At 37.3% G+C, this 962,551-nt stretch overlaps 32 protein-coding genes, 2 long non-coding RNA genes and 2 other non-coding genes across 59 annotated transcripts; 20 read left to right on the forward strand and 16 right to left on the reverse strand.

Annotated features, from left to right (window-relative positions):
- The first annotated feature begins 10,279 nt into the window (after window positions 1–10,279).
- Window positions 10,280–12,495, forward strand: LOC143344122 (chymotrypsin-1-like). The gene is made up of 4 exons (XM_076769882.1): window positions 10,280–10,338; window positions 10,933–11,306; window positions 11,685–11,930; window positions 12,274–12,495. The coding sequence occupies exons 1-4, from the start codon at window positions 10,290–10,292 to the stop codon at window positions 12,415–12,417; spliced, it is 813 nt and encodes a 270-aa protein (XP_076625997.1). The 5' UTR covers window positions 10,280–10,289; the 3' UTR covers window positions 12,418–12,495.
- Window positions 12,496–14,002: 1,507 nt separating this feature from the next.
- On the forward strand, window positions 14,003–16,236 carry LOC143344883 (chymotrypsin-1-like). Its single transcript, XM_076771447.1, has 4 exons — window positions 14,003–14,012; window positions 14,199–14,503; window positions 15,490–15,744; window positions 16,093–16,236. Exons 1-4 carry the CDS (start codon window positions 14,003–14,005, stop codon window positions 16,234–16,236), a joined length of 714 nt encoding a protein of 237 aa, XP_076627562.1.
- A 7,219-nt stretch (window positions 16,237–23,455) lies between these two features.
- Window positions 23,456–27,562, forward strand: Par-6 (partitioning defective protein 6). Its single transcript, XM_076765928.1, has 5 exons — window positions 23,456–23,717; window positions 23,891–24,119; window positions 24,541–24,668; window positions 24,753–25,031; window positions 25,129–27,562. Exons 1-5 carry the CDS (start codon window positions 23,658–23,660, stop codon window positions 25,435–25,437), a joined length of 1,005 nt encoding a protein of 334 aa, XP_076622043.1. The 5' UTR covers window positions 23,456–23,657; the 3' UTR covers window positions 25,438–27,562.
- Window positions 27,563–28,049: 487 nt separating this feature from the next.
- Window positions 28,050–43,987, forward strand: LOC143344888 (uncharacterized). Its single transcript, XM_076771461.1, has 23 exons — window positions 28,050–28,259; window positions 28,333–28,485; window positions 28,555–28,855; window positions 28,923–28,975; window positions 29,033–29,113; window positions 29,177–29,452; window positions 29,553–29,657; window positions 29,753–29,821; window positions 29,902–30,051; window positions 30,126–30,287; window positions 30,375–30,798; window positions 31,034–31,180; window positions 31,244–31,465; window positions 31,528–31,794; window positions 32,012–32,492; window positions 32,566–33,235; window positions 33,308–33,673; window positions 34,155–34,337; window positions 34,396–34,550; window positions 34,652–34,837; window positions 34,904–34,982; window positions 35,093–35,153; window positions 43,920–43,987. The coding sequence occupies exons 1-23, from the start codon at window positions 28,050–28,052 to the stop codon at window positions 43,985–43,987; spliced, it is 4,869 nt and encodes a 1,622-aa protein (XP_076627576.1).
- Window positions 35,411–40,833, reverse strand: Haspin (haspin). The gene is made up of 10 exons (XM_076764542.1): window positions 40,163–40,833; window positions 39,849–40,098; window positions 38,064–39,753; window positions 37,365–37,625; window positions 37,143–37,290; window positions 36,899–37,072; window positions 36,558–36,825; window positions 36,192–36,344; window positions 35,973–36,115; window positions 35,411–35,901 (listed from the first exon to the last, which is right to left on the reverse strand). The coding sequence occupies exons 1-10, from the start codon at window positions 40,381–40,383 to the stop codon at window positions 35,655–35,657; spliced, it is 3,555 nt and encodes a 1,184-aa protein (XP_076620657.1). The 5' UTR covers window positions 40,384–40,833; the 3' UTR covers window positions 35,411–35,654.
- An 8,103-nt stretch (window positions 43,988–52,090) lies between the features above and the next one.
- L(2)k09848 (WD repeat domain 74 lethal (2) k09848) lies at window positions 52,091–54,868 on the forward strand. Of its 2 annotated transcripts, XM_076768573.1 has the most exons (8): window positions 52,091–52,296; window positions 52,587–52,734; window positions 52,822–52,917; window positions 52,989–53,295; window positions 53,372–53,469; window positions 53,539–53,740; window positions 54,043–54,318; window positions 54,612–54,868. In XM_076768573.1, the coding sequence occupies exons 1-8, from the start codon at window positions 52,239–52,241 to the stop codon at window positions 54,681–54,683; spliced, it is 1,257 nt and encodes a 418-aa protein (XP_076624688.1). In that variant the 5' UTR covers window positions 52,091–52,238; the 3' UTR covers window positions 54,684–54,868. The 2 variants fall into 2 exon arrangements, with proteins under 2 accessions (XP_076624688.1, XP_076624698.1); XM_076768583.1 differs by lacking the exon at window positions 52,091–52,296 and having other exon boundaries at window positions 52,595–52,748.
- A 35-nt stretch (window positions 54,869–54,903) lies between these two features.
- Snf4agamma (SNF4/AMP-activated protein kinase gamma subunit) lies at window positions 54,904–196,373 on the reverse strand. Of its 2 annotated transcripts, none has more exons than XM_076768558.1 (16): window positions 194,777–196,373; window positions 169,721–170,440; window positions 165,016–165,578; window positions 153,010–153,103; window positions 152,491–152,828; window positions 151,838–152,053; window positions 145,527–145,566; window positions 108,886–109,019; window positions 88,565–88,613; window positions 59,551–59,688; window positions 59,166–59,318; window positions 58,803–58,981; window positions 58,518–58,721; window positions 58,291–58,437; window positions 57,935–58,028; window positions 54,904–57,850 (listed from the first exon to the last, which is right to left on the reverse strand). In XM_076768558.1, exons 2-16 carry the CDS (start codon window positions 170,430–170,432, stop codon window positions 57,570–57,572), a joined length of 3,342 nt encoding a protein of 1,113 aa, XP_076624673.1. In that variant the 5' UTR covers window positions 170,433–170,440; window positions 194,777–196,373; the 3' UTR covers window positions 54,904–57,569. The 2 variants fall into 2 exon arrangements, with proteins under 2 accessions (XP_076624673.1, XP_076624666.1); XM_076768551.1 differs by lacking the exon at window positions 194,777–196,373 and adding an exon at window positions 179,481–179,511.
- Window positions 59,695–70,914, reverse strand: LOC143343576 (uncharacterized). The gene is made up of 3 exons (XR_013079987.1): window positions 69,986–70,914; window positions 69,477–69,520; window positions 59,695–59,983 (listed from the first exon to the last, which is right to left on the reverse strand). It is a non-coding gene; the product is annotated as an uncharacterized LOC143343576 (long non-coding RNA).
- A 1,141-nt stretch (window positions 196,374–197,514) lies between the features above and the next one.
- Window positions 197,515–200,591, forward strand: Asns (asparagine synthetase). Its single transcript, XM_076764543.1, has 10 exons — window positions 197,515–197,944; window positions 198,077–198,223; window positions 198,318–198,443; window positions 198,526–198,762; window positions 198,829–199,003; window positions 199,085–199,314; window positions 199,392–199,519; window positions 199,585–199,874; window positions 199,939–200,173; window positions 200,252–200,591. The coding sequence occupies exons 2-10, from the start codon at window positions 198,098–198,100 to the stop codon at window positions 200,409–200,411; spliced, it is 1,707 nt and encodes a 568-aa protein (XP_076620658.1). The 5' UTR covers window positions 197,515–197,944; window positions 198,077–198,097; the 3' UTR covers window positions 200,412–200,591.
- Window positions 200,592–200,650: 59 nt separating this feature from the next.
- On the reverse strand, window positions 200,651–200,723 carry Trnar-ccu (transfer RNA arginine (anticodon CCU)). The gene has a single exon. It is a non-coding gene; the product is annotated as a tRNA-Arg (tRNA).
- A 32-nt stretch (window positions 200,724–200,755) lies between these two features.
- Pgant35a (polypeptide N-acetylgalactosaminyltransferase 35A) lies at window positions 200,756–204,045 on the forward strand. Of its 2 annotated transcripts, XM_076765597.1 has the most exons (8): window positions 200,756–201,027; window positions 201,145–201,493; window positions 201,595–201,770; window positions 201,969–202,276; window positions 202,353–202,470; window positions 202,537–203,025; window positions 203,126–203,257; window positions 203,324–204,045. In XM_076765597.1, exons 2-8 carry the CDS (start codon window positions 201,145–201,147, stop codon window positions 203,483–203,485), a joined length of 1,734 nt encoding a protein of 577 aa, XP_076621712.1. In that variant the 5' UTR covers window positions 200,756–201,027; the 3' UTR covers window positions 203,486–204,045. The 2 variants fall into 2 exon arrangements, with proteins under 2 accessions (XP_076621712.1, XP_076621704.1); XM_076765589.1 differs by having other exon boundaries at window positions 201,595–202,276.
- Window positions 204,046–204,405: 360 nt separating this feature from the next.
- LOC143343873 (transcriptional adapter 1) lies at window positions 204,406–206,450 on the forward strand. Its single transcript, XM_076769249.1, has 5 exons — window positions 204,406–204,708; window positions 204,908–204,944; window positions 205,014–205,223; window positions 205,304–205,816; window positions 205,899–206,450. The coding sequence occupies exons 1-5, from the start codon at window positions 204,638–204,640 to the stop codon at window positions 206,028–206,030; spliced, it is 963 nt and encodes a 320-aa protein (XP_076625364.1). The 5' UTR covers window positions 204,406–204,637; the 3' UTR covers window positions 206,031–206,450.
- Window positions 206,318–208,662, reverse strand: Carmine (AP-3 complex subunit carmine). The gene is made up of 9 exons (XM_076769114.1): window positions 208,521–208,662; window positions 208,150–208,334; window positions 207,842–208,076; window positions 207,598–207,757; window positions 207,402–207,515; window positions 207,152–207,331; window positions 206,916–207,074; window positions 206,787–206,837; window positions 206,318–206,712 (listed from the first exon to the last, which is right to left on the reverse strand). The coding sequence occupies exons 1-9, from the start codon at window positions 208,553–208,555 to the stop codon at window positions 206,578–206,580; spliced, it is 1,254 nt and encodes a 417-aa protein (XP_076625229.1). The 5' UTR covers window positions 208,556–208,662; the 3' UTR covers window positions 206,318–206,577.
- A 186-nt stretch (window positions 208,663–208,848) lies between these two features.
- Window positions 208,849–212,966, forward strand: Fws (Conserved oligomeric Golgi complex subunit 5 four way stop). 2 transcript variants are annotated; one of them, XM_076768771.1, is made up of 14 exons: window positions 208,849–208,981; window positions 209,043–209,135; window positions 209,206–209,330; window positions 209,410–209,629; window positions 209,707–209,849; window positions 209,919–210,185; window positions 210,250–210,370; window positions 210,526–210,643; window positions 210,713–210,853; window positions 210,932–211,315; window positions 211,379–211,504; window positions 211,579–211,687; window positions 211,749–211,970; window positions 212,648–212,966. In XM_076768771.1, exons 1-14 carry the CDS (start codon window positions 208,939–208,941, stop codon window positions 212,831–212,833), a joined length of 2,298 nt encoding a protein of 765 aa, XP_076624886.1. In that variant the 5' UTR covers window positions 208,849–208,938; the 3' UTR covers window positions 212,834–212,966. The 2 variants fall into 2 exon arrangements, with proteins under 2 accessions (XP_076624886.1, XP_076624973.1); XM_076768858.1 differs by lacking the exon at window positions 212,648–212,966 and having other exon boundaries at window positions 211,753–211,882.
- A 36-nt stretch (window positions 212,967–213,002) lies between these two features.
- Window positions 213,003–215,231, reverse strand: LOC143343745 (uncharacterized). The gene is made up of 9 exons (XM_076768989.1): window positions 215,092–215,231; window positions 214,722–214,860; window positions 214,505–214,627; window positions 214,314–214,434; window positions 214,133–214,238; window positions 213,931–214,065; window positions 213,530–213,876; window positions 213,239–213,461; window positions 213,003–213,160 (listed from the first exon to the last, which is right to left on the reverse strand). Exons 1-9 carry the CDS (start codon window positions 215,158–215,160, stop codon window positions 213,011–213,013), a joined length of 1,413 nt encoding a protein of 470 aa, XP_076625104.1. The 5' UTR covers window positions 215,161–215,231; the 3' UTR covers window positions 213,003–213,010.
- Window positions 215,232–216,198: 967 nt separating this feature from the next.
- Window positions 216,199–218,572, forward strand: LOC143343929 (pyridoxal phosphate phosphatase PHOSPHO2). 2 transcript variants are annotated; one of them, XM_076769385.1, is made up of 2 exons: window positions 216,199–216,352; window positions 217,438–218,572. In XM_076769385.1, the coding sequence occupies exon 2, from the start codon at window positions 217,438–217,440 to the stop codon at window positions 218,179–218,181; it is 744 nt and encodes a 247-aa protein (XP_076625500.1). In that variant the 5' UTR covers window positions 216,199–216,352; the 3' UTR covers window positions 218,182–218,572. The 2 variants fall into 2 exon arrangements, with proteins under 2 accessions (XP_076625500.1, XP_076625595.1); XM_076769480.1 differs by lacking the exon at window positions 216,199–216,352 and adding an exon at window positions 216,934–217,062.
- A 198-nt stretch (window positions 218,573–218,770) lies between these two features.
- On the forward strand, window positions 218,771–225,771 carry LOC143342202 (zinc finger MYND domain-containing protein 11). 3 transcript variants are annotated; one of them, XM_076765860.1, is made up of 9 exons: window positions 218,771–219,056; window positions 221,880–221,967; window positions 222,842–223,252; window positions 223,322–223,649; window positions 223,722–224,035; window positions 224,236–224,268; window positions 224,381–224,884; window positions 224,975–225,157; window positions 225,231–225,771. In XM_076765860.1, exons 3-9 carry the CDS (start codon window positions 222,857–222,859, stop codon window positions 225,351–225,353), a joined length of 1,881 nt encoding a protein of 626 aa, XP_076621975.1. In that variant the 5' UTR covers window positions 218,771–219,056; window positions 221,880–221,967; window positions 222,842–222,856; the 3' UTR covers window positions 225,354–225,771. The 3 variants fall into 3 exon arrangements, with proteins under 3 accessions (XP_076621975.1, XP_076621966.1, XP_076621984.1); XM_076765851.1 differs by lacking the exon at window positions 221,880–221,967 and having other exon boundaries at window positions 218,773–219,056; window positions 225,231–225,770; XM_076765869.1 differs by lacking the exons at window positions 221,880–221,967; window positions 224,236–224,268 and having other exon boundaries at window positions 218,777–219,056; window positions 225,231–225,766.
- A 441-nt stretch (window positions 225,772–226,212) lies between these two features.
- On the reverse strand, window positions 226,213–227,906 carry LOC143341875 (protein LZIC). Its single transcript, XM_076765251.1, has 4 exons — window positions 227,705–227,906; window positions 227,281–227,605; window positions 227,044–227,179; window positions 226,213–226,924 (listed from the first exon to the last, which is right to left on the reverse strand). Exons 2-4 carry the CDS (start codon window positions 227,379–227,381, stop codon window positions 226,580–226,582), a joined length of 582 nt encoding a protein of 193 aa, XP_076621366.1. The 5' UTR covers window positions 227,382–227,605; window positions 227,705–227,906; the 3' UTR covers window positions 226,213–226,579.
- An 829-nt stretch (window positions 227,907–228,735) lies between these two features.
- Eif4g (eukaryotic translation initiation factor 4 gamma) lies at window positions 228,736–280,936 on the forward strand. 7 transcript variants are annotated; one of them, XM_076765160.1, is made up of 25 exons: window positions 228,736–229,370; window positions 256,753–257,111; window positions 257,917–258,162; window positions 258,420–258,549; window positions 258,622–258,825; window positions 260,274–260,470; window positions 262,358–263,234; window positions 272,567–273,378; window positions 273,458–273,562; window positions 273,749–274,054; window positions 274,139–274,360; window positions 274,446–274,522; window positions 274,621–274,777; window positions 275,018–275,282; window positions 275,498–275,595; window positions 275,695–275,855; window positions 276,343–276,395; window positions 276,632–276,861; window positions 277,153–277,322; window positions 277,605–277,684; window positions 277,937–278,163; window positions 278,242–278,382; window positions 278,458–278,533; window positions 278,646–278,795; window positions 278,874–280,936. In XM_076765160.1, exons 1-25 carry the CDS (start codon window positions 229,181–229,183, stop codon window positions 279,086–279,088), a joined length of 5,748 nt encoding a protein of 1,915 aa, XP_076621275.1. In that variant the 5' UTR covers window positions 228,736–229,180; the 3' UTR covers window positions 279,089–280,936. The 7 variants fall into 7 exon arrangements, with proteins under 7 accessions (XP_076621275.1, XP_076621246.1, XP_076621255.1 ...); XM_076765131.1 differs by having other exon boundaries at window positions 228,737–229,370; window positions 257,917–258,168; window positions 274,621–274,783; XM_076765140.1 differs by having other exon boundaries at window positions 228,737–229,370; window positions 274,621–274,783.
- On the forward strand, window positions 276,903–277,068 carry LOC143345708 (small nucleolar RNA SNORA53). The gene has a single exon (XR_013080294.1). It is a non-coding gene; the product is annotated as a small nucleolar RNA SNORA53 (small nucleolar RNA).
- A 1,048-nt stretch (window positions 280,937–281,984) lies between the features above and the next one.
- Burs (Cuticle-tanning hormone bursicon) lies at window positions 281,985–286,491 on the reverse strand. Its single transcript, XM_076771474.1, has 7 exons — window positions 286,474–286,491; window positions 286,117–286,351; window positions 285,925–286,049; window positions 285,420–285,573; window positions 283,581–283,693; window positions 282,842–282,967; window positions 281,985–282,482 (listed from the first exon to the last, which is right to left on the reverse strand). The coding sequence occupies exons 1-7, from the start codon at window positions 286,489–286,491 to the stop codon at window positions 282,333–282,335; spliced, it is 921 nt and encodes a 306-aa protein (XP_076627589.1). The 3' UTR covers window positions 281,985–282,332.
- On the forward strand, window positions 282,699–297,529 carry LOC143341864 (zinc finger CCCH domain-containing protein 10). 2 transcript variants are annotated; one of them, XM_076765185.1, is made up of 6 exons: window positions 282,699–282,776; window positions 282,871–282,979; window positions 283,587–283,754; window positions 294,444–295,038; window positions 295,496–295,781; window positions 295,847–297,529. In XM_076765185.1, exons 4-6 carry the CDS (start codon window positions 294,518–294,520, stop codon window positions 296,315–296,317), a joined length of 1,278 nt encoding a protein of 425 aa, XP_076621300.1. In that variant the 5' UTR covers window positions 282,699–282,776; window positions 282,871–282,979; window positions 283,587–283,754; window positions 294,444–294,517; the 3' UTR covers window positions 296,318–297,529. The 2 variants fall into 2 exon arrangements, with proteins under 2 accessions (XP_076621300.1, XP_076621308.1); XM_076765193.1 differs by having other exon boundaries at window positions 282,701–282,754.
- Window positions 286,644–288,363, reverse strand: LOC143341873 (G patch domain-containing protein 11). 2 transcript variants are annotated; one of them, XM_076765219.1, is made up of 3 exons: window positions 287,706–288,363; window positions 287,323–287,621; window positions 286,644–287,235 (listed from the first exon to the last, which is right to left on the reverse strand). In XM_076765219.1, exons 2-3 carry the CDS (start codon window positions 287,543–287,545, stop codon window positions 286,718–286,720), a joined length of 741 nt encoding a protein of 246 aa, XP_076621334.1. In that variant the 5' UTR covers window positions 287,546–287,621; window positions 287,706–288,363; the 3' UTR covers window positions 286,644–286,717. The 2 variants fall into 2 exon arrangements, with proteins under 2 accessions (XP_076621334.1, XP_076621323.1); XM_076765208.1 differs by having other exon boundaries at window positions 287,702–288,363.
- On the forward strand, window positions 288,948–293,652 carry Slmap (Sarcolemma associated protein). Its single transcript, XM_076765173.1, is given in 2 exon segments — window positions 288,948–289,742; window positions 289,744–293,652. Coding segments are annotated over 2 exon segments (2,400 nt in total). The 5' UTR covers window positions 288,948–289,707; the 3' UTR covers window positions 292,109–293,652.
- Window positions 297,530–297,648: 119 nt separating the features above from the next.
- Window positions 297,649–299,160, reverse strand: Dpck (Dephospho-CoA kinase). The gene is made up of 3 exons (XM_076765235.1): window positions 298,874–299,160; window positions 298,526–298,817; window positions 297,649–298,422 (listed from the first exon to the last, which is right to left on the reverse strand). The coding sequence occupies exons 1-3, from the start codon at window positions 298,983–298,985 to the stop codon at window positions 298,119–298,121; spliced, it is 708 nt and encodes a 235-aa protein (XP_076621350.1). The 5' UTR covers window positions 298,986–299,160; the 3' UTR covers window positions 297,649–298,118.
- A 6,497-nt stretch (window positions 299,161–305,657) lies between these two features.
- On the reverse strand, window positions 305,658–768,244 carry LOC143344744 (uncharacterized). Its single transcript, XR_013080132.1, has 4 exons — window positions 767,908–768,244; window positions 309,973–312,033; window positions 306,078–306,219; window positions 305,658–305,791 (listed from the first exon to the last, which is right to left on the reverse strand). It is a non-coding gene; the product is annotated as an uncharacterized LOC143344744 (long non-coding RNA).
- On the reverse strand, window positions 321,073–339,350 carry LOC143344726 (uncharacterized). Its single transcript, XM_076771066.1, has 6 exons — window positions 339,161–339,350; window positions 334,437–334,642; window positions 326,815–326,947; window positions 324,062–324,195; window positions 322,902–323,100; window positions 321,073–321,239 (listed from the first exon to the last, which is right to left on the reverse strand). Exons 1-6 carry the CDS (start codon window positions 339,222–339,224, stop codon window positions 321,127–321,129), a joined length of 849 nt encoding a protein of 282 aa, XP_076627181.1. The 5' UTR covers window positions 339,225–339,350; the 3' UTR covers window positions 321,073–321,126.
- Window positions 340,103–344,364, forward strand: Vps53 (vacuolar protein sorting 53). Its single transcript, XM_076777037.1, has 13 exons — window positions 340,103–340,322; window positions 340,788–341,188; window positions 341,269–341,389; window positions 341,460–341,596; window positions 341,751–342,183; window positions 342,257–342,603; window positions 342,686–342,841; window positions 342,920–343,045; window positions 343,333–343,411; window positions 343,487–343,635; window positions 343,694–343,859; window positions 343,919–344,065; window positions 344,133–344,364. The coding sequence occupies exons 1-13, from the start codon at window positions 340,197–340,199 to the stop codon at window positions 344,292–344,294; spliced, it is 2,550 nt and encodes an 849-aa protein (XP_076633152.1). The 5' UTR covers window positions 340,103–340,196; the 3' UTR covers window positions 344,295–344,364.
- Window positions 344,778–346,715, reverse strand: Rpl7a (ribosomal protein L7A). Its single transcript, XM_076777290.1, has 6 exons — window positions 346,577–346,715; window positions 346,113–346,227; window positions 345,885–346,034; window positions 345,573–345,793; window positions 345,236–345,358; window positions 344,778–345,019 (listed from the first exon to the last, which is right to left on the reverse strand). The coding sequence occupies exons 1-6, from the start codon at window positions 346,589–346,591 to the stop codon at window positions 344,837–344,839; spliced, it is 807 nt and encodes a 268-aa protein (XP_076633405.1). The 5' UTR covers window positions 346,592–346,715; the 3' UTR covers window positions 344,778–344,836.
- On the forward strand, window positions 347,338–354,675 carry Sgl (UDP-glucose 6-dehydrogenase sgl). The gene is made up of 6 exons (XM_076777159.1): window positions 347,338–347,603; window positions 349,103–349,585; window positions 351,373–351,570; window positions 351,967–352,413; window positions 352,876–353,031; window positions 353,107–354,675. Exons 2-6 carry the CDS (start codon window positions 349,124–349,126, stop codon window positions 353,281–353,283), a joined length of 1,440 nt encoding a protein of 479 aa, XP_076633274.1. The 5' UTR covers window positions 347,338–347,603; window positions 349,103–349,123; the 3' UTR covers window positions 353,284–354,675.
- Window positions 355,200–407,528, forward strand: Babo (TGF-beta receptor type-1 babo). 5 transcript variants are annotated; one of them, XM_076771045.1, is made up of 8 exons: window positions 355,200–356,224; window positions 369,218–369,332; window positions 374,087–374,244; window positions 398,783–399,016; window positions 400,402–400,635; window positions 401,277–401,617; window positions 401,790–402,029; window positions 402,632–407,528. In XM_076771045.1, the coding sequence occupies exons 1-8, from the start codon at window positions 356,140–356,142 to the stop codon at window positions 402,752–402,754; spliced, it is 1,530 nt and encodes a 509-aa protein (XP_076627160.1). In that variant the 5' UTR covers window positions 355,200–356,139; the 3' UTR covers window positions 402,755–407,528. The 5 variants fall into 5 exon arrangements, with proteins under 5 accessions (XP_076627160.1, XP_076627141.1, XP_076627134.1 ...); XM_076771026.1 differs by lacking the exon at window positions 374,087–374,244 and adding an exon at window positions 388,365–388,573 and having other exon boundaries at window positions 400,405–400,635; XM_076771019.1 differs by lacking the exon at window positions 374,087–374,244 and adding an exon at window positions 388,365–388,573 and having other exon boundaries at window positions 355,201–356,224.
- Window positions 412,227–436,929, reverse strand: LOC143344698 (paramyosin, long form). The gene is made up of 16 exons (XM_076771007.1): window positions 436,547–436,929; window positions 435,323–435,379; window positions 432,969–433,055; window positions 432,712–432,878; window positions 426,817–427,054; window positions 426,474–426,593; window positions 426,028–426,177; window positions 425,717–425,863; window positions 425,233–425,449; window positions 424,905–425,032; window positions 424,447–424,559; window positions 414,913–415,108; window positions 414,698–414,826; window positions 413,943–414,314; window positions 413,015–413,466; window positions 412,227–412,592 (listed from the first exon to the last, which is right to left on the reverse strand). Exons 1-15 carry the CDS (start codon window positions 436,658–436,660, stop codon window positions 413,074–413,076), a joined length of 2,628 nt encoding a protein of 875 aa, XP_076627122.1. The 5' UTR covers window positions 436,661–436,929; the 3' UTR covers window positions 412,227–412,592; window positions 413,015–413,073.
- LOC143344738 (paramyosin, short form) lies at window positions 415,646–421,490 on the reverse strand. Its single transcript, XM_076771093.1, has 2 exons — window positions 421,139–421,490; window positions 415,646–416,316 (listed from the first exon to the last, which is right to left on the reverse strand). Exons 1-2 carry the CDS (start codon window positions 421,457–421,459, stop codon window positions 415,759–415,761), a joined length of 879 nt encoding a protein of 292 aa, XP_076627208.1. The 5' UTR covers window positions 421,460–421,490; the 3' UTR covers window positions 415,646–415,758.
- Window positions 461,119–506,954, forward strand: LOC143344735 (uncharacterized). Its single transcript, XM_076771080.1, has 11 exons — window positions 461,119–461,154; window positions 489,926–490,145; window positions 490,485–490,928; window positions 491,856–493,212; window positions 494,078–495,393; window positions 495,483–496,339; window positions 496,950–497,172; window positions 497,719–497,818; window positions 497,893–497,929; window positions 502,344–502,471; window positions 506,879–506,954. Exons 1-11 carry the CDS (start codon window positions 461,134–461,136, stop codon window positions 506,937–506,939), a joined length of 4,764 nt encoding a protein of 1,587 aa, XP_076627195.1. The 5' UTR covers window positions 461,119–461,133; the 3' UTR covers window positions 506,940–506,954.
- Fhos (Formin homology 2 domain containing) lies at window positions 506,903–779,741 on the forward strand. Of its 4 annotated transcripts, XM_076770992.1 has the most exons (20): window positions 506,924–507,228; window positions 587,888–587,997; window positions 686,815–686,873; window positions 705,344–705,411; window positions 709,968–710,073; window positions 731,363–731,876; window positions 733,585–733,847; window positions 735,137–735,268; window positions 735,707–736,043; window positions 737,197–737,827; window positions 745,123–745,281; window positions 745,944–746,126; window positions 747,836–747,955; window positions 750,740–750,874; window positions 752,051–752,193; window positions 755,515–755,782; window positions 756,098–756,221; window positions 763,146–763,313; window positions 768,609–768,695; window positions 778,041–779,741. In XM_076770992.1, the coding sequence occupies exons 1-19, from the start codon at window positions 507,064–507,066 to the stop codon at window positions 768,662–768,664; spliced, it is 3,741 nt and encodes a 1,246-aa protein (XP_076627107.1). In that variant the 5' UTR covers window positions 506,924–507,063; the 3' UTR covers window positions 768,665–768,695; window positions 778,041–779,741. The 4 variants fall into 4 exon arrangements, with proteins under 4 accessions (XP_076627081.1, XP_076627107.1, XP_076627100.1 ...); XM_076770966.1 differs by lacking the exon at window positions 768,609–768,695 and having other exon boundaries at window positions 506,903–507,228; window positions 745,120–745,281; XM_076770985.1 differs by lacking the exon at window positions 768,609–768,695.
- A 1,301-nt stretch (window positions 779,742–781,042) lies between these two features.
- Window positions 781,043–891,565, reverse strand: Fkbp14 (peptidyl-prolyl cis-trans isomerase Fkb14). Of its 2 annotated transcripts, none has more exons than XM_076763060.1 (4): window positions 891,250–891,565; window positions 792,780–792,943; window positions 786,974–787,098; window positions 781,043–784,451 (listed from the first exon to the last, which is right to left on the reverse strand). In XM_076763060.1, the coding sequence occupies exons 1-4, from the start codon at window positions 891,477–891,479 to the stop codon at window positions 784,275–784,277; spliced, it is 696 nt and encodes a 231-aa protein (XP_076619175.1). In that variant the 5' UTR covers window positions 891,480–891,565; the 3' UTR covers window positions 781,043–784,274. The 2 variants fall into 2 exon arrangements, with proteins under 2 accessions (XP_076619175.1, XP_076619179.1); XM_076763064.1 differs by having other exon boundaries at window positions 786,986–787,098; window positions 891,250–891,559.
- Window positions 891,566–962,551: the final 70,986 nt, after the last annotated feature.

The following is a 962,551-nucleotide window of genomic DNA, read 5'->3' on the forward strand; positions in this document are numbered from 1 at the left end:
GCTCATCACCCAGTTCAAGCACGGGTCTCCCCAACGTAGAGAGGCAAGTACACAAACCATTGAGGTAGAAGCCAAAGAAGATATTCTACTGCTTCAGTTCCCTTGTATCCTAACATTGAGGATCTCAGCACTCCATCGAGCAGCACTACTGAATGTCTGCAGCAGTTTGTAAGGACTCCAGAGATAGTAAAAGTCAAAGGAAACTCAAAGACAAAATGGCCTCGAACGCAGTAAAAGATCACTCAAGGTAAAGAGTATGCCATTTCAGAACTGGGGCTCGATAAGGATAGAGTCTGAGCTTACTACGATACGCTTGATCTGAAACTGATTGAATCCGAGAAATTAAGGTTGGAATTGCTGGCTCATGTCATGCAATATGAGGTATTTAACCCGAGAGCAATGTTCGGGCTCTGCTATTGCTTCATAAAAGCGTTTTTCAAAATGTAAGAGACTTATAAAATAGATATAATCTTATTCAAAGATATATAAATTTACTGTACCACTTACGGTTATTTATGAGAGCCTCGACTGATCGCTTTAATATTCTTAAAATATTCCACACAGAATAATGCTATCTTCATTTACATTTACTCCATTTAGTCAATGGCAGATTTTTTATCCGCAATCTATTAATAGTATTAAATGAGAACAAGAGTAATCCTCGAATTGTACAGGAAAGAATTTATCACAACTTTTGACGAGAAATTTGTTCCACTAACTCTGTTTGCAGCTGTTGCTACGTATTGCTACAGGTAGGCAGACAGTCGTTCCCGTTTACGACGATACCACGGTGCAGGAAGGAAGTGAGAGAACCGTACAGAACCGTGCCAAAGCAGAGGAACGGCTAGTGCCTAACATTTTCCTAAATCGCGACTCGATTATTTTGTGTTCGCGTTTACAATTATTCGCACGTACGCGAAAGTATCGGCCAATATAACACACAACTAACGATAACGATAACGATAGTCCGCGCAACAGTTTCCCCTTTTTAAACCACTGTCGTCACCAGCCGTTCGAAAGACTATCGAAACAATTAGATTCATCGTTTAATAGTCCTCTCCCAGTTCTTTTAAGAAAAATTTAATCATCTGACATTCCAGGAGGAAAAAAATATATTTACTACAAAATTTTAATAATTTCTCCCCGTTTGGACAACCGTGTATCTCTCTACTGAATACGAACGTCGCGTCGAGCAAGCGAATAACAAATATGGCGGTCATGACGATTGAATGTTCTATCGCTCTTATTAGAAAGCCTCGTATTTAGATTTTTCGCGACGCCTTTTCTTACGCGTGATTTACCAGCACGCGGCAGATCGGGAAGAGAAATAAAGCAGACACATAGCCCTCGGGGAATCATCAGGAAAGAGTCATTACACGCGCGCACCTTTCATAATAGACGTCCACGCGCGGATCGATGCGAGTGTGTTTTGCCTCCTCGGTCACGGTGGCCCTTTTTAAAACGTGAAACGCGGCTCGACCGATCTGCTTCCACGCGAGACCAGGTGATTTTGATTCGCTGGCTCGCAGCGGGACGGCGATTACCATGTCAGACGGTGTAAAACATTTTTTTGACAGGTGATAGATTAGCGTTCTTTATGCGAACGGGTGTGTTGCAGGCCTGATGTACAAAATCAGTTTAAAGAGTTTCGTCTTAGGGTTACTTAGCGGGCTACCGTACTTTCGTGCATACTTGTTGCACAACGTGTCAAGAAATTACGTGTAAAAACTATCGCGGTCGGATTGCACGCCTCTGGATCGCCGGAGCCCCGTTAAAATGATTTACGGTTATTCTTATTTTTTATTCAAACTTACGTTGCTCATATTTATTGTAATTTTTCCTTCTTCGTTCGATACTTTTCCTCCTGACGTGATAAAAGAATGCAACGAATCTTAAAAATTACGATAGTTGAGGCAGAATGAAACTATATAAATTTCGTGCTTACTAACGAGGATAACAAAAAACTTTATAGAAAGAATGTTAACAAATGGTCTGAGGCAAGTATAGTTACCGACTTACGCGACCATTGATCACCTCCTCGATATAGCAAGTTTTAATAACAAGTTAAGATTGATTACATTCTAGGTACATATCCTTTTCCTGATATTCTAAACCACGTGTTACTAAATTCGCTACAAAACTTCAAACCGGATGAATCCGGAACCAATTTCTTTTGGATTCTGATCACAAACCAGTGTGCCATAAAATTTTGTAACTTTCGACGAAACACAGCAGTTTACGAGTACAGAAACGAAGAAAAGAATGGTGATGTTCCTCGCATATTCAACTACCTCAGCAAAAATATTGTAATTTACGTGAAATTTTTAAAATCGCCTTATGTCCGGCTTTTGGGGGCAAACACCCCACTGTGCGCCCGTCGTCTGGAACGTTTGCCCAGAGGGACAAGAAATTTCGCAAACAGTCAGCCAGGCGGCGAGACCGACAATCTGCGCAATTCCAACTGCGGCAAAAGCGACCGACATTGAATGTACTCCGCGGAGCTCTCAAACAAATTAACGCGAGCGCAAACACTGACGCAAGCAGCCAGAGCGGCGATGCGTGTTCCTGCCTCGTCCAAGCCGAACGTCCATTCACTGGGCAGAGATGACAGAACGATGGACGGGCCCCATTGAGCCTTTACTAGGAAACCGCTCTCAAACATTTGATTTGACACTTCTGTGACGTTTTTCGCGGCGGCGCATAATGGCCGTTTGCTCATTAGGGAGACAGGTTAAAACCTCGATCATTGCCACCGTGAACGGGCTGCCCAGCATGAACCTGTACGACGCGATAAAATCCTCGGTAGCCGGTGAAAAGCGTCCTTTTCAATTCGTCCCCTGTACCCAGTGCCTTTGTGAACGCTTGGAGAACCACCAGTCGATCAAAGACTCATTCTCCTTGGATCGAGGTCTTATCAAGCCCAGTCTCTTCGAGCCGTTTCAACGGTTACTTTCCTTATGCTGCGAATAATTGCGCTTTCTATGGAATTCCACGCGTAATTCACGGTCGTACCAACGAACATCGTGTGCATATTGCTCGAGACTTAACGATCGTACGATTCTCGGCGCGGGAAGTTTCGTAATTTTTGTCTATTTTACCACAGCCGAAAGTACTCGTATCCTTACCGGTCGCAAATATTGAGTCAGCCTGGATGTTGATATTAGGGCAGACTTTTTTATTGTCTCAAAACTATTAACACCATTTTTACACTGTTCTTTTTAATTCACCTAATAATTATAAATTTTTAATAGTATATATTTATATCTGTTAAACGCCTATCGTTTTAACGAGTCAGCGCCAAGAAGTACCAAGAAATAGTAGAATTATGATAGATAAACGTGACCGTAATGTATTTTGATGGAAGTTTATCGCAATTCGGTTCTACACAAAGGAATTTTTACCTTCTTTTTACTTCCTCTTATCCGCCAACCTCTTGGTTTTCTTATGGCACAATGCATACTGTCTGGGGTACACATAGAATGACCTTCCTTTCTAAAAGTGGCTATAAATTCTTCACCTCATCCGCCTCGTGACCTCATTGGCGAAATATCGTAAAACCAAATACAATGATAGATAAGCTTGGTATTAGATCAACGACTTGCGAACACATCATCGATAAATAGTTCACGGTAAAGAAACAGATCTAAAGCAATCAGTAAGACGAAAGCTATTTCTTTATCTTTTAATCTTCTGAATGTACAACATTTTTTATTATTAGAAATACGCATGTATATTCTTTCAATCGTAGAACCTGGCATGACCGATCTTGGACTCGTTGAATTCATCAATCCGAATGCAAACGATCCAAGTCTTGCTTAAAATAAACCAGATTCGTTCACGACACTTGATACAAACGATCTGAGACTGGTCGAACACAATATAAATGACCTCGAATACGTAGAATTCGAAACACGGTAATGATTTTACAAGTCATGAATGTAAAATAAAATTTTGAGATATTGCAAATGTAAGAGAAAATCAACTTTAAAATTGATTGGATACGCGTGCAACATAGTGCAACTTGGACATCGGGACAAGTAGAAATAGTAAGTAATGGACAGACGTGCTAGACAGATGTATTCATATGTATTCAATCGCACGTGTATCTCATAAATATTCAAATTCAATTATTTCGAAAATGAAACGTTCCACGAAAAACATTTTATTTTTAAACAAATATGCCGGATAAAAACGAGGAATTGGACCATTTTATGAGGGAATCCTCACTTTACGGGATTAAGAAATAACTTTCTCAACAAAATATGCGTTGTTTGCATTTCGAAACATTAAAATCCTCCAATCCGTTCAGGAGTTATGATATTTTAAACATATGCATAATTTCTGAACTCACATTACACTTTCGATAAAGAATTTTTTTCTCAAAATTGCGTAAGATTTCGGGGTATGTCTATTTACCAAAAATTATAGCAATCGACCCCACTAGCTAAAAATAATTTTTTCGGAACGATTTGAAATTTTTTTTTTTCGTCGAAAAATTTAGGCATCTACCTGTCGATTTTTCTTAAAAATTCCTTTTTCATTTTTAGTAATTTTGTTTGACGCCCTACAGAAAAGTTGTCTAATACTTTTTTGTAGGTACCCATGAACTCTACTTCAGAAAAAAGTTTCATTGAAATATATTCACTATTGTAGGAGTTATGGCTATTTGAAAATTGGACCACTTTTATGGGGTTTTTCTCATTTTGCGGGGTCATGGACCAACTTTTCGAATATTTTTGCGATTTGTACATATTCTCCACCAAAATACGCGTAGTTCGCTTTTTTAAACATTAAAATCGCCCAATCCGTTCAGAAGTTATGACGTTTTAAAGATTCGCATGAAAATTCGAGCAGACATTTCTGGCCAGAAACTATATTTTCGGTAAGGAATTTTTTTCTCGAAAATGCGTAGGATTTCGGGGATATGTCTATTGACCAAAAATGGTTATAATTGACCCCCGCAACTAAAAATAATTTTTTCAGAATGATTTGAAACTTTTTAATTTTGCCGAAAAATTTTTGCACCTACCCCCTGACGATTTTTTTTAAAATTCGTTTTTGATGTTTAGTAAACACAACCATGGGCGATGTAGTAATACAATTTACTAATAAAAAATACAATTCATATCATTCTTACGCTTTGTTTGTCAACTGTTTAGTATCGACGTCACTGCTGGTTGCATGCGACCGTGATTTCTTTGTTTGTATAAAATATAAACCGTAACATTCACCGAGAAATAATCGGGTAAATATGCCGATTTCGATGTGTTTTTAACATTCGTTGTTAAACTTTGCTAATCAATATAGCAGAAATGTTTAAAGCGTCCACATCTTTTCACGTTAAAAATTGTCTGTCACGCCCCCTTAATGGTTTTCTTCAGTGTGCAGTATTTAAGTCTATTGGCTACTTCTTGTCCGTATTAATAATAATGTCCGATGTTGCAGCGACCAAAACGCGTACATTGACAGCCCGTACGGTGTGTGCACATTCCTCGAGTTTAATTGCCTTATATCGTGCTTCGGCTATGTTAACCTGTCACACATACGTAGTGTTCTATACGAGAATACTTGGACTTTATCGCAGTGTCGGTAAATAATGTGTCTACCGGTATAATGCGTTTACCACGGTATCCCGTGGTTCGGGATCACAAGGGCTATGTTTCAGTAATCAACATTTTAATTATCTCGTCCAATTTCCGAGAATATGTCACGAGCATGACTGAGAAGATCGTCGGTTTCGAGCGGACCGCCTATCTGTATGAACACCCCAACGCCACCCCTGCGCGAACATTGTTGCACGGGTTATTTACTGCCAGTCGATTCGAACACACAAGCTATCGCAGAAGAGCTGGTAGATATCTATAACTAGAGTTAATTGCACGATACATTGATGCGCGAAAATGTTGATTTCGTCTTGCGTGTGGGTGGAATTGAACGTACGCGATTAAAGTTCAAGTGAAATAGCACGTTTGAAAGTAATGCGATATAAATCTTTATTAGAAGGTAAAGAACAAAACGAAGAAGGATACTGACTCACGCTTACTTTGGAAGGTAGTTATAAGCTAACGGAATATACAGTGCGTAGTCATGGATATATCAACCCTGATAAACTCCCCAAAGTCGTAATAAAGTTTTTACTGCCACGTTGACTCTTAATCTCAACAAAGTCAATTTAAACAAAACATTATGATATGATGTTTTACACACCAACCCAGAATATATGCCTACTTTATTTCCGGTACTTCTTATTTCGAAGGTATGTTCAATAATTTACGGGTTATCCGAATAATATAATCCGAATTCGGGTCGAGAAAACGTGCTAATTTAAAAGAGGGATATTATTTTGATTAAACTAACAATAAGTGTGTGAGAGTGATTTGTAGAACACTAAAGACCGACACGATTTGGTAACATGTATTTTTCAAGAACTCGGTAACGACTGGCACTTAAACGTTCCGATTATAAAAACGCGGTCTCGGCGTGGGCGTATTAAAACGTTGAAAGTGAAATCTGAGGGCTCGTTGGATAGAAAGACTCCAAGTCCACCTAATGGCCAAGATTTACGTTGTACAGAAGTGGGGGTGGTTCTCTACCGAGCAATTCTAATAACAAATGACCTGGTCCGCGTCAGGAACGACAGCTCGTCTAGGTTAATGTCTGTTGCGCAGATGTGGAAACAATCTATGAACGTCGTTGCAATAAAATTTAGGATACCAATTAAAGTGACCGGCACGGAGAGGTTACGAGGGGCATGCAGTCGAAGAGCTCCTTAATTCTTCTAGTAACGCGAGTAAATAGTAAAATTCCATCGTATAACGCTATTGATCTTGTTTAACGCTCTATAACGCCATGAAACTTTGAAGTTATATACCCGTACGTTTATATTTTACAAATTTCATTTCATTTACTACTGTGCGCCATTGTTACGTCCAGCCACATGTCAGGAACAAGAATTTCGTATTTCATCTTTATAGAAAGGAAACAGGCGTCGAGACAATTTTTGTTCTAGAAATACAGACCACTACTTTAATACGTTCCAAATACTCCACAGAAGTAAAAGGATGCCTCTATAATAAAAAAGAAATAATCATGCAATATACAAAATTGTACTTTTCTCGATTTTCATTTTATCTTTATAATGGATCCTTCAGATTTTTCATATTAAAACGAGCCCAAAGACGAAATAAACTCATTAATCTTTTGTATCGCATTTTTAATTGCTTCGTATCTTTTTAGTGTATTTAACATTCTTCGTGTATTTCCTTTTTCTAATTTTCAAACTTCGTTTTTCACATTTTCGAGGAAGTATGGTTAGTCCTACGTATGAACATTTAATGGCCAGGCTTGCAATATTCGTTTCGTCGATACAGCTCCAGGAGTGGGCGGGGATGGTTTCGCGAACAATATCGAGGAAAAAGGTAGCGAATGTGGTTGCGAGAAAAGTAAAAGGATTTCCAGTGCCACGGACGGCAGGAGGTGGAACTAAGAGATCGTCCTTATAAACGACGAGTTTATAACGAAGAATTTGATCGCTAATAACGCAACGAGACGAGAAAAAACGATAATGGCCGATACGATTCAATAAATTTATGAAACGTCAGGGCGCGATGCAAATATGCAATTACGTCAGCTCGTTGAGGCTATAAAGAACACGTGTGAACCAGAGACACGTTCACCAGTGACTTTACACGAACATCTCCGAATCACGCTCACGGCCGACACCTTTCCCGCTCGTTCTGTGCCTCTAACGATATTGCCAATCGATTATCTCTGAGAATCGATGCGTGATTAATTACTGTAAGGGTATTGATATTTAATGAACCGTGCCTGCACGATATATTGAAACGTAACACTATTTCTTGACAGGGATAGTGATATATTACTAATTGCTTCCGCGTAATGGATTTTCCCTAGTAAACGCCCGTTAGAAACAGGTGCTTAGACAGATTTCTATGTATTTGCGTTTTCTTTTATGCAGACTTCACTTCATAGGGCAGTAAATGATTTTTGAGATAACGTAAAGTACCGTAAACAGGGTAAATAGAAACATTTCTATAAAAAATCTGAGTCGATGAAACTTGAATCGGTGTAAGAGTGTTCGAACGATGGGGATCGTGAAAAATAAATGCAAAAGAAAGAACATAATTTTGTCATACGAAGCTTCATTTTTGAAAAAAACAACTTTGGAATTAGAATGGATTTAGCTGGCGCGTCTGTCCATTACTGGCTGTTTCTACTTATACCGATGTCCAACTCGAACTCTATCGAATATGATTTAACTTTACGTCTGCCCATTACTCACTGTTTCTACTTTTGCTGATGTTCATGTCCCTGCTACACGCAATATTTTCAAGCTTCATTTCCTTTAAAATGAAGCTTCGTATGAAAAAATGTATTAATTTAAGAAAGTTAAATAAACTGCTACCTAAAATGAATTTAACATTATATTAATAAATGTTCGATACTATAAGACATTTTTAATTGATGTTAAATACGTAGTAATATGCAAAACTATTGGTTCACTATTACGGACCGTAGTTGTAAATAATCTATTTTATTATAAATTTATAAAAATTAAAATTGTACTGTAAAAATGGTAAATTACGGATAAGATTCGTGAAATTAGTTAATGTCATAAAATATTTAATGAAAACCTTAGAACAGTACAATATTATTTACGTTATCATTTGTATCAAACAATAAAAATCCACGCGCGACCTCGCCGGCTTCCGAAAATTCTCAATACCTCGAAAATCGGACCACACGACACGTGCCATAACCGCTACAATCTATATTTACGATACGAGATATCAATGATCGTAATAATGATTATGGTAAAACTATCACAATCACGTTTATCTCGCACGGCTTCTTTTATTTGCAATTGTCGTTCTTAGTAATTCCTGTGAAACTTATCAAAACAAAGTACTCGTTTCTTAATATTGTATACCTGGAGAAACATAATTTATACACCTTAATGATGATATTTTCAAAAATTATTTATCAACGTTTCTTTAACTTTCACTTTTAAGGAACATGAATAAATCAGTATAATGCTTTATTTATGCGACACACCTGTATCAATTTATTAATGTCAATGAACTTATTTGGTAATTTTGGTCTTCCAGGTTTTTTTTAGAAGAAGAACTATATTTTCCAATTAATCTTCACGTTATCTTCTTTACCCCAAGAGAATCGAGAAAAAACAAAGGAAATGTACAATTTACGCTGAATATTTTCGACACGATGGTTATATATCGTCCAAAGAAAGCTTTATCGCTAAAACACTTTCATAAAAGAGATTATCTATTTAAAAATACACAATGTTCATTTTTAATTTTTGTTTCCAGGGTGACAGCGGCAGTCCACTGGTTTACAATGGCCACGTTATTGGTGTCACATCTCGCGGTATTCCTTGCGCAAAAGGATTCCCAGATATTTTCACCAGTGTTTACGACAACCTTGATTTCATTCGTACAAAAATGCAAACCTAATTTCAAGAACCTATCATTTAAACGAATCATTTAAACACATGAAATAATCATCGCGAAGTAACAATGTAACTTGATATTGTAAACATCGTTAAACAAACACTAACTACATTTCGTTCCTTTAAAATTTTCCTCTACGACTGCCTCCTACTTGAGAACAAGGAAATTCTTAATCCATAAAAATGTTACTTCGGCCAAACTACAATCGTGACGAAATACTACTTTTGTGTTGATTATGCAATAAACAAAATATACAAAATTATTTACTTATGTATAAGAATTCTGTAACCTATTTTTCCAATAAACTTCAACGTCTTCAAGATTTTGCTGTCTCGTTACTGCACATCCAATAGAAGTGTTTGTATTACTAGAAGTGCAACAAAAATAATAATATAAACAAGCAAGTGGTGATTTTATGTACAAAAATAAATCGAGAATGTGAAATAAAATTTTTTTGGATGAAATGATTTTTCCAAAAATAGAATGATACTTTAATATAAATATATTAAAATGATTAATATAAATGATACTAAAATTGTAGATACTATAAATATTAAATAATTAAAGATAACACGGATGTGCTTGGTTGGGAAATATTCTCCGTCTCGTAGATAAATATTAATGCGTAGACCTAAACCTATGATTTAAATTTGATACCATAGATTTCCATCGTTATCAATACTAATTATGAAATCAATATCAAACCATCCGTAAATCAATTGATAAAATCGATAGCAAAGTAATATATAAAGCTTAAATAAGTAACCATCTCTATCATTGCAGTAAACAACCTCCATAATGTCTTCCAACCTCGTGTTCCTTCTTATATTTGCAATTGCCGCTTCTGGTAAGTTCCATATATGAACATATTTATCAACATAATGTAGTACATTATTGTAAAATGGACCATTACTCTTTCCTTCAATTAAACACATTATAATTTACGTACCTTTGCAATTTTAATTTATACTTTTTAATGTTAACCCTTATACAAATGTTATCGTTTGCAAGTAAACACCATTTCCATTGGAAAAATTACAACTTCTTCCCCTTCGTGCTAATAGTTCCGATAAATACTACTAAATTGCATTTACATTTACCAAATCTGCTGCTATGATTATTTCGAACAGTTTTTGCATTTCAAAAAGTTTCCAAAAGGGGATTAGACTTTAGAATTACATCTTTCACTGTCTGTAATTGTTTACCATTGACTCTTGCGATATAGAACATAATATATCTCGCAGTTACTGTTTTTACAGTAATGGCTTTCATTAACAATTAACATATTTTTATACGTGTCATCTGCTGGGCAATAAATGTGTGGTGAATTCTTATGTGGTGCTCTTTGATAAATTTCCATCTCCTGATATGGATTGAAAGGATCGATCGATACCAGAAATCACAATTTTTTTTCTACAAGTGAACGTTTTTTTTCATGCAGTGAGCGCCGAGTTTCCTCAGGAGTTAATAGTTGCCGTCTACGCCGACAACAAGGAAATTGCCAATGAAACGCAAAAGCTAGTGGACACACAAAATGGCGAGCGAATAGTCGGTGGAATTAACTCCCAACCTGGTCAATTCCCCTATTTAGTGTCTTTGAGAGTACAGAACAGACACATATGCGGAGGTTCTATACTTAATAACAATAACATCCTCACCGCTGCACACTGTGTGACTGCCGCTGCGCCAAACATAAATCATATGACCGTTGTAACTGGAACCGTCTCTCTTAATCAGGGTGGTACCTCCTACCCAGTGATCTCTATGTATTATATCAAGGATTATGATGGTTCTAGAGACTTCGGTATAGTCAGGGTAAGAATCACTTAAGATATTAAGATATTAAGTGTAGGTACTAAAATCAATAAAGTATTATGTCAAGTAACAAGTCCGACGATGGCGATAAAATAAACTTGTCAAGTTAAAGCATCGTCTGACGAGTGATTGCGATCAGTTTTCGTTGAGTTATGTAATACATGTACACGTTAGAATGGACGAAGGTAATAAGAAAAAAGATTTGCTTTGAGCGTAGAGAAAGCAAAAAGTACGCGAGTTCGGATTTTAATTAAAATATGCAAACCGATGGAGTATTTAAATTATCAAATACTAGCTGTCTTCTTACAATTTGTTTAGTAAACGATAACACGTCCCGTACAATTTACGTTATATTTTAATGTATACGTATTTTTGCAGATTTCCGGCTTGATCAATTACAACGCTTATCAACAACCAATACCGCTTGCCACTAGCAGGCCACCAGCAAATGTCCGCGCTGTTACAAGCGGATGGGGTTTGACGTCCACTCCTCCAGGAAGTGTTCCTAATAGACAGCAATTTTTGAATGTCAATATCATTAGCACAGAACATTGCAGGAATGTATTCAGTGATATAACTACGGAGATCTGTACCTTGAATGTTGTCAACCAAGGTGTATGCAGCGTAAGTATCATGAAACAACTCATTTTACCACTACGAAGTCTCATCGCCAAATTAAACGGAACTTAAATCTTTATTAATTACCCATGACAGTAGCGAAATAATATCATTACCAGATCTGTTTCGGAAAGTTATTGATTGGAAATTTTTAAAAATGGTAACTGTATTATAGAAACTCGCGATAACTGATTAGAGAGAATTGGAAACTTAATCGATTCGTTAATCAAATTCAGTTATTACAGATTTCTGCAAAAGACCCTTATTTCGTACTACAAGATTAGTTAATAAAACTTATGAGATTTATATTATTAATTCTACTTGTATGTTTCTCTTTTGTTTTTTCCAGGGTGACAGCGGTGGTCCACTGGTTTACAATGGCGCGCTTGTTGCTGTCACATCTCGTGCTGTTCTTTGCGCAAAAGGATATCCTGACATTTTCTGCAGTGTCCCCAACAATCTCGACGTCATTAATGCACTACTTAATGCGTAGTTTCTAGATATTCACTCTACATCCTTTTGTTTACATAACGATTTTATTTAATGATAACAAACTGAAAACATCCATAACTGTTTTGATTAATCGAAGATATAAAAAAAGTTTTCTTTTTAATAAAATACGCGATACATCAACTTATAGTGGGGCACAAGAGCATCCTTTATAAATACTATTCAATTTATCTTCACCGAATATTTGACTCGCTAAAGAAAGTGTCCGAATATTCGATTATTAAAAAATTCTATAACTAAACCCAATTTTATGTAATATAAATAGCTTCGAGAATTATTTCACCCAACGATAATCAACGCGTTAATGACTAAAGAGATAAGGTGCCATAAACTCTAATAATTATCGCGCATCTTTTGATGATAAGGTGTTATCACTTTACGTGTTTTGTTCAAAACGAATGATAAAAATAGAATTATGAATTAAATGAAATTATTTGTCTATGAACGGATGTGAAAATGACGAAGAATGGAACGATGGTTTTGAACTTTCGATAGAGCCTTCGAACATTATTTAACGTGTTATAAATTAATGTATCTGAATTGGGAATAAAGAGATCCATAAAATTTCGTTTGAGAGTCCTTTGACACTAATAATATTTTGCAGTTATAAAATATCTGTTTTGAAAAATGATTGTAAAATTGCAATGTGTTTAATGTATTTAAAGTGTATAAAGTTGTGGCTAACGTAATATCCTAAAGTCATTGTTATGATATTTTTAATTTTTAATTTGTCGTCGCAATTATGTAATCGGTTTCCATTATTGCAGCACAAGCCCATTTACGTCACCGTATGATTTTTAATCAAACATAACTTCAAATATTTACATATTACTGCGTTAAAACAAATGAATAATTAAAACTGATCCATTTAAATACTACTAAAAGTTTAGTAATCGCATTACATACATGGAAACTTTTCTCTTCAATTAAGTGTAAAGATTTGTTTCGTTATCATTAGTCCCATCTGTTACTCAAGGTTCAGGACAAATATCACAGCAATATATAAACTGTGTCGACATAATGAATCTCACTTTCAAAAACAGTGCAATAGGAATATCAATCATGTTCTGCAATCTCGTTAGTCTTCTCTTACTTGTCATAACTTTTGGTAAGTGCGTAAAATAGATTTTAACACAAAATACCAGTTGTCGGTTATACTAACAATTGTGTTAGCTTTATTACATTCGAAAATGTAATATCTTGCAAATCACTTCTTATGAATCCTGTATTTACGTACCTTCCAAACGTAAGACAGAAAAAATGCTCTTATAAATAATTAACATAAACGATTTAAACGTTTAGAAAATTAGGAAGAAAAAGGAGGTCTGCCAGGTTTTTTAAACAGAGGATGATATCTTTTTTTAGTACATATAGTACAAAATCGAAGTAACTTAGAACACACGTAGTACCAATTTTTCTTTTCGCCTTAACTCTATAACTATGCAACAACAAAAAATAATAATCCTCCTTTTTCTTCCTAACGATCGTCCAAAAAGAATTTGTTTATTTTAAACATTTACTTTACAACAAAAGTGAAGTCGATATTTTCGTTAGTTTCTAAGAGATGTATGTTGCTTGGTACGAGATTAAAAATTCTTTGGCCATTTTCTTGTGTTTTTAACTCTTATAATAATATTTCTGAATGTAGTTCATTCATATTTCGTTCGTTTAAGGTAACGGAAAGTGTAAAAATCAATTCGAAAAAAGGAAACTGAACGCTTCGCGTTGATACCCTTTTTGTGAAATGATCTTTTTCATTTTCAGTAAGCGCCGATGACACGGAGAAGCTGGTCGGCGGTCACGATGCACAACCTGGTCAATTTCCCTACACCGTGTCCATCAGATATCAGGATTCACACATTTGCGGTGGTTCCATTATCAGCGATCACCACGTCCTTACCGCTGCACATTGTGTGAAAGACCTCATTAACTATATAAATGATGTGTCTGTTGTCACTGGTACTATCTACCTTGACCGGGGTGGCGAATTCCACAGAGTGGCTAACATGTTTGCTCACCCGCAATACAATGGCTACACGAGCGTCGACAACGATGTTGGTGTAGTGAAGGTGAGAGAACTTTGCACGAGGAATCAGATATCGCGCGATATAAATCAACCTCTGGTCAATCTTGAGATTCAATGTTCCAATAAGATGGATAAAATTCACTTGAAATAGAACGCAAAACTACACCAGATCATCTGGTACTCGTTATCTTATTTTGATGACGTTATACGCGAATCACAATATCATTTCAACAACCGCCAGGATTGCGTTTAGTGAAGTTGTAGCATGCTTTGCTAGGTGCAGATATTGAGAAAGATCGTAGGAAGTTAGAAAAAGAAAGGAGAGGGGAGCGTTTGACGACGGGGTATTGAGTAATCGGCCGAGGAGTGTGTACTTATATAGCAACGGAGGGATCGGTCAAGCGCTTGCGAGAGAGACAAAAGAGTAGCCCTCTGGTGGCGAGTACGGGAGGTGATTTCACAAAGTGAATACGATATTAGCTTCGAGACAACAGTTTGTGGTTTGTTGGAACAAACAAGAGACTCGGTAAATAGTTTTAGCAGAAGCGTGGTACCATCTTTAAGCCACAATTCGGAATTTGCGTAACTCAAGACCATGAATAGAACTTTATTAAAATAAAAATTTTGCATAGCATTCTATTCGTTCAACGCTAAGCATCGTTCGGTTTCATAATTGAGATTACAATTTTTATCAAACAAATAACACATCCATAGATATGTATCTTGCCTTTTATTATTAACCCTTTGCACTCGGAGACTTTTCTTCGACCACCTACCACCAACTTAAATACACTTTCTTACGAAATAGATAGTAAATGTCCAAGTAAACGTATCTTTTCTTTACATTCTCCGCTTATGTATTTTGTCCTATATAATCACTTTAAAGCAATAATATCGTTGTGTTTTCTTAGAATGTACATCCAAATTCTTTGCTGGATATCCCTTCAGAGGGGGCAGCCGAGTGCAAAGGGATAATATAAGAATTTTGCTTATTTCAATGGATTTTAACGCCAATTTGAATTTTTGCAGCTAACTCTCCCCATCGTTTTCAACGCGTACCAAAGACTAATCCCACTTCCCACTGCAGACCCACCCGCGAATAACTACGCTGTCGTATCCGCATGGGGTGGTACGGCTTCTCCTCCAAACGACACCCTTTCTAACGTACAGCAATACCTGTACCTCTGGATGATCAGCTTAGACGAGTGCAAAGAATACAAAAATCTCGACGTCCAAACTGACGCTATCTGTACTTACGATGGAGTAGGCATCGGCTTATGCCCCGTAAGTATTAAGAAACTCACATTATCATTTTTACGAGGCTCGTAATCAAATTTCTATATATTACAAACTTAATCCTGTAGACACTTTGTTAGTCAAACTGAAATTTAGATGTTTTTAAAAATTTATGTATCTCGAGTCTAATTGTAGAAAATTACAACGAGCTAAATTTAAAATATTGGCATTGAGAAACATTATTTTAAACGAGTTATTTCAAAAGAGTTAAAGGAAACACAAATTTAAGAACAGCCTAATTATTAGACCTATCGTAACGAAAGAGTTACTGGTAATAAAATGTGTAAAAAAATTAGGCTTTGGCTTGTATAATGTCTCTTAATTTGTCTTTTTTAGGGCGACAGTGGCAGTCCATTGGTCTACAATAACCAAGTGGTCGGTGTTGTATCTCGTGGTGTTCCTTGCGCCCGTGGAGAACCCGATGTTTTCACCGACGTCTACGACACCCTTGATTTCATCCGCGAAGCGATGCTGTATTAATTCATACTAGTGATGCTGACAGTATAACTACTTCTTAATGGTCTACTACTTAGTTAATGGTTATACATGTAAGATAATGTATTGTTTGGCGCGTTGTCAAAAGTATGCTATTTATGATTGCAAGTATTTTTTTTTTACTAAAATCTTTGGAAACATTACGTGGTGGAAAATGGTGAAGAAAGAATTTTGCGTTTTAGGTAGCCAAGTGCCCCAGTTATTGAACCGTGAATATTTTGGTTATGGATATAAGGGTTAAGTGCAAACAGTAAGGCGCTGAGCAGGATACGCATAATTATCAAAGAAACAAGTGATTTTATTGGATATTTTGTCCCGATACGTTCGCAGAAATAACACCACGAGTACAGACATCGCGTGAGTCAATGATATACAGCAGAGGTTCCATAATGGACCCCGCAGACGAGTGGGCCTATCTGGCTGACCCACACAGTCTGCCATACCAAAGACGGCGAGGACAGTGGAGCAGTGTCGATGACGTCATCATCCACTGACGACAATAATTAATCTCATTACGTAGCCGTATACACTAAAGCGATCTTATCGAAGAACTGAAAATTTTGATCCAAGAAATTTGGAATGCAATTTCATACAACTATTTCATATTTTCGATAAGGAATTTTTTTTTCGAAAGTGCGTAGGATTTCGGGGGTATGTCTATTCACCAAAAATTATTGTAATCGATCCCACTAGCTAAAAATAATTTTTTTAGAACGATTTGAAATTTTTTTTTTCGCCGAACAATTTAGGCACCTACCCCCTCTCCTGCCGATTTTTCTTAAAAATGTATCATTGAAATATATTCACTATTGTAGGTGTTATGGTTGTTTAAAAATATAAATACTAATTCGGTGAATAGTTCGTCAACTGACCGCCATCTATAAGAAGGGACGCTAAAATCATCTCCGAATTTTCAAGTCGGTATGGCAGTCAGATTGGGCTACGAAAGTCCATAAGGTGGAAGGTCTTCTCGTATACCTCGTCTGTGATATTATCTACATCACCGATTCCATAAAAGTTTATGTTTTAACGAATCAAAATAAGAACCACGAAAAAAATCAGTACTCTTGTAGCGCACTCTATGTTTAAGGACAATGACTTTGAGAATTATATCGACATCGGTAACAGTAATCAGGCAGTTGTAATCTGTTGGTAACGTTGCAAATGACACGAAAATGGTATGGAATTTTGAGACCCCATAAAAATGAGCCGAAAAAATACATTGGGTGAAAGATCTACTCGTATACTTCGTCTTTGACAATACTCTAGAATCTTTGATGAATCAATGAGAATCAAAAATAATCTAGCGAAAAAGCTCTATATTTATGATGACCTATGCAAGGCGGATCGCAGCCAATTTGCTAATATTATTTAGTTTTTAATTAATAATTGCATTAACCGGCTAAGAGTGATACGATTATTAATTAAACGTTAAATAATATTACCCACCTTAGCCGAATCCCATCCACCCTCCATTAATAAAGAGCTTCTATGATCAACGATCGTTGGTCGAAGAATCAACAAACGAAGAGAGTTGAAAGAATTTTAAAAATTTTTCTTCAAATAAAAATAACTTGCCTAACATAATAGTTAACCAAACACCTGCCTAACTATAAATCTAAATTCTTTTATTATATCAAGAAGCAATTCTAAATTCGCAGCCATTAACTCGATGTTACCCACGAAGAATAACTTTTCTATCATGGGTGACACCGATTACCAGGTCTCACAACGAGGAGGTTGCTGCGAGTGGAGACCCGAAGGGAGATAGATGGAATCAAAGTTCCATCGATCTTCCTTTTACATCCTTAGAAGCTAAATTACTAAACTAGAGAGATAGAAGGAAGCAATGTTCCTTCGATCTTCTAGTGAAGTTGTACCAAGTAATTATTTCGTTTGAAAAGGGATGAAGGTAAATCGAGGGAGTCGCGACGCGACGCGATACGACGCGATGTCGATCAACAGTGATCTACGCAAGGAACGAGATACGCGACACCCGAACCGAGTTACTGGTCAAAAGGGTCAGCTCGTGACTTCGGGATTCATATGACTACCAACCAACTTCAATCACAAATTTGCATAGCAGAATTCAAGAACAGTGGGAACAAATATCTCCAGATTATTGTAAAAAGTTAATAGAAAATATGCCAAAGAGAATCAGTGCAGTTTTGCAAGCAAAAGGGTTATGGACGAAATATTAAAAATGAATAATATATTAAATATTGTCAAATATTGAACGTGGTGCAAAACTGAGTCAATGAGTTCGTATTATTCATAAACAACAAGATGTTAATTACTGAAAGACTTTCTTATATTAATTCTAACTGTTATAAAAATAATTATAATGTCTATTTTTTGTTATTCTTTTATATTCCTAGTCATAAATAATGATTTATGCAAAACTTGTGGTCACTTATGCTCCTTACTGTATGTCTTATTGTATCGACTATCCGCGATGTCCGATTAACATTTATTTTTTTATTTCCTAGTCTTGAGGTACACTCCTTCAAAATGGAGCAAAATGTTAAAAAGATCGTGCATTAAATTTTAAGAGGATCCTTGTAAAAAGGCTTTAATCTTCGACTTGGTCGTGGTTTTAATGGGTCGTTGGTTATTCGCTGGTCAACAACGATTAGGTAACGGTCATCGATGGTCAACAGTGAGGCTGACATCAAGATCAAAGGTCCAGGAATCCAAAAGGTAGGGCCAACCGAAATAGTTGTTCGGTAGACCAAACTGTCTTTAACTGTCAACTTGGTCTCCGTAGCCCCACTCTTCCACCTTAGAAAGAGGTATAAGGAGTCACTGCTAGCGTACTCACTCAGTATCCCTGGGTCTCCCAGGGGAATCGGGTCTCGCGAATTCGGGGGCCTACCTCTGGCCATTAGTGAACTGAGCTGACCAGGAATGACCAGGAGTGACCAATGCTCACCAATGCTGACCAATGCTGACCAATGCTGACCAATGCTGACCAATGCCGGGCCGTTGTGAGTAACAGTAAGAATCCGTGAGTTGCATATGATTTTTATTCCTCCGGCCCCCATGTCGGTTAGGACGAAAGATCCTAACCGACATGGGTGACTGGTTGTATACGTGCTCTCTTTGGCAAGTGTAATGACCGAGTAGTAACACATGTATATTGTTTTATCTTCGGATCTTTTGCTTAAAATTCGAATCTTCTTGCATACCGCGATTTTTAAGATGACAAATGTCATAGTAGATTCAATTATTTTTAATTTGACACTCATTTTAAAATGAATATATAATGAGTACATACATCACTTTCTCTTGTTCGCTCGTTCTCTGGTTCTCGCTTTCCGAGATTATGTCTTGACTGAAAGGACCAGAGAGTTTTGCTCGATCACCTCTGTTTAATGGAATGAAACACGTGATCACCTGTGTAGTAGGTCTGATAACTCTAACCGCTTCAACCCCGGTGCAGCTTGGTTCAGCTTAAGTGGGGCCTTGGCGGAGGGATTATTCTCCTCTTTATCCGGAAAAGAGCATAACCGACGTCGAGAGGTCTTGATTCAGGTCCTTTCTCAGTACTAAGTCGGGTCCTTTTGTAATCGTGTGTTCTCTAGGACCCGGCGGTGTACGTAGAGAAGTAGAGTGACCAGTTTCAACCGTGACTTGATTTTCTGATAATCAAGGCTGGGGGGGATCAATTTGATACCCACACTCACTGCACGCTATGAGCACGCGTCGGGTCGCGTCGCGCTTTATTTAAGCGTGCGATGTTTTTGCACGCCGCGATTTTTAGTATGACAAATATCGTACCGTCGATCGAAAGTAGAGTCATGATTCTAATATCTTTTACTAATAATTATATTCATTTTAAAATTAGTGTCAAATGTGTAGTTTCCGATTGTTCTTTATATTTTTCAGTAATTAAATTCACTTTCATAATTGATTTTACGACTTTGGGTATCTTCGATATCGAAGATAACCAAAGTCTTTCTTTACTTATTAAAATATATCATTAGATTTACGTGCAAGAAGATATTTCGCGATAAATACATTGTAGAATCAAAGTAACATATATTATGTACTATTTTTACTTTGTCACTACACTTGCCTGGAGTTGTAGTATCTGTAGTTTTACGAATGTCAAATTTTTGTTTGTTCTATTTCTAATCTATTAAATTTCTGTTACAGAGCATATTCCTATGAAAGTTGTAGGTTTACAGAAGTAAGAATTAAGAATTGTTACAATTTTGTTTCATATTGTTTTGTTTGTGTTTCAGGAAATCATCGTGGGATAAACAGAAAATACAACAGAAACATCAAGGAAGTACATATTTTAATGTATTTTGTTAAATAATCAGATAGGTAGGATGTGAATTAATTTAGATTTTTAGTTAGGCAGGAGTTTAGTTGTCTGTATTAGCTATTCTATCAGGCAGGCTATATTTTGGTCTACTTCTCTGTTTTGTTGATGGGCATTAACAAATTCTTTCTTAGAAAACTTTTTTGTTGGTTGTTTACTTCGTTGGTTGCATTTCCGTTTATTGTTTCTTCGACCAACGTTATCTATATTAATTATTATGTCAGGCAGGGTTCTATTTAAATAAAAACTCTCGTTTTGGTTCACATACTCCCTTCGTTGGTTGTGCACCTTTCATTGGTTGCACTTTCGTTTGTTGCTTCCTCGACCAACGATCGTTGGTCACAGAAGCTCTTTTTTAATGGAGGGTGGTTGGGAATCGGTTAGGGCGGGTCTCCATTCGCAGCAACCTCCTCGTGGTGAGACCTGGGTAATATTATTTAGCGTTTAATTAATAATCGCATCACTCTTAGCTGGGTAATGTAATTATTAATTAAAAACTAAATAATATTAGCAAATTGGCTGCGATCCGCCTTGCATAGGTCATCATAAATATAGAGTTTCTTCGCTAGGTTAGTTTGGATTCTCATTGACTATACGGTCGAATTTCAAGAAAACATCCTTACATTTCTAAAGTCAACGCATTGAAGCGGTTAAAATTTGCACAAGAGTATTATAAAAAACCAATTGCATTCTGGAAATCGATCATTTAGAGTGACGAATCCAAGTTTGAATTAAAATCGAACAGTAGTAGTTGTAGTGATTTTCCCGACTCTCCGAAAGCCTATTACTACGTCTGTATTGCTAACGATGGAAGTCACGTACATACTTGTATTATTTTAATACGTTCTATAATAGTTTAATCTCGTGAATATTTCAATTCCTGCGTAAATATTGAACTTAATACATTAAAATTGTTCGAATTTTTCATTGTAAGAGTCGCTAACATATAGGGTGTACCGGAAGGGTGGTGAAATCGAATAGAGGTGGTTTTACGTGGAAAACTAAGTAGAAAAGAAAGAATAACATTTTTCTGTTTTGAAAGGAAAGGAAAGAATAACATTTTTTTGAAAGAAAATCTTCAACGAAGAAATGTTATTCTACTTTTTTGACTTGCTTTTGTACATAGAATCACTTGAATACACCGGACATACGGTTGTACGGACGTATCAATGAGATACATCCTTAGGTATTTTAATAATCTTGAAATTTTTAAATAACCTTAATCGATTGATTACTCCAATGAAATTAATCGATTACTGTCCAATTATGGACCGTACAGCTTTCATTCCGTTAAAAAATAATAAAATTTCTGTAATTTCATTTTCTGTCTCACTTCTTCTCGTGTTCATTTCTAAATCTGTTGGTAACGTTGCGAGTGACACGGAAATGGTAATGGAGCTCTAGAGCCCCAGAAAAATGGGCCGAAAAAATACATTGGGTGAAAAGTCTACTCGTATACCTCGTCTGTGGTGAAAGGTCTACTCGTATACCTTGTCTGTGCTTTCACCTTATGGACTTTCGTGGCCCAATCTGACTGCCATACCGACCTGAAAATTCGGAGGTGATTTTAGTGGCCTCTTCTCATGGATGGCGGTCAGTTGAGAAACTATTCACTGAATTAGTATTGATGGTCAAACAGTTGTAGTGTTGCGTAAATACATGCGAGTTGACTATGGGGAAGGGATTGAACTTCATTTCTAAATCTGTTGGTAATGTTGCGAGTGACACAAAAATGGTAATGGAGCTATAGAGCCCCAAAAAAATGGGCCGACAAAATACATTAGGTGAAAGGTCTACTCGTATATCTCGTCTGTGGTACGGCCATATGGTTCTAAAGTCAAGATACTTTTACATTACTCAAATTAATTATGAACCATATAACACATCGAGGCTTGATCCTCAAAATTAGAATCTGGAAAACAAACGCGAAAAGCTTTTATCGTTCGTAACACTAAATGGAACTATACAATTAATACAAATTATTTGCAACTTTAACTAAACAAAGAAACGGAAATAATTCATGCTTCGCAAATTACATATATTTACACAACTACAGGCTGTTTGCCTATTACACTAATTCAGTGAATAGTTTCTCAACTAACCGCCATCCATGAGAAGAGGACGCTAAAATCACCTTTTAATTTTTAGGTCGGTATGACAGTCAGTTTAGGCCACAAAAGTCCATAAGGTGTAAAGTCTATTCGTATACCTCATCTGTGGTACAACTGTTAATTGTAACTAAAATAATGCTGCTTTATGTTTCATATATTTTTACATATTTGATTAAAAGTTATAGATGGGAGAAAACTATTCTGACCCTCAAAACCCCCCGTGCATACGCCACTGTATTCCTTTACCTGAAGACTAGAATACCGATAACTACCTGAGAATTCTATAATTTTATAGTGTCTATTTCCATTAATCGAATCTACAATTTTAAATGTATATTATGTTGTTAAACTGAATGTAATCAGTTTTACGAACCTATAAATTAAAAATGAATACACTATACGTATATGTTCAATATGTAAATAAAAAAATGTTTATAAATATTATTTATACCAAGATTATAATGTTCTTATTCTTGACATAAACATAATTTAAATTAGATATTACAAATGTTTTATTCATTTAAAGTATATCAAATAAATTGCATTATTCTGTAACACTAATAGTAAAGATCAATACTAGTTAATTTTAGCAATTAATTACATATAGGTTTCTTTGAAAAATGGAATAATGAAATTCATAGTAAATCATTCATATTACGATAACAATTCACTGCGCAATAATTCGTCGTCTTTTCACTTTTAATTATGAAAATTAAACGATAAAAACCGAATTTAAATGCGAAAGTAATATGTTGAAATACCCGCTGCGTATGAGAGTAGGAGAAGACCGTAAAACTGACAATGGCGTCGAGTGAAACTTCTGTATCTATCATTATTCTGTGGTCCCAGTCATTCGTTCACCGTGAGTCGTTCGAGATTTGAGATAGTAAAAATTATTGCTGGTCGAACGGTGCGTAATCATTTTGGCGTCCTTACTTTCTAGTTTTTCCACAGAATTAAAAATCATGTCTAAGAGCAAACTTCACCATCAAGTTGACAGCAGTATTGTCGCGGTGAAAAGTAAAGTAAGCTACTTTCTAATCGCTTTAATATTTCTACTTTGACTTTTCATTGTCAAATAAAGAGAAACTAATCGTTTCTTGCCACAATATTCTCAGATATTTATATTCTACTCCTTTGTTTTATTTAACACTTCTATCTACGAATGACTTTAATTATTTATTTTTTTTTTTATCAGTTTGATGCTGACATTATAAGATTTTCAATCAACCGTAATGAAGCCATTAGTTACGAGGATTTTAGAAAATTATTGGCTGAACGACATGACATAGGTCCAGATTTGAGTTTTCTTATTTGGTATACAGATCCAAATGATGGTGATTTATTACCCATTAATAATGACAACAACTTGGCAAGAGCCTTACTTGCTGCAAAACCACTTCTTAGAATTTTTATACAAAGAAAGGGTAAGATAATTCATCAATAAGTAATTATGAGGTACAAATACAAATGGCATGAATATATATGATATACATATATAGCATTTTCTTGTGTTTTTATATGCGATAACATTCATTAACACCAATGTTTTTTAACACATTGTGGTCCATCAGCAGATTAAGCCAATTCATGTTGCAATCCAAACAAAAACAAAATCAACCGATTATGTTTATTAGATATATTATAGTACTTTGTTTAAGGTTAGGTATTAATTAAATACCTGATGGTTAGGTGTAAATTTTGCACTATCCTTCAATGATATTGATAAAACACATTGTGAGTATAAGTACAATGATTGAATATCATTAATGGACTGCAATTTGTTAATGACATGTTGCTATGGTATTCACATTTTTGCACATCAAATTTAGTTATTTTATATAATAGGAGATGGATTAGAAGACATAAATGGATATGGAACGATGAAACCAAAAAATCTAATATCGAGTATTCTTGGTGGCACACCTGGAAAACCAAAATCATTGGCTATATCTAACCCACACGATTTTAGGCAGGTATGTCTTACCTATGTAACTTCAACTTATATAAACTTTAATGCAAAATATATTTACTATGTAAACTTTATTTTACGATAACAGGTATCTGCAATAATTGATGTAGATATATTACCAGAAACTTGTCGTCGTGTACGTCTGTTGAAACATGGTTCTGATAAACCATTAGGATTTTACATTAAAGATGGAGAAAGTTTTCGAATTTTGCCACCTTCTGCAGGAGGTGGTATTGAAAAAGTTCCAGGTGTGTTTATCAGTAGATTGGTACCAGGTGGTTTAGCCGAAAGTACAGGTCTTCTAGCAGTAAATGATGAAGTCCTTGAAGTAAATGGTATAGAGGTGGCTGGAAAAACTCTTGATCAGGTAAGTGTAGTCATTAATTTTGTAATTCTCTAACCAAGGTTAAACCGAAGTTTATCGTAACATTTTTATAATTTTACTTATATATTTAATGTAATAGGTCACAGATATGATGATCGCAAATTCTTCAAACCTAATAATCACAGTAAAACCTGCAAATCAACGAGCGGCATTAACTGCTCCAAGACGTGGATCATTCTCACGAAATAGTCAATTGTCTTCTGGAAGTCATCAATCTACGCAAAGTGCAGCAACCGGCAGTGATGAAGATGCAGACGAAATTGTAGATTTAACAGGTGTGACACTGCAAGATGATGCAGCAACTTCTACTTCTCAACATCATCACTACCATCACCATCACCATCATCAAAACCATTTTAGTCATGATCAAGGCGTTCTACACTTATAAATGGCATATAACAAAGATTTCAATTTACCATGCTCAATTGAATACAATTGGATATTCATCTACAAAAAGGAGACATTTAGAAGTAGGTATAAAAATATAGCATGACAATAAGAAGCTGAAATAGTGGAGCAGATAAAGCATTACAGTGTCATGTGGTTATCATTTTATGAATCTAATTATAATTTAGCTTATGACACAGAACAAAGCAAATATGCTATTTATGTCGAAGTTATATTTTTACAGAAGATTTACACTAGTGCCTTTTAACATAATCACATTGGAACCACTATTTAATACTATGGATCAAACTTACTCCGTTAGTATTCACTTGAAATTTAAACAGTCAAAACTGAAAACAGTTTTCAAAATTAGAACATATTGAGAAATATACTGAAAATACTTCTTAGATAAAATAATTTCATTAAAAAGCTACTATTATTCGGAGTTTGTACTTGTTCAAGGATTTGTAGTCTTTATTTCAATAATTTTTACAGGAAAATAGTAATACTTGTAAAAAGTATTAGACTGTTAAATTGGTTTGAAACATACAAAAATACTACTAAACATACAAGACAAAATGGATACAATTTATAAAAAAGATAGAATTAAAACTGCGCATTAATACTTTGTTTCATATTGTTCACGTAATATTTTCTGTTAATTTGGATGAAAAATCTTTTAATATAGACAAAAATTCCTCTTTAATCTTTTTATGTGAACTATTTGAACAAAGTGTGTATGTGTGTATATGTATAAAGATAGTGATATAAATATTGACTGTGCATAAAAGTATTATTGGAAGGCAGCAATGTTTTTGAAGTATTAAAACAATATTTCTTAGTACTTAATATTTGAAACCTAAAGTGTACTTAATAAGAATGAAATGCCCTGTGGAAGAAGATACGATTTCAAGTGTAAGGATTTCCTATCTTTATAATGATCATGTTTTACAGTTTTACATATTAATACATAAATTGAAACATGATTTATCATTACTTTCATTAGGATTTTATTCATCGCTTCATAATGTATTCATTTTTTAATCGATTTTGATGAATTTTTTGTGTATATAATGCAGATAATGAAATTCAATAACTTAATTTATCGTTATAAATAGAGGCCCCTGTTCAATAATGGAAATGTATATAATAATAATAATGATAATAATGTAAGAAGGTGAAATGCTAATACAAACATTTCATTTCTAATCAAACAAGAGTAAAAAAAAAATGAGTGGCCTTACGTTTACATCATTCCAAATATTTTTTGCAAAGATGCAAAATAGGAATTATTCTATTATAATGCATTCTGACACGTCTATTCGTGTATGTATTCTGTTTATTCCACTGCATGTTTAGAGTGTTGAAGTTTTTGAATTTTAATTCCATTTTTATAAATGTTATTTGTTGTCTAATTGAGCACTAGATATTAAAGTATAATGTACTTTACAAATTTTAGGTGTAAGAGGAATTTTAAAGGATAAGAAACGTATTTATATAGATGTAAAATATTTTCATTACATATTTGTGCCTTCATAGTTTCATCTATGATTATAAAACTGGATTGTGATAAAGTATATCGCATTCCATTTATATAGTATTTTTGTAGTGCAAAAAATTACACAATGTCTCGCTCGTATGTATTATTATTTTAAAAAGAAACGTATAAAGCCTTTATAGTTATACATTAAAACATTTTCATATTTCTTTAATCATATTTTCTTCATAAACTGGCAAAGATATAATGTACATAAACAAAAAGATAAAAATCTTATTATAATACAAGTATAAATTGACTTCCATCTTACAATATTTTAATTGCCAAACTAGAAAAATATGTTTTCATTTTTCAGTAATAATTTCCAATATTATAGATCTTATTTCATGTTAATTATTCCAAATATAAATGAAATACATAAAAAAATAAAACAAAGTATTTTGTAATAACGATATTTATCTCATAAAGCATTACAAAAACCAGAATTCCTGTAAATGAAGGATATAAAAAATATATTTTAAAAAATTATGCAATGAATCAATATATGATTTTGTAATTAGAATTTTCTAATTACAAAATTATACTTGTTCTTTGGAAAGAAGAAGTACTCCAATATTATAAATCGGTAGCATTTTGTACTTAAATAAAATATTTATATATTAGTAAATAATTGTGTTATATTCGTGAGTTATTAATTGAAATATAGTTACTGTGCTGTATTTCAAGGTATATTAAATTAACGAAGTTTATACTACATTGTATTTTGTAACACTGGTATAAACCAAACATTACAAAATATATTACTTATTTGTAATAGTATAACTCTTTTTAATGGCAGCTTATAAAATAAAATATTTTATTCTATAAATAATTGAGTTTTATTAGTCACCTTTTATGTTATTCTTAAAATTAATCATTGTTTTCTGATGGTTACCATAGTATATAAATAGAAACAACTAAATGAATAATATGATTTGTTTTGTAAATTATATTTAAAAAAAAATGTTAAACTCTTTTAATTAAAAGAGTTATAAACTGAACAGAATTGATACTAAATATAAATACAAATGATAATAAATATAAATTGATACTGAATATAAATACAAACAACCAATATGTCTTATGCAGAACATGGTCCTCGAATTTTCTTAGCTGGGAGACCGAACACTGGAACACCATTGATATATGGTGACTATGTTTTGCCAAGAAAACGACTAGAAGGTCGATTAAAATTGCATGATTCTTGTTCAGATATTAGAGCCTGGAGTCCAAATTCTTCGGAAAATTCTCGCTATTTTCGCGAACTTAGTGAACATGATTCACTAGTATGTACTTAATCAAATACATAATTATCCATACTAGCTTAGAAATTTACATGTCTATAATTTATTATCACAGGTAGGAAAAATAGTACCGTTCAATGTAGTGATTGATAATATAATTCAACTCAATTCACAAACACAAAATGAACTCCGGGCGGTTAAAAGAGAATTGCAGAACTATAAAACTCTTAGACTTACTCCTAAACAGGAAGAAGAACTACAACATTTAGTGAGTAACTTTATAAATACATTTAAGTATTTTAACAGCTATTTAATAATTTTATATTGTTTTTCATAGGATCGTTATCAAAAAATGAAGGAATCATTGCAGAATAATCATATAATGGGAACACTTTTAAAAGATGCATTTGTCAATGTTACTAAATCTATTCCTGTGATTCATTCAAATTCATGTTTGTCTATTCGTATGCCTTCTGAAAAACATTTTCAACTTCTTAAAAAAGATAAATCAACTATTACAAATCAGACCAATCAATTATACTCTTATGCTGTAACTGCATTTAACATAAATCCATCCTCAAATAATGCTGCCTTAGTACCATCAATTAGATCTACTCTTAAAGCATTCCCTACTGGAGGTATAATAAAAAAATATTTATAATCTTAACAATATCCTCAATTTTAATTTAACTTTTGATTTTACAGATTACAGTAAAAACCCATCAACCTGCATAGAGTATATTGATATAGCTTTACAGGTAGGAAAACTACATAAATAAATCTTGTAATATTATATAGATGGATTTTTATTACAGGTGGAACAAGAAATGCATGATGTTGGAGTACAGTTTGATGGTCATACTGACACATATTTAAATAGAATAACGACTACATCTGTATGAATATATTTGTGCATTTTATTATTTAAATAAGATGCTTATGTAAATATTATTATATAGGTAGTGTCTCAAACATCATTCGTATATAAGTCTAGCGACGAAGATAACAGTGCAGAAGAAGAATCTGACAAAAGCAGTTTGGAGACAAATAATCAGAAGGAACAGAGTTTTGAATGTGATGCATCTTGTAGCGAGAGTTTACAAGATATTGAAACTCCATCAGAGTCTAGTAGCGACATAGAAACAGAATCTAACTTTAATATACATGGTAGTACTCATAAAGGGATTATCATTCAAAAAGATTCTGAAATTATTGTTTTGAAGAATGAACTTTGTGTATGAAACATATTATATTAATGAATGATTAATTTATGTAATAGTCATAGTTATATTTTATCGTTTCTGTGATGCTATATATTCAGTATCATATTTAAAGGTAAGGGATGCTGAATTAGAGGAGATACGAGATATAAATAAGAATTTAGAGACTTTATTGAAGGAAAAGGAAGATTGTATGAACACTCAGCAAAAAAATATTAAAGCAAGTATACAGAATGTAACTTTAAGATCTAATGTAAAATGGTGATATTTTATGAAAGTATTGCAGATAATTGATGCCTAATGATTATTACATAGATACTACATGATAAGCTGAATAAGTTAGAGCACCAACGTAATTGCGAAGTAGAAGATTTGAAAGCAAAAGTAATGTACATATATTTGAAATGTTACATAATTTTCCCTAAAACTAATTTACCAGGATTTCTTTGAACCCTTTCTTTCAGTTTTATGGTTGTAAATATTTAGTTGAACAACTCAAGCAAGACTTAAATAAGAAGTGTGAAAGTTATTACTTACAATCACAAGAAATTGAAAAGCTCAGACCATATGTTAAAGAAGTGACAATATTACAATTAGAAAAAGATTCACTTTTAGTTAGTAATGACATCTATTTAATACCATATTTATTTTCAAATAATACAATTTTATTTATTCATTTATACCATAGAAGAAACTACAAGAAATGAATCGACTAAAAAATGTCTTACGTGAAAATGATGAGCTTAAAAAACAAAATTATGAACAAAGTCGCATTCTAGCAGATCAAGAAGAAGAAATAAAGCGATTACTAATAGTAATTAGAGAAACGTCAATTACACATGATGAACAGGTATATTACATCATATTACCATGTATGTTAATAGTGCAAATATATTACTATTTAATTATTATACTTTATATTTTGATTAATAATTAGGTGAAGACAAAAAGCATATTAGAGAATTTAAAAGCTAACATTCATGATAAAACTATTAAAATTTCTCAATATGAAGAGCAATTAATTTCTATGAAACAAGAAATTAGTGATTTTGTCAATAATTTAAAGCATGCTCTAAACAATTTGGAAGAATTCAATGGATCATTTGAAGATGTATGTATTTGTACGAAATGTGACTTGGACATTAATGAGGAAGCAAATACTGTACTGTACAATATAAATGTCTTAATGACAAGATTTCAAAGTTACAAAATAGAACGTCAGAATCTTTTACAACAAATAGAAGATTTAAAACATTATGTAAAAAATGATAAACAGCAAACTTACTTAAGTAAAAATTTGAAGAATATGATATTTGATGGTTTTTACTGTGAATCTGAAACAAATTCAAGAGAAAATACAAGTAAAATTAGTATCTAAACTTTATTTTTTTGAACCATATATAAGTTTCTTAGAATTTAAACTGATCAATTTCATGAAATAAAAAGTAGGGGAAATTGATGTTATAAACACCGTTTCTTAAACTTTAGTTAAAATTTAGAAATTTGCAAAAAGTTGACTTTTAAGAAGTTTATATGATAATATTAATAATGGTGTTTAAAAAGGAATCTATATTATAAATATTTAATATTATTTAGATGGAAAGGACAATATAATTTTATTAAATATAAGAGGAAATAAAAATGATGCAAGTAAATCAGAAATTGAAGATATCTCTAACTCTGATAATAGTGAAAATTTATCAAATGAAGTAATTGATAATGTAAATTCTTGTCAACTTAAGAATCCGATATTTTAATTAACTTTATTTTTCACTGTAAAATAAATAATCTCAAGTTTTATTTAATAGGAATATCATAATTATGTTATCAAGTTGAATAAGAAAAATAATATAGATGAAGTGGAAAAAGAGATCATTGAATATATTTCATATTCTCTAATTAAAATCCATTCACTTATTCAAAAGTTACAAGTATACATAGAAATTGAACGTCCTTTGATGATTAAACAAATTTACAATTTTTATGAAGTGCTTAGAAATACAGAATCAGCTATTAATACTTCTCAAGGTATTATTAATTTGCACTTTAATGAATTTACATTAATTTTCATACATTAATGATTTTATTAGATATTTCAATAAGAAAACAACGAATTTCTGAATTATACAATCAGCATAAAGAAGAATATAAGAAATATAAATCTTACAATAAACAATTACCTAATAATTTGTTTCAAATACAAATTAAGATAAATGAATTTATTGAAACAATTCTTTATCAACTATTAAATGAAGTATTATATGCAGAAAGCCAAAGTATATCTGATAAGCAGATAAATCAAGCTTTTGAAATACATTTCAAATCTTGCATTGATAGAATAAATATAGCCCTTCAAGGTATAACTTTTCGATATTTTTATTATGTTATATTCTATTATACTTGTGTACATCATTTAGAGAACCAGAAATAGAAATTGCTTTTTTTTAATATTTCAATTTATGTATAAGATGTGAAACAGAAACTGAAATAAATAATTATAACAATACATAGAATCAACAATTTCTTTTCCCTGCCACAAATTATAACTTAATATTTAGAAACGTTATTATCAAGGTGCTGGCGATCAGCGTCTGCAAGTAGTTGAAGAAATAGAAAGACAACAAAAACAACTACAGAAAAAAGATTTAGAAATTTCTCAACTGAAGGAAGAAATGGCACATTTAACACAGAAAGGGGAAGGTGATTGTCTAAATCAAGAGGAATCCAAACACAGTGCTGCAATAAAAGAAGAATTATCAAAACTAGCTACAGAACTTAGTGCAAAAAAAGCATTTATCTTGAAATTAGAAGAACAGCTTCAAATAATTAAAAACGAATTGTCTGTATGCGAGAAAGATTGCAATGCACTTAGAAAACAGAAAAAAACTTTTGATAATGATAAAAATAAATTATTAAAAGACTGTCAACAGTATAAAAAACAATTGGAAATTAAAAATACAGAATTCAAAATTTTGTCACAGCAGCATCAAGATCTAATAGAAGCCCAAAATTCAAGAACAATTATGGAAGACAAAATTACAGAAATGAAAAAGGAGTAATATGATTTTTATTTTTAATCGATATTTAATATTATTTTCAATTGTTAATGAATATTATTATTATTGCAGATTGATTGATCTAGACTTTGAAAATAACGAATTGAAAAACAAAGTTATACAAATAAATGAAATGCTTTCTCAGAAGGACGAAATTGTAACAAACTTAAAAAATAAAGTTAATGAAAATGAGAACACTTTATCACATAAAATTACTGAATATAAAAATGCAATGGAAGAAAAACATTACGAAATTATAAAACTAAAAGACGAAAATAGGATGTTAAATACAAAATTAAAACACACTGAAAGTAAACTTGCAGATACAAACCAAACAATTTTATCTTTAACAGAACAAAATGATAGAATTTATATCATATATTTATTGCAAGAAGAACTTGCAAAATTAGATAAAAATGAAAGAAAATTGAAAGCAGAACTTAATAACTTAAAAGCACAACATGCTAACGATCAAAATAAGAATAAGCAACTTGATAATAATTTAAATGCATTGTTGTATGAAAACGAGAATTTAAAAAGGAATGCGGAATATTTGAAAAATGAAAATGCTGAATGGTCAATTAAACTCGGCAGTGAATTGTTTGAAGAAAAATTAAAAAACAAATTATACACAATTTCTAATAAACTACATGAAAGATTATTGATGCTTAAAAAACAATTTCACCCTGCAAAAGATTTATCAAATCGTCTATCTAATGAAGGACAGAATGATGAATACACAGTTAATAAAATAGTATTTTACATAACACTTACAGTTTATTATTAATTATTAACGTATTTGTTTTATTCATAGATGTATCAAAATAAAAAAATGGAATTTGCATTACATAATATAAACGACGACTTGAAGCCAGAATGCGGGTATACAAAAAGAGAAAATGAGATAGAAAAAGTTCAAAATCAGCAACACTTGTGCAATACAAATACAGAAAATGAAATATTAAAAAACAATTATGTAATATCTGAACAATTACATTCTTCAGAAAACAACAGTCTAGAGTACAAAATAATACGCTTAAAAAATGAAATTGAAGAAAATCGAAATGAAATTGAAAAGTTATTAAGCGAACTGGAAATCAGAGATTCTGAAATAAAAAATCTTAAAGATGCTCTGAATCGCTTAGCACAAGAAAAAATTGATCTTCATGCTGTACTTAAAGTAGTTATTACTTAATTATAACAACTTGATTCTATTGTATTATACATATTGGAAAAAATTTTAATGAGAAATTCTAGAGGTCAAAATAAGACAAAAATCAAAAATACCAATTTGTTGGTCGAGGCTTCGTTAAAAAGTTATTAACGTTTAAAGTTCCGCCTGCAGAACGGCAACCTGCGAACAGCTGCGTACGCGTAATAGTGGTTCTCACTTACAAAACTGTGAGGCTGTCTATACGTCACTAAGTAGAGTTTCTCATGCTGAGTGAGAATCACTATGCACGCAGTTGTTCGCAGATTGCCGTTCTACAGGCGGAACTTTAAACGTTAATAACTTTTTAACGAAGCCTCAATCAACAATTTGGTATTCTTAATTTTCGTCTTATTTTGCCCTCTAGAATCTCCCATTAAAATATTTCCCAATGGTCGAACACCCTATATAATAAATTCCTTTATTTAATACTCACAAAATTGTCGTATAGTCTCAAATAGAAGAATATCAAGGTAAGTTAACATTAATGAAAAGAAACTACGATAGCAGTTTAAATGCACTTTGTGAAAGGCACAAAGAAAGTGTCGAGACACTGCAAAAACGATTTGAAGACATCATAAATAGTGAAGACATCGTAAACATCAGAACATTCGATTCAGAAAACTGGTTACAAGTATGTAAAGATATTTTCCATATTATAGTAATATAATTAATACACGATATATTTCTAGTCATTAAACATGAATGAACTGGCAGATCTTTATAAACGAATATGTATAATTATGGATAACTCGAATTTAATTCGTACGAAAGATGAAAATCGATGCTTTTACGAGAATGACATTCAAAGCGAATTTTTCAAAGAAATTAAGAAAACAGAGAAAAACTTACGAACTTCGCATAAAAATTTATGTGTAAAAGGTAAACGATATTCTGGTACTAATTTTTAATTTTATCGTTTACCTTTCGAACGTTGATGAGAATAACGTTTAAATTAATATATATTTTTTATTTTAAAGAGGAATCACCAAGTAAATTCGCATCATCAATTTTAAAAGAACAAAATAATTCATATTTACAAAGTCAATGCCAATTTATATTTTCAAGTCAAATTCAAAAATATCCAAATGTACAAATGCAGGACTACACATTAAGTTTAGAACAAGACTTTAGGTAATGTACAGATTTCATTAATTTATTTAAATCGTTAGCAGATTGTGTAGCAATTTTATGTTATAGATGTTCTACTGATGAAAGAAAACCAGAATCTGAAAACAAATATGAAAAACAGAAACATGCAGTGAAAGATAATACTACTGTAAGTTTATCTTTTTTACAAACATAATTATAATTCTAATCAGATACCTCCATATTCTGTAAATAATATACACGTATATACAGTTTATTAACAAACATTAATGATTGTAGTTTGATCAACAGAGATGGAATTTTATTAATCAATGTTGCGCATACCACAAATTAAGCAGTACATCTGAATATTCAAGATATATTCACACAGACTGATTTTATTAAAGAAAACACATTTTTTGTAGAATAGATTTTGTTGATGGCATTTAAGAAATTGTTTGTTTCTTTACGTAAATAAATTTTGTATACTTTTTTATTTAATTTTACATTTTGTATGTTGCATTTATTCCATTAGAGTTTATGTAATTGAAGTTGTAATCTGTAAGAAAACATTTTCAAAAACAAAAACTAATCTATTAAATCCTGAAAAAAGACACATTTATTTGTATTCTAAAATTTAATTTATTTGGAAACTATTTAAAAAATATATGTCATTTCTTAAAACTAAATAAATCTGCGAACTTAATATTTTCGGAATAAAATTGTATTATAACCAAAATAATATTGCATTTAAACTTATTATCTCTTAGTAACATATATGACTGTAAAATTATAAATAAATTTATATGAAACAACTATATGAATTAAAAATTTTATATTATACAATAACCACTTCTTTCTTTTAAATAGATGCGAGTTCAGACTCTGAGTCAATGCACATATATCTGGCAACTTGATCACAGTTTGTTACAAAATCAAAGGCACTACTGTACATCAAAATTTTATTTTTCAACTCTTTAAGTTTTGTTAAACCATTTTTATGATTTTTTAAATTTCTTCTTCTGTATCTAACTGCTGTAATCATTTTATCTAAAGTGTAATGCAACCATAAAATATTTGTGTAGGGCTCAAATTTCTGCCAATTATTTCTGAAATAATTTACAAAAATAATTATGAAATTTTAAATACGTATAAATTGCATGTATACAAATGTACTCACTTGATTTTATCTCTCATCAAACGATATATTTCGAATTGATATTCACCCTGAGCTATAAAAAGACTGGGATCCGATGCAAGATCATTAAATATACTGCATTCTTGGTATGTTACTCTTGAAAGTGTGAAATCTATAATAGATACCTAAAACAAGATGTTTGATATCTAAATCATTTGTACAATAAATTAAAATAAGAAACGATTTGTTGTTTCAACGTACTTTTACTCCCTTACTAATTAATTTAATCTTCTTTTTTCCTAGTTTGTAACTTATATGAGATTCAGTTGTTGGAGATATTAATATGTTACCCCAATGCAAGTCTCTGTGTTCAAATTCAATAGCTTTTTCTGCAACTGCCAATGCTAATGCAGCCTGCCAAATACCATTAAATATAATTAGTATTTACTAATATTAATACAAAATACAGTAATTGATTGGTTTATTGTTAATTTATAAAATTTATTATATTATATAGCGCTAATTATATATTTAGAATAAAAAAAATAAGAATATCATAATTAACATTCATTAGTATATATTTAATAAATGTTAATATAAATATGGTTGTTAAAAGAATTGAATAACCTGTATAAACAGAATATGAGCTTCTTCTGCTGTATCAAATACGAATGCCTCTAAATCTTGACCACCATGGCCGAGTTCTAAAATAATATACAATTGATTATCATTAAACATTGACGGACAATCATTTTCTGAACGTTTTTCTTCGTCATAAATATTCCAAAGTTCCACAAGTTTTTTAGGGTATTCTCCTCTGAGACATTTAATATTTTTTACTTCTACAAACCCATCAGTGTTATATTTTTTGTTAAATCTTAGATTATGTAATTCCCTAAAAATATATTTTATTAACATTGATGTTATAATTAATACTCCTATATATTAGAATGATTGTTTCTAATTACATTGCAATAACGATTTCTGACAATATCTCATGAAATTTTTTTTGTGGCTCTCCATTGACATGTTCATTGCCTTCTATGGGAATAATTTTTATAACAGATTTTTTATCTTCGTATTCATGAAGAAAAACTTCGCCATAAACGCCTTCTCCAATTTTCCGACAATGTTCCAAATATCTAAGAAAAAAGTATTATATTATTATATATTAAAAATAATTCATGTGACAACATATATATGTATACTTACGAATCTGAGAAATATGTAGAAAATAGTATATAATCTTTTTGTGAGCATCTTTCCAAAATGACATCTTTTGCTGTGAAAACTGCATGGTCCTCAACAATTTCACTAATATCATTATTCTGAATATTGCACTCAGAAGAGTTTTGTGAATCTGTATAATATATATAGTCATATTTAATAATGTTATACATATATACGTCAATACGAAATGAAAAAATAACTCACCATTTATTAATGTAAACCTTTGACTCTTTACAGGAACAATACCATAAACTTCAAGAAATGGAGCATCTTCTATGAACTTTATGGTTTTATTAATTGGAACAACACGAACTGATATTCTTCTTGATAGACGCCCAAAGTTAGTAGAATCACAGGTTCTACCTTTATTAGTAGCCAATTCATCTTCAGTTTTGTTAATTATTTCATTACTTGCATGTAATTCTTTATCATTTTCAGTTTTGCTAACACAACTCTGTATAATACCTATACACGTGAGAGTTCCAGTATATATGGTCAATCTTTAATAAAGAATCTGTTTTGTTTGCATATGTTCAAATTATAGAACCTACCCATTTATTATACTTCTCCCATATTTCTGTTTGTTTGTTTGTTTTTTTTTAAATAAAAAGACATACTTATTATAACAAATTTTTTTCAAAATAGTATGCATAAAAAATTAAAAATATATAGAAAATAAAATGGAAATACATGTATCTATCTATATATACATATATAGGTATTTTAATATGAAAAATAATAAAATATTAGTATTTCAGGTTAATAAATATTAAAACAGAATTTTGTTTTATCAAAAATTTTTTAAAATGATATTCAAATGTTTCTGCATATAGTAATAAAAATTTGTTTTCATGTATAGTGTATTTATCATAAAGTACAATCTTTAATAAAGTCCATAGTTACCTTGATTTTGCATATTTAAAACATCTATAACAATATCTCTCCATTTTTTACCTTTGCCTACAGATAATCTATCTAAATTAGATTCATTTTGTATATTATTCAAAATTGATAGAGATCTTGCCCATGATTTTCCTGGTTTTAAATATATAGGTTTTTCTACTTTCATTGGTGTGTTATTAATGAATGTTTCTATTATATTTTCTGAAGGTTGTAATGCTTTCTTAGACAATTTTAATTGTTTACTTTCATCCATCCTTTTTGAATATATCTGATTTTCTTTAAATTGAGTATCATCTTCTAAAATGTTAGTTAAATCTAGCTCCCATTTACAGTATCGTTTTCTTCTATGTGTAATTTTGATAGAGTCTTCTAACTGGTTTAAAACTACAAAAGGTTCCATTGCATTGTTACACTTGTCATCATCATTTACAAAAGATTTGTTTGTACTTAATGTGCTATTTTTGTCAAGTAGATTTTCAGTTTCCTTAATTACACTTGTATTCTTACTTTCAAAGTCTATTTTATTATTTATATTTGAAGTTGATTTCTCACTTAATTTAGCAGAATTCGAATATGTTTCATTACTTAATTCTCTATTTGTTTCACGTAATATTAAGTTACTGGTAGATACATTTACTATATTAATTCCTGTATTAACATTACACAATGAAGTTTGAATACTTTCATCTGTATCACTAAATAAGGAACGTGATCTGTTAACATCAATAGAAAAATTTAAATGGTTTCTTTTTACTGTATCTGATACTGCATGTTCCTGTATCAATTTAGAAGATACGCTTACTACATTATCTTCCTCCATTTCAGTTGTGAAAATATTTTTCATAGAATCAAGAATCTCAGATGTTACTTCTATTGTGTGTTCACTTTGCTTATTATTATTATTACTTGTATTGTTAAGTGCAGCTAATGAAGCTGTATTTTTTTCGTTTAATTCAGTATTTTCCTTAATTATATGTTCTTCTGATGCATCAGACTTCCCACACAAATCTGCATTTCTTTGTTGCAATTGTAAAGAAACTAAATTATCTTTACTACTTGTACAAGTTATAATGCTATCTGTGTATGTTGTAGACTCATTTAATTTTTCAGAATATTTAGTAGGAATTGGTGACAAAGAAATTAAGTTAGTTGATGGTCTTACTGATTTACCACTAGGTGTACTACTGATCATATTGTCATACTTTTTACTGAAAGTAAGAGGCTTCTCAATTGAAGACATTTCTAATTGATCTATTTTGACAAAACAATGTTTTGTATGTATGTTACTATGATTTATATCGTTAATACTTGTTTTAATAATTTCAGGATGTTCTAATGAATCATAAATTTCTATACTTATTTCTGTTTCTTTTGCTGAATTGTTTTCATGACTGATTTCATGCTTCTGTTCAAATGGTTTCAACTTATCCAAAATTACATAACATGACATTACTTTTACATTTTCATTGGAACTTGAATTTAGCACATTATTTTTTTTTTCATTTTCTCTAAAGGCACATTTACTATTAGATTTTTTGTTTGGTACTTCACTATAGTTACTATAATGATCCTCAAACTTAGAAGTATTAATCTCAGAATTCAAACATAAAATATCAGTGTTTGTATTAGTGGATGATATTTTCTTGTTGTTTCTTGATTTATATTTTTTGCATGTGTTATTCTTCTTTACCTGGTTTTTAAAAATGCAAACATTAACAATTCTTTTTCAACTTATGATATTAATCAATTAAAATAATGCTCCATTACTAATTCAACAAAACTCACCTGAGACTTATTATTTTGAAATGTTGATCTATTCTTTTTAACCAAAGTTTTTTTCTCAATTTGCATTTTTGGTTTTTTGCATCGTACCTTTGGTTTTGAAATAAATTTAACATTGGCATTTGGTAATTTAATATCATTGTATAATGAATGCTCAGAATCAATCTTATTGGATGTAGCAATACTAGAATTAGCACTGTCATCTGTATTAGTATATTTTGTTTTAGTATTACTTGTTTTAAGTGATTGTACTCTATAAACAGAAAACCAAATAACAAACTGAACATGTATCTAATTATAATAACAAAATTTCATACCCTGTATCTTTCACAAGTTTATCAAACGTTGTTTCAAAAGGATCATAAAATGCAGAATTATCGTTATTATCACTCTTTTTAGTTACACTTAATTCTTTTTTTATTGAAACAAAACTATCATCAATATTGTTTGTAATAGTCACATGCAATTTTTGTAGTGGAACTACTATTTCCTTAGACGTTTTTCTTCCATAAGTTCGAATCGGTACTTTATAATTCATTTTAACTTCTTCACAATATCAAAAGTTGCTTCGTTCTTTCTTTTTGAACTCAAAACGAACACTAGATACATTCGTAAACCGGCCAAAGTTTCATTTATTTAAAATTGAATTCAGAAACGTGTATTTTGTTTTCATGTACAACTTAAACAAAATACAGTAGACGTTAAATACACAAATCTATATAAGTCTCCATTTCGATGTAGGAAAAAGAGTAATTAGTAAATAATCAAGCTGTAGTTCAATTGATCGAAATGGCGGATATATTCCCACTCTGTTTCTGTCGTACACTATCGCTGGATCGTTGTAAAATTGGTCCTTGAATATTGTTAGGGACAGTGTGGCAGAGACGCCAAATTGAGTACCGGGCACAGTGTGGTCAGATCTGGCATAATTGAATGCATCGACGTCGACATTAGTAACGACGAACATATCTTACCGCATGAGCCACATGTTACGCTGGGTCCGCACCTCATGCAACTTCGGGAATTCGATAAAGAACGTGAATGGGAGTCTTTCCTTCTTGCTCTTGAACAGCCGAAGTCCGTCTTCACGGCACACAATTTTGATTCTCGATGGCCCAGGCATTTAATACGTTTCGAGCTATACATAGGCTATGTATAGACACATACATATAAGCCAAGAATTATTATTTAAAATAATGGAATACTTAGCAAATAAATCGTTTGAAAATAGTTTTCATTGTCTTATTTGATAAATTATTTTCAAAGGATTTATTTTCCAAGTATTCTATTATTTCAAATAATAATTCTTTAATTTCATAATAAGGAATGGATTGGAAATATAGGATATTCAAGTTTTATTCCGTAACAGAGGTGTTCAGTCTCTGAGTTGTTCAATATAGGAGTTGTTCAGTTTATTTGTTCAGTTGAATAGTTGTTCAGTTTAATTGCTCAGTTTAGGAATTGTTTCCAAGTTGGGATTTTCTTCGTCTTCAAAGAAACCAGGGTTGTCCCTTGGCCGCTACTCGTGAAACATCTTCTTGACCATCTTCGGAAATCTTGATTGAATGGAAATTTTGAATTAAATTCTTCATCTCGCTTCACGGTCCGTCTTGCTTTATGGTTAAGGGATAACTCCCGCGAGCGCCACAGGGGGCTCGCTTTTTATGCAACTGATTGGGACGACTGCAGGTGCCTAACTGGCTGCTGATTGGCTGAGGGGGGCGCTAGTTGATGGATATGATCAAGAATTCAAAATAACATTAAAGAATTATTATTTAAAATAATAGAATACTCATGGATATATATATAGAATTTCTACATATTCCACACCAAAATACGCGTCGTTTGCACTTTGAAACATTAAAATCCTCCAATCCGTTCAGAAGTTATAATATTTTAAACATACGCATGAAATTTCGAGCGAACATTTCTGTATGTTTAAAACATTATAACTTTTGGACGGATTGGAGGATTTTAATGTTTCCAGAGGCAAATAACGCGTATTTTAGTGGAGAATATGTAGAAATTCTATTATATATCTATAAGTATTCCATTATATCAAATAATAATTTTTTAATTTCATGCTGATGGACAATTCGTCTATCAAAGTTGACAAATGTTATCTGAGTCACTCTCCATGGTCCGTCCTTTTTAGTCATTAGAGGACCCCCTGAGGCGCTCGCGGGAGTTATCCCTTAACCACAAAGCAAGACGGACCGTGATGCCAGATGAAGAATTTAATTGAAGATTTCCATTCAATCGAGATTTCCGAAGATGGTCAAGAAGATGTTTCACGAGCAGCGGCCAATGGACAACCCTGGTTACTTTGAAGACTAAGAAAATCCCAACTTTGGGAACAACACCTAAAAACTGAACAACTCTTACATTGAACGACTCAGAGACTGAACACCTCTGTTACGGAATAAATCTGGAATAAAACTGAACATCCTATATTTCCAATCCTATAGAAAAATATAACTGATACAAAAACTGAACAACTCTTATATTGTACGACTCAGAGACTGAACACCTCTGTTTCGGAATAACTCCGGAATAAAACTGAACATCCTATATTAGCCTATATAGGCAAAAAATATATTTGACACAAATTTAATTAAATATTAAATAAACACTCTGTGTTATAAAGTTAAAGAATTATTATTTGAAATAATGGAATACTTGGCAAATAAATCGTTTGAAAATAGTTTATCAAATAAGGCAATGAAAACTATTTTGAAACGATTTATTTGCTAAGTATTCCATTATTTCAAATAATAATTCTTTAATGTTAATTTGAATTGTTCATCATATCCATCAACTAGCGACGCCCTCAGGCAATCAGCAGCCAGTTAGAGAGAGACGAAGAATTTCATTGAAAATTTCCATTCAATCAAGATCGGAGATGGTCAAGAAGATGCTGAATGGTCAAGATGCTGGAGAAAGAGACAACCCGGGTTTCTTTGAAGATGAAGAAAATCCCATTTTTGGAAACAACTCCTGAACTGAACAATTAAACTTGAACAATTCAACTGAACAATTCCTATATTGAACAACTCAGAGACTGAACACCTCTGTTACGGAATAACTCCGGAATAAAACTTGAACATCTTATATTTGCAATCCTATATAAAAATATAATTGATACAAATTTAATTATATATTAAATGAACATAGAATACTTGGAAAATAAATCGTTTGAAAGTAATTTCCAACGTCTTTCTTGATAAACTATATTCAAACGATTTATTTCCAAAGTATTGTTTTATTTCAAATAATAATTTCTTAATTTTATAACAAAAAATGTTTATTTCTAGTCCTTTCCTAGATCAATCAGTCTTAACTTTGATTTTGCATCTCTCCGCTAGATTGATTGACTTTTTTGTTTCAAAGAACAGCTGAACGCTGCTGATGGGTGCTGCCAACTGGTAGCTACTTGTCGACAAGTAGCAATAATGTTTTATTATCAAATTATTAATATATGTATTGAATTTACATATCTATTTTATTCCATATTATGTATATTATATGTATATATATGTATATTATTAATACGATTGAGTATAAAGACCTGATTGAATTTATACTCAATACATGAAAAATGTATTTCGCTCATGTCCATGTTCAAAAGAACCAGAACTGGTAAGGTGAAGTCCGGGTTGTGTACACGAATATACGCTGAGGAAAGTTTAAACAAAGTGAAAAAAGAATTTATTTTGGCAGTTGTTTCGACTTTAAAGCCTGCAGTTCTAATCGCTGTGAGAAAGATATTCTCGTCGTAATCGTTAATTTGAGGTTAGATCGATGAATATTTCCTCGTGTGTATCTCAGGGTCGTTGGTAATGGATTGCATATATTTATTACGTTGGTGAAAATTTTGGTAGATTGTTTCTTGAAAATTCCAAACATGACAAGATTCTTGGAAGGGACAACTTGTCGTCAATAATGTGTTAGTGTACTTCATCAAGGCTTTGAAGAATATCATCAGCACGTTTTTAAGGAGCATCAATTCTCTTACTCGCCAGGGTTTTGACTCACAGGAACGATAATCGTTGCAGAGTTCAATTACAATCATTTTTTATGAATACACATATCCCCGAAATCCTGCGCTGTTTCGAGAAAAAAATTTTTCACGAAATCGGTAGGTGGGCAAAAAAAGAAATTAAAAAACTTCAAATCATTCTGGAAAAATTATTTTCGGTTGCGGGGATCAATTACAATCATTTTTGATAAATAGACATATCCCCGAAATCCTACGCATTTTCGAGAAAAAAATTCGAATATGCCTGTCTTGTTGAGGTAGTTGAGAGATGTCTTCCGCGAGTGCGCCAGGGGTCTCAGTTTCTATGCAACTGATTGGCTGAGGGGGCGCTAGTTAATGAATATAATGAATAATACAAAATAATATTAAAGAATTATTATTTGAAATAATGGAATACTTAGCAAATAAATCGTTTGAAAATAGTTTTCACTGTCTTATTTGATAAACTATTTTCAAACGATCTATTTGCCAAGTATTCTATTATTTCAAATAATAATTCTTTAATTTCATAACAAGGAATGTTCATTCAGTATTTAATTAAATTTGTATCAATTATATTTTTATATAAGATTGGAAATATAGGATGTTCAAGTTTTATTGAGGAGTTATTTCGTAACAGAGGTGTTCAGTCTCTGAGTTGTTCAATATAGGAGTTGTTCAGTTTATTTGTTCAGTTGAATAGTTGTTCAGTTTAATTGCTCAGTTTAGGAATTGTTTCCAAGTTGGGATTTTCTTCGTCTTCAAAGAAACCAGGGTTGTCCCTTGGCCGCTGTTCGTGAAACATCTTCTTGACCATCTTCGGAAATCTCGATTGAATGGGAGTCTTCAATTAAATTCTTCATCTGGCATCACGGTCCATCTTGCTTTGTGGTTGAGGGATAATTCCCGCGCGCGCCCCAGGGGGCTCCCGTAGTGACCAAAAAGGACGGACCATGACGAGGGACTCAGATGTCATTTGTGCAACTTTGATAGACTAATTGTCCATCAAAAGAAATTAAAGAATCATTATTTGAAATAGTGGAATACTTATAGATATATAATAGAATTTCTACATATTCTCCACTAAAATACGCGTCGTTTGCACTTTGAAACATTAAAATCCTCCAATCCGTTCAGAAGTTATAATATTTTAAACATACACATGAAATTTCGAGCGAACATTTCTGTATGTTTAAAACGTTATAACTTTTGAACGGATTGGACGATTTTAATGTTTCAAAGCGCAAACAACGCGTATTTTAGTGGAGAATATGTGGAAACATGTAAGAATATTTGAAAAATTGGTGCGCGCGAAGGGGCTCGGTATTCTTGCAACTTTGTTAAACTTTCGATCAAGCGGAGTCTAACTGGCTGCTGATTGGCTGAATGGCCGCAACCCATGATCCCCTCCCGATATAAAGTTGGCCACTGCTGACCAACTCCTCAGTACCCCTGGAGCCGCCAGGGGTACTCTGACGCGTGTTATTGGTTTCAAAGAACTTTCCTTTGGGTTCTTTGTCCAATTTAATTTCAGCCGGATTACTTCGTTGGGATGTTCTGTCCTTTCTTCGTTGGGATGTTCTGTTCTTTCTTCGTTGGGTTGTTCGATCCATTATTTTTCATATTTGTTTTTTTGTTTCTTCTAGGTATTTGGTGAATTGATATTTTCTTGTATAAATATTAATTGTTATTTGAGTTTTTGTTTAGATGAATTCTGAGGGTCCTACTGGAAAACGCCAGATTCATCCGCCGACCGAGGGGTTCACCATAGGCGTAATAGTATGTAAGTGCGGTTAGATTTAAGATATTAAGATTAACGTCGAACATTTCTTTTTTCTAATTTCTTTGATTGAATTAATTTAAATTAATTCTAAATTTCCTTTTTAACTTCATTAGTTCGAGCCTCGACGTTAATTTTCGGCCTCTTATTTTATGCGCGAATTGCCAATTAATTATTCATTTTACTAGATTCTCGTTTTCAGTCATTCCCTCGTTCCTGGCTTCGGTCACAGTTGTTTCGTTGGAGGAAACATGTGATCGGCCGTGTGGCTAATCCGAAAGACCAAATCGTCTTCTCTTGTTGGCTGGATTCATGGAGAATGATACTCAACTTGAAGGTCGCCTGCGGAAACGCATACTTTCTGGTTGAAAGTCCTTGTCACAGGTACTCTCTCTATGTTAGACAGCCTGAGTCGGGTCCTTTGGCTCCCGACGGGTTGCAGTGGAGAAATGGAGACCAGTTTCAGGGGCGTGTATCCGTTCTCCTGTAGAAATCGAGTAATCAAGCGGAGTCAATTCGATCCCAAGATCGGTTGCACGGTTCAGCATCGTGTCTTGTCGCGTCTCCCACAATTTAGATTCATCCCTCTTTTAAAATCCATATTTAAACAAAATAATTATTTGGCATGATTCTATCTCTTCCTCTTCTATTTCTTTCTCTCTTTCCTATATTAGTTTCTAGGTCTGTAAAGGGGAGATCGATGGAACTTTGATTCGATCTATTTCCCTTCGGGTCTCCATTCGCAGCAACCTCCTCGTGGTGAGACCTGGTAATCGGAGTTACCTACAATGAAGAAGTTCTTCTTCATGGGTAACACCGAGCTAATGGCTGCAATTTAAAACAATATAAACTTGACTTTTAATAAATTTGTTTGACGCTGTATGAAAATGTTGTCTCATACTTTTTTTATAGGTACCGATGAGCTCTACTTTCAGAAAAAATTTCAATGAAATACGTTCACTATTGTAGAAGTTACGATCGTTTGAAAATTGACAGTTTTTCTGGGTGACAATGTTACTTTACGTGGTTAAAGTACAACTTTTCGAATATTACTAGAATTTCTACATAATCTCCATCAAAATACGCGTAGTTTGCTTTTTTAAACATTAAAATCGTCCAATCCATTTAGGAGTTATGATGTTTTAAAGATTTGCATGAAATTTCGGGGCAGCATTTCTGGCCACAAACTATATTTTCGGTAAGGAATTTTTCTCTCGAAACTGAGTAGGAATTCGGGGGTATGTATATTGACCAAAAATGATTGTAATTGACAACTGCAACTAAAAATATTTTTTTTAAAACGATTTGAAATTTTTTAATTTTTCGAACTATTTCACACTTACTCGAATTTTTTTCTCAAATGTGGATAGGATTTCGGGGGTATGTCTATTCACCAGAAATGATTGTATTTGACTCCCCTAATTGAAAATAATTTTTTTAGGACGATTTGAAATTTTTTTTTTCGTCGAAAAATTTAGGCACCTACCCCCTGGTCCATTTTTCTTAAAAATTCGTGTTTGATTTTTAATACTTTTGTTTGACCCCCTACAAAAAAGTTGTTTAATACTTTTTTGTAGGTACTCATGAGCTCTACTTCAGAAAAAAGTTTCATTGAAATATATTCACTATTGTAGGAGTTATGGCAGTTTGAAAATTGGATCATTTTTATGGGGTTTTTCTCATTTTGCGAGGTCAAGGACCAACTTTTCGAATATTTTTGCGATTTCTACATATTCTCCATCAAAATACGCGTAGTTTGCTTTTTTAAACATTAAAATCGTCCAATCCGTTCAGGAGTTATGACGTTTTAAAGATTCGCATGAAAATTCGGGCAGACATTTCTGGCCTGAAATTAGATGTTCGGTAAGGAATTTTTTTCTCGAAAATGGTTCGGATTTCAAGGGTATGTCTATTGACCAAAAATGATTATAATTGGTCCCTGCAATCAAAAATAATTTTTTTAGAACGATTTAAAATTTTTTAATTTTGTCGAAAAATTTCATACCTACCCGAATTTTTTTCTCAAAGGAGGGTAGGATTTCGGGGATATGTGTATTCACCAAAAATGATTGTAATTGACCCCCGCAACTGCAAATAATTTTTCCAGAACGATTTGAAACTTTTCAATTTCGTCGACAAAAGGCACCTACCCCCTGTCGATTTTTCTTAAAAATTCCTTTTTCATTTTTAGTAATGTTATTTGACGCCCTACAGAAAAGTTGTTTAATACTTTTTTATAGGTACTTATGGGCTCTACTTCAGAAAAAAGTTTCATTGAAATATATTCACTATTATTCTTGCCTTTGTTTTCTTCTCCCCATTATTCCCTTAGCTATAAGATACATGCCACCTCTTCGCAAGGCCGCCAGCATTTTAGAAATGTTCCGGGCACTTTGGAAATCCGGAATAGAGACTCTTGAAGGAGAGCAGTCAGTTTACCTTTGTCGACTTTCCGGAACACTACAAGTTCACGTACATACGCGTGATCTGTCATCTCTGGTATAAACCAGAAATGCCAGACGAAGCGCCGAGTGCACTGTGGACACGTCTCATGGGAGTTAAGAGAGGCAGGTTCACATTTGCCTTCTCGCTCTTGAACATCTGAAATCCGACCTCACGTCAACGGCATACGATTCGGAATCTCGACTGCCCAGGTATTTTTACTTGCCTTTCCTAGAGTTCATTACTGAGCTATGCACATTACTCCTGGTTTCTATTTGCCTCTGATGACCCCTGATGACCAGTGCTGACAAAAGTACAGAACTCCCGACAACTTTTGACACCATACAGCGACTGTTACTAACTGCTCCTGATTACTGCTTGCCTCTGCTGGACTCTGCTGACCATCGCTTATATTTCTGACAACCTATAATGATTACTACTGACTTCTGCTAACCTCTGTTGGTCTTTGCTGATCACTTGCAGCGTGTGCTTGTCTCTGCTGAACTTTCCTGGCCTCTGCCAAACGCTACTGACCACTGCAGGTATTTCTAATAATGTATAACGATTAATACTTACTACTGCATGCCCCTACAAGTCTCTGCTTGCCTTTGCAGGTTTCTGCTTGCCTGTGCATGCCTTGCTGGCCTCTGCTGAACACTGCTGACCACCCCTGATGCTTCTGACATCGTATAACAATTACTACATGCTACTGTTCGCCCCTGCTGATCTCTGCTTGCCACTGCATGCCTCTGCTGGTCTCTGCTGACCGCTGCTGACCACCTCTGATGCTTTTGACAACATATAACGCTTACTACTTGCTACTATTCGCCCCTGGTGATCTCTGCTTGCCACTGCTAGCCTTTACTGACCACCGCTTATATTTCTGGCAACGTACAACGATTACTACTGGCTACTGCCACCCTCTGCCACCCTCTGCTGACCTCTGCCAACATCTCCCGCCGTCAGCTGACCATCGCTGACCACTGCTGACCGTTGCTGACAAATTGTGACACGATGTAATATAATATAATATGTTTATATGTATTAAAGTGTTGTATAATGTAAATCTATGGCAATAAATGATATAATTTCAAAGAATTCTATGTGTTCTCATCATTTTTACCCTTCTTTTCCTATCGAAATCATTCCCTTAGTTATAAGACACTCCGAATCTTTTAAAATTTTCTAAGTTCCCCGGAAAGATTTCAAATTTCCCGCCGCCAGGAATTACGTAATATTACGTAATATTACGTAACATTACATAATTTTTGCCGAAAAATTCCGGCCGGAGAAATTTTAAAGAGCTATTACGTAATATTACGTAATATTACATAATGTTACGTAATATTACGTAATTTTTGCGGAAAAATTCCGGTCGGAGAAATTTTAAAAAGCTATTACGTAATCTTACGTAATATTACATAATGTTACGTAATATTACGTAATTTTTGCCGAAAAATTTCGGCAGCGAAAAATTTTAAAGAGCTATTACGTAATCTTACGTAATATTACATAATGTTACGTAATATTACGTAATTTTTGCCGAAAAATTCCGGCCGCGAGAAATTTTAAACAGCTATTACGTAATGTTAAGTAATATTACGTAATATTACGTAATAGCTCTTTAAATTTTTGCCGAAAAATTCAGGCCAGAATTGTAGCTGCTGCCTGAAACTTCTTGGAAATTTCAGGGATTCCGAGAAGTTTCAGGGATCCGAGAATTTTCAGCAATTCTTAGAAATGACGTCATTTCCAGGAATTCCTGGCAGCGGGAAATTTGGAAAGAGAAAGAGGGGTAAAAAATGATGAGAATACATAGAATTCTTTGAAATTATATCATTTATTGCCATGGATTTACATTATACAACACTTTAATACATATAAACATATTATATTATATTACATCGTGTCACAATTTGTCAGCAACGGTCAGCAGTGGTCAGCGATGGTCAGCTGACGTCGGGAGATGTTGGCAGAGGTCAGCAGTGGGTGGCAGAGGGTGGCTGAGGGTGGCAGAGGGTGGCAGAGGGTGGCAGTAGCCAGTAGTAATCGTTGTACGTTGCCAGAAATATAAGCGGTGGTTAGCAGTAAGCAGGGGCCAACGGAGGCCAGCAGAGGCATGAAGAAGCAAGTAGAGTCCAGCAGGGACAAGCAGTAACAAGTAGTAATCGTTATACGTTGTCGGAAGGATCAGGGGTGGTCAGCTGTGGTCAGCAGAGGCTAGCAGTGGCAAGCAGTGGCAAGCAGTGGCAAGCAGAGTCCAGCAGGGGCAGGCAGTAGCAAGTTGTAATCGTTATACGTTGTCAGAAATATAAGCGGTGGTCAGCAGGGGTCAGCAGAGTCCAGCAGGGGCAGACAGTAGCAAGTAGTAATCGTTATACGTTGTTAGAAATTCCAGGAGTGGTCAGCAGCGGTCAGCAGAGGCTGGGAGAGACTAACAGTAGTCAGTCGTAATCATTATACGTTGTTAGAAATTCCAGGAGTGGTCAGCAGCGGTCAGCAGAGGCTGGGAGAGACTAACAGTAGTCAGTCGTAATCGTTATACGTTGTCAGAAATTCCAGGAGTGGTCAGCAGCGGTCAACAGAGGCCAGTGGAGACCTGTTGACAGGAGGTCGGATATTAGTTGTTGAAGAGCGAAAAGGGAAGTGTGAGCCTTTCTCTCTCGACTCCCACGAGACGGTCCGAATTTACTTTGGGCAGCTTCGGTGAATCAAGAAAGAGGGCATGCGTCATTTTGCCTTTGTCGGGTTTCCGAAACTCCACAAGCTCACGTACGCGTGATCTGACATAGTGTGAGAGAGCACCTTCGGTGCCTTTCTGGTATCTCTGATCCGGATGGCAAAACGCTCAAGTTTATCGTGGGATAGTTCGTTATTTTCAACGATAGATGGCGCTTAGTTTTCGACCTCAAACCCTCTGGTGCTAAAACGCCCAAGTTTGTCGTGGAATAGTTCATTACCATCAACGATAGATGGCACTTATTTTTCGACCTCAAACCCTCTGGTGCTAAAACGCCCAAGTTTGTCGTGGAATAGTTCGTTCCCACCAACGCTAGATAGCGCTTATTTATCGACCACAGTCCCTCGGTTGCTAAAAAGTCCAAGCTTGTCGCGAGGTCCATCTAGCGTGGGCGATACGAACTATTCCACGATAAACTTGGGCGTTTTAGCACCAGAGGGTTTGATGTCGATAAATAAGCGCCATCTAGCGTTGATGGTAACGATCTATTCCACGACAAACTTGGGCGTTTTAGCACCAGAGGGTTTGAGGTCGATAAATAAACGCCATCTAGCGTTGATGGTAACGAACTATGCCACGATGAACTTGGGCGTTTTGCCATCCGGATTTCTAAGGTGCCCAGAACATTTCTAAAATGCTGGCGGTCTTGCAAAGAGGTGGCATGTATCTTATAGCTAAGGGAATATTGGGGAGAAGAAAAGAAAGGCAAAAATGATGAGAACACATAGAATTCTTTGAAATTATATCATTTATTGCTATAAATTTACATTATACAAAGCTTTAATACATATATATCATGTCAGTAGTTGTCAACGAAGGTCAGCAGTGGTCTGCAATGGTCAGCAGAGGCCTGTAGGAAAATTAAAAAGTACTTACAGTATTTTGATTTTGAAAAATCGTATTAATAATATACATATGTACGCTCATACATGGGAATAATAAAAAAAAATTTCTTTTTTTTCAATAGTTAAAATATGACGGGTGGGGGGGGGGGGTACTTTGCTTATGTTAACCTACATAGGTCACAAAGTAAAAATGCCTGGGCAGTCGAGATTCGAAATTGTATGCCATTGACGCGAGGACGGACTTCAGTTGTTCAAGAGCAAGAAGGAAAGGCTTGCACTGGCCTTCTTTCTAGATTTCTCGAAGTTGCGCGAATTGTCTAGCTCGCGTAATATGGTTCTTGCGATAGGATTGTCTGCTATCCCCACCATTCCGTTAGACGCTAAGGAAGTTCGTCGTTACTAATGTCGATTTCGACGGTGCCAGATCTGGCCGCCACACTGGTCTACCTTCATGATGAAGGCTTCATTTTGTTAAAGTACCTATGCTGTTCAATGTTTCTCAATCACATGGTTAACCTCTCTATTATTTTTAATATTTACATGTTGTTTATGATTAATTTTTTATAAAATGGATCCACGCGATAAATTTCATCTTTACGTCGGATGTAAATCTGGAGTCTTTAAGGGTAATTGATTAAACTTTTTAAGCGCACATAGGTTATCCAGAAATATTTAATTGCTTGATAGAGTAGTAAAATTAACGCGTTAAACGCTGCAGAATGAAATTCGTATATTGTTTACATACAAAATAACAGAGAATATACGACTAGTACAAATGTGTTTTAAAATAATTTTATGCATGGACAAACGTATTGGCACACATTTATATACACATACTAGTGTAGAGATATATTGTTTTTTATTTGTTGATTAAGAGAGAATGTCCTAATGTATTATTTTACACTCTTCTTTGTAGGTGTAAAAATAGATAAAGAGCATATCCTAATGCAAAACATACAAAACTTGGTATCCATAACAGATAATGATGAAGTCACAACAATGTCTTGGGGTGATGAAGAAGAACATGAAATTTTAATTGCCTGTGGAGTGAAAGGGATTAGGAGGTTATTTATAATAAGTAATTTTTCAGCTAAAATAAAGTTGAGTCCAATGTCTGTACCAAACTTGTTCTAATAGCTCATATTTTACAGTGTGAAGGTTTATGATACAGAATGTTCAATGTTTACATGTTCATTCTTTACTGATATTGGCAAAGGAAGTATTAATGGCATATCACGATACGACGAGTAAGTAATAACTTCTGAAAATCATGATCAAATAATATAGTAGTATTCTACTGGAATATGTGTTTGTTTAGAGCAATTTTAACTGCAGTCCATTCGGGAGAAGTGAAATTATGGAGGTTTAAAAAAGAGGATGAAATCCTAATACATGCTGGCAAACACTTGAATAGAATGCGTCATTCTAAAGTGAATAAAAACATAATTGCAACTGGTGGCTTTCAACATAGATTAAAATTATTTGATTTAGAAAAACAGAGTGAAATATTTCATGAAAAAAATATAGCTCATGATTGGTTAGAATTGGAGGTTCCTATTTGGATTTCTGATATTCAATTTCTTCCTAGTACTGAACAAATCATTACAGTTGGTAAATACGGACATGTAAGATATCTTTAAATTAGGAATATTTTCTATTATAAAATCATCAAAATCTGTAAAATAAATTGTATATTTTCAGATACGATTATACGATCCCAAGATGCAAAGAAGACCTGTTATAAATTTGGAAATAAAAGATGAAGCATTAACAACGTTAGCTATAACACAGCAAGAAAAGTAAATATAACTCATATGTTGGTTCTTAGCGATATAAATACGAGGGAAATCATATCATCTGTATTTCAGGCAAATTATAGTAGGTTCTGGCAAAGGTAAAATGAACCTTGTAGATCTAAGAGCACCAGCTAAAGTATTGAATACTTACAAAGGATTTGCCGGTGGTGTAACTGGGATAGCTTGTAGCACAAGCAAACCTTATGTTGTTAGCACTAGTTTAGATAGATATTTACGAATACATCACATCGACACTAAAAAGTTATTAAAACAGGTAAAAATAATCAAATATTTGCAATGTAGTTGTAATTACCAGGACTCTGTGGGATCTCGAAAATGGCAGGATCCCGAAGGAAAGAAAAAATTTTATACTTATTATTTCCTTAATATATTATTTTTACTTTACTTTTTACAATTTAAAAAATTCGTAATAATTTTTTTCGAGCATTTTACGAGCTGCCGAACATCGATGATAATCCTGATTACTTTTGAAATCCCGATTTTAAGAAAAATTTCTGAAAAAAGACGCTAAATTTTATATATGTGTATATATTTATATTTTTGTTTATTCTTCAGATTTATTTAACATCAAAGACGTCGTGTATGTTGTTACGTTCAGGATTTTCATTGCAAACTGAAAATGAAATAAGCGAAAATGCACAAATATGTACTAGTAACGAGGACTTGAGTTCTGCAGATCAAAAAGATGTGCGAGAAACAGTGGATAACGATCCTGAATATGACATGTTATTCGAAAAAATGCCAGTTATTAGCAATAAAGAGGATAGAAAATTAATTGAAAGAAAGCGAAGGAAAACAAAGGAGTTAAGCAGTTCGTTAACAGGTAACGAAGTAAGTATTTACTATAATTTTTTTCAATTGGTATAAAAATATTAATGGTAAAAAATAAAGCTGTTCTTCCGAATGGCACCTGTGACGATATGACCTGATACTAAATATATGTTAGTTTCGACAATTTAATAGTTTCCAAAATATTAAAGATTTATATTTGGCATTTATTCCCCTCTTTCCCTCCAGACCTCCAAATTTCACACCGATCGGGTGTGGGTACCATTCGGAAGAATATACAAAACTAATATGATTATTAAATTGTTTTTTTTTTCTTTTAATCTATTTATATCTAGGTATCACATAAATCTACTTTAAGGAGAAACGAGAAATCCGAGAAAAATTCTAAGAGAATAAAATCGATATAATTAAAACATATAAGATATCTATAGTTTATGTGAACAGTAATATTTACGAATTAAAAGATTAAAACTGTTTCATATTTTGTAATAAGTTTGCTTAAAAAATTTAAATAAATATTTATACGAATTGAAGTGAGAATTATTAAATAATTTTCGTTCTAAAAGTACAGTCGTTGAAGTCTGAAAAAACTGATAAAGTGGACAAAAATGATTATAAACAATAAAGTAAAATGTTTCTGTTGCGATGTATTTTGTCACTCAGCAATTCATTTTTCATTTATAACTTACATATATGAGGGACACGAATAATACGCTAATTGTTTTTGTCCTGAATATACAGTATTGTTGATTAATTCTTTATTGTACAATTTATTCTTAATACCTTGTCTATATATTGTTTTGGTTCGCAAATGCAGCGTACGCCGAGTGCAATGGTTTCTCAAGTACAATAACTACCGCTGTCTGTTTTCTGTCAGGGTTACTTAAATTGTGCTTTCAATACAATTGTGATATTGAAATCGGGTGCGCTGCAGGATGTAGGCTACTGTAATTTTTTATGTCTAGAAACTAGAAAAAGTGAACGTGACAACTTGCAAAGTTGAAACGCATTTTGTACTAAAAGGAAATAATATTCGCAGCTACAGCACACTAAATCTTATTCGGCTATATTCTTTCAGCTGTACAAAAATCATTGTCCACTACGCCTCTTGTTAATTAATACTAATGCAAACTTGCTTTTATCCTGACTGCGCTTACATCTGAAATGGAATATTTATTCTTATCCTCATAAACGTACCTAGGAATAAATTTACTAAATTACAGGCACTGTCCCCTTCAAGATCAAGTGGTGGTTTTACCCATATTTCTACAGAGAAAATGGAACTTTGTGCCAAAAAAGGAAAATACATTCCTCGGCACAGAGGCCATTTATATACAAATTTCCACACATAGATGTAACATGCAGATATCTGCATAATTCATAATTCCATCTCTTTCATGCAGTAAGCGTAGAACAAAGATCTGTTTCGAGACGAAACGGTTTCTTTTAATTGATCGCGTTGATACAGGAATGCCTTCTGCCACTCACTTTATAATTCGTTATTGAAACGGTATCATACAATGTTGAGTGGAGTATGATGATTTACATAATTATCGTCTACTTCTCAAACAAAATTCAATACCGGTGCTTTCTCTGCTCATATGACATGATTAGATTAGATGAAAACTTAGGATCAACATGATAAAACTTTACAAGAAATCTAGGTAATTTCCGAAATTATTTTTTTCGATTAATTTTTATGAAAATTAGTAACAGTGTAATATGTAATTACAAAATTTTCCTCTCATATTTTACGTGACGTCAATAAATCCTCATAAATAATTACGTAATATACAGAATTTGGTCAGAGATCACATAATAACGTTAATATGTTCTTTTTACTTCCATTTTGTTTTGTCTAAATGAAAATTCACGAACAAAACAGTTAATTTGTAAAAACCTCACGTAAAGCAGATACAAACAAGATATAAGTATTTAAAAGAAGTACAATTAAATTAAATTATATATACACACAAATCTAAAATAAATGTAAAATGAATATGTCTAAATCAAACTGTTTTGTAAGTAACTTGATATAAAGTACTGCGGATGCTTCTAGATATTTTAAGCATCGATAAAAAGATTGGTGGCAGCACGCGTTCAAGGTGAGGAAAAGTTGTTTCCTATTTCCATGCTTTATAGGCCTGTCACTTAATAATTAGCAATATTGTTGTATGAAATACATAAAGCAATCGCGTATAAATTCAATGACAGATTATAGCTTAGATTCGTGTAAGTATTGCCTTCCTGTACTTAAATATTTCTTGAGGATGCACAGAAGCTGTACAGTAACATAACCTTCAACATTTCAATTATTATTCGTATTTTACTGTTTGTTATTTGTTACGCGCACACTAATTTCATTTGATAGTTACACCGTAGTCGGTTGTTAATGTAAAATCAAAAGCACCATGTTTTTTTTTTTCTCCTGTATCACATGTGCAATTGTTTAAAATTGAATTCTTTATTATGCACATCAGTTGCTAATGTTCAAACATCTATCGCGATAGTTCACAGGCAAGAAGCTATTTTTATAAACACGCATACAGGATCTACATATTTAGAGACTTTTTGTTTAAAACTGTAATATTCGTTTATGTCGGAGAAAAGCATGGAAGGCCTCTGTAAAAACGGGGTCCATATTTATTAATTATGGAGCACTCTTCGATATACAACTACACTGTTTCATGTCTCGTGGACACGTCTCTAAACTATTTCAGGTAAATAAAGTAAGTTATTTCATAATCTTTGATCTCAATTAAAATACAAGGTTTCAGTGTAAGAAGAGCACAGCAGCATAATAAATGTGAAGTTCAAAACAACTACATGTTTCCTTGAAACTCTTGGAACATTCCCAGCGTACGGTAGAAGAAAGGGCATAGAGAATTCATACCCTGAGCAGTTAATGGCGTAGCGATCGTGCCTGGCAAGAAGCTCGAACGTTTATGTTGAGTAGCATTTGTACCATAAAAAATTAAGCTTTCTCAACTTTATACAGTATACAGCATTGCATTATTTTGTTTGTCGCGTCCAATGAAATTCATTCATCGTTTTCACGCTCAACACGATTTAATTACTTCCGATAAGTTACTTTTTCTGACGTAAACAAGCATAGAACGACGTTTTATGTTTGTCATAAATTCTTAAGCAAATGTAACGCGCGCATTAAGAATAGGTGATAAACACATGCTAATACGTTCGCTACTTGCTGCTGTTGCACTGCAAAATTTGAACTTTACAGCGATAAGCCGGTCACAATTTCATGCTTAATAGCATGTTAAGGTAATATTTCCTCATTCTCCTCCTGACACAGTCACTTCCCTCCATGCAGATTCTTGAGACTGTGCCACTAAAGTAGATTGAGGTTCAGAAATATCTGACGTTGCTGGACTCAGCGGTGGACTAGGTGTCGCGGGTGCTTCATCAGGTTGGTTCACTTCAGCTGCATCTTGTTCAGCTTCCTGTTCACCATCAGGGAGAGAAGCCTCCGACTGCACAGAACTTGGAGCCTTTGATAGAGAATCCTGTGCTCTTAACGATATAGAACTATTTTTATTGCTACTGCCATCTTCACCTGTAAACAGATGTTTAGTTATTGTTATATTTTTAACTGGATGTTTTTCATTCTCGTAATGCAATTTTAGAAAAGTATTTTTACCGCAAGGCCTAAGAACGAGGTAGAAGAGTAAGTCGGATAGAGAAATTATACCAATCACTTTATCATCTTCATCAACCACTACTAGCCTATGAACCTAAACAAATGTCAATATTTCATAATTTAACAACTTCGATACAATAAAACCTAGTTAATCTGAAGTAATTGTAGAATATGTGATTCATTCGAATTATCAGTGTCCGGATTAACGGATCGTATACAGTGGTGCTCGGTTAAATGCTCAACAATCGGGACCAGACGTGAACATTTAAGCGGATACACCACTTAGTAATTTTTAAAACTAGTTACAATAGACAATACTTTATTTTAATAAAAACTATAATCCGAGAATATTGTACCTCTGCTCTAACGATTCTTTCCATAACAGTAAACAGAGTTTCATCTAATTTACAACTTTGAACTCCTTCAAACCATTCATTTCGATGCTCATTTGCTTCTCGTAATGAAACATCTAAATTGTTATATGTTTTCTCTGCAGCTAAATTCTAGAAAAAAAAAAATATTATTTAAGGATTAATAATAATAAATTTGCAAATACAAGAATCGAAATATGAAATTTACTTACAATAACATCAAACTTTGAATAAATGTTAACCAACTTTCCTTCAGCATCAATAATTGGCAATGCTGAAACTCTCCTTTCAACAAATTTCTTGAGTGCTAGAATTATGCTAGTTTCTTCTGTTGCTGTTTCTATATTATCAAATGAACCTATCCTCAACTCTCTCAGTGTTTTATTCGTGAACGATGGTTTTGGTAGCTCGTGAATCTGTTATTAGAGTATTATAATAACATACAATGTCTAATAAATAATTATATGCTTTTTTAATTCTGTTTGTTTTATACTTACATAAAGAAAGAGGAACCTAAGAATTCGTTTGTGTGTCAGAATATAGAGAACATTTCCAGTATCCGGGTCTATCACAGGCAGACGATGAATTCTATTGTGAATTAAAGTTTTAATAGCCTCGTACAGAGATGCATCTGGGCTAATGCTCACTAATGGATGTACTTGATCCTTTAAGACTTCTAAAATAATAAAGAACAAAACATATTTTAATTAGTAGACATAGAAAATACTCAATGAACAAATTAGCTATTACATTAAAGTGCATAGTAATTTCAAAAAATGCATGATAATGTGACTTATAAATTTGAATGTTATAGTATTCATATCATTTTGCATCACAATATTGAAAAAAAAAATATTTACTTCTCCATGTATCTAATTCATGCTCTTCCAATTCATCCATTGTTACAGATGGGCTGGTGTAGTACATCTGCAGAATTTTTATAAAGTCTGTTATGGTTAACATCCCAATAAATTCTTGCCTTGCACTGTCCCATAATGGTGCAGCTCTCACACCTATAAAAATAAGAACACAGCTGGGTAACAAAGCATGCAACATCTTTATAATAAATAAAGCAATACTGATCATTTTTTTTACGCGTTTGACAAACAAAATTTCACTGATAATTTTAAGTGTAAAATTTAAATGTTTGAATAGAAGAAGAGCAAATGAAACACACTTTGAAAAGATAAGATTACGAATTTGCGGTACAAGTGTTGTAAAAACAAACGAACGTTGATTATTTACCATTGTAGACAAGAGCGAAGAAGGCCTTCTTGACGAGGAGGTGTGTGTCGAAAACGACCAATTTGGCACTGGTCGGTATTAGGTCGTAACATTTGTGAAATTTGAAGAACTTCACGAAGATCTGTGATTCGTCCTCCTCTGAAAGTCCAAATAGTTCACAGTAGAGTAGTGCTTTCTGATTTCGACGAAGCATTTTTCTTTTTTCTTTCTTTTTAACGATGTCACAATGTTCTTATAATTTACACGTTACTTTTTAAACTATTCGAAGATTAGATAACGATGTAGGATATTGATTTATCGGGACCCATATTCTGTCTATTTAAAGTTTCCACTTTACAGTCTGTGATGCCGAGACACTGTTTTCTTCTTCAAATTGTCACAAGAACTTCCGAACGAACGATAAGGTGACCGTCAAACGAGAGTTTGTGACCTTCTGTTGAGATAGGTTATGGCGATGGAATATTGGCGCCGAATCGCGTATTTCGGCGCTGTATTCAAACATTGCAGTAGAACGAAAATTAAAAAATTACGGTTCCTACAATAAAAAAAAAAATAATCCCTTCCACTCGTCGAAACTCCTATTTGTACCCAAACATCTTACGAAAATATTAATTAAGAACAACCCTGCAAATACTTAACGATCTATTCATCATCAAACAAATGTGTAATTACGTAATCGTTTAATAGATATTTATTCTAAATCTTCCATCAGAGAATGCTTCAGGTCTCTGTTATTTCAACCGTCGTGCATAAATGACGATAATATGGGTCACAAGTACTTAAACGTTCTCACGAGGGGTGGCAATATTATGCAACGTTGAAATGAGCCCCCCATTGGATGATCGATTACATGCGACGACGAGGATCACTTTATAAACCACATCTAACGATAAGAATTCCTCATCGAGTAATTCATTGTACAGGTATATCGATTAAGCGAATAAATTGGATTTCGCGTACGACGGTGTAATTTCTATCGTGCACTTGTAATTACAGCCAAAGTAATTGTTGCAATTAATAACTGAAATCCAATTTATATAATTGGCAACGCGTAACGCAAGATTTCATTATAAAGTATCAGCGATGTGGTCTAGTCCATAGAAAATTATATCATAACGATTACTAACAGCTTGCCTTCTATATTTGCAAAAAAATTTACGATAAATAGTTTTTATTTTTACTTTTTCCCCCCCATATCTATTTAAATTTACTACTTTTCGTTTCAACTTTGTGTGTACCTCTGGTCCTATTGATCGTACAGAGTTTCTCAAGGTCTCATTTTTCTTGTTATATACTTGAGGTAGTTTGAGGAATAATCTATGCATTTTCCCGATTCGAAGCGTGAGAAGTTTGACGAGGCAAGGTGTGAAAATGACACATTCTGATACGATTTTTGTATGATACTTTCTTAGTTAAACTCTGAAACGCTTTATCCCCGTCCTACTTATTGTAGAAAGTTCTGCAAGGCTTCATTTTTTCGTTGAAAAATACTAATAAAAAATTGCTACGCTTTTTTTTACGAAATACTGCATAGATTCGAGGCTATAGTATAACAATTGAAAAGATGTACACTTTTAAATATCTAAGAAAGTAGTCAAATGTCTACTTTTATTGGGTATCTAGAAAATTTCTTATAAAAGATTTTTATTCTTATTCAGATTCTTGAAAGAATTTACTAAACATTTTAGTGACAGAAAATACAATATTACTTGTTCGTTGAATTTTTAATCATTTACATTTTACATTTTTATTTTTAGGCGAGGCGTCAAAGGAAAGAGCCGTCCTGGGTGTTAAATACTTTAGGTACGTTCCTAGTAGCAGTACGAGGACAAGTACCACTTTTGTATATGTAAAAGAGAAAAGAAGAAAGTCCGATGAAATTGCTGGATCGATATTCGTACACGAATTGTTTTACCTTCTATTACTTAAATCGTGAAAAAACTAAAAATTCGAAACAGCGTGAAAATTAAAACGTGGAAACCAGAGGCATATTTAAAAACTCAGGGAATAATATAACTATTGGAGATGAAAAAATTGAAATTTTATTTTTTTTTGTTACTGAAGCCGATGAACTAGTTTTGAAGATATTGCAGACCAAAGCAAGGTGTATGAAAACGCTAGGAATGTTATAAAGAATTATAAATGTTGGGATACCATAGTGAGTACACGAGATAAAATTTGTTGAAGCCAAAATAAGACGAAAATCAAGAATACCAATTTGTTGATGGAGGCTCCGTTAAAAAGTTATTAACAATTAAATTAAAAGATTTCAAATCGTTCTGGAAAAATTATTTTTGGTTGCAGGGATCAATTATAAGCATTTTTGGTGAATAGACATATCCTTGAAATCCTACCCAGTTTCGAGAAAAAAATTCGTTAACGAAAATATAATGTCTGATCATGAATGAATGATTCCCCTGAAATTTCATGTATTTCAAATCGTCCTGAAAAAATTATTTTCGATTGCGGGGGTCAGTCACAATCATTTTTGGTCATTACACATACCCCCGAAATCCTAACCATTTTCGAGAAAAAAATTCCTTATCGAAAATCTAATTTCAGGCCAGAAATCGTTCCCCGAAATTTCATGCGAATCTTTAAGACATCATAACTCCTGAACGGATTGGACGATTTTCATTTTCAAAAACGCAAACGACGCGTATTTAGATGAAGAATACGTAGAAATTGTAAAAATATTCGAAAAGTTGATCCTTGACCTCGTAAACTGAGAAAAACCCAATAAAAATGGTCCAATTTTCAAATAGCCATAACTCCTACAATTGTGAATATATTTCAATGAAACTTTTTTCTGAAGTAGAGCTCATGGGTACCTATAGAAAAGTATTAGACAACTTTTCTGTAGGACGTCAAACAAAATTACTAAAAATGAAAAAGGAATTTTTAAGAAAAATCGACAGGGGGTAGTGCCTAAATTTTTCGGCAAAAAAAAAAAAATTTCAAATCGTTCTGAAAAAATTATATTCGGTTGCGGGGGTCAATTACAATCATTTTTGGTGAATACACATACCCCCGAAATCTTGCGCATTTTCTAGAAAAAAATTCAGTACGAACGGAACTTTAAACGTTAATAACTTTTTAACGAAATCTCCGTCAACAAATTAGTATTCTTGATTTTCATCTTATTTTGACCTCTAGAATCTCCCATTAAAATTTTTCCCAGGGGTGGCCGAATACCCTATATACATGACAACGGCCGTCAAAGTATTACGAGGGAAAACGAACAGTCAATTAAAATTTCTGGGTTGGGATTCAAACTCGGATGCTTCGTTCGTCGAATGATCGTTCTGCCAATAAAGCTATCTTGTCCAACGAACAATAAGCCTAATCCCCAATAAGCTTCGTATTAAGAATTGGCTGTCGCCCACGTAACAGTGGGTAAAATCACGAAGGAGTACAATTGGTCGGAAGAAACTCTACGTCATTTCCCGAAATGATCTTCAATATGATAACAGTCTGTTTCTTGACCGAATCTGAGGACGTCGTTAGCGTGAGATTATAATCGGATAAACATAATCAGCGGTGAACATTCAACGAGACGAATGTAAAACAATTTACTTTGTACACATTTGAACCGGACAAATAGTTTGAACGTAAACTTTATTGAAAACTAAAATAAATTAAATAAGTGAAGCTAATTTTCTAGAGCAACTGAAATGTCAACCCATTAACCTTCTTACTTGTTTCTAGGACAATTGAATCAAGAAGAGTCAGGCTGCTGTAATAAGCGTGGCATAAGTTGCTCGTTAAAACATATGTTTGACTTCCTGAATCATGCAACTGTCTTACATCGTATAGGAACAATATGTGACGATGATCGTGCAAGTGGTCTAAGCATGTTATTATAACGTAGACGAAGCTAATGTTTCTAGACCTTTTATTTAGAATACTTTCATAATTACGATAAAGGCTGGTTTCGTATTTAGAACAACACAGTATGGCCGTGAAAATAGAAATTGCTACGGAGGATGACGTCCAGAGCTTCCTCATTGAGCTCCTGTGGCTACGCAACATTGTTCCAGGAACAAAACTCTATTAAAACACTAACAAGGTGTAACAGACGTGGGGCATTCAGAACGCAATACAACTATCAATGAAGCACAGGACCAGAATAAGCGTTTCAATATTGCGAACAGAACGCGATACTTTTTGTCGTCGCTGTTTTTGTTCGTCCCCAGATGGAAGCTTTTTCGAAGGCGTGCAAGATCACGGTGAATAGGAAAACAATAATGGAGGAAAACAAAAATAGTCGAGGAACAAAAACCTCTCGTGGACGCAAATTTACAAGATGAGAGGAGAACGAGAGGGGAACGAAAGGGAGAATAAAAGAGCAGGGGAAAGCGGTCACAAAACAGACAGGTGAAACCAAAAGCGTTCGCGTAAGCACGTCGAATAGCCGCTGGTACGAAATAAAACGAATCACAAATTAATATTTAATCGACATATTCGTTGTGAAAACAATGTAAAATTAATAGAACTCTGAATCGTTTTGTTTCATTATTCTGTAATTCTTGAACTGACGATAGTTACAAGACAGCGTAAAATAGCGTTTAGTCAACAACTTGGAATTGTATTACTCACGGAGTACCAAGAAATTATGTAGCTATAGTAAGCGTGCGAATGCTACAGGAAACGTAATGGAATAATTATTGGATGTGGCAAGATTTCATAAAACTTGAATTTCAAACCAACTTTTAAAAGTACATAATTTATTATTGACCCATTTCGGGATAAAACTTTCTACCGTGGCTAGTTTATATGATCTATCGCGCGGTGTAATTGGGTAACGTCGACGAAACTTGATAAAACGAGTGAAGTTCGATACGTTTCTTTCGCGCGCAATGAACGTATGTTCAAACGCACGAATGCGAATAAATCTGTAACGATAATGTTTACGCGAGATAAATGGCCCCGTTATTGGACACGTAAGAATACAATGGTTTAAAAATAAGTACGTTTTATCGGCATACAGGTAAACGTCGTGCGAAGTATAGGTTATCACGAACGTTGTCCATTTTAGTTTTCAAATTCGATCGATACTTAAGTAAAACGTGCATTTTTACGATGAAGTTATACCGAAGAGTATTATATGTTCTATCATTTTCAATTTCCGTGATAAAAATTTTAGCTTCTCCTTTTTAATTGTTACCTGTAGCCTAATTAACTTTAGACATCACCTATGATAACTAGATTGCGGTTGTTTATGCATTTATGGGAAATTTTAATTCTCAATAAATTATAGAATGCGCTTAATATGCAAAAATATAAGAAATTATTATATTTAGGAGCCGAGACAATCCTCTACAAAGCTCTCATTTCATTAATTCTATTAATAAAAATATGAGATCCACAGCCTAATGATGCTTTAGCAAACATTTGTTAACCTGCCCCACGAAAGCTTGTTCTTTTGGCAATGAGCAGCTTCAGAATTTTATATTTATTTCGATTATTAACAAATTTCAAATATATATTGTATGTTTACTCTTTATACGCTTTTTTTCCGTTGTACAGATATTATTCGCGTATAAATCTGTTATAACAAATATTTTTGTACACTGAATGTCCCTGAAGTCAATATTTTGTCTGTGCAAATGTCTCTGCTATGCCTATACCGAAGGACATACAATATTCATGTAGTAAACTTTTGATCGTACGAACACAGCATGTGTGTGTATTCATCAGTGTAGTTTATCGATACTATTGCAGTTATTTCTACGTTCTTGGAAAAATGTGATATTAATCCATCCGCTGCCAAGCCTAAATTATATGAAGTTATTCTTATTGCCATTTTTGTTTTGAGTATTACTGTTTATCTAAGTTCTGTTATTCACATATTTTGTCATAAATAATTGTTTGCAAGTTCAAAAGGCTTTATGTTACAACATATTTATGGTACCACGAGTATATTATAAAAATATTGTAAAAGACTTTACTATTGCGAAGAAAAATTGCCTTCTATACTTTTTAAAGGGCCATTTTACAGTTAACTCTCGAAAAAAATTTTAATCTATTTATTTAATTTCCTTGAAAAAACACGTTTTGGAATATGCCTAAGAGTTTATGTTCGAATTCTAAAAAGTACTGAAAGTATAGTTATTTAAAGCACGCGATCGTCAGCGTAAAATGGCGGAAGCTGGTGCAAATGGCGAAAGGCAAAGGCAGATAATACACTAGATACAGTAGAACGTCGACTATCCGAATTAATAGCATTCTCTTTCTTGTATCATTCATAGTGTAAACGAAACAAACTCCAAATAATGAACATAGACAAAAATCTCGGATATATGATCGCTTATTTTTGCTCCATCGTTACTAGAGAAAGTAGAAAAAGTAAATAAACTTGTCTCTCTTTGGTTGTACCGCGAATCAAGGAATTTCTGATGCAAAATGAAGATACACATCGAGCAAAAAAAGAGTAGATATTCTCACCAGCGTCGAGCGAAGGAACGCGAAATAATCTTAAATCGAAACTATAATTCCTAGAAACTTTAATTGGCTCTATAATTGCTGCAAAATATTCTCTCATGATCATTGGTTGTGAAACTCAACGTAAGGATAAAAAGATCGTTCGACGTGCGTCTACTGCGAGACAAATTACACATTTGTTGCGTACAAATTGCTGTAACAGCCAACAGGAGCCTGTTTGAAATTACGTAACGCGAAACGGAAGAAAAGTAGCGCGTTTTACGTAATTTTTCTATCGATAAGACCCACTTGTCGCTTCGTCCAACGAGACACCCACAGAAACAAAATTTCATCCTCGTCGCGAAATATTTTCAGCGATCGCGTTCGCGCGAGAGAACATCTCGTAGAAAGTTTCCTTTTCCATAGGAAACCCCGACCAATTACCGGGCTGGAAACGCAATAGCGAGTCCTAGTTCCGCGCCAAGAAAAAGAAACTATCGGCGGCGATACTGTTCGAATCGAATTACGGAAAAGTTGTGCAGCGCGGAAAAAGTGTGTCGCGCGGAGTAATGAGCTAAACGAGCCACGTTTCCTGCAGGCAAATACGATTATGCCTCGCGTAGAGGAGCAACGGAATGATCGTGGCCGCAAAGGACCGTAAATCAGTATGCTTTCGATTCACCAGAGCGAGACACAAAGAACTGATAAAGACAATCTTGAAAAAAAAACTTCACTGCTCGATCGAGGAATGTTTTAGAGAAACGCTGTAGAATCCACTGGTTAATCCTTCGTTGTACACTTTCGAGTACTGGTATTTACTTTGTTCTGAGAGTATATGAAATATTGTCGCACTTGATTCGCGGAAAACTCTCGCAGCTGACGAGGAAACTGCACGGGGGAACCGAGAAACACGCGAATGTCAGCGAAACGATCACTATGAGCTTTCGGTACAGAGATCATGAAGCTACTGAGTGGCGAGGAGATTGTGCAGTACTGTCGAGCCTTCGTTGCACGAACAAGCACGCGGTGCAAACACACTGGCGAAGTCAACGATGAACACGATTTAGAAACGCGTGTGCACGCTGTTCGTTTCCAACAGTGATCGAGCACTGTGCCTCGAATGTAACCGACGTTCTTCAACACACTTACACTACTACCGATACCGTAAGTATTAAGACACTTAACGCGTTAAACGCTGTGTCGATCCCTGGGGACCGACATTAAACTTTTAAGCAGCGTCGGGGTCCCTGAGAGGATCGACCGTATCGAATTTAAAAAATAATATTAGGTCCCATATGTTCGTTTTGTATCAGAACTAAAAGTAATATTTTAAACATATAATGGAATTTTATGGAAAACTCTTTTCGTTCGACAACTTCCTTTCCTTTGGCAAAGCTATTTTATCGTCGATACAAAACTTGTTTGATTTTTTGTTAAAAGTTCAACGCTTTTCATTGAAACGTTAACATTTTCAAATTGTTTACCTGCTAATGAGCTTGGAGATTGTATTTTATTTCTAGACTACAGATATTTATGCATTTCTAGGAAATTTAAATTTTCGAAAAACTATAGAATGCATTTAATATGCAAAAATATAAGAAATACGTAAGATATGAATTATTATATTTAGGGGTTGAGACGACCTAAAACATTACAATTCGTATAATATTGTAAATTATCACATAAAATCTCTGCAAACCTGTCCAATTATTTCCGACTTTGTTTAGAATGATTTCTTCCCATTTAATTATTATGTATATCATCTATAAACAAAGCCTGCTTGAAAATGCCTCCGTAAAAAATTGCAAGGTCATGCTACATTATGTAATTTTGGAGTGTATAAATTAGTTTACAATCCCTCCAACGAAATGTTGCGTGTCGTTACTATATAATTGCTTTACTGTATAATAAGCCCAGCTAATTTTATGAACCATTACCAAAATGTGGTCGTTGAGGCGGTCAATCAACGTGTCAAAGGTTAAACCCTATGCACTCGTATTTTCAAATTCAATTTCCTCAAATACCTTTTTGTTATATTATTGCAACGATGAATTATATATACGACTACAGTGCAATCGATACTCTGTTAATACATTGTTTAAACAAACCTATCGAACCCGAGAAAAACTCCATGCTCGACTAAAGGTATCCGTTAATAGGATGACTGTGAACTAGTTTAAGCCTGTAGATTGTTGGTCCGAATAAAAAAGTAAATCTGACTAATCTCAGAGGTACATAGAAATCCTCTTGAGCAGCTCAGGACAAACGATCACACCATTCAAGATTTTAAATGAGAAGATTAGATACGAGACTGCTCGTCTATGCTCGAGTGTATTGATTCTCAATTTCACCATGATGGGGACTATAAAAATACCAACGCTGAATTTTTGTTGTTAAATGAAATTAATTTCTATGTTGTTACATTTTTTATCAGACGATTAACGATGCTCGAATACTTTGGACATAAAACTGCAAAGAGTTAAAGTTTATTTACTACTATTCATTTTATATCCACGTATTGTATTTGTAATTTTCAAAAAATAATTCCTGCAACGGACAAATTTGTTATTCAGAAAATATTTGTATGAAATTTCAAAATATTCAATATACGTCATTTTCACGATACAAAAAAACGAAAATAATTTTTTTTTATCGCGAACAAGATAAAATCACGTTAAATAAATGTGAACAAACTTTAAAATTTCTGGTAAAACGCTGTTTATTCGCTCAGTATCGACCGACAAAGACTTTCCTGGTCGTCCATTGCAACGCTAGACAAGAAATGCTCCCACACGCTAGACGATTTCTACATACGTATGCACGAGCAGGTTCAACGATCATTGACCTATCCGTGACGTGTGAGTGTTAAGTTGAATCGATGACCCTGAAACATTCTCTTCAATTGCACTTTGTTCTTAAAATGGAATTGCTAAACTCATACGTTCGATGACCCCGAGACTCATCGACATTCACTCGTTCCTTTTGCTGAATTAAATATAACTTGGAGGATAGTTTGGAATCAGAGTGTCTAACCACGTCTCGCGGTCGTTACGTGAATTCTGTTCCGCCCAGGAAATTGCTATAATTTCGAAGAATCTTCGAAATTGAAGTGATTTACATAGGACCCCATTACGCTCTATTAGAACGACATTGTGTCGTCTATAGCTTCTACAATTTACCAACGAACGCAATTAGCGAGTTGAATTTTGTACTTCGACGTACCCTTGGCAACAACAGTTACGTTATTTCTATAGTACAGTATAAAAATATATTTATTTCATTTAATTCTTGTCGAGTAGACTTTACTGTTTCTATTCAGTGAGCTATAATTGTCTATGCTTTCTTGACTAAGATCATTCCACTTTTATAAGCGATCTTTCGTTACCGAGAAACACCTTCGTAAATTGTTACACGTGCACTTAACTGAAAATCAATGTAGCAAATCTCGTTACAGACCACGTCTCGCTTATTTGCGCTTATAAATAGAATCAGCATTAGATTACCATGGCAATCCTCTTTCCTGTTACATCACCAATAACGAGCCATCCTGTGGAGGAATACTATAGTAATTAATACTCCCGAAGACGAATTCCTATTTCCAAATACTCGAAATTCTTATAAAGTGTTTTAAAATTATTTATTTTTGTATTCGTCGTTCTATTATTTAAATATATGCATCTTTTTTATTTTCGTTGTATCGAAACGAGCACTTTGAAGTGAAACATAAAGGAATACTGTATAGTTTATTCGATTGGGCCAGAGATGGACAAAATTCTTCTTCAGAAATGTCTATAATACAAAATACTGTCTTTGATAGCCATTTGCAACGATCCAAAATTTAAAAACTTAATATAATAATTCATTTTTGTCCAAAATCGTGCTTTTTTACAGAAGTTTCTCGAAAACTAAGTATGAAACAGAATTCTATTAGGAACAATCTGGTGAGTATTGTAGAACAGAGAATAGATTTTAATTTGTTGAATAGTCGAACATTTAGTCGATCCTGAAGTACCTTTTTTGAGAATCCACGCGAGTTCGTCTTCGAGCGGTGGATTTTCAACTTCGAACTCCTTGATGAGATCCTTGGAGAAAACAGGATCATCGTCCTGACTCCACCAGGCAGACGAGAGCTGCCTCAACGTGGCACGGACTCCCTTAGCGTTCGAGTAATAATGTAGAGCCAACATTATTTTCCGCTATCATTTCTCGTAGCCGTACTTTTGGCCGAGTAGTCCATCTTTCCCACGATGACATCGCCTCGTAAGTTTTATTATTGCTTCACACGTTGGTTGCAGTCTCTTCGTGCATTCATCGTCCAACTCGCTTCTCGCGATTTAAATCACCCCGACTCTCTCGTCGCTAACATTTTAATGGCTCGTCGCATTTAACTGTCCTTCGATGCATATTTTTAACTAGTTTCCGTTATTTGCCGAGTATATAAAAATTATATTCCACGGATGGGGCATTGATATTTAATTAAAATTCCGTAGGATTCTTACGACCGCGTTAAAACCTGGCTTTAAAATGTTTGAGTCGAGCAACGATAAGATTTTATTATACCGGCGAACGTTGAAGTCAATATGCACTAATTAATTCGTCTGCGAATTTTGTATGTTTTAAAGGTTTTTAATGTTCTCGTTTCGCTAAAATCACTTTATAATCACGTTTATGAAACTTAAAGAAAGATCGTACGTTATAGCAACGCTGCAAGAACAGGAAGATCGTTTCGAAGGATTTTCGAGTTATCAGGTGAATTCGTTGTTTCGAAATGATATCGCGACATCGACGAAACGCCAAGGGAAATTACTTTTCTAGTCGTAGTCGACTAAAATGCTATCTATCACGTTCTTAACAGACACTCGTAATGGTGTAAAAAAATATAAACACACAAATTGAATTCCTTTCCTTCGTTATTATCAGTTATCCAATTACGTGGAAAGCGAAGCTTTAAAAAGTAATTTGCAGGGATGCGGAGATAAGTTACATCGTTTAAGTAACAAAAAGAAACCTCTAGAACCTTAGACTGGAATGATGGAATGACTATTGCTGGATTTGCAAAATTAACTTATAACAAAATAAATTTTAAACTATTATCTTAATAATTGCCACGATATCTCAAGTTCTAGTTGATTTATGGTTCGTAGCAAAATTTTCAAAATTAATTTAGCATTTCTTATTGTTCACATTCCTACGAATCAATACTATTATTTTACTTGAATTTAACAAATATTACGATTTCCTAAAATTAAATTTCTGTTACTATCAAGTAGTAGCGCTCGTGAAATTTCGTCCGCCGTAGTTTTCGAGTAACTCTAAAGTCAACTGTGGGCTCGGAAGGGTTTTAAAATTTGTACGTACTAATCTGTAAGCACGAACTTGTTTAATTGCTATGAGCAAAACGTTTCGTATAAATCGGATAAATAACTCGTTCTGGAGGACGAGATCCACGAATAGAGAATAGACAACCGATGGAAACGAATTTCGCGGTGGTCAGACTGGCCGTGTAAGAGATCCGTTTCTACTCGCGACTAGAAACTGGTCGGTGTTCGGTTGGCGGCGCGAATGAGTTTCCTCGGTTAGGATTAAATCCCGAGATTGAAAATAGAGTTTGCTTGGGCTTCGTACCGATGTTGGCCGAATCACGCGAAAAAAACCAGCCCCGATGAACCTCGACCCGATGTCTGCCAGACCAATCCTCGCCCAGCTCCAAGTTAGAATCCGACTGTTTGCCCAGGTTCGCGTTTCAAGGATCCACCGATACACTAACTGATTTACGACAAGTATCCAATCTCACCGTCGAAATAAATCGCTCGTTTTACCGATAACGACTTCTTTCTACGCCTGCGAGCGACGCGAAACGCGGATCACGATCGCGACCGTTCATTTTCTGGCACTCGATTACCAAAAAATATGCGGGGCAGTTGTTAAACGTTTTTAAATAAGTTCCAACTGCGTTAATTAGGGGAATGGATGACCATGAATATGTTTTATGAACGATAGATACAAAGCAATACTGTGTTTCTGTGATTGGAAACGATCGTCTACAGAATGTAGTATAAGAGTAATACAGAGTAATTAAGGATTATTAAATCGAATAGCTTCTTTTGTAAAGAAAGCGTCGATTATGATATTTTTCTGAGATTTTCTTCGAAATATCTCCGCAAAAATGCAAACGTATAAAGTTCAAACGTTAGATTGTAGACGCACGACTTATAAATAGAAACGTATTCACTGCCAATCGATCAGTATGCGACGAGCAATTGACAGTTGGTCCACTGCCCGGAAAGGTGGTTACTCTGATCAGTAGACTGCGGATTTTATGAGTTTATGATATACATTAATATGGAAAATGTGTTAAAACAGAATAATGTTTTAGTAAATTAGTTTTGTACATAATTTTCTATGTTAACATCGATGAAACAGAAGGAAAATTACGTTTCTAGTCATAGTCGATTAAAATGCTATCGCGTTTGCAACTGACTCGTAATAAAAAAGTACAGACACGCAAAAAAAGAAGTAAGAAGATACAAACTGAATTCTTTTGCTTCGTTATTATCAATTATTCAATTATGTGTATAAAATGTATGTAGAGTATGTTTGATAAGTCGATATAATACGAACTATTAATCAGAATACAGTATCCTGGTACTTATGCAAGAAAATTAACTATTGAAACAAAATTGAAAATAATAAAAGAGAACTAATTTACCAAAAAACACTATTCTGTTTTAACATGTTTTCAGAGGTGAGCAAAATTTGAATCGAATAATAGATAACCAACGAGACCAACATATAACACAAAACATACGTGACAGTTAAAATTTGATTTATTCGTTGTAAAATATTTCATTTTATAATTGGAAATTTTATTTTTGCTTCTTATTCGTTGTTTCTATTTTAAAAGTTTCCCCTAGTAGACTTATAGAATACTCCTCGTGGCGGCAACTGTCAATTTCACGTGTATTTCGAATGCACCCGCCAGTGTCTGACGTAAACAATCGACGACAACTATGTAACGCGTCGGGATGTTGGCATGTTATCATCGATTCTTTGCGAAAGAATCAATGAAAGAATTCAAATCTTGTTCGATCGACGAAAGGAGACAACAACAGGCTCGTCGAAAAAACTCGATCGTTTTACGACCGATTTCTCGCTGACGGAAAACACTGCCAGACGGGACAACGAATCGGCGGAACGATTTCGTTCCATCGACAGGATAAAAAACGACAATCTGACGTTTGATCGGCGCCTAATGACGAAAGAAATAAGTTTCCTAGAAAACGTCCACGCTCCAACAAGTTTCTTTGGCGTTTCGACGAAGGGAAACGTCAGAGCACTTCGCCCAACAAATATAGAAATAAAATTTACTCGCTTTCCGTTTTATCGATCTTTTTCTTATTAGAAATTGAAACGTAACGTTTCGATCCTTCACAGGTCTTTTCCGGACGGTCCAATACGTTTTTTGTTCATTCTTCGACTATACTTTTATAAGAAAGAAACAAATTAAAACTGGTCTCTGAATTCAACTTAAAAGTTAAAGGCACAGTGGCGAATGTGAGTTACTTATAAAGTAGTTACAACTTATAAACTTATCAGTATAATAAATTATGGTTGTTCTTACGAGTAAATGTCTCGTGTTAGCACAGTGTTTTCGCCTATAATTGCCTGTTTTAATTTTGTGTATTCAATCCAAGTGTATCATAGATTTGAAAATAAAAAGATCCCGCGATACACTCAGCACACGAAATTAAAGAAACAATTATACGCAAATACACTACATCTCACTCTTATTTACAGGCAGGAACAACCATAACCTATTATCCTAAAAGAATACAATATCTCAAATTTTTGATAACGTAAAGAATTAAAGTTCCTATCGTTTCATCGCAGTTATAGTAACTAATCTTTAACTACGACTCACTAAAACATACTATACTCTAGATAATTACACTAATCTTGTTTACAAATTTTTCAATTATACTCGTTTCGAATCCTGCGAAACGTCTTCGTATTTTTCCTCGTAGAAGCAATGACGAACGAAGAAAACGTCTAGTATCGTATCTGAAGGGAGTACAAATAAAAACGTTAAGTTTCGATTGTTAAAAACGATAAAAGACCGCTGATGAAAGAAAGCGAGCCACTAAATTTCATTGGTTCGATCACGACGACCGTATAAATTCACAACGACGTTTCACCTGACAACCCGGGGTCCGTCAAAGGACCGACTCGATACCGATAATTGTCGACCTTTGACACGAATGCGCCGCGAGGTTCCTCAGCTTTGTCGCTGGCGAACCGAATAACCGTCTCTGACTACTTTGTGTGTCTTTCTTCTGTTGCCGTTGCGCCGACCACCACCTCGACGGTGCTCGTCATCGTCATGGACGATCGTGCCAAGAATAACTCCTCGCGAAATCCGGGGTTACTGCCAAGAAAAATGTCGGCCCCAGATCGCCCCGTCGCCATTTTATCGCGGCAACCCAAAGGCACCAACGCCAATTTATTAATTATCGATACGCACCAAGAAACCTGTGCAAGTTTCACCAGTCGACGTCGAGAATAATTCGAAAAACTCCGATCTGGAGATCTCGATTCAAAAGATGCACGTTCCGAGTGACCAAAACCAACGGACGAAGATTATTTACAGGCGATGGTTGCCATAAATCGTCCAATTACGAACAGAGAACTTGCATCGAAGTTTCATGTTTCTCAAATATAAATTATCGACTCGGAATGAATTCGAAACTTGATATCTGGAATAAGTCTGTAAAAATGTCTTAGTGGATAAATAATTGAGACTTCGATTCTTCGGTGACTTGAGAAGCTTTGGTTTGTAATAAATAAGTAACGCTTCGGGCCATTTGAATAGTTAATGGTTCGAATACTGAAATAATAATGGGACATTTGAATAGCACATCCGAATAATATTTGAATAGTACTTAAATTTTTATTCGACGAATATTTTAGCCGCTGAAGAGGGATATTTGACAAATAATTTATCAAAAAGAATCCTTACTCAAATGCAACATCCATCAGAGAATATTTAAGTCCGATGAGCTGCCATATTGGAAGTTGCCTCGACACGCGCAAGTAGAGACGAGCAAAATTTTTGTTTAAGTCGTGTATTCGCAAAACAAAACTGGTAGGATATTGCAAAGTCCCAAAATATATTAAAAAATAAAATGTAACGACTTTTTTCACGCTTGTATCGATCGATGTGGTTTAACATTTTCATTTTTGTATTTCTAACACCGTTTTAGAGACACAGCTTTTCCCAAAAATCTAGAAATATTAAATATTTTTGTAAATAACGAGCATTGGCAAAAAATGTTGAACACGCGTCTGCTTATTTTTGCATTAGAATTGTCAGAAAAAATTTGATATGTATAATCAGCAACTACACGGGTGCGACCTCTTCTTGTCAATTCAATGGCAACACTCGAGACGCTCGAGCGAATCTGGCGATCTACCAGCAAGGGACTCGTCTGGCCAATTCCTCCTTTTACGACGTTACCAGAGTACTACTGACGTTTTCAAGGTAAAACTAGTTGTTCGTCAAAGCGTTTTTCCTGTTTTTTTTTGTTCACTTTTACCGACAATTTAATTTTTTTACCGCTTCGTTACAACACAGATGAAATATAAAATCATTAAATATTTTCTTTACAGTATCCAGTGGTAAGTATAATCCTAAATTATGTGTATGTATGTCTTATAGTGTCGATTATCTGGTCGAACAAAATGTTAAAAAGATCGTGTATCAAATTGTAAAGGGACCCTTGTAAGAAGGCTTTGATCTTCGACTTCGTTATGGTTTTAATGGGTCAGTGGTTATTCGATGGTCAACAATGAGATTGATTTCAATAGGTAGCGTCTGAACACGTCTAAACAAATGAAAGAAATATACAGGGTATCTTAATTAAATCGATCCAGCTGAATAACTCCGAAACTATCGATGATATGTAATAATGTTACGGACAAAAGAGTTTGATGGTTCGAGGGGGCATTATAATTGAGCTGGATCGATTTAAATGGGACACCCTGCATAAACGACGACTTAATGAGAATGCTTTATGGACGATAAAACCAACTCATGGCGATTTAACGTCGACAGAATTGTTAGAAAGATGGCTGGAAGTAAACAGCCAATAATGAAAGTTTAAATTGTTTGATTTGAACTACGATCGTTAAATATCTTCAATGTGGAGAACCATCGATAAAACCAATTACACACCCAGCAATTTGTATGTTTGATGAAGGATTGAATCAGATTTTCACTTCATTAAAAATTGCGAGAATAATAATAGGTCAAGAGATTAAGACATTTGTAAATAATGGAGACCATTAACGTAACGATTTGAAACGATTAAGAGTTTTTCGACGAAGCGGAAGGACTCCTGAATGCGTTTTTTTCAAGCTAAATTAAAATAAAATACCATGCTGTGATAATGATTAGAAAATGTATAGTCGTGAAAAGCCTCTAGAGTTGCATAGGGAAAAGAAACATTTTACAACTAATTATGCGCTACTAATTAAAGAGTGTACTTTTCTAGTATGGCCGAATAGAGTGCCCTGCTCTACGACATTTCAGTAATTATCCGCGCTAACGAACCTCTCGACCGAAGTTAAACCACACGTCTAACTAAAGCTAGTTTCTAGTTACCGCGTGAAAGATCAACTGTTTATTAATGCAATCCGCTAGCTACGTAATGCATTTGGTAGTAAGAGGAATAAAGCATAGAATTTTGTGTAATTTCCTCTGCAATTTCAATATCGTTGTATCGGTCGTTTAAACCGTAAATAAATAAATCATCCGACGAAAAGCGATATCGTTTAAATAATAAAATATTAAATTACAGGATTTAACAAATGGAAGTACGTCGAGCTTAGAGTACTTTTTTAAAACATTAAAATCTGAAATATAGAAATCCACAATGTATTCTAAAAGATCATTTAATATTTATACACACCATAAAAAAATCTTGGTGAAAAAGTAACAATTTTCCAAACATGGAAATGTTTCTTTATAACAATCTTTAAACCCATCGCGATAGGATTAAACAACGGACAGAAATTACACAACGTTCGTGTAACATTTCCACGATTTTCATTAACGAAGTCTGTCTGCACGAAGAAACGAAACAATTGAGCATTATAACTGACAACACTGAAAGGGTTATTAAAGAAATTGAAGTGGCACGCAAAAGCTCGATGACATTAAGCTTTTCCGAATTAATTGGGGTCGCAAATATCGATTCGCATTGTCTATTATTTTGTTCGCGCAACCGAGCGGTGAAATGAAACACAGTCGTCCACTAATTTCTTTGATACTTCGTAATGACGCACAGTTTTTAATTAGGATAACAAATAACTGAATGGTTACTTGGAATCAGAACGAAATTACATTAAACGTTGCTTATATTGTTATTTAATTGCAGCTTCGAACGTTGTTTCAAACTGCATTCAAAACGGTTTCTGTGATTTTTTGGATAGTAAAACTTTCAACGAAAAATTATTATTCAAAATGTTCCGAAAACGGCGAAGCATGAATCATTTAGGCAGAATTTGATCGGAATGCCGTCTACCACTGGAGTTATCGATTACCACATGGTTTAGTAACAAATAGAGTATGTAGCATGCTGACGGTTAATCGATAACAACCATTATAGTGATTATTATTACGCAGTATGCTACCGTACAAGGTATATCTTTATCGAAACGTTCGACTACATTTTAATAGAGCCATTTGTACTGCACAACGATTAACGACCACTCATCGAGTACAGATATCGAATACTCTCATTATTTTACGTACTGTAATTAAACAATTCATAACAATCATACGAAAATTTACGGCAACTCGTAGTGTCGAAAAATTGATAAAATATTTCATTACTCAGATTAGTCGTGATTTATTTGTGCTCGTGATTATGAAATCTTCGTTTCAAGTATATTATATATTTTCTTCAAACGTGAGAAGATTAGTATGTACCGTAAATAAGTAAATTTAGTCGTTTTTAACTCGTTTTCTTAATAAAAATTACTTTTTGTCATCGTAAATCACTAAGTAGGATATACTATTAATTTTGTTACGTATTAGTTTAAAAGATACATTTTCAAGCAAGTTGCTCATAAATTTCACGGAACATTTTGCTCCATAATGTAAAAATACTTTTTACACGATCGAACGCGAAGATCTAAACGTCTAGAAAGAAATACGACATATGCCACTTTCATAATCACCGGGTGCACTTACAAAATAATTTAAACGCGTTAACGATTCAGGATGCACGAAAATATGATTTGCTGCGACAGGAGTTGCAACAGGTGACACTGTTACGTCACGGTACTTGGCACCAACGTATGATTCCGTATCTGTAACGTCGCTGAAAAACTATTTTTCATCGGGTCTTATTTTTGTTTTCGCCGCGCAAAGGCAAGATTTCCGCAAGATAGGATCAAACTGTTCCAAGTGACGGGAATTCTTCCATTTCTCGGTGCAGTAGACTATCAATCGACGATGATTGATTTTACATAAATTATTTTCTCTCGTATCGCGCATGCCTAGCGTTCAGTTTGCAGTTAAAGGGGATGTTTTATGACCATAAAGCTATCGAACGCAACCTGTTCGCGACCAAGACCCAGATTATCCATAAACGAATCTACGGTTTAGCGTTGCAAACGCTCGATGATTTATTCAACCGAATTGTAATGTATATAATTTGTCGTGAATGGTACCTCGAGTGACGCTGATGCCTCCGAAGGACGCTTTAAAATATGTATGGCGTACGATGAAACAACCGTGGCATTTTTATTGCAACTTATAAAGAAATCCAATTAACTGTTGCACATCGATTTTAATAGAATTTTGTAAATACACGGTTAGTAAACCGAGAAATAATTGATCGAACCATGTTCTAAAACGACCGGTTATAGACGAAGCCGTACGTGGAATACCAAGTACCTAAGAAGCTGTTGACGTTATCTAATTTGTAACATCGCAAATAGCAGGGGCGAATGATTAATTGACATTTGTAATTTTCACGTTTCAGACTGGATCTTCCAAGTAAAAACATGTCAATTTGTAAAAGCTATTCAACAGGTAATCGATCGTTGCTACCTATAATTATTATACAGGGTGTTCGGCAACCACTGGGAAAAATTTTAATGGGAGATTCTAGACGACGAAATAAGACGAACATCAAGAATATCAATTTGTTGATTGAGTTTTCGTTAAAAAGTTATTAACGTTCAAAGTTCCGTCTGTAGAACGGCAATTTGTCCACATACTGAATTTTTTTCTCGAAAGTGCGTAGGATTTCGGAGGTATGTGTATTGACCAAAAATGATTGTGACTGACCCCCGCAACTAAAAATAATTTTTCCAGAATGATTTGAAATTTTTTAATTTTGTCGAAAAATTTCACACCTTTTCGAATTTTTTTCTGGGAAATGAGTAGGATTTCGGCGATATGACTCTTCACCAAAAATGATTGTAATTGATCCTTACAGCCAAAAATATTTTTTTTAGAACGATTTGAAATTTTTCAATTTCGCCGAAAAAGTCCACCTTCCTGAATTATTTTCTCGAAAATGCGTAGGATTTCGGGGGCATGTCTATTCACCAAAAATGGTTGTAATCGAGCCCTGCAACCGAAAATAATTTTTTTAGGACGATTTAAAATATATGAAATTTCAGGGGAATCATTCATTCATGATCAGACATTATATTTTCGTTAACGAATGTTTTTCTCGAAACTGGGTAGGATTTCAGGGATATATCTATTCTCTATATAAAATTGACAATATTTAATATTACTACGATGAAGTGCAAACGAACTTATTGCACAGTCTAACATGTCTCTGGTGTCATAGATTTTATAAGAAAATAAATCAAGCTTTATTAACATATTTCTCTAAATCATTCTCATTCATTTATAGCGTGTGCGTCGATTGATTTCTCGTTGACAACATGTCGTAAGCACGGATCACGTGTTGTATGAACTGAGCACAGGGTATAATTGAAACGTGTCGTAAGTATAGATTATTGTAAAGCTAGGTAACTAACCCTTTGTGCTATAATTGATTTACAAATAAATGATACGCTGGATGATTTTTTTCCCATCAATAAAAGTAGTAGAGCTCTATTTTAGTCTTTCAATGTCCAATTAACAAAAATTCGTAGCCAGGATGGTGATCGTGTTCGCCTAAATTAAATCAAGGACAAATTTTGATAGCAAACGACTGTCGACCATTTGTATCGAATACTTCGAACTAGTATGACTAAATTACAACAAAATTTTAAAAATTTTAAAGGGAAAATTCATTTCTATTATATTGTTTGTACAACCTTTTAGTTATAAATGATTTGAGTACTATATTTAATTTATTTTAAATCTTTAAATACTGTACTTGGCAGATGGAGTGTACATAGTGGTTTTAAAATAGTTTTATCGAAAGCTAATAAACGTGTTTCACGTCTCGAACGTAAATAAAAGATCAGAACAAGCACGGTTTCGCAAACTTCTTGTTTCCAAGATGCAGCTGATTTAAATTCCAACGTGCTTGCACACTGGTACAGGAAATTATGCCTTGCCTCAGATAAGAAATGTCGAGGTAAATCGAGGTAAGCCAATTACATGACCGCCTCTATCACTTGACTTCTATCTTTTCGAATTTTTTTTTGTTTTATAGACACTGTTCGATCAATAAAGTATTCTGGGTCAGTGGATAACAATGTAAAATTAGGAATACGTATTCAATATATAAACAACCATTACATTGTTTCTATAAAACTTTGATTTTTCATTCAAATTTTGATCAACGCTTTTCTTTAATATTTTACTATTTTTAAATTGTTTTTCAATAACTCATTAACTTCATTTATCGAGCAATGTAAGGTTCAATTTTATTATTTGATCGTTTCGTTTTGTAAGTCAGTATGGATCCCACCCACTTCGAGCTTTAACACGATCCTCGATTTTTCAAATATCTACGAATTGTTGATGTTTACATTAAGTTACGAATTTTATCCAGGTCGATTTGAGAAGGCACCATAAAACAAGACACTGTAGTATAGCAAATATCCTCGTCTTATCATTAGACTGCGAATCTTTATGCAAATTAATATTTTCATTAATAGAATTAATGAAATGGAAGCTTTCTAGGAGGTTGTCTCGATTCCTAAATATAATAATTCGTATCTTATTTCAAGTATTTTTTATATCTTTACATATTGAATATTCTGTAGTTTTTTAAAAATTTAAATTTCCTATAAATACATAAATATCCACCTATCATTAACGATAATGTCCAAAAAGTATACAGAATTATCTCCTACGATGTTGACGCCCGATATTCGAGAGTTCCAGTTTTTATTATCTGTTTTGGTTGACCTCTTTAATTTTCTTCCGCAAAAACACGCGCCTGTCTACGGCAGTGCTAAGGGTGAATATCTTTGATCTACTGTCAGACATTCCAAGTCACGCCCACGCTCGCGTCGCCTTGTGACAGGATGCAAGGGTGAAATGGGAACTACGTTTCAAGGTCTAATCATCTTCTTCGATCGGACACACTAACACAGAGGTTCTCAAACTTCCACCGTTCGTGGCACCCTTAGTGCCTCAACAATTTTATCTCGGTATTACAGATCGAAAGAATTAAGTTAAATCTTTTTTATTTTGTCGAATTATTCGGTAGTCGATCTAAAAAAAATCAAAGTATTTTCTTCTTTGATATTTTTTTTAAATACTTAGAGACAGTTACGAAAATCTATATGCAACCATCGTACAAAACCGACACGAATTGAAAATACAGATAACAATAATATTTCATTCGATAATTGTAAATATGTGACCATGTGGTTATTGTGGAAATGAAACGGGTCAGCGATCAATAACAAAGAATATTCCTTTCTGTACCAAAAATAGTACTTATTATAATTTAATACTTAACGATGATGTTCGATCAAAGTTTAGTCATTATGTTTTGCACGAAAATTTAAAGTACCTCCGTGCACTCATGTAAGTTCGCGTAATTTTGTAACTATCGCATTAAGAGGATACGAAGTACTCTGGGGCGATCAGTACGAGCTTCCACATTTTTATCTAGTTTTATTTTATCGCGTGAGTGGTCGATGGTTCGGTAGCTTTAGATTTAATCGAGAAGGTCGATAAAACTTTGATTTCATCTATCTTCCCCGAGTCTGAAGTCGCAGTAACCTCCTCCCGTTGAGACCAAGTAATCGGTATTAACTGTGTTCATTTCGAGTAATTGCAAGCTAATCGACTACGAACTTATCATAGTTCCACGAGAAATGAGAATAAATCTAATTCGAAAGACTTTCCTGAAGCATCAAAATGCACGGACCTTGGAAAATTGGAGCACGAGAATATGCGTGGAATTTAGAATGCTTCAATAAATTTATTATTACATTAAACTTCGAAGTATTTTTCAAATATTTCTATCACGGAATATAAATTATTAAAATAGGATACGAGAATAGATGCGCGATACAATGGACTTTCGAATATTTCATTAAGACACGAGTTAACGAAAGTAATTTAGAAAGTATATTACTCCTAAAATTAAACTTTGGACTTAAATACTTCGCTTAAACTATTTGTTAATAAATGTTTATTCTTCCAGAACTATTATTAGTCAAGTATTATATGATTATTAAAATTGAACATCTATAACAGAATCAAAGCGTTGCAAACTTAACTTGAAACAGGAAACGAACAATTTACGAGTTAAAAGTTAACTGTTTCATCCAAGCCCTGAAAAAGTCACGTTAAATTTCTTTTACTTTCGAGGTAAAATGTCCGTGCATCGGTTGTAAAACTTTTCGACGCGATCGACGACGCTAATTTTTTCAAAGTGACTGGTTTCGTTTAACACCGCTCGTGCTCCACTTTTCAAGTATCGACAGTATCAATGTACATACCGTGTTTGAATTAAAAATGCGATAGCCGCTTTCCAGCGATGCACTCGGATCAGAAACGAGTAAAATTTCGTATCATTAATAAATACCAGAGCGTAACAGCAACGAGAAATACTTTATTATCGACCGACGAGCGATCTTTATTCGAATACCGATTTATTTGTTTGAAGTACAATGTCATTTAAAATAATTTAATTATTTTAATACAATTTTGCGCGTCTTCGTATTACTATAATCGGTCTCTGTCTCTCCTCGCGCGGATAATAAATGCATGACGCGCGCGAATAACGACGTTAGTAATTAATAATGAGAATGCAAATAACAATTTTATTCGAACAATAATCCATATGAAAATTTACTCTGGCATGCACGATCGTAACTTCGCGTTATTTCTACGCGTCGAAATAGGAAATTTCGACCAACGGACGATTCCATTTTCCAATAGTTAAAACCTGCACCTCGACCTATATTGATGGATTATAAATAAACACTCTTCTTAGCGAATCGAGTTATAGGAAAACGCGTGTAAACGCGTTTAAACCTTCACACGCGTAATTGCAAATAATACACAGGCATTTAAATAATGGGAAAATCTAAATGTCTCTGCTACTTACGTACCAAAAGATACAAAGTTACGTTTTGTCAATCGTATACTTTTCGTAAACTGTTTTTTAATAAAAATACTTTAAGGATAATTGTCTATTTGTGATAAAACTGACATTTATCTAAAATGTTTATCTGTAATCTAATTATCTGTAACTATCATCTACTTGTGTTTTCGATTTTTCAAAGACTCAAATCTTGTTTTTCCATTATTACTGATAAGTTTTGATATAAAAGTTTATTGATTTGTGATACACAGTTTTATTTGTTTCTAGTGTTCCATATGTGTTACACTCTCCTCTGTTGTTAAAACTATATCAATTTTCATAATTGGACTAACGTGTTGGACGAACCGTTCACATAACGATTCGCAGTAACTCGAGGCAACGTATTGGAAAATGTTTCGATACTAGTGAAAGGCGGTGCGCGGTGCAAAAATTCCATTATTCGGTTTAGCGAGTCCCCGTGTTATCGAACGCACCCCGCCCCATGACCTAGACCTAAATACAAATGCGCGAGTGCGTCGTAGAATGCAATCTTGCCGACCTTAGTACAGCCAACCTTATCCTTCGAGCTTTCATCCCTCTTTCTCGACGTGTTTCCACGCCACTCTGCTCAGTTTTCACCACTTATTGTCTTTCTAACCCTTGCCTGGCCCATCGATTCCGCTGCACCTCTACAGGTAGCTTCGCGATACGCGGTCTGTTGCTTTACAACACCGTAATTTTGTATTAATTTTCTACGTTAGAAATCAGTGAAACCCCTTATGGTACAATGTTTCAATATTCATACAATGGTATTTACACGACGCAACTTAACTCGATTAGTTTCAATAATTGGCAAGCTAATTCGTGTAAAAAGATATTTTCAACGATGAAATGCGTGAAATATCGTTGTGAATCAACCTTATCCGACGTACGTTTGCAATCGATTTTAATGTAAATATTTTCGACATTTTTTTCAAATTATAACGTAATAAATAGAGTATTTGTTATTTTGTGGGATCCCTAATGCTAGTGATGTTGTTTAAAAATTGACAAATTATCAATTGTAAGCGATTTAGTATACACAATTATATACTACACGTTGTTTATATAAAAAGTCAGCCATTTATTCTGTCTATTTAACATTATTTTCATTATTTCTGGTCGAATAATAAAATGGAATAAGAACAATTAGTGATTTTGATAAGTTAGTTAGCTATAAAATTCTGTTTAGAATTTAGATCAACGAAATAAAAGTAAATATCAAATACTAATAGTCGTGGAGAAAAATCATTCCAAGCGAATATATTCATAGAACGGTTTAAAATGCCATTCAATTCGAGAAACTATAAATGAAAACAAAGTTACTATCGATTGTAAACATCCGAGTGAAATTAGTTACACGAGTTTTGTAATAAAAATGAAACGCAGAAACACAACGGGCAACGTCGAAAACGAGATCAAACCAGGCCAAACGTATCTACGAACTTTTATTATGTTTCGTACGTTAAACCCAGCTTAAAAAATACACGTTTTATTATAAATTTTAATAAAAATTTGAGAAACGCCACTCCGTGGCATTTTCGTTGAATTTACTTCAAACGTGCTCGATCAAATGTTTTATGATCTTCAGCAGTAAAACAAGTATTAAATTCTACAATTAAAAGAAGAATTACCTTCGAGGAAAGTGTTCCAATAACATACAGAGAATAGAAATACTCCAAGTATTCATATTACATAATAATTATGTAACAAATATTCTTATCATAGGTAGTTTATTCCTAATAATTTTATTTTTTCAATCGTGGAATGAAAAACATTTTCGTTGTCAAAGTGGATCGTGAAACTTGTTGATAAAAATATTTGAAATAAGCTCAATGAAAATGGGCTCACGTTTGGAGACACTTGTTTTTGATCCTTTCATTTTCGTCTTTCGTGCCTTTTCGTTCGTGTTTCTTGATTCGTCTCCCGCTTTTTCTACGCCTGTCCTCTTTGTTCTGTCTATTCGCGAATCAGCGTGTCTCCCGTTCCCTCCGATTCCCGGTCTTCCTGAATCCTCCGTCTGTTTCCGGTGCGCGCGGGCGAGCTGGACCTCCCGGGAATTCATCGATCGGCACCATACACCCGCGAGACAGGAGGAAGGATACTGGAGGACCGGGGAATTCTGTACCACGATTTCAAGTTGGAATTTACGTAAACGGATCGTCGAACACGTGGCAAGCGTTTCTTGATTTGATTCGAAGTCCCCCCCAAGCCCTCCAGATCCGACGATTATTATAATTTCGACGATCTCGTCGCATCTTCCAGAACTTGGCGAACGCGTAATTGACACGAATAATACACTGTGTATTTCAGAGCCATGGTTACGTGCTCAAATGCTTAACCGAACTCGTAAAAAAGATTTCAAAACTCGCGATAACCTTAAATAAATATTTGTATACAACAAAAAAGTTTGTAAATTTAATTTCCATCGCATTGAGTCGTTAATAGTTCTGTTGTGAAACCAAGTATACGAGATATCGTATATTTCATAGTTGACGGCGCAGGTGCTTTGCAATATTATACAGGGTGTTCAGCCACCTCTGGGGAAAATTTTAATGGGAGATTCTAGAGGCCAAAATAAGACGAAAATCAAGAATACCAATTTGTTGATGAAAGCTTCGTTAAACAGTTATTAACGTTTAAAGTTCCGAACGTAATGAATTTTTTTCTAGAAAATGAGTAAGATTTCGGGGGTATGTCTATTGACCAAAAATGATTGTAATTGACCCCCACAGCTAACAATATTTTTTTCAGAACGATTTGAAATATTTTAATTTCGTCGAAAAATTTCACACCATCTCGAATTTTTTTCTAGAAAGTGGGTAGGATTTCGGGGGTATGTCTATTCACCAAAAATGATTGTAATTGACCCCTGCAACCAAAAATAATTTTTCCAGAACGATTTGAAAAATGTTGTCTTCGTCGAAAAATTTAGGACCCCCCTGTCGATTTTTCTTAAAAATTCATTTTTGATTTTTAATAATTTTGTTTGACTCCCTACAAAAAAGTTGTTTAATACTTTTTTGTAGGTACTCATGAGCTCTACTTCAGGAAAAAGTTTCATTAAAATATATTCACTATTGTAGGAGTTATGACAGTTTGAAAATTGGACCATTTTTATTGGGTTTTTCTCAATTTACGGGGTCAAGGATCAACTTTTCGAATATTTTTGCGATTTGTACATATTCTCCACCAAAATACGCGTAGTTTGCTTTTTTAAACATTAAAATCGTCCAATCCGTTTAGAAGTTATGACGTTTTAAAGATTCGCATGAAAATTCGGGCAGACATTTCTGGCCAGAAATTATATTTTCAGTAAGGAATTTTTTTCTCGAAACTGAGTAGGATTTCGGGGGTATGTGTAATGACCAAAAATTATTGCGATCGACTTTTGCAACCGAAAATAATTTTTTTAAAACGATTTGAAAAATTTTGTTTCTGCCAACAAATTTCAACACCTACTCGATTTTTTTTCTCGAAAGTGGGTAGGATTTCAAGAATATGTCTATTCACCAAAAATGCTTATAATTGACCCCAGCAACCAAAAATAATTTTTCCAAAACGATTTGAAATTTTTGAATTTAATTGTTAATAACTTTTTAACGGAGCCTCCATCAACAAATTGGTATTCTTGATTTTTGTCTTATTTTGGCCTCTAGAATCCCCCATTAAAATTTTTCCCAGGGGTGGCCGAACACCCTGTATAACTGATATTTTAAATCGGTCTACTTTAGATATGTTCTAAATTTCTGTATCGCAGCAAACAGGAAGACACAAACAAATTTTATCTATAACTGTTTAGAACGTATCCTCGTTGATAATAATTCGACGATAATTTAAAAAAAGGCTGAAAATGCTTCTTTTCTTCTAAACTTCATTTACATTATATTTGGTACCAAAAATATTAATTTAAAAAAAATTTGTTTTAAGTCTCGAACCAGTAGAATCTTTTATAATTTGCTTGTGTAGTGAACTTTTGGTTTATATTTGTATGCAATTAAACGACCTAAGTAATGTATTCGTACTAATGCAATTTGAAGATTGTTAACTTACTTAGCTTCACCCTACATCACTTATTTACGCGCTACCACTTATTTATAAATACATTATCCGCTCCATCGATTTATACCGGCTTCCATCTTTCTGTAGGAAAGCTCTCGCGAAAGCACTTTTACCACCTAAAGGTACTCGATTGTACGAGCAATAATACAAGATGGAATATGGTGAAACTAATGTACACGGGAAAGAAGGAAAAGAAGAGTCGAAAAGTCGAAAGAGCAATCTATTCCTACACTAATGTCGACTTTTGTCGGATTAAAATCTGTGTTACCTCGGGTGAGAAATGTTATGGAGTGCACGAGCCCGATAAAACGAATATCCACATTTTCAATATGTGTTATAGGATTCGTATTAATGATCCATAAATATAGGACGAACATTCTGACATCGTATCGTTAAAACTTAAAACGTTTTAAAATTATTTAACCTCTTCAGGTATACCGATGCAAGAATATACGTTTAGTTTATAAATTATCTTATACATATTGCATCAGGGAATCAATCGTTCGAGATGTAAATAAATATTCATATTCGTTTTCTCCAACGTCGTCGCGAAATCGAGAGATTCCACGGGTCAACAAAAGTTTGAACGTTTTATTTATTTTAAACAAAATAATTCGTCCCTGAAGAGGTTAATCGCCCGCGCGGTGGCTAGTAAAAATTATTTACATTGAATCTTCTGGAACTGTTTACGCTTAAGGTATGTTCCCGAAGATAAATTAATATTCATGCGTGCCTGTCACGAGTTTAAAATACATTCTGGATTATACGACTCATCTCGAGATACACATTGTTTTTCACGAATGTTATCTCTCTAAACTTCTGCCAATGGTATTTCCTATAAGGATGACATACTACGATGTTTAATACGACGAAGCAACGGTTCGTATGTTAAGTTTCAGTCCCAGAAGATCAATTTCATAAATCTAAAAATAAAATACGTAACTGATAGAGCAACAACTTACCGAGATCGGAGAGCGATACTTTCTCTAGGAAAGGATCTACCACTGGCAGCTGAAAAATAAAATTGCAAATTAATCGTCGATTACTCGCAGAATAACAGGATGTACAATTACCACCGTTAACTTTTACTAAATATTTGTTTCTGTTTCGCTAAAAAATGTGAAAACATCGTTCCGTAACAATGGTTTATTTCGCATTTTTTTGCTCTGATATACTGCTCAAAATAATTGGGATATTACGTTTCTGAATGTGTATTCAATATCATATTGTTGTTATTTTTCAACTTTAATAATAAAATAATAACATCTGTATGCATTCCAAGATTATTTATTAAGTCTAGAGATATCGTCGACATTTTTAAAAATAACAACGTAACAAATAGACGTATTCAATAGTTACTTGCTATTTTGTAGTGTTCTCAATGTCAATGATATTATTAAAAAATGTACAAGATCGAGATTCATTTATTCTAAGGGTTTCAACGATTCTATTATTCTATTATTCTTTATTCAACCAAATAATAATCGATTAGAAAATTAAAAGGCTGGATATCTCTGATAGGTTTCGTGCTTATCACAATTTCATTGTTCTTCGAATAAATATACGTCAATCTTCGAACGTGCTATATTTTGAGTTGTAATTTTGACTTGGTAATTATTTTAAGCAGTATACACGATTCTTAAAGTGTCGAACAGTGTTTGATCGTCTAATCTTTCGTTTGAATATCATAAACGTTTCGTGCAAAGTAGAACGAAAATAGCAATAAGTACCAACGCCTTCTTCAACAGAGACTTTGGACTGAACGGCTGTCGCTTCTTCACGTTCGTCGTTATTTTGGTATACCAGCTTGACAAGATACCAGACGAACTGGTACTATGAGCCATAGAGCTAGGACTAGGGCTTTTGGCGACGCTTCCGGTCGGCTCGCTAGTTTGCCGACGGAACAACATTTTCGTGGATAAATTTCGATTCGATCGCGCGTGCAAAATCTTAGTCGAAAGACGGTTTTCTATCGCTTTACTCTTCGACGATTCGCAACTCGTAGCCTCCGTGCCTCGTCGATCGACTCCACGAGACTTCGTGGAAACTTCGTAACGAGTTGTTAAAACATTCACGGCTCTCCAAACATTTTGCGAAATTTTCGAGAAGACTGTCGACGATCGTCAGAGTTCCCAGAGTCTATCGTCGATCTTCTATCAGGGTCAGCAAACTTTATTTTTCACGTCGTACCATGATCGTCGCGTTCTTTACACCGCGGTCAGAAAGTAATTGAACATAGATATCAACAGGCAACATATGAAGCACATTTTCAACAAGTTTTCACAACTTTTGTTTCACGCTCGTACGGATCGGTCCAGTTTCCAAACGCGATCGACGAGAAACAACACTCCGCGAAACGTTCGAAAACCGCTTTCCGGAAGCGCGAAGGAATCGCGACTATCCGTGCACGCCGCTATTCCGCGGACTATCTGTGGAAACAACACATCGAACGTTCAAGCAGAAATATCTACGAAAAGCAATCTGTTGCTGAACTGAACGTTGCGCAACTGGCCAGTTGCGTCAAGAACACGGCAAGCTCGAGACGCGATCGTAGCTGTCGTCGATCGTACGATCAACAAACTAGCGGGGCGATATTGCGAGACGATTTCGATACCACGACCTTCTTGGATGAACTGTGTGTCTTCAAAGAACGCTCGACTGATTCGAGTAACACAGATGCCACATTGGCATTGGACGCCGATGACCACTGGCGCTGAATACGAATGAGTTCGACGCAACTATGGACTAAGGAAAATGATTCCTTTGTGGTATGAATCGTGTCCGATAGCGAGTGCCTATTCTTCGAAGAAGGAAATACTCCTTTCATAATTCTCGCTTGGAAAACAGAATTCTTCGCTGGACGAGGAGAAACACCGCGTTAATCTAATGGCGGATTATTGCGTTTGCTCCAACGATTCTTGTCTAAAATAAAAGACAACTTCATTTTCTGCACGAGTTCCGTTTAAAGCAAATTACTAAAGTATGAAATTATTGTATTATTTGTGTATCTATTATGTTTCATCACTAAAATGCGCAGATCTTTATGCAAATTCATATTTCTATTAATAGAAGTAATGAAATGAGAACTTTGTAGAGGGTTGTCTCAATCTTTAAATATAATAATTAGAATCTTATTTTAAGTATTTCTTACATCTTTGCATATTGAGTGCATTCTGCGGGTTTTTTTTAAATTTTAATTTCCTATAAATGTATAAATATCCACAGTCTACTTATCAGAATCAATTTTCTGGAAAACTTCCAAACAAATACAATTTATTAATTTCATAAAATATTCTGTATTTTACACAAATACTGAAAACGTTTATATGCTTGAAAATAAAAGACAAAACGATAGCAAATATAAGTAAATAATAAGGTCTTGTTTGCAAAATAATCAAAATTTAAATAATATGCAATGAAGCTTTTTTATAGTCGGTTATTTTTGATCCATTATCAAAATGAAGTGATTGCACATTTTCTTTTTCTATAATAGTAAAAATATGGTATGAACAATCAATGAAATAACATTTTCGTCGAATTCAACATCATTTTTCAGTCAATGAATCAAATTTTCTCCTGAGAAAATAAGAATTTGAGAAATGTTTTAATCTATTGTTCATAAATTTATTCTCTAAGGAAACAGTATCAAGAATCTCGTGACTTATGGTAGGCTAAAACTGTTTCCTTTCCATGTTTATGTTGCACTATGTTTTTTAATTGCAAATTACCATTCGCTGATGCAACGTTTACAGTACGTTTATATTGCATGCAAATGCACTTATCGTTCCAGTGCATATTTCAGCATTATCGTACCTCGTATACAAGTTACCCGTTTATACGTGGGACTAATTTCAGGCTACAATAAAAAAGCACTCGACAAACATACAACCCACTTTGCTTCGTTTTTGAATTACAAATATTTATATACTCCAATAATTGTTGTGATGATACAACTAATTATAGAATAATACTATATTATCGTGTTCATTAAAATTACAAATCCAAACAACACCTATGGACATTGCAATGTCAGGTATAAATTAATTATTTCCAGTATAGATCCCCATTTCACGCGTAATTAATATATTTGTGTTTAAACCCGCGTACTATTTAATACACAGGTACCAGTGTTGGGCAAAAGCTATTTTAAGCAACGAATAAAATCGATTCATTCGTTATTCGTTCCTAATTTCGTTTATTCTATTCCATAGCAAATACACGAATTAATACTGAACGAATAAATGATTAAATAATGATTTTAACACAGATATATTAATTACACGTGTGCACGTGTGTCTTAAATATATGTTGAAAATCGTGACTTCTAATTTTTAAAAGTTAATACAAAGGTAAGTGCGTGCAACAAGTTCTCGAATAAAAATGTCCAAAATTAAAAAATAAAGTAAATCAAATTTCATGGAAAAGAGACTGGAATATACCATTGCTTTGACGAGAAGTAAAATTCATTGATGCACGTAAACATTCTTAAAATAGAAGAATGAAAGGAACACCATTTCGGGTCGCGTAAGAAATTTAATAAATAGAGATCCAAGATATTTTTACACGGTTACTCTTGTGTAACTCGCGAAGGCTGCAAGAACGCTATTCAATCGAAGATAATTTAAAACGAACTGCATGTATGTTGCTCCGAGCGAAACAAAATTCTGACAGTCGATGTTTATGCATTTCTATCGACGAGGTGATTCACGTGTGCAATGGCAGAGCGTGTTAACGTGTTCCTCGACGCGTTTGTTACGAGCAAAACAAAATGTTCGGTTGGGCTATTTGAGATATTCTCGACAACGAAACGACTTCGTACGGACTGTTGGCGACGACAAATCGCGAAACACATTTACAGGGACCAGTTTGCCAAGTGTCTACCGGTATCGTTGTTTAACACAGTTTGTGAAAACCAGCGACAACTTTCTAATTTTCTCGTTTAACCCGCAGTTTTCGCGTTCGCGGTATTGTCGCGCGAGATCGCTGTGACTTGAGAAACTGTGGCAGAAAAAAAAGATAAATTTGTTAGCAATAATCTTTTGCAAACGATACGTACGCCTGCTGATATAAACGCTGAAGCTTGAAAACGAACTATTCGTGTGACAAATGATAATACAAATTACAGGATGCGTAATATACAAGGTGTTCGGCCACTCATGGAAAAAATTTTAACGAAGCCTTAATCAAGAAATTGATATTCTTGATTTTCGTCTTATTTTAGCCTCTAGAATCTCCAATTCAAATTTTTTCAAATAGTACCAGAAAATGGATTATTTTATTTACCGATTCGATCTACTGTAATTATTTTAGTTGCATCTAATTTTTAAAATACCCTCCCATTTCAATGCGAATATCGAGTATCTAATTCGAAAATACAAATATCAATATCAATATTAGATACAAATATGAAATAGTGAAAATAAACAACGTTGCAAATAACGAGAGAATTATACTTCAATACGAAGTTGGATAAAAATTTATGGAAAGTGTAAGGTTTTTACTTTTTAGCCGAATTAATTATTACGTATTTTCTAAGTGCATCTTTAATGCAGCTATTTACTTTCCAGCTGCATTGTAACCAGATTTCTCGTACAATCGTACGTCTGTGTGTGCTTTGAGCGTGTTACGCTAATATGAGAAGATTGATTACGCGAAATGGGAGAATAACTGAGCGTGTATCGTAATCGCAACAGAGCTCAAGTATTAACAGATGCAAATACTGTCGAGCGAATAGAATTTTCGAGATCGGATTAAAATTACAATTTTAGCTGGACTTACACGACAAATAAACAGAGTATACAAAATTCGAAAGCAAATGTACGATTACTCGAAAACAGCGTACAACGTTGATTCGTTTACCGATTATTAAATGTTTTCAGGTTTCGAAACAGCTTTACAAAATCTACTATCTAAATTTTAATCTTTTCAAACGATTTCTTTATACGTTCGTATCAATTATATCAAGTTGAAAAATACCAAATTTATGTATTTAAGATCAACTATATAAAAAGCTTCAGACGCTATTAAAAGTTAAGAAACTGAAAGTAACGTCTAAAGTTGTTCCTCTTTGGAAACTTATCCAAAGTTATCCGAAGTTTGATAATACCTGCGGATCTAATAAAGGATCGATTTATCGCAAGATAATTACTTTAAAATATCATGAAAATATTAAAATTAAAATATCTTTTAAATTCGCGATTTTTCGTCGGAAACAAATTATAAAGAAGAATGGGGTTATTTTTTTCGAACAATCACGAACTGAACCGTGTCGTATGGACGCCGTAAAAAACTGTGCTAGCAAGTGATGCCAATGCTCGTAAAAACAATTGTAAATGGAAATCAATAGTCAGGCTATGCGTTGCAATGCGATCTCGAGTCAGATTAATTTCTCTGCAACGTCAATACAGCAGTTTGCCTTTACTATTTTTACTTCGTTTAATTTTTGTTATTAACTAGTGCGCATCCTACAATTTCCCCGTTCCTTTTGTCAACGGTCAATAAATGCTTCAAGATATATACAACTGGTATCAACCGTTTAACATAAAATAGGTAAAGTGGATCTCAAACAAAGCACACGGAGGCTACTTTTGACCTGGAAGTCTAATTCAATTCTTCACGAAAGGAACTGATTTTGTCACAATACGATATCGTCGCATACGGAATATTCATTATCTCGAGAACTCTCGGTGCTCGGTCTCCTCGTAGCGAAATCAAGTTTAACACTTCAACGCAAAGTGCCTGAGCACCGTTCGCATTTTACAGACTTTATGCAGCCGCTCGAAGAATATCCTGTACATCGGTTTATTAGAAAGACTTCGAATTCAATGCTGTTGTTGCGAAATCGGAATAAAAACACGAGACATTTCAAAGGGCGCGACATTTTCTCGAGAAACGTGCTGACGCATGCATTGAAATTTCGTTTAAAATAGTCTCTTGTAATGTTAGACATTAGCAAAGTTATTAAATATATAGGGTGTTCGGCTACCCCTGGGAAAAATTTTAATGGGAGATTCTAGACGACGAAATAAGACGAAAATCGAGAATACCAATTTGTTGATGGAGGCTTCGTTAAAAAGTTATTAACATTTAATGTTCCGCTCGTAGTGAATTTTTTTCTCGAAAATGCGCAAGATTTTGGGGGTATATGTATTGACCAAAAATGATTGTAATCGACCCCTGCAACCGAAAATAATTTTTTTAGGACGATTTGAAACACATGAAATTTCAGAGGAATCATTCATTCATGATCAGACATTATATTTTCGTTAACGAATTTTTTTCTCGAAACTGGGTTAGAATTCGGGGGTATGTCTATTCACCAAAAATTATTCTAATTGACCCCCGCAGCTAAAAATAATTTTTTCAGAATGATTTGAAATTTTTTAATTTAATTTAATTTTCGTCTTATTTTGACCTCTAGAATCTTCCATTAAAATTTTTCCCAGAAGTGACCGAACACCCTGTCTAACAGTTTGAGAGCAGTTGGCTATTGCAAAATTAGAGTACAGATATTTTATAGGAGACTGTAACCTTCAAATTAAAAAAATTGTTTGACGACTCGATCTTTAAAATTATCCCATAAAGGTTGTTCTACGGCTATTTTTTACGAAATTTAAAAAATAATATGTATCAATGATTATATTCCACATAAATAAATATATGCATAAATAAAAACCAACGGTGCATGATTTTGCGTAACGAACGTTCCAATATATCTTCGCGCTAAAGCTGTTGCCAATTTTAAGCTCCACGGTTAATTATTCTAAGACGACGCGGCCGAGTCGCAAGAATTCAATAAAGAAATCACGAAAACCCGGAGAACAGCGCAAGAAACCGACGCTTTTCGTGAATCACCCATCGCGAGACTTATTTTTCTTCCTACGAGCGTTACTCTTTTTTTTTCAACCCGCGCACGGTTGGCTTATTCGATCCGTGCCAAGAATAGTAATACCCGTAGATAGTCGTGCAAGACACACGTAACAAGTACAATAAACGAAGCGTGCGATAGAACGAGGCAAGCACCAACCATCACCAACGGCGCGTGTATGTTTCACCAACGAGCTTTTCCGTTCGGTAACTTTCCAATGTATCTCTGAAAATTTCCTCGATGTCTCGACGCAAACACCGAGGAGTCGAGAGTTCGATAAAATCGAAACAGACGATCGTTACGATTATCGCGTTCGTCGAAGAATTCGTAAACACGACGTACGAGAATTTGTTTTTTCGCTTGTTTTCGTTTCTTTTTCGAGCGTAACCGTAAATTCGCTGAATTATTTCGCGAACGACGGGATATGATTTCGCGGAAGAGTCTCACGGTGACACGTGCCAACCGAAGTTCCGGATCAAATTAGAAATATCGTCGCGGACGATGGGGGATTGAATTACTGCCGGTTCGAAGAAATCGCGTCGAGGGCGCCTCGTTTTACGCGTACGTCGATGACTCGCGATCGCACGTTATAGCGATACCTTTTGTCGACTTCGGGCTTAACAAGGAGCTAACGGAGCCGATTCTAAAAATAATATATTTGTTTCTGGCGTCTATTCAGCCACGAACGGCTATCGAGCAACCGGCCATTAGCCGATAAAATTGTTGTAGATTATTAGAAATATCGAAGGGTGCCTATCAACCGTGACCTTCCTGGCGCTTTGAAACATTCGTTTCAAAGTAGTTTATAGATTCTTGCAAATTCCTCCCCAAGGTTCCGTTCGACGGACGTATTGATCTTCGGTGGAATTAAATTGCAATTTATAAATAAGAATAATGATACGAAGATTAATTATATCGTTTGAACAAAGCAACGTGCTACTTTGTTACGTTACATCGGAACTTGTAATCCGCTTAGGACGAGTATGTCAGCTAACGTGAATCTTTCAATCTCTTTTTTTCTCTAAAATAGGATCAAGACTTCACTCGTCACAAAGAGAGTAATTCTATTGTATTGAAATAAATAAATGAATCGTATTTTCTTTTAAGATTTCCTGAGACGTCGAATGCAATACGATAAAGTAGCACGTTTTGAGATTTACAAAATCGCGTCCATCGCTGTAACGTAACGTTGTAACGTTCGATGCAGCGTGAATTACAATACGATTTCGAACGAGTCTTCGAAGTTGCAGACCCTCGAGTGATTTTATTCTTTAAAAGGCGAGTTGTTAACGCTCGATTAAAGTACGAGAAAGGAAGTACTTCCAGCCAGCGCGTTGATTACTAGCCTTGATTGCGCGAAAACTTCGGTTCCGTCGCGAACTTGGCGTACCTCGTGCGAAGTTATCGAAACGCAAAAAGTTCCGCGGGAACGACGAAACGAAATTCGAGGGGGTCTGGGAACCGTAGGAACCGCTCGGAGAAACGCCGAAATTATGCTGGTAGCAGACCGTCGTGCGAACGCGCTCTTGGTTCCGTTGTCTAACGCTCGAAACAGACGCGCGACTCGAGGGAAGTCTGGATTTAAATGAGGACGCCTACGCGAAAATTCCATCAATGTACCGCGGTCGTGTAAGTGACACGAGAATCGTTATCTGTGAACGTGACATTTTAAGATCATTGACGCACCATGCCCATTTTATCGACAGCGACGAGCCTTGAAATACAAAATTTTGCAGAGAACGAACCACTTCGAACGCCTCTGGGACTCGTATCGCGCATTTCGTTAAAATCTGCACACGAGAGAAGGAAACGACGCTGTTTATATTCTATCATTTCTACGTTTTTCGTCACGAAAATGTTACCCCGTTATCGTACGAGTTGTTTTTCCATTCCGTCTATCCGTAAAGGGAATCTAATTTTGAAGCAGTACATCGTGAAATTGCATTTTGGATTTCGTTTGTTTTTACTTTCTGACCTGTAACCGAGGTAAAGAATTGTAATTATTGATTAAATTTTGTATTTAAGTTTATATCATCGTCTCGAAGTTGGATGGATGAAAATTTATTTGAATATTTCGAATAGATCGTGGAGAGAATGAAATTTTACATAAAACAAAGAAACACTTTCTCTATCTTCTCTAATAAAGAACAAATTAAATGAATTTTTTTATTCACTATGTAATTAAAATTCTTCAAATTGTATAACTGGGGTTTTTTTATCACAATGTTCTGTTACATGGATTCTTCCCATTTTTTACAAATCGTACGTCACAAATGTTTTAATTAATATAGTTCTGAATATATTGTATTGTTTAAATAATCATTTTCTTTAATTGAAATAGTAATAGAATGATATCTCTGTTAATTTGATATTCGTCTGAACGCCAATAGTTGTTATTTGCATGTTCGAAAGTAAAGAACATGTTCGTTATATTGACTGTGAATATTTATTTTCGTAAGTTATGTTCCACCAATCTACCAACGTTGGATATATTGAACAGACTGAGCCAAGTAAACAGAAGAATAAAAGAGAAATACGATGATGTAAACAGTAACGTAAATTTCATACTGAATTTATGGACTGACGTATATTATCACCCTTTGAATACACCGTGCGAAAATAAGTGAATTTTAATTTTTGTGCAAAGTATGACTTCACCAGAGTATTTAACTCAGCAATAATTTTGAAACAATTAACATAGAGAAAGACAAACTTCCGCGTACAAATTTTTTTATCATACAAATTATAAAATAATAATTGTCTATAAATAATTGGATACTTAAAGAACACTGCGACACAAAATCTAAAATAAATCTTTTCAAAATACGATATTAAATTTTCAAGTAAACAAAGAACTAAATAAAATCTGCCATGCCTGTTTAACATGGTTCGAATGTAAACAGTATGAAATTCTACTTGATCCGAAGTCGAAAAATATCATGTCTTAAATATATATTTCATGCGTCGTCTCATGGCGTCCATTACGATCAAAAAAACACTGTCAGAAATAAAATCGACCGTTCGTCGTGCACATCTTTCATTTGAAATTCGAAAATACTGACAAAACATCATTTTTATTGAAAATTAAATCTGCACCAGCTCTACAAGCTTCCATTTCATTTTTATTTTTCTACCTTCCATGAAAATTTTTTCCAAAGATCAAAACGTACAATTTTCTTTTCAATTTACACCATTATTAAATCTGCTCTGAAAACTTTATCAATTTATATACAACGGAGTAAACAGATATTCTCCAATTTTGCATAAAAAAATATTTATATTTTCTTCGATAGTTTGCGTTCCAGAGTGCCAAATAAAATTGGTTTACTATCTAAAAATGAAAATAAACCAAACTGTAAATTTAATCGCGTTACTGAATCGTCGTACGAATTCCAGCGTATGTTTTGGTTGAAAGATATTCTTATAACAGCGACAATTTACGTCTTCGCAAAATTGTCAGCTATGTGCCAGATATTGGAACATAATTTGATGACGCCGCTACTCTTGCGACAGAATCACCACTGACAATCTAAATATACTTCTACGAGAATAATGTTTACAAACCAGCTAGAGTAAACACCGTGGTCTCGTGCAAAGATAAACGCATGGAATTAATTAACGACAACGGAGAAAAAATGTTATACAGTTTGTCGTAGTCAGCACGATACGACGTACAGCGTCTTCATGGCAATTCGCGTGACTCGTGAAATTTCAAACAAGAACTCGTGCCTTTTCTGGTTCTCGTTAAAATTTTGAGAATCTACTCTAGAAACTACGTCCTGTAGATTTTACGATCGTAACAAGCCATTTATTCACTATGTTCGATCAACTATTTACAAATCAAGATAATCTACGAGGGTTATTTAACAAGTAAAGAGACAAACGACCGTTATTTTAATAGGATTTAATCGACGAATCTCACAATTTACCTAGTTTTTAACCAATAGTAAAGAACTTTTTGTCTTCGAATTTAAACCACTCTTGGACATTCTGTCTTAGCTTCTTTGTTACTGTGAAACTTGTGTCAACGTAACGACTCTTTGAAAGGACTAAATGAGAAAAAATCTAATGGGGTAAGATCTTAAATATGAGGTGGACAGAACCTCTTAGTGAAATTTTTTGATAGTTTAAAACATTAATTTTCCTCTCTCAGTCGTACTTCAAACTTCTGTCTAGTTACTTTTGAACTGTATGTAACTTATGTAGTATTGCTCAAGCATCCGGGATTAAATTTTAGATGATTTTGTATCGTTAAAAACCAGAAATTTTACCACCGAAACGCAATCTCTTCAAATATGTACTTTTCGCGAGGACTTGTCATTGTCGAATAAACGATAAAGGTTGTGTATACTAAAATAACTATCGAATAGCTATTTTAAATAAACGACAGAGATGTCAACTTTTGATTCTGAAAGTATCGAATCTTTTATTTCGATACTTTTTTAACTACAACCGCTTGTTTCTCTACTTGTCGAATGGGTCTCGTACGATCCTTTCGGACTTGAATTTTACACGCGATTTTCTAATAATTTTTCTTTATGGTAGTTTTGAACGAGTTGTGAAAGTACGGTTGTAAAATGTGTTGGGAAAGATCGCTGCATAGTTTCACAATTATGTTAAATGTGCACGTAACATCCAATAGAAATTATATTACATCACAAGATTATTGACTTCAAAATATTGTAGTATACATACGTATATTACTGTTAGAACCAAAAGAGTTAAAGAGCAAAATATGTATGAAAAATACGCGATTCATAAAATGAAAATGAATGTTATTTATCTATTTTATACTTTGTCTCGTCTATAAACATTTTTTTTCATTCGATACTTAAAATTTTCCATGTCTAGAAATGTTCTCATTTGTTCAAATTATAGCGTGAAAAATAGAAATACTTGATAATTCAATGGTTCATCTATCGTTTTATTACAATTCTACAAGTGTCGGTCACCAGTGACCACCATGGCAGTCAACCTGTTAACTGAACACTCTCATACTCGAACAGAGTATTTCTTTTTAGACTATCTCTACTCCATTTAAATAATTCTTCTACAAGTTGCAGACTACAACAGAATGATCGTACTGATACTTCATACACAGAAAACGAAGATAAAATAATAACAATTACATGATATTGACTTATGTATATATTAGAAACGTTTCGATTAGCAATCTTCGAATTCCTAGACCAAGAATAAATATCTCGAACCTTAAACTTTCCGAAGTTTTTGATTATATTAAAAAGGGGCTATCGAGACGCAAAATGCGAAATAGTTTAAGAAGATTCGTCAATTTTCTACGGAAGCTCGTCGATAATGTATTATTTTCGACCGAGTTACCGTATCAGAAGCATCGATCGGATTCCGTAATTTTCCCTAAAGCGGGAAACGAGCGTATCCGGGTAGATTTTAATATTCCACGAGAAGAGCGGAGAGCCGACACCGTCTCCCGAGCGTAATAATTTTGTTACGGACCAATGTCAGGCAGCAACGGAACAGTCGTTCGTTCAACACGTCTCTAGCAACAAGTGTTCGTCGTTGTCCATTGGTATCGAACCGGCGTGGCATCGTCTGCAACGTTCGCGTTCCCAACCAAACCGCATGCTAAAGTAAACGAAACCGACATTTGCAAAATCACATCGTCTACTTCCAGACCCAGACATAGAAAAAAGATTTTTCCCCCGTAAACAGTCCATTCGTAGATGCCAACTAATAGCGAGACGAGCAACATTATTGCGTTTCGTCCCGGATACTGTTAGTTGTACTTATCGGTAGGGCTTATCTATCAGATACTGCCTTAGTCGCGACGCCATTAATCGTTTGAACATTCTGTTCAAACCAATTACGCGCTAATAAACTATCCGGTAATTGGAGTATGTTCGAACGATCGATAGTGTCGCGTCTAAGACAGGGTCCACCAGATAAACATTATCCGCGAGTTCAACTACCAGAGCCCCGGAACGGAAACGCAATTGCACGTCTCTTCGTATCTCGAGTGTGTTCCTCGGTACGGAAAAGGAGTTTATTGTTCTTGGTTACGATAGGGGGACGTTAAAAAACGACCCAGGGTCTCCCCCGTTCCTGCATACTCGGATCCTACATGCTGACCTAGCGCACCGTCGTTCGCGTTGACGTCTTATCAGTCGCGAGAAACGGTCCGCTAACGCGCGTACGTCGACGGAAAATGGCACCCGGGTGCTCCGCGATCGCGACTTTCCGCGAGACTGCACGAACCTAGGCATCCCCGTGTGTCACCGGAACGTGGTTGTTACTCCTGTTGCGCGTCGAATTACCTAGCGTGCTGGCTTATCGACCTATCTACGAACTTTCGACGTTTTCGAGAGGAAACTCGCACTCGGCCGGAGGTTTCTCCTTCAACAAAACACTGACCTAATATCACTTGTTCGAATTAGCGGTCACAACGTCCCTTCGGTACGCGGGGGAGGTAACAACGCGAGAGGGATCCTCGAGAATCCGTGTCGTTGTTTTCTTTTATTTTGTTTTTAATCGAACCGTAGCGAACTGAACGAACTTCGAGGATGTCTCGAGCGGCCAGGAACCGGAAGATAGCGCGAACGTGGTCCCGTCGACGACTAGTCTCGATTCAGAATCGTGCATAGTCGGAGTCGAAGATTTCCTCGTGTCGTGGACGACACCAGCACGGTCGCTCGTAGCGAACTGGATCGGCTTTCAAGCCGGCGGTACTCCCGCGACACGTTGTACGGAATTTACGGCGCATCGTCGGTCTGCGCGCGCGACAACCCAAGTAAATGCAATTTTACGGACTTTCAGTTTTTTCCCTAGGACGGTCACGTGCGCAACACGAATCTTCACTCGCGGGCTATTCTCCGTTTGTCCTTGCGATTACGTGCATCCTGAAAAGTATTTGCGCGCGTACGCTGAATGATGATGAAAATTGAAAGGAATAAAAATAAACAACGATCCGCGCCTGGCTCGTTCGAAAATTCTGTAGTTGCTTTCAACCGACGCCATCAGCGTAGCTCACGACCGATTGGTCGTTCGTTGTTAGACTGCGAATCTATATGCAAATTCATATTTCTTTTAATAGAAATAATTAAATGGGAGCTTGGTATAACAATTCGTATCTTAAGTGTTTCTTATATTTGTGCATATTAAAGGAGTATTTTAGCGTGAAGTGTATTTTTTTTTAGACTTTCTTGGAGAATTTTTGCAGTCTTTACAAGGTGTATTTCTATGTGTTTTAATAGCATTTTTAAATTTTTTAGGCGAGAAAGAGTTAAAATTAGCGTCACTATGTATTTTCAAACACAGTCGCTTTTAAACAAGATCGTTTCATGCTGTTCATGATTTCGACCACACTTAGCAGTGTGAAGTTTGACACATAAGTAGAAACAGCGAGTAATGAACAGACGCGCCAGCCAAATCGTATTTAACATACGACAAATTTTTATACTACATTTTCAACTTGTTTTACCATTAGAATTCACTCCCTTGCTCCATTTTTATTTGAAGTATTTGATTAATAACTAAATATTGAATATTTGATTTTCGTCTGTTTCAACAACTTCTATTTCCCTGTAACTTTCTATTATACATATAAAAAGCACAAAATGAGTCTTGCGTTTTTTCGTATCTAATTATATCAAACGACATTTATAATATTCTGCATATGAATGATTGATACTATTAAATTTTTGAAAACATTTGATAAAACATAAAAGAATATCTACATATTTTATATGTATGGAAATTGACATTAATTTATATGAGATTAAATATTAATTTATATGTTGAAAAATAATATCGAAAAAATTCCGTATAAACGTTCCCGTTATTATGCTTCGTCGAATTTATGTTTGTACTGTTTCCCTAAAAAAAAAAAAACAATGAAAAATATTTGTAAAATTTTTAAAAATTAAATTCAAGTATAAATATTTCTTGAAATATATGCTCGATCGTGACACATCTCCCTTAACCCTTTCGTTACTACTGACGACTTCAGTTGCCCTCCGAGAAGTATAGCATACACGGTATAAAAATCGTTATACTGGACACTTTTGAAACGAGGTTACATTGAACACTATTTTATTTACAAAATTATGTTTAAATAATTTTACACCTCGGACAATGAAATATTATTGCTTAACTACGTGTCACGTGTCGTAGCAAAATAATTAAATAAAACAAAACATTACCCATATACATACGTTAACAACCAGAAATAGTTTTAATTCTTTAATAAATGAAAACTTAATTTTTATTTTATCTTATTCGTCGTAAACACTTTTGACCCATAACACGATATCATTACCAATTAGTTAATCTTAATTCCTACAGTGTGAAAATAATATGTTTTCTCTCATTTATTTTCTGCACCTGATCAACTGTTACGACGCCATATGTTATTTAATTCTAACCGCAGGTGGTTAATACCAACGATTTAATTTAAGAAAGATTGTAATCACGCTGCTAACTAAGAACAGGATGGATTTTATAATCGTGACGATCGAGGCGCAAAATGAAAATTTGATTTGTGGAGTATTCTTATGTATCGTTGTTACAGTGACGTTTGAAAACAGAAAACAATGTTTCCTAGACGCTAAGCCGATAAATAATTAACGCGAATCCACGTGGAAAGGTTGCACGGTTTGTAGTTGTTCGTTTAAAGGCTATTTCTCGAGCACGATCGAATATTGATTAACTAAGCACCGATGAGGTGCATTTCTGCCTATCTCTGCGTTCAATAATTGAAGTGCGAACAATCACCTGCACTTTGCGTTTGGAATAGACGTCTACGATATTGAAACTTTGCTGGTATGCTATGTGTACACGTTATTCGCGCTATCTTGCGTTCTTCGAAGTACCGATTAATCTGAAAATTGTGGTCCCCAAACTTTTAGAAAAGCACTCTTAAACCCACCAGTGAAAATTACAAGTTTAACCCGCACGGTTTGTCTGTGTAAATTTAATTTTTACGGGCCACGACCGCCAAAATATTTAAAATATTTAGATATTATGATTGGTATTAATTTCAGGAATTTCATTAATCCTGACATATATTAAATTTGAGAAATGTGCATACAGAACTGCAATCAAATTACATGGTTCGAATAATCACGTGGCAAGGAGTTAAAAAAGAAAAAAGAATAGATAACATATTAATAGAAAGCTATGTGTATTTGAGTTATCCACATTTTCCTATGTGCAAAATTTTGAGGACCTTTCGAAGAACGCTGGTTTACACGGTATGAATAACGTTAATTTTATCGTAATTTAACTTTACGCGGAGTAGTAATTTCCATGTTACGGATAAAACGAATATTGATTTCTCCCTATATTGCTTCACTGAATATTCGATGTTCTGTTAAACACATAACGAGAGCAACGCTAGTAAACTTAAGTAAACACATTAGTTTCTATTAATACCTTACAAATATTCATATGGAACATATTTTATGCTATAAATAGAACATTTTCTCCAACTATTTGCAAACATATACGTCGCTGCTTCTGCGTTACAAAATGCTTCCATCACACATTCTTGACAAAGATCCAAGAATTCAATTTCGAGTCTCAGAAAATCCTCATTCACAGCTTCGTTCTAAGGGCACTTAAGAAATCGCACGACATTCTCTATTTTTGCTTTTCCAAAAGTTATGGTATCAGTAAAAATTCAAAGTGCATCTCTGAATGTTACGAAGTCGAATAAAAATTAAAGCAAATTCTCTTTATTATTATACCAGACTGATTTAATAAGTTTCGGGCATTCAGTACCGTTCTATTGGTAGTCTGCCAAAACGTGTCAAATCGTATTTATTCTTCGACCCGATGGAAATTTAAGTGGACGTTGTCGCTGACACTGTCAGACTAGACCAGTTCAACGAACATGTGTAGATTATGTAAATCGGCACACATGTTACGCTGGATGCGAGGTCAGCGACGCAGATTCTAGAAACCTTACCGCAAAATGCACTTCGCGATCTCATGATTTCAATTATTCCAATTCCTAAAGGCCACAGGCGTATCTAACCAAAATACATTACTCGAGAAAAGTAATTCTGAATTTAAGAATCAAGTTTCGATCTTTAATTTTTGTGCACGTTACTTGTGGAACAACAAATAAGAAATTTTCAATTTGCAATCTCATGATTTCAATTATTCCAATTCCTAAAGGCCACAGGCGTATCTAGCCAAAATTATAATTACTCAAGAAAAGTAATTCAGAATTTAAGAATCAAGTTTCGATCTTTAATTTTTGTGCACGTTACTTGTGGAACAAATAAGAAATTTTCAATTTGCAATCTCATGATTTCAATTATTCCAATTCCTAAAGGCCTCAAACGTATGTAGCTAAAATACATTATTCGAGAAAAGTAATTCTGAATTTAAGAATCAAGTTTCTGACAAATAAGAAATTTCCAATTCTCAACATAGGCATTCACTATTTACGCGTGAGATTACAAGTAAACACAATTATTGAAAATATTTGAGATAGAAAAATGATTAGAATGGGGTTGATACGAAGGCAGAATATAGGAATTAAAAAGACACGCGAAATATTTATGTCGGTCGAATATTTTAAACGCCATGAAAAGCTTTGAAGATGACTCAGTGTTACTTGGTGCACGCGATGAATGCAGGGTGCATTCTGCAAAAAATTTGCGCGGCATGCGATCGCAATTCTTTAGATTTCTCTGCATATTAAGCAGTTTAAACAAAACTGAAGACGACCTTCGTATCTCGATAAGTTTCCAATAAAACAGAGAGATATCGATAAATTATAAACATTGTACAACCTCTGTTTGAAATATCTTTTTTCATATATAAAACAAAGAGTTTATGACATAATATAAAAAGGTTAATTTAGATAATTGGTTCTGTACAATGAAAATATACGTACTGTAAGATTACGACTAGAATTCTATTTAAAACGCAAGTATCAAAACCAACTGGAAATAAAAACTCTTAACCGTTCGTAGATAAGGCCAACTATCGACAACAACCATAATTTGTTATTAGCAGTAAAGGTAGGAGTACTACGTTACCGGCAATGTTCTTTTTTATCGATAAAGGGTAAAAGAACAACCTGTATTTCTACAATTACCAACGAAGTTGTATTTTCCTTATCGACTGCCACACTGATCGTGCTCGAAATGTGCTTAATTAGAGATAAAAAATAAATAAATAAATAAACGAATTAACAAGCACTTTATCAACATAGTCTTTTTCACGTAGTTACATACAATGAAGCGCATAGAGAAAAAGTAACCTCGACCTAGTTTGCAAAATGATAAAAACAGATATAGGAAAAGACACTCGCCTTTTCTAGAGGTTTCAATGAATTCCCCTCTTACGTTTCGAGCTTTCATCGTGACCCACATTATTCCTCTGACTTTTCGTTGAATCGATATTTACACAGTACGTACACAATAAATCATCACAAAGAAAAGCTACGAACGCGCGTGCAAACAAACTTGCATGAAATTTCACGTTTGCGCTTTTAACTATAGTTACCGATCAAAGGTTTCGAGCGAAGGCAAGTGGTATGTTACGCGCCTGCAACGCGATACGGATAATACGTATCGTCGAGTCTTATACATATAAATCATACGTATCTCGTATAGAATATGTGATAATTTAAAAATTGGTCGTATGAAAAATGCTCGAGTAACGTTAATGTCCACCGAAAAAGGAGTAAAAAAGAGTTTGCATAAACATAAAATACTAAAATAATTTTAGCAAACATATTTATTTGAACACGATAATGTTCCTTTTATTAAAAATGTTTTTAATGGCAAAAAGGTTTTCTACAAAAACGCTTCGGAAACGAACAACTCGTTTAAATAAAATACAGTACTTTCAACGCAATACAAAAATATACAAATAAATTATTTCGTTTGATTTCTGATTCTTTGATATCACCAACAGATGTTATAAATACATGGAGAAAAAAATGATGTGGAGTTAATGATGGAATATCATGAAAATATCGAAGTACAAACTGTAGAGGATCTGTGTCCATTGGAATGTTTCATGGGCAAAGAAGCTGGACCAACGATACTCCCACGCACAAGGTTACATCAGAGATGGACAAAACTCTCATCGACAAACTTCTTATCCCTTACTTGTCCAACAAAAATTGAAATTTGTACCGTAGAATGAAATGTTTCGCAACGAACAAATAAAAGTACATCTATTCGATCAGACTAGACGAATACCATGGTCGAAGGATGTAAAAATACCCATACTGTGTGTCAGAGTTTCATGCAAATTTTATTCATGACTATCGAGCACAAATTTTAGATTCGCTCGCGAACTAACTTCCGTTTGTGTTTCATTTGTAAATTAGAATTCGTTAACGGATTAAAGCTGACGAACAAGCGTGCAAAAGTTAATCAACGAATGACCCTAACATCCGTGTACGTTAGTCGTGAATAATATTTGTTCGACTCTGATGTGCATGACCTTTTGGAATGAAAAGGGTCTACACGATGAAAAATTGCACCGATTACCTCGTGGGGCATCCAGTGTGTGTACAAGCAGATCGAATGATTTACGAAGCCAGGAATATGTAATTTTACATCAACGAAAAGTTACCATACAACAGAGAGACTTCTGTTTGTAAAGTAAAATTTTTTTTTAGATTGCAAACACGGTGATCGTCGACCGAAGTTCGAGGATGTGTTATTTTTCCTTCAGAAGAAAGCACGATGAAAGAGGGTTTCAGCGAGGTTTTCAGCAAATTGCCGTATTTCAATTTAACCCTATTCAAGTTCGACGAGTAAGGATCGCGCAAGATTCGCGGAGAAAGTCGCGCAGTGTGTCTGCTTTGGCACAAAGTAAATAGATAGCAGGTGTTCGTACGTAGCTGCTGATGAAAGCTCGGGATAACCAAGGCAATTCTGAAAGCAGGACAATCGATAGAGCACTGTCGACTGTCTTACTGTCTAGGCAGATCGTGCCAAGAAATAGCTCAACTTGTAATCTTTCCGAGCGAACGCATCCGAACTTAACTACATTTTTCTTCGATCGCTGTCGTGTCCATATCCCTCTCAAGGACTTCATAAAAATTGTAAAAGACATGGACTTCGACCAAAAGAACAAAAATACACAACCTCGTAAAAGATTATTGCCACAACACTATTTTAACAGAAAGAAAAGCATCTCGACACGCCAAAGTCAGTCACGAATATGATGATCCAAAAAACTGAACAACTCTATTGCAACTACTGCAGTATCGAGCTGCTAACAGTCAACTATTTACTATACAAGTGCAGTGAAACTGAACGAATGCTCTAACGGTTCAAAAAGGGGTAGAAGAAATATAATTAACAACACACAGATATCGATGTGACGTAAAACCCTCAAGAAGATGATCGACGGACCTGTATGTTGAAATTTTTAAAAAAATGTTTGTGAAATAACGAAACTTACCCCTCTGGCGTCTCTGAAGAGGATGGCGGCGTGCACAGGGTCCAGACAGGCATCGGAAGCTCGGTGAGGTATCGCAGGTGTACCCAAAGAGAATCTTCTTGCACTAGGATCCAGAGAACTTCTTCTGAGAGCACCTAAAATTCGTTACATTAGTTACGACAGACGTTTCGGGGAGAATCGAGTGACCGATTACTGCGATGAAAGCACGAAAACGAGAGAAATTCAAGATAAATCGCCAAAGATACACGGGGGATCAATTACATGTTTCTTTTTCTCTTTTTTTTGCGTGGGTACTCGCCAGCCGGCTACAATCGTTGGTATTAAGCCAAACGGAGTTACAACACTGACCTTAACTCGTTACAATTTAACACGATTTATAGCCAGACGTGCAGAAAGCTCCGCGATGTTACGTAAAATGTAACTCGTTATTTACATTTCAAATGCGTTCACGTTGAAAACGTGCAGTTCACGTTATGACTCATCGAACGATTTCAATGCTTTTTCGATAACATGCCTGTGAACATCGATAGAATGTCCTTCTACGCTGTTATCTGTTAGAGGTGGACAAAAGAAAATTTTTAATCCGAGAATATATAGATAACTTAAACACGTTTCTTTCTATTAAGATGCACATCGATCGACGAAATTTAACTATAACAGCACTTAAAACTTGGGGCACAGAAATTTTCTTTTTCGTTAGATAGTGAAGAAAATCACACTTATCGATATTACTGTCACGCACGATGAAAGAGATATGGTTAATAATTTTACTTGTATACAAACGGATTCATACCCGCGAATAAAAAGATTAATTAGATTAATTAAATGTAGCAAAAATGATTTTGTAAAAAGTATTTACGAGAAAGTAGAAATTAAATATTTCGTTTCGATGATATTTTGTGAGACGATAAATTAAAAAAAATACGAAATTCATGCATTCGTCAAACGTGTATGTGTACGTATAACATCAGAATGTTGATACGTCGGTCTCTGGAGTGAAACGTGCTCAACTTGATACGCAAGTGTTTTGCAAAATAAACTTTTCCGGCGGATACAGCGTCGAGTATTCGATTTCAGCCATACGAAACTGGAATTCGTTTCCAGTTTTATAAACGGCAGCGTTATTTTATTTTTAACTCGATTCTTATCGCAATGTACTTGCATAAGAAAATACGATACGACGTATTAAAATGAACGATATTTTACTACGTACTCTTTTTTTTTTTACGACGTAGTAAAATTAATTTCGATACCGTTACGTTTTTATTTATTAATTTACAGTTCGGATCTCTCATAACGTTCTTTTCCTTTTATACGTTAATTTTACGTTGAAAATAAGTTAATAATATTTCTATAAGCATAAACAAAAATAATTCGTCTACAGATAATGATAAAAATAAATATTACAATATATTCTTGTTGCGTTTAACATTCAACTCGTTTGGTTGATATTTCGTCCCACGATTATCTAGTACTTGACATTTTAAATCAATCCTGCATCGAATAAACTTAACAGCTTGGTATTTTGTACGACTTTATCGGTATCGAGGATGAAAAGTAAATACTGCGTAAAGGAATTATCGAAAATGCTACGCATTTAAATTGTTCAATTTGCCTAATTAAAAGTAAAATTTATATACGTTGGATGGGAAGAAGAGGCTATTTGTTTTTCCCATGGAAAAGGTCACCACCAGTGCACGTTTCACCGATTAAATTCGGCTTCCTCAGCTCGAAACTTTATCCTGATATCCGGCTTATCAGCGGTATTTATTTCTTTCGTACATTCCTATCTATGATATTCTCGCCTGACACCGATCATGCGGACGAGCAAAGAATATTGATATATGTGTAATACGAGGGTCATCCAACGAGTAAAGAAACAAACGACTGCTGCTGAAATATTGTTTACGTAACAAGCGTTATAATTCTCCGACTTTTCAACATAATCCACTGCTACGTTTATGCACTTGCCCCATCGATTAACTTTCAACCGATAGCAAAAACAATTATTTTCCAGGCAATGCCTCTTTTGATGGATCGAATAAAAGGTAATCTGATGGGGCGAGGTCTGGGGCTATACGCTGGATATGGTAGAATTTCCCAACCTAATTTTTCGATGGTCCCGAGCGTTAAATGCGCAGTATAAAAGCAAACGTTATCTTGCAAGAAAATCACCTCTTCGTTTCAGACCTTGAATTATCTTCAAAGATATCTCTAGAATGTTGACCGTTTATGGCACGTCGATAGTCGAAATGTTCCATTTTGCCACTTTTACAAGAGCTCAAAATATTTAAAAAGTTTGTTGAAAATTTTATCGCATGATTGGTTTGAAACAATGATTGTCCTCGTCAAGAGAGCCCTCAAAAATGGATTCTCGTGTAACAGCCCGTAATTAAAGTTTTCTTTTTAATCTCTATATCAACAAAACATTTTTCTTCAAATTAGTTTTTTAAATTTTCCATATTTTTCGTCTAAAATAGGTTTAGTATCAGTGGAAACCAACCAGCCAAAATTTTTAGACTTAACTACTATTCGATAAAAGACAATACAAAATGGACTAAAAAAATATTTTCGTATAATTTAAGGGCCTCTCTTCGAGTCTCTAAAAGTCTGCTATAATAGAACTTTGAATTCTTTCCGAAAAAACTTAGAAAGGAAACTTTCATTTTAACGTTGTTACACGAGAATCCTATCCTTAATCCTTTCCCAAGCCTGGGCTTCGAAACTTTTACGATCTTTTCCACATCCTTAGAAGTGTAACAACGAAATATACTTTGTGTAAACGTGAAATTCCAAGTTCGGTATTTAACGTTCGGATACTAATGAATTATAGGAACGAAAGGTACCTGTTTTCCACCTCTCGTGTGGTGAAGCACAGTTCTAAGCGACGAATGAAGCCTCTTTATGAGATCGTTCGCTGTAGGTGGCAACCGCTTGTTAATTCTTTTAGTACACTGATTGCCACCGCGTAGGAGCATTATGTGCCATCGTGGGCGCACTCACGCATGGATCAAACTAATGTTCATTTTATAATTTTACAAATTGTGTTTGTTTTCTATGAAATTACAAATTTTATCCACAATTTCAGAATATCGAACGACACAAACTTATGGGACGACTTAATAGTGTTCTATTCGCGTATGTCGGTATTTCTCAAGCAATTAAAGTTGTTAGCTCCAACCTTTTCAACATTACGCTTAAGAAAGAGGCATCTATCGATGTTCCAGATACATATATTACTTCGATGTATTCATTTTCTCCCTGATACCGTCAGAGAATCGATCACTATGCATTCACGCTGCGCTTCCGTAATCGAATCGTAGACAACAACCGTTTTCCAACATTAAGAAGGATCTGTATTCCATCGATCGGAATTCCGAAAATAGGATTGCAGAAGACAACGTGTATAAATGGCAGAGAGAAAGATCTGTTCGAAAAGCAGTTTGGCATCATATTGAGTCAGACACTTTACTTTTCCTTCGTAATATCTTAACAATGTTGATTGTCCGACCAAATTCGTAAAATTCTCGCGAGATCAACATTTTGTTTCTAGACGATTGGATACTAGTTATAATATAAAATTAGTCGTTTCACTAAAAAACAACTCACTATAAAAATATAATTTTGCTTTCAGTAAAATACTGCTGCTCGATTGTCTTAACACTAGAACCACCAAAGCAGTCAAAATGATCCATTAATAATTTCTAATACAACTTGCAAAGAATTTACTCGACTAAATTTTTGAACATTTATCGTAATTTTCTACAAGTGAATGCATAAACACTTACTTCCATTGCATTATACATTTATTCGTGTGTCTATCGTTTTAATTTCTTTGGTAGAAACAAATTCACTGTAATTGTGGGTAGTCTTAGTGTTAACAATATTGTCTGTCCGGACCAAATACGCGAAATTTTCTACGAGATCAACATTTTGTTTTTAGACACTAATTACTATAATTTAAAATCTATTAAAACACCGTAAGAATGTAATTTCCAGAGATGCTCTTTCATTCTGTATAAATGCATCGCTATAATCGTGAATAACAATTCTACATTGTAATATGGAAAAAGGTTTAACCTCGTGGAGCCTTTGATGGTTCTCGCGATGCTTCAGAGTTCCTCCGCGCGTAAAGTATAAATTCGCAGTAATGCTCGAAGACACGTATTATGTACTTCAGTATCGTGTTTCGACGGCCTCAAGAAAATAACAGCACGTGAACGAGACGAAGTGTCGTAACCAGACAGCGCAATTATCTTCATCGATTCAATGAGAAGAGGAGAACTATTAACGAGTACTCTAGCAATAACTATCGATTACGATTGCTCGAGGAGAACGTCGAGGAACAAATAATTTTACGAAAAAAAATCTATGCTCAATTTTCTCCGAGTAATTATATAAAATTTAATAACGTGATCGATGTCGTGCTAAACGATGACTAACATTTCACGCGTGTAACGTATATGTTCATCTTCCTGTCCGATCCCCGAAATTATTCCGGTTCGAGCAACGTCATCGTCGCCAAAATGATCGAAACAGAACTTGGTGCAACATAGAATCGCGCAATGGAGGATTTTTCGAAAGTAATTCCTCGTTTTTCTCATCTGATGTCAAAGGTGTCTACGATCGTTAGAAAATAAGTAATTTTTGTCGTTCGAAGAACCGAGTTATTTTAGGTTGGCGTATTCAACGCTGACCTTGAATCGCTAGGTCCAATGGATACAAAGGAACTGCGTCAATGGACGACGTTTCGCTGCAGCTGCACATATGCAGCGCGCGAAGAAGCCTGCCGAACGAACGTTTATTAATTTTACGAAGCACCTCATGATGTTTGGAACTTTGCGAGCGAACACACAGATTGATAAACACGCAACGTTACGAAAGAAAGGTCAATTGTTGCTAAATGGATAACGGTCTACACAATAACATCTAATTGAACCAAAATTTGAATCGAATAAATCGCTGATCGTTCGATGGAATTCTTTCGATCGATAAACTTAACGATCGAAGAAGAATTCGAAGGAACAGAGTAAAACATTCTAATGTTTTTGCGTAAAATAAATGTGAAAGGAATGCATTTGATCCTTTATGAACTAAATTATATTTCTTTTCTGAAAAAAATATACGATAGAATTATTGATAAATACTAATGATAGGACTGTATCTGGTGTAAGAGATTCTAAAACAGTCGTAAACGGAGTATTTATAGGCGATACTATTGATTAACAGTAGAACTACCAAAGCAGTCAAAATTACCCGTTAGTAATTTCTAATAAAATTTATAAACAATTTACTCGATTGAATTTTTGAAAATTTACAGTAATTTTTTATAAGAAAATAGATAAACGTTTATTTCGGTAGTTCTAGTATTAAAACTACGAAAGATAAGCCTTCTTCAAAGGCAGACCCTTTTCCAATTTCGTCGAAAAATTTCACACCTCGAATTTTTTTCTCAAATGTGGAAAGGATTTCGGGGGTATGTCTAATCACCAGAAATGATTGTATTTGACCCCCCTAACTGAAAATAATTTTTTTAGGACGATTTGAAATTTTTTTTTTTCGTCGAAAAATTTAGGCACCTACCCCCTGTCCATTTTTCTTAAAAATTCGTGTTTGATTTTTAATAATTTTGTTTGACCCCCTACAAAAAAGTTGTTTAATACTTTTTTGTAGGTACTCATGAGCTCTACTTTAGGAAAAAGTTTCATTGAAATATATTCACTATTGTAGGAGGTATGGTAGTTTGAAAATTGGACCATTTTTATTGGGTTTTTCTCAATTTACGGGGTCAAGGATCAACTTTTCGAATATTTTTGCGATTTGTACATATTCTCCATCAAAATACGCGTAGTTTGCTTTTTTAAACATTAAAATCGTCCAATCCGTTCGGAAGTTATGATGTTTTAAAGATTCGCATGAAAATTCGGGCAGACATTTCTGGCCAGAAATTGTATTTTCGGTAAGGAATTTTTTTTTCGAAAATGCGTAAGATTTCGGGGGTATGTGTAATGACCAAAAATTATTGCGATCGACTCTTGCAGCCGAAAATAATTTTTTTAAAACGATTTGAAAAATTTTTTTTTCTCCCAAAAAATTTCAACACCTACCCGATTTTTTTTCTCGAAACTGGGTAGGATTTCAGGGATATGTCTATTCACCAAAAATGCTTATAATTGACCCCTGCAACCAAAAATAATTTTTCCAGAACGATTTGATATTTTTTAATTTAATTGTTAATAACTTTTTAACGAAGCCTCTATCAATAAATTGGTATTCTTGATTTTAGTCTTATTTTGGCCTCTAGAATCCCCCATTAAGATTTTTCCCAGGGGTGGCCGAATACCCTGTATATAACGTATCGTTGTGTAACATACCTCTATATTGAGTGGGAAGTATGTAGTTCCCAAGTACGAAGTACTTCATAGGTACTATGTCATTACATTTCATACGAATAATATATTCGTTCGAATCAATAACTCGAAAAGGAAATAATACAGGCGGTATAGTGATGAAACGTGCTAATATACGATACTTGTCTCTGCATATTCCATAAAAAAATTTTAAATATTTCGATTAATAAAAGATTTGAATTGTCCTTGATAATGATTTTTCTGTCACGACGAGGAATAAATTAAATATTCATATTTGATATTCCGCAGAAAATAAAATGCTAAATGTATAAAACATTCTTGTAGGAAAGGAATAGTTTTACGTTCGATGTTCGATTCTTATCGTTTTTGAAATTTATTTATCCGCCTTGAAAAAGGAGTAAAATAATACGAATGAAACAGAATTATATGTGAAAAATATGACCAACGATTAGAATCAAACAGATGTTTGAATGAATTAACACAACAATATTTAATTGCTATTAATGAAGTTCGAAGCTTTTACATTGTATAAGACAATATTTACGTTGAGGCTAATTTTAAAAATTTTAATTAAAAGAATCAAATGTTATGAACCTGTTCACCTGTTTGGAATATTAAAAATTTTTATGTTTGATAGGATTAACAGCTACATATTGCATTGTACGAGTGGGAGGTGAGAACAGAAATATGGAAAAATTCGATACTTGGTAAAAATATACATACGTAATAATGGCATGTATAATTAATACAGTTATGTATACGATTCCTCGGAAATTAAAATAAGAAATGATTCACAGAAAATTCAAATACGTTGAATATTTTGTTTGTTTAATTCCAACGTCATCAAATATGAATAAGTGTTAAGTAACAGATACGTACAGTCCAAACTAATTAGAGGATTATTCGTTTCTTTAATTTGTAAGTTTACATAGTTATGTACTACGCTATAATAATTAATGTCAACAACTAATATATGTACGACTTTATAATGGTCACGATGTTACAAATTAATTCTGCTCGTGTTTCCGACGGAAGTTCGAAAATAAAATGGGAAAACCTGCTTAACCTTCTATTGAAATGAACGATCGGCAGTTAAATAACTTTATAATGGCCGACTTCGCAAGATAATAACTTCTAATAAAGAAAAGTAAAATTCTTATTCGAGAAACGATTAATTCCCGAACGTAAGTTTCGAATTCTTTTGTTCTTTTTTACGAACTTAATTACGAATATAAATTTGTGAACAGTGCTTCTGAACACAGAATATAAAAAATTGCATGTATAGTTTAAAATCGATCAACCTGGTAAAACAAAAAGATAAAAATGTTCACCCTCGAGCAAGAAATAGTCGTGTACAAGATAAGAAAAAAAGAAGACCGCGTAGAATGTATGTTAATGCTTGGCAAACATGATAGAGTCTATAACGAGGCTTGTGGCTCAAATTCTCAACAATTAGGAATAATGATGCGATCGAATAAAAATGGAGAGGCTGAGCTTGCAAGACAAAATGATATATGTGTAAAGTCATTCACTGCGCTGAAAATAGAAGCGTTCTACATAAAGTAGAGCTAAGCCTGGCATGACAGAAATAATCGTTAAAACGATTAGGAAAATTCTGAAGTTGTACGTTGCATACAAACTTGTGTAACAAATACAGTGAAGTGTTTCATTTTCACTTAAATTACATTTTCTTACTGATGTTAACAGTTATTTAAATATGATTTGCAAGATAAAAAGTTGAAACCGAAATAAAATGCATCGTAAGTAACTATTTTTGTAATATATTGTCAATAGATATTTTTAATTATTCTAGTTTGGAATCTATCCAGATTTTGTGGAGATTGTGGTATTACCGATTGTTGCTTTAAACAGTTGTTTCGATATTATTAGATACTTCTAAGTGCCAATATTTATACGACACACTGACTTTTCCTATTTAATGTAATAAACTATGTTTGAATACGATATAAAGAAAATGGGCTTTGAATGCGAATTAAAATGAATTTCGAAAAAACAATAATTTGGTACTTAATGAGTTAATGAATCTGAAAATATAGTCCTGAGTATTCATTGTACTATGTTTACACAGTTCCCCAAAGAAGCCAATCTACACGATTAAATCACATTACAGATTGCCTCATCCCTAACATTACGTATTCAACTGTGACTTCCTAAACACCCAGAGATATCTGCATCGCTATAATGCGAAGAAACTTATTCAATTTGGCGCGTCGAAACATCGAGAGAATAGATGTCTTCGAGCGCCACAAAAACAAATTGCGTAAGTGCGCATAGCCGATAAATTAACATAAGAAATCTGCCAACCAGCACCAAACGTGACGTAGCAAACACTTCGAAACGAAGCGTCTTAGGAAAACTACGATAGAAGTTAAATAAATTAACGATATTACTACCGTGTCGTTACAAATTTATTATATGCAATAAACTCCGCGTGAACGCAGAAAATGCGAAAATATTGTTCTTCGACGGTAAAATCGAAGAAAGGAACTAAATATTTTAACAACGATAGTCTGCGATTCGCGAACGAAACCAAATTGTAAGGACTAACAAACACCAGTAGACCACGGATAAACGATGTTTTTTATCTCGGGTTGAAGTCGAACCACGCGTATGACGTCCAACAAGTAGAGTAAATGAAATAAAGTAAGCGTGGCGTACGATAAAGTAATAGCTAACGAGTGCACAGCGATCTGGAAACCGACTTCGAATTTTTCGATTATAATATTAAAAAAAAAATCTTCCAATAATTTGAGAACTCCTCAAAAGCCTTAAAAACTCATTCAGACAACTCCATAATGATATACGATTTTAAATTACTTATTATAAGGCATAAAAATATAAGTATTATGTAGATAAGCATTATTTATTCCGCGTATAAATAGTGCACTATTTACATAAATTTGAACTTTAGAAAAGGTTGTAGAAAAATGATGAAGAGGTACTGGATTCTTTTATATGAAGTCTCGTTCGGTTGTTCTTCAGACCTTAGGTTAATATTAGTGCTATTATTATTTTAAATATCGAATAAATATAAATATTTCGGTGAAATGTCAAGTGGATATTGAACGTTTAAAAAAACTCATAGAAATCTCGAACAGGTATACTTTCGTAAGTTATCAAACAGATATGATATGATAATGATTTTAATGGGTCGATGATCAACAATGACTAACTTATGACTTATGGTCACTGGTGGTCAACAGTGAGGTTGACCTCAAGGTCAACGGTCCAGTGAAGATCTAGAAATAGTCAAGAGATGGGACCAATCGAAATAGGGTTGTTCTCTAGACCAAGCGGTTCTTAACTCTTCACGTTGACACTGTCTCCCCACTCTTCGACTTCCCCACTTGAAGACTACCGCTGGACAAATTCTTCAGTACCCCTGGAGCATCCAGGGGGAACGGGTCTCGCGGGCCTACGCCAGGCCATTCGAGGAGCGCTGACCACTGGGGACCAGGACTGACCAGGACTGACCAGGACTGACCAGGACTGACCAGAACTGACCACTACTGACCAGTGCTGACCAGTGCAGATCCGACTACTGACCACTACTGACCACTACTGACCAGTGCCGGACCGTGATGACCACTGGTAAGAACTATTTAAAATTGCTCTCCCCACTTCTATTTTGTTGTTTCATACCAATTGAACGTTATGGAACTGTTCATCGCTTTTGCTAAATTACGAATCGTTTCTTATGTTACAGCTGGACCTTTGGTGCTTCCTTGGTAATGGTAACTAATGCTCAACAAGTAGTAAGCTCACTTTACTTATTTATATTATTATCGCAAAATTGACCTGTTTATTTTATTTGTTTGGTGATAATTCAATGTTCTTTGACTGTCCGGTTTCATCTGTTTACTATGTTTCCTTCCTCTATTTCTACTACTGCCTTATTTTTTGAATTGGCATGGTTGTGTCGAATCATGTACCATTTTTGTTTGTATATTATTTTATGAATTTTGATGTCACTAATTAGAATAAGATTTTTATTCTTGTTCTATTTCGTTAAGATATTTTGTTTAATTCTCGGACATTTTCATTCCTTGATATCATCGTTGGATTTTCAATTCTGGTCAATCTTTGTTTCTATTCGTCTTTGAAATTTGCATGGTTCTTGGGATAAATTTTCGTAATTGTTTGCTATTTTACTTGGACATTTTCATTCCTTGATATCATCGTTGGATTTTCAATTCTGGTCAATCTTTGTTTCTGTTCATCTTTGAAATTTGTATGGTTCTTGAAATAATTTTGGTAATCGTTTGCTATTTTACTTCGACATTATACTCTCGTTACGCAAGTATAGGTAGAATACTTTAGGTTTATTATGTGTAAATTTTGTACATTTCCTTAGGTAGGTCTAACATCGAGAATCTTATAGATTCTCACTCTTAGGTACATCAGCACGACTAATTATTCCATCGCTTCGTCTAGTTTGCATGGTGGTTATTAAATTTCCTTTCGTATGTCACTAATATGAGTATCAATTTTAGTTTCAGATTATTCACAGGGACATCAAAGTACGACGCCACAACCGCCGAGGGACATTTAATTCTAAGTCGATTAGATTTAAGCTTCGTCGCGAATCTTAAAATTAACGTCGAAGATTTCTTTATTGTACATATTTTCGCTGCCTACCAAGCAATTATTAAACAAGTAGCTTCTCGTTTTCTCGTTCCCTCGTTCCTAGCTTCGGTCACCACTGTTTCATCGATTGAAACATGTGATCGGCCGTGTATCTGGTCCGAAAGGTCTAATCGCCTTCCCTTGGTAAGCTTGATTGAGGGAAAACGGCACTTCGCTGGAAGGTGTGGAGTTTCCGTATTCTGCGGAAACGCATACCTTCCAGCGGAAGTCGACACCGTCTCAGGTACTCTCTCTTTGTCAGACAGCCTAAGTCGGGTCCTTCGGGCTCCCGGCGGGTTGCGTTGGAGAAATGGAGACCTCGATTCGGAGTTGCAGTTCTCTGTTTTCTTGTTGAGATCGAGTTAGCAAGGGCAGTAGGTTCGATCCTCGAATCCGCTGCACGGTTCAGCGTCGCGTCGCGCCGCGTATCCCACGATTTAGCTTCATCCCTCTTTTTAACCACATAATTGCTTGGTACAAGGAACTTTGTTCCCTTCTATCGTCCGAATTTTAGCTTCAACTTGACTAGACTTGAGCTTCGACGTTAATTTTAAGTCCCTATTGTATGCGTCTCCCAATGTTGCCAAGTAATTATTTAACAAGTAGCTTCTCTCGACTCGTTCTCTCGTTTCTTGCTTCGGTCACCACTGTTTCGTCGAACGAAACATGTGATCGGCCGTCCAGTTTGTCCGAAAGATCTAGTCGCCTGCCAATGATAGATCGATTTCTAGAAATAGAAATCAATCTACCAAGGGCAGTGTCGATTCGATCCGAAGATCTGTTGTACGGTTCAGCATCGCGTCGCGTCGTGTCGCGTCTCCAACAATTTAGCTTCATCCCTTTTTAAACAAAATAATTACTTGGTATTTAGACTTAAGTCCCTAGTGTAGCCGCGTGTCCTGCCAAGTAATTATGTAACAAGTAGCTTCTCTTTCACTCGTCTCCCGTCCCCTCCGATCACCACTGCTTCCATGTAGAAAGCAAGTGATCGGCCGATTAGCTGGTCCGAAGGGTCAGTTGCCGTCCTCTAGTGAGACGATCCAAGGGAAAGGGTATTTCGGCCGCAGAGGGGATCAGGGACTGTTCCTGTCTACGGTAGCCCCGACTCAGGATCCCTCTCTCTGTCAGACATCCCGAGTTGGGTCCATCTGGCTCCCAACAGGCTGCTTGGGGGAAATGGGGAACCTGTGTCGGGTGCGTCGATTCCCTTCCCCTTCGATCGGATTTGCCAAGAGGTAACGAGCTGGCCCTTTTGACCTCGCTATTCGGTTCGCGTCTCTCGTTCCTTGCACTATTGCATGGTGCATCGTGTCGTATCGCGTCGCGTCGCCCACGATTTAGCTTCGTCCTTCTTTTAAACAAAATAATTACTTGACATGACTAATCTAGTTTCTAAGGATGTAAAAGGGAGATCGATGGAACTTGGATTCCATCTATCTCCCTTCGGGTCTCCACTCGCAGCAACCTCCACGTGGTGAGACCTGGTAATCGGTGTCACCCACGATAGAAAAGTTATTCTTCGTGGGTGACACCGAGCTAATGGCTGCGAATTTAGAATTATTTCTTGATATAATAAACGAATTTAGATTTATAGTTAGGCAGGTGTTTGGTTAACCATTCTGTTAGGCAGGTTATTTTTATTTGAAGACAAATTCTTTTGAAAATTCTTTCAACTCTCTTCGTTGGTTGTGCATCCTTCATTGGTTGCACTTTCGTTTGTTTCTTCTTCGACCAACGACCGTTGGTCACAGAAGATCTTTATTAATGGAGGGTGGTTGGGAATCGATTAGGGTGGGTCTCCATTCGCAGCAACCTCCACGTGGTGAGACCTGGGTAATATTATTTAGCGTTTAATTAATAATCGTATCACTCTTAGCTGGGTAATGCAATTATTAATTAAAAACTAAGTAATATTAGCAAATTAGGCTGCGATCCGCTTTGCATAGGTCATCATAAATATAGAGTTTCTTCGCTAGATTAGTTTTGATTCTTATTGATTCATCAAAGATTTTAGTATTGTCAAAGACGATGTATACGAGTAGATCTTTCACCCAATGTATTTTTTCGGCTCATTTTTATGGGGTCTTAAAATCCCATTACCATTTTCGTGTCATTCGCAACGTTACCAATAGATTCAGAAATGAATTTTAATCCCTTCCATAGTCAATTCACATGTATTTACGCAAACACTACAGCTGTTTGCCTATCAATACTAATTCAGTGAATAGTTTATCAACTGATCGCCATCCATGAGAAGAGGACGCTAAAATCACCTCAGAGTTTTCAGGTCGATATAGCAGTTAGATTGGGCCACGAAAGTCCATAAGGTGAAAAGTCTACTCGTATACCTCGTCTGTGATAGAAGTATCGAATAGGTATCGATTCTTCCGTAGTTTCAAACGAGCATCGATAAAAGTATCAAACAGGTATCGATACTGTTCGATTCGATATCATAACTTGCAGGCTAACATCGATAAGTATCGATATGGTATCGTCTTGATCGCCGACTACAATAAGGAAAGTTACACAAACCGTGTGGTATAAATGTTAACACATTGACTGCCACACCAAACCCTTCAAATTGTTCAGGAAAACGGAACTTTGTTTTCAGGCAATTGGAAACTAGTATAGGGAAATAGTTAGAATTCAACAGACTTGTCTTGATCTATTTTCTTTAACATCTTTGATCTAACTTTGACAATTTTCTTAGTTCTTCGGTGAAAAATCGTGTCACCCACGCGTGACAGTGGCAGTCAATGCGTTAGAAATGTCTCGGGCCTCGTGAGGATCGATGCAGTCGGTATGCAGAAACGTGCATATTAATAGCGTAATAAAAATAAAGCTCAGAATACAGTCGTTTCCGTTACCTTGCCTGAGTATGCTTTCGTAGATTTTGTAAGTGGTCTCGCAATCGGCTTCTCGCAAAGTCGGATGCCGTGCACCGCCGTCGAGACTCTGACTTCTGTTCCTGAAATCCTCCTCTTTCTTTCTCGGCGCGTCCTGACACTCGCTCTGTCTCCTTATATGCCCCAGTCGTCTGCCAAAATGTCGTATCATCTCCTGAATACTGTTGTGATGGTGATGATGCTTGTCGTGGTCGCCGTTGGGACTCGGCGACGTGGGCGACGCTCTGCCGCTGTACGGTTGATGCTGCTGATGTATCTGTTGCAGATGATGAAGGGGATGATGATAGTGGTGGTGGTTCGACTGATGATGGTGGCTGCTCCCGTGGATCGTGTGATAGACCGAATGATTGTGCACGGCATGGTGGATCGAGGAGCTGTGATTCGAAGCGTTCGAGCCGTGAGACGATCCGTAAGACGTCGTCGAACCGTAGGAATACGTAGAGCTGACGGACCCTCGCGATATCCGCTTCTGTACGTGCTTGTGGTTCAAGAGCTCGTGGAGAAACTTAGTGTCGTGGTGTCTGGTGTCCGACGTGGACGAGCTCTTCGAGTCCTGATGGTGATGGGCCGTCCTTGTGTCGCCGTTGTGAGACCCGTGGTACAACAGATGAGTTATTCCGTGCATTTCGATCGACGTACGCCGGATATCTCTGTCTTTGGATATTGGATTAATTATACGACGAGGAAGGCAGGCGTTTGCGTATCGATGTCGGTGTGAAACTGTGAATAATAACGAAGTACACGCGCTATTGAAACGGACGAGATAAAGTCAGTTTTCGGAGTCGAGAGACGTTGACGTGGTATCGATTACAGAAATCCAATTATGCCGACTTCGATGCAACCGCGAACGAAGATGCATATCTGTCCAATATTAGCGACGCGAAACGTGTGGAAAATAATCCACGAAAACAGTCGCCTTCGATGTAATTGGATTCGGTTTACAGGAATAGCAACGTTCAGATTAATGCGTCCGAACGAGCAAACCAGGATGCTCTTTGAAAATTCAATTCGTAGCGTATTACTAAGTTTAGACGAGGTTCGAACTCTTACTGCTGACGACGAAGGAATCGTATTGGACAAAACAATCGCAACCTTGATAGAGATTGATTGTACAAGAACTTAAATTCCGTTGTTGAATGGGATCTTTAACAACGAAGATGTAACATATCTGTTCAAATTATATTTTTCACGTGTCGATTACAAGGTTGCCCGACTGCACAGGTGCAATAGAGTTTACGGTCGAGCGAAACCACTCGAATCGATTTTTGGCAACCGCGAACGACCGGGGGATATCTATAAACAAGAGCTTCGAGAAATAGCTGCGACTTTACGTGCGCATCTGGCAGGATCACAGATTTACTAAAACGTTCAATAGATTCGCTTAACACCGAGAACGTCGAATCTAGTTTTATCTTTCGTGAATGAAATATTCCTGTTTTTACGTACTCGGGTTATATTTAAATATAAATTGTTTTTTATAATAATTAAAATTGACGTTAATAGATGAGCCACATGTTTTAAAATATATTCAATTTGTTCAATTATCGATTTATATTTAAATATTTTTCAACTGATATAAAACACAATATTCAAATATAACTCGATAATGGAACAAACTGGATGTATTTCAAAACATAATAATGGCTTCTCTGTTAACTGTAATTTTAATTAATTATAATTCAGTAGGTGTTATTTTTAAAAATTTAACATTTTGTCCAAGGATACTAATGGACTCCAATAACGCTAATTCATCAAACTCGACGCAGAGATCGATTCCTATATAAATGTTTTAAAAAATATGAGGAATAAAAATTTGTTTTATACATCGATTTTCATAACTTTAAATTTTAACGAATACAGTTACCTCGAATAATTTCTCGAACAATTACAATTTATAAAACGAATTCCAATCGTTAATGGCACGCTTTTATTTATTAAATAAAATTCCTCCCTCTCGAATCACGAAACGGAAATAATATTCAAGCAACGAGAAACCATTCAATCGCGTCTACGACTTCGTACCAGAACTATTTAGCTCAATTAAAATCGGCCGTTAAGTTTCCAACAACACACTCGTTGAACTTTGTCGCCAAGTAAAATTTATCAATGGCTGTTCGAGAGTTTCAGTCTGAATTCAACTGGAAAGAGATCAGCCTCGACTATACACTGAAAGGAACGGAATGGAGAACGCGTAACGCGTTTCACAGAAGGATTAAACAGATAAACGCACGTTGAACGTTAGTTAACTGCGTGTTATGGTGCTGGGATTGAAGTGCCGAGCACATCCTCGACCGAGGGTTAAATTAGAATTCAGGAGGAAACGTTTAACACACGCGACTGATTGCAAGATTAGAGGAAGTAGTCGAAACCACCGCTTATTTAGTTGTTTCTAAGAGAATGGTTTCAAGACCGTCCCCTCTGCTATCCGAAACCAATTTTACGAAGCATTCGAGCTTGAAAAATTCATAAATACGCAATCTGAAATTCTCAAAATACATTTCATTTATTTGATTTAAACTAAAAATCGTATTCGAAATTTGTCGTAGTCGTTGATCTCGGAATTTGCGTTGCCCCCTCGGTTTACTTTTCCTTGCATAACGCTTCCGGGATTCTGTTTATCGGAAAGTGAAAATCACGATATCGACTTTCCGGCTACACGCTTGGAAATGTCCTGATTTTGACAACGAGGTCGTCGATGTGGCAAATTTTGGGGTCGTAGTAGGGAAACTGGGTCATATCGATTGACTGTCTCCCCATTCTGGAGGAGTGCACACTCAAAGGAATTATTATAGCTCTCCTTCTTTTACCCTTTTGTTCGGCGAGATGAGGGAAAAATTGGTAACGAAACTAAGACAAGAAACTCGGGCAACGACGCCGAAAACAAGCCTCGGTTTGCGATCTCGTTTACGGTTTATATCGTGCAGTTTCTTCAAGCGCTAGGAAGCTAAAAAAAAAAAAAATTACTCGTCTCGTAACTGCTATTCCCGAGTAAATAAAAATATTTTACCAAAAAATTTTTCGTGTACCATCGAACGAAATAGTAAACTATTTTGACCGAACGTAGATTAAAATAAAAAATACTTGCTCGAAACTGTACGGATTTAACGTTTCAAATTTAACAAAACATAACGTACCATACTTAACGATTCTTGAAACGTACGTTCAACGTGCGAGGACTCTTCAATTAAAATACATGTATAAGTATCAATCGAGGTTCAAAAGGTCTGAAAAAAGATATTCAACAAGTCGATATTAACTAATTGCACTATCACGATAAATAAGTCGTGTGTAAGACATGCTGACGACGTCCACGTGGATAATTGTTCTTCCCAATCATGCACAGACTTTGTAACGGAAACGATTTTCAATCCTGTATTCGCGAAAATACACTTCGAAAGAAAATCCTCGTTGTTTAAGCGATACAACAATAAGGATCCACGTCGAGATCTTCAAGTTTCCGGATGATGTTAAGTAATATCTCGTTCTAATTACGTCTGCTCTGAATTGGAGCTTGTTAAATTTACAGGAACGATTTCACGTTCAATTTATTATCCGAAGGAAATGCTCTACTACATTGAATAATTACTTCGTGAATGGTAATCAACTGTCCTTGTTATTTATTCGAAAGTATCCAAGTACCGCATAAAGATCGACTTTGCGTGATTTCTATCTATTTTTTACTCAAATCAAGATTATTAAATCCAACGATTATCAATTTACTTTTTACGTTGCGTTCAACCGTGTGTTCTCTGACGCGTAAACATGCACCTCTTAAAATTACTCTGCTTCTTGCTATTTTATTGCAACAGTTGCAACGTTAGGTTTCCCAAACCGATTATCCGAATGATCGATTGTCAGAACAAATTTGTCTTTCCGTTAATTCGAATAATTGACGTTCTACCGTGCTTGGTCGGTGATTTTTTTGCATTTGCTTTCTACGTCTTCTCGCCCTACTAAATTTACTGCGCCCGCAACCCTCCAGAAGTTATTAAACACAGCGTCCAAGTCATTTACGGGTAACGAATATTTATTACGTAATTTCGGAATTTCGGAAAATACCCAGTCAGAAGAATGAAACTACCGGTAACCCAGTGAACGTCGATTTTACCTCGAAATTGGACGATCTTTGATTCATCGAAGCGACCATTATTCAACTTTTCGAAGTAATAATCAATTTTTTTTCTAAGGGAAGTTGAAACAAAAATTCTGTTAAGTAATGTACACAATGTATAATTTTTAAGTAAATTCGACCAGGAAACGCGATGAAATTTGATCGACGATTCTAATATCGTGCATAATGTAAATACTACATTAGTGAAGTAAATAGAATAACAATAATTAACCCTCGCTTTTAGTCTCTAACAACTACAGTGACACAGGATGTCCCACAGAACTAAGAGACACTATAAAAAGAACGATCGACAAACTGAATATAATTGTATTCATTGTAATGCACCGATGGATCTATAAACTGCAACTGCATTCTTTTTTTAAATGGAACCCTACAATTTCGATAGGACCATTCGTTGTACATTTTTAATCTCTACAAATAAGTATCAAGGTACAGTGTTTTAAACCTAATGATTAAAGAGTTTCATCGCTTAATAATTTACTAAACTATTTTAGATTGCATTAAATATTTTTTTCTTTCGTGTGGAAGAATAATTAAGGTGATGAAAAGAAATGAATCGCTATAAATAAATGACGTAGTAGCAGAAGGATATGGATACGTAGTAGACATTATTATTATTATTTGCAATATCTTAGACGAGCAACATCGCGTCCACAAAGGTTATAAAAGCAAGTTCAAAGGGATTATAAATACGTGGTCTATGAAGTTTACAGGTTGTGTCGGTGATGAACCTTTACACGCACTCCTCACTCAGTTTGGCGCGGAAGTTCACAGAATCGACCTTTAAAATGCCGCAAACAATGTGGCCGTGCCGCGAAACACCGAACAAACTCGTTTCTCTGTTACGTGTACACATCAATTATACTCGATCGAAGTATCGGGAGCCGTTGCAGTCAATTCGCGCTCCTCCGATCGAGCCGCACAACGGAAGCATCGTTGTTTTCCGAGCGAAACACGATGGAGAAATAAATTACTGCTTTCGAACGACGACGATCGCGAGATACGCGGACACACGATAAGCGGTGTGCATTTAACACCCATCGATATTATCTGTCGCTGGCGCGAACAAAATACATCTCGCGGTCATTTTTTTATCATTTCGATTGATTATGATTCCGTGACGTAGCCGGTCGGTTGGTTTCCGTTTCAACTACGCGAGCAAACATCGCGTTACGCGGCTCCTATTCGGGTTCGACAATTTAAAACTCACCGTCGAACGTTTTATTAATGAAAACGCCAGCTACTTGGGCAAACGAGGAAGGACGAACGTTAAGTATGCGCAAACCGCTGCGACACGCGCGCTGCTTTGCACGACAAACAAACGAATTAACACACGAATGACGCCCGCTTCCCGGGTGAGACAAAATCCCTAAAACGTGGTCGAAATGTGTAATTATGAAATTCTTATAAATAAACCCGATTACGGCTGGTTATGCGGGCGTTTGTTTCATCGGGGTTAAAAAATAAGCGGCTTTGAATAATCGATTACAAGGGCGATCCAAAAGTTAATGGTACCAATTTGAATTGGAAGACAATTTTTAATATTTGTAACTCATATTATTGGACGTTTGAAAGTTCTATGGTGTTGGAAGAATGCTTGCAACAAAGATGGCGTAAATGTATGGGTCGAGGTAATCAATAATGAAACTGTGGGTCCTTGCTTTTTACCAAACACTGTAACTGGTGTATCATGCTTTTTAAACCATTTAACTTTGCCCTATGACGCTTTTCTCTATCTACGTTTTTTAAAGATACAGCTTGTCTCCGTGAGATGTTTTTAAATGATCCGCCTAATCATTCTACTATAGTGCATCGTCATCGTATTAACGAAAATAATAATATTTTCGAGAAATGTAAGTGAAAATATATATTTCTGAACGATTTTTCGTTAAATATTTCAATCTAACGCTTTAGCTTCTTTTGATTTACTTTTCTGCCTACTTCCTACAATTTGAATATTATGGAACTTCGTATTCATACTAGAACTACCATAAGTGGCCAAAATGTTTATTACCATATACAAATAAATACGCTATAATTGATATAAAATTGTATCTCCTTCTCCTGATGGATCAAAAAATAAAGTATTTAAATTACGATCAGTCAACAACATTGTAATTGCTCCAGCTAATTTCTCATCCGAGTATTCATAAATAAACAGGAAGATAATCGTAAAGAATACAACCTATTGTTTACAATTTATTGGCCTGGAGGTCCTACGTTTATCTTAATTAATTATGTTTATTTTCGGGAACGTCGACGAAGCGATTGTTTGAATTTTGACCACATTTCTGAAAATCTGTTCTGCTGAGTGCTCGCGATGTGGAAACATCGGTGAAGTGTGGTTTCAAACTTTCACTCGTGTTCGATAGAAAAACGGAATATATGCATTACTAAAGGTACGAGGTGTGCCAAATAATGTTGCAGTACAAACGCAAGCAACTCGACGAGCGCTCCAGCAGCCGATACGTGCATGAATTACCGATTACATAAACTCGCGCTGACGAGCGTATAAACAGGAAAGCGATACCGACCTTCTGCACATTGAACCGACTTTACATCCGCGTCTACTTACCTGATATTAAATAATAAATCACATTTAGACGACATCGTTAGTTTGCACGCGTATCGATAACCATACAGAGATTGAATTTCTTTTCGAGTCAAGCTGCGTCACTTTCGGGATAATTTCCTTGGAATTAGAATCTAATAAAAGAATCGTACAATATTACGATGCAACGCGTAAATAAGTCTGCACACTTTGTTTTCATGAATTATTCAGACGCACGAATCGGTTACGTACGTTTCGTGTAACATTTTAGTATTTATTATGTATGAAACTAAAAGTGCGTTGAGATTATTTCATTCCTTGATGCTCATTCATATTCATGTTCGTGTTTTTTCCGCGTTTTTAAAAGGATGTTGTGTACGATATTATTAGGACACGATATTTTTATCGAGTCGTTCCATGCTGTCGAGGAAGTGCATTTGAAATACCAGTTTCTTTAAGACGAATAATAAATTGCGACAGAGGATGGGAACGAACAAAATCTTAAACTCTCTCTCTGAAACTTTGGTCTAATTAAACTACGACGTAAAGTAACAATTTTGGTCTACGTGTTAAATGATTTACCCTAAAGTTTTCCAAACTGTATCTTGCTCTTCTTTAACGAAAGTTAAGTTTTCAGATACTTCGATAAGTTTCAAATTCAAACAGTATTCCAAATATGCTGCATTTCTGTTATATAAAGTGACTCGTTTCAACCCGTTAATGTATATTCAATTTTCCTGACACCTCCGCGTATTTAAATTTGTTAAGATTTCTATTAAAAGACACCAACGTCTATAATCGAATGGTTCTTATATTCAATTCGTTCGATGCGAGCGAAACAAGACTATAATTTAACTTTTTATGTAACTCGAACGTAATGAACACGCGTACCCTTGGTTGTGCAATTTCTTCTTCGCCGATCAAAGAGAATTGATTTCCCGGTTTTTATATTTAACGAGCCGTCCGTCGATAGAAAAAACATGACAGTTCCCTGACGCGAACCGGTCTTTTAAACATATCGCTAAACGAGTGCATTCCCTCGGGTAGACGAATGCAAGAATGCGTTCCTCGGCACCGCCGGGAATGGATAAGAGCTGTTTACACGTACGGGCACGTCTTCATTTCAATTCGCTTCTACAGTGGAACTTCGCTTGTGAACTATTTCAAACGAGACGTCGCAACAGTGAGCGTTGAAATTACTTTGTTTTTTGTTAGTTTTCAAACTACAAACGCGAAGCGAATACTCTGCTACTGATGCACCTAACGCTTTGTCGAATGAATTACAATCAACTGATTTCTGTTTCAATTAAGGGGGTCTTCCTGTATGAACCTTTGAAAAAATTGATTTCTTTTCTTGCATTTTGTTAAAGAATATAATTTGGAGAATATATCTGCATAAGGGAAGTCGTATAATTACTAAACTGCGGATGTTTATACATTTATAGGAAATTTTAATCCTCAGAAAACTACAAAATGCACTTAAGGGGGTCTTCCTGTATGAACCTTTGAAAAAATTGATTTCTTTTCTTGCATTTTGTTAAAGAATATAATTTGGAGAATATATCTGCATAAGGGAAGTCGTATAATTACTAAACTGCGGATGTTTATACATTTATAGGAAATTTTAATCCTCAGAAAACTACAAAATGCACTTAAGGGGGTCTTCCTGTATGAACCTTTGAAAAAATTGATTTCTTTTCTTGCATTTTGTTAAAGAATATAATTTGGAGAATATATCTGCATAAGGGAAGTCGTATAATTACTAAACTGCGGATGTTTATACATTTATAGGAAATTTTAATCCTCAGAAAACTATAGAATGCACTTAAGGGGGTCTTCTAGTATGAACCTTTGAAAAAATTGATTTCTTTTCTTGCATTTTTTTTAAAGAATATAATTTGGAGAATATATCTGCCTTTGAGAATATATTTTACCTCGCCTATTATTTTTTTTTTTTTATAGTCATCGCTATATTTAAAAGGCCTAATAGTTAGTCTAAGTTAAGTGTCTTATCCTTGTACGCAGCCTAATTAACTTAATGCATTGTATATCTTTTTTTTACTTGCTAGGGTAATAATTTCGATAACCGAATAACTTGCACCATTAGGATAGCATGAAATAAAAATGCGCGTTTAATGGAATCATATCACCTTTTTTGTTTGTCACAATTTTTGTTAGAATAATCTATTCCAATTTCAAGGTCTATAACAGTGATTAGCTAAACTTCTTCCACTCTGTATAGAACATTTTTAGCTACACGTAATAATATTTGAAATCAAGGTGGTAATATCCAACCCACTCTGTATAGAAATATACGAAGAGATATATAAATCATCCACGTTTTTTCTACGTTAAACATTTTCTTCCACACCCACTAGATTGTAAAACATCAATCTATAAGATGAACCAGATACGTATGAGAACCTTTTGACCTCCAAAATCACCGAAGCTTTGAGACGCTTTCTAAGAGCATCTCTGAAACGCTATGAATTCCCCAACAATTTGGAACTACCTAAAAGATCAAACGTCTCGCGTCCCTGAAAGCCTGGGAATCTCATCATACTACAGAAATTACTGGGTATCATCAATAACTGGTATCACTAGCCCAGGACCCTCGTACAGCACATTCACGAAGTGTACGATCATCATTTATATCAGATCTCTCGAGTCTAGGATTATTTGTATCGTATCTATTGAATCCGAATTGAATTAACCTTTCTAAGCTCGTGGCACAATTTAGAAAAGTGTTGGAAAATTCATGACACGCGTACTAATTTTAACACGCGATAAATACACGCCCTTAATGCAGTCTTTTATGCAGATCTTTAAAAAAATTCTTCTTAGTTATTGTATTACCTTTCGTTAAACAGTGACTTAGTGAAAACTCATTAATTATTCACTTCACATCCAATGTCTCAATTATTACATAAAATATTCATATATTATTTTACAAGTCACAGTTGAGACAATGTAATTTACGTTCCTCTCGTACTCGACAATTTTCATAATCCACAATGTGCACTTTATGAACTGGATCGTGGTTTTTATGCGTCATTCATTGCAGAGGCCACCAGTCTTCTTTATTAAGAGAAATGATGATGGTTCATTATAGTACTGGTACGAATTAAAAAAAACTTTGCAGTGATACGATTTAGATAACGATTACAATTATATAAGTATTAGTTTAATTTCTATAATAATTTTAATATGCACATAAAATTATTAAAATAAACTATCATCCATCTCTTACCATTAATAATAAAAAATTAAATAATAATAACTGAGAAATTGAGAAGATACGATCTCCTATATTCGTTCTTTATATTCAACTACCCCATAAACCGTCTACAAAAATTACTTCTGAGGCCATATGGTGTCCCTTTTCAAACCCACCAGGCGTCGTATCAATTTCTCTCTTTCTCTGAGAGATAATCGCATTGCTCGCTTTTTAGGTTTCATTCGATGTACATATATCATTCGTACTATTTATTCGGTGAATCTACTTCAGAAACGAATACAGGTCGCTCGATGGAAAACAAATAGAAAAACAAAGTTTAAAAGTTAGAAAAAACAGATTAGAAAAGATTAAATGTAAAGAAAAGGACGAGAAAGTATTGCCTTCGAATGAAAGTTTACAGGTCGTTGATACTGGACGACGTAACCGGGTCTCCCGTATTACGTCACAGCTCTGACATGCACTTTAATACGCAAGACAGCACGAGACCAGCGAAGAAAATCGACTAAAACGATAACTGCGTTCGTCTGCGATCGTCTAGACTCTTCTTTCGCGAGACCCGCCTTCTTCAAACCCTGATATACCACAGAAATGACCTATCTTCCTATCTGAAATCCGTATACGTAAATGCTGATAAACTAGGGCACCGCGTATCTCCGTATAATACATGAAACCACCACGATTTAAAATGTCGTTCGAACACGTAAACTCGCGTAGGTCTCTACGCTGTTATTATTTTACACGCGTAATACGATTTAAAACAAAAAAATCATTGAACTTTTATTTCGTTCATTGCGTGTCACTTTTGGAATATTTTTGCTGGGTGTATTCATGTATTAAATTTGAAAAAGGTAGCTTCGATTTTCTGTTTCCATTGGGTGGAAAATCTACGACAGTATAAATATGAAATTTACACCGCTCTGCATAGCGTGTTTCTCCTACGAAACTTTCAGCATTCAACCCCCTGGCTGCATAACGCGACCAGTCGAGAACACAATAAAAATAGTACTCGCAAAGTTCACCGAAGAAATTTTACAGGATTTGCGCGTGATGTATTTTTATAAAGACACACAATGATCGTCTGAAAACTTTAAATCAACATATCTAGAAAACAACACATTTTCTATTAAATATAAAAGTTGCATTTTTTGTTGAAAGTGCGTAGGATTTCGGGGGTGTGTCTATTCACCAAAAGTGATTGTAATTGAGCCCTGCAACCAAAAATAATTTTTCCAGAATGATTTGAAATTTCTCTTTTTCGTCGAAAAATTGTTCCACCTAACCCCTCCTATCGATTTTTCTTAAAGATTCGTTTTTTATTTTTAATCAATTTGGTTGGCGCTGTATGGAAAAGTTGTTTAGTACTTTTTTATAGATATCCGTGAGCTCTACTTCAGACCAAAATTTCAATGAGATACGTTCACTATTGTAGGAGTTATGGCCGTTTGAAAATTAGTCCACTTTTATGGGGTTTCTCGCATTTTACGGGGTCAAGGAGCAACTTTTCCAATATTTTTAGAATTTCTACATATTCCTCACTAAAATACGCGTTGATTGCTTTTTGAAACATTAAAATCCTCCAATCCGTTCAGAAGTTATGATATTTTAAACATTTGCATGAAATTTGGAGGAAGCATTTAGCCAGAAATTATATTTTTAGTAAAGAATTTTTTTCTCGAAAGTGGATAGGATTTCAAGGGTATGTCTATTCATCAAAAACTATTGTAATTAACTCTCCTAGCTAAGAATAATTTTTTTAGAACGATTTGAACTTTTTGAATAACTTTTTAACGAAGCCTCAATCAAGAAATTGCTATTCTTAAGTTTCGTCTTATTTTGGCCTCTACAATATCCCATTAAAATTTTTCTCAGGGGTAGCCAAACACCCTGTATTAATTATCAAAGTTTAATGTCTGTTGAAGTATATTTTTGAGGGTCTTATTAAATCTATCAGTTACCTCGGGTGCAGAAATTTTCTTTTTCATTCAGGAAGCACCTCCCACGCGGGTTGGAAACCACCAGAATAAGGGGTTAAAAAAAATCTCTAATCTTTCTTTGTGCATTAATAATAAGGTTCCGAGCGTGCATTACTCGCTAAGATATGCACGCTGTGTCGTATTGACTACAGTGCACCACCTGCAGTGGCAATGCAGTAGACAACGGCCATGCAGTCTAAAGACCGAATCTTTCGTTCGCAATTCAGAAACTGGATACCCTAAAACCAGTACCCCATTGAGGGTATTATCTTTCGAAGACCTTGAGCCACGGATTAACGACTACAAATACGATTTCTCTTGACAAATTCTAATTCGATTTATGAAAACAAAAGCGCCTAGGAAAATACATGTACGCACGCGTGCCTGTCCAAACAGTTCGAGATCCATTTAATGAGATAAAACGTTAATCAGATTTCGAAAGCTTTCAGCGACAAATATATTAGTTTTGTACAGAAACTCGTCGAATATTCCATCTAACTTTTGCATTATAAAGCGCATCCCCCGCAATTTCTCGGTAATCGATCCACTTTTTTGCGCATTATTCTTCCATTCTGCGAAGATACATCATGCACGAAGTTTACTTATACGATAATAAGGAACGCCAACATCTTTTAAAATTAACTAGTTGACTATATGTTCATTCCTCTGTCCAGGAACAAAGTAAATAGAATAATAAACGCAAAAACTGAAGTTCTATAAGAAGATTGCAAAGGTTAAGACTGAATCGCATTATGACTAACTACACAACATGTTTTTCTAACGCAACGTGATCCGTGGCTAGAAACGTTCGTTTCTATTTGTATGGAACATCATTCCGAAGATGATAGGGCATAGTATTGAATTTACAACTGGTGGCATTGTTTTTTAGTTTGTGAATTCTTATATAAGTCCTACATTTATTCTGATAGACGGTACGAAATCCATTCTCCAAACAATTTCATGTAAACATCTGTATACATTCAACTGCTAAACGAAATTCTGCCTCGATTACGATTAATTTCAATTTATCAAAAAGGTAAAAAATCCCGTTTCGAAATTTGGAAAACCATCTTTGAAAATCCCTGACATTTAAAACAAATGAAAACGAATTTCATCGACGCTCGTACTTTGACTGTTTTCAATAGAAAATGTCATTCTAAATATTTCGAATGCACGTTTGGGACTGACAAAAGGATATTTCTTGAAAGGAATATGGAGGAATTTATATAAACGTACAAACGTTTGTATAAAGTAAATACAATACATTTGCTCGTTCGGTTGAACAAATCTAATAAAAACAGGGTAGAAAGCACAAGCGTAAAAGTTAAAACATAGAAAAAATAACGAAACGAACGATGTGCGAATGTACTGCAATTTTGTTATAGGATGGGTGCGGAATAAACAAGCATTTTAAGGTTTCACCTTCTCCCAAAAACACGTTTCCGGTTTCAAGCATCGATACGATCGACATGTGGATCTCGAAACCGGTTCTTCAAGGACGATGAAGACCCGCCTGCATCACAGACTGCATATCCAGAACCAGCCGAGTCGGTTTCTATACTTGAAAAGTACTTCGACGACCTACATCTAAGAACGTGTAAACCCTGTTTCACAAATAATCGTGAGCAACACCTTGCACCGGTTATTACATAAACATCTTTTTCTTAGAAAATTTTCACCATGAATCACAAACCATGGACGTACGATTCGAACGATTGCAACTGTTTAAACCGAATGATTAACTAAACGAAAGGACGACAGACATCGATACAAAAGGAACACTTTACACAAACTCAACTCTGACATCATCAATAATCCAAAGTCTGTATTTGTTTTGCAAATATTAGACACAAACGCAATTACACGTTTCACTCACGGTATGAGTAACAAAAGAAAAAAAAAAAAAAAGGAGAGTCTCTAATTTAGACACATACAATGTTGAAAATTCCACGATCATAAAATTTAAAAATTAATGACTGTTTTTATAAAATTAAAAACCTATACAGGGTGTTCGGCCACCCATAGGAAACATTTTAGTGGTAGCTTCTAGAGACTAAAATAAGACGAAAATCAAGAATACAAATTTGTTGATGGAGGCTTCGTTAAAAAGTTATTAACGTTTAAAGTTCCGCCCGTACTGAATTTTTTTCTAGAAAGTGGGTAGGATTTCGAGGGTATGTGTATTCACCAAAAATGATTGCAATTGACCCCCGTAACCGAAAATAATTTTTTTAGAATTAAATAAAAATTTTTTTTTCGTCGAAAAATTTAAGCACCTACCCCTGTCGATTTTTCTTAAAAATTCCTTTTTCATTTTTAGTAATTTTGTTTGAAGCCCTACAGAAAAGTTGTCTAATACTTTTCTGTAGGTCTTCAAACTTCAGAAAAAAGTTTCATTGAAATTTATTCACAATTGTAGGAGTTATGACTGTTTGAAATTTGGACCATTTTTATGGGGTTTTTCTCATTTTGCGGGGTCAAGGACCAATTTTTCGAATATTTTTGCGATTTGTACATATTCTCCACCAAAATACGCGTAGTTTGCTTTTTTAAACATTAAAATCGTCCAATCCGTTCAGAAGTTATGACGTTCTAAAGATTCGCATGAAAATTCGGGCAGACATTAGATTTTAAAATCTGGCCTCACATTAGATTTTCGGTAAACAATTTTTTTCTCGAAAATGCGTAGGATTTCGGGGGTATGTATAATGACCAAAAATGATTGTAATTGCCCCCTGTAATTAAATGTAATTTTTCTAGTGTGATTTGAAATTTTTTAATTTCGTCTAAAAATTTCAATACCTACTCGAATTTTTTTCTCGAAAGTGGGTAGGATTTCAGGGATATGTATAATGACCAAAAATGATTGTAATTGTCCCCTGTAACTAAATGTAATTTTTTTAGTGTGATTTGAAATTTTTTAATATCGTCTAAAAATTTCTATAGCTACTTGAATTTTTTTCTCGAAAGGGGGTAAGATTTCAGAGGTATGTGTATTCACCAAAAATGATTGTAATTGAGCCCCGCAACTAAAAATAATTTTTTCAGGACAATTTGAAACACATGAAATTTCAGGGGAATCTCATTCATGATCAGACATTATATTTTTCGTTAACGAATTTTTTTCTCGAAACTGGGTAGAATTTCGAGGGTATGTCTATTCACCAAAAATGATTGCAATTGGCCCCCGCAACCGAAAATAATTTTTTCAGAATGATTTGAAATCTTTTAATTTAATTTGTTAATAACTTTTTAATAAAGCCTCAGTCAAGAAATTGATATTCTTGATTTTCGTCTTATTTTGGCCTCTAGAATCTCCCATTAAAATTTTTCTCAAGGATGGCCGAATACCCTGTAGATATTGAAAGTCGTTACCCCAATAGGTTTTCGTTTCATAAGAAAAAATAAATTGCGATTAAAGGAGGGTAACTGATTATCAGGCTGCGGATCTTTATGCAAATTCATGTTTTTATTAATGGAATTAATGAAATGGGGCTTCGCGGAGGATTGTCTCCCCTAAATTAGTATCTTAATGTAAGTATTTCTTATAATTTTGCATATCAAGTGCATAAACAGGCTACTGATAATGGATACGTAATTTCACGATCGAATATTTATCCATTGTATCGAATCATTGCTTTCGACCGTGGTTCGTAACGCGGTCACGCGTGAAACCCTTGACTGCCTGCTACGTCGTAATACAACAGAAATAAAAGCATCGAGAAAGGGCGAGGCGGGAGTCCGTGAGAAATAGGTCCTGCTTAGAAGGGAACTCGCAGTCGTAGTAACCTTGCCGTAACCTTGGGCCACTACTGTTAAGGATCAAAGAAGTTAGCACTGTGCAGAGTCGAGGAATGTAATTCCTATTGGATAGCGCTTACTACATTTACATAGCACTCACTGACGGGCAGACACCTCTGTCAACACTCGTCTCTTAAGTGTTATCTGTAAGCGGTGGCGTGAGCTAGCTCCCCGCCCTAAGCAATATCTTTGCTGAAAAGTACAAAACTCCTAAGCTCTCGACGTGTAGCGTCGCATCTATAGTTCAAGGTGATCGTTATTCACACGCATGCACATTCCATAACTCTCTCATGTACCATGGAATATTCAACGACATCTTACTTCCACCAAATAAACGTAAAACGAATCTATCAAATCGATCAAAATTAAATGGTTTTGAATTTCTTTTAAAAAATATTCAAAATAACCATATATTTTATCAGATAGAACGATTTTATAGCAACAAAAATTGAAAATGATAATGAATGCCAGTGAATAATATTAAAAATTAAGTTTGAATGCACTTTTCTCCTTTAATTATTTAAGGTTTCTAATACCTGTTGTTTTTACTGTTCTGATAGAAACACATGTACGTTAAATATTAATAGTTCTGGCGTTGAATCAATCTTCGTTCTCTACCTAGAAAATGCCAGGATCTTAATGAAGAGAATTGAATGTAAAAGTTGCACGAATTATTTTTTCTGTAAACATTTGAGATAAGTGAACGTAGAGCAAATATGCTTAAGAATCTCTCTTCGTTAAAACCACTTTCCCATTGTATTACTACTCTTTCTAAATTATAATCTTAAAAAACATGATTAAAATTACAATATTTAATTAGTAAATATGTTTCGGGACCTCCTTTTATCAGAACAATTTTTCGATCCAGTTACACTTTTTTTTCTGTGCAAATACGTTTACGAATTTCTAATTCTAATTAAAATCTAAAATTTCTAATCTGCGCAAAGTTGCCAATTCAATTTAATAACATTGCATAAGTTCCCTTTATGCAAGAATTTAAGAAAATGAATGAAGAGCAAACGTTTCTAATCTTTTTCACGATATAATCACTTTCTGTTCGAATCATTTTTGATTTTTTATTACTGAAAATTAAATTTACGAATTTTACAAATTGTTTGCCTCGATATTCAACAGAATTTAACACGCGAGTAAACATATTTGAATTTCAGAATACTAACGCTATCCCCAAAAAGGAACGTAATTGTTACTGCACGAGACGCTAAATATATTATAATTACGTGTTGCCTATCAATTAACAACCTATTATACGTATTTGCATTACAAATTTATGAATAAATCCATTAAATTGCAAAGCTAATTGATAGAACGCTGATACTTTGCCAATTTCAATATTCTTACAATTGCACGATGTTATTAATATCCTGGATATATCCCAAATTGTGACATTAATAATATAATAAGAACATACGTATTTGTATCTCCTTTGGGTGTACGTCTATGCAGATAAATATACAGGGTGTTCAGTCACCCCTGGGAAAAATTTTAGTGGGGGATTCTAGAGGCCAAAATAAGACGAAAATCAAGAATATCAATTTCTTGACTGAAGCTTCGTTAAAAAGTTATTAACAATTAAATTAAAAAATTTCAAATCGTTCTAGAAAAATTATTTTCGGTTGCGGGGCTGAATTACAATCATTTTTGGTGAATAGACATACCCCTGAAATCCTACTCACTTTCGAGAAAAAAATTCGAGTAGGTACTGAAATTTTTAGACGAAATTAAAAAATTTCAAATTATACTAAAAAAATTGTTTTTAGTTACAGGGGTAAATTACAATCATTTTTGGTCATTATACATACCCCCGAAATCCGACGCACTTTTGAGAAAAAAATTCCTTACCGAAAATCTAATTAGGTGCCTAAATTTTTCGACGGAAAAAAAAATTTCAAATCGTTCTGGAAAAATTATTTTCGTATGTGGGGGTCAATTACAATCATTTTTGGTGAATAGACATAACCCCGAAATCTTGCGCATTTTCGAGAAAAAAATTCAGAACTGGCTAAACTTTAAACGTTAATAACTTTTTAACGAAGCCTCCATCAACAAATTGGTATTCTTGATTTTCGTCTTATTTTGGCCTCTAGAATCTCCCATTCAAATCTTTCCCAGGAGTGGCCGAACACCTTGTATAGTTAATGGGGCTAAATTTATAAATCGCAACATTGCAATAATAATCATTGAATAAGATGTGTGTCTAATTTCACAAAGTAATAAATAGAGTATCATCTACGACTAAATAATGAGATATTATTTTATAAATATTGTGTAACAAAATGTTAAAATAAACGTATGAATGAAACGTTGTGTCTGATTTTAGATTGCAAAGCGTCACCCGCCTCTATCGACAAATAAAAGTCGACGTGATTAAATTTATCATGAACGAATCGTTGCAATTTTCTCGAATCTGAACAAACGTAGCGATATTTTAAATACCTGCAGATTCGTTGTTCGAAAATACTTTTGACTTTTCACATAATGCAGTTATTACCTCGCCGCGTATTGATTCGTCTCGAAACAGTAAACAGAACATGGTTCTACGAAAAACAAATATCATCGACCTATTCTTATCGTGTATTGTATTTACAGCGAACTAGTTATCGTTTCCTCCGTATTTCATGTTATTTTTAAATAATTTTTTACCGTTGCGTTTTTCAAAGCACATAAATATGCGTGAATCGCTCATCGATCGTAAATTGAGTTCAAATCTTACTCGTTCAACTAAACAAATACAAGACGAGTTGTTCTACGAATAAATATTTTTTGTCCAAGAAAACGAACTTTATACCTAAGGAGTAAGTTTGCAGAATCGATTATGGAAAAGATCCGTCGTAAAAGCAATCTAAACTAGGTCGGTAATGTAATTCCATAAAAACGTTCAACCATAAAAGAAGACGTTCAAATGGGTAAATTAAAGTTATTGAACAACATGAATATTCATCTATTCGCTGTAAAATAATTATTTTTCACATTATTCTGAATAATTATTTGAGTTTCTTTTTCTCAAATGAGTTTAGTTCTCGCGAAGATATCGGATAAAGTTGTCCGAGACACTCAGAAAAAAATGAACTAAGTTAAACTGAAGTATTCGAATGTTTCAAATTACCCGTTTTACAATTTTACAATCGAAGAAGGAAATAAATTTAAACGTGTAATTTCAGAATATCTTGTGCAGATTATTTACTAAGAATACCGCTATATTAAATGTACAGCATTTCTTATATTTTATAAATATGTTTCTCAATTGTTTTGGATTGCCGTGACCACCCCAAAGTAGACAAAATAATTTGGTTCGAAGAGAGAAATATTGTGGAGGTCAGAAATGTTTCGATTTACCACGACAGAACCTATAATACACATCATAATATTTTCAGCTTCGAACCAACAAAGTCGTGACCCATTGTCTTGTATCGGCAAAAATAACGAAAATATTAGAATGTGTACCATTTCGTTTAAAAGAAATTAATTAATTAATTACGACTCGTTTAATTCGAATACACGAAATACGAAAGAATGTTTCGTCCATTCGAGTAAAATCCGTGACTCAAAGTTAAGACCGTTCCTTAGGCTTGCTCGTTTCTTTTTTTCCGTTTTTCATTTATTCTCGTATGGCCACACGCGCGACGAAATGACTAAAAGGGGTACACGAAAAAAGAAACGAAGTATCTGGAATATGTGGTATTAGTCCTACCACACTCATACGATTACAGCACACGCCAAGAATCCTCGAACATAACCACGATGACTCAATTCCCATCTGTATTACTACGCCGAAAAAAGAACGAAACATCGAAATTGCCAACTGCTGGAAACTCGCTGAAATATTCAGATTTTTCACAAAAACGAACCAACATAATTTGAATGTTAAAAATTCGAAACCATTTTGGTGGAAATTCAAACCTATGCATGGGCAATTCGATAAAAATTCTACATATAAATATGCATATATCGTGGATATCGTAAAATTACAAAGCGTCCATCGATTCGAACACGCCAACTCGTAAAACTTTAAATTATGGAAGAACGAGATATGTTATATTTGATTTTTACTTTATTTTTATATGGACTTTAAGCTCTATATGATAATGCATAGACGATAAGCACGCGGTACAGCAGCAAGACGTTCGAAACCTCCAAGGTAAAGTTAGGTAAACTTGATTCATTGTATGAACGTCCACGACTCTCGACAAGGAATTTCTCATAAGCGAGAAAGTGGATAATGCTCACGTGCAAACTGTTCGCCAGCTCGTTTATAACATTTCTCGGCGAATAATTCTCCGATTCTTCCTTTTCACTCTGATGTCACAGAAAACACGCTTCACTACTACGCACTTTGCTTTTCAACGTTTCCCGATACTTGTATGCCAGATACAATCGTCCACGTTAAACCACGTAGAAACAACGTACTTTCCACATCGTAGAGACACTCGATACCATTCGCACAAATTATCGCGAATAATTATCGTCGTCGACAGACAAAAACTACCGGTGCTCGACGGGCCACAAATAAATACCGGTTTCCCATCCACGCTTGTCGCAAGATACCGCGCGACACAGAACAATGTTTATATTTACAGTCGTAAGTCGTGTTGTTATTGACACGTTCCTATCGCGACACGTTTGAAAAGCCATTCGACTCGTATCGTTACCAAGAGAACTGTTCGCGAAATATAAAAACGAGAGAAACAGATTCGCGGTGCGTCCGTTATACCTAACCCATACGTGCACCGTTGTCCCGTGGTAAATTCGTCTACGTTACATTTCGCACGTAGACGTTTTCAACAATGATTCACTCGCGTGACGTATTCATTAACGCTTAATTAAATGCAATTGCATGCAAGGCCTAGGCTATCATACGGTAGTTCAAAATATCTCCGGCACTGATTGTAAATGTGCTCCCGTGAACATGAAGCAGGCAACTTGAAGCACGTGCCACCTTACGCGTTGCAGTACAAAAACGGTCTGAGGCGCAGGTCTCAGCGGCATCGGCTGCCGTACGTGCTTCGGAATGTACCCGCCATATTAACTACAATTTCAAAGTCGACACCTAGCGGAAGAACTGCGAATTATTATCAAACACTCGATCCCGCTGGATAAACGATACTTTTGAATATACATCACCGGATAAACATTTTTTGTTATGTAATTTCAATACGTTGTAGGATACATGTCATATTGATTAATTAATGTATAAAAGAACGAATAACACATGTGCCGTTGTAATAAAATTGATGAACCGTTGCAACAAATATATATTTTTATGTAAGAAAAGTATTCGGATAATAGTAATGCAGAACTGTAATTTAAAAAAAAACAATAAATTTATCGGTAATTTTACAAGATAAACATGATATTTCAATTTAATTTATGCTTGTAAATGAATCGTATAGATGAATTTAAGAGGTCCTGCAACTTTTTTTAAACATTTGAATTTTATATTCTGAAAGAATATACTTAAGAGTATTTCAATGAATTTTTACAGAATTTTTCATGCACTTAAAATATGCTAAAGTCGCGTCGAACCTGAATGATCACAAGTGTGATCTGTGTTATTCTTATAGCGTGTATATGTTATTCTAAGGTTAAGTATAATATTTCCTTGCAAAATGTTTACGATCCGCGACCAGAAAAAAACTTTTTCGAAGATCGCTACCGTTTTATGTACATGTCAGAAGGCTTTTTTTATCTCGGACAGACTCGTTTCATCCGGCAGACTAGGTAATAGCGATATACGCACCGAAACAAAATATGTATTACAGAAGAACAGTATACGAGTTTCGGCGTACCGACAGATAATTCTAATCATTTCTGAATTTTGCAAATATGTTCGTGAAACGGTATAAATAAAAATTGCCTTTATCGCGTAATGGTCGCGCCGAGTTAACAACTCGGGCAATCGGCAGATGATCACGTGAAATTATGATTACAATTAATTACTAAAATAATCGAAAGTGAAATAAACTGAACAATATATATTTCCAAGCTCAAACTTTTAAATATTCCTTCTGTTAGGTCGATTACCAAACAAAATTTGTGAAATAACAAAATCGATATAAAAATTTACATTTTTATTGGTGGATGACTCATCCTAGAACGTGCTCTATCATTTTCAAGCATCAAAACTGCACAATGTTAAAGTTGACAAGCATCTTCAGGAAATTATATTAAGTGTTAAATAAATTTAACTGGAGAAACGTAATAAAATTTCATAAGCACCAACTTGATAATTTGAACCATAAACAAGACATGTGCAATTTGCATATACCTAAATATTATTAAACATTAAATATACTTACATTTTTCCGTTTGACATTTTATCTATAAAATCTATATTGTAGTATCAATTGAATACTTTTAATTAAATGCATACTTATGCAAATTAAGCATGACAAATCAGTACCATAATCAATTAACTACTCAGTCTGCCTCTCCGACCGTGAATCAGGCCAGACTCCTACTTTTATGCCATGTCAGCTTTGCCTCTGACATTTAAGAGATTGTTTAAGGGAGAGAGAGAGAGAGAGACAGTGCAAACATGCAAGTTTGCGCCAAAAGATGAGAGATAGAGCAACGGAGAAGCCAAACAGAATGGCGGGGATAATTCTCCAGTGACCGTGAGCAGCCAATTGATTTTAATCCAACTTTGGTTAGTTATCTACGTTCGAACATTGCAACGTAACTTGTTGACCTATTTTTTTACGGTTTTTCCGAAAATCATAATTTGCGCTCGACGCAGAACGTGTTAAATAAGATAAACGGTTCCAGATAAATTTACCGATGTTCGATTTAATTGATCGATCAACCTTCCTGATATACCGCGACAACAAAGACAGAAACTAAAAAGCGCGCCAAATTATTTTTCAGACTTTATCAAAGTCAAGTAACATTTCCCGGTTATCTTGATGCATACGTTCCGTCTTTATTACTTCGGTGTTTGTGCAACCATGAATAATCAGACACTCGATTCGTAGTTTAGTTGAAAGTCGAAGAAACGTGTTACTTACCCTGTGCTGCTATTTGTGCCTGATGTTGAGCTGCGGTTCTCTGTAATACAATAAAATATTATACATTAGTATAAAGCGATAAATAAAAATGTGATATAAAGCGAACGAATTTGCTTAAAAATTCTTTAAACGTTTCACCGTGGAATAAGACAAATTTTAAGTACATTTTGCAAAATCAAACGTATTCCCGACGCCTCGAGACTCTTCGAATCTAAAGAACGGCTCCTCGGTTTAGCGCCGAAGTAATCGTCCTTCTTTCCACTCTTTATCCATCGAAAATACGAGGACATGTTGCACTTTTAATGTATAACACGAATTCCACAATATTATCAGTCACATAACTTTACGTTTCATGACACAAAAACGTTCACTACACTCCGGTAAATTGTTTCAAGGTTCCCATAAAAACGTTCATAAAATATTATATTATATAATTTCAGAACTAACAGGAACAAGTGCTATGAAAATAAAATTATTTTTTGTTACTACTGCGACCATAATCCTTAACGTGAAACCAAACCGGACAAATTGGCGTGTATACATGTGCGAAACGTGTAAATATTTAAAAATATTAAATCTAAGTGGTAAAATCGCTTGCTACTTATGAGAGTTTAAAACTTTAAAAGAAACTATGTCCGCGATATCTCGTGGAACACTGTATACCCAATGTGATAACGACCTCGCTTTAAAATACACCGGCCTCACATTTGCGTTTCGAGCTGTTTACTAAGATAGTGTCTTTTTTTTTTATGAATACTCGGTTTGTAAAAATATTGACAATATTCCGTGTGTTAACTGTGAATTAATTACAAGATTTTATTACGTTTATTTTAATGCAATTTCAATTTCAACGAGTTCCTGTAATTTAATATGACTTATGTTATATAGACTTTGTCATTGAGCTGACATAATACGATAAAAATGCGGTTAAAAATTACACCGTGAAGGTAGAACCATTGTGAAAGGTAAATAAACAGTTGAACGAAACGTCGTCTGGCCCATATGTAACACATGTATGACGCAAATGCTATTACAACATCAAATGTTTCGTTATAACATTATCATCGTCGTTGAATTTATCGTAACGTGAACGAAGCAAATCAATTTTTTATATCGTTTACACATTTTTAGCATAAACATGTTCCGTATACAATTAATAAATTACAGCAAATAACATCACCCGATTATTAGAAATAATTTCTACCGTGTGTTTTCAATACACCGCGAAGCGAACAATAACTTGTATTTGTCTCGTGCAATCCACTTAAGATATGGAACTGTTAATTTCCCATTTAAATTCAAATCAATTATGCATTCGCGTAAGCAATCTTCAAAACAGTCAATATAAATCCTTTTACATTGCTAATGAAAGAATACCAGTAACGCGATGTCAGGCCATAGTATTAAACAGTAACCGATAAATATAGTTCGATAAACGTAGTTGGTTCTATTTTTAAAACTATTAGGAATACATTAAAACTGTAATTTAAAATTTTAACATTGAACTTCGTATATGATAAAAAATAAGACGATGTAAAATCGTTAACGCTAAAATCGAAATTAAAACAAAATGGTCGATCGTCGATTGAATATTTTTACGCTATGCTGATGACCCTTCCGTCTCATTCGACTGGAACAATAGTCTTGATTTACACAGGTTGTCGCTTCCGTAAAACGTTCAACAGGAAAAAAACGCATGACACAGTTTGCTTCTAAGACAACGAAACTAGGTCGGCAAAAAGAGGGGCTGCCAAACTGACTAAAAACAATACCCAGAATTCAATTTCAAAATACAGGTTACACAAGATTGAACGAATTAAATGATGCATTCAATCTGAATATTTTCATACAGTTATATATAAATATATATATTATTGTACTTTGTTCTTAATATAACTGCGTGTCAAGTTTGCGTAGTGTACGCATCGATGCCAGAAATTTGTGAAACTCGAAGAAGTATTATGCTCAAAAGGCGGTATAGCCGAATAAGGTGAAAGAAGAGAGCGAGGAAGGGTACCACGAAATGCTAGCTTTCAATTTAGAAGAACCGAACAATAGAGAAGCATCGTCGATGAACTCGAGACATACTCTGTGACCGCAAGTCACCATTCAGCGTCTTCTATACAGCGGTTGAAAAAACCGCAGCGCACTGTGAATCCTTTTTTTTTCATTCATAACGATAGATAAATGCATAAACAGGTACGCAAAGGTCGCTTCTCGAACGAAATGGTATCGATAGTTCCGAAGATCCAACTTAGACGGACTTTATACCAAACTGCGCAATTTCGTAGTATCGAAGGTTACAATAGTACACCAATTACATGTTTTAAACTTAACATCTAAAATTCAAATTTTTACAAGTACGAACATTGGCGTTGACGCAAAACAGGTCGCGAGGAAGACGAACCCTGCGTAATAATGCAATTTCTACACCGTAATTCTAGAACGTGATTTTCCACTTCTTTCCAAACTTTTACTAGAAATTTTGAATTCAACGATTAATTTCATTGTTGTCTATGAAATACGTTTGCTCGTTGCGATTATAATAACATCCAGTTAAAGATATTCGATTCTGTATTTCTTTATATGTATATCGAGTAGATGAGATTGACTTTTTGTGACGAAAACAACAACTATTTACGATTTAAAGAGTATTATTATTTATATGGGTAGGATAGATAATAATACGAGTGCGTCGTTTACGTTTAACAACCATCACAACACACTAGTCACTTTCTGTGAACACGAGGATTAATCTTTATCTGCGGAGCGGATGAATTAATTCCAAACACACGTGATTTAGTAAGAAAAGATGCGCACGCTTCCGTAGCACCTTCAGCGTTGCAAGTTCCGCGACTTACTGAGCGAAAAACGCGCCTTTGAATCTGTCTTTTCCTCTGCCTCACATTTACACGTACACGCGTGCAAATCTACCGGTTACATATGCATACGTACACGGCTTCTCCCACCGAAATCTGAACGTCATATACTCTTTCCCAGGTACTTAAACCACCTGCCCAAGGAACTCTATTTACATATTAAACCAAATCGTAGCTAATGAAAGATTTATGATCGCATAAACTCGACGATCGACTTTGGTTCTGATGTAACCGAAACGTTCGAGCAACAACGATGACCGTTTTTTATCGAATCGTAATAAACCGCGACGAAAGAAGTCGACGTTTAATTTCTCCGCGTTAATTCAAGCATCTGTTTAATCTTTGGTTAATCCATGCTGAATAGCGCACACACCGTGGAAACTGCTTGCTACGCCGGATTCATTGTTCGGTCGGAGTCTTTATTTGATAAAGAAACAGTATTGTATAAAAGATAATCCACGGAAAGAAACAATTGCCTCGAGCCGTGAATTCTTAATGAATATAACGATATTACCGGTTAAATTGAATCCTGAGCATCGTGAAATTGTCGTCGAAAAAATATGAATGTAGAACGGAGGGACAATGTCATACGGTGTAACAAAATTACCGACGGTATTATGATCGGGACGAGAAGTAAAACAGGTTTCAACGCTAACGAGTCACATGATATGCCCGGAAGATACGTACAAATACGAAAAACAATTTTGCTGAAATGTGTCTCAGGAAAGATTATTCCAGCGTCTTGGTATCCGAAATGCAAACCAATTCAAATTGAACGATCGATGCACGAAGTTATCATTTACGTGCATATTAGGAGGTATATTGTATTAATAAGTAGGGGGAAAGAAAATGTTTCGCGAATCAATTTTCATTCGTGTATCGTCGTTAATTTTAGTGGTAAACATACGAGTTCGGGAATCTCCAAGGTCCGTGAACCGGAACGTTTACCAAATTTAGCAGAAGAAACTTATTAAAATAATCAGAAACGAGGCGCGAGTTAGTGACATCAATATTTGAACAGATGGAATTTACGGCTCCATTGCGAGAACCGCGGCTGTTCAGCCAACAGTACGTTTCCTTTGATATAAACTGTATCTTACAAGACGCTAACAGCAGTTTAAATTAAAATTTCTTCGTGACAACGAACCGAAATTTAGTAAACGTACGAGCTGGAGCTTGTTGCGCGAAATATAAAATGACAAGGTTTTCTAGTTATAGTCGGCCGAATTGTGCAGAGAAAAGACGGAGACGCATAATCGTCGACGTCAAAACATGTGTTCTCTGCTTTCAAAGATCATCCTTTTGTTCACGGAGATACCATTGTTAGGGACGGACCAGCAGTGGTTGTTCGTTTTTAAAATGTCACGCTTTGCCGAGAGCAGAAACGTTGGAATGAAGAACCTGGTGCAAATTTGAGTTCTTCGTTTAGAACACGTAGTCGATACCATAAAATTCACAGGAAAAAAAGAGCATATCGTAAAATAACAAACAGTAACTCCTGTAATATTATAATAAATAAATGTAACTGATTACACTTTAGAAATGATATTTACTTTAGAAATAAATGAAAACCTAAGTTTTGATCTTTTTATGAATATTTAAATGGTTGTTAAATTGCATGAAGATTAGATCAGTGATGTTAGTGTTTAAGGATTCTCAACTTAAAACGGAATTGACATTCAAAAACCGGAATCACTCGGAAGCAATTATAAAAAAAGAAATTAATTAATGGTCAGGCCGCATTTAAAATAGAATCGATGACTCATTTCCAATACTAACTATCTTTAGCAATTAAATAAGCTACCTGCTGAAGAAATATTATCGTGTCATATCCCCAGAAATTGAACATTAAATTCAGGGAATATTTTTCTATTTCAAAGAACAGCAATGACTTAACTATAGATTTTCTTTTAATTCGTAATTGTCTGGTGCTGCAATATACACGTTATCTTCCAGTCAACAAGATAGCCTCATTGAGTTATCTTGTACACCGTACTGAAACTGAGATTTAAAGAGAGTCCTTAGACCGAATTTTTGTTAAACGTAAGATCTGGCTAGTTAGAACTGGTTGCTAAAGCCTTAAAAATGTTTGGTGCAAAAAAATTGATCTAAAAGGCTTGAAAAATGAAAAATTGTTTGCATTCGCGCGCGAACAAGTATTTTCCTCATTATTTGTATTCAAGTGTAAACACAAGAAAAAACTAAATGTAGAAGCAAACTTGAAACTACTAATTTCCAATATTACTAGCTTAGTTTGTACAATACTAGCTTAACCAGTTAGCTGTGTTTGACGACTATATTTATCATAAAGAAATGACTATTTTGTGCCATGACGACTATATCCGTCATGCCTAAAATTAATTACCATTTGTTATTTAAAGTGTAATTTTAGCGAAAACTAAAATATATTCGTAAATTTCAATATGTTTAGAATCTTTGAAGATCAAAACGAAATAAAACAAACAAGTGTGCGCTATGAAAAGAGACTGGTTAAATTTGATCAACAATAACGTTCGAAAAGTTTTATTCTATTTTTTTGAAAACTAATTAAATTCTTACGTCAAATGGTACGCCTTAAGAAAAATAATGTAAAATCAATTCAGTACCAGCGGACATACGAAGGCTAATGCATGTATAAAATGTTTTAAATGTAATCTTGAGAAGCATCTATCTTTCATATTGTACACACATTTGCATTCTATATGAACTGAACAAAGTAACCAATACATTATTCTGCATCATATAAATACATAAACATAAAAGCAGACAAAAGCAAATGAGTGTATGTAAAGAAAATAAGGTTGTATGATTCGTCGTTTCCGAATAGAGGATTGTATAATCAGAAAGTTTAAGGACCAATTGATACCCTTATTGAAATACAAATTACAAAAACATATTTGTTTGGGCATTTGTTTGGATAGGACTATTATTTACTATCAATGAGCTATATTACTTGATGAGTATCATTCTCAGTTCCTACACCGCATGAAACATTATCTACTGGATCACATTCGTCGGAAAAAGAATGATATCTTTATCAATTGCTACTCACAAGGGTAACACAGAGATCTATTTTCAACATGAATTCACGATGCTCGGTCGGTAAATAATTATTATGGACTTTTTATGTTTAATTTTACAAAAATAACATATCGTACTCTTAGATAGTGCTTTCAACCTTCGTACTGTGCCCCGATGGCTTAATGAATTTCACTGGATGCTCGTTTTAATCTTGATCTTAAAGATCGCCGTGACCTTTAAAGGCACGATTAATTTTAAACAATATTTTATAACAATATTATCTTGAAAGACCTAGAATGTCCACGGCATTAGTGAAAAACAAGGGATCTCTAGTAGATTTAATACATCCGTGTTCTCTTATTCCGCAAATCTCGAAACGCGTGAAAAATTCAATACATTTAAATTACTCACCGCTTTCCGCTTGTCCTCCGAACTAAGAGCACTGTGACTTCTGTGTCTGATGAGATCCATAACTTTGCTCACAGGATTTCTGCTACTTTCCGATCCTGCTCGAGGACGTCCCATAGATTCCTTTCCATCTTTGTGTTCCTTAGAATCTTTGTGGTGATCCTTATCTGTACGTACATCAGTCGACGAACTTCCATGCGAACCTCTGTGCAAGGAATGCTATAAAACACGCGAGCAACATTCAAATAGTATGACAAATCAGCCCAACGGCTCTTTCACAACAAATACACTGTTCAAATTAATTAGGAGATCACATTCTCCAATTGCATTATCATTCATCGAGGTATATTCAATGCACAGTATTTAACTTATCCATGTTGACTTATTACCCTGAATTGTCCTTTCAGAAACGTGAACCCCCAATTGTTTCGAACGGCGTACGGATATTAACATTTTGCGGTCGGATGTAAATAACGAATATTGACACAAAATTTCGAATATTCGTGTGCCTATTTTTGCTCTAGAATTATCAGAAAAAATTTGAACAAAATCAACGATTCCACAGGTGTGACCTTTTCTACTTGAATTTACAACCGACCGCAAAGTCTTAACATTGCACGTTAGGAGAAATAGTTGTAGCGTAAGTATAATTTTACCTGCACAGCGCTCTTCATATTTGCTATAATACTGGGTTTCCTTTTACTAGCATCAGATTTGCTCCTCGGTCTAAACGCGTCAAAAAGTGCTGGTTTTCTTGTGGGGCTGGCGGTCTCATCAATAGTTCCACCGCTTCTTCTACGTTCAGCACTATTACTACGGCTATTGCTCCGACTGGTGGATCCAGATTGAGTGCCTGAAGCTTTCTTACCGCCCTTGCCTGAACTCGATGAACTTGACGGTTCTGGTTGCTGTGGAAGAGGAGTTGACTTTCCGGAACCAGGAGCACTTCCCGAGGATGGCTTCCTGATAGTCCTCGAATGCGATCCCCATGTTCCTGTATATAAAAATGCATTTGGTATCTAACATTGTTTTCAAACAAACGGCGAGGAAACTAGCAGTTTCAGAGGCTATCGCAACGAGCTGTTCCTTGTTTGAGCATCGGTACATTTATCTCAGAACGTGATAAAAAATTTGACTACAACATTCGATAGAACGATAAAGCATGATTGTCGTACCTGCTCGCGGTCTGTGACCTTGATCCTGAGAGGCATGGTTTGAAGTATCTGCATCTTCGGTTACGATTGTAGGCAGAGGCTGAGATCCGAGTTCCTGTAAAAAAATAACATATTCGTAAATAATTGATAAATAATTGACACCGCTAATGTATGAGTTTTCTTAAATACATTTTATTTGAAATAGTGTTCAGTGGAATTTCAATCACTTGTATATTCGTATCTCGATAATTTGAACCTATTACTATAAACTGGAGAGTATTATAAAACTTAAATACTGTAATTGATTACAATATATATAATATATATATCAAGAAACATGTATGAAAATGTGTACAGCGAAATGGGGAAACGTTTGAATCGTTGCAGTAATATTACAAAGAAATAAAATATCTGGGTGACTGGGGAATATTTATGTAAAATAATCAGATAGTTCTGATTCGACTTGAGGACAGATCATATAGAATAACAGAGGTCATTGATCCATACAAAATTTTCATATGTTGTTTTTATTTATTTTCTCTGTATATAGGGTGATTGTTCTATTACCAAGGACGTCAATACATAAGAATTTACAGGAAACAAGTTATGAAATTTTATTATCCGCGGATTTAAAGCTACAAAATACAATGATTAGATATCATTGTTTAATCAAGAGAGCTAGTTGATACAACGTTTTTATTTGGCGAGATTATCTTTCATGGCTTTTTTGCAAAGTGTCTCGAGAAGGAAATTTCGACTTGCTCAGATGTCTTCCTTGATAGAAGATATCTTCCGAGATATCTCCAATGAAAAAATTATACGAATAACATTCCATTTTATCACAGAGAAGTACGGATGGCTTTATATCTCTGTTATGTCTTTAATTGAAATTTTTCTTGGCATTTATCAATTTTTATTACACGAGCGGTTGAATTTGTTTATTATTGACAAAATTCTAAATCGAAAATGAGTCTCGTTTGAAATAAATAATACATAACTCATCGTTTTACGCGTTCAGAAGTAGCAGAGTCGGGAATTTATTAAAAGAGAAACTCAGTCAGAATTGCATTCGAATTTGATACAGCCAGCTGACTCTTTTGATTTTCCAGTTGCTTTGCCATCAACGTCATACAGTACCAAACAAACGTTCAGATTTTGTACTGTAATAAATTATACGTTTCAAGAGTTATTTCAAAGTCGTATCATCAAAGGTTTGTGTATTTTTTCATGGCTCTCTCTTAACATCTATTGCCTTTAGTCAACATTGATCGAAAAACGTTGACATTAGCAAATTTTAAAGTACAGTACATTAAGTGATTAAATTAAGTTGGTGCATTGTCCTTCATTAATTGTACAGTGCTGCATAAATCCTTGAAATCCTTCCAATTATTTGGGAGATCAAAGACAATAGAAACAATGTCACAATGGTTGTAGCAGAATATAATTTCATCGTTCTTATCATATATGAAAGAATCATACAATAATCTATTTTAAACATAAACTAAAAAGAATATTTAAGAAATGTTATTATACATTAATATACGGTATCGAAATAATTGTAGACGAAAACAGAAATACGCATAGATATCTTCCTACTGAGAATACAATGATAACGTGTTAAATCGAGTATTATGAAATAGAAAGTCTACAAATTGCACCTTGCAATAAAAATGAGACCCACGTTATCGCGTATTATCTATCCTCTTTGAAGAAGAAGCAAATCGAATCTTACATAAATAAAAACGTACACACTCGTATCGTTAATTTTCTAAAATTAACGCGGCTCAAATTTAAAATTATCATTTTAAAATGACTCTTTAATTTGTCTAACGACGCAAATGTTTCGTACCCGTATCCTATATTCCGGAATAAAATCACAGAACACACTTTCCGCAGCATCCTGAAGTTTCCGCGACACGCAAGCTTTAAGGATCATATCATGCTCGAACTACAAATCTCCACTTGTATATTTTTCGTCGTCACAAACACGATGTTACCCGGCACGCGAACATTTTTCACGATTTCGCGCTTTTGTCCGTCTTCGCCGGAACCATCATTTCAATTTATCGTTCGAATAAAGCCAACTGATGCTACGTCGATTCGAAGAAACAGTACAGGCACAACGAATCCGTAGAAATTCAATCGATCGCTGTTATTGTATTCACGGCCAAGAATATTAATTCCACTTCTGTTTTTCAGCAATTTTTAAATACATTAAAATTAGATAATCTTTGCTCAGATTCTGAAAGTTAATGAATTGGCTTTGAAAAGTCAATAAAAATTCTTCCACGCTAATCTCGAAACGAAAATAAAAGCGACCTTCTTGATACTTATCGTATCTCTCATCGGTTAAACATTCTTTCACGCGACACTTTTCTCGAAATAGTTTTCAATAATTTTTTATCACAATACAGTAACAAAAATATGTATGCTATTCTATACAATAAAAAACCTAAACATATATGACTATGTTATAGTCATTTCTAAGATCAATTTTAAAAACTAATTAACAATTTTGTATCGTGATATTTTCCTGCGCTAAAATTTGAAATAACAGACGAATTTTTAAAGAACTTTGTACATCATAATTAACCCTTTCGAACCTGATTTGGAGTGTTGCCATCGAGTTCGAAAAGGTTAAAATCTGACTGATCCAAAAATTGTGAAATAAAATGATATTCATAAAAAAAAAATTCGATGAAAGATTATACTTCTTCGTATAATAAACGAGGGATTCGAGATGGACCTTGGTATTTATCGAGTATCATTCCGTCTTTTGTAAAATCGGTACTGTTTTTCCTCAACGCGTAAGTATACACACGAAAATCCCGAAATGTTTCGTTCGATGTTCCAAGCACGACTGGCATTTTGAATCATGGCTGCACGAGCTCAACGTCTGATACAAAATATCACGTGAGCTACGTGATACAGTTGGTAGAGGAGCGTTATGAAAACGTAAATAAATCTCGGTTGAAATTTACAGAGCATAGGAAACAGGAAGAAAATCAAACACTTCAACGTTACGTGTAACCGATGATTTCGAATAGTATCATCTCGCGAACAAGTTTCTCAAAAAAAAAGAAAAGACTTAATCTTGTCATAGATCGTATTTTTACGAAGTATACTCCAAATCGTATACATACGTTCTCGCTATGTGTTTAATTCATCGAATACTGCTCGAGTTCAAAACCAGAAATGTCGCGTATGTTAATTGAAATAAATATAGAAACGATCGAATACGTATTTTCTATGCAACATAAGAAAAAATGAAATCCAAGAGGGGATATGATCGAGTTGCAGCTATTGAGCGGTTCTCTTTCAATTTCATTCACTGTTCTGTCATGAATTTCAACGAGTTCTGCATTTCCATTGTTCCCCATATAACTGCATCATAAAATGACTCATGTATTTTATAGAGTAAATCATACTACGTTCTTGACTTTCCTTATCTCTTATAACTTAATATTTTAAGATTCAACAATGAGTTATAATTGTTATCTCGAAGATCTTCTAATTGTATAATCGTGTTACCGAAACTACTTATTCTTTTTCCAGAACAATTATTTCTTTATCGACAGAATTGTCTTAATTCTTTATCGGTTTGCGACATGCACTGGACAAACCGTATAATATTATGAAACATTTTTCAAATTTTACAGGAATCTTTATCTGCTCTACCTTGCATCGACTTCTATTTATAGAAATGGAGATAAAACAACAGCAGGAAAAACGCATACTCGTTGAACTTGATGCGTTAATAACAAAAAAAAAAAAAGAATAAATTTAAATATTTAATTTCTGATCTATTCTAATTTCGTACGACTATTTGTTGAATTCTTAATATTGCAGATAGCGAAATAGAATTGTAAGGAAATAGAATTGATTCTTGAAAGCGAACCGATAATATTTATTTTTTTTTTAAGATTGTTAACCGATACTAAACACGATCAACTGTATAAACTGTTATTTAAGTCAGACAATACAAAAATCCAGACAATCGACAGACACTGGTACACGATTAGGTTGTGCATACATGAATCATTCTAATCATAAATCTAGAAAACAGAAAATTTTATTTCCCAAGAAATTGGAAACAAGAGCCAAGCGGAATAAATAACATCGCCCTTTGAAAAAGAACAAGACCGTTGTGGCCAAATAGAAAATTTGTGTCAGATCTGAATCGGATACTAAGTAGGACAAGCTACACCACAGAAAATTTATTCTGTGATCGATGCTGTGTTGCATGAATTTAAGCTCCCAGAGTCTCCAAATTGAAAACGACATTTAACGTAAAAATACCAAATTTAAAAAAAACCGTATTATTTAAAAAGTTAAACTGTTTCTTACAAGGAATAATAGATATCACCAAACTAAACACTATCAGAATCACATTATTATATTAATAAAATAAGAGAATATAATATACAATGTCAAAATATTCTTTGACTTCAAAAACCTTTAATTAATGACTAATTATTTTAATTCATAGTATATATTATTATTTAAGTTATTCGTTACACGTAATCCTGAAAAAGTCTTTCATCTTAGGCTGAAACGTTAATATAAATAAAACATTAATCGTATTGTTCTCACAATAAAACAAATCCAAATTAAATCCATTTTGTTTAAAAACATAATCAATGTTTACGTTCTAATTTACGCTACTGTGATTAGATAAAGTTTCAAATGTAATCATTCATATTTTCACAGAAAACGGTGTTGGAAACAGGATTAGGAGTTCTATCAATCATATTTTGTAAAAATATATCTCACTTTAGATGAGAGTCTCCATTGCGCCTTTGTTAAGTCTAATACACCCTGCCAATAGTCAATCAATATTTAAGCTCAAATAGATAAGATTACCAAATATCCTGATCGACGATAGAGATCACAGTTAACAAAGTTTGTAAACAAATGTGTAGAAGCACTTCACGCAAGTAAGAAGTATCCAATCTACGATGTATCATTTTTTCGATTTGTTAAAGAACTGTTATCAGTGAAACTACTAACAAGAAATCGAAAACAATTGTACCTAAATGCAGAAAATAGATATCGTTAGTATTCTCTGCTTTCGCTGGGTGAAAAATGTGAAAACCAATTGCATTGCATCCATCAATCGTCTTACGAACTTGGATGAACGGTTTCTGACGCAATCATCGAACTTTCTACGCGTGAAACGTAACTGCAATAAAAAGAGCTAATTAACGTTTAGCTTGATACTAGTTCTGAGATGAAGGTGATTCGATAAATTAAGCGCTTTAGTTTATAGACACAACGCATTAATCAGTGCAGCTTTTACTGCACGTTATTAGAACTTAGGCGTCGCGTTGTGCATCAAAAAGACGTATTACGTAAAATCGTGATAAGAAATTATACGAAAGATAAAATGATGTGAAAGGTGATGTACCAGCGCTAAATACTACAACATCTATTTAACAACCCCATCGATTTAATCATTTAAACGCAAACATCAAATACGATTACCGCAACGTATTTTGAATTATAGATCGTGATTATCATCAGTTCTGTCCTAAACAATTCATATGTTGCTCGAAACAATTAAAGGATCATATTTCTGTGGTACTTATCAAAATAGACCATCAGGGATGAATTAAATAAATATGAACTTCATATATAGTAACTTGTTTTTAATAAAAAAAATTGCAACCTCGAATACGAACCTGGCGTTTTCGTTCTGAAAGGTCGAATGAAGTAACAGTTTACGAACTGTTTGACAAAACTCAATCTTGACTGTTGAAGAAGTGGCTCAAAAACTGAAATTAACTCACTCTGTAATATAGTCCACCAACGTTTAAAATAGACTAGAAATAATTCCAAATTCGAACAATGATTGGTGCGTGAATTGTCAACAAGATTGAATTGTGAAGATAAACAATGAATACTGTATAGTCATACTATACTTTAAAGACGATGAGTCACTCATGGAAAAACCGCAATATTAAAACCGATTCCAGGGCTACATTCACGGAACGCTTTATTATCGGTTTAAGAGAACATAAAACAGTATTTGAGTTGTATTACAACTCAATTAGATCATTATAAATGACATAGAACTTTGTTTAGTTCTGATAACGCGATGAAATATGTCTTGGAAACGACACGTAATAAACATTAGAAGGCCCCAGTCGACAAATTATTGATCATTCGTGATATTTATTGAATACTATTCCGTCAAATTCTTCGCGATAGAAAGTAAAAAGTCCTTAAAGTTACTCGACTTAAAAACCCACGGGATCGAAATTAAGATGAAATTGAAAAAATCTTACCAAAAAAAAAAAGATAACAAGAAATAATTGTACAAAAGGCAACAAACTTTACGTTTAATTAGTCACTGACAGAAAGTTGTTTACCACGTTTCGAATGTATACCAATAAAACGTTACTTATGGGAAGACATAGCAGGGTGGACATAACCTCAAATTTTATTCGAGTTCGCGATAAAGCGTAGATTGACTGTACGAAATGGGTCAGCGATACCGTGTATAGGAAATGGTATTTGGCGTTTTTATTTCAAAAAGTCATGAATAGAGGGACGTTTTGAATATGTACCTTGTACGTTCCACGATCTGGACAAACATCCAAATATGGTACAAGAGAGTATTTCCGAATTCTGCCCAGCGACGCCGCCGACATATTTTCACGAGTTACACAGAAAACAGTGCACCACCCGAGGTTTTCAAATGTTCATACCGCGAGGACCGGGTGTTCATCGAGATTTCAACGGTGACTGACAATGCTGGCACTCGTGGGTGGTAGAAGGTACCGGGATACACTATCGCCTGATATCTTTTTATTCTGCCGAGAAACCGTATCGATAATGATTTTCCCTGGAGGATTGTTGTAATATTCTCTTATCTCGGATGAATTGTGATTAGCACGATAAATGTCTGGTATAGCCTCACTGCTACTCTTTCGCGGGCGCGAGAAACGTTCAACCGAGATTTCAAAATATCCTCTTACCTGGAAACTCGCAATCGAAATTCTTACTATCAGAGTACTTCCCGCGAAAATGTAAACTGCATCGTCCATCTTTTTTTTCTTTCTTTCATTTGCATATATTCTAATAGACACTATGAAAATATGTATCTAATTAAACAAAACTATCGCACATTTTTTATGTTAATAACGAGCAGACCCGCCTCTACATTTTATACTACCTCGATCATTCGATGAAACGATCTTTTGTATAATATTCCGATCTACATCTGTCCGTGCACGTAACAGCCTTCCTTTCGATTCATTAGTATTTTCGTATTTTTTGACCATGTGTGGCAGACATGCAAGCTCGATCTGATATGTAACTATTTAAGTGCAACGAAGAGACAGAACAAAGGAGTAAATTACTTCATTTGTATTGACAAATTACTTGCTGTTGTGACACGCGCCTCGAATGTTCAACTTCAATTCGTCTTACGAATAATTTCGCAAAGATGGCAGCTGGTATCTCAGCGTATCGCGTCGCCATCTACCGATTGCCACGAAAAATATTTAGAACCGCGTTGCCGAGGAGTGAACGTTCAACGATAAAGACGTGCTCCGTGATTTTCTTAATCGCAATGAAAACGATTAGAGTCATCAAACAAGTCAAATTATCATCGAACGTGAGGCCGAGAGATTTGAACGAACAAAAGATACATGAAAATGTCAAGACTGAAATAGATTAACTGCACACCGGGATGCAATTACTCAGTCCGGATGCCTGTAGCGAAACGAAGCACGTGTAAAATTCTTTGTACTCTAAAACGGGCTTATGAGTCGTCAGACGGCTGTGTTACGCAACAAAGAGTAAAATATCGCAAACAACAAATAAAGCGCGTTTACTTCGTTTAACTCTATCATTTACCTTTAGAAATATACGAAAGAAATACTTTTATCATATAAAATACGCGCTTAAATACCGTCGTTTATTGTAATATTTTTCCCATTGTGTTAATAAGCTTGATCGTAATTAATTAAAATTCGTACAAGTTCTGCGTATACTATAAATTTGTACGCAGTATTTATCCAGCATTATCCGATGTAAATTAACACTTTGTATGTTACACGTATTAGCATATTTTGAATCCAAAATTAGATATGATTTATTTACTAACCTAATCTCTACGCATAGCTACTTACGTGAGCAATTCACGTACAAAAGCATCGACAAAGGAGGCCTTACGTGACGAGATATCCGTCATAACAGTCCTCAACGCATTGTAATTCGTCTTTCAACCGAATCGATAGAGCTTAAAGGAAGCCTTGTACCTACGTCCCCCTTTCCCCATCCTTCTACATGAATCATTAAAGCCACATCGAGATCTGGGCCAAACGATATCGTGAATTTAGGAGCATACATCTTGAACATCTTTGTATCATTTAATAACATTATATGATTTCATACGAATGATTGTATTCAAATTTATAGCACACGGCCTTGACTTGATTATGATGGTAACGTGCACAAACTGATTAACTGTTTTAATCCATAGAGTTTTATCGTTTTACCTTGGGTGAAACTTTGGTCATTTCTGTTTCTAACTTTACCGACTTTCTACAATAAATATACGCTACACGAAACAATGAATAAGATTAGCTACAGTGTTTTCACTGACTGAATGCTTCAACACTTAAATTAGTATTATCGAACTATTATTTATTTACTACTTCGAACCACATATGGTTTATATAGAAAATAAAACGCAACGATATTAAATTCAGATTCAATTAAGGTCACCATCTTATGTTCTCTTTTCGTATAAAACAAATTCTTCTAAGATTTGCTATAGTACATATCACTAATTATCAGACTATTATCATACTGAACCAAACAGGATTTCTATTATTGTTAATCTTTGACTCATTCTTCGAAATTATCTTTCTTTGTTTTATTCAAACGCATAATGCGACTCAAAGTGTATTATGAGTCAAAATAACCATATATTCGTTCATTACGTTCGCCTCAACTGTTGGAGGATCGAAGCATTCGTGCTATGAATTAAATTTCTTCGTTGTAAAAGCGGAATTAGCTGCACCGAGGTACACTGTAAAATCGACCTCGATTGTTTTAACGATGAAAAAGGACTTCGTTAGCAAGGTCCGTATTCGTAACTCTGGGCGCTTCGTGACCAAGGTAATCTACCCTTTCCAGAGAAAGAAGGTAAGGCCCTCAAAGTTCCATGCAGCCGGTTCGTCGAACCTTTCTTTTTATAACCGTGCAACACCATGGTTATACCGAGCATCGGCCGTTAGCCTGGTTGTTTACGGAAGCAGTCGCACACGATTCGCGAGTGCAATTTCACGAGTATAAATCATAATTTGGAAAGCTCCATATTTCATCGTTGTCGGATATACGAACTAACGTTAACAAGAAAAGTTGAACTTGGTAACTGTAAATTAAATAAAAAATACCACGTAAGTTTCGATAACTGATTTGCCCAAATATAATATTCTTCGATCGAACAAATAATGTGCCGTTGTGTAAAAATAAATAAATTAATTATAAAATCTCAGAAACACGCTCAGCCATATTGATTATATTTTCATTGCCACTGGATTACGCGTACTCTCGCAGAAAGTTAAAATCGAGATAAAATATTCTGAACAATGTCGAAGCTGAAGCGAAATTAAAATTGATAATTATACAGTGAAATTAATTCAGATATTTAATTAATATCAAATTCCAAATGTTTGCAGCCTGACGAATATATACAATCGTGTATATACAAAATATCTTTCTTCTATTGGAGAAAATTATCAACTTTAATCTGACACTGAAAATTCTTGTAATATTTATTGCAAGTTTGTAGTAACGCTATTTTCATGCTTAAGTTTTTACTTTAAAGTAAAATTTCCGTGATACCAATTTTCTAAACTATACGACAAAAGGCGATAAATTAATCTCGAGCATCCAAGATTGCTGAAAGTACATTTATGATATTAAACAAAAAAAAATCACCTTGATGAGATCACGCGCGAAGCGGAGTTGCCAATCGATGATCGTACACTCGCGTGATTGGCCGTTCGTGACGACCATAATTCCACAAGTGATCATACCCAGCGACCACACCTTGCTCGTTGTGAACGACGCTTTAAATGGTCGCTCGTTCGTAAGCAAATATGCAATACATTTTTGTTGCGTTTATTATTATTAGAACCAGCCACGCGACTTTTTTTTCGTTGAAATTATTTTTTGTACGAACAAATGTTTCTTTTTTTTTGTATTTCCGCCGGAAACAAAATGTAATATCAGTATTGGCCATTTCCTGTTCAAGCACGAGCGAATTCGCTCAAAAGACATCATCAACTAACGAAACCTATCAAGAGATTAGTTTTAGTTGTCAGTAACGTTTTGTCGCATTGTTAGAGAAACATGCAAATAGCCGTGTCGCAATCTGAAACTCAATCCTCAATTTTGTTCTATCACGCGTGAGCAGGATACTCTTGCACCACTGACTTTCGCAACAGTTCATACCGCGTCCATGGTAAACAAATTTGCAAGACCGTTCCTCCTCGTAGCAATTAGTCGATTACTGCAATTAGACGGGTCGGGCCGTTCCTCTTAAGCATATGGAAGAATTGTTCCATGAATTGTACTATTCGAGCGATACAGTGACCGTGCTGTTCATGATAATAACTTATAAATTACTAAGTCTTCTAGTTATAGCGAATAAAAATATATATACAGGAAAAATTTTAATGGTGGATTCTAGAAGCCAAAATAAAACGAAAATCAAGAATACCAATTTGTTGACGAAGGCTTCGTTAAACAGTTATTAACGTTTAAAGTTCCCACTGTACTGAATTTTTTTCTCGAAAATGCGCAAGATTTTGGGGGTATGTCTATTGGCCAAAAATAATTGTAATTGACCCCCGCAACCGACAATAATTTTTCCAAAACAATTTGAAATTTTTTTTTTCCGTCGAAAAATTTCACACCATCCCGAATTTTTTTCTCGAAACTGGGTAGAATTTCGGGGGTATGTGTAATAACCAAAAATGATTGTAATTGACCCCTGCAAACGAAAATAATTTTTTCAGAACGATTTGAAATTTTTGAATTTAATTGGTAACAACTTTTTAACGAAGCCTCCATCAACAAATTGGTATTCTTCATTTTCGTCTTATTTTGGCCTCTAGAATCCTCTATTAAAATTTTTCCCAGGGGTGGCCGAACACCCTGTATACAGAGCACCAAGTACCAATACTATTCTTGAGTATTTTACTTTTTGTAATAAGTATGGAAGAATGTCGAATTTAGTTCTTATTAAAGTTTAATATCCAACTTGATATACGCGAAGTAAATTTTCAAGAAACAAAGCAAAATTACTCGTTAACTATTACGTTTAGCACTAATATTATAAATACTGTTGTACTCAATATTCAACATGTATTGAATGAAGTATAATTCATGATACGACTGAAAAGGAGATTCTTTGTGAAAAGAGTGAGTCAATGATACAAAATGAAATTATTTCTTACAAAATTGCAGTTTCAATATACATACATACACTCTTCTATGCTTTTACTAACGCATCTTTTATTATTTTAAGTACTGACGATAGCATAATTTGCTTTCAAACAGTCGTACTATGTTACTTAATTCTTGGTTTCTATCCAATTGTTATATCACGATACCGTATAACAGAATATTATCAAGGATGACTTCTCAATGTCTATTCATACGTTTACGATAGCAACATTTTGAGAATGATTAGACTTTCAATCATTTAATAATTTAATGTGTCTGTGAGACGCTCACGACGATACGAGCCTGTACAGTTTACTGTAACAATTTATATTTTAAACTTAAAATTTTTTTGCTTGATGAGAATTCGATTGCAAATAAACACGATTAAAAAAATACGTTTTCATAACATCGGTCAGTTTTTAAACTTGATATTTTCAAATAAGAATACTTCGTACAAAGAACATTTACTTCACAGTTTCAACTTATTCGACAGTTTCGAAAATATGCGATTAAAATTCCACAAGAAAAAAAGAACAGTACCGAATGAATTTCACCTACCTTTCTCTTTCTTTCCTGAACAAAATCCACCCTTCGAATCCAGACTTCCTCGGTGGAATCGTAATCGAGAGTGCTGGAACTGCTCGCCTGACTTTTCATTTCTATCAGGCTGCTGTCGAAAAACCTTTTATCAAGATGCGGACTGGGAAGCGGGCTGGTCCTCGAGAAGGTCATGCTGGTGGAGTACGTCGGCGGATCGGTCGCTGGAAAAGTCATTCCAGGCCCCGTGGTGTGCCTCCTCCTCAGCGGAGGCTTCGTGGTGGACGTTGGCGAAGTCACCGTGCACGTCGTGAATCTCGACGACGACGTTGTCGGCGTCACGCTGGTGGTCGTCGGGGTTGTCGTGATCGTCATCGAGGACGCAACCGTGGTTTTCAATTCGGATACGCTCGAGGTAGCATTAAACTTCTGATCGATCTTCTCCGAGCTGGATTTCTCGGAAGTGGATGGACTGGACGCTTTCGAAGAGACGCTGTCATTCTTTTCTTCCGGTTCCTCGATTTTCGCGACGCTCTTCTTGGTTCCGATGATCCTCTCAGGAATCGAGACGTCCACATTTTTCCCTGAAATACGAAGCGTGAATAAGTAAGAATGTGGTCGACGATCTCGGTGTGCAATTATGACAAAGAGGCCATTATTCAGTTCAGTTGCACTTGTGACACTCGGCTCTCCCAAGGTCTGCAATTACAAAGGCTCGCCTGTTACGTGGTTACGCGCACCGCTGTGTGATTCGACATACGTTCGTCTGCTTGGGTTGTACCACGCTGCGTGATAACCGTATCGTCTTTATACTTTCCTCGACGCACGAGTCTCGATGTATTAAAATGCGTGCAAGCACGACGACGAACGACGCGATTCCGGAGGACATTCGTTAAATATTCTGATTCTGAACTTTAAACCGAACGGCAAAATTCGATGCTCGTTGTTTTATTTTTATGTACATTCGAGGACGTTATGCATGAAATGGAATATCGTTTAAATGACCACAATTGTGTTTGGTGCAGTGAATACGATTAACCCAATTTTCGATGACTCTGGCACATAAATCAGGATGTATTTCACCAATATCACGAATAATGTTTGCTTTGTAATCGTCGAGTCTGTGGTTTATTGGAATACACGAGAAAAAGACTAATGGTAATAAGTTGCAAGATTTTGGTGGCCAGTTGATAGCTGCATTTCTCGAAATAATCTTATACTTGAACTAGATCTTGGAAGGATAAAAATCTTTAGAATCGTCACGGAATCGATAAATTTCAAATCTCAGGAACACTTTCCCTTGCAGTAGGAATGTTCTTTTCGCTCGTTGGAATATGTTGATCAACAACTAAACCAATGGTTTCGAATTTTTCCATTAAATGACGAATTGTGAGTTCTGTCGACTATAAATCAAAGTGCACGAAACGTTGTTCGAATCGAATAAGAATTTGGTAATGAATTATAATATATTCGATGAGCAACCGTGTATCTTTCCACGATGACTCGTAAAGCGCTGCTAAATACAAATATCACGTGACTCGAACAAGCAAATAACAAACATAGCGACTGGTAACAATCGATTCGATCGATCGAATTTAAAGTTTTATCACTCTTATTGGAAAACCCTGTGCCAAGAACGACGATTTGAGTAAAGAAACTAGATGCCAAGAACTACTGGACCGTTATGAACGTAGAATCGTGATTTCGACGACATCCTATAAATAAATATGCCAATTTTTTATTTAAAAAATTCGCTTGGAACAGGAGCAGAAGATAGCAGCGTGCACGAGTTTTATCAAGTTTGTTGCCCAGGCAAGAAACTGAAAACTAATTAAAAGATTTCGAATCTTGGAGAGATTGTAAAAGCTTACAGAACTTGGGAAAATTATAATTCTCGCTAAGATCCAGTTATTGTATTTCCAATTTCGGTGATAATCTATAAATACAATCTGTCGTTACCTAAGTAGAGTGACTTTTCGCGCTGTTGGTAGAAACGTTGCCAAACGGAACTAAACGAAGCTAAACCACCGGCCACGCGCTAATCTTAGCTCTCATTGAACGAGTGCGAGCTCCTTCTAATAGCTCCACGCGCGTTTTAATGCCCGAATCATGTTTCGTAATATGCTACTTTTCTTGTAATCTGCTATAGACATACGTGGCACACGACCGACGACCATCTCGAATCAACCTGATTCGAAAAATCAAACGATCAACGTGTTTAAACATACTCTATCCAATTTCTAAATTTTAATTAAAAATAAGTATCACATTAATTAGAACGAAGATTTTCGTTGCAGTTTCTTCGGCGCGATAACGTAATAGCTTTCTTCGGAATCAATACAACGCGCGAGCAACTGTTCCGCGTCAATTTTATTACCCAAGATATACTGCTTGCCAGAAAAATAATCCATATGCTTCAATGAATAATTCGTGGGTGATAAGTTTAACGAACGTAGAAAATTTTTTTAAAATTCTCGAGTCATGTAGCAAAACGATACTGTGTATATCTATCGAAGCCATTTCTTACGTTCATAGACTTTAATTTCTTGCAAATACGACTAGGCAGTGATTTGTGTAGCAAGATACAAGCGTCTAATAAAATTAATTCAATATTCGACTTCTATTCTTGTGTAATTAATCAATCGAAATTTGAAACAAATTACAACGCAATGTCAAATACACTCCGTATAAATTGATAACGATAAAGAAAAAATTTAGCTTAAACTGGTGCTTTTTAAATGTAGATAGCAAAAATAAAATACTCGAATGATTTATAAAAACAAGACTATTTATGAATTGTAGTGACGATCCAAGCACGGCGTATAAACGTTATTTGCGATCTAATAATATCAACACACATATTCATTAAGTTATATATCTCACAGACGACAAAATATCTAATTATATTGATACATTAATTGTTCGCCATCCCTAAGAATGTTTGACTCGCTAAAACTTTAATCGCGTAATCGCACGTTTTGAAATTCTATGAAAAATTTAATTTACCAAATAATTTTAACACTGCATTTTTAATATTCACCGACCGTCATCTTTTAAGAAAAATAAAATGTATAATATTTCAACGACAACATAAAATTTGCATATTTTTCTGACTGCTGCAGAAACCGGATACTATTACACGGTAGTATCGATCACTTTTACGTAATAAAAAAACCTAACAGATCCAGCATGATTCAGTACGTACGGTATTAAACAAGTTTTAATCGCCAAGGCACGGTACTTAAAAAAAGTATTTATTGAAAATTATCGAACGTAAATTACCCGGCTGTTGAAATAGATTTACGATACGTTGATTGAGGCTTCGTTAAAAAGTTATAGAAACATTTCCGGTCACACAGTATATTTTTGGTAAAGAATTTTTTTCTCGAAAGTGCGAAGGATTTCAGGGGTATGTCTATTAATCAAAAATGCTTGTAATTGACCCCTACAACCGAATATAATTTTTTTAGAACGATTTGGAATTTTTTAATTTTGCCGAACAATTTGTCCACCTTTTGCAATTTTTTTCTCGATAGTGCGTAGGATTTCGGAGGTATGTCTATTCACCAAAAATGCTTGCAATTGACTCCTGCAACCGAATATAATTTTTTTAGAACGATTTGAAATTTTTTAATTTTGCCGAAAAATTTTAGCACATACTCGAATTTTTTTCTCAAAAATGGGTAGGATTTCGAGGGTATGCCTATTGACCAAAAATGATTGTAATTGACCCCCGTAACCGAAAATAATTTTTCCAGAACGATTTGAAAGATGTTGTTTTCGTCGAAAAATTTAGGCACCTATCCCCCTGTCGATTTTCCTTGAAAATTTGTTTTTTATTTTTAATACATTTGTTTCACGCTCTACAGAAAAGTTGTCTAATACTTTTTTGTAGGTACCCATGAGCTCTACTTTAGAAAAAAATTTCACTGAAATATATTTACAATTGTAGGAGTTGTGGCTATTTAAAAATTGGACCATTTTTATGGGGTTTTTCTCATTTTGTAGGGTCAAGGACCAACTTTTCGAATATTTTTAGAATTTCTACATATTCTACACAAAAATACGCGGCGTTTGGCTTTTTGAACATTAAAATCGTCCAATCCGTTCAGAAGTTATGACGTTTTAAAGATTCGTATGAAAATTCGGGCAGACATTTCTGGCCAGAAATTATATTTTTGGTAAGGAATTTTTTTCTCGAAACTGAGTAGGATTTCGGGGGTATGTCTGTTGACCAAAAATGCTTGAAATTGACCCCCGCAACTAAAAATAATTTTTTCAGAATTAATTAAAAATTTTTTTTTTCGTTGAAAAATTTCAGTATCTACTCGAATTTTTTTCTCGAAACTGGGTAGGATTTCAGGGATATGTATAATGACCAAAAATGATTGTAATTGCCCCCTGTAACTAAATGTAATTTTTTTAGTGTGATTTGAAATTTTTTAATTTCGTCTAAAAATTTCTATACCTACTCGAATTTTTTTCTCGAAAGTGGGTAAGATTTCAGAGGTATGTGTATTCACCAAAAATGATTGTAATTAACCCCCGCAACTAAAAATAATTTTTTCAGGATGATTTGAAATTTTTAAATTTAATTTTTTAATAATTTTTTAACGAAGTCTCAATCAAGAAATTGATATTCTTGATTTTCGTCTTATTTAGGCCTCTAGAATCTCCCATTAAAATTTTTCGCAGAGGTGACCGAACACCCTGTATATCTCCTTACCTTCCTCGGTTTCATATTCATCCTCTTCCCTGCATTCTGATAATCTTCTTCCCCAAGGATAGGGGCTATGAGTTTGGTTTCTCGACGGTAGCCTGTTCACGTGAGAGAGGAAGTAATGATGGAAGAAACTATCAACACCGTCAGAGTCCTCTCCGGAGGACTGTAGCATGTCCTTAAGGGCAGCCAATGAGGTAATAGTGTTGTAATTGATGGCAGAAATCAAGTCATCCTCGATGTCACTGTCATCGGTGGTGTCGTCGTTTTTACTCTGATCCTCTTTCTTAATTTCGGGTTCGATCTTCTTAATCTGCTCGGTGTTCGAGGCTTCCGTCTTATCTTCCGAACTAGTTTCAGATTCGTCATCGGAAGTGCTCGTAGACGTTGTACTGCTAGAGGATTCTTCGTCCTTCTTACCATCGGTTTTCTCCTCCTTGAGCTCTTCGTCAGAACCTTTGCACTCGTCCTCTTCGTGCTCCTCCACGTCCTCGTCATCTTGGGACACGGCCTTCGACAATTTATTCAAAGCGTCGTCGTCATTCTGACCAATGTTCTCCAAATTCTTTAAATTCTTCAGAGTCTCTTGTTTCCCTAGGTCCTTGCTCAGTTTCACGTTGCTATCTTCCTGGCCCGTCATCTTCTTCTGATGCTGATTGTTACCGATCACGTCACACTCGTCCGACTCGTTCTGCTTGTCACCACCGGCACTCTCCATCGAGGAATCTGAAAATCGAAGTTTCTTTGATATTATATACGTTCACCAAATAACGTACGTATTTATCTTAGCTAGATTGAACGATTAAATCATAGAAATTTATGATTCGCTGGTTAAAAGAGACGATTGATAACCAAGTTGACTACGTTTTCTAAACGTGTACACTTTCAGATTCTTCTGTAACGTTGTTGCATAAAACTTCAAAGCGTAAATCACTCTACGACGTTGAAATCGTCCACTGGATGCGCAACAATCTAATACTTCCTGCGATTATCTTTGCAACCGGTTAAATGGTATTGCGATAAAAAGAATTCTCGTTTACGAGAAAATTTCATGTTTTTAAATCCTATTCGAAAAAAAGCTGAATATTCTGATAGACAAACAAGCAAATAACTATGATAGGCGAAATATAGGAAGGAAGCTAGATACGTCATTAAGGATTGTCTTTGTGACTCAAGGTTACAGTATCAAGCTTCTTCAAAGAGACGCCTTTTCTTGTGCATGAAAGGCCTTCTTCAGGACAGTTAACGATGGGTATACGGTGACTACTTGACTATTCATTGCACGATTATTTCGTCGTTCTTTGGACATTTTCATACCGCTTTAAAATGATCGTTCTAGACACTCTTTTGTGATCTTTTAAACGAAACGTTAAAGTTCTTGTTAAAGAACTTGGAACAGCACCTGCTCGAAGTAACTTATAATCAGGGTGATAACTAGGACACCGAAAAAAAGATAAAAATAACTTTTCAATCGATTAATTAAAACTCCAATAATATGCTCGTAAGTTGGCGCGCCGGCCGTCCTTGTACACGTGTCGTAGAAAATAAATATTTATAATTATGTACACTGATAGTTACGCACGAAAATCTACAAAAATACAGAAAGAAATTTACGTAACCATCAGCTTGAAAAGAAAATGGGTAATGTTCCATGCAAAAGTATCTGAAATATGGGGAAATGTCAAGGAACAATTATAATAAAAATCGAGATGGAACGTCCGCATCTTTCCATACAATGAGCAGTGGTTCTTATGAAGTACAATACCGAAGAAAAGTACTAAAAATATTTAATTAAGCGATGTAGCTTCTGTTCGTGAGAATGCTTGGCACAACAATTGTACCGAGAAACATAAAAAAAAGCTCGCGAAATATGACGACAATGGCATGTCCGCATAAAATTTAAATTGCTGTCCTATATAAGAACACGTCCTCCCTCTTATTGACCAACAGCACTTGATGCTACGATCCTAAAGGATCCTCCAAGAAACTTATGTTTCTCGCACAGTGTCTGCAGAAAAATAATTCCACCTTTTCAACGAACATTAATACAACTACTGTTTCAAGATATATTTCTTGATTTCTTTAAGAACAGATTTCAAATGCATTTACATTAACAAGTCACGTGAAACGTAAGAATACATAAACTATATTTGAATTACAAATACATCGTTACAAAAATTGTTTACAGACTTTTTGCGATAGTGTCGTAAAAACTAATGCTTTCACTCGGTGAGATGAGACCACTCATCCTTTTATTAAAATTATGCAAATTTAGGAAAAGAATTCTTGGTAGAAGTATTCTAAATTCTAATACAAATGTGATTCTTTAAATATTTTGGAATAACGTCGATTCGTAAACCGACAACATTGTGTTTAATTATTTTTAAGAGCATGTAATCTGTACCTAAAGCCATGTTCTGTTTTAAAAATAATTAAAACAGCTGAAGGATTAAGGCGAAAAAGCAAACGAATAACGAGACAATAAGTACAGAGAGAGAGAGAGAGAGAGGGGGAGGGAGCGTACACATCGATTTTCACGGTACACTGCTTAAAACAATTAAAAGATCACACTTCTACGCAAGTCGTGCTGTACATTCAATATTTACTCACTGACTTGCTTAGCGCGTTGAAAAACAACAAATTTAATACAACTAATGTAAGACATATCGAAACTCACACGGATCAAGTGTTTCAAAATGAACCAATTTTGTATAATTTCTATTTTCGTCGAATGACATTTATTTAACCCATTCAAACTTGTGTTTTAATGTACGTGGAACTTAAATTATAAAATAAAATAATAAATGTCAACGACATTGCAAATAGTTTGGCACTAATGCAACATAGATAATTTCGAGAAAAAATGTTGCCGAGAATATTTGAAATAATATTTTTAACGTAAAGCACATTTATTTTTCACTTATTCATAAAGACTTATGCAATAACCTAAATGTTTTCAGCATTGTGTATTCACCTTCAATTTCGACTCTTTGTCCGATGAATTTTATTTGAAATTTGAAAACCTTGATAGAAGGTTCATTTTTTGTTTGCCTAAAGTATCATAAAGCTTGATTCGACGAGCGTATACTTTCCAGTTCAAACCTTTGTGAAAGATCGTACGACAAATGCAAATTTCATGAATTTTAGATCTTACTAAAATGTAAAATCGTTTATATAGGTCATCCCCTAATTATGGCAAGCAGTGGGTATTTACTTTGAACTTCGACTTTACGTACGATGAATTCGGTGGTGGAACAAGCATATGGCAAATACGAATTTCATGCGGATAAATTGCGTATACTTATATTGAGAAGAAATACTCATAATTAACACATTTTAATTTGTCATGCTACGAGTCTCTGGTATTTGGTAATGCTGATCGATTAATAGTGAAACGAGGGGATTCTAGTAGAAAGTAAATGAAAATTAGTTCTTGTATTTTTCAAGATGCGAATAACGCCTTGTTGCATACGCGAACACGTCACTGGCGCATTGCGGTAAGTACGCCCTCTATTTCGTAACCGTGGAAACGTTAGTCTATATAGTAAGTTTTACCACGTACATTATACATTCGTACTTCGGTCTTTTATTGTACACGACACGGATAACAAGTAAATCATCACAATGGTTTAACAAACAATAAAAAAAACTAGAGTTAATTACAATCAATTTTGCCACGATATAATGTTTCGCTTTAATGTATTTATCGCTCGGTTGCAAAAATACAATTGCGATAAAACAAATCGAATCGAATCAAAATATGATAATAAATCAAAAATTACCGTATGATCGAACCTTCTCGCATTGTTTCTACAAAAGCTGTACGCATAATGTGGACGTTAATAAATATATAATTCATTCAAGAAAAAACGAAGTTTATCGTATCCGAGGTTAAATTAATGAACTTCGATAATGTTTGCCTGATTACCGATAGCATTTCAAAGCAGTCTAATTCCAGCTGAAATTACCGACTCGTTCGAATTATTAAACAATTTAAATTTTGAAATGCCAGAACACGAACACCTTGTTTGGTACGTTGTTTGATATCAAATTCCACGATTTGATATCAAATTCGAGGATCATCAAAAATGAATTTCAATGCAAAATTTAAGGGTACGGTGTAACGAGAGATACGTGTTAAAATCTGTTTAAAGTCATCGTTTAAAACATGTCTACTTCCCACGTAAACAGACAGATCGTATGAATAAATATATTTGCAATTTTGCACGTGTCAGACGTTTGTAGAATGTTATTGGTAATGTTGCAACAGGTACAGTTTGCTCAATAATAAAATTGCTTGTTTCGCGAGGATGCAAGCCAGGCTCCCTTTAACCAGTGGAATCTAATCAGATATAAAAGAAATATTCTTGCGTGAAGTACATGAAACGCTCTTTACGCTGGTTCCATTACGCGATAAAATGTTTGCACGCCTCTTTAAATTAAAAGCCGTATACAGAATCAACTCGTACCCAAGAAAGCAGACGAAAACTATTTGATTCGTAAACTATACTCGAAGAATATAGTCGTAAAAGAATCGAGGAACGCTTAAAATATAATCATATTTCGATTCGTGGTTCGAATAAACTCGTTCAAACAGTCCACTGCATATCGATAAATCATTCCCACTAACCAGCGATGTATTCATAGACTGAGAGCAATTAACGGATCGCGTTACTAGACAGAAGGATGAACCAAATACGAAACTTTCGCACAGTATTTCATTCAATAAACGCTGTGCATTTATCGTGGTACGTATTATATTTACTTAACGTCTAACTTGTACGTCACATTGGAGCTTTTAAAGTATTAAATACCTAACGGAATCGTTCGATCGACTAGTTAATTCATTATTGATCTTCGTTAACGTGTATTGGAATAATTTTATCTTCCGAATATAATGGATGAAACGATAGGTAAGACCGATAAGATAAATAACTTTCCGTGCCGATATATCAACATAGATGCAATATCTAATCCGTAAGAGGTAAACGTATTAAATATCATCGACCAGATAACAATGTTGTAACGTTTGCAATGTATCGAGTAGCGTGGGTAAGGAGTTGGCCCAAGATAAAAATGTAAAATTCACTTCCGTCTACGCCGAACTTTACCAGAAGTCGTGGCGGGAATGCTATCGTTTAATATGTACGATCTTGATAGAAGTATATGTATAGTAAAGTGACGGCGATACGGGCGGACAGATATCGCAGGAACAAATGTATATCTTTGGCGGATGGCCAGGTTCGTTTCGCGAATACTTGTTTACCGCGTGCTAGAGAATGACGTAAAGCTTTATTGGGCTCGTGGACCGATCCGGGACACGTGACAATCTATGTAAATACATCAGAGTCAGTCGGGGACCGAAATCAAAATGACCAATACCGGCGCCGACAATATAATTCGTTCCTTCGAACAAACATCGACGGAATGCAGAGACGTCGAACGTCAGAGCTCTTGCAATAGTAGACTTTGATATTGGACACCGAAAGGACCGATGTTTATAGCCAGTTAGGCACGTTCATTGAACGGGTATATGCGTTCGAAGCACGTGCTAGATTGTATCGAATGCTTTCGAAGAACAACAGCATCCGATTATGCTACAGATTCGTAGAATAGTAATCCTCGACGGTCAACGATACAGCGAAGTCTTGCCCGCTGTGTGGACACCTTTATACGATCTTGATCGACGCAACAGACGCGATCGAATCAATACCAATCGATCGTTAATGAGATCTCGAGTGCCGTGGATCAATATTTTGCCAATTTCTGAACTAATTTAGTTCGAAAGCTTTTCGATTAGATCCTCGTAATATTTAATCTGCTGTAGCGTATTGTGATTTTAAACCCTTTCTGCTCTAAAATGAATTATTTAAAACTTACTATAACCTAAAACCTAACTTAGTACGTGAACAAATATATTTTGGACTCGATCGGTTGACTCGATAGAAAATTTTATACGCAGAGTGGCCCAGCATTCGCTACAACTGGAAAGAAAACGATTCTTCGTGCAAAAACAAATAAAAAATATACAATAAAATTTTGTTTATTTCCGTTATCGAGAAAAACAGCTTTGAAAATCTGTCGTATCTATTTGCGTCTGACTAATTGTAAATCTTCGACACAGCTCTGTATGCAGCAACGTGGCAGCATTTTAGACAATCACTCTAATAGAATTAACCTTACAAGGTAACTGTCTTATCTTTATTTGCGAAACCATCCTAATCAAACACAGTCTATACTAAAATCTATTGTATCGACACTTATAAATACGTAGTCAAGTGTATGCGAACACGACAAATTTTCAAAGTTCTGTAAATCTCTGTATAATGGATTTCAATAGGATGGTTTTGTAAATAAAGATAAGACAGTTACCTACTAATTGTCAAAAATGTTCAAGTTCTTTCCAATTGTTTTTAATTGTTACAATGACTAAGGACTCCTAGTAAATAAAAACAACTTAATTTGCCAAATGGCACTATTTATTAAAACGTTGATAGTACCAATTGGAATCACTGACAAGTGAAATTATGAGATTTGGAGTTGCTTGCAATGTGGCATTGTTGAAAAAGAAGGCTGATATAGTATTAATCATCATTGCTAATAGATCAAAAATGTTTGATTGTCCAAAGTTACTCCACATCTGTTAATGATGTCCAACACACCTTTCACATTTACACTATCTATACCAGCTTGTCTCTATATTTGACAAATAAAGAACATGTCCGAATGTTTTTCCAAGACTCTTCCAACATTACCACGACCCTCGAACTTTCACAACTGACAAATGAGTCACACGCCGAGGTACGAATGTCAAAATTTTGCTCGTATTTACTTGACTCATACTCTGAAAACTTGAAAACTCGTGCAACTCTTGCAGTAACGTATCAAATATGTATTCGCTTCAGAATTTTAAAGACAGTTGCAAACCGCAGACGATTTGTTCAAAAACACCCGAGTTTCATAGTCTGTCTACCCACTGCCAGACACGTAAAAATAAAGCGACACATCATTCTATTCCTCGAAATTTCCACCACAAAGTGTGTGTTTCAAAAAGATGTATTTCGAACATCTCAGAGTACATTTGGAAAAAAAAACAAAAGAAATCACGAGTATTCTAATATTGAAAACTTAACTATTCTTTTTTTTTCAAACACGTGCGCACAATGTACACAATTTAATTATATAATAACGATCTATCCAAAGGAAGTAATTCGTGCAAGCAACGATAATTATACAAGATCACCAGACAAATACGAATTCGAACCGGAAAATATCTATTGCGTTGAAACGAGTATACTGTTTGCAGTATCAAATCAAATGTCAGCGTGTGGTGAAGGCGTGTTACCATGTATTTGCTGAAATCACGGGTACGTGAGAAGTCTAAGCACGGATAAATACATTAATAATTACAATTAAAATCGACTTACTGTCGCTAACAAATGTTCCATCGCTGCGAACTGCAAACTCCGTCTACAGCCGAAGAACTAAACCGCCAATAAATAAGTTAATATTGCAACAGTATCGACGCTGTTCGCAAAAGAGAGTGCACCTCTTCAAATATGGGTCATGAATCGAACCGATTTAATAGTAGCACATTCATAGGCGCTTGTGAAAAATTAAAGCTCTCCTCAAAACTATGGATACCAGGTACGAACGTATCGTTCACACTTGTACATAGAATTGCGTTTAAGGTCAACGTATTTGCTTTCTAACCATGAACGTATCTCGCATATTAATTTCTCAATTGAAAACAGGCTGTATTTTTGCACCTTTTACATGCAACTTGCTCCAATATTATAAAATGTGCTTCTACCTAATTTATTCGACTGCTCGTTAATTTCAAACTGTTCGCCGCTTGAATCATCGAACATTTTTTCTTTCTTCTCTTCCTTTCTTTCGAGAAAAACAGTTAGCCGTTTCTAGGCGAGTATTTTATGCAATGTCTGAGTGAAACTGCATTTCACCGTATATCGATGTCCCCGCTTATCTCAAAACCGCCATGAGGAAATACGGACTTTTATCGACGGTCGAAGAAAAATATCAGCTTTGTAGATAAGTTCGCTCTTATTCCTTGCAAGCAACAATAAAAACGCACGCTTCGGCGGACGCTGAAGCAGCCAGTAACGGTAATAACGACAAACGCGCGAAAGAAGTGAAAGGTTCCTATTTCTTGAAAGTGTTCAAGTAACACTCCGCTCTCTTGTCATTCTTGATAGCACACTTGCGTTTTCTAGTTTAAAAAGTGAACCACAGTAATTATTTTCTCGTTACCGTGAATATAGAATGAAATTACGACTTAAAGTGAAAAGCTTCTTTCAACGCTTTTTCGTACATTTACTACTTGTGTATTTCAGATAATTAAAGAAATACGTTCTAAGGTATCGAATCATATTAATATAATATCTAGACCTTTTCTTTTCGATGAAAAAATTTTTCTTTCTTTTTGATGAAAAAAGTTCAAAAATTATTGATTATAGTAAGTATGCAAATCTAATTGGTAAGTTCATAAATGACAAACGATAACATACTTTAAATGTAAATTCAAATTTATTTGATTAAAATTCTCAATCAACGTTGACATTTGACAACGTTTTTTTATTTCAATTTATATATTTAGAATTGAGTATGTATTAACAGATGCTGTTTATGTAGTCACTTTCATTGACGAATGATATTTCACGCTGTAGGCTTTGGAATACAGCATTCAAACTACGACAATGATAATGAAAATTGTACAAAAGTAGAACAGCAATAGTAAGGATAACATCTGTGACGATCATGCTGTGGTACAGGAGCAAACGATTTGTCTCTGAGAATTATCGATGATGCTTTTCTATTTCTGTATTTTTGCTCTCATATATCTATTATTGATTGCTTGACTACACAATTACGAAAATGAAGAAAAACAAAAATAGAAATGGACGTAACTAACGATGACTCAAAGTCTACAATGCGCTCGATGTCGGCATGTCCCTCAAACATATCAAACTGGATACATAACGCATTTAAATAACAAGTATAAACGCTTATTCATATCCGAAAAAACTCCAATAAATTATACGAAGCAATAACCAATATCGGTGACAGAGTTATGCAAAGAAACACATATTTTAATCGAACATTTAACCAAAATGAATTTAAATAAATGTAAATCTCTTGTTTTCGTACAGCATGTATTTTACGTTCGAGCGTACAACTGAATTTATGTCGCCGTTAGAAATTTATGATTTTACTCGATTTTATAGCCGTGGAATATATCCACACCATTCGATATATGACATAACCGATTCTTTTTTCCCTGAAACCTGTTAGGGTGCGTCCAAACTTGAGCCAGAGTCGAGCCAAGTTACTTGAAGCCACATTCCCGCTTAGTCGTGTTATTTTTTTAACGACACAATTAAAAAGGGGATATAGATTAATAATTCCGAAATACGTATAAATTAATTATGAATACTTTAACATTCATTTATCTTATTCCAATCAAAAAAGTACCCTGTCAAAAAACTATTCTGCAATAAAAGACACGTGTTCCGTAACTGAAAATTGTTCGAAACTTCAGAGTTATGTTTGTATTTATTTAACTACCACTTATACCGATGAAGAACAGTAAAAATCCATAAAATACGACCGTTTTGCAAGCATAAGTGTGACTTTAGGTGGTTCGAATCGACTCAAGTCTGGACCCACCCTTAACGATCCAATCTCCTTCGCTTGATGGTAGGTGTAGACACGCGAACGTACACTCATCGACAAAAATAATACGTACCAACTCCTTGATACATACGGTGGTTCGTATTAAAAACAACCTTCGAGCATAACGATATCTAGATACACACGGTGACCCTTTACTTTCTATCCATTATCGTTCTACGGTGCGGAAGTGATTCTGAAAGTGAAATCGGTAAAGGTAAATGCCCTGATAAGTACACCGCTCGTAATAATTTGAAGATCTCGAAACTAGAGAATAAACAAAATATCAGGAATATATATCCGACTGTGAGGTTTGTATTGTACCTTTTCTTAATCCTCCAATTAATTTAACAGTACGTAACTTAAACAATACGTAGTACTATTAAATTTATCGTACTTAAAAACGACAGTGTATTGACATTATAAAACATATTTAAACGTACGTCTGTAAAAGAACAACCGAAATAACCAAAACAAGACGTAACTAGTTTAGTTACTCACGATCGAGGATCAAACGTATCGTTTTATTAGGAATCAGTTTATCATAATCTTTATTATGACAGTACAATACTACTCACAAGTAGTTTCTATAGAGATGTTTAAGTATAATTTATTGTATGTCGGACGATGAACGTATGAGGCAACTGTCATAGATAGTACAAATTTAAAGAGCATCTGAGCAACTAAATATACGGGCTTTAAAGAACACGCGTTGCATTAATACTGGTCAACATTGAAAGCAAACAGCTGACTCAAGGCTAACGCCCACTGACGTACGTTTCTGTGATAATAATGAGATCGCGTTTGAGGTAACCTCCGACCTACCTTAAACGATGTGACGAGAACACCAGATCTTATTTAACATCGAACAATCTCATTTTCCCACGAACAACATCAAATTACCTCGACAATAGTTTTGTTCGTTAAATTTTTCATCCTCGCGTTTCATAATTTCCCACGTAGGTATTAGAATGAGATTTAATTATTTAAGTAACTTTATTCGCGAAATAAAAGAAAAGTAATGCACGTAGAGATAAGGATTAATAAACACTGATTACGAGTAGTATTTCTGAGTAATCGAAGAGAACCGAATTCCAAGGTTAAAATAAATCTATACATACATGTAATATGTCCACTGTCGTATATTTAAAATACGGAATGTGGAAAAGATACTTGTCTCGGCTTTGATAAATTACTCTAGGCACCTAGGACATACATCTCTGCTTAAGATGCAGAGAGCGACATGTCTGTTACGTTTTGCGACGAGACGAAAAATAGAGAGGTAGTATAAGCAAACGATGTGGTAGGGATAGATCCTCGATGATCTTGAACAGTCTACCGAGCAGTGATCGCAACATTTATTACGCTAATCGTTTTTAATAAATGGAAAATGAAATTTCTTTTTATTCTTGGTAATTAAAATTCAGATTCCATTCGAAAGGTTAGGTTTGAAATAACATTTAACTGTTCCTACATCGACCCTTCACACAGTTTTGCAATAAAGACTTTAAAACTAAAAAATAAATTCTACTTCAATTTTTCTATATTTCACGTGCATCTATACAAGTATTAAACAAATTTTTGTCTTGGTTAAAATATTGAGTAGACATTTTTTTTTAAATCAATACTAATATACTAGCTATTTCAATTAATTGAAACCCCATGAAAGAACGAGTTAGAATGGAAAATTCTCTAGTGCAGAGTGCAATAAATAGCTTTTTAGTCTTATACCTAAGTGATTTTCCAATTGTTTTTAGTAATCTTAAAAAAAAATCTGTTTGCGATTACAATGTAACAATGAGTTTTAAAAATATTATTCTCTCCTTCGTCACTAGCGATCATCGCGTGAAAATGTTTCCGTTTTACATAATGTCCAATGCCACAGAAGCGATTCTGTTCGCTTTAATTGGCAAGGAGTATGAATTATCTAACGTTATTTCGGACGGAATTTTTTGGCATGATTCGAAAGCAATTTGCCAGCAATTAAAGTGTTCCTTCAATAAGCTCAGACGAGTTTTGACGTTAAGTGAACTGTATTGCTGTCATCAGGTGAGTGTCTGATTAATTCTCGTTGGCACGTAAGTCGATTATCCAACACGAGCCGTAAAGAAATTTGCATTGAGTATCGAGTATTCCACCGTAGATGTTTATTTCTTCTCGGACAGAGTAAGTGTTCGAACATATTTAAAAAAAATTTAATTCGTTTAGTCTATGTTACAATTACATGTAAAGCAATAACGTACGGAATACCACGATGTCCGAATATTAATACGAATCATCGAATACATTTCTCAATGTCGCGAATTGTGTTTAATTTTGCGAGTTGTAATTTTTAATACCGTATTAACTTGCTTAGAGTTATACAAATTATTTTGAAACAAGAACCAAAACTATCACTTATACCAGCAAGATGTTTTACGTCATCAGCATAAAGAAATGTAATGAAACGCTTTAATGTGACTTTTAATGTACAGCAAAATAACCAAAATGGTTTTATCGATCTCAGTGCGTGAGCTTGGGATTACTCTGTCATTCCAGTGAATACTGCAAAACGTGAAAGAGGGAAACTTTCCACTCTCTAGAGACTGGAAATGTACCGAAAGCGTTTGATGCAAATTTTCCATGGAACCCGTGGCGGTCGTACCAATTTTTCACTCCATAAATCTGACAACCGTTTGAATTCGTCACAGTTGAAAAATAATAAAAACAATCTCACAATTTCGTGAACGTTTCGCTAATAAAAATGTATAAGAAATATTTTCGTTTTCGATTCACATTTCAAACAGATATTTCTTTACGCTTTACCTAGTCGCTAACTTATTTTATCATCAAAACAACTTAACGGTTATGAAAAACGTTTTCACGATTTCTGTCACGAATAAAATTAGATCGTAGAAGCTGCTTTCGATCATGTGATTTTGCACGAGGAATACGTATGTCCTATACTTGGAATATTTCTATGATTAAATTCGAAGAACTATCGGATATAAGTGTCCAATTTTCTAAATACCCACGATCTATGTATTCCAAATAAATTATTTATACGGACAAAAAATCGAATGTTTCACATTTTTCGTTACAATCTCATCGTATGAACGATAAGTTTCCTTCGAGTTTAAACGCATTCCGTTTCGCTCCTTTGCGTAACAATTCAAGCAATAACGACGATGCTTTAAAGTGAACTGTCGCAAACGATACTACGAACAAGAAATCGTCGATAAAGATTTTAAAAACAAATATACAGGGTGTTCGGCCACCCCTGGGAAAAATTTTAATGGGAGATTCTAGAGACCAAAATAAGACGAAAATCAAGAATACCAATTTGTTGATGGTGGCTTCATTAAGAAGTTATTAACGTTTAAAGTTCCGCCAATACTGAATTTTTTTCTCGAAAGTGAGTAGGATTTCGGGGGTATGTCTGTTGACCAAAAATGCTTGCAATTGACCCCTGCAACTAAAAATAATTTTTTCAGAATTAATTAAAAATTTTTTTTTTCGTCGAAAAATTTAGGCACCTACCCCCTTTTGTCGATTTTCCTTAAAAATTCGTTTTTGATTTTTAATAATTTCGTTTGACGTCCTACAGAAAAATTGTCTAATACTTTTTTGTAGGTACCTATGAGCTCTACTTCAGAAAAAAGTTTCATTGAAATATATTCACTATTATAGGAGTTATGGCTGTTTGAAAATTGGACCATTTTTATGGGATTTTTCTAACATTACGGGGCCAAGGAACAACCTTTCCAATATTTTTATAATTATTACATATTCTACACTAAAATACGCGGCGTTTGGCTTGTTGAACATTAAAATCGTCCAATCCGTTCAGAAGTTATGATGTTTTAAAGATTCGCATGAAATTTACGGGAAGTATTTCTGGCCTGAAATTATATTTTCGGTTAGGAATTTTTTTCTCGAAAATGGTTAGGATTTCGAGGGTATGTCTATTGACCAAAAATGATTATAATTGACCCCTGCAATCAAAAATAATTTTTTTAGAACGATTTAAAATTTTTTAATTTTGTCGAAAAATTTCACACCTACACGAATTTTTTTCTCGAAGGAGGGTAGGATTTCGGGGATATGTATATTCACCAAAAATGATTATAATTGACCCCCACAACCGAAAATAATTTTTTCAGAACGATTTGAAATTTTTTAATTTAATTTTTTAATAACTTTTTAAGGAAGCCTCAATCAAGAAATTGATATTCTTGATTTTCGTCTTATTTTGGCCTCTAGAATCTCCCATTAAAATTTTTCCCAGGGGTGGCCGAACACCCTGTATATTTATGCGTTTAATGCTCGGTAACGAATACGCGTTAGTGAATCACGCAGTTCTTGTACGAATCGCGGGAAACGTCGATGCGACTAGTGATCTGCAATCGACCACGTGACAATCGCTGAAAGCACGTGCTCGGCATCAATTATCGTCGAAACGAGCGAACCGTCGGAGAAGGAATTCCGCACGCAAAGCCGACCGGTCGCTCGCGAATACAGATGCAAGAGATCGCGTTGCGGGTGTTTGCGCAACGCGAAGAAAGACACAGATCCAGAAAAAAGATAATTTTATCGCGCCACGCTGCGACGCGTTCTATACATCCGAGTGGAAACGAAGAAAAATTAAACGTATCATCGAGCCTGATCAGCTCCGATGTAGACCACGCGCGTAGAAAATCTAAAACAATATTGACTCCCGACCGTAGCGGAGAGAAATGCCTTGTTACATAACCGATAGGATCAACTCAACTCTGATGGAAAAAAAATAGAGAGAATACACGCTTTGTCCAACTAAACGCAAACTGCGGATACGCTCGCGCACCTCCGAGAACGACTAATTGGAAAAATTGCCGTGAATACCGTCGTTCTCTTAGAACTCCAACTTCGAAACGGAGTACAAATTTATTCAACAATGTTCGTTCAAATCTTGCATGGAATTTACTGGCTATCGAACAACTTGTAATTTTCAAACGGTTCATCGTTGATTTGAAAGATAAAATAAATTAAAACTTAATAGCATAACGATCTGTTTATTGTTTAAATGTAATTGTGAAATTAAATATGAAAAATTGTAACGTTTCTTTCGTTGTTCGTGCAGTTTTAAGTTAACGTACGGTTGTCCCGCGAAGCACGCGATCATTTTCGCGGGCTTTGAAAACGCTGCAAATTCGGGGAATGGAACGCGTTGAAGTATGCTGTATAAAGTTGCAATAAGTGACGGATTGCGATAACGTTACACGCTAAATTATTTGACTCGTGGAGGGGGCTATCAAGTGAGTCAAGACAGCACGTGTTGAGCAACTTTTAGACCACCAAGGCGTTTGAAGCGCAAGTAACAAGACCAATGATTACAACAGATTTCCTGAGAAGTTCTACTTATATGCGCGTGTGATCTCATCTTTGGCATCTTCCCGCAAGAACACTGGAAAATATATTGTGTAAAGCCAAGACGAGAAAAAGTTACGAAATCGGTATAAAGACAAACATCGCGTAGCCTTCAAACTTTCACCGATGTTACTTTCTCGTAACGATCAATATCGATCGAGTTAAAAACAAATTTTCTTAAATTTATGGAACCTCTCCGCCGTTTAATTAATTCCTCAAGTTTTTGTTCCGTTATAGCAACATTCTCTTTTTTTTAGTTTGATACTCGATTTTCGGCGAATTCAAAAAATTGTGCACGTTATAAATGTTATAAATGTAGAGATAATATTCTGATTAACTTTATCTTTGGAAGGAACCTTCCTTTATAATGTATCTATAATCGAAACTATTTGTGTCTAAAGCTGTGATAAGTGGAAACAATCTCGAACGGGTCAATTGTACCATTTCTTTAAAAACATTGAAAATGTTTCAAAAAAACCTTACGTTTCAGTCGAAATAAAACGACTACCTTATTAAAACATTATTATTATATTAGAATAAATGGACCTTGATACTCATAACAAGTACCCCATTGAACTGTTGAATGTTTCTATTTGTTATGTTATAATTTGAAAAAATATCGAGTATATCCCTAGACAGTAAACATGTTAAGTTACCATGATATATTCTTCTTATGAAGAAGTTAAGTTTTGACTCTAGCGATCTATCATCATCCACGTGACTGTTACAAAATTCCGAATCTCTGACCGTACGATAAATAATAGAGGGGTTTGCTGTGAATTTACGGCGACCATTTCGCCAAGTTGATCACAATAGATTCGTTAAAGAAACCTTGCCAAGGAGTTATCACAAGTAACGCACCACCGACGTTCGAATACAGCGACGACGCCCAAGACGTAGATGATGGCGAGCCGCATCGGCGACCCAGTCGGTAAATCCCCGTCGCCACAGTGTCTGCAGTGGCAAAAGATAGTCTCCACACCACCTCCCCAACGATCTTGTTACTCATCATTAGAACAAGGCGAGTACCTCGGCCAAGTAAAACGAGAGATGAGTTGGCGACAACGCGACCGACAAAGAAGGACGTGTATTAGAGTCCGACTTGCACATAGTGGACATTGAAATTACGAATCGACAGACGATGGTACAAACAAGAATCTCTCATAGCAACGTAGCCGTTAATATGTCCCATTACATTACACAAAATTTGTCTAATTTAGTTCCCTTCGTTTCTTACAGATTTCACATGTACAAGGTTTTCGGTAATTCCTGGGAAAAATTTTAATGAAAGATTCTAGAGGCCAAAATAAGACGAAAATCAAGGATACTAATTAGTTGATTGAGGCTTCGTTAAAAAGTTATAGAAACATTTCCCGCCGCACGGTATATTTTCGGTAAAGAATTTTTTTCTCGAAAGTACGTAGGATTTCGGGGGTATGTGTATTGACCAAAAATGATTGTAATTGACCCCCGCAACCGAAAATAATTTTTTCAGGACGATTTGAAATACATGAAATTTCAGGGGAATCATTCATTCGTGATCAGACATTATATTTTCGTTAACGAATTTTTTTCTCGAAACTGGGTAGGATTTCGGGGATATGTCTATTCACCAAAAATGATTGTAATTGGCCCCCGCGACCGAAAATAATTTTTCCAAAAGTAATTGAAATTTTTTAATTTAATTTTTTAATAACTTTTTAATGAATCCTCAATCAAGAAATTGATATTCTTGATTTTCGTCTTATTTTGGTCTCTAGAATCTCCCATTAAAATTTTTCCCAGGGGTGGTCGATCACCCTGTATACTACTATTCCTGTATCGCTTATATAACTTTGTTGTTATTAGAGTTCGTGTTTACTTTATTTCTAATTTTTTGGCCTCGCAATCGATTCTCGCTGACTTGCCTGCGTGTTCAGACAATGCGTACAAACAGAATTAAAACGTTAATCGTGAGTTTTGGTAATCATGTAACGGAGCTAACTATTGCAGAGCAAAGACGCTACAGCTTCTTGAAAACTGTTTGTACCGTTTATATTGCCTCTCTATTGGTTATATAATTGGACATTGTTCGAGTGAAAGAAAGGATAATACACTGATACCGTAGACTGTAAGCACACGTTTGGCAAAGAATTCTATATGGAGATACTATAAAACAAAAATATCGATGATGCTCGTATTTAACCCTCTCGATACTAAAGCCGCTTATAGTCGCTGGCACTAATACAGTAACTGTATACCGTATACAGAGTATGTACTAGGAACGTCTACAGACGTACATGGCTGAAAAATCTTCACCAGACAATACTGGTAAGTCAAGAGCACGTATGTAGTAAACAATATATTGAATTGAACAGAAAGTTCGTGCGTTGTTATTGTAACTAAATACGCAGTACAATTGATTTCATTTTTTGCTCTGTAAACCTCTTCTTTTGCTTGCACGTGTTATTTGAAACCCATTCTCTACAGAACATCTATCGACAATATTTAAGTACTTGGTCAAAGAATAGTATACAAAGAATGTATAAGGTTTCCAGCAAATCCGGATATGTCGAAAGGATAAGAAGATCAGTTATAAGACGTTTAGAAGCTCAGATTGAGATACAAGGTGGCCATTCTAAGCACTTCTTACGCGGTTAATTCGTATTCTGCGTATGAGTTTATCTATTTAGAACAAGATTCTAAAACTATTTCGAACAGCAAATGTGGGATATGACGTTAATCGATTAGCAGTAACGCGCGCAGAATCGTATCAAAAGAAACCCTCGCCTAACGCGTAGATAAAACAGTGATTCTGAGAATCCAGGATGAGAAAAAGGGGGGAAATCCGGTGACGAACGGTATAAAACATACGGGATTAAAGTGAATCCAATTTGAGCTCAATGCGAAATATATGCAACAAACGTGGCCCGATATGTATAAGTGCCCACGAGCACATGTGCATCATCTCCGATAGAGGTGACGGTCTTCTTTCTTCTACAACAATACCGACTAATTAACCGCCTCGACTACACGACCTTGCAATTAATCGTACTGTTGCGCGCGTCTTCGTGTTTGCTTCCGGCGTAATCCCTGATATACTGCCGATAGTGTTCTTAATTACAACCAGGCATTCCAAATTACGCTTTCGACGGGAGATGTAGAGTAAGTGTGTCCATGCACGTTGCAAGGCAATCTAAGCTCGAAATAGTTATAGCATCGCCTGCTCAAACAACATTATCGGTCAATAAGGGTTTAATGGAATCTTCAACGTGCAATATAAGTCTGCCACTCGATTAAAATGGTATCGTACTAACATTTTTATCGAACAAAGTAACCCCGATGGATTCAGCAATTTAAAGTAAAATTATAACCTTATCTTAAATTAAATTAGAAGTAGTTACATTACACATTTTTAGAATGTTCGTCCATTTGTTGCGAATTAATTTAAAATCTACCGAATCGCTTTTGATTAAAACACCACTAATCTGTTTCATACACGCCCGAGAACAGGATAGGCTATTTATTATCGTACCAGTACTCAACACAGATAAGTACTAAATAATTATGAAATTTAAAACGTACCCGTATCGTAGACCAAGTTAAAATATCAAGCTATACAGGGCGTCCCCTGGGTGAAACAACGAGTAGAAAGTAAACTAGGCTTCCTTTTTGTAAAAATCACCTCTCTAAAGATAAAACGCCTGAAATTAAACGTAGAAAAATACAGTATTTGTTTCCTGGCATCTTGTAATTGCTTTAAACAATGATCGATTAGGACACAGCTAAAAAAAATGAATCCTTTCTAGAGATACGTTCGCACGATAACATGATTCGTTCGATTGTAAAAGAATTTTATATAGTTCTTGAAATATGAGTGTATTGAAGTTCAAATTTGTTTGTTTTCCATTCATTAAATCATGGTATCACTAGACAAGTGTGTTTACCGATAAGATTTGTCACGTTATTTGCACGATTTAGGTTCGCAGCGACTAAAAGGTAGTTTCGTAGAATTCTATCAAATTTACATAACGTACTTGAATGTTGGATAGGCAGAGATTAAATTTCCACTTAGTGGAAATGTACGGAGAAAATAGGAATCGCTAAATATAGAAAGACAGCAACCGTCTTATGAAATGGAGTTCACAGAGAAAAACTTTGAATACACAATGCCACATATCATAACAGTTGCCAGAGAGAACTAATATTTCAAGGAAAACAGATGTTTCACTTCGTTTTACCATTTCTAATAGAAACCGTTCGTCCATTTACCAAAAATATGAACTGTTGATTAAATAACAGCGTTAAATACGCGGAAATCAAAATATTAAACTTATTTTGTAACCGTTGCTTTGATTCGCGCGAATTCGATAATAACGCGTTTGTTTCTTTTTTTTTACTTCGAGCAAGATAATAAATTCTCTAAAACAAATTTGTACAATTTTAAAGGCTTCACTTTTATCTGCAAACATTGCCGCATATGGCCTCATTGTATAATAAAGGAACGTAACAGTTTTGTACGAAGCGAATTTCCGCCAGCATGATTATAAACAATTCTGTCGATGATATCATTTAATCGCAGATGATACGTTATATACTTTATCGTGGTTATCATTATTATTACAAACGTAACAAATAATTTTTCCCGTAACAGCGCTGTGCTTTCAGCAAAATCATCTCTTCAGATTGTAATATGTTCAGCAGTATGAAAAAGAAAAACGGTATTCGTAACTTCAACGACTTCGAGCCTGCAAGCTGAGAAATAAAGACAATTGTTTTTAACGAAGACAAAACAAAACGTTTGCACAACGTAAAAACTGTATTTTCAGTTCGCAAAAGCAAGAGTGAAAATACAAGTACATTGTTATGAGATGTTTGAAAAAAATCCGTTCAACGTAATGTGAAAAGCAAAGTGATTTAAAAAAAAAGAAGAGCGTAAGTCATAAAAGAAGATGTTTGCTCGCATTAGTCGCGAATTGTGGCGACGATGACATCATTTTAAACGCAAATAATACTTTATTAACTGCATCGAGTTTTACATTGCTATTGTAGTACGGTATTACTGTAACGTACGCGTAAAATTACAAACGCAATTATACGGTCTCGTGAAAATTAACTTCACACCGCCAAACATATATACTCTGCTATTTGCGTTCCGTCCACATGCATTCAATAAAATAGATTGACACGATACGATCTCGTCGGCTTATGGTACTAATAAAGTCCGTTTACTCCGAATGCAGCAAGCAACACGGAGGACGTATAAAACACTGAAAATGAAAAGGAATCGCCTTCGAGGCTCGACGCGATGCCGGCGGAAGGTCTCACAATGCTTGGCACGAAGAATCCCATTTTTTCGAGTATGCAATACAGATATGAATGTCTAAATAAATATGGGACATGATATCAACGATTAAACGCTCGTAAGGACCGATGTAGACAAATCCCTAAAGCGAGGTACGAAACATCAACGTGTACAACATCGTGAGACGACGGAGATTGTCCTTTATCATCGATATCTTTAGACTCTGAACCCGATGCAAACTACTCTGCGCTACAATGAACGCCGAAACAAAAGATCCCTGACTAGAAACAAACGATGCAGGCAACCTTAAGATCGCAGAGTCCAACACACATGGATACCCACGGTGGGTATCGTCGAGTCCAAAACAGACTATCTTCGATCGAAGGAACCAAGGCACAGACAACCTCCAACTCGCGAGACGCGGTACACGTTGTCCCAGACTTGGAGTACACGGTGAAATTTCAGTGAAAAAGCCAAACAGTTCTTGAACGAACAATTTTCTGACAGAAGAATCGGTTATAAAGGACCTCGATCTCCAGATTCAAATCCGTTGGTTCTTTTCTTTCCGAGACCGCTTGAAAACAATTGTTTAACCAACGTCTATTGTCAGTATTGAAATACACTGAATATACCGAGACTTTTAAAATACTGGAAAGCTCTCTTGCATCAGGAATCGACAAGCTACTGAATAAACAGGAAGAGATTATTATATATGTAATAACGAAGAAAACATTTAAGTTGGTCCGTAATTGTTTTGAGAGAGAAGCAAAGCTGGGACGAAGGAGCGCCAACTTACTTACGACTGATCCAATAGTCTGTACCCGATCTTCCGAGTTCAGACTTTCTGTATTGAGTTCCACGAGTCCGAGATCACGCGTGTTGAGTTCATTGAATCTATAATAATCGATATCGAATGTCTCGAGTCCAGAGTCATCTGTGGCGTGTATCTTGAATCCGGACTTATCTGTGTCTCATGAGTCTGAGGTCGTCTGTATCGGGTTTATTGAGTCCAGGGTCGTCTGTATCAGGTCGCATAACATCGCGGTCATCTATGTCGGATCTCACACGTCCCGAATCGTCAGTATTCGATTCGTCGGATCTAGGAACATATAGTATCTGTATGGAACGAATTGTCAGTGTTGCGTCTCGCGAATACTTGACCGCGTGAAAATTTCACCATATACATGACGTTTTAAGTGTTTCTCGTGTCTTCTGCTCCGCTGGTTTTAGCAGTTTAAAGCGAGTCGTTACCGAGATACGTGTGTCTACTTTGAGGAGAAACTACGAATTTAGTAGAACGCCACAAGCATATAAATAGAAGAAGAATTATTGGAACATAATAACGAGAAAGGAAGAAGCAGAAGCTGCTAAAGAAGAATCAATAATAGAAATACTGCTCTAACAAGACAGTAGTGTACAACGAATGCTTGTTACAAAATGCACTAAAATCTGATTAAATTAAGGTAAATGAACTTTACAGAATTTGTTTTAACATGGTTTGTAAGTTGGAAAGGTTTCTCTGACGATCTACCGGCGAGGTTTAATCTGTGCTAGCACGTACCGATCCGTAAGTTATTAATAAACCAAAATTTTCTAAACAAAATTATTATACATTTTAAACTACCATTTGAAATATTTCTGTTTGAAGATCGTTATCGTTCTTTCTAGGAATAGTAATATGCAGAATAAATGTTTTAATTGATACATGTATGAAAACATTGTTTCGAGTAAATAATTATTGTCCTTGATTAAAATATGTCGGAAAATATTTCCTTTGTAATTGATTTTGTTAATTGATGTATATGATCAAGATAATTATACGAGTTTAACGCATTACTTGATAGATCTTTCGCAAAACAATTTTTCACTTTCCTCCTTACTTTATAAAGATTCTTTAAAGTTTATTCGCTGTGGTGAATTGATCAAGGTCTAACAAAGTATCGTAATAACGAAGTTAATAGAGTTAAGCATAGTAAACCAATAATACGTGTTCTCGAAACGCCAGTCTGAAACTTTGTATACTCTATCCTCAGACTCTCGTTGAAGTGATTTAATTAAGGAAATTTCGCCCATTCTTGCAATCAAGAACTATTAAACTCTACCAATTATGTGATAAGTATTTCACCTTCCCTGTGGTGGATTAATTATACCCTTTTGATACTTCGTAAGTTCTCGAAAAAGAAATGCTTCGACATTTTTCTAATCGCGCGATTCCCTAATTTATTTTGAAAAGCATACAATCGCAACGAACAGTGAAACAATTTTTTTGTTACAATTATAATTATTAATTTTGTTGTTAAGAAAATGCAACGAAAAATCACAGAAAACTTACCGATACTCGAACACGTCTTGACGCAAACAAGTATTAAATTTTATGACTTTCTCACTGGTACGTTCGATCTAAACGTTTTATAGATACGAAAATGCACACACGTGCATTCCCCACCCTCCAACGATATTACAAATATTTGGAAAATAGGACGATGACGTAAGTAGCCGTTACTAACCCGAGTCGAAGTGTTTGCATTGGGAACAGAGTCAAATCCGATCTTCCAAGATAAAAGCGAATCCACATAAATCATCTGCCGTAATTTGTACGTTTCATATTTATTAAAAAGGAATATTGGAGCAAAAAGAAAAACGATCTAAAAGAAAAGAGCTCAAATATCTTAGTTACTAGAATTTGAAAAACACGAATAAATAATACATATTTATATTTGTTCATTATAACGCCGCTTAAAAAATTTATTTTTAACTATATAAAAATATAATAAATAAAAAATGTTATGGTCATGTGCGGATAAAACTCAAGAAATACTGCGATAAAATCCATCGAGTCGACGAATTTTCAATATTTTTCTTGAAAACAAAGCCACGCGTGGAAAAATTTTATTTTTCAGTTTGTACAACGTAAGTAGTATAAAAAAGATTGACGAGATACGCCAATTAGTTTGAACACGTTTGGTAATATGAAATGTGTGAACACAGTTTTCTGTATTTGATAATTGTGCATTTGAAATACCGAAAAGTGCTTCGATGCTCTATACACTGTTACTTAAGGCGAGTTTGAGAAATTAAACTTCATTAAATAGAAGTGGAAAAACTTTTATTGCAACGTAACATGTAACACTCAGTGGCACGTATAAAGTTCATCGATCGAGACTTCGATTTACCCGCATATGTAACGGTAATTAACGCGGATAATTAATAGTCTAACGGCAACGTTCGTCAATCGTTCTAATGTGCACCGTTAAGTAATTACGAAAATATTTACACACAATTGGAAGCTTTATTGCCTCACAAAAAAAAAAGAAAATTTATTTGATAACAGTATACCATTTCTTTAATTTATTAAATATGCGTGATATTCTTTAGCATATTTCAAATCTGAAACATATGTTGTACAAAACTATTCGTTTTCTGAACAATTCAAAATTTTTATCGAACGACAAACTTGCAGTGACAAACAAAATTGATTAAATCGAGGAATAAAAGAAGAATGATTAAAATCACGAGATGAATGTATTATAGAAAACGTAACACTTTATGCTCATTCATACTAACTATAATGTAGAAAGTATTTAAAGAAAACGTCGTACAATGTTTACAGTTTTCTATTCTGCAATTTTTTCACAATGAAAATATCCTTTATCGCACAGAGAAATAATAGTTAATTTTTTATGTTAACTCGGTGGCTCCATTTTCTGTTTCTATACCAACGCAATCGTCGAACCGATGAAATTTCATCTAACGTATTCTATCTGTAGTAAAGATAATAGCAATAATCGTTCAATTATGATTCCTGAACTTCTTCACGGTTTACTTGATGTTTCGTTTATTTCTGACGAGGCGTGCGAAACTGTAAACATTGCGTCACGTACTTATTTTCTTCGCAGACTTTACAGATCGATTTTATAAGTGAAAATAAAATGTTACATTTTTAATAATATAGTTATCTTGTAATTTTAATTATCCTTCTTTCATTCTTAAGTTAAAAAAATTGAAATTATTATCGTTTCATTGCGAGATTAACGTCGCGTGTTTACACTTTTGCTCATCAATGTACGTACATAATATGTTGGCGTGTCGAGCAGTAACTTAAATCAGTAACTCTCGAATTACTTTGTACGTTGTAGTTTAAAAAAATCGTAATCATACCGTAAATATTCTTTAAAAGATCACGAAAAGATGAGAAAATACTTTGTCTCGAGGAAAAACGAAATAAATATTAGGCATGGTCATTTTGCTCATTATGTCTCTTCTGGCAATCGATTATTTCGATGTTTTGTATTCCCCTCAGAGAAAAAGATACGTTATAGAATAAGACAATGATCCAAAACGCATTTCCGAGTTGCATAAAAACTTTTGAGCAGCAATATGCACGGTGAACCATATAAAATGTCGCAAATTATTCTGTATAAAAATCAGAATTAAACAAAACTATATTTCTTCGTATTAAAAAAATGTGGAAGATTCGATATCCACAGCTACTCTAAAAATGATTTGGTAACAAACAATATGTACGTAAACACTGTGTAAAATGCTCTATGAATTTTGAAATGTAAAAATCATATTTTATAGAAAAAATTGTGACACTTTATGTAACTTATTCTATATAAATATACGCATGCATAATATTGCTTCAAATTTCTCTTGGACACATAATGTTATATATTAAATACGATACGTGAACGTAATCTTACCTTGAAATAATGCGTTGCACTGTAGACAAATTTTCTGGAAGCAATGTCGATAATTTGCGTAACAATCGATCCGGTGTTTGTCACAATAAATTTCGGTCGTCAGCTGCTTCCTCGATAACAATGAAATTATATAAAAAAGCGTTCGTAAGTTCGTTATACACTCACTAAGAAATTATCCACCACTGAACTCAATATGCTGCTGATAAACAGGTAATGCCGGCACAGTGTTCCCTTCTGAGATCGAAGTTAAGTACGAAATGCCCAGTCGTTTCAAAAAGACGTCGTGAAAACTAATCGTATGACTCGTCTCCCTTGTTTCCTCGACAATAATCGAGGGACAAAATATTTCAATCTTACGGTAAGTGATTTGTACTGCTCGCGTTGAGGTTAGGTTTTGCATTAAGTACGAAAATCATGCAAGCCATTAAGTGACGTTGTAACAGGCCCTATGATTCGCTAACGCATTAAACGCAGATTTTTGTCGCCGAGTTGCATACACTTCCTTCCGGTTTCCCGCATTTGGAGCACGAGCGAACGTAAACAATCGCGTGTTCACGAGTCCAGAATTTGATGAAAATATTACAGCCGGTTAGCATCACTCTTTTCGCCCGTTACCGAGAATTAAGATATTCGACATATCAAAACTTGCATACCTAAATACGTATTTAAACTTGTCCCCGGTGTATACGTTAGTCGGCAACACAAACGTGAAAGAAAATTATAACGACGATGGATTTGTTTTTTTCGGAAGTTTACGCTGCACCAAAGAACGCGCACAAATACGTTGAATTTGACCTCTTGCAATGGCGAGAGCCTCGTCTCCGTTTCTTCGCGGCAATGAACAACATTTATCGCTCGTTCGCGAGATCAAAATGCACACGCTCGTGTGACATCCGTAGAAAAAATCTTCAGAGTAATTAACACGACACGTATCTCTTTCCTTCCGATTTGTCATTCAGTGCCGGGGCCAAAAGGATGACACTTAACCTAAGCGCGTCGTGAAAATGCCAAGCGCTCCGTCGTCGTGTTTAGGGTATCGTCGTTTCTAACCTTGAAAATGTATGTTTCAACTTCGTGCTTAAATTTTACAAACGTAAGTACACAGCAAAGTGACGGGCATCGGTGATTTTCGATATCGTGTTCAACGTAGAAAGCCACTTGTCACGAAACTTTTTTTTCACGAACAATTTCAATTCTCGTGAATATACGTCGATCACTCTTCACACCGGACGGATGAATAAACCACGAAGTAAGGATTTTTTATTGAATGGCCGTGGCTATGGTGCCGCGTTATAGGCCGTAAAGCGGCCGGCACGCAGAAAACCGGTGGCAGTCTCGAGAAGCGCACACCCCCGATCGCGCATCCTTCCTGGAGCCCTGGCGAGAGCCAACTGCCCCGCGCGCTTGTATGCCGACATTCAAGGCGATTCCACAAACGACCAGCTGATCGAAGTAACGGCCTGGATATCCGACTCACACACCGGTTTGTTTGTTTGATTCGTGTAGCGCATGAACGCGACTTTCCACTATTAAGCACGTCGTTGAACGTGAACACAACCGAAAAACCGGCCCGTGGCACTCGGGGAATTAAACGGAAAAAGAGTAAACCGGAAAAGAGAAACGATGATCATGCGCCCCCCTACAATGTTACTGTAATTGCCACTTCGCATTGGCGAATTTTATATTCGATCGAAAGAGGGCGCCACTATCCACAATCGTTGTGGAAAATATACTGTTTTTATTACCGATATTACCGTTCAACTAATTGGAACAGAGGAAATAAAATTCTAAAATATTTATGCACATGAAAATTATTTTTTTCTATTACGATTATATTAATGACTGTCTACGTATATTATTTATTATCAGTACATAATAATCGTCAATTTTAAACTAATTGTTATTCTGCTGATGAAAATCATTGTAGAATATCAGTATGCTTAATATATTTTTTGTGTAATGATTTTATTTTAGTTCGTTAATTAGATAGACACTATTAGATACATAATGTAATTCATTTATTGTACTAATGTACAACGAAATGTAGACATATACAACAAGTCTAAAAAGTAACAATATGTATTAAAACACGATTAAATACACATTACATATTAACTCTTTAATGATTAAGATCCTTGATTAATGAAAAAAATATGCCTAGCCTGTGGGAAACTTAAAAATTTTTCGAAAAGATACAGCACACTTTTAATATGCTACAGAAAAGAATATAGAACAAACATTTACGTACCTAATTTATCGATTATCGATTTTTTTTTACAGAAGCTTCTAAATCGATGGACAAAAATGTCCTACAGGACGTTAAAAGATTTAAATTATATGAATATTTTTGTTACATAGATATTTTGAAAAATTTCATATTTCGAAATTTATTTTGATACAACAAAAATCATTCAAATACTTACGTCAACTTCATTTTGCTATAAAACAATATCGAAATATATTAAGTGCCTAATTTCTAATTTGTTATCGTTTACTAAAAGAAAATATCATTAAATGATTTATTCCCTATAAATAAGAACTGAATAAGCTTTCTGAACTCCATTATAACATTTAAAAGTTGTGTATACACTTTATAAAAAACTGTCAAGTAAAAGATGACTACTCTGTTCTTTTTAATTACATTAATCACACAATGTGTTATATAATGATCAAAGAATTACTTTGATAGAAATATTAATAATGTACATATAAATGACCACATCCGTTTTGCATTTACGCATATTTTCAATATTATAATACCATTTACAGCAGAAATCTTCGATTGTTTGTATGGAATAATTAAATTCCACGTCCTTGGAAAATATAAAATGCATATGAAATAAGTAAATATAAATAAATATAAAAGAGAAAGTGTCATTTTTATTTAACCTCAATTCGAACAGAGTCTTTTAATATATTTAAATTCTTAAGGTCCAATGTCCAAATTCACAAATGTTAGTGATTTAACATTAGTTAAAAGTGCGCAATCGTGCGTACACGTGGAATTAACATATGTAACGTCTATTCGTATGTTCATATAAACACAGTAAAAGTACCATATGAAAAATTCTGCTCACATTGTATAACCATTATTTGAATCACAGTACGCATAAAAACGTTCGTAAAGAAAAAAGAATTCTATTTTTTAAAAACCATTTCTTTTATAAGGTATATTTTATTGTAACATTTTATAGAGAATACTTATTTTCATTATTAGTCTTTTTACATGGGTGTATAACAATAATTATATATGCATTATGGCTATTCTATAATAATCTATTGTAAAATCAACAAATTAAGGTACATTTTATTTATAATAAAATGTGTGGGATTTGGGCCCTCTTTGGATTGGATGATCAGCCTTTCATCTGTATGTGTAAGAACTTTGAAAAACTAGTACATCGTGGTCCAGAAGCCTTTAGAATTGAATTTGATAAAGCAGTCAAGGTATGATTCTGTTAAAAAATTAAAATCCTTAATAAATAAATGTTTATAGTAATATAATAGAATACAAATATATTTTCATAATCTTCATTTACAGAATGGATTTCTTGGATTTCATAGACTGGCTATTGTTGACAATCTCCATGGAATGCAGCCCATGAGACTTTATAAATATCCACATCTTTTTTTATTATGCAATGGTGAAATTTATAACCATAAAGAAGTAATATTTATTTAACAAATTATTATTTTATTATTATTAGAAATTATTTTATTATTTTGGATGTAAATTTATCTTCATATAGATTGGCCAGAAATATGGATTTCAATACAATACTGAATGTGATGTTGAAGTACTAATACACTTGTATGCAAATAATGGTGCACAAAATGTAGCTAAAATGCTTGATGGTGTTTTTGCTTTTCTTTTAATGGACATTAAGAATAAAAAAATTCTTATTGGTAGAGATCCCTATGGAGTTAGACCTCTTTTCCGATTAAAATCTGATGATGGACAACTTGCAGTTTGTTCAGAGAGCAAGGTAACAAATCAGAAATAATTCAATTCATTAGTGTAAAACAAATACTATGTTAAATTATGTATTTAGGGACTTATAGAAATAACAAAACAAATATCATCAAAATGGATATTAGAACCATTTCAACCAGGTTATTATGAAGAGTATGAAATCTTAGACAATGGTAGAACAAAATTACTAACAAAAGTAAATTATTCTAAACCTGGAGACAAACCCAACTTTCAAGTTTATACTCCTTGGAATGGTCTGTTAAAGCATTTGAAGAACATTATTCATAAACTTTAAACAAGTAGAATAATATAATGTAATACATTATTTTTTTTAGCTTTGAATAATACCGATGTACATGGAAACATAAGAACATTACTTTCAGCAGCTGTAAACAAGAGATTAATGTCTGATAGAAAAATAGGATGCCTATTATCAGGTGGTCTAGATTCAAGTTTAATTGCAGCTCTACTTGTAAAATATGCAAAAGAGAAAAAATTACCATACAAAATACAAAGTTTTGCTATTGGAATGAGTGATAGTCCAGATAGTATTGCAGCTAGACAGGTTGAATAAAAATGAGTTCGTATAACATTATACCAAGTATTATATTAATATTTAAAGTATCAATATTTATTAATTAGGTTGCAGATTTTATAGGAACAGAACATCATGAAATAACTTTTTCAGAAGAAGATGTGACAGAAATTTTGGACAAACTGATCTACCAATTAGAAACTTTTGACATTACCACAATTCGAGCGTCCATTGGGTAAATTACAATTTATGTGAAAGGTATTTTTCAACATTCCGGTGAAACAATTTCTTTAATTTCAGCATGTATCTTATCTCAAGATACATTAAACATAATACAGAAACAACTGTAATATTCAGTGGAGAAGGTGCAGATGAACTGGCACAAGGATATATTTATTTCAGAGATGCACCTAATGCAATAGAAGCTCATGATGAATCTATTCGATTATTAAAAGATATCTATTTATATGATGGCTTGAGAGCAGATAGAACAACTAGTGCTTTCAGTTTGGAATTACGAGTTCCATTCTTAGATCTTCAGTTCACAAATTATTATCTATCACTGGATGCTGCTTCCAGGCAACCTCAAGGTATACTTAAAAGAATGTAATATGAAAAAATAAAAATAAAATTTAAACATAATATTTGATACAGGAGGGATTGAAAAGCATTTATTAAGATCTGCATTTGATGGTACCAATCTATTACCGTCAAACATACTTTGGAGGCATAAAGAAGCATTCAGCGATGGTGTAACATCAGCGAAAAAATCTCTTTTCCAAATCATACATGAAATTGTAGATAATCATATATCAAATAAAGACTTAGATAATGCACATCTTAAATATCCTCATTGCACTCCAAAAACCAAAGAAGCACTATATTATAGGTAAGCTTTGTATATTTCAAATGAATAATTCGATCAAATTATTATGTGGAATGTAAAGAACATATTTTTGTGCTTCAGAACCGTCTTTGAGAAATATTATGGTGGACAAGCAGAAAGTTTTACGCCATACTTCTGGATGCCACGTTGGGTAAAAGGAGTTTGTGATCCATCTGCACGATTTATTTCTCATTATGCAGCAGGTGTAGAAAATGATAACAAAGAAATTAAAAAGAAATGATTTTTATCTACTTAATCTACGTTTTCGATAATTATATAATTTAATCTAATAAAAGAATTAGAAAAATATTTCTTTATATTTTTGTACAATAAATTGTACAACAAAAAGTTTAATCGTTTGTATCTACTATTTGTACAAATAAAATTATATATTATTGCTACTGCTAAAAAATAACTTTGTAGAAATTAAAATTATACAATATTACAATTTTAAGCACAAAAAAAATGGTATACATTTTATACCCCTGGTGGGACTCGAACCCACAATCCCCGGTTTAGGAGACCGATGCCTTATCCATTAGGCCACAGGGGCGATTGGTAGTTTCAGATTATTTCTTAAGAAAGATGTACAAAATTTTGAAAATCCATTAAAATTAATTACCAAAATAATATCTATACAAAAACTAATTTCATAGTGCTTTTAGTTATTAGTTAAACACACGACGCCTATAAATACCTTAAAATAATAAAAAATCAATAAAACAGCTGTTACTAAACGTTCAAGATGGTGACACGAATTTTATAACTCCTCATCTGCATATTGTTTTATGTGCCAGAATGTACTTTATTAGGATAATTGCAATTTGAATTCCGATTAATATTCAGGTATTTAAACAGTAAGTACAGTTTTCCTTAATTGTACAAAGTTTGATTTAATAAAGATAATATTAATAATAAATACGAGTATACGTCATGCATCTGTAAATTGTGTTTGTTTTTTCGGTAATTCATAGATGATGTCAACGAGATACGTGTCTTTTATATCTGGAATAATAATTGCCTCAATAACATGGGCTTTCAGTTTATATCTATATTCAAAGCTATCTCAAAATGCTGACATTGTCAATCCAACAATGGTAATGTCAGAAAGTTCGAAGTTATTAAAAGAATCCACATTTGATCATAAAGCATTCAATGATCGTGAACTTAGACTACGTGATAATTTGATTTATCATCATGATAAAGAAATGCTGGTTGATAAAGGTGCTTATAACTTAAAAGGACCTAATTTCAAAAACAGTAACAAACTGTTACAACAATTACAACCTGTACCAGTAAAACCATCAGTTACTATAGGACAAGGTATTTTGGTGTTTAAACTATTAAGAAAAATAAATTTTCTTTATTTCTTAATTTATCATTTATAAAATATTAATTTAATCAAAGTAATAATTTATTTACAGATTTAGATGAGTTGGGAATGGTAAAAAATTTAGATGATCAGCGAAAACGAGATGAAGGATATAAAAATTATTCTTTTAATATTTTGGTATCCGATAACATTGGCTTACATAGACAATTACCAGATACAAGACATAAATTATGCGATGCACAAAAATATTCTAACAAATTACCAAATGTTAGCATTGTTATATGTTTTTACAATGAACATTACACGACACTTCTACGATCTCTGCATTCTATTATTGAAAAGACCCCTGCACATCTTTTACATGAAATTATCTTAGTAAATGATTGGAGTGATAGCAAAGCTTTACATGAACAAATCAAAACATATATTAATAATAAATTCGATGGTAAAATAAAGTTTTTTAAGACAGAAAAGCGAGAAGGATTAATCAGAGCAAGAATGTTTGGTGCAAGACAAGCAACTGGAGAAGTTTTAATTTTCTTGGATAGCCACATAGAAGTAAATAAAATGTGGATAGAGCCACTTTTGTCACGAATTGCTCATTCAAAAACCATTGTTGCTATGCCAGTTATCGATATCATCAATCCAGACACATTTCAATATACTAGTAGTCCTTTGGTAAGAGGTGGCTTCAACTGGGGTCTACATTTTAAATGGGATAATTTACCAGTTGGTACATTGGAACATGATGAAGATTTTATAAAACCTATAAAGTGAGATCATATATTTATATATGCATATTTATTTTAATAATGTTCTGTGTTGTATAAGTTGGTAATTACTAAATAGATCGCCAACAATGGCTGGAGGGTTGTTTGCAATGGATAGAGAATATTTTATAAAACTAGGAGAATATGATGCTGGCATGGATATCTGGGGTGGTGAAAATCTAGAAATATCATTTAGAGTAAGACAGCAGTTCACTTAATTACATAATTTTGTGAACTTATTAGTAATTTGTAATATCTTTCAGATTTGGATGTGTGGTGGAAGCATTGAACTGATACCTTGTTCCAGAGTTGGTCATGTATTTAGACGGCGTAGACCATATGGTGGAGATGATAAACATGACACTATGCTAAAAAATTCATTGCGCGTGGCATATACTTGGTTGGATGAATATAAAGATTACTTCTTAAAAAATGTTAAAAAAATTGACTATGGTGATGTCACGGATAGATTAAATTTACGAGAGAAATTAAAATGCAAAAATTTTGCATGGTACTTGAAAGTTGTATATCCTGAATTAACATTACCAGATGATAACAATAACAAAGTGAAAGATAAATGGGCAAAAGTAGAACAAAAACCAATACAACCTTGGCATTCAAGAAAAAGAAATTATACAGATCAATATCAAATTAGACTTTCAAATACAGCATTATGCGTTCAAAGTGAGAAATATGTTAAAACAAAAGGTTCTAAACTTATTTTAGCATCATGTTTGAGAATTAAGTCACAGGTAATGAGAATCAAATAACACTTATTAAAAATAATCTTTTTCTTGAACTTGCTACAATTGGTGACAGTATATTGTATTTAATTTGTTGTCATTTGTGTAGATGTGGTATGAAACAGATAAACAGGAATTAGTACTTGGTCAAATGCTTTGCATGGAAGGAGGAGAGAAAATACCAAAACTTGGAAAATGTCATGAGATGGGTGGTAACCAAGAATGGCGTCATAAAAGTGTTGTAAGTATTTATTGCTTTGTTTACGTAAATTATATTTATTAACACATATAATTTATTTGCGCACAGAATGGAACACCTATATATAACATGGCAGCTGGTACATGTTTAGGAGCATTACAAGCAACAAAAGGTGCTCAGGTTATAATGGACCTATGTACTAAACCGAATAAAACCCTCATTACATGGGATCTAGTACATTCCAAAATTATTCCGAAAGACGTTAGGTGACGCAAATAAAAACAAATGTAGAAATCGAACAAAAAGAATGTAAAAATTATGTTGATAGGAAAAAACAAGATGCGCGAAGGAATTAAACGCTTTAAAATTTTTAAAAACTCTTGTAATTCGAAGTAGCAGTAGATTACAAAAACTTTGATATTTTTATGTTACCTTTATATTATTTTATATTTAAAAAATAAGAACCATGACATGGTTCATAATTATGAACCAAGAACAATTGAAATTTCATTACTCGAACTATGTCGTCTATATTTTCTTTGCTTTAATTTATATATACTTATTTTGTTATTCACAACAATTAATTAAATACTTGAGAAGACATTTTTGTTGTACGTTTAACAAATAATAGAGCATACATAGGGAACTGCTAAGTTAAATTTTAAATACGAATTTTTTATGAAATGCTAGAGTTCTTACAACTTATACTTTTTCCTGAAATTAATTCTATCAAAAACAATAATGTATAAAATATATTTAGTTAAATATGTGTTTATATTTGTACATATATGCAACTCCTTTGTACTCATGTTTTTGTAAAATAAATTTAATGCTTAACAGATTTCGTTTTAAAATATATAATTTATGTAGTTTGAACAATACATATATCCTATGTACTGTGTGCTGTTGATAAATTGTTAGTGGGAAAAAGTACGAGCCTGCAAAATTCAAGCGAAAGAAAGGTTTGCTTACTCAGCACACGCATTTCTGCTGTTAGTTTAAACGGTCACTTTAACGGCGACTTTCTCCTCCTACTGGAAGCGGTAAAGTTCATAATTTAATCCCAGGAAAAGAGTAATTAGCAATTAATCAAACTGTGTAATAGGAGTGAGGGAAACTTGTGCATCGTATACCTCTTTTAGTATTCTGTGATCCAGATAACTTTTCAGTAGTTAGAATCCCATTTCATAGATGGCATCACGCAGGCCGATGATTGATACTAGAAAGAGAGAACAATAGAATATGTACAAAAACATAAAAACATTGTAGATCATTTGTATAAAACTCTATAGGTAGAAAATAAAGACAATAATGTAATGAAGTTGAAAATATTACGTTATAAATTAAAATAAAATTTGAAAGCGTTATTTATAAAGTATATTTAAAAGAAATAACATTCATTATATCTAAACTAATTAAAAAATGACAACATCAAAAGAATTAAATTTAGCTAGAAAAAGTCTTGTTGCATCACTTGGAGAAAACGCAAAAGTGTAAGATATATTTTAAATTTAAGAAATAAATGAAAATTACGTTTCAAGCTTGAAGCAATAAGTAAAGGTTATTCTGTAATTATTTAGAATAGTATAATTCAAATTTTATAGAATTTTAAATAATAGGATTTTTATAATTTTTCGATCAGAGAATTTTTATTTTATTTATCACAAAATGATTTTAAACTGTTGTTTACAGGTATTTTGAAAAAATGAAACTATGGTTTCAAATGAAAGTATGTATTATTATATTTGAATGTTATAGAGTTGTTAGTATTATTATTTATAAAATATTATTATTTCAGACAACAAAAGAAGAATTTGATTGCGAAGCAAGGAATATTATGACAGAAGACCAAGTTCATCTTCATAACGAATTTCTTTTATGTTTGTTTAACAAAGTCAGAGGCTTAGCTGCTGCTACACCAACTCGTAAAATAGATAGAGATAAAGCCATAAAAGAAAAAAGATTACGATTAAAACGTAAATACAAAACTGATAAAACAAATTTTGAGGTTTGTAAAACAATTGATGTCAACTTATTCATTCTTAATGTTAAATAATTAAAATAAGAGTTGTTGTGCTTTATGTTTAGCCTGCAGATATGTATGTTGAAGTACTGAGCCAAACATCATCACCTGTTGGAGATGAACCCATTGGAGCAAATCGTTCTAGCGCTCAAGAACTTGTATTACCAGATAGAACATTTGTTTTAGCTAGATTAATGCTTGCAGCATGGGAAAATAACATGGATGGAGCAGAAGAGAATACTGCACATATAGTTATAGCTGCTACACAAATTTTTTTGAAAAATATACTTACAGCAATATTTACAAGAAGAAAGGGATATACAGTAAGAGAAGGTTCTTTCATTTACAATATTGGAGAACCTGTACCTAGTTCATGGAAACGAAATTCTACTTATATATTACGATCATCAGACTGCACTGCAACAGAAATAGTAGATCCTTACGGTCAAGTACCTGCAATAAAACCAAACTTTGAAGAGGCAGAACAAGCTACAGCATTTGCTTATGCATGTTCTCCACAAACTATTCCACCTCCATTGAAACCAGTTAATGCAGCTGATTTGCAGTATACATTAAAGGTAAAAAAAGATAGTTAAGCTCTAGTATACTAAAATAATGTTACATATATTATACTTTTAATGTTTTTTGTATTCCAAACAGATGTACAAAAATCTCGTTAGTAATCATACTATTTATGCCACTAATATGGAACGTTTATTTACATATGCTACACATCCAACGTGGGAAGATTTTGAAGCTAAGAAACTAGTATGTCAACAAACTATGACATAAACACCTGTTTGTAAATAAATTAATTAAATAAATTGTTAAGGCGAGTAATTAAAATATTAGAGTACGTGTTAAGTTACAAGTTACATGTATTATTTATAATCGTTCCTACAAGATCACTCGACTCATATTACCACAACTTATCAATGTTTTTTTTTATAAAAACATAACCCTTTACGATCATATGCAGTGTGGCCGAATTTAGCAGAATTGCGTCCTTACGACCAAAGTATAAATTTAATACGACCGCGAAAGGTTAACTCGTAATCTTTATGTATATAAAAATGAATATCCTTTGTTAAAAAGAGTTATCTTTATTCATAAATGTTTACATTAAACAGTGATTAAGGTATATTATGAGTATTATATTTTGTTTTTGTATAAAAGTTTAATATTTGTAAATAAAGAAAGTATTCTAACCTATCATACAAGAATTTTTTAATTTGTTGCTTTTAGTTATCTGCACCTTTATAAATTACAAGATGAATATTTTTCATATGAGTAATATGAAAAATATTTTGTTCCATATTTGTACTGTTATATTGTTTATTTACATTCTTATTTGAAATTTCCCAGCTTTGGTAATATATTTAACACCTTTAAAAGGTTTATATTTTTCTCCATACATGTCTAATCGGTTAACTTTCAAGCCAGAAACTGCTAATTGATTGATTGTAAAATAAACCTAAAACATAATAAAGTGACTTTTTATTTTATAATTACATATATGTCATAATACTTTACTTAATGTATACATACATTAATTGCGGGATTAGACTCCAATATACTAGCAGAATTTTGGATAGTAATCTAGAAAAATAAATATATACACTTAATTTCTAAATGTTTGTTTAAAAGTTGTAGATTTTGTCATTATAATTATTATACCGAGCCTCTTAAATTTGGTAATTTAGAAACATCTATCCTCCCAATATCCCATAACAGTATTTTACTAACAGGATCAAAGGAATATTTTCCTTGATTTGGAGTAAGAGTACAGTTCAATACTATTTTTGGCATAGGAATTTCTAATGTGACATTTTCTACCTGAAACATATGTGGTAATAAAATATTACACTAATTTTTAGATTTTTGAGTACATACGATTTTAGAAAAATACATACAGTTCTACCAATAGTTTGTTTAGGTCCCACAGTAATATCTAATCTGCCACCTCCTGGTTCTTTAAGACTAATATTGTGTCTTACATATATTGGTATTGCTACAATACTTTGTGATCCTATGTGATAAGAAAGAAGACGAAAATTACCATCTGGTGGAATAAAAGACAATATTCGTTCTGACTGTAAAAGAAATATACATTTGATTCACTATGTAAATAATAAACTTAACTGAATTATGATTTACTCTTACCTCCCACCGTTTAAATCTGACACAAGGGTGAAAACTGACGTCATCAAATAATCTGGGATTCATAAATGAAAGTGTTAAATCTGGCATACCACTTAATTTTATACAACAGTCAATCTATAATTTGAATAATATTTTACAAACATTATTTTTATCAATATATAGAATTAAACTTAAGAACATTGTACAAGTAACACACATAGCCTTGAATTTCTGCAAACACAGTTGCTCCAGTTCTATCAATAATGGCATCTACTTCTTCTACAACATCAAAGTATGCTTCATTATTTGTATATTTAACACCTGTACGTCTCCAAGGAACATTGGACAATTGTCCACTTGGTAATGTTGCACTAACACTGTGATTTGGAAATATAATTAATATTAATGAAATATGTATTAGATATCACCTTTTGTTACCAATAAATAATTAAAATACTTGCTTAGACTTTCCTGTAACAGTATTCGCAATAGTTCTTAATATATTTGGTGGTTTAATAAGTTCTTTCAAAATATTAGATTCTGTAGCTAATGGAAAACCATTGTCTAACATTTCATCCAACAATTCATACACAACCACATAATTTTCTTTTATAATAGTCTCTGTACATTCACTAAAATAATCTTCAAATGTATCTACTACTCTATGTAAGAATTCTATTACAAATAGTGGTGGAACTGTAATAGAAAAATGTTATTTAGGAAAGATCTATCAACTGCAACAACTTGTCATTTAATGTTTAAAAAATACCCTCTGTCATGCATACTGCAACAAAGAACATATTACAGCGATATATGCTAATAAGATAATGATGGGGTGTTGCTATTACGGGTGGTGTATCTTCAGGAGATAAAACTCTTCGCTGCTGATCAAAAAAATAGTCACATAGTGATCGTGCAACAGCACTTTTCCAATGTTTCTCCATGAACACATCTCTAAACATGAAATTAAATACTTTTATTTTTATGAAACTATAAAACCATTTCACTAATAAAATTTGTTGTAAATAAAAGTATTTATATTTAACATTAAACATATGTTATAATAAATACACATGTATATTTCTAACCAAATCGTGTCAAATGTCACAACTGTTTTAATTTCTGTGTCTTGATGCTTACCCTGAAGAATTGATAATAAATAGACTGTGAATCATTTTTTAAAACAAATTATTTGACACAGCACTATCTTGAACTATCCGTTAATTTAATTTTATTTCGATATTCTACATTCACTTGACACATACCCATGCGTACGTCAAATATATATACTACTACTGATCACTACTGATTACAATAAACCTCCACGTATAATCTAGTACATATGTAACAATGCAGATATGATATTTTCAGTGGCTTCAACGTAAATAAATGTGGTTTAATGCATATTCTTTCCTACAAAATATGGGTAACGAATAATAGTACGACGATAGACACTACATTGCTGAATCGAATGAATTAATCGTTGATCTGGAAATTTTTGTGACGTGTCATTAATTATCTTTCACCTTTACTTTGTATTTTTGATACTATTAACCTGATGATGGATGAAATTTCGAGCTGGGAAGGAATAGAAAATGACGGTAATCTATTTCGAATTATTTTTTAAATTATTTGTTAATGTTTTAAATTTATATTTTGTAGAATTCTTCAAACAATTTTTTGGTGTTGAATGTAAAAAGGCTGATATTAGTCAAGTATTATCAGTAGCACAACAAATAAACAAATTAGGACAAGGTAAATAAATGAATTGATGTATGTAATGCATAATGCTAATATGTTATATTATGTATTATGTTTATTCTAGCTATTGAAATATTAAATACTGAACTGCAAAAACAAGTATTGGCAAATCACAAAGATTTATTATCACAAGCAACATGGGTTGAAAAATTGGAAGGTGTTCTTTCAATAATGCAATCTCATGTTCAGGTACATACAACATTTGTAGGTGTTAATAACAATAGTATATTATCTTTTTACAGCTACAAAATGAATTTTTACATTTTAGAGTCTTTTATCAGCTACAGAACGTTTACGTGGAAAAATTGTTGATCCATTCAACAGGATAGAGACACAAACTATTGTTTTAGCACGACTTCATGAAACTTCTGATTTGTTACGTAGAGTAGCTAGAATGCAACATTTATCAAAGCGTTTATACTCTCAAATGACAAATAATGTACAGGGGCCTGATATCATAAAAGCTGCTAATAGTCTACATGAACTTGGTATGTTAAATTGTTATTTAATGTGTGTCATATTTTGTAAATTTACAGAATATAACATAAACAATCTTAACTTGTAGAACAATTAATGATGGATACAGATTTGAATGGTTTAGATGTTATCGCGGATGATCAACAAGCTGTGAAAGCTCATAGAACAACAGTACAAAGAATAGCAACTCATACCTTGTCTCAAGGTTTACAAATGATGGACAGAACAAAAGTACATAAGTAAACATTACTTTTTCAAATAAAACATTTTTCAAAATTTAATAGTAAATACAATGAACAGGTTAGTACTGCAGTACAAGTGTTTGAAAATTTAAGCATTGTAAAGGGGGCTGTAAATAATGTTATGGATTCTGCTTTATCCGAAATTGAAAAAATTGCTACAGAATCATTAGATGTGTCTTTATCAACAAATCAAGAATTTGGAAAAAAAGGAGCACCTGGACGGGCAGCTATTCCTTTTCCAGGATCTTCCGGAAATTTGCGAACACGAATTTGGGAAAATCTTGAAAGACTCTTTCAAGATACTCTTTATACGCAATGTTTACAAGTAATAGAAAAATACTTATTTAAAATTTTATATTTTTAAATATTTATTATATTTATTATTTCAGATTGAATTACTACAAAGAATACTATTAGAACATCATACAAAAGGATTGGATGAACTATCACAAAAATTTTGGGATAAAGTGAATGATCTACTTTCTAAAGTATTAATTGAACGTGCTCAAGGTAAATATTAACTTTAATCATTTTATTTAAATTATTATTAATTATTAATAATTAAATGTTATTTGAAACATTAAAATTTAATAAAAACTATTATAAAAATGTTAAATTAGTAAAAATAAAATTATAGTTCAAAAAGTTATTATTTTGTATTTTAGGATCATCGTTTGTAAAACAAGCATTAGAGGGCGAATATCCAAAATTTTTAAGAATATTTCTGGATTTAAGTAAGCGATTAAAAGAAAGGTCACAAAGCATTGGCATTTACAACATCAAGTAAGTAGGAAGATATTTATATTTAATTATTTTATTTTTACAAAATAGAACATTTATTGTTCTCTTTAGTCATAGTGTATTGTCACCATTTGAAAATGCATACTTATCACGTTCTGTATCGCGCTTGTTGGATCCTGTACACACCATGTTCTCCGGAGAAGGATTACCTACGCAAGATGAAATTGATAGCCTCATTCGTACAGTGACAAAGTAAATTAAAGAATGCATATTATGTTTTATTTCATTTTCATATATTAAAAAAAATATAATTTATTATTTTGTGTCTAGCGAATTAAGTGTATCGTTGGTTGATGATGGTCTTTCAATAGTGATTGCCCGTAATGTAGGCAAGGCTATAAGGCTCTTTTGCTTAAAATGTGAACAAGGATTACATGTAGGCGCAGAAGCTAGTCAAGTAATTGATTCGCCTACCACTATACAACAGACAAACGTGTCGCTTGCAAACCTACTTTATTATCTTTCTAGTCAAATAAGTCGTGTAATAGCAAATCTATCTGCTGGTTTGCCAACTGAAGGAAGTACAGTAATTTCTATAGCTCTTAAGGAAACAGATACACTGACAAAAAATATATTATCACCATTATTGGCTTCTATTAATAATGCCGTTGAAAGTATTATCTTAACTATGCATGATGACCCAGAATTTCGAGAGTAAGTAAATATAACTTATTTCAATTTTTAATTTAGATTAATATGTTTATTTTTCTCATATAGTACGAGCAGCCCTTTAGGAAAAGAAATTAACTGCTCACTCTACATGCGTGAATTACAAGGATTTATTTTACGTTCTGTGAATACATTTCTTGCACCATACAAGAACCAGGCCGTTGTCGCTGATTGGTAAAAAAAACTTCAATTATAATGTTGTTTGTTGTAATTATAATATAGTACTGATCTATTGATTATTATTTAAGCTGTAAGACTGTTGCTTCACGGTGCATCGAACTATTTGTAAGACACGCTTGCTTACTAAGACCTTTAACTGATTTTGGAAGAGTGAAACTTATTGTCGACTTTAGTCAGGTATGTTGTTACAATAAAATATATAGAAAGAAAATTTAAAATTAAATTCGTTTCTATTTAGATAGAAGTAGCTGTTGCTCCATTATCTAGAAGTGGACAATTGGGATCATTGGAGCAACAACAGTACAGAACGTTACGAACATTAAAAGCATTGCTACCACTTAGTCCTGAAGAAATTGTCCAGAAAGTTTTGGAAGGAGCAGGCGAAAGTGGTGTACCTCCGTCCCTCGTTCTTTTACATTTATTTTCTACAGCACCTCCCGAACTAGTATCACCGCATCAGGTAAGGAAATATAAATTTATATTTTAATTAAAGCATTAATTTAGTTTATAAAAATAAATAAATGAAATTATACAAAGTGTTTTACAAGGAATAGGTAATCTAATAACCTAAATTAGGGCTGCTGAACCAATGGCTCATGGGCCACACGCTGCTTTTCCCCCTACTACTTAACTACTCCCACCACTATGGCTTGTGTCATGCGCGTAATAATGTGATACCGGTATCTAAATATACAAGATCCCGGCACAGTCATTGAGGGAAATTGTCAAACTAATGATGGGGATAGTGTAACAATGACGAAGAATATATTTTTTAGCCCTGAATGAAGGAGTTGCTATACCAATGATGGGAGTAGTATAGTAACAGTGGAAAATAAGTTCAGCAGCCTTGCTCTAAATCAAGACAATTGACTTTAGTTTCGTTGATGTCTCCATGTAAAACATAAACGACGCGCAGAGAGATCCGTAAAATTGAGACTTGCTAAGTTATTACGTGTTCGTGTAGTCTACGCATTTACAAACTTGAATTAAATTATGATATATTTACGTCGATATTAAATAATCAGTATATTTAATAATTGAACAACTATTTTTTTAATCATCATAAATACATAAATCACGTTTTAATTTGAAATAAAAAATACACCATTAAAGGAATACTACTTTTCGTTATTTTAGAGTGCAAGTTGGTCCACAGCACGATTATCTCAATGGATGGATAAACATCCAAATGAAAGAGATAGATTAGCTTTCTGTAGTGGGCCATTGGAACGTTATCAGTTAACTGTTAGACAACATAATCTACCATCGTTTCACCCATTATTTCCACTAATGAAAAAATTGACTAATCTGAATGAACATTAAAATTTGTAAAGTTTGTATTACATATAATACTATGTATTTTATTAAGCATTTTACACGTTTCTAAAAAATAATATTATTAGATTCTGTATAGATAATTTATTAATATAACGTAACAAGAAAATACATTTAAAGAAAGACATTATTATGAAAATAATAGTAAATGAAATCATATTTTCATTAAATATTTATTAATTTCTGAATAGACACTGTCCTGTACATGTATATTCCCATAATTGCTATAATACTCAAGGGTATTAGCCAATTTGAGGTATATATTTTTGGGCCTATATATGTTGCTGGAGTACCAATATTATTTTCCTTCTCAATCTACATTAGTGAAAATGACATTTTTTAAATACAATACATAATATGAATTCAGTATACAGTACGTAATTGCATATTTACCCTTTTAGAAAGTGTTTTTAATTGTATAAGTTCTTTTTTAAGAAGACCAAGAGTTGTTCGGACTTTCTTAAGTTCTTGCGTATAATTAGATATTTGTTCTGTAGTTAAACATATATTCTCATTGTATGCTTTTGTTAAATTGTTATGAACATACTGAAAGCTGGAGCCTATAACTGCAAGCTGCTTAGCTACTGTACCTAAAGAAACTACACCATTATATATCCTGAAAATACAAAATCAAATTTTTATTAATCAATTCAACAAAATTGTAATATCATATAATAAACATACGTATAGGGTAATGACTTATCAATAGCACCAATACTATGTATGCTCCACTTTTTTCTATGAAATTTATGGAGGTACTCTAGAAACTGTATCCTATGCGCACTAATTTCTATTCCTAAATGACACAAATCATTTTCAGTTAAGTTTAGAAAATTCTTAAGACTCGTCTCTTGGAAAATATGAGCATAATTTCCTAAAGCCATCCCATTTAAAATTGTATACACATCACAATCTATGGTCTGATCACTTTTACTGATTAATGATGGAAACATATCCTTCCAATCATATATTTTTGATATTTCAGTAACATTTATTATTTCTTCTTCATTAAAGTCTAACAATAACAGAACCTACAATAATTACATAAACGTTATTTTATTATTTATACTAATACTTTAACTTACCTTATTATGTCCTTTTAAAGAAGCTATATCCTTAGCCGTTAAATTTCGGTAATCAGTTAATGTAACATCAGCTCCATTTTCTAATAATATTTTAACTGTATCTGGTTTATTAGCTATAGCTGCATACATTAAAGCCTATAAATGATCAAATATATGCATTCTTATGGATCATTATTATATTAATATGGTTTACAAAACTTACTGTTTGTTTTCTATTATCACATAAATTAACATTTTTTATGCATTTTATTAATTCTTGTATAAATTCTGGTTCCTGTGATGTACAAGCATACATTAGAGGTGTTTGTCTATACAAAACATTATAATTTTTGAATTACAGAAGATGCAAATACAAAATCTAAATATACATTATATATTGTTACCTTTGTTTACTACTAGTATTTGCATTAGCATTTGCTTTTATGAGTAATGTTAAACATTTTATACGTTTTTCTGTTGTGCCTTCAATACAATTGCATAAAGCCATTAATGGTGTATATCCATCTGAAATACATTATTTATTTAAAATTGTAAAATATCATCAACAAAGCATTAGAAAATGAAAATATAATACCTTTATGCTTATTAACATCAGCTTTATTTGTTATAAGATATTCAATTATATCTACTTGAGCATATGATGCAGCATATAAAAGTAGGGTCCATCCAGTATGCAAAAATTCATTTACATCATGTGCTAGATATAATTATAAAAAACTATTAACAAAACATTTTCTAATTTTTAAACTACAAATTACTGATATTATAATTCATGAATGTAAGGTAATTACATTGAAGATATTTGTGAATAATTTGTAGGTGGCCCATTGTACATGCATTTATCACATGATATTCCAAACCATATTCCTCATCATCATCTATATCTTTAAATGGATCAAATGTATCTATATTCTGTGATAAAGAACATTTCTGTGAACAATAAGTAGTTACTTTAATACCACATGTACAAACATTACAGTATGCTATAATTATCTTTCATCAATTATGTTAAATTTTTAAAATTTGAATTAAGCATATTTTTCCTATTAATTTTATTTTTAAAATACTTCTATTAAGATTTATTATTATTTTTATTACTATTATAATCGATTAATAATAAATCAGTATGTATCTATGGGTTATGTATAAATATCTTTGTACCTTTATCGAGAAGAAGAAGTCTCCGTCCTCCAAATCATTACCCGGTATTTCAGTATCTCTTGTATACATAGTTTTAATTTTAATAATGTATCAATAAATTGAATAAATATATTTTCCTTCTACAAGATGAAATGTAAACATATATCATATTTAAACTGACTCGAACGCAGTGTGGCCAGATCTGGCATAATTGAGTGCATCGACGTTGACGTTAGTAACGACGAACTTTCTTAGTGTCCAACGGAGTGATGGGGAAAGCCGACATATCTTACCGCACAAGCCACATGTTACGCTAGGTCAGCACCTCAAAAAGTTATAATGTCTGTATGTTTAAAACATTATAACTTCTGAACGGATTGGAGGATTTTAATGTTTTAAAATGCAAACAACGCGTATTTTGGTGGAGAATATGTAGAAATTCTATTATATATCTATAAGTATTCCATTATTTCAAATAATGATGATTTAATTTCATTTTAATGGACAATTCGTCTATCAAAGTTGCACGATGTCATCTGGGTCTTTCTCCATGGTCCGTCCTGCTTGACCACTACTGGAGCCCCCTGGGGAGTTCGCGGGAGTTATCCCTCAACCACCAAGCAAGACGGACCGTGACGCGAAATGAAGAAATTAACTGAAAATTTACATTCAATCAAGATTTCCGAAGATGGTCAAAAAAATGTTTTACGAACAGCGGTCAAAGGACAACCCGGGTTTCTTTGAAGACGAAGAAAATCCCATCTTTGGGAACAACACTTAAAAACTGAATAACTCAGAGACTGAACATCTCTGTTACGGAATAACTCCGGAATAAAACTGAACATCCTATATTTGCAATCCTATATAAAAATATAATTGACAAAGGAAAGGGCTCCCATTCACGAAGTTGCATGAGGTGTTGAATAAGCGTAACATGTGGCTCGTGCGGTAAGTTATGTTCGTCGTTACTAATGTCGACGTCGATGCACTCAATTATGCCAGATCTGGCCACACTGCTCGAACGTATTATTCACATTTCTACGCATGCGTTTTACTAAGCATGATGCTTAAAGTCTCATACTCCATTAGACGCTAAGGAAGTTCGTCGTTACTAGTGTCGTCGTCGATGCAGTCAATTATGCCAAATCTGGCCACACAGACCTCATACAGTGTGGCACATGTGACAAGTGATGACAACTGTGAACTGACAAGACACGTTTTGTTTCTGTTATTCATAAACTTTAACGATTCTTAAAAATATGTAACCAGCATTGAATTTACAGTAAGTTATATTGTAACAATACAACATATAAAATTACATTGTTTAAAAAATTCTTTAAAAAATACATTTCTGCAAAAAATATAAAAATATTTTGTACACAAAACGATATCCTATGACAATAGTGATTCAACTTGTATGTGATATGTACATTTCTTTCTTATATGTGATACACACAAAATGTAATAAATTGCAATTATTGATTCTGTTATATATATGATCAGACATAGACCAGTTGATTTTATTACAATATATATTAATTAAATACTTTAAAAAATATTTTGATGATATTGTGAAACTTCTTGTATGCAAACAAATTTAAATAAGCTTACGTATTTAAAAACTAGTAAATACATACTATACATGTATAAATTAAGTAATTTTATGCTTAAATAACAACAAATATTATAGCAATGTTCTCAATAAATAGACAATTTTTTATAATTTTATAAAAGTAAATTTAAGAATTGAATGGAATATTATAAAGGTAACATAGGTATGTAATTTATAATTACTACAAGTCATGTATTTGTGTATATATGATACATACTTGAGGGATGTATATGTACTATTTTTTATGATCTCTGTTACGCTTAACCTAAAAGAGACAGTCACCGGACACCTGTCTGAGGGTTCACTTCTATTCTTAATTTCTCTTACACTATATACTATCATAATTACAATTTCGTGAATATTTGACAGTTTTATCAACAGTAAGTAACGTATATAATTTATACAGTGTATCGATATCATTATCGGAATTAAAATAATATATACATTTATTGAAATATGTGATTATATTATTATATAATCTTTTATTTTGTTAATGATAAGATCATTAATTTCACCTCTCGCAAGCATTAAAAATAGTACAACAAAATATACATATAGTGACAGAAATGGTAAGAAATATACAAATGTACAGGGCTGTACGCATTGTTCGGCGATCTCGAGTTATCCGGAAAAAGGGCGAATATTTGCGGGAATACTTAAATTGAGTAATTCGAATTCAAACACATATGAGATTCATCATAATGGTTTATTTAATTAAAACAACTTGTCTTTGTAATGTATTTGCATTTTAATAGATGCATTCCGTACTCGTCGCATTCGACTTTGATCATACGATTACCAATGACAATACCGACGTCGTGGCTCGAAAGCTGTTGCCCCAGGAAAAATTAACAGACAGCGTGAAGGAATTGTGTCGTTCTAGCGGTTGGATTGCATACATGGCGAAGATATTCGAATTGCTACACAGCAATTACATCGACATAAAACAAATCGAACGTGCTATTGTCAATATACCTCCTGTACCGGGTATTGAAAAACTTCTAAGAGAATTACACTCCAATGGCTATGAAATTATTATTATTAGTGATTCAAATACATTATTCATTAGTGATTGGTTAAAAAGTAAAAAATTAGATCATATTATCGCTCAAGTGTTCACAAATCCCGCGAAACTCGATGATAACGGTGTAATACGACTAGATATGTACCACGTTCAAGATTTTTGTAAATTAAGTACTGTTAATTTGTGCAAAGGACAAATCTTAGAATCTTACATAAAAAAACGGCGCGATGAAGGAGTACATTTCGATCGAATAGTATATGTTGGAGACGGAAAAAACGATTTATGTCCAATTTTACGTCTTTCTGAACGAGATTTAGTATTTCCACGTAAAGATTATATGCTCATGAAAATCTTAAATGGTACTGAAAATTATGAAATTCCAAAAGTAAAGGCTCGCATATTTCCTTGGAGCGATGGCATTCAAATCTTAAAAAAGTTACAGGAAGAAATTGGTTTATCTCAGTCTTCTTTGTAATTTTGAAAAATAATGTTTTCTATTTACTTTTATTTAATGTGCTTTATAATTACTAGTAATAAATAATTATAAGTAGCGTATTATTACAATTAATTATTTATAAGTTACATATCCATTATGAAAATATATTAGTGATCAATAATGTAATTGAAAAGTATAAATGTATCTATGTATATAATTTCCGCTTTTATATTTTCTTTAACCTATAGACAATTTCAAGCGTAATAATAGATATGAAACGATATTTAGCAACAATTAAATATAATTCGATTATGTTCAAATGCAACAACTCTAAATTAGTACACGATTTTGTATAAATATATTTCAAGCAAAATATCATACAACCCCAATTAAATTTTCCTTTACATTATTATTATTGCGAAGTACAAGAATAAATATAATAACTAAATAAAACATAAAAATATGATAATTATTTGTATATGTGATAATTTGATTCACGAGTACTAACAGAGTGATAGTCGTGCGAAGTTCAACAATAATAATTGCTGACAGTTAATTTCGTAATTATTCTAGTAGTATATAAATTTAAAACTTATGTATAATTTTTATTGTTTTATTACGAAAGTTAAATTTGATGGTATAAAATTTTGAATTATAAGGTGCGCGCGCACTTTTAGGGTTAGGTTAAACTTATGACGTGCGCGATACGTATAATATAGCTGTGCGTCTCTAACGTTAATTATTGTCTTATTATTGCTTTCGGGCGTCGACAAAAGTTTTTCTTTTATCTTGATCACGTTTTGTTATAAAACATGAAAGTATGAATTGACAATTAATCGTGATTTTATTCTGAAACTTTTATTCATGAACCAAAAGTAACAGTACATGAACTACAAGTTTGTGCGTCAGCTTTGGTAAGCAAATTTAGATTTTTATCAAGTCTAGCGATTGTAATTACAATTACAGAATAATAAGAAATTGCAATATTGACAAAGTAAAAGTATTTATTCGTCACTATTGCGATATCGTTACAATCGAAGTAATTTGTTAAAATAAATTTCAATTGCATAATAACAGCAACAGTTTTGGTAGTTTTATACTTGAAGAGTTAATGGTAATGGACTACTGTAACGCCATTTATAAGCAAAACTACGAATATATGTTACATAGAATTTTTAATACGAAGTTACAATTAAATATCCTAAAAATCAAATCTGCAAATAATCGTATAAATAAATATAATGTTTAATTATGATTCACTTAATAGGATAAATGCTGTTTGTTTTTGTAATGCTTATATCAATTTCTTGAAGTTTTATCATTTTAAGATTAAATATGTTTCGTAAAATACCAAACGCAATACCACCTAGATATGTGATATTTAAAAACCATTCAGGTATATATAAATGCGTGAATACGTTAAATAAAACTTCCAAAAATATAGGTGTCCATAATAATATTCCGGATAATAAAGATATTTTTATAGTATTCAAAAGCTGTAAATCGTTCTCCATTTGTTTTACCATTTTTAAGTACATCTTTTTTCTATCATATTCAGTACTCATATATTGTTTATTTCTATCATTGTTGGAATCTTCATTATATGTTTCTGATTGTTCCAATACATTCAAATCTTTGTTCAATTCTTCAAAATTTCCATTTGATTGCATAGCATCTTGTTTCGTTTCAGAAACTTCTTTATAATCTACAAAGCTATTGAAACTTGTATCATTAATATTTTTAACAAAATTGACATTGGATTTAATCAATAACATTTCATTTTTTACTTTTAATCTGTTTAAAGCAATTTGACAATTTAGTTTGCCATATTGTTGTAAGATTGAAGAAAATAAAATCGGCAAGAAGTATATTACAAATATAAGTACAAGTAAATGTAATTTTAAAAATTGAGTTGATATAAAACATATATGTGTTAAAGTTATTTTTGATGTATTATCATTCTGATAAATAGTAATTTCAATAAGTGATGGCATATTTTGATGGTCCACCGTAGAATTATGTTGAAAATTTTCTTCTGTCTTTTTATATTTCTGCTGTTTCCTATTATATTGCTGATTTTTATTTAATTTATTTTGCATAGTTGTATTATAAATACGTTTAAGTATTTCAATATATATTTCATCATTAGTTATTATTGATGCATTATGCTGCATAGTTACTTCTGCAAGTTCATTCGCAGTAGTTTGAACTTCTGTAGGTTGAAAATTATCTGTATAAAATTTGTCAGATTCTAATCTTTCAGTGATATTTGTAATTTCATTTTTTGAATTCTCTTTTTTTATTAATGTGTTTTCTGAAGAATTTAACACTAAATGATTAAATAATAATAATTTTTCATTATAGCCATTTGTATTATTCTTCGGTTGTACATAATTTATTAAATTTGTACTGTTCTTAGTATTTATTATATCATAAGAGTTTTCATACTCTTTGATCAATGTATCTTTTGTTGAATTTGTTTTAACATCAACAATACTATTATTATAATAATTTCTAATAGTTGTATGTGTATTAAATTGCAAATCTTTCATTGTATCAAACAAAAAAGAGGTATTATAATGATTTGCATTGTAAATATTATTTGATACATTGTCTGTATCATTTAATACAGAATAAATAATTGTTTGTACTTTAGACACTATTTCATTCACTTGTGTATTATTTGAATTGAGCGAGTTTACTAAATCTTGATTATCAATATAATTCGTGTATAAAGGTATTGTATATATTTCAGAATAATTTTGTGGAATGTTTATAAATTTAATATTGCTATGACAATTGTAAAAAAAAAAATTATTTTCAATCAAACACTTTGTGTTTTCTGCATTCTTAATGTAACTTTTTTTGTCATATTCAGTTAAGTAGAGAATTCCTGTAACAAAAATGGGTATGATCCATTGGGTTATTACAAATACACTAGTAATCTTTTTATTATCTTTCTTCATTTCATCACACTTGAAAGCTTGCAAGAACTTTCTTTTATTTTGTTCCACTGTTGAAATATTTGTGTGTTTTGTTAAGTTAGATTTTGAATCAAATTGTATTTTATCATATTCAACTGTCTCACATTTTTCCACATTTTGTGATTTAGATTTATTTGCAGTATTCTTGTTTTCATATGTTTTTTCCATAACACATTCTTCAGATTCAAGAAATTTGAAACATTGATTTTTAAAACCAATTACATTCAAATTGCATTGAACAGAGAATATCAATAAAGAAACAAATGAATTCGTAAATGGAATAAACAATATTCCATACTTTATCATTACATCTATAATGTTACATTTAGAAGTTACACTAAAATTACTTTGATTTATAATATTATTAAAATTTTCATGAATCCTATTGAATCCATCTTCTTCATTTTTTTCATTATCATCTTCTTTGTGCCAGATACTGTTATTTAAAGGAAAGATATATGATTTATTATGATCTAAATAAGCAATATTTTCCACATAATTTACAAGTAGTATACTTGATGTAAGTATAGAGAATAACACATCAGATATTGAGAAAATATATATTGGTGTATAAATCCAGTGCTTAAATTGCTTCCTTAACATTATCACAATTGTAATAAAACTGGACAACAATAATGTGTATGCTCCTACACTGAGAACTATAAAATACATAATACAACACATTAATAATCAACTCAACTCAAAACTTAAAACTTTTTGTGCTTTTGTTTGTATTTTGTATTATAATTGCAGAGTTCATAAGCCAGTTTTGAGAAGTACAACTATTCACATTTATGCTTCATGCAGTTTAAAAAAGGACTGTTTAGACAAACTGTTGCATGTAGGTATTATACAGTGATAAATTATGTTAAATATGGGGGTATCTAAGTAACTGTTACACATATTAGATATTACAATATCAGAGTATGAGGGTACATTGATTATTTATCTATGCACCAATAAATGCAGGTACTGACTGTATTTGCAGAATAAAATACTCATGCATTTAGAATATTTTGTATTTATTAAACAAATTTTAGCACTTCTAATGTACAATTTTATTAAGTAATACAAATTGTAATAGACGCATTTAACTACAAACATTCACAAAGTGACTCCCTTGCTTATTCATCAATTTTGATGATATTTCTTAGGTTTATAGAATGGCCAAAAATAAAGAATATGTTTTCTCTTTTGGCAGTAGTAACTCAAGTTTAAGAGATAAAACTACCCTCCAAAGTTTCAGCTCTTAATGTTATTTTGAAAACTATTAGGGAAATAAGAAAGTTTTTTATTAAATTCTTTATAGTTTTTGTTGGAAAATGTCACCAGTAAAAATAAATTAAAAACTTAAAAAATTACTCTTCAACATTTTCCACAAAACAATGAGTAAACTTTGTTTAATCTGCATTCACAATTAGTTGTAAGTATATTTAATTTTTTTTTTTATATATACACAATGTTTTTCCTTTAAAAAATCATGTAAAATGTTTTTAAACGACCTTTTTGTATATCATAATTTTTAAGGTAGCATCAGAAGGTTAAAACTTTGGAAGATAGTTTTACCATTGCTAAAAAAGATACATATTTTTTATTTGTAGTCATTGATCAAATCTGTAGTTCTGTAAAGATAATCAGGAAGGAATTGTTACAACAAACGTATTTATCTAAATTAATTACATGTTAGTTCATTATTTATTTTTTGTATGTTCTAGTGCTTATTTACGACAATGTCTATACGTCGAAAAACTGATCCGTTCATGACACAACGAATATGGGATGCCATAAAAATAACTGTACATCAGAGAAGTTTACCTAGTAATGAACGTATGGTACGTCACCTAGCTCGGGTTTATGGAATTACTGAACAAGAAGCTCAGGAAGAATTAAACAAAGCAGTCGGTGACGGACTTGTACATTTAAAGAAAGTACCAACCAAGAATGGTATAGAACAAGAAAGTTATAAACTACCAACAGATATCACATTTAACGATGGTCATGACTGGTACTGTTGTAAATGTCAGAAAGCAGGAATAATGGAATGCTGTCAACAGTGTTACAGAGTTTACCACTCTGAATGCCATGTGCCTAGTAATGTTAAATTAAAAATATGTAATTTCTGCGAAGTAAGTATATAATATTAGAATTAATCTTTTAATGTTTATATATCAGTAAAGTAAAAATAATTGTTACAGAGTATAAATAACGACACATACCCAGACAAAGTTGATCTCAACCACATTCTAAGCTTCACTTGTGGACATTTGAAAGCAAAATTGCCACCAGAAATTACAAATCGCACTATCGTTTTTAACAACGATCCTATTACACCAATTAATAAATATTCAGGACCAACTTGGATCAGTGAAGGTGAAGATGCATGGCGACCAGGTGTTCTTATAAAACACCATATGGACTTGGCAATAATGGATTCAAAAATTAAAAAAAACGAATATACTACTCTTGCTGAATTTGAAGCTGATGCACATAATATTTTACATAATATTATTGTGTATCATGGGGGTATGTAATCGCAAGATATAAGTTTTTGTATATAACTAATGGTAATGTTGTAATTTTAATATGTATATGTAGCTCATAGTGTAATTGGAGAAATGGGTCTCACGATGTATCAAGATTGCTGTTACGACCTTCAAGAAATACGACGTTGTGCTGATTGTTATAGAATATCAAATGAAAAATCTGAGAAAATGTGGTTTTGTATACCTTGTAATCCATCTCATCAGTTAGTTTACGCAAAGCAAAAGGGATACCCATACTGGCCAGCGAAAGTAATGCAAGTTAATGGCAACATTTATGATGTCCGGTTTTTCGGAGGTCATCACATGCGTGCCAACATCGAAAAAGTTTTCATTCGTCCGATTACTGCAAGTCTGCAAAGTTTACAGGTAAAGATAAGTTACAAAATCTTCGGGCGTTCCACGCGAAATTGTCACGCGAACACTATGAAATTCTCGGTTTAGGTTACACGCCATTTACAGTGTATTGTATCACTGACACAATAGAAGAGAACAGTTGAGAGAAAGCAATTTAGAAATTGTTGTTGCACTTAGGTATATTATTATCTTAACAACGAATTCTTGCATAGCCTTCGGAAAAAGGAAAGTGGAAAGAAATGAAGGTATGCACATACAGTGGCCTAAAGTGTACAACTAATTTCTGACCACTGTGTTTCATTGTGCAATCAGAAGAAAATCAATTTTCTTAAAGCGTGCACAATTTACCTTTCATAGATAAAAAGATCCACTGCTTGGAACAGAGCATTTGAAGAACTGAAGCATCATCAAAATTTGCTGCAAAAGTTGGGCAAGAGCATCGGGGAATTGGACATCAGCGACGATAATGAGGGTCCAAAACCGACAAAAATCCGAAATATTTCATCAGATTCGAAAAATACGGCGAACAATTCTAATCCTGCGATACAAGTTTTTAAGGACTTAAGAGTTAAAGTTGAACGTCTCAGCTCAGACGGTCACAGTGGTCTGCCATCAATTCAAGAGGAAAAAGAAAATGAAGACAAATCGGCAATAAATAAAGCTGGCAGCGAAGAAAGACAAGTACCGTGTTTGCCCGTGGCAGAAGATGAACCTGCAAGAGAAATATCTAGTACCTGTCCTCAAGGTTTGAAGAAAGAAGGCTCACAAGAGGATATGGTTACATCTAGTTCTCAAGAACCAAGATCCAAGTGTGTTCTTGTCCAAACGGAACAAATACAAACAGAAGCAATACCTGCAAAGGTAAAAATATCTGAATCTCACATTACAAACATACAATCATTGTGTATTTATTTATACGATATCGCGAATTTATAATATAATATTTTGTAGATAAAAAGAGAACGCAGAACTTCTGAACAACCTACTACAACAGCATTAGAAAAATTACGTCGTGAATTAGAACTTGAAAAATGTAAAGAATTAGAAGAATTACAAGCTGAACATGCTAAAGAATTACGACAACTGACAGATAGACATCAACAAATTATATCAGAAATAAAAAAGAAACAATGGGTAATTATTCTTTAATAATTTTCTTATACATATAATTTTTATACATGTATTATGGTAAATGTTATAATTTCAGTGTTATAACTGTGAAGCTGAAGCAATATACCACTGCTGTTGGAATACTGCATACTGCAGTACTGATTGCCAACAAGTTCACTGGCAACGTGAACATAAAAGAGTTTGCAGACGTAAACGCTAATTAATAATGGATGCAATAAATATTCTCATCAACTAATGAGTTTATGGAAAAAATTAAAACAATTACTGTGTTTGTAAAAAGAAAATACTTTGTAGAAGCACATTAATATATTCTTGACACCAATTTGACATGTCTTTGTAAACTTTCTCCTTAAGTGCTAATGTTTCTAATATGTATAAAAACAAATGTTTAAAGACTGTCTTTATTTTTCCTATAAAATCTGAATTATTATTAATAAGAACCTTATTTTATTTGATATTCAAAGTACAGAAAACCAATAATTATGCATGTTTTTAAGAGATGCTATAGGTTTGTAACAAATAATTTTCTTTTTAGACATTTCTTAAATTTTTATTATCCGATGTAAAGCATTTTTAGACGAAACATTAGTTGACATCTGCTGACTGACATATTCGCATCTTTTCTTTTTTGTTTTTGGTTTGTTGTAAAAAAGAAAAACATGAATATATTTAAAAAACTAGTTTCTAATTACTGGTGTCTGTTTAAAAAGCTCCGTAATGTGAAATAAATACCAATAACCAAAAATACTTTTTTATTGCAATATGGTTGTCCTTAGTATTATATTTGAATTTTTTAGCATATTAATTCAATGTCTATTTGTATAGATTATGTATCTATACATATTGACGACAGCAATATGATTTAAAATATAATATACGTAAACTAATTTATTTGATTCTTTATTTTTATAAATAATTTACGTAAAGTTGGCAATTAAATGAATTGAAAACATATTTTATATATATTATATTAATAACAATTGCATAATACAACTAGAGATAAATACTTATTTGATCCACAATGTATAAGACATATTAAATGTAAAATTATGAATACATTCACTATTACATACTGAATTTTTATTTGTAACTTTACAATACACATCAAAATTTTATTTATCGAAGTAAAAAGATTGATAATTATATAACATAAAATATGTGTATAACATTAAAACATTAGAAAGTACAACATTTGTATACAAAATTTTACACAAAAACAAAATATTGCCTTTCAAATTAAAATATACCATGTAGCCCTATATGTCCTTAGATAAAAATTTGTTTATCGATATGTGTAATGATATTTTCAACAAATCTCGTTTTATAGTTATTATTTTCCTTTGTGTGAAATATTGAATTTTTGATAAAAAGTAAATTTCATAAAGAATTACAAATTATTATATGTATAATATATACGACATAAATCTAAGTATTTTGAGTAGTTCGAACTTCATCGCCTACTACTGCTAAAGCCATTCGACCTTTGTCTGTACTTTCAGTTACTTGCACATAACTTGTTGTATCAATGTTACTAGATTTTAACTTTTCCAATAATTGTAACTCTTGAGGTTCTAGTTTCTCTCCAAGCTGTCTTAATGCATTTAATACCTCTCCACGTTGATGATCGCTACACTCCTTGCTTATTTTCCCAAGTTTTGTATCATAATCAATTTGTGTTAAACGTTCTCTAAGTTGTGTTGTTTCTCGTTTACCAAACATTCTTATAACTGCAGGTGTTTTGAATGCTTCACTAATTGCTGCTTGAGTTGCCTATTTATTCAAAATTGGGAGTATATTATAACTAACATATTATTTAGTATTTATATAACTATGTACATTTTAATCTGTAAATTGTTTATAAAATTAGCATATATATGCTTAGAACATACCAATTGTATTGCACTCAATTCATCGATTAATGTTGTATTGCCAGATAACATTCTTTGCAAACTTTCATTAAACTCTTGCAAATCTTCTTTTGTAAGTTGCATAGCTTCTTCATAAGCAGTTGCATCTAATAAATTTCTATTAAAAGCAGAATTTCATAAATTTATATATATATATTATAAAATCCAAAACTATTAATATTGAACGAATCTCAGAGAAAAATAATTTTTCTATTATACCGGTTTTCTTCTATATCTTGCAGTTGCTGCACCAGTCTATCCAGTTGAGTCTCTAAATTCTTTTTTAACTTTTCAGTTTCCAACTTGCCGTGAGAACTCATTTTCGAATCGTAAAATAGGAATAGTTATGGCGAACAGAGAAGACACAAAAGTAAATTTTGATGATAGAATAAAAAACGAGGTTACAATAAAATAAATTTAATAATATAGTTGGAAATATATACGACGAGATAATTTTGCAAAAAAGGATTTTACATCATTCCATACTCTTATCGTATTTCTTTCTTTAATGTATATTTATTTTACAAGCTTGCCGATTGGGCTTCTGTAATCAAGAATTTCATTAACGTGTGTTTATCGTGTAATTTTAAGACGTAGAAATATAATGATAGTTTAGAATTATATTTTATTATAATATACTAACGTAACTTATTTTTCTGAATATATTAAACTGTTGACATAATTACGGTACAAAAGAATATACATAATACGTAAAGGTACGTAAAGGTAGATAAGGTGTGACTTTACATACTGACTACAATATTTATGTGCTAAATTTTAATATTACACATGTAGTTAAGCTTGTACATTTGTATATGATTGTTATTTCAAATTTTACATTAAATGTTCAATAAATACATTTAATTTTTAATATATTCTGTTTCAATGATGTAATCACATCGTATCTAAATTTATAGTAGCATGGAACACTTAATACCTATATATATTTTATAATTGGATAATGTATTATCTATTAATATAAAGTGTAGTAAAATTCATTTACGTAGCTTAATTATAGCTTTATTCATCGCATGGCAAGTATGAACAATAAATAAAATCATTCGTAAACAGTAATCGTAAAATATCGTAATATGCAGAAACATTTAAAAACTTTTTATTAAAGGATTTTTAATTTTTTTCATACAGTTTTGGACATGTTACTATTTATATAGTTGTATAAGAATTTAGATAACATGACCAATGAAACAATTACTTGATCGACTCTATGTTCATTATATAGTTCGTGCTAAACATGTGATTGGTTGCTGCATGATTTTGTTCACTGCATTACCACAAATTCGATTATATCGTTTCAAAAAACTAGTATATACCTTTCATATGGATTAATTAATGTGCATTTAATGAAAATTGATTATTTATCAATGATTTTTTTTTTCATATTTAATTTTTCTATTGTAAAACGTTTAATGAATTAATATTTTTGTATCACCATTAAGGAATGTTAGACGCGAAGAAATGAGAAGAAAGGCGTGCTGTGGTTGTGCTCAATGTATGGTGCGAGTCGCTTCTTTTTTCTTACGCGAAAACAAGTCATCTACTATTTGTCAGACAATTTACGCAACATTTTAGGCAGGTAGAACGGCGTACGGCGTACGGTTATTGACGATAATAATCTATTAGTACTACGAAAAGAAGTACGTGACCGTGCGCAGTTGAATACTGCAACCGCGCGCGAATCTTGGAAAAGAAAGTGATAAGAGCGTAAACACTTTCAGTCGAATGAACCAACGGACAAAGACGACGTGTAGGACAAACGTAGGTACAATTTACCAGCGAACACAAAGGAAAACAGTGTTATTTTAAGATAAGTGGCGTAGAAGAACAGGATACGAAGTGTTGTGCATGAATTGGTCAGGTCTAAAGTGCGCGCGCGTGTAAACGTGCCATCAGTTTCGTACGGGTGACCGAACGCTAACCATCATTTTGTGTACGTTGGATTTCTCAGCGAAGTTTGTTTGAATAAGAAACCTTGCGACAAAAATTACGGTTACCTACGTGCGTGAGAAAAGAACGTACCTATGAGGACCTCCGAGAGCCACATAAGGCAACAAGCTTTGAAGATAGTGGAGAGTTTAAAGAAAGGAGGCCTACGCCTGCGATGAGCATGCCGACGAAAGGGAAGCATCACCACCTGCCCCATCATCATCATCATTCGCAACAGCCCCACCATAACCCGCCTCAGCATCAACCTCAACTTCTAGTGAACGTCAATCAACAAAGTGTTCATTCGCCCCAAGCTTACAGCACCGTGGTTACGGCTAACGCACCGCGCTTTGTTCCGAATGCTGGTGAGTATAAATTGCTAATTTAGTATTTCGTTTGCTTAATATTCTTCGCATCTCGAGTATACGTTTTCGATATTCATTCTATGTTTGTATACATACGTATATATTTCATTTTATATACGTATGTGCGTATATATCTTTCGATGCAGTTAAAATTAACTGCATACTTGAACCCAATAGAGGTTATGTTTTGAGGTTAGGACAACCATGCGGTCCATGTGGATGTCCATTAGGAGGATTTCTGTAAAAATGTCTACAATGGCGCATTTACTTTTCATTTATCTGTTTTTTGTTCGTTAATTATATACTTGAATTACGAGGATTTAAAAAAAAAAATGGATGATACTTGAATCGTTCGAACAAATTCATTGAAAAAGGAAAATATTTATGCGTATGCCAATTGGTATAGCAATATGTTTATAAACTTTTTCATTTAAATAATTTGATTAAAGCAATATTGTGCAATTTATGGTTTAATCTCAAAATTTACAATACCAATGTAATATTTGGTTTTTTTTTTTATAACATTATATTTTTAATGTTAAATAATTCACTTACCTTTCGTGTTCATGCATTTTCCTTAATGTATTGTAATTTGTAAAGTTGCTTTATGTTATTACATATCGATACAATCGACCGCTAAACGCGTACAAGAAAACTAACTTAATGGAATTATGGAAGCCATGGAAGGAACATTGTAATTATGCGAGTTCTACTACTGTCCGATATATTGAATTCATGTGGTTCCCAATTTTTCTTGTTTTACATTTCGCGTAGTTAATTGCTTATCAAATTATTATATTACTTGTTCTGTTGAATAATTTATTAAGAAGTTGAGATATTACTGTTGAACATACATTTTCTTTTTTAATTAATTAGAAGACAGAGAACATTACATAAAATGCGACATGGAATTTCATCGTAATATTTTGTTCATAAATATATGCTTGTGAATACAGTATTGAGAATATTTAGTTTAACAAATTGCAAATAGTATAAATTAAATAGGCAGTTAACAGTTTTACGATAATACCTGACAGAAATTACTTTTGCTTTCTATGAATTTTACTCAGTGTTGATAATTTAAAGTGTAAGTCGATCTTGAGATGACCTCATTGAAAACACGTGACATTGTTATTAAAACACGTCAATGTAATCAGTGAACTTCCTGTGCCAGTCATATTTTTCTTAGATATGTGCTTTCTAGTTTATTTATTTATTTTTTTTTTGTTTACTCTTGTACATTGATAAATTTTCTATGAATCGAAATCGTAATTTCACGATGTGAAATCAGTGGAGAAAATATGCATGATACATATATAAATAAAGGCAAACAAGAATGGGTGGGGAAGCAATCTGTTGAATCTTATGAAACAGTTTCCTTGTACTAAATTAAGGATCGTTTAATGAGCGAATTGAAGCAGGAGTAAGAATAATAGTTATATATGGGTCGTGTGAAAGGATGTACGAAGAAGTGTTCGAGGAGAAAATAGGGAAAGAACCCAAGAAAGGAAGAGAGAAGGAGAATAGGATGAAACGAGTCGCATAGCTAACTTGCCGAAGACTTACGAAAACGTCCGAGCATTGGGTTCGGCTGTATGTTGCGCGTAGTCTGTGTACATGTGGCAATCAAGCCACACGGTACACACATTTCTCGCTCTCTTTTTTTCTTTCTCATTTGACTAATAGTAAAAATAATAAACTATAATTTTATTATGAGTATACAAAAGTTTACGGAAACACGACTGAATTGTGCATAGTATCATTAAAAGTATTATCGTCATTTTCACGAGGTGGTGTTTTCAAGGCTGCCTCGTAATCTTGTGCTTCGAAGTATCACGACGAGAGGTCCCTCTAATTTTTTGCTTTAAAAACATTTCAACAAATTAATTTGAATCCCGACGAAAAGTTTTCTATTTTTACATCGTGCATGTTAATATTCGTCGGTAGACAAATTGTGCTATCTGTGTATCACGCTACGAGATTATCTTTGCAAAGAGCATATGGTTGTCAGAATGCGTGTTAAGTGTGTGCGCCTAAATATTAAAATGTGTTTAACGTAATTTATCGCGGAATGTGAATATCATATTTAAGAATAGAATGTGTAAAAATATTCGCTGATACTTGACAACCGAAACAGCCTTTCAAAAAGGAGGCGATTTACCACACGAGTGGGTTAACGATAGTAACAGTAGTAGCAGTGGTATTGCCGGGCCGCGTGGTTACTAACTCGTACGAAAACATCGTCTTGCCAGTATCATATCGTCTTTGCTGCCACGGAGGTTATATAATTTCGACGAGCGGTCTTTTCGTTTGCGAAGCACGAGGAGTGTCCATTCATTCGAATAGCTGTCCTTGTTTTTTCAAAGTATTCGCGCCACACAGGCGTACAATTCTCTCTACGGTGATACTTCCGAGACTTGGTGTGTTACCTTCGTATGTTGAGAACAAGATTGGATAGGATCGCCAGTGGGCAATCACACCGCTAAACATGCACTCAATCGTCACGGTTTCTTACCATCACTAACATAACGGTCAAAAGAAAACTTGGACCAGACGTAGAACAGCACGCAAGACGAAAATGTCCACGGTGGTAGGTAAGTTGAATGTCACGTTTTGTTCGCGGCAATCGTCTGTTCCGAGCGATCGAATGTTTTCATATTTGATTATATGTTTAACGTGCAGAGACCGATGCTTTTCTTGCAGATAGTATTACACTCGACTGTCGGCATTCACGACATTCGTTTGTTAAAAAGAGGTTGATTCGTTTAAACGCTCTTTAAGTGATATTTTAATCAATATGTTTTCGTTAGTGTATATTTTTCATTTGTCATAAAAAGCAAAAGAAATGTACGATTTTCGCGATAAATAAATCTGAATGTAAAGTAAACATTGTCCGAAGAGATACTTGCATTGGATTTCAGGAGATGTCGCGTGAGTCTGTAATCATTTGCCAGGTGACGACTGGCGTACCAGTTGATGTGTCACAGGGGTATGACTCGCGTACCTATTCTATATTTTTCAAACGGACAATAGCAACCATAAAGGTGCACAGTGTACACGTGTGTGAACGTATGTCGAATTTTGACGGTATTTAAAAGTGATACGTAGTTTAATGTATAACCATTTTTTACATTTTCATATTTAATAAGTTTGCTACCGCCATTCAATTGAAAAATCATCTACCATAAACTACGCTACATTTGTAGTAACTTTACTTAATGTAGTGCATACTTTTAATTATATGCAAATATAAAATGTATTAACTGGACCGACTGAATATTCTGAATGTATTATCAGACATATTGGGACACTGATCTATAGTTCTTTCTTCAGTTGTTTATACGAATTTAAAGTAGTCAATCATCGCTGTCACATATATGTGACGTTGGTTTCCCACGACAATTGGCACGTCGTAGACGTGTGACGCGTGGTAACGAACGTGTTAAAGAATCGATTCTGAACAAATGCTAGATTCTATTATTTTCTTGTATATTTATTTGTATATTTAGATGTGAAAATTTGAACTTTGAAATTTAATTTATAATAACTATTTTACAATTTTTCACATCAGGGTGGGTACAGTTGGAAATTTGTATTTATTAAAATATATTAATGCATTATTAGTGTTTATCAATGATCCTACCGTATCATTTAAAATCAATAATTATCGTACAATAGTTACTCTTACCAATACCTATCGTAGTAATTTAGATAACTACTTACCATATTAACAACATCATTAATTTTGATGATCTTGAAGCGTCATAGTCATTTGATAATAGGGTCGTGGGTTTTACAAGGTCACTGAATGTTGCAAAGCAAAACATAAATGTAGCTTACACCTAGTTTACAAATGACATACATGAGAAGCTAAGATGGGAAAAAAACAAGTAATTACAAGTCATTTTGAAGTTTTTTAAAATTTTTTATTCGTTATTGTCTTGAATCCAGACCTAAACTATTATTTATTGCTCTTAAAGACTCGTGAAATCTCAGTTTTGATATACTTTAAAACTATTGAACTCAAGGAGGTCGACACCAAGTAAGTAATTATGGTGAAATTTTCGAATGAATGGCTCCTCACCGATTTTAATGATTTCGAAATATATCGTAAAAGGCGTCATTTTGAACAACTGTTTCCTTTGTCAATTATATGCAGTTGGCCTTTGTTAAAGAGTTTTTCCGATTCGAATTCTGCCTATACGTATGCGTTCATGGCAGCACGTGGCGTAAGCTATAGTAGCAGGGTTGTGTGAGTTCAGAGCTGTAGTTTGCCTCTTTTGTTCGATGATCTTTAGAGATGAACGTAATTTTTGTCCATAACGCAAGGAATAAAATAGAAGTGTCGCGCACTTTCGGAAACGTCACCGTAATTATTCTTATTTTTAAACAGGATTCACACGTATTCCGAAATGAAAAATAAAAGTTAAAGTTAAGTTTGATTCGTGTTAGTAGATATTTTGATGGTTGCCAGTGATAAAATTGATGGTGTATGCCCATTTTAAAAATTGAAAAAAGAAATTATCGGCAAAAACATCAATTGGTACTTCCGGGTGTCATTTATTCATATAGTATTGCAATTTTAGGGAATTTCGGTTATTGCGAATGTAATTTATGGTTTCACATTTTACTACAATGTGGTATGCAATGAAAGAAATTGTTAGCTATTAGGTTAAGATTTTACCGAGGTTGTCAAGGTCCTCTGTCTCGTCTCGTTGAGTAATGTCTGTTCATCGTAAAGGCCATCGCGGACAGAATTGCATAATGCACAGGACAACCAATAAAGCCGAGCTCGATGCCGAGATGCGCCAGTAATTAATTCTTGTACATTCGTCTCAAAAGTGTACAGTAGGTAACAAAAGTAAGTAAACGTCATTACGGATAAGGGTGACATTTTTTTTATTCAAACGTACATTCAACCTCATCTACGATTAAAGTAAGACATAGCATCGATACACCCTAATAATTTGCAACAGTTATAAATATATTGAGAGTGATTCAGTTTTGTTTATTTCTACTAACAATTTGTAAAGGTTACAAAAGTTAGCGAACAATAAAACGGCATAAACAATGACTCTACTGCAGAAAAGTATTTCATTTAGATAACCAAAATATAAAAACTATTATGAATGGATGAATAGATGATACAATTAAAAAATACAGTCACGGAATGTTCACTGCAGGATAGTCGCCATTGTGGTTATTACAAAATTAAATAAAAAGATATTTACTTTAGTAAGATAATTTACTATTTTATAACCGATTATATATTATTTCGTGTAAAATGAAACTTTCATTTTATAAATTACTTTTGTTGCCCGCTGTATGTTTTACTATATTGGTTATCATTTTTTTTTTTTTTAAATTGTAAAATTTTTGTAAAATTCCATCGTAAAAATCGCGTATTTGTGAGGCGTATAATTGCAATTGTGAAACGTGATCTCAGAGATAACAATTACACATATGTATATCATTTTTGAAGCTTTAGCCTTGTTTTTTGATGATTCAAGTGTATGAATACAACAAAAGATAACGATATTGTTTCAATGTATCCTTTTGTCGCGTGTTTGAAATATTGGCGAGTGATTTTCCACTGTTAGGGATTAACCCTTTGCGAATTAGATGTCCGGATACGTTGCAATTAGTTGGAACGGAAGTCGAAAGCGTGTGACTCGAAATATCAACACGTTATAAAATTGCCTCGTACAGTATGTCTGATTTAAGTCTATACGCGCAATTATTTCTTAACTCGCTGAAAATGCAAACAGTTTGTACAAAAATGGCTTGAATTTTTTTTTAGAATTATTACTTGCAGAAATGTTGAATATTATCTTTAATTTTTTTTTAAATTAAACTAAATGTTTTGTTAGTATTTTTATCACTTAATGTACCATTGTATACGAACTTTGTTACGTACAAAGAATACGAAGCTCTTAACGTATCAGGACATATGAGTTTTGCAACGTGGACACGCTGATTCAGCAATTCAACCTGGAAACTCAGCTCTAGATAAAATCTTGGGTAGATATCTGATCATTGGTTCATCTTATGGATCCTCTGAGCATCGTGCAATTCAAATTCTGTATTAGTATGATGGGAACTCAAACTTGAAAATTTATTGTTAGTCAAAAAGTTACATATACATTTAGATATTTCAAAAGAAACGATCTTTGGCTTTTTATATTTTTTGAAAGTCTGGACCACAGATAACATATTTTCAAAATATTACGTTCACATCTATGTATAGTCTATCACAAAAGGATTTGGGTACTAGACACATTAAACTTATAAAAAATAAAAGATTTTAATTACGAATTCATATTATGTGGTGTATCCATTTTGTTGGCAACATATTGTAAGCGTGTAGGCACGTTAGAAATCATTTATTCAATCCCCATATTTGCATACATTTTCACTAGATTGTTTTCTAAAATATCGAAATGTTGTCAACAAATTTCAAACTACTTTTACAGCTTCATGGATTTAGCTTATCACTGTTTCAAAGAATTGTATTTTCTTCGTAATCGGTATTGAAATATTTTTTTGTTTAAGAGCTTGTAACATAGAAATTTTATACAGCTGTTGATCGTCGTGTTTAGTAGAAACTATACTTCGTAGCATTCTTCGATACGCTACCTAGTTATTTGGTTGCGTCGAAACACCACCGCAAATCTCCTTTCTCTTTCTATTTTGCGAGTAATAGTTTAGATAAGTAGTTGCCTAACGTAAGCACAGTGGGTGTTAAGCGTTAATCTTGCTGGTTTGAAATCAAAGTTGCGTTCAAATATTTTTCAATTTGTCGATTGAATTAAATTTAATAAAATAACAAATAAATTGTTTTAATGAAATAAATTAAAATCGAATCACAGCTCCGCATGTCTTCTTTTCTAAAAATAATTCGAGAAGGTAAAAAATTTCATTTTTGCATTTTATAGTATCGATAAGGTAGAAAATGTAAAATATGTACTTCTTTTGTATCGAGAAAATGTGCAAAGTGAAACGTGTTGTGCTAAGATTGGATAATTTGTTAAGTTGTAAAAAAAATTCGTATATCAACTTTCGAAGAAGTTGTAAAGATGTGACATTGATCATCAAATCCATGATAGTTTTAGATTGGTAAAAAATTTTTTACATTTTTAAGGGCGATTTGAATTTGGAATATTTTTTAGAGTAAAACCATCTTCACTTTCTTACTCGCTTCACAGTGGAAAAGAAGCTTCAAGGAAATTCAACTTAGGAATGTGAAAGTAGAAGGTTCAACCTTTAAAATGACACCCGGAAGATTATTGGACGACTTTTTTCTTGAAGTTATAGTAGTCCAAAGATTAACAACGTTTCAGCCAAGTGTCCTCATAATTTATGAACGACAGTGTATATCCATTTCGATATTGCTGCTCAATATTTACTGTCGTTACAGCTATTGCGTTTAACAATTTTTTGAGATGCCTTTTTGATGAAAAAAAATAGCTTTATTCAGAAACTAATAAAGATATCGATCTAAAATTTTGTACATTTTTTACTACAGTTTGCAAAAATGAAATTTTTCACCTTTACGAATATTTTTATGAGGGAAGTCATACGGTGCTGTAGTTGAATTTCATTTTATTTTATTAAAAATTGGCTCCCTTACAACGGCGTTTTTTTGTATACTATAACTACTTTTGCATAGATTAAAATTCACTTTCATGTAGGATGATCCTAATCTAATTATAGAGACACGTGTTTTTCACACATGATTATATAAACACGCGAGATAATTTGCGTGTTCTTTCTCGAAACATAAATGTATAATGTATGAAATTTTGAATACCTTTTGGTTTTATAATTATTTTTTTATTAAATCCTAACGATCAATCGATAAAACGACGTTTTAAATGAAAATATCGCCTTGAAGCCAAGCGTTTCCGAGGTAATTCGAACTACAGCAACGACGATGACGATGTTGAACGATAACAGTTTTGGTCACGTGATTAAGAGGCGATGGGTGAAAGGTGGCAGACGTCTGTGCATCGATTCGAATCGAAGCTAAAGTAAACGGAGAACCGGCGGAAAATGTGCATTCCTGGCAAGGTCGCTTGTACAAGAAAGAGGCCATCAGACATCCGGGGAGAAACTAACCGTACTTCGTTTGCTTCTTACCGATCTCGTCGTTCCTTGAATGCGACCGTGTTTTTACGGTCACGTTGTACATACTGCTCGACTTACGAAACTATTGTCTCCTCTTTCTATCGACTTAATTATTGCTCTTCTTTTGAATTTACTAATTGCAAATCTCTCGTGGAAATTGTTTCGCAGTCGTCGACCTTAATTTTTATATGTTTTACGGTTCACGATATACAGGGTGTTCCGTGATGAGTGGTATACCAACGACAAGATTCTATTTACAGAAACAAATGCACCGCATAGTATAATTTTTTTTTAATACTAAATCATTAATTTTAAAGATACGCGAGCTACGTGTAAATTATTATTTTTTGTTACATATTACGTATAAACATAATGAACGTCTACAGTAAAGTCTGTTATATCGAACTTGAATAAAACCCGCTTATAACTCGTGTGAAATGGACAAAATTTTTATTTGGACAAACGTTTCAAACAACAAATATGAAATAAACTACTTTTAACGTGTTATTTGTGCATTAAAAATTACAGTCAAATTATATTACACGTTGAACGAATAAAAGATTATCTAGATAACTCTTTAATCGAATAAACGTTGCTAACATATCGTTATAGAGTTTGTATTCATTATTTATTATTCAAATCAAATTCTGGCCATCTTCGTACAAAATAAGTGCGCGCGCATCTAGATTGCGCATCACGAGCGCAAACACGTTCGTGGCTCTTCATGGTAGAACGATATATGTATCTGTGTCGTTTACCACTCAGTACAGAACACACGGTATATATCGTTTAATACACTTCTAGACTGCAAACGTTTGAATACTTTCATGATCTACTGTCTTCATAAAAAGACATACTATACCGAGTGTCTCGTCTGATTTTAACACGTACAATATTTGAACTACTTTCATTATTATAAAAACATGTTTCCTATGTTGTTATATGATTTTACTGAGGGTGTATAATGTTGATATTATCATTTTTAATGGAAACGTTAATCAAAAATGGAGATTTTTTGTTTTTAATCTTGTATTTTGTATATTAGTATTTGACAACGACTTACAATTTAATGAAGAGTCAGTAATTATCGTCTACAGATTCAAGATATCAAAAATAAACTTGTGTAACTATGCACAATAAAACTAAATGGTTCGAGTAAATATTATTCAGTTTAATAAAAGCTATCCAAATAACAAAAAACTACTAATACCGTCTTCCGTTTAAAAAAATCTAAAGGGACCCTCTTTTTTCTTCTAATAATTGCCCTAAAAGAATTGGTTGCACATAGAAAGATTCGTTCCACAGTCGAATGCACCCTTGGACTATTTAATTTAATTGATATCAATATTTTTAAAATATTCATTGTCTATTCCATGCACAGTATTAATATTTTCTTTTTATATTAATTTTTCTGGTTTAATTTCTTTTTTTGCCTCCAGTACTGTCAAAATAGCGTTCTCGAAAAATGCTAATTTATATGGTGTATAACAGCATTATAATAATAAGACTCTATTTTATGTTACCTAATGTGTTGATGGAAAATTTATGGTACTTTAACATTTTGACATTTAACACGGGCATATCGTATTGGTTGGTAAACCAGCTTCTGAGCAGTTCCTGGTAGAAAGTGCACTTTTACGCATGGTTGAATAATTTTTTACTTCGAGTAGTACATATACATACGTGTATTAATTTCTAATTATTAAAGGATTTAGTTTTCAATCATTTACCATTTGATCAAGTTTATTATTAAATAGTAACAATTATTTAGATTAGATATAAAATAGTTTATCAAAAATACGTCTAATTATCTGCGTTGTTATAATCATGGAAAGGATATTTAAAATAAAAATTTAACTCCAGTTCTGCTAAATTAAATTTAGCGTACAAAAAGTAAAAACACCAAGAGTTTGTCAAATATTTATCCTGTTTAACTTTGTTTCCAAGTTACTATCGTTTATGGATTGTATTAATCGTTCATACATATTCACGAAAACAGTTGTCAGACATTTCTGTGTGAATTACAGAACGCCGATTACAAATATCAGAATGGAACGAGAATTACTTGTATATTAAAAACGATCGTAACTCAGAAACAAAGTTAGATATGGTTGTAATATTTGCATGAACTTTTTTGTTATTTTTTTTTTTTTCATTTGTACTGCTTTTATTGTAGAGGTTACGCCCATATTTATTGAAACAAGTTCTTACAATACGGATTTTAAAAATATTTTGTAGATAACTCGCTTTGTAGAATTTCAGTATGGGTATTCCCCAGATATGAGATTATCTACTTGTTTTTCTATTAATTAGCTTACTTGGAAAATGATTAGTCTGTGATCCCTTCATTTAGCAGAAGAGCTTTCTCCTTCAAATTGCGATTAGATATCGGTGCACGCTCCTGACGCACCTATCAAATCTTTGCTTTTATTACCGTCTTATACCCGACACTAATGTATCTTAAAGTGAGTCAACACAGTCTTCAGCTGTCCAATTACTCACCTCAAGAATTCACTTGTATTGCCGCGCGAAAACTTTACGGACAAGCTCATTCTTTATTTATCAACTAGTTGCTAGAGTTATATTGGTTGACGACGCAGCGTGCGTAAACTTGGGTGTACGTAGAGCAGGTGGAAAAGGAAATTTTCTATATTTCTTCAAAAGCATTGTCGTACTGCAATTGAGCCTGGCGCGAAGTGACCTAACGGTTTCTATTGCGATACAAAAGCAACGGAGGAGTTCGACAAATCTAGTCGCCAAATGTCCTTTCGCGCCGTTTGGTTTATTGTCCTGTCGGTAATAAAGTAATTCCTGAAGTCTGAGTTCCTCCACTAATTACGCGGCCCGACAGCATCTACCAAAAATGTTTAGCAACGAAATATCATAAAAACTATTGTTATTTTCATATTTAAATTTCGCACTAGTAATTAAGGCATTGAATAAAATAATGGCATACACGCCAAAATGCTATTTCCAGAAAATCAATTTCAAAGTTTTCATTTCACACATTCACGAATTTTTTTCTCGGAAGTGGGCAGGATTTCGAGGGTATGTCTATTCACCAAAAATGATTGTAATTGACCCCTGTAACCAAAAATAATTTTTCCAGAACGATTTGAAAGATGTTGTTTTCGTCGAAAAATTTAGGCACCTACACCCTGTCGATTTTTCTTAAAAATTCCTTTTTCATTTTTAGTAATTTTGTTTGACGCCCTACCGAAAAGTTGTCTAATACTTTTTTGTAGGTACCTATGAGCTCTACCTCAGAAAAAAGTTTCATTGAAATATATTCACAATTCTAGGAGTTACGGCTGTTTGAAAATTGGACCATTTTTATTGGGTTTTTCTCAATTTACGGGGTCAAGGATCAACTTTTCGAATATTTTTGCAATTTCTACATATTCTTCATCTAAATACGCGTAGTTTGCTTTTTTAAACATGAAAATCGTCCAATCCGTTCAGAAGTTATGACGTTTTAAAGATTCGCATGAAAATTCGGGCAGACATTTCTGGCCAGAAATTGTATTTTCGGTAAAGAATTTTTTTCTCGAAACTGAGTAGGATTTCGGGGGTATGTGTAATGATAAAAAATGATTGCGATCGACTCTTGCAATGGAAAATAATTTTTTTTAAACGATTTGAAAAATTTTTTTTTCTGCCAAAAAATTTCACCTACCCGATTTTTTTTCTCGAAAGTGGGTAGGATTTCAGGGATATGTCTATTCACCAAAAATGCTTATAATTGACCCCTGCAACCAAAAATAATTTTTCCAGAACGATTTGAAATTTTTGAATTTAATTGTTAATAACTTTTTAACGAAGCCTCAATCAACAAATTGGTATTCTTGATTTTCGTCTTATTTTGGCCTCTAGAATCTCCCATTAAAATTTTTCCCAGAGATGGCCGAACACCCTGTAGTAGTATATCCGTAAACGTTTTGAAAAAAATATACCACCTTTTTACTTTGAATTCGCGACACTTTACCGAAAATACCTAATAGAAAATAAAATATCATTTATTGCCAAATGACGGATCAATCAACACTGATTTTTGATAAAACATATACATATACAGGTCAACAGAAGTACCATTGTGTAAAGCAATCACGGTTTGCGCAATGAACGGCTATGTTGTTGATATGCTTGGCTCGTTTTACGCAATTTCTAATGATGCAGAAATTATGAGAATTGTTATGCAAGATCTAAATGGTTTGTAAACTCTTCCAAAAAGATGGGATTATTTTTACCATCGATCGAGACTTTCCTAAGTCGTGTTATTCAGGGTGTTCGGCCAACCCATGGGAAAAATTTTAATGGGAGATTCTGGAGGCCAAAATAAGACGAAAATCAAGGATACTAATTTGTTGATTGAGGCTTCGTTAAAAAGTTATAGAAACATTTCCGTCCACACAGTATATTTTCGGTAAGAAATTTTTTTTCTCAAAAGTACATAGGATTTCGGGGGTATGTGTATTCACCAAAAATGATTATAATTGACCCCCGCAACCGAAAATAATTTTTCCAGAACGATTTGATTTTTTTTTTTTTTTTTTTTAATTTTTAACAACTTTTTAACGAAGTCTCGACATTCAAGTTTGAATTACAATGCTTTTATTCAAGAGCTATCATTACGTATATGTTATTATTACAAGTAAATAATTATAAAACTCTTAAATTAATATATGTTACTTTCTATTGTCTGGATATACTATCACTATACAACCACACAAATAATAAAATCTTTTTCCATGCAGATACTATCGTTTACGACACTTCTGTTTTTTGACATTGTTTATCAGATAAAAAAAGGAAAAAGAGAGAACGAGAAGCAAATGTTTTTAGGTCAGTCAGTAAAACTGTTACTTCCGTTTCAGCAGCGTCATTCTGCATAACTGTGTATTAGGGCATGCTTATGTAGAATCCTGATCGGAGAAGTTGTGATATTGAATGCGTGCGTGCTCGTATGTGACATTAATAGTAGGTAGTAATGATAATTTCATGTTTTATTATTGTACAAGTTATGATTTCAATTTCGTTTCCAATGTTAATCATAAGAAGTGAAACGTACTTGTAACTGAAATTGTTAATTAAATATTGGATGAGTGCTTGTGGAAAATTAATTACAAAGAATCGGAAGTCATATTTACTCACGCAAAGAAAGCAAACATGATAAATATGTCTTCGTGAAGTGTATAACAATAGCAAGTTAATTAATCGATATACTCTTAAACGGTTGAACTCAATATTCAGATTATTCAAGAATTATTAATAAAAAATGTAGTTTGTATTGCTATTATACTTGCAATTATACGTTTACAAGTTTCTTGTGAGCGAATAATTTTGTGTTGTAGATTCTTTTACCGACTGATTTCATGAAATTCGTTTAACTGTTTACATGCAGGTGGCAGTGTGCCGCCTTATGTTATACGTTGCTCCGTTATAATTTTTAATAGTTGGTCAATTTATACACGCACACTTTTCTTTCCATATGTACGTTTGTTATTCTTCGTTAGGTTAAAAATATCTTTAAGAGACTATCATTGTGGACTTTGGAAAAATGCAAAGTTTCTGATTCTGTGTGGAAAAAGTATACATTATAATTAAACTATTACCTAAAGGGGTGTTTCTCTAAAACGCGTATTTTATATTGCAAAATGACGATCGAAAAGGGTTTGAATTTTATTCAGAAATTCAAAGAATTTTACTTAATAAAACAAAAACAGTAATTGATAATACAATAATTCTAGTGTTAACTATAACTATGTATATTTTAAACATTTTTTAATTTGTTAGGGTTCTTTTTAAAAGGCTGTAATTTTACTGAATCTTTGAAAATCGCTATGAAGTTTTATAGATGCAATTTTAAGATTGCAAGGATAAAAAAAAAACAGTTTTAAAATAAACGGAATTCTATATAATCAATCAACGTCTCCCCTCGTACGTGCAGGTATGATTACTTTGAGCAGTATAAATCGCTTAAAAAAATAATTAGACAGTATTTATCTCTAGAACTCTTGTTAAAATGCATTAATACGTGTAGAACTATTCGAGAACTGTTGCAGAATAAACGGAACTCCACATAACCGACCAACGTCTTATCTTGTACATGCAGGTACAATTATCTCGAGCAGTGTAAATCGTTAAAAAACATAATTTAACTGTATTTTTCATTGGAACTCTTATTAACTTGCATTAGTATGTGCAAAGCTATCGGAAAACTGTTTTAGAATAAATGAAACCCTTATAAATATATGAACGTCTCGAGTCTCATATTTAATTTTCTCTTTTTATTATTTTAATTATTTATTCCACTTACAGAGTAAAAATTAAACTTATTAAATAATTAAATAATTTATTTTCTCGCGGAAAAAGAACAGATTTGTTTTGCGAATGCCTCGTGAATATTAAAATGTTTTGATTTTAATGTATCAGACTTAATTACGAGTGTAGTCTCGTTATTGTAGAACTTAGCACGAATCGGACTCGTCATTGTCCAACAAGGGATTAAATACGAAGAAACGATTTAGAAATACGAGGGTCGTTCAATAAATCCTTAGAAAATCCAAGACCTGGCGCTCGTACCATCGAAAATGGTTTGTTTTTAGTAAGCATCATGACTCACTAAACAGCTGTCAAAGTCTCAGTTATATCCGCCACATGGTTTCATTTTTATTGTCGATCGAAGCAAGAAACTTCCTCTTGCATCAAGACAATGCACGGGTGCACACCTGTGCAGTCTCGATGGCCAAAATCGTGGAATTAAACCACGGTATTCACTGGATTGGGTCCAGTGACTTTTTTTTATTTCCAAACTTGAAAAAGTGACTCGGCGGACAACGGTTCACGTCGAACGAGGAGGTCATCGCCCAAACGGATGCCTATTTTGAGGACCTTCCGAGATCTTACTTTTTAGATGGCTTAAAAAGGTTGGAGAAACGTTTGGAAAAGTGTATAGAGCTAGAAGGAGATTATGTTGAAAAATAACAAAAAAATCTACCTGAAATAATTCGTTTTTCTATCTTTTCCTAAGGACTTATTGAACGACCCTCGTAGAGAGATTTTCCATGCCGCGTTCATACGTATGTATTTTGTGTGCCGCGGTCGGGTCTCCGCTCTTGACCACGGTGTCTTTCTTGGATAGTTGGATGTCTCAAGGGACACAAGTTGGATCATTTCAGGGTTAGGACGCAGTAACGTATAACGCAGCGACGCTAAGGGTAGCGCAGAGGAAAGAGATAGATAGAAGGTGTCAGGGATGTAGGGGGTGTAGATTGAATATAAGAGAGAAAGCGATAGAGGGTAGAAGAGCGGAGTTCGTGGGCATGCAGGGGTGGTAGGTCGTTGCCCGGCTGGTAGAAGGGGAAGGCCGGTAAATATCGACCCTTCCCTTCACGGAGACTCTCTGTCTCCATCCAGACATTCGTTGCCTCATGTTACTGCTTTCCCCTACGTTGCGACCGGCCTTTTTCCTCTCGCAGGCTTGTAACCTCCTACCGAACGCCCACGTAGAGAGGAGAGTACTACGCTCTCACACCACGAGATATCCATGCTACCTTTCCAAGGTCAACGGCTCGGTGGCTCAAAGACCCCTGGAAACCGACTTCTATGGTCCGTGGTGTGTGCATCTTCTGCCTACTTTCTTCTCATTCTTTGGCTCTGTTATAATCCTGTCAAATCGACGAGGTGCGTAAATTAAGTAATGAGGCTGATTTTTAAAAATTGTCTTATTCGAATAGAATTACAATTCAATAATGTCTCCCTCAAAGTAAGACGATTCATCCAGTCCTCATATCAGTGCTGGAACTCTGATACTGGTACAGCCTTTCAGCTGGTCGGTTACAGCCGCTTCAATGTTTTCGAGTGTCCCAAAATGACGTCCCTTGAGGTGATTTTTCAATCTCGGGAAGAGGAAAAAGTCACAAGGACTCAAGTCAGGTGAATAAAGAGGCTGAAGAGCCGCAGAAATGTTTTTACTGGCCAAAAACTCATTTACTGAAATTGCTGTGTGACAAGGCGCATTGTCGAGATGCAACACCCAGTTGTTCTTGATGTTTGGCCTCACACGCGTGACCCTTTTTCGAAGATTTTCTAGAACCTCTCGGTAAAAGTGTTGATTGACCGTTTGGCCTTGAGGCACAAACTGTGGACGATTCCCTGGCTATCGAAAAAGCAAATCAGCATGACTTGACTCATTTTTAAAACGCACCAGAAAGAACTGTTTTACGAAAACAATTGCTACGGACAACCAAATGATTCTAGCTTGCCAGTCTCATTACTTAATTTACCTCGTATAACACTATGCACGTTTTTGGTGAACGCAATACATCGAAAGTAGAAACCGATACCATGATGCATGTATCTTGTCATATCGGTCATCGATGGCATCGTCTGCAACATTTGGTGGGTTGTGAATCACATATAAGTCTTAACCGTGCTGTTTTAAAAAATTCCATATACATATCGAAGTTATAAATACACGTCCAACTTCTACTAACTAAATATTAAAAGAAAATTATATATATATCCGTTTAAAAAACTAGGTACGTGCACCTTGCAATTGACTTAAGGCTATATAAATTCCTCTTATTGAATATTTTTGTAACTTCGCTGTTTACGAAATACTTGCTTGGACATTTATGGACGAATACTCCGTATATCGTAGTTATCAGTACATTCGAATGAAAAATATTCCTGAATGTTGTTGTTGTCATGTATAATTACTGGTGAATCATTATATGTTTTAGAAAAGTTTTTGGCCATGGTCGGTTTCGTTGAATTCTTTTGGCAAGCATGAGTCAGTAATAGCTATGTTTTCATCGGAGGACTTTGAACTAGTGTGTCGCGTCTGGGACGAAACGTTTGAACCTAGACAGCCGAAGGTTTCCCGAGGTTACAAGGTCCAACATCGCCGCTTCTCCCCTTTTGTTATCCGGCTACAGACGTTTCGTGCGAATTGAACGCACATTGCTTGCCTCTCCCTCATCCCCGAAATCTTCGGTTTTTCTTCTGTCTACCCGGCCAGACGTTCTTCTCTCCCACCTTCGACAACTTCGACTACACCCTTCCCCCTAACCTCACCCCCGCTTGAAAAATATGTGACGCACACGTTGTCTGTATATATATATATATGTATATACTGCGCAGCAAGAGCGAAATGTACGTGCGTAGTTACTAATTCTTTCGCTTAACGCTTTGTAAAGGACAGAAATCTGCGTATTTATAATTCCAAAGCTTACGAAACATGAATTACATCAATTTCTAATCATTCGACTAACACTATACGTTCGATTAGTATTGTTTAAATTTATTTCATTCTAAAAATTACGACGTATTTTGCTTGTTGTCCAAAAATTTTCTTTGTTCTGCGTTCAATGTTGCGTGAGTCAACGATGACCAATAATATTTACCGAACGTTGATTTATTTTAAAGAAATGAATATATTCTTATCGGTGTTGAAATATGAGATAGAGAAAATAGAATTCTATACAAGGTCGCTAATTTTAATCTTTTGATGCTAGTATCTCGGAAATTGTTAGTGGTTATTTAGGCAACAATTTTACGTAAACATTGTACGCATTGGAGTATCTCAATTTTTTTCAATGGGATCGTACATTTGTCTCGAATTAAAATTACTGCGAATGAATTCAATGACCTTGATGTGTACGGGACATTGAAAGTCAAGTATGAATCAGTATCCTCGATAAATATTTTTCTGAACAATCACTGAACTAATAATCGATACTATATTTTCAAAACGTAACAGAAATTAAACTAAAGAAACTAAAATTGTTTAAAAATTGTAATGTTATTTATAAACACAAGATAAAATATCCCTTGTACAGATTATAAAATTCGTCTTTACATATTCTAGAAATTTTCCGTGATCTCATTTAACAAAAATAGATATACCTCGAATTTCGAAAGCGATTCCATTTATTACAAAATTATGCTGATCATTAACTGCTTATCTTAAAGTAAAGTAACTTTCATATAAAATAAATATTTAAGCAAGGCGTCCTATATACAATTCAGTACAATCGAAACTTTTTTCATATTTCTAAAAATTAGTTCTTTTTAAATGCCTGCATAGAAGCTTAAATTTTGCACGTCATTGAACATAGCGAATAAACAAATCAGGAATAAATTTTACCAGTGGCAGTCAGGCAGATAGGATGTAATTATAATGTAATACGGTAGTAGTAATATAACATTTCTTAGTGCACACTGTTGCCACTGAATGAATGATCCCCGAATTTGGCTGTCTAAATTATATTTTCGTTACACTTCTTCCTCCTTAGATGTAGGTCACGCAGTCCCCTTCTTGCACCTATCCTAGACAAGCGAATCTAGGCTGTGGGCAGTACCGGGTGCATATAGGTATCGATCGTTGAACGGCGTTGCTGCAGTCTGGCCTGGTGCACCGGCAAAACTGGGTTACCCACCTAACCTATACACACGAGTCCGTGGATCTTGTTCCTCGTCTCAACGAAGCCAAGCACGCCTCTCGTGTTTCTGTAACCCACACGCTCGTGCATTTTCGCCCACGCATGCACACGCCTCGTGCATCTTCGTGACTCCTCGTGCTTTTCTTGCTTCCTCAGTTTATTCGCTGTCTTGATTGTCGTTAAGAAATACATCCTCCATCTTTTCTCTTACAATAATAAAGAAACACTCGCTACTATAGTAGTATAGTACACCACCTAATGACCACAAGATTGCTTTGATGTACCGACTAGATGCTTCTTACTGTGTATTTAAATATTTGAGTTGTAAATAATATATAATTATAGTTGTTTTATTGTATTTTTTTGAATTAACTGTAGGAGAAGGAAATTTAAGAAATTTTGACAAGAGTACGTATGCATTAATGAATCGTCAATTAATTAATATCTTTAAATTTAAACGTACGTTACGTGTGTGTTACCTGACTAAATTTATATCTGTACATGCATTTCTTATCTTCGTATAATATTTATATAGAATATTTATAGTTATTAATATGCGGTATTATATTTGTGTAGTACCTCTTTCTATTTTTACATTTATAAAGTTTAATAGAGAACAAACATTTAGTATTCAAATGCATCGTCTAATTTCTGATTAAGTTATTGTAAAAAATTGCATAGTTAATTGCATTAATTAGACCATTATTGATGTTTCAATATTGCATTATCATTTAGTTGAAATATGCTGCGATCAAAGTGAAGGTGTAGTAACTTTGACTTGATCCTTGAGCATAATTATAGAACTTTTTAGAAGACCTTGTATTCAAAGAACATTAATAACTGTAAAACGTCTATACATTAACAATATAATATTAATTGATAATAAATTAATTTTGATTTTATTTATTTTATGTTATTTGCTTCAATTTGGGATAACAATTTATAAAAAAAGAAAATATATTTCGAAAATTTGGGAAACAATTATTCTCTGTCGAAGCAGGCTTGATTCTCACAGTAGTACACAGTACGAACAAACGGGTGTGACATCTCGTGGTGAAGTTAAGACAAACAGACTATATGCGCGCATGCACAAGGCTGCATGTTACACCTTACCCTCAAGTGTCGTGGGGCTGCGCCTACTGCATTCATGTGAGTTGAAGGGTCTGCTGTGTCGACGTCCATTACGCATGCGCAGGGCTTTACACTCTGTCGACTGGCTGCGCACGCGACCGTACCTTCGACTCGGTGTGGGTTTGGCGTTTTACTACTTTTCAGGGCCGTGTCGTATTACGTGTTCTTAAAATATTTAACCTTTATTTCTCTAATTTCTTTACTTAGTATGTAACACATTTTATTAAGTATCCAAAAATATTTATACTCACAAGATAAAAAAAATTATTTTAATGGTATATGACTTCAAAATGTATATATTTTTATGCATAATAAATATGCATTAAAAATATATTTAATAATGAATGAATTTATAAAATCATTTTCTAAATTACTTTTGATATTATATTTTGTGACAATAAAATTTGTAATTCGTGTCTTTACTAAGAATTAATTTAAACAACGTTATTATAAAAATAAACTATTACGTTTTCTAAAATTTGTTTAAAGTTGCCAAACAATGAAGGGTACTTTTGAGATCATTGCACGACCCTGTCGCTCCTTAGTTGCAAAGCGAAGCTGGTAGGGGGCCACGGGTCGCGATTCGTAGGTCGTGCGAGAAGGACTAGCCTGCATCAGTCTACGCCGCGTCCCTTGCAAAAGGATGCGCTCGTCTTCACGTTTTCGTTATTTTACTTCTCCTCTATCCGGGTTAACACAATACATACCTATAAACGCATACTTTAAATACGCATCGAAGTTAAAGTGCAATACCTGAAAAACAGATCCTTGAAACGAAAGGACAACCTCATGGTGTCGGTGAAAGAATCTCACGCAATCTAGGAACGACTTGATGCCGTTTCGATGCCGTCGTTCCAATTTCCTGTTTAATTTTAAACTGATTTATCGTACATATTTTCTGGATATTTAACGCGTGTGTCATCGAAATTCTATAGGTTTACTGGCCGGTGTGCGTATTGTGGTGCGAACATTTCGCTGTTTTACCTAGAGCACTTTTTATCGTTCACATAAATCTCGACACGGACAAAACTACATAGAACGCGCGGCTCGGTACTTTTCGGCATGCGACCGAACACTTCCGATCATCGGTCTCGAGACTTCCCCCTAGTGCTCTAATAGGGAAGGAGGAACGTGCGAAGAAGAAAATTTGGAAGAATTCAGCTAGCTAAACGGATTCGGGTACCGTTGATTTCGTTCAACGATACATCCACGGCAGACATAACCTGTATGCGCTCTATGAACAGGAAGTTTCCCGTGGCAGGAGTGGGCGGTGCGAAGAGGGAGACGACGCCGGTCGAGCCTTAAATATCGATTTTGGCATGCAAGAGGTACGATAGTCGTCCGTTTCAGCGTGTCTCCTACCTTTGTGCATCTCCACGCTGACAAGTTTTGACAGTTGAGTGCGGGAATAATGCATTAAAAGGAATTGCGTGCATTTATACGAAATAGAAACAATATGGTGGCGCGGCATTTTCAAGTCAAAAATTAAATACACAGTGAATAGTGTTTTCAAATGATGGAATTCAATGTGAGTTAATTTCAATTTTTTAAAAGTGTATGAAAATGTTGTTCTCAAATCGTCGTGTGTACAGTCATTTCGTCTATAAAACGCGTTTGAGGCAACAAAATTCGGTGACTATCGATCGATCATCTCATTAATGTTGGCCAAGACACTTTATTTCTTTCGTTTCGATGCCATTCAACGGAAATTTCTTTGCTTTTCGAATTTTTATACAATAACGATTCGACCCACGTTCTTGTAATCGTTGAGGATATTTATTCTAAAGAAAATGTCCTTCGCCGATTCCAGCGTTCTCTACCGTAACAAGTGAAGTCTGAAACAATAATAACTGATCAGAGAAGAAGAATATAATATAATCGAAGAGAATACGATTCAATTACGATATAAATTTTCAGAATACATTAAGAGAAAAAATAAGTCAACGAAACTGGCAGTGTCTTCACAAATCTAATGACCCCGTCAACTTTAGGGCATTCATCGACTATTAAGATATCCGAACCACGTTTATAAGACCCTTTGTTGCGTTTGCCGATCAAGTAGACGATGACATCATGGTGCAACATTGCCGATTGAGAAGTCCGTGGACAACGGAGGTAGTGTTGGTTAAATATCGATAAGCCCTTTGCACTTGACGCCGTTGTTCGTTTTTAAGCTTATCGAAAAGAAAAAAAAAATACTACTAATAAGAATTTGTATTGCATGTAACGATAACAGCGTGCTTTTACAATCATACGATAATTTACGAACACGTAAAATTAAATAAAAATTATCTCGATACTTTGACGCAACGACGTTCGTACATTCTTCTACATGCAGCGTAACATTGATCATAACCAATGATCGGATTCACAAATAATGGTCCTTTGAATCCTGACATGTTCGTTATTTGAAAGAGGAGTCCACGAAGTTATCTACGTGTCGTTTCGTTCAATTTGAAGCCAACTGTTTCGGCCAAGACGCGTCACTGACGCTGGATAGGAAGAAAAAGTTACATCAAGAAGAATGGTTTCGAGATATGGCGTCTCGAAGGAGGGCGCTGTGGGTGTTGCCGTAGGTGTAGGTCCTATGCACTGTCTCCTTCCACATTGTGGAGGACCACATCACCATCATCACATTTCGGCCCCCCATCCTCAAAATCCGCAGCCAGGTCACAATCACCATGTGCATCCGGCCCATCAGCCACCACCCTCGCCTAGTCCTCACTTGAATCATCAGCTGAGCCATCATCAACTGACCGTCAACATTAACCATTTAAGTCATCAGCAGCAACAACAGCAACAACAACAGCAACAAACTCAACATCAACAAGCGCCACCGCAGTATCGTGTCGTCACTGCGAATATCAGTAAGTATGAGTATGGATGGTGAAGTAAACAATGAAAATTGTAACGAAAGTTTAACTATGAGAAATATTTTTTTTCTGGTAGCCGATAGTTTCTTCCAAAATAAACATTTTATCATTTTTAGCGATAGGGTTTGGAATTTACCAAATTATAATTATTAATCCTCTCTGTGTTGAGATTTAAATGCCTAGTGCGAAGAAGTTTCTCACTCATTTTTAATAAATCATATTTGCCGGACGCATATAGGCGTTCGTAGCATGAACTATACCAATCAACTGCGTGCTTATATGCGCCACCCACAGCACCTAAAGGGTTAAACATTGACCTCATTTTATCTGGACTATATACGTTTTTCGTTATTTTTGCTGGCTAAAAAACTGATTATGCGAAATGAAGCCACGTGGTGATAAATATTCACGTGTAACAAATAGCAGACCGAATAGATTTCTGGAAGATTCATTTCTTTATCTATAAGTTAGTCGATTGATCGATTAAGAATACGTGTATCAGGGTTATCGTTATCGGTATCTGTTCAAGAAAAGACAGATAATGTTACTTGTATCCTTAATGAAAAAAACTTCTAATCAAATTCGTTCACCTTACTTCTTAATAATTTTGCACATTTTTACATTTTAAGCTTTTTATTATTCTTCTTGATATATTTCGTATAATACGAAACATATTCTTTTGACCTTTTTACATCAGATGGAATATTTGTTCTCCAATACATAATATCCTATTGTAGCAAACGTTATTTTCAAGAAAAAATTAATATTTTCCCGTCACGATAAGTTTAAACATATTTTAGCATGCATTTCACCTACATGAGAATTTAATTTTAGTTTGCTCCCATCATGGACATACATTTTCGTGACCAATGGAAGCGTTGTCTCGAAGTGAGATTTTATTTGGCTTTACTTGTACACATCGCTTATATTTTTATTTCTCCTTTAAAAATGAATGCATTCGAATAGAACTTCTTCGACTCGATATAACCTCAAAATTTTTCGATACAGTTTCTACTAATTCGTAATTACACGGGATATCCTTTCTTTTTATTTTAATCGCCAAGTCTTTCATTGCGTGCCAATTCATGAGACTGCATGTGTATATACATTTCGAGCACCTGTGCGTATAAAGGAGATGTACATACACGAAGCCCGTTATTTTCGAGCACACTGGAGGTAGTTAATTTGACCTGGTGGCCTATCTGTCAGAAGTCGAACCGTTTGCGCTATTTGCAGATACACGGCCAAGCTCGGCCTGTACTGAATAATCTTCGCGAAAATAAGTTCACGATATTCCGCTTATAGTAATGTCAAGCTCATTGTCATTTCACGATAATTTTCTTTTTTCGTTATTTATTCAACAGAATTAATTCGAGTCAGCTAGTATAACCACAAATATATTTACATACAAAGAATATAAACCTTTCGTGCAATTTTCCTAATTTCTTCGACATAATAATATTTTTCTTTATATTTCCGAGTACTATAAATTCCTTGTATTGATATAACAAGTTTCTTTAATACAGTCTGGGTTAATGCATGGGGATTTATGAATGATTACAGTATCGATATATTGGATAGCTTAGTATTTAGGTTAGTCCTTAGCGCCCCTGGGCGGCATTGTAGACAATTCACGATATAGGTCAATCGATAAAATGCTTTCTACCTTGTACAGTCGCGAAGGTACGTTCGATTCTTTCCTCTTGTATGATACGACGTCTCGCCGTGATTACACCAACCATCTCTCTGTTCTAACGTTTTAAGAAATTCCAGAAACGATGACTTATTTTTACACAAGGTATCTCAAAACTTCTTATTCATTTAATAATCGTTTGCGTTTAAATACCTTACTCAATTTATCAAGCTATAGCAAAATTACAAATTTGAATATGTCATGTTATTTTGGTGTATACTTACACACAGTTACTAATGAAAAATAGTCACAATGAAAGTGTCATTACACTTAATTTTTATTTGTTATCAGATATACCGCAATATGTTAACAAGAAATGACATAAATTCTCTTAAAAAAATTATATTTTCTTATCGTTTTCTGTAAACCTAATTTGATTTTCTCAATCGATTAAACAATTTTTATTTCTCTCTTTCGTGATAATTTTCGTGGCACTTGTAGATTATTATTTAACAATTATTCCTTTAAATGTAAAAAAGCCGTTCGTTTTATTTTATAAGTTAATTTGTTAATTATTGAGATGAAATAAGTATTAATTTTTTCAATAAATGAATGCAATTGTAAAAATAAAATATTAAGTCAAGAAAATAGCGATATTGATATGTATGAATATCTGCTTTAAGAATACATTGTATAATTTTTTAAGTATTTGGCATGAATCATATCTATTTTGTTTATAACAATGTGATTCGATATAGTTAACAGTGAAATTACGAATTGTGAACACTAGTCAAAAAATGAATAATCCGTCGAAACTGTACCTTCTGAAGGTATTATCACAGCTTCGAAATATCGAATTTCTACGTTTATCACTACAGCATATCACTGTTCTTGCATTGGTCGCCACGTGGCGAGTGTGTGACCGTTCTAACCTCACTTCTGCTTTCATGTGTACTCTCTTCAAACATAGCTACAACTTTTTTCTCTTAAGACTAAATTTCTTCAAATTATTTACAAACTACATTTGTTTGTTGACAATTTGTAGTCATATATAATATATGAGATACACTTATCATTATTTTGCATAGTATACCTAGATTTATTGTTTGCAAATAAGGGAGTGAAACAAATATTAGAGAGAGGAAGGAATTGGCACCGGAAATGACATATTGTATGCTGCATTGTATTTTCCAGGCCACGTTTTTTTTCTTTATTAATGGGCACTTGTACACGTCATAGACATTCGTAAAAATAAATATTCACTTATTAATATTCGGTTTATTGGTAAGTAAGAACAGCATTGTTTGAATCTCTCAAGTATAAAAGTACGAATATAAATTATCGTTGAATATTATTATTAGGTACAAATCTCATATATGATATGTTATCATGATGAAAATTACTGTGACGCAAATAAAGTACCATTGAGATATAAAGAATTTTGATTATTATTCAGATTGTGAAACATTACTCTATTCTATCAGGCTTACTCCAGTCTGGTTTGAAATAAGTTACAAAAAGATAAATTTTGATGTAGTTGCTTTCTATAAATCACTTTATCGTTACGTCAAAATGTACTGAATAGAATAGAATAGAATGTCAGAATTTAACAGGGCCATAAACGTACCTATAATTTACGTGTTTTCATGGTACTTAACACGATCCTGACGATGGAGTTCGGCCTCGCCCCCCTTTCGTGGCAATCAATGCACTTACGGAACTACAGATAGCAGCACTGCTCTGGCCCCTGCCCACATGTGCAAAGATGGCCGTTCGCGAGGCTGTCTTCTCGGTTTCTTTGCTCGTGTTCGAGCGTTCCTGTCACTTCATTGTTCTTTAGTTATAAACATATATTTGTACAAATAGGTATAGCCTTTACGTGACGAAAAACGATAACCAGCTTTGTACCGATCTTTAACGGTGAGCAATGAAGTATCTATATTTTTGTTTGTTCCTTTATCTGCTTTGTATCCTTAATGTATTTTCTCGTGATAAGTTCGTAGCATGTGGCGAAAAACACTTTTATCATTTTATGAAGATTATGTATTTTCAGTGGGTTATATTATTATAAATGTGTATCGAGACAATAATTTTAACGTTGTATATTTTGATAGTACATGTAACCGATTGCACTACATCTCTTAGACGATGACGACGTGTCAAGCTATGTCATGCAATTCCACGCATATTTGCTTTCACGAGTAATTCGTTTAACGATAGAATGGCGAGCACAGTACGGCAGAAAAATATCACGCATATGCGAATCTTACGGTACAACGAACTCTATTTTTTTTTTCTCTTTTTAACATGACAAAAATGAATACGTCTAATGAGAAAGATAAACGATAATAATGAAAGATAAGTGCATTATTGTCATTGTGTACTTAGTAATAATTATCGACACATCTGACCATGTTGATCTATACATGCAAGAAAGAAATTTTTGTTTTTATTATTTAATTGTGCTTACAAATAAGATAAAAAGTGTATTCTTTTATTCCCATATTTTTAGTTGGAAAGTACCTATAGTGCATGATTTGGTTATTAAGCAACATTTGATAATTATGTTTATTTTGAATACAATTGCATTTAATTTGAAAACCTTATAATAAAACGATTAATTTATTTATTGTAGCTTCGAAATGTAGTTAAAATTAAAATATATTGGATATGTACGTGTATAAGAAAAAAATATTTGGTTTAGTGTGAAATACAACCGCATTTATTTTATATTACCGAGTAAAAGTATAGGTTACGTATTTCGTAATTTATAAGCTACAATTGCTAAAGTGTTTGTTGCTTGAGGACATAGGTATTTGTTGAATAATTATGACCATTTTAACGCAATAGCAAAAACAAAGTTACATTTTTAATCTGTAACATCTATAATCTTATATACAAATAGAAAGCGAAAAAGTAATCCTATACAGAGCTAACAAAATAAATTAGTACAACTATGCAAATACATATGTATACACGTCGAAGTATAAAAACGATGGTATGTTACGAACGAGCCAGGTGTACAGAATAAAATGGTATATTTTTCAAACATAATTTTACTCTCTCCTGTATCACGATCGATTGTCGGTATTTTATATTTATTTGTATAACATTGATCACGTGATTCGAAAAGGCAATACTCAAAACTGACGATGTTTTTTTTTTAATTTCAGGATCAGAGTTTCATGTGTCTGGACAAAATTACGGCACCCAACCAGGGGGCCAGGTGGGCGGGGGAGGGGGTAGTGTAGGAGTACCTGGAGGCAGAGGGCCTCCACCACTTAGTGGCTTACAGTCCATAGGACAATCGGGAGCAGGTATACCGCCAGGAGGTCCTGCTGGAGGGCAAGCACCACCTCAAACTCCGGCACCCGGGGTACAATCACAACAGCCGCAAGGTCCGGCGCCCACTACGACACCCCCCGTGCATACCCCTTCGCCACAGGAAATGGGAAAACAGACCCATTTACAACCTCAACCACAACCTCTGTCACAAGTATATGGGCCTACACAAACGAGGCCGACCTCCCAAGTGAGTACAACTTATTTAAACAATTGCACCAACTTTTTACATTTTAAGTGATCGTTCAAATTGCAGCTGTTATGTTGGGATATATTATAAAAGTAATTAATAACTTAATTGTTCAGAATACGCTCAATTTTCTTTTGCACACACGTTTGTGATATAGTCCGGGAAGAAAATAATAATTCTATTTTTTTTCTAATGATTGTTTTAAAAATTGATTGTTTCGAACATGTCTATTATAAACGCATGCATACTTAATATTTGTTACGTAGGACATTGGTGACACCAGTAATTAAATCTTGAAGTTGTAGGCGAGCATACACGCCGAAGTCCTTTCCGCCGGTACTTTGCATGCTCTGGCCTCTCAACGTTGCATCGAGAGTCGTCGTATGTTTCCTTGGAAGGCTGAGTGTGACAAATCGCCTAGGCGATTCAATTCAGGACTGCTTTGAAACGTGAATTTTATGATATTTATTACAGTTAAATGAATACGTATGTTAAAAAATGTATACGTTTGCCTTTTTATAAAATCCTTTTTTGCATTATGTACTGAAACCTTTCCTTTTATAAATAGTTTTCTTTTTACTTTTTACACGATTCTTTAATTTATAGAACAAGTTGTATATTCTGCTATAAAAAGTGTCTTCCTACACGTTTTTTTTTTTAACATGTATACCATGTAAAAAGAGAATTGAGTGTAATGTTGTTAGTTTATATCATTCTTATAAGAACGTATTGTGACATCTATATATCATAGTTTCAGATTATTTACAAAAATTTTTTTTATTAATGTGATGTTTATCAATTTCAGGGTTATTACCAACAAGGTCCACGACCGCAACAACCAAGGGGTATTACTCACAGGGGGGGTCAGGGAGGTACTGGCGCACAGGTAGTGGGAATGTCAGGAGTCGGTGGAGGTGGAGGTCAACCAACAGCAATTTATCATCCAGGTGGTTTGCCAGTTCAAACTGGAGCAATGTACCAAATCCCTAATCTTCATTCTGGACCACATCAGCAGTCCGTATACTCCATGAACAGTCAAATACCCATCCAGGTAGTAGTTAAGTACTGTTGATTTTATATATTTACTGTTATGCACCAGTCATTTTATTTGTATCGCAAGAAAAGTGAAATAGTTTGATACAAAGATTTGTTATTAAAACCAAAAATAAAGTACTGATCCATGTTATAATAAATTTTTCTTAATTTTATTTGCCGTCTTTGCAAACATTATTTATTTATAAAACATTGCCATATTCATCATTATTATAATTGATGAACATAAGTGTAACAAATTTCTTGTACTTCTAGTTTGGTGGTCCACCTCAGAGGCATCAAACACATCAAAGTCAGTCATTTTATTCACCATTTCAACATTCTGCCTTTCTAACGGCACAAAATATGTTTGGATATGGTGCATCTGCACCAAACTCTCATCCTTGTAAGTAGTATGCAATTGCACTATATAGGGAACAAATATAAAATCAATGAACCACTGTATTTTGTTGTTTAGATTTCTGGCCCGCTGGGCAACCAGCGAATGCACCACTAAATTTAAATAGGCCAGGTGCAAGTGCTGTCACTGGTGGGGCACAACATGTTACAGGCCCGCTGGCCGGTGCCCAAGGAGCCCCAGTAGTACAACAAGGTACGCTTCAGCAACCTACACAACAAGCTCAGCCTTTACCCCCAATGGGTATATCTCTCTCTCAGACTGGTAAGTTATGAATAATTTCATAATCATATATACCATATGTTTAAGAAATTAGGCTCTTAACCTATAGATAACATCCTCAAGAAATTACTCAGTGTATGTACAAAATATGAATAGCGTATATTAAAAAGAAAAATTCAAAAGAATTTACTTCTTTAAAGATACTAACTGATACGAGTGCCATTTAGTTTCTATTTCAAATATTGTAACACAGTAGTTAATTACTAAATTGTGAGTAAAGATTTACAATTATATTTCCTAATGATATGAAGATTGATAGTCATCACTAAATTGATACAGTAGTGTCCACATAAGTGACCGTGGTTATCCCCACCAATTCTTAGAAACCAAGCGGCTTCGACATCGAGCGTGTCAAGCGTAACTTGACGCCGGTCATTATCGATACATTGTATGTATGGTGTGGGTATTAGCTATTGTATCTCACTCGCACTTATCCTCTTTCCTTATCTCCGTTAAATTCTGAGAAGTAACCATGCCCGCATAAATGACCGCGGCCGGTCCCGAGCGTGGTCACTTAAGTGGGCACTACTGTAGATATTAATATCAATTTGAACTTTTGGTTACATCGAAGTAATTTTTCCCTGAAGAGGTTCAATAAAGTATAATGTACTTACATTTTCTACTATACTTATTTAAACAATCTTCGACTTTAAAAATAAATTCGCAATAAAGCATGTTTAATTATTAAAATATGATATAAAATGTTAATGTATTTTGAATTATTTTCATTTCAATGGTAGCAAAATATTGAGTTTTATGTTTAATGAAATATAATTCTATTAAAATATTTTTTATTTATCAAGTAATTCATGTACGAATACACAAAAATTGTAATATGAAATATTTGAGCTTTGTAAAAGTTCTAGGAAAAGAATGTCAATCAAAGAAATGCAATTTCTTTAAAGTGTGTGAAAGTTCTATTTATAACTTAGATGTTTCACAAATACTAGTTGATATTTAAAAGTATTAGAATTCATTATATTGTTACAACTGTTCCCAAAGATTTACGTTTGCGTGCAGGTATGATAATTCAGGTAAAATACCTGAATCCACCCATAGTAGCAACCTCTTTTCAGAATTACTGCATTAGTTTAGGTCTCCTTGGTCAAGAGAAGAGTCACGTTGTAAAATTGTATTAGTGTCATTGCATAATATTCTTTAGCTAATTTCAATTCTGTATTAAATTTTAAACGATGTATATTGTAAATAGTGTATATAAAATGTGTAGTGGTGTGTGCTGGAATAGATATAAGAAAATGTGTGATTAGTGATGCGCATCTTATATAAAATAATTATTTAATGCATCACTATTTTATTCGAGACTTCAACGTTTTAAATGACATTCGTTAAATTTATATATTAAAAAATATTAATTAGTTCTCTGTTTTTTGCATATTGTATTTTAAATTTGTTTGTTTTGTAAATTAAAGATGTGTACTCAGGCCATAATGGTGGTGCAACAAATACGACGAATAGTACAATAAAGTCTCGGAAACCAAGAGGACAAAATGCTATTACTGATATTGTAGATCCGACAACTGGTAAAAATATTAGTGACGAAATTTACAAGGATAATGAAACTATTCAAAGTGGTGACTCTAGTAATCGTGAAACACCTCAGCCACAGGTGAGTTATATTGGAATATTAATACATTAACAATTGACTATAAGAGTTTCGCATTCGAAACATTGACAAATGTTAAATTATTATACCATAATTGCTATATCGTTTAAATTGCTTCATTTTAAACTGAATAAATAAGCGAAGTATATAAAAAACTCTTAACAGATAAATAACTCTTTTAGTCAATTGTTTATATTATTGATATCTGTACCCAAAAGCCATGGTTATTAAAATCTTTATTTTTCATTTTTTTTTAAACTGCAAGATGAATTTATGTATTGCTATATAAGAACTTGTTATTTTCAGTGCATAAGAAAGTTATTAGTATTAAATTAATATCATAGTAGGAAACTTGGATAAATAAATTATACGATTTACCATATTTGGAGATAAGTATTATAGAAATAAAATCAATGTTAGTATGATTTGGATATATTACTTAAGGGGGTATCCTCATTAGCAAGCAGAAAAAGGAGATGTTCTTTATAGAATTTTTTACAAAAATATTGTAAACGCGAATAATTTGAAATTTTAATATAATATTGTAGAGTATATTTCCAACACTTTGGCAATTTTGAATGTTCACAATATGAACGAATGTAGTCTGTTTACAAGACTAGCTGAAATATGGGCTGCAAAAAAAAAAATATTGCCCACTGGTGGGACAAAAATCTTCCCTCCACATCATCAGACACAACAATTTCGAAAAATTCTTATTAATACGAGTAAGGTGATTGTTGGTACTAGAATAAACATTGTATGTCGAAAATTATCAAAATGGCGCACTTTAAAAGGTAAAAATCGAATTTTAGTAAAAAAAAAAATCAGTATAATTTTGCTAATTAAAAAAAAAGTTACATATTTTCAGTTGATTCTAGTACCTGCACTGGAGAAACATGTGTTTTATAAGCAGTTAAAATTTTAAGGTAATATCTTAGTTACTTTTGGAAATATCTGTCCCGCCAGCTCGAAAAACCCTGTTTCAAGAAAAAACTCGTTTAAAATTTGAAGTGTACGTTTTTTGTATTTTGAGAATAATTTTGAATTCTTACAGCCAATTAGCTATTCCTAGGTCATATAACAAACCCTCTGCTTTTTCCTTCGTAGAACTTGTCATTTACAATTGTCTTAGTTTAGTTGTCTTTGCCTCTCTTATCGCTTGTAAGATTTGATGCTCGGCTGCTTATATTCGGCTTTTATCTTTATAGTCGGCAAATCTTTTAGCTTGCGATCCATCTACAATTTCCACAGTTTCCATCATTTTCAGGAGAGGTGAAAATTCATCATTAAATGTACAAGCGGCCAAAAAAAATTACAATTTTAATCATTTTCGATACCATAAAAAATATGTTTTTGAGTAAATTGCCAAAGTGTTGCATTGTAACTTTTGTTATTATTTTAAATATGTTCGCGAATAGGTTCTTCACTGCAAAAGAACAAAGTACTGATATATATTTTGACTCCTTTATTTGACGATAATAAGCGAAAATGCTAGTCAGTCCTATTTTATTTCTTATCTATCCATCGATACACTGAACCAACTGTATCTGCGGTAAATATTTAAATTTCAAAATTTTCTTCTAGGATTATGTTCTTGATACTTTAAAGCGTAAAGAAAAATGCAAATAAAAGTCAATGATTTTAATCCTGCGAATGGGGATACCTCATTAATACATTATTTTTGTAATTGCATTTATCTTTTGTAAACCATGGCTAAAGGGTAACAGAGGCAGAAAACATATTGAACGTTTATTTTATTTCTCTTAGTACATTTGGTTTCATTTCTCATCTTATGATTTGAGTTTGGAGCCAGTTTTTAGTTGTCAAGCATAATCTTTAATTGATTGCTATGTATCATTGTCTATCACGCAGAATTGGTGATTGTTACAGAATAATGGCGCTGAGGTGCAAGCCGACTTTGCAGCGCGGGTTGCAAAAACTCTTGTGAAAGTCGCGACCGAAGAGCCCAGTTCCGACTCGACGGTATCGACTAGTGTACCAAATACACCTGCAACTCAAAATGTAACGCAAAGTTTATCTAATTCGCAAACAAATTCTAATAACGATGTGAACAGTCAGTGTAGTACCAGTTCACCAACGCAAAACACACCTAACGTAACCGAGTTATGTAGTCAATCGTTAGGTACTTCTAGTAACGTGGCTCAAGTAGACTCTAGTGCAGTGAAAACGGAGTCTAAACCATTGCAAATTACTGTGAAGGAATTTCACCCTCGTGGTGAAATAAAAAGTGTGGTTATCGAGGAACCACCACCAGCTGTACCGCGTAATGTAAACAAGGATGATATTTCTGCACAGTTATCCGCGATGACTGTAACTGAAGTTGAGGCGAAGAGTACGAGTACCTCGCCTACCGTGACACAGGCCCCAGTTCCCCTTGTGACCGTACCAAGTACGAATGTTCCAGAGGTCCCTAAACCGTCCGTCACTGCCCCAAGTGCTAACCCCGCTCCTGCCAGAGAACAGTTCCCTAATTTATCCAGTAAGAATTCATCGAGTTCACCACCTAGAAGGAAATCTCAGACTCATGTCCACAATCAACCTACTGCTGCAACAGAGCTGCATTCGAGTGCCAAAGAGCAGAAAGAGAAGAAAACTAGGGAGAAGAGCCTTAGTTCTAGAGGCGCTACTCCTACTCCTGCTCACAATCAGTCTGACCATCATCCGAAAGCTAATGGAGACGCAACTGGCGAGAAACCGGAACCTGAATCAACTCGAAATGAAGTTCAACAACAGAAGTCATCTGATGGTGAGTCTTTTCAAAGTTTTATAATTGTAAATATTTCATACGTTGCAATATTTCATTGACGCGTTGATTATCGTACGATTTCTATTAGGTTTAAGAATTATAATATATAAATTACGAATATCACGTGTATTTAAATTTCATTGACTTTGTACGAATAATTTTTTGAGCAGAAATCTAAGAGGGTTGGTGATGAATTAATAAAAAGTACAATAGTCAATTTATCGTGCTTTCTGCATGTTGACTAAATAAGCTAAATGCAGATAAAAATATTGGTTTTCATCTTTATTTGATGTTAATATTAGTACAAATTAATCAAAACATTATAATCACGTTATCTGGTAGCCGTTTGAAATATACATTTGTTTTAAATTGGAATTAAAAAAATGTTTGTAGCATATCGCACATCGTAAGCACATTTGATTTAATTAATAGCATCTGTATCTTATAAAAAAAGGTACATGTACTTGTTGTATATGTTGTATGCTACATTAGAATGTAATGTGATTCACCAAGTATAACCGTTTTATTACGGTTATACGCAAACATATGTGTCGTTATGCAACTTTCCTCGTGGATACAATTTATATTCTCTTTCTATTATTTGTAATCAGAAATTTATTGAACATATGGTTTAACGTTTGTAACTGCGAAATCATTAGAAATATGGAATTAGTTAGACTTTTATAGCTGTTCTATAATAATTTTTTTTTTTCTTTTTTTTCTTTTTTAATTAAAAAAATTTTGGTTTATTCGTAACCAGTTCGATGTGTGTCGCAATTAATATATGAACATATTTACTTATTTAAATTTCGGAACGAATAATTGAACATTCTATAGAATCTTTCTGAACAGAAATATTATTTACTTTGTAATGTTAATTGCTCCTCTACTTGTTTGTAATATTCAATATCTAAATTGTTATAGTTAGAATTCTAGTCTCGAAACTTCGGTAATTTCCCTTTTCTTTTTTCGTATCACTACTGTAGTTTGAACTTTGCTTTCATGATAGCTTAAATAGTCGTTATGGTCTTCATTTCTTCATGCAAATAATCATGAGCTGGCAATTGAAATGATACAATTTTTAAATACTTTTTTATACTATATATATTATGTAGTAATAATTCATTTGTACATCAAAACCGTTACAAATCATGATATGCACATTATGTCCGCCCGTGAAGATGCCTTTATATAGGCACGTGTGTAAGAGTGTATAAAAGGAGACAAATCTCTAAGTTACACACGTGCAAACAGAACGGAATATTTCGAAATATTTATTTACTGCATACAATAGTATAATATTCTTCATACACGCAGGGTTGCGTAGTTGCGCCTTTCGTAAAACTAGTGATTATTTTTAACGAGAAATGACAAATATTTCAGTAGTGGTCTAGTACGATTTGCTTTCAATCTAACCTATAAATTTTGTAGTTTCGATTACATTCCGTAAACATTACTGTTGTAACGCAAGCTCTTTGGAATAATATATATTGGTTGATGGTTTTAAATTTGTTTGTCCTAATATACATTAAATTATAAACTGTGTATCAGTAAATAATTTTACGTTTACACAAATGTTTCTAAAAATAGTATGTAAAGCAATGGTTTTTTATAAAATTTTAGTATGATATATCCAAATACTATAGATAAACAATAGAATATTCAAACAAGTAAAAAAATATCATTTCAAGTGTATCTTGAATTACTAATTTGAAGTGATTAGATCATGTTCCATTTTCTAGCAAATTAATACTTTTTAAAAATAAATGTGAATTGATTCATGGTGCTAACATGTGTGAAAACAATTAAGTTTTATTAGTTTTATGATTAAACTTCACAGTAAAATAAAAATAAAGACATTTGCAGTTAATTTCATTACATATGGATAACAGAAATAAGGGTAAGTTTACAAGTATTCGTACAAGTCTAAATTGTACACAGTACATTTGACATATTTTCATTATGGATTAATTTAACAATAAAGTTACGTGTAAATTATGATATGGGAGAAAAATATATTTTACATATTTCTAGTAATATGGACAATGGTGTAAGGATAGGGAAATATACAAATGTTTGTTTCCAAATTATACCAAGTAAATTCATTCTTTTAACTAGTTACTTTGCATATTCCATAACTACATTCTATGATGCTTATCCTAAAATATCGTAGAAGATGTAGCATCATAAACAAATTAAAAATTAATAAAAAAAACAGACATTGGGTAAATCATTGCAATGTTTGGTTTCAATGTGAATGGGTCTTTTTTCAACAATTGAAATGCCAAGCAGGCATAGGAAATCTGAAAGAAGTTCCATCACTGATCTCTATATGTATATTGGATATGGTACCAGAGCTTAAAGCATAAGGTTTTGTACCACAGATACTATCCCACTGGTGTTTAAGGTATTACATTTCCAGGCGGTTAATATGAAAATAGATAGATGGGTTATAAATTAAAAAAAGATATATATTTATAATGTTTATCATTTACATATAAAATATAGATACAGTATATGAGTCTCTTAGAAGCCTCATCGATCAATTTCAAAAAATATGAAACATTATTTCAATTTTGCTTCTAAAAATTCAGTTAAAATTGAGAAATTTACAAAAGTTGAAGTTTAATTTAGCTTTTGAGGGGCTTATATAATAACATACAAGATATGTGTGTACATAAACGAATGATGTTTATTAAACATAGAAATTATTTCATATGGGAGTAAGATATTAGATTTTAAATAGAATCTTAAAAAATAATAGAATATTGGATATTATCTATATTATTATTTTGATATAAGAAAAAACTCAAGTTAAATTTATTACAGTTTTGATATTTTCCGTTTATTTTACTTTACAATTAAATACAAAGAATTGAATTGAAATAACGAAATATTTAATAGTTTCTTGCTCAAAAATTATGCAACGAAAAGCTGCACAAGTACACAATACAGCGTCTCGAATAAGAAGAAAGAAAACACGCTTCGAAAAAGCTACACCCATTCTGTAGAATAGGCATTAGTACCTTAGGCACCGACGAGGTGGCGTTGCTGATACTTTCTCAATTTTCAGTCTATGGTGGTAGTACAAAACTTTCAAGCCATACCGGATCCAGTATATGTATAGAGATCAATGAGTTTCATGTCGGACGGTGACGTCATTATACGAAAAGGCGCGAAACATACCGAAGATGTACGAACATTGGCGATTGTGTAGCTGGAGGGAGGTTCCGACTTCTTTCCTCATCGAACAACGAATTTCCTCCAGTAGCCAGCACGTGCTGTGCTAGCCGGGCGTATTTTTACTCCATTTTGCCCACTTCCCTTTTCCTTTTATAACTTTTTTACGAAAATTGTATATTCATAATTATACATAAGTACATATTTAAATTTATACTACTTAACAAGTTACTTGCTTTTAATTTGTATATATCGTAACGTAACGAATACGCTTATTATATTGCGTCTTACTGCATCCCGTTCCTATAAGACTTATATCACGATATTCCGAAGAATTTGTACATATATCTTTATTTAATCGTAACGAGCGCTCTTTACACGCATCGTTTCCTTTTTTCTTTTTGTAAAATACGTGTTCTACACTGGACTGCGAAGTTATATATACTGATTTTAATATATAATTTTTATTGCGCCACATTTTCTTTCTTTCTTTTTTAAATTATATTTATTGTGACATAAAGTGATTAAACGGATGCAACGACGACGACCAAGGACAATCTTGATTCGAAATGTATGTATAAATAATTCTGTTCTTTCTCTTGAATTGGTTCGTTCCTAGTGGGTGTAACCGGGCAAGTCTACCTTTCACAACGTGGTGCCGACATTTTGTATTCACGGACTTTCATAAATGTAAAATTCATTATAATTAAGGGGCCTATTCGAAAATAGAATCATATATTTACAATTAATTACTGTTTTAAGTATGTTTCTTATTAATCGCTCTTAATTTGTTATAAAAAATTCTAAATATCAAAAAAATTTCGAAGGTCGATTCACGAGTGTGTTCAAATATGGCTACTTCGGAAGTGACTAGATGTTTGCTCAATTTCAACACGTTTTTTTGTTTAAAGCATTAATATTTGCTCAACCGAATGTTACATCGAAGCAATTAAATGGAAATATTTAATTACTACGAAATTATTGTTGCAATTTCAAAATTAAGGTTAAATATGTTCTTCCATGCTCCGACCACGTGTTCGTAAAATAATTTAACACAAAATTTCTTCATTATTCACTTTTATTTAAACTAAGTAAATAAATTCATTATTTTTATACCATTCAAATTTTTTCTAGTAATATTTTTAAGCGTTGTGTAGATTTTAATCGTTAATTTTATATACAGTCAGTCACGAAGGTCTTCATACACCTCCTAAAATGGTCATTTTGTAGAAAATAAACAACAATTTTGTATAATATTATGTTTATTTATTACTATATACGATATTATTAATTAACCTATATAAAGGTATATTGTTTTTCTTTTTTTTAAGACTATTTTATACATTGAGGAAAAACGGAATCCGTATGGCACAAAAACGCACACTAAAGTATGAAGTAAGTGAATCTTGTAAATCTAATAATTCTTTTAAACATAATTATTGGTCTTCCCTGTTAGTGTTTCGTTTACTTTGCCATAATTTCGTGATTTAGTTGAGAGATGTTTAACAGTCATTGTGTGAATTAATTGTTAAATTATATAAGGAAAGGAAATCTCTATGTGAAATTACAAATATTGTGGGCAGAAAACATTTTAATATTCAGTATGTAATAAAAAAAAAAATTTTAAATAATTGGTAAATGTGAAAATAAAATTTGTAGTGGTCATCCTAAGATCTTAAGTGATAGAGATGTATGATTTGTACTGCAAATTATTCGGCAATGTCCAAAAGTAAATGCTTCAAAAATAGCTGTAGAGGTAGAAAATGATTTGGGAAAAACACCACCTTGAAAATATTCGAAGGATTTTAAGAAAATCTGGACATCGTAGCCGTGTGTCGCGGAAGAAACCTTGTAATCAGTGAATCCTAAGCATACAGCTAATATTATTCGGGAATGAATACTGTAGAATGTCCCAAAACAATTTTTTTGATCACCTCAATCACCAGATTTGAATGTTATAGAGCACGTGTGGAGCTATTTAGAACGCAAAATTAGGAAACGTAAAATAATAAATAAAAATTCCTTCTGATTTTACAGCAAAATTAGTCTATTCGAGAAATTAAAAGCAATCTGAGACACAAAAGGAGGACCGACAAAATATTAATGTAACAAAAATTTACTAGATTTGCTAGATGTACCAACTTCATATCTTAATGTACGAACACTCGCGACATAAAATGTTTCGTTTTTTCCGCATTGTATAAAATATTCTTAAAAAATGATACATTTTTATATAAGTTACTTATTAATTAACAAACATAATATTATACGAAATTGTTGTTAACTTTCTATAAAATGACCATTTTAGGGGGTGTACGAAGACTTTTGTGACTGACTGTATGTATGATACATCAAATCGTAGCCATTTTGTGAGCGGCCAGGAAAGAAAAGTACTCCATATTTGATCATTAGTTTCTATGTACGATGATTAAAACGGTTATATCGCCCTACCCCTATTCATGTTGGTCGATTTGTATATCTTTTCATTCTATATATTTGGTTTTGTAGCCACTATAGCAATCTTTTACATAATAAATTATTAAACGTTAATAGAACGTATTAGCTGAAACGTGTGATAGTTGAAAATTTGAGGCCTTTTTTATTCACCATGAATTACATATTTTTGAACGTACCAAATAAAGAATGATATGTTAGAGTTTCATAAGTTACATTTTCTTAGCTGAAAATTAATCGTATTGTTTTCATTATGTAAATAAATTTTTATAAACTTTGATTTCCTAGTATCGATGAAACTGTAAACATTGTAAAAATTGTGCACACTTTGGTCATTAAAATGCATGGGGTCACGGCCGCGCGTGTATGGCGGTCTACGTGCATGGTTCAAATGTCTGCTGTCGTTTCACAAGACCACGCGTCGTGTATGTGCAAAAAATATCTCAAGACTTTCGGCGTCAGTGGTAACCTTGAGCCTTCACCAATCTGGTGAAAGGTTTCGACTAGTTAGAAAAATGATCTTGCTAACTATATATATTCATTATACGTATTATGAATATCATATCATAATGGTACTTTATATTTTACAAATAGATCAACCAATAGTTCAGCTAGAAGATTAAGGATTTCTAAAATTTGCATAGTTCTATCGTTACACAAATTTGTCCGTGTATGTATTAATGTTAAAATGTTATTGAAGTACAAAGACGGGTTTGATATTTCACAATTAGAAATTATTTATTATTAACTTCAAAAAAAATATAAATAGATAAAATATACAAATGTAAAATGTAAGTGTAGGGTATTAAACATTTATAAGTGATTTAATACCATATATGTATTTAAATTTGTTCTTTTTTTTCGATCTAAACAACAGTGATAGAGAAAATATTGCGTATACGTTTAGTGATCGTTCAATGTTCTTTTCAGATTGTTACCTCGACCTGCTTTTATCAAATGTTACTCAAGCTACTTTCATGCATCAAATTAGCTGCTGTCTCATAGTAAATTCCAGTATTTCCTTGAAAGATGTTCGTGGCTCGAAACCGATGATAAACTTCTAATGTTCTAATTTTTTGTTTAATCATGTATTGTTCAATGGAGAGAGTTAATAAGCTCGCTCATAAGCGAGCGGTATAAGTCAATTACCAATGAAAATTCTAATTTTTTATATTTTCGTTATTTCATTATTGTCAATACAAATAGTATACGCAAACAGTATTGTCAATGGATTTGCGAAATTTCTATTGGTAAAAGTAAATTTAATCAAAATTTTGTTTTGGACTGTATTTTATTACACTTAATTCAAATCATTTCCGAGAAACTTCAACCACTTATAGCTAAGAATAGTTTGTATGACGTCATTTTGTTGCCTCATTTTTGTGGAAAAATCTTGCTAATCCGTTAAAAATATCTTCGTACAAACAAAAGAAAAAATATAAACTTTTTATTGTTCCGTATTTATTACGGGATAAATATAAAGCGAAAATAGTATTTATTCAAATTAGGAATTTAACAGACTATTGCGCGCTCGCTTGTATTACAAATATGAACACGCCTATCATTGTAGCCGAGAAGAATGCCCCTGAGGCGAACAGCCAGTTTGAATGATTCTGTTCATAGTACTACAGATATGCATACGTGCAAGGTTTCTGATTGGTAGAATACATATCATTAGTTTAAGTCTACTAATCGAGAGCTTTACGCTTTTAGTGTATCTGCGGTGTAATATGGGAAGAATCGTTTCAATTGAGTGTTTCCCTTAAAGACATTCTTCTCAACTACTTACTACTCAGGATTCGTGATCCTTAAGGATTCGTTGATTTAAGAAATTTTGCATTTAAATCAAAATTAGTATTTCATCTTGCTTTCCATTTATGCGTATTAAATATTTAGTTTAAATAAAAAGATCTATTTGTAAAATATATGAAGGATCATAAGAAATTATTTTATTCTTATCGTCATAATTATTACATTCTAAAACTTTTTGAACCGAGTACACGTGGAATGGTATCAACGCTGTATTTCGATACACACTCATTTTCTCTATTTAAATGTTTGCGAGTTATTTGTCGTAGATGAAAGAATAACGGTTATTTTAAATTTTGTAAATTCTGCTTCTGATACGTTTCGATTAATGGAGCTCTCGCGTCAGGGTAGGTTATCAGGAAGGTCCCTAATGCGCGTGCTCCGGCGCGCAACCGGCGAACAGAACTAATTTAAGAAATCCTATGTCTTGCCTGTCGGTTTGCACCAGTTCACAGGTTAAAATAGATGCGTGAAAGTCGTAAGAGGAGCCTCCCGAGGGGTTTTTTTCTTTCCGAAGTATTGACACAGTTTTGTTTAAACGGCTGGAAAAGTTTCTGGGGAAACTCATTAATCATAATTATTAACACTTTTCGTTATTATTATTTGGCACGGAATTTCATACCATTCCGCGTTTCCATATTTTTCCTCCGCGTGGTTTTTATTTGTCGGGGAAAAAAAGAAGACAAAATGCCAACTTTATCGTTGCACATTGTTGCAGCTGCGAACGTGGTTCTATCTAGCCCAGCTTTGGCAAGCTTTTGGCAGGTTTATAAATAAATACTGATTCAGTGCAGCAGCACCACAGACCGTTGAAACTCGAGCCGCACAAAGAGTTTTGTGTTGCGAGAATGTGACTTGTAATATGCGATATGCTTTTAATATGGAAAGAACAGGTACACCGTCGTTCGAAACACGTGTAAATAACAGTGCGCGCACAACGTCGAAACTGTGAAAATGGGCGATCGGAAAATTAATGGAAACGTTCGTGTCAGCGGTAGCTCCCGTTCGAGGAGTCGTAGTCGACGGGGCTCCAGAGATCATGGTACATACAAATTGTATCTTTTCAAAATGATAAGCAAAACGACTGGTAACACGTATTGATAGAAGGAAAGACCGCTTAAATTTTTGTACCTTCGCATCGAGTGTTGCACGCATGAAACGCGTATCGTGTGGATTATTTGTTACTTCGTTTGATTTCTCTCAATTAATCGATATATTTTAATAATATAATTGTCATCAGAACATATGTGTATTATTACTTTTTCGTCCGAACGAATTATATTTTTGTAATTGCTTGAGGGAAGTTTTATTCCTAGTTGGTGTTTATGAAAAAATTAGGAAATATCTTACATAATATAATTTTTATGTTTTTGTTGTATTTAAATTGGATTTTGAAGTATTTATATAAATGGATACGTTTGAAAACGTAGTGGTATTAAATATATTTCGTTCTGACAGACGTAGGAGTGTTAAAAAAATTGGATTAGAAAGTAAATAAACTTTTGTTTTTCGTAAACATGCCATAATAACGAATATTGTGTGTAGTGGTTTAGGTATTTAATTTCATTTTTTGTAAATGTTTATACATATTAATAAAAAAGTGAAATGTCACAGTACGAAATGTACTATGATCTGTGACTATAATTATCTTTGGCTTGTAGCCGAAATACTCACTTTTCTTCACAGCTTGCATCTCTCTGTAGTAATATCAACGTAATGATGATTTTATAAAACCATTCACGATTCATAACTGTGAATTAACAGATATATTTTGAAAATGTTCGTTATATGAATTTTAGAATGCCTATAAATGTATCATAAGGGCTTAGAATGATGCATACTTTCGTCAAATATGTTTATCATATTTTTTGTGTGTAATTGTTTTACAGGTAAAGTCATGCAGAAGCCGAAAAGTAAAAATAGACTCAAACCCCGTGAACTTAATCGTAAAGGAGCGGAAAAAGAAGGCACAGATATGGATGCTTTCGTGAATACTGCTCCGCAAACGAAAACTGAGATGAAACAAGATGGTAAAGATACTTCAACACCAAAGGACATCAACAAGGAAACAAATCGAGACCTAACGAAAGATATTAAAGAGAAAGACAATTATGAATCAAAAAAGGAGAAAGAGGTTACTTCCGTTCATCCAAAGACGGAAAAGTACGTGGCACCTCTATCACCAGAAATTTCTAAAGAATATACTCCTATTCAAACAACTGTCATAGAGAAATTGTCAAGTAATAAAGAAACTACGAAGGAACCCTCCCCCAAAATAGAAGATAATAATAAGTCGAATGTTGTATGTAATGTGCAAGTAAAATCAGTTCCTAATGATGTGGTTGATCATGCAAAAATTAAGGACGAACCTGATGTGGAGGCAATAGTAGCACAAAAGAATGAAGAAAATTCGAAGGTTTCGGCAATTCGAACCCCTAATGAAGAAAAGGCAGCAGCAGTAGTACCTCCAGTCATAGAAAAATCAACTGAAAGCGAACCACCGGCTCAAACAGAGACGCCAGTTACAAATCAAATAACCCTTAAATACAAATATAAGGAAGATCAATGGAGTCCTTTAAATAAGAGTGGTAAAAAAATTTATGATCGTGACTTTTTAATAAACTTGAAGAACGATCCCAATAGCAAAATCAAACCATCGAATTTGCCAGATTTAGACGTTGTTTTGAAAGATGGTTCAAAGGTATTGTACCCGTTTATATTTTATATATTATTCGTTCGTGCGTATAGTATTATTATGCATTCAATTACGTTTTCTACAGGCACGTACTACTATCGACATTAGACAATTTAAGGATCACAACATGAGAGGGCATGATGCTCTATTTCCTGGGTTTATAAAACCAATTTTAAATTCACGTATGGTGGTAAGTCAAAGCAGACCCGCAAATTATGTATTTATTCGAATGATCACGAGTGATGTTACATTACAAATGAAAGTAGTGGACTGAAATACTTTGGTAGAGATTTTGTCTTCTGATAACTATATTTTGTTTTATATTAGGTCCTCTTGAATATTTCCATCATAATACAATGTTTTTATCCTTCTGTAGCTACAACAACCTCGTAAGAGTACGTCAGGAGGAAAACCAGCAAAGCCAACAAAAATTCATCTGTCATTATCCCTCAGGGAAGATGTAAAGTTGAGAGAGACAGAAAATGCATGGAGACCAACAAGAATAAAAGGAGTTAATCTTACTGAAGAAGAAACAAAATCCGAAGCTCTTTACAAGAAAGTTAGAAGTGTATTAAATAAACTTACTCCCCAGAAATTTGATACTTTAGTTAACCAAGTGCGTGCATTGACTATTGATACACCAGAACGTTTGCAAGGCGTTATCGATTTAGTCTTTGAAAAAGTAAGCAGAATTATATATCTATATAGGTTATTCACATTGTATTTTTACACAGTTACATAATTATAAAAGTAATATAATTTGTAGGCTGTTGATGAACCAAGTTTCTCTATAGCGTATGCTTTGATGTGTAAAGAACTTGCGCTGATGGAAGTGTCAGGTTTAGATAAGAATGTTGAAAAATCAGAATATTCGTTCAGTTTCAAGAAGCTTATTATTACTCGTTGCCAAAAGGAATTTGAAAAAAATTCAGTAAATGAAGAAACGAGAAGTATGAAGCTTAAAGAAATTGAAGAATGTACAGATCCGGTAAGTTTTTTTCGTATAATAGTACTATAGTACATAATAGAGTGTGGCACGTTCATATTGTAATTTTTATTAAATTTAACATTAGGATAGGAAAAAAGATTTACAACAGGCTCTTGAGGATGAAGAACGCCGAATACGTATAAAATCAGTAGGAAACATACGGTACGTAATTTTAGTATAAAATGTAATATTTTAATTATTTTTTACGAAGTATACAAAATTTGGAATTCATGTATTACATTCTTTTATGTTCATCATAGATTTATTGGTGAATTGTACAAACAAGGAATGTTGACAACTAAAATCATGCGTCGTTGTGTAAAACAATTACTAGAGCAAAACGATGAAGATAGTCTTGAATGTTTATGCAAGTTATTAACAACGATTGGGAAAGATTTGGAAGCAACAGGAGCTGTAGTAGGAGTAAGTTTATTTTTTTATGATAAAAATATACATAACTCTAAATAATTTACATTAAAATCTGAATAATTTACATTATAATGTAATCGTCATTCTTGTTAATGAAATTAATAGTTGCGTATATATTAAAATTAAATTGTAATTTAGCACAGTGATTTGTTTGATATAAAAGAAAAGAAAATAATTAATTAGTGATTATGAGTAGTTTTGTATTATTTTTCTTTTTCGCTTTGTTAGGAAATGCAAGATTATTTCAATAAAATGCAAGATATTGTTGCACGCCGATCTCAAGGGAAAGTTAGTTCTAGAATTCGTTTTATGCTGCAAGATGTTATAGATTTAAGAGCAAATAAATGGGTTCCAAGAAGGGGTGATAATACTCCTAAAACAATAGATGAAATTCAAAAGGAAGCAGAATCTGAAAGATTAGATAGCCAATTGAGTAATACTCCTTTGAATACACCTCGAAAAGACGAACGTACTAGTGATAGAAAAAGGAATCGTAAGTATATTGATTGATTACAGTATTAAATATTATCGTTTCATTAATATTAAAGCATGATGATTCTTACATATGTCATGCCAGACTGGAGTTTCTGACAAAAATGATTTTATAATGTATTCTGATGATGTAATAATTTACATTTTCTTATTACATTACTATATTTAATAGAAGTAAAAGTATATATAACCAGAAAATGGTATTTTGTGATGCAGGTGGTGTTGGTCAAACTGATGATGCTGGTTGGAGTCAACCAGTTGTAAGAACCAGACAACCATATTCTGTGGAAACAGCAAAACTGAAAAATAAACCTGTAAGTAATTTTGGTAACTGTTCAAATTAAGAATTACATTGTAGTGCTTATAGTTAATATGACAAGTGAATATTAAGTAATAACTGTTTCTTTCTCCAGCCTCCAATGGATGATCTGCAATTAGGAAGCAGAAACACGTACATGTGGAAACCGCCTTCGAATTATGGTCCAAAGGCAATGAATTCAAATAAATTTGCATGTTTAGAAAATATGTCCAGCTTAGATCAAGAAAAACGAATGATGTCTCCACAACTCTCTGGGTAATTTTGTATACTCTTTTACATTATTTTTCTTTTTCTTCATTATTTGATACATACAGTAGTGCCCACTTATGTGACCGCACTTTTGCCCACTTAAATGTCCGCGGTTAATTCCCACCAATTCTGGAAGCTAAGCGGCTTCGAACATCGAGCGTGTCGACCGTAACTTGACGCCGGTCGTTATCGATACATTGTAGATATAGTTTCGGGTACCAGCTATTGTATCTCACTCGCACTTATCCTTTTTCCCTGTCTCTGTTGAATTCTGAAAAGTAACCATGCCCACTTAAATGACCGCGGCCGGTCCCGAGCGCGGACACTTAACTGGGCACTACTGTATTAATATTAGTGTGTTGAAATATTTTACCAAGCTAGAATTGAGTACCTAATGTTTTTATAAAAATGAATCCAATTCTTAATAACGGTATCCATATACACATAGAATAATTTATATCTATAAGTAACATTTTAAATTCGTTTATTTTAGGTCGAGATCCACTGGTCCTACATATGGTCGAGACTACAAACCTTCTTCGTATGGTGGGTATAATATATTTTTGACAATTAATTGCTTAATTTATTTTATAAAAGAAGTTTACTAACTTAGTGGTTTTCTTTCAAAACTATTATTATTATTAAATATGATGAGAAAAATTTGCCTTGAAAAGAAAAACTTAATGTTGTTAGCCAAAAGGATTCTGATATTTTGAGTATTAAACATTTTTCGTTATGTTAGTATCATAATATGAGAAAGTTATGAATTCTTAATGTTACAGATGGTAGGAGTTCGCGCAATGGTAGTCATCAATTAAGCAGTTCTTCATCGTCGAGTAGAGAAAGCTCGTTATTAGTAGATAGTACACAGAATCAAAGTGTTTCTATGCCACCACCGCTAAAATCCTTGCAATCTACCTCTAGTAGTAATAAATCTATAACAAGAGAAGAGGAGTTCATGAAAATGTTGAATAAGATATTAAAAGACTATCTTAAAAATACTGCTGTCGAAGTAAGTTTTTATTATATTATCATTAATAACATTATTACTAAAGCACATTCCTTAGATCCATCTCTGATATTTATTAGGAGATGCTTGAGTCATTGATGTGCTATATTACGAAATACCTTCTTTTTGGTCTTTTCAATGAGTGTTATAAATTAGCATCTGTGTTATATTTATATGAATCACTACTTGTATGATCAACGAGAAGACATTTTATTTTGTAAAAATTAATTAATTTCCATAATACATAACGTATTTACAATACGAGTTATTTTACCTAAATAAATCATTTTACAGAAAGCTGCATTGGCTACTCAGCAGAACTTCGAAAATGTATTATCAAAATTCGTACGTGAATTGATCAACTTTGTCCTTGAAAAATCACCTATGGAAAGAGAACGCGTCTCGTATCTTCTGTCGCATTTAATCAGTCAAAACATTTTGTCTTTACAGCATCTTAGAACTGGGTAAGTTAGATTTTCATAAATAATATTAGTTAATGTAATTATAATTATAATATTGAGTGCAGTTCAAAATTTAGTTAAATAAAATTAAATTTTGTTTAATAATTAAGTTTCACCAAAAGTTTATAAGTAAAAGAAAAAAAAATGATGCAAATTTTATACAGAAGAAACGATGTTTGTGTTGAATATCGAATATCAAGCCAAAAGGATACTGATTAAAATTTTACTATAGAAAAGTTAGAGATATCTTTGTTTCAGAAAATGTAAATGTAATTAATATTGTAGGTTCATTGAAATATTGGATATAATCGATGATCTTTTGCTCGACATACCCAAAATTTGGTCCTATCTGGCGGAAATACTGGGTAAGTAAATATTTGTAAAAAAAAACTGTTCCATTCATTTTATTTTATAAATTGCATTATGCAGTGGGCGCAATTTAAAAGAAATATTTCTTGTCTGCGTTAAAAACTATTTATTGGATATGATGATTAGTTTTCACCATAGAGAATTTCCATGCGGGTTTTTGCTCAACAGGCCTGATCATAGAAACACAATTCTTCACATCGCAATTTTACAAAATATCAGTACTATTTTATGGTATTTTATCTTTGCAGCACATCCAATCGAAGAAGAAATACTTCCTTTGATAGAATTGAAACCTTTATTTGATAGTTTAAGAAGTCGAAGATATGTAGGCAAATTTCTTGGGGAACTGTTATCAAAACTATCCCGAGATAAAGGGCCTAAATGGGTTGCAGAGAAATGGGACCAAAGTGGACTTCAATTAAATAATATAATTGATACAGAACTTGAAAAAGTTGACAAAATTATTGAAGACTATGTAAGTTTGTATGAAAATGATTTATTGCAATTTCCACTTTATATAAGAAAAAGTAATTATATTGTAAATTATTTTCAGAACTTAGACTTCTGCACTGGTGATTATAATAGTGCCAAAAGCTCGACTAATAATCAACTCACATTACAACAAATTCATAATGAACTTAGAAGACTCATGAAGGAAAATAGTAGTTTCGATGATATTTGTAAATGGATAATGGTAAATATTTCGAATTTAAGTTTGTATATTTTATAAGAAATAATGGATAACTATTTTCGTTTTTCAATTGTTTAGAAGAATGTAGGTGATCGAGTCAAGGAGCCAGAGTTCATTCGAGTATTAACAACTGCCATTTTAGAGACGTCCATGGGTATGTATAAATATTTCATTGTTATGTAATTTTTTTTTTTTTTTTTTTTTTTTTATAACTTTGATAAGATGTCTAATTATACATTCTTTTCTTTTCCTTTCCCCATTTCTAGAATTAGTCAACAACAAGTGGTATCTCAGAACTGAGATTCTTACTAATTTGGAACAATTCATTCGCCGGTTTGTTGATGCAAACGAGTCCCTAGAATTACAATGTCTTTATGCAATTCAACTTCATTTGTATAAACTACAATATCCACATGGTAAGATATAAAAAGTACAATTAATACTTAATTTTCTCAAAAAGTTTAGCTCTTTGGATTATTTATTTTATGTTACAGGGATTCTCTTTGATATTATGACAAGCTTGTCAGACGATAATATAATTTCAAGCGACGCGTTCCTGACGTGGAAAAATAGCCCAGAGCCAGCTCAACGCGAATGGCATGGTGTTGCGACGATGGCACTAACATCGTTTTTCACTGGCTTACAAGAAGTTGATGATGCTTCCAGTGTAGAAGACGTATCGACTGGCGCGAATCAAGATCGTTGTTGACGATAACGTGATCGAGTACATTATCGTCTGTTAAAAGACAAATATACGTTCCCTCGTTAAAAAAAATACGCGAAGTGAGATCAAATTGCAGTTTTTTCTTCTTTTTTTTTTCTTGTTTAATAAAAACGTATATATTGAAGAAAAACAATGGTGTGATAGTAGTGCGCGGGTGTATGTAATATAGTCTAGAACTTCAAAGAACAAGAAGTGGAAGATAATAAAGGAGGTTGTCATATAAAAAAAACGGACATAATGGCTGAGACCGCTATATATAATGAAGATAAAGATTAATTATTAATAATGATACAAAAGTAAATGCAAGATAATTATTATATATAATTCATTGAAATGGTTTAAAGTTTAAATAAAGCAAAAAAAAAAAAAATCAACTGGAGAACATTATCGTATTTCTTATGTCTTGCGAAATGTCACTGCAGCTTGTGAATCGCCCAATAGAACTGAAATTATGATTTTTCTTTCACGCATGTTATCCGAAAATTGAAATTGCTACTTTCAATTTCGCCAAACGGTATCGTGAAGCAACTGAAACGTTTACTGTATGGCTTAGATAACAAATTGCTGATCGCAGATGTGTATAAGTAGGTCCATTTTAAGTAAATTAAATTTAAAAAATAAGAAGGAAACTATTGATAACCAAGTCTGATACAAGGGCGACGGTTCTTCCTATTATTATAACGAATATAACAGAATTACTAATTTATATCTTTGCGAACTTACAATGTATTCTACTGTAAGAAAAAAACGTTCGTAACTAAGAAAGAATGAGAGTGAAAAGTAACATAACATTACGAAACTAGAGTTCGTAGTGTAGAATATGTTGAAATTAGGAAACTGAAGGATACAAATGGTGTGCATATTAAGGCGCTACTATTTTTTAACACTAGTTATTTATAATCATTGAGAGAACAGATTATAGTGCGTGGGATGGAATGTCTGCATGTATTCAGGTGGCAGGTGCCGTAGCAAATTGTATAAAATTGTTATACTAATTTAAAGTACAGTGTGAAAAATACATTTCCTTTGAATATACTATAATATATATATAATATATACTATAATATAATATATATATAATATATATATAAAGGAAATAAGTAGATTTGAGTGCAGTTATTATGAAAAATTATTTTTATTTAACTCTAGGAGACAATTTTACACATTGTTTTTGTCTACTATTTCTGATGTTACTAAATATACTCTCCTTATTTAAGAAATTGTAATTATTAATTAATACCGAGAATGTGGAATTCGGTTATTATAAATGTAGATATTTTTATGTAGTCCTTCATAAATGCTAGATTTACTAGCTAAGTTTGCCATTTATGCTTCTTTACGAATTGCATGTTACTGAAGGGGTAAAAGGTTACCATCATTGCATTCGATTCCGTTTATATACGCATAGCAATATATTTATATCTGTGTGTCGGTATACATATGCATACACACAGTATATACTTTCAAAAGTATACTTTGTTACTTATGTAAAGGAAGTCGTACTTTGTCCTCAAGCTTTTGATACACGATACCCTTCATCGTTGCAATTTCTTTATAGTCTGATTATACCCTCGTTACTTTATTGCTTCGTATACTTTGTAGTATACAATCTATTGCATTCCAAATGCATCATTTATGTTTGGTAATCTTGAAATAATTTAACAAAAAAAAAAATTAAAAAATACAAACTCTTAAATAATAAAACTTTTATTTCAGTTAATTAAATCATTGATAATCGGAAAGTAAGAAATTTTGTTTGCATATTTTATAAGACGAAACAAAAACTAAGGGAAAGGAGAAAAACGCAGAGAAGGAGAGTAAAGAAGTAAAGAACATGAACATCGCTACTGATTTTTTCACACTGTAAAGGCGAAAAATATACATAAAGTCAAATGAATGCGATAGATACGAAATACATCTAAGAGCAATGATCCATAAAATTTGTCTCCTTGAAGGGTCTCATTCTACTATACAACAGTGGAATGTATCATTCGACGAGATAAAATACGAGATACACTCAAGAAACAGTAAATATATAAAATTACAATAATTTATATATGATTATAATAAAAAGAAAGAAACGTTGTTGGAAACAAGTTGACAAGTGAGTCACAAATAAAAAGATTATCACTGTAAATATTTAATAAATAAATATTGTATGTGAGAATTGAACAGATACAGAGATAGTGAGGAAGGAAAGCTTTATTATGCTGTCTTCTTAAAACATTGCACGTGCATGCGGCGTATTCTGCTGACAATTTACGTATGAACACGCATGTATAGAGTGTTTATACATATACCTGCGTGTGCTTACGTTTACATTAATATACATATACATAATATAAATAAAATATCACTAAAAACTCCGAAACACAATACACAGATACACACGTACACTCTATGATAAATCATATCTATACGAAAAAAAAATAAAAAAGAACTCCATGTCAAACTGTTGTTGATTATTTTCTTGAATATATGCCTGTCTAGATGCATCGATCATAACGCCGAAGAGAAATTTTCACTGGAATTAGTAATGTGTATATTTTTTTGTAATACCATTCATATATTGTCTACATAACCATAAACGAAATACCTACAATAATAAATAAATTATATACATACAACTTTGAATGAAACTCATTAAAAAGTAAACGTTAATATCTGATGCACTTGAAATTTAAAGATTGTAGATAATGTATAATTGACAGGATGTAATGATCTACAACATAACGTTAAGATGCAATAATTATAATGGTATTGTATTACATAAATACGCATTTTTGCAATACTAAACATGCGTAATATATTCTATATTGTATATTTATTACAATGTAGTTATTTTATATGTATGTAATATAATTGAAATTATTTATAACAAACTAATAAGGCTTATGATGTACATCCACCAAAACACTAGTAAACTTCTTCAATATTTTCTTAAATAATGGTTCATTTTTTTTATTCAAGAATACTAGATACAAATATCACTGTTAAGCACGATTTTTATGTGTAAGGATTATCTGACAGATTAAATAATTGTTTTACATTAACGTAATAACATTTAATACTATATTTATCTTTTATTAATTATATTCCATATTTTCAGTGTGTCTATATTTTTATACTGTTTTTGATGTTTATAATTTTATATACCATGCAAATAAATATTTCATTTTTTCAAATGTTTTTCCATGTGATAATCTTAGCATGAAATTAGATGAAAAAGTTACTGCAAATCGGATGATCTTCTGAAATGTGCGGAGGTTGTAAACGGACCTTCATCAGCAAATCCTGCAATCTCTTGAGGAATAATTGCGTATTCTTCTACACTGGTACATGGTCTACACATACACTCTAGAGGTGCCTTAGTAATTACCTGTGAATTAATTCATATGATGGGCTATATATACACGTTTGCAAATTAATAGATTAAAGAAATAAATGTTAAATTTTATATTTTCATTATTAAATATAAAGAGTACGGAATATACGTAACTGTGTCACAAATGATTTTAATATAGTAATTCAGTTCAAATTGCGCGCGATATTCGTTTTCTTATACGCTTCCTACTGGTCGCTTAGACAAAAACAATATGGCCGCAGAAAACTCGTGTTGTCAGAAGCTTTACTCCTGATTTTATTGTGAAAGTGATTATCTCGTTGACTTTTCGTTAGTTTTTCATATTTATTCAGTATTTTACAAATTCTATGATTAATTTAGAACAGTAACTTAACCTTTCGGAATTTTTTTTCGCCTGGTTTAGCTCTTGGACAAAACAGGGATACACTGGCCTCCCTCTCGCCGCTTTCTTGACAACACATACAGCTCCTCTCCATTTGCCAAATTTTTGATCCAGACACCTGTAGAAACAGGTAAGATTCAATATGTATTTATATGCATTAATTTGAAGTTTTATTTAAAATACTCCAAGACATCATTCCATTCAAACTGTAATAGTATTTACAATCATGGATATAAAATTAGTGTTTAATGTTGATATTCATAATAATAATGAATGACACAGATAATAAAAAGTACTTATAATATTCTACATATGTGTTATAAATTAAATATGCAGTGATGTTTAATTTTCATTACTCAAAATTACACAACAGATAACAAGAACAAAGTTTATACATGAAGCAATAAAAATAATATCTCAAAATTTTTATACTAATTGAAATTATTTTAATGTGAATATTAAAAGTAAATAATACTAAATTATAGCATAATATAGATCTTGAAATACTTATAAAGTCATTTCAGTATAGATATAGTATTTTCATTCCTTGTAAATTAGTTGGAATAATATTTTATTGAACAAGATAATTTAAGGTGTAGCATTTAATATTTTCATAATCATCACAGAAAGTACTATAAAATTTTGATTATAAAATATATAGTTAATTGATATATATATGTATGTATGTTTATAGTTAAATTATAAATATTATGTTTATTATTATATTTCACCTGTAGGTAACTACTGCAACGTCCTCTACATGCATAACTAGGAATTGGTTTTGGAACACATCCTGGGTATTGCAAAAAGTGTATAACTGGAGTTGCCTGACATTCGTCAACACCTACAATTGCCTTCGTGGTTTCACTTTGGAGGCATATTAAAAGACCAACACTCACTGTACCGTAAGTAACAGAATTATACAAACATTACATTTATATACATATAACATTCTAGTTTAATGTATGTCATATATATGATTCAAATTTAAATATGATTTTATTTTCTTTGTAAAAGTCTTAGTACTATATAATTCTTTATTTACCAATGTGATACAGGAGCATAGTTTTAGCACGATACATTTCCTTCTAGATCTAGTACCTTACTGTGCTTATAGATTTCTTGTTGTACCCTTTTATACTCTATAGGAGCCCATGTTTTCTCCCTTCCCCTCTGATGCTTTTGTTAATAGCAGTAGGGAAAGAATTAAGCACATAAATACATATTTTAAAAGCATTCTTAGGCATATGTTTTAGATCAAACAACAAAAAACATTCTTGTACTATATTGCCTATGTTTTACGTATGAATAAATTCAACTAAATTTTTGATAAACATACTATTATACATTATATAATCAAAAATACGTATTATATTTTGTATAATTTGTTTATAACTATAAATTATAATTTCTTATTATAAACTGTAGCTATAAATAATTATTATGCATTCATACAGCATACATTACTCACAATATTATTTATGGATTATTTACTTGTATATTTAAAAGTTTAACAATGAAATGAATTCTGTAGTCCAGATATTTAATAATATATATTACTTGTAGAGATTGTAAAGGATCACTAATTATTCAAACTTCATTTATTATGGAGATTCTTTGTTATTGTATTTACATTTAAGAAAAGTAGAATTAGCAATACTCTATTTTAGGAAATTGTTATTTATTATTGCTATAAAAATTTTAAATATTAATATAATCTTTTATAGGAATATAATGGTTTTTTTAGAATATGTTCCTAATAAAATAACATTTTATAATAAAATAACATTTTATAATAAAATTCAGAAATATAGGACAATAAACAAAATAGATCATAGATTATAATATTTTTTTAGTGTAAATAATAAAGGTGTTACTATATACTATTGTACAATATAGGTATATTGGGTTTGTTATCAAAAATCTGTAAAATATTTATTACCAGTAACTTATTTGCTTTAAGGTTTTTATCTTTGACAATTTTTATTATTGAAAAATATAGTAAAAACTCCTTTCTTATATTCATAGTGTATTATTTATTCTATCATTTTTTTAATATGTTAATTTATTGATAGGTATTCATTTAATCTTTATAATATCAGATATTAGTATCACTTATAGATGACTTGTAATTTTAAAATACTTATTTATTTTATTTACATTCTTTATACAAGTAATTAATATTATTAATTGCAAGCTACTAAGGTTTACTACAGTATTTTCACTTGCAGTAGAAAATTGTTATATAAAAAGATTGTAATGAGATACATTCATAAGTCTTATTTTAAATATTGAACATTAATTATTTATAATATATAATTTATTAAATTAAGTTTAAAACTTTGATAAAATTGTAAAATTTAAATTCAGTGAAATATAGCACTGACTAATTTATATGCTGGAATATGATCTATAAATATGAGAGGAATGGGGAAAAAATTTATTTTGAAATCCGTTTTATATTTTTATTTTTATTTTAAATGACATAATTTTCATTATACACTTTCAAGGCGTAATTCACAATATCATGCATTTAATTTATTTTCATTATATTTATCGAGATATATCACCACATTTAATGCATTTACATTCTGCTGGTTCTCGTATTTTAATTTCCATTATTCTGTCCTCTTCATTCAATAATTTTATTCCATCTGCATCATAACAATGGTGTAATGCAATAAGTCTTTCTTTTAAATAACTTTCACGGCAGCAATAGCATTCCTATTGGAAAACGAAGTTATAGTCTCATTCATTTTATTAACGCTTGGACGGCGGACGGTTGGGTGACTACGCAGACAGCAGTGTTGGGTCCATACGGACCCTAATTTATGTACACTCATACATGCTTTTTCGCTTGTATTTATTATCACAATTCATACTATAAATTGATATATATATAATTTTTAACAATAATATATCGATATGATATATTATTATTTTCGATAGATAAAAAACAACGGGTCCTTTTTCAGCCTGTTGTGACTGCATGTTTTATTATTTTATGCGTTTAGTTTGCGGCGCCGCCGTCCGAGTGTTAAAGCTGTTTCTTTTATACTATAATTATATGCTCGCCTTTGAAAATCCTGTAGTACTTGCAACACTTGGTTGTACCTGTGAGTTACAAAATCCTTCACATTTTGTAACAGGTATATCTCCACTACATGTTCTTGTTAAACGTCCTATTTCGTCATATTCATCTGAAGAAAATAATTTGTTTTTTTATGTACTCTAAATATAAATATAAATTGAAGTAAAAGATTATACCTTTTGTAATATGTACTTCTGATTGCAATGTTTCACAACTTTCATCATCTATTATTTGAGCAATTGTGTCGTTAGTAAAAACGAATGCAGTTGATAACAGAAATATTATCAGCATAAACATTATAATAAAGTCTTGTTTAATTTCGTTATAATACGGTACAGATGTGGTCAAGGATCTTGATTGAAATGGAAGAACGGAAAATGAAACAGATGCTTTTATAGGTAGTTTTCCCTCCTACATGTAATAACTTGGGGTGCTGAACTCCTGCTAGGATATAATAGCCTAGCTGAACCAGGATAACTTTCTCCTGCTTTTACATTGTACACTGTTGGATTTTTTCTAGCTTAGGGCATTACTTTTTCAGTATTTTGCATTATGACTCTAATGGGTTTTTTATGTTTCAATGCACAGTAGGTGGTTATATTAGAAGAAATGCCTAATGTTACTTAGATCCTCAGTCCTTTGTGCCTTGTACCATTTCTTGCAACATGATAAACTAAGTAGTATAAGTAAAAAACATGATAGATAAATTTTTAATATATTTATTTCATTACTTAATTTTCGATTAAAACGAATTTAAACATATCTCTATTCTTATATTTAGTGGTCGTCTCTTGTATTTCCAGGACAATTATTTTTTAGATCATCTTTATCATGAAAAGCTACTCCACACCATATACAGTAAAAATGTTTTTCTCTTAAGTATTTTGTAAGAATTATTAATTGTTCAGAATCAGGAAGCGATTCTTCTTCAATTTCTTCAATATCACTATCATCTTCAGTGTCTTGAGGCAACCAAAACCATGTTTCCATAGGTTTCTCTATTTTGAGTTGCATATCTAATTGTTCGCAAACTTTTTGACTTTTGTAAAGATCTGCTTTTAATAATTGTTCTGCTTTTTTCTGAGCAACTCTACCACGAAAATCCTTCATATTTTTATTAGTTAGTTTATCACTAACTGAACTACTTTTACTTTCCATTTCTTTTCTCTTAATACCTTTTCCTAAACCATGTCTGTTTAATTTCACTTCAAGACCAATTGGCTCGGTCATTCCTGATTCTGTTTTGCCTATACCATGACCTGGTTTATATCCCATTTTCATAAGCAATTCAAAGCCTAAAAATAAAATATAATGTAAAATAATGTACGAAAGATATGTGTATGTACATACAATCATATTATGAAAGACATTTGTTGACAAACCTTTATTAGTACTTGTAATTGCTGAAGATAAACCTTCTTCCCTTTTTTGTTGTTCAATATATTTCACAGAACTTTTTTCTTTCAAATTTGTATCAATTTCTATTTTTTTTTTCATCATTTGAAATGTCCTTTTGTCTGCATGTTGATACAGGAGACTCGATGAATTACACTTCTCAGTTTCTTGTAAAAATTTATCTGACATGTAATCTTCATCATCCGACATTTTTTCTTGTTGCTTCCTGATTACTGATCAAATTTATGCTAATAATTGTGATTATTTATTCATGAGAAGCAAGTACCTATATAATTATAAATACTTATTAATTCATTTGTAAAATATATTTAAGTAACTATATACTCATATATATAAATTACAAACACACTAATAATATTGTTGTATTTCTTTATTTTTTACTCAAGTGATGTTAGAAAAACGTAACTTAGGGAAAACAGTCAATGAAAGGTTAAGTTAATAGCAAAGAAATTCCTATTTATTCTTTTTAAATGACAGCATATATAAACTATGACTTGAAACTGTGAAGTTCGCTGCGCTATTCTTTTAGGTTATATTCAATGATGCCATGTATAGTAAGTTGTTCGAAAAACATTGACCTTCGTATGTTTTCACATGAGAATGTTATTGCATGATGCTTAAACGTATTTATTAACTTCATTTGAAATATCGATTTCTTTAAATATTTATACAGCAGCTGCCTTTGAAGTTTGTTTACTGACAACGGTTAACAAATTAGAATTTTATAATTGTGTTAATTTATATGCATAAGTTTGCTAATAATTTTCGATGTTTAAAATGGTGACATTCGTAACGATGTAACAAATGAAAATAATCAATTTTTTTGCTTAAAGAAAAAAATTATTGTTTGAAAAAATTTGATATATTTAAATCCATAACGAAAGTACTTAATAGAGTTTATTGTTCTAAAATTATAAAAATTTATAATATCTAATTTTTACTGCACTTAAAATATTTATGATGCAAAAGTAAAGTGTTCATTCTATTTTCAAACCATTCTTTTTATTAAATTACACTTGATCGAGTATTCATAATATAACAAATACATGCTGTACAAAAGTCCCTTTATCCTGTATTGAAAATACAAGGTAACTTCTGAAAGACTGCTTTTTTTATATCGACATTATTACACTCTTTTGCAAGTTATCTGTGTTCAGTGGCGTGTATAACAATGTCCATTAATATCTACAAGGAAATTAATTTTTTTTTATAGCTCGTGCGTTATATTTTATGAACTAAATTGTTAAAAAGCTAGTTCGTAATACAAAAAGTTTCTAAAATCTTTTACAAAATAGTAGGCATAACTTTGTTTCAATTTTTCTAAGGGATTTCAAACTTCCGTTTAATAATATTGGATTGTGTTACAATTTTGATGTGCATGCATCGATATCATAGCTTTTAATTTTGAGCTACTTTCAAAATAGTTGTCTTTTACAATTACTTTAATAAATTTCTATAAATCAGTATCTGTCGTGATGTAGCACGCCCAAGTAAGTCTACTTTGAATTTGATACACCGTTGTATTTGTATAGATGACTATACTGCTGCCGGTCGATAAACAGCGAAACGCGGAACTAAAAAGCATTGAGTTAAAGGAACGTGGACCACTTGTATCTCAGTACAGTAATGCAGTAGCTCAAGAATAATATTTTTGGTCTTGATCTATCTCGTTGATTACAACATTGGTTGATTAATCGCGTTTGGGTGTTGTCGATCACATAGCGTATATATCACACATTTCTAATGAACTTCCTTGAATGCAACATCGAAGATTTCAAAGTGCGAGTAAACTGGTGCGAAGGACGAAAGTGTGAAAGCGTACACTCACCGCTACTTGCGCAGAGAAACATATCTTTTCGCTGTTCTCAGCGCGTTCGGAAGATTCATTCCAATTATATTTTTAAGAAAACTCGGATTAACTGATCGTGAATCCAAGGAATGTTCTGGAGTTGACTAATTAACAAGTACAGTGTAACTGTAACTTTTGTTTGTACGAAGAGTTTTATGACAAGTAGAAAAAGGAACACTAGAAGAATAATGGAATAGCAACAGAACCACTCTTGTTTCTATCGCGGAAATATGTGAAGTCGTATGTCACGTTTTTCTACGATAAATTTTACGCCTCGACCGATTGAAACACGGTCGTCGTAACCAAACTGTGGAATCGGGTGTGAATAGTAACTGTTCGGTGGTAAACCAACACATCAAATTTGTCTAATGACAGTAAAACGCGTGACTTTCAATTTTCAAATTCGTCCTTCTCGTTGTGGTGTGTCAATAACTAGTTTTTTCTATATGTGTTTTCAATTGTTCGCCAAAAGACCTGCAAACTTTTAGATATTACATCGGCTATGATTGTAGCCAGTGGTGGGTGGGTACAAAATGCGTTTTCCTGCCAGACAGAGTAGTTCCAATCTGAATATGAATACTACACAGAATAACAAAATGACAGCCAAAGGTGTCTTACTTTGCCGTGACAGTTCTCATCCTTTTCAAGACCGTATGTTAACATTAGACCAATCTGTTAAAATTGGTCGTTCTGTAGCAAGAGTTAGAGCCGCTAATAACAATGCGATCTTTGATTGCAAAGTATTATCCAGGAACCATGCATTGCTGTGGTATTCTTGTGGAAAGTTTTACCTACAAGACACACGTAGTAGTAATGGAACATTTGTTAATAGTCAAAGACTTAGTGCTGCCGGTGTAGAATCAACACCTCAGGAGGTATGTTCGGGTGATATAGTGCAATTTGGAGTAGACGTGGTAGACAATACAAAAAAAGTTACACATGGATGTATAGTTGCAACATTAAAATTATATTTGCCCGATGGAAAAGAGGCTAAAGCTAGTGTTAGTACATCGGTTGGATCGTCAACTGCATTGTCAGCTAATGGTGTTTCTTCTGAGGATTTATACAAGTTGAATCAGGTTATACAAGAGGCTTCAAGACGTGAAAAGGCACTTTACTCTAAGCTAGGATATCTGCAACAACTTGTAGCAAATACTCGAAAAGCTGCCAATCAATCATGGAAAGCTTTAATAACAGAGGATCAATTATTATCTTGGGTGGTAACCATTGAAAATCAATTAGCTGTTTATTCCAAGAATTATACAGAGGATAAGATGAGAAACGAATTAGCACAACTTCAAGAAGAAAAGGCAGAATACCAAAATGCAGCAAAAGAGGCATTACGAAAAGCATTACAAGAGAAGCTGGAAGTTTCTCAGAGGTTAATTCAATTGGAAGGGCGTTTAAGTGAAACTGAAGAAGAGTGTCAAAGTCTTCATAATGTAGCAAAATATACTCAAACAGAACTTTTAGAATTGAGTAGTAAATACACAGAAGTACAGAAAAAGCTTCAGGAAACCATGAACCAACTTCACGAGAGCGAGGAAAAAATGAAAGATATGGTACAAAATGTAGAACAAGAAAAACAAGAACTTTTAAAGAAACTTGAAGATCAGTCTAAAATTGAGAAAAGTCTACAAGTAAGGTTACGCAATTCCCGAGTAGATTCTGTTAATATTTATAAACAGATCACTGCCCTCAGAAATTACATGCAGATTTTGCAAGATATGAATACGAAATTGGTAACAAGCGACATTATAGACTCAAAAGATGAAGAGAATCCTATTGAAGCTATTAATATTATTCTTAATAATTTGAATTCCATACATGCAAATATTGTGGAAATTGATGCAGAAACTAATTTTTATCCTTCAAAGGATGAACAAGATAATCAAATTAATTTGCAAGATATTGATTCAAATCAACTAAAAAATTCTGATATTCCCTTTACAAAAGAACAATTGGATGATTCATTCACTAATAATGATAATTTAACAGAATATATTTTACCTCCACCATCTCGAAGAACTTTAGTTAATGGAAATGTAAATATAGATAATTCAGATATTAATTCAGAGTCTGACACTAATTCAGATGCAACAGATGATACATTCAGTATTACCAGCGACGATACAAGCGAGAAGTCTGTTATAGAAGTTAAAAGAGAAGAACCTATATATGATGTAGTTGAACAAATTTGTGTTCCATACAAAGTGGAAGTTCAATTTACATGCGAAGAACATGGTAATCAACTGGAAGCCCCTCATCATCTTCAAGTTATACAAAAGCCAAAGGAAAGTGAAAAAACAGAAATTAATGTTGATAGTATGAATACAAAGTCTTCACACGAACCTGTTAATATAAATATTCATCAACATGAGAAAAATGATGAAACAGACAAGGACAACAATGAATCGCACGAAGAATGTGAAGAGGAACATCTAGAAGGAGATTATGTTAAAACATTAAAACCATTACCTAAAAATGATACACAGCAAAATTTGCATACATGGGAGTATATATTGCAAACTTTAATAGGATCTTTGGATTCTTTAAAAGTTGAAGATAACTTAGAATCACAACAAGCAGTCAGAAAGGAATTAGAAAATCTCAAAGATTGGTTAATTTGTGAACCTCATGAAGAAATTATTGAGAAATTAAAAGAACTATATTATTGTGCCAAGAATGAATCTCAAAGAATCCAAGAACTTCACGAAGAATTAGTTATTTTAAAGGAAAAGTACAATGTATTCGTTGAAGAAAAGGCAGAACTTTCGAAAAAGTATACAAGTCTTAAAGCACAATGTGGTGATTTATTAAATACAACCTATAGTGTACCAATACATTATGTAGCACCCATTGTAATTACATTAATATGGATGCTGCTGGAAAAAATATTTTAATGTTTCTTTTTGGTTTATGTATATAACATTGATGATTAATTAATACTGTATTTCCTTTTTTATTGGTAATAATATGATAAAAATATAAAGTTCTGAAGCATAGTTTATTAAAAAGCTTTCAAATAAACAAACCAAGAGAAGGTGGTGTGTAGTTTCAACAGAAATTCGAACATTTTTATACGAACAAAATAATATTAAGAATTGTATATATTTTTCCCATACTGTTGTTAAAGCATCAATCATGGAAACCTTCTCTAACAAATTACAAAGGTAAAGTAGGGGTACGCGTGTGTGTTACCATCTCAAACAAGGAACCAAAATCAAATTACAGCAGAAATTTATAGCAATAAATATGTACATAGAACAAAATTCTAGGCTAGGGAAAATTGTATTAGAGGAAATATAGACAATACCACGTAAAATGTTCAACATGCTGCCAATCTTAATATCATATCTTCTTAAAATATGGTATTAATCTATATTTACGATATTGCACACTTTACGTCGTTATTCTTTGTAATCATTTCCAACTCTGCACGTCCAACGACTCGAATGTATTATTATATAAATTACAAATAACGTTTATATGCAAAGTTCGATTTTTATAAAAAACTCTTTGATTTATCCAATACCTTGATAATATTTGTTTTAAGACCTTTAAAGGACTCCTTATTTTCGAGATTGAGAATTATTTATGTTCAAAACATAAATTGATTCATTCGATTTCTATAAAATTTATTTAACATTTGAAGTCTCTGATAGAAAGAATACTAAGAGATAAATAAAGTCGAATTATTGTACTTTGATCAATAATCGTATTATGTGCGATTTAGCTTTAAGTTCGTTGATTTAATGAAACAATTTATTTAATGTTAGTATTAACCTATTTTAAATCGCAGCTGTTTTCTTTTTTATAATTGTTTTGTGTACATATAAAAATAATTTGTTGATATAATGTTTGATATTCTATACATTGTATATTGATTTTTCGAATTCGCGTTTTGTTATGTACGTGCTTCGTTTTTTTACTGGTAGCATAACAATAGAAGCATATCCATTTAAACGACCTAATAAACATTAAGAAAAAGTAACGATACATCTGTGCGAAAGTTTCGAATATAGTTCTGATTCAAATCGGTATATTAATAATTCTGAAGAAATGGCCTAGATATGTGTCTATTTCTACAAACTCTAGTTATACTTTTCTATTGATTCTTTTTATACGAACGTAACTGAAATTATCTGTATTTTATTAATTCTGACTAGTTTAGTTACAGTGCCATTGCCCAATCTATTTCTGCCCTATTCAGTATGATAAATATGATCACACGTAAAAAACGATGGAGTATATTCAATTTTCCAAAAAAGAATATTGCAAGCACACCGCTTGCGGATGGTTTACTTTCTTGGTAGATTGAAATTATATTAAGATCGTGAAGGTTTATATAAATAACTTAATACTGTACATAACAATTGTTGATATAATCTTACTACTCATGTAATAGTCATTATATAAAAAAAAAATAAAAATTAACTTAACTGAAGCTTTTTACAGTACTTTTCTGGAAACCTGTACTTAACTATAGTCAAATCAAAATTAAGTGGCTACCCAAGGACAATGATAAATTGTCTCTACCATATTGTTTGACTATTCTCCTCTCCCCTCGATCTATCTCGTCTTTTTACACGAAGCACATTCTTTTTGTCTTTTAAGCGTGGGTGTTTTGTCTGGCGAATTCGCTATCTAAGAGGAGGCCTTGAACATGCCAATTGATTTTGATCCTTGGATCCATTGAATTGATGCGTGTCAATGTGAAGATGGTTTTCGTGATGTCAAAATATTAGAAAAATTTGTATAAATTTGTAAATGCGTTTCATCGCATTTTTTATATTAATATAAATTTACTTACATAGAAATAAATTATAGGAAAACGAATGAAAATAAAATTACTTGCGTGTTTGCACTGATCGTGTATTAAACATTGCATATTGAAAACTGATGTATCGTTGAAGAAAAAAAGTAAAATGCAAAACGATCATTCTTGATATTTGCAAAAGTTTTTATTTTAGGTGTGTACTTCAATAACTACGCGAATAGCAAAATGCGTATATACTGGACTCGAAATAGCTTTTGTATATTTTAATGTTTTCCTAATCGCGTAACGATTATTTTATTTTAGTTGCGTCGATTTATTTCTTTAACGTTAGTTGTTTAATGTTAATGTTATCCTTTCAGCAGTCCAAGGATGAGAATGGAGAAATGTTTGAATATTTAATGCTTTTGGCGTTTACTGTATGTATTTATATTACAATAACTATTTTTTTATAATTACAGCACACACGCGTAATGTGTGAATAATAACGATCGATTAAGAATTACTTACGAGGTATGATCGCAATGTGTCATCGATGAAGAAGCTGAAAAAAACGTCGGATTGCGTGAGAGGCGGGCAAGCAGTAGGTGCACCGAACGCGAGTGGAGATGTGTCACCCACTCGTGTGTGTAGAGATTTTCTACGGAACGTATGCCACAGAGGGAAGCGTTGCAAGTATCTGCACGAACGGTCCGAGGATGATCCTGTAGAAGAGTATACGTTCTGTCACGATTTCCAAAATGGAATGTGCAATTGGCCTGGTTGCAAATTTCTCCATTGCACAGAAAGCGAGGAGAAACGGTTCAGAGCGACGGGAGAATTACCTGCTCACATTCTAAGCAGACTGAAAAACAATAATGAAAAGTCCGAGTATCCAATGTGCAAAGATTTTATTAAGGGTAGCTGCCAAAGAACTAATTGTAAGTTCAGACATTGGAAGAACGAAGAACCACAACATAACTTGATAGTAGCTTCTCATCATAATGTGTCCAGGCCTCAGCATAATTTCAATGGTCCTAACAATGGAGAGAGCCGCAGATACGAAGAGGATAGAAAGTACGCGAAAGGCTTCTTTCGTATTTTATGTTTAATGTTAAGATGTCAACTAGAATTTTAAATTCTTTAATTTTTGTGGATACATCTTTCTTTGATATGATGTATTTTTGAAAAAAAAAATATTCTTTTAAACGTGTCTGAAGTAGTAAATAGGTTTTGAGTCAAATAAGTGGTGGTTGAATATGTGTGTACAAATATCACAATTATCTATAGATTTGAATTTAAATAATTTACCATTTGAAATATAATTCATTATAACTGTATCTATATACACATTAAAAGCTAATTTCATTGTAAAAGACTATAATTTCTTTTTCATAGAAATGTTAAATTTTATGTTTTATAATGTAATATAAAAGAGACTAAGTGTTTTTGTAAATGGTATTTCAACAATGAGTTATAATCTATCACATACAACATAAACATTTCATTATATTTTGTTGCGTATGTTTTACAGTTTTCATTGGCAAATGGAAGATCAACATAACTTGGTTACAAACAATAGCTACAATCCATCTTCGCACCCGCCTGATTACATAGGCCCTCCTGAACCAAAGAGACGAATAGTTTCTGGCGAAACTGTTGTTCATTTTGAAGCTTCACCACTTGTTGGCCAACATACGGCACAGCCAGTTACTTCAGGATATTATTATCCAGTAATCCCGCGCAATGAAGCTAGAGCAATCGTTTTAGAAGACGAAAATGCGTTATTAAGGAAGAAGATAGAAGAATTAAAAAAACAAGTTAGTTTAATTTTGCTCTCATACGTTTCATGTATGACTAATATTTATATGTTCCATTCATTTAGGTCAGTGATTTAACGGCGACTAATGAGTTTCTTTTGGATCAAAATGCTCAGTTAAGAATGTCAGGGAAACGAACTGCTAATGTAACAGCAGTTACAGTTCCAGCAGTTACCATTACTAATACTGTTCCACCATCGCAAGCTCCGACGCCTCAACAAATGGTCAATGCAGCAGTAGCTGCTGGAACACTACGTACAGTTACTGCAAGTGTTGCAACTGTTCCTGTAAGTATAGCTACAGTTGCACCGGTCTCTATTGCAGCAGTTTCAATGGCACCAGTATCTATACCACCACCAATCGTTACGATGGCCCAACAAACGATTACAATGAGCGGTTCAGGTCCGCAGGCGACCAATCAACAGCAACCTAATACACAACAACCTGCCAATTTACCTCTTTCGATATCTGGCGCAACCGCGCCACTGGTTTCTTATCCTATTATGACTCAAGAACTTAGGCCCGTGTTACAGTAAGTTACATCTGAGAAAGTGACATCAAATAATACCTCAATCATATAGACGAGTCAAGGATGCTGTCTTCTGCATTCAGTCTTTCAAGATAATAACGTATTTCTAATTTCTTTGAGCCGTATGTGATGGGCGCATAGAATAGATATACCTACAATCGATCAAAATATATTCTTTAGAGAAATACATTGAAAATATGGTAATTAATAAACACAACATCCTAGATCTTTATGTAGGATTTCCTAGAAATTTTCGTACAGGACAAACGTAATGATCATAACTGTTTTTTCAGCAGTATGGTTTAAATGAAATGCCCTTGTGGAGTTCTTTAAATTTAGTAGTATTTTTGTTCCTTTGTATGATTTACTCTATAAAAGGTAAATGTTTGTCTATATTAATATATGCAACACAATAAATGTTCAAAGTGTGTATAGATTTAGACTAATAAGAATATTGATCTAAAACCACGTGAAATGGTTAATAATATTTTCCTATTTTTTCTTTTTTTTTTTTATATTTTAGTATCATGAAAATACAAATAATTTTGTAGGTAATTTTTTTGTATCATTAAAAAAATACTCGGATACAAAAAAAATTGTAAATTAAAAATACTTAGGTAAGAAACGACTCGTATAGGCTAATATGTTAATATAAGTACAAACTAGGATGAAGTATGTAAATTAAATATTTTAGAAGTTGAAAGTTAAGGTGTACCGCTGCTCAGAAAATGGTGGTGGACCTTACGACTGTTCTGTACGCGGTTCTGTAAATAGTGTTCTATTGCTTTCTAGTTTTGTTAGGAAAAAAATTTACACTTCCATTTCTAATAAATAAGTTAATTATTCTTATAAAATAATGATAATTTCATAAATTAAGTACTTATTATGGTCTTTTTTGTGTTTCTACAATTTACTTAAGACACTAGTTTTGGGTTCAAACAGTGACTTCAAATTATAATGTCGATGGATTCAAACCTGATAAATAAATGTAAGAATCAGATACAACACAGGCTCGTAATGTGTATCCTGTAAACCAAATAAACATATAATTGTTTTTTTCAGTCATGTTATCAGTCATGGGTTTTAATACGTATGTATATATTTTGCGTAATTATATAAGAAATTTGAGCAATAAGTACCATGTATTTTATATATGCATATGAAATGTATAATTTTATGTTAATAAGCACTTCATTAAAATGATAAATGCTGCCCGTATTTTAAATTCTTTACGAACGGTGGTTACACCTTAATCTTTTGAATTGAATATTTGAGTATTTAACATAATAAACGTTTATTTTTTTTGTTTACTTCATTTTTATAATTAACAAAAAATATATTTAACATACAACCTCTCATTCTCCAATTCATTCAGTCTACTATTACATTTTAAGCATTTTTACATGTAAAAACTATATCTGATATTTGGTGCTGTAAATGCATTAATTGTTTAAATGATTCTAATTAGCTTAATTACATGTGACATTGTCTTAAAGTATGCCATTCTTAACTTTACTATTTATGAATACAAACAACTTTTATATTATTGTAATGGTCTGCATACGTATACATTAGATTTAATAAAAATTTGTTTCTGTACAAGTTATGTATGACACATCTACATTTATCAATTAATGCCATTATATTGATTAAAATATGTTAAAATAATTACATTCTGTTGAAGTAATTTATCAATTTATGCAAATAGATTAATTCTTAAATTTGACAAATGCTACTGAGCAGATCCTAAAATAAATTGTTACTTGTATTTATAATTATATACGAGTAAATTTTTTTTTCTTTTTCTTTTATGCTGCAATTGGTAGAGCACAAACAGTTCTATTTTTCCACCAGTACACACCCATTAATAAAACAGTACAACAAAATCCAATTAAAAAACGTAATTTCCAATGGTATTTGGAAGACTTCAAAACATTAATCACTTTAATAGTTTGCTCTCTAGTATGATGTTCACTACTAGAATTTTCAATGACAAAATTTCCCATTTCTGCTTTTTTCTCTAAGGGCATTTGGGCAGCAATTCTTTGTTTTGCTTTGGCTTCTGTTAAACCTGTCCGCTCAATAAGTCTTTGTAATTGCAACTCTTCTTCGCTGAAATCAAACAGTATATTTTTTAATATTCTGTGATTTTGAAGTATACATCATATTTGTGTACTTTGTTTTCATGCTTTCATATAAACAAAAATAATCGTACCAAGTTACAACAATTATTTTATGCAAGTAATTTAACATGTGCCCTGTTTCAAAAAGTAAAGGCAAATCCATGACTATAAATTGGTGACCTTGTAGAAAATGTTTGAACGTTTGCCAGTACATTTCTCTGTATATATCTGGATGTGTTATAGCATTTAACTTTTTTCTTTTTTCTATATCGTTAAATATTAAATCGCCAAGTTTAACTCTATCCAGTTCCTTTGTATCCAAGAATACATCCGGACCAAATTCTTGCTGTATTTTGTGCCATGCTGGTTTTCCAGGTTCCACAACTGTAAAATATGCATCTTTTCAAAACGATGTAATGTACATTAATTTTATGTCTAACCTTTCCGTGCAATTTGATCAGCATCAATAACAGGTATGCCATATTCACGAAAAATAGCAGCAACGCTACTTTTTCCAGTAGCTATTCCACCTGTCAATCCCACCAAAAACATCTTTTAATATCTATTTGTATATGTTTAATACTCGTCTTAATAATTAAGTGAACATTATAACTGCATTATAAAATTCGGTGTTATTTAAGATTAATCATGGTACAACGGTTTCCACAGAAAATGTTCTTTCGTACGATTTTAGTTACATACATACTATTGCATAGATGAAAGATGTGTTCTACAAAAGGATGAGGTATATAATAATTTCATTGGTTAACGTTCAGTCTAATAAATTTAAAGGAAATAGATAAATAATAGCATTTATTCAACACAGACAATTATAAAAATTGAAAAATATGAATATTTAATGTACACGTAGAATATTCATATGGATTTTATACTATTGACAATATTGTTGTAGTCCGTTCAACTTACGGACTTCTTGTATATAAATCAAGTAACTAAACAGGGATGAACGGCAAAGTCTATGCTTTAGAAACATATAGATACAAAGATACATGCTTATGTATATAAATAGCAATATTATTTTACAATTTTGCAGGCTTAATCTTACTACATAAGGGTTAATGAGAAAAAATGTAGTTAGTCGTAAAAGTCTTCGTACACCCCTAAACGGATAATTTTAAATGCAATATACAATAATTTTGTGTAATATTATGTTTATTTATTAACATATGAAATAATACTAATTACTCTATATAAAAATGTATTTGTTTCATAGGACAATTTCATCCAATAAGCTGAGCAACGAAATAGTTACGTCTAGGTATTAAATACGACGATTGGCTGCTCTATACTTCCTTATTTTTCGTAAATAACTTCTTCGCCAGAGAACAAATGTTTTCTCTCTCAGTTAAATAACTGTTACTTGCTCATCGAATAAATTTGAAACTCATATTATTTAATAATTTGTGAAATGGGCTTCTTTTGAAGTTTGTTAAAGGGCAAGTTCGACCTTGTGCAGTGGCCTTTTAAGGGAAGATTCTTGTGTAACAGGCAATATTACCAGACCAGTGCACTAGGTGCACAGATCACGTGTACGTGAATTTGTAGAATGGCGGGAAACATGTACATCGTATACCTCCTTTACTATTCTGTGATCCGGATAATTTTTTAGTAGTTAGAATCCCCTTTTACAGATGGTGCCAAGTATTTCGGAATTCTAACCATAATCATAACTATTTTTAGCACGAAATACATTTGCGTTATAGGGCCCAGAGGTGTGGTCCTCCGCACCCATATAAAGAAACAACCATAATCATAACCATTTTTAGTACGATGATTAAAATAACTATTGCTTCTAGTAATCTTTTATAACTACTTAATTACATGAAAAAATGTGAAGAAAAATGGTTAAAGAGGTTAATTAGATATCATTTAGATTCGAATAATATTTGTAGCAGTTATAAGGGATTCTAAAACTTTTGAATTTATAAATATTAGGAAATTAGTGGGAATGATAGAGGAAAACCTAAATAATAGTGTTAGAGTATGTTATAGAGGACGAGTTTCTGAACAGTATCTGTTGCTCGGTCTTAGTTTTCGAGATATTGTATTTATTGAACAAGTAGAGATCTTAGACTTACAGACTCAGCCCATAGATCTAGGTGTACAAATATAACTGCAATAGTAACTTGCAAGATTGAACTTGGCAGATTACATATTTAACAAGTGCCAATTATTCCAAGTACAAAATTCTTAAACTAGCATTTCTACTCATCAATTTAGTTTATTTATAAAAGTTTCGTTCTCAACGGCAAAATGCCTAAGATTGTCAAAAAATAATTTCTATCGCTGTCGTTACAAGCCACCGCCAACTTATGGTTTCCAACACTGTAACATGTAATCATAATTTGTACTTTTCTTTGTTCATGTATTGTGCATCTTACATAGTGCATGACACAGTCTCGTAAACGTATTATAAGAAAAAATTGTGACTATTAATATTTCGTGAAACTATTGCTTGGTACATAGATCTAACGTAACGTTGATCTACTTTACTTTACTTTACTTTCCGACCTATCTGAGGTATAAGATGCCATCCTTGGACTTTTTAGCAACCGAGGGCCTGAGGTCGATAAATAAGCGCCATCTAGTGTTGGTGGTAACGAACTATTCCACGACAAACTTGGGCGTTTTAGCACCAGAGGGTTTGAGGTCGAAAAATAAGCGCCATCTAGCGTTGATGGTAACGAACTATTCCACGACAAACTTGGGTGTTTTAGCACCAGAGGGTTTGAGGTCGATAAATAAGCTCCATCTAGCGTTGATGGTAACGAACTATTCCACGACAAACTTGGGCGTTTTAGCACCAGAGGGTTTGAGGTCGAAAAATAAGCGCCATCTATCGTTGAAAATAACGAACTATTCCACGATAAACTTGGGCGTTTTGCCATCCGGACTTCTCGACTGCCCAGCATTTTTACTTTCCGACCTATCTAAGGTATAAGATGCTATAATGAAAATTCGAAAATTTTTTTTAGCGGAAAGATACGTTTTAAGACCCCCTGATCATATTGTAACTATTAATAAAAAAGACATTTTTTTTTGTTTCTATGCTATTAACATGATTGCGTCTAAACGGCTGAATGAATTTCAATGAAACTTTACATTTAAATTTTATGTTCTCGTTTAAAGGTCTGATTAGAGTTTGAGCATGATCAGCTTCTGGATAATAATGATGAAAGGCTTAAACCACGACATGTAAAGCAAACGGTAAAGCATGGCGGCGGATCCCTAATGTTTTGGGGGTGCCTAACAGCATTTGGTGTTGGATCACTGCACCAAATTAATGGCATCATGAATCAGTTTATGTACAAAGATATTTTATAAGATCACCTCACACATGCTGTTGAAAATATGCCATTCGAAGAAGAAAATGTAATTTTCATGCATGATCGAGACCCTAAGCATACTGCTAAAAGTGTGAAAAATTGGCTCAATACTAAAAAATTCTCTGTTTTGGATTGGCCTGCACAGAGCCCCGATCTCAACCCCATAGAGAATCTATAGGAGTTACTGAAAATACGACTTCGGGATTCATATGACTCCCAACCAACTTGAATCACAAATTTGCATAACAGAATTTAAGAACAGTGGGAACAAATATCTCCAGATTATTGTAAAAAGTTAATAGAAGATAAGCCAAAGAGAATCAGTGCAGTTTTGCAAGCAAAAGGGTTATGGACGAAATATTAAAAATGAATAATATATTAAATATTGTCAAATATTGGACGTGGTGCAAAACTGAGTCAATCTATTGTTCGTATTATTCATAAATAACAAGATGTTAATTACTGAAAGACTTTCTTATATTACTTCTAACTGTGATAAAAATAATTATAACGTTTATTTTTTGTTATTCTTTTATATTCCTAGTAATAAATAATGACTTATGCAAAACTTGTGGTCACTTATGCTCCTTACTGTATGTCTTATTGTACCGATTATCCGCGACGTCCGATTAACATTTATTTTTTTATTTCCTTGACTTGAGATACACTCCTTCAAAATGGAACAAAATGTTAAAAAGATCGTGCATTAAATTTTAAGAGGATCCTTGTAAGAAGGCTTTAATCTTCGACTTGGTCGTGGTTTTAATGGGTCGTTGGTTATTCGCTGGTCAACAACGATTAGGTAATGGTCATCGATGATCAACAGTGAGGCTGACATCAAGATCAAAGGTCCAGGAATCCAAAAGGTAGGGCCAACCGAAATAGTTGTTCGGTAGACCAAACTGTCTTTAACTGTCAACTTGGTCTCCGCCTCCCCACTCTTCCACCTTAGAAAGAGGTATAAGGGGTCACTGCTAGCGTACTCACTCAGTATCCCTGGGTCTCCCAGGGGAATCGGGTCTCGCGAATTCGGGGGCCTACCTCTGGCCATTAGTGAACTGAGCTGACCAGGACTGACCAGGATTGACCAATGCTGACCAATGCTGACCAATGCTGACCAATGCTGACCAATGCTGACCAATGCTGACCAATGCTGACCAATGCTGACCAATGCTGACCAATGCCGGGCCGTTGTGAGTAACAGTAAGAATCCGTGAGTTGCATATGATTTTTATTCCTCCGGCCCCCATGTCGGTTAGGACGAAACGTCCTAACCGACATGGGTGACTGGTTGTATACGTGCTCTCTTTGGCAAGTGTAATGACCGAGTAGTAACACATGTATATTGTTTTATCTTCGGATCTTTTGCTTAAAATTCGAATCTTCTTGCATACCGCGATTTTTAAGATGACAAATGTCATAGTAGATTCAATTATTTTTAATTTGACACTCATTTTAAAATGAATATATAATGAGTACATACATCACTTTCTCTTGTTCGCTCGTTCTCTGGTTCTCGCTTTCCGAGATTATGTCTCGACTGAAAGGACCAGAGAGTTTTGCTCGATCACCTCTGTTTAATGGAATGAAACACGTGATCACCTGTGTAGTAGGTCTGATAACTCTAACCGCTTCAACCCCGGTGCAGCTTGGTTCAGCTTAAGTGGGGCCTTGGCGGAGGGATTATTCTCCTCTTTATCCGGAAAAGAGCATAACCGACGTCGAGAGGTCTTGATTCAGGTCCTTTCTCAGTACTAAGTCGGGTCCTTTTGTAATCGTGTGTTCTCTAGGACCCGGCGGTGTACGTAGAGAAGTAGAGTGACCAGTTTCAACCGTGACTTGCTTTTCTGATAATCAAGGCCGGGGGGGATCAATTTGATACCCACACTCACTGCACGCTATGAGCACGCGTCGCGTCGTGTCGCGTTTTATTTAAGCGTGCGATGTTTTTGCACGCCGCGATTTTTAGTATGATAAATATCGTACCGTCGATCGAAAGTAGAGTCATGGTTCTAATATCTTTTACTTGTAATTATATTCATTTTAAAATTAGTGTCAAATGTGTAGTTTCCGATTGTTCTTTATATTTTTCAGTAATTAAATTCACTTTCATAATTGATTTGACGACTTTGGGTATCTTTGATATCGAAGATAACCAAAGTCTTTCTTTACTTATTAAAATATATCATTAGATTTACATGCAAGAAGATATTTCGCGACGAATACATTGTAGAATCAAAGTAACATATATTATGTACTATTTTTACTTTGCCACTACACTTGCCTGGAGTTGTAGTATCTGTAGTTTTACGAATGTCAAATTTTTGTTTGTTCTATTTCTAATCTATTAAATTTCTGTTACAGAGCATATTCCTATGGAAGTTGTAGGTTTACAGAAGTAAGAATAAAGAATTGTTACAATTTTTTTGTTTCATATTGTTTTGTTTGTGTTTTAGGAAATCATCGTGGGATAAACAGAAAATACAACAGAAACATCAAGGAAGTACATATTTTAATGTATTTTGTTAAATAATCAGATAGGTAGGATGTGAATTAATTTAGATTTATAGTTAGGCAGGAGTTTAGTTGTCTGTATTAGCTATTCTATCAGGCAGGCTATATTTTGGTCTACTTCTCTATTTTGTTGATGGGTATTTACAAATTCTTTCTCAGAAAACTCTTTTGTTGGTTGTTTACTTCGTTGGTTGCATTTCCGTTTATTGCTTCTTCGACCAACGTTATCTATATTAACTATTATGTCAGGCAGGGTTCTATTTGAATAAAAACTCTCGTTTTGGTTTAAATACTCTTTTCGTTGGTTGTGCACCTTTCATTGGTTGCACTTTCGTTTGTTGCTTCCTCGATCAACGATAGTTGGTCACAGAAGCTCTTTATTAATGGAGGGTGGATGGGATTCGGTTAGGGTGGGTCTCCTTTCGCAGCAACCTCCACGTGGTGAGACCTGGGTAATATTATTTAGCGTTTAATCAATAATCGTATCATTCTTAGTTGGATAATGCAATTATTAATTAAAAACTAAATAATATTAGCAAATTGGCTGCGATCCGCCTTGCATAGGTCATCATAAATATAGAGTTTCTTCGCTAGGTTAGTTTAGTAAAACAGACTTTTCTACGTTCTGTAGATTTACTGATTTCAGTGGTTCGACCGGTTATATAACAGTGTGACGTCAATTTCCATAAGATACATAGCCTGAGACCTGGTAATCGGTGTTACCCACGATGAGAAGTCCTTCTTCGTGAGTACCACCGAGTTAATGGCTGCGAATTTAGATCAGTCTATCAAAATATAAGACAAAATTCTACTCTTAAGAAATTCCAGCTATACAGGGTTTTCGGCATTTCTCTGGGAAAAATTTGAATGGGAGATTCTAGGGGCCAAAATAAGACGAAAATCAAGAATACCAATTTGTCGATCGAGGCTTCGTTAACAAGTTATTAACGTTTAAGGTTCCGCCTGTGGAACGGCAATCTGCGAACAACTGCGTACGCGTGATAGTGGTTCCCATTCACAAAACTGTAAGACTGTCGATACGTTAGTAAGTAGTTAATAACTTTTTAACAAAGCCTCGATCAACAAATTGGTATTCTTGATTTTCATCTTATTTTGGCCTCTAGAATCTTCCATTAAAATTTTTCCCAGGTGTGGCCGAACACTCTGTATACGTATTTTTATTGCAACTCTAAATTTAACTTATGCGAATGTTTTTCATAAAATTTATGGCATATTCGTATTATTTTCCCGTAATTTCTTACCGATTATTTAAAGTTTAGTATTTTACAATATAAAAGACAGCGCGGCAATAAACATAATCGTTAAATTAAAGCTATTTCTTGATGCATAATTCTTTCGTACTGTTTGGTTTAACCAATCCAAGTACAAATCCAATCGGGTATACACGCCCGGAAAATTGGGACGAGCGCATCCCAGTCCCCACGATACTATTCCCACTTGCGTACCGTTGCACAATAATGGTCCACCACTGTCACCCTGAAACGTCATTATATTAAAATTATTATACTTTTCCGAGAGTAGTGTTAAAATATAAAATGGACTTAAGGGTGTAGTCTCGTGTCTTGGGTAGAAAAATAATTTTTCACAATCACGAATTTATTTTGACAGTCACGCGTTAAAAGGAGGGTCAGGTGTACATTCGTTAGCATTAAAAATGTTTCAGTTTAATAAGTGTACTCTTTCTTTTTTAAAGTTTCTAACTGTCATCAATTTCTTAACCAGAGGTATAAGACAACCCTTTTGAGTATAAATTTTTACGAACTTGGCAAGCATCCTTTCCGCCCTCCGTCAATCCTGCACACAAGTGCAGTTCTTTATCCACTCCTTCCACCGGGCATTTGTCAGTTGGAATCAACGGAAGATGAACATGACGAAGATAAGTACCGGCTCCTTCCTAAATGGAACTGACATATATATGTATATATTATAGAAATATTTATTCGAAATATGTATGACACTTCAGTATACAGGGTGTTCCCCTAGGAAAAATTTTAATGGAAGATTCTGGAGGCCAAAATAAGACGAAAATCAAGGATACTAATTTGTTGATTGAGGCTTCTTTAAAAAGTTATAGAAACATTTCCGGCCACACAGTATATTTTCGGTAAAGAATTTTTTTCTCGAAAATGCGTAGAATTACAGGGGTACGTCTATTCACCAAAAATAATTGTAATTGACCCCCGCAAACGAAAGTAATTTTTCCAGAAATATTTGAAATTTTTTTTTTTCGTCGAAAAATTTCACACCTCGAATTTTTTTCTCGAAACTGGGTAGGATTTCGGGGGTTTGTGTATTCACCAAAATTGATTGTAATTGACACCCCCCAACCGAAAATAATTTTTCCAGAACGATTTGAAATTTTTCAATTTTGCCGAAAAATTTAGGCACCTACCCCCTGTCGATTTTTCTTAAAAATTCCTTTTTCATTTTTAATAATTTTGTTTGACGCCCTACAGAAAAGTTGTCTAATACTTTTTTGTAGGTACCCATGAGCTCTACTTCAAAAAAAAGTTTCATTGAAATATATTCACAATTGTAGGAGTTATGGCTGTTTGAAAATTGGACCACTTTTATGGGGTTTTTCTAACATTACGGGGTCAAGGAACAACTTTTCGATTATTTTTATAATTGCTACATATTCTACACTAAAATACGCGGCGTTTGGCTTTTTGAACATTAAAATCGTCCAATCCGTTCAGAAGTTATGACGTTTTAAAGATACGCATGAAATTTCAGGGGAACATATCAATGGTACGGTCAGACATTACATTTTCGGTAAGGAATTTTTTTCTCGAAAGTACGTAGGATTTCGAGGGTATACGTAATGACCAAAAATGATTGTAATTGACCTCTGCAAACGAAAATAATTTTTTTAGAATGATTTGAAATTTTTTTTTCGCTGAAAAATTTCAGCAGGTACTCGAATTTTTTTCTCGAAAGTGCGTAAGAATTCGAGGGTATGTCTATTCACCAACAATAATTGTAAATGGCAAAGTGTTCCATATATTTAAAGGTGTTCCTTTATTGTAGTTTTTAAATATGTTTTCAATTTTCTCGATAATGAAAAAATTACGTTCCGCGGATGAATTTGTTGGACCACTTTATAAAATTAATGATGTGTCTAAAAAACGACATATACCAAAAAGAAATTCTAATTTTATTTTAGAAAAATAAAAGGCACACAAGCATATATGAAATTATTTTGAAAATTGTTGACATTAAGATGAAATTACAGCTGTTTTAAGAATTTTTAAGTGTCGAAGACGTTGATAAAGTACAATGTAATATTTTGAAGGGTGGATCTAGATCGCAATATGAGGGACAAGTATACGGCAGAAACATAATCGTGTCATATTTTTCTATGGTACGAATGAACGCTTAAAAGACTGTGCTCCCAAGATATTACACTTTCTTGAGATTTTATAATATCGGTGATAGGTGAAAACTTATATGGTCGTATACGAAACATTTGTCTAATTATTTTTCATAAAATGTGACGAAACAATGTTTTATATTTTGTAAAATTTTAACGCGTACAGACTACATTGCATAAACTATTAAACTATTTAAAACCTTAAAAGGCAGGTAATTTTGGTAGATAGAACATCGAATAATGTTGAAACTTTGCTCAGCCGTTTGCATAGCCTCTCAGTATTTTACGAGATATTTAACAACAAAGATTGTGGACGCTGATGCTGGTGCATAGAATTTTTATGTTTTATGAGTTTGTACGACGAAATGCAATATACAGGGTGTTCAGCCACCCCTGGGAAAAATTTTAATGGGGGATTTTAGAGGCCAAAATAAGATACCAATTTGTTGATAGAGGCTTCGTTAAAAAGTTATTAACGTTTAAAGTTCCGCCTGTACTGAATTTTTTTCTCGAAAATGCGCAAAATCTCGGGGTTATGTCTATTCACCAAAAATGATTGTAATTGACCCTCGCAACCAAAAATAATTTTTTCAGAACGATTTGAAATTTTTGAATTTAATTGTTAATAACTTTTTAACGAAGCCCCCATCAACAAATTGGTATTCTTGATTTTCGTCTTATTTTGGCCTCTAGAATCCCCCATTAAAATTTTTCACAGGGGTGGCCGAACACCCTGTATACAGATTGTATCTCACAGTTTAGACGCGATTTTCAATTAAGGGTGTTTCCTTTAAGAGAGAAATATTAAAGGATACAAAATTTTACGCTGTGTATTTTTGCAATGGTAGTTTATATTATTTAAAAACATGAGTCGGTCGTGAAAGCATTCAAAGTACGAGAGAAAATAAAAATCTTTCAATATCTTCGTTGCAATAAAAATTGCTGACGATACATAGGCTGAAGTTTCTGATAAAATAATGAAGGTTGCACGAAAGAAGCTTTGTCCGTTTTTCTTTAACGAAGTTCTTCGTGAAACTTGAAACGAGTTAATCAAAGAAGCGACTGAAGACACTGTTGACATTGTGTTACAACTTAATTTAGAAGTTGACGAGGAGGATGTCCACCATTTATTAAATTCGCATAATCAGGAACGTACGTTTGACGGTTACCTCGCTTAAAATTAGAAATCAGTCCGCGTCTGAGATAATGCCCGAAGAACGTTATTTCACTTCCTCCGTCTTCTCGAATGATTTTCTTTGAAAATAATTTTACAACGACCGAAACAAGTAAAAATCAGAGGTGGATGATTAATAATAACTAACGAGTAATTTCACTGTATTTCTTGATAATTTTCACTATTCTGCAGAACTCTGTGGTAAGGTCGAATCTCCAATTTGATATTACACGAAGAAAATTGTCAAGAAATAAAGTGAAATTACTCGTTAGTTATTAGATTTAGGGCTAACAAAGGTCGATACTTTTTTACTTAGAATTTGACATTCTTCCATATTTTAGTATAAACAGTTTTTCAAAATTCAAATCTTTGGAACGTCTTCATCTATAAAGAAAGTAAATGCACTACATAATGTACCCCCTTAAATCATGCAACTTTTGCGTACAAAATCTTTTCGTGCAACGTATGTTAAATATACTCTGTATATTAAAATCAACACATCTATTCTTTTTCGTGGCCATTTCTTCTACAAACTTTGATTAAAATTAAATAGCATACGTTTGATAAATTATTTAGAATTAAATCAAGGGGTTAACCCCTTCACGCTCATATTTTTCCAAGAATGATTAGTTTTTTGTATTGGACTTGTTTCTGAGCTACATAAAAATGTGGTTTTTGTTAATTACAATGTTGTATCTAACGTATAATTTGAAGGAAAACAAGTATTGTTATCCCTTAAACCGTTAAATTAAACAAATATCGTTTTTCAAAGCAGTCGGACTCGGGCATGAGCGTTAAGGGGTTAATATTCGTAGAATTATCGTGCAAAAGTTTGACGAATTACTGACGATTATCACGTAAGAGTTTCTATGGCTACTCGTGAACCTTTCAACGAGTTCGATAAACTTCTTCAAGAATGTGCTTATATTTTATTTAGACCGCGTAACATCCGTGCCCTTTATCGCGTCTAGATCCACCTTCTAAATATCACCGTGTATTTTTAATGACCAACGCGATCCGCCTCGTATGAATAGACCGCCGTCTACGAGGTTTTCATCGACCAATAAACGTAACAGCTGCGAGTGACAATAAATAATGTTGACTACGTACGTTCGATCCAGGAATGTGTCGTCCCCAGCCAGCCACTGTACACGGTTCGGTGTACCTTTGAAAAATGTTTGCGTCATACGCCGCAGGAACGGTGACGAATTTCACGTACGAGTTAATACGAAAGGGTCTCGAAAGCTGAACCACAGAAAAAGAAACGCACGCGAATGAGTAATCGTTTAAATTTCATCTTTCACGATCGGTCCTCGCCGGCGTTCTTCTCTCGTTCTTCGTTATTCATATCGTTCTTTATTTATTTTTTATTTTTTTTTTTTTCCACATAGAGTTTATATATACACATAATAGTCACCCTGAACAATCCAATATCGTTATGCATGCTCGAGAATCTAAAGTTCGTGTGCGGGAATATTCTGTCTATCAATTCCATCTGTATGGAACTCCAGCTTGGAAAGTATACGTAAGTGGCTCCGGCGATCGCGTAGAATCGACGCGGATTCTCCGGTACCCAGTCGCCGTGGGACGTCGGTCTAAGCAACGAACACGAGACAATAGTGATAAAAATTCCACGGGACAATAGCGATCGAAAGTTCCATACGCGCGCGCGTGTCGCGCGTTCAGTGATTCCTAAAACATACGAGAGCGTCACGCGAGACCACGGGCGGCCACTGGTCAGATATTTTCATTGTTTCCAAAGTGGAGGAAGCTGATCACGAAACAAACGCGTCCCGAACTTGATATGTGAACAACCGATACAAAGACGATGCGATGCGTAATTCACGTTGTTGGTTACACGATGTACAATTAAACCCCGCTAACCCTTTCACTGCTGATATTGTTCGTATGCTGACTGGCGACGTTCGAGTCTCCAAGGACGCGACAATTTTTCTTCCTCGTCCTCGCGTCACGGTTCTGTATCTATCGCGTTTATTCTTCTTTTTTTTTTTACTGTTTTTGTACGTCTACTCGTCTGCTTGTCGCTTCTCGTGTCGAAACAACGATACTCGGCTAACGATCGTTTCTACGACGTTCCGTTTTTTATCTCGATACAGACGTTCTATTCTAAGATTGCACGATTAGCGTTTTAATGATTTTCTTTTTTTCCTTTTTTCTTTTAATTAGTCGATTCTAGGAAAAATCGATGTCACTAGTAGATCGCAAGTGTCGCGAAAAACGCGCACTCGTCGCGTTCGAAAACCTTGAAGCAGCATACGTGTCTATGATAGCAATGAAAGCGCTACGAGCGGAGATTGCCCCGTGACCATAAAATGGTAGCATAGAAAATACGTAGGTGTTGGTGAGTTTATGCTCCGTCGTTTCGAGAGATATTCTTTCTGTCTACGAGCAGTAATAAAAAGAAAAAACGACTATCGTTAATCGCCTGGTAAACGTCACGATACTAACTAATCCTTACGAAATAGTTATTACCACGATTATTGAAAAGGAAACAGTGTCTCTGTTTTTTATTACGGCGCTACTTCATTGGCTAGATCGGTTTTAACGTATCCATTATATCGTACTTCTTCGTGATAAAGTTTTATCATTTTTGCTAGTATTATTTTTGCAAGACACATTTTTTAACGACTAAATCATTTTTATTCGATTTTATATTCTATGTTACTCGAAATTGTTTGTACGCTTGCCTTAAGGAAAGTTTAAAAACCAAGGAAAATTGGAAAATACTTTTACTAATATTATTTTAATGACCATATTCAGACTAAATTGTTGCAATAATTATCGTACTACAATTCACTAAAGTACTTTGCATTCAATGTTTCTCTGCATCAAATTCAAAAACAATTTAATTTCTTTTATTCGTAATAGGAACAGCTGCCATATTGTATTACGTTTGTTATAAAAATCAAATGATCCGACGTATGAAATTTTATTAGATAATATTTGCCGGGTTTAGTTTTCGTTGATTGCCGTATTTTATGTCGCCTAAAGATTTTCTCTAAACAGAGCACGTTTTATGAGCCAATAAACTGAAAGTTTCCACGGTTTAGGATTCGTCAAATTTGATCTATTAAATTTTAAATATCGTAGAGCTCGTTGGCAAAAGCGTTTCAATTCAAATTGTAAATTATCGAGCAGTGATATTGTTTCCTTAAACGGCGGTTTTAACGAAGGATTTTTAATTTGAAAAGAGAGACAAGGAAGGATATAGTATAGTTATAAAAAAAACTCGCGTCGTTAAGAAATAACAATTTTTCTTTAAATAAAATAGTATAATGCAAAATATTCTCTAAGCATAATATTTCATGGTTGACGCGTAAGAAGAGGGATCAATTTGATTTCTATTCCGAATCTGAATCGTTTAAAATTGGAAAATTGAATTTCCAGAATTCTTTCTTCGTAAAGTTATTACTCGAAACGACTATTGCACGGATATTATAATATTCTTATATTAATCGTTAAGATTCTGCTACCATTTTAAGGCGAAGAGCGATAGACACTAAATTGTCGCAGTCTTAAAACGCACCTGACCATGCAATGAGCGGCTGACAAAACGAATCTCGGTGCTATGTAAGAACCTCCGCATATATGACTAAAGTGTCGCCGTTGGATCGAGACCTACGAGAAATTGACATTGAAAATTCGGTTTCGTCGTCCACGAACCTCTATACCTTACTGATAAAGTGGATATACGCGACGATCACTCTCAATATTTTGAGAAATCCGCACGAAACTTATCGCTGTATATGAATAGGAAAGATACTAGGGGTGTACGGGTACTCGAAACCACGAATACTCGGAGCTTAATTACTAATACAACATTGAAATTCTCAGAACGTCACTCAATATTCTTAACAAGGAAGACAAAATAATAAATACTATTTTATACAGAGCGTTCAGTTATTAACGAATAGTAACTAATTAAGAGGAGAGAGGAGGGAGGATTCTACACAAAGATCAGAAAGGTTCTGAAAATAACTATTTCAAACTGCTATGTAAAGGTTCCAACTAAAATCCTTTAAAAACCGAAACGATGTTATAATAGTTATTAATAAATAAGGCAATTTTAAAAATTCCACTTTCAAACTTTACATGCGTGCAGTTCCGAAACTACTAGTGTTTTTTCTATAATTGAGCCACTGTTAGAAGTGGCAAGGCCTCCCCTTTAAAATGATTTTCGTTTCATGTCGATCTGACTTTCCGTTTTGGAGATATCGTAATTTATGTGAAGGGGTATTTTTTTAAGATTTCGCTATGGCTCTTCCCGTGTTAAAGAAGACTACAAACGCGTATTAGAAATAGTAAAACTTTAAACGCGTGTAGTTCCAAAACTACTAGTGTTTTATCCATTATTTATCCATCATTAGCAGCGGTAAACCTTCCTCTTTGAAATAGCTTTTGGGTTTTGTCGATTAGACTTTTCGTTTTGGAGATATCGTAATTTATGTAAAGGGGTAATTTTTTTAATTCATCTATCTTCGTCTTCGTCTTACGCGTCGGATCTCTTTGTCTCGCGTGCGAGTGACCGAGTCACGTAGTATTTACTATATACTACGAGCACGTGCAGTCACGGATCTTGGCAAGGCCGTAGTGAAAGTTCATTGACCTCGCGACGTAAATAAACGCTTCGAAGCCTTTATATCTCCGGAACTAGCCATCGCATCGACTTGAAACTAAAATCCTCATATCTCCGGAACTAATTGAGCTATCGACTTGTTTGAACGCTCATTTTAAAGGGCTTTTCATCCTCTATCTGATGAATATAAAAACTATTATAATTTATGCTGTCTTCTATGTTTATTTTTAAATATACTTTGACGCTATGCACCCAAGGAAGTTTCAGCAATTCCTATTGATTGTACGATCGGTGTGCGATAAAACTACATTATAAATTGTTTATTTAATTAAAAATGAATTTAAATTCATATAATGGTTTTCTCTGGAACTAACTATGGTATCGGCCTGAAACAAAATTCGTTTTCAAGGGCGCTTCATAAATTTTCTTTCAAAGTTTTGAAAATCTTCTGTACGAAATTAAAGTACTAACATAATTGTGCATAAAATTGTTGAATATTTATGTGCAAATTTTTAAAATGCACGCTTTGCATATAATACAAACATTAGGAGTACGTTGTCTCGTAAAAGAGAAAAAGAAAGACATTTATCCGGTCATAGTAGGAATGGGTACACATGAAGTGTCAGTAAGTTTAGTATTAAATAATGCCTTAATGCAAAATTTGAATTTGAATTCCTTGAAATGGCATTTTGTCGTATGTGCCCCTTTTCCATCCAATGTCTCGATTATAAAAAAGTATCGTGGTTCTTAAATTCAAACGTAAAATAAAATAACATTATTTATAGAGTTTGTAAAATTGAATAACTATGTTATAGAACCTACATTTCAAAACATATAACAGTTTCCAAGCCCTGGTTGTCACTTCGAACACGAAACCTTTTACAAAAATTCCAATCACCGTATTTTAATTTCGTTCAGGCGACAGTGTGAAGAATCCTCCAGTATCTTGATTCGATTCGTGATTCGTGAGTATCCGTAACCCCCCCGCCGCAAGTTACAGAAATCTCTATCCCTCCGCAAAAAACAATAAAAAATGCTTTCGTCGTTACACAGCTAATTCAATCAATTCCATCGATAGGACATCACCACGCGCTCAACTATCCTTTATAAACGCTAATAAAATAATTCGAGTAAGCAATCGCCGTCGTCGTTACCGTACGTTTAGGAAAGATCTCGTGAATTGACATAGTCCTGACTTCGGCTGTCCTATCTCGAAAATAGTCAGAGTGATTCGCGTGTCCGTATTATTAATAGTAGATATTTAGGAAATGTCACGGGCGCATTTCACTTACGATAAACGGATATTTCCTTATATCGGTGATTTCTCCGCCGACTATCCTCTCGACTGCCCTGTCCGGCGATTGGCTTCTCTTATCTGAAGCCGATGAAATCCAATTTCCGTTAATAGCCACGACGAGCACTTGGAAAACGTACGTTAACGCGAGCAACAACATCTTGATCCTTTGTCCAGCGACGCGTTGCTGGCATGAATTTGTCGCCTCTTTGACGATTCCAGCCGCCTTTTGTTTTCCATTTCGCGGCTCGCTGGCATGTAGGCACACCGCGTGCTCTGACGCGTTCGTCAGCGTCTCCATTGTGTCGTGGCTATTATCGTGGGGTATTATCCCGCCACTCGAGAGCACGGACGATCGAGGAGCCGAGAGGACTGAAAAGATTAACTCTTCGCGTCTAATTTAACGCTACGATATGTTCTCCGACACGTCGGAAATATTGGATCGATTAATAAATTCGTTCGTGTATCGCTTTTACGTCAATACGCAACACTTACGTAGAGACAATGTCCAATCATCGATATGCACGCGATTCTAGAACACGTCGATTCCATTAACGTAAAACGGTATTTTCATTGTCGATAAATTTCGAAGCTTACCTCTTAACTATGCCCGTTGTTCTTGAAATTCGTACGAAAATCATCGGAAATAAAATACATTTCTATTCGTTTGCTTAAAATAGTTTTCGATCCGATCGATAGCGTGAGGCTAATCGCAGAAAAACTATTTCCCCTCGGCGAACTTTGCAAGGGTGGTTCTCACTCCCTTTAACCTCCATTGCAGCGGTATCAAAACTTTTTGAAAGGCATTCGCCCCCTAATAGCGTTACATTTTAATTAATTTATAATAAAATTGTTTTCGGTCGGTATATCCGCTGAATTTTATGCTCGTCAAATAACAAAAATTAAACAAAGCCTCTGGTCAAATTAAAATGTTTGCAGAACATGATATCGACCACGGTATATATTGCAAATAATGTGATATAAAACCAAAAATTGTAAAGTCTAAGTAGCGTCCGTATAATTTTTTTTTAATTGAAATTTACGAATGGCAGAATCGATCGAATAATATTAGTAATATATTTGAAATATTATAAAAGGAAGTATATTCCTACGGTACTAATGGAAATGATTTGAATATTATTATGCGTAGATATATTAAAAAAAATATTTTATAATATTTTTATACTGTTATAAATAAACATTTTCATGAATAATTATCACGCTTATATACGCTTCCGTTACTAGTTACATTAGATATGAGCAATTTTTCATGAAAGTAGTATGCAACTTCTATATCCAACCGTTGTTTCGCTGTAGTTTACGACCGCGAAAGTGTTAACGTGGTTATTTGTATCATTATCGCCAATCTTAATTGACCTATTTTCCTCTATACTTTCTAATCTGAAATCACCGTTACTGAATGTCTTGAAACCGTTTTGGAATAGCGTGTTCATTAATTATATTGCCATCGTGCAGGTCACAAATTTTTTACTATCTACATCTGGCTTTAGTAAATCATATTTTCAAGAACCTCGACGCCGTTACGGTGTAACACAATCAACGAATAAACGAAAAATAAATAAATATCTCATGTACGAGAGATTAAATGTACAACGCTAGCTTTAACGAAATTTCAAAGGTTTGTCGAAAAGAGGTAATTAGCTGCTCTTTCGTATTTTTTTCTTATCTGTCGTAAATTGAGTATAAGGGATGAAATTTTCACCCTTCTGATATTATCTCGACAAATATTAAACGGATAAAGAAGTTTGTTAGACAAATATTATGCAACCTTTCACAAAAAATAACAAATACGTGTTCCCTTTTCATCGAACTTGGAACACCTCTTTTTGACTAATTTGCAAATCCATGAAGTTTTATCAAAATCGACGACGTTGATTTCATAAATATTGTTAATTTCGACTGATTCCCAGTCCTCGAACATCTGTAATCTCGTTTGTTTAGAATGATCGGTTCTTCAAAAAAAAAAAAAAAGTTTCAAGATACGGTGCACTTAAAAACCAGCGCGTCATCAATATCCGAACAAAGTTATTATTGAATCCAATATCTCCCGGTGAATCTCTTATTAGATATAACACGATCCGTGGAAGAAACGTGTTAAATTAAACCACACAGAACGCGCGTTTTAGAATCGTTGCACACGTAGGATGTCCTGAAGGGTCTCGTATACACAATTTTATTGATCGACGTGCAGCGCTGTGCGTAGACAAGGAAATTCTATAATTATACGTTGTTTTTCTGCACAGAATGTACTTTTCAGCCTTTCTGTCGCGATAATAAAATAACTCGCTCCGTTGATTGCACCGTGAGGTTCGCAACTTTTTCTTTGTTTCTGCTTCCTTACTTGTTTTTTTTTTTTTCGTTAAAAATAGTGCTTATTGTTACAGCGAATCGATCATGCTGTGCGGCGAACGGCTCGAGACAACCTACGTGTGCGTGTACAATAAATTTTATAGCGTCTATTAACCGTGGATATTGGTTAAAAATAAAGAATGAAGAACGCTTCAACTGTTCGGGAAGATGTCGACGAAGCGACGATTCCGAAGTTAATAACGAGCCGATAGAATCTAGATATTTGAAGATTTCTCTTGTCTTGTACGAAATACAAGGAACATGACAAAGCTTGGAAAGTAGTGCCTCGTGATATAAATAAATAACGATATTAATGTAACAACGAATTGTGTCGCTCCGCGAACAACAAGGTATAACAGTCTTAATTTGTGATTTGTCGATACGATGTCAGCTTTGGACTATAATCTGCATCCGCTAGTTAATAAATATATGTATATGTATACGCGTATATAAATATCTGATAAAATTCGAAATTAAACTCACGTGCACGCGTACGAAGCTCTTACAAACGCATCGTGAATGTATTTCTCTTTTTTTTACTTTTCTTTACGTATGAAATATATAAGTGTCGTAGCTTTCGTCCTTACTTAAATTAAGTTCATGATAAGTACTTAGATTGTATCTTCACTTGTACGAACTAGAAATGCGACAATACGAAATGATCGATCACAATGTTTGTCTTTGGTTATCGACGATTGAGAAAGTAACGTTTTCGGTACACAGAATACATAATTCTCGTTTCATGGAATCTCTTTTTCCCATCAAATTATACGTAATCGTGAATTTCAATCGGAGTTCGAAGCCAGAAACATGCGACGAAACGATTTCGTGTACAATCATCTTAATTACAAACAACAAATTCGATCTAAGAATTGACACTCGTTACAGCTTTTCTGCTCATAAGGGGAGGTTGTATTTTAGTTATTTATTCCAAAGGGTAGCCCTTTGACGAGACGGGAAATAATATAAACTACGCGGAAACGAGCGAAAGAGAAGCGCGTACAAAAGAGAAAAAAACGAGTTATCAACTATACATTCGGCCACCCCTGGGAAAAATTTTAATGGGGGATTCTAGAGGCCAAAATAAGACGAAAATAAAGAATACCAATTTGTTGATCGAGGATTCGTTAAAAAGTTATTAACGTTTGAAGTTCCGCCTGTACTGAATTTTTTTCTCGAAAATGCGCAAGATTTCGGAGGTATGTCTATTCACCAAAAATGATTGTAATTGACCCCCGCAACCGAAAATAATTTTTCCAGAACGATTTGAAACTTTTCAATTTCGCCGAAAAATTTCAGCACCTACCCCCTGTCGATTTTTCTTAAAAATTCGTTTTCGATTTTTAGTAATTTCGTTTGACATCCTACAGAGAAATTGCTTAATACTTTTTTGTAGGTACCTATGGGCTCTACTTCAGAAAAAAGTTTCATTGAAATATATTCACTATTATAGGAGTTGTGGCTGTTTGAAAACTGGACCATTTTTATGGGGTTTTTCTCATTTTGCGGGGTCAAGGAACAATTTTTCGAATATTTTTATAATTGCTACATATTCTACACTAAAATACGCGGCGTTTGGCTTTTTGAACATTAAAATCGTCCAATCCGTTCAGAAGTTATGACGTTTTAAAGATACGCATGAAATTTCAGGGAAACATATCAACGGTATGGTCAGACATTACATTTTCGGTAAGGAATTTTTTTCTCAAAAGTGCGTAGGAATTCGGGGGTATGTCTATTCACCAAAAATGCTTGTATTTGACCCCTGCAACTAAAAATAATTTTTCCAGAACGATTTGAAATTTTTGAATTCAATTGTTAATAACTTTTTAACGAAGCCTCAGTCAAGAAATTGATATTCTTGATTTCAGTCTTATTTTGGCCTCTAGAATCCTCCATTAAAATTTTTCCCAGGGTTAGTCGAACACCCTGTATATTTACTTAATAGCTGTAAAATAGCAGGATATGTAATGTGGTGGTTAATTTATTTATATAAGATTGATAAATCAGCAATGACTGTGCGTTTTTCCAAAAATATTAATTGTAATTGCACCAGTAAGAGATTATAGTGACATGGAAGCACCCAATAAATTATTCGAAATAAATATAAAAAATTTGTGCTGGACACGTTCAATTATAGAGGTGCCAGTAAATCTAGGACAATCAGATAATTGTCAAACTTTACAATAAGTTTATTGGATCAACTATAAAAAATAAATACAGCTCGTTTAATTGTTCTCTGTTACCGTTATCGTACGGGATTGTTTTCTGTTCATTTAAAAAAATTGAAAATGATCATTGCACCTTTCTTTTTTTTATGCAAAACTGTACCTTTTTAAAAATATAAATTCATTCCTTTTATTAATTTGTGTAAGACTATTGAAACACGAACATCGAAAAGTAAATATCTTGTACTTGATTTTGATAATTCGAGAATGGCTGCAATAAAATTATATTATTTAATTAAAAAAAGTTGTCGAATGATTTGACTGGTAGAAATAAGTAGGATACAGGAAAAGTAGAAAAATATCTGGATAACGGTTCTGGTTTGAACATAAATCGCGTTTAGAGTTGTATTCGAGAGACAGAGAGTCGCGACACGAAGCTACGAAACTTTAAAAATGTTTTATTTGGGAATATCTCGTACGATATTCCCTTTTCGACGCTTGTATTTCAATACTTGCTGAACTGGTTCTTGTACTTTTATAAGCAGAACGGAAAGAGGAATCGCTTTGTGTAAAGAGAAACAAAAATGCCCGGTTAAATGTTAAAAGAAAAACTACGATTGGATTTTATAAATACATCGTTGCGGTTCGTGGGAAAAGTGAAATTTATCGGATATTGAATTTCTTTCAAGCATTAGCTTAGTTCTTGCCTGTTATTTGTTATCTGCTTTCGAAAAATCAATAACATCAATGATGTGTCGTAGGATTTATATTAAAGAACACCCACACATCCTCGCATTATTATCGACAGTTTCATAGCAAAAGGAAACGAAATCGATCGAATAACTTTAAAATTGTAATGTTTCCAGCTATTTTTGTCCCATAATAAAATTGCACAGACACAGTCGATCTCGAATTCGAGATTCGTTCAAAGATTCATCGACTTCGTTTTGAGCAAGGATCCATATGGAAAACGCACTTTAAAACCTCCCCTTGTCAGCGTTACGTATCGAATAACGAACAAATCTACCCTTTAAACGCTCGAGATCGCATATCGCGCTTACAACAATCACCATGTATCGCGCGAATAGTCATCTAAAGTAGGTAAAACGTTAATTCGTACCTAATCCTATAAATACAATAAACTCTTATCAACGAACAAGTACGAACACAATTATTCTATATTTAAATGGTCACAACGTTGTTAAAGGATCTCAACGGAAAAAATGATCGAGGACAATCGACTTGAAACGAACGGTGAACGCGTTAATCTTGCCGTCGACGCGAGATAGTTGAGACGAAAATGCGCCCGTGTATTACTTTGGAAAAACCGAAAGTCACCTGTTCACCGGCGAGATTCTATTCAGTAATTTGTTTTGCCTACGATTTTTGTTCATTTCTTTTTTTGTGTTTTTTTTTGTTTTTTTTTGTTTTTATTGTTTTATTCACTCGCCGTTTTGCGTTGGCCGCGGTCCCGTTACGGATCGGTGCGAGACGAGCGTTCTCCCCAGGATCTCGTTATGTTTCCGCGAAATAGACAACGATCGATACAAGCGACAATCGAAAATAGTTGCACGAAGAAGCCGCGTCTATGAGTTATAAAATTTCTGCAAGACAATAAAATCGCTGCCCCCGTGTATTTCGGTATAATCAAGGAAGACATTGTGATTGTTCGTTCTTTAATATATATATTATATATAATATATGTATATAGATCCCCCCTCCCTTTCCCGATTCATCCTTCTCTGCCGCTTGTCTCTCTTCCGTTACGTATATTACATATTTTTTTTTTTTCTCTCTTTGTTCTCCTTTAATTATCCTAAAGCAATTGACTTTTATTAAGGAATGACTTTGTGCACCGTGCAGAGTATGCACAGCAACGTAGGTAGGGCCCACCCCCGCGCTAAATTCTGCGCTGAAGTCACGGCGATCGGTGCGGGTATAATTTGCACTGAAACAACCGATAAATAACACCTTCGTTGGATGAAAAAGAGCAAACGAGAATGCGTGGGAGATAAAAGTTACATACGCTGCTCGACTCGTTAAAAGTATTGGATAAAGTAATATTAATATTTTTAGTAACAGACTGTATTAAATCACGCATTACCACCTCGAAGGGAACCTCTATTTAAGCAAGATCCAAATAATACATAACGAAAATATCTTCAGTGAAACATTTAATAATGTTTAGATAGCGATCGAATTATTATATCCTATTATGTTACGAATTTTATTCTCGTCGGTCTGAGAAGGACGAGTGGGCGCGAACTTATGGAATGACCTAATTCATGCATACGAGATTAATGTAGGTTGCGAACTACGCTGTTTTCTTTCTAATTGAGGAACTTCGTTTTCTGTGGAACAATAACCCCTCAAACGGGTTAACGAGAATATCTATTTTCGAGGGTGCACGAGTTTATCGAGACTCGTTATCTTAGATTACGAAATGGAATTTGACAATAGGTCAAACGAATTAGTAAGCGTATTTCTGTGAAAAAAAATATTTGTTTCTGAATTCAATGGGTATCTCGTTTTTTCAGCGGAATTTCTAATTCTTTTTTCGAATACGCAACGAATCGATTGTTTAAAAATACGGGTTTCGTAGTCTATTCATTAATTGTCAATTGTATAACGGTGAAACAACACATCCATGTTTAAAAAAATACCATCCTATTTCAAAAACATTCCCTTAGAAAAATATGTATTTTTTTAACAGATACCATGTTGAAAATAATGTTTCAAAACGATCAAATTGTTATCAGGCATTTGTGGATGGAGTGCACTTTGTAGATATGGCTCGTAGAGTTTATATTTCCTTTATGGATTTCCCAGGCAACACTACTTTTTTGAAATATACATTTTGCAGTGAGTGAGGCAAAGAGCACAGCGAAATTTTTCTAAAATTTGTGCTAAAAACAATATTTAAAAGATGCATCTTTTAGATGCACTTCATCATTTGCAAGTTAATTTTCTACAGAGTGTATATAATTATATATTATTGAAATTTCCAGAAGATAGGTTTGGATTTTCATCGGGATACTAAAATTAATATGAAATTTCATATAAAATAGCAACTAACAGGAGGCATTAAATGGAAACAAATATCAATTATGCGTTATCATTACGTAACACATCAAATAATATTACGTATTTATTCATGGTCATTAAAAACGTTAATTAATATACGTTCAACCATAGTTATTATTATTATAAAACTATAATAAAATTTTTTGTCGTTTATCCTTGACGCCAAAGAAAATAATTTTGAACGCTTGTACATAATTTTTAAACTAATATGTATATTTCACTTTTCTTATTACTTTATTGAGTGATATTCGTAAAATACATCGAAGTCAATAGTCATAAGTTCTGGAAATTTCAATAATGATTACACTGTTACCAGTATCAATAAATTTACAGCATACAGTTTACTAAAAATAAAAAATATAATGACTTTAACAAGCTGTTCACTATATTAATGAAATAAATTGATGGTGCTCGTGTTCGTTTATAATGTACCAAGACTTTAATCGAAGGCAAATGGCTTGTTTGGAGATCAATTTGTATTGAAAGTTTCTACGAAGAATTCATTAAATATGAATTGGATAATTACCCGAAACCGTTTCCTTCCTGATATCAGCGTACTCCTCGTGCAGGGGGTAGTCCGGAATGGTGGAATAGCAGCTGATTTCCAAATATCCGTTCTCCCCAGCATGCAACGCGGAAACCTCTATCGTTAATTTCGCAGTGGCGGACATCAGTTGGTCCTTGTGACGCGTGTAAGGATAGTGGTTTACCAGAGTGATATCCACCTAATCAAACAAGATGCAAACATAATGTATAACAGTTTTACCAATGATTAGAAGGTTACTTTAACGGCGGACAGCACCTAGTATTAGGCATTAGCGACATCTTTAAAATTTAACTCTCGATGTGATCGACAATCACAAAAGACTTAGCGATTATAGAACAAAAGATTAAAGTAAAAGCTATTATACATCTTGGTTCTAATACGGTGGACTAGTTTCCATAAACATGTTTTCAAATAAAAAACTTTGTATCCATATTTATTACTAATATTTATCTTTTCGCCTTAGCGTTTAAAGGCAACAATAAATAGTAAAACGAAAAACATAGTACAAGGATCCATGAATTTCCAAACTGTGAATAATATTAATAATATTCGATTGATTATATCTGTTTAGTGGATGTTGGTCGAATTTATCACAGCTTTGATAATAGCTACATTATTATATTGTTTAAGTGTTATTAATATTCCGCGTTTGAATTGCATCGATACGACAGGGAATGTGAAATACACCTTACTCAGAAACCAATTTCAATAATGAACCGATTCTTCGTGCAATCAATATTACATTTATTGTCGTATTTCGTTAAATTTTCAAAGGTGAGATTCCATTTACAGACTTCTCTGATACTGTTATATTCACCTACTAGAAATCATTTGATAAGTTAACATTAAACGTATTCGACACACTTCACGAGAACATGGATATATCCTTTGTAGCTCCAACGTTAACGTTGATTGAAGTATCCTGCGTCGAGTAGTAAATTCCAACTTCGTAAACTCGAGCCCAAAGAGACTCAATTTTAGCCGCGCGACGGTTAAAGGACGAAAAACGACAAAGCAGCAATATTAATAATAACACGAATTTCGTTCGGTAAAGTAATATTGATTAAACCGAATATTTTTTGTATAATATCAATGGATTCGAGAAACGGAAACCAATTATTTTTATTTTCTACGCTTACCTCTTTCCCGTTTATGAACCATGTCAAATGAGGAACTGGAAACGCAGCTGATGAAGTGCAATTCGCCTCTAAACTCTCGCCGATCACGTACATGCTTTTCTTGAACGTGATTTTCGGGTTTTCAGTCTGTGGTACTGTACAATTTCATAACATTAATTAGAATAAAATTTTTGCGACCTGAAAACCAGGCAAGAGTACCTCGGTGCTTCGAGCCCGATTAAACAGTATTTTTTTTCTTTTATTTAAGAATCGCAGAACAACTTGCATCGACGTCGTTGGAAATAATTAGAGAACTCGAGGTTTTGAAACAACGAAATGAATTATATTTAAAAAATGAAACTAATACAGTATATTAAAAAATAAAATTCTTGCTCCTTTTACTTGCATAATATAAGCAACTTATGCAGTACGTATGAGTTACCATATTTAAATAGGCGGCTCTTTAATTATTTCCAACGAAACATATTTTTCCCTACAAATTGCTTTTCTAAATATATTCGTATTTTAATATGCACATATTAAATACTTTGTACGCAACCGATGCATTTTATGCTAACGTCAAATAACAATTTATGCTTAAACAGAACATTATAATTGCAAAGACAATGTTTTATCACGGTTATACGTCACAGTATAAGCGATACGATTACAGAATTAATCGATCGATCAACGAAAGGACGGACGGTGAGTTTTATTGCATCTTTTATCCAACGATCGGTTGAAATAAATGTAAATCTTTCTCCTCTTGAATTTTAATCGGAAACAATACGTATATCCCGAACGTGGCGGTTTAAAATTTATTCGGGCACTTTTTACGTCCAGCAAAACAAAATCAGTAACGACTTTTACTTTTTAAAATTTATTTACGTTAACTGTGAATTTTGCAATTAGCTTAACCCCTTTACTGTAACGACAATTCGTGTTCGCATCTTGCTTTAATTGTTTCATCGAATCATTCGATTTCTAAATCTTTCCACTCAAGAGGAACGAAGTGTTATCTTGTTTTGTCAAAGTGAAAGGTTTAAGAGATTTAAATAAAATCGTTAATACAGTAGAACCTCGATAATTTCATGCAAATATCTATGTTGCATTGTGCCAACAAGTGGGAAGGACTGATCATTTAACAACCAGTGTAATTGGAAACTGAAGTCTTACGTTCGAGACAAAAGCAGATTGTTAGTAAAGGCCCAATGATGTCACGAGATCTCAAGCATGAACTATTATAGGCCATTGCGATAATATTATGTATGTGGGAATTAGATTGATTGGCTAGATAATTGCACGAATCTCGATACGTGTAGGAATTCACAGATTCGTTTTGCTGCAATTATTTAGATTCTAGATAATAAATTATTTAAGAACAGAAAAATAGAGACTCTTTAAATTTAAATTCGAATTTTGTGAGTTAAGAAATGTAAATAATGATTTCTTTTACATACTACTGTAATTTAAATATGAATTTTCAAAGGATCATAAGATCAATGCAATAATTACTTCTGCTTTTATAGTTTCACAACAAATTCTTTAAAAGTAGAGAGATGTTGATACGCTGAATTTACATTTGAAGTTTAAAGAGATCTAGAAATGTAAAAGATGATGGTTTCTGCATACTTTTGTAATAAATTCTTTAAGAGTAGAAGAATTGTGACACGCTGAATTTAAATTTGAAGTTTGAAAAGATCAAGAAATGTAAGGGACGATAGTTTCCACATACTTCTGTAAGAGATACTTTGAAAGCAGAAAAATTAGGGTACGAAAAGTTCAAATTTGAATTTTGAAAGGGTCATGGAATCTAAATAGCCATCACTTTTTCTACCTAATTTTATAAGAACTTCTTCGAAACAGATAAATCGAGACTCACTGGATTCAAATTTAAATTTTGAAGAAGTCGTGAAATTAATAACGATTACTTCTACTTTCATACTTTTATAAGAGATTCTTTAAAGATAGAAAAATTGCCACTGCCCGAATTTAAATACGATGTTCTAGAAGGCGAAGAAATGTACTTTTACAACAAACTCTTTAAAAATACAGAGAAATTAATATTTTATCTACGTACTTGCATAACAAATATCTTAAACACAGAACAACTTAATCAATATTAAACTTAACCCTGTACACTGAGATGGGTATTTACATTTTGAGAAATTTGTTTATATTTACAATGCACTTAAATGCCAGAGCACCTGTCGTCTGTAACTTACTTTTACTTATTAAGAAACATATCTGACATGTTTTTACTTGCTCAGATGACCACCATGAATACCAGAAAGGTTTATAATTGTCTCTTCGCGACATTTTATAGACGTAGGAAATTCCCAGTATACAGTTCCAGAATTAAGTTTCTCGTCGTCGAACGCAATCACTTAAGGGGCTACATACACTTTAGAGAGATAAAAAAAGAAACAACAGAGAGTGCAAAAAGGATTACTGTATGGGCCTGGCATCGATGGCACTTGGTAAGATTAAAATTCTTTAAAAGGCGATTTCGTACAAATCCTAATAAGAACTTTTGTAGTTTTCATTTTACGTAAATTCAAAGTTCTGTAAACTATCTGTAGAAATCTGTATTCTGTAGAGCTACAATTGTTCTACAAAAAGATAGTTAATTTCCTCCAGGTTCCAAGCGTACGTAGCTCCTTAATACGCTCTCGAGTAAAAACAAATCGAAGCTCGACGAAAGTTCTCGTCGATTTAAACAAAAAAAGTCACAATAAGCGACGAACGATTTTTCAAGGACAGTTTTCTCTTACCTATAACTTTCATTTGAACAGTTTCGGAAGCCTCGGTATAAATAGGAGTCGTCATTGAGACCTGACAGGAATATGAACCGGACGCCTCGAAACGGACGTCCTTTAATTTGATTGTCGTGCCGTTTTCCAAGTACTGTAAACAGGCGGTGCATCGTTCTGAACGTCGATCGTGTCAAACGGGTTGCCTAAAACCTCTTAAATAACGCTTGGCCATTGTTCCCGTGTACTCTTTCGGACACTGTGTCCATTATTATTGCCCCTTGCGTGGTAACGCGCTCGAACGGGACGTATCGATCTCTTAAAAATGGATCAAACGACCGGTTTGATCGCGTAGGTGTCAAGGTGGATGGGGAAGGGAAAAAAGTAGAGACCGTATCCAGGAAAGATAGACGTATTTCATTGAAACGATATAGGAAGTGTCACGAACTGCGATCGCCGTCGCTGGTCTTCATTATTAAAGTTGCATGTCTCGATGCACGTGTTCGCTGGTCAGTCGGCCGAGTCTGTCTCGATATTGTGTCCCGATATAATGCACGGCTGGCTACGTTGCTTACCGTACACAGTTTCAATTTCCTCGAGTAAACCGCGTTCGTTTTAAAACAGTTACGACAAGACCGTTCCTCGCTTATCCTCTTTAACGGAAACCGATGCTCCTATCGAATTCTACGCTCTAAGATGTATCCAATCAGCCATACAGAGTTCCATTTCCTATTCGAGCAGAGGTAAACAAAAAGAAATTTTCAAAATAAAAATAAAATTTCCTAATTGAGGGATCTCTTCTTTCTATCGAGTTCTTTGCTAGAAAAGAACGATCGAGAACTAGATCAAGATATGTTCAAAATCTCCCATTTTCTGCTAATTTCACATCTCACCGAGAAAGTGCAGTTCTTTTTTAAAAATTAAATTGCATGTTTTGTCTTTTACTCGAATCAACTTTTGGAAGAGGTTTTTAAAATAAAATCTGAAATATCTGACGAAGTATTAATTTGTTAAATATTGCCTAATACCGAGGGTTGTTTTTCTGGGAAAGTTGATCGATCGTCAGTAAAAAAGATCTAGGAGAAAACATCCCTTCAAACGTAACAACATTGAACGCTCCGTCTCGAGTCCTGTTCCTTTAATAATTCTGGTAACGAAGGCTATTTATTCCAAGTCCAATAACCCTCTGGTAGTGGCGGAGTTGGAGGGTGAGTAAAAACGATGTTCGTAAACTGCGAGTAAGGTTATTGGCATAAGCCTCGGTACTCTAAGCGTTGTTACGCAGAACTACGCTCGGTAGTTTTATACGTGGAATGTTGATCTGCGTACGAAAATATGCAGTTCCATTTAGAAAGAAAATGCATCTGCTCTTTTTAGATGGCACGTTCCACTTGGGAAGGGAACTACATACGAAACTCACTTCTATATTACCCTCAGTAATTCCGTGTGAGATTTAAAATAGTCTATTCGTCCTTTAGAATGGTCTAGATACGTTTCAAAACATACTTTCGCCCCCAGCGAAGCGTGCAAGATAGTTATGAGATGTAAATGATATGATTGAAGCCATTAAAGCAGTGAGAGAAGGGTAAATGGTCTAAATAAAACAGTTAAACTGTTTCCTGTTTCTGGAACTACATTGCATAGGTTTGTTAACAGTAATGAGCCCCTGATGTAACAGTTAAAGTTGCTTCGTGTCGAAAACCGAGGATTCCATGTTGCCAGAAACTCTCAAGTGGAGAAGTTCATTTTTCAAAATAAAAACAAAATTTCCCAATTGAAAGTTCTCTGTTCTTATTTCGAGTTCTTTGATTGAAAAGAAGAACGAACGAGAACTAGATTAAGAAATTATTATACTACGATTTTTAATAGCAAATAAATTAAATTAATTTAAATGATCCCTTACGATTTCTAATGTTGTAATGTTCTCCAGTGTAAATCGACGATTTTTATAAAATTTTCGTAAGAAATAATTTCTACAAGTTAATCGCGTATTTTTTTATTGGGAAATGATTCATAGCGAAGGCCTGGAAATAGCCTTAAAAGTTTGGACCGTTAACCCTATTTGGTCCAATATCGCGGAAACTGTTACGAGCAAGGAAAAAGTTTAAATGTGAAGATCGTGTATTTTTGCACACCGAAGTTAACTAGGTAACCAGTTTTTAAACAAAATCTCTTTGAATAATATATTAGAAACGAATATATTTTTGTTCATTTTACTCGTAGAACGTTAGCTTAGGTCTTGTTAATATTATCTTTAATTTTAGAGTGCATACAGTTAGTATAAACATGGTGTTAATGTATATTTCGAAACGTAAAGTACGATTTAAAATTCTTTTTAATATTGATCTTTTCATCTCTCAGCTGTAAATACATTCGAGTTCAAAGGTTACAATTTTTATACTTCTTTTCTTTTATACTTGCTGTATATCCAAGAAGCTATTAGTTTTTTAATAGATGTATCTTGACTGTCAGAAAAAGCTACAAGTTCCATTTAAAAGATCAATGTTTTTAAATCTCCTCCATGTATCTGCCAAGATTTATATATCACCATGTATCACCATGCTTTTCTCGTAGTCACGCAACCATTTTCAGCAACACTGTCTATCGTTTAAAGTAGCGGCGATATTAAATTTGGTAACCAAGATCCACCCTAATGTTCATGGAAGAGAAATTTTATCTATCGATTACACAGTCCCGGTTTATTATTGTTTTCAAGTGAAAAAACATTTAATGCAGAAGGGCAAGTGGAATAAGAGCATTCCTGGCCAGACAAGCAGAGAGGCATGAAATTAATGAAAAAAGCAACAATAAAACTGGAACGAAGGCATTCGATAAAAGTAAGAAGGAAAACCGTTCGAGCGTTAAATAATAAAATTGCCCGTTAAGTAACCCTTATATTTTCCTAGATAAAGGGGGATACTTTTATTCAATGTTGACTCTTTATCATTGCGGACAGTCGAGTAGCCCACACCTGAATTGTAATGTCCACTGACCGTATTATCGTAGCCGGATATACGTCTTAGAGGGTGCAGGGTAAACATAACAGACGCGTTTAGTGGGCGATAAAGTGTATGCGTCACTTTTTCTAGGTTATTCTTGACATTTCAGGTACAATGCAGCTTGCAACTTTAAGTAAATCGTGTGATGCACGAAACATCGTTGCAACACGATGCACTCGAAAATCGTGCAATCTGCATTTCGTAATACACTCGATACTATTCTCCTCGCTTTGGTTCTCCCTGTCTCTAATATTAAAACAATTTCGAAGATTAATCGGTTTTCAATGTAATTTAACACCTACAAATTATATTATATTATTATTAAGTACCATTAGCCTCGACTGTCACTTTTGAAGAATTCATTAGCGATGGGAATTAATTAACGAATTTACGCGTCGTGATCGTTTAATTACTCTGTTATAATAAACAGAGTAGGAGAAGAAAGTATAAGCGATTATACAAATTTTGTAAATACGAAACAATGATATTATCGATACGATGTGGACTTTGTTAATCATTTATCAATAACATTTCTATCATTATAATAAATAATCTCATTCACGTAATTCCAATAATACATTGATTACAATATTGTTATATTGATATTGTTCCATAAAAGTTTAATGTTACGAACACGAAAGCTTCAAATTCATCCTCTTTTCCACAACAGTAATATACACGCATAGCGAGAAATAATGGTTATTATATCATTTCATCTGCTTACACGCAAACATATCGTTATTAATTTTTTATTAACTCCCGTGTAACGCTGGAAACATGAATATTCAACGTAATACGCGCGATTATTTCGATACTGTTTATTTGAAATAGGTTAATCCATGTAAATGCGATTAAAAGTAAATTGAATTGTGTCTCAGTAATTTTTAACCATTTTGTTTTCTACCTGAATGGTTTACGTTACGTTGGTTTCTGAAAAACGGCTATCACACTTTCGCGAGCTAGAAATTCAGAAACAGACTCGAACAAAAATAACGAAACATTTCGCGAAATAATAATCAAATAAACTTGACGCAACTGTTGATGGTGCTCGAGCAAGTAGAATAAATCAAATCTAGTCAGACAAGTATAACGCGCTGCATTCAGCCAGTGGCATAAGATAGGATATTTCAGAGGAAAGGATTTCACCATTCGAATGTTTTCAGAGTGACTACATACCTTCATCGGCACGTGAGCCCATCAAAAACGAACTGACTTCAAATTAAACGATTAATCAACTAGTATTAATCACACAGATTGAACTTTAATGGCATCTCCTGCAATTTGTGCAAATCGTTAAATTCGAAGTGCAATGAACGCTAGCCGAGAAACCCACGATTTAACTTAAAATACTGAAACGACCCGACAGCTCCGATAATTTATTTTTGAACAATATATTTTTTCGTTAGAGATTGTTGAACTATTGATTCATACGTGGCAGACCTTAAAGTGTGACGCCAGATCAGTGGCTTATTAGTTTGTGTAATAAATCCATTCGCGTCGACGGTGGTACTTTAATATTTTCTTATAAAATAGATGGCCATCGTTCATATTTAAAAAAAAAAAGAGTTGTTTTGTGAAAATAAATTCACTTTTTGAATTCATGGACAAACGATGCAACGTTTATAACAATTTAAGTGTAGGAAAGGTTTTTAAACGAACGTAAGTAACTGTACAGTGTTGGTTTTTGTTTTTGTGGTAGTTCGGATAATTACGAAAAGGGGAAGTAACTTTGGGAGCTGTTTCTTGCAACATTTAATTTTTACGGATTTTAGCGGATGGATGGTCGCGGTTTTCTGACGTTCCGGACATTTAATTGTTCGGAAATAGAAAAACACGAATTCTGAAACTTCGATATTCGCGTTGCCTGTCACGCGAAGAGACATCAACGCGATCGCAAATAGGAAAAGCACCAGAATTTTAAGAAAAAACGAGACAAAAACAAAGTTTTATAACGCGAGCAATAATTACGTATGCAAACGAATAAGAAGAGAATTTAGCTGTTGTTTCGTACGAAACATCAAAATATCTCGAACGGACAATAAAAATGAGGAAATTAATTTCGTTGTCGTCTAACGAAGCTCTGGCATTTTTATATGATAATAAAACAAATAATAGACAATATATGAATATTAGACTAAAAAATAAATTGAAATTCTGAGATTCGGGGAATCAGATAATTTCTTAAATAATAACTTAAGAAAGCGCAGCATATTTGGAATACCGTTGATAATTTTAGATACTGAAGTATTTAAATAACGTTATTTGATTTTTTATACTGCAAATAGTAGAAGGCAGATCGAAGAGCCGTCAATTTGTAAAAGTTTTTTTTACAAAATATCCAATCATTATACATATCAAAACTTTGGTGCAAATCATTTAATCTACTTACTTGCGTATTAATTCAATGATTTCGTATTAATTTTTCAATCACCTTGCGAATACAAAATGTGACACGAAATTTTAGTTTCAATGCCACGTTGATAATTTGGAATACCAAAAGTAATGTAACGTGGAATATTCCATAGTGTGGCTATGCTTTTCTGGAATGTAAATTACAGCGAAGACAAAAGGGGAGATGAGTGGAGGGTTGCAGTGTGAAATGTATGAAATGTGGGGCTGAGAATGTGCTGGTTATGACTCCGAAAATTGCACCTGTAACTACCGTAAGTAAATTTTAAGACTGTGTTGTGATTGTTGTGTTTGATGGTAAGAGAAAATAATTCCATCGTCTGCTTTAACATGATGAAATAATTCCATCTCCAATTTTATAAAATGAAAATAAATTGTAATACCGTAACAGAATCGTTACTTTGTATCATTTTTCAATTAGTCTAATGTTTCATTATTACGTTGAATGTAACAGAGCTTTTGAATATAAAAGTTTCTTGATTTATTTAGAATATTGTTCAATTTTATTTCTCTCATTTTAAAATAATTGGTATTCCAAATATTGTGTGCTTCCTCTCTTGATACAGATAATGGTCAAAAACAGTTACTTTCTTTGTGTTTCATTGAAATAACTTATTATAATTGATCGAATTTTATCTTAAAAATATACATTTTTGTACGAAATAATCAATACAAAAGGAAGATGTTTTTAATTTTGATGAAAGAATATCGATTTTCAGATTACTGTGCGTCGACTATACCCTGCATGTATAGTGGTCGAACAGTATTAATATTTTATAACGTGTATAATTTCTGGCTGTTAAAGTGTTCAAAGAAAAATGATTTCGACGTATGAATCGATGATTTAGCAAATTTAAATGCTACAATGGTATCCATTTCAAAGTACCGTATTCTGTGGAGAGAATATTCTTTTTGTTTCTTCTTTTGAAAACGTATAAAAATGAAATTCATTGACCAGAATGATATAATAGGCGTGCGTGTCTACGTTGTGAGATACCTAGACAGAAATGAATTCCCGCATTACACATTTCAACGCATCACAAAAACTGCCGGTACAATATGAAACATGGATACGTGAGAACAGCACGTAACTCAAACACGCGATCATCTATCGCGATATCGCGGAATCATTAAACGCATTGCATCGTCACATTCCTTTTTCGTGCAAAGCACTCACATGCGGGTATCAGTGAACTACTTTTCATACACTTGTTAATGGGAATACTTCAATACATATTTTATACGATTGTTAAGTATTTATTATCACGCAGAAAACATAATACAGTTCTATAGACACCCATTGTGCTATCTATCGAACAAACGCAGTCTAAATTTGTTTTACTGTGGCTGGTAATCCAGGAAATCAATATTTAACTTACTTTTGGGATGGAATATAAAACTATAATTAAATACTGCTTCTCGTAAGGTAAATAATAGAAGGACTATCATACTTTTTTGACATTATTATTTATCACCACGCGAAATATTTGATATAAATTTATAGACTTGTATCAAATAAAAGGGAATATTTTTTTTATTCTAATCTGCTATTTGTAAAAAAATAACTTGTATTTCGTATTGTATTGTTTTGATAAAAGCTAATAAAAGTCGAAATAAATTTAAAAAAAAATTATTTTGCTGGTATTTAAATTAAATTACTGCTTCTCGAAAGGTAAACAGTAAAAGCACTATCATATTTTTTGACATTATTATTTATCACCACGCGAAATATTTAACATAAAATAAACACTGCCATATGCACCTTGTATCAAATAAAAGGGAATATTTTTTTTATTCTAATCTGCTATTCGTAAAAAAATAACCTGTAGTTCCTATTGTATTATTTTGAAATAAACGCTATTAAAAGTCGAAATAAATTAAAAAAAAAAAAAGATTATTTTGCTGGTATTTAAGTTAAATTATATTTCTGTAATTAAAATAAATCGTTTCCCCAAAAATACGACAAATCCCTCAGAGAGGCATTCAGCGTGCAAAGGATAAAAATGCAATAATAATTGCACTCAAATGCAGTAACAAACTGTATAATAAGTAACGTAAAAATGTTTAACTTCAAAAGAATTTTTCTATGTTCCATTAGTGTCACATATTTTGGTCTGAAAAATCATTCCTTTGTGAAAATAGAAGCGATAAATATGACCGGACGATTGCTTAAAAGCGCATACGTATAATTAAAATGTACCGTGTGACTGTGCGCGTTAATTGCGTCAAACTCACCTCCATGTTCGCGCCGTCTACTCGCCATTCGACGAATGGCGGTTTCCTATCCTTTATGTACTGTAATATCTTCTTGTCATCTTTCATGAATTCGACTTTATGCAAATAAGCATCTGAGACACTATGGTTGCAATGTAGAGTAGCTGAGCTGCCGTATGTTACGTAGTGCGGTGCTATCAACTGCACATACACCGTGGATGTTGCATCTGTAAGTCACCGACAATAATATCACATTAAACAACTTGATTTCTGATCAAAAATAACAGCACGAATTATTAAATTTTTATTTACAACCGTACATTTCATCGACGAAATTTCCGAATATTTTTAAATATTAACATTCTTCTCCGATTCATATTTCAACGTTTATTTGTATCGTCATTCCGTTCAGTTTTGAGTGGATTTTCATTGCGCGAAAGCGAGAATTCGAAAATTTTAAATATAGAAGGAACATTTCATTGTTCGAATTAAATTACACAACAGTGAAAAATTCACGTAAAGTATGGAAACTGGAACGGTAGACTGGAAATAAACAATAACGCGAACGAAACTGTGGTGTGCGGTTATAAAAGAAAAATAAATAAATAAATAAAAAAAGAGTGGTTTAACAACTCGGTATTGCGGAAACAGGAGAAATAATTAATGGACATCTGGAAAGCTTAACGCATCCTGCCATTGTGGCTGATTAAAAATGCATCGCGTTTTACAATGGTAACGTTTAAATCGTTGAAACCATCGTCTGCAGTTCATTCGGAAAGGTAGCGCGAAACTTTGTTACGTGTAACAACATACTGTATCGCCATTCATAGAACTTGGACGATTACAAAATTTTTAATATACATGCTCGGAACAAACTTGATATTCCCGGTGGTCGTTGTTACGAAAACTTAAACAGTATTAAATATAGTGTGAAACGTATCTCCCTGTCCATGTTAACTGGGACATCTATTAAATCAATGAATTAAGACACTACATGTAAACGCGCGTGGTCGTATTAACCATGTTGTACATGAGTTTGTATAATCGTATCAAGCTTAATTTGTCGCTTAATTTAATTTGAATTATATTATATACAATACCACCAGTGTAACTGTAATACCATACTACGTACAACATGTGTTCGATCGAGTGTCTCGGAGGAAGCAAATGTTAATTCGAACATTTCTCAGCTAAATTTCGATCGTCCAAAACAATCAATAGTTGTCTTTTAACTCTTAAAATTTGGACAAAAATTAAATGTAAATTTTTTATACAGAGTGTTCGGCTACCCCTGGGAAAAATTTCAATAGGGGATTCTAAAGGCCAAAATAAGACGAAAATCAAGAAAGCCAATTTGTTGATGGAGGCTTCGTTAAAAAGTTATTAACAATTAAATTCAAAAATTTCAAATCGTTCTGGAATAATTATTTTCAGTTGCGGGGGTCAATTACAATCATTTTTAGTGAACACACATACCCCCGAAATCCTACCCACTTTCTAGAAAAAAATTCGAGAATGTATGAAATTTTTCGACGAAATTAAAATATTTCAAATCGTTCTGAAAAAAATATTGTTAGCTGTGGGGGTCAATTACAATCATTTTTGGTGAATAGACATACCCCCGAAATCTTGCGCATTTTCTAGAAAAAAATTCAGTACGGGCGGAACTTTAAACGTTAATAACTTTTTAACGAAGCCTCCATCAACAAATTGATATACTTGATTTTCGTCTTATTTTGGCCTCTAGAATCCCCCATTAAAATTTTTCCCAGGGTTGGCCGAACACCCTGTATAAGGTGATTATTTCCATCTCTCAGGATTAAAATTTCGTACGTAAAATAATATAAAATTGAATTTGCTTATAAATGACGAATGGCCAAAGTAATATGCGACATAGCATAAAAAAGAAAAACTGAAAAATTTCTGCATTTACAACTTTATTCTACCTCGTACCGTTACAAAGTTATATTGAAAAAAACGCGAAAACTTTGTGGGATTGATTTCGCCAGTTTCAGTTTTCGCGGTGAAGAAAAATTATCCGTGCATACTTCATTATGCTCCAGATTCGCGCAAAGTTTCGTTTAAATTAGAATTTCCGGGTTCGAGCACTTCCGTAAGAGGAAACAAAATAAAAGTGAGACAAACAAGTGAACTAGAATCGTGTATGGCCAGACGAGCACAACGGCGTGTTGCTAAACAAGTAGAGTAAGGCGATTATTGGACAGATAAACGAAATAAAATGTGGGTAATAAAAATGACGATGAAAGTAAAATAAAGGCAAACGTAATTTATATTCTACTTACTGCAACATCTGTTATTTAGAAGGAACAAAAATTTTATTTATTTGTATGTGAAATGAAAAAACGAGGATAATATTTAATTACAACCTAATACTAGATTATTATTTAAAAATTTCGAAATGTTAAAACCAGGATTATTAATTGCAAATTTGACACTTCGTGAAAATATGTTCAACCGAGCTACAATTATATTAACAGTAAATTTAGGTATTAACTAATGGATATTTAATATTGACATAACCCAGTGTGTCGAAGCAAGCATATATTAATGCGACAGATTCCTGGGCTGAAAGTAGGTCGTCTAGGATGATCAACGTTTTCGTCTTAAATTCGAAGTTCCAAAAGATACGTATTAGATCACTTTCATCAACTAATGCACGAAACAAATAACATAATCTCAAGAATCAACATACCGAGGAAGATACAAAATGGTAATTAAAAATTTCGTTGCAATACGTAACAGATCGAACGTACGTAATGACAATACAACTAGAACAAACAAGTAGACTGGATTCGTGCATGGTCAGACAAATATGATAAGCTAATACCATACAGAGCAAGTACGATATCGTTTCTGAGCAAAGAAACAGATGGGAATGGAACGGAGGGAAACCAATAAAAGAATTAACAGTGAAACTAAAACGAAAGCACGAGTAATTTATATTTTAATAATCATGAAATCCGCGACTTTAGAGGACGAATAAAAAATCTCGTACGTATGCGTACTTGTTAAGACAAACTCGTTTTCTGTGCCACAAACGTTTATTGCCTTCGTATGATTTTAATCGTCGGAATGAGATTTTTCCCCCGCAAAATGTGTACAAAACGTTCGAGTTCAAGTTGTTCCTTTTGCAATGCGCAAATGTGAGAATGTGACATTTCAATCTCCTTATTAAATCGTGTACATCGTCGAAACCGCCTACGATTATGCTATACACAGTCGTTGGTATGCCGAAGGAAGCATCTATTAAATTCGACGATTCCTGGGCTGAAAACTAGGTCGTCTAGGCTGATCAAAATTTTCGTGTCGAGTCCCGACGTTAATCCAGCCCCGTCGAATACGATTAATCGGATTGCGTACGGTATCGGTACAGGGTACGGGTTTGAGCGTTTAACGACGGCGTCAAAAATACAACAAGGCTAATGAAACCGTACGGAAGAATGGAGAGGTTTCGGTTGACTATAACTACTTGTGGCAGTACCCTGTTGCTGGGAGGTGTTACTGTATCGATCACTGAAAGCGCGTGTTACTAACACGCGCGCAAGAATATCCGAAGCTTTCAAGACGTTCCAAAAGCACCATATTCGAAGACAACGAAATAGTAGAAACGGAAGTCAACACGCGTACACTGCGTGGAACCATTATGCACGCGATTTAAAACGGTTTTCAGTTTCATCGAAACGTTAATCAAACGCCATTAAATTTTCACGAATCTGACGAATACTTCGTAAAAAACAAATAAATGGTAACGAATTTATGTTTGGTATTGTATTTTCATTTCAGCCTTGTTCTACGGTGTACTTCATTCAAGGATTGTTAAAAAAAGTAAATATGGGCGGTACAACTTCGAGTACCAGTACCATAACTCTATGAATATCAGCACACCTCGAAGTTTATTCGAAATCTTTATAAAATCAATGTGATTTGTTTAAATGAATAACTGTGTCGTGATTTTTTGAGTTGAATAAATTAAAAGCGAAATAACACAAATTTGTAGTTGCTTTTGAAATTGTGCGTTAAAATAATATTTGTTAAACGCTAAGTAATACATTTTAACATTCTGCACGGCACTATAATTACAAGGAAATTACATGGATAATAAGTTATTTAATTGCAAACCGTTGTAGGCACATTATACATAAATTTTAACGATGTTTCCAAAAATATATAGAAAAGAATGCGATATGCACGAAAGGTATAAGGTACAAAGAAAAGTTTGAAAAGACCGCGAAAAATGTGAACGTATTAATTACACGTACGTGTTGCTTAATTAATAACAATCTGTTGATTGACAGTAAACTACGGAGGAAACGTATGTAACGAGACTGTTGAATTGATTTCTAATTATCTTATTACTTATCATGATAACATAACTTTATAAATAAATTACAAAAACAATATGTGCAAGTGTCACAGTACGTTGTTGTATGTTTCGCAAAAAAAGCTTTTCAATTTTTGTATTGTAAAACAGCGGTCGTTGAGATGGCTTTCATCCAAATCGTAAAACATATGAAATATTACACGAAACACTTTTATAAACGAATTGCAATAAAAAGAGTACGATAAACTTGACAAGATCGAATGGGTTTTACACGATTAAAGTTTTTACTGTGGTTCAAATTTTATGACATGTAAAATAGAATTGGAAAACAATTCGTTGTTTCCGTCATAATGAGAACAGAATGAACTGACCGGGTGGGTGTTTACGATTGCGTGCGACTTACATGAAAATAATTGAAAAATATATACGAATACGATTTTTCCCCAGTGTCCTGACTGACGCGGCATTGTTGTATGGATTCTTCGTGTTGTTTCTACGTAACTGTTACTGCCTCTACGTTATTTAATTACGAAAAAAACGTGCTTCTATTTTGTACAGTGGTGTGCCTTTAAACTACACAACTTCGAGCCGAGTCGGCGCTACAACTGACCAAGCTTTTCGATCGTTCGACCAACTCCCATAGAATATGAAACATAGAGTGGAGGCTCACTGTTTTCTGGTTTATCAGGGATCTTCAAAATCGGATTTGCTAATGGGCCTGGCATGAAGTAAACGATGCAGAATAGCTACCTTAGTTAATGTCAATTTGATATCGCGATAAGCAAATTTTAGTTAACGCATTCGTTATTACGAATGTTTGAAATATGTTTTAATGCTATTATCGCGTTAAAAGATCTAGCGTAATATTTTATGTAGTTTTATTGATAAAACTGATTATTTTACCTCGGATTCAATATTGCAACTAAAATTCAATATAATTTCTATAAGTTTTCATATATTTGACAATATGCAAGGAATTTACGACAACAAATCAGTAAAAATATATGTTGCAAAAATAGAATTGTTTTTCACATAAGTAGTAGTAAATAACAAATAACATGTGTTTCTATTTGATTTAACTATTTAAGTTCATGTTTATTATGTCAATTCTTTACATTAAAGAGAAACCGAAAAATGTTTTCATTTTGTATTTATTACAGATATACAGGAAACTAAATAATTATTAAAATACGAAAGATTCAAATAATATTTATAATACGAATGTGTAAATTTTATTATTTATTATATAATGATGTATTGTTGTATGTACTTAGTATAGAAACATTGTATTGTTACGTGACATGATATAAAAGTATTTCTAAATGAGCGACAAGTACAATACAAAACAGTTCCTTTCATACGTCGTCGTTGACGTATTCATGTAAATATACTGCGTGCCTTTGATATGCTTACACGAATATGTTTAAAATGAAGTACGTATGAATTACACAATTAGTGAAATTGAAGTAAAATCAGAGATGGAAGGACACGAGGAAGATGATTTAGAAGATTTAAATTCCACTATTTGTACGCTTCCACCGAACGTACAAAACGTAATCGAACAGGTTAGGATCACAGCGAAATTGTCAAACTGTTTACAGCTGTCATCTATCCTTAACAAGTAGTTGCGGTTTTCTTATCAGCTTTAATACTTTTTCATTGTTTATCAGTTCCTATATGTACTTCATCGATAAAATAATATCACATAAAAGAAAACCAAGATGTATTATAGTTAATTGAGTTTGATAACCCTTTCTCCAGATGTCAAACTTAGCTTGCACGACTTCTAACGCATTTGTTACCATAATTCAGTTGAAAAACTATCCACCACAGCCCATGTTACATTTTTAAGAATTTTATATAATATAGCATTTGTTTCAATTATGTTAATATGATAAAATATATTATATAGGTTAATCGAATATTCTAAATAATTGCACGATGCAATCTACAATTTACAATTCATTTTCTTAAACGGATATAATGTTTAGATTTAAATGAAATATTTTATATGTATTTTTTATTGTCAGGTCTTGCCTAGTACAGATCCATTGGATCAACCAAACTTTAATGTAGTAGACTACATAAATTCGCTTTTCCCATCAGAACAATCCCTCTCCAACATTGATGTTGTAGTGAGTAATATGGAATTAAAAATATGGACCATAGATAAAGAAATTCGGTCTGTGGTACGCGGTCAAACAAATATAGGTCAAGATGGAAGAGCAGCGTTAGAGGATGCACAGAAAGTTATAAAACAATTATTCGTGCATACTAAAGATATAAAAGATAAAGCAGAACAGTCTGAAGAAGTAGTCAAAGAAATTACAAGAGATATTAAACAATTAGATTTTGCTAAAAGAAATCTTACTGCTTCGATAACTGCTTTAAACCATTTACACATGCTTGTGGAAGGTGTAGATACTTTAAGGTATTACATCCTGATTTTTATTATTGAAAATAAACTTATTATAATTTATTAAATATAATTATACTCAAATGTTTTTTCAGGGTATTAACGCAAAAGAAACAATATGGGGAAATTATTTTGCCATTGCAAGCTGTAATGGAAGTAATGCAACATTTCAATAGTTACATGGATATACCTCAAGTAAAACAGTTGTCCGACGAAGTATGCAGTACTTAAATTTTTCGATACCATAATCAATGCGCGTCGTATTCATTAACATTTTCATTTAAAGGTGCGCCAGGTGCATGTTGAATTGGCTCAACAAATTACTGCGGATTTTAAACAAGCATTTTCTGGTCAGAATCCTAAATACTTTAATCAACTAACAGAAGGCTGCTTAGTATTATCTGTATTAGATCCCAAAGTCAAGTATGTATATTTATTATGTTTTAAGTAGTGGTGGGTTGGGTACCTGATATTTCGGATTCGGGTTGTTTATGATACTCGGGTACCCTTCCATCCTTAATTTTAAAGCATTTAAATAGTACCAAGGTGATTGTAACAAACTCATCTTTTTCACAAGGAAAGATCTGCTCACCTGGTTTGTAGGTATTCAATTGCAGGAGTATGCACATTTATTTGATGAAAATCAAGATTTCGCATGGTTAGATAAAATAGATCGACGTTATGCATGGATAAAAAAACATTTAGTTGACTTTGAACCGAAATTCGGAACGATCTTCCCACAAGATTGGGAGATTTCGGAACGAATTGCTGTACAATTTTGTCATGTTACACGAGAAGATTTAACTAAATTAATGCATAAACGACGTTCCGAAATAGATGTAAAGCTATTACTTTATGCGATTCAAAGAACGAGTAATTTTGAATCGTTATTAGCGAAAAGATTCAGTGGTGTTACTTTAGACAATTCTGAAACAGTGAATAAAAAAATCACGGTCACCGTAGACACTACAGATAAAGTTCCGGGCAACCCATTTGAAGAAAATGAACAGGTACCATGTTTCAACATGTACAATAAAAATCACTCTTGCAAGGAACGTATTAAAACGTTCTTCTGCTTATTAGGTACAAATTGAGAAACCAAAACCATCGCCATTTTCAAATCTCATAGGAAGATGTTTCGAGCCGTATCTGAACATCTACATAGAAAGTTTAGATCGCAATTTAGCAGATTTAATGGATAAATTTGTATCAGATTCGAAAACACAACCACCTGGTGCTAAAGATTTTGATGGGATTGAAGGTCCTAGTAGTGTTTTATCTTCGTGTGCAGATTTGTTTGTATTTTATAAAAAGTGCATGTTGCAATGTACACAACTTAGCACTGGCTCGATTATGTTGAATCTAGCTGAAACGTTTCAAAAGTACCTACGAGAATACGCTTTTAAAATATTGCAAAATAATTTACCGAAGTAAGTAAAATACGTGACATGTTACAGGCGTTCGTTGTTTGAAATTATTTTGTGATTCTCAATAATGTAAAATCTATTACAGAATTGGGGGCAGTGCTGGAATTGCCACAAGTATGAGTAGTATAACGCGTGATTTTCGAGATCTCTCAACTTCCGGTTTTATACAAAATTTTCAAAGTTTTTTAAAAGAAGGCGAAAGTACTAGATTTAGTAAAGAAGAACAATCACGCATATGCTGGTAAAGGTTTGCTCCTTGGCCTTATCTTCATTAGCATAATATTTAAGAAGAAATAAATTATATGAATATGCGTTTCAGCATATTGACAACGGCTGAATATTGCTTAGAAACAACACAGCAATTGGAAGAAAAACTTCGAGAAAAGACAGATAAATGTTATGCTGAAAAAATTAATTTGTCCCAGGAGCAAGATATTTTTCACAAGTACGTACCTATTTTGTATTTTTCTTCTTTGGGTAGTCCGAAATATGAGTTCAAGTCATTAAAAAATCGGTGAGATCTAACTAAAGTAGGAATTCTATCTTCGTGACCATTCGATACTAAATGTATCGAATATATCGAACTGCACTCGAACTCGCAAATTCCTTGATCCGCGAACACCTACCAACAAGGAAATATCGTGAACTTTTAACCGATTTTTAAACGTTAATTTTAATGCAACGTCGCGCAACATTTATTTATTTATGAAAACTGAATTCATTCCCTTTTAGCGTTATATCGAATTGTATTCAACTGCTTGTTCAAGATCTGGAGTCAGCATGTGAATCTGCATTAACTGCAATGACGAAAGTATTACTCTATTCACTTTTATTGAAATATGACGTAATTATAATCATTTATACCGATACATGAATAATTATTTAGGTTCAGTGGAGTGCCATAGAAGTTGTTGGCGACCAAAGTAATTACGTTAATACTATCGTGGCACATTTACGACAAACAATACCTACTATCAGAGATAGATTGTCCTCGTGCCGGAAGTACTTTACTCAACTTTGCGTGAAATTCGCGAGGTAACAAACATTTATTTAACATATTATTAAAGTATACTAATACAAGAATCGTTTGCAGCTCTTTTATAGTAAAATTAGTACAACAGTTGTACAAGTGTAAGCCTTTGAATACCGTGGGTGCTGAACAATTATTGTTAGATGTACACATGTTAAAAACTGCTCTCTTAGATCTTCCATTGACTGGTTATCAAGTTCAAAGAAAAGCTCCAGCAACATACACTAAGGTAATTACTTTTACTATTTGTCTAATGATATGTTATATTACGGTTTTTATTATAAATAGGTAGTAGTTAAGGGCATGGCAAGTGCTGAAATGATTCTTAAAATTGTAATGTCACCTATTGAATCTCCAAAAGATTTTGTAGTGCAATGTAGAATGCGTTTACCGGATCTACAAGCACCAGAATTTCAAAAAATTTTAGATATGAAGGTAATATTAATTGCTTTTAATGAGAATTTGAAACTTTCATTAGATTATTAACGATGTAAATTTCTAGGGTTTGAAAAAAACGGAACAAGTTTTACTTCTAGAACAATTCAAGCAACCTGAAAATATAGATGTTTTACATGACACTAGGAGTCATATTATTCAAGATAGTCCAGAACACGAAGCTGGACGAATAAGAAGACTAGAAAAATTAATAAAAAAAAGAATATAAACATATTTCATAGTAAAATCTTACATTGTATTGTACATACTCGATTGAAATATATCTATATAAAATGTGAGCATTAGAATGATATACATCCGTATACAGCAATGCTTGGATATCTGGAAATACGGAGCCGAAGTCTCGTAGTTATAAAAACATGGTTAATTTTCCGTTCCTAGAAAAGCACAAGTCAAGTGTTCGGCTTTGTATTTTGCCGAACGTAAAAAAAGACAGCGAATGAAATAAATAATACAAGGTGCTTCGTCCTTGCATTAGGTACTATTGATATAACTCAGATCAGATTACACTGTACGGTCCGTTCGATGTAGAATAACTAGTTTATCTATACAATCGAAAATGACTCAGCAGTTATCCAAGCATTGCTCTAAATTTGCTTTATCTCGATATACATAAAATCTTTATGTATTTGTCATTCATATTGAATTATATGTATAAACAAAGGATGTGTACCATTTAAAACACAGAATGTTCGATTTTTATACTTTATTGTTGTACATTGTAAACAATACCCGATGAACAGGACGATCTTAACCCTGTTTTTGTGCAAGTTCCTTCGCCTTTGCTTTCTCCAATTTAGCTATCCTAGCAGCAGATTTGCTGCCCAAGAGACCACCACCCCAATGACGGCGGATTTCGTCGTATCTATCATTGAAATTCGTCTTGATAGCTTCAACAATTTTCGCGAAGTTGGCTCTATCACCAGAATCCACCTAACACAAAAGTAAAATGTTATAGAAAAAACTAGAATTTGCTGAAAACACAGGTATCAGTAACAATATATCAGTTATATAGTTTATTATATCATAAATATCGTCAAGGGATTGGCTCTATTTAAACTCATCATATTATTAATAATTTTCAATTACGAAATATGAATAAAATAAAAATATTTTTAATTCAATAAAAAAAAAAACATTCATTTTTACCTGAGTCAGAGCCACTGCAGTACAAGTTTTGCGCCTAACGAGACGTCCTAAACGTGCTTTACCTTTTATAATACAGTAAGGTACACCCATTTTACGGCAAAGAGCTGGCAGGAAAAGAACTATCTGTAAATACAAATACTGTAATAGCTAATTGTAATGGAATAGTAAATTACCATCATGAAATTATTGTGTACATATATAACTCAGAATAATAATTATTTTTGTTTTCATGAACATTGATTATATTAATCAAGTTCTCAAGTGAAGAAATTCAACCATCATTGTTATAAATAAATTAAATATTATACTTTATTTAAAAAAAAAAATTTCCAAATACCTCTATTGGATCCACATCATGTGCAATCACTACAAGTTGAGCTTTTTTCTGTTCAACAAGCGTAGTTACTGTATTTGTTCCACTATGTACCATATTAGGTTTTTTGGTTGGGGTGTCTTCCTTCTTTGCAACTTTCTGTTCAGCTCTAGCTTTCAGTCTCATTTTCTTTACTGCAGCTGATTCAGGTCTGTATTTCTCCATCATTTTGAATAACTGTGTTGCTGAAATAACATAATAAATGAATCTTTGAATTAATAGGCTAAACTGTTATGATACTTTAATTTAAATTAAATATATATGCAAGGAATATACCTGTTTGTTTGTCCAATGTTTGAGTGAATTGATTGATTGGTGGCGGTACTTTCAATCTCTTTTGCAGCACAGCCCTTTGCCGTTGAATGCGAATATATTTGGGCCATTTCACAAAGCGACTAAGATCACGAGCAGGTTGAATATCCTGTCCTAAACATCAAATTCTTTTATCAACACAGCATATAAATACTACACGACTTAATTGTTGTTTTGAGTATTTTCATTTACCAATTCCAAAATTACGGGTGCGCTTTTCAAATAAAGGATTAGTTTGTTTTTTTGGTTCAATCTTCTTTACTGCCAGTGGTGCAGCTGCCACCTTTTTCCCTACCTTCTTCTTCGGCTATATTTTTATAAAAATGTATTCATTAATATAATTATTTAATTAGTAAACATTAAGATACGTTCACTACTTTTGTGTGAAATCATACGCTTCGTAAACATTGTGGTTAATTATATTAAAAGAAATGTTTCCTTAATAAGTATGAAATATTTACATTTTTATATTAAAAAAAAATAACTTAATTTACAGTAACACATAAATATGATGAATGGATAAATACGCCACGTGAGGAAAATATATTTATATTTCAATGCATCCAAAACATGCCAAATTTTAACCATTACAAATCATAGTAATAACACGTCACTTTCAGAAATATTACTTTTATTCGGCAATTTGGTAAGTTTACCTTCTTTTGGACCATTGTTACAATTGTGAATGTAACGGATTCTTTATATCAAAACGGATATAAAAGTCCTGTACTTCGCTTACACGACGCGAAGTACGGCCGCCGAAAACGAAAAGGACAATTCGACAAGCAGCGCCTCCACAGCCAACAGCGCCTCTTGACAAATACCATTTTAATGTAATTGTTTCTAGAGAAGAAACCCAGTGTGTAATTTTTCTTTTTAGAGTCATCTATCGGAGTTTCCTGTAATAATGATTTCAAAAAGTTATGTAGGTCCGAAGATAAATTGTATTACTTTGAAATTCTAATATTTGATTATTTTCATTTCATTTTTACAGGTGTAAAAAGTCCTCACATTACATAGATTTAGATATATTTTTCATTACATACGTATAATGTAACTGAATGCATGCGTTTATAAAGATCTAGTTTATAAACAGATTAAGTAATCGAAATAATTTTAGTTGCAGAAACAAAATATATATGCCTTTAAATATGTTATTAATACAGAATAAATACTATTTACTTATATTTTATCTTATAATAGATGACAGATTAAAAATAATTTAAAGTACATTCTTCTGATTAATATCGAAACGATATGTTTCTTTTTCTCAATTTTGTTTTTCCTGCAAGAGGCGGTTTGTTCTTTCGAAAAGCGTTCTGAATTTTTTAAAGGCGCATGCGCAAATGGAATACTGATTGGAATGTAGCAACAGTAGGGGCCGCGCGTGCGACTTACGCGCCTCCAGTTTAGACTATTTCGTGATGAGAGACGCTTAGCATCCGAGCTGCGTCAGTGTTCGTAACGTGTCGACGTTTCGTCTGCGTTACGTTCCTGTCATGAACGTTACTGCTGTCTGCTATTCTAAAAACTTTCATTCATTAGTGTGTTTGTGACGGTACGTGATCTGGGTGGGTGGTTAGTGATCGCTGACTTATCGTGACATTTCCTTCCGTCCACTCGTCGATGCCGTGAAGCTTCGTATTTTTTATCACGGTGTACTTTTAGAAGCATTAGCTACAGGTAATAACATGAGGTCAAGGGTGCTTTTATTACTTTACTTTAATCCTTTCTGGTTAACAAAGCACCGTACGGGGATACAAAGAATTTCTTCCGTAAACCGGCGAGTATTTTACGGAAACTAAGCTCTACGGGTACTGTAACTTACATTTATCGAGTTTGGAAATTTTGTACATCACAGTAATTTAATAATATGCTCGCTGATTCACAAAAAAAGTGTCTTATTTCTTATACCTTCGTGTGATCTTCATCGATCGTCAAAGGGGTAAATGTTCATCGTACAAAAAACTCGTTTATTCAGATTCTTTAAAAGTATCGATAGTTCCGTAAAATAACTGCTGCTTGTAACGTACGCTATATTCGTCGTCTGGCATTCCGTTAACGGTTATTGACAAAAACGTTAAAAAAGAACGTTTGCGATTAAATTAACTGAATGGTAAACTGTTGTATTGAAAAATATACGTTATTTTAATTGGAGTAATATACGTAATCTTAAACTAGTGTTTGAGGCATGACTCAATTCTGTAGTAATAATATAAAAAGGTACTTAAGATAATTTCAGATAGTACGTCAGACTTAGTTATTACAAAGTAATAAGAGTAATGCATTCGTGGAAAAAGTAGATTCTTATCTTATTTTAACGACAACTAAATTAAAACCTTAAATAAGCATTGTAACTTACTTTACAATTAAAACAACGCGAAAGTTAAAATAGACTTGTTTGATCGATTCGGATTGTTTGTACAATGATTAATGGGCGTCTTATGTATATGTGTCTTAATTTGCTTTTCACAATACAGTAAATATTATTCAAACCGTTAACTGCATTAAATTTTCCGTGTAGTTTGTTATCATCGCGATGTTTCATGCAAGATAATAGTAGTGTTGTTTCGAATTTTACAACGGTACAAGCTACGTTGTTTTTTGCGAATTTTTCTACAAACCTAACTTCGTATCGCGTTTATAAAATATTAATAAATTTCAAACTTTGTAGTACAGAATTTATATTATGCACTATATACTATAAAGACGATCAAATTTATCCATAATTGTACAGGGTGTTCGGCCACCCCTGGGAAAAATTTTAATGGGAGATTCTAGAGGACAAAATAAGATGAAAATCAAGAATAGCAATTTGTCGATTGAGGCTTCATTACAAAGTTATTAACGTTTAAAGTTCCGCCTGTAGAACGGCAATATGCGTACAGCTGCGTGCATAGTGGTTCTCACCCAGCATGAGAAACTCTATTTAGTGACGTATCGACAGCCTCACAGTTTTGTGAGTGAGAACCACTATGCACACAGCTGTTCGCAGATCACCGTTCTACAGACGGAACTTTAAACGTTAATAACTTTTTGACGAAGTCTCAATCAACAAATTGTTATTCTTGATTTTCGTCTCATTTTGGCCTCTAGAATATCCCATTAAAATTTTTCCCGAACATCCTGTCTACGAAAGGTATAAATACTGCTCAGTAACGAATAATAATATTAATCGGTAGGTAGAGTTTCGATATTTCGAAATGACGATCAGGAAAATTTGCTGCATCGGTGCCGGATACGTGGGCGGTCCTACCTGCAGCGTTATAGCTTTGAAGTGTTCCGAGGTGCAGGTGACCGTCGTCGATAAGAGCAAAGAGAGGATCGCTCAATGGAATTCCGACAAATTGCCTATTTATGAGCCCGGTCTGGACGAAGTGGTGCGGAAGTGTCGCGGGAAAAATTTATTTTTCTCCACCGATATGGAGACCGCGATCAAAGAGGCGGACCTGATTTTCATCTCCGTGAACACGCCGACGAAAACGTTCGGCAACGGTAAAGGAAGAGCGGCGGATTTGAAGTACGTCGAGAGCGCTGCCAGAATGATCGCAGAAATTGCGATCGGGGACAAAATCGTTGTCGAGAAGAGCACTGTGCCAGTTAGAGCGGCCGAGAGTATTATGAACATTTTGCGTGCCAATCACAAACCGGGCGTTTCGTATCAGGTAATGTTATTAACTAAAAAAGGAAAATTTTGATTATTTATTTTAAGGGAAAATTATTCTGATCGTTTACTTAATACGTTGAATAATAGGTAGGTCATTTCTAGGTATGGAAAACCGATATGGCGGTCAACGTGTTAATATAATATTAAATTTATTTAAAACGATACATATGTATTCAAAGGTTCATTTAGTATCGTATCTTTTACCAATTTCATAAGGCTGAATAAGTATAATACTGATATTGAATCTTAAATAGAATCTCTATCATTTAGTTTTAATGAAATTTTAGCAAGTTATGTTACTTCATATTAAGTCATGTATATTTCGTTGCTAAATATTTATATTTTCTATTAAAATAATTTTTTAATAGAAAGTAGATGATATAAAAGAATTATAGCACAGCAGGATGTTTTATTTAAATTTTGTTTTTTTCGGGAGTTATCAAGGATAGCATCTTTTTATGGAATTATGCGATTCTTTAACGCAAGCGGAAAGAACGTAATGAAATTATAGCCGGAACAAAGTGAATTGACCACTCAAGGTCACTTCCGGGAATGTAATTTACACCGAACATGACTTCCACTTATCGTTGTGCTCAGCTTACTTGCTGTTAGTACAGGAAAGTATGTGTTTGTGCATTTGCGCAAAGTGATAAGAGATAAGAGAGTGATGGAGTAGCCAAACAACACATAGGGGTACGGCGGGAACCGTCTGGATAGTTATTTGTATTTCGAATACAAACAGGCACGAGACCTGTAAATTCACAATTTTAAACACGTTTCATTTCATTAATAAACGTATTCCGAATAAAGCAAATATTATTATAATGTATATTCGTAGTCATCTTTACTCCACAATAACCAGTTTGGAAGGATTAACGGCATTGTAAAATATTTTGATCATTTTTATTATGAGCTTCGCGACATTGAAAGATTGAATTTTGCATTGTACACATTTCATGTTAATGCAACATTGATTTTTTCTATTATTTCCTGTTTCACATCAACCTTCGTGCTGTATTTATTCTTTCATTAGTATTGGAGAAAAGCGACACTGAAACAAAATATAAAATCATTACCTTTTTCTAATTGACCCGTTTTGGGCTCGTATAACATTCTTTTCCTATGTATAGTTTAAACGTTTAATTTCAGAATATTCTGTATTATATATTTTGTAAAACAATTAGGGATACCGTTTTTGTAGAAACTAATAAATACTATTATACGTATGTATTCGATAAAAGTATACGCCGAATATGATTAATTTTCACTTTGCATTTAATTGAATTATTTTCAATGAGATACCGTGTATTTAAGATACAATTAGTTTTATCGAACATAAAGTGTCGAAGGTTTTAAATTACAGGATATTTTAACGTGCTATTAGGCGTTTAAACAAGTAAGTAATCTGATTAATTTCAATATTGTATTCGTGTTGGCACAGCGGCTAATTTATTATTTCTATAGACATTTAAATACTTAATTTTACGGTTTATGAAAAGTTTTCAGAATATTCCAAGGTGATTACCCAATAACTGAAAGTAATTTTTATTCATGCCCCCTTTTTTGTATCCGTCGTTAACCGATGTCCGAGGCACGGTCAGCAATTACCTGATTTAATACCTGTTGAGTTTATGCCGGTCGTTCGAGGCGTTCCTTCGCTCCGTTCGCTACGATCGTTCATGACCTTTTTCCTTCGCGATTAGCTGGCCTTTTTATATTTGTCGCGCGTCGTTCGCGATCATCGACAGCAGGATTCGCAACGTAATAACAACGCTATCGTTTCAGATCTTATCAAACCCGGAATTTTTAGCCGAGGGAACCGCCATCGATGACCTGGTGCACGCGGACCGCGTTTTAATCGGGGGCGAGGACTCTCCCGAAGGACACGCCGCCATCGAGGAATTATGCAAGGTGTACGAGCACTGGATACCGAGAAAAAATATTTTAACGACCAATACTTGGAGTTCCGAGCTATCGAAGCTAGTAAGTAAAGTGTTCACCAGCTGTAACGAACGAGAAGGAAACACATTGTTTGCGAACTTCTAATGAATGAACTTAATTAACTTTTATTCGGTGCATCTGCAGTGTATGTTATTGGCGTATTTTATTTAGCATTAAACCTTAAATTCTATTTAATTTACTGAGTACTACTAAAGGTTCTTTTTCGTTATGTATCAAAGAAACATTACACTATATGTATGCCTCTATACGAGTTTCAATAATTTAGTAAAATTTTCATGTTTTATTGAGAAAATATGAACCGCTAGGTGTACGATTTTAAATGACAGTCACTGTGTATAGGCGTTTAATTCATGCCGATTTTTAACGTAGCAAAATAAACTGTTGCTCAACCGACTTTGAATTCAATTGCGATTTCAGGCCGCCAATGCCTTTTTGGCACAACGCATATCAAGCATAAATTCACTCTCGGCGGTGTGCGAAGCCACTGGTGCCGATGTGTCCGAGGTAGCTCGGGCGGTTGGCCTTGACTCACGAATAGGATCGAAGTTCCTTCACGCATCGGTTGGCTTCGGTGGCTCTTGCTTCCAGAAGGACATTCTCAACTTGGTGTATATATGCGAATGCTTGAATTTACCTGAGGTAGCAGCCTATTGGCAACAGGTTATAAACATGAACGAATACCAAAAATCAAGGTTCTCGGCCAAAGTAATAGAATCTCTGTTCAATACCGTTACGGACAAAAGGATTTCTATGCTGGGCTTCGCCTTCAAGAAAAACACCGGCGACACGCGTGAGTCACCGGCCATTCACGTTGCTAAGACTCTGCTGGACGAGGGTGCTATGCTTCACGTATACGATCCCAAGGTGATCTTTTTCAACGAGAGTATATCGACCGATTCGATTTTGTTCGAAGAATTATGCCACGTAGTTGGCGCGATTATTTTTAAATGGAATTGTTAAAAAAACTTGGAGATCAACTTCGTCTCTTTAAATGGAATCTGTATTTTTTTGTTTTTTTTAACGCAGATTGATTGATGCTATTGTTAAAATATTTCGAAACAAGGCGTGTTTAAATTTTGGCAGTTTTTCTCGTTACAGCATCCGGCCAACTTATCGCCCAGTTTGATCGATAGAGAACATCTGGCTCGAAGGTTTACTCTTTCTGTCTTGCAAATCTAACAATAATCGTGTATATTTCGTTAAAAAAGTGATCTTGTGAATATTTTTGACATCTCTGTTTAAAAAATAATCTTACAACCTCAAACTCTAAAAATGATTGCTAATAAAGGTGATGGTTTTTTTGTTACTTGGTACTCTTTCGTGCAGGTCGAAGAAAATCAAATTTTGGAAGATTTAACTCATCCGAGCGTAACGAACAATCCTGAGCATGTAAAAAGTAGGATTAATATTTACAAGGACGCTTATAGCGCTACAAAAGACACGCATGCTATTGTCGTGTGTACGGAATGGGATGAATTTGTAGTGAGAAACAATTGTACTATATAAGTATTTGGAATATAATTCTATAATTGATCATCACTTTTCCTAATTTTATAGGAATTGGATTATAAACAAATCTACTTGAATATGATGAAACCGGCATACATTTTCGATGGACGGAAAATTTTGGACCACGATAGGTTACAGAAGATCGGTTTTATTGTTCAAACTATTGGAAAGAAGATTACGAGGACTGCTATTTCGAGAGCATGGGGAAGCCAAACGCAAATATAAATGAAATTACGTGGAAGATTTCGATGAACTCGCATCTTCTAATTTGAAAAATTATTTTAACTATCTTTGCTTCTAATTTTATTAGGTTTTATATCCCTGTTCATCGTATTTCTTATTTCTTAAATTTCGGTGAATTAATTCCTAATAATTTCAATGATATATTATTACAAAAGTATTCAGGATAATGAAGAGGACGTTAACTACTAGTATAAACATTCGAAGGTAAATACGTCTTTTTGAGGACGCGTGTGTATTCAAAATGCAGCAATTATCGCTTTCAGTAACGAAAGCAACATCAGTTGTATCAAATACTCGTATAAATTTTTCTTAGTAATATCTACAATTATTTGAATTATATTCATATATAATTATGAACTGCAATATCTCTTATTTTTTATTGAAATAAGTTGCAAGTTCTATTGCAAATCTATCAATCGTGGGCACTTATGCAATCGGATAAATGGTATTCTATAAAACGAAGCAGAATTTGCAACATTTTTTTGTATCCAATACTGTGTGTATGACAAATAATTTTCGAGTATAAGGTTCGAGATGTAGTACATTCCTACAAAAATGTACTTGCATACAAGTATTCGCATTTTATTGAAGAAGTAGGTTGATAACTACTTGTATTTTACACTCATTATTATTATTATGTTCTCTACATTGATTATTTTCTTTTGCATTTTCTAAGGAATATTTCTGTCGATTTAGGACCTTATTATAAATTGTGTCCTTATAGATAATATTTTTACATATTTGAATGATTTTTATTAATGGATGTATCATTTTCAAAAGGTGACGAAATCTTTACTAAAGCGATTTCTCATTTTATGGTGGGGAGATGCATTAGGTTTTAAAAGTATTATTAATATTTTTTTTCATAGTGATAACGTTAAGAATGTATGAAAGGAAGTACAGGAATAATATTAACGTTACATTTCGTGTATAGCATTCGTGAAAACAATTTAAAAAATTTAGTAAACAACCATATTTTTCACAATAGTTTTACAAAAATTATTTTTATTGTTTTTGATTATATGAAATTATTATAAATTATGATTAAACATACTCTTGTTTTGCTTTTCTGGTTATACATATACACTCAGAATTTATAAATAAACGTTGATAGAAAATTTTCTAAAAAAAAAAAAAAATTTTTATTTCCATACCATTTTCCGTCATTTTATGTTCTTCTGTATGTATTTCTTTCGCATTCCCTAGACGAAATGTTTCGCTATTTTTAGATAAGCATTTCGGCGCTCCATTCCTTCGAACGAACGTGAGTCCAGTGAAAAAACTTGTTCTTTTTCTTGTTAAGTTCTTGTAACTTCCTACTAGTCGAATGTTCTTTACTATTTCATAACCTTATCAAAATACGAAATTTGCAATACGATGTATATACATATAAAGTTCCAAGACACAAATAAAACAATATCCGAATGAGAACGTTTTGATATTATTCGTTAAATATTTTAATTGTCAACGATTATTCGTTAAATTTAAACAGTGATAAATATTCAAAAATTCAAATATAATGTTAAGCGATTAATGGAAACTTCGCGATTCGTCAAGGTGTCGCTGCGGTCGTTACGGCCCTGCCATAAAACTCGTTCTTTTTCTTGTTAAGTTCTTGTAACTTCCTGCTAGTCGAATGTTCTTTACTATTTCATAACCTTATCATAAAATACGAAATTTGCAATACGATGTATATATATGTACATATATAAAGTTCCAAGACGCAAATAAAACAATATCCGAATGAAAACGTTTTGATATTCGTTAAATACTTTAGTTGTCAACAGTGATAAATATTCAAAAATTCAAATACAATGTTAAGCGATTAATAGAAACTTCGCGATTCGTCAAGGTGTCGCCGCGGTCGTTACGGCCCTGCTATGGAAGAGCGATGGCGCCGTTGAAGGAACTACTGGCTGCAGAAGCAGAGGCAGCAGCAGCGGCAGTGACGGCAGTAGCGGCAGCAGTAGCAACAGTATAAGTCGCTCGGTCCGCGTTCGCCGTGAAAATTCGCGAGTGTCTCGCGTGACAGCAGTGTTCCCGAGGTTACATTAACGAACCGTGGTCGATGATGTCGAAGTGTCGTCGCCGCGTGATTCGCGCGAGATCGAACCATTCATCGAGGTGCCAGTGAATCGTTTCGTGCGTTGTTATTTTTTTCCTTGTCGCGCGCGCGTGTCCTCTCTTTCTGTTAGCCAAGAGGGATAATAGGCCGGGCCTATCAGCACAGTAGGAAAATGGCGGCTCGCCTTGCGCGGTGTAGACGACGAGGGGCAACGGGGCTGTTCGTGTAACAGCGACAAACCAACAAACGAAAAAAAGATAACCTCTCCTGTCCGTCGCGTTCCCTGCCAAAGTGCGCGGTGCCGATCGTTCGTTCGATCGGGAGTGTTGGCGCGACAAAAAAAAAAAAAAAAAGAAAAAAGAAGAGACACCTCCTTGCCCGCGTATACACATCATATACACCGCGAGTTGCGATGACAGCGGTACGTGGAGAGCGAAGGAAAAACAACACGAGAGGCGAGTAACGAAGAACCACTGTGCGTTCCGTTCGTGCACGCGTGTGTGCGCTCGCATGAGAGCGAGTACCGATCAACGGTGACAAGTGTTCCGTCGACGGGGAACTATAGCCTTATCCCCGCGTCGACAAGAAGATGATATTACGGGCACCGAGGTACCGCCGTGCGTACGTCGATCGCGATCCTCGTGCTGCTGTTTACTGTCGTCGCCATTGAGCCTACGGCCGCTTTCGCGAAAATCAGTTTTTTCGCGAGAGAAGAGAGAGGCCGTGGACGGGACGACGACGACACGCGACAACGACGAAAAGCTTGGGGGAAGATGAGAGGCGCGTGCGACGGCGGCATCGCGAGCTTTCTCGCTCTGGCGCTCCTCTGTTTATTCCACACGTTATGCCTTGTGGACGGTACGTAATGCTTTTACTACCCGTAAAACTTCTCCCTCTGTCTTTCTATCCCTTTCGTTGTCGCGTTGATCCCTGTCTTCCCATCCGTCTGGCTGTCCTACCTGTCTGTCATTATTTCTGCCTTCTGTTCGACCGTCGTTCCCGCTCTTTCCCTCTTTCTTTCGCTTTTCGAAGCGCGTAACGTTGCGTAAGCAACGCGGCACTGCACGCAGAAGGGCCGATTAATCTTGTTGTACGAGGTTCGTCGAGTATGCGGAAGGGTACGTTTAATCGGAGCAAACTGTACGGTCCTCCATCTCATGGTCAATTGATATGGTTGTTTTTTTCGGCTGGCCACGTTTCTTGTCCATTATTTTCTCTCGTTCCTCGGTGATTAGCGAAACGTTCTACCGAAGTCGTGCACTCGATCGGTACTCGCGTATATTTTTTTGCGTGCACTATTAGCGAGTACTTATCGCTTTATGCCGTGTCACTTGATTATTATTATTATTATTACACGGTAACGATTCCATTACTCGACACGTATCGTACCCGCTGTGCCTTTCCATTTAGCATTGTATTCAACATAAAATCGGATGTACGATATTCATTGGCCCGATAATTGACACTGTTTTGTAATACACGGATCAACGAAATTAAAAGTAGACTTTAATCAAACAATGTTCTCATACGGTAAAACATTATCACTATATTAAGTGATTATCACTTGATATTTAAATTCATCTTTCTAAAGTGTCAAAAATTGCAATTCTATGATTTGAGTGTGTGGTTATCATTGTAATGCTTCTATATACATATTCCGCGTACGTTATGAGGTATTGGAATTAACCGAATATTAAAAGTTGATATTATTAAATTTACTTTATGTAAAATAACAATCAATTGGATGGTCTTTTATAGCATATTTATACTTACGTTACCTAGGTTATTTGTCCATAACTTCCTACATAGTTTTGTGCAAATTCAATGCATATTATTACGCGGTTGCTACGTGGTAAAGTATGAATATATTAATTGGAAAAACTACATGTATATTAATGTCTAAAGACCAGTTTAATGTCTTGTTAGTTTTGTATAAAATGTATGAAGTATTTGCGTATAAAAATTAAGAATCTTTCAGTTAATAGACCTTCACGTATAGTTAGAATTTCTATTGGGATAGAAATACAGGTTTTCGAGTAACATTTTACTTATTTTTGTCGAATACGCAACGTTATGTCGCACTTATTTTCATAATGAAGGTAGAGATAAACATTATCTTGCGATTTTGAAATCCAATCGTGTTCAACCGATACGTAATCTTTCCCGCAAATACGTTGCATATGTATACAATTGATTCTTTAATGAAGCACCTTGAAGGCTACTGTATTATGAACTTATTATAAGCGTGTCTTCGCCAGCTGTCCTCTTATCTCTGTCTGCGTGTCGATAGTTAATTAAGATACTTTCCAGTCTATCCTTTTTTGCCTGTTTTACTGTCCCGCTGACCTTTCTTTGACACAGCTCAAGAAGAATTTCTCTCGAATGTCGTCTTTAAAAATTTGCAAAACGATTTTGCTAAAGATCAGTCGACAAAATGGTAAATATTTTTAATCCTTTAAGAATTTTTTAGATATGTACTCAATTTAGTATTGCTGTGTTTTCAGAGTTTTCAAAAATTTTATTTTTTATTAAACACTGTTGTTGCTTCACTTAAAATCTTGCATTTGTTTTTTTATGTAAAAATTACATATACAGGGTGTTCCGTCACCCCTGGGAAAAATTTTAATGGGGGATTCTAGAGGCCAAAATAAGACGAAAATCAAGAATAGCAATTTGTTGATGGAGGCTTCGTTAAAAAGTTATTAAAGTTTAAAGCTCCGCCTGTACTGAATTTTTTTCTCGAAAATGTGCAAGATTTCGGGGGTATGTCTATTCACCAAAAATTATTGTAATTGACCTCCGCAACTGAAAATAATTTTTCCAAAACGATTTAAAATTTTTTTTTTCTGTCGAAAAATTTCACATTCTCGAATTGTTTTCTCGAAAGTGGGTAGGATTTCGTAGGTATGTCTATTTACCAAAAATGATTGTAATTGACCCCTGCAACCGAAAATAATTTTTTTAAAACGATTTGAAATTTTTGAATTTAATTGTTAATAACTTTTTAACGAAGCCTCAGTCAAGAAATTGATATTCTTGATTTTCGTCTTATTTTGGCCTCTAGAATCTTTTAAAATATCGGATTAAAATCTTTCCCAGGTGTGGTCGAACACCCTGTATACGGAATATATTAATACTGAATACCTAAGACCAAATGGCTTAAATATTAACATCCCAATGCGTATTATTATAATATTATTACACAAATATTAAAAGACTGGAAGATCTAACTGTACACGTGCATTTATTCTGAAGTTGCATGTTTCAATTAATTCCTGGTTACCTTTCAAAATACAGTCCCATTGTTCCAAATACCGTTCGTGCTTATTCAACCTCTTAACTGTGTAATTATTTTCCCAGGAGAGTCTGATTACTTGGAATTCCTCTTACTGAAAATAATCAGTTCCTATATTTAGAATACATTAATAAAATATTCAAACCTTTCAAAGTATCATTCTAATAAAATCACAAATTTAAATCACAGTTTTTTCGTTAACTGTGTAAGTAAAATGCTTGCCCATTTTTGTTGCGCGGTATTTTTTTTATAGACCATCGGAACTTCTTATAGCTCAGCTCGCGATTACATTCAGAGTGTCCCAGATGTAAGTGACAAAAATTCGTCACCTTATTTTCTTCATTTTAAGAGAGAGAAAGGTCATGCTGACGCAAGAGTGTACAAGGGACGTTACAAATCACCAGTCTTCGTTGAAATTTTATATATAACAAAACAAAAATAGCAGCAAAAGTTCTCTTATTGTTACGCTTGGACTAATTTTCATCAATTTACAGATGTCTCGAGTCGCCCACTTTATTTTATTTTCGTAATAAAATTTTTCACAAAAATCAAACTAAGGAACTTTCATCGATTCCATAATAATCGTCACGGTAAACGTTGACTTCTCTCGTTTGTATCGTCGCGAAATTTGTCCCAGCTTCGTGGGTTTCTATCAGCGAGGTTTAAGCTTTATGTAGGCGAGATCTCGATCTATGTTCGCGCGTCTGTAACGTTTGGTAATTGGTTCGTAAATGTAAATCTCGTCCAGTTTGCCATTTTCCACCGGGGGACGGTACGGACGAGCCACGAGATCGAATCTGTGGCGCTTATTCCACCGGAGCACATTGTTATTCCGCGGATTCTTAAGACTATTAGCGTTCGCGGAGCGCTGATAAAACGGTCGTAGGTCGGGAAAAAGGCTGCCGGCATCGCGGCAACGACCTTAACAAGACACTGTGTGCACCAGTGACGAGCAACCCGTGGACCATACGTGGTTTCCTTCAGCGAGAAAAAATTTCCTCGAAATTGGTTCCCTTATTTAATTTATAAGGAGCCTCGCAACACGTTAAACTAGTTCTAACTCTGTTAAACTGGCAGAATCAGCAAAACAAAATAGAACTCATTGGAGTATTTAGTATTCGCGTTGTATCAAATTTTACCGCCAAAAATAATTTTATTCAATGTATCGTTTCGAAGAAATCAGTACCACCAGACAGTCAAAGAAATAATTAAATATTTTTATTCATTCTAATATCGTTTATTAAAGTCTGATTAATTACACCAGTCAAATATGAAATTTATTCATCGAAATTTGCGAAAAGATACAAATCAAATATTTTTAGAAAAATCCATCAGTGTTTACACAAATTTTCCTCGGTGCGAATCATAGCTTGAATCCTTCTTGGCACACTTAAAATACATTTTTCAACGTTACCTCTCGATTCTTCATAGCGATGCCTAATTTGCAATGGTTTCATTGGTTAAATTTAGCGTTTTAAAATATTTAGAGTTTATAATTTAGTATTTTAAAATATCGAGAACATCAAGAACGCCTATTTAGTAAATTTAGAACTTTCGACGCGCGATATTAATAATTTAACCATCCATTGTAAGCGTCTCCGATAATATTGCGAGTTCGTATTTAAGGAATTACAAGTTTTCAGTCTTTTTGCGTGGGTGTATAGCTTCCTTTCTTTTTAAGTCTCGAAGGAAATGCTCGTGTAATCTTTCCAGCATGGCGGTACTTAATAGCGAGTACAAATTTATCTCGTCGGACAATAAACTTCTCGTTTGAATTTAATACGTGTTGCACTACACGTCGTGAATTGTAATTTTACATTTCTTCCACGTAGGTGTACATCTTCCTCTGCTTTTAAGTCGCGAACGAGATGCTCGTGTAATTTTCTTGGCCTCTCAGTACCCAGCAGCGACGAGTACAGGTTTGTTTAGCTTAGAGGTCAATTAACTGGTCGTTGCTTGTCTAATTATCGCGTCTTTGTTTATTGGATGCTTCGCTGTCCCTTTTTATTTTCTTAAAGCGTTAAACGTCACGTGTGCCGTATGTGACCCATCGTGCAGTTAATTTCCACGTGTTAGCAGCGTGGCAATCGCTGGTTTAATTTCTTAAAATATTGTTTGGATTATCGTTACGATAGGGATCGATTAAACTAGAGATTGAATTAGAATATTATTAACAAAAATCTAGGCTATTTTTGTATTCTTTTCTGCAGATCGGTTGCATGCATCGGAACAGGGAAGAAAGTCGAAGAAAATTAATGTTTTTCGCTCTTACTTTGCTTTCTAGATGATTTTCAAGTCGCGAAAATATTTAGAGCGTTGATAAATATCGCGGTTTGTTTATTAGAAAGTTAGATTTTCGAAGCACTTTCAGCTCACGAAACGAATTAGTTTTTAACTTTCAAAAAAATTCCGAGTTTTTTTTTCTACCAATTCTTCGGGATTGCAGGTTTTAGCTGTTTGTTTTTTATGTATACCGTTTAAATTAAATCCGGTGTTTACAGTTATCAACGATTACTGCTGCATCTTATTTCTGGTTAAACTACGCAGCCGTGATGTTAAATGCCGTACTCAAAATAGATCGTGACGAAAAATCACTCGTTCAGATGCTCGGATCGTTTGCTCTTTTAATTAAATCAACTTTTTCATCGGTTTTTTTTCACGTGAATGTTGGATTATTCGCTGAGAAATATTCTACCGAAGAAATACGAGACATTCTTGATTTTTTAATGGAAAATATTAATCCGACTATTTTTATTACTATATTTTTGTATAAATCATATGCTAAAGAATATGTGAAAAAATAAACATTGTATTTTTATTACAGTTGGAGATAATATAAGACATTTTATTCAACAATTAGTGTCTTCTTGTTTATCAATGGCAAACACAAAATAGATTTACTCGATTTGGTCCACGGTTCGACACTTGGTAATATTTAATATATTATTCATTTTTAACAGTTTGTTTCAGAATACTTTTGCATCTGGTATCGCAAAACGAGCTTATAAAGTTACATATTAAACGACTGTGCAGTGTGTTTTACCGTTATCCCATTGAGTTAATATTTTACACGCGTTATTTTTGTACGTATTGGAACCAGTCTCGGTTGTTTCTCTAAAAAAGTTTCAACCGCCTATAGCTAAAGACCACCCTACTGTATCAGGGGCAAAATCAATACAATATTTTTATCGCAATGAAAACAGTTTCGTTTGTACAGAACGAGTACAAGCCACAGAAAAATTCTTATTTAGATAAAAATTTCGTGTTATAAGCGGAATATTTTCCCGTTCGTAAATCAATAACCTGAAAATTCTACCAGCAAGGCGTATCGTGAAGCACGTAACAATGACTTTGGAAATAACGAAGAAATCTCGTCTGTATTAAAAATCAACTACATACTCCGTGGATATATTTCGTCCTCGATTGTTATTTTTCGCTCGAATCTCGTGTACCAGCGCTTTGCTAGGTTGTAAAAAGGCTAAAATATAGTCGAAGGGAAAGCGTAGAAGCAAAATCGTTGCCATGTGCTTGATTTATCCGAGCAGAAACACTTGGGGTACCCGGTTATTGAACACCGAGGGGAAAGTTGGTTATTGACACAAGGGTTAAATAAGAATAGAAGTGTCAATTACAGAATCAAATACTCGACGACGAACAAATAAAAATTTAATTGCTCGATCGAATAAACGTCGTGAATAAATTGCTATACATTGGCGGTATTGGTTAGCTTCAATAATTAAACTTACAAGAATTAGTGCTCTTCTCAATTACAAATAAAATGATTTTATTCTCTATGAGACTCAGATAATTTCTTTTCATTTTGGGACAAAATTAAACTTACAAGAAATTCTTTTCAATTACAAATAAAAAGATTTTACCAGTTCTGTGTGAGACTCGAATAATTTCTTTCCATTTTGGGGTAAATTAAACTTAAAAAAATTTATGCTCTTCTCAATTACAAATAAAAAGATTTTATTCTCTATGAGACTCGAATAATTACTTTTTACTTTGGGACAAATTAAATGCAAAATTACATCTCGATCGACAGCAATTCAACCTTTGCCATATTAGGTATCCCTGCTCTACACGTAAAAGTTTTCTTGTTCTGAACATTTTTATTTCGAGGGCGGGACTTAGAAATTAGAGCAGAATGAATATGGACAGTTTCTCTATCGAATCTACGCACGACGAAGGAAAATAAAAAAAGAAAGGGCAGTGTTGGTTTGATTGTACGAGCAACGTCAACCGAATTGACGATCCTTCTTTTCTGTTTTCTTTCTGTTCCTTTAGTTGGTCGTTGAATAACGCGCGTCAAAGGTACTTGTCGTCGCTCGTACACATATTCGCGCGTGTATCCGGCCCATGAATGCAGAATTCGAGATCAGTCCAGTCCTCTACTGGTCGGCCGGTTGAATCGTAAATTAGGTCTAAATACAAATCGCGCGATGGTTACGCGGCCAATCACGAATCTACGCTATCGAATAAATTACACGCCGGACGGCCCGTGTTTCAGCGTCATTGCTTCAGCGTAACAATTCCTCGAAAGATAATCCCCGGAAGGTTGTCGATGGCGAGCATCGTCAAGGATCAACGATTTCTGCTTGTACGACTTGTTAATGGTTACCTGGTTGATTTAGAATGCCTGGAAGCACAGCCTTGCAAGAACAAGCGGATTAAATACCAGCAGCCTTTGACCAATTTACTATTCAAAATAACCAGAGATCGTGATAACTGAATATCTTGTTAATCGTTGCGACTACACGAATCAAATGTTCCGATAAAAATGTTAAAACATTGAATAACACAGTGGAAACAAGCTATATTTTTTAGAAAAAATATCGCAGGGCAAATTTAAATGGTTTAAAATGGAGCATATTCAGTTGTATCCATTTTTAAATACTCTGATCGATGCACTTTTTTCTCCTGTACAAGAGAGTATTGAGTTTCTTAACTTTTACTCTTTACCTATATTTTACTTTATTTGAGACACGGTTTACATTATTTTCGACTACCTAAATGTTAATTATATGCAAGGTGTTCGGCCACCTCTGGGAAAAATTTTAATGGGAGAATCTGGAGGCCAAAATAAAACGAAAATCAAGAATAGCAATTTGTTGATTGAGGCTTCGTTAAAAAGTTATTAACAAATTAAATTAAAAAATTTCAAATCATTCTGAAAAAATTATTTTTGGTTGCGGGGGTCAATTACAATCATTTTTGGTGAATAGACATACTCTCGAAATCCTAACCATTTTCGAGAAAAAAATTCGTGTAGGTGGACAAATTTTATTAATAATTTTATTAATAACTGTTTAACGAAGCTTCAATCAACAAATTGATATTCTTGATTTTCATCTTATTTTGGCCTCTAGAATTTCTCATTAAAATTTTTTCCAGGGGCGGAACACCCTGTATGTAGGATTAGTCAATATATTTTTTCGCATAATGCTTAAACTCGTGGAGGTAAATAGAAAACAGGGTACTACAGTAAGCCAGTGAATACGTAGATATTATTTTATATAAATTTGATACGTTAAGTTGGAGTGTTTTGCAGGAGAAAGTATTATTTCATTTATTTTATCTGCTCTTACATCGAAGAAGATTGTGCACCACTGGTGTCAATTAACTCTCTTTTTCGCCAATTATCTGACTTTAACCAACTAACTCGCTCTATAGTAGCGCTGCTACGCCCTTAATCTATTATACATTCATGCCGTGCATCTGCTTATGCTCAAAACTCCACGTGCATTTCTCTAATCTATTCGTATACGCGCACTTCGCTTGAAATCGAACTTAGATTCCGAACCACTCGATCTCTTCTGCGTCGTTTCAAACATACGTACCGTGTGGTACAAAATAAAGCGTTACAAACTGTTCTCTCGGAGACCAATAACCATATGGACGCCATTTTTTCTTTTTAATTACCCAGGAAGTTAATTCATTCGCGTGAAACAGATTCTTTTGGAGCGAGAAATCAGATTTTTAAAACTGGAATTTTATATAGCGAAGGTGTGCTATCGACGTAGGAAAGAAACGAAAGTATTAAATAGGTTTGTTAACACGTAATGCCTCTAAATTTTTAAATAATATCAGTATTTTAAGAATGCTATAAAATTGCAAGTACACCATCGAACAACTGAACATGTCTGTTTTCGAGATTAAAATTTGAACAAACGTCGAATGCGTTTTTATAAGTGAAAAAGAAGCAGTTTGGATGAGAATTGATACCTTTGGAACGTTCTGGTTTTAGCGTTCCTTTAAACAAATATTTCGGTGGTTAATAAACATGCAGGAAACAATATACACGGTACGCTCGATTGATTTTGTTTCGACTATCGGTACGCGCGTACTTCGCAAGCAGCTTTTCGATATTATTCGTATTACCGTTCGATTTCATGCGGAATAATGGGGAATAACGCTGAACGTTAAGCACAAGTGTGTTGCTCGTTTAATGTCGCTGCGAGCGTACTCCAGTTTCGTTGACGTTTTGTTGGCCATTTGCTGTTCAACTCGATTATAGTTGCTCGCTCTGCTGTGTTCTTGCGTATCGTGGTTACTCCACAAAAGCTGTTTGCGCGGAAAGTTTACCGTGGCGCGGCCTAACTTTTATCTATAGCTGTTCCCAGTCGAACAGTGTGATACGATGTCACCTAAATCCTTGGAAACTTCTAGTTCCACAGGGGGTTCGTCGTAATGGTCGATTTTTCAGACACTCTCTGTTATAAAGCAGCACCGAATTACGTTAACGTTCGACTTCCGCGTTGATATCGTACCTTATCGCGTTTGGAGTTTTCGTTACCCAGCAAATGTTTATAATAAAAACGCGAACGGACTTATTACACAACTTAGTATGCAAGAAAAGTTATAGAGATAGGGAAATAATACAAATTATGATTTTTGAGAGAAAAGAAATAACTTTTCGTATCTATTCGATTAACAAGTCTGACTTGTTACAAGTTCTTGATATCATGTTTCACGATCATGAGGCTACCATCAAGTCTTATATATTAAAATCAACAGATTTTTACAGTCACGAGGTATTCGTAAAACAGATCTGTTCTTTTTCGGGGCCATTCCTTGCACGAATAAATTTAAACTAAATTAAATAGTATATTAAACACATTGTTACGTTCCCGAGATATTCGTAAATAATGGTAGAAATCCTTATGGTCGAATATGGAAAATTTATTTAATTGTTAACATTATAAATTGTGCGTCATATGGTTTGGGAAACACTGCTACAGGCTCGCAGAGATTCACAGGTTGTCGGTGTCAAATCTATTCAATCCTGGTTGGGCGAAATCGTGTCAGATGACTTAAGTTGTCGGTACCGCGTCCAATGAGTATGGATTATGGTTACACACTGTGCGTATGAATACGATAGGGATGTGCAGAGATACATGATATTGAGGTTTACCACTCGTGTGTCCCTTTAGTTCACATAGTGTCAAAATCGATTTTCTCGAAAACGAAAACATTCACATTCTATTTCATTCTACACATTCTATTTCTATTACATTCTATTTTAATCGAGGTGCAGATAGATTCATTAACACATCGACTACATTGATTGTCCATGTCTGGGGTTGCCTTCGATGTTTTCACAAATTATAGTCTACAAATTAAAAATTCTCAATAATTCAACGAAATATGGACTTGCTATTTCATAGCATTCTCAAAGTTTATAAGTATTAAAATACATTCACTCACTCGTCATCAAGACTTATACAGGGTGTTCGGTCAGCCCTGGGAAAAATTTGAATGGGAGATTCTAGAGGCCAAAATAAGACAAAAATCAAGAATAGCAATTTGTTGATGGAGGCTTTGTTAAAAAGTTATTAACAATTAAATTAAAAAATTTCAAATCGTTCTGGAAAAATTATTTTCGGTTGCAGGGGTCAATTACAATCACTTTTGGTCATTACACATACCCCCGAAATCCTACGCACTTTCGAGAAAAAAATTCCTTACCGAAATTCTAATTTCAGGCCAGAAATGCTTCCTATAAATTTCATGCGAATCTTTAAAACACCACAACTTCTGAACGGATTGGACGATTTTAATGTTTAAAAAAGCAAACTACGCGTATTTTGGTGGAGAATATGTACAAATCGCAAAAATATTCGAAAAGTTGGTCCTTGACCCCGTAAAATGAGAAAAACTCCATAAAAATGGTTCAATTTTCAAACAACCATAACTCCTATAATAGTGAATATATTTCAATGAAACTTTTTTCTGAAGTAGAGCCCATAGGTACCTACAAAAAAGTATTAAACAACTTTTCTGTAGGACGTCAAACGAAATTACTAAAAATGAAAAACGAATTTTTAAGGAAAATCGACAAGGGGGTGTAGATGCTGAAATTTTTCGGCGAAATTGAAAAGTTTCAAATCGTTCTAAAAAAATTATTTTTGATTGCAGGGGCCAATTATAATCATTTTTGGTGAATAGATATACTTCCGAAATCTTACCCACTTTCGAAAAAAAAATTCAGTACTAAGTTATTTTAAACGTTAATAACTTCTTAACGAAGCCACCATCAACAAATTGGTATTCTTGATTTTCGTCTTATTTTGGCCTCTAGAATCTCCCATTAAAATTTTTCCCATGGGTGGTCGAACACTCTCTATATTAAAATCAACACTTTTTACATTCATGAGGTAGTCGTAAAATAAATTTATTCCTTTTCGTGACCATCCTTTCTAAAAACAAATTTAAACAAAATGAAATAGTATACGTTTGAAAAATGACATTAAATCGTACGTGATGGGGTTAAAAAGGAAACTTTAATTTTAAATCGTACAAAATTTGGCACGAACACGTGAGACGACCGCGTTGAAATATAATAGTATACGTCTGAAAAATTATTTGAAATTAAATCGTACGTCAAGGGGTTAGAACGGAAACTTTAATGCTTGTTATACGAGAATCGCCCCCCCCCCCCCTAAATCGTACAAAATTTGGCACGAACACTTGGTACGATCTAATACCGCGGTGAAAGGATCGAAAATGATTCACACGTTCTCGGTGAAACTGACGATTCGAATGGAGGCTTCGTTTCGTTCCGGACGGTCTCGAGCACAGGAAGACACCATAGAGGATCCCGTGGGCGCGCAAAAAACGCTTTATGGGGCTGTGGGCATGTGGCGAAACCCATGCAGGTATTTCCTTGGGTTTCGGGGCCCTCTTTTCCGTCCGTGCGGCGAAAGGGAGGGTTCTCGGTCCTCATGAGACCATTCGATGTGGGCGTGCGCTAATAACTTGAATTAAACTCGTTTCGTCAAGTCGTGCCACGGCCCGAAACCGTGTATCCTGGCGGCCGTTGTGCCACCGTCGACGGAAGAGAAGCATTACGCTCGGAATTCTTCTCTGAATCGACCTTCCTGCGAGCTGATTGCGTTATTATAATTCCGTCGACGCGGCCTCGGCGATCGTTGAAATCCCGTTGGACATTTTCGATGGTCGATTATCGCGATCGAGTTTGCACAAAGTACACAGGCGAGTTTCGATACGACCGCCATTTTAGCCGTAGTCGGGCAAATTTTTATTCGCGAACTACGAATAACATTCCCAGACTCGTTCGTAAACTAACTCTTGCCCATTAAAAAAATACGTCGTCGATTCTAATTTACAAATAAATTTACGAATAAAATTTGCTTTGCTCTAGCGAAAATATAATTTTCAGCGAAGGACGAAAGAAAGTTTAAATGGTAAATTATGGAAGAAAACATCATAATTCCGAGGAACAAAAAGTTGAAGTTGTCGTGTTATATCCACAAGGTCTACTACTAATTAATATATATTTACATATATTCGACAAGGAATTTTACTTACTTCAGTGCTTGAAGTTATTTTAGACCTCCATGAATTTTGTCGGATCGAATTAATTAGAATTTTAATGCGCGATGAAGTCACGACAGGGAAAGATTAATGTTCTTCGTAAGAAAGAAAATATTTCTAGTGGGCACTTTTCAACATCACATTTATATGCAGATTTAATCTGTTAACGCGTTGCATAGAATCGTGAAAAATTAAAAATGGTAATTATATATTAAATAATATGTAATAATACATAATTTATTATTTCTAACATAACGTGACAACGTTCAGACTGAAACGTTCAGGTCAGAACCACTTATGGTCTCGCCAAGGGAAATATTTATATTTAACCAAGTTTATTTTAATTTTTTGCGAGAGAATGTCGCGAAACTTCTTCGATCCCTAAAAAATTCTTGCATAAAATTTCTATCTATATTCCCGTTATTTCGTTTACATAATTCATTCATTCTCATTCCCCGACCATAACTTTACATGCTGTTTACTGATTTATCTCGCGGTGTACGTAGAATCGAAACAGAAAGTTGCGAACGTCTGCTTTAAAAACATTGCGAGGCAGATAGAAATTTTGCAACAGAAAGATGACTCGAGACTTTTTAAATTGGATCTCTTTATTTTGTTTTTAAATCGACGAACATCGCGAGATAAATTCGATCGTTTCGTCGAATTGTGCCAATCGAATACTTTCGATGAATCTTTTCTCTTCTCTTGTGTTTCAGGACTGTTGAAGTGCCATTGCGACATTTGCACGGAAACCAATCACACGTGCGAAACCGATGGCTATTGTTTTGCTAGCACCAGTTTGGAGAATAATGAGATCACATACGCTCGAAGGTAACGTACATGCATGAGTAGAGTTCGTTGTGAGAGAGTAATTTCAACTGACCAAAAATTCTTTTCATCGTCGATTCGTCGTACCACGCACGGTACAACTTGGAACGTTTAGAAAATTTGCAGCGTGCAATTTTTGCAAAATATTCCGACGATCGTGTATTTATCGAATTCGCACGATACCATTGATGGACGTGGAAATTTTTACTTTGATATTCCTATCTATGAATATATTGTACAGTAATTTTCGTAACGCTATATTAACGACGTGCAACGAACAGTAATAAATTTCCATTTTAATACACACGTCCGTGAAACTGAAGCAACGTTTGCTTACCGCGATCGCGTTATCTTGAATAAAAGTAATATCGGTGCACGATTATCGCACGAGGAAACAAATAATGTATTCTCGCTTCGAGTACACTGTAAGAACGATGTTTCACTTTAATTTCCGCGTTGATTATTAGACGTTACTGGGAATTTATAAATTATCTACGGAACAATAAAACGAGCGATCAACGGGCACGGCAGCGACATTTCTTTTTATCGTTTCTTCGCGGGATTTAAAAAATATTACCGATAAAAGTTATCGTTATTACATCATTTCGACGCTGTTTAAAATTATGCGCTTATCAAGTCGCGAATAACTCCGGATAGATTGTCCGAATATTTCGAGTAGTTCAATTATAAATGGTTTTCAATGATTATTTTGAGTAGCTCGAAAAAGTTTCCCTAATACTAATTTAGGTAATGTAACTTAATAACATTTTGTCAATATTTGCCAATATTGCTAGACATAAAAATTTATCGTAGACCAAAGTATAACTTAAAAATGTATATTTACAATTACAATTTTTTGAATTCGTTAAGAGAAATTTACACGACTTTGAGTCGCCTATATAGTTTTTTCTATTCATGACCTTTTCAAGTTACGGTCAATTTAGCTTTTATAAACGGATCTACATAATTTTTGTTGCATATTTATTAGAGGTCGTCTGCAATCAAAATGATATTTTAAATAATGAGGGGGAAAAATTGCACCGACATTTTTCGAGCTACTCGACGTATCAGCCGAATATTCGAATACTCGGACAGGACTAATTCCCACCGCTTCGATCGCGTTCACCACGAAAGGAAGTTCAACAGTCACGTTCTGTTACCGATCGATTCCCTCGTTGTAGTTTCCAGGAACGTTTAGCTGCTTTTTTTCAGTTGGCCCTGCGAGGCATAATTAGCGCCTGTTTCGGGAGTTTCGACGGAAACGAATTATTGTTGTCGGCCAGTGGTCGCGTTGGTAACGCCTTACGACGACGTTTTCAGATTTCTTGGGACTGCGAACGAAACAGATGTCGAGAAACATTGTGAGAACCACCTCGATTCCCTATTACAAAACGAATTTGAGTGTCTTTCATTTTTCTTCTGTTTTCGATAAACGCGTGGGGGTAGCCACAAATTTGAAACACACGCAGTGGAAAAGTTACGTAGTTTAGCGATATTCGTGGGAATTTACGAGCAGATAATTCCCTCGTTTATTCGTTAGAATAAAGCATTGTGAGATTTTGGTATTGCGATCGTCGATGGACGATCGTTAATTGATTCCGTTCTCGATGCGACCAACGAAAAGATTCCGATAAAATTGGACAAAGTTCAAAAAGTTCGAAAAGTTATTATCGATAGTAACAAAGGATATAAGGGAGAAGATAGTAATAATCTCGAGCTTCGATTCTACAAACGACGAAACTTTCCTTTCCGTTAAAGAGTACCTCGTCTGATAGTAGCGTTCGAGTCGATATTAAGTTGTTTTCGACGTTATTAACGAAACTAAATGCCATTCGATAACTTTTTAAAAACTGTTCGAATCTATAATTAACTATCGTTAAAAGAAAAAGAAAGAAATTGTAGCTTTTGTCGAGTCGACAAAAGTTGTAGAATTTGAAGTTCGTTAATTTGTATAAACTTAATTTTGTTTTTTTAGATACGCTGAATTCTTTTCAATATTTTTTGTATCGTTTTTGAGTGCATTGCAGCTCGAATGGGCTTTTCAATGACTGCTGTTCGGGGCACATATAAGAAGCACGATACGTTACGCGGTTTCGAAATCGACCGAGACGATATGCGACAGTCTGAGGTCGCAGACGTGCGGACGGGGCCTAAATGTTTAATGCGCCAGACGGATAATTTGGATAATTCAGCCGGAGATCGTATCGAAAATAGCACGACCGAGATTATTTGATTGGTCGAGACGTGAAAGCGGTACGAGATAATTTCCTGCTATCGAATGATTACGACGTGATGCGATTAAACCGCGAATCGCGTTGAATTTTCCTCTGTCTTCGTTTTTCTTATACCGTATCTTTAAATATTTATTTGTGAATTTATTATGGCCAGTGTTATCCATTCTATTTCAGTTCTGCGCGCTGTGCTCAGTTCTGGTAAATCGGCGCTAAAATGTTGGCTTGCGAAAGAATGTGTACCGATTATACTGTCCAACAGATTTTATCCTTTTTCTGTTTTTTGATTTTTAGCAAAAATTTTGTTAGAAATTTGTATCCAAATAAGAATTTTATTTCTGGCGAATCAGTAGGATTGACGGAAATTTTCAATAAATATTAAATATAATACGACAATCACACGAATTTCGCAATTGCATAATATTTTAGAAAAAAGATGGTCTCTACACTTGTACGAATAATTTTTAGATACAAGTTCAAGAAACAGGAACTATTGGGTCACTGTAGGGATTCTTGTGGACTCTAACAAATTTCAAAGTTCTGTCATAACATAATACAAAGGATTCGTAGATGCTTTAACACCTTGGAATATTTATGTTCTTTACGTATTAAGTGCTCCGATGTTGGCTATATTCTATAATAGAAAGAAGTACAGTCTTAACGAGTTTTAACTTGGATTAATCGATGGTTGGAATATTAATTATCGTTTGTTTAGAAGTTTAGATAAGTATAGTATAAAATCTAGTAAGTACATTCGAACGATTTACAGAATCTAAAAACAGACTATCAGAGAGATTAAAAGATGAAGTTTTTGTTACTTTGAAGAACGCTGAAGTGGTCGAACTGGGAAAATATACGATTAAAAGGATTTTAGGCTAATTTGTATCTTATTCGAAACAGTGTCGTTTAACGTACGACCTAATAAATAGTGTTGTTGCAGTATTAGATTCGAAACGCTAACAGTTGTAGCTATTTGTGTCTTACAAATTCGTATATTTCGTTTATAGTTCAGTGCCATGGAGGTTATTAATCAGACAGTAATTTGTACGTTTAGCCCTCATGATTCTTGGATTAGTGAGCTTTATGAGTTTACAACTTGCGGGACCAGCTGTAGAGACATGCGGAATTTCTGCGAGTGGCACTTGAGAAACGGTCTTGTATCCGAGGGTGCTCGTTAATCGAGGACGGTCACTTTGCTAGAACCGATCAAATGCTTCGGTCAATTAAATATCGTGACCATTGGCCTCTCTAAATCAATAATTTCAAAATTTATCCGCGTCTTTCGCGTCCAAGCAATCGTATTGACGTTGCAATCTTTATCGCTTCCGAGAAAATTTATTCTGAAACTACGGTTTCAATGTTTAAAACAAATTTATTCAAAAGAAAAACATCGAAGGAAACGATCCAGAAACTGATAGAATCTTTGCAAGACAACGTTAGCCACTATCGAAGCTAAACGAATGCGTATTAAATATCAGATACAACGTAAACTTAGATAATCGTAAGATTTCTGCTGTGATTGTAAATGTACAAATATTTTTTTTGGCTGATGAATTCTTGTATTATTAATAGACTGCGGACGTTTATGCATTCATGGAAAATTTAATTCTCAAAAAAACTACAAAAATACTTAAAGTAAGATACGAATTATTAGGGTCAGTTACCTTAATATGGAATACTTTTATTTAACTTTTATAAAAACTTAAATATTATGAATTTATAGGAAATTTTATGCTCTTTTGTTTGGTAATAGTCAAATTTAAAATATAATAACGGTTTAGCAAATGTTTTCTTTTTCTACTGAGGTCCTCATTTTCCATGTTAGGCTCATAGTGCTATATTTATATTTGAAGAAATGATCGAGTTAATACAAAGCTGATGCACTTATCTTATTATAGTATATAATATTAGGTGAAAGATCACGTTGCAAAAATTCAGACTACGATATTTTTTTGAATATTCTTTTACGAACGTTGGAATTCGGGCATATGCACGCTAGTTGCAATAAATGAAAATCGTAATCGATGAAAAAATCACAATTCTTTAATATTGTGGTGTTCCAAATAAAAAATGTATTCAATATTTAGGGATTGAGACAATCCCCTACAAAGCTTACATTTCGTTAATTCTATTAATAAGAATATGAATTTGCATAAAGATCTGCAGTCTAATTATTAAAAATTCTTCGTACACGAGTTACCTACATGATAGACTATTAATCGAAACATAAATTTGTGTGTACTCGTTCGTACAAACTTGTTACAAAAAGAACTAGGCGTAGGAAAGTATTCGTTACAAGTAAAGTCTAAATTGATAAGAGATCCGCAAGAGTCGCGTCGACGACCCAACACTTTGAGCGTCAATTTACCGAATAATTGCCCACGATAGCCCCTCGTAGTCACTTCGACGAATAAAATCCGAACGTTATCGCGTGCAATTAGCCCGCGGACGGGCGATTAGACGCGTTTTGACGAACGACGCCGCGAGTCTGGCGAAATTAAACGTGGCATTGTGATGTTGTGAAAGGTGCCTCGACCGAAAGCAATGGCTCCCGCCGGAAGAACCCCTGTTCTGCAACAGTAAGCCGGGTATCTATCGGTCCAGGATCTGCTGCGATAAAGACTTCTGCAACCTGAATTTAGATCCGGTCTTATTGTCTTCCGACTCGCCTGAATTATCCTCAGGTATTCTTCTGCTGTCCGACCAGCGGCACAGAGCCCATCCACCTACGTGTTCTTTTGTCTAACACGTTTTCTTTTTCTTTTTCTTTACGTTTCTTCCATCTGTTTCTTTTTTTTTTCTCTGTCGTTTTTACTGTATTGTCGCGAGAGAGATTTCGCCGAGAGATCATAACATTCACGAGACTGGTGGCGAGCGTGGTGCTGTGTAACGCAAGCGACACACTAATCCGCGGAGAAGCCCGGTCGGAAGGCATGCGCAGAATTCCCATGGTGCGAGTTTTATAAATCGATGCAGGCGAAATTGCAAAATGATTCGCGTAATGTTCGTTTTGGGTGTGGTTTACCGGCTGGCGGGTACATACCGCCGCGTAACCGCGATCTTTTCCGACCTCGACGTGTTTGGACCCCGAAAAAGGTTTGTAACTAAAACGCTACCCGGGGCTGGCGGGTTCTTTTCTAACGCAAACCCTTCACCGTGGACACTAAATTCTGCCACGTGACCGCGCGGAATAGAAATCTCGTCCGTGTCGTTCGGTGATATTGTTTAACATTCGACCTGGAAGTTCCCGCTCGCTTTTCATTACGATCTTCGATCTTCGCGTACTCTGCTTTCTATTTGTCGTACGATTTATAGGAATACAGGTCCGTTTATAAAAGGGTTTCCAATAAGAGCGAATTTGAATCGAAATCAAAACTGTGAAAGATAATTTAGTGTTCGTTGTTTTGTTTCGATTTAACGCGCTGACTGCCACTCGAAACTAGCGTACAATTTTCTTTATTATTCAATCTTGAGAATTAATTTTTTTAGCTCACTAGTGGTAGAATCTTGTCATCCATATGTGGGTAACGTGGCAGTCAATGTGTTAAACGATGAACCTAATTTTCGACGACTTCGGCGCATAAATTAGATTGTATCTCACCGATAATGCGTATGATGGTTGCTGCATTTCTCGAAATAATCTTATCATTGGACTTCGATCTCGAAGAAGCGTTTCAACATTGTCACGTCTCAGACAACAACAAAAAATAAAATCATCGAACGTGGTAATATTCACCAATAACAAGTTACATCTTCGTCTTGAATAAACTTGATTCAGGATTAGAAATAATTTTGCTTATCGACATCCATCCAAAAGCTTCATTTGTTTTGGTAAAGTCAGGGTCAGAGTCCAATCAGAAAATGGTCAGCAGGCTTCGATTCTCGAGTTAACCCTCTATGAGCCCGTGTAATTTTCAGGTCATATGCTAATATATGGATATTTTACCAAATAATTTTAATTTTTTCACAATGTGACGTATACGTCTTAATTATATAATGTCTCTAAGTGAACCAATAATAATATTAATGACGGTTGACAGGACCATGAACCTGAAATATCAAAGTAAATACCTTGCAAGTTTATATTTAAGAAAAACATTCGGCCCATAGAGGGTTAACTGGATCTTGTAAAGATGAAGACCCGAGTCTTTACGCAGCATTCGCCGCACAGAAGTCTGAGGAATGCCTAATTCTTGAGAACGTTGTGAAATCGATAAATTTGAATTCTCAGCAACACTTTCCCTCGCAGTAGCAATATTCTCTTTGCTTCTTGCGACGCGTTGGAATGCGTCGAACAACCGAATCCGTGTCTTCGAATTTTTCCACCGAACGACGAATTGCGAGTTCTGTTGACCATAAATCGAACGAACCGCGTGAAACGTTGTCCGAATTAAACGAGAATTTTGATAATAAATTTCGATAATTTCAACGCGTTGAGCAACCGTGTATCTCTGCTGAATACAAATGTTATAACGTGAGTCGAAAGCTCTATCGCTCTTATTGGAAAACCCTATACAATGGATGAGTCGTGTACGAGTTAAACGACTGGATGCATTTAATTTTTCTATTTTGTTTTCATAGCTTCATTTTTATATTTAAGATTCATACATTGTATGATAAATCAAAAAGTATTTTGTCTTACTAATTCTATCAATTTTTCGGCTTCTATTCACTTTGTTCATTCTTCGATAACAGTATGTATTAAAAATGAATTTCTGTAAGCAAGGAAACAATAAACGTATTTACGTCGTCCCATAAGTTCGTGTCGAACTTATTCTTCTTAACAGTAGAATTACCGACACTTATGGTGTATTTATTTGAACCAAAGAAAGTACAGTATATTTTCAAAAATCCAGGCGAGTAAATTTTTTACAATCTTTATTAGAAATTATAAATGGATAACTTTGATTGTGTTTGGTAGTTCCAGTGTCAAATTCATTTTTAATTTAAACAAATGCATTTTTGATCAATTCGTTTGTAAAATGAAATTCACTATAAAAAATATAAAATTCATTCGTGCACATTATTCCAATATTTTTAATACTTTGCGACGTTTGAGCAAATACGTTTTACAGCCACTATTTTGAGGGTGGATTTCACCCCTATATCATGAACGATGAAAGCAAATAAGTGTCATATATTTTTGGTCGGCCCAGTGTGCAAATTTCATCGAAATTAGTGGTCGATATATGGTCGATATTCTGTTTTAAGTTACGAATTTTATCCCTTGTTGATTCAAGAAAGTCACGCGGCACGAACTTATGGGACGACTTGATAATTTTCATAACTCCCCAAAAATGAAGGTAAATATTCTCTAACTGGTATAAAACAGTCGAAAACCCAAATAAACGACATTAGAGGTACAAGGAAGTCTTGGAAGAGGTTCTTCTTACAACACGTTACGAATTCGTGAAAAGGCGACGCGTTATCGAATGCGCGCGGAGAATGTTCGAAGCGCTCGTAAACTCGAGGCTGTAAGTGAACGGAAGCACAAGAAATGGTCGGTGAGTTTTAAAAATAGTTATCTCGAAAGCGAAGAAAAGCGAGCAGAACTTTCCAATCCGATGCTCGATCCAACGTTATCGCGGATTAACTTGATCGCGTCAACTTTTACGGTAATTCGCGCCATGAATTCGTTTTTAATTTTTTTTTTTTACCAACGGTTTAATAAATTTTCTTATTTTTCGGTCCTGTCGTCGCGGGGTGAAGTCGTTTACACGGATATATTTCTATTCGGGCGCTCGCTGCGTGCACACGACATGCACACACGTTCGAAAGCTGCACACGGACACGCGAATTTAAGCTCGCGCATACGTTCACTCCTTATAACTAACCGTGAAAACAGGCGTAATAACGAACTTCCTAACGAGATCATTAACTGCATTCCTTGCGGTAGTCAAGTATCGTAGGTACTCGTGTTTGTTTTTTTTTTCTTTTTATTTTTTTTTATTTTTCTCTGGCTGTTTTGCATTCGCCTCTTCTAATTTGCACAAGGTGTTCTCTACCGGCCACGTGTTCCGTTCGTTAGGTCAGTCGAGCCTCGACGGGGTCTGCGTCCGATTAAAGTTTTGGTATTCCTTCTCTCTTTCTCTCTGTACCATTCGAAGCTCGCGTTTCTCTTGTGCTTCGTATTTTACGTTGATTAATGTTCGCCGATCGGACAGCGCGAATCGTGAGCAGAGACGTTCGAGTACTTCGAGAAAGCAAGTCGAGCTTTAGATTGCGGTTACATTGATAGCACAGAGTTTGGCTAATTTTATTCGTGTACAACGAATAGAAATTCGTTGCAAATTAGTGTTTGCCTGCACGTCGGAAAAATCCGTTAACAAATTCTAATTTATGAACGGAACGTAAACGGAACTGGCCTTGGTCAGTTTACGAACGAATCTAACATTTTTATTCATTATTCGTGAATAAAATTTGCCCAACTCTTTTTCAGATTTCCAGTCCTCGCGAAATCGTTCGCGGTATAACTAAAGAAGAAATTCGAGTAAATTTTACTTGATACCTTCGAACACAAAAGCATCTTTCGAACGAGACCAGATTTAAATTGCAATGGCCAATGAGTATGAATAAAAAAATTGTTTCATAAACGTGTATTGTAATAATTTAATTAATATTTTGCACGCTTGATCTTCGCTTTAATTAAACGTTCTAGACATACTTTTTTTCAGTGTCTCGAATACTTCCATTATTTTTGCCGTGGTTTAACTAATTTTTTGATAAGTCTTATCTATGGAATTAATGTCAGGACTGTTTCTGGGCTACAGGAATGCATTAACATAATTTTCATTTAAAAATTCCAAACTTGAACTGTGTGCAAAATATGGTCACATTGAAACCACTTTTTGTCAGAACATATTAGACATTATGGGAATCTAAAAAAATTCATCTAGTAATTAATAAAATATTGGCGCATACAAAACTTCAATTTCACCAGTGATTTATTATACATTCTCAATAAATAAAGCTTATTTGCGAAGCTGTATAAATGCGTCCGTAAATTACACTCTAGATTTACTACGTTTATCTTTTCATTTAGTTGATAAAATGTAGACATGACAAATTGTCTGAACTTCGAATGTCGCGCAATATTTGATAAGAATTACAATAATTCTAATTTCATGCGCGATACCAAGGACTAAAAATATCTGTAATTCGTTCTCCTACCGCACGAGAGCCGGAACTATCGTTATCTATTTTATATAAATTCTGTTATGACACTAGAATTATTCATATCAGAGTTCCTGTACTTTGGAAATCAGAATTTATAAAAACTTTTATTCGATCGACATTTGCTTTCGAATAACGTGGTGCACTGTATACATTAAAATCTAACTTTAATTCGTAAATGATTAATGTGTTAATGTGTATATGAATCAAAGTCAATATGTTATACCTCATTATAGTTACGTAAATTTGTTTTCACATTTCTTGCTATTGTTCTTCATGGAAAAGTATAAAATAGTTTATTCATACTCACTGATCGTTACAGTTTGAGTCTGGTTTCATAAAAAAAGCGTTTAAATCGAGATTTATTATGCATTTTAAAATATTAGATTAACCTACCAGAACTCGAAGCAATGTTTAAAACGTACGGATTTTTTAGACTTCCAAGAAGATTATATCTATAATATAGTACAATAATCTATCGAGAAAGCAGTCTTCTTAAATTTTTGGTTCGCTACTGTATCTACGGTTAGTTTTACAGTTTCGCTCGCGAAATTTCGATTTCAAAAATACTCGCGAAATTGTTTTGAATAGCGGAATAAAAAGAAAAAAAACGAGAAAAAGATTGGCGCAAACGGCACGACGTCTGAACAGTGACGTAAATATTCTCGGGGCTTGGAATCGTATGCGCGTTTTATGCGTATGAAATTGAACTTTATGGCAGGTGCGAACGCGTAGTTGGTAGTTAGGGTAAACTGCACGTAACGAAGTGTTACGCGCATCCGGAGAGAGGCGAAAACGTAACGTTATTCAATTATGAGTTTGTTCCTCCTCCGACCTTGGGTGTTCTTTAACGCGGGTTCTAACGACGTTTATGAGAGCGCCCGTTATCTTTTCGCGGTATAATTACACGTTTCGACGAATGTCAGTTTCTTGGCAGAAGAAGATTACGCGGCGCGAGAATTCGTAATTAATTCCGCAAATTGGCGAACACTATCGAGGATTCGTGAACGAGATACTATTTCGCGTTTCCCTTTATATCGTTCGGTTTTTATTTCTCATTTTATCGCTACATTTTTCGCGTTTTGCTTTTTCTATTTCGGGAAGAATTCGTGTTTTGGCGAACGTGGCCTATATACGCTTTTTAGCACGTCAGTTTCGTAATCCACGATACGCAAATTCGATTATTTTCACTTGCACTTAGAACGTTTGTCTCTGTATTCGTAATGACTCTTATAAAAACACGGGAGAAAATATCGTAAAAATATATTAATGCTTTTTAAGCGCGAAACAAGCGTTAATTACGTTTTAAGTGAGAAAATAATATATTGTTATTAGACAACAGTATCGAACGAACGTGCTAAACGACTGATACATAATTTGTTGGCGTATTTGCAATTCCAATAAAAACTGAACACTAAAAGATATTGCGTCAGAGAGTTTACAGGTATCGGCGTGCTAAAAGCGTCTTTCCAGGCTTAAGTAGAAAGCCCGGGTTTCTTTAAAATTGAATTTAACAATGAATTCCTCGCGTTCGGTATTTCAAGACTCGTCACGAACACCCACGTTCGTCCGAGGCAAAGAAAAAAGAAAGTTTTCTTTCGCCGAACAAAGTAATTAACTGATTACGTTGGATCATTATCCGTTTCGTGACGTGTACGCGCGTAAATGTACTCCCGCACGCGAGTCGGAGATCAATCTGAATTTTCTGGGTTATAAAACTGTTAATTATCAGACCTTGTTTCTCTCCTTTGATTCATCCGTTTCCTTTTTTCCTTTCGCGCCCCGAGTTCCATGCAGCAATGGTCCTTCATTGTGACGCGTTGCGCGTGGAAATTGATCATCGATCGGACGCATACCCCTTGCAGCTCGATTCGAGAGGACGCAGGAGGGTGCGTCGTAACTCGAGGATGCTATATCGAGGGTGATTTCAAGACAAAAAGGATTAACAAGAAAAAAAAACAAGCAAAATCTTTTACGTTTGGGTGAAAACTTGTAGGATTCGTTCTCTTTTCGGGTTCGACATTTTTTAACGAACCAATGCGTCATTAGTTGCAGTAATTATTGTAATCCTTCGATTCGTAACGTCTGTTTTAAAGAGAGGAATACTTTATGCAGCACAAAAATGGCTGTAAAAAGATATTTTGGTCATATCTTTTGCTGTTTCTGTAGGTTTGATTTAAACGCATGCACTCAATTATTGTTTCAGGCTATCTAGATTCGAAAAAATTGTTTGGTTTGAAAGGAAAATTGTGGGATCACCGATTTTATTCGAACTTTTTCTGATAATTCTAGATCGAAAATAAGCTGATAATTTACTCATTTTTGCTGTGAAATTACCAGAAAAACGGGTGTAACTTCTTGTAAGAGTATGATTTAATCATTACTTTAGAAGATTATAGGGCCACTTTTATCTATTTTAAACGAGGTTGTATATTTTTATTAAATTTGCAGTTCTAGGACATAATCAGTGAGATACATTCCAATCTGTCGTTTTTTAAATTTTAACCGCTATTACACAACTCACTGATATTTTGTGTCATTCTGGTTTTTAAGAGGAAGTCACTGTTCCAGCTCGAAAGCAATATAGCAGAGTTATTCTTTAAAATCAAGTTATTTTTCTCAAAGACAGTACTTTCGAGCTTTCGAAGTCTTCGACGCTTTCCTAACATTCGAATCCAACGGAAGCTAACGAGAAACGTAACGATGCGCGTTTACACGCTGCTGCTTGATTACATATACCCATTACGAGATATTTCATAGGAACGGTTTAGGAAAATTGATATCGATCGTATAAAACAATAATGTTACTGCGTAGTTGAGGCAGTGTTTCATATACTATTACGAAACCGCAATCAAGTTCTCTGATTCGAACCAAACAACTGTCTCGTATTTTCAATGCTCCAAGAAGTAATTGAACGTATGCATTTAAACCGGATATACCGCAGAACGAACGCACAGGCGATCGTCAAACATTTCGCGATAGCGCGTCGATCTATCGCGCATGCGCGTACGAATTACGGCACGTTGTGGATCACCTTGAAGCGTGACCCGCGCCAAGTCCGCGATTTTCTCACACTTGCATATCGTTTGGCCTTTTTATCGCCTCTTCTTTATATTTTTGTGACAATTTGATTTCATATCGCATATACATATAGTATACAAATTGATCTCCGTTTGAACGAGACTAACTAACATCTCACTGCATCTGCAATGATGATCGTTTGCTCCTAACTACCATTGTTTTTGTTCTACTGTTTTAGTTTTTTCTTTTCTTTTTTTTTTTCTTTTGTTCATTTTCACTTTGGTGTGACGAGTTCGATTTGTTACATTGTGCCTGCTTTAATTTAGCCGGACGCCTCGAAGATTTCTCCGCTCCTTGCGAGAACAATTAAGGGATAAATAATTATAAGACGGACAAAAGATATCGTACACCCTTCGACGTAACGTTTACTCCTTTTTCTCTCCTGTTCTCTTGGTCTCCTTTCTATGCTCGATCCGCCCATCGCATCGAGAGAAATAGCGGGATTTCAGGAACGACGATCTGCTACGACTGGCTACCCCCACTGTCAGGTATCGCAAACGTGTGTTGAGTTGCACGGTGTTGAACATATTTTTTTCTCTCTCCCTTCTATACATACATTTTTTTTTTTTTTTATTTTTTAGTTTTTAACAGCTCTTCCGTTTATACTCCCCTCCTGCTCCGTTTTGAGTTTATTGATTTCTTTACCATTCGTTTTCTTTTTCTAAAGTTTGTTGAAGTTTGTTTAGCGATCCCATACGCGTCAGCATCCACGTGTTAACTGTGGTGCGAAATAATCAACGTGTTCTCGAGTGTGCGTCACTTTTACGAGACGCCGATTCCGTGGTACCGTCGACTAACGAGCAGAGAGTCGTCGTTTAAGTGTATATGTATAATTCGAAGCCGGTTATGCACCTTATTTTTCGCGAAGTGTCTGAGAAAACTGCTCGCCGCGTTACCACGGGATACAGATAAGACTCGATCCGAGTATATAGGAAACGAAGACAAGTTTTGTAGGGCGATAACGTTTCCTAGATCTATCATTTTTAAGCATTGCATGAAATGCCACCGGTCAACTTGAGATGTAATACTCGAAGAGAAAGGAGGATACAAGTAATATTGTGGATAAAATTTTTTCTAATTTTTTATATTATATTTAGGTGACTTGTATTCCGGTTCTGAAAAGTAGGTAAAGGATGTACGAGTCTAAGAACTGGAATACTTCCGATATTGATTTTAAACATTGTTTAAAACTCGTGTAATGCGCTCGTAAGTTTTTCTTTCGCTATTTATAGCTTCTAGGATTCACCGGTACATTTTTAGTAAATGAAATGCCGATGTTTTTATAAATTGTGATTGTGATTGTGGGAGTTTTGGGAGTGATTAAAGTTTTACTTGCATATCCCATCCAATGTAGGAATTGACGCGCAAATTTCAATTGAAAATTATTGTAGATTCAAATCACGCGTTTAATTCAGTACGTCGTACAATATCAATCTTGTACAGAATTTTTTTTTATGAATAAAATTACGTTTCTCGAAAAATGGATATTTTTAGAGAGTGACTTAATTGTTTTCAACTTCTTTTCGCTTTTATCGTTACGCAACACTCGCTATCGCTAATTTTTCGACTCTAATCAAAGTGTTATTATTCTAAAAATAGTATAGATTTCCTTGTTTCTTCTTGATTATTTTGCAACCTCTTGACGCCGAGCGTAACACCCACAAATCGCGAACGTATCAATTAAACTGTTACGATAGCGGTAATAAATAAATATTAGGGTTATAAAAATTACATTTTGCGCCACGTTTTTGCAAGGATTCTCCAACCGAGAATCTTACAATACAGTTCACGATAGCTTCTTGCAACTCTCTTACTTTGTTTCGTAGAAAATGCATATTTTATTTTCTTAAACTTATCTCTGATTAAAATTGATAAGGTTATCGGATAGATTTTCGTAGGTAGCTGTCCTTTCTCGCGTCCAAACTATTAACAAATATACGAAGCGTGCACACGTTTAAATTTACATATTACAGTGAATAAATATAAAAGAAAAGCGTTCGTTCGTCGATATTGTATCCTTCTGCGAATGAAATTGGTAAGCTCAAATTACCGCGAAGGTGACGTTAAACGTCGCTCGCGATCATTACTCTTTGACCATAACCCCCGGAGTGCCCTAACCGCGATTCCAAAGCACGTCCATCCCCCGACGTTACGTTGGTTTGACTCTATTTTCTGAAACTGGTGCAAACTCGGCTTGAAGGTGCGTGAATAAACAGCTGTCGTCGTCGCAGCCCGAGCCGCTCATCTTCTGCATGACGAGCGACTCGCGAAACACGACCTTTGTCATCGAGTGCTGCAAAGAGGATTTTTGCAATCGGGATCTGAAACCTCAGCTGCACCCTCGCAACAAAGAAGGTACAGTCCATCGACCTGGAAGTAGCGAAAACTCTGCAGGTGGCTCAGGCTTTTGCTGCAGCTCTCCCTCTCTCTGCCTCACTTTCTCTCTCTCTCTCTCTCTCTTTCTTTCCTCTATCATACTCTATCTCTTTCACTCTCTTTCTCTCACTTTATTCTCCTATTATTCTTATTATTTTAATAATCTTTCGATTTGTCATTCGATCCGAGAATGCTGTGTACATAGTTGCCCGGAGAGCGTCTCGTTTATCAAAGTAGCAATTAAATTTTCATGCTCCCGGCCCTCCACGTTTCTTCCGCCGTTGCTTTCTCTTTGATACAATTATTCCGCCATTACCGATTCAATCCGACGCGATTATTCCACGGGCGCTTCGACTTTTATGTACACCCCCGCCGTCGCATACGTACCGTGCTGTTCAATTGCGAGCAGGAACGATCGTTAACGATGTACCTTCTCGTACGCGCACGCACGGTCCCCGCACACTTTTGTTGCATATTTATTATGTCGATACGTACGCTGATCGCAAAACCGTTTCTTTCGTTTCCTTTACCGTGCAGAATTGTGTATTGTCTCTCGCGGCCTCCATTTATGTACGCTGCGTCTCGCTCTCGCACATCGCCGCCAAACCTGCTGACACGCTCTAGCTGTCTCTTTCTCGTTCTGTTACGCTCAACTCTGTTATTTATGTCCAGAATTCTATGCGTGTGCGTATACATATATACACGCATATCTATATATGTATGTGCACATTTTACAGAATGTCATAATGTACGCCCGCGTTCACATTGTAGTTCCGTGAGTAGAAAGCCACCGGGTGGCTGCACGATGCACATGCATACGCGCTGCATAATGCGCTGCTTGCACTCGCGAATCCGCGTTTCTCTCTGTTCTATTAAACGTGCCCGATAAAGCACAATATACTGGACCACGTCACCTCTCGTACAATCCATTCGCGTTGTACGCGGTCACGAGGATGCTCGTTGTCGTCCCGCGAAAGTTGGTCCATTCCGCTTTGGAGACTTCCTTTCGAACGACGGAAGCGCGAACAGGTTTAGTAGGTCTCGTTTAACGCGATATGATCGATAGTCCTGCACGGCCATATATACGGGGACGACGCGCAATGTTTACTCGATAGTTTCGTGAAATACATGCGCATTCTAACGACGCTTAATTTATTTAAATTTATTATAATCGTACACGAGAGACCGGCGCGCTCTTGTGCCTGAAAATTGGTACATATTTCGTTCGCGTTCCTTTTCTGGAATAGTATAGATAAATACAGGGGACTAGGAAGATATAATTCGTATTTCGAAAGTTTTTCTTTCCTTTTGCATATTTTAGTTAATCGAGAAAGATTGTATTTTATGAAAAAACTGTTTAATATGATGTTCGATCTTTTTTGGAACGTTCTTTTCTGGAGAACTTTTCTTTTTATTGTTATCTTGAAAATGAAAAGTAAAGTAACGAATTGCACAAGCACACTCAGTATTAATTTGAATAAATAATGCACACGTTCCAGCCCCTTGGAAAGCTTTCGTGAAAGTTCGTAATAACTAAGAAGTTGAAAGTTTACTATCGTTCCCCGCATATATGGTCGATATTCTTTTTATTTTTACATCTTCGAACCCGAAGTATTTATCACTTCCTTCTTTGTTCCCCTTTTATCGTCATCCTCTCTCACATTCTTTCGATGCAGTATAGCCGGTTACGTATAATGATTCTCTTATTTTGCTTAAATATGTTCGATGTGTCGCTTTTTGTATTTTGGGTTGCGAGTATTTTGAATAATTGATCAAGTTTGTGAAAGTATAATAGAAAAAGTAAAAGGTGTAATATCGACGATTTTGTTAAATAATTAAATGTTTGCGATAACGACGACGTCGCAAAAATATTGATTTATTATTTAAGATTAAGAACAGTACACATATTTGCCACCTATGGAGGTTCTTGTTACTTCAAGGTATTTTCCTCCTGTATTTATTTTTTTGCTTACAAGCGCTCGGGAACCGGAAGTTCTCCTGAGTGAACTTGGAAAGCACCGGTAGCATGTTGCCATATCTTTCCTCTCTGCACTCTCTAGCAAAAGTAGACACGTAGTGACATTGGTAAACAGATCCTTACGAAAAGGACCATCTTTTGTAAATATTTCCTTTCAATTTCTTTTCGAGAAAAAGTCTCACTTAGATACGCTCCGCCAACCCTTTTTTTTTTTTAGTCTTCCTTTTACATCCTACTGTATATAAATCCGATAGATTATACGTATTAACCCTTTCCTTTAGTCGTCGATAGTTGTAAAATATTCGAAGGGTCGGTGTCAGATATAAACACGACGTTAAACACGTGTTTTTGTTTTATGCATATTTTTCTAACGATTGTCAGCGATAGTAAAATTCATAGTGAGTGTTTACAGTCTATACGATCGATTATTGTCGAAACTTGAGAACATATTGAAGGGAACCAAACACAGATATCCACTTTGCTTTTTTGTAAAAATGGACTATTATACTTTTTATCCTGTTCTATAACGCTTTTACGACCGGGATCAACAACCTATTGTACACGATCGTAAATGCACCGTCTAGTGGTCATAAAAGTATACTTTGTCGACAAATTTAAACTACACGGTTTATTTGTATACGTATATTTGTGGAATAGGTAGATCGTAGATTTGTGAAAAATATAGTTTTCCGTATGTCAATAAGATCTCAAATTTTGCAGGAAATCGTATCAGCCATTTTCTGGAATGCTTGGTAGACTGAAACACGATCGAAACATTATGCATTTATTATCGATATTACTATTGCGGTTCAGTTAAATATTCAATGTAAATCGCGACTCAATTTACTGGTATTGAAAATTATTCCAAAGTGAATCTGTCCGCGGAACGCTTAAGATACATTAATTGCAAAGGTTTGTCTTTTAATCATTTTCATGCAATTAAAACGAATAGGAAGTTATCTTGCACCGACATTTCGATCGTACACTCAGCTGTAGCTATTATTATCTTCATTTCTGCACGCCCTTTCGATTTAATTTTTCTAGTTCCTTTGCTGTCGTGAATCTTCTCTCTTCAAAAGATTCGCGAAAGCAAAGAAATGCAATCAACTTGGTACACGACCGAGTTAATTGTTCTACCCTTGATTTAATGGGGAATTTACCTGCCGTCCACAGCTTACAAAACTCTGTATTATAGGTACTTTGTGTAACCGTCGTAGTTCTCATCAGGGATTAAAAAAAAATCTTATTTTCAGTAGCCAATTAAAAAGGTTAACATCGCCGATACTTCTAAATAGCGTATAAATATGTTGTGCTTAATGGTATCTTGTTGTACGGTTGTTTACAGAATAGATTACTTGTTAAAAGATCCGACGAGTCAGCATCGAGTGTTTTGATGATTTCACAAATGTCAAGTTCAAAGAGTCAATGTGTCAATATCTGTGCCAGTATTATTGTGTAAGCAATAACATATATTTAAAAGCGAAACGCGAACTTTTAATCAGTAATATTTATTTTCAATTATCCGGCGAACGAAGTTCACGGTTTCTTATATAAAGCTCGAGCTGATAATTTGTCGGACGAAAGCAACTATCGAGCGTCATAAAATAATTTCATCGGACGCGGTACGTTGCACCAAAGGGCCTCTCGTTCGTCATCGTAATTTTCAGTTGCGCCTGAAAAGGAAAAGACGAAACAATGTTCAATACGACGCGGTGTCCCTGAAGGGCTAGAGATAACGACGTTATAATATAGCACCTTAACAGCCAAATTACCCGTGAAAGAAAAAGTAAGTACCGGCCCGATCGCGGGTTATTAATGATTAATTCTCAAACTTATCTCGCCGTCTGTTATTCCGCGGCTGATGACCCTTGCTAATTTATAACCGCGTAATAAGAGTAATTTATCACGAACGCGACAAAGTGAAACGGAAGAATCGTCGACCAGCCGCGGTTATAATTTATTTACAATGCGCGTGGGCCCACGGCGACGCGTTTAAACGCGTATCGGGTCCGAAAAGTGAAAAGGAAAATGGCCACGTTCCGTCGACAAGGTACCGTTAAGATTCCCTAGGCTTGACTTTTTCCCCGGATTCGTGTCGCGTGCCTCCGTTCCAAAACGCGAACGAATCGCGAGAGGTCGGGTACAGCTTTTGGACGTGACCAGGACCGGGTATACATGACGTAAATTGTTCTCAGGTGTTACGATAAGGTGCACTTCTTCCCGGCGGCCGAGTACTCGGTCTGGTGCAGCACGAATAGCACGCTACGCGGTCCAGGTGACGTGGAGTACGTGGTCGCCTGCTGCGACCACGCCGACTACTGCAATCGCGAACTAAGGCCCTCTTTTCCCCCTCGCGAGACCAGAGGTGGGCCGTACTCTCGAATCACCGATTACCTCGGACGAGGTACAGCTTCCACGCACGCTGTGGTTCCTTCCAAGGTCGGTTTCCGCGAGATTTCCACGCGACGAAGCTGCGTTCTCGAAACGATTTCTTGAAAGAAACCGCGACTTCAACGCCCGGGTGGTTCTTAATCTCTTTGATCCTTTCGACGACGATTCTTTAAATGAACACGTGACTCGTAAGGGGGATCCCACTTGGAGCCAGCGAAGCGCGAAAGACAAAAGCTACAACAAAAGATTAAGGAGACTCGACGATATTCCTGTGTTAGTATCGCGTTTCACCTCCGTTGTACGAAAGATGAACAGGCTGCGATGTTCATTTTACGAACCGTTGCTTTAGAAAAGTGTTTCGAACACTTAACTACTGGGATAAGATGCGTAACAACTTTTTCAGTTATTTGCTGAAGAAAATTAGTATTTTTAAATATTACGATTCATTTTATAAGACGCATCTAGATCGAAATATTTCACATTTTGCGTCGGTCGTGAGGAGAGAAGAACTCAATTTGATATCGGGTCAGAAGCGTCAAGTTTATGGCACATTTAACCGCTTTGCAACCATGATATCTCGCAAGTCTTTTCACTAGGATCAGAGCTGAGAAAATTTTATTCTCGAATAACGAATAAAAATGTTAGATTCCCTCGTAAACCAGCTTTTGTCCACGTTGAACGTCGGTTTAAAAAATTTACTAATAATTCAAATTTTATGAATGAAACGTACATGTATATCGGAGTTTACGAATCAGTATTATATATCGAGTTAAAGTGACTTGGATTTCGGACTACAATTTTTTCCTTTCTTGCGTTATATTAACGATTTTAAAAGCTATAAACTATCGATTAAGAACCATCGTTTTAGCGCGAAGTCGATGAGTACTCCAATTTGACGTACAGTAGTGGTTTTAAAAAGAGGATCGGCAGTGTAAAATACTATTTTTTTAATATGTCGATTGCTCTGCGAAGTTTTTGCGTTTGTTTACTATGCCATGGATTGCAGGTGGATTCAAGAATTTATTTGTTTTTTTCTGTATCACATAACAAGTAATTTTTATGATATAATTTTGAGAACAAAGCTCTGATACGAACATGCTATAATAATTAGACGGAATCCTTATTGTATTCAATAGTCACCTGAAAGAAACATCCATGATGGGTGTTTTTAATTTTTATGAAACTTCACGAAAATAATCTTTTTTAATGGTGATAACTCAAGTGTAAGGATTGAAACTAGTCTAAAGGCGAGGTGTCACAGTTCCTAATAAATTATGTCGAGCTTGTTGATGGTACAATGTTTCATTTTAAATTCCATAAATAAATGGATAAACGAATGTATATTAAGACGATGATCGTTAAAATTTTACTTAAAGTTTCCAGGAAACACCTGCAACTCAAATGGCGTTGAACTTATACATGTATACAATTATATATGTATAATTTGTTGAATTCGCATTAAAGCGTGGAAACAGTAACCTGCACTTTCGACACCGAAAGGAGGAAAATCTGTTTCATACATATTAATCGAATTTCATAGGAACGATAATCCCCTTTCTGTAATATTTAATGTAAAAAGAAATTCCACGCGATTCTATGGAAGAATGTAACAACATACATTACTTCGTATTAATTTTTTCGAATAATTTGCGAAATCAGTGCATGAGAACGTGATCTTCGCATTGCGTAACACCGATGAGCAGAAATCTTCGCAATAACGACCTTGGAAAGACGCGCGCGATAAGAATGGAAATGAAAAATCGGGCTTTTGATCATCGACTTTCGATGCTTTATGTGAATTGTCTGGGCGATCATCTCTATCACACACATTTCTCTCTATCGATCCTTGTACACGTTGTCTTTGTTGATTTCGCTTATACCGAGCTGACAAAACCCGGGTAATGCGACGCGATTCGTTATTCGCGTCCCGTCGTCGCGCGACGCGCTCTTTCACAGCTGAAATTCGATATTTTATACCGTTATTGTACGAGGCCGCTGTTCTATTGCATAACTCGATGATACGTTCTGTTTACATTACGATAGCTCCGTCTTTTGTAAATGTATGGTGCAATTTATCTATATTTATTCGGCGTCTTTACAATTTTTTTAGCTGTCTGCTTACGATTTTACGGAATCGAACGCGTGACGAAACCGTTGCTTAACCGCGATAAGCGAAGATTCCAAAAGCGATAAGTTCTTTCGTGAACCTCGACGATTGCCTTTACTGACGGTGAAATATCATTTTATTAATCTCGAATTTCGGATATTTATCATCAAAATTTTTACCAAGATGTTTTAGAATTTAGAGTATTCGTAACCACAAAGTTATAATAATTCGATGCACAGATAATGCATAGTTATCGTCGATTTTTTCTCGATAACAAATATATAATATACAGAATGTTCGGCCATCCCTGGTAAAAATTTTAATGGGAGATTCTGGAGGCCAAAATAAGACGAAAATCAAGAATATCAATTTCTTGACTAAGGCTTCGTTAAATAGTTATTAACAAATTAAATTAAAAAATTTCAAATCATTCTGAAAAAATTATTTTTGATTGTGGGGGTCAATTACAATCATTTTTGGTGAATACACAAACCCCCGAAATCCTACCCAGTTTCGAGAAAAAAATTCATTACCGAAAATATAATGTCTGATCATGAATGAATGATTCCTCTGAAATTTCAAGTGTTTCAAATCGTTCTGGAAAAATTATTTTCGGTTGCAGAGGTCAATTACAATCATTTTTGGTCAATAGACATACCCCCGAATTCCTACGCATTTTCGAGAAAAAAATTCAGGAAGGTGGACTTTTTCGGCGAAATTGAAAAATTTCAAATCGTTCTAAAAAAATTATTTTTGGTTGCAGGGGTCAATTACAATCATTTTTGGTGAATAGACATACCCACGAAATCCTATTCAGTTTCGAGAAAAAAATTCGAGGTGTGAAATTTTTCGACAAAATTAAAAAATTTCAAATCGTTCTAAAAAAATTATTTTTGGTTGCAGGGGTCAATTACAATCATTTTTGGTCAATAGACATACCCCCGAAATCCTACCCACTTTCGAGAAAAAAATTCAGTAGGGGCGAAACTTTAAACGTTAATAACTTTTTAACGAAGCCTCCATCAACAAATTGGTATTCTTCATTTTTGTTCTATTTTGGCCTCTAGAATCTCCCATTTCAATTTCTCCCAGGGGTGGCCGAATTTACTATTTTCTCTACTTATCTTTTATTTGAACAAATATTTAAACAGTTTTTTGTTCTACACACTGAATCGTAGTAACTTTATATTTCTTATATTTAGAAAGGTTCGTTTCTTTTCATAATACTACACATTAAACATAAATATATTTACAGTAAATCGTCTCTAAGCTTCTTTACCGGATGAAATATGTTTTTATCGCGTGGTGTACGATTTTGATCGCACAACGATACGTCGCCTCGAACTCTGTACAATCGCGATGGTCGTTCGAGTATAAATAATCGTGCGTGCAAATCGGTTGGGTTCCAAGTTTGCCGGGTATCAAGATCGATTACGATTTCGAGCAATTAGAAACGTTATCGCGGGAATATCGTCGAAGCGTTTTATCATCGAAAGCCGTCCCCGCGAGAGCGACATGTTTCGACGTAAACGATGCTCGAATTAATCGTAGTCGCGTCAACGATATCGTGTCCGAATCGATTCGATGTATCGAACAACGTGTTTCTCTCGCCCCCTCTGTTCGTCGTTGCTCGATAAACTCGAGATATTCGCGTATTTTGCAGCCGATAGCAGGCTTTATCAGCGCGCGTAATATTTAAGAGCGGCGCAGAATTTCACGCGGGGAATGTAATTTCATGATGTCACAATCAGTCCAGAGGATTGTGTATCATCTGCATAGGTATGCAGAATAAGGGACAGAGCGGACCGAGCGGAGATAATATACGCCTTGTAAGCTGCTCACGGATAAGATAATACCAAATTTATACACTTGCACTCAGTAGTCGGATTCTATTTCGACGCAACCCGAAGACTCTTGATAAAATCGAGATGCCTACCGTTCGATCGGCGTTTCACAGACACAAATTTCCGCTCGATTATTATTTCTTTTCTTTTACCAAGCATTTGAAACTGCATACAGGTTTACAATGGCGGAGAAAAATAAATTTGTAATTTACATAAAGAAGGGAACAAAATTATCAAATTTCACTGTATCGATGAAGCCCAAAGAAACCTACAAATTTTATTTTCAAACAAAGGGATATAATAATTCTTTTAAACTTAAAAATTATAACAACGAGAAAGAGACGTAGTAAATCGTGTTTACCAAAAAAAAAAAATATAATAAACAAGGGAATATATTAATTTTTCTAAACTTAAAAAGTATAACAACGAGAAAGGGAGTAAATCATCTTTACCAAAAGAATTACATTTAAAAATAAACGCGAGCGTAAAGCGAAGCGCCAGATATTTCTAAAAAAATCTCGAAAGATCGCAAAATCGACCACCTTTCCTTTATTCCGTATCTTCCGTCGTTTCAGCGATCGGAATGCTTAAAAATACACAAAAAATTGGACTTTGAGCCTCAAGGTGAAGATAAATTTCGTGGCTCGTGGTTCCCAGGTGTAGAAACTGCAAGGCAAATCCGTACGGTCGCGACGCGTGTTTTCGTTGCATCGCGGATGTGACTAATTGCTTTTAAAAAACGCTTCGTCGAGCTATCGAACAGTTACGTAAAATCGTCCGTCGTTAACGTTGTGTATTTTATCTTTCCTCGCGATTCAGCGAAAAAAGTCGTTTGGCTTCTCGTCAGGTTTGCACAGGTTACGAGACGCGTTTCAAATACGAGCGGCGCGATAACGCGTCGACGCCGCGGTTGGATTTCGCCGTGTTCGTCGCGACGCTCGGTTCCTTGTTTCTCCGTGGCCGATACGGCGAATTTCAGAGAATGATCCAGCTCCTATCTGGAATATTTACGCTCGTGTTACTTTCCAGGCAGATTAAAAAGTGGGTTCGCGATCGCGTTGCTGCTTTATTCGAAGCGACTCGCGGTGGTTTCTATCTTTTATCTTTAAAAGGACAGAAATTTGCCAGTTTCTCGGGGCCTTAGAGACTCTGAAATACATAATTATTTACCCTGGAAACAACGGGAAAGTTACACAAAAGATATCAGCTTGCAAATGTGATGGTTTCGAACATATCCGAAAAATTATTATTCGAATTCTATGTATTTTCAACAATAGCGTATTGGTCACTTTTAATTCTGTTCAATAACGCATGTGCAAAATATTTTATTATGTTGAAAATGTACTTGGATCTTGATTAATACTGCGTTTAAATGGTCGATATTTTACTTGAAATTCAAAATTATTATATATAAATAAATTAAGAATACATAATTGAGGAAAATATAGTTCAACCAGAGAGCCTATTATGACCAAAATAAAGGAATGTTGTAACAATTATTTTCCATTTTATGCAATGTTTAAATGGTCGATATCCTACTTGAAATTCAAAATTATATATAAATAAATGTAAATTAAAAATACATAATTAGGGAAAATATAGTTCAACCAGAGAGTCTATTATAACAAAAATAAAGGGAAGTTGTAACAATTATTTCCCTACTATGTAATTCGTTTCTCTCAATTAACATTCTTTATCAGTCATTTGAAGGAAAAGTTGTTCATTTTATTTCGGCCCGTGGAATGGCCTAAAAGCATTTATCGTGAACGCTACATAGCTAGTCGCCACCCTAATCTGCCTGGTTATCGTACAAGCGCCGCGCGGAAACGGTTTAACTTAATTCTGAACGCATTTATCAATAGGCAAATAGATCATGGATCGCGTGTGTCGGACGTCGGGAGGCTCGTACGTCAAACAATCGCAGATACGACGCAAAACGCGAGATCGCTGATTGTGAGCGAAAACAGAGCGATGTTATGTCGATGATCCTTGTTCGAGGCGTTGAAAGTTTAACCGATTAACGATCGTACAGTCCGTTCAGGAACGATTCGTTTGCTTTTCCACGATGTGTTACCAGCGATACGACGCGGCCAGATTAGCTTATAGTACTTGATCTTGCATCGGTTCATCGAATAGATTCGTTTCTTTTAGAAAAGTTAACCTTTTGCGCTCCGAATATTTTTTATGGAAGGCTCTTTGCGCAATGTTTGATAGACGAGAATACTTTTACGAAATATACATTTTTTATTAGTCAGAATTCTTCGTAAGAAAAGAGACAGAGTAAGGAATTTCAGATTTTTTGTTGATAGAGTGAAATTAATCGTTTTCATGAGTTATAATATGAGAAGACACGAACATACTTCACAAGATGGAGTATATATCACTATTTTATCACTATAAAATAACTGTCAATGAACACGAAATGATTGAAACTAATCAATGTATCGATAGTATTAATGTTCATTCCTATTTGTCGGTGTGATTCAAATAACAATTTTATTAGTAGTAAGCTGTTGGAGTAGAATTCCTTCAGCAGTTATGGCAGTATTATGGATCGTTGGAGCGCAAAAAGTTGCAAAAAGAATGCAATCGAAATCCTTTAACTTCGGACTTAACTAAAATCTGACCGGCTGAATTTAGGGCAGTCGAGCATGACGCGCTTAACTATTTAATTAATCCCGGACATCACAGCGTGACAGACCGTTTGTAATTAACACTTTAATGGCGGATGACGCACTGTCGCGTCTTTTCGTTTCCACGAGCTAGAGGCCATTGACATAGTACGTACGTACACTGCGTCTTTTCGCGTACAAAAACTGTGAAAGCGGCTCTCAGTATTGATCTTTGTCCAAAACGAGCTGGCATTAAAGTGTTAAGAGCTGGTAACGCGTAAATTCGGTAACGGTCGATTTTTAATTCCTCTGTTCCTTTTTATATAGTTCAATGAATTTCTTGTAACTATATCTTCAGTTTCCAAAATACGTATTCGTGTTTCTAGTTAATTTTTAAAATACAACGAGGAGCTAAGAAAATTCATTCTCAAGCTCAGATGTTAAAGAAAATAAATCTAGACAGGACTCTCGAATGTTAACTGTACGAATAAATGACAAATTGTGGGGTGCAAATGGCAATTTCAGGGGTTTGGTCTGGCAGTTAACGCGTTAAGGGCGTGATTCAGCGATGCTATCAACTCTACCCCTGTAAAGTTTGAATCAACTAAAAGTAAAACCAAATACTAAGATTAAACAAAACTGTACTGAAGAAGAACTGAATTGCAGTGTAGTAATATTGACAATAATAATCGAGTAATATTTGCGACTGAACTTTGGAATCCAAAGCTGTGCTTGTTCGTTTTAAGTTCGTGTTTGTAGAAACGCGCGACTGGTTCCAATCGAACGTTGCAAAGTGTACGGAACAGCATCGATGGTTCATCGTTGGCAAACATTGGTGCATCAACATAATAGACGCGTGAAAGCGGACGTACAGAATGCAAGAGAGGCGACGGTATCGCAAATAAAATGGACGACAGCACGACGTTGTACAGAGTAACGAGGCGTATTCGCTCGGTATTGACGGAGGGATGATGGGACGTATCGAAAGCGGTATCCATCGATTATACGGGCTCTTCTAAATCCGGGGGATAGTCTGCTAGTTATTCGTGCGTGCTTTCGTTACTACGATTTGTTTCCATACGTTAACAACGTCGTTTATGCGTTTTTCTCTCGATACTTTCACCCACGCAACGAGCGCGTCCGAGGCTTCCATCGATTAGAAACGTCGTCGAAGTAACCGAGGTTTTTTACAATTCAAAATCCTCTGGCATCTTCGTCGAACGTTGGAATCGTTTTAGGCAAAGGAACAGCGGTTTCGCGCCAGTGGTGGTATTTAATTGTCAGGAATTGCGCGATCGAATTAACGCGATAAGCTGTGGCGTTGACTCCTTTGTTTCTGAAAACGGAGGCCCACTTCGAGCACGTTGTACAAGTTCACAGCGATGCTATCGATCGAGTAATTCGTTGAATGTAGCCTGTAGTATACGTCGAACGCAGAATATACTTAGACCGGTTGAACGCGTAGATTCAGAATGCAAAACGGCGAATAAAATTGTCGAAGGGGTTGATCGTCGATGAATTTGAAATATGTAAGAAAAACGAACGTAATTGTACGTTAATATTTCAGGATGAAACTTGTTTACGAGGAAAAACTCAACGTGCATTGTCGAGGCTTTATTTCTCAAGTTGTGAAGAATTATTTATTCAATATTGAATAGATAGGTAATACAAAAGAAATTGTATAATAATATATACCCTCAATAATTGACGTGATATGTATTTATAGTAAACTGATTTAATGAAGTAAATTAATACAATTTAAATTGTATGTATTTATCGTGGAAAGGAGAAGAGTTAATTTTCAGACATCGTAAAATTAATTTGTGAAAATGTAAAGGGTTAATATTTAAATTAAAACTCGAGCATTCTGTCTCGCTCGTTTCCTTTTTCCAATCACACCTTGAAGTATTAACGTGCAATTGCGAATCTCTTCGTACAGTAAATTGGATTCACAAAAGTAGCCTGAGCGTTACAAACGAAACGGTTGTATCTATTACTGCATTTCGCTGAACAGAATTTGAAGAGGTATTTTGAAATAAACCGAAACTATCGGGCATTTTTCGTTTCGCTGTTATTAAATATAGAAGCGTTTGATATTCGTACGTCGAATCAATCGTTCGCGAGCGAAATTGCTCGCCTCGTTCGAAGCTCGGAGATTGCATGACGGCGTACAGCCGATGAAAACGTATATATCGGTACTTCGTACACTAACACGACGCGTCAGCGAGGTATCCGTTCCCCAGGTTATTCCCAATTATTATTGGTATTTTTCATCGACGTGCAATCATTCGCCTCTGACTTTGTCTATCCTCTCATCGTTATTCGTCATCTCATCGAATTCCACCGGCGGGTAATCAATTTGGTGCCTGATCGTAGATCGCTGGACGGATATGTTTCTCGTGCGGACACGAGTCTCGTGATCGATCCTTCTCGACGTATTTTCAACTGTTTTCCACCGGTTCTTGCAATCTCCGCGACTGTTGATCCGAACGACGATTAACAATTAATTCGAAAGGGGAATCGGTCCCACGAAACGACGAGCAAAACGATCGTGAACATCGAGACGCGATTCGAAACCACGGAACGTCTCCCCGATTTAACATTCTTGTTAACGTTTTTGTGTGGTTTTCTCGAGGAATAACCGATTAACAGCATCCGCGTGCGTTCACGGAGGGATTGATCCTCGCCACACGCGACGAACGAGATCCAAGGTAAGTGGAGTCGATGCCTCGATCGCGATGATTCGCAGAGATCACGAGAGAAGCGTTGTATCCGCACGATGACTCACGAGCACGGGTTGCATCATCGTTGTACATGCACTAACCAGCGACAGGTAAAGGAGGATCGTTTTTAACGATCGATCGCGATACGGAGGAGGTGAATCATCAAGATGCTCTTGTACGTTGACATCTACCAGGGTGCTTTCCTTGCAACGGTTTCTATCTCCATTCCCTTCACGCGAATCGATCTGAAAAATTACGAAGACGATTCGGGTACTCGGTACGCCGAAATATTTTCACATTAGTTGGAAAAGAGTTTGGTCCCCTTAACCCGTTCTGTGTATACTTGTCCTCGCATCTAATCGCAAGCTGCACGCATCTATCGAATTGAAGCTGGTGTCGCGGGCATGCTTTTGTGGTATGTTTCTTGCTGGGCACGTTTTGTAATGGTGTTCCCGTGTGTTGCATATGTATATCTGTTTTGTCGGCATCGCGCCTACCTTCCCTTGATCTCCCTTTCGAGATTGGCTTCGCTGCTTTTTCCTTTATTCGCTCGGAGAAACGCGTTACCTTCGAGCGTCTGCAAGACTCGCAAAGAACACTGTCGATGGACAGAAATTTGGCGATTTCGATTTGCGTTGGCACCAAAAAACGAGCAAAACGTTAACGCTTTATTTACGGATACGTGGATTCTCAAAGAATTATTTTATCGCGATTTTCCATGGAAAACTCGCCCGTAGCCTCTGTTATTTATAATTTCTGTTATCCGCGATTGTTCAATTAGCAGCGAATTGCAACTGCAGCTCGTATTATCGGAACGTAAGGGAAAGATACGGGCTTGCAGAGTCTCGCGAACGGAATGCCCGCGTTTCTCCGAGCAGTTTAACGCGCAAATGATTCGTCGATCGAGCAAACCGTAATCGAAGGTGTTGCTAAAAGATTCACCGGGTGGCGATGACGCAACGTGGGTCACATGGAAAATGGCCCTGACGATAGCGATACCGATATGCGCGATCTGCGTGGTTGTTATGGTCATTTATCATATACACATGACCAGAAGGAGGCCCGGCGGGCATTTTCCGGACGACTCGCTGGAGGCGCCGGATCGACCCATCCTCGGCGGCGTTACCATCAAGGACATGCTGGAAATGACGACCAGTGGTAGTGGCTCAGGTAGGTCAAATAAAAGTTTTACGTATGTGGGTTAACGCGTTATTTTTATTTTTACCATAGTTCAGGTTAAGTTCGATCGACGCGACTACAACTTTTAATCGTTAACACGATCGCGGACAGTAGAAATTTTAACGAGCTGCAAAAATGGTCAGATGATTTGTTCTTCAGCCATTACATCAAAGTACATAATAATTTAACAAACTAAAAACTATGTAGAATGCATGATAATGTGAGTCATTTTGTATTACAATGGAAATGAGTGATAGCATTTAGGGTCCGCGAACGTGTTAAATATTTTAGACGAAATTGAAAACGAAGTACAGTAAAATTCCGATTATCCGCCATACTCGGGACTGGGACAATGCTGGGAGATCAAATATGCTGAATGATTAGACTATACCTACATGTAAAGTATACGAGTAGATCTTACATCCAATGTATTTTTTTTAGACCATATTTCTGGGGCTCTGGAGCCCCAATACCATTCTTGTGTCACATTCTTAGAATTTCTACATACTCTGCGCCAAAATACGCGTTGTTTACATTTTGAAACATTGAAATCCTCCAAACAGTTCAGAAGTTATGAGTTTTTAAACATACGCATGAAATTTCGGGGAAACATTTTCGGTAAAGAATTTTTTTCTCGAAAGTGCTTAGGATTTCGTGGGTATGTCTATTCACCAAAAATGGTCGTAATTGACCCCCCTAGCTGAAAATAATTTTTTTAGAATGATTTGAAATTTTTTTTTCGCCGAAAAATTTGGACATCTACCCCTTGTCGATTTTTCTTGAAAGTTCGTTTTTCATTTGTAATAAATTTATTTGACGCTGTATGGAAATGTTGTTTAATACTTTTTTGTTGGTATCCATGAGCTCTACTTCAGAAATAAATATGCCTGTTATTCGGACATTCCGGATAATCGGAACTCTACTGTACTGCGTTTGATCCACACTTTGGTGCGGGTTTTAAATTTAATCAATGTTTTTCCAAAAAGCTCAGGCTTACTTTAAAAACAGTATTGCGAAGCTTGTTCAAGTACGTGTAGTTTGGCAAATTTCGTTAACGAATAACGAATACAAATTTCAGATTTCATTCTTAACACCAGATTTACAGAACCCGTCAATATGACAGGTTTCAGATTCCATATTTAAAGTTACAGAACTCATTTTATGTTGGATTTGATTGGCGCAGAAGAATCTAGTGTTTGAGAAATCTGTTGTAAACGGATCTTTGTTTACGAACGAATAATGAAACTTTTTATTCGTTATTCGCGAATGAAGTATGCCCGACGCTGCAAGTGCGGGACAGAGCATGAATTTCGCGCACACGAGTCATATTCAACGATACTGAAATTCGTGTTCTTCAATGCCCATCCTTTCTTAAGTAGGCCTGCCGCTTCTGGTACAGCGGAGCATAGCCCGCCAGATTCAACTCGTAGAGACGATCGGGAAAGGTCGCTTCGGCGAGGTCTGGCGTGGCCGTTGGAGGGGTGAAAATGTCGCTGTCAAAATCTTCAGCTCGCGCGAGGAGAGGTCCTGGTTCAGGGAGGCAGAAATTTACCAAACGGTGATGTTGAGGCACGACAATATCCTCGGGTTCATCGCTGCTGACAACAAAGGTATTTTTGTTTTTCAGGAATTTTAAGAATTTAAATTCAAATACAATAAACTTAAGGAGTCCTCAGAAGACTGGACGTCCCTGACCAGATAAACGAATAGCAAATTAATCCGATATATCTCATAGGCTGTAAATAAGAGAAAAATTATTAACTCAAAACGTGTTTCGAGTTTCAAGAACTTACGATTTGAAAATCTCTGTTTATTAAACTATTAAAACCAGTAAGTAAATTATTCGGATTATTTCATGAAATTCCGTTTGCTTCGATAGTCCGTTAGCCCCTATTTAACAAGATTAACGCGATTTCAATTAAGCTGGTTAAATTAAGCGTTGAAACTTGGATGTGTGTATAGTCGATGAGAGCTAATCGGCTTCGTGGATGAAAATTGTGCACAAAGTACGATCGATAGGAAATGGAACAGTGGTCTTGTATTCTGCCTGAAAATTTCTATACTATTATTTTAAAATCTGCCCTATCTGCCTAATTTTTACAATAGACCTATCGCAGAAAGGAAGATGATTGCCAAGAATCTTACCCGCAACGATAGTTTAACCATCAAAATTACTGGAAGACTCGTTTCGAGTCTGTATATAAACAAAAAATTATATCGAATCGCAACTGGAATTTTCTTTTGTTCACAGATAACGGCACGTGGACACAATTGTGGCTGATCACGGATTACCACGAGAAGGGTTCGCTGTTCGATTATCTGAACAGATCCACCGTGGACACGAACGGTATGATCAGGATGGCGTTGTCCATCGCCACCGGACTGGCGCATCTTCATATGGAAATTGTCGGCACGCAAGGGAAACCAGCCATCGCTCACAGAGATCTGAAGTCGAAGAACATCCTCGTGAAGACCAATGGTACATGCGCCATAGGTGATCTTGGATTGGCTGTCAGGCATGACGTAATAACGGACACCGTCGATATCCAGCTCAATAACCGGGTCGGGACGAAGCGGTACATGGCACCAGAGGTAATTTCAAAAATGAAAACGCTGATTTACAATTTCGAATCGATTACGAGGGAGTATTAATGTTCGATCTCGCGGCGTGTAAGAGAAACGAGGCTCTTGCACGCCTCGCTTCGGAGAAAGTTCACAGCTGGAGAGGAGGTTGGCTCCTGAGAATTGTTGGTTCTGCTTTCAGGTTCTCGAAGAGACGATAAACATGAACCACTTTGATTCCTTCAAGAGGGCTGACGTATACGCTCTCGGGCTGATCCTCTGGGAGATCGCCAGGCGGTGCAACGTCGGCGGGATTCACGACGAATATCAGTTACCGTTTTACGACTTGGTGCCTTCTGATCCGACGATCGAGGAGATGCGCAAAGTTGTGTGCACCGACAGGCAAAGGCCCTCGATACCGAACCGGTGGCAGTCGATCGACGTAATTATAAACACCCCCTTGATCACCAGAGCTCGATCTCTTAATCCCTCGATTTTGCCCGAACAACATAGTTACCAACAAGCGAAACCGTGCTTGTCGACTAACGTAATACAAGAAGTAAAGCAAAATATACACCAGAGATTTTTTAATATATTTTATCATCAGGCAAAATTAAACAGCATCGAACGGTGCACACATTGAACACTTTTTTATTAGAATCAAATGTAGACACGGGTCTACGTTCAGTATCAATCGATATAAAATTAGCTTTCTCGTCAATTCTCTCATGTGGACACTTAGAAAGAGTATTTCTGTTACTAGCGTTCAAGATATCGAAAATTAGAGACATAACAAAAATGGTGAGTAACGTAGAGAAAGGATTGAAGAAATATTTAAACTGCAATAGAAGTTATTTTCAACATCTGTGATGGTGTACACATTGAAATGGTATAACTCTTGAACTATTAGATTCAGAGCACAGGTACCTCGATAGTTTTTGTAGACATTCATTAATTACGTTCAGTTTAATCGAATTGGAGTACGAGTCGAGCTCCTTCCAGTGGTATTTATTAAATAACACGCGACCTGTTTCGTTTTTGCAGGCATTACAGGTGATGTCGAAGGTGATGAAGGAGTGTTGGTACCACAATGCGGCAGCTAGGCTAACCGCGCTTAGGATTAAAAAGTCTCTGGCCAATTACGGGGCGATGGAGGACCTGAAGTAAGAACGAGGACGTTATCGGGCGCGCCAGTTTGTCGGCGGTCGTCGTAACGAATGAAAAACAGAAGTGCTCGAAACACACGTGGACACTAATGCCGTAACACTTACCGCAATAAAACTTTTTAAGTGCCGTGTTGCGCGCTACAGTTATAGAGGTATGTATAAAATGATATAGGTACGGAAAAGAAAAGGGAACCGGTCGAAATGGGAATTCTAATAGCGAAGCAGAGAGCCTAACGAAAGACTGGTCGAGAAATCGAGACGACGTTCCTTTAATCGCGTTGACTTCGTCGAGTCGTACCCTAATTTTGAGTATCAGATCCCGTACGAGACGATGGAATTATTCTATGGATGAGGTCGTGCAACCAGTTAACTCGATGAAAATTTTTTTGAAAGCATTTAACGAGCAATGACTGACAGAAACACGGACAAGATCGGCGGAGATCGTCCACGAATGGGAACGGTCGAGTCGTTGGTTCGTCGATCGATCGATCGATCTGTACCAGGGATAAATTTTAAACGCGCGAAACGGCGTTCGGTTAATCGAACGATTCACGCCTGGTCACGCGTCACACTACTGCTGTATATTTATTAATAGTAAACGATAAGATAATAAAGGTATATAAATTTATTATATAGCGACGTTTATTGAGTAATATTAACGATTAACGATAAATTTGTATATTAATATATACACACGTATAATTATGTATATTCGTTATCGGGCAAACCGATTCGATTAACCGAACTGATTTATTCATTAAGTGGTCACGAGGAGGTTTTCATTCCATTAAGCAATGATTATTGGTAAAATTTGGCGCTCGAACGGATCGATCGACGCTCCGGCGGATTCGCGTCCGCCATGGGATTTTGGTTTCGTACATCCGTTGGTTGATTCCACGGGAACGGCCTCTATATATCAGGATCACTGTAATGTATTCTACTCTTCTTTTTCTACATTTTACGATGTGGATTTGTCACTTTACCGGTGCGTGCAGAGACTGGATTTTTTCATTTTTCTTGGGAGCATATACCGTACACCGTGTTACAAGAGAAATGCATAAACTTTGTTTCTCGTTCTTTGCGATTGCAGGATCGAGTTCGTCGATTCTGTAAACATACAGGGTAGGTAGAGAGAAACCGAGCAATTGTGGTTATCGAGTACGTAAGTGACCAGACAGTGGGAAAACACGTGGTTTTTGTTCGAAAGGAACCAAGATTGTACGAACACTGACCGACGCTCTTTTTCTAAAAAAATAAAAAATAAAAAAACGACACGAAAAAAATATTGCTTTTCGAGCCGGAAAACATACAATTTGTCACGTATCACCTTTTCGGGACGCTAAGTTTCTACTCAAGGTTTTTACACAACGAAGTTTTTCCGCGACTTCCGGGCTTCATTTTCATCAACCGCGTCATCTAATGTATACATATTCTTAGTCTGTAGACATACCCAGATGTTTTGCTCAAGACAAAATATTTTTGCGTATTGTAATGCGCGTGTTGAAGGCGGTGCGTCATGATACGCGGGACTTTCGAAGCGTGTTTCCTTTGTAACACAGGAAGGCTGAAATTGAAGGGTGCTAAGCTCAAGAATGAATGTATACGGTATTGCGTAAGTGCGAAAGAGAGAGAGAGAGAAAGAGAGAGATAGAGAGAAAGAACGAAAGAAATCGCGTGAAACTGAGAAGCGAGAGGAGAGAGTGGGACGACAGACTGAATTTGCGACTGAACGAAAGCGAGACAGAGTAAAAAAGATTTAAGAGAAACAAAAAATTGAGACGTAAACGAATATCGATGGAAAGAAAAGAAATATTGGAGAAATTATATTTTCGGGGGATTTTTTCACGGATTCAAGGATGAAAGAGAGAAAGAAGAAGAAAAAAAAGAAGCGAGAAGAGATCCGAAACGACGAACCTCGATCGCGAACGGCGCGCTTACCTCGAGCGTTCCCCGACCTTCGACTTTTTCACGATCCCGTACTTTACTGTTTCCTTTTCAAATTGAAGTTTTCGATGAAACACGGTCGCGAACGCTGGGTCGAGGCGCGCGTTCGCGTACGTTACGGTCTCGTGTAACGAACAGCAGTCGTGATCGACGGAGTTGCGTGCGTTTTTACGTGTGGCGAAGTTATAGTCGTGAATGCGAGAGTTTCGGTATGGTATGTCTCTCTGCGAAGCTTGATTGTTTTTGGCGGCTTTTGTTCCGGCCCCAAAGATGGTCCGTTAAATTGGTAACATTACGATAAGATACTTCCTCGATGGAGCGTTAGGCGTATCACGTGAAAAAGGAGGTAGACATTCGTGGACGAGAGCGAATCACGAATGAAGAGAACGCAGATCGCGCGAGAGAAAACCGGGAAGGAGAGAAGAGAAAGAATCTTTGTCATCCAATAGTCAACGTAAAAGTCTGCGAACTTACAATTATTATTATATAAAGGAACGGTGTGTCCTTCGAACACATAATTGTATTTTTATATTGTTTTTTACCAACCGACGTCTATCGGACGATCTACTGATTTTTCCCTTTCATTTTCTAAACGCTCGAACAAACTCGAAACCCAGACGGACGATACTCTCGACGGTTTGCACCGGGTGTTACGATGCAACCGACAATCGTCTCGAAATCTTTGATAATCGACGAAATCGTGTTCGTTTAGCGTGTACGTTCCTTTTTCCTCGGCGATCCCTGATGAGATTCCACATAAATGTTGGAACGTCACCGACCGAAGATGTCCACGTTCGCGTCGCGATATCTGCAGGTTCTGCAATTCACCAAAAGACTGAGATCTTAATGTTCGACTAGTAGGTAACGATTAAATAATTGAAAACTGAATAGTTGACCCGCGACGTGTGTCGCGTAGCACTGTCGCGGATGTTTTTAACTGATCAACGCTTTCGCCGGGGAAACTGCTTTTTTTTCTACCGGCGATTCTCTCATACATTCCTATTACGACGTAGGTTAATTTATGATACGTACATACGATATAGTTACTGCGTCGATGCGGTTTCACGGGTGTCCTCGTAGCGGCGATCCGGTTAGACCCTTCGAGTGCTGATATCGCTTCTAAGTGCCTCGATCAGGCAAACATAAATGAAAATATTGGTCGTTCGAGGTCACTGGCCAACTATACCCCAACTACGTTCTTTTATTACCTCACTGCACTCGTCTCGTCGTTCTGTCTGTTTAAGATGCAGTGTAAAATTTTAAGTGTATGCTGTACGACTACCTGAGTTGATACAGAATGGTTCACAGACAGTGATGGGTACAATATTTGTCCAAATAAAAATTTCGAACGACAGAACGAACTTGAAATTATAATTACAGAATGAAATATTTCATTAAACTATCGTTGAAATAGTTGGTATTAAATCAGTATATCTTTTGAATAAAATTTGGTTCGTCTCTGCACCTGTGTGCATCTGCAATTGAAAATAAGATCAGAATGTCATATAAGCATATTACAATGAAAATATTCTTTTACGACAGTCTCAAATAAGTACTTGAAAGAAGTCGTAAACAAAATTTATATCCGCGTATTCTTCGTTCTACAATACGCTCGACATTTCGAAGATAGCAGACTAATATGTGTCAGAAAGCAATTGAAAGTACAGCTGAAGAGTGTACAATTTACAGAATTGTTTTGCAACAATAAACATAGCTTGTATCAACGGAGAATGTAAACATTGCTTATCTACGATAACTGTATCGTATCGGGTAAGATCCTTATTCCTCGAATTTTATATTTTTCGTGTAACATTAAAATGATTGCTAAAGTTACCAACGTCCTGATGCAATCTCAGAGTTTATCGACTCTTCATTCTTCTCGTTATTGAACTAGAAATTAAAGTATATTAATACTTGTGATTTCTTTATTAACTTTCGTTTTTTTTATTCAAGCGTTCTTAAGAACCATGTGTAGATCTATGTTTATATGATATTTGTGTATTATTGTAAAATATTTAAAAGCCCGTGGAACACTATGGACGTAGAGATAGTACCAAGCGATCTTGAACGACTAATATGTTCTCCACCGACCAGAATCGAAAGGGTTAACGAATAGTCAGACGCCTGCCGTGAAACTCCATCGGCGATCGTGTCCCGCAGGTATTTCCATATTACTAGTACAATTTTGTGCCAATAACAGATCGAATGTTAACTAAAGCGAGAGACCAGTAATGATAATATACATACAGAGTATTCTCACAAGCATACACATACACGATCGCATATTTACACGTTCATCCGGGAAAGAATATCTTTGACGCGTGTTCGTAAGTTTCATCAAACCTTTCGCGAAACACTGCAAATTATGTGCGTTTAATTCTCGCCCAGTCGATCTTTTAATGCACGTTAGAACCGGGTCATTTTTGACCCGTCGTTGGCTGGTCGAGGTTTAATAGACCCAGCAATCTTGACTCGGGGATTGCAATTAATGTCTCTTCTATACGGTTAAGTCTATAATTTATCAAAGAAAGGTAAAGCTGTATCGACAACTTAGAATTCCGACGAGAAGATATTTTTTCCTCGCGAGTGATATCATATCTACCGCCGTCACATTTCCAGGCGACGACACGTTACTCCGATCTCTGAGGTCGGTGGCGTTCGGTCGAGGTCGAAGGACATCCTCGGCTGGGTTTCGAAAGCACCGAACAGTCTGACTCGTATCCGACAAATGCCGAACTGCCAAATAATATATTTTAATCCCTCGATAGCTCTTCTTTGCTCCCTTACCGTTTAAGCCCCACTTGTACAAAAGTAAAAGGAAAAAAAAAGAAGGTGTAACGATAAAAAAAAAAACGCGCGAAAGCGTGGCGCGTTGTATAACCGCGTCCTGTTAAAGAAGCGAGAAACCTGTACCTTCGAGACGGTGTTTGCATCGTCTGCTTTTAGTTTAAAGAAACGCGTTCGAATTTTAAGTTGTGCACCAGAGTTGCGATTACCGGTGACAGGAGAAAGATTTGTACGCGTAGTTAAAATTCGGGATCGGTTGTATCGTGTTAACGCGTGGTCGGACGTCGTCGAGCGGCGAATCGATCTCTCGAAATTCGAAAACGATTTCTTCGAATCCGCCGTGGATTCTTTGTACCGTAGATTTTATTTATGTAGACTCCTGAAAGTAGTAATTTATTTATTAAACGGCTAAAACGATCCGCGAACGTTGTGGAAATTAGCGTAGTCTGTCAGTTTATTTTAGCGATTTCGATTAAATTTGAATCTTTAGAATATTATTATTTATTTGTATTCCAGGGGTCGATACGTTGCTCGACGCGTCGACGATACACTTTAGAATGTTAACTGTAATTTTTAAGAGTTTAGTACGCTGTCGTTAAAACGATACAACCGTACTGGTGGCTTTTAGAATTACGTTATGTAACCATATTACACATTAATCAGCAACGGCTAAATATTAGATTCGCGGAACCATTTTCTTTTACCAATTGAATAGTTTCGATAAGAATTGGTGTGTACCCTGTGAGCGTAGCTTTATTTTTGCGCACTCTTCTTTTCATTATCATTCATTAAGCCGCATGATTTTTTTTAGCAGTTTTCGCTTTAAACTTTGGTAAATTTATTTTTTATCGTTCTGTACGATCCCATTACAATATTAATCATTGCAGATAACTCGAACAATCCTTTGAGATTTTTAACATATTAAGAGCACAATATTCAAGACGATTATGTAAAATTTTATTTTGAGATTCTTTACATGTCCTTTCGAAACGTATCGTACGTCTTTCTCGTGCTTCGTGAATTTTATTTCTTTTTGTTCGTTTATTTTTTGTGTGTGTGCGTGCATTTATTCTTTTGAAAGAAGCCACAATGATTTCCAGCGAGAAAGAACGGATGACTCGAACTGATCGTAAACGAAACCACGTTTCGTTTCTTTAGACGCGTTCTTCTTTTAATGCGAGTACCTACCATTATTATTAATGATTATAATATTAATATTATTATTATTTTACTGTTCGATTATCGTCGTAGCTACAATCTTTTCTGTTTTCCATTTTCTTTCCCAGTGTATTATACCCTGTATATAACGGTGTAAATGTTTATCGACGATTTACATACGATAGAACGAGCACTTGTAATTTTCGTAATGACGGATGGGTGGATTGGTGGATGGTGTTGTTTTTAGTTACACGTAACGTATGTTTGTAACAGGCACGTCGCGCTCCTATTTCTTTTTTACGTAATCGTTTCGCGATCATTTTATACCTGTCGCAATGTTGCAGAGCAAAACTAATTCGAATCTAATTACCAAGATGGGACAAAGGATGAGAATTTCCATTTTTTTATTTCACATGTAATATTAGAAACACTGTAGAACGTTTGATATTAAGAAGAGATACTACTTGCGATATGTTTGATCCCATCAATAATTACCACGTATCAGAGTGGGGGAAAAATTCAAATTGATTCTTTCTTTGGTCCAATTATAGATGGTCGATCGTAGACATCGAAGGAACATGTACTTTTCGTGTGAGCTAAATCAAGAGATCACTTTTTCCAAAATTTTATAAATTCTGCAGTGTTTATAATTTGTACAACTTTTACATATTGTTTGTACTTAGATAACTCTCTGTTATTTTACTATTTCTAAGTTTCTCAGACTTTGTAGTCAGAATTCTTGCAATTTCTATTATTGTATCCTGTAATTGATATCTTGTTAAATTGTGATTAGTGAATGAAATTGATTTTGCTTAATCGTTGTACAAAATTTCGAGTTTTCATGAACTACGGTCAACCAATCTTAGCCCACAGTTCTGGAATCGATAGACTAATTAATTGATTTTTATGGGAGAACAGAATACACCAAAAAAAAAAAAAAAAAAACACTGACCATGTTTTTTCTAATCGATAGCAACGTATTCGATCAGCGACACTTTTATCGTATTCTGTGAATTATTACGTAATCTTAGCAAAATTTAATTCGTAAACTTTAACAACGTCATCTAATTTAAAACGTAAAACGCGACGATTCGTTTAGTCGACTATTAATTATCCACTGTCACTTTATGAAGCGTGCCTGACGGTGTGGGTGAATCTTAATACTGTTAATAGATATACGTACCTAATGTTATTAATTATTAACATTTGATTTGTAATTGTCGGGGCCACGGAATTCTTGAAGCTCGACGCGCGGGAGTGGTGTCGGAGGCAACGTTTTCTCAGCTTTAATATCTTTTTTACAATCTTTTAAACGACAGAACATTTTCTAAACGACCGTCGGGGTCAGGTCTTTTCTATACGACCGTTTGAACCGTCGTCACGACTCTCGCGAGATTCGAGACTCACGCATTGCGTGTCCAAACGGACCCTACTAATAAACGCCATAGAGGTCTGAGAAGTAATTGGCTCGAATAAATTAAATTTACTTTAACAATCGTCTTTGTGTCGTTGTTGCACGTTTTTCATTTTCTTTTCAGGATTAACACCCTATTAACGCGTCGACTGGCAGACAAAATTCGTGAAATTTTCCATGAGATCATTTTGTATTTATTTATTTGTGCAACCTTATCGAATTTCATGAGTACGATTACTAAAAATTATTTTTTTCATAACGAAGTGGTTTGTAAATAATTGCTTTGTTTTGAAATGCAAATAGAGAATTTTGTCAACCATATTTGATTAAAAAGGTTCGAGTAAGACTAGCAAGTGATAATATTAAAATTGACTCCTATACGTATAACGTCTCTTAATTTTGCATTTGATTTTAGGACGCATATAATTAATATAAACACACTTATTGTGTGTTTGTAACTGGATTATACAGCATGACACAACGAGGGAAATTTTCCTGAAATGAAGGGAAAAGGGGGTAAGGGTCAGAGAATTTAATACAGTGGATGCTTTCTTATAATTGAATCTTGCAATGTGATTTTTTATCCGTTTTATTTTATCAGTTTGCCTGTTAGAAATCTTAAACTTTCCAGACATTAAAATGGTTAATGTAGCTTTAAATTTTCTTTAATATCATTTTGAGCAATAGAGTAACTTAAATATAGTAACATTTTATTATGTTCACATATGTAAAGTAACGTCTTCAGTGAGTTACCATTGACCATGATATCTTCCAGTGTAATATTTTGGTGCGAAAGGATCACCTGCCCTAGAGAATTAAAGATTGTTTAACACGTTAAACATGGAGCTGATTTAGTGTTGCTTTCCGTTTGCTTGGCGTGTGAGTACAAAAAATGCGTCTGCGTGTAAACAAAAGACAACGAGCAAAAAAACCTCATTTTGAAAAAAGAATGTTCCAACAAAATTCATTCAAAAAGTGTAAACATATTTTTTTTTATGTCATTTTTTAAATCTCCAGGGACCAACATAGTGTTTGAACGTGTTAAGTGTGAAGAAACGTTTCAAAATAGATAATGGTAAGTGGTTGCATTAATCCTCCATTGTATTAGGGTTCAAAAATCTTTCTTCGGTAACGAAAATATTATAATTCTATGCTAATAAAAAAGAATTGTTACGAGGAATGTGACAAAGATATTATAAGCTTTTGCTAACTATAGCATTAAATTTTGTGAACCGTATCATTGAAGGTAACGAAACAAAAAATACCTTTTGCCGTTGATAATTATGAAAAGAACATTTAAAGCATATTGAAAATAGTATGGATTAAAAATAAGAAATATAAATATATGTACACATATTTACAGACTGGACAGGCCAGATGTTCTTTTATATTCTCTGTACATTCCTCTTGCATGTAAATTAAGGACAAGAGTTTCTAGAAGGATAAATTGTTGCATAATTTAAAAAAAAAAAAGATAAATCTTATATGTTTCATCCGATTGCGTAGGATGTGTTGTGGGGATCTTAATATTGGTTTAATTGCTTCTCAAAGCGAGGGGAAAACTTCGAATGTAGAAAAGTCTACATTTCTTTTCATTAATGCATTAATTATAGAAGCTTAACAACTGTAGGAGTATATCCTTTTGTATCATTTTATCGATTATCCCAGGTGTAGAGATATTTTCTTCCTTTAAGGAGAGTATCTTCTAAAAAGTTTGGAAATCACTATCCTAACGATGAATAATTGTCGAGATTAACAGGTTGATTAGGAAATGTAGTTCCACCGCATTCGTACGTACGTGTTTCAGTTTATTTATTAAATTAATGTTGACACAGGTTATTGTGTATGTCGTACAGTGAGAGTTGTGTGTATGGGCAATAGTACCTATCTATATATATATATATATATATTTATATATAATAATAGAAGTAGAATTAAAGTTAATCCATTTAAATACAAGTGCGACACGCGCGATCAATTGAAGCGTAAGGAGCGGGTTCTACGTCTCGCGTTATTTTTTATAATTATTATTACTTGTTTATTTTCTTTTTTTTCTCTCTCTCTCCCCTTACGCTTCGCGATACTCACATAACAGATGCAGGAAATTTTTAATCGAATCGTTTGATTTTTTTTTTTCTTGTGCGTACAGATAGACATGCTTATACTTTACTTTCTTTTTATTTCATTTGCTCCAATAACGAAGATGAGTTGCGATAATGATTATTTTTTTTTTTTTGTTGCTTTCTTGGTATCTTTTCACGTTGTTTTGCCGTTGCTTTGTTTCTGTGATTCGTTGCGACGGGTACCGCGTCACGTTGGCCAAGTTATTTCGAATTTACGACGGGTCGTTGGGCGCTGTCACAGTTGCGGACGAACAATAAAGGTGGTACGGTTTTTTTGTTTTTTTTCTTTCTCTCTTATCTTTCCGCTTTTTCGATGTTCCCGCGTGCGGCCCGTTGGAAACTCTCCTCGGCCCTTTTAACTTACGGTGATGTATCAGGGCTCTTCCTTTATTTTCGTCGTTTGCTCGTTACGCCTGCGGAAATTCACAAAGATCTAACCACACTCGTCGAAACGAGCAATTGTAAACGAGAAGAAAGGATCGATCCAACGTTCCGAGCGATAAGATTAACCCTCTACAGTAATGACTCTTAATCCATATAATTTATTATAAAAAGCAATAAATCTTGTCTCTCTTTTCTTTTTCAAGTATAAAAGCAAATGAGTATATTTTAATAATTTCATGCACGTTTATTGGAGGGAGGGAGGGGCGAGTTCCATTTTTTGCACATACAAAAGTTTATCAAATCGATTTCTATATAAATTCCCGTCTTGCATATGCAACGAATGGAAACGAACCCTCGAAATGGATTATTCTTTGAACATTGAAATCGAAAATTTCCATGCTATTTCGTTGCTCTACTGTCTCTGTTTACGTAGTCGCGTCGCGATACGTACGTTTCTAAAGACGACGAGGTGGCGTTCGAAGTGGCAAGGGGTGGGTATCGATGGCGTTTTTACATGTCAGTCCTCGTCTCCTGGACGAGGTACACCTGGGAACCGGGCACGGTGGAGGTGGTGACGAAGCTGCGGTGTTTCGCGCGTATCAGAGTCAAGTTGCTCTCGGCTGTGTCGGCGCGGTCCTCCGCGGCCTCCAGTTCCCTTTGGAATCGGCGGACCCTTGTCACGCTCTGCTGAGACATGCCCTCTTGTTCCTGGAGTTGTCTCTTGTAGATGTTCACCTTCTGGCTGGCCTTGTCCAGGGACTCCTGCAGCAACGCGATGTTCTTCGAGTCTTCCTCCACCTGGATCATTACCTCTTTGATGTTGCGCTCCTTCTTGCGCAGGATCTTCACGGTCTCGGAGTGTCGGCGTTTCTCCTCGTCCAATTCCAGCTCCAAATCGCGAATCTGCAAACACGGAGTAATGGTAGTTTTTAATACTAAACATATCGCAACCGGTCGAATGACCGTTTTCAAACTTTCGTTTAGCATTTCTAACACACAATATTATTTTAGCCCCATTTAACTTCACGACATCCTTATTCTTATTGTTGATACTATTATTATTAATGTCGTCTTCTATGTTTATTTTAACATTTACTTTGACTTTACATACCCAAAGAAGTTTCAGTAATTCCTACTGATCGTACGACTAGTGTACGATAAAACTGGACCATTAATTGAAAATGAATTTAAATTTAAATACAGGATGTTTGCGTAATTACTAGCCAGCACTTTTTCTTAAATGGTTGTTTTCTCTAGAACTAACTACGGTATCGACCTGATACAGAATTCGTTTTCAATCTAATTTTTACAACTAATTTTCTACAGAGATAAAAGACCACGTCGAACAGTGTGATCGATATTCAATTAAAATATCTCACCCTAGCTTCGAGCTTGCTGATGATACGTTTGCCTCCCACGATAGCGTTTGCCTCGACCTCCTCCAATCTCACGGACAAGTTCTTCACTTCGATCTCGAGGGACTTCTTGATGGCCTCGATCTTCACTATGCGTTCCTGCTCCTCGTGGAGTATCTCCACGGTATGTTTCAGTTCGTTCTGCACTCGTTGGTATCTCTCGTCGCTCACTCTCAACTCTTTAGTGACCTCCTCGTAGTCACCAGCCAGGGTTGACAACTCTTGCTCGAGTTTGGCCTTCGACGAGGCGATGTTCACGTTGATGGTGGTCAGCTCGTTGATGCGGCTAACCGATTCCTCGTACTGCTGCTCGACGGTTCTCTTTGCTCGTAGGGCCTGTCAAAATACAATTCTGTATCGTTAGTCCTCGTTATTTTTAACCCTTAAGTAGACTCTCAACCTCAACTGAATTATTTTACTTAATGTTGATATTTGTTTCTTTCAAACTTCTATGAATCGTTGATGTTAGTAAAACTACAAATTTTATTCAATTTCAGAACGAACTTATGGAACGATCTAATGTATCAATGTAATCAAACGTAAAAAAATCATGTTTATTTTGATCGAAATAAAATTGTACTATCCGATAAGACGAAGACGCAATACCAATATGTTCTATAGCGAATGAAAGCTGTATAAAATTGGCAGGTGTTATTCCTCGACCAAATATAAGTTATCAGGCTGTTGTTTCGTGTATTTTCGTCGCTGAAAACGCTTACAGTTTCGTAGTTGCCGCGCACTTCCTCGAGCTCGGCCGTCAGCGATTGTAGACGCCGTTGACTGATGCCCAGCTGGTCCAGGGTTACCTGCAGCTGGCGTTGAACTTCGTCGTAGTGAGCTTGGAGCTCCTGAAAATAACAAACGATATCGACGTTGACGGGCGCGTCTTGCCAAACATGCGTCGACGGATATATCAACGCGTGTTCTAGCTTACGGTCAAGGTGAGAGATTGCTTCTTGATCGTCTTCTGCAGATCGATGTTGTTCTTGTTGGCGACGTCCAGCGACAGCTCCAGCTCGGTGATCTGGATCTGGAGCTTCTTCTTCACGCGCTGCACCTCGGTCTTCAGCTTCGTCTCCGCCTCGACCACGCGAGCGTTCAGCTGCTCGATCTCGATACTGGTCTGCTTGCTAATTTATTTCATTTCGTATGAACAGAGTTCCATAGTCAGTTTTGGGTGGGATTTGTGACAGATGTTATTGCCTTTGATAGGTAATGATTATCGTCGTTAGAGAGAGAAGATGGAAAATGGAAAAATTATCAAGATTCCTGTGCGATTAATAATAAAATGGGGGACTGGCAAGTAACTAAGGTGTTTCGAAGGATGGTTGTGCAAGGTGTTCGCGTTACTGTCACTCAGAGTCTGTCTTGCGAAAGAATACTATTTTTAAAATTCAAAACAGACGAGTGATAATAATTCGAACCTTGACAGTGTTAGTTTCTCCTTCGACTTGTTAATTAGCAAGAAATTCATGCGAAAGACATTGCCATATAGAAAAGGTGGTTGCATTGCACCGTCGTCTATCAGACGACACTTACTCCACTCTTAATCGAGTTTAGAAACCACGAACCTAGAAAGCTACTCTAACCAAAAATATCGTAAAAAAAGCAGTTGAAAAACGATCTCCCGAGCGAAAAAACCTGGTCCAACGAATCAAACGAGTCGATTTAAAACGTCTTTCGTTTATTTATCTCTTGGTTCCATCCGTTTCACATAGCTCTTACCCACAACTACAACAGATATCTACGTGAATTCACGTTGCATTATCGAAAAGCGGCCCTATCCCAGGCACCCGTACAACCGTCTCGGTCTCGTTGGGTCTCGATACCTCTTGTTCAGGAAATAGTTGCTGGACTTCTGCTCGTATCCTTTGAGGTCCCTGCTGAGGCTGTCCAACGGCGCCGTGAGCCTCTCCTCGTCGAGGAGGTTTCTGGTCCTGTTCTCCAGCAGCCTGAGTCGCGTATCGTTGATGTCCCACAGAGCGTTCTCCCTCTGACACTTTCTGACGTCGGCCAGCTGCTGGCTGACGTTCAGGTTTTTCATGGCCTCGGCGGTCAGCTGGAACTCGATCGCTCTGGCCGATTTTCCGCGGAGACTTTTCCCATGATCGAGGGCGCTCTGTACCTCAGCCATCGTCTGCACGTCCCTCAATGCTTGTAGATCGATCGCGGCCATTTCGCGTTGTATCTGTCTCGCCTGGCTTCTGATCCTCGCGCTGTCCACCAGCAACGGTAACGATCGTAACCTGAACTCCCTGGTTCTTGGCGGAAACAGCTCTCTGGTCACGTGGCTGGCCTGCGCTGTCTTCGACAAGCTGAAGTCCGACCGATTCGCTATCTTTTGGACGAAAGACCAGAGATGATCGGTTTGTCAGTCTCGTCCCCGGGGATCCTGCGGGCTGTTCGATCGTACGCGACGAAGAGAGAAAGCGGTGACGTGTGATTTTCGCGAACGCGCTACCTTACGCGAAGGGGTATCGTTCTGTCGAGCGTGTGTGCTCTCTGTTCAGGCCGAGCTGAGCCTAAACTTAGCCGCGACGGTCCAGAATTCGAAAGTGACCGTAGCACTCGATCGACTCTCTCTAGAGACTCGGGAACGACTGCCAATCCGAGGCGTTTGCCGACCGCTAGGCGTCCCGGCCCCGGGGTGGAGACGCTAGATGGATTTTTAATATACGCGCTACGTGCGATTTGGCAGACACCCGTTCCTCGTCGCGTGTTCAACGACGGTCCAAATTGTAATTGGCTGCCAACAACGAGGGTGCGCGCATTTCCGCGATATTTTTATTGTCCCCGTTCGGGCGATCACGCACCGTCAACCGCGAACGGGTTGTCAGGTCGTTAGAAACGACGATAAACGATCAGGAATTTCCGCTTTAAGGCAACCGAGCACGCTTTGGCGATCACCCCGTTGCAGCGAATGTCTTAAATTAACCCTTGAGAGACCAGCGTTCGAAACACGTTTACGGTCGGTGGTACGAAATTTGCTAATACGAAGCTTCTTCTCGAATGTAAACAAAGATTGGAGAATGCTTTGTTTCCGGACCATTTGGTCCGAGATGAATTTTTAAATTCTATGAAAGAGTTATTTTAAACTTTTGTGGTCGTACGTCTGTGAGCAGATAACAAAGAATATCTTCGATCCTCTTATGATACGGTTTCCATATAGGACGATTTAATTTAGCTAGTTTTACGGACATCGATTGCACGTATGAGGAATGGCCAAGAAAAAGAATAGATTTGTTTTATGAATACCTCGTGAATGTTAAAATGTGTAGACTTTAATACAAAAAAAAGATGATGAGTGATTAGCCTATGACATTGTATAGCAAGGGATCAATCGTTAACAGTAAAAGAAAATGAAATTACAGAAACATTTCTGGTCACACATTATACTTTCGGTAAAGAATTTTTTTCTCGAAAGTGCTTAGGATTTCGAGGGTATGTCTATTCACCAAAAATGTTCTTAATTGACCACCCCTAGCTGAAAATAATTTTTTTAGAACGATTTGAAATTTTTTTTTTCGCCCAAAAATTTAGGCACCTATCCCCTGTCGATTTTTCTTGAAAATTCGTTTTTCATTTTTAATAAATTTGTTTGACGCGCTATGGAAAAATTGTTTAGTACTTTTTTGTAGGTATCTATGAGCTCTACTTCCCCCCAAAATTTCATTGAAATATATTCACTATTGTAGTGGTTATGGACGTTTGAAAATTGGACCACTTTCATGGGGTTTTTCTCATTTTTCGGGGTCAAGAAACAACTTTTCCAATATTATTAGAATTTCTACCTATTCTTCATTAAAATACGCGTTATTTGCTTTTTTAAACATTAAAATCCTCCAATCCGTTCAGAAGTTATGATGTTTTAAAGATACGCATGAAATTTCAGTGAAACATATCAATGGTATGGTCAGACACTACATTTTCGGTAAGGAATTCTTTTCTCGATTGTACGTAGGATTTCGAGGGTATGTCTATTCACCAAAAATGATTGTAATTGACCCCTGCAACTGAATATAATTTTTTTAGAACGATTTGGAATTTTTTAATTTTGCCGAAAAAGTTTACCTATTGCAATTTTTTTCTTGAAAGTGCGTAGGATTTCGGGGGTATGTCTATTTACCAAAAATGATTGTAATTAACTCCCACAACCAAAAATAATTTTTTCATAATGATTTGAAATTTTTTAATAAACTAGTATAAAATATATAGTTTTGTTTAAATATGTTTAAAGTCAAAAAATAATAAATTTTGTTCATTGTATGCAATATTATAGTATAATTAGCGTTTATACAATGAAAATTAATTTCGAGCAGTAAGGCACCAATATTTGTTGCAAGTACGACCACAAAAGGTTAACTTTTTAGAAGCTTCTAATAAATAAGTTCAATTCTTGAGAAGCCTTGATTATGATAAAAGATTATTTGATATTCCTTCCCTCTTCTCGTTTGGTATAAACGAAATAACTGCTATACAAAACGGATTGTCGACTAAATAATACTTTTCGATAGAACGTTTCGTTTCGTGTGGTTCTAAGAATTAAAAAGCATTATAACAAGGGAATTTTAAGCGGCCTAAATGGAGTTCCATCTTTTAAGAGTTAATCTTCTGTGACAGTGGGATAGCAACCAGGTGGCGACGACCGAAAGCTATTAGTACGAATGGAGATACGGGTTCTGACGAAACTAAAGTAACCTCTGTCTATTTTAATTCTTTGCGGTTCAAATAATTTTTCAGAATCCGAACAGTCCGGTCAAAATTGACGTCGTGGTAGAATCCAATTATATTCGAAGTTAAATATTAAATTAACTTTAACTTTCTAATTTTACAGTTTATATAAAAATACTACGTTTTATGATAAAAGCTTGTTCACGTTTCTACTGTTATAGTTTGATTCTACTTGTAAAGATTAATATCTTAATTACTACGAGGGTCATCGATGCTCCTCTGTTAATACATAAATTTAATTAAACGAACCTAAATATTTGCTTACTTCTGAACAATATCAATGCTTTGATGATTATCTGATAATATTGTTTAATAATAAAACGAAGCTAATCGATAGGAGGATCAATAGTCACGATTTTGTTTCATAACTTCAGTTTCAATATAGTTGATTGAAAATTAGTTGACTCGCCTGCTCCAGACTTTCATTAATGTACGAGTAACATTATAAATGATCCCAATGATTATAAACGCAGGAACGAATGTGTTGTCTATAAAATAACAGACCATGGAACGTACGCTGCACACGGTGAATTTTCAAAATCTATTTTTCGGGGAAACGAAGTCTACGAAAAAATTGTGTTCCACGCTTCCGACTTATAAGCCCTTTTCGAAACGTTATCGAAGGGCCATCGAGAGTCGATAAGGTCTAAAATTGAAACCTGTCGAAGATGCACGAACTCGTTACATCGCACCAGACTGTATCCAAGTTCTATATATATTCGAGTCTATATGTGTCCGTCCACCTGCTTCATAGATCGAATATTAACGACGCGAAAACAGTGCTCGCTAAGTGCCACGAGCGCGAACTCGCGCTTGTTACATTTGGATCGTGATCTTCGCCACCAGTGTGACTCGTTATTAGAAGTCGACGGGTTAACCACCGTGTTATTTGCGAATCACCTATTTCAAGACCACGGACCCTGTTCCGTTCTGGAATCTTCTATCGATTGTTGTATACGCGAAAAGAGAAGCAGCCTTAACATCGCGTCAGGATTTTTCAGGTTCGCGTCTGCGAACTTTTTAAAGAAATTCTAAATATTTACTTTCGATGCTTTGGTATTACGATAGCTAACGAACAAAGATATATTTTCTCGTAGCTGAATATGGAAGAGAAGGAATATATTTAAGAAAGGAATCTTACAAACACCTGAGAAGGCTACTCTTTTAACAATTATTTCTATCTCGATGACGTTAAAATTGAACGTTTCCTGTCTAATCTGTATTATCCTCGTTTTGTAGACGCAGTGCAAGTTTTCATGTTGTTTGGTGCCTCGTATCTCGTCAAATCAGAATTCTAAAAACGTTGTTCACAAAGGATGCAAGAGCACCACTAGATTGCCAAAAGGGATCCAAACAAAGAAAGGTTAAGTATCACTGTTCTACAGTGTATTTTGTTCTTAACATTTGTATAATCCCTTTAAATTTTTGTAGGAGCCACGATTCCAGTCGTTGAATTTTTAAGGAATAATACGTATGCCTGACAGTTGACGTGTCAACGAAGAGATCTCTTTTACACAATTTTCCTCCTCCCTGAACAGGTTAGAGCCCTTCTATAATTAACAATTTGCAACCTCACCTACTTTGAACCAACATTCTATCTATTTAAAACAATCCAGGAGTCTCTAGTTTCGAAGCTAATCGCTGAAACACCTGTCTGTACCAATAATTCCCAATTACCCTAATTTAGTGTTCCACAATGAGGGTTGCAACTATACAAGTGGCACTATGACGACTCCACGTGAAAAAACGTATCGAAAATGTAGAATAAAATTTTGTACGAGGCTTTCAAGAGAAACTTAAGTATTTGGAGTACACAACAACTTGATTACGAAGTCATTACCCAAGAATTTTCTCAAAATTCCCATTTTGATGCACACATAATCTCAATAACAGTTTGCATTCTCAATTGCAAAACTCAATAATTCGACTGTCCAATAACAAAACGATATTCTTTTTATCCCCGAACGCTGCACGAATTCTCAAAGTCGTTTCTCTCGAAAACCTCGAAACATTTTCCATTCGATTCACTCGAGTCACGATTCTCTGTATCACTAAACTATCATAAAACATCTCATCCACGGGTAACACGTTCCATGCAAATGGCTGTGATCCTGCACTAAAACCTTTCGTCAACAGCACCGGCGCCTAACGAATCACTGTTTCCGAGCATGTCGTCCCTCATCGAAACTAACTCACTTGGTTAACCTACGAGAGCGATATATCTCTGGCAGGGGAACCGCCACGAGGCGTGCGACATCGAGGCCTGATCCTCGAGCAGCCACTTCCGCGGCACCAAATTTAGAAACCGAAAAGGTCAGGCAGTCGTCAAGTCGCACGGCGCCTAGAAAATTGATCGTACGCGCTTTGTCCCGGTTCCAACGGCCCAGCTTTCACTCTCCTTTCGTTTCTTTTTTCGTGTTCTCTCGTACCTTGAAGCGTGACAGGTGTTCCCTGGCCTGATCCTCCGCATTCATCGCTAGCTGGACCAGTTCGCGGCTCGAGTACGGTTCCACCGGTCTGCCCTCCCACAGAGCCCTTCCGTCGGACCAAGGCAATTCCGGTGGCTCTGTCCATCTTTCGTACCGGTAGTCCCTCGAGGTCGTCGAATTCCTCCCTTTCCTGTCTATGTAATCGATCATCGGCTGGTAGAAGTTGATCCCGTAGTTGTAGTTCACGTCGTAGATGTAGGTGGGCCAGTGTTTCCACTTTGGCTCCGATGGCACGTACAACGGTGGCATATAACCCGACATTTTTCTACTCTCTTTTCTTGATTTTTAACGAAGAGAGTTCCTTTGGTGCTTGTTTTTATTTTCTCGGATTCTCTCTATGCGTGGCTTCGTCGAGATTTTAACTCGAGACTTTTCTTATTTCTTTTATTACTCTTATTTAGTTTTTCTTTCAATTTCGGGATTCCTCGAGACTTTTACTTTGATTTTTATTTCGAGTGTCTGTGTGGGTATGTTAATTTGTCATCCAACTTCTACCTTGAATAGAAATCGTGTTAATGCTTTTTCTGGGGTCGTCGAAAGTGTTAGAGACTGGGGTTTCGTTTATTGCGGGGATCTGTTCGATCTACTCACGGATTTGTCATAGTCGGATGATCGGAGACGATAGTTGCAACGAAACAATCGTGAAAAATTGGGCCGATCTAGCGCGGTGGTATCTTTTGTAGCTTTTTCTTACGGTTGCCACATTGAGGACGGCCAATCAGCACCACCCGGTAATAATTGGATCGCGGTTGATCGGTTATGGTTATTAATAGCTACATTGCGCATCGTTGTTACGCGCTTTCATTAATAACTCGAACCGTGTCACTCGATTCACTGTATTCGTAATTGGAAGGTTCCGATTGTTATTGTTTATCTCACCCTGGCACGCGTATTCGAAATCGTGTACGATCAGATAAAATTGATTTCCTTTTTCCAAAAGTATTGGTTCGTATTATGAAAATATCAGGTTCTTTATATAGTGATTTACATTCATCTTTCTATATTTCAACATTTTTAGAAATGGTGTCTAATGATAATATAACGTACGAAGGATTATAATTATTTTTTATTTAAATCTAGAGTTAGATTTAATCGTACTATACACAATACAAAGTTTAACTCATTGTTCGAACAGAACAGGAAAATGTAAATATTGTTATTTTGTTTGTCTATGGAGGAGGTAGAAAAACAAAACTAAATAGATTAAATATAAATTACCTCGCGATTGAAAAGTCGTTATTTGTTAATGTTTCAAATTAAAAATGACTTTTATGGTAAGGAATTAAAAATTCTTCGTATATTAATACTTTTTGTGCACGGTTCAAAATTAAATCATAGTCTGTCCTAAATTCAATTAAATTTACAACATGTTTAAGTAAAACGTTCGATAAATACTTTTATCTTGATGAAAATGGAACGTAAATATTTTTCCATTGGCCCACATTCTAAGTTGATTTTGTTTCATACGTAATTATTAGTAATTGCTATTAAGTCATTTTACTTAACGTTTATTTGCCAAGTCAAGTGACTTTCCAGCCTATCAATAGAATACTATGTTCGAATTTTCAAAATCTAAAATTACAATGTTCCATAATCCAGTTATCTTTCAACATTTTTTGCAGCAGGCAACGAGCTTTTACTTCAAGTTCATTTGGTATATTTCTTTTCTGTTCTGATGGATATTCTTATTAAACGAGAATACTAAATATAGAATCGCGTACGTTTCTGTGTCACTTGTAGAATCATAAAGAAGCAATGCACGAGTGGAAGGACAAAGTAGAACAAAGTTCGATGGCGCAACAGTGGTTGAACCGTGTCGGCCTTGTCGCAGGTTTATATCCCTTTGAATTCACTGAACATCGTATTTCTTCTTTCGCTCGTGGTATCTTTTTCCTTACGACGAAAAGCCTCTTCAGAAAGCAACGAAACGATAGAGTCCTTTTTCGTCGAAAATATTTCTTTCTCAAGCGACATCATTTTTTCTTCGATAATCGCAAATATCGTAATACTCACGTGAATTGCTCCGCGAGATAAGTAGCGTTCTCTTTCGCTAAATTTAATACATTGCTCAGCCACTGTTCTTCTTAAACAAATCACTTAAAATGACACGTTGTTCGAATCATTGTACAGCGTGAAGTTTTTTTAACAGTATTATTATAATATCGTATATTAATGATAAACAACTTATCGAATCATCTTCGTGAATTTATTCCTTTGATCCACAGTGATATAATCGATATATGGAGCGATCGGTGTTGCGTAGCGTCGACGTCGCGAAGATCAGAGCCAAAAAAAATAGTCATCGCGCACGATTGTCACCGCATGACAATTCGTTGGCAATCGTCAGATTCTGTATATGCCGAGCGTATAAATAAATAATTAGAACGCGACAGGATATTCCCTTGAACGTCTGACGGGTCGGAAAACACCCACTGTGATTAATCGATCGCGTTGATCGACGACAAACTTGATCGAGATAAAATTAACTGTGTTTTATTAATAGCACGACGCATCATGCTTGTACCCGGAAATAAAGTCGACTGGTACACGGATCGCGATCGAGCAGCTAATAATTCGTACTTTCTATTTCGACGACACCTTTTCTTTTATTTTTAAATAATATTCGATCTGTATAAACTCACGCTGAAACGGCATGCTGTTAGAAAGATAACGCAAACGTAATACAGCGAATAATTTGTGATGCAAATTTAGAAAATGAATTTTTAAAAGATTGAAATTGGTTTCTAAGCATGAATATATTTATATTCGTTTTTGTCTTCTATAATTTTTTCTGTAATCTTTTGCTAAATTGTAACATTTTGAAATATCGAAATAAAAAATTAAAGTCGTATAGGAATAGTGTGTTACTTAGTCTTTTAATGCCAAGAATGAGAGCAAGAGCAATAATATTTGAGCAAAAGTAGCAAAAGAATATAAATATTCGTGCAACGCTTCGATCTTGTTGGAATAAATTATTAAAATAAATTTAGTATAGAATCTTGAATTTACAATAGCAATATAGTATTGCAATTTAGAAGGTTTTTGGATAAAGAATTAAATTTCTTTTAAAAATTAAAGAAGGCTATGTTTCATAAATTATTATTGAATATTTTTCTCGTTAATGGAAACGTGTTACGGGAATTGACGTTTAAAAGAAGTATTATTATGACTATAATTACGTGAAATTAGTTAATCTCGTAATCTTTAGGGTGATTAAAAGAGAATGTGAAAATAATTCGTGTACTCACCGAATGATTTCGATTTCTTCGTCCTTCTCGGTCAGGCGGCGTTCATAATCGTGACGAAGCTGGGTCAATTCGGCGGCCAGTCTCTGCGAACGCTGTTCTTCGATCTTGCGGCCCTAAAATTAACACGTTTTGTTAAAAACTATTTCGTGTTACTTGTATTATATGCAGAATTCTCAGGCTCTTCACTAAACAAATACTATCGAACAGAATATTCGATTATTCTATAAAAAGATTAAAAGAAAGTCACAACGAAAGCAAAGAATCCTGAAAAAAATCATATTTTTGAAGATAAAATTTAAAGATAATAAAGAAGGTTCTTAGTAGAACTCGAAAACTTACGATGTTCGATTAAGGAAAATGATTCGGTTAAATTCTTCGTAGTTTCATTTTGCATTTTTTCCCTTTTTCGTTCCAACGTCGAGCAAAAGATTATGCGAATTAGGTTTTATAATACTTACAGCTTCAGCTTCTTTGTAAGCAGCTGCGAGCTCTTCCCTTTCGTTCTCCAGACGACGGAGTTCGAGTTCCAGCTCGTGAAGTCTGCGGTTCATATCGGCCAGCTGGTTCTTGGCATCACCAAGGTCATCTGGAACGATCGAACAATTCGTTCATATTATTCCAAAACGTTAAAAGAATATATAAACTATTTATTTCAAGCCTTTGTATCAGATTGGAGAATGTAAAATTGGATTTTATTTTTGCTCCGTTAAAATCTCAAACTCTGAACTTGACACGTATTGGTAAAGAATGTTCTAATTAAGTATTAGAGTAATTTTATTCACGCACCTGCTAGTTTCTTGTTCTCACGAGCCAGTTGGTCCTTCATCTCGCGAGTTTTGTCGAGCTCGGCGATGGTGCGTTGAAGTTCTTGTTGCTTGTTGCGAAGATCACGCTGGCTTTGCTCGTACATTGCCATACTCTCGTCCAAACGGGCCTTAAGTTCGATATTGATCTTCTCCAATTGCTCCACGCGTTTCTGGAGCTCGCGAGCTGTTCCATTGGCCTTAAAAAAAATTCCCCATACCGTTAAAAAAGTCATTGCAAACCTACATAATAATTATATTTTAAAAAACTCCTACCAGGATTAATAATATTCGTCCACGGTTGCGATAAAAATAATCGAACGATCAGTATGGTTTATACAATTTTAGGAAAAAGTCAAGATTAGAGATTTTGATATACTTAACGATCTTGGATGTATAAAAATATTTCTATGATACATTTCAAGATATACAATTATTTATGAATTTTGAAAAAATTTGAATCACACCTTCTCCAAGTCGATGATCAGGACTTCTACTTCGGATTGGAGGCGCGATTTCTGTTTCTCGAGGTTGTTGATCTTGACGAGCAAAGTTTCAATTTGTTCTTCCTGTTCCTGGATACGTGCGCCATATTTGCGACGAAGTTCCTCTACCTGCACAGTTCGATAACATTTTCATATACAGAAACTGTTACAAATAGAGTATAAATAGAGATAAAGATATCGAAAAACGTCGATGAAATTTTAACGAGCCTCGTATTGTGATTACTTTGTTTGTATCTTTTCCCAAATAATTTTGTTCGTTTCTCGGTAATTACCTCTTCGGCGCGAGCATTAGCTTCGGTTTCGTACTTCGATCTCCAAATTTGTACCTCGCCGTTGGCTTTGACCAACTGACGTTCAATGTCCAAACGTGCTTCAGATTCTTCTTCCAGTTGAATGCGAACGGACTCCAATTCGGACTCGACCTGTCGACAATTAACATCGGTATTATTTCTTGCAAGTTTCTTGGTCGTAATCGTACGTCTGTTTTTATTTAAATTTGATATTTGCTCAGAAGTAATTATAAGGGTCGTCTACTTGAAAAGTATTCGATGTATGTACTTATTATAAAATAATCCTATTTACTGCGAGTTAACAGATACAGTATTCGATTAAATCTTTTTCGACAATAATATTGTCACTGAATATATTTTCTGATTATCGAGGAAATCAATTGTTCGGAATAGTTATATGTAATTTTTATAGTTGAAATAAAGCTTGCCTGATGTAAAGAGGCTTCGACCAAGGCACGACGGCGGTCTTCATCTTCGAGACGACGACGAGCGTCCTCGAGCTGGCCTGCGATCTGCGTCCTCAAGTAAATTACGTTCTCGATGTTGAGCTGCAATTATATCAATAAAATGCAATTATACGAGGAATAGACAAGATATAAAAATGAGTAAAATATGAATACAGACGGTGCTCCGGTGGGTTAAAAATATTTTATTCGAAGCTTGCAAAGGTCAATGATGTTTTAGTTTATAGTATTGGTATGTAAAGCACACGTGTGCGTTAATTTTAGGGCTATGCGAAGTAAAATTCGGGATAAACGCAGCATTACCCACCTTCAGATCCTGTACTTCCTTGGTCAATTCGATATTTTCCTGGGAAAGCCTGGTTTTGTGACTGGTGATGTCAACGATGGTACGGTTCAGTTCTTCGATTTTCACGTTGAGCTCGGCCACGTGGAATTCGAGCTTCTCCACTGTTTTTATGGACATCACCTTTTCTTTGGTGACATTGTCGAGCTGGGCGAGGAGCTCGTAAACCTCCTGTTGGAATTTCGATTTTTCCTTGTCGGCCCTGAAAATTTTCCAAGCGATTCCCTTCAGCACGATTCGTATATTTCCAAAATGGAATCAAAGAATACAACACCGAGAATTTGCATTTTCATCAGCATAGTGTTTCATAGTTATTCAACGAAGGAGTACTTTGAGAGGAAACATAAGGGTGGTACGGAAACGTAGAATATACAATGCTATTTATTTCCATAGTCTTAACAGTTTTCTCAAAATTATTCGTTCGCTGTAATTATGAAACAATCACGCAAAGTCTGTTGTACTGTAAGCAGGCTACAATAAAGTCTTTGCACTTATGTGTGCTATTTTTGCAATATTTTTTCTGATATAAATAAAAGTCAAAGCTAATATGAATATCTATTCGTAATGTTAGTGTTTACTTCTGTGTCACGATAAATTGAAAATTGAATAGATAAACTTTTGAGTAGATAAAACAATTTTATTTTATATATCGAAAAAGAAATTTCTCGATTATTTATACGTAAATTAATTAAAGAGGGGTAGATAAGAATAAAATTTATTTATTCTTTCTACAGATATTCCTATTTATATTACTTGAAATATTGCACGTTTAAGTTCAATACTTCCCGTTACTTTTAAACCGTCTATCTTTAAATATTTGCGTCAATGAATTGTTAAAAAGTTCGTTCTGTGCCACTTACGAAAATATATCTCGCATTTGTTTGCATTTGCACAGTAGTTTCGTTTATTTTTAGAACGCGTTACGAAATACTCAAGCTTTTGATGCCTTCGCGTCATTATTGGAAACAAAGCTACAATTTTATTATTAAAAATATAACACGTCCATTTTGTAGTCCAGACTCTGAATCCTTTGATAACGATACGTACATTAAACGCGAATTTTTTACTATTCAAAGTTCCAATACAGTATTATACATATAATACAAACATAAGACAGAAAATCATAGATCGTCTTGCTCGAAATTTTCTTTTGTTTCATTATAATTTATTTATTTATTTTATTTAAGGATCTTCGATAACTTACGTATTTTTATTTTAGAGTGTGTCTTTTAAAACAACTATTAAGTTTTATTATGTTTTCGAGTTCGTTACCTTGGTTACTTCATTTTTAATTTTCCTTTTTCCTCTACTACGATAAAAACCATTGAGTTAAACGTGAACTTTTTATTATTCAAAGTACCAGTATAGTATTATATACATATAATACAAACATAAGACAGAAAAGTCATACATCGTCGTGTCTAAACTTTTCTTTTGTTCCATTACATTTCATTCGTTTATTTTTATTTTATTTAGGGTCCTTTGATAACTTATATATTCTTATTTTAGATCGTGCCCTTTAAAAATACTGATGAAGTTTTATTATGTTTTCTAGTTCATTTCCTCGCTCATATTCTTAATTTTCTCTTTTCCTCTGTTACGATGAAAACAATTGCGTTCTAAATTCTTTCGGGGCATCGGTTTAGATCGATGAATTTATTTGCTGCGTTCGATCGTTACAGCAGACGTTTTTTTTCGAATACCGTCGAGCAGGAATTCCTCCGACAACGGAATACCCGTAAATCGCGTTAACACCCCGTGGATGTCGTGGAGCGTCGCGTGGATAGAGGGAGGGATGGAGGAGAATATCGAATCCCCGCGATATCGATGCTGTCCACCTACACGTAACAGAGGGTGTAAGGTGTCGGCCGATTCCGAGGATAGTGGGGATCCGGGCCGGTCGCCTGTACTAATATGGCGCGGTAACACGGGGTTGAGGATTGCCGCGCGACTCGCACGGTTAAAAATAGTCATAAGCCGAGTAGTAGCGGCCGCGCGAGCAAAACGTCCCGCGGGGAGAGAGACCGTCGGAATAAAAACGGGAGACAGACCGAGACGGCACAAGGAGTGGGAGGGGTGGAGGAGGAACGGAGGGGTGAACGGGAAGAAAGAAAGTCGCGAGGCGAAAAACTGCGAAACTTCGAAAACGAATAAAAAAAAAAAAAAATCCCCAAGACGAGAACAACGAAAGTAAAAGAATAAAATTTGAGAAAAGTTCAGCGACAGAGAGGGTGTCGCGAACGTAGAATTTGGGTAATGCAAATAGATCGTACTTTTGACAAATCTGAATGTTAAACGATTTCGTTTTTTTTACGAAGGATGAGTATAACGACTGACTTGGTGCGGCTAGTAGAATAGAATGGTATGAACGTCTGGCCTAATACGGTACGTAACTACTTCCAGGACGCTTTACGTCGAGCAGCAGCTCCGATCCTTTGGGGAACGATCGGTGTTCCGCGTTTGGCGAGCATGCATAATAAATGTGACTGCGGAATTTCCGTACGCATGATCGATCGAGCCTTCGAACCTAATAGCACCGAGAGGGTTAAAGTTGCGTACCAGGGGATGAACTCCGCGCCAGTCCCTTGCGCGAGCTACAAACTGTCTCCAAATTGAAATACTAACTGCGACTCCGCTATTCTTGCGATCGTTATAGCTTCTTTAGAGTTAGTGCCTGAGAAACGTCAAATAACGTTTACGTATTCGTAAATTTATTCCCTGTCAGTATTATTATCGTAATGTAAAAATAAAAATTACAACATTTACAAGTCGCATGGATAAAATGTCGGGTCTCTGTATCTTGCGCAGAGAATTATTGAGAATAAAAGTAACTATCAAGAAATTCTAAGAGGATAAAATGTGTATTCCGAGCAGAGAATGTATTAAGAAGAATATGAAAAGAGCGAAGAGAAGAATGAAACGGAAGGAACGCGGGAGTAACAAGACAGCGAAACGGCGCGACGAAGAAAACGAGGCGAACGACACGAAAAGTAGGACGGGTCTGTTTTAAAAGCGTTTAAAACGCTCCTCTTGTGCCAACAGGTGGAAACTTTTTTCTGCGCTGCAAATTCTCGAAGTCCTGACACCTGCTACTTCTGCCCCCGCTTCCACGAACGCAATCGCAGCGAACGAGGAAAGAGAAAGAAAAAAGGAAATGGACGGAAGAGTAATTTTCACCTTCTTCGTTTTCACTTTTCATTTATTATTCCCGGACGCCTTAACGGCGTTCTATTTTCCTAGTTGAAATATTAAGGGGCAATTAGCTGTTACTTCGCCGTGACGCTGTTGACGTATAAATGTCGTAATTGCTTTTACTGAAAGGTACACTCGGAACGGAGTCCCCCTCGGATCTAATTTCAGTTAAAATTCTTGATCGGTCGTTCCTGCTGCTCCCCGAGACTGCGAAATTATACCAGCGAGGAAACTTCAAAGTTGTACGCCAGAAGGAAAATAATAATTTCTCCGAAATGTCGTTTCCTTCGTTTTAATATTTACGCGGGGAAATTAATGCGAAGAGAAACTAACGATAAGTCAAAGGCTTCGTGAAATCAATTATGCTCGATATTGCGTGGAATAGAAATTTTGAATTTCTCAGTTTTTAAACAATTCTAGAACGAACTTGTCGTCTGGAAAAACAACCTGGAATAAAAAGAGTACTGCGTTTTTAATGTAGCAATTTAACAAAAATACTTTGTCTACGTTAAATTACTTCTAGTTTACTTTATGTTAATAATATACATTATTTTTACTAAACGTATACAATAGATTTTTAAAACCAGTTTACTTTTACGACCAGGGAGTTCTTTAATTATTTCGAGCAGCATGTTCGTACAAGTATACAATGGATACAGGAGAAACGAAGCATCGAGTAAAAGAAAAGGTTACTGCTGCAGCAACGTTTGCAAGAAACCAATAAAATCCCGCTCGATCGAGAGAACCGTTCCGTTTCTCTGTTTTACGTTCGTTTTGTTATTGGAAGATTGCGTAAACCGTTGTCGAGAAAACAAAGTCAACGTAAATAAATCCTGAGAAATGGAAGTCGCTCAAAATGGCGCGCGAAACTTTCGCGCGATTTCGCCCCGATTTCATATTTGTTCGCTCGGTGAAAGGATTACATAACCGAACAGCGAAGGGACAAAGTCGAAATAAAAATATCGTCGAGAAAGATATTTCTAGCGCCACGGTATAAATAGCGTTGGAAATCATGAAGAAAAGAAGTCTCGAATTCCGCGCGATCGAGAGAATAATTCTGACTCTATCTTTTGTATTACGACGATTACGCAACTACGACTTTTGCTCGAGAAATGCACAAAACGAACTTTTAAAATTTCTTCTCTTCTAGTTAGAAAACCCTTCTAGTTTTCTCTTCTCTCGGAATTTGGACGAGAGGAGACGGAATCGAAGCAAACAACAGAGAGGGGGAGGATCGATTAGATAATGGACGGCGTCGCGATGACAGTTCTGTGAATTTTCGAAGACGGAGTCGTCCTTGTGGCGCGGGTATCGCGCGTCGGGGCGCCGGGACGTCGAAAAGGACGCGGGTTATGTTTAGAAAAGCCGAGGGAACGAGTCTGCGCGTATTTCAGGTGCGAGTAAGTTGGTTGTTTGGCCGTTGGCCAGTATCGTCGAGCATAATTCCCGCAATTTTCGAATATGCTTTCGTTTCTCGCGATGCTTGCTATAATTAACGAACCGTCGCGTCGTGATTCATCCTCGTCCGTTAAATTTTTTCCCCAGCCCGTTTCCCTCTATTTCCCTTTTTCTATTTGTCCGTTTACGTGCAACGGGGAAACGAGACGTTCGTCGTTTCGGCGCACCTTGGTACTTCCGGTGAACTGTTTATTGACGCTTCGCGCGCTTTGACCTCAAAGAGTAGGAGGATCCACCGGAGCCAAGCATACCGAGGCCGCGATTTTATTTTCACAAGTGTATATAATTAACCGTGGTTTATTGGTGTTCCGATTTCGTTCGTTCGCTATCGAGGATCTCGCGCGAGATTCGGAGCGTGTTCAGGCTCCAGACGGAATGTTATAGCGGTTTGCTTTGATACCTGGTTTTAATCTCTTAACTGCGCCATTTTCGTGCTGCACGCGTCCTACGAGCGTCGATCTTTCGTTCGTATCAATGCATTCGTTGCTACGTTCATGGAATCGTAAACGAACATCGTTGCTATCGAATAATTGTTTCGAAGAATATCTCGTTTTGATCTTTGTTTAGCTCTTTGTACTCCGCTGGCGCCGCTATGGCGACAAACATAACGTGTACCATAGCTCGATTCGAGTTTCATTTGTGGTAACACAAATTGAATTTAGAAGATATATGAATAAAATTTTAATTATAAGTATTTATAATAGTTTGTATTAATAAAGACTCTCAGAGTGCAAAGGGTTAATATCAAACGTGCTGAAGAACGTCGGACTTGCAAAATTAAAAATAACGAATATATTAATGTTTGATAAAGATACTAAAATACTGATGATATCGTGATCATTATCTGGTAGACTCTGCTCGGAAGATTGATAAGTGGCGCAGTTAAAAGCGTAGATCAGAGTTCTGGATACGTCAAGAGTATGAATCATACGTCACGTGTGAGAGAAATTATGCACACAGAGTGTACTAAAATTTATCGAGGTATTTATCTATTTCACGCTTTGATCAATCTACGAAAATGTAATCGAATCAGTGTCAGAAATGAAATCTTCTTCTATGTTAATATTCCAAAGAAGAAAATTCTAAATTGTTAGAGAAATATTTTCATTTAAGTATTCCACGCGCGTCGAACAAAAGTAACAGTGTTAATTTGCGTTACAGGCTGGAGAAACGAAGAGCAGAAAACGATACGTCGATCATTCCACTAACCTGACGCGTGCTTTTGCAAGTTGATCGATCTGATCTTGAAAATCGACCACGACCTCCTGGTGTTTTTTGCGCAGAAGATGCGCGGTCTCCTCGCTCTCGAGATGAACATCTTCGAGTAGTTTGCGCAACTTGGTCAGTTCCGTGTCCCTCTTCTTGTTGATCTCGAACTGTAGAGTTTCGTTTAGAGAGACAATTATTAATTTTGCATCGACCGCGAAAGGTATTTCACTGGTTAAAAATATTTTTGTTAAGCTTACTTGAGATTCGGCGCCACCTTCGGCCTCTTCGAGACGTTCGGACAGCTGGATAACTTGTACGCTCAAGTCAGCGCGTTCGCGTTCGATCTGCAAAGGCACGTTGCAAATGAAGAAAGAATGACGGTAGTTTAATAGAAGCGTCGTTATACAATATCATTACGTATACGATTTTCTGTATTGGCGTGAAACGTGTTTGTAAAAATTTTCCTAGAATTTTTTCTGATTTTTATCTATTTTTAGGATGCAGAATGTCGAAAATAAAGGAAACGATTGCGCATGGAATGCTCATTGAAAAGTAAGTATGCTTCGATATTAAGATTTGCTCGAACAATATTCACATATTTGTATTTACTTTCCTTTTTAGAGCATTATTTAATTCAATTGTAAATATTCATCCTCTGTTTTCTCGATACATTCCTCGTAATCTTTAATCTATCAATATTAAAAATTCTCGAGACGTCGCTTTTTGTAACTATTACACATCAACGAAGTAAATATTTTCATCTGTTCTCCTACTCTCTAAATTAGCTTCTATTCTAGTAGATCACCGACGATCAATAGTATCGATAAAAGTATCATCTTGGCCGTTTCAAAACTTAAAATTAATTTGTAAATTCTAAAAGCGATCAAGCATGGAACTTTCTGGAAATTCATCGACGATGAAAATTTAATTTCCTCGTTACCTTAAGAGTTCTCTGTGCAACCGGGTTCGAAAACTGTCAAACGAATAATAGCAAGATCGTATCATAAATAGAAGAATTCGAACAAAGGGCTCGGTACATAATCGTATCTGAGTTTGCTTCCTTTCTGGAGGTACGGATTCGATTGTAGTACGACAGAAGAGCGCTGTCGGGACACGGTTGATGCGTGTTGAGTGTAATCGAGATGCGCGGCATTGTTTTGGAAAGAGGCCTCGAGGAACGACGCGAACGGTTCGGTGCAAGCTTGACGTCAGGTTTCTTCGGACCACGAATAGAACGATCTAATTCCGGACGGACTGGCTCTATATCGGGAGCTTTATTCATATTACAAACGAGGCGTTTATCAAGAAAAGATAGACGCGCGACATCGCCATAACTGTCCGTTCTCCGGAAACCACCGCGTTTCTCCATGCCTCGTTGCATTTACCGACTCTGTTGGAACGTGTGCTTCCTCTAACGTGCTTTTTCCCCCATGAAAATCTGCATTTTTAGAATGGTTCCAATATTTATACAAGCTCCTACTCGATACCGACAAATAAACAATTTTGCTTCCTCAGACTTCGAATATTGAAGGAGAAATTCTTGTTAGAAAATTTAAAAATTCATTTCATTTGTATACTAATATGAATCGAGAGGGAAGAATGTGTTTACAGTTCCAATAATTGCAATGAATTCGTAACTAGGCGACACTTATTTCACGATTAATTTTCTTTTAAAAAATTCACAAGTATTTCTAACTGGACATTTTTAAAGAGAAAAGGAGAAATAATTTAAAATAGGGTACGATGTTACGTAACGATTTATTCGATCCTCGCACATCGAGTTTTTCATAACGATGATTTATGGAGAACCTAACGCGTATTCAACGCGATCATAATTTTCAACCTTTAGCGATTCCGAAGCGCGAAGAACGCAGCTGGCATAGGTTCAAGTCACGTATCGCGGCGAGCGTTACGTACGAATTTGATTTCCGCGGAGCTAGCCGAACAATGAAACCAGAGAAGGTCTTTTTAAATTTAACGCGCCATTTGAACGAGATCCCTTCATTTCCCGAATACGTGGTTATATCTTCCCGTCGAAGATTCACGGAATGGAGCAAGATTAAAAACCATAAACCGTTTTAAAAACCCTCGAAATTTGCAATATCCAGGTTACGTATGCGCGATCGTGCACGAGAAGAACGAAAGTAATCGATCGAAAAAATGAATTGCATTAAAATTTATAATCCGTACGTTTGTATATTTGTTTGTTTTTCTTTTTTTCTTAATACGATGCGTTACACGTACGCCGAACACGAAAAAGGAATGCGGGTTCGTTCGCTGAAGAGGCGCGCATCCCCAAAAATAGACGCGACTCGAGAGCTGGACATTTCGACCTACTGCTCCCCACTCTATGGTGGAGCGGGCCTCTCTCGCTTTTTTTGTATCAGTTTCAAAATTCACAATGCCCAGATTACATAAAGTTTCGAGATTTACGTTTATCGACGCTGTTATTTTTATCTCTGGCTTCTACGCGGGTCTTCTGGCTTCTCGGTGTTCGAGCAAAACGGTTCGATTCGAGAACCGTCGCCGGAAATTCTCGAGTAAATCCGCGGCGAAACGGTGGCAGCAAAGACGCGTTGCAACGATCGGAAAAGCGTTTGGGGAAACTCACCCTCTGACGCAGCTCTCTCTCAGACTCCAGGTCATCCTGCAGCAAGCGGATTTTGTCCTGAAACGAGAGGCAAGAGAAGGATTAGAACGTGCCACGGGGCTCGTTATAGAGGGTCGGTGCTTTACGTAATGGGCCGACGAAAATATCCAACAGCGGACGCTCGGTATTTCAGAAAGACAGACGGCCTCCGAGCGGGGCTCGTCCTCGAGGGAACAAGAAAGTATCTTCGGTCTACCGTCCGTTGGGGTCGTTTTCAACGGAACGAAGGAACGTGCGCTCGTCTCTCTCCATGGACCTTAACGAGCTAGCAGGGAAACGTTCGTTCGGGGAAAAAGGACCAGTCTTACTTGAATGCGGAGACGAGTGCGCGTTTCCTCCTTCGAGCGGGTCGTTTGTCTTCGCGAACGCCTCGAAGATCTCACTCCGGGTTTGTGTGTCGGGCACCGATCGTCGCTCAGGAGCCGATATTCACGACTATTTTCGTACACGAGCAATCCGATAGCCACGGAACGGTCACTTTCGGGTTCCTCGTCAGGGTTGGCACTAATATCCCTTATGGTCACTGAACTTTATCGCGTCTCACTGTCTCCACCGCGATAATCGGTCACTGCTCTGCGTTTTTTCCGTTTTCACGATCACTACGCCTCTTCTTCCGCTGAGGATCCAATCGACCTAGGCGATTTCGAACGATTATCTCTGATAGGGTCATCCTTGCGTCATCGGGACACTTCTCAATGAACGCGGTTTCGTCCGACGTCTTTGGACTCTATCCATCGGTATTAGGTTTCATAGGGCATGACTCTTCCCAACGTATAAGGACTCGTTCGATATCTTGGATTCTCCTCGTTTCTTCTCCTCGCGATTTAAGGTTTCACGGGGCCATTTTGGACTCTCTTCGTTAGGCTATCTCGGGTCTCGCGAGACTCCTTGGACTCCCTCCGTTGTGCAATTAGGTCTCGGTTTCCACCTTTTCCGTTTGTCGATCGGTCACAGTAATGCTTCGTTACGATTAAAGAAAGGGGTACGGACGGTCCTAGAGCGAAAGGTGTTCGCGATCGTGTCGGAAACGAAAAAATCAACTGAAATAAATACATGTATAATGGTCGTGTCGTGTACTCGATAACGAAGCAATAGAGTAACCCACGGGATACGCAAGTCCCGATAAATTGTTACGAATTTTGATGAAAAAGGACGATTGGTCGATCCCGTTCTTTGGTAACCTACCTCCAGTCTGGTGAGAGCGCTGAGGTCGGCGCTGTATTCGATGCTGACATCGGCAGTACCACCGCCGGTGGAGCGGTACGTGTATTTGGAAGCTTTAGCGATCGCTGAAGACATCCTGTCCGCTTGTATCACTTCGCTTTTCTCGACGATCCCTCGTTCCTTCGGCCGAGATTCGTTTCTCCTCGGGTTCTTCGTTAACCTTCGGGTTTTCGCCTCGATGCACTGGCTGGTGCTAAGTTAAGTCGTCTTGATTTAAATCGTCGTGGTCTGCACACTTCCTCCTCCACCTTCTTCTTCTTCTTCCTTCTCTTCTTCGGGGTTTCGGAGCCGACCAGCGCCCTACTCGTAGTGCGCGACCCGTCGTCGTTCGTATGGCGCGCCGGCGGCTCCATGGCTTCGTCAAAATGACGGTTACGCGCGTGCGCGGTAGATCTTCGACCCCCACCAGGAACACGCGACCGCGACTCGTCATCGTCGTTGTTCCACGTCCTCGTCGTTCGTCGAGGGGAACCACCAGCCGACGACCACCGCCGTTTCTCGGACGCCCACGTTTCCTGAAAGCACCTGCCAACAGGAGGCTCATCTTCGCGAACCGGCCATTCCGTGCTGAATAGCATTCGAACTATATTAATTTCAAAATAATATACATATAACAGGGAACGTTTGGTTGCGGATCGAACGCGTCGAACTCGATCTTAACGCTATGCTACCGGGTCGCGTGCCGCGAATATTTCAAAGGCCATTTTCAGCCATATCAACACCAGCCTTTACAGCGTCGTATTACAAGCAAACGTGCCTGTAAATATAACTGTAAATAGTAGTTATTAGTTATCTTTCCACTCGAGGTACCACTGTGCACACGAAAAATCAAAGACTACAACTACTACTATTCAAGCACTGATTTTGTTCAAAATCAGACGATGAGACGAGTACGTGAAACATTATATTTAAGTTTCATTTTACAGTATTCAAATACAATCGTATTAACATACGTACGAAAAATATTCCCTTTTCTTTTTAATAATCACAGTATGATCTTTATAATTCGAAGAGGGAAGAAGTCTCAAACGCAATTTGATCGTTATTTAATACAATATTTATCACTAGTAAATCAATATTTCTTAGATGCAATAATGTCTGTTTATTACAATTTATTCTAAAAATAATATTTGATGTCCTCTGAGTTACAGATCTACTTGTAAAATGTTTGCACATTTTGAAAGTCCTCCTTTTCTCTGTGAAAGTCGCATTTTTACAAAGTGAAGGATATTTGAGATTAGGGGGATGCATAAGTATCACTTCTACAAGCAATGAGAAACCGTTATAGCTGGAATTCGCATACCGTTTTGTTTTAGACGCAAGATGCGCATTACTTGGAACGATACGTTACGACTTGTAAAGTTACAACGCTTTAATCTAACATTGCTCCAAATATTTTGCCTTTGTTGCTTTTAATGTTTCAATGAAACTATTCGTACCGATATTCCTCGAAATAATAAATTTATTTCTAGAAAGCAAACGGTACTGCGAAAGCATGTAAAGGTATTTAAAATTAAATAGTATGTTCATTGATGCAAGAAATAAACGACGACTAATTATAAGCTTTAAACGAGCTATTTTTATTTACGTTTCGACTCATTCGTTCTGAATCATCTTTGCAATAAATATTACTATATACGTTATAAAGATCAAATTAAGATTATAATTATAGACGTATGAGAGAAGCGGTGGAAGAAGAAACAATAGTGTGCGATTAGGAAAGAAATTAGAAATACAAAAATAGTAAAATAAATCAAACTTGAAGCAAAATGAAAAATAAAATTATTTTACAAGATTCGAGCGTTATGTACAATGTATTTTTTGTTTAGAAAAAAAATAGTTTATTTAAGACTGATAATCAATCATTATTTAGAATGAAGATATAAATTCCTGTAAAATTGAAGATCTTTATATTCCTTTCATCGTTAAAAAAAGATACAATTACATTTTCTAGGCGCATTAACGCATACAAATGCTTAAAATTATTATCATTCGATACCATTTTATTCTGTCTAAGGCTTTGTATTCATTTCTAACTCTTTCGAAGATTTTTCCCAGTCACGTGGAACAAAAATGTTATTTTGAATGTCGATGAACTTGTTCGAACAGTGATAAAAATCAGTTTAAAGCGCGCGAAAGTGGAGAGACAAAGCTTTGGGGGTGGTACGGTGCTCAACAGGTGTACAGGCCACGATCAAAAACCGATCCACGATCGAAATTGTACGAGGGGCACTCGACAATTAGAATTAGAATTAGCTCTGGCGTCCCACGCTTCTCGACGTGGAATTATTCGTCTAACATTCAGGCGTACAACTGCGTCGCTCTTCGTACCGATTTAGATATACCGTACTTGAAAAGCTACAGGGTCATCACTTCGCATAGATTGGCCATCGATGAGAGAAGTCGTTGACTCATTCAAGCATCGACAGTAGCGTAGGTGTAAGCTTTAATAAGCGTATAACAATTGTGCATTGTCATCCGGGTGTCGCGTAGGAGCCAAAATCATTGTAGGACCGTGATTATTTTTGCGCGTACACTCATCGCGTATGGGATACACAGGAATATAGTCTATAATTATACAGGGTGAAATCTTATTTCCACGTCGACGCCTTAGGCGTTAAATCTAGATCGTGAAACGAGAAAATTATGTTATAGTTATTATGCACGTTGTTCGAGCATTATTTTTCAATTTTTAACGTATCGTTAAAGTTACTAATATTGTTTCGTAACATTTTAACGCATTTAACTCTCTTGATTAAAATTTATTTTCCAATTGGAAATTATTTTAAATTGGGATAATGTCTTTTTACTTTGAGGCGAATTACAAAGATATTAATTTTATTTCGATCGACAGCGATTTAACTTTTCCTATTGTTTTTTGGTTGTGATTCGAAAATCGGATTTTTTGATTTGTCGCTTTTGCAGCCCAAGTACGATATGACGAAATTGTTTTATATAAATAACAACGCGTAATCTCCTAATGCAACGAAACGAGGTAGATTGATGACTCAACAGGTGTGGAGAATTCCTCTTGAAAAATTGCAGTCTACCGATCCGATTCCTGGAATCCGTCGCGAATTCTCGATGATCTCGCAGCTGCGACGAAACGTTCTCGAGCTTTTCGGTATTTACACTCGACATTGTTGTTGACGACACGACGATGGCTAACAAGAATGCCGGTCGTGTTTCCATCGACTTTGGTATTGCGGTCTTCAGGTTCGCAACGCCCGATATTCTCGAAAATATAAAATTCCCATATTTATGCAATCGTCATGGGTCCTCGTCCGTAATCGTCGAAGGAATCGTTCGCGTATTTGAAATGTCATTCGTATCGCCACAGATATACTATTAATATACGATCGTCGATTTATTTCGGACCGATCGTTCGCGAAATTCGAAACGTCATTCGTATCGTCGAAAACATTATCGCTATTAATAAACGATCGTTTATTTATTTATGACCGATGTTTATTTTGATCCAACGTATTGTTTAACGCTTAAAAATAAAACGACGCGACGTCGTGAACTTTAGAGTAAAAGTTTATTTCTATCATCTTACAAACGAATCTAAATGCAGTCTTCGGAAAAGAAACAATATAGTACCAATACAGACTTATAAAAATATCATTTGACTGTATAAAATTTAAAACAAGAAGACTACGATCGCGTATCGAAACATTTCGTTCGTTCGGTGCATTGTTTCCGTAACAATTTCGACGTACGTGCGTGTTCGTTTACTCTTACTACTAGCGGCGTCTGAAACAGGAGCTTCTCATTCTACTAGCATACCATCCCACTCCCGTCCGCCGTGAATTCCTCCCGTATTTATATCCTATAATCCATTTTTATTTACCCGAAACGGCAACACGCCGCGAAATGTCTCGAATTCGAAAGTCCCCTCAACGTATAATTTCTATCCACCAGCCGTCGTTTCTCTTTTTTAAGAGGATCGATCCGACCGTAGGACGTACGAAAGGGAGCATGGGGACCATTCTCTGCCGAAACATTCAGTTTTCACAAAATTTCCACGACCACCCACCCCGCCCCACTCCCGTCGAGTGTCTATAAAAGGTCGCCAGACGATGGTGGGCAAAGATGCTCGGTCGGCCTAGCTCGGAGCTCACCAAGTAATTTGAGATTGGCCCCTTCTCTTCTGCGTCCTCCTCATCACCTTGCTCCCACTCTTGGTACCGAGCACGTGGCTCCCTCTGGTGGAGAATTCCAGGCATCGGAAAGCACGTCGGAAGACCTCAGACCAGAATAACTGCCTCTTTCTCTCTTTTTCCCACCGTCGACTCTTCGCCGCCCCTCCGGTTCTCCCTTTCGGTGAGTTTCGAAGCCCAGCGGGGTGTACACCTATGCGGACTCGTGCAGAAACTTCCTCGTATCCGCGTTTCCAATTCGCGCCGGCACGTTTCGCCGGATATTTGGCTACGACCCGAGACATCCTACCAACTGGACCGTGTCATCTATTTTGTTTACAGGGTGAGATCGGAAAGGGGATGCAGCTTCTTCCAAGGAAACAGCCTCCTCTTAACCCTTAACCCTTACATCGGTAACCGACAGTTTCAGTAACCATATTCCTTCCAAATACAGAATGATAGTTTCCATACTTTTCCAAAAATTTTCAATTTATACGCGGGAGAGTGGAAAAAGGGTTTGAAACCTCTAGGAACGAAGTCTTGGTAAACGTGGACCGAACAATTAATTGGAATTATAAATAATTTTCTGCTCGTAACAGAATCAACGGATTCATTATTGCTCCTTTTATCGATGTTTACAGAAAATTTTACAGATTTCCTTCTTTGCATGGGAGAATTTCTTTTGAAGAAATAATCGGGAGAATTTAGATCAAGTGATCGAGGAAACCTTTTTGAATGTTCCAATTCATATGTTTCTTCAAACTATTGAAATTTCGAATCGGAAGCATTACTATACGGTGTCTATTATTAGTTTCTGATATATCGTTTCCGTGAGCTAAAAAAATTTATTTTTGAAGAAAGCAGTTTCACAGTTCCAAGTAACTTCTACCTTTTTAAAACTGTAATAACTCTGTCCATTCTTTATATTTCGGCTTGAAATTTTACTGGAAAATAAAATAAAAATTAATTCGATAGTACAGAAATAATCATCGAATTATAAATAATATATAATACTTTTCAACAAAAATAATCCGAGAAACAAATTTTTACAAAGTAACAGAGCCCGTGATTAGGTAATAATGATTCATCGTAAGAATTCAGCTGAGAAAAGGAGACCTTCGTGCAAGTTGTATTGCATCAGACGTTTATATAAAAATCATATTTGGTTGTAAACATTGATACTCTGTATTACATTATTGTTATTTCAAAATCATTTAAAAATTGAAAGACTTAAGAAAACTGAAATACAAGAATACCAACTTGTTGATTGACGCTTCGTTAAAAAGTTATTAACAAAATCCACCTACACGAATTTTTTTCTCGAAAGTGAGTAGGATTTTGGAGGTATGTGTATTCACCAAAAATGATTGTAATTAGCCCCCCTAGCTAAAAATAATTTTTCCAGAACGATTTGAAACTTTTCAATTTCGCCGAAAAATTTAGGCACCTACCCCCTTGTCGATTTTTCTTAAAAATTCGTTTTTCATTTTTGATAATTTTATTTGACGCCCTACAGAAAAGTTGTCTAATACTTTTCTGTAGGTACCCATGAGCTCTACTTCAGAAAAAAGTTTCATTGAAATATATTCACTATTGTAGGAATTATAGCTGTTTGAAAATTGGACCATTTTTATGGGGTTTTTCTCATTTTGCGGGGTCAAGGACCAACTTTTCGAATATTTTTACGATTTGTACATATTCTCCATCAAAATACGCGTAGTTTGCTTTTTTAAACACTAAAATCGTCCAATCCGTTCAGAAGTTATGACGTTTTAAAGATTCGCATGAAAATTCGGGCAAACATTTCTGGCCAGAAATTATATTTTCGGTAAGGAATTTTTTTCTCGAAACTGAGTAGGATTTCGGGGGTATGTCTATTGACCGAAAATGCTTGCAATTGACACCCGCAACCGAAAATAATTTTTCCAGAACGATTTGATATTTTTTTTTTCGCCGAAAAGTTTTCCGGTCGGTATGGAACTTTAAACGTTGATAACTTTTTAACGAAGCCTCAATCAACAAATTGCTATTCTTGATTTCCGTCTTATTTTAGCCTCTAGAATCTCCCATTCAAATTGTTTCCCAGAGTTGGGCCAGTCAGAATAAAAATATAACAGATTTTGTAGATAACTTTCACCTTTTATTATTACAAACGACGTCATATTTCTGACGAATAAAATACAAATCTAACCCAATTAAACGTTAGCTTCTTGACCGGAAGTCGATCTTTACTTAAACGGAACAACTTAATGATTCAGCCTCAGCCGTTTGAAGTCAACGCACTTTAATAAATTCGTCTCAGTCGGCGCCGCGCGGTTTAATAGTCTCCCAGCGAGTTTCAGAAAATTATTCAGAGAACCGAAGCATCTTTAGATCGTATCAGCGCGTAATGTATGTCAGGCGGAATCGAGTCATTAGCATTTTTCTTGGCTCCGGTTTAGAAAGTTCGCCCGAGATTAATACGTTATTGCCACTATCGCGGATTACGGTTGCGCAACGATGTTAATTAACGTCATAATAATTATCTCGTCACGATACAGATCGCGTCTGACTTTCTGTCAGCGGGCGCCAACCAGCGATCGAGGAAACTTAACGATACAAACGGACAAGCGCGTCTCGCGTTTCTCGGGTTCGCGTAAAAAGACCTATGATCGTCGAGTTGCTGGGTAAGCATACTGCCCCAATTTTCTAAATATATCTCCCTCCTGACACTCTTTTACGACTGAATTCTCTTCTGTGCCGCGTATCGAAAGATCTTGACATCTCGATCATGAGTTTAATGTTTGTAAACAGAGCTGCTGTATCGGTCAGCTCTAGGTAAACTTGAACCCCCGTTTTCGATATACCGCTGTCGATATTTTGAGAGATGGTAAGCCTCCATTTTCTACTTCACACTAGCCCTCTCAACGCTCTGTTTCATTCAGAAAGGGTCCTCGGGGAACCCAATTTTGACTCCGAGTACTAAGTATGTTTTTTCTCTTTCATTTGGTTCAGTCTATAGTTTAACACAATCAGAGAAAAGACTCTGAACAATTTTAATCAGAATTAAATTTTATTTATTTATTATATGAGTAAAAACCCATTAGTGTACAAGAGAAAATATAATGATATTTTTACAGTTGAGACATATAGACACATAGAACAAAATAGAATTAATATCGAGACTTATAATTTAATTACAAATTGTATATTATCAGCCTATAATTATTTCGTAAAATTACATAAATTGTAATTGTATTGCTATATTACACACTCACGTAACAGGTTTATGGTTTACTTTTCTCAAAAGAAATACTGCCTCGAATTACTAAATCACTTTGTATTTAAAAAAAGCGAACGCTTCATAAGTTCTGTACGACTTACGATATTTATATTTGTATAGAACATTTCTCATGAAATTCCCTTAAGTTGTTCGTGTGATTCTTTTATTTAGAGTTACTCCGAGGCTCCCTAGGTCAGAAAATAAAATGGGTATCTCATATTCCTGGCACTTCCTCCATAGCTCCGGCCATGAGACATGGGCGAGATATCCTGTATCTCTATGAGAATAAAACGTGCACTTTATTTGAAATATCTCGCAAACGTATACACTTTCTACGTACTGTGCTCGCATCCTCGTTCGTTCTATCTTCAATGAAGCCGTCGATTCGTCTGATCTCTCTGGCGTGACTCACTATGTATGTAGAACAGAATCTATATGTACGTTTCCGAGTAAAAGGTTCGCCACGTCTACCATGTAGACGAGTTTACATTTTCTTAGTAAACGAGGGACAGAGTATAGACCATTTAATCTCAATTTTAGATCATGCAAAGAGGATGAAGGAAAGAAAAAAAGCCTGATTATCGTTGCACAGGATATAATCAATGCTGAAATATTTCAATACGAATCATTAATACTCGACTGGAAATATTCTTGATATCCTATTTTTGTATCAATTTTACTCTAAGACAGTAACACAGGTAAATTTGTTTCTTCTTCTACACGATTGCCTACGTATCAATAAAATTAAGTCACTCTATCGAGCAATAAATACTTCGTTGCAACTTGGATCGCCATAATTAATAACGAGAGACAAAAGGTTTATTTTATTTCTTAATCTACCATTCGATCGAGTTTTAAGAATACAGAATATACCATTACTAAATATTCTTCACGCACGATTTTGTCTTTCTCCGAGTTGAAATTTTTAACTCGGATAAATCGTTTCGTTATGTTTTCGAATTTTTTACGAGACTCGCAGAGTAAGAGCTCGACGAAATTCGCGTCTCGTAGATCCGGTTATACCCATTGCTGTTCTAAAATTACGCCATTCGATCGAGTCAGGCAGAAGGCAACAGGTGGATCCTAGAACGGTCGCTAAAAATCTGTTACTGATGATCGGACAGCTGAATTTGTAGCGGAGTTTTGAGTTACCCCTTCGACCGATTTATTTAAAGAACAGATCGGGTTTACGCGTTTTGAACGCGTTAACACCGAGGTTATTGGGTATCGATGCCTGGAATTTAGGTCGTCGGCGATCATTAACTTGCATCGTTTCGAGCACAATAACATATCCGAGAATATACCTTAGCGACCATAAACAGCGAGATTCGGCCTGATTCGTAGCGACGTAAATCGAGATTGGGTGTAAACGCGATCCCGTAAAACAGCGTATAAGTCGTCGTTGGGGATGATTTTGTAAATTTACCGGCGCTCAAGATTATATGAAACGCGAAACGTTAGCCAATATCGTTTCGTTCGATTTACCGTCGTGCTATTTTCTGATCGGTTATTTCGGACGATACGAATTACGCTTAGAACGAGACGCTTCGTTTTTAGGAGAAACGATAATGGTTCATTTTTTCTTCTGTGAAGTGAACTCGTGATTTTTAAAGTATCGAAGAAATCGTTGGGTTCTATCGTGTGGCTTTCGTGGGGAATAAATAGCCTCGATTATGAGTAACGATAATAAAGTATTTGATTCGAGGATATAGAACGCGTAATGATTAAACAATAGACACGCGATCGGGAGTTCTGGTTCGCGACAGGGAAACGTTGACTCATCGTCCGAAATCGTCACAAAAAACTGTGGCCAAAGCTTTTCGGCGTTACCCAGAGAAACTGAAGATGACTAACCCGCTCTATTCTTGTCCAAACGTTATACACTTGTATCCAATGGGAAAGTGGGCTAAAACGTATGAAATATCAATCCCTCCTCGGTCACGCGTTAAACTCTCCGCGACGCTTTCGTGGTTTCCGTCTTATGCGTTTAGTATTGATAATCTCGAGTTAAAATTTATAATTTTCAGGTTTGCACTTTCGTACAGTACAGTGTACTAACGATTTAGGGTAATAGGCGTTTCTTATCTGATACTTTTACCCTGCACGGACACCGCGAGTCTTTAAAGGTATGGTCGATTTTAAGCAAAAGTTCACGACATTTTTTATATTTGCATGCATGAAAGAAGCAACGAATAATATTATAATTGTCGAATATTCTTGCGATGACAGAGATGGTACCTGAATTGTGCTGTATATAAATGTGTTTTCTCAATCCACTCATATTCTCTTTCATAATAACGTGGTTTATTATATGTTATGTATACTATGTTATTGGTAATTAGATATGAATTATTGTGTACAACTCTTGTATTAATAACAATGTTTGGTCTCATCGTGAATGTGATATAACAGGGTATACCAAGTAACTAAAAATTTGTTAAAATTGACATTTGGATATTTATCAAAATTCAGGGTTATTAAACGTTTCACATGCCAACATATTTTGTGAAGTCATCAACTTCTTCGTTGTCTCTTTTTCTATATTTAAACATTCTGTGATCTTTGTAATACGTGATTCGTAAGTTTCTATACTTCCATAATGATTATGTGTATTTTATTCCCAGTTTCTCTTTCTTTTTGTAGGGTAATGTTGTTGACCTCCCATACAGCGATTGACCCTTTTTCTAAATAAGCCATAAATATCGTAACATGTGCTTTTTTACGTAATAATTATTATGTAAGATCTAACCCTCTATAGTCCAAATTATGTTTAATTTCCATAAACACAAATTTCCAACTGTTCCCACCTTAGTGCAAGATGGTATAAAATAGTTGTATACCGATTGTTCATAGCTCATACTATAAAACTTACGTATTAGGAATAAGATTAGATTAATTTTAAAAGATGTAGACAATGGATATTAAAATTAATTTCATGGATGGAAGTTTCCATACGTTTCATCTTCTGAATCGTCTATTTACCGAACGAAACGAAAGTTACTAAACGAATATCCGCGTCCTTCGTCCAATGAAACGTTTCTTTTTTCTCGATTCGATTAAAACGCAGGGTTAGAAGCGTCGCGACGACCAAGGATCATCGTTCCAAGCGAAACCAATATGAAATAGGAACTGATCGCGTGGCGTCGCGGCGAGACGAGGCGCTCGTAGCACCGAGTGCTGCTCGCCGATATTTTTATTGCCTGTTCGCCGAGTATTTATACAGCGGTGATTCTATATCGGGAACGAAAATATTTCTAGGTGGATCCGTGGAGACTGAACCGATGCAGCGACGCGCAACGCCGCGCCGCCACCGCGAAGCCTTCCGCGATTTCGACGGCCTGATTGAGATTAATCGGTGACACCGGTCGGACGACCACGGTTCATTTTCACTGCCACCGGGAGATTTGACACGATTTGTCACAGTCGTTGCTCGATACAAGCTTTCGGCCCGACCGAAAGTCAGGGATTAGGATGGACGTTGAGGAATCACTGACGCGAGAAAGGTTTAATACGTACAGATAGATTGGAACACAGTATTTTCATCCATCGATTCTCGAAATATCGCATCAAAAATATACTATACGCAGGCAAAAATCGCGGAGAGAAGTGCAAACAGTCGTTAGTTTTCCTTTGAACTCGTTTGGTTTTCTTTTTTTTTTTCTCGGACGTTCGGTAGTTCTCTCGTGGCGCCATCGACGCAAAGAGCCACTAAGTCGGAGTCGCTAAAAACTTGGACATGTCCTCTATCGATAACTCCGCGTTTATTCGACGAGAATATATCCGTCATTCAATGGGGATACTACCGCAGACGAGGTTTACGAGTAAACCTTACATCACAGACGAGGTATACGAGTAGACCTTTTACCTAATGGATTTTCGTGGCCCAATCTGACTGCCATACCGACCTGAAAATTCGGAGGTGATTTTAGCGTCCTCTTTTCATGTATGACGGTCAGTGGAGAAACTATACACTGAATTAGTGTTGGTGGGCACAGCTGTAGCATGCGTGACTTTCAATCGCGTCTTATGAAGTTCGTATTTCAGTTCGTTTGTGACTTGTGTTTAACCTAATTAACACCATAGCGTCGACAATGTATAATACACGGTGTACTAGACAGTTCAATGGAAGTAAGTATAGTTTCGTAGTGTACTTTACGTTTAAGGACATGAACAAACGATAGGATAGCTTGTCGAAGCCGGTCACGCTACGTTGCAAGACGAAAGGTTAGAATCAGCACCGATTGTGTTTCGTCTTGTTTTCGTCGGGAAAACCTTGTCAATTTATTGATAATATTCTCTTAATCTTACATTATAATTTACATTACAAAGTATTTCGGCCGATAGAATTACTTGCGACTTGTACGATAGATCGAGATATATCGATAAACGGATACTTCGCATCGTACTAGGGGTAAAGTGTGACAATAAATTATTTGTTATTTAAACTTTTATCTGGAACCTTTTACGGTCGAAATTTCTACCTGAAGCACCCTCGAGCTCGGGTATTTACGATAACATTCGTGCCTCGAGGCTATTTTCCTTCGGAGAAATATCGAACACCGGCGACAGTGGATCTTCCCCCTCCTGCCGCCTAATTCGCGATGTCGCTGCTAATAGGACGCCATCATTCGTAACGTGGAAATTGGCGCGATCAGACGTGTTGGCAGGTTCTCGACTAATAAGGTATATACGTTTTACATATCCCATCTAAACGTTTCGAATCATCAATATTACTTTCCCAACGGCGTCTTTATTTAATAGTAATATAATTCTACTACGAATTGTGTCGGAATCGTGATAAAAACGAAATCAGGTTTTGCACGCTTTCTTCGATATCTAACCGGCGTCGATTCCATATCTCTCTCTGAACGAAATTACATATCTTGTGCATATAATTTCAAGTTTAATCATTGTTTAAGTATGATTAGACATGTTTACCGTAATGCATTTGATTTTAGTTTGTATTTTATTTCTGTTGCAGCCTCTGATTGGAATTCAAACACGATGCAAGCTATCGACATGCAACCAACGCCATTACACTTGGAAACATCAAAATGGCGCCAACTTCAAACGGTCTAAGGATTAGTAAATATACACGTATTGTTATAACAAATAACATTTATATATTTTTTATATATTTTTATCGAGTTGTTATTTATTGGAATTATTATATATCAGTGTTGAGATTAATAATTAGATTAAATAATAAATAGTTTTTTAATTTGCTTTATAATCGATTTCGATTAAGTGGCAAATTAAACGGGAATTGATATTTATATATTTTTATTTATTTTTCACATTAACGGTAAATTGGAATGATTTATATTTAACTGTATTTAGATCGCGACTATTATTTATTTAATTAATTGTATACAATTCTATCTTTATGAATTGTTGTTAATTGCAATTGCATACATATTTCGATGCAAGTTTTAAGAAAATGTAGAAATTACGTACTTGGAATCTTCAAGCATAAATAATCATCGAATTTTAATTTTTGCAAATTTCGGAATATATATAAAAATTACGAGGTATTCAAACATTCGATAAAATAAATATAATCATTTCTATAACGTTAACTGTGAAAATTAGTGATATTACATTTCTAAATTGAATAATTACTTTAAAGTAATTATTTTCTTGGATAATATTTTATTGTTGTCGCGACAAACTGTATACGCAATTCTATATAAAGCAGTATTTCTGTTGATGAACATCGAATAAGGAAAAAGAAAAATAAATCAATTGGAGAGGCTCGTTGTATTTCTTGTATCCTATTTCACTTTTCTTTTCAGCATTCTTTTTCAGCTTTGTTGGCCGCGCGCAAGGCGGCCGATAGACTCAGTGTTTACTGCGTAGCAACAGTTTGTTTTCCAGGGTAAAGTGACCCTGAGTAAGTTGTCGAACAACGCAGTCAGGCAAACGCGATAGTAGAAGCAGTGTTTCTTACGAAATTTTAAAGTATTTCCAGAGCATCGTGGCTCTCCTTCTTTTCCTAATCGCGAGAATAGATTCATTTGTTCGCCGTTTTCACTCTTCGGTCGCGGTAAATTAATTCAATACCTTGTAATAAACATGATAATATTTTTCATTTGAAATTAAAACTCGTTTGCGGTATTAGAGTCAGTGCATCACTGAAGAGGAGTATTGGGCGGTGCTCCACGAGCAAACAATGTAAGTATATACTTTGAAATTTTTGATTAAAAATCTCTGTAGTTTTAACAATAAATTCTAATTGTTTTCTTACAGTTTTTTTACAGTCTGAAAACCAGCAGCAGTACCCGGGGGGTATCAGGCGATGGACCATGAACGAACAACGTAAGTATAAATGTATACTTTGAAATTTTTAATTAAAAATCTCTGTAGTTTTAACAGTAGATTCTAATTGTTTTCTTGCAATCTTTTTACAGCCCCTGGACCTGATCCTGGAGACCAGCAGGACCGTGCTGTCTGATGGATGACTTGGATGACTTTCAGTGAGCAGTTCATTATTGGTGAGTCGCATGTGGTTTTTATTCCTCTGGTCCCCAATCATGTTGTAGGATGAAAGATCCGAACCAACACGGGTGACCAGTTGTATACTTAGTATTTTTGACGAGTTTAGTGACCACGGGTATTTTCAATACTCGTGTGTAGTAACACCAATTGTCATATTCTTTTAGTGCAGGCTAGGGTCTCTTTGCACTCGCGTTTTTTAATGTTAAAAATAAATATTACATAATATGATCATTATAAAATTTGTATAAGTATATATAAAACAATTTTTATGAAATATTTTTATTAACTCTGTATGAATTATATGAATGGACTATAACGTTATACAATAATTTTTATAACATTAACATAATTAATACATATTGATCGTTTACTCAATTAATACATCATATGATGTATTTAATGTGCAAGAAGACATTTCGCGACTGGTCGATTTTCTGCTCAAAGAAACATGCATTGCACACCAGTTTCATCTTTCTAAAAATTTATTTTGAGGATAGAATCGACCATGGATTGTCGATTTTTTAAAATAATAATTTAAATTAAATTTATTTCAATAATATATTTCAATTTTTCAAGTAAATTATCATAAAATCTTAAATAGAGTCTTTTGTTGCACATAATTAAATTACAAACATAATAATTTTCTTGAATAATAATATTTTTCAATATTAAAGTATTTTGTTCTTGATATATTTGATATAACAAGTCGAGTCACTTTGATTAAAAATTAAATAATAAATACCGTTTAGCTATATTTAATTAACAACTTTTTTTAGTCAGGATTTTCAGGCTAATCTTTCCGTGTTCGTTGTCCAAGTTCATGCACAAGCCCAGGTGCTATTTGCATGAGCGAAGGTAACGGGCACGATGACTTAGTTTATAACAATTTATAATAATATGTTGGCGACTGACATTGGTTAGTGCATCGTGCACGACGTACTGCCCACATGTGTGTGTTGTGGTTAGGTTGTGGAAGTACGTCGTTTAAACAATTCATTACAATTCTCTATACTTGTATTAACTGCAACATTCAATTTTTATTTACCAATTTATTAAATTAATTATTGATTTTGCTGTTTATATATTCAATTCCATACACGATAGTTCTAGTAATTCATACAATAAAGTAATAAATACAACATACTTGATCAATGACTTTGTATTGTATTAAATTATATAAAGATTTTATATTATACTAAAATATTATCTATAATATAAATACGCAATGGTCACTAGTCTTTGTCAGTCGATTTCAGGAAATGGTACGTACATTTAGAGTATGAATGGAGTGTTATGTCCGGGTGTCGGAGGAACCCCGGGGAGTCCTCTCTAGTTTAGGTCGCGCCCGGACATTGAGAATGAGAACCGTGGAGTGTTTGTTTGAGAGACTGAGTTTTGCATTTTTTTAAATATAGGGTTAGGTAGGTAGGTAACTTTCTGGCGTGTGTGTTTAATTTAAGTAGGTAGGGTCAGGGCAGGACTGTCCACATTAGCAATTCGGGTAGGCGCGTTTTCGCGTGGCAGTTCTGTTCCTGTAGTTACGATTTCGAGGGTAGAAATCTTGCTGATTCAAACGGTGTATGCTGTTCGTTTCGGCTTTAATTTCGACTCCTCGAATCGCGCGACTCTTAAAGTCGCTCTCTCGGGCTCGCGGTCGCGATTAGGTCCCTTTCGAAACGCTCGTCCCGCTCGAGATTCACCACGTATGCTCGACCAACAATTCGTATATTGTTGGAAGACTACGTATTGCACAAAATCTCGAGCCCAGTCTTAAGTAAGTTTCAGGCTTCGGCAGGACCGCCGAAGAAAGAAAAGGCTCTATACGAGCTGAAGAGGCCCTAACAAATTGTTTCAAGAGTGGGCTGCAACAAATGGCTTTTCATCTTCATCTTTGGATGAGGATGGAAAGTCATTCCTATTACTACTTTGTCACTTAACTCGTCTGTAGTTGTAGTTAGTTTGTTTTCCCAGCTGGCTCACGTATGCATATACTTTGTACATGATTGCACCATACATGCCAGCCATCAGGGCAACTCGCGGTTTAAATATGAATATTAACACGTTTACTGCCATTTCAAACTTATATTAATTCTTTTATAATACTTTAAACGAACTCTAGTATTTTCACAATAATTATAAAATAACATATAATTCATTTAAACGTGGTAGTCAATGTGTTAATAACTTTTTTCATTATATATTCATAGAGTTGCGAACATACGATAATCGCGTTGACTTTAGAGTTGCGAATTCCTACTTTTCGCGTTTACTTTTCAGGGTAGTGTTGCGAATAATTACCTCTCGCGATTGTTTTTATGCAAACCTAGGTACCGGGAGTTTGCTTTAAAAATAGCGTTGCGAACGATTGATAAACGCGATTGCCCGTAGAGTTGCGAATTACGATTTTTCGCGTTTGCTTTTCAGGGTAGCGTTGCGAACAATCACCATTCGCGTTGCTTTTTTACTCTTTCCTGCATATAATGGACATCAACCGCGTTTGCAATTTTCATATTATAAATTAGTGTTGCGATCCTGATTCATCGTGCGATATTTTACTTAGCGTTGCGATTCTTTCAATGCCAAAATTCTTCCCCAATTGTAGTATTAGAAGTAGTTAGTTTATTTTGTGGCCAGTACATGTGCATTCACATGTACCATTAACCCCTGATTAAAGTTAGAGTTGCGAATAATATACAATATTCGCGTTTGCTCGTAGAGTTGCGAATAAATATTTATCGCGTTGATATATTAGTGTTGCTTATAAACACGATTCGCGTTTCTTTTATGCAAACTTAGGAACCGGGAGTTTGCTTTAAAATAGCGTTGCGAATTACTAATAAACGCGATTGCAATTAGAGTTGCGTAATGCTATTTTTCGCGTTTGCTTTTCAGGGTAGCGTTGCGAATAATTACCATTCGCAATTGCTTTTATTGTTGAAAATCGCGTTTGGAATTTTTCTGTTATAAATTAGCGTTGCGATTGTTGATTAATCGCGTTGATTGCCCCGTAGTGTTGCGATATTTATAACGTCTAACTTCATCCCCATATGTGCCACTTTATTATAGTTTGAAGTAGCTTGAAGTAGTTAGTTTATTTTATGCATGTATGTTTGTAGCTACAACCGAAGACGCCAGTACCCGATCCAGCATTTTTGGGCAACGCGATTTACATTAGCGTTGCGAAGTATAAATATATTTCCATTAAAGATAGAGTTGCGAATATACAATAATCGCGTTTGCTTATAGAGTTGCGACTTTCTATTTTTCGCGTTTCCTTTCCAGGGTAGTGTCGCGAATTCAATACGCGATTGCTTTTATTGTTATTCAAGAATAGTGTTGCGAATGAACTGATCGGTTTGCTTTTAGCGTTGCGAATTACTATTTTTCGCGTTTGCTTTTCAGGGTAGCGTTGCGAATAATCATCATTCGCGGTTGCTTTTATTGTTAGAAATCGCGTTTGGAATTTTTCTATTATAAATTAGCGTTGCGATCTTGATTTATCGTGTTTTTATTAGAGTTGCGATTCACTGCCCAAAATTTGATGCTGGTCACTGCTTCAGGATCATCGCGAAGACGCTGCTGTTTTGCAAAGCCTCAGAAGGCTCAACGTTATTATCTAAATTAGTGTTGCGTATTATTGAACATGGGTGCACGCGATATAATTAATAAAGCAAGCCCTGCGTGGTTCATTTTTCGAACAATAAGCACCACTCGCGTATATTTTTGTATTTTATAAATTAGAGTTGCGGATGAAACAATGGTCCACTCACGGGTTGTTTTCTGAATTTATGAGTGGACGTTTAATTATGTGAAGTATATCTTTTTTTTTGTTGTATATTTGTCAATGGAAATACTGCTCGAAAAGATTGTTGTATATAGACGAAATGTTGCGTTTTTCGTAACGCGTAAAAATCTGTAGTTTTAACGAATACATTTTTGTCACAAATTTGTGATGATGATGATGATTATGATTATGATTAAATTGATCGTAGATTTAATTCAACCGTAATATTTATTTATAAATAGTGGATTTTTTATAAATATTCGGAATCCTTTGCATGGATTAAAGTTTGTCCGCGATCATTGTTTCAATAATAAAATAATAGTAAAATAAAATGCTTGCATCAAAAGGGTATGCAAGTTGCAGTTCGATATTTCATATTGGGAGATAATTTCCGTGTAGAATCGACGGCTGTGTTCGTTATTGGTGTTTTTCTATGAACCTAATTTAGTTTTCGATACAGTAAAATATAATTATTACAATACATACGTCTTATTATATCAGGAATGAAATTTATTCGGTATTTATCTTAACACTGAAATAAACTTAATTTTTCATTAAATTTCGATTACGTAATATTTATGTTTTCAAATTTTGTAACATCAACTTTTGCTCGTGGAAAATCTGATTCAAATATTAATTTTATAATATCAATTGTACTAGTACGTAATTATTTTATTGTGTCCACTAATACATTTTTATTTCAGCTTACTAATCCTTTGAGTAAGTTCTTCTTACAGAGTATAGAAGCACAGATGAATGGAATATGAAATGATAAAGGAGAAGATTTAATATGAATTTGAAATAATTAATGGTCAAAGCTACTATCAGATATGGGACTCAAACTTAATCGTTCTTAGGGAAGTAACTATTTTATACAGTTATTTATTATCTGATTTTATGTTTCAGGAAAACATCGTGGGATCAAAAAAGACAAGAAACAGAAAATATCTTCTCGTATTTCTTTATTTTATGTGAGTTCTATCTATTGTATATGAGTGTATGTTTTAGCAAAACATCGTAGGATTAACGAAGATGCCAAGAAGAAAATATCTTCTCGTCCTTCATGTTTCTGCAGATTGCGTTGCGTTAGAATTAAGTACAAATGTATATAGATTGTAAGATAAATATGCGAGTATTGGGGTATCGTAATAAGTATTACAAAAATAAAAACGTACGATTAAGTAGGAACAATTATTATTAAGGTGCACGTTGGTATTCTAATAAGCAAGGTTCATACGTGCTGTTGCACTTTCCTACTTCCTTTCTCAGTGTCTTGTGAGGCACTATCGAAATATTCGTATTTTAATAGTCTGGTTTCATATGTGCTGTTGCACATTCATTCGTATTTCGTTTTCAGAAAACATGTGGTGGACTGTCTCACATGTATCGCGATTTTGTTAGTTTTTATTGGTCTGTTCTTTTATTGGTCAGACAATTCTTCAGTAAATTCTTCCTTTGTGTTTGGAATTTAGATAGCTTTCCTCTTAAGAGAAAATATCCAAGTCTGTTAGTTAGGATTCCTCGCCAAAGGTTGGGTGGTTGGGGTGAGGCTAGGGGGGTCTCCATTCGCAGCAACCTCCACGCGGTGAGACCTGGAGATTATTATTTGGCATGTAATTAATTTTATTGCTTGTTACTGTATAATATAATTATTTTATAATTAATTACATAGCAAATAATATGAGCTAATGGCTGCGATCTTCCTCGTGTAGTTTCGTATAAATATAGTTTCTTCATCAGATCCAAATCGATCAATATCTTCGATCGTTCATCAAATCGTAACTCTCGCCACATTTATGTTGTTTTAATTCTTATAGTTGACCGCGTTATAGTTTAATTTCATTCTGAATCAACAATTGGATTTGACTTCTGACGACTAAATTTTCAATCGTGTCCGTTAATTGATCGATCACTTTGGAACGTATCGTTTTCATTCCGTTAAAAATGAAAAGAATTCCTGTAATTTCATTTCATGCCATAATAAGCGCTATGATCGCTTTCTATAGCCTGTTGGTAACATTATGAGTGACACCGAAATGATAATGGGACACTAAAGCCCCAGAGAAATGAGCCGAAAAAATACAGTAAACGTAACTTTTACTTGCATACTTTGCCTCTGTTTGTATCTCATAAACTGAAGTACCGACCTGGGGAGAAATCAGTGGATTTGTAGCGCTCTCTGTATTCGAGTAAGATGACTGAGTATCATTTAACCATCGTAGTCGGTAAAGATACTGAAGACGAAAACTGTTTTCAGTACTTCGGTTGTAGTTCTATTAGGTTGTCGCGAAAGGAATTCTATAAATAAAGATTTTAATATATACAGAAACGCTCTTAAATTTCCTTTTCACTCTTTGGCACAACATTAATAAATAATATATTTACGCATTGTCACGGCGCCGACTTCGGGATCTTTCTCTGTTGACAGACGTGTTTTTCGCAATTTTGCCTCATTTTCTATGACAAAGTTATTGTTTATTTACTGAAATAAAACGAGGAAGTCGGAGGAATTTTTATTAAATGTAAAATAAAGTGAATCTTGTGGAGCTTTGATTACATATAGTTAGGTTAAATGGATCTTCGAGGAAAGTAGAGAGTTGAATCTTTAAAATAATCCCAGGAAGATTATTGTACGGCTTCTTTTCACGAGATTACAGTAATTCAAAAATTGATAGTGTTTCGATTAAATGTAAAATCATCAAAGTTCCATTTGTTCTTGAGTAGATAGAATTTTTAAATTCAACATTTATTTTGACACAGTGCTATTAATGGTATTTATTATTACGATATTTTCTGACATTAGTAGTTTATGTTGTCAATCACGCTGCAATCTTATTTGATTCTGAATGTTGTAAATGATACGAAAGTGGTTCTGAATATTCAGTTTAATGATCTATTCTATATTTTTGTCTGTAATTTCGGCTCGTTTCTATAGTGTCTGGTTTATCAAAGCAGAGATTCTCGCTTCTGGCTTTCGTTCTAACGTTCCTCGAAAGTTGGCAGCACGAAAACCGATGTACGATTACTATGAATTTTAATTTTAGGTTCGTTGAACCTCGCAGGGTCATTATTTTTATGTATTTTTCACGATCGAATTTATTACTAATTTACGAGGAATTATTATTTTATATACGAACTACGATATTCAGGAAAAGTTCAAGTGAGTTTCAAAAAAAGATTATTATCAAATAATAAGTTTTCTTTGGTCCTTTTCATCGCGACAAATTTACCGTCGACGTTCACATTTCATAAATACGAAATTGCATCGAAGAAAGAAGTCCTCGATCGAAAACAGACTCAATCAGATTCCCATTCGTGATCAGCGCGAGGGAACCCTTAAATCGGAAGGAATAATTCAACAGCTTCCACAAAGATTTCTTAAAGACGCAAGACGTCTCCGTTTCCTTGTTACTCGAAGTGCTCTAATAATCGTAGCTCCTTCGGATTTCGATACGAATCGGTTTATGCATCGATTATAATAATGACTCCGATACTTGGTCACCTCTTACCTCGAGGGGCAACTTCGTCGCGGACGAGCGATTCAATTTTACGTCGAGGGGACCTCGAACTTCCCTGTAATTAGCTTGCCGGTTCGAAATCCATTCGACGTTACTTCGTATCCTCCTCGTGGACAGGAAATGTCCTTCGTTTCGGAGCAAAACAATTCGCGTCACTTTAATTCGCTTTCGCCCCCCCCCCCCCCCCCCCATGACTTCCGTAGGAGTAAGACAGGGGTTGTTCCTAGAAAAACAATGGTCGTTTCGCCCTCTTTATTTCGCCTTTTTCCGGACCGTTCTCCTTTTCCGTCCAACCGAACCTACCACGAGCGAGCCCCCATTCGTGGTCTTCCTTCTCCCGTCGATTCCTCGGGAGGAGTTTCCGTTTTCGAGGAGTTCCGCGGGCTCGCACAAAGGGATCGTCCAGAGAATCCAGTCGCCAGAAACGGTACCCGTGGCAACACTGGCCTCATTTCCTGGACAAAGACGCCAGTTTTGCCAGTAGTTTGTCCCCGCCTCTCGGATTCCTCCGCGGCGTCCTCCGGAGAATTCTGAGACCGTCGCATCCGACGCTCGCGGCCCGAATATTATACTCTTCTACGAGGTCGTCGCAATCAAAGTCCGTTTTTGTCATTTATTTACGTACTATACGACTAAAAACCCATTAGCGTGCAAGAGAAAATTGAATGGTAGGGTCAGTTGCCTTGACATGAAATACTTTTTTTTTTATACACATATCTCACTTGCTTGCAGAACTTTTATAAAAACTTAAATATTATGAATTTATAGTGCTCTTTTGACTGGTAACGGTCGAATTTAAAATTAATAGTGATTTAGGGAATGTTTACTTTCTTTACTGAAGTCCTCATTTTCCATATTAGGCTCATAGCGCTCGTAATATGGAATAGCATAATATATCGAATTTACACTTTGACTGTGCAATGATCACTCTTTATTTCGTTAACGTTATTATTGATCTCCTCTCTCATCTGTCTTCCTTTTCCATACCATTTGTTCTACAGATCGATTATAATATCATTCTCAAATTTATACGCATATAGTATGGAAATACGCATAGGAGAAAATAGAATCTATATTGAGATCTATAATTTAATTATAAACTTGATTTTTGATTGAGGAAATTTTATTTTATGAGGCATATTCATTGGTTAGGGTGAACATCGCTCTGTTAATCTTGCAAATTTAATTTTTGAACACGGTACTCAAACCCATTTCTTTGCGTTTTAGTTTCGAAATAGCTTCTCAAGCATGTCCTGAAAAAAGTTAAACGTAAGAGCAGGAAATCTCGTTGGAAACTACACGATAATAAGATAATAACGTTTTTCCTTATCTCTCCCACTCGATTAATGAAAATGTTTCATAAAATTTAAAATACAAAGTAAAAATCTCTTTCCCGAACTTTATTATTCTCTTTAATCGAATATCTTGTTGAAGCCCGACGCATTACATTAAGCAACTCGAGGCAATTTAATGCCGTGCAATTTTTCATCGTATCCTTGGAAAATTTACATCGTCCTAAGTAAAAGCCCCCATCTACCCTTGAAACCTATTAGAGGAGTAATCGCGTTCGAGTTTGCCCGATACTTCTAAGAATAATTCTCCTCGTTCAAAATCCTCTCAGGGCACAATAGTTCTCCTTCAAAGTGCTCGATGGAAACGATTCCCTTGAAAATATTCTTCCGCGGAATAATTTCCCTTGTCTCAAAGCGTAGCTACTCGTTCGCAAGACATTCTTTCGAGGTATAAGCTCCCTTCCTTCGAAACGCTCTCTCGAAGTACGAGTTCCTTGATACCTTCGAACAAACCCGTAGTAAAGGACACCCGCGTCCGGGAAAAGGAGGAATCGTATCGGAAACTGCAACAAGATAAACTCTTGCGTTTTGAATTTTCAACGTCTGCCTCGTCCGATACGACGTCATCGACAAGAGATGTATAATGCAATGCATATAAGTGTTTATACATTCTCTTACAGAAAATTACGGTAAATTGTCAAAAATTCAGTTGAGTAAATTTGAAACAATTTTTATTAGAAATTATGAATGGGTCATTTCGACTGCTGTAGTAGTTCTAGCGTTAAACGAGTACCATTTATTTATTCGATAAGGGCACGATTTAACACTTTCATTGCCATATCACAGGATTTACCATTGTAATACTAGAAAAATTAATTCTCGAGTTAAGATGTCGAGGGAAATAAGTTTGGATGGAATTTGCGAATTTTAAGAAGATTAATAAATGAAATAAATTGTAAGTTATGTAGCTTACAATGGTCTAAAATTAAAATTTTACTTTTGTAGAATATTACGTGGTTTTGATCTAGCAATGAACGTGTTATGGGATCAGAAATACCGATTGTAGATTTATAGAAGGTAGGAATAAACAACACTGTTTACTATACGCGAATACCGCGCGTAGTCCGTATCGGTGATTCTCCCCTGGAGCGCGGTGCAGTCAAAGGGCTAACCAGGTTAAGGTTAGGGGGCGATTAGGATCCTCTGTGCGCGAGCCCCGGTTTCGAACGGTCCTAATGGTACACCCTCGTAAATCTTGTCGCGAGATTCGTCCTCGCGGACCAAGTTCCCGTCGGAAGGCCGCGCGTACGGGGCCTCGTCGAAGTCGGGCGGGCACGGAAGCTGGTGTGCCGGAGTAGCCGACGCGGCGGAACGGAGGACGTAAAGCTATTCTTAAAATAGGGCTCGACTGAACGAAGCGAATGAACGAGAGAAGCCGATATATGGGAGGAGGTGGCGGAGGAGGGAAACGCGTACGCGATGGGAGAGAAACGAGGAGAGCAAACGGTCGTCGAAACGGGAGCGCAGGGAAGAGCAGCAAAGAGACGCGAAGAGACGCGAAGTCGGAGAAAGAGAGGGAATACGACGTGCCTCGCGGGTCGCCGGCTCTTCAGGGTCCGAGCTTCGTCCGAAACGAAGCGCCTCCGTAGCGCTCTTCTTCCTCCTTCTTCTCTTACGAGACCGCGCCGCCGGGGACGACGCTTCGTCGAACCGTTCGTTCCTCGATCGGTTCGCCACGCTTCACCTCTCCGAGACTCTTTCTCCTTCGCGGTTTCTATCTATCTATCTCTTACTCTTTCTCTACTCTTTTCGTTTTCGGGTTTCGAACGGTGCCGCGGCGCGGGCGAAGCGGAACGCGGTGCTCTTCTCCAGGTGGGTGGTGTACAGTGTTGGTGTCCCGGTGCTGGTGGTAGTTTGGTGTCGTCGATGGTGGTGGTGCCGGTGGTTGATGGTGGTTGGTGAATCCGGAACCGAGGAAGCGACCCGGAGGCATTCGCCCTCTGCACTTGGGATCCTTTCGCTTTCGAGCGAGGAGGGGAGCATAGTTGTATCATGGCGTCGTACAGAAGCTATGTAAGTGCTCCAAGAAACGTCGAATCCTCGATGTCCGACGACGATAGGGATTTTTTTTTTTTCTTTAGATTCGATGTTACTTTCGAACAGCTAATTGGGAAGTTTGTTTCGTCCCGCGACAAACCGTTGTTTACTCGATGCGCAGCGTCTTCTTTAAGTCGGAGCGGATCGCGAAACGACCAAGTTATAATTGGTGCTCCCGGTCGCAACGCGGTGTGTCTGAACGAGACGAATTCTCGCGAATGCGCGGCTTAAAAAGAAGTAGAGGAAGACACTTCGCGTCTGCCATACCGAAACATAGTCTCTAATTTTATCTGAAGTTTGAGGAGTACGGTGGAACCAGCCCCTCGATCGGAACGAATTCTCTCGGTGGAGAGTAGCGACTCTTTGTTACGCTCGAACGTTAAAAACGTGGTCTTTTTACCGTCGTTTTCGTTCACTATTTTCAAAACACTTGTCGCGGCTCGTTCAAATATTCAGCGCGTGCGCACCGTTCGCACGTGCTATGATTGCAACAACGCACGCTATGATGGTTGTACAGGTGTTAATCGGGAAGAAATTTGTTAATTTCATTACCAGAGAGTTTTATGAATACCGATAGAACATAGATTGTATGGAATATATTGCAAAACATCTTCTTATCCGAGACTATTTTTGTTCTTGTTTTTGGACCATTGATATTCTTATTAATTTCCGAATCTTTGTGTGATTTATATATTATTAACACTGATATTATTTATTAAATAGTAGGGAAATGTAGCCAATATAGGGAATCGATTCTGAATTATTTCTCAACAAAATAAATAAAATAAATAGTAATATGAAACGAATAAAGAATACTTTATGATACACAAATATATGTAAAAGAAATATTTGCTCACACATTGTACATTTATTAATTATTTTTACAATTCTTCGTTAAATTTCAATTTCGTATGAAATACAAATTCCACAAAAATTTATCGGTAGGTTATTTATCAATTCAGTAGGTTCGTGGCTAATTCTGTACTACAGTGAAGTTAGTACAATTTGTTACATCTAATACATTCAACTATAGTTCAATCAGTGCTTTGATAATGCAGTGTCTAAACGAACCCATTGAACCTGAGAAAAACTCTACGCCTAAGGCTATTTGCTAAATTGCAGATTTTATTAATGGGGTCAGTATGAGCAGTCTTTACTCTGCTCATTGTCGATTTGAACGGAAGAGCGGATGTAACTAATCTTGAAGGTGCTTTGATAGGAATACTTTTAGCAGCTCAGAGTAAATATGATACGTAAGAAAATGAGGCGTAAAATTCTTTTACTATTCGCAATAGCATTGTTTTTCAATTTAGGTTCATCGTTACGTTCCATGTAACGGTTTTTAGTCGTCTATAACGAGATACGAGGGTTTCAAATTCCATCATAAATGTTTTGATCCCATCGCTAGCTGTTATCCATTAGACACATCAGACATAGTCTCTAGGGTCTACAAAATGTATGCTTTGTTTACCTTACAGGAAACGCTATTTCTGTCTAACGGCTTCATCGATATTAAACAGAAATGTAAATAAATAGTAAAATTTACAAGTAGGAAATTACGATAATTATTTGTCCTACGGAAACAGGTGTGTCTAGGTTTACGAGAGTGTTAATGCGAAGTCGTGTACTTTACATTTCGTATTAATATATGGGTTTAAAAGAGAATCACAAAACGTACAATCCTATTCCGCGAAACAAACCGAGGAAAAGAGCCTAAATAAATACGAGCCAACAAGCTTTTCGTGTTTGAAATATAATTGCTTTTCGTTATAATAGATATTATACTTTTAAAGTACACACGAGAAATATTAAAAAAAATATCAAGAAATTCGCCTGAGCAATCCAATTATAAATTAACCAGAATTAATGTCGAAAGAAAAACTTGCGGGTCCATGTTTATTAGCATAATTTTTTCAAATTCGAGACATAACATAAATTTATAAATATCGTGACAGTCTTCTGAATCCATCCTATGCATAATCGTATGGGTGAAGTTACGTCTTTAAAATTTTTTTCTTTACTTTGAATCGAGTGACCTTTGAAAATTGCCTTCTTCGGAAGCGTTAACAAGGTTGTAAACGAGGGAGATCAACGATTGTAAGAGTGCTAAAATTGTTACGTCAGTTTGCAGAAGATTGCTATGTCCATAAATCGAGGAATTTAAGTATTTCGTAACGGATGGAATATTGTCTGCGTTAGAAAGTGTCCCGATTTGTCAAACGAATATATGGACTCGCAATACTATGAAAGACATTCGTCGACGATTCATTCAGCGAAAAAAGATTGGCAAACATTGGTTTAACGTAATTTAAAAACACAGGGAAGGAAGGATGAGGGATGATTTTTGAAATTTGTATACAGGGTGTTCGGCCACCCCTGGGAAAAATTTTAATGGGGGAACCTAGAAGCCAAAATAAGAAGAAAATCAAGAATACCAATTTGTTGATGGAGGCTTCGTTAAAAAGTTATTAACGTTTAAAGTTCCGCCCGTACTGAATTTTTTTCTCGAAAATGCGCAAGATTTCGGGGGTATGTCTATTCACCAAAAATGATTGTAATTGACCCCCGCAACCGAAAATAATTTTTTCAAGACGATTCGAAAGTCTTTTTTTCACTCAAAACTTTCAGCATTTACTCGAATTTTTTTCTCGAAAGTGGGTAGGATTTCGGAAGTATGTGTATTCACCAAAAATGATTGTAATTGACCCCCGCAATCGAAAATAATTTTTCCAGAACGATTTGAAATTTTTGAATTTAATTGTTAATAACTTTTTAACGAAGTCTCCATCAACAAATTGGTATTCTTTATTTTCGTCTTATTTTGGCCTCTAGAATCTCCCATTTAAATTTTTCCCAGAGGTGGCCGAACACCCTGTATATACGAGTACATTTTTTTTATTCTAAAATTGATTTTTATCTTTAGAAATATGGACAATTAAGGAATTCAACAATTTTTCTAATTTTTAAATGTCCAAAGTCTCTCTTTTGAAGTGTTACAGGCTATTTTCTCGGAAAATACTATAGCAAAAAGATTTCTTGTGCAGCATTAGGGTATAAAGGGACCTTTTACATGATGCACACGGCACGGCTGTTGAACCCATCAAGAGGAGGGGCTCACCCTTTCAATATTTTTAATGGAACGCCATAGAAATTTTTGCAATCGTGAATGGCTCTCTCTATGGTCACTTAAAATGCATTTATTATGCTACACCTCTTGATGGTTCTTTAACAAGTTCGGTTTACTGAAATTTCTTAGAAAAAGTCTTGCCAGAATTATAAGAAAATAAAAGGCGAATAATGTGGTTTCAACGAGACCAGAGTAGAGTTACTAAATAGGAAATTCAATGGTAGGTGGATAAAACGGGTCTGTTACGCGGTCTTCTCGTTCACCTAATCTTACGCCTCTATGCTACGAGCTACAGTAGATAAACAAAACGCTCGCGTGTAAATAGCATGATAGATGCACCGGTTCCAGATATTGGCTGCCAAATGCTAGTCAATTGTTAATATTCAGGGACGGGCTTGGCCCGCCCAAATGTCGATCTCGCGCGTTTGTTTACACCTACAGACTCGACTCGTTGGACCAAGTATAGATTTCTTTCTTTAGGGATTTATTACCCCTCGATGGTGGCAGCCGCGTCCTACTATTCTTTCCACGCAGCTGGCAGTCCTTCCCCATTTATACTCTAACACAGCGGTTCTCAACACATTTTCTTGAGTAGTATACTTTGTCCAACGAAACGAGACAACAAACCAAAGTCAATATTAATAGTCGATTAATAAAAAGACGGAACCATTCATCTGCTGTCTCGTCTCGTTGGACAACGTATAGACTGTATAGACAGAATCGCAAATTGAACCAGATATAAACATGTTTATTTCTCAAATGTAGATTCTATCTTCTCATTAAATATGATTGTCCTTATCGTTTTTACTTCCAACAAATGAAGTCAATTAAATCTGAATTCTTTTCAAACGTCTGCTAGATATTTTATTTTTTGAGAATTCTAGAACCCTATATAAGTCACCGTGTCAAACTTCACGATTTTGAGATAAAAAGTAAAACATACGCGTCCACGCACACAGAATTTACTGCATATTTGGGCATTTGAAAAAATTAAAAAGATGAAACATCGACCGATAAACTTCACCCTCCGCTACTTTCGTCAGCAAACGTTCGAGATAAACATAATTTCCATTCATGCGACGGCATCGATGTCGCTCGCGATACAGACGATACCCGCGGTATTTAACCACGTGTTTGCAGCGAAAGTGCGTCGCGAGACGTACAGGCGGGCTGACGCATAATGGGCGCTGACGATTTGCATTCGCATGCAACGTCGTGCAAAGTGTCACTAGCCATACGCTATCTCGCATCTGGGATAGGAGAACCGTGCTCCCGACTGCGTTTCGCGTTATCGCGAAAAATTATCGCCTAACAAGTGGCGGACGATAAAGAATCTAACGTTAGTCGATCGGACATAATAGTGTACGCCTGTCGAGGAATCACGAAGTTTGACATTGCGTTTACATAATTCTAGACTCTCCGAGGACGCATCAGTACTTCGAATACCCATACAATTTTTTTTTGGTTTTAATTATAACTCCGTGATATAATTATATTTCCATCTCGATGGGAAGACTGGAAAATCTTTGTTAAACTACTACGGTGGTCACTGGTGACCTGTACTTGCAATATTTTTTACAATGGTAGAATTTTAATACCTGTAAAACAACAGGTACAATTATCGAATATTTCTACGTTTCGTACTATTGTATAATTTTGATCAAATCAATTTGAAATCGCGTCATTTAATATTCAGTCCATGAGTTAGCAAATTCTCTATAGGAACCAACCACCCTAATAGATAGCGTTACAGAATTTCAGTTCGTGGAAGTCTCAGAATCATTACCCACTAAACAACGAACCGATCGAGACTATTTGCGATCGATCGATTCGACGAAGTAACAGTTTCGCGTAATGTTATTCAGGCTCACGTGCCGCAAACGTTTCTTTGAAGCACGTGCCATTATTTCGTCGCGTCGAACGGAAGCTCTACGCTACAAATGAACATTCGGGGGGCGCATTTCGTAGCTTCGTCAGAGTGGATGGTCCAAACGCGAGCTACTCGCACGGTGTAATTATGCAATGTAAATGAAGTCCATTAACGTTATCGTTCGAGGGCTGTCCGCGCACGCGAGCTTCTGTTTTTTGCGGGCCCTGGCCGCAGTTTACAAAATACTGGGAATTTAAGACCTCTCCGGCGGATAACCACACCGACGACGCGTTTTCTCTTTGCCCGGAAATTTGCCCGATCGCTGAATTTCACGAAGATCATTCGCACGTGTTGCGCGTATTCGTGCTCGAGGGATCGAGCATACTGGATTCGTTCATCGGATCGTTAAACGTCATTTTCGCTGAAATTTTTCTCCGTGATACGAATAAACTGAGAACTTTGTTTAACGGTAGAACGTTGGTCGCAGGGAATTCTTGTAAGAGTTAACGATTACCTTTCGGGGAACGTCAACGACCACATGACGCAAAGAGCACCTGTTTTAATTCAACCCCAATTTACATGTAGTAATTGCGTAATCTGAAATCTCATACATATTTTGAATTTTAAAACTTTAATCACTGGTGTAAGTGATGTTGCAGTTCGTGTGATCTGGGCTTGAGAATGTCTTAATTCTCTTTTCGTGCGATTTAACGAGATTCGAATCAACTGTCATGTTATATAGGTGGAGCTATTTCAATTTACATAATTTATTTTCATGTTCGTTCCATTATAGTAAATTAATTAAAAAATTAGATACGTAACGAGTAATTCGGAAGCTGCCAGTTTTGTTTGTAAGGCAAGAGAACTAGATTAATTTTTGAGAAATGGAACCAAGTGTCAGAATCTTCGTTATGCATGGTCTTTATGTAACGACGAACAGTGCTCGGGAGTCCATGCAGACCAGTTAATCGATTGCTTATTATTTTCGTCGTGGTTACATCGTTTATCAATTACGAAAGTAAGACAGAGATAATTAATTACTTGGCTACTCTGCGCGAAGGGAACTAAGCAGCCGCAGTAGATAATGGCCAGTCGATGGTCGGACAGTGTTCAACTTCGAAACGCCAGCAAACCTGTTGGACAAGTAACGTACAGGGTGTTTTCTGGTAAGTGGTGTAATAAATGAAGACAAGCGATCTTATGTGACACGATGAGCAGAAAAGAATAGTTTTTGTTTTTCACGTGGGACTTTGCATTCCGAGCGATTCGAAAACTAGTCTGGCGCGCATAGACTCGGCTGTGTTTCTATTTCTAGCTAGCTTGCTTTTATCTGCAACTGGAACTTTCGGTATCATTTTATTGATAAGGCCAAATGCATCGCCAGGTACATCGAGGGTATAAAGATAGGATTGTATTAGACATATATGATCGGAATACTTGTGACGCAAAAATAGGCGATTGGAAGAATTGGCTGCAGTCTCCAGATGTGACGCCAGTGGACTTTTATTTTTGGACTCGTGTTAAATCTATTTTTTATTCTGACGATATTGCAGGTATCGAGCAACCGAACAAAAAATTGTTTTAACGTTTACCCTACAAAATATTGTAGGAACCGTTTATAAAAATTTACTGAGTGATACGGTTGCATTGTATTGTATGCATGTTTAACAATTTTTGAGGTAATAACACAAAATCATCGAGAAGCGAACAAAATAAGTCTTGTCTTCTTTATATTTACGATTACCGATATATCATAAAACACCTTGTACGTATGTTTCAATTATTCCTAGAGATATTACTTCAATTGAATTTTCAATATAAATTATTTATCTTGGCACGATCGAATCTTTTAAATTTTTTAAATTTACCAATGTATGATATCTGTGTATAAAAAGTGTAAATGCATGACTAAGAAGAAAGCTTTGTTGTGGCGATAGAATGGTTTTGCTAAAAGAAGGGGAGGGAGTTGTCGAACGAGAAGAGGTTTACTATTTTTCATAAAATTCCATTATGTGTTTAAACTATTGCTTTAATGTGTAGTACAAAATATATCATGATCGTGAAACTTGACATCAAGAACTTGTAAGGAGTCAGACTCATCATTGTATGTCAAGGGTTTAAAGGAAATTTTGAATAGGATTCAGGAATTTTAGCGAGGTTACAATGTACAATAGTCTAAAATGAAAGTTTTGGTCTGGTAGTGAGCGCGTTAAGGAAATTACCATTTCGAATTCTACGTACGCTTTCTCTGACCCTCCCTAAACCATCCTAGGGTTAATCATGGCCGAAAAATATTTGTCTCGAGCGTCCACGTTTTGTTTCGAATCGAAAATATTGCACCAAAAGGCGTCCGAATTGGCACGCAACGACCCCGTTACGAAATGCCCCGCAGAGCCGCTGGTGGCGGTCGGGAGGTAAACATTTACCCAAAGAGCTCGAGCTCGTAGGCCACGAAGCACGAATACATCAGCCAGCGGTGCACCTCTCGGAAACGTGGTTCGTAGGCCGGCCTCAGGTCGCCGGTTGCCGGTCGCTGTGGCCAGCAAAATTAGCCTGGGCCTTTCCCAGACGACGTCTGCCTGGCGGCGGTGCCCTCGTGTAAACCCTTGCTCTGCCTATGCCACGAATATGCGCACCCGCGCCACGATCTTCGCGGAACCAGACACGACGCGTACCGGGTGTCGTGTTCCAAAGAGAGCTGACCGTTCGATCGGTTCTTCCGAGAGGTAGTTTTCACGGTGAAGCCCGATAAAAGATATCCCTGACAGTTCCCTTTCGGAAGGAACCAAGTTTTTTTTCAACCCCCCACGTCTGAAACGTGGGCTTTGCTTTAGGGAGTAAGATATCTTCGTTTCGGGGCAAGAAGGATCTCCGCGGACGGGTGAATCTGAATGGTCGATACGGTGGGGGTGGTTTTGGTCCGGTACGTGACGTTGAAGTTTATCGAACGATGTATCGATCAGAGGGATTTGTTTGCTAATTCGGCTCTCGGGGTGTGTCAGATCGTAATCTGTAACTGGCAGGGGTTCTCCAGTTTTATCCGACTCCGATCTTTTATTTGCGATAATAGGTGTTCACAAATGCAATAGTGTTTTTTCAATATTATCCTGAATTTAACTTCGAATTAATGTTTTCTATTTTTCTACGATGAGGGGTTCTATTTAACATTAGAGTTAATATGAAATTTTAGGCTCTTTGGAGGCTTTGGCGACCACCTTGATCTCTTCTTCGTCGAGAAAATTTGCCCTCTTCAACCCCTTGACGTACGATTTGATTCCAAATAATTTTTCAAACGTATACTATTCAATTTTGTTTAAATTTGTTCGTACAAGGAATGGTCACGATTTACGAATATCTCGTGAATGTAAAAATGTGTCGATTTTAATATATAAGACTGGATGACCAATGAGTGGCCTCATGATTGTGAAACTTGACATCAAGAACTTGAGACGAGTCAGTGAACGTTTTAGAATCTCATAGTTCAAATCATTAAGTTTGAAAACTGTAGTTTGCTATGTAGGTCGTGCAACAGAATAGGTTCCTATTTACAAGGGTTGGACTCTGTATTTATCAAATTATCGTATACTCGTTGAATATATTAGCAGTACCTATCCAATGGAATATATTTTCTTATGACTCACAAGAAAAAGTCTGTGAGTTAGCGTACACGTTGTCGCGAATAAAACAGAGTGCGAAGCAAACGAAAGAGTGCAATTTCGCGATTTCCTTAAGATATATAACTCGCTCAGAAGTTCTAATTTTAGCGAAAGAAACGTTACTCCGGTTATCCGTTTCGATTTCAGCGGACCTATTCGCAGCGTGTGCGCGTGCCCCAATCGTCAACTTTCTTATTTAAGGCTGACATTTAATCGCGGGACGGTGACTTCAGTGGAATTATTTTACGTAATAACGACAATTTCGTCGATCTCAGCATCTCTGCGACAGCGTAAGTAAACGATGCGAGGTACGTCGACGGAACGGCGGTAAATTTAGCCGTTGCAACGTGTTTGCGTTCCACTTCCTAGACACGAAATCGAACAAGTTGTTCTTTAAAATCGGGCCGCGGCGTCTTCTCGCGGCGAACTTTCGGCAAACCGAGACGACCGGCGAGATGGGTCTTACAAATTTTAGTCGCTACGTATTCTGCAAATACTCGACGAAATTAATTTCAATCTAACGCGTTAAGAGCTCCCGGCGGTTCGTTCAAAGTATCAATATGGATCGTTCTGACGTTGTGGATCAACTTGCAGGTTCCGCCGCGACGCTGGATAGCTATTATAAACAGTAGTAGAACAATCAGTAAATTACGAAATTAAAAGAGTCAACAGATATGGAGAAATTATACAGAATATAACAGTTTTTATTAAACCTCTTTATTTACTTTTAATAGAAATTCCTATATATTCCTATAATTAATAAACGAATTGGATGAACTATAAATGAAGTCATATAATATAAAAAGAAAAAAATTGAAAATACCACCTTGATTAGACAGTGTTTGCGGAAGCGTACTTAAAGTTAACGGTATATTTCTCCAACTGCGTTCAAAGTTCAAGATACCAGGAATAACGAAACGGAAGGCGCTCGGAGCGTGGCTCTCGACGATAGTCTTTCGCCCCGTCGAGCAACAATAAATCTCGCGAATCTTCGTAGGGAAAGGCGAGCGTGGAAACTCGAGTATTACCGGAGAACCGACTAATCGTATCCCGTTAAAACGCGAAAACCCCCGTAATATCCTTTTAAAGCTCGCGGTGCGCGAGATCGCTGGAAAATATTGCACTCAAACGCACCCGTTTATTTCGGGGCATTTAGGGTATCGTCGACGTCGGGTAAAACTGGCAATTAAATACGGTAAAAGGAGGGTGGAAGTTTCGGGCGAACGATAGGGGTGGAAATTCATGGACCTCTCGTGTTACAGGATAAACGTACCAGTAATCGATAATGATCGAACGATCGATACTTTTTCTACGGTTACAGAGGAAGTTTGGAACACAATTTTTCATTCGCGCCATAATTCTCTTTCAGGGGGTGAAATTCTGAATAAATGAAATTTAAAGAAAATTCAAAATTATTTTTCTCGTTTAATATCGCTAGAAAAATATGATAATATAAGTTATTACATTATTATTTTAAAACTGCTAGAACAGACTTAAAATTCAATGACACTTTATTTATTTGTTAAAAAATTTAAGAGACAAATCCTGTTGAAATTTTATTTTATCTTGTTACTTTATTTTCTCTTATTGTACATGTTTATCATAATTATTTGTACATTTCTTCATAGACTTTCTTACTGTTTCTAGTATCCAACAATTAAAAAATGGTCGAAGTTTTGTATGAATAATTTACTAGTGCCAATGAATATTATATGAAATTTGAAAAATCTACAAGTGGTTATCAATAGACTGCGGATATTTATGCATTTGTAGGAAATCAAAAATACAACCACACTTGAAGTGGTTGAGCCAACTCTCTACAAAGCTTCCATTTTATTAATTCTATTAATAAAAATATGAATTTGCATAAAGATCCGTAACTAACGTCATGAATTGAACTTTGGTTCAAGGAACGTGTTAAAATATCTTCGATAAAGAATTTCATCCAGAAATTTTCGAGCACGATATAGTTTCTGGCGATTTTTAGCGGGTCAATTACCAGCTGCCTTTACCCGTTAATAATTTTTTTTCGAATCGGCGGCTACGCTTTGGTACGTTGAAGCGTCTCAAACGCGATTAAACGTCGGAGGAAGATCTGGCGAGGATGAGAGACACTTTGAAAGAGAAGCACGAGAGGCGGAGAGAGGGAGGGAGAGGATGCTTGGAGCCGAAGACAGAGAAAAAGATTTAACGGCTCTTCTGAATATTTCACGACGAGTTGTTGCCACGGCAAAACGTTGGCGCGGAACGATTTAATTGAGCGTGCTCCTCTTACCCTCTCGACGCCCGCGCGGTCCCGTCGAGGAACGTCAATTGAAAATGCATATGCATCCGCACTTCGTGCGCCGGTGTTGTGCATCCAATGCAGACGTCGCTAAGTGGACGAACAGGCGCTTCTCTGATCCTTCCGGATGTTTCGCAGATCTTTCCTGTCTACGCTCGCTTACGCGCGTTTCTTTGGGAATACTCACTTCGCCGAGACGCCATGGAATACCGATTATTTTTATTACAGAATTTTATTTTGGTAACTGTTCTGCGAATCAAACCCGAGGTAAAATGTAAACGTGGTTGCTTGACATTTATTTGATCGTTTAATCCTTTGCACTCGTATTTATATTTGAGAAGGCTACCAATTCGGAATTTTTTTCCATATGCGATCAAAATGAAAACATTTTTATGGGAGCATATTACAATCGAACTTGTCGGTGTAGTAGAAAAAATTTGTAAAATATTTAAAAAATAAATAAAACTAACTTCTGGAACACATAGAACACATAGGAATGCCAAAGGCTATAATAATGCTGTAATCGATTGCATTCATCGCCAATATATGACAAAATCACGATTCTTTAATATCACGGTGTTCCAAATTAGAAACGTATTCCATATTAGGGCAACTAACCCTATAATTAAGTTTTTGCATCGGTTTAGCAGGGCCCAAAGACGGACGATTTTCCTGAAATTCAACGCACGGGCTCGTTTGCCCGTTTAAACAGCTCATGACAAACTGCGCATTAATGCGCGGAGGTGCTCGGTATAAAAGCGGCGTCGCGATAATGCCCGGGGTTTTCATTGTCTCGTGCCGTGATAATAAATTATGTTCACCGAGAGGCTAACCAGTATTTGGCCAGTACTTTGCGCTCATGTTGAACGCCGACGATGCATAAACGACTAACGAATCGAGCCGCATCCACATTTGACGCTTCGACGCTGCTATCGGATACAGGTGTTTCCGATAGCGGCGCGTAGGTCCAATCCGACGCCACATTTTACTCTGTCGGTCTGTAGCCTCGTGGAATTTACGGGAAACAGTATGCTTAGCACGACCACGGTGAAAATATTTCAATTCGCCCGGTACGGTCGTCTCTCGTTCGTGGTAGCGTCGAGTTCTCTGTTCAAAGTGCGATTATTCACTGTGCTTTCGATTCAACGGCGTATTAACGTATTCGGTCGAGAAACAGCAGAAATAGACAACGAATTACCTGGGGAGGGGGAAGAAATGCTCGGGTCGATCCTCGATTTAACGAATTAATTAAAAGGGACGTTCGTTAAATCCGAGTGTTCGTTAAATTCGAATGTCTGTAAAATAGCAATTACACGAAACTCAAAGTTGGCTAAACAACGAATTATATGGTTTTTAACTGTGAAAAATCGCGCATGGAATATATTTCCAATTGCACGAGTCGTTTTAATCCTCGCTCGGCGGAGTTCGAGTTCATTTTGTCGGGTTAATTAGAGGGACGGAACCGTTTGTTAAATCCGAACGTTCGTTAAATTCGAATATCTGTAAAACAGTATTTTTACGAAAGTAAGAAATTACATGCTTTCGAACAGTGAGAGTCACCTAGACGTTTGGGAAACAAAATAGTACAGAACGACTACGGGCGGTAACAAATTACGAAAGGCTGGCCATTTTACGAATTGCTTGAAACTTCAAAGGAACAGCTAGGCAAATTGCAAAGGAAGCGAGTGTGAAAACTAATTTAAAAAATGTTAGACGTAGTTTGTACCAAGCTGGAGTTATTAAAGAGCGGAAATTGAAACCCACCCTTAATGAGAAAGCATAAAGTCTGGCGTTTATAATGTGTTTATGAATGCATTCAGTGGCAAACAAAGTGGAGGAATATTACGTTCTCGGATGAAAAGAAGTCTAACACTATTTCTAGCGCGGTTTTATGCATAAATATTTCAACCACAAAGTGTCTTTGCAATTGGATGCAAGTAACTGTGAAAATAATTGTGTTATTGTTAATATAATGTCATCGATTTTACATTCACGAGGTATTCGTAAAACAAATCTATTCTCTTTGGCCATTTCTCGTACAAACAAATTTAAACAAAATTAAATGGTACAGGTTTGAAAAATCATCTGGAGTTAAATCGTACGTCGAGGGGTTAATTTTTGGATTTCAAAAATTAGTGTAGTGTCATTTCGTCCCATACCGTAATACCGCGATAGTAATTATTACCCGATAGCGTTTCAACTCGAGGAAGCAGGTTTCTTTCACGAATCGTCGCTTTAAATCCGTCCATTGGATTGTTTGGAAACGCGCGAGGCGTTCCGAGATATTCTAGTAAATATCCTTTTCTCTTCCTTCCGTTCGCCGGTCGATTCTTCTTCCTCTGTTTTTCTTCGTCCCTGTGCCTTTTCCCTTCCCGCGTACGCGTACAATTTAAGAGGGAATATGCGCGTGGATACTCCAGAGGGAGCATGGACGAAGACCTCGTGGCTATATTTAAACGGACTCGTAGACACTGCCTCGACTTTCTTTTTCTCCACCGTCGATGGCACAGAGTAGCATCTGGCTTTCCGTTTGGAAAAACTACAGAACTATGACAGTTTATGTCTTACGAGGTTTTGAAAAGTCCACAAGGGAATACGTAACTCAGTTTTCCTTGTACTTCCGGTCACTACGAGACTTCGGGGTCGCTGGCGAATCCAGCAAATACTCACAAGCATGAAACAAACGCCGCAACAGTTATTGACCGAAGGAAGCGAAATTTAATCGTTTCTTATCCTCCTACATTGGTGATGAGAGTGAAATAGTGACAGTTGTTTATACTAAATTTATTAAATTGAAGCTCCATAGTTTGAATAATGGACGCCCTACTCACTGTAAACGGTGTGATTCTTTTTACTAAATGTCGTATTTTTATTATACTGTGTTACTCACATTTACAAAGTAGATTTTTCTTAATATTGGAGTAATGCTTAATTACAAAATCGATAGATATTATCAATAATCCTAGTACTAGTCATGCCCAACGTTGCTTAAATTCTACGATCAACCGACAAGTTTTGCTTTTAATTTACAAACCCTTAAATATCTCAATGCGCGATAAAGTGGACATATACCAGTTTCACAAAACAAGTTTGTTTTTTCATTTGTAATAACTGTACGTCGCTAAACAGAATCGCTTTTCGTTGGCCGACGAACAGTCCATACTCAAACAAATTTTCTGCCATTAATTTTTTCCGCGAAAGAAAATATTGAAACCGTTGCTGGCGGAATGCTCGTTATATTTGTTCCTCGAGGGGTTAATATTCGACAAATACGGGGCGTGGACGTGGGGCGTCGCGTTTTTGCGAAATGAAATTTACGCATAGCAGGGCGGTACACACACCGACCGGTCGATGAAACAGACGTTTGGAAACCGGTGACGGAAGAACACCGGTGCACGAGGCACTCGAACGTCGCTGTCTTGTTAGCGACGACCAATATTTGCCGTCAGAAACGACAACCACGTGGTTCGCAAACACAGCTGATCTCGCGGATCAATTGCCTGCATTGAAATCAATTTTGAGGTCCGACCCGGTTACAGGTCGGCCTGTCGCGCGATGTCACTGAACTTTGTCGACGAATCACCGTTTTCGTGCACCATTTTCCTACAAATCGAACGATTAACAAACATGGTTCTATGCTATATTTATTGTATCATATAATTTACATCGCGCGTGGTTGCTGTCCAAGCAATCGAGCATATGTATTCAAGTTAGCGAACTATTGACATAGTTTTTTTTTTATTATATGAAAACATATCATTCATGTAATTATATATTCAGCATTATTAAGTCCATACTTAACTCTTATTTCCAAGTATTTTTAGCGTCGATAACCCATTCGCTGCCAAGCCTAAATTATATGAAATTATCACTATTGCCATTTTTTGATAAGTACACATAGTTTGTCATAAATAATTGTTCACAAGCATAATATCAAACACGATTATACTCGAGGTTGGCAGTGGGAACACTTTTATATTTATGTCTGAGGCCACAAAAGGTTTGCAAATTTTAAAGGCTTTATGTTATAACATATAAGGTACCTATTACTAAAATCGATCAACGTCATCAGGAGACTTTTAATAACGTTTGTATTAGGCTAAAACACAAAAATAAGTGATTACAAACAGGTTGTCCATAACACATACATATTTTCCTAAAAAAGATTTCCCCTTAAAACAGAAAAGAAAATGATTTTATAGTCGAAAGTTCACGGAGTAACTTTTCTTTTCAAAAGTTAAGATTCTTTCAATCCCCGTATACAGCTCATTAGTGATGTTCTAATATTCAACGGGGTAAAATGAGATTTACAATGCACATTCTACCATCTGTAGCCGCACGGAGAAAGTTATTTGAAGTCGGTGTATCGGACTCGACCCTCGAGATTATGAGAAATCTTATAGCTTGAAAACCCCAGAGATTTCAAACTAGTTCAAGCAGCTACGATCGGGATCGGGGAATTCTACGGGTTTTGTGCGTTTTAGAGAGATCACAGGGGGTATCGTAGGTCCCAAGGGTCCCGTAGATAGTAATGGTACCGGACTATTGGGAATATAGGGAGTGCAGAAGTTCAGGACGTACCCAGTACCCAGACGTATTTACGTTCCCACAACCCTTGAGATACTGGGAATTCTTGGTTGCCTCAAGATATATAGATACTCCAAATGGATTGGAAGGGGTATGATGAATGGATTCGAGCAAGGTACATTGGCTTGAATCGTCTTGGAGACAGTAAGGATGGGTCAGCGCGGAACGGAGCGAGTCGAAGTGATTTGGATCTAGTCGGAGCTGGTTAGAGTGAGTTGGAACTGTTCCGAGCTTATTTGTTGGAATGGGTCCCAAGCTTGTAGGAATGATTTAGAAGCGTTAGGAGCGAGTTAGACCACACTTTTCTCGTATTATTCATGTTCATTAATTTTTAATACCAGATTTACGAACGGTTAATCGCACATATTTTTATCGAAAGCCGTCACGTTGATGATTAGATTTAAATATCGTTAAATGTCGTTGGCCTTTCGAGCTGATTACAAAAACATACCTTACATTTGCTAACGTTTGAAATATAGAAAGGGTTGAATCGTGAAATTCGAAAGCATCGAGGTACTAAAAATAGAGACGAAATTTGGAGCAGTAACGTGGCACGGTTTGAACTTTCGTTTCGTTCGGTGTTTTCACTTAGCGTCAACTATCCCTTCGGTGTTGTCATCCCGACGCAAAATAAATAGCTCGAACCGAAAGTCACGCGTGACTGCGCAAGGTGTTTGGGAAATTGGCAGAGCACCGCGAATCGGTTCGGGTACGTTGCTCTCGGTACGTCGTACAGAAATTCGAGCCGGCCACTTTCTATACGCGATCGTCTCGTTTCGATGGAACGCGATACCGCAGTCCGCCTTTGAGAAATTTCCGATGCACAGAGCATCGTCTGTTGATCTTCCGCGGAAACCGTACACGGATGTTGATTTATCGCGCAACGTTGACTCGACGAAAGAACAAACGGCAGTTTTTCGAGCGCCGTGCGAAACGTCGAGCTGGACGAAATGTGATTTTTACGATACGGCAACGACTGCGCGTGCAAAAATTTTAGTCCAGTTTCTGTAAATTAACCAAAGTTCCGGAATTATTTCCTTAATCTAATCGTCAATTTCGTCGAAATCGTCCCAGACTAAAATAAATTGTTGATGTACGTCTACCGGTGGCAGATGTATTCTGATACTCAGTTTGCTTGTAACTATTCATGTCTACCATGTTTTTCTTGTATATTAACGAGACATTCGTAAAACAAATCTATTCTTTTTCGTGGCCATTTCTTGTACGAACAAATTTAAACAAAATTAAATAGTATACGTTTGCAAAATTATTTGGAATTAAATCGTACGTCAAGGGGTTGAAAACGTACTGTGAGTTAATCTTTTTCATTTGAAAATATAGTATCTACAAAATATTCCAAATTTTCGTGAATATTGCACTGACATGTAAACGATTGACTCGTGTTTAAAACTCTCCTATATGTAAAATACTTTTGAAAGAATTTTAAATCAACCACAGTGTGTCCTCAACGAATAGAAAAATATTTTCATGCAAAGTTTGCTTATAATTTGAGGGAGTTTCTGTTGGAAGAATGTTATCGAGGAAGAAGAGGAGATCGTGGAACGGTGTGTCGTTTTAAAAATATAATGGCGATAATAATCGTTGATACATGTTGTTTTATAAATATCGATACCGGCGACGGATAGCGACGTAAAAGTATCGAGGCCAGTTAGAGTGGCTTCAACTTGACTCGAGGGATTTATGGTCACCGATTCGTTCCTGTTTGATAATATCTAGCGAGCGAGACGGTAGAAGGTCCCCGATGAAACTCGTTCCGGGTACTCCTCTAAATTGAAATATTCATTTCGCTTGTTCGTTCAGTCGATCGTTTTATCGAAGTGGGTCATTCTAATAACCGGACAAATTGTTGTCGACTGGTGCACGCGCGCGAATCGAAACGATTTATAATAATTTATCACGTCGTTGCGAGTTTGGTCCGAACCGATCGAAGAATCAAGTTCAAAGTAAACAGAAATTGTTTCGTTCGAAACGGAACGCGGACGTGGATAACGTTGAAACAATAAAACGGAAGGGCAATATTTGTTCCACAAACCAGAGAATGTTTTGTGATTTTTATTGCCCCTCTGTATTTTCTTTTTTCCTTAATCCGGTGCTTTTTCTTACCCGTTTTATTCTCTCCGGGCTGTATTGCTTTTTCCCCTCCCCGGTTCTTTACTCTTTTACGTGGATGCTTCAACACGCTTTGTTGGAAAAATTTCGTTCTCGAGAGGTAGATTGCCAACTATCTCTTCATCTCTGGAGTAGCCTTCCAAGTGGACAGGTCTCCGATGGCTTTCCCTCGAGTGCGATGCGCCATATTTGCAAATTGCTCATTCCCTTTCCACATGCTAGGTCGCAGGAATTTTCTCCGTTCGCCTTGACTTACGATCGTTCGTGAAATAATAACGAAACCGGACGCAACAGCGGTAATAAGATTTCCAAGAACAATAGGAATAAGAACATTACGGATAATAAATGAATCTCTTGGAAGCAAGTGAACTCCGAGGGCACCAACGCCAGAAATATTACAGGACGTTAAATATTACAACGTGCAAAGTTGAAAACGTCGCGAGAGGACGTAAATGGAACTTTGTTCTCCTCATAATGGCTAAATAATTCAGAAACAGAATGCCAAGTAGAAACATTGGACAGCATTAAGCATTAGAATACGCGAAGAAGAAAACATCGTTAAGCACGGTAGACGGAATTTCTCGCTCCTCCTCATCTCTTATTTACAGGTGTATTCAGACAGTGAAATATTAGAGAGCATTACACGTAAAGGTGCACGAAACATAATCATACCTGTCTCGTCATAACTTTTCTTGTACTGCATGGATAACGCGTACGGTTCATCGTTCTGAAAATTCTGCACGGTTCTTCGAATTTAAGGGTCAGACTTAGAACAAGGCTTTGAAATAAAAAATAGTAAACTGTTCTTAAATGTTTATAGAAAATATTTATCCTGGTTGTTACGAAATGTAATTAAGAAGAAAAGATCACCAGTTACTCAATTTTCCAAGCTCCTTAAATCGTGATAGACGGATACTATTCTACAAGAAATAATCTGTTTCCGAGATTAATGTAATTTCGGAACTATGGTATTTTTTATCGGGTTGTTACAATTTCTCTTCGTCAGATTGTCGCTATTCCCGCTATCTCTCACTGCTTTTTACGCGCTTTCAACCTGTTCGTTCGCTCTTATTGTTCCCTGGTCGCTCCAACTATGCGTCACTCTGGTCTCAAATGTAAACAAAGTTGAGGGAGTCGTAGAGATAACGGTACAATTTAAAATTTAAGCTACGTGCTATCGCAAAATTCGTGCCAGAGGGGGTAGCCGCAAGTCGATTTGCCAACCATAAAATATACGGAACCTCGCTTATCATTATTTTTACAGAGAAACTCGTACAGTACGAATTATTACGAATTTAAAACTTTCCTACTGTTACAAATTTTTCGCAAAGTTAGAATCTTTTTTGTATTTCTAAGCTCTTAGTTTTCACTCGGTTTCGAACCTAACTTCAGTTAAAATTCAGAAATCCTATTTAGATTTATTTTCTTTAACATCCAATATTGAGAATTAATTTTTTAAATTGTCAGACATTCCTAGTCCAAAAGTTTTTTTTTTTAACACATTATATAATACTCTTAAAACGAGAAAAGTATTAAATATTGAAAAAGGATAAGAATCTGAGGAATCGTATTGTCGGGGCCACGATGAGCGATTTATCGGCTCGATGCAGCATCGGGAGGTTTGCTGTCTCCGATGCTGAGTCCGGAGACTTGGCTCGTAACTTCCGGCAACTTATGTATACGACACCGGAAGTTTTCCAATTACGCGGCGAGGCCCGTTGCTGTTTCTTCACCGAAGCATTTAGTTCTTGACATTCTCTCGTCGCCACTTTCCCGACGTTGAAGCTTTTCATTGAAGGACGTTTGCCGCCCGAGATCTCGAGAAACTTCATTAAATATCTTCGGTTTCGGATAGCTTCAAGGCATAGCTGGCGGCTGAAATTAATTGGACACATCGCGAGCGCCCTATTCAGCTCTGAATAATGAGACTGCAGACCGTCGTATTTAGCGGATAAAACGTTCATCGCGATTAGTTAACATTACTTACGAAACGTTAATCATAATTAAAGCGTTTCGGACGGGAAATACTCTTCGTATCTTGCTGCAAAAAATTCTCAAATCAAATTTTATTGTATAATATTGTCAGAAAGGTTCTTAAAAATCAGGAATAGCAATTTGTTGATTGAGGCTTTGTTAAAAAGTTATTAACGTTTAAAGTTCCATACCGAACGGAACATTTCAAATTTTAGGTCGTTCTGAAAAAATTATTTTCGATTGCAGGGGTTAATTACAATCATTTTTGGTCAATAGATATAACCCCGAAATTCTGCGCACTTTCGAGAAAAAAATTCGTGTAGGTGTACAAATTTTTAACTTTTCAACGAAGTTTCAATCAACAAATTAGTATTCTTGATTTTTGTTTTATTTTGGCCTCTAGAATTTCTCATTAAAATTTTTCCCAGGGGTGGCCGAATACCCTGTATAGTTATTAAGTACTGAAATTGGAAAATCAGATGGATAATTATTAATAGCTACGAAAAAATTAACTTTCGTTGGAGGAGAATACTATTTGGCGACACGAATGTATTTATTTTGCTCAGTTTTCGCGAACACGTCGATTGGTAAATTGCGAAAGAAATAAAAGTTGCGCAATAATCTGAACGCACGAACCAGGAAGCGAAATTTATGGTATAGTCTTTAGTTTCTTGCCAAAAGTTCGCTTAACAAATGTCATTCGACATTCACTTTCGACGCGTACGAATCGAAATACCGAAAAACTTGGCCGTTGTCCAGCACGCGAAATGTGGAATAACAGCCTGGCGAAAATGGATCGTCGAATCAGCCTAATCAACATTGTGTTAGATAAACACGAACGGACATTATCGCTTATTTCGACGATTTTTCATCTCACCGATTTCTTTGAGTAAATGAACAAAAACAGAAGTTTGAAGATAACAAATTGGGAAATTAACAAACGAGACAGGTTAAAACGTTAAAAATTCAGTTTTTGAGAAAGTCCTGTATACACAGAGTAAATATCACACGCACATAACGATTAATACATAATTCATACTGGAAAATGTGATAGTGAAGTGATTAAACAGTAAAATTCGCTGGCGCATTCTTGGAAATCCATTAGAAGTTGTAAAACGATTTTGTCCTCGGAGTAAAAGTAAAAATTCTGGAAAAATTAAATTTCCTGTCTTCCAGAGACCATTTCCACGATGTTCTTATCGTAAAGCGAAGCATTACTTTCGACGTATTAATCCGCGTGGCTGGAATCCGGGATGAAATTTCCCGGCGAAATCGTTTCCGCAAAGACGTCGCGAATATTCTTGATCCGTTGCTGAAACTATTCATTAAACATACGAAAAATTGCATCTTCGTTCTTTTCGGCTTCGAACAAATCTCCAGGGAGTAGGGGCAACGGAATCGTGTATCCAAAGGGAGAAGATACGGTTCGTTACCTTTAATAAAACGTCAGAAGGTTGCTACTCGAGAGTGATTCGAGGGCGGAGAAGAACATCGTAGAAGACGTCGTCTTTTATTTCCATATTCAATGAATCCGATTATTTTCTCGACTCTTGGTCCGTATTGTGTTACAGTTTAGAGTTTCTTTCAGCTTTAGATTTTGTTCGCGAACGAAGATGCGCGCAGAAAGTTCGCGAATTTATTGCCGCGAATAGCAAAACGTGAATTATACGTTAAAAATCGGGATATGTTTTGGAAAGGATAATTTAATTGTTGGATTGGTCTGGTCGACTAATTTCTAGCTTTATAATTTTAGAATGGGCAGTAAAGCCGTAAAATCAGCAGGTGTAGCTTTCAGTTTTTGGTTTATAACTTAATTTTTATAAAAGTTTTTTGTTTTACCGGAGGAAAACCTTCACGACGTAGTGTAATTTCTAATTTCAAGTCAGCCGTAAAGGATATCAAAGAATAATTTGTTCCCAATTTCGGAGTACAAACAAAGATCGTATAATGTTTGAGCATTAAGAACCTTTGTTCCCTAAGTAATCTTCCATTCGATATTACCATATTTCGCGAAAAACCAGACGGGTACGCCGCTTCACGTACTTTTTCCTCGCAAGAGTGTTTCATTGAATTCAAGTTCACGATGGAATATATAATGCAATTTCCAGAAGATGAAGTAAAGCTGGCGTCGGTTGATGAATTACGTTTATGCCGGTTGACTGAAAAAGACAGATACAACGTGCCGCGTGTTTCACCACGAAACGAGGAATAAATATAAAAGGTAGACTAATGCCAAGCAACTTGACGGTTCGTTGCGGAAGATAGCGCGGCTGTCGAGAATACAAGATAGATTAAATTTATACACATCGTGGGCGCACGAACCCTCTAAACGCGAATAACCGTTTCAAACATGACGTACGTACGCCGTTATATTAAATTTGTAATTACTTTCACTCGTTGATGCACCAGGCGTATCAACTATTTCAATTTTCCATGCCACTGGATAATATTGAACGAATTATTTAATAAAATCTAATTGTGCATTAAATTGTGCTATAGATAGAGCGTGTCGTAATGGAGTCCCATCTGGAACATATATTTCATAAATATGATCGAGGAAATCACAACACAGAATATTCAAAAAAATAATGGCAAATTTTAAGAAACATCTAGCTTCAGTGATTCCACATATACAAGACGAATATTATTTAATAGTTTCATTCAAGAAAGTGTTAATGTATAGTTTATAGTTTCCAGTTACCATTTAATATCTTTGATATGGATCTACATAAAACGATTAGTGCGTCAGTTTGGATATTGCAGGTAACCGTCAAGGCACGAGACATTGTTAATTTTCAAAATGAAGTGTATGTTCTTTTTGCTCTGTTCTGAAAAATGTATTCCCGCTCAAAGCTGCTGACATTAACTTCAGACGAACATTCCTCATAAAGTTTCGTGTCTTGACATCGCCTTGCAACTTCAAGAAGCTGGAGTCGTGGCTCCATTCTGCGTAGCTCGTGACAACTGGTGGCACATCGTAAATTATAATAATGCGACGAGTCGACGGAGGTTAAATCAGACTGACACTCTTCAATTAGTCGGCCTCCCCTTGAGCTGGTATCATGGCGCATCAGGCGCCCACATCCTCATCAGTAACGTTAAGATTGCACGCATCTGATACGAACACGACCCTCCCTTATTAATGTTTAAATGCTTGCGTCTCCGTAGTCGCACGTCTTCCACGTTTTACAAACGTCGACCGACTCATCTACGCGTTCGTTTTTCTCCGTCTTCTAATTTGACTAACGTTCAGTATGACATTAACACCAGCTAATATATTATCGTGTCTCAAACAATGTAAAATAAATATTGTTTAATATTTTATCGGGTATACCATGCGTGGGGTCCATATAAACGAGTTTGTCGGAGGACATCGATTTTATTTTCTGTCTAAATTAAGAGGGTATTCTACTCTAGAATTCAATATTTTAGTGGCTCTTTGGAATTTTTAGGGAGAACCGGTGAAATATTTTTGTATTAAGTTTGAATACGTTTATTTAGATTTATGTTTGAAGAATATCCACAATTCTTTCCATACAAAAATATTCAATATTTTAGAAGTTACAATAATCTTAGTAAAGATCCAAAAAGTATGCTGTCTTCATGATATTCTGAGATGTAAACAAAAACAGAAAACAATATACCTACAGAATTGCGTAATCAGTTTGGCATTTTAGGAATTAAGACACTTCAAAACATTGAGAAACGTATAAAAATCGTAGAGTTACTTTCAATTCCATTCGAGGAAGGGAAAGGATATAAAATAAAAGAAATTAAACTATCGAGTCACCACATTTAATCTGTCATTCGCCGGTTAGTTTAATTGGTCAAAGCAGTTAGTCAGCGAGCGAAAGCTCCCGTTCGAAGACCTGTCTACCAATCTGATCATTGGATTATTCCTTTCCTCGAACCATGGTACATTCAATTATTGCGGCGTCAAAGGTACGCAGGCAAGCGTCGACGAAACAAAAGTCGAGATCAGTGGAAAAGCTCGTATGAGAAATAACTGCCTTGCGGCGGCTGCTGGACGATTTATCTATCGATAAAGCAAAGGTGGAGTTAGAGGCTGCGGGTGAGATGGCGGGGCTGTAAACAGCCATTTTTATGGACGATAAAGCAATATCGAATGATTTCCCGGTCGAACTGCTTTCAATTCGACGAACCCAATGGAAAGCTTTTCGGCACGACGCCGAAATATCGAGAAGCAGAGGCTAAATCGAGGGTAGAAACCAGAGGGTCTCCAATAAGAGCGAACGGTTTGCGCTGACGGATTAGTCGTTGCCCGGTGAATATCGATAGATCGTGCATCGATCTCGGATAAATCAGCCAGGGACGATTGTTTCGCTCCATTTTCATCGTTCGAGGATGCAAAGGCCATTCGTATCAATTCTCCTTTTTTACCATCTTTTTTTTTAGGTCCTCTTTCATCTTCTATTATCGTTTCTGCGAATCTCGTTAGTATGCGTGACTGCACACCTGCAGCAAAATAAGGTTTTGATGTGAAATATTACGTATTACTCAGTTCTTAAAAATAGAAAAATTTTAAACGATGCTTACAATTTAGATTGGAAGTAGTACTTCAAGTTAAAGTTTTTTAGAACTGCTCGCTATGCCATCCATTTGCAATAATTATAAATTGAATTAATTAGCAAGAGTTAGTTACAATCGAAAACAAAATTGTAAAAGACTTGAAATTCGAACGTAGAAATTTCATGACAAAGATGCAAATTTTAGACCCTTGATATCTTGCTAAATTAGTCGAACGATGCCTAAATATTTCCTACAGATGTTTCTGAAATATAGCGTATTTTGGTCATTCGTCATAAATTTAGCCATTGCAATGCCTTAACCGCAAAAACAAACCTTGGTATTAATAGTACAGCACGCATGAAGTGTTCTAGAACCTAAAACTTCGGTTCGGACCAGCTGTCTTGATAATTTTAGTGCTTTCGAATTAAAATTACAACTTTCACTGTCACAGTTGGAGGTGAAAAATCAATTTGCTTCTTCGGCTATATTCACTCATTCTAAATAAATATTCAAAACGTAAGTTCAAAAATAAATATGATTTATAGTCATGGAAAAAACCGTGGATTATTGCAAAAAGTTTAAAGTCAGATTAGATCATAAGCAGTAGAAAAATTTTCAAACGGGCTGATATATTAATGTAAAAAAATACAAAGACTGTTCAGTATATTTTTGGTCACATCTTTATTATACAGTTTTATTTGGTTTTTGCAAAGCGCTCGGATACTCGTGAACAGTTCCTTAAATATTCAACGACGATACGACGTGTACGAATAAATATTAAACGACAGAATATTAATAAAATTTGAATGAGAAACTAATTTCCAAGCGTAACGCGTCATGAAAGTTTTGTCGTGGCTGGCAGAAATTTCGTGCTTGCAATTCTCGGCTTTACTTCGCGATCATCCAGTAAACCACTGTAAAGCCGATAATGGACGTCGTAACAGGTTCTCGTTCGGCTTCTTGGCAAACCTTTGGCTTCTGAATTTAGCCAAAGACTGTCGAGGCTGGCTGCCAAAATGTTTATGGTGACTTCTTGAACTAATATCGAAGTTCAGCATCAGGAGCAATCCGGGATCCTGCGCGTGAAGCATTTTGATGTAACTAACGAACCAGAAACGCGACAAAGAACTGCTCTTTAATTTTCTGTATTTTTAAACGTCAATTTCTGGACACGTTAGTAGACGTCAAGTATCGAATACATAGTAGTTAACGTTTGACAACTACAAGAGCATATGTTCTTTAACAAGAAAGAAATGTATAAATGTCTTGCGTGGACAAGAATTAAAAGGTTCGTCTCAACTTACCATAGAATGTTAATTTACGAAAAGGAGAATCGAGAACAATAAGAACAGTAATTAATCTTGTTGCAGAATACGTTGACGATATCATAGACCGCGCTAATGGTACGTTTACCAACGATTCTAATAATTCACGCGTACGCGTACAAATTAGCGAATAGTTGAAAGACGGGAGAAGTGACGGAAAATAAAGCATCGCTTTGCCAATGTTTATAAATACAAGAACAAGCGGGAACAGTCTGTAGCGGGATCCGTGATGTCGAGAATTAGTTAAGTGCACGTGCACTCGACGAATATTTAAATTCAATTTTCTCAGAAACAGAGCGACGTGCAACAGAATTTTATTCCATACTTTTGACTTTCTATATATTTATGTACAAAATCGTCGTGTTCCTATTTATAGAGCTATGCAACTTTCAACCTTTATATTTTTAAAACTATTTCAGTATCTAAGTAAGTTTCTATGTTTGTTATATTTCATTGTATATTGTTTGGTGCGGTCAGTATCGACTTTCACTATTTTAGGGTGGTCAGTTCAGGAGATCGAGGTGAACTGTTTTGGATCCAACCAGTTGTGTAGATATTATTGTAATCCCCGAACTAGAAGTGGCCACTGTCGACACCAATCCGAGGTGGTTAATTTTATCGTGAGTCCGGGATAATTTCTATTACTCTGGGCACGAGAGAAAATAAAAAATGAATTTTATTTGAGTTTATTGTCGTCACAGAAAACGTGTTAACGAGTCGAACTCCTGGCATTCTGAACTGGATAATAGTCCAATTCATAAATGAAACTTACAAAAATATATCGTTACTGTGCATGCACTGTAATGGTGATTTACTATAAATTAGAAAAAGCTTGTTCATATGATTTATATCTATCGGTTTTATAATGAAGCATTACTTGCCCGTTAATAAAAAAAAAAAACAAAATTACTTTGTAAGTACAAGTAACACAGTATAATAGATTACATTTGGTAAAAATAATTGGTTTCTTTCCATTTATAATGAATTAAACTGTTCGAATATGAGTGGGTGCAACCGTGTGTGATTTTGAAATTTCTTCGTACAAGGTCAATGTTGCAATTTCGACATTTTCTCGAAAGCAGTAGTTTGAGAAAATCCGTGGCGCGTGACCGTGGTTTCCGTTCGTATATAAGCAGGGGAATCAATGTTGTTACCGAGCAAAACCACGTTTCGCGGATGAAAAGACTCGGGGACACGATAACGGACCGGATATAAACGAGTCGAAAGGAGTTATCGTTTCCGGCCCCTTTCGGCACTTCCGTTGAAAGGAATCGCTTTAGCGGTCTTAAGGACCGTCTGTCGTAATTCCATTATCACCCCGAATGGCATTAGCATAATAACGAACGGCACTTTTTAAAAGTTTGAGCACGAAGGCACCACGCTTCCGAGGTAGATCTCGTCTTAACGCGATAGCGCAAGATGCCGGAGCTTCAGAATGTAATTGAATTTAAATTGAAATTATGGTTGCGGGACTGGTATCTCGTAAGGCTGTTCCGTATCAAGGTAAATAAACCGCCGGCTGGCCGGGTTGTTTAGAGTAATGACGCGAAGAAAACGCGAACCCCGCAAACTGCATAAAAATGTAAACAGTAAGACGTACGAGATTACTGTCGGGAATAACTGATTTCGTAAACGGGCTTTCCCTTTCTAAACATTTTGACGCCTTTATTACTCAATTCCTGCGAAAAAGGTGATTCGTCGAACGTAAATTCGAGAGATTGATAACGGGGGCGGGCTATTTTTAATTCTTCTCGAAATTTTATTTCAAGGAGGAAGGAACCGTTACCAGACTTATCTTGGTTTAAAACTAAAGTTCTGAGAATTTTATTTCGGTGGTCAACGAGGAGGAAGAATGATTTTTTTTATTAAAATTATCTTCTCTCCTTGATCTAAATACATTTTTAGGTGGTTTTGTCACAAGTCGGAAGTTCTAATAATTTTATATTGAATTCGAGGACGATTAAAGCTGATTTTTGCGCGAAATCGAAAAGTTTGAAAGGGCGCGTACTTTTATTTGTCTCACCCAGTGCATGAGAGAGAAACAGGAAGGTTATTACTCCCGGCGAGGCCGGGCCGTCTATTTCGAGCTTGGGGCAATTCGCCAAACTTATGTTAATTGCACGAATTATCATTTGTAGGCCTCAGCTGTCCGTGGATGATGCATTTTATCCTCATCCGGGTTACGCGAAAGTGTCTTTCTCGCTCGCCGCGTCCTTTCTTTCCAATTATTTCTGTTACACGTCTGTGCCGCTAACGAGCTTCGGTGATTAAACTATGATATTCTCGGTGTCGTTAATCATTCGAATTAAACATTCAGATTCTTTCAGGACGATCATTAAAAGAAACGATTCTCTAGACTTTTTTCACATCTTTTAGAAGCTCGTACTATTCATTATTATTTACAGAGTTCGATTCTACAAATAAACAGACTTTTTCAGCTGTTTGCTTGGCGATTCCTTACTTCTATAACTATACACAGTGAACAAATACAACGGGGCAAGCAGTAAATATTTATTAGAAAAATTAATTTCCTTACTAAACAACAACTTGAAAAATTTAAATTTACTGGATAATCAAAGGATCAAATTAATTGACAAATTGAGGAAACAGGGTTTTTCTCTTCCACTATCGGTTAATGTTCTTCTTCAGAAATCTGCAGCAATTGTTTGCAATATATTCCTTCCTAAAAGAATATAATCTATCGATGCAGGAAATCTTTGTATCGTATAATGTAGACATTGTAAATTTAAAAAGAAATATTCAGTTTGATAGGAGCTGCCCAAACGACTTGACAGTAGTCTCGAAAGAACACGATAAAGTTGATATGTTCATTGCTTTCCACGTGGTATATTTTTTCGACACTCTCCCCATTCCCAAAGATAGTTCGTTCAAAGTAAAAGTGCATACTGAACACACTGCATAATCTTTCTCTTTCTATTCGCGACAATGTCAAAGTTCAGGCTGAAATGCGACGTAAGATTCTATCGTGGCGAATAAATATTGGAGCCGGGACGCGTAAATCTTCCGCAAAAGAAAGAACTCCGTACGCGTTCCAAGGTGGTCGGTCGATCTCGATTGGTAATTTTGCATTGGCACGAAGTTCTGCGTTCCGCGAGACAACGTTCGATCGGGAGACATTTCCGGCACACTCGGTCGTTTCAGATCAACTTCGACCGATCGATGTCCGAGTAACGGTGCACCGGACGAACGTTCCTCGATCGCGTGGAATCGAGAGAGCCGATCTAGCCGATTCACGGTTTCCAGGGTGACAGTGCTTACCGATCCAGAGCCAGCGGCGGAGTAGCTGCCGGTACATTCGGAAGAACCACTTCTACGGGAAGCGGACTGCCGAGCTGCAGAACGAGTTATTCGTCCATCGGTTCCGGTTCCACCAGGGTTCCTGCCAAGGAGAGGATTTCCAGCTTTGGAAATGCGTTTTTGAAGAAGGATAAGACCGAAGAGAAACCTAGTTTTAAGTATTCCGGTGAGTCTTACATACATGTTAAAAAGTTTTCGATACAATACAATTATTTTACCCCGATATTTAATTAAAAATTAATTTCTTCTATTAGTTAGCAATTTTTTTACGAATATAGAATTTTAAATTTATCTAATATATATTTTTTAGTCCGAAATTAGATGGATCTAAAGTTTTACTCTGCTACGAGCATAGTGCAAAAGCGTTTTATTACCGGTGACACGAAAGTATTTTTAGAAGAGACTCTCCGAGAATGTCTGTCTAGACGATTGTAAAATGCACTTTCTCCAAAGAAAACTATAGAGGAGAGGTTCGATTTATCGGAACGGTACGGTTGAATTTCAGCTACCAAAGAAGCCGAGAAGAATAGATTGCACCCCGGAAGATCATCGTCGGAGGATGTAAGGTCGAAAAGTCCATTATCGAGCAGCAGATCCTCCCTGTTCGAGAAGTATTCGTTTCCAGCTACTAAAACTACAGACAGACCGGCCTCCGTCTTGGATAGATATAACCGCGCTACTTCGCGGGAAAAGAGCAGAGAGTCTGACGGAGTATCTCGATACGGATCCAGCACGTATCCCGGATCAGGCTTGGCACGAAGTTATGGAAACGAAAGCAGAATCGAGAAGAAAGAGAGAAGCGATCATCCGCCGGTTTCGTACCGGGGATTACGCCCGAACTCCGGGCGGAGTTCTCGGGAGCCTAGCCCGGAGGTCAGCGTCGGGAAATCGAACTCCTTCAGGGTGTACTCGAGAGCGTCTTCCTACGGTCGATCCGGCGCCACTTCTAGTGAGTTACGTTTCTATCGGTATTTGAATAATGGAATTTCGTTATTGCACGATTCGTCGGTCTCCTCTTTGACCAGACAGTCAGTGAAATTCAGTCTCGATAGCAAAACACTACCAACAACAACGTTGGAGATCAAATACACTCGAGACAAGATCCTCGATTACGTTGATTTCGAGAATCTTAGCTAGCTCAGTATTTTATTATAATATTCACACAGACTCTGGATTATTAAAATTATCCATCCCCATCATCAAAGATTGATCAATCAACATACACGTATACTTTTGTTTCAGTTTCATTTTATTTAAAATTTTATTTAATTAATTGAGGAAACTTAATCCCATGCGTCCTAGGAAAGCTATATGTTTGTCAATTTTTTCGATTTCTCACAGACTGCAACACGGTTATCAGTATTTCAAAAATAAATTGTATTAATGCTGTAGCATTCGTTTTCATTGTGTTGCAAAATAATAGGAATGCTTTCAATTTTATATAGTTTTTATTTTTTGAATTTATTATACGCTTTAATGTAATGGCTAAAGAACAAATCACCTGCCCATTTTCGCAGCTAACTAAAATTTGTACTGCCCACGTATTAAGGTGTGTTTTAAATTTGACTTATCCAATAAAATAATTCATCGAGAGAATTACATTCATAATTTATTAGTGGTTCGTACAATCTCTAACGGGTACTTCCGTCAGGAGTATTTACCACTCAGGATTAAATGTAGAATTACATTTATATATTAAATGTAGAAGATATTATAAAAATGAAGATAGATATTATAAATAGATATAATATAAAAATATAAATAGATATTATAATAAATGTAGAATTACATATATCGTATAATATAACGTTTCAGACAAAAAGCATCGTAGAAATCATCCTCCCGTATTCTATAATTGTTACGAATATGTTCGCAGGTGCTTCCGAGTCGAGCTCGGCGCCGATTTCCTCGAGATACGGCTCGACAAGCAGTTCCAGGTTTCTCTCGTCGAGAAGTAGTAACGACCGAGTTCCCGCGGCCATAAGCTACTCCGGATCGGACAGGTTCCGAACTTCAGGCAGTAAGCCTGCGTCTGCGAACTCGAAGAACGAAGACACCGCGAAGACCAAATCGGAAAAGGATTCGAGCCAAGAGCCGTACGCAAGCTCGACGAAGCCTGAAGAGTTCGAGGCAGATAGCAGACTCCAGGAGAACGAGACCGTGACGTTAACTATGGTTACCAGAGGCACGTCGCCAAGTCCGCCGGCGTCTTCCTCGTTCGTGAGAAGCAGGAGAGCCGACATAGGGATCGCGCATCAAAAGGAAGTGATTCGAGCGCGGAGGAGAACGGATTCGAAGGACCAGGACGCTCAATGCGACAGGTTGGACGATGGATCGAGGTTCTCGCGATACGGTGGCGGCGGAAGGGTCTCCGGGACGCCTTGGTCGTCGTATTTAGACAAATTCTCGTCGTCGAATTCGAGCGGAGCTCCCGTGTACGGAAGAGGATTCAACACAGGCGGCGGCGGTGCGACGAATTCCAGGGTGAACAGTTTCGCGTACGGTAGGTCGAACGACAACACGATCGCTTCGAGGAACGAATCTGTCTCGAAGGTATCGCCCAGTTCTAGTCAGGAGATTCACGTCAATAGAAACCAAAACGAACAGAATACCAAAGTGTACGGCGGGCTGGGTTACTCGAGAAACGGCGCCGATTCGCCGATCGTGAAACCGGATTCCGTCTCAAAGATGTCCGCGACTAGCGGACACGAGAACACCAGCAGAGATCAAACGGACGGTAAATTGCAAATTGGCGAGCCCCGACCGTGTCCCGGCGGGAAGACTGAAGCGAAAAACGATCGCCTCGCCGGCACCAAAGCGTTCAACAATGATTCCACGGTCCTGAAAAGGGAGAACTCGCCGCAACGGCCCGCCATTGTTGCGAAGTCGCCAGACTCTCGGGAAAGTATTTCCAGAAGCGAGGAAGGGCAGAACAGCAGAGAAAGTTCCGCGTCCAAGAGCGAGGGCTGCAATCAAAGAAGACCGTCTATACCGAGATTAGGTCGCGGCGCGACGAAGACTGAAGTCAGGATTGTCAAGTCTTCGTCGGGTTCCTCCACGAAGTCCGACGGACTTAGAGAAAGGAGGGGTTCCACGCCTAACTCCGACGCTAGCTCGTTGCCCAGACTGGTCGAAACCTCAAGGATCGTCGAGGGGTATTGTCAAGAACGAAGCGAAGACATTAGCTCTTCCAAGCGCGATACTACTTCGTCTGGGAAAGAGTCGTTTCACAGGTGAGCAGTCGGTTTATGTGTTTTCCAAGTTTTTAGATCGGTTGGAAGAAACGGTACGAATATTGGTCAGTCGTAGATTATACACTTCAGGACTAGATTCTACACATAAAAACAACAAAAAGAATTTATATAAACATACGTCCTACTTGATCTTATTTTCGAGTTATGGCGAGTTTCTTCTTTAACATACTGTACTTGCTCACTTGTGAACAACAAATGTTCGAAATGAGCTCCTTACATCTGAACACAGGCCTGAAGATGTTTTATCATTGATTGTTTTACCCTTTCCATTTGTCCAAAATTGTTTGAGCCCTATTTATAAACAGTGAGATAAGTATAATTCATTCATTAATATCTTTCGAAATAATTATACCAACATACAACTCGTCATAGCTCGAAAACAAAGTGGAATAGAATGTGTAGAATCTAGTCCTGAAGAGGGAGGGATTCTAGACCCTGTAATTATAAGGTGAAATCGCAGAATTTAAATAAAGTCTGTCTATCATTAATAATCCAGAAAAAGAAATTAAATTGTCGAGAACGAAGCAACCCTGAATGGAACAATCTTACGGATGTTGGCACTTGTAAGACGTTGAGAGAAGTTTGTAATACTTTCAACTTTCCTTTATCCCTTCATTTCCAATTTGTTTGTTAAAAAGATCATTAATAACCTTGAAGAAAAGATTAAATCGTAACAATCTTGCGGATGTTGACACTTGTAAGACGTTGAGGGAAGTTTGCAACATTTTCAATGTTCCTTTAGTTCGCAATTTTCCAATTTGAAATTTTGCCACGAACACTATCGTTAACGCTTCCTACGATCTCGATTAAGACTATAGCTATCTTTGCATTTCTGATCGAACAGTGGTCCTCAGACATCGCAGAGCCGGTCCGCGACCCCCCAATCGCGTAGCGGGTCCTCGAAGAATCTATCCCGTCAGATGACGCGGACCGATTCGTCGGACGGTTCCGCTGTAAATGTGCCAATTGGCAGATCGAAATCGTCGTCAGCCAGTTCGGCGACGAGTCAGAGTTCAAAAATAAAGGCGACGCCGCCGCCATCGCCTGGGAAGTCATCCGTCGGTTCGAGCGCGTCGTCAGTGAATCTGAGGCAAGGCGGATCACCGGATGCTCGTGGCAAACCACCTGTGCCGAAGACCGACGTGACAACGGTAACTGCGTCGAAGTGCATCCTGCCTATGAAGTACGTTAACAAGGATTTCCGCAAGTCGACGCTGAACATGGAGAACGGGGATCCTTCGCAATCCAAGTACAGCAGGAAGAAGAAGAGCCAACGTAGCATGTCCGTCAGTTCTCAAGATTCGCAATCCGAACCGAATTCCGAACCTATTCATCAGGCTGTTTCGTCTGGATCCGCGAGTTCCGTAAAATCGAACAGATCGAGATTGAGAATGCCATCGAGCATGTCGAAGACCACGACGAGCAAGAGCGATTCCAGCGGCTCGATGAGGCCGGAGAAGTCGAGGAGCTGCTCGAAATCGCCGTCCGAACGAAGAGAGAAGGAAACTGGGACCTCGAGCTCGAGCGGCACCGAGTCCAATTCTTCGAACTCGTCCAGCAGCGAGGAGGACGACGACACGAAGCAGAAGAGACCCGGATCGAGACGCCGAAAAAGACGAACGTCCAAGTCACCGTTCTGTGAGAAGAGAGGCAAGATAAGCGCCGGATCGTCTAGGACCAGTGTGTTGGCGTCGTCCGCCGACGAGATGTCTCTGACCATGGACAAACCACCCAGGCCGCCGTCTAGTCCAAGATCGAGGAGCGACCGTTCCGGGAAGACGGAGGAAGCTAAATCGTTCCTGACCAGAGCACTCGCGCCGGTAACAAATCTTTTCAAGAGCAAACGTCAGGATTCCGGCGAGTCCGGAAAGTCGGCCGGTTGGCCGGACTCCAACGAGGAGAGTTCGGATATTAAAAAATCGGAGTACGCCACCGCGTCCGCGTCGAAAAGCCATTCGAGGAGTTACAGTGCCGCGAACTCGGAAAAAACCGACGACAGAAGGCAAAGCTGCGCTAGGGTGAAACGCGATTATTCCGGGGAACAGCCTTGGTGGATGGACCCGAACTCCGACAACGTTCCTGAAGGTGTCGAAACCAGAAGCGTGTGTAACGACGATATTAGCCAAGAAACGACCGTCAGTGGTACCTTACCTGACGATGGTGAGTCGGTGTTTACGATCAATTAATTTTACCAGCTTGGAAGGTAGAAAGCCGATCGGTATAAACTTCTGTTAATTGCTTCCTTTCAGGTAAATACAAATACAGAGTTTGGAGACAAGACTCGGAAGAACGAGCCTGGTGGTTGGACTCGAACGACAGCGTAGCCTCGGAGGACGCCAGGAAACAATCTTCAACGGTTTCGAGACAGGGGTCAGGGGAGAAAAGCTGGTGGTTAGATTCCAACGATAGCGTTCCGTCGGACGAAACGAAGAAACAATCCTCCTCGGCAGTTTCGAAACACGACTCTGGAGACAGAGGGCGATGGCTGGACGGAAACGACAGCGTTTCCTTGGAGAAATCGAGAAAATCATCGCGCTCGACGCTGTGGAGGCAGGAATCCGGGGAGAGGGCTTGGTGGTTGGACGCGAACGACAACGTCCCATCGGAGGAACCGAAGAAACAATCTGCACCGGCATCTCCGTTATCGAGACGAGGGTCCAGTCGATGCAGTACCCGATCCAGCGAAAGGAGGAATCGCATCAAACATCAACAATCTGGGGAACGAGCCTGGTGGATGAGCGACGATCCAGAGAATGTACCCGAAGGAATCGAAGTTATCCCCGTAACTACGAACGGCAAGAATCACAACGAAGAGGCGGACGATAACCAGACGTACGGTAGAACTATAAACAAAATCAGGCACATCGAGTCCGGCGAGAAGGCATGGTGGATGGACAGCTCGTCAAACGTACCTGACGGTGTCGTCAAGATTCCCGTGGAAACTTCGAACAGCACATCCGACTCCTCCGAATCGTTCGAGAGAATCGATATTGGCGTTAACCCTGAACCTGAGATATACGCCAAGAGAAGCCTCTCTAGGTTCCCTATCGAGTTTCCGCCTCCTCCGCCCGACGAGCCACTTGGGGATCGCGCCAGTCCCGAAGGGGTAAACTGATCATATATCGTGCATTATTCATTTAACCGTCCCTAACTGACGAGGTGACGCCCCGATCAGATAATACGCGACTCGATAAATCTTTAAAGCTTGCGTGCATGCTGCGCGAAAACAAACTCGATGGCGGGATCGAGTCTCCGCCTTTCGATTAAGAAATTTAGCGGTTACATTAAGAGGTAGTTGAGAATCTGTTAACGCAAAGTTTACTATCGGATTACAGGCTCGCGTATCAGTTCTTATCAGTTAAAGTTATTATACAACAATGTTTCAGTTATCTTTTATCTTGTTATAATTTTAATGAAATAGATTGCGATCTATGTAGTAACGTTGCTCTGCGTGCCTTGCTTTTCGTGTCAGGGATGAAGAGAACAACAGTTTTCTATTGTGGGAGATAGTCTTTCTCCTAACTAGACTGTTTATTCTGACCTTTTACGGAGCAAGCTTCAAGAAATGTTTATCCGTAACTCGAAAAGTCAGATACGTAGGATGTTTCTTTGAGTATTTACATTTTTGAAACATTTTGTATAAATTGAGTCCCCGAGCAGATCGAAGATATTTATCGCGGTATAATTCGGTACAAGGAAGCGCGCGCGTTTTGCAGGTAGAAAATCCTCCGGATCCGCCGGACAATTACGGTGGACGGGACTCGCCTTACGATAACGTGCAGCCAACACCCCGAAGATCGTCGCCAAGGAAACGGCCGTCCACGTTGCCGCTGTTCATCGGCGAGCACACCAACATCGACGACCTGCTGGGCGATTCGGCGGTTCTGTGCCCCAGCCCTGTCTTGTCGCGCTTCCGTGAACGCGAGCGCATCGATGAGGGTGAGTTCAGAACGAATTTAATGCGATTTGCAATCGACCGCGTGCGCGTTCGTGGTTACATCGTGTGCCAGCAGAATTACCAGCTGTATCGAGCACGATCGCTATCGGGTTTAGAATAGTTCGAACCTGGGTCCGTTAACGAGAGGACAGTGTCCCTTTGAAGAGAATCAATAGGATCCTTCCTTTCGGGAATTGCGGTATGCTCGATGGACGGGTGTTGAATTGTGGATACACGCATACACTGTCGAAAGGATCGCTGATAGGATTAGGGTGCAGCTCGTACGAACAGATTTTGGTAATTGCGATTCTCTTGATGAAAGGAAATTTGAGTTACCGGGCGCCGGGAAATAACGAGTTATAACGACGGCTGGCTTGTAATCGCTACTCAAGCTCCGAAGGCCTTTGAATTAAATTAACCGTGATGAACATCGGAACATCTGGAATTTTCGCGCTCCGTTCGTTCGCTCCGATTCCTACGGCGTCTTTAATTATCGTTAACGCGATTCTTCTCGTTGGTGCTTCTCATCGTTATCGTTTCTCGCGTAGATTCCTCGGAAGAGAGTTCAGAATGCGAAGAAATCGACGCCACCCAAGTGATCATTCACGACAGCACGCCGCAGACGCCAGTGATCCAACGACGACATCGGTATGTTTCGATTAGCGAACGTGTTTCCCCAAAAATCGTCGGTGTTCGATCGTAATTGCAAACATTTTCTTCAGGGACAACGAGAGGCCTCAGCCCGATGGTTACATTCCGGTAAGTTTCCACGACAATTTTACGTACGAACGAGTTGCTATTTCAAACCGGAAGGGACGCTTTCACGAATTAATACAATTTTCTTTGCTCTTTGCAAAGTTCGTTCGTGCTCGAAAAATGAAAGTTGCGTCGTTTCGTCAATTTATTCAAAGTTTGACGCGCTTCTTTCGTTTCTCTCGTATCCTTCCAGCCGCGTGATTTTTCGCATTCGTTGTTCGCGTACGATTCTTTTCACGATTTAGTAACTAAAGAAAAGCCGTGTAGATGACTATGGATAAGAGGACGCGTACTCGAGAAAAAGCCAGACGAACAGAGACGTAAAGAGGGTGGGCAGACAACGTCAGAATGAGTGGTAGTGCGCGCGACATTATTGTTTCTCATGAGGGATGTGCCAAAGAGACCCTCCGTTGCTCCAGACTCCCTTTTCTTTTTTTCCGTTTTGCACGCAAAGTGCTACCAACAAAGGGGTCTTCTGGAGTCACTTCCCCTCCAACGTTTTTTTTTTCATTCTCGTAGAAGCGAACCGAATTTCTAATTACGCGGAATGAAGCCTTCGTAGGCTTTCGTGCGCGTTTCGTTCGCATTCGGAATAATTGGTAACCTAAGTTTCGCTGTTCAATTTATATTTGACTCGTTAACGCAATTTGTGTACCCTATACACTCGATTGACAATCGATATACATTAAAACATTCGTCTTAATTGTGTGGCTATGTATAGAGGTACATTAACGATTTGGTTGTTCAATGAAAAGTAGACGCAATTCGGAAAAAATATTTTTAAACATATCTAACAATTTACGAGACGAGGATGCGAAGTTTTCTTGCTAAACATTTTGTTTGACGTGAAAATTTGAAAGGTTGCATCTTGGTAACACTTCCGAACCTATGTTTGTACAACATATTTTCGTCGTTAGAATCAGTGCATTATGTTTCTAGAGTTAAACGCGACTTTTTCAGAGCACACTGTACGGAAAACTCGAGCCATTTAAACTATGGTAATATTTATCTTAGATATTCCTAGGAAGGCAATTTATTCGAGGCGCTTATTTAATCATTTAAATTTATTGTCGTGGAATATTTAATTTTACAATTTAAATTTTATTTAGATAAGAATTTTGCATATCTCTAAGTAGAATGAAAGAGCACATAATAATTAGCCAAAATATTTCAGTAAAGTTTGAAGTTTTTCCAAGCAACGATTAAAATAATTCTGATCACGCTCACAACAATTGCCAAGGGGTTAATTTAGAAATTATTGAAGAAAAGGGAATTGACTCGCGTAGTGCCAGCCCTTTGTTCCTTCATCGTCTATCCACGGTCGCCGAGTCACTCATATTTCCCCGACACACTATAGAATTTTATCGCTGCGTTGGCACCCTCCCGCGCGCGGTGCCTCCCATCACGTTTCTATGGGTCCAGCAGCCCCTTTTGTGAGCTTGTCACCCTCGTAGGGTCTCCTAGTACCGTGACAACAATGAGCACTGCCGCACTTACGGTTACGTTCTACGTGCTGCGCCAGCTGATTATTTTTTCACCGCACAATTACCATCCCTGCCGTTTCATTTGGCTCCTCGGTCCCCAACGCGACATCCTCGAAACCTCTACCCTTGAAAACGACGCGCCAGCAAATAGCTGGACGGCCCTGTTCCCTTTGGCAGGGGCCTCGCTATCTTGCGGAAAATCGGAAAAAAGGGAATGGGAAAACATTTAAGGGTTTTACACAGCGAAGGTAGTCTCGAACGGGCATTAGGAAAAGGGGTCGTTCCGACTGGTCGGATAAAGTTTGTTTGACGACGATATTGCTAGTTTTTGGTTGACCGCAAAACAACGTACCGTCCGTGTACTTGCTACGCCATTGTAAAAGACTACGAGCAGAGTTTCCTAATTCTTTTCCCAACCGTAATGCTTGACGTTTTCTTGCGGAAATTTAATGCCCCTACGTAGGATGCTTTTTAGTCGATTCTTAAATTAAACATGTTCGCGAGAGAGTAAACCCGTAGTAAAAGAACGTTCTCCAGTTTTTACCAATTGATGCTTTACGACAATAGTTTGTCACGATAAATTGCGGTGTACAAGTTACTCGTGGAAGAAGCAATTTGCGGTTACGAGAAGCTCTCGCGATTTATGCACATTAATGTCTAACAAACACGCACGCGTCGTGGAACGCTTTTGGGCGATATATGCGTTTCCATTCACGCGGCAAAATGTACTGGAAATAAAATCTTTTTATGATTCATGCTACATTGTAATGTCAGAGAATGATATTTTACGTAGTTTGTCACGGAGCAACAACTCCGTAATGTCACGGGAACCTGACGATTTTTAAAGTACAATAGGTTGCGAATACTGGCATTTAGGCGAGAAACGGTCATGTTGCGTGCTTGCATAATGGACGCCATTTTAGCGACAATGGAGCGGATTGCTATAAATTGTGCGCTTGTGATGGAAATTTTTTTTAAAAAACGGGTACTCGGTTGCAATTACGCGGTGATTAATCCGTCGTCGTTTCAACATTTGCCATTTCTAGCCAGATTACGATAAGTTGTGGGTACAGAACTTTAGATCAACGTTTTCGCAGCAAAATAATTGACAAATGGCGGAGAACAATAAATACGTATTTGAGTTATATTTTAAATCGTCAGGTTCCCGTAGCTCAGTCTACAAAAAGTGGTCACATATTTTTCTGATTTTAAATGGAATCAATGGGAATAATAATTTTGTAAATGGTTATTCGGGAGGAGTTTTCATCACATTCTCGTTTATACATATTCATTGAAACATAGTTTATCTGAAACGTTATTGAAAGTCACAGAAAGTCCATTAATTGGAGTCCTTCACTTCCGAGCATTAATGCTGTCACAGGCATTGATAGGTTAACGCGTTGATTGCGCAACGTCAGAGTTATTTCCTAATGTGGACGCAACTTAAATGGTACTTTCAAAGATGTGAAACAACGTATATGTGTACGTAGTCACTCAGAAATGTACGAATACGCGTTTATGTCAATAGAACAATTCATCGTTAAATTCACTTGCAAGAAAAGTGTAAAACACTGTCATTTCAATCATATTTTATAGAACAAGAAACATTCATTTACGATCACTTTGCAGCTTTTCATTGAATTTTTATGAATAATTTAAATAATTTTAAAATGAAATGCTCTTTCTACATCCTTTAAAAAATACAGTTTTTTATACTACGTTAAATTTAGCCAGACGTTCTATGTTGACACGTTAGTCCAATATTAGTATAGTCTTTATATTGGTTGATTTAATTTTACACTGGGAATCACAGTTTTCTTGGTTATACTGCGATGTTGGCTGCACGCTATATGTAGTTACTAAAAGTGAAAATCATTTATCACTCTCGCCTACTCATTGATCTCTAAAACGTACTATGTATATAAGTAGAACATGTTTATGATCAAAGTAGAAACATTTTATTCGTACTATTAAAAGTACAGAACGTAACACAGAATGTAAAACTTTTATAGGAAGAACTGCTAAATAATTTAAATAAGTTTTTAAATATTTTTTTATCTCTTTACATAACACGATAATTGCAGTATTTTCTTTAATAGGTAAAGAAATTTTATTTTTTTGTCGAATATATTAAATTACTTATCAGAAGAAGAAAGAGCGACCATATTTTATGCAAGAATAAGCTATATTATCGCATAAATTAGTCCGCTTGGATGTCGTGTATCTGTATGCATGCGTGTACACGATAAACTTGAGAACCACGGGACCGATTAAGATAAAACTTTCACTGCTAGATACCAATGCTCTACCATAACCGGAGTCGGAGTAGCAAACGAAAATACAAACTAAGACCTATAGGGATGGAAAGTATGTTTTGTAATCGAGAAAAATTTCAAAAATTTTTTCTAAACATATTTTAAGACCCTCAAACAAATTTCTACTGCATTTTGTCCATTAAAAATAAATATTTGATAATCAGCAATGGCATGACTCCAAAATTAATTGTTTGCTCAATAGTAATTAGATTAAACGCATTTTAGGGTTGACAATAATAGCTTCCAAAACATTCTTTAATTATTGAAAATGAAGCTGTCGAGAGTCGCAGTACTGTTTTTTCTCAAATTAAAAGTATCAAATAATAGCAAAGTGAAGAAAAACCTATATTTCTGATGAACAAATAAAAAAAGATTGTTCAAGTGGCAATAATTGTTAAAGATTCTAAAAATACTTTCGTGAAAATTTCAATTAAATTCGGTAAACTTTGGCAGGTATACGTCATCCATCAAATACGAGGACAAAGTCAAGTTAAGTTAACAATAAACACATAAACATTCCAGTGTCTGAATATTTTCGTAGCTCTCTGTAAACTGATTGTTACTTTTAATAACACGATGCTTGGAAGGGCTTCTTTAGATTAAGAATTTTGCCGTTAGTATCCTGTTTGGGGTGTTCTTTGTACACGAAACGGAGTAGGGAGGGGGTTGACCACGTGGCGGCGCCACCGTCGTCTTAGCGGCGACAGGTGTCCGCGGCGTTCAGTGTCGCGGCAGCCGCTCGCGAGGTAAGGCACGTTGTGTTATCGGTTGTGTGCTCGATTGTTCCTGTCTCTCTTCTTTCCTTTCCCGTCTCGCGATTTCGCGTTATTTCGTCCACGCATCGAGTCGATTAACGCGTGTCTCTCGTCGTGTGTTGTCTCTGTGATCGTGTGGAAAGGTGACGCGCGTTTCCGTGCGCGGGAAGCGCGCGTGTCGTCGCGCTCACTCGAGGTGAGTTTTTGTCGCGCAGACTCCGGTTCGAAGGTTCGTTTACATACATATATATGTACTCTTGCTTCGTTCCGATTCGCGATTCCAGACACCACGAAAATTAAACGCCAATTTCGTCGAACGAACGACACGAACGCTATAATTTCATGACTGGCCGACCGGTCGGTGTCATAGGTGACGCGATGATCGAGTCACCAATTAGACGCACGGTCGAAAGTGACATTGACAGAAGTGTTTTGACGCAGGCGTTACGGGCTCGAATCTTTTGTACGCCTCTTTACGAACGTTGAATGCTTCGACTGGTTCGGTCGTTCTCTCGCTCCTTTTCAATCCTGTTATTTATTTTGGAGGTTAAGTTAGTTAGTGCACGACGATAGGTCCGGTTCGCGTTCGCCGTTCCGTGCTGTCTTGTTTTTTTTGTCGCTCACCTTCGCCACCGCCGTGTTTTCTGTAACGTCATCCTCTCCTACGTAAGATTCCCGACAGATCCGGCTGTCAGTTAATTCTCGTCGGTCGATCGACGAAAGAAACGTTTGAATCTTCAAACGAGAAATTCGAAATGTTCCACGCTTTTCGATTCTAGCGTTTCACGAGCGTGCAACGTAAACATCGTTCGCGTTTCTTTCCATTGCCCGGAACAATGGTCGTCGAATTTCATTCGCGCTTTTAAAGTTCCTCTAGAAACCGGAGCCAGTTTCTACGACCGTTCTAGGAATCCCTCGACAGGAATTCGTATTTTCTAACGAAAAATTCGTCCGGTATAATAAAACAATTAGAGAAAGCCCGTGGTCGGTGGAACTCCTTTGACACGCGACGATGTATTCAGAAAAGTTGACACCGGCGTGGAATAGTCGAATCCGTTCGCGTACGCGAGAAAAACATCGACCCACACGGTGGACTCGTCGATTCGGACGAGTTTGGAAATCCTCTCGGGCACGATCTTACGTTACGATCGCATCTTTATCGTGAATCTTTCGTCGGCTACGGGCACCACGATCACATTCGTGGCATGGCGCAGACTCGTTTTCCCTTCTATCTCCCTCCCCCTCATTTCCCTCCATCCTTGTCTCGGTTTCCCTCTTTCTCATTCCCTTTCTGTCGCTTCGCGTGCTCTGTCTGTTTCTCTGTTATTCTCTATTTCTTCCCGTCTCGCTTTTTCTCTTCATCGAGCCGGTTCGCAGAGGAGCTAAGCCCATGCAGCGGGTAAGAACAATGCGAATATGAGAGGATGACGAGACGGGTCGGCATGCGTAGATAATTGACACTTCGTAAATTCATTTCAGCCGAGCGGCGATTTTCTAGCGATTCCTCGCGCTCTCGAGCTTGTTGCGCTAGCGAACGAGGCCAGATGCGGTCCACGGAAATACGAGAACCGGCGTTGTATTGTTTCCTCCATTTTCGTGACGTGTCGGACCACGCGCGCTTTAGCGCGGTATTGTGATTCCCCGCATACCGTGCACAGCCATACCCCGCAGTTAGGTTAGGTTCTGCTCCGTTCCCGTAAAGTGAAAATCATCATAAATGAGATCGCTGTTTCTCTTCGTTACAAGGTTACGCGAAATTAACAGCATTCGATGTCAATACTAGAAATATCAAAGCAGTCAAAATTATCCATTCGTAATTTTTAATAAATCTTGTAAAAAATTTAGTTATTTTCTACAAGAGCATGAATAAACGCTTATTTCCATTGCATTATACATTTATCCAAGCATCTATCGTTTTAATTTCTTTGGTACAAATAAATATACTGTAATTGTAGTTCTAGTGTTAATAGCAGTTAAATGAATCGAAGTATTTTGTGTTTTCTCCTCGTTGATCCAATAGAACATCAGAGTTTGAACGGAGGATATTTTTTCACAATTTGATAAATTTTATTAACCCGAATTTTAGTCAATTTATTTACGTAATCATTGTACTTTGTCGCGTTTTATTTTTATTGTTTTTGTTATACAAAGTACATACAATAAATAATTTTTTAGAAAATATTTCACACCGAACGAATATATTTGTAAGAATTTTCGACCATTGGACTTTTTTAGATTTAATATCGCTATTTTTTTTGACAATAAATATACACGTGTGTTGTATATTTATACTGTTAGGACGGAAAAAAGGATATTACGGTATTATGTGCCGCAAGCCGTATAAGTACCTTTCCCGCAGGCTGCCCTCCAACGACTGTAGGCGTCATTCGCTTGCACGTTATTATACCGTTGAAATCTTATATTCTTTTCCTGGTGAAATAAATTTCACTTATCCGCCAGACTCATTTATTAATGACTTTGTAACATTTTCTCATCGTTTTTATCCTGTCGCGTCCATTCAAATGAAACGCGATTATCCGCTTTTCTTTAGGGCATTGCATAAGAAATTTAAATAAAAAAATATAGAATCTATAATTTATCAGAAATTAGAGTACGTAAATATGCAAAATTTATTCATTGCACAATTATTAATTCTTGGTTTTTACAAAATACTAGCGTTACGGGAAACACAGTTTTGGAAACGTTGTAAAGCATGATTTTGTACTTAGAGCGATTCCTATGAATATACCACATTAACACGCTAGTGCGATATTTTTCTGGTCATAAGCGAGATTCAAATTACGGCGGAGTCAGACAGTAATGTGTTAACGTAATTTACAAAATTGTGGAAAAAATTCCTTCCGTTTATTCCTGAATAGCAAGCTTGGAAAGATGTAGTTAAAGTAAAACGACTGCTTTGCCAACGGTTAACAAAAACTTTAATTATAACCGGCCTTGCTATAAAAGCTATTGTAATCAAATGCATCCTTCGTTCAAACGAGTATCGAAAGATCGATTAAAAAGAAAAAGATAAATACTTGATAAACAAATTTCGTACATCGATTGGAGCAGTGGTGTACATTTTATCGTCGGTTTTCTTTCGAGATCTTTTCAACGACCATGTAGATTTCTCGCAGATGTATGCTTTCGAGTTTACGGTATATTTGATTTCGATAAACGATCGTTTCACGATATCGCGTATTTCTTAGAACACGGTGGAATGGTATATTTCATAGTGTTGGTGACCTTGATAGTAAACGATGAAAATTACTCCTACCAATCTTCCCGCTTTCGACCAACAAGCCGACAAACGAGTGAAAGGAAAATCTAAAGGTCATCGACCGTTTGGAAACGACGCGGTTTCTTATTCACCAGGACGCCTGAAGTCAAAGGTTGTTACAATTCCGACATTGTCACTTTCACGCGCGCAAACGGAAATGTCGAATGTTGTTTATTCCGGCACCGTCTGTTCCTACGTTCGTGACCGTCGGTCTCAACGAAAATGCATTTCTCGTTACCGCTCATAATTGCGTTCCGTTTCGACGATGAAAATCGAAAACTACGTTCGCGGTACAATTAAAACGCCATTTGCGCGCTCGGTCGAAATGCAAAGAGACACGAAAACGTGTAAGATGAAACACAAAGGGTGGTCAAAAAATAGTCGTAGTAAACGTAAGAGTTTATTAGACAGTTTTGTTCGAGTCTTGAGGTCAGGAATGGGTAAAATTCTTATATAAAAATAATATTATTTATTTGTAACGTGCATTTTACATTGTTATTAGTACACGAAATTCTTTACGAAATATGTCTAAATTTTTGCTGTACATATCGAAGAAATAGCATCTATAATTATCTGAAAATTGTTTCGGGTGGCTAGTTTAGATATAGTTAAAAGAAAAATGCAACACAAATGGAAGGTCACAGCTTTCGAACGATACGTGTCTCGATTCGATTCGACGCCGATAGAGTGCGCTGCGCAGTCGTTCCCGCGTATTTTTTTGATCGTCCCTCGCCGGAGATCGGTTTTTCTTTTCCCGTCGCGCGAGCTTCGAAAATAAATCGGCAGCTTTTCGCGGTGGCGCGTCGTCGTTCTCATTTACGTGAAACGAAGCACACAGAGAGAAAAGAATATCGGTTCACCGCGATCAAGGTATTCACGTGAGCCTCTGTTCCGTCGTCGGAGCCGGTAGACGCGAATGGAACGCGTGGAGGAAGAAAGAGACGACGGGGGCGGGAAGGGAGGGAGAGGGGAGGGGGAAGGAAAGGAGGAGGACAGGAAAGGGGTAAAGGGGTAAAGGAACAGCGGTATGGCGCGAAGGGAAGAAAGAGAGACAGGGAAAGAGAAAGATAGATAGAGAGAGAGAAGGAATGAGAGCAAGGTTCGTTTTCTCGTTGTAGCCGGGCGATTCGAATGAAAATAAATCGGCGGTACGACGAACTGGTTCGTGCGTTCGCGTAAAGCGGTCGTGCGGTCCGGTGAGACTCGCGACGTAAAACAGGGCTGTGTGTTACCTTTTTTGGATCGAAGAAAAAGGGCTATCGGACAATCGGCCGTTACGGCCGAGAAACAGAGGGCCCGCGAGATGTCTCTGACATGCCGAGTGCAGTATCTGAATGACGTCGATCCGTTCGCCTATGCGAGCTCCTATCCGGAGCCACCTAGGCCGCCTGTGCACACCTTCAGCGCGACCTTGCCACTAATTAACCAGCTCGCGGCGGTGCATCGACTTCTACGGGCGCCTCACAGGGTGAGTTTGATCTTTCCACGTTTCTTTTCATTCGTTGTTTATCGACGAACGAACCCTAGGACAGACCAAGACAGGCAGCGGGGGCTGTCGAGGGACCCACTAGTCATAAATTCTCACTCTAATGCTACGTTTAAAATACAGGGTGTTCGGCCACCCCTGGGAAAAATTTTAATAGAGGATTCTAGAAGCCAAAGTAAGACGAAAATGAAGAATATCAATTTGTTGGTGGAGGCTTCGTTAAAAAGTTATTAACAATTAAATTCAAAAATTACAAATCATTCTGGAAAAATTATTTTCGATTACGGGGGTCAATTACAATCATTTTTGGTGAATACACATACTTCCGAAATCCTACCCACTTTCGAGAAAAAGATTCGAGTAAGTGCTGAAAGTTTTGGGTGGAAAAAAGACTTTCGAATCGTCTTGGAAAAATTATTTTTAGTTGCAGGGGTTAATTGCAAGCATTTTTGGTCAACAGACATACCCCCGAAATCCTACTCAGTACCGAGAAAAAAATTCCTTACCAAAAATATAACTTCTGGCCAGAAATGTCTGCCCGAATTTTCATGCGAATCTTTAAAATGTCATAACTTCTGAACGGATTGGACGATTTTAATGTTTAAAAAAACAAACTGCGCGTATTTTGGTGGAGAATATGTACAAATCGCAAAAATATTCGAAAAGTTGGTCCTTAACCCCGCAAAATAAGAAAAACCCCATAAAAATGGTCCAATTTTTAAACAGCCATAACTCCTACAATTGTAAATATATTTCAATGAAACTTTTTTCTGAAGTAGAGTCCATGGGTACCTACAAAAAAGTATTAGACAACTTTTCTGTAGGGCGTCAAATAAAAGTACTAAAAATGAAAAAGGAATTTTTAAGAAAAATCGACAGGAGGGTAGGTGCCTAAATTTTTCGGCGAAAAAAAAAATTTCAAATCGTTCTGGAAAAATTATTCTCGGTTGCGGGGGTTAATTACAATCATGTTTGGTCATTAGACATACCCCCGAAATCCTAACCACTTTCGAGAAAAAAATTCAGTCAGTACAGACATGCGTTTTAAAGGAATACAGAGAACCGCTAAAGAAGTTTAGCTGGCTAAACAGGTTAGCTTGGACAAGAATACGATTAATACAGTTATCGTATGTTTAATGTTGGAATATGGAATAATTCCATGTTCCTTATGGAAGTTTTTTATTAAGTGCATTCTGTAGTTTTTTAAAAATTAAAATTTCCCATAAATACACAAACATCAGCAGTCTAGTTATCACCATTGCAGATGAATATGGTGGATGGCTATTTTTTTTTTCGTTGCCTAGTTCTCTCAATCGAAAATGACTCTAAAAAATTAATGACTCTGTAAGTTATAAAGTTAATGTATAAAGTAAAGTTAAAGCGCTGAATGGTAACGAGAAGAATGCACTAGTAGGTGTTCATGCAAATGTTTTTCAGGGATGGCGAAAAAATATGGCGCGCGTCGTTGTACGGTAATGCAGGGAAATCCATCTGTAACGGAGCCTCTCCCCGGGATAGACTATACTTACTGAAATTTTTCTCATCGTAAACAGGATTCTCGTTTAATGCAGCCACTTACTACGTTAAAGATTCTCGAGACCGCAGACATTTTCCGCCGGGGACAGGTTTCCCTTTTACCTAGCTCACCCTTGACGCACGCTTCGCCGTAACGTGCACGTGGAAATATATTTATATCCACGAATAAAACCGAGGGACCGTGGTAGGAGGGCAGGTGGCAGAGGATGAATTTTCTTTCGCGATATTAATATTTATGAAATCCGCTTCGATACGAGTCGCATAATTTATGCGTAAAAATTTCAAATACGCGTTCAAAATTCCCGCGCCTCCTGCCGTGATCCGGGATATTCGAATTAACATTTTTTTTCGGCAAACGAAGGTTGCAAGAAAGTACAATTTTGTTGAAATCTCCTTCCTTATTGTTGCTTCGAGCACGAAACCGAAGGTCGCATTTTTCTATGGTTTTCGACGTGGATTATATTCTTCCATATTTCAGGACGACGACGCACAGAGTGCATCGTGGAAGATTTTATGAGCTTATACTTTCGCGAGCGATATTTCTTCCCGTTTCTATTTCAATCTCTATACCTCGTAATTTTACGTTTTAATGGTTTGAAATCTTATGACATCTCGTGGAAGCGATATACGTACGCGAACAGTATTTCTTCGGTGTCAAGTCGTTCGTAAATAACCGTTTCGCTACCGGTCGGAGTAATTTCTAGGGTACGATAGGAAAGTTTTGGATGGTTCTCCTAATTTACAAATTACCGACTCGAGCGTTTCTGCCTCGTGCAAACTCGCGCGGGACGCGCACATTCAGCAATCGCGAACTATTCAGCGATAAGACTCGGCGTTGTTACGATAGTACCCTGCTCGATGACTGTTCGGGCCCACGCGACTTTCAGGATGGGTATTACAAAGTACAAAGATTAGGTTAAAATTGGCTGTATTGTGATTTTTAAATTACGAGACATTTGTACTGTTTCCTATGGTTTAACAAAAATATCGTTTCTATCTTTTCATTGCATCGCTCGAATATAGTCAAGTTAAAAAGAAATGAGATGCATACATAAAATCTTGATTCAATGGGATCGAACAATTTCGTAAGTTAGTTTTTAGATTGTTACGACTAGTTTTGCTACTCCTTCGTTTATGATTATTTTTCATTGCTTCCTGTAACGTTTCCTCATACGGTACAAGTTCCCACTATACTTTAGAGAGGGCAAGAACACTAAATGTATAATATAGGTCGAGCAGGCGCCCGACATACCTGCTCTAGTAGTTCTCGTAGCTTTCGGTACTGTGTTCGTATTGGCCGATCGGCGGCTCGCGCAAACAGAATAAAAGGCACGGAACGTTCGATTTCCTTGGTCGCCTGGTATTCCGAGAAGCGGTCATTAAGTCGTGTAAACTGGTTTCTACTCCAATTTATCATGTCGCGAGTGCTTCCTTCGTCTCTTTAAACAGCCTCTGTTAGCATCAGATAGCTTCGAATTCTTCGAACGCAGAAGAGCTCCAGCGTCGCGCGCAGGTTTCTAAATTCCCCGAGAATTTTTCATAATTTCGAGGCATCTTTTTCTTCTTTACTGTAATTTATCTCTCAATCGTCCAACGATTTAAACAACGGAGTAAAGTCGTTGGAAAAGTGATATCACGGTCGTTGGTTACGTCCTATCGATATGATTTCGACGCTCGACGCCGTGGACTGGATACATGAAAGGTCCGTATTAGTTCCAGCGCGCTCTCGAGTCAAGGGGTTTTATGATCGAGTTGAGATAGCTTTGTAGACGCGACACCTTTGTGGTGCTTTGGTTTGACACGCTAACGCGCTTCATTCAGCCAATCGTGCGACCGTGCAGGCGTACTTTGTGCAAACTGTCCGCGGAGACACGCGTACGTTACTCCGTCACGATCAGAAAGAGAAACACCGGAGGGAGCCACGAGGGGTTCGGGTCACACGACACGGTCGCAGAAGCGCTACACGGGCGTGCACGTGGTTCCTTTGTTCGTGGCATCGTTTCTGGAACAGCCCTTCGGCCACAACTATTCCCGGTGCACGGTTAAATGCACGATTACTGCAGCGTCGCTGAAACCTCGACTCCGGCCACCTTCGTGACTGCACACTTTGACCCAATTGCGTCGCCGTGTCGCAACGCTCGCAACGTTGGTGGAACAGCCCCGGTATAACAACGTCGCGACGGCCGACGCTATTCCTTCCGCATTCAACCGAGCTGCAACGACCTGTCTCGAAGTAATCGTAACTTTTCAAAACGCCCGTCCTCCGACGCGACGTACAAACGATTGACTTGCATGAACTTTCACCGATCATATTTATCGCGTTGCAGCATCGTACGCCCGTCGCGCATGACGCGCTTACGGTATCGCTCGAAAGTCTGCGGTCAACCTTCCTGAATTCTTTGCTCGTCTTGTGGGAGCCGAACGTTTAACACGTTGCATCACCCTTTGTGGCGAAAAAGAATCGTTCCTTCTTTTTTTCTTTATGGGTTGTCCCGTATACCCACCCTACGTACCTCACTCGTTTGAGACGGAAACCATAACAGGAAAATAATATTATAAACAACAGATTTTGTTCACGCAAATTTAGAACATTTTGTAGGAACCATATTTTCAAACGAAAAAGATTAATTCGCAGTACGTTTTTAATCCCTTGACGTACGATTTAATTCCAAATAATTTTTCAAATGTATACCATTTCATTTTGTTTACATTTGTTCGTAGATCTCCAAAACGCATTCATCTATAAAAAAGACAAATGCAATGTACCTCTTCTAACCATGCAATTTTTCTGTATAAAATTTTGTTGAGAATTTTGTTGGAAGTTAGAAAGGTGCACAAGTTGCACAGACCACCCACAGATTGCGAAACTTGACATCAAGAACTTGCCACGAATCAGGCTCGTTATTATACACCAGGGGGTTAATAAGTACCACGTGTGAAAAAATTCAATGGAGAGAAAAGTATTTAATTTGTCTTACCAATAATATAACTACAGTGTGTGGGTACAGTATAGTATCGGACAAAAATTCGTCAGAAAGTACGATTCCTAGGAATATCTTTCCACCGTACAATCAGGACATAGGAAACGTCGGATTTTATTTTCCCGACTTACATTTTTCAGTAATCTCGGAATATTTCTTGCCCGAGCGAATCGAGTCGTCGCAAGAAATTGGTAATTGGAGTTATCGGGCGTTCTTCTCGCGAATGGAGAAATCCTTTTCCGGCATTTCTGAGAAACTGCCACCAGGTGACGATTTTCTTCCTCTTTCCATCGTTCCGGGACGACAACGGAGAGTAAATTCTATCGCGACCGTGAGAGGAAATTACGATACGGTTAATTTTAAAGTCGTTTCGGATGCCGCCTCCTGCCTCCGAAGATTCGAGCGTTCCGCAAGATGCTGGTCGGGTTCTCTTTGGACCCTCCTTCGGCAGTTCGCCGACATAACGGGATCAAGAAGCGTTACTCTCGAGTAAAAGGAATAAAAAGTACGTTTATGGTCCCGGCATTATATACCTATAGGTACCGTGCCGGTGTACCGGTTATCTCGCGAACACTGGTAGGGTTCTTTCCGTGTAACTCTTTTACCTGTCCTTTGGTGCGGTTAAATTCGGCCTCGCCCTTTCCAAAGGCATCCTTGACGCAGCTTCGTTTCGTTTAAAGCCGACCGGTTCGGCCGCGGCAAAAAATTCTCGAAGAGGATTTCGGTTCGTCGATTGAAGTGATTCCGTTGAACGAGTTCGCGTCGCGTTTTACGAGCCGAAGGCACCACGTTATATTTATTTAACTCCAACGTCAATAATCGACCGTTGATTTAGGTTTTCAATATAAATATTTACGAAGTAACAATAATTTGAATTATCACGCGACGAAGCGCTTTTTGTTTTTACTTCGCGAAATAAGAAGTCGGACGTGTTTTGCCGATCTCATGAAACTCGATTTCATCAGCGAAGCGACTAAAATTATTTATAGGTATTTCTGAATGCTAAATAGGATCAAAAGTAGAAATAGAAATATCGCGTTCGTTGAGTTGTCTTCTTCTTCTTCCTAGTTCTCGATTCTTTATATTCTCAGTCATCGACTCTCGACGAGCTTATCGAGGAACTGAGAAACCCTTGATATCTGCTATTTTGCTATAAATATCGCGTAATAGGTTCCATCGAATGATATTTCGAGGAATTTTTGTCCGGAATATATATTCGAAATAACGTAATGCGTTTCTCGGTACGTAAATAGTTCTCAAGTTATGAACTCGAAGATGTAGTATATTATTCGTGCAACGCTTTTACGACGTTTACGAAGGTAGTCGCGAAGTCTCTTCTCGCCGGGCAATGAAATCACAATAATTATCGGACCGTATCTTTGTTGCGATAAAGGCTGAAGCGTCAATTACGGTGAAAGCAAAATGATCGAGTGACTTTTCAAGTAGCGCCGTTGACCGTTCAGTCACCGGATCGTAGATCAAGATATTTATCATTTGAGCGAAAAAAATCGCGCGAGCGGTAGACATAAATTCAACGGCGCGTCTCATTACATTTTCCGAGGGATAAATTCGAGGGAATGCGAACTATAAATTCCACCTCCCGAGTACAGGCTGCTCATAAATTCGGAGCATAGCATTGCTTTAACATACACGACAGAATGTGCGAGAGAAAAGAGGGTTTTCATGAAAGACAACGTAAAAGAATATAAGAGATAGCGCGCGGGTCCGCGAACTCTGTTGCAAAATACAGTTCGTAGAACGTTATTCCGTTAAATATTTATACGCGACGCTCTGCTCAACGAAATAACGATTTTCTGTTAATATACCAACGATCGAAGTTTACTTTCCTCATTTTTCAGTAGTTCGGAAAAATTGGAAAAATACTTCGCGTTATTCTTCGTGAAAGATTTAGCAACTTTCGTACGCAATATTCTTTTCTATTTCCATTTGTTTTCTGGTTACTCGACATATTAGCATGTGACCTGAAAGTTACACATGCCCATAAAATGGTTAACAGAGTCTGGTTTGCATTTTGAAACATTGTTTTATACAACATGTAGTTTACAAGAAAAATTAAGATGAAACAGTTAAATGACCTGTACATTTTGAGAGATTTATAATGTTAGAACCGGTCATCGGTCTACTTTTTCTGTAAAAAGAAATCATTATGAAGACCAGAAAAAATACGAAACTAGATTAGAAGACTCGAGGTGGCGGAGTCGCGGGATCGATAAAACGCGGGAATCCGGATGAGATCGTGTATCCGCGAACGAAACGGAGCTTTTTCAACCGGCAACAAGGTATCCGCGTTACATAATATTACAATTAGATTGAGCGTTAAGCGGCACCGCATTCCGGACGGTTGACCGGGCGTCGTAACGCGTCCCGCGTTCGATTTTATGCCAAATAGAGCATGCCTGTCTCGTCCTGCGCGGAAGATCAGTGCCGGCACACCGGCTACGGGCAATCCATTTTTTTCCCCCCTCCTCCTCCTCCCCCTTTGCTCCGCATTCCTATTGAATGGTAATGGAGAGTTACGATTGCGATTTATGGCGGCGTTATACTTGGGAGGCTGCGAAATTTCGGTTTTATGGCCGACCGGCTTATCGTGCCGCACGGCAATGGACTGCGAAGTGCACCGCCGGGGTGCCGTCGTGCCACCGAATAACGATACCAGAAAGAGACGTAAATCACCACGGGGCCATTGGGACGCCCGTCCCCGGGGAACCGACGGGCCTTTTTTACCTCTCGTGCACCGGCCTACGGTACCGCCGAGTCGTTAGTCGGATTTCTGACGCGTGTCAGAACGGGAACGAAATCAATCGTTAGCCGTCATTATCCACTCTTGCGAAATTAGTCGGGCGAGATTGCCGATTGACGAAGTGCAACGAGAATTTTCAGACGATACGTGCAAGGCAGGCGTGTCAGACTCATTTTGGTCGACGTATAATTATTTTAACCAACGATCCTTCAGAGGCAATTTTTCGGTTGTACCAACACCGATCGTTGTATGCAAACATTTGTACGATCGAAGATGTAGGAACTCGATTAAAGGGATTAACGGAGAGGTAGGGATCATCAGAAACATCAGTAAAATGATGTGTCTATGAATTTATGGTAAAATTCTAGCAGCATGGATTGCAGTTAATTAAGCTCTTGATTACTCGCGACAACCACTTATTTGTGGTGAACCCTCAAAATCGAATCGATCGTGAAAATAATCATAAAACTTCGTATAATTGGACAGTCGGTTAATTAATCCAAAATGTTCTGCTCCCGGTGTGTCCCAATTAACCGGACTCCGCTAAAATCCCCTCGAAGTCCTTCAACCCTCACGTTATTGTAAATTATTCACTAATAGAGTACTTATTTATGCAGTTCCTAATGTAGGGGTACGATGTTTGCTTATTGCAATAATAAACGAATGTTATATAAACAAAGATATTAGGATTACGTGTATTATTTTCTGAAGTTATGTTTTTAAGAATGTTTCAACTCAAACTATCTGATCGTCGAGAAAATTGGAACAATCACCAGATTCAGACGCACATATACTTAATATTTTATAAAAATCTCGAAATTGCGACAAATCTTCAAGAATCAGGACTCCCCAAATAGTTTAAAACTATTTTTTTTAGAATCAAAAGTTACAAATTGTAGGATTTGTGAATCGCTGTACGTAACAATACATTTCCGAAATTTAGGTCGTTGAAACCGTGCCACGCAACACGGAACCAGTATTGTTGACGTTGCTTGCGAAAAAGTAAAAATCTCTTTCGCCAAACCGCAGCGTTGAAAGTTTTTTCACGCAGTCTCTCCTCAATTTACCCTTCAGCGTTATAAGTTGCATCGTAAAAATCCTCGAGGTAAATCAATTTGACCCGCAGAAACGTGTCGACGAAAGTTTGGTCAATTTCCCGAAATCGTTATTTACAATTTCGACTCGAGCCGAACCACAGTTTCGTAAGATTACTTTTCCTTGTTACTGCAATAAGTTCGGCCACGTAGTATAACGGTTCGGATTCCAGAAATAGCGATACAAAACTTGTCAGGTTAACGCTTCCGTTATTTTTTGGTCGCACAATTTCATTTTTAGACCAAACTTTTGTAATTTATAAGAGTAAAATTTTCACGTCGTTCTTTTTCATTCGTCCGGGGTAAAATTTTCTGATTTAACCGAGCATCCCTGTCAAGGAAATAATTTCCTTTGAATTCGACTTGTTAATTTTCTCCAAGAATATTTCGAAGTATAGTAGACAATATTTATAGAAATTTGTGTACAATTTTATCCTAGAAAGTATTAATATAGGGGTATCTTAATAATTTTAAAATCGATAATACACGCTATCGTTCAATTAAATTTTCGAATTAAATATCGACTTTTCAAATATTATCGTACGTTGTAATATTTTTTCCGACTCCGTAGCATAGTTCAAATTTTATTTCCCGGCGCATTTTGGACTCTGTTCCGCGCGTTGCCCTGACGCTTCGCGCGAAAAAGAACGGAAAAGCCAGGAAAAGCGAAAAGTTATTCACGCCACGCTCGGTTTCATTCGACAATTCATAGAGCCACGCTCGGCTGTGCAGGCGGCTTAAAAACGAGTGTCTCTGTCTTTTTGTCGCGCGTCGCGTATTATCCTCTCGCGAGCGTCGCTGTTTCCTTACTTCCCTTGAAATTTTTTGAAACTACTCGTCACCAGAGTCGAGCATTAATCGATTAATACAGCGGGACTCCATTTGTACGAACTCGACGGAGAACGTTCTTATCTTTTCCCTTATTTTTTCGCATTTCGTCGAACACCCTCGTTGTATTTATTTTTAACGACCATCCTTTTCTTCGTCGAAAGCAAGAAGACGATGATGGACCTCTCGTACACGAAGTCGATCTACTCTACAAAGTGTTCGAACATAGAGAAACGATTGTTCCGATGAAAGTCGTTGGCAAAGAACGCGATAATATATTTTGTGACGTTTGCTTTGGCTGAATTTTATGACTCAGGAGGGTCTTCGACCACTCGATTGTAAAACGCGAGATACTTGTGATGGATTCGCGCAATCCGTCAAGCAATCGAGCGTCGTTCATTCGTCGAAATATTCCTCTCTGGGATTTGCATGGAAGTATAAACACTTTGTCAGCGCTCCGCCTGACGGCTCCTGCGAAGAATATTTTGTCGGATGATAGTTTGACGGATAAAGCGAATCAACCGTAAGGTATACTTGAAGTTCGAAGAATTCGTAACACTTGTTTGTTCGTTCAGAACGATAAGATGTACGTAGATTTCAAATTAGAATATAAAAGGATTTTTTGATAATATCGATATCTATTTATATATTTTTCGTGGGTCCCAGAGGATAGGAATTAATTTATTATTTTCGAAATATATTTTAATACTATATTCTATGTATTTTCATTTGAACTAAGATCGATAACCTCGATGTAGTAATTGTTCAAGAAAATTCGTATGGAAACGTATCGATCACTTGGTAAGAGTAATTCATGACAAGAAATTAAATTTTGTGAGACAATGTTTTATAAGTTTAACACCGAAAAATATTGACATATGTCATTTCGATCGTGCACGAGCAATATATTATACGAACACGTTACAGACCTTTGATAAAACAAGTTCTACCATTTACCATATACAGCATACGTTAACTGACAATGAGTCACCCGATATGTAAAACTCGGCACTGTAGCTATTTCCATTTTCATCAAGCCACACTCGAACAGACAATTGAATCCGATAGAAAACGCAATGGGCAATTAATCTTCTTGAAATATCGCGTTTAAGCTGAGCTAAAAATCCATCGACTGAATCCATTATTTCTATTGCACGGGCAATCAGTGTTCCGTTGTCCATTAGATACAGATATCGAAACGTTCTCAATACAAGGTTTTTAAAAAGGATTTAGTCTGACACAGAATTTTTAAATCCGGCCTCAACTTCCAAAATGTTTAACTATCGAGTTTCACAGTCGTTACTTCTCTCTATTTTAAATTGATTTATTTACACGATTATAATCCCTCCTATTGCAAAGATTACAATAATCCAAAATAATAAACGTACACATTATCAAAGTTACTTCGAAGGAAAAAATGAATTTCTAGATCTAAATGGGTTATCCAACATTTCTGGGAATACATTTGTCATCTTTCGCATTCGCCTCGTTGTAAACAATGGTCAGAAAACGCAGTACGTAACGCGTCATCGACGAAATAACCACTAAATATAGCGGTACATCACGAACGAAGTAATTATAAATCACGTGGATCGTAACGATACGTCATCAGCGAGTTAAACGCGATCCTTGGATAACACGCTCGGACGTTTTCGAGTTAACAGCTGCATTTTTAATTGAGAAACACAATCTCTCGCGAGGAATGTCATCGAAGATGCATGTAGTTCTCGTACGAGAGAAACGATGTAATCTGAAAGATGAATTTTGGGAAGATTTTCATTAACGGGTTCGAAACCGTTAACTCGTGATGCATCGAGCTGCTATTATTGTACGAATCTTGAAATTCCTCGCGTCTGATCGAAGCAACGTTTAAGAGAGGTCGCTAAAAGTGTTCGTTAACATGGACTCGCGATAAGAAGCAATTATCACGTTCGATCAAAGTTTTGGAGGGAAAGTGTTAATGCACGTAACTGTAACCCGAAATGAGTAATGCCAACGCGTGATTAATTCGAGGAAAATTGTTAACCTAATTTCGAAATTGATATTCGAGGGATCAAATAATGTGCACTAGTTTTTGGTATGAAATGCGTCCATAGGTGCTCAATTTCAAGTATTAAATCGCAGTGTTATGGGACCTACATCGTTATCGTTATAATTATCTTCGCTATCCCCGTTTCTAATAATATAATTCGAATTTCCAACCGGAATTTTCGGTCATGCTACACCTGTGACATGGTTCGTGACTATTTTCGTGGTATCCGCGACCGGTAGCGCTAAACTTTCGCCGAATTTTGGATGGCTGACAATTTGGTGACGTCATCGTCGCGATATCTCTCCCACGAACAGATCTCGCTACCTTGGCGCTGTAACGTTGCAAGTCGCCTGATAGACGGTCTCTGCCTACCGACTCGACCTGCCTACCTATCTCTTTCAGCTATAGCCCCAGTCAGTCGGCTCTTTTATAGTTATAGCTGACTGGTACGGGTCTCCGTTGCATTCCGCCACGAATGTTGCGGCCCCGTGCATGCAGCTCGCGCTCCACGACCGAGTGTCCAGTTTCATTCACGAGGAGCACCGTGTTTCTTGACGCACCGGTGGAATTTCTTTCGGGCACCAGCTCCTCGCGAATGGATTTTCGAATCACCCGCTCCCTGGTCGAGCAATCTTTCCCGTGACCGTTTCATCGCCAAATTGAGTTATCGTCTTCCTACTTCTCGATTCTTTATATTCTCAGTCACCGACTCTCGACGAGCTTATCGAGGTACCGAGAAACCCTTGATATCTGCTATTTCGTCGATAACTTTCGTTCGCAGAAGCATTGTAGAAATATGTATCGACTCCTTCGATGACAGGACTTTTCACCATGGAACTAAAAAATTCTCAACTTGAAATATTAAAGGAAATAAATTTGAATCAATGAATCCTAGCCAGAATTGTCTCATCGACCTGTTTCTACGCACGCTTCTTTGCTTTTTCTACTTTCGAATTAAACGGAGGTACACTGACTCGTAAAACGGTGTAGTCATCGCGCGATTCCGTTCTAGTTTTCTTTGTAAATTTGCCGCATGTAAATATAATGAGACACAGCGAGAGCATGTATATTAGAAATCGTCTTCTCTTTGCAACAGATACAGAATGGATTGGACAAAGCTCGTGTATTAGCGAGTGCTTTAAGTGTGTCAGGTGTAGGAAATGCAATGGGAACGTTGAGACATTGGAAAACATATAAATACTCTAAACGAATCAATAATGTAACAACAGCGTACATGTCGTTATCATGAACGTGTAAAAAAAAAAGTTCTAATATATTTGTAAAATTGACCAAAGTTTCCAACGTATGAATCTAGAAAATAGTACTTTTTCTAGATCATCTAGAAAATTTGACTCAAATCTCATATTTTATTCAAATGTGAATATTTAATAAGGCTGTGGTACAATTTCAGAGACAGATTCGATATACACGGTTATCTCGTATAACTTCGTTTTCGACTTGCAGCCATTTTTAGTTGTTACGTCAAACCATAATCACATTCCCTGACGTAACGCAGTATTTCAATAATGTCCGTTTGCAAAGACAGCTGGCATAACTCATTCTATTCAAATATTTACGCTTAACGTTGAAAATCTCATGTAAGATCTTGGTAACAATTTATTATATAAACAGTTTTATAGCGTTCCATGAATAGTGGAAGTCCATTCTCTCGGGAACAGTCCTAAGCCTCGAACGTTCACAGTATACGTACAGCTCTTTCTGTGAAGTTAAATAAAAATGTTTGCAATCCTAAAACAAAATCAGATACGACAAATGTTTATGCTAATTTTGTTTAATTACATTTGTAAGGTGAATATTACATCTATGTGTAGTTTTAACAAATATTAACCAGAAAGATAATCTGATGAAAATTATTTCACAATATTACTCTTTCTGTTAATGATTATAGTTATTTATATAGTTTTTTCAATGCAAAACATTGGGTGAGATAAAACTGTTTTAAGCTTTTAATTGTATAATTTTTCTCACGATGAAACGTAGTAGAGTTTGTTTTTAAATTGTTAAAAGACAGTGTATGCACGGAGTAAACTTTTGAGGAAAAAGTTGAACATATCTCGAATCTTGGAAAGTTACAGTTTACGCTTCATCTGGACGAAGGCTAAATAGAACATCCTTGAAAATGTTTGGATGCGTAGAAGCGAGCTTGCGCATAAATCACCGCGAATTTTGATTCGAGAATCTGGTTTTCCTCTTCCAGCTCGATTATATATTTCGCGTTGCACCGAAATTATCGTCGAACATTTGCAAGCAATTTATTAATCTTAAAGAAACTGGTATTCCAAATACGTTGCAGATTTGAAAAATAATAGAATTAAAATTATTCTGTGCCCTGTAAAATCGAAATTATACCTAATCCCGTGTTTTCGTGGAGTGAGTTCTGATCGAACGGAGGCTGCCCGTGTATTTTGGTGAATTTTTCTTAGCACGAGTAGTTGAAAAAACGTCCTCCGAGCGACCTTACCTCGGGTCGTTCATAAATATTGATAAAATGAACTTCCTCTCGAACGACAGAAGGCGAAAGAAAGGGTGGTGGCATGAAATGAAGGGAAGGAGCTGACGAAGGGCCGTTGGAGCATGAGAAAAAGAGAAGCTGACCTCCTCGAGTGCCACGATCTGCCTCGTGCAACCGTCCAAGCGATAAAGGCGTTACCGCATAATATTTTCGGGTGCACAGAATTAATATTCATGAAGGACCGGCACTGTGGAACGAAGAGATGAGAAATATGACGGGCACGTTATGGTAGGGTAACGCGGTCGTGGGACCATACGCGAAATTACTACAAATTACAGATTTTACCGAGAGGAGATCGATATTTGTACCATTGCGGGTCATTCGGATTCAGTATTCCGTTGCAGAGATTCCTTCGACAATTTTATAACGTCTATTCGCAAATTTAATTGCATCTATGTTCATTTGTACAATGTTTTCCATGTTAGTTTTTTATTAATTAATTACAGCTTCACAATTTGTCCGATGGACGTTTGGTAAATTCTTTTTCTTTACCAAGTTCGAGGAATGCTTTTCTTTTTAATCTTATTTAAAACAAAAACCTGAATATGAGGAAACACTGTTCAGAGAATTGCAGTTAGTACAGTGTAAACTATTGCGAATCGTACTTTGTAAAATTGTTGTTAATAAGAGAATACGCGCTTTCCGTAGAAGCAAAAGCTCCTTTAAAAGAGAACACGGATGACTTCCATTCCTTAATGAATTTAGGATTTCTCATCGATGAATTCGTCATCATAAATCAAATAACCTTTTCCAACATTTTCTCAATATCTAAGGTGATCATGACAAATGGGATACCACGTACATTAGAATGTGCCATGATTGATACTCTACTTCCATACGCGGTGTTCTGAGGTAACGTTCGTACTTGAATGAGGTTTAAGACGTTGAAGGAAAGAATGATACGACAAAGGAAAACGGGCAGATACGAGGTGTGCGTTTCATCTTAGATCTGACAGTAGATTGATTAGCAAGACTATCTATGTGGCAAATCTACTTCGTACGTTCGTTCTTAGGATTAAGAATTCATAAGAAGGAATCTATACCTGATTACGCGACGGAGATAAGCAATGTTCTTATCTAGGTACAAACTCCAAACAGCAAATAAAAGATAAATGTAGATGTTTATCTCCTGCGTAAAATTTGCAACTTAAATTACAGAACGAAATACGTAACAGTGAATTTTAGAACGATAAGGGTAAAAAAAATATATAAATATATCTTCCTCTCAAAATCGATTAGCTTTCAGGTCCCGATGAATCCTCGATCCGTCCCTCGGCGTATCTGCAACGCGAATCAGCTGTTCGATTTTGACAGTCGGGATTTACGCACCGGTGACGTATTTGAAAAAAAATTTCGCGCAGGGAAAAACAGCGTTAAAAAAAAAGCGACGAGTGATCGATGTTACGAGCAGCTTTGAAAGCTTTCAGCGACGACGCGCGTGGAAACCTTGGCGATTCCTCGCGTTTTAAAATTGCTTTATTGCCTCGGTGGGCGCTTCGAATCGTTCGCGGGCTAGATCGCGCGTCGAAAACAGTTTCGAACGAATATATCCAACGATCCGTGAAATCTGAGTTTACCTCGTATAAACGGCGATTTTAATAGCGATCATGAATCCCTCACCTTCCGACGGTGGAAGCGGTGCCAGCCGTCCGTCCGTCGTGGGAATTCCCGTTGATCCGTGAATTTTCCACAAATCAAGGCCAGGGGATGGCCACGATCGAGATTTATTCCTGCAATAAAGCGCGCGGGAAGTCTCCTTCCTGACGCTTTTCACGCTCGGCTGATCCACGAGACACCGGGCTCGTGGAAGTTTCGGTCGGAATTTTACGCGGTTCGTCGGTTCGACCGATGCTACGCTCTCGTCTGGGCATTGTCTCATTATTAGTTCAGGAACACGATTAGTGCACGAGGTCAGGGATCGTCATGCTGCTTTAATCTGGATCTAGTGTTTACCCCGGAGACTGTAAATTGTTTTCTTCCGGCGGGGATCGAACGAGAGGTTGGCTGGGATTCCTAGCTGAAATTGAAAACTTTCGTGGGCGAGCTACGCGACTTAGGGCGACCGTTTCCGGAGCGCACTCTCTAAGAGAGGATTCTCGAAAGTACATTTAAAAAATAAGCTACAAAAGTTTTAAAGTCAAACTCGCGTAAACAGCGGAGTCACGCGATATTTTATAAACACGTTTTTTTCGAAACCACATTATTCGGATTAAACTTATTCTTTTGGTTATATAGGGTGTTCGACCACCCCTGGGAAAAATTTTAATGAGGTATTTTAAAGGCCAAAATAAGACGAAAATCAAGAATACCAATTTGTTGATGGAGGCTTCGTTGAAAAGTTATTAACAATTACTTTCAAAAATTTCAAATCGTTCTGGAAAAATTATTTTTGGTTGCAGGGGTCAATTATAAGTATTTTTGGTGAATAGACATATCCCTGAAATCCTACCCACTTTCGAGAAAAAAAATCGGGTAGGTGCCTAAATTTTTTGGCGAAAATGAAAAGTTTCAAATCGTTCTAAAAAAATTATTCTCGGTTGCGGGGGTTAATTACAATCATTTTTGGTCATTAAACATATTCTCGAAATCCTAACCAGTTTCGAGAAAAAAATTCGAGGTGTAAAATTTTTCGACAAAATTAAAAAATTTCGAATCCTTCTAAAAAAATTATTTTCAGTTGCAGGGGTCAATTGCAATCATTTTTGGTGAATAAACATACCCCCGAAATCCTGCGCATTTTCGAGAAAAAAATTCAGTACGGACGGAACTTTAAACGTTAATAATTTTTTAACGAAGCCTCCATCAACAAATTGGTATTCTTGATTTTCGTCTTATTTTGGCCTCTAGAATCCCCCATTAAAATTTTTCCCAGGGGTAGCCGAACACCCTGTATATTCTTCATGGACTGAACCTAAAATTTTACTTTTTATTTATAATATATTTTAGATGTTGCCATAAGGTTTATGGAGGATAATCTTAAAATTCTATTTATGGATACGTTTGAAGTTCTTGCGTCGAATATTATCGTTTCTGCTTCGACAGCCAGGTGGGAAAACCCTTAAAGCGGCCCTCGAGTTTCTAATTTCGACACATGTCGTTAAAGGGGCTATAAAGGTGGCGCACTGGAGTGTCGGAAGTCAAGTGGACAGCTCTGTCTACCGTTAGACACAAGTACATTAAGGGTGTTCGCACATCGAGTGAAGCAGGCGTTGCGGGCTTATTTGGCCCTGCAATGAGTGGCGAAAAGCACATTTTATCGCTTGTATCGTCAACGGTATCGCTTTACTTCTTGAACGTGCCACTAGTAATTCAATATTCTTAGTCGTCTCCGTGTTTGCAGTTGTCGAAATAAAATTTCATTTATTCGTAATTTTTATTCGATTAAGTCTCAAAGTTTTTCGAATCGTTTGATTTTTCTCTGCAAGAAATTTTCAAAAATTCACGAAAATATATATAAAATTCGATATCGTTCCTTGTTGGATGTTGCAAAACTTTAAGCAGAATTTAATAAAGAATAAATGCAATTAGTGATCGTGTGTACATTTTAAATTTTCTCTCGCGTTGGGCTATTGAAAATTGTATAAATTGGAAGATATAAATTTCTGAAGCTGTCATTTAAAAACACGACTGGCCATTAGCGGTTAATGTTCCACGGTTTCTTGACATCGACCTCTGCGTTTTAAGTTTAATCCAAAAGCGTTCGTCGAAGCCGTGACGTCCCATTATCGACGAGATTGGCGTTTCAATTTCTATTACGTCGAGTTGGTCGGATCGAGGTTCAGGTATCCGAATTACAAAGTAAGCTAGAATTTTATTCCAACGATAGATTAATATTCGAATAAACTTTCATTCGTTCAACGTGAAATTTAATATTTGTTACTGAAATTTGTTTCGTAGACGAGATTTTTCCCTCGCCTCGATCTCGATAATAATATCCACTTTATACGACTGAAAATCGCGTGCGCACGAACACTTTGAAAAGCTCGTCAACCGCACGAACATGATTCATAATACGATATAAATTACCTGATTGCAATAACTTTTTAATTTTCGCGGCAATCATCGAGCACCGCGGCTCCACGTTGCAATTACAGCTCTGTAATTTAATCCTGCAATCGGGGCGAAATTTTGATTTAAACCGTTTCGCGTTGTAATTGCATCGAAAATCGTCAACGCCGAGGGGATGGTTGCTAATTTTCTGATGTACCAACCGCGACGCAACGACGTTATTTCAGATAATGACGTCGTTGATCAATCGACGGACCGGATCGACAAAAAACATTATCAAGACAATAATTTAGCTTTTTGTCGTGGACGAGGCCGTGTCTTCTATTACCAAAGGCTCGCCTAGAAGGATCATCGGGTGAGGGAACCTTGTTGCATGACTGGTAATCGATGCCTCGAAGCAAGATGGTCGTTCACGGGTCGGAAAAAGATATCGACATAGTTTCACGTGACGACCAGGTACCAGCTATAAGAAGCTGTACGTACACCGGCACTAACATTCTACAAGGTAGCACGCGCAGAAAGGTCGATCGACGATTTCTGTATAGGGAATCCTCGAGACATTTTTTTACCGTTCGCAGGGGTTCTTCCGATCCTTCTGTATCTCCCTTTTCAACGACATTATCGTGTTTCTGTCGGGACGCGGACGAAATGTATGTCGCATGTCCTAGCAAGAAGCCTGTCGTTCTCGTTTTGTTAGCCTACCGGAGTCCTTGAGAGACAGTTTGATCATTTTCAGATTCCATCGAAGGACATTCCTTTTGACCGGTATTAAACCATAATTATCGGGATGGAACATGTAACGTGATCTTCTTTGATCGTTGGTCATTGATTAATGTCTTTATCCGCGTGTATTGGCTGTGAACGATGTTGACGCAGCATTACGAGCCGATATCAAAGCAGTGCATATTTTAAATAGTTTAAAGACTAAACGAAGTTCCCAATCAAGTCGCTAACGAAGGAACTTTCGATCGTAATACGAAGACGTATTGTCGTATGCGCAGAAACGTAAAAGAAAGACAGATCTCATTACATTATGTATTTGTCTCTATCAACTTTTTCTACCGTCGCGAGAACGAAAGAACTAGAAATGGAAACTCGCTCTTTTTAACGAACATTACCATTTTTGGCGCAACTGTGTTGTATTCCACATATATTATTCGATACTCAATTGGTTCTTAGCAAAAGAATACCAAGACGAATAATTCGTTCGTCCAAAAGACGACTGGTCGAATTCTAAGATTACGAGTCGAACAAATTAAAAAAGTTTCATTAACGACTCTTCGAAACCCTGAAAGCCCTATGCTTTCGAAGTAGGAATCATAGAAAGAACGGATATTCGCTATCGATCCTCTTCTAGTTAGGAAAAGGCAGTAGCTCGTGTCCCAGATTTCCGAATCGTCTTGTACAGGCGTTTACGGGGCGATGGCAAAGCACGGGCAAAATTGAAAGAAGAGGAACATAAAAGTGAATCGTTGGCACGTCGTGTGTGCGGCTAGGACCGTAAAGGCGAGATCCAATCGTAAAGGGAAAAGCGCAGCGTTGTTCGGCTCGTCGCGTCCTGTTGGAAAACGTGGCCGCGTGCCTATCTTTTCAGCTTTTCAATTAGCGTTTCCAATTTGCACGCGAGCCGGTCGAGAGACGCGTTAGTTAGCCGCGTGGCACCCCAGATACGTATCTGGCGCGTTCCGCTGTAAAATGAATTATAATTAGCGCGAGCTCGACGAAATCTTTTGTGGACGTTCCCTCGAATCGATTTCGAAAAAAACACGTTATCGATTCCGACCGATACGCGAAGCATAATTAATAGCAGAGTTAATTGAAACCGGGCGCGAGTATCAAAATTACGTCGAATGGGAAATTTATCGCCCTGCGTCCTGGGCGTTACAGCTATAAAGTTGAGCAAACGTTTCTCGTTTCTGCTAAACGTTTTCTACGAGTCATCGAAATAAGTAAATGGACAATAAAAATAGTAAACTAGCATATTCTTTTAAAAAGATACGAAGCGCTGTTTAACGAAGAAACGTACGTTTGGTGTATCGATGCAACGTGTAACTTAGCTGCTCTAAGGGTTAACAAGAGTTTCTAAAAATAGATTTCTCGGTCTCGAAAAGGACAATTGACACAGCGTCGATAACAAACCCATAACACTGACGTCAGGACCAATAAAATCGCCATCTTGTTAAACGGCTCGGCACCAGATGCACGGTTACTTCATGTTTGTCGTTTTCATGCATCAAAGGTGATTGGGCACGAAGGTCAATTTATTAAACTCTCGAGCCCGATCGTGTCACTACGGATGAATAAAAATCGCTAACAGTACTGTTTGCTGATCTGTTTAATCGACGAATTAAACCGCGTATTCGCAACCGTACGACGCGTTTTCGCTTTTAACTCGCGCGGCAATGACCCTCGAGTTAGTAATTTATTCTGAGGTCGCCATTTTAATTATTCTCGTAGGTAGAGCTGTACGTCAAACGATATCAAGTTTTTATCGTGGATTTTATCGAGTAAACGTTACGCTAAAAACTACAATAGTTAATTTATTTAATTTATTAATCATTTTCGAGCCACTACGATTCACTTTGAAGATGTAGGTTACGGTAAGCCAGTGTTTATCGGAGTCTTTATCCTGCTTTTCATCTATTTCAATCCGTGCAAAGTATTCTAAACGGACAACATTTCATAGGGAATGTATCAAATTTGCAATAAAAATGTCTTTTGATAAGTGACATTAAAAACGAAACGTTAATCCGTTTTATTATTCAATATGTAAAATGTAGACCATGGTGGACTTTTCTGTGGTGTAATTTCGTTTAAAAAATTGTCTTAAAATTCCCATAGCCTCGGATACAATTAAGTTAGCGAACCAACCTATATAAACCACCGGTGTATCATAACGTATTTTTAGCCTGGAATTTTGTTGTGAAATTCCCGTTGGAGCAAGCAGACCAGCCGATGTTGAGTACGATGGTAACGAAACGTAGTCCAGAAGAACACGAATCTGCTTTCTTATCGTCTTGTTTCCTTATAGCGAGAGGCTCGCGGGACGACAAGTAAATTAGGTTGACTCGCGAGTTTCAGCAAGAGCCACAACGTTATATAGTTTCAACATTTAAGTCTCATTACCGCGTCCCACGGTTGGTTTGGTAGCTCTCGAGTAGTCCGTGACGTCTGAGCGTCTTGGGCATATGGCGTACGTAGACGTTCAAGCATGCAAATAGAAACGTCGTCGGGTACTCGTGGCTTTCGTCAAACGGCGTTACACGTTCATTACGAAACTAGATCGCGATGGACGAGTAATACGATCAAGTTGGATAAGAACGATCGAACGTTACTCGTCGAAACCAGCTCGCTGAATAGCAAGTATATCTTCTTCTTTTCTTACATTAAACATTCGAAGCCAAACGACAAACAGCACAACGTTCTTAAGTTTGTAATTCAAAATGATTTTATTTAGTCGATGTTTGAATTCTAGAATCCGAAACGAGAGCTCCAACGCGCGATATCCGTTTCCTCTAACGCGTCGTGTTATTTCGGAGGCGAGGATTCGGGAATACGCGACGCGTACGAAAATTGAGCGGTTTCCTTTTAAAGGAAAATAGCTCGATACGGCTGGTGGAACTTCTTTTTTTTTGTCTGCGGTGCGCGACGCGGTTTTATGTCCATTCTACGCGGCCAATATCGCCATCGCTTTTCTCGGTGCGCTGACCCAAACAGTATATTGGCAATTTCACCCGTGGAATTTACACCGCACGTCTTGACGCGGATATTCCGAATGTAATGTATACCGCGAATCGAGAAATCTGGCGCATTTGGATGCATACGCGGCGTGCAGATGCGATTCGTACGAAATCGTTTACGCTTTACGGTGGAATACATCAATATTTGAGGCGTTATACGAGAGGTTCGATTGTTGTTTGGATCGTTCCCTCCTCCGGGTACTTTTCAATTTATAAATATTGGCACAGTGTATATTTATGTCGACCATAGTATATCACGGCGGTCGTATCTACCGTCCAGGATGCCCGTCATTAATCATCTCGCAAAGAAGGGCAAGAGTTCCAAAGATTTAATTCAGTCGCGCGATTCTCAACTTACCCGCGGCTGTCTTTGGTTGATTCATTCTTTGCGGTGATTTAATTATTCATTCGGTTCGCGCTAGATTTTCCCAAACTTTTCGTCGCCAAATTAAACCCCCGAGTTGATTAAGAGCTTCAGAAGTTTTGCGACACCGAGTCAAGTAAGTAGTTAAACGGTAATACTCTGCATAATTGCGAAAGCGATTTTTATCCACTCAGCGGAAGATTGATATTTATGAAATAAAGTTGTTTTTTTCTCAATCTTGTTCGTCAAATAATCGTAATATTTTGTAAATTATCGTTTTGTCCGATAGGTTTATTTGCATATTTATTGCGTAGCACGTTCTCATGTAATAATAAGCAGATATTGAATTTTCTAATTTTATAGCCCCGAGCCGTGTTAGTTAATATTCTTCGACGTAATTGGTATAGAAGCCGATAATTGATGATCGTTTATGCTCGAAGATACGAATGCTAGCGAACGAAGCATGCACAAACATGTGTAGTCAATTAGGCTTACCCTATCTAGATTACCAACTAGATAGAAACAAGAAATTCAAAATTATATACGGTTAATTGCTCGATAAAGAGTCTGAAATATTTCAAGATAGAGTAGTTTTCTTAATAACAGTGAATGAAAATCTGTCGACATATACGATACAATTTATTTAGATTTATTATTCAAGAGGATCCAATAGAGTAGAAAACATTATCGTTATAAATACAAACTTTCGAGCAAAGATCAAATTGTTTTTAAAGATCGAACTGATATTTTACACGTATTTATCGTAAGAGGAAACATCGATTTACCTACTGAAATCATTTGGTCGTTCTTGGGACAAGTTTCATAGCGAATAGTCTTTTATTCAAAGATGTACCGACGATGTTCGTTGCATTGATCATATATAATTGAACACCGTATATGTCGGTGTGCAGTAAGATCGAATGTGCGAGCTCGGAGATCGACGAAACGGTCGAGGGACCGGAGAAGTGCCATCTCCTCTCTTCGTAGAAGAAAACTGGTTTGGATTTCGTGTGGCGATCGCACCAACACACGCGAAATCCGAACAGGTGAGGGTGTTCTAATACGTCAAAATTCCTTCTCGGGTTTGTCCTGTTCGTGAATTTCCGGTAAAAGGAGCCCGTACTGGACGTGTTTCTTGACCTTTTTGCTGCGTCCAGTTTCATTGGCTCGCGCCATCCGATAGGAACGATCCTGTTCCTGTTTGGAAAAGAGAAATATTTCCTATTTCGAGGAAAGATATACGCTCTACTTTGAAAAAGGAATTTCCTAATTTAGTTGAAAGCGCAAGAGACAAATAGTCTGGGTTGTATCGTGTGACATTCTCGGATCGAGAAGAATAAAATTCGTAGCTTGACGGAAAGAAAAGAAAATTTGTCAAATCATTTGGAGGAATGGATTTTACACGCTTATTTCGAGTTCTTTAGTCAGGGCTGACAATTTGAAAATAAATTATTCCTAATCTGTATCTATAACAGTTAAAAGAGAAATCTTAAAATTGTATTGTTCTTCGATACAGGGTCCGCGGATTATCGATAAATATTTTTTCGACGTTTAGTGACCAAGTTCGCGAAGCAACGTCCGATAAAAACACGAAAGAATAGTACCGGTCCACGCGTTCGACTCGAGATATTTTACAGACCTAAAAGTCATAAATTTTTCATCACCTTCGCTGCTCCCACCTTTTCACCACCTAGATATAGTTTTTGTAACAGCCAATATCGATCGTTATACTAAAAATACACGATTTTATATTATGAATTTAGCTTTTGCAACGTCGAATCGTACTTCAATTATTTTTAGTATTAAAATATATTCCTGACGTTTAGTAAATAACACGTTGGAAGTTAAAAGAAATAATTACATATTTTCGTTCTTAATGATAACAGTATTCATATCAGTTTTATCAAAGTTTCTCTTGTCTGCCCCGCCATCTAATATAGCATCTTCCTACGAAATATCGTCGGATTTTGTCACCGAAACTTGGCCGTTTCGAAAACGAGCCACGTAAAATTAACCGTTCGAAGTCTTTGGGTAGCGCCGTCGTAGATTTTACGTTTTTTCCCGCGTATATTCTACTTCATCGAACGATTCGGGACACTTGTTTCGCAAACGAGTCGAACAGAAGACTCAGCGACACGCGAGGACAGCTTTACGCCTGAGGAAGTTTGCTGTGCTCGATTGCTCAGCGTGTTCGGTACACTTCATAAAAAAGGGATGTAAAGCTGGCAGCGGCGACTTCGATGCAACTTCCAATTTTCCTTTATCTTTATTTCTCGAGCCGACAGAGACTTTGCTCGTTCCGTGGAAACCGTTTGGCGACCTCCTGCGTCGAACTACCGTCGCACCATTCTGGGAATCGTGTTCTTGGTTAAAAAGTATGCTAGCCGCAGCTGTAACACATTCGTTGCAGGGAGGAAAGTATGTTTTCTGGAACCAGAAACGCGTGACATTTTTAAAACTTAAATTTAATGTAACGTTAAAGACTTGGACAATAGGGTATATAAATCTCTAATATTCGTTATACCCATTGAAGAGTAAATTTACACAGTTTCATTTTCATTCAGTTCATTCATATTTGAGAAGAAACACTTTTATGGCTGTTGATTTGTCCTTAGCTGAATCGTTAAGTAACGTGAACTTACTCTTAAGAGTAAGTTAATAATAATTGCAATTTGGTGTAACGAAAATATTTTTAAACATCATTTGTTTGAGCGTTTAATTGCGTGGTTTTTGAACAAGAACGGGTCAAAGTAGACCCCTAGAACGAAATCGACAAATAGGTGCAGTAGTCCTTCGCTTAAGGACGAAAAATGGGGTCTATTAGGAGAACTAAGACTTAATCACGCGAGAATCGTATAACGAGGAAATCAAATGGAATATACGGAGCATAAGCAATTGACCGCATGGGCCGAAACATCAAAGGGATGCCGCACTCATATCTAAATGGCAACCACTATAGCAATACAAAATTTGTTGCATTTTTTTATTATATCTTTGTGAGAATATTATCAATTGATTGGCGTGGTACCCTCGCTGGAATCGAGTCCAACGACGATTTTATTCGAGGATGTGGGTACTCGTAAAATTCAGAAGTATTTCATTGCGTATGCAATCAACAGAAACCGAAACAATTAAAATATCTGTTAATTTTGTATAGATAATGGAAGTGGCTATTTCGAAATGATTATGGTGTTCCTAACCCAGACCATTTAAATATTTTCTTCAACTATAGCGATACAAAAAATATTTTGTATATTGGCAGATCCTTTATTGACTATATACATGTCTACTTGACAGTTGTGCTAGTGCTAAAATTTTAATATCAAGTACCTTGTAAATTATCAATTGTACACCCAACAAATAGTTATAATCGATTTCACTATTTCATGTTTTATTACTGTAATCGTTGAAGCATCGATACTGTGTATCAGTACTAATCGCATCATGTGCTGTAATTCATCAATAACAACTCGCAAGGTGAATCCGTGACACGGTACGTGATTTGTATACGTTCGGTTGGTCTTCTTGCTCTGGCAGCCGTACGATATAGACGTATCTACATATCGTGCGATAGAAAATTTGCAATACAGTTCGTTTAAGTCTGCCAATTTCATTTTATATTACAATAACGACGCACTCGTTAAAAAAGCCTTTGGTTGGCGAAATTCACTTGTCGAACCCACTCAACGCTGGATTTTAGATTCCACTTAATGTAATTGTCAACTTTCGATTAAAATATGTGCATTTAACGCCCGTAAATCTAGCGTTAAAGTTAACATTTTAATGTAATGGCTAACTGGTTCATCAACTATTTTCATTTTAGTTTGTCTTCGTGTATTTAAAAATTTCTTCTAGCTAGTGTAAATTCGCATTGCGTAAATTAAATAGAACTGTCCACCTGCCCATTTGTATAGATCGCTAAAATTTGTACTGTCTGCGAAAATATTTCAGTCAGATTTACAATGCAAATTATGAAACGTATCCGCGAATGAAAACGAAACGAAGAAGAGCGTGAAATTATTTTCGGTTGATCGGTGGCCCGAGGCGTACGGGATTACGGATAAATATTTTTTTTCCTCCGGCGACTTGTTAATAATTCGGGGGTAAAAGGGTTAATGCTGGACGGGGATCGCAGATGCAGAAGGTGCACACGCAGCACCGTGTATACATGACCCGTACACGAGCGTTGCGCGGGGGTAGGCCTCCGACAACGCGGTACATTCTTCGTGTACATGCATCGAGCAGGTTCATAATCACCTGGCCGTGCACATACATATCGAGCGACGCGAGTTAGGCCGTTTCTCTCTGGTTTATAACCAGTTTCGTGTAACCACCAGGGGCGGTGTAAACGGTGGTTGGTGCGCCTGGCTGCGGTAGACTGTCCGGCGAGGATCCACGGCGCATTCACGCTCGCAAGACCGCGCGTCGTTCTTAGAGGCCGGAATATATTATGTGCACTGTATATATCGTCGGCACAATGCCTTCTGTGCCCAGTATAATGCACGTACGCGATACAATCGGAAAGCCCGGCGCGCTATATTCGGTGTCATACGTACAGTATATCGTTGATATAACGCGATCCTCCTCACGGTGGGTCGGTGCACCTCTCGCTAGAGCTAGCGTGCGCGAGCGCCAACCGATCGGCTCGTTATTTTTTCGCGTACGCCGAATAACGACGTCGAACGTGTATTTTAGAAGCATCCCGCTTCATCCCCGCACGGTACAACGTAACACCTTACCGCTCGGTGAATTCCCCCTTCGAAGCGACCGTTGATCTATACAACTGGCTATTTCTAGAGGCTACATTTTGCCGCAAAATGTGTGCAACGCGTGTCTAGTACTGCGCGCGAGGGATCGTTAAATATTCTGAAATAGAACGGAATCGGTTGGAATAATGCAGTCGGTGTCCGTTGTTCGCGGAATATTCCCGATTTAGCTCGCTTACCGATACCACACCGTTCTACGTGTGGCCGGAATCTACAGGGAAATACCGGGTGTAACAGGTATACGGGGATGAAACGCGTAGAGGAGCAATTTGCCTTCATTTTGCAGTAGAGAAAGTGAGCGAAATAGCAGGAGGAAAGAAAGAATAGGGACAGGTCGATCGAGTGCTTGTGAGAGAGGTACAGGTTGAGCGTAGCCCTCTGTTGGCTGTGGGAAGTATCATCACAGTCTCAAAGGAATAGCGCTATTTAGACTGTCGCTTCTCTAGCCTTTTTGTGAATTTTTTTTCAATCGCAGTGAGGCTGTTTTTTATCGAGGTTTTTCAGATATAATTATTCATCTTATAAGAATGTACAGAATTTTTTTCAGCAGGAAATATTAAAAATTGTGGGAGTTATAAAAGGGAGAATCGAGACGCAATATGTACTCCATTGTTATGAAATAAGACGTAGGAGGTTTACTTGTCTTTACTCTCAGTTAATTTAACTTTGTCGATAGTCCCACTACAGAAACGTATTTTGAGTTATAATTGTTAATGTACATTCACTATATAATGAGTTAATATCACTAATGTTACAAAAAAATAAATCAGTGTGGGGCTCGTGAATTTCGATGAAATTACAAATGTACTGTTACAGATAGATGAACTGTTTACATATAGATGAATGTTTGCAAAAGTATCGCTACCACGCTTTTGCGTTACGGGCCGTGCAATTGCTCCGTACCGAGATCGCGTGCACGTTTGACACGTTTAGCGGCGTGTTCCGTGGACGGATAATTTCTGTCTACGTTACAGCGACTCGTGTAATCGTTATTGGATCATAAACATGTATCGGCGAAAGGAGTATACAAGCCGTTCTTGGACTGTTTAGCTAAACTGTACCAGTGTATTCTATTAATCGTGTTGACGAAAGGTTGTACAAATATAGGCCTGCGAATATGTCTTTCTGATCGACGGGCATCGAGAGTTGCACGGTACAGGAAACGTCCCAGCGTTCGAATGAACTGTCAATCTGAACGTTATTTGACGTTTCTGGGATACGACAGCTGAATGCGAACAACCATGGTTGGGTACGAAAAATGGCGCGAATAATGGTATTAAATTGTCTCTCTGGTCGAGCCTCCTTCGAACACTTTCTAGAACGCGAAACTTTATAGGGCTATAACTCGTAAAGGAAATATAATTTCCTTGGAACGAAAAGTATCGTATCGAAAAATGAATAAGATATCTCTGTATTAAATTTATTTTTGTAAAATAATGGAGATATCTGGTAAAATACGTTAGGAAAGTTTGGTCGAACTGTTTAGGATCGCTCTGTTGAGGAGATGTTTTCCGAAACTTCTAGATCGATTATTCAACCACTGTTAATCATTTTGAAATTTCTCAAGAATCATGGTATACATTCTTAATCCCTTAATGTACAATTTAATTTCAAACAATTTTTCAAACGTATACTACTCAATTTTGTTTAAAAAAGAATGACCACGAAAAAAAATAGATTTTCTTCACGAATACCTTGTGAACGTAAAAATGTGTTGATTTTAATATACAAGACTCGATGATGAGTAGCCTCATATGATTGTAAAACCTGACATCAAGAATTTTCAAGGGGTTAAACGAGTAACTATGCTTATGTACTTAATTATACAATTTTTAATAGAGTTTTCTAGTCTCGTAGATACATCAAAAGTAAAACAGTGCTCCGTATGTTGCTAATAACCATCTGTTGGGGGTTTCGTGGCTTAATAAAAATAAATCCGCGGAGCGTAAGTAGAAATACATAGCTGAATCGTGCACGTAGCCGGTGTAACGAAATATAAAAAATGCCCGGGGACAGCAAAGGGCTGAATCGCCTTGAAGCTTCAGCGGCGAATAATTTATAGACAACGGTCCGGCGGAACGTAGTCCTCTCGGTTGCCTTCGCGACCGATCCACGAAACGCATTGTTCGTGGAACGTGTTGCCGGCCGTGTACGAACATTTATTTAAATATATTGGTTACGTCGCGGACGGGGACCTTACAGAAACGTGCCAGTGCAGAACGTCACAGGAAGCAGGTCGTTAATCTGCGGCTACGATCTCATTTCCACTAATTGGCTGATAGGGACGCCCGATACGGACGATACCGGGCTACGTACGCGGGCACACGTGCAACTGCCACAAAGAGACCCAACCGTCGGGGGAAAGACCGCGGAATAAAAAAAAGGAAAAGAAAGAAAAAAGGAAACCGAGAGCGCACTTACGTACGCGCGTGCTGCACGAAATTTTCAGAGGGCTAAAGAGCCCTCTCCTCGAGCTCGTCTCCGCTTCCGTGCTCCACGGCCCTTGATCGCGAATTTCTTCAGCCCTCGCCTCCGTCTATCGCTTCGTCCGTGAATTTCTGCCTTTTTTCCCCTCTCGCGATATTGCTCGAGCACGGAGCGGAGACACGCGAAGGAATTATACGCGCAGGAAATATGTAGGGGGGGGGGGGGGTGGAACGATACGTCCAGAGGGAGAGAATGTTTAACATGGAGTTAATCCAAACAATAGCCTCGCATAATCCAGCATCGATGCACAAATACGTATTTAGCTTCAAAGAGTACGAATTTTTAATTTTTATTTTGGAACGGTTTCGTTCGATTAAAGTCATTTCTGTATTTCTTGGCAAATGTCGAACAATCGTTGAAATTTGTATCATTTCTATGTTTCGGAACGATTCAGTCGATTTATTACAAAGTTTATTCAGCTTAGAAATTTATATCTGGTAGCGATATTACATTCTGTTTTAATAGCGTGGGATTTTGATCGGACATCGGTATTTGCTAAATATTACGATTCGTTCCACTGTTCGGTGCATCGATTAAAAACTAAACTTTCTAAATGGCATCGGTTTCATTCAGAAAATCGCATTTACGTGACAACCGTATGGATCGTTAGCGGTGAAAGGTTACGTAGATACGCGTTGGAACGTCAAGGTTTAAGCTTCCAGCAAAACCACCCGCGATTTCGCTTTTACGACAAGCATCGTGTCGATAAGAACGACGATAAAACGGTCTCTGCATGCACTCTCATATTTCGTTCTTGGACTATTTAGATTTAAACATTTCTCGTATGTTTTCCGGTCGGATTGTTCCCTCGACACACGGTTGGAGGCAAAGAGTTTTTAACTCTTCCTCGTCCACTTTTCTTCCATTATGTTCATTTCCCTGATGCTCGTTTCTCTCTTCCTTGGTTACAGAGATCTCCGCGTCTCTGGGAAATTTTTCATTACCTTGCACGCGCCAGCATTCTTCTTCCTTCCACCCGACGCTCTTAACTCTTTACGGTACAGGAATTCGAACAGTTTAACCTTTGGTGCACAGAGAGGGCGACAGAAATAATTTAAAAAGGAAAATAGCGATTACCAAGAATAATGGATTCGAATGGATATTTTTTATTGTCAAGAGAAGTTCCAAGTTGCATAGAAATACACCAGAATGCTGTACCGAGAAGCTTGAAACAATATTTTCCTCCGAGACTAATATAATATTTATCGTGGAATTCTCTAAGTAAACAAACTGAATGCAACGTGACATATATTCCTCTGTACTTCTAGCTATTTTAATTAATAATATAAATTATTTTATTTGTAAATATCCCTCTGTGCATATCAGGGTACATTTTCACACAATTTTCCTCCCATATTTTTGACTTTCTTTCAATATAAAGTCTCTTGGGTACGTGTCCTAAAAAATGTTTTTTTTTTTATATATGATAGGTTTTCAGTGACAAACTTTCTGTATCAAACGGGATGCTAGTTTAATAATAATTCTCCATATTTCGTCAAATTCGAGGTTCCCATCTAGGATCTTAATAAGTTCTGTAGACGATTGAAGCATAGGCTACATTAATCGGAAATAAAATCAGCAATTTATTTTCTTCAACGATAAAATTTTGTTGACTGGCCTTACAGATTTGCCGAGAGAAAGTCTTTAGTGCTCCTTTTATTTTATTTCCCGGTTTAAAATCTCGACGATCCTTCTAGTTTCACGCCATAAAAGTTTACGGGTTGGGCGGAAGACGCGAAGAGAGACAGAGCGTTGGACGGGCGAAGAATGTCGGGGAGGAAAGTGAAAAGGGGTCGGCCATAGAGCGGGTAGATAGAACGCGGGGGAAAAGACTCTCTGGGCTCTCCGTAACGAGACCGTCCTTAAAGGATAATAAGCTCGCGCGACGTTAATAGCTCCCGCATACGGACTCCGGTGAAGGGAGACGCGTCTAGAGCGAAGTGGATTTTGAACGTTCCTCTAGTGGATTTTGAAGAACGTCGCCAGAAACGAGAGTCAGGTTTGAAGGGGGAGTCCCGTTTAAATACTGCCCGGAGCTGAATGGCGGCGCCGGGTCTGAAAAGGGCTAACGCGACTCCGTAAGATCCGTACCTAGTACATTTCAATTGCCTATTATTGACACGTATCAGTCGAACACGCAATCTTTAAAATATCTATCAATTCTTTTCTCCCTTGAAGACTAACAAGGCTTTGCACTAACAATTTATTTCATCGAATAACAAAATTTTTTTACCGTCTTACGTACGACTAGATAGCTTTTGCTTTTCTGCGCGAGAATTGCTCTTGAATCGATACTACTTTGTGGGGTTGTAGGTTAAAAATTATGGAGTCTTCAATAAATAAAACTAAGCATTTTACAAACTGAATCTATCCAAGAAAGTTTTTGATAAGATTTTCGCGAATAGCGCCTCGATTTTCCTCGGCTGAACACGGAAGAGCGAGCTTCTTGAATTTTTTTCTCACAGCTCCGTGTCCCGAGCTGTCTGATTTCTCGTCGCGTCGATTGATCAGCGTTCTCGTTCACATGCTGTCGGTTTTCCTCCTCTTTCAGTTCCCCCGGTTGCGAAAGGTTAATGGCGATCGTCTCGCGGGCAACCGTTAATCACATCGTGGCTAATCGACGCGCAAGGATGTCTAGCCTCGTGTTGCAATTCCTCGTCTCCTTGTTTGCTCGCGAAACCGGAGGACTTCCGGCGTTTTTCCGGACGCCTCGACTACACGCAACTATAAACGCAACGATTTATACAAAGTGGACAAAATGTTGCAAACCGTTTCCTACGAAAGCATCGAATTTTTTTACAGCGCATTGCCAGACGTTGATGCTTTGCCAAAATTTTCTGTTGGAGTTTCTAAGTTATGGAAAATATCTGTGGAGAAAAAATTCAAGCTGTGTACAATTATTTTAGAAGCAGTACGATGAAACTAGATCTTCTTTTGAAAGTATTATATCGTTAATAAATGAAAGACTGACGTCTGCAGTGGTTTCGTTGAAAACTGTTAACGTTTCGTACGATTCACTTTGTATGCAACGATATTCGCGTAGAAACGTAGTTTTGCTCGATTTGGTCATGTCATGGCAACAGATTGTGCAACGACCGTAGGTTACAATTATTATTCAAACAGTGGTATTAAAGATAGTTGTGCAAATTATTGTACGAAAGATCGTTGCGTTCGTGGCCTCAATCGGATCGGTTCCCAAAGAACGCCTGAACGCGACTCGAGCTTCGTTCGCCGGTCGTTGTACGAGTAGTAATGGAGATCAATCTAACGACATGTACATTAGTGCCGATCGGTATCAATTCCCAAGTTGTCGGTAAGTGAGTTATCGTTGGCCTGATAAGATCGATTTGTACTGTTCCACGCTCCGCGGTGCTTGCCGCTCATTTCTGTGACTAACCTGTTGACGCGCAAGACGAGACGGAATCTGCAGGCCTACGACTACATTTTCCAGACATTAGAGGTAACCTGGTCATTAGAGCGAAACAGATAGACCCGGTTCAGGTTCAAATCTAACCGGGTGAACAGGCCTTGAAGCCGCACACAAGCAAAACTGATGGGAACATTTGTTCAAATAACCGGTCTAGGAAAACCGAAGGGTTATGTAATCGAATAACAGGAGATAAAATTTTAAAGCAACACTTCTAAAATAGATCCGTGTCTCCAATAGTGTCTGCAACCGAAAGAAGTACGTTTATTTTTGGCTGTTTCAGAAACTTGAGAAAATTCGTAAAAATTAAAGACGTTTCTCGTTAGTTTTCTGGTCTGCTTGCTCGCCAAAGTTTGTCCAGCGTGCAACGATCTTCCGTTTCGAGACGAGGGGTGGAACTTCGTTCAAAGATTACGGGACAATTTCCGTGACCAGGAACACTTACATACAATCCTAATCTGCAGCTAAAGCAAATTGGTTTACTGAAAAATCTAATTACCCACCGTCTAGGCTGTCCTTTGACGTGACGTAATCGAATTACTCTACTAACTCGAATCTTAACATGTCCCAGAAACCTCTGTCGCGACCCTTCGTGCCGTGGAAGTTTCACCGATTCGCGTCCTCCCTATCTCGTCGAAAGAAAATTACGAACGCAAAGCTAAACGCGTTTAGTGTGTTCCTTACGGGCCACGGAACTCGAACGTTTTACTAACAAAGGCTGGCCAAATTCGAGCGAACTCCCGCTCGAGGCGAAACTCCATCCGAATCTCTTCGACTAATATAAACCCTAACTTCGACTGGAAACCTCGAATTAGTTTGATGAGATTCGACTTGCAACGACTTTTAGGGAATCAAAGAAGCTTCCAAACAGCCGTGTCGGGCTTTTCGATCTCAAAGATCCCGCGGACGCGTACGAAACTTTTTGTTGTTGGGATTCTTTCGTCGCAAATTATTACCGGAAAAAATAATAGGACAAAAAGGGAAATAAACGCGGCTAATGGGAACGGACGGAAATAACGTTCGTTTAGTCGGTAACGCCGTGCACTTTACGCTAGGTAGAAATTAATCATCTAGAAATGGCTCGTTAGGAACGTATAAATTGATAGATGTTCAGAAAGGATCGTCAAGAGTACGTCGGAAACTTCGTTTAGCGTTAATATTCGGACGACTTATGGTGAAAATGTTCCACTTTCTCTCTTCGGGAGGTGTTAGTTCGACGTGAAATAACGAGCCGCGTTTCGATCGTAAATCAATTTTAATCGCGCGGAATAAAGTTTATATTACTCCGAGGAAACACCCATTTAATTGCTTTAATTGCTCTCTGTACAGGTTATTACGAGTTCAATTACGTACGCGACGATTACAGTAAAAAAAAAAATAACTATTAATTCCCATGGTCGTTGTTGTACTGTCCTAACGTCGGCATGAATCTCCATTAATTTCAAATACTGTCTACTAATTGATAATTACCAAAGTGTACCGGCGTCGAGACACCGATCGATGCACGGAGTTTTCTCTTTCTTTCCCGAAACTATTAGTCAATCTTAACGCGGTCCCCGTGTAATTATGACAAATGCCGGTACGAATGTAACTGTAAAGCGTATTTAGAAGAAAGGTTCGCGCAACAAGGCGATCGCGATCGCTAATGCTGGCCGTGAAGTAGGAGCATCGATCTTTCGCATCGCGCTAAGTGCCTGAAAGATGATGGATCACCCGTGGCCAGCGACGGGACCGAGGCCTGGATTGATAATATGCAGAGAGCAAATAGAATTTTATTCGAATAATAGATAACCAATAAGATCAACGTGTAATTATGCAATAATTTCGTTCGAACTATTTTCGTTCTGTTTATCGAGCTACTTTGTTAGCTCTTACCTCGATTGTTCTACTCGTCTGTTTTATGATTATTAACTATTATTATGCCTCCTACAATACTGGTATCGTAAGTCCCCGACAGACTTTCAGAATCCTTCTGCCTTGAAAGCATCGAATTTCTGCGTGAAATTCTATTGGGTATCAGATAAATTGAATGAAAATGCTATCTTCTACCGTCAGTTGCAATCTTGACAGAGAGAAGAAGCCGAGGAAGTCGCGGCCATTATTGGCTCCCAACTTTATACACAATTTCATATTCCGCTACTCCATCTCGCAAAGCACTGCACGCGAAACTCGCGATACCAACAGGTTCTAGTTTTCGTAATTTTCATCAAACATGGACAACATTCGATACACGATCGATGAAACGAACGTTCAATAAAAATAAATTTTATAAGTTTATTTTAAATGTTTCTAGTTAGAATTTCGTATTCCATAAATTGTAAAGAACGGTCCTTTTCGTAATAGAGTTTATATCCTTTCGAATTATCTAATACCTGGTTGGCTACTTCGTGTCTCAAATATCGTTTCTCCATTTCTCGAGAGGGCAGAAAGTTTTCCTGTGACCACGAGACGTTTTCGAGGAACAAACGAGGGAGCTTCCATTTCCGGGAATGTCTCTCGCGAAGCATATCCCTTTAAGTGTTAAACTTGTTTCGGGAAGAGGTCTCGCGTCGTTGTCGATAGTGCCGTGACGCGCGAGGCACATCGAGCGGACGGTCGCGTTTCAATTTGCCGATTTTCAAAGCTCCCCGGATCGAGCCGGTTGATCTCTGGAAAATTGGATACGTGATGGGACTCCCTGGGATTCACGGAGAAGTTTACGAGCGATCCTTGAATCTTTACTGCTCGCTGCTAGGAGTTCGCCCTGCAGCTCCAACGCCATTCTTCTTCTTTCTTAGGTAGAATAGACGAGAATGGGCGGGCGAGCGTAATCAGTCGAGCAGCATTCCTCGATCTCTCGTACGGGGAAGATTACCGCCTAACGATTGTGCGAGAAACGTTTAGGTTGGATGGTGGGAACTAATGATTTCTGAAATTCAGTTATTTATTCGTAGACTATAACAGGGGTCTGGAAATCGCTGCCCACGGGCCAAATCCGGCCTGCTGCGCATTACCGTATCAGCCCGCAAGCTAAGAATGATTTTTAATCGAATTTCAATTAACGCTGAACCTACCATGACCGGTCAAATGATCGTTTTTAAAATTTCGTTTAGAATTTCTAACATAAAATGTTATTTTAGCGCCATTTAACTTTATGACTTTTCTTATACTAAATGAATTTTTAAATGTTCAATTTCATTCTTATTATTTGTTTTCTACCCGATGAAAATTAAAAAAATCCGATGTAATTCGTAAATTTTCCGTACGAAATTAGAGTAGGTACTAAGTATGCACATTCAGAGTAAAAGTATTGAATCTTGATCTTACGAGTAAACTTCAAAACACAAGTTTCTATACATATAATCCAAAAATTAGAAGTACGTTGCCTCGTAAGAGAGAGAAAGAAAGTCTGGCCATTTGACCAGTCATGGTAGGAATGGGTATACATGAAGTGTCGGTAGGTTTAATGTCAGTCGGCACAATTACGAAATTACGCATTTGATACTGACGCAGTTGACCCTTTTTAAGCGTGAAATAGGGTGAAACTTTGTTATAAATCTAAGTTTGTAATTAATTTTAATAATAGGATATTCTTGCTTTGAGCTTCGACGAAAAGTAATTAAGTTCTAGAGTAATTTTTGTTGCCAACTCTCTCCAATACTGACTACGGCGTCGCTGTACACGATAAATTTAACGTGACCTGACCCATAAAACTCGTGCGGTCATAAACTACAGCAAAATCCATAGAGTGATGTCAGCCAAATATTCTGTGCCTGACAAATATTCAAAGTCGTTTATTTCGAAAACGAAGTCTCGCATGATATAATTTTATTATTTACTAGCTGTTATTCACGGCTTTGCCCGTATTGAAGTCGTTTCTGTCAACAACAGGTTATTTTATATTTAAAGTGGTTTAGTTCTATTGTCGAATCCCTAGAAATATATGTGTCGTAGTTCCTTTCTTGCAAACAAATATTCCACTTTTACGTTTCTATATATAATATTTATTGAACTTCTCGCGAATATTTAGTACTGCATATAACCGTCTAAAAATACATTCGTTTTTATGCTCCATCGAATTCTTCGTGCACGGTGTTATATGTTTTAGCTTCAGTAGCTTAGGTAAATAAATCAATATCAAATACCTGTTTCCTCGTTTATTGCGGAACAAAATAGCGGTGGTCCAATAAAAATCGCTTCAATAGATTTTTAGGTACGAGCAAATAAACAACCAAATAAACTGACAGAAAAATTCTGTAAATGTCTTATTTAAGTATCTTACGAATATAGAAAGAAAGAAACATTTGCTAATAAGAGTTGCCTCGAAATGAGATTGATCTATAATTATATTTCCTGTTTTTAAAAAATACACCCCCTAACGAATAGCAATTATTATAGTATTTTTCTTTCGTCGATCGTACGTGGCAAAGTAGGAGAAAGAAATTTCTGTTAAACACGAATCCACGAATAATTTCCTCTCGGAATTGTTCGTTAGCTGCAATTTTGCACAATTCCGAAGGTGTAGTTTGCAAAGACAAAGGAGACAACTTGGCAACGTATTTACACTCAGCGAGCATATTGTTCGTTCCGCGAGTGAATTTCGTTCCGACGTCCTCTCGAATCGTCGCTCAATCGGTCTTTTCAGGGTGGAATTCGCCTGGTGTGCAATTTCAAACTAATCCCGTCGCGTTTTCGGAACGCTCATCTCGCCTAATCAGATTAGCCCGGTTTACTGCGGGGGCCTCGGTGTTCGCGTTTTCCTTCGGAAGAGTTCCACCCAGTATATTGGTTTCACCCCGATACACCGAACGAAATTGAACGAGGATTATTAATTGCCTGTTATCTACCTGTTTCTTCTTATAATTAGTCCGCGACTTTGGGTCTGAGCAAGTTAGACGAGACGGGACGTCCTTAATGATCGAACGCGCATATATCTGTTCGTGTTATCCTTGCTTCGGTTAGGCTAGGGTAGCGTTTCTCAAAGTAGGGTCTCGGTGATCAACAAACATGTTTGCGGAGGATCGAGGGCTCTGAAAACAAAAATATTGGAATAAGAAAAATTCTTGTATTATGTTTTTGTCGAGAGTGTTCTCCGATCTAGAAAATAAGTTTTAAGGTGTCCCGTACAAGTATTTATTTTAGTACGTAGTAAATATTAATCTGTTAACACATTTATTATAAAATAATGAAATATTTTTGCATTGTAAGGTTACGTAAATTACTAAGCTTCGTAAATGTAATTTAGAGTTTTCGATAACTTTCGATAAAAATTGAGATTGGCGACTATCGTAAAAAAAGACGACAGTCTTTTCGTCCAGCTAAATTATCGAATCGAAGAAACACAAACATTAATTCGTCGCAAGTATCCCTAACGCGAATCGATGCAAAAGGGGCAACAGTGCGCTATGCAGAGACCGTAATCCGTGGCTGTCAGGATGTCGACGGTTTGGATATCGATCTTACAATTAGTGGTAACTAGCAGCCATAGATGTGTCGTCACGCATACTTGACGCAAGGATCGCGCCTGTACGGAGAGATTGCAAGTTGCAGACGAATTGGATTAGCTGTACCGTCCCCTCGTCACGCGAATTGTCATTATTGGCTTACAATTAACCGATCGCGTCCACGGAGTCGCGTGATAATGGTCGCGAGACACGAACATGGAATCACTGTACTGAGAGTTTAAAAGTAGGGATCTCTGGAGGGGATCAGGCGAAACGAGCGATCCAACTTACGGTACACGCAACGCGATTTCGACTCCCGGCTCGAGCGAACTGTTCGTTCGATGAAAAATCGTGGGTCGACTCAATGAAACAGTTTAATCGACGGGAAGTCGATAGTATGCGCCTAGCCTTGGATCCGTACGTATTCGGGTCATTCGGTTGGCCGTTTTCTCGCTTCGACCGGACCCAGTCGAAGCATCGTAGGGCTCGAGAAGGTGTACCAGCGGTATCTTTCGCTTCCTGTGCACTCCTCCTTTATCCCTTTCGCCTCGTTCGCTTCCTATCTTTGCCGCTCTTTCTTTCCCCCTTGGACGATCCACGGTCCCTCCGTCCCGTTCTATCCATTCCTCGTGAGATTTATTCGCGACCCTGCCGAGCGGATATCTACGAGCAAAGGAAGTCCTTTATTTCTGCGGCACGACGAGTCGTGCGCACGTGAATGCGGCTTTAACGTCCCTGTGGGACGCGTTAGTGTTCCTGGAGAAGGCGCGCACACCATCGTCCATCGCAAGCAGTCCGGTTTCTTTCATCCTTCGTGGTTTCTCCTTGATTTTCGTATTCGCGATGGAATTAAATATGCTCGTTTTAATTGATATCCCTCCTTTCGGCGGGGAAACGCTTGGAAAATTTACTTTCAAAGAAAATAGTAAGAATCACCAAAAATTTGATTGCTATCCAGCAAACATTTTTCTACCTATACATTGGGGGAAAGGATACTTTTGTTACATTATTCGTACAACCTTTTTGTTAGGTACGGTTCGAGTTATTTTAAGTGAAAACTTTCGGTGTCGAGAAATTTACATTATTTTCTATTTTTACGTTCACCTTTCATTTTTACTATTTAACTAAACGGAGACAATCCTTGGCGTGGTCCCCTTGTAACCTTAATGTTCCAATGTGGCCCGTGCGACTAATAAATTCCGAAGCCCCGGTATGCACGGTGAATTGCGTAACTTGTCTACCTTGAGTACGAAAATTTATATCGACGGAATGTACCACTCCAAACAGACACCTGGGAAATTGCTAGTACTCGTTCGGAACGTTATATTCTGCCAATGTAGATTTTCGTATTTAAGGTCTTGTTACAGTTGATTGAGCTTCTTTCGATGTCTGCTGAATTGTAAGCGGACGAACGTTGCAGAATTTTGCGTAAAAAGGATTTGGATGATTTGAATCTACTGGCGTGATAGGTACGATAGTAAAAAAATTGAACCATTCGAACGTAGTTATATCGAGAACGTTTCCTTTATGACTTTACTCGTATTCGTAAATACGCCGCGCTATTAAAATCCGTTTAATTGGAAATCAATCGCGCGCTTCGAATATCGAATACCGATGTTTCCAATAATTCTTGAGCCCCCGTACGAAAAGATCGTGCATATTTTCGAGCGAAGAATTCCTTTCCTTCAGCCAGTACCACCTTCTCTACATAATAATAATCGACAAATAGTAATTACATTATTTACGACAACGTTAAGTTTAAACAGCCACAAAATTTTGCCCGCTATTTTCGTACCAGATGGCGAGTATGCTTGGAAATAAAAAATAAAAACGATAGGCGGTACCACGGATAATTTACGGGGTCCTTTGTACAACGATCCAAATTGTTACTGGACGCGAATATTTCGTTTGACAACATTTTGAAACTCCCTGCAATTCATTCGCTATTGTGCCTGAGCGGATTGCCATGAATGAAGGAAATGCTTTATTCCACTGGCACGACGAGTAGCGTCGCGCACGTATGAATGCGAATTTACCTTCCATTCGTGCTCGTTTGTGCCCCTATACAATGGCGCCACGGAAACTTCTCTTACGCCTTTAATTCCGACTTTGGGGATCATCCTCGTCTTCCGCTTTCGGAGCGTCACTTCCTGTCTACTTTAATCCGTTGTAAACTTCTGGACAGCTACTAATTTCGTACTTAATGCTGACTTTCATATCTGTTGGCGTAAACGGCTGGGACGGCATTCATGGGAACGGTGCTTACATTTCAAGCGTGTCCCTTTTGTGACGAGGAGTCAGGAAAATGTTGAGAAATTAAATGAGAGCGATCTCTTATTTTCGCGAAGGCAATTCCTTTCGGTACAAGAGCAAGTTTGTTTTCGGTATACATTAATTATGTTTACCAACCATTTTAAGTGTATTTCTTTTGCGAAATCCCCTTTTTTAAGAGTTCCTTAACGCGTCGACTGTCAGAAATCAAATTGTCCGCGAAAACGATGCTTTGTTTTTAGAAAGCTGGAAACTAGTGTATCCACAATTTGTCATAGAATTTATTTTTAGAGCCTTCTAATCTTAAGAATTAATTTGTTTAGCTCTTTAGTGAAGATTCTTTGAAAGAGTCCATCGACTTCCGCGCGTTTATAAAGTGGCGTTTAAAGTCAGTTTTTTATTTCCAAAGGTGACTTTGCCTTTATAAAATTGCGCCTTATTTTATTACAAAAAGAATCCTATCTAGATTTACTTTCTTTAACATGTAATCTTGAGAGATAATTTTCGCAGATTTTAGCATATATCAGAGACGTAGCAGTCAATGTGTCAATGATAAATATTCCGTAAGTGCAGAATTTGTCTAAAAAATATAATATAATTTTAAACAACTGATCGTCTTTAACGTTACAATATCATAGCAACGTACAATTTCCATTTTCTACGACTCGTCGCGAAGTTATCCGTGTTCTACGCGAGAGTAAATATATGCAGTGTATTTGCTATATTGCACAGACGCTAGGGAACGGATGATTAAGCTCATTCGAAACTAATGAGAAACAAAATTTGAATATCCGACGCAAAAAGACGTTTACGTTTCGTGCGACCGACGATGCATGCGCTGCAGCATTAGTATTAATTATATTCATTATTGCACGTTGGTAGACCCAGTGTTCGAAATTAATTCTCAGATTTCGTTATTCCGCTGTAATTGTTCTTTCTAGCGCGTGTAATGTCGTTACACGTGAAAACGCATACAACAGATTCGAAACGGGCACGTAAAATGTGCGATTTAATCGGTAATCGTACCATAAATTCTCGCGTTTACGTTAAATTAGTTTTTTGATACGATTACCTTACTAAAATAATAATTCAAATTACAACAATGGTTAAAAATATTATCGAAATTTTAAGACGATTTAAAATATTTTCGTAACGTTGCTAAAAATCGTTGGAATTTCCTCCGTTTTTCGGTACCACTTTTTTTTTTATCGTTCGACGCATAGAAACAGGAAAAAGCGCAGTAATTTCAGGAAAGGAGTTGACCTAGTTAGGAACAGAAAGACACGTGTATATTTCAGCCCGTGGCAGTAGCGTATCCTGCGGAATTAATGAACTAACTAGCGAGCACAATGGACGCCAGAATGCAGAGTATTTGCTCGCTTATGATGCTAATGTCGCCTCTTTACTTTGCATGACAATTACCTTGCGTAACTCCAACCCCCCATGGGGGTGCTGTACTGCTCGTTCCATATCTCGGCCTGCCTACGTTCCTATCTTGGCTACCATTTCTCGTCTCGACCCTCGGGCTTCCTCGGTGCATTAAGTTTTACAGTACGTGCATCATGGACCCGATTTTTTCTTCCTTTAATTGTTCTTGTCATCTTGATATTGTTCCCAGCGACGTCGAGCGTCGGAGTCGGGCAACTTTTTATTTCTGAACAACGAATACGAATCGTTCGCTCAATCTCTGGCTCAAAATTACAGGAGACAAATACATTAGTGTGCTTTCGAACGTATCGATTTGATACTATATTAATAGGGGGTTAATAATTATATGGATCAAACAATATTCTCGTAAATGTAATTTTTGCAACGTTGCACCGGAAATATGTAATCTTGTTTTGAAAAAATCGAGGACTTTGATATGTTGAAAAATCGATTGCATTTGTTTCTATGGACTACAGTGGGCAAGTAATTTAGGCATCTCACCCTTGCTGGAGATCAAATCCAGTAAATTCTATATAGATTGAAAATAGTTATATTTAGTAGGTCAGTGACTTTATCGTTACATTACACCAATCTATTTGCGCTGAGAATTAAACGATCCATTTGAAACATTGAAGCGTCGCGAAATTATTAGTCGTTGCTTTCAATAGATATTGTATGCACGTCGATATTTATACGACTGGCATTAATTTGAATTTATAAACGCGTAGTTTGATGCGTTTCATCGACGGCGGTGCAGCATTGGGAATTTAATATTCCGATTTTTGAACGATCGGAATTAATTATCGACGAAGTAAGAATGCAATGGGAATTAAATATGAATAAGGTCGATTTCTGCGTTAGTAATCCAAACCCTTTTTAATTCGTCTAAAATTAAATCGCCAGAATTCTCTGAAGATATCGAAGGCATTTTTAGCCTGGTTGGAAATATCATTGCACGTTTGATAGAAACTATTTAAAAAGTGTCTGTTGAATACTCAATCTTAAAACCCCAAGCATCGAAAAATCGATTTTCCCAATCCGTCACGGTGGTTTCTCCCCTTAAGACGAGCTATGAATTTTAGATTTCAGTTTTTTTACATTTGTCCATTGCTCGTCACACCGTGCGACGTCAAGGCGATTTTCACGGGCGCAAAGGTTAAACCGGGAGGCGTCGTTTGACCGGAAGCGAAAAAAGTAATTTCTGAAATCTCTGTTCGCGCGTCTCGGGACGCGTCGGCGCGGCCGAAGGATTCGAAAAGTCGTAGAAGCGGGTCTCGCAGCACGGCGTGCCGGAACTAATTGCGAACGAGCCTCGGAGCAGCGCGGAGAGAGAGCAGATGGAGTCTGAAAGGAACTGGGTCGTTAGCCCGAGTTTAATGATGCCGAAGGACGAGAGCCAGGGGTATCCTGCGAAGGACGAATCGTCGAGTGTCCTTTTATCCCGACGAACGACCTCCGAACGAATCGATAATCCGGCCCGATATATCCCTGGGCCGGGGTGGAGCGGAACAAAGAACGAAACAAGGGAGGAAAGACGAGGAACGACGACGGAAAGGGAAAGGAGAAGCGAGCAGACGATCGGTTGGTACCGACGACGAAGAGAATTCGATATCGTTCGATCGTTAAACTCGACTAGAGCCATTCGCGAGAGACAGAGAGAGAGTGGGGGGTGGGGGGTGGGGTGCTACCCCGGGAGATTCGATCGGCGAGCATAACTCGTGATTCGACGTTTTGCTCCTCTACGGTCTTGCGATACTCGAGATTAAGCAGCCTTTCGCGAATAGAGAGCGCAAACGATTTTTTGTAAATCGATCATCCTGTCCGGTCGCGCCAGCAGGTCCCGGAGTGCTGAAAGACTCGCGGCCGCCGCGCCGTCAGCGCCCCGAGCGTCGAATTCCTTCTTTTATTTCACGGTGAAATTGTAAAATCCGGTTGCATCGGGAAGATGGCAAATTCGATACGGTCGTCCGTGCTACGTGTAATCGATGGACTCGGCTTAAACCTGGGCGTCTTTAACCCTTTCCCCCCGGACCGATGCACACGGTTGTCCAACCGCGACACGTTTCGCGCATGGTAATTATCGAGTCTTCGTTATTTGTTTAACTAACGTCTCCAAACACAATTTTCTACGCAATTAAATAATAATACGCAAATCTTTATTTTATTCGAACGTGGCGAACAGTGAAGTTAGAAGACAATTTCATTGTGGACGCCATTTTATGAAGGCGCGAACAGTCGATGGACTAGGTTTAAAGATGACGCTTTTAATTCTTAACCCTCTATGAGTCGAATTATTTACTTTAATAGAAACTTGCAATTTAGGTTGATGGCTCTGTCAAACATCATCAATATTGTTATTAATTATCTCAGGGATAGTATATAATTAAGACGTGTACGTCATCTTGTGAAAAAACTAAAATTATTTGGTAAAATGTCGATATATGTGACTTGAAAGTTACATGGGCCCATACAGGGTTAATCTATCGCGACACTCTTCATGTAGCTTTTCTTCATAGATGGTATTATCGAGTCTCTAACATACAAATCATTATTTTATTCGAACGTAACGAACAGTAAAGTTATTAAGCAAGGGTTAATCAAGATTGGATATTAAAGAAAATAAATCTATGGCTCCTGAAGGCCGTGAAGATAAGTTGTACGATAAATTGTAGGCATTCTATTTCCCAATTCTCTAGAAGCAAAGTTTATAGTTAAAAGCAAAGAACCAGGTTCGATCGCTGGGGCAGGAGAAGGGTTAAGCCCAAGTGCAAGGTCGGGACACGTTGCGTGTCGCTGGCCCCCGGGAGCCAGCGTACCGATTAATGCGACCTTGTTGATTCGTGTAATGGATCCGCTCGACTTGATTCAAGGATGATCGGTCCGCGGATCGCGATCTATCTTGTTGATGTTCATTAACGAAGCGGACCGTCCCGACGACGCTCCGCGCTCTGGTATTGAACGAACGTTTCGAACTTGACGCTGGATGATCGTTAGCTCTCCTTGCGTTTAATTAATTAATTTATTTTGATAATTAACGAGTCGATATCAAATTTTTTTGAGCGACTACTAATAACACGTAATAAATTAAATTGGACGGATCGAAACAAGCGTGTACGATATTACGTACATAATCGAGTAATCTTAATTTCAAGGAGGCCGTAATAAATATTTAATCGTAATTGTTCGCTGAATTATTGGTAGAGGGGAATAATACGATTAATTGGATCGTGAGACCTGTTTATAAATACTGCAATAACAATTTGCTGTGTTTTTCTCTTTTCTTCTCGTCAGAAAAACTCTTCGTGTTGCACCTTGCGTCGATCTAAAGAAGTATTGGTAAACTGAAACGTCGTTGAGGATATGTTTTATCTATTTTAATATTCTCATCAAGTAGAAAAGAGTAATAATTAATCGAGTCGAGAAACGTGAAACGATTATACCAGTGTGACTCTGCTAATTCGTGCGAAACACCTGTCAGGAAACGTGTATCTTTATCGAAGGATTTTTAAACTAATGAGATTGTCACGCGTGACATAAGTGAGAAGTCAAGGAATAGCAATTACGTGGCGAGGTTAAATTTCTTGCAAACGTGTTCGAGGAAGACTTTGATAGATTACGTATCGAACGCCGATCTCTAATCTGACAGGTTCGTCATCCAATTTTAAAGCTTCGAATTTGCACGATCACTTTTCGATCATTCTTCGTTAATATTTCGTTTCTTCGGAGTCTTCGCGTTCGCAAGACTAAGTCGACGCTAAAAATACATCGTGCGCCTCCGCTTGACACCGATATAACTAGATTAGAAATGAACGTAAATTTACTACGTCGACGGAATAATAGATTTTTCGAAAATCCTTAGCTTTCTTTCATGCATATTAAAGGACTCGGGACTCTCCGAATAAAATCCGAGAGAAAGCAATGCGCTAAGTGCCCGAATTACGCGTGGCCGCATTTGCATATAACGCTGTTCTTTCGCATAATTATGCCGTAATTATACCGCACAGAAAATTAATTTGCACCGTTATTAGGAGAGAACACAACGAACCACTTTATCGTGTTATTAAGTTCAACGTTTTTAAATAAACGATCTTCGCCCTTCTGACGCTCTGACACGAGTATACTATATACATACAAATATATAAACTTTATATTTGCAGAACGTTTATTACATGGTGAGGCATATTTACTACCTCTATTAATGGAGATTTCGTTAAAAAGTTATTAACGTTTAAAGTTCCGCCCATACTGAATTTTTTTCTAGAAAGTGGGTAGGATTTCAGGGATATGTCTATTCACCAAAAATGCTTATAATTGACCCCTGCAACCAAAAATAATTCTTCCAGAACGATTTGAAATTTTTGAATTTAATTGTTAATAACTTTTTAACGGGGCCTCCATCAAGAAATTGGTATTCTTGATTTTCGTATTATTTTGGCCTCCAGAATCCCCCATTAAAATTTTTCCCAGGGTTGGCCGAACACCCTGTATATTAAAATCAACGTTCAATGTGAATTTTTACATTCACGAGATGTTCATAAAATGAATCTATTCATTCTCGTGATCACTCCTTGTACGAACAAATTTAAGCAAACTTAAATACTATACGTTTGAAAAATTGTTTGTAATTAAATCGTACGTTAAGGGATTAATTTCAACTCATTCTGTGAAGTCACGCTAGTTTAGTACTTACGATGTTGAAAAGCCTCGAAGCCAATAAGTCTGTTAAAAAAATTGAAGAATGAATACTTACCTTTATTGTGTTTTTATGAATTTTGAACCGTTAACCGCGCAGAAGATAAACGAAAATGATTGAGCGGTTAATATCGCTGATATTCTTTCACGGAATTTCTAACCGAGAGTTTGTTCGCTCGCAGGCCCGATTTATGGTTTCTCTCAAGGTTTTTCGATGAGATTACGCACGCTCCGGCGAAAGGTTTCGTAATCGATATAACGCGGTTGTACCGCGCACCTCGACATCATCAACTTTTTCAATCACGTTAAACCGGTGTTTGAACTCTTGCAAGCACCTTCGCGTTTCCGATAAATTTGCAATCAATCAGTAACCCTTTCTCGGTTAGTCGATCGTTTACACGTACGACTCGATGTTAGGCGTTTACGATGAACTACGAACGTCACGAAATATTTTATATCGCGTTACGAGACAAGTTTTCGAACGTCATTTCTACCAAATGATGCCATAAGTGTTTTTCTCAAATTAACTTTTAATTGTCAGTTGCGTAAAATATTACAGTTGCTGGAACGAGTATATAAATTTGTTTGTTGTTTTACTAAATGCTTACAGTAAAACGTATGACGCTTGTTATTACTAACAGTTTAATTTGAATTCACTTATAGAGAGATACGTTAACAGAAATGTAGTTTTATAAATATTCATGACTTTCGTAACGTTTCTGTGAAATTACACGATATTGAGCGCATCCTTCTAAAAGTGAACGTCACACTTGCACAAGAAATCTTTATTTCTGAGGTTAAATCGATTAATATGGGACGCGTTGTATTGCCAATCGGCCACTCGAATCATTCTGCGTTTATCTACCAATAAAACGTTTAATTTCTCATTCAGTACCCTTGACTCGAATCAATTTGGGCCATTTCAAGGGGATACCATTAGGCGTCTAATCCTTCGCATGCTTTGTTAATCACTAGCCTCTATGTTCGATTTTATTTCTTTTATTGGCATTCGATCCAAACTGCAAGGATCAAATGGGTCGAGGAAATAGTCAAACGATAAGAATTCAGAGAAGCACGTGAGAATTAAATGTAAATAGGAAACAATTACTATTAAAAGTATCGTTAGTCCAGTGCGTGTAAACATCCACCAGTAAAAGTATCATTAAAACAGCGTGAATATACTTTTACTGGCGAAAGTAGTAAGCGCATACGTTTGACCAAGTTCACACTCCGACTGTAACATATACATATATTTCAAGCTATTAGCGTAGAAAGCAACAACTATTATAAATACCGACAAATTGGGCCAATCTTTTCCAATGTATCTATCTTCTCAGCAAACTAGCTAAATATTTTTATTTTTATTCTATTTACTCGAAGATCTTGCTCTCCATATTAAAAGTAATTGCATTACAATACAACTTAACCCTTAACTTGTAATCTTAACTTCTAAGAAAGAATAAAACAACGAGCTGCATGTTTAAACAAATTTATTGAATGTACGTACATAGAAGAGAAGTTAATTTAAAAAATCACACCAGGGTTGCCACGATTTATGGGTTTAATAAATTAAGAGTATTAATATTTATCTTTCCATTCGCGTCCCATTATCAGTCTTAGATAATTATGTCCAGAAGAATAATTTGATTTATAGGAGATTGAGCATCGTGGAGACCTAATTACAAATCCATACTCGAAGTATAGAATATGTACCGCGGGTACGGGTACGTGAAACGTATAATTCAAGGTTAGTTTGCGCCACCTGAAAACCAAGGATACGGTCTTCGTTGTTTTTCCAATTCGTACAGCAGATTTGTGTACCGTAATAGCAAATTTAATTTACCATGCACGCGCTAGCTGCACGATCAGCATGCCATGGAACTCGGCCGCATGCCGTTCCCTTTTCTATTCAGCTACGAATCGATTTGTCTCGTATCTGTCCAGTGGCATGTTAGATCTGGCTAATTAGGAATAACGAACGCGGGGCTAACTAACGGTTAGATTCACACGCGTCCCACGCGCCTCGACGCGCTTTTCAATCGAGTGGCTCTTTCTCTAATTGTTTAACACCGCGTCGTGCCGCTAACGAGCCTCGCATACGACGAATAAGTCGCGTTACTCGCGTCCCCTCTTATTTCCCGGTTACATTTTCATTTTTATCGCTTAATTCCAACCGGTACTCGCTGGAACCTCAAACAAGATCGTTCATCGCGAGCACTGGCTATCTTTCGCGCGGGAAACACTAGTACCTCGTACGTTGCTCGAAAATCGGCCTCGCTAGATGATTTTCGACGCGACGGAGTGACGTAGACGATCTCGAATCGAATCTGATCACCTTGAAATGCTTAATTTTACAACATATTTATAAAAATCCAAATTTTTGCGAGTAACTTGAAAATAGTTTCACTCATTTCGTGTTTGTACTCATTTCCAATGGGAAAAATTCTCTAATTTATTAAGAATACATGTGTGAATCAGGTCATTTTTCGAGAGACATCGGAACGTGTAAATTCTTTTTCCAGGTAATCGTTAAACATTAGTCGGTGTAGTTGGTTTCCAGGCACTGTGGAGTTCGAGGAACCATGTTACATTATCCGCGAGATAAGGTCGCGTAATTATTTCACGGAACGTCGTAGTTTTGGGGTCATATGTACGCGCGAGCGAACATGGTCTCTATTGTTCCGCCGTGGCCGCCGATTTTAATTTGATCTTGTTTTCAAGAACGAATGAAAACAACGGCACAAAGCGACGTAATTTCATCTCATGATAACGGTGCCATTAAAACAAGCATCTTCTAATTACCGCATTGTGCGCTTGTGTAAATGAAACCGAGTGCCCCGACGTATCATAAATAAGGTATATTGTCTCTCGTGCACACGGTTTTTAGTAAATTGTAACGTCCAATTTGAAATTGTCAGACACAAGAATGTTTGTAATTACGATCGTAGGAACGGTTCGAATACGACGAGCTTTTTAATTGCGTTTCGATTTTGCGCTGCTCGATTAATACCTCTCGACGAAATAAGAACTTTCATCTCTGTTCTCTTTGAAACATATAACACGAAAACTTCCGTTTTAAGAGTTCCATAACTGTTTCAACCACTGAACAAAACAAAATTCGTTGTTTTTTGTTTGCAGTCAATATCGACGAATAAGATAATCTTTGTTTTAAAGATATCTTTTAAACACAGTATTATGGTAAATGCCTGGAAAATGTCTCGATAAAGGCTAATACGGTCCCGAATACTTTCATGCAAAGTGTTGTTCCGTGTCGCTCTGCACGCTTTTATATCAATCGCCGATTTGTATTGAACCCCCTTGTGTACCGGCGTTATTCTTTCGTTTCGTTCACAGCTGAATGAATTTAAAAATCTCACCGTGGCGAAGGCGCCAGTCAATTTATCGTTCGCCGTTCCAAGAATTTACTGCGTTTCAGTGCCTCTCGATTGTCACGAAATGAACCAGCTACAACGTTCCACGTCGCATAACCGACTGCATACCGCAACGTATGATTCGTCGCGAATGGTCGAACCCGGTATTATGTAAGGTTCTCCATAATGGCTCGGATAGGCACGGCTCACCTTGAACGGTGCATGCTTCCAAAGGGTTTAAGGGTCAAACGCTTCTTCTGCGAGATTACGAGCGCGACGGGGCCGTGCCCCCTTTGGTTATAATTTAGAGACCCGTCCGACGACGACAATCACCGATCCATTTTCTTTCATTACGCTCCCTTTCATTATGATCCATTTCGCGTCATTACGGTATCCTTTATTTCGCTGTTGAAAATTACCCGCGAGATTTGTCGCTGAGCGTTTATCCCTTCGAGAACGTCGTGCTTTCGACGAAGGGCGTCCGGTGATTGTTTTCCAGAGACTGGCGATTTTTTTCATTCTCAGAACGTACTTTTTATTTTACCAAATTGGTTCTAACGTTTAAACCGAATAGTCGCGCTTCAGCCTTAATGATCGAATTTAAGTCAAGACTGTTCCCCTTCGACCTTTAATTAAGCCACAATTCCCATTTTTACGCGTTACTGCTTTATAGGAACGGAAAACATATCTGGAATATTTATGGGGATAACTTTGAAGTCAAATTCAAAAACACGGATGAAATTTTGTTCGATTGCTCTGTGTTCAAACTGAAAGTACGGATCACTTAATTCGCAGAAATATTAAAATATAATTTTACTCGATGTTTGAAGTTTTTAGTCCGCGTGTAGGATAGATATTTTTGAAACTGCGTTGATCGGTTTATTTTCCGGAGACCGTATTAAATCAAAACGCGTAAAAAAGGACCGTGTAAAATGAGAATCGATCGTGTACCATAAATCGAGCGTCGATTTGATCGCGGTGACTAAGTAAATTGTACCTGTTAATTTATCGCTCGATCTACATTCAGGCTTTTATATCGCGACCTTCGGATATCGATGAATCGAGTACGGAAAGTATTGGTTGACAATAGGTATTCACAGGTTTATTTGCACCGAACGAAGGAACACTTGTTAAACGCGGACTGGTTGCGAATACCGTCCCGATGCGTTAATTGTTTTAAACTTGAAACGTCAATTTACCTTCGGATAGAATTAACGACTGTGCAATAAGTGAAAGAAATGATACGCAATTGTGCGAGGAATTAGCACGTCAGACTTGCGAATTATGGCAATTTGAAGTGTAAACAACACGATATCGATATTTACTGTTCTCGCCGGTGTACTGCAAATAACAATATTATGGAACGGAAGAAAACGTTAATAGTATGTTGATTCGAAATTATTAGTCTTGCAATCAACGATCTTGCTGGAACAACAAAAACACCGATGCTTCGTCACGAGGAAATGATTAATACCATTTCAGCGATGCTTCTCGTGAAACTGTTTAACGTCGGTTTAATATAAGCCGGTTTGCAATTCTGATAAGCTTCGCGAACCTGATGATGCCTCATTGTCAGATGCAATGCAATACGATTAACAGTATAATCATTCGTTCTATCGTGGATTTATTTTACCTTTAAAATACTAAACGTTACTTAAGGATATCCGTTATCGTGGAAATTGTAAATAATCGTCGGTTCGATCCTAAAATTATGCAAACGTAGCTGCCAATATCATTCATAGGCCGTAACGAGGTAAACTGTGATGTTTGCGTTATGTTTTGCACGAATTTGATGCAATACACACGACCAATTCGAAAGCTAATATCGATAACCCAAACTTTTCGTTTATGCTGATATCTTTTGTAACATTAATTGTTTTTATTTCAAATTTTATCTGATAAGGATTTCGATTATCGACGTGTATAATTATGATTATGCTTATAATTAAATTTCATTAAAATCGGTGAGGGCCACCTGGGACTTGTTAGATGATAATATGTATGTCTTTCGAAAAGTATAGTATCTTGGTAGGAGTAGGTCAAAAATGTTTTTGAAAATATCTACTATATTTATTTCTCAATTTTCTGTACGATGTAATTGCTTACGTTACTCGAATCATTCGTATCCACGTAATAAACAGTTTAAACCAGTTTTCGAGACTCCATTATTGTTAAGCACGCGTAAATCACTTAAACGCAGCTCTGTTGTAGTAACATACAGCAGAGCAAGTGTATCAGTGGTCATAAACACGGGCCACACCAGTGTCGAACGAATTTACAACTCATTGTATCAACGACCAACAGAGTCTTTAAGTAAAATATGGTAATGACATTTGATGTATCATTGCATTATAAGATACATTAAACGTCATTACTACATTTTACTTAAAGACTCTGTTGATCGTTGATACAACGAGTTGCAAATTATGCAGTAATGACATTTGATGTATTATTGCATTATAAGATACATTAAATGTCATTACTATACATATAAATGTACTTGCGAACCCTGCGTTCGCTCAAACTTGTTACATGATCCAAAGTCACATCCCAGTGGGATTTATGTCGAGCGTGGTACAGTTATTTCTGCTTTCGAGTGACAAAACCATGTTTCTAACCGTGTTCTTCTATTTTGTTGCAGGTACGTATACTCCAACTCGTACGGTTTAAACAATTCTCGCTGAATAATACGAGGTAAGTGTTTCTGTCATTATTGTATATGGAAGGGACGGTCGCTTGTTAATGAGTGAAGTTGGAAGGGAATGTAACTTAGTAGTTACCGTGCTTGTAATGGTGGTAGACCATGTAAATGGAGCTCTTTCTCATTGGAGTCGTTACCTTGATTATTGTATGAGCCTTGATCGTTGCAGGTTCTACTGCATATGCAAAATTATGCATATTGTAACGCATTCTACATATTCTGGATATTCCGAAGTCATTTCGTAGGGATTTATGCGACACATATAGGATATATGTATCGAAATTCATGCACAATGAAATATATTCAACAAAAAGTAATATATAATCCTCGAATCGGGGACCCGTTTTAAATTTTACGTGTCGCAGATTTATTTACAAAGTATTAATATCTCGTATCGATTCTTCGTACGCGAGTTAGATTTTTAAAGTTGCTCCGTCGTATGGGTGACAATTTAATTTGTATTTGAAAAATTTGTGCTTAGACAGAGAATAGAATAGAAAATAATAAGTAAAAATCCAATAATCTTTCTATGTTCCACATTCAGATAATAGTATTATCCATTTATTTGCATCTGTTTGATTACATATATCGAGTCTACTTTTCTTTTATATTTTTGCATATACTGATAGGCCTAAGTTTCAGTTCTCTAGACTTCACTCTGACCATTTTTTTCTGTTATTTATATTTTTCTAATACCAAACCTAATTCGAAATATTTCCCCAGTTACGTGTTCGATTCTCGCTATCGGAGCTTTTATCTTTCCGCCCTTCGACCGTCGATATTTCAAAAACAGTGTCGTACGTAACCCACGAGCTTCCATTATCGTCGTCCCGAATCTTCGATCAACGGTACCTTGAAACTTCCCACATGATGTACCCAGACTGAGAGGGGGAGGGTGGAGGGGGAGAAGCCCCTAGGATATAACTCAAAACTTCAATCACGGACATGTCGGGGCCTAAAAATCGAACTCGAACGCCACGACCGTACTCCAGAAACTGTGTTACCGTCCCGATCACGATCTCCGATCGTAAAGCTGTCAACGACAGCGTCGCGGACGCGGAACAAAAGCCACTTCTCTCTCGTTCGCGGGGACGAAAGCTCATGTAAATGAATAACACAGATCGAACCGCGCGCGATGACCCGCGCGCGTATGAAACGTGTGCATTGTCCCTGAGAATTGGGACGCGGATCGGGGATGAAACGATCGAACGAACGCCGGTTTCACTTCGATATATTCATACGGTAAATAGCTTCCTTCTTCTACGGGTCCTCAGGGAGCGCGATCGCTCGCGAGTCAATCAAATCTCGGTGAAAGCGCACGATCCTTGTTTATTAATACACGTGTGACGGCACGTTTGCGTCCGCGAAACGAGTTAATGGGGGCAATTTCGAGACCAGGAACATTCCGAAGATAAGAGAGATTGTCGCCAGGTAACGAGCGAGATAAGACGTTCGTTTCGGCACATTAAACATTTTTCTTCAATGTCTTTCTCAGGGATTCTCAATTTTCCCACAATTTCTATTCTACTTTAAGTGTTATCTATTCGTAAACTGATAGAGGCGTATCACAGTGTTGAATATAATCTTGGATCGCTTGAGTCGACGTTTTGACAACTGCTGTGATCTTGCGTGAAAAACAGGAACGTTCAAACCGTGCACAGTCCTCTGTTTGCCTACCTGAAGCACACTCGTAAGCGGCTCTCCTAACGAGAAGAGGAAATGGGCTGTTTCGTGTCGCGATCGCGTTTGAGCGGGCTTGGCAGAATTTGAGTCAAGGCTGCGAATATTTTATCGCCACGGTCCGTGTCGTTTCGTCGCGATTAGGCGAGGCTCGAACGAAACTCTCGTCAATCATTTCTGATACAACGGTTACTTTCTTACCTTCAAAGTTTCTGTTCGAAGAAAACTTCTTCGAACATTCACTTTATATTATATTCACAAAATATAGAAAAGTTCCTTTAACTGGACAATAGTAAACATCTAAGTTAAATTGTTCGACTAGTCTCGGTCCTGGACGCGATTACAGTAATGATTCTTAAAATGAACACGTGATTCGTAAGTCGAACATTTCTATCTCTCAAAACTGAGGGGGAACACGAAAGACGACATGAGTCGAATATCTACCTGGTGTCGAATTTTCGTGTACGATAGATGAACTTTCCAACCCTTGAAGCAACGTTCATTTTAAGAATCATTGCCGTACAGTCGTGCTCTGCGTTTCTGCAAAGATGTTTATCGCGTCGATTCGTCGATAATATCATCGTTCTTGCGATTCCACGAAGTTCTACGTGACAGATTGATTTATGGGGTCGCGGGTTTAGGTTTGCGGCGTTGCTCTCGCGGAGTAATTAAATCGCACTTTTTCGCCTCGGCCTCGCGAATTTTGCGAGCTCGTAAAAGGCACTCCGCCGTGCCGTATCAGACTGTTCGTGCTCTATTCATCATTGCGTTTCATAATGCTAATTAAATTTAATTAACAGCAGCCTCCCGCGCGCAGCTTGCCGTTCAATTCGACGTTTCTGGCGGCGCGTTGGAATTCGAAGGGTCACGGAGGACCCACGAATCGACCTCGAAGCTACGCACGGCGATAGGAAATCTTGAAAAACTGGCTGAAAGTGTTGCTTTGAACTTGAAAATTCGATAGGAAATATGAAACGTTGGACAATTGAAAAAAAACTCCTAATCAAGAACACGTGAAAACAAAGGAGTTAGTAAAGAATTTTTTTCTCGAAGGTACGTAGGATTTCGGGGGTATCTGTATTCACAAAAAATGATTGTAATTCGCTCCCGTAACCAAAAATAATTTTTCCAGAACGATTTGAAATTTTTTCTTTCCAGGGTAACCAGACAGTTATGGTCAGACATTATATTTTCAGTAATGAATTTTTTTCTCGGAAATGGTTAGGATTTCGAGGGAATGTCTATTGACCAAAAATAATTGTAATAGACCCCTACGGTCGAAAATAATTTTTCCAGAGTGATTTGAAACTTTTTAATTTCGCTGAAAAATTTTCCAGTCGGTATTCTTGATTTTTAGTGGTGGCCGATCACCCAGTATAATATAGAAATACGAATAGAACAAAATAGATATAGATTAAGAAACCTATTATTATCATCGTTAATATCGAAGCATTCCTAGATTGTCTTTGGTTCAAGCATTTTTGGATTTAAAATTCTAATCTTTGCTTTCGTACTATTTTGGCACTTTGTTCCGTTTCACCGGCGCGCGAAGAGAAACGTCGCGTTCGAATTGTACGTGAAACGAAACGCGATTCTACAGTCTTGGCTCTCGAGATAAGCAGATCGAATGGCACGATTTTAATCGTCCGGCGAACCATATCTCGCGGACTTTGTAACGGAAACCGTCGAATAAAAAGGAAAATACTTGAGTTACAACGATCCGGGCGAGGTAACTTTCGCAGTTTAATATTTGACTTCTTCTTTCCAGACAACTCGCCGCCTTATAAACCCTCCCCCTCGCTAATTACCTCGGGCAAGATAAATCGCAGAAAAAGTTCCCTCTCTGTTTTATTCGTCGGGATTAAATTAGCATAAAATCTGCCACGAGAAGGTTTTGCTGTTTAATCAGCGCGGTACTCGCCCGACGGAGGAGGTGGGAGGATACATGCGCGGGAATTAATAAAATTCTTGAATAAAATATGTAATTTTTTTACGATTACAGACATCGTTATAACTTAGAAAGTAGGCTATTTCTTCGTTATCTTGTTATCTCTAACACAAAGTATACTTAATTTTAACAGATATATTATACAAGATAGTTTTAATAATATAAATGCAGTAGAACGTTGATTATCCAAAATAATCCAAAAACATTTTCGATACCTAATCGATCTCGAGACACAATAGAAATTTTACGATAGGAGAATGTAGAAGTTAATTACTTTCAATGATATTTATCTATTATTTGAAAAAATGCATTCATAGCGAAGGCTGACACAATAACGTAGAGATTAATGGTCTTCAGATAAAGCTACGACTCGCTATTGTTTCTGTGCACCTTTTTCCGTGTTCCATTTCAACGCACTGTCTAATGCATTTTATGGTAATGGAGCGTGTGTCTATTTCCATTTCCGTGTCAGTGGATCCTGTATCCTAACGTTCTATTTAACTTAATCGCTCTTCCTAGCAATCTAAATTTAAAGAGTCTAAAAGTGGAGTACCACGAAGATTCTTTGTTTGTAATGGCGACCTTTATCCAGCTTCCTTTAATTGCTTCTTCTTCGCTAATTTCAAGCATTCGCAGATATCGTAAAATATTTTAACGTTTCATTATTTTTAATTCAGTTTCTCAGTCTTATAGTAGCCTCATTTTACAAAGAGAGGACGATAGAATATTTTTAATAATACGTGTGAAATTTTAGCCGAAGTTACTCGATAGTGTTAAAGGTATAATTAATTATATCTACGTATCCAATGATGTGATGTGAATATACATGGGTGCTTGGTCGTAGAAGCCGCTACGCGACACGTTCCGTGGCTTGTAAATAGGAAATTCAGTGATATTTAACCAGGATTCGATACCTGAATTTCCGATTTACAAGCCATGCAACGTGTCACATCGCTGTAGCGGCTTCTACGACCAGACATCTATATAATTCATGGTACATCGTCAGGTATGTGACGTTAATTAATTATATCTTCGAACCTATCGAGTAACCGAGGCTAACATTTCGCACGTATCGTTAAAAATAGTCAACAGTGTTTCTGGGTAATAAATTAGGGTAATGAACCAAGCATCTTCTTTTGGACTTTATTTTATCGACAAAGATATTTAAAATTTAATAAATCAGTGTCACTCGCGAATGGTTTAGTTTTTTCGTTTCATCGTAATTTTTCTATGAACATAAAAATAGTACTGTTACTTGTGGCACCATAGTCAATGACATCTATTTCGTGACTTAATAAGAGCGAGCACAGTTATGAATAAAAATAAACGAGGCTTCTTTGAAAGTAATGCTAGTACCATTTATAGAAACAAAGTTTGGATACTTTTGAGACAAACCGTGTATGTATTCTCTCATCTCACAAAAGATCGTTAAAATCGAAGTGGAACAGTTAGGATCATCTTCTTGTTACTGGACGCCAGAGTCGGGCAAATTTTATTCACTACTAACGAATACAGATTTCACATTCATTCTTAAACTTACTTCCGTTTGCGTTGCATTCGTAAATTCGTTCGTAAGTTAGAATCCATGAGCGATTCTTTTAAACCGAAGGGACCGAAAGCTAGTTAACGAGCGAATCTAAAGTTTCTATTCGTTAGTCGTGACCAACTGACGGATAACTCGCGACTGTTATCTCTCGTTCGCAATTCGTAATAAATATGTTAAGATACATCTAATGGCTTTTAATAGATTTCAAGTTAATCTACACGACGATAACACTTTCAAGGCGAATCCAACAACACAATATCAATTAAAGTTAGAGATATGGAAAAACTGATTTGAAAGATACATTTTATCAATCAATTGCAAGTTGGACATTTAATCGTTTATCTCAGATTACTTTATTGCACGTATTTAATAAAACGTACAGTATATAGAATACAAAATTTACCAATTTCGATTACGACTTCGTTGAAGGTCTAAATCAGGCGACTTGAAATTACAAGAGGTGTACGAACTTTTGTTTATAGGCGATCGTGCAGCTCGTTTCCCGACTATCGTAACGTTCGACGTCGAGAATTATAAACGCGTCGTGAGCTGGAAAGAGATGGCTATTTGGTCGATAGCCTCTCCCCCTTCTTCTTCGAGCGAGAAATTAATTAAAGCGTCGATTAATTTCATCATCCGCCTTCGCGATACTTTTTTTGCGGTTCAAAGGATCCTCGCGTCCAAACCGGGCACGAAATCGTTGATTAAAGCCTCGTTTGGCTGCCCGAGCATCGAAATTAGTGACGTTCCTGATTAATTATCCCCCGATTTTAATTAGGGTTCGATCCGATTCGATTCGTCTTTATCGTACGCCGCTTTGTTGTTTCACTGACATGGAGACCGACTTTCTTTTGATTCGTAAATGACGTTTGAACTTCGAATTTTTCTGCGAGTAAAGAAACACACTATTTAAAGCAAAACAAGTTATTTGCCTGGCTGGTTCCGAATATCTCATCATCTATGCTCCGATTCCGTGCTGAAGTCTATAAAATCTGTTCCTTTAATCAAAGAAGAAACAATGAACTGCAAGGAGTAGACTGGATCGATGGAGATTCTTCGGAAAGTTTCGTAGAAACCAAGTCACCCCTTACTCTTTGCCTAAATCGACTTAGTTTTTCGTAGAATTTCCTTTTCAGAAAACTTCGCGCTTTCAAGGAAGTTTCTGGCTGGGTACGATTGTGCATTCTCGATAACATTCGCGTCAGTTAGCGTAGCTAGGAACGAAGCGTGCGGCGACACGAGTTGGTTAAAAGTTTCCCTCGCGAGCGAGACGGCTATTTGGCCACCCAAATTGAGCGCCAGGTGCAGAACGCCTGTTTAGTTTGAGGAATTCTCGGCTACGTTCGCATGCGATGCGAATCGGTGTCGGAAGTATAAAGAGTTTGCTGATGAACAGCCGTCGGGCGTGAAGTTTTCGGATCACGGTATCGATTATTGAAGACCGCTAAAGGCTTAGCTGAATTTCATGCTTATGGTCGTTTATGAGGGAACGCCCATAATTCAAACACGATGTTGAGTTAGCGTCCATTGAAAGGTATCTATAGCTCCACCGTGGGTTTCTCGAGTATTGCTTTCCTGACAATTATAAAACATGACAGGGGCGACACAGGGCTATCGATACAAAACTTAAACTTTTAGTTTTCTTCATTTTTCGAAGCATAATTCCAATATTCTATTTGTGTTTGTTTACGTATGTTGACTTTTGGTTTGCTTTACGTCTCAGAAGATTCAGAAGACTTCTATACTTTGAGGATCAATGTTTGACATTTTGTACATAAGTTTGTGTTTTGATTTATTAGAAAATACTTGGTGAAGTGATTTCATTTATAGAATTATTTTTGAAATGTTTTAAACAGAACATTACTTTCCTTAAGGCCTCAGTCACGTATATCTGGCAAATTAGTATTACAAAAAACTTTTCTCGAAACTAGGTCTCGTAAGAAAAAATTACATTGGTACACCTCTCAGGACACCTCGCGACTTATATATTAATATACAGTTATGTTTATATATAGGTATCCCGTTAAATGTATTATAGCACTAATAGGGAATGATTATAAGGAATGTGGAATATAATTTTTTGGCACAGGACCTTGTTTGGAGAAAATTAATTTTACAAATAAACCAAGTGCATTTGACTAATGCTTCCCTTCACGCATCTCAGTATAGATTTATATTACTTCTGGTCGTCCTTGTTTCTTCCTCTTCTTCTTCTTCTTCTTCTTCTTCTGATAAGTAGAAATGACAAATGGCAAACCGTGATCTTGCCTTATAGCCGTACAAGTCGCAGCCGAATATAGAATTAATTTTTTAGGAAACTTTATTCCACATTTTCAATTCATCTTTTTGAGAATAATCAATTGTAACCCCTCTCTTTTTCTATTCTTTCCTCCTGCTACCTCGTTTACTCCTTTCCCCAATACAGCAGGCCGCCACTAAATTATCCTAATAATTTATTTACAGGTTGTAATATTTTAATAAACAGTCCAGTAACGCGTATTGAAAGTACTAAAATTTTTAACGCGCTCAGTTTCGAAGCTGCTCGTATTTTCTGAATAATTGAATCACTGTTGACAGCAGTGAAGCTTCCCTTTTAAAACGGTTTTTGGTTTTTGTCGATCCGACGTTCCGTTTTCGAGATATCGTAATTTATGTAAAAGGTAATTTTTTTTGATTCGACTGTCTCACTGTCCGGCTCGCGTATAATAGCCTATTCACGCGTATTAAAAATAGTAAAACTTTAGACTCATATAGTTTCGAAACTACTAGTGTTTTATCCATTGATGAGCTATCGTTAGCAGCGGTAAACCTTCCTCTTTAAAATGGTTTTTGGTTTTTGGCGATCCGACTTTCCGTTTTCGAGATATCGTAATTTATGTAAAAGGTAATTTTTTTAATTCGACTATCTCTGTCTCCGTCTAACGCGTCGCGTCGTACCTCTTTGTCTCTTACGCGAGTCACGTAGTGCGTACTACGATCACGTGCGGTCGACGACCTTGGCAAGGCCGTAGTAAGTTCATTCACCTCGCGACGTCAACAAACGCTTCGAACCCTTATATCTCCGGAACTAGCCACCGCATCGACTTGAAACTAAAATCGCTATATCTTCGGAACTAATAAAGCTATCGACTCGTACGAACGCTCGTTTTAAAGGGTATTTCATCCTCTATCTAATGTTCGTATCAGCTACTACAATTTATGCTGTCTTCCATGTTTATTTTGAAGTTTAATTTGACGTTTCAGAGGGTGTTGACGGCCGCACCGATTTTTAAGGCATTTACACTAATCTGATAAAAAAATGTTTGGAATAAAAGTTAACGAGCATTTCGAGAAGAATGAAATGCAATAATAAAAATTTACGCTAATAATATTTTATGTGTGAATCAGGTATACGATACATTTATTATTATGTAGCGACCCTTCCTGTACTCGCCAGTAGAGGAAAATGCTCAATCTGCACGACTCTCATAAATACTCGGCCGACAAAATTTGTCTGAAATTCATGAATCATCCCCAGATTTATTTCCTCCGATATTTCAATTTGAGAATCGATTGTTTTACGTCAAAGCGTTAAAGGAAACGCACGGTATAATACTGAAGTATAAAATACGATCGAAATTATTAAAAGCACAGGACAAAATCCTCGTCATCCGCGTATCGAGCGTTGGAAGCCCTGTCGGGGACCCGTCTCGATATTTAGCCCCGGTTTAACCGGGCGTAAAGGTGCAATCATAATCCGCGCGCACGTTGCGCAGCGTTCTATCGTGGATCGTGTGTCAGGAAACATAAGACGAGTCGATCAGGCTTTATAATCTCCGAGCACGGTAGCGAGAGGTCGATTTGCAACGGCCAGTGAAGCCGATTTAACTTTCGTCCGAGCTGAACAGGATGAAAAATCCCCCAGCCACTTTCTCGCTCAAGAAATCGTATTCACCGTCCGATGACAATAAAATGCCACCGTTCGTAAATCGTGCGTAAACGATGAACCTTTCTACCACGGGACGTTTCCCCATTATCCGGCGTCGTTCCTTCCAACGGTTGGAGAAATTGCTTAACGATCGACGAGGAAAATAAGGGGAAGTCAAATTTCGCGGACGCTTTCGTCGAAGCTTGAGCTATAGTCGAGGTGATCCGTAATTTGAGGAAAAAGGATACAATTTGTCGCGTAAATTGAAGTAATCGAGGACGATTCGACGTTCAGGGTTAATCAAATTCTCTGTAAGTACAGTGGATTCGTTATCGATTCTAATTAAGTGACAATAGCCTGTTGAGCTGAGAAAATTTTGCCAATACCAGAACACTTTCCTAGCATCGATCTTTCTATATTTCGGGTAAAGTTTGAGTAATATCAATAACAGAAATAAAGAAAACAGTATCAGTGATACTTTCAGCTCTCTTAATAAGACACATTTGCCCTCGATTTTCATAAAACTTTGTATATCTACTAGCGAGTAAAAATAGTAACGCCTATATTTTTTTTGCGATGTTTTACATTCTAATACTATTTTGTAAATTACTTATTGGGGCGTATAATAAATTCTATATAGATTTCGACGGAAGATCGTTTCACTTTGATCCCTTTTATCGTAATCTCTATTGTTTGCTGTGCTTGAAAGTTCAAGTTAGATCGGGAATACGGTCAGCGTTTTGTAACGATTTTGTAACGATTTTGTAACCAGTAGGTTGTAATAGACGCGACGCGTTACGTCATCGTTACGCTTCAACGACCGTCAATGGCTCATTAATTAAATCGACGGCTGGAATTGCTCGGTCAAACTTCTGTCGATCCATCGTGAAATACTACGATCACGACTGTAACGTAGCACGACGTGAAATCGTGGCCCTGAATTCTGTATCTGCATCGTCAAGTGAACGAAGAAAAATGATACGTCGAGTGGAATTTAAGTAAATGTTGCAATTTGTTTAAATTGAAATAGATTTTTATCTTGATAAGTATCTATAGCAATTAATTTAACAGTTGGGTGGTAATATAATGGCACAATTTTCTCCGCTTGGGCAACAGCAAGCCGTTATTTTGTGATTCTTACTGTACAACTAGCAAACACGTATTTTCTGTTGCTAGAAACGTTGCTATAACAACCGGAACAAAATTATTGCCGGAATATGCGCGACAGTTATGTTTCTTACCGCAAAAAGTACAGTAAAACGAAATAAACTGTGCTTTGCGACGAATAAATGAAAACTTTACAGTTTTTTAATTAGTTCGTGATTTATAATTAATGTGAATATTAAATGAACCAGCGAGTGGAACGTAGAAACATACATTAACGAATGAAGTAACGTTTCTGTTTGTTACCGAACTCTGAGTGCGTTTCGTTCTAGACTTTTGTGTTTTTAAAACATTTACGTTTGAATCATACCTTGTACGGAAGAATTTCAAGTTCTAAAACTATTTGTCTTCGATTCGACAATAAACTTTCGATCTCAATTCCGATAGAAGCATCCAGCACCGAATTCATATTCAAATCGAATCACAAACGAGCCAAATTATTCGAAAATGGGGTCGCAGTTTCGGCGTCGTTATCCGCAGTTTCACGACGCGAGAGTATCCAGTGGAATTATTAAAGTTTCACCGGTGATCGACGAGCCCCCTCTGCAATCGATCGATAAAAAATTCATCAGCCAACGAGGCGATCGATTTGAGGAGGGTTACCATTTCGAAGGCTGAAAATAGGACCAATTTTGGGGATTTTCAATATTTCAAATCGCGAGAATTGTATTCAATCAGTTATTTAATAATTTATAACGAGTTTCGAATTTGGAACTTTGAAACAAATTGTCACAAAAATTCGATGGCGTTTCGATGGTGTAACTACGATACCCTAAAGTCAAAGTTTATTCTCGGTGAATAGTGCATCGGGTCGATGAAATTTGAATCTCATATCGAAGTGTCGTCTAGAAAGTTCCGACTGGCTCAAAGTGTGTCGATAATTGGGTCGTTTACCTTACCCCCCTTAATTTCTGGAAATCTCGAAGGTCCTTGAACTGGCCACCGGTGTCCCCGAAGAGCACGATCGATCCTCAAGGACACGCCGGGCCGAAAAACTCGTCGTTTCGGCCAGTCAGCCCGTTGCGAGTATATAAACATCTCACGTTCGGGCAGTCGGTTAAAAAGCAGCGCGTTAAAAGCGGTCCTCCTGGAACTATCTCCCCCAGACCACCGTCGAATGCTTCGTTTTCGGCCTCTTCGTCCTTTTCCGACCTCACCTGCTCAGGTGTAAACCCGTCCGCGAACTAGAAACCGACAGCCAAAAACAACTCCTGGCGATACGAGCCAGCAAACAAATTTTCTAAGCATTACTTTCATATTAAACAAAAAACACTACTTCGTAAATCGAAATAACACGATAGAAATGCAATGAACAGCATTTGGGGTAAAAATAAACGTAAAGAATTCGTAAAAAACACGTTTATTTTCATTTATATCAAATCACGAATGGGAGTAAGTGTATACACGTAATTTCTGCTATGAATTGACTTTGGTCATACTGTAAAAACCTATGGTTTATATAGTTTCTTTCACACATGTTGATCTTGGTAACAAAGTCATCGAAGTATCGCGCCGTGTACAAATCGACAGCTTACCGGGAAACAACGTGCCATCTTAATTTTTGGCCCCTCGTCGGTCGGTGTAGGTTTCGCCAAAGGGATCGTCACACGAGAAACAAGAGAGAAAGAGCGAGGGTGAGCGAGCGCAGGAGGTGGCTGCGGAGGAACTCTCGAGATGAGATGCCATGCCTCTCGAGCTTGTGTTCTTTATCGCGCAAGAACCTGTGAAGTAGGAACAAAGGGATCTTCTGGTGGTAAGAATCCTCTCCTCGGTCGTAATACTCGAGCCGAGAGAAAGACGGAAGGGTGGAAGAGTGGCTGGTCGGACGTTTCTAGGATATTATTCCTATTGCTGTCTCCGTTTCGTCCTCTTTTGGCTACGTTCGCTCGGGCGTTTGCTTGTCGTTGGTTCCGTTGTTCTCTCATATCGACATCCGTGCTTCCCGGTGAACCGTAACACTTGTCAAATATTTACGAACGGCTCGCAACCCTCGAATTTTGCTTATGGTTAATTCAAGGGCGATGGAGTTTTTGCCCGTGGCCTTCGATGGAACGATCAATGATGTAACGCGGGGGTTGGTGATTTTTTAACGACGTTGGCTATATTGGGACGTTCCAGGAAACTACCACCGTGAACCATCCGTTCGCGTTTTTCAACGTTTTCATTATTAAACTTTCATTACTTTTCATTATTAAATTTTTTAGAAACGCGCAACGACGTAGAAATTTGAAATATTTATTTCCGTTGCATACATCGTACATAAAAATATCAAATTTATTTATACAATCATTATAATCGAATGTCCTGAATTCACTGTATCTTCAACAGAGAAATTTGCAACGAGCTTTTCTTAGCTAATCGTTGAAAACTTTCTCACAAAAGTACTTTGTACTAAGGCAGAATTGAGATTCAAAATTTTCTAACAGTATCTTTACTAAACTTTTAACATACAATTCTTTTTTGTATAATATAAATTATCCTCGTTTTGGGTACTTTTGTATGAAAATAAAAACTGTAGAATGGAAAACATATATGCACGTAGAACAAAGATAAGAAGACCTGTTAATAGATATGCATAATTGAAAAGAGAAAGCGATTTAGGAAATGTGCAGACCACTATATGCCTCCTTGTCTGACAAATATGAGCGCGCCTACTTAAGAGTTAAACACTTCGGATAGATATTGCCTAGCTTCCGCTTCGAAGAAACTTATGAAGACGATACAGAGGTCTACTGGATTGAAGTTGAAGTTGAAACTGAAATTGAAACTGTAACTGGAACCGAACTAACACTGAAATAGCGATTGAGCTCCATATAGGAACGAACTAGACTCGATCAAAAGTTTCAGCATTAATATACTTACGGTTTGAATGTAGAAATGAAATGGTATTGACGATACAGTGATTGAAAATGATACAGCGGTTGATCGTCGAGTTAGAAATGATCCGATACTCGCAACGATCCAGTGATCGAATTCGATATAGCGGTTGAACGTCGACTTAGGAACGAAACGATACTCGGAGTGCTTTTTAACACTCGACTCAAATTGTGCAGAGTAATTCTTTGCGGTCAAAATGCCCAATTTTATGAATGGATATCTTTATATATCTCCAAGAGACCCAACAATGAAAATTATTTAATTTCACATGCGATTCTCAAAACATAGCCAGCAAGAAATAAATAAACTCGTCACATTACGAAGTAGTTAACATTCGTGGCAGATTGTTATAGTACGTTCTTGATGGATTAATTAATTTCGTAACTGGTTACGACTGGATGTGTTATGACCGATGCTTCAGGATTAAATACCGTCCGTTACTATTTTCATCGACGGGCACTCCATAAAGAAACAAAGTTCTCGACTTGGCGATTATTTTTACAGAACCAGTCTTTCGAGTACGAGTGATTTTTCTCTGGTTCTCCGTTCCTGTTTCTCTCCCGGTCTTTTTTCGCGTAGCACCTGCAGGAAGGGCGACTCCTCGAGATACAGGAGCACGCACCGGCTTGCATAAATACGGCTCGATTTTTGTACAGGAGAGCGACGAAGAATGGCGTGCTCGGTTTTGACTTCAATGGAACCTGTTTACCGCATGAATGATTGAACGGTGCCGAGAACTCGATTCGCGTCGCATTGTCGATTACTCTGACATCGTTAGCCGGTTACGTTTCTTTTACCTCTTACGTACGAGGGGAAGATAAAATTAGACGCTCGTGGGATCATCTTCGTGGAACGGACAAAACCGTTCGCGTGTTCCGTGAATATTGAAAAAACAAACTAACCTGGAGAAGAATTAAGATTCGCAAACGATTGTTTGGACTCTAGTATTTCCCGCGCATTCCTTCCAGGGCTTTTCTTTGGAGAATCGTGCTATACAATCTGATAAAGTCGATCGTATTAGCCGAGTTTGAGAACTTAAAGATAGCTGTATAATTGAAATTAAAAGATTTAACGCGCCATTTAATCTGATTCCCATTGTACTAGTCCTGCAAAGGATATGTTTCGCATGCATTCTTTCCAGGACTTTTCTTTGAAGAATCGTGCTATACAAGACAGTTTGGTAAAGTCGTATTAGTCGAGCCTGTGATTGGAAATTGCTAAAGAATAGAAATAGCTATAACTTGAGAATTTGAAGATAGATTTTATAATTAAAAATAAAATATTTAACACACTTTGGCAACGCGCGTCATTAATTCTGATTCCCGTCGTGTTATTTAATCCTGCAAAGGATATGTTTCGCGCTCGTTCAGGCCGGTGCAGCCTCGACACGAAAATCCATCGGCGGAAACAATGGCTGGGGAATTATGGCGTGCAAATCGCCGGAGATGCAAAATTCCATCGCGTTTTCGCGTCGACTAATGGTAACGCGCAAGGATAGGGCATCGAAAAGGGAGAACGGGTGAGACAACACCAAGCCCTTCGTCGTGGTTTCTTCGCCGTCTAAGGGACGTACGCCACGAAAACAGAACCGCCGCTGGCTGTTTCCGTAGTTTTCCTAATCTCGTGTACACGTAATATCCTGAACAGCACTTCACGGCAGTTTATACGAAGCGTAATCGTGTGCAGAGTTAAGTTAGGCGCCGGGCTATTACCGCCCGGATCTTTCCGTGGGTCTAATGGAGATGCCCATCCTTCAGCCTCTCCTCCCCCCTGCGTTTGCAGTCTTCTTTCTCTGACCGATTTATTTACCGGCACGATTAAGGGATTTTATCACTTTCAGAGTCGAGAAGATAGACTTCGCGATATTTTTGTCAGAGAATTGTGCAGCATACGGGGGATGATTCGTAGTACAACCCTCTATTGGGGTTGATGCATAAGTCATTTAATATTAAAACGTAACTCCCATTTGTCTGTCAAACATACAGGGCGAATCTCGTAACACGACGACTTCAAATAACTCATAAGTTATTTGCTGTACGAAAAAATATTTCAGATAAAAGTTGCGTGATTTATAGGAGGGCATATACTACTGTAGTATGTTTTATGTTAGTTTGCTTTTTCATCAAGATACGAAAGTCACTTTTACAAATAATTCGTGAGTTATTTGAAGTCGTTCATCAATTTAATACCTTTCGTTTCCTTCTTTCGAGCTATTGTGAAATTTTCTTTACCGAAATTCGTTTCACTTCTAATTTAATCGATGTGTAGTGTAATGTATGAATATTTATAATAGCTAAAGTTCGAGGTTACGGAATCGATGAGAAGCGTAATGGGTAACCTTGTTGGGTGGTTTCCTTTCTGAGAATTGAAACTGTCGGGCCCTGTCAGCTACGCGAACGGTTATAAAACGTCCTTTACAGAGGATCTTCCTTCCCGTGAAATTATATTTATAGATCATTCTGGTGGATGTTTGACGGTTGGACAGTTTTTACTGCGACGTCAGTGCAACAACTCATGTTTCTTTTATCGCAAATGGAAGCGTCGAGAGGGTGCGCCGCTTTGGCGGTTGCGTTTGCCCGATCTTAACGCAAAAATCGCGATCTACGTCGTCTATAATCATCTCTAATAACGGACGGGAAGCTGGTGTAGCCAGTCGTGTTGATTGCCAGGTTCTTAGAAGGCGGAACGCATTGAACAACTTGTCTTTAGAATTGTACTTGCAGTTTCACTTGCGTTCGAGGAAAGAAAAACAACAGAGGAATGCGACAGACCGGAGTCCTTGCTGCTTGAATACTTGTTATCTAATTCATTAGTTTCAGGAAAGGAGTATATCGATTATTAATAACAGGGACAGGGATCGAATCGTAATTTAAACTCTGTAAAAAGAGAAAAGAAATCCCAGTTAAGGTAATTCGCAGGGAACTTTGAACTTGTTAAACACGATACGAAGGACCTCGACACGCGTGGAATCAAATTATAATATCCACAGTTTCTTAGCTCGTTGGAAGACTTTTTAGAATCACGTTGAAAGAATAAAGTTTTAAACGAAACCTGATGATTGGATTATAAATTTCTAACGTTCTTTGCAGCAAGTTGGAATTGTATCTCTGTGTCTCTGGGTCTGGAAGAATACAGAAAGTTTTAAACGGAACCTGATGATTGGATTCCTGTAAATTTCTAACATTCTTCAAACGTTCGTTGCAACAAGTTGAAACGAATTGCGTCCACTGTGACGAGTTCGATGTTGGCTGTGAGTCTCACAAGTTTGGGGGTTGTTTCTGTCGAGCCAAACGCGTTCGTGATCGTGTTCGGGGTTTTCTCTGTCGGTTCCCATGAGTCCAGCGTATTATCTGTCATGTTCCGCAAGTCCAGAATTGTCCCTCTCGTGTTTCACGAGTCCGAGGTCATCCCTATCGAATCTCACGAGTTCAGATTTAATCCTATCGGTTCCCACGTTTGGACAGTGGTTTTTGTTCCACCGCACCAGTTCGCGGTTTGTCGAGTCGATCCTTTGAATGTGGCATAGGTTTCGTTGTCAATTTCTGCGATTCGCCAATTGTTGAAATCAACGATTAATAATTAAATTTGCGTGTAAAGCAAACGACATTTTAAGATACGTAAACAAAAGTTAGTCGATATCGTCAGTGTTGTATTTCTTTTTAATTTTTATCGGTGTATCTTGGGTACGGTGATCGACGTTATTTTTATTTTTTACCGTTTTTGTCGCAACTTGCGAGGCGTGGAATGTATTCGAGGGATGCAGCGTCGTTATTATTAAGCGATTACTTTCTCTTTCGTGATCTTGCGACAGCTGTAAGACGTCTTCCTTTAACGTTCATCGCGGCAGAAAGGAACGTGTATGCGTGCCCACGTGCCGCCCACATAGTCATTCGAGCGTGTTAAATGCGGATACTCGTGAAACGTTTTAGGAATCATCCGTTCATTCGCAGTCGTTTCAAATTCAGATTCCTTTTTCGCACGGTAAACACGATTAATTATTAGCGTCTTTCTCAGAAGCTACTTTCCAGCGATACGCTTCTATTCGTACCAAAATATTTAACCAACGCTTTCTGGCGAAGTTTGTTAAAATGCAATTACTGTTTACCTCAAATTTAGTCGTACAAAAATATTCCACTGATAGAAGTACATAGATTTGTACAAACTTCAACAAACGGACGTCCAACGCTTTCAAAAGTTTCCTTCCCTCCCCGAATAGTTGCAATTTCATTCTCATTTACGTACGTAAGACTTTGATCCGTTTATTAAAATTTGCATATCGACTGAAACATTCAAAATTTCGAAATACACACCCAACGTTGTTTCACATTGAGCTCGTGAATCGTTAAAGACACTATTAACAACTATTGTCATGTTTAATTCGTTGGTCTCTATGGACCATTGTCGGGCCAAGTTCGTTAAAATGCAATTATTGTTTACCTCCATCCACTTCCGGACGAAGTAACCTTTCCAAGAGCGGAAGTTACCCCTACCGACGGCGAATCGTAACTTCGGACTAATTGCTGACAAAATCCGACGGAGTTGTCGCCGGTTGAACATCACGAGACAATGGCAGCGGGAAATCGATATTCCTGTATTTCCATGTATAATTGCTCCGCGTCGAGTTAGCTCCCTCTTACCTAAACCCACTCAGAGTTTACGCGGAGAAGGACTCGGGCGGCTTTCAATAATTAACCCAGGATGCGGGAGTACTTGATAAACAGCATATTTCTACCACGGTGACGATGGAAATCGCATCGTGTGCGTTGATCAACCTCCGCGTGCTGCTTCGCGGAGTTTCCATCCCAGGTATCTCGAGTAGATCTATTCATTCTCGTTTGTTCTATTACGCCAAGATGTATTTATAATATTACACGTTTACGTGAACAGCTTTTCTCTAATTTTTAAAATAGTATCGGTTCAAGATTTCAAAGCTTGACATTTTATCGTCCATCAAACAATGTCAAACATCTTCATTTTATTCATAATACTACATGTTTACGTGAACAATTTTTTCAAATTTTTAAAATAGCATCGGTTCAAGATTTCAAAACTTGACATTTTATCGTCCATCAAACAATGTCAAACATCTTCATTTTATTTATAATACTACATGTTTACGTGAACAGCTTTTCTCTAATTTTTAAAATAGTATCTGGTTCAAGATTTCACATAAAAACTTGACATTTTCAAACAACTGAAATAACGTCATTTAAATAAAATAACGTTTTTTAAATGTCTCTTTATAAACGAATTCTTGTTATAAACTTGGTTATTTTATCGAATCCTGTAGCATCAGTTGCCAAATATATTTTCTAGTATACTTTCGTAGAAAATCGATATTTTTTAAAGGTTCTAGAGTAGAATACTCCCTCGAGCCGCGATAACCACGGACACGAGCGAGTTTCGCTCTCCGTTGTAACTCTCTCTCGATTAAACAGCCCCCCGGGGCGGATAAGACTATTTCCGATACTTAGATCGACGTTATCTCGTTCGCATCGATCTATCGCTGAAGGTGGGGGATTGTCTCTTTCCGTGAATGGCTCTGTAACGCGTTATTCCATCGCGTGCACGGTCTCGTAGCAGGTGACGGCGAACAAAAAGGAGGCGGTCGCGAAAGTTTCGCACAGTCGAGCAGAACGGCGTGTCTGGGGCCTATCGTGGTCTCGGTTAATTGTCTCGGAAGGCCTTCTCCAAGCTTTCGTTTATCTCGTCTCGCGAGACTTCCGTCAAATCGCTGAAAACCGAACGCTCTTGAATTTTCGATCGTATTCATCGAAGCCCAGCTCCAACGGGCGCGTTTCATTTATTCGGGGACAGCGTCGAATTTCCATAAACGCGCGACGATCTTTTTACTCGCGAATTTCGTGGATCACATTTAGCATTTTTTTCTGTTTTCTCAGCTTGTTGAAAAACGTGCTTTTTCAATGAAACTTGATAGAAAAATTTTGTAAAAATTTCTACAAATTTATGAAATTCTAAAATCCCTCTATTCAATTTAAAACGTTCCATAACTATCGTAATAAAAATTGTGTGAGAAATCTTGGGCGTTTGTGGTTACAATTAACCTCGAATATCTCGAAAACGGATAAAAAGGAAAAATAAAAGTGATTGGTATCTTGTCTTGATTTTAAAGATTTTATTATTTTTAAGAGATGGAGTGCCACGGAATACGTAAAAGTTTAACGGTAACATTATAACGTTTCTCTGGTGGTTTCGCGTCTCTTGCACGGGAAAGGGTCGATTATGCGAGTCAAAAGTGGCGTCCCGCCGGAATGTTTGCTGGTTGTTCAAACGGCTTTCGGCAAACAACGTGGTCCCTTAAGGATAGGAAGTAGAATGGCGCAGTGCAAACGTCAGCCGGGTAAAATCGTGGAGGTACTCGAGAAAGGAGAAGCATCGGTCAACTTGCTTCACCGACGGCGTTTACACTTGTAGAAGTCGAAGCGATGTGCATTAGGTCAACACGCGTTGCTTGACCGTTGTTTGGATGCCCGACGGCTGATTATTACGACGTTTAAATAGTCCACATTGTGCACGCTCTAGAATTGCTCGCAAAACAGAGAATGGTATTATTAATCCAACGATGATAAGTTGTATCAACGTTCTGCGACCAGTTCGAATAATTTTAGAGAAAATTTCAATTAGGGTGGAACGCAGGAAACGACAATAAATGTAAATTTAATAACGAATGCAAGGGGAGTTCATTTTTTAAAATTTAATCCTCGATTTGGATCGTCGTTGATAGATTTCACCAAACGAATCAGATTATGATAAGTAGGGGATTATAAGTACGAAACTGTTAACGAATATTAGAATGCAAATTCATCGGAACGAGTTACTGACCATTGAACGAAATAACTGAATATTTGAATGTTATTTGCATAATAATTACGCGGAGATAAAAATCGTAGTTTGAGAACAAGTTTCTGTGTTCTCAATACCGTGCAACAGGATAGTGGTGTTAATGAACAGTCCTGTGTGTGATAGAAATATAGTAAAATTGTATCGTTCAAGGTATCTTATTTTTAGCTTTTCAAATAAAGTAGCGAGATGGGAATCAATTAATGAAATTGGAAACATTCTTTAAGATGCCTGCGGGATACTGTTGGCTCGCGTTTATAATCGCAGTATCTTAAAGATGATTTCACGTGGAACGAGTTGGCAGCGCTCGCGAAAAGTTGTCTCAACGTGGATTTTCGTGGACGTGTGGCAACATCGAACTGTCCACACAGAAGACATATGAGACTCGTGAGACTTTAAATGGTTAATTAAACAACTTTCCCATTATACGTGTATCAGTAAGAGAGCTATCAGAGCGTAGTAAAACTGGATTAACATTATGATTAATTAAATTCTTGACCGTACGTATACGTACTCGACGAGACTCCGCTTTGGAATTCTAGATTGACGTATGGATCCATGAATAATCTTCTGCGTCCGTTACGATACAAGTTTCCTTCCTCGAAAACCGAACCTTAACGAAGATACTTATATAACGCCAATGACACCGTGGTTGAAAGCTATTCCTACTATTCCAAAGTTCGTAATAGCTGGATAAACACGTTTCGACGTCGTCGTTTCAATGATTTTTAGAGAACCATTTCTCATTCACACCCACACGCGTCTATCGATTCATAAGACATACTTCTCACGGTACTTAAAGAATCCTCTAAGATTCGTTTCGACCTCGACAGGATAATCAGTTATGCTTACTCTATGATTGAAAAGTCTAGGATCGTTCTATGAGACGTGTATTATTAAAGAAATTCATTTCGAACAATAGTAAAACAATTATTTGTTGTTTCGTGTAACGTTGATACAATAGAAGATGGCAAGCACACTTTCTAGAAACTAATATTGACAGGTTTAAAGTACAATTTACGAAATTTTTATGTCTGTTTCCACAACTTCCATTTTAACGTTAATGAAAAACGTTGAAAAATAATATTTTTTACCACATATTACAGTCAATAAAAAATAAAAAGAAATCCCCTGAATATCAAATGTAACCGACACTAATATTGAATTTATATTTTTTCACGAATTTAAAGAACAATTTTAAACATTTTTTTATCCATCGTCCTCACGTTTATGTTTCCACAACTTCCGTTTTAAAGTTAACACTAGAACTCCCAACAATTATAGTGTATTTATTTGTACGAAAGAAATTAAAACGATACTTGAAGAAATGTATAATGCAATGGAAATAACTGTTTATCCATTCTCTTATAGAAAATTACAATAAATTTTCAGAAATTCAGTCGACTAAATTTTTCACAAGTTTTATCAGAAATTATGAACGGGTCGCTTCAATTGCTTTCCCAGTTCTAGTGTGAGAAACGTAGAAACACGATCGAGCTCGTAATTATTCACGGTATGTTTTCTTCGATCTAGCATTTTTTGCGCTGAATATTTCGTTGTTGCACAAGCTGGCAGGGGTTAAGTCGTTAGAATTAAGTACGCCATTGTGCCCAGGCGCGACTGGTGGCAGCAGTCGGTCGCACTGAGTCTGCGGACACGCGTTCTCTTCCGGTTGACCAATTTCGTCACGGTCTTGAAGGCCAAAGATCGTACACGGAGCAGCCCCGACACGTGGATTACGTAAGGCAATCGCTTTCCACCGAATGCAGAACGCCTAGAAACCAGAGAAATGCAGTCGACGGGGCCAGCACGCGCGTGCACATTATAACCGGCTCTTACTTCGCCGGCGGCGGACTATTTTGAAGCTGTGTGATTTTTAGAAATATGGGTCAGCCACGTTCTCTTCTCCGTTCGCCGCCGCGTCGTCGTTCTGTCGCGGTTACGAGCACGCACAATTTTCTTCCATCCGTGCTCGCTAGTCGCGCATTTTATTCAACGTCAACCCCCTCGTGGTTTTGCTTTGATTTCGTCCTATTTCCGTTCCTCTTCTGCCTCATGATCTCAGGAATAATACGATGACTTTTGTCGTCTTCGTATTCCACGATGCTCGTTTCGTACAAAATTATACCGGGTGTTCGGCCACTTCTGGGAAAAATTTTAATGGGGGATTTTGGAGTTCAAAATAAGACGAAAATCAAGAATATCAATTTCTTGACTGAGGCTTCGTTAAAAAGTTATTAACAATTAAATTAAAACATTTTAAATCGTTCTGGAAAAATTATTTTCGGTTGCGGGGACCAATTACAATCATTTTTGGTGAATACACATACCTCCGAAATCCTATCCATTTTCGAGAAAAAAAATCGGGTAGGTGCTGAAATTTTTTGGCGAAAAAAAATTTTTCAAATCATTCTAAAAAAATTATTTTCGATTGCGGGGGTCAATTGCAATCATTTTTGGTCATTAAACATACTCTCGAAATCCTAACCAGTTTCGAGAAAAAAATTCGAGAAGGTGTAAAATTTTTCGACAAAATTAAAAAATTTCGAATCCTTCTAAAAAAATTATTTTCAGTTGCAGGGGTCAATTGCAATCATTTTTGGTGAATAAACATCCCCGAATTCCTACGCATTTTCGAGAAAAAAATTCAGTGCGGGCAGAACTTTAAACGTTAATAACTTTTTAACGAAGCTTTAATCAACAAATTGGTATTCTTGATTTTCGTCTTATTTTGGCCCCTAAAATCCCCCATTAATATTTTTTCCAGGGGTAGCCGAACACCCTGTATATAGAAAATTTTTAATCGAAAAAGAATGGTTTAGCTTCTAGGACTTTGAATTCGCAAAGGATGAATACAGAAACATTTGTTAGCATCCCTTAATACGTTTATTACTCCGCGTATGACAGCAGTAATTTTTTATTTTATAACCAAATAAATCGGTACTTCTCACGCTGTTTACAGCGCGACCCAAATTGCACGGGTTTTTACGACCGGCTATAAAATTTTGAATGAAAATGTCCGATTTTATGTACGGATGCTTGATATTATACGAAGTATTTTATATATTTTACGTAGACAGAAATTCCTTTATTTTCTTGCTGTACATTCCCATTGTTTGAGGAGTAAAAATTGACATTTGGGATATTTAGATCACCCAAAATTGTTTTTAATGTGGGATGTTTATGTTTTAGAATATGAAAGTTCTATGTACGTTGACATCTAGTGGGCTAAAATATCGTGCTTATGTTAATAAATTGACACTACGAAAGAGCATACGAATTTGGAATCTCAAAAATAACGAAAAAGTCACGTCCACGTATAATTCACTATCCTAATCCTTGGCAGTTGTTATCCATCTGTTACACTCCTGTCGTGTTTCTTCTGCTCTTCACTTGTAGCAGGATTTGTAAATGGAACGATGCATTTCTATGAACAAAAAATTTACATTATTTTTATTTCTATTCCTAAATTCAAGATACAAAGGCAGATGCAAAGTTTTTCGAACAATTTACCATTTTAAATGACATAAAATACAAATATGTGGCATATAAACACTTATTCTATTTTTTAATCAATAGCTGTTTCTTTCCAATTAAATTAAATAAAAGTAAAAAAGAAAATTATCGACAAGTCTTTAAGAGTGTTTCTGATTAAACATCGGGAAATATTTTTCCAAAATATCTAAATAAAGTCTCACGTGTTTGATGGGGGTTAAAAACTATAATCGAAAATGGTTCATTTACATAAAAAGCTTGTAAACTTGAAACGATATTGTGTGACAATTTGACGAAATTTCATCGGTATGGTCTTTAATAAGGAAGCGGAAAATATCATTTCCAGCGACAACAGTCACGATGTGATTATAAATATGGTGGCCTAGGTTGCTCCGACTATTTTTAAAGCGGCGTTTCGACTTCGCCTAAGGCTTCCCGAGTGTCTGGGCTCAACTATTTTTCTCTTTCATCTCCTTGTTCTCGATGTATCCGCTATTATTTCCCCCTCCGTGTCTCCCGGTCGCGTTTTCCGTAATATCTTTCCGTTCCTATCTGTGGGATTATTTCTCCTCGATTGGCTGCGTGCCGTGAAAATCGACGAACATTCAAACCCGGAGCAGCAATATTTCCGAAAAAGAAATCCAACATTTTAGAACATTTTAATTTGGACCCAGAGACATTATTTTTGGAATTTTATAAGAAACTAATCTATAATTTCAACTTAAAACCTACCGAACCGATTTCGATTAATAGACTATTTATAATTGCGCCTCTATTGAACGGAGGCTAGTAATAAACAATTATAAATGAAACTGTGTCTGGTGCTGGTGAATCGTTCGGTTGAACAATTAACACAGCTCCGATTGGCGACCAGCGATCCATGACGAGTTCGGTGATTGGTAACCAATGATCTATAACATGAGCACAGACACCTTGTTCGAACTCCTCGACACGTATCAATATCAGTGTGTCATTTAACCCTCGAAGAAACTAATTGACTTAAACACGTTCATTATCAAATCAAAACCACACAATATTTTGCAAGACGAAAATTTTAATCTTAGGCAATTGTAAATTACTTAACTTGAAATTTGTTTCAGTATTTATTTTTGTAATCCTGCTGGAATTTTTATCTAAATTTATTTTCTGAAAACATCTAAACTTGAGAATTAACTTTTCTAATTCCACAGTGGAAAATCCTGTGACCCATATATGGGTGACTTGACAGTAAACTGATACCAATATCACTTTCTTTTTAAATAATAATTCCCTTCGAATTCAATTTTGACTTCCCAGTATCTAATTGGGTACTGGGAAATCAAATACTTGTACCAATGCATGCACCGAAAATAATTGCAGATATTTATTTGAAAATACAAAAGAAACCAAGATTCTATCTTACGTAAACAGATTGTCACATTGTTCGAGCGTACAGAATTAGTCGTAGCTCTGAATTCGCGAGTCAGCTGGGCAGTTAGGCGTGCCACACGCGATAATAAAACTATTTTCGCGTGCATTTCCAGCGATATTATTTTTAAAGTAATTAAATCACTTTGGCGACCCACGGTCTGGTTGCGTTCTATTTTCGGAGCACTCCTGTGACACAACCGGTAGACTTAACTCAGTGTATCTAGCGCGGACCACCTGATTCCGGATTAAGAGATTATCATCTCGCGTACACGGAAACGGCGTATGTGGACCAAATGATCCGCAGATAAATTTAGCAGATTAGCCACATTAGCCCGAATTGTTGGCCCGTAAGACATCCATTCGTGCATTGAACTCATTCCGCGGAAGCCGTGGGACTGCTCGACGAGAAAAATGATTCAATCCGGTACACGTAGTCGATATTTCGAGATCCAACTGAAAATTCGCGAAACTTATAGTAAATATAAAATACCATATTTGTTGCTAGCAATATTTTTATTATCGAAGAGCTTAAAGAAATTCAACGAACGTAAAACGAATCTTAAGAATCGCCTTGAATACGATCAAAGTTACACGCTTCGACGCAACTTAATTAAAAGTGTCAGTCGAAAGGTTTATTCATAGATCAAAAGTTTACTTACATTACTTTACTGCGGATCTTCCGAGTCCAGGAACTTTATTTTCTGTTTAGTTTCCGGGTCAGGCTTCTTGAAATTTATGCTACTTTAAAAGCGTTTTCTGCGTCGAAGATTCACTGCCGTAGTTTTATATCGAAATCGCAAGTTTCCAGTTATTTAAAACGGAATAGAAATATATTATATTTAATGGTTATGTTTAAAGAAGTAGTATTAACGAGCATGGCTCAGTTTATTATACGTTGACGTTTAACTTTGTTTCTAGTGTAATTTGCACGCGTAAAACACTGTTAAATCTAAAAAGTCGAATAGATCATTTTATATGTAAAAGGAATTATAAAATATTTTTATAGAATTAATAATGTGAACTACATTTAGAGCAGAAAAAAAATAAAACTGACGAATAATATCTAAAATTTTTAGATCACTTTTCGATTAATTTATTTCCGAAAAATAAGCATTACTAGCTTTTTGCACATCAATTGCAATTACATTCATCGTAAATAGGAATTAATAGTAATTTTTGGCCATCGTTGGTGTAGAATATTCTCTTGTAAGGTTTTCGAGTGTTTGTTTCTTTCTTTTTACACCTCGAACGTTTCAAGAAGAAACTCGCGAAGGGCGAATCAGGAAGCGATTAAATCCTCGAGCAATAAACGCGACGCGAAGAGTTTCCTGTTTCCATGACGCAGCTTCCGGATCCGTCTAGCTCGCAAGGTAGCAGGAGTAAATTAGGCGACGACTTCTGGAGCCTCATCGCGGTTCCCGTTTCTAGATTGTGCAACATAAAGGCAGCCCTTTTTGCTCGGGGCTCGTTTCACGTGCCAGGACAATCCCTTCGTGACAACGCGTCTGTGTTGAATCAACAGCGGTTACCATAAAGCTAGTTTAACGATTATCCTTTTATGGTTTTTGTTTTTGATTAATGGTACTACTTACGAAAGGAAATCTTTTTATCGAGGCAGTTCCACCTTCTTATATTACAAATCAATGAATCGTTTAATTTTATTCTATACATTAGTGTCCTTTAAAAAAACTGACAAGTTTCGTTATGCTTTCAATCGAGTTCATTATTTTTCTCGTAACATTTTTAATTTTGTGTTTTCTTTTACTACGATGAAAATAAATGCATTCAAATGTAATGCGAGTCATACTGAGATTTACTTTACAGTTTGGAGCATTAATTTAGTGTGTCTTATTAATATTCGTGGTATTTTGATTTAGTCGGTTTTTCTTCATTTATTTAGATCTATTTTGATACAGCTGAGAGCTGGTCTTTAAAATATTCTCGACTGTTGAATTATGAGTATTTATTATTATTAAAATCAACTTTAAAAATACATTGTGTATGTATGCAATAGAGTACGATTTGGACTTCAGTCTAAGTAGAAACAGTGGATAATGGACAGACATACCAGAGCAACTCCTATTCTGTTTGCAATCGCTTACAGTTATTAAGCAACGAAAGTAGTTGAACGTTCATTATTTATATTAAATATCTGACCTTTGTTTGAAAACAATAGTCCCTTGAGCGACATTCTATACGCAGAATTAAGTAGAAAATGTAATTGTAAAATGTTGAATGACGTCATAGGGTAGAATAATTAATTCTGCACGGTGGTCGCGTTAATATAATAGTACCCAGCAGTTTCCTTTGACGGGCTGACAAAGACATAAAGGAAGGTTTTGTTGTTGTTTTAGCAAGAAACACCGTGGCTTGAAACAGCCTTGAAAATTTGCAGTAAATTTTGTATTATGAATGCTCGCGCAGTATTGTATGAAAGTGGCTGTCAGGTCACGACGATATACGGTATTTTAATATTCAAGGTTGCACGAGGGCAGAGATGAGTGACATTAAGGTGAATGTGCCACATATTAAAGGTAGTATCGCGACAGAGCCCGGGAACTTTATCCGTTGGTTAACCCGGTTCCCATCGTGTTCAAAATCTCCATTATACGATCCCCATTATCCTGATTTCGCGTGACTTTGTACATTGTTTCTTACGTCGTCGATACCCCTTTACTAAACAAGAATGTCGTAAATCACGGTCGCGTTTATACTGTGAAACTTATCACAAACTTTCAAAATTGATTCCAGCCTGCATCGTTTTTATAAAAATAGTCAAATCCGGATTATTAAACTGTACCACCAATTTTGAGTTAGTAAGTAAATTACTGCGAATTTTTTTAATGTTTGTGAAACAATTTCTGTGTGAGAGTTCAGTAATTATAATTCGATTATAACATTAAGATTTCCTCGTTCAAAGATCAGGTTTACATACTGTAATTAAATTACAATTCTATTTTCTCAAACTGCAAAAACATTATATTTTCTTTTCTACGTTAATGGGCTTCTACCCACGTAACAAATAAATAAATTACAGTGAAATAATAAAATCCACAATTCTCGTAAATTTTGGTCCCTCGAGACGCGTTTGAGCATCGTTGAGAAATACGATATATCCATATTTCAAATACAAAACGTTACTCGAATGAGCTAGTGTCGCGAGAACGAATTTCGCAAGCAGAATCGAAAGACATTGTTCGGTACCAGTCGGGTCCATTCTTGTCAACTCCCAACAGTACATTGTACTCCTGAATTTTAAGCGAAATCAACGCGCATTATTATGCATCTCACTTCGCTATTTGCATTGCAGCTCGACGACACGGCGCTGCAGCTGTACAAGGACGGCGACTACGGCGCTTACCTGGACCTCGAGGCCTCCATCAACGAGCAGCAAGAGGAATTTGAGGGCTTCCAGACGAAGTAAGTTCCCGCGCAAAATCTAATATCGTTAATAACAACCGTCACCTTTCGTGGATTCCCCCGACGCGATTTCATGGGAATTACGATCGTCGTTCGAACCACCGTAGGAAGGGGTACACCCTGGTGAGCCGGTTTTGTCGTTCACCAGAGTAGACGTCCGGTATTTACGAGCCAGCGACGCTCGTACTTTCGATGATCGCGCGGTAGAATGCAGGGTAGATTCATCGCGCGTAATTAAGTTCACTCCAAAGGAACACGGGTCACACATTCGTACGATCGTACACTTTTTTGGTAATACGTTTTCCCATTCCGAATAAAACCGGCTGAGATCTTCCGTGGTACTAGAGCATACTAACGAGGAGACGAACGAGAACTGCACGAGCGTTTTTTGGAGAAAACTGGAACAGATCCTAGAATACTAGGATCTAGTTCACGTCGTTTGTACACAAAATAGCGGTGAACGTTAAAATGTGTTTTGATATTAACTTTGTTTTTGTTCCAAATTATAGATCTCGACGAAAAGGATATATGTTTTTGTTCTAGGATGGGTATTGTAGAATATGGAGAAACGAAGAAATTTTGGGAATTTTATTAAGGAAAAATTATTCGAGATAACGGTTCGTTACTTTGCATAATTATTTAGACGTATCTTGCTGGGTTACATGATTTTTTTCATGGAGAAATATTGCATAGTTTGAAAGATACATGGTACGACGAAAGGGATGTTTTATACATGTTTTTGCTTTAGAATGAATGTTGTAGAATACGAGAAAAGAAAGAAATTTTTGGAATTTTATTAAGGAAAAATTATTCGAGATAATGGTTCGTTACTTTGCACAATTATTTACACGTATTTTGCTGAGTTATATGATTTTTTTCATAGAGAAATATTGAATAGAAATATTGTAGAAGTAATTGAAAAATGACATTCATTTAAAAAATAATTGTAATATTTTGGTATACGATAGTATCGGAATAAATTCGAGAGGATTTTATCGAGAAACTCGTGGCCCAAAGAATGGCTTAGCGTGCAATTGTGTGTTTCATCATATTTCGTTCGTTGGCGCATACGGATGAATCGGAAACTTGGAAACGCGTCCTCCAGGAACCTTTGATCCTTTGGGATTCGACACGCTTTGCCTGTTCCACGTTGAGACAACTGAATTATACAGGGAATCATTTCGAAGATATATGGCGAAAGTTTGGGAGCGTGTTCCAGTAAGTGTCGGGATGAAAAGGTATCATACCGAACATAGACGGAGTTAGAGTCTTGCAAACTTCCGCGTTAAGTTTAACGAATTTTCTTCCTGTTTATACTCGGCAATTTCAATTGCTAATCTGGATGCTCGTGGAACAATTGCATTATGGATTTCTGCGTTCAAGAATATCTTTAAGCAATTTGTTTAGGAAACACCGGTTGCTGATAGTTTATAAGCCAACGCATCTGAGGCGTTATAAGCTCTTTTCCCCCGAAACTGTTACGGGGACTTTAGATAGATTTGGCAAGTTGAAGCCCAAGAAGTCTCTCTTAACCGAAGTTTCGAACATTAATTTAAACCTTGGTCATTGCTTTCGATGTTAGGGACTAGGAATATTGACAAATTTCTTCTTCAAAGCAGAGAATGCATTTATAAAATCAAATCTCCAGAATTTCACTGCAAAAAGGCTCGAACATCTACTCGACCCTCTTTGCTGTTTCAAACACTCAATTCACGCCTACAATTGCTCGATTCATTCGCTTGGAAAGTTCATTCACCCCGAAAATGACCCGGTGCCTCGTTATTAGAAACAGGAATGAAAATTTTTTGCGGTTTTTATGGTTCGTTGGAGCCTTCTCTACGACAAAATCAGAGGAAAGACTTCTGTATTTTTCGCAACTTTTACTTGAAACATTCTCTAAAATTATGGTAGGAAATATGATATAATACTATCAATCAAAATAGTCGCATCATCGATAAATAACACTACTGTGAAACCATTTGTCTTATTTTTCTACATCACATAAAAATTACATTCGACGAGAATCTAAGAATGCATAATTTTGTATACGACTTAATAATAATTAAATCGTAAAAACAGTAATACAAAAATCAACTTATAATACCGTATACAAAGCATCGTGAATAAAATTCTACAAAAATATTTGAGCAAACATTTGAAGCATCCGTGGAGTACCTTCTTCAGAATTTTCGAAATTTTTCACAATTTCTATTCATCACGAAACTCACATAAGAAGTTGACTCTTCCCCGAAAGTCGAAGCAGAATTCTCGTATCGGATTCGCATTAAAGACCGAATCGTGTTCGTCGACATTATCGAGGTAAAGCGTCAGTGGCTGGGCGAGCTGCAAAGCATTAATCTATTCTTTTCTTTAAGTTTTCATTGATTTTCCGTTTCCATCGAGCCTACGCGTCCCGTTCACTCGTCGCACAATGGACGCTGAAAGATGCGAAAGACTCATCGCGCTTATTGTGTCTGTTCTCGCGAGGGACCGACTTCCTTCTCGGGCCGAACCGATATGAATTACTCATTGGATGAAAATTACATCCCACGGGTCCGTGTTCTCGTCGAGCGAAACTTGTGCAACTGCGTGCACAAATCCGCGATTCTCTTTCGACTTGCTCGCGACTCCCAGCCAGTGAATCTCATTCACCGTGAATCGAACAAACCCACAAGTATTTTATCTTCGTGTGGAATTTCATTGAAGAAATAGTAAATCTACCAGTCAGAAATTCTTGAAAACATATTATTTATTATCGAAACGTCAGATAATATCATTCAATTTTTCTTTCTTAATATAAAGGTCATTGCTTTTCTTAAGAGTTCAGAAAAAATTTTTTTAAATTTGTCATCCCTATTATAGAGTAGTAAATCTACCAGACAGAAATCCTTGAAAACATATTATTTATTATCGAAACGTCAAATAATATCGTTCAATTTTTCTTTCTTAATATAAAGGTCATTGCTTTTCTTGAGAGTTCAGAAAAAATTTTTTTAAATTTATCATCCCTATTATAGGGATCCAACAACTTATTACTTCAGCCACAATTTATGCACGATTGAAAATTATTCGTGTATAGGAGGATTCCTTAATGAACTTGTGAGGATAGAAATAATTCTATTTGCTGGAAACCTTTTCTCGCAGGTTCGTGGAGAAGTTGTACCCTGTATAAGAGTAATTTTCAATCGCGAATGAATTGCTGTATCAGCTTCACTGACGAGTCTTGCAGCAACCTAGAACGAAATACCTTTTTATCGAGAGCCATTTGATCTTCTACAAAATTTTTTTTATAACCTTTTTGCAAGAAGTATTCATAATTTACCACTCACTTTTCTTTTAATTCGAAATTGAACGATTCGACTATTTAAACTCTAAATTAATCAAGATTATGGATAAGTGTAATATTGCAGGGTTAAGGAAATACTTAATATCTAAAAAATTACACAGATTGTTTATCATACGAAGTAATCAAGAACCAAAAACACAGAATTCTTTATCAGTGAGTATTGTTCGTGGATATGTTGTCGTTTTCTTCTAGAGCACAGTTTTCGTACTTTCAAGGAAGTTTCGAACATTCGGTTGATACGGGAAAGCGAAATGTAGGAAGGTAAAAGAAACAGGTTGTTTTGCATTTTTGTGAGCATAAAAAAAATTTTCCTAAGGTTCCGTTCGCCCTGCACGTTCATGATGGAAACCGAGGAATGCCTTCAGTGAAAGAATTTCGCTCGCGTATAAAGAATTTTCGTTTGTTTGACTTTGAAAAGTTCCCCGATAGCGCGGGCCACTTCGCTGGAATGGTTGTCTAGATTTTAAAGCTTATTCCCCGGCGTTGTTGTCCACGTCAACAAACGATGTTACCCCCTTTCCTTGTTTTCACGGCGGTGTTCTCCGTGTACAGTTCACGTTATATTGATTTCCATTGCATTATTGCCTCTACGGGCGGTTGGAATCGCTCCAATTCGCGCGGACTTGTTTAAACTCGCTTCGTCCCGTCAGGATCTGCACGGACCCGTTGCAACTTGCCCCGACACGTCCGAGCCTCTCCAACTTGCTTATACTCGTTCGAGTATACCGTTCTAACCCGTTACAACACGATTCGATCCATTTCTACGCGCTACGACTCGCTGGAAACCCTTTCCGATACATTGGGGGAACTGCGATAACTCGATCGTACACGCTTCGACTCGTTCATACAAATCATTTATACCCGTCAAAGGTTACAGTCAATGCGATACTTGTACGCACGTTTGATGAAAGAATGAGAGTTTCATGACTTTTTCTTGAGAGAGTTACAGTGATGATGAAAATGTATATTGCTCCGGGGTTGACACGTTCATTTTGCGTATAGTGGAGGGGAAACTCGACACCAGCAGACGTTCGACTCGTATCGTGTTTCGTATCGTCTTTCAAGCGAGACGTTCAATTTACGAATCATGTGTTCATTTTATACTCCTTTCGTGAGAGGTTATATAATGCAATACTGGTCATACATACGTTTGATAGAGGAATGAGAGTTTCATGATTTTTTTTTTAAGTTACAGTAATGATTCTTAAAATGAATATTTCTACGGGCTTGGCATGTTCATCTTACGTACAGCGGAGGCGAAACTCGACACAAAGCAGACGTTCGACTCGTACCGTGTTTTGTGTCTTTCACGCTTCATTGGCTTACGATTGAAGCGTTCAACTTACGAATCACGCGTTCATTTTAAGAATCATTGCTGTAATTCGAGTGGAAGAAGAGAGAACAGCGGATGATTCCATTCGTAGCCGTAACGGGGGTTGACGGAAGAATCGAGGCGGAACTGTACCATGCGCGGAGATCGACGTAAATTACATATCCGCGAAACCTTATCCCAACCTTATCGGTCGATTCAAAACGCGTCGATACGAGCCACCGGATCGCGTCGAACGACGAATACAAAATAGGATCGGGGCGACGTGCGGAACAGAAAGAATTCTTTCTCGCCGTTTGCACGGCCGCGAAAGCTGCTCGAAGGGTGAGAGGGGGTTGTTCGCGAACCCGAGAAAGGGAAGAAAATGGAGAATCGGCGGAGGTTATCGACGCGTCCGTGGAGCGTGTACAGCATCACGGTCGGTCGACAAATTTCACCTCCGGAGCCAATATCGAGGCAGGAAAATCCGTGGAGCCCGTTTCCATTTCGACGTTGGGGACGAGTCACGAGTCGAGGGAACGTGTAGGTGGCCACCGGCGACAACGAGAAAAAAATCGGACCTGTTCGGTCGTTGTATCGCGCGCTAGTCGGCCATAGGGGGTGGTTAGAATGGGAATAGGGGCGAGCGTGGTAAACGTATGACGTCGTTTTGCGGTTCGTGGAAATTCCGGCGTTTCAAATATTGGAACGAATACCCGTGGCCAAACATTTATTTAACCTCGGTTTGCCCTCGGCTGCCGCGCGCTCCCACCCCCTTATATCTTTTGTCAATTGTGCATACTGCCTCCTCCCCACCGTCCCCGGAATAAGCACGCAGAGACCAAAACTTGGCAATTTCATAAACAAACATTCGTTTATTTGCGCCTCTCGAATCTCTTGTGTTTTCAAATCTTGTATCGGTAAATATTGTAATTACGGTTAGGTTTTCCTAAAATTCTCTCTGGAACGACCTGGTATACGTAACGTCGATAATTAAATATTGTAAAGAAATAAAATTCCAAATTAACGTTTATGTATTTATGGGAAATTTTAGTTTTCTAAAAACTAAAGATACGGATTATTATATTTAGGGGTACAAAGCTCCCATTTCAGTAATTCTATGAATTTGAAGTAATGTTTTGTCCATTCTGGGATATTTTGCCAATCAGTTTGAAAGCCAATATTTACGGTTGCTCGTAATTAAGATGCCATTATCTTAATCGATTCTATTTTGTAGTTATTTAAACCGCTCGTTTCGTATCAATTGCACAGCATTATTATTGGTATAAATTTTTGATTGCTACTCGAATCCTTCGTATCTTCTGATTCTTCTTCTTAAGTAGTTTAGCATTAAAGTGTTTGATTATAGTAATAACGGCCTCTTTATTACACTAACGACGAGATTATATACGGTTGAGAAACGCAGTACAAAGTGAACAGAGAAGAGAAATAAGAAAAAAGGAAAACGAACGTATGGAAGTAATAATAAGTACGCGTTCCTAACCTCGAGATATCATCAGTATGTAATTGTTTCATTCTCCATCACTGCCTGTTACATCAATATCCAAACGATTGTCTTACTTCCCTCTAGAATCTCTCTTCATCGATTAAATGGACACCGTTACTTCGATATCGATTTAAAATTTATTACGTTTTGCATCGCGACCGCCTCCAATTGTTCGAAGAATTGGTGAAAGTCCAGAGTTTGCAGGTACAAAGGAGACTTTCTATCAGGATGAGATCCTTTCTTTGTTTTGTATCGAGTATATATTTGATGTAGCTTCCTGCAGGAATATTTTAAGTGCTGTCTTGGCTCGCCTTGCGCTTCTGGTTTCGGATTTTTTTATCAAACTGTGCCCAAATGCACGCTGTTTAATCAACGACAAAGTCAATTATAAGTAGATACACACTAGAGGTGGGATCAAACTCAATATGTACTTACGAATCAATTTCAATAACTACGGTTCGTTTCGAATACTACTTGGAAGCAATAATGTTACAATAATTATTCTTAAAGTGTATTTATTCTATAAAGATAGATATCAAACTCTTTTATACAAGTTTTGAGTAAGATATTTGATGTAGTGCTTATAATTCTGTCTCATTTCCTACGATTTTCAGCTGTTTAGAAATAATATTTTATTTACAATACTTGGTTTTAATTTCTTTTTTTATCTATAATATTCTCTGTTTTGAAGAAGTCTCTTTCTAAGAGTACAGACATGTTGATAGAAAAGTCGTACCGATTATAAAACTATAATTACATCGTTGTATGTACATATATACAAAATTTAATTATGCATTGCACCATAATTGGGAAGATCAAAGAATTTCTAATATAATATAATATTTGTGAAAGTTTCTGTATTTGAAAGTACTGTTTTCTTTTTGCCAAAGTACTTATAGAGAGTTTAAGTATATTTACAATACATTTGATCCCATTTCTAGTATACACAATAAAGTACACTATTATAGATTTAAAATACGTGAATTAATCAAATTGCCATTAAATATTGTCGTTGAAAATACACAATGTCGAGTAAATCTCTTATCATAAACGAATTTAAATACCCGAGTTCGTCCGGATGGAAGCTTTAATATCAATAATAGAGCTTTAAATCTCGAATTTAAATACAGTTTTCCCCAACGCAATAGGATTTCGGTTAACGCGCGAACGATCTTTTGCGACCCGGTGCTCAGTCACGGACAGGCGTAAAATGCGAAATTGCAGGGCCGTGCCCACGTGCGGCGTCGCCCAGTTCCCATGTCGAATCGTTTGTCGCAACAGCGCGCGCCACCCACGGCGATTCCCGGGGCAGATTACCGGGAATTTTCCGCGCGAATTGCCCTCGCGAAAATCGCGCACACGCGCGAGCGACGCGACCGTTGGAAAACCAACGATCCCCGCGACGACTTCGAGGAAGGTGGCGTGTCCCGCGTGGGTAACGAGTCGTTTATCTTTGCGCTAATGCCTCGCGGTGGTCCACCTACGCGCTGCGTCGCGATTACCTCCGTCGGAGCCACCGTGTTTCGCGAAAAGTAATTCTGCGCGCGGTTTCGTCGGGTGTCCAGGTTTCGCGAAACAAAGAGACGGACTTTCCACGGTAACAAATTGTTCGACCGCGTGGTCGCGCAGCCACCCACCGTGTGACGCCATGCTGCATCAACGCCGAGTTTCCAGGAACCATAAACACGGGCTCTGGTTAAGCATTTATAAAGTACCAACGACCGGGACCGAAAGTTTTCTTCTCAAACTCGAAGCGAATTTTTTCTTTCGTTTAAGGAAGTTACATTATGGGGAAAACAATGTTCTTGCAAAAGTTTCTTACTATAGAGAATGATTCGTAAAATGAACACGTGATTCGTAAGTTGAACGTTTCCATTTCTCCGAATCTTGGGGGCGTATAAATGTTTGCAGGTGTCGAAATTCGCCTCCGCCGTACGAGAAACGAAGAAACCGACTCGGGGACGACGTTCATTTTACGAATCATTACTGTGCAACGTTCCGCGAGCTCCGTCGTAAATTCCCGACAGTTTTGCACGACGCGTGAGAATAAGACGCCGTGTACATGCGGGTAAAATTATGGCGATCAATCTCGCGTGAATAGGTAAGGTCCTGCTCGCTTCGCGTGTAAGTGGATCCACGGAGAAGTGGAAAACTAGGGTCACGGATGGGTTAATTAATTACATTTGTCTCTGTGCGCGATCTGGCCGCAACGAACTTGAGTCTCTGTCGTCTGTCGTCCGTAGATCGTTAACTTATTAACGGATTTAACGAATGCAGGAGAAATCGCGAGATAAGGAGTCGGATCCAATCGCGTGGCTGCTCGTACCACGACTAATCCCTTCGAGGAGGAGCAGTAGAAGCCGCGGATCTAATGCGAATTATCGGAAACACGGTGTCGTGTCTCGTATCACGCGGTTTGAATAAAGTGTTACAAGCTGTTTTCTCAGGCACCGATGTAGATATCAACTTCATTTTTCTTTAATTAAATGGTCCAAAAGGATTAAGCTCTCCACGTGGAACAGGTACTTTAAGAGCGACTGTTGGGAGGAAAATGGGTTTTTAAAAGATGGTATTATTTGAGTAACTTTTGTCTAGTTGAATAACGTTTACTTGAACTATTTTTGTTCTCAATACTTAGAGTTACAGAGTCGAGGTGAGAAGTTGAAATTGAATTTACGTTTATGGATAAGTATTCTAAGACAAGAAGTTTAATGCTTAGAGAATAATTGCAAATTGAAATAACACGTTTCTATCCTCTGTAATCTGCTTCTATTCTTGGCTCGAAATTATTTTATTCCTCGATTTTTAATTCATAGTTATCTTCAATTTATGTTACAGTGTAAACTTTGATGCTCATAGTTAGTCTACAGAGGCATTATTTCTTATTTTATTCTCTCCTAACACGGAAAGTTACTCTTACACATTATTTTCACTTAGAATGAGAGTTAACGAACCCATGTATACTTGCAAGAAACCCAAGTACAACGACTCTCGAAAGAACCTAATGGGTTTTTAAGATCTCCCAAGTCTTCTTCTTTCAGCACACGTAAATCACACGTATCTCTTAATTAAAGTTTATACTAATTTTGATATTCTGGGGGCTAATTATTTCGTCGTTTATATCGCAGTATTATCTCATTCCTGGTAGAATACGATCGTAGAATAGTTTCTGTGGTGGAAATACGCGCCCTGTCGATGTCTCGTGCAATGTCAGCTGCATTAGTATCAATGATTATTATGCCCGTCGCGTCCATGATCATCAATGGACTGCTGAAGCCTTCATTAAAATTACAGGCAGCAATATACGCGGTGAACATGACTTTTTTGTCCCTCCGGTCAAAATCTTACGAATTATTTTACAAAGAAGCACGTTGAAACTCTGGTTATTATTTTGGCGATGTCCATAAAAATAACGTTCGTAAACATTTTCCTTATTTACATTTTTTGCGAGTCGTGTATTTAAATTTAATTTATCCCGCTTGCTCCAACTTTTCTCCATTAACACCGACTAGACGGTGACGAAGGATAATTCTCACGGCTTAATTCTTTATCTGTCGAACATTTATGTAAATACGTTATGCATATTAATTCCCTGGTATCAGTCGCATAAATTATTTCTAACCGATAATCCGTAGGAAGCACTAAGTTCGCCTATCAATTTGCCTCTGGTGATTTCCTTTAGTTATGTTATTCATGTAGTATTCATATTATTTATAATATAATAAATTCACTTCCACGTCAATAATCTTTCCTTTATAATATCCAATTAGCGAAGTTTAATCCTAGTTAATACTTATCGTGAGTGCTTGGAATTAGAATGCAGACGAGTTCTTCGTTATTTAAAACATTACCTTCGATTTTTTTAAATTTCTAATTTATCTCACACGGCTTTCTCAACGTTAGTTTTCGTCGTGTAGCTAAATTTGAGTCATTATTTCTATAAAAATTCTGCCTTTTCCAAATTTCCAGACATTTTCGACAAATTAATTTTAATTCCATCGAGAGGATATACTTTTAATAATATACGTTGATTTTATTTCGCTATTTCGCTGTATATTTAAAACCCGGTTTATTCTAAAATTATAATTTGGTACGGTCGATCTCTGCAAACATATAGGGGGAATCGATGCCATTAAATTTGTGTTAATATTTAACGAGGAGCTCGGGAGATATTGACATATCTTGTACGCATGCACGATCGTCTCTGTTTTGTTTTATACGCCCAAAGTGGCGCATCAGAAAATTACGAAATTTTAGTATCTTATGACATTAAACATTAAACGTTTGACAAGATATTAAAGCAACTTAATTCAATAATTAATTCAAATTTCGTTATTATCGTTAGAAGCCACAATTATTGAAATTTCAAACGACAGCATTACCAGCACTTCTAGTTCCATCGTCGACTCGCGAAACAAACAAAAAATCCCCGCGAACCTTTCCCTAATTTAAATTCCTCGCGTAACAGGAGATTTCGATTAACGTTTGGTGCCTTTTGGGGCTCGTTTAAACAAATAGCGGCCTTTGAATGTAAAAAATTCACCGCGCCCGACTGTACCCGGTAACTGAAAGCATGAAAGCAGAGAATCCCGGCTGGCCCTTGGTTTAATAAGCTTCGTGTCATCGCGTCTCTCTTCCTTCCCCGCGTCTTACGTAACCTGTTTGAATGCACGTAGGTACCGGTACAACGCTGGCCAGGTATAATTATAATGGAAGCTATGCGTACAATATCCGCGGGTATAACGGCCCTCGTGCTGATCGACGGAGAGGGGGGGGGAAACAAGCGAAATGGTGGGAGGGAGGAGCGGTACAGATAGTGGGTACTCTCCCAGGGGTTCAATAACCAGGCACAATAAGTCGCTAAACGTTTGGCATAGACGGTGCGATGAGTAATCAGCTTCCTACGTATCGGTCCCAAGGATCGTTAAGGTGTGTACATACGTCCTCGAGCCGAGATACCTTATGCATTATCGTCGCGCGAACGAAGAAAGGAGAAAGGCGCGTCGGGTGTGCACGAATGGGCGCATCTGCGCATTATTGCAGTATTTTACACAGGTAAAGGAACTTTTTTTTCTCGTTAAGGAGGTCTCTTACTAGAAACCGCCAAAAATTTCGATTTTTGTTTTGCATTTTCTTAAAAGATGTAGTTTTGGAAATATGTGTGCAAAAGCATATCATCGAACTCCTAAAATTAACGAAAGTATTGCTAGGTCGAGCTATATAATTTCGATCTTTGTATTTATGAAACTATTCCTGTATCCTGGGACACTCGAACAATTCAAAATGTACTATTGAGAAGTTTGGATAGATTGATCACGTTCGACGGTGTTTAAACTTGTCTGGAAGCATCGTTAAGGATATCTAAAATTTTTTATTTTAATTTTTATCAGTATCATGGGACACTCGAACAACTCAAAATGTATCCATTGACAAATTTATTCTTTACTTTTAGTACATATGTATACTAAAACGCGAAGTAGTATATTTCTATTCAGAAATTAAAAATTATTCCTTGCTCGAAATTAATATAGACTTCTGTTTAATTTCCTAGGGAGCTGTTTTTAAGATCACAAAAGAGTACTTAAGTATTTTAATTGTGCACAATAACATGAAGTCGTGGCAGAAGAAACTTTAGAAATGAAAACACCGAGCTATATAAATTAAAATTATCATTCTCTATGTGCAAGATGAAAGGTGAACCTTTGTCTATGTTTTAATCCGATGATGGACCTTTTTCAGTGTTTTTTCAGTAATCAATTATAGTGTGATTCATTTCTGGATTGAAAATTTTGAATACAATGTCTCTAAAGAAAAAGTATAGCGAAGATTATAAAATAATTTGGCTTCGGTAGATCGATGAATTCACCCTCGGAGAAAGATCAAAATTGCAAGAAGTTAAAGCGAAAGATTCATGCAGTATGTTTTACTATCGCGAACGAGTGTACGTAGAGTGGTTTGCCAGGACGCGAATCCTTTAAATTATTTATCAGGCTGGCCCGTAATTGGTTCCTTTTTTCCTCGTAGCGTCGAAGGGACGAGTCCGGGGTTGTTATGGAAATTTTTTAAATGGCACATCTAGGACGATATTATTATTCTCGCGACAACTAACGAACCGTACCGAAAGTTCGCCGGCCATTTCGGATTTGCATCGGCATTTTTACCGCTGGCTAGCCGAAACCGGGTTTGCATAATAATGGCCGCCCCTTGGCAGGACACGTTACCGCAATCTATACAAAACCGCGTTATAAACTACGCTAATAAATCGGCTCATTAATGTCGTCGCGATATAACGTAACTTGAGCACGTTGTCACGCTAATGTTATTAGCAACGTCAGTCGAAGGACATAAAGCAATTCACCCGTTGTTATGAATGAACGCCGTTGTATTTACACACTTCCTCCATTAGTAACGTTAACCGTATCGTATACGGGTGTCGATGTAATTTGCAGAACACGTATGTATGTATGTATGTATGTATTTAACAACACGTAATCGTACGTGGATCGTGGTCTTTGTTTTCGTATAATAACATAGATAACATCGTTTCGTATCCATGCGTGTAACGTTTGGCTCCGCAACAGCTCCAATATTTATTTTATCGAGCACGCTTCTATGCGTTCGAGCAGAACGATTTCACGCTGGTGCGTTTACCAGATCGCGTGGCTCTAACGGTCACCCCGGTTGCGTCTTCCGACGAAAAGGAAAAATCGCGGACAAAAGTACGTATGCATGTACTTACGACGCGGCAATTTGCAAATTATAATCGTGAACGTTCGTCGGTTACCGCGACCCATTACGGTAAACACTGTGATCGAGCCGTGGAAAAATTGCGATTTCCGCCTTTCGCGAGTATCGTCTCCCCGTCTTGTCCGAGACAAAGTGCGCCTTCGTAAAGAGAACATTCAACTATTGTTTGTATGGTTCATTAGTCGGATAGTTTACGGTGATGTACGGCGTCTTTCGCGGAAGTGGAACGAAGGTAAGTGGACGGACAAACGGTTTTAACGATCGGATCGAATCGTTCGATAGGATCCTTGGTGTAGCTCGTGGACGATCGGACGATCGGGAGTGACTTGTTTGACACGGTCTTTATTATGACGGTCGAGAAGAACGGGCGTCTTCGAGTGTTGATTGGCACGATTGTTTCGCAGTTTCTACGCGATTACCACCCCGATGTGTTCGTTTCGTTTCTTGTTGCACCGTTCGATCGGCAAAACAACAAATTGCGGCTATAAACGATGGCGAACGATCCGTAACAGCACATATAACTCTTTGTGCTGTTTCGCAACTTAACCTTAGAATTAAATCTGAGTTGAGAAGATGGATGGAACTACTGCTGGGTTTAACGCTAGAATTATTGGAAGTGATCAAAATGATTTATAATTTTTAATAGAGATTGTGAATAATTTACTGTACCTTTCTATGAGGGAATGCCTGGTCGAATGGAAACCGAGGCATCGATTTCGGAAGAACCGTGCAGCCCGAGTTCGATAAACGAGTATAATACGATTCCACTGTAAACTATTTGTGTAACTGACAGTTCTATCGCTGAATTTTGCGAAATCCACATATCGAATCCCAATTGGTTTATGCAAACAGGATACAATGCAAATACCATCGTAGATCAACCGAGAATTTCCCTTAAACTAAACTAACTATGGGAGCAATTGCAACTATACTTTGTTAGGAAATTAAAAATCTGTGCCTTTGTATTCCTTCTCACTTTTGAATTTACTTTCAAAGAGAATGTCCCAAATCTCCAAACTTTCTTGGAAAGGTTTAACAGCTACTTAAACAAACCCTAACAAATGTTTTCTGACGAGAGCAAGACGAACATCGAATTCTTTAGAAACGTTTATTGTTCGCTCGAGGCTAACGAACGCATTAATTTCTCACGAATAATTGTTTCCCCGTGTTAATGTTATCCACTCGAAACGAACGGTTCGTGTAACAAGAACAAGTCGCACAGCACGGAGGAATAGAAGCACAACGGTAATTGTTCATTGATCTACGGTCCTGCTCCAACAAAGTTTCTCCCGTTTCTTTTACACGCGTATTCGCGTTATTACTTCCGTGCAGACTTCTGCCCCGGTTAACGCGATTCGCGTCCTATTCCCGTATTGTTCGTGTTTATTACACGCGAACAGCGATAGGGCAGGGGGAGAGGAAGCCCGTTTGGCCGGAAGGAGTTTCGTTCGAACGTAGACCGCCGCTGTTTCTCGAAAGCGTTCGATATTAAATAACTTTTCCCGTAAATCGTGCCATTATTTCGTTCGGAATCGCCCCGCACCTGCGTGTTTTTCGATTCGTGCGGCAGCGTCTTTGCGCGCGTTTTGTTCGTTGGAGCTTCGTTGTTAATTAATTCGAGAACAAGGAAGCGTTCGAACCTTCGTCGTTCGCAACGAGGGTTGAATATTTACCGCGATCGAGGAAAGTGGGGCGAAAGAATACGAAGGGCGGTTAGACGGGAGCGAGAAAATGAGAAAACAAAGAAGAGAATCGCGCGATGCGCTGATAAAATAGATACCTCTCGCCGCGGAGGCAATATTCACGGTCAATTGCAGGAACATTAACATCCTATACAGCCAGCAGCTGCCACTTGCGTAACTGATACTTTCGGTGGAGAATTTCTCTTTCTTGCTCGCTTCGTTCCCGCGCCACTTGGCGGAGATTTAGCGCGATTAACTATCGTTAGCAGCTGCTGCAAAACACTGTTAACTTTTTTCCGTCACCGTTAAGGGGCAGCAGACCACCTTGATGCGCTCCAAAAGTACCGCGTCTTTGGGAATTTAGTTTTTCCATCGCAATTATCGAATAAAGTCATAGACACGCGCGTACATTGATTTTTCCTTAAAAACAAATATGTCAAGTGGAGGCTACTCGCTTGTCACCAAGTTATACAGGATGTTCGGCCAATCCTGAGAAAAATTTTAATGGGAGATTCTAGAGGCCAAAATAAGACGACAATCAAGAATATTAATTTCTTGATTGAGGCTTCCTTAAAAAGTTATTAAAAAATTAAATTGAAAAATTTCAAATCATTCTGAAAAAATTATTTTTGGTTCTAGGGGTCCATTACAATTATTTTTGGTGAATAGACATACCCCCGAAATCCTACTCATTTTCGAGGAAAAAATTCTTTACCGAAAATACAATGTCTGACCATGAATGACGACTCCCCTGAAATTCGGCGAAATTGAAAATTTTCAACTGGTTTTTAAAAAATTATTTTTAGCTAAGGGGGTCAATTACAATCATTTTTGGTGAATAGACATACCCCCGAAATCCTACTCATTTTCGAGAAAAAAATTCTTTACCGAAAATACAATGTCTGACCATGAATGACGATTCCCCTGAAATTCGGCGAAATTGAAAATTTTCAAATGGTTTTTAAAAAATTATTTTTAGCTAAGGGGGTCAATTACAATCATTTTTGATGAATAGACATACCCCCGAAATTCTACTCATTTTCGAGAAAAAAATTCTAAAACAAATCTAATCTTTCTCGTGGTCATTACTCGTCAAATTTAAATAAAATTGAATAATATACGTTTGAAAAATTATTTAGAATTAAATTGTACGTCAAAGGGCTAGCGATAAAAATGAGTCGACGCTGTGAAGTGATGCGATTTGCGGTTTTCCTCGGAAGTTGTGCTCCGTGAATTGCACCAGTGATTATTGTCATTCGAGCGATTCAAAAACCGGTGAATCATGGCGCGGTTCGGTCGAAAATAGAGTTTGCGTCGTTCACCGTATAGCTGTAACAAAGCTCGAACAATCTCGAGAGATAAACACGGTCGTAATGTTACGTCGCGAACTGTAACACTCCGTACAAACATTTTTGTCCCTTCCGTACACGAAGAAAAGAAATGTTCGCGGTTGATCGAATTTTTCGGCGTTTTGAGTCACCGTGAAAGCACTATTATTACATGTGTTTCAGTTTCTTTTTAGATAATTCTTGAAATACATGTACCAATTGATATTGAAATTAAACTAGTGGCTGAACCCATATTAACGAGAAGAAATAGATACTTGCCTAATTTATGATCAAATTCTTAGTAATCGTACTCCAAAACTTTCGAAGTCAATTTTCTCGAAAACGAGATTCCATAGAAGATATTGTATCCTACATTTGTCATTTACTTTTCATTCAGTTTAATTGGAATGCACGCAATTCGTCGAATTGTACGAGGCGTGTATCCAGAAAACAATCGGGAAGTTTTGTTTTGACGTTGCATAAACATCTGTGAAGTAAAAAAAGTGCACTGTTTCTCGAATCGCGTTGTTTATCACGGAGAATAGGAGAATGAAACGTATTACCGATCGCAGGGATGGTTTCTCTGTCGCGTCGTTTCCTCTTGTTTCTAGAAAATCGGGGCTTTTCGAACAGACGCCGACCCAGCTCGGAATAAATCGCATAACTGGGTTTAGAGATCTATTCCCAGGACATCGGCTGGTCGTCTCTGCCGAGAGTTTCTCGTTTCTCGTTTCTCGTTTTATAAATATCTATCTGCGTTTCCATCGACGGAGACGCGATCCGAGCGACAATGAGTCAACCTCTTACCGTTGTTGCCGCACACGCTATTATAAATAAATGGCTGACGGATTTGTTTCTTTGCCGGGTTTGTCGAACGAGACTTTCGAGAGAAAGAAAAATACAGACGCGTGTCGATGACTGATTCAAGGCGGAATAACGCTCGTTCTTACGGTAGAAATTGTATTATAACATCGCGAGGTAATTTATTATAATTGTACCGCTACGAAATAACTCAGATTTAATTGCTACGGAATTGGATCTTCGTATTACTTTTCATAAAGCTTCCCGTCGTTCGTTGCGTTTTAATTAACGAATTAATTAAATGAATTCTTTAGAAAACCGATAGATTTAATTTCGTTGCGATCTTCCTTTGACGCAAAAGCACAAGTAAGATTATAGTAAAAAATCCAAGTTCGAGATCTCTTTGCCCTCGTGGCTGCAACGTGGACGTTGCAGACTAATTATTTAATGCGATCTTGGTAATAGGCATAACGCTCGCGTACATGCCGATTTAAATTGAGCGTGGCCAGTTAATTGATGTCTTAAGGGTGTTACAGCGCTGCGGATAACGTACGATGTAATTCAATTATACACCTGAGAACGTTGCATAATAACAGCGTCATGGTCTGGTATCCGTTTAATTTAATCCAATTCGATGCTATTACATAGCTGTTACGCGGTGGCAACAGTAAACGGAAAAGCATCACTGTTAGTTTTTGTAATTAACAATTTTCTACGCTCTAAATCCTGACACAGTTATCACGATCAATGTTTATTGAAACTAACGTCTCTCTTCCAAAATTGCAATGACGTTCATCAAAATACAGAAGGAAACAATTTAGTACAATTCGAAACTAAGTATTTCAAGTTTGTTTCTCCAACGAGAACATTAAATTTAAATTAGTAAGTGTTTCGCAAGAAGAGATTACCGGGGTCACTGATTTCAAGCGACTTATTTTCGGTAAACATAGAATGAAAATAGGAGAACAGGTGTCCGAGCGTTTGTGCCAATTTTCGATGTTTACGAAGCTTCGGTGCAAGTCGAGAGCGCATCTTAATTATTTTAAGCGACGACTGGTAACAATGTTTTGCAATTTTTATTATCCGATAGAAATCACCGAGTATATTCCCATCAGCGTCACTCCCTCTTATCGAATTCGATTTATTCGACGCGTTGGAGAAACAAAAAATAGCATGAACAATGGCACGACATGCCTCGCCATACAAATGGGAAAAGGTGTCGATAATAACGTATGACTGAAAAATTTCATACTTGACTTTCAATATTTGTTCTCCGAATTCCGTCTGTGTCTCGCGATGATTCTTCTTTGCGCCGAGTTGTTTTATTCTAGACAGATTTCTTTTCTTTTTTGTTGTCGACGACGCGTGCGCGGAATGTTCGGAAAGGTAACCACTTAGGCCAGATCAATTCGATGCAGCCCAGTCCAATTTATCCGAAACACGTACCGTTTTAACTTCACTAGCACTCGATGGCTGGATGGTCCGTTTCTAAAGCTTGAACTGTCGCGAAAAGTTCCTCGGGTCGGGTTCATATCTTTCGTGAAAGTTTTAAACTGGAGAAACGCTGCACCGAATACTAGGGAATTTAACGTCGATTATGTATATAGGATTCTTTCGGAGACTTCTTTCATAAACCTGTGCCCTTAAAACTTTGCTTTGATATACTTTTGATGCTCGCGTTCTCGTAGAGTTTTCAGTTTCTTCCAAACTCTTCCTACTAAATGTGTTCTTCGTTATTCTGATTTATTTTAAACGAATACAAGTAAAGTTGTCTCAATGGTCAATCGAGTGCTTGTGAGAAAGGTACAGATTGACCCTCTAGCGGCGAGCGCGGGAAGCATCGAGAGCTGAAAATTTACGTATCACACGCTTACTTAACAGTTACTGATTAGGTATAATTATTTCGAATTCATTTTTACAAGGCACTATCCGTATTCCAACGGGCATCGACTCGTACAAAATGTGCTTCGATGAAAATATCACAATGTTTACGCCGAATGCAATTGACTGACACTATCGACTCGTTGCTAGCGCAAATTCGGTGGGTGTCGCGGAGTTAAAGGTCTGGTGTAGGTGGCAGAGAATTTACGACCTCGAGGTCTATAAAATGTCTCGAGTGGAACCTGAACCGAGACTATTGTTACGTGTTTTCCACCGGATGTCGCTTATGAGGACCAGACGTCTGGCCACCGAGAGTTCTGGAAAATATTTATCAGAGATGCGCGTTTAAATAAGACGAAATTATTCAACCAGGAAGCTCGACAGACTCGACTGCGTCTTTCATATTGCAATCTCGCGAAGATCTCGATACGTTTTCACCGATTTTAACCTACATCTGCAATTGTAGTTGAAATCTACGTAACGGAAGTTACGTTTCTCGAATAAAATCGAAAGAGGACCGTTGTAGGTCTTACGCGGTCAGTATCGTAGCTGAGCTTTAGACGATATTTCAGGACACTTCAACTACACCTTTTACTGCCAGGTGGAACTAACTGGCTCGGTCTAGGCTCGCCTCGTAAACCCTTTATACCGGTCAGTTGTCCGACGAGTCGTGACTTACGATCCGACCGCCTCTGTGGACTGTCTGCTTTCAGATTCTTCCTCGTTAGCATGAACGTACCTTATGCATTTGCGAACAGTCTCGTGACATACGTCCGGACGAATCGTGGGCTTCGTACGATCGTTGCGTACGCGTTCGATGAATATTAACACTAAGAACGATCGGGGTTTCTGTCCACCTGAAAAGACCACCCGAGTCACGCGTATTTTTCTCGTTGCCCATTACTGTTCGAAGATTCGTTTTGCCCATCATCATAACCACTAACACGCTCTGTCTGTGCATTCTATATTTTTTAAATACAGAAAACAAAAATATTAGCGCGCAACGAAAGGGTAGAAAAGCAATATTTTGTTTGTTTGTACATTTTCTTCGAGTTATTTTTATTTTAGTAGTTGCTGCGTACAGAATCCAAATGAGTTTGAAATAAACAAAAACACACGAGTAGGTACGATTTAGAAAATTCACGGAGCAAAAATAAACAGCTGGTTGTTAGTTACTTCCTGGCCAAAAATAAGATTGAAATATTTCACGATGGATAAATAAAAATTTAACTGTTCGATCGAATAATCTTATTTTTTAGCTATTATTTAAATAACATTTTTCTATAATGCTAACGATTATCTATACTAGTTATTATCGCGAGTTTGTGTCTGAGAGATAGTCTTGACGCGCTGTCGGAAATCATATAACGATGAAGCGTTATATTAAATTTTGTATAAAGTGGAAGCCAACAATGGGTGAATCGTGACACCAACGGCTTCTTTCCTCTTTCAAGATTGAAAGTGACGGTAGAAGGTAGCATTTTCATTTGGTCTACGCGGCATTCTGTAAAATCTGACGCGGGAATTTAATATTGTCGAAGCAGAAATATTTTCAAAGTCTTTTGAAAACTTACACCAGCGTCGCGAGAAAAATATTGGGAAAAGCTAAGTTACGTTCAGCAAAATGCTATGAAATAAACATAGACACGACTTAAAATTCGTAATACTATTAAATAAATAATTATCGGAAATTCTCGAATGCATTGCGTAAATAGTTTTTGATTTTGTCGCGTTACATGTTTCTATTCGACTGTTTTCAAACAAACGTTGTTGTTATTAGGGGTAAAAATTCTAGCTAGCGTTTGAAAACGTTTGGAACGCGTGATAGTACACAATTCACAATAGAGAAGAACAAACGTACGAGGAAGTATATTTGACACAATGAGACATATTGTTAACGTAAGGAGGTAGAACATGCTTTTTGCATTTGAATGGAAAAGTCTTCCGCATTGTGGTCTGTTATGATTCGTTTTTTCATTTTTATCCATGATTTTAAAAGTTATCATTGATACGGTTAAAGTGCAAACTGTAGGAAGCAACAGTCTTCCGGGTGATCATTTCAAAACCAAATGAAACAGATTTAATTTTTCTTTTACTCTTCGGTATCATTAAATTTTTTACCTCGTTGGAGCAATCTAAAATTAATATACAAATTCTTTTTTTATCGGGTATTTATTCGACTTTTGAATAGTCATTTATTTAATAATATGAAGTGTTTTAAATCAGTGGCTCGATTAACTTGCTAAGTTAGAATCCACAAAAGAATTACAAAAGTCCATCTACTATAAACTACTCCACAAAAAATATGGAGCTCCTTGTTTTTCTAAATTGATTCTTCTTGCAAACACTGCGTGTAAAAGTGTTAGGAAAAGATGTTCGAAAAACGAATACTTTGGAAGATGCTTTAGTTTATAAGATAGAGATTTGTGTAAGTATCTGGTTAGTAAGTGAATTCGTGGAAATTAAGGTTCATTTATTAAGACGCGATAGGTCCGCGTGAATTTTATTACGCATTCTGGAACATTTAACGGGGAAATCGTTGGCCTTCGAGGATTTATTCGTTGGGAGCTGGATTTGAATGTACGCGGACCGTGAAATAATAGAGAGTTAAAGCGAGTGGAAAGTAAAAGGGATATAAAGAGGAATAAGAGAGAAAGCAGGGCGGTAAGGAACGAGAGAAGTAAAAGGAAATTATGAAATGTAGGCACGCATAATAACTGTATTTATCTTCTATGTCACTTGTGGATGCAAATAAGTACGAACCACGGCGTTGCGATATTTTATATGTAGAATGCTCTGGTATTCGGAAGCAGAGTTACATATTCAAACTATTATCATATATTATGGTGATCGTAATGTCGCGAATACTTATATTAATTTTGATAAAAGTTACGATAATATATTTGTATGCTATTTTTCTTAGAAGAGAAACAATTTCTTTAAATTTAGCAATTTTGTAAACCACCTTTTACACATGCATCATACACTCCACAAATATTTTTAATAGTTTATGTAGTTGTACTATCTTTCTCAAATTCGTATACAGGGTGTTCGGCCACCCCTGGGAAAAATTGTAATGGGAGATTCTAGAGGCCAAAATAGAACGAAAATCAATAATACCAATTTGTTGATGGAGATTTCGTTAAAAAGTTATTAACGTTTAAAGATTCGACCGTATTGTATTTTTTTCTGAAAAGTGGGTAGGATTTTGGGGGTATGTGTATTCAACAAAAATGATTGTAATTGACCCCTGCAGCCAAAAATATTTTTTTTAGAACGATTCGAAATTTTTTTTTTCGTCGAAAAATTTAGGCACCAGTCGATTTTTCTTAAAAATTCCTTTTTCATTTTTAGTAATTTTGTTTGACGCCCTACAGAAAAGTTGTGTAATACTTTTTTGTAGGTACCCGTGAGCTCTACTTCAGAAAAAAGTTTTATTGAAATATATTCACAATTGTAGGAGTTTTGGCTGTTTGAAAATTGGACTATTTTTATGGGGTTTTTCTCATTTTGCGGGCTCAAGGACCAACTTTTCGAATATTTTTACAATTTGTACATATACTCCATCAAAATACGCGTAGTTTGCTTTTTTAAACATTCAAATCGTCCAATCCGTTCAGAAGTTATGACGTTTTAAAGATTCGTATGAAATTTCGGGGAACGATTTCTGGCCTGAAATTATACTTGCGGTAAGGAATTTTTTTCTCGAAACTGAGTAGGATTTCGGGGGTATGTCTGTTGACCAAAAATGCTTGCAATTGACCCCTGTAACTAAAAATAATTTTTCCAAGATGATTCGAAAATCTGTTTTTTCATCCAAAACTTTCAGTACTTACTCGAATTTTTTTCTCGAAAGTGGGAAAGAACGATTTGAAATTTTTGAATTCAATTGTTTATAATTTTTTAACGAAGACTCAGTCAAGGAATTGATATTCTTGATTTTCGTCTTATTTTGGCCTCCATAATCTCCCATTGAAATTTTTCCCAGGAATTACACCCGTATAATTTTTCTTTGGATGAAAAATATTGATGTAATTTGAGAGAGCATTCTTCCAGAGACATAGGAGGTTTCATAAACACAATATTCTCCTCTTAAAGTATTATAAAATAAGAGACGACTTTACTTATAAAATCATTCAATAAAAAAATACAGATTGGGGTTAAAATTTCTATGCTACTTCAAATAGTTTTGCAATTTATCTACGAACTGAAATTTTTGTGAATCAATTAAACCGTAAATAAATAAAATAAACCCGAAGTCCGTCGTTTAAGAAACGATCTCGTTGCCTCACAAGTTTACCCAGCCGGTCCCTCCCACCTGGAGGCGGAATTTTATTCGCCCTGGCGAAAAAGTTGGGGCAATTAGACGGCTAGCGGAGCCGCTGGCAAGGAAGTCAGCGTTAATCGGTCCCGCGGACACGACACGGGCGGAGAAGTTCCGAAACTAGCCGGTCGCGTTGTTTCCGTGTTCCGTTTTCCGTCGCGCGGGTCAGAGAGCTTTCGAGATCTACGTACGCCCGCGGAAAACAAATGGTCCTCGGGATCAATGGCTCGCCGCATTGGCCGGTAATTACGAGCTGTTACCGCGCAAACGGAGGCGAGAGGGCCCGATCGAGACGCGAACAGGACGACAGAGACGCGCCGAGCGGAGTAGAGCGGAGAGAGGAGGATCAGCCCGTTGCCTCGTTACACAATTAAATTTACGATCGACTCGGACGCGATCGGACGTTGCCGCGGTGTACCCGGGCCGGTTATAAATCGCTGAACGACCGGTTGAGTTACTGTCGATCGGTAATCGACGATTAAGCTTGATGACACGGTCCCCGCCGCGGCGAAACCTCAACCCTTTCGGCCCTGAATCTTTTACTTTCGAGCGAGAAACGATCTTTCCCTAACTCGTGTCAAAAATTCTGTTTCTGTAATTTTACCTAGGTTTAAAAATGTATGATAAATTTTCTATGTAGATGATTCTTAAAATGAACGTCGCCTTGGCAGGTTCATTTTTCGTACAGTTGACTCGCATCGTGTTCTAAATGTTGCCTTTCATGGTTTACTGGCTTTCAAAAGGGGAATAGAAACGTTCGACTTCAGTTCGAATCATTACTGTAATCGTAATTAACGAGCACCAAAGTGCAGATTCAAAGATACTGGAACGATGAGTTGTCGCGATCTCGAACGCAACGCGAGTAGACAGTAATTTATTTGTTTATTTATTGTAAACGGGATTGAGTCCTATTAGTGCACATAAGGTATAAAAGCAATTAAAGCATAGTACGTATGTAGATAAGTTTTTGAAACTGCATTCATTACAGTTTAAACGAATACAATATTTATTCGATGACAGAATCTATATAATTTAAGATAAAACAACAAAGTGGGTCCCAGTGGCCTCAATGGTATCATCGAAAGTGAACGATACAATTTGTGGTTCAAGATACTCAAATTGAAAGTCGCGATCAATGCTGAGGAACGCGACGATGTCAAAGGTTCGCATCGCGACAACAAATATCGAGAGTTAATTATTCTTAAGAGGTTGATTAAAATGAGAAAACCGAACCAGAAATGTACGAGACGAAGAGGAAGAGAAACGATGAAAGTTCTTCGGGAAATCCTGTAAGGAAATATCCAAGGAACTCAATACGTAGTCTCTCGCGGTATTTTATAGAAACCTATCTGACCAGCCTCGGGCAAAAACGCGCGAGGAAAAAAAGCGGCCAGCGTTATTCTCTACGGTCGACGAGCGTTAGTCGGCCGCGAAGTTTTCCCCCGATATCGGAAAAATCGGTTCCTCGACGCTCCGACTTTCGAAATTCGATCGTTCCCTCGGGGGCGGTCGTATCCAGCGTACGTCTCGTAAACTGCGTTATATCCGGTTGTTGTGAAATCATGATACCGGGCAATTTACGATTTCACGGTGTAAAATAATTCCGGGGTGGTCGGGGGACGAGAGGCCGGAAAAGTTTCGCGCCGAAGGGATTCCTTTTCCTGTCGAAGCTTATCACGCGCTAAAATTTTCCGCGCTTATCTTCCGTCGTTCCGGAAGACTCTCGACTTCGCGCGTCTACCTTGAATTTTATGAATATCCCCCTCCCCCTGGGATGAATTAAATATTTTGTTACGGAGTTGTTTGAGAGCGACACGAGAGAAGCTTAGTTGCTTAGTGTTTTAAAAACTTGCGAGGGCACGGAGTAATAACGGCGTTACACGAAACTTTCTCCGACGTGTAAATACATTTATTCCAGTTTACGAAAGGTTTTACTCTATTTAACTACCCGATGTAATTTGATAACGAGGAAAGTATACGAGCTCGTGAATTTCTCTTTTGCAATGTAATTCTCGAACTTAAATGCGATCCAACTCGGGGTGCGACTTTGGATCGTGTGTCCAATTTGAGTAAAGGTTTGCAAATAAATTTATTTAAAGTGTCACGTAGAGTTTAAAACTACGATGATAACAGTAAGATATAGCTGAGCAAAAGAAGAATGCAAATTTAAATATTCCAAAAATGAGATAAGAAGGGAGAGTAAAATAGCGGATGTATTTAAAAACACCATAGGACTTTGAAGAACGTTTGTCAAACGAGATAGAATTTAATTAAAAAGAGGAGGCTCGAAATGGTGATTACTGTAGAAGATTAAATTAAATAAATATTTTGGAGCAAGAAACATATGAACAGGGTTGTACAGAATTACAATTGAATTGCTCCAGCAATTGTAATTACGAAACGATTTAATTTTACATATCGTGATATATTACAGACAACTCAACTGTTAGGAATAAGCTAATACGATATTGTAGAACCGGAAACCAATACTCGAATTCGTGTTTAATTAGATGAATCCTGTACTGACGATTTCTAATATATCGGATTCGAAACAGATGATCACGGAGCAATGAAATATAATTAGTTACCTAATATCAAAGGCAATGGATAGATAGAAATCCTATAGTTATCCAAGTTATAACATAGATCAAACATTGACAAAATTTTCATTCAGAACGGACTAATAAATATAAATATTTTACACTCTGCGGTAGAAATTTAGAGGTGGCGTTTTAATTATTAATTCACTAATTTCTCGTGGATGACAAAATTGTCGTCACCTATCTTATACAGGGTGGTCTACCTAAATATCTCCTCTAATTGTGAGGGTACCTATATTTTATGTGCATAAAAATTTATGCATTAATTACATGTTTCTTATTTTCCAAATCTAACAGCCACAAAAAGATGTTACTCTTTTGTAAAAATATTTGAAAATCCCCGCTCGAGTATACACTCTAATCACAGGCTATACAAGTTTACGTACTATAGTTACTACCTTTGTAACTCACGTTCGATATTCTTATTTTCCACGCAACCTCGGTCGCACTTAGCACGCGATAATCGCTTTAACACTCGCAAGAAAAATTCTTATCGCACGGTTTCGTTGCTAATGTCTCGTTATGGCTTCCACAGTGGACTTAACCCCTCCATTTTCGCGTTCTTCGTTCCCAACTAATTTCGCGATATTTCGCCGAACGCATTCCCGCGAAATGAAAGGGTCAGTACCTCGAAACTGAAACGCAGTCATGGATGCATATGTACGCCGCGGCGTTTATGCAGATGCGGCGCGCAGACCTTGCGGATTATATGTATAACGGGTGAAGCGTTCAAAATTGCTCGATAACACCGTTATCAAATTTTTCTCGAACAATAATTCCGATAATATAAAATCGAACAGCAAGAATACGACGAACGATCGAAACAAACTATCAAATTAAATCTTGCAACGCGCACGTTTTGAAAAAAAAATATTTAATAATTTCGACGCCTCTTAAAATAAATACCTTCGATTCTCTCCGTGGAAAATATTGTTTGCTCCGACAAAATCGCTAATTAACGTTGCTTTTTCGTTGATTGATTTATTAAAATTCGTCGTGGGCGCGAATTATAACTTTTCGAGAGCTTAATTTTGGACGCGCCACCCAGTAGAGGTGCAGCCAGGTCGGCAATGCGTATTTCGTGTGCACACACGGAATATCCGCAAACGGAAACACGCGGATGCATTCACGGTAGTTCTCGCGTATTTATGACGATGCACGACCGAATATGCATCCCTATACGAACGCGTTCATCCGAGGATTTGCGGAAGGAGTATTGTGCTTTCGTAAATATCGCCTTGCCGAAAAATATTCTCGGAGAAAATACCACTTGGGCGTTTTGCAGGCATTGAAACGTTCGGCGGTGTGAAGATTTTTTTAGTTTCACGTTTCTATTCGTTTTGTGAATTCCTCTTTCCGCGAATAAAATTTTCTTCTCGATGGATAGTTCGGTTTTTAGCTTGTAAATATCGATGGTGTCCGTTTGTTAAAGGAAACGTTTCTCCTTGTTTGACGTGTCGAAAATTCTTTATTTTACAAAAATGTTTTCTTCATTTTGGAAGAACCGTTAATTCCTTTGTTAAATCTACTTTACTTGGAACAAATACGACCATTATTTTTTTTTTTAAGTATTGTGCACCGTTGTCTTTGCGATAGGGTGTTTTAGTTTGAAAGAATCTTTCAGACTACAAGCACGGATAATATTTATTTTGTACTCAATGTGCTTCTGAGTCAAGATCGTCCTGACCCACATGTGGTTCAGCAGATAGTCAATGGGTTAAGTAAATTGTAGAACATGGGTCGATAATCCCCAGCTGTTTAAACACGTATATTAAAGCCCATAGTTCGAGTTAAATTATTTAAATCATATTGAATCTCGAACAATTTAATTAAGTGCATATAAAAATATACATCGTTGCCTTCGCGCTTGCATTTATAAAATTTTGTAAATTCGACTTCTACAGTTATGTATTCTTAAAATTATTTGTAACGAAGTATGGAGTCTAAGAAGTGGCTGATACGTGTACCTCTTTAATTATGTGCGTTTGAGGCTGAAAGTATCTACGTGGAACGAAAGAGAAACAATAAACGAATTGGCAGACGTTAGTTGAATGTGACAATCGGTAAAAAGTATTTAACTGTTTCCTTTTTCATTATGTTGTATGCATGGTTTCTTAAATTCTCTTTTTTTTTAAACGTCAAATTTTGTCTCTTTTCGATATCTAGAAGAAGGATAAATCTTAAACGTAAAAATTTGATGAATTAATGCCTCGAGTAAAATTCTAAAAGTCTTCTCATTAATAGACAATAATCTTACCACAAAGTAGACTGTGATCATGCTAATTCCTCCGATAAAGCGGACCATCTCTAACTACTATTAATATATTGGTAGGTTGTATATTAATTTTAGCGTGTGATAATATCTCGTTTTATTAAATTTTCTATTCCACTTAGTTTAATGGTACTTTACAGGCTGAAAGCTGCTATTATCAAGCGAACGCTATGAAATAATTATGTATTAGAATGTCTAGATATATGAATACTACAAATTTCCAATTATAAATGAAGTATTACGAGCATTCTAAGTATGTATGGATTTCCACTATAAATGTAGATCAAGTGCAGAGGTTTTTTTAGACATATTGCAAATTATTATTATCCTTCTTGATTTAAGTAAATCTTGGTTTTAGATTGTTTCAATATGAATGTCCACTCGCCATAATAACAATATAGAACCGGTGCATTCGGTTCTTGTGCGTTAGGCACGATCCAACTATAGCCACCATCGTTTCGGGTTTTAAGCTTCAAAAGATTCTCACGGCTCATTTGTCACTCAACAAACAGCTCCCTCGTAGCGTTAAATCGGAATCGTAGCGCTGCCGTGTCTAAACATCGGACACGGCGCCGCGCGCTACCTAGATTGACATTTGCTCAGCAAATTTCATGGCAAGGTTCGCTAATTACGACGGCAATTACTCCGGACGCTGGGGAAACGGGGCCCTTTGTACGACGACAGACTTTCCGAAACGAGCATAGGTGCCGCGACAGAATGCCAGTGTTGTTCGTAAGTTTGTGGTCGCCCGTCAGTTTCTAGCTTTGCGTGAAATTATCGAGAGAAAATTGATTTTCCTCGATCGAATTGCCTGTCTATTTCAAAATCCTCGCAATTTCTCTTAAAGATTACGTTACCATTACTCAGTTTATCACGTTTGTTAAGGACGTATAAGATTCTAGAAATCGAAATATTTTTTCCCTATAAATTAGTAGTTCGATGAAAATATTGTGTAAATAGTACAGAATTTAAATTGCCACGAGCAAATTATAGCCAATGCTAACGATACATAAGGTTGGATATTATATTAAAAAACTTAACAAATCAGCAATCGTAAAGTATTTAATAAAACTTACCCAGAAATTCTGATCGAAGAGACTCAATAATGGACACTTACAAATTTCTGCATAATTTCCATAAAGCTCGGAAGATAATAGAAATTAATACATTGCTTTCAGCACCAAGTAATTTGCGATCGAATTTAAGATACGAATTAATTATTTTCGATTTTCGAACGAACTTATAGCTTCTTTTGTTCTTAAAAATGTAAATTCGTTGCAAGTACTTCGAACGATACGCCGTCGGAAAATTTCAGCCAATAGATACATTATTATTGTCAATTTGAGGGAGGAAATTGAATTTCTGAAATTTGAGCGACGCGACCGTCATTTATGGAGCCGTGCACGAGGAATTTCGAACGGTAGCCCCAATAATAGTGCATTGGTGCCGAGTTTACCGTTCAGAATCCTATTAATTGCTGTCAATTTTGTCCCGTTTCCTGTTTCCGATTCCGTTTCCTTTGTCCGTTAATAGAGAAAAATCGAAACGGCCGGGGGTAAAATTGCGAATCTGTTTGTCCGCCGTTGTTTCTATCGCGTGTTTGGCGACAGTGCGTGCCTTTTCCACTTTTTAAATTGGTTGTTTCATAGAGTTTGTGTGTTTCCGTTTTTGCGAGATTTTGTTCGGTTTAAAAATAAAAATTTCCAACGTTTTCCAATACGAGTACACCTGGGAAAACGGAAGTTATTTTATCGGGCGAGACGCGAAAAAAAAAAATGATGACAACAACATCGTTGCTAAACGTCACGGTAAATATTATTAATAACAGCGAGTCTGGGTAGAATAAAATTATTTTTTGCACGTAGTCCAGAGGGAATTACCGTTCGCTATAATAAATGAAACCGTGCACGTAATATAGGAGTGACGGATTAGTATTATAATTTTTATGGTATTTTTCTGAAACGTTCCGGTTCCATGCGTGCGTGTCATTATGGGAAAGTTATTGTACACTAGAGTGTCTTGTTTCTCGTTTGCAATAAAGTGGCTCATTAAAACTGAACTACGAACACCATATTTCATCGTCGTTATCCTTTTATCGTATCATTTTTTTTTTTTTTTTCGAAATACCTCTTTTACGATCGTTGACACTTGAATTTACATTTTCATCGTGATACCTCGTTAGGACTGGTGAATAGGTTGCAATAAGCTACATGTTACGCGTCAGCTTAGTCTGTGTGACGGACAAACGTGAAACGCACTACAAAATAAGACACCCTTGTCGTTGATGCTGTGGAATTTAATCCGGGCACCGTAATTGCAGGAGCATCGTGCAGTCGAAGGACTTTTTTTCCAAATTGATTACTCCTCAGTTTCTTCGATCGATTGAAAATAGTTTTCCTTTCGAGGCTACTCGATTTTATCAAAAGGAAAACCGAGTGCACGAATTTATCGTAAATTAAATTGATCAATCGTGAGAAATCAACGTGTTTAAATGTGATTTAGAATTTGGAATCTGAACAAAATATTTAATATCAATATCAATATTCTTACACAAGGAAAATTGGTTCTTATCACTAAAAGGTAAAATTTGATAAACAGAACTCGACGCAAAAATCATTATTTTCTAAAAGTGCACAGATCCCACGTTATTAGATACCGAGAAAGGTATGAAAAGATTTACAGAATATCGTAAAAAGGTTGTCAGAGGGACCGTCCGTGGCAAAGAAGATCTTTACTGGTCACAGTATGAATATCTCATTTTTCAACGTATTCCTGTACTTCCAGTCCTTTCATCTGAAAACGCCTCTCCCGCGGAGGTACCAACAAAGTGAACGTGCCAACATTCTTTAAAAAATATATATATACGTAGAATTACAGCTCCTTTTTGATCCACGGAAGTCTCTTCCCGTTTCCCCGTGTTCGCGTCTCCTTTAACCCGTCGCGTTTTCAATCGGACAGAAGGTCTCTTCTGAAAAAAACAAATTCACTCGTTCTTTGGTTTTCTAACAACCCGCCGCGATCGAGGACGCTCCCCTCTGTCCCGTCTTTGCTCTTTTTTCGCTCTCGAGGCAGAGGGAATGGCAATGGGCGAGGCAAAAGGAAAAGGCGCTGAAGCCCGATGAAAACGAGCCGCAGGCAGATCGTATCGACTTCACGCCTCGTAAACGAAAGCTTCCCTCTGCTTTTCGCGGTCGTCGAGAAGATTCGAAGATCTCGTGCTCGCGTGCATCCGAGGGATGCAACGTGTGCTGTGCATGATCGACACACTGTGCACGCGAAAATCTGTGGATTTTACGCGCCAGACGGTCGCTTCTGCTTTTCACGGGGATAAAATCGAATCGAAGGAATCTTGTTGCAAGAAACGGTCGAGCGTTTAAAATAAATCGTGCTGTAAAAAATAAGATCGATACAATAATTTTCAATTTCATTTTCGGTCATCTTACAGGATTTGTTTGTTGAATCGAAGGAATCTTGTTGCAAGAAGGGATCGAGCGTTGAAAATAAATTGTACCGTAAAGAATAAGATTGATACAATAATTTTCAATTTAACCGTCGAAACTGAATTTGCAAAAATTCACGAAGAAATAATTACGCAGAATTTCTATCACTTTTGTACGTGTTTGCTCGTTGGCAGAGGTGAAATATTATTAATTACCATGCTATTTCCCGAACTTCATCTGTTTGTTATCGCGAGTCTAATTTGGAAACTGAAACCGAATATTGCTACTCGAGTATTCATGCGTCGGTTTTGAACAATTGAGTCAAATAACCAGAAATTACGTTTTAATTAAACGAAGCTCGATTCGCTGATTTTACGTTTTTCTACGCCGGCATACCGGTAGCTACAAGCAAGAGACAATTATTATTTATTCAACGTTATGGTACTTCGTTTTAATAAACATTCTCATCGTAGCTGCGATATCGATAAAAATTTCGACGTATTCTATGTTTCGTTTCAATTTATTTCCACACGAAGGTACGTTAAAAACGCTGTGAATTTTAGTAATTTCACCTTTCCATTTACTCCAAAACGTCAGCTTAATTAATTCTTTCCAGGCACATGTTTTTATAGGAAACCCCCTCAAGTTGTACAAAATGTCTTTTAAAAAAATTGGGGAAAAACGTTCGTTACGATTATTTAACGTGTATCAACTTTTTGAGGGTTAAATAGTATCGTTGTATAACTGATGAGCTGAGAAATTTTATATGGAAGTTCTAAAAGTGTGTTACTTTCGAGCAGAGTTTCCAGAGTAATGATTTTTAACAGTGTCGAAACCGACAGTTAAATCCTGTGGTCGACGCCAGGAAAGATTACACCGGAAGTCTGAAGCCAGTCGGAGTTGGTCAGGCATTTTTAATTAGTTTAATTTTCAGCCTTCTAATTGGTACAAGTGCGCGCTGAGTTGCTCTGGAAAATTCTGAAAGTTCTCAGTCCCTGAACTGTCTACGCGGAACAAGTGGCTTTCCTGGTTTTACGCCAGCTTGCCGGGTATCTTTGCGTGCTTTTCATTCTTCTCTTTACTCTACTCCTCCCGGTCATTTTTATTTTCTCTTTGTTGTCGGTTTCCCGTCTGGGAAAATTTCTGTTACGCGCAACTTCTCAGCGAGAAGAATACCCGTAATCTAAGAAGCTTTCGCCGCACCTCGGACTCGCCACAATCGAACAGAAGAAAGATACTTTTCGTTGGATAATCGATAAAATTATCCTCCTACAATTCATAGAGGAACGTTAAATTTCCGTAACTTTGATTTTAATTAATTCGACGTACAAGAACCGTAACTGTTACGAAAATAATTTAGGTTTTCCTATTTTCGTGAATAGAAAGTAAATTTAGAATAGAAAATTGAAGGTATAAAGTTGGAATTCATTATGGAACAAACTGAAAGAAAATAACCGCAGGAGGAAAAACTTCTTCGACCAAATATCTCATTTAAAATTTAAATAGAAGAAATTTTAATTCATTTCCCTTGAATAGAATCTTCAAGTTTTGTGGCGGAGAGTTCTGTATATCTCACAAGTAAAATTAGTGGTGAGGGTGGACCTAAAATTACCTGGGCAAACTTAGTATTGTCCATGATCCGTGGATAAAGTCTGAAGTTTAATTTAAATAATCCACGTTTCTATCACGTAAAATCTCCCTTGGGTAAATACACAAAAAATAATTAATAATCGATAATCGTTTTATCGCCCGTAGGTTTCGTGGTGAGAGTATTAAATAACAATAATCGGTGAATTAATATAATATTGCGCAGTATATACTTTAATGCGAACGAAGCTGATTGATTTAATTCGTTGATTGAAGCTTATTTCCAATTATAAAATTTATGTGCATTAATAACGATTATTAAACACGTCGTGCTCGTTATTAATTGTTTTTTATTATTTCCCTCGAATGTTATATATTCTTTGCTGATTTATAAATTACAAGTTTGGATTTTAATAATCATCATAAATACATACATATTATTGATTTAGAATACTTTGTCATAAAATACAATGGTATGTTCAAAGTCAGTATGAATTTATGAAAGGTACATCGTGTATCGGTCAGAAAATTTCAACGAGCGAAGAACAGAAAATCCATCGGTTCGATCGACCTAAATTACTGTTACGATTAGACAGACTTCGCCAGAGCATTCGTATTACAATCTTCAGCCATACTATCGAAGGATTAAGCTACTGACTTCTTCAAACGCTCGGTCATTAGCCTAGCAAGGAAGTATTCCGATACATCCTAGAGCCCGTTGCCATCAACATTACCATAATTCAAACATCTGGCAAGTTATTACTCGTCTTCGAGACTGGCAGACACAGAAAGATCTACCTACGAGCCGAGTCTTAATTGCGTTGATCATTCGTAGAAAATAGAAAGGAATCAAATATTGCTCGAGAGAAACGAAATAACCATAATATGAGTTTGCATATATGAAAATGAATAAAACATACGAGCAACATTGATAAGAAATATTTATTAAATTTACGTTTCGATTCTTCGACCACGATCGCGGACATTTTCCTAAAAGTATTTTGTCTGGGAAAGCTAAAAATGCTCTCAAGGAAATTGCAAAGTCTGTGCAAAAAATGATAAAAATAAAAAAAAATTTCGTTACGCGTTTCGTATTACTTCGAAATTTATAATTCTATATAAAATTATTAACGGAGAAATTTACTTCGAATGATTTGGTCACCACTCGAACGATTAAAACTAAGAACAAGTCGCAATGTTAAGATTGCAAGCAAGAAATATGGAGCTACTTCTCGATATAACATAATTTCTCCTGACGAAGTAGAAGAGGTCAACCGTTGGGGCGACCGCCACAATGGACTATCTCGCGCAGATGCAGCCGTTTCAAATAGTCACGCGAGAAACTACTTGCAAAGTAGTTTCGATGCTTTTCCATTTTTGACGCCTCGAGCGTGGAATTCAAAAGAAAGAATCGAAGAATCGAAAAGTGTCGAAAGTCATAAATGATGACTTTCCTGAAATTCGGCGAAATTTGAAAAATTTCAAATCGTTCTAAAAAAATTAGTTTCAGTTACAGGGATCAATTACAATTATTTTTGGTGAATAGACATACCTCTGAAATCCTACACATTTTCGAGAAAAAAATTCGAATATATGGACAACTTTTATTAATGGTTTTTAATAATAATTTTGTTAATAACTTTTCAACGAAGCCTCAATCAACGAATTGGTATTCTTGATTTTCGTCTTGTTTTGGCCTCTAGAATCTCTCATTAAAATTTTTCCTAGAGGTAATTGAACACCCTGTATAATTACTTTTTAAAATTTTGTCAATAATTTTTATCGATTTTTAGATATTCCATAAGAATTCATGCTCTCTGACCATTACTGTGGTATCAAAAGTGGTGTTATATTATGGAAGAATTACTTAAATTACACATAATGTTTCCAAATATTCGTAATTTTTAGATTTGCAAATTTCCTTTTGCGAGTCAAGGGAACCGAACGATTCACATTCGAATCGAATCGAGAACCGAGTGATATTTCAGTATATTACTTGGGTTGCAAAATTCGACGAAATTCTCGTTCAAATCGCGGAACGAAGTTAGCTATGATTGGCATTCAAATGACACCACGAAATTAATCAAAACCAGTGTGCAAATTGCATTGCAAAATCGACCAAAATTCACATTTCAGTTGCGCGGCGAAATTAGGAGAAATTTGCTTGGAAGTTGCGCCCGCTGATACGACTAAAATTCGCATTTAAATGGCACGGTAAAATTAGGTAAACTTTGTATTAAAATACAGCGCGCCGTTTCGTCGGGAACGTGTTTAAATTGTCTGGCTAAACGGTGCAAAGTTCGCGTTCGATTTATAACGTGGAATTGGATTTAAAGTCGCGTCGCGAGAATGATTATAATTGGAGTTTATGTGACGTCGCGCAATTAGTAAATATTCTCGTATAAATTACATCGCGAGAACGACTGACATGTAAATACTCCAATATGTGGACCCCGATAATACATTACAAATTCAAGTTGTATCTTGAAATGGTTTAAATTTCGTGTTCAATTCGTATAAAATTATTTAAAATTTAAGCAACAGTATGAAATCATACGAGTATTTTGTTAGACCGAATTTATTTAATATTCGAATTCTGATGTTGTGGAATCGTTTAAATTTCGAGTTCGGTTCGTATAAAATTATTTAAAATTTAAGCAACAGTATGAAGTCATACGAGTCCCACAAATTGTGTTGGATATTTACATCGTTCAAAATTCGAGTTCAAGCTTTATCACCAAACTATATAAAATTTGTGTTCAAACGAATTTATTTAAAATTCGAATTCTGATGTTGTGAGATCGCTTAAAATTCCCCGTTACGATTGTCTCGAATAACAATCGAGGGTACAATTAGACCTCGCGACGAACGATCATTTACTTTGAATTCTTCGCGTTACTTCCCAACGTAGCCGGTAATTTCAGTAACGTTGTACGGTCGATCGTTAAATTTCTTCCAACGAAAGTTCCCGCGGTATCCGTTCGTTTGATGCGTTCCAGTTTTGTCCAAACACAATACGAGCCTGTCGCGAGTTTTAATTAAATGCTCGACGCCCGACACTACCGATCCCGCAGTTTACTCGAGCTTCCACGTTAAAAAAGATGCCTTACTTTACTTCCTTCGCTACGGTCGGATACTTCAGGGGATCCTTTTTTGAAGCGCTTCCGGAAAAGCCTCCCCTCCTCCCCCCACTGTTCTCGAATGCTATGTACGTACACGCTTTCCGTATAATGTACAATAACTCCTCGCTCCTTCTCTCTTCCGTTCTATCGTTTTGTATCTCTGTGTCATTTCTGGTTTTTTTCCCCTATTTATTTTTTTATAACTCTGTTTTCCGTCGTTTCTCCCCGAGGTCTTCGTCTAGCTTTCTCCCTTCCGTGCTCCGCCATCTTTTCCACTCGTTTCCATCTCTCTCTGTTTCGACCTTTCTAGAGTTTAAGCACCGGGGAGACTCTGGCTGCATCTCAATTGGTTCCCGGATACACCGGGCTTTTAAATTTATTCTTCGCCAGTTTGTTTTACAGTCGGGAACAGAGACCGCGGCAACGTCGAATTACAGAGATTTTTATTTATTTACTTATAAACTTTACTGCTTGTTCGACAAATATTGGATCGTTTACCTTTTCCATATCATTCGAAATATCGTGAAATTAATTTTCATTATACTCGAGCAGATTTTGGCACAATTGTTCTTGGAGGTATCGAAAAGAAAAGCAGAAAAAGTATTTGAATTTATAATCGATCGTTTACCTTTTCTGTATCATTCGAAATATCTTGAAATTAATTTTCATTATACTCGAGTAGATTTTGGCACGATTGTTCTTGGAGGTATCGAAGAGAAAAGCAGAACAAGTGTTTGAATTTATAATCGATCGTTTAAACTAAATTTATTACGGAACCTTTATTTATCCACCCACAACCGCAAACCCCATTTTCCTCGTCGCTTGTTTTTCCTGGACTGCAGTTTTTTTTCTCCTCACCTGTTTCCTCGTTGCCCCGTGCCTCTAATTCGCGCACACGTCGCCCCGGCGAAATCTCTTTTCCAAGTTACCTTTTACAGCATAATACCCGTTGGATTTGCATCGGTCCGACATTCGTGTACACACAGCAGTCACCGAGACGCCGTAAAAACCGCATGGAAGTCCGTCGGTTGAATCCAATTCACCGTGAGTTCTCCCACGCAGGTGCAGGTGCACGAATGCCTCCCGCGAATCGGATTAATTACTTTTTCCGTGACAAAACTCGCGTCCATATTCTTTCGACAACCTTCGACTCTCGGTTTGTTTATCGTCCTCGACGCTGTCGCGATAAATTTAAATATAAATTCATTCGTTCATCGTCCGAGTTAATTTCACCGCGTCTACCGGGGATCTTTTGCTCGTTGTAATTGCGATGAAAATGACAATGGGACCCGGGGAATTCGATTGTGTTCAGCAACTTTCGCGCGCGGAATCGGTTTTCTTGGCGTTGGAAGATTTCTTGGAAGATGGCTATTCAACGCTGTTAGAAATTTAATTTCTTGACACGCTTAATCTCTCTTGTTTGAAGAATGCCACTTTTCTTAGTTCATTTGTTATAATTACTGTTCCCACGCAACGGTTGCATGTACATTTTTGGATTAGCCGAGCGATGGCCTAGAATTGTATTAGGAAATGTTTAAGCGAGCGATAAATTATTTGTATTAGATTGTGGACGGTTTGTTGTTGTAGGAAAAGGAAAGGAGAGGGGATATTGAATGATTGACCGAGCATCTGTGAGAAAACGTAGCCCTCTGGTGGCGAGTACACGAAGTGATTCTTCACAGTTTACTACTAAATGTGTGAAATTATTTTCTCTTGTTTAAATCTACTTTCCCAAACACTGTAAGTAAAAATAGAACGAAAGCAAAGAGTTTAAAATTAAAACTGAAGTAGTTAGTCTGCACTCGCTGTAGCCTCCATTGTAATTGCTTGAGAGATCTTTGATATGCATCCTAGAATGGAGCATCTTCTCATTCAACCATTTCAGGACGAATGCGGACAGGCACTCTCTCGCCAGCTGTTTGAGCCATTAAATGGTACAAACTAGCCTACACGCTAGTTTTATTTTTATTCATTCAATAAACGGGAAGCCTCGTTAGTGTACAAAGTAGTAGAACATAATAATCAAAGTAAGGTTACGATGGTAATTTTGTTGAAAAGGATTAAATACAAAGTTCTCGAATGATTCAATCGTGCTCTTGTTGATAATTAACAGTATTATTGTAATAAATCTATCTATTCATATAAATCGATGAAAAATTAGAAATTTTTAAATCAGAAGGAACGAAAACGTTTTCCGTTGAACCGATGCAGATTATTACCTACCATAAGCGCGAGCGACTTTACGATCGAGCGCAGACAGTTTAGACAGCGTATGTAAAACTTATCGAGGCAAATTTCAACGGTGCAACAGTGCATTACGATAACTCTGACGTCCTCGCTGGAGACTCGAAGACAATACGATCGTTATTAACGTCTGCGAGGCAGCGAGTGAATTTGAAAGCACTCCGGAATCATTTTCCTCGCTAAAGTTGCTAATAGGAGAGCCCCGACGGTGGTTGATGACCGATATTCTTGCATATCGTTGAAACTCTCGTGGGAAATCTCCGCATTTCGACGATCCGTATTACCGACAAGTTCCCCCCGCGACGTTCTTCTTTTTTCCCACCCCCTTTTCCTCCGTCTTGCCGTGCATCGACTGGTCCCTTCAGCGTTAGATATTTTTCTCCCCTCCCTCGCCAGCCGGAATTCATTCCCGTGAAATCCTTTCGAGTTGAGGATTTTCGGCGAGGCGGACGGGGGGAACGATCGCGGCGAAAAAAGCTCGCTCCGGCCCGGAAGCTTCTTATTTTCTTCCAGTTTCGAGACCTCGTCGTTTCCGGTTGGCCCACTCGTGCTGGTTCCGCGCGGCCTCGATCGCTGGGAACGCGAATGTTGCAATTTAATTTTCGTTATCGTGCTTTGTTCCCGTCGTTTTCGTCTCGTTCGGGGCAATCCGTCGAATTTGAATGTAAAAATGGGAAGAATCATTCGATTCCCGACGAACTATCGCAAACCGGAATATCGTTGGAGGGTAATTTTGTTAAAATAATACTCGGGAAGCTGTCGAATCGAGGATCCGATTTGGTTTCGTTGAAATTAGATTAAATTTTATTTGGTTTTGTAGAAAAAATGTTTCACGATTTATGGAATTATATGGATTAAGATGTTTGAATAAATTAAATGATTGTACTCTGTTCAAAAATCAGGTGACTCTTTTGAAACTTCGATATGAAAAATTTATAGAATAAAATATTTCATCTATAAAATGAATTTGAATAATACGTATCGTCGTGGTAGTCCTGTTAATCCTAATGAATGGTTCAGAAAAATTTATTTCTTTTACTGACAATCCAATACCATTACTATTTTTACGATTTGGTTTTGTAGAAAAAATGTTTCACGATTTATGGTAATTTTATGGATTGAGATGTTTGAATAAATTAAATGATTGTGCTCGGTTCAAAAATCAGGTGACTCTTTTGAAACTTCGATATGAAAAATTTATAGAATGAAATATTTCATCCATAAAATGAATCTGAATAATACGTATTGTCGTGGTAGCCCTGTTAATCCTAATGAATGGTTCAGAAAAATTTATTTTTTTTACTGACAATCCAATACCATTACTATTGAAATATCGTTATTAAATAATTACATAAACGTGGTTTTAAACAGACGGGAGATAAAATTAAAATATTGAAATACGATAATACGGTGCATATTATTTCTACTCAACGTTCGAATCGCGATGAATGTGCACGGAAGGCTAGAGTTAAAGAGAAACGCAAACACACGGAGCGTCACCAGGGAATTGCAGTAAGTTATAGGGGGTTATGGCGTACCTCCGTTTTAACGTTTCATTTCACCGGATCCTCCGTCCGCTTCCTTATTTCATCCTCCTCTGTCTCGTTAAATTGAAATATAACGCCAGCCTCGTCCTTCACTCCCGTTTTTCTGGATCTCTGTAATCTTTCTTGTCGTGGGTGAAAGGTTCGATGTTGCTTCGTTGTTTGATGCAATGCTCGCAAAATGATTTCCCCCCAACATCGCGTTTGTCTTTCTCAATGTTTCCATTTAAATATTTTAATTTATTAAATATGTATCGATTTCGATGCACAGAAAAATCTAGAATCGCGTTGGAAATGTTTGCCTGGTACAGTTTACTGTCAAAATATTGAATAAACTTTGGAATAGTTTAGTCATTTGGCAATCTGTTACACTGCACGGACTGTACGGCGTTCAATTTACATGCATTTTCGTAACAAAGAATAGACCGTAACTAAAAACAAACTACCCGTGGACACGGGTTTGACATGGAAAATTGATTTCAGTTATATGTAAATCAATGTTCTGCGAAAAATGGTGTGTGCAGTGAAAGAAAAAGTATACATTCCCTGCATACAAATTTGTTTCATATAACATGGAAAAGCTGTCATTGTTTCTTTTACAATAGTTATTTTTGACAATTTTCTACAAAAATGGTCCACATTCTTCTATTAAAAAAAAAAAAAAAAAGTATAAACTCGCGTGATTATTTTTCATCATTTATCACTTAGTTTTTCATTTTAAAATTTAAAATTGTTACTTTCATTAATTTTCTTGAAAACGATTTCTGAATTTTATTTTAAAGCGACAGAATATATTGCTTTCGACGATGAAATCCGGCATCCAAAGAAAACGTACGCTCGTTTTCAGTGTGTTTTATCGGGCTTCTTCGATCGGTGCGTCTGTTGCTGGCGATCGTATTATTTGGACCGTGTTCGAATTGACCCGTAGACGTTCGCCGTGCAAGAATTACGATTCCTCCTCGCGATTCACGCGAGACACCGTTAGACAAGCCACGACGCGAGTTCGAGTTTCAGATTACGGACGCAACGAACACGTGCTCCTCGAGTCGGGATTTTCACGGTACTCCCCCGCGCGCACGCTCGTTATACCGGTGCACCTGCAAGAACGAGGAGATTTCGCGGCTCGGTCAAGGTATTGGCGTAACAAATTAGATCGTTACACGGTGTTACAATCATGCTTGGAATTCAATCGGGATACCATTTCCAGCGGTACGTCACTCGCCGCCTCTCCCGACCTATTGATCTGGATTCGAGCGTGGCAATGGCCAGCTTGCACGGATAATTTATCGCCATTACCATTTTGCTTCGCGCCGTGTCGACGATATATTACCGGGAATAGCTTCTCCATCGATCTCGGAGACCGTTTTATTAGGAGGATTTATGAATTTCATAATTTCTAGCCGGGAACACGTAGCGTGGCTACGACTTCATAAAATCATTGACCTCTCGCAATTTCATGCTCGATCGCTTTCCCCCTCGGTTCTTCGTGTTCGTGTCTTCGATCCGTCGCGATACAGGAATCTGATTGAAGGAGTACGTGTCCGTTTCTATGGGGATCAACAGGAATTCGATTTATTAATTACGTATTGTAGGAAATATTATCGCCTTGCTCGAAATTAAATTACAGGATCACGGGTCGAAATAAGACGAAAATCAAGAATATCAATTTCTTGATTGAGGCTTCGTTAAAGAATTATTAATAAAATTAAATAAAAAAATTTCAAATCATTCACGGAAAAATTATTTTCGGTTGCGGGGGTAAATTACAATCATTTTTTGTCAATAGATATACCCCCGAAATCCTACCCACTTTCGAGAAAAAAATTCATTATTGAAAACATAACGTCTGACCATAACTGTCTGGTTACCCTGAAAAAAAAATTCAAATCGTTCTGGAAAAATTATTTTCAATTGAGGGGGTCAATTACAATCACTTTTGGTGAATACACATACCTTCGAAATCCTTCGCACTTTCGAGAAAAAAATTCAAGAAGGTGGACAAATTTTTCGTCAAAATTAAAAAATTTCAAATCGTTCTGGAAAAATTATTTTCAATTGAGGGGGTCAATTACAATCACTTTTGGTGAATACACATACCTCCGAAATCTTACGTACTTTCGAGAAAAAAATTCGTTACCGAAAATATACTATGTGGCCGGAAATGTTTACAAATTGTTCTTCGACGTACATATCGAACTATGTGATAAATGTGAATATAAACGCGAGAGGAAAATTGTAGAAAGTCACGATATCGACTTATCGGACGATCAAAGGAATATTTATCGCTAGCATTTAGACAATTCGATCGACAGTGTTGATTTTCTAACGAGCGGCCACTTTTTCATTTCCAAGAATTACACCACACGGGGATACAAGAATGTTTAAAGAGTACAGTTATGCATGAACGCGTGCGTTACTATCGCGTACTTTTACTTAGGCTGCTGTCCACGAGAAGTTAATGTATTCTCGTCCGTGTTTTACCGTGTTCTTCTACTAAATGGATTCCGTTGAATGCCTGAATGTGTTCGTAACATCGAGATTTTCCTATTGATAGGTTTTACACGATGGGAGTGCATGTCTTTGTAAGTGATTGGCAGTATCCTGTGTTCTTCTGGCTGTGACAAGCTAAACGGCGCGATTCCAGAAGAGGGCAGATTTCTAATTTTCCCTTGCGCGCGTGTTCTAGAAATGTTGGAATTCAGTCTGCGACGATTAAACGTTCCTGTCGTAGTCGGGTCCAGATGTAGGTCTGTGGCTGTGTAAAAATCTCAAGTTTTGACGTTGGCGGTGATAGAACGTTCTCCAAAGTGTATTTCCTTGATCAAAGATTACCTACAATATTCTTTAAGACGTTTCTAACGATATGGACAGTCAGGTTAAATTTAGAATATGTTAAAAATAAGTTAATAATTCGTCATTTATATTTGTCACATTATCTAATATCTTCTACAAGTACTCTTCACTCGTATCGCGTAATTTGCATCCACATATAAATTATGTAATATATCTTTTCCATTCATTTCCAATTGTACACATATAGACATTTATGATGGAGTCGTTAGGTTTACAGGTTAAACTTTGATGGATTCGAAATGATAAAACGAACTCGTTCCTCTTAATCGTTTTAAATAGAGAACATATATCATTTGGAGGATATAAACTTGTGCTTTTACAATATCTCAGAACATATAATTATTTTAGGTGCCTGTCGAACTCAGATTTCGGCCATTTTCTACCATTGTCCTTTGGTAATTGCGGCAACATAGTCATTCAACAACCAATACATTCAGTTTACGCGGACGTGTTGTCGTAATACATCTTGAACATCTTGCAACCCTAATGTACATACATATGTAGTTATTCCTCATAATGCCTCCATCAGGGCTGTTTCATACTCCGTGCATTACAATGGCCATACGGTTTGTAATTTCGCGCGGAACACAGGCGGAGTGAGATATATTCGGCAGCTGTACGAAATGTTACGGCACAGGAAGAAGAAACAAGTTAGCAAACAGGTTACGAAACTATGGGTCGTATGATTGAATTAAACAACAATATTTAACTGCAGAATATTTAGTCTTTATTCGTAACGCGAAGATATATCTTAGACTTCCGTTCAATCTGACACTGACACTGAGATCGGTTTCTAAACTGTACGGTTCACCCACGGAAGAAAGACGAGAGTGAAGAGCTCTTATCTTTATATAATAAACACCAAAATAGGAAAGAAAGTTTAGACATATGAATATGTCGTCACTGGAGATGATTCTTGTAATATCATAAGACGGTTAGTCAGCCTTCGAATGAATGCTTGAATAATTTAAAAAAGAAATTACCGTCGTAAAGAATCTCCCGAAGAGGCTGCATGAAATTAAGAGATTCCGCGTACGGTCGAAACGAACGTCGTATTTGCATACGCGTCTCGGGGCCCGAGTCGCCTCGATTTCCCCGTTTTTCAGCGTGTCTCGTTCGGTTCCAGTTCCGCGATCCTCGTACATCACGCACCGCGCTGGTCCCCGCTGGTTCCGCGGCGCGCGTTCGCCATAAATCAGCCTCGCTGTTTATCCCCGACGATACTCGCGACTTTTATCTTACCCTTATCCGTCCGATCTCGATCTTATCGCCGCGTACGCGTAAAAGTCCGAGCCGCGACGCTTAAATACCCGGTGTCCCGTCTTCTCCTGTGCCCCGTCGACGTGTCTCGCGGCGCAAGGGGGAGGAAAAGAAACGGGATGTAGCACGCACGGCGAGCATGCCGGAAGCGAGCTGCACCGACGGAGCAGACAGAGAGAGAGAGAGAGAGAGTCCAGACCTCCGCGATCGATATCAGATCCTCGAGATAATCGGCAATTAAGCTTGCGAAAGGACTGTACACCGTGCCGGTGGGTCGTTAGGCTGACCCAAGCGTGGCAGCCGAGGGATTCTGGGAACACGGACCAACGACACGTCTTCATTAGCCTTTCATGAACGCCACTCTCGTACCTCACCCCGTGTGTACGCTCTGTCTCTCTCTCTCTCGCCCTTTCGCCCTATCCGCACCCCCTATTGCGGTGCACCGCACCGTATTCGCACGTCCCGGCCCCATAGTGATTGTGTTTCCCCGAGATTTTTTCTTTTTCGACTGTTCCGGGATATCCGGAATTCCTCGTTTTCCCGTTTCACGGAGCTCTACGATCGCGTTTGAACGTTTCTAGAGAGGACGGCGAAATCGGGCGAATTTTCTAAATAAAATTACAGTTCCTGTTCGAACGTATTTACGTGGAAATGGACAAGTTGGATTTTATTTAAGCGTCGAAGTAATTTTCATTGGTATCTATACGCACAGAGTATTATTTGTGTACAAATATAGTGACTCGAGCATAGCGAATACATTTACATTTATTAGTTGCAATTTTTCGAAATTTTTACTATTGCACTTCGTTCTTCTTGAGGTGCTCGTCAACTTTCATTTCAAACATTTTTTTGTCAGATCAATGTGAATGTCTCAAAAATCGGTGCGACCATCAACACCCTTCGAAGCGTCAAAGTAAATGTCAAAATAAACATAGAAGATAGCAGAAATTATAGTAGGTAATATGATAATTAGGTAGAGGATGAAATGCCCTTTAAAATGAGCGTTCGTACGAGTCGGTAGCTTAATTAGTTCCGGAGATATGACGATGTTAGTTTCAAGTCGATGCGGTTGCTAGTTTCGGAGATAGAAGGGTTCGAAGCGTTTGTTGACGTCGCGAGGTGAATGAACTTACTACGGCCTTGTCAAGGTCGTCGACCGCACGTGATCGTAGTACGCACTACGTGACTCGCGTGCGAGACAAAGAGGTACGACGCGACGCGTCAGACGAAGACAGAGATAGTCAAATTAAAAAAATTACCTTTTACATAAATTACGATATCTCGAAAACGGAAAGTCGGATCGACAAAAACCAAAAACCATTTTAAAGAGGAAGGTTTACCGCTGCTAACGATAGCTCATTAATGGATAAAACACTAGTAGTTTCGGAACTATACGAGTCTAAAGTTTTACTATTTTTAATACGCGTGAATAGGCTATTATACGCGAACCGGACAGTGAGACAGTCGAATTAAAAAAATTACCTTTTACATAAATTACGATATCTCGAAAACGGAAAGTCGGATCGCCAAAAACCAAAAACCGTTTTAAAGGGGAAGCTTCACCGCTGCTAATAGTACCATAATCATGAAAAAAGCAGTAGTACCTTCGGGATTACACGTGTCTAAAGTTTTAGTATTTTTAATACATTTTACTAGTCCATTATAGTACGGGAAAAGAGATATTGGAAATTTAAAAATTACACTTTTCTTTACACTGCGATATTTCCAAAACGAAAAATCGTATCGACATAAACCAAAAACCATTTCAAAGGGGAAGCTTCACCTCTTCTAACAGTACCGCAGTTGAGAAAAAAACATTCTTTTAAAGTATTTAAAAAATAACTAATGAAGGATTACATAAATTTTCAAATAATTGCATCGACATGTATTAAACAATTATTAGTTTAAAGTTGCGGAGGAATTTCCAATAATTCACTTAAGGGTTGAACGACGATATGCCCAAAACAATTCATCCTGGGAGGAGCAGTCTGTTAGAAAATTTCCGTAATCGTCGAGACAGGATTCTGGAACATTATCATTAAACGTTGCACGCTCCAGCCGGAAGCAGCCAGGAATTGGTTTGACGCGGTTTCGTCGGTAACGGCGACCGAGCTACGCGTGTACCACGGCTGGCACGAAAAATAAATGAGGCTAATGGAAATTGATCGAACGTTACGTGTTTTGCGAAGCCCCGGTCCTGGTTTACACCACTGATGGATGTGTCTCGTTAGGCCGGGAAAAGAACACCCAGGGTTCGCAGACACAGAGGGTGGGGTGTGTTGCGTGGCGCGATAGGGGTGATGATACGGGCCGTGACGGAAAGCCTGGACTTTTTGGTAGCCGTTTTTCCAATACTTGGATGGGAAAGGACACTAAATTACTTTAATCGTTTGTTGCTTAAAGTTTGAAGAATTAAAATGGAAAAGAACATTGACGTTGTATTTATTTTTCTCCGATAAAAATTAGGTGGCGTGTATACTTTTTACAATTATTGTCATTTAAATTAAATTATTGAAGCATCTCAGGATTATTTCAGAACGCGATAAAAATCTTCTAATCAAGATTATTATTTTCTTAAATCGTAAGCATTGGAAAGAAAATTTTCGTTAACTTTCTTGAAACGAAACTCTTTTAACGAAAAGATTTCGAAGCACGAATCTTCAAGGTAAAATTGCAGACCATTAACATACTCGCGATGAAACGCCGCGAACTGTCTGGATCCAGTTTTGAATGAAACTTTGTAGCCTCGTAGAATTTTTTTAGCTACGCAAACTCCAGTTTAAAGAGTAAAATCATCCCCCAAAGTTCGACCCTCGAGGCACTAACTCGAAAATGGTTAGAAGCAAAATGCCTCCGCAAAAGTTGAACGGTTTTCAACACGTCGGGGGAAAAAGTTAGGGGTTAGCAAAAAGTTTTCAGTTATTGTTTCGGCTTTGTTAACTAGTTTTGATTATTCCACGAGCTCTGCAAGGTTTCGTTGGAATCTGAGTCTGACCTTTCGCGCCATTGTCAGTATACTTCCCCTGTCTTGACACCCTCGGTCGCGAAATTAGTTCCGTCACGGAAAGAACACGCGGCAAATGCCTAAAGTATAAACCGATGAAGATGATTTGGAAATAAGGGGAACCGGAGACACGATTGCTTTTGTAGCACTTTTTCAATAAGCATTCTATCGATCGGAGCATCTCGGGGATATTTCTCAATGTGATAAAACTTCCATTTATTTTTCATTATATTTATTTCCTCCAGATACATGAATCAAAGTTGTATGTTGAATGTTCATTAGCTTGTAGAGCAGTCTTGACGCGAATGTGCCAAGAGATCAGCTTCGAATTTAGCAGCATAACGTCCATATTTCTTCCAATTTGCAATGTAGACAAAATTCTCTGGAATTAAATATCATCACGAATTAATTAAATGTTAAAGAGAGCTGTCATTTATATTTTCATTCATATTTTAAGACCAAAAATTGACTAGTACATTACATAGGTTTCAAAATTGAAATCTCTGGACCGAACAATAGCGAGAAACGATTCGCACGGGTTTCCAGTCCCAAACTGTTCGCAGTTCGACGCAGGATCAACGATACTCGCGTGTCACATTGACACTCGCGGAGTTAAATGAAATTGCGGCATTTATCACGCGTATCATCGAGCGAATACGCAAGGAGGACTTAACTAGGAGCTCAGAGCCACGGACAACAGCCGTAATCTAGGCGACGTTTCACGAAACTCTGGTTGGTTCTCCGCGTGTCGCCATTTGTATCGTTTGTACCTGAACCGGCTCCCCCGGGATTATTCCTGCAGCAGACGAGGACTCGGTATTACGGCCGCGTGTCACGATTTATACTAGTCCCGATAAGCCGCCTAGCAGATAAGCGACCACCGCGCTTACCCCCGTCGCGTTCACCGATCTCGTGAAGTTAGGAAGCGCGTTTGACGATCATCGACAGCTGTATCCGATTCCACGGTTTCCGTTTCTGTGGTCATACGCTGTTATTCTCACGTCTTCCCCCGAACGTAGCAGTTTCGTCGGGTTCGAGGGGATCAGACAATGTTTAGAATTCGATATAATAAAGTTGCAAAATAAAACACAGATAACTTTTCTGTGTCATCTGAACGATTTAAGAAAGTGAAAAGTGAGACAAAGTAAATCTAAGGTTCTGAAATATACATGTGTTACTGTTAGGATCATCTGTTGTCATGTTATCATACTCTGTGTAATCGGTCTGGTATATTCCAGTAATATAGTAAATGTGTGGCACGTGTTCCTGTATATTCGAAATATTTAAGAAATATCTAAAATAATAAGAAAAAGAAATGAATTATGATAAATTTCTAGAATATCTTAGGAATACGTTTTATACTTCACTCGTCAAGTACGAATTTTGTTACGTGTTTTAGACGTAATTTTTGACAAAATTTTCCAACGTCAAAAGTATCGTCTAGATTGTCTAGAAATCAAGATTGTTATTCTCTGTCGCTAACACGATTTTTCTTTCTTGTTTCAGGTAAGTCACAAAAATTAATCGTAATCGAATCCCCGCAGCTAATATCCAAAAGAAACGCCTCCTCGCAGGTATTTATAATTACTCGTTTCTAACGAAGAATATGGTATTTTGATATTCTGATAGATTCAAAGTTAAAAGTAACTAAAAGCCGGTTATTTTGAACTTTGCTGTATTTAAAACAAGTTTCCAACAATTTTACTCAAACTTGTTATCCAAACTGAAGATTTGTTCCTATTGAAACTGTGATTAGTGCATGTTTCTTTAATCAAACTTTGCTACTACAAAGAATCCGTGAAGCTACAGAAATGAATATATTCGAACACACATTTTTGTTTCATAATCTTTATAAAATCGCTAAAAAAAATGACATATTTTTATAGAATTAAGGTGGTCTTCTACCGCCAAAAAATTCGATGTTTTCTTTTTGTATTTTCTTAAAGAATATAGTCTTAGAAATAAAAAGCAAAAGCTATACAATGTTGGCAACCCATGGTTTCAACCATTACGCATATTACGTGTTCTGCATCTGCTAAATCTTCCGTAACTTTGTCATTTTTTTACTTAGATATTTTAGAGGACCATTCTTAAAACCCCAAAGCATTGAAAAGAGATAAAAATGGTTTCACAGTGGTTTCCCCCCCTCAAGATATAAATGAATCTATGCATACTCTAGTGTTCGAATGTTTTCGTAGCTTTTGCTCAGAAAATGTTGCTCGTCCCGTTTCGATCGCTTTCGGTGTCCGCTATCATCGGTACCTATCGCGTAGAAAGATGTTGGCCGTGTATCGCCAGAAATCTCGAGTCTTCAGCCTGGGTCTCGGTCCAATAACTCCATTGTCGAGTGTATCGCGGCGTTTCCTGGATCTCCCCATCGACTCCGGTGTTCTGCACCGGCGATATCCCATAATGGTGGCGTTACGAGGAGGCCGAGGGACCGTATGCACCGTAGCGGCCGTTGGTATCTGGATAACTATATTATATGGCGTATACTTATACGGAGAAAAGTGCTCCGGGATAACGGTCCGTTCTCTACGATCAGCGGTACCTTGTTGTTCGAAAAAAAAAAAAATCATACCGACCGAGGGAACCGTCGAGACCCGGCAGGCACGAGCAAAAAGGGCCTCCATATTGGCCAAAGGACCCCGGGATCGATATCGAACGTATCGATCGTATGGGTGTGCTGCACGGTTAATAAACCTCCGCGCTCTAAACGATCCTCGAACGAGTATATAATCTCGCGCGGAAGATACATAGCCGCGAGAGTTCGAGACGACTAATGGGTCATAACGCGGTCGTCGCTGAACGTTTCTGGCGTATAACTGGCGTTAATTGTGACCGTAAAACGAATTGCCGGGCAACGATAGCGACGAAAGACGGGGGTTCGCCATTCTTCTGCCACCTTTTTGTTCTCGCCTCGGGAAGCACGCTATAAACCACGGCCTCTGCCTGTTACGTGGACTAAATGTTGGTTAACCTCCGACCGACTGTGAACACTTTTTGAGATTACTTCGTTCAGTCTGTCGGGGAACAAAAGGCAAACGTTTTTAAACGCTTCTATCTTCCCTTTATCACGAAGCACTCGTTTTTATAATTAATTCGACGGTAACTTAATTTTTTTATCAAGTTGTGAAACAAGAAGTCGTGCAATTTTCTCTTAAACGATGAAGATAGTAGCTTCAGTTACACGTATGCATTTTTACAGATATTTATTACGAAGTGGTGGAACTTTGAAGGAAAAATCTCAGAAAACTGGAGCAAAATCAGTATACCAATCAGGTATTTACAGAATAGTTTATATAGAAAAGCATACTTGGATGAAACTAGGAAGAAAGAGACACACGAGATGCAGATCTAACAGAACAGTAGCTAAAACCAAAGGTTACTTAAAATCGTTGGAAATAAGAGAGTACTCTAATACCATCAATAGGAATACATTTTCAGTACTGTATTTTCATTTTTATTTTCAGTACTATCAGTGTAGCTTTTGCAAATTAAAAATTCCTTCTCATTTTAGCAAATTAAAGTCTTGTCGTGTCAGGTGTGCTCGTTTGGTAATTTATTCTTTGTTACTTTTCGAATACGTTCACGTTGGTCAAAGTCTCGACGTTCGGAGTCGATTGCAGAGGAGACAGCCACGATGCAACAACAATCGGTGTATCAGTTATAATCAATACACATTGAAGCTCACAGGATTTAAGAGACGAAGCGTCGCGTAATATTATTACCCGAGAATTTATTTCAAGGTAGAATCGCGAGTAACTACGCTCTTTTAACGATCAACTGCAGCTTATTAAATCGCATAGCGAATATGATCCTGGAGGCGTCTGTTTAGTTTCACTTTACCGCTGTCGGATAGATAACCGACAGCTGACAGCTCTCACTGACGAGCATGCACAGCCAGCGATACATAACATCTGTAATAATATTTTATTACATCTTAATAGTTGAATACTTCGACATGCGTGCCTGGATAGCTGCGATGCGTCAAACTCGTCGTTGAATGAAACCTTGTTTGCGTCGTTTCCCACCTAACCTACTCATTGCCATCACAACTTGGCGCTTTGAACTTTCTTCTTGGATATTATCAACGTATTTTATCGATCGTAAATCCGTCGAAGAAATTTTACCAATCTCGAATCTGTCGATGAAATTAAGTGAAACTTTTTTCAGCATTAAAATATTCTTCAAAGTTGACAATTGATACTGCTTGAGGTTTTCGAGTGCAAGTCGTATCACGATTGTACGTAGCCCAATCTGGTGCATCTCTGGTGTACTTTCAGTCGAGTACTCGGGCCTCTCCCAGTCTCAGCGATGTATAGTTTTCCGCATGAGCTATCCTCCCCAGGTATCTACAAAATACCTTATACGGAAAAGCATACATCGGTGGAACTAGGAGGAACCCAATCGCAAAATAATATTTGGTAGAACAAAAGTAGTAGCTAAAATCAAAGGTTACTTAGAATCGTTGGAAATAAGAAAGTAATAACATCGATAGGCATACATTTGAACAATTGTAAATTATTCACATATTCAACAGTTTACTCGAATGTTGAAATATTTCGAAGTTCACGTTCAAACAACCCATCTTCGTCGATACAAATAATTGACCCCTCGCTATACAATAACGTGTCTGACTCGTTACAATTCTTAATGTCAAGTTTCACAATCATGAGGCTACTCATTGATCATCCAGTCTTATATATTAAAATGAACACATGTTTACATTTACGAGATATTCGTAAAACAAATCTATTCTTTCTTGTGAGCATTCCTTGTACGAACAAAATTAAATATTATACGTTTGAAAAATTATTCGGAATTAGATCGTACGTCAAGGGGTTAAATGCCTTGATAAAGATTGGTCAAACACTTCGAATGCTATATTCTCCGTATCCCGTATTTTTTAATTAAATTCCGAAAGAAACGGTCCGCAAAGAACGAATCGACGCGCGACAAAAGCGCGACGATGTTTGCCTCGCAATAGCAATTTCCACCGACATACGCGTCACATACGAAACGAAAATAAAATTGAACGCGTCGAACAATAGCCTTCGTGTCGAGGCGTAGTAGGTCAACGCGAAGAATCGCTTTTAAAATCCCGATGCAAGCGAAAGTTTCCCAAGCACGGCGTGCATCCGTACGCTCTGCACCGAAAAACTGAATGTTTTAAAGCGGTGCCATTTTTTTGAACCTTTTCCTCGCGGTGTGATTTATCCGATAAATTTCAACCGATCTGAACCGATCGTTTCGTGAAACGACCGACACACTCTTTTAGCTCTATATCGTAGATTCAATTTCTTAATTTCAGTTTTAGAGTCGAGCGTGAATTGTTTACGTTCTGGAGACCAAGTGCTTCTTGCATTCCAGATTGTTCTTATTATCAATATCAGATTGAATCGATTTCAAATTTCGCTCGTAACAAGAATGACAATACAGTACAATAAAATTGCATATATTGCCGCAGAAATGTATCGTATTGATAAATTAAAAAAGGAACTTGGGTACAATGACATCGAAGTAATGATAAAATGAAACCTTCGAGCAAGAGACTTCGTCTATAATAAAAAATAAAAAAAAAACCGAGTAAAATAGAGTTTAGACTGGAATGGTGGAACATTTCCGATATCTTTGACTTCCGCGCTCGACACTTTTATCTCCCGAGTCCTTATTTTTCACCACAACGTCGCGAAACTTTGGCATTTAATTTCTGAATAACGTTACTTTCGAAAGGAAAAATCGATTTTCTGACTGCCTGGTCCCCTCAATTGAATAACGACGGTCCGTTGGAGGACGATGACGGCGCGGAAAGCGAAATAGAGCAGGAGTTCGCTTCCGGTTGGCGGCGTAGCGTCCGAGTACTGAAGTTTAACGGTGGATCCCAGACTCCGTCCGACCCGAGGCGACTCGTTCTCCTTCTGCGTCCGCTCCTTTTCCCTTTTCCTCTCTTCTTGACGATCAGCCGTTGACCTCCCGCGGCGTGTTCCCACGGTGAACGCCGTCTCCTGGATCCGCGGCGGCGTCGCTGATTACGATACCTACGCCTTCGCTCGCGGAGCGCACGCTCGACCGCCTCTAGGCTAGGTCAGTACCGTAAACGGCTTACTTGCACGCTGACACGCACTCGCGAGGGCCACGTGTTCCAGCGAACAAGGTGAAGAAAGAGAGACCATGAACGAACGAGCAGGACGGACGGAGATGCACGTCGATCGCGGGGGCGGGGGAACCACTGACCTATGACACCGCTCGGTCGGAAAGCTTATCGGTATCGAATGGGGGAGTTTCAAGCGGAGTTACAGTGTAGCTCGATGATACGTAACCATCGACGATGCTGTAACGAAGTCCTAATTTGTCAACGATTGACAAGAAACTGATATTTATTTATTGTTTTTTCCACCATGCTTGGGTCACACGAATTTTCACTATGACGCTACAAAAATTAATTCTCAAGATTGGGCGTTGAAGAAAATAAGGACTCTTGAATTTTAACGAGTCTGTAAAAATAAGTTCGATTACAAATTATGGGTATACTAGGTTCCAGTTGTTTGGAAAGTTTCGTTTTCGTGGACAATTTGAGGGGTTCTATAAACTTTTTTCTATAAACCTCTGCGAGTTTGCAAAGCGACAAAAAATAGGGAATACGTAGCTTTTTTAATATGCAACGACACAGAGCTACAGTAGCTGTTGAATTTTCTTTATTTATAATAAAATATACAGTGGGTTCTCGCGTATAGAACAAGGTAAAATTGTATAAAATTTGACTCGACACGTTGTTGTATACCCGAGAACCCACTGTATATTTTATTATAAATAAAGAAAATTCAACAGGTTGTGGGCTCAGTGGTCAGTGATTGAAGTGACTAAAGTTAAGAAAAGATCAGTGACACGTATAAAGATGGCGAATGGTGGATATACGCAGTTCGCGATTAAAAAGTTAAATGGCGAAAATTATTCTGTATGAAATTACAAATTGGAACTTGTGCTAGTTAAGAAAAATAATATATGCGTGTAATAAATATCGCTCTATCAATTCATTCATTATGCAATGCCACGCGAATGATTAACAATAATACACTTTACTAGCGAAGTTCTTAAATATATATGGAAACGTGTAGTAGATAATAATTAAAAATTATTAAATTACAAATTAGAGGAACGAACATCTCTGAAACCATTCTGCTCACGAACGCTTTGATTGCTTTGTTTCTATCACCGAGTTCTATCGATGCTTGAAGTTTGCACCCATAATTTACACACACGCTATCTGTCTCGTGCGTCATTTGGCACTGCCATCTCGAATGGTATCAGTATTATTATCTCCGCGGTAAAAATAAAATGGAACAAAAGTAAAAATCTTTGTAAACGGAGAATCGAGGAACCTTTGTGTTTTTTAAATGAAAACATATATTTCTCTTTGTAAGGGGATAATGATACGCATTATGCTAAATTCCACCGTCGTTCTTTTTCGCTCTCGCGTCCGTCCATAATAAGAGCAGAAAGGAAAGTATTGCAAAACGCGAACGAGCCGTACGATTTAATATACGTTACACGTTCCGTTTGCGTTTTACGCGTAAAAGAAGTAGAAAGTAGGCGTAAATGGACATGCAAGTTTGACGAGAAACGCATCCCTCGCTGTGCACGAAAATGAAATTGCCCGTTACGGTATTGTTAAACGTATTTCAACAACAAATTGCCGCGTTTCGTGCATCGATTTACCGTTTCACGGCCCGTAAAGCCGCCCGGAATGGAAAAAGTTTAATGTTACGTCGTACGTGTAAACAATGCAACGCGAAATCTGACTACGAAAGCAACATTCGAGTAATAATCCGCTCGTTTTTACTCATAGTTGCTCCAGTTATTACTACGGTAAAATTTGGTTTAGGCGAGACTTGAGAACCCGAATGGCCTCTAAGCTAGATTAGTATCGTAAACATAAAGTTTCCTCGGACGCTGTGGCGCGCTTGCAAGCAACACGTGTATACGAACGGTACCGTAACGAAGACAGTAACGCCAAGTATTAATCCGTAGAACAGATCCTTTCGAGTGTTTATGGACTGAAAGCGCACGGTTCGCGGGCATTGTTTGCCGCTTGGCTCTGTAAAAAATTCTACACTGGGTGATTCTCGTTATTTTCCAAGCGAGAATAGATAACAATCGCGAGGGAGAATTTTATACGGTTTAATGGTCTGTTTTGTCTTAGGATACGTCTCGTTTCCTAATTGTATCGGTGCACTTTCGAAGTTACATTTCTTTAGAAAGAGGAGGTAAGGTTATTTGGGAATAATTAAACGATAAGACGAAAAATATCAGACGTGCAAGAAAGTGTTTAGAATAGAACGCGAAACAGTTTGATATTTAAAAAAAATCTAAGATATCTAGTTTCTCAAAAAGAAAAAGGAACCAGATGGTTCTGTTAACAAAAATCGAACCGTAGAATAAAAGAACTGATTAATTTTTCTCTGTTTTAGTAGAAATAATTAAGTACCCTAATTTAATTTAATAAATATTCGAAACGACTTGAGACGCATAAGCTGCGTCGTTCTGTTTGTAATTTTCGGGTGAAATTGCAAGGAGATCGTCGAATAAATAGTGGTTGCGTGGTATCCTTTACGGGTATTTCGTTGCTGGCTGGTCACCCAGTATATATTCATTTCGAAGGATTATCTGAATCTCTCGATGTTCGCCTCTTCGTACCTTCCATGCGGAAAACACAGTCCTGGTCGAATAAAAAAGTTGGTAGAAACTCGTTGGCTCTGCGTAACAAGTTAAAAATTGCCAGGGAAAAGGCACGTCCGTGCGCCACGATAGATTTACTCTTATCTGGAATACGCTCGGCTTATCGGTGTTCTAAGTTGGCGCGAACGTGAGCGTCGCTCGCACGTGCACAGTCGCACATGTGGGCTGACCAATTCACCCACCCACAATTGTCACTGGGCGCTTACGACGCTCACACAGCCAAGGTCCTCGTTATCTTCTAAACGCGAGCTTGCATCGTGCTTCCTCGTATCCTCTCGAAAAGATTGCTCCTTCGAAATTCTATTACCGTATTTCGATTCTTTGTTTCGAACCCTCTCTCAGACGCTATACATATTAAAGAGACGGAGTTTGTTGAATTTACTACCGACTATCGGTACTATTCCGTGACGAGCGTGTAAAGGAAAACTGATTTTATTATTTGAATACTTTAGACAAGGAGAGTTACATTCTTTGCGACTTTCTTCACCCAATTTTTTATCTTTAACTCGCTCGTTGCGACGCGTCGCGGTATTATTTTTACATTATAATTAGTTCTTCGGTGTTTGCGGTTGTAATTGACGCTGGAACTATAACGTTTTCCCACATTTTCACGCAGAAGAATTATGTTACAGTAACGCGTTCCCCATTGATTCTTCTCGCGTTAGATCCCGCATCTGCTTCTCTATTGTAATTAAAATGCATTGTTCCCACTCGTTGTATTCACCAACTGTATTGCTGCATTACTGGGTTAATGAAAAACGCATAAATAAAACGTCCGCGCAACGCGACGCCGCGGCTCGTACACGACCTGTTTCTCGAATTCCGTGTTCACGGTTCTCGTCTCGTTATCCGTCGCAGTTAAACGCAATCCTGGTTACACCTATCCCGGAGGAACTTCGTACATTGTTACAAACCTAGATCCGACAGGTAGCGTGAGCTTTCGAAACACCGGGTAAAATCGAAATAGTTCATCGACGATCTAACCCTATCTCAAAACTTCGCCATCAAACGGAAAGCTCGCGCCCGCGTTCGAACAGTTTTGGGAAACCCAGTCCCGTCTCGCCCTTCTGTCCCTCGTCTGTTGAAATTCACGCGGTGCCAGACGCGCGCGCGAAGCTTCGAAACTCCGTGCTTCCGTCGTGCAATAAGGCGAGGAATTCGCGGCAGTCGTCTAATGATGCGGAAGCAGACCAGTTCGAGGATTCTCGAAACGTTCCGTCGGAACGGAGAAATTAAAAATATGCGTTGTATATTAAAAAAAAAAATATATTTACTTTTTCCTATAAAACATCGCTATTTTTCGATTCAACTATTTTCAATCTTTTGTTTGGCCGATAATACGCTGACGAAATATTTGCAAACAACTCGAGTTCTATTTTTCGAAAAACGTTTCACTATTTCCAGTAAAATGTCGCTATTTTTTAAGTTTCGCTGTTTCAACAATTTTCAATGGCTCTTTTTGTAGTTCCGGATACATGTTTTTTTTACTGTACCAATGTTTCGTTACGAATGAACTCTGCAATATACGTCATTTGATTCTTTCGCTTTAATTTTTTTTGTAAGCTACATGTTGTGTAAAAAATGTTTCGAACGAAAGTTGTTTGGTGTAAAGAGGAGCATGCACGGTAAGAATGAAATGCTGTTTTCCTTTTTTATCAAAATATGGACATTCAATCATGCCATTCAAAAGTCTATTGAATACAGAATACAAAATTATTAAGATCGTCAAATTAATCGTAAATGTCAACAAAATCCAAGAATCTCAGCGCGAAATATTGTTGAAATGTTAAAATTAAATGAGTCATTGTAGTATTTTTTGTCATCTACAGTGTAGAAAATCCAGAAAGAAATTCAATTCTTTTAAATTAAAAAAAAAACCTGTTACAGACGATGCATACTCTTGCATCCAAAAATAACGTTCACGAGTCAAAGTTCTCGAGAGACGCCAGAAATTTTCCGTATGACCCAGTAATATTCATCCGCTGGTCACTTTCTTGCGTCAAATCGTCCATCCAGTTAACGAGACTGCAATATAAATCTCTCGACCGTCCACGGAGTATCGGAGCAAATAAGTTTATACCGTCTAGAAGACCGGTTCGGACCATCGGGCTGAAATCAATACCGGGTCGTCGATATTCAATTGCTCGAGTCGGTCCCACTGTCGCACAATATCCCTCCGACTATGTCTGGTGGAAGCCAAGCGACCGGAAGGCCAAACTCGCGTTCGTCTTTGGCCCGGTTTCGACCCCCAGGAACCTCCCCTGTGTCTCGAACCGCGAAGTTGGTTCGTTTCGGGCAGAAAACCGGAGAACCACGTTCCGCGGCATCGTTTCGATGGCTGTCTCTGGTAGCCCGTTCTTCGTCGCGACCGTGTGTCGTTTTCCGTCCAGTTCTGTGTCTTGGCTGCCCCGAGAGAAGCCGTCCCGGTAAGTGGGACAGTCACCTGAATACTTTGCGGCAATCAAGACTCGCTCTTCGGGCCACGGGACACCGCGAGCGACAGAAAGAGAGGGCAGAGACGAGAACCGCTCGGAGGACAAGACGTATGGAGAGGTGTACCTCTGCGAGCGAGACAGGACGAAAGGGACGGAGAGATGTTCGCGGTGCTCCTGTCCGTCAATGTCCAGTCGTCGTTCGGGATTCGCAGCGTGTGCAGGGGCCCCGGGATTTTCCACGATTTTTCCCCCCGCGATCTTATGGTCTCTGAACGCGACGAAAGGGACCGTGGATCTATTGTGCCGCGACTATGATCGGACTGAGAGCGACGAGGCCAGGAGTTCTGCGATTCTCCCACTGCGGAAGGGATTTCTGTCGTGTTTGCAGGTACCTTTAGAATAGCGAGCTTCTTTATAGAGTTCTTTGTGGGTTCTGACTCTGGAAACACTGAGGCGCGAGCTTGGTCGAAGTCCAAATGGAAGGAGGGGGAAGGCTAGTCGAACCCACTCGTGTTTTGTATATTTTTGTTTGATATTGTATGTTGGAAATTATTTGAAGTAGAATTGTTATAGTAGAAAGTGATGTTTTGAGTCAGTATACTTGTGTTTTGTATATTTTTATTTATTTACAAAATTGTATATTGGAAATTATTTAGAGTAGAACTATTAATGGTACATAGTGATGTTTTGAATCACTTATAGACTATATTTGAGCCTATTTGTGTTTTGTATATTTTTATTTATTTACTATCTTACATTGCAAATAATTTAAAGTAGAATTTTTATGGTACAAACTGATATTTCGAGTCATTACAAATGGGGAAGAAACTTTGTTTCTTATGAATTTTTTCCATCTATTTTTACCCCAAATTGTTTTTTGGTTTTATTTTGAATATTAACGGGTTAGTAATGCCCAATTGCAAAACCGATAGAGAGGTGTAATTATAATATAAACAATAATGCCCAACAGTAAACGAATTATATCAACACTAGAACTACCGAAGTAGTCAAAATGATCCATTTGTAATTTGTTAAAATGAACTTTATAGTTTTCTATAAAAGAACGAACATTTATTTCCATTGCATTTCATCGTTTTAATTTCTTTGGTGCAAATAAATACACCATAATCGTCGGTAGTTTTAGTATTAATTACCGGTTCGAACGACAAAAGAATGGTTACTTTTTCACCCGTATTCGACGATTTTATTAAGCCTCGAAAGGGTTATGAACCGTAACATCGTGGCAAATCGGATGGCCGCAATCTCGAGCGCGTAGCCATGACAGAACTGTATTTTGCACGGTCAAGAAAACAGGAATTGATGATCCATTCGCGGCGTCGTTCGCGGAATTGGCTCTGGTTACCGAGGGATCCTACATTGTAGAGTGATCGTGAAAAAATCGTGAAAATCTCGTCGAGATTAATCGAATCGGTGCAGCAAGGAATTAAGCGATTTTGAAAACTGCGTCTGTCGAACGAGATCCGCTTCGCGGATGGAACTCGATATCTCGTGAGAGGAGACGAAACCGCAGAACGAAACAAAGACAGCGATTCTTTTGCGAGAAACTGAACCCGTCTTTCTCGAAAAAAATCCCCTTTTTTTGTATTCTATTAAAGATTCGAGCCTTGAAAATATTAATTGGCGATACTGTCTGTGTACTCTGACATTTACGAGCCAGTTTTCCGATCAACTGTCCGGTATATGTACGTACAAAGAAGGTACTCGTGACAGGAGGTCGACTATCTTTTCGAACATAAACGTTTCGAATTCGTTGGGTAGGATCTCGAGCTAACCGGGATCGACATAACCGGCTATTAAAGCTTGCACTTTAGTGCACGCGTCAGCCTGAAAGAAGACGTAAGAGTCGGATGATCGATCGCGAAATGGCGTGTTTTCCGATGTCGGCGGAACAGTTTGAACCTGAACAGGCAAGGAAGCGTTTTCTGAAAGAAGGCAGAGAGACAACGACGGACGTAATCACAGCGGGATCGAGACTAGAAATAATTAGTTCGCCCGTCATTAGAGAAAGATTTATGGCGGCGATGGGAAATCCGGATCTTTCTCGGGCAGCTCCTTCGTCGGGCAACCCTGCTGGAAATCCGGAAGGGTCGTGGCCGGGGCGATTTATTTGGAAAAAAATGCTTTACAAGACTGATAGATTATCTTCGAGCCGTTCGAGTGTCGATCATTACGAATGGGAACGGAGAAGTGTTCGAAGTTGTAATATTTTCAACCGTTTAAGGAGCGACACCATGGCGTAACAGCTTTCAAAAAATTTACCTTCTCACGTTTCCTTAAAAATTGAAACTTATAAAACTTAACACCATTTGTGGCTTTAATATAAAAAAAGAGATTTTAACTACATAATGGTTCTCTTTGAGAATTACATGTTACAACTAAGGGCGAATCAAGCGGATGGAATAAGTAGTTTCCGTCGTGGAATCGAACGCGGTCAAAGTTCTTATTGAAAAGCTGAGAATTATTTCCCTGGATCGGTGCTTAACGGGCTTGAATCCTGACTTCCAATAACCCTGATCCTCTTGATCCAGGTACCATCGATCATTCGCTCGGCGGCTACCGTCCGTTTTATGCTTGTCGATCACGAGAACGCATAAACTCACGCTAGCGGATTATTTACGACTGGATGGAACGAGCCATTCCTTTCGATCACTGCGCAAAGATCGACAACGCGAATTGTCTATAAATCTGTTCCTAACGGCAGCGTTGCGTTCGCGTACGCGCGGAATAAATTCTTCAGATCGAAATCTAATTTCACCTTTGTTATGTAATTGAGTTATTTCGACTTTGGCGTTACGGGGAATGTTTCCGAAACGTTCGTCGATCGGAATGAAATTTCAGATATCGGATCGAAAGGGCAAGATCCCTTCTAAATTCTTTCAACTTTTGTTTTTTCATTGAGGAGAGTTTGTATTTATTATACTTACGAAGACATTACAGAATTTTTTCATGCAAATTTTATGAAAATGCAAAAGAGTCTTGACATTTTTTAACCTCTTAATATGTTGAATTCCATTTGAAAGTTATTAAACCGAGTCTTGACATACATTGTGCTGTATATGTACTGAATACTATTGTTTTTGGAATCCAAAGTCTTGTTTTGAACCTCAGAATTGAAAAACGATATTCAGAGACCAGTTTCTGAAGTGCAATTGCTTTCAGATATAGCGTGCATGACAAAATTTGAAACAGAGATAGGAACTGTACATATAGCTGCAGTGCAGACTCTTCATAAATTGCAGGAATGCATTGTCAGAGCAGACAATACGTACGATACAATTAGAAATCAGCCAGGAGTGTTTGAACACGTGTGGCACTCAACGGTACGACGTACTGCCGCGTGTCTTTGAAATAATACAATAACTTTAAATGTGTCTTAGTAACAAAAGGTTTGCAGACATAGGTATGTTTATTAAGACATTCTTCTTGATTCTATAGCATTCAATTACTCTTAGTATATTTTTTAATAGCATCATCGAGTCGCTTGGTATACTTAGAGCACCGAAAAATATACGTTTGACTTTGTTTTTAACAATATTTAACAGAGCATTTATCAATATTACCATTAATAAAAATAACATCGTACAATCGCGATATTTTCTTACATTAGAATATTTCTAATTAATTTATTTTGAAATGTAGAAAGTAAGCTGTTTAAATTTTGAAACTAGCTAGTATCCTTAAATAAACCTATATATTTATATATATGTTGGCATCAATACATATATTATACCAGCTACCTTTCACTCTACAACTTACACCTGCACAATTATCGTCAGCAAATATCTTACAAGAAATACATCGAATCATTTCTTCTATATTTTCGTATTGCACAATATCATCGAGATTCTGTAGTTTCGTTTTTCCCTTCTCACAAATATTTCCTGCCCACTTTCAATATAGAAAGAACACAAGCACGTTAAAATTGATGGAGAAACATTGAATTGAACCAACTTAAAAATTTTTTAAAATCCTTTTTAAAATATTTGTTGGAGCAATGAACTGTCAGCAATTTAAATACCTATCGACCACATAATTATAATTATTTTTCTCAAAGGATCGTCTCTCTGTCGTCGTCGGAAATTGCTCTGAAATTTGTTCTTCGCGAGATACTTTCCAGCGAGTTTTTCGACCGCGTTAGCTATTTTCGCGTTTCCGTTGTGCAGTTCGTAGCGAACGGGAAAGACCGCGAAAGTCAATTAGCGGCGCCCGGTATGTATCGACTATCGATGGAAAATAATTATCGAAGTTCGGCCAGGATGCTGTTTTATGCCGGTCCGGGGCGTAGAAACGCGATCTGTTATTTACGGTTAACTTTATTGTCAATAGCGTAACGGGCTAGCGGATGGCAAATGTTTGAGGAAACGGGCGAATTTCCTCGGGAGCAACGGCAGCAAACGAATCCCGGAGCGTTCGTATATACACGGAATAACTGGCAATGTCGTTTCGAATACGATAGGTATTAAATGGGATACGAAACCGAAAATGGAGAAATATCGCGGTGGTTCGTCGATAGAATGAAAACTACACACGGTATAACCAAAACCAATAGAGCTCGTCGTCCATTAAACTCGCGGTACTCTTGCAATTCTTATTTTAATTAAGAACAACAACAAGGTTACGCAAGAAATGCATATCACTTTCAATTTCAATTTTGACTTGTTCGAATTAGATTTCATTTTATCTATTTCTTTTCTTTTTTAAATCTGTAACTCTTACAAACCACCCTTGGAAATTATCCAAGTGCCAAAACGAATAGTCGTCAACGATTAAACTTGCGATATTCCTGCAATTCTTATTTTAATTAAGAACAACAACGTTACACAAAAGCCTGACGATGCATATCGTTTTCAATTTCAATTTTGACATGTTCAAATTAGATTTCATTTTGTCTATTCCTTTTCTTTTTCACCCTTGGAAATTATTCGAGCGGGAAGACAAATGTTTCGCAGAAATTATTTTCTCCAGACTATCAATCGTCGCCGAAACGAGTAATTTCAACAAAGCTGGAATCGAATTTGAACGACTGCTCGCGCAATTTAACGCGACTCAGCTTTGTTGCTGGTTAACGACGCGCCATAATTTATATCGCGTCCACGCATTATTTCCCTTTCCATTAGACGTTTCACGGATTTCGGATTCTTTCTTTTTCGCGGTGAAATCGAACGAACGACCGCGGTCGTTGCAACGATTAAAATGCATGGCGGACGATAAATCATCGTGGTTTCTATCGGTCAGCTTCCTCCGAGAGCGAAGATAAGGGAAAACCGTGGCACGTATCGTTGTAACAATTGAAACGTGCTGGATTATAAATCATCCACGCTTCTGGTTTTTAACTTATCGAGAAAAGAACGCGATGCAAAGAGAGGCGTGACTCGACGTTGCACGTGGCAGGAAGACATGCATCTCGTTGCAGCTACTCGTATCAGCGAGATTTCGAAGCAATCTTATCGGGTCTTGCTTCCTATCGCGGTTTTTTATTCCACCTTACGTTAATTTCGCGCGAGTTTATTTGGAAAGACGCGTCTTCGAAGGAAATTTGTATTTTCCGAGATTTCAGTTCTCGTCAACGAACGAAAAAATAAACATTTCGAAACTTACTCAACACCTGTAAATTGTATCGTAGAACTATTATTCGCGATACGCTAACATTAATAAATAAATGCGAAGAATTAATGTTGACTCGCGTTATAAATTTATTATACAATTCGTTTATAACGGATTACGTTACGCAACGCGTTAGAACTACAGTAAGTAATATTTTCTGCCCTACTAACTGGAGCTGTACTGTGAATCTTAGTTGTACATAAATTTAAAACGAATCTGCAATATATCAAATCATATAATGCAATACATCTAATTGTAAAGCGGAGATATCTTAATTCTTCATAAGTACCGAACAGTACATTTTTAAACGATTCTCGTTCTTCGAGAATCGCCTTGTATATTTACATGAGACTTTGTAAAGCCTCGAATCTCAATTTGATCGAGTGTAGTACGTTTTACCATTATCTCTGACCGGACATATTTGTTCCTGTGTTCTTATTTACGTTCTGTCGCTAGATAAGGTCTATTAGTGCCATTAATTGTTGAACAAAAAGTTAGAAAATTGAAACACCACTGTATTCCCGTTCGTTGAACAGAGTAACACACTTTCTTAAAACTAAGTAACGTTTGCATTCCTTGTTCTTGAATAGTACTAACGTAAACATCAAAAGTTCATTCTAAATTTCAGTTCTAATAAACTTGAGTTCCATTAGGAAAGTATGACACTAATCGTACATTTTATCTTTTCAATTCCATAAAAACACTTTTGCAAGTTCATAGATTATACAAGTTCGAAAAAAATTAAAAAATCTCATAACTTTGTAAAGTTTTGGATTCTGCCAATTCGTTTGTCATCGTCTTCGTTCCAAAAGCTCGAAGAAAAACGGAAAGTAACGATTTGGCCAGGCTTTCACCTTAAAAGAAACGGGGAGCATCGAATGGATCGGTCTGACGTTTGATTCACGACAACGATCGTTCTGTTTTACGTGGATCAGCTAGCGATTTTCGCAGCTGGAACGGTAGAAGTACCTTAACGATACCTTCTTTACGACTTCCTGTTCATCCAGCGTTTCTCCGCGAGTACGAGAACTCGATTTTACGCGCGGCCGCCCTCGATGTCGCGCGACTACTGCAAGAAGAGTGTCTCTATTTTCGCGAACATCTCTTAAATGGACGAGAACGGATTAAAAGTGGACGTGGATTCTCGTTTCTTCTCCGAGGCACACGGACAGTACGATCGATAATCAATTTAAGAGATTTGGATGAAGTGCAGGCTCTGTTTTTGTGTCAAGATGCTCCGTTCCGTCGTCGAACGAAAAGAAAACATCGAGCACACCGCCCAGTTTCTTTCTTTTCGCCATTCTTTCTGTATCGCTCTTTTCCCTTCGTGTTCCATCAGAAAATGAGAGGGCTGGCGATTTTTCTTTCGATCCAATCTTAAACAAAATTAAATTTTCGATGCGTTTAGCTGAGATTGAAAAAAACGATCTAGATGCAAATTGAACGTTAAATAAAAATAAAAATGTCAATCGTAGAATGAAATATTTCACAACGAACGTATACAAGTTCAACTCGAATTTAAAATGAATTAGTTCCGAGGAAACTAGGGTGCATACGTCTTTTCAAGATCGTCGATAAACTGAAATAATTTTATTATACTTAATGTATAGTGTGTCACATGTTGCATACCATTCCAAAAATAATTACACACTCGGGGTACAACTTAATATTTAGGATTTACAGCCGCGAGATCGAACGTAGAGTTAATAACTGAGATTTAGCGCTGTAATTATAAAACTCGTAACTTTTTATTTAGTGTTATATTAGACATTAAAGCGTTTAATATTTTTGCATAGTTTCCTTGGTCTTGTAACCGTTATTAATAAATACAATTTTTAGGTAGTTCATAGTGATGTTAAAACCATTTCGCGATATAATTTTATTTGCCAACGTGTTCAAGTGTTGTATGTTTTTTTCGAAATTCACGATCGTGGATTTTCCCGTCGCAGATTGGATTCTACGGGCGAAATCTTTCGAGGGAATTCTTCTCTGTTCTTATAAATACACGATTTCCTTTGTTTTCGTGAAGTCTGAAGGAAATCCTGCAGCAGCGTTGTGTATTCCTCGTTTCCGACAACTCGTCGATGGCTTTCTTCGGAAAGTGACCGAAAATCGAGAATGCACCGCGGTTGGTGTATCTGGAATTTGTAACTTGGACTGTTATTTCAGCGGATCGATTAACTTTTTTTTTTCGAGAGCCGCGAACGCGACTGGTCGGTAAATTCGAAATAATTCAAAAGTTTTTGCGGAATCGAACGCGTTAGAGAACGATGTGTTTACAAACCGGTCGAGCAGCGCTTCGTTTCCGTAGTTAAAATTCGAATAAAGTGCAAACAACAGGACAACAAGGTAAACATTGTGAACGTTTACCTGGAACGCATAGAAACTATAAACGTTTGGATAGAATTCAATTTGGAATTAAAATTATTTCTTTTCGAATTTATTAAGAACTTTGCATCTGATATTTCCAGTTAATATAAAGTTTCGATCGAAGGGTGAATGTAAAAACAATTCGAATAGAATAGAAGCAGATTAGGGAGTTTTATGGCGTAGGAATTTACCAATTTTCAAGAAATATCTCGCCATTCTACAGTGATACTTTACCGAGAAAGCTCGAGGTTCAGATCGATTGGCTCAACTTACGATCGAACTTTGGGGATATATAACTCGCTCGAAAGTCAGCGAGTGAATGCAGTTCTATAAGTTTGATACCTAAAGGAATTTCTTGGAACACTCTACATTCGTATTTTGTCTCTCAGAAAACGATATTTTCAAGAACCTTTTATTCTCATTAAAAATGAATGAATAAATTCTTGATAATGTTACAAGTTAAATTATTTCCTAAGGGTACACGTAGTATGAACTAATAGTTACTGATAACAATTTGTAATACTAGTAATAATTACAGAATGGAAACAGTAATGATAGAGAATTTCGAGCGTGTAAGAACAGAATTTCTATTTTGAATAGTTCGAGACTTGATTTAACGAGGATTGTTATTCGATATCATAACTGTTATTAGTTTGGATATACATAGTTCATAATAGTATGGTTTGTTATATTACTTTCGTAATGATAGAGAATTTCGAGCGTGTAAGGATAGAATTTCAATTTTGAATAGTTCGAGACTTGATTTAACGAGGATTGTTATTTGATATCATAACTGATATTAGTTTGGATATACATAGTTCATAATAGTATGGTTCGTTATATTACTTCCGTGTTTATATAGGGTATCTCAGCTACATGGAATTACCTGAACATTTGCTTGATATATTATTATATTAAAGAGCTTCTCAGGTATAAGAAATGCATTTTTCTACGAGATTATAAGCACATCGGTGTCTTCTTTACGAGTAATAATGAAATTGCTCGTTAAGTGTACAAAGTTTGATTTTAGATCACACTTTTTTAAATAAGACTAAATTGTACCGAAACCTTTTGATATATTTTGAAAATATCTGGAACGTTGACGTTAAACATTATAAAATTAAATTTAATTAGAATTTCCTCCGCGTGTTCAATCATTACCCCCGTTTGAATGAAATTTATTTCATATTTGTACCAACAATTTCTGCTTTAAACGAACAAAGAGAACGGTGCAAATCAAACCTGCGAGGAGAAATACGATTGCAATTAATTTTGAAATATCACTATTCCACTATTTCAGAGACAAACGGTACCAAACACTCTTTGTTGTTTTTATCACTTTTCAAACATTTAGAAGCTATGAAAATGTATTTAAAAAATGCCGCGTTAAAATCTACATCCCTTCTTTCAGTTTAATTGTTTCGATCAGCGATAACATCGACAAAATTAACGACCTTTGAATAGTTAACGAAACGAAAGCCGTTCTTGAGGTAATACGCGAGTTTCTGGAACGTAATCCAAAAATACAATTAAAAATTCGATTACGGTTCGTAACTCTCGGAAGTATTATCCATATTCCTCGAACGTAAGCTGGTGGACTCTCACAGTCGCGGAGCAGGTGAAAGGAACGTTGATGTCCTCTCGTAAAGCGTAGACCAAACACGTTTATGTGGGAAGAGCGGGCAGTTAAGTTGTTTTGGCGAGTGTTAAAACGATTTCGGTGTTCCACGCGCCGGAAAAATCTCGTACGGCGAAAGAGGGTGGCGTCGATTAATAGGAGAACCGGAGACTTTACAAGGTTACGCTCTCGAATTTGACGATGGCCGTCCAAGCCACTCCGTACGAAAGAAAACAAACGCCAGAACACCGTTTCCAGAAGTCGGTTTAGCGCGTCCTCGTCGCGACTGAAGTCCAGCCCGGTTTCTCTGAAAACTGCTCGAGAATGCGACCTTAAAGTCATTTGACCACGTTAAAGACATCATTCTGTTGAAACTATTTAGTCTGATACAGTTTATCTCGCGAAGGAGACCTAATTCTACGAACGAAAGTAAAAGATGAGCCGTCTGGCTTGTGCAGAAAAGAATTGCAAATAAACGACTCTGTCGGAATGCTCGCGCGTGTCGGCCACCGGAAGCATAAAGGACCGGACGAGCATTCTTATTGAAAAATCGTTCTCTTTAGACCCGGTACAATTTAGTTCTCTAGAGGGCCGTGGAAAACGATGTCGAGGAGCCGGTCTGGTACGACTGTTATCAATTTATCGGTAATGCAGGCGAAAATTCGAAGAGCTCTCCCCCCTCGCGTCGACCAGCGCCGTCGACGCGTCTCGAATGCTCAACAAGTTGCTTCCCTCAGCTTCCTCTCGGCCCTTTTCAATCGCGTCAGCAATTCAGACGCGGATAGGAGAGCAAAGAAATTTTCGGTGAATAGCTTCGACTACGGAGAGAAGATCGTTTCAAGCGGTTCGCAAGGACAATGGCTCGCGTCGTAATGGCCGCGCTAATGGCGTTGCATCCGGAACACGTGCTCCTCGGTCACCCCGTGTCTTCTTTTGACACCTTCCACGTGTTCGAACCCGTGAATGCGTCGAGACCGGAAGGAAGGATGACCCGGAGGCGCGTGAGTCGTTTCCTCGCGGTCTGCTAAGAATAACCCGCGATCTGAAGCACGTGGAACCGTAAAATTCAGTCTAAACGCCCTTTCAGAAGCTTTCGTTTTCAGCGAATTGCTTACAAAAATTGTTCTAAGCGAAAGCAATTTAATTTTGAGATATGCTTAAAAACTTTAGGATAAAATAGAATGTACTCTTAATTTCAACTGAATTATTTTACTTAATGTTGATTTTTACCAAATTCGTAATTGGAAATCAAGTAACACAATTTCGGTACGCGATTGCGTACGAGGCTCTGTATTGCAACTAATTTTTACTATTTTCCTTTGTAAAAATTTGTGAATATTAGTGAAAGAGTAATAAATATACAGGGTGTTCGGCCACCATTGCCAAAAATTTTAATGGGAGATTCTAGAGGTCAAATTAAGACGAAAATCAAGAATATCAATTTCTTGACTGAGGCTTTGTTGAAAAGCTATTAACGTTTAAAGTTCCGCCCGTACTGAATTTTTTTCTAGATTAATTTCTAAATTATTTTCGGTTGCGAGAGTCATTTATAATCATTTTTGGTGAATACACATACTCCGAAATCCTACGTATTTTCGAGAAAAAAATTCAGGAAAGTGCCTAAATTTTTCGGCGAAAAAAAAATATTTCAAATCATTCTAAAAAAATTATATTCAGTTACAGGGTTCAATTACAATCATTTTTGGTCATTATACATACCCCCGAAATCCTAAGCATTTTCGAGAAAAAAATTGTTTACCGAAAATCTAATGTGAGGCCAGAAATGTCTGCCCGAATTTTCATGCGAATCTTTAAAACATCATAACTTCTGAACGGATTGGACGATTTTAATGTTTAAAAAAGCAAACAACGCGTATTTTAATGGAGAATATGTAGAAATTCTAATAATAATGAAAAAGTTACTCCTTGACCCCACAAAATGAGAAAAACCCCATAAAAGTGGTCCAATTTTCAAACGGCCATAACTCCTATAATAGTGAATATATTTCAATGAAACTTTTTTCTGAAGTAGAGCTCATGGGTACCTACAAAAAAGTATTAAACAACTTTTCTGTAGGGCGTCAAACAGAATTACTAAAAATGAGAAAGGAATTTTTAAGAAAAATCAACAGGGGGGGTAGGGTAGGTGCCTAAATTTTTCGGCGAAATTGAAAAGTTTCAAATCGTTCTGGAAAAATTATTTTCGGTTGCAGGAGTCAATTACAATCATTTTTGGTGAATAGACATACCCCCGAAATCCTGCGCAGTTTCGAGAAAAAAATTCAGTACTGATGGAGCTTTAAACGTTAATAACTTTTTAACGAAGCCTCCATCAACAAATTGGTATTCTTGATTTTCGTCCTATTTTGGCCTCTAGAATCTCACATTACAATTTTTTCTAGGGGTTGTCAAACACTCTGTATATACGAAACACTTTTGCAACAACTTGCATAGTTTCTTTATAAAAGAATACCAAAGAGAACATAAAAAACCACGTTTTACAGTAGAAGACAAAATAAAAATAATAGTGTTCAGCTCTGGCAATAATCCTTAACAGGAGAAGACAGAGCAAACTGTGGTGGTTGAATTCTTTCAAAGAACCAAAGGGTCACGAAACAGTGATAAAAATTTTTTAAATTATGAAATTTTACATTTGAATTTCTGTCCACGAGAAAATCGGTTTTCCCGTTTCGCTTGGAAAAGAAGCGTATCGCCGACAGCAATTCCGCTTTCGCGGATCGCCGCAAGAAAAATGGCGTCAGGTAACTGAAAAGAAGAATTGGCAAGCGCCGCACGTTCTCATTCGCGGAATCAGAGATCCCGATCAGGCGGCTCGTGTTTGTTGGAGTTCTTATTAGTAACCTTGTTCGCTATTAGCGACGGCTTTCATTGGACCAGCAGGAATAGGAAGTAACGAAGTATAACCCGAGCTTGATTAAAGTTTTATTACGTCGCGATCAGGAGGAAAGACGGACGATACGGCGTGGAGTAATTTATGGAAGCAACCAGAGTACAGATATATCGATGCCAGGGATTACAGCTGTCGAGTGATTAATTGTCACTGTATTAGTTACCGCCAGTGCGTAACGGGCGTCGATTAATTTCCGGTTCGACGGTTCGCCTCGTGCAACGTCACGCCGAAAAAACACGCTTTAGCATATCTATAATAGCGCGGCTTAAATAGCAAATATGATAACGAACGATCCTCCGTGTAATCCGTGGACGAAGCGTTCGATCGATGCTGATCGCGTGACTCGAACAAAGAACCATTTAAATTATCTAATATTTAAATATTGCTATCATCTGTTGCTCGAACGATCGATGAATTATTATTTCTCATATCGAAGAATTTTCTTTACAGAATTCTTTAAGAAAATATTGCAGACATTGTCCAATGATTTTTGGACTTTTATCGTACCGATAACTTCCATCTCGTTTTTCTCGTTTCCGTCGACGCATAATAAAGAGATCGCGGAAAAATCGAGAGAAACTTTTCTGGATTTCGTATATCGACTGACTCACCGACAGACCGAAAAAGCTCGATACCGATTTTCAGCTGATTTTGTTTTCGCGTTGGATTCGTCGAAACGGTTGTGTTTGGTACGGTGATAATTGATACCTCTGGTAGCCCGCGAAACGACTTTTCGTAATTTATTTAAATCGAGGTTTCTTCTCTTGCTGACTTTCTAAAGCGCCGTTTCTGAAGGAGACGCGTATCCCGGAGGGTGGGAAAGGACAGAAAACAATTACTGCGGCGAGCAACATTAATGTTAATCCGTTTCCTTGAGAATAAGCCAACGGTTGGAATTAGACGCTACGCGGAAATGTTGGTCAAAGTTTCGTGTAAGAAAATAACGCCCCCGGAGGCGTAAACGAGAAGTTGAGATGGCAATTTCATTTCAGAGCTAATGATTCTCAGTTTCGGGCCGTTCGAATGGTAATTATCCACGCCTGGGACCGTTGTAAAAACGATACGAAAGGGGCGAAGCAATCGAACGTTCTTTACGAGTTTCTTTCATGCTTTGTTCCACGCGTAAAAAATTCTATTCGAAGGTTAAACCTTGAAATTTATTTCTATTTTACTATGATTCGTCTCCTTATTTCGGTAGCAGGTTATTCGCGTCTATTGTTACAAGAGAAACGTCTATGAACAATGGGACAACGAATTGTTTGAAATTCTTGGTGAATCTGTTATTTTTCTTGCCAAGTAATAATTCATCTAAAATAAATTATTTATCTGCTCGTCCTGCGCTCTTTACATTCGGTATTACGGGAGAAACGTTTTTCAATGAACGTAAAAGAAGTTTGACACGAATTCTAAAGTGTAATCGTCCCTTGGGAACAAAAGAATGCCGGGGCGTCGACGCTGAAGCGGTAAATTATCAAAAACAATGAAAGAAAAAGGTGCAGTCGGCTCTTGGACTGTGTCCAGAATGAGATAAAAAAAAAAACGCGAGCTTCCTGCGAAATGCTGGAAAACGGTTGAGTGAAAAAGTGAGAAAGGAAAGAGCATCTAACAACGTTCAGCTAATAACAGTCGAGGACATTTAGTTAAAAACACTTTTGTAAAATTAAAAAAATTCGTCGATAACAACTAACGCTTGTAAACAGTGACAAAGATCGATTCACTATATTCTCAACCATTTAGTGGAGAAATAGTTGCTTATAAATAGATTACGATAAATTTTAAATCATATAATCGAGAATTCATTTATCTATTAAACGGAGCGAGGGAACATTTCCCGATATTTCGATCGTCCATAATTCTTCGACGTGATTGAATTTTAACTCAGCTACAAAGTATTTTAATTCAGGGCTCGTCGTGCGTCCAGAACGATCAATTATTTCTAGTCGTCGTGATCGACGGACGATCGAAGCCCGCAAGAACTTCGAGTCGAGATTTCTCGTCCACGACTAAGTCTCAATCCCTTTCTTCTAAAATAACTTGATGACTTCTGACGTATCTGGGACCAATTATCTTCGAACGACGCGCGACAACCCCATAGATCTCTTAACAGAATTCCACGAATACGATTAAATATCTTGTTAGGACCTCGAAGACCCTCGCGCCTCGAGGTTTTATCGTCTTATCTCGATAGGACCGTTGCCTATAACAAAAACTCGTCCATCATTCGTAAATGTGAGGTTTTGGTATAGAAACCACACACATGATGCGTTACAAGGGTTGCATAATAAATTTAATTTAAAAATAATTCTGTTAATCACCTGTACGAACTCAATTCAGAATGATCTTGCAAGGTCAGAAGGGCGGTGCAAATCTAATAAATTATACCTTAATCTTAATAAATGAAAAATTATCAGATTCAATCGTAGTGCTAACTTGAAGATTTTTAATTACTCTCTTGGAGTCATCATCCTTTATAATCCTGACTTTCAATATTCTTTACTTGGCATCTTGTAATTATTCACAGTCAGTCTCATACTTCATAACCTTCAATTTTGTTTTTCCGTTTATCCTGGTTATGTAACAATCTTCTATACTTGTATCTCTTTCTTTACTAATGGCTATTTAATCGCACGAATAAATAATCATTCCAACGAAGCAGGTAGAGTCGCTTTTTTCGACAACGGAGCTTCGCACGCAAAAACCTTGTTCCACCCTTTCGACTTATCTTTTTCGCTGGGGATCAACCCCTGGCCGATCGTGTCGCGATCGTCGAGACACCCTGTATAACAGGTTCGCAAACCCTTCCGTAGGACTGGTATCGAGGCTCTCCTCAATCTCACGGCACGATAGCGGTACCCTCGACGAATCATCCGTCTGCAACAGAAACCCCGAGATACGTATCGCTCCATCTTGGCTAACAACCGAAGATTAACGAGTTGCTTTATCCGCGAACGTCCACCCGTCTGCGGTGGACGGTGGCTGGGGCGTTTTGTCCTCCTCCGGAGGAATTTCCTGAGGACGATGGAAGAAAAAATAAGGGGACCCGGGGCTATTTTAATCGAGACTGGCACCGATGAGCGCACTCGAATCGCGAGGAATGCGTGGCTTTAAAACGCGCCACGGTACCTGCTGTTGCGTCGCTCGGGGTTACGCGGAAACATCGTCACTCGTGGAGGAATGAAGAGATAGTTCGCATAATTTATGGTGGTGTCACTTGTTCGCGAGGTTACGATACCGGTAAGAAGTTTATAACTTCGATTCGAGAATCGTTCTCTTATTTTCGTTCTGCGTTTTTTTCTGGATCGTCGATTTTAAGCAGGCTGACTCACAGGAGGAACAACCTTTTTTTAAATTTAGCGTATCACAGAGTGATAAAGAGTCTACGATGTTACTTTTTATGCGAGTATGCAAGATTTCGAGTTGCAACGGATGAATGTTTCGGAAAGAATTAATTTTGTAATTTTGTAATTTTTTTGTTTATATCTTGGCTTTGTACTCTTCCGAGTTAAGTGATTTCTCGAATAATCAAGCTTGTATGAAGGATGCTATTACGGTGGAGTTTTAAGTATCATCTGTATCCGTGATTTGAAAGATTTGTTAAAAGCAAACCTGGACAATTTTGTGCCTTTCTGATCGACTTAAATGTGATGCATTTTGCATTAACGGTCTGCTCGCGATCGTGTGCCGGTTAAAGATAATTCGATATTCTTCGAGTAAACCAATCTGCGATCGTGTATGTTCTAATCACGCTTCACAGCAGGCTTGTGTAACATTTAATCGTAACTTGTCTGTCCCATCCGTGTAAATCGACCTTAATAATTTCATTTTCTGAGGTTTAGCGGCGACCAGGTGAATAGATACGAATAATACGGATGTAATTATCGAACAGTTGTAAATTGAGGAAACGGTAATATGTAGTAAGTGTTGCGTATTATACGTTATCGTGTAAATTAATGAAACTGTCTTGCGGTAAATTTTATCTCATCTCGGTGATTTAGAAGATTGAAAATATGATTACTAATTGGTACGATAGAGAAGTTCTCGTAACCGAAGAAATATTACATTTCTATGTTACTAGGAATGATGGGACCAACCCGATGACATACTCATTACGCGCGCGTATCAATTTCCAAGCATTGGTAGAGGTATCAAACAGGTATCGAAATAAATAATCGTTGGTATCAGCGAGATGCGTGTACTCGTTGCCATTTTTCTGTGGTATCGATGTAATTCAAACATCTCAAACATATTGTTCAGACATCGAGAAGACAACGGTGTAGCTGATATAATATCACAGACATCGGAAGAATAAATTCGAATAATTGTTTATCTGTATTGGATCATTCGATTCTTGATAACTCGACCTATAAAATGTCGGTTTCACCTGTTCAAGAATATATTTCTATTACTTGTATTTTTCATATTCCAAGTACGAAGTAGTTGGAGCGAATCCAACATAAACGTCTAAGACTTACATCCTATAAAATATTACACATGATAGTACGTGCTATTTAGATCACGACTATATTGAAATATTAAACGTGCTCAACATGTCAGCTTTGACGGTTCGCAGAATAAATTTAATCTTTATTTAAATTATGATTTACATCCTGCTCCTAAGAAGATTTAACAAACTTGACAATACCGGTGAAATTTAAACGTGTCATAGATGCTATATATTTTGTAAATTATCTCACACTAATATTTATTCGAAACTGTAAATTAAAACTGCATTTGTCAGTTTCTATATTGTCAGAGTCTACATCTCTCGTTTATATAATATAGAAATTTAATTTTTATATACTTTAATACATCGACTATCACGATGCCTACATATGGACGACGAAACTATTCGCTATACAGCTAAAGAAATTAATATATCAGCGATGATCGTACTGAGTCTTGCTACCGAGACTGGGTCATCGATCGAATTAATTTTTGATAACTGGAGATTACGATCGGTAATTGCACCCAGCGTTTCACCAGTTCGAATTCAATCGGATCCTCGAATGTAGACGGTGTTTCACGGTCGGTCGGTGTCGAGTCGAAGATGGTCTCGATTCGAAAAGCGAAATTGTCGAGGAGTCGGCGCCGAGAGATCGTCCGACCTCGACGTGCCCTAAGGGCCTTGCAGTGAAATTGCATGCGTCGTTACTGGAGCGTGGAGGATACCTGGTCTACGTTACATATCCATGTTAAGTAAATTAAACGCTGCCACACGGGCATCTCGGTACGGATATTGTGTCCCCTTATTCTCTCTACGCATGATACGAGACGCTCGTGTGTACATACGCAAAACGGAGCTGAGTAAACATTGGGGCAGTCGCAGAGGACTGTACAGGCCCAAGAGTAGCAACAGCATCGATCACAAACCGGGTCATAGTTGATATTTCGAATTACCCGTCGTGTGTAGATTCGGTTAATTAAATCAGTATTTAGTCGATAACGTTTCCATGTTGAATGATTTTTACGATCATTTAAACTTTTATTCGCTATCGTAGTACATACGTAATCCCCGGTATCGTGCTAACGAGAATGTGTACGAATGCGGTATTGCAAGATTAAAACGTTTTATATAATTAGAAATAGTGTTTCCCCGTCTCTAATCATTTTTAATTAGAAAAGAAACCATTCTGTCTGCGGTGTACCGTTAAAAGCAACGATCGGCAAATTGATTTATTAACGCAGACGGCTCGACTTATTCATTCAACACAGCAAATCATTAACCGGTTACGCAACCATAACTCGCGCTTTTGGCAACCGGTGGTCGTTGACTAAACCCTCCAGGTGGATTTTACGCGAAAGGCTCGCACGTATGTGCCGTCAGAAACAGCACAACATTATTTTTCCTTCGGTTCTTTTCTCGATCAGCTACTCTTTCGCAATTAAATTTTATATAAGAAATATACATTGAAACTTCGTTCATAATATTTTTTTATTTTTGATCAATTGTAACAGGAGAAAATACATTCACTTCATAATGAAAACTATATTTTGTTTTCCTTTTAATTGTAGTTTCTATTTATATTAAAGTTAACTTTTCTTTCGAACATTATAAACTGTATGAATTGAAACTTTGATCTATAAGGCGGGCTAATAATATCTTTTCGTATTTTTGATCAATTATAGCAAGATGAAATACATTCACTTCGGTATAGCAAACTTGATACTGTTCATAATGAAAAGTATATTCTGTTTTTCTTTTAATTGTAGTTTCTATTTATATTTAAGTTAATTTTTCTTTCGAACGCTATAAACTGTTCAATGTTTCGTTCTTTCAATTTCAGTAATTTTAATTTTCATTTAACCTAAACTAATATTATATAATATATGTCAATGTAATTATTTAAAAATTTACATAATCCTCCACTAGTTCATTATTTTTTAAATTCTTCAAAGAAAAGTTGCCTTTGCCAATTTGGTAAAAATCAAGATTCAGTAAAATAATTCAGTTGGAGAACAAAAGTCCACTCAAGCGTTAAGGGATGATAATATTTGTTTTCCTTCAAATTATACGTTAGATACAACATTGTAATTAACAAAAACTGCATTTTTAGAAACAAATCCAATAAAGAAAACTGATCATTCTTGGTTAACCCGAAAAATATGAGCGTTAAGGGGTTCTCTTAACTCGTATACCTCGCTATTCATTACATAATTTTCACATCTCTCGTGATTTTCTGGTAAATAAATAATCTAGAACGCTTCGATCCTCGAGAGATTTACTCGTTAAGGAGCCAGTTACGCTTCATCTACCGGTGGTTTTGGCAACCGGTGGTCGTTGACTAAACCCTCCAGGTGGATTCTCCGCGAACGACTCGCACGTGTGTGCCGACGAAGGGGGTCTGCTCGTTGCACGCGTGCACGAAAGAACATATCGCGCGAGCAGAGCGTGTGTATACGTGTGCATTAGCGGACCAGTCAGCGTTTTGATCTCCCACCAGTTTCTATTGTGGCGAACGCGGGGACCAGGCCGGCAACAAGCCATCCTGGTAGCAGCCAGTCGTTGCCTAGACCTCGAGACCGTCGCGAGCGTTCCTCGGGCCTCCTCGAGCACCTCGTCGGAGGACGCGATCGTGTTCTCGTGTTTCCTTTCGGCGGCAAGTCGAAAGCGTCGTGCACAGTGCGCCCAGTGATTGAATAAAAGTGATCCGGTCGAGTGCACCGCTGCCTGTGGGTTAGTCCAGGGACATGAGACTTCAACCACGGGATGCCACCTTATTGGTAATTGTTCCGTAGCCTCGTTGACAGGGTAGATAGCCGCGAAGGGATCGATCGTTCGAGCGTGATCGGGATGCTTAACCGCGCGTTTACAACTCCTGATCGTCGTTGTTTCGAGGGTGAATTAAATTCAGCGAACCGTATCAAAAGCACTCCGTGCGCAGAAATTCTCTGTTTCTTTTTGCCACGAGACACGGAGTTAATTTTTTCTTCGTCGTCAAAAATGTTAGTCGTTTCTTTTTTTTTTTTATTATGCACTGAAACAATTAGAGGTTGCTGAGAAAGTTTAATAGATAGGGAAAAAATATTCTCTAATTGTTTTGAGTGCATCAGTGTATCCGAGAATTTGTGCTGTTTATATTAATCGCGATCGCGAGTGCACGTTATAAATGCGGCGATCGCGTTGAGGGAATTGAGAATTTTCCCGTTTTCCGACGATACTCTTTTTTTTATTTATGAGATTTATGAACGCTAGTCGAGTTTTACCCGGAGTTGGACTATTTCCGTCTGTGTTTGATTGCGTCGAATCCCCGTGGCGACTCTATCGCGCAGAAAACACGCGTTCTCGCCTGATGGTTGAAGTTAAACTACGTTGGATACAGTTAGTGCTTAGATGGGTGACCATCTAGAAACTCTGCGTGGTTTCGGATCGCGACTACAGAACGTTTCACAAAATACGAGCACGACTCGATGGATGAGCCTAATTTGCAAAAATAGAAAACTTGTAAAAGTAGCTTCGTGGTTGCGGATAGTGATTTTTTAAAGTACTTTTTGTCAATCACAAAAAGAGTACGTTTAACCCTTCGTTCTGTGAGTTCTTACAAGTCGCTCGATTAATTAGAAAACTATTTCTCAAAAAATCTGTTTTATTTCCGAAAGAAATATCCAAGAATCGATGAATGCAAACTAATCCTATGTTGTATACTTCTCTAATATTTTTGGAGTATTGTGTTTAGATGTAACAAGTATTATAAATAATCCTTACAGTTTAGTAGGAATTTTTCATCCCTCTATTTTTACAATATAATTGAAGGGTTGGTATTATACAGCGTATTCGGCCACCCCTGGCAAAAATTTTAATGGGAGATTCTAGAGGAAAAATAAGACGAAAATCAAGAATATCAATTTCTTGACTAAGGCTTCGTTAAAAAGTTATTAAAAAATTAAATTAAAAATTTCAAATCATTCTGAAAAAATTATTTTTGGTTGCGGGGATCAATTACAATCATTTTTGGTTAATAGACGTACCCCTGAAATTCTAGCCACTTTCGAGAAAAAAATTCGCGTAGGTATTGCAATTTTTAGACGAAATTAAAAAATTTCAAATCATACTAAAAAAATTATATTTAGTTACAGGGTTCAATTACAATCATTTTTGGTCGTTACACATACCCCCGAAATCCTAAGCATTTTCGAGAAAAAAATTGTTTACCGAAAATCTAATGTGAGGCCAGAAATGCTTCCCTGAAATTTCATGCATATCTTTAAAACGTCATAACTTTTGAACGGATTGGACGATTTTAATGTTTAAAAAAGCAAACGACGCGTATTTTAGTGTAGAATATGTAGAAATTGCAAAAATATTCGAAAAGTTGGTCCTTGACCCCGCAAAATGAGAAAAACCCCATAAAAATGGTCCAATTTTCAAACAGCCGTAACTCCTACAATTGTGAATATATTTCAATGAAACTTTTTTCTGAAGTAGAGCTCATGGGTACCTACAAAAAAGTGTTAGACAACTTTTCTGTAGGACGTCAAACAAAATTACTAAAAATGAGAAAGGAATTTTTAAGAAAAATCGACAGGGGGCAGGTGACTAAATTTTTCAGCGAAATTGAAAAGTTTCAAATCGTTCTGGAAAAATTATTTTCGGTTGCAGGGGTCAATTACAATCATTTTTGGTGAATAGACCTATCCCCGAAATCCTACTCACTTTCTAGAAAAAAATTCAGTACAGACGGAACTTTAAACGTTAATAACTTTTTAACGAAGCCTCCATCAACAAATTGGTATTCTTGATTTTCGTCTTATTTTGACCTCTAGAATCTCCCATTAAAATTTTTCCCAGGGGTGACCGAACACCCTGTATACCAGCATACTAGTCTTCTCAAAAATATGGATTGTAAAAATTTTTAGAACATCTAGTATACTTTTACTATTATATTTAAAACACTGGAAGTAATCAGAAAAATGGAATCAGTTAATTTGGAACGCACCAAACGAGTCACTATCAATCTATCAGAAGTTAAACATTACCTGTTGAGCATCGTTTTGTTCCTCTGTTGGCAGCAGCTACAAAAAAATCTTTTATTCTCATAATCAAAGAACTCTTAATGCTTACCTACGTTTTGCAATTACTGGAGCACTGAAAACCGCATAAATCCTTACGCAAGGTCGAATCTAACATTTATGCAAACCGTTTGTGTTATCTTTGCGCGGTTCATCCTTGAAGCATCCTATAAAACCACCGTACAGAACCACATTTTCATATAAAAGAGCGTAGTAGGCAATTAACGCGAAGTAAAAAAGAAAGGAACGAACTTACGCGCGTCGTCGCGCGATTCTCGTTTCTACGTGTTCGCTCTTGTAAAAATGAGATACCCACGGGTTCCCGGCGTGGCGAAGATCGACCGTGTCGTCGAATATAATTCCCACGGAATTATGCATAAAGTATTCCCCGGTCGTGTCTCCGACAATTATTCAAAAAGCGCGAGGCGAAACGGTGCGGTGGCGTCGGCGGACGTACGAGGCAGCGTGTCTGCGATGCAACAGGTGCAATGGGTGCAAGGGTGCATTTGAATAATTGGAACGAACGAGCGAATGGTCACATCGGGGTATCTCGACGGAATCGATCGTGGTCCAAGTGAATTCGCCTCGAACGCTGCGAGGAAACCGCGAGCCCCGGTGTTTTCGTCCTTTTATCGAATCGATCGAACAAGAAAAATCGTCGGTGAAATTATGACGAGCGTCTCGGAAAATTGCTGTTTCCTCCTTTCCCTCCGTGAAAAGTCAATCGAGGGAACTCGAATCACGTTAGCTCGAGCAATTGTTCGTTTTAGACGAGAGGAATCGGTGCTGTTTGTGCGGAGCGTCGTTTAAAAAATTTCAAATTATTTTCAATTACTATTATTGAAAGTACTTCTTAATAAGAAAAGTAATAAGTGATTTTTGAACCATTTAAACGATTTAATTGTGTTAAAAAGAAATTTGTTGTATCTACTTGTTAGACAGATGGGATTTACAAACGTTTAGAAACATAGTTTGTTTATATAATTTACATTACACATGAAATAATAAACGTTCGAAAATTTCTTTAATTTTAACCTTATATGAAATGTTTGTAATTTGTCTTCTTTTTAAAGAAAATATCAAATATGAGGTCGAAAACATTCTACTATATTGTATTATAGGAAGTTTATATGAAATAAATTGTGCTTTCATCCAAGAATTTTCATAATAGATATTGCATAGAAAATTTAAACGGAAAATGAGCGTGTAGCGTGGATCGTCATCTCGAATTTAATTCGTGCTAGTTATTAAAGAATTTAATAAAGTAGTAATTGACTATGTTCGTACTACTGCAGTCCTCGTATAGCTTATGTGCGAAATAAATGATTAATTACAGCAACATACATCCCCGAGGCTTTGCTCAATCTAACCAAAGTATTCCTAATGGTTGTTTTATTATTATAATAATTTGGTAACGTCAGAGTGACGTATCTTGCGTTCGTTACAAGAAACGCAAACAATGGGTGGAAAAATAGATTGAAGAAAGCCAATTGCCTCGACGAAATTTCTTTGGGTCATTTAGATCTTCTGTGGCAATAGTTGTTGACGTTGTTAATACATTTCGTTGGATGTTTCTAAAACAAACATCTGGCGCTGTTGAGGAATGTGAAAGATTGAAAGTTGCATTCGATGGAAGTTGTTGAAGAAAATGGTCGAAACTGTATCTTCAGAGCCAGGAAACATCAAGAAGAATTATTACCTCGAACGTGACTCGCAAATTTCACGGCAAAGTGCAGGTACTTGGCGTGACCGTCAAGTATTAAAGGGTTAAGCACCTGGAAAATGTAATCCTTTCGAGCAACTAATGTATGTTTTAAAGTACTACGTTTGAAAAATAATTTCTGCCTCGTATTTTTTTTCAGAGAACGTAGTTAACTGGAACAGATTAACAGTTAACGATCCTGTGGCTCTTAACCAACCAGCAGGATGATTAAGAATCACCGTTTAAATCGTAAATATAATTGAGTCCTTCGGGAGGAACGATCTTAAAAATTTAAAGTAGATTTTAAATGATGCAAAAAAGAAGAATATTCGAGTCGTTCACTTCCTTCTGCTAACAAAATTTTCTAAGGGTCGTTACCATGATTTCGATAACACGTAAACAGTTGGAGATTTATCTACAACTTCTGAAGAAGCTCCTAACTTCGTTCAAGGAAAATCTTCAACCTGAGAATGCAGAGAATGATGAAATGTTAGAGATACATTTTACAAGTTACAAAATAAAATAGAAGATAATCATAATTTCAGGTGTCAATTTTAATCATTTAGAGTGAATTCGAGCAGTTGTAATATCGCATAGCGTGTTACCTGTGTGTCTTCTACGTATCTCTAAAGTTTGATAATTTCCTGAGTTTCCAGATTGTGGATCTTCCATTCTCAGAACATCCTGTTCCGATCTCCGCCTCTCGTTAGCCTCGTTCGCCACATCGTAGAAGTCACGACTTCTCCGATAACATAAAACATTGCACTCTACAAAATTCTACGGAGAACACCGCGGGCGAGCCGGGGAACATCCTTTCGAATCGAGAGTCTCCATTGTCCCAACCCCTCAACCCGAAAGTTGACGATCCTCGCGTCGGACGCAATCATGAAACGGTTCACGATTCCATGACACCCGGCCACGATTGTTCATTCCTCGACTTTCACTTCAGCGTGTTTCGTCGATCGCGGACCGTGACTCGACTCCTCGAAAACGCGAGGACGACAGTGTCGCGCGTTCCTTCTTTTCTTTCCAATTCATCGAATCCGTACTGGCGCCATTAACGATCGCAAAGGCGACTTCTTCGATCGCGAGTAGCCGATCTTCACCCTGCAATTCACCCTCGCGTGTTATTTCTCACGGGACTAGTATTTAAGTATTTTCAATCGAGGAATTTTAATAGAAAATTTTAATTCTAGATAGGTAATAATATTATTCCGCAACTTCCCCAAAAATTATTTTAAGTTACACTTTGAACGTTCGCTTTATATTTTTAGATTATTGACTAACTTCCAAAGTTTTTTACTTAAAATTGATTTTCTTTTGTGATCGTGATTCTTTTGTATCGGAGTCCAAAGTCCCCTTTTGATATTTTTTACCAGTCTTTTATAATCACCTCACCTAACCTGGATATATAATCCCTTCCGGCTTAAGGGGGTACTCTAGTCTAGACGCCAATTTTTTCTATGTCTCTCGGAATGAAAGAAGATCTTTCGTATCAGATTCCGTCGCATACTTTTGGTCTTCATCTAAAAAATATACATAATTTCTTTTGTGTGCAATTATTTAAATTCTTAAAAATACAATCGTCTCGTTACAAACCAAAATCGTGGAAAAATATTGCACTCTGGAACCATTATAAAATAAAAAGTATCCAAGTGATCGATGGACGAAAGTTTCTTTTCTCGAGTCTAGTTTAATTACCGATTGTCAATTACTTGTACAGTTAGGTAACTGGCAGAAATTCTAAAGGAATTTTCGTCGTTTATCGGTTTACCGGTATTAGAATCCCTAGGCGCCAGTTTCTTGGCATGGTCGCGAATGCGGAAGGCAATCGGTGCCGTCACGAGCACGCATCGACTGATCATCGATCGGACTGTCGCGTGGCCAGTGAATCTTGATGATCGAACGGTGAATCGGATGTGGAGACCATGAGGTCGAATCATCAATGACGCGTTGCATTCGGAAGATCTGCCGCAGTCACGCTGCGGGATGCAGATGGCCATTGATGTCATCTTATTGGCGGAATCGCGGTCACTTTCCGGGCCGTTGTTTGGTGACGGATCGCTTCCGGTCGATAAAGGGGTTGGCACACAGGGAAAATTAAACCGAGGTTGGAATCGAGCTTAATACAGAACTACGAATTGCTACTCGTTAACGTTACTTCGAGATAATTGGAACTTGACGTCTGATGTAATTTCTGAGGCACACGAATTCGTAGAACAAGTTACAAGTTATTCGAAGTAATTATATTGCACTCAGTTTGCATATATCTTTTTTTTTTTGTATAAAAGAATTTGTTAAACTTCGATTAGATTTCGAGACCAATCTTGTGTGTTAAATACATCGTAAGCAGCCTTCGCGAAGTCCATAGACCGAGGAAAAATTACTCGACGCTGTATTTATAGTACCGCATTCCACTTAAACCAGCAGTGATATTTCTTTATTGCAGCGATAAATTGTTTTTACAGTCGATACAATGTACGTTTAAGTGCACGCGTTGTCAGTTATTGCTCTCGACGTTCTATACAGTGGGCGAAATAGATAATTAGTGTGCTTATTACCGTCTAATAACAATTTTTTATAACTATGACTGATTAAAAATTGTCTATGGCGCGCACGGAGGCATTGAATCTGCCGCGAGGCGTAATCTCTTCCGATTGGTGGAACGACATTGATGACTCCTAATTGATAGAATGTGCGTTTCCAGTACCATTCCACCAATCGGAAGCCTGGCGCTTTATGTGCGCTGTGACCTCGCGACAGATTCAATGCCCCCCCAGTGTACAACACAATGTACAAATTACTTGTAAATTGAGGATGAAATTAAATCAGTTGGTAGTAAATTTCAAAAATAGAGAGTCCTAGCGGGGAATCTATCAATTCTGTTCGAGATTCGAGAATCTTTCGACGAATGACAATTCACGAGAAAATTATTCCTGTATATTTCTTAAACAAGTCAATAATTATCCCAAATAGCTGATACTACACGAATCTCTTCGACCACTTTATAATTGAGAAGTATACACGAACAATTTTATCTTAAATTCATACGCGTCCTTTCGTAGAAGTAGGACATCTTGTACCGAGAAGTAATTCGATTGAATGTGAATCGTCTTTTTGCGAGCGTTTTCAACCGCTTTTCAATTAACTTAAATTCAATGCATCTTTTTAAAGTGGAAGGATCAGCGGTTAATTCGATTCCGCGAGAAGAGAGCGAATAAAAAGTTGAACCGAGAACCAATTCAATCACTAGAAGGTAAATTTCATGGGGGAATGATGTCGGGTTTAACAACACGGCGGGGGGTGTCTGGGCAAATAAAAGTCTACGAGTCACCACTTTCTGATGTCCAATTCTTTTCGTTCCGATCGCGAGGCGATCGACTGCGAAAGAAAACCCACCGATCGTTTCCACTTGGATCCCCCATTATCCGGGTGGAATCGGTGCGATTGTTGTGTTTGAACGAGCCTCGAATCCTTTCATGTGTCATCGCCACGAACTCGTTCGTTGCAACGACGTAAATTGACGCAAATTGTCACCGAGCCGTCGTCTATCATTCATACGCCATCTAATCGACTGTCGTCACGTTTCTACCCTGTTTTCAATTACACATCGTAATTAACCATTTCCTAGACCGAATCTTGTTCCCTATTCAGTCTTGAGCACACAATATTCTCTTCACTTTCTCGTTACTCGAAAACAACTACGAAAATGTATTCTAAAGTCTCTATAAACCGTATATTTCTTCTTCGCTCGTTTATTTTATTTAAGCAATTGAATAAAACATTCTAGCTAATATCTTCAAAACTTCTTTATTCCTAACAAGTTTTCCATTAAAGATATTCTTTAATAAATCGCCTATATTTTTTGGTTTAATTGGTCCAGCGATTTTCAGAGATTTTTACTTACATTTATTAACTATATTTACTAGATATCTGTAAACGTTTAACGCATGCATTTTATTGGTCGACCAAGCCCTAATAAACATCCAAAGCACTGAGAAAATATGAAGAAGTATGTATTGTCTTTGGCAGGCCATTTATTTTTTTAAAGTCATAAGTCAAAATGTTTTCTTAAACTATGTAGCAATCTTCGATGGCTGACTACTAGATTGCGGATCTTTATGCAAATTCATATTTTTATTAAGAGAATTAATGAAATGGGAGTTTTGTAGAGGGGTTGTCTCAACCTCTAAACATAGTAATTCATATCTTACTTGAAGTATTTCTTATATTTTCTCATATTAAGTGCAATCTGTAGTTTTTTGAAAATTTAAATTTCCCATAAATACATAAATATCCGCTGATCACTACTGTACCGTGCAGACCTGGAAAAATGATTACAGGTACAGCAAAGGGGTAACTTGTAATATTTAAAAAAATTATTAAACCATCGTAAGTTCTCTTCGATAGGCATACTTTAGTAGTTATTCCGAGTGGGCAAATTACGAGAAACCATTATAGCTATCTCCTCAGCATAGTACAATATATGTGTTGAGTGTGAAATCGTAGATATACAAAAATATTATTTTAAAGACAGAACCAAGGATTTGCAGCATCTTCGTCCTACGATTTTGCGAAACAGAGCCCCGGTTCCCTTGATTGGAAGAATCGGTTTTACGATTATTCGAGAGTCTCGATCGCGAAATAAAAATCCCGTACGAGCGTTATCGTCACCTTGATTCGAGGTTCGTTTCACGCCAGGCGGTCGTTTCTGCTTGTCGCGACAAATTGAGAGGTTCAATTAGTTCGGTGACGATCTCAGCGGCGCTCGAACGAGCTCTGGAAGCACCGACTAATTATACGAGGGAATTAAATCGACCGCGTGAAAACGTCCTCGTGGAAACGTGCGTGCGCTTTACACGTCCGCATTCTCATAACGGTCGGCCAAGCGACGTCGATTTAAATACCAGAGGGGCGGGGGAGGGCCAATTAGAGGGGTTAATTCCTGAGTGATTTATGGCCCGAGGGGAGGGGGTGAAGAGACAGAGAAACGACCTTACGCGCATCGCCTAGCCTAGAATTCTTGCTCAATCGTCCGTTCGTCGTCGACGATTATTTATTCGTGCGTTAATCGACGCGGTGTCTCGTTTCGTGGACGCTCGCGGGATCGAATCACCGGTCGACGATAATTAATACGACGTTCGACGATGCGTAAATTATCCGACGGCCTTGCCAGAAGCAGCCCATCGGTTCGTTATACTTGCTGCTCGTGAATCGTTCGCGTGCCTCGACGCTCGATCCTCGTCGATCCCCGCGAAAACGTGGAATTTTGTTTTCGAGCCTAGTGACTCAACGCTTGGCAGGTCCCAGCGACATTTTATTTTTGTGCTTTGTTTTGCTGCCGCGTGTCTTGCATAATTTCCACCCAGGAATCGAACGCTCGCGCGAACACATCGGACGGGGGCAGCTATCGTTTTGCAAATATCTGTTAAATGCATATTTGCTCACCTAGAAATTGAAATGGAACTAGATTTTCGTTGCGTTGGTACATTCGATCAGCTAATTTATGTAAATTTAAATGTTATATTCAACGATATTAATTTTACTTTCAGTGCTTTAAAATGACGGTATTATGTCTTGTATGCCAAGATTTTTCAGAATCCTTTTTTTGGGGGGAGAAATAAATTATCTGATCACTGGTTTCAAAAACATTAATTTATCTAATATTTTAGAACGTCATTTCGAGTAATCCATCGAAAAATAAAAATTAACCACTGATCACATCTATTTGTTCAGTGTTCTTTTAATATTCTATCATGGATCATTCAGACTCTGATTTCCTAACTTAATTTCGCGTACATTTCATTCAACGGTTTCGTACGATTTTTATGCAACGGCGAATAAAAGAAGTTCTTCGTTGCATTTCATTGGTATAAACCTGTCTGCCTCGTTTAAATCATTCCTGATGAATAGCCGCTGTAATTGCCGTCGAACGTTCTCGCATATCTCTCAGCATACTTACAGCAAGCCCGGCATCCTTGCTCGCATAACTGCCGCCGCGATTCATGAAATTGTTAAAGCAGCTTGCATTCCGTAGCTCCGAATTCATCGTTTTCCTCGGTGGCTCTAATTTACACGACCGCTACTCGCCTATCTTTTCCCTGAATTTATCGTGGCTAGAGCGATTGCAATGGCCAATTGGCAATTTCGTACCGCGACAAAGAGAGTTCACTTGGCTGGAGCTCAAGGGGATTCGGTGATTTTTGCGGAAAGTTCTCGAACCACATAATTTCCTCGAACCATATAATTTCTTTGACTTTAACGAAAAACTTAATTGGAAACTTCATTCGAAATAATTAGACAATTCTTGTCCTTCCGTTGGAAGCGTTTTATAATTCATATAATCGAACGTGTTCGTAGTCAAAGGTATTATTCGTAAGAACTAGAAAAATTGAAATGAGTTCGATCGACAGATAACTCAAATTTTTAATATACAACCGCATCTTAGATTCAAAATACCTTAATCCAGACGAATTAAATTTAGTCATTTCTAAATTTCAAGTGGAACGTAACTGAAATATATCAAACGTACGAACAAATTTCAACCGTAAATATTTGCCTATAAGCTACATCGAATTGCTTTTGTCAAATACTTGAAAATTTCCTGAGAATGCACGCTCTTTCTTCCGTTTCAACGGTTCGTCCGAAATCGCAACGAAAATACTTGGAAGTTTCTGGAACGAGTAGTTGAATCTCTCCGGTACTTACTAATTCGCTTAAAATTTCTCTCTGTTTGGTAAGTTTCGAGCAGTTTCACGATGGTTCCGGGCAGTTCAATTAGGGCATAATCCTGGTCCGGCTGCTCGACATAATTCTGTTCAATGCGGCGTACTTCGTTACAGTTTGTATCCACTGCAGTTTGACAAGTTGTCATTTTTCGTGACAAGCGAAATTACGCTCGACTCGTTGAACACGTCGTGTGCCTAGTAACTGGATGACCTGCTTGGTGCTTGAGCTTCCTCTGAAAGTTTTCGTTTCCTGAAACTTCCGAAATAGGGACGCGTTCGTTTCGATCTGGGATACGCGAATTGGGTCAAGGACGTCTGACGATGGATCGCGAGGTCCATCGATCATCGTAATCGGAATTTGGAATTCCCATTTTTCGTCGAAATTTTCGTGGATTTAATTTATTTTTCATTATCTGTATAAAAGAATTCTAACTTTTTTAAGAACAGAGTTGAATTTCTTTTAATAAGAAATTATTATTTCATGAACTCCGGTGAATTAATAAAAGAATTAAAAATTGTATACAGTTCGTGTATAGTTCATAGTCGCAAGAGAACAGAGAAGTTCTTTGAACGAGAAAGATAAATGGTGTCTGTTACTTTGTACGTTATTTATAGAACACGTTCAATGTCTAAGTTTCACGTGCTTCTAAATAACTTGTACTTCTACGTAAATTTAGATTGTTTCAGGGTCGTTTTATGCGAGTTCATGGAATAGTTTTCTTGGTACTGAAGCATACAGTACGTTAAGTAGAGTGTCAATTTTTCAAAATGACATTCTTCGTTTGATCATTTATCAATACGCATCACGTGTATCGTCCACGTCGAGTGTTTTTTAAAGAAAGATTCTATTTTCGACGATGATAACTTTATGGAAATATAGACAGATTGACATTTATCACCTTGAATTTATTAATTTTTCCCTATTGAGTTCATATTCTGTTCGAAGGTTAAGAACGAGATCGTTAATTTTATAAATGCAGAATGTATATATTTATGAGGAGTGACGTGAAACCTTGCGATTGAAACGTCTTTAATTAAGCAAATATTTAACTGCACAAAAAATTTATCCTCCATACTCATAACAGCAAAAGAAATACTAAATCTTAAAAGTGTAGATTGTTACTTTCAAAGAAGACTTCCAAAAAATGATGTTAACGTTGCAGGAATAATATTGCAACAGAGTAGAGTATATAAAAGTTTCACGGTTGTAAACTTGCAACGAATAAACTATTCAGAATGAATTTCTAAATGCATCGTTATACCGAAAGATTTCTCGCTGGTCATTTCTTAATTTCGACTCATGAATAACCGTCCGTTTCAATTTTAAAATGGCGATGATGTAAATAGCGTTTCGTTCGTTAGAATGAAGAGATTTAACATAAATGTCTCACTCGGTGAACACGCATTCACCAAAGTAGCTCGTTAACTTCTAAACGACCTCATTAGCATTTTCATAAGATCTTCTCGCAACATTCCGTCTCTTACGTAAGAAAAGGAAGTAATTTGGCTGATCAGATCGTTGAGCAGGGATTCGTATCATAATATTTCCTTAGTAAAATTATTGCTCTGTCGAATTATTACCCCAATAACGAGTTACATGAAAGCTACTGTTTGGCGTGAATTAATCGCGTTACAGCAATTTGCACGGAAAAGTGCCAACTTCGATCGCTCGCGGAGCCGCGTATCTATTTGTCTCTGAATTGTCCATCTTGTCACGCGAGTCTGTGAATGCGTCTTGCTTAAATATAAGATCGCGTGTGGAAGACGACGACCTTGTGTGCGAGTCGGAATGACTCGAAGGTCACGATGCACGCCCACATGGTAGCGCGTGGGGTGCCAAACCCTGATGCAGAGGGTTACGCGTCTGATACCAACGATCTCCATCGTCGTGTCGTGAGTTTATAAAGAAGGAAGATAAATATAAAACACTTTTTTCTGTCATTTCTCAATATTTCCAGGGAAACAGCGAATCACGTAGCGTTTCAAAGTTTTTTCTGCCGAAACTCGTGTCTATTGTAGCATTTGTACGCGTCTGGTTTGATTCAAAGTTGCTCGTTGCCCGAAACAATGCGCTTCGTTGGTCGCTGACGACTTGCTGGTCACGGCGGCCGCGTGTGTTGGCGCTCATATATTCCCATTTACCTTGTGGTTTCCGGCGACTGGGCGGCAGGTGCGTAAGGTCACTCGCAAGGGGGAGTGCAAGACCTTCGTACGTTGGAAATTCAATATTTCTCGAGTTATTTACGTTTGAAGCTCTTCGATACCTTTTAACAAGTTCCTCGATTAAATCAGTATCGTGGCCCAGTTCGAATTTTCTTTTTTGGAAACGATTAACCTTTTACTTAATCACTCCATAGAGATATTGTTAGCAGATGTTTTTCCTAAATAGTCCGTATCGTAAACCTCGGTTCATAGAAAGCCTTTCCAGCGGTTTTATCAGCCGCTGTTCGCGTTCGAAGCCTAGTTAGCGGAGGAAAAAAAGACATTCTAAGTCGTATTGGGTCAGACGTAATAGTCAGCCTTCATAAGGCAAAATTACTTGACGTCTACATTCTACTTACTCGTACCACTACATTCCTCGTAATCCCCCACTGTTTTTTCTCTCTCTCCTTGGAGTGCCAGCGACGAGCACTTATAAGGCAACGTTGTCAAAGGAGACGTCTCAGTTTTGGACGAGACATTCATCGATAAAAGCACGTTCTACTTAATCTTGTTTACGAGTTACGAGCTTTATGTCGGAATAATTCCACCTGACCATTTAAAGGCAGAACTGAATACCTGACGTTAGACCTTGCATTCTAATTCTGTAAACGCTTCCTCGTAGTATTTCATGCGAGAGTCGTTAGTACGCTTGGTGTTAAATTATTGAAATACGTAGAGAGTAAATTATATACAGAGATAGCAGTTGGGTAGAAATATATATTGTGGATATCGTAAAATAATATAAAGAATACTATAGGAACAAAGCATATAAAATAAAATACATAGAGAAATTGTTCAGATTGTGATATGATGGTCAGTTACTAGAACTTTTGAGATGAATTTATAAACCACCGGTCAAAAATAGCTCTATTTGTAAAAAATTAAGGGGCAAATGGGAGCAAACATCCACAAAGATTTCTAACCAGAATTATGGAATAAAAATTCAAAATAAAGAATACTTACCTTAAACAACACGATGCATTGAAAATAATAAAATAATATTCTCTTTATGACACAGAATCTTTGCCCTATTTATACGATATAACTAAAGTTTCTGTCAGTCAAGAAATTTCCTCCCCCAAAACGATCGACGTTCGTTCGTTTTACTAACACATATTCTCATCCTAATATTGTCTAACAACGTGTCTATAAATCGTATTATCGCCGATAAGCAGGTTGATTTTTTTACTTTCGTCCCTTTTCGACTGCGCGTCGCTTTGACAAGGTCTTCTCGTTACTGCTCGAACGAATTAATTCGCGCGCGATTCTGGAATTTCGTTGGTAAAGGATCGTCAACGATCCCGGAGATGTTCGACCTTAGCGAGTGGGCTGGCGGAGTGGTTCCCCCGGAAAAACAAGCCGATCGTATCGCGGAGCACGGTTGGTCCTCGAAATCGACTCGAGGAGCCGGAACTCCATGTAAATGCGATCTCACCCTCTCGTCTCGGGGAGTGGGAGGGGAGGGGGCGTTTGCCAGCTTGCCGGCACCGAGTGCACCCGCGGGAGAATGGAAACCAGCCGAGGGAAACGTTCCCTTGCAAATGGAATGCAAAATCCTGGCCGGTGCCGATGCTCGTGGGAACTTCGCTGTCCGTAAGCACGACGACGAAAGTCCCGACGAAAGGATTTCCAATCTCCTTTAATGGCGCATTAATCGCGACTCCGCTCGGGAGGACGGCGACAGACGCAACGGGGGTTGAAAAAGGACCGAGACTCGACGGGCGAGGGAGGTTCGACGCGATAACCCCCGGCTCGAAGCGGTTTTCAATCGACGACGGCGACCGATAGTCTGCAAAGTTTCTCCGAATACCGATTATCGATACTCTTGCATCCAGCGGCTTTAATGCGCGAGGATTTTCTTGCAAGGCGTTACGAAGTGGCGTTAAATTGACGCTTCCGGTGGTTTTTCCGGAACCGTGCGTCGACACGACATGGTAAATCATCTACTACAGATCGCGTAACAATTTCAATTGACACTTCCATGCAACATATGACGATTTTTTTTTTATTGTGCATTTGGAGTTACTGTCGAAACTAATCCTTACATTTTAGATATTAAGAAACTGCACATATGGATGACATTGGTTTTCACTAAGGAGTTAAAAAAATAAATATAAATATGACTTGAATTTTGACAAATTATGGTTATGCTAGTTTTCAATTGTCGAAATGTTTCGTTTTCCTGGACGATTCGAGGAAAGGAAATATATTGCTTTCGAAATTCGTGTAATAAAATTCCATTTACTGATCTTTTTGAACATTTTACATCACTGATTATAGAGTGTAAAGCAATAACCCCGTCAAAGAGCAGGGTCTATTGAAGGGTAAGAAATATTTCCAACTCATCTAGTAAAAGTCTGAAGAGGTATTTCGAGAACGATTTATATTTTATATTTTCGATATAGAACCGCGGATTAAGTTAAAGTAATAGATACATAAGAAAAGGAGACCTGCATACATAAGAATAGCAATTTCTGAGGGACCTTGTGAACAAGGTAGCTGAAACGAAGAAATTATTCTGTACATTAAGAAACAGTGTCTAGCGTCGACACTGCTTCGGGACAAGTAATTTGTCTGGGCAGTTGGTCGTCAACGCTGTCTCTGTTGCATACTGAATCCGTTTCATACGATTCTATTTTTATTCTATTTATCATGTTACAGTTCAATTTCTCTTTTATTTGATTTCCAACCTTTCTTCGCTGATACCTAATTCAATCACGATATTATTCACAATTTTACCTCCGTTCAATCTTCGTTTAGCTCTCATTTCTACCTTAACCGCAATAAACGATATTTTCACTAACTTTGATTAACAAGTAATTAATAATTGATAACCACAAAATTAAACAGAGAAGTGCTGAATTTAAAATCTAATAATTTCTATTAAATATGTATGTTTCTTTATAACTACAAATGTAGTTGCATGATAGAATATCAAAAATATCCTAATCGAAATTATCATAGTATTTCCTAACTATATTTTAGTAATTATCTCTATTAATTTGACTAGTGAATGCATTAATATTTTCAGTTCACATTCGTCGATTTTGAATATTAATAGAATTAGTACAGTAATACGTCTGAGTGTATTAAAGAATGAAAATGTGGGCGGAGTGAGAAGTCATGGTATATTTACGCTTGATTCATTAATCCCCACACATTGGTGATGTGCAATATTGTTGCTTGTGATAATTTGTCACGAGATACTTTTGCCAACGATATTTCAACGCATGTTTGTAACAGTATTATTTTTGTGTTACATATTCCTCGAAATAGTGTTTCTCGTGACGAGAAGGTGTCACATAAATAAGATGACGGAGCAATTGTCCTAAACTTTGAATCTTCAGTTTCGCGAAACGCTCAATTTACAGCAGTTGTTCAAAATTTCTGATTTGTGACCTCGCGGGAATATAGTGTGATTGGAAGCCAAGAGAATCTTTTCTTGCCAACAACAACTTCAATACTGAAACAAAACGTTACACTCGGAACAAGGTCAGAACGCCTTATTGGCGAATTATTTTTAAATCCACTATGGCGGCCGATATATGCAGAGATGAAAGGGAATAAGAAAAAAAGGAGACGAGTTTACTTTGTTTTGGAGTCTGTTGGTGAACTTAGGAATTTATTTGAAATTCGCGATTAGCGAAGAGTATAAGAATGTAAATAATATTACGCTGAAAACGGCGTTAGCCAAATTACTATTCGCGATAATAGTACCACGAGGGTGGAAGCTTAGTACAAACGTGCTATTGCGGGATTTTCTGTGTAACCTGGAGAATGGATATAGACGACGGAATTCCGAATATGCTGGCTTTTAGTGTCTTTAGTTTCAAGTGACTGTAGGTTGAAAATTCAAGAATAATTAATTTAGCTTTCGAAAACGGGGAAAGGGAAGAGGACACGAGGGCGAAGTGGCGAGGAGTGGGTGACAATGTGTATTTCGGAAGAGCGTAGTGGAGAATGAAGAGTCAATTAACCTTCCAAGTACAGCCGTGTGTATTATGAAAAGACAAACTAAAGTATATAGTCACATTCGTATTGTTAACTTATATTTACTTATTAAACTCCCCTTTAATTTTTCACGACTACGTTAAGGCCACTGTATGTTTTTTTAAAATGGAACGTTCTATTTTTGTTCCAGTGAAAGAATTAGACAATTTTAATTCGCTAATAACATTAGACAGAGCGTATTCCAAGGAGGAAAGAGGATCAGTCTCCGAAAGGAGTTCTTCCCGTACTAGCGCAGACATTTTAGACAGGCTTCGAAAATATAATATCAAGAATTCGTTCTGAAAAAATTATTTTCGGTTGCGAGAGCCACTTGTAATCATTTTTGGTGAATACACATACCTCTGAAATCCTACGTATTTTCGAGAAAAAAATTCAGGAAAGTGCCTAAATTTTTTGGCGAAAAAAAAAATTTCAAATCGTTCTAAAAAAATTATGTTTAGCTAGGAGGGCTAATTTCAATCATTTTTGGTGAATACACATACCCCCGAAATCCTACTCACTTTCGAAAAAAAAATTCATTACTGAAAATATAATGTCTGATCATAACTGTCTGGTTACCCTGAAAAGAAAAAATTTCAAATCATTCTGGAAAAATTATTTTTCGTTGCAGGGGTCAATTACAATCATTTTTGGTGAACACACATACCCCCGAAATTCTACGCACTTTTCATAAAAAAATTCTTTACCACAAATGTAATGTGTGGCCAGAGATCTGTTTGATATTTTTTGTCGAATAGTGATATTTATTGTTGCAGATTCGTGTGCAAAGGTTCATTAAAACCCGAGCGTTACAGTTTCCGCGGTTCTCTTGTTAGTTCATCTAAATTTCAGCGTTCCGCGGGCCCGTGGCGAAGAGCAAATTCAATCCGATTCCGCCTCCGCGTAACTTTCGAAATTTCTATCTCAATTCTCGCGAGATTGAAATTCTACTTTCTACGGTGGACGAGCACCGTCCCCGGCGTGTTCGTTGACATCTGTTCTCGAGCAATTACCGCGGAACAATACATGGCAATTACGCGAGCGCGGATTGAATAGAGGGACGCGAAGAAAAGAAGCCACGCCGCGGCGTGTTTACGTGGAAACGTAAACCGACGACGACTACGACGACGTCGAAGATCCGACGACATTGAACTTGGCCCCATGCCGGAAAGTTTTTAATTTATTCGAGCAACCTTTGCCCCCGCGTTTCAACTCTCTTAAGGGAGTACGACGACCCGTTCCTACGGTTTCTTTTTCCTCGATTCTCATGGAAATGGTTTGTTTACGGGATAGCTTGGAGGGGGCCGCGAGGCAAACGGCGCGGATCAAAAGTTTCCCCAGTAACCCCCCCCCCACTCGCGGTGATGCGATTCCAGAATCGCTTAAAACTTGGTAATATTTTTCAATCGCAATAACAAACTTCATAATTCCCGTATTAACGTCGCGCCTTTAATCTTCCACGGGCCGACGGGTTCTGGTGACGTCGAATTATTCGTAAGTTTGATGGCGTCGGGACGTCGCGCGCCCTTCTGGACGGAACGACGCGGATGACTTGGCGCGATTTTCGATTTACCGTGCCGGGCGGCGGTCTCGTTTGACGGTGTTGCGAACGAGCGACGGGAAATGAGTCGGGGAAATGAAGTTTATGGAACGAATTTAAGTGATTTCAAGTTTCGCATCGCGGGGATTGGTTTGACGTTTGTGTTTCACCGACGGAACGTTCGTTCTGTGTTCTGCTTGGGTTCTTTAATTTCGAAACTTGGAAAATAATGGGTGTGCTCCAACGTTTGAAATTAGCAACTAGCAAAATCGAATTCTATTAGTCTCGTCGCGTGTGGAACTCAAATTTGTGTTCGAAAGAGTTCTGTGAGATTTGATGCAGTTTGAAAGTGTCTTCTTCTCTCTTAATAAAACAATAGTTTTGGTGGGTATAGTCGTTAATTTTTTAAGAAGAATGCAATTACATTTTAAAGATTTTTTATTCAATTTAAATGGTTACATACTATCGATGAACGCTATGAGTATAATCCTTTAATCGCAATAAAATATTACAGCCTGTATTTTTCTTGTTTCATCTGAAAATTGTAGTGCACATTGCATAGGTTGGATATAGAAGACACTACTCAGAAAACTTAGAATCTGATAGGAAAGAGTCGCTCTTAGCATGTACAGACGATCCCAAACACTTCGAAACACACTATCTTAGGTTGATAATACTCGATACAGATCATTCTGGATTCATTGAACCGATACCGTCTGTGATTTATGGTACATTATACAGGTAGCCTTCTAGTGGCACAATCTGATAAGAAGTTCGGATCTAGTGGTTTCTGGCGCCTCTGTGAGTTTCAAGTGTCTCGAAAGTCTCGAAGGGCTCCAGAGATCCCGAGAATTTCGGGGATTTCAGGTGGACCCAGTGATCTAGAGCAGTTCCAAACATCTCGAGGATCTTAAACGATTCCCAGGAGTTTCAGGGGCTACAGATGATGTAGATTTCTCGAAATACCTGAAACTCGTGAAATGTCCCAACATCTTAGAAACCTCTAAATTGGAGGCTGTTATCCGATTGTGCGGATGCAGAGTTACTTATTCGTGTCCTATTAGAGTGTTCTTGATGTCTTGATAAATGTCTAGGGAAAAGAAATGTTCATAACAATTTCGATACATGTTTTGTGGGAAGCTACTGAACGATTTAGCTATTGGTGCATTATCGATAGGTAAGGATGGGGCTCTTCCACTTACCGTGCAACAGATTCTTTAAAATACCAATTGTTTTATAGTGTAATAAGTTTAAAGTAGGTGAGATTAATTTACGATTAATGTCAAGCACAGAGAATGCTTCTTTATTTTAAACAGTCACTATAAATTAATTTTGAACGTTCTTTGCGTACATTTTTATTACATTTTTGGGAAACTTGAAAACGACAACTTGAACATTGTATCCTCTTATCTTATAGTTCTGTTGATGGACTAGGAATAGTACTTTCTTCAACAGCACCTTACGGTACGCTTTACTGTTTTACTACATATATTCTCATATGTTTGAGATTGATAGATAAAATTACTACTGGGAAGTGCTGGTTTATATTTATAGCTGTTCAAATCGACATTTTCATCCCCTAAATACTTATTTTTCACCACAACGTCACGAAACTTGGTATTTAATTTCTGAATATAATTACATAAAAGAAAAAATTTTTTTTCTGACTGCCTGGCCCCCTTAAGGGTTAAATGTTTAGCCGTTCCCCGACAGAACGTCACACGCGTACCCGCGTAATTCGTTATTTTTGCACGGCAGCGTAAACGTCGCGGCCTGAGGCAACCGATTTCTCATCGCGACCCGAGCATTTCACGAAGACACACAATCGCGCTTAATCGCGGATCGATCTGCTCTCGCGGGATGTTCTTACGCGCGGCGGGGACCCTGTTGCTCGCGCTAGCACGTCTGGGAAAAGCAGGAACGCGCAATCGTGCTCGGTCTCGCTCGTTTAACGAGCGGAAACATTATTAACGCGCGTACGTACCCGACTTTTTCGCCCCGGATGCGTTTGACGCTCGGTGCGCCGCTGCGTCCTCGCGTCTTCTTCTTCCTCCTCTGTCCCGCGGCGTGTGTTCCTACCTTCTTCTCCCCCTCTTCTGTGTGTCTTTTTTTCTCTCTCCGCTGACTCTGAAATCCATTGTCTACGCGGTCGCCGTAGTTTCTCAGGGACGCGTGGCGTGGGAAGGTTCGCAGGGCCTTAAAGTTCGCGACTAGCCAAGGTGCGCGGCGCGGATTCCGTAGCAGGGAGCCACTTTAACCCAATTCGTATCGAATCGTGTTCCGCGCACACGAACGAGCAAAAACAGGCACGCACACACGACGCGCGGCGTTGTGCAAGCGCTCACGCAGACCAATTAAGTAATTACCCGACTAGCAGGCTCGATTAATTCGCGGCCACGAATAATTAGCGGCCGTCTATGGTGTAAGAAATAATTACGCGGTTGCGTCGTCGCGATGCTTTTCCATCCGTGGCCCCCCCCCTGCTCGTCGCTCGAATGCTTAACCCAATTTTCTACAGCCACCGGTTGGCTTCCGTCGATTCTGCTCCTCCTGGCAGCAAGCGATGTTCGCTGATTTCGTTCTTTCTTCTCTGTTTCAGCCGAAAGAACTCGATCGTTCTCAGGACCCAGCTGTCCGTGAGGGTGCACACCATCATAGGTGAGTATCGGATCCTTGATTCGAATCTAACCGCCGGGCCTCTCACGATCCACTTCGACGTATCGTCTGACACGACGATTCCTCGACCCCCAGCCGGCATCGTTGGGTCAAATCTACTTCTTCTCGCCACGTTTCCAACGATGCACGCCCCAAGAATTCCTCTCGTCGCGCGGCCCGTGTATCGTTGCTTCGATCTGCGATGCCGGCTGGTCGCGTTTCCCTTGGCACTTGGTATCGACGATGATGTGTTCATCTTTTCGATGGGGTTGGTATATACGTAACGACGCACAGTGATTTGCACGGAAATGGCTGGACAAAACTATTTCGACCACTTCGATGCGACGAATTGCAATTAAAAATGACACAGTAATTGGGTGATATTATTTAATTTGAAAATGAATAGGAAGAAAAAAATTATTACTTTATTATGAGGCGTAATAAAACATAAAATACGTAGTTAGTATTACATAAAATATGAGGCTTCAGTATATATTTTATTATCAGCCTTTATGAATTTATGAAATATAGTTCCAATATTCCCCTCGAGAACACAATCTTGTATTTAGAATTGTATTTTTCATTTTACTTTGATGTTTTTTTTATAAAGAACTGACCTCTCTTTTATTTATTTATTTTATTTTATACAGGGTGTTCGGCCATCCCTGGGGAAAATTTTAATGGGAGATTCTAGAGGCTAAAATAAGACGAAAACCAAGAATACCAATTTGTTGATGCAGGCTTCGTTAAACAGTTATTAACGTTTAAAGTTCCGCCAGTTCTGAATTTTTTTCTCGAAAGTGGGTAGAATTTCGGGGGTATGTTTATTGACAAAATGATTGTAATTGACCCCAGAACCTAGAAATAATTTTTTTAGAACGATTTGACAAATTTTTTTTTCGTCGAAAAAATTAGACACCTACCCCCTGTCGATTTTTCTTAAAAATTCGTTTTTGATTTTTGGTAATTTTGTTTGACGTCCTACAGAAAAGTTGTTTCATACTTTTTTGTAGGTACCTATGGACTCTACTTCGGAAAAAAGTTTCATTGAAATATATTCACTATTATAGGAGTTATGGTTGTTTGAAAATTGGACCATTTTTATGGGGTTTTTCTCATTTTGCAAGGTCAAGGAACAACTTTTCGAATATTTTTATAATTGCTACATATTCTACACTAAAATACGCGGCGTTTGGCTTTTTGAACATTAAAATCGTCCAATCCGTTCAGAAGTTATGACGTTTTAAAGATTCGCATGAAAATTCGGGCAAACATTTCTGGCCTCAAATTATATTTTCGGTAAGGAATTTTTTTCTCGAAACTGAGTAAGATTTCAGGGGTATGTCTGTTGACCAAAAATGATTGTAATTGACCCCGGCAATCGAAAATAATTTTTCCAGAACGATTTGAAATTTTTTAATTGAATTGTTAATAACTTTTTAACGATGCCTCCATCAAGAAATTGGTATTCTTGATTTTCGTCTTATTTTGGTTTCTAGAATCCCCCATTTAAATTTTTCCTAGGGTTGGTCGAACACCCTGTATATCTATACACGTATATGTAAGCAGAAACTGAAAGAAAACATTATAACAAGGGTCCCTAGAATGTGTATAATAATGAAATGTAGGATGGCTACTATATGATGACATACGAGTGCAAAGGGTTAATTCTTGAGTTTTCGATTGGGAACAGTGTCGAAATATTTTTATTATTTATGGTCCTATTGAAATTACGCTGTTTGAAGTTGTAATTTTTCTTCACATGAAAAGATCAGGTCATCAATATTTTGCATACCAATTAATTTGCAACTCTGTTCTGTACAGAAATGTATTAAGATATTCTACGACTGCATATTGCAACCATTTCTTTAGAGCCTGCTATATCGTCTTCTTTAAAGCATTTCACCATTTTTCAAATAAAATTTGACGAGTTTGCAACATTTGATTAAAATTGCAATTTCACGGTAGCCACAATTCCATCGTTGAAACATTCCCAGAAATGAGATTTTGCGAAAATTACTTTGTTTCAAACACCATTAAATTCGGTTATTCATCGTTGAGAATAATAATTATCATAGTTATCATTCGGTCAAATACGTTCGAGATTTCTGAATAGCAATCGCGCGAAATAAAATTATTCCGTTATTATAATAGTAATATAGATACTAATTAAAAATTTTTCGTATTAATGCGGGCAGTTGGCGATGACAAGCTAATTAAAAATATCGAATAACATTAATTAGAGGTCGTCGCCGGGCTTCTGGAAACGATTTTCGTGCGGCGTATAATTAATCTAATTAAAGTTTTCTTTTCGAATTAAACATTCATTTCACTATGAATATTCAATATGGAACGTCGGAAACGGCGGTTATACTTGCTCGAAACAAAATTATTGAATTACAAATTAACTCGGCAACACCGGCGCTCGAAATCCTCGAAGTTGTAAACGCGTTTCTGCTATCGTTTAATTACGTATCATCGAATCGATACGATTTTCAAAAATTCCATGTTTATCGTGCAACGTCATAGGCTGAAAGGAAGAGGAAAGGAGACTACCATGTATCAAGGACGAGTCACGGTTTCAACGTGAAAAAAAAGCTTTAATGTAGAATTAGTGTTCGCGATAATTCTTTCGATGAAAACGTCGCATAGAGTAATGATCACTGTATAAAGTGCAGAACAGTGTAGTCGCGACAAAAATCGATCTAGTGGTTCGCTAAGGAGCCATAGGCCATTAATCACCGTGACGGGTGATGGTTAACGGCGCGATGCCTAATAAAAACTGTACCCGTTGACCGCGAAGCAGTTTGTTTTTCATCGATTCAGCGACCGAATTTAGGTCTACGAAGGCGGATCTTGTTCCGTATTAACGGCGGGAGATTTCGTTTAACCCTAGAAAAACTAATCCACGTGCCGTTACGTTAATGACCAAGGACTGGGAAGAGGTAAATGAAGGCTCTCCGAGCCCACCAACGTTATAACTGCCTCGAAAAACGACCTTTAAGAAACGAGTATTTTATGAGCGATGGTAGTTTTGCATGTTATGAAAGAACCAATTCGACCAACAAACGTAAACATAGTGATTTTGTTAATAAATTTTAGCTTGTGAAATGCTTGTAATTATTACGAGTCCGTACGAACATAGTCTTCGTCGTTGTTAACTCTAGTTTTCGAAGAGGAATGGTAATTTAAAATACAAGAATTATCGAAAGGATTATGATAAAATAGTTTCTTCCGTTTCTTGGACACATAGAGGATAGAAAAATATAAACGTATGCTCTATATGACCGGCTTCTCGAAGTTATAGCCATTTTTGTACTCCAGCATCTCTCAAGCACAGACCGAGTATAACTGATTCTACTAAACTGTTTACACATAATGCTCGACCACTCCTTATTTTTCTTAATGAGAGATTAACAAGTCAATTTTATGCCAATTTCCTGAGTAACTAATTGCATCAATTATTGAAAGAGGTCTTATTAGGCATTGCACGTCGCATGTGATTTATGTATGACGTTGTACTATTCTATCTTAGCCGAGCGGTCTGACAGTTCATGAACGATTTTCTAACTGATCGATAGCCTAATCTGCCCGTTCTCCTGATCTAAATCTGTTAAAGTTTGTTATTTTTGGGTTATTAGAATTGTTTATTCAAATTCGTTTGAAAAATTTGTGGCGTCATTATTTTTACGAATTTCGTCAAACGACAAATTCTTTATCCGAATTACTGAAAAATCCACTCGAGAAAGTTATGTCGAGATAATACTCGAATGTAGGGTCAGTTGCCCTAATATTAAAGAAAGTATCCCAATATTGATTACGATTGTCATTTGTTGACAAAATGTTGCAAGTTGATCTTTGACCTAATATTATACATAATAAGGTAAGTGCGTCAGCTTTATGTTAGCTCGATTATTTCTTCAAAATACAAACATAAATATAGTATTCCATATTACGAGCACTATGAGCCTAATATAGAAAACGAGGACCTCAGTAAAATAAGTAAACATTTCCTAAACCGTTATTATAATTTAAATTTGACTGTCACCAGTCAAAAGAGCACAAAATGTCCTATAAATACATAATATTTAACTTTTTATTTCTACAAGCAAGTGAAAAGTGTTCCATGTCAGGGCAACTGACCCTACATAAAATGTCGAATATAAAAATATCCGAGGAACAGTTTGGTTTTAAAATTACCTGACTGTTAGAGTGGACCCCTCCTTAGTCTTTCTAGGGTTAATTTGCGTACGGCGAAAAGTGGGTCGTCGAAGGTCGATGGTCACTTAACAATACACCTTGTTGTGAACGCACGGTAATTGGAAAAGCGGTTACGCCACGGCGTCCTCGTCCCCTTCGGAATTACCAATTTCATCGAGCAATTAAACCGACGCACTCAAACGGTCGTACGTACGACGGACAATATTTTTGCGGTCCCGGTTGCAATTATCCCCGGGAGTCCTCGAGCGTCGAAAGCTTCGAGCCTCGAAGACGTCGCTCGCTCGGAACGGCTTTCCTCGAGGCGGTCGGCCCCGTTAAATCAGAATATTACGGGAAAATTGAATCGCGGGGGCCACGGCACGCGACGTGATTTTCCACGAAATCGTCGCGAAAATGGGCTTGTCGTTTTTCCCCCTGTCGACGAAAATGTAACGGCCGCCCCCGCGCGAAACACTCGCCGCCTTTTTCTGATAAAAAGAGATTGATCGCCGTGAGGCGATAAAGAGTACCGAGCGAAACATCTTATTTTGTCAATTCCGCGATAGCTGAGTAGGATGGGAGGGGGGGGGAGGAGAGATTCGATGACGCAAAAAGTAATAAATGATCCGTCGTGTTGGGGTTGTTCGCCCCACGAGTCTTTCCAAGGGGAGGTGCGATTTCAACGGGAGAGTTATCGATGTTTATTCTTTTCTCGAAGAGATTCTGTCGTCGAAACGTGGAATTTTTTTTTTGTCAGAGCCATTGAGTTCTCCCAATCGCTGGAACATAATCTGCTCAGTTTCGCAAACGACCCTGCGCGAACGGGACGCGAAATTCGGTTAAGCAGATTCCGCTCTCGCGAAAATTTAAGACACAATGGAGGATTATTCTCCTCGTTGCTCGTTCCTTTATTTAACGAACAGGAAGGTGCCTGTTGGCCAATGTATGTAGTCCGTACGAAACGCTGATGTCCGATAAAAAGTTCCGGCGTGAATTTTATCGCGACGCGTTCGTTGTTTCGGTCGTGAGCGTGACTGCGTCGCTTTCGTGCTCCGTAATACACCGTAGTCTGTTGCTTGCACAAGTGTAACTGATCTAACTAACTGTAATCGCGATTGTCCTCGTATTCGAGAGAGTTCAATCTCGTTTCATCGCGCGAGTGCATCGCGAAATTAAACTCCCGTCGAGCGGACGTACCATCGAACCAACGATTTCCAAACTTTCGAACTTGAAAATTACTTTTAAATAACCAATATACTTTTTCTCAATGTTATTGTGATCACAGAAACCAGCTGTTGTTATTTAATGAACATTCTGAAGCCGTCGAATTAATATGGTATGGGATTTGTTATTTTCAAATTTTTTAGTAAGCTTAAAATAGTACGAGAAAAATATATTTCAATAGTATTTCTACGATGAAAACATTTTCTTGCACCCTCTTGGGATTATAAAATTTTTAAGGGTTGAATTCCTTTTCTATTTCAGAGAATACTGCCTTAAATTGGGTTTCACGAGTATTGTTCTTTGTTTAAAAATACTAGCAACGTCTCTGGAAAATATTTATGGTTATATAATATATATTATCCACTCCATTTAACGTTGCTACAAAAATGTTGTCGATATAAACGGTCCTTGATATTTAATGTTAATTGCCATGTTAAATACCTCTATACACGTAGAATGTCAATGCACTACTTACTGTTAGCGATTCACGATAAGGAAAAGGTTATTCGATTCGTTTGGTATTGCTACATTGAAGATCGAAGATCTTTAGAGTACCCACAAAAATGTTGACATGGAATTTAAATGTTTCACGACGTCCGATGTCAATTGCTACGTTAAGCACGTTGACACGTAAAGAATGTAATTTAACCAGAGATTTTCCCTTCTTAAAAGAGATTGCAAGAACGATAGTAATTATGCATATGGTAAATTGTGCGATAGAGTGCACGAGCTCGGCTTGTTATTACGTCTGGAATCGGTCGTCGAGTTGCCTCTAATTATATGCGTCCGTCGAGAAAAGTCAGGTAGATGACAAGTAATTAAAACCGATTAAGCTGTTGTATAATATGTCGTCGCCACGAGACGCTTACGAACTTTCGCGAAGGGGATGATCAGGAAAATGGCACTGTCGCTGATGGCCAAGGGAAATGATACGAATAACATCCGCTCGAATTAAACGCAACTGTTTCCCGTTTGTTTTTGGCATTCCTGTTCATGAATTCGATAATTACATTATAGCAAAATACATTGCATTTAGATTTCTCGTAGACTTGAGAAAGAATTTCAAAAATTTCTTTCGAAGAGCCCTCATTTTTCTTCTTAATAATCTTTAATCGTTTCATTCGAACATCTCAACTTGAGAATTAATTTTTCCAATTCCGTAATGGAAAATCTAATATTCCATAGTCTTGGTTAAAGCAGCTAATTTGCTTATCAAAAAATAATGCAAGATCGACAAAGATCGGTGGCTGCTTGGACGCGGAACAGCTTTCGAGCGGTCGATGTTCCTCTCCGGGCAAATCGAACACGAAATCCGTTCGTCTGGCCCTTCGCAGAATTCACCTGCGGGCCATAGCCGTTCATTGAACCCCGCGAAGATGGTGGAGGAGATGATCGAAGGTCCAGAAAAAAGAACAGGGCGTAAAGGGCGGAGGTAGGCGCAGAGGCCGATGTGGACCGTGCCGTTTTACATATTTTAACGGTTCTTCGTGTACCTCTGTCCTCGCGAAACCTTCCGGTCCTTCGTTCCGCTTATTCCGTATATTTTTCCGCTCGTAGCTTCCTGGCTGCGTTTATATTTTATCGGAAGATTGCTTTTTCCCCTCTTCAACTAGCGAATTATCAGACGGACGATCGGATAATTTCGCATCGAAATGTCGATTTCCCTTCTTTTACGTTTTCTAAAAGATTCCATCGATAACGATGATATTAAAAAAATGTGTGCAGAGTGTCTGAAAAGTTGATTTAATATTCTAACGTATTCCTCTTAAAGCGAAGTATCGATAAAAAATGTTATAATATAAGATTTGTCGACTGAATCATTTTGTCGTTGTTATTTGAACGAGCTTTCCACTTTATTTTTAATTTCGAGACTCCTGATTCTCTTTTTTATCCATTGTCCTCGAATTTCCGAAGATTAACCTGCAGCGATTGAAGCTTGAAATTACCCATTGTCTGGGTCTCCACACATGCGGTGATCGAATATCCAAGAATCTCCATTTATGATGTTCAGCAGGTCGTAAAGTTAGGACCGAAGCGTGAAGGTCTTCGAGACTATTGCTTCCTTAATTTGCGACGCAACGTTGATTTTTTACGCGCGAGCAGATTAAATCGCGATCCCCGCGCTCGCCGCCTTCATCTTGGGTCGATACCAAAATCTTCCATTTGTTCTTTAACTGTTTTTGTTTACGAATTCAAAGTTTCCTCGAGCCTCGCAACGAGTTCTAACGTCAGGTTTACCTTCGAAGTTTGGAAGTTTTGCCTCCCGGGTGTTTAGTCTGTCGGTTCTTTCGTATTTGAATTTACTTTCCTTGGAAAATCATCGATGTTTACTTCTTTGTTATCGGCAAACGTACACAGAGTTGCCAGAAGTTCTCTTACTGTTAAAATTGTTTTACTTCCAATCAAGGAACAGCGTTGTATCTTACGCAGTTTACAAAGTTAGTTTTGAATTCCCTGGTGTGCTTGCACCTTGACTGTTTCTCATATTCTCTTCCATTAGAAACGTATTATTTATACATTACACGCGTCTGTATGATTCATTCAAGATTTAATTTAGGCAATGATTAAAAGAAATTCTTTTATTATCATTTTATATATTTGGGTATCGAGTATCTTTGATGGTTAATTTAAAAATATTATCCATTTCTTTCTCATGTATATTTTAATATATTTATGTAATCCAACGTTTCGATCTCACTAATTTCTGCCTATTCTTGGGACAGCCTTTAAAGTTATTTTTCTATAAAACATTCCTTCCATATTTTCTTCTTTTTTTAAGATTCTCTAAACAGAGCTTAAAGCTAGGATCGAAACATTGTATTCAAATATATTTTTTGCTGTAAAAGGAAGAATGTTTCACAACTAAAATAATAAAATAATGTTTACTCGATTAATTGTTATGTCATCGCGTGGGAAAAGTCAATATTAACGTCATCGTCGGAACGCACGCATAACGGATAAATCCGCCTCGCGGGATAATGATTCGCCCGTTTTAATTTTGCCTCGGAGCGACGCCAGTTCCGCCTGTGCGATTCTCGATTCCGTTATTAGTAATACGCTCGTTAATAAACGTTCTGCGCGACTCAGCCTGTCGAGCAAGGCCACAGAATTTTCGCGCGTCCTCCAATTTCGTGGGCAAACATTACGCGAACGACCAGATATCAGCCCGTACCACGCGAGATCGTCGATAATCGACCAGATAAATATTGATTGCGATTAAATTATCCAAACTAGTAGGGAGAAACATCGGTTAACGTTAGTTGGATTTTCCTTCAATTTATCGTACCACGATGGAGTGAGATTGAATTTTTCGAAAATGGAATCTCTGTTTTGTTGCAACGGAATTTTCACGCGGTACGAACGAATATTTTTCGTCTAACGTTTCCAGAGCAAGACGCAGCGGTTTTGCACGCATCGCGCGACACGCGGAATCGGATTTCGCGCACCCTCAGCATCCGCAGTCGAGTTCGTTCGGCCTTGTAATAGATTCCACCTTACGCGTTTCCTTCGAGTACTTCCAGATAAACGAGTGTCGCCACGCGTGTCGAAAATGTTTGATCAAACAAATACTGAAAATCCTGAAAATTCTGGTATCGAAATAAGATCTAAAATTTCCAATCCGAAGCTCGGTAAAAGCAAACTTCTTAATTACATACGTTCCTCCTCGTGTACTTTAACTTTCTCGTCAATATTTTCGCGATCAGAATATTCAATTTATTTATCCTACTTCTCACCGGTATTTCTTACTTCAAAAATCTAAACGATCTTTCTTACTTCGTTCAGTTCCTTCGAAACGAATTTTCATAATTTATTTATCCTCGCCTTCGTTTAAACAGTTTCTTCTTACTTCGAGGGTGCTTCAATTTTTCTGATAAAGTTTACCGTAACCTGTTTGCGTCTACTTTCCATTACTGTGTCATTACAGAACATCGGGAGAATTTCTCTATCGTTGATTTTTCAGAAAAATGTATCGTAAACATTGCGTTTGGAATCGTTCGTTCCGAGTGTGTTGAAGATGTTTGCCTTCTAAAGTCGGCTCGAACACGAAAATTATTGCACTTTGCAGCCGTACTCGATTAATTAAAACCTTGCCTTCCCGTAATCACGGGCGTTGGTAACTGCATAGTCGTTTACGCGAGCAGCGATCATGCTGCGGCTCGAGATCACGCGAAGCGTAACGCAGCCCGACACCTCGCGCTTTTGCGTGCGATTTTGTTTCGAACACCGCGGGCGGCTATCAGGGAATTTTTTCTTCATGCCGTTGCGTTGGTATCTTTCCACCTCCGACGGAAACTGTCCAATTAAAACTCGCCTTTCCCCATTAGACGCCTCGCAGCTGAAGAAATTCTCGCTCCGACGCGATTTCCGCACCACATGTTATTTCCTGGTCGATTTTATTTGAACGTAAAACATAACAATTAAACAAGTATCGCGATGGCGGTAATTTTGTTTAAAAGATGGTAGTTGCGCAGGTTGGTGGTTTTTTCGAATTTGGCTTGTTCGATTACATTCTTTATTCTATTTTATTGAAAGGATCTACTTTTAGAAACAGCTATTGTTGGAAAACATTTCTTTGAGTCGTAGAAGATCGAATGGAAATGTAATTTGCATAATTTAATTCGAATCAAAAGCTGCGATAACTTTAAATATTTGAGTCGAGTTGTGTTATTACTGTGGCGAAAGTTCCCGCGTTCGCCAGCAGAGGGCTACGGCTCTTGTCTCTCTCGCAAGTACTCGACTGGCCACCCATTTCTACATATACGTTACTCGACCAACCATTCGATGTACCAGTGTCTGAGGCCCAGAACGGAACGTTCCTCTCTCTTTCTACAATTTCTTAACAAAATCGTTCTGAAATTAATTCTCAAAATAGAGTACCAATTTCCAAGGATGGTTCTCGCGCCACGAAGAAACGGTTCGAGGACTTGAAAAGCCCCCACGGAGAATGACACATCGTCTCCTCATTTTCTATATCTTCGGTGTGGCAATATTTTCGAAACTGAATGAAGGAGGTTCCGCGGAGTTGCAGCGGCCGGTGTTACGAGTCGGTGAGCTTGCTTAACGTCGCGAACAGAGAGGAGGAACCAGCGCGAGAGGGAAAAGAAGAGAGAGGCTTCTGCTTATATGGTCACTGATTACGAAGGGGCCAAGGGCCCGAGGGCCTTGGGACCGCTATTCTTAGAAGATGGGTCCTTTCGCCTCTCTCTTGCTCCCTCTCGGTGCTTCCGTATCGGACATTCTTGCTCGTCTCGCGCTCTCTCTCTCTGTCCCCACTCCGTTTGATTCCGACTCTTTCGTCTTGTATAAGGCCCCTACAGCGATTCCTAATTACCTCTGCTCGCGTACGCCCCGTCTCTGTTTCGCTCTTTGCCTCCTCGCCTCCTCGGCCGCAACAACCGGCATGCATAATGCATTTAAAGATCGCGTGATAGCGGTCGATTATGCGGTCACGCGGGCCTCCTTTTCCGCGAAAGGTAGTCGCGAATTGGGTTCCGCAGACCGTGACTCGACGAGCAACAAGGGCGTGGCCGCGCGAACGAAAGAAACACGCGCCCGGTCGGATAACACCGCGCATGAATGAAAACGATATTCTTTTTCGCGGCCAAACGGTATGTTTCTACGGCGAGGCCGCCACGGCTGCGGCCCTTTTGCGGCGGAGGCTGTTTGTACCCGCGGAGGTTCATTTGCATCTGCAACGGGGGGAGCGTTTCGCTCGCGGATCTCGTTTTTCGATGTTACGACGACGGGCCCGCGAAAGGATGCGCCAAAGGCAATTACTAGACTGCTCCTGTTCGTACCGGTGCCTTCGTTTTCGACGGGCAGGAAAAATTATGTCGAGAAAATAAGTACAGCGATGATTCTTAAAATGAACCCCATGATTCGTAAGTTGAACGTTTCTATCCTCCTTGAAATCAACGAAGCGTGGAAGACGACATTAGAAAATTTCAACCCTGGAGCGATGTTCATTTTACGAATCATCACTGTACCCGGAATTGAATTTTTCTCTGAAGCAAAGTTTTCGATGCAATAACGTTTAATAACTCCTAAATCTCGGGTGTACAAATTTTTTAGAAGCTTTCAAGAAATTAGCCTTTAATTTGGCGAGAGACTTTCTTTAAATAACCTTTTGCGTACCGAATGCAATGAATTGATATTAGCAAGAACAACTTTGAGTCGAAACGAATACCACAGTTCTAAATTGTAGTTTCAGAGCCAGTACTCGATTAACCGATAACCGAGAGACTCGCTACTATGTATTTCCTCGAGTGTCAGTTACCGCGGAAGGAAAAATGAGAAAATCCGTCGGCAGGAATGTAAGTAGATAAGTAGCGAACTTAATCAGCCGGTTAGTAAGGAAGAGTCTCTTCTGTGAAATTGCTGATCGTTCGTTCATAGACCAGACGTCGATTGCTGCAAACAGGAGAACCGAGAAACACCGTGCAGACGCGGTCTTTAGCGGAAGATATTACTTAATAGTGGCTTAAGATTGCAGTCATCATCTGCTACGCGGATACACCTTCCTTCCCGAACGACGCTCGTGAAATTACGTACGGATCGCTTTCTAATTCCAAACGAGCTACGTGCACGGTTTTCGTTTTCCGTACAAACTCGCTCGAAACCACGCATAAAGTTGAATTAAAATTCTAGAGGCTTCCGTGGGTACTTTTACGTTGCACCCAACATACATTCTCAAAGTTACAATCTCTATTCGCTAATATGTAATTGCACCTCTTTTGACAAATTACAAAATTCGTAACTTGATTTCATTTGTAGCTCTTTTAGACGAGAAAATATTTATACGTAAAGCTAATAAAATATACTAACTGAAAGTATTTTCTGTTAGAATGAGTAATAGCATCGTCGTACGCCATTGTTACAGAAGCTATTGTTGCACCGATCGAAGCTGTAACATCGATTATTGCTTATTATTAGCCTGCATATTGGAATGCATTGTATACTGTGTACATGTTAAATTATAGTCGTGAAATTATAAGTGCGCATTTATAGGGTATTCGTATGATTGCGTGCCAGTAATAGTATTAATGGTACCACAATGGCGAGGTTAGCTGCCCAATAATCCCAAGATCGTAGGTTCGAATCCCATACTTCTCGAATCCAACAATACTATACATTATTACTCTATTCTTACAATACAAAAAGCTTACAGAAAATTACACTGAAAAGAAAATACATATATTTATATGTAAATGTATGTCACTATATTTTGATGTGGTATCTTAGTTTCTGAATATCTCTAAAATTTATATTAGCTCTGTCGTAAATTCTGCAAAGTTATGCACATCTTCAAAAATTCTTAACACAATTTTTTCAGTGTATCAGAACTATACATACAAATTTGACAATAGAATTCTCAAAAGTAAAGAATAATCTTTCAAACGAATAGGTACGAAAAACTGTAAGTTGATTTGTAAATGATTTATAAATGGATCTCTGGAAATCTAGGCGAAGAACGTCGAAAACAGTTTCTCTTTTTTATAATATACGCTAAAAATTTACAAAGAACACATTACATTTTTCCTCCGTTTGAAATTAAAGAATTTATGGAACACTATAAATACGTGCTTACGTAAATAAATTACGCGCGTTCGCTACTGTATTTTCGACAAGAATTCGCAGAAATTTCCGAGATCGAGGAACACTTGGTCTCACGTATATGCAAATCGCGAACATTTTTGCAAAGACCAATATTAATCCTCTATTTCTTCCTCTTTTGCAATTGAGTTCGATGTTCCGTTATTTTTTAACACATTCGGAAATATTCGACGAAACGTATGCTCGCGGTTTGATATTATCTACGAATAATGTGCATAATCGGTGACTAGCAGCAATAAATTGTCGAAATCGAAATCCTTGAACGGGACGACGCGTCCTTGCGAATTACGTCGACTCGCGAGTATGGAAATTAGCTCATTTGGATAGTCGCCTGGAGGTTTCAAAAAAACATGAGACTTCAAGGTTCGTGGTCTACTTTTTCCTGGTCTTTTTGTACAGCATTTTCTTGCAGTTTTAATCATCTTTTAATGGACTGTGTTATTCGTCAAAGTCGAACGAATGTCGTTAGGAGGATCTAATACAGTACAACATAGATAATAAATAAGTGACATTAATGTAATTCAGATTTAAATTTATTTGGCGTGAAAATTTGCAGTCTTACAGTTGTTCCATAGATTCGACGATAAGTTTTTGGTTGTTTTACGGTTTCCCCTCGCGCGTGACTAATTCCAGCGACGATTCGATTCATCATAACGGAAGTCGAATATACATCTTGTTATTTTATCGTCATCATTTCGGTTCGCGTACCGTACGAGATACGGTGAGCAGAACGCTGAATCGGCAATCTTGAAATTTTTTCGGCTTTTTCGCAGTTAGTCGCGTCCACTTAATAATTCATAAAGTCATCGTCGATCGTACGCTTACGTCGCCATGTGGCTTCCCGAAGACTAGTAAAATGAAAATGACATTCGTCTTTCTTCAAATTGCTTCTATACAGTGCATTACTATCGCGAATGGAAAATACATCTCGCAAGAAATAAAAAAACATTTATATCAAAGAACGAAAACGGTTGCTTATATCTTGAATTTAGTGTTGGAAACATTTTATGATTTCGTTTGTCTTAATTACACGAACAGCTTACGGTTAATATCCTACAGATTTTAATTTCAAATCACCGAGCACGTTCAAGGTTCAAGATTAGTGGCCATGAAATTATACATAATTAGAAATCGTATGCATTTACGGTTATAGAAATCGTTTTTGATTATTTTTTGGCAAAAACTATAAAACTCCATCTGCCAGAATTCTTCTTACCGATTTCTGTACAAATTTCGTCCAAGTAAAGCATTAATAATTCGCCATTCTGTATATTCTAGAATACATTCAAAAATAATTGTCTCATAGTTTCAGTCATTGTGCATATTTAAAATTAATTAAGATTAGTTTGGCTGTAGCAGATATTAACACGAAAAGATAGAGTCGATTTTTAAATATTTTTTATTTAAAGAAGTTTGGACATAAATCATAAGATCGATTTTTCCAAAGGTTTACAGCAGAATTCGCCAAATTCACGACGCGACAGCTGGAACTGTCTTTGTCCAGTTTCAGCACAATGTTCAATGAATTAGAAACGAAATTGTTCGCCTCCATTGACACCGTTATGAAGCAATTACCAACGTTTAAAGGGCTCGATTCTCGATCGAGCGTGTATTCAGAAGCACGATCGGAACTCTGCCATCGATGTGTCGCGTAAAATTGACTCCGGACGGTTTCCGGTTTTCTTTTCTTTATTTAACGACGCGGCGCTCGCGCGTACTTCTTCGAGTTCCCGACGATAATGCATTTTCCGATTTTTCGCTGGGCGAATGTCGAGTAACGGTCCGTCTCTCTTTCTCTCTCTCTCTCTCTCCGTCACTCTCGCGTCTGTTCTCCGTTTCTCTCCTTCTCTGAATTTCCAGCAGGCTGGAAAATCTCGACGCGACCGCTGAGCCTCGGGAAATTGAATTTAGTGCGCCGCTGGTGAAATGGAATTCAATTATTAGTAATACAGTCGAGCCGCGATTGAAAAAGAATGATAGAACGAGGGAAAGAAAGAAAGACCGAGCGAGAGAGAGAGACGGAAGGAACAGAAACCGGAGGAAAGGGACCAGAAATAATAGAAGCGTAACGGTGAATGCTAACCGACGAAAATTCGTCGTGTAAAATTAATCGCGGACTTAATTACCGGTTTTCCTCTAATTAGCGCCGATAAATGATCTTAGCGGAGAAAAATGGGACGGAGAGTTATTATCCCCTATATGAAATCGTCGACTGTGGATTTCCTTACGAAATTCCAGATCATTTAAGCTGGATCGATGGCGATTAACTTGAATCGACGTTCCTCCCTCTCTCTCGGTTTTCTCGTACAAATAGCTCTAATTTCTAAATAGTTAATCGAGTAACCAACGAATTATATACTCTGTCTTTCGTACGTCGATTCCAATTCTATTGCATATAAGAGTATTGCAGTGTTTTAGTTGTATTTTTCTAGCATTCACAATCGTTTTAATCTAAATTAAAAATTCTGCACGAACGAGCATATTCGTCGAAAGGTGGAAAGCGTTCTCGGAAGCCTGGCGTGTAATGTAATCGGACGTAAAGGCAAAGTTGATAATTAACGAGTTCCTATGGCGATGTCGACAAGGCCTAGCGTCAGAAACAAAAGCAGTGCCAGTGCTTAGCTGTTCCTGATCTTCCTACGCTGAACGAACTTCCGGGTGGCTTGTGGCTTGTACGCTGCAGCAGCTTTGAACGCAGACGGTTGAGGTACTTTCGAGGCACCGTTAGAACGTAAGAAATCCAAGACAGTTCGTTTGACGATTTAACAAAAAGTTGTTAAACGATAGAGAGACGTCATCAACGTCTAATGTGGGAGAAGAGGAGAGAGAATCGGACTGAAACTAACAATAAATAGACGTTTCTAGATAATGATGGGACCGATCTAATGGTATACTCGTTGATAAAAGTAGCACGTTCTCGTAGAGTATTCGGTAACGGCATCTGGAAACCTGCTGTCAAAAGTATTCTTCCATTTGTTGAAGATGAATGGTACGTTCGGACCATTTACCGAATGTTTCCATTCTTTGATGCATGCTTGATTACCGTTGGTACCATTCGGTACCATGCACACCATTATTGCGGCTGTAAATGAAATCGATTAAAAGAATAGTATATTTAAAGCCATCCATGTCATACCTGGAATTATCTCGTAATTGACGCTATTTATTTATGTGCAAATGTACCAGACTGTTAGTCATATTTCTTCAAGCTTCTTGATTTGCGTTATCTTCGTAATTACGTAACATACAAAAATATATAGTCTGAAGGAATAAACTATATAATATAAAATTCAGTATACTTTTGAAATAAAGATTTTTATTTATGCCATTTGCAGAATTGTATAATTTGATAATTTCCTTATCACGATTAACAATCTTAATATTAATTGCTTCTAAATCCCTAGATTCCTAGTATAAATCGTGTGTTTCTTAAATGTCAATATCAAATATAGAACCTGTATTCTGTTACTCTATAACATCACGTTGAAATCGGAGGACAAGTTGAATCCTTCCTTTGTAAGTGCGATTTCACTTGGTTCACACAGCATGGATGTAGCGTACAGAGCCAGAGAATAGATCAATCTTGATCCTGTGCTAACTGATTTCCCGTTATTTTAAATTAATGATATAACGGTCGCGTTTCGTGTTTGTGTGATTTCTAGGATTCGGTTTTTGTGGTTCACCGATGACGCGTTTGTATAATTAAGTATCCTATATTTAAACCGAATAATCTCAAAATAACGGCAAACCATACTGTGACATTTCTGTAATGCATACCAGCTCGACTATGCCGCGACGTTATAATAAATTGAGAACTTTAATGGGAATGTGAATTTATTGAAACGACCAGGCGCATCCATTTTCTACGATGTCGCTGGAGCAACTTACAATTTCTTTGCAGTCAATGATATATTCTTCGATAATATTTCCGTTATACAAAAATAATTAAATATACCGTTTATGATTACAATTTTAAGCTATTGGCTAAACCTTGGTCGAAAAAAAATATGTTTCCAGTATCATAATTATCGAATTTCGTAAGTGTAGACTGCATAATATTTGTGTGTGTTTTTATATTGTGAGCTAAATCCAATACATTGTGAGCAAATTATCGAATAATCGCTGTATATAAACGTCTAAAATACATTCGTTTCACCGCAGGAATAATGAACGCGATTAATTAAAGAAATTTATTACAAGAATAAAAACCCAATTACTACGGTTCGTGGTAGAAAATAATTTTTCTCTCGATAAGCATAAGTGTACTTTACGTTTGATGAGAGTAGTTCGTACAATGGGAGTAGTTCTCTTGATCTATAGGGAGAACATGGCCGATACCATCCAGCTTTTCTTCAAACACAATCCTTCTTGCAGGAGTTTCTTTCTTAATTGTGTTTGGAGTTTCAATTACGTCCCCGAAGACGGACGTTCTTTTGTTCTGCTTGGCATTTTACCCATCAGTGTTATCACTTCCGCTGTGTATTAGAGGAAGCGAGAAAAAAGACTGTTTTGATCAAAGTAGTCAATATTTTTTAACCCTTAAGTGGATTATTGGGGCTGTTACGGCCCTCTGAAAGTTTAACTAATTGTTTAATATATGTCGATGTAATTATTTGAAAATTTATGTAATCCTCCATTGGTTCATTATTTTTTAAAAATCAACATTAAGTAAAATAATTGAGATTGAGACCCCACTTAAGGGTTAAATCAGTCTAGTAATGACGACAGTCACATTTATACAAGTTGAGAATCTTCTTTAACGCTCCTTATGATTAATACCTTTCTCAGATTTTAAATTCTAATCCTATATACGTTCAGCTTAAAGTCTCGTAATGTCAATTTTAAAATTCGTGTGTTAAATTCTTTCGAAAACGATTCATTTTAGCACGTGGTGACTCTACATATGAATGACAGGGCTTTTCGCCATAGAACCAGCAGAATTAATTCTCAATCTGAAACGTCAAATAAATTTGAATAGGATTCGTGAATTTTAGTTACGAAAATAACTACTAAAAAGAATTTTAAATAACCGTAAAAATGGTTTGGCGTGGCTGCGAGCGTGTTAAAGGACCAGAGGTGACCAAACGTTGTAGAGACCGACGCGAGAAGTCGTCAGCCACCGTGTCGGATCGTGGATTCAACAGTGGCTTGTGTCTCGTTCGCGTCCTGGCTCATTGAGAGCGGTTCTCGTACACCCAGCGTGTAATCACCGCGGCGATAATAATGAAACCCAGCCATAAACGGGGCCATGTCTCGTTGCGACGCGAACCTTGGAGTATCCTCGTTCCGAAAAGGCGCGGGGGAGGGACAGAGGTAGCTTAATAAAAAGGGAAGTCCACTCGTCCAGTGTTCCATCGGACCCCGGGACCGAACAATGCGCCGCGGCCGTTTGGTATTATTATAATAAATGGTTGCGTGTTACTTGTCTGTTGCAGAAAAATTGCTGAACAGCGAGGGCCGCGAGCTGCGACGAGCCCTCTTCTCCCTCAAGCAGATCTTTCAGGTGAGTTTACAATTCGCGATACCTGCGGGATCCCGAGAGAAACGTGCGCGAACGGGACAACGATAGGCAGGCCACGATAGAGTGAATGATAGGAGGAGGGTTGGGGAAGGGTACGAGAGGATGGCGAGAAGGAAGCACGAGGAAGGAAAATGCTACGAGCGAGAGAGAAACAGAGGGTGAAAGAGGCAGTGACGGGGAGAGGCTATTTTTACGCGAAGCTACTCGCTCGACGAGTAAATATTTGCATGGCGATTCGAGCGAGTGCATTTTCTCCTTCCTTCGGTCTCACCCCCGCGCCGCGTCTAGATCCTCCAGCCTCGTCCCTTTCTATCCTTGTTATCTCGATAACCGCGGCCCTTTGTCTCGCAAATTCGTTATTCCTCGACGCGTGCACGTTGCGTTCCAATAATTTTCACCGGCATTGTGCGCGACAGCTCAGACGCGTTCCCGGGATGAATTTTCATTTATTTATTCGCGGGCAGATATTTTAGTTCGTCCTGCGCGTAAATTACAAAATCACGAAAGCGTGATTGCTCGAAGGATACGTTAAAAAAATCAAGAGGCACGGGATATTTGTTAGCAGAGGCGCTAATGATTCGTAAAATGAACATCGTACAGCGAAGTCGAAATCTGACGCCAACGGATACTCCTACACAGCGATATCGTTGGGATTCGCTGGCTGTTGAGGGGAATAGAAATGTTCAACTTACGAATCACGTGTTCATTTTAAGAATCATTACTGTAGTATTCCCGAATTAAGAGATAAAAGTGCAAGTAATTTTTGATAAAAACTGCCAACCAACAATCGGTTCATTTCTTTTTACGTTCGTAATTTATATTGCGTCAAATTATTTCATGATCGTCGAACATTTTCAGACGTAATTCCCGAATCTGGGAACAATAACTGAAAAAACACGGTCGCCGTCTGTGCATCGTCGTTTTCGGTAATGAATAGGATGAATTTGACTGCGAGTGCGATCCGTTTCAAGTCTTGTCGGGGTAAAAGTGGCTTTTGTTTCTTGTTTGCTCGCGAAACGAGGAGTAAACTCGCGCCGGAGGAGCGTATTTATTCATGGCCGAGCTTTCTCCGTTCTTTTTCTTCCTCACAATTAAATCACGCAATTAGCCGAGCGAGAAAAAGTCCTTTCCCGTGGCGTTCGTTCGAAGTTGAAAACTGCACGGCGAAAGAAATCCTATTATATCGGAAGCTGTCGTTGCCCCTAAGTGATGGATGAGTTTATTGTAGAATTATATTAGAAACGTGATGAATGGGGTCGGAGTCAAACGCGATGGTCGATAATCTGTTTACCGGATTCTTCACGCTAACCGTGTTACTCGACGTATTGAGTAATGTTATCCATTAAACGTATAGTAACCGTATTAGGCAGACAATATTTCACTATTACTAATTTAATTAATTATAATAGGGATAGCATTAATAACGTGTTACGTGAAATGGATGATATCAATTGTGAAAATACTGTGAAAAATCATTCACCGATTTTAGATTTCCAATTTTAAAAGAAAATATGGAATAATAGTCGACTAATAATGACTGGTTTATTGGAATGGAAAACGAGTACCGTTGAACTCTTTATTAATTAAACGATTTTGCTACACTCGGAATAAATGGTAGTTGGAAAGCCGATAAAATATGGCGGATGCGTTATCAACCCCCAATAACCTCTACTTTTTCCAGTACCATTTTATCCGTTGGTTCAGCGTTAGAATAATGAAAAAGTATTCCATCGAATCTCCTAAAATTTGTTCGTCTTTTCCTGTTGTAGTTCGATACTGATTTAAAATAAATCGTCAAATTCTTTTATACGTTCAGTAACATCTTGTTCTGGTTTTAGACATAATATAGTTCGTGTTTCGAATTGTTGTACAGAACGTGCTTCTCATCACCGGTAATAATTTGATTTGGAAATGGGTGCTTTGCCAGTTTCGCAACGAGGGACGAATATTCACACGTTGGATACAGTTCGCGACTGACAGTTCATACGGAATCCATTTCCCAACACTTGATACGTTTCCAATCATTGCTAAACGTTGATGCACGTTACTAGATTCATTAGAGCCCATTTTAGTCTGATTAGAGCCTCTGATGCTTCGTCATCGAATTCTAGTCGATTCTATCTTCGTACGTCAAGGACTCTAAAATACCGAAATTTTGAAAATTATTCGATCGTGATAATTTCCTAACTACAAATTTGAAACGAAAAATAACTTTTACTGTTCCACTTTGGTAATTCGCGCATTAGTATCCCGAGACACCGTCGGTCGCGTATCGAAGATAACGCCCGAAACTCCCAGCAGCCAGCAGTTTCAAGAAGCGGGGAGATAACTTTGTCTCAACCCGAGGGAGAAAATTTATCTCAGCCCCGAAAGACATTACTGTACTTTTGTTACGTGAATTTAATTTGGAACGCGGTACTGGCTGTTCATAACGCTGATATAGTTTTTTAAAGAACGTACATATAGTAACTCGAGGATCAGCAGTTGGTTAAAAAAATGTTGATTAAAAGATTCGAATCTTTTAATTAAATCTCGGTTGGGGGGGGGGGCATAGAAATGTTCAATTTACGAATCACGTTTGGTGTTCAGTTTGAGAATCATTATTGTAGAGTACGACTTGGAATTCAGGATAAGTAGAAACAGTGTGTATTGGGCAGACATACCAGAGCCAATTAATTTCACGAAATATCGAATGGAAAATTTTATTCGTCACTTGATTATTTTATCTGCGATAACCAAATACTTTCTGCGAATCCTTGCGTCTCGATTGCAAAGATAAGTGGCTGGTTTAGGGTTTGGTGCATTATATCGGACAGCAACGGGCACAAGTCCGCCGAAAACAATCCTCGAATTCTTCCTTCGAGCGATACCTTATCGTTTCAATTATCAGCGGGGCTAGCTACGAAATTAATTACAAGCTCGATCCTCGACCCTCCGTGATCCAACCCGGTCCTCGTTCCCTAACGTAATCTCTCTCCATCGTCGGCAGGATTTATCAGGGAATCGTCGCAGCAACGTTCAATTTCGTTTCTTAATCCGACGGGGCTAATCGGCTCTACATTCCGCGCTCAAATCTCGCGTAAACTTCCGCTATTTCGATTACATATAGGAGGCCAGGCCACGAACGACGAGTTTCTTATCGCCTATACAATTTTTCCCCATCGATCAAGTCCTAAATTCTCTTTTCATCGATCATTAATTTTAATAATTTTAGGTGTTTATATTTATTTGCTCTTCGATATCCAATAGACTCAGTAGCTATTTTGGACGGTCAACAAAAATTCATTTCTTTTTAATACTTTGAATTGTCGAAAATACATAGTAATGCATAGCACACTTTTTCGAGTCGATAGAAACCATCCCCAAATCTTCGATCAAAATAAGTATCTCTTCATTTATTTACTAGCTATGAAAAAGTAAGATATTTTACCCCCAGAAAAATGTGAAAAGAACTTGTCTCGTGGAAAATAATCTAAGACCTCTGATCTCTAAAAATATTTACGAAAATATCGTTAAAATCGGAACTTCGATCGAAATAGGTGGTAAGATGATTTGTCGCGACGATTCGTCCGTGTTAAATTTATTATTTCACGCGAACAACGGTCCTTCGAAGGACCGCGCGCGAACATCGCGCTGGAAACGAGCGGGTTTAATCAAACTTGGTAGATTTTCCATTATGTCCGCGACTTCGCGCCCGGAGCGGCATAACTAATTCCATTTACCTCTTCCGGCCTCCGGCTGGCTTAGGTGGAAGCGTCGAGATAAATCGCGCGTCTCCGCGAGCTCCTCCGGGATCGGGTATCAGCGACTCCGTTCGTCCCGTTCCTCCTATCCACGTTCGTTTCCAACGGAACGTCGGCGAACCGATGATCTCGGTAATCGGCTTTCCGCTTGTTTCTGCTGGACGTGACGCGTTTCGTTCTTTCTTGGACAGTTCTCGTTCGAACCGAGGACGAGGAACGGCGTGTTCGGAAATGGGCACGAGTTCCTTCGGTAACCGACTTACAGACGTGGTCAAACTAATACGATTCCACCGGTGAAATCGAGGAAACCCCGCGCCCATTCTTGCGAATACGTACTTCGTTAATTACCGTACGAATTTAGTTGGAGGGTCTAACACGATGGTCACAATCTGCGTTAGAATTTTGTAGGAACCTTGTTCGTTCAAATAACAGTCGAAAATTTGTTCTGACACGATCCACAAGTGTAAAATCAACAGACTCGACGCAAAGGATATTAAATTCAAGCAAACACGACCACCGAAAGAAAGGACAATAAATTCCTGGCCCTCCCCCTAATATAATAGCCATCAGTAAACACGACGATGCCCGAAGACTGTTTTATTTATCGATCGTGCGCCCGTGACCGAGCCGCGAAACGTTTTAGCATTTCAAATTTCGAGATGGCTATAAATTTGGAAACGTCAAACGATCGATTAGGAGTCTCCACTCGCCGAGGAATAAATTATACGCGTACGACGATGTAGCAGGTATCTATTTCGCAGCCGGCGCTGTTTACCATAAACTTTGGTTTTGCAGGAGGACAAGGACCTGGTGCATGAGTTTGTGCAAAATGACGGGCTTGCCTGCCTCATCAAGGTTGGCAGCGAGGCTGACCAGAATTATCAAAATTACATACTACGGGGTGAGTATCTTAACAATTTCTCGATAGATTGTAACGTGTTTCGTGCATAACGTTGCTTAAGCTGCTAATTCAAGCTATACGTCGGATACGAAATCCTACAAACTGCAGTCGTAAATATTTATGAGTCTGTAGGTAAAAAAGATTCGTTAAAGTCTGTTACGTTTAATTAGCCTGCAGCTAGAAAAATGTTAATTTCATGCATAATCCTTCATCGATTCGTATTTGTTGCGTTGCAGTGATCGAATAATATCTTATCATAGATTTCTGTACAAGGTGCACCATAGAATATAGGTACATAGTGCATTTATAATAAAAAAGATACGTTTCTTATGAGTGTTTTATAAAAATTTGGACTAATGGTCGCAACGAAGCAAACTTAAGGTTCATAAAATTGCATTTTCGAGTTTACATTAAATAAATATTTAAGTACGTAGTAGGAGGTATACTTTGCCGGAGTTAGAAATTTTCAATAATCATTGCTCGTATCAGGAACGGATATAAATGATTCATAAAATATTACGAAAGTATTTCCAAACAGCTTTATCATGATCAAGATATCAAACATTAATTATATATATCTCGAATCGGTCACGCTGGCTTTGTTTCCATCGAGAATTATTGAAACAAAGCGACTATAACTCAAAGATCGTTTTATTATTTCTGTGTTTAAATAGTTTCTACAAATTTCAAATCTCTTCTGCGGTCGACCTGCGTCTTTTATCCATCCTCCGTCGCTTTGATCGCTGAAGCGTTCGAAGGGAACTTCCGAGACAGATGTCTGCATCTGAAGATGGCCACCTAGTAGAAACTGCAACAATGGTGTCTATCAATTTTGAAGTCGACTTTAAACATACCTCGAGGCGTTTCCTAGAACTAAATTTTGCACTTTGATGAAATTACAATCCCTAGTCAGTCACTCTAATCCTCTAATGGATAATGAATCCTCCCAGTTCAACTTACGAATCGCGTCTAGGGTTCATTTTAGGAATCATTCCTCTATATGTTTAGATTATCGCTATTGTTGGTTTGTCTCTTTCAAAAAGAGAGTTTTCTTTCATTTACAAAACCCATCGACGTGCGTGTTGCGTTTCATCTTCCTTGGCTTATTTAGACAATGAATAGAATCGATTGGGTCTGTGGGTGTGTTTCTTCCAAACTGAACTAAGTGTTTCAAATAACGACAAAGTTTAGTGTAAAGACCTATTTCTAATAGCAATCTCGTCTTCGTTAAAAAGTGAATCGTATCCAACTTCCACGCCTGGAAAGTTATCGTTGGCCTGTTTGATAGGTCAAAGGAAGTCACCGATTCGAATTAATGCCAAGTCGCGGGCGTTATCGGTATCGTTCCATTGGAAACAGTGAACATGGCGTGCAAATCCATAATAGCGAGCGTCGTCGGTCGAGTTTGTGCATTCGGTGTCTGGATTTCTCTTCGAACGCGAGGACGTCGTACGTCTCCGACGCTTTCGTAAACACCGATAAGATAATACCGTCGTAAGGCGGCTAACAGCGCCTAACGAGCGGCGCATCAACGCCTTCGCCAAACCGAGTCGGCTTCAGAAACTTCGTCCTTCCCCTCCGCGTTTCCCTCCTAAGTCTCCGGCGCGTTTCAACGCGTATTTTCCGTAATACGCGTCCCGCACGGCTGATGGAAGATACATCCAGAGATGCCAGACGGAACCCTGAGAGCACCATGAACTCATTCCACTTCCTCACAGTATGCTAGATCACGCATATGTACGTGAGCTCGTGGAGTTTCGTAGAGTCGACAAAGGCAAACTGACACATGCCCTCTTTTTCGATTCTCCGAAGCTGCCCCAAGTAATTTTCTTCCTTCTCGCTCTTCAACAACTAAAATCCGACTTCACGTCAACAGAATACGATTTGGAATCTCGATTGTCCAGGCATTTCTACTTTCTGACCTATGTAGGCGCACATAAGCAAAGTACCATAATGAAAGAAAAATTTCTAGCCCCTGTTCGCCTTTGCTGACCACTGCTAACAACAGCACACGACTCCTGACAACTGTTGACAACACATAACCACAGCTACTGGCTATTGCTGGCCCTACTGACAACTACCGACATGATATGTATGTACACATGTACGCCCATACATAGGAATAATAAGAAAAAATTTCTTTTTCTTTCAATAATGAAAATATAATCAGCGGGTCTAAAAACGTGTATTTCCGTAAAAAAATTTCACAAAATTTTTGTTTCGTTATGGTACTTTGCTTATGTGCGCCTATATAGACTTAAAAGGCTTCGGAGAATCGAGAAAGAGGACATGTGACAGTTTGCCTTTGTCGACTATCCGAAACTCTACGAGCTCACGTACGCGTCATCTGGCATAGTGTGAGAAAGTGGAATGAGGTGTCCCTGGTGCATCCAGGACTCCATCTGGCATCTCTGGATACATCTTCTTAACACGCTCGCGGAACTGCGCCGTTAACGCTCGATGTTTACAAAAGCTGCGCGGCTCCGCGGGCGAAACCGCGATACGTTGCAGATTATGAATGCACCCTTTGATCGCGTTTCGAGTGCCTCGCCTCGACGCAGCCCGCTCGAGTGCTCCGTAAACCTTCCCGGGCGAACAACGCGCAAGAAGGCCAATTCCGCGTCGGGTCTGGCTAGTTGCGCCGCAACCCACTTGTGGCTCCGCTCTGTTCTCTTTACGGCTCCGATAACGAAGAGAGCCACCTCTCTCGTCTTCGATCTCGCGAGACCTCGAGTATATTGTATACCGAACCGGTCCTCCGGGACCTCGAGAGACCCCCGGATCACGAAACTTCTCCAACCACTCGGGGAAAAATCGCTCCACGGAGACGACACCATCCGTTCCCTCGTCCCGCGTTCACCTGCTGTTTCTGTCAGACCGAAACTATGGCATCGAACGCCGGTACGGTAATGATTCTTAAAATGAACGTCGTTCTGAGATCGGTGCGTTCATCTTTCGTACAACGGAGGCGAAGTTTGATACCAGATATATTTATCAGCATTCGTCTTTTGTCGATGTTCAAATGTTCAACTTACGAGTCACGACTGTTTATGTCAGACCGAAATTATGGTATCGAACGCCGGTACGGTAATGATTCTTAAAATGAACGTCGTTCTGAGATCGGTGCGTTCATCTTTCGTACAATGGAGGCGAAGTTCGACACCAGATATATTTATAAGCATTCGTCTTTTGTCGACGTTCAAATGTTCAACTTACGAGTCACGACTGTTTCTGTCAGTCCGAAATTATGGTATCGAACGTCGGTACGGTAATGATTCTTAAAATGAACGTCATTCTGAGATCGGTGCGTTCATCTTTCGTACAACGGAGGCGAAGTTCGACACCAGATATATTTATAAGCATTCGTCTTTTGTCGACGTTCAAATGTTCAACTTACGAGTCACGACTGTTTCTGTCAGACCGAAATTATGGTATCGAACGTCGGTACGATAATGATTCTTAAAATGAACGTCGTTCTGAGATCGGTGTGTTCATCTTTCGTACAACGGAGGCGAAGTTCGACACCAGATATATTTATAAGCATTCGTCTTTTGTCGATGTTCAAATGTTCAACTTACGAATCACGTCTGGAGTTCGTCTTAAGAATCATTGCTGTATTTATCGACGTTTGGAGCCATTCTCGCTTCTTCGAGAACCATAATTTTTTCGAATTGCATCCGGAGGTTCATTTTAAGAATCACTCCTGTAGTATCAGAATTAAGAGATCGAGATACCCAGTGTTTTGAGACAAAAATTAGTCCATCCATAATTTTGAACAAACAAAAATTATGAAAGGGTAACTTATAAATTTTTATGTGTCAAAGTCGTTTACAAATTTTGCAATTGCAGTTACAATTTCATTTATACAGAGGGAAAGTATTTATCTTTCCTTGCAGGAGTAACGGAAATTGTCGAAAACGTGGATACGTTTATTTGCTTGGCAACGTTTCGGCTCTCTTTCAAAAGACACCGGGATAGAGAACCGTAACGTGATCCAGAAAGTAAATGTACATACGTGTGTACCTAAACGCGTTTCCTTCAGTTCTTGTTACTTACACTTATACAGAAACGAGAATAAATACTTGCTTAATTTACGATATGTACCGAAAAAAAATGTTGATCGATTTAACTTCTGAGAAATTCTCATTAATATTTCTCATCTGAATTGTAATTTCTGTCGCGATGTAAAAGACACGTGTCGTCCGGCGTAGTCGTAGTACAAGGCAATCCACTTCCTCGTCGCTAATGATAGTCGTGTTTCCTTTACTTTTGTTTTCAAGAGATTCAATTTTCAGAAGTGTATTTCCGCATTGATTGTCCGAGATTCCAATAAAACTGCATAATAAATGACACTTGTTCGGTTCTGCGTCAGTAACGTTGGAGTGTAATCTCGTGTTCGTAGTAATTAATAATCGCTGACTTGGTTTAAATAACAAATGTACCTATCGTTCCAAACTTCTTCAAATACGTACGAGGAGTGACATTTATTGAACAAGTAGAACGATATATTATCGTCATTAATCAACCTCCTAAACATCTTAAGTCATTTTCGTATAACGCTCTTAGAATCTGTTGGTCGACCTATCGTATTAATTGTTCGTCGATTCTAAATGACGTTCTCTTTTGACACGTTTCTGAATCTCCTGAAACGACTTCATTGTACCAAGACGAATTAGATTAGATGCAGAGGTTCAACGAGATCCTTTTACGACTGTTTGCAAGGAGGTTGGGGGAAGGCAAAAGGGGCTTAGCAGTTGTCCGACCAAGTCAATTAAGATTAAGCGAATATTGAGCAACCAAGAGTTCTCGATAAGCGGCGTAGTAAACCAGATAACGTAATTCATAAAACAATTTGGCGTTTACGTTTATCGCGCGCATAAATTAAACAACGTTTTAACGGTGTCGCTTTTGGAAAGGCCACTCGGGACAGCCCGCACTGTTAACTGTCTAATTTAGGGGAAACTCATTGTGCGTTCCTTATCTCTCGGTAAACAGGAAATTTATTACGAGTAGACTCGAAGGGGGCCTCCTACTTTATAATCCAGCGACGCACAGATTGCGTCAACGTATTACTGTGTCAGAGCTGGTTGATTATAGCGACGTTTTCCTTGATATTGGCTCATTAAAGTACAGACGCTCCAACAGTTTCCACTTCTACCCTAACTCGATCGGAACCAACGGATCTCTGACTCGGTGCATGGAACAAAATTACATCTTGTCCAATTGTGAGACTGTGAATCAACATTCTTCTATATTTTCGATAGAATTTTCAAGGCCATGTTTGGAATTAATTTATTAAAAAACATATATAAAAATATTCCTCTTTGACCTAACGTTTAAACAGGTTTTTCGAGAGTTTTACAATACGCATTTTGTGTATGTGCTTTTTATCCCAATTCTGACTGCTAACTCTCTTCGAAGCGATCAACGTCGTTCAGCAAAAAGCCGCGAAAATGGCGACGTAATCTGAATTTCGAGCATAAAACATCTGTTCGGTCGAGTTGGAACGATAAACCCGTGCCTCGTGCACGATTAAGCACGATATCGTCGAGGAGACGGCTTGGCAAAGCGTGGTGCGCGTTTCTGCGACGAACTTGACACCAAAACTAACGGCCCCTGAAAAACGCGATTCGCTCTAAATTATGTCATCCCTTCGGATCGTGCCAAGTGTCTAGTTCTCGAAAAACAGTGCATTCACCAAATTTTCGGTCCGAAAACGACGCTCGAATCGCCTTGAATCCCCTGTCGTTTCGAGTAGCCGAATATAGATCTGCAATTTTTCATTTTTCTACGTTCGCACGTTTGCAGCCGTTTGAAGAGGTTTGTTAATTTCAAATTTTATATGTACAAACGTTTGTGACTATCTGAAATTGCTTTTATTCGTGATCGAATATTGATTTCGAATTTTTAATTTTGATATGTTCGTACATTTGCACCCGTTTGAGTAGTTATAGTTCTAGATCAAAAGATATGCAAGAAGCGTAATAAATTATAATGCAAAGAAGCTCAGGAATTCAAAGACAAGTGCGTCCTATGTCAAAATGTTTCAAAATGTGAAAATTTATTAAAAATCCAAAATGAATTCAGGAAAAAAAATGGAAAAGTGCAGAAATTTTACGACGAAAAAAAAAATTTCAAATCATTCTGAAAAAATTATTTTTGATTGCAGGGGTCAATTACAATCATTTTTGGTGGGTAGACATACCTCCGAATTCCTAACCATTTTCGAGAAAAAAATTCATTACTGAAAATGTAACGTCTGACCATACTATTGATGTGTTTCCCTGAATTTTCATGCGAATCTTTAAAACGTCATAACTTCTGAACGGATTGGACGATTTTAATGTTTAAAAAAGCAAACTACGCAAATTTTAATGGAGAATATGTAGAAATTCTAACAATAATGAAAAAGTTGTTCCTTTACCCTGTAAAATGAGAAAAACCACATAAAACTGGTCCAATTTTCAAACAGCCAATACTCCTACAATAGTGAATATATTTCAATGAAACTTTTTTCTGAAGTAGAGCTCATGGGTACCCACAAAAAAGTAGTAGACAACTTTTCTGTAGGGCATCAAACAAAATGATTGAAAATGAAAGACGAATTTTTAAGAAAAATCGACAGGGGGTAGGTGTCTAAATTTTTCGACGAAAAAAAAATTTTCAAATCGTTCTAAAAAAATTATATTTAGTTGCAGGGGTCAATTACAATCATTTTTAGTTATTAGACATACCCTCGAAATCCTATCCACTTTCGAGAAAAAAATTCCAGAAGGTGTGAAATTTTTCGAGAAAATTAAAAAATTTCAAATCGTTCTAAAGAAATTATATTTAGTTGCAAGCGTCAATTACAATCATTTTTGGTCATTACACATACCCTTGAAATCCTACCCACTTTCGAGAAAAAAATTCGAGAAGGTGCAGAAATTTTTCGCCAAAATTAAAAAATCTCAAATCGTTCTGGAAAAATTATTTTCGATTACAGGGGTCAATTACAATCATTTTTTATGAATATACATACATACATCGTACATTTGCACCCGTTTGAGGAGGTTTGTTAATTTCAGATTTTATACGTTCCAACGTTTGTGACTATCTCAAATTGCTTCTAACCATAGGTCTGGAATTTTTAATTTTGTTACATTCATACGTTTGCAACAGTTTGAAGAGGTTTGTTAATCCAAGTTTAAGTACTTCAAAAGTTTGCAATTGTTTAAACATACTTCTATCCATGATCGACTATAAGTTTGCAAATTTTAACTTCGTTCAAAACGTGTGGACCAATCTGTATTTGCCAGTACACAAAAGAGTAATAAAAATCGTCGTCATTGTCAAAGAACATGTCTTTCTTTACGAGTGAAAAGGTAAAAGGAAACACGGAATTGGCGCTACTTTAATTACTGTTCTGGACAGATAAAATACTGGCCATTCAAGGGCAGTGATTGGCTGTTTCTCTCCTATGTCGTTTCACTAGCTTAACACTCCATCGTCCGGTATTTTTGCTCCGCGCGTTGCCTTCGAGAGACAGAAAGTAGTTCAGGATCTCGTCGTTCCAGAAGAGGAAGTTCCCGGGCGAAGAAAAGAGCAGAGAATTAGAAGAGCACATAACGTTTATGGAATTTATCAAAGGAAATGCCAAGCTTTGTTCGCCGCATAACTTCACCGCGATAATCTATAGAATTTCGCGAGGAGAAACACAAAGGTGGGAAAATTTGTGCGCGGTATAATACGCGGGGATCATTGCTTTGAATCATGCTCGTGGATGCATTTTCCCGCGGCCGCGGAACCATGTAAATCAGAGGATACGTTCGGTGTGCATTCTGTATGGAATAACGCGCGAATAGGAATTCGACCTGCTGATCGGCCCCATGAACGTGAAATCCCGCGACTTCGCCCGACATTTGCATATTTTCATCGGCGTAAAGCTCACGGTATCCATCCCCCGCGCGAATTCGAGAAAAAACAGCGGCTTACAAGTCGCGAAAATCATGGTTCCTCGATTAGAGAATCTTTTACCAGTCATCAGATTTGTTCTGCGAACCTACAAAGAAATATTCAACATTTTGATTTATTCGTACATTACATTATGCATCATACGAATTAAAGTCTCTTGAAAAGGTAAACCCATAATAAAAATTTAATACATCTTCTTAGAGAGTCGCTGACTAATATGGCCTGAATTTATATAAAAATTCTTTTTAAGGAGTTTGCTTTGGATTAATTCCGTCGAAAATTTTCGAGATATATAAAATTGCTCGAGTAATCTTTCATTCGATCCCAGAGTGGAACGTGTCCGCGGGCGACCGAATTCGTGGAAATCGAGTTTCCAGTACGCGTACGGATTATGATTCTAAATCACAGGGGGAAACGTTTTCTGTGCCGTTGGACGCAATGTCGTTGCAGCTTCCACTGTTTTGTCCCTCCTTTAGCTGCTCCTCCAGCTTTTTTCATTCTCCTCTTTTATTTTTTTCCTTCCTCGTCGACAAAGGGGGGGAAAAATAGAAAATGGTAACACGAGAGTGCTTCCACGCGACGTCGCGAGGCTGTCGGTGGATTTTTCGCGCGGAAAAATTATGGCAGCTCTTTCGCGGTCGCCTCGTTCGTCTCGCGTGGAACATTTGCGGCACATCGGCCATTTAGTGATTATAATATGTATCGCGACAGGACGTGGCCACTGATAGTCGATGATTACGCTCGACGCGATCTACGCTCTCGCGTGCTTCTAATTAGATTTCGCGGCGTAACTTATGGCCGGTATAATGATAACGGGTCGGCTAATGCCCGCGACCGTTGCGCGCTTAAATCGCTTTACAATTATTGTCATTACCGGCGCGATTGTACCAATGAAGCGACGCTACGATTGCGACGTCGATGCTTGGAACGTGATGTTCCCCGCGAACAGTGTTTCTCAAACTACTACCACCCACAATGCTCGTGAAACCAAACGTAAAACACAAGAGATTCTACGTTCGAAGATAAGTCGAAAATGTAGGGTAACATTTAATCGTGCAATGTTTCGTTCTCGAGAAAATCGAGCTCGAATATTCGTCTAACGCGCGACTTGCACGTCAGCGCAAGTAGAAACAGTAAATAATGATCAGACGCGCCAGCCAAATCGTACTCGATCGTACATGTAACAAATATTCGAGTTGGATTATCCCAAAAACAAAGCATTATACAAACAAGTTAGAGTCTGCATTTTCAACTTATTTTCGTACGTAGAATTATTTAGATTGCCCTGTTCGTATGATTTTTATACGGGTCGGTCTCGAAATGGATCGTTCCACTTTCTTAGCCCATCTCTGAGGCTCGCGTTTTGTTTGCATCGAGAATATATTCCTTTTTTACATTTATAATACGGTTGGTTGCATCTCAACTTTCGTTTAAAAATTTTTTTGAGCTTCCAAACCTCATTTACTATTAAATATTTTCAATTTCAATTACGTGATAGTGCAGTTAAAAGCATCTTCAAAGGAAACACGATGCCAGGAAATAATTAAGAAAAGGCTTTTTGAAAATGAATGGATTCGGAAAGTGTTATATGCGATTCAAGTACAGACCCTATTCAATCGAAGTAGAAGGTACTGGAGTGCTTTAAGGCGATCAAAAGTTCTACCTTACGAAAGCTACGAATCAAGATCACAACTTCTTTGAAGACTAATCGATTAGTTTGAATCGATAGTCGTTCTCCTAATATAATCTTTTATTCTCTCTTCTTTCTTAAAGAATCTTAAAGTCCCAACTAGTTTTTGTAACAGTGTTCACGCCTTTGTAAAATTTTTAAATTTCGTACTGTTGGTTCTCAGGCCCACAAAGTTTAATAAATATTATCGTAGTTACGATGAAAATTTGCCTTTTAACTCAATTTCAATTTTAATTTTTATTGTTCGAAAATTCCCCTTATTCGAACAGTTTTATATCCGTTTTGTTAGAGGTAACGAAGGTTCCATTGCATTTTATTCGGTATTTTCGCGTGTCGTTTGAGAAACACTGTCCCAAATGATGTCCAATACTGTTACGGGTGAACGTTGCCTTGATATTCGACACGCCATGCATATAAATGCTCATTATAGATCGCGCCTTTATCTTTTTATCCATTAACGCGCCCTCTCTTTTTTTTCTGGATTGCGTTGGCCCAGGCTATTTTTCCCCGCGTGGAAACGGTTTCAGATGAATTGGATTAAAAGCAGCGATATAAATTCGCGCACAGGAAGACATTTGAGGAATACGCGGCACCATGCAAATTGCTAAATTTACGTGCTGGTGTTGTTACGTTAAATCACCGGCGCGCGGTACAACGGCGACTGCTAAACACATTATGCCGCGTAATGTTTATCATCAGCATAATAACCGTATTAACATTCACCCTTCTTCTATTTTTCCATCGACAATAAATTGCCACTGTACGAGAATATGCTACATAATAAGCGATTAATGATCGCGCTCGTAAATGCTCGAGATTTTTTAACAAATCTCCGTTTCGCGAAAAGAACTTTTGAGTATTTTAATTTTAAGAAGCAAAAAAATTCCATGGAAGCGCAGTCACAGCCTAGCGATTATCGGAGTATCGCGTAAACGACATTGCTCTGTCATGTTACTTTTTTTTTAAACGCGAAAGCAGGGGCGGCGATAATTAAATTTCGCCAACGTTGCGTGTTCCTTATCAGTAAAGTTCAAGGGTTCCATCTAGTTTGTAATTAATTTTTCTCTCGTAGCTTATTTTCTACGTTTTCGTTGACGCCGTTTTTAACAACTTTCGTACGTGTTCGTGCCATATTTCGCATATATTACGGGTCGTTGAAAGAGTTATAGTTCTAGATCGAAAGATACGAAAGGAGCGTAATAAATTATAATGCAAAGAAGCTCAGGAATTCAAAGACAAGTTCGTTCTATGTCGAAATGTTAAACAGTAAGTGCAGTAGATCTACTAGAAATCTACCGAAAAGTACTAAACATCATCATTGTGCAACGCTATGGAAATTTGTTAAAAATCCAAAACGAATTCGGGGAAAAAAATGGAAAGGTACAGAAATTTTTCGACGAAAAAAAAAAATTTCAAATCATTCTGAAAAAATTATTTTCGTATGCAGGGGTTAATTACAATCATTTTTTGTGAATAGACATATCTCCGAATTCCTAACCATTTTCGAGAAAAAAATTCATTACCGAAAATTGCATGTCTGACCATACCATTGATATGTTTCCCTGAATTTTCATGCGTATCTTTAAAACACCATAACTCCTGAACGGATTGGACGATTTTAATGTTTAAAAAAGCAAACTACGCGTATTTTAATGGAGAATATGTAGAAATTCTAACAATAATGAAAAAGTTGTTCTTTGACCCTGTAAAATGAGAAAAACCACATAAAACTGGTCCAATTTTCAAACAGCCAATACTCCTACAATAGTGAATATATTGCAATGAAACTTTTTTCTGAAGTGGAGCTCATGGGTACCTACAAAAAAGTATTAGACAACTTTTCTGTAGGGTATCAAACAAAATGATGAAAACTGGAAAACGAATTTTTAAGAAAAATCGACGGGGATAGATGCCTAAATTTTTCGACGAAAAAAAAATTTTCAAATCGTTCTAAAAAAATTATATTTAGTTGCAGGGGTCAATTACAATCATTTTTGGTTATTAGACATACCCTCGAAATCCTATCCACTTTCGAGAAAAAATTCGAGAAGGTGTGAAATTTTTCGACAAAATTAAAATATTTCAAATCGTTCTAAAAAAATTATTTCTAGCTAGGAGTGTCAATTATGATCATTTTTTGTCAATACACATACTCCCGAAATCCTACGCACTTTCGAGAAAAAAATTCGAGAAGGTGTGAAATTTTTCGAGAAAATTAAGAAATTTGAAATCGTTCTAAAAAAATTATTTCTAGCTAGGAGTGTCAATTACGATCATTTTTTGTCAATACACATACTCCCGAAATCCTACGCACTTTCGAGAAAAAAATTCGAGAAGGTGCAGAAATTTTTCGACGAAATTAAAAAATTTCAAATCATTCTGAAAAAATTATTTCCGATTGCAGGGGTCAATTACAATCATTTTTGATGAATATACATACGGAAGAAGTATGTTTTAAAGAAAGAGATACAACAAAATAGTTAACGTTTTCAGCGTTTCGAACTTCTTGATGTTTAATTTAACAATGACTCGACTGAATCTCGCTCTAACGAATTTCACGGCGATCCACATTTCATGTCGTCGTGTAACCTACTTCGAAGACGAACGACTCGACGTTAACGTAATTTAATTGTGAATGTACAGTTAACAATATCAGCGTCTTGCTCGAAGGATAAAATATATGCGCGATACAAATTAAAATATCATTACTTTCTTCGTTGAAATATACGAAGGTTTCAGAATCTAATGTATAAAATTAAATATGTTTCCGAACAAATGACTGATCGCGTCGTTAATAGAAAAGACGCAAGTTCGACGTGACTTCGACTCGCTACGATTGTATTTTAGATGATGTTGATTCCCCCATTAACCGTAACGTTATCCAGTGGCCGAGGATAAGAAATCCTTCGATAACTAATAGCTATCGTTCTACCATAACTCGACATCCTAGTCGCGCTAAATGTTCTGAAAGTTCATGAGCCTGGAAGCTTCAGGGAATGGTTGGCATAACCGATCGAGCGTCCCGGGTACCTAGAGCCGCTGATCTAGAAGTAAAGCTTGTTTATGTGACTAACCGAAGTCGGCTGACTATGCCAAGAACAGTCTGTATACACACATACAGTTCTCGGTAACGTCTACCGCTCAATCGGAGTTCTCCGAGCAACTAGTTCGAGGTTTTGTTACCCTGTGTAGCGAATCCTGGAACCCACCGTGTTATAACTACATTCTAAAAGTAACTAATGCAGCGCATTATTGCAGCTGTCGGCCCCTACAAATTTCGCTGATTATTTAGCAATTAAATATTTTCTAGCGCAAACACTACGATTTATTAATAAGTAAGGTGCCCGAGTTATTGGACATGCTCTGATTAACGGATACTCCGCGTAATAATTTTTACTATTAACTAAACAGGTTGCATTTCACGATAATATATGTAATTATTAATTCCATATGCGACATCGTTAGAGTCGATGACTATTTCATTTAACATTAAGGCCCAATTTCATTCCGCACGCGTATTCGTTACATTCCAGATAAAAATAAGGTCAGAATATTACAGGCCCTGTCATGATATTTAATTTTCTTTGCTAGAAGCGTAGAGAATCCTGCGTTTTATCGTAATGATCTAAATCTATAATTTCCACTTGCAGCAAACCGAGCCGCATTCCGGATTCTACGCACGAAACGCGAAACGGATTTCGACTATACAATCTACAACAATAACGCGATTCACTGGATTTAACGCGCTCATTGTTCGCTATTGAAGGCGCAAATACCACTTGTTCTGTGAGACGATAAGATTTTCATAGCAATAAATATTCCAGATTCTTTTCAAAACGCTGTGGTATTATTGTCCGTGCCGCGTATTTACATTTCGTAGCTGTAAAAAATTTTTCATATTCTATAGTATTCGTTATGTGTTCAAAGGAAAATTGTATCATAATAGAATCATTTATTATACACTGTAGCAAAGAAAGAAATCTTTCTGCGAACGAGTGCTCTATGGTAAACAGTATCTGTGATCGTAATGTTCGAAGTTTTTAATTTATTCACAGTCCAAGCAAGAAAGATGGAAACAGTTAACAGTTACGAAACTAGGATAATTTTTCTCGTGTTTTGAGTGAATATTCGTCCTTCGTTGGTCAGCGAATGCCTAACGCGTTAATACCAGATTGCATTACTCGAAATCTTTCAAATCGGAGCCACCGATAATCGGCCGAAAAAGACGTTCGACCAAGTAGAACGAGCGAGTTTGAGCAGTCGACGTAGAACGGATTAAACGTAAATTTCCAGCCGGTCGATCTTTCCACGGGTGAAAAGTTTCATTCGATCGACACAATAGTTCCATTATCCGACAGTTTCGTGACGCGTTTTCGCTGATTTAACCCATTTGCATTGGCAGGGTCCGCGTACAGACGCAAAATATCCCGTATGATGGTACGTGTGCACTGTCTCGTGCACGTTACCCAAAGTCCAGAGCAGAGATGCCAGATTCAGCACCCGGTGTCCTACTCACACATACCAGATCACGCGTACGTGAGCTCGTAGAGTTTCGGAAAGTCGACAAAGGCAAACTGACACATGCCCTCTTTCTCGATTATTCCGAAGCTGCCCGAAGTAATTTCGAATCGCCTCGTGGGAGTGGAGAGAGAAAGGCTCACGTTTGCCTTCTCGCTCTTAACAACTGAAATCCGACCTCCCGTCTACGGCATACGATACGGAATCTCGACTGCCCAGGTATTTTTACTTGCCTTTCCTAGAGTTCATTACTGAACTCTGCAAATTACTCCTGGTTTCTATGTTCCTCTGATGACCTCTGATGACCAGTGCTGACAAAAGTACAGGACTCCCGACAACTTCTGACACCATACAGCGACTGTTACTGACTGCTCCTGATCACTGCTTGCCTCTGCTGGACTCTGCTGACCATCGCTTATATTTCTGACAACCTATAACGATTACTACTGACTTCTGCTAACCTCTGTTGGTCTTTGCTGATCTCTGTCAGCGTGTGCTTGTCTCTGCTGAACTTTCCTGGCCTCTGCCGAACGCTACTGACCACTGCAGGTATTTCTGATAATGTATAACGATTAATACTTACTACTGCATGCCCCTACAAGTCTCTGCTTGCCTTTGCAGGTTTCTGCTTGTCTGTGCATGCCTTTGCTGGCCTCTGCTGAACACTGCTGACCACCCCTGATGCTTCTGACATCGTATAATAATTACTACATGCTACTGTTCGCCCCTGCTGATCTCTGCTTGCCACTGCATGCCTCTGCTCGTCTCTGCTGACCGCTGCTGACCACCTCTGATGCTTTTGACAACACACAACGCTTACTACTTGCTACTATTCGCCCCTGGTGATCTCTGCTTGCCACTGCTGGCCTCTGCTGACCACCGCTTATATTTCTGGCAACGTACAACGATTACTACGACTCCTGCCTTCCTCCGCTGGACTCTGCTGACCGCTACTGACCACTCCTGTTACTTCTGACAACGTATAACGATTATGACTGCCTACTGTTAGCCACTCCCAGCTTCTGCTGGCCCCTGCTGACCACTGCTTATATTTCTGGCAACGTACAACGATTACTACGACTCCTGCCTTCCTCTGTTAACCTCTGCCAGCGTCCCCTGGCCTAAGCTGGCCTCTGCTGACCGCTGCTGACCACTACTGACCACCGTTTATATTTCTGGCAACGTACAACGATTACTACTGGCTACTGCCATCCTCTGCTGACCTCTGCCAACATCTCCCGACGTCAACTGACCATCGCTGACCATCGCTGACCATCGCTGACCATCGCTGACCACTGCTGACCGTTGCTGACAACTTGTGACATGATGTAATATAATATAATATGTTTATATGTATTAAAGTGTTGTCTAATGTAAATCTATGGCAATAAATGATATAATTTCAAAGAATTCTATGTGTTTCCATCATTTTTACCCTTCTTTTCCTATCGAAATCATTCCCTTAGTTATAAGACACTCCGAATCTTTTAAAATTTTCTAAGTTCCCCGGAAAGATTTCAAATTTCCCGCCGCCAGGAATTACGTAATATTACGTAATATTACGTAACATTACATAATTTTTGCCGAAAAATTCCGGCCGCGAGAAATTTTGAAGAGCTATTACGTAATATTACGTAATATTACATAATGTTACGTAATATTACGTAATTTTCGCCGAAAAATTCCGGCCGGCAAAATTTTAAAGAGCTATTATGTAATATTACGTAATATTACATAATGTTACGTAATATTACGTAATTTTTGCCGAAAAATTCTGGCCGCGAGAAATTTTAAAGAGCTATTACGTAATGTTACGTAATGTTACGTAATATTATATAATATTACGTAATAGCTCTTTAAATTTTTGGCCGAAAAATTCAGGCCGGAATTTTTGCCGCTGCCTGAAACTTCTTGGAAATTTCAGGGATTCCGAGAAGTTTCAGGGACGCCGGTAAGTTTCAGGGATCCGCGAATTTTCAGGAATTCTTAGAAATGACTTTGGAGAAGGAAAGAGGGGTAAAAAATGATCAGAATACATAGAATTCTTTGAAATTATATCATTTAATGTCATAGATTTACATTATACAAAACTTTAATACATATAAACACATTATATTATATTACATCATGTCACAAGTTGTCAGCAACGGTCAGCAGTGGTCAGCGATGGTCAGCTGACGTTGGAAGATGTTGGTAGAGACCATCTTAGGTCGGGAGATGCTGGCAGAGGTCAGCAGAGGCTGGTAGTAGCCAGTAGTAATCGTTGTACGTTGCCAGAAATATAAGCGGTGGTCAGCAGTGGTCAGCAGCGGTCAGCAGAGGCAATGGAGGCCAGCAGAGGCATGCAGAGGCAAGTAGAGTCCAGCAGGGGCAAGCAGTAACAAGTAGTAATCGTTATACGTTGTCGAAAGCATCAGGGGTGGTCAGCTGTGGTCGGCAGAGGCTAGCAGTGGCAAGCAGTGGCAAGCAGAGTCCAGCAGGGGTAGGCAGTAGCAAGTTGTAATCGTTATACATTGTCAGAAGTATCAGGAGTGGTCAGTAGCGGTCAGCAGAGCCCAGCGGAGGCAGGCAGAAGTCAGTAGCAATCGTTATACGTTGTCAGAAATATAAGCGATGGTCAGCAGAGGCCAGCAGAGGCTGGGAGAGGCTAACAGTAGCCAGTTGTAATCGTTATACGTTGTCAGAAGTAACAGGAGTGGTCAGCAACGGTCAGCAGAGGCCAGCAGAGGCTGGCAGACGTCAGTAGTAATCGTTATACGTTGTTAGAAATTCCAGGAGTGGTCAGCAGCGGTCAGCAGAGGCTGGGAGAGACTAACAGTAGCCAGTCGTAATCGTTATACGTTGTCAGAAATTCCAGGAGTGGTCAGCAGCTGTCAGCAGAGGCAAGTGGAGACCTGTTGACGGGATGTCGGATATTAGTTGTTCAAGAACGAGAAGGGAAGTGTGAGCTTTTCTCTCTCGACTCCCACGAGACGGTCCGAACTTACTTCGGGCAACTTCGGAGAATCAAGAGAGAGGGCATGCGTCATTTTGCCTTTGTCGGGTTTCCGAAACTCCACGAGCTTACGTACGCGTGATCTGACATAGTGTGAGAGAGCACCTTCGGTGCCTTTCTGGCACCTCTGGTCCAGAGCTCATTAAATTTTATACGACTGCTCGAGATCTCGTAGTGAATTTTTGTTTCAATTTTTTTGCGACACAGTCGTAATTAGTGCGAGTTTTGATCGTCTAGGTACAGATTTCTTTCTAGGGTAGAAGATTATTTCTGGACATTGTTTCAAAAGTTTTTTTTATTTGTTATTATCCGACATCTTCGATTTAAAGAAGAAACATCGCAACTCCCAAAGTTTCTACGTTTTATTTATGAACTCAATGTTTTAAAATATGTGTGGTAACACCAACGACCCAAGACACCACACTGGTTACCGTGGTAACGTTAAATACGTTACTAATGAGTGCAAATTAGCGATTCAATGTCCCCCGGTAATGAAAACTCTTGACCTGTAAACCGCGGTATTGTCAACCAGAGATTCGTGCAACTTAACAGGCAGTGGTATGAAACTCGCTGGACCTGATAATGGGAAACTAGGACTCGTGAAACCCAAGAGATCGCTATCGAGGGTCATGATACTGACGAGTCCATTGTGCTAAGACTTAATAGCAATGTCCTAGTGCAATTCGAGCAGCATTTGACTCTGCGAACTCGATACTGGCGATCCTGGACTCGCGAAAACGTAATCGAAGCGAAATCAGATTTGAGGAACTATTAATATAGTGTGCTAACGCTTGGTCCTGGATCTTTTAATTCCTGGCGCGTCTTGTATGCTAACGATCTCAACTTCGAACGCTTGTATTTCGAATACTGCAAAGATACTCGAACGTTAATTTACTTTTTGCGAAGATTAATGGGAAAATACGATCAGGAAACGTAGATGATTTTCTATTGTCTCAGAGAATCAATTCATAGTGATCTTCGGGCATCTGGTATATCTTGCGACCTACGAGAAATCTCTCAGATTCAAGATCTGGATTCTCAGAGTCACGATCTACGGTACTCGACTCGTAAGTATCGTGTCCGGAGAGTGTGACGTTTTACTCATCGAATTCCACGAGTCAAGAGATGTCATTATCTAGTTCTACGAGGTCGGGGTCGTCAATACCGAGACTAACTAGACCGGTGACTCCCCCATCGCGTACCTCGTTATTATCTGGTCCCACGTTTCCGTGAACGTCGGTGTCATGTACCAAGGTTCCAAGTCACGTGTACTTCATCCTGCAGCTGCATACATTGTTTGCTATTTCAATATCGTCCGTAGTTTTAAGTAGATTAAATTAATACCAATTAAATTTAAAATGTAACAAAGAGACAAATAGCTTTCCATTCCATTATGACAAATTCAATTTCAAAGTAAAAACATTCTACAAATTTCTATTACGTTTTCGTTATAATTTCTACCTTTGTGGTTCTTAATAAATGCAATTCACAGAACAGTTTTCCTCGACGTAATTGCAGCAATTATATTACCACATTGCCAGAGAGAAAGAAATTAATATTTGGAAGCATAATAAAGTAAATGTATAATGTGAATTTTTAATTGTGCTTCAAAATGGTGGAACAGAATCTGAAATTTTTAACGGATTCACGAGCGGACTCCATCTTTCCAGATATCGATTTGTAGCAATTAAAAGCGAAGCGGGGATATCATCTCCGTGAATTTACGTAAATATACTTGTGTATTCTTCTCGAAGTTGTATCTGTTCTTTAGATATCGTGTGCTTTTCAAAGTAATGCTTACAATCGTGCACGGAAGTTTCCCAGGCTTCTGGAACGTTCGGTGATAATGGAAGAGAAAAGTATCGATGGAACGAAAGCCATTTTCGACTTGAATTCTCGACTGATCGGACCCACGATCGATTCGTAGTTATCGATGGAAATTAGAATAGCCATTATTCCCTCCGACCGGAGATACTTATTTCTTGGAACGGCAATATTTTCACTGCATAGACACGAAATGTCGATATATAATGGCGACACGTAGAGACATAAATATGTGGTAGAAAATCGAGTCTTCTATTTTATGGAAATAGGGCTCGTTTGTATGTTTTAAGCAGACGTCCACTATCGATTTCTGAACCGGTGTCCTGATATTGCGATTCCATTTTAATAAAATTCTCTGCCTAAGAGAGGATTCTTCTCGTTCACGTTTTATTTCAGAAGAATGCATTTAAACATATCTCTATAAACGAAAGAATATATTTCTTTATTACGATAAAAATAAGGGGTTAGAAATTGTTTATTTCGACTGCGTGAAGAACCGTTTCTACAAAAGAGGGAAAGCTTCTAAGGGAAAGAGGACCGTTCCGATTATTTATGAGAGTTTTATGACAAAGTGGAGCACTACACTCGAGACAAGGAACGAGAACGTAAACGAAAGAGCTGCAAACACCTGCTCAACGGTAAATAATGCTTTATCGGCGATAAGGGCTGTTTACCACGATTACCCGCGCGTCTACTTGTACACATTTGCTTGAGAACTGGTTAATCCACTGTGGCTCGATAATTAATTGTCGTATAGCTATGCCTGGAGCTCAATTAGAACTTGTACCTACACACCAAGTAAATTATAACTTTTGACACGCTGGCGTTACGTTCGTTCTACGTGTTGATAATTTGTTCGCGAATAATCGTTGTTGCGTAATTCAGCTGGTTTCGAGTAAGGAGACAGGTTTACACTTGACAATACTTGTAATTGCATTCTCTTTCGCTGTGTAATTTATAGAAATTAAAATTCTTCTTTTTACTTGCACGAAATTTGTATCAATCACAATTATAGGAAATTTAGTAAAAGAATCGTAATTCTTCCGTTTCGAGAGACTTGGAACATCTTCGCAATTAGTGAATAGTAGAATATTTTCGCGTCACGTTGCATCTTTCGTTGACAGCACCGTCTCATTAAATTTTCGGAATTTTCTGGCGAACGAGACGCGAGATTTGACGCGTGGATTGATCTCCGAATCCGAACGGATCGCGTTAAGCTTCGTGTCAAATGTTGGCCACGAAATTCGTCCTCGCAGATGGACCGAAAAAAATCAATCCGAACGCAGCGCGCTTCGAACAAAAAAAAAAAAAATGACCAAAGTAGATCTGAACCGGGTCCGGAGGATTGATGGATTTTACCCTGGCGGTGCCAACTCCAACGGAGAACGCGACAAAAGCTTCTCATTGAGTATTTGCGTTGACTGTCAGCGTAGCGACGCTTTTTTACCCGGTGTTTTTGCCGAAAAAAGTTGCGGCGCGAGGGGATATTCCGTTGTTCGGGAAGACAAAGGGACCATCACGGTTATGATTCATGTGAAATTGTTGAAGCGTTTCTCTGCGCGTGTGTATTTAACTCGCGCGGAGTGTTAGCCGCCACGTGAACATTAGGATTGTTCAACCGTCCCTTTGTTTCATTTGTCAAGTAATTTCGGACGTAATAAGGTTCACCGAGTCGAGAGCATTCTGTGAAAATGCAATTTCAAAATATTTAGGATTTTAAAAATCACCGAAACTCTAATTCGACCATTTCCTTCGGTCCACGCGCCAGAAATTATTCGATGGATTGAATTTAATATTAAATTAATTCGAAACGATCTTACCTCTAGTTCTGGTAGTGGAGAAATTATGTCAAGCTAAAGATGATTCAGATTGAATGAAATTCTACTATAAGGTTATCGTAAATATTTACGACTGCAATTTAAAACTAAATTCTCTGTCTAATCTCTGTATGGTACCTTCGCAGGCTGTACTTTAAGCAGTCCCACATATTCCTCTCGTCAAAATTTAATTAATGGTTTCAAATTAGTGACAATACGGACAGACGGGGCAAAGAAAACATTATACGAGCTCTGACAATTATTTCGGACAATTTAACGCGTAGTATGTACCAACTCGAATCGACCTACTTCTAGTTCTGTATGCCTTGTCCAAATTCCCTAGAAAAACATTCCGTACAATAACGCAATCCGTCGAACAACCAAATTTCTACAGAGAACACATCCCTACTCCCATTTAAGTGCGATAGACATCGTGCAAACACGAAACGTCCGGCCGGATCAATTCAGAGTCTTCTGTTTCTGTTCAAACAGCTCTCGGTCAGGTGATGCTCTACGTGGATGGTATGAATGGGGTGATGGAACACGGTCAGACAGTTCAGTGGTTATACACACTGATAGCCAGCCGGTTTCGTCTGGTGGTGAAGACCGCCCTGAAGCTGCTGCTGGTGTTCGTCGAATACGTAGAGACGAACAGTCTGCTGTTGGTCAGGGCGGTGAGGTCCGTGGACACGTCCAGGGGCATGATACCCTGGACCAACGTGATGAAGCTCCTGAAGGATTACGATGCCGCGGACACGGAGCTTCTAATTTATGCCACGACGTTGGTCAACAAGTGTCTGAATGGCATACCGGATCAGGACACTTACTACGACCAGGTGGACTGTTTGGAGGAGCAGGGGATCGAGGGCATCATTCAGAGGTACATGTCGAAGCAGGGCACCGACCTCGATCTGCTCAGACAGTTCCAGATCTACGAGGCCGTGCTTCACCACGAGGACGGGAACGACAGGGGATCTCCTATCCGTCAGCTCGACGATAACATCAGGTATCGATTTTCGGCGGTGTCGTTCTTTACGCGGATGAAAATCTTCGCGATGCGCTCGCCTACTCGCGCGGTTCGACGATTTACGGAATATTGTATCGCGTCGATGATACTCGGCGAAGGAATGCTTAAAGGGAAGGGAATTTTCGCGCTTCGAGTCTCCGCCATAATTGAGAGGACTCGAATACTTTTATTTAGGGAACGTTAGAGGAATATTTCAACTTTTGGAGAGATTGGAGGTTTTGGGGGGTAATTTTGATCAGTGTAAAGATTTTATAACGGAAGATGTGCAATTTCGAAAAGCGTTATTTAAAGCGTTATTTAATTTTGAATAATGAAACAAGAGTGATAGGTGCACAGTAATACGATGGAATTGTTCTTTGTTGTGGGAACAGATATGCCTGGCTTTGAAATCATTGTTATATATTGTTCAAATATACTTACATGGCTGTGTTATTTTAATAGACTGTCCAATAACGTGTATTGAAGGTATTAAAACTTTAGACGCGTGCAGTTCCGAAGTTACTGTATTTTATCCATAATTAAACCACTGTTACAAGCGGTAAACCTTCCTCGTTAAAATGGTTTTTGGATTATGTCGATCCGACTTTCCGTTTTTGAGATATCGTAATTTATGTAAAAGGTAATTTTTAAAATTCCACTCTCCGTCTGGGAAAAGCTTATTAACGCGCATTAAAAATCATAAAACTTTAGACGCGTGCAGTTCCGAAACTATTAGTGTTTTATTAATTATTGAGCCATCGTTAGCAGCGGTAAACCTTCCTCTTTAAAATGGTTTTTGGTTTTTGGCGATCCGACTTTCCGTTTTTGAGATATCGTAATTCATGTAAAAGGTAATTTTTTTAATTCGACTATCTCTGTCTCCGTCTAACGCGTCGCGTCGTACCTCTTTGTCTCGCACGCGAGTCACGTAGTGCGTACTACGATCACGTGCGGCCGACGACCTTGACAAGGCCGTAGTAAGTTCATTCACCCCGCGACGTCAACAAACGCTTCGAACCCTTCTATCTCCGAAACTAGCCACCGCATCGACTTGAAACTAAAATCGCAATATCTCCGGAACTAATAAAGCTATCGACTCTCACAAACGCTCATTTTAAAGGGCACTTCATCCCCTATCCAATGAACATATAATCTATTACTATTTATGCTGTCTTCTATATTTATTTTGTCATTTATTTCGACACTTTACAAGATGTCCATCTTAACGGTTGATTTTTGAGGCATTTACACCAATCTGACAAGAAAATATGTGAAATAAAAATTAACGAGTACTTTGAGGAGAACAAAGTGCAATAATAAAAATTTCGAAAAATTGCAACTGGAAAGTCTATAGTCGGTACACACAATAATTTTATGTACGATCGAGTTATGAAATAATTAAAATAACATTACTGTCTACATATGCACTTACAGTGTCCGCAGATATTTCAATTTGTACGATCAAGGTTAAAATGCTACTTCAGCAATAGTTTTCTTAATTTTTAACATTCTGCGTTCCACCTGCCGAGTATCCACGCATGGTGCAATATTCTCGAACCACCAAAACATGATCGTATCCAATCCGGGTCGTAGAATTGTAAAGCGAACTTATCGTGAATCCAGTGGACAGAACTGCTAGATCCACTACGAAAAGCCTGTAATCACTTCCGCAAACAGTTCACCGGGAACGCTTGCCCTTGTGCCGCAGGAAGACGCTGCGGAACCGGAAGTCCCTGGTGGATTCGCATGAGCGACGAAAATCCCGCAGACACTCGACGGGCACGTCCCCGTTGTCGATGTCCTTGAATGCCCGCCTAAGTCCGCGGCTAAATCACTCGTTGGGTCTAAACTCCCTGAACAACACGCTTAATTCGAGTTTGCCGGACGACGACGACGAGTCCAGCAGTTCCCAAAGCTCGCAAGGTCATCTGGGCGAGGTTCAACTGAACGGCAGCTACAAGGAGAACAAAGGTAAAAAAAAAAGAACGCCTGGCTGTCGATTCTTCTTCCTCGTTCCCGCGATAAAGAAATTTCGCTTTCGGTTTTTATTCGCTCGCGTACGCGCTCGCTGGCGCGTGTCTGTCGCCGATGCAATCGCCACAAATCTGCTCGTTAACGATTCGACCGCGCGGTGAATACGAACTTGGACGCCCACGAGCGACGATTTCCGCGTTAACGGATCGTCCCTCTCTCGGGAGCGAGACCTTGCGGTTTTCAGTCCCCCGGTGCGTTTCGTTGCGGACGCAGCGCGCGAAAAGCGCAGTTTCGCTAAGAGGGGACCGCGCTCGAGGACGTAACGTCGCGGAAAACGCAACGATTTCGGACGAGCACAGTGGGTGTAACAGATAAATGTGCTTACTTAAAAGAAACACGAGCAAACTGATCTGACGATGGTTCGTGCTTGCGTTCGAATACAAGCTTCCTGCTGCGTGAGTTGATTGAAATTTTTTATCGCACCGCGTTTCAGAGTCTTCGATTCTGCGTGACAAACCGTATTCGAAAGTTTAACTAGTAGTCCAGAATGAAGAGTACTTTTCTGAGACGTAATTTTATTGTGAAACTATCGTTACCGTTAGTGTTGGTTAATTATTTAAAATTAGTCCTCTGCTGTCTATCCATGTTTGAAGTTGGTACCAATAGAATCGACATGGATCGTCTGCGACGATTTTAAATTGTAAACACGACCATCTATTTCCCAACGGTGTCAGTATTTTATTGACACGTATGACCAGCATTTTGAAACGGTGTAGAAATAGCAAGAGATTAATGGTAGCTGCATCTATCACTTTCGAGGATGTCAAGTAGTAAATACACCGCGCATAAACACAATTACACGAATATCGTCGACTTGTGATCCTCACATTTTTCATAGCTTTTTTTCAAGCGTTTATTCGACTATGTTTATAGAATCTTTTATTTGTATTTCTACTCGTGCATCCTACTGGCATTAATTTCGGTCAGTTTTACGTCGAAGGAACGGACGACGAAGTAATTGATCCGGCGTAGCTTTTTTTTTATCGCGAAGAAACGACACGCGAATTTATTGGAACTGTCGTTGGCGCGTCGATCCGTACGTCAAGAGCCATAAATCAAACGGAAAGGCTCGAACCTGCGCGAATCCGTTGGGAACGTAAACGACCGTACGGTATAAGCGGCTCGTTCGGTAAATAGTAAATTATAGGTTGATGCAGAAAATGATCGGGGGCGTGTGTAACAGCGGCGAACAGTTGAGAAACGCAGTGATTTATTGGGGCTTTCAGTGGACGTTGGCGTGACACCGGCGTTAAGACGTCGAAGGGAACGAGCGGAGAGACAGAGAAGCTTCATCAGGGAGCAACAAGAGGCCACGGCGAATATGCGAGCATCCGTGGGCCATTCGGACGATCAGGAAAGTTAGTAATCGATGTTTAATTTTCGCTATTTACGGTGAACACGGAAATAATAGAAATTTCACTCTCAACGACGATTAATCGATAGAAAGAATTTAACTGGGTACCTTAGACCTCTGTCATTTTTATTTTCAAAATATTATAATATGATTAGAACGGTAATTAGTAGAACCTTGCGTAATGTAATTTTCTGAAAATACGAATTCATTGTTTTCTTAAATCTAAACTATCTATTCACACGGTACTGTGAAAATTTCAAAAATTTGGAGAACGCCTTTTAATCGGGCATTTGAAATTTCTCTAATCGGTTGATAAATGAGAGTAGATCGAATGGACGGATACTTTGTCTCCGATTTGTTCAAATTTCAAGTAGTTGAATTGGGCTCGTACGTGACGAGCGATTGTCCGCGGGATTTAAATGTACGAATTGGCGTTGCGAAGGTCCTTTCCCGACGAACGGCGTGCGGTACACGAACGGCACGTCGTACGAAAGAAACGCGGACTCGCCCTCGAATAAGCTGTCCAGGACGAACAGCAGGAAGGACTTGACGCCCCTGATGAACGCAGCGAACAAACTTGACTCCGAGGAGAAGAAGCCGTGGTACGGCAAGAGCCCGGACGAGGGTGTCGAGTGCGACGAGGGCAATCACACCGACGAGGATGAGGATCGTCGAGTGGTTTTACAGCTGAAGAGGGAAGGAACCGTCAAGGATCTCACACAAAAGCTGGTGGCTCAAAATCTTATACCGAGCAGCCCGGTCGAGGAGAAGGTCTCCAGGTAATTCAGTCGTGCGACGCGTGAACGAGATTCGAGCCTGTTAAGGGGGCCGAGATTGCGAGACACTGGTGTCCATTGTTGTTGAGCAATTAAATACGATTCCAGGGTTCGATATGTAAATCGTGACGGGAAATCGGTCGTCGATGCGGGCACGGTCGGCTCGGTGAAAGAATCGATTTTGTTACTCGATGAGATTCTGCCAACGAGTCCATTTCCTATCTTGCGCCGAGCACGTGATATTATCCCAGGCCGTTCGCTTATGAATTTTCTGGCAGATTCTATCAAATTTTAATTAAATTTTCGTGGTTCAATCTCGTAAATGGATATTGTATTTATGCAGCTATTACTAGCCAGCGATTTTTTCGAAGGTTATTCTAATTGGAAAAAGGTTTTACAGTTTTGTGTTACCATATAGGATAGGATAGGGTCTATCAATTTCGCGTATTTACGTTATTTTTCAGGGAATATCTCATACTTTTTTGCAAATTCATTCGTATACTATCTATAATAATAAGTAATATAATACGTCTATATTGATAGACTTGCAAGGTCGTATACAGGGTGTTCGACCACCTCTGGGGAAAAATATAATGGGGTATTCTAGAAACCAAAATAAGACGAAAATCAAGAATATCAATTTGTTGATTGAGGCTTCGTTAAAAAGTTATTAACGTTTAAAGCCCCATACCGACCCGAAAATTATTCGGCGAAATTAAAAAATTTCAAATCATTCTGAAAAAATTGTTTTTAGTTGCAGGGGTTAATTATAATCATTTTTCGTGAATAGACATACCCTCGAAATGCTACGCACTTTTGAGAAAAAAATTCCTTACCGAAAATATATTGTCTGACCATAAATGAATGATTCCCCTTTCGTGCGTTTGTTTAAAAGATTGTAACTCTGGAATGGATTGGAGAATTTCAATGTTTCAAAATGCAAACGACGCGTATTTTGATGAAGAATAAGTAGAAATTCTAACAATGTTGGAAATATTCTTCCTTGACACCATAAAATGAAAAAAACCCCCTAAAACTGGTCCAATTTTCAAACGGTGGCTAAACACTCTGTATGTACGCCCTTCGTAATCAAAGGGTCAAGAGTCTCGAATGGACGCTCGAACGTGTCTACAGCCCTCGACTTCCGCGTTTACAGGATAGGTGACATGAGCGGTCTGATCTCCAAAGCGAAGGAGGGTCTCGCGAAATCAAAATCGAAGGCGGACGTTTTGAAGTCGCCCACCGGCGACAACCTGCCCAAGCTGCAGGAGACGAAGAAATCGGAAAACGAGCTACACTGGGAGGAGTTGATTAAGAAACTGAAGAGACCGCTGGCCCTCTGCGACCTCGACTTCACCGATCTGAATTCCGACGACGAGGTCGACGTTCTCGGTCCCGTGAACGTGACCAACGGGGTTCCACCGCCCCCGCCACCCATGGTGCCACCTCCTGGTGGTGTTCGTGCCCCACCACCGCCGCCCCTGGGGGCGAGGCTGCCACCGCCGCTTCCTCAGGCCCCTCCGCCCCTGTTCGGCATGAATTTCAAGTCCCCGAGATCGCCAACCTCCACCGACGCCAGCAACACGCCAAAGAGTCCGCCACCGACGTTCACGAAGAAAAGCAAGAAGACGGTGAAGCTGTTCTGGAAGGAGGTCAGGGACGATCCCATCATACTGTCGAGGCTCGATAAAAACAAGATGATATGGGACGAGCTATCGCCGGTACCTGTTGACACGCAAAAGCTCGAGCATCTGTTCGAGAGCCGCGCCAAGGATCTCATCACCAAGGTGAGCAGTCCTTGTTCTGTCCTCTGGGTGCATCCTCTTGGTCAGAGGTTTGGTTATTCATTAATATTCGCGCGACGATGAAATCCGTGACTCTGTACGATTCGTCGGTGGATGTCTCGCGACTTATCGAGCCAAAAGTAACACTCTGTCTACGTCACGTCGGTTCCTCTTTCTCTTTACTATTAGAAACTTATCATTTTTATAAACTCGAATACGAGGCTTTCACTTTTATCGGGGGAATCCTGTGCTTTATATTTTAAATACGACCTCGCTGGATTTCGTTAATTTACAAGTGATCTTATTTAGTACATTTTAAAAGACGAAAGAATTGAAAACGTAAATATTTCTACTCGATTTAAAATCCGTAACAGTTATCATTCCCGTTGGGAATTGTTTAAATAAAACTCCACCGTGCCGTTTTGATTTCGCGGGGGGTGGCAAAAGCTGGCCACTTGATCCCTCGTCGCGGCAAAATGATTCAAAGGGAACGTTAAATCCGTTGACTATTCACGATCGAACCCGTGGCTCCAGGGCCGCTCTATCGCCGAATTCTAAATCCCTTTCTGGTAACAAAAAATAATTGCTTTTCGAGAGCCTCGATCCCCCCCGTAACTTTCGCGTTCGTAACCAAGGGAACAATCCACGCGACATGGCCGAGTTTCCGGTTTCCCGTCGCGTCGATGCAAAACCACTTATCCCTCTGGCTCTCGCGGTTTCTCAAAATCCATTGCCCCGACAGGGAATTTAATTACCCCAAGGGAATTTCGAGCAAAAGGTCAACGCTGCACAGCTGCCCCCATGAATCTTAGGCGTTTCTTTGTTTCTTCTCTCTTTGGTGGACCACAACAAACGACGACGTCAGTCATCTCTTGATTCGTTAAACTCGCTCCAAAGAGCGAATGCTCTGCCTTACGTCTGCTTTTCATCGAGCTGAAATTCCGCTGGTCGCGGGTACCCACAATCCAGAATACGCAAAGCTGGTTGAGGAGGTTGTCGTGCGCTTAAAGGGGATGAAACCTTCGAACCTGGAGGTCAAGGAAATCGTTATCTTCCCCTAGTGTTCTCACAGAGTCCTCTTCTTGCGACGAAGCCCAAAGGATGACCGTTGGCTGTGGCAGGAATGATTTATTTCGACTCGTTCTGTATCTTCTATTGTTTGGGGAATTATTCTCGTGGACAAAATTAATTAATCGTAGCGCGAGGCGATTAAAACTTTCGTCGCGAAGCTCCCAAAGCCGTGTAACTGAACTTCTTTGTAAATAAAGATGGATCGTTTTTGTAACGAAGCTTTGCAATTCGATCGTTTGATTGCATTCTGTGGTAGAAAATTTGTTTACACTGTACTCCCAATAGTCCAATATCTTTTTAATATTTTAGTATACATTATAATACTTGGATCGTGACATACCAGTTGCGTTAAATTCATCATCAGTAATAGACTCTAATCTTTTGAGGTCATCTATCTGATATAGGTCATATTCTGAGTTACATCTATCTTCTCTCGATACTGTGATTGAATGCTGATCGTTATTTCATCAACATCCGTGGCATATTAGGATTAAAACAAAATTAGGACGATTCGTATTTATATCACATTGTTATTTTACTTTTCAACGGAAGATTCCATATTCACAAGAAAAGAGAAATATGTCAAAAATTAATTTGTAAATTATAAATATGGGTAAAATATATTTCTGTACGTTACTTTTTTCACGTATATTAAGTGCTGTAAATTGGATTTTCGCTGCTGAAATGAGGAAATAGTTGAACTGCGAAATATCTAGGACCTCAAAGGGTTAATGCATTATATTCTGTCTGAAAATTGTTTCAATTTCCGGAATCTTTTGAAGATACAAAAAAAAACTAAATAAAAAGTATGACATACGATGTTTCGTTTATTCGATAAACCATTGAAAAGTTCGCCAGATACTTTCTTGCAATTTTATTAATATTAAAACATCGATGGAAAGTTTCGCGGACGGAGTTTCCGAACGGTCGAGCCAGAAAACATTTTCTATTCTCGCCACAATAATTTGTGCTACCCTTTTGTTCGAGCTCGTGAGAAATTCGTTCAATGGTAATCCACCCCTCTAATTAGCAAACATTTGCCGAAATTCTCGCCGGACCCGTTATCCAATTGCTGGGGAATGTTTTTTCCGTTCGCGCGCCAGTAATTATTGTCTCGTTAGCCCGATGTCGAGGATTCGGTTGGCCAGGGGGGGGAGGTTCCTCTCGAGATATTTTTAAATAAAGGATACCAGCCGCGGAGTGGAGCATTAAACACACTGCAGGAGAACTCTGGCCGAAATGGAGTGCTGGAAATTGCATTAAATACGAGCCTCCGCCTCCCGTTTCCTTTTCCCTGCACTCTTTCGAACGTGTTTCGACGATAACGGAAGGAATTAAAGGCTCGACGGACCTCGACTTCCTTTTTTCTTCGCGCGCTTAAATCACAGGGCAGTGGACAGCGTTCGAACTGGCGTCGAGACGCTTCAACGCGTTCGCTGTCCAACTGTAAAAAGGGGTGGCTCTTGCGCGTCTTAAACTATTTTCTAATACAATATACCACATAATTCGTCGGGGGTTTGAAATTAAAAAATAAAATGCACGTTATCGAAATTTCACCCTGCTCAGCGACCCCCACTTGACACATATTCGTAATAGGATTAGATCAGAGTTGTTACAGAAGGCCAGGGATATTCATTGCTACCATTTACAGTCGCATAAACATAAGAGCCGTCACTCGAACACGACTCGAGGCTTCGTTCCAACTCCCCCGATGCCTTTGACGCGGATTACACGTTTAATCCGTCCTGTTCGCGAGGGGGTTGCGCGCCCCTTAAACCGCTTTGCCCTTAAACGGCTTTATTTTCGATTGCGTATACAATAACAGAACGCCCCGGGATCGCTTTGCGGGGCTGAGGAATCTCGATTCTAAGAACCTTTCCCGTTCGAGGGGCAAAGAGAAACGTTTACCAAAGCTTAAGAGGATAAAAATCCCTCGCGTCGCTCTGGCCCCCGATGGCCGTCGATCCCCGACCCTTATTCGCGCGTTTGATTTTACGGCTTCCCGCGGAACTTCCTGTTAAGTTTATTAAAATATTCGCCACGTTTAATATTCGCTCGAATCGCGCGATTGTTTGCGCATTGTCAAAGGGGACGACGAAGTTTCTTGGGGGTTGGAGTTCTTTAAATCGCGAAAAGCCCCGCAGCTGCTGGGGCTTCCGTTCTTCTTTCTTCGCGTCGCGAAGAAAACAGAAAATATTACGCCGTTGGTCAGCTACGAATGTCAACGAGCTCAAAGGATTTAAGTTTCCTCCGTTATTCCGCTACCTTTTCCTTCCCGTTGTTCTTTCGATTCTCTTTCGCGTTGTTTTATAGGGCTCGGGTATAAGGAAGAGACTTTTTGTCTCTTGCACAGTCGGCGAGGCTCTCGAGCGATTTTACTCGTTAAACGTGGAATGTCTTAATTGAAAACACTTCCCGTAGATATCGTTAAAAAGTTTGGATAATGGAATTTGCTTCTCTTTTGATAGTCCTTGAAGCAAAAGAAACTGTTGGTCTTGAAAACAATTTGTTGGCGAGGGCACCCTTAAATCTAAAACGATACGTTTTAGCATAATTATATTTTCATCGAAGAAAATATACTGTCATTTTACTCGAATATAATCACATTTTTATTCCTTCTCACTGAAGCCTTAAAGGAATTTTTTCTTAATTAGTCTTATCAGACAAGATCGAAATTAAAAAAGAAGCGTGTGATATGAAACTTGACCATCGCAAGAACAAGTAACAGCGTTCTGCGTAAAAAATCTTCCAATGTCTGGAATAAAAAATTGCCCAGAGTAAATGTATCGCTGGAGACGTTGGTGATATTTATCTCCTTTATTAAAATCTCGCGACACGAAAAAGAGCTCGTTAGAAAACAAGCTTGAAATTGAATGAGCCGGCCATTAAAATTACGCGAGCCGCGTACTCGGCAATTTCTTAAATTCGCGAATTTTCCTAACGAGATGTCGTTTTCCCCGGGCTTTGCATTATCGAATTCCATTGAATAAATTTCGCTCGTGGAACGGAAACGGGCATACGTATTTCCTATTTCGTCTCACGCAATTCTGTCTCGCGCTAGCGTTGAATCGCAGACGTATCGAGTAAATTTTCCGGCAAATAGAAATTCGCAGGAAAAGCGTGCTCGTAAGGCCAGCAATATCCCGTGGCATATAGAAATAGCATTTCCACGCGTGTTCGCGCACATCCTCTATGTGTTTCAATTAATCTTTCCCCGCAGAAAATTTCCACCGTAGGTACTTCTATTTTAGCAAATAGTCGCGATGGAATTTTCGAATTGAAAATAAGAAATAAAATCACGGTAACGCCACGCAAGAGTCGCGAAATAATATCGCCGGATACGCGTGGAATATTTCTCACCTGGACTACGTACGATTTAATAGGCCGAGAAATCCGACGGTTGGTTTCTTCTCGCGTAGCGAACGATAGCGTTGATGGTCCGAATAGAATCACGTTTTTCCACGCGGCGGAGTGGCTCACATCTCACGCACATTAATTTCTCCGTGGCGGGGATATCGGATAATGCCACGTCGTCTCCGGGTAACACGCGTTTTCCCTCGGTTGGTGAAAACCGGTGGAAATTCTTCGACGATCGTCGCCGACCGCGTTCAGAGATTCCACGCGAACGGTCGGCCTGTCGCTAATTACTACCCGTAATTACATGCCAGTTTTATCGGCTTTGCCCGTTCTTGCTCCGCGTTTTAAATCGTCACGAGCCGATGGACACGCCGACGCAACGCGAGAGGTCAAAAAGTCCTTGTAAACGAGATAAACGTGGCGCTACGCGACTCAATTTTGTTGCCTCGTCGAACGAAAATCCTTCGTTGTTACTCGGGTTTTAACTTCAAATTTCGTGCAAATAATAATAACCGAAACAGAGTTCAAAGTAAATAGAGTTAATTAAGAATTAAACCATATTTTCCATTTAAAGAAATTTACAGAAAGAAAATTCTGTTCTTTACTGGTTTAAAATATATTTTTAGACATAATACGAAGAATTAAAAACTGTGGAAAATAAATTCAACATTCGTAGCACGGAGTAGCTATTTTCAAAGCGGTGGATGTTCCTCGACGCGGTGGTTAAGAATCACTGTCCCAACTTATGACACTGGTATTGTCTTTTCTCTCGAGTCGCGTTTTTTTCTTTACTGTGCTCCGTGTCTCGGCTTCTGCCTCTTCCGCCTCGTCTTCGGCGCGATGCTTTTTGCCTGCTCGTCCTTTGAACTTTTACATTTACACCGGAGTCCGATAATAATTAATGCCTGGCAAAGAGTCCGACAAGACTTTCGCGAGAAAAAGGGAGAAAGAAGGGCGAAGGAAAAAAGAGACGGCGTGAATCGGGAAAATTACGGAACACCGAGTGCTTTGGAGTGAAATTGGAGCAAGCGAACGAGGCGGGACAGAAAGAGGAAAGAAATCACTGGGACGTTGTTGGCCATTTTTTTTTTTTTTCTATTTTCGTTGATCCCTCTGTAAATTTAACGAGACTCGATGTACTTGGATTTTGTTGCGTAAATATCGGTTACAGCAAATATTGACCGCCTTCGAGCGATTTAATTAGTCGTAGAACGAAGATATTGGAAAACATAGGAGATTCTGTTTCTTTGGGGCTACGGATCTTCCTCAAGCCACGACTTATCGTTACCCGATAATCTTTAAGACGATTGATATTCCCAGTTTCATGTTTATGAAAGAGTAAACGTCGATTTGCGGATAAAGGAGAAAATGCATTTACATTCGGGAGCGTTACGAACGCCAATCGAAATTGCTTTGGGTAAATAGAATTCATATGAACCACGGATCTGACTAATGAGAGATTTTTCCTGTTCGTCGACGAGGAAGATACTGTTACATTATTTATGAAGTCGGTATAAAAATACTGTGACGGCACGAAGTCCTCATTAAAGCTTCAGAGAAGAGATGATATTCTCTTTTTTTTTTTTTAATCACATTATTATCTTGAATTTCTATAAAAAATGACCTACTAATCGGGAATGAAAAGATCCGGTGGAATCCTTATTAAAATTTTGTGGGAGGACGGTACGAGGGTGTTTTTTAATTTCGTTCGTATCGCGAAGCTTCGAGGTTGGCGTATGCTGCAAGTTCGAAAGAAAATTCTCGTCGGAGAACTACGAATTCGGAATTGCTAGGAAAAACTGTTTAAAGTGGGAGTTTGGAGTCTCGTGTTACCCTTTATCTTCGTATTATATTATTTTAACCGCGCGTTTCCTACAGAGATTTCACCGGAGATCATACACACGAACGATTACAATCTTGGTATAATAGGCTCCGTTAGTCTAACGAAGTAACTTTAACAATAACACTGCGTAAATTAATACGATCCGTAACTGTAACGATATCCCGTGATAACGATCGCGAATAATAATACGGCGAATAGTGGATGGGTGGTGGTGATGGTGGTTTAATGCAATACGACTAATTTTTTCTTGTATTATTTGCAATATTCTTGGTGCTCGCACGAAAAATGAACGAAATGGCATGCTGGAATTTTACAGGAGGTGAGTCCTAATTTCTTAACTTCATTTAACGACGTATTTCTCTAATCCCGAATCAGCTTGCACTCGTTTTAAACGTTTTTCTGTCGTTTGTTGCGCTTGCTATTAATACGCAAAGAATCGAAGCTATTTTATTCGACCTAATAATTAAAACGAACCTGCTTGCACGGAACGCATCTATTAATATTTTCGTAACAACCTACACCACTAATACTTTCACGTTTCCAACAAGTACACTGACTAACTAACTTGGATGTATTTACTTTTTAATTCACTTGCCTCTCCAATATCTCTTTCCCCCCTTCACGCTTCTGTTTATTCGTTGCATTGTTTGCGTTAGCATCGTGCACCGTTGCCGTGTGCATCATTCGTTATCGAACTTTGCTAAACTCGCATCGCCAATAGTAATATTACTTTCTGCCGATTGGCCCGTAAAAATAGCCAATACATTACCGGTGTTTTTCGTCTCTCTGTATTTGCGTTTTCCGTCAGTTTGGAATATGAATATTTCATACGCGGTTAAATATACATGCGATTTCGACGGTCGATCGTGCTTTTCGTTTGGAAATCATTCGTGCACGGTGTTCGTTCCTGATTAAATTCACGATTTTGAGTGTCGCAATATTTATGGAAACACTTTTAAGTTAGCCAGCGTCCGCGAATTCTCGGTCACCGTCTAAGCGTGCTTGTTCTTTTTCTCTCGTCGAGCAGAAGCAGCAAGAGATGAACAAGAACAAAGAGATCATCGTGCTGGACCATAAAAGATCGAACGCCATCAACATCGGAATGACGAAATTACCGCCACCGAGATCGATTAAGACCGCGATCTTGAAAATGGACGCGACCATTATGAACAGGGAGGGTATCGAGGTAAGAATTCCATTTATTTTACCTAAATCCTGTACAGGATCTCTGATTAATCAGTATTTTCTCATGTGATAATCGAATTTTACTTGAATTTTTTGTCCTTTCGAAGGTTCTTAGTTTCGTTGTATTTTAGTAACATTAACAGACAAATACAAGATTATTTATCGACTGGGGGTGTGCAAATATTCGCGAAATATAAAACAATTCTTTGGCCAGACTCAATCTGGCGTGACTTCGATCATTTTTAATAATTGAGAAATAAACAGGTAATCCTTCTCGTTAATAGACAGGCAATATTTATTTGTTATTTGAGAATTAAAGTATTTGCACACCTCTGGAATTATTTGGTGCACGAATTGCCTTTTTAATAAAAATGCTATCACATTGGTTTTCGAAGTCGACGAATATCTCTGACATCTATCCACTTCTTTCTCAATTTTCTCCCGATACGGAATTTACATCACGATCCCAGTTTCGTTTTGAATCCTAATCGATGGCGTGTCAGCGACGAGTCGCGATTCTTGGTTCACGATTAGCCCAAAGGTTCTGTTGAAACCCGCGTACGCTATGTTTTCGCGGTTTTTCCTGATTTCTCTAATTTTCTTGTTCGTTTTCTTTTCTTCGTTCGTTCCTTTCCCTTGCCCCCCCGGTTCCCCTCGCGATAGAAACTATTGACGATGCTGCCGACCGAGGAGGAGAGGTCGAGGATACAAGAGGCGCAGGCCGCCAATCCTGACCTACCTTTGGGATCGGCCGAGCAGTTTCTTCTAACTTTGGCCTCCATCTCGGAGTTACCCGCCAGGCTGAAACTTTGGGCGTTTAAGCTGGACTTTGAGAATTCGGAGAAGGTGAGTCGCCACGAAACGGCTATAAACTACTCGCGTTCAGCAGATATCGTAATATAAGTAAATCGGATAAATAATTAAATATGGCGAGTTTCGTTATCGTACGTATTTCGTTTAAAGAAAAGAAGCTATAAAAGAATCGTAAGCACGAATAAGCAAATCGAATAAAACTTAAGTATACCGAGTTTCGTTGTTGTACGTATTTTGTTTAAAGAATTTTTCGAAACAAACGATAGTCTCACACTACTACCACAATATTACGAGTTTCTAGCCAGACCTAACCCAAAACTGACCAACAAATGGACGGAAAATTTTGTTTAAAGATACCAGTGCAGTCTTGAATGCCTCGATAGAGAAAAGAAGCAATAAAAGAATCGCAAGCACGAATATTTATTTAAAGAAGAGTCGTTTGGAAGGTCCCGAGTAGATCATTGGGCGTATTTGAAATATTCAAGTGTAAGAATAATCACGCTAACGAAACTAAAATGAAGGTGAAATCCTTTTCGATATTAGTTTTCCTTGCAAAACGAAACAACGACGTGCCTGTAAATGCAGTTCCGCGTGAGAAGCCCGCATGTCATTTCGCATGCAAATTCTATTAAGCGTCGTCGCATACCAATGCGCGTAATGGCGATCGAATTGGCCCGTTATTTCTCACGAATCTCGTCTCGAATTCCGCGGAGATAGTCGTGGCCACGACGAGGAGAAACGCCAGGTATGCGAGGAAGGAAGTCGCGGGGAACGTTCCCCGCATAATCGCGCGATTTCTTCGCTGGGAATACGGCGAATTCCGATACACGATCGTGCTGCGAACGAACGTGCATCACTTCCTTCGCGAACTGGCGCCTAACTCGAGGATGTGAAACACTTTTACCGCGGAGCCGGGAATTTTCGTATCTACGTATCGGAGTTACGACGTCTGAATTCATCCTTGGGTGTATTCTCGCCTAACTATCGGCTTCAAGCACGAATCGCTCGATTGATTCGATAAACACGTACGACTCTGTTCTTGCACGGAAGATTCCAAAGTATTTCTAGTAAAATGATACGATGTATTACGCTTTTGAAAATTTTGTGAGAAATAGGACAGGAATTTTTTTTTAAATCGTACGAAAAAGGTACGAAATGGGACAAATAATCGAGTCCCAGATCTTGCTAATTTTATTTCAGAATTGTCTAGAATGAAAAATTCAATTATTGGTTTTGGTGACGATTATCTTATTTTATTTCAAACTGCACATGTTATCAGTGACTATCGATTTTCTGAATTTTAATTCAGAATTTTCTACAATAAAAAATTGTACTATAAATTTTCGAGACGCTTATCTTATTCTATATCTTTAAAATGGCAAAACTACAACATATTATCAGTGTCTATCAATTTTCTGAATTTTAATTTGGAATTGTCTACAATGAAACATTGAATTATTACTTTTAGAGACGGTCATCTTGTTCTATTTCGATTTCTTTAAAATGTGTCTCACGTCAAACTGCGCATATTATCAATGGTTATATCGTGTAATCTGTTGCAAAAACATAATCGTGGTTGAGCGACCAAATAGAGAAATAATTGATTTTTTAAATACGTATATACGGCGGCCTCGTGAAAAGGGTAACGTCGAAGGATTCGCGGGGTGCTTTGAGATTTAACGAATCCGCGAAAACGAACGCGGCCCGATAGAAATAATCGCGAACCATCTTTGTGACTCCAGGAAATTGCGGACCCTTTGATGGATCTGAAGCAGGGAATGGAGACCCTGCGAGTGAATAAAACGTTCCGTGGGATTTTGAGCACGCTCCTTTCGATCGGGATATTCCTCAACGGAAATGAGGTAGGTATTGAATGCCAGCCAAATGATATCCGCTTAATCCGTCCGTAGGAGTCACCGGCCGCGCGGAATCGATATCCATCGGCGTCGATAATTTTCGTGTAACCGTTAGCCGATGATACGAAGTGAAAAAAAGGGACGAACGTCGGTCCAGGCGATTCGCTTGGCTGGCTGCCACGTTTCCGAAAACAGAAACCGTTCGGCCTATCGCGTACCTTTTGTCCGATAACGATGCAATGTCCGTAGGCGGTGCAGTTTGCACCTTCACGCTCGTGGATCCCGTCTATGGTTCGCCGTGCACGATTCCGATCGTTTGTTGTGCTCCAAGAAGCTGGACACGCGACTCGTTTTATACCATATAGCTCGATTAAAAAAACTATTCGCGTTTTTACTAGATCGTCCCATCGGTTCGTTCGACATTCTTAAATCGACGAGGACAACATTTGTAACTCGGTAGAGAACAAATAAAATTCGCAGAAATTTGAAATGAATAGATATTGTAAAAAAGTTGGAGTTATGAGATTACCACTGAACGAAAAAGATTTACGGAACGAAATTTTCTTGATCGTACTTGAGGATAATTTTGTTTGCATATGATAAAACCAAACCTAAACCACTCAACGTTTTTTACTACTAACTTAAACACACTTACGAAATAGATAGTAAATATCCAAGTGAACATATCTTTCTTTTACATTCTCCGCTTATGTATTTTGTCCTACAAACAATAATATCATTGTGTTTCAAAGGGTTAATAATTGGAGAATAACAATCTCCAGGCTAACCAATGGGTATATAATTTGAAAATGTTAAGATTTTAAGGAACAGCATCGAACCACATTTTAATAAATAAATCAATTTCATGGCGTTGTCAAACAAGAAGTAGTTTATCGTTTTTCATAAAATTACACGATATGTTTGAAATATTGCTGTTGTAGTACGAAACTTGGCACGAACATGTGGGACGACCTAATATTAACATTAGATAGCGTTTCTCGAGCGTAGCGTGATCATGTTGTACTTCAACTTCGCGTGCATGTAAATTAATATTCGTGCATACGAAATATAACACTATTTATTTTTATTTTCAGTAGAGTATAGAAATACCATTTCTCTGTTTTAATCGACCGTAATAACTTCTTTCGACTCTTTTAAAAAGATGCCTGAATCTGTATAAATTCCGTAAATCTCACAATTTTCTATGGAAAACTATCGTTAAAACAAACCAGAGACTTTTAACCGTATGGAACGTAACCAGAGTCGTTGTTTTCGTGTCCAAAGCAACTGGACACGCAACATACAGCACACAAATGGTATATTCGCACGAATATTCGTGCTAGTTCGAGATTCTGATTCGACGCGGGACGATCTCTTTCTATTCGTCATCGTTCGTTTCCGGTTGAATATATTAACTGCAACGTTTCTTTAAGACCGTACGACTAATCGTTTCTTATCTATCTTTCGCGGCGTGGTTCGCTGTGTTTTTACACGTCACGGTCATTTATCGAACTCGCGTAGCCGTGGAGTTCGCAGCTGACGCGAGCTCGCCTCGTTCCTCGTGTCTCGCAGGAAATTAGCAAAAAGTGTCTAGGGGTCGAAAGAAATTTCCTATTCCAGTCGTTAAACGTTTCGTTGAATATTTTCACTCGGGCATTTCCAATGGAAGAACCGCGTGCAGCGTTTGCGACGTTCGAATAAACGAACAAGAAGAAACACGCTAAAATTCTCCATTACTTGGGCAAAATTTTATCGAAATTCACCCATTCACTGTCAGGCCTAAATTATATGATCATTGTCATTTCTGTTTCGAGTGTTATTGTTTATCTCTAAGTTCTGTTATCTCTTGATTAGCACACATATTTTGCCATAAATAAGTGACCATACAAGGTTTGCAAATTCAAAAGTCCTTATAACATATTTAACACGTTCACTACCGAACCACTATATAAATTAAAATTTATCTCTGCACCTATTTTCGTAACCTAGCTAAAATTCATGAATCCTATTCAAATTTATTTCCTCTAACATTTCAATCTGAGAATTAATTGTCTTAGTTCTATAGTGAAAAAACCTGTCACCCATATATGGATGACGTGGCAAAGTGTTAAGGTACCACGAGTGGTTGGCAAAGAATGGGTTGACAATTCGAAAGTAAAACAAGAACAAAACATAATTCTTCTAGTCACTACAAGCAATCAATTTTATTCAATTATATAAAATACGGTGTATGAAATCGTTTAATAATTTCCGTGTCGAGACCATATACGAAATCACGCAATTGTTTTAGTTCCGTAGTAAAACATCTTGTCACCCATATATGGATGACGTGGCAAAGTGTTAAGGTACCACGAGTGGTTGGCAAAGAATGGGTTAACAATTCGAAAGTAAAACAAGAACAAAACATAATTCTTCTGGTCATTACAAAAATCGCCAGACACGGAATGGGGAATGACGTCAACGTTTCGTATCGTCAAATAAATCGGAGGGATCTGTTAACGATGTACAAGAAAATTGATCGCGAGCAACGCCCACGTCCGGTTCCGACGAATAAAAGCATGGGAAAAGTTTCGAACGATGAGAATCGACGCCATTCGGAATGCCATCCTCGTCGACTTGTAAGAGCCCAGGGATATCGATTCCGGGTTTTCGCGACAATTATGTTACGCGGGAAAGTGGCCGGAAGCGTCCAACCGAAAGGTCGAGACTGTGAAACGTAGAAGTTAGCCCACGGTGGGAGGGGGAGGGGGGCGGGTCGCGTGACGCTGACACGTCCTCGGCCTTTTTCAGGTGAAGGGCTTTCAGCTGGAATACCTCGCCAAAGTACCTGAAGTGAAGGATACGGTTCACAAGCACTCGCTGCTTCATCACCTTTGCCACATGGTGATGGAGAAGTTTCCGGATTCTACGGATCTCTATTCGGAGGTGAGATGGAGCATACTTCGCGTCGAACCGAATGGATAAAACTTTAGTTTCGCTGGCGCTCGCAAGACGGAATAACCGAGGCTGCATTTGCGAGGATCGCGACCAGAAGTTCCTTCTCGTTCCGGGCAACTTCTTCGGGGTGGGTTCTGTTGCGAACGCCGTTCCCGTGAAATTGTGTCCAACGCGCGGCTAAATCGAGCCGCCGTGTAATTGGGGACCGCGAATCCGCGTGCGAATAATTTTCAATTTATCGCCCGCGAGCACGACGGTCCAATACGATTTCTTTCGAATTTTCTACTTTGGGAACTTCTCGCCGCGATCTTTAATTAATTGCAGCTATGCTTCGTAACGGGAACTATTTTTGTCGTTTGATGAAAATTATGTTTATATTTTCTGGGGTCTCGTCGCGATCTTTGATTCGTTCCTGTCAGCTTTGTAACAGAAACTATTTTTGAAGAAAATTATATAGCTAATATTTCGTTTTTAGTTATCTATAATTGAAGAAAATATTGAAATATAAATCTGTCAAAATTCAATAGTTTTAGTATCATTCTTTGCATCAACGTTAAATATAGAAAGATATTTACTGTTACTTATAACCTTATTTATATACTTGCCACAAGTATATTTACATTTAAAGATATTGGAAAAATTGCTTGAGGCGTGCGAATAATTTTCAATTTATTATTACGAATATGACAGTCGAATACGATTTCTTTCGAATTTTCTCCTTTGAGAATTTCTCGTCACGATCTTCAATTAATTGCTTTCAGCTTCGTAACAGAAACTATTTTTAAAGAAAATTATATAGCTAATATTTTATTTTTAATAATTCATAATTGAAGAAAGTATTGAAATATAAATCTGTCAAAATTCAATAATTTTAGTATCATTCTTTGCATCAATATTAAATACCAATTCACCATCTCGTTACATCGATCACGCCAATTAAAACGTCAACTTGCTTCTATCGATAAATACACAAATATAAGTTGAAAATAAAAAATGAAATAACTTTCATCGACTATTTCTTGATTGGAAAGTCCAGACTTAGAAACACTAAACGTGGATATAGAGTATCCGTGCCTCGAATCAGAGATATGTACGAGAGATACTCGTCGTGCAGAGTTGACGGGAAATAATTTTGTCGGGGGGGGCGACGTGCATTTGGTTTAGATCGGTGCGGTGACGAGGGCCTCGAAAATCGACTTCGACGAGCTGGCGTCCAACATCGGGAAACTGGAGAGCGAGTGCAAGGCGTCCTGGGACCATTTGAAGCTCATCGCGAAACACGACGGCTCGACGATGATGAAAGTCAAGTAAGTACCAGTTGAAATCGTATCTGTTCCGACGTGAAATTGCGACCAATCCGCGCGGACGACGCTTTCCGTTTCTGCTCGTCGTCCGTGGACTCCGGAGAAGTTTCTTCCCGGCGAAGTTTCGACCGCGAAATTCGGAGGATCCGAGCAATGTTCGATAAACTCGCGACAGACTTTTTTCCACCGACGAAAACTGGCGCCGCTCCAAATGGCACCACCATTAATTACCGAAAGCTTATTTCTTCCTTCCTTGGGTTCGGCTTCCTGCTCGGTCCCTTTAACTTTTTTTTCTTCTTTCATTTTTTTTTTTTTCTATTTTATTTCACCTTATCCCGTTTATACTCGGAGCTCGAAGCCTTACTCCCCCACTGCTAACCAGTTCTTATCTAAGTCAGCCATATCGGGCGATATTTTGCTTCTTCTTTTTCTTACTCAAGTTTTTCTCCTCCGGAATTATGACGTGAATTTATCTCGAAAGGTGAGTAAGAAGTAATGAGATAAATATCTGGACTGGATCTATTACACGATAGATCGTCTGAAAAATATTAATCTTGAATCTTTCGTCTGTTTATGATATATTTCTTTGAGCAACCTAGCATAAAGGCGTCCCGTTCGTAATATTTTACCTCAGAGAGCAAAGAGAAGAATAGAATTGGTGAAACACGTTTTTCATATTACAAAGTGCAAAAGACACCATGTTAGAGAAAATATCGAGTATAATAATCGGTGGAACATTAACACCAACTCTGAGTCGAAAAGGATCGTAAACATCTCACTCGAAGTTATCTTTACCCGAGCATGGTTCATCGACTCTTAAATCAGAACTGTCCTGACCCGCATATTAGCGGCCATTGAACCTGTCTCCTACGTTTCTGCATCATAAGTCTTAAAAAAGTTCTTTTACAATTATTTTACATTTATTTTTTAAAACGTAGCAACGAAAATTAACGCTTGCGTATGACGTATCCTGCTGAGACATAATCTGAATTAAATTGAAACCTTCGAAAATACCAATAAGTATCCAGCTAGCTTTAGTAGTTGGTCGTATATCGGCCTAAAATTCATAGAAAACCCAGTAGGAATGAATAATTTTTCCCCTCCATGTTTCCAACGGGAATTCCTCCTGAACGGTTGCGATAAGAATCGAATATTCAATCAGCAATTAGTAGTGGCGTTCTCAGAATTACTCCGACCCGTTTCGGTCATCGTTAACGTTGCCCATTTCGCGTTGCGAGGCCCTTTGTTCGCCCGAACATGCGTTACGACCCGTTTAATCGTATTTACAGTTCAACGTCAACGAGAACAATGGTGCCTGAGACCTGGCAAATCTCGTACTTAATTGCGACGTCGGTACGAGGGGCGTATTAAGTAGCAGTTGCCCGAGTAGCGCTTCATATCCTGTCGGGACCCGATGCGTGTTGTTATTTCACAGAGATATACTGCGGCGATATTTTGTTTAACGGTGCAACGTCTCGTTAATATCGCCGCGCCTCGCGTGCCCCCGTTGATTAAGTGTAACGGGACGTCCTAAATGCTGGTCGGGTTAATTCGCTTTTGAGAGAAACTCGTTTAAGCGACCGGGCTACCGAGATGACCACTCGACGCGAGAGTAATGAGAATTTTGCAATGTAAAAAATCGCCGCTCGCGATTGACCCCTCGCGTTCTAACATTATTCGGGATGGTGAAAAGAACCACGAGGCGGAAATTATCGCTTGGCTTTTGTGATTTATTTTGCGTGTGTCTCCGTTCAAGATGGAACGATCGTAAAGGACGAATCGTAAAGAAATAACATTGGTTTTACTCTCTTTAAGAAGAAGGTGGCGGGCAATGGCCTCGATTGATAGAATTTAACTTCACGACTTTTCTTATAGTATACGTACAGTGAATTTTTCAGTACTCTCTTCTATACTTAATCTTTGTTTTCTGAGAAAAGTATGTAGTCTGTCTTGCCTACCACGACCGGTCTGACCAGTTGAACATTTTATATTTTTTTGTAAAATACCTCCAATATAAATAGGAAACATATAGTGTAAATGAAAATAGGGAATCTTCAGTTTCCACTGTCTTAGAATAGCCTAACAACGCGTGTTAAAAGTAATATAACTTTAGACGCTTGCAGTTCCGAAGCTATTAGAATTTTATCAAAAATTGAGCCACTGCTGGCAGCGGTGAAGCTTCCCCTTTAAGACGGTTTTTGATTTTTGGCGATCCGACTTTCCGTTTTCGAGATATCGTAATTTATGTGAAAGCGTAATTTTTTAAATTCCACTCTTCGTCTGAGAAAAGCTTATTAACGCGTATTAAAAATACTAAAACTCTAGACGCGCATAATTCTGAAACCACAAGTGTTTTATTAATAATTAAAGCACTGTTGGCAGCGGCAAAGCCTTCCCTTTAAAATGGTTTTTGGTTTTTGGCGATCCGACTTTCCGTTTTCGAGATATCGTAATTTATGTAAAAAGTAATTTTTTTTAATTCGACTGTCTCACTGTCCGGCTCGCGTATAATAGCCTATTCACGCGTATTAAAAATAGTAAAAGTTTAGACGCATGCAACTCCGAAACTACTAGTGCTTTATCCATTATCGAGCCACTGTTGGCAGCGGCAAAGCCTCCCCTTTAAAATGGTTTTTGGTTTTTGGCGATCCGACTTTCCGTTTTCGAGATATCGTAATTTATGTAAAAGGTAATTTTTCTAATTCGACTGTCTCTGTCTCCGTCTGACGCGTCGCGCGGGACCTCTCTTTCTCGTACGTGACTCGTGACCGTCTGGTCGACTGACCTACTTTCAATGTGCGCGCGCGGTCAACGGCCTTGACAAGGCCGTAGCAAAAAAGTAAACAAACGCTTCGAACCCTTATATTTCCGGAACTAGCCACCGCATCGACTTGAAACTAAAATCGCTATATCTCCGGAACTAATAAAGCTATCGACTCTCACAAACGCTCATTTTAAAGGGCATTTCATCCCCTATCCGATGAGCATATTAACTATTATTATTTATGCCGTCTTCTATGTTTATTCTGTCATTTACTTCGACACTTTACAAGATGTTCATCATAACGGTCGATTTTTAAGTCATTTACGCTAATCTGACAAAAAAATGTTTCCAATAAGAGTCAACGTATACTTTGAGGAGAAGAAAGTGCAATAATAAAAATGTCGAAAAATTGCAACCGATAAGTGTATATGTAGTTATGTTCGAGTAACTATAAGGTCTGTGATATATTTTACTATTTATGCAATTTTATTCGAATTTCCTCGATAGCGAAAGAGATCCGCGAACGTTAATACGTGATTCTCCGCTCTCTGTTGATCCAGAATGTCAGACTTCCTGGCGGATTGCGCGGAAAGGATAATCGTGCTGGGCATCGTGCACAGGCGGATCATAAATCGATTCCACAAATTCATCCTATGGCTGGGCATCCCGTTGCACAGGGTCCAGGACACCAAACCGAACGAGTTCTGCCGTGTCGTGTCCGAATTCGCGTTGGAGTACAGAACCACGCGGGAGCGAGTGATACAGCAGCTGGAGAAAAAAGCCAATCACCGTGAAAGGAATAAGACCAGGGGGAAGATGATCACTGAGGTGAGTTACAACGCCGGGTCCCGTATTTTTCTTCGGTACCGTGGTCGCTGAAAATCGGGAGCCGCTCTCATCAAATACAGTTATCGGAGCGTGAAGGGCATTATGGTTCGCGTTTGCTCCCCCTTCCCCCTACCTCCCACTCAGCCGTCCCTGCGGCGAGGGGAATAAATTGCTTTTTTTTTTGCCCCGGGAAGAATCAATTTCTTTTCTTGCCTACCGTTGCATTAATATCACGCTTGTCTCCGTTTTCATTCCTCGAATATCGTTCGACATCGGTCGCATCCGTGAACCCGGTGTCTCCTCTGATCGTTACAGGTTGGTAAATTCAGGACGAAAGAGGATCGCGCGGACGCGGAGCTCAGGCAACTGCTCGGAAGCGATATCTCCGACGTCGAGAGTATTCACGGTACCTTGCCTTGGAGGAGACAGAGGAAAGATGGTAAGTTTCGTTCCACTTTTGCTTTCTTTACCCGTTCGTCTGACCCTTTTGTTTTCTTTCGTTCGGACGGCCGTGTACTCGAACGCTTTTTACCCGATAGACTTTTACCTCTTTCGCGATGGTTCTTTCTTCTTCTGTTCGCGAACACCCATTCATTTTCACCGACGAAAATTTGATGAAACAAAAGAAAGCAGTCTGTATAGTTTCGCTCCTGGTAAACGAGTGAAACGTGGGCTGACCAGGACTAAAATTAAACTTCGAATCTAGATATTACTTCGATGTACATATCACTGACAGAATGATTTTTTTATCGATAAGATGAATTGAATAGTTTTCGAGATAGAACCTCAAATTGTCCCCAAATTGACAATAGTTTGCTAACGTACAGCTTACATATAAAAATGTTAAACGGGAGAAGTGCATTACCCAAACTTAAATCTGAAATTTCTCCATTTAAAATTGTATTTAATTAAAAATTCAATAAAGCAGCGAAGAAGTATGTTTTTAACGGTAACGTTGAAACTTTTGATTCCGCGCCAGACCCGTGTTTCAACTACGCGCACACTGCCAACAAAACGTCCCTCTCAACAACAAAAAGCTACCGGTAATCCGGTAGCCATCGATTCGTTTCTCGCTATTTCCGGTATTCTTGTATTAAATGAAAATAATCGACTGCGCATTCCACGTTGGAATATCAGCGCGCAATTTGCAACATAAATCCCTTTTCCGCGGGCCACGTTCATCGATCGGTCCCGTTCTAATATCCTGTCGTCGACAAGTTTCATATTTCTACGTTACGCGATGTCTGGCTCCGCGTAACTGTAGAATACAGAACGAGGCAATAAAACGCAATAATGCTCTGCTCTCGGTGGCCTCGATCAAAGAACGGAAAAACTAGACACACACGGTCGCGCAGCGCAAGTATTTTATAAACAATACGAAACAATCGTCGCGTGGCCTAACACGGTAATTTTCTATATTTGCTTGTCAATCTTAATTCCAATAAATTATCGAAAGTACAGTTTAAATACGAATTTGCATTCTTTGACGAAAATAAAATTCGTAATTTAAAATAGAACACACCGAAGCGTCAATATCGAAATCTAGCACAGCGTCAGAATGTCCAAAAATATTCGATCTGTAACTATTTGACGATATTCATCCCCAAAGTAGAGTCAGTAAACGTCCCGCAAATTGCTAGAAACGCAGGAGAAGCGAAAACGGATGAGTTTTGTATTTTTTCGTGACGAAAAAAATGCCATTTCAGGTTTTATCGCCCGATAACGAAACGAAGCGCTTCTTTTTTTTTTTTTTTGCGCCATCTGCCCTTGCAACGAGGATGGTGGAAAAAAACTTTTTCATTCTGTAGGTCGTAGCCGGAGCCGGATAAAGGCTGTTCAACTTTTCCGCGCGGTCGTTTTTAGCGGTCGGAAATATTACGCGACGCCTTAAAAGGGTAAGCGCCCCGCCGAAGATAAGAACAAAGTGCGAAAATTTCTCCTCGTTTCCGTAATGTTCTAGCCGGTGGCGGCGCGCGAGATAAATGTCCTCTTTAAGCAAACGCTCTCCAGCCACGAGATTCCGGGATAGCGCGAACTCATTTGACGGCGTTAGCCGAGAATGAGAAGTAACGACATTCAGACATTTCGAACGAATCGGCGAGCCGCGGTTTCGCGGCCCAGCAAATGCGAAAATCGCGTACCGAACCGTAATTCCTCGTGTTTGGTTAGCGTTGCCTCCTGCCTCTCCTCGAGGACCTCTTTCGCGTCTTTTATTTATGTTCTCCTCTCTCAGCTTTGTTTATTTTCCTGAAAATGTCGTGGATATATCGTTTAAAGTTTCGAAATATTATTATTGGAAAGGTTGCTGAGATGTTTCTTCGTGCGTTGATACTTACTACTTGAGCTCGTGTCTGACCGCATGTGACTTCGTACTACTTAAACTTCCTAAATTTCTTATATTCCATTGAATTAAACGAGGACTTTGTAGAGTGTACTTAATTGTAATGTGGTTAGAGTATTTATATATTATTAGTGCTGTATTTCAATTTAATTGTAAACTGACTCAGAAATTAGAATGAGATAATTTAATCAATGATAGGTATTGTGTTTTGGTCTGTAGAATTATTAAGTTACAAATTAAGAAGCTATTGGCCAGAAATAGTAAATTTATTCCTTGCACTTATAATGCACTTGTAATATACTGAGTGTTCGGCCACCCCTGGGAAAAAATTTAATGGGAAATTCTAGAGGCCAAAATAAGACGAAAATCAAGAATACTAATTTGTTGATGGAGATTTCGATAAAAAGTTATTAACGTTTAAAGTTCCGCCCGTACTGAATTTTTTTCTAGAAAGTGGGTAGGATTTCGGGGGTATGTGTATTTACCAAAAATGCTTGTAATTGACACCTGCATCTAAAAATAATTTTTCCAGAACGATTTGAAATTTTTTAATTTTGTCGAAAAATTTGTCATTCTACTCCAATTTTTTTCTCGAAACTGGTTAGGAATTCGAGGGTATGTATATTCACCAAAAATGATTGTAATTGACCCTCCTAGCCAAAACTAATTTTTTTAGAACTAAATTTAAAATTTTTTTTTTCGCCGAAAAATTTAGGCACCTACCCCCTGTCGATTTTTCTTAAAAATTCGTTTTTGATTTTTAGAAATTTTATTTGACGTCCTACAGAAAAGTTGTGTAATATTTTTTTGTAGGTACCCATGGGCTCTACTTCAAAAAAAAGTTTCACTCAAATATATTCACTGTTGTAGAAGTTATGGCTGTTTGAAAATTGGACCATTTTTATGTGGTTTTTCTTATTTTTCGGAGTCAAGGAACAACTTTTCGAATATTTTTGTAATTTCCACATATTCTCCATTAAAATACGCGTTGTTTGCTTTTTTAAACATTGAAATCGTCCAATCCGTTCAGGAGTTATGTCATTTTAAAGATTCGCATGAAAGGGCTGACATTTCTGGCCAGAAATTATATTTTCGGTAAGGAATTTTTTTTTCGAAAGTGCGTAGGATTTCGGGGGTATGTCTATTCACCAAAAATGATTGTAATTGATACTTGCATCTAAAAATAATTTTTTTAGAACGATTTGAAAAATTTTTTTTTCTGCCAAAAAATTTCAACACCTATCCGATTTTTTTTCTCGAAAGTGGGTAGGATTTCAGGGATATGTCTATTCACCAAAAATGCTTATAATTGACCCCTGCAACCAAAAATAATTTTTCCAGAACGATTTGAAATTTTTGAATTTAATTCTTAATAACTTTTTAACGAAGCCTCCATCAATAAATTGGTATCCTTGATTTTCGTCTTATTTTGACCTCTAGAATCTCCCATTAAAATTTTTCCCAGGGGTGGCCGAACACCCTGTATATAGAATAACTTCAAAAGTTTCTTACTCTTGATTCGATCGCACGTATGATTAGTCCTTGATACATACTACTTAGAAATATGGTCTGCCTGGCTAGAAACGTATTCGTACTATTTATTTTTCCTCTGGGCACCTATTGTAACTTTTCTTTTATCTCAAAATAATAATTATATCTGTAAATACTTAGTAATCTCAATTCATCGTGAAACTATACACAGTGTACTATAAATTTAGGATTTTCTTGTCATTTATAGGTTTCTAACAACCCAGACAGCAAGATCACTCTGCAACAACTAATTTAGAAATTAAATTACAATTGTTGAGGCCTAGTATAACACGCATAACGCATTTATTTAGTATTATATTAACTGCATCGATCGGGGTTTCCTCTTCACAGAACACAAACAGAAATTTTTCGTACAGAAATACGAAGTTACGGTATCGAGTAAACGGATCAATTATTTGATCACGACCGTGTATTATTATCAATAAATTCCGAACAGTTCCAAGTATATCGACGCGTGATCGAACGACCGAACCTAGAAAACTTACGACTCGTTGCCCTAAACGACGCTCGACCCTCGCGCAGGGGGGAAAATGTTACGAGTCAATAAATCGGAAACTTTATTTCTACTTAAACGTTACCCGCGTTCCGTACACCGTTAGAACAATTTCCTTTAACCTGTCACTGGAAAACATTATATGGGGCTGACCGTACGAGTATTAACGGGTGACTTCCGACGTTTCATCGTCCGTGTTAGCCATCGGTTGGCGCCCAGCGATCATCGCAGGCACTCGACCGTGGCTGACGGACAATGAACGAAACTGATATCGCCTCGGATTGTAACCGCGAATTCTCCATTTCCCCCAAGGCGGCGTCGGAATTTTTATTCCCGCTCTCGCCGGGCGGCCGTATAAAAGAGCAAAGGGGTGGGCGAAACTAGCCCTCCTTTACGGCTCGTAAACTTTCCAGGTCCTCGTGCATTACCGTGGCTGCAGCCATCATAACTTTTCTCCCTTTTGTTCCCGTGTATGCTCCACTATAAAATACCTAAACGCTCCGCCTAAGTCGTGCCCCCTACCGTACTTCCGCGACGAGCAACGACCCCCCCACCCACGTGCCCTGAACACCTGGAGATGTCGCGCGAATCCTTCCACGACATCCTCCTCGTCCTAGGGATCACGATTTGTCGCGGCAGATTCCCCTCGACCCGGGTATCTTCCGGTCCGTTATCGCATTCATATCCGTAGCTTTCTTTGGATGGTTGTATTCGTGTCGAGATTCTTCGGAATAAAACTGGGGACTGGAAAATTTCTTCTTCTTTGGCCCATTAAAACATCGACTGGCAGACCAAACACGAAACTTTGTTTTTGGGCAATTGGAAATTTTTATTTGCATAAAATTCATTGAAAATAGTTTGGACCTCTTTAATGAAATAATCGCTTTCTCAAATTGCGAGAGTACAATTGTGAAATGCTTGTATTTTAAAGATAACCTAACACGAAACTTTGTTTTTGGACAATTGGAAATTTTTATTTGCGTAAAATTTATTGAAAATAGTTTGGACCTCTTTAATGGAATAATTGCTTTCTCAAATTGCGAGAGTACAATTGTAAATTTTTATTTGCGTAAAATTCATTGAAAATAGTTTGGCCCTTTTTGATGGAATAATTGCTTTCTCAAATTACGAGAGTACAATTGTGAAATGCTTGTATTTTACAGATAACCTGACACGAAACTTTGTTTTTGGACAATTGTAAATTTTTATTTGCGTAAAATTCATTGAAAATAGTTCGGCCCTTTTTGATGGAATAATTGCTTTCTCAAATTGCGAGAATACAATTGTAAAATGCTTGTATCTCAAAGATAACTGTGGATAACGAAGGTTGGCTCGAAAAGCCTTTCCTACTTAATCTTTATCATGGCGGTTCGCGGCTCGGCCTTTTTACGGTTAAGCAGGCGGATGGAGGCTCCAAAGGATTTAGAACGTTTTAATACCGTACGTTCGGCAAATATTAGGAGGGCAAGCGCGAATAAAGCACCGGGACTTTAATTTAAGAGAACGTGACTATGGAATTTTTTACGCCGATTCGCCCGAGAAGGTAAAAAATTGTATTTTGAAAAGCTTCCCAGGGCCCGGTGCGCGCCACGTTTTATTGAAACTTTTTATTACCCGGGTGGTTGTTTGTTTTATGGTAATTTCGAGGACGTAATAATTTTTTCATTTTCGTTTCGTCTCGCGTGTGACAGCGCACTCGAAAGTAACTCGATGTCTGTCCGATCTTCGTCAACGAATAATTATACATTCTTAATTATCTCAACGTCCAGGACTTTTTAGTTTTTCCATCCGTGAATTAAATCGTCGACATTGCGAGTCTAGCGAAGACGACGAGGAAAGATTTTCCACGAACACGAGAATTTACGCGTTCGTTTGATATTTCGAACGCGTTGAACACCGAGACCCGCCCCCGCGTGGGAATAAAATTGCAGTCATTTAACGTTTCCATCCGTTCGCGCGAATACCGGGGCGAGAAGCCTCCCAGTAGTCGACGACATTCAGGACTAACTAGGTTGACCACGTCGCGAAACTTTGCTTTTTCTTTTCCCTCCGTCCATGGAAATTCCGACACTCTTTCCCTTGCGGTTCTCGTTTCCCCTCCACCGTACATGTTCGTATCGGATTTACACAACCAGAGAGACCGCCAATGGAGGCTTCTTTCAGCCGAGTTTCAAAGAAGCTCTCAAAGGAACTCCCCGTGCTTTTGACGGTTTCGAAGTTTCTACCCTACGGACCGGGAGAGAAGAGAGACTGTTCCGTGAAGAGTTAGCCGGAGAGCCGCTACGAAAGAAAGAATGTCTCGCGCCTGTACGATCCGAACAGTGTAAAGTGTCTCAACTAGGATAGTACGTTTCGAAAATCGTTAATCCTTTCGAACGATGTTCGTCTGGATCTGAAATTTTAAAAAGAACTAAACACCTTACTATCTCGAAAACTACGATATTTATTTCAGCGTGAAAATATATTTTTGAAATCCCCTTCGTCTTTTTAGTGATTTTAATACTGGAGCTACCAAAGCAGTTAAAATGGCCCACTCGTAATTTCTAATAAAAATTGATACAATTTTACTGTGGTTTTCTGTAAAAAATTTCATTATACATTTCTTCGCGTATCTATCGTTTTAATTTCTTCGGTACTAGTAAATACACAATAATTGTCGGTAGTTCTAGTAATAAGTTAGACTGTAAACTTAACACTAGAGCTACCAAAGCAGTTAAAATGGCCCACTCGTAATTTCTAATAAAAATTGATACAATTTTACTGTGGTTTTCTGTAAGAAATTTCATTATACATTTCTTCGGTACAAGTAAATACACAATAATTGTCAGTGGTTCTAGTGTTGAGTTAGACTGCAGACCAAATAAATAGCGAGTATAGATTCGAAAAATTTCGTTATGGGTGAGATATTAATTTTAGAAACGCGTTTTTCGAGTTTCGATCGCGCATGTATTTTGGAGAGACGCGAAATCGTGTTTCAGGACGAACATCGCTGGGTCCGCTGCTCCGCGACGAGAATACCAACGGTAACCTAACAGACGGCGACGACGAGCTGCTGGAATCGTTAGTGAAAACGGCGACGAAGACACCGGCGACGAGGACGACGCCCAGAGAGCGCAAGAGGACCAGACACGCCGATCGTAAGTCTTGTAAGTGTGATCCCCGCACCCTGCACTTGGCTTCCTCTCTTCCTCGCTGATCGATCTGTCCATTCTCCGGGGAGGATCGATCGTTCGATCGGACCCATGTCAAAGGAACTCCACCGTCTTTCAGCGACATATTTATGGACCGACTTTTTCGAGGACTCGACTACTCGTGGTGTTGTATGCTTCGCCCACGAAAAAGAAACGATTGTTCTTTATATTTAATATTATTCGATACTTGAAACAAAGTGCTCCTATCATTGTATATAAATCGTTTCGATCTTGATGACCTTCTTTAGAATCCCAATGTTTCGAGTATATTACAAAAATTAAAATTAAAATTAAAAATTAAATTCTTATTATTTTTCGCCCGTTTTTAAATTCATTACGATCTATTATGCATGACAGAAATTTCAAAGTATGGAGTTTACGTTATAATCGTATCATAAGAATATCACGGGAATTTTTCATTGTTTCGAATTTCTCTTCACTGGACCTTTCGAGGAACGACACGCTCTATTACCACGAACAAAAAATCGCATAAAAATTAATTAAAAAATATCCAGACGCGTAGCCGTGTTCCCTTCGTGGATAGAAATGCTTACACATTTTCATTTTCATCCTTGGGGGAAAATCTCGCCGTTAAAGCTGCTCCTTCGACCGTGCTTGTGCGTCGGAACGATTTTATATCGCGTAATTATCATCGGTTTCCTTCGGTCGTTTCAGTGATTTATTTTCCGGAGGCGTTTTCCCGGTTCGACGTGCCCGTAACGCTGCGTTATAGAAATCTTGGGAATTTCGATTCGGGTTAAAATTAATTTATAAATGAACGCCCCGCGCCCTGGAGACCACGCGTCGCGTCGCGCAATTCCCACTGATTACTCGAAGAAAATTGTACCTTGCAATTAGTTGGAAACGTTGTCTGAAACAGGAGTTTACGTTTCCGTGGAAAAACAGACTCGATTGCGTTTCGTTCTTTTTTTCGTGCCAGGCATATCGTATCGCGTTTGTAAACGTTGGACGGGGTATATTGATCTTTTGGCTGCAGCGGAGCGAATTATTTTAATAAAATGTTTTTTTACGCGTAAAAAGTCGACGCGGATACAAAATGTTCCACTGCGAAATTCGAACGTACACGCTTATACTTTTACTCGTTCATGAACTTCGATTGACCGAATTTAAAAAATATTGCAAGCGTTCTTAAGAAGATCCAACGCATGCAATTAAATTATTTAAGAGTTTTAAAGTGGAACGTAGAAAAATACGTAATTACCACTGGGGACCATATTTCATTATTTAGAGACTATCTTTCTTCTATAGCGAGTTGTTTGAACACGTTGACTGCCAGTCTAAAATTCTAAAATTGTTTACGAGACCAAAACTTTGATTTTACGCTATTGTAAACTACACAACTTAAAATTTGTCGTAGTAGTTACATTTGTAATCCCATTAAAATTTACGAAGCTTATTAAAATTGATTTTCTTTAACGTTTCAACTTGAGAATTAATTGTTTTAGTTCCACTGTTGAAAGTTCTGTCATCCATATAGGGGTCACATGGCAGTCAAAGTGTTAAACAGGAAGGATATATAATCCTTTCTATATACTATAAAGTTTCTCAAACGAAGGTGGCACTTTGTGTGAAATTAAGAACTCGAAACAAACTTGGTTCCTCGCATTCCATTGCAATTTTGTCCGCGAAATATTCTATACGACTGCAAGTGGGAACCTCGAGCGAATTCGTGTTCTCGCTCGAAACATTCGGTCCATAAATAGAGGGTCGTGACATGCAGATCGATAAGTGGAAGTTTGGAGCCAAAATTCTGAACGCCAGTGATCGAGGACAACGAGCAGAGCGCCGTTTCCTCGGTCGTCGTTGAACTTTTCTCAAGCACCTTATTAGCACCGATCTTCCTCCATCTTTCCTTTAAAACTCGCGGATGTACGTGCTTCGTCGTCCGTGCAGAATCGATTATCGGCGAGAACGGACAATAAATTAATACGAAAGCAGAGGTAAACGGGAGGCATACTTTCTTAAGGGGTTGATGTGAAAAATTGCAACGTTCCCGCCGGTGTAAATAAATAAGTTGACCCGGGAACGTCAAAGTTTCGCGTCTATGCGTCATGTAGGTCGCGCTGCTTTTAGAATTCGTTTTTTTTCCCAGGCAACATCCGCGGTACCGAGTTTTTTTTTAAACAGCCTTTTCACGAAAAAGAAGGAGCCCCGCACAGTTTAGCGAAAGTGACATTTGCATTTTATATTGCTCCCCATTCATTTTTCGAACGGACGGTTTTCAGACCCGCGGTTTCCGTCGCCAAACGCATCAGCGTCTGAAAGATACGTCGGATTTTGTCGTTGCGAATTGAAAGCATTTCGTCGCGGAACGTTCAAGGAATATACGCCTCGAATTGCAAACTTTTCAATAGACATTCAGTACGGAAAACGGGTAGAAAATAGGTATTGAGAAAAACGGTTCGACGTTGGATGTCCATTTCCTGATATCTAGGGAGAAACTTGAAGCAAATTTTTGTTTAAATACTCTGTTTACTTTGCGTTTCTCATCAACTTTACGAAGAAAGGCTGATGCATACGCACTTGCTATGTTAGCATTGAATAACGTTTAAATTATATATTATCATTTTTTTTATGTGTGGGAAGATGTTTTCGAAAAAGTTGTTTTTGATCATTTTTGTGGTACGTGGTTGAGTACGATTTGACTAACATGTCTGATCATTCATTGATATTTCTACTTGTGGAGATTCCAACATCGATCTTATTGGTTTCTTATTAGTTGAATACAGTAGTAAGATCAATGCTTACAAACGTCCTGCACAAATATAAATAACAACAGACGAACACATTAGACAATTCGTACTTAAAAAGTATTATTTTATATTTCCAGTTCATTTCCTCCACGAGAAAATTTGTGTTCAGAATCGTTGAATGTCTCTTTTCGTTTCTAAATTTACATAAAAACCATGTTATATTACACTTCACAGATTTTCGAACGTGAAAGACTTTGACAACCAATTTTAATTCTTAAATTCGAAACCTCGATGCCAGAAAAGAAGGAAGTTTACCTTTAAATATTGTTTGGACAACGTTACTGTTCGTAGAATTTTATTGTAAAAATAGTCTATCGTTAATGCAAGAGGCTGGCGAGTAATTTTAATCCGGAATATCGACGATGGTAAGAAAAAAGGAATACGTGTTGCTCCGTTCTGCTTACTTCACAAATATGCGCGGCTCCATCGAAATCGGCTTTGCTCGTATATCGGATACGTCTTCGAGAATTACATCGTTCCTTGCGAATTTCCGTCCGCGACTGTCGGCAAAACTTTTTGCCTCGTCGATCTTCGCGTGTGCACGTAATCCCTGGATGCAGGAGCTCGAATCTGTTCGTAATCTGCTGGTCGAGTGCGACCAACCGCGTTCTGTCTCGCGATATTTATGACGAGCTCGTTCGACGAGCAACTAAACGAATCGACGCTCTCTGATCTAATTCTCTTTTCTTTCGAGTCTTTAATTTTTAATCGTCTCTCTATTGGACTACCGAAGAAGGCACTTAATATTTACCAAATGAAATCCTATCTCATCGCATGAAATAAATTATTTCATCGAAGCTTTCAAAATTAGAAATTAGCTTCGTCCAATTTCCTCACTTTTACTTTGCCTTATTTTTTTGCTGCGTCTACTTTGTATATCTGGTATCTGAATATTTCATATATTTTTTTAACAAAATAGATATTAATAAATTGACGACTCAAACCCCCATTCGTACTTTTACGTGGGCCATATTGTTTCAAAGTTACTCTGCGTCGTCCTTTCCTCTTGCACTTAGCAGCATTATGACGTCCATCTTACTTTTATGTTAGACGTATAAGTTTAGGGTTATGTTGTGAAACAGCTGTTTCTAAACCTCTACCATACGCCGTGGTATGCTCAGCGTGTACTTTGCGTTTTTCTGTTTTCATTTGTTTTCTTTTTCGTTGCGGTAAAAATAAATGAAATTAAACCAGACAAATATTTCAAATCTAAGAAATACCATTAACGTATAGTACACCTTTCAACGAACGTGTATTATGCATTAGAATAATCTGATCGTACATTCAGAAATTTTGTCAAGATTGTAAAGCATTGTACATAAAAATATTTCGGTGTTTCTTGTATTTTGAACCTTCGAATTTTCGATTGCTTCTGTGGCGTCTAGCAATGACTGTTATAGGTATCTTCGATTTTAATGTGCTTTTGCAGAATGATAGAGTGAAATATTAGGTGTAGATTCTCAATATTTTTGAAGATATAAATAATTCAAGTGGATCAGTTATAAGTTCTCTATAACCCCATCGACTATTCACAGTGTATTTGACGTTGCAATACTATGAATCGTCAATACAGATGATTCATTGCAGTACATGAGCAATTCTCCTAATTGTCACAGTATTGTATCAATAAACTGTCATTCGGTACATATTTTCTTCCACCAAAAAAATACACAAAAACTTACGAACTGAATTGATATTAAATTTAACGAGACACCCTGTGAATAGTCGATGGAGTTATACAGAACTTTTAATCGTCTCACTTTAAATATTTATACCTTAACCCCTTAACGTTCATGCCCGAGTTTAACTGCTTTGAAAAACGATATTTGATTAATCTAACGGTTTAAGGAATGATAATATTTGTTTTCCTTCAAATTATACGTTGTAATTAACAAAAACCGCATTTTTAGAAACAAATCCAATAAAGAAAACTGATCGTTCTTGGTTAACCCGAAAAATATGAGCGTTAAGGGGTTAAAAAGTGTCGAGTATCCGCACCTAACATTTTACACACCCCAAAAGGGATCACTCTACTATCATTCGTGCCCCTCCCTTGTAAATGTCTCGCGTAATCGTACCCCTAAAGAAAGTATAATGCGCAGGAAACGTGGGAAATAAAGTAAACGGTATAACGAACGCAGAGGATAGGGGATGATTACCCGGAAGGCGAGGAATCGATCGACGTCGAGGGAAAATAACAATTGTCGTTGTGTTGGCATGCGTACAAGTAATTCGGAAGACGTGCTTTACACCCGGTGTAACCTCTATCCCGGTTTTCCCATTCCCCCCTCATTTCCTCCTCTTTGTCCCGAATTATTCAGTTTGAGGTGGCGTGGCGAGGGGTGTGGTGATGGTTTCACTATACACACACGTATATACGAACGCAAACGCGTGCCCGTGCACACGTATAAAACGGTGGCGGTTGCTAATGGGGTGGCCTAGCGTTCTTCCCTTCCTCTTTTTTTCTGTCTGACAGTGAAGCGATCGCGTACCCGGGAGAACAACACCACGCCGGAAGGGTACCAACCCTGAAGGGCTACCGATCGTGACCGACGCGATGAAGGTTCGCTGGTTTGTCGATTAAACCGAACTTTTCCTTTTGCTTTGCCCCCTCTGCGCTCTTCTCTTGCGTTTTAGCCGCGTCTTGCGCCGGAATGTGCGATCCTTGCTTGCTTCTTTCCGTTCTCTGGCATGCTTTAACGTGTGTCTCTTCTCAGGGTGCATTTTGGCCAACTGAATGCTCGCCATTCTCGAACTCCGTGCTCGATCGAAGTTGATTTTACATATTTAGAATGTTCGTTCCGAACACGACGAACGTACGAGTTTATATTATTATATATGGTGTTTGGCCACTTCAGGGAAAAATCTGAACGGGAGATTCTAGAGGCCGAAATAAGACGAAAATCAAGAGCACCAAATTGTTGATTGAGGCTTCGTTAAAAAGTTATTAACGTTCAAAGTTCCATACCGACCGGAAAATTTTTCGGCGAAATTGAACAATTTCAGATCGTTTTAAAAAAATTATTTTTAGTTGCGGGGCTCAAGTACAATTGTTTTTGGTCAATAGACATACCCTCGAAATTCTAACCACTTTCGAGAAAAAAATTCCTTACCGAAAATGTAATGTCTGACCATACCATTGATATGTTTCCCTGAAATTTCAAGCATATCTTTAAAACGTCATAACTTCTGAACGGATTGGACGATTTTAATGTTCAAAAAGCCAAACGCCGCGTATTTTAGTGGAGAATATGTACAAATCACAAAAATATTCGAAAAGTTGGTCCTTGACCCCGTAAAGTGAGGAAAACCCCATAAAAGTGGTCCAATTTTCAAACAGCCATAACTCCTACAATTGTGAATATATTTCAATGAAACTTTTTTCTGAAGTAGAGCTCATAGGTACCTACAAAAAAGTATTAGACAACTTTTCTGTAGAACGTCAAACAAAATTACTAAAAATGAAAAACGAATTATTAAGAAAAATCGACAGGTGTGCCTAAATTTTTCGGCAAAATTGAAAAGTTACAAATCATTTTGGAAAAATTATTCTCGATTACAGGGGTCAATTACAATCATTTTTAATCATTAGACATACCGTCGAAATCCTACGCATTTTCGAGAAAAAAATTCGTGTAGGTGGACAAATTTCATTAATACTTTTTCACAATAATTTTCTTAATAACTTTTTAACGAAGCCTCAATCAACAAATTGGTATTCTTGATTTTCGTCTTATTTCGGTCTCTAGAATCTCTCATTCAAATTTTTTCCAGGGTTGACCGAACAATCTGTATAATAAGATTGTGGAATAAGAGTTTGAAATAAAAATTTAGAAACGATCATTTTATTCGTACGGTACGATACACTTTGAAATCCATCGTCTTGCTTTTAGAGTCGAAACACTGAATCCGATCCCACGCTTTCATTTCGCAAGTTTATTCGTCTTGGAGAGGAATGGATAAAGGCAAACGCATTTACCTTACGCGGGCTACTGCTAAAATGAAAACAGTCTTCTCATTAGAACTGGCTCTAGGACTGTTCAATTCATTCGAAATTGCACAAACGACGAACAAAGGGAAGCAAAATCGATATAATATAAATTTAAACGTATACATCAACGAATGAAACGAGCTATTAATTACGAAATAAATAAAGTTGTGGTAAAAATATCTAACGAAAATCTTTGACGAAATATCAACTCTCGTGGCATTTAATTATTTTAAAAGATTTTACTTTAACATCTCAAACGTGTATTGTTGATTCTAGTAAAAATTCCGAGGATCTACCATTTTAACAAATACAATTATTCGAAAGAATAATTCGATGTATTTTTAAATATTTAGATATACACAAAGTTCCGTGCTTCAACACCGACCGCCATTGAAAAATGTAAACGATTTACATAAACGGGCGTCCGAGGTTGTTGCTTTTAATTTACGAAAACATCCCCGTAGGAGCGTAATAAATTCTCATCCGAGTGTCCTTTTTTCCTTTGTTTTTTTTTCTTGAACGTGTTAAATGATCGCATGCACGTTCCACACGCATTTAAATAAAGGGAAAGTGATAAATTGATGGAATCTTGCATTATTCAGGCAGCACGCTTGACAAACACTACTTCTCGTGTAGCGGATTTGCATAGGCGGTAAACGATTTTAAAATCATTAACTTACGACGATTCGTTCGGGAAATGCAAAATTACAAGACTGTAAATACTTAAAACGACTCGATAAATAATAGATATGTAAAATAATAGAGATCTATAATTTATGAGAAGTAAAAGATTATTGTATAATTATACGCGTTGCTTGGACGTCGAAAATTGTTTTCCTCGGTGTGCATAATCGATGGTTTCGAGATTTACATAGTATTAAGATTTTTCAAATCAAATTTTAGAGAACAAATTAAACACAGGACGAAATTAGGAAACAACGAGTGTATGTGTGTATTTTGTTTTAATAATGCATGTATGTTTCTGAAAAGAAAAATTATCGAACGAACGAAAATTGCAAAAAATAATACGTGCAATTTGTTCACGTAAAAATATATCACCGGGGAATTGCCTGCTGGTTTGCGATGCAACGTTCGTAATTAAGTACGTTACACTTTCCGTTGAATCTCCGTGGGATGCAGGTCGAAATTATCGGGCAGAAAAAGTGTGTCACCGTGGACGATTCGTTCGGAACGTGGGTTAATACGATAACGGGACGTCGTAAATTTATTACGGAATATTAGCCACCGGCCATATTTATTCGCAATTATTTTTCGTTTAATTGCTCGTCCGTCGGGGATTACAAACCGCCATAAATTCACGGAGGCGCCCGGGCGTCTGACACGTGGAAATATCAATGAATTTCAACGCGACAAGCGGGTCAAGAATTTATACGCGTATCTTCAACTTAGAGAAGGCCTCCGGATCTACTTACTCGAGTTACGTAACGTCTAACGGGGACTCACTTAAGCGCTTCCATTTTGTAGACGTGCTCCGCATCGATCCGACGAGCTCGCTGTTTCGTCGACGAAATAATTGATGGGCCACGCCTTGGTCCTCGCGAAATGATTTATCCATTAACCGATCGATAATCGTCTGAGCGTTTCAGCGACCGTCCGCTTTATGATTTTCCATTCGACTGTACTTGACATGCGCGCGAAGAGTAATCGTATCGATGACATTTCTATGCTTGTTCTCGATCGATGCGATTTTACTAGATTCTTCAAGTTTGCTCTATATTGCGATATATCTGGATTTTAATTTTGTTTGCTCGACTTGGAATAATTTTTTTTTACAATAATGATAACAGTTGTTCGATTTCATCAAATAAACACTAAATCATTGACGTAGTTTAGCTTTATCAAGTTTGGGCCATCTTTGATTAAATAAATAACATTTAACAATAAAGATTGGTGAAAACGAAGGTCGAAAGAAAATTAAAGAAATTCTCTTGTGGACCATCATCGAGTGTTTTGAAAAATTACAGTAGCAGTAAATAATAATATATCATTATAATCTTTAACAGAGGAAGTATTAGGAGATGTCACAAATCGAATTTAAAATTGTATGTTGGACGAATGAATTTAGAGAAATTAGAAACAGATCGAAGAAATCATTGCAACCGAAATTATGGTAATGCGGTCCCATTAGGTTTGCATAATACATCGCGATACGAAAGGAGCGACTTATTTGTAGACGAGAAAATTGTTCCACACGGTAGCTCGATCGTATTACGTATTGAAATCATCGATGAACGGAGTTATTTGAAGTAAACAGGATCTAATATTATCAGTACTCGAACCACTGGAAACCATCTTACGTAACAGTTCACGCTCGCGTGTGTATTTCTGTAGTATTACAGTAATGGATGTCGATTCTACTTCCTAATCATCTCACAAAATAATTTTCGTTATGCATTACGTAATAGATCTCGTGCACGAACCTGAGAGAACATTGCTCTTTACGGAGGATTTGTGGCGCAACGAAACAGCGAATCGTTTCAAAATTATATGATCCTTGTGAAAATAATACTCTGAGGATATGTAATAAATTAATTTGAATATTCGGAATTACTTTCGAAAATTACGAAAGTGAGGAGCTTTAGTAAGTAGGACTAAGAGGAAAGTGCTTTCATCATTTTCAGATGAATATTTTCACGATTTATCTTTTACCAAAATTGCTGATTTATTCATACTAACCTTGCTACATAGACTGCAATAACCTCACACGTTACGCGTCAAGTTAATCTAGCGTGACTGGAAAGCGTGAAATATTCACGTAGCGAGATTGATTCATTTTTGCTCGTTTCAGGGAAAACCATTTTTCAAAACATAAACAAGACTTGCACCGTGATTCCATAAAACAGGAAGCGGGGGATAATTTTGTTACAAACTCGTATTAATCGACCGTCAACATCGATTCTCATCCACTTGATCTCCGCGTTCGAGAATTTGCGCTGCAAACTCGGCTCGAAATTGCAAACCAGAAATAAGGTTTTATCAACAATAAAAGATATATTTATATTTTCCAACGACCTTTCGAAAATTTAACCATTTCAGGCAATAATTGTTCTCTTGTTAATATTGCTATCGAAACAGGAAACACTCGTCTATAAATTCTGTTTTAAAATTGAATAACATTATGAGACGTATTCATTCTGATATGTCAAAAGTAAATTGAATTTTCTAAAAAATGATTTTCAATTAAATGTGACTCTCGGTAAAAGCAACCTTATAATTATCTCTTCAAGGTACTCATTTAGTTTCACTCGAGTACCCTTTCCATAATTTTAATAAACTCATAGATACTATTTCGCTTTATATAAATCATTTGTCAAATACTCAATTTCACGAGGAAACATCAACAAATCGAAAATAACTTCGTTGATAGGCTTCCATTGCATCGCAACGAATCTCGTACGCACACGGAAGCATCTGGCATTAAGTAAGAAGCGGTAAACTTTAATGATCCGTTCGAACGATTCGTTCGATTTCATTAAACAGATTCAAGCATATTCGCGGAACGCGTAAAACATCGAAACACGACTTCGAGCGTCGCTTTCACCGTCGCTTACGCGAGATCAAATCGAATTACACACACACACACACAGCATGTACAGATTCATACACCGATGCACATCGAAAGACGCATCGAGCGAGTAATTTCGTTCGGTATCGATCTCCTTTCTTGTCGCAGTAAATATTTGCTAAGTAGCTCCGACGGAATTTATCCGCGAACCGATACACGATAAACACGGAACGACGGGCGTCTCGTTAATAACGTGATCACGGGGCGTCGTCGTGGACGATCAGTCACGTCGCGACGCGTGCGACGCCCGCGTCACGGCAAATAAATCGGACCACGGAAGGTCGTGTTTGCCTAGGCAGTCGAAGCGCGAGCGATTTACCCGGGCAACATTAAATTGGAAGTCAACGAGCCGCGAAAATCGGACAATTCAAACGACAGGGGCGATCCCGGATAACGAAAAGAATGAACCCCCAAACGTTGATGCCGCGCGAATGCCTCTCGAACATCTGTTTACTGCAGTTTGGGATTATTCGAACGTTCATGCTTCTTCAAAAATAAATCTACGTGCACGAATATGTCGGTTCGATTCGCGTAATTACGTTTTCGAGATGCAATCGAAATGCACGTATCTATTCTTTTGAAAATATTAGTTTATTTTATAATTGATTATTATACGAATTCCGCGATAGCCAAAATTGGAAAGTGGTAACAAACGCGTCCAGAGTTCGGAATATCGTAGTACAACTCGCCTAATTAACGCGTTTCATCTACATCTTTGTCCTACGGTTTGTTTTCAAACTAATTATTCGGGAAATTAATCAGCAGGAGGTCTCATAGAAACTGTTGCTATGCTCTCGCACATAGTAGTGCACGAAAGTTTAATTTCTACAATAATTAGAAATTGCCGTGTACGTATTAGATAGTTCACTGTATAAAACAGAGGATACCTTTATCTAATTATTAAACTCTTCAGAGACGAATCGTTTTCTTCGAAACAAACACAAATTTAATCCGAAATTAATTCACGCGATCTATCAGCCTTGCAACGATGTTGCTGTGCTAAATCATCGGTTAATTGTTTTCACATCATGATACACAAAATAATAAAATGAGAGATATCCAGAAAGAGTTACTGCAGTTAATACGTCCTTCGAAGAGTTTCGAAATATTTTTAATCGATGAGTTATTCCAACCAAAAGAAAGAACGTAATTAGCTTAATCCCAGTTTCACAGTGCAAGAAATTAGATTGCAAGTAGGAATGCCGGGTATCGAAGGGGCGTAATATCATTATCCGTAAGCAACCGCACTGAAAACAGGTTCTCAGTAGTATTCCGCGTTATCGATCCCGTGTTTACAGCCGATAATGAACCCCTAATTATCGAGAAACAATGCACGCGTACTGTTTCCTGTTCGGTAATGACCTGGATAAATTCGGTTTTAATAATTCGATCGGATTCGCGGCGATAGCTGATCCGAATCTCCCGCTTCCTCGATCGTCGTTTCGCGATTCTCTGTGCCTCTGTTCCATTTGTCTGCGCGTTATTCTACATTCCATCCGATCCGTGGTCGTTGGACGCAGTTGATCGAATCACGATGTTTTCATGTCGTTCGTGACCCCGTGTTTTGAAAGCAAAGCATCGAAAACAACACCGTGGCTGATAAATGAAATTTACCAATTAATCGATCTCGTCGATAGATCTCCCAAAGTTTTACTTTTACCGAAGTTTTCGTGAAACGTTTCGAAATACGTCATCGTTTCCGACAGTCGATGGTTTCGTTCGTTATTTTGCGTCTGGGCGATGGGAAACTTTTCAAATTAGCGGTCCCCGGGAATATTTTATTGGTTTCTCGTTAAATAAACGTTATAATTGGCCGATGGCAAATTTGCCAAGTTTTCAGGACACCCCGTTCAGCGTGGGATACAGATATAGGTCGTCAAATAGAAGTTCATGACATTTAATTTAAATTAATCAGACCGCGGTGAAATGAGATTCCTTCGATGAACGAAATCGAGATTAAATTTGCGTCGAGGGATTCAGAAATATTAAATAGCAAGGAGACACTCGGTATCAGGTTTTAAAATAGATTCGTTTCGACCTTATGTTCGTTCTTAATAAAATCAAATCGTGAATTCGATATTGATATTCCACTTTCAGTGACAGCCAATCGTTTCGCAAAATGTCCACGGAATTTTGGAAAATTAATCCGCGCTGATGAACCAGCGATATGTTGCCTGACGAGTAATTAAGTAATATAATTAAATAATTTCTACGAGTTCGATCGCACAAACGATGGATTAAACGCGTTTCCTAAAAGCGACCGCTCCGCGAAACGGTGAGCTGCCAAACATAATGCGAAATATTTTCCACGGCAAACAAAAGGACCGCCGAAAACGGTATTTCGATAATAACGATGATCAGCTTTGCGCTTCAAAATTATTCGATTCAAAGGCTGCGGACACACGCGATAATTTTCCAAATTCATTAACCACCATTCAGAGTTCTAAATACAGGTGCAAGCGTTTCATTTATTATGTTATACAAACGCAGCGGCGTTGATGACAGACGAAATTCTCATTAACGCGACCAAACAATTTGCGCTTGATGGGTCATTGTCTTTTGGAACGTCTACTACTGGCACGTTTACTGGTTTCGATAAGATATTTAATCCCCGAACAAGAGTCGATGAGACAGTAGCTAATAATAAATAATTTTTGATCGAATAAAACTCGATTGACATTTCAAGACCGTTGTCCCCTTCTTTTTAAATTCGTTCGTTAAAATAAATATTCTGTTCGAAAGAAATTATTTTAATTAATCGAAATAAAAAGACGAGATTGTCAGAACGAATACAGGTAACTTTGTCATATTGGAAGAATCGATTAAAATATAATTCGGATCGCGGAGGTTTGGTACGGATTCTGTAAGTAGTTGAGCGTAAAGCAAAGCCTGGAACGTTCGTTTCGAGCTTTGCAAAACATCCATTACCGGTCGTTCGTCTCTGATGAAACCTACGAGCAACGCGAGTTATTTGAGAACACACAACGAAGCGAGGGAAACAAAAAAAAAAAAAGTACAGCTTGATTCAGCGGCAGGCAGCTGAAACTGGAGTTGCAGCAAATTCTCTGCGAATAATTAAGCGAGTATTATGTTACAGGTGCGACTGTTTATACGCAACGTTTCTACTAGCGATCTTAACAGTGCGGCGCATTGTTACCGGATACATATAGATCCTGTTAATTACCAGCCGTTCCCAGTGCTATAAGTTTGCGTCTATTAAACAATGTATCCCGAACGAACACGGCGAGATAGGATCTCGAACAAACTGACGTACCTTAGATTAGCCGTGTAGATAACCGCAACAATAATTATGCTTAATTGTCTGTCGTTCTTTTCAACTCTATCGCATGCAAACCTGTTTTTGCATGACTACTTCCAAGTGACGTGTTTCGCTAATATATTTCCTGAACGTCGATGAACATTTCGTATTTAGAGAACTTTTAATGTTCGAAATGTTACTGTTTTTTCTAGGTACATGGGAGCCAGAGTATTGAGAGTCTGTCTAGTTTAGAGCAGACGAAATTAAACAATGTGTGTTATAACAAATAATTTACTGAAACAGCCTTGTATCTTGAACCTTATCGTTTCATCTTGCTTGGTATATTTCTTTTTGGATAGATAAAATAAAAAAATAATAACATTCTTAAATTAGAAAGTGAATAATGTAATGTCTTCATCGAGCGTTAAAGAGAGACTTTTACAAATATCGAGTTGATTTTGAGACTCGCTACGTGTGCGTGTCACATTTCAAGTAAATCGGTCCATCGATTCTCGAGATATTGCGTCAACTCGCTTGAGAAATATTATCGCGAGAGAAACGATTTTGAAGTTTCAGCGTACAATGTTTGAGTGCATAAAGTGTTCAAGCACCAAGCTTTACGACACTCAGTTTTTCAAATTTCATGACGATAAATCATGCTGTCAAGATTCGATTCTTCGAGACATGAGATTCAAGAGATTCTTCTTTTTTTGATACCTTCAAACTGTATAGATCTTTTAATATATTTCGGAATATCAAAATATTGAAACTATTCTATTACAATATATTCGATATATTAATTGGAATATCGAAATAAAGCGTATAGATTTTGAGGTACAGAATTATTGACACAGAAAATTGAAATACCCAAATATATCGGTGCACCGTTGTATTGAATTAAATTTTTAAACATCGGTTAACGTATCGTGCTACGATGAACGACGGAACAATAAAACGCTTCCCGAAATACGAAATGTTCACGTTTTCAATATTGCTTGCAACTCGTGTCGATTTATATTGTGCTTTCGTTGATTTCGTTTCGTTGTAAATATCAATTACGTGTATTGTGCAGTGCGTAGAACGCTAAAGAACGGCCTCTCGGAAGAGGAGAAGAAGCACATCGCCGCCTACATCAAGGGCTACTGACTGTGATAAAACTCGAACACCGTAAACTCGTCCACGAGAAATGAGGATAGCCAGCACGATCATCGAAGCTCTGATCGAACGTTGATGACACGGCCAGGACATCGCGATTTGACGTAGGCGCAACCCCTACGACCGTAACACGATGGAACAACCCTTCCAAGGAATCGCAGAGATACACCAAGGTTATACGTTAAAAGAATTATATATACATACACACACATATATATATACATAAATATATATTTCGATCGATCTTTCTGCACGCTGGCAGGAAGCTATAGATTTTATCAAATTCGTCGCGAGACGAAACTCGAGGCCTTTCGTTCTATTTTTCACTGTCGATACGCGCTCTGTCGTTCGTCCTTTCGAACCAAATAAATCGCCTGTCTGGTGATTAAACAAAACAATCGGGCATAGAAATTCTGTCACGATCGAAGCTACGTACAACTAGCTTCTGCTCGATCGGATCGGTTTCAGATCAGACGAACGTTCGATTAGTTTCCAAAGTAGAATATCCGATGGATTTATATCTTTTCTCGTTCCCATGAAAATATTAGGACACGACGATTCGCGAGTGGAATTTCGGTTGAATTTTCACAGAGGTATTTTCGATATTTGTGTATAGAAGATCAGCAGCTGTAAAAATTGAACGCGTATTCGATACGAGCGTACGATGGAATACAAGAAATATTTTTAAAATCGACGCAGAAACTGTATTTTCAGAGTTTAATTATTTTGTGTCTTTCGAAAAAATTCTATTTCCGTTTTTACCCAAGGTGACATTTAGCGATAGACGAACGGACGTATTTATTCTATTATAGTCGACGTCGTAGTCGCAGGAAATATACTTTGAGCGTTAAATTCCGTTCCCTGCAGTCGCGCAATATTGTTGACAGAAGATGAAAGAAAAAGGAAAAGTACGCGACGATCAGTCAGGCGACTTATTCGCCAAATCTCGTTGCAAGGCGACTTCTGGCAGCCTGTGAGCTACGTAGACGAGCTTACGGGTCAGCGTTCCGCGTCGCGACAACTTTGAAACTTATATCCTCTTCATCTTCCACGACAAAAAAGAAAACGAAAAAATAAACGAAAACAAGAGAAACTTTTTCGGATGCGTCTTCCGCGGCGACGGGTCTCGAGTAATAAATGCTCGCACGCGCGGACGGAAAGCATTTTTCAGGCGATTCCCTCTTGCATGTTGCATGAAATGAAAATTTCAATGGCGGTTCGCGGGACATCTCGAGAAAGCACGAACGACAGAGACGTAGAACGGACAAACGTGCAAACGCGTGCCTCATCGACGAATTCTTTTAACGACGATAGAGAAACCACGAACGAGATCGAGCAAACGTACATATTTTTTCGTACAACGTGAATTACAATGCAAAATGTCAGTCGAGTTCGCGATCTACGAACCATCTGTCCGACGCGTACGTAGCGAATTTCGACACCCAGACGACGAGAATTTGTAAAACGGTGTGATTCGTTCGACGGGAGGAGCAACTTAATTAACTTAACCATCACCTTATTAATCGCGTAGCGTGCCCTCGCGTACGCGAGATCATTGTAAGTTTCTGCGGTAAATGATTCTTCAAATAAAATTGCGAGCAGCAGCAGTGTATCATCATTGATTCTGTGTGTTTTTCACCCCTTCGTTTTCTATCCCGTTCCGTTTGCAGGAAGCGTTCTCGTACGATCGACGCGTCGGGTATTGGAAAATACGCGGTAATACCAGGTAAGTGTGCATTGTATGCATTCGTTCAGCTACGGAAACGAGGAATACTCGATCCCTCTAAGGCAACGGTTTCCAAACGTTTCCAAAGGCGCCAACTTTGAGAAAGAAGTCAATATCTGCGACCGAGAAGATTTAAAACGATGCAAGAAAATGTTCTTCAACCGTTCTTAACGCTAAACGAGACAACGTACTTCTAATTTTTGCATTCTATATATAGAAAGTTGTGTTTTGAAGTTTATAAGAAAGATATCTCTTTTATGTTATATTTTTTCTTAAAGCATGCATTTTAAAAATCTGTACAAAAATATTCAATGATTTTACTCTAAACGTCCATACTTAGTTAACTTGGTTAACTTTCTACAGAAAATTTTCAAACTACGTCGCAATTTTTTAATTTTCATCAAGTTGATACTGTAATTAGTTCCAGAGAAAATAATTATTTACGAAAAATGCTTAAATAAACATAATCCAGTTTTATTGGACACCGGTCGTAGAGTCAAAGTAAATATCAAAACAAATATAGAAGACAGCATAAATTATTCTGGTTGATATACTATTTTATTTTCGTTAAAATAAAAATATTCGAAATAAAAAGCAGTAGAACTGGAACTCGCAACAGCGGAAACAGAACAGAAATATCGGACATCTGGACACGGAAACTACGCCTTGAATTGCAAAATGTAAGTTTGATTTCTTTTCCTATAAAGAATTTTCTTACACGATTCTTCGGTTCTTTCCTTACTCGGAGAAAATCTGTTGAAGCTATAGAGTGAAACATAGAAATATTAGATAATTCGACGATACACCTGCTATTTAAAAAATCTTTTACTTAAAATTTTACAAATATTTCTTTCATTTTCAAGGATTCTGACAAACCGACAATCATTGCTTCTAGTTTTCTTGGAAACCTACCCGTGCCCGATTCTCCGTAATAAAAAAAAATCCTAAACGCATCGTTGGAAGTTACGAAAATAATTTAAAATTAATTTCACGCAGGAAAAAGAATTTAATGTCGTAATTGACAGAATTCTCAGACAGAAAAATCAATTCTGTTGTCTTTAGCTTTAATGCCGTAAACAACTCGTAAAGCCGTAGTAAATCTGCGAGACGCGTTCAAATTAGAGACCCGCCGACGCTTACTCGGCGGTGACGTGGGGATGGGTTCGAGCGTCGCGCGAATAAAACAAGCCGTATTATATAACAAACTGTGCACGAGACACACGATTTATTATTAACCTTCGTCCAACTTTAACGACATACAATATAATGTAGTAATAAAAACGTATCAGTTAAAAAGTGTAATAATGATAGGCGGCGATCGTGGGAAAGAAGAATCGCGTCGATGCGATCGCCGTTCATCTCCACCACGCATCCTCGAGATTGCACCTCCCTCGTGCGATCCTACTCCGGTCCTGGATACGTCTCTCGCGTGAAATTCGCGGCCTGAGAATGCCGGTGGGGGTGGGTGAGGGGGTGAGGGGGTGAGTGAAGTTTTTGGCTGCCGGTGCAAAAGGGACGTTCGAGGGGGATTCAAAGAAGGATGAAAAGGAAGAAGCTTTCGACAGAGGGACAGAACGTTTTCGCGCGTGATTCCTTTTTAGCACCGTTACGCCGATGCGCTTAATTAATGCTAACATCTATAGTCGTGTAGAAAAACCACTCTTTCTCTCCCTCCCTTTTTCTCTGTCTCACGCATATATACTTTATCGCAACATTTTCTCCTTGTCTGTTTCTATCTATATTTGTATAATTATATTACGTAGAACAGCCTCGCTTCGCGCCAGGATTTCAATCACTCGGAACAGATGCGCGCGCGTTCCTCGTTATTCGATCGTTCGGCGCGCGAATTCTTTTTTTTTTTCATCTTCCGTAAATGTACATGTTTTCCGGGACGCGTTTGGATGAAAAACTGTGTCTCTGACCGGAAACCGTGAGGGACCTCGGGAACTTCGTCGTTTCGTTTTGTTCCTTCTTCCTCTTCTTCCACTGTCGGTCCTTGCTCGGATTATCGACTTTCCCTCGCGCGAAATACTTCAGCAGAGGGTAGATAGGCCTTTTATCGAGTTGGAATGGGTTTGTACGAGCCACGACACACACGAGTGTTTGTGTTAGCGTTCTCGATAACTTCGAACGGATCCTTCTTAAATGATCTAATGATTCTTAAGACGAACAAAGTTTGTCTTCGAATGTTCAATGTACGAATCACGTATAGGGTTCATTTTAAGAATCATTACTATACGCCCCTCGTAAGGGAAATTCCGATTTGAATAAAACTTTGCGCAAACGTGGAGCGTAATGAATTATGCGAGGAGAAATTTTTGTTTATAGTTCACTTTGAAAGGGTGAAATCAGCCCTTAAAGTTTTCACATTTATTAGTTTTTTGGATATGACTTTGCAACGATACGGGATAGCAAAATAATTTCGTACATTTATAACCATATTTCAACATTGTCCAGCGCCACTAAATGATGTTGAAATATTTACCATTCCCAAGGAAACTACAGGAACGATATGGATTTCGGGTATGGAAAGGATTTATGAGAGTTTCAGACGTTGCACTCAATTCAAATATAGATGTTAATTTTATACGTTAATAATATAATCGAAATACAAGCACAATCAATTGTCTGCGCCATTTTTTCGAATACAAATTGTTACAATACAGATACACCTGTAGAATAAAAATAAAATATTCTATAATTTGCAAAGTGCTAATAAAGTAGTAATATCACGTATTCACATGATAACGCAAACAGGAAACAAAAATTATTCCTTGTGGTTTGGATAGAACATTGGTGGAGTTAAAAATAAGCAAATTTATATATTTGTACTGCTGCATACGATTACCAAAAAATACGCCAAATTCTTCCTTTCACGTAATAGAAATAGAATAAAATTTTCCGAACGGTCCGACTTCGATTTTGATGAAACTTTGTACACTTATAAAGCAGCCAAAAATAATCGATTTGGAATAAAATGCTCGTCATTTTTCGTCATTATGAAAATGTCAATAAAATGAAAAATTAAGTTAATAAATTTTTGTTGTTATAAACAAATTATATTTTGTTAAATTTATTAACACCATGTTATTGTACATAAGAAGCCATCAACCTCGCCTATTAACAATTTTTTCGTATGTCTTTCCGTTTTCGAGATAACCGTTTCGAGCCAAAACTTCAAGGGGTGGTTCCACCCCTTGAACTCGACTTACCGCAGCTAAAAAAAAATATGTGTCGATTATTTTTGGCTGCTTTATAAGTGTATGAAGTTTCATCAAAATCGAAGCCGGACCGTTCGCGAACATTTCTTGTTAGAAATATGGGTATAAATGTAGAAAATTGTTTGGTGAAAATCGGACGTAAGAAAAATGATATTCTTTTGCATTTCGACGAATCGTCCAAAATGATAAATGGCAATAAAACGTGGACACAAACTCCCGTGTAGCATGAACCTGTGAAAACTTCTATACCTATCCAACGATTAACTATAGTGCTTTATACCACCCATAGCAAGCCTCTACCATCCCTCGTTCGACGGAAGATCGTACTTTCAATCGAGACGGTAAAAGGCATATTCCATGCACACTATAATAATCTTTTCTATCATCTCTACCAAACCTCTACCGTCGAGTACAAGCTCTCAAAACCCACACTATCTACTTTCAGTCACGCAACAATCTCTACGAGGCGATAAACAGGCTACATGGAAGCATGCATGCGCGATCGATCACTCTTCGATTGTTTCCCTGTTGGTCGGTGCTCTCCCAACGACTCTCTTACGACGGGAAAACGATAATCTGAGCTCTAATTTCCGTTCCTTCCACCGACGATAACGAATCTATCGAAAGAATCGAGCAACGCGTTCTCTATCAAGTAAGAAGCTTTTCCCGGTTCGGTTCCTGCCTGCTGTTCTGTTCTCAGCAGTGCCCTGGGCGCACGAAACTCAACGATATCTTCGATTTTCAAGCTCCCGGTTCTTACTCCGGTTTCGCGATCGGTGAAATTTCCCATTCGCGGAGGAATCTCCGGAAAGAGCGTGCGTTCCCCCGTTCCCAGCATCCGTTGGATCGAAACTCCTGGACACTTTTCCGGAATTCGTTCGGGATCGGTATTGGCCCAGTGTCCTCCTTTCGCGAGAGAAATTCCCCGGGCGAAGAAGAGGGTGGTTCCGGCGTTCCCGGTTCTTTCGTCCGCGTTCCTCGGCTTCCCCAATTTGTTCCTCGAGATTCGGAGGGATCCGCGTGCACGGCGCAGCAGACGAACGATCGATCGGTCCAAGGCCAATCGAGCGTGTTCTCAATGGTGCCCGCGGACCAGACAGGACTCGAGGAGGCGATTCCCCGCGGAAGTGAACACGTGGTGGCGCGAGCCACGACGCCGTCGGCGACGCGATGCTCGGAGACGCGGCGACGCGGCACGAAGACTTCAAAGCTCGTCGTGCTTCGGCCCACTGAACTCGTCGTGGGATATGAAGCCGTTCTTGTCCTTGTCCTCGTGCTGGAAGATCTCCTCCACGAACTTGTCGTTGTCGGCCAACAGCTTTTTCACCTCCTCGCTGCCTTGCTCCGCCTCGACCACCTGCTTTCTCAGGTACTGGCTCACCTGCGCAAAACGAACAGAGATATTTCAATTTCGGAGCGACCGGGGCTGCTTCTCGGGGCCCAGATACCTTCCCTGGTTGAAGGGGGCAGACTCGTGTAAAATGGTCAAACGAGATGCGACGTTTGACAATTTTTTTACAGCATGAGGATTTCATGAAACTTTTCGCCACTTTTCACGCGTATCCTATAACACTTTAAGATAGAAATACTTTTTTTTTCGTTAGGTTTTATCGACCTTGGATGAAATGATAAAGTTATTTCTTATGTGCAGGCTAGTACTATCAGTTCGTCATAGTACTGGACTATTATCGTCCTTTAGAAATGCAAAATTGTCGAAGATACACGGCTCAGAACACAAACAAATGATTCTTGCATTTAATTTCTAATTTAATTATGCAATAAACATAGTTTAAATAATTATTATTACGGAGGATGTTAGTTCGTGCGACGCGTAGTACTATTATGAACAAAATGTCGTTTGATTTTTTATTCTAGATCGGAGGAAAAGAATGCTAGACTGCATATAAGGAATAACATTTATTATTGCATCCAAAGTCGATAAAACGTAACGAAAAAAAAATGTTTGTATCTTGAAATGTTAGAAAATATATGTGGAAAGTGGCGAAAAGTTTCACCAAACTCTTATGTTGTAAAAAAATTGTCAAATATCGCTTTTCGTTTTACCATTTTACCATGAAGCTTCCCTCTTAAATCTTAACACCAGATTATGGATTTACGGATATTGATTTTGCACGTATATTTTTATTGAATCATGTTGATTTCATTAAAATATAGGGTTTCTTTTAATTAGAATACATAAGTTTGCTGTGGTGAATAGGTAAATGATCGAACACTTGTGAGAAACGCGTTAAGTGTCACCCTCTGCTAGCGAACGCCGGAGGTATCGACGAGATTTAATATAAATTTCTAACAAATAATATTTACGAGTCTTTTTTACGCTTCCATAAATCTAGTGTTAAGTTGTTGGAGCGAAAGTGTGTTGCTCCCATAAAATAAAAACTTACATTTATAAAATATTATTAACTGTATTCAAAGATTTTGGAGTAAAGCTTGCACTACAGAGTATTTCGTGCACCACGCGATCATTAATTCAATTTCCTGCACCTCTAAGCAGAATAAAGCAGTCATTCTGGTATCGACAATACGTAAACGAAGTTGATATAGACACTGACAAACTGGAGATTTCGAATATAATAACAATAATCGGGTCATGATATCGTAGACTAAAAGTGACAAGATTCGAGAAGTAATTTTAATCTTATTCGATCAGCTAGAGTGTAATTAATTAATATCTAAGTTTTTGTATATCTTACATATCCATATTTTATTAACTTTCTTTAATTTTAGTCACGAGTGAATGTAATTATGTACAAATTGTATCTGCGTGTTTAAACAATTTTTTTTGTTCTTTTTTTCTATTAATTTATTGATGCATCACTCTTTGAGATTAACTGTAAAATCCTTTAGGAAAATGTTTAATAAAAGTGACTATTCGAATAACCAATCACAAAAATTGTTTTAATTCGAAACATTGCTGTAATCTACCAAATTAATTTTTGTGTTTCTCTTATATTTGTAACATTTTATCCCGAATGAATTTCATAAATGTCCATTTGAAACTTCCTAGCTGGTCTGCATGGAACTTCGCGTTGCTCGTAAATTTAAATATACGTTTCCTGTTGAATATTTCCCTTGAATATCTTTCGGAAAGAATAATATTAATCGTGACAATTTTCCCTTTATTTATGCCGATGCAGGACATGTTTTCGAATAAAAGTTTGTTAAATGTGCAATATTTGATAGTGATTAAGATGAATGGGTCACGATGTGGTGCATTGGTAAAAAAAAAAGAGGTACTGGATCGCTTGCGTTGTTCGTTATAGTTAAAAAAAAAACGTAAAATGTTTCGAAATACAGCTCTCTCCGTTGTGTGCAAAATGTGTAAATGTTAATCCTTTGCACCGGTGTGCAAAAGATAAACCTGGTAGAGACTACTGTTGCGATTGGTCCGCATTTTGATCCGTAAAAAAATGTTGAGATGAACGAAACAAATTGTCAAAGTGAATATCGAGCGAAAAGGTTACATGCAAGTATTTAAAAACGGGAAAAATTGTACCGCGAGTGATTTGCTGGGCTGCAGTTTTGCTTTGATTAAAATTTACACCGTCATTGATCTTCCAAATGCAAAAAAGAATACGATAAATATGCTGACTCATACTATGTCAAAGTTACAGAAAACTTTGTAATTTAATTTCCCAGGGTCTTTTAAATTAAAAATTTGGCGCCTCTAAATGTTACTTATAATTTATGTACAAACTTGTTAGTTAAAATTAGTCGTGCATGGCTACGATTAAAAGTATTAAACACTTTTCAAAAAATTACGATACGAATAATTTAAATTGCAAAACTACTCGATACTTGTTAGAAGCTTTGTTCAATCTACGTTTGTTTCACAATCACCACCACGGATGACCCTTAAAAAGAAATTAAAAGTGATCTTGCCATTGCTCTCACCTCCTCGCGAGACAACTGGTTGTCCTGGTCGCTGTCAATTTCTTTGAACACGTTCGCGGTTGGCGGAGAGTCGCTGATGTTGATCAGCTCAACGTCGAACAACAAAGTAGCACCTGAAATCAGAAACATTAAATTTCGTCAGACATCTGTTCTTCTACTGGTCCAATGGAAGCTTTATCAGATAATTCAAACGTTTGGTTTACCTATAAAATGTAGAGTATATTTAATTACAACGCAGATATATTTATTTTTTAAGATACTAACGTCGTAGAATTTTATAGACGATTAAAAGCGTTACTTTCAGCATCTTCAAAGGTGATTTTAAGTAATGTTCTCGACTTTTAACAAAATTCCTGTCCCTGATATTTAGTTTCTAAGTGAGGCATTTATTTTAATACGCTGGACATTAATGTTTAACAAAATGCATTTATTTTCTAAAAATATACATTCCATTGGTTTAGATATACATGAAGATTTTCCCGAGCATCCTGATTTTTCATTATATTTTATTGATCCCGAAAGCAGGCGACACGCGATAATCAGATTGATTGCTCGAAACCCAACGAATATCCAATACGTCTCTGTCATTATTGATGAAAGACGATGACCATGAGTTTTCTATTATTTCCTCGTCGACTATCTGTGCACTTCAGCTCGACGAAAATCGGTCCCATATTTCGTTCCTTCGTCGATGACATATGACGGGCTTCTCGCCGCTGACATTTACTACAAATCACTGCTATTTTTGGTCGAACAATCGACGAGAGAAGATAGCTGTGATAGTTTCTGTGGAAGTTTCTTGACATTTGATTTGACCATAAATAATTAAAATCACGAGAGAACTATTTTAATTGTAACCAAATTTTCGTTTTCTTAATTTCATGAGAAATCCTTAAAATATTGGAAAGTAGTAATTGTATCGATAAATGCCGTGAAACGCGATTATTTAAAAACACATTGTAACGTTGGCAACGCGTTCGTTAATTTTGTATAAACTTAATACGACACGATAAATTTTAGATGTTGCAAAGTTATGTATTATGAACGAGCACACTAAAATATTGGTTGATGGTTTAATTCGCATTGCAGATTATGTTTTATTCGTTAGTTGCTAATATAAATACAGGTGAAATCGATTTAACTACTACAGCTGAACTCAATTATTCTGAATTTTTAGCATCGCTGTGACAATTGAAAAATATTTGCTCGACAGGGCGTTGAAATGCTGGAGCGGATGAATCGCATTTTTGACACACGAATTGCATTTCAGCCACTCTGATTAACGGGAAAACAAAGTTTACGAGGCGAACGACTAAATAAAAAATCGCTGTACGGTCGAGTTTAATTAGGGCAATACCCTGATTTTTCAAAATTATAGGAATAATTATAGAAAAAAAAGAAAGGTGACACCAAATTAAAAACAGAACCTTGACATTCACGTTTATCAGTCTTCCAAATAATAGCCATTCAAGTGGAAAAGAAATTAAAATTACGTCAACTTAAATATAAACAATGATCAAGTTCGTATTTATTTTCTGTCTTTTTACGATAAGAGTGTCAAACTTTTAAAAAAATTAAACGACATCCTCGAAAGCGCCGAAAGTTTACCAAAAACAATTATTCACGACATATCGGTTCGGTTAGTTAGCGGCTGATAATGAATTTCCATGAAATTTAGCAAATTACGCGCACGCGGAGCACTCGAGTGTATAGGTACACGTTCTATATCAATTACGAACGGTCCCATCGCGATTAAACTGGCCCTAATAAAATATTCTCGATCAATTATTCACCGCATAAACGAGCGTAACTAATAGGTCGGTCAATGGTTTTCCATCCGGCAACCAAACTCATTTTCCGTGGAAATTGAACGGTCAAACGCGGGAGTAAACACGAAGAAAGTTTCTTGTTCTCGGTAGCCACAACATCGACGACAGATTCCTGCCCCCTCCCTCTATGGCTGCCCCTTTTCCCCTGTTATCCGAAGGAAACCGTTTCATGCTCGATCTCTGGGACCCCGAAATGCTTTTCCTCCGGTTCGTTGTCCTGCACGTTGCATCGGGGCAAACTGTTTCAGCCTCCAGAGAGAGCATAGATAGGAGTTAATGTTATACGGAACTGGGAAAGCAGCGAAATAACGGAGAAGTTAATCATTCCATTGTTCCGCGAGAAAGACGAACGGCAGACGATCGTGCAATTCAAAATAATCTGTGTTTAAAAGGGTGCTGGCCACCGTACGTTTAATTTATTCCCGCGGAAAGACTCGTAATTTCCGATGAAATTACTCGTTTCGTGCCAAAGAATTGTGGATATTAGAATAAATTGAATACTATTTTCGATTGTTCTAAAGAAACGAGAAAATGCTCGTGAAACATCAGTGGGAAAATATACAAGGTATTCTATGACGTGTGAAATAAAATTTCTTCGAGAAGTGTAATCTCGAAATTATTTGGAGCACGCGAATTTCATCAAACTGGTCGCTACAGTCAACGTACATTCGCTTTATTTTTAGACGCATAGTACCATTTTTCTCGATTATAACTTCCGTTACTGGACACCGTGTATCGCAGAGTTGATAGCCTTCGATCAATGCGGGAAAGCTAAAGAACAAGTTCTCTCATAATAGGATCATGAAACTCGTTATTTTCTTATTAAGCTCTTCGTAACAACATCGTTTCGCCCTGCTTTAATATTCACCTAGCGATGAAAACTCGCGTCACGCTTCCTTAACTATAGAAAATATGCTCTAAATAAATGAACGTATAAGAATTCTATTACTATATCCGTCCGTTCGACACATAAAACCCATCGATCAAACTTTCAAACGTGAATTGTAATTAATGATATAACAAAAGGCTCGTCAACGAATAACAATAATTTCCGATAATTAGCCTTAAATCCTCTTTGAAATATTAAATTGTAAATTTAAAAGACACGAACATATCGATTTACCACGATTCGTAACGAATGGCGAACGTTATAAAGTAATATAAAATAATATTTTTTAATATCCCTTTGAATTTACCGGATCACTGCCGTGTCAGAAAATTTTAAAACGTTCATGTTGATATTAAAACATCCATGTTTCTCTAATCTCTTAAGTGCATAATTATTTTCAGGGTGGAAGAGATAAGGATAAACTACGGATACGTTAAAATATTACGTGCAGATTAACTAACGAACTCCCACAAATATTGCAGGCGAAGCGAGAACGTCGCGAATACTTTTTACGAAAGGGACGAGAGTTAACCCATCTTGCCCGTTGAAGAAGTTAATTAACCATAAAACGCGTAAACCGCGTTTACCTCGCTACGCGCTGCAAAGCCCTCGAACATTGTAACTTCTCATTACACGTTCTTCCGCAAGAAAGAACCGCAGACAGCATTGTGACAGAACAACGGCACGAAAACTTCTTGCTAATGTTCGCGAATTCCTTGGGAAACTGCGTGAAAAACAGTATGTCACTCTGCTGATTATGGAAAGGTTCGATATCAAAGGTGGTTTCCGCTCAAGATCGATCAAGCACGATGTAATTTTACTCAATTTTTCATTTTATGAATCCTATTCATTGCGCGAGATATAATATTTCTACAATTTCATAATTCTTTTTAGTTTTTCATTGATTTTATCGTTTATATTTTATTTTATATTAGTAATACGATCCGTGGTTTCTATTTCTCTTTTTACAACAACCGACCCCTCCCAGTTTTCGTAATTCTGTATTTTTATATCAGGTCGAATAATTATGAGTTTAATATTTTTTTTAATTCAAGGTAATGCGTTCTAATATAAATTCACTTAATCATGTACATGATATTATACAGGTATATTTCTTTTGTTGTGATTCATTATAAGTTATGTACAAAATCTTCGACGCGTTAATTGCCGAAACAAACACGACGAACCATCGTATCCGTTTATCGCAGTTGAATATAGGAAGTCGTTGGACGAAACAAAGAGTAAAACAGAGACAAAGGGGAAACTCTGCATAAAACGTGGAACACTTTTTGCCTAAAGATACACGCGTATTCGAGGGAGGCTCACGATTTATCTAACGCGCGAGTTCCCGAAAAAATGAGCGCGCAAGCGTCGATGTTGATCCGACCGAGCCGGCCGGGATAGCAGTGCTCAATTTAATGGTTGACGTTTTATTGGATTTCCGTGCAATTGCATTTCTTTTTTTTTTTTTAGTCCGATTTCGTTGCTAACGATCCCTTTTGTATCGATCCGTTGCCTGTCCTCGTTCGTTCCTCTCAGAGTATCGATGGGGCTCGCGGATCATTCGGAAAGAGTAATTATATGCATTGTCAGGTAAGTATATGCATTGTCCCGCGATTCGAATCTTCCGCGATTTTAGAGAAAATTTACAAAGACTCAAATCATTCGTCGACGATACGATACTATACAGGGTGTTCGGCCACCCCTGGGAAAAATTTTAATGGGAGATTCTAGAGGCCAAAATAAGACGAAAATCAAGAATACCAATTTGTTGATGAAGGCTTTGTTAAACAATTATTAACGTTTAAAGTTCCGACCGTACTGAACTTTTTTCTCGAAAATACGCAAGATTTCGAGGGTATGTTTATTCACCAAAAATGATTGTAATTGACACCCGCAACCGAAAATAATTTTTCCAGAACGATTTGAAATTTTTTTTTTTCGTCGAAAAATTTAGGCACCCCCATGTCGATTTTTCTTAAAAATTCGTTTTTCATTTTTGATCATTTTATTTGACGCCCTACAGAAAAGTTGACTAATACATTTCTGTAGGAACCCATAAGCTCTACTTCAGAAAAAAGTTTCATTAAAATATATTCACAATTGTAGGAGTTATGGCTGTTTGAAAATTGGACCATTTTTATGGGGTTTTTCTCATTTTAGGGTGTAAAGGAGCAACTTTTCGAATATTTTTACAATTTCTACATATTCTCCATCAAAATACGCGTAGTTTGCTTTTTTAAACATTAAAATCGTCCAATCCGTTCAGAAGTTATGACGTTTTAAAGATTCGCATGAAAATTTGGACAGTCATTTCTGGCCAGAAATTAGATTTTCGGTAAGAAATTTTTTTCTCGAAAATGCGTAGGAATTCGGGGGTATGTCTATTCACCAAAAATGATTGTAATTGACCCCCGTAACCGAAAATAATTTTTTCAGAACGATTTGAAATTTTTTAATTTAATTGTTAATAACTTTTTAACGAAGCCTCCATCAACAAATTGGTACTCTTGATTTTCGTCTTATTTTGGCCTCTAGAATCCCCCATTAAAATTTTTCCCAGGTGTGGCCGAACACCCTGTATATGATAATGAACAGGTAAGCTGACATCTTTGCAATTTATATACTAATAATATTATATGCATTGTTAAATTATAAAATCCTATCATACATGGTTTCTCAAACTTTTGAACTTTTGTCCACTGTTGATTAAAATAAATATATTATTCGCTTCATTGAAAATAAAAATAAAATAAAGGATGCTTTCGTTCACTGTAAGTGCCTATATAAAACTCTATAATAATAAAATAATTGTATACCTGGAGTGATTTTTATATTAAAGAACTACGACACTATTTCTGAATATTCGTAAGAAATTTTTCCCCATTTATAGCGAATGACCATTACAGCGTACGAATTACGAGTGGGAGTAGCTGCACTCCCTGTTTCACGTATTCGTCGAAACAATTGTTCATTGCATCCGTGGAGAAAGATCATTTCTACCCGGAATTGTCGGAAATAACGAGTTTCAGATACAGTCGACAGGAAGAAAACTCCGACGAAAGAACAATCTTACCTCCAGGAATTACGTTTCCGGCTCCCTTCTCTCCATAACCGAGTTCCGGCGGTATGGTCAGCTTCCTCTTTTCGCCCACGCACATATCCACCAATCCCTGGTCCCAGCCTTTAATAACTTGGCCAACTCCCAGCTGGAATGCGAAAGGCTCGTCTCTGTCCAAGCTGAAACATGCAATAAACGGGAACATTTTAAATACCGTTACGACGAAGATCCGCGATTCGACGTCATCGTTGTTTTCCAGAGCGGGGAGGAAGAACTTGTTAAAAGTAAATTCTACGGCGACTCGTTCCTTTACGCGGTTTTATCGCCGATATTTCCAGGACTTCGCGCGACCAGCATGGCTTCTGTTTTTCATCGAAATTGCGGAAGACCGCTTCGCGACGATCCGGAATCGGAAAATGTAAAACTTCCGTCGAATGGAACGCAGCCACGAACGATTTACAATATCGACGACCTTTTCTATTGGAAAGTTTTCGATAATTTTATTTTTTTAAATATCGTTTCCACCGCTGTGAACCAAAACGAAGCCTCGATTATCGGGGTCACACTAACGAATAGTAAATAAAAGTGACGTTAATTTGAAATAAATCGTAATAAGAATGATCTGTTCTACGAGCAGGAAGAAAGATAATATCCTGACGAATTTCAAGCCCTTCCAGTTCGAAACACAGCGTACGCCTCTGTCTGTTGTCGATATTTCCCGGGTGGGAAAAAGTAGCGTCGCGGAACTGTCAATTCATCGCAGTCTCGTAAAATCGGGTTCACGTATGCCAGTCGATCGTTTCGCGAGTGTCAGAAACGAAAATTGACGAGTTCCTCGGCTGACTGACACTCGAAGGCGGAAAGAGAAGCGTGGCTACGAGGAGACCGCGAAAGGGAACGGGAATTCTGGACGAGAGACAGTGTTAGATCGAGCGTGGAAATTATTTAAATGAATAAAGTACAAATTAACGTTACAAGGCATCGTAGATCCAGAAATTTTGGTTTATTTCTCCCTGTTTCGCGCTACCTTGTAAACCTGTTAATGCAACACTCAACTTTGGTTATCTGAGCTGTTAAATATTGTGCAGCGATATGGTAATTTGCAGAGAAATTTCAGCGAGGGCATGCTCCTGCAAACAGATCCCCATTGAATAACTTTGAGACGTACCAAGTATCTTAAGCGTCTTGTTAACTACGATCGACTAAAACGCCACGAGTTATGGAATTAATTAGTAATATTAATCGCAATCTAAGCGAATATACATACGAAGGGGCATTATTACCGACGAAAGGTGTGCAATTTATGGTATTTATATTTGTGATTTCAGATATTGTCAATAAAGAGTATCGAATAGTTGTTAAACACATTAATAATATGCAATACAAACGCAAACGGTATCAACGATTTTGATACTCCATTAAATCCATCGCAACGCGATCTACGCAACCACGCAGTGTACATCGAGTCGCGATATTTATAGAGTCGCGTAATATTTAGTTACATATCTCACGTTTGACGAGCCGAACGCAACGAGTTCATCGCGCGGCTCTTCCCATCGACGGGGGTGTAGGAGCATTTTGCATAAAAGGAACGCGAACAGGAATACCAACTACGGATTAATCGATCGTCGTACGATAGATTGTCGATTCGTTAAATTCGAGGTTTGGAGTCTTGTTGAATTTTTATGTACTCGAATAGTCGACGCAAATAATTCGAATGCTTGAACATTACAAATTATAAATTTTCTTCTTCCTTTTCTGTTGCTTTCGAACGCAAAGAATATTCCATAATTTTTATTTTAAAGGTCAATTATAATCTTAAATATTATGACGTGTACTATGAGTACGGGTACAAATAAATATTCGACGTTTATTCGTGTTATTAAAATACCTACAAAATGTTTGCTTTCTATTCAAAGTGACAAGCTGAATAATTCCAAGTAGAATCGTAATTTCGTTCGAGGAATTTCGGTATGGTCCTATTATCCACCCCCAATATTACATCGGCGTTCTTCGCACATGAACAAACAAATTATGCACTCGAGACGCAATTGGTTGGAATCCTTCTAACGCAACTCGTTACCGTTCGCATCGTGTCGTCGAGCGTGCAGAATAATGCGACCGAAGTTTCGAGGATAATTACGTTGCGTAAGGGTAATTACACCGTGCCACGTGGGGAATTTCAAGTTCCATGCACTTTCGTGCACCCACGTTGTAACCGAACGCGCTCGTGCATACGGTGATTTAAACAGATACAGAGCAATTTTTTTAGAGTAACGTTTGTTCCGGGAAAGATACTATTACGAATTACGATAAATGTCCCAATTTCTACTCGTTTAAGCTTTCACTCGTGTAAAAAAAGAACGATTAACCCTTTGTATTATTATTATTTAATTCCACTACTAATGATAATATTACATTTTGAATATTTCCATACTTTGCATATAATATTTGATTAAGTTTTATGCCACTACTATTACTAATAGTGATATTGCATTTTGAATATTTACATACTTTACAGGCAACTAGGGACGTAGTACTCTCATAAGCACACACTTTTAAACATTATTTTTCGAATTGTAATCGAATACATTTCGACTGAATTAACAGAGAAGAAAATTTGTGTATTACTCGATATGGACAAACGCAATTTTAAACGGGTACTAACGGTAATTGAATGGCAAGCTTTATCCCTTTCCGGCGTGTTCGACGTTTTATGAAACGAGTAATAAAGTAACTTCCCAAAAATTTGCCTAACCAGTATCGATTGAATGTTCACGTGTACGTGTATCACTGTTCGGAACGACGTCGATTTATATGTAAAAATAATAATTTCCGCCGGTTCATAACAGCCGATAGTAATTGGATCGATATCAATATTTCCAATCGCTTTCAACTAATGAAAAACAATAAACATACTGGCGTTCCGTACACGGCTACTAAAATTTCCATTTCCTGATATACCTGAATATATCCATTTTGTATATTACTCTTCTTATATCAATAACTACGAACTTTCCATGTTGACGATTTCAAATTATTCTTCTGTTACTTTGTACCTTCGAGATTCCAATTTCCAAAATTAAAACTTTTCATAAACATAAAACAACCGTACTGACGTCGACCATTTTGTTATTACTTTCACTCTGTCAAAGAACATTATTTGACACGAAGTATCTACGTATGCCTTATGATTTTGCTCCTTTCCGTGGAAATTATTTTCTTTAATATATTTTTCAAAATAATCATACGTCTACGAGCCGCGACACGATAGCTAAGTGCAAAATCGCAGTTTAATCAAGGTGGTTACTACCTTCCTTCTATTTTAAAAATCCTTTCGCAAAACTTTTCACATTTAATTATAGAAACTTGAAACCTCCAATAATAATTTATGTAGAATGCTCTTTCGGGCATAAAAGTGAATTTGTCGTCGAGTGAAAATGATTTCAACGTGTCTGCATCGCAGCTACTTTAGCATTCCGTTTCTTAAAACTAAGGACGCGAGAAAGTGCATCCACGACGAGCCAAACTATCAACCATCGCGACTGCAATCCGGTTCCCTCCAATAAACATCATCAGAGGGAAGCTCCGGTTATCGGTTATCGTTGCTCCGCGGCAAAAGCTGTTCCAGGGTCAACCAATGGACGCAGCGTCGTTCAATTATTTCATTAACTGGCAACGTTTTACAGCCTCTCGACTAGACTTGGACGCCGACGGTTTATTACTGGACTCTGTAATTACTAGCTTTTACTATCGTGACGGTAGATCGCGCGTTCCAGATCCGACGACGCGACGATTTCGCTGATCTCGTTTGCCGTTACGCGACAGGATTTACGCAGTAATTCTGCGAAACGTAGAAACGCATTTAGCCATGTTTCATTGTTCGTCAAATAGCTCGACAATAATTGCAACTTATCCTAGACTCTAATCCACGATTACAACTTGGACATTGTACTCTGTTGGTCGTTCAAAAATTATTGTATCCCACAGTTTACTGCGAGAAATTCAATTTTATAATTCGAGCAACTTATCACGATCCTAGATTCTAATCTACCATCATAGTTTGGACATTGTGCTTTGTTGGTTATTTTAAAATTATTATATTTTTCAATTTTTGTAGAAATTATTCTTTTTACTGCAACTGAAGAATTTCACTACGGTAAGATAAGTGTACATCTACCACCTGTGACACAACAATATGAAAATTGAATATAATTTATCATCATAATTTGGACTATCGAAATATACTAAATTATAAACTGAGTGTACATTGAGCTCTGTTGGTCAGTTTAAAATTATTACATCCTCCAATTTTTATGGAAATTATTTTTTTTTACTGCAATTGAAAAATTTTAGTGAAATAATTGCACACCTGTGATCAATGACGCGACAACAACGTACAAATTGAATATAATGGAAACAACCTATCGTGATTCTAGACCATCACCATCATAATTTGGATATTGAGCTCTGTTGGTCATTTTAAAATTATTACATCTTCCAATTTCAGTGAAAATTATTTTTTTTACAGTAACTGAGAAGTTTTACCACGGTAAAATAATTACACACCCGCGACTGCAACGTGGAAATTGACCCTCGAGCAAAAAACGAATTCGACGCGCTCGCTATACAAAATTAAGACTTAAATTTGTTCCTCCTGACTTCTAGTCGCGTCCCGCTTAATCTCAGGAGCGAGGCATTTATTATTAACAGCGATCAGTCTGCCCCGCGACGCCTCCATTTCGCCCAACACACAATATTTCTACCCGTCCCTGGATAAAACAGCTTCCGAAACTTTTCGTGCTTAGCTGAAAAACGCCGGCGAACTCCGACTCTATAGAGGATAGAGGACTTGGTAAACGGGCAATATCCTGTACATAGTAGGTGATACCGGAAGTTCCATTTGAATATTTAAAGACCTGGCCGCGATACGTGGAGAACTTTCCCATCCGCGATGGCTCGTACGTAAAGGATATTCCAGGTATAACGGAAGACCTCGTCGAGGGGTTGATCATGGAATTTTTTATCCCACGACGGTCAGGCCTCCCAGAGCAATTGTTTCTCCTTCTTGTCGTCGTCTTCCGACACTTCTTCGAGGTCCCATGCGACCTCGACCCTCGTGTCTTCGTCACCGACAAGAAGAATGGTTCATTCGTCTCGCGTACGACCTTTGTGCGCTTCTACTACATGCTCATCGACCCTTCCTGATGAATCTCGATTCGTAGATTCGGAACAGCGTATTTCGTTAAACGTCAAAAACCGTGAAATCGACCGCGTTGCTTTTAAAAAACTGCTGTCGATTTTCTGTAACGCGTTCCATCGAGTGATTCGGGCGAGAAAACATTTTTCGACGCTTATTTTTCCTGTAATTAACGAATACTAGCCAGTATCATTTGTAAAAATAACAATGGACCCGCGGATTGGATTAAACGTCATGTTTGTACAAAATTCCAATTACTCTTCAGAATTTGATTCCGCGAATTCGTTGGTTTTTAATCACGCTGTGTTTATTTTTTTTTTTTCTATCCCGACTGTCCGCGTAACGAATTAACGATCTCGTAATTATCGATACGATCGTTCATTCGTCTCGTTGATTTTCCCATTTCAAAACGAAAAAGACAGTTCGAGGAATTAGTTCGAAGACACTCGGGGCCCTTTCGGAACGCGTCTCGCTGTAGCCGTTATTCCATTGCGGTTTTTCTATTCTCGAACCCTCTCATTGTGACCTTTCCTTTCCCTCCTTTCACCCCATTATGACTTTCTCTTTTCTCCCCTGGTTTATTGTTGCCCGCGCCCCTTTCTTCCCGGCTTCATTATTTTCATTTTCCACGATTCAAACGACGCGTCAACGGGAGAGCACTCATCTACGAATTATCCGTTTCCCTATAAGGGCGGAATCCCTGGAATTAATTAACCATAACTCGTTAAATTAAACTGGTTACGGGTGGATCAAAAGTCGCGGAACAAGTGGCGATTTTAACCGACGAATAATCACTTTTCCGACCATGAATCATTCCAAATACGACTTCTAATCTCGTCTGGATTATGTTGTCTCTTTGTTCCAGAGACAGAGAACGCGTATATAGCGCGGAGCTGGCGAGATGATCCCAAGTTAACCCTCTGCAATCCCTCGTAACTCTGACGTCACATATTATCTTCATTCTTTACGTCTGATTTAATCCTATTATCAATATATATCAATTACGCGATTTTAAAAATCTTTTAATTCTGTGTTACTGTCACGAATAATTGTAATCTTTTGTACCGCCTATAGATTAAATATCCCTTCTAGTTAATATTGATTTACGATAGTGAAATTCACGGCCTTCTTTCGTACGTCGATGTTACTCGATGTTTGCGTAAATATTCAAAGGAAAACTAAATTAGAATTATTCTTGATGAATCGCGAAACGTTCCCTGCGATGGAAACACCGTGAGAATGCAACAGCGGGAACACTGATAAGAATGGGGGAAAAGTGTGTCGAAAAACGAGTTTACTGTCGCTGCATTCGATCCGCTCGATGGAAGCGTGCATGCTGGCTGAGTAAATAGAACCGTCGTTAACGACGGGAACGCCGTGCTTTTAAAAGCGCTAATGTGCTCGACCTAATTCTCTTCTGATTCACCGCGAACCTGTTGTTTTCTCTTTTAATTAGAAGCGTTTAAGTCTGCGAATGACATCGACGAGATCAACGGGCGCCGTTCCGTGTATGATGCGGCGAGAAATGTCAGTCGCGTCGTTAAGAATAGTTAAATTCCATCGACAGAGTCAAGAAAACGAAATTACAAACGATAGACAGTGTAGAACATCATCAATTTCCACGGTCGATACAACATGTGAATTTCTTCGTATAAAAATATATTACCAATATAAAATCCTTTATCGTGATTTTTCATTTATATCGAAACGCAAACACGGCGACTGCAAATATCGACGAAATGGATTGGACGACTAATGGAGACATTTATCAATTCCTGTGATTTTAAGTAATTTAATTGAAATACTGGGTATCCAATTTGCGAGAAAATAGTATGTTTAAAACGGTTAGAGATAGAAAAAAGTGTAAATTGTAACTTTTTCTTAAATGGAACTCTGTAATGTTGACTATTTGAAATTTTAACTCCTTAAAATGAATCAACGTTATTTTATCAAATCTTTTTTCTAAAGTGAAACTGGATGCAAACGATCGTCGCGCTAATCCTTTACCCGATCCCCGGAAAAATATGGCAGAAAAGCGAAACGCTATTAAGGTAGTAGAATTTTTAATATCATTTAAAAATTTATGCCAGCGCAACGAGAAATGTATGGAGCTCCCGCGGAAATATTTAGAAGGAAATGAGTATAAAAAAAAACACACACGTGTTATTTTATGCATGGTTCCTTTATATTCTTCCCGGACTCATTTCTTTTTCATTGCATTATGAAAATTTAATCACGCTGGTTTCAGTGAAAAGTGGAACTCCATGTTTTTCTCGTGAAAGGCAATATTCGAGGATTCGTAAAATTTCTTTTTGACAAGAGTAATTTGTTTACGTGTAACTGTGAATGAACATCGAGCGAAAAGCTAAGTGAAAAACTATCGTTACGCTACTAAGTAGTTCGAGTCGCCTCATAGTCAGACACGCAAAGTTCGAGGCTACTATTAATGAAAGGTAATAATATTTGTAAGCTTTTCCTCGTAAGTTTGAAATTGATTTTTTTCTATTACAGAAACAAAAGTTTTACTAAATTGGACCAGAATTAAATAGTCGAAACGTTTGGAATAAAATAATTTCAAAGTAATTCTTAAAATTATAACACTCGCGAATAAAAAACTCTGCAAATATTTAATTTCCATAATCACTATACGATATAAATCGGAATATAAATACAAAAAATTTTTTTTTTGCGTTGAATATTACGCACGCATCGCTTTTCCAATTAATACTAAGGATAGATCGCGATGTAGGAGAACTGGTGCTTAACGATTCATATCTTCATCAAGGGTAATCGATTTATCAATACTCAGCCCTACGCGTGTACTCGTCGAAGCTTCCACCGAGGAAGTCATGGGAATTAAATGAGACAAGTTTCACGAAACTACTTATTCACGGTATGTAGGTCAATTACGGTCAGAGTTTAATAACAAAAGAATGTCCAACCTTGCTTCTAATTAACTGTACTGTTTTGGGCAACTTATCTTATTTCGAGGGAAATTTTGAGGACTGATTTGAAGTTTATTCAGAATCTAACGAAGATATCGACTTCATATTACAAAAAAAAACAAAAGAACACTATACATATTACACTTATGTAAGAAATTGATTACAAGGATAAAGTGTACAAAAATGTTGTATTATTCATGTTTTTTTTGTAAAACACAAGCAACGCTACGAAGTTTATCGCTTCTTTGGGCACGAACGCAATACTTCGAGAGTCGACGCGATGATTCTAATTTATTTGGATTCGAAAAGAAAATATAAACGGGTAGGAAAATAATATCGGACGTACCCTTGGCAATCGACGCTTGTCTGGACTTGGAAACGCCCGTTCCAGGGGAATTTCGAAGCGGAGGGCCCAGGCGCGCCTCTTGGTTCCGTCGGACGAATTCATTTCGCTTTAAATCCCGACGACAATGAGGGAACGCCACACACGCTCGACGCCGCCATTAATTTCTCGATTAAAGAACTGACGAACTTCCGGACGGTGGAAGTAGACGCTAGGACCGAAACAATGTCGCTCGACGGAGGGAGAAATATTGGGGAGGGGCGCGAGGGCGCGCGAAGGGAGACAGACAGGAAACCAGACCGGGTTCCTCCCCCGATGGCATTTGCATATACTCGCGCGCGTACAGGTGGAGCCCGCGCCGTTCCAGAAAACATAAATCGTCCTGTGTGTGACGAATGAGAGAGAGAGAGAGAGAGAGAGAAGAGGGGTAGAGAAAACGAAAAGATAAAAGAACGGAACGGCGGACGGTAGAAATAATGCGGAGATAGACGATTTCCGATGGAGGAGAGCTCGAAAATTCGAGTCGAAGGGGGAAGAGATAGAAATATGGGAGAAAAAGTAGAAGAGTTACGAAGAGAGACAGAACGACGGTAGAAACGGGTGGGAGGAGGTCGAAGAAATAAAGAAAAATCACTATCAAAGAATTTCGTTTTCTCGGTTCGGCCTTTGGCCTCTATCCTTCGTCCTTCGACTATCCCTGTTAACATATCAAAGAGTCTGCGCCGATATTTAAATTTATTCCTCCTCCCCCTACGTCCCGTCCACGTGCGCCCTTCTGACGCTCTTACGTATCGATAGCACGGTACAACCCACCCACGGCTGGCTAGTATATTCATGGGACCGTGGGTGGGACCTCCCGAGCTTTTCATAAAGAGCCAAGCGGCTTCCGTCGTGTTTCGGGGCGAAAGCTCGCTTTTCACGCGAAAGTCTCTCGCCCCGTGTGTGTAGATCGACCGGAACGGACCAGGTGGATTCTCCATTGTCCTCGAGCGTATGATGGATTGGCTGGAAACGAGGGCAAGTGTTCCGCGTTTCTTTTTCTTTTTTCCCCCGTTCCCCGGAATAAAGTACCTTGCACGTCTCCGAAATATTTTCAAGTCATCGAGAACGTCTTTTGCTAGTTTATTTTTTTCCCTCTGGGAAACTTTTGTACGCTCGGATAGAGGAGAATGGGACGAAACTGGGACGCGGCAGAGAACCGGTGAGTCGCGTTTTATTTCGACTCTATAATTAACGTTGAATAGATCGCGCGTCGATCGAAGAGTTGCAAATATGGGAAATTTCGTTTCTCGCTACTTCTCGGAAAATAATTTTAAAAACCCACGGCTTCGTACGCGTAACGACAATCAGCAAATTGAAGACGGTGAATACGAACGCTGTTTTCTTGCGCGCTAATTGAATTTCCGACGACCAGTTGTTAACGAAGAGAAAGAAGTTGTTCGCGCGGACAGAATGAAGAGAGGAACAGGCGACAATTTTTGCGTAGTTTTTTTCTTGCTGAATTTACGTTCTCTTATATAATATTTAATAACAGACTACAACGTTGATCCAAACGTCTTCACTACTGAGTGTCTTAAAAATCTTAAAATAATTATTAAATGAATTATGATTGATATTTAAGTTAAAAATCCATGTCAACAGAAATTGGAAACATCAGTTTTTTGAACATGATTGAACACCTCTGAGTGCCAGAATTTTTCCCAGAGAAATTCTACATGGAATCCATTAACGTATTTTCCGAAGTTAATCCATTTGCGTCATCGTAATAAACATTAAGTCGCGTAGGAACATTAAAGGGGGCGAGTCGCCAATTATCCTACGTTGTGGCGCGTTCGTTCTTAAATTACGTTTCGCGGAAACACACAGCGGTACGAGTCGCCTCCCGATCCGTGACGTAAAATATTTTCAAGCAGCGTCCGCGAGGGCGTGGGAGGTCGAGGGTGGGCGCGAACGAAAATTGAACGCGTGTAAAAGTGGGACGCGCTTCATCGCGCGTATTTGCGCGACGCGTAGAAATTGCATTACCGCCGGTCGTCAATTGCCGTGAAACCGTCCCCCCCACCGCCCCGTTTTAAAAGCTTCGAAACAGGGCGGATACGTAACGAAATAAAGGTGAATAATTAACGGCCGGTCAGCGTCAGCCGGCGCACGCTAAACAGGTTACACCGTTTGCGCGGGCGATATTACATCATTTTTAACGTCCACTCCAAGCGACTTCCTTTTTAGTAGCCTCCACATTTCGTACTCTGGGTTCTTCGAATATTATCGATGACATCGATTTTACATTGTAAGGATGTCAGGGATGGTTAACTGGTGCGTGGTCAGATTGAAATATTCGCACACTTTTTACTTGAATATAAACTATATTATTTGATATTACTATAACGATTAAAAGAATATAAAAAGAACGTAAAAACCATAAGTGACTACTCTCGACCAGAGTTCGATGCAGAGTGTCTTTCTGCTGAAGTCGAACCCTCTCGATTCCTATCTACATATTGTAAACAAATGAGGACCCCGTTTACTACGCACATTCGAGCAGCAGACCCCCAAACGCATTTCCGCCTAAACCTAAATACTTCCATCGTGCATTATCTTGTTGCGATTGTACGTCGATTAATGAAGAATAAACCAACCGTTAGAGCATCGACGTTCGAACGTAGTGTACTTAATCAAAGCAGCTAACACTGTCCTGGTGTTTGAAGTTCGATATGGGTGGCTAGCGAGCCCAAGACCGTGTGCTCGCGACGCAATCTCGAAACAGCGGGATAGGATAGAAGTAACTTGGCGCAGAGAGTATGATACCGACGACGTTAGACTCGAGGGACTCGATACAGGCGACTCCAAAGTTGCAGAACTTCGAGCAAACCTCGAATTCGTTGGGCTTATTATGGACAATTCCTGATTCTTGAGATAATCAGTCGAAGATTCGTGGAACACTATACTGAAAAGGCTAATTTTGCGGAAATCACTGACCATAAATAAAGCTCGTGGGATCGAGCGCAGTTAACTTTGCAACCGTAGGATCTAATGAATTTGAATTTATGGGTATTTGGGGTCCCGAGTGACCCAAGAGTTGGACGCCTTGGAGACCACTGAAATTTCTGGGATTTCGTTTCTCGACGGACACCTCGAGACGAAGTTATTATCAAGTTCTACAGGAATTAAGGTATTCCTATCGTGTTCCACGAATTTCATATCGCCGCATTCGTGCTCTGTGCGATGTCAGCGGTATCGTGATCTATGAGTCTTAAGATTAAGGAGCAGATTCGAGGCGAAACGTGTTCCCGTCCATCAATCTCCGTTTGTCTTTCGATTCCTTTAATTCTACCTTCAAACTTTTCGGGGACACAAACATATTTGCAAGAGAATCCAAGGTTCAATTTCCACCGTTTGTTTTAACACTTTCTTGGGCCACTATTATGCTTTAAACAATAACGATATACGTATTTGACAAACCAGTGATTAAACTATTTCTATCGCATAAATGATTTCTTCATCAAGTGTCACAATCCAGGGGGGTGCGTAAAAGAAAAATTTCTTTTCAAATTTTGATCCCCGTAGCTAAGGACTACCCTAATGTACAATCATGAACTTAAACTTTGGAAAATGGCGAGCAACGCGTAATGCAGCCCCTCTGTTATATCGTACGAGCGTGGAGCAAGTGTGTCACAGTAGCCCCCGTGACTTATCGAGTTTTCCCGGGGTAATTAAGTTGAAAATAACTTTCATTCGGGGCGCACGAAGCGTCGGTTTGACGTTCGACCACGGTGAACGCGACCCGGGATGACTAATTCCTTCGATTCCCCCGACGCGTTCGGACAAATTGTGAGCCGGGATTTAAAATGTCCGAACGAACACTGCCTTCCTCTCGATCGATTATAACAGAAAAACAATCGTAGTCGACGTTTTCGCACCTGTCCGTGGCGCACATAGGTGAAAATCTGCCACGAATAAACTTGTTAGCCCGTTCTACGGCAACGAATTCATCGTCACGGTTTACCTTTGGCCTCGCGGAACGACGAACGACCGCGCGAAAGGAAAAGGATATTAACGAGCGGCAATAACGAAAGTTGCTCTGCCCACCGTGTATAATCCTTATAAAATTTGATCGTGGCATAGTTTCGTTGGTAATTATACGAGCTACGCGGCCGTTGATAACGAACTTCGCGTTGACGTTGCGTTACACGAGGCTCGAATGATCCTCCGGGGAGCGTGCGCGAAATTGCGGAAATCCGCGACGAGGAAGCCCCGGAAACTCCGAGGGCGGAAGATGACAGAGACACGGCGACAGTGACCGCCCGCCCCGAGGAAATGGAACGAATTTTAAGTCGTCGATGAGACCACCACCGTTCGTAACTGGCGTTCAGAGACTGGTCCTTTATGCATATTGAATCGAACGTCGCACGGAGAATGTCAAGTCCCCTGGATCGAACGCGAAAATGTCCTGGACGATCAAAATAAATGAAAAATAATGTAAAAATACTACTGTTGCAAGCGAAATTTTCTTTTCTGCGAGTGAGAAAATAATCGTGTTCTTTTTTCGACTTAGTTTCGACATTTCCATCAGTTCTCAGAGCTGGTTTATAACGGAAAATAAATGAATTATCGATATCAACAGAGTTTATATAAATTCTACGATTTGGAATCTTTCTTGCTCGTACAGTTCTAGCAGACTGATGGAAGACAATTTTCTGCGAACAGGCACGTCCGTATCGTAAACCCAGTGTCGGGCACATGTATCTCAATCGCGCTCAACTGTTTCTCACTGTGTCTGTCAACCCATTTAGAGGCGAGCGACCCGGAGAAAAAAGAACGCTCGGGAATTCCCGGAAATGGACCTCCCTTGATAGGTGGCCAGATATGGCCACTGTTGTATTAATGCCGGCGCGTGAACGACAATTTAACAAAAGTTTACTTGGTTTAACTAACGACACTCGACGGTAAAAACGTCCTACTGCGCTTTATTTCATCCGACAAAACCCATTGTTGATACAATTCTCGTCTTTGCATTGTGTCGAATTAAAAATATTTAATATCTTCGCTATGACATCAAAAATCGTGAATACTAATTTCCCTTCGTGGAACGATCCAAATTATTATTTACAAAATTTGTACCCACAGAAAAAGTACTTTAAAATTTCCAAATCGTCTAGAATTCTCGTCTTTGCACTTTATCAATTCCTTACGAATGAACATTTCCTTGTATTAAAAATATTTGATATCGAGTCTTAGCTATGACATCGAAAATTGTGAATATTAATTTCCCTCCGTGAAACGATCCAAATTATTATTTAGAAAAAGAACAAAATTTTCCAACCTGTCAACTCGATATCAGCAAACTTTTCCACGATAAGAAAATTCTTGAAGCCTGCGAACGGGGATTTTATCGAACGACGAAATAAATGTTCGAAACGTTGGAATGGTTCGAACTACTTTTCCCCGACGATTCTCTGGTAAGAGAGAAAAAATTGAACGCGTATCTAATCTTTACTACATACACGTTTCACGCGAATATGTCTGAACGGCGTGACGTGCGCGAATATTACATTGTCCCGAGCCTGACGCGCGTCACAAAGCGCTCATTTGACTTGAACCCTGGGACAGGATTACTTATCATCGCCTAACCCTCGAACGTCGTCTCGCTCGAGTCACGCACGACCTCGAAATGCAACTTGGCGGCTGAACTATCGTCTCAAGCTCGCTATTAACTCCTCCGCTACGAACAACCGTCTTACACAATTTGAGAATGCTCTGTTTGCCAACGACGGTCGTACTACGTCCGAGAAACCATAAATGAACCTACGGGCTCTACTTCAGAAAAAAGTTTCATTGAAATATATTCACTATTATAGGAGTTATTGCTGTTTGAAAATTGGACCATTTTTATGGGGTTTTTCTAACATTACGGGGTCAAGGAACAACTTTTCGAATATTTTTATAATTGCTACATATTCTACACTAAAATACGCGGCGTTTGGCTGTTTGAACATTAAAATCGTCCAATCCGTTCAGAAGTTATGACGTTTCAAAGATACGCATGAAATTTCAGGGAAATATATCAATGTATGGTCAGACATTGTATTTTCGGTAAGGAATTTTTTTCTCGAAAATGCTTAGGATTTCGAAGGTATGTCTATTCACCAAAAATGCTTGTATTTGATCTCTACAACCGAAAATAATTTTTCCAAAACGATTTGAAATATTTTTTTCCGTCGAAAAATTTCACATCTTCTCGAATTTTTTTCTAGAAAACGGGTAGAATTCCGGTGATATGTCTAATGACCAAAAATGATTGTAATTGACCCCTGCAGTCAAAAATATTTTTTCTAGAATGATTTGAAATTTTTTTTTTTTGCCGAAAAATTTAGGCACCCCCTGTTGATTATTCTTAAAAATTCGTTTTTTATTTTTAATAAATTTATTTGACGCTGTACGGAAATATTGTCTAATACTTTTTTGTAGGTACCCATGAGCTCTACTTCGGAAAAAAGTTTCATTGAAATATATTTACAATTATAGGAGTTATGGCTGTTTGAAAATTGGACCATTTTTATGAGGTTTTTCTCATTTTGCGGGGTCAAGGACCAACTTTTCGAATATTTTTGCGATTTGTACATATTCTCCACCAAAATACGCGTAGTTTGCTTTTTTAAACATGAAAATCGTTCAATCCGTTCAGAAGTTATGATGTTTTAAAGATACGCATGAAATTTCAGTGAAACATATCAACGCATGGTCAGACATGCAATTTTCGGTAATGAATTTTTTTCTTGAAACTGAGTAGGATTTCGGGGGTATGTCTATTGACCAAAAATACTTGCAATTGACCCTTGCAACTAAAAATAATTTTTCCAAGACGATTCGAAAGTCTTTTTTTTCACCCAAAACTTTCAGCACTTACTCGAATTTTTTTCTCGAAAGTGGATAGGATTTCGGAAGTATGTGTATTCACCAAACATGATTGTAATTGACCCCCGCAACCGAAAATAATTTTTCCAGAACGATTTGAAATTTTTGAATTTAATTGTTAATAACTTTTTAACGAAGCCTCCATCAACAAATTGATACACTTGATTTTCGTCTTATTTTGGCCTCTAGAATCCTGTATTAAAATTTTTCCCAGGGTTGGTCGAACACCCTGTATATTTATTCTTTGGTGTAATAGTTTTTATTATTCTTCGTTCAAGTTACTGGCTCTATTGGTTTAAATATCTCTTAAATTCTGAAAAATATCAAGTCAACTGCATGTAATAGTTGAAAACGACTCCATTTTGTATCAACCTACTTTATATCAACAATTATTAGGGCGTCCATTATTTTGGAGTATTCAGCGAGGAAAGGTCCAAATACTTTAAATATGCAACTGTGTAAACGTAATGAAAAAATCCGAATTAAAACTTCCCTTTGAAATATGTATGAAATTAATTGTATTATTGGTCAGAGTAATTCGGTGTCCGCCATTCGCGCGAATATAGCATTCCATCGTCCCAGGGTTAAAATCCAATCGAAACTTTCAACGAACGAAACGCCGCGTAAATCTAGCCGTCAAGTTGTTCGTAGCAAATCCATTAATAATTTAAACTTTAGCTGAATCCCGTCTCTCGACGGCAACGTGTGCAAATCCGCTTCGAGTCGATTAAAAATCAAATGGATGCAGGTATTATTATACTGTCCGTCTGACAAACAACCCGATTCACGCTTACTTAAGCCCTTGCTTTTTATACGAACGAAACTCGGAATAACTCTTCGTCAAAAATTCAAATCAATTCTTATTATCGTCGACGAACAAACAAGTCTTATCAGATTTGCTTACGATATATGAAACTCTAACCCGAATACTGGCTCCGTTTATAAATCCTGGGCTAGTTTTTTAATATAAATTTAAATATACATGCACGGGGCATACAATTATCGCCATAAGCTTCCAAGCGTTCGGTTGGCCGTTCTTTCAAAATGTAAAACAGAGTTTAATATCTGCTCTTTACAGTGTCCCGTTTTCGTGACAAGGTGCACGAAATTACTTCCATTAAAACATCCGATAACTTTCGATCGGGGAATTTTTAAAGTCGATAGTTCGTACATAAATGCACGAAATACGTAGCGAAATAAAGTACGATTAAGTCAAAATAACACGAATATTAATGAAACAAAATGTCAATATGAAAGATATTATATTTGAGTGGAATGATTTCCGTCGTGATAGAAGAAGACACAAAATTAAAAATGTTACAAACGTATCAGTGTTTTTGAAAAGAACACTTAATAATAACAATGCTTGGGGGTTTAAGAATGGCCCCCTAAAATACAGTAAAAAAATGACAAATTTACAGAAGAATTAGTAGATGTAAAACATATAATATAAATATGAATGAGGCCTCTCACGCTGGTTCCTATTATGGCTGTAATAATTAATATTTTTATACGCAATTTTTAGAAGAAGTAGTACAAGGAATATACTTTCTGTAAACATTAAATATTTATCAAAAAAAGTTTCATAGTTGAGCTCAAAAAATTCTTGAAAATTGCCTTTATTTTGAACCGTAACAGTAGTTTCCCCCCTTAAATAAAATAAAATGAAATAAAAATATAATGTCGTTATTTATCGGACATACTGTGCAACTTTACCGCCGCGACACGTCGGCTCGCGATGAATTTCGCGTTAATATCGCGACAACGCGACAACGCTAGCATCCCCTGGCCGGCGTTAAACGTAGATTAGACCGGCGCCGCTGTGCGGCTCGTGATAAAGTGAAAATATCTTCGCCCGGGAGAGGATTGGTCCCCATCAAGCGGCCGCTGGGATACGGAAAGAGGGGCCATTTTTCAGCGAGCGCCTTCTTATCTGCGCCACGGAACGGCGACACCGTGTAATACCGTAGTAACGGCTTCTATGCATTCATAAGATATTCATAAGCCCACCGTCTCGATTCTCGCAGCCGACAAAGGGTAGACCAACGACCATCTTGATGGCCGTATAAAGAATCCTGGACGCTACGATGCACGGGATAAACGAGGCGTCGCCTTTTGTGCTTCCAGTTTCCCGAAAACTCACGAAACTGACGACGACGATGAATCGATTCTACGAGTCCTGAGAAAGTCTTATAATTGCAGAAATTTAATCATTTCTGTGCATCTACTATTCACACTTAACGAATGAAATTTAACTGTCGGTGGAGATCGTAATACTAAGTAGACTAGACAAATGATTAGCTTCTTTTCCAAAAGCAAACAGGTAAGCATAAAGCGTATCTAATCGTAATCTAACGCAAACCGTCATCGAAAGTAAGTTGAAAGAATTCTTTATCTTATAACAGTCAGGCCCTCGTGACAACACATCGCGACTAGATTTCTGCAACGCGTCGGAGTCGAGATAAACAAACGAAGTTGCGTGTGAAAGCAAAGACCAAGCTTCGAATTCTCGTCTAGAAGTTAGATAGCGTATTTATCGAGACAAGTTAAACATCGCTATCCGAACTAGTCTACGATTTAAACTTGTTGGATCTGTTCGTTACATAAAAATCCACGTTCGAAAGAGATTTCGCTCGAGGGATCGTGACCGTAAATGGTTGCTTTCAATTTAGCTCGCTCGCGAGATCCATCGAGTGTCCTAACGAAACACGCTACGCGAGTCGCGGGCGTATTTTCTTCCAGGAGCATTCGAATGCTGGCCACGATTCCGCCCCGAGAGGCATAAATTCTAAAGAAACGAAAGCCATCCCAACGGAAGGAAAGAAAATTGAGAAAAGAGTTCTCCGCGGAGCTTCTCGCGATGCCTGGCAGCCAGTTAACGGCACTGCGGCAGAACTCGCGAGAGAAACAAAGGTCCGTGCAAACGACTGAAGGCCACGCTGTAAATTTCGCCTACGCCCCCGGTAGGTGGTTTAATGTAGATTTAGATTGGTCGGTCGGGCGCGCATGCGGCTTTTAGGTCTTAGAGACTTAGCCTAATTAATTTATAGACTGCGTCCTTATCTGTTGCTGCCGACGTCGTCGCTGGCTGCGTCAACCTGCGCAACACGCGGTTATGTATAGGAGGTTGGGAGATACCTGCGAGTTCCTCCAAGTTACACGAGAGAAGCAGACGAAGAGTTACCTTGGCTCCCTGGCGATAACGCCTTCCTATCCGAGGCCGACGTTCCTCAAGTCTTCCGGTCGCTCCCGTAAAACGTATCACGGAACCAGAAGTTTCGCGACGTCGGGTAGATTTTGTTACGGTAGTTTCACGGGAATGGCATGTAAATAAGCGAAGTCGTACATGGGTCATTCCACCCCCCTATCGATCACATCCCGTTGTCAGAGTCAGCGATATCCTTCGAACCGACGAACGTTAAATCTCGTTTCGAATTAATATTTTTTTTTTTCGAATTAAAAGTCGCGCGTCTGATACTTGGAAGATTCGATCGATAAACGAACGCGTCGAGTTTTGGAAAACGGAGCACGCGAATCGCCAAAACAACAGCAACGTTGCTCGCCAAGTCCAGGCGAATCCAGAAAGTAATATTGCAGGACTGTCGCAGTGGAACGTTTTAGTTTAATCACGAAACTGCTCGGGCGTCGTTATTCTGTTCAAAAATTCCCAAAAGTTGATAGCGTCGTTTGCATATGTGGGCCACGTGGTAGTAAATTAATTAAAGCCGTAGCGTTCATCGCGTGGCCAGGCTCGAAGTCGACAGTACCTTTTTACAGTTCGACTTGATACGTCTTTATTAATTTTTAATATCTTTGTGTAGAGATTTTCGTAACAGTGAACGATATCTGGGATCGAAAAATATTTTGGACACGTCGAGCGACTTTGTAGGACGTCGGTACTTGATCTCGCAAGATCCAGCAGTTAGAAAATCTGTCGCGTGACTCCCAGGTTGTATAAATGCGATATGTACTTACAAAGAGATCCTACAAGTTCGAATTTCCCAGTCGACGACGCTCTATGCACCTCACGTATCCCATTTTCAAAATCGATATCCTTGAAATCGGTACCTCGTAAAAACGATATTTATTTCGCATTTTCGATTCTTGGTAATCTAGTATCTGTGTAAGATAGGACAAAACATTTTACTCTTTGTAAATGTGAAATTAAACACAGAAGGCAGCATAAATTAGAATAGTTGATATGGTCATCGGATAGGGGATGAAATGCCCTTCAAAACGAGCGTTCGAACGAGTCGATAGCTTTACTAGTTCCGGAGATATAGCAATTTTAGTTTCAAGTCGATGCGGTGGCTAGTTTCGGAGATATAAGGGTCCGAAGCGTTTGTTTACTTTTTTACTACGGCCTTGTCAAGGTCGTTGACCGCACGTGCTCGTAGTAACTAGGTCACTCGGCCACTTGGTCACGAGTCACGTACGAGAAAGAGAGGTCTGGCGCGACGCGTCAGACGGAGACAGAGATAGTCGAATTAAGAAAAATTACCATTTACATAAATTGCGATATCTCCAAAACGGGAAGTCGGATCGACATAAAACAGAAACCATTTTAAAGGGTAAGCTTTGTCGCTTCTAACGGTGGCTCAGTTATGCAGAAAACATGATTGACATCAGAATTGCACGCGTGTAAAGTTTGTGTAATTTCTATACGCGTTGGTAGACTGTTTATTAAAATATTACAACTAATTACTAAAGAAGTTTCTAAATAATATGTGTTAATATTTCTTTTTCCGTTTTTGGACGAATCTAGAATAACCGAAGTAGTATGTTCCGTACTAGGTCCGACAATATCACGAACTAATTGTATTCAATCGGATCAAGCTTGTCTTAAATATTTTAATATTCTTATAAAATGAGGGAATCAACTAAAATCGAACGGAATGAACTTATAGGATGGCCTAATATACTGTGTGTATTAGATAGTGTCTGTGAGTCTTCTAGACGACAGTGACGTTAATTGTTAAGGGTCTCTTTAGCTGTCGCGCGCCTTCTGTGATAACGTGGGTATGATGTATGGGGCAAGAACGGCTGCAAGGTGACGTAGGTCCTCTAAACTGAATAGCGCTGACGTAGAAAGATGTATCTCAACAGGGGGTCTTAAAATAATAATGAAATACACCACATAGTGGAAACACGTACAAAGTGCTTCAGACATACATGTAAATACTCACGGAAGAATTCAATCGAATACCTTGTATCGGAGTACAAAACAACAAAATTAATCTTTCCTTATTACAAAGCGTATCTTTCTTCCCTACAACTATACACAAAATGAAATATTGATGCAGACTTCACCTTAATGTTAATTTTTTTTTATGTATCGCTAATCATCTTTAAGAATCAAGCGTTACGAACAGTTTTAAATTAACTTGCTACCTCTGACTTCGCGAAACGTATATTAAATAAAATTCAAAGGGTGAAGGCCTCAAAAAGAGTTAAAATTCAAAGGAGCATAGCCAGATAAATGCCGAAATAAATCGTTTGGTCGATCAAACGCGTCACGGGGAAGCACCCTAGAATATCGGTGGTCCTTCGATCTGGTCGTATCGACCTGGCTGGTCCCTCCTGGTGCTTCCCGATCGTTGTCGTCACTGTCGAAGGCGACGAGCCGTAACTGCTGAAGCTCGTTAGATCATCCGATTTCTCTGAACGCTGTTAATTGCGTCGCACCAGTAAACACGCGTGCACGCGTTTCAGTTTATCGCTCGACTTCGCGACACAGGCGACTGGCAGCGTCGTCGTCGCTATAATTGTGTCACCCCGTCGACAGATTGCGCGGAGCAGAGGGGAACGAAGAGGGCGAAGGGACTCGAGCAACGCCGCTGGTCCTGGAGGCAATCGAATTTTCCTGGGGAATCTTGGCGATACCCGGGTAGACTTGGCTCCAGGCGGCGTCCGTTCGAAACCCTAGACACACAGAGGAACGGGGGGCCGAACCGTGGCAACGCAACTCCCGGAATTGGGTTTTTAATTGGCGGGAAGGTCGACTTCGACAGCGACCTACTTAAACTTTCGGCCGCTGTTCGGGACGAGAGCGTCGATTCATCGAGAACTTCGACAACGACCGTTCCTCTTCTTTCCCAACGATCTCGACGAGTCGACGAAGGGATATAAAAAACGTTTAGAAAAATTTAGACTCGCGCGAGCGTCCGAGGAAAATAATTATTACAACCACCGATTCCTCGAAAATGAAACATTACGTCTTTGGAATGTTGTTGTGCCAGGGCCCTCCACTTTTAAAATTTAATCAGGTACGGACCGGAGCAAAATTTATTTAAAAATTACCTGTGTACCTTGTGGTACCTTTTAAAATTTAATTTAAATATCGCGAGTGGACCGAACAGATGGAAAATTGGTCCGTTTCCGCGAATCTCGTTGCAGATGATTTTGATTCGATGTTAAATTTCGCGTCGATGGAGAATTATGGCAATCTTGGTCGATGCAGTTTCGATTACAGATCCTCGATTTTCAGCCAGGGCGCGGCCAAGTACTCGTGCATAGAAAGCAGCCAGCTCGGAAATAGGGCGCGGACCGTCACAGCTCTGCGGCCACGCCAGCAGATAGCGTTGCATATTTCATGGTGCACCGTAACGTAATGTACGCCTCGCATGGGAAATCCTAACGCAGCCCACGATACCCGACTTGCGCTGCCGAGTAACCTAATCCGTTGTCCTGCGGAAAACGCTGGCGTTCGCTTGACGTGTATCTAACTGGTTGCTTCTTGACGTCTTTCTTGGGTGGTCCGGAATAGAAAACTCGACAGACAGCGAGGAAGTCGACGTCCAAAGTATCCTCTACAATTTCCTTCGTGAAAAGGAAACGGATTTTTCCAAAAGAGAATCGAAAAGTTGGGAGACACGGGAATATCAATTTCGACGATACTTGTGATCTCGGTACGCCCACTTTCGAAAATTGAATGCTTCGCTAATATTATAGTTAACTGTATCCAGTGTCTCTATCGTTATTCCAATACCAAATCCTTTTTTTCTTGCGCCATTTTACTAAGATCCTATCTGCTCCTTTTATAATACTTTTCTTCATACATCGGTGCTCTTCCACTGTTTTCCAGTGTACAGATTGCTAAATTTATTTGTTACATATTTACATTAAAAGATTTTTCCTCTTTTGTCCTGACCAATTGGTTTTGTTCCTAAGGCCATTTGTTTATAAAAAGAATCATCAAAAAAAAATAAAACAATTGTAATACAAGATTATGTTTTCGAGGAGAATATTGGAACTATATTTCATAAATTCATAAATGCTGGTAATAAAAAATATACTGAAGCCCCATATTTTATGTAGTACAGCATTATTTCAGTCTTTAGTATTCCCGTTATTTTTTAAATGTTTTGAAAAATCAAAATTTATGTACACATATTATATAGATGTTCACTGTTCAAGAGGGGGTGGGATGCAGATTAAATTTGTGTATCTTTCTAACTTTGTCTACCAAACCGATAAGTTAAATTGTAATACGTAGTCTTTTCGAATATAGATAGGAGTGCAAAGGGTTAATTCTATCCCCCAAAAAATATAAAGCTAGAAAAGCACTGAGTTGATTAACAACGTGATAAATAGTTTCAATCGTTTCGATACCTTAGGAACGTAAAAGGAACTTTAGGGGAAACCTGATCGATTCTGCCAGCGCGATAAACAGGCCTGCCCCGTCGAGTGACGTTCGCTGTCTGATTAAACACGGATCGTACTACTGTTCGACTCCCAGCGTGAACTTGGCGTGCTCCGTCGACTCTCGAAGGATCCACCCTGCTCTTTTAGTTTCCCTTCGTCCGGACCATTCAATCAAGCAGAAAAAGTTTCCATCTCGGATTTTTCCTTTGCCCTGAATGGAGAAAAGTTCCGTAAACGTTATGCGAGACCCATTAAAGGGCCACTAATTCCGCGACTCGAAACTTGGTCCGCGGTGAACAAAGACCGTCCCATCGTGGACGGAAACTTTTCAGAAATCCATTACCGTTCCCTTTTCTTCGCGGATCCGTCGTTACAATTTGATATCGAGGTAAAAGGCGATGTCCCCGGGGGTAAGATGGAGGCGTCGACCGCTCGACTGACCGCCTATCTACCGCTTATAAAGAGACTGCAAGATCACATTCGATCCACGAGGAAAGAATACAACAAATAAAACTGTAAACCAAATCATTTCCATTCGAACAGGCTCTCATTATCACTCGATCATGTATTTTTATTATCGTGAATCGTTTCGATGAGACACTCGAATTCGCCGAAACATCGAAAGTTGATCAAGCACGTTCTCCTGCGCTCATTGTTCCCATTTTCAAATAAATAATTCACACTCGCGGATTCAACAACCGAACGCTTCAAATAAATTTTAATCTAAATACGAAATAAACACCACAGTTTTTAAATATCGAGAGTATTTCAGGAAACATCAAATAGACAACACGAGTCTAATTTCGACGCTGAATTTTTAACTGTTTAATTAATATGATTATTAACTGTTTGGTAACAGCATTATCTTCCACAAATATGCACTTGTCTTTTGATTATATCACAGCTCATTTTTTAAATTCCAACTTTGTTCTTGTAAGTTTGAGAATGATAACGATATATACATTTGCTGGCAAGACTAACGTTTACGTTTACGTTCACGTTTTCTGAATCGCCCTGACCTTTTAATATCGAAGCAATAAACGATATCCCCGGGGGGTGAAACGAAAATGTCGGTTAGCCCAGTTGATCTCGCATCCTCGGGGCAACTGCGACCCGCCGAATCTCCAGCAACCACTTATAAAGAGGCTATAAGATTACATTCAATTTGTGAGATTAAACGCGAGCACGTTAGCGCCATAAATTCAAGAACCTCGTGTTATCGGGAGCCAAGCTATCGTTCGACGTCGGGCCAAAAGCAGAATGTCGACCGGCTGCTGCGTACGGAAATTGGATCCTGCCCGATTCCCGATCAAAAGGATCGTCTTACCCAAAGGAATCCAACTGATTTTCCTTGCATACCTTCACACGACATCTGGCCGCCGAAATGGGAGGCTGCTCGTATAAACGCGCAAGAATGGCGCTTTTCGACGCTCGACGATCAGAAAAATAAGAACGAGCCGTATTCTCGGGTCATCCGTGATGGAATTTCTTTTGGCGAACATTCTAAAATACTCGCACACTATGCACTGACTGTACAAATGATCTAGAAATTTTGTACGAGGCAAACAGAGTGGTTATTAATACTGCAAGTCCTGTGTCTTTCGAGTCCAATTAATTATTCTTTTGTAGAATACGAGTTGAATGTATTGGTATATTAAAAAATATGCTGAACTAATTGAAAGCAAAGAATGAACTATTGAGAATCGTACGAAAGTCGATGAATCTTTTCATTGTGATCTAGACTATATTCAATAGTAACTGATGACTGTTCGACGGTCAAATTTACCAGGAATCGAAAGAAGTTTCAATATCGGTTTTGGTAGCAGTGAAAATATCGGTAACGTTATGGTTATTGTTTCAATACGAATTCCTCTATTGAATCTGTATCGGTTATATAATAACATCCAATAACCAATATTAGAACAGTTATTGGAACCGAAACACAGGATATCCTGCAATGAGCAACACGGTTCGAAGGAAGCGACTTCGCGTTTAAAATGAAATCGAAAACATACAGTGCAAGATTTTATATTTTCTTCCTGAAATACGACTCAAGATATGTAACTATAAATGTCATAATGTTTAAAAATAATACTATTTTTCTGCGTTTAATTCGATATGTATTACAAAGTAAAGATTTCTTTTTCATTATAAAAAAACTGATTCAATTTGCCATACGGAAAAAATTAATTTGCTACCAAAAGTTTCAACCACACTGCAATATAACGAATATTCAATAAGTAAATTCTCGTTTCAGGCTTCGTTCTTTACTTTACATTTCAATTTTCGTATTTGAAGTTCCTCCTGTCCGCTGTACTGTTGTAAAGCCAATGATAACATAACGAATACGATAGTTAATTGCTTACGCGCGAAAAAATTAATCTACGTCCCGCAGCTGCGCGAAGGTAAACTCGAAATCTCGAAAAACGTATTTTCCGTTTCTGTTTATTTATCGTCATGAATCCCTGAACGAGAACGCGACGCGTGCAACAAAATCCATCCTCGGTCTATGCATTTTTGAAATTCAATTCGCGTTAATAGGTTCCGCCGTAATTTCCCTCCGTTGGAAACCGTTACAAATGGATTCGCGACCGGTCCCCGCTCGTCAGAAAATTTGCAATTAGAAGCAACAAACGAGTTTCTCCGTCGTCGACGTCGTAATGATTATAACTATTATCGTTTCACGGCTCGAACGCGGCTTTAATCGGGACATTCGTTAACGAGCGTATCGAAACTTCGAACGGTTGCAACTTTTTGCCGAACGCATAATTGAGTCGGCGCGCCTCGTCTGAAATGCGACTCAAGGAACAAGAAACAGTTTTATGCAACAGAGCATAGAACCGAAGGGAAACGCGGTGCTTTGCGACGGACTGCAATTTAAAATTGTATTCTAGAACCGTCAACTCCCGGATGCGAGTTTGCGTTACGTCAGAATCCACGCGCGTGGATTTCGTAGAATATTGTATCGAGCTTGAATACAATTTACGATCAGCTCTCGTTGCATTGTTCCCGCGCCTTTTTCCTCGTAATAGCGTCATTGCAAAATTCAAGCTTATCAGAAATTGTGACGGAGTCGTTTAGCGCGAAATTCCTGTCCATCCAACGTGCAAATGAGTTATTATCTTTCGACAGAGACAATACAAAGTATTAATTAGACAAATATGATTGTAATTCGTAGCAAATAGTCTAGTTAGCGAGGAGATGCAAACTTCATGACAATTTTACTGGATTTTTTTGAACATAATAACTCAAGCTTGATCGTAATATGAAATTGTTTGATTGGATCTTGGACCATGCAAATAAATGTAATTGAAACTTTTTGGCCAGGAAGAGGTTGAAAAGAACGTTTTTAAAAATTCTTTGAGGATGTAAAATGTTTAATATGCACGGAAGAAGTTCGAGTTATGCACATTTTTCTATATTAAAAATTTTCGTTCGCGACCTCTTTGGTAGTAAGGCGCTTGTTAAGGGTTACATCGCGTAATTTGGAAGACACAAGCCTAAAGGAATTTTAATCATAAAGTTAAGGGAGGCAGACAGGAATCTGGTTATTATTTCAACACCAGCAGATGGAGATATTCACGCTGACATTTGCTCAGAAATGTAGCTCTTTCTCGAGCTCTTCTTGCTTCTGCTCCCCCTTTATTATAATACCAGGATAATAGTTTTCTACTTGGAAGTTTGAGCCTCCTATTTCATACATTATAGACTTTTTAATCCTTAGGTGGATTATTATTTGAAAATTGATGTGATCCTCTATTAATTCATTATTTTTTAAATGCCTTAAAGGAAAGTTGATTTCCATTTACCAAAATCAATATTAAGTAAAATAATTCAGTTGAGATCGAGTTGAGATAAAAATTTAATTAAACTATTTCAAATCAGTCACGGAAAAATTATTTTCGTTTAAAGGGATCAATTACAATCATTTTTGGTAAATAGGCATACCCCCGAAATTCTACTCAGTATCGAGAAAAAAATTCATTACTGAAAATATAATGTCTGACCATAACTGTCTGGTTACCCTGGAAAAAAAATTTCAAATCATTCTGAAAAAATTATTTTTAGTTGCAGGAGTCAGTTACAATCATTTTTGGTGAATACACACATCCCCGAAATCCTACGTACTTTCAAGAAAAAAATTCTTTACCGAAACTATACTGTGTGGCTGGAAATGTTTCTATAACTGTTTAACGAAGCCTCTGTCGGAAACCAGAAACTAAACCTATTTCCTACATTTTTCTAGTTTAAACAATGCGTCGATAGAATCGTTAAAAAACATTCCCAGTTACATTTTCCGACACAATCTACCAAATTAAAATAAATAAAAATAATTGAACGATTCCGGCATTAATTCGAGCTGGAGGCCAGCGCTCGTTCGAACTGATGGACGTATTTAAACGCGATACCGTCGCCAAAGGGATTAAACGCGATCCGCTGCGTGTAATACGACATAATTTCGTTTTCGATCCAGTCGCGAAAAATCAGCGCGTCGAACCATCGCTGAATTCCATCCCTGCGAACGGTTCAATCGCGGGAAACGCGTCAAATTTTTCCTACGCTTGAAAATCTCCGGGAGTCTGGAGGCCCTTTTCATTTGCAGCGAAACGTTCCCGCCGGGGAGAGAAACGCGTTCAATGTTACTTTCTCGCAATAGGCTGCGCGCAGTTCCAGAATTTGACAGCTCTTTCGCCTATTTATTTTCATCGAGCCGCCGGCAGCAACGGGACAGCCAGTCAATTTTATAAAGCCGACGGCGCGACGCTGCTCCCCCGTCCGCTCGACGCTTCGTTCGTCGTCCCTCGGTTCCATTCCGACGCCGTCATTAAATTTATATTCGCCGCGATGGCCGCGCGTCGCGGAGAAACGGACCCCCGCGAACGAAACCAGTTCGCCCCCGTTTCGACCAAACGACGAGACGACGTGCTCGTTTAAAAAACGATACCGCCGGCCAGGTTGTTTCGCGAAATAAAATTGCGAACCCTCGCTCCCTCCGTGTCGTATCGTGTTTTCCTCTTACGTGCAGATTCGAGTTTACTGCTGTTTATTAGATTGCCTCGACCTGCTTTGTGTAGAAAGAAATCTGTAACCGTACTGTTGCGTCCGCGAGAAGTTGGCTACCGAAAGAACGCCGGTCTGATTGGCTGGATCCTCTCTTTAGAGCTCGCTGTATTGGCTGAAACGAGGAGAAGGTGGCGATAGGCGGAGCAAGGGAAGTACCGTCCCACTAGCCAACTTCTCGCGGACACACAGTAGCTGACAAATTATATCAAGAAACAAATTGCATCAGAAATCCTGCAATCTGCAACGATATATGTACACGGTCCAATTTTTGTTATGTTAATTTGTTTCTTTCCGTCTGGTAGTAAATCTATAATAAAATCATTAAGCGTTTATTAAAATCCTAATATTTTCGGGCCGTCTTTAGAATAATTTCTATAAATTGGAAAAATTTTCAAGCAACCCCGTAATAATTATAAGGAATATGAGAAATTATTGCAATAGGTATTTCCAGTACTGGGCTCGAGCAATGAAGAGACGATGTAGAAACAAATGTATACAATATTATAATGTAAAATACTCCAAAACAATATTTTATCCAACGATGCATATGACTATTGGAGTACAAAGTCAAATTCAAACGGCAAACATGGTGTATTGGCCACGAACTAAACGTACAATAAAACTGAAATGGAATGTACGCTGGTACACGACGACGCATAGGAGGACTCAAAGGAACTCAGCATCAAAACCACCAACCCGTAAACTAACGAAACGAAAAATAGGGCACTGATTGATCCTATAGTGAACAGGCCGGATCTATTCTAAAAAAACAACTGCCATAAAAATGTAATAACGCGAGTACACGGATATAAAGAAATAGAGAGAAAATCGATTAAACTAAGGAAATTCGATTAAACATTTAAAAGATACATGCACGTTTATATTCGGATTTTTATCGAGTACATTTTGAAATCTAATCAAAATTTGCATTCTTCGTTATAGATTCCATTAATTAGAATATACCATGAAACTTTGAGTCGATCCAGCTGTCAACTCGATTGTTTCTTTGTCCCAAAAGATTTATACAAAATTCTGAAATAAAACTGTAGAGGAAAAAACAAGAATTACGCTTGAATATACTCGAGGCACTTAAAACGCTTCTGTGGTCACGAGAGGAAATATTATGCGGAACAGTGCAAGTATAGTCGTCAATGTTCCGATCGTTCGAAACGTAATTTATCGAGCCCCATGGAAGATCTTGAAATTAATGTAACGAGCACCTCGGAACAACGTGTCGCGAACATTTGAAACGCACGTGCTATCTATCTGTATTCGTGATCGAATAAATCCCCCGCGCCACTCTCTCTCTCTACCCGAGTAAATGTTAATATACGCGGCATACGAACTGGCATTAATTAGTACATATCACGGCGATATGAAAGTCGGCAATTGAACGCGAATAGTCGTAACGTTTTAATCGCGATACGCCCGTACTGTCGAGTATTCAGTCGCGGTCGCTTTTATTGGCCGCATTACGCGAAACTGGCCGCAAAACCGACTGGTTAAATAAAATAATAATATTGCGTAGCCTCGTTTAATCCGTCGGACCAACCACCGTGAATATTTTCAATCGTTAAGCTCGTTCTGTCGTTGGTGTAAAAATAATAATGATTATTATTATCATTGTACGAGGAAAGATCCCTTGATAATAACGAGTATAAAATACACGACCAGCAGAAAATCGAGGCAAATGAAATGCTAAGCGTCAAATTAATCATGAGTGACGAATGAAAAACGCCGATTTTTTGTGCAAATCGAATCGATTTATTTTAAACGACGAAGTAACTAAATAGTGAGTCAAAATTGATATTTCACCTGGAAAACAAGACTCTGCACCTAATGGAATAAAATAAATATTTCGAAATCGTAAAACACTTCACCGATACTAATGGTTATATCGATTGTTTCGATGTTAAACGTAGAATCAAAACAAAGTAGACATCACGAGTATAATCGAGTAAATCGATAACGCGAGTGTCGTCGCCGTTAGTGTAAAACGAATCCATTTCATTAACAGAATTTGTCCAACAGTGGCGTGCGTTTCGAAAGCAATTCGATCGCGATCCATTCCTCTCGTTCGGCCGTCGAACTGCAGCGGTTGAATAAAAATCAAGATAAAATCGCATTATTACCGGAAAGGTTCTCTTTTCGGCCGGACACGCGTCCCTAAAATGTCCATTAGGCAAATGATCATCGCGAATCCGATGCCCGTTTAAACCGGCCATTGCTTCCATGGCGAACCATTATTCATGACGCACTGGACGATATGTTCACGTTTTTGCACAGGTGCACGTGGAATTATATTTTTAATCCGCGAATATCGCGGACGCTTCTCTGTGCAGTAATTATTTATTTATCTACGGAAGGGACCTTTAATATATGTAAGCATAGTGTGAAAAAGAGAAATAAGGAACGCTTCAGTAATTATAATGTATAGAATTAACTCTCATAATACCATAAATACATGCGATCGATAAATTTCGTTTACTACAGCACATTTACTGTTTTGCTAAATTCGTTGAACGCGGGATTATTGTGGCGTCCATTGTATAATTTGCACGATAATAATAGTCATTAATAGGTATCATTGCGTACAGTGAGCGAAGTCGCGATCATAACCGTGCAAGATCCCAATGAAATAGTTCGAAGACCACAGCTAAAAGAAGTTATCGTTTCTCCAAGAAAATTGAAACCGTCGGAAAATTTAGTTTGAAAAGTGCTGGCTGAAATCGTTGTAAACGAGGTCGTCTTGATACCTCGTACGAGAACGAAAGATATCAATAATATCTCTTTAATATCGTCGACCAACGTAAAGATCTTCGCAATGAAACGCGCGAAAAATGATATTCCTCAGACACCGTAAGTCAAGGTATCCATGGGAAACGCGCGACGTAATTTCGTCGGTAAATCTGCGACGGTCGTAAATCGCTTTATGGAGGGGGACTGGCGTTCTTCCGCATAGGAATCGCGGTCTTGCGAACGCGTCTTGATATACGGATACTTAATATACCCGATCTTACGACAAACTATACGCTCCCGTCGATAGACACGCGATCGTTATTAACTTCGATGAAAGGAGCTGCTTGCCCCGGGAGAATAAAAACCGTCTCGATCCTCAATATCCAATAACGATCGTTCACTTAGCGACCGACGGTCGCCACTGCGGGGAAAATAAACTTTTCCGGCCGAGAGTCGATCGAGTATGCAAATCCGCGACTGTTCGGGATTTCGTGGAACACGTACCGCCCGAATAAACGATGGATTTCCAAATGATTCGCCATCTGTTTTAAAAACGACAGGTCCGGAATATTGGAAACGCGACAGATACAGGTTTTGGGAGAGCGCTTCTTAATCATTTAAAATTCACTATATTTTGAAGAATATTATTGCAGCCTTTAACACTGAACCTACCACGACCGATCAAATGACCGTTTTTAAAAGTTCGTTTGGAATTTTTAACATATGTTATCGTCACAATGTTCTATAAATAGAAAATTCAGTTTCCACTGTCTTGGAACAGTCTTACAACGCGTATTAAAAATACTAAAACTTTAGACGCGAGCAGTTTCGAAATTACTCAAGCTTTCTGCATAACTGAGCCGTCGTTGGAAGCGGCAAACCTTCCCTTTTACAATGGCGTTTGGTTTTTGTCGATCCGACTTTCCGTTTTCGAGATATCATAATTTATGTAAAGGGGTAATTTTTTAAATTCCGCTCTCCGTCTTGCGAAAGCCTATTAACGTGTATTAAAAATACATAAACTTTAAACGCCTGCAGTTCCGAAACTACTCATGCTTTATGTATAATTGAGCCGTCGTTGGAAACGGTAAACCTTCCTCTTTAAAATGGTTTTTTGTTTTTGACGATCCGACTTTCCGTTTTCGAGATATCATAATTTATGTAAAGGGGTAATTTTTCTAATTCGACTATCTCTGTCTCCGTCTGACGCGTCGCGCCGGACCTCTCTTTCTCGTACGTGACTCGTGACCGTCTGGCCGACTGACCTACTTTCAATGTGCGCGCGCGGTCAACGGCCTTGACAAGGCCGTAGTAAACAAATGCTTCGGATCCTTATATTTCCGGATCTAACCACCACATCGACTTGAAACTAAAATCGCTATATCTCCGGAACTAATAAAGCTATCGACTCGCACAAACGCTCATTTTAAAGGGCATTTCATCCCCTATCCAACGAACATGTCAGCTATTATTAATTATGCTGTCTTCTAGGTTTATTTTCGCATTTACTTTGACACTATATACCTAAAAAAGTTTCCACAATTCCCATTAATTATACGACTAGTGTACGATAAAACTGGATCATAAATTGTATATTTAATTGAAAATTAATTTAAATTTAAATACATGATGTTTGCGTAATTACTAGCCAGTACTTTTAATTAAATAATTGTTTTCTCTAGAACTAACTACGGTATCGACTTGGAACAAAATTCGTTTTTAAGGGCGTTTCATCTTCTATCCGATGAAAATTAAAAAATTTGTTGACATAAAGAGGAAGGATATCTTACGAATAAATATCAAGACGCAACTTTCTATACATATAATGCAAAAATTAGAAGTACGTTGCCTCGTAAAAGAGAAAAAGAGGGGCTGGAAGTGTCGGTAGGTATAGTGTTAAAAAGTACGACAAATTTCTTACGACGACGCTACTCGGCTTCGCTAGCAAAGGGCTACCTTCTCTCGCAAGTGCTCGATCAACCACCGAACGTCCCCTCTCTTTTCTCCTGACTTAACTACCTCAATACCAAAGCGCTTCAAAGATAGTTGAAACGTCACCTAAGAGCATAATAGCATGCAAATGCTCGAGCCTCGAACCGGAATTCTCTCCAAAGCCCTCTTTTAAACTCCATCAGACGCGTTCAGCCGCTCTCGACAACATTGAAATTCGCCTCGAAACAAAATCATCCGTTCGCGAGCGAACATGCCAACGAAAGACGTGGATACTTTGTTGTTCCCCATCGAGCAACGATCGAAACGGAAAAGGAACGCGTAAAACTTCCCAGTGGATGCATTAGGGGTCGAAGGCGACAGAGTAAGATATCAAAGTGCCGGTGACACGGGTGCGATAAGTCGGCCAAGGAATTGCATTATCCTGAAAGAAGAACAAGGTACGATGCACCGTGTATATGAAATTTCCATATCCGCGGCGAAAAGTGCCATTGCCTCGTCTCGTGGAGAGCGAAGGACAGAGGGAACGGGATGGCTGAAACGCGGAGGAACAGCGAGGAACAGCCAGCAACGAGGGTGGTCCGACGAGAGGGGCGGCGAGGAGAGGAGGGTGCGGCGAAACATTTGCAATTCTCAGGGACTTCCGCGGAATATCCGAGGGGAAAAGGCAGCCAATGCACAACCTCCGTCGTATGAAATCTCCCTGGAGGTCGTGTATCAGACATGGATGCGCGCCGGTGCATTGCAGCTGCACCTGCAACCTTCGAAAGGGTAATAATCGCGAGCAAGGGCTCGTGAGAGAAAGCGAGGACGAAACGGTGAGACGGGGGGTTGCTAGTGCTGGAAATCCTGCTATCCATCCTCTCTGCATCGGCCAACCCCATCCCGTCAGTGGCTCCCATTCCCATTGTCGCGTATCGACAGCAACGTTCATAAATACGAAGCACTTACGCGGAGTGGAACGCGCGATCGTGTCTCGTCGATGGATCGCGGGGAAGCTTCGAGACACTTTCGACCGACACCCCGGCAAATTGTACCCCTCGAAGGATTAGCTTAGCGATTGGTACGAGGGTTGCAGGGTACCGCGATCGCTTTGACTACGACACGCCGACCGCTGAATCGTTACTTACGCTCCGCGTGGATCTCGACCAACGATCTCTGTCGGGCTTACCTGTAACAGAAAGAAACGCCGTTGTTAGAGATTCCGTGACGCAATATTCCGCCTCGCTACCGGTATTTGGTAACCCCTTAAGTGGCTCGCTTGTTCGCCCAGAGTGCACTCCCCGGCGGCGGGAGTTTTACACCGCTCGCGGGTATATTTGTCACCGCCATCGAGGGAAAAAGAAATACACGACCGTCGCGATTAAAAAGAAACAGGGAGTATTGTGCTGCCCTGAGCCCCGCGATGCCAATAATGCACCGTGCTCCGGGCGTACATGACTTAATCACGAAGTTAAACACAGATTTCATCGATGTAGATATACCACTTCGGAACGCTGTGCAACCATAATGGATTTTACGTATCACGGAACCACTTGAGAGGTCAGCGGTTGGATAACCATTCTCAAACTCACTGTTCGAAAGAAGATTCTACATTTAAGAGTAGTATGTTACTTTAGATGGTTCAAAAGATGAAGTTTGGTGTTATTCAAATTTTTCGAGGTATTATTCACTAGCAATTTAATAATAATTTGACACTTTAATAAAATTCCGGATGTAATAGAAAAATCGTATTTTGAAAAAACTCTCCTAAAATGTCACAACCTTCGATTCGTAATTGAGAAGGTACGGGAAAACGAGAACGTTGTACGTATAATTGCTAGAGGCAAAATTATTAATAAATTTCCGCCCCGTGCGATTACCAGCGCCCGCTAATTAATGGATTTCAACGTGATTTAAACGTTAATAAACATTACCAGAGTGTTATTATTGTTATTATCATCCAGGACTATTATCAAGCATCATTAAAATTGAATATTAAAAGACTTCGGGCAATAAAGTGATATATAATTACGCGAGCTAAAACGACATATTAAACCGATGTCAAAGAGCGTTTTGCGACTGAAACATCAAAGATCATTGCGCATCGTTTAAAACGAAACGATTCAAGAATTTATGCTTAAAGGTTCATTATAATGTAACCTTAGCCTAGCACAGTGGAATGAGAAATACGTTATCCGAGTGGCTCCAAGGCCCGTTAATTAGGAGTACGGTAATAAGGGATATTAAGATTTCATACGCCCCGAGGGGCGTGGAGGGCCTTGAGAAACGACCATTAAGTTACTCTAGCTGCTTTCAACGACATCGTGGTCGCTGCAGCTGCGTCTTTCTGAAACGAAGTTACCAAGTTACGGGCAAACAAGATTATCGTCTACTCCGAACGAATCATGGAAGATGATACATAGAAAAATTTCATCGACTACCTCCGTAATCGTCCGATAATTCTTTAATCGCGCTCTAAACGTGCGAAGCGAATCACCGTAGAATCGCGAAGCACCCTGATCCAACGATAATTTAATACATTAACTAACGTCGATTCAATCGATAGTTTCTGTAAGCTCTGACACTGCTCGTTGTAACGAAGAAAATGGAACTTACATTAAACAATTCCATTTCGAAATTAAAATTAAAATGCTCCTATGTTTGAAAGATCGACTGTTTGATTGAAAGTTTTAATTTAAGTTCACGAAAATATGTAGACCTTGTACGGTTCCACGATTAAACAAAATAAAACTGCTTCTAACCCCAGTGTTTTAAAATGTGCAACTCACAAAGTTTGGAATTTTATTGTTCACGTTCGAAGAAAGTGAAAATACAAGTTAAAATTTAAAGGGTAGCGCGTTGATTTCATAATTGGAAAGGTACGATAAATTCTGTTTCTGCTTAGCGTCCGATATGGAAAATTACAATAAATTGCCATGCACCGATAGGGAATATTTTCCTTGCGCGTCGTCCGTTTGCCGGAACAACAATTTTATTTTCCAGTTGCTTTGTCACTAAACAAACGAACTGTGTCGCCAGTCCTCGCGATATTTTCCTGCCACGGCTGACGCGAATTTCGCGGACAATAAATGGCGACGATGGTCGGGCAGAATGTAAATCGCACGATGAAACTTTACGGGATTAAACGACGCTTTGTATCGTTTTGCTTTTTGTGCCGCGCAGCCATTGCAGTTTTTTAAACGGCGCATCGGCCACTCTCATGATCCTCCACTCTCACGGAATTCACCGTTTCAGAGTTCATTTAGCCGCTTCGTAAAACGTTGCTTTTACGCGTGTCGTTGGAATTTTATAATCGACCATTAGGATTCACGAGAACCGGAAAACACAGAATCCAGTTTTAAATCGCGGAGTTTCCGCGAAATATTCCTTGCGTTCTTAAAAACACTGCGAATTCAAATGGGGGAACTTATCCAGATACGTTTCTACGCGTTTGGTATCCGTTGCAATAATAGTTTTCGATCGTACGAGAAAAATTCGACCAAACCACGATACTTCTAATCTTATTAACCGTCAAGTGTTGACTTTTACAAAATGGTAAATGGTAAATGGAAATGAACTTTCCTTTAGAGCATTTAAAAAATAATCAACTAATGGAAAGTTACATAAATTTGTAAATAATTACATTAATAATAATCCCTAATAATCCACTTTAGGGTTAAATTAATCTGATATTTGCGATACAGACACGAAACGAATAATGAATAAAATTTTTTGAGTAACAAGGATATATATCTTCGATGAATTAATGAAACACAAAATATAAAAACAGTTTTTATCTGTAGCGCCAGAGTAAAAAATTCACCGTAGAGAATGTTTTCGTAGCGCTTAATTCACGCAACGACGAACGGGAAAAACGAGGCGAGTCATGGTTCGTAACTTCAAAAATCAGCGACACGTTCCCGCCGCGAGATTCAATTTCCAAGCCAGAAACGTCATCAGAGGCGCGCCGCGACGAGCGTTTAGCCGCGATAAAAAACGTCTCGCGAGTCCAGGAAACCGGTCGACGACGCTCGTCTCCGAAAGTTCTCAATTTAACTTTTGGCCCCGCCATCTTCGATACAACTACCAGTGCGGGCGGTTCGTAACGAACGGGCGAGAAAACGGGGCAAGAAAGAACCGACGAAGAAGCACACAGGAAATCCATTTTCGCGCCTCGAGTTCCTTGCGTGGGATTAAGATGTTCTTGCATTAAAAGAAATTCGCAGGTTGGGATCACCAAAAGAATTTAATTCGTACAATTTTCTGCAATTTTAGATCTAATGGAGTCCATTTCATTGTGCGGAATTTTGAAGCATTTCTTACGACTGCCACAATAAATCGTAAATATCATTGAAAGCTTATCTTTTCGATAAAGCATTTCTGTAAGTATATGTTTGGTACCAAAAGGGTATCAAAGAATCTATCTATGTTATACTTTTGCCAGTACTTGATCGTCTATTATACCAGAAGGCACCAAAAATCTCTGACACACAAAAAGCTCGAAAAACACCAATTTGTACCAACCTTTTTTCTAACAAAAATTAGCAGAAGTACAGTAAAGCGTAACTTTTAATCCGCGTACGAAACAATTGCGATCAGGTGTTCCGTATCATAGTAAAAAATCTGCAAACATCTCGAGGCACGAAGCGTCCGATGCGGAGCCGCGATTAAACCCCCATTAATTCGCCGCGATCAATTCAGCCTTTGTTTCCGATAGTAAAGGGATGGCGGCTCGAAAATTACCGTATTACCGCGGCCGTAATTATGGCTGGTGGATCTGAAACGAAAGTGGGCCGACACCGAAAGAAGATCCCGGTTAATTAGCGGGAAAATAATTTCTCGGCCATTAACCGGAACCGGTCGCCACGGCGAAGGAGGTGCGAGATCGTGGATTGTCTGGGAGAAAACAATGGGGTGGGTGTCGTTCGCCCACCGACATATGACGCGACAGAACGAAAGAGACGGAGCGAGGGACAATGACGATGGCCGGAGAGAGGGGATCGATCTCACCCACGACTTCGTCCTGCTGATGCGTTTCGCTCCTTGCGGCCCGACAGGTATTAATGCGGATGCCCGGTCGACGCGTTCTTGTCACGCTGCTCGTTCAACTTGTAATTGCACAGCTGAACGCACCTCCGGATGCCGGCTGGTCGGATTGATTGCTCGACGGGGGTGGTGGTGCTCGGGGGGGTTAGAGATAGGTAGGAAGCTCCGCTGCGAAATTACGAGCAGAATGAAGAATCGCGGTCCGATTTTCGGGCGGAAGTGCAACTTCAGCGCGGGGATGTGTCAGTGTCCGACGATGAAGAAGCCCGAGGATGCCACTACCAGCAACGTACTGCGTGTTAACAACTGTGCGCTGGGGAGCTTTCAGTTAGACTCGAATGACATGTTCTCGTTGATACGAACGAGGGAAATTAATTTGCCACGCGATAAATTTCGGGTGTTAATCGATACATGTTGTTGTTCGTAAGTCTTCTTCTCTGTAGCAATTTCCATGGGCCATCAACATTGTGTAGCTTCTGCTTTTTATTTGTTTAATTTTTTGTTTGGTTCTTGACGATGTTGCTTGCTTGAAAGTGATTCTCTTTGCTTAAGGGGGGGGAACCACTATGACGAATTGAACAAATCGACATTTTTTAAAATAACATTAATGTTAAGAAATTCTTAAAAATTTAGATCATCCTCCTTAAGAGTGCAATTAGATTATGGATGACTTGCTGTTGCGGAAGTAAAGAAATGATTGTCAGTCGAGCACTTGCGAGAGAGTTAAGAGCGTAGCCCTCTGGCGACGAGCGCGAGAATCTGTGACTCAGCTTTGCAATGATATTATAACATACATAACAAGGTGCATTTCCAAATTGCATCTTACTCGCTCAAGACAAATAAAAATTAAGTACGATACGGTCCTGTTCGATAAATATCCAGATTGTTGGAGTTATGAAACGAAACAATGGCTCTCTCAATTCCTTCTATGTCTACCGAGTGCTTGGAAACGATCAATTAATGATTTAAGAAATTTTTGGAGCTTCTATTCCAGAATTGCCTAGATTGAATTGGCTAGAGTTGACAGTTCAAATATAAAACTGAAACATCGCTGATATATTGGTAGCAGAAGCACAGTCTAGTTATTTATCAGGCTGTATATGCAATATGTCGTGGCTGAGTCTCCCGACTGAGCGTAGGATTGCGTTGTACGTATCCAGACGAGTCTTGGTATGCAAGCTCTCTGTGCAGGAGCTTAGATGTTCTAATATCGTCAATTTGCGCATAGCTGACAGCTGGAAGGATGACTTCTAGGGTAAGGGGGAATTTAGCATCGAGTATAAGGGGCATGTAGTACGATGTGTAAGGGAAACGTGGACACTGTCAAGTAATTTTAGCTTACAAGCTTGTTAGCCGTGTGTTTTCGCAGGTTGACAGAAACGTCTGACATGATACGATTCGCAATTTCTCCCGGAGATCGATTCAACTCCGCCAATGGCCGTCGTTGGTTATTTTTTACTAAGAAAATCAAATACTGGTTTAAATTAAAAGGTTTATTCAGTTTCGTAATTCTCCGAGACATTTGTATGGTAAAGATGAATCGAGGAAAGCGAGTCAAAAGTTCGTTGACGACCTACTTTATGAGATTTTAAACCAACAAGGTTTCCTGAAGACGAAAGAATTTTTTCAGAAAACAGCTTCTTGAAGAAGGAAATTATGCATGGACTCTGAGCTCCGCTTGCTTGTCATACACTTGGACTCAATTTTCTAAATATCAGCTTCCTTCAAAGTTCGTCCTCCTGCTACGATATTTCAAAGTTATTTTTGGAGGAACGATCTTTTGAAATTGGTCGCTGTTTATTTTATATTTCGAATACGTTTTAAGCTGAATTCAAAGTGAAGGGAAACTAATTATTCGGGTCTTAAATTTTCGTAACTAATTATGCATTTCAGCTTATCATTAAAGATTCAAAAGTTTAGCTAGGTGTTGTTCATGATTAATTCATAAATTCCGAGTCTGATACATTTAAAATGTATGTTAATACGATAAACGTATGCAAAACGTATACGGAATACATTTTATAAGTTGTTATAATAACATTAATATTTTATTGTGCGCATATGCATATTTCTTTCACACTCAAATGCTTCACGAATGTATAAAATCATTCATCGAATCAAATAATATTGGTTTATAACGAAATCGACAAAACGTTTTCCAGTAGCGTGGAACATTTTTTTAAACCCTGAACTGTTTATAATAATTTCTCCGAGCCCCCTCCTGAATCTGTGTATTCGTTGGTAAGTTTTTCTTCAGGGAAAAAGCGAAATGGACCAAAAGGCGAAACAAATTGTTTCTATTAAAGAAAAGATCCAGACATTTTGCGATTGCTCCCGGAAATATCGTACGTTCAACGCGAAAAATAACCAACGCTTTTCAGGAAAGTACAAAATTCCTATTTCTCCGTCACCGTCGTTTCCCCGACGAAAATTTAGACCTTGTTAGGTCGCTGCACCGGAAGAACTTTTGAAATCTCGAGAGAAAGCAATTTCCAGAAAGCCCGACAGAATAGGCCACCGACCCTTCTTCATGGTCCTCTGCCGTTTGCTTTTGCTGTCTCCTTGGGTTCTTGAATCCCGACGGCATCTATTTCTGAGGATATTGGTGTCCAGCGAGTCCTAAGCCACCCTCTTAAACTACGAATGATCGCTAAATCGGTGGCTAGTCTCCCTTAACACCTTCGAACGTTTCAGCTGGGAAAACAATCGAACCATCGCCATAATCGCTATTTGCAGCAGTTTTCAAAGTCTACAAGCATATAATTCCTTCCCTCTTCCCGTTTCAACGTTACTAAAATTTCTTATATCCATTAATAATTTGAATAATTCTTTTAATCTTTCGATCAGGGTAAGGGAACACTGAACTATATCCCATAGGTAAAATATATTGCGTTTAAAACTCTTCTAGAACAAAATTTTCGTTGCAAATTCAATATTCGTGTCGCGCTAGTCTTTTTGGTACGTTCAAAATCATCGCCTCGAACGCGAAGCGATCCAACTGGCGTGTATCGTATAAGTGATTTCGCAGGTTTGGATGTTACTTGATATCGCAAGAGTTCACAAGAGGCGATAGAAATGTGTTTCTGCCGCTGGAATATCGTGGAAAACCAGGAAGGGACCGTCAATGCCGAATGTGCTACGCTTTAGAAATTCTCAGGAATCGCGGAACTTCGCACAAGCAGTTTTCATTCAAAGCGAGCGTTGCTCGCGCGGCTACGACCGTGCCTCTTCGAATATTCGCCTCGCAATACGTGCTAGATAAATCACACTCGATGACCAAACAGAAACACGCTTGCGTGCAACGACACTTATTCGCACGGCTCCGAAATATCGAACGACGTTCCTCTTCAATTATTATAGACTGCTCGTGAAACAGAATTTTTTAAATTGGTCATTTTACCATCAAGAGAGTGATTTTTCCAGCTCTTCCAATTTGTATAAATTGGAATTACATTCTGTTTCTACTTTGATCTATACGTTGGAAATTTGCAGAATCTTTTAGTCGTCTGTAACTCGAAAAGTAGGGCACGCAGGAAATTTTTTATTTATTTCAGTACGTGGATCCTCGAGCGTTTGCACGTATTTCTGAAACGCTCGTATACAGGACGAGTCATTTAACTCTTTCATCTTCATTTTTCTTATAAACTATATGTTGTATACAAAACTGTTTTGAGCAACAGTTGTTTGGTATAAAAACGTGTAAACGCAGTAACAATTAACTTTATGCTATTTTCTTTTTTTATCAAATTTTTTTGCATACAAATGTTTTGCTCTGACAGAACTATTCTCAGAGACTTAATAATTTTTTATTCTATATTCAATAGATTTTCTAACGTCATGATTAAATGTTGCACATTATAGTTAAAAAACTTAAGGTGTCCTTCATGTTTTGATAAAAAAGAAAAACAGTAAAAAAATTAATTGTTGCCCTGTATACACCAAACAATTTTCGTTCGAGACATTTTTTTATACAACGTGTAGTTTACGAGAAAAATTAAGGTGAAAGAGTTAAATGACTCACCCTGCATAATCAAACGTCGTCCGTCGAGGACAAATGGCTGAAAATATAACGTGGTAAAGGAAGAGTGATCAAAAGCGTAAAATCATTGAGATCGAGCACGCGGGAAGCAGCGAACAGGCTACACTGAGATCAATCGAACAGAGGAGACAAGAGGAAACGAGAGCGTTTAATGGAAGCGAAGGGAGGTTTCGCTCGGGACTCTGAAGAGCATTGAATTTTTTAGGGAGTCGCGTAATTCCTCAAATACCGGCCGCGTTTCGTGGGTCGACGGAGAGGGAAGGGGCACGGAAAGTGCAATCGCGAGCTCGTTTTCGACACACTACTCAAAGGGGAGACCCGTTGAAGTTGCACTCGAATACGCCGACAGAGAATCTTTCCCGTGAAATTGTGCGCCATTGAGGAATCCATTCGAAACGCGCAGAAAGAACCACGTCGTCGTTCCTCCGCGTGGAAATGTTTGCGCGCCCGCTGTACGACTTTCGCGGGACTGCGGGTAACAAGTATTTCGTACTCCGTTGTTACAATTACCAGCTGCAAAACAGCGTCCCGCGATCCCGAGAAACTACGACGCACGCGTCGCCAATTTAATGGATGTCTATCGTTGTACAAGCTCGATGGCAATTACTGGCGAAACGTTACCGCGCGAACAGTCCAATGTGGACCCATTTTGGTCCGAATCAATGGTCACCGTTCGATTCGAACGGCTATAATCGTAGTGATCGTTGCATTCAAAGTTTGTAACACGTAATTTAACTTGTAAATAAATTCTCGTCAAATTACGAAGCTTGACGACGATCGTTAACTCTGAAAGAAACGGAAATTACCGGGATAGTTCCTACGCTCGCCGCTAGAGGGCTACGGTCAACCTTCCTTTCCCACAAGTGCTCCACTAACCACCTGTTAAATGTGCCAGCGTTTAAAATAGGACCTATCAGGGTCGCTTCAGTAATGAATATGCTATATATTCAGCATAAAATATCGTAAAAAAATTATTTATCGTCCGAACGTTTAAGCCATGGATGTGTTGCAATATCGAATTGTCCCGATCAAGACTGATCCCAAACGCAATGCGACGATATTCGTTGCAATTATGTTCGCAGTTTTTTATACTGGAGCTGCCCAGCGCGCGTTCGGATCGAAAATACGGGAATCCAATTTTATTTCAGTGTTCGTCGGTACGGTCAACCGCATTTCATTTCGCGCATCGAAAATACGCGGTTCCCGGTTATATGACGGATAAATTCCGCCGTTACATCGGCGAGAGTATTCAAAACAACCGTCTTGGGAGAAATTAATACCGAACGGGGCGACATTAATCCCGAGCGGTTGCAGCGTCTGGGACAATCGGAATACCGGGCCGAATCGACGCCCGGTTCGATGCACCGTCGTACACCGTACCGATCCCAATCTTCTCCAACGGTAACGAGCCGTGAAAGGTGATCGCTCCAACGATTGGGAAACACTGCAAAACTACAGGGTGGAACAACATTGCATCCGTTGCGTGCGCCGTTATAACGAGGCCAACCGATTACGCGAACGGTGTTCTCCACGTGAGAATAATGAGTAGGCAGAAACGAACCGAAGATCTCCGTCATTCTCATGAAAGGTAGATGATGCTGAGCTCTCCTTAGTTGCAACACGTATTATAGACGTTACGACTTCCAACTTTGGTATCCGTGATGAATTAACCCCATTCGTACGATCGTTTTTAATTCATCCAGTCGTCGAACAGTATTTTATCAATTTGAAAACGTTCCTCGTACGAAATTAATTTCTGCAACACCTTTCGCGCGAAATTGAAAACCCTATGCGCATTACGAATCATAATTTCGAGCTTATCGCGAGATCGAACGTTAAATCCCTATAAACCAGGAAACTAGTTACAAACTTGTCGTTCCCGCGCAAGATTACTGGCGGATAAATTATAAATACAAGTATTCCCTTCTCGAATCTTATTTTTCAAAGAAATTACGATATACACCGAGTCAGAAATTGCTTTAATAGAGGGATTAAGGGGTAACGTTAGGTATGCACCTCTCATAAACTCGGCTCACCGGGGTCGTTTCACGCTGGTACCGTAAATTTTATAACTTGGGTCGGCGAACATTCGTTAATCACTTCCACCTTTACTGCCATTTTCATCAAAACACTTTCCAAGAGTCGCTCCACTTTCTTACACCTTCGAACCTCAGGTTTCATTTTCGTGCGTTTAATAACGCCCGCGAGAAGTGTGACGAATTTATTAAACGAGAAATCTCGGGTCTCAGACCATTCGTTACCGGAGCAGTTGTGCTTAATATATGTATACTGCATTATACGTCGTACTTCATTCGTCGCTCAGATTCCTCAAGTTTCACTTATTTTCAATGAGAGTAGTTAACAGTGTGACAGAACAAAATGCTAGATTAAAAACATCCTACGTTTTAACACGGTTTCACAAAGTATGTCAGCTCGAAAGCTTACATTGAAATTTTATTTCGACGGAAAATAATTTAACGTTGACACGTAAACAAGAACCACAGCGGTATTTTTGAACGCAAATGGCGCTGATTTCCGATATTATGAAATATAACGTCAACGTTAATTATTAATTCCACTGTTATATGTACTTCAGCTTCTGTGTAATGTACTGGAATCGTAAAATAATATGTTGTCGCGATTTTATGGAAATTACTGTGCAATACTTATTTATATTATTTACATTCTGATAAAACGACTACTCAATTAAAGGACACTGGCGTAATAAAGAGAAGATATAAATTTTCATACAGAGGATGGGTATATAACCGGATATGCGATGATACCTCGTGCAGAAATGGATAAAATTGATTAAAATTTGTTGATACGAGCCTCTGTCTTCGACAAATTAGATTTTGAAAATTCGTTGCGTACTATATGGATTGTATTCTGTCTGTCTAATACTCGCTACTTCTACTAGTCGAAATACTGATTAATTAACAGACACAGAAATGGCCAAAATCGATTTTATCGAAGGTTTCTATTTAGTAATATATCAGAGCACATCCACGCGGGTGAACGTCATCAGAAAAATGGTACGTCAGAGAACGGTTTCAAGAATCTCGAACAAAGCATCGCGAATACCTATATCGCAGCTCGTCAGTCGGACACCCCTAACCGGAAAAGCTATTTTTCCCCAAAAGCCATTAAGAGTAACTGGCAATCACAGTCAACGAGAAAAGCTAGCTGCGTTTGCCCAGGACCGGATGAAAAAAAGTTTTGTTCGACGAGCTGTCCGAGTTTTTCAATTTTTGTTTCCAATTAACTTGAATCGCTTTCGCGCAAATTCAATTGCCGCCATCATCGCCGCGATTGTTGCGTTCTGGTAAAATGACCTCCGATCGCGTCCGCGCGAAAACACGTTCTTAAAAGAATGTTAAACTCGACCCAGTTAAACTGGGTCACTGACGCATGTACCTAGTCGCGAGCTTGAATATCTTTCTAAGCAGAAGGAAATTATAAATACAAGTATTTCCTTCTGGGAGGTTTTTAAGAAAAATCGACAGGGGATAGGTGCAGACATTTTTCGACGCAAATAAAAAATTTCAAATCATTCTAAAAAAATTATTTTTGATTCGGGGGATCAATTACAATGATTTTTGGTGAATACACATACCCCCGAAAAAAAATTCTTTACCGCAAATATAATGTGTTTTTCTAACGATAGAAAAATATTTGTAAAACTAACCACGATTCGATGACGTCGAAATCTTATTTACGTTCTCGTAAAATTCGTAATTAACGACAGAGGGAAACGTGTCGTAGACGTCGAGATGGCTTCTAACGCGACGAAAGGATCGAGTGTCGTTGACGATATTTACGGACAATTACGTAAATTGGCTTCGCGTGGAGCGCAGGCACCGTGTAGTTTTCGTACGCGACCGTTGTTTAATTAAACTCGAAGTATTTAATTAAGCAGAACTCCGTACGTGGTTTGTAACGCGCAGTAACTGCGTATATGGTAGATTGCGGACGATTAAACGGAATCGCGCGTACAACGTGACAAACCGTAAGACACCGTGGCGTGTTTAACGGGGGGAAAGTCGAAACTGTCGGATCTGATTAATCGTGATCCCCGAGAAACTCAAAAACCATGCAATTGCCTCTTAATTACGCGGTGGGAAGCGATTTCGACACGCGAAGACGAGCCACGCGAGGCGACACGACACGCGAAAGCAAAAAAGAGGTAATTCTGTTCCATCGAACGTTACAGCTCGAGGACATCGAGTTTGTTCTTTGTCTTTTATGCTCAAATTTCGCTACAGTACTAAGAAATACACGTACGTATATTTTATCAAACTTAAAAGGGATAACATGACTGACAGTAGATGAGAATTAATTTTCGAAAAATATTTAAGATCACTCGTGTTGCTAGTCTCGATTGCTCGATCCACTTGCATTTAAGTGTAACGATTATTAAGAAATTATTTCGTAAGTAGGAATATCTTTCAGCGACATTGATCGTATACAAAAGATAGTCTTCTGTCGTTCATGCAGAGAAAAGGTATGAAATTTAATTTTTACGAGCTTTTTACTGGCAGACACGTGCATAGTGAAAACTGAAACCAGAAAATATCCGCTTTCATCGAGCATTCTTCGTCCCTCGCAATTGCGTACAAAACTGAAAAACATAACCCGCTCTCGAGTTACAATGCAAAACAAGTTTTCGACTCCTGGCGATCGTGGCAATAAAAGTGCGTTCGAATAAGGTGAAAAAATATCGTCGATGAAATGTTATAATAACGCAGCGATTCGCGAGTCTCGTTTGTCAACCTTCGTTGAAACGAAGTTTATCTCCTCGTGTAACGACGAAAAACAAATTTGTAGTTGAAAACATCTCGAACTGAAATAAAACACACGGATTACAGAAATTTCTACCATTCACTTATCGTGACCTATTGGCTCCTGATACCTTTTATCGAGTTCAAACATATTTTGAAGACGACTCAAACATGATTTTCGCATTGGAGTTTATCTAAAGGTGAAGCTGCAATAGTCGTTCGATACGATTATCATTTAGAAACACTGTTTTTACTTCGAAAGGTCTATATTAAAAAATGGTAATATTTGACACTAACCAGGAGAGATCAATTTTTACATAACAAGTATATCTTGAGAGATTAAGAAAGAGTATCTTTCTCTTCTCTCATATTTTATATTTTGATTACAAAATAGTTATTCAGAAAATTATTTCGAAAGTCTATGGAAACTATTGGAATAAAGCAGCAACAGCCACTAATCCGTTCGCCAATAATTAGTAATGGGAAAACCGTATAATCCGAACATTATAACGTTTCAACACAAGTGTGATCGAAAGGTAAGTATCGAGGAGTGTCTCGTTAAAAATGTAAAGAGGAATAGCGGTTTAACGAGTCCAGAATATTCCTAAATGTAAATGCACGTTGGTATTGCTAGGATCAACCGTTGAAATGCCAAAATGGCGCGTCCACGGTACATTTTATGCCCGTTACACACCGTTGCGGGGAATCGGCGCGCGGACAGCGGTTGAAATTCTCGTGAGCGTTACCCAAAATTACTGAACGCTCGCGATACCGGCTTCTAACTGATTCGCGCGTTCATTGTTACACCGCGAACGGTGTTTTCGCGTTTCTGCGGTACGGAGTTTCATACCGATCCGGAATTTTCCGTCGTCCGATCGCGTTGCACGGCCCGTAAACCGAATCGAATCAACGATTTCTGCCCCCCACTCTCCCCCTGCGTAGTACAACGCATTCCACTGTTTACGACGCGGACAATCGCGCGGAAATTTCGAGCACCGCGAAATTCGGTGCCGCTGGTTCGCGCTGTTTCCCGCTGGACCACGTGGACAGTAAAGTTTTTCGAACTTCATCGCGGAACAGCGTTCGTAATACGCTGGCTGCCCGTTTTTTCGCGCCCCAATTCGAGTTATCGGCGGAGTCTCCCCCCCCCCAAATCGAAGACAACATTCATTATTTTAATTTTAAACCAAACACGAATGTTTAGACTTCCTTATTTCCTTTCTAAGAGAAAAAGAATTCGAACTTCTTTTATTGGCACCATAATGTGTCGCGTAATTTCAAAATAGTGACTAGTTGAGAAATATTCTCATTAATCGTTTCCTTTTATTTTCTCTAATGATAATCGAAATCGTAGAAACAATCGAGTCTGAAGATATTAATTCCACATTCCTCTCAGTCGTCCAAAATAAAATTCAATCTGAAATCTAAAATCCTGGAGGTCTTACGAAATCGAAGTCTTCAGTTTCGTAATTTTAAAACATCAAAAAGAAATGTAAATTGACGTCCATCAATGTTATGAAAATTCAACTATACTGGCTCTAACATGATATTTAAAATAACGCGTGTCTGTTGGTATCCTCGAAGAGATTAAAAACGCGAGTTACAAACAACTCGATCGTCGAGAAAAACGAACTCTCGTCAAGGCCAATAGCGTTTTCTACCAATTTGATCCCATCAGCTGTTCGATGGTCGTTGTTCCGAGGAACAGGGTGCCGGAGGGTTAACAATCCAGACCCGTCGGGCCATTCATAAAGTGATTTGCTAGCTTCTGCGGCTCGTTGACTCCTTCGTTCGTTCGCCTGTTTTCTTTCTATACCCCCGGATTTTTCTTTTGTCGGCGTCCCCCATCATCGACAACTTCTTCGACGTTCTTCCGCGTCGCCCTCCCCCCTTGAGACACGGTCAGCGTTCACCCTCCACCTCCCCATCCGACATCCTTTGAGAAAGGCATTTTCTCATCGCGAGATTAATCGCCGTAAAGTTCGTCCGCTGGGATGACGAAGATCGGTTGGCTCTCCTCCGAGACCCTGCAGAGACTTCTGGTGCAAACTCAGCCGTGGTTACGCGCTAAGACTCGTACGTCAGTGTTGGGAAACGGGGCTGAAGTTCAGCCAACTAGCCGGAATGTCAAGAAACGATGGGGTTTCGATGTTTTTGCTAGCAAAGAACGTGCTCGGAGCACGCGACACGTTGGTTAACAGGTTCGCGTGGTGCTCCGCGGTCACGTTCTTCCATAGCTGTATCCTTGGATGGAATATTCTATGAGGATTCGTGAGAAAATTTTGCTGACAGACACGAAATACTAGCAACCCTGGTTGACGAGCCCTGGGAAAGTCTGTTACACGCAATATTACGCTCGCGTTGGCCACCAAGCAAAATCGATGTCACAGCATTTATAACGAAATTTGATTTAAAAATATTTATTGACGAATAATACTGTGAGATTTAGAGGATTATACAATCGTATTATTTTTAATACACTCATATTCCAAACACCGCACGTGGCGATACTGTTTTCTATAAATTGTATCCTAAATTCTAAAATATTTCCTCCTGAAAGTGCCCTAATTTCATGGTTTTAAAATACCATCATGCAAGAGAAAGAATTCCTCTTAGACGCCTCGTTAATTTTCCGGGCGCTGATAATTATATCGATAGCCTAATTGAATGAATTCGGGTTCCCCGAAGTTCTCAAATTCTTGGAATCTGAACTGTTCCCGAACTTCGTGTTACCTGTTTATCTTCTCACGTGAGCATCGTTTTCCCGGAAATTTCCGCTCGAAACCTAGCAACACATCACACGATACACGCTAGAAATGACAGGTTATTTCCGACAGAAATTAAACGCAATCATTTTCGAAAAATGCGCCAAACGCACGGGGCCGTGGAAAATATTTACTGTATTAAGACATTGTTGCTTGTCTATACGCGTACGCGAATTTTTCCCAGTCGATACTTCCAAAATTTGATTTATACATTGCGGTGAATGTCATTCAATTTTACATTCAAATACCGTGATAAACAGAGATTTATATTAGGAAATATCGAGTGATTGAAATGGATATCGTTAAATAATATTGCACGATGGTTATTTCGAATTAATTTATATTTGATCATTGCAAATCTCAAAATGAAATTTTCAATTACATATTTCCAGCTCTTCTAATCTTTCAGAGTAATTTAAGGTTCTGATGATTTTAATATAAAGCATTATTATTAAAATATCGATGAAACCACATCTTTCTGTAAATATTCGATCTCAGTTTGATTTACAATATTTCTTGATGATGAACCCCACGAAAAGAAAATGATATAAAAATAATTTCGAGAATTACGTAACGAAGGTTCAGTTATGTGTCAAGTTCTGAACGCCTGGTAAGAACACTTAGAAACAGCTGACTGTACGGTCAATGAAGCATTGCAACGCCAGGAATGCAATTAACGCGACCAATTTCTATACCTTTTGTTAGGGATATTAGACGTATTATAAGTTATCCCTATCGAGTTTACGCAAATTCGTGTAGGAATAGGAATTTTCGACATTCCGGTTAGTATCGACCCAAGTAGTTTCAAGCGCAACTCCTATTAATTTATGGCGTCTCCAGACACCCAAGTGCTTCTGGCATAATGCATTCCATAGATAACAATGAAATATTTGCACGGGATTTCTAAATGATAACACGTAAATAACTGTGACGCGAACTCACGATTATCAGAGAGTTCGAGGGAAAAATTCAATTATTAAATTAGCATGATAATTTAAAACACGATCCGTACGTCCCTTTAACTTCTGCTCGTGTAGACATAACGTTAAATTAATAAACGAATAAATAAGTTAAGACGAATGGACAGTGTGAGAGCAACGTGCTGCAAAGTTAAGAGCATATATATTTTAACTACGAACTTTCAACGTAGAAGCAGCAATTTCGTTCTAGACTCCTGTCACTTGGAGGTTAATAATTTGTAAACTTTCAGCTCCTAATAGGCCTCCTCGTTCACCTAAGCGACGCGACGACGGCGATACAATCAAGAAAGATGTCTCGAGAAAAAATGGCCCGTAAATCGGAGCAGTACGTGTTTTTTTAAATTTCAAATCAGTAGCTGATAGATATTAAAAAAACAAATTTATCACAGTCAAAAATTGATTTCGATTGTATTAGCATAACGGAGAAGGCATAACCTCTTAAGAAACGTTATCGACGATGTATCTCGATCGCGTAATTACGAAATATCGATCGGGCAATTTAATTAGTCGCGAGTGCACTCCAAACAACGGATACACGGTAAACTCGTGCGTTGTCCATTTAAATTAATTATTATAAATTAATATTGATACTTCCCTAATTGAACAGGCTAATTTGGATAAATTGGACGGCACCGCGGATCAGCGACGACGCTCTTCAAAATACACAGATTCCACCAAATTCTGCATTTAATTCTAGTTATTACAGCAACTGTAACATAAGCTACAGCGAACGTGTTCACTTCGCTGCACTTCGTGAAACATATTCGGAGTACATATCGCGTGACTCGGACAATGTGTAATTATTCGGTATAATCGCAACATCGAAAACACGTCGAGAACGGACCAAATGTCAGTACGTGTAACGTTCAAACAGCGTGGATAGATCAAGAGATATTAGTAATACTGGTAACATCTTTGATGATCTAAATTAATATTGAATAGAATTGAGGTTGATGCTATCGTATCCATAAATTACGGAACTTTAATTAGGAGGTTGGTTTAAAAAATTAAAAATAGCTCGAATATACCAGATGAAAATTTGTTAAGCCTTATGTCAACGATCAACAATTAGAATAATTACAACTCTTCGCTGGAAAGTCCGTGAATATTTACGATATATTTCAGCATCGAGGAAAAAAGATTACAATTTAGATGCAGCATTAGATTCGCCGCGAGAATCGCGAGTGTTTGAACTCTATATTCTTCGGGACTTTCGACTGTGTAACTGCTGCAGACTTTCGAACTCTGAAGCTGCAACTCGGAACTCCAGAAATCGCGAAATTGCAATTCCGCGGGGCTCTCGAATTCAACGAACTTACATTAGTTTCAGTTTCGTCAAGATTTCGACGTGTTTGCGGAACCAGCGTCAAAATTTCACTTAAAAGTCAACCACGACGCGCAAACGGGTGCGGTGAAAGATCTCGTACGATCGTTTGCGTCTCTTTATTATCTCGCATAGAGAACTTAAAGTATTCAGAGCCAAATTCTTCTACAGTAATTTCTAAGGGTAAAGTCGTCGCGAGACACTTTGTACAACAAAATTTTAGCGTTTGTAGAATGGATATTCGTTACAGGGGGCAGGGGGGAGGAGCACGATTGTTCCCTCGCGCCGAAACGTACGATTCGAACGTTAATTAATTCTCGACGCGTCACCGACAGAAGAAAGCTTTTCACCGACACGATCGGTCGGAAGTACAATCAAGTGGCTGCATCAACAGCCCCCAAGTTCGACTCTGCGGCCAAATTCGTCGGTCGAGAACCCCGCGTCTGAACTCGACCGCTAATTTAAAACGCTAGATACTCGTTAAGGGTTGCGGATCTTCGTTAGCGCGACCTTTTACGCCGCGCTACGAACTTCGATCGGGTTATTAATAACGAACTCGCCGAAGAGGCGAGGCTATATATACATCGAACAGCAACCCCGGTAATCACTTTCGCGGCAGACTTTAAGCTTTCAGACACGATCGGCCGTTATCCCGTCAATTTAACCCGTCTCACGACGTGATCCAACGCGTCTACCCGGGCGAAATCCTTTGCCCTTCTCCTTTTGCAACCGCGCGATTTTCGCTTCGGTTTCAGATCCCCGATAGGTAAAGGATATAGGAAAGGATATTATGCTCATCACCACCAAACGATGACTCTTATCCCGCGGATTTATCCAGGACCTACAACGCGAACGATTGTCGATCGCTGATGGGGAGGTTTATGAATTTCTTTTTCGCGGTCAGCGAGTCGCTTTTCCGACGTTCGAAACGGGAGGATCGCTTTTTTGGAAGGTGAAATCGAACTTAAAACGTGTGGATTATGTTTTCATTTTTGTATAGAAAATATCATTCGACGCTGAAATTTTGGAAGTCGTGGGATTCGTTTTATGGAACATCACTTATCGCCATCTAAATGTACGTCACTATTATTACGTGTAAGGAAAAATGTTTCACATGAAATTGAATGGTTTCAAGAGGAATATATTTTTATGATACCAATTTTCTCGTAGATATACGCATAGAAGATATATGAAGGTCATTCACATTTTTTTTAGATGGAATCATATATTTCTTATTGCATCAGTTGATGCACCTTGATATTCTTCACAAAAAAGTATTAAGCTATTTACGTTAAAAAATCATTCGTAAGTCTCTATTCTGTATTTATATACATGGGTGTTCGACCACCCCTGGGAAAAATTTTAATGGGGGATTTTAGAGGCCAAAATAAGACGAAAATCAAGAATACCAATTTGTTGATGAAGGCTTTGTTAAACAATTATTAACGTTTAAAATTCCGACCGTACTGAATTTTTTTCTAGAAAGTGGGTAGAATTTCGAGGGTATGTTTATTGACCAAAAATGATTGTAATTGACCCCAGAACCTAGAAATAATTTTTTTAGAACGATATGAAAAATTTTTTTTTCGTCGAAAAAATTAGGCACCTGTCGATTTTTCTTAAAAATTCCATTTTCACTTTTAGTAATTTTGTTTGACGCCGTACAGAAAAGTTGTCTAATACTTTTTTGTAGGTACCCATGAGCTCTACTTCAGAAAAACGTTTCATTGAAATATATTCACAATTGTAGGAGTTATGACTGTTTGAAAATTGGACCATTTTTATGAGATTTTTCTCATTTTGCGGGGTCAAGGACCAACTTTTCGAATATTTTTGCGATTTGTACATATTCTCCACCAAAATACGCGTAGTTTGCTTTTTTAAACATGAAAATCGTTCAATCCGTTCAGAAGTTATGATGTTTTAAAGATACGCATGAAATTTCAGTGAAACATATCAACGCATGGTCAGACATACAATTTTCGGTAATGAATTTTTTTCTCGAAACTGAGTAGGATTTCTGGGGTATGTCTGTTGACCAAAAATGCTTACAATTGACTCCTGCAACTAAAAATAATTTTTCCAAGATGATTTGAAAGTCTTTTTTTTCACCCAAAACTTTCAGCACCTACTCGAATTTTTTTCTCGAAAATGGGTAGGATTTCGGAAGTATGTGTATTTACCAAAAATGATTGTAATTGACCCCCGCAACCGAAAATAATTTTTCCAGAACGATTTGAAATTTTTGAATTTAATTGTTAATAACTTGTTCACGAAGCCTCCATCAGCGAATTGGTATTCTTGATTTTCGTCTTATTTTGGCCTCTAGAATCCTGTATTAAAATTTTTCCCAGGGTTGGCCGAACACCCTGTATAAGAGTAAATAAACAAATATATTGGAATAAACAGTACAGAAATTTGACCACTTTCTTAGTAAACTGTTTAATGAGAAATATAAAATTTAATTTGATATGAAACTAGCTGAAAAAGAGAAGAAAATAAAATAAATATTCCAAATATCGAAGCTAAAGTTAATTCTATAGACAACTTGAAACAAAAATGAAATTGATTCTTCCACATTTTAATATTTGACACTACTTTTTACAAGACCGGATAATCATAAACGGCTAGTATTCTAGGATCTATTCTATCCATTTCCATTCATCGTGATCCACATTCTAAGCCCAGTTTTATCCCAAAAGCGCTCGTCCCATTCGTATTCCTACCTTGCAAAATGGTTCTCCGATGGATCGATGGTTCCCTCGCTCGATTACCGAAAGTGTAATATCGCCCGAGAATGTTTATTACGTTCAAAGAAAATTCTGAAAATTCTTTTCTCATAAATTTAAATTGCTGTACCGTGCAGCGTGAAAACGAACGCTTTGGTGAGCAACGCGTACTATTTCTTCTCGAGAATATACTATAAATCTCTTCCCTCGTTTCTCGAGAAATTTTGTTCCAAGAGACTAATAAAATTTGTTTAATCCATTATAAACCGTGCGAGATAAATTCTGGGTTCTCTGATTTTTAAACTACGTGCATCGTAGCTGTTTAAAAAATGTGAAGAATTTAAATTCACTTAAATTTAAAAATTCACCGTGCAGATATTCCAGAAAAATGTGAAAGAATAAGAGACTAATAAACGAAAGACGCTCTTCCGTAGCTAATTATTAGAGCGAGGAGATATTTTCAATCTAAACAGTACTTTATGAAATGAAGTTGAATTGGATTGGATTTATCAGAGATCGATACAGCATTAATAGCGTTTAGCTGATGAAAGATTCGCATTTGCGATGATTACGGTAATGGGAAAGCCGATCCGCGATTTTATGAAAAGAGGCTAAATTGAAAATCGCTGATGAAAAAAGTGTTCCTATCGACTGATTTTCGCTGCACGCGCTCAGAAAGGAAAATAAAAGATCGATAAAAAAAAAAATGAATAAATGAAATTAAACGTTCGAACGTCGACACCACGGTACCGAAACATATCAGCGAATAACCGCGTATATATAAAATTAAAATCAATAAAAATCAACGTAACGAAGATTTTATTGAGGGCTATAAACGTACTGATTCTGATTATTAATCGAATAACAATCGAATCACGGTGAATCGATAACTCGAAAATATTCTGTCACACGTCAATTATGACATCGCGAATAATTTGTAGATAATATTTCGTATTTGACACTCGAACGAGATTAAAGGTAGATCTAATATACGGTCGGCTATGTAAACCCCATTATTTATTAAACATCATATATTATCCATATTCATTTGTTATTCACTGTTATAAATAATTAATTATACGTGAAGTTTGAGTGCATTACAACGGGCTCGGACAATGCTTTCAACCACCGACAGTAAATGTTTATAGACTTTCCGGATGTATAACTGCTAAACGATAATCGCATTATTTGCCAGAGACAAAGAGCACCGGACAATATACGCGTTTCTTGCTTTAATTAATTAGTCACGGTCCTGATAGATTGTTGTTACATCGAGTAAATTTCGCTCCGAGATAACTGTGATAAATCTCTGTCACGGTTCGATAGATAGACGTATAATTTATGGTCGGACACGAACCGCGTATTCAAACAAGCATGAAATCAATATAAAAATAAAAAAAAATTGGAGCGCCACGGCAGTTATTTGAAAACGTTTCAGCCGAATCGAGCCTTTCTCGTCGACTGAGCTTCGAAAGTAATCTACGATAATACGTTCAAAAAAGAAAAATTCATGGATTTAAAAATAAAATCTAATCACTTTTATCGATTTAATTTTCCTTCTAAATCTTTGCAATTCGATCTTTTGCTCTGTGGGAAATTTTACTATCAATTTTATTATTACTGGACATTTACAATACGATATGTGGGTGTCCAGATGAGCGAATCAAAAAAATAGCACGAAATATAGTCATTTCGGAACAACACGTTACGACCGAAACAAATTCTCTCCCGTTTTATTTGACACTGAACTATGCACACAATGTTTCATGCGCTGCAAACAATCCATTGACTTTAACAAAAATCGTGACAAGCATTTATTTGTTTCGTAAAATAGTTCGAAAATACTGTTATGGAAATACAGGACACGTAAAAAGGTATTTTGTATCCGCAAAAGTTAACAAGTTATCAGCGGCGATAAAATATTTAAATCTGATAGAGTATGCAAGGACAGTATTTTTGGTTAAATTTATTTTAAAGATTGAAAAGTGTTCACAACTTTGGAACGGTACAATGCAGACGTTTGTTTATTAATTCATTTACCAATTACGAAGACACAAAGAACCCAGAGTTTTCTTTCGAGCAACGGAAGAAACTCTCCGACGCACAGCACTTCCGGCGCTTTCTTCAGTACTTTAATGTACTTTTTCACTAATTAGAAACGCACAAGAATAAGAAGGTTTATAGAAGCCACTCATTTCGAACCAAAAATATGAAAATATTTCTCTAATATACCGTCGAAGGGTGTAATTTCTCCCAGTTGTCGCATAAAACTTTGTATAAAAAGAAAATTTGTTTGTTACTACTCAATAATAAAAGAATATGCTTATGAATCAAATTTCCTCGATGATTGTTTATAAATTTACTTCTTCTGACAAATGTGTTATAACAGAAAATACGAGTCAAACACATAATTATCAAAAAAGTATTAAGTATTTTTTTAACTATACTCTTCTAATTGCCATAGGTCAATTGCATTAAAAAAAAAAAATTTAGAGTAGAAACAAAAGTTCCAACGACATGTTTCACGCTTCTTTACACGCTGGGAAGTGAAAATCGTTAAAAAATTTACGTACAAAATTGGGGAAATGTTTCAATATTTTCGACTTAGTTGAATTTCAATTGGAAATAATTGTTCCCCCAAACCGTAGCAAGGAAACAAAAAGTTCTTTAGCTACAGAATAAACGAGAGTGCAATATTGCCATTGGACCTCTGCAATCCGTCAGGCAGTCTTGGCAGGCATATTTTCACAGCGATATAGCGCCGTTGGACGTTAATACCTTTTCAGCCGGCAAAAAGACGACGCTCGGTAGGAATTATGACCAGTTTATCTACGGCTGATCCAGATTAATCTGCGACCGCTTCTTTTTTTTTATATAGACAACAACATTTCTCACCCGAGGATCGAGCAACTGCGTCGTTGTTCGCGCGAGTCGCCGGGCCACTCGCTGGAGCTTAGACGCGAAATTTATTGAGCCACGCGTAGGTACACGTACTCCCCCCCACCATCTAGTATAAGATTCGCCTTTCCACAGTATTCGTAAATCGAGAGAACACCAGGACCCTTCGATAATATTACATTGTTCGATAAGTTTGTAGGGATTTCTTTTTAAAGGTTCAAACATTCATCGAAACACTTTGTCAAAACTCTTTAGAGACTAGCTTCTGATTTTTTACTTTAGTGGGAATATATCCTGGTACTTATTTTTCAAATGGCTCCTCATGAGCTGATGATTTGAATGAAAATCCAATTTGGATGGAAAGTTTACTCCTTTAAATTTAATCTTTAACAAGGTAAAATTCAAGTCTAAAATCATTAAAGTTTTATCTTAACGTAACTCACCACCCCCGATTTCTGATAGAAAGATGCATGTTCTCTGGATCGCATACTCACCTGAAACAAGTAATAAAATAAATTACACGATTGATCGACTGTTATTATAAATGCAATAACGATAATTGATAGTGAGTGAAACACAATTTGTTTTTCAGTTTTATATCTAAATTATTTTCCTTTCTTCAATGACTTCTATCGATTATTAATTTTGGATATTCGTGAAATTTAATATAACAATAATAGTACGAAAGAGTGTTTATTTTTGTGTTAGCCATGAATGTTTCATTAGTCACTTTACTTAATATTGCTCATAAACTCTTAATAAAACAGTCGCAATAAATACATCAATCTGTATGGTAATTATTTTTCGAACACTGTATTGTATCCGCAAAGTTTATAACGACCATTCGTTTTTATACGTGAATACTAATAACGCGTTGCAAGTCCGACGCGTTACGAATTTCACGGTTTAATTGTTTCAAACTACGTTTCTCATATTTTACGTATCGTGTATCTTTTTCTCATTAAAAAAACTGAGGAGGCTTTTGTTGTTTTATTTCGTTCCATTCAACGATTATTTTACCGACCAAACAAACTGGAACAAATAATAGTAACTGTACACGTTTTATTCTCGATACCTTGGATCGTTAGTACCAAGTTTTGTACTTCTCTCTGATGAAACGTCAAAATAACAAACGGAATGAATAACACGAATACTGAAAAATTACAGGATAAATGTTAACTGTACTCGAGTTAAATAAACCTAACGAAATTAAGAGAATAACAAATACATCGATCAAGTTTCATCAAAATTTCATCCCGACAGTTATTTTTCAAGCACCCTCTATTACGAGCTCTTCCGCCAAAGAGCCAACATTGGTAAAAAAAAAATACATTTAAATTGTATTTGCTTGCAGATAGTAATATTTATTATTACATTGTTGCCTTTATTTGCTACCGTACGTATGAAAATAAATCGCGAGGCAATTCGAACAACGAAATTCTCTCCCGACCAATTTCTCGTTCCACTTTCTACCAATAATTTTTCGACGTTGGCCCAGAAAAATAACGGGTGTCCCGACGAAGGCTATAAAGAAAAAGGAGAACACGTACGGCTTTCCTCGCCGAGAGATATTATCTGACGTCATCGGCCGGTCCAAAACTCGCCCGATGGACCGTAAAAGAAATGTGAAAGCGGAGCATGGTATCCGGATCCCTTGGCGAACACGAGACCCGTAAGGTCGAGCAGGCTGATCATCCTAATTCGAGGCGATCGGTCAGAAAAATGAAAGTCCCGGGTCGACGCTTTTTAAACGGCCGTAGAAAGCGCAAGACGACCCAGAAACTCGTCGAGACGTACGTAATTCAAACGCGAAAATTAAGTCGACTTCTCGACGTTCCTCCGACCGCTGCTCACATTGTTTGCACGCGTTGTATTCTATTTAACATGCGAAACGCTATTTCTTTCGACCGTAGTTTGCATCCAGCCGCGCTCATGAATGATAAACCGTCAAAGGAGTCGCGTACCAGCATTCTTACGAACGAACAACAACCCTCGAGCGCGCTAATTGCATTGTATCCTTCTCTTTGCCTCGAACCGTATTTACAACAATATCGTATTTTTCATAATTAACTCCGACGCGGTCGCGAAGACTGCAACGGTTCGTTTTCCTGCCCTGTTACACTTTCTCGGATATTTTAGAATTCAGAACGTCGGCGAACGCGTACAGCGGACCACGGGTACATGTATACCATTCTTTTGCTCGCGATTGAAGCAGAACACGGCTGTTTCTGCGTTAAACTTCAGTTCGTTACCGCGACCGGCCGTCTACGCTCCAAAACTTACACCTTACGAGGAACAAAGGTATTCTAAACGAGAAAATGTAAACCTAAGGTCGTTATCGTCCAAAATTTATTTCTGTTGCGTTAACTAAACGGATGCAACACTTTTTTAAAATACTAAAATAGAACTTTTCGTGAGTATTTTGTCCCAAATTTCACAACGAGGATATTTTATTCGTATGACTTTTATCGCTCAAAATGTTGTAACACAATTTTAGAAAGGTAAACAAACACAGCAAGATTAGCAAAAAATCGTATTTCATTATAAGCATAAAATAAGGCTTGTAAAAATACAGCACTTTAATTACTGTCGATTTGATCGTGAAAGTAATACGAGTGGAATTGGATCGCAAAATCGAAATAATTCGTGTATAAAATTAAACGATAAGCGATGTTTTACGAGAAATATCGTCAGAAGCACTATTGCAGAAATTTGACAAATTTTATATCAGTTTATTTTTCGTTTGTAAATCGATTCACAAATTAGAATCCATTAATGAATTTTTTAAACCGAGTTTTTAGTCAAATAAAGATTTGACGCAATGCAAGAAAAAATGTATTATCGTACATTAAAATACTCTCTGACTAACGTAACTCGTGTATCGTCGAACCAAGTGGTAGAATACATTTGGAAATTATATCATGCGCATTTTAAAATGCAATTGGCTCCAATAAATACCACCGTGCGAAGTAATCAAACAGAAATGTAAAACACTGGACTGTATTGGAGCCGATAAATCCAAATTCCCGAACCACTCGCATGGAACTTTTAATTTCTGTTTGTTTTAATGTCGAAAAGATTTAAATTAAATTAAATTTTATACATGTATAAAGCGTTCCAAGGAAGCTGAAGTTTCATCGATAAAGTTTGCGATTTATCTGTTTAAAAATAATCTGATATCCGTAGATTAAATACACGTATCTTTAACGATTCAAAAAATACGTAAAATGCCCGATTCTTTTTGGAACACTCTAATGTGCACGCTGCAGGAATTTACGATAAAAAATCTCATAGTATAGTTAATAGGACCACCATAATGTACCGATTCTGCTGGACGTCAGCAGATTTCCCGGGAACGTCGACCCGGTCAGGAGCATAAACTCCTTGCGGTCGTAAAATCGCGAAAGTTACAAGCTGCTCGGTGCCCTGATGTTTTCCACCAGCCGACTGCAAACTACGGACTTTCCGCAAAGTTCCCTCGAATCCGACACCGGCCGAGTGTCTAACGAAGGGAAAGTGTCCGGTCACCGTAAGATACGCGCCGGAAGGCAAACCGTGTGTACCAACTACAAACTGACTTCCGGCTGTTCCGGACGAGCGGCCAGTGTCAACAACGTGTCGCGGAAATACGTTTCCGTGATTTGGAACGATATCAACGCTTTGCCATTTGATTTGTTTCGTTGTGTTAAAGGAAACTTCGATGTTTGTCGATTCCAAAACTCTCGACAACAGATAACGCAAATACAACAGAAATTAACACTGTTTCATCTCCCTGGGCGGTGTCTGGGTACATCGAACAGCCTATTCGATGTTAAAAACACACCTAACTTATTCAAAAGTATTTCACAATGTGTTATGAGAATACAGTTACGAAAATAAAAAATACGAAGAAAAGGGGAAACTATAATTAGATGTCTGAGCAACGCGCCAATTAACAACAGAAACGTTGTTATGCAACAGGGTAACGACCCTGAGTGCTCGTCTAAATTGTATAAAGGATTCCTGTTACAAAGAGAACTTAAGGAAGTCTCGAGGAATACGAAATGACCAAGACAATTATCGAACCCAATTAAGTTTTTGTAGCCAGATCGGAATATAGAATTGCTTAACATCGAATGGCGTCTTTAGGAACTACTGTACGGAACAATGTAAAGGAACAGTCATTATAATTAAGAGTTACTTTTCTTTTCGCTAAAAAAGATACAAAATGTAAAATATGTGCTTGTCAATTTTTTTGACCGATTTTTCTATCACGAAGGTATTCATTTTTTCTTTAAGAAGATTCTATACTCCATAATTTACATACTGATTACAAACTGTTGGACGGTGGTGTAGATTACGGAACAACGCGTGATTTAGGATGTCAAGGCATAACAATTTTAATGGGATACAGGAACTTCGACGCTTCCTCTGACAAGGAAAGCCTTGGGGGAACTCGCGTTAATTAGAAAGGGGATTATCATCAACCTAAGTAGTTAAATAGCTAATACTTTTGAACAAAATGTCACCCTCCGTCCTTTGAGCATGATGTTCCAATATTTACTGACTAGTTATACAATACAAAAACACAAAATACAAATTACTCGGTTTAACCTGTGAAATAAATACTTTCTCGAATCGATAAGATTATTTTCTAAAATTATTATACTCTTAAACTTGAAACACTACTGAGGTTGTTTATTGAACCAATCCAATATTATTTCATTCTCTGCTATTTTTAGACGCACAGGGCAGGAAGCTTGGTCTTGTTTTATCATTAAAATTAAAAAGTTAAGCGAGTGCAATGAACCGTGAACACATGGAGAATACAGCCAAGCGTGCAGTAATGAATGTAATGCGTGATGATATTTTATTCGAAAGAATTCCGCGAAAAATGTTCAGTTATTAAACAAATGAACCATCCTCTTTGTAATACCAAAGTGAATAATAATTCTAAAGTTCGTATTTTATTTGTATTAATTTGTTACATGGATATACCAATTTTGATATACCAAATATTTAAATAAAATTCATCAAAAGCTTCCGAAGAGGACTCGATATAAAAGAATCTTGCAATTAAATTGTCACATTTTCACTGGAATTATTTCTCAAATTATTGGAACCATTCCAGGCATGCCTATTACTCTGTCCTGTCCATCCCGTGACGTCCAACTACCGTCAACAAACCGCGGAATTACGGCATCGTGGATTAATGGGTTGAATTCACAGCCGATTAAAATTTCCCTTCGCGGGTGAATACTTCGAGTGGCCGCGGACGAAATTTTCAGAGCGACTTGCGTTTGGCGAGGATCGCTGCAGAAGCACGTAGACCATCGTTACGAGAGTTGTTAATTATTTCACGCGAGTTCCATCAGGGACGCCTGCTTCGCCCCCGAAAGGGCTGATGCAACGCGAGGGGGGCGAACGAAACGAAACCGCATACGTCAACCGGCTGGAGGATCGGTGCTTGGATGCATCGAAATACCGAATTCCACAGAGCAGTTTTCGATGCATCACTGATCAAAGAAACCCAAAGCTGCGACCCTCGCCTATCTTTCGAACCTCGCGAGCGTGCAACGCGAGCCCTTGCGCTTTTCAACGCATCGACTGCGACAGAAGTCAGAACGGATGCACCTAACCGTGCACGCGACGTTCCTTCGCTGGAAAAATTGATTCCAAACACGGTACAGCAACAAAATACTGGAAACAAAAGTCGTGGAATACTTGGGTCTCAAAATTAGCTAAGTGTAGAGAATTAGAATTATGAGGTAGAGCAGCAAAAATACTATGTGGCGACACTTGCCGTATTCGTCACCAGAGGGCTGGGCTCTTAACTCTCTCGCAAGTGCTCGATCGGTCACCTATTCATATATATACACTCCTTGACCGACCACTGAGCGTCCTCTCTCCTTTCCTCTTACTGCAACGTTCATTTCTTCCTACAGCAACAAAATACTATAAACGAAAGTCGAATACACCTGGGTATCAAAATTAGCTGAGTGAAGATAAGAAATTACTAATGCATAAAGTTACGTACATGGAGTAGAGCACCGCAAATACTACAGAATATGCAACGGACCAGAAAAATCCTTGGGTCTCAAAATTAGCAACTAAACGAAGAAAGAAATTACTAATAAAGTCCATATGGACAGATGACATCCAATTACGGGTTAGGAGCAACAAAAGCACTATGCAATACGCAAGACCAAAATTATTACATAAGCACAGTATCGCGCAATGGCCAAGAATAGCCACGTTAATCAAAGTTTCCTACGCTTTCCGTTTGGGTCCCCGAAGCGAGAAAGCATTAACAATTTCCGAATCGAATCTTCATCTGACCGTTAGAATTGGACATCGTTCGCATACGTAAGAAACGGACGATTGGATCGATGAGTTGCACGAGAGATCGCATTATAGACTAGCCCAGAGAAGAAGCTTTGATATCTCATGGGAGCAAACTCAGCGGGTCTTGGCTATTTTTCCTTTCCTTAACCCGAACTAGCGTTATCCTGACATTGCCCTTCCTCTGCGTTTCCCCTTCTCGTTCTCTCTCTTCTATAGTTGATCTCCACGGCCAATTCCTGGTGCCCTTGCATCCTGCACCACTTCTAATTCCCCTTCAACCGGGTGCATCGTTACCGGTTCGACGTTCGGGAAACGGTGAAAAATTGCACCGAGCACACTCGATCGGGCAGAGAAAGGGAACAGAAAGGCGTTTAGAAGCGTCCTTCAATCCTGATCTCTCACGGAAACGCTTCGTTACGGAAGGCAGCAACCGAGGAAGGAACTGGCCGAAATAATCGTAGCCGATCGATGGGTGGGGGGGAGGAGACCAAGACGGCGCGCGAGCAGTTTCGAACTCGGAACGAAGTTACCAGCAATTCAATTTTAATGCTGCCCGTGACTTGGGCGGAACTGTAACGCGCGGAATTAATGATGAACCGGCAGACAAGTGTGAGCACAGCCTCGACGCAGCGTGAATTTAACAGGAGACGTTCGTGCAGAGCGTGCCTCGTCGAGGAACGTCAACTCTTCCACGGGAAAACCTTGGAGATTGAATTCCTGCAACCCTGGCAATTCCCCCGCGCGTTGAAGAATTCGAGAGATTTCGGAGCGGAGGCAACCCGGAAAAGAAATGGAAAGCGATACCCGGAAAAGAAATCAGAATTTATTTAGCCTTTCGATCGATGACTCTGGGACACGACTAACAACATAGACGAGGCAGACAAAATAAACAAAAAACATAAGACTATTTCTTGATCTTAACAAACGAAACGATAGCGAAATAAAAAGTGAGCAAGAATTAATAATAGATATAGTAATAAGAAGATTTAATAGTATGTCTGACGTTGCTCGATCTTAACGATATAGGTAATTTATGTAGATGCCACAAGAAATATTTAATACTCGCTTCGATACCTGTTTGATACCATAATACGATACTTGAGAAGCGATTCGTATCATCGTTAATGATCGTGTCACTGTATTGATCCCATCGTTAGAACCGATAGTAGCGTTAAGATAATCTTCCTATAATTACCGTGACATTTAAAAATCTCGGAGCAATGTATACGAGAACATAAGTAAGACGTACGAGCACAGCATCGATGCAGTAACGATATATTCTTTTTTTAGAATACCTTAGATACATAACACGATTGCCAATGATGGCTAGTCTGAAACGCCTCGTTAATTACTCGACCCTCGATTATCTAAACACGTAATCTGAAATGCTTGTACAAGAGATACGGGAACCGTTCTGCTGAGTTAATCGAGCAAGTGTACCATTACTGATTTGTCGTACTAAGTTGCTCCGATTAATCGACGTACAAATGTATATTTGTATTTACTCCGACTGCACAGAAATCAATGATTCAAAAGACTCGCGATTTCGAACCTTTCCTTGACTTTTCGTACAAAATACTCTATTTTTAAGTTCAGTGCATGTTTTATATACATTGAAAAATTTATTTCGACCGTGTTTATAGCTACAAAAGATTCATAAATACAGACTCTACTTTGCAACTGTCAAGATGGCGCATCTCCTTAATCAAATTTCATATTCCGCCGAGACTAGGGATATACCCAGTTTTCCATACCACGAGACCCATACGAATTTATGGCTTTAGGTACACGATAAATCAAATCATCTCTATGGCCAACACTTACATACATTCGTAATGTCGGCTTCTTCGCTGGCTCGAGTAATATCTCTCATAAATGATTTGCATAAAGCATCGCGAACCGAGTGGACCGCACATTACGAAACATGGCGTGTATATTCGTACGCTATCTTAAAGAAATATTTTGTAATTTTACTGTTTCAAAATTTTAATACAGTTTAATTTAATCTTGATGCTTAATTTCACTTTCAATTATTTCGAACAGCGTAAGATCGATCGTTTCATTAATACCTCCAGGACTCGGCCAACATTAAAAACGTGAAACGTTAAATTCAAAATTCTGTCTATGTCCAAATATGTTTTTGTGGCCTAGCGTAAATTAACGAAGGGCTGTCGAGAGTCAAAGGAGCTTCCCCGATCGTTGGTGCGGCGTTGACGGTTGCCTGGCCGGGAAGTTCCCCAGCAACACGTCGCAATGTGTCCCGAATTGCTTTACTGCGAGCTATCTCGTTCGGTAGCTAAGAGTGGTACCATGTGGCTGGATCCTTCGAGAGAGGATCGACCGCGGAAGCCTTAAAGTTTAATCGTCCTGGGCGCATACGTGTCGCACACCGGAGCGCCTAAAGTCACTGCGACGTCTGGTTCACGGTGGAAACGGGAAACGAAGGCAAACGCGGGGAATGGAAACCATCGGGAAGAGAAAGAGAAACGGGAGCGTGGAAAGAACGGAGGGTAGGGATACTCGCTTTCCAAGGGAAGACGGTTGAATCTTTTATCCGTGTACCATTCCACTTTGTCGTGTACCCTTATTCGTCCGCGGAGAGAGCGGGAAGAAGGTCACGAAGCTTCTTTTCGGGCAGACGGTTTCTAATCGACTCGATGGCGATCCCATCGGTCGGCTGAAATCGATTATCGTTCGACGCTTCCTACGGACACCGGTACAACCACGGAGCCACGTGTTCCGACGGATACCCGTGTGTTCGACGAGAGATGGACGTGCCGAGCGATTTGTTCCGACTGAAAGCGACGTTCTCGTTTTTACAGGATCGAGAAAACGCCACGGGTATACGTGAAAACGTTATCTGCTCCGACGAAGCACCGGCGGAACCGATATTGGCGAGAAAAGCGATACTGTATGATTTCAACCGGCTATCATAAATTCTTGCTTCCGTCCAATCCAATCACTTTTCTATACTGCGGGCACGTCGATCCAGAGGTCGATCACGACTTCTAATTTCGTCGATTTTATGCAGTCGATGTACTCGATTCATTCTAATCGAGTCGAGCAAGTTTGAAACAACGTCACAATTTAGTACTTATTATACATTGTCAGATCTAATCTTAATAATTTTGAGTGAAAAGTCCTTTTCGTATAAGTGAATTCGTAATGGTATCGTTATTTTAACTACTGACATGTTAGATCTTTTTTTGTAAAATTGTAAATTTCGTCTTCGTATTGTATATTTTTAAATTTCTTCGATAAGATTTCTCGAAATGCGTTGATAAGATTTCTCGAATTTCAATAGCACAATCTTAGATATAAGCCTTATCGTCTGAGCGTGTTTTTTTCAGTCTCATCGGGAGATATTCTACGTCAAAATGGAAATTTTCAGCTTCAGATAGCAGCCATTTTTGTGTAAAGTATTACTTCACAAAAACTGGAATAACCACAAAACTTTAAATAAAGTTATATTATTCTCGAGAAATTGAATTTCTGGTATGTTAATAAATTAGAATAGAAGATGATAATTTTCTTAGCTAATTTTAAACAATTTTAAAAACTATACAAAATTCAAATTTCACGGATCATCGAATCTGTTACTGATTTAATGTATTTTTTGCGAAAGTGAATTTCGCAATTCACTGATTTCGTCGATTGAACGATTAAGTCACGCGTATCGTTCGAATTATTTATGTAACGAGGGACCATTTGATTAATCGGAATTGAAGAGATCGTTACGGGTGCAATAATGTGCTAATTGAACAAATAGACTGGAAAATAATACTGTAAAACGATAGCATTCGCGCACAACGTGTACCGTTTCCCTTCGGTGGGACGATTTTTCGCGTGGAAATGCTGTTTGCCGTACGAATTCATCTAAAACTTTATTACGGGGTATTTCACCCTTATAAAATTAAATAAATAACTACTGGCAAATTATACGTCGCTCCACATTTTTAATATATTTTCACACGACACGCATATGTAACTGATTCCACTTTTTATCAGAAAAAGATTCGTCAACCGTGACCTATAATCATCGAATCCAAAATCCCCCAATCGGAATATTCGTTTCTTCAAAACAGATAACGTATCGAAGGACACGATCGTGCGATTTAGAGGAACGAAGACGTTTATAGCGATCAAGGGGGTCGGGAACAAGACGCTTTATACACGGTGCAAGTGAAATTTGCGAGTTTCGGAGCACGGAGAAACGTTTTAGACCGTCACGATGAACGCCTCGCTACGCGTAACGCCTCCCCCGCGACTGAAACTGTTTTTCGGACAACAGAGAAAAAGAGCTAGCCCGGGTGATGAGGTCACGTTGCATCCTCAGAACTAGCCTTCGTCCTGCATATCAAGGATCACGGATATACACCTACATACTCGCGTCAGAGACTGCGGGACCGCCTCGCGCAGCTTCCATCTTATTCGAGTTCAGCACACGACAGCCAGGGTTTTTATTTCTGCTCGAACATCTGGGGATATCGCGATGAATCATGAAACCTGACACGGCACAGAGGATCCTTGCTTGAACGAATTTCGCTATATCGCGACGAAAATAAAGCTAACGAATTTATATCGCGGTCCATATCTCCGCAGATACCGCCGAAATTCGGAAACTCGCGAAGATGGTTCGATGAATCGTTCGTCGATCCAATTTCTGAACTCAATTTTTTTCTCTCTGTATCGGGTGTTACACATTTTTTTTTTATTTTTTTATTTATTTCTCTATCCCTTTTTAGACGAGGAAGTGTTTACGGAACGATTGGTCGACACAGCTTCATGCGTTCCCCCCAAAAAACAGTCAACGCGAAAATTGTACACGACCAACGTTCATCGAAACGGTATATACACAGGCAACGAAAAACGGATATGTCGACAAATTTTTTTACACGCGTTACTTCAATATTTGCTTTTGTCTCTCTTACGTAACAAAATATACCGTTATTGTTTATAGAATTTGTCACTTTGATGTGGCTTCTCGGTGCGTTGATAAAACTCTATACGCCGGGGCTGCGTCAAAGCCGAACAGAAAACTATAATTTGGGTAAAGGGAAACAATTGCAGCGCGAACGCTCAAAGATCCCAGTAAAACCCTTGGATTAATATTTGCTTTCGGATTGTTGAAAAAGCAACGCGCGTCAAAGTGAAATTGTAAAGTCTGTTAAGCCAGTATTTATTTTTTGTGCAAACGGGATTTTTCCCGGCAAAGCATGGAAAACAAAACGTGTCACGAATAAACGATAAAAAAACTACGCGACATTCGTTTTAGGATACTTTCGCGAAGTAAGTAATACGTATGGATGAACGTACGATCAATAGACACTTTGTAACAGGCAGCACGTAATATTTTATCAGCGATAGGTCGTCGGACATCCGCTTGCAAATAACCGTACTCCCATTTCCTATTTTCCAACCGAACCACCGCCATAAATAATTTCGAAATAACAAACATCGGTCTCTTTCTTCTACCCTTTAAAATGTCTCCGCTCTAAACAACAGTTCGGAAAATTTAATGCTAACTTTTGGAAATGATCTAAAGACTGAGTAGAATACTTTAAATATTGGTTAAACTTGAAATATGAACGGGAAATTTTAAAATAAAACAAATTTTTAAACTGGTTAAACTGATCTTTGAAAGCGATGTATAAATTTTAATTTTCAACAAACTACAGAATGGATACTCTTGAAGGATACTGACACATATGTGTACGTCTAATATTTAAGTTATTTTGAATATTACATCATAATAGTAACCACTACAGAGTTATGAATGAATATTCATAGTTAAATTTTCCAATGATGTCGCATAACAGACGTCATTGGTGATTGTCAATTTGCATTTTGTTTATTAGAACCAAAATAATTTGGTCCAGAAGAGGTTAAACTAAGATACGAATTATTATATTTAGGGGTCGAGACAACCCTCTACGAAGCTACCATTTCATTAATTCTATTAATAAAAACATGAACTTGTATAAATATCTGGCAGTTTCTAAAATAAAATTTAACAATTATATAATTTTAAAAACATTACTCGAGCTATTTAACTGTCAATATTATCTTGAAATATCTCAATGAAAAACTATACTCGTATAACAGTTTGAAGAACAACGGCGGAGAGTCCACAACGATCCATCGATTATGGAATAAGTTAACCGAGAAAAGATTTCTGGAGTGTGTCAACGAGGGCGTCTGTCGCCGAAAATACGCCGCAACGAGGCCGAACGCTAATGAGTATGGATCATCCAAGGTAGGGGGGCGAGAGGGCGCGAGCATTAATCGTATCAGTCTGTCTAGTCGCGACGGGAAGCGTCGCGTTAAGGCGGTTAAATTAGCCTCGAGAGCGTCGAGACGCCTCCCCGGAAAGCCAACACGTTCGCCCATGGCGGAGGGTTTCGCACGAGGGCCCAGGACGGACGAAACCGACGACCGGATGGTGTAAATTGGCGCCGGGAGACAAGACTGGGTGGAAATATGTCTCGCCTCAAGAACGCGTCGGAGACTTGTTGAATGGCGGAAACGCGGCTCTATCGCGAACAATGCCCGCTTAATTGAAAGATGTATCCGCGCGTGTCCCGCGGCGGCGAACCGCGAGAGTCATCCCAGCGACAAAGCTTTCTCCGGCGTCTCTGGCCTCGAACGAGGCCCGGCCAAATTTATGCGATCCCGGGCTCGCGATACACGCGCGGACACGCGAGCCTGATTTGTGGGACGAGCTCGAAAGTTCGTCGCGGAAACTCTCGATAGTCGGTCGCGACGACCTCCCGCGACGGGGGAAAGTGTTCCCCGGCACTTTGACAGATAGGGGAGAGTCGCGAGAATCCACTTAACACGTTCGTTGCACCGAAGGTTGATTTACCTCTTTGTCGTGAAAGGTTAGACCGCCTAGATGCGCCCCAAAAACACCTGTCGTTTCATATCTTGGATTCTGCTTACCACTCGTATCGTTATATTCAGCTATTCCTTAATAAGTGCTTACAAAGACGTTGCAGGGACCGGGCATCGAAGTAAATAGTGGCGAATTAACGCTTTGACTACCCCCAGTTGGGAGGGATAGAAACGTACATCGATAGTACATTTTTAACTTGATCATAATAGTGACAGAACTGAATTTAATTTTTGTTAAATAGTCAAACTTGAATTATGAATTTATAAATGCAGGGTGTTCGGCCACCCCTGGGAAAAACTTTAATAGGAGATTCTAGAAGCCAAAATAAGACGAAAATCAAGTGTATCAATTTGTTGATGGAGGCTTCGTTAAAAAGTTATTAACAATTAAATTCAAACATTTCAAATCATTCTGAAAAAATTATTTTGGGTTGCGGGACTGAATTTCAATCATTTTTGGTGAATACACATACCCCTAAAATCCTACCCACTTTCGAGAAAAAAATTCGAGTAGGTACTGAAATTTCTCGACGAAAAAAAAATTTGTCAAATCGTTCTAAAAAAATTATTTCTAGATTCTGGGGTCAAATACAATCATTTTTGGTGAATAGACATACTCCCGAAATCCTACTCAGTTTCGAGAAAAAAATTCCTTACCGAAAATATAATTTCTGGCCAGAAATGTTTGCCCGAATTTTCATGCGAATCTTTAAAACGTCATAACTTCTGAACGGATTGGACGATTTTAATGTTTAAAAAAGCAAACTACGCGTATTTTGATGGAGAATATGTACAAATCGCAAAAATATTCGAAAAGTTGGTCCTTGACGAAACCTCCATCAACAAATAAGTATTTTTGATTTTCGTCTTACTTTGACCTCTAGAATCTCCCATTAAAAATTTTCCCTGGGGTGGCCGGACACCCTGTATATCTAAGTTGGAAGAGATACATATTAAGTTCCTTTTAAAATTTATTTACTACTCTCTCATTTAAACTGCATTTAATTTCGATGGATCTCTTTAACCCTTTAAATCCGTGAGATGCTTTAAGTCGTCGCTAAGTTATTGAAATTGAGCACCCTGTTTCCCCCATTGCACAGTGTTTTAGTCATACTTTTTTTATTCGACTGTGCATACAAAGTTTGAATTCCGTCCAGCTGTGTTTACAGTGAGGGATTTGAATCCGCACTTAAAAAGTTAAACCGACACGATTGAAGCCGCGAGCGAGAGCTAGTGGTAAATAAAACCTGTTAACAAAAATTAAAATATCTAAAAGAGACAGTTACTGAAATAAAAACAGTGCTCTTCGAAAGCTTAATTATTAAACTCCAGATCTTTATACAAGTTCGTATCTTCATTAATAGAATTAATGAAATGGGTATCTTACTTTAAGTATTTCTTATATTTTTGCATAGCAAGTGCATTCTGTAGTTTTTTAACAATTAAAATTTCCCATAATTACGTAAACATCCGCAGTCTGTCGACTACATTTCACACGTGCATCGTTGTTATTCTAATTAAACATAGTACTCCTTTCTGAACGATGTACATATCACCTTCAGTACTGACGTGTGTAAAATTGACGCTCGTTGCAATAATAGAATCGAACGTTAACGATTTCCATTTCCAACGTCGAAGGGTGGGAAACGAACATCGACCCTTTCGCAATTCCATGACGAAGAAAATGCTTCCGTCGAAAAAACGATACGCGAATACGATCGCCCTCTGATAGGCCGACAACGATGAAGCTGTTATGCTAATGACGAAGTTCGATCGATACCCGAGAACAAGCTACTCCAAACGAGAACACCTCAGCCTCGTCGCAAACAGGTTTATTACGTGTGTAATTAATTAATTAACTTACGCCGTGTAAACACGTGCACGTTAATTAATGGACGCGCGTAATGAATCAAACAAATACGTAACAATATTAAACGGGCGGAAAGACATGGCGACGAACCTTTGGACCCGTGGAAACTTTGCGCGGAACGGTTTCGAAACGCGTCGCGGGATAATGGCATCCTTGAAATTAAAAACGTCAAAAGACGATGCGCGACGTCGTTGGAGTGGATTTAGTGTAACGTTCCCGGTGCAATTTGCTTCGGTCTGAGATCCTTAAAAGCGCTCTGTACCCAATAGCTTTTTAATCTTCCTCGGAGCGAGCTGTACGAAACGTCCTGTCTCTCGCGACGAGACGAAAATGTAGATTTTAAAAGATACGAGTCACGTACGAATGTACAGGCTCTTCTCCGAATCGATAAGAAAAAGATTACCACGAACGAGCGATTCAAAATTATCTTAACAAACCGTACCAAGAGCACAGGTAAAAGACAGAATTTAGGAAACTCGAGTATCAGACATTTGTTTTTCGGGGTCTTGAAACTATTATAATTTCCCCAAACGCCACTGAGAGTGTATTTACCAGAAACGCATTAACAATATTTACGCGTTGCACGATAATGAATTTCACTCGTCTCTTCACCAACCTACGTTTCACGGTACTTCTGTTAATTAAAAGTTTTCCGCGTTAATTTATCGCGCGACAGTATCAACGATGCAATACATTTGCTAACCCAAACCAACGTACTTGTAACAGCAACTAAACGCCTACTATAAACGAATTCTACGAAAGAACAAGACAGAATGTACGGTCGAAAACGGCAAATAATTACGCGTTTAATTCCCAGCTGCGGCCCGTTCGCGATTAAGCAACACTGAATTCATGGTTCTCCGGAAATGAGTTCTTAAGCGTCGCCCGAAGAGTTGTTCCAGCAAACAGTAATCGACCCGCTGCAGTTCTTTCCCCGGCAAATTAAAGTCGTTTCTATTCGTTAGATAACACGACGTCTTAATAGCACTCGCTCGATCTGACATCGTTAACCAGATAACGCGTAAGCCGTGGTCTGTTTGTTGTAAGATCGCGACTAACCCATCTAATTTATGAAGAGCTAAAATTAGCATTCCAAGGAGAAAAAAATGTTATATCTCGTTCGTCGGATAACTGTTCGCCTTCTCTTTTTATATTTAACCCTTAGCGACTGGAATGTATTTATTCATGTTTATTCGCTAAATGGTTAGTAACATATTACCTCAAATAACATTGATATCTAATAACTCACCCTTCTAATTTCTTATTTTCGATATACACCTTCTATGCAACACGTACTCACCTGAAACAAACAACAGAAAACGATTAGTAGATATTATAATATTATTAGAGATTTATGATGTTCAGTATTACAATTTTTTTACCATTACTTTTGGCTTTTTGTAGGTAAAAAAATAATATATAATTTTATCATAACGTATACAAATATTGCAAAGTCTCCGATCTAATGAAATTATTGCAGTACATATATTCCATTTTGTGCATTTTCACGTAATCCAACGAAAACGATTTAGTTAATTCCCTTCCAGCGTGGATAGACTGGCAGGCAATTGGCAAGAGAAAAACAAACGACACAAGCTGCTTGGAAACTAAACGAAGCAAACTCAAAGGGAAGTCGATTCCAGCGAAACGAGCTCTGTCCATTCAAACCGTTCGCGGGATCCTTCATTCTTGGCCTAATACTGGCAGCCACCGTCTACGAACGTTACGTTTCATTCGCGAACGCACAGAACAAACGTCGACGCGGTTTGTTGAGCTCGAGCATCGCGCTGACGTCTGTTAAGTCAACCACCTGCGACGAAATGGCTGCTCCATCGGGATTACGCGACCAGAGAAAATTCCCGGAACTCTCATTTGCTAGTTAATTTGCGTTTTATACGCGTTTCGTTTAAGACTCGTTGCACACGCGACGAGCACCCGCGGTGACACGACACACTCGAGATGCTCGTTCGCCTCTTGTCTCCTTTTATTATCTCATTGTTGGTCGGCGGAGGCACGACAACCCTTTTAGGCGAGTTTCCCCACGAGAAAAAACATTTACCATCGCCCGTGCCATCCCAGCCATTCCGTTCCGTGCCCGGTTCAGGTCTCTACGACCCCTTTTCTTCTGTTTTCTTGCCTCTTTGCCTCCGTCGACTTCTTTCCTCGCCGGTTTCTTCCCAGGCTTTTTCATTTCCCGCTATAGAGAACGAGGGACGAGCCGGTACTAATTAAATCCAGCACCATTCCGCGATGGAGCCAGCTAACGTTTGCTTTTTTTCTCTACCGTTGCGTTCGATAAGCTGTGTTTCTCGATTAACAATACGGTCTCTGTCTGTCGAAATCTGGAATCGACTTCCGTCGTCGACTGCAACGGCGAGGGTTGATTGCAAGCGCGAAATGGTCCCGTCGGTGTGCACTTAAATGATTTGAAGGCTATCTTCTGTGCGAGGGTCCTATCCCTGGGGTAGTTGTACTTGAATCTGGCAGCAAAAGGGACCCGAGAGAAAACGTCCTTATGCCAACTGGAGAACCATGTCTCCCGTGCTGCCGCTGGGTACCCGATTGTTCCGCGTAGGGCTTGCAAAACACGGATAGGTACCCGTGATATATAGGATGTTGGTGATAATTTGTGCCAACTTTTTCTCGTAAATGGTAAACGTTAGAAAAAAGAAATGGGAGAGGAGGAAGTTGTATTCATAGCGATATAGCGTATCTCAATTGTTTGTATTTTTAATATTTTTCGAGAAACATAGATGACCCTTCGTATGTAACATTTATTATTCTACTTCAACTGTAAAAATATTTTCTCAATTATAATTCAAAGTAATTATTACATTTTATTACATCTTCTACAATAGTGAATGTATTTCATTGAAATTTATTTACGAAGTAGAGCTTTATGGATACCTACAAAAAAGTATTAAACAACATTTCCGTAGAGCGTCAAACAAATTTATTAAAAATAAAAAACGAATCTTTAAGAAAAATCGGCAGGGTAGGTCCTTAAATTTTTCGGTGAAAAAAAAATATTCCAAATCATTCTGGAAAAATTAGTTGCGACTGCAGGGGTCGATTACAATCATTTTTGGTGAGTAGACATATCCCCGAAATCCTACGCAGTTTCGAGAAAAAAATTCATTTCCGAAAATACAATGTCTGACCACACATTGATATGTTTCCCTGAAATTCCATGCGTATCTTTAAAATATCATAACTTTTGAACAGATTGGACGATTTTAATGTTTCAAAAGGCAAACGACGCGTATTTTGATGAAGAATACGTAGAAATTCTAAGAATGTTGGAAAAATTGTTCCTTTACCCCGTAAAGTGAGAAAACCCCCATAAAAATGGTCCAATTTTCAAACGACCATAACTCCTACGATAGTGAGTGTATCTCATTGAAATTTATTTACGAAATAGAGCTCGTGGATACCTACAAAAAAGTATTACACAACATTTCTGTAAATCGTCAAACAAATTTATTAAAAATCAAAGACAAATTTTTAAGAAAAATCATTCAGAAAATTGAATTTATACACTTCCATAAGTCTACAAAAATAAGTACTGCGACAAATTTTGGATCAAGCAGTATTCAGACGTCAAAAAAGAATATTGAAGTTTCATGAATTTGATCTATGAGTCAATGTGTTAATTTATGACTAGTTATGGAACAGTAATGTATCGATTCTTGCCCTAATTTGCGTCACAATATCTATTACTAAGTTTCCCCTACAATCAATTTATATTTCTTCGGCTCGAATGACCATCGATTCGAAGCAAGCAGCCGTGTAATCAAAAACCTAATTTAAGCAGGTCGCTTCGATTAAACCTGCTAAAATTATTACGCGATAAAATTGATCAAAGCGATCAACGAGCACGAATAACGAAAGTGTCGCATCCGTAAAACCTCCCCCGAACTATTGGACTATTATAGTGATAATCCTCCAGGCTCGATTTGCAACGCAGTTCCTAAAATATGGTCGAAAAGTGGGCGACGAAGCGGTCTCACGCAGCTGCGTGGGAGGCACGAAACGACCCTTATAATCGCGTTCTAAGCCGACTCAGTTTATCTCGCTTCCCTGAATGAATAATACAACGGCCAGAAATGTAATTGGACGAACTGTATAAAGGCAGAAAGGCAGAAAGTAGAGACGGACACGCAAAGGAAACAAGCCACCAGGTAAAAGTACGCAGTGGCTGAAGCGCCCGGGTGAGTCGAGCGGCGCAGGATGTATGGTTCCTAATTATTTTGCGAGAGCCACGCTCTCTCTTTCTCTCTCTCTTTCCCCGCGGTGAAATAGATTTCAATGTAAAATGAACGAAGTTGAAAAAGAAGGGAAAAGAACCACGCAAGAAAAAGAAGCGGTGGCAAACGAGGCACGAGTAATCGGAGCCTACGAACGCGAAAGAATATTTCCGTGTGCACGGCACAGGATCCGCGCGGGAGAAAAAGTGACACCGGGCAGCGCGGTTACCAGAATGAAATACTGGAACAGTTTTACGGGGCTCGTAGCCGTGTACGGGCGGCCCTGGGTGCCTCCTGTTTATGGGTGAGCCCGTGCAGTTTACACTCGGTATCGAGGCCAGCCTCAGTATTTTCCAACGCCGTTAATAACGGAAAAAGCACTTGGCCGGGAGCATCTACCCGGGCTGAATGCTACAACGGACGTTTATAATCTCGCTGAGGGGGAATTTCGATGCTCCGTGAACGCCGAGTATGCACGAGTCTCTGAAAATTTTGCGTACAACATTCAGACTTCGCCCTTGATTAATCCGCGATGGACCATCGAGCTCGAGACTCGCTCCCTGAGTCTCCTGATTCCTGTCGGTACACACGAATAATTATATTGTCTTTGTTGCACAGTAGCGGATTACGTACCGGAGAAAATATACGATCGAATGGTTCGAAAGAAAAAGGAGAAGATCAATTTTTAAGTAAAGTATTTTTTTGAATTTTTCAGTTATTTAAAATTGGGATGCGCGATGAAAAAATAGGGAAATGTCAAAGGAAAACATTTTTTAGTAGCTTAATTTAAATTACAGAATATCTGAATAAACTGAAAATTAAATGGAACTAAATACGATGATGATATCAACGCTGGGTTTAACCACATTCAACGTATACATATAATGTTTGTGAAAAATAAATATCACGAGACAGGAAAGAAAAAATAAATATGTAAATGCAATTTCGATGTATGTGAGTCGTGTTTTTACACCGCTGACAAGTTGTGCAAATATTCTGCTACGCATCTGGATGTAATAGAACCGAATTGAAACATTCACGACGATCTCGTACTCATGAATTCGAGCATAATGCGGCAAATGCCAGATCAGATTCCAAGAAAGGAGAAACCGAGACCGCCGCGCTCGTACCATCGACGAAGGTTTCCAAGGGGTAAATGAATACTGCAAATTGCATTTAACACAACCCTCGCCGCAGGTGAATATGTACAACTCATACTAATGGAAACATATCGTAATATCACATCTGCACTTCCGACTGCAAATTGGCCCTTTAAGCCAATACCGCCCTATTCCCGGCCGGATATAGGCGTCTATGATTATTCCTCGACAATTACTGGAAACTGTAACGCGTCTTATCGCGGAAGCTCTACGAATTCGCCAACACGGACAACTTTATAGTCTCGCGAATTACAAAACAGCTTGCTGAGAACCGTGCGCCGGATTATTACGTTAAATAAATAGTTTCCAACTCCCAGGCAGCATACGCCATGTTAAGATTGAAATCTTCCGAAGGATATTTTATTTTTAACATATCCGGTCTCGCTGACATTTTTATTCGTCGGAATCGTTCGTTGGAAGTTTCATATATTTTTCGTCTAGAATTTCCAATGAATTTTTCAATACAAATTTTCGAAGGTTCAGTTTCGTTTAATACAATGATTTTTAAAATGAATCCCATACGTATTAATTAGTAAAAGTGTGGAGTATATAAATTGGAATAAGAAATCAAATACCTTGTGTACAAAGACACGAAAGAATTCTCCACTGTATTTAAAAACAAATTTGATAGCTCACGATCGAGGGAGTTAAAACACTCAAAGGACCGAAACATCGAAGTAATAGAATAGTAAATAAACCTCCATTTGACAGATATACTATAAAAGATAAATTTGAATTTTTTTCGCGTGTCAAACAGGATAATAATTCGTTCTGTAAGAGGCTAACTCCATCGCGTTCCAGGGCGAATTCTGTCTAGCGTGGTCGCGCGCGACGAATAAAAATCGTTCGCGTCCTCTTTCGAATATTTTCTTTCTTTGCTTGCCCCGGAGCATTCCGATCCCGTCTCTGTGTGCGCGAGACGGCCATAAAACTCTTCCCTGGCCACAAATTCCGACCGCCGTCATGCGATTTCTGGCCTTCCCCGATATCGAAGGCGGGTCTTAAAAGGAGGCATTATGCGCTGGCGAAGAAGGCACAAGTGAACCCGACGACAAGCTCCGTGAACCGTATCTACCGGGGAAGATTAATACAGCCCCCCAACTTGTCGAAACCGTTCGAACTGAACTATTACAGTTTCTCCGCGAGCTCGCTTATTTTCCCGGTGCTGGTCGAACGCATCGTGGCATCGCGCATAAAATAGAATAAAAAGGGAATAAAAAAATTAAAAAAAGTAACGGAAACCAGGGCAGGTTCTTGCTGTCAAACCTGACAGATTCGACGGACCCGGGATCGAGAACTGGGAAATAGTATTTTGAAAGCAACGAAATTGATTTTTCTTCGTTTCAAGAATAGCTAAAACGCTCCGTATTTCGAGTGTGCATGCAATTACTCGAAATAAAAATGATCGAATTGCGTTTCTAAATTTCACCGTTCTTCGGTCGTCGAATGAATATTGATCGCGAATGTTTAAACTTTTTTTATCTGCAGAGTACAAAAATATACATTAAATCTGACATTACCAGGGATTTTTATAAAATAGGTACTGAAATAAACCATACGTAAGTTCGCGCGTTACACGATTACAAAACTTCCAACAACGGTGTGAAAATCATTTTCATCGAGCGTCGAAGTAATTCGAGAACGGGATAATGGTCCGTGTCCGGATATATCCAGCCATGGTGCGACGTAGTTTAGTTCCGTGCTGTCCATCAGACGCAAAATTCAATTAACCGATCCATACGCCAAGGATCGAAGGGCGCGATAACGCATCGACCGTCTTCGTCGCGTAAATTGTTCGATGTAATCGCAGCGTCGCCTTGATCGAAGACTTTACGCGGATATTTAAATCCGAACAGCGTATAAATAGGAACGCAACGTGTTTGCCGAACGATCGAAGCATACTTACGGAATTCACGGATACGTTCGATTATTACATCAACGTGCACGTTTTCGCGCTGTAATTAAACGACAGTCGCTGGGCGGCTTGCCTTTTTGTCGATCACGCGTACGTCGGTGCAGGCATTAGCCTCGCAATTAATTTCCCGACTGCTTACAACGTCAACGTCATGCAAGGGTTAATTGTCCTTCTATCAACATAATAGAGTACGTAGTAAACCACGGGCCATCAGTAAGTACGATCATCAGAATATTCTACGAGACAAGCAGTATGTACTTTACGACGTGTACTCTGTTCCGGGTCCGGAGACCTGAGCGTGACAAGACAATTACTGCGCCTGTAAAATATATTTACTCGATTCATGAACCGAAACTTCAACGAAAGTTGCAACCGATATTTGTATATAACACTCTGAGTAGAAAAAGTACGTGTGTACGATTTTAGGGAAAAACAATGTTTCACGGATGGATTCTAGATCTTGAAACTGACTGTAAAGAAAAGCCTTTGGAATTTACAGAAAATAGTTTCACTCGAAAGTATACTTTGTACGATAGAGAACACAAAATATAATTAATAGAAGATGTTTAAAGGCGTCTCTCCATTATTATGCACATAGGTGTTCGTCGCATCACTTAATGCCCTACATACTGTAATGAACTTAAGGCAGCTACGTCTTGAAAGCAAAGACTTGCAAGACCTATTTTATCAAGGTTTCTTTCTTAGTTTTTAGATATAGAACACGATATGTATTTCTTTTAGTTACAAAATTTAGTTACAAAGTTCGACAAAAGAATGTTAGTAATTAATAACATTAGTCAAATAATTCACAAGATCGCGTTTATACAGTTTAAGTGTTCTATTGCTTTAACAGCGAAAAGTTCGGGAAATTAAAGTACTGAAAGTTCCAACAATTCTGAAATTCTCTACTCTGTCTGTAATCCTGTGAATCCTGCAACATTGTGATGAAGTGAAACGAGAAAGGTTACTGACAATGGGTAACTTCGAAGGCCCTCTTTCTTCGCTACTTTAGCTAATTAAATTCATGGGTATTACTTGAAGCTATCTCGTTAATGATTATATAATAAATAAATCATTGACGACCATGATACCTTTGAGTGCAATTTATTCATGTATAAGTTATTACATACCGTATTCTTCTGTATCTCCTTCTCTTATACATTTTTAAAACAAGTAATTCAAACATACAAAATTGTTGACTATATTAAATTTTACAGAAGTCATTACGAAGTTTCTGATCGTGTAAAAAATTTGTTAAACTGTCAGGAACCGTCAGAATTTGAAATATTTTTTAGAATGTAAATTGATCATCGAGGAAATTCAATTTGGAGAAGATTATTGTACGATTTATTTTTACGAAATTACAACGGTCCAACGTTTCGACCAAACGTCCTGATAAGCGACAGCATAACGACTCTGAGCGCAGCTTTCCCCATTTTTAAAAGTAACTGTTTCTACTTGTTTTATCTTAGAACGATATACGCAAGCAATTTACGGAAAACAAAGGTAAACGAAAGCTCGCGTAGCGATTAAAGCGTGAAACGAAAACGCGAATAAACGCCAAATATATTTTCATAATTCTCGCGAGAAAAGCCTCTTACGAAATACGGTTTGGAAGCACCCAGGAAGCAAAAGGACCAAAACCGCGCAATATTTACCGGGACATTTTGGTACGTGAAATATCTCTTCGCCCGTAAAGAATTAATCATCGCCCCTGTAACATGTGTCTATCCTCTCAAACGCGTTAAGGAGCGTACGAGATACCTGTACGAGCGAGAAAGACGTTCTTCCCGCGTGCTGGCAGAAAAATAAATTTCCTCGGCGCGTTCCTAGCAGGAAAATAAGCTCGAGCCACGAGAAACAAAAAGGAGCAAAGAGGAACGTCGTTCGATAAACGATACTATGAGCTGCTTTTCCACGGTGTATCGGCACGTGCTCGGTGGTCGGTGCTAGGCTTTCAGCCTGGAGAAGGCGTGTACGACGAGATAACGGGTGCACGATGGAAACACACATCGCACGGCGCAGTCCACTGACGACGTAGGTACGCCAAGAACGATAACGTTATCGTGCCTTGCCTCCTCGTTATCGGCCCTTCGAGGCGGCACCTCCACGTTCACGAATGAACTTTCAAGGTAATCGACTGGGGGACTCGTGGTCTGCACGCTAAACACTTCCCCGCGCAACCCTTCGAACACGCTGTTGCTTCGGTTACTGCGCGGTTAGGACAAACATGGGAAAATTATGGGCTCGAGTCGGCCAACTTGCTCGCGCGCGAATAATTGATCCCGTGAATGGGAGCGGGCTTACGTGAGTCGGTTTCCCGATACCCGTGCACAACGAAGGTGATCGAGTTATTGTTATTCCTGGCACGCTTGTTAAACCGCAGAATTTTTCCATATACTCGCGAACCGCGAATTTAAATTACTCGTTCTTCTATCATCGTAAATTGGGTACGCGTTACTTTTTCTTCAGTTCCGCTCTTCCTCGTGATATTTACTTTAACCTTATTCTGAACTCGTTTCAGTCGATTCGATGTTAAATTTTGTTACAATGCATGTTTAAATCGATTAGAGAATCGGGGATGAAAGTAGAATCGTTTACCTATTATAATAACATTTACAAAGTATTTTTTGTACTTAATGTTTAGGTGAAACTTCTTCGAGTATGTAGCGTCAAAGTAAATGTAAAAATAAACAAAGAAGACAGCATAAATAATAATGGTTGGTGTAGTCATCGGATAGAGGATGAAATGCCCTTTAAAACGAGCGTTCGTACGACACGATAGCTTTATTAGTTCCGGAGATATAGCGATTTTAGTTTCAAGTCGATGCGGTGGCTAGTTTCGGAGATATAAGGGCGCGAAACGTTTGTTTACGTCAATGGACTCGCACGCGCGTCAATAGTAAACAGTGCGTAGTAATTTCTCAGAAATACTACGACTTCCTGGTCACGTGACTGTCTCGACTCCCGTGCGACAAGGAGGTACGGCGCGACGCGTCAGACGGAGACAGAGATAGTCAAATTAAGAAAAATACCCTTTTACATAAATTACGATATCTCGAAAACGGAATGTCCGATCGACAAAAACCAAAAACCATTTTAAAGAAGAAGCTTTGCCGCCGCTAACAACGGCTCAATAATGGAGAAAATGTTAATAATTTCGAAACTGCACGTAATTAAAGTTTTCGTATTTTTAATGCGCGTTAATAGCCTTTTCTAACACGGGAAGCGAGAGACAGCGGAATTTAAAAAATTACCTTTTATATAAATTACGATATCTCGAAAACGGAAAGTCGGATCGACAAAAACCAAAAGCCATTTTAAAGGGGAGGCCTTGCCGCTTCTAACAGTGGTTCAATAATGGTTAAAACACTAGTAGTTTCCGAATTGCACGTGTCTAAAGTTTTATGATTTTTAATACGCGTTAGACTATTATCCGTGAGCCGGACAATGAGACGGTCGAATTATAAAAAATTACCTTTTACATAAATTGTTTGCAAAGAACGAATACATAAATGAGTTGCAAAGAACGAACAAGCTATCAACAGGGGCGGAGTATGTATATTCTTGCGGAAGCGACGCAAGAAGGCTTGTGGATTCATTGTTTATTAAAAGAAGTTGGAGAGAGGGTCTCAAAGAAAATCACTAGGTATGAAAATAAGCTACCTAAATCTCAACAGAACGAAACATAAAGACCTCATTCATAAATAAACCCCATTAACGCCTACGCTATTGTTCGAGAGAAAATTATAATATAGTAGACAGATTATTCCATTGAGCAATGTAATAAAACGTATATAGGAAAATTGGATAAAGAAATAGGTATTGTAATACAGGATGAAAAGACTCCTTGATAGGGAATTTTACCATTGTTACTATTTAATAAAGTGCCTGCACTCAGAGTAAGTAAAAAATTTTTAATGCAAACGACTAAGCTTCCACGGTTCCAATGGAAACCACGAGGAACAGTGTTCAATTATTACAATAAACTTGTCAGCAAAAAAGCCATCAGTATTCACATGAAAAACCTTTCCAAACCTTTCCTGTTACGCACACATCGGCAAGTTTTGAAAGCTCTGCAACTTTAGAATAGGATATTAATTAAAGATCTGACAGTTCATTATTCGAAATTACATCCCGTCGTCTCCCACGGGAACAAAATACTACTGTATTTGTGCTAGGTAATTTTTCACATTTGACTGAAACTTTTTCCAAACGCATAATAACGATAAATTTCCTTATTCCGACCGATTGTTAATTTTGAGTAGATTTAGGACGTAAATTTAAGGCTTTCGTGAGATCGCTTTATTAACTAAAAGCGTGCTGGGAACAGAAAAGTGACGGCAGAACTGTAACTTTGCATGCTTCAACGTATCCGACTGAATTTGCTCGCCGAGCATAAATCACGCCGGAATAACAGTTCAACGCTGCGTGCTACTTCTTGATCGAAACATCGATTCTGGTTGGGTTTGTAAACACGTTACTATTCTAGTTTCCTGTTACATGTGGAGCAAAAGTAACACGGGACTCCAAAATTTTTATAGTTAACCTTCTTTCGTCAAACTTCGTTGTTTCCTATATTTTTTTATTTCTCGCCACAACGTAGGCAAGTAAAGAACTATGGAAGAAAAAAATTTCTGTGCTCGAGATAAGTGGAAGGCTTGATACAACAAAAATATATTCCAACAATTGTTAAACTCTGACAGTCAATGTATTACACATTTTCACTTATACCCTTTCCAGGTGTGACGTCCTACTTTCCTAAAATTCTATAACACAGTATCTCCCATCTATCAAATAATTTTCAAACGCTGCATTGCTGGAAGGCTTAAACGCAACGCCGTATCCGTTTGTCGATAATCGATGCTACTGTAACCATCTAATTTCGTCTCTACGTATCCTAACATCGAGCGAATTCATCGTGTCGACTGACTGTCTGTTTGTCGGTACGTATGTATAATACATACGTATTTTCCGTGAACGGATGTATTCGTCGAGCGTGCACTTGAGAGACAGTCTGGCGCAGAGAACAGACGTATTCCGCATTAATTTAGTCGGCGCCTCTGTTACATATCTCGTATACTTAACTAAACACGCCGCCACATACCTCCCGAAACTTAAACTTTCCCAAAAAGACGGGTTTGCCTCGTAATTATTAGCGTGGCTGTGAAATGGAAACTTTCGATTGCACCACTAAATACCGAAAATTCCTTTAACGCTTCGATGCCCAAACTTCACTTTCTCGGTGAAGAAAAGTACTTCTGGTTATTACTCGACTAAACAATAATCTCAATGATTAGAAATATGATTTTCTAAGGTGAATCTCTCCAAACGATAATTTCCAAGTTTTATTTTTAATTTATTCCACAATGAAAATAATCAAGACATTGTTACTCTTTTTCACAGATAATTCGTTACGTTAATAACAGTTAGAAGATAATATAAATATTAACAATTTTGTTATGAATAAATTATACCTGCAGAATATACTTCTTGCGAGAATACGCCTCTGATAACTTACAGTAATTGTGTCTAGACGCATAACTTTAGACACGCTGTTCATTCTCTAGCCACACACTCTGTTACTCGCTTCATGTTACTGTATATGAGCATGTGTGATCAAAATTTGAAATACTATTAAGAAAACTGAGATGTCTTATGGAAAATTTAATTATTTTCAACAAGAAAAAATGTAATATTTCTTGAAATATATCAAGTATTTAAGCTATGAAAACAAAAATTAATGGTTCCAATGCAATGGAATCTCCGCGTACGAGTTGTTCGTAATAAGGCATTGGTAACGAATTTAATACATTGGGTGTTCGTTGATTTTTCGCACAAGTTTTCGCGACAAACTCGTGGTCGTGACGCGAAATGGCGTTCTCGACGTTTTCCATACAACTCCACTTTCGACTAGTGGCAGAAAGTTGCGAGTGGATGCTAATTAGTTCTTTTTCTCGACGTTATCGTTGCAGTTGCGATAACCGAGCAGTCAAAAGAGCGATGCACACAGTTCAGGAACACTCCAAATTGTGGAAATTCGAGTACTGCGGGAAATTTGTTTTTCGTACAAACCCTGTGACCGATGCAACTTTTCTCGCGCAATTTACATGCGTTTTACTGTAAAAAATTAACAACGAATTTAAAATCTAATTCGACCGTTTCGCGTAAAACCTTTTATACCATTAAAAACAACAAAATTTTTACGAATTCAAAAAGGCTAATAGAGGACAAAATTTTAAACCGCTTGTAATTTCCAACTCTGGAACCTTGAATACGGAAATAAAATATTTCGCAGGGTTCTAAACTTTTCACATAATTAAGAGAGATGAAAAGCATACTATCAGGTCGTCTAATAATGTAAAATAAAATATTTATTAATATATGGATTCAACGTTTACTCGAGAATAGTTTTTGAGTTCACGTTTAAAGAAATAACCATCTACTCGTTAAAAATAAATTTTTATAAAAAATTGCAGTTTCCTCTTTTGCTTTAGATCCTGTTCGATTATTGGAACAGTTACCCTAATATACAACTGTCCAAGAGAACCGCGGGTGCGTTGCCCTATAATTTCTGAATTGTGGTGGCTTTCGTGGTTTTCACGTGCCCCCAGTTCACGTTGCAACATCTGTAGCAACGGAACAATGATCACGCGTAATAAACAGTTATGGATGAATACGTGGTCCACGATTGTAGCTGAGCGTCAGGAGTACTCGTTGGAGCTTATGAATTTAGTACCTCTCGCGCCCTGGGATGGGGTTGTTCAACGACGATTACGGGAGGGAAAAAGTTTGAAGCGTAACAAGAAAAAATAGTTGAGAAAACATGAACGTGACGATACTCATTATCAGCCGGGAAGCCGTTAAATTCGCGTCACACCTCGGACTGCTCGTTTCCCGGCGATTTAGATTGACTCCGATGTTTTCACGGAATTTCTAATGGATATTCGAAATTCCTCTCAGGAACTACCGGAGAAAGAACGATCATTTTTTCCTGGAAAAGTTATCTCATCGATCGTGAAACTTTCGTTATTACGGGACGGCCGGCAGCGGGATACATCGTGCAATATTTAAGGGGACACTTGTATCGCCACGGTCGCGAGAAGATGATCAATTACGCTGCAAAAATACCGTGAAACGCGGACTTGGAGAGAAACGCCGCTTCTTATTTTCGCGCGTCGATTCGTCGAGCGTGCACCGTCTTCCGTGACTAGAACCGTTCCTTCCAGACAACGCGGGAACAATGGAGTTACGGTCTTAAGCTAAGTTCGTATTGTGCGGGTAACGGTAAAAATTTCAAAGTGTTCCACTTCTTCGTTATTACGATACCTATGTAAAATATTAAAGCAATCTTCTCCGTTCGATACTCCGGACCATTATCTTCGTCGGTAGATTCTGTTTGCCGATAACGTTATCGCGAATCGTGTAACGAGTAAATACAGTTTCAGGTCGTAAGCGATAGATGCTGAGAAAGTCCAGAGAACCGTGTTCAAATTAAGCATTTTTATGCTTCCTCGCGTGTATCGAATATCAAAATATAGTGTCTAAATAAATATAAAATTTTCGATTCTATTGTTTAGGATGAGGACTGTACTCTCTAAGGTACATCTCAGGCAGCTTTCGTTCGCTCCTAGTTCTCAACGAACCACAATGCCAATACATCTGTGTCAACGTCATCAACCGTCTCGATACGATTCGATCGAATTAATTTGCGACGATGATAGTCTGTATCATTCCACGATACACTGTAGAACGTCGATGTGAATTTACAACTCGTTGTCCGAGACGACGCTCCAACAGCGACTGACGCTAGAAAATTGGATTACCAAAAGTCAATATTCCCTCGCACAGTCGTTCCGTGCACAAACTTCTCGAGATTCCCGAAACGCTTAGTTCTAACGCTTGGTTCCCACGGAGACTCCCTTCAGCGATTGTTTGAAGCATGCTTCGTTAAGTTTCTATCGCCGTGTACCCTCCACCCAACGTTACACGTTTCCCGACACCCAACATCGCCGACAACCGGTCAACTCGATCAATTCGCCGGAACGTTCTATGCAAAATTGATACGATCCGTTTCCAAACGGCGCGGTCAACCTTCATCGATCACAGGCCGGATTTCTATGATCCACGGCCTGCCAATTACAAGAACGAGTTACCTGCGATGAAACAAGCTGAACAAGCTCGACGACATCTCGTCGATCCGATTCCCCCGGCGATCGAAATCGGGCTTAATCGGTCGAGTCGAGCGCGATAACCGCGTAAAATAAAATCAGATAATGCTCGTTTTGTAACGGAATAAGCTTCGGATTCCCGTTAATATCCGCCGCGATTTCCTCGTTACGCAGCTACGCAGCGTCCCTCGGTAAATACGTTTAAGCTGAGCTTCGCCGTATTCATGGGAACGCGACGAAATAATCGACTACATAGACGTACGGACCGATCCAAATCTCGTTTTCGTGTTCGCGATACCGGGAACGTAATAACACATGTCAGATATAATTAAAATGCAACGGAAAATTTATTAATTTAGATTAAAATACGATTTCCCCAATTCTTAGGAGACTGACTTTGATTTTCATGTGTTTTTGAAGAATGACAGAGTGATACCTTTTGGTGTAGGTAAAATATTAGGTGTAGATACTCGACACGTTTTAATAAATGATTAATAAACGGGGGATGTTCGTGCATTTATGGGAAGTTTTAATCGTCAAAAAACTACTAATATGCAAATATCTAACGAATACTTAAAGTAAGATACGAATTATTATATTTAAAGTTTGAGACAACCCTCTACAAAGCCTTAAGTGGACTCTTAATCTCAATTGAATTATTTCACTTAATGTTGATTTTTACCAAATTGGTAAATGGAAATCATGGAGGATTACATAAATTTCCAAGTAAATAATTATATTATAGAGGTCCCAATAATCCACTTAACGGTTAATAAAAACATGCATTTGCATAAAGATTCGCAGTCTAATAATTAAAGTGAAACAATTGCAAATTCTGTACTAAAATTAAATATTAATTCAGTTCGTAAGATAGATCGAATCATTCGTCGCGATTTAAATCGGTTTAGTTGTTTCTACTCTCGGAACGTACGATTGATTTATCATAAAAGCGAAAGTATGTTTGATCGAACTGGTCGTTTGGATTTTGTAAGGCAATCTTTCCTCAGATTTAATCAAGACGCAACGAATAGAACGAGAAGATAAGAAACATCGCGTACGCAGCAATCTTGACGAGTATCCCGAGAACCTCGCTCGTTTTCTGGGACATTCGATCTCGTTACATTCTACGTGTCCCATTTTCGTTCGCGATAGGGAAACAAGCTAAACGCGCACTCGTGCAGTAAAATCTGGCAATATTACGTGCGCTTACGCTTCGAAGCGCGCGTAGGGGGTGAGTTCTATAAATGCGCGGCAAATACGATTAAATAAGCTAGATGCATAATTATACATCTCACCGCACAATCGCATTAAAGCGGTCTGGCACACGCGTTATCGTGGATCTTTTCCGACCGATTTCCGTTACGATTACGTTCATGGTCGGATTTTCGACGAGCATCACGAGAAATCAACGATCAATGGAACCGTGCACGAGAAGCTGCGTATTATTGGATGATTGCTCGGTATTCTGCATCAATGAGCGAACGAAACTTGAAATATTTCTTAAATACAATTTGATAGAAAGTATGCCGATAAGAATAAAAGCAATTCTTGGAGAATTTATTGTGGATAAACTGGAACATCTTTTGCAGTCATTACAAAGTATATTTCTACATGTTTCAGTGACGCTTCAAAAATTTTTTGGGTGGAAAAAGTTAAAATTGCTAACACTGCATATTCTCAAACAAACATACACACGGGTATTCTGTTTGTTTGAAATGAAGAAGCCTGAAAAATTCTGGATCAGTATGAGTTTCACTATACCTGATACTAGAACCAAAAGAGTCGATAATTCAAAAAATGGTAACACTTTGAAGTTTGATTATCAATTTTTTCATGTTTTTCTTTTAAATTTCAGGGGCCTAAAGAAAGATAATATCTTTAGATGTTAATATAACAAACATTATTGGAATGAAAACTGTTGATATCGACGCCTATTTGCTACACTTTCTTCAGATGTTTCTTGCTACAAATAAAAATAAAAAATTACGTTCTCTCGCTCGCTTAAATAACAATTTTTAAATATTAAAACTTATCTGCTAGGGCAGAGTCGTCCGACAAATGAAAGATTCATGCTCGAATTCTAGCGACCCGACCGTACAGTCCAAGAATCGCGTGTGACAGAAAATCGAAGACTACGAGAAAGAATTTTAATTCAAGCAATTAGCTGCTCCATTAACCGTTTTAAAATATTCCTCCGGTCTGTGTCACTGTATACTCCCGTCGCCTCTTTTATTTATCACTCGTCTATACCCTGAGTATATAGGATGCTCGAAACTTTAAGAGGAAATTCTACGCGCCAAAATCAGACGACGAAATCGCGTTCAAAATGTTATATTCGAATTATTGTTTGTTGAAAAATCTGAGATTTAGTTTAATCAAAGAAGACACAAAATAATTCGTATCTTACTTTAAGCATTTCTTATATTTTTGCATACTAACACTAGAACTACCAAAGCAATCAAAATGACCCATTCCTAATTTCTAGTAAAACAAATGCAGTTTTCTATAAGAGAATGAATAAACACTCATTTCTATTGTATTATACACTTCTTCGCGTATCTATCATCTTAACTTCATTGGTACAAATAAATACACTATAATTGTAGTTCCAATAAAAACTGCATTCTATAGTTTCTTGAGAATTAAAATTTCCCATAAATGCATAAACATCCGCAGTCTACATACCGTGAAAAGAAGAATCGAACGTAAAAACGTGGTCAATTTAAAAATCCGCGAATCGTGTTTGGTTCGAAGTACGATAAAACTGTTTTCATCATCGATTACAACTAGATATGGTTTATATAAATCGCGAACTATGCGTCTTCTAGGCTCGAGCGATCCAGTCGACGGTGGTCGGGATTCCATGCTTTTTTCAACGACCGTTGCACCTCGCGTCCCTTTATTTCCGAGGATGTCGTCGACATTTACGTTCAGCGCGCCTTCAGAGATGTGCATCGGCGCATAGAGCTGATACCGCGACGCGCCTCGCGAGAAATACGCGAACGGGGAGAATAGTCGGTAGAGTGAAACGTAGAAGAGACGCACGGACGACGGGGGTGGCGGGAGAAGTACATTAAAGCCTCGACACAGCGCGGCGTATTCGCGGGACAAAAACCAACTCGACCGAAGATTTGCTCTGGGAACGGGCGGTGTGCAAAACTTCCAGCTCGGCTGAGAACTTAGCCCCGGCGGTCGAGGAAACTGGCAGAGTCGTGCCAAATGGAGTCAACGTTTTCGTCCTTGACTGTGGCGCCAGCTGCCAGTTCAAAGGGCGAAGGGTGAGGGGAGTGTCTATGCTCGAGTTGCGTCCCAAGACCTTACAAAGTTTGTAGCTTTTTTTTTAACAGACAACTATAATATGAACAGCCCACGCGCGGGAAAGGAGGTTTTTCATCCCCCAGGGTTGAGAAAACTGAGCATCGAAGAATTATCGTACAGGAAACTACGCGATCTATTAAACAGAAACCATTCGAGCTCATTGACATACTTATGAGAAGGTTGAATGAATTTCTGTACTTAATCCCTTCTGGTAATACACAAGTCATTAGATAAAATTATGCAACCTAAACGGAAATTTGTTTCACGATATTGCACGTTTCATATGTTTTGGAAATAGTTTTCTAAGCGTACATGCAAAAGTAAATCACATATTTCGTTTAAGTTTAATCGTACGCATTTAAACATGTTTATCTATGATTAAAATGAGAGTTACTTTCAGGACCGATGCACGTAAAGTTACCGGTTCTTCTTTTTACCGTTCCGTGCAATAAATACGTCGAACGAGTTTATAAGTTGTCGCGTTAATGACGCGTGACGATACACAGGTGCTCGACGAGACTGCGAAGCTTATTGGACAGAATGGATGAAATAGTGGCGCGGATGTATCGCGGCAAAAACGGGCCGAGTGGCAATCGACGAGCGACGAGCATCCGGAAAGAAAGGCTCCCGACGCTTTTGATAATCGCGCGAACGCGTCGTTGGCTCACTTTCTTCTCCGAGGTGCAAAGCGAAAGGACAGGAATTAATCATCTGCCGTATAATTGCTTCTCTCTTCCTACTAGGAGCAACTACATCCGATGCTCTCGTCATTCCAGCACTTTGTGCATGGAGATTAATTCCATCGGGCGATTAGATCGTATGGGGAAACGATTGCTTTTATTTCTTTAAAAGCGAAAGTAATCGCTCTCGATAGAATTACAAAATCAATAAAGAAATTACATTTTACTAGTACATTTTACAGAATGTTGTAATGAACATAGGAATTGGTTCGTGTAGAAGAAAACGTACGATTATATTCGAGGAAAGTGCAATTGCATTCAGCAGGCGCATCGATGCAATTTCTTTAAGGAAGAACCGTGTAACATTTCGTTTAGATATAAATCAAAATCCGATTCTGTATCAAGATTCATTAACCCTTAAGTGGATTACTTGCTCCACAAGTTTAAACTAATATTGCATAATGCTTTAAAGGAAAGTTGATTTCCATTTACCAATTTGGTAAAAATCTTAAGGGTTAAAATAATTACTATTATTTTTTTACTAAAATTTTCTAAGAAAACAAACTTTCTACATCGCATATAGAGACTCGTAAACGATGACGAACAGAATGATTGCATCTCGAAACAAACGTAACCGACTATGAATTAATTCGAGGTTGGCAGCGAACGTATAAAAGATTGAAAGGATACCTCGTTGAACGTTGGCGGATCTTTGATGAAATTATGATGCTAATGCAGATAATAACGGACCTAGTTTCGTTCCACGAACGGTACTAGCGAGGGTGAAGTTTTGTTCGCTGTGTGTAAGTAGTGAATTAACAAGGCAGGGCGAAACTTACGGGACTTTAAGTTCGGACACACGTATTCTGAAAACAAAAGACTACGCGGGAAGTTGGTGTTTTATGAAGATAAACGAAACTCAAGTTGCTTTTGGAGCGCCATAGCTCGCAACGCGATGAATATTTGATTCTTTTTGTGCACAGTTACATTTGAACGTGCCTTCTGGCGTAATTTTCCTTCGTTCGATTCGTAGGTACCTACAACGAAAGATTTTTTTTTAAATAAGCACAATGCGATCGCAATCACGTAGATTGAAACGGTCACGAAACACGGTGGCAATGTTTACGTGACAGTTAGCAACATTGTTCGCATAATAATCCGCGACAAGCATGAATTAATCGACGACCAAAAACTGAACGATTTCGGTGCGTGTTTCGGGAATATTTTTCGTCTCGAAAAAAGAGGCATTTTTTTCGCGAATCTGGCGTTAAAAACAAAGCATAATATCGGGGCGGGAAACGCTCGCGTCAATGGATCAATTCGGGCGCTCTAAACAAGCGGAGAAATCAAAAGCTGCGCTGAACAATTCCTTTTTTTCGCGCGTCATCGTCGGGGAACGTTCGGTGCAAAGTATTTGAAAGGTGATCGATGCGCGCTTTACACGCGATACAAACTAAATGCGATCGTAAAAGATACGCTGACAGTGATTCGTCCGTAAAAAACGCGGTGTCATGGACGAATCTTAACCTGTACGAGCATATTTTTAAGTAAAAGTGAATTAAAAAATTACTCGATAACATTGGCTACAAGAATAGAAAGCATGATCATTCTGACTCTCGATTATCTGGATTGCGATTAATTAAACTTTCAATCCTCCAATCTCCAGATTGTCAGGGCACTCAATTATTGGGATTCCTAAACACCAGGACCACCGACTGATAGAATTAATGATCATATAAATTCTGGAACAAACCCCAAAATCGACCGAACTTCCAATCACCATTACTCACTATTCCGGGAGCTTCCGGTTATTCACAAATTGGTTCTCGATTTCGAACTTTTTGGACACATAATCGGATCATCGCGATAGAGATAAAATACACGAGGCTAACAAACAGTTTTAATCGAAGTGATTTAGATTGATAACGAAAACATGAACAAAATTAAAGAAAGTTATTTTAGAGTCGTAGACATCGATAAAGAAGATTAACGCGTATTTGAGAATAATATTTTCAGTTGTTTTCAAGAGTTTGTTGTTCGTAAATAAGTTTTGCAAGGCACGAAGCTCGGAAAGAATCGGAAAAATAAAATGAAGCATGAGAAATCCTATTAATCGTTGTATATCATTTACAGAGTATTATGTAATAAATGCCCCTTATAGTCAATTTAAAATATGCACGATGCTCCGTATCTCCTTAAAAATGTACAGAATATTGCGTAATACAAGATCTTCCTTTACTTTAAAACGTACTCATCCGGCTGTTCAAAGAAATCGATTATGCGGACATCCTGTGCTCCGACTACTTTGAATAATTGACGTTCTACGGTATCTCCTAAATTATTTACATTTCGAAGATTTCACCTTGCCAGTTTTATAAGCAGAATCGATTTGTGTGGAATAGGTGCAATTGTATCTGGCAGCTACACAAGTGCATATACATACATTCTCGATGTTATGTTTCATTTTGATAATTTGTGCCCTGTGTATTTGTAATGTTATTTTGAAATTATTTTATAAAAATAATCTACAAACGGTCAAATAAATACGTGTCACTATCTTTATAAAAATCGCTTATTGCAGTACCAGCAGTCCAGTATGTGTTCAGTGTGAAATAAAATAGGAAAAAATTTGTTCCGGTTCGCTTTCTTTCAGCTGTGTTCGCGCACATTGTTATGACAATGAAAATACCTGCCTTTTGTACCACTTTTCTGATTCGTTCGTCTGGACATTTTTATATCGTATCAAAAATTTCCAATAACACGTCGTTAAAACTCTCAATCTATTTTCCCATTCAGAGATGAACACCATTTTAGTCGAATAATGAACAACAGAGGCCATTACACAACGATCGACTCTTTTACTTTTTAATACTTCATTGCATAATTCAAATTTTAATTTTTATTCGACTAAGTATACTGATGGACTAAGCTTTTACTGTTTTTTAAAAGAATATTTGAAAATATCGAACGGTGCTCCAAACCTTTACACGTAGAATGAAAGCATTACGTTTCAACGATACGAAACAGAGTTCCAATAATCATCTTTTACGTTCGTACGAGCAAAGTTATTTCCGAAAACACACAAACTGTCTCCATCATTCCGTGGTCGAGAGGCCACATTCCATTCGTACCGCATCAGCTCGCCGTCACTCATGACCTCCGAACGTGGCATTAACTTTTCCCGGCGCAATGCGTCCGTTGGCTCCACGATTAACGGTATCGGTAACGGCCCATGAAACAATTTAGACGTGGCAACGCGTCGCTTCTGTCGAGTATTATTATAGTTCTCCAATCTATCACGGTCGAGTTTGCACCAAAGGTTCGATCGATCGACCATGGGAACAGACGAGTAATCTAAAAACGTTTATTTCAAATCGAGCACTTTGACAAAACAATTGCTACCTCCCTTTACGATTCTTTCTTTCCTTTCGTTTTTAATTGATTCAACAATTCCTATTTTCCGAACATACGAGATGTGTTTTTCAATTTTTTAAGATTTACCAAGCTTTACCACAAAGTCTGCAAATCTGAGATGAACCGCCAGTTTTAATGCTTTTAAATCCAAATTAATAATATATTATCTAAAAGGGATTTCTTGTCGAAGGTGCATCGAATCTGGAAAGACTTTTAAGAGAGAAGACTTATGGGATCCAGATCATAAAAATATGATATTATTTCTTTCTTGATCGTAAGTAAAATAATTATCATTTTCAGGGAATATTTTCTGAAATTAATTTGGGACGATGTAAGCGACTTGGGATTTTTTAAGCTTAAAAGTATACTCCAACAGTTGTTAAATTTCGACGATCAGTATAGTAATATAAGGAAATGTTTACGTTAAAAATTTTCTTCCGTGACCCGTTCTCGTCGCGAGTAAAAATTCTCGTTCCACGACGCGATCCGCGTTCGACATTACGAAATGCAGCAAAGAAGGACTCGCTGGTTGCTGGAAACGATGCGCACGGAAATGTTCAAACCCTTTACTCCGGGCGCAAAGAGAAATTCGTCGGTCCAACGTCTGCAATTTTTACGTTTGTATTAATGTCAGCGTCAAAGCGACACGCGAGGGAGCGCGTTTAAAACGCCGATAGGTTGAAAGAGAGGGACAAAGCGAAAGAGATAGACGCCACAAACGCTGTGCTCGCAAAACGCGAAACATTCCACGGAAGTTTTAACGAACGGTGATTTAGAGGAATGATTATGAAAACACGAGAGCGCAGCGCGCGAGGACGCTTATCCGAACGCGATACAATTTCGCGCGATATTACTGCGACCTCAAAGGGCTCGCTGGCCACATTTCTCTCTGGTAATATCGAATTTGAATCGCAAACAGGGCTGATGCGCCCTTCCGCCGAGCTGCTTGATCTACGACAAAAATAATAACCGGTACGTTATTGGTCAACGACTGAACGTTGGAAAAGGTTCGAAATTTCTGTACGTTACGCCAAAATGTAAGAATTTTTTCGAGTATAAATAATTTATCTCGTCGGAGCGATACATCGATAACTAAAATTTATAATTGGCACGTTATGTAATAGATATTTCGACGATCAACTTTAAATCTCTTCTCGCGAGCTCGTTAGGTCAACTTTACTTATCCGTAACACGATATTCCGCAAAGATAAACACTTACAAGATAATCTTGACAGCACCGACAACCAAGAAGGCACGATTATTTATTCCAGCGACGACAGTCGTCGCTACGCGCGATAACGTCATTTTTACCCGCAAATATATTTAACTACGATTATCTCGACCCGTTATCGTCGACGATGAAAAAATTTTCGACGATCGTCCGTTAGGCTCGAGTAAAAAATTCCATTGCTGTCGTGACCGATAAAAGACTAAATTCGCAAATAACGTGTGTTCCACGACGCAACAGTTTCGTATTATACGACACGAGTAGTTAAATATCCGACGTTTAACGGTCTGGAGGATCGTTTCGTGCAAGGAACGGTGGAGAATGTAAGTAAACCTGCTGTCAAAACCGATTTCTGACGTGGCACAGCGTCTAAAGTGCTCGAGTCATTACGTTGTTGAGATTTCCCGTTATCGATACTGACTCAGGCTTCTATTTTAGACACTGGTACCAGCGCGTGCTCCAAATTCTAACCGCAGGGCTCACTATACGTGCTTTCGAAAGGAAGTTAATTTTTACGTTTGATTTCAATCGAGCGCTCAAAACAGTTTCAAAATTTTTCTTATTTATAGCCCCTCTTTTGTACTATTTCCGTATTTGCTTAAAATCTAACCAAACCTTAGAATGGGAACAAATTTTTGCACGACATTCAAAACGTGACCAGAGAATCTTAAAATGTGTTTTATCGTACAGAATTGTCCACAATTTTTTTTTTATTATAATACCCTTAACTACTATATCTATATTACATCATTTTCACTGTTGTATTTTGACGTGTAAAATCACTTCGTAAAATATTTATCACTAGCAGATAAACACCCTGTGTAGACGCTTGAGTTACGAGTGCTCTCGTCGTCGCAGTATCGCAGTACGAGCATATCACCGACAAAAATTAGAATGCATATGCATACATTGAATCGAACGAACATTTATTTGAAAACGCGTTTCGAAGTTCCACTGCGCGCGAGAATGTAAAAAATATGAACTCAATAGAGTGCATTAACAGACCACTTGTCGAGTCATCTGTTTACACGTTCCTCCTGCAAAGTGTCCGCGTTGGCAGATCGTGCGCTCCAATGGTGTGAGAGCACGTTTCGCGTTCGAATGAATCGTCAACGTTAAACCGTCCCGTCCAATGATCGCGTGGATCCACGTATGAGCTGGATCGACGTCATTAATGTAACCATACGGGTGAACACTGATCCTCGTAACGGATATCTAAGTAATTTAAATTCGACGATTTCTAATTAGTCTTGTTCGACGCTTCCTCTGTGTACGTATACCGGCTAGCTGTATACGATTGAATATCAAGAGAGGTCATTGATCGTTTCGAGAAACTGCTGGTAGAAACAGAAATTCAAAGGCTGCCTTCCCGGTACGCGTACGATTTACGAGCGTTTCTAGTTCAAACTATTCGTGACGCCTGAATTACGTATCACCGGCACTCCGGTGATATCTTGGATCGACAATACACCGAACAAGTTTCGTTCCATCGACCTAATTAATTACTTTCGCACGGTACCGTTTACTACTCTCAAGGTTCTTGCACGATACGTTACCAACGACGAAAGGAGGATCAACTTGGAAGATGATACCATCGCTAAACGTAACTGCTCCTAATCGACATAAACGAGACTGCCGTTCGTTGACATCACGCCGTCCTACGTGTACGATGGAACGGATCCTCGACATCTGGAACGCCAGTTCCCTCGGTCTACGCGATCGTCGACCTCAAAATAATGCTGGTCCATTTTAAAAACGTTCTCAAAGACGGACACACTCATGGAAGGAATGCAGCGCGGACACGCGATAGGTGAGACACGTGTGTCCGTAAGATCGAGCCGAGTCTGGTCGCGAACACAGGAAATGAAGCACGACCGCGCGGAGACGCGTGACCGGAAGCGCTGTGCGCGAAACGTCACTGACCTTGAATCGAACTTGGTACCATCCTGCAGCGTGCCGGTGTAATGCATCGTCAGCTGGTCACGGATTTTCGACTTGTTGTCGCATACCTCCGGCACGTAGACCTTCTCGACCTTCAGTCCCGACTGGCTTTGATCGGCATCGGCGAAAACAAGAACGACTGCTAGCACGACAAGCACCGTACGGCACGACGCGAGCACGACACTCGCGGTATTCTTCGAACGGACAGCCATGATTCGGTACGTACGCTGGCGAATGCTCGTGAGCAACTGAGTCGTGTCGCGCTGTACTACGTCGAGCTACCTTCGTTTCCCTCCCCTGCTGACGGCTGGCTGCGCTGTGCTCGGTTCCGAGATCAGGCGAACGCGTTGGAAAAGGACGAGAGTACCGTGCCGCCACATTGCGCCGTCTCATTGGCCCCACGGAATATGTAGGTCTCTGCCTCGGCCTCTTTTCCTCCTTCCTTGTTTCACGCCGTCGCCGTCTCACCCGTTCGGGTTGCGTTCTGGTCCTCGGCTGTCCCTTTTTTTCCCTTCGGTACGGGTTTTCTCTCGCTTCAGCCCGGAGGCTTCCTCTCGCCGATCATTTCTCCCGTCGCCCACGGCCTCGTTTCTTCTTCGTTTCTCCTCTTCGTTTAGCCACCTTCTCGTTCCGCGGTCGGGTTCTCCAACGTCGACCTTCCTTCCTTTCCCGCCTGCACGCGTAGTGCTGGCCGTGGTTCCGTCACCGACTCCCGTTCCATTCCGGCTCTCTCTTTCTTCGAAGCTGGCCCGCGTCCTTCTTTCCACGACCGACGAACCTTCTTTCTCGCTTCCTTGCGGTACCCTGCACCGACTACGTTCGCCGTTCCAGTCTCCTCGCGATGAACCCTGCCCCTTTACTGGCATCCTCCGTGTGTGCCTCCGTTCGGGTCGCTTTGTAATTTACAATTAGACCCGAGGACCCGCTGTTTCTCTTCTCGTACGCCACGCGTTCATCAGGACGCGATCGTTAAACGTCTAATCTACTACTTCGATACTACCAAAAACTCCAACTACCTCCAAATGTTCAAGTTCAAACGCTAGATGTAACAAGATTTTTTTGTCGTTCTTGACTATTTTTTTTATTCCAGTTTTCGTTTATTTTCTTTTTGAGTAGATAGAGTGTGACTTTTTTTTGGTAGGCTATTGTTACAGTGGTTGAGATTAGGCGAGTTTGCAGCTTCTTTAGCCACTTTATCCGCACTATAACTGTATTGTTTCTATTTGGTGATTTGAGGTAGAAACGTTTTCGTATACTTATAAATATGTAAAACGACAATAAATAAACTTCCTAAGAAATATTTTACACAAGATGTTATATCGTTAAGAATTTCTGACCGATGTGTTCGACAAGCACCTTCTTTGGTCAGTTTAGGGTCGACCTTTTAAGGTACACTGTGACGTACACGATCACGAGCAACACCCAAAACGCTCGCCCGTGGCGGGTTTCTTCGCTTTGGGCCAAATATGGGCAACCACGAGTTCGCGGGCCACCTGTGGTCCGTGACAACCATTTATGGGTCCCACAGTTTGTGCAAAATTTTATATTACTTTTGTGTAATTTAATTGCTCCTACTTGTATCTCAAATCTCTTGACGAGCTATGTATCATACAATTGTAAAGGCTTATTGATTCCACGGATATTGTACACGGTTTTTCAGTACGGATTCGCAACGGTCATGGAACTACAACAGCATTATTGCACATTTCCGGTACAATTCTCCGTGCTTTCGATTCGCGCGGTGTTGCATTCATTACTTCGTTGGGCTTCACAAAAGCGTTTTACACGATTGAACGTTACCTGTTGATAGCTATATTACACAATTTTATCCGGTGCAAATTACATTTAATTAAGTAAAAACTCTCTGTTTCTAGTACTAAGTCGTACTGATACGTGTACGCTTATGTCACTTAACTGATTAAAATTTTTAATTCACGTTGCGCTAAATCTACCAAGCACGAGATAAATGACGATGAAGTATGCTTTTCCGTTTGTGCAATTTAGATGATTTGCGCTTCAATCCTTTCAAATCCTCTGTACTGGTTTTCGTATATTCTTTCTTCCTTCGAAACGATTCCTCTTTTAGTATCTCGCTTGATTAAATTCTTCTTACCATATACCGGATCGGGACAAAAGTTCATAGCGTTTCCTAAACGAAACTCAAAGACAATGTTTAGACATTCTCGAACGAACGAATAAAACACTCGACTGCGACACGTATCTTTTTTGCTGTTCGTACAGCGTTTTCTCCTTTCCGGAAATAAGGGACGACGAACGTAAAAAATTTTTCGAGTACACGGGAATCGCAACTTTTTGGAAAACGCGAGAAACTTTGCGGAAGAAACGGACCAAGTCCGCTGGGACGCGGAAGAACTGCATCAAAAATAATAACCTCAGCTTCCGTGTCATTCTTTACAAAGGAAATGCGCCCTGAAAGTGCCTTTCCCTCCTGAATAGAATTCCGCCGTCATTGCACAACAATTTATGCACACACACGAAACGGGAAAGAAAACCAAACTACGTTGACATTTGTCTTCGTTAACGATTCTTTCCAGCGTTCCCTGCCAGCATCGTAATTAATTTCCTTCTCGTTCGCTCGTTTTTCCAAACCTTCTGCATCTGTGTCCTCTCTCGCCAACTTACTTATTCGCTTATTCTTCAACCCCCTTCTATCTCTCGAACATAATTCCTTGTTTTCTGAAGTATCTCTTGATCTGCACTTTGTCAATACGCGATACCTACCCCCCAACTTCTTCGTATTAGTTGCTATATCGTTGTTCTTCTCTTTGTACATTCCACTCCAACATACTTCTCGCATATGCGTGCACAACAGATATCGCTTTGCTGCTTCTCTGCTTCCACTTCTGTATCCCTGTGCCTACTCGCTCCTTTTCTCTTTCACGCTGCTCATCGTCCTACTTTCTTCGTTTGTCATAGGTGCAGCCATGCGGATTGAAGCTTCGCAATATGTTCCTTCCTGTACGATGTCAAACACAACACTGCCGTCGTTGTTTTCCCCGAGTTACGTGTGTACTTCGCGATTCACGAACGCGCTACAGCATCTTCCATCCTATGAAAAATTAATTCATATTCCTCGCGATTGTACGTGTACCGTATCACTTTATTTGGTCGATGGTACTTCGGGATCGTTTCCTTAAAAGGACGGAATATCTTTGACCGAGCAACGAAGATTTTGCATTTTATTAAATCGAATGTTTTTATTGGGATCTACAATACGGAACGACGAAGAAACATCGCGGGAATTATTACCATATGTAGTAGATTGATCCTTGTTTCACGATTGCAAATTTCTTTTTGCAAAACACACCAACATAATGACGATTCGCGAGAAAATAAGTCCTACTAGACAACAGAAATTCTAATTTCTATTAACACGGGTGTTCTATTTCCAGAAATATACTTTTTTGTCTATTTTTATCTATTTTACAAAAATATACAAAAAAAAACTAATATGCCGGAAGAAGAGAATCTTAATTGGTCGAACCGTGTGATTTACATGCTTGGGTAATGCTATTCAGTGTATCATTCTGAATTCATTATTCCACCGTGTATTAACATATCAATGAACTAAACCGTACCGCCTCAGTTATACAGTTACAGTATGAAATACTAAATCGGTTGGAAATGAGTGCAACAGTAACGAAAATAGCCTGCAATTACGGTATAGAAACTCGACGGTTCGTGACATAAAAAAATAAAAATGTGAAATTCCGAGCTACAAGGAGAATTCCTCGCTCTGCATACGACAAAATATGAAACCCGCTAATGATACCACTTTTGTCGTGCCTGCGTGCCAATAGTTTTCGAGGATCAAAGAGAAGCCTATATCTGAATTAATTTTTAACGAGTCAACAAAAGAATCGAATTCGAAAGTTGAATACTGTACTCACAAACTCCGAGGATAGACTTTCCTGTGTCGGTATGCCGAAAGTTTCTTTAGAAAACGAACGAAGCGCAAAAATTCGTTCATTTGGGGCAAACCGAGCGCAAAAAGATGCCAAAGGTATCGGAAAAACATTGTCCAGTCTTTAGTAGGTAATCATGAAGCGAAGAAATTACTTTTTCGATAAGGGAATGGTCTTCTGGTCTCTAAAGTCGTGATTTTAGCGCTCTCAGCTATAAGTCCTAATCTGAATCCTATGGAGACTTTGCACGTAATGGTTCAGGGAATACACCCACGATGTGTTTGCAACAGAGCATGACCAGAAATTCAGAACGGACGGACTTAATCAAGCACAACGAGATGATTCAAGATAGAAATTAATCCATATATATACATGCATTTGTGTTTGACTTGGGAACTCACAAATATATGATGTAATATTATTATTCGTCAATTTATATTTGATTTATAGAATTCTATTCTTTCTCGTCGGGAATAGAAACATTTTTTACAAAATGTTCGCTCTTCGATTCACACGTAATTGGTAAAAGTAAAGAATTATTAACACGTTTATTGCCATAGTGACCAGCGCTTTGAGCTTGCAACTTTCCTTTCAAACGCTCGAAGTAAATGAATAAAAATACACTATCGAACGATCCTATATGCTTATTTTTTATACTAAAATTTCATACAAACGTTGAGGACATAAGGACACGAGGGCAAAAGAACATCCATAATTTTTAAAAAGTAGGTACCTTTGGTTACGCAAAACGTTCTTAATATGTTTGCTTTTTGTCTATCTTACCGTCGAATAAAAAATAAATTATACGGAAGTTGTGGTTAAGAGTTACGGTATCACTGTATCTTATTAGAGAGAAAATAGTGGAACGTAGAGGGGCCACGAAACGCGGAATTGTTGCGCGCACGTTCGTTACACGTTATACGATGAGCGACTCCGACGGAATTTACGCCTGGATCGCAGGAATCTCGCCGGAGCTCCGACTTCGGTCGCGTTATCGTAACGCGTCTCCACATTCCGACTTCATGCATACAAATTATGTGATTTGTGGTAAATCCGGCCTTTTGAAACTTTAAAAGTTCGCGGAACACGGGAGCGCCGCGTCGTCTGGGGGGCATCGGCGTCGATCGCGCGAAATCGAGAATCGAAAAGAGACGGCGACCGTCTACTCTTCGACGTACGGGCGGTAAAAGTTTTTCGATTTTCGTGCGTGCGCGGTTAATTTCGCCGCGTTCGAAAAATTTCCCCCGGTACGTACGTTTCTTCCGGCGGCATCGGGACACCAGTCTTCCGCGACGCTTTGTCTCCTTCTTGTTAACGAAGTTACGGAACGCGAAAAAGTGACGCGAACTCGAGCCCAACAAGTTGAACGGAAACTTTTCTTCTCGCGGTACGGAACGTTCCCGGGTAATAAGTTCGTCCCCGCGGACGAGAGTTATGGTCGCGCCAATATAAATGAAATTCGGTGGCCTCGGTCGTTTCGTCAGCGATCGTTTAATTACATTACCGAAAGTCTCGATCGTCGCTTGTTGATACTCCAAAAGATGTGGAAGATTCGTTTCCCAGCAACGAGCAAAAATTATGAGAATATATTCTACGATAGAGAAATAAAGAATTACTACTTTTAGAGGGTGAAATTAACCCTTGGAGAAAGTGTAGAATTATCATTCTTGTCGAATATCTGTTTAGCGAGAATGCCACTGCAATTTGAAAATGTTAAATACTCTTTGAGAAACTAAAGACAACGTGTGCTTTCGTTTTCGTTTACATAAATATTCATCCAGCGTACGAACGTACGCAAGAAATGAACTGTTCTTGATTAAGCTTCAAATAAAAGGGTTGCTCGCAGAAAATGGTAACGCGAGACTTTATCTTCTCTTTTTCAATTCATGCGCACGATGTCCCTCTGACAGCGGAATAAATATGGGAAAAAGCCAAGGTAAAAATGGAATAAAGGAAAGTATCGTACAATGGTTAAACCTGGAAGTAATCGTATAATAAAACGGAGACAGAGTTACAGCTACTGAACGTTTCCTTTATGCAAGATTTATGTCGTACCATTACACACGTATTGTTGATAATGCTCTATTTAAAGTCATACTTGTTTTCATTTCTAGAATAATGGATTATCGTTTCCCGATTTTTAATGTGTTTCTGTGGAACCGTTCGGTATTGTGAATGCATAAAAAAATTCTGAAACCGCTAAATGTCACGATTACAATAAACAACGTCTCGTTAACTTAAAGCGTGCTGACTTGGAGTATCTATCACGACCACTTTCGACTACAAGCGTACGAATTATTAATTGAAATGCTCTGGTAAAGGCCGTAAAAGAAGCAAATTGCAATGAATTAAAACAATAAACAATAGAGGATTTAACGATGCTAACAAAGTAAACCAACTTTCTCGATTTTACTATGAGAATACATATAAATAGAAGGAATTTTTATTACAATTAAATGCATCCTGCTATTACTTCCTACTATACTTTAAACCCATGTTTATAATTCACTTCAACTTTCCTCTTTACAGCAAAGTTAACGAAACGAATATTCAGGATATATCATGCGTCATTGTTAAATTTACGGAACGTTAAACGAGAACCCTTCACCTAAAACGTTAATAAATTTTCCAAATCCATAATTTGTTCAAACTTGCGTGAAATATATTCGTCATGTATTCGAAATATTCAATTAATTTTCAAACATTGCAATGAAATTCCAGAAGCGCAACTACCAATGTATCTGTTCAACGAGTTTAGTATTTTATAATTTTAGATGAACAGTTATAAAAATAAAAATTGAGTATTCCTAAAGTAGATCGATTAAAAACATTAGCTATATAAAATTGCAAAATCTCGTTTATACTTGCCTCCACGTTGAAACCACTTAGAATATAATTTATTAGAAATCAAATTTCGAAACTTTTTTGTTATATAGAAATTTGTTATACGTAAACAAAAACAAAAGTTTCGAGTACTTTGTCGCGTCAAAGATTATCGTAAATTGTTATTATCCGGGGCGTTATTCTTGCAAACGTAATTATTTCGTGGAATCAATGGAGTACCGTAGAAGTGCGGTAGTACAGTGGGCTCGTGTAACGACGTTTCCAACTAATTCCAGCCCCGACTGCTTAACGCATGGAAATTAATAATGAGGCAGAATGGAAATCCTGGAGCGATAAGCCCTGGATCTACATAACTCGACCCGCGGATAATACAACGACGCACCGGTGCCGGCGCGAATTGAACGAACGATCGAGAAACAAACATGGAACTGGTTCATTTAATCCGGAACGAACGCAACGGCCTATGTGGAAAATTTCTGCGTTCGACGCGATGTGGAATCGTAGGGAACTAATTACCAGAAACTCGGTACTGTTTGAGGAACACACGTTCCAGTTACAGTTTCGTTCCAATCCGATCCGCGTTGTTTAGCAAACTACAATTTACAATTACAAACAATCGCCGATTTTTTCCTGAAGGCAGGAATGCGCATCGATCAAATGTGATTCAACGCGTTTCTTGTATCGTCAAATGCAAATAATTGTATTTTAAACGTATATTGGTAAATCGTAGGACAAAATTGATCAAATTATGTTCATAGCACAACCCTCGAAACGAGTAAAGAAATTGTATATTTAATTTTACGTCGAACAATCGTTTTGAATATTTTTTTCCAACATATAATTTTCTTATTTAATTTTTTTAAGTTGATATTTAAAATTTTCCATTCTAAATTTTATATTCTTCCTCTTATGCGATCCTTTATTATTTCAGTCTCTAATCGAGAGCATGGTATCGCTTGTTTATCTGGCGATATAAGTTTCCCGAGTCAACTCGGGCGCGACTGATTGTGAGCGGTAAAACTGCACTCTAAAGACTGAACCACTCGCGCAACTGTCATAGTTATATTTTCAAAAACTGTTACGCTCTGCTGTACACGATAGTCTAAACGAAAATCGAAACGAATGTAGGCTTCTTGTGCGATTTCTCATACAACAGGTTTATACGAAATGAAAGTCAGACGATGCTATAAAACTTGGCGCATTAAAGGTTCAATGAACCGATCGTCTATATTTACTCGACGACTGTCAGGGAAGATTTCGATTTAATTTCGCACTGATTTTAAAAATTATTCTACTAGCTCACAAAAATTAATTCTCAAGATTAAATATTAAAGAAAATAAATCCAGATAGGACTCTTGAATTTTAAAAAGTCTATAGAAATAAATTGTATGAAAAATTATGATTAGTTTCCAATCGTCTAAAAATAAAGTTTCGTTTTCGTGGACAATTTGAGGGGTTTGGTTCGACAATAAACGCGTTCTCCAACAATTTAAAAATTGAATCCAATGTGTTTTATGAATTGCGACGTTACTGGGTCAACGGATCTCGTTTCTACGCGTATTTCCGCGCGTAAAATGCCCGCATTGCAAATTACAATGCGAGCAGATTCCAAAAGGTGGCCATAATATATTTCCTTGTCGTTAGAGTAGTGAGAGCCGGCATTAGGCAAATAATAACGGTTCACAGGCCATTGCTCGTCGTTCCTCGAATCTCCTCAGGCAGTTACGGTCGTATCGCGAGGCGGACTCCTAGAGCAAAGGAATTTTCGTATTCCCGTCACGTTGCGGTTGCTATACGTATGTATACCTGCCGCATACCGTTCGATTTACTACGAAGCCCAGTGTTGTCCCGCAGATATCGATAGTAACAAAAACGCGAGCAAACCGATTTGTTCTGAACCGATTCTTTGTCATACACCGAATGTGTATGTAATTCCTACAATTTGAAAAATCTATCGAAACTGACAACGTTTCAAAATTTAACGTCAAACGATTCGAGACGAGACTGAACCAAAATTGAAACGTTCATTTCTATGAGAACGAAGATATTTCCTACTAAAATTAAAAGTTCATATAAAAAATATAAAAATATACTTTTCATCAAATGTAATTTTCTAATTGCCTGATACAAAGTAAAGGAGAACGAGGGATTTGGAGGGCTCGAACAAAGCGTAGCTTTAGGAAATCGGAAGTATAGGAAACGGAAACACGAACTTAGATGTACGACTTGGAGCAAGAGAAGTAATTGGAAACGGGCGAGAAGAGTAAGAAGTCAGAGTGATAAGAGACGTTAGCACTGAACAGGTTGTACAGATAGGGAGGAGAAGGCGAGTGAGTGGATAGTATTCGAATGACAAGACAAAGGAGGTGCAAGATCTATCCGTGTCTTACGTTCAGCCAGGAAGAATTTGCATACAGAGGAAAACTATGATCAAATGTACAACGGTTAGAAAAAAGGAGAGAAGAGTGTTGAAGACAAGAACAGAGACAAGAATCGTAGATTGGAGTAGTCAATTAAGAAAAGTATAAGGGATCAACAAAGAACCTTTCCTATAAAGGAAGGAAGAAGACGGGTCGAATGAGTTAGAAGAAAATCGAATTAATGGTGAACAAGATTGGGGAAGACCAGTCTAAAAGATCAAATAAGCCAACTATTAGGTTGATTTAGACAGATCAATAATATTTAATATCCCACGAAAATCTCAATACCATAAATTAAATTATGCAAATATCTGTGACCACATATTCAAGAACGAAATTCGTAAATCACCGAGCGTTTCGAGTTTTCTTGCAGAATTTGATTATCCGTTTTCCATTTACCGCGAAAGTAACTAGGATGTCCGTCGATAATGGTTGATGTCCGAGCATCACGCGAATCGATATTGCTTGGATCCGAAAGTGAAACGTGGATATAGGCGAGAATCGTCGTGAAACCTTGATCTCACGAACGTTTAAGCGGCAAATGGGCCGAGCTTAATAGCAGCTCGTTTCCATTGGGCACCGGTACTCGGTTAAATGCGCGCAGTTTCGACAGGAAAGCTCGAAAGCACGGTTGCACGTAACGCGAGCTTCAGTTTGAATGCTGGAGATAACTAAACTGGTAGCCCAGTCCGCGGACCTGTTCTGGGTTAAGGGAAACACCGCTTGGCTGCGGTATTCCCGAGCGATTGTTCAACGAAAGGTTCCACCGCATTACTTATCAGGACCTTATATAATTCAAACGCGCGGAAAGGACACGGGTCTGCGACTAATTGGCAACGATATTTATCTTTTACGATTTTCGAAATGTCTTTCCACACCGAAACGCCGTATAAACAAAGAACGATTCTGAGATTTATAGCGTGTGGTGCTATAATGTCTCGTCAGCTGCAAATCAGAGACTTCGTTTTACGTTTCAACAGAAATTCAGATAGCATACATCACTTTTATTTTGTTTTACAGAGAGATTTTTTGTTGGCAATAAGTTAGAAGAACGTAAGGAAATTTCTATTTATTATTCTTGTCATAAATGTTATGTATAGATATAAACATACGTGACATATGTTATTAGTTGTTAGTTAATGAATTTAGGAATGATGTTATTTTATGATCCAAAGGCAATTAGCATGAATAAAGTAACATACAAACTGTTCATTAAGTAGTGAAGTAGAATGTGTCTGACCTTTATGAAACTGACATCACAATATATTGTATCTCCTTTATTTTCCAACATGTTTCCAGTCTAAAGAAAGAAGTAATGTTTTATATAAAAGGGCACGAAAAATACACCATGAATTTAATCACTGACAAACAAAAATTGTTTCCAAAAAACTCCAAATTTAAATTTATATGAAGATAATAGTATTGCAGGTTTAATAATTCATCGTTTGGTTAGAGTATTAATTAATTTATGAACGTATAAATAATCGGAGCATTTGGTAAAATCAATACAGTGGAAGTTTAAATATAATACAACGATGATTGTATAATTATAAATAAAATATGAGTCTTGGAAATCTAAAAATTCACATCCTTGCACACGCAGACAGTCGTGGCTACAATTATAGAGACACAATCTTATTTTCTAAATATCTCAGTCATATTTATTATTAGACGGCGAATTTTTCTGCAAATTCATATTTTTATTAATAGAATTTAGTGGAAGCTTTGTAGAGGATTGTATTTTTTAAATTTCCCATAAATGCATAAAAATCCGCAGTCTACTTATCACTGATAAATACACGATAATTACTATCGTACGTGTATCATCATTCGTCATAAAAAATCGTGCAATCCGAATCCAACCTTGCGCGAGACGCGTTAATTATTCCTCGTAAAAATGAGCAAACAGTATGAAACACAGAGTAATTTAATCCCTTCGTCCTAAATCCTCAGCGAAAGTCACATTTAAAACAACACATTTCTCATTTCTTTTTACACATACATACATCCCATGGAATTAAATGAAAGAAACATGTATATTATTTCGAAAGCTGAAATTTGTTCAGTTTTCTTTCCAAACTGCTCGTTATTGAACCAACCGAGATATTTGTATACAAAGACACAACCTCTATTGTTTCTCCCCAAATTAAACTGTTAATACGACTTCGAAGAAGTCGAAAGTCGAAACGGAGCAACCCAGATGAAACAGTTCCGTGTCAACGATCCCGTTGTTAACTTAGGAAACCATATCAAGGAAAGCGATAAGACGGCTATCGCGACAGAAAATTGCGTTCCTAGCGCATCGAGATTTATCGTTCGACGATCCAAAGCATACAATAGAGAATTCCTCGTATCTCGTATCAACGAAGCGACTGTTAATCGTATCGGACCTCTACTCGGTGTCTGCCGTTTGCGCATCGAGGTATTTAACGAGCGGGAACTTTATAACGTCGTTACACGCTTATCGCTTCTGTCGCGTCGATCAAAGTCGGGGGACGCCCAAATACTTGCTACCGTTCGCGACGAGTTGACAACTGTTCGCTGGCTGCGGCAGACAGTGCCAGCCTCGAGAGCGCGACGGGAACACCCGAAAGGCGTCAACGTTACGCGCCCCGGTGTTGATACACTTTTGTGAACTACCGTAACACCTTGACGGTCTCAGTGTGGCCTGATCGATCCGTTTGCGGCCCATTGTGGCAACTTCGTCGACGGATTCTACGGGTTTTACCGGGAAAATTCACCCTCCGCGTCGACCGAGTTAAACGCTGCGGTGTACGCGACATGGAAGACTGCTCGATTGTCAGAATTTCCTGCACGAGGTACGTTCACGTCCCGAGGAACTTTAATCGCCCCGACGAAATCGGGCCACGCGTTTAAGGGGGTCTTCCACTATAAACCGCCAAAAAATTCGACTTTTTCTTTTTGCATTTTCTTAAAGGATATAGAAAACATAAAAAAACGCGTAGAAGAAGTGCGAGGCGCGTTTTTTTAGGCTTCCTTGGCGAATTTTTTGCGAATAAACCATAAGACCTTCCGCAGTTAAACTTGCAAGGTTTATTTATACGTATTTCAGTGATATATACAAATTTTTTAGACAAAAGAGAGTTAAAATTAGCGGAACTGCACGCTTTCAAACATCATCTAACCGGTTGAATGAAAAAGAAAAAAAGAAAGACTGGTCATTTGACCGGTCATGGTAGAAATGGGTATACATGAAGTGTCGGTAGGTTTAGTGTTAAAGCGTTCCTCGGCGAAACTTCCAAGCAACGCGCCACAGGATTTATTTCTTCGGGAGATTTCTTTGAGACGAACCGATTCGAAAGTTGATCGCGAATAACCATTCCCCGCGAAGCTCGCCCGTCCACCGGACTTTTGGAACAACAATGTCCGGGGAAAACTTTCGAGCTTTGCATCGGACCGAGCGTTTCGCGTCGTCATTTTAAGTAAAATTCGCGAGACACACTTGCAAATTGAAAATATACAGGAACTTGAATTAAGTACGAAAGGCGCTTTTCTATGTATATTCAACGGGAATTTCACAATAGCAAACTCGTTTCGTGTATTCGCTGAATTTTAATGAAAAAACTTTTAATTACGTTCCCGGTCTAATTATTGTTTTAAATGCGTCCACGCAACGTTTACGAATTTAACACGCTGCTGTAAATATTTGTTCGCGAATAATAATGTACAGGTTTGGTGGTACCGTTGAAAATTTTATATTATGTTACTTTCCGTTTGTGACATCCAAAAAATGAATCTTTACTTTATAAGTATTCGTAAATTGAAACTACTTTGTCGTATGGGATAATATGTGAGTCGTTTAAATTGTATTTCATTTGTAACGTTATCGAAAGAAAACAATGAGCGCCAGATTGTCTTTCGTAGCTTTCGTTTTGTTTCGATTCAACGTTCTATCGCTGTTATTGGAGAACCCTGTAGCACAGTTCGTCTGAAATTCGCGATTAATGGCTGCGAAAATCGACGGTTACGTGATCGGTATGTATTTGTTTCTGAATCAGTGTTGCAGAAACGCGTAAATCGTCGCCTAGGAAGCGCCGCTTCTAGATACTTGTACGTTCTCATCTTGATTCAAGGGAGCTAGTTGGATATTCATGGAAATTGATTTTGCGGTATAGACGGTGCGCTATTGCGATTTGCGTTATCTGCGGAAGGGAAGCGCGATATCAATGGTCGAATATCGCACGACCTCCGAAAATCGTATTAATTAAACCCATGATCCAGGAATAGAATCTTAATGTGCATCGCAATCATAATGCTATTACAACGTGTCGTGCTTTATCCCCCGTCAACAACTTTTCTACAAATCGTGCCACGGAGACTAGAGAGTAATTAATTAGTCGCATCTAAATAAATGTACCTCAAAGTAATTGTTCTTCACCGATGAAATTTGTACGCGAAAAATAAAAATATTTTTTTCTCGAAAGTGAGTAGAATTTCGAGGATATGTCTATTGACCAAAAATGATTGTAATTGACCCCTTCAACCGATAATAATTTTTTCAGAATGATTTGTAATTTTTTAATTTAATTTTTTAATAACTTTTTAACGAAGCCTCAATCAAGAAATTAATATTCTTGATTTTCGTCTTATTTTGACCTCTAGAATCTCCCATTAAAATTTTTCCCAGGGGTGGCCGAACACCCTGTATATGAGAATGTGAAACAAGAAAGGACTTAGCCCTGAGTCGAATAAATTAGACTCTGCGATAGAAAGCGAGTACGACGACGAGCAACACTTTCGACAAATATCTCTTCGTTCGATCGAATGAATCGCAATTAACAGATGGCTGTCCATGCATCGTCAATACCTATGGATAAACTCCTACGGATAAAATCGAATTACATCGCCGAACGAAGATCCAGTCGCGATCGTAATCGAACATTTGGCGAAAGCATAAACATCGACGGTTCTGTTAATTAATATTCGAGGCTTAAGGTGCTATATCGGGAACAGGACACGCGAAAACGACCAAGGCTCGTATCGATCAGTTGTAATTCTTGAGAGAGCGCGAGCTTTGAAATTTGTGCGGTGCCCCGCGGGAATGCGGATCTATTTGGATCGCTAATTTCGCCAGTTAATTTTAGAGAGGCTAACCATAGTAATGGAGTTTGCGGTGTGGACCAAGCTTCTCATCCGTTATCGATAACGTCGATGCCTGAACTCCGTGTACCGAATGTCAGAGGGAATTGGACGTGTACCGAACACATTTGAAATTCCTACAGAAAGTTCGGTGCACCGTTTGGCATTCCAAGCTCGAACAATCGGCTACTTCCGACTTCTCGGTCAAGAGCTACCCCATTTCTGAACGTTTCCTCGCACAAGAACACGCGCCTCTGAATAATTCGATGCCGTTTCCCAGCCGATTCGACGAACACATTCTGCTAGGTGTTAATTTCTAGAATTCATTTCCCTTGTTTAACCTTAGATTTACGGGCACTAATTGCACACATTTTTATCGAAAGGTTTTTCCTTTAAGTAGGATATAGGATTGCATTGATAAAATTTAACGTAAATTGCTGAGAAATAATATTTACAAATTTTCTAACTTTAATAAATCCCCCTTCGTGTCGCGGACGTGTCCTTTTATACTCGGCTCCTCGAACGTTCTAGACGTTTGCGTTAAACAATCGCCGATTGTACGTCCGGTAAAGTTTCTAGTAATTTCCCTGTCGCTTGTACACAACATTTCGTCAACATGACCGCACGCACGCATACATTCAATCAGGGTCGACGCACTTAGTTCGATCCCGTGTCGCTCAGCTGTTTACCGCGATCGATGAAATTCGATGGATAACGCTCGACTCCTACAGTATGAAAATGGTGAAATTTTTGGTTGCAAAATCTTATAAAATGCAATTATATTAATTAAATAATGCTAGAATCAGAGACGATCTTTTAATGAATAATTTAATAGGTATAATTTATCGAAAACACGAGGATGTCAGAAACATTTTCACTCCAGAAGCAGAATTATATCTGCAATGAACTTTAATGATAATGAAGTTATTAAAATTGATCGGAGACGTTCTCGTGATTTTCTGCATCTGGAGAGTAACCATGTTTTCAATAAATTATAAGGTAATAATTATTATATTACGTTTTCCTTCTGTCCGCTTCCGAAATGCAATTTTAACGACCACGATTCCCGTCAACGATGTCATCGCAGAAATTGATCTTTCCAACGTATCGATGCCGCAATTATAAATGTCAATTACAAAGGACAAGTATAATTGAACCGTATCTGTTTAAAACGAAAGTCATAACCGTTTTAATTTCAGGGGGAATTAGAGTCGCAGGACTATTGGCGATACTTCGATTAAATTCTGATATCGAGCACGAAGCAATTTTTTAATCGCGTCGGGCGATAAAAGTGAGACAAAAATTACTTGTGGAATTCGTTATACTCCAATTGCTTTTAACGCGAACGAACTGATAATGCGAGGCAGTAGCGCGGTTTTCAAACAGAGATTCCGTACTGCAGCGGCATAATAACCGGGCGAAATTAAAATTTTTACCGAAACTTCTTTCCCTCGATCCGATGAGTCACGTAACGAGCTTTTTCTTGCGACTCGTGCTTCGCCATTGCGACGTCGAAGATAATCACAACTTGTGCCTCGAAACGAAATGTCGTGGACAGTGATAATAATATGTAATTATAGCTAATACGTGTCAGCGACAAGATTTACGTTCCTCTATTCCATTTCTATAGCACTCGTTGAAATTGACATTTAACGGGATAAATGCTGAAACGTTTCGTGAATATATGCGTCTCGAACATACATAATAAAGTCAAATCAAACTAATTAACGAATAGGAAGAAACAAAATTAATGTTCTCCTTCAGAAACCTACAGCAATGTTCCTTTCTAAAAGACTGCAATCTATCGCTTTAGAAAACCTTCGAATAATCTCCATTGGAGTTTGGAACTGCGTTAAAATAAAAAAAGAAAACGTAGTCGTCAATGTCTACGTAGTAATAACAATGGAACGAAGATTCCATATTTGTCGACGAAGAAAATCTGGCAAGATCTCTGAATGCCATTATTGATATTCCACGAGAACTCGATGTTTCTTTGTGAGAATGTTTGCAGTCCTGAAAGAGAGGAAGGTAAAGGAAAAAAAAAACTGAAAGAAATACATGATTCTGGCGTGAGAATCGTCTTTCGTCGCTTTGATCGTGCCCCTGTGCGTTCGCAGAAATCTGTGCGAATGTTCCGGGACACGGTTGTGAACATGGTCACGTCTTGGCAGACAACAGAGGTTTCCTGTAGACCTTTTCCTGTGTCGACGATTCTTCCTGTTATGTTTCCCGTGAAATATACGCGTGCAACTAAGTCACGCTTACCGGACCCGTTAATTTGTACGTTAATTGCGATACCAGAGAAACTCAGTGACAATTCTACATGGCTAATTCTGTGATTAATGAGCTTCTCTGACCGGTGGTATCCGTGTAATAGACGCACGCGCGTCGAAACATGGGTTATCTACACGACTATTAAAAATAGAACTAGCTGAACTAAATACACTTTTGAAAAAATCGACGCGAATTCTGTCGAGATCCATGAAACACTCGATGAGATCAAGGTTCATAGAGTTACTCGAAGTATTGTTTTATTATAATTAGAATTACATAGATGGTCTGATTGGATAGAGTCAATTCCTATACCTTGGAAGTATGTATAAATAAAATTACGGTTTTGCTTTAATTTAACTTTATTGCTTACTGCAATCGTAAATATTGGAAATATTATAATTCTGTGTAAAGAACAAAGTAACACAGCGTTTCTATCCAATATTACTTTAAACGAAGGATACTCTTTTCGAACAAGGTTACCATCGATCCAATGCATTTTCTTTTCGAGCAATTTGAAAGATAATCGCGCGGAAATATTGAAACGGTACCGTTTAATGTCCGAAGTACGAAGCGCTCTTCGACATAAAAGTGAATTCAAGAGCGTGAAATTAATACGAACGCGTTGAATAAGAGAAACGAGAGTACTTCCGTACTTGAAAAGCGATCGATCAATTAGCCCGAAAACACGATAAAGTAAAATCAGATGGTATTTCATTGGTCGGCCTAACCGCTTCATTAATTCCGACGAATAAATGATGTTTAATAATTCATTGATCGCGCTAGCTGTGAAATTTCCTCGAACGAAGCGCGTTTAGATCGATTTTCAATCGAAAAAGTGATTTTCGTTGATATTTCCGTTAAAGAATTTATACGTACTCTTTGTTACGATATTACCTTATTTTTTATTTCCATTTTTACTGTGGCTCTGGGAATATGATCCGTGAAAGAGCTTTGAACGGTCTATCATGGAATATTGATGCAATAATTTCTTGCTCGACTGAACTCTTTGATAGCTCGTCGTGTAATCTTGAGCACGTAAGTCGTTGCATCGAGAATGTCTCGAATGGCATGTTAAATCGACCAGTTTCAACGAGACGTATCGTTACATAATACACTACATCACATGTAAATAAGCATCATGCATAAAATTCTTTACAATTCCAAGGAATAAAATTTCTGCAGCTCAGAACTCTGCGAACGGAACATTAAAGGAATTCTTTAACGAAAGACGAATATTTCGATTGATACCGCGACGAAGTGAAATTTACATATTTTAAATAAACTAACGAATAATATTTTTTTCAAATTTACAAAGAATATTATAGAGCAATTTTATTGTCGCTATATACACGACATCGCAAAGAATAAACATAAAGTCATAAATAATTTTTGTATTATAAAGACACGATAAAGTGTTACAAAGGGAAAGGAAGAGAAGAAGCACGAGCACGTATGGGATGTAATAAAATAAAAAAATGTAAAATATGCGGTATATCTGAAAGTCGGTTCACAGCCACGAATAACGGTTCGTCAAGGCCGGAGAAGAAAGTTTGAGAAGGTTGATGACTTCTGAGAACGTCGCGTACCACTCGATATGCGGGCAACAAGCTCCATTTTGTTGGCGTGATGCATCGAAATCCTAAAGAACTTTCCCCGTCGTTCGTTATCAATCGGAACGCTCCGTTCGCATGACAAACCACTCTGAACTTTTTCACGAACGATCGCGAATAACGAACGAATTTGCGAAACGGGCTCGACGAGCCTCGCGGCGAAACTTTCGGGGAAGCCGCGTAATCACGATTCGAAATCATGCGCCGTATTGTCAATTTCGAGAACAAACGACCGACGATGTACGTTTCGTACGACGAAGATCACGATCTCTCGATGTTGGATCCACGGGCGCGCGTAGAAAGTTTTCCGGAGGTTAACTTTCACCATTCGAAACCTCGTCGATGGAGGCAGATGCACTTCGACGGAAAGTTGAAGGTTAAGTTTACGCCGACTATAACCCACCTTCGTCGCTGGAAACGTTAAACGACATTTACCTGAATTATATTGAACGGCTAGAAACGCCGCGAAATAGATTCTGACGGGACACGATAGACAAATTTAGTCACTATCTGTCGATATAAGTTCCATGAAAGATTATTTGAAGCGTTCAAACATTTTTTAAAAGATACCTTCCAGAAATTGTAGATTGGTGAAAGTGTAAATAATTGAAAAAGAAACGCAACATTTTTTATACTTCCTACTATCGTACTACTTAAAACTGATTCAAGGAAATTGTCCGTATCTCTTTCAAAGTAAAAAACTCGTCTACACCAGCGTGACGTGATTTTTAAATATGAGTTTATTCTTAAAAGATAATTACTTAAAATTGTATAAAAAATATAAATGTGTGACTAAAATGTAATTAAATTAATTGCAAAAAGGATCACAATGTTAGTCGTAGCATTTCGATCAAAAAAATCTCATGAAAACTGTTAAATTTCGCAACATTCACAGAGAAACGACCCCTTAAAGGGCGGAACTTTCGACAGTGAAAATTTGCATCGACGCGGGAGTGGAAAATCGAGAGATGCGCTTGTTCCCTTCGGTCGAATCGTTCTTCGAAATTTTTTCGATCGTTCCATATGCGTGGTTCCATTCAGGCAGAAGTGCCCGTTTGTAGTGCCTGGCACGACGAAACTATCTACCAAAAATGTAGCGTAACTCGTCTATGGAAATTACGTTTTACACGGGCCTCCGACGCGAAAAGTTTTAGAGGGGCTAAGAACCACGTATGGAGTTAAATGATAAAATATTTCTCGATACCTCTCGAACCCTTTGAAAGCCGCGACTTGTTTTAAAAATACATTCGAGTGACACCCGATCTGAAAGTCGCATCGAGAACTAATTAGTATACCGACGCCCGGGACTCTCGTTAACGAAATGCGAACGAATCAGGTGCGATCGACGGGGATCGATGTAATTAAATGATGCCGTTGCTCTTTGCTCGCGATGCTGTTTTCATCGAGTTGCTCTTCTCGTTTCGCGTACGGTGCGCTTTTTTCCATAGGTTTTCGCGCGGCTGGCGTCGCGAGGATGCCCCTTTCGATATATTCCACGGGAAATACGCCCAATGCGAAAAAAGGAATCAAAGAAAAGCGCGCGGGCTCTGCCGGGAACGTCAAGTGGTCGCATCAATCGTGGCTTTTTCAGTGACAAGAGTCATCGCCCGAACACGTTCCTTACCCCGTCGCCCCCGTTTTCCTCCAGCATAGCGATTTTCATCGACGTCAAACCACCGCGCCCAGTGACGGACAGCGTGCAATTATCGAGACCCATAAACCGATCAAAGAGACGTGTGTCGAGTAGAATGTAATATTTTACACGCGTCGGGCGCAGACTCAATTTTCCGTGGCTAGTGAATACAGGATCATAATTATGCTCGTAGAATTTAATATTTTATATACCTATGCAACGACCTTATTCCCGATATCTGGAACATGTGACTTCTTTCCGCACAGAAATTGCTATTTGTTATAGGATCGAATCTCGTCCTTGAAACATAAAATTTCTATATTTTACTAACGGATGGAAGTTTCTTTTAAATAGAAATGACTCTATTTTTAATTGCATCTAAAAGATATAAGGGAGACCAGAGAGAAGGAAATGCAAATAGTTTATTTTCTCTTAATTTATGATCTCCGTCTTCTGTCGATCGGTGCAAGAAAGCAGTCGAATCTGTACGTTGCTCGACTTTCGCTATTCTTAAAAAAATATTCTTTTAAGGATCGACGAATACGTTCATCCGATTTGCGGCGCAACAGGGTGCATTTAAAAGCCGATTCGACCGCAATATTATTTTGGCGCGGTGTTTTGCCGCTGTTCCCACGACCGTGCACCGCGAGACCGACGCCGCAGCGCAAATATTTACGCGGGAAATGAAATGCAAATTTTCATTGAGCGTCGCTCTGGCCCCGGTTACTTAAAAAGAAAAAAAAAACTGTTGTCAGTTTCCACTCTGTATATTTATTATGCGGAACGAGCTGACGACCCGAACCAGCGTTTTCCAAAATGGACGGTCTTTCATGGACAAGAGAAGTATTTTTATCGATAGTACAAATACACTCGATAAGATAAAAAATGACGATGATATAAATTTGGTTAAAACTATATTTTCTAGAAAGTGAAATAAAAAAAGGGACATTACAAAATTTCAATATCGTTTCATGTTATTTTATCGACGAAACTGACCGTTCCTATTTCGAGAAAGAGTGACCTAGACGATACGACTAACGGCAATAACAATTATTCGCGATGTCAAAGGGCATTGCATGCAGCTGCACCTATTTTTTAGGCCCTTTTATTTTTCGTTTTTTCGAAAGAAAGATGGGTCTGGGGCCAAAACGCCGCGAACGAGAGTACGCAAATTGACTATTTCCGTGGGGAAAAATTGATCGAATCGATTGTCCTGTCCCCCCCCCCCCCCCGCCCCCAGTCGGCTCGTCTGTAATTATATGGGCGCGTACATTAATTCGAGTGAAATCTCATTACCCTTTATGCTCTCATCGTTTAACCGTTAAAAGTATTCGTGACTTCGCCAACTAGTATCGAATTTTCTAACCCTGTATGAGTAAGCATGGAAACGCAAACGAATAAAAATGAAGGGTTCTGTAGTTTACCCCTTGACATGTTACCTTTCAGCGAATAATTAACAAGGTTGTTTACCGTAAACAGGAAACGCTGTTAACATAAATAAACCTCGCTTTGATCTCTACTAATTGACGAATTCATTACTGCTAACCAATTATCGTGTGTTGACATTAATCATTGTTATGGATTTATAATAATAACTAATTGCCAAATAATGAATCCATTAACTCCAAATAATGTTCAAATTCTATGATTATAGCGGGGAGCTATGTATTAATTAATAATATAGTTTACGTAATATTGATAAGCGTATAAACGTTTTTCTTCAATATATATTATTAGAAAATATATTAAACATAAACAGAGTAATACAAATAAAAAAAAAATTTATTAAAAATTTGTAATCCTCAGAGTATAGCAAGAAAATAATATTATAAACAGCTTCTACAAACAATGAAATTGCCCACGAAGAAATAAAGATCGATTAAAACGAGCTGTACGCCACTTTGTAAGTTTGAAAAAAGAATCATCGAAACACTAAAAGCAACTGTAGCTCCGAAATAAGGTCAGATAGAGCAAGCGTGTTGAGAAACTTTCTTTATTAGTTTGGCGCGCTGATTTCACCCTCCGAAGTGATATCCATGATTTATGAATCGCTATGCTATACTATGGTTTATACCTTATTAAATTCAATTCGCGATGAAAGGACCTTTAGAATGTAAAATGCGCGATAAAATATTGCTAATCGATATTGATTACAAACGAATATTCCAGAGTTAATTATAATGATTTAATGAGTCTGAAACGGTTCTTCATTAATGCAAACCATTCAGAACTACAAACTGAAATTCCAATTATATTTCGACATTACTTACGCTAGTTAATTTTGTAGAACATTTATAACATTGCAATAAACTATTCCGCAATGTTTACTGCAGGAAACGATTTCAAATTGTTTAAGCATATAATTAATTTAGAATTACAGAATCTATGGTACAGTTTCGCGTACCCAGTTTGCCATAAAAAAATTTTAGATTTACCGCCACATGAAATTAATGTACTGTCCTAAATTTAATATTTTATAATTGATGTATGAACCAAATCCATAGATTTAAATATTCTATTTTTAAGAAACTATATTTCCACCTGCATAGTACTAGTTTCTATTATTTACTATGGCTCAGTAGTCATAATTTTGCAATAATAAAACTCGCGTTCAATGTTGTATTAATAACAGACATCATCGAACGTGTGGTGCTTTTTGCACAGTGGTACCATCGTCGATATAAAAAATAAATATTGACGGAGCCCGCGAGGTTTAGACATTTGAGTTTGATATCAATAATATCAATAATATTTATTGTTTGATATCAATAATATCAATAATATTTATTGTTTGATATCAATAATATGACAGAAAAATTATTATTTTATTCCTGTTGCCAACTAGCGGATGGGCGATAAATATTGAATGCACGGTAGCACAAACAAAATTGAAATCGTGATAGTAGTATTTATATTTCGATTCAACGAGTTAACATTATGAGAATCTTTTTCAATTTCATTTTATAACCAAGTTGAAGTTAATACTTTTATTTGTGAAATTAATTACTTCCAACAGTCATAAAAATGAATACAAATAGTAAAAGCTTTGGAAAATTAACTATGATATTAAGAAACAATTTTAAATATTATCGAAGATGTACATAAACGATATATGAAAAGTTCAGCGTGACAAGATTCGCCTTTTTCGATATAACAAAGTGAATTCATTAATAACGCGCGAAAACGTATTAATCTCTTTCGGTATACGCGATATGCTAAAATTTATTCCATCAAAATACAGCGACGGTATGCACAGAGAACAATTGATTGCGAGTCGCCTTTTATAAGCCCGAGCTTGAATAAATTTTAAAGATTAATTTTCTTTAAAAGGAAGCTCTGCGTGTAAAAACGTTCAAACAGAAACAAAAGCTCTCGTCTCGATCGTCGCGCGATCGCCCAAAAGAATTCAATCGCAGATGAAGCACGTGCAAAGAAAAACGTTAATAATTAATTGTAAAGATCGCGACGATTTGTAATCAAGGATGGAGTTCTTAGAAAATCCGCTGTTAATAATGAAACACCTTGGTATTATCTTGTTCGACCTATCGTTAAGCGGTTACTTCAATTAGAGTCGTCAGGCTATGCTACTATAGCGTCGTGAGAGTTTCTTGCGTGGTGGAGTACATGCCGGGATGCGGACAGTAATGCGATTTCTCAGCTCTCTCTCTACCTGTGCTTCTTCGAGAGGTCGGTGATCTATATTCTAGCCCGCATGTGTGTATACAGAGTGTGCAAAGAAATTCGTCCAAACATTTAGAACTGGAATAAATACAACGACTAAAAAAAACATTCGCACGCTTCGTCCTTTTGTAATAATTTTATATAATCGAACGATGCATTAAAGAAACTTATTTTCGTTGATAGACCTCCACACGTAGAAATAATGTATAAAATAACTATTTTTAATATTGCGTCACGGAAAACATAATATCAGAATTATTAAAAATTTTACATTATTACGACTACCACTATGTCATAATAATTATTAAATTAGATATGTTCAACTGTGTAATATATAATTAAAAAGTACGAGGAGACATATTTTCGACATGAAGCGGAGGAATATTTGGGAATATCATTCGAGCAAAAGCAAAACGAAGTAACGAAAGAGTCAAAATAAATAAAGCGTGATTTCGAACTTTTTTGGATCAAAAAAGTTTCGCGGAATGTCGAGCAGCGATGACGGTTTAATTGCATGCAGAGCAACGTCAGTTCTACCGAACAATAAAGCGGGAAAACACGATACGTGGATGAAGATTTTATTAAAAACGTGAGTGTACTCCCGTGGCCGGAATTCCAACGCGGAAGTTGAAAATTGAAATATGATATAAAATGTTACGAGGAAACTTTTCGATGTAAACATCTGTGTACTTATTTGTTGTTGCGTTGCTACAAAATTTTGAATTCGTACGAAAGAAACCTAGCCATCGAATGCGATAAAATAGACGTTAGAAACGAGACTGAAAGAAATATCAAAGAGAAGCGGTGGTTGAGAAATATTCCGTGATTTCGTGCAGAAAAGTACTAACTCTGTTTAAGTTTCTATTCGTCGGGGATATCGAGGATGCGTGATACATTTGTCGCGAGCTTCTCGTATCGGTAGGTAATTTTCATATAAAACGCATCAATTTCGTTTAACGAGCCAAGAAACTTATCCGCTCAGACGCGAGAAGTTCGACGAACGTCGTAAAAATCAAACTTCGATTAAAGATGAAAATTTAATTAAAAAATTGATTCAACCCGTGACTGGTTTACCAGAGTTTTCAATGTATATGGAAATTCGCTCGAGGAATTAACAATTTACGGGGAACCCGTTTCTGGGCGACCCTGTATAGTGACATTAATAAGCAACCGAGTGGAGGAAGCAAAGGGTCGAAAAGTGGAATACCGCGGTTCGCCTGAGAACGGTAATGTTAATAAACTAACCGCTGACTACTAGGTGTTATTAATATTGCCCAGCGGCACGGTCCAGGCGTTCGCATGCTTCGGGAACCGTAATTACAGTTAAAATCGAACAATACGCGCATCGGTCGAGGGTTCAGCGGCCGTCTCGATTATACGTTAACAGCGGTGCGCATTTCCGAGGCAATTAAATGCGAGCCACGCAAAATGTCGTTAATATTAAATTAGATTCGCGTCGCACGAGCACGTGTAAATTACTGAATTAAACTAAACGTTAAATTAATTAATCCTTCGTGGCCTGCAACCGCTTTGACACCATTTTAATTAATTTACATAGTATATAGCGTAGTCAAGAACAGTGGAAGAGGGTCAGCGATACGTAAGGTCTCTTTCGTACGTTCAAATTTCTCGCCTCTTTTCGAAAACGAATGAGCCTGCGTACCATTGGCCTACCGGAAGAACAAATATTCATTGCGTCCAGGCGCTATTTTCTCCCAAAATTTGAAAACAGCATCGTTTATTGGTGGATTGCTGTTTTATATTTATATATTCAGTGATTAAACGAAGTTTAGGAAACGATTAAAAAATAATAAGAAAAGAAATTTGCTAAATGACAGTCTACGTAAATATTAAATTTAATTGCAGCTGCTATAAACGTTGTTTTAACAAATTTAATTATACTTGGTTTGCTTTTATTTTCCGAAAGTCTTCTAACATATTAGGTCTGACATTGTAAACGAAACCGGAAATATATCGTCATTCCTCAACGCGTCAACTATTTAAAGTCTTATTATTTCTCTACGTAATCTACATTTTAAAGGAGAGGCCTCCATCCGGGAACGAATACGAAAACAACTACGCGTCTCGCGGCGAGGAAAATGCCGGGGCTATTAAGTCTAAAAAGGTATTCGCCGGGGTCGGCGGAATTCATGGCGCGTAGGCGACGTTGCTTCATCAAAAGATTTATTTTCAATCAGAGCTCGACAGGCGTCTCGATTGGTCGAAACGCACGGCTTGTCCTGACCGTGATGGTTCCCGGCGTGTTGTCAAAACCTCCTGGAGTACGTGCTCGCGGCGAGAAAGAGCGCCCCGCACCACGTGGCCAATTTTCTTCCGACAATATTGACCTTCCCTGTACTCCGATCGAAGGCCAAAAATTCCTGCGGATTTCACGTCCCTAGACGGAACAATGTAGATACCGGACGAGTGGCTAATTCCGGATGTTCGACGCGAAGACTCGATTACACTGCGGATTTATTGGAGGTATTGAGTGCTCTAAGCCCCCGGACGATGCTCCGAGGAAATCGAGATTTATATTCCGTCCGCGACGTTCCGCGTTGAAAAATTCTTTCGTAGCTGCCCCCGCGATTCGTTCTCCATTTTCTTTCCCATCGGAAAAAAAATCAAGAGTTATACGCGACTATTTTCACGGCGCGAAGACGCGTACACATTAATTCGTCAAACATTCTCTTTAACAACCTAACAGTCTCTTCCCGCGCGGGTCAATGCACGTAAATGTACATGCATGTATACCTAAGCAATGAAGAAAGTGTAGTTAATAAATTGATACACGATGGAAAGTTAAAATAAACTCGTACGCATTTGGGAATATCGTATCGCAGTGTTTGTATACCATGCATTGAAAAATGGCAAGTGGGTACCTGAACAGTATTTCGTTCGATGAGCGTTCGAATAATTTCAGATATTTTATTTGCGAATGTAAACACATCATTGGACAAGAATAAAATCAATTTTGAAGCTGTTCTCGGACCAGAATGCAAACACGAAGCTCCACGAACGAGGTGCTGCTTTTCATGCTGCTTTTCACATTAATTGTTTTGTTTGTGAACCTTGATCTGAAGAGAACGAACACGAAATACAATATACAGGATATATCGTAACGCGTGGGACCCGCTTCAACGGTAAATTGGATAAAAAAAACAATAGAATAAATTTATACAAACGTGTGCTGCATTTGTTCCTGTTCCCTCGTTATAGCCACGTTGTATTAATGTTCAAATCTTTTCCTTTATCGTAGTGTCGTAAATTTTCTCAAGCTTTAACTAGTATTGTATAAATACGTGTTTTCAATACTCAATGTTCTCTATCCGACTGTTAGAAAATTTGTTCGAACAAAACCTGTCTAATTACTCGCTGAAATAGTTACTCTCCGACCAACGAAAATAGTTCCAATTATTCATGACTAGACGTATATACTGAATTATTGTTGTTGATTACTCGAAGAATATCGAAGAATCTAATTTTCTATATTTAGCAAGCTATAAATTAAGTACGTCTATAAATACTAAAATACTATATCGATCGATGATGTAGTGTTTCTTTTTAACGTGTTAATAATTGTATTTATACCCAATTCTGTAGGTCCTCTCCTTATACGTCTCTATTTGGAACTTACAATTTCAGAGCTGACCTTTCGAAAGTTGACCTAATTTTGCGTTTATCGCTTATAATATAATAATGAGGATATTTTTCTAAATTTGTTGAACTCGTCCAACCTTACTGTTCCCTCTGTTAACCCAGACATGGATCTACATTAATTTATTTACTACTTTAATATTTCTATTCTTGATGCAAATTATACGAATGCTATTAACGTAATATTATAAACCAATTGGTACTAGCTCTACAATTTGTTACACTTTCTTCGTAGCATATCGATTAAAATAACATCGTCGCTCGCGTGCATAGATAAAAATTAATTAACTGCCAATTTGGACTGATATCAATTCGTTTCTGACACTAATTTAATATATAACTTAAATTGCCACGATATGGTCCCATTTCAATGCACCGTTCCCCCGTAAGGAAATCATTTTTCGGTTTCTCGTTAAAAACTCATCTTCGTAATGCAGTCTGTCAAAGACGTTCAGCTTCGTTGGAGCGAAAGATAAGGAAATTATTTTCGGTCGATGCAAATTAGCCCATAATACGGAAAATGGAAGTCGGTGACGGAGGTGGCACGACAGCCAATAAACTAAATTAAAACTCGCCCGGAAATTACGCGTCCGTGGACGTCTGACGGTGAAACGCGCCGACCGTTTCCGTCTCAGAAACAACGAGAAAAGTATTTCTCCCGTACGTTTGACAATAAGCAAGCCGTTCCAAGTATCCCCCGTTGCTTCTAACGAGTAGTCGAACGCGGATTTGTCGTCTCGTTAATCGCTTTCACGAAGCATCTTTCTGTTGTCGAACGACAGCGAGAGCGAACGGTGAAAGCCGGCAGAAGTTCGAAAGCTCCTCGACGGCGGGTGTCATCGATTGCTTTCGCGAAAACGTGGCGAACGATGACACGACGTTTCTCGACGTCGACGAGAACCGAGAGAAACGTCACCGATGAAAAACGATCGGGCAGGACGAGAGCTGATGTACGATCGCCCGAGAAAAGGGTTCGACTGTTAAGCTAAATTAGGGTACCAGAGAATTGATCGTCATCCAAGCGATACAAGATTATGCAATAAAAGTTGCTGCCAGAAATACCGAAGACAGATTGCGATGCATGCTTGGGAAATTTATCGCGTGACGAGGCGCGAACGATACACTATTTATTCGATTAAGTGAATGGAAATAATGTAGGTAGTTGGGATACAGAAGAATTAACGCTAAAGTCCCAAACATCGAAGCCTCGCACATTTCTAATTAACAAATAACAGTACGAATAGATTACAGAAATCGTATGTTAAAATTGACAAATGGTATAGCCTTGCCATACTTACAGTCCAGGGTCACGAAATGTTGTCGAGGCTTCGAGGTCACGTTACGTGGTATCGACGAGCTTAGTCAGCGTCGTGCAAGTTGGTAACGAGAACTTTAGGGATTGGATAGCGAAGATCTCGAGGTCGTGACAATCAACAACGACGACGTCATGCTCGAGACATGCTAGTGACAGCTTCGTATTGGCGATAAACGACGCATAACCACTCCCCTCGGCCCATCAACTGCTCTCGAAGCACCTGAGATCTATGGGACAATGCCTCAAGACGCAATATCGAACCGTACGAATGAGGATTATGAGAAAGAATCTCCCTAAGTGTACAGTGTTATTGTTTAATTGTCGGATGCTCGATAGAGTGTAAATGTTTTCTCTAACGTTTCTTCCCAAAGCAACAAAGATAGGAGGAAGATATCTGCTAATCCTAATAAATACACTGTAATCCTCCAACATCTGAACACGCAGTTTAATTCAAAATCTTTCAGATATTTAAGGTGCTCCAACAATGGATTTCCTGTAATCAAGGCCATTTGAAAGTAACGTTATCATGTATCTATTGAATTAATCTTGACCTCTACTATTAGTTCACAGCAATAAAAATACGTAGATCGACGAATTATCGAAAGCCCCTGAATCGACTACTTTCGTTTGTTTTCTACCAAATTGCAAATTCTCGTCAATTTGAGACCGTCGAACAACCTGATATACAAATTTGGGACCAAATACAAAATCTAGAAATAAATGATACGACCAAATATCGACGTTCGATTCTCGGGACCCAATAAACTTAGATCTGCGGAACATGGTATCAATGAGCTCACGAAACGCGATACTTGACGATCTCGAATTCATGAATTTCGATACCGAAGACTCCAGATGCGTGAAACCAGACAATTACGAGTACGGGGTATCATGGAATATAACCACGACCTCTATGCAGAAACCACTAGCGAGAGCCCTAGAGTTAGGAGACTCGATAGCGCTTTCTAGGATGGCTGGTACCGACTTACATGATTCCAGAGTCGTTATCGGGTCCCTTGATCCGGGTAGGATTTTCGCTATCGGATACCACGTGTGCAGTATTCGTCGTCGTTGCATTGCGCGACTCGTGTATATCTCCGGTAACTACACCTACTATTCGAGTATTTGGATCCCATTTGCATTCGGTGTCTCTAATTAAGGAACGAGGAAAGCCCGGGGTTTATTTACGCGTCAATAATCTCCGTGTAATTCCCGTGGAAATTTCTTTGCGGAACAGAGAGGGGCCTCGTTGCATAGTAATGACATTCTCCACTGTGAAATTACTTTCGCGGCGACACTTTTTTGCAATTCCGCGGAGGAGCAACGATCTTCCTAAAATGCACTTAATTAGCCAGAAGATCGGATTCTTATCGTGTTCCACGGGGATCGTCAACCTGCTTTAAGCACCCATAAACTTACAAGGGATCACACCTTGGTGACCCTCGGTGGCGGCGTAGAAATCTTACGAGATACGCTTGGAGCGCCAAGGCACGTCGAGCGCGTGTTGCAGAAAATTATTAACGAGCCGAATCGATCAAATATTTAATCAACCGTAAAACAGAACCGACGAGGGTCGCGCGTCGTCGAAATTTTATGAAATACGAATAAAACCGTGGAACGATGGATAAATGAAAAAAATTCGGTCGAAACTTTTGCACGATATTGCAACATTTTAACGACGGAAATCCGCGACGAGCGCAACGTAACGCAATCAGAGCGCAGGTGGAGCTTCAACGGGGACACACCTAACCGCATACGTGTACGTGTGTACACTTGATCTCAATTCTTGCTTCCTCTTGCAGTTTAGCAGACGGCATTGTTCGTATGCGACAATGGATGAAATTGAAGTCGAATCGGTGTGCGTTTGTAATTTCATTGTAGGAAGGATTTCGCGGTAAATCGCATTCTCTCTTGGCAGTCTAAAAACCGATTAACCGGGATCCCCGTAGAAAAATCAATTTCGAGCGAAAATTAAGCGCGATTTTATAATCAATTTCTACGCTCGTACGTTCCCGTAAACCACTACGTCTGTTATTAAATTTGCTTCAATAATTTCAGAACAATTAAGTGGGTAAAACTGTAATTTGTATATGTAAAATGTTTAAAATATTCTTCGATAATTTAGCCCAGATTGTTAATTCCAAATGCACAGTCTGGGTTTTAATGAACCAAGTAATTGGCGATTCAACAATGTTTTTCCTTTTTCAGCGTAGCCATTAAACCGTATTCGCTGTGAAAATGAGGAGGTCGTTATAACGTCAGGAACGGCGGCAAAAATTATCTCTTGTATTCTCACAGCGATAGAATTTGAAGCCGACGATAGCATTCAAGATTACGATGATCCTAAGCTCATATTATAGAAGCTTAGCAAGCGCTTTAAAGTTAGAACGTCTTGGTAAAGTCTATTCCCCTCATTGAATGCGGAACGTGTTCCAAATATTTATAAACGATAAAGTCGCTATTGTGTACCCGTTCGCTGAACCGTCCTTTAATCTCGCCAGTCTTAATCGATTTTTAGACCGCAATAATTAAAAGTAGAAATATTTAAATATTTACTACTTTACGATTTCATATCATCCGACACTTCATATTTCTATGAATTTTGCACGAGATCATCGCAATGCTCGAACGATTTTAAAGCGTAGGAGAAAATTCCTGTTATTAGTTTGCAGATTATTATGATTCGCGTCGCATTTATCACGGTAACTATGAATAGTCATCGAGCCATTTAAGTGTTGCATGTATTTCACGATGATACAGACTTATTAACGAAAGTTATTCATTATCAACCGAGTATCTGTCAGATCTGCGCGGTTAAGCGCATAATCCTCTTAATGTGCGTTATGCTTATGGGTAAATTACATAAAGCGTAGCATACGCTCGATCGCATGAATAACGATAAAAGCATGCAAAATCTTTTGCGTCAGAAAATTGTTTCTGTCAAAGTACATCGTTTGAGAATGTTTCAAAGTGTCTATGAAAGATGTGGTTGAGTTAAAATGAAAAAGTTGGAAATATTTACGCTTTCAGACGCAAAGCAGATTTTTTCCACTATTAGGAATCTGCCACCATAATTCACGGTTGTTTGTGACTCGGATTTATTTCATCTTTCTCCGCACTTTCACTCGCCCGTAACTAGCAGCGGTATTATATTTGCTCGCCTCGACGAAAATAATATTCTTCCACCGCTTAATCTTCTTTAAAGATTTCCTTATTGTTAGCTGCATTAATTTTTTGCAGAGACGTTTGGAGAACCTTCGTAAAACGATACAACAAGAATTCGTGAACTATCTTTGTGCTTTGGGTCGTGGCTTTCTCCCGGTTGTTTCTAATAAACGAATTCTTATTTGAAGATACGTCTGTACTGACCTGAAAAAAGAATTTAGTGAAACGACCCGGCAAGACAACTTTCTAGATCTAGGTGAACTTAGAAAGTGTTCTCGATAATTGGCCGTGAACTTTTGACGAGATCCTCGTGCTTCTGTTTATTCACGATTAGGAATCGAGTTTGTTAGAATCGTTCGACGCGGAAAAAGTAATAAGATAGTCAATAGACACGCGGCACTTTCGCATCATTGCGATTGCAAAGAAGAGAAAGGCTGTAGACGTTGCGACACGATGCACACTTCCGCGCTGCTTTCGAGAATCTCTGGAAGAACCAGGAATAGATTTACCTTGCATGAAGATCGTGTCTTCGCGATTACAGCGAATTGTCCATTTTTATAATTCGCGCGAGAAAGTTTACTTTTCTTTCGTAGAGAGGGGAAAATAATAGCTACGTCGAATAATTTAATGACTTTCGGAGACCCGAGTCAACTGATAAGAAACGTCTTAACGTCGCTCGATTGAAAAATTCTTTCGTTTTAGTTATGTTCGAGGGATGAAAACTACACCCCAAAGTTGCAGATAAACTTTTCAGAAACTAATGAAGATAGAAATTTTAAATACGAAAAGATATCGATCATAAAGTCTGAAATGTCAATAGCTCATAAGCAACGTTCTTAGTAACTAATTTAACAAGCGAAAATTAAACTTCTATCAGATTCAACATTTGTTCTGTTTCCATTCAATTTCGAAATGCGTAATGAAATGTACATTTCCTGAACACAATATCGGTGAATAAAAAAATACGCGTTTAACATTTTTCAATGCTCCGTTTGCCAAGTTTCGTCGTTCCATACCTCTGTTTTCGCCTCTGCGAGAAGAAACTGATTTCGAGTGAAAACTGCTCGAAACTTTCCACTTACGTAACAGGTTCGCGCATTCTGTTGCTCACAATTTATTGCTAATCGAACCTTTTTCTAAACGTGAGTTTCTAAATGTAAGCGTGAAAGTAAGATGGACGAAAATGCAGTGTAATTTATAGATTACGTATAAGACACCTATATGCTTTGGAAGCAGAACATCGTTAGCTAGATGAAACTTACGCTCGAAAATTGAATTTTCCGCTTCCGTTGGCAATGATGTAGCAGATGTTCTCGGTACTGTTTGGACACGTAATCTACACAATGTGTTTCGCGAGAAATAAGTGCAAGTAAAACGATTTACATTAAAATTAGTGTCGCGCAGTTAAATGACTAAAACATATTTTCTAGTATTTTTGTATGAATGGAAAACAACTCGAAACGAAAATTAAACTCGCTATTGCAGATGAATAAATGGAAACTGTATGGAACGAGGATAGGTACTCGAGAACGAACAACTCTACATAGAGTTATACAGAACGTATATCATTTCAAATAACTGCAGAGTTTGCGGGCGTAATGGGTCGAATCTATTTTCGATTCGAATCTACTGCCACCGATCATTTATACATAAGATATTGCTAGACTGCGGATTTTATGCATTTACGGCGTACAGGAATATGGAAAGCATACGATGCACGAATGCAGAATATTTTTGCAATATACAGGGTGTTCGGCCACCCCTGGGAAAAATTTTAATAGAGGATTCTAGAGGTCAAAATAAGACGAAAATCAAGAATACCAATTTGTTGATGGAAGCTTCGTTAAAAAGTTATTAACAATTAAATTCAAAAATTTCAAAGCGTTCTGGAAAAATTATTTTCGGTTACGAGGGTCAATTACAATCATTTTTGGTGAATACACTTCCGAAATCCTACCCATTTTCGAGAAAAAAATTCAAGTAAGTGCTGAAAGTTTTGGGTGAAAAAAAAGGTTTTCGAATCGTCTTGGAAAAATTATTTTTAGTTGCAGGGGTCAATTGCAAGCATTTTTGGTCAACAGACATACCCCCGAAATCCTACTCAGTTTCGAGAAAAAAATTCAGTACGGTCGGAACTTTAAACGTTAATAATTGTTTAACAAAGCCTTCATCAACAAATTGGTATTCTTGATTTTCGTCTTATTTTGGCCTCTAAAATCCCCCGTTAAAATTTTTCCCAGGGGTGGCCGAACACCTGTAATGTAAGAATAACTTTACTTTAAAGAAATTCTGAACGCTTTAACAGGAGAAAATTCCGGCTTAATATCGGCTTGTAACTTTTTGTCAGACCACAGTGGTTTTATTTGCCAAAAAAATCCTCTCATATAAGTAATATTAATATTCATAATATTATCGGAAAATTTTACATGCATTGATTCATTCTACGTACATTTTGCAATTGTTTTACGTAATAGAGTACACCATAAACACAGAACCTTCGCAGTTTTGATATTACGAAATACTCAACAGCATTTATCACACTTAAGAATCCTTGGATGCATCTTAAAATTAGTAAAAAGGAAAAATTTTTCACGTACAATTTGCTCTCAGTCATACTCAATGCTAAACAGGATAATCTATCTTAATTTATGAATCGATTTATCTTGGAAAGCACGTTGAATAGGATAAAATGAAGGGAGATTTTTCAGAATTTAAAGATATGGGTCGTAAGGATCGAGGGGGCACATTACAGTTCGCGGAGATAAATTGGTTGGTGAAAGCAAAGTTTGTATGTAATTGATGCTACTTGAGGCTTCCAGGTCTATCTATGTTCTTTTGGATGAGCATTCCGACGTTTCGCCAGCGCTGCAGTCAGCTTAATCAGTGTCATCTGACCCCTTGATGAAGTTAACTCCGATGTTGGCCAAACGTCGGAACGCTTCTCCTAGCAAAAATATAAATTCTATATTGATTTCGATTACTTTTCAGTATTTACTTTTGCATTATTTTTTATTGCTCGTAACAGTCCCAATTAATTTTACAAAACATACAAAAATCTGTTATTTAACTATGAAGGTATCTGGTGGGGCTAACTTCGTAACAGAACGAAAGAAGAAAATGGTGACAAATCGAAAGGATTTACCGCGTATTCCCAAGTTGTTACGAACCCCAGTGCAGTCCACCAAACCGAGAAATTCACCGATTTTAACTACGATAATCCCTGCCCCTCTTCCATGAAACGCGAATTACGTGAAATTTCAATTCTCCGTTTACGAGTTTGTCTAGTAAGTTCACAAAACGTGCCGCTGCGATAATTATCATGAAACCCTGGTAAACTTTCCGGCGCGTTGTAGTTCGACGTCGTGCAAAATATGTCGGCGCCCCGTTTCGGCGGTGGATTTTAATACGCGGGGCTTCCCGAGCCCGCGGGCTGCATTTTCGTTTTTAATTGGACCCGCTAATTGCGAGAGCTTAATGCGCGATTCCCGGATATCCGAAAGCGTGAAGATTTACGCAGCTAATTGGTGGCCTCCGTGTTAGGTTCTCGCGACGGTAACGCAGGAAATGCAGGAACGCGCGCGCGACAAACGCTCATCGGCGATAACGAGCCGCGCTTTGCTCGGATTGTTGCGAAAACGAATGTTCTGCTAGCGATGCAAACGCGTGAAACGCACCGATGTACCGCGAATAATCAAAGTTCGCTGTTACGCCCGCTAATGGAAGCCCTTTGCGAAAGAAGCCAGAGAGAGAGAACAACCACACGGTAGCGTTGTTATTATTGAATTACAGCTACGTCACGCGTTCATAGTCTTTGACGTAATAAGATAACACGCTTTATCTCGATGGTGAATATCCAATGTACGTGACTAACGTTACATCCAACGTTATTCGGTGTCACTGAGCTCGACTTGCAAACATTTTCAGTATTAGAGAAGACTCAAAATTACTAACCATAATAAAATTATCTTATCGTTGGTGAAATTGAGGAATTCATTCTCAAACACTTATATTTGCAGCGGAAGAAAAGTGTGTTTTACTTATTGTCGGTATTTTTATTGGCCTGTAAAGTTTCATTAAAATTGGGCGACAAGAGTGCTTTGCAAATGTTTCTTGTTAGGGCCTTTAGCATCTCTGGAGTTTAGATTTTGATATTGCCGGAGTTGTCTCGTGCGGGTAGGCTTGCGAAAGACCCTGTTATTATAATGAAACTTGTATCATGCAGAATGCAGCGCTAGAAACAGTCCGGCTAGGTTCTAGAATTTACCACGTACAATTTCAGGAATCCGACTCCGGTCTTAAAAGGAAATGTCTGCAATAAACAACGAGAATAACCTGCGAAAGTTTCCTTAACCAATCGTATTTCAAGTTATATGCACTGACAGTTACGTTCTCATGTTCTCCAAAGAGCGTACAACGAACCTACTGCATTTGTATGACGTAGGTATAGTGTGACTGCAATATTTCATGCTGCTCCGCGATGTTAATACAAACAGCAGTCCATTTTCGCAACAGCGGGAATCCTTAATCACCGAAGAATATTTCAATAAATATAGAGTGAATCGTTAAAATATTATTTGTTGCCAAAATCATCGATGTTTCGAGGGTTATTAAACAAAACTGTTCGAACTTCAAAGTACAGCGTTCGATGGCTGTACAATAATTCCTGCACGCCCGAGAAAAATATGCCAAACGAACTCTGCAATATGGAACTACACATGGTAGCACTCGACGCGCAAAGAAACTCGATCGTAAAGGATTCTTTTCCAAAGGAATATATAAATCTGATCTTTGTAGCTTTCAAAGGTCCCGTCGACGATGCTTCGACCGATTGAATTTGTACCTATCGGCGTATAAATATTCAAACCGGAGTATTGAATTTGCAAGAAACGAAGATCATCGTCGCCACGTTATCGACAGCCTCGATCCATTCTAGATCGTCTACTAACTGGTCTTGATATCGAGGGAAATACCTGGGCCGATAATTAAACCATCGGTCGATCGATGTATGGAAACGCAATTTCCACGACCACTCGAAACACAAACGTACCATCTTACAGGCACACACGACGGACGATCGCGCGATTCCCATTGATTCTTGACGAACGGAGATCGACTGCGGCGTGTGGTATTGCTTTTTTTAACGCCCAAACCGCGCTTCCTATTTCGTCCTTTCAGCCTCGTTCCAGTTCGGACCCACGTCGTAAAGTTCGACGTAAACCACGAACGAACTTTCCGATTAATTGACGGCGCTGAATTACCGCGCGTCCGTGGCGCCGGCGGGGAAACGAACCTTTATTATTTACAATAAATATTCGCGCCGAATAGCGACCGATAACGAGTAACCGAAATGTATTCGGACGCGATATGGACGCGACGCCCGCTCTATTCCATTCTGATTTCGCGATATCGAGGAATATATCGAACCTAGTAATTAAACCATTGGCCGATCGCTGCACGGAAACGCAATTTCCATAGCCGACGCCGCCACCACTTGGAACGCGTCTACGTACGTATAGAGGGTAGTCCGCTGAAAATAACACATCTTAATATCTTCGTTATTCGTTTAATTGTAGACAATTGTAAACTGCATAAAATTTGTCTTAGTATTTATTTTCGTAATCCTAAAATTCGCTAATCTTATTCATATTATCCAAATTTGTTTACTTTAACATTATGTGCGGATGAAGTAAAAAATAATATTTTTACATTTCCATTTAGTTATATTAAAACATTCGTTTATATAGTGTCCCTATAAACTATATTCTGAGTAAGAATTGCATTATTTTCTAAAAAAATTTCTCTATGCTACCATCCACAAAGAAAATATTAACCCTTTTGAACTCTACTATAATATATGGATATATAATATTTTAATATAATGTTTTCTATATATTTATTATGTATACGTATATTAAAGTGATATAATGCAATAATTGTTTCCAATATATTTTACATTTAGAACATTTATAATGCCTGAGACTGCCATAAAAAAATCAATTAGCGAAATCGGACCGTAAATCGAGTTTAAATTCCAGAACCCAAAAATGGTTATTCTTCGTATCATTTAAAATAACGATGTTGGAGGATCCGGCCAATTTTTCCAATGGAAATTCCACCCTCTTTGGGGTCAACGCGAGACTGCAGAACTTCACTCTCTTGCATAAGAACGCAGAGACGAGTTTCTTCACAATTTTATTAAAATAAAAGTTAGCTTTCGGATTAGAGGCCGAAATTTATCGGTTATTTCGCCTTCTCGATATTAATGTTTCCTGTTCCCAGCGGTTCACCCTGTGCATGCATATATTCCACATCGTATCGCGAATCGATGCATCCGCGAACAAAGAAGGGAGAAGACAAGGAGGTCAAATAAAGCGTGTCGACGAGATCCCAGAATTGCGCGGTTACCGTTATAGTTTCAGTAGCCGTCGCTACGGGAAATGGAACGACCATAACCCCTGACACGCGAGACGGAACGCCTAGCTGCGGTCTTCCCCTTTCGCCCGTATCCGTAATGTTGCGTTTAATTCGTCCCAGGTTGATTTTTAATACCGATGTCACGAGTAATAAATCGTTTAGTTTTTCCTACGACGAAGCGAGGCGGAGCATTAATGTACCACGATGATAGCGATTATAATAATTGACCTAATGTGTCTCTGACTCGATTTAACGACAGAATAATCTGAGCTGATCGCATTCCGTGGTTCATCCCGCAGAATACGATTGCTGAGAGAATGAAACGAGAAGAGGCAGTGTGCTTTTCCTCACAGAATCACAGAAGTATACAAATATATACTGCAGGTGATACAAAAATATATTCTCGTAACCTCGATATGTCGTAAATATTTTTAAACCTTCACCGAAGGCAATCGTGTCCGAGAAATAGAAATATGTTTTACAACGTTGATTGCTAGTAGATAGAATTCCCTTTTTCTGACCGAATGGAATATTTCTCGTTTGTATTTGCTCGAAACGAAATATTCCTTCACTCTACCGCTAAAAATTTCACGTTTATTCGACCAGTAATGGACAAAACTTTGTACGTTTTCATTCGTTATTCGAAACATGTAAGTTGACAAGATAATTTTCCACGTCTCAATGTTATAGATCACTGTGTTTGCATGGTTATAGGATGTGGACTATAGGTTTATTAGCTGCAGGATCTATACCAGGGGCTTGATGGCTATGCAGAACCTTGTAAGATTAAGATTTAATGGAAAACCCTCTGGGCAGCGAGGATGAAACGTGCCGCTACAGTTTGAAGTACTAATCGATTTATAATAATTAATAAATTCTATATTGCTCTATCCCAGACAACGTTTAATAAGACAACACTTATTTCTTGCTCAAAGGTCGTAAAACTTCTGCAAAATCTTCTCGAAGTCGATTATTTAGCAAATGAAATCTTCAAATAAATCTTTAGATCCTTCGTGAGGGTAGTCTTACGGAAAAGTAAACTCCCGTCCACTTTGTCGTGTGTAATAGCAATCAAAGTTAGTGTAGGAAGTTGGGTCTGGAATCGGACGTTTGACAAGGTCGTTAACTGCGAGTATCATGGGTCCAAGGTACGTCAATCGCTATCGAAGACGAGACGATAGATATCAGGAGCGTATCTATTCACTAGAACCGTAATGAGAATTTGTACTAACTTCGAATTGAACTAGTATTTGAACACTGTACCATTAACACTAAACCTACCGACACTTTGAGTATACCTATTTCTACCAAGACCGGTCAAATGACCTTTGAAAGCTGTGTTAATCTGTACAAAAATATTTAATAGTTTATAGTAATAGTTTATTTTTGATAATTTTGCGTCACCCTTCGATCAGGAATGAATTCGTTGCAATTACCTTGCATCTGTTTATACGAACACTTCCTTCCCATTTTGAGTATTTTAAAACTTCAAATACAGAATTAAAAGTGTACACTGTCGCACTGATCTAAAGAAAACAGGAACGTTAGCAGAGATTATTGGAACGCGCCGAACGAGACAGCGAAATAGCACAATTATCGTTATAGTTCCGGTGGTCGAGCCGAGCTGACGATGACCAAAGGAGGATCATAACGATACATGGCCAAACTATTAACGGATCCTCGGTCAAAGGGCGGTTTAACCTACCGATGGAGAAGCACAGTGTGTCGGCCGAACCGTGAAACACGCTGGAAATTGTGGCAACAGTAACAACGCCTGTATCAGCAACGACAGTTACATCATGGCTGAGGCGCAGACATCAACAAGGATGCTTTACCTAGCCGTGTATTTGCAACCCGGAGAATTGCATGCAGGTTACCCCGGGACTTCACAATCCCATCTTATCGGGCAATCTGGTGGTCACGATCAATTTTCCCGCAGATCCGGAAACTGCTTCTTCCAATTGCTCCGGGAACAGGGTTCGTACAAGTGGCTCGATTCCATCGGAAAACGGTTTTTGGGCTAGCCGCGTCGGCGTGCTTAAGAACGTGCGAGACGCGCGAATCGAATTTCGAAACCAAATTTTAAAACAACTTCCATCGGACGCTCGAACGAAGGTTGAAAAGGTACTCGACGGGCGCGTTTTCCAGCAAGCACCGTCGAAAGTTATAAAAAAAAATGTTTTCTGCGGAGAAAACTGAGTTTCGGAAAAGTTCGGGAACAAATATTAAGCGCGAAACTGGATTTTACCGAATTGTAAAATTGAGGCTCGAAATAACGGGAATCGGGGGGAAAATATTAACACAGATTAAAAACAAATTTGAACGGGGGAAAAATGATGTTACTTTCTAGATAGATATCAGATACATTTTTCTGCTTGAAATAATTTTAGATAATTATGAACGCTTTAAAATCAAATTAAAGTTATTATTTTCGATAAGAAATCCTGTTAGTCAGTGGTTGTCCGCCGAACGAGAAATAATATTTCTAAAGCAAAGTTGCCCAATCCACTCCGAGGCGAAATCTAAATAAAACGCGGAACGTTAAGTTTCACGAGTGCCCGAGAATTCGCAAAGCGACTTTGGTTCGCGAACTTTAGCCGACCCCATTTTCCGCGACTAACATTTTCATTCGACGTTACGGTTTCCCGTGTCCGTGGCAGCTTTCGAGCGACAGAGACGCATCAAAGCTACGGGATACGCGGACGACGACGTTTCTGGTCGCGAGGAATTCATGAAATATAACTGATTTGCCGTTGACACAAGCGAGATGAAAGCTCAGAGAAATGGACATTCCGGGGCGAAATTCCCTTGGAAGCTCGATTTCTAGCCGCCCCTTTGCGATTTCTTGTTCGCAGTGGCCGATGCTCGAGACGCGTTAAAAGTTTCAACCCGCCTCGGGATGCCGCCGCACCGAAGCGTTCAACTTTTGTTAAGGGCTGTTTCCCCCCCTTCGTGCCGATGTCCCCGCCACTCTCCGCTTTCATCCTGTCCTCTCTCGGCTGATCTCTCAGAAATCGCACATCGGGGACGAATTTCCACGGGGAATTTGTTAATATTGCAGCCGTGCCGCGCTCGTGAGGCTCGTGATACAAAAACTCGCCCTTGCCCCGCCACCCCTAAACGGAACTTCATAAACGATAGGGAGCGCTAGGAGTCGGCGATGTCGTTGTAAAAATTAAAAACTTGCCGGCGCGCACGGAGGAGCGAAGGAAACACTTTTCCGCGTGTTTCTCTCTTTCGCAGTCTCCCCGCATGCGATAAAACCTGGCGGAACTTTGTACACGGCCGTGTAAAGTTACGCCTGGCTACGCGCTTTTCGGAACTTTAAATTGAATTAACTTAATAAGGCCGGAGTCGGGCATTAACTGGTTAACTGGCTTCGTACGAATAAAATATCGAATAAAGTCCAAGAGGCTTCGAATAATCTCGGTTGTATTTATTCGACGAATAGCTTGCTACAAATAATTAATGAAGAATCTATACTGAAAATCAAGAATACAAGGTGTGCTTCTTGCATCGAAATTTCTCGTTCTATAAACTTCTTCGATAATTTAATATTTACAAATATGTGTAAATAATTGTGCAATGTTTGTAAGTACTGTTCCGAGTAACGTTGGACAAAATACTTATTTCTGTCTTTTATAGCATATTTTAAAATACAAAATCCCTTTAATCTGAGGCTATTGGATAGCGTATAATCGTAAACGAACGCTGGCGCTTCTGTTTGAGGATGCAATAGATTTTCACTGTACCAGGAACAGGTTTCAAAAAAGACGACGGCCCGTTGAAAAATTTTATTTATAAATAGAAAATATGTTACGATTCAAAATAACAGTCCCCATGATTTTGTACATGGGCGCGTCCGTGAAATTTTGCGAAGAAAATGAAAGTAGTAAAGTAAACGCAAGTGCCAACGGTCCGCGATAATAAGTAACCCCGTCGTTACTTATAATTTCTTCGACTTCTTAGTTAACGTGACAGGAATCGCGTAACCAAACGAGAAATTAGACGACCAACGAAAATCCCAGCGTGGTCGTTTCGACTTGCGAATTGAGCCCTCGTCTACGCGTATTCTACGTTTACGATACTGTTATGTTTCCGCGCGATTAAAGCCAACTGGCAGACGGAAAACGGAGAAGTTTCACTTAGCTCGGCAACCTTAAGCTCCAACCACTCGTTACGCCGTAAACTGCCCGTGAAAAGGTGAAAATCCGTTGGAAAAGTAATATCGTTCTTTGCCGCATAACGAGCCCTTTCCCATCTGGTTTCTGTTTTTTTTCGTTTCGCGAAAGAAACCCGTAAATCGCGGTTACGAATTAACCCTTTGAACGAGCGACCATTATATCAGCACCATCGCGACGTACGATCTTCCCAGATGTTTCTCCGTGTAATAGTATTAAGAGGATTATTTCGTGAGAGTGATAGGGGTCAAGCAAATACATTTTATTCCAACGATAAATGTATCCTTTGTTTGCAAACCATTTCCAAGCACTAAGCTCGTGTAATTGTAGTTGTTCGATGAAAATTTAACTTCTATCGAATCGAAAGAAAAATATTATAAATTTAAAGAATTTCAGATGCCAATTACAATATAAGAAAATATTTTAATGAAAAATTTGGAAGAAAATATTATCATTGTCGCGTTTCTTGAATCTATCCATAATAATTGATCAACCGAAATCCGTGCCAAAAAGGAATATAAAGTCAATTTCAATTTAATAGTTGAAACTAAACTACCATAGTCGATATTACTGACATGTAACGTTTCGTCGTGTCATATTATTCGGACCGTTTCAATTTAGTTTGCCGCCATATGTCCTAAATTATCAATAGCGTAACACGAACGAATCTGCTTTCATAAGTTAACAATAGATAACATGAATTTAGCGACGTCGCCGCGTTAATCACGATATATACATTAATCAACGTTTAATTTATCCAATCGTATCGATTGGATTGCAATTAAAGTTGTGATTCAATCGGTGCCGGAATTACTTTACCGATCGGTCGTCAAATTTATCACACGCGCGTTGTCAAATATTGGCACAGCCACGAATGCGAGTCGCCTAATCAAATCACTGTTACATAACGGTTTAATTAATCTGGTTGACTTGGTTGTAAAAGTAATATTTCCAGCGTAATGTTTCGCTGACCGTCGCGCCATTAATTCGCAACAGAGGTTACATTACGTTGGAAATTTCAAGAAGGGAAAGCTTAATTGCCGTTTCGAAGTGCCGCATACCTCGATAATCCCCGCAAATTGCAGATTGCACCTGAGAGAGAACTCGCTGCTTGAGTTTGGGCGTTAAAAGCAACACCAATTAATAAGGCTATCGTCATTTAACAGCCACCAAATGCGAGAACTTACGATTATGCTTCGTTAACATATTTCCCCTTTTACCTTCGTTTTTTTTTTTAATTTCAATCGTACCGAACAGTGACTTGCGTGTCGAGAACTCTCACGAAAGTCCATAATTATTCCAAAGTGGAATGTCGCGGAGACATTAATTTTACAGAAAACTACAAAAATATTCTCGATTCGTTTGATCGTTAGATTTATTTCGTGCATGAATTTAATATTCACTGAACAGCAGACCTTTGTCTATTATTATAAATAACGTTTCGTAAAATTTGAAAACTTAGAGTAATTGTACGAGAGAACAGTTAAATGTAATTTTTTACAAGATGACAATGGATATTATTAATAGTTATAAAATATAGCGAAATATCGGCAGATGTAATTCGTTAGAAGGGAACGGTTCATTTTCAACGACACGGCTATAGCAATTCCATGAAATTCTGTACGGGATAACGCGATTTCCGGCTTATGATTGTTTGACGCGAGTTCATCTTCGGAGAACGATGACCGACGATAGGCAGAACGTATATTCCATTAGTCCCGCAGACAATTTCGATAAATGCATCTAGCATTCGATAATCCAACTACCCGTTTCTAAACATAGTTTTTATTATTGCAGACTAATTATTTCAAAATGGTTCTTTACAATTTGGAACGATCGTCGATACTGTTACAGTTCCTTTTCCTAAGATACGCGATCGGTGCAATACGGAACATTCACGGAAATTCTTTTCTCATGTTCATTGACCATCGAATAATTTACGGAAGCAAGGAATCACAAGTCACCGGCTAAATCTCCTTCCTTGTCTTATCTAACGTTTCCCTATCCGGAATAAGATTGATACTTAATTCATCGATTTCCGGCGCGGGATTTGCAACAGCCCAGAGCCAATCTACTCCCGAAGCAAGAGAAACGTCTGACCCAAATCACTGTTCTTCGTTTTCGTAGTAAACTACTGATCTTAGATGAACCGACTGTTACACGTTCCTCCGTCGACTTTCAACTTCTTTTTCTCGGCCATCCTCCGCCTTCGACGGAGCCTGTCAGTTTTAATTAATTTGCTTTTTATTCGGTTGCCGATACGTAAAAAAAGATTACGAATCGAATCGAACTGGAAACGAGTTGCAAAGTTTTAATTAATGGGAAATGAAAACTTATTAACTTTGCACGAGCAAACCTTTTCGTTCTTTTCTATAATTCATGATTATTATAAGTTGCAACTTCGTTTAACGAATCTTTTGCCCGTGAAAGCAGAAGTCCCTTAGGGGAGTATGATTTAAGCAAGTTTACCCTACATTTCATAATCTGTATCGGAGTCGGTTGAATTGAATTTAGGGGATAAAGCACTGCAGGTTGCTCATTCACTGGCGCACCATTCATAGTCTCATCGATTACATTCAACGCCGGAACGTTTCCAATCGCAAATTCAGCATAAACATTCTTGTTTGTTTTGCACGCGCAGAGTAAATTGTAGAAAAATTTTCTCGATTTTACGAAACAATTGAAATAATCTTGTCAGAACGCTTTATGATATTATTTAATTCAATACGATACATAGTACAGTATTTTTGTTAGTAATTTTTAAAGTTGGCCCGAATAAAATGCTACTTCATTTTACTCACTAATAAAAATGGTATAATAACATAAAACTGATTACAGTACTGTATGTCCTCTTATAAATCATGCAACTTTTATTTGAAACAGTTTTTCGTACAACAAATAATTTATGAGTTATTTGAAATCGTCATGTTACGAGATTCGCCCTGTATGTTCATTAAATATCCACGCAAAATTAATTCTGCGTGTTGGAAGTACCAAATCAAAGAGACATGTACGAATCTCAATAGTGTTATTTATATTCGTTTACCTATCAATATTAAAAATTAAAAATCAATCCTTTTAATCGCTTTTATCGATGACACAAAGAAGATCGTCGAAAGTTATGATCGATTGCCCGGCAAATCAAGTTCGAAAACATAAATAAATCGTACGAGTATTTAACCGAACGGATAAACACTTGGCTCGGTACGGTTGTACCCTATTTCGGTCATAAAAATTTGTCTGAGCGGTAAAATTACATCCACGCCGTTGCATATCGCGTGCATTAAAGGCGGGGAAATAAACGAGCGCGCCAGATTTTCTGGCAGATTTTTAATCGACGGAGCGAAGCAACGGGCGCAGAAATCCACGTGACTGCCTACTCGCGTGAGCGTTCAACCCTGCATGTTAACTCACGCTGAACTGTACTTGACCGAATCACCGAGGCAGCGATCCAACTTCGGGTAATAATTTTTCTGCGGTTCCGTTGCCATCCATCCGATTTTCACGGGATTCCACCTTCTCCACTTGATCGTCAAACGATTGGCTCGAAGAAGCTTATTTTTCGTCTTAAAAATGTCTTATTATAGACAATTTATTATCGAAACTCATATGTACACTCGTAAGTCCACTTATGAGTCATTGGACAGTTGCTGTTTTTAATAAAAGTCTAGTACTTTGTACAGATTATGAATATCTACTATAAGGATAGTTATACAACGTAAGAATAATGAAATTAATGTAACATATTTTTATTCTGAACGTCCTCTTGTTTATTTAGACATTAATTACGTATGCACAAGTTTTTTAAATTCTCTTAAACGGTCAGTCAGCGGGATACTCAACGTGCACGATAGAAAAAGGACCCACTGAAAAGCATAGCAAGACAGAGAGCAGAGAAAGGACACGGAATGTACGGAGCAAGCTTTTGATTGAAAGCGGAGGATCAGGCGTGCGGTCGACGGTAATTACATTCCGGAAATAAAAATCGTAACGGGAGACCTGGCTCGAAACACGCAATTTCCGTCAGGACTAAAAAACAACCGGAAAGGCGTTTCGGCGTTTCGGCATTTTCATTAATGAGAGCAAATATTTCTAGTTACGCGGGCGAGGAAGCCGAGTCGGTCTCGTTTATCGTGCAACCCGGGCATTCAATTACCGGAGAGACTGAGTTATATTCATGACGCGCCTCCTGCTCTCATTACAAAATGTATTCGTGTCCGAGAGATTGCGCGATTCATAATTCTCCTATCAATTATCGAAACTGTATTTCTGTGTAATTTTTCACCAATGGGCCCACTCGTCTCTAGTCCCCACTCTCCCTTTCAAACTCTCACTTCCCTCTCTCCTGCTAATTATTCCTGACGATTGATCGACTTTGGTGAAATTTTACTCCACGATAAAAGTAACAGAGCAATTTAAATCGCCTAGGAAAATATTTACTTTCGCGTTTGCCTCCTGTGAAGAATAGTTGTACGATTTTTAACACGTTCACTGACAGTCTACAATTTTTATTTTAGACCATTGTAAACTACATAACCTAAAATTTGTTTCAGTACTTATTTTTGTAACTTTGCTAAAATTCAATTTGAAAATTAATTTTTCTAGCTCCATAGTGTTAAAGAGGCATTTCAATATTCAAATTTAAACTTTAGGAATATTCATAAACATTTTGCCTAACCCTCTGATTATTCCCCTGATAGCTGTTGGGCTTGGTACGTTTTCTAAAATATTTTATAATTTTATAATTAAATTTTCTAAAAATATGGGAAGATTTTCCCCCCGGATCACGATAACGACGAATTTCCGTCAAACGGTGATTTAAACGCGCGCGCGATAGCGTTTTTACATCGATGCACGATAAACACTTCATTTAACCCGGCGCGGTGCATTCTATTTAATCGGTCGTTTCTGTAATTTAATTGCGCCGCTTTAACGACTCGTTCGTATTAATCGCGCAAACATCCCTTAAAATTTCGCGCGGTCGCATTCTGATCCTACGAGTGTGCTTCGCACGTTCTATTTTTACGCTCCTCGTGCACTTTTCGACGCGGAGTAATTTTGTTAATGTAAATTGTGACGCGCCCGCACCGGCGAAGAAAATAACGCTCAACGAGAATATTAAATGGAGAAAAATATTCATGGACCCGTGCGTCGAGCAGCTTTCCAGCAAATATCTCTTTTCGCGCATTTCCTGCAATTATATCGTAGTAATGGCATGAAAAATATTCATGGGCCGTGTGTGTCGAGCAGCTTTCCGATAAACATTCCTTCCCGCTCGTTTCCTACGTAGTTTTATTATAATAATAGCGCCGAGACGTAGTCTATAAAGGTTTACACGAACGTGTGTTTTTAAAGGAAAACGACTTTTTTCGTTTCGCTTTACGGCGGATTAACATTTTAATTCGCGTCGATCTTTTAAAATGAAAATAAAATACCCGAGCTTTAAAATGTTCATTTTCTATCTTAGTTCATATTCTATTCCTTCCCCCTTTTTCACGCGATTACTTTAATTTATTAATTTTACTATACCTTGGACTATATTCCGCGACTCATGGAACGAAACCGAATAACATGCACGAGCCACGACTATGGACTTAGATGCCAAGTATAATATAAATGAGAGTCTCGGGAACAAACAGAGACAGTCGTTTCCTAAAATACGTAATTAAGGCATTGGCAGAATTCCAAGATCGATCGATAGAAATTCGAAAGAACAAAGGGGTGAAATATATGTTCGCGTATAGAAGTACTTCTAGCCCCTTGAATTCAAATTTCCGTGTAATTAATGGTACATGTCAGACCACTACGTGACCGCTTTAATGAGAGTAATTTACCAAACGTGAAAGTTTCAACGCCGCTATGAGTTAAGATTGATTGACTGGAGGTTAAAATTGCTGTCTGTTATACTATGCAGACGAGATTTACGCGCACGTAGATAAGGACTACTTATTACTGTCGTATCGCAGACGGTCAATAGATATTTCTGACGCGTGTTACCGATAATGATATCGAAAAGGAAGCTTGCACATTTTAATTACCAACTTTACGACGTTCAAATTAATCCTTCATCAGTCGTCTCTTTATACTGGTTCAAACACATTTATTGTTTTTTTAAAGTAACATCGCATTGTTATGTATTGCAACTGTTCTGATGTTTCATCCATAACATACAAGTCAATATGAACATCCACTGATAATGTTCAGACTTCGACGGTTTGCATAGTTCGATCATTTATGCTCGCAAGGGCAGAGGAACGAACACGTACACGCGAAACGCACACAGTCTGATATCTCGCGAGCAAATATGAATCAGCAGACGCGTGGATAATACGCAACCAGCCATATTTTTGACAGTAATGAATACCTAGCTCTGCACACCTGACCTGTATGGTACACAGCGCTAGAGAGGGTCGAGCAGGTTTTGTTTTAAATGTTTTCCACGCTGGAATAACGCCAGCCTGTGTCGCGCCACACCCCCGCACGCCTGAACCCCCGTTGCTCCATCGAATTCTCGAAAAAAACGACAATGCCACGCCAACTCGCCCGTGCTCTCCCTTCTTCCCACCCGTTCCCTCTAAATCGTTCGGCTCATTCCCAAACCCTCCCACTCCGGTGAACATCCGCGCTCGTATTTCGCGCAAACCGAAAAGCGTTCGCGTGAACGCCGGAGATTTGCACAGCTACCCGAAAAACTGCGGTAGTCGCTGCTTTCGAGGGATAAATCGGTGTGTTAACCGAACTAAAAGTAGAGCGTACATATGGCGCGAAAAACCACGTTTTCGACTCGATTCTTTCCTGTTACTCCACTTTCCTCTTCCGGCTCACGCTCCGCTGAATTAGCGAAAACCGGAATTATTGGAGCCGTTGCGTGGCACCGGCCAAATTTTTCCGCCAAAGCCACGCCACCGTTTCAACCCTTACAGGGTACACACCGTTTAAGCGCCACGCATCGATTTTACATTCCAGACAGTTGGTCGAAAAATATATTTGACGCCTATTCTTTCGTCCGTTTAGTTCACGATTTACTATTCTTCCGTATTGTACAATTTTTTTATTTTCTTCGTCCCAGATGGCTCGAAAATGAATCTTTTGTCTTTACACCACGAGATGTATATAGGGTGTCCCGTAAATAGTGTAAGAGCCGGAAATGTGGGGTAGCTGAGACGATTCTGAACAACAATTTCCTTTGCAAAAATGTCGGATGGAGCTTCGTTTTTGAATTATTAACGAAAAACACTGACGAATCACGGCGCTTGCCTGCCGCGCGCTCAGGGCCGTCCGAACTAAGAGAGCCACCGTGTCGGGTAGGTAGCAAGATGTGCATCGGAGATACGTCGAGGAACGAATACAAATAATTAAAAATACTACCACTGCAACTGTTACCTCTGCGGATTGGATAAATCAGCCAGCTAAATCGAATTTATTAATTATTTGTATTCGCTGTTTCCAAGGAAGAAGGAATAAAATGTGGGAAGATGCTCTCGGAATTTTTAGGAAATTAATTTTTCGCACCTGAATGACGCTTCTCGCCAGAGTGTGTTAAAATTAAAATAAGAATTATTTTCAGAAAATTAAAATAAATACGGTAAGAACCATTTGTAATCGTTTGTTATTAAAAACTGTACTGGAAAAGCAGGCTGGATTTGTGCGTACCGAAACATTCTTCGCATGCAAGGGATTAATAGAGAATTAATTGAAATTCGCCTTACCCATTTACTTGCAAGTTGCAATAGGGCCGGTTAGTGCACCCCTGTCAATCATGGAAAGGTCGAAGACCCCAATAAAAATCAGCTGATGGGACGGCCCGGTCACTGCACTCGCTTCTTACCCCGAAAACACTTCACAGCACGGTCACTAGCACTTTTCACTTTTACATTTTCGGGGTAAGAAGCGGGTGCAGTGACCGGGCCGTCCCATCAGCTGATTTTTATTGGGGTCTTCGACCTTTCCGTGATCGACAGGAGTGCACTAACCGGGCCTTATTGTCAGCGTAGCAGAGCAACTTGCTAGTAAATGGGTAAGTCGAATTTCAATTATTTCTCTATTAAAGCCTTTGCATTCGAGGAATGTTTCGGTATGCACAAATCCAGTCTGCTTTTCCAGTACAGTTTTTAATAACAAACGATTACAAATGGTTCTTATCGTATTTATTTTAATTTTCTGAAAATAATTCTTATTTTAATTTTAACACACTGGCGAGAAGCGTTACTCAGGTGCGAAGAATTAATTTCCTAAAAATTCCGAGAGTATCTTCCCACATTTTATTCCTTCTTCCTTGGAAACAGCGAATACAAATAATTAATAAATTCGATTTAGCTGGCTGATTTATCCAATCAGCAGAGGTAACAGTTGCAGTGGTAGTATTTTTAATTATTTGTATTCGTTCCTCGACGTATCTCCGATGCACATCTTGCTACCTACCCGACACGGTGGCTCTCTTAGTTCGGACGGCCCTGAGCGCGCGGCAGGCAAGCGCCGTGATTCGTCAGTGTTTTTCGTTAATAATTCAAAAACGAAGCTCCATCCGACATTTTTGCAAAGGAAATTGTTGTTCAGAATCGTCTCAGCTACCCCACATTTCCGGCTCTTACACTATTTACGGGACACCCTGTAGAACTCTAATAATATAACTTTATCGGAAAATTTTCCAATAAAATGTATATTCGAAAACCAAGAATATCTATAAATTGAATTAACTCTATCGTTTAATTTAACGTTGCTCGAGATACTATTTCCTTCCCATGTGACATTTGCAGTTCTAAATTAACTGAGTATTGACCAAGTCAGAAATCAATAGCACGCTACGATGTCCAATGTGTGGTAATAGACGTTGGCTTGCACAAAAATCATTAAATTTATCTAATATTAGTTTCAAAGATATGTATAGAAGAATCGAATTGTAGCTAATATAAAAAATTGTCCGGTATTTCTATTATCGAAATTAGGTTTTGGAGTATGATTTGGTTATAATAACATTTTAGCTGTATCTTGCCTATTACACTATACCCCATGAAACCGTTAAATAAATTAAATACAAATTTGGACAAATTTATAAGGTAAATAAGGAACGAAAATTGACAAATTCTCGAAACGAACGATCAATCAAAATCGCTCACAGTTAATATTATGAATGACATTTATTCGAACGTGGAAGCAAAGAGGACAAATGGTGCGTCCGGCGTGTTCTTTTAAAGCCATTGTCACGAACAAATACGACGAACCGGTCTAAAAATTTCTATGGTCGTTACACTCGTGGGCATAAATCAATACATTAATTTAGATATAACAAACTGCACGCATAAAAGCGAAAATCCATGTTTTTGTCCGAATAACTTACTCCGGAATGAATTGATGAGAATTCGAATCGTCGACCGCAGCACGTTGAACACAGTACGGTTAAAAGTTTGCTTGATTGAACGGAACTATTTCCCGAACAAATATCATATTTCGAAATGACATTATTTATAGTGGCCATGGATCGTGATAATTCGAACTACCAATTCGTAGGATTTAATTTAGGATCTTAAAGTCGAAACTGATACAAGCGTCGTTTCTAAAAGAACGATAATTCATGTTAAATGTTTTTTTTTTTTAATTCTTCAAATATCTCCACAACAACAATACGAGACTTTGACCATCGTTAACGAGATTCTCGAGACTTATGGGTATCCCTCATTTGAGAAAGCGACGGAAGCTCTCTGGAAACGACGAGACTACCGTTGAAATCTCTAAAGCGGATCAACGAAAATGTTTATATTCATTTTGGCTTCCATTAGTGTTCGCATTAAAACTGAAGACCCACTCTGGCGCAAACTGCTTGCAAATAGTAGTCGGACTTCGGTCCTCCTTGTGCATTTCACGGTTGTCCAGAGTAGGTACTAGCAGAGAAAATTCGTGACGAAGAAATGGAAGAATATCAAATTCGCTATGGGGAAAAGCCATCGAGCAAGAATGAAAGAAAAATAAACGAAAGAGTACAGCGGACGCTTGGGATTAAATCGAGTCTATGTCAGACATTTATTTACTTTGCATTATCGATGGTGCACAAGTAAATACATATTTATTGTTCTGGCATGATACCCCCTATGGATGTCAAATAACATCAGTATACGATAATAACGGTACAAGCATTGGCGCAAATTCAGTAAAATAACGACATAAACGCTAACAGTATTTACCTCTAGAATAACTAGCAAAGCAATTATGATATATTATATAATAATAACTGTAAATTGAGTAATTATAAAAACGAATTAAACTTCGAGAATGTTTTTAGTTTGTCTAAATTTACAATAATTTTGTAGTATTGCCTGAATTCTGTTCCAAAGGGAGGATTACAATTTTGTTCGTACTATACGAAAGCAGGTGTATAAACGTATTCAGTGATGTATGGGACAATAATGTGCAAAGTCTTGCGAGGTCAGAATATAAAAGTCTTTTAGATATTGGAAAGCAGGATAAGGTACCACAATTTCGATGAAACTACGCTTGTAGTATGTATCAAATCTTCTTTATGGATGACATTGCATGGCCTTGTATATTTATGCGTCGTATATCAATCTGTCGCGTAATACGCTTTCAGATGATAAAAAAAAGTGATACCCTTCTATTAAAAAAAAAATTAAAATCGGTTCTATCTTTTAAAATTAGCTGACATCGACCACAATAATTTAAATCTGTATTAAGATGATCTAAACTGGAATAAGCAGCTTTTTATAAAAATATTTCTATTAAAATTCGAATTATATCATAAATTTTGAAGATAGATATAAATCTGCATTTAAATACACTTGGACGAAGAAAAATAGAGATGCTAGAATCGCCGTAGTGAACACCACACTCACGGAAGGAAAAGTAATTTTCAAAGTAAATAAACCCATTCCCTTCGACGGCTCTCGGTTTTCGCCAGAACAATTGCGTTTTCAAGGACCAAGACGATTCGAGCGTTCACGTTAAACAGGACGGTTTTATCGATCAATGCAATTATTTAAACAACCGTTTACGCGTAAACTCAGGAATTATCGCGTGTATCGAGCGTACGCGGCTCATTAATTAAACGCAATACACCGCAGATTTGTAGTTAAGCGAATCAATTAATTATCACTTAACGCATTCGCATGTGTCGGAAACCGCGTATCGGGCTTTTACGCGCTCAAACAATGAAAGGAACTTTATTGTTTGACAGTAATTATGTGGCTACTGTCACCGCAAGATTACGTAACAGTTAAATCTTCGGAAATTGTTGCAAAGGGTTTGCGATTATTCCGATTGTGCCGAACCAACATCATAATTAAACATCGATTCAAACGCAGCGAATAAACCGAACGCGTCTGCTCTCCGAATTTTGCTTTATTATCCGAACAGATAATTTCCATATTCAAACGTTCAATATTAATATTTTCCACAACAATCTCGAACATTTAAAAAAAACACATAGGCGATATAAATTAAACTTGAAAATTGTATATCAGAAAAATTACGTCTATTAGCACCAAAAATTATTACAAAATATAAACTCTGTTCGTAAATCGTCGTAAAAGCTACAGAACTTCAATTTTTGCAATTTTCTATCAGACTTTTTTAAAATGTATGAAAATCAATAAAGTGGAACTACTGTCAACGCGATTGTAAAATGTGTCAAACACTATTTGAGGCAAACGAAGAAATTCTCTTGGGCTTTTAATAAAACCGTCCATTAAAATTACGCCTCAGTGCACTAAAATGCCATCTCGTAAATAAATAAATAAATACTTCGTTTCGAAAAAATAGCGAATTCTACGTTATAAAACTATTTACGAAGTCTCGGCGGGCACGGGACTCGGGTTTTACAAGAAGCATTTGCGATAATGCTGCCAGAAAAGTATACGTTACCAAAATCCGAACGAACTTGTTACTCAAGCGAGTACAATGTCTGGCGCTGAGGAAGAGCTCGAACGGTGCACGTTCGCCGGTGGAAACCGCGAAGGTAAACCGGACTATCGAATAAGGAGGAATAAGGGGGTAAAAGGAGGAGGAGGAAGGACCCTGGATAAGAGTGGAAAAGGACTGAAACGGGAAGAAAAAGAAGAAGAAGGGATGAGCGAAGTATCTCGCGCACGGCTTGAAGATAAGACGAGCGTCTTTCACGGTTCGTCGCATCTCAACAAACTCACCGTGCGGCCGAGGCGAAACAGAGGGTCGAGGGTGGATATTTTCCTTAACATCTCCATCACTTTGCCAGGCTTTCTTTTCCTTTTATTCCGTTCTCCGCGGTGAAATAACACTGGCTGCCGGAATTGCGCGGAAAAAAGTGCTCATTTGCGGATCCCGTGCCCCGAGACCCGACCGGCCGCGATATTATCCGGCTTTGTATGAATATCGTTAAACTTTTCGCCTTGAAATGCAAAGACCGTGCCGTAAGCCGGAATCGCCGACCAAAGATCCCTTAATAAGACCCATCGCGTTCGCCGTGCCTCTCACGATTACGATTCGTCGTTACAATGCCAGCCATTAAATCAGTGGTTCTTATTCTGATCTTTGTACATACGTTTTCAGGACTCGTACAAGAAAATATCGAATATTTATTAGCTTTATCTCAATTGAAATGAGTGAATTAATTTAATTATTTGAAAACGTTATTCGGAGAAAATGGCTCGTGAATTCTATTGCTACCGAGAAGATTCGTGGATAAAAAATCTTTAGAACCATTGCATCGGATGCTGCGAAAAAATGAAAACGAATTTATAGCGAGTTTCCTGCTTTTCCACTTGTACGCTTTGCGATCGTGGCTTCTGTATCATTGTTGAACTATACGTATATTTACCTTTAGCATTTCATGGTAAATTTTCATATGAAAATAGAATCTCTGTATAGGATTCGAGTTTAGAAATCATCCCCATTCGGGCTTATGTTTCTTGAGCTCGAACAGCTCTACTATAATAATCGTAATACGTATCTCTGTATTATTTTATCGTTGAAAAGAGAATCATTAGGTACTATCGTGCAATCGATCGAAAAGGTTCCGGATTACGTCGTTCTTCGTTCTCCACTTTCTACTTTAATATTTTCGTCCAAATATTCTGCCTCCCATCCACATCTGACCGTTCCACAATTTCAACCGGATTCCACGATTCGCGAGAATCTTCGACGTATGTAAATTTCATTTTATCAGAACCCGTAGAAAGTTCTTGCATGCTTCAAAAGGGGATAATATAGTAATATATTTTTGAATCTATATAATTTTATTCATTAAAAGAGTCTCTAACGTTTATTTGGATCTTTTTAATCAAAAAGAAGTAAAATACTGCCACGAGTTTCTGATAGACAATAAATTCTACTACTATTAATCCAACACTTAATTTAAACATTTTTTAATTTACCTTGAACTTTTAATTACTTTGCAATTCAATCAAGCATTCCTCCAATGTCAACGTCAACATCATTTACCCCAAACGATATATTTTTATCGATACTTAGTATTACTATAATATGTTAGTAATATATTTCATTATCCGCCCAGAAGTGGTGGCTTCCCATTTTTCTTTTTACACCTTTCATTCGTGTCTTCCCCCCGTAAAATACAGCATGACCCACCGGGAGACCGTATATAGCCCCCGTTGAGAATTCTTGATTTAGGGCAACGCGAAATGAACATTCGACTCCGAAATGTGCGGTTGAAAAAAATGCGGTAAAGCATTCTGCTGGACGTAATGCCTCGTACGCAGACTACGATTTTAAACGAATATTCCGTGGAAAAGAAATTGTTAATATTCCACGATTTCGGCGCATTTATTTGATTTCGATGCTAGTAACAGCGAACGCGCGTAATTAAATATTCCCAGTGACGTTTTTGCGCGTCTAAATTGCTTATAAACAATTTTCTCTCTGGTTCGCAATTTCCGGTGCGCTGTATCGTGCGACGTTCCGCGCGAATTTCGACGATGCTTGTAACGACACGCGCAAAAAATAATAATTCCTGCATGGCGCGACTCTATTTTGCATTAATAGAAGAAACGGACGGACGGGCACGAATTTCCTCCGGTATCGGTCTTCTTTTTAAACAAATTTTATTCCGCGTTATGAAATGTTCGCGTCGGAAATTACGAAAACCGCAAAAACGGAATCTATGGTTCACCGATCGACGAGTCTAGAGCGCTCACGATTGCGAGAACTTCGTTGCTTGTGGCTCTCGCCATTAATAGGTGGAACGATCTTGATAAGCCTAATAACGATGCCGCATCCTTGACCAATCGCGTCTTTTGCGTTGTACGTTTAATTAAAAGGACGGCGTAATTTCGCGAAAGCACGCACGCGCGAGGTGCAATAATTCTTACAGGAATACGTAAAATTATAAAAACCGTTTTAAATAAATATCAAAAGAGAACGAAAGAATCAGAAATTCATTTTCCGTGGTTTGGTGTTTCTTAGAGGTCGTTGCGACGCTAATTTCGGAAAGACAAATGAACCGAAATCCCTTTAACTTTATACGATCGCGGAGGTTTAGCGAGAGGATCTTCTTCGATGTTCGTAACATCCTCCCTCGTTGCCCACGACTGTCGCAATTACTGGCGATTAAATTGGTTTAACCAATTACGAGCCTTACGACTAAGAATTTCGGGTATTTCGACCGGTACAACCGCTCAATGTCTTCTTAAAGGACTCAAGGCATTATTTTCTTTCGAGAAGAATAAACCTTTTCGCTTAATTACGTACTTTGACGTTCTCTATCTCGACGTATTCTACTAGTTTTGAATAAAACGCAAATGAAAAGAAACTATACATATCATTTGTACTGTGAACAAATATTTCGAGTATGGAACGATGAAAAATAAAATACGAAGATCGAACCGAATCCTGTACAGTTTATACAGAGACGAATTAAGCTTACAAAACGAGGAGAACGTTTACGTGCAGAATTTAATACAGACCTGCCTGAAACAACACTCGAAAAGACAAACAACGCAAGAAATATGGTACGCGAGTGACCGTACACACGTTATAGCAAGATATCGCGTTCATAATATCGTATACTGTACATAAGGTCCCCTAAATTAGTGTATCTTACGCATTACAGAGGCAGACGTTGCTGTAATTCATGCAGCTCTCCGCGCTCCGGCGCAGTCTCGGCTTATTAACATAATCCCTCTTTGATGTAAAGTAACAAAGTCGTCGCGGGTCACGAAGCGCATAAATACCGAGCAAAATAGACACCTCATGAATTGACTAATAAGCAAGGGATTCGTTTGGAGGCCACGTGATTGCAGTGCCAAAGTTAGAACCCATTGACTGCGAGTATACCTTTAATAAGGGGGGGTCGGGGAATTCGGTTTCGCAACGGGTAAAGCTACGGACACGTAGCATTCATCGTGTTCGAGGAACGTAGTTGCAGAGGACAGGCGCACGGGTGTTCTGACATGGACGCATATCCAACGAATTATCGCGTTTCGTTGCACGGGGTTTGAGCGACGACGTGTTTTCATCGTTTCGAATCGCTGGAACGGGTCTGGTTCGTGCAATGAACGCGAATAACAAGAAAGAGAATCGGACTGACGGATAGACCAAAGCGGAAATAATGATGCAAAGGCAACCCCTCTGTTCGCCGCTCCCACGAGCCGTTCTAATGAAAACGACGAGCTCGTCGGAAGCGCAATTACAGTAAAGGACGCCTTGAGAACCGACGAGATTATGAACGGAGCGTGAGAGTAGACGAAAGCGTGTCGATGGCGTCGAGAATTAACCCGGTTAGCAAACACGTGTTCTGGTTTAAGGGAATCTCGATCTTGAGGACCAACTCTGCGGTTGAATGAGGCGCTTCCGGGACGAGGAGAATTAGCTCGATGAATTCGCGCGACACGCGTGTGCATTCCTACTCTAAACAAGCGAGTCACTTATTACTGTGTACTTTTCACCGTATACGACGGAATCTGTAGTATTTCGTTTTGCAACCAGTCTCCGTGTTTATCGAGTAATCAGGGACGTTCGTAATTATTTTCTGAACGTGTCTCGGTAAAGTATGTCGAATCGATTGCTAGTGGAACTTCCGAAGGAACAAATAAGCCATTCTTAATACTTACTCAGATTCTTTTATAGTCTCACAGAAACTTTAAATAAGGTTGTCTAATAAGTGTAAGTAAACGAGCTTAAACTGTTTACATCGCAAGAGATTGCATTCCTGATTCGACAGTTGTACGAAACACAGACTTTTACTCCGTAAATATAAAGTTAAAGCGTTAATTTGGAAACAAACTAACTGCGGCTTGTAGGCTGAATATCTCGTCTGTAGGAGTTGCCTGAGCTTTTTAGAATTTCTGGAGTTGGGAACAGGGCAATATGACCGCGCTAGGTTTAAAATATTGCGTTTCAGCGGGTGAATCAGCCGGAGTGAAAATTTTAGATTAAAGTAGAAATTTAATCAAAAAAATATTTGGGGAAAATAATTTTAATTTCTGGTGCAAGAAATAGAGGTAGTCTCGATGGCCTCTTTGCTTTATTCTAATTATAAAAAAAATATTAGTGTGTTTGTCATATGAAAGTGAATTTCTTTGTAAATATAAATTTTGTATGCATTTGATTCGTTGCAAATTGCCAAAAGAAAAAATTTTAAATACAAATATTTCGAAAATATCTGTCACGTTAAATTTCTAATGGAAGTCGTTGAAATATTACTAAAAGTGAATGGGAGCTCTAGAAACGAAACAATTTCAACCTGATGGAACGGACGTGAGCAAATATTCTAGCCTTCCGACAAAGGATATTATAGTCGGAACAAAATCAAGTAGCCGCTCAAAGTCACTGAGTGAGTTTCTATCTCCGAGATTACCTACCCTATCTGCTTTATCACTCATGTGCTTGCAAACACAAACAAGCAAACAATGTATCTCTCAAAGAGAAAGGCAAGTTGGCATACTACAAGTTCTACTTCTCGTGATTCAGTGCAGGCGAAGTGGCCTTGAGCGACAAACGAATTTTCTTCGTGCTATACTCGCTACGATCAATGGCAGATACAAGGAGGAAGATACACATCGATTAAAAAATCTATTATCTGAATTTTAATCGTTTAAAACAACCATCGAAACTCGGTTTATCCTATTTCTATTTATCGTTTGTAAGGGTTGAAATCTCGAGCTTCTTTATAATAGATATATGTGTTGGAAAGTTTATTCATTTTAATTCCCCGGATATACAATTTCTACGCGTTGAAAGAGAATTGAAAAAGCAAAGGGTTAAAGCCGCCAACGTCCACGGGCACACCGCAAATTGTGTGTGCAGCAACAGGTATTTGAGTGTTATTTGTACGCAAGAGTCTGCGAGTGACGTTATTCTCGTGTCTGAGCGATTCGGTTTTCTTTGATGACGCAAATCTTCCTGGTCGCTGTCAACGCCGGTTATTGTCAAAAAACGTCACGGATAGGCAACCGACGGAAGCGTTTTATACGCGTACAATAAAAATCCGAGCGGAAACTATTATTTTCGATGCTCTGCCCTCGTGGAAAAACGCGACGCGGAGCGAAAAAATTGTTGGACCGCGGCGCGTGCTTTGTACGGAAAATCGTATCGTGGAAGAAAACGGTCCCTTTGAATCTAAAATGGAGTAGTAACTGGAGAACGTACGTGACACTCCGCACAATATGTATCGAATCGTCTCATTTCCCTCCGGAGAATATGGGGGTGGGCAAACGCGATATTCACGACACGATTTCCTTCATAGTTCCGATCTCCGGGGAGTTGGTCGCATTAAAGTTACATAATTTGCTGGCGTTGTTTTTCAAGATTCACTCTCGAGTCAAGAACGAAAACTCCGTATCCGTGAGAATGTCGTCGGACCCGGGGGATGGGGAACCCGCCATGGGAATCCAGCGGTGAGTTTTTAAAAGTTATAATGCACTTTTAACCACGGAATAGTGACGATGACGCGACAATTTACATTCAAAATAATAACTTAATGTAAAGGTACTGATACGGAATCTTAAAAATCTCCTATCGATAATTTACACGATCCTAAGTAAAACTATAGACGCATCTGAAATGACATTTTTGAACGTTGAACAAAATATGTTCGTTGTAACAGAAATGTCTGCAGATACAGGAATTGCGACTTTCATTTCGTATTTTCAATTTTACATCCATTAACTGCGAAATACAGGGTGTTCGGCCATCCCTGGGAAAAATTTTAATAAGAGATTCTAGAGGTCAAAATAAGACGAAAATAAAGAATACCAATTTGTTGATTGAGGTTTCGTTAAAAAGTTATTAACGTTTACCAGAATAACTGGTAAAGTTTATTGAAAATCTTTATGGAGTACGGAGTTTAATAACAAGCAGGAATCCGTGACGCATAGTTTTATACCCTCTAATTTTCTCCGGCGAAAATAAAGTTAGTCGCATTTTACGCGTTGCATCCAGTTTCAATTGATGTTCCAACTGAATTGAAGCTACCAGATAGAAGGAAGGAGATCCTCCTCGTGAAATTTTAGTGACTCTATAAAAGCAAATGTTTCCTCGCAAATCCGTATGCTCGCATCCTCCTTCGATCCCCCAAGAACCCGAGTTATCAAAGAAGTAACACGTTTTCATTTTACCTGCCGTAATATTTCTCTTAACGACAATGTGATAGAATCAAAGCGTTCTGATCATCCAGTTTATTTCGGAATTCACTTCACCATATCACTTCACAAATTTTCTCCGAGCTGCGAGTCGAATTCCATTTGTAGGAATCCTCGTATTTTCTTATCGACTGTACTATAAAAATTCTATTAGGCGACACACCGCAGTCTATTATCCTTATAACTATTTATTTGCATTACTATGTTACGCGTAAATTTTTGCTAAATTCTTGTTTTAGATAACAGGATGAGTTAAGTGCACGCTTTTTATTTCAGAGAATTTTATTCTTCATTCTCGATTTACTTGTTCGCGTAGAATTATTTTTCTGTGTGTATGTAAATCGAACCTGTATCGATCGGAGGAAAGTTGAAACTTTATCCTGGTCTGACGATCACAGATTTCAGGGGACAAAAATAGCCAAAGGAATTCTGCGTGTGGACAGCTTCGAATAGAAACAGATAAAGTTGATCCAAGCCGACGAAGCTTCGCGCGGAGGATCAGAAATCGGCTTAAGCCTCGATGCTCTCCTGTGCTTCGATGAAGAGTGCAAAGCGTAGTATGTACTGCACCAGAGAGAAAAGCTAAGGATCCTAAAAGGATTCGAGCATCTTCGAGAATTTCGATACATTTTCGTGTGTGTCTCGAAGCCTCGAGCGGACGCGAAAATACTCTTCGCGCGTCGTTGCTTAAAATAGTATTAATAACGAAGCGGTGTTTCACCGATCAAAATATAATTTTTCCAAATATTCAATCTCTAAACCCATTATAATTCTACACGAATATAAAGTTTTTTAAACATATGGAAGTCGTTTGAATTTGAAACATTTTTTAAAAAGGTCTTCGAGCGAATTCAACTTGAGAATGCGAACGTTCAATCTTTAAAATAATCCTAGTCACCTTTTCTTAGAGTTGCAATAATCAAGACTAACAACGTTTCGACCAAGTGTTCTCCAACAATATATAAAAAATTTTGAAAGATTCTCTCTCTTCATCTTTGTTATACATTTTTTATTTACATCGGAAACTAACCAGAATTGATACCAAATTTTGTCCGGATTTTTACGAAAAGATATAAATCGCTCAAACGGTTGATATATTTTTCTCAGGAAACAAACAATAAGAATAGAAGTGAATATTAAAAAATTCATTGCACGTATACTATTAGAAAATTGTATGTTAGTAATTCTGAACGAAATTTTAAAAGTGGTCGTTTGATTGGTCGCGGTAGGTTTAGCGTTAAAGAATATCCTGAGTGGAGTATTAATTTTCGATCAGGGAATAATCATCGGTTTCGAATCAAACACGTTCCCTTGGGATCGTTTTCCGGCGGCAGAAATTTTACGAAGCAGCAACCGCGTTAGACGATTTTGGGACGTGACCCGATTCCGGCCTGTAGTCTCGGGATGCAATCATCGTTTGATGCCCGGGGGATGACCGAAGCAGGGTAGCGAAGAAGGAGAAGGATTATGGAGGGAATGGACGAAGGATCGTGGTCGACAATGAGATTTAGTTGGAATTGGGAGTGCAGAGCAACAATCACGGACGATTGAATCGGCCTCGCGAGAGGTATCGATTGGTAGGACCGAACCGGTGATACAATCTTGTTTCAAGCCGCGCAGGCCAGAGAAAGAAGGACTTAACAACTTGTAATTCGTTGTAATTGGTTCTTTCGCTTAGGTTGTCCGGAGTTCTTTGCGAGGCCGAGAATTTAAGGACAGGCTACCTAAGAAATTGCCCGACGACGCGATTGTTGTCGAGAGTTTAAATTTCACGGAAGTGCCCTCGAACAATCAAGATTACGGGATATTAAGTTCGCAAGTTTTACAACAGAGATTATACGGGGATAAAAATTAATTTACAAACAACCGTTTGTTAATTTAAGTTTTCGTTTCTTAAACGAGTAGGTACAGTTTTTCCTACGAAAACGCTTACGAAGTTTTAATTATTATAGGTCTTTAAAAGGTCTTGCCCGGTGTATTAGGTTAATATTATTTTCCCCTAAGGATGATTGTGTATTATATCGAGTTACTAACTTTTTTGATTTTAATGAATTATCACTTGGAGAATAAGAAAATTTAAGTTGCAAGTTGGGGAACTTGAAAGCTTCTGATGTCACGATGTTTGTATTTTCTTTATCTACACATTTAATACATATCGGAATGCACTATCTTCATCTACAGCCAAGTCTCGTACACTACGCATAATCCAGCACTAACACGAGTCGTAATCTCATATCGCAGTTCCTTTACACGCCGGAAGACATATCTATACACGCATTCTCTTGAATTTACTACATCGGATTTGCATACGTCAAGCTCGGATCAACCCTCCTCGCCCTATGCAAATTTAAATTTTATCGCCACTCTATTACCCTTAGCCAAAACGTAAGCTCCGCCGCGTGTGTAATAAAAGAGCACGTCAGATTTCTTCAGATTTTATTTACTCCTTGTTGATTTTTCATGGAATCCTTCGACTGAACGAAAACTTAATTGGGAAAACAAATTAAAAAATACAACACCAGAGCCTATCCTACAAGTCGAAGATAACTTCATTAATAATAAGTCATTAAAGAATAAAAGATTTTACATCTATTAACCACAAATAATTTTTCAAACTAAACGTAAGTTAATAATTTAATATGAAAATAGGCAATTTTACTCCAGCGGTAGATGCGACATCACACCCCTCTATAAAGAGAATTATTCTACGAAATAATAACTGCGCTGTAATAACAAGAAAAAGTTTAATTAAAATTACGTTAGTCGTGAAGATTAATATTTTCCGGTCTGTTTTGGGTTTTGTCTGTGTTGTCTGTCCTGTTTAAACAAAGAATGAGACTGGACGATTCACAGATGTTCAGCAGCGAAGATAAGGAAACGGGAGAATTGGCGAATCGAGGTAAAGAGACAAGGAAAATGAAGCAGAAAGAACTTTTTCGTCGGTGTTACGCTGGGAAATACGCGTCTATGTGTTCCAAGTTTACGAACTTAGAGCAGAGTTTTACTTATGTATTAGTTCATCACAGAAACGACTATTGCCGAGACACATCCACCTGCGCCCCTCTTGTATCCACCGTCCCTCGTTTTACTTTTCCTCCGTTCCCTTGTTTCAAGTATTTATAAAAAAACATTACAACGTTGAATCCCAAAGTAGAATACGAACCATTGAGAAAACTTCTCCAAAATGGAACGAATTAAATTAAAATCGAAGCTCGATTCTTTCGATCCAATAGAGAACTCTGTTACATCATATATAATAAATAATTTGTCTACGTTGTTTAGCAAACGGTAGATCTCATTTTAAGGACGACTCTTTATATTTTTAAAACAAAATCTATAGTAAGAAAAATTGTTAAAATTTCATAATTCCACATCGTTTCGTTTATAAAACCACCCTCGGCGATCGTGCTACGGCACACCCTGTGCATTTAGAATTCCTAAAAATAGTTTAATAATGATTATTGCCGTTCGCGTCGCGTGACTGGCTACATTTATACGCATGAAAGAAAGCTGGAAAGCGACGATCGCAAAAAATTCGACGAACGTAAAAGCAACGGAAGAAAAGCTCGCTGCGGAGAGTAAGATAGATTTGATTGCGTGCGATGCGTTAATGCTTCAAAGTCAGGTCACGATGCTTTGGTAGATCGTACGTGCCATTTTGTACACGTGGCTGTACAACCGCGCGATTTACTCGCCGGACGTCCGTGAAAACTGCGAGGGTAACGGACTTAAGACTCTTAAAGGGTCATCGTTAAATATTTAATGAAGCCACGCGCGGGATTATTCCATTTTTAACGCGACACGCTCGCGCGGGAGTCGTAGTCGTGACGAGGAACACGCTTCCACGTGGATTTGCAAGGTTCCGGCGAAAGAAAAAAAAAAGAAAAAAGAAAATTCCAGAACGTCCGCGCAACAACGCAGAAATAATAGCTGAGAGGCAACCGTCCACTGCTACGATCTCGGAACAGAGCGTATCCCCCGCTGTCAAGTTTCTGATTTAATAATACATCGGTCCTGTACAGATTCTGCATCGTCGTTTTTTATTCCGTAATGTTCTTTCCGTGTAGCGACACATTTTTCGTTTTACCGCGGACTGCCGCCCGGTGTCTTCCGGACTTTTTACGCCACCGTCGTAGACCTTTTAACATACACGGTTTTACGCGTTCTGACTTGACGATTAGAACTTTCGCCTTTATTTCCCCGCCGCTGTTTCCCCGCGTGCATGGAAAATAACACGCCGCGCTGTTACGGCTAAGTAAACATCGCGAACGTATTAGGTCGGCTATTAAGTTCGTCCGGAGCTTTCAACGGAACGTCAACTTACGCAAACGATACAGGAAGTTTCGTAACGTTTTGACAAAAAAGCACTACGTCAAAAATAAACAAAAGTATTTGCAGGACACCTACAGTTTCTGTCATATTCGTGCGCTGTAATGGTGATTCACTATAAATGAAACGAAGCTGGTATAAGTCGAGCTTTCCATACATTGAGATATTTAAGCTTATTAGTACTTTGCATTAATATTTTCAAAAAATTACTTCGTAGATAGAAGTAATATTGTGTAACCAAAAACATTTGGTAAGAATAAATAGAAAGAATTCATGAAAAACAAATTTCTTTTCATTTATAGTGAATTGTAGAGTACGAATACGAGTGGGAGTAACTGTATATAAATAAATTTATAAAGTTGACGAAATGTTTGAAAAAGAAACAAAGATATATAAATTTTTTTCAAATCGAAAGACTAAATACGTATTCCCTTCTTTTTTAAGGAAATTTCATCCTTCGTCGAAGCTATAATTTTCCTTTCTTGTATAAAGGTGTACGTTGCTCGAGCTAAAATCCTTAAATACGTTATTAAGGTTCACGATCGAAGTTATACAACAAAAGGAACGCCGCGCAAAGAGAAGGGGTGAGTAGAAAATGCTGTTAGCCGGTGTTCCCTGTACGAGGAAACGTAATTTCAGCTATTAACCAGCTACAAGGTTGTTCCTCTCAACTATCTAACCAACCACAGGTATCCTAGTGTAAAGACAGAAAGAGATTCAACCACGGACTTTTACACGGTTCGTTATGATTTCAGCCGGGGTTTCGCGTATTTTCTTAGAGGTTCGCGTCGGTTTCATTTCATGTTTCCGCCGCATAAAGTACGGAATTCAGGGGAATGAAAAAATGTACCTTCTCGTCAATAAACAAACATTTCAATTTCACCGCGCTAATTCTAATTACTTTCGTTCCTTGGAACTGTCTCCCGTAAAACCTAATGGCGATTAAGACTCTTTTCAAGACGTAAAAATTTATAAATAAAAGTTGTGATATCTCAACCAAACGAGCTTAAATGCGAATGGTTGTCAACGCGTTAACCACCGATTCCCGCAAGAAACGAACATATTAGAGGGAACGTTAATCGAGAGAAAGCACGGGTGCAAGGTACAAAATGGGTTTCGATCCTTCTAGCGTGGTCCATTTATTCGTAAGACGGTCACGTTTTACTTCGTCTAGCTCCCAGCCGCGTTATCTCGATCCACGGTAAATCAACTAAGCGTTTCCGCGTGTACATGTTTCCGTTGTTTATGACCACACTCTCCGCTGTGTTTTTCATCCCTTCGGTCCCTCTACCGTTTTTTCGAGCGGAGTATCGTTCGTTTTCTCCCCCTCTCTGTTGGTGTAAGCGCCGGTCGGTGGAACCGCGAAACCGGCGATGGTTGAAAACGCGTGCTTACACGGTTTGGCGGCGGCTAGTAAATGGTCCGCGTACTCGTAAAATGCGGCGATCGCAAGACCGCAATAAAGACTTCCAGTTGGTCGTGTGCTTGAGATACTAGCGCGAAGGTGTAGGGGATAAGAGGGTGGGTAGAAACTGAAGGATCCAGGGAGAAGTGCACCCTGTGGACCGGTGCCAGCGGCCGGTAGCTACTCGTGTTCATTGCATCGAACCTCCAGTCGTACGTAAAGGGATCGGTATTTATGGTACTGCCACATTGATTCGTGTAAAGCCGACGGTACTTGACCTCTTCAGCGTAAAGTAGTAGCCAGTCGAAACCACGAATGAATTCGGTTTACTCCGCTACCTGTGGATACGGTGTACGTGTCAAGCCTTCGTGGATAGAGACATTAGCAAGGGCTACTTTATGTACAGCCCATCGAGTTGCACTGAAAATTTCATCTGGAACGTGAATTTGCGGTCGACCGAACCTGCGAATGCATCCGCCCAGATATATCGTCGATACGTGGCGGACCGCATCCCCTTCGTTTCTCGATGTTTTTATTTTTTCAAACGGTTCGAGTACCTATCATGGTCGAGAAACGAAGACGATTCGGTAATATAATCGTTCTCTCCTGGTTTTCGAAGTGTCATATCGTAAATGATTTTTAAAAAATCTCCTCGAAACTCGACTCGGAGTCAATTTTCACAAACTAATGAATCGAGTACTTGCGAGAGAGGTATAGGTCGGGCGTAGCCCTTTACCTGCGAATACGGGAAATTCAAATTCTCTTGGAACTCTAATAAAATAAATCTGGAATCCGGAGGTTGAAATATTCTATTTCACGTGCCCTCAAGATTATGTCGGTGTTGTTTGGAGCACGTTGTTCCATCGTTGCACCGGGTGCAGGATGCGGAAAGTTGTTACACCAAGGATTAATAAACCGTCTACGCGCCGTAGGATTACAAGCGTAAATTCTAAAATATGAATTCGTTAACCTTACGAAGTTCCCGGTTGCATTGGAACAATTTGCACGATTCAATTACGTTAAACTGGTTCGATACGGTTTTCCATGCACGGTGCGTTCCTAACTCCCGGAACTCCCGCGTACGTGTCATAATAAATTCCAGTAATTCGTGCGGCACTCGCAATGAATTTCGTGTGTGTTATTTCCGTGGTCGTGTGCCCGGAAAAATATGGGATGGTCAAGATAACGAACCAACTAAATATAGCGATGGTAAAAAAGATTCGCGAACTATAGCCTTACGTCAATAACCGGTTGCTCACGATATCTGAGCAAAACGCACAAACATTTATAAAAAAAATAACTAACAGTAGCTTTCCAGTGGTAATGATTTTACGTAGATACTCTTCTAAGGTTTATATAGAAACAAATTGTTAATAACGACAATTCTAGAGGGTAAATTGCCAAAGTTACGAGACCGAAATGGCTTCCATACTTCTGATCTATTCCCGGACACAGCGATTATTAAATGGCCGTGAACATTTCGGCTAAGGTCGCGGGGGTTAAACGGAACGACGACTTGAGGTGGAGCGAGAACAGCGAGCAATGCTGCGGTCTTTTGTGGAAAAGCGAATGCAGCGCAGGAATGGTTACTAGCTTTAGCAGCTGTCGACCAAAATCATGATACCTTAATAATTGGGAGTAAGAAGGTGTCGGCTGCCAGCGATGTAACTTTCTCCGTAATTAGCCAGTGCTTGTGAACCGCAAATGGTAACGGAGACAATTCAACTTAACCCTGTGCTCTAATTAATAGCGATACCTAGTCATGGTTAGGTCCTATTTAGGCAAGACCTTCGGGCAAGATCAAATTGTCTCCAACGAAGCGGAAGTGTGCGTGCACTTGCAGATTTCTCGGCTGTGTTGGTTGCCACGGAGATCGCGGAGCACGGCTCAACTTAAATCAAGTTATAATCGCGTCATATATTCGGCTGAGTAGATATAATTTACATCCTCCTACCAAGCTCTCTCATCCAGATTTCCCTGCCAGCCAGCTATCGCAGATTGATCTGTTCCTATCTTATTTGACACCTGTGATTGTTCGTTTTCACTCTAATCTGTTTTACGACATTCTTATATCCCTCGGAACTTTAAAAGATTTGGATAGTATATTTGGAAAATAGTCCTTCTTTAACGATCGGTTCGCAATAACGTTTGATTTGTGTCGCTCAATTTGTATTCTCAGTGGGTTCATCCCAAACTGTTGACGCGTCGAAGGTTATCGTATCGAATCATTTTCCAGTTTTCGGTTCGTTGGAAACGATGCGATCGACGCGTCCTTATCCGTCTCGTCAACGTCTGTAGAAGCCCCCTTATACACGACCCCGACATCCGCTTCTCATCGAAACGACACTGAATACACGCTTTCCTCTCTTCCTTCGGCGCCGACTTTTGTACGCGAGGCATATAAATCTTGAAAATGTGCTTAGCCGGATGAAACTTTCGAATTGATGCCCAGACAGGCTGATTGCGCGCGAAATATACTGTCACTTCCGTAGGTGTCGGATTTATTAAATCAAAGTCACGGTATCCACCGAACCTACGATAGCTTTTCAAAGGAATCGCAATTTTGAAAAATGCTATCAAAATAAATATTTCACGGTATTCGACAAGAACGACAGTGACAAAACGGACCCTTCGATCTCGAATAGTCGATAGAATACAAATTTATTAAATACAAATACGTGTGTTATATGCGATAGAGAATAGTTTCTACATTAAACCGAAATTGCTGCGAAACTTGATTAGAAATAATGAATTGCCGAAACACACTATACGATTAAACGCTGATGAATTAGATTTCGCAGCATTACAGAGGCAATTATTCGAATCTGCCCCAAAGTATGGAAATTCGTAAGTGAAGATCTAACGCTGGGAACGCTATTTGTTAACATCGAAGCGTATAACGGAGGGGAAGAAACTGTGCAGCAGCAAAATTTGCGGCAGCCGCTCGACCGGTAGCAATAATTTCCAGAATTATAGCAATTTGCGCACAAACGGCCAGTGAATCTCATAATGCTTAAATATAATTTATTACGTATCACGTTGAACACAGATGCGTAATACTGCGGTTTTAACAAGTTTCGCGGTTATCCACAGACCAGATAATTTACCCATGGATAATCGGGAGTTTACTGCTTTTGCGGGTGAAACCACCACACACATACACACCCACGCACTCTCTTTCTGTCTGTACCGTTACGAGAATGCATACGCAAGGGCTAAGTTTGTATGCACGTACGCTGCAGAGGGTTAAAACGGGGGCGGGCGTTTGACGCGATCGACCCAAAAACTTTTACCGGGGAAAATTTACGTCTTTTAGTCCGTGTCGCGCTAGGATCCGAGTGCCTATTCGTGTTTAACGCTGACGCGCCACGGAATCCATTAAAACGCAAAAAGGCACGATTAAGCGGCTTCTGGTACAACATAATTCAATCGTTCTTTACCTACGAAGCCCCGGATGCTTGTAAAAACGCAATTTACCTCGCGAAGCAGCCATAAACTCCCTTGTAAATGGACTACGCGTTAACGATTTCTCGTAAAGAAGCGCCAACAACCGTTTATATTCGCATCCGTTACGCGCGCGTCTGCATTGTTACGAGTAAGTTAGTCGCGAGTCAGGGACAAAAACATTACTGGTAGAAAATGACGATATTTCCTGTCAGGTAGTCGACTTCTTAATTGCTGTTCTATTCAAGCATACGGCCCATTGAATTCAACCTCAAGTTAAGGTACTCTATTTTTCTACGATAAGAGGCTCTAACCTAACGATAGATTTTAGTTACAGGAAGGAAAAATATTATTTATTAACATTTGATATTGAATTTTGTTGATATAATAGTATTAATCTATATTCTAATTGAAACAAAAACTGTATTGTCCAAAATGAATACGTGTAGTTTCATCAAACAGTGCCACTTATTCTAGAAAAGATAGAATATGTTAGTTTGAGGTTGAATTTAAGGTACTATCGAAAAAATACTCTCGCTGAAACCTTTTACTGTACACCCTTTACACACAAACTATCAAAATTATTTTCACAAAAATTAATTTAATCCCTTATTTCCTAGCGTCTAGACATCGAAAGGTCCCAACTAGATCCGAGTACGCAAATTTCCATAATTTTCATCGGTTGTTCCGAACGTGTTGTTCCTCGCGCTATCGTAACAAAGATAACAAGAGGAACTCCCGAGGTACTTACAAACGAAAACAGAACTGGTGACACGTGGAGAACAACGACGGGTCGTCGTCCAGTTCAACGGGAAAGTTCTTACGCGTCGTACCCGTGTGATCCTTCTCGAGTGGTTGTAAAGCTTGCACCTCGTTTACGTTTACGTTTCCCGGATCTAGTTTCGGCGCTGGTGAAGTATGTCGGTTCTCGCGTATTGGTGCACATTGGATAGAAGGAAAGCCAGAGGAGGGGGCGTGGAAGGGTTGGTACCCTAAAGTACACGCTGGATTTCCTCCCAGCGAACCCTAAACTCGAGAAACCCTCCGCGAGCTTTCTATCTCCGTCTCTGTCGGTCGAGTTACCCAGGAAGTTCATGAATTTCGGACGCATTCGTGCCCGAGCTCCAGCTCCTCTGGTTCGGGTTAACCCATAGGCCGACGGGAACGGACTACATGGACATCAGCACGTTGGGCGTGTTTGCGGTAAAGGATACACGTAATTACGCGACGGTGGTGTGTCGGAGCCGGCAATGAATCTTTTTCCACGGCGAAGGTTTTCGCTAATTCGTTTGAGCGAGCAGAAC

The sequence above is a fragment of the Colletes latitarsis genome, chromosome 1 (genome assembly GCF_051014445.1).
Source record: "Colletes latitarsis isolate SP2378_abdomen chromosome 1, iyColLati1, whole genome shotgun sequence".
NCBI lineage: Eukaryota > Metazoa > Arthropoda > Insecta > Hymenoptera > Colletidae > Colletes > Colletes latitarsis.

Excerpts from the sequence above, each read along its gene's own strand:
- LOC143344122 (XM_076769882.1), top strand. The coding sequence starts at position 10,290 with ATGTCTTCCAACCTCGTGTTCCTTCTTATATTTGCAATTGCCGCTTCT. Across the intron at positions 11,307-11,684 it reads GAGACTTCGGTATAGTCAGG|ATTTCCGGCTTGATCAATTA; the intron begins GTAAGAATCACT and ends GTATTTTTGCAG. Across the intron at positions 11,931-12,273 it reads TCAACCAAGGTGTATGCAGC|GGTGACAGCGGTGGTCCACT; the intron begins GTAAGTATCATG and ends TGTTTTTTCCAG.
- LOC143344883 (XM_076771447.1), top strand. Across the intron at positions 14,504-15,489 it reads ACGATGTTGGTGTAGTGAAG|CTAACTCTCCCCATCGTTTT; the intron begins GTGAGAGAACTT and ends GAATTTTTGCAG. Across the intron at positions 15,745-16,092 it reads TAGGCATCGGCTTATGCCCC|GGCGACAGTGGCAGTCCATT; the intron begins GTAAGTATTAAG and ends TGTCTTTTTTAG.
- Par-6 (XM_076765928.1), top strand. The coding sequence starts at position 23,658 with ATGTCTAAGAGCAAACTTCACCATCAAGTTGACAGCAGTATTGTCGCG. Across the intron at positions 23,718-23,890 it reads TTGTCGCGGTGAAAAGTAAA|TTTGATGCTGACATTATAAG; the intron begins GTAAGCTACTTT and ends TTTTTTTATCAG. Across the intron at positions 25,032-25,128 it reads CTGGAAAAACTCTTGATCAG|GTCACAGATATGATGATCGC; the intron begins GTAAGTGTAGTC and ends TTAATGTAATAG.
- LOC143344888 (XM_076771461.1), top strand. The coding sequence starts at position 28,050 with ATGTCTTATGCAGAACATGGTCCTCGAATTTTCTTAGCTGGGAGACCG. Across the intron at positions 28,260-28,332 it reads TTAGTGAACATGATTCACTA|GTAGGAAAAATAGTACCGTT; the intron begins GTATGTACTTAA and ends TTATTATCACAG. Across the intron at positions 30,799-31,033 it reads AAATTCAAGAGAAAATACAA|ATGGAAAGGACAATATAATT; the intron begins GTAAAATTAGTA and ends AATATTATTTAG.
- Haspin (XM_076764542.1), bottom strand. The coding sequence starts at position 40,383 with ATGAATTATAAAGTACCGATTCGAACTTATGGAAGAAAAACGTCTAAG. Across the intron at positions 40,099-40,162 it reads AAACTTGTGAAAGATACAGG|AGTACAATCACTTAAAACAA; the intron begins GTATGAAATTTT and ends TTCTGTTTATAG. Across the intron at positions 37,626-38,063 it reads TTTAAATATGCAAAATCAAG|GTATTATACAGAGTTGTGTT; the intron begins GTAACTATGGAC and ends TCACGTGTATAG.
- Snf4agamma (XM_076768551.1), bottom strand. Across the intron at positions 88,614-108,885 it reads TCTTCAGAGACGCCAGAGGG|CTGCCAGTGGTAGATCCTTT; the intron begins GTAAGTTTCGTT and ends TTTATTTTTCAG. Across the intron at positions 59,689-88,564 it reads AGTATCGCTCTCCGATCTCG|AGGAGGACGAATCACAGATC; the intron begins GTAAGTTGTTGC and ends TTGGACTTTCAG.
- Asns (XM_076764543.1), top strand. The coding sequence starts at position 198,098 with ATGTGTGGGATTTGGGCCCTCTTTGGATTGGATGATCAGCCTTTCATC. Across the intron at positions 199,004-199,084 it reads AGTTTATACTCCTTGGAATG|CTTTGAATAATACCGATGTA; the intron begins GTCTGTTAAAGC and ends TATTTTTTTTAG. Across the intron at positions 200,174-200,251 it reads AAAGAAGCACTATATTATAG|AACCGTCTTTGAGAAATATT; the intron begins GTAAGCTTTGTA and ends TTTGTGCTTCAG.
- Pgant35a (XM_076765589.1), top strand. The coding sequence starts at position 201,145 with ATGATGTCAACGAGATACGTGTCTTTTATATCTGGAATAATAATTGCC. Across the intron at positions 202,277-202,352 it reads GATTTTATAAAACCTATAAA|ATCGCCAACAATGGCTGGAG; the intron begins GTGAGATCATAT and ends ATTACTAAATAG. Across the intron at positions 202,471-202,536 it reads ATCTAGAAATATCATTTAGA|ATTTGGATGTGTGGTGGAAG; the intron begins GTAAGACAGCAG and ends AATATCTTTCAG.
- LOC143343873 (XM_076769249.1), top strand. The coding sequence starts at position 204,638 with ATGACAACATCAAAAGAATTAAATTTAGCTAGAAAAAGTCTTGTTGCA. Across the intron at positions 204,945-205,013 it reads AACTATGGTTTCAAATGAAA|ACAACAAAAGAAGAATTTGA; the intron begins GTATGTATTATT and ends TTATTATTTCAG. Across the intron at positions 205,224-205,303 it reads CTGATAAAACAAATTTTGAG|CCTGCAGATATGTATGTTGA; the intron begins GTTTGTAAAACA and ends CTTTATGTTTAG.
- Carmine (XM_076769114.1), bottom strand. The coding sequence starts at position 208,555 with ATGATTCACAGTCTATTTATTATCAATTCTTCAGG. Across the intron at positions 208,077-208,149 it reads TGCAGTATGCATGACAGAGG|TTCCACCACTATTTGTAATA; the intron begins GTATTTTTTAAA and ends TTTCTATTACAG. Across the intron at positions 206,713-206,786 it reads AGTCTAATCCCGCAATTAAT|GTTTATTTTACAATCAATCA; the intron begins GTATGTATACAT and ends ATTATGTTTTAG.
- Fws (XM_076768771.1), top strand. The coding sequence starts at position 208,939 with ATGATGGATGAAATTTCGAGCTGGGAAGGAATAGAAAATGACG. Across the intron at positions 210,371-210,525 it reads ATTAATTGAACGTGCTCAAG|GATCATCGTTTGTAAAACAA; the intron begins GTAAATATTAAC and ends TTTGTATTTTAG. Across the intron at positions 211,971-212,647 it reads AACTAGTATCACCGCATCAG|AGTGCAAGTTGGTCCACAGC; the intron begins GTAAGGAAATAT and ends TCGTTATTTTAG.
- LOC143343745 (XM_076768989.1), bottom strand. The coding sequence starts at position 215,160 with ATGTATACAAGAGATACTGAAATACCGGGTAATGATTTGGAGGACGGA. Across the intron at positions 214,861-215,091 it reads ACTTCTTCTTCTCGATAAAG|AAATGTTCTTTATCACAGAA; the intron begins GTACAAAGATAT and ends TATTGTTCACAG. Across the intron at positions 214,435-214,504 it reads TGATGTTAATAAGCATAAAG|ATGGATATACACCATTAATG; the intron begins GTATTATATTTT and ends AATGTATTTCAG.
- LOC143343929 (XM_076769385.1), top strand. The coding sequence starts at position 217,438 with ATGCATTCCGTACTCGTCGCATTCGACTTTGATCATACGATTACCAAT.
- LOC143342202 (XM_076765860.1), top strand. The coding sequence starts at position 222,857 with ATGTCTATACGTCGAAAAACTGATCCGTTCATGACACAACGAATATGG. Across the intron at positions 223,253-223,321 it reads AAATATGTAATTTCTGCGAA|AGTATAAATAACGACACATA; the intron begins GTAAGTATATAA and ends TAATTGTTACAG. Across the intron at positions 224,885-224,974 it reads CAGAAGCAATACCTGCAAAG|ATAAAAAGAGAACGCAGAAC; the intron begins GTAAAAATATCT and ends AATATTTTGTAG.
- LOC143341875 (XM_076765251.1), bottom strand. The coding sequence starts at position 227,381 with ATGAGTTCTCACGGCAAGTTGGAAACTGAAAAGTTAAAAAAGAATTTA. Across the intron at positions 227,180-227,280 it reads CAAGATATAGAAGAAAACCG|AAATTTATTAGATGCAACTG; the intron begins GTATAATAGAAA and ends TGCTTTTAATAG. Across the intron at positions 226,925-227,043 it reads AATTGAGTGCAATACAATTG|GCAACTCAAGCAGCAATTAG; the intron begins GTATGTTCTAAG and ends TTGAATAAATAG.
- Eif4g (XM_076765103.1), top strand. The coding sequence starts at position 251,598 with ATGGTTTCGAGATATGGCGTCTCGAAGGAGGGCGCTGTGGGTGTTGCC. Across the intron at positions 263,235-272,566 it reads ACAACAGAAGTCATCTGATG|GTAAAGTCATGCAGAAGCCG; the intron begins GTGAGTCTTTTC and ends ATTGTTTTACAG. Across the intron at positions 278,383-278,457 it reads ATATTTGTAAATGGATAATG|AAGAATGTAGGTGATCGAGT; the intron begins GTAAATATTTCG and ends TCAATTGTTTAG.
- Burs (XM_076771474.1), bottom strand. Across the intron at positions 285,574-285,924 it reads GTACTACAGGATTTTCAAAG|GAATGCTATTGCTGCCGTGA; the intron begins GCGAGCATATAA and ends GTTTTCCAATAG. Across the intron at positions 282,968-283,580 it reads GTTGCAGTAGTTACCTACAG|GTGTCTGGATCAAAAATTTG; the intron begins GTGAAATATAAT and ends CTGTTTCTACAG.
- LOC143341873 (XM_076765219.1), bottom strand. The coding sequence starts at position 287,545 with ATGTCGGATGATGAAGATTACATGTCAGATAAATTTTTACAAGAAACT. Across the intron at positions 287,236-287,322 it reads AATTACAAGTACTAATAAAG|GCTTTGAATTGCTTATGAAA; the intron begins GTTTGTCAACAA and ends TTTTATTTTTAG.
- LOC143341864 (XM_076765185.1), top strand. The coding sequence starts at position 294,518 with ATGAAGAAGCTGAAAAAAACGTCGGATTGCGTGAGAGGCGGGCAAGCA. Across the intron at positions 295,039-295,495 it reads AGATACGAAGAGGATAGAAA|TTTTCATTGGCAAATGGAAG; the intron begins GTACGCGAAAGG and ends TATGTTTTACAG. Across the intron at positions 295,782-295,846 it reads TAGAAGAATTAAAAAAACAA|GTCAGTGATTTAACGGCGAC; the intron begins GTTAGTTTAATT and ends CCATTCATTTAG.
- Dpck (XM_076765235.1), bottom strand. The coding sequence starts at position 298,985 with ATGTTTTTGGTGGGATTGACAGGTGGAATAGCTACTGGAAAAAGTAGC. Across the intron at positions 298,818-298,873 it reads TGATCAAATTGCACGGAAAG|TTGTGGAACCTGGAAAACCA; the intron begins GTTAGACATAAA and ends CATATTTTACAG. Across the intron at positions 298,423-298,525 it reads AAAATAATTGTTGTAACTTG|CGAAGAAGAGTTGCAATTAC; the intron begins GTACGATTATTT and ends GTTTGATTTCAG.
- LOC143344726 (XM_076771066.1), bottom strand. The coding sequence starts at position 339,224 with ATGCCGCGTCAGTCAGGACACTGGGGAAAAATCGTATTCGTATATATT. Across the intron at positions 326,948-334,436 it reads TAGACGGCGCGAACATGGAG|TACTTGGAAAACGGCACGAC; the intron begins GTGAGTTTGACG and ends GCCTGTTTACAG. Across the intron at positions 323,101-324,061 it reads GGTTCATAAACGGGAAAGAG|GTGGATATCACTCTGGTAAA; the intron begins GTAAGCGTAGAA and ends TTGTTTGATTAG.
- Vps53 (XM_076777037.1), top strand. The coding sequence starts at position 340,197 with ATGAATTACACAATTAGTGAAATTGAAGTAAAATCAGAGATGGAAGGA. Across the intron at positions 342,842-342,919 it reads GAACAATCACGCATATGCTG|CATATTGACAACGGCTGAAT; the intron begins GTAAAGGTTTGC and ends TATGCGTTTCAG. Across the intron at positions 343,860-343,918 it reads CTCCAGCAACATACACTAAG|GTAGTAGTTAAGGGCATGGC; the intron begins GTAATTACTTTT and ends TATTATAAATAG.
- Rpl7a (XM_076777290.1), bottom strand. Across the intron at positions 346,035-346,112 it reads CACCCGTAATTTTGGAATTG|GACAGGATATTCAACCTGCT; the intron begins GTAAATGAAAAT and ends TTTGATGTTTAG. Across the intron at positions 345,794-345,884 it reads AACATTGGACAAACAAACAG|CAACACAGTTATTCAAAATG; the intron begins GTATATTCCTTG and ends ATGTTATTTCAG.
- Sgl (XM_076777159.1), top strand. The coding sequence starts at position 349,124 with ATGACGATCAGGAAAATTTGCTGCATCGGTGCCGGATACGTGGGCGGT. Across the intron at positions 351,571-351,966 it reads GTTCCGAGCTATCGAAGCTA|GCCGCCAATGCCTTTTTGGC; the intron begins GTAAGTAAAGTG and ends TTGCGATTTCAG. Across the intron at positions 353,032-353,106 it reads CGGAATGGGATGAATTTGTA|GAATTGGATTATAAACAAAT; the intron begins GTGAGAAACAAT and ends CTAATTTTATAG.
- Babo (XM_076771019.1), top strand. The coding sequence starts at position 356,140 with ATGAGAGGCGCGTGCGACGGCGGCATCGCGAGCTTTCTCGCTCTGGCG. Across the intron at positions 369,333-388,364 it reads GAGATCACATACGCTCGAAG|GTGTTACGATAAGGTGCACT; the intron begins GTAACGTACATG and ends AATTGTTCTCAG. Across the intron at positions 388,574-398,782 it reads CACCGATTACCTCGGACGAG|ATTCACCGGGTGGCGATGAC; the intron begins GTACAGCTTCCA and ends TGTTGCTAAAAG.
- LOC143344738 (XM_076771093.1), bottom strand. The coding sequence starts at position 421,459 with ATGTCGGGTTATATGCCACCGTTGTACGTGCCATCGGAGCCAAAGTGG. Across the intron at positions 416,317-421,138 it reads AACACCTGTCACGCTTCAAG|ATAGCGAATCGGTCGGACTT; the intron begins GTACGAGAGAAC and ends TTCGTCCAAAAG.
- LOC143344698 (XM_076771007.1), bottom strand. The coding sequence starts at position 436,660 with ATGTCTTCAGCGATCGCTAAAGCTTCCAAATACACGTACCGCTCCACC. Across the intron at positions 414,827-414,912 it reads AGCAATCTCTCACCTTGACC|GAGCTCCAAGCTCACTACGA; the intron begins GTAAGCTAGAAC and ends TGTTATTTTCAG. Across the intron at positions 414,315-414,697 it reads TGCGCGGCAACTACGAAACT|GCCCTACGAGCAAAGAGAAC; the intron begins GTAAGCGTTTTC and ends GTATTTTGACAG.
- LOC143344735 (XM_076771080.1), top strand. The coding sequence starts at position 461,134 with ATGGCGTCGTACAGAAGCTAT. Across the intron at positions 495,394-495,482 it reads TGGTACCTTACCTGACGATG|GTAAATACAAATACAGAGTT; the intron begins GTGAGTCGGTGT and ends GCTTCCTTTCAG. Across the intron at positions 497,819-497,892 it reads GTGATCCAACGACGACATCG|GGACAACGAGAGGCCTCAGC; the intron begins GTATGTTTCGAT and ends CATTTTCTTCAG.
- Fhos (XM_076770966.1), top strand. The coding sequence starts at position 507,064 with ATGTCTCTGACATGCCGAGTGCAGTATCTGAATGACGTCGATCCGTTC. Across the intron at positions 686,874-705,343 it reads GAGGGTGCACACCATCATAG|AAAAATTGCTGAACAGCGAG; the intron begins GTGAGTATCGGA and ends TGTCTGTTGCAG. Across the intron at positions 756,222-763,145 it reads GAGGAGACAGAGGAAAGATG|GACGAACATCGCTGGGTCCG; the intron begins GTAAGTTTCGTT and ends ATCGTGTTTCAG.
- Fkbp14 (XM_076763060.1), bottom strand. The coding sequence starts at position 891,479 with ATGGCTGTCCGTTCGAAGAATACCGCGAGTGTCGTGCTCGCGTCGTGC. Across the intron at positions 787,099-792,779 it reads CGGAAACGTAATTCCTGGAG|GTGCTACTTTGTTGTTCGAC; the intron begins GTAAGATTGTTC and ends TTCTGATTTCAG. Across the intron at positions 784,452-786,973 it reads GCGAGGAGGTGAGAGCAATG|GTGAGCCAGTACCTGAGAAA; the intron begins GCAAGATCACTT and ends CGTTTTGCGCAG.